Genomic DNA, 911,227 nt, shown 5'->3' with positions numbered 1-911,227 from the left:
ATCGCGAATCGCAATAATCGCAACTTACCCGTGTCCATACGGCGTCCCTCGTGTTCCTCGCGCGCCGGCTCGCGTGGCCCCCGCGTGTTACGCGCGCGGTGACGAAAAACCCGCTTGTATCAGTCCGACTAGGAAGAGATCGGGATAACCGATCGGCTGCTATCGACCTACACACTTTTTCGCATTTCGGTGCTTGTAGAACAATGATCTTATCGGGGCCGGTGGTCGCGTGGCGCGCGGGGTGGAAACCTGTACACGGAAACTTTTCCAAAACGGGAAGCACCAGTTGCGCGGCTCTCGGTCCAGCCGGAGGTGGTTTTTCGTCGCGTGGGCGTGCGCAGATACGATCTCGACGGTGGGTTACATTATACGGACACATAGGGCCGTCTCTATTAGCTGATTAATTTCACGTGGCAAACGTGACGCGCGGGCAGGCTCGTATCATCGAAAGCAATTTCACTGCAGCAACGTATCACCCCAAGATGCGTTATCTAGTGGCTTATGGTGTATCGAACGAGAGCGGAGTTGAAAATTTATGTAGAACATGAGGAAACGGTTAATTCATTTGCTGGGGAACACGCGCGTGTGCTACCGCCCGAGCCGCACGGCAGGTGAATGATAATCGTGCGAAAGTATGATATAATTTTAGCGTATCAATCGCTATCGAACGTTTTTGGTTAGAAAGTGGCCGCGTAAATGAGCCACGGATGATCGTATTACTGTATACATTGAATCACGAAAGTATTCGATCGCTCGCTATGAAAACTGTGAACAGTAAAAATATATATGTTAGACTTAAGTTCTGTAAGTAATGTTGTAATTAATATATTATTAAATATAGTTTATTAGGCATAACGACCTCCATCCGAACCAAATATATTAAAAATGTATTAAAGACCAGCTGACCCGTTACCCGGTTTCACCCGGGAATTATTTATGAGGTTTGAAAAATAAAAAAGCCGAAACAAAAAAAATAATAAATGGCCTATAATGTAATCTAGGACGTATGTAATGTATATTCAAAATTTCAATGAAATTCGTTCAGCCGTTTCGGCGTGAAAGAAGGATAAACAAACAGACAACGTTTGACTTTTATATATTACCGTCAAGGACCCAGTTCCTGATCAGAACCCAATTCCTCATCAGTTTAGGAAAATAAAGCAAATAATAAGCTTATTATGATACAAATTTATTTTAACAAATTACTAAATGATTATGAAGTATTTTGAAATTTATACGCAAAATTTGATACCTCACAGTAAAACGTGCGAAGGTGATCAAAAACTGTTCCCTTTGCATTTTTCACTTTCAAAGTTAAATTATACAATAATGATTATTATGTGTGCACTTTTTTTAATACCAAATTACTTAAAGATAGAACATAGATTTACTGAAATAACAAAAAAAAATTTAAATTTGGTTAAGCTTTCCCTTTACACGATTAAAAATCCGCAGTAGCTACTCTTAAGTGATCAGGAACTGGGTCCTTGACGATAGTAAGGATAAGGATAAGGGAGTAAGAACATATCTGGTTCGGATGGAGGTTGTTATGTCTGAAGAAAACCCAACTCAGCAATTAATACTAAAAATATACGTTATTATACAATTATAAAAATACACCGCATGAGTTACTTCTCTCCCGTAAAATATGGACATTAACCTCGTCGAATATTTGTGGGCGGAAATCGACAGGAGATTAATAAATTACGACACAACTTTGAAAGACATGCTAAAACAAAAGATTTTAGAAGTATGGACTTTTATCGAATCTAAAATAACTGAAAAACTAGAGCACAGCATGCGACAACGTCTCAAAAGCATAATCGGAGCCACAGGTGGCCCAAATAAATATTAATATAAAATACGGTGCGTATAATTAATTCCGTTCGAACACTTTTGTGACCCAGTTTCAGCATATCTTTGTAATGAATGTTTCACAACTTCTACAAATATTATCCGATTCATTTCAAATTTGGTACATATAATCTTGATACCTGTGTCTTAAATTATTAGATAGTTACAGCATTACTTTCAGAACTTAAGTCTAACCTGTATATTTTCATTGTTTACAGTTTTAATAGCGATCGTCCGAATACTTTTGTGTTTGCCTGTAATTGTTTCCAGACTTCGAAGTTTGAAGCTCGATTTTCCCTTCTCACGTGTTTTCTAAAACGCGCAAACGATAACAAGGGCGAGCGGCCACGGGGCGTCCGGAATTACGGCTAGAACACGTTCGTGCTCTCGGTGCGCGGTGTTAATTATAAAAAAATGTAAACGCTGGATAATTTTAAATATCGCCGGGGACAGGTGCGAGAACGCGTGTTGTCGACCGCACGCCGGTGCGTTCTGCCTCGCGTGAAATCGAGCGGCTTAAGAGCTGGCGATCGGGGCTTTTATCGGGCGGTTGCGCGTGGACCGACGGTGTGTATAGGTACTATCGTGCCCGTACTTTCCTATGCGAGTAATTGGCTCGATTTCAGTCGGCGCACGACGCCGCGAAAGATCGGACCGATAATCTGTTTCCGTTCGCTCCGGGGGAACCTGTTCCTTTCGGTGCTATCATTCTGCGCGAGGACCGTGAAAATCCGCCGTGAATTGCGGTTGACGTCGCGTTTGCAGTAGTTACTTTATTTACCCACAATACCGTATCAGTGCATCTCGAGATCTGAAGCGCGACGTGTCGGTCGCGAGCGGCTAAAAGTAAACCTCCCTCCAGATTAGCCATCGCGCCACTTTTTACCATTCCACGACGGATGCGATTCGATTACTAAGTGCACATCATCGATCATTATTTTACTCCACCTTCAATGTTCCAGCGAAGGAGATATACCGTATGATACGATACGATCCGTATCTCGTTCTCATAATTCACCCTGAAACGTCCCGACGTCCCCTTACTGCGGAGCCCATTTAACAGTCGCAGTCTGCCCGAACGTAGCCAAAGGAAGCGCAGTAACGAAGTGTGAAGCAGCGAACGACCTCTGGAGCATCGATATTAACCCGCGGCTCCCCAGCCAATAGCCCCGATCACTAACATTCGTGTCGTTTATCTAACGCGATTCCTCGCAGCATGCTGGATCGAAGGGCCGCCTGAATTATGGCAGCCCATTCAACTCGCCGCAGCCGAACGTATCCGGCAGCACGTCGATTCTGTCCGGCTGAAATTCGCTGCCGCGAGAGTCATAATTATTCCTTATAGTCATTAGTCGGGGATATATCAACCGGTTGACACGCGAAAACCGCTGGCCGCGCGAACGTTCACCGAGCCGGCGCCCTCGCTCGCTCCCGCAGATATTTATCGGCGATATCTCGCGCGCACCTTTCTTCGTCGCTGCGGAGCCGCAGGTGAGTACGCGTTCCTTCGCGGCTCGGCCAATCGGCGCTTTTCAACGCGGTGATACTTATTTATCGGCCGCGAGTCTCTTTGCAGTCGGCTACCACTGGAATGGAGGAAGAGACTTTGGCGGCGGCACGGCGACTGCGAGCGGGACAGGGACGGGGGAAGTGGGATAACACGGGAGGGATACCTAAGTGATGGTTCGAGGGTACAGTCACGGGGAAGCTTTGGCCAGCAGATTTGTACTTTTACAAGTAGGGGGACAGGTAGATAAGTACTAGGGTGGCTATTATCTTTGGAATTTTCTTCGGAGCACCCGCCAGAATAGTTTCAAATAATTAAAAAAAATCCGTGTGAAGTTTGAGCTTGATCGGATAACGGGGAAGCGTGCCCCTGGGCCCTTAAATACTTAAATCATTATTTAACAGCTCGCGAAGTCGATTTTATATAATATCCTCCATGTTATTGATTAAATGAAAAAATATGCCAAACAAAAGTTGTGGATACGTACAAGGAGCATCTTTTATGATGTATTACTTTTTCTCGTGTGACAAACGATTTTCGAAAAGAGTCCGAAAAACTAAAAAAAAAACTTATTTCCCTGAAATTTTGAAAGTTTAAATGCTTCTAGAATACTTTTTATTTATGAAAACGAACAAAAGAAGGAATTTTTATTTTCGAGGACTATTTTTTAAACATTTAAGGGCATATACGAAATATGCGAAAAGGATAAAAAAATCTTATTTTCAGTGTTTGATATGTCATGAATGTTTCCTGAAAATTTGGGACCGAAATTCGCAAAAATATCGAAGATATACTTGTAGACGTCAGAAGTGAGATATTCAAATGCATTTTACTGGATATCGTGATGTCTCTATCTTCGATATTTTTGCGAATTTCGGTCCCAATTTTTCAGAAAACATTCATGACATATCAAACACTGAAAATAAGATTTTTTTTCTTTTTCGCATACTTCAGTATATGCCCTTAAATGTTTAAAAAATAATCCTCGAAAATAAAAATTCCCTTTTTTCTCCGTTTTCATAAATAAAAACTATTCTAGAAGCATTTAAACTTTCAAACTTTAAGGGAAGAAAGTTATTTTCTTTAGTTTTTCGGCTTTTTTCGAAAACCGTTTGTCACGCGAGAAAGAGTAATACAACATAAAAGATGCTCCTTGTACGGATCTACAACTTTTATTTGACATATTTTTTTATTTAATCAATAACTTGGAGAGTATGATATAAAATCGACTTCGAGAGCTGTTAAATAATGATTTAAATTTTTAAGGGCTCAGGGGCACCCTTTCCCATTATCCAATCCAGCTCAAACTTTCCACGGAGTTTTCTTAATTATTTGGAACTATTCTGGAGGGTGCCCCGAAGATAATCTTAAAAAAAAATTAACAAGAGTAAATAAGAGCCACCCTAGTAGATACTTGGCATTAGAAGGGTGGCTGAACTAAAAAGGAGACGCTTTAGTAACAGCGAGCAGACCCAGGACCCGATGTAGCTCTTCCGCCGCTCTTGGCAAAAATGATTTTTGCATCTTCATATTTAATTATAGATAATTATCATTGAATATAATTTTTGACAGTGAGTGACACCTTTGTAGATTTTTATTGATTGACAAAAGCCTTTTGTTTTAATAAAAAGTGTTTTTCATTGATTTTATTGATTTCGGTTTTCTCTTTCTACCAATTTTGCGGCTCTGGGCTGCTTGCGCCCCTTAGATCAGGCGCTGGGGGACCTTCTGATAAGCGATATGCGTTCCAGCTTATATACATTGCAGGATACGAGGTACCCAGAATCGTTGCAACAGTATACGAAAAAGTCCACCGCGTTCCTGTGGCTACCTCTCCACTCTAATTAGTATCGACGTCCCTTTAACGGAGCCGTGGTCCCCGAATCAATAAGGAATCATCGAAAGCGGGGAGAGAGCGTAGGCGGCCGGCTCGTTACTGTCGCGCATATAACCGGTACTTTAAAGACTGCGCTCTGGGGCCGTTTGAATCGGTTTCACGGGCGAGACCACACAGACTGTCCGAATCTGGCCGGCCTTAATTAATCGGCGTTAATTCTTTCCGGCTCTGTGGCGAGAGGATCCCGTGCGATCGTCGGAATCGAAGGCGGATCGGGACGGCTGGGAACGCGTCGGGGACTGGGGACACTCGAAGCTCGTGATGCGACCAGGGGCGACGGAGGTGGGAGGAGGCCGAAAGGGAAGGAAGAGGGTGCAAGGGAGGACCGTAAATATCCGTTATGGGACTCCTCGTAAAGCCGGCTCCGTGCCGGCGCGATAAAAAGGCCAGTCCACAGGTTGCTGCTCCCGAGAATGATTCTTCCTGCCCTTTCCTTCTTTTTTTCTCATTCCCCCCCTCACAGCCCTCGATCCGGCGAGGGAATCACCGGGAAAACTGTGCGCGTGGAGTGGCGGCTGTCGTCCGCCTCAAAGGTTGTTCCTTAAAATTCGTGGAACACCTCGATCGGTAATGGAGACGAAGCGGGAAAGAGGGGACAAGGGGAACCGCTCGTTAAGTCGGCCACGCTGATCGGCTCGTCGCCGGGCCCCGTAATTGCTGCTGCCGCTCGCCCACGCGAAATCGCGTCAAGCGTAAATACGGCTTAATGCCCTTACTCCACCCATTCCTCTTTTTCCGCCGTGTGCCCCTTTCGTTGCTGGACCCGGTCGCTGGAATCTTTCCACCAGGTGGAGTAATTTGGCCACGGTGTCATTTCTGCCGTACGGCTCGTCACTAGGCCATCGATTTTGAAAGCTGTGCCTATCGAGGTCTCTAAGGGTTCTTGTAGATCGCGAAGGTGGGAAGATGTGGGAGGACGTTGAGGAAACTCGACGAGTATCTGCAGTGCGATACATGAAACCGGGGTTGTGTATAGGAAAGATTCATTTGCAAATGAAATCACACCACTCAGACAGCTCTGCAATGGGTTGTTACGTTCATGCTCTCTAATAATTAAACACTCTGCCTAGTTGAAAATTTGGTACGTTTATTTTAGAAACAAATTGTGTAGTATTCCTCGCACGGATTGAATTGCTAATTCAGAGGTAAAAAGCAGTCACGAAAGTGCTGCATTAATAACTCCACTTCCCCAGGAAATTGAATTCACGTGCTATTTCAATTAGGATCCTACGTTGGCTCGAGCTCGCCTGCCTCTGCGAGCTGCTGTAATCAGATTCCCTCGTCTGATACCTGATTCCCAGGATGCCTACCAAAATGGAATTCGGCCTCTTACGTCATCCGTCTTTGTATCCACAGCAATTCCCCGATCAATCGTCGATGCCGCGCGAGGGAACGGAATTCGGGAATCAGATCCCTCGCTCTGGATGTAATGCGATTTCGGCGATCCCGGATATATGTATCCTGTTCCCGATTCGGTTATTCGGATCTCGCCGCAGCTGATCGGGCTCAATAATAAATCAGCGCATTTAATTCGATCAACACGCGAGTGTCAGTTATCGAGAACACGGCTATATCCTGACAGCGTGTCGGATGGGCACAAATAACTTTGACACGTTTGATAAGTCGGGTCGCGATTAGAGCTCCCAGAATGGAAACCCGTAGAAAACGTTTATTCTTTCCCACCCCACTGTCTACCGACTTTTGCCACCGCAGACGATATTTTTATCCGGCGCTTACTCTGACGCTCGCGACGAATGTCTCGGTGATAAGAACCGAGTTACCGTCGACGTTCGATATGAAACAATCGGCTAAACGTCACTATTCGGTGCTCCGCCAACTACCCTCGACTCCGCGGGCGTCGCGACGTACATTGGCTAATAAGACAGGATCGTTTCCTCCCTTCGCTCTCCCGATTCGTAGCAATGGCTGGATCCGATCGACGAGCCCCGTATAAATAATGTAGAGGCATCGGTCGTTAGTTCTAAAAGAGCTGCCTGGTCGCCCGCGTTTCTTCAGATCCTGGATGGTTTTCATTCAGGGACAGATTGCCGAGGGCCGCGACGACGACGTCAGTCAACGAACCAGTGACGGTGGTCTAGGATCGCTTGTCGCTGAAGGAACGTCGATTACGATTAACCAAGTGGATGGAGTGGTCCCTGGATAGATTTGTTGTTTCCACGTCTTCCAGGTGCAATCGGATACCCTCCTAAACGCCAGCGTGCCGCGTTCGTTTGGAGTGTCGTCTATGGTTCTCTAGCAAATTCGACAAGATCTGTTCGCGAGAAACCAGTCGCCGGAAGCGAGACGTCGCTGCACGTAAATCAAACGCGAAAAGTCATAAGGTGAATGTCCCAATGTCTGCTCATTTAAGAGGTTACTCGTCATAAAGAAGGTGTACAAAATTTGTTTGTGATGAAAATTTGCAGAGTAATTGATTAATTCTTTAATAATAAATCAACCAATTCAAAAACTATTTAAGAAATATATTTCAAGATGCTTGACTGTTAGTAATTTGTAATTAAATACAATGCTCTAAATGTCCGTATTTCTGCTCACGAAAAATAGCGACGTACGTGTTTCTGCTCACCATTTGAACTAATTTCTGCTCACATAATGTGTTGCCTTTTCAGGTAAAAATAAGTTACATCTTTTATGGAGATGTTTTATAACATAACAGTAAAGCATAAAATAATGATTAACAAAAAATAAAATGCCTTCGAATAGAGATAGAGGTTACAGCATGTATTGAATTGTGAGATTACGTAAATGAAATTTTGGTGAGTAGAAATGCGGACATGACGGTGATTCACTTGACTCTAAACCTAATCACCTGTTTTCTACTGAAAAAATTAAATATAGTAAATAAAATCTACATCCAGAGCACAATGCGGTATCTGTTTTTGTTATTAAATAAGAACTTTTACTGCAAAACCGATTTTCTGCCCAATTATCGGATACCAGTATAGTGACGCTGTTCCTTAGTACAACCAGCTAGAACGCGGTCGAAAAATCACGAGTCTCTCATTTTAAGAGTTTCTCGTTGCTTATGCTGCACTTTGATTTTCCCCAAGCTCGTGCAACACTCGCGTAAATGTTCGAATAATTTAGAATTATTTTGTTGCAACTATAGTACAAACGTAACGCTTATAATAATCAGAAAAATATGAAATGAGCAGAAATTGGGAAATGAGCAGAAATTGGGAAATGAGCAGAAATTGGGAAATGAGCAGAAATTGGGAAATGAGCAGAAATTGGGAAATGAGCAGAAATTGGGAAATGAGCAGAAATTGGGAAATGAGCAGAAATTGGGAAATGAGCAGAAATTGGGAAATGAGCAGAAATTGGGAAATGAGCAGAAATTGGGAAATTAACAGAAATTGGGAAATGAGCAGAAATTGGGAAATGAACAGAAATTGGGAAATGAGCAGAAATTGGGAAATGAGCAGAAATTGGGAAATGAGCAGAAATTGGGAAATGAGCAGAAATTGGGAAATGAGTAGAAATTGGGAAATGAACAGAAATTGGGAAATGAGCAGAAATTGGGAAATTAACAGAAATTGGGAAATGAGCAGAAATTGGGAAATGAGCAGAAATTGGGAAATGAGCAGAAATTGGGAAATGAGCAGAAATTGGGAAATGAGCAGAAATTGGGAAATGAGTAGAAATTGGGAAATGAACAGAAATTGGGAAATGAGCAGAAATTGGGAAATGAGCAGAAATTGGGAAATGAGCAGAAATTGGGAAATGAGCAGAAATTGGGAAATGAGCAGAAATTGGGAAATGAGCAGAAATTGGGAAATGAGCAGAAATTGGGAAATGAGCAGAAATTGGGAAATTAACAGAAATTGGGAAATGAGCAGAAATTGGGAAATGAGCAGAAATTGGGAAATGAGCAGAAATTGGGAAATGAGCAGAAATTGGGAAATGAACAGAAATTGGGAAATGAGCAGAAATTGGGAAATGAACAGAAATTGGGAAATGAGCAGAAATTGGGAAATGAACAGAAATTGGGAAATGAGCAGAAATTGGGAAATGAACAGAAATTGGGAAATGAGCAGAAATTGGGAAATGAGCAGAAATTGGGAAATGAGCAGAAATTGGGAAATGAGCAGAAATTGGGAAATGAGTAGAAATTGGGAAATGAACAGAAATTGGGAAATGAGCAGAAATTGGGAAATGAGCAAAAATTGGGAAATGAGCAGAAATTGGGAAATGAGCAGAAATTGGGAAATGAGCAGAAATTGGGAAATGAGCAGAAATTGGGAAATGAGCAGAAATTGGGACATTCACCTTAGAAAGAACGCAGCGATCTGCAAACGACACCATCGATCAGGGAGATAACGCAAGGCAGGCGTCCACCGTCGCAGCGGTCGTTGGTTTTAAGTATCCGCTGCTCGCCGGCATTAATCGACGGTATCTGTGATTTTTCACGCGCCGAGCGGACGTAACAAGTTATCCAGGGCTGGTTGGCTTCGACGAGAAGAGAACGATACCAGCGACAGAACGAATCCTCTGCGCTGGAGCATTTCGATGTTTCATCGGCGGCTCTCCACAGATCCGTCGCACGAACCGGCGATCGATCATCCGCGGCTCGCATGTAAATCGATCGTTCGTGATCGGTGCTCGAGCGGGCGGGACAAGGGGGATGACGCAAGGTACATCGATGATAATTCCTCCCGCGCAGACCGTCGACGGCGGTGCCCAGGGAGACCGCCTACGTCGAGACCGGGTTCTCTATTTGGCAAGCTGCCTGCTCCCTCCCTCGTGCGCGGCTGTACACTTCGATTAGGTTTACTTACGACCGATCTGCTAAGGGCACGCCAGGTTCCACGTCCGCGGGGTACCTGTCAGCGCTTCCGTTCGATACGACCGCTCTTTAGCTCGCCCCGTGGGGACATCGATAGACTCTGGTGCGCTATCCTCGGTCCGTTTCACCGTCGCGGGCTCCTGGCTTCAGTGGCGTCGCGAGGGGGTGGTTTTCGCGTCGACATCGAAGAGCACCTTGGTGAAAGTTCGTTCAGTACGGTGTGCACTCCTTTTCGCGGCTACAGCTCACACGGAAATTAATTCTATCGGCCATACGAGAGTCTGATACTGACAGCCACGTATGCCTGACGTGGCATGAAGAGGAGTAAGTACACTTTCTTTCGTCAATGTCGATTCACGCTACTCGTTTCACCCCTTGCTCTCTGAGATACACTCCGGTGCTCGACGTTTTGTCCCGCATTGTAGATAGAACTCGGATGAATAAAAACAGGAGAATTCATTATGCTCTGAAATATGAGTGATGAATTAGTACCTGATTTTATTCGTCAACAAGGAAGTTATTCCTCAACGTCCCGTGTTCTATATCTTTAATACCGAACAGCGAAACCCTGGAATCGGAAGATCGATCGAGGCACGGATATGTCCCAGCGCGACTGCTCTTCTCCACCTGCCAAGCCCCTGGAACTGGAACCATCCCTTTGGAACGGTCGGCTAGCTACGCTCCTGCTAGCCGCGATCATTGCGCGGAATACGTGTGGTGCACGCACACGCAGCGGGCTCGCCTGCTGACGCTATTGCCCGGCTGGTCGGCTATCCCATTAGGTGTGTGTCAAACCCCGCGACATTTATTGAGCACCGTCGGAATGTCCCGCAGCCACTCGGGCTCCCGTCCTCGCCGCGGTCGCCCCGCTGATTTTCTCCAGATGTGGAACTGAACGCTCGCGGTCGCCTAAAATGGCCAGGCCTTGGCCAATCTATAAAACATCGCTCGCTCTATCAAACGGCCCTAAACGCTTTTGCGTTCGTACGGCGGCCGCTTCTTGCCCGGCCTGCCCGTAAACCGCCGCCACCGATGACACCGGCCACGCAAGAAAACCGACGAAGAAAGCCCCGGTGTCTACCGGGAATACCTGCTGCAATATTCGTAATAACCCTTTAGGGAAACCGTATTGCCGTCGGTAGGGACGCGAGTCGACGACAGGGGCGGCGCGTTCCACGTGCGTCGCGGCGGTTTAGCTCAGCTTTACAACCGCGGGCATCGGGCAAGAAACGGCCACCGCGGCAAAGAAGTCGCCGCGTTTTTACGCGCCCGCGTTTCGAGGAGGCGGTTGGCGGACGTTTACGGTGGCCGAGCGTAAGTACGACCGATCGATCTGTACCACTGGTCCCGGATCGTGCTACGTGAATCTCGTTATCGGTCGCCGTCGTTTCCGGGAGCCTGCAGCTCCGACCAGGCGATAAATTCGAGGGGATCGTGCTGCGATGAGCAGGGAGCCTCATCCTAGATGTACACGCGCGCCTATAAACAGGATTTTCACCAGGTTTTCTTTCGCTTTCTTTATGGTCATTGGGACAGTCTGCTTGCTCCTTTTCGCGGTGGACCAAGAAAGGTCGCACGGCGGGCGCGTAGAAAGCGTTGGACTTGATAGCGAGCGGAGGGTGTAGTCACTTTCGTATGTGGACTGGGAAAGAGGATCATCAGACGCGATCGCGTCTGGAAGCTAATTCTCCATTCCCCTCTACCTATAGGCACACTGAGCGATCATGTCTCTATACAGGAAAGATAGCGAAATTGACAGGTCGTCGGAGCTATTTTAGGCTTATTATTTTATTTTATGACATAGCGCCGGTGTTTTTACATGATTAAGCGAATCATTTTTTTTTTTCGAACCCATATGTCGTTTTACTTAATGTATCGAGTTACTTGTCTAAAAGATATAAGATTTATTCTGAATTAATAGTTATAAAAATTATACTTTTAGGATTACGAGTTATGACGTCACGTTTTGCTCCTCCACTTGACGCTAGTAGGTGTCGCCTCGAAAGCATAATTTATTAATGTCACTTGGCTGTCATTCAACCATAACCTGCTAGTTGTTAACATTTTTTAAATGCCACGATGGTAAAGAAGATCTCGCGCGATAGCGGCGGGAGGTTCATAGGAGGCAAATTTTTGCAAAAGATTCAACAAGACGCATCTGAATTTTTTTTTATATATATCTATTACCGACTTTGATTCGTTTAAATTAGTCTCTACCAAGTTTTTATTATTTTCCATCGTAAAACGATTTCCATACGACATTTTTAACAGAAGATGTCCCCCTTATAAAAGTTTTTCTGTCAACTACAGGCCTCGCCCGCTAATTCCTTAAAACCGAAGCTGAAAATCTGAGCACTGAATTGATTTCTGGCCAATAAAGGAATGTCAAGTACAAAAAGTGACAGCGGAATCAGTGTTCGAACGGAGAACGAGAATACAATTGGAATTAGCAAAGTTGATTTCACAATCCTTGCGTGAGAATGTTTTTAATGTTTTTCGTGCATTAAAGGTACAATTGGAATTAGCAAACATGATTTCACAATCTTTGCGTGAGAACTTTTTTCGCGAATTAAAGGAAATTAGCTTTTTTCATACATGAGTCATGTGTATGGAGGGTCGATAGTTCGCGAACGGCTTGGTAGCTCAATTGTTTCGAGCAGTGGAATGGTAAAAGAAAGGCACTGAGGTCTCGGTCCAGTAAACCGTATCCTTTCCACGAGGAACTTCCTCGCATCCAACCGGGAGTATTGTTTCACCTCGACCAAAGTCGGAGCGAAGAACCTGCCACGTTTCCTTGGCCCTTCCAATCCTAGGCTGCACGGTCATCTTCCGAGGGAGCAACGAAATAGTAGGAAGCGTCCCACGAGATTCTTACGTCCGAGCGTCGCAGTTCGCGAGTGTCCAACCAAGCAGTTCCGCGAAACGGGCAATTCGAGCTGGCGAGCTTGCAGCCGCGAGAAAAAGCGCTATTTCTGCGCTCGTAACTCCAACCACGGGACAGAAGGGAAGGCCTCTCGGCTCTATCGCCTGGGATTTTCCCATTAATTACTGTCCGCGCTGGTGAGAAGCAGACTGAGAGGAGCGTACACAAGCCGGATCGCGCAAAAAGCACGGCCGAGCGAACGGGACGGCGGATCGCCGGGATTTATCGCTAAATCGTGCAAAACTAATAACGCTCCCCTCGTTCGTCCGCTCCGATCGACCTGTTACACGCTCCCGGACTGCCTCCTTTTTTCCCCCGCCGCTCCGAACGGGGACGATACGTCCGAGGCCTGCTCGTTGTTCCCGATTGATCACGATAATTACCGTCGCGAATGGGCCTCTTATTTACAAATAAAGACGGAGGCCTGTTACGCGGTTTTGTCGCCGCTCCGCAACGCGTGCTTCGCGTCCTGTCGCGTTTCTGCGACTCCACGGAAGCGGGAAGCCGTGAGCCGTGCCTTCTTCGAGCGGACACGGAGCGAGTGCAGTTACTTTGTAGACTGGTGCGTAATGGGGCTCAGGTATTCAATGATTTTCGAATTCCCGGCTATCCGAAGCGCATTTAAGTAGATATTCGCGTTGCCTTTCGAATTCGCAGCTAACTACCTTCCCTTTCTCCGTAGCCCCTCTACCGAAACACCCGACCGCCCGGTTAATTCGCGGTTCCGCGGAAGATTCACTGATTCCCCACAGACGTTTAGGACACCTACCTGTTAGTCGAAAATCCGGGACACATTCTAAGAACGTACGACCGTGTCCGTGGGTCACTCCTCCCGCCTGTTCACCGCCTCCTCGAACGAGGATAGTCCCTGTTTTATTCATCACACCGCGAAACCTTTTTCCCGGGAACGCAGGATCCCAGGACGAGGATCGAATGTCCAACCTCTCCGCCGGCGCTGACTCCGCGATCCTTGGACGTTCCTCTCGCTCCGTGGTCTGGAATACGCGCAAACGAACGCACAATGCCGCGACCGTAAATACGCGCGGCGAGCGGCGGGAGGAGGGAGGAGCAGGGAGGAAAGGACTCGCGGTCGCGTTCGCGTACCACGGACGTATTTCTCGTGGATCGTCGGCGTTCGTCCCGCTGAAGGGAGGATTTATTCTTCGTCGATTTACAATGCTTTATGGTGTCGGTCTCGCTGCTTCAACAAATAATTGCCAATTAAACGTCCCGCGCATCGATCCTCCCGGCTGCCCCTTGCGAGACCACGGATATCCTTCCTACCGAGGGGCCTCCTTCTTCCCCGTCTTCCCTCCCGTCGATCCGTAATTTCGCGTGGGTTGTAGTCGCCATTAGCACAGTTACCCTCGCCACTGATGAACGCCGTTTCTGCAGGAGCAACATTCTCGAGGATTGTCAAGAAGGCGCTATCATTCCAGGCTATCTTCGATCACCCATTTCGATATTCTATTGGGTATCTCCGCGATTCTATTTCGCCTTACCGGTTCACTGTTCGGGAGGAAGGAGCGGTCGTTTCACCTCGTAAAATTAAATTCGAAATTGACAGGGGAAGAGGCAAGACCCGCGGCACTGGCGTTATGTCGAAGCTTCGACGACGGGATAAATTTTCGAGTAGTTGGATCACGAGCGTGTCGGTGCCGCTAGTGGCGCGTCCCGATGCGGCGGCGCGAGAACGACCAAAACGCCCCCGTTTCATTGTCTAGCGGCGAACGGAATACAATACTCGCGGCTGCCTAACATGAATAAATGTATTTACGATTTGACGTAGGTGTGCCCGCATACCCGCTGCGCCCGGGCAAAAAATCGAAACGAGCCCGTGGTCGGATTCCGTGGTCTTCTTCGTCCGGCTCGTTCGAGGAAACGCAGGGCCACAGGTGGAGGACGAGTTTCGTCGAGGCGAACAAAAGAGAGGAGAGAGTCCAGTATCGAGAGCTCGCTGCCCCCTTCATCCTGTACAATTGCACTTAATCATTTCTGGCCTCCTTTGTTGACTCTAGGAGTACCAGGGGAAACAAATTTCCGCTATTCCTTTCGAAGCAGCTAAAAATCGAAGTAGGTATTTCAATTTTGCATCGGTTGGAAGTCGTGGCTCGACCACTTCTTCACGACGCGTTGAGATTTCAGATATTAAACCGTAAGAGAGTAGTTAAATGTAACAGACAGTTGACAGCAGTGGAGCACCCAGACGGAGAGGGGGTGGGCAAGGCAGAGGTGTGCAAAATTTTAATTAGATAAAATTTCGAATACCGAGTAAAAATTACAAAAATTATTCATATGTCGAATAAAGTCAACTCGGGTTAACGCACGGAAGACGAATAATTTATTTAACTTCTATTTCAGCTTCATAAAAAGGAAAGTAAACTGGATTTTATTCTTTAAGTAAATTTTTATAATCACCTAATGAATTTTATTGAATTTGCATTACAAATATTCTTATCCCCCCCTGCTTGGCAGTACCTACTTTTATTATTCATTTTCCTTTATTGTATTCTGAAAAAAAATAAACTTCCCCTGTTTCATGACTATTGTTCTATTCTGCCAATTTTATTAGCGACTCCCGTGATTTTTGTCAATTTTTCGCTGGATTCGAGCCAGTAAAGTTCGCCGGTGCAATTTGCTCGCGCGCGGGCAAATGCGGTTTCGTTTGCTCGCTCGACATCGAGGGTCGGTGACGGTTCGAGAGTGCTTTGGCGCGCACGTCCATTCTGCTTCGTTTCTGGCGCGTCTTGGCAAGAAAGGTGCTCCGAAAGTTTATGGCCGCGGAGAGGAAGTGAAGGAGATATATGCACGCCAGGCCGTACACGGGGATGCGCCGCGCGGTGTGTATGCAGACGCGTGCAACGCGGCGGTGGTACTTCTCTACGCTGCACGTCCGAGCGGGTCGGCGAGTAAATATAATGCCTGGCGTGGGCGGCCATTGTTCGCACGCGTAAAGTTGAAACGCGAGAGAAACCGACCGTAAATCGAAGATTTCGAAGTTAATGGTTTACCGAGGGATGCCTCCTCTGCCCCGTGGGAAGATCTCCTTCCTCTTGCACGACTTTTTCTTGCCGCCCAGGCGGAGGCCAGAATTTCTGAACGACACTTCGAGGGCGCGTTTCAATGTAAATTGCAAAGGGTTCTCTGAACGTCAATGTTTCGCAGAAACGATCTTGCTGGTAGAAGCAGGAGTGCCGACACTTACCTTACACGCGTGTGCAGTCGAAAGAAATGGAGACTGCTTTAACTTATTCGACTTCTAACGCGCGAACAAGATGTAGTGGAAAAAGATTTTAATTCTTGATTTAAAAATGATTTAAGCTGTAAATACGTATGTGTGTGTCAGTGTTTCGACTGTGTTTGTATGTGTGTTCGATTATAGATTCATTCTGTTCAAAAGAACACAAAAAATACGACCAATATACCTGACAAATAATTCCTCAAACAACACAAAAATACTAAAAATAAATAAAAATACGTAAAAAAGAGGAAAGATGATACAAACACTATCTACGTCTACGTTGTTAGTTCTGGGTAACGCTAAAAGAAAGTTCTCTGATTTTTGGTATGTTCGTTCGTTTAGGTCTGTAAAACTGCCATGTAGGTGAAATATTTTTACAATCCGACTACAGATTCGTAATCAGCAGTATCAAAAACCCCAGCACACTATATTTTTGAAATTAAAGAGTAACGAATAATAATAATAATAATAATAATAATAATAATAATAATAATAATAATAGGAATAATAGTAGTACTAATAATAATAGTAGAAATAATAATAATAATAATAATAATAATAATAATGATAATAATAATTAACATATTGTATTTATATGTTCTATTGTGCCTCCATCTTGTGAGTAATAATAATAATACCACCCTCGGAATCCTCCTTCGGCGAAATGATGTTCTACCCTTTATCCCGATCCTAAAGATATTATGTCTGTGATCAAGTCCACGGCTCCAATGATCACTGTTTCCTCGCAACTTCAACTGATCCCGAGACCATCTCCAAAGTATCTTACGGACGAACAGGATACAAAATCATTGAAGATTGCGAGACTCAGCCTCATCTTTCAACGCGACGCCTCTCCAGGCCTCGAGCAGCACAAGGAGCAAGTTGAATCTGAGCCGCGAACCCGTCGACGCGAGTTCGATGGTTATGAATGGGCACACGGTGGATGGGAGTCGGGAAACGAGCACGAGGTGCAGCATCGATTGGCTCGTTAGACGTATAACCTGGGCACACGTGTCCACACACGCGTGGCCACATGTGTGGAGCAGCGCGGCGTGAACTTGCAGTACGACCTCGGGGCGCGTACGTGTAACGCACGGTACCCGGTGCTGCAGGGAGCCGCTTATTACCGATGCGGAATCAATTTCAATTTCGCGCAGCTTCACCACCTGCGATGCCGTTCGCGGGCCCAGCCACCGTCTCGCCCGGCAACTGGCTTGCGTGCGTGCATCTGTCTGGCTGCGCTGCAAAGGCATTAACCCTGTGGTATCAGAAAACAGTATTTCGGGTTCAAACTCCAAAGACGGGTCCGCGAGACACGCAACCCTGGAATTTAGGCAGTGGGATATCAGTGCACACTGTCGTTGTGCATTTGTAAACTGCTTGGGGGAGGTGTGATATGAATTCGAGGATGAAAATGATGTAGAATTGTCAACGAACGCGAGAGACTGGCGAGAACAAAAGAGGTAGAGGGATGAAGCTTATCTTAGTTCGAGATGGAAACCACGTATTTAGTTGGAGACAATACTGCGGTAGGCGATCATAGTGGTTTCATGAGGAAAAATTGGTGTTACCGGAAATGATTCGCGTTAAATATCAGTAGATCGTGGTTTGATGTTTATGGATCGTTAGGGGTGCTTAGTTATTGCTGTTTCTTCGAAGAGGGCAAGGTAGGTTGATCCTTGATGCGTATAGGAAGACCACAGAAAGTAGAAGTACCCGTTTACACGATCCAAAACGTGCTCACATGTTCTCGTTAATACCACTACACGTCCTCGAGACATTAATGTTTGAAATAACACTTTTTCCAGCTGAGCTCATTTCGCACAGAGGTAGTATGAAGATAGCAGCCGCTATAAATACCTCGCCCCGCACCGAAAAACGAGCAAATACGCTTCCCTTATTATATGTGCGCCGATGCACAGTTTTATTTCTGTTTTCATCGATGGTAATCTGGAGGATCATTACCATTATCGTCATTACTCCGATATCGATGTTCGCGATTAAAAACAGCACGTCCGGATCCTGACTCGATCCATTACAGCGGAAGCGTGTCGCCGTGGTGGCCCACCCTGTCGCCAGTTTACATACCAAGTCTCGAGCTGCCTGTTTAAAGTATCGCGGCTTCGAGGTCCGCCTGAAAATTCGGACAAGTTCCAGAGCGTGTCATTCGCCAGTCATTACAGCTCTTTAATACCCCAGTATTCGAGAACTCCGCGGAAAGCTTCGCCGAGATCTCGACTCTCAGTGCTCGACCGTGTTATCGCCTTTAATTATAATTTTAATCGTGCTGCTGGTATCGCTGAAAATCGCATTTAACCGTAATGGTGAATGGCTGGCCGTGATTAGGGGGCATTACCGGGTAGCGTCGACGCCACGGCCACCCACGAACCTCAATCAACCTGGAGCAGATGCACCGGCCACCGCCTCGTTCTCTTTCGCATCCTTCGTGGCGATTGCTGCGCTTCTATAACTGCTTCGGCAAACCTCATCCTCTGCATCGCAAGCTCTGCGCACCTGATCACGGGGGTACCGTTTGCCTCGTATAAGATAATTGCGTTCGTGTATTCTTGTGCGCGAACGCAGCCGTTTAGTTCGCTTCGGGGATAAACAACGGGACCGGGGACTCGGCTGATCACTCGTCAGAGATTGATCGGCTTCGATGGCTTTTGGATACGTTGCGTCGACGAGCCTTCTTGTATGGGATCGTAGTCGCGAGCCTTTACCTTAATTCGCTTCTCGTTGAACGCGAAGCAGTTTCGAAATGGAAGCAATCGTCGAGCATAGTCGCGCAAGACACGCCGCCGCTCATTTGCGTGCGCTCGGTGAACGTCATCAATGATGAAAGGTTCGCGAAACTTTTGATACTTTCACCGTTCGGTCGAGAAGAGTATTGACATGCATAGAATTCCTTTGTGTGCATGTAAGCACGCCTGCGCCTTTAGGAAACTCGGCGCAGGAATGCCCGACTTTGTTCGAACGCTGCAGGTGAACGTACGATACGGGGAATAAAATAAATGAATGGTTTCCAGGCTCAATTTCGTGTTTGCGTAACAAAGACATTACGAGCGAATGTGCTCTCGAGGGAAATGAGTTTTGAAGGGAAAAAAATCGCAAGTGGCGTGCAAATAAAATTCCTCTTCAACTACGGTTTAGTTGAATTGATTTCGGTTTAGGGAAAGGAAATGCTCCATCGAATTTGCACGACATTCAAAAGTTGCGTTGCTTGGGACTACGTGGATTTGTTCCCAATTGAAAGGTAAGGTGAAAAGCAGGGAATGTCACAAAACAGCGTTATCGAGAAAATTAAGTTTAAATACTTTAGTCCATCAGTAAAGAAACAGGGTTCAATGAATTTAATTTTCTTATATATTTATATAATTTTCTTAAATAATTTCTTCTTTTACCTTGACCACAGAAGCTTCTGCTTGGGGCTTAGGCAAAGAGTGGGGACATTCCATATTTTATTCCAGTGCCGAGTGGACATTTCCTGTTTTTAATCAGTGTACCAAATCTTTAAATTTATAACCCTTTGTGATTCGACAGTTCTGTAGTCTGAACTGCCACCAACAACATATGCAAAATCGAGAAAAATAGACATCCCCAGTTTTTTCCCCTTACCCTTCAATTACTCTAACTGCTACCCATATCGTTTGGAAATTCTGTCCCTACACGCAAATGTCAAATAGTCCTACAAATCATCGTGCAAACTAGACACTCTGCGAATTTTTGTTCTCAAGTGTCCACGCCCACGAATCCTTCGCGCGTACTACGGTGTCCGGTGTCAGAATCTGGACGCAGCCACCGTCTCGACCAGGAACGGTAGCCCAGAATTGCACGTTGCGCTCGCCGCTGGACGATCCAGGAGAAACGGCGGAGCATTAATAATTAGCCGGCACTTTCCCCTGGAAAACCAGGAAAGCCTGAGGGACGGAAAGAGAGATCAGACGAGAGCGTATGGTCCTGATCGCAGCCGATAACGGGGAACGTTCCAATTGCCATTCGTCCTTTCACGTGCTGCCAGTTCCAATACCGCGAAACGTTTAATTTATCACATTGCATTGTGCCACCGCGGGGTAGTAATTTCGAGATATAAATCGTTTCTGCTCTCGTGCACTCGGACCACCGGAGTCCACGTGAACGGCACGCTTCCGATTCGCCGATCTCTGTTGCCCAAAATGGAATTTCGGAACATCGACAGGGGAGGGCTATTGCGTGGGAGTTATAAACTGCAGCTTAAAGAGAAAAGTTTGCATTACTCGCGCCTCTGGGACGAGCCGCGTGGCGAGTCACGCTGATTCGCGGGAGATCGGTTAATTTATCAATCGCTCGCGGCCTTGCTGCTCCAATTGTATTTGCGAAAATACGAGAGTAATCCAACACTGGTTCCTTCTATCATTCAAATGATTGCGACGCGCGCGCGGGCTGCTTCCACTTTGTTCCAACGATTCACCATGCTCTATTTGCGCGCCACCACCTGGCGTATGTAATCAGCGCGGGATTGGAAGGAAATAATTTGTTTTCATCGTGAAACGGCGAGGACGCGATATGCGTTTCGTCATCGGTGGCTTCGAAGCACGTGCTGTTACGCGGCGGTGCTATTCGGATTCCTGGAACTATTGGACTGTGGTCGCTGATGGTGTAAACACCTTCGCAGAGTTTACCATGTGTTCCGTTTAAAGAAGAAAACGGTCTAAGGCTCTTTTAAAGTTTATAACACGACAGTTTTAAGGCTTTCGATACACGACGTACCTATGTCTGAGTACCTCAACACTCTGCAGACTTTGAAAATCCGAGTAAACCTGACTCTCGCAAGAAAACTGGCCCCTACAAGATGTCCAAAGAAATCGTTTCGCATCTGCCAGCGAGCTAATCAGCCTTTAATCATATCTAGACAAACGGGAGATGTTTCTGTTCGGGCAACGATGCAGTTAACGGGTCAACAGGTTCGTGCGCTATTGCCAGAGCGCTGTCCGACAATCCCCGGTACTAGCGGCGAGGCAACGCGCATGCGCGCGTGCCGGTAGCGAGCGCGCATGCGCGTGACCATTGGTATAAATCTTGCATGCGCAGTGGCGTTAGCGGCAGCGCATTCGTACTCTGCTGCGGACTGTACGTGTCGCGGCACGTCCTTGTAAGGCCACTTGCCTCCCGTCTAGCGGTGCGCACGCGTGCAAGCTAGCGTGCACGGAGCGTGTCTAAGCGCGGACGCATGGTGCGCTCGCGCGCGTATGCGTGCGCACACGTGCCGCCCAAGTGGCGCTGCGCCCGAGAGGTTTTCGCGGAGGTTGTTGCTGGTGGTGGTGCGCTGCCGTTGCTGTCCCTGTCGCTGTTCCACCGGAGGACTGACGCAACGCGCGTTGTACACGCGTTTGCTCGTAAATCGATTCCGAAGGAACGGACGAGAAGGGGTCGAGCAAGAAACTAGCGAGTGCTCGCCTTAAGCAAAAGACCTCTCCTGGACTGGCTTTGGCTCGTAACGACTGGTATTGTCGTAATGCGCGCTGTTATCGTACCGATCGTTACTCCTTCAGCTATGCGCTCGGCTCCTATCGGAAATCGAGTTTTTCTGCCCGAGCTTCGTGCCAGTCTGCGGAGGTGTGCGGGCCGAGTAATGATTTTTGACCGCGAGCCGCGGGAGTGGTTGGATAATAGCTCATGCTACGCTGATTCCAATAAATCCCCCGTTTCGACCGAGAGGCGGTGCTGTTTGGATATCGACGTAGCGATTGTCAAATTGGCCGATTTGTATTTCGACCCTTAATCAACAGGCCTACCGGTCAGGAGAGAGCTGTTGCCTAAGCAGCTCTGACAGACCTGCAATTTCAGCTATCTATGATTCGTTGAAAGAATTATTTTAACTCCTAGCAACTCGGCCTGTGATGGTCCCGCTTCGTTCGTTTTACCGACCGTCACAATTAAGGCGAGACGACTGTTGATTAAATCGCGAGTGTAGATGGTTAGGGTAGACTGGGGCGATAGTAACAGGAGCGCGATTGCAACACGTTAAATATTTCAAAACATATGATAGATATTTACACAAATTTTGGATATATGATGAAGAATGAGATTTCGAATACACACATCCATATCCTAGCAGTGTAGATACACAGTAGATATGCATAGTGAAGAAAATAACTTTTCGATACCCTAAAGTAACTTTTCCTTACTGATTTAAGATTGTCATATAAATACTCCCTTTGCAAGTACATATTTTCTCTATTTCGAATCGTTTTTGTACAAAAAATTCACAAATAGTTACCTATTTTTCGGCTCAACGAGGCGCAATCCCCCCTTAAAACGCCAGAGTCGATAGCCGTGCACTTCCGCGAGGCTGTTACGTATGCAAATTTCACGTGGTTCAGCGAAGGCCCGGTGCATTCCCTAGCATTCCCTTTCGGGGATCAAACGTTTCAGCTGCAATAAAATAATTTAACGATCACGACGAATCGGGCCTCTCTGGTGCGCGGCGGTCACGCAGGAAACGGAAGCGGCAAATTGAATTCAAGCCGAGACGAATTCGCGAGCCGTCACGTGTCCTGGCTGGCATCGAAATCGAGCGTGTTCCCGTTTACCTGATCCATCAGTTTCAAGTAAAACCACCAGAATATTATCTCGCGTTTTCACCTTCGTCGATCCGGTCTTCCTTTCGCTATTTGTGCACGAGATGAATTGTACGTCGAACCACCGAGCACGTGGTCACGCAACGTGGCAGGTTTCGTTGTACCTATACCGAGTCCCCACAATTATTCCCCTTTTGCGGTATCCTCGCTGCGAAACGGAAGCAAGGATGCTCGTACAAATTTTAGTGGATACATCTCGGCGGTTTGTCCCTCGTATCTCCAGCCCACGTCCATCTTACTCGGTTCCTGCCTCTCTGTCCCCCTCCGCCATTCTTCTTCGCGATATCTTCGGCGGCGGGCAGAGCCGACGAGACTGTCGAAAGTGAAAGGAGCCGAAGAAATCAAGATGGATCGTGCGTTCGTTATAACGCAGGTTTTCTCGCTGCGTGCAGCACGCACCTCCGCCTTCCACCTTCTCTTCCTCCACTGGTTCAAGGACTCGCGGCGAGCGTGGCAGTCGATACCGGCGTCGATAGCATCTCTCGCCTCGTCGTGGATGACGAGGAGGATGGTGAAAAAAGACGAGGCCGGTTGTCCCGATCAAGTGAACCGTGTTAACGTCAGGCCTGTTAACGGGGAGTCGAATTAGTATCGACGAGGGTGAACCGATCGGTCCCGCTCCTCTTCGTCGTTTTCAGGGCCCGCGGTAGAGTCACCAGCTCCATCGCCGTGACGCGTCTGCTTACACTTGTTGCGGAACCAGCGCCGCCAGAAAATACTGCGCCGTTCGTTGTGGCAGTGGTGCGTTGCTTTTGGTAACTCGGGGCCACGTTCCAGCCGATTCCGTTATGTTTCTCTCCATAAACCCTAAACGACGGCCTTTATAATCCCCCGAGCGAGGTTTAACGTTCCCCCTTTGGTCTTTCCTTGCGTTCATCTCGGCTTGTTATTAGGTTCTCCCGCGATGCAGCGGCGGGGCCCGTTCGGTTAGGCTGCCTCCACCGCGGAGTATGCGAAACGGTCGTTACGAGAAAGTACGTAGGTGTACTTGTCCAGAATCGTCGAATCTTTATGACGCGAGGGAAGAGGAAGAGATTCCTCGCGGAGGAGAAGCTCCGCTGTCCTCGTGAGAAATCGGCATAGAGGACCTGAGCATGGGAAGTGAATTGGGACCAAAAGTATTTCAATTCTACTATCCTGTCCCTTATATTTGCTATCCCTACAGTGTCACACAAATCATGCGTTCCAGTTACATAGGGGAAAGATAAATTCGCATCAAGATTAAAGCTGCGTCCAGTATAAATACAATTAGAACGTAATCAGCGTTAGCAATTGTAATTAACCGACAGCTTACATTCTTAGCAGCATTCCAGGCAGGGGCCTACGTAAGAAGACCGATCGCTGTCCTACCTCTCCGGCAGTCGACCTGAATCATATCGACCCAGAATGCTCGATGTCATTACAGTTTCTATCAGAACCGATCGCAGCGTACGCGTCTTCGTACTTAAAGCTCGCGAACGTTACGTCGGGCATCGCGACAATGAGCAAACTGCTCGCAGCAACAGCTACTCCCTCGTGGCGTCACGAATCTCACATCTTTCAGGCCCTAATTTATTCGGTCAGGGTCCATTATATTTTCGGCCATAACAGCCGCTCATTGCGTATACCCGAATCCGCAATGCGTTAGCCCGCGAACAGGCAAGACGTACCGCAGCCGAGTCGCGCGAAACGAAACTTTAATGACTTCTCGTTACGTCAATTTCGGCTGATTGTTCCGCGAAGATAAAAGGATCATCCGCGATGAAGTCGTTTGTCAAAAGGGACCCGGCTGTGAGAACCGTGGCTAACATACGAAACGAGGGTAAATCATAAACGAATAGAGAGGCGGACGATGAGTTAATTCTTTTTCTACAGAGCTCCAAATTGCAAACCGAACTGATAATTCGAGGTAATTGCGAGATACATTCAGACGCGACGATTTCACGGTGGCTGGGGGGAATTTTAAGGTTCCCACAAGTATTTGGAAAGAACTTAATGCAGTAGGCGGCGCATGACGCGGCACGAGTAAGCCTCTCAAAGGGCAGCTCCGAAATCGGAGAGGAGATAATTCGATGTTTATGGTAATTCAAGCTTACCACAAACAGAGGATTTAATTTTCTACAATGTCGTCCCGGTACGCAATCTATGAATATCATTATTTTCGGATTTCACCGTTTCCCACAGTTCCACCGCGTTGGATTATCGGCCCGTGTCATCTCGAAAAACTTTCATCCCTTCCTCCCGCCTCTGCCCGCGTCTGGAAACTCGCAGGGATCCCGTCGACGACTCGAGCACGGCAGGCACGTGGGTTCGTTACGGGATGAGAAAAACGAACAGCCCATTTCCCGATTGGATTTCTGCCTTCCTATCTCCTTCTCCCTTCTCGCCTCTTCCTTTTGTACTTTTCTCTTTTAATTATTTCTACCAGCACGAACGACGGGCAGGGGAAAGTATTGTCGAGCGGCGTTTGTCCTTGAGGCCGTGATTTCGGAGCAGCATCCCGGTCCAGACTTTCGCGGTGCGCCTTCTCCGTGTGCTATTGACCCTTTTTCACTACAGGTGAGCTGGGAGGGGCCTTGAACAGGTAGATACACCTAACCCGCGTACCGTAAGAATTGAGAGTCCCGTCTAACGGGTGTTCTCGTACGAACCTCGTCGTACTCTTTTTCTGCCGGTGCGTGCCTTCTGCCACGATGCGTTTAATTTCGCCTCAGTTCCCTTCGACGTCATCCACCATTTCGCACTTGCCGTCCGAAGTGACAGTCGAATTCTACCACCGCCGAATTTCGCGTTAATACAGTTTTAACCGTGGCTCGACGAATTTTAGCTTCGGGAGATAGAACTCGTGGCATTCCAGAATTCCCGTTCGCGCGCCATTTCAGTCCCCCGTGTCAGAATACGTTCGGCCCGGTATTTTTCTGTCTTCATGGAATAAATGCCTAGAATCCCCCGGTAAACGGTCCGCAATTAATCTAAATGAAACTAGATGGGAGCGTGCGTCGGAGCAGAAGCAATTAGAGGCTGCTATCGCGGGCCGGCATCTTGGGGGGGAAAAAAGTCACCCGGTATGTGGCACGGAACGATGCTGTGTAGATATGCGGCGAGAGTGAGCATAAGGTGCACAAACTACCATACATGCCCTTGCACGGTGCCCGCGTTACGACACGCGCGCGTACACACACCGACACGCCTGTGGGCGCTGGCCATCGTTGCATCCTTACAGCCATTAAGTACACTGTGCTCGAAGGTGTTTCCTATAATGGATTCCCGTTGTTTATTAACGGTAGGCCCTTCACGAACTGCTGCCGTTCCCTCTTTAACGTCCTCGATCCGGCTTGAGTTATACCCGTGCTTCGATTTCGTTCGACGACGGGCTCCCTCGGCCGACCTCAGGACCGACCGGAAGGGGGTAAGAAGACCGCGGCGTCGATTTATAGATACCAGGAGGAGCTGGCGATCGCTACTGTGGCAGAAGCAAGATGGAAGCAAATCAGTGTCTGGGGTTTGCGAGACAAAGGAATAGGTACCTGCCAGCAGAGTGTTTTATTTCTTGGTGCACTGGACGATTGGAGAAGAGCCGTAAGATGTGAGGTGTCGGAATAGAATTCAAGTGTATGAAAGCTTACTAAAGGGCCCGCTCGTGGGCCCGAAGTGCATAAAAGCTTACTAAAGGGCACGTGGCCATCGAAGCGTCAGTAACAGTGTCACCACAGTTCGGCCTCCAATAAAAACCCGTGGTGCCTTCGTGGAAGGTCGAAGCAGGAATGGGTGAAGTACCCTTGGATCGGAGCGGAGGTTTAATTCTCGATCTTCGAGTGGCCGCGGCAGCGGGAGAAGGCACGTCGGAGTAAGCCAGCGAGGAGGAAAAATGGAAGGTTGCCTGAAATATTAATCCCGATAAAACGTCTGTTCGCTGGGGCTATAGAAAATTGCCTCAATTTAGTCGCGAGATAGCTATCGGGGAGGGGGTTTTTTCCTCGCTTCAAGGTATTCGTATCCTGCCGGTTGATTACCTATCCGCGACGTTGCGTAGACAGGCGGGCCCTCGCGTTCGTTGGTCAGTCGCGTTGCGGCATCGACGCACGTGCGTTCACGCGCGGCGCGGCGCGGTACGGCGCGGCGCCGCGGGAAAGGCGCGTGCGGATTGCGAAATAACGAATTTAACGAAGCCGGATAGAGAGAGAACAGGTGTACGCGGTAGGTACGCGATATTGGAAACTCGGGCCGCGCGAGCGTGTTTTTAATAGTGTTTCCAGTCTTCTGGCCAACCGCGGCATAATAATCAGAAACGGGGCGAACCTGGACACGGAACCGGGCCAGCCGGAGCCGCGTACGCGATTACACGCGAAATAATCGGCCGTTTTATGTGTCCCTTGCAACCGGTAGTCGGGAATAGGTACGTCGCAACCCGCGAAGACACCGGTGGAGGAAATCATCGATGTCCCGTCGATTGTAATTATCGCGCTGCGGCTGATAGACGTCGACGACAGTAACTTGTCTTACTCGTTCGGTAATCCAACGATATCTGGGCTCTTTCGTAAAATGCGCGTTTCTCTGATCGACGCAAGCTTCCCCGCAGTTGTTGTACTATTATTTGTTAGAATTAATTAATGGAACAGAGTATAGAATCTTTGTAGAGGAAATGGTGGTATTCTGGCCTCCTGCTGGCAATTCGGCCCCTTCGTGATTTTTATATTATAAACAAAAATATCTAGCGGCTAATCGCGTTATCCATTACAGCTACTAGCTATATACACAGAGAAAAATATATGATACTAGATGGGACATAGTCGTCGCTATGATAAGTATAAATAATATAAGCTGCAAAACAAAAGTTCTTCGTCGTCCCCAGGAAGAAGTATTTCTTGTAGGTTCAGAAAATTAAAGTGTGGTGTGTCGGAATATATTTGATAAAAGGTACTTATAATCGATATTTATAAAATCGTGAGGCACCATGTGCGACCAGAAGTTGAAGTATTAAAGTGATTCATACCCTGTTATGAAATATCGTGCCCCACGATTTTATTTAAAGTGATAATAACACCATCAAAATTGAAGTACAAGAAAAGAATTATTTTTTAGTGCATTGTAACGTAGTTTTTAGGGTAAACCAACCAGCAATTGACCGCGTACCAGTGAATGACCATTAGGCAAAGGAATGTCAATTATAAATTTAAAGATTATTATATGTTTATAAATGGACTGTAGGTGCACTTTTAATATCCTATATTTTTAGTTACGCGTATTAAGCAAACATTAATAAGTACAATTCTTATTAAAAGTATGCGGTAATTTACTGGGCTTCTACACGTTTTGCATTTTATAATTTTTTTTCCAATTAAGATAAGAATAAGTAATTATTTTTATTGAAATTTCAAGAAAAATAAATTTAAATGAAATTTCAACAGTTGTTTTGTGGTTATACATAAATATATTCAAGTATTAATCTCAAGGGTCCATAGATTCAACAATTCAGTCATTCACTGGTTGGTTTGCCCTACTACATTTTTAATAAAATAGTTTAACATAAAATTTTTTTTATATATTTTTTATTTCATAATATATGATAAATTCAATTAAATTGTTTTCCTTTTGTTTCCACCTTTTATTACACATAACCATATTAGTTTACCTACATTTTAAGCAAAAAATTAAAGCAATTTATATTATGAATCAGATTTTAGGAAGATATATAAAACTGTGGGGCTATATTACCACCCCTTCCTCTACATATACTATTGTAGCGTGCGTAGCGCTGGACTTCGAGCGAAGCAGAAGACCAGGTAGGGTAATAAAGTTCAACCGAAGGTTTCGTGGCTTTTGAACTTCGCCAGGCGACGAAACCTCCCCTGTCTCAGGACTCGGGGTTTTCCCTTATTTTTCCACGCGGTACGCGTATCCCTCGGATTGGGAAGGAACGCGACCGTTGACGGCATTCGGTTTGAAGCAAGCGTCTTGAGCGATTGTGCTTTTCGTCCGCTCAACATTTTTTACTCTAGAGAAGTTTCTGGTCTTACACCCTTAAATAAACCGTATTCTTTGTTGAGTTTTATTAAGACGCGTAAGTTATTACTACCCTCGCGTCTTCCACCTCACTACATAAGAGTTACAACAGTGTAAATTAATATAATCGCGTATACCTACTTAATCACGCTGAGTTTCAACGCTGGAATAATATTAAAGGAAAAATACAAAAACAAAAGGTCCCATTTACACAAATCAGAAGACAGAAGAGATAGTGGCCGTCGCGGAATAACATAGTCATTAAATAAGTCAAGAAATTTTCGTTTTATCTGTAGGAGACACACCCAGAGAATCATCCATTCTCAGCTGTGCTACGAGTTACACAGGTTATAACAAGAGCAGTGCTAGGCTGTTATATTAAAATAATTTCAGCTGCACCCAGTATATAAGACGCGTTTAGACACGAGCCACCGAGCCGATAGGGAAAAGGAGATCCCGTGGCGGATCTACGAGGCTGATTGATAATCGCGTCGTGCAAATATCCCGATTATCTCGCGTAACCTGAGCAGGAACCTCTGTTAGCCTCCCTGGTACACGGCGCTCGCTCGCTTCGCGCTGATGTCAGGATTCATGTAGCCACGGCCGTTTCCCCCGTCGCGGCGCGCCGCGGTCGTGTGCACGCTCGTGGCCTGTTCCGTTTCGTGCAACCTGGTAAATATCGCGGCGATGAGTCGTCGTAAATTTCCATTTCGTAATTACGCTCGCCCCGCGTCCCGGGCAGCGCGCGGCGAAAGATCGAGCATCGATCGATACGCTAATTTGATCGTTCTATTCAGCGCGATGCTTCGTTAAAAGGAACCGCTGCTACCCTTTTTTCGTGCGTGCCGGCCTTTTTACGGTAAGATCACTTTGTCGGCCGCGCACCACCAGTCCTCTCCTTCCGTTCCCCTCTTTTACGTTTATTATGCAGACGCGGGCCCCCGATGCGATCCAATTTTTTTCTTCCCCCCGGGACGGACGCGTCGATCCGATCGACCGGACGTTCCGGCTATGCGTGCCCCTTGCTCGACTCCCAGCTTTTCATCATTTTACGGTCGCGATGCTCAAGACTCCGCCGAGGCAATCGCGTTCCCCGTGCTTTTTGCTCGCGTTTCTGGGCACGCTGTGGTTTCCTCCACGGTCGTTGTTCCGCCGATTCTAATTCCTGCGCGTCGCTCTATTCTTTCCGCCATCTCCTACGGCGAGCAACCGCGAACGCCTTCGTTTTGGTTCCACGATGGGATTGTCTATTGCTCCAGAGGATATTTGCGCAACGGGGCGTGATGCGGATCTCGAAGATCCTCTCGAAGACGAAGTCCTCGGGCTCCGAGAAATGTTACTTTGCCTTCTGTATTACACGACTCATCTTCGTCATCCGTATTTTAACACAGATGTATTGCTCGTATCGGTATCGTACAGATGCTCTTCTATTCCTCTCAGCTCAGTCGCGAGTCGCTCGCGTCGTTGTCAGCGTTCAGCTTGTCCCTATTTCCCAGCATTGCTCCACTCTCACGAATTAAATTTACCGTTCTGGCGACGCGCGCCGTAAATCAATAATCTAATGGCCTCATTAACGATCTGATGGGTAATCGAACGTTTCTGGGAACCGTAGGATCTTTGCACAACTTTATCCCCGATCGTTGCGTTGCGGCAACGAAACTATGCTCGTTACCCCTGCGAATTTCTGCTGGCGCTATAAAATTGCGCTAAAATCCACGGCGCTCGCTGCCGTCCCACCCTCCCCCCGGCGGACTCCTTCGCGGATTAATGTCCCTCGTAAATGTACGCGTTTCACCGGGCCACGGGCACCGCGGCTACCGCGGATGCGCATGCAAAGCATCGCCGGCCGAGTCAGGTTCACGCTCGATGCACCTGTGTAAACGTTAACCGGCCCGCGGAGTTATTATCGCAGCGTTAACTCGTCCATTCGCGGCAAGTTACCTGCGTTACGCGAAATTAATTCTACCGCGGAATGGCGGACGTGGAGGCCGGCCGGCGGAAAAACGGTGGTGCAAAATAATCGGGAGTTACGATGACGAGTCCGGCGTTGATGATTTAGCGGAGTGGGCCCCGTTCCACTCGCAGGCGTCTTGTTCCTCGCGTTACGCATGGTAATTGGACTGCACGCGAGGAACCGCGTAATTTCGACGCACGCGTCGAAATTAGATCGGGACGGAGTGCTCACCTCTCCTTCGCTCTGCCACGCCGCTGGGAGATCCCGATCGTTTAATCGTTTTACGTTTATCGCGGGGAATCTCGAGCGAGCAAGACCCCCGTTTAATTAAATTTCGCGTTTATCCTGTTAAAAGCTCGTCCGGTTAATTCGAACTTAATCATCATACGGTTGTCGCGCCTCTGGAAATGCGCTCCGAAGACGTTCCCCGTTTAGCGTGCCGCGGCGGCGTTTCGACCGAGCGTCGCCCGAATTTCGGGATGCGGATAGAACGGCAGGCTGACAGGTGCGGTTAATCGATACGGTGAAAGGGATTGGTCGTTGTGCGTACGGGGTGGCAACGCAAAAAGTTCGCGCGCGTTAGTCCAAGCCGGCCCAGAGATAATAGGCGCTGGCGGCAAGATAGGCGCGGACGCTTTGCTCGTTGGCTATTAATTAGCTGCTGGAGGAAATCCGTCGATCGTTACGCACGTATGCGCTTTAAGACTCGCAATTCATCGGCCGCGTGAAATGGTGAAACCAGTCGACGGACAGTTCGCGTGCTGAACGTTTCTGCAGATTTAAGTAGGCAGGGCAAGGGGGGATGATGGGGTAGCGAGGTAAGAAGGGATAGGGTAAAACTATACAATACGCCCCACTTTTAAAGAAAGATCTATAAAACCAATGTTTTTTTAATCATTCTTTAAATTTTTTTGGGCTAACACGTTAAGTGTTCATTACTCTAAACAACTACGCCGGAATTATGAAAGAACGTAACAGGAAATAACCGCAAATAATAATTTTCCTGAACCTTACGTGGGGCGTTTTGTAACACTACAAAACGCCCCACGTAAGGTTCAGGAAAATATTGTTCTATTTTTGTTAATAATATATTATAATATATATTATAATATATATTCCATAACATTTTGTTAAAAATAATAAAAAGTAATTACTTATCTGTGTCGGGACGTTTTGTCACATCGGTGGGGCGTTTTGCGACAGTGTTGTCGTCAAGTAAAACAAACCACCTATGTGACAAAACGTACCGACACAAATAAGTAATTACTTTTTATTATTTTTAACAGAGTGTTATAGAATATATATTATAAAAGATATTATTAACAAAGATAGAACAATGTTTAATAAAATTTTCAAAAATGAATCAATATTGAATAAAATTTTCAAAAATTTTCCTCTTTTTCAAGCATCAATTTTCATTTCTTCTTAGACTTTCCTGTTTGTAAGTGCCTTCGTAGCGTCCTTGAAGGTGTACATAATATAAATTCTGCTTCTTTCATTAACTCCCGTTGCTTTACTTTTTACCGGAATAATACTTGACATACAGCGAAACTGTTGTAGCTCAAATAATGCCAGATAAGTAAGTAACATTTTCATAAAAAAAACTGTTCTTATAACTGTAATAGTTTTTGCGTAAGCGTATTCCAAAGTCAGAGTGTTACTACCGCCCCCGGTCTACCCTACAAGAAAGCTGCTCGCGAATGTTGCTTTCTACATACAACATTGGAACGTTATGTCCAAAAATTGAAACAGAGGAATGAAGTGACCACGGGTTCACCATCAGGGCCAAGTAAGAGTGTATTTTCGCAAACAGAATAGAAAGAATTTGTCTAATATTTACAAGATATGGTTCCACAACTCCTGCGCGGGGGTTGAAGAAAATAATTTAGAAGAATTTCATATTCGCATTGATTCTGGAAATATTTAGGATAACCATTTTGCCACATTTTCGATGCCGCTTCATATCCCGCGGTAGGGGCAAGATGGTTTTTCACTACTTATTTTTTAAAGCTTACTAACTTCAAATTTTTATTTAGATATTGCTCAAACTATGTACCAAAGGTTAAACTATTAACTTATAATTATATATAAAAATTACGTTAAAGGTATAATTATCAGTTTTTTTGCATCGTAGCTTAGCTTTCCCATCACGTCTCCATCCCCTACTTTGTTTATTAGAGGTTGGATGGGTCCTGGTGGACTGTTCGAGGTGGACGGACACACGTGGCGGTGGGTGGTTACCGACGAAAGGAGTATCGTACCGGAGACACCTTTCGACCTCAGCCTGGTCGTTCGAATACATTAATAAAAACGAGCGTATTATGCGCGGTTACGTCACGGCACGGTTTCGAAAGTTTCCTAAAAAAACATCGAATCTCGCGGAGGCGCGTTTGAAGCACCTGCCGAGTTTATCCGAGGTGCTTGGGTTTGTCATCAAGGTCTCGCGACGTCGAGCTTGACCTGTCACGGTACCCACCAGAGGACCAGAAGGCCGGGAAAAGAGAGACAAGGAGAGGGAAAGATGGTGAGATGGGGAAGGGGAAGATAGAAAGACACAGAGGGGAAAAGAAATGGGATGTGAGAGAAAAGGTGACATTTGGAGGAGGATTAGTTTCTACGGGCCAGTCGCCGAGTCTCACGGTACTTAATATCTCATAGCGAACGATAAATAATCGACGGATGGCCGGTTGCGTGGCGTCAGCTACTCGAACTCCTTCGAGATCGTGGTCCGAGGGAACAGGTATAGAACGCAGCGCCTGGTGAGATCGCACCACCACCGTTTGCAATTAAAAAACGATTTATATGCTAATGGTAGCGCGTAATTAACGCTAGTCACACGCGAGCGGAGCCCTTCTGCCTCGCCCCCTCCCTGCGTCGATTATTATTTCACGAGTCCCGGACGGGGTTGAAGGCTGCTTGAAGGGAATATCCATTTTACGAGGTGCACGTCGAAACCGTCGATGGATTCGTAATGAATCACTCCGCGGGTACGAAATCCGCCGCCCGGTTCCTCGGGATCGTTAATAAAAGTCGTCGGGCTGATATGCGCGCGATTTTTAGTCGTTTATTATCGTCGCCCTCCCGAGCTGTAATGTGTTCATTAAATTATTATTCATATTCCACGCTCCTCCCTCTGCATCGCGTTGCACTGCCATTATAATCCTAGCGACGAGTCTCCGATATGAATATCTCGGGGCATCGGATTAATCGAATTAAATGGAGTTCATTATGAGAATTCCGAGATGCGAAGCGTCAGAATTTCGGGGCTTAATAAGATGTCGGGAACGAACTGCACTGAAATGTCTCCACAGCGAGGGGGCTAATTGAAACGTCTCCCATGAAGATAACGAGCGAAGCCGCACTTAAAAAGTAGCGCCATTAAGCGGCCCCGTCCCGGGGACCACCTTTTACAAAGTGACACTTCTCACCGATTAGTGTAGCCTTCTAAAACGCAAGAGCGAACGCAGTCTCGCGATGGAAAGCATCGGAAAATTGTGTCCGAGGGGGTATCATTAGGTGGAGCGATCGGAACGTTCCCCCCCCCCCTCCCCTCCCCCCCCCCCCGAGACTTCGCGGGCTAAGTGGTGTCCCGACGATTCCATTTGTAAGGCGCATGAGTTATCGCGGGATATCGCCGCGACACGTATTCCCCGGCACCCGTGCGTGTAAAAATCGTAATAACAGTTATCGCGGCGTGTCAATCGGTGCCGATTGAGTATTCATTAATTAAATAATACGAGCCGGTGCGGCGCGATAAGTGGACCAGAGTGGGCCTACGCTTATCCAGCGTCGAAAATATATGGCCGTGGTCCCCGCGACTTCCTCCGGGACCAACAAGAACCAAAAAGCTGGACCGTCACTTCTACCTGGCGAGCGAGAGATCTGGGACAAAAAGCCTTATCGGGCACGCAATCGCCTTGGATAATCCTCGATGTATGCGTACCGAAACGAGACGGTTGCTCTCGCGCTGCTCCTTCCGTGGCGGTCCTATTAATTCAACCTGTACACTTCGATACCGTGTGCCGAATGGAAGCCTGGGTCGGTTAATTGACACCGTAGAGAGAATACGATTCGTCGCGGTAATCTCGCATCTGCCGTTCGCTGTGGCACCTCCATCCATTCTAATTCTCAACTCTGCACCCCTCTGCTACTTCTAAAAGCCCGACGTCCAAAAGTCATGCGTAGGTACCACATACCTCGCGACTAAAATTAGAAGTCATTCAGATTGCAATGAAACGCCAACAACTTCCGCTTGTAAGTTACAACAAACGGAGTACAGGGAATCTCCATAAAAAACTTCAGAAAAGTAAACAAATTACGCCGAGTACGTGAAATCAAATAAATCACAAAAATAGAAGATAATAATAATTATAAAATAAAAAAAGATGTGAAATCAAAATGAGCTGCACGTACATAAAGGTAATGATAAATTCAAATGAATATTTTAATACGAATAAACATTTTATTCAAAATACTTGGCGCTGCGAAACAGAAAAAATGTTAATTGTCCTCGTATTAATAATTTACAATAACTCCCTTACAATCTAAAATACATATACATATTAGAAACGCAGTCATATTTATTCTACATATATTTAATTCTAATGTCATACGTAGCATATGCGCACGCACACATACACACATTCATGAACGCACACAGAAGAAAGAAAGAAAAAGATTAATGCAATTTATACATATTTATTCAGTTTAGCGGCACCAATTCGGGACGCAGCGCCAAGTATTTTGAATAAAATGTTTATTCGTATTAAAATATTTATTTGTATTTATCATTACCTTTATGTACGTGCAGCTCATTTTGATTTCACATCTTTTTTATTTTATAATTATTATTATCTTCTATTTTTGGTGATTTATTTGATTTCATGTACATGGCGTATTTTTGTTACTTTTCTGAAATTTTTTATGGAGATCTCACTTCTTTTTACAAGAATAATTTGCATAGAGAATGACTTCAGATAATTTTCAATATTATAAATTATTATTATATTATTAATTGATGACTGGATAATTTTTTCATCCTCTCGGGTTTTTTTTAAATATATTGTATTGCCATCCAAACTACGCACGCCTGCAAAGCTTCAAGACAATTGGTTTATTGAAATTGGTCTTATTCGAAAGCTTATATGCGGTTTACATAAGAAAAATGCCTTTAAATTTAGGAAATATCGCAGGCTTGATGAGATATTAATGAAATAAGTTTCAGATTAGTTTAGAATAGCCCGGGGACGAGTAAATGATAGCGGTAGCGACAGTCGACATTATTCAGGGTGTCTTTCCTGTACTTTCTTTCCTGTACTTGGCGTCGAGACGCTACCGCGTCTCTAGATTGATTCGTTGCAGCTCGAACCGTTCTGTGGCAACTGGCAACGAGTCGATAGCCACGTCTCTGTTTCCAATTACTCTCTTCCTCGAGGCTCAATAAGCTCGCTGGTCGATTAGGGGACTCGTCTAATCGAGCGCACACAGGTGGTCGTCGCGTACGCTCGCCGCTGATGGCCGATCCGTGTAGAACAGCGGGTCCTTGGCCTTTGGCCCGGGCCCGCGTTTCCGACCGTTTCTTAAATACCTTCCTCTCTCGTTTCGTCCATTCCACGAGTGCCACGAGCGGCCCGGTGGGCACCGTCTCGGTTCGACGAACGATTCGGTTACGTCGATGCCCGACCCCCAACCGCGGCTGTCGGAGAGCCGCGCGTCGATTAAGACGTGACCGATGAACGGGAGGGCTTATCGAGAGAGCTCGTCCAGGCAATTCCGTCTGCTCGCGGGGGTTGTGGGCGAGCCGCGTGGGCGTAGGCAGATCGTTCGCCTCCCCCTTCGTTCTACTTCTCCTCGCTTCTTTTTTTGCCTCGACGGGCCGCCGGGGGATACGATCTACGAACGAGAGTAGCACGGCCGGCGCTGTCTTCGAAAATGAATTTATTCCAACCCGGTCTCGGTTCGTTCCCCCGATACTCTGCTCACCGATGCATGACTCCCAGCGCCCAGCATCGTATCGACGGCACTTCCTCGAGCCAGCCTCTATCGCGCACTATATCGGTAACGTCCCAGGTAGGTACCGAGGACGATTCTCGAATAATTAACGAATCTACTCGTTCATCCACTATCGAGACCCCGTCACGCCATCCCCTGTATCGATCGTACAGGGTTCGCGGCGCCTGCCGTTTCGCTGTGAGCTTGAAACCTGGTCCCGTCTCGGAGGCGACTCGTCCCACCGATTTATTCCCTCCGGTGTAACTAGCGCGGAAACGTCGCGGGCCCCGCCGAGCGTGAGAAAAGGTCGAATTTCTAAGAGATTTACATGGCTGAAGGTGATCGTAAGGGACGCAGGGAACGAGCCTTCCCAGAATCTGATACGGGACGATCCGGAATGGGATCATGAATCCGGTTGGTCGTTGAACTTACTCACGGCCCCTCGCGCCTCCCATAACGAGGATTTTAACACCCTCGCCGGACACGGTCGGCCCCTTTGCTCCGTGCCGAAGGGTATCACTTCCACGGAGCGTACTCCACCGCGGCCGTCGTCATCGGCCTGTTCTTAATTCTCCAGATAAGAAAAATCGGGTGTTATGGCCCGGCCCGAGCGGCCGAGCACTACACTTCTTGAAACTCGCCGTACAAAAGATCATTGCGGATAAGACGGCGTTGTTCCCCGTGGTACCCGGGGAGATCTTGAAGTTTCTCGGCCGCGATGTGATTCATGGTTCTAGGTCATGGTGCTGGTCGTGGTGCTCGATCCACGGGGAGGGCGGGGGCACGGGTCGCTTCGAGCGTGGGCCTCAAACGCTTCACGCTAGGACGTTGTACCTTCGCTTCTAAGAATCTTTCTTACTCTCTTCTCTCTTCTCTTTTCTCTTAGATCACGATACGTAACACCGCGCGGTCCACGCTGTACGAAATTCCACGGATTTATTTGTGTAAAGGACCTGTTGCTAAACGATGAAATGATCGGATAGGTGATCCTACAATTTTTTAGAGTAGGAAGGGAGCTTGAAGGTGGGATTCCTATTCTGTGGGCTAAAAACAGCAAAATTTAGGATTTTTTTTTAAAGAAACTAGTATTTCGATTCACCTGAAATTTGGACCATGTTTGTAAGCATCCTTGAAGAAGTTGCAGTTTTTTTTAAATTCATTTTTATTAATAAATATAGGAGTTATGCATCACGCCGCGCAAAACTCGTCGTCCGCTGGTGTGCATGATATTTACCTTCCAGGTACCTACTCTGAAACAGAAAAATGAAACGGCGTTTTACTTTCTACATATGTAGCTTCAATTTGATGAACCAGAATACCGCTAAGTTCTATACTTTTTTTGTTACATAAGAAAATGGGCGCAAAATTGAATCGCAAAAATTAAAGGTTCAGACCTTTCACTTTGAAAACTTTCTACACCGCTCAATAATTTTTTTTTGTTTTTTGATGGTTCATGAATTTCAAGCTACATATGTATAAAATAAAACGCCGTTTCATTTTTCTGTTTCAGATTATCTGGTAGATAAATATCATGCACATCAACGGACGACGAATTTTGCGCAGCGTGATGGTCGATCATGCATAACTACTATATTTGTGGTTAAAAATTAATAAAAAAAAAACTGCAGCTTCTTTAAAGATGCATGAACACATGGTCCAAATTTCAGATGAATCGAATCGCAGGATTCTTAAATAAAAATCCTAAATTTTACTATGTTTTTAGCCCAAAGAATAGGATTCCCCCTTACAGAGATGGGCAAAGAATTATTTGCAATAAAAACTTGTGTATGAAATTTTTATTTAAAATAATTTGTTGCCCATCTCTGATCCCTTAACACGTTGACTGCCACGTCACCCGTATTCGGGTGACGCTTATTTGACTACTTGCGCAGAACATTCGTATGTGTTTGAAAATATATTTCGCAGAGGAAGTAACAAAACTATTGAATATTAATGAATATAAACTATATTTATTAATATAACTTAAATTTATAATAGAATATTTTTTAGTATAAACTATTGTTATAAAAGTAATACGAAAATGGATTATTAAGAAAATTATGTAGAATGCAAAACTTTAAAACAAATGCGAAGTAACGAAAATAAATGACCGAGAATAATACCATGGAAACAAACGGGGCGGGAGGTTATTCTTGCGACAATCAGCGATTCGCATTTTTAAATATCGGTGGGAATACTCAGCAGAATACGCTTCGTACAGCGTTACTCGTGGCCAGAAGGAGATTTCACTGTAAACGCGCGCGGCAGTCAACGTGTTAAGGTGCTACATACACCTATGAGGCGAAAAAGAAGAGAGGATATGAAGATTCTTTTTTCGGCGGAGAAACGTTTTTATCCAAGAATCATGAAAAACAATGAAAATTTAAAATTTTATAGACAAAGGTATGACCTTTCTAATGTATATAATGTTTCTTTGATAAAAACATTTCTCCGCTGAAAAAGAAATCTTCATATCCATCCTACTTTTTCGCCTCCTAGGTGTATGTAGCCTCTTAAACAATCTCGAGGCACTTGCTGTTACAGATAGCTTCAGAAATTGCTGTTAATGGATGGAACGAATTCTGCGCGAAGAACCAGCGAACTCACGATTTCGTTATTACGAGTTCGTTATCGAAATGCGGGATCGCATCCGAGCTCCTTAAACGATCCCAATAATTCGTTTGCCCCGAGACATTTATAAGATCGTTTCGTAGAACGCTTCCGCGAGAAGCATCTTCCTCGCGTCGCGGAGCGTCTTCGGAGATTCTTCGACCACATGCCGACCATAGATAAGAGTTGCCATAATATCCGTGTAACACGTTGCCACGTGTAAATGCTCACTCGTAACCAGTCGCTGTTACCTGGCCACGCTTCGTTAATGAGACGTCTGCCTACGTGCATTTCTGAGACCCTCCTTTTTGTCCCCTTGCCCGTAAAACGACCAGGACGCGAACGAAGCCCCTATCTGTCGCCTTTCATCTGACCCGCGCTGCAGCCCCACAGAGAATTAAACAATTACGGCATAACCGGACGTAAGAATCTCAGGAAAGTTGGCCCCAGAGGTCTCTCGCTTTATTTCTCGAAATCGTATTCGTCGCTCCAGAGTGGCCGACAGGATTCCTGTAAAATTTGTATCGTTCTATCGCCGGGGCTCGATTTCTCCTGCTTCCACGCGCGTTCAGACTGATCTGCCTTTGATCGCGTTTTGCGTAATCGACGCTGAGTCGAAGATGAATACGTGTCCGCCGAGTGGTCTAAGATTACAGGTGACTTGTGGCAGTTGTCATTTCTTTTTCGTCCCCTCATCCTTGATACGGTTGTATGGGGATAATTCGTTTGCACGCGGAGGCCGTAAAAAGGTGGAGCGCGAGGGGAGGAATAAGAAGACTCATCTCCGCGTGGCCGGATATTTCTATCCCTTTGCGGTAATTACAACATGATTACAAGGTTCGATCGCGCGATTGCTAGAGTGGACGAGCAGGCCTTAATTACCGCGTCACGCGGAACTGTCAACCTGTTGCTTTGCTTTGCCCGTTCTCTGCCACGAATCCCACCGTACAAAGGACCCGTTCACGGTAACGTTTCGTCGCGCATAGATATCCCCGTTCTTGATGGGGCAATAATTCGTCCCTCGTTAATAGCCCCGCTTCCCATTGATAGACGTTTGCTATTCAAATTATATTCAATTTTTCAGGCGCTCCGAAAATACATAAATCTTGTCGCATTCACTTACATTAGAAGGTCTTTCAACGGTCTAAACACGTGCAGTGTTATTCATCTCTGGCCATTCTTCTCCGGTCATTAAACATGATGCAATATAATTACCGTGTGCACAAAAGATGAATTAGCCTAATGCATTTGTCTATCGTCCGAGCATCGACGTTTGGGACTTTTACGTTCTGCCAACGATAAAGTGGAAATCCTTTCGTTATTGTATGAGTATAATTGGTAGAAAAGGAGAGTCTTAACTCCCAGCAAGAAAAAATACCTAAGTATATTCTTTTGTCTTACGAAATCGGGTGAAACGCAAACACTATTCAACCGATTCCACCGCGCTAGCGCTCGATGAAGTGACAGAACTCTGCGTTAATCATCTGTACAATCTATCTCCATAAAAAACTTCAGAAAAGTAACAAAATTACGCCAAGTACATGAAATCAAATAAATCACAAAAAATAGAAGATAATAATAATTATAAAATAAAAAATGATGTGAAATCAAAATGAGCTGCACGTACATAAAGGTAATGATAAATAAAAATAAATATTTTAATACGAATAAACATTTTATTCAAACTACTTGGCGCTGCGTCCCGAATTGGTGATATATTTGTAAAAACACGTTTATAACTTGGTTATAACTTGACGGTAAGCTGTCAAACTTTGGAGTAGATTGCATAGTGGAGATAGTGATTGACGAACGAAACGTGTGTTAGTTCCGTTTTGGCTGAAGGTGTGCGTGTAACGCGTATACGTATTATATTTGATGAAAAATTTCTTGAAGAAGACGAAGGAAAGAACAATTTTTACATAAGAAAAATGCCTTTAAATTTAGGAAATATGCAGGCGTGATGAGATATTAATGAACCAAGTTTCAGGTTAGGTTGGAATAGCCCAGCGACGAGTAAATAATAGCGGTAGCGACAGTCGACATATACAGGGTGTCTTTCCTGTACTGTCTTCCCTATACTTGGCGTCGAGACGCCACCGCGTCTCTAGATTCAGCTGTATAGGAGCCATTACACAGACTAATCGTTCCATCTACTTTCTGTTTCGCCAGGCCACGTATTCCCCGGTCTCCGGCGCGATCGGCGCAGAGGTCCCCGACACGAGGAGCAAGGAAAGAAGAAGGCGAAGGAGGCCCGTAGGGCGGTGTCCTCCCGGGGCTGTTCGAGTACGGGAGGCAGGGTGCGCGAGACGCTCGCGCTGTGGACGCAACCGGAGATACGCGGCCCTGTAAAAGGTGGTACGCGGTGAGCAAGTACCAGCGGTGCTGCGCTGTCGTCGGCGAGGATATACGAGCGATCGCGCGCTGATGAATCGCTCGAAACTTCGGGACGCCCTGGGACGGTCTGGTATCGGCGCTGGTGTAAACGGAACCGTAAATCGTCGGGACGATAAATGACAATTGCGGCTGACACGATCGGCTGCCGTCGAGGAGGTGCGAGCCGAGCGAGCGCGCGAGCAGGGTGGCGGCCAAGGCGGCCAACGGGGGACGGGGTGCTAGCGCGGAGGTAGCCGAACGCGTGGGTGGACGCGAGATAACGCGTCGCATTACGTGGGACGTTAATAAATTATTATTGCGCCCCGCGAGATCCCCTGCCGCGGAATGATATCTCCATTGTCCTTCGACGAATTAATAGCCTGCGCGGCGTACGCGCACCACGCGCCGTCCCCTCGGAATCACGCGGCCGCTCCTCCGTGCTTCCCGGAGATCGCGAGCCGCGATGATCGGCCGCGGTCCCCCCTGTCCGCGGCGCGAGATTTGCAGCCGAAGGCGGCCGTCGCTGTGATGCGATGTCGCTCGATAACGCGACGCGTTCTCATTCGATCTCGCGACACCGTGGTACCGTTCCTATAAATTTTCGCCGTTCAACGGACTGACGGTTTACAAGGCGTTTATGGGTGTATCTGCGTCGGTGCCGTTACATTACCTTGACAAGCGTGTCACGATCGCTGCGGAGAGCAAGGGGCCAGATTACTTCGACGTGGTATTGTGAGATCGGCCCCCTGCCCCGTTTCGCGTCCCACTCGGGGATACGTAGGGGAGACCGGGGCTAGTTGATGCAGAGGCAGGTTGATATAGACGAATTTTCTCGGCTCAGTATATATGTAGCTCCATTTGTGCGAGATATATGAAGTTTGTTGTTCAATTCTTTCCTACGATCCAGCGTACGTATGTGTACCTTGACGTTAGCAATCATTTTTAAACTGTTTTCGTTTATCAGAGAAACAGTAAACAGTTACGTTCACTTTCCAATCAGTCTTGAGACGGTACACAGTGGGGAAATTTCGCGATTTTGTGGCCAAAACCACAGAAATAAATTTTTCAATTCGACAAAATAAATGGAAATGTCAATTGAAGAACTAATATGAGTATCAAATGCCGCCAACTTTACTCATGTTAAAGTGGGATATTTTCCAGATTTCAAAAAAAAAAAAATGAAAATAAAAATGTTTTTCTATGTTTGTTCAAAAATCTGTTTGGTTTTCAGAATACGTGTTTGCTCATATTTAGTCTATATTGTTGGCTAGGTATCTAGATTAAAATTATATTTTCCAAACTTATTAGTAATTCATTAAACGGATATGTTACAGATGTATCAACATGCCCCTCAGTGGGGTACACTGATACACTTTGCCTTTGCCCAAATCACATTTTTTCTTTCATTTTGTATGTATTTTCTCAAGTTTTCGCTTATTATATATTAAAGAGGATGGACCAAAGCATATTATAGCATATTTGTTGTCAAGCAATTAATTCAAACAAGAATGACAAAAAATTGAAAACTGGATAACGTATGAACTAGCCCCGGTCTCCTCTATCGGCGAAGCTGGCGATGAACGTTCAGATAGCGGTGCGTGCGAGGTGGACGTCTTCATTGGCGCCCGGTTCATCGTGACATCCAGCCTCTAACAAAGCGGGGAAGCCAGCGACGATCATCCGTTATCTAATGAGAAACGAGTCCACTGGTTTCTTGCTCGCGAGCAAGAATCTCGTGTCAGCGCGATTGGCCGGCATTCCTGTCGCGAACAACCGCGTAACGTATTTCATCGCGCAGCCAGAGGGTAACGGAGGATCCCCTGGCCTCCTCGGCCGATCCATCATCGTAACAATTAGCCAGAGCCGGGCTTCTCTATGGACTCTGACGTGGGAGGTGTAGGTGGAGGACGAGCCTTCGTTTCCGAGGATGATTCAACCGTCCGATTGTATTAATGGGGCTGGTGGATGTCTTTATCCCGATTTGGTAGCGGAAGCGATGCTTCGTGAGTCATTGTCCGTTCCGTTTTCGATCATTCGCCTGCTCGCGAAAGGAATAGTCCGGCGAGGTTGCCGAAGGCATTCGCATAGGTACTCTCCGCTCGTTTACAAGTTTACACTCGTACCCCGGTTCTGTTTTGTCACTGCATACGTTATGTCACAGACTCCACTGTGATGCAAGGAGGAGACCGTGACGCGGAGTGGAACCAAAGCACAGCCAGCGGACTAAATATATCGACGACACCGCAAAGCTGGTGTTGTATATCAATAAATCTGTTTCTGTCGTTTTTACCCTGTTCCACGTTTCTTCGCGCGATCCTCCCAGCCGCCGAGAGGCATCTCTCTCGCGACGATGGACCGACGAATGACGTTGACGTCCGGCTGGCAGTGTGTCAACAATCAACGACTATATCGCTAATACAGTCTGCAACGTATCACATTTGATTTATAACGGGTACGCGAGTCCCCTGCTCGCCACTTATGCCTACTTAAATACCGCGCGATCGCTTGCGCAACGCGGCTCCCCGGAAAAAGGGAGAAATCGTGCAAAGTCTTCTTCTACGCTCGCCCGGTCACCGCGTCCGTCTGTCCTCGTCGAGATTAACACCGCTGCGTGATTATATGGGTTTCTACGGGCACGGTAATATAATTGTATAAATACACAGGGGAAGCGGAGCGAAGGGACCCTGTCGCTGGAAATGGGCGTATCACATTGTGGTGGTTGTCCATCAGGCTAATCATTGGTTGCACCGTCCACGGTGAACTCGTACTCGCATTTAGCGGCCTTCTTTTTTTTACCTCGTTGGTCGCATGAAATTATCGAAATTACCTTGATTTATGTACGCGCTGATAACGGCTAGAGCGTCGTTGAAATTGCCCACCGATTACGACAAAGTTGTCAAAAGTTGCAGTTTCTCCGCGGAGAGAAAGGTGTGCAGCGACTCCGTCGCGTTATCATTTCCGCGATGCTTTCAGCTGTAACGTGTAACGATTAGATATCGTGTCTTCGAAACGGTACTTATTGAAAGCGCTTAAAGCCTGCACTCACCGCGATTGACACGCCTCAACAGTACTTTTATCGCTCTTAGCTGAAACGCTCCGGAAAAATGATGCTCGAGCAGCTCTAGAAATTTGACGCTCCTCCCGTCGAACTGTTCACGCCTCAGTTGTAGCGTCGATGCAAATGCTTAAGCATTTCGGCATCCTCTATTAACCTAGTAGCTAGTAAAGGATGCCGAATGCTTAAGCATTTGCTTAAGAATAAGCAGCGACTGAGAATACCGCCCCTAATTAATATTCCACTAAACGGCGTACTCGCTGTGAGTTTCAAGGGTGTCCGCGTTCGCGGACCTTTGCGAAGACGGCGCACGACCGATCGATCCTCGAAACGGCGCGTATTTCATACCAGTAGACTGATTTACGGTTCCTTAACAAGTACCCATGCATCACTCGGCACATATTTTCAAATTAGCGGCATCATCGACGCCGCTGATAACCTGTCCGCCGATTCTCTTATCTCCAGCCAGCGGCGCTATTCATTTCCCCCAAGGACGCCCGTAATTACGAGCACTACATCAAAATCGGGCTCGCGTTTCACCCGACTTCCGGGAATTTCTCTTTGTCCCGCAATAAATTCCTGGGCGTCCAGGCGGAGATCACTTTTGCGGTCTCATCTCTCGGACTCACCTGCGCGAGGCACAGCTTGGTAGCACCTGCCGAACGAATCGGTCGTTTCGTTGCCTTTGATAGCTGGTAATGTGGTGAAAATGGCCGACCCAAGGTAAGGAAGTGTACGGGGGTGCTACGTTAGAAGGGTTCGCTTTGAACGTCACTGAGGGTTTCTCGATTCTAAGTGCTATTAAACTCCAGATTTTCATTTAAATCGATGTTCCATAGAATGACAGTCAGATCTGCAGAAATTCAAATGGTCAATTGTTTCCATCTTTGGTCACTTTAAGCGCAACTAGGCAGCGCACAGACACTACCTAAAAATCCGCGAGTTTTTAATTTTTTGATGAAAATCCCGAAACTTTGCGGACCATATCAGAGGTTTGGCGCGAAATGGCATATTTTTTACACATCCTGTAATTTTTTCAAGTCGATCTGAACCTCTGTTCATTCACAACTAGCCGAAAGGCAAGAGATAAAATTCGAGAAAAACGCGTTTATAGTTTCTGGGCAAAGGCGACGCTATAGATTGCCGCTTGATCTTTTTAGCTGCCAAATCTACAATTTTGCGAATTTTAATATAAACCGAGCGGCATTTTATTCAGAAAAGATAGTACTTTCGAAAAATGCAATAAAAAACGATGTTTCGAATGCCTAGTCCCTTTAAAAGGGAACACTACTGTGACGGACGGAAAAGTATGCCATTTTTAAGAATTTTTTTCAGGAATAATTTACAGTTTTCATAGACAAATTTTATTACCCACCTTTAGTACATTGTCTTAAGAGACTGTACAAAAAAGTAAATAGAAAAGCATCCATAAATTTTAACATATTAATTAATCTTCTAGACCCCACACGCGAGCTGGTTGAACGTGTAACTATGGAACAGCAGGTCCGAAATCAAATTTCATTTTTTTTACAAATTATATGAGTGCAGTTTCTATTGTACGTACGGATTCTTTGATTGAAATACATTTTTTTAATTACGCTCGAGAAACTGTCCATTTTAATCGCGGATTTTCGAAACTTTTCTTCTAAAGCAATCTATTTTTACAAAAATAATTTATTTCAGAAATCGGTACGTGCAACGCAATCTACACTCATATAGTTTATAAAAAGAAAATGAAATTTGATTTCGGGTCTGATGTTCTAAAGTTACAAAGGGGGGTCTAGAAGATTAATTAATATATTAAAATTTATGCATGTTTTTCTATTTATTTTTTTATATGGTCTCTTAAGACATTATACTAAAGGTAGGTAATAAAAATTTTATATAAAAACTGTAAATTATTTCTGAAAAAAATTTTTAAAAGCGACTTACTTTTTCGGCCGTCACAGTGGTGTTCCCACTTAAGCAGGGGATCCTTCTGGAAGCTAAGCTAAGCTATGCTGAGCTGTGCTGTGCTGCGCTGTGCTGTGCTGTGCTGTGCTGTGCTGTGCTGTGCTGTGCTGCGCTGTGCTATGTCTAGCTGTGCTATAAAGCATTAAAACATAGCACAGCTTAGCTCAGCTTTTGGTGGAAACGGTTCCATAAAGCCGGGAATCCAGCGAGAAGCTAAGCTATGCTATGCGCTGCTATGCTATGCTATGCCATGCTACTCTTTAAAAATAATAGCTTCAATACAATCTTATGGAACCGTTTCCACCAAAAGCTACGTTTAAACATAGCATCGCGTACCATAGCTTAACTTAGGTTAGCTTTCAGATGGATTCCCGGCTTTCTCATGCATAATGGTCAGAGCTTAGTCATCTTACACGTCCGATTGCATTGACCACCCAGGAGCATCGGTTTCCATATCAGTTTCGAATGCCAGCTATTGTCCGTATGTCGAACACACTTTGCAAGGTGTCAGAGCCCCTTAAAAGACCAATAACATCACTGAGCCCGTAAAAAGTCGCTCGCAGAAGCATCATTCGTTACGCGTACACGCGCGAGCTCTCTGCTTACAGGCAGCATAATAGCGTTCGCATATGAGCGTGACGCGAGTTGCGCGCGTCTTATAAATAGAAAGCAGCGTGGCGGTTCATGCGTTCGCCAGCTAGACAGTGGCGCGGTGGTGGTTTCATCGTCACTGCCGCTATTATAAGGACAACCGCAAACCTGTCAGCGATCGTTGCCGCACGTCGAACGCAAGGGAGGAGGGAGGCAGCGCGTAGCAGAAAGTGTAGGCACGCGAAAATCCCGCTTCTATCGTCGGCTGCCGAGAGAAAGCTTCCGGTCTGACCATCGGTGAAAACGCCACCTGTCGCTCGTCTGTCTCTCGTCGATTTTGCCCCATCGCCTCCTCGGCGTTCGTGCTCCAGCACGGGGGATAACTGGTCGCGCCGAGAACGGTACTTGATGCCGCGTGGGAGTACGAAGGGAAAGTTGAGAGATGGAACGAGAGGAAAACGTGTCCCCGCGAGACAGCATACAGTTCCCTACGGATGTAACTCTGTCGGAAGAGGGATGGGGCAAGTTTATCCGCGACGTTTTCCAATCAACTTCCACCGCTCGACGTCCACGGTTAATCTCGCGGACCGCGCAATGCCGTTTCGCGCAGTTTCCACGGGACGATTCTGCCGAGCGCACTCGAAATAACACGCAAGACCGCAAGGACTCCGATGCGAATACCTACGCGGAGGAACGCGGATTCCAGCCCCTTTAACGGCTGCATTAAAACTCATAATTGAAACAGCTGTCGCCCAGCCGAGATGCATAATGCTAATTAAACAACAGATAATTTGTCCATTACTATTTTCGCAGACGGCAACGCAGACGGGCCGCCTAAACGACTGTCTCCCCCCGCCGATCTATTTATACCGTTTTCGTTAGCGGTTTCCATGAATCAGCGGCGCGAAGCGCGGCCGTCTCATTGAAAGGGGCGCGAAAACGGGTGAATGAATTTCGTGGAAGCGTATAATGGAAGCGTAGCCACCTCCACCGTGTCGCGGACCCGTTCGCCAATCGCGTCTGCTGCCGGGACTCGCGGACGCCGGTCCCCATCGGCGCGCTAGCAGTCGCGATATCAGTGGGGAGGGCGGCCGCCACCGTCGTGGAACAGTGGCCGTCGTTGTTCGGCTAATGGGCTGCGCATTTCTCCGTCTGCTTTCACAGCCAGCTGATTATGACATGCTGGTGGTGTCTGCGATGGAGAGACGGAGAGCCCGGAGATACCCCATACCACGTGCTTCAGCCACCGTAACGCCGTTTGCCCGGCTAATGACTCGCGGACACTTAGCGGCCGGCCCCGGCCCTTCGTCGCGTTCCCTGGCACCGAGACGGCTCTATTCGAGGGGAAAGTGTCACCAGCGTTAAGCGTGCCTGGCGCTGCTTTGTGCCGCGGCGTGCCGCTCGCTTAATTCTCCGGCGATTGATCGCGCCGCTCGATACATGACTTACAAGAGGCGGCTTATCACCGTGCCCGTACCCGATCGCCGCCACAGGATCGCCACCGATGCCGCCGAACGTGCAGCAGGAAAAGCCGATCGGCAAACGGACCGATTCTGGTTTCGCGAACTTTTTCAACGACCCCGAGTAGTAGATGGTACATAGACGCGGCGATTAAGGAAGTTTTCCGCTGGCAGAGATCGGGTAGAACGGCAGCAGGTGACAACTTCATTGGAAAAGGAAAACAGTGCTGGAGCGGAGCGAGCCGGCACCGTCTGATAGAGGCTGCGCCGGATAATCGGCGATAAATAAGGCGGGTTTAAACCGCGGCTGCTTATCTGACGCGCAGTCAGGTTTAATGAGATTAGTAATCACTTAGGGGCCGATGGAGGATCGTACGGTAGCTGTAAATGATGGGATTAAGAGCGCGCCGCAACGTGCGAGCGACGAAACGATATCTCATTGGGACGGTGGGGAAGGGCGGCTCGATAAGATTCGAGGTGGCCAGACTAATCGCGTAGGTACGTCGACGAGCGAAACGAGGCAGAAGCGTCTCCGCGGCAGAGGTACGCCCCCGTGCTCGGGCAGGAAACGAGTCCGTTCCGTCGCGAACGTGGAAACTCCGTCTTACACCTAGGCGGCGTAACGTCGCCAATTATTCATCGCGTATGGTTGCGGGTAACAAATCGCCAGTCAAGTGGCAACACCGTCGGCAGCTTGCGCAAGCGGGCGAGAAGGCAAGATCCAGAGAGGAGCAGGGCGATAACGGGGAAAGAGAGGAGCAGAGGAGCTTGGGATAGGGGCGCGGAGGTACGAAGGGAGCTCTCGAGCGAGAGAGAAGAGATAGAGAGAGGGTGATGCGGACTCCTCCCACGTACGTCTAGATGCGCGTCGCCAGAACGTAAATTTAGCACTAACGCATTATGCACGCTCGGGCTGCGTCGCATTGGGCGTGCGATACCAGTAACAGTGGCTTCTACGTACCTATGCACTGTCTCGAAACGTTGTAATGTTACGCGGGATGAAAAAAGGAAATCGGCGCTGATCCGTCGGGAGAACGCGCGGGTGGAACGCGAGCTGGAGGAATTGTGGTGGCGCGAATGCGTCGATCGAAGCCTATGAAACCCTGACGTGCAACTGTGGTCGGCGATGCCATCAACTCAGTCTCAATTATCCCTCTCCACTTGCGGGACCACGAAACGCAGCACATAATTCGATACGGGTGGTAGGGTGGAACAGAAGTGCGCACTTAAAGTTTAGACCTCTCTAAAATCCTTGGTATTACACTGATAGCACATATTGTTGCGTAAGAAATAACTACTATCCCTTGTTATTCGATAGGCAGTGACTTCGTGTGAATTTACCTCTCGCAAGTTATATAAAATAAATTTTTCCAAAATGTGTAAAGTGCGAACTTTTGCCGGATATGTGGGGCAAAAGTTCGCATGTTACGTGGTAAAAGAACACAACGAGATATTTCCAGAAAAGTGTTTTGTTTTCCCACGTACAATAGTTGTGGAAATATAGCAAATGGTCTAATGGTTTACAATTAATTTTTTTCTTAATTAGGGTAACAGTAATCGCGCATACCATTACCTCCACCTTCGTAGTTTGCCCAGGCATCAGTCTTCTGGAGGATCAGTGTACATATTCTTCTTCACACGCAGGACAAATTATTTTTCGGTAGACGTTGATGGTTGGGCTGTTCTCTTTTTGGAACCAATTTTTCTTTCCCTTTCAAATTTTTCAGAAGTGGACGTTACTTTTTGCATTTTTCTGCTTTTCTAATTAGGTATTTGTTTGCACGTGCGCATCCAGATTTTCCTTTCATTGCTTCATTTAGTTCAAGCTGATTTTTAAATGGGGAGTTGAACTCTTGCCCCACAGTACTTTCCCGTCGTTCGACCAATCCTGCGGTTACTCATGAAAAGAAGAATTTCAGCTCTTTCAAGCGGTATGTTAAATAAGATATTTGCAGGTCAATTTAGAGAGATAATATTGATTCCCAAAAACAAGAATATTAGATCGAAACTACTTAGTGAATGCAGTACTTACCTTACCGCCATTGTACGATAATAAAACGAAGTACAGCTACGCAATTCCACACTGGTGACACTACCTCGATTGACAATTGACTGACAGCCAAGTACCACAACTCAAAGAGTGGAATGAAAGACCCTAAAAGTTGGCATCAATTCCTAGGCGTCATGAAAACTTGTGTTAATTAAATAACTTAATCAAAAACGATTATTTTAAAGTAAATAAAACAAAAGATTCCTCTTTTAAATTTATTTAATACATTTTGTACATATTTAATAACACAACCTGTGAAACATTTTTATTTTTTTCTTATACGGCAATGCAGTGGTCATGCCAATGATCATGTGAACTAGTATCACTGTCATCATATTCATTATCAGACTGCAACTAGTGTTCCTGATTTCTCCATATTTTTTGTTTCTCGAGAAATCAGAAATGAGATCATATTTCTTGAGAATTCTCGAGAATTCTCGAGAAATTGAAAAAAATATTGCAAATATTATATTTTTGGAATAATGTTGATAATAATTATCAAAAACACAAGAAAACTTTAACTAAACGATTATTCCTGTCTAATTTATACAAAAGTTGTGTAAATGAAAAAATATATATTAAATATAATTGGTAAATTTATTTATTTAATACAAAATTTGTAAAGCGAAACATTACTTTTTGGTTTTAAAATTTATTTCTAAATAGCAAAGTGCCTCTAATGTAGCGTCAGCTAATCTATTTCTTTTTTGTGGCAAAATCTGTTACTGTTACATTTTATTTATTTACAAAAAATAGCTACACAAAATCGTTTGATAAATCGCTTGGAATAAACATGTAATGGAGTTCCAGTACAGCTAACTGTTTTTGACCGACTCGGGTAAGGAAGAAAGAGTTGTAGCAGGCTGTGGATATACGTTTTATTGCGCGGACATATTTCACCGATACCACGGATAAAAAATCAAATATGAAACATTCTTTCGTGTTTCGATTTTTCGCCAAACTTTTACCCCACTCTCGGTACTCTACTACGAGTAGGTACAGTGAAAACGGCTCGCGCCACTTGGCCGGGGAAACAAAACGACTCGGGGCGGCTTCCTCAGGGGAGAGCGAAAATAATACAACGGCCCATCGAAAATAATCGTAAATCAACACTAAATAACGAGCGCAAGGTCGCCGTTCTGAGTTTTTAGCCGCGCCGGTCAGAAATCTTAATTAGTCCTTTGTGTACCACCGGCTCGCGATGGGTTTGATTAATGCGCGTCTTAGCGTGGCTCCCTTTGTGACCGACGTTAGCACGCTTAAGAAAACACAATTTACAACGGCCACCGGTCGCGGTGGCCGTTTTGCGCTCGCGCGCCATGGCCCGCGAGCCAGACTTTGAGGCTGGCATTGAAATCATTATGATTTAGAGATCGGCACGGGGGAGCGGAAATTGAGTCGGCGCGCGTCGTCGCCCGCGTAATTATTGCATTTACGCGCCGTAGCGTTCTGTCAGCTTGATAAATCCCACGCGACCAATGGGCGGGAAGAACAACGGGCCTGCGGGTGCCGGACGGCGAACAGTGGCCGAAATTGGAAACTCAGCTTAATAGGAAGCTGGATAACGCTCAGTTTCGTTATTCCCGAGCGGTCCATTCCGCCCTGTCAGCCACGAAATATCGGAGGGGCATCGATCTCGCGCGAATCTAATTTACCCACTTCCCGGCCAAGTCCAGCGTATTTTCATCTGTTATTTTCCAACCTCCTGCTCCGCGCGAGCAGTAGTTTGGTCCCACAATAGTAACACGAAGACAAATGTTAGCGATAAAGTCACGCGAATTGATGTGCGATGTACAGTTACTACCTTCCCGGTTTAGCGATAATTCGTACTATACTTACGCCGTAACGGTCCCGCAGTTCCATGAAATCCAATTCTCGAATGAAAGTCTTTTTGCAGGCTTTTCGTTTCTATTTATTAACGGGGGCAGCTCTCGCTGCGCCTCTCTGTCCCTCTGCATCGGCCAAGGACCGGCAAGGAAATGTCGAGAATCGAAGACTGAAATATCAATTTATTGAGCAACCCGTACATCGCACGGGATGCTCGATAGATTAGCGAATAAACGGAATTGTGTGGAAAATTGCTTTCTCTGGGTCGGCGGCGATTGCCATTTCTCCAGCCCGGTGACTCTTTCATTTTTTCGATCGGCAAACCGTGGCCGGATAATCCCGCTACAAGGATCCCGATCGCGCGATAAAACGCAGTCGCCACTGTCCACTAAAGCTGCCATTAGCCGGAGCTAATTTATGCGCCGGCGTTTACCGCGTGGCGTGCAACTCTCTCCGCGTTCGTGTCGGCCGAGCGGACGCGGATTTCTCGCGGATGGAAAGGAAACGGGCGACGGCTGAAAAGCGTCTTGGCGTTACCCGATATCGTACGCGCGGCGATAAACTAGATTCGGGAGAGAATAATTACCGCTGGCACTTGGACGCGCAATCAGTGCCAAGGTAATAAACCAGGCGCCACAAGCACTCGTCACGTACTTAAAGATAATCGGTGCTTTCGCTGATAATCCGACACGCCGCGATCACAGCGCGCATTTGTTATTTAAACGCCGAGCTCGCGAGCGGCTCGCCCCGCGGTATCGGGGCGGACGAGCGTAACGCCGGAAAAAATCCGTCGAACCCGGCAGGTTGCTGCGTCGTGGATGCACCCGCGGCGGATTGGATCGACGTGTCTCCGACGGCGAATTCGATGAGCAGCGAGCACGAGGTTGATCGCGCAGAGGAGCTGCAGTTATAGAATCGGAGGGAACAGAAGCACGATGCTCGCTGCCCTGTGGATCGCGCTCACCGATCTCGCGCCTACTTGGGATAATTGCGTCGAAGACGGGGTGATTAACTGACCAGTGTGACTGCATGGATTGTGGGTCGGCGATCTATTTCGATCTGGCCACCATCTTCCCTCGCGAGAGGTCCACCGGGCCTGGTTACATTGTTCCATCCGACTTCCGGTAAAACGTCCGCCTCGCGTTGGTGTCTTCTCGAGGAAACACCCGAGTCCCACCTACGATACATATATGAACAAGTGTAATTATGTAACGTGCGATTAAAAGGCAATTTAAATACGATCGTGCATTTTCTATACACCTGTGCGCGACAAAGGTATAGATCGTAAATTTCCCGGGAAATGGATTACTGAACGCGAAGGGAGTGAATAATAGTTCAAATGTCTGGGTATGGACGGAAATTGTATAGAATCATTGTGTTACGTAATAGTGACGTAATCGATTATATTTCGGCACTATATTATTAGCCAGGATGAGTCATTCGAGGCAGGCCATTCTAATGACTGCCGCGTATTTGGAGTTGCGACGGTGATCTCTGCTTGCTGGACGAAGGTGACGACATTTCAGTTTCACTTTTTTAATAAAACTATAATTGCATGTCTACTCAATTACGGAGATAATTTTGATAATTCTAGTAACCTGTGATAAAGAGTTTCTAGATTTCTACACCAATCGGCCGAAATAAAGTGCAACGTTATGCATAAACTGTGTGTTATTTAAAACATTTCCGTTCCTCCAGGAATATCACGCGCACGTGTTATTTCAAGCAGAAAATAACGCAATCCCGAAGCGTTCCAGTTTAAAGAGAGATACATATGTTAACCCTTAACTGGTATACTGTTTTTGGCAAACGTGACTGGTATACTGGGGTCGTGGCAGACCCCAAATAAAAAAGGACATAGAAATTTGTAAAGTCGACACTAGAGCAACCACTATGAATATTTTCTTCTTGGGTAATGTAGAAAATAATAGAAGCGTAGAGAGTTAAACTATTATTTTAAAATTAATTAGAAATTCAGTTTACCAACTTAGACAACCGAAAATTGTACATCGAACTTTGGGTGCTTGGGGTCACGAACGACCCCAGGGTACCAGTTAATGATTAAAATCGATGAACTTAATCGGCGCGGGCATTGAGAAAGAATCGTGACACGAACACCCGTTTCCAATAAGCCAATCGGTCAATGCCAGCCTCGGTGGGAAGCGTTTGTTCCGCGTCAATGATAAGAATAAGTAAACAGAACGGTCCAGCGGCGTTTGTTTATGGGGCAATAACGCGCGCTTGGCGCGGTATGGACACCTGTTGTGACGAAGGTCAGTGATTGGGTGGCGCGATTGCACTCGGTTAACATCGCGCTCGGCCGTCACGTGACCCATTCTTTAGGTTACAATGACGAAAGCGCTCGGGAGTCAGTTACCGCTTACGGTTTTAGACGCGAACGCTTGTTTTGGGATGCGCGTGGTTATCGTCGATTTTCACACGGTTCTTGTTTGAGTCTCGCTACGAGTTGCGGTGTGCAGTGTTCAAAAAGCAGTGGGATATTATTCCGAAAGGGACCGGTGGCCGATCGAGATGAGATTTGGGAGGAGGGATGGGTAGGGGGTGTGCACCCTAAATCTAAAATCGTAGCTTCAGGTGTTTATTAGTTTCCGAAATATTAGGTAAAGTAGCCGAATCTGACGATCACTCCTGATACGAGACCCCAGCTTATCTCCGCTACAGAACTCTTAAAACGTCATAGAGATGTCTATTTCTTTACTAACTAACCGTGCATTTGTTGTTTTGTCCGCACAGTGGCATTGTAATCAATTGAGCGTCTTGAGCAAGCATATATTTCTGAAATACGTTGCATAAAGTTTTTGGAGTGGTTCGCTTAAGTTACGAGTACCTCTACAGTGAGAAGTGTATAATGATTTTCACAAGTACTGTTGTATAGTGCTTGAAATGGAGTTTAGGGCTTAGTAGTTGTATAGCATTAAATGATGAAGACTGAACTTCGAAGCTACTTCAGAGTAATCGTATTATTGTTTCCGAATATGAGACCCGTGAAAGTTCAACCGATGAGAGTGAAGAAGAAATTGTTCCGAATGATGAAAGTGATTGTTGTTCGCCAAAATGTCGCCTTTATACTTGGAGGGTGTAAGTCTCCGACGACACAATCTCACACTCCGTGCGGTTTTTTACGCCACACTAGTTCACTGGATGATGGTGATTGCAGTGTGATAGGTTTAATGAAATCAAACACAGACACTACAGCGTGTAACAATTAACAATAACGATATATTTTAACCACTACTGATTGAAATAAGTAAAGGACAAGGTTGAGTTATAATTGTAATACTACGCGATTGTAATGTCTCAGAAAGCTGTATGCTGTTCTGTCGATGCTAACAGTAAGAAGGTTTTGTTTACTTATATTGTTACCAATATCTATTAGATACTTATCGATTTCTGTGTTGGATAGATTCCTGGTTTGAGGGATGGTGATATCATTATTAGAGACTATTTCTGTTTGGAATGCTTCCCAGTCTGTTTTATTATAATTGTGAGGATTATGTGGGACCGAGAGAGCTATTTGATCCTTAATCTTTGGTAACATGAAGTGAATACATATGGCTCTATGGTCACTGTCTATATCTATAGTCTTAATTGCCCCATCTAGATTGAGATTGGAAGTCTGTAACCTGCTGTCGGTGAGCCCAATATCAATGTAAGAGTTAGTTCTAAAAAAAAATCCGAAACTGTGAATATGTAGGGGATTTCCTCTTGATTACAACGATATTACAGTTCACGAATTATAACACAAAATTGAAAAATTACCGGATTTTCGGGTGGCAATTACACCCCCTTAGAGTCAATTTGGGCAGCAAACAACAATTGCGTTATAATCAGGCGGAAATTCATTACATATCCACAAAATTTCAGAATTTTTCGAATTTCCGGGTTCGGGATGTTCCCTTGTTAGTCAAGAGTTATTGTATTCTTATGAAATGTGTAAAGTGATTTAAAAAAATCGGTAAGATGTACCCTTATATGCACCTCATCTTCATACTCCTGTATCTTCTGAACGCATTAATTGCTGAAGCTAAAATTTTATATGTGGGGTCTTTCCACACCTCTCGTAATACCCACCAAGTTTCATCTCGATCGGCCACCGGTCCCTTTCGGAAGTACAGCTGAGCAGTGCTGACCTCGTGCACCCCCTACTGCAAGGTTTCCCAATTTTTTTCTGCAGTGGAACACTTGGCAAACCCGGAAATTTTAACGGAATACTTAGCTTATTTTTTAGGTTGGGTAATTCCTAATAATAAATATTTAAAAAAATGTTATTAAAACACATTATTAATTTAGTAATTATTTTTAAATATAAAACTATAATATAATATGAACTTAAAAATATGAATAAATAAAGCACTTAATGACTTTGATGAAAACCTTTCCAAATTGTCGCGGAACAACTATTCAGGTTCCGCGGAACATAGTTTGGGAAATCCTACCCTAGTGAGCCCCATGGAACGCTTGTTCGTCGTATTTTCTAGGACATTGCAGAGAAGTCGGAGAAGGAGCACTCTTGCGCATCCCATAGAAGGAGAAGCCGGTAAGTGTCCACCGATTACGATTATACAATTCGAAAGTTGGGTAACGGTATGGCATAGAGAATGTGTATATTGTTGAACTGTAACACGCATGCGTCCTCTGTCGAAGATAAATAGCGTTCTTGGGCGATTAGCATTTACGATATTCCGCGGCTATCGCCAAGCCAGATATGCAGGGGAACTTTTTATCCTGCATTTTTTTTTCTCGATGATTATGCCGTTTCAAATCGGCCATCATGACGATGTGTATGGCTACTCGGAATTCGAATGCACACATTTTGCGTTTCACCTCGAGGACTTGGCACGTGTCACATGTAAAATAGTATCATTAATAGAGTATGCAAATATTATTTATTGTTGCTGGAGAGTATGCAGCATAGTCGTTCATCTGCAGATTGACCTTCATTGCCAAAGCAGGTGCTTTGTCGTAGGAACATGCTAGGTTCACTCGTTTCCAAGGAAAATCTTGTAATCAGAAAGGCACCTGGAAAAATACAAGCAGCCATGTACTTACAAATGCGATCGAACTGTGATATAACAGTTAGAATTTCAACACATTCTCTCTTTCACTGAGAAATTCGATAGTTACTAAATCTGAAACGCCTATAAATATACTTCGACCCTCGTATACACTGATTCTAATTGTAAGCTTCGAACACAGTTGAATAGTACAACGTACTAGGAAGTAGAAATGAATTTCAAAACATTGAATCGATTGATATTCATGAGTGCATATTGAACCCGATCTCACCGCTAGTTAATCGATTATCGATCGAACTGCACTGTTACCCAATCCCCAAGACCACCCTCCACCGTCGCGATACGGTAGCCCGCAATCTGGCCGAATTATCGAGTCTGATCGGTGTGCGGGATACCCTTTCTCCCCTTCGTGGTGGCAAAGGTCGCGGTTCACTCGCCTGCGGGCAACGTAAACGCAAAGGCGAACGAAAAGGGAAGCGTGGCACGCGACTGTTTCGCGCACTATTATTTGCCCGTAATTTATACAGGGGCCCGGGATAAAGTGAGTTATCTCTCGCGGGCTCGCTCGCGAGGAGAGCCTCGCAGCGCACTCGGCTCTCCCAGCAAAAAGAGAATCATCCACCGGGTTTTCGCGCGTCCGTGCGTGCATTACCGCCTCCTGATCCCCTTCCATTCGCTTTCATCTCATTACACCTCTGCTTTTTATTGCTCCCTTTCCCCGTTGTCCGTCTCCCTTCCATTCGCGGCGCATCCTCAGCTCCAGCGTCGCTTTCGTTCACCGCAAGCACGCGAACCCAGCCTGCTGACCTCCCGAACAAAAGCGAGCCGACTCTTCTTCTCGAGAGCTCCATTTTTTTTTTCATTCCCGGATGCGGGGACTCGCCGTAAATCCTTTCCTTCGCGCGAAACCGTCCACCTTCGGCTCGCTGGGCGATCGTGGCAACGACAATCCTCTTCAGGGCGCTGGCGCAGGTCGGCAGCCAATTCAGTTGCTGGCTTTCGGATTCTAGATGAAAGCATAGCACATTTTTCTGTCCACGTTCGCTTGAAAAGCACAATGCTCGGTCGGCGTGCTCCTAAAGTGTCGGGCGAAAGTTTCTTCAACAGCCTGCGCTGGCCACGGATCGTCAGGAAGCGTGTTATTTTCGATTTGTTGCACGGTGCCACGGTCATCCGAGGCGGCAGGTTCCTCTGCTGGCCTGTTGGACGTCGCGGCCGAGAGGGAGACCTCTAATGCATTCTCCGCTGAATGGAGAGCGTGGAAACGATTTTCCTCGGCCGCTCAATAGCGGGCCGCTCGTTTTGCTCGCGACACCGTGGCGCATCGCGCTCGGTACGACGGCCGCCGACGGAGGGAGGACGAGGGCGACGACGTAACGTACGCGCTGCTCCCTACGCCGCCGACTCGAATAATTCACATTGTCCGTCGGGAATGGTGGGCAGTCCAGGGCTTTCTTTTGCCAATTATTTCGGGACAGGCTGGTGCGAGGAAAGAAAGAGCCGCGGGGCAGAATAGATCGCGCGATTTTCTGCGGACTAATTTAGCTGTGCGCGCGCGCGACCGTTCAGCCGCCACGGAACTCTGCTCTCTTTTTCACCGACACCACCGTGTCCGTCGGCCTCCGTTCTTGTCTCCCTTGCAGCATCTCTCTCTCTCTCTCTCTCTCTCTCTCTCTCTCTCTCTCTCTCTCCCTCTCTCCTCCTCTCCTTCCCTTGGTTCCCGTTCGGCATCCTCGTCTTCCTTTTCTTCCTTCTTTTTTCTTTTTTTCGCGTACGCGTTGACGGATCGTCCTGTTCCTTTTCCCCCGTCGGTGGAAGCCAGCTCGATTATTCCCCTCATTAACGCCGTCCATATCGGTATTCCTCCTTTCTCATTCGACCACACCCTTTGGCAAGCGTGGCGATATGTTACCAGGGATCGTCGTTCGACGTTCGAAAACGACGGAGAAAGCGGCGCGGCGCTCGCGGTTTCGACCAACGCCATCGCGATGCTTATCGGTAATAAACGATAGAAGGGTCGATATGATGTATTGGCTGTTTGCACTTGCATACTTTTAATTGCGCCGGTCGCTCGTACGGCCCCGAGCCGGTCTAACTTTAGAGAGTCGATTTATTCACGCTGGCGCGCGCCTCGCCCGTGCCACGAACCGCGGAAATTTCTATCGAAGTCGATGAATCTACCGGATAACGGCAGATTAATGATGCCCCGGGATCAGACCGCACCGAACGGGTCGCCGCTCGGCTGCTTCCTTTTTGACATTTCTATATTTCCAATCTGCCCCGGCGCTCGCTCGATCCCTCAGCCGTCGCTGCCCATTCCCTCGGATCTACGCTTTCATCGCGAGACGTCCATCCACGTCTCGATCCTCGCCCGTGCGCCGGCTAATCTTCGAATTCCCCCGATGACATGACTCCGCGCGAACTTCCGTCGTAAAGGTTCTGGATCGGCCCTCGAACCAGACTCCGCGCAGTCGCGATACGTGTATTAGGGTCTGTCAATTTTTTTAATCGTTTTAATTTTAAAAATAACCAGCCAGAACACGGTACAATTTCAGCTTTAAAATTAATCGCTACCTTTAAATTTTGTGTAATACATTATTTACCTAGATGGAAGTGCGTTTGAAATTATATAGAAATACGAAAATTATTAAAATTATCCAAGAAAAATTTAATAGTTGAGCTTACGAACCGCAACAGAAGCAGACAAGATGTTCGCTTCTTTGGTGGACTTTGTTAAATAGCGTTAAATTTACTATATAAATGACATATGGTTAGATCTGTTGCTAAAGTTACATGTATTTTCATTTTGTAATAAATACACATTTCCATACATTTTCCTGTGAATGTAATAAACAGTAATTTCCACATATTTTTATTTTCATTTTCTTTTATGTAAGCAAGACTCACTTTAAGCAGTATATGAATATGCAGTTTGTAGTTAAATCTTACTTAATTTTCACTATTTTTCAACTGTGCTTTGAAGTAGCTAAACCTCGCTGAAATCAATTTCCGAAGATAGTTTCAGATTCAGGATTAAAAACAGCATTACTTTGTCGCTAGTCATTCTAAATTTTTCAAAAATTGTAAATTTACCCATAAAATTGGCATACCCTAACGCGTATAATTTTCTTATGCACTTCAATCGTCGTTTTCGCCTCTGTTCAGCTGGCTGCCCGCCTATTTACCTGCCACGCGCCATTACGCTTCTCGCAGTGCCCCTCTTCGACTGTTCTTGGTATCGAGAGTAGCGGAACTGCGCGGTAAAGGCCATTGGAAGCTCGAGCTTCTCTCGGGACTTGTTCCTACGAGACGCCGAAGACGCTTGACCAGAGGTCTTGGTGAGACGTAGCATGGAACGAAGAGGCGAAGCTTATCTTGACGAAGGGAACGTGTTAACCCACAACCCTCTCCCCGATGGTCAGTTACATATCTGGACTGGTGATCCGCGAATTCGCAGAATAATCCCGCTAATAACGTAAGCCCCATTCGATTCATCACGGCTTCTAGAAAAACAGTATTGTTGATGGCAGTGGCCGGGTGGGTAATCCGCAGACTTGCTCCGGCGTTCATTCCACGGTGGTTTGCTCCGTGTTCGGTGCCTCGCAATTTTCGATACAGTTTCGCCAGGGCGAATTAATGCTCGCGGTGTTTCAGGGATCGCGCACGCCATTCATAACGCGAATGTTATTAGTGCAGATCGCAGTCAGATATACCGCCTGGTCGGTCGTGTGGTTAAAATAAAGATGATGAATGCCCGGCCGTCCCTCGCCGCGGTGCTGGATGTAGATTAATATCGACCCTCGCTGGCTCGTTGCACCGCGAGTCCTCCCTTCCACTAATATCCCCTGTCTGTGTACCTACCTTGTCCGTATAATACCGAGTATCCTGCAACCTATCGGGGACGTTCGCTCCCGCTAGATTAGCTCTCGTGTCCTGGCAGTGCTTCTTGTCGGGAAACTGGTCGCGGACGGAGCAAGGTGCGCGCCCGCGTTCGGCCTCGCCTCGTCCTTTTTCCGACATCACAGTCGTTCGCGCCGAACGAAGAATCGTTTGTAGGCCCCGCGCGTCCCGCATTGTCGCTTCGTATCGCCATCAGGAACGATCGTCAGGAGAAACTGGTCGAAGATTCGCCCGGCGGACGTTTCCTCGCTGCCGATACACCGGTACTCTCTGACTCCAGCCCCGACGAATAAGCTACGCGAGCCGAGCGAATTAGAATAACTTTCCAATCTCCCGTGGAATATGAACCACTGGATAGGCCTCCACTCCATATTTTCTCAGCGAGTCTCTCCGTTCAGGAAGTAGGAATGGACCGGCGCATCAGTTAACGCCGGCGTAAACGCGATGTTTATGGTAGCCCCCTTCGTCCGCTAGTTACGAAGCACTTTCACGTTACCGGGCGTTTTTTTCGCGATTGATAACGAAGATACGGTCGCGTGGACGCGACCGGGGGACACTCGGGGCTTTTTCCACGGGCCGGCGTTAGTTGGCCGAGCTAGCCGAACAGTGGAAGGATGTCGCATACCACGGGGAATTTGCATAGTAGTGGCTAGTAGGCACCGAGTCGTCCGGCAATTTTAGTTTAAGCCGAGGATCAGGGCGATTGATCGACGGCCCGCAAACTGTCCCGGTTCTTGAATCGCGCCACGATCTCTCCCGGTTCTCTCATTGGAGAACGCGCGGTTCGATGCATCTGACGAAGGTGCGTCGCGGCTGCCTGCATTACTGTAGCACTAGCACCGCTGGTACCAGCAGCATGTGCAGCCACGTATGTATACGACCGGGCCTAGCGCGCGACATCATTTTAACATACGCGGTTCGTTAGAACATTAAGGACGACAGCTCGCGGTACTCTCCGTTTCACTTCCCTGCGCACTTCTTTGGGCGCCAGTGATTCTCATCTGTTCGCCGATTAAACGCTTGCTCTTTGGCGATCGCGGGAGCCACATAGTTCTTTCTAATGATCGAGGTCTTGGTTTTTGTTGACGAGACCCTCGATCACTTTGGAGGGAGACAGTGATGAAATCCTTTGGTTCCGGACGTAGAGATTTAGATACGAAGCTGGCAGTCGAACGCGCAAGGGTAGCATCTGAATAGTTTAAACCCTCGGAGTGCAAATAAATATCCGGGGGAAGTTTCGCCACTTTTTGTGCGGACTGTGTTCTGTAGCTGGTCATTAGTCACGGTTAAAGTGAACGTGCGTACGGGAAAGATTGTGCACAGTGTATTTCTGATGAGTACGTCATCGAATCATTAACATCCTCCCTCTCCGAGATTTAAGCCTCGAAAGTTGATCGACTCGTCAAGTACGTTTAAACCCCGACGGCCAGTGGATGGTTTTCCTGTTTGGCGCGGGCATTTTTCTTGCCGCGTGTATGATGTTTAAACGAGAAGGGGGCGTACTGCTCATTTGTCAGGGGGGGGAAAAAGAAAGAGGGATAATATTGAACCTGGTTCTTCCACGATTAAACTGGCCGTTCGTCCAATCGCAAACGAGTACTCGGGCTCGCGTAGGCAGCAGTCACGAGCGCTCGAAGGACGAACGATAATGCCTTGGCGACACTCGAGATGCGTTCCAGATCCTGTTCGCGTTATCCAGCCTGGGAATGGATGTCCATTTTGGCATGACAAAAAACGTGCTCGTTCCACGAACACTCGACTAGCTGGAGCGACCGCGCGGAGCTTCAGATTATCATTCATAGCGGAGATCCCTCGATTAGATTCCTGCGCGGTAATAGATGCAACTTTGTGGACGAGTAAATCGATTGCTCCTCCACTGAAGCTGATGTCAGCAGCTGATAAATTTGACATGTCCAGGCAGCCAGTGCTCGTTACTTAATTTGTAGCTGGTTAATTGCAACCCTGCGTTAATTGGAAGTAATTTGTATGGAACTAGGTGGAATGTACCAAACGGTAGTCCGAGCCCGAGGAGATTCTATTCTTATTTGCCGCAACGTAAAGATTTTTATGGCCAACCATTTCATGCGATATCGTAGTTCGTTATCGTCGGTAAAACCATCGTGCCACGATGCTATCAGTATGACCTGCCTCACTAACGACTCGTGCATGCACGTGTTCGGTTTTCATCATCGAAGATCGTCCTTCGATGCTCGTACTCGCCGTGATCCAATGGCAGTCTGTAAAAACTGGTTCTATGTGCTTCTAAATCATATAAATACCCGACGCGTCGATTACTATCGATCGATTTCTAAAAGTCGGCAGTTTCGCCTCCTTCCCCCTCTCCCTCGTCGCGATTAACCCGTCGATAGTCGCGGGATCGTTACGGAGCTCGTTACAACGCATCGGAGAAATTAGTTTTAGCGAACGAGTGACGGATGCTAACGACCGAACAAGCTTCACCGGGGACATGGCAAAAAGACACGCCGAAATAGAAAGGTAAAAGTGTGGAGGGGCGAGATAAAGAGAAAGAGAGAGAGAGAGAGAGAGGGAGGGAGAGAGTTTGCTTAAATCATTCCCCGCGCGCGCGTGCCGCAGAATCGGCCAGACTGGAACATTACAGAAGAATGCAGGTTTTCATTGGCGAAAATTTGTGACCCCGCGAGTCCAGTGGCCCCGGTTAATACGCAGGACACATTCTCAGACGGCGTCGCCGCGAATTAATATAGCCTCGACGCCTCGGTGCATCGGGGATTATAATTGCCTGAGAATAATGAGAATATCCCCCTGAGGGAATTATACTCGCGGGCACCAAGTGCTCTAATGCAGTTGCTAATAAATCCTAACCGTGTTTGCGGTACGAATAGCCGGTCTGTCGCTCTCTACCAAAAATTTCATTCATGGTTGTTCTAAATATTCCAGCCTACTCCCCTTTTTTTCCACCCATTGCTAAGTAGATTTAGTCGGGCTGGCTGTTCACAGTGACGAGATTTATTCCATCTAGAATACTTTCCGTCACCGTTGCTAGGAACGAGCCCGAACGCATCTCTGGCCTCATAAGAATATAAACAACACAAGATTTCCCGCCGTAGTGGTAAGAAAACTGTGCTAGCGGCGAGGTTAAGTTAAGTTCGTGCAATTAGCGTGTCGCACCTGGAGAATTGGAAATATTTGGGGATCATCTCGGACACCTTGGGCTTCTTCCTTTCCTAAGCCGGTTCCAAGAAGATTCCCCCGGTCCCTGTGCTATGTACTTAGGGTTCAGCCTTATGCAACCGTCCCCGTTTAACGCGCTAACCTCTTTCATCGGTGACAAGGGACGAAGGCGTTCTAGCCATCGGGCCTTGTAGCGTTGGACGTTGAGCGATGCCACCGAGACGAGCGATTGTGTTCGCAGATATTTTACTAAGTCGGGAATCGGGCTAAAATTAAGCCACGAAACGCCACCCGAAAGATCAGGATGGTGCCGAGCCTTTTGGCTCGTTAATCGCCCCGCTCGACGTGTTCGTTGTTCGTTAGCTCCGCGGAAAATCGACGAGATCGGTTCAGGCCTCGTCGAATGTCTGCGTCAATCCCTCGTTGTGGGTGGAAGGACCATACCAAGATCGCAGGAACCACTGACGAACGCGTTAGACATAAAGAGCCTGGGTATTTCCGTAAAAGCTTGAATAATATCGCCTTACACGCCACTCGAATGTGCATCGAGTATCTCACTGCATTTCTAGCACCTACAGACCGTTCTGGGGGGTTGAATGAATGTAATTTCGTGCTGGATACCATTCACCGTTCAGCCCTCTCTTTCCCGTCCGTGGTTCTTTCTCTTTGCACGATCAAACGACGTTGCTGATATTCCTGGAGCTACCGCGCGGAGTTAACGGCAGATTAAGCGTTGATTGATCCGCTGGTCGGCGGGATTAACCCTTTGAATCGGTATGCCGGTGGTTGTTTTCGCGACTAAAGATAGAGCTCGCGTGCGTTCTAATCACTCCGTGAATCATGAAGCCCGAGGATCGCGTAGACGCTCGAAAATCCCGCGGCCGTCGGACGCGCCTCGAGCTTCGAATCTCTCGCTCGTACCACGGAGCCCAGCCTGCCTCCCCAGAGGTTACACCGCGGCCGAAATGAACATGGTCGCGGAGGAACACGATACCACCGGCTGATAATCGATTGCCCTCGTTATTGGAGCCGGTGTTGGCGCGCACGACCCGCTAATTCCGCTGATTCCGTTTCTACGCGTGGAAAGGTGCGGGCTGCCGTCGCCGAATTCGATTGGCCGTTAGCGGTGCTACACGGACGCTGGCCGGGCAATAATTACAGGTTCCAGGCGATCGTTTTGAGCGGTTGGTGGCGTTTTATCGGCGCGACTGGCGCGGACGAAAGGCGTAATGAAGCTAATGGCGGAGGCACGGTGGTCCGGTGATAGCGAACGCCCGGCTATATCGATCTCGATCGGCGGCAGTCGATGCTGCCGGACGGTGGACGCTGGACGTGGCACCGGACGACGGTGCCGAGGTGGTGGAGGTCGCTCGGGAAGAGGGGGCGAACCCGCCGCGCAAACAGTGGGGAGATGTTTGCCGCAGCGTTACAGCGAGGCGGACCATTAACTATTAAGCACGCAGATATGCATATGAGACGATTGCAGTGCGTGGGCTCGCTCCAATCGGCGGCCACGATGCTGTATATTGCCGAGATAATATCCCGATCTGATTGGACGGTTATAAACGGGATATCGCCGCGCTGCTTTAACGCCGTAACGCCGCGTGCAGCCGATAATTTTTCGAGGGTGCCGGGGCACCGATATACGATATGCGATTTCGCGGGAGAGCGACGCTCGTGTTCATTTGCGGCAAAAGGAGCAACGCCGTACGAGGAAGCGTACATTGTGCGTAGCCGCGACTTCTTTTCGCCCCGCCGGAGCCTCGTATCTTTTTGCCCTGCTGCTCGTTAGGCCGTTACAATTAATAGCGGGCACCTGGCGCGCGGATTAGGGGATAATGTATTTATTTATTGTTTGCAAATAGGCGGGGACCGTTGCAACAAACTGATACGGAAAATTCAGCGCGATAGCATCGGTGACGACGAAGCGGCCAGAGATAGAGGAGATTAGACGGTACGAATCTCTTGGCAGAATCAACCGATCTGCTGAAGGAATTCGTTTAACGTACAATCGGTAAACTGGACTTACAGTTAGCCGAGACTCCGATGGAGCATTTGCTCTGAAAAATCGATGCTGCGTGCAAGGATCTGCAGCATCTTTGATAATCGTTGCCTTTCGTAACGCAACGTAGGGGAGACCGGGGCTACTTGTTACATTTTTCAGTTTTTTATTTTTTTTGCATTCCATATTTAATACTATCAATGACTCTCACTTAAAGTACGTTCTTTCCTCTACCGATGACCGCTATCGCATGTAATCGAACGAAAACCGTGACTTTGAAACAAGCCGTTTTGAAGCTCGAGACATGTTGTATCAACGTGCCCCGAGTAGGGGCAAGTTGTTACAGGATTAAATTTTACGAAACGAGGTTTATTATGAGTAATATAATTATATTTCCTTGGACAAAAGTAAATGTATTAATGGTAAGAATCTATTACATTAAATATACAAGAAACAATCTATTTTAAAAATAATAAAAATAAACTACTGAAATCAGTTGCACTAATTATCGTCGTCCATTTCATACGGGGACTCGTGTCTATTATTTGTGGTGGTTTTATTTCTCATCTGCCTTTTCTTTACTGTATGTTTTTTTATTTTTATGTCTTCAGTTTCCTTCTTAAAACTTTTTAATAAAATCTTTTTAGGTTTTGATTTTTTACTTTTTTTTTTTAACAGTTGTTCCTGTCGTATGGATTCTCTTACGGGCGTGTTTATTAAAATTTCTGATTTCATCTCCTCTTTCGTACAATTGTGGTCTTTTTTCCGCTACAGGATACGGTCATACTTGTTCAGAAGTTACATGTGGTTGACATGAGTTGGCAAAACTTGTGGACGGTTCAGACGTATCAATAATTATAGACTGGGACACTATTATATTGTGAGGAGATTCCGCCTCGATTATAGTTTCATCTCACAGTGACTCGTGGTAACTAAAGGGTTAAATTAATAAATTAATTACTAAACACAATGTAACAACCATGCCCCGGTTGACACCATTGTGTATAAAAAGCTATAAGTTCATACCAGTTTGGTGTATTCTTACGTTCTTGGTACGAATCTGTAGCTAAAGGAACACTGATTCAAACGCGGTAATATTACTTTACATACATTTATCTGTCTGTTCGGTAGAAAGGATTGAAGTAAAATGAGAAAAGTTACTATTAGTACCGAAAACACAAAAAACTGTAATAAAGCGACAACGCGTGAACCAACTACAAACAAACAACATACACAACGGTGTATGTTTGAAACACATCAGCCACTTCATCGTCGAAGTGATAGCCCAAGCGAAAAAAATTCAAACTGCTTTGTAACAGCCTGCCCCTGTAACATCTAGCCCCGGTCTCCCCTACTGCGATCGAGCAGATCTTCGATACATCACCTTGCTTCCGGAGCAGCGATTATTCCATCGAAACTAGGACGATCGTTCCACTTAAACTATCAAAGGAGCGCGCTAGGAGTGTACACGTTGGAATTTATATGCGCCGGAAATCGGTGCTAGGATGTAACCATCACCTGCACCCGATGCTCCAAGAGGCTTGCTCGATCCGCCGGCAAGTACCTATCCGCAAGTGGCGTCGGTGTCCGCTGAAATATATGCCGAAGGACCTGTTGGCCTCTGGATGAGAAGGAGAATCAAGACGTATCCTCTCGAGCTTTCATCGTACCGAAGGGTTAGCAGCATCTGCTTTGTACCTGGCCGCGATCGATTTTCGAAAGGAGCGCGGTGCACGACGCGTGGTTGAGAGAAGGGTGGCGGGACAAAAGGGGGAAAAGCAGCGGGAGACGATGAAAAAGGTCGTTCATACGTTTGGTAGATGAGCGCAGGTTCCTCCGGGGCACGCACTTCATTTCGTATGGTAATGATATTCAAACTGAAAATACACACGGGCCGGCGATCGACGAGGATCTCTCGGGGATCAACGCCGGGTCCAGAGGCACCGCGGCGACGATCGACAGCGTCCGAGCGTGACTGTCCATCAATCTCTCTCCGCCGCTGCGTTGTTTTTCGTTGGTCGCCAGGATACCCGGTTTTACCGGCAATTAGGATCCGGTGTCTGGCCTGTCCGAAGGTGTCCGACGTGCGCGGAACGTTCACCGGTGGAACGGGACACCCGGCTAGGCGAACCTTTCGAGCCAACGAAACATCATTCCGCCACGTCGAGCACCATTTCGTTTACGATTTGCGTAACGTTTCGCAAAGTAACACGGTCTGTCACCGTGTGCTCGATCATATATCGGCCGTGCACGTTCAGTAACGAGGGTTAAAAATAAACGGCGCATACCCCATTCGACTATCGATAGACCCCTCCGCTCGGCCGCAGCCGTTTCCATATGGGCAAACGGCAACGGGCGAGAGAACTCGTTCTACTGGATCCTTTTTACCATTGATCGTTATCTCATCTAGGAATCACCGCGCTATTAAACCGATTTCCATATTCGAGAGACAATGTTGTAAGCGCGAGTGCGCTCGCCGCGCTGAAAATTAAATCAGAACCCTGGGCCCGTTCCCCAATGGCCACGCGTATCTTATCCGGTCGCGCGAGCCCGCGTTTCGAACACGCCTAGCCTTTATCGCGTAGCCCCTCGTACCTCTTCTTCATGCTCCTCTTTCCTTCTCGTTAGCGACCCTGTGCTTGCAATAAATTTGATTGGCCCGTACCTTTATGCCGGCTGCGCAGACTCCTAGCCCGCCCGTTTCATTGTTTCATTGCAGTGTAAATGTTTAGGATGTTAGAATGTCAATTAATCACTGCAAAGTGTCTCTGAATACGAGGGCTAGGGGGAGTCTGGGAGAAGTAGAACCACCTTTTACTTGAAGGTCCGTGAAAGCTAGGGTATGAGATGCATCGATTTTATATTTATGTCACAGTAAAGCTTTGCTACCAGACTATAATTTTGGGGTTATATCATTTCAATAAGATTATAAATGTAAGCACTAAATTAAATTTGATAAAAAATGAAATTTGGCTCATCTCTCCCCGAGCGCTGGGAGATATGATCCACCATGTGGGGAGATTTGACTATACCTACTCTAGTAACTCGGGAACAAATGAAGAAAACAACAATTTGCTTTAGTTTATAATAAGTAGCCACAAACTTTAGACATTACAATAATTATCTTACATACTTTAATTGAGCTTTTACTTTGTATTTCACTCTGAACACGAAGAAACACGTTTTCCTGACTCACAGCTAAAGCGAACTACCGATCATCATTTTGTTACATGACATGGTAACGGTAAAGAATTGGCATTTTAAACAAATATTTGAAGCGTCTCAATTCTCCCATATGGCCAAGTCTCCCGGACTCCCCCTATACTACGAATATCAATAATTTCTCAATACTACTCAATACGATTTCTTTGCAAGTATCTATGTTCCCTGACGGACCCAAGTTTCGTAATTCCATCGTAATCATCTGCTGTGAACGATTACCGGCGAGGACAGTTTATTTTGGGCCCAAGAGCGCTAATGACATCGTGATTATGTCGAGGGTTGTTGGAAGGTACCGCGTTAGTCCTCTCTCAAGACTCTTTCTGTTTCGAATGCTAATTATATTAAGCACGGACGGTTACGCGTGTAAGCTATTAGTATCGTTTACGGAGATTATTAGCTTTGGAATAGCGGCGGTTCGCGCTTCATCTTCCTGCCACTTTTCAGAGCGGACCGTGCCCTCCGATGGCAAGCTTTCGTCAAAATCTATGAACGCCGATTAACCCTAGGAGGACTTCTAGATTATCTATAACTAACTACCTTCAGAATTCAATATCACTTCCTAATAACTCAAATTAATGTTACTAACGTCCGGACGTCTCTCAGCATCAGCTGGATATAACACAATCGATTTCTTTCATCCTCATTCTCGATTACCAGCTAGGAATCGATAGAGTACCAATATTCTACTTCCTAACATCATTACTGTTCTCCCATAGTGGCGACAAATACCCCCAATTGAAACCCAATCAATTTCAAGCTCAAGGTTCGCCGGGTGATCTCCAAATTGAGGTTCACTAGAAGTGGAACTAAGGTTAACTGTACCCTCTCCGCGACGCGGCCACCGCGCGCTCGCCGATGTGCGACGCGACGCGGGTAATCCGATTCGTCGCAGCATCGATCACAAGCACGTGTAACGTTTCGTTTTAACGTTTGGACGCGTCCCCGTCCCCCGTCTCTTCGCGGCAGCGTGACACGCGCGTCCCCCCTCGACGTGTCCTTGCAAGAGTACACACGTATCTTACGTTGGCGTGGCCGAGAGGGTAGCCCAACTGAAATTCCGGCTCCCCCAGGCAGGCTTAGGGAATATAATATAAGGATCGTCTGAAAGGAGGGAAGGCACGGGACAAGATCCTTTTATACGTCCGAATTCGAGCCCGAACCGTTGGCGAATGCTTTGGGTACACACGCGCGGCGCGATTCAAAGCGTCTCAGCTGTTTCTCTCCTCCGCCGTTCCATCTTCTCTCCTCTTTTTTTTTTCTTTCTGCTTCGTGGCTCTGTGCTGTCTCGGGCCGGGGGACTTCCGATTTTGGCACGCGTCCCTCGATGGCTGGGATCCGTTGACGGGACAGGGTGTCGAGGACGCGTGGAACGAGGCGATTTTTTCGGCGGGTCGTGGAGAATCGTTGGCGGGATTCGGGAGCGTCGATGTGTTAAAACGAGGGGCGAGCGTTTCTTCGATGACTTTGTGCGATGAACACTGTCGTTATCCAATAGGATAGATTGTAACTTAGTTCACTTAGACGCTACTTAAGTTTGCATTTGAGATTTTTTCAATTTTCATTCAGAGCAATCGTTTTCTCCATTGAAATCAATTTCTCCCCTTCAAATCAATCAGCTGTCTCCCAAAGAGTTCTTAATCTACCTCCATTTCACTGCAAGAAATCTGAAACGTGGAACGCAGCTCCCCCTAATAATTCGTTTAAAGGGCTGAATTCGCCCAGCAGACGTCTGCTGGCGTGTTCTTGTCCGCAGGTACGTAGAACGTACGTTACGCAACAGCCCCAAGTAACGTATATACGGGCGTCTCCTACCTGGAGCCCCTTCGTAGGGAAAGAAAGTAAAAAAAAAAGGAGATAGGAGGCAGGGGGATGGCACGCGCCAACCTAAGAGGGAAGGAGGTGGCCCCGATCAGCTGCAGCTGCGCTTTCGGTTTTGCTCTTGGCTGGCAAGCGGCCTTTTGCTTGGCACCCAGCCGATCTTGACCCGATCGTATCGAACGGGGCGCAGTCGGCCCGCTGTCATCCGAAAACGAATGACAACGTTCGACTCTCCCCCGGAGGCCTGCGCTCGCCTCAGAAAGGCGACAAGCTTGACTTTTCCTTCGTGATTTATATATTTCTGGAGCGGGCCGCCTTCGACGCCTGAAATTGCTACCGTAAGTGACTGGGGGGGGGAGAGAATTTCGTTGGATCATACCGTATCACGATTCACAGTTTTATTAGCGTACATTCCAAGAGACCTGAACAGTACCTCGGTAGGTAATTAAATCCATAACTCGTACACACTGACAAGAGTAGAGGAACATTTGGGAGAGACTTGAATGTAATTTCTGAATAGGGTAAACGGTACAGTTATTCACCAGGGTACAGTAGCTGACCACTTCAAATTTCTGCCGCCATAGTCTAATGAACATGCGCGCTTCCGCATCAATGATGCACTTTGGTCAGAGAAGACAGTTCTACCTTTCGTTTCAACCAAGAATCCATGACTTCAGTAGAAGCATTCCGCCGTGAGATCGTCGGAAAGGAAAACGTGTAATTTCAACTCTCAAAGAAGCTAAGGGCTTAGCGGGCATCTTTAGAGCGGCGACTTGTTTAATGACTGTATAATCATTGTTCAATTTTGTTTGCCGTGAATGTTATTGATCACAATAGGTGACAAGGGCCCAATGTTATCATTCGTCATACGTTCAGTCGCGTCTAGCGCGATTATGCTGTGTTTTGGGGGGTGTTCAATAAGTGGTTCGACGAATGCACAGTAATACAGTTATTGACCACTCGTAATTTTCGTGCTGAAAGGCCGCGATGAAAATTGATTTAGATCTTTGGAGGCACGGGCAATGTGCGCTGCTTTTATATGGTTTCGGGTATGCACCTCCGATGACTCCTGATTAACAAAAAATAACAATTTTTTATGTATTATTTAAACAAATGGACTTTTTGAAAATCTGGCGAGTCAGTCATATTTCGCATTCAAAGACACAAAATTCGTCCATTGACACTATTCCCCTATCTCTAATAGTTCTCGAGATATTCCACAAAAATGATTTTTCAACCCTAACTTTGAACGCAGTTTTCACGCCCCAAATATGAAAACGGGGAAAAATAAAAAAAACACGTATTTATTATTTTTCGGCCCTCTATAACATATCCAAAAATCAAAATGATCGGAGGCGGACACCTAAAATACTCTCCTTGCAAGACCGGTCAACAACTATGTCACGACTTTTGTATATATTTTGTATACTTTTGAGTTATGTTTCTCTACAATAGCATAACATCGAACCTACTGATTTCTCCAAAGTTTCTTTGGTGTTATAATCATCTTCGATACTGGTATAACAAAATTTCATCTATAAAATTCAAGTTACTTATTCCATAGCGTTTACCTAAACTGAAGCTCTTGGATGGTCAACTACTGCATCGTTTACCCTACTTTCTCTTAGCATTAACTCGCTTATCCATCAACGTAATAAATATCAAGCTACCTAGGTATCACCGTTCAAGATTTCCCGTTTCGAGCGGAGAAGCATCTCGAGGCTTCGGTTCACTCAACGTTGCCATCGACTGCCGGGTTCGATCTGTGAAATTAATCTTGCCCGTGCACCTGGTTAAAATACTTCTTAGCGAGCACAATGGCTTTTGTTAGAAATGCTGCGACGCGCCCGACCACCCTCGCAGGGTTTCCGTGTTTGGACACGGTCGCTTTTCACGTGATAAACGGCCGTGGGTGGTTGGTCAAGCGGTCAGCGTGTACCGTGTCGTCGTTTGTCGTCTCATTGTGCTAACTACAGGAAAACACGAGACGCAACGAACGCGCACACCCTCGTAAACCCTTGGAGGAAGGCCGATTCAGTCGCCCCGTCGTCTGTACCCCTCGCGTTTATATCACCGTGTGCCCCGTAGCTGGCTACCAGCTGGCACCGTAACACCGCCATCATAGAACTCGGATTTTTCCCCGCTATTGTCCTTACCAGACACCTTGCGTGGACGCGCTCGCTCGACACATGCCACTGTACGACGGACGTGACCACTTAGCCCCCCGAGATTCTATTCCTCTAACGATCCGGGAGGTTCGTTCCGAGGTGATTACGAAACCGTCTTCCCACACTTGCCGGTGATTTATTAGGAGCGAACAAGGAAACGCGTAACTGTAAAGCATAATTGACCGCCGAGGACGTTGAATTCGACGTTTTTTTTCTTCTCACCGCTCTTTAATCCCGTAGGAGGATTTGCGTCTTCATCGTTCGTTCGCTGATAGCTCGAGGGAACGAAACGGAAATAATTCCGCTCGCGAGGCGTCGCTCACTCGAGTCGCGGCAGGCGAATAAATAACTACTGTTCCAGATCGTTTAAAGGGAACATCGAAATTGTCGTTGCACTGTCGGAATGAAATAAGGCCTGTCGTCGGCGAAGAAGAAATATTCGCGCTGTTAATATTCGAGGAATGAGGCCCGATCGCCGCATCGCGCCGAGTGACTTATGGAAATTCTAGCCTTATCCCGGGCAAATACAATGATAGGAATGCATCCGTGATTCCACGATTTACGGCCAGCCTCGTGCATCGCGTTCCGCCGAGCGACTCTTTTCAAGTTGACCGACAAATGCGCCTGCTCGTCCCCCTGTATAAACATTAATCGATATCGCGCTTCCATCGTTTATTGCTTCGCTCCTCCGGGGCAGAATATAATCGACCGTGATCACGATGCACAGATACGGGAATATAAATATCGTTCTGCGTACACTTTTCGCGATTCGCCGGGATAACTCCTTCGCTGCTATTAGTATTTATTTACGGCCGAAGACCGTGCAATAAACGAAACAAAGACGGAGAGCGCATACAGTTACTCTTAGATATGACGCAGAAAATGAGAAATATTTCGAAGAAATTTAAATTAACACGAGTGGGTATTCAGCATTTAATTGGTGCAAAAAGATTCCATTAATTCGGGGGTTGGTAAATACTTCCAGGGCAATCGATACTCGTTTCATTAAAATACCCAGTGGAACAGAGCTGGGTCTCCGCCGTTCGTACGCCGCCGGCCGGCATAGTTACCCTTACCGTTCCTGCCAATATTAACGTCCACCCGACTCGTAGAAATAGAAATAGACTCGCGGCCAGTCTCCTCGCATTTGAAAGAACCACGCGCGCATTCAGCAGAATCGCCGTTCCGTTACATCGCCATTAGGGCGGGTTTCGCTTCGTAGCTATTGCAGCGGAATCGGGGACACCGCGCGTGCACTTACGAAGCGTATTATTTGCCCCTAATCGCGACTTAGGCCGGCAGTCCCGGAGGTGAAAAATGCAACAGGGCGTGGATCGTCATCCGCTAGTCCAGGGCAGGTGAGAATTACACCATAAAATTGATTGCAATTACAGTCCCGCTGGTACATGCTTAACGGCCGTACGTTAATAGATTCGTAAGGCTGCTCGCGAGCGATCGGGCCGAGGATCGATTTACCCCGGGGAAGAAAGCGCCGCGGTGAAAGTACAGCGAATTTCTCATTAATTCCCGAGTAACGCGGCGGGGGCAATTTAAAGCGGAATAAGGTCGTTTCTTCCTGAAATTTATATTCTGCCGGGGATCCACCCTTACGGCCCCCTTAATTCGAAATGGAGCAGTTCGACGGGCAGCTGGCTTCATAACGCGACGCGCCGGCCCGCCGTTAATTAAATATCCAGCTCGCATGGTCCTGATCCGTCACGGTGTAAACGCGGAATGAAAGTACTTACCTACCTCGTCGGAGGCATATGCCGCTCCGCCGTAGCCTTGCATTTTCAGCGTGCAGACACGCTAATCCACGCAGGAGCTGGGCTTGGAGGCCGTGCCCGCGTACGACGCGGTACTTAATATGCCTGTATCGCTAGTAAATCACCGTCCCTTCGAAACACCGCACGCGCCACGATAAATGTTTTAGCCGCGGCTAAGGTTTCTATAAATCAGTTTACGATCTCCCGCTTCTGGCCCGTTTCCCGTTTTTCGCCCGCAGATTCGTATCTACCGATGGCTAATCGAGTCCCTTTACGCGCTCGTAATAAAAGCTACGGTTTCTTATATCGAGCATTTAAGCGAGCGCGGTTTTACGCGTCGTACGCCGGGATAATTAATATCTCGGTGTCGGCTCGATAAAATAAAATTGACGCGATAAGATGGGATTTTTAGTGCGGCTCGAGGAAAGCGCGTAAGGTGCAAGCGTTTTATGCGTGTCTCGTCGATATTCCGTTCTCTTTCCACCCCTCTGGGTCGGCCCCAATCATGTTCGGGAACAATTTGACGGCAGGTGCTCCAAATTGAAAACCTCTGGTTGCACCTTCGCCTACTCCGCCCCTGAAACGCATCGCCTCGGCGTCCATTAGGCGGGGCCACCTACGTACGAGAACGACGGCGTTCCTCGTGTTAGCATCTCGTATGTGGTGAATTCTTCGCCGGCCGGCCGATAGATCTTATCGGGACGAACAAAATAGCGGACGGTTCGGCGACCCAGCGAACGAATCTGACCAATTAATCTATCGGTGAATTATATTTTTGACCTCGCGCGGGGTATTTTAACGAGTTGGTCGAAGCTTCGCTGCCGAGGATTATGAAACTCGAGATTTATGAAACTAACGGAGATTAGAAAGCGTTAAGTTCATTTCTTTATGCTCGTCTCTTCGTTTCTGTTCCATCGTGCAAACTTTGCGCGCGCGCAGTAGGATAAGCTCGGCTAAGTCCGTGATAGTTTTAGAATTTGTCTATTAATTGCTAATGTTTACATATTCTGAAAGTGAGTCTAGGATATAATGATAGGTCAGGCATCAGAGAAACAAATAATAGAGTAACAGAAATTTACTAAGTATTTAAAAATTAAAACCGTCTTCAATGATATAAAATGAATGATATAAAATGCCACCATCCCTTCATAAAGTTCTTATTCATGGAAGCGACATTATTAAATCATTTGATTTGCCGTTTGACTGGCTATCAGAAGAGCCACAAGAAGGAAATAATGAAATTTTTCGTAAAGCACGTACATAGCAGAATGTGCAACAGGCAAATGAGTAACAAAGATATTTTACATTATCTCTTGATCTCATCAGATCCCTTAATTAGCTCTCTTAGACTGAAAGAAGATAAAAAAGTTAAGCCCTTAACGGTTGATGCTGAAGAAATGTTATTATAAAACAAGCCACAATGCATGTATCATTTCAATGCATCTAACATGGCACATATAATTCATATTAACAAATTATTATAAAATTAGTTGCCACATCAAATTCTATTTTAATTACAATTCCTAAAAAAAATATTATTTAGCATAACATGACATGAAAACATAAACTTTGGAAATTGAGGATATTAAAAATGAATAATGAATTTTGTAAATTTAATATTAGCTATAAAATAAATATACATTAGCTGTAAATATAAATATATATATATTAGAAATAAAATAAAATCTAATAAAAATAAAATATAATTTAAAAGTATTAGATTTAAATCAGGTACACTTACAGTTTATTTAACACATAAATTTTGTAAATTTTAATTAAATTATTTATTTTATAGCTAATATTAAATTTACAAAATTCATTATTCATTTTTAACATCCTCAATTTCCAATGTTTACGTTTTTATGTCATGTCATGCTAAATAATATTTGTTATAGATTAGACTAAAAATACAGGGTTTACCGCACCCCTCCGTTATTGCCGTGCCCTTCACGAGTATTTAAAAAAAAATATTGAAATCGGTCAAGATTTGCGCTGTCTATCGATTTTTGTCCAAAATCGCACACTGTGCGGCGCCCGGGTGGCAGAACGGAAATTTCATCTTGCCCGGTTATTATGATCATGAAGTCCCGCGCGCGTATAACTCCACGACTTATTGCTACTAAATATCGTCGCCCCGCGAGAGACGGGCGTCGTTCGACGATTGTATTTCACGCCGGCGAGCGTGGCACAGCTAATTGACTTCGGGGGCCGGGTAGACTGGCGCAGCGCGAAAAAGACGCGATCGCGACATATTTAAAAAAGCTACTTGGCATTAGCGGCTTTTAATGCGGCCCCGCGGTACCGCGTGAGATACGAGTCTCGCACCAGGTGGCGGTGGACGGTGGTGGTTAAAAGCGGAGTGGTGCTGGGGCCGCTTATGTCTTCCTCTGGTAATCTGCTGGTACCTCCTGCCGGTCGAGACCTCGTCAAGTTATGACGTGGTGCACCTGCCACGGTGAAACGACCATGGGCGTCCGCCTGATCCTAGCTCGAGCGGCAATGACGACGACGCGCGGCCGTCCCGCGATGGATTGCCGATAATTTATGTATTAATGAGCCCCGGCCGCGGGTCAAGTAATCCTTGATACCGCCCTACTCCGGCGTGCCTGCCCGGGCGCTTTTCGTTTTTATTTGCACACGCTCGTCCTGTTTTGCTGGTCGCAAGGGATTAATTACTCCGACGATCGAGGGGCGGGAGGCGAGCGCGTCATTCCGTTGACTCGCGCGGGGCCACGAGGCCGAGCACTCCGGCAGTCGTTGGAAGGTGTTTCTGTATTATAGCTTATAGCGTAGGGAGAAGGGAGGCTACTCCACCGATAGCATCGCTAAAAGCTTGGAGATTGAAATTTAGATCTCGCCGTGTGATGGATAACTGCGAGTTCCACGGGACATGCTGCATTTTTCTATGTTTCGGATATTGGAAGTTTCAAGCGCAAGACACTTGGGAGAGGCCGAGGTAGATGAACCATCTACGGCTGGTCGTAAACTACAATTCCAATTTCACCTGGATTAGCAGAGACCGGCAGTCCTGCTAACGAATATTAATCCCGTTAACAAATCACTCGCGAGCTTTCCCCTCTGTCTGATTTTCTGTCTAACGGTAGAAATCGATTATCCAATTACCCAGGAGTCTCCGTTTAGGTATGTGGCGGCGCGAGCGTCTATGCAAGATGGTTTTTCGCCGAGGGCTGCACACGCACGCCACTACCGACGTACGTACGCGAACAAGCCTCCTGTAAGTCACTGTGTAATTTATCACCACGCCCAGCGAGATCTTAATACGAATCACTTATCGGTTGCCGCGGATACGAACGCGCACCGACGAATATACACGTCCGTAGACTAATAACCCGAGCCAAGTAATTAAGCCGAAGCAATGAATGCCGGGAGGAAACGGACGATTGCTCTCATTTCCACCTGCGAACCACGAGATCTCCACCTTTCCCGTCCCCTTCGCGATTGCTCGTCCCTCTTGTGTCCCCTTGTCCCTCCTCCTCCCGATCATTCATCGTTCGATCCCCTTTGTACCCGCTCCCCTCTCGCCCGGACTCTTCTGCTTCGCACTTGCATCGCGTGCCCAACGCAGACCACTTTCTATCCTCTTCTTCGGCACGGAAACTCGGCCAACAAATAAGCCTAGCGATTTAGAAAATCACCGATCGGACACGGTACTTATCGTAACCTGCTACTATGTTGCAACCAGGTAGCAAGCTAATTCGAGCTCGTACATACCCGTCACGATCAGCGAGCAGCCATGTGTCTAAATCACAGATCCTCGCGCGAAAAATCCCGGGACGAGAGATTGCTACAGCGATTTTAATTGAACGCTCGCAGACCGCCGCGGTGTCTAATAAATCTGGAACGATTTGATTCGTTCAATCGCGACCGCGATCGCGTCTGCCCTCCGTGGTTCCTCCGACCGGCGCGTTCCGCTCGACCCACGGGGGGCGCGGCTCGATCTCTGCTTTCCGCGGTGCACGGCTGCTTCTTTGGCTCGTGATCGAAGGAAATCTTCGCGTGTCGGGAAATAATGGCCGTCCCCGGGCCCGCGAAGAATGGGAGACTCGTAAATTCGTTCCGGGCGTCGGCCGCGCGAATTTCTCGCAGCGTGTAAAATCACTCGAGAATCACTTCCACGTTGTAAACACGTCGTGTAAAACGGGTTCCGTGTACGCGCGCCTATACACCTATCGCCATGGACAAAGAGGCTGGGAAACGGTTATTGGCAGGCAGGATATTGGCTCCGGCCGCTCGCGCTCTCAAACGAACGCCCGCTAAAACGTGCCCGCCGCCTAGGTACCTTATGACCCTACCGTGAAAAAAACCCTCGTCCGAGCCACGCATTCTACCAGTTTTCCCTCGTCCGTGACAAAAGAGATAATACGCCATTCAATCGACGCCTTATCGCGTCCTTTCTCCTCCACCTTCGGCCCGAGGAATGGCTCCGTCGCGAGACTTTACAAATACGCCCGTTACCCGCCGCGCGCCGATAGCCGTTCGTTTCCCGCCGGAGACTAATTTTACGGCGGCGCAATTTATCGGGAATATCGATAGCACCCAGCGACGGTCTACCACGCGCTTTAAATCGCTTGTAAATTGCACCGCGTGGTTGCGCAACGGCCCGCCCGTAACGCAAACAAAAGGTGTATCGCGTAATTATCTTTCGTTTGGTCGATAGGTGCGTAGAACGGGTTCGGCGCTCTGTTCCTAGGCGACTAACGCGCCTATTGTGCTCCGTTTCTTATCGTCGCTTTTATTATCCGTGCCGTTGCGCCGGCGACGGCACCGATAATCGCGCGGAGACAATGAGACCGCGGGGAGCCAAGATGCAGCTTCGAACGTCTTAATGCGTATCCATTGTTGCCCGTGGCGCGTTCACCAACTGCAACACGGTCCACGGAAACGTCGTGGGTCCCTACGCTTCGCTACCTATCGCGCGGTAGTCGTGGATCATTGATTTAAGGGGAGAAGATCGTATAAATCGAATGATGAATAGAAGCAATTTTTTTTCCATAAATCGCTTCTAAAACATTTCAAATATATGTGTAAAGTAAACAACCACACTCGTATAGTTGTGTGTCGTTTACTTGGTGACATATTTTGAATTTACCGTGTTATCGACGGAATTCAATGGGTGTCATGACTGTCTTTATGAGACGGGAGAGAAGAAGAGGTTAGAGGTAGTTAAAACGATCAAGGCAGAGAACTAAAATAACTGCCTGTAAAGAATTTATAGCCCCTGAATTAAAGGCTTCAAATGTTGTTTTTTTGTCTTTGTAGGTGAGAAACTCGGGTCTTCACAGATACTTAATCTTGTAAACTAGTGTACAAAATTGTGTTAGGAATTATGAATGTTGTACATACACGTGGTTTGTAAATAAAATTTTTGTCTTTGCAGAAAAACGTGATTTCGTCTTTACTTCAAACACAGGAGTGTGTTGTCATTATATATATTCTCGAAGTTATAGGCCGAAATTCAACTCTGTACCGATACTATAGCCTGGTGAGTCAGCGCGACTCCGAGCGCAGAGCATAGGTATCTAAAATGCATTTTAAACGCGTTGTTCTCGAAAAGACGTTTTCAAAATTGGCGCCGGGGATAACACAAAAACTACTTGACCCATCAGTTTCAAATTTTGCACACTTTTAATTTATAATATTCCTCGGAATATGAACCGCGTGGTTCAACCTAATTATTAATTTAACCACTGTTTTTAAACAAATAAAACGCGAATTTGTAGCGCACATTACGTAGAACACTATGCGACGGGGAGGAATGAGGAAAAGTTTGCCATTATTCATTAGGAGAGTTGAACTCGATGTTACAGTTATCGGTGCTGTATCATATAAGTGGAAGTCATCGAGAAACCAGCATAGATAGTACGTGGATGTCGGTGAGCCACGGCAGACAGGGTGGCGAACGCGGGAGCTCGCGCGTAAAGCAGCGCGTTCTGGGCAGCGCGGCGGCGGGCCGTCTCGAAACTATCGACGATTTATGCGGGCTGGGCTCATTTTATATGGATCACGCGACGTGACGGCCGATGCAGGAGGCCCCGCGACGTGCACGCAGTACGAAAACGCTTTCACGATATTTCATAGCGTGTAACCCGCGCGGTATTAATATTCCCTCTTCCCTGGTGCAAAGTCGAGCGAAGAGCAGCGCGGCGTACGCAGGGGCAACGATAACAACGCGGCCGCGGCGCACACGATCGCATGGTTTTAATAGGTGGCTGGGAGCGCGCGTATAGAGGCACCCATACGGGACCACACACCGGTAGCGTTCAATTTATATTTTGGGCGGAGTTACGTTATTTATCGCTGCCGGCCTTCGTGCCTTCGACTGCCATTCCGCGGGCCGCCTTCGATGTAAATGGGACGAACCGCCCTCTCCTCGTGAGCGCGAGCCCCGTTGCCTTAAAACGCATCGACGCCGCACGATCTCTCCTCACGAGGTTCTCCTCTCCATCGCGTTCCTTCGCCCCCTTCTCCAACGTGCACCCACCTTCCCCTCCCTTTCCCTCCCTTGCCCTGGCACCCGCGCTCGATGACCCCGCGATGCACCGGGCAACGAGAGGCACGCTCGCCACCGACGCGCAAATTCTCAGTTCCGCGAGAAATCGCTGATCACCTCGAGGATCGCCACTTAGAGATCAACGTTTTTGCCGAAGCTGTGGGGAAACACGCTTTCGAAGCTAACTCGTCCGATGGCTTAATTAGAGGGGAACCTCTTACGGCTCCGCTTGCCCTCGCCTGATGAGCCTGCGGTGCAACGAGGGTGCATCGGTTTTTGCCTTCCGGGGGAACTACCTCGGATTTAATTTCGTTTACAGTAGGATCTTCGAGGGTGCGTCTTACAGTAGTCGGGATATCAATTTTTTATTCGGGCTAGTAAAGCCTGTATTAGCAAAGAGTATCACTGTTAAGTTTCAGAGATCAAATGCCTACGAATAAAACAAACGTTCATATATAAATGCGCACGAATTATCGGGCGTTCGCCGTGACGCACTCGTTGTCAGCGTGATTTGCGATGATGATCGCATATTTTATTTGACGGCCATTTGTCCCCTGCCAGATCCGGTCGATCGTGTCGATGATGATGTACAAAGTGGGCATTGAGCTGCTCGCGGCACGTTAATCACGCGACGGCCACGAATCTCGCGGTTTCGTTGAACGTCACCGGCGCGGAGGGTCGGCTTTCTTTCGTCGACCGCCACGCGAACGAGAGAAGAAAAGCTCCTTTCGCAGCGGACCGGCGTGGGTGACTTGCAGGAACCGTGCGCCACGGTGAAAGTGGGTCCTTTATGATCGTTACAACGTTCGATTTATCCCCGGTGCCGAGCGGTTGCCGCGAAGTGAAGGGCCTTCGCCGCGAAGAGATGTTTGGTAAAAGCCGATCCCGACGAAACCTGTGGCTTCCGTGTTAGCGCCCCTCGCATTATCGAGGAGCTCGCTTTCTTCGTGAACGGTTCTATTACTTAAAGCCGTTAAGATTGCTCAAATAAATGCACTCGAGTTTCTTCCATGCCATCGCGCTCGGTTTCCGCGGAAATTCTTCGCGTAACAGCAGTTTGATAGCCGATAATGCTGAGCAGCGGATCGCTGATCGTTGCAGCAGATCCTGAACAGCGGAAGGGAGTCGCCTCCTTTCTATTTCGCTCGTGTATTTGCGGATCTTCTGTTCGTGTGCACGGCGCACGAAGGAAACCTCGATCGTTTTATCAGAAGAGAGTAGCCTCGATTTGATAGTGAAAGTGATCGCAGAGCTTGAATTTGCCTAACCGTTGTTAGTTATTAATTCAAGCCTTCCCTGCCGTTCTGGTCTACGATCGTATGAAAGGAACTATCGAAAGCCATTCGCAAATTGCAGAAAGGCGGATCCTCGTTCTCCACACTGGGAATCGTTCGATGTTACAAGATGTAGTCACGCGTATATTAAATGCATGTAACCTGCGAATGGCGCGCAGCAAACAGGCTACATATTAGCTAAACTGGAAGATGGTTAAATTCACGAGCGCACCGGCGAATCGTAATCCTCGCTGGAATCGCGTAACGGCTCGTAACGAACTGGTCTTTCATTATCCACCCCCTTCCTCGGAACTCCTATCGTGGCGGTTTCTACGACTCGCAGCCGTGTAATTAGGTACACATAATAAGCGAGACCAATGAAGATTGCTGTGCAAATCGTGCGACAAAATAATTTCATCATCCACGAGCTTGCTTTCCCTTCTGACCCATCTGCGAGGCCTCACGGTTGCTGCGGATCATGGAAGAGATAAGTACAAGAAGAAGCGCAAAGATACTGTTGTACCCTGACGGATCTGCTGAGCAGAAACGCTTGGACCATGCTTCGATCGAGTCTGAATGGATAGTTAGATTGTAATTTCAATAACTCTGAGCACACGGTGCACAAGTGCACTGCCAAAGTCTCGTGTGTCGGATTCGTGTGCCGCACACACCTGTAAATGACGCACGGCAAGGAAAGGACTATATAGCGCAGGAGAAAAAGGAGGACCAGTTGACATGGAGAGGAAGGAGAAGGAGGAAAAAATGAGGAACAAAAAGACGAAGACGAGGAACAGCGGGCGCTGCCACTCAGCGGTCCATAAACCGTATGAAATATTAATAATGGCGCCGCTCGCCGGTGGACTGCAGCTCTCGGAGACTTTGCGAAAGAGGGACACGTCCCGTGGGACGATCGGTTCGTTAACCCAAGTCGATGCCTAGCAATCGACCTCTCGATCTTCAGGACGAATTTCCTGCGATTTTCCTACCTTTCCCTTTGTATATTGCACTCGAACAAATGTCCTCTTATTAATCAATTTTATTGACTGAAAGGCAGTTGACAATTGCTACAGAAAAGCTTTGCTTTAAGCGAACTGTGCAGGGGAGACCGGGGCTAGTTGATACAGGGGGTAAGTTGATACAGACGAATTATCTCGGCACCGGATATATGTAGCTCCGTTTGAGCAAGATATGTGAGGATTGTTGTTCAATTCTTTCCTACGATCTAGCGTACGTGTGTGTAGATTGACGTTAACAATCGTTTTTTTAAACTGTTTTCGTTTATATATAGAAAAAGTAAATAGTTTTGATACATCCAAATCGATCGTCCAATTAACATTTTTTCACTCATTTTGTATGCATTTTCTCAAGTTTTCGCTTACTATATATTAAAGAGGAAGGGCCAAAGTATATTTTGTTATTAAGTAATTAATTAAAATAAAAAATGAAAAGAATTGAAAACAGAATAACGCATCAACTAGCCCCGCAGTGGGGTAAATTGCTACATTTTACCTTCGTCCAAATAACATTTTTTCATTCATTTTGTACATATTTTTTCAACTTTTCATTTACAATATATTAAAGAGGAAGGACCAAGGTATATTTTAGCCTATTTGTTATCAATTAATTCAAAGAAACATGAAATACATTGAAAACTGAAAAACGTGTCAACTAGCCTCGGTCTCCCGTACTTTGGGAAGCAAATCTTTGATTATATCTACAATGATTCGTCGTTGACACGGAAGACAGCCGCTCGAGAGTTTTATTCTCTCCTACCCAAGATCGACAGATGCTCGCCGCGCTGAGCGGGCGGCGCAATTGGCCGATCCTGGAACAATAGAATGCAATGCGTTCCGCGGGTGGAACGATTTCGGAATTTCATAGTTTCATCACAGTCAGTCTGACGTATAAATTCACCGCGCGCACCTGCCGCGCGCGCCCTTTTGTTCATTGGCTATTGTCTCTTATCCGTAACGGTTCGGTACCATCCAGGAAACTGTTTTTTCTTTCATGAAAGTATAAAATCGTCGAATGCTAATGCGCGCCAGCCTTTGCTGCGCCGCGGGGCCGTCTCTCGAGGACAATTAAAGCGGATCAGCTTCGAGAAGCGACGATTTAAAATAATCCGGTGTGTGTTAAACGCGAGCGGCTCGGATGCAAGGGTGTTCCGTGAGTACAAATAAATTCAAGATTAATAGATGGAAGTCCATCGTTAAGGGAGCGTTCCGAGTAGCCGAGTGGACTGGATGGACGACAGCGAAAGGGGAGGGCGATTACTCTGATAATTAACATCGCGAAGCAAGTAGCTATCTCAGCTGGCTGGTCTACTGCACCGCTCCTTTCCCCTCGCCCACGTGCGTAGGTACCTTAAACGGGTATTTACGCTCGCATTGTCGTAATTATTTCGTAAGGGTGACCGTAAAGACTGCAGCGTTATTGCACGGCTGCTGTAGCTTCCACTCCTTCTCTCCTTCTTCCTCTCTCCCTCTTGTTCGTACCATTTTGCTTCCTCATCATCATCATCATACTCTTCTCCTTTTTCTCCACCTTCTCCTGCACTTTCTCTTTTTCTCTCCGGGAACTCGTCGCCCCTACTGATTCTCCGTTCTCTCTCCTTCACCCCTTCTTCCATACTGCCCCTCTCTCTCTCTCTCTCTCTCTCTCTCTCTCTCTCTCTCTCTCTCTCTCTCTCTCTCTCTCTCTCTCTCTCTCCCGAGCAGGTGAATATTATGCATAATGAATCGTCCACCGTTGCGCGCTCTTACCTGGAAACTCGAGGCGTGGTTGGTCCCGAAGAAAAAGGAAGCGCGCTCGCGCGGCGGACTGATCGCGATCGACACCCGTGCTTCCTCGATCTCGATCGGAGATACTCGGTTATTGATGCTCGGCTGCCGTTTGCGTCAAATAATTCGTCCACTTAGCGGCGAAACGCCGAATCTAGCGCCCGTAAATTCGCAATTTCATTGCAACAATGTAATTTCCGTTGCGCCTCCCGAGATAAACTGTCCCCTGTACTTTATCGGCCAATGCAAATCAGGGTGGCCCAGTCACGGAGGTAGGCATTTGCGCCCCGCAGATCGACGAATTCGAATCGCATGCAAATCGTCCCGAGCACGCTCGGCGTGAAAAGTGGATCAAGAGTCGAATCAATTACATATTTCTTCTTAACTCGCAACTGGTAGGGTCAGATAATTGTCGATGCCTGATCGGTAAGGTTAATTCGACCTCGATAAAAAACAAAAAGTGAGAGGAGCAGTCCGTTTAATTTGCGCAGATTAACTTGTTTCGAAACGGCGAGCTGCGAATTTACTCGCGTAATTCGCTTCTTTTTCCATTTCAGCTGAAGTTCGATAAGCAGGACGGGGAAATGTGCGTGCGAGTCTGTCGCAAGCGATCGGTAACAGGCTGCGTACCACCGGTTAAGGGTTACGCGAAGGAACCGAGCGAGACTTCGGGATTAAAGGAACATTAACCCAACGCAGTGAAAGGATAATGATTCTTCACCACGCTTGGTGAGATGCTATTTAATTACACACTCGGTTCAACTCCAAGCATCCTATACAACACATCTTTGACTTGCTCTCCCATAATTCTAACCACATCTCCTTCGGATGTAACACAAGCAAAGCCAGCGAACCGTTCGAAAAATTTGTTGCACGGACTCTCTTGCCTACAATTAATGGGAAACAGGCAAGTTTTGGTAAACACAGGACGTGCCTTGCATCCTTGGACGCGCGGTCGGGACCATTCGTTCCCTTCAGCAACCGGCCGCGTAAGGATGAACGTTACTACCGCGGTTCGGCGCCATTTTACACAGTAATTTCGCGGAATAAACGGCGTCGTTTAGCGCGGCGTAACACCGTCGTCGGCGCTGGAAGGAGCCACGCATTTCACTGAATCTTCCTGGAAGAGGCATCGACTATTCCGCGGCAAAGTAGTCCATATTTAGCTGGTCCCTTGATGCCCAGGATATCGGCGGTGGGAACGTCATCAGGCCGCGGTAAAGGACATTCCCTTATCTCTCCCCGGGATCTGTTATCACCTGGACGAAACTGTGACGCGCGACAGATCCGTCCGATAAGAGATAAATTTAATGCGATCGAGCTCACCGATAGCGCGGCCGCGTCGGTTACGCGGAAATACGACGATCGGGTTGCTTTACGAGACGATCGATCGGTACCAGTGCTTAAGACTGCTTAACGAGGGAATTAACAAGACCCGATCGTCCCCTCGAAGTTACAAACTATCAGAAATGCGTTGAAAAGATGGCAGCTTGACGGTCCCGCTGGCTGTCTCCCCGGCCCCGGCGACGCGGATGCTTAGGCACGTTCCCTTAATTAACGGCGTTCGGTTCTGTTGTTACCGAGAGTCGTTTATCGAGCACCGGCTACTTATCGCGAAGAAAACGCGGCCGCGCGCTCACGGTAGATTGCATGCTCGAAAGGAATAAGGTTCCGCTTTGCATAGGAAGTTTTCCCCGGCGTCTAGTAAATTGTTAAATTAAGTACCTCTCCAGTCGGTTTTTAAGCATCGACGAGTTAACGATCTCCGATCCCCTAATAAAATACGTTACGCCTCTTTAATGGTCTTTCTACTCGAACCGCATCGAGGAGAAAACGATCCGACGAAAAAGAGGCACCCGACGATCGCGGAATAAAGTAGCCCGGCGTGATTATTTGTTAATCGAATATGCCACAAATGGTCATGAATATTCAAAGAAAGGCTACCAGGGTTTTTGCGCAGAGTTTTTCCACGGGACGAGGGAACGGCTCGGCAGAGGACGGGATGGAAACTCGGGAACGATTATCGCGCATGCCTTGTCCTTATTACCAAGTCTAAACCGCAAGTATGATCGTGCTGAATGAAGGCGTTACCGTTTTCTTTCCCTTTCTCCTCTTCACAGTCGATTTTTCGTCCTCCTCTTTCACCTAGCGTTTCCATAAACAACCGTTTACGAGCGCGCTCGTCGGAAGCTCCACGATTCTGTTTAAGGTCCGAGCACTCCGATTTTATCCAGGACGAAGTTCCTCGCGGTCATATTTTATGTAGTTCTTCGTCCTATCTTAGCGACGTGGATTCCGGATGAGCCAGTCACTAGTTATGAAAGCCAGTCTGTCAGCGAGCTCCTTTTTTCCACCAGCCCAACGCATTCAAATAGACGAGGCAGGAAACAAAGTAGATTTAAACAAGTACAGCTAGATTCAGAGGCGCAGCTTCACTTCTTTACTTTCTTTCTTTCTATCAGCGTTGATTATTATGATAATGCACGCGAAGACTCCGAGCAAAGAAGCTGTTAGACGTAAAGAGACCGAAGTTAGATTTGAATGCTTCGAGTACACAGATCTGCTACATAGTTTTCGCTTGAAGCACTGATAAAGAGTCGTTGCGAAATAAACGACTACGCTTGCCGAACCGCGCTTCGGCGAGTTGCTAGCACCTTGCCTCGTATCCTCCATGTTTTGCCAGCTTCTTTAACCACGATTTACGTTCCCCTGTCAGGTGTAAATAATAATCAACTCTCACCTCCTTACACTGTCCAGGAGGATACTAAATTCCATCACTGATATTTTCTTCAGGCTTCCCACCAATCACAAGTGGTCTTCGTTTGGGTAACGAGCGCTCCTTGCTACCGAACTTTGCTCCTTTTCTAACTACTGCTTTTTCCTCCCCAACTATCGTCTTTGCGTAACTTCTGCTCGTGTATGCAGGGTAGGGTGGCTCTTATTTTCAACTTTTGAATTTTCTTCGGGGCACCCTTCAGAATAGTTCCAAATAATTAAAAAAAAAATCCGTGTAAATTTTGAGCTAGTTCGGATAATCGGAAAGGGTGTCCCTGGGCCCTTAAACATTTAAATCATTATTTAACAATTCGCAAAGTCGATTTTATATAATATCCTCCAAGTTATTGATTAAGTAAAAAAATATGTTAAACACAAGTTGTAGATCCGAACAAGGAATATCTTTTATGTTATATTACTTTTTCTCGTGCGACAAACGGTTTTCGAAAAAAGTCCGAAAAGCTAAAATAAAAAAAACACTTTTCCTCAAATTTAGAGAATGTAAATGCTTCTAGAACACTTTTTAGTTATGAAGGCGAACAAAAAATGGAATTTTTATTTTCGAGGACTATTTTTTAAACATTTAAGGGGGGCATATACCGAAATATGCGAAGATAAAAAAATTCTTATTTTCAGTGTTCGATATGCCATGAATGTTTCCTGAAAAGGGACCGAAATTCGCAAAAATATCGAAGATATAGAGTCTATATATTCGATATTTTTGCGAAGATATTATATAAAATGGATTTCGCGAGCTGTTAAATAATGATTTAAGTGTTTAATGGCCCAGGGGCACTCTTCCCCGTTATCCGATCGAGCTCAAACTTTACACGGATTTTTTTTAATTATTTGGAACTATTCTAGATGGTGCGCCGAAGAAAATCTTGTAATACAAATTTACCCAAAGTAAATAAGAGCCACCCTAATGCAGGGTGATCTCGCAAACTGTCGACGCGTATTAAAACAATTTGGAAATGTACGGTTTCTCATCGATCGCTTCATAAGCATCATCCTGCTTTACCGAATTTTCTCATGATTCACCAGCAAACGGCGATGACGTTGCACACGCCGACTCACAAAGTGGATAGCAGCCATTCTCCCAGCGTTTGCGCAACATCTCATATAATTCCAGTAGCGCGAACCTTACCCCGCGTCCTTTTTTCGCGTGGCGGACCGTTTCGCGGAGATTTAATTATTCAATTAAATCCGTTCCCACTGGGTCTCGAAGGATCTCGCCGCGTAAGGTTACCGTGCAACCCCGCGCGGAGGAAGGAGGTTCGCGAAAATCACCAGCAGGATCGGCGCCGAAGCGGTGTCGGGCCTCCCGTTCGACAATTACGAAGCTGCGCGCTGCAGCCGTGGCTCCCGCACCGATTAACGTGGTTCATTCCGCGAGCCGATCCGCGGTTAAAATTTCATTCTGCCCGAACTAATTGCCGATGTTAATGCAGCGCTCTTGCCGCGGCGGTGGCTACGTAACCGTGGGATTAGTAAACGTAATGAGCTCCCGGTCTTGCCATTAGAGATTTGGTATCTGCTTGAGGGATTGATACGGTCATTTACGACGCTGGCTTCCATTGCATCTCGCTTGATGCCCGTTTCCTCGTAATTGCCATTCTGTACGGGGTCGATTCGATCTGCGGCGCGTTCCTGCAAGCTATAAAGGACTCTAGACGAGTTCCGAGAACATAAATAGAAATTTTGCTGCAAGTATCTCGGCCGGCAAGTTGCTCTTAGGCAGGTAGGTAGGTGCCCGTGGCTTTGGTGAGAGCACTTTCGTACATCGGGGAAATTTAGAGAATTAATGGCTCGCGTTTAAGAAAGATACACGAACACTGGGTAATCTTGTCCTGGTCGTAGTTCCTACCATCGACCACGCTGCGCCCCGCTGGCTGCTAGCTTATCTCGCCGAGGTCAGCTCATGGGTGACCTTCGTCGTCTGTCACCGTACCCGATGGCGTGTAGGAGGCAGTAATCTTGGGTAGACGGGTTTACCACCAGCAGCGATTCGTAACTGCGCCTCGGCTACCAGGTGGCTACTCTTCTATCTGAATTTCTCCCGGACCTCGCAGCGTCATCGTAATCAACGTCTCCGAAGCATTCGTAGTTGCTGCTTCGCAGGTCCCCGTTCCAGCTATGTACCCACGTTGCACGCTGATCACTAATTACGCGAAAACTGCTCCAGGCGAGGTACACCTCGGAGAACGAATGAACCAATTACAACGTTTCCGTGTTACGGATGTCTTCGAGTTATTCGATTATAGCCTCCTATAAATTATTGATTCGCTCTCGCGGCTAAGGGAGCATTATAAAACAGCGATTCAATTATAAAGACGTAATGACCGCGCGGGGGTTTCTCGCCGAGGGTTCGACAGGAAGATAGGCTGCTCTAAACGATCGGAAAGGACCGTGACGACGTTATCATTAGTCTTCGTGTCAGGCTAATGAAGCAGATTCACAATATACCGAGTGGTCCCGAGGACAGCGTGTAGTACATATTTCGTAGAGCCTCGGAAAAGCGGATTCGAGACAAAATGTGAAACTTTACCGGCCAGCGGGAGCCGCGTGATAAAGTTCGGTATAAGTAGGCGCATTAAAGCTAACGGGCGCGCTCCTCCGCTAGTCAGCCATCAAAATGACGGCAATTAAACGGCATCTATCAACATCCGACTCGGGAATTACCGGGGCCCTTATGAAACGTAAACATTCCAGGAACGACGGCTCTCCGTCTTGTTTCCGCGCATTATCCCCGCGTCGTTCCGACGTTGTAATTATCCTTATCCTTTCTCGCTTCTGCTTGACTGGTAACGAGTAAAGAGGCAAAATTTAACGCTCGTCCGGCGATTCCCTGGCCCCCTCTGGCCGCCTCCTCGCCGCGGCTCTGATTAAAAGTCGGAGACACGCGGGGAGGACATCGGACTGGACAGGCCAGTTTCGTCCCGCGCGCACTTGGGCTTCTAAAATAAACTCCACCGACGAATAACTCTCTTGGGCCGGCGTGTGTCGCCGTCCTGCACGGCTGTATAGGCACAATCCGGTATCAGGTGCGTACGCAGTGCGTCATTTCGATAGGATCTCTCGGCCTCGTGTACGTACGCATCTCGATTCGATACGGCCGCTGAACATTCCGCCCACTTGCTGCCACGATCCCGTACAGACGAGAAACTCGTGGGATCTTGGTCGAATTTCGCCTGGCCCCGGCCGTCCTGTCCACCGCCAGATCCATCCTGGCGATTGCGCAGGCCTTTAAAGACGCCCCGGTTCGCTGCGAGCAGTCGATACCCGCTGTAATGAGGGCTATTACAAGGACACATATCGACACGACGATACTTGATTTTGTAATTAAGTCGCAACGAGCCGCGCGCACGCGTTCGATTAGTAGGAAATATTCGATCGCCACGCTCTTAAACTGGAATGGGACTGGTATCCTCGCCGTTATTGCGCTGCGAGTCCGACGCGCGTTCGCCTCGCGGAATAATTATATTAACTGCGACAAAGAGGCCACTGGGGTCTATAGAAGGAAAGGGGAGTGACGTCTAAAGGGCTGTGGGGATCTCTGGCTTTCGCATTTGCAGCAGTTAAGCAGTTAAGTTCCAAGGATTCACTGTCTTTGAAGTATAGATCGATCTACGTAATGCACACCCACGTAATAAACACAATGTAGGTATAGTGTATATATACTTTTAAAGAGAGACTCTATTCTAGATCATTTTGGGATTATCCAAAATTAGATTCAGCCTTATAGGGGAAACTCGGACAAAATCGGGACGTGCTATTATTTTTTAAACTGCCTTAAATTTGACGCGTCGTTGCAGCGACATATTGTACTTGTGTCCATTATTTCATCAACAAAAGATAATCGTGTTACAAGCGTGCTTACTAAGGTTATATCGTCTTGTGTGTTTTTGAGGGCTCTGATCTAATTTTCGATCATTAAGAAACATCGAACACTTTTGATAGTGTTCAGGTAGATACTTTTTGGTGTGAATTATGTTGATTGTTGCATCTTAAAGTGTAAATAATTAAAAGGTTTGTTTTTACTTCGACATGGAATTGTAGATAATTTGTAATATTTACAAAAGTATATGCTGGGGCAAAACCGTAGGGGGTAAAACCGGGTACCTAACAAAGAAACGAAAAGGAGGACGTTATAATAACTAAAACTAAATCTTAATAAAGGACTACATGTAAAGAGAAAGAAAACCACAAAATTGAACAAAATCTAGAAGGATAATGATAACAGTGGTGATGAAAGTGATGAAGAAATTTGCATTTATGTCCAAGAATCATATGGATCATTGAAATTGAACGAAGGTTAGGTGCAGTTTATAGCTTCTTCTAATTGGTTGGGAGATTGAAGTATTGGATGAGTTTCGTTGTTATAGGTGCTAGAGCCAGTATCTAGTATGGTACCCGATTGTAAAAACGGATCATATTTTAAATCGTTATATTTTAGTATTTGTTCTTCTATTAAAAAAATTGCATATATAAGGTAAAGGTACCAGTAGTCGACCGTAAATCAGTAGTTTACAACTTTTCAGAAAAACGTAAAAAATAAGGTTTTTAGAAGTGGCGAACTGTGGGTACCTATTAGGAGCCACGGCGCGCTGTAAAAAAGAGACAGTTGCACTTCTAAAAACCTTATTCTTCACGTTCTTCTGAAAAGTTGTCAACTACTGATACATGGTCAACTACTGTCACCTTCACCCTACTATTATTTAATAAAGAGTTTATGCTAACGAATCCTAATTGCTTTTTACATTAATAATGTCAAAGTTATGAGTTTTCTATCCTTAACGTTCCGAATGTGCCTCAGCCTCCCCCACCTATCTGTTCTAAATTGGTCGAATCTATAGTTCGTTTTACGCGACTACCATGTGCCTTCTAACTAGCCAGTCAGCCCAGCTTCGTTGAAACATCAGAAATTCGCGACCACCATCGAGCACGACGTCGCAAAGCCCCTTCGAGTCTTCCATCAGCTGAGCTGTCGTTAGATTTGTTCATTGAGAGGCAATCGGCGCTTGACGATCATTTATCCGCGCGTGGTCGGCTCGGGACGAGTAATCAAGTCGCTTCTGACAGTGTGCTTGCTGTTTTCCGTCTTATCTCGTATTCCATTACGCGGACAAGCTCGAGGACGACGGGTGGAAAGCGGCTTTAATGGTAGCTATCAGATCCAAAACCAATAACCTACGCAGGATAAGCTCTGGATGGATGGTGTGGGCAGATAATCACGCGAACCAGAGGCATCCCAACGCCACACGTCTTCCGTTCGCCACGTACAGGTCCTTTCTCTTGCCGCGTGCCTCCCCTTGCTCTACCTTGAACGCGTGTACCAACACTCCAGCGGGCACGATGCACGTACGGTTGCGCGGTGCGTGTAGTCGCGGCATCGATCTCGCATCCTGGCTCGGCTCGATGCCGATCTTCCCAGTTTGCCGTGCCCCGATCAAAACTTTCGATATCGATTGGATATAATGACGCGCTCCTTCGTAACTATTGGATACTGCGGCGAACCGCAGCCCTTGGGTTATACGGCCACGGGCAGACCTAAAAGGTAAGAAGAGACTCGCCGCTCCACGCAGCGCACGCACTTGCGCATGGAAATCGCCACAGCGACCAGCGGCGGCAATCGACGCTGCTCCGGCAATCCTCGAGCATCCATCGGACGCGGCTTGATCGAATTCCGAGCGATTCGCAGAGTCGCGGGAAAGGGTAATTACAGACCGAGGGGTGGGTAACGCGGAGGGTATTTTTAGACACCCTGCAACTAGTAGGTCCTCCACCGAGGTAGTTGAAATGCTTTCATGGTTTTAATGGGACGTGTGTATATTAAATTATGTCACGCCGATAGCGAAGCAGATGCAATAACAGCAAAATCCTCGTTCCGTAAGTTAGAAACTCCGCGAGGGGTGACGTTGTCGATGTACCTAGTAGGTACAGGGTGTCCCGCAGCAGAATGCCGCATAAGTGAACCGCGTGTCCCTGGGATAGGCGTGGAGCCTAGGAAATTGATACGGACACGGGTCTAATCCTACGGATGGTTTATCAAGGGAGCGAGAATTAGCGTTTTACTGCACTCGCGATTCGCGCGGCGTCGCCCCACGTAGCCCCGCTATATTTCTTCCACCCAGCGTACAAGAGGTAAGAATCCAACGCGCCGACGGCCGACAGAACTCGTCGGGGAACTATCGAAATCCTGGATCACCTGCCGGCCAGAGACAGTGCAGGCGAAGGCGCGAGCTGCATCGTCGCGACGTGCCGCGAACGAACGTCGGCTGCCCACGCCGTGAACGTCTAACCGGCCACGCGTGTAAGCCGCTAATTAATACGTGAAAGTCACATAACCCGTGGGCAGAGGAGAGATCCAGGCGGATAGACGGTCGTGATTAAGACGCGACCAGCCGGCGAACGTTTCCTGGAAAAATTCGTGGCCGCAGAGGCGGACGGAGGAGGCCACGGCGATGGACCGTCGGAGAAATATACGTTCGTGGTGTCACGGGGAACGAACAGTCTCGGGATTAGACGCTCATAGATTAGATCTACCGTCGAATTATAGAGGAACCTGGAACGCCAGCTTCCGCCTTGCTGGACACGGCCAGCATTCTTTCCCTCGCCGTCTCTCCAATTACTGGCCTTTGACATTAATTTGTCGACCGGCTGACCAACGGTGGCTGCGCTCGTCCGCGCGCGCATCGCCGCGCGCGAACAAACACATGCGAGTCGTTCGTTTAACCAGGAAATGGAGATGTCTGCGGTCTCTCCCTCCCCTGGCTAAATGTGCTTACGCGTACGCGCTCTCGACGTACTTTGTCACGGTCAGGCGAAGACCGGCTGACATTTTTCTCGGCGACGGACGTCGGCGTAAAAGCGACAGCGAGGTTTCCTCGCGCGCCGTTTGAATTATCCTCGAGAGACGCGCCGGTGACGAGAGTTCACCGGTAATCCACGGTGATGGACGAGCGAGGCACGCTTTCCTCGAAACCAGGTCAACTTTTACCGAGAAACGCGGATTTCGTCCTGACTCGCACTCGCGCGGACTGATTTCGAGGAAGATCGGTATATGAAGTTGGCGAAGCGTACGATTACCATTGAACGATTAAATAGGTCCGTTAGGGGCCGTCCTTAAGGGGTTAGCTACCCTCAGCGGGGAGAAAAAGAATCGATTCTTTGGGAATTTATTTCAGAAAGTACGTGCATATTTTTATGTAATCGTTTTTTTTTAATTAGGTGAAGGACACTTTAGCAGGTTATTTTATTATGTTTTGGTATAAAAATATTTAGTTAATGCGCAATTACAACAGATTTCCCGGAAGCTGGTTTTAGAAACACGTTTTGCGGTGACCAACATTATTCGGAACTGGGTTATCGGAAATAAAAAACCGAAGGATATTTAGTTAGTACAATAGTTTATCTAGTCTTCAATCGTTCCATTTTATAAAATAATAATCTGGGATAAAATGGCAGATGTTTAAAGTGAATTGATCGAATTTCGTAGAAAAAAACACTCATTTTTCATCCATAAAATAAAAACTATGCGTTGGAAAAACAAACGCTTCGATTAAGGACTAGATTTGAATGTCTAGAATAAACCTACAAAGTTTCAGAAAGATTGGTGAAGCGGTTTTAGAGAAATCGTGGTCACCGGTCTAAAAACAGCTTCCGGAAAATCAGTTGTAATTTTGCAATAACTAAATATTTTTATACCAAAACATAATATAATAACCTGTTAAAGTGTCCCTCATTTGAATACAAAATCCATTGCATAAAAATATGCACGTACTTTCTGAAATAAATTCCCAAAGAATCGATTCTTTTTCTACCTCCTGACGGTAGGTAACTCCTTAAGGGGGTATACTCGTTTGAACCCTCGGAAAATGTGTACAATTTGTGGATTTTTTTACAAGTCAACGGCTTAATGAAAATTTCCCATTTTTTTACTATCTTTAGATAATATTATGAACTACTTAATAAAAAAAATTCAGTTAAAAAACTATTGTTTTTCGTAAGTTATGCATACATATCCGAAAGCCTCTCGATTTTAGATGGCCAAACGGTGGGCCTAAAAACTCGCGATACGTTCAACTAATTCACTTCCAATTTTGCATGCAGGATCGTAATAAGATTCCACATCGTCCAATGAGGCCTTTTTTATTCCGATTCCCCGTTTATTATTTATAAACAAAAAAGGTGGCCTATTCTTTTAAAAAAATGTAACTTTACCTTTGATCTCTCACCATTTCTTTATTTTTCAAAATTTTCCAAATCCGCCCTGTTGGACGATAGTTATTGACATACTTTATATGAAGATTTTTTGTTTTTGATTTCACACACGACTTACAGCTGTTTTCAGGCCAACCGTTTGGTATTTCAGATGAAAAGCACAGAATAAAAGCAGTGATAAGTATTCAATCTGTACCAAATATCAATTAATTATAATACTTACGAACGGCAGTGTACATCGTCGTCTACAGTGTATCCATCGATAACAGATAGTCGGGGTGAAAAAGTTAATCTGCGAACGTAACATGGAATATTTGCGGTAGCGAGCTTGTATTCTGTTAAACAAACCGTGAAGAAGGGAACAAAAACGTGGCCGAGCTGAATTGCGGGGAGCAAAGAGAGAAAGGGAACGCGTTACGGGAAAGAAGCACAGTGGGCGAGTCTCTTTGACGGTGAAGAAACGAAGGTGGCCGCGGAAAAGTCTGGTAATTAAAGCAGTCCAATAACGCCGGATTAAAGTACTCTCGCAAAAACTACTTGCGAAACAATTGCTGTTCAGCGGTTTTTGTTTCTCATTGACGGGAACACGAATGAGTTCTACGAGTACCGAGCTGAATGATTGATTAACACGCTAAATAGGAATGCTACTAACAGATTGCGCGGATCCTGACCTTGATTATAAGCTCACTTCCAAATGAATTATTTCGATACTATAATCATTCTGCAAATACTTCTCTCTTTCGCAACAGCACTGATTTTCCACTGTGGGAAGAAAAGCATGAAATTGGCTTCGGTGTATTTCCAGAATGATACGATTTCGCTACCCTGTCGTCCTTATGTTACATTTTCTACGCGCAATCCGTATATTTACCAGATTCTTGGACATAACAAATTCGATCAGATTGGTTTTCGTGATGCTAGTGGATGGCAAAGTCGCATCACCACGGGCCTCTTTGAGGCTCTCGGAGATCATTGGGTTTCGGCAGGGTGCATCGAACGAAGCCAGGTGTCTGCGCCATTTCCGGTGTCTCCGCTTGCAAAGGGACGAGCAGCGCACGGATATTAAGTGGTCCGTTTAGAAGAACATTTAGATTAAAATCAATTCGCGATCAATTATTAATCCTGGATAAATGAGCGTTTCGACAAGCAGCATTTATTGCGGCATCATCAATAATTGTTGCCGCATTAAACGCTGTTATTGCTGCGAGCGGCAATTCATTTTCTTTCGGGACGATGTAATTAATTACGGGCGAGCCGGAGTCGTCGGTGTAATGCCTTATCGCATGCGCTGGCAAATATTGTTCCCCGTGTACGATCCATCGATCCAAGGATCGATCGATCAAGCTGTGTGCGCCCCGACGTCCGGTGCGTGCACGAGTGCTCTCGTTTTCGAGCAGGTAGCAGCTGCTTCATCATCCGCACGGGTAACAACGAGAGGGTGAACGAGCGACGGAGAAGGAGGAGCAGGCGGACGGGGAAAGAGAAAAAAATGAATCGGCCTTATCAGCGTTGCATAATTAGCCGTCCTTCTTGCAAATTACGCGTATCGATAATGCGGCCCCGATCGATTTCTTTTTTTTCTCTCGCGCGGACACGCGTCGCGTCGGGGGAGAGCATTCCGATCGCTTGTTACGGGAATCAAGGGAAACGGTCCCACCGAGGCTGGTGCGTTTCAGAAAACGTTCGAAAAGGAGCTTTCAGTTTCCGAAGAAAACGATGGAAAGCTCGAGCATGCCAAGATGCAAGTGTAACGCAGAAGCGGCGGGAAAAACTTCACACGAATTTCTTTCATTTAATCTCGCTTCCAAATTACAGGTGTTTCGTATTTGAATTATTTTCTGTAGGAAGTAACTTCGCAAACTGTTAATATCGCGTCTCTTCGTTATTTCTACCTGAACCTTGTTCCCGTTCCTCCTCGAAGTAAGTAGCAGAATTTCTCGTGCTTTGTAGCCTAATTAAGAAGAAATGTGCATTGGGATACGAAATTGAAGGGGACACGTTTTTTAAGCAGGACACGTGTGCGCGCCGTCCATTAAACTACAGGCTGTAGAAATTCTTATTTATTTACTCGTGAAATAAACAGAAGTAAATTGCACGCATAACTCCACGATCACACCTTTGGCGAGTCCGAGGTGCGGGTAAGCACGAAACAGAGTGGACATCATATCGCAGCTGGTCCCCCCTCCGTTGCAAGGACGAGAGCCTGGGACGATCGTCGGCGAGATCAGAGCGATAATCGAGCCGGATGGTGTTTGGGTGCGTGAATTCGATATAAATATATATTTATCGACGGTATCACAGGTGTAAAAGTTCGGGGCTGACGGCGGCAACGCGTGCGTGTTACGCGCGAACGCGAGCCAGCTAGTAGCCGCGTTTTGTCCCTCGACCCGATAAAATCTCGCCCGAAGGGAATCGTCGAAAGTGAGACGTCTCGCGCGGGCAAACGAGACGCGACAAAAGCCCTCGCTCTGTACTCGCTGCCGCGATAAGCGCCGCGGACGACTCGGAGCTTCGATTTGTAATGATATGCGCGAGGGCCATATGCTGGCTGGCCCATTCGTGTGCAACCAAGTTCTGGCATGTGTTGGATCCTCTGCATCGCTCCTCGTCATCTAAACGCAACCGTCACGCACGGGTCTTGGCCCTCCACTTTGCCGATTTAGTAATTCCATTGGCCCTGCCAGATATATGCATTTGCACGTGAAGGTTTCAGGCTTGGGGGATAGTGGCGACTTCGAATCGGAGACTGGAGGTATCGCTTTAACTCGCCACTTTTACACTTGAGCTCGTCAGTTCTGTTGGAATGGAAAATATAGGTGTTTTATGGCTTTGTTTTGACGGCACCACTTTCGGGGACGTGTCCTTAGGTATTGCCAGGGTAGCGCGGTAAATAATTTTGTGGGCGAGAAGTTTTCTGAATTACTGCAATTGTCGAAGCAGAGGGAGGCTATAAATATGACTCCTCGAGGGGGGGAGGGCACACGTTTATAGCAGCGAGCAATTCGAACGCAGTAGTTTGGCTGGGTCTTCGCCAAATGTTTACAAGCAAAGCCCGAGGAGCGAGTAGACGGCCAAGTTCTGTTCCGTGGCTCGCGTGCGCATGATTGCACCCTGGAGCTGCCGAGTCAGGTGGCTGTCTACCCAGACCTTGAGGAGTCAGCATTCAAAAGCCGAAGATGAAACGTTGCTGCGAGTCTCTGACATAGTAGACTGCCTCGGAGCCATGTTCTTCTGGCCCTCTGAGACTCGCGTTTCGTTCCGTAAAACCGCCCGTAGGATTCACCGGTGCGGTTGTTGTTTTTTTTTTTTTTTTCGTGGACGGCCGCGATTGTTCGTCGATTATTCCCTGGTAAAACGCTCGCAATTTCGTTATTAAAGAACGTTTGGTTGTCTTTCTCCCCAGAGCCTCGCCCATAGGTATCCCGGGCATTGATCTTCTGTGGGCCAAAATTTACTCGCGCCGAGGCAGAAGACAGTATAGGAGACAGTAAAAGAAGAATCTCCTCCGAGAAGGATCCTCCTACACCGCAATCAGAGGTGGATGGAGAAGCAACAGCTGGGATTCAAGTTTTCAACGTGAAATTAATCCTATTCAGAGATGTCCCTCTGAGTTTCGTCAATGTGCCTCCATAGATAAGGTATTTAAGGCTTGCTCAGCTTAGGATGCTGATACTCGAGATTTTAAGGGGTCATGCTCAGTCAGGAGGCCGAAAAAAGGGTGATCTTTGGAAATTTTTTACTCAAAAACTGTACCACATTTCTCAAAAAATCTTTTTTCCTTTTAAGGATTGCATCTAGTGCCGTGCATCGTAATTTTTGTATTTAAAAATATTTAGCAATAACTAACTTATTGTCCATCACTCGAAGGTTCTCTAAAAAAACAAGGCTTCTGCGGTGATCACTGCCGCTCGAGAGTCGATCATCTAAAATAAAAAATTCAAAAGAATTTACTTATTTTATTATATTATCTAGTATTTGAACGAAGGATTTTTCGAAATATTGATTTGGGAAAAAATGGCTGATGTTTAAAGTAAAAGTGTCAATTTTTATCATAAATCGTGCCTGATTTTCGTCAATTAAAAGAAAACTAAGCATCGGATGAAAAAATCCTTCGTTCAAATACTGGATAATATAATATAATTAGTAAATTCCTTTGAATTTTTTATTTTAGATGATCGACTTTCGCGGAGCAGTGGTCACCGTAGAAGCCTTGTTTTTTTAGAGAACCTTCGAGTGATGGACAATAACTCAGTTATTGATAAATATTTTTAAATAAAAAAATTACGATGCACGGTACAAGATGCAATGCTTAAAAGGAAAAAAGATTTTTTGAGAAATGTGTTATAGCTTTTGAGTAAAAAATTTCCAAAGACTACCCTTTTTTCGGCCTCCTGACTGAACACGTCCCCTTAAGGTGTAATCCCTGTCCTTTAGAAAAATTACTCCGATAGTTCCCCAGCACTGCAGCTTCGAACTCGATCGGACGTCTCAGGACGCACTGATACTAGCTTGCATCTTCGTAATCTGTTCAAGGCACCCCTCAGGGATCATTGGTCAAGGACATGCACTGCTTACACTCAGCCGATTAATTATTTTTTTTATTTACCCTGAATTAAGCCCGAAGCAGCAAGACCAGCCAGCGTCCACGAGGCCCGTCCTAGAAAAGCCCGAAGGACAAAGTCCTCTCGTCGGAGGGTCCCACGATGATGGATGCGCGTTAGCGCGGGAGTGCGCGAAGACAAAGATCCTACGGATTCCCTCCCGGCGTGCGCAACGTGCATTAGTTCGTGTCGCTCCCGCTGCGCGCAAATTAGACCTGCGAGTGTAGCGGTGTACTGGCTGCGCCTCGTGAAAACGAACGAGCCAGACGCGGAGGAAGGAGATGAAGAAGGAAGAAGCAGCAGCACCAGCAGTAGTGGTATTAGTAGTGGTAGTAGTGGAGGAAGGAGACGAAGGAAGAATAAGAAGGCCAAGGAAAGGCGAAAGGGGAAGAAGGAGCACCGGCGACGAAGGAGTGGAAGAAGAAGTGAAGAGGGAGGGAACGCAGAGGCGAGGCCGCGATGAACGACCGCAATCAACGCAACACCGCCCCGCGAAAATTGCCTGGAATACACCCGGAATATATTATCCACACGGGTGTTCCTGCAGGCGGCGTCCTCCTCTGGGTCAAGAGGTCGCGGGCTCCGGAACGGACACGGCCCGAAGGAAGAGAAGCGTGCCCGTGAACGGCCGCACGATCGCGATGGATCACGAAGAGGAGCCGCGGTTTTACGGTCGCATCTGCCGCCACGACCACCCCGAATTATATATCGTTTGCCCGCGATTCTCGCAGTACCTACTCGCTGCCTTCGCCACCGATAAACCGCTTCAAAGGACAGGCAATAATTATTAATCGTAGGTAGGTGGCCACCTGAGCGGGGGGGGGGGGGGCAGAAGGAGAGTTCATAAACGAGGCTTTTCTGATATTGGATTTGGAATTAAGTGCCCGTAAACTAGCCAGTTGGGAAATGTTATGGGACACGTGAAATTTCGGATAGTAATAAAAATACAAGGCGTGGCGTAATTTCGTTCACGTCGTGCGGGCACAAAGGGCGAACCTTTCAGTGGGATATTTCAAGATCGTTCGTATATCAGAATTTGGTTGTTACATCTCTTTATAAGAACGAGGAGGAACGGGGTGGCTCTGTTCGATCGTAACGATATCTCAAAGCCGCACGATGAACGATCAACCCCGCGTCGAATCACTTTAAAAGCGATCGATCTCCTCGAAAGTATTTTCGATATTGATTTGGACGGTGCCTCTGGGTGCAGAGAGGCGTAAATAATCGGGTTGTACGCGTACCAGCGCGGCGAACACGGAACGAAGAAGACTCGGGTGTCGAGATATGTTGGCTCATTATCGTGACGTATGGCTGCCGCTGGTAACCCGGAATAATCCGTGGAGAGGCTCCGCTCTCGAAGTAGCCGCCGCGCCGCCTCGGCGATTCCCTAGGGGCGATTTCTGTTCGGTTCCAGCAGAATCGTTTATGGGCTCCGTAATTTCAGCCGGTTCAATACGCTCGGGCCACGTCGACTAATGTTCCCGGGCGTGTAACCAGCGTGGAAATCGGACTCCGATTTGCCTTCTTTAAAGGGACCCTACCCCCGGCTGGATAACTTTATTTAGCGTAAGCGAGACTCGTCGGTGAACACGGGGCCCGCCAACGTCGCTGCCTGATTGCGATTAAGTGGCTATTATGCGTAATGCATACATCTGCTTTTTCAGGGGTAGATCATCGCGGCCTATGAAGGAGTAAATATAGCACGCGCTGAACGCGATAGCGTCGTAGAAATCGCGCTGCTCAACTCCACCATCTGGGACACGCGATACGCCGCAGTTGAGGACGTCCTCGCCTTACCTCGAACGGTGAACCTCAATTTTTTCTCCTTTTTCTTATGAAAATAAAGGGGTCGAAAGTTTCAGAAAACATATTAAGTAAGTTGCATGAAATTGAATACTGTGTTGTTTTAATCAGCATCCTTCTTCGATTACTACTTTCCATAGCTTCCCCCCTTTGAGACACTCTGAATGTTTGTTAAGAAATTGTCCGCGAAACACAGACAACTCGCGTAGGGGAGACCGGGGCTAAAAATTCCGATTTCGATAAACCGTAAAAAATTACTGGAAAATAATGTAGGTATTCTCTTCACTATTGACTAATTTCTTGTTAAATTTATTATATTTTCTGATTTTAAGCTTGTATTTGTATTAATCTAATAATTGAAGTAGACCAAAAAATAATGATAGAAATTTTTTTACTTATCTGGTACGCGACTAATAGGTCCTTGCTTACGACCGCACGATTCGCAGTCGCGGACGCTATTAAAGTGGGCGACAGAGTGGCGTGATCAGCTCACACGGAAAAAATAATTTAAAGTACAACGCTCCTTTTATTTTAAAGATAGAGTTAAACTTACCCCCGGGACTATTAGCCCCGGTCTCCCCGACTGAAACTTTCGATCTCTAATGTACTGCTTCTCTTAAAAGAAACTTACGTTCAACCGCGTAACAGACGTGACACGAATCGTTTTCGAATGGTCGCCCGAGGTATTTAGAAACACCCCGTAACCGTGATCGCGTCGATTAAGTGAAAAGGCGGTTGCGTAAGGAGCAGTCGATGCTGTCATTAACTTCGTATTGACTCTCTTGCAATTAAATGCCCCGAGAGTGGCACCCATGCCGCGATGAATATTAAATGTAGCGTATAAGATCAGAGGAAAAAGATCCATAATGATTTCCCGGAATTCCGGCTAAGGAGTAAGGACATTCTCGGTATTTTCGAGAGACGAGGTCGTCGCCGAAGTTGACGCCGGCGGAGGGGGTGGGAGCAAAAGGAGGAGAGAACGCGGAGCGGAACTAATGATGATTTTTGCGATGAAACTTACGAATTCACGGTCCGCGGGGGGGCGTCGGCGGTCTGCCTTTCGCACCGGCGGCTCTGCCGTACCGATTTATTAGGGCCGGTTCACGGCGAGGGAACTCGTTCCCGCGGTTTCGCGTTCAATCCACCCGCGTGCTTTATGCGACCAAAGCTCGGCTTCGTGGAAAACGGCCGGCACCGTTTAATGCCGGCATGGCGGCTCTATAAAGCAGCGGGCGTGCCGCAATTTCGCCCCGATCGTAATGAAGCAATTGAACGCGGACGTAAAGTAGTTAGGTACGTTCCGCGTCGAGTAACGGAGGAGCTCGCGGGCTCCCTTAAAATTCCTTCGCGATGCGGCAGAATGAATTCCTATATAGGGTGGGTCGGGCTATTCGGTCGGGTCGTGCCCCTGTTATCGTTGATATTAGAAACACGTGATAGGGAAAAGGATTGAAATGCCTATGACATTGCAGAGTGCAATACCACTTTCTTTGCTAATGTTCGTTGCAGTATAAATCCGATGCTAAACAAGTCAACAGTATTTCTCTGTTAGGTATTTTTTATCTCAAATGAAAATCATGCTTATTTGAATGCGTGTAGGGGAGACCGGGGCAAAGTGACGCGAAAAAAGTTTGAAGTAGAATAAAATTTTTCCCTTTCGATAGAAATGTGTGGAAATAGATTTATAATATATTCTGAATATTACTATTGATAAATTGCGGATAGCAGTGCTTAAAATAAACTTAAAGTATATTAAAATTCAACTTGAAAAGAAAATGGTAAAATGACTACTATCTGGGGTAAAGTGAGCTGAAATAAAATACGAGTTTTAATTAAGGATATAGGTAATATTAACCCCTTGCGCTGGAATTACGTGTGTAGCACGTCAGTTTCTGGTTTTTGAACCGTGGTTGTCAAAAACTGTGGCAGATTTTTCATTTTTTTGAGATTAGATTCTGTTGCACCATGCCGCGTGGTTTTCTAGCCAGCCGACAGGTTTGGCTATTGCGCGCATCACTCGCGCGTCTTTTCATTGCAGCTCAGTTTACCCCGGTCACTTTGCCCCGAACGTGTACTCAGTGGAAGATTAATTATTTAATAATGTTAGGATTAATGTTTTCTCAAACGCGTGTACATGCATATTTATAAGCTTGTTGTAAACGCGCAGAAAAAAATTGGAATTAAAATAACACATTTAACACTCATTTATCCGAAAAGCTAAATTGAAAAGAAAATCAATTGGAAGTCTCTAAAACTTCATTTTTAATTATTTTAATTAATGAATTTCCATTTTTCGATATCTGAATGTGCGTAATTATCATTGTGGTATTACACACATTTATTACGTCCCCAAAAAATTGTAAATATATTATACCGTTAAAGAATAAATTAAGAAAGCTCTTTTTACCCCGTGGTTCACTTTGCCCCGGTCTCCCCTAAGTGTTCGAGGGAGATTTTTTCATCGAATGCTCGAGATGGAGCCAAGGTCTGCTCTTTTCCATTTCGGGGAGCGTAATTACCAACAGCTCTAACATCAGTTAATCACAGCGACCAGGGTTCCCCCTGAACTGGGTCCCGTGGCCGGACCCAATTTCACCGTGAGAAACTTTTAACAAAGTATAGTGTGTTAGGCAATTGGATCGCCCTACTATTCCAGCTATGCAAGCCTGCTTCGGCCCCGGATGCGTGGGCGTCCGTCGAAGCCGTTTTTCGGGCTGGCATCTTTGAAAACGGGCGCCTCTTTAATGGGACGTACCTGATGGCCCTCCACAGGTGCGGACCCATTTCGAGAACCCCATGGAGTTCGTAGAATGCTCGGCGTCTAGCCGAGAAAAGAGAACGGAAGCTCAGCCTTGCGTGTCTCTTAAGGTGCTCTTCCTCTCCTCGTTGTAACAAGCAGGAAGTGTCGTTTGACGGGTAACATCGTTGCATACTCGCAAAGTGATCGCGCGACGCGTCGCCTCGGTGACAAATTGGCATTGTTTGCGCGCTCGTGGCGTCCATTACAAGGTGTAATAAGCACTCGCGCTGAAGAAAATAACGGAGTTAGCGGTTAGCCAGTCGGCTCGTTCCGCCGAGCGTTTTTTAATTGACTTGGCCGGCCTGTCGGATAGCTCGCGGCACGAGCATCGACGCGCATTCGAGAGGAATTCATAAAGCGCAGGGCCCGAGGGAATGTGATTAATCGATGTCGGGTCACAGGTTCGATACGCTGTTGAGAATCCCGCGGTCGGTTTTCGTTTCACGCCGCGGTATGCATATGAGCCCGTTCCATCGGCGCTGGGGAAGAGGGAAAAAAATCAATCTCCTCTGTCGACCGCGACTGTGCACGGCTGTCGATCGTTGTATATAAATGGTCGGATTAATTGTGAAGGAAACGACCGAGACACGCGTAGCCTATGCGTTTCGATTATGGTGGACGCGCGCGATCCAGCCGCGTTGCGCAATGGACGTGTTCCTTTTTATTCAGGGTCGGAGGTAATCGATTGGTTTTTTCGTTTTTCTTCCACCTCGATAGCTGGTAGCGCCGTTATTCACCTGCTTAACGACTTCGAACGCTCGTGGCGACCGGGTCTATCCACGTCGAGCGCAAAATCTCCGCGCTCCTCGTAATTCGCATCGCCCCCGGGCATTTCTGCTATCGAGCCACGGCCGCGCGCACGATCCCTCGATACGGCGATCATTTTTTCTAATCACGTCTTATTCGCGCTCGATGCTGTCCCAGTCCCGTTTAAATCACTTTCCTTGCGCTGAACAGACGCCGGGGAATTTATTCCGTCATATTTCCCGATTCCGCCAGCCGCGGCGCGTTAATTTCTGGCGAACTTAATTCGCTGCTGAGACATGGACCGTTTTAATCGACTTTTTGCTGGGGGGAAACGCATTCACCGATCGTTTGGTAGGTATTATCTGTCCCGCCTTGTCTACTCGGATTGCGCGACGAATTTACGAGTGTCGGCTAGAGACCGCGTTCGCGATCTCTTATTCCGCGCACACGACGCCCGTCCAGCGCAGAACTGTCCTCCCGATTGAAATTAAAGAGTTCCCCATACACCGAACGAATATATATTCCCGGGTGGAATTTACATGTGGGACGAAAGCGGGATACCGACTCGAAACGTCCGCGGAATTTCGCTGGATTCGCTGGAACGCTGCAGGAACTTCGAAATTGTAGCTCGTTTTTCGAAACGAGAGACACTTTAGAAATCGATTATTTATTCTTAACCCTCTAGTGCATCAATTTTTAATTCAGTTGGAAAAATTAGACTAGTCTAATTCGGGGATGAAAAGACCGAATCCGATGTCTGTTTTCAATTTGGAGGAAGTCTGGACTCCCCAGGGCAGCCTTCTGTGTCACCGCCTTAAGGCGGGATCATGTAGCAAGTACAAAAAATGTAGTGTTTTTTTTATAAGATAAATATTTTATTTTTAATGAAAAGCTTTGAATAATGTTAAAAGAAATATAAATTTATGATATAATAGAGAATTATTTTATTGTGTATTGTGAAATTTAATAAAGCACAGAAGAAGCGCGAGAAGCCATCGCGAGCCGGCCTAAGGTCGGTATTAGATATATTGAGCGGTGAGTTCATTTTCGCGAGCAGCCATCGGGGAGAAATCAGCCACCACCATCTGACGATCGTGGATTTGTCAATTGGAATTGCATGGTCCCCGAAGGGTATGGTGAAGTAACGGGAACGCTGCTCGGCTCCGCCTGAACGTAGCCGTATGGCTGTAATTTATTCTGAGCGTAATAGTTGTGTGCCTTACGAAGCTATGCGTAAACCAATACGAGATGAAAATATCGAGAAAGAATCAATCTGCGGGCCAATAAAACTCCTGAATTTTTTCGGAGCTTACGCACACCTATTCTGATGTATGTACTTCTACGCTAAGAACTCGGTGTGTCCTACACGTCAGGAGCTTGGCGCTATCCCCACCACTTCTGATTCACTCTTGTTCTGCGAAGACGACAGCGAGATGGAACGAGAGTGAGTCAGAAAACGTTGAGAAAAGGAGGCCAATATATCTGATACCGACCTATAGTCATGACTTCTTTATGTACATACCATTCTTTATACAGATTAATTATATTTTTCATCATAATGCATAGCATATATCCCTTCTTCTGTTCAAGGATACTGTAGTTAAAATTTCGTAATAATTTGTTCAGTACTTTCTGAGATTTTTGTGAGCATACAAACAAATGCTGTGGTTTATTATAATGGTATGATATGATATATGTGTGTGTATAGGTACCAAATTTCATGAACAAAGAGCTAAAAGGTGCACAAGTAAAATTTTCACGCATCAATTATTAGGGTGATAAACTAACACCTTGACTAACATAGGATGATCCACTAACATGATACCTTAAGGCGGCTACCGGCCAAGCCTCACTTCACAGGTGTAAATTATTTTTTGCTTTCAAATCTTTATTCCATTCGATAGATCACTACACAAACTACTTACCAATAATTTTCATTTAGCTGCACGGTGTCGGGAAGTATTTTATTTGATTTTTTACTTTCACAAATAATTTTCGCAGCATGCTTAGCTCAAAAATGCACTTCAAACTAGATTTCTGTCAAATCCAAACGTCAGATTGACATGTTTTTAGGCTAATATATGTGGTGTGGCAATACTTCTGAGACTGGCAACTGAGAAATTTGAAGAAAAAAAATTATAAGCGCCCAACTCCTAGATTAAACAGGTGCCCGCCTTAAGGCAGGCGTATGCACTAGAGGGTTAATTCAATACTGTGTCCCCTAAGTTGACCCTTTAACTTTCAATTTTGGCTGCGTTTGGATTTCAAATGGGAGTACCCGAGCACAGTCAGAGTAGCCGGGCCTACGTTAATCGGCAAGGTGAATCGCTCGACAAACGCAGGATCCCCGGAATCCCCATTCGCCCGATCGATTCCTTTCCTCCTCGCGTTACAATCGAACTAGACGCTCGCTCGCAGCCATCGGTTAATATTTATAGAGTTGCGGTCGAAGTGACACGTTAATGACGTTCGCGTGCATGCAAATGAGTCGCGCGTAATTGCAATGGCGAGGCGCGTTCAACAGAGTGACGGACACGGGTAACTCGCGACAGAGGTGTGTAGCAACGTTTCAAGGTAGAAGAGGGAAGCGCGCGTTTAACAGTCGCTGAGCTTCGTGTACCGGCGTCGAGTGGCGGTGGGTCGTTTATCACCTTCGCCACACGCGAAATATAAACGTGTTTTCTATTAATTCCTTCCGCTCGCCGCGCACGACGCGCGCCGATGCAACCGGGTCACGCGAGTGCGCGTGATGACGAACGGAACGGGCGGGTTACGGGCGAGTTTATCGGCGCAACCGCCCGTTCCGCGGGCGAATCTTATTGGTACGAAGCCACCTGTAAGATACCGGGCTAATGGAGGGCCGAGAAACGGGGAAGAAGCTGATTGCATCGGCGCATCCGTGCCAACATTCGTTCCGTACTTATCGTAAACAGGCAGTAAGGAAATAAAAATTTGCTTCCCCAAAATGTATGGCTGCGCGTAAATGTACACCGTCGGTCGCTTCACGTTCCGCGAGCCTACGCATCACGTCGGCCGGAATGGTCGAGGAATGAGAAATTCGTACGGCGGCAGGAGGTGCATTCTTTCCGCGAAACCGACGTAAACGAGCGCGAAAATAAAGCACAAGGAGCACGCTCCGCGTTAATTATACATATAGGTGTACCGCTGCGTTGTATGCGCGACTGCGCGAAACGTAAGCGTATAATCATTCATCGTTACGGGCCGATTAATTGAAGCGGCACCGAATGTCGTTGAGGACGTTCGGGGCCGCCATTAAACGGAGTTTTTTTTTTTTTTCGCCGATGCAATTTCGCGTAATACGCCGTTGCGGTCTGTTTTATAACTATGTATGATGCCGCGTTACAAGTGAAACAGGTCGATTAATTCGCGGACATAGACGTCCAACGTTGCAGGAGGATCCTTGTGCGTCATTAGCGTGAAGGGGTCGATCGCTAATTAGCACCGTGTACACCGAGCGTGCACTGGTGTCGGAAGCACGCGTACGGATCGGTAGCAGCTGTTTTCGCTCGGGAGCAGGTGGACCCTGCTACCGTTCCTTCCCGAACAGGAGAGTGGACAGTCGGCGACGCTGACCTAATCACCATTCGCGCCCCTAATGACGTCCAACCCCTTGGCCACGCGACGGCGCGGGGCCTTCCGAGCTCGCTTAATTGGCGATTCGAAGGTTATTTATCGGGCTCCGCGCGCTACCGCCGCTGCCCTCCGTGACAACACTCCCAATAATGGCCCATTGATATTCGTTTCTCGACTCAGTCTCGGGACGAGGGATATCTGCGTCGGGGGAAAGGGTGTTGCTCGCTTGGGACGGGGCTGACAGCGTACGATTTGTGTGTTCAATCTCCTGCGTGTGCCCTGCGAATATGTGGAATGCAGGTTGTTCTATCCATTGAAAATTCGGCATTTGGAGGAGGTAGGGTGGGGAATGTGGAGTTGAAGGTAGGACGGAAAAGGAGAAATGGAAAGAAGTTTGTGTTTCCGCCTGCTAGTCGGCCTCATCAGGAAGACTTTACCTACACTGCGTTCCATATTAGAGCGTACTCATTTCGCGCGGTGATACGCTGTTGATTGGTAGTAAACCGGCAGGGAAAGTGCTACGACCAATCGCGTGTGTCAGATCCGTGGGAGCTGCGCAGATCGACCGCAAATCGGTAGGGGCGTTGGTATGCTCTTATGTGGAACGCAATGTAGGAATGTGCGGATCGTCCCGAGGCTCGGGTTTGCGGCCCTCGGGACGGGTCGAAAAATTTCGGGCGGGATCGGGCGGGGTCCCGATACTTTCATATTGCTCGAGATTCCGAAGTTTTAGAGAGGCTCAGCGATGGAGGATCTTATAAACAAACGCGAAGAGCGATTCTCTGAGTCGGAAGGTTTAAGACCAATTGGCCAGAGTCACTTCTATTCTTGAGCTAGTGGCGAGCACTTTGAATTTAATACAAAAATATTATATTTCGCAGCAAGACACATTTTCGTCCTCAAAACACTGTCTTGGTTAAAAAAAAATAGTTAATAATCTACATAATTATTATAAAATTAGTAGTAAGTTTGTACATATTAGGAAAGTTATTTCTGTTAGTGTTAGCAATACTTTAAATTAAGTGTCAAATTAATATTAGTCGTAGTGTATAATAGTTATTAGTGATATTTAAAAACATATCGACATAATGGGCCGAAAGAAATGCGACATTGTTTGTAAGTGTTTTAAAACGTGCGATGACAGAATGAAAATGCGATGTATAGTTGGAAGTTGCTCTGCAACAATTTCGGTATGTATACACAATTTACTTTGTTTAAATCTTTAGACACTTTAGGGGGCACGTCACATTAATAAGGGTTTAACTTAAACGTAACTTAACAAAAAAAAATTATTTCAAACTACTTTTGAGAATCAATTTGTTACTCACAGATTTATTATTTAATCATAATTTAAAAGGTGCTTACGCATGATTAAGGCGAGCATAACTGTTTTCAACCCCTGCTTGCAACCCGAATCGAGTCTTGGGATCCCAAAATCTTCGGGATCTGGAGCAATACGAATGTGTCGGGATCCCGCCCGAAAGTTTCCGGCCCGTCCCGAGCCCGAAATGTCGGGTACCCGCACACCTCTGGCTTTATCTAGCAAACCCTGCCTTAGAGGCTGGGATGTTATATACCTTTGTATAGAAATCGATAGTGGAGAGAGAACTTCAGAGAGAGAGAGCGGGATCGCTAGAACTTCATATCTAACAACCTACTATTTACATCCCCTAGTGTTTCAACATTCCACTTCTAATTGTAAGAACCAGCTCTCTCTCTTCTTTTGGATCCACGATCGAGCCACCAAGATCCCAGATCTGAATTTGGCAGACAACCGCCAGAAGGCGATCTGGCGCAGACGTTGGTCCGCGATTAAATCCAAATCCGATGGAATTCCCTTAACGAACGCGGCAATACCGTTCGGTTTCGCGGTAACGAGAAAAAATTACGGGCCAATTACGGGCGGAGATATCGGGGGACTTCCGCGGCAGCGAGCCAGCGGACGTATGGAAAGAACGCGATCCATTGGATTCGCGTTGTTCCGCGACAGGCGGGAGAGCTGGGCGACAGGGAAGGCAGAAGGTAGCCGTGGGTATCGCGCGTCGGGGTATAAAAGAGGAACAGCGTGTTTATAGATTACGACACGATACCGGGTGGCGAATAAATAACTGTATTACCCTCGGTGGAGCGTGGAGGGCAGATAAGCATCCAGTGACGGAGGGAATACGGCAGCCAGAAAGGAGGAGGGCTGGCAACCCCCTTTCGGGGATTACCCGACAAAGCGGCACGCATCAACGCGCATATTTCTATAATTATTGCCGGCGCTCTTTGATCTACCTTAAAACGACTAACCAGTCCTTCGTGCCCTCTCCGTCCTCCCCGGGCCGCGTCTCCGTCGCGGCGAGCGCGCGTCCCTGAATCTTCGTTTCACGCAGAAAAGGCGGACCCGTATCAGCGCCAGCGACCGCTCGCGATCGGCAACGCGCTGATAACGAGATTCCGACGCGCGTTTCTGTGGCGCTATATGCTCCCTGGCTTTATGGGGGCCGCTCGACAATGACATATAAGCCCCGACCGGTCGAACCGGCGATTCTTGCCACCCCATCAACCCCCCCGCCTTCCTTCGCTCCATTCCACCCTCCCGGAAGAATTTATACTTTCTCCAATCGCGCCCGTATTTATCACCGGCTCGCGGACGATCTGTAAACACCGTATCTCTAGCGCGATCTCCTTAAAGTGCGAGAATCTCGCGGAGGGTAATGAAAGAGGACGCGTTAATCGCTCGCAGATAAGAGTTTTAATTGTCGGTGATATCGTGGCGAAGCTTCGAGCGGGAGCTGTGCGTTCATAGGAAGGCTCATCCTCTTTGTATACAACGCTATTATTCGAGAATAATAGGTGCTCGTCATTTACGATGGCTGGTGTGTTCTTAAAGTAGGGATTAATTCCTCGGTGACGACCTTCACACATCGCCTGGATTCCTGGTTTCTTGCGCTGGCATTTATCTGTAGGTTTATCTGTTTTGAACTGACAATGAGGTAGGAAAGGCTGAAGAATCACGATGCACCTGTTAGTACACATTTCCGCCATGTTTCTGTCGCCAAAAAACTGTCACGAAGAGAGTCCTTAATGAAATGGAAACACGATTGAGTCGATAAAGACACGAGGTGTAGAGGAGGCTTAAGTTTATGCAAATTGGCTGTGTGATTCAAAAGCTACCGATTTCCCCACTCGGTTGTTAAGCAGTGCGAGTTTATTTACTGGAATACACGTAGGTACACGGTACCTGCTTAGTCTTAAGGGGTCATGCTCAGTCAGGCGGCCGAAAAAAGGGTGGTCTTTGGAAATTTTTTACTCAAAAGCTGTACCACATTTCTCAAAAAATCTTTTTTCCTTGTAACGATTACATCTAGTACCGTGCATCGTAATTTTTGTATTTAAAAATATTTATTAATAACTAAGTTATTGTCAATCACTCGAAGGTTCTCTAAACAAAAGGCTTTTGCGGTGACCACTGCTGCTCGAAAGTCGATCATCGAAAATAAAAAATTCAAAGGAATTTACTAATTATATTATATTATCTAGTATTTGAACGAAGGATTTTTTCATCCGATGCTTAGTTTTCTTTTAATTGACGAAAATCAGGCACGATTTACGATAAAAATTGAAACATTTACTTTAAACATCAGCCATTTTTTCCCAAATCAATATTTCGTAAACTCCTTCGTTCAAATACTAGATAATATAATATAATAAGTAAATTCTTTTGAATTTTTTATTTTCGATGATCGACTTTCGAGCAGCAGTGGTCACCGCAGAAGCCTTTTTTTAGAGAACCTTCGAGTGATGGACAATAACTTAGTTATTGATAAATATTTTTAAATACAAAAAATACGATGCACGGCACTAGATGCAATCCTTAAAAGGAAAAAAGATTTTTTGAGAAATGTGGTACAGCTTTAGAGTAAAAAATTTCCAAAGACCACCCTTTTTTCGGCCGCCTGACTGAGCATGACCCCTCAATGATATTCAATCAGACTGAAACCTCCAGATGTTCACAAGAAAGCATCGATCTCGCATCGAATATTCCTCGAAAGGACGACTCGCCGCGGCGGAGTCCTCCGACGCTTGGCGAGCGGGGTAAAAGTGTTTCATTGTCTCGAGCCACGCTTCCCTCGCCCACCTTGCTCCTCTCAGCCGCGTGTCCACCTTGTCGGCAAAGACAATGAGCCGTGCCGCGTTGCATTCGGTGCATTCGGCGCGCACAGGTGCGTATTCGGGCCGTAGGGGCGTTAACGCCCGTTTTCTCCTAATTGGCAACATTTTTCTTGTTCCCCGGCCGGGCGTGTCTGTCCTCCACCCCGTCAGACAATTGCACCAGGCATCGCGCGACACGCATCGAAAGAATTCGTAGCCAATTGCCATTCCAGGGTAACCGAACGCGGAGGCAGGGAAAGAGAGAGAGAGAGAAAGAAAAAAAAGGAACGCATAGATCGTTCTACGATAATTTCGCGCGGCGATTGAGCAAGCACCAGAATTGGCCCAGCTGTCGCATATTTCTCTGGCTGTCGAGTATTAAACGAATCGCCTTAAATCTTGCCCCCATTGAGAATCGAGCCGACTCCGTGGCTGTCCAGAAGCGGCTTGTATATCGCCCCGCCCGGATTATTAACTTATTCCGGGCACCGCGCAATGCCGATCTAATGACAGTAATAGCACCCACGACTCGTATCTGGGCCCGTTAGCGCAGGTTGAACGCGAACGTTATTGCACGGGCCCGGAGATAGCCGGACCAGTTTCGCGGCCCGGACTGCTAGGTCGTAATAACAACGTCTTAACGGAAGCGGCACCGCCCGTGTCTGATTGTGCCGTGCACCGTGGCCACGCGAATATTTCTATCCGCGATCGAACGCACGCTCGACCGATCCCCTCGAAGCGCAGGTTAAGATCCTCCTGGATGATCGTTATTACGCGCGTCGAATGCCGGGAAGAGCGGCGCGTACCGCGGCGGATTCTTGCTCGCTGACCCCGAAATGTAGGTAAATTAACATTATCCGCGGGCCAGACACTCGCGGTCGCGACACCGGCGTTGTCGGGGCGGAACGATCGAGATTGGCGGGACTATTCGATCGGATCGCCGACCGGCGAGTTCATTAAACGCCCGTGCTGCCTTGTGAATTTGTGGTAAGTAATACCGTGCTCGGTGTAATTTTTGTGTTATTACCTGTATCATGTTTGGATAATTGTGGAAAATTGATGTTTTCGAGAAAAGAAACACCGTGGGTTCGATGGGACGGTGTTTTCACTTGCTGTTTTATTTGCATAGGTTGGAAATGCTTTTGAAGATTGGATAGGTTGATGAGGGATGTTGTTACCAGGGTCGGCGATCGTGTAATTGTTTTGCATCGCGGTAATGAGAAGTGTTTATTGCGGCAAAAAGGGAAATACAATTACACGAAAAAAAGGATATACAAGTAATTTGTACGTGTACAAGAGATCGTGATACTCATTTTCTTACATGTTTAGTAATTGTCCATCCTCCATTTTTTATAATTACCTTCTATTAAATCTGTACCAGTTTAATCAAATTGTTACGATATAATAAAAGGTATAAGTAAATAGGTTGAATTAATTGAAGGATAAAATTATACCTAATTAAAAGTGTGACGCAAAGGCGATGGAGACCGTATACTGTAAACAAGTCTGGCGTTATATGCGCAGGTAGCAACCATATTTGGATGTTAGGAGCAGAAAGACACTCCAATTTATAAAGCCACAATCTTGTACGAATTCAATCATCGCGACCTTCGATGAACACAAGGACGACAGGGAATGCTTAATAAAACAAAAGAAGTTACAGTGTATAATATGCAGAGCTGTAAGAAAACGAATAATATTTTGAAGTGCGACAAACAGCGCTAGGTTAACCAATAAACAAAATAAGCACGTGCTTAGGGCAGCAGGAGAAAGGGAGACACCATAGAAATTTTCTGAATTTTAAAATCTTTTACTTCTATCTAATCTTAATTCTCTTTTAGACAGAGAAAACGAGAGAAAATTGTTAAATAAATAAATAAATAAATAAATAAATAAATGACGATGGAGGAACGATTGAGATTGAACTAAAGAAACGCACATTGCGTTGAAGTGATCACCCTGTATAAGGGGACTTCAAAATCTTTTAAGCGATTAGGGCCTCTAAAGGTCTTAACTAGAGCTGTTCGCGTACTCGGAAAAAGCGAGCCGAGCCTGACTCGGCTCGAAGAACCAAACCGTGCCGAGTATTCGAAAAAAGCGAGCGGCTCGAAAGAACCGAGTAGCTCGAAGAAAAGCGCGAACTCGAATTTTTTTCGAGCCGCTCGAAGAAAACCGAGAACTCAAATTTTTTCGAGAGGCTCGAAGAAAACCGAGCGGGCCAAAAGAACCGAGCGGGCCGAAAGTACCGATGTGTCGAGTAGTTTGTTGCTTGAATGTTTCGAATATTTTAGAATATGTTTAGGTATATACTGGATAATGGTTCGTAATTATTATTATTATTATTATTTCGACTTTACTACTCGTTAAACAGAAAATATAGTACATAAGGAAAAAGTAAGATACTAATTAAATAAAATGTAAACTGCAAATGAAAGTATTCTCTAACTATTGAACATAAATAATAATAATAATAATAATAATAATAAATGATTTTATTGCACGAGGTTCAGTATTAACTGCTGCTCTACAACCTATCCTAAAAAGTTGTTGGAAGATAAAAGAAAAGGAAAGAAAACAAATAGACTAACATTAAATACAATTAAATAAAATAACTAGGAACAAGATAAGAATAAGAAAAAAGCCATTTACATAGGGAACCGTGAGAGGATGAAAGGACGAGCACTCAGCTTAAATGAACCAACGATGACAGAGAACGTATATTAGACGGAATGGAGGTTATAATAATAGGAAGATATGTAGGAGAAGGACGCAGTGAATTTACAAGAGCGATGGTGAGGCACAGACAAATCAAAATAGCGTCTCGTTCTCATAGAGCCGCTAGAGCGCATGGACAAATTGGAGCGAAGCAGATCATACAGATACCTCGGCGTACCTGTTGCAAGTATCTAATAGACAAGACAGCAGACATGGAAAATCCATCTCTGCTTCAGTGAGACGAAAAGTTGACCGCGAGTCCCGAACCCTCGGAACGAAAGCCTCCACTGTTTTCCCGGGCGGTATAGGAAAACTACGGCTTTGGGGTCCATACGAGATACGGAGGCGGGCGACCAGTGGAAAACTGAGGGTCCGTACGAGATACTGATGTGGTCGTTGAGGGGTTAATCCGCCACTGATGACGAAAAGGAACGAATAAGTGAATAAGTCACCCACTCTGTTGGCAGAGGAACGTTCTACACAAGTAGATTGTGTCCATATTAAGTCAGACTTTAATGCTCAACGTAGAATCCATCTGTGTTCGACAGACAAAGTCGCGGCATCAGTCTCGCCGGAACAACGAGGCACTGAAGAAGCACTGAAATGTTGGCGGAACAAGGGATCGCCGTGCCGTAAAATTAATTTGCATCCGTGACGGGTGCGGTTTACGGCGCCGATTATCATAAAATTCTCCTTCTTCGTGAATTCGCGCGCAACCGATGACCCAGTTTTGCGCGGCGGCAGACGCCGCGCCGAACAACAATTATATTTGGCGCCTACGGGATGCAGCGAGAGCAGCAAGGAGAGGAAGAGGGGGCAGAAAACGTACCAATATTAATCTCGGCCACGCAAGCCTGGACGATCCTCGTGACAAATGCGGGACACGGCGCGATCGCTTGAATTTCGACGAGCCGCCCAGGAACGTCGAAACCGGCCACCTCGTTACGTTTTCCCATTTATTTATCGAGCCTACTCGCCCCTCGCCTCTTCTTCGTCCCACTGGCGAGCTTCGGTCTAAGGTCGCGTTTGATCGCGTGCTGCTGGGACTCTCCGTTCACGATTTCACACGTTCGATATCGCATGCATCGACAATTGTATCTACATTTTCGTAAATCGTATGCACGAAACCGAAGAAGCCCGAAGTTGGAGAAAAACGAATTTAATTGTCACTGGTACATCAGCTATCGAACACTATTAAAAGCAACTGTTACATTGCTCTATTTCACGCGTTCAAAACGGGTAGTTACTGTTGCAATAGTTTATTCTGCTATCTTGATGAATTAGCACGTTGATTGCCACGTCAGGCACACGTGGCTGGCACCAATAGCCTATTATTACTAAATAGCCTGTCATTACTAGAAACATCGTGGAACGTTACAATCACGGTTATTCTTTTACTAAGATTTTTCAACAGTTTGTCAGTACTTCCGCGTAAGATTGGAAAGCCTGAATTAAGATGGAATAAGTGAAACCTCGCGCGTTTCGTTCGGATGCAAGTCTACATGGGTTCTGGAGCATTTCATTAAGTCACGAATATAAGTAAAACATAGAGTATTTGAGTATAGCGGTGCTCGAGCTCCAGGCGATGTTCGGACCGCTGCCTATCATCCGATTCCGCCAGTTAGTCCCGTCTCGGGCCTCCTAATTACCAGTTAGATCATTCGTTAAAGCTGTCGAGCCTTCTGGACCCTCCTTAATGCTCGCCAGGATCCTCTGTTACCACTCTCCGTTGAATACACTGTTTTAATCGCCGGGATCGCTAAGCAGCGGAGCCGCGAATCGCAGAAACGAACGCGGGCTGGTATCGTTGTTTTATTGCAGGATACATTCGCTCCTGCCTGACCCGATACCGTGTAATTGCGCCGCATAATTCGAAAGCGCGAGGGGGAAATTGCCGATTAGGCGGGCGCGCGTTTCTTAATCGTCGCTGACATTACGCTTCGGGCACGGCGAACTGGTTGCTGGTTGGCTCCGCGCGATCGCTAGGATGCGGATGCGCGCGTTTTTCCAATCTGCCCTTGGCTCGATGGTGTGTGAAAAGGAACGATGAGGTGGTGATGGACTCGCGAGCAAGGCTGTCCAACGAGTACACGTCTTAGGTGAAAATCTATTTAAATTGGTCAATAATTGCAAGCTAGGAAACCGCTTTTAGTAGATAATGCGGGACGTATAGCATTTCTGCGACGACATTATAAGTTTCTAGCACCCTCGTTATATCAACTCGCAAATGGATAGTTGATTTTAACGTTGCACTTAGGAATTTAATGAGCCTCCGAGTCCCTGCAGGCCTAGATCCCTCGAAATCCAGGTTAGCCAGCGCGCTCCGCGAGCCCACTGGCCAGATTTCGCCAGGCAAAGTGCTCGCGAGTTTGCTCTGCGCACGCCTGCGAGGGACACGTAACGGATGTCGTCCTAAATAATGCGCCCTGCCGGAATCGCGAGCGAAAATCGTGCATCTCCATCGTGGCGAGGCCCCGTTCGCTTTGGGTCGCGGGAGCTTGCGCGCAGCGGAGTCACGCGTACAGCGTTGATACGTGTGGGGATTACGTACCGTAAACCGCACTAAATCACGCCTGCTGCGTCGCGTAGACGCGTGTGTACGCGCTCGTCGCTCACGAAGTGTCGCTGGATCCTTCAGCCGACGACGCGAGAATTGTTTCACGAAAATCCGCCCAGCGGTTTTGCGAAACCGACGGTCGTTGAGATTTACTGGCAGGCCCATAGAGCCTCGTTCAGAAAGAAAATGCACAATGACGTACGTCATTGAATGCCACCGATTATAGCCAGCAGCAAGCGATAATTTCAAATCGGCTGCTCGAATTTCCGGGTACGGCGCGGACAACGCGCGCGGCGCGAAATTTGCATTCGTCGGCGCACCAGGGAGCGCAACCTATTATTACTTCCTGTTGCAATATCGCGCAAGTGTCGGGGAGTGTTTCGGCCCGAGTGGAAAAGCGCAGGGCGTGCACGGTGCGTTGACGCGTGCAAGCAACATATCGATTTACATGCCCGACCCGTGAAACGTCATAAATCTGCTGGCCGAATGAAAAACGGCTGTGTATCTTCGCTGTGCACTTGGATGGTTTAGGTTTTCCTTTTAAGCGGTCGCAAGAAATCGCATTTGGTGCGGTGGAACACGATGACAACGCGTGACAGGATGTCGTTACGGGGTAATAACCACGCATCGGGTCTGCATCGGATCGTCACTGATCGACAGAAATCCGATTTAACGACAGGAAAACCTTCGAATCCACTGACGCGTGAAAGGCAAGCAGAACAACCTACCCCTTTATGACTAGAGGTGTTTCAGCTACTCGTTCAGACTTCTAATTCCGTAACTTGTGCATCTGTTTTCTTACAATAATTGAGGGCATTACAGTGTGTAAAAAAGAATCTACATCCTTTGGTGCACGTTTGATGCGAATCCGATAACTTGTGAGCGATTTATTGCACATATGGAAGCTGCACCCATTACTTTGTTGCAAGTCAGGGGTAGCTTCAGATTTGAAAAAATCGCCAAAAATAGAAACAAGAACCTATCGATTCAATGACTACCACTTATTGCTGTGGAAATATATATCTTCCAATTAGTGTTCTCGTTTCAATGTTAAGTCAAAGCAATAATTTTATAAACAATATTTTCTAATTTACTCAAAGTTGGTAAATATGGAGCTGCACCTCTTTTGTTGCAAATTCCTTAATTAGAGGGATGTAGGGTGACCAAAACTGGTGGAATAAAGAAGTGAAATGCTAAAGCACCTTCGATTCGAATAAATGTGCTGCCCGTTCTTTTATTCTCGTCCAGTATCCGTAACTCTCCTTGTCTTGTGGTTCTTTCTGTCGTTCTTCTGCTGATTCGCTACATTTATTTCTGACAAATAATGTTTTGAGGTTAAATTGCAAAACAGCAAGTATGCTGAACCTCGCCCATTTATCACATAATTTATGTAATTTGTGGTGAATAAAGTCGATTTATTATTATTACTATTATTATTATTATTATTATTATTATTATTATTATTATTATTATTATTCTCGTGTCTTTGAAGAAGTGTAGATATTCCATTTACCATTCCCTTTCCGCTTTTACAATCGACCACCTGATCATCCGAAGATTACGATCGAGGACCAGCAGCCCGCGATAGAAGCAAATGGCAACTGAAGTGGACGTAAACGTCGTAAACCAGTGTCCTTCTTCAACGTTAGCCCTCAGACCTTCGATTCGAGGCTGACTGCAACGATGACGAAACGTCGGGCACTGGCAACTGGGAGAAGAATGCTGTACTCCGAAAGAAGAAAGTGTATCTATGAGAACGGACGTGCCCACACATCGCGGTTACAGGGACCTGCGGTCCGAGGGAGTCCGCAGCGGTCCGCGACGCGTTATTGCGCCAAGGCAACGTTACTTCCGCGATAAATTATTTCGCCCTGTCGACGGCCCTATCGGAGTTTATCGCGCGAACAGGAGAAACAGGCCGTACGCGCCAACAAAGTCTCCCTGACGAGTGTACAAATCGATTGCAACAGGAGAGACGACGGAGCGTGTTCCCCTTCGCGGTGGAGGTCGTCAAACCTGCAGAGGTTACGTAAAACCTTGCACGCTCGCATCCTGGTACCTACGCAGAGGAGATATACGGTCGGGCACGTCGATAGTACACGTCGCCGTGGCAATCGATCACCGGCCCTCTAAAATGTGGAACGTTTGCCTGTCTAACGTTTCCCGCTGACTCTGATAAGCTGCTGGGGCCTGGGCTTGCGGTGGCAATCCTTCACCTTGGGCTCCATCCAACGTACCATGAAATGGCCGCCAATTCGGTTACCCTGTGAATTCGTTAGATGCTCCTTTAAACAGGTCTCCCATCGGACATTCAATTCCATCAAAGATTGCCTCGGAGCGCAAGATTTGACACGGAGCCATCCGAAGCTACTTCCCCATTCGCCTGTTTCCACGTTACACGGTGGGTTTTCCTCTGTAGGATGATTCCGCTTATTACACGACAAAAGTTCAACAGGGTGATTCGCGAGCATTACTCATGCCTGCGTCGTGCGCTATATCGTCCATGGTAAATGTATCATGAACGTTATTACCAGCGTTGAGCCACGAGGAGAAAGCGATGAAAAGGCGGGAGAAAAAAAAAGGCGAGCCCGGAGGAGGATAAGAGTTTAATTATCCGCGGGGTTTCCCCTTGGTACTGTTGGCCAGGAGACGGTCGATTAGGTACGATATAGTCGGGTCCACCTGCGTCCGCGCGCTCGTACGTATCCTCCACGTACGTATCGTGAGCGCGATAAATCTCGCGGAGTCAGGTGGACGATGGTCATCAGCTAGTCTCCACGTGTAAGAGGCACGGCCGCGTGCACGGTACCGGGCTTAAGCCTGTTCTCATGATGCTGGACGGCCTAGCGACGACCCACGACCCTGCTGGCCACAACTTACCACATCGTACACCCGCAATGCTTCCTACGATCCCCCACGGCATTCCTGACCCGGCGGACCGGGTCGGAATACGCAATTCCGACGAGAAACTACGCGGACGTGGTGAACACCACCGTGCTACAGAATGCGCCGCGGTGGTGTGGTCTCGATTTCCACTCCGACGCGATCCCCCCGCCGACACCTTTGGTAATTCCGCTCGCTGAGGGAATACTCGAGCCTCGGTGGATTTTCAAAGCTGTACTTTGAGCTCAGGCGAGATTCTAGAGCAGGGCTTCGCGTGGAGAAGAATTCCTTGTGGGAGAAATCAAGGTTCTCGTTGCACTGGTTTTATTTCAGAAGTGTTGGAGATTGTTAGGTATATGCGAAATTTTGCGAAGGATCTTTGCTGTTCGCTCAAGTCAGAGGCCACGATTTCGAGCAGATCGTTCCCCGTTGAGTTCCGACCGAAGGGGATAGGACAAAGGGCTCCCTTCGTCGCGATATCTCGCTGCGATCTTGTCACATCCTACGATCGTAATGATCGCGAGGATCTTGAGGCGGTGAATCGCGAGACATCGAGAGGCGAGCTGGAACCCGTGGCGCGAGATAGCATCTCGACGAGCGGCCACACAATGCCAAACATATTAATTAATATGCATCGCCACAAGGGCCACATAAAAGGGGAGGGACCCGAGGGTTGTACCCCATTTTTGTGGGGCACAGTGTTGATGTTACGCTGTACCCGCAACGGGACTGCGAAAACGAGTTCCGAACACTTTCGGACTTCGCATCGTTCGGGGTGAAATAATTCTGCTAAATAAAATCCGCAATTTAGCATCCAGCACTTGCTCTATAATCTTCAATCAGCTTTAAATTCTCCCACAAAACTCTGCACCACGTACTTCTATTTAAACAACCCTTAGTGATCTTCGGATCTTGAAAATTCTAAGCTTAAAAAAACAATAGTATCCTTCGTCATATTCTTCAAATTTGCTAATACCACCAAAAGCGACACTTTAATCAGATCTCTGTCCTTAACACGCGCGCTTGGCGAATACAGTTTGTTCTCTGAATACCGTCTGTCCGTTTCGCCGAGTAGGTAGCTCGCAGCAACGAACCGCCCTAAGTTCAGGGCGCGAACGCTTACGCGCCTCCTCGTTACAGCTTTTTACTGTAGCAATTTCTTCGAACCTTTAAGTCGTAACGCGGACGGCTTTGCGGCGCGCTCTATCCCTTGTAAAACGCTTAGCTCAGTCGGTAGCACTAAACGCGGCGCAAAAATGCTGATAAGCGAATGGCCAATCTTCGCCTGTTACACTTTGTACCCCTATCGAGACGGGACGTTTACGAGGGGCCCGATAATTCATAACTGAATACGTCTGGTCTCTGTCGCTGATGCCCGGCCACTCCTCGGTAATTCCTCGTTCAGCCAGGCTAACGAGTCGCGATTAGCGCTCGCGCCGTACCTACTGGCGCTTAATATTACATTTAATGCGCAGCAGGGTGCCTTCGACGAATAGGAAGAAGGAAACGACTTGGAATGATCTGAAAAGGGAGATTTTACGATCGCCACGCAGAAGGACATTCCCGGTGGGGTCGTGAGCGTTTCCTTCGCGTTTATCACGCGTCCGCCGTGATTTTCCTTGTTTATCGCCCGCCTCCTGGGCCCGTCCCGCGTCCTTAACGAACGGAAGGAGAAATTCGCTGGCGGACGTTAAATTAAAGAGCCTCCTCTCGCGGCTTCTTCTTCGCTCGCCGCGAGCGACGTAATGGAGCAGGGATCGTTTTCTTGCGTGTAATATCGCGTCATTAGTCGTCAAGCGAGAAGAAACGAAGCATCGCGCTTATCACGCTCCCCGCTACCCTCCTGCCCTCCTCCCTTATACCTTGCCCGGTCGCGTGATACCGCGGCTTAGCGTCTTTTACGACGCTTTAACGCTGATGCCGCCCGACGACGAGGCAACAGGCCTCGTGCTCGCACGAACGGTGGATTGCGAAAAATCCACCGTGACCGTGGGCTTCTTGCGGAGGCCTCACCGTGATTGTTTCCGCGAGAATCTATGGCGCAGCTGATAGGGCAGCTGGACACTCGGGCCGCCTGATCATTTAGAAGTCATTAGAGCCGCCCGCGGCTGCCGCGTTAACATTTGGAAAGGCGGCTTGCGTTTTGTTTAGAAAGCACTGAGGGATCTCGCACTGAAACGGCACGAATGTCCATCGAAACGATATCCTTTCCGCCGATAATTGACGCGGTTAAATATTAAACGCTGCTTAAAGCCTTATCGTCCACTCGGCAGTCTAATAATCATAGGGAATTGCCCAATCGTTATTTCATACGCCCATTAACAAGCATCTGGTGGATGTTAAATCGACTCGTTATGCAATCAGTTAATTTCCCCTGCCTCTCGAATATTACAACCAGTAATCTTGGATTTATTTCCTCCGTGGGAAGTGATAGTCAAACTGGTCGCTTTATGGGCTCGGAAACAGCTTCCAGGCAATCTTCATACTCCGCTGAGTACCACTTTCCTTCGGGTGCCAGAGGAACGTTTCGGCCTACCGTTTTCCGCGAGTTTCGTCGATGCGAATCGTTTCTCGGTTTATCGTCACACCGTTCAGTTTTCATTCGCCGATGTTTGCGCAACGCCAGCGCGCCTGTCGTCCCCGTATGTTACAATAAGTAAGTACGAACGGTCGCCGTGATTTCCGATGTGATCGAGTTCCTCGCGAACTGGATCGCCATGGAATACGTTGACAGCAATCGTCCGAGTAATTCCCCAGATCCTATCGCTGATAATTCGCCGACCTTCGTGGCCGGCTGTTTTTATGTGGATTATTTTTTTTGCTCTTTAATCGACAGATCCCTATCGGCGCGCCATGAGCCACGCTTCGATTTCTCGTATTTTACGTAGCATAGAATTAAACGGGTCTGCACGACAACGCGACATAATGACAGGCTGCCCCGCGGAACTTTATTGCAGATTATTGTTCGGCCGGTGGGGAATTTTTTCTGCCATCGATCGTAATCGGAAAAATCGGCGGAACGCTTGCTCGCGATAAGCCACACGCGACAGCTCGCCCCCCGATTGGTCGCCCCCTTCTTTCGTACGGTGTTCCTTTTCCTCGAGACGCCTTCTTCCGCTGGTGGGCCGCTCGTATTTATAGTTGGGGCTAACGTACAAACAGTATGTTAATATTTGTTCAATATTTGTTCGGGCTACGTGGGCGTTTAGTGTCGCCTACGCGCGCACACGCCTTAATGTGTGCTCCGTCGAAAAGAGCGACGCGGCCCATTATGCGGATCGGCTGAGCCCTCGATGCTTAAGATGTCCACCTCCGTGGCATTCTTTCAGCCGCGGGAAAAGGAAAATATTATTTCGATGTCGTGACATGTGTAACATTGTCACTTGGGGTTCGTCCGCGCGCGTACTTGCTCTCAGCGCGAGGTACTCGTAAGAGACGTCTGACAGCCATTCCCAGTTGCTGAAAGACAATGTGTTCCGTCGGTGAAAAACGCTAGGTACAGTCTTAATATTATTAAGGATCACGCCTGCAGAGCTGTATGGGAACAGTGTACTTTAAAGTACAGAGCATGTAACGTTTAAAGGAATAGCAGCTTTTAGGCTTTGGTTACTGAAAAAATGATGTTCGTAACACACTTACACGCACCTGACGTATTTGTGAGGAAAATAATGAATGAGCTTCGTGGAACAGGGCCTTTCGGCCGACAGCACTCGATAAAAACGATACTAAGACTGTGGGGTTGTAACGAACGTGATGGCAGGTAACTACGATTAGATGTAGTCGACTCCGGCACGAAAAACCTCGATGCAGGTAACGTTGGCTCTATGGAACACGATAAGGATAAACTCCATACTCGTCGAACTCGATGCGGACGATCTCAGACTCATAAAACCTCGACACAGGTGAAACTGAACTCGTAAGACACGATACAGGTGTTTTGCGATATGACGGCTCCGATATGGTCAGGCCTGGTCCGATATGGTTATCCCTGATTCCTGAACAGGTAAAACTGTAACACCGGGTATCCAGACCTGCAGAACTCTGATAAAGGGCACCCCGATACCGCAGAATTTCGATACAAGGCATAGGGGGGAGTAGGGTAACGCGGAACGGGTGGGTAAAACGGAACGTCAATGTTTACCTCATAGATGAGAGCTGCGAATGAGTTGGTGTCACGTGACCATAGAACCGTGCACGCGTTACTTTTCGATTAACAGTGTTGTAAACATTTCCGGTATCGAAGTTTCGATGTTGTGTTCTAGTTTCGACCACTCTTCTTCACTTGGATTTAGAAAATTTATAACGGCAAGAACACCGATGGATTCTACAGTCCTTACGCTACATTTTGACGATTTACCCAGCTGTTTATCTCACGTTGACGTGTAAATATTAAATGTTTATTAAATTAACGCTTGTGGAGCAAAGCGGAACACTTTTGCGTGGGGTAAAACGGAACACTTGTTTAACCCATGTCCACTAATCCAATTGTTTTGAAACTTTGCAGGCGTGCATAGTTATGATTACAATACAAAATTATGAAAAAAATATCATAATATAATGTGATTATACATAATCACAAATCCAAACGACTTGAAATCAGCCTGTAACCCCAAATCAAATTAATTCAATCGATATGAAATCAGCATATAACCACAAGTCAAAACTTACACACTAAAAAGTAAATAATAAAAAAATGTACCAAAAAAAAGTTGAGTTAAACAATTTTATTTAAAATGCACAAAAAACTAACAAAATTCTCAATGCACGGGTTGATATTCATTATTCATGTTAAAATCCATGTGGATTTGATTATTTTCAGTAATTTTTATGTTATCTGGTAAAATAATATTTCTTCTGTGTATAATATATATTTTTGTTATACTTAATTTGTAATAGTTACACCTGAAACATATATTTATAGTTTTTTTACATAAATGAATACTTTTTAAATCATAAAAATAAAGATTTTGTACGTTTACATGGTCTTCAAGTGGGGATTCCGCTTTACCGTACCACTTGAGCGAGGCGAAGATTTCAATGCCTCTGGTAAATCTCATTTTCCTTTGTTGCCAAATATTATTCTTACCAAAGGCTTTGATTTTCTTATAGTCTAAGGTCCACTTAAGACTTCTGTTAAAGTCCTGTGTCTTTTTTTCCCTCCGATTTTATGTTATCACCCTCCAAAGTTAAGCGTTCCATTTTACCCTACTCTCCCCTACTTAAATTACAGGACATGGGGTACCTTCAGGACCTGGGGTAAAGGGACCCTCAGAACCCCAGGACCTTCAGGGACCCTCAGGATCTCAGGACTCTCAGGATCTCAGCACCCTCAGGATCTCTGGATCAGTGATGGACAAAAAATTATTCGAAATAAAAATTTGTGTACGAAATTTTTATTTCAAATAATTTTTTGCACATCTCTGCTCAGGGCCCTCAGGATTCCAGGAACCTTCAGGACTGCTGAGACTTTTGGGACCTCCGGAATCTTGACTACCCTAGGGATCTCTAGAATCTCTGGCAAACCACTTAGACCACGGATTACAGTTCTAAAGTGCCAGGTACTTTATCGTGATTTGGCAGGGAAGCTGGTACTTGTACCCAACTGCAACCGTTATTAGATTCATCGGTGGTTGTGTTATCCGATCGGAATCTAACATATCCCACTATAACTGTTATTACGAATATGGCCGCTGTCGTGATCGTTATTACGCTCCACTTTTAATATCATTCACCCTAGGAAAAATGACACGCGATCGAAAACAATACTTCGCCTGAAAGGTACAATTACTATTTCATCGATGGAAACTCAGTAGAGAAAGCAACGATTATGCCGACGGCGCTGATATCCCGATAATACTATTGTCGTCGGTTTCATTGTTCACCAGGATCGCGCATAGTGGCAGAGCGACGTCAGCCTCGCCCCTTGCTCATTGAAATCGGCCAACGAGCGTGCTTCGTCGCGTTTTCACTCGCACGTGCGAACGTGTGGGTGGTGCGTGATTTAAATGTCTCGGCCGGGTCGCGTCATAGGCGATTTTCTTGATCCGGTACGAATCGCCCCCGTTGTTGCGAAACCGTGTCGCTACGCACTATGCGAAGCTGACGTATCGATGTCTCGATTATCCGCCTAATAGACCATAATGTCGCCTCCGCGAGGGTTTACAAACGTTAACGTACCGCTTCCTTGGATTTACCTTGCTGGTTTCTTCGTCTCGCAGTTCCTATCACCGAGTGTCACCTCAGGTCAGTAGTCCAGCTATAACATTCGAATTGTTGTCACGTTGCCTCGCCTAGATCGACATGAATTACGAAGATCGCGTCAATAGTTGCTTCACTTGGAGATTATCGACGAACTTATTCTTGTCATTCGAGGCATGAATAATCCCACTAACCCTGAATTAATTAGAAGCGCGTCGATACAGGTTAATCATTTCGCAGAGGGTCGCCCTGGCGAATTCTCAATCCAGCATGACATAACGATTTTATACCGAACCTCTCGTTTCAGAAGCTCGACTCTAATTAACGTCAATTAACGGTTGTAAGTGATATCGGGTAGCCGTATTTAGCACGACATCGGCCGCGACAGGTGTAACATTCGTTTCCTTCCGTCCCTCGGCGCGATCATTCAACGTGGAAAGTCCCCATTACAATATTCGCAGCCATCGGTGCAACTATTACCACCATCTATTCAGTCGATTCACAGGATCAATTTATCGAAATATCTACGAATATGCAATCAAATATTTCCCAAACCACGCCCTACCTATTCCCTTGTCCCTCAAATATCATTTCGCGATTGTTGCGCGTCCTCTTCACTAATCTCACGGTTAATCCATTCCAGAAGCTACGAAATCGACGAACACTAAGAACCATGAAACAATACCAAGAGAAAACGAAACAGTCTGAAATCTTCTCTGCCCTCCTCCCTTCTCAGAGAACCTCTCTGACGGGGACTCCAATGCGTGGCTCGCATTCCCGACACCACCCGCTGCTCGAGGCCCCCATGAATACTATCTTCGCAGACTATTGTTACGCTCCCTGACCCGTGGTTTGTGGCAATTGACGTATGATTTGCTTGGTCGGCGACAGGGACGACTCGCCCGGGTGGAAGCGCGCGACCACGCTCGCCTGTTCGCTTTCAACCGTGCCGACTGATCGCTAATTTATGCCTCGGTTCAGCGGCCTGATCGGCTAATTGTTTTTTTCAGGCCTCCCTTTTGCCGCGCAAGCAGTCCGCGGAAGATCGTACGTCTTGTTGCGTGCTAGCCACGGCTGACCAGCCGCGATCGCTCATAGATCTTCGTGGCTCGCTGCCGATCGGGCCGATCTCCTTGTCGATTTACTCCTCGCGGGTACTATCTGTCTCTACTTCCTCCGTTCTGTGCCGACTCCTCTGTCCCTGTCGCGGCGAACATCGAGCTACCGTGCAAAAATCGCGCGTCAAGGGGTCTCGCGCGGCTCCACGCGGGGATAGATGTCGATTACCTCGAACGTTCCGGTTTTTCGTGTAAATCAGACGAGCGAATGGACGTTCCGGATTTCGCGCCGATCATTGGCTAACGAGAACAGAGATCAAAGTGCCCCACGTCGCTGGTCTTGTTAGCCTGCGATTATGCGAATGGAAGATTGCAATGCCCGTGTAAGGGGCTTCGATCACACGAGTTTTTCCCTTCGTCGCCGCTAACGTCTCACTTCGTTCGCAGCCTTCGGTTTGACGGTATCGCGTGTGTCAACCTATTTGTTATAAATATGGCTGGATGTACTACCTACTGTTCCAATTAGAACTGTGTCAATTCTAGAAACCTCTCATCTCAACCGCAGTATCTTCATACAGGAATATTCTGAGGGCTTTCAAAACTGAAGAATAGTTTTAAGGATCATCACCTCTCCATGTACAGGGTGGGGCAGGGAATTATCCTTAACTTCTAGGAGGCAGTGAGAAGGGAAGGAAGGTGTTGAGAGGGTGGGGATCTGCTCAAGTGGCGCAGTAATTCGGGAAGTTTCCGTTAACGCCACTGTCAGTCGCAAAAATGATGTGGTCGAGCGAACAGCGCGCGTTTGCCGTCGAAAACCTTCTTTTCCCAAAACGGGTCTATTGTCGCGGTGGAGCGTGCGATGCGTACTCGCTATCACATTCCACTTAGAAACGCTGTTCCTGACCGGAAATTGATTATGTTGTGGGTAGAGAACTGTCGTAGATGTGGGAGTGTTTTAAAGAAGAGGGTTGGAGCTCAGAGGACCAGTCGAACACCGGAAAACATCGAGCGTGTAAGAAGGTCGATTTTGCGGCCTCCTAAGCGTTCAGCTCGTAAGCATGCGTCGGCTATCGGCCTTTCTAGCCGCACTGTGTGTTGTTCACAAATTCATGAAATAAACTTCCAATGTTAATGTAGGTACTGATAGCAAAAGATAAATTTCTTCTACCTTTTTTATTTTTTTTTTTAAATTCATTTACAAAGTTAGGGATAATTCCCTGCCACACCCTGTATATTGCGCAGGAATGTCTATGAATCCACCTTCTTCGTGGTCCTCCAGTGAAGTGACGTATCACGTACGAAAACTTCTATTGTAAGGAAGAGTAGAGATAAACTCTCGAAAATTTACCATTCTCGATTGCATGACGATCAATGATTACTCAAATCCTCCCCACCCGTCAGCATCGGTCCTCCAAGTTATCGGCTCCTTTCCGTTTCGGCTGCGAGCACCAGGCCGTCGAAAGCCCGCGGCGAATTTCGTACACGGTAAAATATGCCCGGCCAGCATCCAATCCAATTAATCACCGTTAATTACGGGCGCGGGGGCAGCGCCGGCGAACGAGGACGATTAATGAGTAATTGATTTCGATCACGCCACTCGCCGACCGAGAAAGAACGCGAGCCGCTTTCGGACGGCGACGAACAACCTGCGCGATCGTAAATTTTCTTTTCCGGCTTCGAGTGACGCTGCACTTGCGCCCGATGATCGCTGTATCGCGGAAAAGAAAGGCATTCGAAACTGTATTCCGAGATGACACGCTTAAGCGCCCAAACACGTAAGTAGTATAAGTTTGACAGAAGGATGTTCAGAAAGAATGGTCTCGAAACGAGTCAATATTGCTCTAACGTTGATCACATTTTTAAATATCAACGAGATTTTGCTCAAAGTAGCAGAAATATTACGGGGACAATCTCATTAAAAATGAAGAAAAAAAAAATGTTTTCATATCCTTGAAGAACGAATAAATAGAGACCATAAATTTTTTTCCCCGCAAGTTGTATACTTTTTTCAAAAAAAAATCCTGAAGATCCCTTATTTTTTGAGTGACTTGAGGGGAATGTCCCCTTAATACATATTATTCTGCAGCCCATAAAGGCGAGCCTGTAAATTATCGCCAGCATAAGGGCCCCGTTGTCGACGCGTCGAGTAGCAAAACAAAGAGACCGCTCGTTTTTCTTCCTCCCCTTTGATAGAATCCCGTTTCCCGATAATCACCGGCGATATTGTTGTTGATTAAGGATGGCTGTCGCGAGACGACCGCTACCAGCTGGACTAATCCCAGGTCAAGCAACTCCGCGGGGCTTATGCTTCTTCTACCTGGCTCGATTAACGACCTCCTTGCTCACCTGACTCGCAGTAATTCAAATTCGAAGGAGGTCGAAGGCCCGCGCGCACGTACGTGGCTCGATCGTTGCGTGCCGACTCGCGGGCCCCGAAAGTATTAATTCCCCGGTTTTCTTTTTTCGTTTCGTCCCTGCGCGCCGAACGTTGGGCCTCATCTGGCCGCTCGTCTCGCCACGAAGTCGGAACTAAGCGTGAAAACGAGGGGGCATCCTTGCGAAATCGCTCCTAATCCCATTTCGAGGTGCTGGCCCAACGTTGGCTTCAAGAGCGTTTAAAAGGTTTTACGATATTAAGCATACTCCGGAAGGCCTGCAGCTGCGAGTAATAGCTACTGAGTCCACTCAGAGTAATCGTTTTGCTTTTGAAATAGCTGTCATTCGTAGAATCGAAACGCTTACAAATAGCAAAGTAACTGATCCTCTGAAAATGACCACGTTAGCCTCGGCACAGTGGGCTCCAAGTCTTCCATCTCCTATTTAAACTCTCAGAATCTTCAACCCGCTGACCTTAACGTCTCTATCGCACCTCCACTTGTACCTGAGATCCACGATGAGCCACTTAGACGCGACGAAGGTGAAACGTTAGTACCCTCGCAGAGCAAGTCAGGAAGAATTGGCTGTAGCGGGCAGACAGAAAGTACCTCACTTCCTCTTGGTTCTCTCCCGTGAGTTCCCAAGATCGAACCAGACCGATTTCATAAAAGGACGAGGGCGGCGTAGCGGTCGGCACGATTCGGGTCGTCGATCGGACGGTGGACAAGCGGTTAATTAATTAACGCAGAGATTCACGGACCATGAGACGTTGAATCCCAAACCGGGATCCGTCGATCAACGATCGATTCATCGATCGATAAGCGAACGTCGCAGACGGCGCGGAAAGCGCTGAGTTGTGATTACATTGTTTGGAGCTGAATAGAGCCGTCTGTATGGTGCACGGACCCCATTGTGGGTACCCTGGAGAACCTGCAGCTCTCTTCCACCTTCCCTCCACCCTTTCCACCCCTCTCCCTCTATCTGCCCCTCTTCCCGTTAGTTTCTCGCTGTTGGTTTATACTTTATATAAATACAAGACCGGTAACCCGGTGGTTCCGTGCGGATGGTTACCGGTTCCACGTACCGGAAGGCAGCCCCATCGACGTCGACGACTCTTTTCTACCGTGTTCCAGGCTAAAAATTATGTCATTGAATTACAACGTGTGCGCGGCTTTACTGCCTATATAACGCTCGCGGCCTTTTATTTCGCCCGTTCATGTATGATTACACACACACCCAGGCTCGCACGACAGCCAGAACGGAGAGGGGAGGAAGAGAGAGACCAACCACGCCAGGGGCTCCCGATGCACATTAAACGGAATACGCTTTAATACATCATAAACAAACCGCGCAGGTTGCTCTCATTTCTATAATCAACCTACTACGTGTCTAATTAAGCGTCTAATTAACCGGATCGGCTGGATGCGCGACCAAGCGACTGGTTATCCCCAAGGAGATAGGGCGTCGAGCGATCGATCAGCGCTATCCCATCTCGAGCATCGCGACTGGACGGGAACACTTACCCCGCGTCGTAAATCCTCCGCTCGATTATCGACTCCGCGGAGTTGTTCGTCTTTCACGGCCGTTCCCCCGTTTTGTCATTGGACCCGCTCGCGATCTGCGCCGGCACGTTACGCTCCCCAAGGACCGTCGAGATCCCGGGTGCGATGAGCCGGCGCGCAATTAAAATTCGCGGTGCCAGACCGGTGGAAAACAGGGCGGTCAGCGCTATCGGGATCGACATCGAGCGGAGGGCGACTCGTTTAATTAACCATGCAAATGTGATGCTCGCGGTTACCAGGGGATAGAGCGAAGGACAAAGAGGAGGGCCGGTGCGTCGCGCGAGGACGCCTACACCTAGAAGCGCAAAAAACGCCACCCGTATCCGTTGAATCGCGCCTCGCAGGTGTAGCCACCCTTCCGAGCGATCGTCGCGGGCACCGTCGCCGCGTCCTCCGCCGCGGCAGCCCACGTAATTTTGTCTCGAGCACCGCTAAAGCGCAGTTAATTAGGGACCCAGATAAATAATTATCGATAGGGCTTCCGGCCGACGCGCCTACCACATCCGGGGGTGGTGCCAGCTGCCGTTACGCGCGGAGACAAATACCTTACCCTCTGCTCTTCCTTCGTGGATCTTGCCATTGTCTTTTATATCCTCAAGCTGTATGCTTGTTTTTTTTTTAGTTTCTCAGGATATTAGAGGCGCGTTGTCGAAGTTGGTTACGTTTGAATGCGGGTAATGTGAAAATAGGTGGAGCAGGGAAATATTTAATCAGATAGGTGTAGCAGAATGTTCTCGCGCGAGTTGCTTCCAATTATTTTAATATATGGTGTAGAGAGATCGTAATTCTGTTGGCGAATAAGTACATAGGTATATGTTTCACATTAATGTTACTGGATCTCATTACTCAAGTTCGATGAGAAAAGCGTGGTATAGATGAGCGTATCGATGGCTTTCTGAAAAGTCCGGCGGCGGCGATGACTGCGTTCCGGTTTATTAGGTTGCAGGCCGTTAACGCGCGAGCAACGTGTCATTATCGTCCGCAACGCGACGATTATCGATAGCGCCGAGCGTTTTACGGTCACTTTTCCGCGGCTGATTTGTCGAATCGTGGTTTTCTATTAAAAGGATTCACGCGCAACGAGCACGCAGGCAGATGATATCGGCGCAGGATTTATGCCGTATTAGTAAATCGTTAAGATACGATCGGACGTTTATGAAAGTTTCCGACCGGTGAAGGGAAACCTCGAGTTCCGTTTTCTATCAAAATGCAAACGAGCCGCCGCTCGAGCATTTCTCTCCCCGTTGCAAACGGTTCAAACGGTCTCTGGGTTCTTTATGATCGGTCCGCTACTAAAGCGTCTGTCCACTGCTTTGATTGAAAAAAAAAAAAAAAAAAAAAAACGGGAAACCAGAATGTCTGATCAGTGGTTGAACAACTTCGGGGTCTCATTAACCGTTTATGGAGACGAAATCTTAACAGCGAATAAGAGAAACTGCTGGGTGCCATATTCTGTTCTTATTGAACACTGAATTGGAAATAGCGGTCCGCTAAGATGTTTCTTGGAAATATGTAATTACAAAAGGCTATTCCACTTTCGTAACGATTGAAATACCAACGCACTTCCAATTTCACGTGTCACGAATTTCAAGGCCTCTTTACTGAAGCGTTCCCAGGCTACAAAGTGGACGCAAATAATTAAAACGTTGGACTAATATGGCCGACACTCAGGACCAACCCCCGCGGACCATTATCAGTAAACACACTGTTAACGCCACCGCTGGTAACTCTCGCAGGTCCGCCCGAGCCGCGTCCCTATCTAGACTCATAAAACTGGCCGAGTGTCCAGTAATAACGTGCGAACTCGTTATCCATCAGCCAGGGACAAAACAGTTAAGCGGTAGTACGCGGCTGTTCGCGAAGCAGCGCTGTAATGAACGTCGTCCCGCGAAATGACGGCGAAAAAGGCCCTGGAACACGCGCTGAGTCTTCTTCCCCGCGTTGCCGCGGCGACATGGAACTCGTTGTTGAACCCGCGCGGGAATTCTTTCGCGAAAAGGGTGGGAATGCGTCTGGGGCCTCTTTCGGGCTTGGCAAGGTTTCTGAGAGGAAGAAGAAGGCTCGCCGAAGCTCGTGACCCGGGCGAAGTCGTTTGGTTCTTTTGATGCAACGCGACACTTGAATTTTTTGTTAAACCTCAAGTGCACTCCTTTTACATTTCACAAAATGTCTAAATGGATAGAGAAATCCTAAGTTCTAAACACACTCGGTGTGCCTCAATATCGTGTCGAAATCTATCCACGCGGTGTTCCGTTCCACCCTCGCATCTACCGCTACCGAGCTCAGTGATTGTTCAGCAATTCGTGGAAAGGATGTTTGGATAAGGATCTGAATATCATCGATACGATGAGAGGTTGAGTAATTCTGGTACGCGGAAGTGTCGCGGTCGTTAGTCGACGTCCGCTTACGAAACAAAGTGAGAAGGGCCGAGCGTAATCGTGGCCGCATCTGGTACGTAATTAAGCGCGGTCACCTTTAAAGGTGGCGGCGCTACTGAGATTCTGCGCTAGTTACCGACGCTACGAGAAAGCGGGCTACCGCGAGAAGCCCGCGAGGAGTAATCGGATGCTGAGATCGCCACCTGCTGATTTCGTATCATCGGCGTAGCCTAATTCGAGCACCCGGTAGTTTACTGTCGGGTTATCAAACGCCAGGATCGCTCGAATTAAAGTCTCCCCCATGTGGTCCCGGTGTATTAGCCGCGAAGCTGGTGATTAATTAAATTCCTCGTCCTGAACTGGATTAGGTACGTTCAAACGAACCGAGGACATTCCTTGCCTCGCTTTTCATCTGCAAACGCACACGGGCCACGTGTACGCTAGTCACGCGACAGAAATTGGCGCGTTTTAACACTTTGGATGTCATCGACGTGTTTCAACGCCGATATTTTCTGGGAAACATGAATAGTGTGCACAGTCACTGAATTTTTACTTTGATAACAAACCGAGGTCAGAGACAGATTTGTACAACATTCCCGGTATAATTCAGATTACTTGGAAAAGCCTGATAAAGGGCCATTGTTCAAAACCTTAAGCTACACGAAGTGTTCATTGCGAAGTGGCAAATTTCAGTTAGTTTAGTCTCGATTATATTAGAGATAGGTTAACTCGGGGTAACATGCCACAGTTAAGTTTGAAACGCGATATCTCACAAGTATAAGTAGATACAGGGCAATAGATAAAACCATATGAAAGTGTAACTAATTCTGTATATTGACTAATAAGTAAAGATGTGTAACTTTTATAGTTCAATGAGAAATGTACAAATACAAAAGTCTTCGAAAGTGGCTTTTTACCCAAGTGGTGGGTAAATATGCCACAAAGTCTGAGGTAATATGCCACAAGTTATGAAGTGCGAAGTAATCGCTCAAATTTTTGAGAATCAACAATATTTTAAACTATTAAAGCTATTAGTAACTAATGACAAATATTTGAACTCGATGAATCGTAAAATATATTTGAAAAAAGCTATTTCTAACAAACTAAACAGTCCCCAATCTCTACGCAATCTTCATGGACCCACTTCTTGCAACAAGTAGTTTTCACCCAGTCACATTTAGGTCCTTTTTCATCGTAATAATATAGTTCACATATTGCACAGTAGTTGCACATTTTCTGCATCAGTCGAATTATCATAAAAAATATCTACATTCTCAAAATTTGTTCTGTATTGTAGTACGAGCCTCCTCCACCATTCGAATGGCTTCCTTTAAACTTTCGTCTGACCAAACAGCACGGTTTGAAGTTCGTACATACTTCTTAGGCATGGTTCTAATACGAAAAATACAACTCGATGGCATTAAATAGAAAAAGTTATAAAAATATTAGTTTGTGGCATATTATACCGACAAACATGTGGCATATTACTCCACACGATCATAAAAGGAAGGATTGAAAATCTCTCCACAAAGTACATAGTGTTAACGTGTGTGCGAGAGGTGGTAAAATTCGTTTGTTAGTCTACTTTGTCATAATCTATTGATTGTTTTTATAACTGTTCACACAAATGTATAATCAGCATTCTAGTCACAGTGTGAAATTAGATCAAGACGATACTTTTATAACTATATTGTCGTCTTAGCAGTTACACTAAATTGAACGGAATTAGTGCAAATGGTACCGGCATCTGTGCATTATTTAAAAAATTATTGAGAAGTGGCATAATACCAGCGGTGGCATATTACACCGAGTTACCCCAAGCTTTTCATTCACTTATGAAATCTAGAAACGTGGTGGCGAATCCTGTGCAGTATTCCGCGAATGGCGCCCGCGAGATGAGCAACGTGTCCCTCGCAAAGTGTTTCTGACTGGCCAGCAGCAATTCATTCGAATACTTGCATACTGGCGAGCTTGCATGCATCGTATGCCCTAACGCCTAACCCAACCTAACCCCGGAGCCGGCTCGGTTGCGTACAACATAAATCTACCTTAATGATATCGCACGTAATGCCAGGGTGACGCTATCTCTCAGGTCGGTACACGTGAGAACACGGCTGACACCTCGATCCACCGTTTCGTACCGCGGCCGTAAGAGCAATCGTGCACGAAAGATCGTATCGTCGAGATTTTCTGCCGGCCTCTTCCTGCCACGGCTTCTCTCCTCTCGTCGTTTAGGAGGATTCACGTCGCGACTCGTCGTCGTCGTCCCCGTGAGATCCCGTCCCGCTCAGCCACCAAACATCCAGCCGCTTCGCTTCTTACCGCATCGTGTTTCTCCTCGTTTTTAAGCAGCCAGAAACGATTTCGGCCGCGATTCGTCTTCAGATAGGTCGAGCCCCCTCGTCGTTCGCGTCACTCGCGCTTAACTGAACTCTTTACTTTGCTTACTTCACACTCCGAGCTTCAAGATGCCCTGATACCCTCCCTCGTACTTTCTCCGCTTTTGTACCGGGTTCCCTTGGAATTCCGAGAATATCTGACGTACCCATCGAAATCTTTCACCGCGGACGTCTTCATTTCTTCCGCGCGGGCTTCTTCCCCTAGACAAGTCCGTTTATGGATTCAGATTGCACACTGCGCACGGTACAGTGCACGTCTGGTACCTATGAAATCGACCGGTGACTTCGCCGGGCACCAGGGAGTATCGTTTTATTCAATCTTTCCAGTCTAACGACCGTAAAGTTCAATTAAGCGACGAGCGCGGGTACGAAGAAGCTTTCAGCGAGGCGTCCGAGAAAATTGCAACGTTGTGGCAGGTGAAACCAGTCGGGTAGCCAAAAAACTTCGTGGACTGGAGTTGCTCTTCCCAGAGTACCGTCTTCCCGCGAACTAATTGTGAGATCAGAGCGAGGAAGGACACCGAACACAGAGGGGCACGAAACGATAACGGGGCTTTCAGCGTGGAACTCGTAAATTTGTCAGTGGCGTGTTGTAACGTGGATTTTTAGGCCGCCTCCCTCCAGCAAATTATCCCTCTTTCAATTTGTCCGTTTCCCCTTATCGGCGGCCGCGAGCTCTCGCTGGCTCGAGGGCGCTCGTTAAATAGTAAATAAGGCGTAACGCTCGAAAGGGAAGAAGGGCTCCTCCCTCTCCACTGTTATCTTATCGCGCGCCACTGCTCGACCCTTGACTTATGTGCTGAGGTATCGCGACGCGAGTTTCGCAGCACCAAACGAGGGGGGAGCGAGTTTCGCTTGGGATGGAGGATCATCTTCGATGGAATCGTAATGAGTGACTGGGAGAAGAGCAATTTGTCCAGGTCGTATCTTGCGATCTACATTTCCTTACTATAATAGATTCACCAGTCTAATAATGTATGATAACGAAACGTTAAATGTAGAAAGAAGTCTAGTGCTTATTTCGAGTCTCCGAGGTTCCGAGCGCGCTGGTCGTAAAGTTGCGTTTATCTTCATTGAAGAAGACTACACGTTTCCTCAGCCATCTACAGATTCCATCTCCGTAAAATCTCGCGGCTCGCGGAGGATCGAGACGCGTGACCCCAGATTCGATCGATTCGAGGGAACCGGTCGCGGGCACCGTGGAAGCACCTGTTGGTAGAAAGTCGTGCGTGGGCGGAAGCGCAGGTGATCGTAATTTTCAAGGTCGTAATCGCGGGATACCATGTTATCGAGCTTCCATAAGTCCTGCGCGGCTCATTAACGGCCAGAATGCGTCTCCCGGCGCCCCGTTGCCGCGCCGCGTCGCCTCGGCTCCCTACGAAATAATAAGCCGTGTTACGAGGAGCACACGGCGCGGGAACGGTCATAATGCGCGGGTCGCTTACTCGTTATCGCGCACAATGGCTCACACGCTGAGCCCCGAAACTACCGGCCAGTGGAGCTGAATTAAAGCCTCGACGTGTCTCCTTCGTTACGCGTTGCCCGCGGCCACGAAGCACGTGGAAAGAGAACGGTAGGCGAGGAGACCAGGTGATACGAAGTAAGGCCTCTGCCGCAACCACGTTCTCCAATTGGTCACCAATAAGTGACGTTAGGGTTAGCCGCTTCTGTAAAGTCTCTTTTTCAAACGTGGTCAGTTGAAGCAGAGGAATACCTGTACGCGGTTCAAGTCTCTCTAACATTGTTGCTCGTTGCATGGCGCTACTTGGATGAAAAAGAGCCTTGACCTCAAAGAAACAAATCGACGTAGATCGAGATAGCCCCCGGAAGTCCTACCGCACGACTCCTTTTCATCGCGCGGTCGAAGATGGACCTCCGAAGAAGTTCGGGAAAGATTGCCGCGTAGAGAAAACTCTTTTAATGCCCATGCTGACCGTTAGAATCGCATTTATATCGCCTGATATCCCCGGTAATGTCGCGGCGACCTCCGAGATAGTCCTGCCGGAGAATAGGGAGCAGTTAGATCGCGGCATTGTGACGCGGACGCAGGACCCTGCGGGACGTCCGAGCAGTACCGGGAATCGGCAGGCTCTCTCTCAGTGGGGACCGGTAAATACCACTAATCACTTCTCGATCCTTCCTAACCCACCTTGACCCCGCCGCTGCAAGAGTTATGGCCGTTGGTTTTATTCGGGCTACCTCAGACCCTGACCCCCGTTCGCGCCTGAAACTCGCGCCGATGCGCGGCGTGCTTCGTCGACGGCCGTGAAAAGTTGCAGCTGAAAAATCGAGGAAAGAGAGAGACCATCGATGAGGAAATATGCCTGGTCGACGATTGGCTCGTTTCCTCAGCGGCCGCTAGGGATCACGATTCCTCAGAGTTTACCTAGGGAATCCGGGAACTTTTTACAACCCCTTACCCTGTTCAGTATCCATTTCATACTCGGCGCTGAAAAACTCTGATAAAATTCAGGTGCTCGAGTTTAATCCTACATATATAGGTACTTACAATATCGATCCATTGATAAGTATGTGCTAAAAAAGGGTACATCGCTCTATCAAAATGTTACACATTAATTTGTCGGGTGACACGGCGGGATAGGTACATGATTTAGACAGAGGTGGCGAACAACACGGCTCGCGACAGCGTACCGTCGGTTCCGTTCGGCTTGTATCGCGGGGAATGTCGATCGACGCTGACGACGTGCTGAGAGATTGTCGCCGCTAACGATGCGCGCGGATGAACCGTATACCGAGTTCCACCGGCGCATTAATCTTGATCACGGATCGCCTGTCGATCGTCCGCCGCATCTCGATCGCTGTTCGCCGATGATCGACTGCGGCTCAGGCTGCGATCCCGGCTTTTGCTGTGCCTGCTACGGCGCTCCACGTCGCTCTCCTTCCTGTACACGCACATGTCGTCCTCCGGGGCGGCTGGCTCTATCGCGCAGCTCCTCAGGTCCTGTGTGTCCCTGCTTTTCTTCGCGGTGCACCTGCATCTGGTGCAGCCCATCGTGCCCAGCTTCGTGGCTGCCCTCTTGCCCCTCCTGAGCCTCCTACTCCTTCGCCTCCTGCTCCTTCGCCGTGATCGACTTCTCCTACGCCTCCTTCCACTGCTTCGCCTTCGTTTCCTTGCGTAGCTTCGTCTTCGTCGGCTGCTGCCCCTCCGTCGCCTGCTTGGCATCCGTCTTCTGCGTCGGCTCCTCTCCACTGGCACCAAGGTCGACGCTAGCTGCTGTACGTCCGCGTCCGCGTTCAGGAAGTAGTGGCCGTGGTGCCTCTTCAGAATCCCGTAGTCCAGGCCGCGCTTTAGGGCTGCATGCATCTGGGGAGCAGGTGATATCACTGGGAAGTAAATACTTGAGAAAACTTCAGGAAGCTTCATCGTAGCGATCGGAGTAACCTAGCTAGTGTCAATCGTAGTATTAATACTAAGACAATCAATATTTTCCGGGGCTTCGCAGCGTCAAGTATTTTGAATAAAACACTTATCGGTATTGAAATATTTGCTTGTGTAAAATAAAAATATATTTGCATTTTTTGTTTGCATGGAGATATAGATAAGACGGCTAGGAGCTTTAAGATCGAAATTTCTACACCAGGAGCAATGGAACTAGAAATACCTGTCTCTGTATGATCGGCTCCGGGGCGCTGTACTGCGACGCGATATAGTTCATGATTTCTTTGGACGTAGAGCCATGGGTTTCTCGCAGATTCCTGATCGCGCTGACCACGCGAGCCGACATCTTCGGCATCTGCTTCCCCATTTCAGCGCCGCTGATTCCTTCGTTTCTCCGGAAGAATGCTCGCTAAACTAACTCTCTCACTGAGCCAGTCAGCTGGTCGGGCGGTGTCCGTGAAATTTTCAGGTCGGACGAGGACGTCGAGCTCCGCAATCCCTCGCCGGGGCACAGGGTTGAATTGCCTTCGCGATATCGCATTTAATCTACACGCGAAATTTCTAATAACGCCGCGTGCCCGCTCTTGCAACGGGGAAGGACTATCACGAGAAAATTTTAAGAAAGTTTGCCAAAATCATCCTGACGTTAGATGCGCCCGAAATGATCTGGCCCTCGAGGCCACTCACCGTGATAATTGACTCTCGTGTTTATCGTGGTTTCCGCGCCTCACTTTTGTCGATCAGCAGCGATTAAACCTCGCTCGAATAGGCGCTGTTGTGTGCGTGCGTGCACACTGAAATTGCCTCGACCCCTCACTAAACGGTTGGGGCACAAAGTAGCACTGATATTGGTATCACTTTTGCATCGGGGCATTTTACGCCCCGTTGAGATCGAGGATTATCTCGTCGCGTACGGTGACTTATCTCCAGTGGGAAAAAATCATGGAAAGCCGCTCGACGTGGATTTTTGAAAGAAGCACGGCTGTTAGACCGAATTATACGGCTGAAATAATGAAGAAGGTGAAACGGAATCGTAAAGATAGCGGGCAAACGGTGGACGAGAGTGTATTGCGTGATCGGCGACATTAAGTATCCTCGTTTCTCGATGTCGCTTGGTAATTCCTCGCCTGATATTCCGTGTCACTCAGCACCGGTTTTTCTATTATTTTCTAAGCCAGTCGCATCTTCGCCTGAGCACTCGATCGCAACTTTCCGATGGAAGTATCGTTTCGATTAATTAAAACGTTCGCTTAGATTTATATTATGTCGCAAACGTACCTATCTATCGGAAACAGTAACGGTAATTTGACCTGCTGCATCCTCTTTTCGCACAGCTGTGTCGAGAGGAAGTAAAAGTTTCACTAATAATAACGATAACTTAATACATTTCTACATCATATGTATAGGTATCGGCAGTTGTCCAATCTGTCATCGTACTCAAATATTGGCAAGAAGGTGGAAAACCCAATAGCCCTAAATTTTGCTAAAAGAATCTTGATCAAAATTCCCGCTAAAAGGACTTTCGTTTCCAACTTCGATTAAGGATATGCTCCCTAAGGCGATGTAGAATCTAGAAGCGCACGCGGAACGGCCGTGAAAACCAGCCTCGGAACGATACTTGTTAAATTCGGCGGTAGCGAAGGTAACGAAGGCAGTTTGCAGCCAGCCGGCTCGGTGCCGCGCGAAATTTACCGATTAATTTTTTTCCCCCCGGGTGCTCATTAGCCGCCCTTAATGGTGTCGGCGGTGTTAAAAAAGCCGCGATTCCGAGTCGCTGGTGGAACGCGTGTATCCACGGGACGAGACATCTTGCCACCTCGTCCCGTAATTGGATAGTCGGGGATGCCGCGGTTTACAAGAATAACGCGGCAATTTAGCCGGCCACTTAGCCTTCTACCTGACCAGAACCGATTCCCCCGATTCGTTAATCAGCACCAGGTGTCGCGGCCCGCTCCGCCTGAATGTACACCTGCATGTAGATGCTCGCGTCTATACGCCAATGATTATTTATCAACGTCGCGCTTAGACAGGGAAACAGCTCGCCTTGCGACTCGACGTCGCATTTAAGGCCTTTTATCGTCGTCACACGGCGCACGCTTCGGTAATCGCACACCATTTTCTCCCCCTATCGTTCTCTTCCTTCCGATTTACTGTCGCTGCCCGCCAGTAATTCCCTTCGCAATTTTATTATTTAACCGGTCGTTGTAACGCGCGGGCCGCGAGGCACTCCTGGGCCAGAGGGATTCGGATGGACAGCGTGCCAACGCGCCTCGTTCATGACTTCCTTGGTTGGTTGCAGCATCTAAATTTTAGTAAACTTAGGTGTAATTATATTCGATTTTTTCTATCGAGTTAAAATTTGCCGTCGATGGAGCCGAATTTTCATAAATTCAGTTGAAATTATATTCGACTTTAAGTGCTACGTTAAAATTTTTAGTTCGAGCAATCGAATTTTAGTACATTTGGGTCCAATTAAATTCGATTTTTCTATTATGATAAAATTTTCAGTTGGAGGAGCTAAATTTTCATAAATTCAGATGAAACTAATTTCGTTTTTAATTGATTACGCTAAATTTGTTAGTAGGAGCAAATCAATTTTAGTAAATTTAGTTGGAATTAACTTCGATTTTTTTTTATTACGATAAAATTTTCAGTTGGACGAGCTAAATTTTCTCAAATATAGTTAAAATTAATTTCGATTTTAATTGATTATGTTACATTTTTTAGTTGGAGCAACTCAATTTTAGTAAACTTGGTAGAAATTAACTTTGATTTTTTTTATTAAATATAAGTTGGAGGTGCAACATTTCATTAAATTTAGTTAAAACTAACATCGATTTTAATTGATTACGTAAAAAATTTCAGTCGGAGCAACTAAATTTTAGTAAACTTAGGTGTAATTAAATTCGATTTTTTTTATTAAGTTAAAATTTACCGTCGATGGAGCCAAATTTTCATAAATTCGACATGCAGTTCGACACTGTTACCTTAAACCTTGCAACGTGGGTCGCAAGAATTTATTTAATCGTACTTAAACGCGTTTGGAACTGGACCTTGCAGGGTCTTCTTCGGTGTACCTACCTACCTATTGTACAACGTACAATTAACCGATCCGTCGGGCCCCGAGAGAGGGATTGCGCGAGCGCAACGATACGCAACGCATTCCATCCCTCCCGTTGCCCAGCTCCTTCTCATCGAACGCTCGGGACGGTAATTCACGCGGACGGATTATTTACGGTCGACGAGGAAGGGAAATTTATATCGCCTACCATCCCGGCGATACATCATTCGAACGGCGCTCGTTCCGACGCTCCTATTCCGACGAATAGAAACGCACCAGCGTTTATTGATATCTCCGGGCAGGCCTGTGCGCAGCTCGATGCGATACAGCGCGGCGTAGGTACAGCCGCATTCCGCCAGCGATAAAACCGCCACCGGGGGTATTATTCGAAGCAATGTCGCGAGATATTGCTTCATCGAGGCTTCTTGTACCCGGGGGCCACGGCAAAAACTCGGCCCTCTGCCGCGAGTGACTTTGTAACGTCACGGTGCAACGGTGCGGCGCGGCGCGACGTTCGGCCCAGGTACGGGGCCTTTTGTTCTCTTCAGGGACGCGGACGCCTGTTTCCAGGAGACGAACGGGGCAACGCGGTGACAGGGGCCCAACAAATGTTGCGCGTCAGGATAATTACCGAGCGGAATCCGCCTCTCCCACGGGAGCCGCGACATAGAAACGGAGGCGAGGCGGAACAGCAGCAGCTCGCGGCGCGGCGGCGTCCCTGATGCACCGACAACCGCAGAGAATTCCTCTGTTCGACGCGAGCCTCCGCGTGCAGGGAGAGCCATCACCCTTCGCCGCAGGATGTCCGACTGGATGGACACTGGTCAACCGACCGTGACGATTGCCCACTAACGCATTTTTACACCTACGCGTGTTCTCCTCGGGACTCCCCGTCCACCAGCTCGGATCTCTGCCCACTTTCAGCCGTTTCAAGCTGTCCCGCGGATTTTTCGCGTTTTCCGGACGATCGAGAACCGATGGACGACGATATGACGGTGCACGGCCACCGCAATCATCATGGGAAATTTCTTGGAGAGACGAAGCGAGATCATTGCTCGAGTGCAGAGTGGTGTAGAAGCCCCGCGTAATTATTATTGTTATTATTATTCGTCTGTATTATTTGGTAATTACATGAAGCATACCGTAAACTGGGGGAACATTGACAGGTTTTTGAAACATTTTGTTATATAATTTGAAAATTAACATGTTTACATTTGCTTTAAGTACCCTAGCATAACATTGCATCTTTTGTGATTGTACCTACAAGTGTCAAAATGCATAAAATTTTTGCAAAAACCGTTTTACTAAATATTTTGGAAATGTCGATAAATCCGCAAAATTTTCGGATACCGTCGTAACCGACACCAAGAAGTCTCATTGCGATAAAAATACGTCGATTAATTTCGTACGCATTTTTGATAAGAGGACAAGAATTAATGTACCGCGGTTCACAATTGTTACACATGATTTCTAATTTAAATCCAAGCCCTCTAATGCTCGATTCGGCGAAAGTAATATCTCCATTACATGCCTTGCATTTGGTAAAGTCGCTTATGCGTATCTTGTCTGTATCATTGCTCTTTAATTTCTTCGCGGAAGCACTTGTAGAAGTTGTAGATGCCGCTTTGATTTCAAGCGGATTTAGCGGTCGTATTCTTCTTCGTGGTTTGGCCACACGTCCACTTAAAATTCGTGAGCCTTTTCTATTTATTCCGTTAGACTTAGCCATGACGTTTAATTGAGTATAAAAACTCTCAAGTGAAAACCGTAATAGCACTTGATTTTCGTACACCTTAGAGAATTGACGCGTTCTGCTTGACAGGCAAGAGAAAACTACCTACTAGCATTTACAGTTATTGCTGCGTGAAAATATTTTCAAAGGTGCAGAGTTTTATAGTGGGTAACCCCACGAATCATCATCCGCGTGGGTCGCGGTTGGCGAGTCTCCGCGCGGCTCGGCGGATGTCCGCGCGCAAGTACACGCTCACGGCTTTATACTTCGAGAAATAATCCGAATTTAAAGGTGAAACCTTTTTCATTCTATTTTCACGGCTTCAAACTACTGTTTAAGCAAGAAATGCGATTTTTCTAAAATTTTTCTGTGTCAACCCCTTAATAGCATTAATAGCATTACATATAAATAACATTAACAGGTTAAGTTTTACTAATCTGACGTAAAACAATATAATTCCGGGGTATGCCAATGTAAAAGGCGAGGCTGCAGCACAATACTGTTAGAAGCCTAACCGTAACTAAAAACTAAAGCTAAAACTAAAACTAGGAAAGAGAAGAAAAAAAGGAGAAAAATTCAAGCGAGCAAATTTTATGGCGCATTAACCCTTAACTGGTATCCTGGGGCCGCTCGTGACCCCAAGCACCCAAAGTTCGATGTACAATTTTCGGTTGTCTAAGTTGGTAAACTGAATTTCTAATTAATTTTATAATAATAGTTTAACTTTCTACGCTTCTATTATTTTCTACATTACCTAAGAAGAAAATATTCATAGCGGTTGCTCTAGTGTCGACTTTAAAAATTTCTGTGTCCTTTTTTATTTGGGGTCTGCCACGACCCCGGTATACCAGTCACGTTTGCCAAAAACAGTATACCAGTTAAGGGTTAAGATAGAAAAATATAAACATAAATGGACAGACATGGAAAAGGAAGAATATACAGGTGTAGTCAGGAATAGTGTAGAAATATATATCGGCGAGCTTTACATTTAAAATCACAAAAGGAATTTAGCCCTCGATTGTCAGGAATTATAATAGCGAGCAGAAATATAGGCGAAGGAGGATTCGAATTCAGACATCGAGGTGTGCAGGTACGAAAAGGAGATTTCGATGCCGAGTAGAAAGAGAATTAGACACACGGTAAGAAAGATCGTTGCGAAGAATATTGCAGAGCTAAGGCGGACCGTGAGATGAGACTATCTTGTAAACGAGACATGACTGGAAAATCCAGCGTATCTCTACAATCTCGCCGCGTACCGATGTCTACGGACGGTCCAGTTGATTTCCCCCGAAGGATGGTTACCCGAACGGCTGGATGTACCTATATACCGTCGCGGTGTCGAGAGAGCTCAGCCGTGGGGCTTGGGCCGCATCGGCTCGCGATAGTGGGACTCACGCTCGCGTCTAGGGGCGACACGCGAGAGACGGCTGCCAGCCGATCGACCAATCAACTGAATTGTACCCGTGCCGCGCGATGATTGCAATTGGCTGATTAACGACCTTGCAGGCGTCGCGGGTACCTCCGCCACCGGGGCACGATCGCAATAACTCGGGCGAACTCTCCGTTTTGCATACTCGATTGCACAGGAGGCGAGACGTGTCGGCCGGTGCCGCTCCGCTGTCCATTATCGCCGCGTTTTTGCCCGAACCGTCGGTCGCCATTTTGGATACATTATCGCGGATCGTTAGGCGCCCGGTGCCCCCGATGGAAATTATCGATCGTCACGCCGCGCGACGCTTATAAATATTCGTGGCGCAATTAATAATTAATATTCCGCGAATGAGCCGAGATAAATCGCCGCGTTTTGTATTCATTAGCCGCGGGGAAACGATCCGAGAAGGCAGCGCCAGATGGAAATTATTCCCGCGGCCGGCAATCAGAAGAATTGATTGCCGTTGATTTGCAAGGCTGCCGCGGCTCTGGTTTTTCCATCGGCCACTCGTGCCGATCGTTTTCACCTTGTACAAGTCTCCCAGCGAATCGCGGCCGGCTGTTTTTCCTGCTGCGCGCACACCCTGCCCCCGCACGCGCACCTGCTCACCGCGCGGAGGAAACGCGTCGTCCTTCTAGCTGCACGGTAAACACAATTTCTCTCTCAATTTTGAACTACAGGTGTAATCGTCGGAGAGATGTAAGCAGGTACTGTTGCGTCGCGGATAATCGACTTAGCCCGCAATGTTGCGTCAAAAACCGCCCCCTTGGCGATGCTGCCCGCCGTGCTCGATCAACTCCGGGCCCTTTTCTCTTCAGGGGAAACAGTTTCGCCGCGTTAAACCTGTTCCACGGTTCCTCGAATCTGGCCGTGTCCTTTGATCACGGGGGCCTTTGAGGCTCGAACGGTGCACACGGTGGCCGGCGCATCCTGCACGCGAGCAAAGGGGACAGCCCGCGATACCACCGACGTCCCTCTTTTTCTTCCTCGCCTTCTCTTTCCCGCTGACGGATTTTTGGTGCACGGGGTTCGCGGCAAAGGGTGAATTAATGCCGATGAGAGCGGGCGCAGTTAATAAACCGGACTTATTAAACGATTACATTAACGCAACCGTCGCCGGAGATTAATGCACTCGGCTCCGGAACGTCTCACTCGTTCGCGAGCGGCGAGTGTATATACGAAGAAAGGCAGAAGCCGACAAGAAATATGATCTACACGGTGTGGGCACCGTATCGCGGTAGCCTCGAGATAATTACGGCCACGACCGGCCGATAATTTTTCCGTATCGAAGGGCCGGGGCCGGACTCGCGAAAGTGGACCGATAAACGATCGCTTTTAATGCGCGTCCCTTTAATTGCAGGGAAATCCATTCGAAACGCGCCGAACTGCGCGTAATTACTGGAAGGGCACTCTTTTCCAACTTGGTGGAGAGCGTTCAACCTATCCGCCCAAGTTGCGCGGCTTTCGTTCTTTTAGACGCTAGATTCTACAGTCTGAACTCTGGAGATTGTATAACAATTACGTTTGAACCTCGATTCATGCGAGTGCTGGACTTCTCATTAAACAATTCAAGCGTGTCACTCTTTTTAGAGAAATCGCTATCAGTAGAGTAGTTTAGGAAGAAGATCTGTCTCAATTTTGTAGTACAATTTTAGTTAACTTCTAAACGATGTTCTACCATAGAGTAAGGCAGTTATTCTTTATTTAAGGGGCTATACCTAGTCAAGCGGCCGAAAAGAGGCGAATGTTTGTGAATTTTTGTTGAAAAAACGGAAGCATATATTCTTACAAAACTTTCTGCACTTAAAAGAGCAACATTTAAAGAACACTTTTGCGGTGAGCACTGTCATTCGGAACCAGATTATCTAAAATCAAAATACAGAAAAGGTTTCGTCAATATATTAATGTATCCTCAGATTGGCGGAGGGAATTTTCCGAACTATTAATTTAAAACAAAATAGCGGCTAATTAAAGTTGAAATCCTGATTTTTTCGCGTGATTTGTGCACAGTTGAAATCCTGATTTTTTCATGCAAAAGTCACGCGAAAAAAATCAGGATTTCAACTGAAAATAGCCGCCATTTTTTAAAATTAATACTTCGGAAAAATCCCTCCGCCAATCTGAGGATACATTAATATATTAACGAAATATTTTTTATTTATAATAATTTACAAATTTAAAAAAAAATGCTTCTTGGATGTCGGTTGTTACTTTATTATAAACGTAAATATTTTTCCACGAAAGAATTACCGAATGTTCTCTAAATATTGCTCTTTTAAGCGCAAAAGTTTTGTAAAAATACATGCTTACGCTTCCTAAAAAAAATTCACATACATTCGCCTCTTTTCGGCCGCCTGACTAGGTATAACCCTTTAAATCCTCACGGAGTTGACAATTCGTGAAATTGGAGGTTCATAGTTACCCTTGAAAGACAAAAGCAATTCAGAATTCTCTCCAAAAATACGGCGAAGTAATCCAAAGAATAATTCCTCTGCTCCCTAAAACCCTAAATAATACGAAGAGTTGCATCCTTGAGTCTTCCTCGAGGGGCAAAACGATGAAGAGGCGCGAGGGCGTCCAAATTCGTTTCTGCGGAAGCGAGGGTAGTGTTCTCTGGCCGCTAGCGGCGGAAAGGAAGCGCGCGATGTCGAGAATTTAATAAGACGGGGGAAAAGGAAAATGTGGAGTGAGCAGACGAGGCGGAAGGGAATAAGAAGGCGCGCTCTCCATGCTCGGGTACATGCGAGCAGGTGGACGAGAAGAGGCGAGAACACGAAACTACTCGGGCGGCGGGCACCAGTTTTCTTGGCCCACCCGCACCAACCACTCGTCTCGATGTCACGTGTTTATAAATAGTGCATCAACGTAATGCCCGGCGGCTGTAACCACGCCGAAAGATTTACGTACATCGTGACCACCGTGGCCCGGCTCGAGGCGCACTGAACGCGGAAAGGAATTCCGCGATATAATAACGAGGGTGTCTCATCTCGTACCTAGTTAGGCGTTACCGATTACCGTCCGAGATTTCCCGGCTGCCTTCGTTTTCTTTGATCTAAGCGGCACTGAGCGCAGCGTGTTCCCCTTTCGCGCCTTCAAACCATGCTCTCTAGCAATCGCAGCTGTGATCCTCTTAATACCATTGGCGACGAATTCTTCATGATCCTCCAAGATTGAGAAAGAGGGGAATTGTTACCCTAATTTGAATATTTATTAATATTCAGACAATTCATTTCAGAATGAAAACTTGAAGAGTCATGTTGCTCCACTTCATTAGAAGCTTTACATACGCTCATTGCCACTCTTCGTTTCAATTCCCAGTTTCGTTTTTGTTGGATTCTCACCGTAAGGGTTTTTAGTCTTAAGGGGCTGTGTTTCCCCAAACTAGGAAAAAGGGGGAGGGCGAAGGGTCTTGGCCGAACCGTGAAGTGACGACCGTAGTCAGTCTAAGAAATGTGACCACGCCGCACAGTGGGACTGGAGAGGAAAAAAGTCTTAAAATGAAAGTTGTATTTTTATGTATCCATCACTATATCCTGAAAGCCAATAGACCAACGTATCTAACGTATATGACAGATATGTCATATTCATGTTAATTGCAAAGAAAAATTGATCTGAAGTTAACCTTTCGTATTTTAACGGGAAACGTGTCAATATTCGTACGAGATTGTCGAATTTTTTCTGAATTCCTCTAGATATTTTTATTTTTTTACCGCATGTATTTCGAATGTGTATAGTCTCAGCTTATTTGTGACATAAATATTTTTCGAAAATTCTTCACCGTAATCCCACTATACGACTTCAAACGAAGCTACCCAGTATTTCAAGTTTTCATTAACTCTTTTAGGTTTATAAACAAAGCTCCGCCTTCCTCCGGGCTCTAGATAGTACTAATTGAAAGCAGATACCATCTACTATCAACCATAAAAAAATTGGCTGCAACTATTTGCAACTTCGGCTGTTATTAATACATAATCACCCGAGTGCACTGTGCACTCTTCGTTTCTTCGGTTTATTACTATTTCATTTGTTAAAGATGCTTCAATTTTATTTATGTTGCTGTCCATATAACCGTTGGCTATTAACAAATAATATAAAAAAAAGTACCCAAAAATATTGAGAAACACCGAAGTTATGATATTTTTTCTGCGAATCCTATGTTACGTGCCCTACTGTGCGCCGTGCATATCGTGTTCTGACTCGTAAATTTAAGTTCTTATTTCTTGTGTACCTTTATACTTTATAAAATAACACTAGTACGTGGATACACTGTGCATTGTTCATATAATAAACCACATTTGTGTTTATAGTGTGACATTAATTTTCTACCTCTGCGAAGCAATTCCCAACAGTTTTAATTCCCATTTGACAGGGCGAAAGATGAAGCGTCCATCCGCGGTGAATGTTAATTTTTGAGCCAAGACGACGACGCTCCTCTCGCGACATCCGAGGCGGGATAATTCAGGCCACGCGTCTCGCGGGCGGACAAGCGAAATGCGTTTCGGAAATCGCGGCTTACGGCTGACGAGCGTCGCACTTACACGCGTGACAATGAATAATTCTGTCACGTGTCACAATTACGCGTCGACCGGCTCACGAAAACAATCCATTTTTCATGCTAATCCGCAGTCATAATTCCGGGAACCGTCGCCGTGGCTATCGCTTTATATCTAACGGCCCGATGCGAATCGCGCGGGTATCAACGTATGGTAGTACCGCGTTAGGCGGCTGCACCAGCAAAGCGGGGCCGCTAACAAATGGCGCACGAAATTTTCCAAGTTTCTAGCGGCATACGGCGCTTTGTCAACGTAGCGACATATATTTCACGGGCCCTGACTTTCCTGGATGCGCGCTAGCTATTTCTGCGATCCGCGACAGCGGTGTCTGATGCGCTGGCCGCGCTCGCCGACGTCATGCCATTCTGTAACGCGAGCAAAGCGTTCGGGGATTCCCAGCGAAATTCTTATCACGCCCGGGGGACGGGGCGCGATCGCCTAGCTTCCCTCGATCTCCCGCGGAATTTATCGCCGAGCCTCGATCTTGGCTCGAGCAATCGAATCAACGAAACCGCCTGCCCCGGCCGAATTAGTCAACGTAATGAAACATCGAGACGCGCGGCTTGGCGGGAATGCGGGCGTTGAATCTCCGCTGATGTCGCGCGCGGAATCTGAATTGCAGGGACCAACAGATTGGAAAATAGACACCGAAATATAATTCCACCGCTGCTGCGTAAAATTCTGCCGATCAAATCGATCGATACTTGTCGCGGGGATTTTATCACAGTGATCCTCTGCTCTTGAATCATCGCGCGACTATTAGTCTCTCGGATATTGTCCACCCTCAGACCTTAATTGTTTCGATATTCTTGTTTCAGATTGGACTTCGTCGCGCGGACGGCCCACGGGGAAACACTTAGATTTGATGCACCGCAGACGCAACAATCGGCCGACGGCGGATGGACGCGTAGACGAAACAATCGAGGACAACGGGAGACGAAGAAGCCCATCCGTCTGAGAAATGCCCGCGCGAAATGGATACCGACGCTCGAGAGATTCCGCCGACGGCGCAGATTATGTATGCTCGCATTTGTTAGCTTAATGGAATCCGCCGGGCGTATTACAATGCGCGGGGACATAATGGAACTCGCTTGTTGAAACGCGACCGGTACAAAGCGGTCCACGGTTCTGCAGGGCCATCAAAATGCGCGCGCCTCCGACGACCCTCCGGCTCGGGATGCTGCGCGGCGGCGAATCCATTCTCGAACCTGTTGGGACACTCCCGTGGCTTCGGTGAATTTGTCGACACGCCACTACTTCCGGATACTCTCCTACGAAAGAACCTGTCGACCACTTTAGAAGCAACTGCTGGCTCGTGTAAGTGCCATTTTTCACAATCTTCAGATGAAACTGATGCAGTTAGAATTTGGCACAGTGAACGATAGCGGGGAGGTGAGATAGTTGATCAGCGGGGATACACGATCACAGCAGCTTTTTAATTAATATATTGGTAATTTCTGCCTGCTGTCACGTTATCGTGGTAACCTTTGCATTATCGCAACACTTCACGTTGCAGCTTTCTTTTGGGAGCATAGAATAATGTTGTTAGAAGCTTCGATCTGATTTGCAGCCAAACAGTAAATACTTCGGTCTGCTTGTTGTTACTCCTTTTCGAGTAAATGTGTTATTTTAAACGATTTTAAATATATTAAGTAAAAACAGCAATTTCTGGGCTATTAATGCTATTTGTTGATTGATCTAAATAATTAAGGTAAGTTTAATTTCTCATCTTTTTCAAATCGAGTGCATTGAGGGATACTTGATCAGTGCGTGAGGTGGGATAATTGAACAGCTGAAAATGCCCCAGAAAGAAAGTGAGAAGGAAAATCTTTTCTTCATCATCATCGTCTTAATCAGGTGATATTTAATTGAAATGTCTTAAGAATGCATTTATGTTGTTTTATGTTATAGAGTTTAATTTTTCGATTGTATTTGTTCAGTAATTCTTTCAAGTTTGTTATAGTTTACTTTCTTTTTATGATATTTCCTTTATTTCATCTTATTGACGAAGATAATAAATATTTTTTAGAAATTTAACGTGTTATTACTCTTAAAGATCACTGATCAAGTCTCCCCTTCAGTGGGGGATACTTGTGCATAACATCACTGCCAGAAAATGTTGAAATTCAGTCATTAAAATTAGTTTTCATCTCTCGAATTTGTACAAGTAGGTATATTGAGAATAGGGGAGATCGGGGATAAACGTAACGGCGTCATGAAACTAACACGCCTTCTCCCGCCTTGCACAAAAGTTTCCAAAACGTTTGCTTTACATTCTTTAATAATTGACGAAACCATTTCTATAGGATATCCATTACGCTTCAAGGTGTTTTTTAACAGAAGCAAATTAGCTGGTCGAAATTCCGGATTCGAAAGTAAAATAGCTCGATCAATCAGTCCTTTAATTAATCCTACCTTGTGTTGCATGGGATGTGCAGAAAAGAAATTAATATATCTGCCCGACCAACTCGGTTTATAATACCAATTTGTGATCAATTTATTATTTGATCTAATTACTATTGTATCGAGAAAGCTAAGACATGAATCCTTCTCAATTTCATGCGTGAATTGAAGTCTAGCATGGAAACTATGAAATATATCCAGTAATGTTTGCAATTCCTCAAGTCTAAGACAAGCAATAATATCATCCACGTATCTTTTGTAAAAAATAAGTTGAAAAGGTACCTTCGAGAGGGAAATCGTCTCTAATCTTTCCATTACTATATTGTCAATTACAGGGGAGATTGGAGACCCCTTAGCTGTTCCAAACACTTGTTTGTAATGCACTCCATTAAATAAGAAAATGTTTGATTCCAATACAAACTTAACTGCTCGAAGAAACTGTTTTCAACTGTTTTTAACTTTCCATGAAGATGATCTAAACCAAGATCGAAACGTCGGAAACTAATATATATAATTAATTAATTGCAAAATACCTTTGATGTATTATTTTAATTTATTAAAATAATTGTTTTAATCTGACCGATCCAGTGCGCCGATACCATTGTAGTAAAATAATTAGTGTTACTTTCGTCCTACCCATGCAGGACAAAAGTAACAATGACAGTCACTGCGGAAAATTGCCATAACTCTTTGACTACTTATCATGGAAGGCTGAATTTGTGGTCAAAGGATAGACCAAGAAACACACTATCTTAAGGCATAATTTTCGTTTTTATATCTGTAAGAGAGAGATTGGTAGCTAAGCCAAATGTAAAAAGTGTTACGTCGTTTGTCCCCACTCTCCCCTACTCTAAGAATCACAACTTAAATAATTAAATACAAGCGAAGCAAACCATTATCATTATTTTAATAAAAAAACAGAACTGTGATCAACTATCCCACCTTTCCCCTACTATTGCACACTTGCACGTTTCGATACCTTTCATAATTTTAAGAGTACTCCCTACGCAGCGCCTGCCTTTTCTCTATCCCGTTTGAAAGATAATGTCACGAGCGGTACAACGCTCGACAAGACCAATGAATCGCGCCGATTAAAGAGCAAATCGTACTCCAGATCGTCAAGACCCACTCGTCGGTCAATTTCACGGGCGATCGATTAAGTGGGGCGCGCGATTCCACCTGAAAGATCGAATTGGAGGCCCGCCTGTCGGCCCTGGTCGTAGACGGTCTAAAGCGAACGCGACGATCTCCTTTTCCGTGGCCAGTAAATCAGCCGATTCCGAGGCTCGCAGAGGCGAGTTTATAAATGTATCTCCCACGCCCTCCACTGTCTGGCTGGATTTCTCTCTTTGCAGCGGCTCTCCTCGCTTTTGCCTCACGAACTGCGGCCCCCCTCGGGCCGCGCGGCCTTTCTTCGTCGACACGCCGTTGTATTACGTGCGAACGTTTCGGAAGGGTAAATTAATTTGCTTCTTTCCCTCGACACGCGGCTGCCGCCGAGAGGTTCTTGCCTCCTCTCCGCGCAGATAGACGGGGCAGACCCGTCGTCGTCGTCTCAGGGCCGCCTGAACTCCGCGAAAAAATGCCTTTCGGCCCGCGGCAAGAATAACAGCGCGATAATGCGCCCCGAGGTATTCTGCCCCCGAGGGGGGACGGAACGATGGAGATTTATAGTTTTAATGCGACTCGCCCACTCGGCTCGCGAAAATAGTTGACGAGGACGCAGAGGACCACGGACGAATTTATTGTACTCTTCTTCTCCAATGTAGGACACCTGACGAGGGTTGGATAAAAATGGAGGTCGTCACCCGGACGAGTGTTCTTCTGGATGGGATCGAGGTTGATATCGAGCAACTCGGAAATCTAATTATAATTAATGGCTGCAAGAGGAACGGAACGAATCCCAGTGGCAGATCGAGGAGGATGTCGCAGTTGACACTTTGACCGACCTGTCAACCGTGCAGGGTGACGTGCGCATTGCACTGGAGGCTATATGGGGTGACAGTCTTTTTCAATCGTTTGTGAATGACGTTAATGAGTAGGTACTTCCAGCGGGATCTAGCAGAGCCAATGGAATATTATGAAAGTAATAAACAGGATTTATTAACATTAAAATAATTGAGAATAAGTGTCACCTCGCGCGAGACGAAACGTTCTAAACGTAGTCGCGGTTTATAGGGCAGATTTGACAAGAAGTTGTCAGTCCCCCTTTCGTTTCATATTTCTTCTTACTTATGACGGATTTAGAAACGATCCTTATTCTGTCTTATTAGCTGTCGAGAAAGTCGCTTCTAAATCGTGAGACTCGATGGAAAAGGACACACCGAAGATTGCCCAACACACCGCAGACCAATAGGGAAGCATATCCCCTGCGCGCGGCATATTCACAGGAAAATGCGCGTCAAGATATCTGCTCCTTTTTCACTTGTCACCCGTCCGTACCTTCCCATAGTTATAATCTTCGAAAGGCAATAATGATACCCGCTCCGTGGCGAAGACACAGGGGAGTAGCTACCGAGGCGCTCGCAATGTGTTCATTTGAACTAAGTACGCATCCGCGATGTGTCTCGCGGGGAAACGCAAGTCCGGTGGCGACAATCGTAAAACAGGAGGCAGACGTGTTATCGTTCTAATACGCCGCGACGTCGGCGCTTAACGCCGCGAATTGAAACGCACGGGAGGAACGGTGGCGCGCGCCGCCGCCGCTGCTAATAAAATGATAATTGAAGTATAAGGGGGGTATAATTAGCGGCGGTGTAGTTACGCTCGCTCGCATCGCGGAGATGTTAGCGTCGAGGGATGACAACCGGCTCACAAGCCTGCGAACGTTCGCGGCCACTTAATGACACTTATGACAGCCGACTCGCTCGAGCCGCGGCGCAACGGGCCCCGCTGTTCCAAGGATCGAGCCGCGTACCCGCCGCGGATTAACCAAACGTGCAACGATCGCGGACGATCGCGCGATTAACTGCCCCTTCTATTAAATGATTACGGAACACGTATTTGCCAGCTGTCGGGGAGGAGCGATCCTTAACGAGTTACCGTGACGATGGACGCGATGCGCCTAAGCGGATTCCTCGCGGAGTTGCCTGCGCGCAAGGTATTTTTAATTATCCGCGGCTAGGCGGTCTTGGGCCTGGGTGGTAAGAGGCGATCTCCGCGTGGAATGTATATGGAATAATAGAATGATAATGGCGGGGCCATAGACTTCTTGCGCGGCCCACTACGGCGCGTGGTTTATCGCCTTCAGAGACGAGGGAGAATTGAGGCGTAATTTCAGGCAGGATTTTCAATAAGTGGCGAGTGGAATGCAAGATACCTACGTTCAGGGGGCAAAACATCGATGGGGTAAAAACAGAGGAAAGAATCGAAAATGTATGAACGTGTACCGAACACCAGCCGCGAGTATCTCCTCTGCAGAGACTCTAACATTCAGCGCTGAAGAACTCGATTGCACGCTCTCTCTTAGCCCAACGATTACCTAAATTAGTACCGCGAACTGCGGCTGATCTGTATTCGCAGATCCGGATTCGGGCGCTGCAACTACTTAGCGCTTGCTTACCGGAAGGAATATTGAGACAACTGTGTCTCTAAAAATTCAGAAAAATTCCAGGAGTCTTATCTACGTAAAGACACGTTCCTAACCAGAGATATATAAATCAGCGACGATTGTTCGTCGCAGGGTCGTATTTCGCGGACACCTAACCATCTTCTCGCTTAGTCGCGTCCAGAAACTTCTCCCGCTACTTGGCTTTAATTGCCATACAGCCGCGATGGGTGCTGGCTCCCGCGGCTGGATACTTATACAGATCACGCAACAAGGAGCGACGCTGTTGGCGACGCTCGCGTGAAAATAGACGCTCAATGCCTCATAGTCGCAAGTCGGTGTCGCGACACGCCTTGCCAGGCCCCCGACCGTCGCGTCGGCCACCACGCTTCACTGTTATGAGCAGCTATAATAACAGTCGCGGCTAGCCGCAACCAGGGATCCCTCATTAATGGAACACCCGCGAGACTATGAATCGCGATGGTGAACCTGGTGAACGAGCCCAGCGCCTCTTGAACGCGGATGAATGTAAGCGTCCCAGCTCGCTCACTCGCGGAGGACTCGTCGCGCTCCTATTGCAACTCCGATGACAATAATAGACAGGACCGGTGGTCTACGACCGCGACCGACTCCCGACCACCGAATCGGGCTATGCAACTACTAGTTCCGACCCTGCACGTGCGTTAAGTGTAAATTAAAGTCAGTTCTCTTCTTTCTCTCTTGTGCTCTGTATACGAAGAATACCGAAGGCTGGTTCTTTTGGAAGTTTCGTTTGATTGCTTGGGGAATTCCGTACGTTGCTCGGAAATTGCAGAATGATTGTGTATGTTCAAGTATTTAAGTAGCAGTTTGCTAAGTAATAAACGACGCTTGAGTAGTTGTCTTTAACGGTGCCTTGATTTCTGTTGTATATTTCGTGATCGAAACGTTACGTCGATGGCTCAATGGAGACGTTATGTTGATACAATTAACGTCCTCGAAAGAAGTTTATTTAAATTTATACAGCACGTCGCAAAAAGCGTTTGCGAAATTTATGGCGCTCTTAATGGTCGTAAACGTCAGAGGCGGTCCACCCGGCCACGGTTCTGGAAACCAGACTCTCAAAAATAGCGCCAATTTAGACACAATCGTTGGGCTTTCAAGGAGAGTCAAACTTGTAATGTTCTACAAATACTTGCCTGTGTCAGTTTTTAAATTTTTTTTTCTACCTTTCAAGCTTACCTTAAACTTAGTTTTGTCAGTTCTTTCGAGCATTCTTACACTGTTACATTGCTCTACACGGAAAATGTCGAAAGAAAATTTCAGGATTCTCGAAATCTCGTTGTTCTTCCAAAGTCATACAATAACCAAACATAGGAGGAAGACTTAAGGGTACTGTCCTATCAATCAACTCCAAAAATAGGTCATTTTCAGAATTTTATTCACAGCCACCAACAGACGGCAGGAATAGATAAAATATTTAAAAAAAGTTACGTTCAATGCTGTACAAATTCAGCCTAAAAAGTTTTTTTTAACACTGTGACGTTTACTTTTTTTTAAATAAAATCCTGACGATGACATAATTTTGGAGTCATTTGATAGGAGGGTACCTACTAGGGTGTCCCTTATATGGGCGAAAATTATTTATTTTTAATTATCAAAACGCACACCCTCTGTTTAATTCTGTTTAATATACTAATCTTTACTCAAATACAAAATTTCAACTTCCTACGTTTATTTTAAACCGTGCCGACAGGGTACACAGTTTTAGAAAATAGCTGTTTTTGGCCATTTCTTAATATGTGAGTAGATCATCGCAAATATTTGTAAGTTAGGTACATATTGATGAAAACACAAATTTAGGTATTGCCTTTCTTTAATTATTCAAAAAAAGAAAAATACATTACTCTCAGCCTTGCCCTTTCTTCCATTTCAGCTAACTTTTTGTCTATACCCGCTAAGCACCTCGGGCGGCCTGGCTCTCTCTGTTCTTATAAGAAAACTTTATCTTCGTCTATTTTAATTTTTTCCAGAGCATTTGCGTGAGCGACATCGAATAAATTATCCAAATCCTGTTGAAACTCCTCCTCGCGGCGTCTATGAAAATCCTGTGTCTTCTTGCAATTTTTTGCAGGTCTCGCCAGACACGATAAAGATCCACAATCTTCTTAACGCAATTAGGAACAGCTCTCGTAGGTATTCTAGCTTTTTCCCAGAATATAATGCACTCCCTAATGACAAGATTTGCGCTTTCAGTTACAGTCAATTTAACTTCGCGTATGTTAAAAAATCGAACTGCGAGAACTTGACGATTAGACGGTAATTTTGCACCCGTTATTTGGTGATTTAGCTCACCAACCAAGAAAATACTTTTTTTAATTGCTTCTTACTTCCACTGACATCTTCGAAACACAAAACAATCCGCGTTAATTACCCGACAAGCCGAAATAAATGACAATAACAGCGGGCACGCGCCGCACCTGTAACGCAAATTGTTTGAACATGTTTCCGCGCATGTCGCCACGGGTTGCACTGCACCAAATAACGTGAAAAGAATATTTTCTAGTATTTTGGGGATCAATAAAAAAATTTAGAGCCTATGCGTTGTAAAATAAAAACTTTGAATAATAAGGGACGACACCCTAGTACCTACCCTTCATTTAAAAGTAAAATCCAATAAAAGACACGAGACAATATCGCTTCGTCTCCGAAAATTCACTCCCGCCCCCCCAGAATAGCGATGTTTTCCTGCCCCCGTGCAGGGCTCGATGTCGATTCGTTAGAGGCCGAAATGTTGATAGAAAAGGGACAAATTGAAATCGACGCCTCGTTAGGCGAGCATCGGCGCGGTGGCGGCCTCGCAGTTCCGCGGCTCCCGCGAGATGATTTATGCGTGTTCTTCTTTTTCCGCGGCCGGCGGATGAGAAACGGTCGCGCGCCATCGTCGTTAGTTACTTTTCCTCCGTAAACATCGGTGTGTATAAAATTTGGACGTATCGCGGCCGGCGCGGAGGCAGCGACACGTAGGAACGAATGGTATCGTCTCGTTCGTTTTCAGCGGTTTGATTTATGAACGCCTTACGTGCACTCGTAAACGTTATATTGGTTTTCACAGTAGCGAGGCTCGTCCGCGCGCAACACGGAGAACCAATTAACTTCGCATCAGCCGCGATAAAAAGCGACGTGGCCCGCCACGGGGAAAAAGCCGCTGCTCCCGCCGCTGCTTACCGAAAGATATATCGCCGCTCCGCGGCCTGAGAAAAATTATTGAGACGTCGAATCGAGCAAACATAATGAGACCGTAACGCGAATCGCGCTGTAGCTTTCGATCGAGCTTCAAACGCTGGGATACCGATAAAGGGAACTGGACGCTCGTTCCTTTTTCTCTCTGCGCTTCGAGGGGAATCGGTCGGCAATCCAGCAACGAAAGTTATCCCATCGACTCTTTCTGCCGACACTTAAAGACTTATGCTGAGTTTACACCTGACGAGTGTTCGGCCGGGTGAGTCTGAACGCATATTCTAGTACTGGGCCGAGTAGTCCGGCGGGCAAGGTTTTCACTCGTCCGAGTAGCAGACCGATTACTCGGCCGAGTCACCCGTCAGGTGTAAGCCTACCTTTAAAGACCCAGACGCTGCCGATTCGAGGCGAGGGCGTGCTGACGCGGCACGCCATGACGCTGAGTGCGTTCCAAAAATAAGACCGCACTTTGGCACGGCACACCGCGCTCGGTGAGTTTAGCGGTTGTTTACATCGATAAAGAAGCTGTTCCGAGTGCCATTCTGGACCATTAGCAGGCTCCTATGTTCCCTCGAGCTCGCCGGGGGTGTTATCAAGCTGAACGACGGTGTGTTTATCGTGGAAGGGGAGGTTAGGTAATCCTCACGATTCTTTATCGTCCCTTTCGTCATTAGTAATCCTTCGATCCCTTTATTCTTTGGTACAACGATCTAGCAGCATTCCCCGAGCAGTGACGCACTCAGGATTTAATCTTGGGGGAAGCTGAGTTGAACGGATAAAAATATTTTTAATACAAATTCAATAAAATTCGTTAGGTGGTTATCAAAATGAAATCCAGCTTTCTTTTTTGTGCAAACCTCTTGAATTACTTCAGTCGTGGTTACATTAATCTCCCTTGTCCTTTTTCTTTTGGGGAGGGGGCAAGGCCCCCGTGTCTTCGAGCTCTTAAGGGGTTACGCCACCCTGAGGCGCTCGAGCAGCACTAAACTAGATGATTTTTTTTTACTGATACTATGAGTTTGAAAATTATTTATTTTCTTCTCATGTGCAGATCATGTATTTATGCATATATTGTATGAATGCTGTACAAAAATATTAAAAAATGGCCGAGTTATTTGTTGTCCTGCGAAGCTCGTCCGCCGTTACATACGTGAGTGATGTACCAAATTATAACGCCCAGATTCGTCTGAAATAAAAAACCTGATGATTTTAGTGTTCTTTAATAAAATACCTACAATGTAGCATATGGATCTGAAGAAAAATTTATTGCACAAATGACAGGAAGGTAAAGAAAATTATTATTTTTTCACAAGACAAAACAAAGTTAAAACATTTCTTATATACGAATGGGTTATCTAATACTATTAAGAATATGTGTACCAAGTTTGAAATCAATCGGACAAATAGTTTTGGAGATATTTGGTACACCACTCACGCGGAGGAGCTTCACGGGATAACAAAAATAACTCGGCCATTTTTTAATATTTTTGTATAGAATTTACACAATATATGCACTAATCCATGCTCTACACATAAGAAGTAAAGAAATAATTTTCAACCCCATAGTAGCTGCAAAAAAAATTCGTCTAGTTTTCAGCGTCTCAGGGTGGCGTAACCCCTTAAATACAACCGTATCATCGGAATCTTATCTTTGGAAGTATTCCCCTGATCGCCATTCAGTTCCCCATTTACTCTTTTTCTGGCAGTTAAGCGAAAGGTTAAAATGTGGCATTTTTAACAAAAACGAATTAACCCACATTGAAAGAAAACTAATTTTTCCTATTTTATACGAATAGTACAACCTATTGGAATACTTTATATCTAGATACTAACTCAATTCCGCAAAAAATGTGGGTTAAGATGAATGTCCCAATTTCTGCTCATGTCCCCATTTCTGCTCATTTCGTATTTTTCTTATTATTACATGCGTTACGTTTGTACTATAGTTGCAAGAAAATAATTCTAAATTATTTAAACATTTACGCGAGTGTTGCACGAGCTTGGGACAATACATACATCGCTATTTTTCATAAGCAGAAATACGGACATTTATATATTTAATTACAAATTACTAATAGTTAAACATCTTGAAATATCTTTCTTAAATAGCTTTTGAATTGGTTCACTTATTACTAAAGAATTAATCAATAATTGCAAATTTTCATCACAAACAAATTTTGTACACCTTCTTGATGACGAGTAACCTCTGAAATGAGCAGAAATTGGGACACTACCCCTTTCTCCATGTTTGTTTCTAGATGTCTGAAATGTGAACGATGAATCTACAAACACATATTTGCATCTTCGCGGTTTCTGTGTACACGCCGTGACTCAACACGATGGCTGGCGAGGGCGAAACGCTTGCTAATCGACGATTCTGTCGCGCTCGCGTTTCACGGACCCGCGAAAACGTACGGGTGGCCGTTTCCATTCATTAGCGGCGCTCATACGGGAAAATTAGATGACGCGGGAAACGTAATAACAATAACATATTTCAGGCGAGAGCCGCCGCGGCGTAGCTCGGAAAGATATTTTCACGCGCGTTTATGCGCGGCGAGGAGTGACGTTTAGTGGGTGTTTCTGGTCTCCGTTTGTCTCGAAACGAGGTGTTAATTCGCTCGTGCGAACACTGCGCTGCCGTCGACGGTCCTGAATTATTATCGCCGCGGTCTGTCGTCGACGCTAATAATTCTGGAGAACAAGCTGCGATTATGACGGAACAGTTACCCAGCAAACAAGCGAGTCTCGATATCAAATCTCGATCTAGAAATTCATTAAGCTTCTACACTTATACTCTACAAAAGAGCTGCCGTAACAGCTGTCCGGTAATAACGTTGGGAACTCATTCGATTCATCAGCATAATGAAACGTCTCCATCGCCGTGAGCATCTTTCGTTATGGACACTTCTAAAGGGATCAGAAGGAAAACGTGAGATCTGTTGAACGTGACAAACGTTCGCACCAATTGACCGATTTAACGTTCGCCGCGCTAATGCGTATCACTCGGGCGATTAGAACACCGTATTTAAGTCATCACTGTCGGGTGGAAAGTCTGCGCGGCGCCATTATAATCCCATTACAAGCATTGACTCTCTTGCGCGGCTTAATTGCGCTTCGCGAATGTATGTACGTAAGTACACACACGTCCGATTCGCGTTCATCGAAGTCGTGGCACGGCAAGACGGGCTTTGTTAATATCGCCGGGCGAAGAATCGTTCTCGAAGCTGTTCTTTACGGGCCGTTTAAGAGGACAAACTGTGCCATTTCGTACGAGACGCTTTTATAGGGCCGCAGACTGGCCGGCCAATTTGTGGCTGGACACAGTAATCGAGTTAAAAGGCCGTTTGCCGTAAAACGTGTGTTTCTAGTTTTTGCGGCTGGAGTTGGCAAATCTTCTTTTAAGTGTTACCCATAATTCGGCCATAGTCAGATGACCGGGTAGAAAAACGGCGGGGATGGAAACACGTCCCATTTCGGGCTGCTCCTTATTTATAGTCCCACTGGCTTAAGACGGGGGACATTGAGACGAAGCTTTCGGCAGAACGCTGAGTGTTTGCTAAATAATCGACGCCAGAAACACCAATCGGACGAGTCTCTTAGTTTTCTTAGATATTCTTTAATTTTCTTTATTCAGTAGCGATTTTTCAATTTCATTTCTTTTTATATTGTTATCCTCAAAGAAAGGAATGTTCCTCAAGTAGCGCGCCGAGACTTGTAATTCGAGGATCATACTTACTTGGAAAGTACGTTTTCACGTCTAGTTCCATTGCTGTTAATAGTTCCTGCGATCGGAGGCTTTCCCATCGAAGACATTCGCTGCTTTAACGTGCACGATAGATAACACTAGCGAATGGTCTTCGCAGCCGCGTTAATTACACTTTCGTTCGCGCGATTCGATCCTTTTTCCAGGCTCCTCGTGTGCACAGTACTGCACAGGCGTTTGGCGCTCGACGAGGCCGCGCAACGTGAGCGAGACGCGCGTTTCGCACAGTTGAACGCATCTGCCATGTGGGTGTTACCACTAAATCTTGTGTGCACGATATGTTGCATGCCTGTGTCACACGTTCCCCGGTTGACAATGGGAGTGACAGTACGCCGCTAGGCGTGGGTACGTTCGCGTGTAACAAGAGCATGCAAAAGGAGTTTAATGCGGCCAGGGACAGGCACACCCTAAAATCGAGAAATGCGACGAGGTATCGCACGTTGACGAAGTACAAACTGCAGGCAGCCTTCTCCACCACGCGGAAAAGAATCTTGGACAAATGTACCCCGAGGATCTTTTTGTTATATAGGTACTCCCTTGGCGGCGAATAGAAAGCCTTTTATATCCTGACGAGCCACAGAGGGGCACGATAGATTTCTAAAATAAGACGCGTCAAACTGACTCCAGAAGCATTTGCGGTCAGATTAATCATAGAATCTATGCGTCTGCGGGTTTAATCCGTTTTTGATGCGAATATTAATGTCCGCAGGGTGAGGCAACGTCTCGCCTGAGAAACGGAGCGGAGGCTTAACGAGCATTAAAAATACGGAAACTTCTTTTTCTGCCCCACCTTCTGTCTCTATCCCTCCGTAAGACCGCGAGAAATCCCCCCCGTGAAAGTCAGACTAAACACTTTAACCCGGGGCGCAAAAAGACAGAGGGAAAGGGACACCCGCATTTTCGCGATGCGTGCGAACAATATCAGATGGAAGGGGCGAAACGGAAGAGAAGAAGGAAACGGGCCAACGAAACCGAGACGCGTCTGGGTCCTTAAAGGCTCCGGAGACAACAGATGTTCCCCGTTTTTTTCGGCGGTCTGCGCATGCCACGCGAAAAAATTCTTCCTCTCACGACGCTGTCAAAATCGGAACGAGGAGGTCTTATTTATTGGGGCCTCGTCGCTCGCTGGACCCTTCTTTTGCTCTCTTTCGCCGTTCCCTCCACCCGGCAACGGGATATCGATATTATCCACTGGTTTGCGTGTTATAAAATTCTCCTTTAATGAACTCGTCTTGCGAAACTTATTTTTAGTCCGCCGCGCTAGGCCCTCCGCTGCCCCTCGCGCGACCCTCAATTCCGAAAGTAACGTCTGATCTTTGTTTCTTCGTTTACGTCGCTTTTCTCCATTTTTTCGGATGCTTATTTTTAAGGTGCCCATCCTCTTGGCTTTCTTTAATCTCGTTTACTCCAAGTACACGCTACGAGGAAACTGAACATCGGTAAAGGACATCCGTTCGTATCGATACCTTATTCTGCGAATTAAAACGTCTAACAGCACGAAGGGAATACGAACGACTGGTGACCGTGCAGATTCGCAATTCGGTGGGAAATATATCCAGCCACGAGTTCATACGACAGCTCGAGACGAACGAGAATCTGTTACTTTCGCATTCTTTCCGGGAGCAGCTCTCGACGAGCTTGGCTCGGGACGCGCGGTCTAAGTTTGCCACAAAGCCGGACAACTCTGATATATTAGTTTCATGCGTGGTTACATAACCGCGAAGAGTTGTTCGCCATCGCATACCCCACGTCAGGCCACGTCGCCGTGGATGAAAAGTCGTTGTTGTCGTCTTCGTCGTCCGAGGCCCGCGTCGCCCCGCGTCCGCGCTCCGGCGTCGCCGCGTCTCACGCGAGCCCTATCACGCTATCAACACGCATCACTTCCAAGTATCGCGTCCCAGAAGTTTGAAAAACTTCAACCTCCATACTTCCGCGGAGCAATTACTCGCGAAATTCCAACTAAACTGACGTAGCGACGATACTGGAGATACACGCGTCGTGTCTTATAAATATTTTAATATATATCCCTGCCTGCGTTATGTAAAGTATTGATTAGAAATGGTAAACAAGATTCAAGGATCCTTCCACTTCATTTAATTGCTGAAACGTCGTTATTCATATTACTTTTTGCTACACGCGTGATACCAATTTCCTAACGAGCTAAACACTGGTAATAGAGACCTAGGTTTCTTTTTTATTTACCGTAAATAGTAGACGAACGTGTTCCAAGAGGAGCTGGAATAAAGTCAATTCCGGGCCGATGTGAAATATAAACCGATACGCGAGAAATCTACGATCTCCAGCGCGCTAATGCAATTTTATGGAATTTTGATCGCCCTATTTGTCGAGCATAAACTTCGTCCCTCTGTCAGCTCCTCGTTGGAACTTCCGAGAAATCGGCAGAGGAATCGGCCGCTGGAATCGTCAGAGATTTTTATCGAAAGACGATGAAAGAAGAGTGGCCGGGCAGAATCACGTGCAGCGGGCATAGTAGGACGGTCTCCGGGTTATAGTTTCCATGTAAATTAGTGGCCGAGGAAGAAGAAGAAGAAGACCCGCGCCTGGCCTGCAGCGGTCTTTTACGCCGTGAAACGATCATCGGCGTATGGTCGCTCGTAAAATTGTCAATGATGATGATTACGGTCCAATTACCAGTTCACGTATCGGCGTTGTGGGGAGAAGGAGGGAGGGAGAGAGGAAAAAAAAGGATAACGGGAGAGAAAAATAACTTTTCTCCCTCAACCCCCGGAGGGCAGCGCTAAACGATAATCGTCGCAATTTAGTAATCGAAAATTCCAAATAAATTTACTTCCCGTTAGGAATTAACTTCGCGCGCCACATGCTACTCGCAGATCGTTACATTGTCCTGGATACATAATGCCGAAGGTGTCCCGAGTATCGTCCACAAAGTGGACCGCGTTTGGATCAACCCACAGATCACAATCAGCTCGCGCGCTAAAAACATCAAACCGTTCGGCGCACTAAATACCGTTCCCCGCTGGCCGGCAAGAAACTTGCGACCGTCTATGTTCCGGCAAAGACCACACGGCGCGTTTTCTATCGCCACGAGGTACGTATAGTATCTCTGGCTCGGGATCGCACCGTTGACGCGATTTTTGCCCGCGAACCGTTCGAAAATCGCCTCCGTAACTGATCCTGAACGGCGCGCACCGCGGCCGGCCGCGGCTCGGAACGAGTTCATTATCCTCGTGAAAAAGCGCGATCCATCATCGTCCTCGTCAGATTAGATCAAACGGAGAAACAACGAGCTCTCGCGCCGCGTGTTACCGTGTAACTAGTAGGAGGCAGCGAGGGGAACACAAGCACTCCGGGCACCGTTGTCCGGCTAGAAGCAACATGACAGTTTGGCATGATTAGTACACGTGTACTATTGTTCATTCATCCCGGGGGCCACCCACCGCAGAGGGCACAAAGGAGCGCGCGGGGACGTCGTAGAGACAGATGTAGATCACTCAGCCAGATACCGAGGCAAGCAAGACGGCTGGCCTCTCTACTCATCGCCGGCGTATTCCTCCGTCCAGCCACCTATTGGATCCGCTTTATTTACGAACGGCGAGCTTATCGGACGGCACTCTGCCGTCCACTGTCTCGGGAGCAATTCGTTTTCTGCTCAAGATCAGATTCGTATCGCGACTGGCCACCAATATCCGTATGGGCGAGCGGCGTGCAACGAGATCGCGACAACGGAGAATGGAGCAGCAATCAACCGACGTTCTGATTACATGTTTCTGGTTGCTCCGAGCGCACAGGAAGCAGCGCTGGGGCAGCTTAGATAGGGATGGGCTTCTGGATTCAAATGGGAGAAGGTGTTTTGGGGCGTTGAAGTGCGAAACGTAGGTACTCACTTCGTAAGGCATCGAAGGAACCTCCGAGGCACCAAATTGCTGCGAGTCACTGAATCCTCCGTAGCAATTCTGAATTGGACGTTACAATCGTCTCGTGTCAGATAACGGATGGCAGAGGTAGGAATGCAGATGAGCACGGGGTGTCGCGAGTAGATTGGATCAAAAGTTGAGGAGGGGGTGGCGGGCGTCGCGGAGAGAAACGTCGAGTCGCGTTCCGTTGTTTCGTCTGAAATAGCACGACAGTTTGGCATGACGGTTACACGTGTAACTATTGTTCGTTGGATCCGTGGCCACCCACCTCAGACGCGGTACACGCACCAGAGGAAGTGGAGAGATGGAGTAGATCAGAGAGAAAGGCAGACAGATATGAAATAAAGGGAGACAAGCGGAGCCTCTTTACTCGCGGGCGGCGATCCCTCCGTGTGAGATTCACGGGCGCCTTGCGCGTGTATTATCGTCGCTATTATTACGCCTTCGCCACCCCCGACAACGTCTTGACGGACAGTACGACAGACAGGTTTCTGCCCCCTCCTTTCTACCTCCCTTTTCTCCTTTTCCCTTCGTTTTGCCCTCGCTCGAGCGCTCGTCTTTTTCTGGTAACGCGGAGATGGAAACTCTGCTTGCATTCTCGGGACATTCTACGATTATTAATAAGCCAGCGACTTTCAGGCTTAAAGCCGTGAGTGATGAACTGCCGCGAGCCTCGCGGATATCGATGTTAGCTGATGCCTCGTTTGTATCGATAACGAGCGATGATTGAGGATTTGAGATCGGGGGATTTTTTGTGGGAAAGGCTTGTAGAGGACATAGTATCGATTACATGGTTCCGAGACCTGAATCCTTTTATCGAACGATTCGTTTCGACCAATTGAATTCTGTAGGTTACGCAGAAGCTTTCTTCTTGTTTCTCATCACTAACACTGACCCTATGGAGAATTTAATACTGACTCGATCTTTGTATCTTCTGTTAGCGCTTTACAGCTTCTACGTATCATTATACTCCGAAACATTTAATAAAATTCCATTGCAAAACATTATATCGAACATCTGCAGCCTCCATCCCGCCAGCCGCTGCAACAACCATAGAACGAACGCAATATATCTTTCCAAGCCGAGCGACAAACACCGTGTCCCCTACCAGGAAGAGCGCCGCCCGGAATAGAATTGTTCGTCAAACAGCGGCGATTAATATCATTTTGTAGCTCACAAAAGAGCTCATCTTCCAACAACGGCAGCTTCCTGTAACTGTCCGCCGGCATCGCGACGCCCTCGTCGCTGAATAGCCTGGAACACGGGCCACGCTCGGAGTCGCGAGCTAGCGTCACGCAACGTGATCACCGTAAATTATATTCCACGCATGGATAGAACAATGTGGGTGACGGGGACGAGGGAGCAGCGAAACGAGTGCATCCACCAGTCGCCATTCTCCTCGGCTCTTCTCCCTGTCCCTCGATCCATCTTCCTCTCGGACGATCCTCTCCTTCCCGCCCGTCCCAGGCTATCCTCTTACACCCTCGAGTGGCCTACCTCAACCGTTCGCCTCGAATTTTCATTTTTCTCCGCCGCGCCGTCGTCGGTACCTACCGTTTTTTTTTTACTTTGCTCCTGTTGCTCGCGCAACGTTTCTCGGGGAATCGCCCGGCGCTCGGTTTAGTTGCATTCCTCTGGCAAGAGTCCTTAAGCGTAATTCCGCGAGGCTGCCTCTAACGCCTGCTACGAGCTGAGCCGGCGTCGATGACGGCGTTATTGCCACCCTGCACGCCGCCGCTTAACGCGATCGCTGACTGAGACCGGCCGTTATCTGAGAATAGGCCTGAGGCGGAGAGGCCGCGGTAAAATTGGTTGGAAATTATGTGTACCCGGGTCAGCCTGCTCGTTTTTCGAGTTCCAGTCACGGGTGGCGCCGTGCGTGACAGGGTGCCGAGTGTTGGTACACTCGGGGTCAGTGGTGACCGATAGTGCGTCAGGTTTTTGAGTACCTACATCTGGATCTGCCAGGATCATGAGATACACTCAAGCATGAAGATATGCTGTGGAAGATAGCAGGTCTAAAGATACGTACAGACCGGGTAATAATCGCTAAAATTGCCAACACTGTTGGCCACTTGTATCCGACCGATCGTTGCCTGGTCTCTGCGAGGTTTAACAGAGCTAAATGCATCCTAATCATTGTCACAGCATTTTGTCGTACACCAACTAGCACATTTATGTATCAATAGCACATTTTCGAAAATCGCGACTGATTTGGCAAGAATCCAACGACCTCACCAGCTCTGCACCTTACAACTCTACGATTCCGTCTCCCCCACTCTTTCCTTCGCATTAGAATTAGTTTCCTCATTTCGCAATGACAATTTCAATCGCCACAGCTTTACAGCATCTCCACTGCTTTACCCTCAGTATGTACCTGTTCCATTGGTCGAAAATTTACAAGGTGTAAATTGAACGTCCACCACTAACAGGAAGCAATCGTGGTTGCAGGAACTAGTAGCGCTCCAGACGAGGGAGGGGGAGAGCAAGGTGCTCTGGCACCCCCCGAAAGAAGGGGCTTAGTAAGAAGAAAAGGCAACTGAATTTTATTCTTTAAATAAATTTGTATATTCACCTAAAGAGTTTCATTAAATTTGCATTACAAATATTTTTATCCCTTCAACTCCGCTCCGCCCAAGATTAAATCTTGAGTGCGCCACTGGCAGGAGTCATGTCTACCAAACGCGTAATGTCACGGTACCATCTGCTACGCATCTATGTATCTACGATCGCTTACATAAGCCGCAACAATATTTCGACTCGCGTTTTAGCCAGCGAACGGACAGCCACCCACGCGAGCCGCCTGGCTGGCGTTCCCCATTTGTCTCCTGGCGCTCTTCCTCTGTCCGATCGCGCGGAACGTCGCCGTGGCCGACGTGCATCGCGCTTCTCCACACCGTGGCAGCCGGCCGCGACAGCAAGGCAAACGTTGCGCGACCCGCGCGAAACGTTACAATCCTTCTGGCTGTCTTCTATACGCCTCGCGCATCGCCGACCAACGGCCGCGCACACAGCTGATAATTCCTCGCCACTATTTCAAGCGGGGACGTCCTGTCCCGCGGCCGCGCGAGCTCCTTGCCTCGCTCTGGCCTTTGTCCAGGTCGCTCCTCCAATCCCCGTCGAAGGATTACGAGGAGAGGAATAATTCTTCTGGAATATCGTTACGGGCCGGAGCGTTTGATTGATGTCGAGGAGCCCATTCTGTTTCTACTTTTTGCGACGCACGGTGGAACGGAGGCTAGAGGAGCGGACAATCGAGGGATTGGATACGGGTAGCCATTGTGAACGTGGCGCTGAGAGGCAGTAGGGGTTGAAGCGTGAAGGTGTGACTTCTTTGGCGGAAATCTGCGCATTGTGCACCGCCGGCAGCTTTCTGGAGGGTGCATTAGTGTTTTTCAAATTGAGAGCAAGTAGGTGCTCTGCGAATTGTTCTTCCCTGGAAAATACTGCCTATACTCCGAGTCCCGTTTTCCTTGAAATTTATACAGTGAGTGTAAAAAGTATTCGTACGGCTACCAATTGAAAGTAAAATTTTGTACATCCATATCAGTAATAAATTTTAGCGGAAAAAATTATTAATACATATTCTTTGATGTTTGTAGGATAGATTTTGGGTAAATAAAATTGTATTCCTCTTAACATTTACAAAGATATTAACAAAAACAGGTAAACCTGCAGAAATGGACGCGCAAAAAGTATTCGTACAGTTAAATAAAGAATTAATAAATTATGGAAATAAACTAAATGTTTAATGTTTTAATAGTTTGTGAGATTGCCTTTTGATTTTATAATAGCCTTGATGTTATAGCAGGCTGTGTTTTATTCTACTCCTCTAGCAGAGCGGTTTTCAAGCTTTCTTTAAATGTAATATTATGATTACGTATTTTTAACCGACTTCAAAAAGAAAGAGGTTCTCAGTTCGAGGTGTTTGTATGTATGTATGTTATAGGTATTATGTTTGTCCACGAATTTCTCCGTAACTACTGAACCGATTTTGGTGAAACTTGACGCATTTAGTTTGGCTTCAATCAACTTAGATCATGAAGAAAGAATTATCAAAATCGGTACAGTAGTTTTGAAGTTACACAAAAAAATAAGACATCTGTTTCATTATTATTAGAATCTTCCGTTTCTAGCAAACAATTCTTTTTTTCACGCGCAGCTCATTCACCTAAATGTAGTTATACAACTTAAATAACTAAAAAAAGTAAAAAATAAAAAATTAAAAAAAATTAAAACCGACTTCAAACAAATAAAAATGCTCTGAAAAGTGAAAAATAAGTTTTTCCTTTATTTAATCTATGACTCTCATTTTTTTTAAGTCGGCGCCAGATTTACACAGTGCAAATGATGAGGCGCCGACATAAAAAATTGAGAATCATAGATTAAATAAAGAAGAAACTTATTTTTCACTTTTCAGTGCGTTTATTTGTTTGAAGTCGGTTTTAATTTCTTTCTAATTTTTTTTTGCCGAGATAATTCCATAGATGCTCTTTGGGATTGATCTGTGGTGATTATGGCGCCGTTTTAAAATATTTTGGTGTGTTATATGAAACCCTCTGCCCAGTATTATATGCAGAATGCTTTGGATCATTGTCGTGAGTAAATATAAAATTGTCATTAAGTCCCATTTTATTTGCACTAGCATGGATCAGGATGTCAATATAAACTCTATGATTCATACTGTCATCGATGAAATGTAGAGATTACACTCCAATTGCACTCCTACAGCCCCAGCCAAATGCAGAACCCCCGCAGTATTTCATCGTAGGTCGCGAATTTTCTTTTCTGAATTCGGTATCCTTTTTTCCCCACACTGTGAAGTGTGTTTTAGACCCAAATATTTCGAATTCACTAACGCAAACAAAATTCGAAATATTTGGGTATACATGGATATACAAAGTTTTACTTTAAACTGGTCACTGTACGAATACTTTTCCCACTCACTGTACATACTTTGTCAGGATCCAGACGATCACGCTGTACAGTTCACTGCTTTATTATTTTCTTTATCTGTTCATTTTCTACATTCTGTCTTTCCATGCCATTAAAGTGTACCAAAGAGTTGTTATCCCGTTAATAAATAAATAAATAAATAAATTACCACGTCGTACAGATCACCGCTCGTTCTCCAAAAAGAATTTCGCAGAGTAGACGAAAGTAATCATTATGCTTAACGGTAACTGCAGCGAAATTACCTCGTCAATCGATAAAGCACTCGTTGAACCGCGGATTGCAAGTGTTTCTCTTCTCCGGGATCCCCAGGACCCCTCGGGGTCGCTGGTTTTTCTCCCGCCTCGCCGTGGAAGCCCTCGCAGATAGTGTCGCAGCGGCGAAACGCGGTGAATCGGAGAATTTCGCGGCGCGAAGGGGAAGTCGTAGGAGAACGAAGAAGGGAACGAGCGTTGGAAAGCCAGACGTCGCTGGCAATAACTTGTTGCACCCAACCACTTGTTGCACGCCTTTCAAAATTCTTCACGCCTCGCCGGGCAATTTTACCGTAAATTGCCTCTTCGGGAAAAAGTCTCTCGCGGCGTATCTCATTGGTGCAGGGGCCGGGGCCAGGACTCGAGCAGGAACTGGTCGCGCGGGCATATACGCGCTCGCAGGATCTCGACCAGGAAGGACCAGAGAGGAAGCCGATAGACGGAGACGTTAAAGCAACAAATTGAGAGGTTTTACTACGACGTTGGTTTCGCGCGTGACTATCGAGTCGTTATTTGTTTATCGCCGGCGTCGCTGGCCTTTTATGCGCGTCCAGGGGGAATTCCGTGGATTTTTCAGCACCGCTCTGCGGAAGTGGTCGCGGGTTTAACGAGGGTTTTATCGTACACATAATTGCAAGCGAAGCTAATCTGCGCGGTAAAGTAAGTCAATCGGCAAGTTTCATTAAAGCAAAAGTTTTATTAAACTTCATCCATCTCCCTTCCTGGTAGTATTTCTTCCTTTTTTTTCAAAAGAGATCATCTTTCTTCGAATTCTCATTGCGACAATTTAGTTTCCAAACGTTTCAGTGAACAGCACACCGAGGCGAGAGATGAATTCTGGCACCTCGTTCCATCATCTCCAAGCGGAGGGTGAAAAAATCGACACTCCCATTAAAATCTACTAGCGAGGTGATCTACGAGCGGAGAATATTAATTTCAGTTCCTCGCGAGGCAGTCTTGATAAATTAGCTCGCAAATGACCACCAATGTATATACCAGGCGCTCGCGTTTACGCCGCGGAGTGGAAAAAAGGCGACCGATTAGATTGTCATAAGGAGGCACAGATTCCTTAATGTTGCTTGCACGAACGACGCCTAGTCTTCTTTTTAACCGAGGCTGCGTGGCGTTTTACCAACCAAATTACCCGTCACGGTAGAAGATTGCGAAATCGAATTAAGATGGCCAGAGTTTTTAAATATAGCGGCCTTCTCATGCGACTTTTCCCCGCGTTTTCAACCTGTGTCGAACTCGCGCTCGTTTGAAGTCAGTCACCAGCAACTCCGTGAAACATAAATCACGCGGTTAATTCGTTGTGAAATTGTTGCAAATGCGCGAGCTTTATTTACTAGTACACATTTATCTTTATTTAATAATACACATTATAGTACGGCGCGGTGTTTACATGGAAAAATATGACGTGTAATAAATCGATAGCGGAACCCGGCAATAAATAAATAGTGAACGATAAGAAACGATATCGGTGCCGATTTATAACCAGTTTTTCAAATGGGATTTTCTCAGCAGCAGCGGGAACTTTAATCGCCAAACTTGCTTCATCTACATGATATTATATTAATATTTTATAAAATTGCTAATGCGTTAAATTAACGCTACTATGCAGCACGCCGGGCTTAAATCATTCCGTTTATTCGATATCGCCGGCGTGATGAATACTGATGAAGCCATTGAACGCGTTAACAGCACGTGAGTAGAATAAGCGCGTTCGCGCTCAGACGAGCCAAATGTTCCGTGGAGCGTTTTGTCGTGATCCCTCGCTGGATCGGGGCCACGGGTTTTTAAGCCAATTAGGGCCAGCTTTAAACCAATTAGCGGTGTCGAAATATGAAGGAACTTCTCCAAATGGAATGGTCTTTGAAAGATGATCGGGGACACGTGTATTTATCGAACGCTGAAAGACGACGAGTACATCAAAGCAAGTATTATTAGGCTGCGACACGAGCTCGCGAAAATAACGACACCCCCGCGTGTTTGTTGTAGGGGAGACAGGGGTAGATCGTAACGCGGGGTAAATTGTAACATAAGTAAAATCTTTTGAACGACAAATCTGGTAACCCACAGCATGCGAGAGCTGCTTGACGATATCAGCACCGTCGATTTTAGTGACACAAGCGAGCGTTATGTATTCATTTTGTGGTTATAGCCCAGAATTTTAGTATTTAGAGCACGTAAATAAATATTGTCTTGACACTTTTATTTCAATTAACTGTCGTTAGAAACTGGTTGAATTTTTGCTTCTTTGTCGGAAACGAATCAGTACACATTGGTTTATTATAATGTGTACGCATTTTAGTAATTTGATGTTTAGTTTCTCGTTTGCTCAGGTAAAACGCAACAATTCAAGCTCGGGGTAAGCTAGTTGCTGACACACTGGAAAAAAAATGCTCTAGACGAACAACAGAACGAGAATTAAAAAAGTAGAAAAAAAGTATAAAAGCAAAAGTAAAGAAAGCGAAGAAGAAGATTTTGATAGAATCAGATGAATAAGCAATGATTGTTTAACTCATGTATGTCAAATGTTTAATAATGATCTGTGTTTTCATTTATGTTCTTTAGAAAAGTTTATTTTGTTCATATTTGTATTTAAAGAAGAAAAACAGATGTGTTACAATTTACCCCGGATTGGAGGACATTGTAACAATGATTCAGATTTGTTTAAGATAAAGCTAGATATCTAAGTGTCCAAGATTTTGTCACGTACTTTCACGCAATCACTTCACCACACATTTGAGTAGTAAATCACACAAATTATTTCCTGATTGAGGAAAACACTTTTGAGAAAAAACTGAAAACTTTTTTGTTACAATCAGCCCCGGTCTCCCCCACATTTTATTGGAAATTAGTTATTAAATAAATGAGTCTTTTAGTTTTATATTTTAGTTTTATTTAACGGCTAGGAAAGAATGTCTTTCCATGACGGTATACCGAACAGAAGTGAGCTCTTTTCTAACAACGGACTGTTTAATCACCGTTGCCAGATATTGAAACAAAAAAACGCTCTACACAGGTATCATTATCTTTTACAATATTAAGGTTTCCCTGAATGTTGAATCATTTTTGCCTTTTAATAATTATAGTAATCCAACACATTTCGCCAGATCTATAAACATTTTTTGCTGCGTGGATCATGAAAAACAACACCTTTTTTATCTCCACTGTAAAATTTACATCTATCTATACTTATAATCGTTGTGTCACTAATTCATCACCGTCCAGGCTAAACCGCTGACCCTAGAAACATGAAATTCGAAGGGTATATTCCTCTTGCGACGTAGGTACTTCATAAGAAGGGACTTTTTGAAAATTCCAACCCGAAGGGGGTGAAAAGAGTTGAAATATGTTTTCTCGGACTCATTATTTCCTAGCCTCGATTAGATATCAACCTGGTTTTTACTTGCAAAGGTTACCCACATAAATGCCTAAAAGCAGATTCAGAATTCTGCCCTAATCAAACCCCTAAGGGGGTGGTGAAAATAGGTGAAATGTATTCTCATGGAGTTCTTAATATCTCTTAGGCCCGAAGCGAAGCGCGGGGGTATTTTCCTAGTTAAGTATAATTATTCAGCTTGAGCAAAAGCTTGGTCGCGATGCTCGGTTATACGAAATTAACAGTTCTGTTAATCAGTGATGCTATTTAACGCACAGCATGTCGATACCCACGCACAGAGCCGAATACAAGGTTTCCACCCGTTGCAAGTCCGTTGCACGCGGCAATCGTGTTGCAGAATTCGTGCTAAGTATTCGCATTGATCCGCAACGCGCAGATGATGTATAAGTACCCGAACGTTTGATCGATAGTGCACATTAATCAGTATGAAACCACGGACGAAATTCGATGCGACGTTTCACAGTGTCCATCCCGCATTGGATCGCAAGGTGCACCGTTCACCGACTAGATCCTCGCGCGGCGATATTGCTGGTAGGTTTACGGTCGAGCGATGTCCGCCGGGCGACGCAGGATCGATCAATCGTTCGGATCGATGCGATCTGCGTTAGCCCCGCGACATCTCACTCGAGCGCCCCTCCACCCCCCCCCCCTTTCTCCACGCTGCTCCCCTGCCCACCCACAGGACTAATGAACTCGTACGACACAGGCGAGGCTCTATGTCCGCGGCAAAAATCGTTTTCACGCATGCAAACGAGCAACTCCGCATTAATTAGCGTCAACGTCACCGTGCCGGCGCTGGCTGTCCGTTATGTAAGCGCGTAATAGCTGCGCGTGTGCGTGCGGCTAATGATAAACGCGCGCGACCGACGATGACTTTTCGATGGGATTTCCTGGCGGGTCCGTCACGCTTCTCCTATCGCGGGATCGCCTTTATCGAGCGGGCCGACGGTTAAAACTATAACTTTATTAATACCGCCGCGCGATCATTGTGATTATCGTATCACCAAACGAAAGGCAATTAAAGCGGCCGGCGTGCCGCGCGAATTACTTTAATTGGCCCCGGTAATTTGCCGGCGTTTTCGCTCCCGAGGCCTCTGTCCGCGGCAGGCGCCGCGCCATCCGCTGGCCTGATAGACTCGATTAGATTTTGATTGATCGCGTCGGGTCAAGGGTCGACACGACACGGGATAATGATCTGCCCCGCGGCCGGCCGATGAAGAAACCAGAGGATTTACGGTAAACAGTTAGATACCGCCGTGGAAGTAATGTTTACGAGCCGGCGAGGTGTATATCCTTTGTGCCAGGAAATTGTAAATGATACGGTATTGGGTTTAATCCTTAATTGCCAGTCGTGCATAAACTATTACGGGGTCCGCGGGCAAAGTGATTGCGGAAAAGTTCGAGTAAGCATCTTTAAAATCCCATCGACGATACTAGCGCCGCGCATACGTCCAGCAGCTCCGATCGACGCGCGTGCTTATTCTCATATACATCAGGCATTCGCGAGGCGAATTGCTGTCCAACTATCTTTGGCTAATACCCTTGACGCATGCAGTGACTCACGGATCTCTTTATGACGGATTATCGGGATTAATTGTGTAGCTTATAAGGGTCGATGAATTAAAGAACTGGAGAAAGTAGATTGCCACGGTAGCCTCCGCGAGTAATTATTCCTTTCAGCGTAGCACGGAGTAACGAGTCACTGTATGCACACTCAGCGATATTGAGCAGTGTTTGCGATGAAATACCAATCCCCATCCATCCCGCGCGCTCAGCCTCCAGCAATCCGGCACCGAAGGGGTTAAAGATCCTCCTCTTCGTAAAAACGTGACTCTGAAACCTCATCATCGCCACTTCCGTTCCTCCGTCCTCCCGTTACCGCTCCTCGACGCGTCCGATCGCGCGAGGTGACGAGACGCCGGGCTCGACGAGCGGACAAAGCCAGAAAATCGCGCGCTGGCTAGTCGGAAACGCAGGAAGAGGATCCGCGAACGGCGCAGATCTATCAATCCGAGTCGGTATGAATCTCGTCGACAGGTTTAAAGCTGGCGGCACGAACGAGTCCTGGACAGGTGCGATTCCTATGAAAGACCCGCGACGCACACGCTCGGCCGGAGTCCGCGTGCGTGCGAGCAGCGCATTATCCGCGCGATAGGCTGGTCGGGTTGCCCGTTGAATTAGGTGGAAAAGGCAAACAGGATGGCCGGCTTCGAGAGGCCGGTGACATTTCGCGGGGCCATTAATAAAGTGAACTGCTAATCGGGTCTTTCCTGTTCCTTTTTGTCTGGGAACTCTATCGGCGCTCGTGAGAGTGTCACAACGTCGTGGGGAAATGGGACCACGAAGTAAGTGTAGTGGATATAGTGTTGGAAAGAAAGTCTCCACTGTGAATGGTAACAGAAATAGGATAGGCCCATTAGAAAGAATTATTTCTTCAAATTTACAGCCTATAGATTGGAATTGCCAGAGTAGGCCAGGGATACTAACATAATTTTTACTTATAACCGAGAATTCAAATAGTTATGATGACATTTAGAAGTAGGAGCTTTAAACTTTCTTCTGATCACCATTGTACCTGAGATACAATTGGGAATGAATAGTTACGCAGGAAGCTACCAAATCTCAAAAGGACCAAAAATTAGTTAAGGGTACTTAAACACAGTATGGATCCCATAGTTTTGTGATCATTATTTTGCAAAAAATTACCAACCCATAGAACAACTCTTACATTATACAATTATTAATACTACCAAGCTATATTTCGATGTTAGGGTTAAATAACAAACGCTAAATAAAATATAAAATAATTAATAATATTAAATATAATATTAATTAATAATATTAAATATAATATTAATTAATAATATTAAATGTAATATTAATTAATAATATTAAATGTAATATTAATTATTAATATTAAATATAATATTAATTAATAATATTAAATATATTATTAATTATATAATAATATTACTCACCATAAAATGGGCCATTAAAAACCATTGCAAAACAATAACAAAAAATAAAATATAGCCAATAAAAATAATCCTACCATTCTCTAACAATTAAAATCATCAAACTAAAATCACTCAGTATCAGTTCATTGAAGGTTGGTAGCTTTCTGCATAACTAAGCCCAATTGTAGGTATGATTTCTTTCGCGTGCATACGCGTAGCATAAAATTTGTCGCTGACGCTCTAGTGCGTTACTCAAAATTGATATTTAATTTGATATTCATCTGAATATTTTGTTCGCGTTTAGTCCTTCGCGCGCCTCTACATCTCTATCGGAACTTTAATTACGCGAATCAGTTCGGCATGACCGACGTCGATTGACATCAATGTGAAAGCATTTCCGTCACCGAGAACGCCAATTAGCACGTGTTAACCAGTTTCAGAACACAGAGACTTTGTGTCGCTTAATGTTCCATCTCTTCACCGTCGATTGACGTGCACCGTTGCCCGATTCGAAACAAAACGGTCGGAAATTGCTATCGACGTGCTAGTTATTGCGAATTACAGTACGCCGCGCTATAAAATTACGCGGAGCGTTCTGTTACGGTCGCGTCGTAAACCCGCAAAAGGTGCATCTCATTAGACCCATTTGCAACTTTTTTTTCTCAGCTTACTCTAAGCGCCGCTCTCATTCGTCTGGTTTCCTCGATCAGGGCACAGCGGTGGTTCGCCGCTTGCAGAAATTGCCCCTCTGCCCGCAGGATGCGCGATGCTCCGAGTAGAAATTGTAACGAAATGCTCGCGCGGGGTGCTCGAGTTGGAAAAGGGGAAGGACAGGGGATCCCGCTCGCGCCGCGATGACGTACGATAAAAAATCTCATTTTCGTTGCACCTTGCGTGCAGCGGGCCACGCCTGCTAAATTACGTTTTTCCCAAATTGCCCCCAGTCACGCCCACTCGTACGTTCTCGACATCGAGAAGGGTTGACGGTCATTAAAGCGTACACGGTCCCTCGCGCAACGATCCTCCGGCCGACTTTTAATCCCCTGAAAAAAACCAAGCTGTTTGTGGAATTACCTGGCAAATTGTTTCGTTTGACTTCTGCCGCTTTCGACTTTGTACGATCGCGGCTAACCGTCCCATGCACGCTCACGCACATTTACGCTCCTTCGTTCATACGAATTCGAGGTGGACGAAATTGTGGCGTATCTCTTTGTGATCTAACCGTCGATCGGTTTCGCTAAATTGATTTTCAACGCGAGCCTGAAATGCTGCACAGAAGGCTAATTAGACTGTCGATTCGATCTCAATCAGGAGAATACATGGGCCGCATGAAGATGAAACAGACGAAGTTTTAGAACAGAGAATCGTAGGAAAGTAGTTGTGTGTCATTCAGGAATTGAAGCAGAAGAAGATGGCCAGAAACGTTTGGTATCTTATATGAAAGCGCCAAAAGCGGAGAGTCAGAGCCGCGGACGAACGTTGTTGGGAATAATAGCCGAATTAGTAAGGCCATGCCAATGTCTATTCTTAACGTCCATTACACTCGCGGCTCGAAATCCAACAGTAAATCCGTTATCGCTGCTGAAAGCCTGCTCGTCGAGCGTCGCTAAGTGAATTATAACGAGAATATGGATTCTGTCGCGCGTCATTGGCGAAATCGCGTCGATTCGCTCGGTCCGCCGCTGTCGCGGTTGATTTACGGGCGAAGAGCCGAGGACCGTGAATAAAATTTAGAGCGGAGTAGGAAAAATCGGCGGCACACAGTTTTCTGGGAACCAGAAACGGGAGAGTGGCGACACGGAGCTGGACGACTTGTTCTGGACTGTTTAAGGCGTGATTAGACGGGACAGGCAACCTCGTTTCGGTATGAAAGCGAAAAAGTCGAACGGGTGACGGAGAGTCGAGGCGCACGGGCGGAGCTGAAACGCGCCAGCGCCGTTTGACGCTCATTGTTCACTTCGTTAAAAGCATTAGCACGGCTATTAGTCACAATTACCCAGCGGCCTGTCGCGCAATCACTGGGTCGTGACACCGCGACCGCGGCCGTTTTTCGGTTTCCCCTTTCTATTATAATTACGCCTCGCATCCAATGACCTGCTGGGCGTTTATATACCTGGTGGTCCAGAAAATGGGTAAAAGAATTTTGGAAAATATGGCAAGTGAGCCAATGGCCAAACGGCGGTGACTTAAGAGGGAATCCTATTTTTGGGACTAAAAACATAGCAAAATTTGGGATTTTTTTTAAGAAACTATTGATTCGATTCTTCTGATTTTTGGCACATGTTTTAATTGCTGTTTGAAAGAACTTTAGTCACGTAACATTTACCTAAAAACCTAGTTCGCTCCTCAATAAACTGAAACTTGGATTCTGCAGTAATTATGTTAGTGGGAGTACTAATGCGGTAGCCCATTGCGGATCTTATTGCAGAAAACTGGATTTTTTCCAGAGTTTCTATAAGCTTTGTTTGTTTAGGAAAATATATGAAACTACCGTACTCCAATATGGAGCGAACGAAGCCTTTATACAAAATCAGCAAGGTTTCAGGATGAGATTCCCACCAAGTTCCACAAGAATTTTATAATGTTGGTGGCCCTTGTGCACTTCTTTTTAACATTATTGATATGAGGTACGAATGAGAGTTTGTAGTCGAAAGTAATGCCAAGAAAGCGAGCTGTTTCGCTTGATTTAATAATATGTTCCTCAATTTTTATTTCCGTGTATCCGGGTTTGATGTTCTTATTATTAAAGTGTATAAAAACCGTCTTAGTCGTGGCTAAATTGAGTCCAAGTTCTGCTAGATTATCTTTAACTACTTTGATTGTTTTTCGATGGCATTTTTACATCTTTTTAACGGAGAGATTTTAGAATATACAGCGATGTCATCTGCAAACTGCGAAACCGTGACGCTTTTGGTGTGTCAGCCGCCACGCGTCCTACATATATTAGGAATAGGAGAGGGCTTAAAACTCCACCCTGTGGAACTCCTTTGCACGCTATACGATGTTCATCTCCTAAGAGATCCGTGACAATTACTCTGTAGTGAGTAAGAAATTTGACGAACTTAACGATGCTTTGAGGGCATCCCACAAGCGCAAGCTGCTGCAAGAGAATGTCACAGATGACATTGTCAAAAGCACCACTGAAATCAAGAAAGGCCGCAAGTAGATCGTTTCGTGTAGATAGAGCTTGGTCTGCCTGCAGCGTGAGATTACAAAGATTGTCAATACATGATTTGCCTTTTCTGAATCCAGATTGACTTTTAGGGAGAAGGATATAATGTTCACACCACCACTGTAATCTGTTTTTAATGAGAGCTTCAAAGAGTTTGCAGACACTTTTTCTCCTGAGCTCCACGTTTTCTAAAGCTCAGTATGTGTCCCAGTTCAGGAAGGTAAATACCAGCCCTAACGGAGGTTATTTGAGAAACCGGTGTAATATTTAATTTTTTTAGTTCATTTTCGACAATTGAGCTCGGGATGCATGGTTGAACGTTAGATATAATAATTCGTTTGGCTTTTGAGATAAGAGGCCGAATTTCAAGTGCGCTACTTCCAACCGTAACCTTTGCGTGGTTGTCAACAAGTTGGCCCGCGAGCTCCTTGCTGTTTAGGTACAAACATACTCTTCCGTGCGATATGCGGGACACATTATGAATGTCTTTTGGATTTATTATTTTGGCTAAAGCTACTGTGTACTCTTCTACTGTAAGGCCTTCAATTGAGTCAAGAATAATGGCTTGATCACGTGTCGGAACTCTTTCTTGTTGGACCATACTTGAGAATAAGACTTTAGTGGATGGCTTCGTTATAGTTGGCGATGCGTCCATTATGTTAATGGAAAGCACGTGTCCCTGTAGTTAGAGACACGGTGCAGGGCCTCTAAGAGGTTGTAAGTAATGCAATAAGACACTTGTCACTGTAATGGAGTGATAATTTAGATTTCACTATGCGCGGAAAACTAATTAGCAAGATACGGCACGTGTCGAACCATACGATCAAACGCAGAGCGGTGCTTGTAAACACGTCCTCACTGCATGACGGTCACACTCCGAATCCCCCAAAAGATTTGTTTCACAGTTTATGGTATTAATGAACATTACCCAAAAGTGCTAGTCACAAGTTGTATTCATTTTCTCGTAATTAATTCGCAAAAATTCTTTGAGCGATTTGACTGCCTACGTAGATCCCTTAATCTAGATCGGTAAATTAACATTGATAGAACTACAGCTTATTTTGTTTATTACCTATGTATAGGTAGTTTATGACGTAAACTGTCACTTGCAAAATTCGATATTATCAGTCTGGAATAAAAATGAGAGGTGGGACCAGATGATTACCTCGGATTCTAGACCTGAATTATTTATTTAAGTTCCCTTTGGATTTTTTTTGGATTCCACGAAACTTTAAATTCTCCGTCACATTTCACCTCCATCAGAGTTGCTTCTCGAAACCTACGTTACCTGGGCACTTGTTACCAATTCCTCTAACTTCTGTACACCTTCAAATCCTCTAACCCATTTTTTACATCAGCCTGTACATACACAGAGCTCTAGCGGACGCTTAGGTACGGATTTATGACCGTCCACCACCGCGGGACGTTGAAGATGTTCACGTGTAAGTGTCTGTCCGGATAGAAAAGTTCATCGCGGTTTAATCCTGAAATACGGCGACCAGCCACAAGGCCATACAGAGAAAATGTTAAGCCGCGTTAAACGATCGATCGTGGCTAAGTGCTTCTACCTTACGATCGACCATCTCCGAGGAATTGTGCCATGAAAATGCAGCTGATTTACCGCGGCGTCCACAAAAAATCCATACACGCCTCCGAGACTCCGGCCCGTAGGTAAAAGTTCAATCACGAATCGACAGCCTGCACCTTTCTCTTTCTCCATCTCCCCCACACTCGGCAATCAGCGGAGGTTTTTAAAGAACCATATCGACCAGACCCAGACCATCCGGTTCGCTCTGGATGAATGGAAATCGCGTGAATGGCCGAGGAGTTAGCCTGGCCCGATCGGAGACGCAGAATGAGCTCCACGTGCGTGATCGAGGTTGATCGACTAAACCACCCCCGGGGATCTCCCGATCTCCTCGACGCGTCCGCTCCGAGAAATCGGCGCTGGAACAATCCACCTGGAGGCACGCAGCGCACGGGCAGACGCGCGTGTACGCGGCATCGGGGAGGGACGAAGAGGCTCGACGTAGGCGGCGGAGAGGAGTCGAGCGCCGAAGGGAGACGCAGGGGAAGAGGACTCAGAAGCTGGGAAACGGGCGCAGGGCCGAAAGGAGGTAAGACGAGGAGAGAAAGAAATAGCCAAGTGGAAAGTGGCAGGCCACCGTTATTGGCCGGCCAAAAACGCGCCGCCTCGAGGGGCAATATGCAAACGACGCTTTAAAACGGGATATTTGCGCTTCGCGCGCTCCGCCAGATGCCCACGCACACTTTCGTCCCGAGACGCCTTCGCGCGCGTACGTGTTCTCTGTTACCGGGCTCCTCTCCCCCAACGCCGCGGTTTTACTGTTTCCTCGATGCCCGCTGCCGTTGCATTAGGCCCACGCATCTGGACTTCTGCCCGGGACGATAAAAAATGCTCGAGAACCAGCCCCCTGCTGGACATGCGACCTGTAATCAGCCCGGGACCAAAGCGAGGAAACAAAGCTCCCCGCAACGCTCTTCTGCACTGGTTGATTAGGATTTACATTTAATCGGGGCCGATGACACCCGTCCTCCAGGGTGCTCTCCAGCCAAAAAAAATGGATAAAGGATGGGTGGAAACGAAGGCTGGCTACGCCGTGAAACGTGGGTTGAGGTAATCCATTCGGTTGGCGTGCGCTTCTTGCTGTCGATAGGATTTGGAATGGCATTTTGTACAATATTCAGATGTGGAGAAGGGAAAGGTTACACCTAAAACCGGGGATCCACCTGAAAGCTAAGCTAGCTATGCTTCGCTGTGCTAAGTTTAAAAGAGAAGAGCTTCGATATCTACATCCTTATGGCACCGTTTCCATCAAAAGCTAAGCTAAGCTGTGATATGTTTTTATGTTTTATATCACACCCAGGCGTAGTGTAGCATAGCTTAGCTTAGCTTCCAGGTGGATTCCCGGCTTTAAAGAAGTAAATACACTGCTCTTATTTCTAACACGAGCGTCCACTCATCAATCTTCATTCATTCTGAAATGCTTGACAATGCAAAGCACGTTTCGCTGCCGATTCGGGTGGGATCCGTTAAGACACCGCGCGAGGATGGAGAGAAGTTGCAGCGAAGTACGCGAGCCTCGGGGGAGGACCGTGGCGGAGAAAGAAACGAGACTACCGAGGTCGACGCGGAGAAAGGAAGGAGAGGGTTGCTCCACATATAAAAGAGCCGTAGCCCGAGGCGCGACTCAGCTACCGACGTTCCTCTGGCATATAAGACTCGAAGAGAAGCAACGGCAGCAGCAGAAGACGAAGAAGAAGAGGAAGAATAAGGGCGAAGGCGAGGAGCAAGGGGGAACGTCCATCTTATCCATCCTCCTACCGTCCCCTCATTTTTGCTTCTCCTAATGATAGCGTGCACGTTGCCCCCTTCGATGCACCGTCCACTGCACCAGCAGTAACAACAACAACAACGCCAGCACCACTGGTCCACGAATATACAGGGTGAGTCACTGTAGCCTAGCACCTCAAGTAACTCCTTTATTTTTCATGTTACGCGACAGTCTCGAGGGAAGAGGATGTTATGTTCACCGGGGCGCATTGGGCACTTGAAAGTGATTTTTTTAAATAGGAGAGTTCAGTGACCTATAATAATATGACCTTGCGGTGACCGTGAACCTCAGCATTCACACCCACAATTAGTGCTCCTGATTTCTCGATATTTTTTGTGCCTCGAGAAATCAGAAATGAGAACATATTTCTTGAGAATTCTCGAGAATTCTCGAGAAATTGAAAAAAATATTGCAAAAATTATATTTTTGGAATAATGTTGATAATATTTATCAAAAACACGAGAAAACTTTAACTATATGATTATTCCTGTTTAATTTATACAAAACGCGTGTAAATGAAAAATAGATATTAAATATAATTGGTAAATTTATTTAATACAAAATTTGTACAAAGCGAAACATTACTTTTTGGTATTAAAATTTAAATAGCACTGTAAATAGGATTTTAAATAGCACAAAGCATCTAATGTAGCGTCAGCGAATCTATTTTTTCGGTGGCAAAATCTGTTACTGATATATTTTGACGTTTTAGAAACATCTATCTTGGCTGCTAAATGAAAAAATGCGTCTTTTGACCCTTTTGGAAGAAATTCTGGATCATGCAACAATTTTATACGGGATACAATAGTCTTATCTTCTCTTTTCTATATTTCTTCTTTAATAGCCGCACGAAACTCATTAGGTACTTCATTCAGTATACAAATTTCCTAAATTTTTAAATAAGAATTTAAGAGCACCTTCAGCAGTTAATAATATCGAATCTTCTGCACTGTGATTTTCTATTGGAATTCATATAGGTTCTAATGTTGTTAATAAGATGTATTATAAATTGTAGATGTGTTTATACATTTGCGATTAATTGGTAATACATTCATTTACGAAAATAAATGAGATGTATAATATTTTTTCTAGACTTAAGTTTCTCGAGAAATTATAGTATTTCTCAAGAAATAAGAAATAAGCAATTATAAAATTTCTCGAGAAATTCTCGAGAAGGAACACTACCCACAATCGTCAGACCTGCTTGCATTAGATAAAATACCGCGGATAGCAATTGCAAAGATACTTTGGCTATGAATATCGGCTTTCATCATCTCAAGATTACATTTTCTGCATAAAATGAAAGATATTTCCCGCGTGAAAGATATGATCTTAGAATCTTACAAACCCGAAGATTGGTAAAAAGTTGCATTCGGGTACTTGATACACCCCTCCACGCAGAGCCCGTCTTCCAATCCACATTTTTTCCTAATACCAGCACTGAAGGGCCTACTCGAGGCGCTAAGGTACAGTGACTCACCCTGTATACATGGCGAAACGACGGTGAAGGCGAACCTAACTACCAGAGCACGCCTCCGCCTCCGTGCACTAAAACATTACCACGCCGGCAGCGTCGGCTGCCGTTCCTGCTACCTTGTAGGGTATCATCCGAGGCACGTATAGTCCCTAAGTGCTATTCCAAGGGCCCCGAACCAGAGCCACCCCTTCCTCGTTCCTCTCCTTCCAGCCGACGAATACTCTGGTCCTTTCTATCGTGCCCGAGAGGGAGAGACGGGTAATCGAGCGAGGCCCGTGATTACCCATTGAGGGTGGAATTCATTATACCGAACCATCCACCTTGATACGCTGCCCCCCACTTCTCCGTCCTTCCTACCCTGCCCACCGTTCCAGCCCTGTCTATCGCCCTTTCTTCTTACCGTGATTTCTCCACGCACTTCTGCATGTCTCCCACCTTTGTTTCTCGCATCACTCCTTCTTGCGCTCGACCCAGCGTGCCTCTTTCTCGCCCCTTCCGCGCCTCCGTGGTCGGATAATTAATTTCGGGGCGACCCCGCGAGGATGATTTAAGAGCGCTGAGTGTCGCGGCTTTGATTGAGTTCGTGGCTCTGCTGGAATTTCTATAGCGAGGACTTTCGTCGAGAATTAATATTCGGGGGGTTTTCGTGGGTTCTGGTTTATTTGATGCGGAGGACGAGGATTTTATTTTGTACTATTTATCTCGTGATTGCGCAACTTGAACGCCTCATTTATCGATTCCTGTGGGATCGAATTGCTGTTAGTGATTTGTATGTGTTAAGGACTTTAGAAAATTGGTTAAATTGGGGAAAGTGGCTGTGGGACAGAGGTACATACTAGGAAGAGCACCGACGATACGTGACATTCTCCTGCGATCCATGCGACCTAACCAGCGAGATCACGGAATTCCTTCTTAACAATGTATCCGCAGCTTGTTGCTGAGCTGACCTGTGCACGCTCGTGACACGGCTATCTCGAAACACTTGCTTCCATCGAAATTCAGTTTCGTGGCAGTGAAAATACCATTGGTGCTCCTCCTCGAGATCCCCAGCTTCTCTTTCCTCGCATACTTTTTTCCACGTCGTACACTCCGCTTCGCCAACCGTACCAATTCATCAAACGCGATCAAAATCAGCCTTCCAAAATCAAACCCCAATATAAATAGAATAGAGGAGAAGCTAACATGTAACATCAAAATAAAGGTAAACTCCCTAATTAAAATTTCTTTCCTTTGATTTTGAGTCCTTAGATATAAAAGAAGAATAAATAAGAACTGGATTATAATGCTGTATTCGAGTTAATTACTTCACCAGTTTTTGAAGAATAGCTAAATCTCCAATTGAAGTTGAAGAAACTCACGAAACTTGACGAAACTTTTCGTCTGAAAGCGATGCTACCTCAGCATCGCCGAGTCGGTTTGAAGAGGAAGGAAATTAGCGGCTGGTCGTTTTAACCATGGCGTGGATCAAAATTCAATTTGACGGAAGGGAAACGGTCGTTCCCTCGCGGGCCACTCCTCGTCGCCGTCGTTCTCCTCCTTCGTCCAGGTTTTTGCCGGTCGGGTCGGCCGGGCGGGGTTTTTGCCACGGCAGAACGCTGCCTCGTTCCACGAGCAACTCGCGGCGAACGACGCTCGTACGTGACAACGATAATCAGCGAGCTTAAGTGGGGTTTAATTTCCTTTGGTGCGGGCGGTGGAGAAAGGTGATGGCGCTCGGGGAGAAGGAAGAGGAGTGCAGGAAGGAGAGCACTTGGAAGGGGGGTGGCCAGAGGGGGGAAATGCGTGTATACACCTGCCAAGAGACATGCAGGCTCGTACACGGCATAGGCGGACCTTACGGGCACCGTCGAACCGCAGGGGAAGAGGGACAGAGTGAGAGAAAAGGGGCAGCAGAGCGAGGAGAGGAGAGAGGATGGTTTGAACGCGAGTTGCGCCTCGGACAGGGACACAAGAACGTCCTGAGCACGCCCGCGCCACCTGTAATTGGGTCCAATCATCGTGGTTCTCATGTGGACCGATCCCCAACATCTTCGGGGCGATCTGACAGCAGTATGCCTGTTCGACCGTGGATCGTAGAAACGAAATCATTGAAATCCTCAAGTTTCTGTTCAGCTTATTCTAGTGGACGATAAAAATCCCCAAAAGGTTACTGCGAGTATAGAGTAACGTGGAGTAATTGCATTTTGAATACTGAAACTATCGTGGTTAGTGTAGGAGTTGGACGTTTATCCTGGCCAAGTGTTTAGGTGGGATAAACCATGTTCAATCAGCGAAAGTTTGTGATTCCTCGACCTCCTAGCTCTTCGATAGTCCAGCCTGTCAAGCTCGAATGAGAGTTGCTGGTTGACTGCGTGTACAGGAGCCGCGTCCCATCTCCCGAAGGCAGCTGCCTTGACTCCTTCGCCTTGCCTACACGGACTGCATCTATTCTACGACTGCAAAGAGCGATGGATTAGAACGCTGGTCGAATATATCCAAGACGCTGATTCTTGTTCGTTGCCTTCGCATCATTAGACACCTTGAAGTCGAAGGCACAACTTATCCACTTCTCCACTGCGTCGGTGTCTTCGAAATGTTCAGTTATGTGCACCAGTCAATTAGCCATATTTAGCTGAACGAACAGCAATTATAATTATGCATCAATCGAGTCCCCCGCTTTTGGAGTAATAAGGTACTTAAAAAGATATTGATGCGCATCGATTACTTTAAGAATCCAGATTCAATGCAAGCTGTATTTCTAGCGTTCAGAGTAGCAACGCAATGTAGAAACTCCTCGCCTCGGTGGACTGGCCTTCAGGTCAGAAGTGTTAATGACACAGTCATCATCGATAGCGCTAACTTTATGTGTCCGACTTAGCCAGAGGGGTTCTTGCCAACGAGTTCACGGATGTCACATGGGAGTTATGAAAATGAATTCTGAATACGTCAGCCTGCAGTACCATGGAGATTCAGTACATTGAAATATTCATGACTGAAACCGACGAGCCTTGCATTCCCCGCTTAAACGATGTTTTCTCGTTTCAAATTGCGCATTAATCGCTCGTGGTACAGGGGGCTCCATGTAATTACAGTGACTCGGACAACTCAATGAATACATATATTGATTACTTGTTATTACCCGCGGCGATCAAAACGGAATGGTGGCTTTCAGCTTCCCTAATGAGAGAGCGTTGAAAATCACGACTTTTTCCAAACTTTCGAAAGTATTCCCCTCTCAAACAAGTAAAATATCTCCGAGACTATTTCGCTAAATATACCCTTGGTACTTTGTACTCGAATAGTTTTCCAATTCCGCGCGAATTGTTTCCTAACCGTCCACGATCCCCGTAAACGCGCGTCCAATCTCGCGGAGCTACCACGCTCCTCCACCTTCACGAGCCAGAAGACTGCGCCAGCGCCGGTCTCCGGGGCTTCCACACTTCCATAAATTCGCGATTTAAGCCGCGAACGATCGTCATCGGCACGTAACGGCCCAACGAACGAGAGGAAGTGGTCGATCGGAAAAATCCACATACCTCCGGTCCTCCTCTCGCTCGCTCAAGATTATCTCAATTATGAACGCGTAAAAGAAGCAAACTCATGCCGGCGTGCACGGTCATCATCGTCGTGAGAGCGCAATCGCAGTGCCTCCCTATATCCGCGCGCGTATATAAACCTCTCCTCCACCTATTCCTTTTCCTCATCCCCTGTCCCTCCACCGGTTTTTTTCTCCCTCCTCCCGCTGTGTGCGCGCGAACGCGCACGTATATACGCCTCCACCTGCCACTCGGCGATGAACCGCCTATAAAACCCGGCGAGGGAACAACTTTTAACCCGTTCCCCCGTAGACGACGTCCACGCTTCTTCCCCCATCGGAAAGAAAGCTCTTCCCGTCCCTCTTCATTCATCCTTCGCCTCGTTTCGAATTAACCACACGGCTCTCCTCAGAAATGAATTCTCCCGTTCGCGAGAGCTGTGCTACAGAAACTTTAGCCTGCCAATGGCGCCCGCACCGGTGAAAGGACTTTCGCGTCCGCTGCCCTCTCCTGCTGCGTCGGGGTCGTAGCGTCGAAGTGATTTCAACGAGGGATAGACATAGCAGCTTATCTTAAATTACCCGAGGAGCTTTATCATCCTATCCGCGAGAGTGGATATTTATGCAAAAGATCTCGGCTCGAACGAAACACTTTCCCATGGTGAAACAGTGTTATGCTTTTCACACCCCCAAGCGTGTAAGGAGAGGGACAAAGGTATGACAGCGATAAAAGCCAGGAATTGCCGGTTCGTCGCGGAATGGAATCGCGTCGTAACGGTTTATTTGCCCCGCGTTCCGCGCGGGAATCCTCCCGGTTAGTTCGGGGCATCGCTTTCGTTGCCGCGCTACCGGCTCTTCCTATCAGCGGGCGTAATCGGTTGGCATTCTCCGCGGACGCCCGTGAAAAGACACCGGGAACGGGGCCCGGCAAGTTATGGCGGCGCCGTGCAATGACATCAGTATGCTGGAACGGGTTCGTACGTCATCGTTGCGTACGCGAGATTCCATAGATGAGCCGTTGATACGCGCTTATTAATGCAGCGTCGATCCGCTCCCGGCCGGTCCCGCCTCGGTGGGCGAGAGAAAGAGGAAACGAACGCGCGATGGACCTCTCGCCCGACAACTTCTTCCAGCGGTGAGGTGCCAATAAAGTTTCACTTGGCCGCGCAATCGCCGCGGAGGATCGCCGCTTGCCGCGAGGTTACTTCTTATTCCGGCGCGGGGGCGAGCTTATCTGCACGGAGACGACACCCTTCTTACCTTGTCTCTACCTGCCGTTGCCTCTTCGCGCTTTTTATTCTCTTCCGCTCGCGAGAATATCTGGCTGCTGCGATCTCGTGACGTCCAGTGCCCAGCGGAAGCTTTGGGACGCCCCAAGCGAATATCACCTCGGCTGTGCTTTCAATTTTCACCATCGGACGCTATCGAAATCCACTCTGCTTTCCGCGGTGATTCGGGACAACCTTCCTCGCTCCCAGATTTTTCATCTGCAATTAAATTGAAGGCCGCAGATAGTGTTCCTTCTCGAGAATTCATTCTCGAGAAGTTCTCGGGAAATTTTATAAATGCTTATTTCTTATTTCTTAAAACTATTTCTGTCGAGAAACTTAAGTCTACGAAAATTATTATAAATCTCGTTTATTTTCGGAATTGAATTTTCAGTTAGTTCAAATTGTATATTACTAAGTTAATCACGAACGTATAATCACATCTACAATTTATAATAAATCTTATTAGTAGCATTAGAACCTATATGAATTACAATAGAAAATCTCAGTAACAGAAGATTCGACATTATTGACTGGTGAAGCTGCTCTTGAATTCTTATTTAACAATTTAGAAAAATGGTATAAGAGGCAAAACTATTGTATCCCTTATAAAATTGTTGCATAGGTAATGGAGAATTTTTTCAAAAAGATTCAAAGGCACGTTTGTTATTTAATATCCACGACAGATATGTATATAACGGCAAAACAATTTTTAAGTAGCTAGACTTCGGAAAATGTAACAGTAACCATGATTTTCCTGAAAATACTGGAAAATTTACGGGTCCTCAAAATGAAGAATTACCATTAAGAAAACAATTAGAGATAGCAATCGCAGAGAGCCTCCAAGAAATTAGTATCAACCAATAAGACGATAAATTCCGGACTTTAACAAAGGAATTTCATATTTTTGAGTCCCCTGGAAGGAAACCCAATTTACCATAACTTTTGGATCTGCTACATAGGATCAAGTCAACATCCACTCAAAACGAAAGAAAGTTTTCTACAGTTACAGATTTTATCACAAAAAAATGAAACAGATTAAAAAATTATTTTAAAATAAAAAAGCAATAATTGATATATTTATTTATTTAATACAAAATTTGTGCAAAGCGAAGCATTACTTTTTTTATTACTATTTTTATATAAATATATAAAGTTTGTGCAAATTAGAAAGGAATGAACAATTAGGTAAATATTGCTTTAAATATTATCAACATTATTCCAAAAATATAAATTTTGTAATATTTTTATCAATTTCTCGAGAATTCTCAAGAAGTATGATCTGATTTCTGATTTCTGGAGAAACAAAAAATATCGAGAAATCAGGAAGACTAGCCGCAGAGTAGGGGGGAGTACGTGCTTTAAGTGAGAGTCATTAATAGTATTGAATATGGGATGCAAAAAATAAAAAAAATAAAAAACTGAAAATGTCACAACTAGTCCCGCCCTAGGCATAGACGGTAAAACCACTACCTAATCACCGAAACTCCGTCGCTTCCCTGGCCGATCGGCATCCGGGATCGAGGTAGCTAGAAGCCACGGGGAAGACTATCCAGGCGATCCTCTCGCATTCCCCGATAGAGGTCCCTTAGCCGCGTTAAAAATACCCCTCGTCGTCCAGCAAGGTCAAAGGCACGCGGGGTCATAAAGCGGACGCGGTGCCGCCACCCGCGTGCAACGAATAATAATAATTAAAGCCGCTTAATTACCGGCGCGTTGCCGCGGAGGTTTCGGACGGGCGATAATTCAGCGGCGGCCGAAGAATCCCGGAGGGTTCGCGCGTCGCCGTAGCGCGTGCACCGCGAGCACAGGGAGGGTGGATGGTGGACGGTGTCGCGAGGGGGCAGAGATAGGCTGCAGAAGCACGAAGCAGTTAATATTGTCCTCGGAGGGCATATTTTACGGCAGATACAATCTTCGGGATGCCTCGCTAAAAGCTACACGTGTTTATCAGCGTAAGTCCCTTCTTTCTATCCTCTTTCTGCTGGCCCCCGGCTCGCCCCCCTCCAACCCAACCCACCCGAACCGCAGTTTCTTTCGGGGTAAACGTTTCGCAAGGTACGCTCGATCGTTCCCCTCCTCCCGCGGGGGTTATCGAATCTGTATCTCGGAAAGTGGCCTCTCGCCCGGTCGAATTAGTATTCGGCCGTTCGGATCGCGCCGCGCTGCCGTCGATGCACGGCCCGCGTGCACGGCAGCGTTGGGTGAAAGTAAATAGAGCCCTGACGCGGCAGGGACGTTGATGAAGGAGCTAAACGTTGATCGATGCGACGCCTCTGCTCTTACGTCGCGAATAGCCCGCGATGATAAAGATCCACGGGGGGGAGCTTAGATGCCGCGCGAACGGGTGATAACGAGGTGGTTCGATTACCGTTGGACTCCCAGGTCCTCGGCTGTTGCGAGATAAATGCGCCAGATAGGGGAGTACAAATGATCGAGGACCGTGGTCAAACGTTTCAATATCCGAGCAAACGCGCTGCGAGGTGTCCCGTGTCGCTTAACCGGCTAACGGATTTCGAGGTGAGCTGAGCACTGCTGCTTATGAACACCGCGCACGCGAAAACTCTGCGAACGTAGATGATCAATTTTCACGCGATTCCTCAAATTGTCATCCCCGCGCTTGGGAAGGGATCGTGTACGGGCGATGAGTTAATCGTGCACTCTCGATCGTGGAACACCGTTTGTCATGGAGAATCCAGGATTTTATTAATATTAAAGGGTAGAATATTTTTTTTTACGTAGAACGTAGAACGAATTCTCCTGGCGACGACGAATACGTGTCGCAAATTGCTTTCCTTTCGAATATTGCAAGTTGTCTGGAACCCTTTGCGCGACAGAAGTACAGGTTTTGCTACCGTGTGATTAGACAGATTATGATGTTTAAGCGTGTCGGCTATTTTTTTCTTAACGCGTCGCGTGCTCGACGCACTGTGCGTTTACTCTAATACAATATGAAGCAAGAAATTGTCCAATTAGGAGCGAAGTAACGATGTAATTTCAACAGAGATAAATCAGTCGCCTGTAGAAGGGAAGGAATGATATAAAGGTGGCCCGAGAAACGATTGCAGCGAGATAAAACAATTTTTTAATACATTACATTATTGTAATAACCACCTGGGAACGATGTTATTCAAATTGTAATACTCCGGCCTGGAAATTACGTGACGACGTAGATTGCTGCCTCCAGTGCGGCGATACGCATCTGCAACGGATCTCCGGATCTTTCTGGCAGGATCCAGCTACCGGTATCGAAATTTTACATACTTCATTCGCGGCCAGGTGAATCTGCGCCTTTATGACAGTGTTCGCCGTGTCCGTTGGAATTAATTATTTGTAATCTGCTCGCCTAACTTCGCAGGCGAGATTGCACGTTACATGCCGCGCACGGTTGCCGGCGTTATCGTGTACTTTTTGATGCGCTCGAAAATTGTCGGAGGAACCTGAAATTTTGGGGCAACCGGCACGGTTGCGCGCGGTCGATCTGCCAACGGTTTTGCTCCCTTTGGCCTCTCCGTTTTCGCGTGTTCCTCCGCGAGCAGCAGCTTGCATCCTGTGATGATACGGTGCACCTATGATTTTATGCGTTGTAAATATTCAGATGCAACGAACTTAGGGTAACGCCTTATTCCGCGAAAAAAGGACGGGCTTCTGGGATGGTCCCCTTCGAGGATCTAGACCCGAGAATCTAGATCGTAACGATAGTCTGAGCAGCTTAATACCGTGGGCTAATTGATGAACCACTCGATTAACTGATCATAGTACGCGACAGTGGCAGAAGTGTCTATGAATTACTCGTACCGAGAGCTGGATCTCTCTTTTAGTACATCGAAGGATTTCACGTTTTCTACTGCGTTCGTATACAGACCCAAAATCCCCTGTATCGCGCTTGGATCTCGATTATAATGCCTATAAACGTGGATGAGCACGAGATTTGTTTATCGAGGGCCCGGAGCGCTGCGATCTCCGCGGCGAGCTGCATAAGAGCACACCTTTAAGCGGATTGCCGCGACGAGATGGCTCGATTCAGACAGCAAAGAGACAAAAGGGAGCTGGATGGGATCAAGAAATCGCAGTTGAATGGCCACTTTCCGCTAAACGTCGCGCCGAGCCCGATCTCGATAATCAATTTAAGTGGTAACGCGGCGTACGAAAGTGACACGGAATGAGAGTAGCTGAGTAATCAATTATTAGCGACGGGAAGGAACGTTACGAGGTGAGATTAACGGCACCGCCACCGCGGTCTCGCCGATGGGGACAAACTGCAGCGCTCGGGTTCCCCCGATTTCACGGTGAAATGATTTAATAACACGCGGTCGGGCCCGCTCTTCGGCTCGCCCCTGCCGATCGTTAAGGTTTTTACGAATGAATTATCGCCATAAATGACGGCCGTGAAACCCGCGGGACGGCGGATTGAAAAAGGGGGCCAGCAACAATTGGCCGCGCGCGTGCACGAGAACCGCAGGTCGCGTTTAACGGCCCTCATTAAGCGTTTCTAGCAGTCTCCCGGTCGCGGCAGTAAAATGGGAATTGCTGAAAGGGAGGGAATGATAACCGCGCGGTTAACGAAACAGCCGTGTAAGTGATAGGCAGAGCGATTGCAGGAGAGCATAATTGGCCGCGCGCGGCGCCCCGGCTGCGTGGAATAAGGAAACGCCAGGAGGCACCGAAATAAAATCGAACACCGTGCTCGGTGGACAGATAAACGGAACAGGACCAGCCCTCCATTTGCATATTTGCCGCTCGCCGTGTTACAACAATAAAATGCCGGTAAACACGTGTTCCGCGGTACGTTACGGCCTTTCTCTCGAGAGTGAGCCTCGTTCGGGATGTTCCAGCAATTCGAGCGTTTTTCGCGAGCGGGATACACGCTAGGGTAAGCGGGCCAGTAGATGGACGAATCGTTGGTTAATCTTTAAAGAACTAGGGTTTTAATCTATATTTTTGTTTTTTTATTTTGTGGAAAAAACGTTTGTTGTTTTATAAAACATTAATATATTTATTGAAATTTTTTTTATATGCGAAAAAGTATTTATGTGTACGGCCTTACGCCAGTATGGGCTAGTCGCTTGATTCTTAGTGGCCATTGCTCAGCGTATTCGTGCCTTCCTGTTAATAAAAAACGTGTTTGGAGGTATTGTAAAGAGGTATGTAATAGATGATTGTATTGAAATATTAACAATTTATAAATAAACGCGTAAACAAAGAAAAATAAAACGATAGAACTTATAAAAATGACTATCCATGTACTCGGATGGATTTTCAGTAGTTCTGAAAAGAAGTAATTTACTTATAGGATCACACAATTGAGAAAATTAATCAATTTAGACGACGTCAACCCAGACCTTCTGATTTATCCGTATTTTCGATTCGGCTGTGAAGTATAAGAAAATAAATTCGCATGAAAATAGATGAAGATTTACAAGAATTATTAACAAAAAATAACCATTTTTTATGTATTATTTAAACAAATGGACTTTTTGAAAATCTGGCGAGTCAGTCATATTACGCATTCAAAGACACAAAATTCGTCCATTGACACTATTCCCCTATCTCCAATAGTTCTCGAGATATTCCACAAAAATGATTTTTCAACCCTAACTTTGAACGCAGTTCTCAGCCTCCCAAATATGAAAACAGGGAAAAATAAAAAAACACATGTTTCTTATTTTTCGGTCCTGTATAACATATCCAAAAATCAAAATGATCGAAGGCGGACACCTAAAATACTCTCCTTGTAAGAAACACCTTGATGTAAAAATCGGAATCCGCTAAACCGTCCATCTACTGGCCTGCTTACCCTACCACGACCGTAATCGCAAATTATTCGACTCTGGTTCAGCTTATCAGTCCTTTGCCCTTCGTCTCTCTTCTCTGATTCCTCTCTTGAACATGGTTTCATAGGACCCAGGACCTACTTTATGCAGAGCTTCCAATGAAACAATAATGAGTGCCACAAACATCCGTGACCCACTTGTTGCGAACAAAAAAAGTCTCCCCCGAAAAGCACCCTAAAAACTCGTAGGCGATGAAAAGCTCTCGAAGTAACTTTCTCCAAAGCCTCAACAATCTTCCAGCTCGCGCGGTTCGCGAGTCCTCGTCGTTCCCCAGCGGCGTTAAGCAAGCCGTGCGCAAACGACAAGCGGTTTACACCTTGTACACGCGACAAAAGGGTCGACGCATTAACCCGCGGCGAGTCTCTCTCGCGCGCGCGCGCGCTATTTGGCCGGTGCGGCAAGTACGTAAATCAGTAAGTAAATCAGCGCCGGATTAAAGCGACGTGTTCAACCGAGGCACTCACCGTGCACGCGTGTTACACGCGCCTCCACCGTGCGCGCACGCCACTGCCTACCCTTTCCGTGTAGGCTTACGGGGACAGAGTATCCGCCGCGAGCAAGCCGGCCGAGCTATTCTGATTTTTGCCGCGAGCTATCTAGGCGCAAAAAAGGAGCGCAAGCCAGACAATCGCTTGCTCGCCCACGCAGCCGAACACCTATCCACGTACGCTGCCACGCCGGATCTCTCCTGCTTTCGCGATCCTTCGCCGTGTCACCTGAATATTCATCCTCTGCTTTAGGACCAGCGGTTCCTTCGATAATTAATGGCGAAGACGCTCCCAGTCGTTTCACCACTTTCACTCCATAAATTAGTCTGCATCCCTTATACGCCGCCCGTCATTCACGACTTTCTACTCCAAGGCTGTCCAAAACTACGGACTCCCTATTAGCGACGCGAATCTGAAAACGTGTGCCAGGGAATGGCACATGTCGCGCAGACGTGCCGCGTGTACCCGCCGCGAGGCGCTTTCGCCGCGAATTCCTTCGCCAGTGCTTACCTACGCTCGTAGCCCTCGCGTATCGTTTCGTGCGAGCGACAATTTGGCGCGGGCTCCGCCGCTGTCGATAGTCGTCCGGTCCTCTTGGGCCTCCTGGCGAACGTTCCCAGCGGACACGCGGGTGTCGTGGAAACGGTGGCCCGATCGTCGACATATTGAAACCGGTCTCCGAGGTCCGGAACCACTCCTACGCTCCCGTGGGCGCGCGTTCGCGCTCGCGGGCTGCGAAATCGATCGACGTGCGGCGAATTTCGCTGACGCGGCGACTTCCATACGGCGGCACGTGCTTCAGATAATATCGATGTATTCCTCGCGAATGCGTTTCCTTTCCCAGGCGAGATACCGCGACGATAACAGCCAGGCGAAACGGTGCATCATCGCCCCGGCCGAACGATTCCCTCTGCTCCCTGCTCTTTAGGCGAGCCGAAAACGGTCTCGGGGGGCTGCTTTTAAAGTACACACGCCTGCCCGCATCGTGTTATTACCGCGGTACGTGATAATAATAATTACGGGGCATAACGTACGGAAGTTCGGTGCCGCGATCACTCGCGATATCATGGAAGTTACGCTCTCGGAATGGAAGTTACGTACGGACGTGTCTCGGGTAGAGCGCCGCAAAATTTCCGCAGCTCGGGCTCGATGGGTTCCGCGAACCGAATCGATAGACGCGGGCTCATAACCGCGGGACAGAGTTCTCACAGGGCGACGATCCAAGAGCAAAAGGAGCGCTTCTCCTTCGTTCCGTCTCTCTCCCCCGTTGGATCGCGAGACCGAATCAGTTCGATGCATTACCACCCTGACATGGGCGCCGTCGTCTTAATTCCCATCAAGCTTTTCGGTTCTGATACTAATCTGGCAGTCGGCCGGTCGCCATACGATCACCATGACTCGCGCCTCTCGATCTCCTTCTCCACCCTCCCCTCGATACACCGACGCTTCCTTCTTCTTTCATTCGGTCGTACCGAACGAAATCCAAACGTCTTAATCCGACGTACAAATGGACGCCACGGCGGCTCCTTTCGTCCCGGCTGCCCACTCCACGCGGATTTCTCCATCGCCCGATGTCCGCGAATCCTCGAATCGATTTGCCCTCGCGCGAACTGGACCACCCCCCTCGCCCTTCGTCCTTGTAATCGATCCTTCCGCGGCGTGCATCGCTTATCCGGCGACGAAATCTTGTTGGTGATGTCGACCGCGTTTGAGGACGAGGAACGTAGCTTTAGGATGCTTGCGCGAGGTCTCTTGTGTGGAACTTCTTCTTAGAAAAGTAGATACTGGCTACCTATGTAGCGCTAATCAATTGACTTAATAATCTGCTGGCGATACACTAGGTTCTCCTTCATTCTCGTCGAGCTTGAGGGGGAACACCACTGTGACGGCCGGAAAAGTAAGCCATTTTTACTAATTTTTTTCAGGAATAATTTACAGTTTTCATAGAAAATTTGATTACCTACTTTTGGTACGCTGTCTTAAGAGACTGTACAAAAAGATAGATAGAAAAACATCCGTAAATTTTAATGTATTAATTAATCTTCTAGACCCATCCACGCAAGCTGGTCGAATGTGTAACTATGGAACAGCAGGTCCGAAATCAACTTTCAGTTTTTTTTATAAACTATATTAGTGTAGTTTCCCTCTTAAGGGGTTACGCCACCCTGCAAGTTTTGAAAAAACGATTTTTTTTGTTTGCACTTTCTTATTGCGTAAAGTTTTAAGAATAATTTAAGCCATGGTAGACGCAAAAATTCCCCAAAATAGCCGAGTTGTAGACTTTAAACGGGGCGCGGATGTCGATATTCCGCAGCAGGTAGCTACCATTCTACTTTTCTTCTTTTGCGTTTTTCTCGAAACTACATTTTCAAAGATGACCTATCAAATATCTCCAAAACTATTTGTTCGATTGCGTTCAAACTTGGCACGCATATTCTTAATGGTATTATCTACGATGTAGCATATCAGTTTTTCCATCCTATACCCCACTCATATATAATTAATGGTTTAAATTCGTTTTTTCATGTGAAAAACGTACAATTTTTTTCACTTCGCTCTCATTTGTGCAATAAAATTTTTTTTCTCAAATCCCTATGCTACATCGTAGGTATTTTATTAAGGAATACGAACATCATCGGGTTTTTGATTTCAGACGAACATGTTCGTTATACTTTGTTAGGTTAGTCACGCGTGTAACGGTGGACAAGCTTCGCGGGAGAACAAATAACTCGGTCATTTTTTAATATTTTTGTATAGTATTTATACAATATATGCACTAATACATGCTCTACCCATAAGAAGAAAATAAATAATTTTCAACCTCATAGTATCGGTAAAAAAGCTCAGGGTGGCGTAACCCCTTAAGAAACAATAACGTATTCCACGCATGTGCCAAGGAAAATTCGCATCCGGACGCACCGTATCGCCCAAAGCGCCTTCTTCACCGGATCTCCAGGGTCGCGCGTACCTCCGTCCGCTATCTGGCATCGGATGATACGCGTGGGAAGGTAAAGAGTCGACGATAAACCGGACTTCGAGCGACTGGATCGAGGTACAGTAGGTGCTGCCATACAGGGGGCTATTGTGCGACCCTTCGATAGTCCGCGGCTGAATGAAAGAGTCGATAGACGCGTAATCCCCGTGCAAGCAAAGGGGTGCAAACAAGAGGAATTTTTCTTGGACGACGGGGAACCACGGTGGGTACCAGCACCCTGTCAGTCTCTCTTTTCTCCCCGCTTTCTTCCGAGGCTCCTTCCTCCGGCCGCAACCGGCGCGCCGTTCCCGCAGGGCAGAAAGCCTCGTCGATTCTCGAAAGCCTCACTCGCGGCGTTCTCGCTATTGCGTTCCGCAGATTGATCGGCAGATAGAGACGCGGACGGCCCCCCCCCCCCCGCCTTTAAGGATTCCACTCGTTCGTCTTCGTCGTGCGCGGGATCTCCTCTCGATTCGCGTTCACGAGCGTCGTCCATCGACGTGTCCGGGACCGCGCGTGATAACGAGCGGATAATGGACGCGGTGGCTGTTTAAGGACGAGGACAGGCAGCCCGCGAAAGCGGGAAATTCCCAAATCGAGAAATGCCACCGTCGCCAGCCACTCACGTGCGTATCTCGATGACCTTTCCGGTGAAAAGTTCACCGGCAGAGAAGAATACGCCGATTGTACTTCGGTCCCGATAAACTGCCGTGCGGAGTGCGCGTCCTTTTTACGCCGATCCCGACAGGAGAGTTTCGCCGATGGAATGGCTGGATGTAGAACGAAAAAGACGCGTCGGGAATCCGAGAGACTTCGCGATACTGCTCTCGAGACTTTCGACCTGGTATTCCGGGGAAGCGAGTTCTTGTGGGAGGATTCTTCTGCGAGTTCTTGCGAGCGAGGAAGCAGGGTGAGTACGTAAGACAATCTTTTAGCTTCTGGAAACTCCTGATAGCCCTTTTCATATCAGCTTCGTCTCGTAAGCACCGCTCACGTTACTCCACTCCAATTGTGTTTTCTTTGCACTGTAAATAAGAGGACCGTTAATTATGTGTACATTCTTCACACGGGCATAAAGAAAGGGAAGAGCATCTCGTGCCTGAGGGCTGTCAATCACACGAGCCTCTGAGGATCACACGCTTCCCCGGGGAGGTGTGAAACGAAATGTCTCGAATACGCTTTACGAGCGCAATTTCGCGGGCATTACGGGCCCCGTCGCACTTCCGTTATATTCTTCTCGGTACGCCGGCGAGCCGCGCCGCGCGAGGCGAGGCTGGCCGTGCAAGAGGTGACTAAAACTTTTCACCTCCGCCTTAAACGGGATAATTAACCGTCTTCTCTGCGGTTAACGGTAAAAACGTAATATTTCAGCGCAGGCCCTCGGTGTCGGTACAGCACGGGCACACGGTACCGTACGGGTATTGTGCCTCTGGGGCCGCTCGTATCCGCCCCTGCGATGCTCGCGCATTACGCACCTTGTAATTTCGCCCAATTAAATGCGGCCGACAGCGGCGCGGTGCCGCGCCACGCTGTTCCGTCCTAGACCACGGACGCGCGCGTTCCTATTAGCGCCGATAATTGCCGCCGCTCCTACGGGCCGAGCAGGAAAAATTTATTGCGTCCGCCTCCGCCGGGCCAAGAGTAAACGGGGAACAGACCGTGGGCTTCGAACTGCATGGATGCTCGCGTTTGGGTCATTCCACGCGAAGACGAACACTTTTCGGAGTAACATTTCGGATTTTGGTGCAACTTGGATATGTTGTAGTCTTTAGGGGTATATAAACATATCTCGAAGGATTTTCCGAAATGTCAAAAATTGTGGATGTTACAGCTTTTTGAAATATAGTGTTTACTATTTTTCCAAAAATTATAACTGTTGAACTAATAAACTGATAAAAATTACCTTTTGGGTGCTTACAGTGCAGATATAAGAGTACCTAATAAAAATTATTTCACTTAATAGAAACGAATATTTGACCATTTATTTAGTAATTGTTCTAAACAAATGCAATTTTATAGTTGAAGGCACCTTTTTAAAAATTTGGAAAAATAGGAGGATAAAGCCCTGTTTTTCCTCTTTATGGACATGTTTTGGAAAACGTGAACGTTTTAAAATTGGCCAAATGAAAATTAATTGAATGTAACGCTGCGTCAAATCACACCGGCTCGACTGGTCGCTCGGGCCGTGCGGTACTCGCACCGGCCAAGCGGCTATACCTGCCACTTTTATATAGGGTATTAATGAGGACCGCTGCAAGGTTTGAAGTAAATATATTGAACTATCTATCTAGTAGATAGGGTTTCTTTATTTCATTCCTAACCTTGTGTGATACTATATGCCTGTGTAATATCTTGTGTAATACTTTTCCAAAAAAAAATCCTGAACACGTATGCTTTTTCCGGACCTCTAGGTGGATGTAACCTCTTAATGAATATAGATCGATTCAAACACTAAGGTCCCTTTGATCAGAATTGAGTGGTAGCTACTTACATATGTACATGGTTGGCTGTAAGTATTACAATAAGTGGGATTCGAAATTATCCCTACTGCTCCAAGAATTAATGGTCCTGTCGTTGGCACCAGTTGTCAGGATATTATTTATTATGTACCCCGGTGCAGCATTGCGCCGTGTCGGTCCACGAGGAATTACCGATTTCTTAAAGGATGTACCTACGTGCCCTGTATCGATGTATCGATGTTTTTATACCGTAAATAAAATTCAGTAGTCAAAGCAGCTGCCCAATTATGTCAGCCCCGGGACATAATTCTGACAGTACGATCAATTCCCGTGAGCGATTGGTGCCCACGATGACTACAGAGTTGCAGCGAAAATTATCGTGTTCGCCTATACTGGCGGCGGTGCACCTGCGTTCATTATGCGCCGCGGCTACCTCGAAACGCGAAGCGCGATAAGAGTATCCAATTTAAACGATCGTTTCATAATTCCCTATCGGCGCATCGGTAACCGGAGTATTTAATTTCCAGCTTAACGTGCCCCTGTAACCGATCCAAGCAAAGAAACTGTCGATCCGAGAACGTTTCTACTACTCGGATTGAGCTAACGTTTGCACCGTCGGGCACCTCCTCGTACTCGTACCGGGGAAATCGCGATGCAATTTCTACCTAGATGGTGAGCATCGATTTGCTTCGATTACAGCGAACTGCACGTCAGATATAGGCATAGATATTGGGGATAACAACTTTCTTGAAAGTAGCAATTCGACGCAATGGACTGTGGCAGAAACCTGTTGAACTATGGCCGGCTTAATCGAAATCGATCGAACAAAAATGGAGAAAATCCGAGTGGATGAGTCCAGATCCTGCAGAATCGGGAAAATTCGTTACTGATGCATGCAAAATCTAATAAAACTTAATAAAGTCTCAGAGAATATAAGGCAGGTCGGATAGACTTCACAAGAGGGGATGGGACTTGGACTTTCTAAAGCTCAGGGTATTCTCAAAGTGGTTTAATCATGTCCATGCTAAGTATTACAGAAATTAGGGATTCTTCTAGCCATTGCAAAAGCTGACCCGAAAAATGGTCCCCAATTTTTAGTTTTCAAAGTCTACATATCCCACTTCTGCCATTCTAAGACATCGCTAATAGGTATCTGTACTGTTTCAGGATATATCATCGAGCCGATCGACGTGCGTCGCGAGTTTCAACTGAAATGTAGGAAGTACAAGGGGCGTCTGAATGTTCCACTGCAACGGTATACGGTAAGTGCACGTAGCGCTCATTAATAACGCGATTATTAGGCGCGGCGCCAGCCCCGTTACGCTATTCGGATCCTAACCTAATTGGCATGGACAATCGGCCACGCCATGAGCCGTTTCGTGCACCGATGAATTTATCTTCTTTCTTGCGGGCCGCGATGCGAGCCATAATTCTCCGACGCTCTCGACGTCGCTCCTTCGGCGAATAAATTTTTCGCCGTCCTGGTAGGCGCCGCTATGTTACCGCCCACGCACCAGAACGATTAGCAGCGGCTATTTCCCAAATGATGTCGATTAGCTGGATCCTGGGAAAAGTGCAGCTTGGCGAATGATTGCATTAGCAGAAGACACATGTATTTCTGGAAATTTAATGAGGGAGTTTCGTAAAAGATTCAACTTCAAGTGAAATTAGATTACTATTTAAGGTAGATAGTGTCTAATAGAAATTCTTTTAGGTATCTTGGATAATTATTGGGATACTTGAATTTTGATCCATTGTGTACCAAAATGACCCACAATTTGACTTTGAGATGAAACATCTTTAAGGTATCATTGAAAATGGTGAAACCCGATGATACTCTAAATGCTAATTTTGAAGGATGAAGATAATATATTCTACAATGTTCAAATTTTATCTCAGAATTATTGCGACTTAATTTAACAAATAGTTTTGAAAAAGTAGCTGGTTGAGCATTGCCTTGGGTCGAATCGACCCAGTGTGACAACTACGTTCGAAGTAAAAAATTAAAAAAAAAATTAAAACCGACTTCAAACAAATAAAAATGCTCTGAAAAGTGAAAAATAATTTTTTCCTCATTTAATCTATGACTCTCAATTTTTCTATGTCGGCGCCTCATCATTTGCACTGTGTAAATCTGGCGCCGACTTAAAAAATTGAGAGTCATAGATTAAATAAGGAAAACAATTATTTTTCACTTTTCAGAGCATTTTTATTTGTTTGAAGTCGGTTTTAATTTTTTTTAATTTTTTATTTTTTACTTTTTTTAGTTATTTAAGTTGTATAACTACATTTAGGTGAATGAGCTGCGCGTGAAAAAAAGAATTGTTTGCTAGAAACGGAAGATTCTAATAATAATGAAACAGATGTCTTATTTTTTTGTGTAACTTCAAAACTACTGTACCGATTTTGATAATTCTTTCTTCATGATCTAAGTTGATTGAAGCCAAACTAAATGCGATAAGTTTCACCAAAATCGGTTCAGTAGTTACGGAGAAATTCGTGGACAAACATAATACCTATGACATACATACATACAAACACCTCGAACTGAGAACCTCTTTCTTTTTGAAGTCGGTTAAAAATAGGTGTGACAACCGAGGGCTAAAAAGTTAGTGAAAAATTACCTTCCGCCCTGAGATCCATTGGTTTTCCTTCCCATTCAGAAGGACTGTCTAACAACAAAGGTTATCAAAGCTCAGGACTCAAATTTGACTAACTGCCCTTGCATCGATCTGATATATAGCCGACATCGCCTCGCCGTTCACTCGCGAAATCTATCCGTCCATTGACAAAGTAGAACAACAAACTTTAGAATTGTAGAACGTCACGTATGCATCAGCCTGACGTATTTACGAGGGTGCTTCGCCTCGTGCTGATCTTCTTTACCGAAAATCTCGAAGCACGCCCCGGAACACCTGGACGTAGCGTCGCGTCCAGCTACGCGATCTCGGGAATTTATATTCTCCCAAATGCCGGCAGACTCGTTGATCATCGCGGCCTTCCTTTTGCGGCCCCGTTTCTCATTGTATCGGGCCAAAGGTTCCCGCGCAAAAAATTGTCACCTGGTCAGAATGAAAAAAGGGACAGGGAGACGAAGAGAGCGAAAGAAAAAGAGAGAGAGAGAGGGAGAGGGAAGGAGAGGCTGGACTGGACGCTCGGTCGTTGTATCGGCGTGCACGGGATGCCGGAAAAGGGATCCATGGATCATTGTTTTTGCAGCGGGACGCGAGAGACGGGACAGAAACGGAGGGCATAAATCCCTCGAGCGACTTTCATTGAACGTAATTGGATCGCGGCCAATCGGCGTGGTCCGTCGCCCCGTTCCTCGCCGTCGAAAGTTTGCCCCCTCGTGTCAAAATTGAATGGAAGCCAGGAGTCCTCGCGGGCGTCCACGATTTTTCCGAAGGAAATTGGACCTCCTCTACGCGCGCACACCGCTCCGCGGCTGCTTAGGGCGAGGTCTCTCGGCGAGCGAGCCAATTGTATTAGCGCGATTCGATCAGCCCGCGGAGTAACGAGCTTCCGGTCGATCGCAGCTCGTTCGACAAAGTTATAATTACAAACTGGTACGGTTTCTCGAGAAACGAGCTGCTGAGAGGAACGCGAGCCGGTTATCAGGACCTGTCTTGTTAGGACCGTATACATTTCCGATGATAACGATTGCGATTAAGCCCGTGGAATTAATGCCTTCTCCGCGAGCCGCGGACAGATAATCGTGCGGATATATAGCGGCGGAAAAACCCCGTAACGTTTCTCCCCTTGCCCATAAAATTTGTAGTCGTTACGGTTCCTTTTTCTGTCCGGCGGCGAGCAGAGAGTGACTTAATTCGACACGACGTCACGGATGAACGTTATGGCACCTGTAATGAGACGGCTGCATAGCGGGCCGCCGCCGTCTATCTTCGTTACGCAGCGTGTGTAGTTCGCATCTCGCGGCCACGTAAACGACAAGTTCCCCTTTTTAATCCACAATATCGCCACGCTTCGAAAGCTGATGCTTTAGCCACCGCTTGCACGCGCAAAGGGAGGAGTTCCTTTGTATCTCGTGGATCTGCCGTTAAACCTGTGATTAAGTCCTCTTTCCGACAGTGTCGCAATTTATGAAGTCATTCCTGACGTGTGCGGTGCCTTTAATAGGAAGTCACTCGTGAAGAGAAACTGTGTCAGAGGAGACCTATTTCCTTATCTTCTCAATTGATGGGAATTATATCTGTTCCTTCCTTTTTTTCTCTTCTTGTATCGACCTCGTGCTTCGAAACTATGTTTCCTCCGAAGACGAAGCTGACATTTCGTGGCTGCTTTCACCTAAAAGGAGGAGCGCGCGAGACAGTGTCGAAAATGATTACAGGACTCGGGTCTCTGGAAGCGTGTGACGGGCGAGGCTGGTATCAGGAGTTTCCTCTTAGCCGACATTATAAACATATTAGTAGGATTCCCGGTCGTACGTGGCGGTACGGTGCCGGGTGTTTCCAGTCACGTATCCCTGGTCTAATAATCGCCCGATCGCGCTAGCGTCCCCGCGTGCAACACGCCCTGCGCTCCGCTGCCGCGAATGCAGCCGCAATTTGCATACAATCGCGCGTCGCATGGCTTCGACGTATCGTTTCGCGCGTTTTCAAGACTTCTTTTCTCCGCGCGGTATCACCGACGCGTTACGGGGCACCTCGGTACGTCCCACGAATGAGATATAATGCCTGTAAGCCGCCCGATCTGCCAGTCATTTATTTTTACCGCCCCGCTGAAAAGTATCGACGATTGTGTCCGGTGGGACCGTTCCTAGCTCGCGCCGCGATATCCCTATTATTATTTAATGCGTGACAACGCGCGGCCCGCTCGATGGTGATTCGATCGCGTTACACATCAACGGCCCGCGTTTACGTGCCTACCTGCCCCCGTTTCGCCGAGTTTTCGGCACCGGCGCGATGTCACATTTACCTAGTTTAAAGTGGGACGAGAACGTGGCAAGCTAGGGGTGTTAGTAGGGAGCTTCGAGATGAGTGATTAATGTTATTGAAAGCCTGGTTCACCTGCTGGAGTAATCGCATCCCCAATTCGCGGGACTTGAAGCCAGAAAGGGAAAGCATAACGCAGCGCGATTGTTCTGGTAGAAACGCGCCGTGACGTGGTTCCTTTGCGAAAAAGGCAGAAAATATTCGCGGTGCGTGTGGACCGAGGACCGTTACGCGAAGAAACGGTTATGCGGCAATAAATCTACCCGCCGACACTGATTGCTTCCATAAATCGATCGACTTATTAAATCAATTAAATCGATTTATTAATTTTGACGCAGAAACAGCGCTGTCTTTCTCCCTGCCATCCCCTCCTCCCTGTCCACTCCCCCCGCGCCCTCCCCTCCGCGAGCTGATTGATTTATCGGCTGTAATCAATTTCGCGCCGAAAGTTTCGCATGTATAAGTAATTTTTCGCCTTGCGTGGTCCCCTCATCTTTGGCACACCGCCCGGAATTCGTCGAACGCGTTATCGACTACCCCCGCGATGGTGACAGCCGCTTGATAGACGGCAACGTGTACTGTTTTCGCGGATGAAATAGCTTCTTGGAAGCTACGTTGCATCGTGAAATTCCTGTCCCCCGGGAACAGAGGAATTTCGAATTGGAAGCGATAAAAACGCTGGCGTTCGGCGCGCATACGTGCATAGTATCTTAACATTGCCATTGCGCGGCGTATGAAACGCAAGATGCATAGGTTGGCCCGGGGTAACGTAATGGGATCAGATTTCATAGAGCAGCCCAGCTTCAGGAAACAGTGATTCGTAAATCAATCTCACCTCCTTCGAGACACAAGGTTCTGGGTTCTCGGTGCAGCGCCACTGTGCGAAAGCCTCGAAGTAAGAAACGGTGGAACATTTAACGACATTCCGAGCTTCGAAGTCACGTCCCCGCGAAAGTTCACGTCCATCACCCAGGGCAACCTGTTGGGCGTCCATTTTCACGGTGTGCTGCGCCTCGGATCGCGAACGACCGAGCTGCTGGATCGTCGAAGTGCATCGATCATTCCAGACTATCGCGCGTCGATCGCGGGTTTCTCGAAAGCATCAAAACCTTATGACTTCTAGAACGGCGGGGTCTAAAAACGCTCCACGGCCGCTGTCGCTCGGCGTTTCGGTGGCGATCTTATCGGCGCCTCGCCCCCTCAGGCTGTTTGTATATATTACATCTGCGTCGATCTTGATCACGTATCGATCGTTTATCGCCGCGAGATAACGAGAGCGTTTAGCGAGTGGTGTTGCCGGCGATTTTCGCCGTCATCCTCGCCGCTGGAAGCACGGATTCGTGTCGATGTCTATCTGAATGGCACCCGACTGTCTTCGAGTGCTCCAATTTGTTTTCTGGCACACACGAGTGCCGTCTCGTTCGACCGCCCGTCGTCATTGACTACCTACGTCGCATTCAGAACTCTTAAATCGCGGCCTTGCGTCGATGCCAAAGTATCTGCCCCGTGATATACCTAGAGATACACTTCGATTGTTGAACGGTACCCTGATGAAGGCATGGTACCATCAAGAAGGTCCATAGAAGCAGGCATTGGAGAGAAGAAGATCCATGCAGCATGGAATTCAATATTTATTAACACGTAGGTGCTGAAGGAGTCCATTGCTTCGATATCTGACGGAGATTCAGAGGAGGTTAGACAAATTCAGATCCTAGGAGTGATCTAATGATCGACAGCAGGGATCACGATCCTCCCATTCGCTGACTCGTAGCTCGCAACCCATCCCATTGAAATAAGCGGGCAGATTCGAAAATAGCGGTCACTGTGGACGCACCTTTAATCGTCGGTCCTTGCCAACTCCGCGGGATGCCATGCCTCGAGTCAAGCATTCCTGACACCCTGAAGTGGCTGTCGGAACCAGAAATGGAAGGGGAGAGAAAGAGCAACAGAAAGGAGACCGAGAGTTGAACCGAGAAACCGAGAACATATCTAGAGTTCCGAGATAATAAGAAGAAGAACACTTTCCACTTCTCTCGCAGGGATCCGCTAGTGAGCGAAGATCACGTCCAAATCCAACAACAAACCGCGTATAAATATATATATATACGGACCACACGCCCTATCTGACCTATCTCGAAACTTAGGTAGTTGTTTTCGCCCACTTTCACGACGATGATCAAAGCGAGGGTAATAACGAGAAATAATGCAAATGAACGTGCGGGAGCGTCGTCTGCGGCGACATACGCGTCTGCGGTTAACATTGTACGCATGTGCCATTTCGTGAATCGTTGCTTCACCCTGACGCGAGTTGAGCGAAGTCGACGGAGAAGGCGCGTGTGACGGGGACGAATCTCATGGGAATGCAATGCGGAAACTTCAGCCTGGACCTCCTCCCCCGCTTCTTTTCGCCCTTCTTCTCTTCTATCCCATCCTCCTCCTCCTCGACGTCTCTCTTCATCTTCTCCCTGCTTCAGCCTCTTATGTAGTGTACCTATAACACGCTGGTGTGCCGAAATGGCATTGGATAACGGGACGCTGAGTGTTACGACGAGTGTATTTTTCAGACTTTAAGTCGGATGATTTTTGGGTAAATCTTCAGTGTTTTACCTCCGTTTATGGCGATTCTAGGCGAAGCTGGGGATAGAATCTTTGACTGTTTTCAGAGTTCAGAGGAGTGTTCGTTTCCTTACGTTCTTCTACCAGATTAATGAATAGCAGGCGGTTACCTATTAATAGTAAACGCGTTTCGCCGTGCCTACTCGGCAGTGTTGGACGGCCCGATCAATATTCTCACAGAGACTTTTCTTTCAATAGCGTGTCCTCCAGAAACTGTCCATTGTCCAAGTGTTCTACTGAAATAGAATCTCCTCCAGCACATACATACGTTGACCACGAGGCAATGCAACGACGCTTCGCGACGATACCTAAAGTCCCTAGCTATTGCAAGCTGCAAACCAAAGTAGTATTCGATATGACAAAAAAAAAAGGATTCCTGCATGCATCGTAACTGAGAATCATACCGAATCTTAGATTGAAATGAACGACGCAACCGAGAGCATTCCAGCTGCCTTCCAAGTCGCTGTTGCGCAAAGTAGGAGGTGCATAGATCTCTGCTTGGAAAATGTTGTTATTCTCCCGTTTCGGCGGAATCCGACGGCAAAAATAATAGCCAGACGACAGACGTAGTCTTGTCGCGCGATATTTTAAGTGATATCAAGTTATTAATATACCGCGTTAGGTGTCCCGTACCTAAATATACATTATTGGCGCGGACCCAAGTGATCCCTGGCTGGTTTTATCGCGGGGGGATAATGTTTTACCCGATAATTAGGAACTGTAGATCTCGGTGGGCGGGGCCCCGGACCAGCCGATAAACTTTTAATTGGGGACCGAGCCGGTGTACGTAATACGTCTCTTGCCGTGGCCGCGTACTTTTAGCATTCCTCACGGACGGCCAGATATCTTAACAAATCGGTTCGAGTTCCCTTCGTTCCCGGCTCTTTTTTTCCGCCGTCCCCGGCTGTCCCTCCGCCTTCTTTTCGTCCTCGTTGCCCTCGTCGTCTCCGCTCTCGATCTCCGCTGGATCCGAGTGATCTCTCGGCTCTACGGCAACTCATTAGTGCTGCCAGGCTGCGCGGTCCGAGACGGAAACCGTGGATCCGAGATCCTCGATCATTAAGACAATGTTTATTAGCGAGCTTTGCATAAAGATATTTATTGCCTGGCGTCACGGAGGCCCTCCGCGTTCCGTTTCGTGCGCGTGGTACCACGTGGCTCCTTGGGAACCGTGTGAATCCGTTGATTCGGTCACGCTGATGATGGGTGAGAGTATTTTGAATGGAAGTTGGTATTTGTTGACATCGGTTGGAGTAGTATGTATACGATGACATTCTTGGAATAGGCTAGCTTCTTGAAGTGGAATGGAAAGTGAAGGATCGCAAGGACCTGCCGCTTTTTGAACTGGTTGGACGGCACTGAATCCCGTTGCTTAATTTCACAAGTGTCAGCCTTTGAAAGTAGCAGAAAACATATTTTTGATACGGCGTTTTGAAAATAACCTTAACGAGCGCGTCCAATGATCGTTCGCCCTTCAATCACCCCGCGACTAAGGGGTGAACGTCGAAAAAAGGCTCCCGCTCGATCGTTCGCGAATCCCACAGTTCCCGTTCTTTTGCACCGTCTGCTCCCCTTTCTTCTTTATCTCGGCCCTTTCAAACTCGGCTCACCGGGCCCAGGATCTCGACGACTCATTAGTGCTGTCAAGCTGTTGAGCCCACGGTAGCAGAAATCAAAGCTAACTAGGGTGCTCGATCACTCAGACTTGTATTAAGGATATTTGCATAAAGGATGCTTTTATCGGTATTAGAAATTCTCCGCGAGACAAGAGGAAACTCGATCGTCCTTCCTCCTCCTCCCCTCCGCCTCCCTGCTCCCGCTTCGTCGGGGCACAGTGTCCTTTGTGCTGCGCTGACAAACGTTTAATTTCGAAGGACATCCTACCGATTAATGGGGCTCAATTAACTTGGTTTGTTCATCAACGTCCAAACCGCGACCGCGACGCAGCGATGGGGGTAGAGAGAGGGAAAAGAAGAGAAGCGAAACAGCGGACCCTTCCAAGTAGACGAAGGTTAATGGTCTACTAGCGAAAGGCGCTCGGAGAGGAGAGCTTCTGTGACAGGTCCGATAGTAGGCAGCGGAGATGGTAGTTAGCAACCGAGGAGCGTCTGTTAACGCCCGGTATTCACATGTAAATCAAGCAGCAGCGAGCGAGAGGAGCGAAAAAAAGAAAGGGACAATCGGCCAGCGTAACACGAACACCGAGGGCGCGCGAGGAGGCGAAGGGGATGGCCGGACTCGCTGAGTGTCCATTTATGATGGACGCATAGGTGCACCGTGGATGGAAACGCATGCCCTGCGCGGGACTTGTCTTTCGATCGGCTGACTGGCCCTTCGTAATAGTGCTGCCCATCCGGTAGCGTCGATCGCCGATACGCGGATCGATTTTTCTCAGCCCGTTGATTCGGACAGTGACAGCCATCGAGTGCACGTTTCATTCGAGCCCCGATGTATCTGATGCTTGGGAGTGCTCGAGATCGGGATGCCATTGCGAACAGCACCGGCGCAGCTTCTGGCCTTGGGCCGCCTCATCTCGATCGTCCGGGCTCTAAAGCTTCTTTTTACGGGCAGAGGGTGAGTGAAGGGTTGCAGTCCGAGAAGCGATACTCTTTTGCAACTGTGTTGAGGTGAAAAGCAGCGAAGGTGGGTGTTTGGACGATTCGAAAGGTTCTGAGTGAAATGTTCTGAACATTTATTTAAATGCATTTGTGTTAAACTTTGTACGTGTCATCTGTAGCCAGCAGCCCCTACTTCTGTTTTCGATTTTCAATTACTCATTCTGTTCGGAGCTTCGGAACAAGCGCGACCCAGCGCAACTGGTACCCGGAACAGTGCCAATTTCATATTTTCTCTCATTAACTCGGCGCCATTATTGGTAAGCCATGCAGATGCGAACCTTGAAAGACGAGAGGCTATAATTACAGGTGTAATACGTCGCTCGTTACGAAGGATTTATTCGTCTTTCCCGAACCCGCAGACGCGCGATCTTGATTCCCGCTAATAATTCAACCGTCGCTTTCCACTCGGAACCCGTGTAATTAATGAGCTTCTAATATTTGCTTAAAGATCGCCCAACGGGAACGACTGGCCGCGCTGAGTTATTCAGAATTTCTCGCGATCCCTTGGGAAACATTCGGACGTCTCGCGAAGAGTGTCGTGAATCAATTTAAAAGGTGAGACAGGAAAGTAACAGGGGTGCAGTTTGAAAATTCCCGAGTCACGTACACTCTGCGTCGTTCGTTGTTCGCCAATTACGAGAAGTTGCTTTTCACCGTTCCACCTATACTCCCGTCGTACCTTTTGCCTCGGACTTCGAGAGTCACGGTACGAGTCTAAGAGAAATTGCGGGTCTAGAAAACGAACAGCGCGATCGAGCCAAAGGTGGAGGAGACTCTGCCATCATCTTTCTCGGCTCCACCTTCCTCCTTCGCCTTCGTTTTCGTTTCTAGCTTTCCTCTCTCCGCTAGACGCGCTATCTGCAAGCCGCAGCGAGACGTTTCTAATATCGTTGTTACCCCTAAAATAATTAATTACCTCGGAAACACAATCCGTTCGCTACCTGACGCTTGCAGCTTTTTCCTAGTCTTTTAAAGTCACGTCTACGCGCTTAAGTCAGCCCCCAATAGGTACATCCGTTTCTAAGATCCACCATAGAATTCCCACACTCACATTACGCTCCCCAGGCTCAAGTCCCCAGGCTATCATCTAAATTTCACCACCTACTACTGGTCAGGCCCCTTTCCTTACCAGAACACGGTACTTATCAACAATTAAAGCCAGCTAAACCACAGCAACTTGCAGTTGGGAGAAAACAGACCTCCTGACCCCGCGTCGCCGTATTAATGCCGTTCCCCCCGAAAACATCGCCTGCCCGATTCAATTACCGATCACACCCAGCAAAACAATCGCCTCGGAGCCAGAGTAAACGCGATCCCCATAAAAAAACTTCAAAAAAGTAAAAAAAATTACGCCAAGTACATGAAATCAAATAAATCACAAACTAATAGAAGATAATAATAATTAGAATATAAAAAAAGATTATCTTCTATTCTTTTGTGATTTATTTGATTTCATGTACTTGGCGTAATTTTTTTTACTTTTTTGAAGTTTTTTTATGGGGATCTCACTTCTTTTTACAAAGATAATTTGCATAGGAAATGACTTCAGATAATTTTTAATATTATATTTATTATTATCTTCTATTTTTTGTGATTTATTTGATAATACTCTTTTTCGTCCTCGACTTTTTTATGTATGTACTTGGCTTATTTTTGTACTTTTCTTAAGTTTTTTGGGGGGAGCTCACTTCTTTTTACAAACATAACTTGCGTAGGGAATGATTTCAGATAATTTTTAATATTATAAATTGCAAATTATCACGGGACAGAATTAAGGATAAATCCAGTTACAGCATCATTTTACGCTTCGATTATATATATGAGACTATATTATGACATCTCTGTTATGCGCGGACCGATTTTATTGAAATTGGTCTTATTCGAAAGCTTATATGCGGTTTACATAAGAAAAATGCCTTTAAACTTAGAAAATATTGCAGGCGCGATGAGATATTAATTAAATAAGTTTCAGGTTAGGTTGGAATAGCCCGGGGACGAGTAAATGATAGCGGTAGCGACAGTCGACGTATAGGGTGTCTTTTCTGTACTTTCTTTCCTGCACTTGGCGTCGAGACGCTACCGCGTCTCTAGATCCCCGGCTGTGAAACGGTGCTAGGCCCGAGCCGTGCGTTTGCAGCGAGGTTCGCCTTAATGTAACGCGATACAGCGCGGCAACACGCAATCACGATAGCCGCACGACGAGACAAGGAAAAAAGAGCGCCGACGATAATTGCCGGGGCGAGGATATCGTGGGCGTCGTGGAAAACGCGGACGAAAAAAGGCCGGCGGGGATACGGGAGGCGAAGGTGGAGGTGGAGTTGGAGGCAGCCGAGCGTGCGCACCCTTACCTGTTACCTCTTACGTGCATTACGGGAACGTGCGCCGCTTTCGTGCCGCGCCGAGATAAGTGGTGTATGATTTGGCGATGATTGATGGGGTCATGGGTCAAAGTGATCAGCGGCGCTCCGGGCGCCTCGGCTCACCTGACCGCGCGCGGGACTGAAACTCTCCAACACCGGGGGCCCCCTCGCTGTGTAATACGCCTTCAACCCTTCCTCTCCTCTCGCTTCCACCCCATTCGCTGCGCGTCGATATTCACCGCGAGGTTCTGCGCGAGGACCCCCTTATTTATTCGTCGGTTCCACGGTGTATTTGGGGGACTAACACTCCGGATGGAGAAGTTAAGGGGGTATTCTAGTCTAGACACTCGTTTTTGAAGGTGATATTTGGAAATTAATTCTGGAAAACCTATCGCACCTACAGGGCAGGGGTTTTGCACACATATTTAGTAGTGTTTGAAGTATCAACAGAAATTTTTGGAATACATTATATTGAAATTTGTACAAGTTACACGCCGAAGCGCTGGTCATGTCATCAAAAACCGGCCCCACCCGGCGCACGATTTGCGGCCGTCCTAGTCATCTGAAACGAAAATACCAAAGATTTCTTTAATCTATATGAGTGTAGTTATCGCCCGAACTAGATGTAACCAAGTCCGGACATTGTTACCGAAATCGCAGCTGTTTAAAAATTTATATTTGATTTTTTCGACTTTTCTTGAGCTGAAACAAGGTGTGGGGGAGGTTGTATTAAAACTATTGATATAATTCTAGTTCCGGCTATAGGTACACATTCACCTTGAATGTGTGTGAAATTTTAGCTCAATCGATCCAGTAGTTTTTGAGAAAAATGTGCGCCCGATCTAAAAAAATTGTTTCGAGAAAAGCGCGTTTAAAGTTTTTCACGCAGTACGACCTATACAACTGAAGTTGCCGTAGATAACAACTAATTATCTCACTAATTATCACTCTTCTCTGCTGGCAGTCATAGCCTCTTTAGATACAAGGGTCGAGGGAACGACTGCCGACCACGCTGCGGCCTTAAGCCCCTATAACTCAGGGAGTTTTTCGAATTTCACCTTAATATTTTAGAGACATATTTTCGAAACCCTAAATTATTTGAAAATCAAGCAATAAAAAAACATAGAATTTTTGGGTAGAATACCCCCTTAAAGAAACGTAAAGCTCAAGAAAGTTGCTACGACGGTAGGTACACGTTTGCGTTCGATCCGCAGCCTAAATCACCGTCACGATTTCCGCGGGTTTCGGCGGCCGTAAACAACCGGCGGCGAAATTACGGCGCTAACTTGCCGTACGGTGGGTGTGTACTCACTAACTCAACGTGAATCATCGCCGTGATCTCCTGGACCGCGGCCGTGCCCGTGTAGCCCGTACGTTTCCAAGAACCTTCTCCTCTGTCTACGACAAATTGGCCTGACCACCCTCCCCTCACCCCCGCCCCCGCGACGTCCCAAGATCTCTCGCCACCCCCTCTGCCCACGTTCTGACGTAGCACGGTGAATATAAACCGCGCCATTAGTCAAGCTTCTGACTAATTCGGGCAATTAAGATTGCCCGAGCGGGGACCAACCCGTGCTCGAGGATCGCTGGGATCTAGGAGAGCGTCTAGCTCTCTGCTCACGGAGTGGCGAACGGAGACCGGTGAAAGGGGACGCCGTGAGTTTTCAGCAGTCGCCGAGTTCGGGATAATTAGGCGTAATTTAAGGGAGACAATCGAGGACACGCTGGTATTAATCTTCTCCGCGTGATTATTTGATATATCGCCGGCGGCGAGGCGCACTGGGGTGCTCGAAGTTTCACCGCACTGCGCGTGTTTTAAGTTCAACGGGCTCGACGTAGATCGGATGCATCGATACCGGGTGATATTTGGTCCTGGAAGGAGAACAATCGAGGCAATGATAACAGTCACCTACATCTAGGGCACAGGTATCCGCTTTAGTTGATCACGCGGAGTTTCTCTACGTGGGCGACCGGGGCCCGATCCCATTGCGATAGATCGACAGAGAGTGATCTAAGAACGGCCCGGCGCGAGGCACTGTTTCGTATACGAGGCGCACTCAGCCCTGACTAATTAAGGGGTTATACCTAGTCAGGCGGCCGAAAAGAGGCGAATGTTTGTGAATTTTTTTTTCAAAAAGCGGAAGCATATTTTCTTACAGAACTTTTTGCACTTAAAAGAGCAACATTTAAAGAACATTTGGTAATTTTTTTGTAGAAAATATTTACGTTTATAATAAAGTAACAACCGACATGGCGGCTATTTAAAGTTGAAAAATCAGGATTTCAACTTTGAATAGTCACCATTTTGTTTTAAATTAATATTTCGGAAAATTCTCTCCGTCAACCTGAGGATACATTAATATACTAACGACATCTTTTTGCTTTTTGATTTTAGATAATCTGGTTCCGAATGGCAGTGCTCACCGCAAAACCAAATTTTTAAACATGCTTCTTGGATTACTTTATTATAAACATAAATATTTTTCTACGAAAAAAATTACTAAATGTTCTTTAAATGTTGCTGTTTTAAGCGCAAAAAAAATTGTAAAAATGTATGCTTCCGCTTCTTCAAAAAAATTCACAAATATTCGCCTCTTTTCGGCCGCCTGACTAGGGATAACCACTTAAGGCGTTCGCGTGCGGTCATTACGTCTTGTCTTCCAGGATGGAATCACGATAACACGCGGATCCACGTCGATCCTAATTGCCAGCGACCATTTTAACTAACAAGGGAAGATCCTGAACCCGAAAATTCAAAAAATTCTGAAACTTTGTGGATATGTAGAGAATTTTCTCCTGATTATAACGCAATTTTTTTGCTGCCCAAAATCAAACTAAGGGGGTGAAATTAACCCCTGAAAATTCGGCTATTTTTCGATTTTATTTTCTAACTCGCGAGAACAGATTGCGAGTTAGAAAATAAAATCGAAAAATATCCGAATCTTCAGGGGTTAATTTCACCCCGTTAGTGTGATTTTGGGCAGCAAAAAAAATTGTGTCGTAATCAGGAGGAAATTCCCTACATATCCACAGAGTTTCAGAATTTTTTGAATTTTCGGGTTCGGGATCTTCCCTTGTGAATCGTTCCAGTTGCATCGTTTATTTAGACACCGACAATAGGAGCGGGATTAAACATCCAAGCCGTTGGCTCAGCTGCCGCAATGTGGCTTAGCGTTGATTAGCTTCGAGGCTGGAATGTAGAGAGCCGCCTGCCTGCGTCTAACCGTTTTCTAAATTGTAACAGTTTAAACAGGTAAATGAGTTTACGACGTCGTGTTTGAAACATAGTTTGTACGCGGTCCCTCCCCGTTCCGACCGAGGCGTTTGTTGAACTAATCGTTTAGTCGGCGGCATCGGTCCGTGACGTTTGAAATGGTAACTAGACGAGATACATCAGATTTCGCGGCGTTGCCCCGATAACTTTTTTATTTCCCGCGAAGACAGGTGATCGATCACTGTGCTGGCTGATGATGAATGATACGAACGGTAGACAGTGAAAGACTGTGTTAAATGTCAGTGTGCATTTAGGCCAGTCGATGAAAGATTTCCCGTCGCAGAGTGTACTTTCCTCCGCTTCCCGCATTTTCGCGTCTGGTTACTACAAACGAAGACTCCACCGCGATAAGTGAAAGCCTATCAGAGAAGTAATTAAATGTAGTCTCATCAAGCTGTAAGCAGCTTTAGGTGGGCTTCCTTTTGCATCGCCAGCAACGTTTCAAAAGGCTTAATCACTTGAAAGGTGCATGATCGGTATACTCTTCTCTAATTTATCTCCACCTAAACCACCACCTCTCAACTTCCTTCTGTCACAGGCACATTTATAACTAATCCTTCCAACAGCCCACCTTTTCCCTTCAATTCTACATTGATACCTGTTGCCAGCTCTGAAGAGCACCTCTCCAAGGAAGGCCATCGAGGAAGGACACACCTATTCGCTGGAAATGTTTTGCATTTGGCGAGGATCGTCATGGGCTGACCGCGGTAACGAGGATGGCAGTAATCCGGGATAATCAATTTGGGCCTAATTGGAGATTACTGCGATCCCCTGCACGGCCCTCGGCTCCTTCTCCCCTCCACACTCGGCTTTCTTTTCCCTCCTTTATCCTTTATTCGCCGTCCAGCGGCGAGACGCGGCGCTAATAGATTAATTTATTACGCGAAAGCCCTCAAAGACACCGCCCGACATCGTGGCCCGACGACATATTAGTATCGTGTCACAGCGATCATTAAACAAACCCGGGAGGAGGGAACCGCGAACCGTCCGCCAACGGAATGTTAATTCCATCGAGATCTGGCTCCGCGATGCATACGGGAATGCACTCTGGCGTGGGTGAAACTTGAAACCCTTTTTTCCGCCAGCTTCTTTCGCTCCTTCAAACGCGAAACATTCCTTTATGGATGGCTGCATTGAGCGCCCTTATCTTCGGGCCAGATGGCACTTTTTTTAGTTGTTTCGTTTGTCTCTGGATGTCCGCTTCTGTTTGAACGCCGCAGTTGCGGTTTTGAGATTTTTTAATCTGCTTGGGGGACTGTGAGAATTCTGAATTTTCATTTTGTTACCAGTTTACCACTAGTAGCGTGCTCGGGAATGAATCGAGAGCGCGAAGTAGAGTATCATACATATAGTGGCACAGTCAAGTTGATAAGCATATCTCGAATTTCTCTAATTACCAGAAGTCCCGGGCAGATTTCAATTCCCAATCAGGCGGCACGAATTCAATTCCACCCTCGTTAGAAGCCCGTTCTGTAACTATCTCGTGTCCCGATCTCATTAGCCGAGTGGAAATCTCAATTAATCAATAGAAGTTCTTTCTGCTCGCCAGGTCAGCGAGCTCAATTATTCTCGTGCGATTAAATCGCCAAGGAACACGCCCTGCGAACGATAATTCCAAGATCGATTCAATTACCTCTTTCTCGATCTCCATCGCTGGCTGTGTTTCAACTGTGCGCACAATAATCGACACCAAGAGTGGCGCGCTCGATATCCGAGTCCCTCCCGACGTTTATTAATCACCTGTTACTCGGACGCTGATGGGGTCGTCGTTGCGCCTTTTCCCTTTTTCCCCTGTTACAGTCAGTATTTTTCATCTTCATCGAAATTTTACTAGAATTACAATGCTGCTCAAATTCGAACTTGGAAATTGACTTTGTGCGTTATTTGAGTTAAATTAATTAGCTTTTGTCGATTCGAAGAGACACCGAGCGCTTCTGAAATTAAAGTAAAACGTTCCTTGTCAGAAAATTGAAAATACCTACCTATCTGGAATATTGTTTTAGCGAGCAGATTATAAGCCTGCAAGGAAATCATTTAGATACCGATTCTTCTCACCTTGAATTTTGAACCACGATTTACAACGCGCTGTAAAAAGTCCTCAGAAGTGGCGATGCTAATTACGGGATGATTACCGTAAGGCGCATTGGGTCGAGGAGAAACTCGTAACAAAGTCTACGGTGGCTCCTGATGCAATCGTGGCAGAAACACTGGTAGCGACGACGATGAACGACGATTAGGTTTAGAGATCTTATTTCTTATTGAAAGTTCCATTAGTATACCTCGAATTTCCGCAAGACTTGGTAGATGAACTTTGACAAGTAGGAGATTAATCAAGCTACTGACCAGCTGGAATACGTATGCTTTATCTACTAAAAGACTTTTGTGATTTCAAATAAAAAGAGATACTCAAAATGTAGACCAAAAAGTTAACAGACACTCGTGGAATATTAACCCTTCGTCGACACACCCCATTTTTCGATCAATTTTGACATACCTGGGTGGCTCACACCCAGAGAAATTTTTGAACGACTGCCATTCTCATCTAAAGAATCCAATTATTATGGGAAATATCACGGATCAATTTCAAGGTCTCTAGAATGTATTCCAATAGTTTTTTTGATTGAAATTTTATCGCAGTTTTTGTAAAAAAAATCTAGATTACCACGTGTCGAAAAAACGAAGAGAATCTTTAAAAAATGGTAACTTTTACAAATTTCAATATTAGAAGCTAAAAATCTACAGAGTTGTTGTTGGGATATAATAATTTGAGAGAGAAAATAGTTTGTACGTCGGATTTGGAAAAGAAACTATTTATTTTGCATATAGAAGGTACAGAGCGTCAAAATCGGCTTATGGGTGGCTCACACCAGAGTGTCAACGAAGGATTAAGAAAAGTCTCAGCCACTTTATCGATAGAAATCAATGATCCACAGTATTCCAAGCACGATACACAGCCATCGCTGCGATCACGGCGACGAAACGGTACCCTTCTTTTCCCCAGTAGCTGTTTGCCAGGCAAGAAGACGAAGAAGAAGTAGAAGGAGGTTGAAGAGGCAACAAAGAACGAAAGCCTCGAGTCACTCGTTCGTCTGGAAGTCTAGGAATCAATCAATGACCGTCTTTCCATGGAATCCAGCCGACTCGTAGGCGGATACCTCTCTCTTCTTTCTATCTGCCTATTTCCATCTCCTTCTTTCCCCTTCGCGCTCGCGTATTCTTCTTCCCCCGTCACCCTTGCTCCTCGTTGCAATTCCAACGACACACGGGCATTGAAAGTTTCTCTCGTTTCCTTGGAATTTAACCCCTCGGCCCGCTTTTTGCACCCTTAAATGCCGGGCTTCAGCGAGAATCTGGCAACCGACGACTAATCACTTCATTTTGTACGCCGTCGACGATAATGGGGGCTCATGACGGTAATGAGAATGGATCGTGCATCGGCCCCGGCCGTTTCCCAGTATTTCCGAGTTTTTGGAAGCCAGGCATCCCGTAACTTCGCGAGAAATCGGTCGTCGCTGGCCATCTGGCTCGGTCCAGTAAAAACTTACGTTATGTCAACGATTTCACCAATCTTCTTTATCTACACCAGTTCAGGCGATCGACAACATTCTACAGCTATGAAATTTCGATCAATTCGAAATCTACGCCCTTAACTACCGAGATTAAATTCAAATAGATTGGAACGCTAGTCACGTCGAATAAGGGATCGCGGAAATTTTACTGTGATAAGTGACTCAGAATTAAAACAAAATATTTTTTCGTTCTTTTAATATAACTGTATTTTCCTTTTGGCACTGCAACAGAGTATAACAAACTGAACAATTTATATATATATAGAGTTTTCTATGTCACACCGTTACAATGTTAAATATAATAATAATAAAAAAAGGGTTCAACATTCACACTAAGTTTCATTAAAATCAGAATTTTCAGGTTGGGAACGTTTCCTTGTTAGATTTTTCTCTCAAGGAACCATCAACCATTCCAGAATCACTGACCAACTTTCTAGAATAAACATAGAATACTTAGATGACCTAGAGAATTCCGAACGAAGCCTCCCAAAAAAGGAGAATGAGGGGATGTAAAGCGGCCCATCCTTTCGTTTATTTTCTGCGCAGCGTATTTCAATGTTTCAGTAGCTCAGTTGCACCCGACCTTTCGCACCTTTCATCGTCGTACCAACGGAGTTCCAGTTCCTGCAAAGATAAGAGAGGAGATGTTTACAACGAGTAACAAGCGCACCAGCCAGCGCCGCTGATAGCGTGCTTAATCTAGTGCTTGGTCTTTGCACGGATAAAGATTCGCGGATTCCTAGAGCGCAAGTTGTTTTCCCGGGATAGAGGAACATCTTCATAACATGTTCTGTAATTACAAATTGCGCACGATAATTGCGTCGCGTAATAGTTAAGCAGCGCTGTTTATTCAAGTTACAGATTACTCCTTCCCTTTGAGAAACCTGAATCAAGGAGTCGATGAATGGACCACATTTAACGCCACTATAGCCATATTCATTTACAGTGAAGTGTTTCCCGTGTTAAGGGGTTGTACCTAGTCAGGCGGTCGAAAAGAAGCGAATGTTTGTGAATTTATTTTGAAAAAGCCGAAGCATATATTCTTACAGAACATTTTGCACTTAAAAGAGCAACATTTAGAGAACATTTGGTAATTTTTTTGTAGAAAAATAGTTAAGTTTATAATAAAGAAACAACCCACATCCAAGAAGCCTTTTTAAAAATTTGGTTTTACGGTGAGCACTGGCATGTGGAACCAGATTATCTAAAATCAAAAAACAAAATAGGTTTCGATAGTATATTAATGTATCTTCCAATTGACGGAGAGAATTTTCCGAAATATTAATTTATAACAAAATGGCGACTATTTAAAGTTGAAATCCTGCTTTTTTCGTGCAAAAATCACGCGAAAAAGTCAGGATTTCAACTTTAAATTGCCGCCATTTTGTTTAGAATTAATATTTCGGAAAATTCTCTCCGTCAATCGGAAGATACATTAATACACTAAAGAAATCTTTTTTGTTTTTTGATTTTAGCTAATCTGGTCCCGAATGGCAGTGCTCACCGCAAAACCAAATTTTTAAAAAGGTTTCATGGATGTCGGTTGTTACTTTACTATAAACGTAAATATTTTTCTACGAAAAAATTATCAAATTTTCTTTAAACGTTGCTCTTTTAAGCGCGAAAACTTTTGTAAAATTATATGCTTCCGCTTCTTAAAAAAAAATTCACATACATTGGCCTCTTTTCGGCCGCCTGACTAGGTGTAACCCCTTAAGCCACATTCCCCGTATTTGAGTCACAGGAGAGTAGTAGCAGTAGTAGTACTTATTTCGCCATCCGTACATTCTTGTATGCTTATCGGATGTGGTATACATAGCACAGTCTACAGTTCCGCTCCCGTAAGTGACACAAACTACATAGAGTCAGAGGAGAGTATAAAACACTCAGAAGATTCTCAAATCGAGAATCCCTTTGATGATTACGAAGCAGTGCATCAATGCTTCGCACTATCCTGCTATCGATTTTATCCTATCACAAATACATTTGAGAGATCACGAAAGGCTTAGAGTGACTTTATAATAAGCACCCGAATTTGGAGAAGTTCTACAAAAGTATTTCGGGGGTGATCGAGCACTAATTCATGAAACAAGTGAAATCTCGCGGGAACGGGGCGCGACACATTTTTCCCGAATCGCGTCGTAAAGTCACTTAGCCGAACGAGCTTCCCCGAAAGCTCGATTTACGAGAAGATCTCGCCCACACGTTTCGCGTGCGTGGTCCGCGCGAAATCTGCGAGACCCTTAACTCTCAACACCATAAATCCAGCTCGCGCGGCGTCATTAGCACCGAATAACGAGGGCGATGTTATGGTTGCTCCAGCTGGAGTCCCCGGCTCTGTGGGACCCATCGTCCGAAATAACGACACCCGTCACCCGCGGAACCACGGGGTGCGTCACATTCCCGGAGATCCGAAAATAAGTAGTTTCGCCCTTCTTACGCTCGGCCCATTTGCATGGAGATTCCGGGACCGGGCTGGCGAGGATTCCTTCATTCCCCGAGGCATCCCTCTAGCCAGCCCGAGTGTTTGTTGATCTCTCCTTCGCGAGAGGGAAGCGTCCGGGGGAGCAGCAGAGTGTACATGTATACTTTCAAGTACTTACACTTCGTGCCGGCGAATTCCCAGCAATAAGTGGAAGTCTCCGTTTACGACTCCATCGTTCCATGGAAATTCATTCTGTTCAACCGGTGGTGTTTATTTTTATAACAGCCCGGCGCTTTATGGTTCGCAAATTTACGCGGAGCGGAGTCCCGCCTGTGAGATATTGAGACGTAGAAGAATGTAAAGAGGTGCCTCGGCACTCGTTAACCTATTGTTGGTATTCAGTGCTCGTGCACGTCCGCTCGTATTTCGAGCTGTTAGCAGACGACGGAAATAATACGCGGGGAACATTGTGCAACAATGTGACGTGCGTCAAGAGAAAGTTGGCTCCGTGACATCCATTTCCAGGGTGTTCGTCTCGCAGCTGCACCCCTTCCTTCTCGTTTATGATTTAAGCCCGCAGCACGTGCACCCGCGCCTTCCTCCTTCCTCTCCCGTTCGCCGCTGCCGCGGCGGCGATCACCACCGAGGATAACACGGCGAGAATTTATAGATGCGTGATCTTCGCTAAAGCCTAACAAACAGAAGACTTCGGTGCGCTTTCCGCGTCTCGTTGGCGATTACCTACGATAATTGGTCAAACGCGAAAGCACTCCGTGTCGAAAATAATGTTACCCCGGTTGCGTAACAGGACCCGCGAGTTCCCGAAGTGAAATTAACAAAACCACTTCGCGCTCTAGACGTGCCACCTTTCGCATTGATTAGGGATTATTAATTGTCGCTGGTATGGTAATAAGTAATAACTTACGGGGGACGTGACATTCATACGTGGCGTTAATCACACGGTACTTATTTCCAATAAATCCCCCTGCGCTCTTCGTTTCAAGCCAAAGTAATCAATGCACGCGCCGCGATGCGAGATCCACTCATCTTAATCGCCTTTTAATTACGCCTAACACGGCAGCAGCCGTGTAATCGCCGAAGGCGCCGATACCGCCGGGTATTTATAATAGTTACGCGCGTTTCCACGCCGAGACGCGCGGGAAACGATGAAGAAATTACGAAACGCGACGGAGAATGTTTACGCACGCGTTGTTCGGACGAGGAGCGAATTACGCTACTAATTTATCTCCCTGTCACGTGGCAAATAAATCACTTTTAATGCATCGCAGTCTGTCGCGGATCACCATCGATATCCCGCGTGAAAATGTCTCCTCTCTGATTCAATCCCTTACCACTTGTCGCCACGTCTCCGATAACATTTATTACTATCACTCGTTCCTACGTTCATTGCAATCAATTCCTCGCGCGATCTCCTAACCCACAGAGCCCTTTCGACAACCTGCCGCGTTCCCAGCAATTTCCAAACAGTCCTACAGTTACCGGAACATCCTGATAGGATCGATCGTGAATTCCTCCCCGAAGCGACGCGATTTCCAAAGAAGAAGCCACCCCGCGAGTCGTCCCGCTCCGGGGACATCTTTTTCAGCCTGTCGAACGAATTCCGCGTGGCCGTCCACCGGCAATCATCGTGGAATTTTAGGCGGTCATGAAAATTACGCGATCTCGTAGGACTGCACGCGCAGGGGAACGGGCGCGCCTAATCTTTTTGCGGCCTCGTTACCGTAATCGCGGCGGTCCGCGGCCATTATCGATGCTCCATATTTTCGCCCTCCCCCGCCGCGCCGTCTGAGCGCGGAGGCTGACGGTGCGCACCGAAATCGTCGTGCAATTACTCGCTCATAAACGAGCGACGCTAAAGGAAGTTATGCGCCCGGCCAATAAAAGCAGCGTCAATGACACACGCACGGCCGCCAGCAAAAAGCATTAATGGCCGGCGTACCATGCTGTGGCCACGGGCACAATGCGCCTGGGTGTACAGGCCACTCCATTTCTAGGGGACCGGCAGAGGAGTGCTACCATAGACCGCGCCTCGGAGGACCTCAGCCACTTACGCACTTAAGAAGGAACGCGGGGATTGTGTGGCCTCCCATCTTCGCTCCAAGTCCGCGTGTATGCACGCGCGTCGTTAGGAGCATCGAAGGAGCTGCTCCAAGTAGACGACGTGTACGACCTCGCCTGGAACCGAGGATAACATTGTCGAGGAAGCAAAGTCCCAGAGGTTGAACATGACACCGACCAGGGCATAACTGGACGCATTCATTACGGTTAATTCGATACAAGCGACTCGGGTCGGTAACTGTGCACCGTCCTTCCAAGGTTACCGTGTCGCGTTTACTCCAAACAGGGACATAATTTCAGCCTTGACGAGATTCCCCCAGAAGCCACAGGCACGAGGTAGCCTTCTGCTCGAAATGGAAAGACCGCTGCCGTCGCGTGGGATCATCGAATCATCGGGTACCCTTATACTCTTCCACGAATCACCCTATACAGCCACGTACAGGCGCATGCAGGCAGTTAAACCTTATCCAAAGTCGATGAAGAGGAGTACAATAACCACCGAGTCGACAGCCGCGTCCTGCGCGAGCTGCCCATAAAAGCTCCCCAGCCGGACTACGCGCGGATAATACCCGCATTAATAATTTATAACTCGGCCGTTAACAGTTTCGTTTTTTTTCTCTCCTTCCTTCTGTTTTTATTTCCCTCCGGTCGGCAGGGAACGTCTGCGTCTCTGAATCTTTGCGCTTTCGCGCGACGAAAGGATCCCGTCCGAGTGTCTCCGCACCGCCTCGACCTTTGCTTTCTGTAACCACTGTACAGTGTCTGCACTTGTTTCAGCAAAAGCTACGATACTATTTAAGGGGTCATGCTCAGTCAGAAGGCCGAAAAAGGGTGGTCTTTGGAAATTTTTTACTCAAAAGCTGTTCCACATTTCTCAAAACATCTTTTTTCCTTTTAAGGATTACATCTAGTACCGTGCATCGTATTTTTTTTATTTAAAAATATTTATCAATAAATGAGTTATTGTCTATCACTCGAAGGTTCTCTAAAAAAAAGAGGCCTCTGCGGTGACCACTGCTGCTCGAAAGTCGATCATCTAAAATAAAAAATCCAAAAGAATTTACTTATTATATTATATAATCTAGTATTTGAACGAAGGCTTTCTTCATCCGATGCTTAGTTTTCTTTTAATTGACGAAAATCAGGCAAGATTTATGATAATAATTGAAACTTTTACTTTAAACATCAGCCATTTTTTCCCAAATCAATATTTCGAAAAAACCTTCGTTCAAATACTAGACAATACAATATAATAAGTAAATTCTTTTGAATTTTTTATTTTAGATGATCGACTTTCGAGCAGCAGTGGTCACCGCAGAAGCCTTTTTTTGAGAGAACCTTCGAGTGATAGACAATAACTCAGTTATTGATAAATATTTTTAAATAAAAAAAATACGATGCACGGTATTAGATGCAATCCTCAAAAGGAAAAAAGATTTGTCGAGAAATGTGTTATAGCTTTTGAGTAAAAAAAATCCAAAGACCACCCATTTTCGGCCTCCTGACTGAGCATGACCCCTTAATTCGCGTGATTTCTGTTGCGGTTAATGCACCGCGCCTGTATCGATTTCATCGCGCATTTTCGACAGCCAGCTTCGCCCAGCCCTGGTGCACACGATCGTTAAGCGTGCAACGGTGCTCCCAGTAATTCGTGCGCCCGTAACGAGTCGAAAAACAGCTGGCAATGGGTTTTCTGGAGCAGCGAAACGTGGCTGCGGGGCGCGGGTCCCCGCGATTACGTATCGCAAATCAGTCACTCGGAGGGCTTCCGCTTCGTTTCGAGCCGCGAAATCGCGCCGATATCGCAGAGGAGGGCCACTGGAGGCGATTACCGTCGGCTTCGACAGTCGAAAGTCCCCGGCAGCGTGCTCTTATTTTGCCAGATAAATCAGGGCGGCGTGCAAGTGGCGCGGTAATAAATTTATTTCGCGTTCGTCCCTGATGATCCATCGTTCCTTTTTTCAGCGACCCTTAAGTGTTTTCGGCGAAAAGATTGATATAACGATGAAGATTTCTGCGGCCGATCGGGCGGCGACGTCATGCTCTTATCGTGGCCGATACGGGCTCGTTTGCATTTGTAATTAGGGTAATTGATATTGGGGGAAAAGAGGGCCGATGGTCTCTCTGATTGAAGAACGAGGAAGTGGGTGCGAATCAATATTCAAATTAACCCTTAATAAACCGCGCAGTGGAGTGAAAAAAATTGTCTTAAATTTCACTTCAATTGAAACCTCTAACCCCCATTTGTGTTTCAATATTTTTGAAACTTCTAACCCCCATTTGTGTTTCAATATTTCCCTCCTTCGAAAGTTACTTCCCACTTTGTGGCCTGTCTTGGCTTCGTCGTCGCGCACATGAACGTAAAAAGGGAGGAACCAAGTGACAATTCAGTGTGAACGACGCCTCAAGATGGCAGGCAGCGCGCTGGCACGTCAACAAAGGCATATTTCGCATAAGGAGCATTAACTCCAAGAATAGTGTGCGTGGGCCGGTCTCCTACGTACGCGTCATACTCGCGTCATACGCGGCGAAGTTGCTGGAAGTCGGACAGGTAAGAGGCCTGTCCGTCTTCGGCTTCAAATCCGCGGTAGCGAGCGTGATTCCAGCTTGGCCGTTTCGCGGATTTCCAAATGCAACCGCGCGTGGTAGCTGCCGATGTAGATACAGCATATACGCCAGTGACGCTTTGGTCCGGGTTGCGACTGATTGGATTGCATGAGAGTTCATACCTCACTCTTCGGTTTATTGGAAGACCGATTTAGTAATTGGCTAATCTGTTATTCTCGCAGGCGGTTGATCTAAGAATCAGGGCTTGAAACTGTTATTATAAAGATTTCGGTTCTTGAAAGAGTTATGAAGAACCTTTATTCGGAATAACTGTTATAAAGAACCTAAATATCAGACTATATAAGTATAAGTTACGGTTCCTATATAGCTCTATAACTTTTATTTTTTAGGTTCTATAACTTTTATTTTTAGGTTCTATATAAGTTACAAAGTGGTTATAGATCCGATTCTTGTAACGATTGTACAGAATTTTACAGTAAATGAAATCACAACATATTACAACTCTAGATTACTGTGTGTAACCAAATTGTTTAAAAATGATTATAAATAAGTAAGGAAATATATATTATGTACACATTTGTACATATGTATACAAGTGATCCTTGCATACCGCCGATATAATATATATTTGCTTACTTATTTATAATAATTTTTAAACAATTTGGTTACACAGAGTAATCTATAGTTGTAATATGCTGTGATTTCATTTACTGTAGAATTCTGTACAGTCGTTACAAGAATCGGTTCTGTAACCGCTTTGTAACTTATATAGAACCTAAAAAATAAAAGTTATAAAACCTAAAAAATAAAAGTTATAGAACCTAAAAAATAAAAGTTATAGAACCTAAAAAATAAAAGTTATAGAACCTAAAAAATAAAAGTTATAGAACCTAAAAAATAAAAGTTATAGAGCTATATAGGAACCATAACTTATACTTATATAGTCTGATATTTAGGTTCTTTATAACAGTTATTCCGAATAAAGGTTCTTCATAACTCTTTCAGTCAGAACCTTTATATAACAGATTAAAACAGTTATTTTCGAAACCTATTCAAGCCCTGCTAAGAATCATTAGATCTGATAATCAATAGACCTATCTACAGATTTGTCCTGGTTCGGTTCCGAACGCCACCTTCTTTTGAGGGTATCTCGGCAGAATCATCTCTCTCTCTCTCTCTCTCTCTCTCTTTCTCTTTTTATATCAGCCGGAATAAACCTGCAATATTCTGGAACAGCTTATTGGCTTGTTATTTACTTTTCGCGACACATACATACTCTTCCACATAGGGCTGCCATCCGTCCGGGTCTCCCCGGATTTGTCCTCTTATTTAGGGCGTCCATGGGGATTCTCTGTAGTGATCCGGGTTTTTCGATGCTGCTCGCTCAAAAAGTCATAAATACTTTACCTTTATTTCTTGATTGCGGTTACAGTCTATAATTTACAGAAATTTTTGTCTTGGTATATCGTACCTAATATATAAAATAATTAAAAGTATCCGGGTTTTAAGTGGAAAAGTCCGGGGTTTTAATTCTCTCTGTCCTGGATTAATGATTTTACAGATGGCAGCCCTTCTTCCACGGCAACATCTCACTTACACTCGCATACACACTCTCGCCCTCGTGACCGACCCGAGTGCTCGATTATACAGAGCAGCAGTCTCTCGTGCCTCAACAACGTTCGCCGAAATCGTTACGCATCCATTGTATTGCCTCAATTATCAATCTCAAATAACATTTTTGAGTTCTCTCTATACTGAGGGAGTCTTTTCGTCTTGCTTTTATTGCCTTATCGCGTAGAATAAGAGGGACTGCGAATGAGCGAGAGAATCTGGCAAGTGTGACCCTCCTCTCATTCACCGCAGAACAGAAAGAAGATGGGATAGCGTTCATCTTATTTCGAAACAGAAACCCCGTCCTTAGTTCGAGACCGTACTGTATCTACTAACTACATAAACTGGGAGGTAATCAATCTACCGATCTATTAATCTTCTGATCACCCAGTCTGCTGATTCAACAACCTGTTGATCTACGAACCTGCTGTCTTCCAAACCACTGAATCCACTGATCTATCCAGACCGAAGACCGTCGCTTGACACTTTCAAAAACTCCAATTGAATGTCTGATATCCGTATTCTTGCCCGCGTTACGATGACGCAAGATCCTCGGTCGCGATCGATTGCGCAATCCATGGTGCTCCGGTGGCTGGTGGCGTGCAGCGTTGGCGGATCGATGCTTGATTTACAGCCTGTCGGATGTCTCACGCGCTCTGCGAGGGAGAATCGACTACGCAACGCGTAATAGGTCGTTGCTATTCTATGTCGTGGAAGGAAACAACATCTCGATGTGGGTGTTGAAGTGTTTTTTTTTTCTTCTTCCGCGAGGCCGCTTGATTGGTACACGCAGAGAAACCACAAAGAGAAACTCGATGTAACGGATGGGTAATAAACCAACAATGAAATTCGAGCTGATTGCAGCCCATAACGCATAGATCGGTTGTACACTCGGCTTTTCTATTCCTCTCATAACTTGATAAGTTTGATCGCCGCGATAGATTGTAAATACGTTCGTAGGACAATTGTTTGTTCGATAAGAATGTGGTAGTACGATGTTTAGCGCAATTTTTCCCCATTGAATGTGACAGTAGCGCACGTGAGTAGAGCTCAGCCGATTGCGCTTGTCCTTTATTGACGAATACACGCGTAATGACAGTTAAGGACACGCTGATAACCTTATGTATCTCGATCGTGCGTATCCATGCTCAAGTTATGGATCATTGATCTCATATTATAGTTTCTAATTGATCAGTGGTTGGTTAGTGATCGAGTCCCTGATACATCTAACTGCGGTATTAACAAAACCAGTAGACGTATCGCAATAAATCTTTTTTCAATCGCGTAGGCAACAGAACCTAAGGGCTTCGATCAAACATTAATCAAATACAGATATACATGTTTCTTTTCTTAGGGCGAGCAGAAAATATTAATCAAACTGAAGCAAACGTGCCATATGACTCCTGTTCTTCTACTCTAATTCGCCAACCTTCGAGATACGGAGGCCTTCGTCGCTTGCATGGCTAATTCTCGTAGCAGCAGGACGAAATCACGAGAAAAGATGGGAAAGGGTGGGGGGCAGAAGAAGCTTCCTGCGAATCTCTGGCAGCTCGTCCCAGCGAGGAGCGGTCGGCCTCGATTAGAGCCACGGAATAAATTTCTGTGGAGTGTGGGAGCGAGGCGGCAGAGGTCCTCGTCTCCAATTGACCCCACTTTGCCACGAAACTCAAGCGGCTACGCGGGCAGATTTCAGCTGGTACACGCGGGCATGCCTAGATTTTCGCAGATTACGGCTCGGCTCCGAGCTCACGGCCCCTAGCGAGGTAAACCACCGTGTTTTGCGGTCTCTCGCATAAACTGATGCCTCTTCCGCGTAACTGCCTGTTACTGTTACACACGCTCGCGTATCAAATTTTCTCGCCAGCTCGTTTCCCATTTCCGCGAACATCGAGTTTCGAATGCATCGCGTCGCATAATAAGGCAGCCGGTAACGGTAACGGGGGCGACGTCTTTGCATATGCCACCGTCTGTAGGTAGATCGTGATACACACTGTCCTCTATAAATATTAGAACACCCGTTGTATTGCACAGAAAACGTGATATTCGGTACAGACGCTTTTCACCGCTATTAATTTAAAATACCACGTAACCTACCATCTGTCAGAGTTCTTCGATAAATCTGAAACACTTTTCACAGTTATTCCGCACGGAGTGTGTGTCCTAGTAGAGGAAACCAATGAACAATATGGAATCATTTTCAGCAGCCGTTGCACGGAGATGACGAGACATCTGAAACATGGTAGCATTAATTCGTGACGATCTGATACGAATACGATTGTACTCTCTGACTATTCATTTCCCCTGGATTGCATTGCAGGATTCCCTATTCTTGTGCTTCATAAGTTAATACACGGTGAGTTTTTATTTTAAGCAGTAATAAGTAAATTTTAATTTTAATTTTAATTGTAATGGTGCAATGAAGTCATTTAATAATAATAAAAATAATAATAATACATATTGCGCATGAAAGCTTTGAGAATTCCGGCGTGAGATTTGAATCGACTTCTGCGCGTGCTTTCTTTTATCCGCGAGTGGTGAGCAGCACGTCGACGGTGATTTACGACCGCCGTTTTCGGTCCGCTCGTCGTCGCACGACCGCGCATTATTCCGCACCGCCGTATGAATCAAGATCGGTATCGTCACCGGCTCTTATAAGATAACAACCGCGACTCTTGTTACGAACAAAACACAGCGCGTCGAGCCGCGTAGTGGGTGGTGGTTTCGTGTGGACGAGTCTTTAAGCGTTAATTGAGACAAGAGCCGCGCGTTGGTGGTCTAAATTCTTCGCTATTCCGGGAAGGCTATTTTCATACGTATCTACGACAATTCGCCAAGTCCAAGGAAATGAGGGGTGGAAGATGACGTCCTCGGGCATATAAATTTTCTTCTTTTACGATCCCGGCATACTTCCCGGTGCGGTTGCCGCGGGCTCGCCAGCTTTGTCGGTCCCGTCCGCGAATTCGATGAAGCTGGCTAACATTTTCCTTACGCATAGTTAGTGGATTTAATACCAGGCTGTTCAGGAACCCTAAGAACTCGTTACGAACGTCCTCCGTTCCGTAGATTCTCTTAAAACTCCCATCACATCTGTTCTCCCTGAACTCTGTGTCCAGAGACTGTGATCATTTCTATATGTATAACCACTCACCCCCTCGCGTGCATTAACCTTCTTTCTAAACGCCTCGATCACACTTGGCTCGCGAGACAATCTCTCACTCCCACGCTGCGAATTGCGAACTGAAACCAGAGACCCCGAGTATCCGTCGATTTACAGCGACCGCCGATTTTTCTGGTTTAACGTATTACGAGAAGAAAATGGCTTGAAGTGTCCTCTGGTATCGCTAGAAACACCCAGACCGCATTCCGCGGGCACGGCGCGGAATCGAACGCGAACGGGAAACGGAGACAGGCGAGAAGCGTGGCCGAAGCGAGTCAACCCATTCTTCACTGGAATCGGTGTAATTACGATTCTTTTCGCCGCGCGGATCGGCCGCGGTGCCGTCGCGGTTATAATTCCCCGATAAGCGCGCGTGTGGGATAAGTAATGCTTATCGATCTCTCCCCGATGTCTCCCCGCGCCTGTCTGCCCGCGCTGCTCGCCACGGCGTGGGAGGTTCGGAGCGTAATGGCCGTCAGATAATAACAAACGGATATGCAACCGATCGACCACTGAATCAGCCGTGGTTGCTTAGTATTTCACGGTTTACGGGTTATGAACACAAGGATTATTGTTACTATTATCGCCGGACCACCTGCGTGGCGAGCGGGCCGCTCTCACGTAAGCGCGCCGCTCCGCTCGCAATAAGGAAGAGATTTTATTTTCCTCGGCTCCGAAGCCGCGATACGTTTCAGCGTTTGCACGGGGGAATTCAACTACTCACCTGCGCCGCTCTAATACACCTTCGCAGCGCTGTATTCGAAATAAGACGAAGATTTTTGGACTCGGCAAAAGAGAAAACAAACGTGACCGAAAGAATGAAGACGTAGGGAACGTAGACATTGAGCCTAATGAATAAAGTGTAAGCAGTTGCTTTTTCTTAATATTTTACTAAGAATTGCTTAAATTCATGCGAATAAAAACACAAGCATTCGCTTTATCTTGTAGGTATACCTAAACTGTCTAGGAATTGCTTAAAGGAACCGCTTTTCCTTAATTTTTTAAGGAATTGCTGACAATCTAACGAATAATAGAAGCAATTGCTTTTGCTAAATAAGAAATTCCTTAAGAATTTTTAAGACTGCTGTACCCCATGCTAACATTTGCTTAAAGGACCAATTTGCTTCATCAGTATGTATTAGAGGGAAACCGTATGAATAAATGGTACATGAAGCTCTTTAAACGATAATTAATTGCAGCCGTTTTAAATTCGTATATGTATTATACAGGGTGTAACAAAAATGTTTCCGTTCCTTAAAAGGGGTGATTTGTGCAGTGATTGCAAACTTTGTGGAGTGGTTCAAAGGGGTGATTTGTGGAGTGAGTTCAAATTTTGTGGAGTGGTTCCACGCCCGCGCGTTTCGACTTACGGGCGGCCTACAAGCGTATTTGGGTAACTTCTCGATGGTCGGCGTTTCTCCACGAAAAGTTTCCTTTTGTGCATGCTACAGTCGTAACTTTGTTTACGCTGCAATAACGTATCGAACTGGCGCACTTCTTAAACGTCCGGAAAAAAAATTTTATAATGTGCGAAAGAAATGGAAAAATTGAAGATTTTCGAAAATTATATCTGCAGAGGCGGGCGCGAGTCAGGAGCACCGAACGCGAGCGAGCAGGGGTAGCCCGAGAGAGAGAGAGAGTGAGAACGTTACCGGCAGTCGCAGCTAACTTTTACTTATACGGTCTAGCAAAACCAGCAATTCCTTACGATTTTTATTCATATGAAAATAAGAAATTCCTTTTTTGTTTAAGTAATTGCTTTTTAAGCAATTGATTTGGCTAATAAGGAATTGCTTGTAGGAGTTACTTAGTTTTTATTCATCAGGCCCATTTGCCATGGCATTCAATTTAATCTCGCCCTTTTCTATCATCAACCGTATAAGATTCCGCACCGACAGAAGAGTCGTTAGCAAGTTCCAAATTTTGGAGCGAAGCGTGTGAATGGAATTCGCGGAGATTGAGACCCCGAAAGGGGACACGTTCCTCGTTTCCTACGGTCGCGGTGAAGAGGATCGGGGGACTCGAAATTTAGTTCGATTAATCTTCGCCCGCGGGCATCTCGCTTAAAGCAGCTTAAGCGGCCGCCACGATAACGTATGTACGGTCGAATTTTCGTGGTTGACCGCGGTTAATGTCTCCTCGGCTCCAATATCGTTTAGATTAGCTCGGAATTGTCGGGGCGAGGCGGTCGGTCGATTCGGCCGAGGCCCCCGCACGCCCACACGCGGAACGTCGTCGCATCTTAAGTGGTTCCAATGAAAAAAAGCGCAGGCTCGAAGCAGCCAGCCGGGGCCCCGGTGACCGGGCCGGTTGCATTATAATTACTACAAATTGAATCGTTTAGCCGCTTTTAAGGTCGTGAGATAGCGTCCGGGAATGCGACGCTCGAATAAATCAATTCACGGGTTCCACTCGTGCCAGAGAAGCCTTTCGTTTGCCGAGAGCCTCGCGATGGAATCGTTTGTGTCGCACAGAGATCGGCTCGATCTCGTTTCGAAACCCGCGCGAACCACTTCGAGCCGGAAATCGATGGCGTCTGGTGGCGTTACGCAAACGGAACGCTTCGCTTTCGTTCGCGCCGTAACACCATTCCGACCACTGCGAATCCCGGACCAACGTGCCCGGAGCTGTACCTTCAACCTGACGCCAGCTGAGAGAGTATTACGTTCATCCGAACCCGTACGTACTACACTCTACGAGAGATCCTCCGTCTGCGAGGCGTAAATTACCTTTCCACGCATTCGTTATCGTAGTAACAGTTTAGAAAGGCCCCCGACGCTAACTACGACCACTCGCGCGGGGATAGGAAACTACAACCCTCGTTCAACACATAATTCCGTGGTAGTGAAAGAAAGAAGGAGGAGAGGAGAGTTACGTTAACAGCGTTCCACGGGGACGCGCTTATCGCGTCGCACGCGTCACGATCGAAATTTTATTGCGGGGATAGGAATAGGACGGGGCTACCCTCGGGACGGGCGTCTCTCTCATTCGTTACGCAGTTTATTTCGACGATTGGTTTTTTCATCGTCCATAATGTCCGGCCGCTTTCTAGTTTACGGCCGACGAAAGGCAGCGTCGTTAGACGTACCTTTAATCGAGCTGCCCGCGTCTATGTCGCGGCCTCGGCGGCCGCCCTCCCCGTGGGGATATTTTCGCGGGACGGCCAGGGTCATTGCCTATAAACGTCGCGGCCCCGGAGATGCTTAATTTACGACCGTTCGCCCTGGAAAACGAGCGGCCGGCGATTATCGCTCTAATTGTAATTAACGTCGCCGGGCGGCGAGGCCAGCGGCCCGGCCGTTTATCGTACCGCGCATATTAATGAGTTTTCGCGAATCACTTGTCGCGCTGGCCGCGATACGCTCCGCCCGGATACATCTGTTTACGTTTCGGCGGATCGGGATCCAGCCGGAGACGAAGGCACCAGTTTATCGTCGACAGGTGGATGCGGCGGGCCTTAGCGCGTGGGCGGATCGCTTTGACCGATTGCTTCGCAAAGAATCCGTTGGAAGCGAGACGAAAGGATTGTCCCGGGAGAAGCTTTTTATTTGAACGGCAATCTGAAGATACGCAGTGACTGTTAGGTCTGTTTATTAATGGAAATTGATCAGAGTTTATTGGGATTTATTTGTGTATTTAAAAGAGCGATAGCTTTGGTTACGAGTGAGATCCAACATGTTCCGTAATCTGAACGGTTTAACAAGCAGTTGGAGCAATGGTTTTAAGCAGCTCGTCCTGTATAACGTTTATCACTTCATTACCAGCATCAATCTGACATGATCTTAAATCAGGACCATTACCGTCTACCGCTGAAGAAGTCATTACGGGCGTTTAATATGTGGCCGCGGTGTGCAATTTCTAAAATTCGGTATTCATTAAGCCCGCAGCACTTACGAGCACGTTACGTGTGTAAGTAAATTGATTCGGATTCGTAAGTATATATTGAACTTGATCCCATCAGTGGTAATCACTTCTCCTCGCGGGCTTCTCCGCCGCGTCCCACATGAATATTCATGCCGGTAATGACGCGAATAATTGCGCGGCCCTTTAAGAAATCCTAAGGGACCCGCGGGAATCGGGCCCGTCGGCGGTTACACGTAACACGGTTGTTCATTCAGTTTCGAGATTAAAAAACATGCCTGCAAATGACGTCGACGCTCCGAAACGGTTAAATCACAGCTGAAGGGATAATGGCTACTAAAACGAACAGGCAGAAAAATGAAGCGTATCGCTGCATTTTAAGTAACAAGCTACAATTAATCGTCGATATTCTTAGAGAACTTGGTAGAAACTGCCAAATGTTTCTAAGTAGTTTCCTTCAAAAGAATGCATAATTTTAATGCACAATATATCTTTCCCCAAAAAGTTGGGTTTTTTAATTTAAACGATCGCCTCTATCAAAGCAGTGTGGATACACAAAACACGACGTGTATCAAACTGAGCAATGGAATAATAGTCGTATAAAATGCGTATAAAAGTCTAGGCTTTATTAAACGATGCACAAAAAAATTTGAAATTATTTAAATAATTTTAAATTATTGTACTGCGTCCTAGTCAGACCTCATCTGGAATATGCATCCGTTATTTGGTCGCCTTACCAATTAAAATACAAACAACTTACTGAGAGGGTGCAGCATAGTTTCCTTAGGTATGCTGCATTTAGGCTAGGCCAAAGGATGGCAATTACTGACCACGATTATAATATCCCAATCCTGAATCGGTTGACTCTGCGGTCCCTCGAGTTTAGGAGAGCTGAGGCGGACTTGCTTTTTCTTTTTAAGATTATTAACTGCCATATTAATTGCCCTCAACTCCTTGAATTGATAAACTTCTATGCTGCCAATAGATCGTTTAGATTTACACGTACCTACTTTTCACCCCCAGCAGTATATCTCCTCAATGGTCAACTCTGACCCTGTGAACCGCATATCGTCGATGATAGTGCAAAACCGCGTATGAGCAGTTTGTAAATACATACCGCTGTTCTGCATTTTACCGATTTTACAGGAGGAAGAAAAAACTTAGTATTTCAGCAATTTTAAGGAGGTTTTCTTTGACTGAACTTTTCTGGGACAGTTTTAGCACTCCTTGTAATAAATACTAACATCAATTCATCATAGAAATGCTTAATTTCTGTGTAAAGTCACTTTCACGCACCAAACGTGCCGTCACTTCACCTGATTTCTCTGTAAACGCGCGGTTTTGTCGCCAACTTGCTAAGAGAGACAGATTCACGGTATCCTTGAACCTGCTAGTTCCGTTGGTAAAAAGGCGGCTTCCTACTCTGCCCTCCTTAGTTAAACTGTCCTATCTAGCATTTTTCCATTTTTTCAGATATGTTGAAATATTTCAAGTTCCACATGTCTTTTACCTTTTAAGTAAAGTTAGAAAACTCTACGTACTTCGTAAAGGTTTACAAACAGTATAATGTATTTAACCTAACTTCTTTCCAAATGGTTATAATATCCTATCTAAAACAATTAATCAATTGGTACGGTAATAATACATCACCTACCGGTTCACCTATTACAAAAAATTATATCAGGCTGTTACGAAATAATGACAGCATGTTTTAATTTGAACGAGGGAAAATAAGGACGGTACAAAGTAAATGCTAAAACTTCAGTTTTCTCGGTTCTTTCAAAATGTTAGATAGGACATTTAAACTAAAGAAGGCAGTACTGGCTATTTCACATGGCGTGACTTTTAAAAAAAGCGAAACAACGTTTGGCAACCGTGGGCACGAAATCTCAATTTTGCTACTTTTGCAGATACGCGGTATTTTCAAACTGCTCATACGCGGTTTTGCACTATCATCGACGATATGTAGTGTGGCGAACTCCTATTTTGCTAGCGTGGACTTATTTGGTGTTAATATAAGCAGCCTTAGAAACTCGGTTCACAGTAGCATGCAAAACTTGTGATTTGTCCGTCAGAACTGTAATACCAGCTGTGTACACTAATGGGGACCTATCCCCGTTTATCAATAAAAAATAAAATAAGATAAAACACAAAGGAAGCAGCAGCAACCCACCAGTGCTGGAGAAAATGATCTCGTCACCCACGACGTTCTCCAACGAATCAATTTCCAGGATCGTCGCTGGACCATCGCATATCCCACGACGTCTCTATAAAACGCCTCCCCCTCGTAACAGGACCCGGCTGAGACGTCCGTGGCGGATCCCAGTAACTCGAGGCGCGTCGAGGGAGGAAAACGCGCGGAGACATGCAAAGAGAGAAAGGGGGGAGATCGGCAAAGTGAAACGTTCACGGCACCCACGCGACCACCGGTCTAGATGAACTGTTTGTTGTTGCGTTTCAGTGAATTATAGCCAGGCCGTGGCCCCGTGCTACGGAACCGTCGTATATTAGCGGCTGAAAGCCAGCAAATGAGATCCGGGAAACATTACAATTACCATCGCAAACAATATTCCCGCCGTAGCACGGGGCCCGGGGAAACGGTTATTTACAGCCCATTATATTCGCCGCGACGAACCGAGGGTGGAAGCTGCAGAAACGCCGTGCACTATGCATCGCGCAACGATGACACGGTGTCCCTTTTGTGCACACTATGATCTGATCATCTAGAGTCTTGACGATGTAACTCTGTTTCAAGTTCAGGTTCGGTGCTGTAGAGGGGTGTTGACGTTTGGACCACTGATTTAATCAAATTTGAGACATACTACTTAGTTGAAATGTGTAATAAATTTTGGAAGGAAATAGATTTCGAAGATTTTGGATAGGAGAGAGCGTTGAGACTTAAGGGGCCTAGGCAGCCAGATCGCTCGAAAGTTAAGTACTCTTTGAGAATTAATTACAAGGAGATGAATACAAATTGTGACTACTACTTTTGGGCAATGTTTGTTAATGCTATAAACAGTAAAAAAAAATTATTTTAATAATATATACCTATGTATGACAGCGCTACAGTTGCCTGATATATAGGTGTTTTTCTCCTGGAGCTGCTGTAATTTTGCAGTGATTCTGGCCGTAAGAAATTGAATTGTGAAATATCCTCTGAAAATGATACTTTGGCCTGATTCTGTCCTGAACCTATTGAAAAGGAAAAAAAATCAAAATTATAAAAATTGCGGCTGTAAAACGGTAAAGTTTACAGAAACTTGATTTTTCGCCAGGGAAAAGAGCCATTTTATTTATTTTTTTTTTGTTAAAACAGAAGTTTTCACAGACTTACGCTTAGGTTCAGGTCGTAACTAGACATGTTTCACATATGCTGAATTTTTTTCAAATCGACTTGTACCTCCGTTTTTTCGCAATCACTGCAAAACGAAGAGGAAATATGATTCCGAGAAAACCGCGTTTAAGCTTTCGAAAGAGGAATTAGTCTACCCGCGTGCACGCAGAAACGGTTTAAGGCGCGCTCGACCTTTTCGGCTGTAAAATCCTTAATTTTGCGAATTTTATCATAAACCAAACGGAATTTTACTGGGGATGGGTGGAACTTTCGAAAAATACAACAAGAACAACAACAAAAGTCGAGTTTCTGCCTGCCTAGTCCCCTTAAGGCTTATATGTAGAGTCTGTTCCTTCGAGAGAGTAGCTTTACGGAGGTGTGAGTGTTTCCTCGACGACACGATAACTCTCCCGTTCACCTACTCACCGAACTAAAAGTAATGATTTACGGGACGCTTTCGTTCGTTTGGTGGTCGCGAAGCGGTACGCCGGGGTATTATCGTTATAAATTTCCCAGGAGGTGTCTCAGTTCTAAATCACCCGGAATGTGGCGAATAAATGATTCCTCGGGCGCGGATTCGTAAATAAATCATTCCCGCGGACGTCGTCGGGCGACTACATTGTTCGCCACCGGCCGTATCTCTTTTTCCACGAATTTTAGTGCTGGCACCTTTGTAAAAAGGGGAGGATTTCGCGCGTGGGACGCGTTCAACGGGATCGCGGCCGAGGACCACGAGCATCAGCTTTATACTGCATCTCGCTCAGTTTTCGTGTTAAAGGAGCCGAGCTTAACCGTCCCCCGTGCATGAACGCGCAGGCCGATCGAGGTGGAGGTTCCGGAATTGACAGGTGAAACGCTGAGAGCTGGAATTCCGCCAATTGGAGGGCGCCGTATTAAAAGGCAGCGCTGTCCACGGAATCGGCGTGAAACTTTCAGAGAGATTTACACCTCCGCCACTTAATCCGACGCTATCCCGAGGAAACGAGTTAGTTACCTCATGCCTTTCGGCGAACTTTTGTCCGAGCCTTCCACACACCCACTGACCTCTCTATACAGATCCAGATCCATTTACAATCCTGTCGCGATAAATAACAGCCAACGTTTCAATACGTGATCAATACCCCTCACAATGAGGGCCAGATTGCATTCAGAGATTCGCTCCTTGGCTTTTGCCGTTAATCTCCCATTTATATTGAAAGTTCTCCCGGCTTATTGCCACCGTGCGCGGCATTCTCATCGACGGATCGGCTCACTCCGGCCGTGGATCAGCGTGTCGCCGGAAATTCCAGCGTTATCGATCTCGATCTCCGGGCTACGCGGCGGAGAGGGGTAGGTGCTCGTCGCTGGGCCCGGCCAACGTTCACCGAGGGAAAAGTCAACGTCCGCCATTAGGCGCATTCAAAGCATTCCCTAATGTTTCACCGGAGGATTTATAACATATTTAGCGAGCGGTGCCGCGATACATCGCGAGATAACGCCCGCGTCCGTGAGCGCGCGCGGCACGCATACGCCCGTTGTTCGGAGATTTATGTCGAGGCGCGTGGAACGCGCCGTTGTCGCCATTGTGCTGGCATTAGGTAACCCGGCCGGTACTTCGTCATCGACGATATAATAACGAAAGGGAGAGAGAACGGCGGGGGACGCGTCGGAGGATCCACCCCGGGAAACCTTCCTGCGCGAATTCCGCGGGCAGTGAATTAAGGTGCTGGGTCTCTCATTGGGATGTCGCGTTGTGGGTGATAATCACGAGCACTGGCGTAACCAGAGGTTATTGAATGTAACCACGACTCAAGTAATTCAAGAGCTTTGTAAAAAGAAGAGAGAACTGGATTCTACTCTTTAAATCAATTTTTATAATCACCTAATGAATTTTACGGAATTTGCGTTGAAAATATTTTTATCCGTTCAACTGGCCTCCCACCCTAGATTAAATCCTGAATTCGCCACTGATCGCAGGGATCGAACCTCCTTAATCTACCGCATTCAAAGTGGAGACGGAATTGGGGATTGGAAAGCACAAGTGGAGTTTTCTTTAAAGCATCAATCCAATCATCTCTCATCTACCGCAAACCTGCCAGTAGAGACTTGCATTTAAACCACCCGAGAGCCAAGATCCGAGAAAATAAGGCAGTCCAGCCTCGACCCACGCAATCCCCGCGACAACAGATAGCTATGCGCCGCAGTTAGCGAACTAGATCAAAAGTACGAGTCCTTGCGCGAGCGTGACAAGCGCGGAGCGCACGTGGTATCTGGTGCACGCGAAACCATTCGCCCAGTCGGAGAATGAGGTGTCCCGTATCGTTGTAGTAGCCACCGGCTAGTCGACAGCGGCACAATAGCCGGATCGCGGTACGAGCAGTGGTGTGGACACCGTTACGAGCCGTAGCTAGCGTCACGAAAATGCTTGTCGCCGCGCTGAAAACGGGCGAGCACGGCGGCCAGCGGTTCACCGTAGACAACGGGCGGCTAGAGGGAGCACGGGAATGCGGCAGGAATCTAAATAAGACACAATCGTGCCGAACAATCGCATACCGCCGGTGCATTGGGACTTTCTAATAAGCGCTTCTCGGCGCCGCGCTTGCCACGCCGCGCCAGTCGGCCTTGCTAGGACTACTGGCTGGTCGAATCGAAAAGCTGGACTGTTGTCACGTACAGCAACCTGTTGCTCCTCGAGCTACCTGTTCGCGCGCGCGCACGCTGCGCGGTGCGACTGTCATTCGGGGGCGTTGCCTGATAGCTAGTGGAGCATCGATTTTCAGAATGGCTGCATGCGGGGTGCTTTCGAAATTCCCTGTGGTAGTTTCAGCTGGGGATGGTAGTCGGGAATCTAATAGCGAATTCGGTAACTCGCACTGACTCTGCACTTAGTGTTCCTGATTTCTCGATGTTTTTTGCTTCTCGAGAAACCAGATATCACATCGTACTTCTCGAGAATTCTTGAGGATTCTCGAGAAATTGAAATAAAATATTGCAAGATTTACATTTTTGGAATAATGTTGATAATATTTATCAAAAACAGAAGAAACCTTTGACTAATTGTTCATTCCTGTCTAATTTGCACAAAGTTTGTATAAATTAAAAAACAGATATTAAATATAATTGATATATTTATTTATTTAATACAAAATTTGTGCAAAGTGGAACGTTACTTTTTTATTTTAAAATGGTTTTTGCATCTGTTTCTATTTTGTGATAAAATCTGTGGCTGCAGGAAAACTTTCTTTCGTTTTGAGTGGATGTTGATTTAATCCTATGTGGCATATCCAAAAGTTATGGTAAATTCGGTGTGCTTCCAGTGGACTGAAAAATATGAAATTCCTTTGTTAAAGTCCAGAATTTATCGTCTTCTTAGTTGATACTAATTTCTTGGACGCTCTTTGCGATTGCTATCTCTAATTATTTTCTTAATGGTAATTCTTTATTTTGAGGATCCGTAAATTCTCCAGTATTTTCAGGAGAATTATGGTTACTGTAATATTTTCCGAAAAGTCTAGCTACTTAAAAATTGTTTTGGCGTTATAAACATATCTGTCGTAGATATTAAATGACAAACGCGTCTTTTGAATCTTTTTGAAGAGATCCTCTATTACCTATGCAACAATTACAATAGTTTTGTCTCTTCTTTTCGATATTTATTATTTAATAGCCACAATAAACTCATTACTTAATTCAGTAGGTATACCATTTTTCTAAATTGTTAAATAAGAATTTAAAAGCACCTTTACCAGTCAATACTGTCGAATCTTCTCTACTGAGATTTTCTATTGTAATTCATATAGATTCTAATGCTACTAATAAGATTTATTATAAATTGTAGATGTGTTTATACGTTCGCGATTAACTAGTAATATACAAATTGAACTAACTAAAAATTCAATTCCGAAAATAAACGAGATTTATAATAATTTTCGTAGACTTAAGTTTCTCGAGAAAAATAGTATTTCCTGAGAAATAAGAAATAAGCTTTTATAAAATTTCTCGACAAATTCTCGAGAAGGAACACTATCTGCACTGGTGCCAAAAAATAACTTTGATTGCTTGATTCTTATAGAACTATTTTCGTTTCTATCAAACACAACCAATCCAACTTATTTTCTGGCACCAGTGCAGAGTCAGTGCGAGGTGCTTACCGAGTTCGCTATAAGAAAACTACGAAGGAAACGAGCTTCTTCCTTCTATTTTAACTTTCTCCGTTTCTACACTGATTTCGTTAATGAGGCTCGCCGTCACTCTTCCATTAAAGTTTTAACCTGTAAATTTTCGAGCAATTAAATGTGACCACTCCGTGCACGAGATCGTGCGAGAGTGTTAGCCACGGGATTACTTCATTTACACTTTATAATCGTGTCGTGAGCGCGGTGGGAAAGGGCGGAAGATGACTGGTGATACAGGATCGGGTTCCACTGGTTTCGAGGGTCGCTTAATTGAATTTAAGAGGTCCGCCCGTGACTTTGCACAAACAGAGGAGCTACGGGAGGCTTTCAATCGTGGAAACAGTTTCGAGTTGCTAGATTGGGGATCATGCGCGGTGCTGCGAACCTACACGAGAATATTTTTACAAGTGCGATTCAAATCCCGTTTTAGACTGTTTCAAAATCCATCTGCTACAATAGACCAAACTATCTCCGCCCTGAAATCTCTTAAGATATTGCAGGGCTAGCTGCAAGATCCGTAACAGAAGCTCTCGGGGCGACGAGGATACACGAGGACGATCATTCCGCGTCGCAGGAAGGCAACGTGCTCCTCGTCATCATCGCCGAACGAAACGAACTGCCCGAGGAACCTGCTGCGTTCACCGTAGACACCTCGTGTATCGGGCAGCTGGCACGAGTGCTCGCCTATAAATACAGGGCAGTTTGCATAGCGATCGTCCACCGAGATTACGATCCTCTGGTTCGGAAAAACCGCGACGGCCGCCCTCCCCTCTCGCGCCGTGACGTTACGCCACCCCTTCGGGATCCAGCGGATCGTTGCCACGGTCCGGGCTGCCCCCTTCCATTTCCAGGTGACCGGTAGACTCGAATGGTGAGACATCCAATCCACGTCGCCGCGTAAATGTCCCCCAGGTAGCCTCACGTGCGCATAATACATGATCGTAAACGATCCCGCGGTGAACCTGTCGACAGGCTGGTTCTCGAAACGCTGATGGGAGCGAGGATATTCGTAATAGCGGCCCGATACCGGGGACAGGATGCTTTATATGGACTGCGGCTGCTGGCTAAGATTCTTTATTTCGCCTTTCCGGCCAGCGTCTCTCAAACTTCCTTGTCGGCCAGTTGCGAAAGCGTCCGGCGGTATCCTCCTTCGATTTCCAATATTAGGTGTGCACAGTGATTAAACAGGGTAAAGTAGCCGAACATGACGAACTCTCCTAATATGAGACCCCAGCTTATCTTCGCCACAGAACTCTTGAATGTCATAGCGATGCTATTTCTTTACTAACGGTGGTAGGCCCACGAAGACTGCGGTAGTGAAGAAGTAGATTTCACAAGCCGACTTTATAAAAAAAGAGAGAAAAAATAAGTTTCAGGAAAAAACAAACTGGGTCTCATATTAGGAACCCATTTTTTTTATCTGCGTATTTGAATGACTCGTTTTTATTTTATTATGATGAAACCTAATTTTTGTTACAGTACTATCCAGTAGGTTGCTAAAGAATACATATTCTACTTTTAAAACGTGTATCGAATTTTAATAAAAGTGCTCTCAGTCAAGAGTTATGATGTTTTTAAGAAGTGGGTCTCATATTCGGTATTATATGGGTAGTGAAGAAGTGGATTTCACAAGCCGACTTTATAAAAAAAGAGAGAAAAAATAAGTTTCAGGAAAAAACAAACTGGGTCTCATATTAGGAACCCATTTTTTTTAACTGCGAATTTGAATGACTCGTTTTTATTTTATTACGAAGAAACCTAATTTTTGTTACAGTACTATCCAGTAGGTTGATAAAGAACACATATTGTACTTTTAAAACGTGTATCGAATTTTAATAAAAGTGCTCTCAGTCAAGAGTTATGATGTTTTTAAGAAATGGATCTCATATTCGGTTACTTTACCCTACTATTGCGCGCTGCATACGAATGCCTCTTGGTACTACGTATAGAAGAAAATTGTAAAATCGGGGAACACGATCTTTATTGCGAGGCAGCAGGAATAAAGTGTTTGCATTTGGTGCTACTGTTTGGCCTCGTCTTTCGCCATACTATGGAAACTTGGTGTAATAACGACGGAAAATAAATAAATTAAATAGAAAGATATTAGCTCGAGATGCAACTCTTTTCGTTGGTTTTCAGGTGAAATAGGTTTTAGTGTACCTACTTCGTCCTGTTCGTGTTGCTCTTTCGCCAGTTTAAAAGACGCAACGCAACGCAACCAGTTGATAATCGGATCGCGATTTTTACGCACATTGTGTGCTCCGGAGCTTGTTAATTGCTTCGATGACCACACAAGTCGTCCACCGAAAAAATAGCTCCAGCGATTATGCTAAACCGTCAGCTGCCAGTGACCAGCCCACCCATCTTCGCATTTTGCCGTTCGTACTTCGTGATCGTGAACTTTCTGCGATCTCACGTTGCGAACTTAGCTCTGTCATGCCAGTGATATCGCGCCCCACTTCCCCTTTCTTCCATTTCTGCATCAGCAGGTTTTCGCGCGTTTTGCGGTGTCGCGAATGTCTTGAAAATTTGGTAGTAGAGTCGGAGAACCATTTCAGCAAAGGGGAATCAAATAGCAATTGCTTTTGCAGTGAAAAGAAAGGAAATCGCGATAGAAGAAAATGAGGAAAGGAAGGTGGTGAAAAGTAGTAGAGAGTAGAGAGTAGAGAGTAGAGAGAATCCTTGTTTGATCTCTTTTCAGCTCCCCGTTCTCTTGCTTTCTTCGACCACGAGACACCTGTTGCTTCAAGTTTCGAGACCCTGCCGCTGCGCGGTGCCACTAATCGACATCGCTAATTACACGACCATTAAACGTGAAGTTTAAGGGACTGCAGTGAATGGTTTACTAAAAAAAAATCTACTGAATCTAGGAATAATTTAAGCTCATACTAATGAGTTCAGTAGCTCAGTATACGACCTTAAGGGTATTAAGCAGTCGTTCCTGTCTATAATGAAGCATTTCTTTTTCAATTAATTACAAAGAAACCAATTGAAACTGAGACTTGCTCTTTGGCGTGAAGTTTACTAACATTATAAGCTTTAAAAAAACTTGTATGTTTAGTCAAATATATGCATTATATATGACTCTACAGTTGGATCATTAAAGAGGCTTTTTAACAAAAGTTTCTTTTGTTTTGCAGTGATAACTCAAAAAACGGAGGTTCCAATCAATTCGAAACAAATTCGAGCATCTTCGCCAAATGTGTAGTTTCGGACCAGACATAAATTAAAGTTAATTTATTCTCTTATTCTTTATGAAAATAAAAACTGAGGCCTCATTTTTGGGAACTGGGGGATGGTAAAGTTTCATCAATGGGATTTTAGTTTATTTTCATAAATAATAAGAGTTTTTATTAACTTTAATTTAGGTCTGGTTCGAAACTACCTACACATTTTGTGAAGATGCTCGAAATGGTTTTGAATCGATTGGAACCTCCGTTTTTGAGTTATCACTGCAAAACAAAAGAATTCTTTTTAAAAAGCCTCCTTAATGATCCATCTGTAGCGTCATATATAATGCATATTTTTGACTAAACAAACAAGTTTTTTAATTCTTATGATGTTGATAAACTTCATGCCAAAGAACAAGTCTCAGATTCAATTGGTTTCTTTGTAATTAAATAAAACAGAAATGCTTCATTTTAGACAGGAACGATTGCCCAGTATCCTTAATAACCTTTCTGTTCTCATACAACTTCTCACTCATACACATGTCCTCGTAGTCATAGACTCTCAATTACAAATCACTTTCACGAGTGCACGACGAAAGGCTGATCAATCATAGAGCCATACTCCTTAATTAAAGACAGTGGAGATTTTAAGATTCTACCTTGCACACTCAGTAGAAGCAATCCTAAACAACAATGCAAGCACCCACAACGACGTCCTTCTAACGATCGCCAGTATTCGACGACACAGTACCACGAAATAGATCCTAGAAGAATGATCAGCTTCACCCTCCCGGGGTCGCCGTTACGAACGAGAACGAGGGACTGGAATAGAGGGCTCCGCCATTTAATTACCGCGCTGCAGCGTCTCGATTTTACGTTCATACCCGTGCCTTATATCTCCGGTGCCGGGTGGAAGGCGCGTCATAAAGTGGCGCGCCGTTTCCTCGGACGCGCATATACGTCGGCGTTCAACGGGGAATTTATAGGTTTATTAGGCGAGGCGATAATACACAGGCGACGCGAGACGGCGCCTCGTTCGGCCGTGCCTAGAATTTATTGGGAACAAAACGGGCCGCCTCTCCCGTACAGCTGCGACATCCTGGAAACCCTGCCGTCCGATGGAAAAGGGAGGAAAGAGAAGGGAAACAGCCACCACCATTTTCGGGCTCGGCTCGTTAAAGCGCGCCTGGACACCTGTCATTAATTACAACCGGCCTACGTGCCCAGACGCTCCCTCACGTTTTCCCCGTCCGTGGAATTTATCGCGACCGGAGCACCCACCGATCGAGCTGCCCGAGGAATCGTTAATTGATACTCCAGCGACGGGGCGAATAAATCGCGCGTGACGGGGTTCGCGCGGGTCTTCAGCTTTCCCTGGGGTCGGAGATGCGTACCAAGAACACTGGAAGAATTCTGCTCCGGTGAGTCGTGGAAGTTGTAGCTCGTAGAGTTAGGGGAAGAATGGGCATTGGCGATTCTGTACCTGCGATTTGAATTCGAGTTTTAAGCTTAAGAAGTTGCTCGTAGCATTTGGATTACGTGTTCCAGAGGGTGAGAAGGATTTGGAAGGGACCGAGTGAGGAGACACTTGGCTGGGAGGAGAAATATTTAGCTACTACTGTAAAATGGGGTTGGTATTTCGCAGCGTAGCAGTTAGGATCCTTCGGAATAAGCCCGCGACTCGGGGGCCCTGAGATACGTCGTATCCGCTTGACCGCGGCTTAATTGACAGTAGCCGGGTTCGAGGGGGGTAACGTAGTCGGCTACCTCGCGTCCTTATTATCGTTAATTTTAATTAGAGGTTACTGCCGAGTCCCCGGCGTGTCCCGTGAAGATACGCGCGCCCTCGGGAGCAGCGGGACGCCTCCGGCCGGGAAGAAAGGGAAAAGGGGGTCCCGCGGCCCCTGACTTTCGCGGGAGGAGACGCGAAAAAGGACACGGCGGCTGATCCTGATTATAAACGACTGCTCCTGCGCGGATACGAGCGGGACCGCGGTGCCCCGCCGCGAGAGACCGTCCTCGGGCCACGGCAACGAGACGAGATTCTGTGAGATGATTCCAGCCGCAGCCCTCACCCTGCGTGAATCTTCGGCCGGGCGATATCTGATCCTGCGCGGGACAGCTCCTGGATTCGACTGGCATCCTCCTTGCGGAAGGATCCCGCGGCGAATCTAATTTCTCTAATTTCGTTGCGGGTGCAGTCATCGGGGCCTTGTCTTAGCTTGTCGTAGATAGCCTCCTCTCCTTGTTCGGAGGCGTCCGCGCAAGCTGAAGCGAAATACGAGCTCCTGGAACGCGAGCCACGATACGAAAGCGCCCCGGATGATCCAGCAAAAGCGACGAGCTATCCGTCCTCCCGCGCAGACGAATCCAGCGTCGCTGGAGGGGCTCCGGCGCGTCGGACAATTAAATCTTTTTAATCGTCCCGCGTAATTGGACCGAATTAGTGATGCCGTCCATCCAACGGCGGAACCCACTCCCTGATTATGGCTGGTCGTTGGGCCAAATAACAGAGAGATAAAGCTGAAACGGGGACGGGCAAATGGAAAAGAAGAAGAGGAATGGGACCGAGGCGGCCAGCGAAAGAGGGACTCCACAGCAGAGGGGAGCACTTAGCTGAATACGTCCCGGTGATTATTGGCCGTGATAATGATCGAGTCGCTGCGAGTTGTCTATGGCGTGATTGTAGGTCGCGGCGGTGATCCTTAGGCCATATGTGCGAGGGTGGTTATTAAGAGCGACCGGTTCCAACGGAGAGCGTCAGGGACTCGGATTAGAGAAGAGCGGGGCTTGCTGGGTGCTGCGGTCGATATGTAAGCTCGGGACCTTCTACTCCAGAAGAAAGGGTCGTTCGTAATTTCAAATATAATTTAATGTGACGGTGAAGTGACAGAAATGTTGGAACTGTATATCCAAGTATAAAGAATCCAAGAATATGAAATTTGCAGGTATTTGACGAAACCTGGAGTGACACCCGGGTCACTCCACCGCGAAGTCGGACACTTTTCGGAGTAACACTTCGGATTTTGGTACATTCGATTAATTTTCATTTGGCCAATTTTAAAACGTCCACGTCTTTCAAAACATATCCATAAAGAGGAAACAGGGCTTTATCCTCCTATTTTTCCAAATTTTTAAAAAGGTGCCTTCAACTATAAAATTGCATTTGTTTAGAACAATTACTAAATAAGTGGTCAAATAATCGTTTGTATTAAGTGAAATAATTTTTATTAGGTACTCTTATATCTGCACTGTAAGCACCCAAAAGGTGATTTTTATCAGTTTATTAGTTCAACAGTTATAATTTTTGGAAAAATAGTAGACACTATATTTCAAAGAGCTGTAACATCCACAATGTTTGACATTTCGAAAAATCCTTCGAGATATGTTTATACACCCCCAAAGACTACAACATATCCAAGTTGCACCAAAATCCGAAATGTTACTCCGAAAAGTGTCCGACTTCGCGTGGAAAGACCCACCCTAAATCGAGATGATCAGGGGGGAAGGTATTGGCGCCCCTATCAACGACAGGATACAAAGCAGAAGAAATACAAGTATCTTTCCTCCATACCTTCGTACAGAGCGCATAAATTTTATTAACCTCGCCTCCCTGCGCTAATCTCTCGCTGGACTCGCAGCCTGGTGTTTACACGTTGATGATTTCCGAGAGCATGAATTCTTTCCGCTGACGGGGGTATTTAGTCGGACGTATTTACCCTGGAGAGACAATGTAATGGGCCAGCAATTAGACGCGGAACGATTAAAACTGGCCCCTAATTGGCCGCGGTAGAGCCTCTCGAGCGATTCACACTCGCGTCCCCTTCATCCCTCTTTCTCGATCGCCATCCCGCCCTCGCGTCCTCTATTTTTCATCTGTCTCCCTCCAAACCCTGTCCATTCCTGCAACCGTCTTCCCGCCGCCTCCGCCTGCCGCCCGGCGGCGATAAATCACGCGCGCTCATGTAAGTAGTAACTAGTAACCAATTCGCGATTGTACGACTCCCGTGAGATATTAGCTATTACAGAGACTTATGGCGCGGCACCACCCTCGCCCCCTGGCTACACAGGCCAGGAATCAACGTGATCGACCTTGATTAATTGCGACGCGATGATTGCCACTCGCGCTTTCAATGATCTGCGAGGCTGGCGTTCGAGTGACAAGCCTTTTCTACTTCAAATCTGATGGACGCAATGGTGCATTGTCCTGTACTCGTTACTGGAGCATGTCACCGTGCAAAGTAGGGGAAAGCGGGGTAATTTCAGCCAGCGGGTAATTGCGGCCACCTCTATTTCTTTAAATAAAAACCGGGTGACTTCACTCTGTATGGTACCTGTTAATGATACGGCGAGCTAATATTCATGGTTTCCATAACGATAGCAGTCTTTTCTTTCAAACAAATCCGGGAATGTTCATTTCGCAGCGTAATCTTATAACAGTGGTCGATTGTTAAGCAAGGTAAATTAGTACATGGAATAGACATGAATTATTAATATTAATCTCATTAAATAGAAGAATATTTCTACTTTCAAACTCACGTTTGTTCCTTGGTGATATGTAAATTCAATTCAGTGTATTTTATCAAATATCTGAACATGAGGTGTGGGGTAATTCCGGCCAAAAGTGAGGGGTAATTCCAGCCAGCTTTTAGCATTGCTTTCTTTCTGGCACAGATGCCATGTACATGTAAAAGAATTTCGAAGAAGGCAGAATGGAACCAGGAAAATTTATTAAAGGCCCTTTTGAAAGGAATTCCGAAAAGGTGATGAAACGTGGTTCCAATGCACAGTATGTGGTCAATGGGCACATGAAGAATGCTCAGGATAGAATATCCCTGAATGGTACACTTGTGATATATGTACTAATTAATTTTAAAATAAGAAATAATACAATTTTTTAATAATTTAACAGTTTTCCTATCTCTTTTATAAAGAAAAATCGTGGTCGGAATTACCCCATTAGTGACGAAATTGCTATTTTTTGGTTATTGCTACCAATTTTGTTGCAACGCAAATTTATGCTTTCTCGGTCATACTAATACAAACTAGACACTTCATACTATCAATTAATATAAAAAAAACTAACAAATGTGTAACTCGTTCAAATTTTATAGCATTTACTGCTTATGTGGCCGAAATTACCCCGCTTTCCGCTACATAGAAGGCATTCAGTCGTGCTATTCTATTTACTTAGTTTCTTTTTTCTTTTTTTTTTTGGAATGAAAGGAATAATTGAATTGATCTAGAGAAACAGAAATTGTTTAAAGTTCATTATAGCAGAATTTACAATGGGAACGCAGGTAATTCACCCTGGCTTCGTTTTGTTTGAAACAATTTTTGGATGTTGTTCCTTCTGTGACTCCTTCAACTTTGCTTGACTTTTTGGCGACGTTTTTTCCCTTCCGTGACCACGTTCCGCGTCTAAGAGCGAGTTAACGACTGTTATTCGTTCATGAATTCATGCAAATATTTTTGCAAAAATACCTATAATAATCCGGACCTATAATCGGCACCGTTTTCCTCCACCCCCGGGACTCAGTTTATCGCAGCTTTCGGTGTCTCGTCCAACTGTTTATCATTTCCTGTCACGCGAAGCTTTGCTCGCGCTCTCTTAATCACTATATTTCAAGTCAAACAAATTCGCTTTTCGCGGAAAGCCTGGGGTCAGGTGAATTTGAATAGGCGCGAGGACGGGGCCACGGAAATTATACGTGTTTCGACATATTATATTCCTCTGCCAGAATTTCTATCCTCCAAACCGTGGCACGGGAAATTAGATAATTTCGGGGGGAAGCGTATAATCTATGAATCTCATCTATCTCATAAAAGTTAAAATACTCCCAAACAATCGCAATCATTATATTCAGTGAAATTCGAAGTACCCTGAAATTACCATATTAGAGCAATCCTTTCACCTCCCTCTTTCTCAAATGAAGATCACATTTCTATCGAAAACGACGCATCAATCAGTGAACCAAAAACTTAAAGAAGAATACATGGTGATGCTTCGAAGACGAGTTAATTGTCAAATACCTACACTGCATTCCATATAAGAGCGTACCAACGCAGCTACCGATTTGCGACCGATCTGCGCAGCTGCCACGGATCTGACACACGCGATTGGTCGTAGCACTTTCCCTGCGGTTTACTACCAATCAGCAGTGTATCCCCGCGCGAAGCCAGTACGCTCTAATGTGGAACGCAGTGTGCACAAAACATTGCACATATTTCGAAAGTAGAAACTTCGATAGACAGAAGAACATCGAGCGAAGGAAGTGCCTGCGCTTGCGGCCGTTGAAATCTCCTCCGCTCGGCCAGCGTTTCTTCGACCGAGGGCCAATTCTTCGACTGTCTCGAGCAGCGGCCCAGAAATTGCTCGTGTTTTCCTTCGCATTTCATTCCGTCGGATAATCGTGTCTCTGGGCCAGACGCCGCAGGCTCCAACCCCCTCCCCCAGTTGGTGATTACGAATTTCTGACTCGGTCGTCGGAGCTTCTGCCGTGGCCGTGGACGACGGAATCATCCTAAGCGGTAAATTACACGTATGCTAAGTGGGCACGATTCAGATTATTATTATCATCATCATCATCCCTCGGCGGGAATCGCCGTTCCGAGAATGATTACACGCGCTCCGGGGACGCGCTGAGGGCCGTCTCTCTGTTTTCGAGGTCCTTTCCTCATTTGAATGCGATTTGGACTGGCAGCGGTGCGCACGCGTTTCACCAAGCCTTCTGCGTTCGAACACTCTTCACGTTAGGAATTAGAAATTTAATTTCTTCGAACGCAGCGACTCGTTCCAGAGTGGGATCTCTATATCCATGAAGTAGATTTTAGATCTGATGTATTATAGAAATGGGTGCAGCGAGTAGAGTACATTAAAGTGGTATAATTATTGCAGACCAGAGTGCACCAAAGCAACGCATGTTTAAGGGAAAGGAATCGTTTAAATTTAGAAGCAAGGCAGAAATTAAAGAGGAAGAGGGAGATTAAACTTAATACACTTTTCACGTAGAACAGAACCGTGCGGTGGTTTAGCCCAAAGAAAGAACAAATACGAGGACAGAGATTAATATTATTATCCGATAAATTTCGTTCAATTTGCCGGGGAATAATGACAGACATCAGCGTAATTCTTGGAGATGATTAAAAGCTAACATAGCGGGAGAACGTCGGAACGGGGGCGGGAGAACCACTGCAGAAATGATAGAGTATACAAAGCAATCCCCGCGTTTCGGGCCCGATTGGAGGCGATTCCCGTAATACGTTATTAATTTGAATGCCTTGCGCGCGATGAATTATTTAACGTGCCGATTAGCCTAATGCAGCGAGCGTCCTCTTCTATTAAAACACTCGGGGGGCCCCTAAACTGTGCGCCCCGTCCGTGGCTGATAGGCGGGATTGTTTTTTCGTAAATTTGCTTACGGTCCCCGATCCCGCTCGAACCTCGTCTCCCCTCGATTCTGTTTAATTGCGAGTCTCCATTAACGGGTCGAAAATACAAGATTCTTCTCGGAACCGTGGCCGCTCGATTATTGTTATTACGTTTCCAACGTCGAGCGACGCGCGATCCACCTCGGGAATTTCGCGTGGACGGAATCGGTCGCGGCACGTGCCAATTATTTCACTCTGCTGTTCCCTTGCGAACTATTCCGCTGCGCTCAACCCTCGCCGCTCATTTCCTTCGTTTTAGGCGCTGACTTTTAGATTCGCGCTCGCTAAGTAGCTATAAACGCTTGCACCTAAACATTATGGTATTCATTAGCCGCGAATGACGGTCTTTCGCGGGATTCTTTCGTCTCTATTAACCGCGATTTAACGATGAACTGTACCTACTCCTGAGGCTGTTTAACCGAGAAGCTGGCTTGACCGTGTAACTGTTACCTACGCTTGATACGATCTTAACGATCTGATCATTTGTTGTCGTTATTCCACTGTTGTGTGTTTGTAGAAACGTTTGCTCCACTTAGAAGGTTCCGTGTAAAATATGTCACTTACCATTGGGCCCGGCTCGAGCCCTTTCTGCGTCCTAGACAAGCTTGCCGAATTACGCTATTTATCTTTACTTATACCTGTAATCGTTGCGTCACTGATTCATCACCGTCCAGCCCAAACCACTGACCGTAGAAACATGAAATTCGGAGGGTATATTTCTTTTGCAACGTACGTGCTCGATAAGAAAGGATTTTTTGAAATTCCAACCCGAACGGAAAGAGAGGGGTGAAATATGTTTTCTTGGACTCCTTATTATTTCTTAGGTCCGCTTAGTTTTTACTTACAAAGGTTAACCAAACAAATGCCTTAAAACCAGATTCAGAATTTTGCCCTAATCAAGCCTTAAGGGAGTGAATAGGGGTGAAATGTGTTTTCACGGATTCCTCAAAATCTCTTAGGCACGATTAGATATCAACTTGGTTTTTACTTCGAAAAGTTACCCACATAAATGGTTAAAAACCAATTTCCGGATTTTGTACTAATCAACCCCTAAGGGGGTGGTGAGAAGGGATGAAATGTGTTTTCACGGAGTACTTAATATCTCTTAGGCCCGAAGCAAAGCGCGGGGGTATTTTGTTAGTTTATAATACATTTATTCAGTTTTTTGGCGTTATTGACCTTAGGAGTCATCCTTAATGGGTTATACCTAGTCAGGCGGCCGAAAAGAGGCGAATATTTGTGATTTTTTGAAGAAGCGGACGCGTATATTTTTACAAAACTTTTTGCGCTTAAAAGAGCAACATTTAAAGAACATTTGGAAAAAATGGCGGCTATTTAAAGTTGAAATTCAGATTTTTTCGTGCAAAAATCACGCGAAAAAATCAGGATTTCAACTTTAAATAGCCGCTGTTTTGTTTTAAATTAATATTTCGGAAAATTCTCTCCGTCAACCTGAGGATACATTAATATACTAACGAAACCTTTTTTGTTTTTTGATTTTAGATAATCTGGTTCCGAATGGCAGTGCTCACCGCAAAAGCAAATTTTTAAAAATGCTTCTTGGATATCGGTTGTTACTTTATTATAAACGTAAATATTTTTCTACGAAAAAATTACCAAATGTTCTTTAAATGTTGCTCTTTCAAGTGCAAAAAGTTCTGTAAGAATATATGCTTCCGCTTTTTAAAAAAAAATTCACAAACATTCGCCTCTTTTTGGCCGCCTTAGGTATAACCCCTTAAATGACGTAAGGCTTCTTTGGGGGTTGGGGGTCGCGAATTTCTTACGTTTTCTTACAACTAATTTTCAATAACTACAAATTCTATCATTAATGTTCCGGAAAAATAGTTTTAGTTTAAATTTCCCGAAACCGAGTTCAATGAATTATGTAAACCTTTAAAAGAATTTTAATAACTGAAAAAATTATGTAAGGAGTGGGTTGGAATATCGAATCTTACGAATTCTTATACAGTGGGAGGGAGGGGGTAAAAATTCGCCAAAATTACCCTTACATAATTTAAGGACATCCCATTACTCTGAATTTTTATTCGTAACTTTAAACATTTCCAATACACCTTGTAATATTTCATTTAAAACTTTCTTTTAAAGAATCCCAACAGTGAAACTACCATTTTGCGCCCGTTGGCAATGTTACGCTCTAAGCAGCCGCTTAATTTTTCCTATAGGGACCGATCCAGCCTGCTTACCATCACGAGATTACTTTCCAAGTGAAACGTGAAAGCCCGGATGAAGCTCCAAGTTGCCTCCAGAGCCCCTCTAGCGGTGGACGTTCGTTGCCGACTTGGAATCGCAGAGCCCGAGGATCAATGTCCCTCCCTCGTGCCGAAAACGTAACATTACTGGACCGTCGCAGCTCGGGGGGCATTCCTGAAGTCTGTGCAACGGTGAGCGCGCGCGTTACGAGTCCGCGGGGGGATAGAATTCCGATCGTAGGTGGTGCTGAACGGGGAGGAAACCGCCTTTGTCCACCGGCGCCCCGGCAATTAGGGACTCAGGCCCGCGGTGAGGATTTCGAGAATATTTGCGCACCGCGGACCGACGAAGGGGAGGTAGTTCGTCGAATCGACGGATGCCACCGCCGACTAGGAATTTCGTGGGTGGAGGAGGAGTCCCCCAAGGCAGCTTCGGGGATCTTTTACTGCTAGCCTCTGAGAGATTCGATGTAGCGATGCATTCCCGTTGCTGGTCAACATTCTTCTTTCATTTCACGTTTTAAATACATATCTCTTTAATCTAATGTAATCGTAATTCTGCATCGTTCAAACACTGCAGAATTGTACTCGCGTACCTCGTGTAACCTGATTTATAAATTTAATAGTAAATTTGTAAATAGACGAACTCAATTTAGCAGCGAGAGTTGGTAGAAAGGGATTTTATATAATTTTACACTGTTTCAAGTGTTGGTTAACTGGAAAGCCTGTGTAATAGCCACTTTCGAGAGTTCGTAGGCAACGTCCGCGTTTCGTCAGCAGCGTTAATTCCTCGACCGTACATAAATTTCTCCCTTACGAAATTGCAGGTTGCCTGGGCGGGTGGATGAGCCCGTAATGAGGGTAAATCGAAATCCCCCGCCGCGGTCTCATTTATAGTTTCGTAAACTGGAACGTCCGTTCACAGAATCGGCTGGCCGGGCGCGTAAAGCGCGCGGGTGGAAGATTACATGATTGCCCGGTGATTATGGGAAATTTTCGAAAAGTCGACGGTCCGGCGGGCCTCCGATACCCTTTCGACACTCGGGGGTAATCTCTTTTACCGACTTAATCGCGTCTATTACCGGAAATTCTGGAAAGCTGGCGGGGGTGCGATTAGCGAGGGATCACCCCCACCCCTCTCTCTCTCTCTCTCTCTGGATGCTTCTTTGATCGCACCGACCAACGGCTTTATTACACGGAACGATATTGTTTTGTTGAGGATTTTCCAAGTGTTGAAAGTAAATAATTATCAATCAATTTCTAATCGGTCGCTACCAGTGACGCACTCAGGATTTAATCTTGGGAGCCGAATTCAACGAAAAAAAATATATTTATTGAAAATTTCATAAAATTTATTAGGTAATTATAAAAAATTATTTAAAGAATAAAATTCAGACTTCTTTTCTTTTTACAAAGCTCCTTCTTTGAGGGGTGCTGGGGCCCTTCGACCTCCCTCTGGATGCGTCACTGGTCCATACTATTTTGTGAAGCTACCAATGGTAAAATGCAGATTTGCTGATACTTCAAATGTAGTTCCTTATATCTATAAGATATGAAAAAATGATTTTCTATTAAACGTCGAAAACCTAAATCCAGCAAATTGAAAAGCAAATATCTTCCGGGGAGCCTCAATTGCACCAACGAGCCACATCGTTTAATAACGTAAATTTTATTGTTTAAATTAGACGTTGACAGTATTATGTCGTATCTACAGGAAAAGTACAAAGTTATAAGTTATGCTATATGTATATCATATATATTATAATACGATAGTAATCGTACGAGATAGCGAAGAAGTGTTTTAACTTTAGCGTTTTACGAGTTCGATGGGATGATGTGTATCCGGGGGTTGTCGGGTCTGGGGATAATTTGTAGGGTGTCGAAACGGGGTGCAGGGGGGGATGCGAGGGTGGATCGGAGACGTGGTTAAAGGGGGAGGGCACGAAAAATATATAAAAATAAATTTGAATCGCCGAAAGCAGCCACGACAGAAGGCACGACAAATTGCTACACGGAAGCGGATGCTTGCACGCGGCGTCGTTCTTGCGGACGCATGCTTCCTCTTTATTTTAAAACTGTTCACTTCATTGCTTTCGACTTCTTGCTTGATCGTCGGATCCCGGGGCGCGTCCTAAGTGTCGGATGAAACGAAAGATCGATTGTAAGGCAGCCTGGTCGCGCAGAGCTCGCCGATCCTGATGCATCGTGTAAACGAACGAAATTACTTTCAAGGATCGCGTGAAGCAGAATAATTTCGTTCTCTCGTCGAGAAAGTACGGCGCCCTGGTATTTAATCATCGAAACGATCGCCGCGGACGCAGCGAGTAGCGACTTCCGTCATCCGAAGCTTTCGATTCGCCGCATCTTTCTCCCTGTTTCCTTTGCGCGTCCCTCTTTTCATCCTCTCTCGTTGCGTTCGGCGCGTGTACGTACGTGGTTCCCAAGTTCTCAGGTGCGATTCGATTGCTGGACGCGCGGAGAACGAGCGCAGAGGGACGAAGGGAGGCATGTCCCCGTCCGGCGGACGTGGAAATAGAAAGAAAACGAGGGGAGGCACGGTCGTCGCCGCTTAAAATCGACGGCCACCACGAAAACGTGCGTATGTACAAGAAATGATGCGTCTCGTTCGCGGAAGTCCCGGGCACTCCGAGGCTTCCCCGTCTGTTCCGGGTTCACGGCTACTCCGAACTTTGGCGATTGCGATAAGCAATAACTTAAACCTAGATTCATCCTCCTTCGCTCACGCTTACCGCGCTAACAGCTTCGCTTGATTTCCCGATCGGTACGCGGTCCACCGTTTAGTCCTCCAACGCTCAGAGAAACGTCTCGTTTCCTCTCATATCATTTTAGTCGGTAAAAAATAGCGATTAATATGAGCGTACGTATATGTTGCGTCTTGAGTCTCTTAATACGAGTATCTATATATTAATAATATGCGTAACATGCGAATATTTGGCGTGACTTCAGGGGATCGATGAGACAGGGGGAGAGTATTGGTGGGAGAAAGCCCCGTTTGTTCGATCAGCGAGTTACAATAAGAGCTGGAAGACTAATATTAGGTTGGTGCATATGAAATACATCTACGCGTCTTGGTTCTCCAAGAAGATTCCAGGTATCTCGTTCAACATTTATTTTGCAACAGATTGGGCGAATCTCGCGATAACAGGTACCGAATTGATTAGAATATTCAATTGTACTATAGTCCCCACCTTCTCTAGTCTTAAACTTACAGATTTTCATTCCTTTCCTCGCCTCGGTATAATTACCAGCCGATCTTCTTTGAAACATTAAAAGCAGCAACACAAATGTCCGCCTTTGGGATAATCAGAATGAACGAAACACAATCGTGTATCAAGTTCTAAAGAAATATAAATGATCTCGGAGCATCCTTGATTGCAATAGTGTCTGACAACATTTCGTACGCACCAATCTAACACAATCAACTCCAGGAGCAGACACAACAGAAAAGAACCAAGCAGGCGGCGCAATCGATCGAAACATCCGCAGGGAGATTTCAGCAAGTTTACTGAACGCGAGTCTAGAATTGCCCGCAACGAATAGCGTGGAGAAATTATAAGGGGCCATTAGCGGGATTTCCGTTCTCCCACGATCATCGGTCTTAACGCTACGCTAACGTATGTACATCAGGGCGAACACGATCGCGAAGAAACACTATAAAAAGGGGAGACAAACGTTACCAGCGCGAATCTACGAGAAAAGTGCTAGACTCCAACTAATATGAAAGTGTCCCCGTTGATTTTCTCAAGTCACGGCGCGCCCTGCTCTCAGCGTCCTAGCCATTTCAGCCTCGCGTTTAAGTATCCCGACAGAGAGACCAATTTCTCCGTTCATTCTTCCACAGTCTTATGATTCCTAAGACGACTCGTCGGCAGACGATCGATGCTTTTATACTCGGTATCGTCTCTACGCGAGAATACACTTTCACTCTTCCCTTCCGAGGACCTCGAAGCGCTTAACATATCCCTTTTCCCTTTCCGTTTTTCTCTCTTACTTCGTAGCAGTAACGCGGGTCGCGTTTCCACGCGTGCGCCGTTAAATCGCGTCACGCGCCGCGCTAGATTACACACCTCCGCGTCGGCGCGCGGGGCTTTCAGAAAGTTTTAATTGGTCATGGTTGAATTGCGCGCGAATACACGGAACTTTCTTCCCGCGTTGTACGTTACGTCGATGATATCGCTAGCGATCGCTCGTTCCTCTCGTTTTCGGATCTCGTCGTTTCCGGCAACGGTTTCTAATTTCTCCGCGGTAAGAATCATCGTACTCGTCCTGCTTCGATTACAGCAGAATTTAGTGCCGCGTTTCCTTTTCTTTTTGATAAATATGAAGGAAAGAAAGGGTAAACTCAAGGCTCGTCGTATTGAGGAGAGCGGAACGAACGATCACGATCGAAGTGCAATGCAATGGTCGCAGAAAAAAAAGGATGAGCGAATGCTAGACGCTGGTCTTCAGCGTGTATTAGTCTACACCGGTGGCAGGGCCCACAACGTCGCCGTCTTGTCTGCAGAGGTACTGAGGAACGAGAATTCTGTTGGATGCCATCGCCCGGAGATTACCTTGTCTTGGTGCTGAGCCACCACCACGCTGGGTAAAGGCATTGTTAGATCTCCTGCAAAAGAATGGACGGTTGTAGTTACAGTTACCAGAACGTTCTGCAAATTATTTCAAAGAGAGGGATGAAAAGCTTTTAAAAGGCTTACAGTTTGTCTATCCAAAGCTACTCAAATAACGGAAGTTCTTTGACAGGTGAAGGGGCTATACTTAGTCAGGAGACCGAAAAGAGACGAATGTTTGTGGAATTTTTTTTGAAAAAGCTGAAACATATATTTTCACAGAACTTTTTGCACTTAAAAGAGCAACATTTAAAGAACATTTGGTAATTGTTTCGTAGAAAAATATTTACGTTTATAATTAAAATTCAACGACACCCAAGAAGCCTTTTTAAAAACGGTGAGCAAGGTATCTCAAATACTACTGCACCAATCTTTCTGAAATTTTGTGGGCGTATTTTTTATATAAAAATCTATTGAATGACGGAGGGGTGTTTTTTTACATTGTATAGTTTCGACTTTATCAATGAAAAAAGGCCATTAGAATTAACCATGAAGGCATTTTTGTCGATATAATCGAAAATATACATTGAAAAAAATCCTTCCGTCATTCAGTAGATTTTAATATAAAAAATAGGCCCACAAAATTTCAGAAAGATTGGTGTGCAGTGGTTTTTTAGATATCTTCCTCACAGGCTTCTGAAAAAGGCTGCTTGGATGTCGTTGCATTTTCATTATAAACGTAGAAAAATTGTCGAATGTTCTTTAAATGTTGTTCTTTTAAGTGCAAAAATTTCTGTAAAAATATATGCTTCCGCTTTTTTTTTTAAAAAAATCGCCTCTTTTCGGCCTCCTGACTAGGTATAACCCCTTAAGTCAAGTAAATCGCTTGTTAAAGCAAGGCAGATTATAAGTGCCAAAAATTATTTTGTTACTAGAAAAGTATACTACAAATTCTATGGTGAAAGAGTGGTAAACGCTGTAAGTGCTAGAATAAATTATTTTAGTTTCTAGGGCTGTCGCAAAAGATAGAGGCGAGATCGTAAATAAAATACAGAAAATTTTCAATTCTGGCACTTGCACCATTCAGCATTTCAACTCCTCGAGTATGCATGAATGATCGAAGCGATTCAACTAAATTCAACTAAAACCGAGCTTGTCGTTTCATCTTGAGCACCTCGAAGTCCCTCAATTATGCATCAACTACTATTGCGAGATGAGAAGAAGCAAGACTACCACCAAGCTGAAATGTCACAGTGGCAAGGGGAATCGCCCGCTCGCGTCAACGTATCCCCTCTAACACAGTTCGTCCCGTGACGAAGAACACGAACGAAACTGTTGGAGTGTGTACAACGATGGACTGTTCCTGGAGTTGGAGTGTTAGGGACTTTGGGGACCCGGTGACTTGCGAGTTTTCCTTTCTTTCGCTACAGGAGACCCAAAAGAGGGGAAAACGGTCTTCTCGACCCCTGCGCTTCTCAGTCCGAGAAAACCCTCCAAACGGTTAACTTGTATCGCGCTAAAGACTACTCTTTCTTTCTATTACTTTTAGTTTAAGTTTTACACAGTTCTTATTATTATTATACTGACGATCGACTGTGTAACTTTTATTTTCTTAAATAAATAAACATTATATTCTAACAGAAACCAATCGCAACAATCCGCGGATATGGACAGCCGCTAAGAACCGAAAAGTAGGACTTCTTGAAGGGGATAAGGTGGAGCGAGCGGGCGATTCCTCTTGCCCCTGTGACATTTCAGCTTGCGGGTAGTCTTGCTTCTTCTCATCTCGCAGTAGTACAATAATCCCAGAAACTCACCTTGCAGGTCCGTGAGGACAAGCTTGTTATCGTAACCGCCGGTGAGCAGATAGTACGCGGAGGGTGAGAAGCGTATGCTCCTGATATCAGCAGCGTGCGGTTTGAAGCACTGGACGGTTCTGCCGCCCCTTATGTCGAAGAGGACGCAGCTACTGTCCTCGTGGCCGGAAACGAGCAGACGTCCAGAGGGATCCACGCAGAGCGCCGCTACCGGGCTGCCGACCTGCAGGGGGATCAGATGCTGATCAGAGACGCGATACTGATTCTGTTCCACGTAGATTCGAAAGTACGTCCGATAAAACTTCGATCCTGAGAGAAAGCGAGAACTAGAGCTAAAGATCTAGAAAGAAGTGGAGTGACTCGTGGCGAGGAGGGATGACCTGTGCGACCGAATAACGTGGGTCGAAGCTTTATCGGACGTCGAACTGAAAACGGAACTTAAACAACCAAAATCGATGCCGTCGATGCATGCTGGACGCGTCATGAGTCGACAGTAATCCCTTCTAAGCTGCAAAACGAGCATTCTACAGTTTCGTGCTCGTCGCGTTTTAATTTAGAGACCGTACTTGACTCCCCCGTGTACGATTTCTCTGATTCGCGATCGAACTCGTACCTGGGGGAGGAAGGATTTCTGCGATCAGGACCGATGACAGGATGAAAGCGCTAACCGAGAAGATTAAGGGAACCGAGATCGTTCAGAATCGTCTATTACCTTCTCGGTGAACGATGATAACTATATCCGTAACAGGTCTGTTCAGTTGGCGGGAATCATATGTCTATCGCTGTGTATCGGAGGTGAAAGACTGTTGAGTCAGATTCTCAAGAAACCGCTACGTTAGCTGGCTAATCAAAATAAGACTGACTACGAAGTAGTCTTACATTATGATCTCATCGTTATGTTATCATTATACCAACATAATTCTTCTATTCAACACGAACAGGCCTGCTTTAAAAGATTGAGGAGCCAAGTGGTACAAGTTTACACAGCTGAAGTTAAAGAATCGCTGAGTTCTGACGTCTACTGTAGTTAGAATGATCGAAATAGCTTCTAGATTGCTTCTGCAGAGTGTTCGAACGATTTCAAAGTTCCACAGCCTCGAAATCGCTCAGAGATGAATTTCGTACCACTCGACGGATAGAGTAATTGGTCTACGATCTAAGAAATCGTGATATCCTTCGGAGAGGAGCTTAACTAACCCTGCTGCCGGGTACCGTTGCCGGTGTGACCATGTTGACGCACCCCCTCGTCCGAAGATCCCAGAATCTCACGGTCTTGTCCTGCGATCCGCTCACGAACATCGCTCCACCCCAGTTGTAGAGGGTGAGCACGTGGCCGCTGTGGCCGCTCAGCGCCTGGAAGGGTGTGCCTGTCGCGCAATCGGTCACATAAATCTTACAGTCACCTGCCCCGCCGCTTATCAGCAAGCTCGACTTGTTCGATGTGTCCTCCAGGAAGCACAGGTCGCGCACTGTGCCGTCGTGCATCGTCAGCTCGACTTCTTGACCTGCAAGGAGCACGGGGTCGTGAGGGATGTGTCATTCGCGGCGGAGAAAGTTTTTCCTGGAGTCCATTATGCAAGGATCACATATGGTGTTCACTGTCCTCGTAATACAGTCGCAAATAGGATATTGTTGGACGTGACTAACAAGGAGAGTATAGTTATATTATAGAGGACCGAAAAATAAGAAATACGTGTTTTTTTATTTCCCCCCGTTTTCATATTTGGGGCGTGAAAACTGCGTTCAAAGTTAGGGTTGAAAAATCATTTTTGTGGAATATCTCGAGAACTATTAGAGATAGGGGAATAGTGTCACTGGACGAATTTTGTGTCTTCGAATGCGAAATATGACTGACTCACCAGATTTTCAAAAATCCACAAAAATGATTTTTCAACCCTAACTTTGAACGCGGTTTTCACTCCCCAAATATGAAAACGGGGATGAATAAAAAAACACGTATTTCTTATTTTTCGGTCCTCTGTAACATATCCAAAAATCAAAATGATCGGAGGCGGACACCTAAAATACTCTCCTTGTAAGCAGTTACTGTCACACGAGTACGTAAGAATTTGATCCGGTGTTATTAATCGACTTGCGGGGTTGTTACAATGTGAGAACTTTTACTGGGACATTTTTGAAGGTTGCATGAAGGTATTTCTTTGAGCCTGGTGTTAAATATTGTTAAGTACGGTTACCTTCGAGATTCGATGTGTCGGCATTGAAACGCATCAATTTGACAGTCTTGTCGTTGCTTCCAGTCGCCATCAGCTGTCCGTCCGGTGTCCACGCGAGACAATATATCGAGCCCTTGTGGTGCTTCGTTCTCTTGAAGAGAACCGTGGGCTGATACGTCTGATGGTCCTCCCTGTGGAAACGAGAATCCGTCAATACGTGGTTAAACACCCCATTTCATGGTGCTGTGCCTGTGTTTTTTCTTCAACGATCGGAATACGCTTGTTCCGTTTCACCGCGCAAGTATCTTATAAAACTACCAAACGAAAACACGCAACTGCCTGCGGTGGTTCAAGCTACCAAAGCGTCGAAGTCACGTTTGTTTAATTCTGAGTGCGACTTTCCATTTCGATACCACCGAATTTCCAGACGAAACAACGCCAGATTGAATAATATCAAATATAACTGATAAATTACTATTGATGGAATAATTATCGAATTACAATGTCGGAGTGCTTTTCCAATTCGAAAATTCTCAATATTAATGTTCTAGTATCCATTTTTATCGCAGTTTATTCAATATGTCTCACGTTCCATGTACGATGAACAATTAGATCTGAATCATATGTCCTTTCCAAGAAAACTTTCCTGTTCAGAACTCTGCAAGCACCACTGCCGCCAAGAGGCTCGAATTATCACGATGTAAGGTAATGTCCTAACACCTGAACACGTCCCAGTACCTGGACACTAGTGTAAATAATACTGATTATTACATTTAATATTCGCTTTATCCATAAAAGAACTATTTTATTCAATTATTCAGATATTTAATAAAATATATTCAGGTACATATTTTTTTTAGTAAACTCGTAACACTCGTAATAAAAATAAATTTTCTTCAACTCTCTAACTCACACCATTTTAGTATTGCTCTTATCTGATTTGCTAAACAGTCTCTACTTTTTCTTAAGCGATTATTATTAATAATGTTTAGTATATTGGTACAACTAATAAATATTTAGAAAAATGGTACCTCGTACTATTCTTTTTTGATTGAAAGATTAAAATTAAAGGTCTTATTAGTTTTTTATTCTCGTGTCTATCTACTGGTACAGTGGAATCTCGGAACGGCCCTAAACCTGACCATGTGTGCAAACTGTGAAATAAGCACGAGTTATTCTTGACGCAATATTAAAATCGTTATTTAACACCTTAGCAATTATTACTTTGTATTCTTGTTATCTCGCTTTAATGATAATATTCAATTCAATATTCATGTGGAAAATTCGCGTGTCACACACGAATATACATAATAACCTTAAAATTAGTCATTCAATATTAGATTGTTTTTACTCAAGTTTGTTTCCTGATTTGAATAAATTATTTATACAGAAAAAAATATGCCCATAGGAAAAACTATTGTGTTGTTTTTTTTTATTTAATTTCCCTAGAAAATATCCAAATTGCTGTTTCACCATGCATCCAGGTAATGGGATAGTAAAATCGGGACACCGGGACATACTAGTTAAGCTGTCCAGGAATTGGGCCATTGTAAGGACTACGAATTTTCAATATTTTACAAAATTATTCAATTCAATAACATGTTGTTGTTTTTTTAAATCATAAAGTACACACAGTGCCACATGTAATTGCAAAATCGTTTTTATATAAATCGACTTGTATAACTGCAAAATTCTCAATCGCGTTTCCGCCGTACCTTAACTGTCCAGGTATTGGGACATTAACTTTACCGCTTTTCCAGCAAACAAGTTTCCCGGGCTAAGCGCAATTTAATCTCCCTCGCATCGATCTTTCCCGCGAGAAGAGGCGCCCGCTGTTCTCAGGCGTCACTTTCCTTTATCCTCGTTTCTTACCTCGTTCCCACCCATCGTGCTTACACCTCTACCTTAATTAAACGCGGAGGATGCAAGAAAGTACAAGCAAGCAACAGGGGGATATCGTGTTTTGGCCGTGGAAACGAGGGAGAGGATCGCCGATACGATTTTAAGGAGAAGCAACAACGACGCTTTCACACCGCTCGCTTCTTTTTACGTCGATTTTAATTAGCCGCGAGTTTTCCCAGCCGAACCTGCATCGCGAGCATCGGCGTTATCTCTCTGCTCGTCTTTTCTCCCTGAAACATGCTGTTAAACACCGTACGATCCAAGAGATACATATTTTTTAATACCCCTTGTCAATTTCAATTGTAGGGAGTGACATCTAGGGTATTTGTGGGACAGTTGCCGCACCTTACGCAAAATTTTCACCGTGTCCAAATTTTGCAATGAAACTTTGTTCTAAAGATACATATTATTAGTTGAACATCTTGTCCTACTACTGGAATTAAAGAAAATCAATTTTTTAATATTTGTCACCCTTAAAAAATTGAAACTAAAAACATCCATTCTTTAGGAGAGACGCCGCACTTTCGTATTTCCAAGTGCTACGTCGAATATGACCTATTCTGACTGAGAAATATTCCACAGAGTTCTTTTAATGTATTACGAAAGTTATATCACGAAAAACTATGAATTCTTTAACTACTACGATCGCAAAAATAAACTCGACGTATAACTATTGAGGCAAAGTGCGGTAGGCTTACCTCGAAAAATAGCAAACTCTTTAAAAGTAATAATGGAAACACGTTCTCGCTTATTAATCTAAACTAAACGAACAGCATAAAGCAAATAAAATCGACAGTGTTGTATTTTATTACCGATAACCCTGAAATATCGAAGGTGCGGCGCCTCTCCCAGTGCGGCATCTCTCCCTCAATTACCCTATTTGAAAAGCCAGAAGAAGTTAGTGTTTGTTGCCCCTCCGCTGGGTTCAGAAAAAATCGCTTCTTTTTAAAAATTAATCTATAAATTATTAAGTTTATACTTAAGAAGGAAATATTTTTAAATTTCAATTTGAAATTTTGAATTAAATTGGCGCTACAAAATGGGTTCTAAAGTGCAAAAAGTCAGTTCACTTAAAATTTGAAACATCTTCCACGACTATCACTTTTATAGCGAATGTAATGAATAATACAATCCCACATCTTCTTCATTTATCTCTAAAATAGTTGGCAGACGCTTGGACGATGTCCCCCGCTTGAGTTGTGCAAGAAAAACGAGCGAAACCGTACATACGCGGGAAAAGACTTCGAAAACAGTTCGGCGAGTTCGCGGTCCCCACATTGATCAGTGACCGACAAAGCGAGGGGAAAAGAGGTGTGAACAACTAGCCCTAGTAAAAAGTCAGCAAATTCTTAGCACGTGTAAAAAAGAGGAAACACGTTTTAAACACGGCGAAAAAAAGACGCGCACCTCGGAGATCAGGTTTCACCCCGGTGCTCGATGATCCGAGGAAAAAAGTGTGAACAACTAGCTCTAGAAAAAAGGGGGGCACCCGATACGTGCAAGAAAGATGAACGTAGCAGTGCGTCCGTGCAGAAAAAAGGCGGTGAGAAGTCAAGGCTCGAGCCGCGGCGGTCGTCTTTATCGCGCTGCTCGAAGAGCCGAGGGGCAAAAAAGTGTAAACAAGTAGTCCCAGAAAAAGAACGGACGAAGGCTTAGACGCGCGCAAAAAGGACGAAGTCATAGGCGCTGGCAAGGAAGGTGAGGGGAGCTGCACGTGCGTGCGAGGTCGAACGAAGCTGTCCGCGCGGACAAGAAAAAAGGCTGAGGATCGGATTTCTTATTGGGCCTCGATGGTCACGGGCGGAAATGTGTGGACAACTATTTAGCTCGTAGAAGAGGAACAATGCCATAGCGCTGCGAGGAAGGCAAATAAAGCTGTGCGTGCGTGGAAAAAGGACAAATGAAACTGTCCGCGCGGACAAGAAACAGGGGCGAGGTGTAAACTTCTTATTGGTCCTCGATGGTCGAAGGTAAAATTGAGTGGGCAACTAGCTATAGACAAAGGAGGAACGATACTTTAAACGCGTGCGAAAAGGACACAGGGGGTCGTACTGGCTTGCAGAAAAAAACGATCGCAGTTGTACGCAAGCGGAAGAAAAGAGAGTGAGGTCAAAACTCCCGGCGGTGGTCTTTTTTTTTCAAAGATACTCAAGAGACAGAGTGAAAAAAGGTGTGAACAACTATGCATTTCCGGAAAAGGGGGAACGGTGCCTTTGACGCGAGAAAAAATGGCAAACGATATCGTAGACGAATGCAAAAAGCAGGATGGAGGTTGTACGCGCGCGAGGAAAGAGGAGCGCGCTGAGGCTCGAGAGACGAAGCTTTAAGAGAGTCATTAAGTGTCCATCATAGATCCTTTTTTCCTTGGAATATGTTATTAAGCACTAAAATCTAATCGTACTTCTCTACTTCAGCTCTGAACTATCCTGTTTCTTTCTCTTTATCCGTTTTCTGATGTTCCTCCACTTTCTTCCAGCGTGGAAGCACTGGTATCGCGTGCTCGAAATTATTGGGGAGCCGCAATCAGGACTGGGAAGAATTCTCGATTGCTCCATCAGTAGCAGTAGGATCGTCCGTTTAACTTTCTCCGCGGAGAACGATTAAACCGGGGGCGATTAAAACGGGGAATCGTTAAAACGTGATACGGTTCATACCGCTACGAAAGAAGTCTGGTTAGGATTGATCCGTGTGTGTTTTTCATTGAATTCGGGCCAAGAGAAACACGAAATTGTAGAGCAGTTCAGTGTAACCTGGCGGTAATTACAACGATCTGGATTTATTAGATTGCTGCAATGGCTTTTAAGCCTTATTGGATGTAATGAGCGAATTATATCGTTCCTAATGAACCCTGGTACGAGTATTGTTTCTGGGGCAAAAAGGGTGAATTATCCCGAAGAAAAATCTTTAATTACCTTTTTATATGCTTAATGGCAACCATAATGGATATAATTCCTTCTCATTGGCCACCCGGTACGCTCTACTTTGAAAGATGTTAAAAATCAAACTCCTAATTTATAGTTGCCACTGGGAACTTTCAATGGAACTTTCCCAGCTGCTCGACAGATCAACAAATGTAATAAGAGCAAAATACAATATTCACCAAGATGTGACCGATGAACGACCGTTCATTCGGATTGTCATTATCATTCATCGTGGACAGCTATTTCGGCGGTTCTCTTTTTTCGAAAGCGGACAGGTAAGAGTGGAAACCGAGTCGCTGAGAGGCGGCAGCAAGGGAAGTTGGCGGTGATACAGTTCCACGGGACAGTTAACGACAAATGAAGAGCCACGCTCTCGCTTATCAATCAACCGCTGTCAGGGATCCGCGCGTTTATCACGTTCCACGCGGCCAATTTACACGGGGACAGAGTGAAACGTTTGTCGTGGCAGACTTTGCGAACACGGACTCCTTGATGGATGAATCCGACACGACAGGCTTCTTCAAACACCAAATTGTACTGCACAGTGAAGATACTTGCTTTCTCACCCACGAACACAGATAGCACAATCCAATTATTATGGTTTTGATATAAAAGTATCGAAATTTTGCGCATTCTTTTGCAAGATGTGAAGGTAGAAATCATCTGAAGGATCCATTCTACTTTGCCAGTTGAAAAAGAGGCCTATTTTCATGATTTTTTTTTTAACTAATGTACCTAAGGATTTTAATTTTTGTTTTTGGTTAAATGTTTATTACTCCTTGTTGTATAAAATTGTATTTTTCATGTTTCCAAAATATAATTACAAATGTGTCGATTTAAGTTGCAATGTTTGTGCCTCAGTACACCCCTATAGCTGATAATCATTCCATTTTTATTATTTCAGGACCACTTTAACGTCGAGGAGGACAGTCGAAGAAGGCCTGTGTTCTCACTTAGGCACAAATATTGCGATTTAAATCTACGCGTTTGTAATTATATTTGGGAAACATGAAAAATACGATTCTATAGAGCAAGGAATAATAAAAATTTAAGGAAATAAAAATATTAAACTCCGTGCATTAGTTATTGAAAAAAAATTAATGAATACAGCCGGGGTTTGTTGACTTTATTCGTCTCACTACTCTAAATATAATAAAATTCTACGACGTAGACTCAATTAAAACAATTTTAAAAATTAAGCCTGTATACCTAATGAAATTTGTAAACTTTTGGTGTGCAACAGGTCACGAAAATACCAATGGTCTATTTATAAAAATTAGAAATGTTAAATTTAGTCAGCTAGCCCCGGTCTCCCCCACGTCGAAGAAAGAAAACTGATGGTTCCGCCGATCGATTCCTCAAAGGCTGCCATTAACCAGCTTCAAGTTCATTCGATGCCAGCTCACCGGCAATGTAAAACGTAAACGGTTACGAACGGATCATAATTGAGCGATCACTGGGCATTTTAATAGTCGAGTTTGCAGAAACCTTGCCTCCGACGATCACGTAACCGCCCATTACATCGCAGAAAATAATTTCCTGCAATTCTAGATCTCTGCGCGGCTGAAATTCGCGCGCGGCGTGGTGGCTATTATTCTTGATCACTCTTCGAAACGCGAAGCTGCTCGTAAAAAATCCGTTTACGAGCGACATGCGTGCAAAAGTGAGTTTGTGGCTCCTTTGTCTTCGAAGGGTTTCGAAACGTAGGTGAACGAGCCTTGGTGAAATGTTCCAAGTTTTATCAAGTCCTATCTTCATTAAGGTACCCGACTGAGTGGAACTTGAGATGCTGCGTCGAGATGAGAGACTAGGTGGAGCCCGGTTATCTCATTGTAACGTTAAGATATCTTTAAGATGCGCAGCCAGAAGTTGAGAGATCCAGTAACCCCATTCTCAACGAGTTACATAGCCAGCCACTGGTGTCATAGACGAAAATTGTCGTAATCCTCTGTTCATAAATCTGCCTCGTTGCGTCGTAATCCTATGTTCGGGACTTTCACCTCGTTGTAAATATTAATTTTGCGCGTAACGTAACACCTCGCGTTGGAAAGCGTCTCGTTTCGCCTTGCCGGCCGTAAACAAGAATTATATCAACTGCCCCCATCTCAATGGGCACTAAAAGCTCTTGATCCTCTAGGATCCAACATCGAACTACTCTCTACGCAGACTTCTACTGTCATCGAGCACCGTCGCTACATCGATCACTATGCCCGCAAAAGGACAAAGGGAATAAAAACCACGAATATTTGTCGCAATAACTTTCATAACACCGACCTTTAATTCGCGAAAAAAAAGAAGAAGGGCTATCTATCATTCCCGCTGACACGCGTCGCTGGCTTATGATGTATCACGCGTGAAAAGAAATCGCGTTACGCCGGGCGAGAAATAATGACCAGTAAAGTGCATCCGAGGGGATGATCACTTCACGGCTCGGTGTAAACGTCAGGTGGAACCTGTTTAAGGTAACAAAGAGAAAGATGGTATCGTGGAGGCACGGTGGCGGGCAATAGAAGAATCGACCGCGCACCATCCACACGCTGGTCGAGCATTCACGAATGCTCCGTTTGGTATGAAGGCCTCCGTCGTTCGTTAAGTCAGCACGCTTCCGTAAAATTAGTACAGTTGGCGCAAACTTACAGGCGTCTCTACCGGCGTACAGAATTCGAGAGTAATCGCGAAACGATTTCAAAATTCCTGTGTCTCTGGTAAGAGAGTACGATCTCCATAGGATCTTTTCCTGCCAGCCACGAAACACTTAGGGGGTCCAATTAAGTCGGTTTAAGGCGATCTGCGGAGCAGGATGCCATTCATCACCGTTCGCAGAAAAATGAGAAAGGATAGAAACGTGATTTCGTTGATTCGAGGCATTCCAGCTTGTTAAAAACCCTGCTTTCTCAGCTTTAGGCGCATCGTTCGAACGATGTTTCCATTTGTTTTTGCGCCCCGCTAAATCAAAGATATGATGGGTGAAAAGAGAAAAGGTTGCGATGTGTGTTGCGGTAGAGGTTTCAAGGATGATACCATCTTTCGGTTTTTCTGTCATAATTTCAGTCATAATATTGTTTCTTCGTGGTTCGCTCGAGTCACACCTGGAATTTCAGATTTCTCCATGGCACGACGAGAAAATAGTCTCCGCGGCAGTTTTCCGCTTTTTGATCTGGGTCGGTCTTGTCGGAAATACATGAGAGCGTGTATTAACGAGTGGCAAAATTTTTTCGCGACTCTCGCCGCTGAGCTGCGCGGAATGGACTGCCAGGAACGTAAGTCGTTCGTGGTTTAATGGAACCGATGGTGATAGATAGAGTGATGGATGAATGCAAAACTGGTAACCCCTGCATGCAGCTCGTCAAATTTTTCGATGAAAGTGCTTTCGATTTCCGAGATGACCCAGTTAGAAATACAAATTAAGGACCTTGCAGTAAGAGGGGCGCAGCTCCATCTTTACCAACTTCAAGTAAATTAGAAAAAGCTGATTATAAAATTATTGCTGTGACTTAAAATTAAAAAGAGAGCACTAATTGAAAAATATCATTTTCACACAGTAAGTAGTAGTTATTGAGGAAATGTTTTTATTTCTATAGTTGGCGAATTTTTCAAATCTCGAGTTGCCCAAAACAAAAATATTACACAAAGCAATGAGCGCAGGCTCAAAATTTGCAATAAATCGCTTATTTGGTATCGTATTTGCATGAAACGTGCGCCAAACGATGTACATTTTTTGTACGTGCCTATATTACACGTCAGAACTGAAAAACTATACAAAAATGGAGTTGCACCCTCTATCTGCAAGGTCCTCAATTGTAACAAGCAGAAGTGAACAAATGACAGTAAGAAGGAATCGTACAACCTTAACATTCACTTTCCGAATCAATCGATACCAGTGTCACAATACTGCATAACTGTATTGAGTAACTCGAGTATCAAAGCATGAAACCGTATTCCACAAAAGAACAGTAAAAAAATCTAACCGAGGCACCTTGGGCAGCTCAATGTCACGACAGAGAAAATTCCACGGGTAAAAATCAATGTAAAAACCAAAGACGAAAGAAAAAGTAATTGCAGTCTACATAGTACCTACCACGTAAGCAATGAGTCCTAGAGAACAGGAGCTACCGAAGCATAAACATTCAGTCTCTAAAAGTGTCTTAAAAACTTCAACGGAAGAACAAAAGAACAAAGCAGTAGGCACCGCCATAGATCTCTTCGATAAACAAAATTTCGAAGAAAAGAAGGTACCACATTCGAATATTAGTATAATAACACAAATAACAATGTTCTGTAACATTCAATAGCCGTTTCTTATAGATTTTGTGCGCTGAAAACGAATCCGTAAACCGTTCATCGCCATCACCCTTAGTTTTCGAGAAATTCGATTTTTTAAAAAAATGCAAAATTTCAAGTTTGAATATGTTTTGTGTTGAAACAATAATAGTTATTCGGTTGTATGGTCTAACAAATTATTCTATGTACCCTCGCGAACACAACGATATTAAGTTATTATTGAATTATAAGCATTTAAATATGTTTAAACAACGATCGAAAGGGAAAGGACACCCGAAATGCACCAATTTTGACAGATATCTTGCTATATATTTTAAATTTTAAAGATATCTGCAAAAGTGGGTGTATTTCGGGCGTTCTTTCCCTTTAATCGTTGTTTATTAAACATATTTAAATGTTCATAATGCACCAATAACTTACATCGTTGTATTCGGGAGGGTTTATATAATAATTTCACGCGACAATCAACCGAATAACTATTACTATTTCGACACGAAAGATGTTCAAAGTTGAAAATTCGCAGTGTTTTTTTTCAAAATCGAATTTCTCAAAAACTACAGACCAAAATGGCTCTTGGACAGTGTAATCGACCAATCGAACGCGCAAGATTATGTAAACAAAAAAATCATTAAAAAAAAACTTGCTCTCACCTGACATCGTGCAGCTTTGGGTAGGAGCATATTCTAAGTGTCTTAGAGTTGGATCCCACGGCGTACAGTTTTCCATGGGGGTGGAATTCAGCGCAGCGGACCGCCTGCACGTCCTCGAGCGCCGTGACAGGAACGAATCTCGGTCGCCCGCCGTTGCTGCTGCCGTTGCTGGCGTCCAGCTCCTGCCTCGGCTCTTGCTGAAACCGAATTCGCGATCTGGTTACTCGCTTCCCCACCGAACCGATCTAACTGTAAACACGCGCGGGGCTCGCGTGCCCGACGTTTTGCCAGGCGATTAATCACACCCCTCGGCGCGGTGCAAAAATCTGCAAATCTACGGAGATCTGATACGATCGACGTGGTCGAGCCGTCAAACATGTCAGTGGGAGGGGATCTGCGTCACGGAGCGCTGCTCCTTTAACCACTCTGAAGACTGTAATCCGTTGGTTCTGCTATCGTTTGCATATCGTGCGTGAGTTTGCACATCGATAACATTCCGGGAGTATTTCAGAAAAAGTGGATCCTGCTATTTACGCGCGCGAGGCGAGGAAACTTATTGCAGGGGACTTCGTTGATGCTTGACATTATGTAAACGAGGCTTTTTAAGTAGTTTTCACGTTGACCTTAGGAATGTCGGCAGGTTTTAATTCGAACCGTGTCTCCGTTGGAAGTGTCGCTGGCAGCTGGAAGTTTACTCGCGGTAATATCTGCGGCAGCTGGGTGGAAAGTAGTTACAACTATCTCTTTTAATAATTCACTCGGGAAACCGGCTGGCGCCCCATTAGATCTCGAGCGACGCCCGCTCTGACCTCCCCCGTGTAGTCTGTGAAATAAAAGTCGCGCGATTTCGGCACATCTTTCTACGCGAACCAGTCGACTCTCGGTAAACCAGCGCGTTACGACCAGCGAACGTAACGAGCGACGAAAACTCGGCAGAGGAATTAGAAAGTCAGACCTTGAAAGGATTTCTAACGCCTCTCTTTTCTACGCAATCATGATGTTTATTTGTATGCTAATCCCGGTGGAGCTTCCTGCTCCGGGCGCTTTATCGTTTACAGCTTCGCTCACGTTGCACCTGCCTCGGTCCTTATCATACTGAACGTTATGGTTGATTTCTATCGCGCTGATTGTTACCGTCACCAACCGCGCGCCTGACGATCGATTTGCGCTGCGTTTATAGTTATTCAGATGCAGCTGATCGTTGCTATAATAAGCGACGTATTCTTAACGAAAGGGTTGATTTCTATTCCAAACAAGGTCACCGTTATAATGCGATTCGCCGCGGTGAAAATCAATTTTCTCTGCATTAATGTCGTTACACTATGGAAATGCTATAGACCGATTTCTATTCTACAAGTGGTCAGCATGGTATGTATACCTAGGGTACAGATGATTAATGTAATGGTCAATTAGCTTTACAATACCGTTGATGTAACATCGCGAAGTACAGAAGATTTATTTCCACTGTAGGGGAGACCGGGGCAAAGTGACGCGAAAAAAGTTTGAAGTCGAATAAAATTTTTCCCTTTCAATAAAAATGTATGGAAATAGATTTATAATATAATTTGAACATTACTACTGATAAATGACGAATAGCAATATTTAAAATAAACTTAAAGTATATTAAAATTCAACTTGAAAAGAAAATGGTAAAATGACTACTATCTGGGGTAAAGTGAGCTGAAATAAAATACGAATTTTAATTAATTAAGGATATAGGTAATTGTGATATATGTTAGGATTAATGTTGTCTCAAACGCGTGTACGTGTATGTTTATAAGCTTGTTATAAACACGCAGAAAAAAATTTGCAGTTCAAATAACACACTTAAGAAGACTCATTTATCCAAAAAGCTAGATTGAAAAAGAAAACTAATTGGACTAAACTAAAGCTTCATTTTTAATTTTTTTAAATGAATCTCCATTTTTCGATATCTGAATGTGCATAATTATCATTGTGGTATTACACACATTTATTACGTCACCAAAATTTGTAAATATATTTTATTATTAAAGTATAACTTAAGGAAGCTCATTTTACCCCGGTCTCCCCTATATAGGAGCCGTTAATCTGATTTTTCCATGGCAAGTCACCTTCGTATTACGATGACGGTCATTAGAAGGCTCGTCTTACACCGAGTATTCATTTACATTCATAGTATTCATTACGACCGATTCACATCATCCGTTTTCTTCCACCTCGTAGCCAGTCTCTATAGGAATCCACTTTGAAGGAATAGATCTCTCAGGGATAGCGACCAATGTTATTATAAGTTCAACGGAATGATCAACGTAATCGTTAGTATCCCAATTTGGATAATGAAAAATCTTTCATGCGCGAGCGCTTTCCGTCACAATGCGATTTCGCCTCGGGGAAATCACGACAAACTGATTATTCAATTTCCGACTAACGATCTCCAGGCACCCCAGAACGTAGACGCGTAACCCCGTTATGCATATTCCTCGCGCAGCTCGTTAAATCGTTCTGTTCTACTCGGGCTCGCGCGAATTTTTCCCCGATCAGCTTCGATTTACTTTTGCATCGTCACGGAACGATACGCCCCGCTGTCGCAACGGAGACCGCAGCTCTAAAACGCTCGGGCGCGAGGACGTTTGCCGGGGAAACGGTATCGCGCGATAAACGAATTTTCCTCGGGCTTTTTCTTAACGAAACACCGAGGGTGCTCGAAATTATTTCGCGATTCGTCTTGCACAACGTTCCGCGCGCCTCGCCACGCTTTTACTTTCGGGTTCCACCAGGGCCGTTTATCTCGATCGAGGAATTAGCAAGGGAAATGAGGATTGCCGTTGCTTCTTTCTCATTCATCTCCTCCGTAAACCGCGCAACGAAGGGAAAACCACTCCCTCGTTTAGATTCCAAAGCGGCGTGACTTCGCTTTACTGTCTAAAATTCGTGTTACGCGTCTATAATTCGTGATCAGCAACAGCTGAAGTCAAAACAGTTTCATCGATGCGTTCTATCTTCGAGATGTTACTTCGTGATTTTATTCAACAGCTTCTATTGTGTTCCCTGTATGCGAGAATGTGGACTAAGGCAATTTGGCATACGACAGTTGTTGTTCAAGATTCGGTAATGCAGAAGTCAGTTTGCACACGACGCGATGGCGATTACTTTGTCGAGTGTTGCGTCTATCAGCTTTGCATGCAACTGATAATTTTATTACGCAACGTAGTGGACGGGCGATTCCCTGTGACAGCGACCATTTAGATTTCCTGTTTCAACGGTGAAAACTGACTCGTCATTGCGAAAGCTTCGGGTGATTCTATCTGTGGATAGTTGTACGTGCATTGAGCATCCAGCGAACTGAGAACTAAGTAAAAAGCATAACACAAGGAATCGCAGGAAAGCAGCCAGGTCTGCCCGTTGCAACAGTTGATGGATCCGAGGAGGCGCGATTAAACGTATCAGTGCTGGAATGACGCGGTCAAGATAAAGAATCGACGTGGAAAAAATTCGAGAGATCTAGGACGAGACAGGTGTACAGCGATTCCAACGAACGTAACGAATCAGCGGTGCTGGTTGCTTAGTCACGAGCGCCGTTTCTCCATCGGTGTTCACCGTAGTGTATCGTTCACGGGGGAGCAGCGCCGGCAGGAATCGGCTCGATCGGATGCAACAATAGACACGTAATCGCCGAATAAGTCAATAGCTAACACGTGGTCCGTGAAGCTTCCATGTCGCAATTATACGCTGAGCTAAATTGTACACGTTGCGCTGAGAAGGTGTTCCCCTTCAACTAAGCAATAAGTGTCCAATTGCAATAAATATCTGCAACACTTGACAGAAAAATCTTCGAGTTAAAAACTTGCCTTGAATCTTGAACAGAGAACAGCACATTGCAGTGTTCAAATTGTGTCACACTCGGGACGAGAGCTTACCCTGAATAAAGTATCAGGAAACTTTTTATAATTTGTGATAAGAGTCATTGAACGATTAAAATAATTAACAAGCATCCACGCAGACAATAGTTACTAAATCAACCTGCTCAGACAGTTCGGAACGTTTGCTCGGAAAGCCACTCGGCGAAAGGAGCATCAACAGCTCGACGAAGTGTCCCGAAGATTCGGAATGGAACGTCGGGACGATTTACGAGCGAGAACGGGGCCGCGCCGAGAAAATCGATCGTCGATCCGTTTCGAAGCCCGAACTTCGGTGGAAATCCACGAATTGGCTTTCTTCCGGACGGCTTAACGAGCCGGAAACAGCTCGGTGGCAAGCCATCCGGGAACGAGCGATAAATTTCAAGAGATCCTAGCTGAAGAGCCTAGTTTCTCTGACGGGTCACTAAACTCGCGAAATTGCGAGGAGTTTCTTTCTTTTAATCGAATCATCGGATGGAATGACTTTTCATTTGGGATACGAGGGGAACGACGTGGCAAGGAATCGCAGTGTGTACAATTATAGATTGATCTGGCTAATTGAACTCCTTGGACTCGAAAAGCGTAAAGTGACACAAATAAACTGACTCAAATTGGAGAAATTATACAGAAGATTGTTGGAGGATTCTTTTCAGTTTAGTACGAGATTTTTGTGGACGAAGCGATAATTGTAAGGGCTTTACTTAATCTCATTCTGTGTAAAAATGAAGCAGATATTGCTTCAAGACAATTTCAATTTGTCTCCGGTAAAAATAGGAGGGGAAAGTCTGTTAATCTCTGAGGAAGTCTGAGAGATTAACTACACAGTTTTACTGTTCAAGGATACCCATTGATGCACTGTAATTATCCGACGCATCCTTCGCGTGACAGGTCACGTTGAATATACGAGGAATAATCTTTCTCCTGTACTTACAGCCTTTAAAGGCTGAGTAGAGATTAATAATATTACAGCCTACGAAGTATGATTCATCGCTTAATCCCTTAAGGGGCCATTCTGGTAATCACGCCGCAAAATTCGGCAACATTCAGGCTTTTTTTCTTAGTGAATACAATGAATAACAATGTAAAACTTTTTTTCACTTATTAAGCTACTCGTAATGTATACAGAACAATTTTTTAAATACACTTTTAATTGTGTTTTCTCAATGTTATCTCGAGTTCAAAATCGCGGCTTCGAAAAGAAATACCGCCCTGGTGGGAGTGATTTAAGCTCACAGACTCATCCGAAACAAAAAAAAAACAAGCTGATTCTTAATCATTATGAGTACCGCTATCGCAGGTGCCAGAATTAGCCACGTAAGTAAAATTTAACAAAATTGCGCGCATTCAAACTTCAAGTTTCGAAATTTTCCATTTTTACTTTGATTGCCCGCAATTTTGTTAAATTTTTACTTACGTGGCTAATTCTGGCATCTGCGATAGCGGTACTCATAATGATTAAGAATCAGCTTGGTTTTTTTGTTTCAGATGAGTCTGTGAGCTGAAATCACTCCCGCCGTCCTTTCAAAGACTTGATTTTTACCTTCAAATAACATTGAAAAAACACAATAAAAAGTGTATTTAAAAAATTGTACCGTATACATTATAAGTAGCTTAATAAATGAAAAAAAGTTTGACATTGTTATTTGTTGTATTCACTTAGAAAAAAAAAACCTGAATGGTGCCGAATTTTGCGGCGTGGTTACCAGAATGACAAGGAAAAACTCTCACATTTTTTCTTTTCTTTTCTCAAAGCAATCAAGAACGCTCTTTAGATCCCTGAACGACGATTGGGATCAAAAACAGGGCACAGCAACTGGTTCACTAAACTCGCGTTTTAAGATAATTACTGAGCAATTACGCTAATCAGCGATGATCGTCCTTTTGCCAATTTTCGGGCGGCTATTGAATTTCGATGAGACAGAAATACGAATTTAGGTCAGCGATCGAGGCTCGTTGCTTTTTTCCCTATGAATAATTCATATCTGTGGAATTATCAAACGTCGAGCAACACGATTAGACGCCGCTCTCGCTTTCCATTGAAACTGCTCCAGTGCATCTATTTATGTTTCCCCTACTTTGGATGATAAAGTGGACTTGGTCTGCAATCACTTTCTACGGGCGTTTTCTTATCGAATTCATTTCTACGGTTGTTACTTCGGTTGATAGAGCCAGAGCCAATTAACTCGTAAAGCTGTAACAATCTCAGAACATCCTTCATGAATCTAATCGCCTTGAGTCAACTACACTGTGTGCTTCAAGATGAAACTAACGATAACGATATTCGAACTGAATACCAATCCATTTCGTAGCTCTCATCGCGAACAGCAAGCTAACGACTAAATCCCGACTCCTTTGCAGTCTACATAAAATTAAGAGCTTCGTTTAAAAGAAAGGGTGCATCGGGAGAAGGAAATTACACCGGCAGAGACTGAAGGCCTTCGATCAAGCGTCTTTGAGAACCCAACGATGCGTGGCTCAATGAAAAACAATTACCGATTAAAACAGCCTTGACTCCTTCCTCGGCCTCTTTTTCCCCTTCCAATCAGCCTGCCGAAGGAAACGATTGAAAAGCCATCCTAGATACATATTCGTAATAAATCCCGGAGGATATTAGCGAATTTACGACCGCGTAAATTCGCGGCTATGGCACGTCGAAGTGAAATCGGAATTTCCCAGCCAGACGCGGCCCGAACGATATCGATCGGTCGGCGCTTTCCATCGACATCCGTCGCCCCATGGAAAACCGCCGCCGCGAAACTGGAACGCCCGGGACCAATCTGCCCACGCAATTGGGCGTTGAAATTTTCACTCTTCACGGTGAACCGGTAAAACCGGACTCGTCTACCCGCATTTGGTCCTTTCCCTCGGCCCCGCGAGATGAGACGCGACGCGTCCATAGGTCATCGAAGACAATCCCCTCGATCGAGGAATCGCGTCAAAAGCAGATCCCCAGAAATACTGCGGGAAGATCCGAGTGGATCGAAATAGAATATTCACGGAGTATATTCCGGTGAAACCAGTCGCATCGCGGGATCTGGGTTGCGGCACACTTTTTCAGCCGTCTGGGTGTTTCGGGCAACCGAAGATGCGAGTGCGGTCGGGCCTTAAGACGTGGACCGAGGTTTGGGAAGAGGGAACTTTCGAAACGCCTGCACCGAATTTCACCCATCGAATTTATACGACTGTGGCACGCGCACTGCGTTTCGTTAGCGTTCCTTTGCGAGAGCAGCAGCTTAGAATCGGAGTTTTTAGGTGCATTGAGATTATTCGTGGTTTAAGGGGTTACGCAACCCTGAGACGCTCGGAACTAGACGAAATTTGTTTGCAGCTACTAAGGAAGAAGTCTAATAGTCATTTTTCCTTTTTCCCTCTCCTCTCTCCTTCGGGTCCCAGCAGCAGCGACGCACCGGGAGACAGGTGGTGATGGTCACCCATCTTTCCCCAGTACGCCGCCCGTGATGATTAACTTCGGTGATCTTACGGGAACCGGTGTTTCCATCACGGCCATGGCCGCTGGTTCATTTCGTATTTTTCTTATTATTATGTGCGTTGCGTTTGTACTATAGTTGCAACAAAATAATTCTAAACTATTTAAACATTTACGCGAGTGTTGCACGAACTTGGGGCAATACATACATCGCTATTTTTCATGAGCAGAAATACGAACATTTAGAGCACTATATATTTAATTAGAAATTACTAATAGTTAACAATCTTGAAATATCTTTCTTAAACAGTTTTTGAATTGCTTGATTTATTATTAAAGAATTAATCAATTACTCTGCAAATTTTCATCACAAACAAATTTTTTACACCTTCTTTATGACGAGTTATTTATTAAATGAGCAGAAATTAGGACATTCACCTTATGAGGTTGAAAATTATTTCTTTACTTCTTATATGTAGAGCATGTATTAGTGCATATATTGTATAAATACTATACAAAAATATTAAAAAATGGCCGAGTTATTTTTGCTATCCCGTGAAGCTCCTCCGTGTGAGCGTGTACCAAATATTTCCAAAACTATTTGTCCGATTGAGTTCAAACTTGGCACGCATATTCTTAATAGTATTATCTACAATGTGGCATATCATTTTTTTGATGCGATAACCCATTCGTATATAATAAATGTTTTAAGTTTGTTTTGTTTTGTGAAAAAAGAATAATTTTCTTCACTTTGCTGTCATTTGTGCAATAAAGTTTTTTTTCTCTAATCCATATGCTACATTGTAGGTATTTTATTAAGGAACACTAAAATCATAATGTTTTTTTTATTTCAGATGAATCTGAACGTTATAATATGGTACATCACTCACGTATGTAACGGCGGACGAGCTTCGCGGGACAACAAATAACTCGGCCATTTTTTAATATTTTTGTACAGTATCTATGCAATATATGTAATAATACATGCTCCATACATAAGAAGAAAAGAAATAATTTTCAATCTCATAGTATCAGTAAAAAAAATGCGTCTAGTTTAGTGCTGTTTCGAGCGCCTCAGAGTGGCGTAACCCCTTAACGTACACTTATATTTTTGAATTTTCTAATTTTTTTATTTATTTATTTATATACAGGATGCCCCTAAAATTAGCCAGAATAGTACAAAAATATAGGGTTGTAATATAACGAAAATTTAAATTATTGTAGGTGATTTTAGGTTAGATGAACTTGATTTTTGATGATTAAAAAAAATTGACTCGCTGATACAAATCATTACATCTCTTACAGCTTCCAGTTAGGTACTCGACCTGTGAAAACTGCAATGAAAGGGAAGAATATTTCCTAGTGGCCACGGGAACAAAATTAATCTTCCTAAATTTTGAGTGTGGTGTCGCCAGGTACAGTCGTGGTTGAAGGAGCAACTAATAGACGAGTTGTTTTCCGCAGAACTACAGAGAATGGATGATGGATTGTCGGCTGGAGGCCAGACACGATAATTAAAATATAACAAGGGATAAGAACTAGTCCCCAAGCGAGTATCGAACGCAAATAAGTTGAGAACTGGAATGCAAACGAAACGACATTATGGCAGCCGAGGAATTTTACAAGAGGTCACTTGCACCCAACGAGTTCTTATCGACTGGTATCCAACCGGTGCTGGAGTAGATACGCTCCAAAGGGGGATTTTTGAAAACCAGAGGCCTTTAAACCGACCGACCACGTAATAGTTCAAACGATGGTCCCCTCGGGCGCAAGAAGTTATGTTCGATGTAACGTGTATACAATTTAACTAGCTGCGACTCAACGTCTTCATCCTACCATTCGTCGCGCAGAGCATTTGATAATTTATATCGCAGTAAAATGCTGAAGAGCGAATGTACCTTGTTAATATGCTGTGAATGTCTGACAAGGAAATATTTATTATTTATGCTAAGTGCATATGTATTTAAGTTGCACCCCCGTTTCAACGCCTCCCGAGAAGCTCCAAAAAGTTTCTGCCCCGTACGAAACGAAAGCTACGGTCGTATGACGAAATTTAAAGAAGAAATACACTGATACCGATCGTGTGCAATAACTAAAACGTATATTAAACTGTGCGTTACTTTCCACTACTCGCGTTCATTAGTGATGTGTTATTAATTGAAGCATAAACAGTGTACTTCGACGAAAATGATCCAACAATTTCGCAACGAGAAACTGAAGGGGACTATCCTTTTCACGTTCCCTTCTAACGAAGTTACCTTTCATCATACGTTCACAAAGTACAATAAACTCAAACATTCTTATGTAACCCTTTTTTTCTGGCTCAATGGCCTATTACTTAGAATACATTAGACGCTATCAAACCGCTCGATAATGGAATTTTTTCCTACCCGTTTCTTCATGTAACAAATCCAAAGCACTTCCTCCTTTTCAAGTTAGTCGCAAAGAAGGGTGGACGAAGAAAAAGAGCGATTACAGAGGTGATTGCCAACTGTTGCAACTGCGGTGAGTCTAACACGGTAATTAAGCACCTCATCGGTCGAAACGAGCACTTTCCGAAGTAAATCGCCTCCGGTTTCGACATCCTATCGATTGCTGTGCAAACAAAAACCCCCCCGGATTTCGTAGCAGTTTACAGAGATCGCGACGCGATCGCTCGTCCTCGCCGGATTGCGCAATCCGTGGATTCACTTTCCCCAGAAAAATGTTTTTTTTTCGAAAGTGTCCGGTAATTTTAATTATCGTTAGCAACGGCTGTTCCAGTTTCAAGAGGCCTCGTCGACGTAGTGAATGTATAATGAACGTGCCTCGTGAATCCGCCTTTGTCAAGATCAACAATTTCTGTATTACCAGACGACTGAGATGAAAAGAGTCCATCGATCGATTGGAATCGAAAATTAATAAAAATTTTCTGCCAAGAATCCTCGCTACATAATTCGCTGACTCAATTACGGAGGTAATTGAAATGAAGGTTTTCTGGTTTTCTCTATTCTCTATGTACCAAAGGCTTTCCCGTGTATATATAAATAATAAATAAATAAAGTACACGAAATGTTTAAATTCAAGGTCTTCGATGCTAAGTTTCTCTTTATATTTGTGGCTGTCAGAATATACGACGAAGCTTTCTCGCATAATGGATAAATAAATAAACAATTAAGGTCGATGACAACATCGGTAAATAATTAAGGTCGTTGCTTAACGATATGACGATTTAATAGTACGCGATCGAGCGCTATGTCCTAAGTATGGAACACCATTGTTCCATAAGCGAAGAGATAATTATAACAAACAAATTTGAACTGTTTAATTGAAACGATCGAGCAGGAAGTTCTCCGGAGTTCGTGAAGCGGAGGATTAAGTTCGTCGGAAGCGATCGATGATTATTGTTAGATTTCTTTTTTCTTCTTTTCTTTTTAATGAACAGGTAACGGTGGATTAACACGAGGCCAGCAATTGGGAACACTTTCTAGCCGTAGCCTGCAAAATTACGCCTCATTAACGACGGCTCGATGCTTTTGAAAAAGTGCGAATCGATTTGGTGGCAAAACACATAGTGGACCCTATTAGAAAAATCCCGCGCGAAGGATTATTATAGAAATTAAGACCACTCTGGACAACTGTGTCACAGCCCTGCGTAAAACATTCTAACGATCAATTGCCTAAAAATTTCTTACCGAATCCTTTTAGCTGTTTTGCACCGATTAACCGAACTCCACTTAAACTGCTCTCGAGCAAAGAATATACTTTAAATTTTATTGCGACACGCGACTGGCAATCTCGATGCCCAATTAAAAGATATAAGACCAGACTTTCTTTAACAGAAATTCAATCGGACACAGCTGATGCTTATCGAGCCGAGAGGAAAATCGATTATCCCTATTTCTTTTTCAGTGATACGTTGGTGATACGATCGCTTCCGGATTGCAACAGGTGCTGAGATCCAGCGACGGGGTCTCGCGAGTGGGGCCATTTTGCAAGACACCCCGGTTCGCGCCGTTTATTCACGGCGCGTAATGGATCAGAAGGTGCGTAAATTTTCGGAACCAGACATTACCGGGAAACTACGAAACTGGATTAACAAACACATGGAACACTTCCCATTAATAGGTGATCGCGTTAATTTGCATGCAAGACACGATGGTGTTACAAATCCATAAAATAAATCGAATTGAAATTCCCAGTAAAAGTGGTTTAAGCTCATTTGCATACGCAAAGTGCACCGGTTAATTGGTTATAAAATAGCTAAAATGCGAATGTTAAAGTGACAGAATTTCGCTTAAATCGCCAGGCTGAAACGGGATCGTGTGTCCAGGTGATTCATTAGAAATGAAATTGCGAACCTCCAGCTCGCAGGTTCATTTAAATTCAAAAACAACGCGGAACGGGATTCTAGCGACGGAGAAACTGGCAGAGATCGACGCTCCATCGATATCCTAGGGCCGACGCTCATAAATATTTATATTAGAAAGAGCTCGTAAGAAGCAAGGTTAATTTCAAGGAAAATCATCGACCATCTAACGGAATCTAGCCTCTCGCACCTCGGATTACAAACCACGTGCAAATGGAATTCAACTGTAAAGATCTAACACAATGGTCACCATCAAAATTCAACGAAAACTGGTGGACCTGGCGTGCGCTCTAATTACCCGAATTCCACTCCCTAATGAACGAGAACCACCTAATACCGGACTCCCCCAAACAAGAAGCCAACGAACCATATAGCTGCCGCGCCTTCTTCCCGCTTTCTCGTTCCTCCTCTCGTCCTGTTTCTTGCACCCTCTGCCGACCCTCTCGAAGGTGTTCAGCTCGTGCTGCTCGGTCGCCTCGACGTCCAGAAGGTTCTCCATGGACCTGCGCGTCTGTCTGCAAGCGCTGCCGTTCTTCGGGCTTTTCCTCTGCAGGTGGTTGCCGTTTTCGTCGTGGCAATCCTCCCATTCGCTCACCTCGCTCCTGACGTCCTCGAGGGACCTGGTCCTGCCCACGGAGCAGGTGCAAGGCGGCACGCTGCTCCTGCACAGGCCGCCGGAGCTCTTGGCCCGACCCCTTGGCGCCTCCATCATCATCATTCTCGGGGAAACGGCCACGGGGGACAGCTGAAGGGGCGACATCGCCTGCGGTGGCGGCATAGCGTTTCTGTATAACGGCGCCAGGTAATAGTAATCGCGGCCCTTGTTCCCGCTTGACGAGCTTATCCTGGCCGGCACGTAATTGTAGTCCGCCAAGTGGGGCGCTATCCACTGACCCATGGCGTCTAGGGGGACAGGCCGATAGCAGAAGGACGGCGCCCTGGACGCTGGGTGGTTTCGGTACATGGGGGGCCACGGACGGGACTGCTTCATGTCGAAGCGAGGATCCATACGAGGATCCAGCACTCGGATGTCACCCATTTCCTATGGCGCGATCGGTGACCGGGTTCTGAGTGACAGCGGACCGGCGGATAGGTTGAAAGTGGTGTCAATGAACGACGATGCTTTGGACGTTCATCGCGGGTCGTACTAGTTGCGATGCTTCCTGGTAGTCATACTTCACGATCGACCTCAACGGCGAACCTGCGGGATTGTACCGCGGAAGTAGTTGAGAGAGAAAACCCGGGGGAAATTCTCGAGGCTGGAAAATGGACAACCGAAGGTTGCCTTCAGAGGGGCATCCAAGGAACAAAGGACCGTGGAGTTCGCACGGGTCTGATTTTCACCACTTTCCAACGAGCACAGTGTTGGCTGGAAATCCCGCCAGCAGGCCCTGTCACTTTCGATCTTCTTCTCTGCGGCCAGCACTATTTTTTTCACTTCACTTTGGATCCGGTGCTGTGTCTTTCCTTCCGCGAAGAGGCTTATCACACCTGCGACGCGGACTTCGACGGTACCGCTGGATCTCACCTTTCACCTGTTCCGACTATACGCGGAATGAATTTAAGCAGCGATTGCTTCCGAGCGAATATCAGCGGGTTATCGGTACGGGAATTGGTGGGAGGACCGTGGATCGCGGATCGGAGACGACTGTGCTCAGCTGAGTGCAGCGAAGGAGTGCGTAGCCGACACGTTCTCGTCGAGTGACTTCGACTCGTTGAGAAACGACCCACTTCTCCGTCGCGGGATCGAAACTTCATCTCCCTACCACCGAACCTTCTAGACTCATCCCTGGGTTCCTCTCACGATTCTCGCGGGCGTCCACTATGAAACGAGAGTGCCGTCGCATTCGCGAATTGATGTATCGTCGACGATATCACAACAGGTGGTTCTCCAAAATGGTAATAATTTGTACACTTTTGAAAGCACGCGTGGGCGACTCTGACTTTGTCAATGATAGTAAATTGTACTTTAGAATGAGTACAACGTGGGACTTGCCAAGAATCGCACGATCTTAGAGTTCCTTGAAAAATTTCTGTCGGTACGTATTCGAATGAGAAATACTCGAGAAATAAAGAAATAAATCGATTGGAAACTTAAGATATCGTAACGGTGTACCAACGAAACTGTGACAAATTTTTCAGTGAAATTCCACGGACGCAAAGTCCCAACGACTGGCATTCCGTCGAGAGTTCGATGATACCCCCGCAGAATTAAACCGACCCCGACTGCGTTCCTTTTCTATCGTCTGCCGCTTTCACTGCGCTGTTGGGATCCAGCGACGACCAGGCTCGTCCTTTTGGGTTCGTTTTGTATCAGATAGAAATCGCGCAGGAAGTAAGAAGAGGCGGGTGGGTTGGAATGAACTGATTCACCCGAGAACTCGTGTCCGTGCAAGAGTTCGTTGTGAAGTTTTATCGGGGACGTGAAGTGCTCTCTCTTCAGCTTCGCTTAAAGATTCCAGACAAATTAATCTTTCCTGGAAGCATTTCTGCCCCGTGCATCCTCTTCTTCAGCACTAAACGCGCGTTTTATGCCTCCATAAATAATCCGCTTTTTGCGCCTCATTCTTTAGGCGCGGCATAATTAGAGCCCGATACTTAGAAGAGGCGTTACTTTTTCACATCCCTTGCGAAACGCTTCTTAAACGTTGAACTTCTCAAAGGACACCATCGCGCCGAGTGCGATCCCGCCGATTCAATTTTCCATCTCAGCTTTCTCCGATACGCTCCGTTAATAATTCGCGACGATGCGGCAATCCTCTCTTTTTTTTTCCTTCCTCTATTTCTCTTCTCGCTCCCCTTTCTTTTATTCCCGGGAAACTATCGCGTGCCGGTGCCCACGCAAGATTTCCTTTCGCTCGAAACGGAGCTTGCACGATAACGCCTCCTAGTCAGGTGAACGTTAATTCGTTAGCGCGTGCCTGACAACTACCGGACATTTAGAAACCGAACGATACATCGCCCTGGGATGCAAAATACCAGGCTACTCCTGGAGCCCTCCTCTACGAACTGTGTATTTCGAAAAGGTGAAGGTACGCTGGAAATATCCGAAAAGCAATGAATCTCGTTGCGCCACGCGAAGTCTCGAGATCAACTTGACGTTTTGTTAAGCGTGCATTCGATCATTGCAACACGTTAATCTAAAATTTATCTTGTTCCTTGAACTATTCTCTACAGCCTCTCCTTTGCATAAAGATGTAGCAACTTCGGAAATGTTCAGAAATAATTAATCTCAGTTTACTAAACTTCAAGCTTGTCCTAAAACCTACGACAGGTACCTACGTTCTTTTCCCTAAACATCGTTACGAACACTGCAGAGCTAAAATAAATAACCAAGGTTTATGGAATGCCGCGGAACTTTGTTTCTTACAGTGACAAACAAAATCTCGTGGAAAATTATCCAAAGGAAATCGACGTTGAACACGATTAACCAGCCATAGCAGACACGCCTCTGTTACAGATATTCGTTAGTCGTTTCCATTGTCCTCGACGTAGGTACGTACGCAAGAAACCGAGTAACTTTCACGTCAAGGTGTACCGATATTTTCTGGTCTGACGCGTAACCGATCGATCGTCTCGGGGGGGAATCCGATCGATTCTATTCGAACATAGAGTAAAAGTGATTCTCGCAAACGAAGCCCGGGAACGATCGTCGACTCGTTGCGGCGTGGAGACGATCGATGCCGATTTTCTCCGATAATTCGACGCGCCGCCGGTCAGAACCCCCAGAAAATGGGTCGCGGAGCGTATAATCGCGACGGGACGCTAAAGCAGATGTCAGATCGGTATCGAACGTGTGCGTTTTAGAGAAAGTACCGCGCGCGACACGAAAAGTAAATTGCCGTGATCCGGTGGGCAGCGTCCGCGGCGATTATCTGATCGACGTCGCGCCAAAACGACACAACTTTTGCTCCTCGTGTTACTCGCTGGACTCCTTATCGATCCACCCGTACCAAAAATCGCCTCTCGACCGGACAGAGCCGATAAAGTCTTCCTGCCGAGCCGTTAGAACCTGTTGGCGCTACCTTCTATCGCGCGGCTCGTTTATCCGCGGAACCTCGCGTTTATTTCTTGTTCACGCTCCCGTTCCAAATGGATATTGTGCTGCCGAGCATTCAAGAATTTCTGAACATCCGGAACTGTGTCAAGGTCCGAGGCATTTTGGACGTTCGCAGTGAAAGTACAGGTAACATCTGCACTGCTCGTCAGATATGAATGATAGCGGAATATTTTGTTGAAATCGAACAACTTTTACGTCTAAAGTCTACAGCTGACACACGGCTTAATGATAATTATATTCAACTGAAATAGAAACGGTGTAAAGTGGAGGTCTAATGAGATGTAAACGGGTCGCTTGTCAATCCTCCGCAACCCTTTTTATTCACTTTTTATACCTTGCAATTAACCCTGCTTTTATAGTAGATGGCACGAAAATGACGGATGTTGCTCGACACACCGCAGAGTTTTGTTTATCTGTTTGAACGCGAAGTAATATCGAGAGTTGAACGAGTCCAACTATAGCAGAAACGCGATAGAGATACAGCTCTGTGGGAGCTCGTAAAATGTTGAGCTGAAACGCTGAGAATTTATAGCTACTTGTAGCATTATACAATTATTACATTTCCCAGTCACTTAGTTGTAACCAATTCGCACCGAGCATACTCATGTTAGACAGAGTAAGGATTTACAGACACTACGAATTATTGTCCATTATCAATTTCCCGTCAGTCTTTCACAGCTTTCCAACGCAACGAAACTAAAACAACCACTTCCTAAACAACAGCGCCAGCGTAATCCGCCGTGCCTAATCCATTCACGGTTAACTTTCTAGCATCGAACAATTACCGTATTATCCCTCGTTCCGCCACTAAACCGTGGAGTAAAAACCAAAAGAGCCAATCTCCGAATTTAACATCCCAGTTTTTTTTTTCACTTTCGAACGGTACTCGCGGTGCGTTTATTCCTCTTCCTTATACGCCTCCGAGTACGATCATTACCCACTTTTTCCCAGCCGATCTTGCCTTCGTTTTTATGCCGATGATGTCGCACGGAGACGTGCACGAAAGCAGGGGGCTCCGACAAACAGCATGCCGCAGGTCAAAGTTGCTGAAACTGGCTTCGAATTAACCGCGATCTGCGTACCCTACTTGCGATCAAGTGACAAAAAATCGTGCGACACTGCTTTATCGCGAGCTGCGACGAATGCGAAACCGATATCGCCACGGAGTTTCTAAGATCAGATCCGTGTATGATTACCTCAAGAAGATGAAGATTATCGGCAACGGTACTTTAAACGCTCTTGATGACCGCTCTACCTCTTTACGTGCAGGATCCTCGTCGCACGACAACTTTGCTGCGAAGCATGCCTTCCGAACAGAATTAAGCCTCGCTTCACAGCTTCTTAAAGCATCGAGGGAATACCATACATTTAACAACGCAATGGTCTCGTTCGATGCATAATTTGTATTCATCGCGAGCACTGCATCGGCCCGCTGCAGCAAACGGACAGGCACTTGCCGTTGCCTGTGCAATTTGGGTCAGCGGAGAAATTCAAGCAAGGATATTATCTGATCACGCCTATTACCTTGCAGAACGAACGAAGGTCGATCAAGGATCTCTCGAATCATTCCGGGATCACGGTAAGTCGATTTTTCAGCACCGTGCGCGCGCGTCCACTGTCTCAAACAGCGATACGTATCTTTTCGCTCCGAAAACCAAGCCAAGACAAGTGACTGTTTCAATTAAGCGGTCGTTCGTCAGCTATCTGATTTGACATTAGTCCTACAGGCGGTACGATCGTGTCGCAATTTACTAGCGGCTCGGAGCACGGATCGACCAAGTGCAACCTGTTCGGGGCAAATCGCCGGCGATCGGAGTTGCGCAATCGAAGGTGCGCTGTTCTTTTATTTTTTCCCACCTTTCGTCCGGCACCGCGGAAAAATTCCGCGTCAGGTATTACCGGATCACCGTCGACCCGCTGAGAAATGATAATAACAAGCCAGCCGTGCGCGTGCGTACGCGATAAGGGAGCGAAACCGCCGGGCAACGTGTGTTTTACGTAGCGACTACGCGCGAGCTTTGCTACCGTAATTACCACTCGTCCGGTCTGCTGGGACGTGGACCATGACTGGCTCTCCGCCGCCGTCGAAAAACTTCGGTCGAAAGTGACGTCGAAACGCGTGTGGAAACGCGCCGAATCGAGCCTTCGCACGCTCGGCCACCGTAATCAAGTGGATATAATACAGTTCGGTGGTTTCCGACCGGCGAATGAATGGAGACGCCGTGTGTATACGCCGAGTTTCCTTGATTCTTGGGCAGAACCGCGCTCAGATAGTGAAAGAGGCCGCCCTACCTTCGCGAGAGGGCGAGATTTCGGTCTCGAACTAAGGTGAACGCTGTCCCCTTTACTTCTTCTGTTCTTGTGGCGGCAAATGAGGGGAGCACTCTGATATCGAATAAAGTTAAAGTTAAAGCTAAAGTTAAAAATGCTATTCGACGCTGAAGTTGAAACGCTCGACGAATAAAATTAAAATTAAAGTTAAAGTTAGAGTTAAAGTTAAAGTTGAAAATTTTATTCGACGCTGAAGTTGAAACGCTCGACGAATAAAATTAAAATTAAAGTTAAAGTTAGAGTTAAAGTTAAAGTTGATTTTTTTATTCGACGCTGAAGTTGAAACGCACGACGAATAAAATTAAAATTAAAGTTAAAGTTGAAATTTTTATTCGACGCTGAAGTTGAAACGCTGGACGAATAAAATTAAAATTAAAGTTAAAGTTAAAGTTAGAGTTAAAGTTAAAGTTGAAATTTTTATTCGACGCTGAAGTTGAAACGCTCGACGAATAAAATTAAAATTAAAGTTAAAGTTAGAGTTAAAGTTAAAGTTGAAAATTTTATTCGACGCTGAAGTTGAAACGCTCGACGAATAAAATTAAAATTAAAGTTAAAGTTAGAGTTAGAGTTAAAGTTGAAATTTTTATTCGACGCTGAAGTTGATACGCTCGACGAATAAAATTAAAATTAAAGTTAAAGTTAGAGTTAAAGTTAAAGTTGAAATTTTTATTCGACGCTGAAGTTGAAACGCTCGACGAATAAAATTAAAAGTAAAGTTAAAGTTGAAAACTTTATTCGACGCATAAACTTAACCCGGGTTATCTATATCCGACACAAGATGAATAATTTTATTAACTTCTATTTCTTATTCGAAACTTTTATTAAATAACAATTTCGTCCATATATGGCTATAACATAGGAGAGGGCAGCCATTTCACTATGCGAATCGGTTGGCGTCCGAGAATCAAGGGAACTCGGTGTACCTCTGACCAGCTAAACCGTCATTCAATGAGTCTCGATTTTACTCGCGCCGCCACCGAGATCTCATTTCTGGGCGTTGCCTGGACGAACTTGAATCCTTTCAATTTTCAAGTGCTTTCACTGACATTGTCCCCCCGAATCGAAATTCGTTCCCGTTTCGGACTTCTTTCTCCTACTCGGTTCTAATTGGAAGAAAGTACGTTCGTTACCGTTTCGAACACGACTACCTGAAAAAATGTGTTCTCCGTATTCATTGTATCGAGTAGAAAGTCGAGTAATCTGCCGAAATCTAAGGGAGAATTTATTTGTTTCTCGAATTTGGATCGGACAACCTGGTCCGATCGAGTGCACTATTTAGAAGTGCAATGGGAGTAGACAGTAGAATTTTTAATGGAAATCGTGATGCTGCGAGGCTCAGGGGCCGTTAAAGTTATATGGGGTGGAATGCATGATATTCGGTACGAGCGTAATTCGATTATACGCGCAGCATGGATGCGCTCTGATCTGTAACGTATTTACAACCTTGCCGTCGTTTAGAAGTGGCAGACGTTAGGCGGATGATTGAGAGAAAACGGCTCGTGAAAATCACAAAGAATTTATAAGAAAGTTTATGGCGATTAGATCCGCCTGGTCGGACACTGTATACGTCGAAGCGACGTCCGCGACCCAGATTTCTTCCAGAATAAATACTTTAAATAATATTCTTATTATTGCTGACACACGCCCAAGCGTTTACTTTCGTTGCGCGGCGCGAATGGTAATTGAAGGCGTGCTCCGATGGAAACTCGTAAATTAGAGACGGAGCGAAGTGGATGCTCTTACTTTGCGGTGAAATTGAAAGTCGCGGCACTGCTGCTTGCCGGATAAGACAGAGAATGCTTAAAGTAGTTTGCCAGTCGTCGGTAAAACAGTAATCTCGCAACGATAATATTCGCGGGACTTTTTCGAAACGTATTACCGATGTCGCGTGTTCTACTTGAAAAAAAAAATTAAAGTAGCGAAGTACATATTCTGGAATGTTTAAAGACACAGATTTGTTTCCTGTTAAATCGAGTAATTGCGTAATCTGTCGCGTGAAAAATTTTCATTGCATAACATTTTTTATGGGCTCTAAAAAGGAACCAGAAATTTGAGTACAGAAATCAGAAACACAAGACTGAATTGAATTAAATAATTTCTACGTTCTGTGTATGAAAGCAATCTTCCACTATTCGGTTCGACTTTCTCCTTTATGTTTCTTAATCTATTGTATCTTATCAGCAATTGGAGTATATTAAATTAGAAATTACAGATCTGAACAGATGTACCTAATTTACTTTCATTTGCTGGAATATACTTAACGATCGATAAGGATAATGACGAGACGTTCGTTAGCAGGAACATAACTACGTGCTAGTCGATCCGTGGGTCGCCTTAAGAGACTAAAAAGAATGGAAAAGCAGCGGAAAAATCGATGGGTGTTGCTAACCACCGTGGCAAACATGTTATCGAGCATGCCCACGCGAGTCGCTGCAAATGGAAATCCACTGACCAGCGAGTTGTTATAGATGACGAAACCAGATAATCTGCAAAGTAATCTTGGCGAAGACGAAAGATAATGATGAAATTAGTTTTTCAACCGAGCACAGGATCGCGCATATCTTAAAGCAGCAGAGAATTTGTAAAATCCTACAACTATGTATTTATCAAATTAAACTTTACAGCTATGTATTTTTTAAATTAAGACAATTCGTCATGATGATTACGGCGGTGCCTATAAATTGCCTTGTTAACACGCTTTTAGCTTTTCCACATGGGGAACATTTTTAATTACACATTTCATGCAATTTAAAAGCGAATACCAGAGGGCTTCGTTAATTTTCATACTCGAGAAAATTCATCACGGTTATTAGTGCGGATCCTATGAGCGCATCCTTGCATTATTTTGTCGACTCGCTAATGTACTGATAAAACACCTAGGACCTTCACATTTCTAATTATAAAGCTCATACTTTCAACATCACGTGCTTGCGATATTTTTTCACAGTTATAATGGGGAACTAAACATGTGCTAAACTGATTAAACATTCAGTTGATTGGTCATTGTAATAAAACAGTGGCTATTAATCTTCTCGAACGATTGCATCCCGATATTTCCTGTATTTGCAAAACAGAACAAACACCAAACTATTGCAACGGTAAACATAATTGCACGGGTGAAATTTGTTTTTACGTTGCTCGATTAAATCTTGTATAAATCCTAAGATGGTCGATCGTTCCGGATGACTAAAGTTTGCGACATATCTATTCCACACTTGGTCCTTTCTAGAGATATCGGTAGAAATGGGATCAGCACAGGTCGTTGTGGTCGAAAAGGTAGAAGAGAGGAAAGAAAATAAACGTTGGAATGATACCAAATCGCAAAATGAAGAAGAATTCTGTTCGAATGCATAGCAGAGTGCTGTTTACAACCTCGACTTTCACCTAAATGGCAAGACAGCGCCACATAAATTTGTCTTGTTTCTCTTAATTTCTGCATTAAATTTATCTGCATCGTATATAAGTTGATATGCATACCAGATAAACGCAAGGAACGTTTCACTCGAGATAGCACTTAATCGCGCCTACTGCACTCCATTTATGAATTATCCGGGGTACTTCGCGGCAATTAGTAACGCCTTATCGATGTACACTTTTATAACGTATTCGTCTATGTCTTACTTTATTCATCCGCAACGAGCAGGTCATATAAATGGTACAGAAATATTCGTCGTTTCAAATGAATACATTTCGCTGAATTCCCTCCTCCAACTGAATCACTGTAATCCAGTCAATCAGTTGGAGTAATTAACATGGTGTATCACTAATTTATATTACAGAGAAAGATATCAAGATGCGCTTTAAAAGCGAATTTAGCATACTTATACATTGGCGCTTATGCGAGATTATAACCGACAAGAATCAACCCGTGAATCCTTCTCCAAAGTTGAACGAACGTTTCATAAATCCTGGCCGCCTGGCTGCATTAATTAGCTCGTTTAACGCTGAAAGCAGCGGAGAATTCTCAACACAGAAATGTCAAGGTTCACTAGCCACCGTTTGTACGTTTACCGCATGAATCACCTTCTCCTTTGCGCGATGCTACTGCGGCATTGACCCTGTTTCGTGTATTTACGTGCACCGTATTTTAATCGAATTTGTCGCAGAAAAGCCATACAGTCTGCAATCCTGCAGCATGTCGGAATGGGATCGCAAGCTTTAACTTCCTCAAGCTTAATCGAATTTTCGAATGGACGTTCACATTCGTTTCGACAAATTCATAAGTGACTCAGTAAAACGTCGTACTCCAAATTGAAATAAAGAAAATTGTGCTGAGACGGATCCTTGAAACTTGTGAATTCGACCTACGAGTGGAGATATTATTTTTTAGTTGAAACATATTTACTCGAATTGCAATTCACGAGATCTTTCGTTACCTTTTAAAAGGTAGTGAAAGTTCGTTCCCTTCTAAACCCCCTAAGTTGAACTTCGCCCCTTTCCCATCCCCCTAAGTTGAACTTGGTCCCACTCTGAACATCCTAAGCTGAACTTTGTCCCTTTCCAAACATCCTAAGTTGAACATCGCCTTTGTACCAACCTCCTAAGTTGAACTTAATTCTCTTCCAAACCTGTTAAGGTTGAACTTTGTCCCTTTCCGAACGTCCTAAGTTGAACTTCATCTCATTCTGAACCTCCTAGGTTGAACTTCGTCCCTTTCCCATCCTTCTAAGTTGACCTTTTTCCATTCTAAATCTCCTAAGTTGAACTTTGTTCCATTCTGAATATCCTAAGCTGAACTTTGTCCCTTTCCAAACGTCCTAAGTTGAACTTCATCTCATTCTGAACCTCCTAGGTTGAACTTCGTCCCTTTCCCATCCTTCTAAGTTGACCTTTTTCCATTCTAAATCTCCTAAGTTGAACTTTGTTCCATTCTGAATCTCCTAGGTTGAACTTTGTCCCTTTCCAAACGTCCTAAGTTGAACTTCATCTCATTCTGAACCTCCTAGGTTGAACTTCGTCCCTTTCCCATCCTTCTAAGTTGACCTTTTTCCATTCTAAATCTCCTAAGTTGAACTTTGTTCCATTCTGAATATCCTAAGCTGAACTTTGTCCCTTTCCAAACGTCCTAAGTTGAACTTCATCTCATTCTGAACCTCCTAGGTTGAACTTCGTCCCTTTCCCATCCTTCTAAGTTGACCTTTTTCCATTCTAAATCTCTTAAGTTGAACTTTGTTCCATTCTGAATATCCTAAGCTGAACTTTGTCCCTTTCCAAACGTCCTAAGTTGAACTTCATCTTATTCTGAACCTCCTAGGTTGAACTTCGTCCCTTTCCCATCCTTCTAAGTTGACCTTTTTCCATTCTAAATCTCTTAAGTTGAACTTTGTTCCATTCTGAATATCCTAAGCTGAACTTTGTCCCTTTCCAAACGTCCTAAGTTGAACTTCATCTTATTCTGAACCTCCTAGGTTGAACTTCGTCCCTTTCCCATCCTTCTAAGTTGACCTTTTTCCATTCTAAATCTCTTAAGTTGAACTTTGTTCCATTCTGAATATCCTAAGCTGAACTTTGTCCCTTTCCAAACGTCCTAAGTTGAACTTCATCTTATTCTGAACCTCCTAGGTTGAACTTCGTCCCTTTCCCATCCTTCTAAGTTGACCTTTTTCCATTCTAAATCTCCTAAGTTGAACTTTGTTCCATTCTGAATATCCTAAGCTGAACTTTGTCCCTTTCCAAATCTCTTGAGTCGAACCTCATCTCATTCTGAACCTCCTAAGTTGAACTGCGTGCCTTTCTAAACCTCCTAACTTGACCTTCGTCCCTTCCAAACCTCCTGAGTTAAACTCCGCTCCCTTCTAGCAGTAACCCTCCTAAGCTAAAAAATCGTTCGATTGTGAATCTCTTAAGCTGAGAGACTTCGTTCTGTTGCAACGATCAACTCGATTGCAAGAAGCGTCGCTGGGGCAGCCTAGTGTCCAGCGACTCGCGTGTTTATACGTCAATAAGCGTCAATTTTTCCTAACGGTACCGGCCTCGATCGGTCAATCATCTCGGACGTCGTACCGTGAGACAAAACGGTTCCGTGCAAGCACCACGCGAACGGAATTGGTGCTCGCGGTGCAAGAACGCGACGCGTGTGCAGCTGAAAGCGCATCGCGGCCCGATGCACGTGCACCGTACCGCGGAAGTAAGCCGCGCAACCGTGCACAGGCGTCACGTGCCGTTTTAGACGGAAATTGCCGGGCCGCGATTTCAGGAATCAGACCCAATTACGCGCCGTCGGCCCGACATAATACGGGAAAATGATGCGTGCGCCTTGTCGACTCATCCATTAGAAACGTTTTCAGGAGATTACAAAAAATGCAGCTGCGCGGTGTTGGATGGGTCGACGACCGAGTCTGAAAGCTACTATCATCCACTTTTCCCCTATTTCGCTCATCGATTCCAAATTTTCAATACACCCATAACCTTTTCGCTTCCATTTACTTGAAACGAAATTGCATGGAACGTTCAGTTGCTTTTTCATTCTGGTGTAGGTATATGATAAAAAAAGAAGAAGGTCCTTGGGGGTTATCCTTAAATTAAGTAAGGCATTTTAGGAGGGGAGGGGGTCGCGAATTTCTTACGTTTTCTTACAGGAGGGGGGCAGATAGCGTCTTACGTAATATTTTTTAACCAAATTTTCAATAAATACAAATTCTATCAATAATATTCCGGAAAAGTAGTTTTAGTTTAAATTTCACAAAACCGAGTTCAATGAATTATGTAAACCTTTAAAAGAATTTTAATAGCGGAAAAAATTAAGTGTATAAAATATTACGTAAGGAGGGGGTTGGATCGAATCTTACGAATTCTTATACTGGAGGAGGGAGGGGGTAAGAATTCGCCAAATTACCTTTACGTAATTTAAAGACGACCCCTTGGACGAATTGGTATGTGAATTTCATGCAGTTGACACACCAGCGTGCGAAATTCTTGAGGGCCATTCAGGTGCACCTGAAAAGGTGCATTTTACATGGTGGTTTATTGAAGTAACCCAGAAGCGTAGCGTCACGTAATTTGTCACAGAATTTTGGACCAGAGATCCACAGACGAGCAAAACGTCACCTAGCATATGCATTTAACGTCGTTAAGGTATTAGGAAGCGTCTTCGAGTTAGGTAATCGTCTCTCTCGTCGAAACAGGACAGCGGTTTTAATTGGACGCGAACAAGCGAATTCGACGATGATTAAAACTGAAGCGAACTTCGATTGTTGGAGATTTCCGTGACATAATTGCCATCTGTTTCTCCGAGGATGAGCCTTTCATTTTTCGACGCCCGTTGCGCCTGTTACGTAAAACAAAAACTTTCCTTTCGACAGCGAATCCTGTTCGCGTTACGTAAAGCAAATTTCCTTCGACTTCGAAAACAACCGTTGGATTCGAGTCCCTTGTTGATTTTTTAAGCAATTAAACTCTGTATATTCGCGGCAATTTAACACGCAGCTTAATGAGTGGCATTTGGTGTAGGTAAGAGTAAATGTACATCGATGCAGGCAACGTGTTCGCGTTTCTGACACTTGGACGCGAACAAACGTTTGCTCGTGAAACAAGCTACCGCGTCAAACAATTCACAGTTTCTCGTTCAACGAGCCGTAACCCGATAGTTCCACGATACGCGTTTATTCGTTTAGCAAACTAGTTCCCGGCTAACATTCTATTCCAAATTATGGAAATATCGGCTAAAAATACAGCCGCGGCAAGTTGCAACTTTCCAATTTAGCGAAAATCACTAACAGCTGCGGAACCAGAAAAATGCCATAGCTACGCAACAAGTCAAGCTTAAAGCCGGGAATCCACCGGGAAGCTAAGCTAAGCTATGCTATGCGATGCTATGTTTTAACGTAGCTTTTAGTGGAAACGGTTCCATAAAAATGTATTGAAGCTAATTTTTTTAAAAAGTAGCATAGCATAGCATGGCATAGCATAGCATAGCATAGCATAGCATAGCATATCATAGCACAGCACAGCGCAGCACAGCACAGCACAGCACAGCACAGCACAGCACAGCACAGCACAGCACAGCTTAGCTTAGCTTAGCTTAGCACAGCACAGCACAGCACAGCACAGCACAGCACAGCTTAGCATAGCACAGCACAGCACAGCACAGCACAGCACAGCACAGCACAGCTTAGCTTAGCATAGCTTAGCATAGCATAGCATAGCACAGCATAGCATAGCATAGCATAGCATAGCATAGCATAGCATAGCTTAGCATAGCATAGCATAGCCTAGCTTAGCTTAGCTTAGCTTAGCTTAGCCGAGCTTCCCGGTGGATTCCCGGCTTTATGCTCATATGTTTTCTAGCGTAAACCAAGCGAAATATGACAAATGACAGCGACGCGACGAAATGACTCCCAGGACGAGCTCCCAACGACGCAGCCATGCCTATCGAATTGATTAAACGTAATGACGCGGATGCTACTTTTAAATCGACGCGTTTGGAAGTGGCCATATCGAGGGTCGCGGCGTGGGTCGTTCGCGGATCGTAGCGCGCGATCGCTGCTTATAAAGGGCACGAAGACGAGGAGGAAGCGGGACACACAACTAGAATGTAAAAAATGTGAGTTACAAGCGCCGCGCGCGCAGGTGAACGTGGGCAGCTCATGGCCAAGCAGCGCGTAGGTCTCACCAGCGGCAATCTCGTTTCAGGAAATGCGCGCGCTACCGTTGCGCTCGCATCTAACGATTATCGCGTTGCGTTGCACCACCAAGTGCAATGCCAGTCGCGAGAGATTTGCTGAAAATCATCGGTGACTGGTGACTTGGGCGCGAGTACACTCGACGACGGCACGATGGTTCTGCAGCGACGCTAAAAAAGGATTACGCAACACGGGACCATTTTCTACGAGTCACCATAACGGCGAGCAAATATGACTGACATGAACATGGGTCCTGAGATGCTTTCTATTTGTTTACAGATCAAGGAAATTCTTTCAAAGTAGATCTACCCCACTTTCAGAGGGTCGCGTCGTTCGAATTTCAATTCCGTTAAAGAGAATAATATTACACCTGGAAGCCTGCAATATTCAACAGGTGAAACACGTCGGCAGGCATTCCGACGAAATCGGAATACAAATATTTGCTAATGGACGTCGGAGGCGATGTTGCGGTTAGACTTCTCCTAGAAATGCCACGGGCGAGATTTATTTGCCGAGCGGCGATGGGTGACACGCGGGAATACCGATGCTCTGCCAACGACAAGCGCCAAGGATTACCATTTTCACGGGTGTTTAATGAAGAACGTGGCCAGGATTAACGAGATCGAAAGCACCTATCCCCCTGCACGGTGGACGCTTTCATAATCAGTCGATGACTAACTGCGTACAGCGTATCCATACCGTGCAAGGCACGTCGATGACGTAAGTATGCGGCAAACACTTTGCATGTGCCGGCGCCACATGCAAACCGCCTTAATGCCGCGATGCACCCATGCCGCTGCTATCCTCGTTGCGAATCAACGGCTTTCGCGGAATATCACCGACGTCTGCAACGTGGAAAGAAAGCCCCGCGAAGCGTTGCCCCTATTAATCAAACACTCGACTCCTCGCAGCCAAACTAACGTTTAAAAACGCGTTAGAAATTCCGCGGCAATAGTTTCCAAATCCAATCGCGGATAACTCGTGGTCGGCTAAAATGCATTCCCACGGCTGGCTAACTGCACCTTCCAACGGGGGGCGATAAATTCCGCCTGTCCATGTAACGACAATCAAGCCCGGTGTACGTTTCACCGGTACACTTCGAGATGGTTTCTCCTGTCCCCCGCGGGAAAGTGCAGAGACAATAAGCCAGCGCGATGGCTTTCTGATTTGTTCCAAAGTCCGCCAGGGTTCAGGCGGGCCGATCCGGGAAGTTACTTGCGGCGTTTACTTTGAAAGTAAAAGGATTTCAGATTTCAGTCGGCGGTTAGCGTTGGCGAGTTCTGAATAATGTTACCTGATCAACGCCGCCGTCGAACGTTCCCTCCTCCCAAATGGGATCGTCCCATCCTCCGGATGATCCGGAAGAGCCCCTGCGACCCGGATCCCACGAGTTTCTCTTGGTATTATCCAAGGAGTCCGTGGAGAGCCTCCTCCTGTCGTAGGAGCCTCTTCTGCTAGAAAGCGGCACCGCGAGCTTCCCGTCTTTCCTCAGGTTCCCGTTCGAGCCCGTGGAAAGATCGGTGCTCAACGTCACGTTCAAGTTGCCCCTGAGATTCCCGCTGGAGCCAGCTAAACAGCTCTTCAGGCTGGACGTGCTCTTTGCCTTCAGGTCGCTGTTGGAAGTGCTGAGGCTAGTCTTCAACGGTGTATGGGACGTCGGAGATGTCGCGAACAGGCTGGACAAATTAGTAGCTTGCTGCCTCGAGCTGGGTCTCTGCAGACTCGTCATCGATTTCGCCACGTAGTCGCGTCTCAGAGGCGAGTTGTAGTTGGACAAGGTGTCTTTCTTCAGACAGCCCATCGATCGGCCTATGGGGCCCCGTCTCAACGCCGAACTGCCTATGGTGGCAACGTAAGCGTCCTTCCTCGTGTGGTTTATAGCACCCATCGATGCGCCCAGTGGATTCTTTCTTAACGTGTTGGGGAAGCTCGAAGGATGAAGCTCCCTTTTCGGTGGCGACATTGGCAGACCCAGGGATCCCCTTCTGCCCGGGGATGTCCCTGGGTAACCATCCCGACGGCTAAGGGAGTCCCTCCTTGTCTGAGGAGCGTTCCCAATCGAACCTCTACGGTTCCAACAGTTCTCCTTCGCGTGTTTCCCATGAATGTCGCAGCAGCTCGAATCGATCTCCACCTTGACCAGCTCCGGGGTGTTCTGTTGTTGCTCCAGTTTCACGTCCCTGAACAGGGCTTCCAAGCGACGTATCGCTGCTTGCTGATGCGTCGATGCTGACATCTTATTATTATTATAATTATTATTATTATTATTATTCGCTGAAGAGTATCTTCTTTAACGAGACTTTCGATATCTTTCCTAACAATGTAATTTAGTTTTCGAGCTTGCAACTACTTTACTAGTCCCTGTCGACGAGAAACGTGCACTCAAAGGCAATGGTACATCGCGACTGAATAAAGACTCCCCTCCTTCCTAGTTTCTCTCACCAGAAATTCCGAGAAACAGTGTAAACATACCCATCGCGTAACGCTCTACATCAACGCGATATCCTCCTCCTCGTTTTTCGATCAGATCCTACCGACGACAAGACAGGCAGAAAAACTCCTGTCGGTCAGGCGACAACTTGACAAAACGATCGGCCGCAAAACAACCTGTCTACCAATCGCGCGATTGGTCGGAAACCGTGATCCGAGGGAATGCAAGAGTTTTGTTTGAAGAATGGCACAGAACGCGCGGAAATCACTAAGCACTTTCAGAGGTGTTTGTTGTGTCCCGTTAAAACGCAGACGGGCGGCTCGCGGAACGGAAACGTAATCGTGGGTTACATGGAAACGCGTGTGCGGCGTAACACACGTCCAGTGAGGTACTGGGGGACTCCGTGAGGAGAGAGACCTGAAGGCCTCAAAGGAGCTCTCCATACGGATCCCCACCAGGCCAGTGGCATTCGCAAAGTCCAAGTCTCCATATTAGGTCAAACCTTATGGGTTTTGTCGCGCAAAACTGCGGGAGAATACCGGCACGACCCTGGGCGGGCTGTAATCGGGTCGAGTGCCGACTTACACCGCCGTTGTCAGTGTACTTTCTTCTGTTTATGGCCTATCTCCACGTGTTCGACGCGTCCCGTTGCGGTGAACATAGGTTTCCACATTGTCCGCTCGAACCGAGGGGAAACGCGGCGTTACATCCAGCGGTTTACGAGCTCGCGCGTGCCCCGTGGCGTGTTTCCTTCGATAGCATTGGATTTTATTGGAATCGGTACGGAATTCATTCTTTCAGGCGCGGGAACCGGTTCGAGGCTGCAGATATTGTTATGTGCACGCTCTAGGTGACAACAATGTCGTTTTCGAAAGCAGGGGTTATCCTGTTATTGCTACTGCAGGTTTTCTGAGTAAGTGTGCTTGGGGGAGTGGGGAATGAGTTGTGTCGTTCTGGAAATGAAGTTTTATGACAGATTATATGGCATTCATTTCCATACGTTTTATGAGTAAGAAAGAATGAAACATTGATTGGCTATTTGGTGGTATAGAGTTTTGCTGCGGCACCTTTTTAATTCGTTCGACAATAGGCGCTGGTATTTTCGATTATCTGTGACGTAACGTTCTTTGTTCTATTAATAAATACAGCGCCTTTGTTTCAGGTTTATTATCGTCCTCAGATACTGATATCGCGTCATTAATCTTACTGTTTTCCACGTATCAATGAACTTTTTCCAAAATACATTTCCTTGTACAACTAACAAGGGAACATCCCGAACCCGGAAATTCAAAAAATTCTGAAACTTTGTGAATATGTAGGGAATTTCCACCTGATTATAACGCAATTTTTGTTTGCTGCCCAAATTTACTCTAGGAGGTTGTCATTGACCCCTGAAAATCCGGGTATTTTCCGATTTTGTGCTCTAACCCGTGAACTGTAAAATAATTTTATTACCAAATCATAGATCTAATTAGAACAATTAACATTTGTCTCGTAACTTTTTTTCTATCTCTTACGGTTCGCGACTTATAACACAGAATCGGCAAATAGCCGAATTTTCTGGAGTTAATTTCACCCCCCTTCGAGTGAATTTGGGCAGCAAACAAAATGCATTGTAATCAGGAAGAAATCCCCTATATATTCACAAAGTTTCAGAAGTTTTTGAATTTTTGGGTTCGAGATCTTCCCCTGTAAGTATCGTAGATTTGTGCCCAATTGTATTAACTCGAGAAAATAATTAGTTGCGTCTAATACTGGAAGTGTGAAGTTTGAGCCAGAATTTTACGAACCTCGACAGGTGACCTGTATTCTCGGTACAGCGATGAAATCATTCGTGTACGTCTTTGTGCTTCGCCTTGTAAACAGGCACCGCCTTTAGCGGACGAACGAAAGGGAAAAAAGATGTTTATTGCCCATTACTAGGAGCGAAAACGTTTCGGTGAGTCACAGCCAACTGTGATGAACTATCGTGCCACGTTGCTCCATGAAAACGCCTGATATTTATAGGAATGGCTAGTGAAATTACTAATGAAATGTGTGCGACATTAAAATTAATATTCAATACTAATTTAATATATTGAATAATGATCCCTTCGGGACAAATTTCAATTAGACAATTGAGGAATCGTGACATGTACATTAGTGGTACATAATTCGATGCCCACGTAGGACACTAATGAAGAGAAAATGTAAGAACAATATCTTAACGCCAGAGGGTAGAAACTCCTTTTACACTTTCATTCATGGAGACGCGAGCACGCTTGGTCGATAACTCCCATTCATGATTGCGTGTACCGATACTCTTAATTAATTTCTGCAACACCAACAAAAAGCGGCAACAGAACGCACTGGCATTTGCAGGTGCAGACTTTCGCAAGTGCAACGAGATGGAGCTGCAATTCTCTTCTACCTTGTGCGCACATTCTATATATACTTTCAATGTTCCGAGGATATAACGAATATATTAATTAATAATAGTTTTCGCCACTATCTTACTGAATCGATCGACTACTTTCACTAGCATATTTTTACCGGCGCATAAAAAACACAATTATTCAATTTTGCTCTAGAATAACAAGAAAATGGGAAGTCACGCTAGAGAAACAGAATACTCTTACGATTTCGTGGGCAGGAGTCTCTAAAATATGAAAATCACTATTAAATTTCGACGAACCCATTCTGTACTTAATAATTGCCAACATAATTGCACGCGGAGCACGTATAATAATGCGCACGTGTCAGTATCGAGTTACTAGGCGTCTCTTCGACACCCACATGAAGCGGTGGTCGATTCCAGTTCACCTTGACGGTCGAAGGTGTATCGCGCTTTTAGTTCCAGTAGGAAAAGGTGTACCCTTTCGGAAAAGCGACACGCAGGCAGGTGTCGAGTTTTCAGTAGAATATACCATGACAATTGTGACCTGTCACCACAACGAAAGCAGGATATTTCTATGAAGATTGACGTCTCTCCATTCAACGCCACATTATTTCGTCCACCTTGAATTCTCGAGCGAAACCAGCACCCGATGATCCATCTACACAAGGGGGAATAAATTTGATCCATTACGCAGGATGTTTAATTGACATGCTAATCCCCTCGACATTTTTTTCTCGCTATTACGTCGCTCGATGATCATCAATATTAAAATCAAAATTTATCATACAATATCGTCGTCAAGTATGCAGCGCAGCGAAAAATCTCGGAAAAACTCGCCCACGCGGAAACGCCATTTTCGTTTGCGCCGCGATGCGTCTTCTAATTGTGCGAGGCAAAAGACGCATCATCGGTGCACCAGCGTGCACCGATTTGCATCTTCCAACTGCGTCATCGCGCAACCCGATTCAACGATGTGCTCAGGAATGATTTGAATTTCGAGTGTGGGCGCACGAGCCTTGTTAGGCGTTTACCAACACGGTTGGGTAACAGTATTCCAGTCTCTGAAGTAAAAAAACAATAAGTCAACCCGTCTTCTATGAACTATTTGTCCACCAGGAAGGTTCATTTTTCTAGCAGCGCGATTGGACATACGATTCGATCGCAAGTGTCGATACAAAAGACTCCACGCCTCGTAAAATTCACTTGCTGCACGCTAAATGCGTTTATTTTTTCATTTCCACTGACGATGCGGTTTCTGCAAACTTGATGGCCTGATATGTCACACAGGATTTAGATACAGTGTTATCTGCAACTCTGCGAGACTGACCGCAAACAGAGACGATGATGGAACGACGGAGAATTTAATTTACACCGATGAAATGTAGGAGCTACGCAATATTTATTCGTCGAGTATCAAAATGGAATGAGAAATAGGATTTTTATAAAAAGATCTTTGTTAATGCATGCGCGTTGAATTCCTACGATAGTGCACGTCTCATTCTATCTGGAGAATGCAAATGTGCACTAGTGGTGTCGTAAGAGCATCTTGTATGGATCGATGAACTGGTTTGTCCGCGAAACTGGGAACGGCCAAAGCAGACCGTGACCCATTGACTCATTAGCACGCCCAAAGGCAGGTAACACTGCCAGCAGCTGTTGGCGATCGCGAGGATCACGTACTGGGCCATGGAATCGAATCGAAGTCGCATCTACGCGCTTCTGAATGGACGTCTGACCGTGCACCTGCTCGACGGTGCCAGCAGTTCCATGAAACGCACGTGATTGCATAATCGAATCTTACTGGCATCGCGTCTGACGATTCTAGAACCGGAATGAGTAATCGTACGTGTACTGGATCAGCGCTCCGATTAACGTGCAAGAATCGAGCTACGAGAGCGCGATTCTTTTTCGGTCGTACAAGTTGGACACAGAGCTTTCAGAGGTGACGATTTTTTGGGACCAAGGCTGTTTTTAGACTTAACGTCTGGTAAATAGAAAATCAGGTCCTTTTAAATTACCAATCCAGAGTCACAAGGATAACTTGAAGCACAAATGGCACCATGAATTCGCTGATTTATTCGTCACGGAAGGACGCACTCGTTGTTCGCTAAACGATGACGTAACCGGACGTGTGATTCGTCAGGAACAGATTTAACTGTCGAATAATCGTTACTACGATTAGGTACACGAAATTCCATTGCTCAGCAAACATCACGCCACTGGTCATGGTAATTACCCGTACAAATTTCACTAATCTTCGCCTTTCAAACGGTTTTCGTCGACGGCGACACGAAGGGTCATTCAAATGTTAAATCACCTGACGTAAGTGAAACCCGATGCATTATCCAGCCAGATCTTTGACAACGGAAACGTTGTGCCGCGCAATAAACATTCGTGGAAGTTTAATGTGTCTCGCGCAATGGTTACATCATCGGCGGATTTTCCAGGAAAGGAATTCGACATAGTTGACCGGAGGCAAGTGGAGGGATGAAGTTATGCGAGCAACTGCTAATTGCCCCGATTGGGCCGTTTAATTGGCAATTTCTCGATTAGCAGATCGATGATTACGAGAATTGGAGCCGATGCGGTCCTGGCTGACCGACAGCGGCTTTTCTGGATCGCGAGAGTAACGTTAAAAACTGTGCCCGGTTGAAATACTTTCACCAACCGATTAGGTGTCAATTTACCTGGCGGAATGGCACGCAAAATTGACGTGACATTTATCTATGTAAATCGCTGGAGAAAATGTTGAATATCTGGTATCGGAAAACGGCACTTGTATGAAGTGTCGTTAAACATTTCGCTACGTATGTCCGAATCACTGGCTCGCGTTAAAAAAAGGAGCAGAGAAAACTCGGGTTTTATGTGTAACATTTGCAGCGATTTCTGGAAATTGTCGGTAGTTTCACCGGTCCATAACGAGTTTTAACCATAAACGTGTCATGAGTTTATACGAGCGCCTATGGAAATAGGGAAAGGTAGAAAGTTGACGATCGACTATTAAAATGCAATTTAGAAGGATTTTTGTGGTCAAATATGCGATAATAGAAGAGTGCCTGACGATTTCTTACGATATTGTCAGCAATCAGGAATAATTTAATGACACTTGTAAATCTGCCTTATGAATTCAGGAGTGATAATTGAAACATAACCGTGCGTTTATCTTTCGTTTGAAGAACGAATAGTAAATTCTAAAATTCATATATGCCAGTTTATTATCGATATGACTGCAATGAAGTAGTACCGCCGGGCTACAAACTTCGCGCAAAGGAAGATTGAAGCGTCGTGTATTCTTGTTATTTGCGCATCAAGTTTCATTCGCGTTCAAATGAATCTACCTCCGTGTCCTCCTTCGCAGATTGTTATTAAGTTACATCCAAAGATGTATCATCCGTTTTATATCAGCGATTGCACGGTAATCATAAATTAACCGCGTCGCCGTAGAGCGAAGCCTGAGGCAGCGTTCAGCGAAATCTTATTTATAGAGTTTATACACCGAGTGCAATAATCGCAATCGCATTATATTGACTTACCTTCAGCGGCTTGACGACATCGTAATGACTCTCCTGCACCCGGCCGTCGTAGGTGGTGGTGCCTAACGCCGAGTTCTGTCTCCTGCAACGATTACATGCAATTCGATATACAGACTGCCTATATCTGTCAAACGACAGTACAGTGTCAAAATTTTAGTAACTGTTTTTCCGTTAATATAGAATGTAGATTCTGGGGATGGTATGGATAGCTAAAAATTCTGGGTACTTTTAACACTATTCCTACTACGACCGGTCAAATGACCGTTTTTAAAATTTCGATTAGAATTTTCTATATACAACGGAATTGAATCGCCTTGAAACTCCACGACTTCTTCTCAAATATACGTACATACATGATATACTTCTAAATAAAAGAAACTATATTTTTATACTATATTTGATATTTGATTTTTATACTATATTTGAAACTATATTTTATATATTCATTCTATATTAAAAAAATATAAGTTGTGCTAAAGTCGCGGTAGAAATAGGCATACGTGAAGTGTCGGTAGGGATACTGTTAACGTAGCCTTTATTCGTTTTGAGATTTCTAATCTTTCTTGCCATACAATATTTCTGGAGTCCTGATTTTTCTTCTGAAAAAAATATCAACAAATCGGAACACCCCGATCCCGTCCCTATCCTTAGTAAAATAATAAGATACTTACACTACTGAATCAGATCCATTGACAGTTGGTTTCGGTGACTGGATACCAGACCGAACAGGTGTACTCATATGAACAGGCGAGGGCACTTTGCTTCCCAAGGGTTGTTTTATACTGCAATTACGAAAGAAAGCGAACGATCAGTTTCCAAGCAGCAGGTAAACACCTCGATTCGATTATGATCATTTAAGAAAATCCCCTCAAATGATTAGCTGTTATACGTAATTGTATATGGTAAGAGACGATCCTAGTATCAAGTTCGTGCGGGTATTATTTACTTGAAATTTCTACATCGTTCAAAGTGGCTACTTGGCACCAAAGCCTATCGTCATTCCCACGTTGGCAAACGTTTCGAGGATCACCGGTAATCAAGATTTCCTACACAGTATCACCGGGAAGGGACGGCGGGGTTAGAAGGGTCATCCGGGATACCAGTCATTATTCAAGCAAGACATGATTTATGGAAACAAGCTGTCCCGCATCCTTTTATAGACAGAGAATGGGCGCGATCTTTGTTTATACTCCTAGCAAATACTCTCAACTTAGAATCAATTGATTTCCAATTTCTTCCAAACGCGACGTTAAAAGAATTCATGAAACTGACTGTAGCAAATTTCAAAGACATATCAGAAATATTCCAACGCGGGTACAAAATGTCCCAAGCCTTCTCAAGGAACTTTTCTGCACGCAGAAACATTACAGAAGAAATTAGTACGTCACTTTTTCTTTACTTCGAGGACACTGATTGTTATGATCAATTAACAGAGAAACTTCTTCCCAATCGCCCGGAAATATTCGCGAGAGCGATTTCGCGTGTTGACGAAACAAACTCGTAAAACCGAGCAGGCGCCCTGCTTTTTTCAAGCCACGTGAACAAACCTCGCGTGATTTACCAACGTTCCCCAAGCCAATGTAAAACGGTTTCTATCGAACCAACACTCGATTTCCTATATTCCGTTAGGCAAAATCTCGCCGTGTCACGCGCACCGTTCGAAATTCCTCGTCGCGGTGTTCGGAAAACTGACGACATTTCAACAATTCGTCAACATCATTTTCGTAACTAGTCGCCTGAAAATCAGCAGCCACGGTGTATCAATAGTCTGGCGGCAGCTGGAGGCTTAAAGGATTCGTAATAATTGAGCGTTGCATTTTAAACCGGACTGACACTATGACGTCGCGAGTTGTTCCATTCAAATGCAGAAATGCGTCCCAAGAAAAAGGTGCGCAAAAACGCTAGCGGCACGAAAGAAACTTTATCCTCTACACTTTTACGCCAACATTATTCAAGAATACCATCCAGGAACGTGCATCTGTTACGCGCACAAACATACAGAAGGATTTCTCGCGTACCGATTGATGCATGGCGGCGTGGAACTCACGCTCCTCGCGCTGCACGTGCTGCTCTGGCTGTTCTGTTTGGTATAAATCGGCCGATTGTTTGGCGGCACGCTGCTGACACGCTCGGCGATGCGAAATCGCGGCACAGTCGGCTTGTGATAGATCATTGTCCCGCCAAATGGTCCGTCGGAGGTGCACAAAATAACTGTTCACAGCTGGGGGATGAGACTCATCTCCCAGGTGGCGTGGACCGTAACACACCAAGGAACACGCGAGGACTCTGGTATCGGTGCTCGAGGGAGTCGCGAAAAAAAAGAGGACCGCGGTTGCACATCGACTGGTCGCCGACCAGCGAACCCTGAGCGCGACGGGAGGCAAGGTGATCGGTTCACGGTTACGCGCAACGATTTGACCGCCTCGGTAGCCACGGAATTCCAAGTACCCGCGTCTTATTTAGGGAGCGTGATCGAGGGACCTGGGCGGAATGCTGAGATCGCGGGCGAGCACTGTGGTCGCGGCTGCGGGGAACGATGCTGCCAGCGAGGAAGCCCGACGTGGAGTATCGTAGGGAGCCAAGCGGTGGCTACGAGCTACGATTTCGCCCGCCACCGGCATTAGACTCGAGTGGCCGTCGAATGACCGACTCCGCTCGTGACAACAAAGCGTATCGCGGCCTATCAGCGACCGCTTTGGCCGCTCTGCTCCGTTCGCGGGCACGCGGTCTGCGATCAGCTGTGCCCTTGTCGCCGATCCGACGATGCGGTCTCGCGAGCATTCGTGGAAACGTCTGTTTGTTTGCGCTTCCAGATTGGAAGCTCGATGGGAACGGAGTTCTCGTGGCTGCTGGCTCGCGCGAATCCTTTGTGAGCTGACCAGTTGTTTGCATTCTGACTTGGCAGATTTCGCGGACGCTCTGTCGCGGAGCTTTGATTCGTGGCACTTCTCTTTTGAATAGGGCTTTAATTGCATCACGGTTCTTGAGAAGTAGCATTGGTGCTGGGAATGCCACGGTTGCGAGAGAATCGCGACTGTAAATTCTGCTGGAAGTCTCCTCGAGGTGTATGACGTATCTTGGGATTCTTTTCGTACACGCTGTTCTTCGATAAATCGGGGCTTGTTTATGAGCGCAGTTTGGAGCGGATTTCCTCTGGAACGAGAAAGTGTAGGGGGGTGACGCGATAAATGGACGCTTTTGGAAGAATCACAGTAAAGAACATCTGGCAGATGCGTCCCGAGACTCGACGCAGCAGCCGTCGCAGCACAGTTATTTCTCGCGTTCGAAACGACAACGCGGCTATGCTATCCGCTCGCGATGAAGTATCTTATCCATGAGTCGCGGGGAATTTCACAACAGCTTGAACGCACTGCCACACTTTCCGCCGTACACCAACGTGCGGATTCCTGTAAATTTTCAAACGTCATAGCATTCGCGATCGAATTCCTCGTTCTGCTACCCTGCATCCTCGATATCGCGAAGATTTTGCATCGCTGCGAACAGCGGACCGTTCTTTGCATGCGATGCACCGAAAATCCTTCGTTTACTGTTCCAATGCTTTTAACAAAACGAACATTGAAGACGAAGACAGAACATAAAGTAGCTTGGCGTGCCGCAACATGTTCAATTCGTAATCGAACACAAGCTTGCCAAATGTAATTTACAACGATCCATTGCGAAATAATGCAACGATCCCGTCGTGCCTTAAACGGCACCTGCGATCGATTCACCTTGAACTGAACTGAAGTAACCTACTCTGAATGCGCTTCTCCACATAAAGCGACCACAACACCTGCCATTCTTCGATGCTAACGAGGCGCCTTAATTCCAGATGGATGGTCATTCCGCGATTTCCCTTTAATCGCGGGGGCTTCGAACAAAGCCACACTTGTGACCAATCTCGGCCAGCCGCGCTCACTAATTACGCGTTGCGTCTCGCGCGGCAGGCGCAAGTAGGTGGATAGATTGCCGCTGCTGAACGTTGGAGAGTCGAGAAAATCCCACGAGGGGCCAATAAATTCATCCAATGACTGGCACTGTCGATGCCCGAGGTGAAAGCCACGTTTACGTTGATCTCCTATCGATCACTCGGCAACCCGAACGAATCGATAACGTTCGCGCGAAACTTTCGCAAATTTCATCTTTCCATGCTGAATCCAGCTTCTGATGACCTCTTCGGCGGTGACATATTCGTGCCTCGACGACATCCCATCTTTCTTTCAACGCGCAGTAGCTACTTGCCGTCTCAAGGGACGCGCCGAAGGAATCGAGCGCAGTGAATCATTTAGAACGAGCTCGTTTGTTGAACCTGTTGAAGGACCAAGGACCCACGGCCGCCCGTACATCAACGACCACGAAACGTTAATTCCGCCGGCTAAATACGTTATATTTCGTGGTTAACGAAGTGCCAGGCACTCGGAACCCCTCTGGCCTGCGTTAATTCGTGGACTAGCGACGCAACCGTGTCAACGTGGTGGCTAACCGGGCTCGTTAGTGCGCTTATAGGTGTGCGGTATTGAAAGAAAGTCTTGTTAAGAGTTATCGAATCGCAGCGATTCGGAGCGAACAGATCTCACATTCCCTTTCGTTCGAGAACCACTTCGTGACTTTTATATCTGGAGGACGCGAGATCTGATAGCGACAAGAAATTACCTACGCGTCTCTTAATTGCAAGACGATGTTCAGTTGTTCTCTGCGAGCATTCAGTCCAAGTTAATCTACTTGTAGATACGTCAATCGATCCTTTTAATGGGTGATTCATTGGGACGTGCTCTCCCGAAGAGACAACGCACGACGTCCCGGGAATCAGATGTTGCGATTAAGTGTGCCTTAGAATCTATTGATTGCGCGATATCCTACTATCCTACTAATATAATAAATGCGAAAGTGTGTTTGAATGTTTGGATGTTTGTTACTCAATCACGTCGCAACTACACAACGAATCTTCCTGAAATTTGGTATACATGTAGTCTAGGACCGGGAATAATATATAGGATACTTTTTATCCCGATTTTTTTAACCGATCTGGACCAAATTTTGCGTAATTACTCTCTAAACCCTGTGGAACAGATAGGCTACCATACCATCTGGACATCCCTCCCCTTCCCCCTTCTTTCACCCCCTTCATACTCTGTGGCAATCAAAGTTTCAGCCGGGCAACACCGGATAGTTTAAGCTAGTCACAGATAAAAGGGCTTTCAACTAGCAACGTGAGAGTGAATTTCACGGTCACCGTTCGCGATTAATATGTAGAGGGACAAAGAATATATACTTCCCCTTGAAGCTGAATTATTTTCTTACGTTCTAATGTGTAAATGTTGTTTCGCAGATAATTTCGGACAAAATGTCACTAATAGACAACCCCTACGTCGTTTTAACGAGTCAGTCATCAGTATCCAGCAGTTACATCGTATATAGAATTTTATCGTTAGCAGCTGAAGTAGCCGCGCTGTTCTCTGTGTCCCAAAGCCGTTTGCACACGTGCAAACACACGGGTTTGACTACAGCAGGTTTGTCACGTTGCGACCGTCATATTGTTCCCTGAATCGCCTTTGTGCTTTGCTTATTTGCAGTTTAAATTAGCCAACGAAAAACACGGCGCCTGTAACAGCCCTTGGCACTACGAGTCCCCGTGTTATTTACATTTGAGAACGTTTGCAGCTCGCAGAATATTTGTTCAAAGAATTTTAACTTCGACTTTATTCAAACGGCATATTTCTAGGGTTCAATGTAAAAATTCATTCGTCTAGACGGCGTATCAGATATATGCGCGTTCATCCGTGTTTTATAAGTGTCTGGTGCGCACGAATGGGACAATGAGACCATAAATATGTATAACGAAACCATGGAGCGAGAATCGTCGATGGTACATACACGACCAATGACGGGGCTGTACTGTCACGATTTCCCCGTGACCACCGTGCACGTACCTATTCCCATACATCCGGTATCCGGACCTCGGAACAATGTCAACGATCGATGCCAATGAACTACGCTCGAAAATCCACTTTCATTTCGTTGACGCACCGATACCGCGTGCTGCCTCTTTCCCGTCGACGTCATTGAAAGTTATTTAGGTTTCGAAACCGCGCGAACGTTTGCGAAACGATAGATAAACGATAACGAATCTGCGATCTCCGACACGTAATAGTACCTACGGCGCGCGTTAGCGAAACAGATTGCTGAACTTTATTAGGTATATTGTGATAGGTGTATTCGTTTCAACGTACGAATATTATACTGTTGGATGCAAGAACGGGCTCAGGACACTCAGGCCCTTTTTGTATAAATCGCATTCCTCGTTGTTTTCTACATACGCCCTTTAAATTTCATTGCTGTATCTTTAAAATTGACAGAGCTATGGTAAATTTTGTGGATCGATGTTGACCAATTGACTCTGACTCGTATCTACATCAAACATACATCAACCTGAACGTGACACGATCTAGACTATTTTTAAGACTATTTTTTCAATATTCCTTCAAATTTATGCAAATTTTAAATAAAAAGCAACATTTATTCTATATTTTTCCATTTTATGCAGGGGCCTGAGTGGGCTATAATTAAAATTAATTTCACTGATTAATTTATTACATAATTCCGATTGTAATAATGCAACTACAAAGGAACCGTATCAATTTTTTAAATTACTATAGACAGTTTTACAACTTCACTATGAATAAAAAATATCTAATTTTGTAATGTCTACAGAAACTTTTCTCGAAACTGACATTTGGACTGAGGTGCTTCTGGCATCCAACAGAACAATTTGAATTAATTTAGCACCCTGACATTTTTGTAACACGAAGTCTACTTTTGTCATTTCCCCGCGTGCCTTGCTGCTTCAATGTGTCCTACCCTAATGAATATCGAATATGTCAGACGACCTAAATGGAGTTGGACCGACAGGGATTACGCGAGCTGGACGAGTCGAATGCTGTTTTAATTGCCATCACCGGATGCGGCCGATATGCCCTTGCAGAGAAGACACATTGCTCTTGACATCCTCGGGGAGCTGATAATTTTAGACCGTTACAAGACATTTACGAGGGTACGGGCGGGGACGTTTATTCGTTCGCGAAAAGGAATTCGCGCGACCCTCGCGAGGGACGACTTCCCGCCGTTGCTGATTTGTCTACGGTGCACGTGGTCCGTGGGAAAACAGACCGCCGTCACGGTCGCTAACTTTCAAAAGAATCGGCCGCACAAAGTTCGTGGAACAACATTTAACGCGGCCAAAAGAGAACAGCGATGTCACCTAGGGTCTTTTTCAAACGGAAAATTGTTTCGCGTGTTGACGTTTGAATTGATGCTTATCACGATGCTTCTGAGACTTCAATACCAGGATATATGTGTGTGTATATATATATATATAAAGATAGATTCTAATAAAAGGACAGACAAGAGGGGAAGAGGTCACTGTCAAGTCGTCAAAATAATTCCCCCTTCTTTTTTACCGTACCCCGCCGAGAATTGCTATTTCGATCGGCGCCACGTTGCTGTCTAGACCGAACGAGTTATTCTCGGCCCGCGCTTTAGTACCATAATAAGCGCGACAAAGGCATTCCGTTGCTGCCATCTGTTAGAGAATGTAGCCAACCACTCGGTATGATTGACTACAATCCACTCTGCACAACCGCGGAGCGGCCCGCGATAAAACAATAGCATTCGCCTGGATTATGTGGCGCGAATGACTCGCTTGGGAAACGAGCCAGCGTTAATTCGAAGTATTGTACCAAGCTTCTGCGATTCCACGATACTGTTAATCGTTGACATTTCGGTTGCTGAACAGAGCAACACCGAAACAGGCCGAACAATACGCTCTTGTCCCGCTATCTCCCCCGCCATATACCAATGCGATTCTTGATAAGGGACTGCGGTGACGGTCGCAAGAAAGTTGAAAAATACATGTACGCCTTTTGGATCACCTCCTGACTCTGTGCCCTATAAATCGGGGTACAATTGTTTCAAATTAAATTACGCTGCTATCCGTTCACCTTTTTAAACTTTCTCTTAACCACCGCTGTGCGTCGGAAGATTGAAGGTTGCGGATGACGCAGGTTCTACTTACCCATCACCCTGAAGCCTATTATCGACCACCTGCGCAGGTAATGGGGCCGACAATTGTCTGACCAGATCGTCCCATTCCCTTTCCCTCTGCTGGAACTTCTCCTGCAGCCTCTGCTTCTGCTTCTGGTACTCCTTGAACAGATCGCCGTTGTAGCTCTGCTCGAGATTCTCGCTGCCCGTAGAAGTCCTGGCTGTGACCGCAGTGGGTTCCGTGATCTTCGCCGCGACTCCTGTCGGCTTCTCGGCCAGGGAATCTCTCCTGGAGCTCCTGGCCGTCGATGGCGCGGGGGATTCTCTGCCAGCGACTCTACGCTCCGGCGTGGAGGTTGCAGACGGATCGGCCTTCATACCTTGAACAGAAGCCACGCGTAAACATCGTTAGAGCTACCACTGGAGCGCATACAACGGTGGTGAAAAGAAAGCTTCAAACTGGTCCTTACTTATCGCGTTGGTCTCACTGATCTATTCGGGGAAATTCCCTAACTCTACGCAACATAGATAGGGATGTTGTTCGTTCTCGTCAAATTGCGGTATTTTTTATTGTCGTTCGTCTCTTAAACTTTTTTTTTACCATCATTATGTAACTTCACTTTCGTCAAACGAGAGGAGACTTACCATCGGGGCTTTTCGACTGTCCCCTGGTCCTCGGCGGGGCCTTAGGCTGGTTGTTGGTGGTCGTTTCTTGTATGGAAGGCAGCTGCTGGAATTCGGCGTAACTGGAGCTGAGGAAGACGTCACCCTCGTTCTCGAAGAGCCTGTCCACGCTGGTGTTCATCAGCTTGTTGTTCTTGAAACCGGTTAGATGGAAGCTGGCGAAAGACGATCTCGACATGGGATTTATGTCGCCGGTGGACAACGCCATTAGCGCCGCGGATGGTATCGGTGTATTTTTAGGGCCAGGACTCCTCGGTCCGAGCCCAGCTTCTAGCGCTGGCACTAAACTCCGTGACATCATGTCGGCGGCGGATCGCGGCCTGGTGAACGGCATGGCGCTATGCGGGAAAGTCTTAGGCTTTATGGGAGTGATCAACATGTGCTCCGTCCAGGAGGTCTCCAAGGATGGTCGCTCCAGCCGCTCCACGTCCACGTTTAACGTCCGCTGCGCGAACGGCACGGCGAACGTTTCCGGTGGTATACTTTGCAGCCAGGAAAGTAGACTCAGGTCGGAGTCGCTGAAGCCTACAGACCCATCCAGCAGCCTCGAGAAACTCATCTCCACCTGCAACAACACGAAAGACATGAATATAATGAACGAATAGACGCTCAACGTATTAGAGCTGCCACGGTTAACGTTCTCTCTATTAGTAACTAAAGGCCTAATTAACTGCGAGCCAACGGAGATTGAGACTTAGAATAATCATCCGCGTATACATGACTTACACCAGGTCAAGTTGCCCGGCGACCTGCTTGACGTTGAGATATCAAGTATAGTTAAACAGTTACCTGCTCGCTTTCCTTCGAGCCCGTGGCTTTGGCCTGGCAGTAATTGACGCAGGACTCGTACAAAATGCCCTTGATGATCAGCTGTATGAGCCGATCGTTCTTCGCCGAGGTGACCGGGTGAGACGGGTCGCTGCTCTTTCTGTCACCGGGCAGAAATTTCTCCACTAACGGGTGCACCTCTCGGAAGCACTGGACTCTAGCATTGCTGGGATTCCAGTCCTTATACTGCAGGTGGTCCGTGAGTCGCGGCAACGTGAGCAGCAGGCACAGGCTGCTGTACTCTTCTTTGGAGGGCGCAACCTTCTCGAGGTCGCTGAGGACCTTCACCACCTCCTCCACGGCGTTGTCAACGCTCCCGTTTGTCCCGGCCACGATCACGTTCGCCTCCGACTTTATGCAGAGCAGCTCCACGTATTTGTGCCGCAGGATCGAGTAGGTGAACTTTCTCATGTCAAAGTCGGGCAACGCCTCCAGGGGCTGAATGAACTCGAGCACGTCGTCCCATTGCCCGTCGAGGATCAGCTGACGAAGGAACAGGACATCGTCGCTGTACTGACCGTTTATTACACCCGTCTCTCGTTCCAACGAGAGCTGCGAGATGTGAAGGTCGCGGCTGTGGAGGAACTCCAAGGTTAGTCGTACCACATCCTCCTCGCGCAGCGTCAGGTGCGCCGCGGGCATCACGTACCGAATACGCAACCTGGACAGTTCCCAGAGCAGACAATTACAGCCTCGACCTTCTGTATCGAACGCTGATGGGTTGGGTGAGGTTCCATTGATAACAGGATAGGCAAAGGTCGAGCTGTACAGGGCGAACCATGTAACTTGATCATCTGGATGGATTTCAAATGTTGTGGGATCAATTCAGCTGTTCCTTATTTCGAATTATTTGGTACAGAGGGGCTTGCAGGCTGATGGTACCATACATTTTTTATATACAATAGAATTAAAAAATATAATTTTTTTAAATTAAATAAATATGTGACTTAAATTCATTCGAGAAAAAACTAGATATCATTAAAGTCGATTAACATTTTACTCCCAAACATAAATTTATAATCATTTTACTACGTAAAAAATAAATTACACTTAACTCTTTTAATTTCGAGATCAATACAATCTACATTATTTATTTAATAAACCCTGATACAAAAGGTAAAAAAAATTTACTTCGTTATATCTCAAATTAATCTTTCACAATACCATCAATAGAAAAATATAAATTTATTCTAAATAAATACTGAAACAAATTTAATTTAAATTACTTTTATTATAATAAGTAAAAACCAAACATTTACCACATACGTATTAAACTAAGGGAAATATAAATATAAAATAAATAAATGATTCTTTGTCCCCAGGCAAAGGAAAATATATAGATGTCCATTGAAAGAAGTCAAGGTAATTTGGGAAAGGAAGATTGTTTATAATCAGCCTGCAACTAAACAAAACTGTCGATCGTTCCCTTGACGCAGGAAATGATCGAGGTGTTCTAGTTACGTGGTTCAACCTGCACTTACAAAGATTAATGATTTAGATAAATGCCCAGTGTTCGAGTGTTTTTAATGGGACTGGATTCTAAATTAATTCCGTGTTAATCGATAGGAATGTAGGTTCATACATGTGAGCTGAGAATGCAAGTTAATCACTGTCGCAATTGTTTCCTTCGAGCAGAATCGAGTGGACAATAAATTCTCGCGTTGAACCTAGCAGGATCTGATTCACTGGAATCACCGCTCGAACGATACATGGTATTGCAAAACCGAATAATGGTATGCGGAATGTGCGAAATCCATGGTTTTACAAGATCGTTGCACTTCGAGGCCACCGGCCCTGCTGACATGCCCTGATTGTCGCGCGAACTGGGTGGATAGATTCGGCCGTTGATCTAGCGTTCTCCTACTGAACTACTCCTCGATCGTGAATATTTAAACCGGGACCAATAAACTACGTGTCTTCTATCCATATTTCTCACGCACCGAGTCATTCCTGAATGTTATTAGCAAAATCGAAGCGTGCCGTGTGTTTTCGCGATTTCCCTACATCTCGAATCGGGTACAAGTGGCAGACGAAGAAAGTTTCGCGGTCTGTAACAATCACATCGATTTGCATAAACGTCGTTATTATGCGGTCCCCACGTGACGCCGATGTTCCATACCGCCAAACACACATTCGAGAATTCGAAAGTTGAAACAAAAGGGCGAGCCTGGTGTTCCCAGCAACCCTCTGCAATCTGCCATTTTATGTACCCCTGGAAATATTCTGATGGCACGCAACTTCCCAACTGTAGGGGTGAAAACGATGTTGAAAGGGGAGAAGGGGGGTTAGAGATCCGTGGAAAATCGTTATCGGCGCCCGCATATGACGCTAACTTTGCTCAGAAGCGGTTCTTGATCGCAGGGGCGTGAATTATGAATCTCCGTCCCGCAGATAAGATAAAATATTCCAGAGCGGAACGTTTACTTTTGCTCGCAAACGGAATTGCGAAGAAATCGTACTCCTTACCGCGCACGTATGACAATATTGCAGAGGGGAATACAATAACGATTGAGAAACGTGAGAAGAACCTGAAAATGGTCTACTGTAATTTTGCGCGTCGTGTCAAAAAACAGACTGACCTGGAAAGCGGTTCCGCGAACCTGCTAATGTCCACACACATGTGACACGCTGGATTGACAAAAGTGCGTGGTACGAAAAATTTCTGAGCGTCAGCAAACCGCGGGGATTAATTTACGCGTCCTCGGGAGGCCGAATCGCAGTTTCGATCGAGCTTCCAAACGATTCGCGACGAATAACGATCATGGCACAGTGGATAGTGGTAAGTTTTGAATAATCCCAGAATATTGGGAACGTCCACTCTGAACGTTGACTGCAATTGAATTTCCAAACAGACCTTTTTATACAATAATGAAATCGACACACGTGCTTGAAAATACTTTACTTCAGTTTTCAGTGGCCGCTCTTTTAACGAGCAATGCGGTTGCCGATATACTGGTGCAACCTGGATACGGGCAGCCGCGCTCAATGGTACAAACGCATTCATTGATACACCGAACGGCGCATCCTCTCCCGACTCTGCAAAACGCTCCGGGAAAAGAGGACACGCAACTGCAACAAGCATCGCTGGATCCTGGCTACCACTACGAACTTCATCCAGTTTACCCGGGTTTGCACCAGGCCCCTGGCGATACAGTGATCCCGTATTCGCTGGTGCAAGCGCATCAATTAACGCCATACTTGTCAAGGGCCGCTCAGAGGCGCCTGAATTCAGGAAAGTTGGGCGATCTCGGACTCGGCGTGCCTGTAGGGCTGCCCGCGGCAGTTGCGCCCCAGTACCACTACCCTTTGGTGAGTGTCAGGTGTTTAAATTTCGCGAGATCTCGATAATCCCATTAAGTACTGTCTGCGACCATTGCGAGCATTCTGCCGCTGACGTTCTGCATATTCGAGCGGAATCCAGATCTCTGTTAATAGTTCGGTAATGAAGATATTTTCGGAGCTGCGACGGCAGTATCGATTAACCGAACACTTCCCTTAGGCAGTACATAGCCGGCGCAGAAGATCCATTGGCGATAAATCCACTGCTGCGGCAGAAGGGGACAAACTTGATGAAATTGGTATGGCCGCGAAGCCGTCCCTAACCGAAAAAGTTTCGCCGGTCGTTGATTTGCAAAGTCAGAACGGAGAGGCTACGGAGGACCTTGATGGTGAGATAGATAGCGAACACGATAGTTTATAGATCTGGGGAAATTTTGCGAGTGAAGCTACTTAATTGAAGGCAGTTTCTTTGTATCGGAGCGTGCCTATCCTCTGTAACAGCTCTTAACTTGACTCCAGTTTCGAGTAGAAGGTACTTAGCGAAGATTCTGACTCAAGCAACGTTATTCGTTTTCACAGAGAAGTACGTGGGAGTTCGTCAAAGTGGAAATGGAGAAACAAGCACCGACGGTATGCTATTAGGCCTGAAACAATCAAACATGCATCAATATCGCCACGTGGAGACGGCTCCGTCAAACCCAGCCTTTAATTCCCATCAGCAAATTATCAGCGAGCAGACACGTACACCGAAGTTGTCCGAAATAAATCCCCGAGCAGCGACGCAGCAACAAATCGCAGCACCATCGCAGAATCAGGTTGCAACTTTTGCGCAGACAGCGAGCCGTCAGGCGAACCCCGTAAATATGCAACACGCTGTACCAGTCCAACCTCTCCTGCTGCAACGTCAGCAAAGTGGAATATTGCAGATCTCCGCTGACCACGAACTACGGAATTTTCCTGATCCCAGACCGGTGTCTTCCGCTCCTCAGTCGTTGAAGACAGGAGCACCCAACGATCGCACCGAATCTCAAACGCTTACAGTAAGTGTTTCCGTTTTTTTTTAATTTAAGAGGTTACATACCCTTTACAGGTCGGAAAATTAAAATAGAGCCATTTTATGATTTTTTTTATATAAAGAATCGCTATATTTAAAAATCAAGATATACACCTTGTTGCGTATAAAATATAAATTAAGCTGCATTGTCTTCAAAAAGAAATTTAATACTTTTAAAAATGGAGCCATAGCAGCTCCTTCTCCCAAGGCCTCTTCGTAGTTGCAGCATTTGCCATACCAAAAATATCTCAGAGATTACTGGACCGATTTGAATGAAACTTTGCACGAATATTAAGACTATAATCTAGTAGGTACTTAACCCTTTAAGAGACGGCCTTCAAATATTAGTGACAAATAATAAAGCATCAGTATCAATAGTTGTATTTAAACTGTTGATACCACCGATAATTACAAATTGATAGAAAATAACAGAACTCAATTATCTCTGTTTGCAGGATGCTAAGTACCCAGAAATGGGCAACGACAGACAGCTTGTCGGCGCGAAGTTGAGCTCCCAAAAAGTGTTCATGAATCAACAAGGAGGAACATTCGCAGCCCCCAGATACGCGTCAAGTGGAAGTTACGGCTGTTCCTGCACGAATCCTGGATACGTGGTCTACAACGACGTGCCATCGAACGATCTAACCATCGCGGATGCCAGCCCACAGCCAGCGATACAAGTTTATCAAGTTCCGAGCGCGCAAGACGCGATTTATTCGCCAAACGCCAATTACGTCGTCTCCCCTCAAACATACAGCAATTATGCTACCAGTTACAGCTTCGGTTACCCGTCTTCTGCTTCACCAGTAAGATACTGTTTGCAAAATCTCGACGACAGCCCGCCGCCCGTAATGTACCAATTAATTTAAGGCTAACGAGACTCGACTAAGCAAATCAATGACCATCCTAGTTTAGTATATTATTTATTGTTTGTATACGACGATGGTGTTTCGTAGTTCGCCTACGGCTATCATCGACCCCCTTCCCAAGCAGTAGCCAGCGATTACACGGTCCCAGTTGCAAGGCACTAAAAGCGGCCGTTGATCGCCGTGAAAGCAATATCCCTCAATAAATGTACCACCATGAACATCGTCACGTTTATTAAAAGCCTCAGCCATAAAATTTTACACCTCGAGTAGCCAAGACGCCGGGCTAACCAGACGCCAGCGTTTAATTGGCCTTTAGTGCGCGAACCGGATTTGAGCATCGTTTGAGCAATCCTATCGCTTAATCGCGGAAGCAACGTGAACGAACAGCTGTCCCTCGATAACGTCGCGTTAAAATCTCTGCTGCATCGCGATTTCTCGTCACCGCGAGACGGGGAGCGATCTTCGCGATCGCCCATCGAGAGCTACGACCCTTCGTCGCAGTTCATTCACGCGGCCCTAAATTTGTTCCATTTTGCGAAGTCGCGAAAGATTTCGCGGTATTATTAATTATTATTAGTATCATCATTATTATTATTGCACGGGTATAGCACCCTTTAGTTCACAATGATAAGAACTAGAGAAAAATGATTAGGGTAAACTCGGGTAAGTTCGTGGTACAGGTTACTCCGTGATACTTTTTCATTTATCTGTAACTCTAAACTGTCTGACTCAATTTATATGGAACAAACGCTAGCAGAGAGCGTTGATCTTCTAGTTTATGTTGTGGTAAAATAATTAGTCAATTGAAGTTAGTGTGGTAGAGTGAGAGAGGATTTTGTTCCAGCAGCGCATTATTCGAGAAAATTTTTCGTGCTAGTTGTGGACGATCGCTTGTTTATGTATTATATGTGCTTTAGAAGATAAATGGACAGTTCAAGCTGCAGGTAAGTGATGGTAAAATGACACTTTAACGAGTCTGACTCTTGAAATTATCATGCGATAAGGCAAAGTGACTAAATTCTTATTTTTCGTGTGCCTGAAACTGCGTTTCTGATTGCGCTGTTTGAGAAATTTTGATGATCAGTACTAGAAACAATGTTTCCTTACGTCTCAAACATCTAACCATCATGAAACAATTGATTATGCACAAAATGACAATAATATAAAATAATATAAAATAATATAAAATAATATAAAATAATATAAAATAATATAAAATAATATAAAATAATATAAAATAATATAAAATAATATAAAATAATATAAAATAATATAAAATAATATAAAATAATATAAAATAATATAAAATAATATAAAATAATGTAAAATCATTTAAAATAATGTAAAATCATTTAAAATCATTTAAAATAATGTAAAATAATATAAAAAAAGTAGCTGATGGCCATATCACGGGTTAGCGAGAACTATCACGGAGTTACCAGAGTATGTCATGACAACTTAATTTTGTATATTTTTGAATTAAATATACTTAGTAAATTTCTGTTAACCTATTATTTGTTTCTCTGATGTCTGACCTATCATTATATCCTACACTCACTTTTAGAATATGTAAACATTAGCAATTAATAGACAAATTCTAAAACTATCACGGACTTACCCGAGTTTATCCTACATGTAAACTAAAACTGAAACTAAAATTAAAACTAAACTTCTGAATTAATAAAATTATTATCAACGCCCGAAGCAAAGCGACCCCCGACGACTTCGAGCAGCAATGGGCGTCATAGGTGAGTTAGGCGAGCCACCGATAATACGATTTCGAACAATTTGCCGGGAGCGTTAATTGACTCGAACATAGTAGCCGGAGAAGATTCAACATCGCGTGGGAAGCGTCGAAAGCGTCGAAAGCCTGGAACCGGAAAAGGAGGGCAAACACTGATCGAGCAATTTCTGATTCCTCGCCCGCCGACCGCGCCCCCGTACCTCTTACCCCGTGAAATGTAATTTCTTCCGAGCTGCGAAATTTGAACGGGACAGGCTTGTCGGTGTTTGCCATTCGTTACGCTCGCCGAAAGTGCAAGCGACGAGATAAGGAAATTACTCTGTGTAACGAAGTTCGGGGAGTACACGACCCCGTGGCGGGTGCATGCGCGCGATTATGGACGGTGCACGGGGATGCAGCGTGGTGAAAGCGTAAATGCGGATAAATCCTCCATTTACGGCCACGGGTACGTGCTCCTCTATATTCTGCGAGCACGCCGTAGAAAGGGGAAACGAAGGAATTTCAGGAGAGAATATTTCACAGCATCCGGGGAATTAATTTTCTCGAGAGAAAAGCACGCGTGTATTCGTTATTTCCAAGTGAATTAATTTTCTCCTCTATTTTAATGAATATCGAGGTTCGTTCTGTTTCTCTTTTTAATCGTACAAGGGAAACGGTGGAATTCTTTGGATAGGTTTCCTTTTATGAAGCAGAGCTGAAAGCGATCCGTGTTATTGCCGCGTTATTCAGAAGTCAAACATTGGGTCCGCCAATCGCATCCGATAAAATCAGGCTTTTACTCGCTAAGCGCATCTGTGCAACTTAATAGCCCGTTTATTCCAGCGAGCAGTCGGCGCCCGTGCAAATGGAAGAACAAGCTACCTGCTGGCCTTTCGCGGATAACAAACACTCGCGTATCGATGTTCGCTGAATCAATAGGCCCATCGCTGCTGAAAACCAGCGACCCGAGGTATTTTCATCGTTTTCGCGAAGGCGTATCAGTGACCTCCCTTCTCCGGTTTCCTAGCAACGCAGCCAGAATTCCTCGAGTTCCTCTGGTTAACGAAATTAATAAACCCTCTGCTTAATCCTGCTCACTTGAGGAACGTGAAATATTCACTGGTGGATAGTTACATAATATATCCTACAGTACATTCAATTAAAACTCCCCTCTTCTCATTTCCTTATTTTCTGTATCCTGCTGAATTTCCCACAAAAATTCGGGCACTGATGATTGAATAGCCGAACAGCTTGATTGGGAATTGGAATGGTTAAACGATACACTAACTAAAAGGGTTTCCAGTAGGATGGTTTGACGTAACACTGGATAATGAGCAAACGAAACGAAAGTTGCAGTACCGAAAGTTTTCCAGAGAATTCGGTATGCAAATGAACAAGCGTTCGTTATTCATGAACGCAGCTTAGCGTGCAGTACGTTGAACGTCTGCTTATTAAAGCGGTTAATTGATACGAAATCGATGGGGGAAGTGCGTTTATTGAGCGGAAGCTACGAATCGTCCGCAAATCGTTCCGCAACGTTTACCATCCCATAACGGTCGAAACAAGCTTGCCGTTATTCTTATAACAAGTTGATTTAACTGGCTGTAATTAGCTACTAATTAAGGGGAGGCGGTTTTTATCATACTATCGATCGATAGTTACTAGATAGGTAGGGTAAACTGCACTAATGCTGGCACTGCAATGATCATCCGCACTCCTGATTAAAAAGCCAAATATTAAGAGGTACAAGCTTAGAAAGTACGTTCTTACAATTTCTTATTTTTCTTTCACTACAACACTGCAAAGCCCAGTAGTTGAACTACATATTTTACATCTGACAGCACCACAAAGTGAGAAAAAGGCCTGAGTTTTAGGCGTTTTCTTAAAATTTTGATAAGGGGTAGGTAAGTATATTTTGTCACTTTATAACTAAGTAATGGGTTGAAATACAGATTTACTAGGTGTTGTAAATATTTAATAGTGAATAAAATAGTCTGCTTAAACACTTTAAACTTCGTTTTTACCTGCATATGTTTTTCTATATAACCTCAAATTTTAGGGTGCCAATGACTGTACTTTTATGCCTATTTTTGTTTTTCATTGAATATTTTTAAAATAAAAAATTCGATAGGTGCAATGAGAAATTCATAATCATTGATAATAACTGAAAATTAGGACCATATAAAAACTTCACCAAAAAATATAGACACTCCATTTGGAATTTCCGCTTAGGGTGCTAATCATTATACAGTTTACCCTACTTGTATTTGGCTGCTGTTGCAGAGAACAATGAAGTCCAATAACACGCTGCTTTCCTATACGCTCAACTACTGAGTTATGAAAATCAGATAAAGGTACTCGTGCTCCTAAGTAGCTGAGAGCACACGGGTCGCTTGTGTTCCTTTGTAGGAAATTAGTTTCACCGTAAACAACGACGTATCAAGGAGAGCTTTACGGTTCCACGAGATTGGGGTTGTCTTCTTTGGCGTTTCATGGGTACCAAAATGTCTACTTCAGAATTTCGAGGTTCCCAAGTCATATGTACCGCGTTGACAAATACAAGAAGTAATCTACTGTCCTCTGTGCATGGCGTAAGGAGCCCACGGTCGTCAACTGAGTAAAATAAATATTGTTCGGTTCGACTTCGACTAAAACAAGCATTCAAGCTGGAAAAGGTTTAAGTAGGGACGGTTCAACGACTCTTTTAAAGTGCCTACGTTCACAGAATGCTCTCGAGGTAGAAACGACGCAAAGAACGAAGTTCAAAAATTTCCTGGCAGCTTTGAAAGCGACCATTTCCATCTTCCCTGCACTGTCACGTTTAATGCCACGGCTACATCCTTTACTATCGGTGTTTCCCGGCTTCTCGCAGCGTTCGTGATTCTAGCTTTCAGACACTCGCGTCGCGACCACCGGCATTATGTATGCGCGGCCGAAATGGCCCGCTAATTTATTCGATGACTCTCGCGGGGAATCAATATCCCCGCGCCCTTCCGAAGGAATCGATTAGTGGAAACGAGCTGATGAAACCTGGAACGTTCGCTTTTTACCAGATGAAAAGCTTCCACGTACAACAGGGTGAAAGAGCTATCTCGCAACAAAAAGAAGACTTGCCTATCTGGCTTCGCCATCCTCATTCAAAATTTAATTTATCAACTTAAAATGAGATCCCACGAACCCCCACGGTCCAAGTCCTTCGAGCCGATACTACTCGAACCTTCCACGTTCTTTTAAACCATATCCTTTCAGAAAAACCTTCCAACGTTCCTCCACCAGCTACCTTCAACAAGAAGGACGCGCAGGACTTCGTTTCTGTATCCACGGATTCTATCGCTAGACCCTTACGCTGACGAAACTAGGGAACACTCGAAAAATCTCGGGCAGAACCGAAAGCTTAGAAATGGAGGTCGCAGCGAGACCAGGTCCTCGTAAAGCTCTGGTAAGATAACACTGTCCAACAAAATTCAACTTTTTTCTGTTCTGTATAATTCAGTAGCCGCTTCTTATAGATTTTGTGCGCTGAAAACGAATCCGTAAACCGTTCATCGCCATCACCCTTAGTTTTCGAGAAATTCGATTTTGAACAAAATGCAAATTTTCAACTTTGTTGATATTAAGTTATTATTGAATTATAAGCATTTAAATATGTCTAAACAACGATCGAAGGGAAAAGGACACCCGAAATGCACCCACTTTTGCAGATACCTTTAAATTTATTTCCAAAACTAAGGGTCTAGGAGAAAATCTGACTACTCCACGCGATGCAGCAGACATTTTTCCATCGGAATGCATCAACAGAAGTGGTAAGTCATGTTTCATTTTTTTACGTGTCTTACCACTTCTGTTGATGCTTTCCGAAGGAAAAATATCTGCCGCGTCGCGTGGAGTAGTCAGATATTCTCCTAGACCCTTAGTTTTGGTAATAAATTTAAAGATATCTGCAAAAGTGGGTGAATTTCGGGTGCTCTGTTCCCTTTGATCGTTGTTTAAATATATATAAAAGAAATATAATTCCTTTAATTTAATTTGAATATTGCCGCGCTCTCTCGAGCGCTAATAAAGTAGAGCGTGTGAAGGACGAGAGGGTAAACAGAAAACAGTTGTGCACGTGGCAATTCACGCAGAGTAATTATAAATTAAAGGTATTAACAGAACTTGGAAATAGAGTATAAAAGGGTGATCAATGACATTAAATGTCGTTTCTTGATTACAGGTAGGAACTTTGTAAGTGGTATTGTAAATAAACTTAAACAACGAAATATAATTACTTGATTACAGAGAAACTCAGCTTTGTTATTGTTAATCACCATCAATTCCTCTGAAGAAATAACAACACATTATATATATTTAAATGTTCATAATGCACCAATAACTTATATCGTTGTATTCGGGGGGGTTTGTAGAATAATTTGCCACGACAAGCAACCGAATAACTATTACTGTCTCCACACAAAAGATGTTCAAAGTTGAAAATTTGCAGGTTTTTTTTTTCAAAATCGCATTTCTCGAAAACTGAGGGCGCTAGCGACAAACGGTTTGCGGATTCATTTTCCACGCACAAAAATCTATAAGAAACGGCTATTGAATCTTACAGACCAAAATGGCTGTTGGACAGTGTAATTAGCCCCGTCTTCGTTAGGAGCCTACGAGACGCTGCTCCGTTTTAAGTCACGGAATGTTTACGACGATGTGGGTCATCGCCCCTGGCTGGCTGACGGGCTGATTCGGTAAATTTACCTGCGTGCCGTCCGCCATCGTGCGATAGCCCTTCACAAAAGGGTAGCCATTCCGTTCTTCCTTGAATGAGACGCCACGCTGTGGCCTCTGTTCACGGCGAGGCACGAGTAAAGGAGCTATTACCCACCCAGTAATGGACGTATTCAGCTAGCTCACCTTTGACCCGTGGCCACGGTGTACCGGTGCGCGTTTACTCAAGCAGATAGCCACCTAGTGACAACCTTTTCCTCCTTTTTCGGTCGACACGAATTCCTCGGCAGGCACGCGAGCTCTCTCGCCTCCGGGAGATCGCGGGAGCACCGTTTGTCTCGTGAAAACTCCGCTGCCAAGGTGCAGTCGTCCACCTCCCAGTCGCGCGACCTCCGCACTAACGGTTACTAAATAAATGCGAGGTGATTATGAGGCGACAGTCCCAACGTGCACACCGTCGGACGCGAATCCGCGTGATTGACGCGCTTGCTTCACGATTTCACGGCGTTTTCCATGCGACAGGAGTTTCTCGCGTCGGCAACGGCACTCGGAGGTAGAAGCGACTGCTGTGCAGCCGGGCTGCTGTCAGAGTTGTTTCAGAAAAGCGGCTGGACGCATCAAACGTGGGTAAACGTTGCATTCGAATGCGAATTGCCGAGTTGTTGAGTATCGCGATCTGTGGTGCTTTTGGGTTAACTGTCTCTCGAGGAGGCTGAGAACCTCGCCAAATCTATTCAATGTAAAACTTGACGCATTACATTGCGCGAGAACTATTTTCACGAGGTTTGCCTCGGAACTCCGCTTTGGCGATTTTCCAGGGTATGAGGCGGGCACGAGTGAACGTTTAACGAGTTAAATTCGGCGGATTTGTTTCGTCGGGTTCAGGGAAAATGTATCGGAGGATCTTGCTGTTGGGTTTATCGGAACTGCTGAAGTCGCTTGTTCGATCTAAGAGGAACGGCGACTGCAGAGGTAGGGCGCGTAGGATGTCTGCGACCGTGGGAAGCAGAAAAATGGCAAGCATATTGTCGAGTTGTTTCCCAATCGTCGAGACGGTGGGACAGGAAAGGGGGCAGGAACGAAACGCTGCCAGAATAAAGTCCAAGATTCTCGTCGAAGTCCCGGGCAATCTTGCAAAGTGGCTGTGCATGGAATCTGGTCGCATACTGTTTCCATTACTCGATGAACTACAGCACGACAAAGTAACCGAAGCTCCATGCTGCTGTTATTTAACCGATTACCTTCTAATTACGATGATCCGAGATGAGTGACTTAATTTTCATGAAAAGTTCCAACGAACAGCTCAGAGGATACAATAACTATAATAAATATGTCCCTCGAGTCTATTATTCCAGTTTGCATTCGTTCACATGGAATTTTATAATCTGTCTACGAAGCTTGATCTAACACTATCGATTTTCCTCGCAAATTCAGAGAAAGTATCCTCCCCAATCTCCAGACAGACATTGCTCGGCATTCGTGGGAGTATTTCGCCGAGGGGGAAGACCAACGACCTGCCAATCCACGCCAAGATTAACCATCCTTCCTCCGCGCGCGTGCAGGGAAGAATAGCAACGTAATTCGTCAGCATCGTGGAATGCCATTCACTCCAGCGCAATCGACGGTACCCTTTTGTTTACCGAGCCTCCCGCGCATGGAGAGCACGGATCAAGGATTGTTTCATTGCCGGTACATAAAGTCTGAACCTGGATGCGCACAGAAGGGTTTGCCTCGATGGCCCCACGTCACTCAACCTTGACGAACACTCAGCACGAACCAAGTGGAATCAAGGGAAAATTCTCTGCTGCGTGTTCCTCGTTGCAGTTTCAGCGTCTTAGTAAATTTTATTCTCCGCAAGCACGAAATGGGAGGGTGGAAAGAAAATTCCCCTTTTTACTTGGTCTTTTTCACTATATATGTGTTTAGTACGATAATTAGACATCGAACACCTTTGACAGAGAAATTAAATTGTAATCTGTTTATAGCGTACTCAGGAGCAATCACCCTTAGTACCTATACAGCATCCTGTGCCTCAGGAATGTTCAATTTCACTGAAATTATCGACGAAGCGAAATGAATATTCATCAAAGCACCGAACCCCCCGAAGACGCGTTTCAAGCGTGGCCTTGGTCTTGGGGTAGATCGAGGCCTACTCGAACGCGCACCCTTTCTTCCCGACGAGCCCTCGACCACCCTCGTCCATTGTTCCGCGAGCGAATCGGCCCCGACGTGGTCGATAAAGCGCGAAAGTAGCCCGCCACGATTTGTCAAACTCTTTACTGCCGCACGAAATCGAACGGGGCTGATGAAGTTGAACGGGGAGGTCGTTAGACCGACGAGCTCCGGACATCGTAAATTATTGCAGCTTCGAAAGGATACAGCAAAGCCCACTTGCGGGAACTTGTATTTCCAGAGAGCGTTCCTGGACGGTCATTATAGAAGAGATAGTGTTTTCTACACTGTGTTCCACGAAAAGCGGTCGAAACCAGCAACCACTGATTCTCCACGGCAAAGAGACTAACGAATAAAATATTTCCCATTTCTGCTACAATTTCACTACATTTTTCGGAGAATTTACACATTAAATGTTTCACAACGTGCCATTTCAACGTGGCAGGGTCGGTTATTGTTTCCGCGACAAGCGAATTTAATGTTACAAATCGCGAGCCAGACGACGAATTTCGAGCGGCGTAAAATTTCACGAAATTCAATTGATCCTGCATGCATGGGAAATCGTTGGGTAGTACCAAGCAGGGTGTGACAACCGCGACGAATGCATCATCGACGGTATAGGTATACATAAACCATAACGCTTGTATCTCTGGCAATGCAATCTGTCGGTTTGCGACCCCCACGCAAACTTCCCACCGTTTCACGGCCGAACCGTTCCCTAATATCATCGATAATACGCGTCGGATGCAGTTTGTTGCCGCGTTTCTGCATAAACCACGCGATTATGTAATCGGATCGGTCGGGGTGCAGAACAGATTTTGCAGTTCGCCGTGCAAATCGCGGGGCGAACTCCGACGCGAATTGGAAGGCTGAAGGAAACGGCACAGGAAATCCTCTGATCGAAAAAAAAAACAAACGTTGGATTGTACAATCCACGAAAGGGGACAAGCGAAATATCGGGGCAGGGAAACGGTGCGACGCTGTCATAAAATTTGCGCGAATATCCAGGAAGCGGGTTAGCACACCACACTTGCTATGTAGAGTAGAACAATGGTCGCGGTTGTCTCGTACACTGTGCCTTCATTAAGACGAATTAACCACGAATTATTTCGTGCGGGAGGTGCCGTGATACTTGGTAGCTTTTCACCGTTTTCTCTGACTCGGCGCGGATTATAGAACTCGCATTACAGCTAAGAAGTGCAGATGAGGAATGCTCCTCTGTTCCCATTTTTCGCAGAAGAAAGTGACGAAGTGAATGGCAATGTCGCGCGATCCCGGAAGAGATCTCTTTTTAAAGATTCGTGAATTCTGTATGAAGCGATAAGTGGTCCACGGGCTATGTATTTACTTGCTATTGGCCGTCTGCTTGCACGCCGTGGACATTCACGTAACAGGAAAGGAAGGCGGATAACTCACTGAAAGACGCATCACACGCGAGAAACTCGGAGAACGGAAGCGACGGAACCGGAAGCACGTGGCTCGGCCGTACGACGTCGCACGACACACTGAATCGACGCTGGGCGTCGAGTCGTCTCTGCGACGGCGCCCATACTCCGAAACGTGCGTCTACGTGCAGGCTATGGTGCACGCGTAGAAAATCCTCGTCTACGCTGACGGTGAACGTTATCTGGAAATACGAACTGCTGAATCGTAGTAAAGTTACGCGAACGAGGACCGTGGTTCGTTTAGACGTTTCGGTATACGAGTCTCAACGAACCAACATTCTGACGACATTGCTTTGGCATTTATCTCATGAATTTTTACTGGGAAAAGCTTGCTTCCTGCGATGCCTGTGGAACGTACTTTCCTGCTATCAGTAATATGATACCCGATCGATAATCGTTATGGTTAAATTGGGCGCAGAAAGTAAATGTATTTCCATATCGCGTAGCATTGATCAGCATGGAGGTGAAAAAAGCATTTTACTTGAATCTTGATTAATGTCGATCGCTTTTTTTCAGCACGAACTGGTGTTAGGGGTTATCCTTAAATTACGTAAGGTTTCTTTGGGGGGAGGGGTCGTGAATTTCTTACGTTTCCTTACAAGGGAGAGGGGGGCGAGTCAGGTAGCGTTTTACGTAATATTTTTTTATCTAATTTTTAATAAATACAAAATCCGGTCATTAATGTTCCAGAAAAGTAGTTTTAATTTAATTTTCCCGAAACCGAGTTAAATGAATTATTACAGTGGCAGACGAAAGAAAGTTTACACCCTTTGAAATCGCATGACTTTTGTAGAATTGGTCTAAACGACTTGAGTTTTTTTTAGAAGCTGGAAGGATTAGTTTGCTAAGTGGCGCGTTTCGTCGTTTTGAAAAAAAAATTAATTGGTCGGAACAGTAACAAAAAATTGTAAAGGTCGTTTTCTTCAACTTTTTCTCCTGTAATGCAAATTAAATCCCGTTTGTAGGTTTAAGTAAGTTGTGTATACATGCTGAAAATTTCATCAAAATCGGTTAACGTTGCTCTGAGCTACAAACGCTTAAAGATCGCGGAATAAGGTCGAAAATCGCTGATTTCGGAATTTCGGGATTTTTGAATTTTCATTACAGATTCAGAACAAAAAGTTGGAACAACGACCTCTGCTATTTCTTTTCGCTATTCCGACCAATTACTTACAATTTTTCTTCAAACCGACGAAATGCGTCACTTAGCAAACTAATCCTAGCATTTCAAAGAAACTAAAGTCGTTTGGGCCAATTCTAAAAAAGTTATGCGATTTTAAATGGTGTAAACTTTCTTTCGTCCGCCACCATATATAAACCTCTAAAAGAATTTTAATAAGTGATCAAATTAAATGTAAAAAATATTTCGTAAGGAGGGGGTGTAAATATAAAATCTTACGTATTCTTATACTGGGGGAGGGAAGGGGTAAGAATTCGCCAAAATTACCCTTACGTAATTTAAGGACGGCCCCTTAACCTTGATGTGGTTTAAAAATACCGTGGCACTGACGCTAATTAACGTCACTTTTGTTTTAGATCTAACTACTCTGTAAATTTGACAGTTTTTTTCGCACGTTTATTCTCTTTATTTTGCCGTCGCGATTCTTCGTTCTGGGCAACAACGCAGAAAACAGTAGATGAAAGCGATATTTTTGGACCGATATGCGCCGGCGAAATTTTATACGAACCACCCACGCAACGTGGTGCGAGTGTACCTACTGCGTGGAAGATGGTGCTAGGGTGAATCGATCTCTAGAGAGTCTGGCCGAGCGTAGGTGAACGTAGACAGAGGAAAAAAATATCTCGAATACGTCCCTGGAGAATTCTTGGAGTACGAACCTACATTGGACGAGGTGAAATTATAATTAACGGTACCGTGGTGCGACGATGAGTGATAAATATGTATATATTGAGAGAAACGTATGAAAGTGTTCTTCTACTAACGATCGCAGAGAAAAGATGAAAAGATAAAAAGTGAAAGTACCCTTTGTTTTATTCTTTTTAACTCGAACTACCTGTAATCCAAAATTTGATAGATCGTTTTCGAGTTGAAGCAGAAATAGCGTTTCACTGAAGCTGCTTTGCTCTTACTCGGCAGGTTTGAACGTTGCAGCGGTTTATAATAAATCGTTAGAAACGCGCTCGCTAAACTTAGTGATCCATAAATAAGTAAAATTAGTTTCGCATTAGTTCCTCCAATGTACCGTTCGATTCATTAAGGTATACAAAACTGTTATCCTCAATTATCGCAGTTTCTGTGCTGCAGAACTCCAATTTTACAATCCCGAAGCGAAAAAGGGAAATAAAAAGCGACGGATGGTAGTCTAATTAAGGATGAAATTTTCAAGCCGAGCCCATTAATTCGACACTCAACAGCTGATATTCTCCGACTATTCTGGAGCTGAAATTATCACGAGCGCTGAAATTATATGAGTACGAAAAACATAATTGTTCTGCCACGATTGTTTGTGCTCTAATTATGCTCCGCAACGTATTGCATGTATTATCGCGATATAAACTAAATCGAGTTTTCAGAGTCTTCGAATGGAGTGCTTTGTTGCAGACACTGTTTCATATCAGTGAGCTTCAAACACAATTCAGCCTTATTGTCTAGGCAACGAAAGGGTTAAGGGAGGTAGCGTGTACCCTTGAAGAATGGAGACTCGATTAAGTGTCTACCCTTACTCGCTGCTCTATCTACTCGAGAGCGCCAGCTACTTATCTCCCGGAAGTGCTCGCCACGCACTGTTCGTTAGCACTTCGATTACCATATAGCGGAGTAAGCAGTACCCTTCCGTTTCGCAATTATCGCAATAATTGAAATCATTTGGACGGATCCGTTGCGGAGCGGCGTATTTCATGGTTCAGCCTCGACAAATAGGAAGCCAGAACGTGAAACAAATTGTGCGAACATTAATTCGGCGACCAATTAGAAGTGTAGATATTGCAAGTTCGCACGAACAAAACGTTCCTGCGAGTTCCAAACATTTAATTAAAAAAAAAAAACCTGTACAGCTTCTGCATCGCTATTTAATACAAAATGGTCTGCGGTTGCAAAATGCAAGAAACATAGCGTTGGATAAATGAATAGATGAAATTTAGTAACTGCTGCGAGTCACATTAATCTCTGCTGTTTTTTGTTTTTATTTTAGCATTTACGAAGAACATTAGAATTACGTAGTTCGCGGCGAATGAAATGATACTCCGTGCACCCGGCTAATTAGCGGTGGTATGTCTGCACGGCGACGCAGCCCTGCAACGTTTCCGTTCTAAGAAGGAATTAAATAGTCCCTAGCAATCATCTCGTGCCGTGAGTCGTAATCACCTCGCATTCCTGTGGTACGCGAAGGCGACCTGCTGTCAAGAAATTGCAACCTCATTCGATATGAATGCTGCCTTGCGAAAAATAAAGAAAAGGGACGAATCCCTGAGAGTGCGAGATTATACCGTCAAGGGAAAATTACGGTTGCACACGAGGGGAAATAAAGAAATACGAGAAGCACACTACGGTCCCTCGTACAAGTCCAATAACGTCGGACGCGATTTACGATCGACAGCAATTGTTATTCCATTAACTGCAACGGGCATCGCGAATCATTTTTTTCTTCCAGCCGCGATTAAAGTGCCATCGGTTAGTCTGATTGCTTCCTCTCGCGGCGACCCACACGTCGAGAGGCATCTCGGTAGAAAGTAATAAGAGCGAAATGAAAGTGCCATAATGTAATCGCAATCCCCGAGCCTGAAAGGTGAGAAACGAGCAGGATAATCTGAGATAAATGAAGACACGCAGGAACGAAGAAGGCCGCTCCAGTATGCCAGGAAGTTTCATGCCGCCTAGAAAATCAGATCACTCCGAGTATGAAATACGTGCCCCGAAAACCTATCGACTTCCTCTCCAACTGCTCCCCGCCCGTTTGTTTCCGAGCGATGAGCATGTTTTATTCATGCTCGCCATTCATGGCGGCGGAACCCCGAAAGATTTGCTATCGACCGCCATACCCACGTCGCGGATTTTCAGTTTCCGCGGGTCCCGCGCATGCGAGGGGGGGAATTAAACAGAGGCACGGTTATATCGCTGGAAACGTACCTAACATATCGACATTTTCTCAAAATTCCAATTATTTTGGAAATTGTAGCAGTTTGAAGAATTGACTTTAATTTTTTACGTAAAAATTTGCACTGGAATGCTTGTGAAAAGTCGAATAATTGAAATATCAATAAAATCCTACGCTACATTGGAGAGAATATATTCCAGTTTATGTATCTCTTTTGTATTTCATTCTCAGATGATCCAGTCATTCCCGGGAGTGTGGGTCAGATTCTTTCGCAGTGTTCCGGGAAGACATTTTGTTCACTGTCATTTTGTACAACTTTCTATAAAAAAAAATTCTAGGAAAATAAAGATTGCTTTAAAACTATGCAGAAAATCCAAGCCCCTTATTTTTATTTATAGGAACAAAAAAAAACCCAAACTTTTTAGTGGTTTCTGGGTGGGGTCCTCTCTTAAGGGGTTACGCCACCCTGAGGCGCTCGAAATAGCACTAAACTAGACGATTTTTTTTTACTAATACTATGGGGTTGAAAATTATTTATTTTCTTCTTATGGGTAGAGCATGTATTAGTGCATATATTGTATAAATACTGTACAAAAATATTAAAAAATGACCGAGTTATTCGTTCTCCCGCGAAGCTCGTCCACCGTTACACGCGTGACTAACCTAACAAATTATAACGAACATGTTCGCCTGAAATCAAACACCTGATGATTTTCGTGTTCCTTAATAAAATACCTACGATGTAGCATAGGGATTTGAGAAAAAAAATTTATTGCACAAATGAGAGCAAAGTGAAAAAAATTATACGTTTTTCACATGAAAAAACGAATTTAAACCATTAATTATATACGAATGGGGTATAGGATGGAAAAACTGATAAGCTACATCGTAGATAATACCATTAAGAATATGCGTGCCAAGTTTGAACTCAATCGGACAAATAGTTTTGGAGATATTTGATAGGTCATCTTTGAAAATGTAGTTTCGAGAAAAACTTAAAAGAAGAAAAGTAGAATGGTCGCTACCTGCTGCGGAATATCGCCATCCGCGGCTCGTTGAAAGCCTATAACTCGGCTATTTTGGGGAATTTTTGCGTCTACAATGACTTAAATTATTCTTAAAACTTCACGTAATAAGAAAATGCAAAGAAAAAAAATCGTGTTTTCAAAACTTTCAGGGTGGCGTAACCCCTTAATCGAGCTACATTCAGGAAGACGAATGCACTTTGATCATCACCTAAAAGTGGCCGTGATATCGAATATTTATTTTTATACTTTGGAACTGCAACAAGCAACAACAAGTTTAAAATTTCAGCCTCCACCGAGGAGTTATTAGCGCGACAGTAACAATCTGAACGAAACTATTCGCGATCGATGTAACTTCCACCGCGCGACTTTCATCGTGCAATAAACGTCCCGCTAAACATTACACATTTCATATTTCCTAGCGAGCGATGGCTTCGCTCCACGAAATGAAACATCGAAGCCTTCCCGAGAACCCTACCGCAAAGCAGGGTATATAAGTTTCTCGCATGGAGCACCGGTCCTTCTGACCTTTTCTTGGCCTTCACCTACACGTTGAACTTCGCGGTCGTGGCGAGCTTCCGCGTAAGAAACATATCGATGTGTAGGTCCGCGAGTGGTTCTAGGATCTTCCCGTACCACTGGTGGTATTCCCTTCAAGGCAATCTCTATGGATTCCTATGGATCGAGGAAAGATCAAACGGTGAAATAACTGCTTGCCTCGAGCACGATTTGCTCGTTCGTGCCGCTGACCCGTTTGTAATCGGCGTCTTTGAGCCTTCGAGGCACGATCGATTAAAAACATGAGCATCCGCAAGGCGATATGCGTGCAGCTGTAAAGGACACGTGACTCTTGCGGTGAAAGTTCACGAGGGATCTAATTATCAATTAATGAAAAGTGGAAACTTCCTCGACGCAGCGGATGCGTTTTACAGAAACGCGCTTAAGTCACTTTACCGATAACCATCTTAATGATCGAAAATTATGGAGGTTCGCTTAAGCGGGCGTAATCGCGAGTAATCAAGCGAATGAATCGAGGCTCTGAGAAACTTCAGAGCGAAAAGCCTTTTCGTGGGTTTTCGAGTGACTGCGAATTTGCATACAAGCCAGCGAAGCTTGGATGAGAGTATTTTAATTAACAGCACCAGTGCGCAGTGGAAGCTTCGGTATTTATACTTCTCGCATTTTACATACGCTCTTCCAAATGAAAAAAAAAAGAAGGTAAATCGATACGAGTGTCCTGCCGGCAGCTTTGCCAGTAATGAAAGTTAATCAACGAGGCGGGAGAAGCCACAGTTGACTTAAAATCGATAGGAATAGTAGAATATGAAACAGGATTTGCGTGACGTAATGCGCATTCTTTAAAATAATATTTTCAGAAGTCCTACAGCGGCAAACCAGATTATTTCACAAACGAGATTAAAGGTTACTGCTTGGAAATGAGCTTTCCTAGGATCAAATCATATTTAAAAGCCTGTTTTGTAATAGAGTATATCCTATCTGATCCTTGACCCAAGAGCAGTGACGGATTTAAGAAAAAAGGCCCAGGTGGCAAACGTTCTGTTGGGCCTATTTCTTCGGGAAAAATGAGGAGGTAATTTACTAAAAGGGGGTAAGTGTACCTACAGAAAACTATAAAAACAAATATAGTGCTTGGATAAAATCATATTTTTTTAAAGACAGGGCCCCTAGGTGGCCCTTCTGAGCAGGGAAAAAATTTCCCATTTCTCGGGAAAATAAAATGATAGTTTACTGAAAATGGGCTCAGTGTAATAATGCAGAAAAAATATAGTTTGGATAAAATCATAATTGTGTTTTAAGGATGGGGCCCTGACGGGGCCTTCTGGGTAGGAGCCCAGGCGGCAACTGCTCATCGACCGCCCTGTTAAATCCGCCACTGCCCCAGAGATTCAATAAATTACTATTAATCATACCGCGACACAATTTCTTAACACAATTTGTCGCAGTCTGTCTACCTACTTAGAAAACAAAACGCTCGAAGCATTCCCCGACTACTGCTGTCTAACTCCGTTCGTTTCGTGGTCACGTTTACGCAGGAAGGCTAACCAAAGAAGGCCATGCATATTCGGTTTTACGCGGTTGCATCCGCGAGCTGGCGACGCTTCGTGGAGCAACGTTCGTTCCGGACTGTGTACTTGCTTTAATTGACCGTGTTCTCTGCCACAGGGAAGCATCACGAACCCCTCCTATCTTCGGCGTTTTCTTCGCTGAACGTTAAACCGTGCACGCAATACGTCGCGTCTCCTTCGGTTGGAAAATCGTGGAAACGGGTGGGTAGCCGAGTCAAGGGAACGAGAAATTGCTTCTGTCGCGGACGTCGAGAATCCTAATGGAACGTATTCTGCCCGAGACAACCATTTTCTCTTTGCCACAGGATCCTTATTTTAATTCCAATTCAGTAATTTTCCAATGGCAATACTTGGTGCATTCGATTAAGAGTACCAATTACGTTTGCACTTACATTATTCTTTGTCTGTCAATTCGCATTCTCCAAACGGAGCCATCGAGTGCGTGATGTGCTCAATATTCTCACGTTTAAACGGAATTTAATGGCTGTATAGGATTCTTTGATATTCAAGAAAGTCGTCTGCATAGGAAATCCTCGCAAGTAGAACTCGCAAGTTAGTCTTCCAGTTCACGACGTTCAAAGCTTATTACAAGTACGCTTAATATCGAATTCTCTGTATAATTCCTAAGAAGAAGCATTCATAATCAAGAAGCGCATACAAACTTGTCCTCGATCCAAGAGATCCTGCTCCATATCAAGGATTAACATTTACCTATCATTTTGAACGAAGCTCATAAATAAAAGCAGCTGGAAGCTAACAAGCTATCCTCTCGAATAGAGACACGCGATTCCAGCAGTTTTCCAATTATAATTTGTCATTCCTCTGTGTCCCACGTTATCTGAACTATGCGAGTCAAAGGTCTCCCAAACAATCGATATCAATTCCAACGAAATTATGATGTATAGATCCAGCAACCGAGAAGTCATCGAGCACGACCGGTACTAACTAAGCGGGATCTTGGCGTGCATAATCATCAAGTAGATCTTCGTTTTATCAATAATTCATCGCCACGAAGGCTCGTCAGCTGAGCCTGGCGCGAAGATGCAGACCGACAAGATTCAATCCAAACGAACACTTCGATCGTGCCCCCGTGCAACCGGTATTGCAACAAAAATAATCGAGATGATAAATGAATGCTCAAATATTCCCGGGTTCTGGAGGATCGTAACTGACAAATGGGACATGCGATACAACGACCAGGCAAATAATCAAATTCTATTTAAAGAGCCGACCGGGAGGGTGATTCAAACGATTAATTTCATCCACCGTTACTCGCGTGTATTCGAAAGAAGCCTGCTTATTAACCTTTCCAATTCAATCAACGCCTACAAACGCAAATTTCATGGTCTTACGTTGCACGGACTCCGCGTATACTCGATTTTCTCCTCATAGACGAAATCAATGGATTTACACAGAAGGAACGCGCGCAGCAATCAATTACTGCCCCAAGTCCCCTGTCGATAACACCTCGCGTCATATTTCTTCGCAGCGGGAGAAAGAAAGGCAAACAGTGGTCGTTGAGAGATCGAATCACAGGCAATCGGTGTTTGTATTTCGGTTGCCATCGGCTCGAACTTTCTTGCATGAGCGACAGACCGATAAACAAGGAAGGCGGGCGGCCGCGCGTGAAGGATTTCGACAACGAACGAGGCCAAGTCCGCGGCGACCTTCGTCTACGTGATTCCAGGTGAGATCGTGACTAAAAGCGGGACCAAGTGTACTTTCGATCGCGCGGCGAGGGTCTGCGGCTTTATCCGCGACAGAGAAACGGTCGAATTTCACCGACCTAAAAAACATGCGTCCGTTTCTATCCCGTCGTCCCCGTGAACGTCGACGATAAAACGGACGCTTGCGAACAGAGAAACGTGCGGTTCTCTTTCGTCTCTCTATCATTCGGGAAGGCAAGCTCACCGTTCACGGAGAACGGTTTATTGTTGACGCGCCACGGCAACAATACCGTGAGGTAATGTCGTTTCTTGCCGCGCGCCTCTTTAACCGCGGCTAGCCATCACGGGAACTCGCGTAGAGTTGAGTGCAGCTTTTTACGCGTCCATTCTGAACGACGTGCCCGTTAGACTTGGTGCGCGTCGACGGGACGTTAGCGTAATTTCACGTAACTCGAGCAGTACTTTAACCCCTCAACTGAGAACGTCCGTGCGTTACGGTTCTGCGATGGAAACGATTATGCCGGGCAGCGGTGATGTTTCTAGCAGTATCAAACGTTCTTATGCACCCTGGGGCATTAAGATGCAGCTGGATAAAATTGAGCAGACGTAGATCAGTTGCAGGGGAGATTGATGGAAGGGAAGGCGGAAAAGGGACCTTGATAATTCCAGATTGCTAGTTAAAATGAGTCGTACGAGGGATGTAATGATTTGATGACAGGACGGTATCGTACCTTCCTAGAGTATCTTTTGAAAAGTCCTCAATCACAGTGATCGCCGATGAAGCTACGACGACCATGGTAGAGCTCCTCTCCCATATCTTGTTCCTCGCCAATATTGATTCTTTCCTATTTCAAAACTTTGACTGTTTCGATCGTTGCACTGAGCCCGAACGCTTTCACAGTTACGCTACTTCTGAGCCGAGGGTTTCAAACTCTTATTTCATCAACTTCGCCGAAGCATCATTAGCTGTTCAGTACACTCTAAGTGCTCTGAATCACTCTCCGCACAGAATTCACATAGCCGACGACATCCGAAGGCAGATACAACACCGTCTAATTAACGGCGAAACGAAGGGTATGTTAATGCGAGAGGACGAACATCATCCGCGGGAGCGTGTCTACGAATCAGCCCGCCGCTCAATATTCATCGAGCCTGCGACCCTAGGTCAGTAACGAGCTGCTACTCCGAACAGCAAGATCCGGCAGCTTCAACTACTCGTTTCACAAGGATACTCGCGTCTAACCACCTCGACGAATCGAAGATATCACCTTCGAAGCATTATCACCCACGCTGTTCCAACTTAATTCCCCTGAAGTCACACCGACTGAAATCTTCGCCCCAAGAATCTCCGTCTAATCTGTCCCACCATCACATTTCTCATTATAATATCTCGAGTCGCACAAATGTTCCTTCGGGTGCTGGGAAACGGTCACAAGTCACGGGGGACATTCTAAACCGAGCCGGTAGCCAAGCGAGAACTAATCGAGGACTCCTGCTCCTCTCTGCTTCCACCTTCAACGAGATCGTTCTGGCACTGTGTGCTCAGGTAAACGCGCGCGAGAACTCGCGAGGCTTCCAGATCAGAGGAGTCCCGTGGAATGGGCAGCGTTTCGATTTGCGGCACGCGAGAGCCCGGAACAGAGCGGTGCACCGTCTGCAATGTCGAAGGGGAGAAGAAGATACGACTGAAGGTGCTCCGCCGCGTTCGAGGCGCATTCACCTTGGCTCCACGCACCTGTGTGCACGCGTGAGCGAATCCCCGCGCTTTCTTTCTCTGTCCGACTAACAGCGCCGCGCACATGCTCGCGCCTCGACGTTCGCGCGAATTCTACGCTAGCCCCGCGAATAGCTAACGAGTTTCGCCGCGGAGGGCTTCCGCAGCCTTGATCTTGACTTTCGAGACTCGAGAGCATTGTGGTTACATCTGGAAGGTCCCCGATTATTGCGCGCAACCGGTAAAGGATGACAGGTTTTTAATGAGATGATTAGAATAATTTTTAGTTGCAGTGCTCCAGGAGGTCGAGATCGATTGAAGAAGCCTACATAATTGAAAGGAACAAGACCCTATCATGATGCCCGGATCCTATCGGATTAATTCGTGACGCAGGTAGGACAGCTGTGACATCAAAAGCTACTGTACGGTATCGACGGAATTCTTTTGCAGTGCCAATAATTAAGCTTCTTTGCAACTATCAGAAGTTCCTGTAAGTTACGGTGATGAGATGTTGGCACACCTTTAAAGTCTCTCCACTCGACGTCTAAATTTCGCGCGCACGGGAGCTGAAAGAAGATGAGCGCGGCGGAAAAAGGGCAATTAAGCTCATCGGAAGGAGTCGAGACGGCTCGGACGCGAACTTAAATACTTCCGAGAGCAATTAAAATGCCGTTAATCTCGGTAATGAGAGCGCGTGCGTTGACGGAGCTTTAACGCGATTACAATATACGGTTAACAGTCACACTCTGAATGCGATGAAACTCGAGATTTAAATAACGTTTGGGATCCCGTCGAGTGATACACATCGGCCTGTCTGCGTGGAAAAATCCACGATCCCAAAGAATTTGCTTCCTGTACTAAAAAATTTGTTAACCAAATTCGCGAGTTTCTCTCCTGGATCGAGCGGCGCGCCAGATTAATTTGCGATCGAAAGTCATTCCAGCGACGCGATTTCATCGAACTCGTTCGCCATTAAAATTCATTCCCTCAAAACGCTCTTTTTTTTTACATAAAATGTAAAGGAGGCTTTTACGCCGTAGAAAGAAAAAAGAGATATCGATCGTATATACAATTTCACAGGTTGCAGACTCCGAGGAGGATAATTTGTTAGGCCATTCGTCGTGACCGACACGCGTCCAATTAATGCACTCGAGGTGCCCGACGACGCGTTAATTGCGCGTTTTCCACTTTCCACGCGCGGAGCAAGGAGGAAATAGGGAGGTCGAGCTGAAAATTCAGGACGTAAGGATCGATCAGGCTTTCGAATCTGCAAATAGATTTCGAGCGCGCTCTTCGACGAATAATTTGCTCGAGCTGTGCCACTAATTAGCGACGACGGTCCAGGTCCGTGATTCATCGGCTGATAAGAGCGACACGATTCTTCAATCACAAACGGCTGAATGACAAAAATCTTGCGTGTGGTTCGATTTAGAGGAATTGTGTCACCGGAAACTGTAATCGGAATGTATTTTGTGACGAAGGAAACGAGGCAATTTTCTGACTGCCCCAGGGAAAGAATTAAAGTGTAGGGAAAAGCTGGGATAGTTGATCAAAGGGGATACATGATCACATCAGTCTTTTAATTAATACATTGGCAATTTGTGCTGGCTGTCACGCTATCGTTGTAATGTTTGTTTTCTTTTGGGAGCATAAAATAATGTTGTTAGAAGCTTCGACCTCATTCGCTGCCAAAAAGTAAATATTTCTGTCCGCTTGTTCTTCCTTCTTTTCGAGTAAATGTTGCATTTTCAACGATTTGTAATGTATTAGGTAAAAACAGCAATTTCTGGTCTACTAATGCTATTCATTGATTGATCTAAATATTTAAGGTAGGGTAAAGGCTCCCCCAAACCAACGTGAATATCCGCTCCGCGTCGCGGTTCAGATAAAGGCTCCCCCAAACTAACGCGAATCTCGCGGCGCGGAGCGGATCCGCGGCGGATTAGATAACACTGCCCATAAGCCGCCACGTATAAAAAACTGCTACCTTAGCTGATCCGCGGCGCGTAGCGGATATTCGCGCTGGTTTGGGGGAGCCTTAACTCGAGGTAATATGCCACAGTTATCTCTGAAACGCGATGTCCCACAATTATAAGTAGATACAGGGAAATAGACAAAACCATATGAAAGTGTAACGAATTCTGTATATGACTAATAAGTAAAGATATGTAACTTTTATAGTTCAATGAGAAACGTACAAATACAAAACTCCTCGAAAGTGGCATGTTACCCAAGTGGTGGGTGAATATGCCACAAGGTCTGAGGTAATATGCCACTAATCACACAAATTTTTGAGGATAAACAATATTTTAAACTATTCAAGCTATTAGTAACTAATAACAAATATTTGAACTCAATGAAACGTAAAATATATATGAAAAAAGCTATTTCTAACAAACTAAACAGTCCCGAATCTCTACGCAGCCTTCATGGACCCACTTTTTGCAACAAGTAGTTTTCACCCAGTCACATTTAGGTCGTTTTTCATCGTAATAATATAGTTCACATATTGCACAGTAGTTGCACATTTTCTGCATCAGTCGAATTGTCATAAAAAATATCTATATTCTCAAAATTTGTTCTATATTGTAGTACGAGCCTCCTTCGCCATTCGAATGGCTTCCTTTAAACTTTCGTCTAACCAAACAGCACGGTTTGAAGTTCGTACATACTTCTTAGGCATACTTCTTAGTCTACTTTATCACAATCTATTGATTTTTTGTATAACTGTTCACAGAAATGTATAATCTGCATGCTAGTTACAGCGTGAAATTAGATCAAGACGATACTTTTATAACTTACCAGAATTTACTGAAAATAAATGAAGGTAAAAGCCAAAATCTATCGTCGTCTTAGCAGTTACACTAAATTGAACGGAATTAGTGCAAATGGTAACGGCATCTGTGCATTATTTAAAAAATTATTGAGAAGTGGCATATTACCTGTGGTGGCATATTACCTCGAGTTACCCTAAGCTTAATTTTTCATATTTTTCAAATCTAGCGCATTGAGGGATATTTGATCAGTGTGTGAGGTGGGATACTTGATCAGCTGAAAATGCCCCAAAAAGAAATATAGAACCATGAAACAGAAAAATACGATGAATCATATGATATGTAAGTGAAATATTTTTTAAGAATGCATTTACGTTGTTCTATGTCATAGAGTTTAATTCTTCGGTTTTATTTTGATTGTAATTCTTTCAAGTTAGTTATAGTCTACTTTCCTTTTCTGATATTCTCTTTATTTTATGTTATGGACGAAGATAATAAACATTTATTAAAAAATTAATGCGTTATTTACTCTTATACTTCGCTGATCAAGTCTCCCTAACCTTTTGATCAAGTCTCCCTTTCAGTGGGGGATACTTGTGCATAACATCACTGCCAGAAAATGTTGAAATTCAGTCATTAAAATTAGTTTTCAGCCCCCAAATTTGTACAAGTATATTGAGAATAGTCTAAGAATCACACCTTACATAATCAAATACAAACAAAGCAAACCATTATTACTATTTTAATAAAAAAGCAAAACTGTGATCAACTATCCCACCTTACCCCTATACAGTGTACTTGTAAGAGAGCGCCGACTAGTGGACTGTTGATCGGGAGACGGAATGTAACGGAAGCGTATAATCAAGATTGGTCATTATCTCGGTGGCACGCACGAAATGTAGGTATGTAAAAACTGTATTCGCTTTTACAATCGTGACGGATTAATTTCAGAGTGTCGCAAATTCTGCCGCGAAATGCCAACGAGTTCGGCATTCCTTCCAGCGTGTTCGGTACCAGTTCGGTAACTATGTTTGCATGAGATAATTAGGTGCGTTTACTTCATTCTCGGTGCGTGATTACGCAGGCAGTTATGTCTGCTAAAGTTTTTTTAATTGCGTGCGTAATAAAAAGACGCAGTAAGTGAGGAATGCAAGGCAAACTTCCCATTATAGTGCAAGAATCCAAGCATCGAAATCCCCATTAACAGTGAGGCTGCATATTCGACGAAACTTAAATTAGAGAATAAGAGAAATATTCTACAATCTACAGCTACGTAATACAGCTGACAATTAGTACCATTCGACGCAATTCCGTTACTGGGTTCAAGATGATACAAAAATAATATACTTAAACATATTCCGTTTAATTAATCGAAGAAATATTCGAATAAGCAAAAGTTATTTAAATAGTAAAACATTCTGCTGCTTCGGGTAAAACTGTTAATGCCCAGAACTGAAGATTTGTCGAATAAAGATTGCACGTGGCGCCTGAACTCAATCGTAAACCTCAGGGAAGTGGCATAAAAAGAATTAAACGAAGAGGAATTAAATGCCTGCCGTGTAAATACTTTGCTGCCAAGTGGGAAAGAAAAAGTCTCCGAGGAAAAGGGAGAAGATAACGCGCGTGCAACGGCCGCGTTTACAGTCCGAATTTAAGACCGTCCGCACTCGGTTTCACTCATGAAACGATGAAAGTTCCACGTAAATAACCGGCACCGTACCTACGAGTATCGGCCACGACATATGGCACTGTGTGGTGCAACGCATGCGTATCAATAAAAGTAACGGGACGAAATGATCTCCCGCCGAAACTGGTTTCCGGGTTGACTCAAATCGCGACGCGGTCCCATCATCGACCATTCGGAGGGATTACTGTTCCGCTATCGCGCGGGTATTCCGGTTTCACCCCGAGCATCGTCAAATTGACCGAGCCCGAACGACGGTGACTTTCGTTTCTTCACAAGCTGCGAGCATAATTACATACCCATGGATCTTGACGCAAATTAAGTTTGAAAAAATGGAGAAAGTGGAAACACGTGGTAAATCCAATAAAACGGATTAGAAGTAACGTCAAAGCCGGCCCACTGCGCTTAGGGCCGTGAGTAACGCGTTTCTGAGAAAACGGAAACAGACGAGACCGACTCATCTGTGTTACTGGCAGAGTGTAAGGTCGGTAGTGATGGGACCAAGTGTACCACAACTATTATAACATCGAAACCTTACGGGGTCTGTTGTCACTCTAGCTGAGTATTCAGAGAAATAAGAGCAGTATTTTTTATATAATCAAACCCTAAGCGAATAGGTTGAAGTTGTATATCGATTCCGACGAAATGGATCTTATCTATATAGGGAATGATTGATATTCACGGGAGTGTATCAAACTCGGTCCCATCGCTAATCGCGAGCGTGAACGATCGTGTGCGTGCCACGACTCGCGAGCGACAGGCGCGTGCCCGACGCACGGGTGCGTGAGTTGCGTGAAATGCATTAGGCCGCGTGGTACGCACGTGTCTAAAACCAGTTTCACGTGAATCGAAACGGCTCCCGCGAAGCCCATTTCCCTACTGGAACGACGCGATTGCCAAGCATATCCCTCTCTGTCGCCGTAACGCGCCACCGATTTGCTACAAATTTACTCGACACGTATCCCCAGCGGCAACAACAAACCAGCGAGGAATCGGAAATGCAGAAAGTTACGAGTACCCTCGACTCATTGTTCTCGTATTAACAGTCTGGTCGCACGCGCAGTAAACTTGGACGCGTTCCGCGATTCTCCCAGAGCTTAGCGCAGTAATTTATTGCACCGGAATCGCGGCATTGACTTTCATCGTGACTCACGCGAACAGGGTGGTTAATATCGAAGCTTTATATCACTCGACTGGCGATCAGTGTATCGGGCCGGTGGAGGAATTATATTCAATACACATCGGCGTACTGTAATGTTCAGGAATGCTCGTTAACGACCGATTTAGGCAGGTTCTATTGTTTCGTGTAGCGGTACAACGAAACGGAGAGGCGTTGTGTGTTCCGCATCGAGGTATCGACTACCGAATTCGAGGACCGTGCAACCTTCAACTGGGCTGTAACGTGACAGCACTCCAAGTCAAGTGAACGAAGTGAGGTTAAGTATCGACAAGAGCAGACGACAGCTTAGCCTGAATTCCGTGCCGCGACAGTGCAATTTCCACGAAATATTCCCGGGGACCATGAGTCAGAGGGGCGCAGGCTATGCGTGCGCGAATCGAATACAGGTGATCGGTTTATTGTTTTTTTGTATAGACTGTTTGGTGATGGATTGAACGGGTACGCGTCGGTTAACGGAAACACTTGACTGAAACGATACTCCTTCGAAAGAAGGAGACGTTTAATTTCGCTCAATTAAGCTATCGGCCGGTTTGCAATTGCCAGCAATTCGTGGTAAAAATAAACAGACCGAGTTGACAGTAGTACTGGCAGGGTGGCACGGAACATGCGTAGGGGATCATCTCCGACCGAGCGGACACACGTTCGTTTCCCCCCAGAATACACGTATTTCCCGCCAACGGCTAACCAACGGCGTGTACACACGGCTCGCGCGACTTGGGAATTATGTAACTATTGTTGCACGACTCGTAAATAAAGGCTACTTACCGCTGATCGAGGCGAAAAACGTCAGGATCGCGCGCACACACACACGTTACACCTCGCACTGCTTAAGGCAAACTGCCGTGTCGCGGCGCTCTGGTGCGCCGCCATCTTGGATCGATCACTTACAGCAGTCGAAAAGTGCGCCGCTTTTGATTCTCGAATCCCTTCCAGACGCCATTCCCGAATGGAGACCGTTGTGGAACGACGGGTGATCAGAAAGAAGGACAAGACCGTGTCTGTTGCAATCGTTACTTTCATTTAATCTGCGCAAGATTGAAACACAAATAATAACAATCGGGCGCTCGACGCGCGATCATCGTTCACACGTCTCATTCGCATACGAATGTACAGAGTGATTCCATGGTTTCTGCGGACAGCGCGTGTGGCACAAGGCATTACGCTGACAAATAAATAACGCCAGAGACATGACGGTACGCATACTATTCCATTGGAAAAGTACAAAAAACAAATGAATGTTTAAAAGACGAGAAATGCACGATTTATATGGCTATTTTAAATGACGATAATTCGTACGTTTACTCGTGCCGTATAGAACAGGCTATAATCTCCTATCCGATTTTCTTTCTTTTTTTCGGCTTTAATTGATGTATTCTTCACAATTTAATCCACAAAATTTAAATAACACACTCCTTTCACATACATAATTTACCTACATACACAACTTATTAGGATCATTGTCTATAATAATTAAATATTTCTTAAGTAGCGTAGAGAATTATATATATTAATCTTAAACGCTTATGTCTAGCATAATTTACCAAAGAATTCACTACACTTTGTATGACTTTATGCACGTGTAAGCTCTCTCAATGTTTGCTTCTGCATGGAAGTTTGATACACGCACAAAATTCTTTCCCGGCAATCCCTATGACGTTTCAGTAATTTCTAAAATCACCAATAAAAACGACTTACGTAATACTTAACAAGTATTATAAGTTCCACGCATCATCAGATTCTCACTTATGATTGTAGCTACTCAGTTCAGACAATTCGGACTCCGCTCTTCTTGCATCATTACATCGCGTCAATTCCACGTTTGCAATAATTAGAAGAATTCTCGATAATCGATCATCGATATACACATAGCCCTTACTGCAAGTAGAGACGCTTACGTAACTGTTAGACGTGGATACTCGTATCGAACTATATATATGTCCACCTGGTTGCATTAATTAAATAGTTGCATTGATTAGATCCAAGAAGATTCCATTCTCTCGAGTATAAATTGTGATATAATTCGTGTCCTCTATTTGGTTAGTGGAAATGTTTAGAAAGTGTGCGCGTTGCGGCAAATACCGCAACCCAACGCGAACTCTTCTCCGGTTGGTGGATGTTTCACGTGCAACGGGCACTCCTCATCTTCGAGTTGCTTTGCCTTAGGTCCTAATGAAACGCGTATCATGGTCACATAAAGTTTCAAAAATCAAACACAAGGATGCAGATTAACCCCTTGCATATTAAATTCACGTGTCCATATCTGTACTGTCTTTACTGTTTGGAGAAGAGTTAACATTTAAATATTCATACCAGTTAGTATTATAAGCTTCTAACGCTGCTCGCGTCGCTATTATAGAGTAGCTATCTATCTTCTTCAACTCAGTCACGAGACTGAATCGTTGTTAGTATGCGAGGGGTTAAGATTAGGGTGTTAGAGAGTAGATTTACCTGCGGGACAAAAGGGTAATTCGCTCTTGGGTATGGTGGTGACTCGTTGGAAATCGTCGTGGCAGGGTTTACAGAAGTGGGTGGTTCCAAAGCAAAAGAAGACTGCCACCGAGCAACAATACCGACACTTGTACTCTAGGAAGTCTGCCCCGTGCTTCGGACACATCTGAGCCCTTGCCACGTCGCTGCAACCTCCACATACTAATTCCGTAGGATCGAATGTTTCCCCACCTACTTGTGCGTCGCATCGTGCCTCACCACCGTAATAGGCCTTCTGACATTTATAGCAAACGTAATATGCGTATCGTTCCATCGCGTATGCCGCAGGATCTTGATGATGTCTTCCGCCTGCACCATACGCCGCATCAACCCTGTAACGCACAATAACAGTGTAAATATCGATACGTATTTGTCTGGCACTCGGTCCGGTCCGACACTTACTTGTGCAATCCTTCGTACTCCAGTCGCATTAAAGCTTTTCTTCTGACGTCCTCGTAAAGTTCCTTAATACTTGCCAACTGGTCGGTCAAAGTAGGATGCTCCATTGGTACTTTACAAATTGGACAAAGGGAGAAGCCGAAAGTTATTCTGGGCCCTACCCAACGTTTCATTAAGATGTGTTTGCAGCAATGCAAGTGGAAAACATGGCCACATTGTAATTGAATAGCAGGTGCGGCTGATAAAGCTTCTGTGAAGCAGATCATACACATGTCGTCAGCGTCTTGCTTTAGATCGCTGCCTGCTACGCATCTATGTAAGCAGGGTAGGCAAATCCTCTCGTTTCGAACACCTCCGCAAATGTGACCACATGGGTGCGCTTTGCTGCAAGCGTTCTTAGCATGCTCTTGACACTCGTGGTCCGCGCATACGTTTCCTATTGCCAATAACCCTGTGTTCCCAGTGGTACCGCAAAATCTGCAGATTCCTGACGTAGCGCCCACCGGTTTTCTCGATGAACCATCGCGAAATTCTACCAACGCTTTCAACGTTCTGCTATCAGCAAGCGCCAGGATCCAGAACAGCTTTGTTCGCCCACAACCTTCGTGAAGATCCACGCGTATAGCTTCCTCTTCCTCTTTACAAACTTGCCTCACGTGCTTCCGTGTTCTTCTGTGTAAATGCAAAATTCTGTCGCATTCCGCGCATAAGTTGCCACATGCGTTGCACTGGATGATAGCTGTCGTTTCGCCGTCATCGTGGTTACTGCATGTCGGCTAAATAGACAAAGTACATAATGTTAAATTCGTAAAAACATAAACGACCGATCGATTAAATTATTCGAATAATGTTACTCTAGGTGGTGGTGGCTGCCCCTCTGAACCACTCCATTGACCAGAGGACAGCCTTTCGACGTGATCAGAGTCCAATACGCACAAGGAAGAGAGAGCTAGCCACAATGTTGGACTTCGAAGGCATTCCGTGGGATCTCGGTTGTTCTCGTCCAATCTGGTAAGATTCAAAATGTTCTCAGCAATAGCTGCTTTGGTTACCGATGCCCATGCTTCTGATAATTTACCCTGAAAAAAAAGATATTGGTAATAATCGACAGGTTACACGTTGCAAATTGAATGTGACCAACACTTACCGATGCCATGTCTTTTAGAAATTGAATTATCACTTCAGCCAATTTTCGAGTCATACGCCCCCTTAACCACCACCTCGCCCCAACGTCATTCTTCGAATTAATACTAGATGCTAGTGAAACAGTCTGTAGAGCTTTCCCATTGTTTTCCTTTCCTTTCACTTTAACTTGAACCGTTAATGCTTTGGCAATGCAACTTAAGAAAACATCCAGAATTCCTGGAGCATGCTCATCAAAATCTGTAGCATTAGTGAACCCATTGTTTGCAGCAGACACAATGCTGAAGTCTGTGGGTGGCAATCGTTTGACACTGATAACATTAGCTAATGTTTCTGGCTTAATTTTGGGTAAAATTCTTTTCAAGAGGGACGTTACCTAAAAAGATTAAATAAAAAGCATTCTCAAATATTGAGAGTAAAGTTGAATTAAGAATCTATAATGAACAAAATACATACTTGACGCTGGACTCTAGCTGATCCTGTGTGCAACAAGCTTAATAAATCCTTCAATAATCCATACTGATGGGACAAATAATACTGTCCTACAGAACTACCGCTTAAAGCAAGGACCATAGATAGCATTTCAAAGCAATACGTATCAGCTGCTTTTGTCAAGTCGCTGTTGTCACTCAACAAACTAATAACAGGTGATGGTAAACACTGGAATACTTCCCACTCATCTCTCAGGCGAACAGTTTCTTTTCGAATAGCTTGAACGATATGCGTACAAACTTGCTTTTGTAAATGTGTCAGATTATTTCGACTGAACAAGATTCCAACCATATGTTCTCGAAGATCATTACTATCCTCTAAGTCTTCGTTAATTCCCTCTGTCGATTCCATTTGCTGCTGCTGTTGCTCCCCTTGTATGAGTTTGCCAAAAACCTGATGAATGGCGATCAATTGTTAGACATGGATTATATCACACTGATAAATGGATAACATTCAACTTACTTGAGAAGTAATTAAGCGGAACACTTTCAATGTCTCGGCTTCACAATTCCTTTGTTGAATGGTTTGCGTACTCAATTGCTTTCCAAATTTCAAGGATTCTCCTTCAACTTCGCCTAAAATTCTTATTTGTCGTACCCGCAGAGAATTGTCTGGGCCCTTTAATTCAAGGCCCATCACAACGTGGCGAGGATCTACCGAAAAGATAGCTTTAGTATTATTGACGAATTCGAGTTATAATTAAGAACGTATAATAAAATTACCCATAATCGGACAGTTGATCCAACCAGCTGATCGACTTTCAATTTCCACGGTCTTTAACTTAACCATTTCGTCTACATTGTTACCCGATTGAAACGTTACACTGGATACTTTGTGCTATAATGCAAGCGTAATAAGTACCCAATCATTATCACTAAACACGTAAATTTCATTACCGATCTTACCGTTAAATCGCGACAGTTATCAATGTGAATATACACCATTCGAGGAAGAGAATGAGCGCCACAGATAATAGTGATCGTCTTAGTCTTATTTCGGTCTTCATCACCAGATTCCCAGAATGTTTCTGTCGAATTATCGGTCAGGCTTCCGATCATCGCCTGCCTACTCGAAGCTTTAATTTCAATACCCCATGTCAAGTCCTTCAAAACTTCTACGCAGCCAGTCACTTGCTGGGAGTGGGTCGATTGATGACTTTCGTGCATGCTCATTGTGACGTCATCTTCTTCTTCAGACCTCGAGAGTATTTTACTAATATTGCTGAACACGTGGCTTCTGTGGAGAAACATGTGATCCGCGGGGGTGAACTTGATGCCCCAGCATCGAATAGCAGCTTGCTGTAGCGGTGACCCTGAAAATCGATGTACAGAATTAGTCCCCGATCGAGTAAGCATTGAACAGAGGCTATAATACATTTACCAAGTGGTGGTAGCAGCATGAGATCAGCAATAGTTTGTAGCAACGTATGAAAAACTGTTGGTAATGGATTTACAGATTCGCCTGCTATCACTAAATCACTCAAAGGATGTTCGCACACACCAACCATGTCCTTAAAAACGAATGGTGGTTCGTATTAATGTTGAACATGAATGCCTCGAAATTTATTCCACGTGTCATCAAGACTATTAATCGATCATTAGACTTACGTGTTCGTCTTTCCTCTCTGTCCGATTATCCTCGTCATTCATGTCCGCAACATCTGGCGGTACAACCGGCGTCAGAGATGCAACGAACCACCAAAGTAAATCATGAAGACATATCGGTTGGGTGACACTTCTCAGCAACCAATTCAACGCTTGCATCGCGTAAACTCGGCACGAAGCCCGGCGTAGCGCTTGCTTCATAGAGAGCTGCAAATGCTGCAAGTTGTGTTGCTGAAGAACGAATAGCATCACTGGTCTCATGAGAATTTCTATTCTGACGGTTTTCGGTGCTTCTGCTTGACTCGTGGACACAATGGCTGACTGATCCATCGATGGTACCAGTTTCTGAAGCGCTGCAGAGGGATAGCACAGAAGGGACGAACCTGCATCTGTATAAGAAAAAAAATCTGAATTTACAGTTTTCAAGCTACGATATCAAGCACAAGCTTTTAGTTCCTTAGGTACCATTGTTCATTTCGCTGCTACTATTATTCCGTTTTCTCATCATGACAACCCTGCCATCGTTAGAGTTTCTGGTCCAGGGAGCTCCAGTAGACATTGACACTGACCGGTGAAAGATTCCACGACCTTTACTACTTTCACTATCGCTGTCACTCATAGGGTATTCTGACAAGGGCTGCAAAGAAGAATCATTCACTGACGGAAACACCATAGCAAATCTTAATACCTTACCCTGCCGTTCGTAGTGTTAAACATGCCATTGTTCCCTTCGTAACTCTGATGTCCATTTTGGCGCTTCAATGTCTCTTCGTAGTACCTCTCATCGTGACTTTGCGAATGGTGGACTCCTAAAGCTTGTAAACACTGAAATGGCCCAGTTGGTGGGAACGGCCCAGTTGCTTCTGGAGGACTATAATTCTCAGCTACGGATGACAACGTCTGGGACGGTCGTCTTTGTTGTTTTGGAATGTTTAACCCAGAAGCACTGGCCAGGTCCAAGAGGAACATGGCGTTGTTCTTCATGACAATGTGTGTTTCGTTTCCATTCGGACTGTTAATCGGCGACATGATCTTGCCAGACCCGTTCTTCTTCTTCGACATCCCAGTTAAGAATTTTTTGGCAAGCTTCAGCTTCCGAGCTCTCAGGTATTTATTGCGACACGTGTCACAGATGAGGTACCACGAACTTCCACCCACTCCGCCGTCGCCACAGTTTCCTGCCCAGCCGATGCAATAATTTCCTCCGCTGTTGTACCCCTTGCCCCCTGCGTGCCATCCGCAACCAGGATGCATCATTTTCATGTGATAAGTAACTGGATGCGGAAACATTAGACCGCACAATTCGCAAATTGTTTCCCGTTCTATTCCGCCTAGCACTTCGGCCCCATTCTCCCTGCCAACCGGTTTCCACTCCTTCTTCTTCCTGTTCTCCTTTTTATCGCGCTCTTTGAGTTTGTCCTCGCGGGGCCGTTTCTCTGGCATCGGCCGTTTACTCAGCTTCATCGTCTGCATCTGCGTTGGGCTCGGTAAGACCGACTCGTGCTCTATGGTTTGGAGGCAACTGGTGCTCAGTTCTTCCCACAAGAACACCAAGCTCTTCAAAGCAGGTGGTAGAATCGCAACAGTCTGAAACTCTGGAAGAGAACCGAGTTTTCCATCCGCTTGGACCTCCTCCTTGATAGTGATCTCTTGCTTCTTTCTGTTTCTATTCGCGTTCGCGTTCGCAGCTGATCGCGTTAGAGTCTCCAAGGTGCTAGGCTGAATGTGCAGATAATTGCCGGCGTTGGTCACTTCGACGGAGTGCCTTTGCCTGGCCTTCTGTTCTTGCTTCTGCTTATCGTTTGACTGCACCATCGTTTGTCTGGTTACGACGAGAGCGCCTTGCTTTGGTAGACTGGGATGGAATTTCAGAAAGCTGGCGCACGCCATAGCGTCGTGTACGATCCCTTCGTGCCAGAGGAACGCCGCAAACACGGCCCTCAGGCATTCTGCTACCGATGGGCTGATGGCATCCTTCACTTTCTCCTTGCTCAAGTTCAGTGGCCGACCTGGATTGGAATTTTGCTGCGAACTGACTGGAGACATCGCGCGTTTCGCTCGAGTCTTCACTACTTTGCTGTGATCTCTTCTGCTCAGCTTCGGCGAATGGCGTTCCTCTTTCAGGCCAACAGTGCCGATACTGAAGTGGCCTTTCATGGCTGTGGTCGCACTCTCCGGACTCGTTTGAGTCTGTGCTTGAGAGACTTTTCGCGGGCTTTCTTGAGAATCCTTTGAGAAGCAAATGTACATTATCATCTTCTATCTTGTGAGGCACTTTTCCTTGGAAAAGAAATGGTCGATGACTTACCCCGTCATCCTTCTTCGGGGTGTCAGGTGGACTAGCTATGCTACCCTCGGACCTCATGTGTAAAGAACTACAACTTGGACTTGGAGAAAGATCTCGCGTATTGGCTGTTGTGCTGACGGCGCTCGGAGACTGCGAAGGATCCCTGGTTAGACTACTGACCAAGGCACTGGTGTCGCTCTGCGTTGACCCTCGCCGTTGAGACGTGATGCTGTCTACCATGCCGCCCGACACTTGAAAGGGAAAAAGAATGGTTCTTCATAGGGAACGATTGCAGATCTAGTAAAGGATAGAACTAATCTCTCTGCCTTCTATTGCAAGGGTATTGCTACCTCGCCTTGCTTCTTAAAACCGATGAATATACAGATCGGAGAATATATAATAGTATGCATTAAGTTCGTGCAATATTAATTTCGTGCGACTTCGATGTGAATGGATGAAGTGGTGGATATCAAATAATTTCATCGTTGAAAAAATGTATAATGCAATCGTGATAAAAGAAACGGCTTGATGTCGGTGTAGAGTTAGAGTATTAGTGTGCTGTTGTTCTTACCTAATGGGGAGAGGCCGACACTTCGGGGGGAGCCACAGAGCACAGGGCTGCTATTGATACTGTCTCCCCCTCCTATGAAGCTTCTCCCACCTGACAATTTCCCATCATTTGTAGAATTTACATGTGATACGCTCTAGTTTACTAAAGAATACGCATCTAGTTTACTAAAAAGTCTCCGCGTGTACTAGTACGTACTATTTGGCTCGCTAATTCGAGAAAAGTATAACTTGATTGCGCGCGCGCGTGTGTGTGTGTGGTGTGTTGTACGTGCATCAAGAGAATTATGCTCTGTACATGTCCAAGAACTAATTATATGCATGCAGTTGGGTCTTCGAATAAATAGAAATCTACTGTGCCATTACATTGCTTGAGAACAGTAACCGGTGAGAAGTGTGAAGTGAATACGTATTTTCAATGACACAAAACACTATAAACACTATTCTCGACTGTAAAGACCGAGGATTATGTTCAGTAGGAAAGGAGAGAGTACCTGGTGCATGAGCAGCAGGAGGGAAGAGGCAATTACCAGAACCAACTGGCTGCCGACTGGACCCAGCTAAGATCAACATCACTAGTTTGTTATAACTAATCCAATAAACGTCTGTTTTATATATTTATAGCCTAAGACCATTCGATCGACTAGAATAGATAATAATCAGAAACAAAAAGGCGTGGCTTAATAGTAAGACTTAATAACGGTTTACTCTAAATGTACATGTATATAAATAACGTATATCCATTCCACAGATTAGAAAAACGTCTGTGGGACGCTATACAGTCTTACAAGTGTCAGTATCGGGTCTCTCAGCTTCTGAAATGATTCCCTCCTCAGACCAGTTACGGTGCCGAAAGTGTGAAGTAAGATACACACATGAATGTATGAGATTAACAATGAGACCACCAAGAGAGAGATAGAGAGATAGACAGATAGAGAGATAGAGAGAGAGAGAGAGAAAAAAAAAGAAAAAATAATGTAAAGATCTGTTGAGTAGAGCAGCGGTTCGTTTGACTATGGCTAGTATGGTATACGTACCGGGTATCGGAACCGGGCTAGAGGACGGGCTGTGAAATCTTGGTGACCCACCTTGGGGATTCTTTGGTGACGAACTTCTCGACAATCTCCTCGGTGTCTCTGGCGGCGTGGCACCGTTCCCGTTCGCTCGGCTTTCCCCCATCGCTTTCACCAGCTCCTTGACCGACACCCCGACGAACTCGGAAAAATCCCTGCAAATGCCAAAACTATATGACGAAACCAATCTAGCTGCGCCTGTCCTGTCGTTCATTCTTTCTAGTCACCTGCCAGGCGAACTCTTCTTCTCTCCGTGGCACTTGTCGTCGCCTCTCAGCCACTTCTGCAGAACGCTGAATTTCCCGCCGCCACCTTCCCTCTCCCTCTCTTTTACGACCCGCTCCTTGGAATGGGGCTTCGAAAACTTTGGCGACACGTCGGTCTTGTCTGACATCAATCTGTCGCTTCCTGCGACGCGAATTAAGCCATTGTCGAACGAAAATTCGTGTTGCGCATGGAGATGGGATTTATACCCGATCGTATACGTACCCGGTGAATCGTGCTGAATGTACGAGCCGAAGATAAATGGATTGGTGTTGCTGCCCTCCCCGGACTCCCCTGTGCCCGGCGTGTAAGTCTGCGTGGTGAAATTGAAGCCCTCGTGACTCACGGAAGGCACGGAGAAATCGAAACCTTTATGATTAGGTGAAACGGACGGATCTGGTACGGCAGGTTTCTTTTCCATCGGATCGTTCTCGAGATCTTGCTCGATCTTCATGTAAGTCACGCCGTGTTTATTAATGGCGAGGGACCAAGCCTCGCCCTCGGCCACTCTGCCACGATCGAAGCAGTACTTGGACATCGATTCGTCATCGATCCGTACCCAAGTACCTTCGCCGCTGGCAAACTGTGAACAAAAGATTTTTTACTCAATCGTTCCCTCGCCCGTAAACAACGCGAAGGGTATCGAGACTTACGTATTCTTGAACTGTAACCGCGTTTCCGTGAGCCAACATCCCCACTGGCGCCGCCTTTAAACTTGGCCTGCTTCTAATATTGTGACCGGATGCGCCGCACTTTACGACCACCATGCTCCTGCTAGCGTCAAAAGTAACTGTTTTTCTTTTACTGTAAGGAGAAGCTGAGTTAAGAGATCAGGCTGAGAATGCAGTGGACAGGGCAACGCGTTAATGTACGTACTCGTCGACCACCTCAGGCCTCTTACGGAAAATGGTTTCCTTGATCACTTGATCCAGAACCAACGTCGGTTCTTCCACTGGAAGGAGCAATGTCTTTCCTAAGTGTTGGTTGTACTGGAGACACCAGGCTTCCAGGTGACTGCTACTGCAGTAGTCTTTTATCGTTTCCGCGTTCAGTCGTAACCAAACACCGTCGTCGTTATGAATCTACAGGAACGGAACACGATAGTGCGATTTTTAAGGAAGGACGCGCCATGATAAACCGGTAAAATGCTACCGAAGGGAATTGAAGCTTTCTAAGAAAAAGTACTTACCTCGTCTATGAAGGCTATGGTGTCGTTAACTGCGACGAAGCCAATCTGCTCGCTCTGAAGGGAAGGATGCGCTCTGATTCTCAAGCCAGCGCTATTTTTCGTCACAAATTTCCGGAGTCTACTCGGCTGATGCTGAGGCTTCTTCACGATATTCTGCGTCGGCGGCTGCATGCCGTGCGGTGGTTCCTTCACCTCCACTTTGTAACTCTGGCAGAAAGCGGGGAACGTTATAAAGAATTATGGGCGATTCCTTAGGACACGGTAATGGCCGAGTGTAGTGCTCACATTCTCCATGCTGTAGCTGTCCACTGTGATCATAAGGGAGTACCATCCAACGGACGACGGTGTCCAGGTAGCGCTGTAGCTTCCATCACCATTAGGTCTTACCAGCATGCTCTCGCTTGATCTCTTTATAGCCGGCGACATAAACCTTAACTCTTCGAACGAATAGTTCTGATAAGCCTTCATGATGGTGATCGCGTAGAAGCACGTCTTATTGTTGATCGTGACCTCGTACGGTACGTCCAAGGATGGCTGAGGGTGGCCACCGAAGGTCATCGGATCAGGCTGAGAAACTCGTCGAACTTTTCTTCCTTGATCGGAATCCGTTAAGTCCATCTTGTCTATAGGAACTGCTTTTACCTCGACCTGTTGAACGTTTGCCAATAGAATCTTACTTCCTTTCATCGATGAATAACGACACGACGAACAATTGCTTCAGGATAGTTTAATGTATGTCGAAGTTTGTGTCTAATTAAGGGGTTATTCCTAGTCAGCAGGCCGAAAACAGGCGAACGTTTGTGAATTTTTTTTGAAAAAGCGGAAGCTTATATTTTTACAGAACTTCTTACAGTCAAAAGAGCATCGTTTGAAGAACATTTGGTAATTTTTTTCTTGAAAAATATTTACGTTTATAATAAAAATGCAACGACATCCAGGAAGCCTTTTTAAAACCGCTGAGCAAAATATCTCCAAAACTACTGCACCAATCTTTCTGAAATTTTGTGGGCTTATTTTTTCTATAAAAATCTATTGAATGACGAAAGGAGTTTCTTTGTAATGTATAGTTTCGATTTTATCAACGAAAAACGGCCAGTAGTGATAACCATGAAGCCATTTTTCGTTGATAGAATTGAAACTATACATTACAAAGAAAATCCTTCCGTCATTCAATAGATTTTTATAGAAAAAAATAAGCCCACAAAATTTCAGAAAGATTGGTGCAGTAGTTTTTGAGATATCTTACTCAGCGTTTTTAAAAAGGCTTCTTGGATGTCGTTGCATTTTTATTATAAACGTAAATATTTTCAACAAAAAAATTACCCAATGTTCTTTAAATGTTGCTCTTTTAAGTGCAAAAAGTTCTGCAAAAATATATGCTTCAGCTTTTTCGAAAAAAAATCACGAACAGTCGCCACTTATCGGCCTCCTGACTAGGTATAATCCCTTAAATTGGGGCGATTAAATTGGTAATTGATGGGAGAGATCGAAAAAACCTTGTTTCTACTCCACCCTAGTTTTCCTAAATTCACAAAGCTTAGTTTTAGTAGTTATACCTTTAAGTTGGGCACATGAACGACGTCTCCGTACTGATCCCTCGTGAGTATGGTAACGATGGCCGGCCATCCGCATTTCATTTCGTCCTTCGAATAGAGTGCCTCGCATTTCGACGGATCCACGAAACTATCTGGTTGCAACCATCTTGCCAGGCGACCCCCGCTGGTACCAGTCGTGCAAGAGACGAAGTCTCGTAGGAAGAGTCGCTCGTTCGAGTGACAGCTGAAAGCAGCAAAGAAAGTCCTGCGATTACACTGTGTTACGTGACTTTTGAGTGAAAACCGAAAAGTACCCTAATTCTCCTTCCAACGTGTACGCGTAGAAGTGAGGGAGAAACTTTGCTTTTCACCTACAAGTACTTTATTAACCGTTACGTTTTCTACACTAACTTACACCAACACTTACACCGAAATCAACTGCTATTACTGGTAACCAGGAGTGCTAAATGACAGTAATCTCGCGATGTACGAGGGGGACATTCGGTCTCCCTTGCTCATTCGCAGTCTCTTTCGTTCTACGCGAGAAGGCAATAAAAGTAAGCGGAACACACTGCCTGGCGAAAAGACAAATCTTCGAGAAATGGAAGTTACAAACTTTTCTCCTTCGCGTTAGGGTCCGAGTTTATGACCAACGTACAGCAGAGCTGCAACGTGATATCTATAAAGCGTGCGAGTATCGCTGCAGATGAAAAAGTGGGTCCGAACGAGGCCACGATCATCGCAGGTAGCCGACTGGTTGGAACGAGCCTCCGAGTTGCAATGCCCCTAATTGGTGCTACGTTCCGCGGATCTCGTCTGGGTAGATCACGAGTAGAGGACGATGCTCCTCTGCCAGCCAGACAATCGCCGTTTCCCCTAGCGTGTCATCGTCGAACTCATCCCTAATAAGGCGCAATCACATCGCAATTCTGTTCCCCGCAGCACGCCCAGAGCGACGTGCTCCCAGCCTACGCGCGATCATCGCGCTATAACTGACGTTGCTCCTGACGGATCGCAGGAACGATTTCTTTCAGATCCTTTAACCCGGCTGCTTTCGAGGTGACGTCCAATCGAACCGGTATCGAGCGAGCCTCCGCGCGTATTTAATCGGGACGTTGGCGCGAAGTAAACTGGAATTCCTGAACCGTTATTTGCAGCATTTCAATTAATTGTGAGCGCGCGTAATTCTATAAATGGAATCCTCAGGTGGCACTCTAGAAGATTAGACTGACGATTTGTACGATGGATCTGTCATCGCAAGAGAAGTGGGCGCGTAAGTGTTCACGGTATGGGGTACTTCCTCGGGGTACTAATGATAGCTAATTACATTCTGTGAGAAACTACTCTTATCTCCAAGCGGAATAAACTTAGTTTTATACCGTAACAACGATCCGTCGTATTCCGAACGCGATAGAAGCGATCGGAGGGAAGATACCGTAAGATTTCTCCATCGCAAACATCTATACGTATTCCCTGACACCGGGACCAAGAAATATCCTTGGCGTAGGTCTCGTTTTACCGATTGGCCCAGGTAACGCGAGACGGAAGAAGATCGATGGGGGCATGCGAAACGAGATCGAATGCCAGGACGAGCCGTATCGAGAAAGATCGTCTGGCTGGGAGCTGGGAGGGCGGCTTTAAGGTCAGCCTTGATGTGACGTATGGTCAGCACGTGGTCATTTCGGAAATGGCCACTTCAGCTGGCGTCAGGTGCTTCCTGGTTTGAGAAGAGCGTTATGAATGAGTGGACGTTTCGCATGTGTGACGCAGCCGGACAGGGCGGAACAGAGTCGCACGGACACGCGCAATTTCTCATGGGAAATTAAATGGCCAGGCTTCTGCTCATAAAGGGAAGAGCCAGGAGGGGCATAGTGCTTTAGGGAAACGCCGTCTACCATGAAAAGCGACCTGGCTATGAAGGGACGCTTTCGGGGACGGGCCGTCTCGTTTTTACGGCGGCGTGCGTACCGCCGCTGGCTTTCGAATTTTCTACGAACAGGCTATAAAAGAAGGGTATATGTCGCTCCGCGCCACTCTCGCTGCACTTCTTTTTCTGTTAATTTTCAAGCAGAGATTATTACAGCGCTACTTTGTGCGGAATTTCGGAAAGGAAGATGAAGGCTGCGCGGAGGGTGAAGAATTTATGTCGGCAGAGCACGTTAACTAACTACTTAAATTGGAGTTAGGTGCTTGTATCCCAATTTATGAGATTTCTGTACCGTGTAAAAAAGGTGCGAGTCCACGATGAGATTTTATACGACAAGCATTTCAGCAACAACTAAATGTAAATAATGGAAATAGCCGCGAGAGATGAGATTTTTCAAAACATATCACGTAACTTGTCTCTCGAGAAGTTTCATGAAGCTAATGACAAAATAAATAAAAAATAATACAATAATGAAATAATTGTCTCGTGAGATTAAAGTCTCATGCGACACACGATACTTTTGTCCAGAGCTTGAAACCGTTCCGAAAATAACTGTTTAGAACTGTTATATAAAGGTTCTGTTTAAAACTGTTATATAAAGGTTCTGATTAAAACGGTTTCGGGAGAACTTTTATTCCAAATAAATGTTACGAACAACCGAAATTTCCAACTATTATCTGTTTCGGTTACGGTTCCTATTTCCCTCTTCATATCACTTCCATAAGCCTTATTTTTTCGGTTCTAAATCGGTTCCGGAACGGTTCCAGAATCAATTCTTATATCGACTTTTCCCTAATTGATATCATTCATTATCGTAGCTGTAGATTGCTGTAGATGTTCATCTTTTTTACAAAATCATTATAGAAACAGGAGAAACTTTTAACTTCCTATTCAGAATGATATAGTGTGTGTGAATGTAAAAAATATGTAGCTGATTAATTTATTTCAACGCTTTATTATATATATGTATAAATGTTTCTTCTTTTTCTATAAGGATTTTGTAAAGAATATGCACACATACAGTAATCTGCAGCTAAAATAATTAATGCTATCAATTAGGGAAAAGTCGGTACAAGAATTGATTCTAGAACCGTTTCGAAGCCGATATAGAACCGATATAAGGAAGGAAATAGGAACCGTAACTAAAACAGATGATAGTTGAAAATTTCGGTTCTTCATAACAGTAATTCAGAATAAAGGTTCTTCATAGCCGTTTGGAGAACGGAAATCGATATCACAACAGTTTTCAAGCCCTGCTTTTGTCTCATCGTGGATTTACACCTTTAGATACGTACAATGTGGTACAAAGAAACTACTTAGGACATTCCAATCAATGCATACACCAAGATTCGCTTCTAATCGATCTCGTTACACTTGTTGCGCCTTCAAATCGTCTATATTTTCCTCCTTATGCAACGCAAAGTTGTTTATTCCTTCGCATCACCGTATCCCGACCAATACAACGCAACCGACCAAACCGCAGATAAAATCCTCCAGTAAAATACAAAACGCATATCGGTTGCACTTGACGACCAGGTACAGGTGCTTTCCCGCGACCGTCGCCTGCTCGAAACCGCGCAGAAACCCGCGTTACATAAATCCCGGCTACGATGATCCGCGACTCGCGATGGACAGAGCTGTTTGCCTGGTAAGTTGGTCAAGGTCAATCCTCGGAGGGTACAAAGTGCGGCGACCCTGCGACCTGCACGAAAACCGGTGTCTCGCCCTCCGTAGGAAGCCCTTCCTTGGCACAGGGGCGAACACTTGGACACCGGTTCGACAGGCTTCGCCCCTCCGGCGCCCGTCGAGGCTGGTGGCTTTTATCTTTTAAAAGCCCGAAGAGGGAGAGCACGCGAGAGCGTAGCGAGCCAAGGAACACGGTTGTTGGTGGGGAGGAGACACCGATCGTGCATGCCACCGACCACAGTTTCAAAGCAACCTCCGTCATGATCGCGTCAGCTGGCCTCTAGTTGCCCCACCTCTTCGGGAACAAGCCGTCCGCGCGCGTGTTTGGTCTCGCTCGCGGCGAGTGCGGGCTCGCCTGAGCCAGTTTCCTGCCCGCCTTCGATCGCCGTTCTCTCCTCGCGATTCACCTCAGCGACGCTCGCCGCTGACGAGGAATCGTCAAGGATAAAGCAGAACGGTCGATACAAAAAGCTCCCCGGAGACGTGCAAGATTATCGCGGAGCACGTTCTCCACTCCCCTTTGTCTCGCGCCCGCGACCATCGCGTGGAGTGCAGGCAGAGGCCTCTGGTACGGTCAGCTCGGAGTGATCGATCGAATCCAGATGCGGCCCGCTTGAAAGTATCGAAGAAGAGGGATCGAGCAAGATCCGGAACGAAGTGGATGGGGCAGTGCGGGTACGCGTAAACGGTGTGCCGTAAATGATGTGAGGGGAGATCTTGCCGGGCGTAAATCGAAGACCGATCGATCGCGGTCGTGTGGAACAGCGGGGCCCTTTGTTCCTGGGGATCACGGAGGATCGCAAGATGAGCGGCAGGCGGAGAGTGTTCAGTGCCCTGAATGGGCTGAAGTGTGATCGTGCGATCGTATGGTCGGTGTTGTTGTGGTGTCTAGTATTCCTGCTTGGTAACGTGGAGAGTGCACCGCCCGGGATATGCGCGATGGACGGGTGCAACTGCACCGTCAAGGCACACCGTTGGGTTAACGTCAAGTGCGTCTTCTCTGACAATCAGGTGAATGAAACAGTACCGTACGTGACTAACCTAGGATAGGCCCCCGCGGGTATCGGCCATCGACGTAGCCGTTATCTTCCCCCGCACTCGTCCTTTCCCGCTAAGATACTCGCCAGACCGCCATGATGACCAACGGCATAGAAAACGTGCAACGCAAATGTGCGACCGATGACTAACTCTCTCTCTTTCTTTCTCTCCGTTTCCAGCTTCGTCCGTACGAGATTATGAGTTTCGGTAGGGTCCACCGCGTGGTCTAAAAATGGAAGCCCTAATTGTCGTACGACTAACCGGGATGAACACTTCACCCCGAAACAAAGGTTCCTCGCGGACTCTGGAGATAGAAATCGAGATATAAATATTCTACTTAGTATCTTGCAAGCTAAACCGTCCGATTTAAGTATCCTAACAAGAATCCGCGACCAGAGCTCCTGTCTCCCTCCGAATTGCCACCGAATTACACGAAATTGCTTATCCCCGGCGTTCAAGGTGAACGCGTGCGAGTCCCCGCGTTTCGAACGGTGAAAGTGTCCGGAGCAAGGGACTCCGGGATACCGTGTTCCATTTGGAATTAGCATATAAATCATCGGTCCGTGAATATGGTGGGAATGACACAGTGGTGTGCACATGGGAAGACTCGGAGGCCCCTGCGCTGCATAAGCGTCTTCTATGAGCACGTTTCGGTGCATTATACATATCCGGGGCTCCACTTGCCATTCCCGTTGTCAGCTGCGCTGTCTCGGCTGGATGCAGTCCAACCCGATGCGCTACGCCGGAGAAGAGACTGTATTACGATAGATCGCGGTGGCAACCGGCTCTCCTTCGGGCTGCAACTTCCGCGAGGAACTTGGGAATCGAGTTAGAATGGACGGGCTAGCCGCTAACGGGATAACAAATTGGTATTGTTGTCGGCCGCCGCGATGGAAACGCGATGCTTCCTATCGCGCCGATCAGAACCGTCAGCGGGAGAATCGTATTATGGCTCGGGTAGCGCAACGGGCCGGCGTTACGGGCTGGGCTCGCCAAACGAATGCTCCCGGAATCCAGTTATCAAGAAACGGGCGCAGAACGCGATCTAGCCGGGGCGAAACGTTACCCGGCCCCGAGGATTCTATTTCCAGACACTGGTAACGGATGATAATAATAATTGGTGTATAAGAGGAGGTCGCGCATGTGAATTGTCCTAACGCGTCGCGGAATTGACGATGGTCTCGATTTCTGGGGTCGGCCAGGGGTTAAATATCGATGCACGTTACGCTTGTCGACTGCAGGCCGGGGCCCCCTGCTTGCTGCCTATCTTTATTCCGATCCGAGAGCAGCGTGGAAACGCAAGGATAGCCAGTTCTGCGCAACGTTCACAGGTTTACAAAATCACGTGCGCGGCCTGTCGTAAATGCTACGCGTGTCATTGGCTTCTGTTGTTAGAAGTACCCGGCGACTGGGGAAATGTGACCGCCTCGGTGAAACTTTCTCTCCGTATCAGCGGGTCGCAACAGTCATCTGAAATCTGAAACGAACTTCAAAAATGTTGGACCCAGTTTCGCGCTCGCAAGGGACACATCTCTTCTCCGCGTAACTTTTCGTTCCGTTGTATCGTAAATGTATGTACTACATTGTCCCCGCCAGTTTTGCGAAAATGGTCTTGTCCAGGGGCGCGCGAAGCACTCCCGCCCAATCCAGCGCGTATAAACTACTCTGAAACTTTAGCGACAAGTTCCTCAGCTCCAATAAGCATCTATTTATACAAGATTTGGAGACCGCGGCTCTCGCAACTCTTAGCATACAGATTCCTCCAGGGAATGATAACTGAAAGAGAATAATAACTTCCCACAGCACAGTCGACGATAAATACTTTACTGCTTCTCTGCCAAGTACAGTTGCTCCGTGAGCTCATGGCTAGGCCAACTATGTTTCGCATTATTGAAAGTAATTTCTGTCGGTCCGACAAACGCCCGTCGCGACAGGCGTGGGCGTGACACGCATTGCAATGTATACCGGGTGTCTCTAATCATCGGTGAATAGGCAAACGATCAGCGGAGGATATTTTTTCACCGCGGATGCCTGTTTCGTAGTTCGTTGACACGAACGTGGGTACCCGCCGCGGGAGAACTCGTGGTGAAATATACTTCCTAATCGAATCAGATCCAGCCACGACGTCACTTATCATTCCACGGTCGTTAATTCCATTTACAGGCCGCGCCAGTGTGACTGTTTGCGCTAAATGCCCGAGGAGGCTTTCTTTAATGGTGGGCTTCGGGGCTCGTTCGATTCTCATCATCGTTCAATGAAATACCGTTGCGATTACGAAGGATGGTTACGCCAGAGCAGCATTGCAATAGGTATTTTCAGTTGCAATTTAGACAATACGAGTTGCATCGAAGATGATTACTTCATCGATAACGTGCTTATCTGTTCAGAGAAGCTGTGCAGACGATACTGCAGAGATGTAGTACGCTCAGATCAGTTTCTTATCTCCAACTGTTCGTGCTGATGTAACCGATCGATGCAGATACACACATGTATCAAGTTTAACGTTCACGTGTCCCTTGTTTTACCTGGGAAATTGAGCTGTCAGCGACAGAAAAATCGCGGCCCCATTATCCAATCAGTTACGTCTCTCTGCTAGATCGAATAATGGAGGTTCCACTGTGCTTCCTCAGCAATGCATGTCACTTCCATCAAAACAGTTAAAACAGTTAAACACCGTTTCGAAGAACCTCGTGGCACGAACTCGTGTTTATACATTCAGAGAAGCTCCGGGGGAGGCTCGAAGCCGTGTAGATCGTGGCGATATAGGCCCCACGAAATCGTGGGTCGTCGCGCGCGTTCACCTAAACCTAGCTCGGCTTCCGCCGCGCGCAACTTCCGCTCGAAGGGTTCAGCTCTCGAAAGCATCGAGCAGAGAGGAGAGCGGACTCATTGTCATAGCGTCCACGATATTTCTCCTCGTGTCTGAGACCGGCATTGTTCTTCCATCAGCCCCCCAGTAAACAATTTGATCTTCCTCTCTGTTCGCGGTCAGATTCGAAAAATCATAGATTAACCTTATCGCGGCGGTCGAACGTTGACCCTTCGGCGTCGGTGCGCGCGCGATGATTCAGCTTACGTGGACGGGCTTAACGTCGTTTACCGATTCCTTGATAAACGGCCGCTTCGCGTCGCTAATTCAATTGGGAAGCGATGCGTGGAAGCGATCGGGACAGGCTGAACTCGTCAATTAGCAGCGATGGCAGCGCGTGCCGCGATTAATTCCATCGAGCCTTCTGCTGTATCTGCCCGTGATACAATAACGAGCCAGGCTATAATCGCGTGAGCAAATAAAGCTGGTCCGATCGGAAACAATGACAATATGGTCAGCCACAGCGGGAACCAGCGTTCCACGAGATGTAAGCGACCCGTGGCACAGTGGCGACACGTTCGAGGAGCTTGCCCCCCTAATTACCCGACTGAATTATCTCGTTGGAGTGGCCCCCGAAAATGGCCCGGTCGTGCCCCCGCAGTGACGACCCCGGATTTCGCGGGAAACTTGTATATACCAGGGACAATGCCGAGCTAACGTTCCCGAGAACTCGTCACACCTCTGCGGGCCTTTTATTCGTATCATTCGTCGGTCGTTCGACGTGACCGTTGGATTAATAAATTGACGGTCCGCTGACGGGGTGTCGGAGGGGCAGAGGCAGGCCGCGGTGGGAATTTCATACGCACAAAACCGACCACGCGGGAGCGAGAGGAGACACCGCGGCGAACTCTTCTCTTCGGCCGCTGCCCAATCCTTGTCCCGGCTCAATTTATTCACAATAGGCTCTTTCAACGAATTACACTTCGGTCCGCGACGAATCTCTGGGTGTTACCGAGCGGCCGTAATCATGCGGGCGGTGTGTGGCGCGAGACGGGGCGCGAGGGGAAAAAATTATGGCGCGCCGGCCGTCGTGCACGACGTTCCACGGGCCATTTCCCTTTCACGCCACTGCGACGGCTTCTTTTCTCGCCTTTTCCTTTCGCTGCGCTGGCTTTTATCAGTTGGCTGGCGCAATAACGCGCAGAGTAGCTTCCCTGAAACTTTCGGGGACCGTTATCGGGGGACGTCTCAGATAATTCAGCGTCAATATTTCCAGCCTCGAAGAGCGGAGTTGGGAAATCTCCGACCCCTTTATCGTGGACAGAACTTATTGTGAAACTCGTTGAGAATTCATTACGTTCAGGGCCTTCCGGCCCTCGATCAGATAAGAGATCCCAGTAATCGGCAACCTACGTTCCGAGCGTTCAGAAGTATTCACCCCTTTCGTTTCCCTTCGAATTTCACGATCGAGTGTTATCGTTTAAATCAACGCCACCGGACATAGTGGCGTGCGGAAATTTCCAGCCAGTTATATATTTAATTCTGTTTCGTAGGGCGATAGGCGACTTTTAAATAATAGAGTACACGTGCCTTTGATATCGACACTCTCGGCTTCCGCCGCTCCAGTGCGCTACCCTTCTCAACCCCTACTGCTTTCACTACCACCACTGTATTCCTTGCACCTACGGTAATATCTCGGCGCGACCCTCTTCCCTCCACGCATCCCTGCAATTAAACCACTGAAATCCTTCGCCGTGGTGGATGTAAGCTGGCGTCTGTGAACGGAGCGGATAACTTCGATAACCCAATAATCGGGGGCGCGGATCGAGATTGCGGGCACGCAGCGCGTTATCGCGTCGAGGCCTGCGCTCCTCCTCCCGGCGGCCAGATAAATTATTTTAGAACAGACCCCGGTGCACAATACGCGCATCTCGCCCGATTGCGGTTTGCCGGCTTTGTCTGGAGAATTCGCTCGGGGGCGTAGATATAGCCGACATCCTGCTTCGTTCATTCCCGACGATAATTCTCCGTAACACCCCGCGAGCACACTCGAGTTATCGCGATTGGTCACACGTGCGAAGTGGCCCGTTCTCTCTCTCTGGCTCTCTCTGCGCGTGTAACTCGCCGTGAGCGCTTGTAAAATCGCGCGTGCAGCCGCGCGCTCGCCTAACGTCGCGTCGATTGGCCCAGGCGAGATTCTCCGCTTTCGACCGCGGCCTTGTAGATTTCCTCTTCGCGATCGGCTTCGAACGTTCGCTTCTTTTTCCTGTTGGGAAGCTCCTTGCTTGTGCTTCTTTTAGCGCATTCCATTCGAGTGCCTCTTTATTTCCAGCTTGCTGGAGGATTCTCGGGCGTCTAGTTCTGCCTTTTTGGGTTCAAGGTCAGTCTAACAAGGGCGCTCGTTTTTCGAGTACAATTTTATTCGTGCTGATGCATCACTTGTAATTTTGCTTCCTCTTGTACAGAACTTACTTTCAAGTTGCGGGATTCTTTGTCGAAACAGCAGCGACTCTACAGTACTTTCTGTCAATGAAATGTTAGCTCGCCCAACCCTATCTATTAATTGCAAGAATGTTTTGTCAACTGGTAGAAGTGACATGCGCGTCGAGATTCTAAGCGCTGTGAAAGGAAATGTCGCGATTCAAACTGCGTGTGTGTGCACAAACACTTTTACGCATGCGTGTGATCGAGAGTCCTCGTGATAGTTGAAATACTCACTTTTCTTTCTATACTGCTATCTACGTTTATGCTGGAAAATTAAGTAGTCTCTACTGTATCATCTTTCTAATTCAAATACGAAGCTTCAACTTCCTTGCAAACTTCTTAGCAACAGGAAAGGTGCTACGTATCAGAGAACTATTTTATTACATCCCTTTACCACTATTATTACTATCTACTGTGACTTCAAAGAATAGTAGTCTAGTCTGCACTTCTAGTCTGCATTCTAAGTGACCCTCGTATTTTAAATAACTCTGAGTCCTGACATCACCGTGCATAAATAATAACACCGACGTAACTATATCTTCTCCATTCCCACGTTATTACCGGATTTATGACGTTTCCCGAGATCACGCATCTGGTTTATATTTCAAACTTTCCTCATATCTTAAATATGAGACGTTGGCACGTTCTCAGGTGCCACGGTTGGCACGTAAGTAGTTCGGCAAGAAAGTCGTTCAAGAAAAGTTCAGCTACACTGACTTTTTTCTGGGCATTATCCGCTCTTCACGTTTCTGAAGGAAGCTGAACCAATAACAATGGGCATATTGTTCCGAGTCAGTGCGCTTCGAGTTCTCTGATGGAACGATGATGACCTTGTCAGACCCTCCTGACCCGAGGTCTCCCATGAGTAGTTCCCTAAGCTTTTTCCTGTGTTCCCTGCCTCCGCATTTCCGGCTCGAATACAGGTCCTTCAAGTTTTCCGCGGAAGCTGCAATTCGTTTTGGATCGCTTTACAAAGAACGCGATGCCGCGCGTGGGAAATCACGCTCAAGTGTGTCTTTCCACTGCGATTTATCAAGTATACGGTCTTTGTAAGAGGAATCTTTTTCCACGCAACGGCGATTATCGTGGAATGTTCTCGTAAATCACGTTGCATTCAGGATGTAGTGTAGGCAGGTTCCAACCTTGGAACGTTGGATTTAAATACTGAATATTTGTTAAGACGCTGAATTGAGGGACGCCAAGTTGGAGTGATCACTTTGGATCAACGTTTGGTCGATTTACGAGCAGGATTGCTGACGGAAATATCATCCGAGCGGCTTAAATTATGAGCGGTGCTCGACGTCTTCAAGTACCTCAAGTAGTTCACAGTCTCTAGCGCTCTTCAAGATTTTAAACGTCGGGAATATATCGTATGCGAAACAGCTACGGCCGTGACATATTTGTCCTAATTGTCAAACGCCTATGTGACTTCACATCAGGCGTTGTAGGCACACTAAAACCGATAGCGAGGATTAGATTAACCCTTTCGTCGAGGAAAATCACTATAGTAGCTCATCGTTAGACATTTATTGAGCACGAAGGGCTGCTACACTGGTACAGGTTGATTCTCTCGGTGCGCCTGTCAAAGAGATGCCGCCTGGTACCCCGTGGCGAAGTTAATCCCTCGCGGGGCCTCACCAAATTTTATGGCTTTCGACCCTCCAGGGCGTTGGAGTGCCTATTAAGAATTTAGAAATATTCGAGTTCCGCATTTCTCATCAGATCGTTGCGAAAACGACGCCGCTCGATTCCTTATGCTTCGCCGATGAAACTGACACCAAGAACAACGTAATTCGGACGATAATGAAGGAAATCACATGAAACATTGATTTGCATAATTTCAAGCTAAATTCGTTGAAAATAGTCCGATTTGCATGACATATGGTATGATTTTAATCGGAAGAACGCCAGAAAGCCATTGGTGTCACTTCCATATCGTTACGATAAAGAATAAAGAATTTCTTAATACGCTGAAATGAATATTTCACATTTTTACCCTGGACTGCGGTTCGCCGACCGCAATTTGCTGCGGTCGGCCGAGGATTCATACCTGCTTCAGAAATAAAGTAATTCTTTATTCTTTATCGTTTCGATATGGAAGCGACACCGATTAATTCCTTGTGTTTTTCCGATGAAAACCATACCGAATGTCATGTAAATCGGATTATTTTCAACGAAGTTAGCTTGAAATTATGCAAATCAATGTTTCATGTGATTTCCTTCATTATGCTCCGAATTGCGTCGTTCTTGGTGTTAGTTTCATCGGCGAAACATAAGGAATCGATTAGCACCGTTTTCGCAGAGATTTGATGAGAAATACGGAAACGGGACATTTCGCACTTATTAATAGGTACTCCAACCCTTCGACGGTCGAAAACCATAGAATTAGGAGAGGCACCACGGGGGGTTGACCTCGCCAAGGGTACCAGGCGGCATCTCTTTGATAACCGCACCGAGAGAACCACCCTGTATCATAACTAAAGAAAGCTAAAACTTCAATGTTACCTCAAACTTAGAATCGGTTAATTCCACTTTGGAGTCAATATTAATTACTCTTTACACTACAATTTCACTTCGAAACAATCAGAATAATCTCGTGCCTCTATTGCTTCATAATGTTACTATACATCAACAAAATACATCCAACTCTGCTCGGAGCATGGCCACGGGTTAAAAGCACAGTGAATTCAGGGAATGAAATCACCGCGAAAAGCTGCCACTGATTTTTCCACCAAAGAGGAGCACTTTAGATCCCAGGCCGTCCAGCCGACAATTAACCGAATTATCCGTCGACGAGGGTCCCGTATAATGCCGATGGATCCTGTGTATCCCACGGTTTCGTGTGTCGCCGGCTCCTACGTCCAGCAGAAGTAATTTCGTCCACGAGGGAAGGAGCATCAGCGGGCGCGTCGTCATTCCACGAATTAACTTCCGGCATTCCAGCGGCAGCCATGGCGCTCCGAGGCTCGCGAAATTCGTGGGACGCGATTCCGCGATAGTACACTTTGCGGAGGATCGCACACGCGTAATACGTAATGCTGTGGTTTTGCGGCGACCACGATGAGGTTCGCCTGGAGGCAATATTTGTGAGATTATTTCTGCGCGTGGAGTCGAAATTTTGTCGATTTTGTGGAGTCAACGGATGACTTTTTTTTATATTTACGGTCGTGACTAACAAGGAGATTATTTTAGGTGTCCACCTCCGATCCTTTTGATTTTTGGATATGTTATAGAGGACCGAAAAATAAGAAACACGTGTTTTGTTATTTTTCCCTGTTTTCATATTTGGGGGGTGAAAAGTGCGTTCAAAGTTAGGGGTGAAAAATCATTTTTGTGGAATATCTCGAGAACTATTAGAGATAGGGGAATAGTGTCAATGGACGAATTTTGTGTCTTTGAATGCGAGATATGATTGACTCACCAGATTTCCAAAAATCCACAAAAATGATTTTTCAACCCTAACTTTGAACGCGGTTTTCATCCCCCAAATATGAAAACGGCGAAAAATAAAAAACACGCATTTCTTATTTTTCGGTCCTCTATAACATATCCAAAAATCAAAATGATCGGAGGCGCACACCTAAAATACTCTTCTTGTAAGTAAGAATTCGGAGCATCGATGCTCATTCAGTTGTATAAGGGAAACAAGAAAATTGGTACCTAGTCGAGAAGCTAGAAAAATTCACTGCTCGAGTTCAAATCGAATACTCCAAGTTCTAATAACTTACAAGGCAGAGAAACTTTGATTCACAGATCGGTAGAAAAGTTGGCTCGATTTCCGTAAAGTTATCAGCGATCGATAGACCCCAATTTCTCAAGAATTCGAGGTTAAAGTATACATCCGTATACTTATACGCGTTGCGGTCGCGTAATTACGACGACGGTGGCACACAACCATCGAGGGTACACCGGTCGCCAGCAAGGTGATCCATCGATCGGGCGTTGAACTCGACTCGCACTAGCTGGAGTCTCGTGTTCACGGGTCTCTCGTTTCGTACGAGCATCGACTCGCAACGCGATTCGACGTAAACAATAGCCAGGAGGGCTAGTTCATCCGACCCGGTTATCGATTATCATCTTGAGACCATCTTCGAAAACATATCTCCAATTCCATGCAACCCCGAGCTTACGCAACATTATCCTCCTCTCATTTGCGGACTTGACTTCCGGGCGCGCATCAAACTCAAACGGCAGTTCTCTGTTTTTTACCAGTCGACACAGTTTACAATCGGGCTTCAACCGAAACCGCTTGGAGCTCCTTCTATTACTCACACTGCCTTCTCTCTCCTGGATTTCACATTGGGATTCGTGCTTTAATACCGCTTCAAACGAATTCAGAAATATCATATCAACACATAAATGGTACCTCGAAAAACAAAATACACGCTCTGATAATTATGCGCTCTGTCTGAATTACTCTACAATTCAGAACAATTGAGGATGTTGTGAGAAATATTCATCCGGGTCCTAGCTGATGAACCGAAAAGAGAGTTTCAATGAAATTTTATGAGACGCATTTGGAGCGTGCGAAGTATTCCGCTCCAACAAGTACTATGTGCGAGCGAATGAAGCTGGATGTATCGAAGGAAGCATCGAGTGTAAGAACTTCGTTGAGATTGATACCTATTCGATGTACGGAGAGCGGAAACCCTGCGACTACCGCGCGAGAACTTTCGCCTGTCCTTTTCTATCGGGGGTAAGAAAAATGTGGGGCAAAGCGTGCAGTTCGAGTCACAGATGGCACCGGCGAGGAGAACGAATTCCAGGGGCAACGCGGAAAGTAACAGACAAATAGCGCGAGATATGCATCAGGTCGGCTGAGCGGCAAACAACGTGTTAAATAATGCAATCTTTAAAAGAGCGTATCCTTCACGCGGTGCTTTGCGAATTCTGGAGGATTAATAACTTCACTGAATATGCGCGAGGAATATTCCGGACACTCGGAGGATGGAGTGACGAATGAGACGAGTTTAGGGACGTTTCATTGCCAAGGAAAATCGTAAAGCAGGGAATCACGAGTGGGGGAAAGGTGAAGGAAACTTTTGTTTAGGCTGTAAATATGCTGGAACAATTGCCAGGGTTTCGCTCGTGCGTCAGCTGGAATTTTAAATTCGACTTAGTTTCCGGGAACGGTAACCAGACCCCTGTTGCGGTTACGTCGAACATTCGCTCGACAACTGTGTCGAGTAACGAACCTCACTGCCACTTTCATTGCTCGACAACAGGCAAACTTTCTGTATCTCGAAGAAACATTTATCAGTGGCCGAACTCTCGAACTCTGACTTTTTCGTGGTGCCTTTCTGGTCATAGGATCACGTGAAATCTCTCTCTTATTTCTCTTCTTCATTTTCTCTCTTTTCCTGTGCCTTTGTTTTTACACTATGCTTCACTGTTTCTCTTCCTGCTTTCCTTTTCCCTCGTTTTTGTCCATTTCCTCGTATACTTTTTTTTTTTCTTTCGTTTCGCACTCTCTTGGTACTTCTTTCCTTTTGCTTTTTCTCTCCCCGTGTTTTCTTATTCTTGACTTCTCGCTCCTGTCTTTGCTTCTTTCCGCGCGCGGTGAGCTACTCATCTCGTGTTTCAGCATTTGAAATTCAAAGTTCGCCGGCGGAAGCGTCGACAGTTTTGTCAGCGTCGAGTCTAGTGTGGAGGCTGCTTCTTGGAAGGCTGTTAACTTTTGATTAATCCACTCTTGATGTGAAATAGATTAGTTATAAAACGAGGGCAAGTATTTCGCAGGTAAGGAGTCGTCCTTAAATTACGTAAGGCTTTTTTTTGGGGGGGTGGGGATTTCGAATTACGTTTGCTTACAGGGGGGGCGGTCAGGTAGCGTTTACGTAATATTTTTTAACATAATTGTCAATGAATACAAATTCTATCATTAATGTTCCAGAAGAGTAGTTTTAGTTTAAATCTCCCGAAACCAAGTTGAATGAATTATATAAACCTTTAAAAGAATTTTAATAACTGACAAAATTCAGTGTAAAATATATTACGTAAGGAAGGGGTTGCAATATGAAATCTTACGAATTCTTATACTGGGGGGGGGAGGGGGTAAGAAATCGCCAAAATTACCCTTAAGGTACATATACGCGACGACACTTTTGTGTCTGGATCAAGTGCCTTTTCTGTCTCGCTAGAGCTCTAGGCAGTTTCCAATCTTCCGGAAATTTTTCTGAGTGTCGTATACGCTTGATCTAAACACAAACGTGTCGTCGTGTAGACGTACCTTTACGTAATTTAAGGACGGTCCCTAAACGTGATGATAAGTTTATTAAGCGAACACATAGTTTTTCCATCGCGCATGTGCTGTTCTGTCTTCTTTGTGAATAACTTCTGGCGGATAGCAGCAGCTAATAACGCAGTCCTTGAAACGCGAGGTTTCATGGCTCGTTCGTTTCTTCACCTCTGAATCATGTAGATAACATTGTTATCTTCGACATTAGGCATCTATGTACACACATTGATTACGCACACAGAGCAGGAAAAAGTTCTATCGGACAAAATGTCGTTTTCATGAAACCTGATAAGACGATGAAAATGAGTTTCATTGGAGGTAGACTCTAAAGAGAAAGGCTACACGCTTTTGAATTCCGTTGCGTAACCATATTGCTTGTAATTCAGAAATTCGTTGAATTCAGAGGAAGTGCAGCATATTTGGAATACTGTTGGTAATTTGGAATACCGAAGTATCTAATAAACTACTACCGCTATTTAATTTGTTACACCGCAGATAATAGGGGCTAATGACCTTTTAACTAATGACATTTCTCGATGAACCGCTGTTTTGATATTTTCGACTTAATCTGCAGAATAAGAAAGCGGCAATCTGCAAAACTTTTTCAGCAAGTATTCAATCGTTCGAATCATGGTTAGAAGATGTCAAAACTTTAGAGTTAAACACTTAATCTACTCGTTTTAATTAAATAATTTAGAGAATACAAAGTGTCACATGAAACTTTAGATTCCATTGTCATGTTGCTAATTCGGAATACCGAAGGTGAAGGTAATTTGTTTCACGCGCAAAGGTACCGCCGCGTTGGTTTCGGCCAGCGCTGTCCATTTATAGGTATTTACTTAAAATTGTTCCTATATGGTAATTTGTTAGCCTAATTAAATCATAAAAGCAAACAATTTTATTATCTACGTGGTTTTTTAAGTTTTTTAAATGAAGGTAAATTGTAGTACCGGTATTCCAAATTACCCGAACCTTAATGAAAACGATACTTACTGTCATTTCTTATTTAGGCGAAAGTTTCAGTTACTTTTTCTTTTTTATTATTACTGAGAGTTGAGAATATAAATGTTTATTAGTTTCCCTATGATATTATGCAGTTTTATTTGTTTCCACCCGCTGCCGCCATTTTGTATTCGTCTTAAACAAACTGGTATTCCAAATATACTGCACTTCTTCTACTATTGAATAAGACGGGATCTGCTTCGGTTTATTAGATTCTCCATTTTGGAAGGCTATAATCGCTTATTCCAGTAGAATTATTTATTACGGAAACTAGCTTTTCAATCAGATGTACTTATAACCTCATTCGATTCACCTGTACTTCCGTTCCCTCGGTGCAAACCAAAACGGAATGATTATCAACAATCGATGATCGAGTTTCTTCGAATACAGGATGCACGTTCATACGCACGAAACGGAAACCCCGATTGAGACGCACCGGGAAAAGATTTGACGGTATTAACTCTTATCATCGAGCAAGGCAGAATTTCCAACGCGTCGAGTGCAGTTAATCGAATCCCGAATAACTCGATTACCGTCCTCTCAGCTTGAATTACAACTATAAACAGTGTCTTCGCGCAGAAGTCTGTTTCTGGGTTTCTTCAATTAACTACCCTACTCGCGGGCAACTTCGTCGCTCATGGAAACAGACGCGTAACTTTCCAAATACTTTTTGACTGCATCTATTGTTCTCCATTTCTTCAAGTTTCACCCACCGCCGCATCGAAGCAAACTGAAGTACTAAACAATTTACAAGGGGAGGCCGCGACATCTGGGACACGGATTTTGATGAATTAATAAAAAAAGGTGTTTATGCGTTGACGAACAAAGGCGATAGCGAAGTTTATTATAATGATGAATAGCGGCGCGTGTAAAGGGCAGGTCTCGAATCGGAACTTTCACCGGTTCGATTCTCACTGGGATCATTTTTTTTTTTTTATAAATGTATTTGGTATTGTTTTTTCTTCGCTGCCTGTGCTAAGATTTACGTCCGAAATATTTAACAAGTCGGAATTGTCTGAACTTGTTGAAGCAAACGTGCTTACAGTCATCGCACTAATCGTAAACTTCAACGTTTTGCACTTGCAATAAATAATAAAATAATAATCCGGAACGTATACAAGAAAAATTGAATATTCACAAATATACTCTCGAACATCAACCGACAACGCATGAAATAGAACTGCCACGGTACAAAGTAACGTGCACGAAATGCTGCAACAATTTCTTATGTTTATATGAAACGACGAGTTTGGCTCGTGTCTGTCAACGGACCTTACTTTTAAATTAAATCAAATGTAATGCCCACTAGAACATTTTATTGTTTCACTTGTTTTTACGATAAATGTCATATTCTAGAATGTAAAAAATAGTACTTTATCTGTTGAGGAATAAAACAATACAAAATACATTTATAAAAAAAAAATGATCCCAGTGAGAATCGAACCGGTGAAAGTTCCGAAGCGAGACCTGCCCTTCACACGCGCCGCTATTCATCATTACAATAAACTTCGCTATCGCTTCTGTTCGTCAACGCATAAACACCTTTTTTTTATTAATATTTCGGAAACTCTGGGGTAGTGGACCCAACATGTGAGACATACATTAGTCTACTACACCTACACTATAACATATATGAGATTCATCAAAATCCGTGTCCCAGATGACGCGGCCTCCCTTGTTAGACCATCTTATTATATCGTTCATAAATCAGTGGTGTTAAATAAAATTCAGCTAAGCAGTTAATTACGTCTACTGCTCCAAATTACCTGACACTAGGAGATTACGGTGTGATCGCTGACCAACGAAGGACGAACACCGTGTCATATAAATTCTACACCCACCGAACACAAATTTTACACCCTTCCCATGCACGTTCGTGAAGAAAGGGAGAACTATTGTTCATGTAACTCAGTCGGGATTTAACATTCCACCCAAAACGCGGGGCCTTTTGTTTCTGCGAACAAGGGGGGTAAAAAAGAAAATTGATTCCTGCCCTCGTTGCTCTTCGTGGCTCGTACATAAAATCAGCTCGGCCTCTGCGCTCAGCTTTTCGCCGGATCCAAGCCGCGTTATAATCCACGGGGCGGCATTGTCGGCCGTTCGTCAATTCCAATTCAGCCGGCGGATCGTCGATAGTTCGTGACTCGATGCCTTAAAATCGAAGCACCGACGGCGCTTTGCTCGGCATTCGCGGCACGTGTCTGGGAACTGCTTAATTATTTATCTGCCCAACCGAGTGGTTCTTCTGCCGTATAATTTGGGGGTCGATGGTGCTTCGAAATACGATTCGAAGAGCCTTGAACGCCTCCAGTTCGAACCAAGAGACGCTCTAATTGTAAGAGATATCTCGTGTCCCCGTCGTAACTTCCCTTCGTAATTCGTAGCTTCGCTTTACCCGAGCTGGGGCAAACTTCCATGAAATCCACAAATTATCTTGCTCATCATTTTAACCGTCACGAAGTAATCCCAGCGTTCTACCTACACAATGCCGCTCCTTGTTTACTCCTGGACGCCACGGTACTAGGAAGAACAATACAAATCGCGAAATCTTCGGCTGTCTTCGAACAAAGCAAGTTTAATTTGCCGCTGATGGACTTTATCCCCCCAATTTCCACGGCTGTTCCCCATTGTACGGTGGCCCATTTTTCGCGGGCAAACGCGGCGTTACGAATTTCGCCGGCCCGTGGACGGACAATGGCCGGTTAATTGCGGGCTTAATTAACATTCGTTCATTCCCCCGGGGACATGGTTTATCGTTGCTGTTTACCAAGATCTCGTCGCGCTCAAACGCAACGCGCCCCGTGCAATCTGAAATCGTCTGTTTATCCTCGGGGAACGAGAGCCACCCCCTTGTATAATTTCGACTCGCAGGAATTTCTTTCTCTGTCCCCGTCCCCCGGGACACGAAACCGTTCTTGGGTGGGGTGGACCGTGTGTTTCCTTCCGTTTGTTTTCGTTCTCTCAAGACATCGCCTCGGGGCGCGTTTCTTCGTACGCAACCCCTCCAAGAGCGACGACACGGCTCGCTGTCCATTACAAAGTTTCACGGGGGAAACCTTCGAAAAGCGAAAACCCAGCGCGGGGGGGTAACTTCATCCCTCTTGTCGCATATGACCCGACGACGCCGCTAAATTCGATTATTCCAGTTAGGATTTCCTTGCCGTTGTAGCTCCTCGTCCCTCGTTGTAACTTTACACCATACGGCAGTCATCCTTTTACCGATACTCTTTTTCTGCCATTTCTTCAAAGGTATCGCGCCGACGATGCGTGGTTACGTGGGTGGCTGATAACCAGGCAACGACATTCGGACTTTTTTCGTCGCGCGGACCATGGACATAAATAACTTTGGTTCAGTGGCCGCGGAGGGCCTCTCCTGAAACCGAGAAACTGCAAAAGTAAAATTGACTCATCGAGGCGCACGATAGCTTGCATGTGGGTGACTTCGGGGGAAATTAGGGAGTTTTCATTGGGTTAAAGGTCAGAGTTCGATGATAGCTCGATTCTTTATTTAGATAACTCTGCAAGCTGCTTTCGATTCGTATCCCACCAGTTCGTGTTATTACACAGATGAGCATAGCAATCTGCTTGACATGTACTCGATATTCTTGCTCAGAAGTGAATCGTAGGCTACGTACATCTCCAGAAATATCCAACATCCATAATTATTGTTTCCTCCCAAAACAGTGTTGAATTTTTCGGAAACAGAATCTCCTCCAATAATCCTACAATTAGCTCGCGAATGAAACGGTTGTTGCTGGCACGAATTTAAGCGCCGTTCATAACTCGAGGTCCTCTTTGTGCCGGCGGCTAGATGCAGAAATAGCCAGGCGTTATCCCCCGTCCCATCCTTTGAGTCAGCACGCGAAATGGCACGAATTTTAAGAGCGGTCTTAGTCATTCATCGTGCGTAGAAACGCGTGTCCCGGTGTATCTGGAAGACTCACGTAGGCAACTGGTAGGAAGCATTTCCCTCGTGTCGCCGTTCTCCTCTTTATTTCGAAGAACGTCTCAGCTGTTCCGTGCGATGCACCGTGCCTGACGTCACCGATGCGCCCGAGAAGATGCATCCTCTTCTTTGCGTGGAGCCCAGTTTACAAATCTCCAGTTTCTTTTTTCTCAGCAACGATGAAACTTTCCAGTAATTTCCTTTCTCACCCGATGCACTTTCCGCTCAAATTGCTCATACGCATTTGGTGTGTCGTGGGTGACGAAACGTCAATACGTGTGCCTGAGAACGCTCGAGGGGAGAACGAATGGACGAGCCACGAGAAAGCATGCCGTACGGCCAGTGATCGTTGCCCCAATGCAAAGATTGCGGTAATAAGCGAAACAGAACGTAATTCGACGGTTCCGTTCCGAGTTCATTTCTTAATGGAGTGACGGTACAGGAGTGGTCAGCCGGAAGTAATTGCAGTCGCATCGGCGCGCCCTGTCCTCGATCGTTCTTGGTCACGCGATCGGTTTCATCTTTCGCGTAAAAGCGACGTTCCTCCACTCTTTCACTTCATCACCCTTGTAGAATAAGATTCTTATCGCTGGGTCGCGATAACAATGCTCCAAAGTTTCGGAGCTGAACCTTTGACAGAGGAAGACTTTGTTAGACGTTGTTACTTTGGCTCGGGGACTCTTTTACACGGCACTCTGGTGAACGCTTCGAGTGTCGTAATCACGTTTCATTCCGTTAAGCTCTTGATACGATTCCTGGTAATGCTACTGGGATGCAAGAAGAAATGTTCAAGTCACGATATTCAATCATCTTCGTTCACTTCGAGGACCATGCGCTTAACTGCGACTTGATTCTCGTTATCCAAAAAAAACTATATCGTGTTCTTCGCACTCTACTGCGCATGCATGTACTAGACAGAGGGTAATTCTCGAAGAAAGCACCGCAACTCTCAATTCTCAAATATGTACAGTCGCATCCGAAGGTAAGTTGACACTCTTTAAAATCGCATAACTTTTTTAAAATTGGTTCAAACGACTTGAGTTTTTTTTAGAAGCTAGCGGAATTAGTTTTCTAGGTGACGTGTTTCGTCGTTTTGGAAACAAATTGCAACTGGTCGGAATAGCGATGAGAATAGCGAAGGTCGGTTTTTTCCAAATATTTTTCTGAGCCTGTAATGAAAATTCTAAAAATCCGTTTGTGGAGTGAAGTTGTAGACATGCTGAAAGTTTCATCTAAATAGATTAACTTGTGTTGTTCTAAGCTACACACGTTTAAAGATCGCAGAATAAGTTAAAAAATAACTGATTTCGGGAATTTCGCGATTTCCGTCCTTGTTATTCCAGACCAATTTTAGAAGAGTTATGCGATTTTAAAGAGTGTCAACTTACTTTCCGATGCGACTGTACATAACCATCCCAAGTCATCAAAGGCTCGATTATAAACCACTAATTAATGTATCCACAAAATCCATTCTCCCTTCGTTTCTCGGGAAGGTCAGCCAAATAACACCGTTTTCGACGAAAATCTGGTTGAAAGGAGCTGCAGTTGACACGAGTTCTCAGACCTCTAATCACGCTGCTGAATCGAGGAACAGCCTCTACGCCTCCGTAACGCGAAAGGACTTCCAGAAGGCACACTGGCCCCATTGTTCTTGCGCACCAGATTCCCTGACACCGTTTCCATCCTCCAGCTCGTCGGTTCGCCCGGCTCAATTAACAATGTTCGCGTGGGTGTTAATCCGCTCGGCGGGGCGCCGTTGTCGCGCGAGAAACGCGTACACGCCTGTTGATGACGCGCGATCGCGACGGCTCTTTTTCCAATGGCTGGGTGCAAGGGTTCAAGGCGAACCTGTCGCTTGAAATCGAGCCAGCAAATCGCGCTGTAAGCGGTTGGTGACGAGGAAAAAAGGCGAGGTTACAGGAGCTGGCTGGGTTCGCGTTACGGCGACGTAACCGTGCCGCGAAAGTCGAGACTATAAGCGCGACGGAAAGCCGCGGTTCCAGACGCGACAATGTGAATCATCTCCTCGCTAATGAACGCACTGAACGATTCCCTTTGGATTTCCGAGCAACTGCGCGTCTTCATCGTGCACGCGTGGAATTGAGACGGATATTTGAATTCGAAAGGATGAATTGTCAAGTGCTAGGTCCCTTGAGTGGTACTTGGAGGGTTTATGGAGAGCGCCGAGGGAAAAGTGGGTGATGATGATACTGGTGAACGGGTAGAGAAAGGAGGAAGAAATGATTCTAACAGTTCTCCACTAGTAATCCCACTGGATGGTATTTAATTTCGTTTGCAGCAATATTCTGGGTATTCCAAACTTGTACGATAAATTAGAGTAGTAATTTTAGCGGCCCTTTTCAGGCCACCGAATTTTGATTAAATTCTGATTAACCACTCCAACTGTGGACTACTGAGTTGCAACTACTTTTCGTATCGAACGAACGCACCACGCTGCGCACCCGCAGTTCCAGAACGCAGCCAGATGGTGTCATGATTTACACGAGAAGCCGTGGTCCAACAATTATTTAATTATTCCTCGCGCACAGTTTTCCCAGGAAAAAGATCGTATTTCCCTGCCAAGGGACTGCCGAGTGCATTACAATGAATCAGGCCGCCGTAGCGAGGATCGCTTAGCAGCGTCCCAAATGGATGTTGTGATATCCCGCGGAACCAAAAATACCCCGCTAGATAACGGATTTAGCTCTCCAAAAAGGGGGAAGAGTCCAAGGTAAAGGGGCAGGCTTCCCTCGGGGAGCACGGCCAGAACCGAAACGCGCGTACACGCACCGAGAATAGCGCGACGGGAAAGATAAACAAATTGTTAGGAATTCCTTCGAAAAAGAGGAAGTTCCTCCGCGATGTCGGCGGAAAGAATTCAACGAAACATACACAGTCCATCCTACGCTTTCGAAAGGCTTAGGCGAAGGGAACGACCGATCTAGCACCCACGGATTTCATTTATCCGCCGCAGAATGCGTCCTCAAACGTCTTCAAGCCGCAGCGTCTTCCGTGTCCTTTCTATCTCGCGTTCCGTACGAGCGCAGGTTGACGAGCGCGAGAAACTTTCCCCGCCGTTGATGCGCCTGCTGTGGAAAGGGCTCGAGATACGAGGGTATTAAGGGATTAGAAGCATCTTCGCCCAGGGACTTACCCCCGAGGATCGACGCGACGCCTCGACTTTATTCAACCCTCGGAAGACTCGAGGAGAGGACTGCTCGAAACCGGCTCCGCGTCTCGTCACGCACAATGCAGCCACGTACGAGTCTTTTGTCCGACAACGTCGACCCACCTTCTCCTCTAGGATACCCGGTAGCCTCCCTGTCTCTCGAAAAATAGGGCTCCAGACGGTTTTCTCCCCCGATCCACCTGGGCGGTATATCCAGGGGCGACGCTCGCGTTATCGTCCCATCGCCAGGGAACGGCGTTTCTCCCGATGCTACGCGGGCGCAGCGGCCGGCCACGTTTTCTCATGTAAATTTCAAATTCTCCCGCTACTTCTGTCGTGTATAGATTTCGGTCCGGCGGAGATTTTCCAAGCTTTCTGTTTACGCGGGCCGAGCGCCGTGGGAAAGCGGCCCCGAAGCATTTCCAAACTGTTACCGAGAGACCCCGCCCTGTTTCTCTGCCCCGCTTCTCCTTTTGCCAAGATAAACTTTGCACCGGCGTGAATATAAATCACCGGCGCGCGCGCGCCCGTGTTCCCGGGAAATCCGTGGAAAAATGGGACACGCCCGATTCCAGCGACAACCGTTCTCCATTTTTCTACCCCCTCGCAAATTGGAGGGCGAACTTTCATCCTATTGCGCGATTGCCGAATTGCGTCGGAGCGTAACAATCTGCGTTTCTAGTACAGCTGGTTTATTCAAAAGCGATTATCGTCGGAGTCTAATTGAAAATGAACGGACAGCTGTTGGGAGTGCAACGCAATTTGTTTGGGCGAGTTTGGATGGTTGGCTGGTTTTTCGGAACGCAATCGATCAAAATATTTTTCTTTAGAATCGCGGCTCGTATATTCCAAGAATCGATCGTTACTATTGTCGCTTCACTGTTCATCTATGACGTTGATAACTTTTACCGTGCCAGTCGTAACAAAATAGGGCATTCAATGGCTAACAATTGCATCGAATTCCGTGTCTCCACGAACGAACCTTTAATGGAATCGTGCTATCAACAATTTCCACCCAAAATCAGTCCGTGATTTCATAATTCCGTAATACGCGGCTGCCGTTCGTCCCGGGTTCCAGCGTTTTAAAAGAGCAGAGGGGGAACAGCAGAATTATTGCTTGGCATGGCGTTCGAACATTTCATTAAACTGGCGCGCTGACAAACGTACAGATAGCGGGGAACAGCCAGGAAGTCGACGTCAGCGGAAGTACTTTTAAAGGTAACTCGCCGTGGGCCAACAATTTCTCCCCTGCCCTCTTTCCCACTCCCTCTCTCTCGCTCTCTCTCTCGCTCCTTCACTGGGAACGTGATTAGTATGGTACCGAAAACACAAACTCCACATGTCGATGTCTGCGTGCTAATGACGAGCTCAGTTAATTTCGCCGATATCCGCCTCTTTCGTTGCTACCATTTCTCACGTTCCATTTCATCCGCTCGCTCAAAAACATTCAGCCAGTCGCAGAACGTTAAATCCACGAATTTACATCGAAGCACCGTGACTCCTATCGACGATCACTTGTAAACCTACCTGCGCCAGCCACGAAGACAAATAAGGGGAAATCAATTGGCTCGTTTCGTTGTTTAACGAGTAACCAAAGGGGGAAATTCGATTTCTTGCCGTTACTTGCTCATTCGAGTTCCAAGGCAGTTCTTTTGTGCCCTGGTTTATTGCCGACGGTTCAAAGGGAACGCGAACTGCCGGGAGAAGCTGCTGACGTCGTTAACAACCCTTTTCGAGACGCAAATGGAATGCTGGAGCGGCGCTCGATCGCCAGCGTTCTGCCACGACGCACGTATTATGTAATAAAAGTGTAAACGTAGGTGGAAGTGCGTGCGAGGAGGCGCGTTACCTTGGACGAACATCGCGCACGATATGGATAGATTTTTCCGGAAATCGCGTGATTCATTTTTCACGAACACTGCGCGCGGAATGATTCGCGCCTCGTTACGGATTCATCTTCCGGTGCGGAGGCAGTGGGAGTTGTTTCCGAGTGGATTTTATTCCGACACCGTTGTTGGAGATTAGAAGTCTCATGCTTTGGGACATTACAAATATAGAATGAACATTCAGAATTAATCTGAGAATCTATGTTCAGCGTTGGTCTCTTCTATTACGGATTTGGTATTGATTGAGAATTTGCAAACATCGATTACTATTCTTGGAGTCCTTCGACGTGATGTTGCTGACGCCCTAATACATTCTAATTGGGTCTAAATTTGAGGATGACGCATTACCGACATCCGTATTTATATAAATGTCATCCGTATATATATATAAATGTCACAGTGCGTCGTAATTGCACGAGTGATTAATTAACAGCCGCAATATTCATTATTGCGCGACATTAATTCCAGAGAGCATCCCAGTGCGTCGCGTATTCTTCCTGCACCTTTTTCTCGGCTCTGCTACAATTGCCCCAGTAATTCAATAGGTATTCACTTGTTGATTTTCAAAGGCAGGGGACTTCCACTTTATTCCGGAGATATTTAAATATCTAATTATTACTCGCCGCCGCTGGAGTCGTAACACGCAAATTATTCCGAGAAATTATTCTCGGGAGCTTATTAAAGTCGCTCCCTTGGCTCTTTTCAGCCTCGCAGAAGTAGGAAAAGGGAAATAAAATCTCGCCGAGAGAGATGACGCCTGCAATTGCACGAATTTTATGACAATTCAACCTGAACTCCACTCTCGTTGGGCCAAAACCGTCGTTATTATTAACGGCATAGAAAATCGTATTTTAAATTGTAACAATTCTAAAAGTTCGCGCACATCTTGCTTCGCGCAACAAATATTACAATCATCCCTTGGTAAAAAGAAATGAATGGAGAAACATCTGTCACACAGATATGCGCAGATGACTCCAGAGCTCACTACGAACTAACAAATAGTCCAATCCTTGTTGAAAGCGGGGCTCAAGGAGAACATCTCACACATGCACACCAATAGTTGAGAAGCTAACCCGCAACCGCAAGTGCAACCCATTATACGAACGTACGGTCGTAAACTCTGCCCAAGTCGTAACATTTTTCACTCCCATTATGCCTCAAGTTTTCGCCCTCCTCAGGCGCGGGCATAAATTTCCCAAACACCCTGTAGAAAGCGAGGAGTCGAGCTACCTGTCGTGGCCTCCACAATAGATCACCATTGGGGGGATCGAAAGGTTCTCCATAGCTTTTAGGAATAAGCCTACGGTGGATTAAAATACCTTCTCCAGCGATCGAGCGTCAGCTTCTAAAAGGCTAACACTACGCTAACCCATTTTATTTCTCTTTGTCTGTCGCCAGGACGTGGAGTTACTGAAGGGGGCAATCCCACTAGACGTGATGGAGGTGGAAGTGTCCCACTGCAGGGAGTTGAGGATCCAGTCAGGTGCGTTCGCGGATGGTGCACCCTTGAAGCGGGTCCACGTGTCCGGGATCTACACTTTGGTCGCCAAGAGGCAGGCCTTCCAAAATTTGAGCGCTCCGAACACGCACCTCGAGGTGTCCGAATGCAACAGCGTGATCCTAGAGAGCCACGCCTTCAGGAACTCCCGGGGGACGCTGAGTGTCTCGATATCGAGATGCAGACACGTGGCGATCAAACCGAACGCCTTTTCTCGGCTGCTCTGGATCAGGATCGAGGAGGTGCCCAATCTGGAGCTCTCTAGCAACGCGTTCAAGCTCGAAGTTTCTCAGCATGGCAGGCATGGACCAGCGACCAAGGTCAGGTGATCTATGAAATCGGCCTGACCTGAATTGTAGAGGTCTCTTCGAGTGACCCTTCATGTTATCTTCTGGTTTCTTTTTATACGCGTTTCATCGGTAGATTGATTCTTTACCGCGAAGGATTTCATTGATTATTCATTCGAACCTGAGTCAGAACTGTTCCTTCGAGAATTTATTCTGCAGCGATTTTTCATAAGTTGCAGTGGAATATTAAGTGACATTACGCTCGTCGAAACGAGCTCAATTCGCGATCGAGCTATCATACGTTGCAATGAAAGTCGCAAGTTCGTCACGCTTATAAAAAGACGTGTTTTCGTATCGTCTCGTGTTTATTATCCTCGTTTTGCCCACGTGGTGGCGAGCCCAGGCGACCGAGTAGTTGTCTCGGTAGCTCGCCTAGGAATTGGCGATTCTCCAACAGCTGCTGCTGCGACCGGCCCGGGAGATCTCGCTATAATCTCGATTTCTAATTCCCCCGCGCGCAGATTACGTTCCAGAGCGTGAGAATCACAGAGCTGCCGACAGCGGTGTTTCCATCGGCGGTTGCGGAGGTCCGGATGGACGACGTCGGGACGAAAGTGATCCGCAAGGATGCCTTCTGCGCCATGTCGATCTTCAGCGTGATCATCAGCAACGCGACCATCCTGGAGATCGAAAGTGGCGCGTTCAGCGACAGGGCACTAATCCACAGCCTCGAGTTCGTCGACGTCCGGCTAAAGAGCATAGAGAGAGGAGCCTTCAGGGCTGGCCACGATAACCTCACCATACAATATTCCAGGTAGATTTAGGTTCTCTTTTTATCCCTTCACTGCTGCCTTCTCTGTTTCTTGATCAAACTACTGGGAAGTGAATATTGAATAAAATCACTTAAACTATGGCGTGATCTGTGAAGCGGAGTGCTTAGGATGCACAATACCATCGGGTGCCTTGAACATTTTTACACAATCAACTTTTTCTTCCTGGAGCTACGGATATGTTCTTTCCACGTAACAACTTTTGGTAATGACCCTACAACTTAAAACGAACCTTTCTGTTTCATTATGTTTCCAGGCTGTCCGAGGTAGAAACCGGTGCCATCAACATATCCGCGGCCACGGTCACCTTCAAAAACAACGAATTCCAGAACCTGCAGCAGGGAGCGATCATCCTGCATCAGTGGAACCACATCGCCATCGACGACAACGTGTTCGACGACCTGGAGACCGACGCGATCACTGCGGAGGTGGACGCCACTTCGGCGCCGAACTTCGAGTTCTCGTTTACGGGGAATCGCATACAAAAAGCGCGGCCTGGTTCCCTCAAGTTCGCCGCGATCTCGCAGCAAGTGAACACCGCCCGTGTGGGCAACAACTATTTCGCGCAGAAATGCAGCTGCAACCTGGACAAGTGGATACGCGAGGTGACAGGCAAGAACAGCTCCGTCTCGTGGATGATGGACTCGAGCTATTGCGAGGTCGACCAGCTGCTGGACAGGTGCTTCAACCTGCCGCAGGGCTACATGTCCATGAGGAACTTCACAAAGATCATCTGCACGGCTGGCGATCACATCAACTGCGAGAAACCGTCCGCCAAGCTAGAACCAAGTGTCAGCCCGCCCAGCGTCGGCCCACACATCTACCCGAGGCACAAGGGCTACATCGACCTCGAGATGAGCGACTCGGAGCAACTGCAGCGCGAGAAGAGGATCATCGTGGTGATTTGCGTGGTGGCGGTGTTTATCGTGCTCGTGGTGATCCTGTCCTCGGGTATCCTGTACATGCGTAGGAGTGGAGTGTGTCCGAAGCTAACATCCGGCCATCTGATGAACCTCGCCAGCTGGTTATCGCCCAGCAGCGGGATGACTGCCGCCACATCAGCCAGGTCGATCTCGAGGCTGAGCGTGCACGAGTACGCCGGCCTTCAGCCGGAGACGAGGATCCTGGAGGTGGAGACTCAGCCAGAAGCGGCAGGGCAGGACGAGGAGGATGTTGAAGGTCTTTATCCTTATACCGAGAACAAAGCCACCCAAACCCTGCCCGAGGAGCTCACCGAGGAGTACCTGAGGGATCTCAAAGAGAGGCTCAACGATCCCGACAACTACAATCAGGCGAGAGACATGATAGAGCACCTGTACGATCTGATAAAGGTGGAGGAGAGCTGCAACAATAATAACGACAGGCAGCCATCGGGCAGGGACGAGAACGCTTACGACATGATTCGACCGAAGCAGAGGAAGTTCAGGGGCCCTCCCAAGTCCTGCGCCAGCGTCGGTACCAAAGCTCCGTCGTTGGAAAAGCTGCTACCGAGCGCGATACAAGTAAGACCACCGTTGACCGAGTACACAGAGCCTCGTGACCAAAGAACCAACGAACAGAACCACCTGTACGCGGAACTGTCGGGCGACGAGACGGTCCCCAGCACCAGTCGGTTGTCCCAACCGATCCTGGCCACTCTGGCTGGCAGAGCGCCGCAGCCACTGCCGCCGGACGTCGTCAACGATCACTTGATCAACGCTCACTCGAGCCAGCTATTCAGCAACCCGAACACTGAAAACCACAGGCCCCCGGACAGCCCCAAGTTCGAGACGAATCGAAACCAAGGCAGGCCCATGAGCTTCCTCAAAGCGCTGGGCGAGAGCATCCTCGGAACGACGAAGACGAGCAACAAGAGGCCTAACTCGTTGCTCTGCGAATACGCGGAACCTTCCGACGTGACCGCCCACCTGTACTCGGAGCTACCTGAACCCCAGACCTCCACCCCAGCCAGCAAGATGGCGAACAGACCGCTGCCCATCAAACCCGACCAAGATTCCGTCAACGTGGCGAGAGCGTAACCACGCCCCTCGCCGATTGTCTGTGATATAAGTGTGTATGTACGTGTCGCGAGAACGAGAACTAAGGCGATCGTTCTCCCGTGTTTTCCTAATCGCTCGTTCGAGGAGCGACGAGTTCGTGCTTGGTGACCGAGTGTGTAGTTAAGAAGCTCTGGCGTTCAGAATGGAGCCCCTGAGAGATACCGCGCGGACAGAGATAAGTTCGATATTTCACGAGACTGCCTTTCAAGGAGCTTTGTAAAAAGTTAGGGAAATTGGAGGATTAACGTTGCTCTGTATCTGTTGTATCTGTTTTAAGTCGCGCGGAGCAGGCGTCGATGTAACTCTCCGAGGATCGAAAGACGAGGTTTATTTAAACGACTGGCCCCAAAAAGGCGGATGTATCATAGATTTCCATATATTTGCTTCGTCAGGTATTATTAAAGGAGTATTTCACATCCTTCGCTCGCCTGTCAATTCACCGCGGAGCGGCCAATCACGAGACTCTTCCCTATTCCCTTCTCTTTTCGTAGCCTCGTGGAATCATCTAGACGCGATATCAAACTTCGATAATTCCTGGGTACGAGTTCTCTCGAGACCGCCGCAATACACTTGGTAACGGCTACCGGATTAGAAGCTAATCTTGGGCAAAACGTAGCGAGGGGAGATGATATATGAAAACGATAATTGTAGTCGAAGGCCCCGCTGCTTCGACTTCGCGTTCCGTCTCCAAATATCCCACGGCTGTTACATTAAGTTCACGAAACCAACGAATTCGGACGAAGTTTTATGGATTCGCCTACGAACCGCAGTATTGCCTTAGGTCTCGAGAATTCGTTACCCTTATGACGAAACCGCGACCGTAAACCCTCGTCGTTGTTTTACGTCCACGGGGTCCCTAATTTGTCTTTCCCACGAGGAGAGCCTGCAACCATGAACCGTACGGCTGCCCTTACACCCTTCAAGTTTACGAGACTCCTTTCCCCATAGGAAGAGTCCCTGCAACTACGATCCTCAATGTTGTTTCGTGCCAGCGGAGTTCGTGGTTCCATTTTCCCTGTGGGCTAACCTCCTAACTAGGCGTCCCTGTTCTACATTTGCAGAATCCACGGACCCTGGTCCCTACATAGTTCCCTGCAAGTCCCCTGGTCCATTTTTGTCGCGAAGATTCTGTAGCTATCACAGTCTACCATGTTACATCACGTTGCCCCTTCCCAGTAACTCGGTTGGAAATTGTAGATCCACGGTTCCGCGTAGGTATATCTCCTCATCGCCCACAAATCTGTATCTTTTATGGAGACCCTTGGACGTGGAGCCACGCCACTGCCTTATCTGAAGGAACTTTATAATTCCAGCGTTGCTCCGTGTCCAAGGCCCTCCTCCCGGCGTTCCTCTCTCGGTCGGGAACGCGTTTCGAGTTCAAGGGTCGACACGGATATTTTTTCCCCAATTCTGTGGCCGGGAACAGTGGTGCTCGAGTCGAAGGGAGCGCCGTCTCTCCTTCGTCGGCCTACGCGCGCAGGGCAAACGAAGGAAACGCGTTAGGGTCGGCGGGCACAGGAGCCTCCTAAAGATATTCTTAATCTCTTTCGTTCTCTTGGGCGTAGTCGGTGTATATCCGCGGCGAGACCGAACTATTCCACGAAGAATGTAACAGGAGCAAATAGAGGCGGCTAGCTGGGGCGGGCTGCGATGCAGCTGTTGATGTTCAAACGGCTGTTGCCTCTCTCGCTCTCTCTCTCTCTCTCTCTCTCTCTCTCTCTCTCTCTCTCTTTCGTTCTTTCTGCCTCTCCCTCTCCCTTCTCTGATCCCCAGCGAAAACCAGAAAAGTTCCATGGAAAAAGAAGAACCAAGCGACACGGGGGAAAGGTCTGCGCGAGGGCAGTCCAAAAAATATTGCCAATCGCAGAAACGCTCACGTAAGTACCTGGCAAATTAATGTAAAGCATTGGTACAACTTTAACTACTGCAGCTATTAAATACGTGGCTAATTTATTTAAATTACAGTTCGTACTATTAACGCATAGATAAGGAAACATGAAGCTGATTAAAATCACTGGAGCACTAGGTTCGTCTAGCCCTTACTCATAAAGGAAGAATTCCATACTTTCGGTATCTATACACTTTGGAGTAACTCTAGAACTGTTTCTGGTACCTGATCATAACCACCAATCCACCCACCGCTGGGAAACATATGCGAGAAACCATCACCGAGGCAATACGCGGGCATATACAATGGTCCAGGTGGAAATCACGGAAATCTGGCCAGCCTCGAAACTGAACGGGCCGCTATTAGAGAAAATGTACCGTGAAAACACTTTATCGAACCACGGCCGCCGAAAATTCACCGTAACCGGGAAAACAAACGCGATATTTCTCTTCCCACGGCCGATTCCTCTTCTCCTTCGCTTCGAGGGTGCGATCTTTCGCGCGCTTTATCACACCGTAGTTTGTCGACAGGGCCACGGCCGCGATACCGAGTCAACTTATACGAAACGATCACCCCTATCTCCAGCCGATTCCTCGGATTATTTACGGCCCCCTATTTTTCAGATAAGGGCGTGATTTTTCTCGACGACCGGTTGGCTCCGCGGTGGAAAAGTCGCCGAGGATGGGAGCCACCGGTTCGTTCGACGCGTCGTTTGTTCAGTTTCGTACACCTTTCGATCTCCCTGCCAGCAGGGACACGCGAAGCGATTTAATTTTCTCACGCTCATGTGGAGTTTCTGCGGTGAAATTCTTGATCGGAAGGCTTAAGTTGTCGTAAACGATTGTTGATGGGTAGCTTTTCTTTACTATGTTCAGTTTGCTTAATAGTTTCTGTGGTTGTTCTTTGTATGTACAAACTTCTTGCGATTAGAAAAGCACCTGATAGGAGCAATAGATTCGTGGAATGTATATAACGAAGGGGAAGTCGGAATTGGAAATGCATACGTCCCAATTTACTATTTTTCACTTTGCAAAGTAACTTTAGATATCGCAGAACGAACTTGCACTGAAAATGAGTTGATTCTATCATAGAACTAGAAGATAAACAGCGACGTCGCAATTGCAGAATTCTCCACCAATGGTGGTCATGAAAAGGAAATCCCTCCCTATACCTGTAACTTAAGACGGATTAACCTCTCTTAAACTGCCACAACAGATCCACCCACTCACAAAACCCACTGTATTATTCGTCTATCTACCGAAAAACATACACCTTACATTCTCACGCGCAATTGCAGCTTACGAATACCCAGACTGCGCCAAACTCTCGACATTTTAGATATTCAGAAACGACCCCTCGCTGAATACGCTTTGCACGAACCAGGACGCAAACAGTCGTCGCGGTAACTGTAGAAATCTGCCTGAAGGATCATCGAGGAAAGCAAACTTCCTTAAACTCCCACCACCAGATCCACCATTCAATCGCCTCTCCCCAAAACCTATCATTACCGATCCACCCACCGAAAAACATGCTCCATGTACCTTCGGATGCAATCGCAACCCACGGATCTCCCGATCGCGAAGGCCACCACCGAGAGGAAAGAAAAGCCGAAGAAAGAGGACGAACAGAAAGCAGATCCTGCACAAAGGAGAGGTTTCGACCCCGGCGGAAGTGTAGGGGATGGATGATCGTCAGCATGATCCATCGTCAGTGTTGCGCGACAGAATAATCCGCGACAGGGCATCCGAGAGGCGAGCTTCTCTATCAGCTTTCATTAGCGGACCAATCATCTCATCACTCGGATACGGTCTAGCTGCCGTCGCCCGTACGTAGCCTAACCCGTTTCTCTGGTCCCTGACCTAATCCGCGGCAAGTTAGGAGGAAAATCGATCGTGGATCGCCGGTGGACGTCTCCCGGTGGTACCGACCAGCTTATCGGACCACCGAAATGACTGGCGGAGCCGGTCAACGGCTTATATTAAGTCCCAGCTTAGACCGTAAACGCGTTTTCCATCTCTCGTGGCCATGGGACCCCGTAGTCTGCGAAAACGGCTTACGTGGGATATAATGTATCGGGGCACTGTAATTGGACGGGATCCGATACGTAGCCCGCGACGCGTCAGCTAGTAATATCGGCGGCTATTGTTTCGAGGATGCCTGGATCTTCGTGCTCCAGAGGCGGCCACCTCCCTTTGCTCTATTTTGTTGGGACAGCGCTGTCGATCGGGGTGTAGGGTGGTGTAGGGTACTCGAGGGTGGTTTTGTTTCACGGTGGAGTGTTTGTTTCTTGAGACAACTTGGCGGTGGTTTCAGTATTTGTGACCTAATATTATTCTACCCCTTGGGCGAATCTTGTTCGGAGGTTAGATGATACGGGGGAGGGTGGTTTAAGCATAAGGAGAAGGCGAAGTGTGCTTTGTTCTGGTTTTATTAGGAGCGTTATAAATGGTGTTGTCCAGGAAATATATGCTTTAAGCAGTTAGACTATTGTAAAACGGTAAAAAATAATTTTTTTTCGCTTAAATATTATCTGAAATCTCTAGAATGACATGCAAAAGGTTTGAAATATGAATATAGCTTAGTTTTGGAGATACACAGCCGAACGCACACTCGAATGTCTGCGCATCGAACGATACTTTTCAAAACGGTGTACAACATGATTTCTCAGTCTGTATTGATGCAATTATGGCTAAATTTTGCAGATATCTTTGTTGCTACACTCTCCAAGCATTAACGGACGATTTTTTGAAAATCCCTTTTTTTACGGCAGTTACAGGCGAATGGTCGCGGAAATCGGCATCCTTTTAAAAAAAACGAATCCGTTAATGCTTAAGCATAACATTACACTTAATAGACAACTTTTGCCTCTTTTGTTTTAGACAATCCAAATTTGAGTTAGGAGGTACACCGTTTAAGAAAGACCATCAGTCCGGAGCCACGCCGTGACGTATATTTGTATATATTTTCTTAATTTTTATAACGTGCATATGTAATTACAATATGCTAAAATCAAGTGCCAAGCCGCAAATTATTCGGCTGATTAGCTTCTTTACAATTTGCATCAGAAGATTACCTATTTTTTCGAGCCGTCACAGTAGTCTAGCCCGTTAAACGCGAGGATATTAAATAGGTACGCGTGATGATAAAGGATTTAGGAGATACGGAGCAAGTATTATATAATCAACAACATCAATGAATGAGATTATCATCTCGCTTTCTAATTGCTCCACCGAACGTCGCACGATCAGTGAAGGGTTAATTGAAAGCGTCGACAGCTTCCCTAGCTTCAACGTAGACGAAAAATTGTCGCAGCGAGAACCGTTCCATAAACGGTTAATGAGAATTTCACGAGACCTCTGACGTCATTGGTATCATCGCGCTCGTCTTTATGGAAAAGCGTCACGATGCCAGAGCGTTACAAGGTATACGACCAGGTGACACCGTCCTGATCGACGAACGGCCAAACTTTCCGTTCATGCTTCTATGCAGCCTTGGCCATATACCGGGTGGCGCGTCCTTAATATCCACCGAGTGTTCCTTACGAGCCGGTGTGTCACGTGTCGCCAGGATATTAGACCGCCGCTCTAATGGACCTTTAAGCCAAAGATCTCTCTCTATAGGTTCACGTGTATCGCCTGCGTTCCCTCGCCTCCAATGGAACGAGTGCTCTTTAAACCGGGCTAGGTTCCGCGGAAACTTCATTCGGGAGGAGCGAAATTATTAGCAACAAAAGACCTCTTTCGGTATTATCCCTATCGTCAGTACCAGCCATTATTTCCCTTCTTCTAACGTCACTTCTTATTCGTCCAACTTACGAATCAGAATTCGTAGATTCACTGTCTGTCCGTGTCGTCTTCTTTTATCTCGAGCATCAGTTTAGAATCGATCACGGGCACCACCGCGCGCCCTGAAGCACCTCCAAAGGATCGTTCGGACTCCGTTCGGGCACCACCGGCGCGCGGTGGTCCATTAGAGTCTCCGAACTTCGGAGACTTTGAAAATCTGCAGAGAGAACTTGCTAAAGAGATCTTTGCCGCTGTATCTTATTAACGAAACAAGTCCCCGAGATCACGCCGTAAATACGCCGTTCGAAACTTTCCCCCGGGGAAGTTTCGATTCCCAGCCTCGAATCAGCCAGCGGGAGAGGAGAGACGTCGCTTGCTCGGATATTTTTAGTGGGCTCGTTGGAAAAGTTTATTGCAAAGCAGCTCGTTTGCCATTCGCGGACGGTTCCTTCGCCGTTTCGTTGACTCCAGTCGTCGCCGGCCGGTCTAGATGCGTCCCCGAAATGATGAAACGTTTGCCGGTCACGTGTTGATGGTCCAGAGGCAGCCAGGCCGCGAAGAAAACGAAGAGCAGCGCGGCCGAGAGAAACAGGATGTCGCCGCGGCGGGCGGGGGCTCCTAGCGCGAAAACCTCGACCCGCGATAATTATAAATTTGAACCAGAAAGCGCTGTTGCTTCGGAACGGTCCACAAGTCCGAGAATAATACGTCCCGATCCGATGCTGCTTTCCGTGTATCGAGAAGCGACGATTACCGTCGCGCGGTTACGCCGTTGCCTGCGCCAATTGGGTGCCATTTATGCGAGCGCAGATTATTCGGGGCTAGATTGTGCAACGATCATTCGAGCTGAGGCCGACCCATTACACTGATGCGTTTGCGTTATTACTCTGCACAGTCTACACTGACGTGTACTTCCTGCCCTGCCGGTTGCAGCGCAATAAAATCGATGCTATTATTATTACCATACGGAGGGTGATTCTAGAAACTGGGTTGGACTGTAACTATTCCCGAGGGCGACGAAAATTGCTGCAGAGAAATGGCGAGACGTTGATTGACGGACACGGTTTTCCGTTGCCCGGATCTGCGATTAGAAATTCTGCCGTAGGTGTGCAGAAACTATTTCGTTCGAATAATCAAGGTAGGGGACATTAAATTGTCACCGCATTGCTAGAAAAAGGGTGTTCTGTCGCAGTGGCACACTCAGGATTTAATCTCGAGGGAGCTGAGTTAAATGGATAAAAATATTTTTAATGTAAATTCTATAAAATTCATTTGGTGATTATAAAAATTTATTTAGCGAATGAAGTCCAGTTTTCTTTTATTTTTACGAAGCCTCTTCTTTGGGGTTGGCAGGGCCGTTTGCCCCCCTCTTTGGGTGCGCCACTGTTCTGTCGCGTGCTCTACGCTGTGTCCAGCCAAAGGTGCACTCGTGCGTTTGATTATATTATTCAATGTTTTCAAAGTTTACAGGTAATACTGTCTCAGAGGAAATATCATTTGCATTGTAGCTAGATCGTGTACGTACTTGTACTTATGTATCGGTATTCTTTCGAATGAAAATAGGACTCTGAATCGTTTGGACGCACCCCATCGACAAAGAAGCCGAATTCCTTTATTGCGACTCATTGCCGAGGTCTCGGGTGTTCTTTGCAGACGGCGTATCGGCCGAGCAACTCGTTGTCCCGCTCTCTCTTCCCCATTGAAATCTAAATATACCCCATGATATTAATAGCGTATGGTGTGGCGATGGCAGAAGGGCCGTTTCATACGCCCGCGATGCACGCCGACTTTCAGCCGAATGCAGAAAACTGCATTCCCCTGGCGGCTACGCGGTATCCCGCTTTCCAGGGCGCGTTTCGCCCACTGGAGAATTCATCGCCACTCGTCGTTTACATCGCGGATCGTGCGGAAAACGTGATACGCGCCGGTCAAACGTCTCTGCATTTGGTGAAAGATGACTTTGAAAGAGCACGGGAGGAGGCATGCTGTGACAATCACGAGTATAGAATTATTCATTACATTATCTCGAGGATTGCAGTATTTATGAAAAATCAAGAACTTCATGAATGTTCTAAAAAAAATATGTAAAACAAATTTTCGAGTTAAACGATTTTATTTAAAATGCACTAGAAACTAAAGCATAATTATTTTCTTGTACTTAAACTACGTAGGCCTGCAAAGTTTCAAGTCTATTGGATAGTTGTAAGTGGGTTAAAATTGGGTTTCTAGATTTGATCCAAACAAACATAGGCACGTAAAAGAAAGAAACAAACAAACGCAGGATCGAAGCTGAATAAAATCATTTCAAAAGAAAACAATTTCAATCTCCTTGCATATTGAAAGATGGCAAAGTTTTTCTTACCCCGTAGAATCATCAAACAGAAATTAAATATTACTGATAATTCTTTCAAAATTGCCCATACACATTATTTATATTAGGGCTGGGATTATTTGCCGAATTTTTCGGTATTCGAATATTCGAATACTTCAGATGCTCAGTTATTTGGCGAATATAATTCGAATATCCAAGTATTCGAATGCTATTCGAATATCCAAGTATTCGAATGCTATTCGAATATCCAAGTATTCGAATGCTATTCGAATACTATTCGCATATCCAAGTATTCGAATGCTATTCGAATACTATTCGAATATCCAAGTATTCGAATATCCAAGTATTCGAATGCTATTCGAATACTATTCGAATATCCAAGTATTCGAATACTATTCGAATATAATTCGAATATCCAAGTATTCGAATGCTATTCGAATATCCAAGTATTCGAATGCTATTCGAATACTATTCGCATATCCAAGTATTCGAATGCTATTCGAATACTATTCGAATATCCAAGTATTCGAATATCCAAGTATTCGAATGCTATTCGAATACTATTCGAATACTATTCGAATACTATTCGAATATCCAAGTATTCGAATGCTATTTGAATACTATTCGAATAGTATTCGAATATCCAAGTATTCGAATACTATTCGAATATCCAAGTATTCGAATACTATTCGAATAATTAAGTATTCGAATAGTATGGTGTGAATTATAAATCAAGTTCTTTAAGTTCATTTGTCAGGATGAAATCTTGTAAGCTAGTGACCCACTTCACACAGTATTCGTGATAGTAATTCTGACTACATCAGTATTCGAATAATATTCGATTAATAACATTCGAATACTCAAATATTCGAAGTTTATTCGTAGCATTCGAATACTTGTAAAATATTCGAATATTAAATTATTCGAATAGTCGCAGCCCTAATTTATATTCCTTTTCAAGAAAGTTCAAAGACACTCTACGAATCTACTTCATAAAATTATGTTACCCTCGCATTTAATCGGCCCCAGAGTGCAATGCATTCAAAACCGGAAGAAGACTCTGCGTCAGGGGACCTTGTCGCCGGGAAAACCTATCCATAATCTAAACCATTCAGCACGCGGACACGAAGATCAAAGAAACGCGTCCAAACCGTGTTAACCGTCATCACAGCGAGCCGGTCGAAAGTTTCTCATCGCTGCAGCCGTGTGAACGAAATGCACTACGAGAGCTATTCGACCGATCCGACGGATCTCATGCGGGTTCCGGTTCGCACTTCGCAGCCCCTTTCAGGCCCTTTTTTCATCATTGCCAGGCGACACCGGTGTCTCGACCCTGCGCTTCCTGTTCCGTCTTGAGTTTCCAAAAATTCCTTGCACATAATAGCCTCGCTACGTTCAACGAGATAATCGTGACGCTCGCCTCAAGAAACTCGCTGAAAGCGGATATCTTTTGAAGAAATCGTTCCCGTTCGATGCCACCTCTGGCCGGTGGAATCGCCGCAATTAAACCTCCAATTACGAGGCTTGTTTTCGGCCGGGAAATTATTCGTTGTCGCCAGTGTAGCGTTACTAGACACGGAATAAAGGGAACCGCATACTCGCGTGAAAACGCAATTTTCAGGCTCGCGTGGCATCGTTTTCTCCGCGCGATTGTGTTACTTCGTTAAAACGAGACCGGTTGGATATCGCGGCGAGGAAAGAGAAGCTATACACGGTGTAACACACGCGGGGAAAGCATCAACGCAACGGAAAATGGGATTTGCTTGGAACTCGGTGTTGCGAAGAAAAATGTTCGGGTCTCGAAGGAACGAGGTACCTACCGCTGCTTCGAATGATACTCTCGCAATTATTCACTATTCTATCAGCAAAAGTCACTACGGTGCTGCAACGTGCAGCGAATTACCCGGATACAGTGATTTAATTTTACTCATCCGTAAACTATGATTTGAGACACGAGAAATTGGGTTAAGTTCCTGGTCATCCTTTTGTCTTACATACCTACGTGCTTTTATCTACATGCAGATTTCAGGAAGACCACCACTTTCCCGATAGATCGAGGCGAAATGATGGCAAGCGTGGCCGAAATCAGATCGGAATGCCGGTAAACGGGTCCGATGTCATCGTGAGATATGGAAGCGATTTTTGAGAAGTCGAAACACGATCCAGGGGGCCCTGGTCCTTTCTCTGTTCCCCGTGATTTCGATAACGGCTGGGAGCCACGTTATATCTCGTTCTGATTGATCGTCCGCTCGTCGCGAAGACTTATCGGGCCCGCCCTGTCAGCCTGGGGGAAAGAGTTATCGGGGCTACTCGATTTTCACCAGAGGCGTTCTTAATAGCTTTCCAGCCGCGCCACCCATTTCTTACGTAATGCCACCGATTACGCCCGATAAGATCGACTTTAATGAAACGCTGGGAACTTGCTCCCGAGGATCATTGCGGGGGGAAAAAGAACCGTGACAGTCGCTGGTCGCGCAGGCTCGAATGACCGCGTTCAAGTTGTCCCATTTTTCTCGACACGATCTGATTATCGTCGAGCTGGAGTTTTGAGGATTTCTCAGCTGCTCGCGGCACGGCCGGCCCTTCTCGAAACTACGTTCTTCTACGTGATTGATCAAATTTCGAGTTGGGGCAAGTTCCTCGGGCAGAACCAGCCGGTGGTTGTGTTATATTGTCCGCTCGAACGAGAGTTTCCACGGGTCGATGAATTTTTAACAGGCTGGCGGAAGTTGGAACCGTCGCCGAGAGGCCGAAGTCGATTAAACCGACCGTAATTTTTCACGGGGAAATATTTGCGCAGCTGTCGGTGCGTTAAGTATTAAACTGGCGTGAAATAATAAACGCGCCATTGAACGCGTAAACGCTTCCGTAAATACATTTATGGGACACATTTCGCTTACTGGAATTACTGCATCGCTTGGTAATATGTGGGGTAATATAAAACCATGAATGTATTACGCACGTCGCATACTGGATAAGATGACAGTACCGTCGTATGCTTCACTGGTTTTACTCTTTCTGTACAAACGTTACTGTCAAACTGTCTCCACGAGTCCAGTGGCGGATTCGATGATTTTGCGCTCGTAGGCTAACAACCGTCTGCCATCATTTCCGTGAAATATCATGAAATATTTTAATTCAACCCGGCGGAAGGCGCGCCCCGTATTGTAACACAGGTTGTCGCTAACGGGTCAAAAATACCCAAAACTAAAACGTAAAAAACATGGTTTCGGAATATATTTTTTTTTAACTTAGCAATTTTTATGTTAAAGTACAGCGTTTTATGAATCAAACGAAATTGATGAAATATCTTAGAATCTGTATTAAAGTTCTTTAAAAAATTGTAAGAAAAACTCAGTCTCCATATTTTACCCAGTAGCGCCGAGTTAAAAGAGTCGAGACAATTTCAAAATTAATTCAATATGGCAACTCGCATATGAGTCATTGCTAATTCGCTGCATCAGAAGAAGTGAATTGTTTTTAAAGCTGTACGAAGCCTGTGGGTTTAAACTTCTTCGAATTTCTTTCGCTCGAAATTTGTCGCTCCCCAAAATTTACCGCTCCCCAAAATTTGTCGCCCTCCAAAGTTTTTCGTTCCCCCTAAAATTTTCCATTTTCTAAAATTCGCAGCCTACTTGGCCTATGCCCAAATCCGCCCCCACGCTACTTAGTCCACTGGTCTTGTCCAATCAGGAGATTTGTATGTGCAAATAAGGAACTAGCTCTCCTCAGTTAACGAAGGCTTCCATTCTGGAAGTACCTAACTTATAAGCCAGCAAAGGGCAATGTCGATAAGGTCGCCAGGAAGGAGTCTCGGAAATCACCCAGCATCGCGCGGCGACAACTATTGTGTCTTTAATAGACTTTCCAGCGCGGAAAGAGGAGTAATTCCCCATGATGGCAGTGTGCGCTCCGATCAAATTGTAGGAGGAGGAATGAGATCACCGTAGCGGAAGTGATCTTAGAATCGGGGCGAGCTGAGAACTTAATTCAGACCATCCCGGCATCTGCTTGCGTTCTGTCGTCTTGCGACGTGAAATTTCAAGGCATTTGGATAATATCCACGTCACTGGGCTTCTAAGCTATTACTAATGAATTACTAAGTATCGTCGGCGGTAGATATCACTGAAAGACGAGATCTCTTAAAACAATTCTAGCATCAAGCGAAGCAGGAAGTCGATAAGAATCACAGAGATCCCACTCGAATTTGATCCATCAACGCGTTAAGGGGACTAGGCAGTAAGATTACTGGAAAATCAAGTATTTTTGCGAATTAATTGCAAGGAGATGAATACATTTTTTTATCAAAGCAGAAGTTTTCACAGGCTTACGCGTAGGTTCAGGTCGTAACTAAGGTGAATGTCACAATTTCTGTTCATTTAAGAGGTTACTCGACAGAAAGAAGGTGTAAAAAATTTGTTTCTGATCAAAATTTGCAGAGTAATTGATTAATTCATTAATAATATATCAACCAGTCGAAAACTATTTCAGAAAGATATTTCAAGATGTTTAACTACTAGTAAATTGTAATTAAATATAATATCTCACCATTTGTAGCAATTTCTGCTCACATAATATGTTGCCATCTCAGGTTAAAATAAGTTACACCTTTAATGGAGATGTTTTATAACACAACAGGAAAGCATAAAATAATGATAGACAAAAAATAAAATGCCTTCGAATAGAAATAGAAGTTGCAGCATATATTGAATTGTCAGTTTATGTTGCTGAAATTTTGGTGAGTAGAAGTGCGAGGCCGACGGTGATTCACTTGACCCTAAACCTAATCACCTGTTTTCTACTTAAAAAAATTAAATATAGTAACAAAATCTACATCCACAGCAAATTAATCTCTTGGGATAATAAACGATTAAGGACAAGATAATCCAATATACACACTAAATTCCCGCGAATTTTTTATTTCAGATGAACCAGGTCAGAATTAGAACGTTCACCGCAAACTACTGACAACAAAATCGCTGCCGAGAGATCGCTAATATTTTTTTTTATTTATGTATAATTTTCCACCGCAAAAATTACCACAAGTAGTTTAACATGTACACTTTCGAATACATAAAGGTTCATTTAAAAAAAAGTCCTCGAGTGTTTAAAAAAAAATCCCGAAAATACTTGTGTTTTCAGACCTTGCAGGTAGGCATAACCCCTTAAGGTACGAGAGGAACAGCCAGTGGCGCGCCCAGAGGGGGAGCCAAAGGGCCCTGGCACCCCTCAAAGAAGGGGCAATGTAAAAAGAAAAGAAAACTGGATCTCATTCTTTAAATAAATCCGTATAATCACCTAATGAGTTAAAATGAATTTGCATTAAAAAAATATTTGCATCCCTTGAACTCGGCTGCCCCAATATTAAATCCTGAGCGCGCCACTGCGAACAGGGAACATGTTAATCACCGAAATTGTCAGCCTAGAAGCGGAGCAAGCTGGTCGAGGCTCCTCTCGATTGTATTGATAAAGCGGTGGATCGAGGCGGACCTGCACTGTCGTCACGAGCCGTAGCAATCACGAGATCGTATTTTGGCGAACAAAGGAGCGCGCGTCCCGTCCATATTGCAGCGTCGCGACGGAATGTAATTTCGCACGTGCATGAAAATAAATTGCAATTGTCGCGAACATCAAAGTTATTACAGCCGTTGACTGCTCGACATTGATGCAGCCTTCGCGAGGCAACGGAAAATTGCGAGCGCGCCGTCGGATGGAACGGGCGGATGCACTCGAAACGTTCCAGTAAGTTCCGGCGCTAGCGAATGCTTCGAATGCAGCGCTTGTTGCCGCAGTCGGAATTGTTGCATATCGGTGAAAACCCCCCGGAGCAGTTTTCATCGGCCGCCGTGTGGATCTCGTTGATTGTCGAGGCACGATCAAGAATTCCGAATGTCTTGCGAACTGCACGACAGCGCGTTCAGAACGTTATCGGGGACATTTTCTGTGTCGACAATTACCTTTCACGGCACTATCAAACGAAGGAGCACAGAAATCCAATTCGGGTAAACGTCGTCGCCGGAAGAATACACAATTTCAGAGGACTACAACTCGAGAAGCAAGCCGTCCGCGAGTTCACGTCTCCGCGATTACTCTCTGAATCTCGCGGCTCCGAATATTTCACGTAGACCGCACATTCCTGAATGATCGCCTGTCCTCCGTAAACGAAAGATTCGGGGCACGATGCCCCGTTCGTTTTTATAAAAAAATCCTCCCTCCGTTATTCATCCGCGGATCTCTTGGGTACTTTCCTTTTTATGCCGAGTTAATCGCTATCAGTATTATCAATCAAACCGTGCTCCAGGGAATTACTTGAACGAGGTATTTCACGTAGAGCGCGGAACACTCAGTTGATGAAAGCCGATAGAATCTCGAGATCCCTTATCTTTTTGTCCAGCAAGTAGCTGGGATGTTCGGCCGAGTGTCTCGGGAGCTCATTCACGCGGACGGCGAGTATCCGTGGAGCAGCTGAATAAAGAAAGCTTCGGAGAGTTTAATGCCGCCTGGATAGATGGCAACACGATGCAGCCGTTCGAGCGAAGCGATTCGCGGGCCACGGAATCGAGGGTCAAAGGGCCAGTGGGTCGTCAGTGATAAACGCAGGGGACGGTTGCCATTAAAAAGTGCAAGCAATAAACCGCGAATTGGAGCAGACTCTTCTATCGCCTTCGAGGGAAAAGTCGCTTGTAATTATATCGCCCTAATAATTAGCAATTATTAAGGGAAACCATTTCACCGCTCTCAACTTTCGTCCCCATGTAGCAGTAATTTTGCGCTTCGGTTAAAATTCAATTACAATACCACAGGAATTCTTGCGTTGGGTATGTAGAGTGGGAGCTTGTGTTTGAGTCGACAGAATGCGGCGACCGTAGTTATAAATCAGTGGCAGGGGTTGGTGGAGGAAACGTATCGATGTCGAAACATATCATTTCGTGCTTGCCGTTTTCGCACAATGGAAACGATGATGAGTTGAGCGAATAAAGGTACCAGGGAAAATGTTTAAAACGCTCAGAAGCCTCGCGCGTCCGAAAGCGCGTCGGCTGTGTTCAGCAAATTCATACAACGCGCATTAATATCCGAGCCTGGGCATCGATAGCAGCGTGTTCACGGAATCGACATGTCAACGCCATCTCGTAATGATGAGCGTTAATTAGGCAGTTGGCGACGGCGCGCTTGCTCATGTGGAGCAGCGATCATGGCACCTTCCATCGATTCGCGATCGATGGAAAGGGAAGGCTCTTTCTTACAGGAAAACCGATCGCGATTCCTGGAAGGCTCTCTCTCTGTTCGCGCCTCGGCAACGACACACAAGTTTTTCGGAAATGCCCTACGCGCTTCTCTTGCTGGTGCGTCGAATTCACTAACGCTTTGCTTGCTTATTAGCTGCTTAACGCTTGCTGCTTAGATTCATCTCCTGTTTGAATTTTAAGTTCTTATTAGTTAAGTGGTGCACATTAAACATTTTGTAAATAGTTTATGGCTTGTGATCTTGTATATATAATATAGTTATAACTGCCGTGTCACGTTAAATTTTAAATTATATTTGTCCTCGTGTCCGTTAAGGGGGTAGGTCACCCTCGCTAGCCTTAAGACAGGCCTTTTTTCAAACGCAAATTGTATGGTGATAAATAACAATAGAGACAACGTGTTTTTCTAGTTTTATTCGTTATTCTATGAGCTTTAGCACAAAAAAAGAAAAGTCTAAATATCTCTATAAACATAAAAGTTGTGAGTAAAAACGTAAAGGCATGTACGCGGTGCACCGTTTGATGGTGTACATAAAATCTCGAAAACTGTTCCAATGATTTGGATGAAAATTTATTGAGACATGCAGAAAACCATCCCCTAAGATGTGTTGCAAGTAGATTTTCGAAAAAAAAATAATACAATTTTTATGTTGACAAATACGATTTTAGTGATTTCTTGTATGGAAAATATTTTTTATCTTTTTTTAAAGAATTTAGCTCGAAAATCTGCTTCCAACACATCTTAGGGGATGGTTTTCTGCGTGTCTCATTAAATTTTCATCCAAATCATTGGAGCGGTTTTCGAGATTTTATGTACACCATCAAACGGTGCACCGCGTACATGCCTTTACGTTTTTACTCACAACTTTTATGTACATAGAGATATTTAGACTTTTCTTTTTTTGTGTTAAAGCTCATAGAACAACGAATAAAACTAGAAAAACACGTTGTCTCTATTGTTATTTATCACCTTACAATTTGCGTTTGAAAAAGGCCTGTTTTAAGGCTAGCGAGGGTGACCTACCCCCTTAAGTCGGTTGAATTTCTTTCGGGAGAATGTTGTAGGTTTATAACTGTACACAGCGAAATCCTTAACAGTGTCTCACGTTTCTAAATTTATGACTGCTCCCTCGAACCTTCCGCTAAATAAACATTATAAACACAGCGCATGATTAATAATATAACGCTGTAGAAAAACAAACACGGCTCGTCGAACGAACTAGAGCGAACTTAATCAGTTCTCCTGTTTCCAGATACGCTGTACGTGTCTTATTAACACTAATTATGTCAACGAAACGTGCATTCCCAGAGGGACGTACAAACACGAGAGGCGGTGCCGGTATTCACGAAGAAATCGATAATAAAGCTGAACCGAATAACTCATAGACCGAAAACCTGCGACTTTTTAAAATGTAACGGGAACTCGTCGCTGTTCTCGGAGCTCAGATTGATATGCCCTATATAATTCGCGTGTCTCGCCGCGTGGCAATCATTATTACCATTTTTGCCGCGCCTCGTTGGAAAAGCATCTGTGCCCCGTGAAAAACGGGAATATGTATGTATCTCAGTGGGGGCATAAATAATGCAAGTGATCGATACGGTTCCGAATGAAATTCCGCGAATTCTCGCGCCGTTAAAATTCTGATAAATTTCCCGCGAGATTGTCCGCGATGAACAGCTTTCCCGCGCTAATGATAAACGCCGAACGCGCGAAAAACGATACTTCCCGTCGGCGAGCCATAATCGAATCTGCGCGCGAAATTGGCGGTCGGCCCCAGGAACAATTTTCCTCGGCGTCAAATTTCGCCGCAGCTCGCGTTTCGTGGAATATCTGCTGCCCGCGAATATCGACACGCCTGTGTATCTTTGCACGCTTTTACAGCTGGCGAAATAGGTCAGAGGAGGCTAACAATTACGTTCGTTCATTCCAGTCGATGTTTGCCTCTCGTCTCTTTTTTCATGTTTTTTTTTTTTTAAACGCAAACAGGCGCAGAACAAACGTCGAAACATTCGTCGCGACCGTGCGCCACCGCTTTGATGATTTTTAAGCAAAATATGAGCGCGCAGAACGGCTGACGCGCGGTAAGTCATGATGATACAGTGGAGCAGAGGTGAGCGAAAGCGTGGAGGCTGAATCTCACGAGCGTAGGTATACATTGGTGTTATAACGGACCATTTTGAAAGTCAAAGGGATTTTGAATCGAGTTATTGCAAATAATTTGAGCAAATAATTGACTTGCTTTCGTGATACGTTTTAACGAACTCTGCTACAGTTTGTGTAACGATAAAGAGCCAATTTCGCGTGGGGCTTTCTGTATTGCTTTCGGTTGAAGTTCATTTCGTGAAAAATGGATTTTAAAAAACAAAATGCTTGCAGGAAATTAATACCAAGCAAACACCCTTTGGCGGGATACAGCCCAAGCTAAAAACGACTGCGCGTACTTCAATATCAAACGTGAATCTAATTGTACCCGACATTACGTTCGTTCATTCCGAACCTCAATTAAATCGTATCGAAGCCGAAATAAAAAGTTCCCATTGACTCAGGCTTCGAACGCTTTTCCATCGAGTCAGGATAATTCGAATTTTAATTAAAACCCACACGTCGCGAGATCCATTCAGAAGCTCGGAAATAAAAAAGGAGTATAATTATAACAGCCGGAGAATTAGAAATGAGTTTATTCATTGACACAAGAATGCTAAGGTGCACGAACAATGAATGTCACTTACTTGCAATTTTTTTTAAAGTCTCTATGCTGTTATATCTAATTTCATTTTCCATCATCGAGTATTTTTTTCTCATTCGTAATTGATGCTATTCTCACTACTTAGTCGCTCTCATTCACGTATCTACATACACACGTAGGCCCACTGAATAATAGCAAACCATATTTCCGTTTCAATTTATGGGAGAACAGATTCACCGACTCCCCGGAACACCGCGTATAATCGAGCATCCGCGATCTACGATTAGCAGACGCAATTTCGAGAACTGATTCGCTCGCATTACACATTCATTTCCCATTGTACGGAAAACAGCTTCCCCGCCTGTCTGCATTATTCAGCGCCCTTCGTAGCTCGTCATAATCGCCCCGTTAAATAATGAATCGGACGACGTTCGGATGCATTATTCCCTCTTTATAAACCGCGCCGGAATTGATTATATTTGCCTTCCATTAGAAATCCCGTGTAAACGGAAGCCGCTGTGGGTAAATAATAAATCCGCAGCTCTCGTTTCGACAGGCGCCCTTCCAGCCGTCCTGTCGACGATACTCCACTGGAATCTATCAACCGATCGACTTCTTTCACATCGAAACACAAATGGCGTAACTTCTTAAGGGGTCATACTCAGTTAGGAGGCCGAAAAGAGGGTAGTCTTTGGAAATTTTTTACTCAAAAGCTATAACACATTTCTCAAAAAAACTTTTTTCCTTTTAAGGGTTGCATCTAGTACCGTGCATCGTAATTTTTTTATTTAAAAATATTTACCAATAACTAAGTTATTGTACATCACTCGAAGGTTCTCTAAAAAAAGGCTTCTGCGGTGACCACTGCTGCTCGAAAGTCGAGCACCTAAAATAAAAAGTTCAAAAGAATTTACTTATTATATTATATTATCTAGTATTTGAACGAAGGATTTTTTTATCCGATGCTTAGTTTTCTTTCAATTGACGAAAATCAGGCAAGATTTGTGATAAAAATTGAAACTTTTAGTTTAAACATCAGTCATTTTTTCACAAATCAATATTTCGAAAAAACCTTCGTTCAAATACTAGATAATATAATATAATAATTAAATTCTTTTGAATTTTTCATTTTAGATGATCGACTTTCGAGCAGCAGTGGTCACCGCAGAAGCCTTTTTTAACAATAACTCAGTTATTGGTAAATATTTTTAAATAAAAATATTACGATGCACGGTATTAGATGCAATCCTTAAAAGGAGAAAAGATTTTTTGAGAAATGTGTTATAGCTTTTGAGTAAAAAATTTCCAAAGACCACCCTTTTTTCGGCCTCCTGCCTGAGCACGACCCGTTAAGGAACAACTGTGTCAATATTAAAGTATCCCTGGTTAGGGTATGGACTTCATTTGACAGCTCCTTTTCGACACGCCGCAATGCTATGAATTCTATTGGCGAACGGGATGGTTTAACAAGAGCTGTCTTCCCCGTAACTTATATATTTCTTTGAGGCAACGGTGTAAGTGCAACACGCAGTTGCACTTTTCCCTTTGAATGGAATTATGCATGGGCCACTTAGTGCGATGTCTCGCGGTGTGCCTGTATACACAGAATAATAGGGACCATCGATTTATTTCATAAAGGGTGAGCTTTATTTAATAAGAACGCGACTGCATATTGCACGTGGGAATAAAGAAGTGCAGGTTGCACCGAGCCATTCAACTCCGCTCCGCTTCTCTTCGTCTGCATTCACTGAGAAAAGAGCTGCAGCCCCCTGAACTTTGTAGAACCTCCATGCAGAATTCATATTTCTCACCGAGAATGTATTTTCGCGGAACAAAAGCAATCAAATCCAGGCCCTTTAATCTAAAAAAAAACAGACAACGCAACAAGAGACCAGCGACGAAAAAGAATTCGTCGACTTCTCATTCACTTACCGAATTCTCGAAATTCCCCAAGAGGAATAGAACACTTTTCATTCCATGCATTCGGATATGCCATTCAAGATAAGATCATCCCTTAACCGTAGCTGCAAGGTAACAGAAAAGAATTCCAAGAGGAAGCAGCTAAAAAAAGAACGACCCTTTATACGATCCACTTTGCCTACAGAAGAGAATATCTTCCTACTATCCGAGTACATACCTGTGTCCCCGGAACCGCAGCCTTTACAGGTGCGGCAGGGTTGAAATCAAATTTCGCGGAGGCACCCGTGCTTGGAACAATTCGAATCCAACACCCTCCCAGCCCGGCTCAATTAACGTAATCGCGCGGCGGTCCGCTACAAAAAAGATCAATTCAATTCCAGGAAGCATCTTAACCCCCGCGCGATTGCCTCGTTTCCCTCAAGAGGTCTCATCCACGGAGCAAGTGCTCAGCACTCGAAGCAATCTCGCGAAAAAGTCAGCGGAAGGAAGTCGGGCCAGGGTGACTCGTCGCCCGCCTACGGGCTGGCGAGCGCCGTTACCCGAACGCGCCCCCGCGCCGAAGAGAATCGCGGGATTCATTATTCACGGCTTTAGCCCCGTTTCACCCGGTGTTCCTAATGAAAGATAAACATAATCAATCCCACCGTGGCCGAAAGAGGGAATATTATATCGGGTGGCCGTGTAATTTCGTGGCCCGCGGGGACAAGTCGCCCGCCGAAACCAGGCACACCGCTGTGTTTTCGTTTCATTATACCACCCCCTATGCCACCGACCGTCATCGCCCTAATTATCCGTTCAAAGGGCCGAACCGCCGAATCTCTGCCCCCCCCCCCGGGTATCTATCATCGGTTAACTCCCTCGAAACAATCCTCCCGTTTAGCCCCTGAAGGGACGAAGAATGTTTTCGAAACTAGTCAACGCGGGACAAGGAGCAGATTTTTTTCAAGTCTCGTCGTTAATTATTCAGTGAATATTCTGCTTTCTGTCTGTAGGTGATAATCGAGATCGATTGGTATACGGTTAAGGTAAATGTCCCAGTACCTGGGCAATAGTGAAAATAATACTGACTATTATATTTAATATTCGCTTTACCCATAAAAGATTTTTTTTATTCAATTATTCAGATATTTAATAAAATATAGTCACGTACATATTTTTTTTAGTAAACTTGTAACTCGCGTAATAAAAATAAATTTCCTTGAACTCTCCAGTTTACACCATTTTAGTATTGCTCTTATCTGATTTGCTAAGTAATCTCTACTTTTTCTTAAGCGAATATTATTAATAATGTTTAGTATATTAGTACAACTAATACATATTTAGAAAAATGGTACCCCGTAGTATTCTTTTTTTATTGGAAGATTAAAATTAAAGTTCTTATTAGTTTTTTATTCTCGTGTCTATCTACTGGTACAGTGAAATCTCGGTACGGCCCTAAACCTGACCATGTGTGTAATCTGTGAAATAAGCACGAGTTATTGTTGACACAATATTAAAATCGTTATTTAACACCTTAGCAATTATTACTTTGTATTCTTGTTAACTTGTTTTAATAATAATATTCAATTCAATATTCATGTGTAAAATTCGCGTGTCACACACGAATACACGTGACCTTAAAATTAGTCGTCCAATTATAGATTGTTTTTACTCAGGTTTGTTTACTGATTGTAATAAATTATTTATACAGAAACAAATATGCGAGTAGGAAAAACTATTGTGTTGTTTTTTTTTATATTTAATTTCCCGAGAAAATATCCAAATTGCTGTTGTTTCATCATGTGTAAGTAAAATCGGGACACCGGGACATACTAGTTAAGCTGTCCAGGAATTGGGCCATTGTAAGGACTACGAATTTTCAATATTTTACAAAATTATTCAATTCAATAACATGTTGTTGTTTTTTAAAATCATAAAGTACACACAGTGCCCCATGTAATTGCAAAATCGTTTTTATAGAAATCGACTCGTATAACTGCAAAATTCTCAATCGCGTTTCCGCCGTACCTTAAATGTCGAGGTATTGGGATATTTACCTTATCGCGATGGGGAGAAATGTGGGAGTGCTCATCCATCATGAATGAAAAACAGAAATTCCGTCCACGGAATATTCAACGCCCGTTGAATTTTGCAGATCCGTCCCGGCGGCGGATGTTTGGGAATGTTAATAATTTTCGAACGTGGAAATTTAGTAGAGGGCGGTTCAACGCGCGGCAATATTCGCTTCGGAGCGGAATGAATGACGTTAATGTTGTATTACTGGCCTTTGTCGACGGGCCCTGTCCGCGCTCGTCGGACTTCCGCAAGCCATATCACGTCACCAGGATCCAACGATTTATAATAAATCAACATTCTAGGCCTGCTACATTTGTTAACGCTTAATAATTAACGACACTTTCGCACATCGAATTACACGACCGAAGAGGTGTGTGCGAATGATCGCTTGGTAAATATATTGAAATTCGCTGAAAAATGTCATCCCAACCGCGCATATAAATGTGGGAAACGTGCGCGCAAACCGTATGAAACTTCGCGGAACAGGAACATTTACTGTTTGCACTCCAAATATGGCTTCTGGAAAAAAAAACCACTGCCAGGCGTCCCAGTGCAAATACAGCTACCAGGCTTATCGAAGCTTCAATTCACGTTACACTTTGTTTTTACTATATTTCGTTACGATATGGAAGAATTCTGTGAAATGAAACTGGTTCTGTAATATTCTTTGTTTTCTTACGTTTGGTCAAGCAAATTTTGTGATTTTTCTAACAATGAGTATGGTATTCTACTACAGTAAATATTCGTTATATGTTCGTTAGGAATATTCGTTATATAAAGGTCGGCTCGCCTCACCAACTGGAGGATTTCCTTCGAAACCAGTCAAGCGTGAAAGGCGACACGAGGCCACAATCTTAATGGCAAATTAAAAGTTTAAATTTTTTATTTTATTCTTATGAAAATATTTTTAACACATTAATCAGGTCTTTCTGATGAAAATAAGACCAAACGCGATGTGATTTGGATCATATTGAATTATTTTAATTATTAAACTATTTTATTTATATGTTTGTATTTATGGTTCAAATCTGGCAACTTAAATTTAACCCATTTCCAACTATCCAATTATCTTGGAACTTTGCAGGCGTCCGTAGCTTAGATGACAATACAGTATTTAAAAAAAAAAATTAACCTCGAGCGGATGAAAAAATTACCCAGTCATCAATAAATATAATCGATAACCACAAATCCAAACGACTTGAAATCAGCCACTCGCGTTCTTTACGAATACGACAAAAAGCCGCTGCGTTATGGTCGCTAGTCGCGTCGCGATTACCGAAAATACACAATTTATCGAGAAATGATCCGTCACGTATGTACGAACAGTAAAACTAAAACTTTGCAGGCGTTCGTAGTATATCATCATCGAATTTGTAGTACAAGAAAAGAATTATTTTTTAGTAACTGTAGCACTACAACGTTTAAGCAAACTGTTAAACTGTATACAGCAGTAAAATATATTTGTAAAGAAGTCTGAGCTGTGAAATGTAAACCCACAAACACTAAAAACTAGAAAATAAATAATATATATAAAAAAAAAATTATATTATACGATTTCATCAAAAAGTGTAGTAAAAACTAAACCAAAATGCACTAAAAAACAAAAATAATTTTTTCCCTGTACTTCAATTTTGATGGTGTTAATATCAATTTAAATAAAATCGCGGGGCAGCATGTGCAATCAGAAGTATTAAAGTGATTCATTTCCTGTTATGAAATATCGTGCCCCACGATTTTATTTAAATTTATATTAGCACCATCAAAATTGAAGCACATGAAAAGAATTATTTTTTAGTTTTCAGTACATTTCTGTTTTTACTACATTTTTAATAAAATCGTTTAATATAAATTTCTTTTATATATTTTTTTTTAAATTCGACAGTCGTACATTCTTTCTCATTCGCTCTCACTCTTTCTCACTCGCTATCCTCTTCTTCGCCTGCCAATTGCCGCGGTCGGCAAAACATACAAGCTAGCCCGAGGCTCGACGGTATCGCTTGAATAAACAAACCAGCTCGTGCTGAATTCCGTGGCCCCCTACACGTTATACGTTCGTGCCCGTGAATGATGAACATATAACGAATATTTACTGTACCACTTCTTGTTCCAAAGTCCTGCACCGAACTTACCGCACAGCGAATTACAATATAATAACCAGAACACAAAGTTTATCCTCAAAATAAATGCTGAAAGAATATAGATCCTCGATTCTTCAACTTTTACTACAAATTTCTGAATACACAGGAGTGAAAGATTAAACGGGACACGAAAGGTGTACAATTTACGACTTGAAAAAGAGGACAGAGAAGAAACACGCGCAGAGGCGACAGGGAACGCGGCTGCGCCCGAATCCCGCGAAACAATGGCTTTCAACTAATTAACGCGCCATCCAAGGCAAACACTTAAAACGCAAATTTCTTAATTTACCCTACCCGCGCGGAGTTCCGCGCCATAATTCCGCTGCAATTTATTTATCGAAGCAAGAACAGTGGTCGGCGGGGCCAGCTAACATAAATCACCACGCTGAGCGTAAAGCGCACCAGTGCTGGTCGAAGAAGTGGGGGAGAAAAAAATAGAAGGACGAAACGGGGTCGTGGAAACTTGTTTCCTGTCCCACTGTTCCTTTTCGCCGCATCGGAGTAGGGTTTCCCGCCATAGTACGGGTTATTTCGACAGGGTATCGTGTCAACCCCCTCGATAGGGTCTGCTCCTCGACGACACGGACGGGAAAACAAGAGTGTCAAGGGGGCTATTGAGGGAGAACAGAAAAGCAGAGGGGACAGATCGGTGACAGGCTTATAAGCCATTAACAAGAACGACAGGAGCAGAGTGACGATGGTAAGCTGGTTCTTTTGGCGAATGCAAAAATTTATTTCAATCATCTGGAATGAGAATCATGCTACGTGGGTGGTACATCGAGAATTCATTGCCACTGGAGATAGAAACAGGGAAAAAAGACTGTGGTAGAATGATGTCGCCGATGGGAAAGCTAAACGCCAGGTGAAGCGTTCTTTTCACCGACGAATTTTTGCCCTCGGATCGTTAATGGTGATAACGCGGCGATATCGCGATACGTGCGACCGACCAGCTCATTCGTCGATGCCTTTTCTGCGGATATCTGGGTTCCCCATCGATGGGCACGCCACGAAAGCTCGATAGGTCGAAAACAACAGGTGATAGCGGCTGGAATTGCCTGTTGTGCGAAGATTTCCCAGAGTGCTCTCAATGGTGCGACAGATTTCTTTGTCGCCAAAGGGCAAATGGATTGGACGGTCTGTTTTATGTTTAATACGATTGAGTAATTGTACGAAGTGTCTCGTAATGTTATAATAACGTGTGAATATATGATCAGAAGTGGAGTCTGCAAGCAGAAGCGATAAAAAGGGTTTACGTTCCAAGTTGAACACATTTCTGCATTCTATCCCATATTTGTCTGGTTGTATGAAAAGTGGACATTCACTGAGACTTGCCAGCTCTAATTAAGAGCGAGGTAAAAATGCGGTAGTTTGAAGGAACAAAGAGGTCTTTTCAATTCCGCAGCACAAGGTTTTGTAATTTTAAGTAACCTTCCCCTGACGAGCGGTTGCAAAATAAGCTTCAAAATTACATTTTGCTTTGCTGGCGCAGTATTCTATCGTTCTACTATCTCTCGCACAGCAAACATTAACAAGTATAATTATGCACCATGGAGGATGCATCCACCAGTTACCCTTCACTTTTCCTCCTGCCCATTTTCCTAGCATCCCCTTAGGGCACGTTTACAATGCTGTAACAAACCGACCAGCGCGCGCGGTGCTCGGCTTTGGCATTCTCTGTGACCCACTTCAATGATGTATGGACTAGTGTTAGTTAACTCTAACTTTGATTCCCTCGAAGGAAGCAACTGTCTTTCGCGATGTACTGAAAACTGACCAGGAATCAAAGAAAGAATCATCCGTATGGGATATTTCGAGAACGAGTTAAATTACGTAAGGATAACATTGGCGATTTCTTACCTCACCCCAGTATAAGAATTCGTAAGATTTTATATTCCAACCCCCTCACCCTTCCCTGCGTAATAGTTTTTACGTTACATTTTTTGAGTTATTAAGCTTCTTTTAAAGGATTATATAATTCATTTACCTCGGTTTCACGTGCGCGAGGAAATGTTTTTTAGGCTACTCATATTGAAAATTAGGTTTAAAAAATATTACGTAACACTCCCTCTTCCTCTTTTGTAAGAAAACGTAAGAAATTCGCGACCTCCCCCACAGAGCCTTACATAATTTAAGGGGGTAGGTTACCCTAAAAATTTTCGAAAATTGGTTTTTAGGATGTTTGCATATTCCGCTAGCTGCATCTTTTCTACGTAATTTAAGCCCAACCGGGCCCCGAAATTCTAAAGAATGAAGGAATTACAGTAAAAAATGTACGAGCCTGCACATGAGATCGCATAACGATGTCCAACTTTAAACGCGATTTCCCAGAAACTACGTTTTCCAAAACGGTGCACATAAAATATCGAAAACCGCTCCAACGATATGAGTGAAAATTTACTGGGAGTTGCAGGAAACTATTCTCCTCCATGTATTGGGAGCACATTTTCAATATAAATTCTTTAAGAAAAAGATAAAAAATATTTTTCCTACAAAGAAAGGAAAAAATCGGGAACATCAACATAAAAATTGTATTAATTTGTTTAACAAAATTTTGCTTCTTGCACAAGATGGATACTGTCTTACAGATTATAAAAAAGCCTTTACTTTGTGTTTTAGGTAATTCACCTGTCCGGAATCGCGTTCACCATCAAACGGTGCATCGCGTACACGCTCTCACAATTATATTTATAACTTTTCTTCCTATAATTTTTCCTGCAAAAATTACGCGAAAAAATCAGGATTTCAACTGTAAATAGCTGCCATGTTGTTTTATCTTAATATTTCGGAAAATTCTCTCCGTCAACCTGAGGATACATTAATATACTAACAAAATCTTTTTTGTTTTTTGATTTTAGATAATCCGGTTCCGAATGGCAGTGCTCACTGCAAAACCAAATTTTTAAAAATGCTTCTCGGATGTCGCTTGTTATTTTATTATAAACGTAAATATTTTTCTACGAAAAAATTACGAAATATTCTTTAACTGTTGCTCTTTTAAACGCAAAAAGTTTTGTAAAATTATACGCTTCCGCTTCTTCAAAAAAAAAATCACAAATATTCGCCTCTTTTCGGCCGCCTGACTAGGTATAACCCCTTAAGCCTTAACTGGTATCCTGGGGTCGCTCGTGACCCCAAACACCCAAAGTTCGATGTACAATTTTCGGTTGTCTAAGTTGGTAAACTGAATTTCTAATTAATTTTATAATAATAGTTTAACTTTCTACGCTTCTACTTTTACACATTACCTAAGATGAAAATATTCATAGCGGTTGCTCTAGTGTTGACTTTACAAATTTCTCTGCCCTTTTTTATTTGGGGTCTGCCACGACCCTAGTATACCAGTCACGTTTGCCAAAAACAGTATACCAGTTAAGGGTTAAGGACGACCCCCAACGTTGGATGTTCTATCCCATCACTACTTCAACAAAACAGTGTTCAACCTACAGCATTCAAGCCATCAAACAAGAAGACGATGTTGCAAAGACATCTAAACACCAGGACGGCTAAAGGCGTGTTCACACATGTCAGTTTCGTGTCGTCAGTGCGAATGAGTCTCTTTGAACTTCCAAAGCACGAAACGATATTTTTTACCACTCACACTAACGCCACTGAACCGCCACGTATCTGACATTTGCGAATTCGCCTTAACGGTCCCTCAAACCGATTTTTTCTTCGACCCCGCGACAAAACAATTCCAACGAAACAGCGCACCTTGATCCATTCCACTGGAGCCAACATTTTGCAACCGTTTGTTGTGGCAGTGTAATCGCGGCTTGACGTTTTTGCTTCGTCTCGGGACCCGCTTCGCCCAGTTTCGTAGTTTCTCCGAGCTCGGCACGGTCCGCGCTTCAGACGGCAAGGCTCTCCTTTACGAAGAAAACCCCCCCGCCCCTCGGTAAAAACCGTATTAACTACCCCTTTAATTACTGGCGGCGAGTCGCGGTGTTTTACAACGCTCCGAGGCGGCCGTTTAATTCGAAAACGGTCCCGACCGCCGATAATTTTCGATATTACCGGCGGAATCGAGCGCTCGCCTCTGTTTTTCCTTGGCTCGAGACGCCGCCGCGCTGATAAATCGCCAGCTACAGAAGTTGTCAATTAATTTTCTAATTAGCCCGTGGCACGTTGCCCGAGATCGGCGACTGCAACGCCCGGGACGCGGCATCTTAGCCCGGAATTTGCATCGTTTATTCAGATTTCACCTTCCTTTTTTCCCCCACCCCTCTTTCCTTTCGTCCTTTTTCAGCTGTCAGGCGGCTGCCTCGTTTGGACAACGAGCAAGCCATAATTAGAAAACATTGCTTCTCGCTGGAACTTTAATCGCGACGTTTAATGGCACGACGTAGAATGCACGGGAAGCTTTAGTTGAAACCGATCCTTCTTTCTCACCTGTCCATGATCTCTGACGATTACGAATGCGCGGTTAAAGGCACAACGTCAGGGAAATTAAGCTTTAAAATAAATAAGGCAAGATGTAGGTGAGTCACTGGATAGCAAAGCCCCGGCACTACATTTTCGCTCGCGGAGGCATGAATAAAATATGAAAGATGCATTGTACGCTCCCAGCGACGCGGAGCAAGTGCCCCGTGACACCGTCCTTTGTGATGTTAATATTACAGCTACTTAGTCGCGAGAAATTGGAAATGACTCCGGGAACTGCTTCCACGAGTTTGTAAGTATAAGACACCGTCCCCCGCCAGATTGGTTACATCGGCGAAGCTTTGCCCCAGTTACCCACTTTCGGAGCTTGCTCGTGGGAATGCATAAATGGAGAAGTCAATCAGCGATCTAAAACCCAGCCCGTCATGAATGTTCATGCCAGGAACTGTGCCTCGCTCCGAAAGGCTGTTTGCAGGTACACAGCGAGAGTAGAGCAGAGTTTATCGCTTCGACCTTTTTACCGCCGCGTTTGCAGTACCTGCTGGTGATCAAAAGCTTTAATTTCGAACGCAGAACCATGGATTCTTCGCGGACATCCACCGGCGCTGTCCTCGCGGCGCTTAATTGCGAAAATATCCTGAGCGTTTCCTTGGTCGACTCGGTCGCGCCGACCCGATTTACGGTACACCGTTAAATTGGCTGTAACTGTCGTTTAACGATTCATTGTCTCAGTCTCTCTGAAATTAACGAACGCTTCTTCCGCGAAGCGACGCGTCGCGAATAATCGTGCGGCATCGCCGTTCATCGCTGCTTCTTCGCCTCTTGTTCCACCCTCGCTCCCTTCTTCGCGATCGGCAACGGAACAAAAGGAACGAGGAACGCCGCGGCGCTCGAGCTTTAATCGCCGATGGAATTCCGTTGCTGTAACGAGCTAATTCGGTTTGGCTTAACAAAGTCGACTCCATGGATGGTCCTGTCCCGTTCGATGGGATTCCAGCATTGTTCAGACGTCGTCCGTTTGACTTCCGCCCTCGATTGATTGCGACGGAAAAATACGTTCGAGGCAGTCGACAAAAGGGGATCTGTTGCTCCGCGCATTAGCTGCGGAGGGCCCGGCGCTCTTGGAATTGCCTCTGCCGTACGAAAGTCCACAGAACCGACGCAGAAGGACACTCTTCTCTGCTCTGTACTAAAAAACCAAGCTGCACTTTCAGCAAGAAATAGATACAAAATTATGGAATTTTTTCAGGATTCGCAGCGCCAGCGAACACCAATGAAACGTCTTGAATGTGGTCTGTAAGATTTACAGACTCGGAGTGCATCGCTTCTCTTCCCCCCAATTCCTTCTATTTTTACGAAGGAAGCAGCTAAAACCTGCCACAGTTTCCAGAATTACAAGATATATAGGGGAGGTTCCTAATTATTATTATTATTATTATTCGTCTTTATTACTTGACACATCCAGAGAAGAAAATAATACATAAAGACAAGCGAAGTAAATGGCGAGGCTGCAGTAGAATACTGTTAGAAGCCTAACCATAACTAAATAACTAACTAAATTGTTAGAATATAATGTTTATTTATTCAAGAAAATAAAAGTTACACAGTCGAACGTCAGTATAATAATAATAATAAGAACTGTGTAAAACTTAAACTAAAAGTAATAGAAAGAATACTGTCTTTAGCGCGATACAAGTTATCCGTTCAGAGGGTTTTCTCGGACCGAGAAGCGCAGGGGTCGAGAAGACCGTTTTCCCCTCTTTTGGGTCTCCTGTAGCGAAAGAAAGGAAACTCATAAATTACCGGGTCCTTAAAGTCCCAGACACTCTAACTCTAGGAACAGTCTATCGTTGTACACATTCCAACATAAATGACTAAAAACAAAAAAAACTAACTAACATTAAGAAACTAGAAAGTTATTGCGACGCATAATGGAACCTTGTATATCGCCGAGCTTTACATTTAAAATCAGGAAACGAATTTAAACCTCGAATATCAGGTGGCAGGGAATTATAGTGATGAGTCGAAATATAAGCAAAGGATGATTCAAATTTAGATGTCAAGTGTGTAATTAAAAAGGGAACTCAGTTAACAGGTTAAAGCGAACTCGTTTGGTAAATACGTGGACCAAGATCATCGACCTGTGAATGCGCCACGACGAATCAAGTCATCGGTATAGGCCGCGGGAAATCGAGATAATTCTATGTCGCCGGTAGCACCCCTGGGGCTGCATCCCCTGGTATATAAATTCATTATAAAGCCGCTTCTAATTGTCGACTGGTTCGCGAGGCTGCAACGATATTCGCCAGAGTCCGCCTACGACTTAACCGCGCCCAGTTGGCAAATTGCAATCTTCCTGCGGAGCAAACACGCCGGGAGGTATGCTTCTTAGCCAGCCCTCTAATCGCGTGACTTATTTATGCCAACTAATTAACAGAACTTACGCCAGCCTGTTTCCGCGACGCGTCTCACATCCACCCACAGCTTCCCCCTTTTCCGCCGGGCTCTGTTGATTTTTAATTACTGAATTTGTATCGATTCATTCGACGGGATGGTGCACACATTTCCTCCAACAGAATGTTTTTCTCGAGAACGTTTTTCTAAAACTCATGTATTTCTTATTGAGGAAAAGTGCAGCTCCATGTTTACCAACTTCGAGCAAATTAGAAAAAACTGTTTATAAAATTATTGCTTTGACTTAACATTAAACAGAGAACGCTAATTGAAAAATATATATTTTCACAGGATAAATAGTAGTTATTGAGTTGACAAATTTTTATTTCTATTTTTAGCGCAAAATATTCTATAATAAAAATATAAATATTAATATTAAAAATAGAGATAAAAGCTTATATTATTAATATATATATTTTTATTTGCAATAAATCGCTCATTTGTTATCAAATTTATATGAAACGTGCACCAACCGATATAGAAATTTTTGTTACGTATGTTACAAGTCATAACACAAAAACTGTAAAAAATCGAATTTCACCTCCGAAAGATCCTAAATTGGTATCGAATACTAACTCACGATCTTTCGACAAGTGTATACGAGTCACAAGTGAAACGGCGGGAACTCGAGGCGCAGATTGCGACGGGTCAGATTAATAGTAATCATTTCCGCAAGTTCGGTATAGTATTACGGGCACCAGCGTGTTGGTTTGAATAATTCACGTTTGATTGCGTTTCGTTTCCCGACAGCGGGTCCCCGCGCCCCTGTTCACGCTCGAAAAGTTCATTTTCCCGTTCATCGATTTCCCTCTGGTCACCGTTTTCGCGATATCAATTTATCGTTACCTACGCGGAAATAGAATCCCCCGTTCTGGAACGCAGGGCTCGTCTCCGCCCCCTCCGTTACCTGTCACCGTCGACGATCAAATTTTTCTTCCCCGTAAACATTAGAGCAGCGCTCCTTTTGCGCGCCACCGCTAACGGAGAATGGGAAAATGAACCCTCCGGCTGGGACCATAAACAAAACGATGGATAAGGGTCGGAAGGAAGGGACGATAATGTCTTCTTTACACGTTGGCCCCGAGGCGAAATCAGCGACAGCTCGTTTCGCGGCGCTTTTCATTAAGATACAGTCGATACAGCAAGGAATTTCTGTTAATTTAACTGCCGTCCCAGACATTGTTTATCGATCGTGAACTGTCGCTTGGAAAACGTCACCCATCAGCTTAATTGACCTCCCTCTTCGGGGTTTAACAGCTCCGGTGGAGGAATGCTAGAGCAACGTTGAATATATGCGAGGAAAAGCTGAACGAAATATGGTAAAATACGTAAAGACTTTAAGCACCATTCGTGAACCAGATTTATAAGTCCAGTGGATCAGACTCGCAACGATATACTGCTACATTTGATAACAAAAAAAAATTGTAAATTACGTTCCTCGAAGATTAATTGGACACACCGTTCCCCGAAGCGAGCACGCGGGGTGTGCGCCAACTCACAGTGTACGTACAAACTCTGCAACTGAACTGGAAAATGGGGGAATTTCCTTTATAATTTCCCTGATAATTATGCATCATTAATTTCAGCTGGCCGGCGGAAGGAAAATATGGAAATGAACGGGGCGCGCGGCGTACATACCCCGGCCCTGGAATTACACCGTTAGCAGGCTATTGACGGTTTGCGTTCTCAAACACCCTCGATTCCACGAGGACACACAAAGTTCATACAAAGAGGCGTGTAACGCACTTGACGCGATTACTAGTCAAAGAGCTTCCGCGTTGCGAAACAACCCCTTAATGGATCCTGAGATGCCGCCGCCGTGATAAGCCGTATTCTCGCGAGCGCGTTGCTCAAAGGAACTTTGCCAGCGCTATCGATTCTTTTTAGATATTCCCTTTCCCCTGTCCCTCGCCCTTTACGCCTTCGCCCGCGCCAACCTTTTAAAGCCCCCACCCCCAGCCCTCCCCCGCACTCGAGTGGGAACCGAGATTGTTCCGAAAGAAAAAACCAAATCGACGGCTGGGGAATTTCAACTGTTCGACGCCGGGGCTACGTTTTAATCGACGCTCCAACTGTCGTCGCGCGTAAGTGCTTTTAAAGGAAATTTGTATTTCGATAATACCGCCGGAGATTGATTATTAACGACACAAAGCTGCAAAACCACCGAAACGTTCGTTGCTCGATGATTTGTCGAAGTTTATACGGATAATTATTTGGCCACCGTGAAATCAATGAGCAAGGGGTCGCTGGCAAATTTCCCGTCGACTTAAATTCTCGAAACGGACGGAGCTGCGAGCGGAACGATACATGGCCATTGATTTCGCATCAGTGGATTATTAACACGCAGTTGCGAGCGAGATATTGCATTCGAAGTCTTGAATATGATCTTTCGTCGCTGGTGGCAGTCTCGATTTCGCGGATTAATTATTGGGCCGTGAATGATATTTGTATCCCGTTTCGAAAACGTATCCGTTGAAATTTAAACGTATGTATATTAATTAAAATGCCACGCACACGTGGGAGGGATCCAACGCTCCTTCCTCCGAATCTGCATTAAAGAGACCACCGATAATTCCAGCTAACACAATGCAGGGAGGAATAACAAAGCCCTGGGAATGTGCGTTGGAATATTCTTATCGCTGTTGCCTCAGAACCGAGTCAAGCTTCATCAAAATTCGTAGGTGAATTTCTATTCCGTACCGAAAACTTCCAGCTTGATTGGTTATACCGTGAGCTGTTAATTAAGAGACGTATCCAACGCGGGCCTAATTCAAACCAGCCCCTGTTTCGGTAAATATAGGTAAATCCCCCGCAAATCCCGTCGCCTCGCGGGCATTGATTCGCGGGGGCTGAAAAATTTATGCGGCTCGTTAACTGAATAATTGCGTCACTCGAATGCTTTGGAACTCTCGATGAGCCAGGTAATCATTGTGTTTATGCGTCGCTATTTAGAGAATAATTATAGGTTCAACCACTGCGGTCAAACGATAGTGAATTATTAATGGAACACGCGTACACGGTAAACAGTTATCCGGGCCGGTCTGTATTAATTATTATTCCGCTGCAATAGCGAAACGAATCATGCGCTCGTATTGATAGTGGCGCCGCTCCAATTCTTCCAGCAAACAGGGAGCCCGCCGATCCACTCCAACAATTAACGTTTTCTGAACGTTACACCGTTAACGATCGTTTTCGACGCTCGAAAGCTCCGGAATTGCTCGATCGACGAGCAGCCAGCAAATTGTTTAGCGTGCAATAACTCGGCGACCCCTCGTGATCCTCGTTGCCGCGCGTGCACACGAATGCCTGGATATTTGAATTAATATAATACTATCGGTAAGGATCTGTTGACTGTCCAAACAGCTGAAACATCACTGCTCCATTGATCCCCCAAACGAAAAGTTCTACTCCCGGCGAGAGTTTGCTCCTCTTCCACCTTTCGCAGAGAATGATACGTGGCAGAACAGCGAATTCGTCCGCTTCCACCGAGTTTTCAATCGGTGGTCCACAAAACTCCGTTCCGCGGAGTCCATTCGGCTCCAATTTCGTTTACGAACAATCCTAAGTAGACTCGGCTGTGCGAGTCAGACACGCCTATCGCGGTGTAACTTCGAGCCGAAGTGTTATTGGACCGTACTCGCGAGGTCTTATCTGCTCCGCTAACTCGAAAAGTTAACAGCTGACGATGTCCCACCGCAGGATACGTACAAACGCTGCTTCGCATCCCGAGCACCCTAATGCAGAACCCGCCGGAACGATAATGACAACGCGGGGGAGGAGGGCATCGAAAGTGCCATAGATAGAGAGTCGTTCTCCAAAATGCCTGCCCTCCGCTGTTGATTTCACACTGTTTTATCTACGCTTCCCGGGAGGAGCGAATCTCTCTCAGGGCAGGTGAGATTTGAATGGAAAATTCTGAAAGTACAGAACTTTTCGTACAGAAACTGGCTGTTACCTTGCTGAAGAGCGTGAATGATTACCGAGATAAAAATTCAATTTCGCCGGAGAAACGAGTAGCTGATGATCCGAGAAACGTTCGAAACTGCGAGCACGGGGCTGCGGAAATGAGAGCCAGGAGAAAATTAGGACGAAAAGAATCGTCTGAATTATGAGGACGGTGGGGGGGCAGCTCGAATTAATTTACAGGCTAATTTCCAGAGCCCGACCTCGTACCTGGATACTGGAAATTCCATTAATACGTCCCTGAGTGTCCGGGATTCGAGAGGCGCGCCCCTTTAAAGTAGACAGCCTCGTCCATTAAGCTCGATGATGAAATATTTACGGTCCCCGTCATCGACGCGGGCTAAAGTACATGGAAAGAAATTGCCATTTCTTCGACTCGTTCATTATCGCAGAAGCGAGGTCCGCGAATCTACGCGGGGAAAGCTGGGGGGGGGGGTGGGTGAAATATCGTTGATTGTCTGCGTTTAATATTTTGTAAGTGAACTTGGAATATTCAGGTTAAAAGGATAGCGCGAATGAGCGTAGAACGCAGAGGGTTATTGGCGATGATGGGAGGATAATTTTTATTGGAAATCGATCGGCGGCCCGTCGAAAGCTTTCGTCGCCATCGACGGGGAAGACGGTAGGTACCTGGCGAAACTCGCGAGGCGGAGTTTCCGCGAGCTCGGTTCCTCGTTGTCTCGCAAGTTTCGATGGAACTTGCACATCGAACTTGTCGCCGTATAGGCAGGCTGCAAAAACCTCCGGGAAATTGACGGTAATACGGAACCCCGTACGTAGTTAACTGCCAATCAGGATTAGCGGGAAGCGCGCGGTTCGCTTCTCAACTACGTTGCATAATTCGCTGCAAAGTTTGCGTGCGATTAATTCCTCCGCGTGAATAAACGACTTTCTCGTTATCGGAGGCTTCGGCGGGGGAGGGAGTGTAGGAGCGATTGGCAGTGAAAAGGATGGGCAGAAGTTGTAGTCTGAGTTTTCATATTAATTTGACAGAGGAGTTCTAAATACGTGCAGGGATGGTCGAGAAAAGTTTCGAAACGTGACCTGGAAGTAACTGCATCTCCAAATCTATATCGCAAATGGGGAAAGGGTTCCTCGAAGCAGACCCATGATAGCTGTACGCTACATAAGAATTGCACCTCTCAACTTTCTTTCAACCGCCACCTGTTTCGCTGCACAGGCTGCCGCAGATGACCAAAGAGTGGTGTAACAAGATGAGAAAAGAGTAAATACAAAGGAACACGACTGGCTGTGCGTTTTATCCCGAGTCTGCTACACTCATGGCAGGAAATGCTAGTTACTCAGTGACCACCTATTCTGCCTCTGAAAGACAGTAGGTACTATCCAACGTTAAGTCGACGGATCCACAATAAAATCGACGAAAACAAAATTTTAAAGTCAGGTAGCAAAGCAGTTCCACTGAAAGCTCTGGGTTATTTTTTTTTCTATTTCCTTTTTGCATGTATATCCATTTTCTCTGCAATAAAAACGCTAGAAAAAAGGGAAATTCTATACCGAAAACTGTATCCTAAAATCAGGAGTGGAAGCCACGAGTTATCGCCCAAGTAGCATACACCACGTTCGAAGCGAGCGTGGAGCGTCGATCCGCGAAAATTGGGGCGCACTGAAACAGCGGGAATCATTTCCGAAGTAATGGGCCGATGATTCGACGCACAGCGGTGGCCGCACCGCGAGCGTGGAAACCGCCCCCGGTTGATACGCGATCTAACGATTTCACGAGCGGGCGAATAGCGAAGTGACTCGCCGAACCGCAAATCAGATTGCAGGATACAACGAGACGAAATGTGTCCGGGGAGTTGGAGCAACGGGTGTCAGGTGACGGCGAGAGGAGCGCGCGGCTTCCGCAAATTCCACGGGCCACAAAAGCCGAAAGTTACGGGGCGAGCCGCGACGGCGAAGTTTCTGCTGGCGGCGGTGGGAAGCGTTTTGCCGGTCGGTTTCTACCCGCTCAATGCCCGGCCAAGCCGTTCCGCTTCGCGATTATGCGATCGCAAGTCCCAGCAACCCGTAAAGGAGAGCTTTCCGCGCCTTTCGGGCGGGCCCGCCGCGTCCGCGCAAGGGAGAAGAAGGATGCGCGCTGCGCTTACTGCTAGCCATGAATGGAAACCTCGGTGGGAGATACTTTTATTGGAACAGCTACGCTCTTATGCCACGGTCCGCTGGTCGTGTAATATTTCTGATCTACTCTGAAAACTGTGATGTGTGTATTTTTTATTATCGCCCGTTGTATATTTCTGTTGGACGCTGCTGTTAGATTAACGCGAAAATTCCCGTGGAAATATTTTTACATCTCTGCCTGTACGCGGCGCAATTTCTGTCATATACGGTTCTCCTGAAGGTTATATAATATTTATAAGGATTCTCTTTACACGTTATATAAAGTGAAATATTTCATCGCGAATAAAAGCTTCGCGCCGTGCATTACCCAAGGATTAAAACTCGCGTGGATTATCCGTGCTCGCAGTAATTCTTGGTATCGAGGGCATGTACAGGCCTCTTTCTCATACGCTTCTGCATCATTTTGTGACTCTCTTCCTGCTGATGTTCGTTCTATTCAATCCGCTTCCTCCTTTAAATGTGCTGCCACAACTTTCATTCTTAAGCAATGGGCCTGATGAATAAAACCTAAGAAATTACTACAAGCAATTCCTTGTTAGCAAAATCAATTGATTAAAAACAAGACTACAAGATATTCAAATTTCACGGAATGCAATGTCCCGTTCACGGGAGTGGTATTAATGACACCGAGGAATCTGATAAGCAGTTAATTTTTATAAAAAAGTTGAAAAAAATATAAAGTACTGTTTAATAAATCCCAAATACCTCAAGTAAAAAAAAGAGATGGCTTTATAAACCGTTACAGAACATTATGGAAATTTTTTTAGTATTTCGGTAACCAAAAAACAAGTGGCCAAAAAAATTAGTAGCATGAAAACAGAAATGAAAAAAAAAATTTTATATGACTAACTGGCAACAAGAAAATTACATAATAACACTGGGAAAAAATATTCATGTACCATTTATTCATACGCTTTCTCTCTAATATATAGGTACTGATGAAAAGTAATTGGTCATTTAGGCAAATGTTAGCATGGGGTACAGCAGTCTTAAAAAATCTTAAGGAATTGCTTATTTAGCAATAGCAATTGCTTCTTTTACTCATTCGATTGTAAGCAATTCCGTAAAAAAATTAAGGAAAAGCGATTCCTTTAAGCAATTCCAAGGCAGTTTAGGAATTCCTACAAGATAAAGCAAATGCTTGTGTTTTTATTCGCATGAATTTAAGCAATTCCTACTAAAATATTAAGGAAAAGCAATTGCTTACGCTTTATTCATTAGGCTCAATATCCATAGCTTTAGTTTCAGTCTATACTCTAGTCTCATGTTAATGGTTAGGTATACAGCAGCGTTCCGCTGAACCTCGCCTTTTGCACTATTGTAGCTATATCGGTACTGTGGAAACGAAAAAAGTTTGAAGTCGAATAAAATTTTTCCCTTTCAATAAAAATGTGTGGAAATAAATTTATAATATAATTTGAACATTACTATTGATAAATGACGAATAGCAATACATATATATATATAACACTTAAGACTCATTTATCCAAAAAGCTAAATTGAAAAGAAAACCAATTGGAAGTCTCTAAAACTTCATTCTTAATCTTTTAAATGAATTTCCATTTTTCAATATCTAAATGTGCATAATTATCATTGTGGTATTACACACATTTATTATGTCACCAAAATTTGTAAATATATTCTATTGTTAAAGAATAAATTAAGAAAGCTCGTTTTACTCCGAGGTTCACTTTGGCCCGGTCTCCCATACCTACCTGAATATATAGGCTATATGCATGTACATATGTAGACGCAATAAAGACGTAATAATAATAATAATAATAATAATAACATGTGACTGTTCCTCGAGCACACTGAACGTATTATCATATTAATTTTGATACCAGTAACTGGCTATATATCCAGTGAGTAGGTACGCTCCGATTCGCAAGTTCGAGTTTAACTTCATCCGACCGCAAAGTGGATGTCGCAGCGTGCTACAAACACGGCTGCTCCCAGCTCTGTAGAGCTCCTTCTAATCGCGCGCTTTGTAATCGAAGAATAATCATTCCCAGTTACGATCCTCCCTTAGCCCCAATTACTTCTTTCCCAATCCCTTCGGGACTCCCTCGAGGGGAGAGAGAGAGTTACGTAGCGGATTTCGGTGTCGCTAGTCTAACTGCCATCTTTATCGGAGTTCCGCACGCCGATGGTAGCAGAGATTCGCCGGTAGCAAGGAGGCCCCTTCCTTTTCAATTTTAAGCCGTTTCAAAAGATCGGCCCGGATCCCCCTGTGAATCCCGACGATCCTTCCGCTTCTGGGCGCCACCCTTCCGCTCAGGCGCCCGTGGCTGGTGGTGGCGGCGTTTCCGGAAAGTGGCCTCTTCGTTGCGTCGAGTTCGATTACGACAGTCGTAAACGACGGGAACGACCGTGAGTCAGGAACAAAGAGGCGCGCCCAGCTGGATCTTCCTCAGGATTCCTGCAACTCTTGCCTCCCAACCCTTCCAGCGGGCGACTATCGCTTTAAATCTTCGCGCGCGGCCCCCGAAGCCGCCTCCATCGGTTCCAGTAACGGCGGAGAGTTTCGTTGCACGAGAGATTGTTTTCGGGCACGTCGATACGGATCCTTTTGAATTCCACGCTGTCGGGTTACGGCTTTTCATTGCGGTGCTTTGCTGCAATGGGGTCGAAGGAAGATACGTAGGTACTTCTTTAGAGGTATTTATCAGGGCGCGGTTAACTGGGGTCCACAGTAACATCTTCGAGGTTAGGAGCTGGTGAATGTTTATTCGGTAGGTGTAGGACGGTTTTTCTTTAAACCTTCGTGGTCACACGAGCTGTATCGCACCTCAGGCATTTTTTTTGCTTTGCCAACATTTCTGTACATTTTTAGATTCTAGTATTAAAACTTAAAATTTGGGGAATTTTAACAAAAACAATTATCTACTTTTTTCCACAGCTACTTTTTCAAGTACAATACTTTTATCATATCAAAGTTTACATTCCTAGGAAAGCACTAAAATGCGAAAATGGTAACTCAAAAATGACGCTGGGGTGCAACGAATCCCATCTGACCACGAAGGGTTGAAGTGTAGGTGCTTAGAAAATTAAGAATGCATTTCTGGGTTCATGGTATATACTCCACTACGCTATTGTTTCCAACCCCAACCGCTTTTATGACCTCGTTATATTCCAAGCTCCCACTGCAGGTCCTGCTACCATCCGAAGTTTCATAATTAGTGACTGTGAATAAAGTCCGCGAAGTATAAAAAGTATAGTCGATAACGTTATCACTTGGAGCAGAGCTGCCGCTCCCCGAAATCAATTTCCCAGCCACATGAAGCGCGAGAGGCTCTGAGTAGGTATAACACCGAGGAATAATGTACCCGCGGAATCGTAAATGTGACAGGGACGAGACGTAAAAGAAGGAATAATGGTATCCCGGCCGCTTCTTGGCGACGTTAACCGCGACAATGTGGGTCGAACGCGAAGGGTAGACGGGGGCGACGGGGGATGGGAAGAAATAATTCTCCCGTCGTTCCGCGGGACAGTAGACGCACGACTTTCCTCGTTTTCCGGGGACCCAGTTTCCCAGGACGAGGAAGAAGAAGAAGAAGTCGTTTCCTTCATTTCCCCCGTAGCCTCTGGAGCGTGTCGCGCGTTCGCCCCCGATCGGGGCCGGCCGAATATTCACGGGTGAATTCCAGCCGAAACATCGATCCCGCCGCCGTGAACTTACCCGATACGTTGCGCTACAGTCGCCGACGAACGAAGAGATCGCAGCACGAGGGCGAAGAAAGATCGTGACGATCGGACCAGGAAGACGGGGTTGGGCTACGTAAACGGATCCTCTGCATTCTGGCCCCGTTGCGGTCGCGTTTACGTTCGGATCCACGATGGAATCGGGGGGACGAGCAGGAATTCCGAGCTTCACGCAGCACCCACGATGACTGCGGAATTTCTCGTCGAATTTCGGGAAAATAAGACGGCTTTATCGACAGAGAAATACTAAACTCCAGGCTCAGGAATTGAGATTAGATTGGGAGATACTTTTCGAAGGGAAAGATGGCCGCACGTGTTGGGAATCGACTAGACAGTGGGATGCGGGGAATTTGTATTCCACTTTCGACTGGCTTTATACGTGTAGTAGGGATTAAAGGGAAATCATGACTAAACACATTTTTCATCTGAAAATCCGTTGGTTATTTGAAACAAACACGAAGATCGATATGCGGGGCACGTACCACGAGAGACCCACCCCCCTCCCTCTCGCGATTTTTTCCAATTCGCTGAAAATCCAGGGGAGCAATTAATTTTATTGGAAGTCACTTTCGAGACCGTTTATATTTGATTTAACGCGCAACGATTTAATCGCCTTTGTGACCGTAGCCAGATTGCGAATCTGCGTGTACGATCGGCGCGTTATAAAAATGCTCGTCGAACGCGCAAGTAATTGCTGCAATATAAAACGAGTGATAATCGCGCGTGGACTCGTCCAAACGATCAATTTTACTGTCATCATCCGCGCATAGGTATTCGAGGAAGGTCCTGAGGCTTTACCGAAATTTGATCGTACCCTCTCATCGTATTACCGAATTTCGAGCTTCCTTCCCCTAAGCATCCTCTTGCTATTGCAACCCTATTTTTACGGATATAAGTTCTTTGAAATCCCTCACATTTATTCGTTCTCAATTTTCCCAATCTGTTCTTAGGTTTAAATATAACACTTACCTCTCTATATTAAGCTACTCTGGATTAAGTCTCACAAACTGTACTTTCACACACTGCACTTTTAATTATCTTCAATTTTTACTTCACTTTTACTTTACTTTTTAGTTTACTTTTTAGTTTACTTTTTACTTTACTTTTCTTACTTTATTTTTCTTACTTTACTTTTCTCACTTTACTTTTCTTACTTTATTTTTCTTACTTTACTTTTCTTACTTTACTTTTCTTACTTTACTTTTCTTACTTTACTTTTCTTACTTTACTTTTCTTACTTCATTTTTCTTACTTTACTTTTCCTACTCTACTTTTTTTACTTTACTTTTCTTACTTCACTTTTCTTACTTTACTTTTCCTACTTTACTCTTCTTACTTTACTCTTCTTACTTTACTTTTCTTAGTTTATTTTTCTTACTTTACTTTTTTTACTTTACTTCTCTTACTTTGCTTTTCTTACTTTACTTTTCCTACTCTACTTTTCCTACTTTACTTTTCTTACTTTACTTTTCTTACTTTACTTTTCCTACTTTACTTTTCCTACTTTACTTTTTTTATTTTATTTTTCCTACTTTACTTTTCATACTTTACTTTTCATACTTTACTTTTCCTACTTTACTTTTTTTACTCTACTTTTCCTACTTCACTTTTCTTACTTTACTTTTCCTACTTTACTTTTCCTACTTTACTTTTTTTATTTTATTTTTCCTACTTTACTTTTCATACTTTACTTTTCATACTTTACTTTTCCTACTTTACTTTTTTTACTCTACTTTTCCTACTTTACTTTTCATACTTTACTTTTCCTATTTTACTTTTCTTACTTTCCTTTCTTACTTCATTTTTCTTACTATACTTTTTTTACTTTACTTTTCTTACTTTACTTTTTGCAATATTCTCACGTTTAGCGGTAAGTCTTACGATTACTGTTACTTTAGTCTGTTTTCAATATTTGATATGTTTGTTTTATTGTCTCTATTTTAGTGTCACGGTTAGGCTTCCCAACAGCCTCACCTTTACTATTATTGACTATGCTAACTGTAAATCCTCAGGAGGCTTCATTTTTGAGCAATATAAACTATTAATAATAATAACATTACAATAACATCTACCGCTGAATTTCACTAATCGATCAGTCTACCCACATGATGTGTACAGTGTAACGAACTCGTAATTACAATTGCGCGATCAAATAGTAGCATGGAAATTAGTTTAGAAAGCAGCTTGAAAAACCATGGCCGACAGGGCGAAAATTTGGTATCACGAGTAGGAAAGGGGGCCCCGACTTCATAAAAATCCACTGTCGTCGCGGAAGCGTCGTGCGTTTTTACGCGCGACGGTAAATCGTCGAAACGTCGGCCAGGTTTTTCGTTGGGCCGTCGGGAAAAAGTGCATCGCGTGCAGCCGTCGTTGAACGAAACGTACGGCGTGTACGTTTCGAGCAACTGGCCGTTAAAAAACAGGAGTTTCCTCGTGCGAAATGACCGGTTGATTGCGGGGAGTCAACCTCCCTTGTCGGATCCGTGCCTCGTTGCGAACGAGGGCTATTCTGCTCGCGGATCGATCTGGCTCGACTAAGGAAAGAAGTATGTATTCCATAGATGAAGTCCTCTTTCTGCGATCTGATCTCCGACTGTGCCGACCAACGACGCTGAATATCTTGGCGGAAGTAACGATCGGGGGTTGAAGGGCCTTTCTTGGAACAAGCAGACGTGGAACATGTGGAAGGCAATGAGTGTCTTTCAGTGGCTAAAATTCTAAGCCATAAAATCCTATGCTTCTCTATTGTTCCCTTCTTTATAGTGATTACGAAACTAAAATAAGAGTGCTCTGTAAGTGAAGCTGTTGAATTCAAGAGAACAGGGGGATATTTTATATTATTTGGATCAATACTCTCACATCACCAAATAGAAGAGAAAACGGATATAAAGAGCAGCGGAGGAGCCGGCGCGCCATCGGGCCGATCGAATTGCACGCGACCTATCGATTAATTTCCGCAGCCGGTCCCGCGAAGGACCGACGCTAAAACGATTATTTCGGTTCGGCCGCTCGAACGGTCCTCATCGTCGATTTCCCATGAAAACCGAAACGCAAATTCGCGTCGCTGTAAGCCAGAAACGAACTGATAATCCAATCTCTGTTCAATAACCCGTGGACCCGAAAACTGTCGATTAAACCTGGCGGTCGCGCGGAAAACAATATTTTTCCAAGCTAGACTTTTAATTTAACCATCGAGAAACGATCGCAGCCCGGTCATGGTCGGGTACTCCGCTTAACCGGTAAAACTTCGATCTACTGCAATATTACCAACCCCCTGAACCCTGCGAAATCCAAGAAACTAAAAACCTTAACAATATTCAACGCGATGCTGATTCAAGAATCGACTTGGTTACCATTAATTCTTCTGTTAAATAAGCCACGTTATTGTCCCACCGCAAAATCGCTTTATCACAAACGTGGAAGGTCGCGGGTCCCCTTAACGGGCAGAAGTTCGGCGTATCGATACGTCGCCGGGAAGCAGGGCGTCTCACCCCCACGGCGGTGGTCGCCTCGTTATAAAATTCATTGATGCGATCCCCTCCTGCGCGATCGGCGCGGCTCGCCTTATCGGTTCGGTCGTCTGACCGTGCCTCGTTATCCTTTGATTCCATTACGGCAGCGGAAAACCGGTCCCGCGCATAGGTACCGCATTCTTGTCTGTATCCCGGCGGTGGTACCGTGCCAACGCATCCTTCGAGATCGATCGGCCACTTCTCTCGACAATGAATCTTGCGCGCCCGTGGAATTACCATCCCGTTTCTCCTTTTCGGTCGAGCCTCTCTCCTTTCCCATCTTCGCCGCGGCCTCCAGCGGCCGCTCCACGCCGGGCAGTTAACCGCACGAACGGCCGGGGATCGATACCCACCGAGTATCGAGTGGCTTCGATATGAACAGAAGCAATCGCCTGGCGATTAGCGAGGCCGTGGAACCACCAGATCTCCCCGAGGCCTGTCAACGTTTGTCTTCTTCGTAACGATGGCCATTAAAAACACCTTTTTCCCCGTCCCACCTGTCCCTCTATGCCGTCTGTTTCTTTCTTCCACTAATCCGCGTCGGTAAGCTCCCGTTATACCGAGAAAAGGTAGCGGGAGATTGAATCTACGTTCGGGGAGGATTTATCGCCGGGGATGTCTCCATTTCCCCACTCTTTGACTGGATTAACATCTATCGTCGAAATCCCGCGCCGTGATGATGGGTATATCGGGCCCCGTTTCTGCGTGGCACGCGATTTAATTCGGCTATTCGGATTTCAGGTTTTCGCGAATGAATTGTGCTGTCGACTTGTGGTTAATAATCATGTGTGGTGATTGAATTAAACGCGGGTGTCTAACAAGGGAAGATCCCGAGCCTGGAAGTTCAAAAAATTCTGAAACTTTGTGAATATGTAGAGGATTTCCTCTTGATTACAATGTAATTTTTGCTTGCTGCCAAAATTCACTCTAAGAGGTCGTCTTTAAATTACGTAAGGCTTTTTTGGGGGGAGGGGTCAAGAATTTCTTACGTTTTCTTACAGAGAGGGGAGAGGAATCAGGTAGCGTCTTACGTAATATTTATCAACCTAATTTTCAATAAATATAAATTCTATTATTAATATTCCAGAAAAGTAGTTTCAGTTTAAACTTCACGAAACCGAGTTAATCTACTGATTTGCATGTTCCTTCTATGGTTCCGCGTCAGTTTTGCGATAATTTCGAGAATACAAAGTGTGACATGAAATTTTAGGTTTCAATGCCATGTTTCTAATTCGGAATACCGAAGGTGAAGGTAATTTGGAATAGTCTAATGCTTGGCGATGCTTTTGTTTCACGCGCAAAAGTTAACGCTGCGTCGGTTTCGGCCAGCGCTGTCCATTTATAGGTATTTACGTAAGATTGTTCCTATATTGTAATTTTTTAGCCTAATTAAATCATAAAGGCAAATTGTTTTATTATCTACGTGGTTTTTTTTAAGCTTATAAAGTGAAGGTAAATTGTAGTACCGGTATTCCAAATTACCTGCACCTTAACGAAATCGATACTTGCTGTCATTTTTCATTTAGGCGAAAGTTTCAGTTACTTTTCCTTTTTTATTATTAATGAGAGTTAGAAATATAAAAGTTTATTAGTTTCCCTATGATATTATGCAGTTTTATTTGTTCCCACCAGAGTTGGGCAAAATGTAATCTAATTACAAATTACAAAGTACGATTAAACTGTAATTGTGTAATTGATTAAACATTATTTTCAGTAATAGTTCATTTAGATAGTTGACAAAACCAAATGGTCAACTACCTAAATTAACAATTACAGAAAATAATGTGTAATTAATCACACAATTACAGTTTAATCGTAACTTGTAAATTATAATTAGATTACATTTTGCCCAACCCTGGTTCCCACCCGCTTCCGTAATTTCTTATTCGTCTTAAACAAACTGGTATTCCAAATACACCTACTACACTTCCTCTATTATTATTGGAAGGCTGGGCAGCGAAAGATATTTCTATGAACTCTATCGGTACCGTACCCCTTGTTCGACCGCTAGAAGACGTTTCTATTCAGATCTAGATTTATCTATACTCACATATGATCGCAGAGGGATGGTGGGAAAGGTGGGTCGAGGAAGCCTCGTTTCCGCGCACGCCCGACTTTTATGCAATTAAAGGCAACTGGAATCAAATCGCCACCGATTACACGGCAGCGACCCCCCGAGGAAAGTAACTTCCAGGAGATTACTTCGTCGACTCGACCGTACTCCGAGAAGCGCGGGAGAGATTTTCCACTATGTCGGGGACGTGACCCGATCCGTTGCTTCTCCCTCGCTCTCTCCCTACCACCCCGACCTACTCGACCTGTTTCTTTTCCTTTCTTCGTGAATTTTTCCCCCCCCTGCCGGACGACGGAAGAAGTCTTCGCGTAGGAAGGAAAGTCCCCTAGTTACGCGAGAATACTCCCGAGACTTTAATGAATTCCGATGGGAGGAATAAAGGGGAGGGTAAGAGGAAGGATAAAAATGGTAATTACGATATAAAGGAGCCTCCCGGATAAGAATACCGCCGTAAGGACGGCGTAAAAGGCGGGACAGTGGGGGGAGGGCAGGGGAGGGGAGGGCAACTGGGTAAAAGAAAAAAGAAAAGAGACTGGTCGAGAACCACGAAGTTATGAACCGTTCGCGGACATTTGCGGGAAGTGGGAAAGGAGGAGCAGAGGGAGGAAGAGGAAATTGGAGGGAAGGGAGGACCGAGAAGTATCCAAAGAATTGTGAGTTTAAAACGGCCCCGATGCGGGCGATAGAGCGGCGGTTTGTTGAGGGTTGCTCGTTATTACGATCGCCTTATTTCGGGGTACTGGCGGCTCTCACAATGGGGAATATAACGCAACGCGCGGCGCAGAACGCGCTACTAGCGATTGTACTGCGGTCTTGCACGAGTGTGAATGGTTTGCGCGCGAATTTTTCATTTGTCGAATGTATGAAGTTGGTAGTTACATATTTATGTTTTATACCACACCGATGACAAGTGGCGCGTGCGCTGGTGGCGTCACGAGTGGGAAAAAGTTGCAGTCATCCTCCCCATTGCTGGGGCAGGATTACTCTAACTACCTGTGATAAAATACTCGCGCCCTTCGGCACTATTTGGTAGGTTAAATTATTCTAAACCTGCTGGTTAGTTGCTGACGCAATTACTGTATTTTATACGAATTAAGCCAAGTGTTGTTTGCTTCCATTTAACAATAATCACTGGGATGGTTATTACACTGTTCCGCAGTGCTCACGCTCGTACCGCGGATAGTTGAAAATTTCGATTATCCGATAAGCAGGCGGGGGATTCTCGACCACGGATTTATTTCGGGAGTAATGAAATTCATGAGATGAAAGTTATTCTATGAAAGGGTTTCGGTGACCTAATTTTTAGGGAATCTTCTTAGAAGCCGGGGATAAATGTCACGGCGGAGTAGGCGCCATTAAATGGTTAACTTTCAAAAATCCAATTTGCAGCATCGAAGCGCGAGCGTTTCAAATTTTAATCGCGGCTCCCGTTGTCCTGCAAAGTGGCAGTCGCTTTTCAAACCAGTTTAACGATCTAAGGTGAATGTCCCAGTTTCTGCTCATGTCCCCATTTCTGATCACTTCGTATTTTTCTTATTATTATATGCGTTACGTTTGTACTATAGTTGAAACAAAATAATTCTAAACTATTTAAACATTTACGCGAGTGATGCACGAGCTTGGGGCAATACATACATCGCTATTATTCATGAGCAGAAATACGAACATTTAGAGCATTATATATTTGATTAGAAATTATTAATAGTTAACAATCTTGAAATATCTTTCTTAAATAGCTTTTGAATTGGTCGATTTATTATTAAAGAATTAATCAGTTACTCTGCAAATTTTCATCGCAAACAAATTTTTTACACCTTCTTTATGACGAGTTACCTCTTAAGGGAGTATCCTGCTTTATAAGGTCCAAAAAATTGTGGTGTTTGAGAGTTTTAGCGCAATTATTTGCGTCGCCGAGGCGAGGCGATCAGTTCATGGAGAGAGAGTGTGTGATGGAGAGAATGCGTAGAGCGATGCGTTGCCACGGTTGCCAGAAAAACGGTGATCGCGATTCGCAAGGAGCGTGACGAACAAACAGTCGCATGTACGGCGTGATAGACGACACATCAGTTTCCATTGTTATTCACTTTTAAGAATCAGCTGATGAATGTGCCATATTTTATAATTTTCGGAGAAAAATTTTGTTTTGTACTCATCGAATATATGTTTAAATATACCTAAAAGTTTACGAAGATCAATTGTTCCTTTCCCTTTAAAAAAAATTCGCGAAAGAATAATTTTTTTTGGATTTTGTAAAGCAGGATACTCCCTTAAATCGGCAGAAATTATAACATTCGCCTTACGTACTTTGCTGTTTACAATAAACGCTCAATGCTTCGACCCACCGTTCGTTTCGCCAACAACTATACCGGAAACTCGGAATCGTTGAACTTTTAATTTAACAGGACAGAACCACCATATTCGGTCAAAGAATTATATATTTCTCCTGCACTGTTCGCGTTCAAAGGGAAGATAAGTGCTTAAAACGGAGTGCCCTATTAAATTATCGATTTTTTCGGTTTATCGTTCCCTCGTGTTTCCGCAAAAAAAAAATAAAGCTCGCCCTGTAATTCCCCCGAGTTGCGTGATTCGCCCAGTTCGCTGGCGTTTCGAGGCAATTACCCGGAATCATTTCTCGTTACTCGAAAGTACGCACGGAGCAGCTACAGCTGAGCGCCAGAATAAATACCTTGGAGCCGCGCTCAAAGGTGAAGCTAATCTCGCGCGGGAGGCTGATGAAGAGAGAGAGAGAGAGAGAGAGATAACAGAAATTATTTACGGTAATCGGGTCGAAGGCAAGGAACCATCGGCGAATATAAACCCTAACTACGAGCTCCACTTCCTGAAACCCGAAAAGCTGTTTCCACGGCATCTCCGTGTACGCGAGCTCCTAATGGCTCAACGAATTTAGTCTTTTCGCGTGGAGTGGTATCAGGTGGGATGCTGAGGCGATTCTGCTGCAGAAAAATCGATTCCTGGCTGCTTCGCGAGATAATAGTGGTTCTTAATAAATCTTAAACGCAATCTTGAATCATGCTAGATTCAAAATTCAAATCTGGAGGTCACTAACCGATCATTAACGCGACTTGGAAAATTAATTGCCCAGTCGAATTTTCTATTCCCGTGCGCTACAGAAGGTACTCACGTGCTCGGTGTACCCTTCGCCACCCACGCACCACCCGTCTAGTAACTAACTTCCACGGTGCACTTGGTGAAAACTGCGGTACTCGATAATGCAGCGCAGCAAAACTCCGGCTGTTCACACAAAGCTTCAGTTCGCTGGGTCGAAATTCAAACCGAAACCTGGTGTAACGGCAGCGCGGAAGCGAAAGTACGGTAGCCAGGCCATCGACGGGCACCCTCTCTTCCGCGTCTAATGCCCGAATGTCAGCCGTCAGTGCAATTAGCTCTCTTTCGAGGGAAGGGTTAAAAGCTTCGTCAAAAATCCCTCCAGCCCCCGGAAGACTGGAACTTCAAAGTGCAAGTGGGGGGGCTGGCGCGGCGAAATCGAATCTGACTGCCGCGCCACGGGCTCCTGCGCTCAGACAGCGAGAGGATGCACACGTGCACCCTTTAAGGCAATTACGCGGAGTCCACCCCACTGGGCCCCGCGAGATAAACAAGAACAGAGGCCCGCTCGAAAGTTAATCTAATCCCGTGTAATAAGGCAGCAAACGAAGCGGGCGAGGAGCCACGGGCGAAGTGGACTCGAAACGGGCGAAGGAAGAAGAAAAGTGGACGACGAGGGGGGAGCGATTAAGATGCATCGGTTTATAACGATACGGCAGCCGCGAGAAGCAGCCTCTTCGTGGCAGTTTTCAGACCACGGGGGGGCTTAATTAGCGTTTAATGAGTCTCCAGCGCGAAATGAAATCCTTATCGGGCCCTCCCCCCCCCGCCCCTGCGGGGAACTCGCGGCGAAAGAAGATTCAAGGGGTTGTCGAGTGCCTGGGGGATGCGCAGACCTTCTCAGATTTCTGTGTGTTCTACGCTCGAGCGTCGCGGAAATTATCGTTCTAGAGGGCTAAGTTTCGCGGTGGTTTCTTGCCGGAATGTTTTTCGGTATTTGCCCAGGATCGCGGCTCGAGGAGCTTCGCGATTACGCGCTGGCGTATGTGTATCGGTGAACTTTCCGCTTAATCCGAGCAACATTTAAGTATCGATTTACAAACGATTATAAACAGATGTCCGATATAAATAACTTCCTATTTCCCCCCCGGTTCCTTTGTCGAGGCAGGAGGAAATTATATCGCGATAAATTCGTTCATTTATCGTATTCCATTTTGAGATACAGGCTCCCCCATGAATTGCCCAGGAACCCCTTATCCGTTTCCGCGGAATTTACATAGAACGTCCGCGGCGCGATCCGGGAACCTCGCAGGACCCTATATTTCCTAGGAAATAATACGATCGATTTATCAAGGGGAATACGCGAGGAATCAGGGTGGAAAAAGCGGCGCATAAAAAGCGGCAGGCGCATCGGCGGACGTAGGCTTAGCTATCGGACGTGTTTATCGCTGGATTAGCAATTTTATTGCGGCCAATTTTGTGCACACGGCATTCGCCGCGCGCGCTCCTATTTCGATTCGCCTCCGCCGATCGAGAGTGGATCTTCTTTTCCCTTCGTTTCTCGTCCCACCTATACCTCTCTTCGCCGACTCCTCCTCGGCCACTCTCTCCAGCGCACGATGGAGCAGCCACTCCAGCCTCTCGACTGCCTGCTTTTATTCTTATTTCCACTGGAAACGCTGGATGCCGAGAAAGGGGGTGGTGCTGCAGCTTACTCGGAGGAAGAATTTCGTGCGAGCTTTATTCGCGATCTCGAATGGCGATCGGTGTTCGCGAGATTTGTGTGCAACAAATATTCAAGCAACCGTTATTCGGTGGTGAGCTTCGATAGGGAGGTGCATTGAAGTAAGGCAATTGTGGGACGGTTGCCGCACTTTACGCACAATTGCCACCGTGTCTAAATTTGGCAATGAAAATTTGTTCCGAGGGTACGTATTATTAGCTGAACATCTTGTCCTACTACTAGCATTAAAGAAAATCAAAATTTTATTATTTGTCACCCTTATAAAATTGAAATTAAAACATCAATTTTTTAGGAGAGACGCCGCACGTGCGGGAGTGGTGCCGCATTTTGATAAACGTTTAATTTTTTATTTAAACTTGTTAATTTGAACTTTTTATTTAAAAAAAAATAGTAGAAACAAAGTAAAATGGAACATTTTTTTAATTTATACAGTTATAAAATACAGTAAAATTGGAAAAATAAATAGGTACAGATATTATTTCTGCTTTTCTAAATTTAATTGTCTTTTCTTCTCCCTTCCACATTCATTACACATAAAATAGAAATAAAATGTGAAAAAGAGTCGAATTTGTCGTTAAAAAATAAATACTTTGCTTTGAGATATCGCGGTATGTGTTTTGAGACACTCTTTTTGTATTTTCAACATTAAAAGAATCGTTTAGTCGACTTAGGCACCTTTCGATACAGTGCGCATAAAAGTGCGGCATCTATCCCAAATGTCCGGAAGAGACGCCGCACTTTCGTATTTCCAAGTGCTATGTCGAACATGACCTGTTCTCGTCGAGAAATATTCCACAGAGTTCCTTTAACGTATTACAGAAGTTATATCACGAAAAACTATGAATTTTTAACTATTACGATAGCAAAACTAAACTCGACGTATCGCTATTGAGGCAAAGTGCGGCAGGCTTACCTCGAAAAATAGCAAAATCTTTCAAAGTAATAATGGAAACACGCTCTCGCTTATTAATCTAACCTAAACGAACAGCCTGAAGCAAATAAAATCGACAGTGTTGTATTTTATTACCGATGACCCTGAAATATCGAAGGTGCGGCGCTTCTCCCAGTGCGGCATCTCTCCCACAATTACCCTATTTGGGAAGGTAAACGCGGGAAAAGTTGTCCCTTGCGCCGTAACTATGACTATGACGCCTACTTAGATTCCTGTTTTCGGTGATACTCGGCTGAATTGTTAAATTTGTAAACGTGCAAGATGCGCGATCTGCAAATTAGAGGCAAACCATGATAATTGTTTTAATACCAAATGCTTCGAGTTATGCTAAGTTTCCGTTCGAGCTGCGACAGAAACTATAAGAGCGTCGATTGGCTCTGTCCGCTGCTGCAACATAAATACTTCCATTATAAAACTGTAGAATATATTTCTACGTTTCGCTCTCATCATCGCTTTGATCGTTTATCGCAGCTAACGCAGCCTAAAGGTTTGAAAAACATTCGCTTCCCGGTTTTAATTGAAGCTCTTTTGCCGGTGCTTTCGGTTAAATCTGATGAGATTTTCCGTGTACATTTTTCGCCTGCGACGAATCCAAAACACCTCGCTTAGACCGGGGACCAGAATCCTCTAGAAACATCAAACCCACCAGTATCAAGGGACAAAATGGCTGCAGGCAGATTAAGAGCATAATTGGCTTAGCGTCTCTATTAACATCGAGACGTACTGCCTCGGCACCCCCTCCCCCCAGTGAAAAGGAAATCGTCTTAGGATCCCGCGGAGCATCGGGTGAAGCATCGTTTGTCATTAGTGCGGCGGCCACAGCGCAGACTGATATTCAAGCAGGCGTAAGCTTAACGTTCGCGTGACTCGATAGTAGAGGCAACAGCGTCGGGGATGGAAAGGGGCCAGGGAAAACAGGACGAGGCAGGAAAACGAGGATGAGATCCAGAAACTCTGGACCACTTCGGGGAGCCCCTGAGCGTACTAATTGCATAACAACGCGGAGCAGAGGAGCGAACGCGAGAAGGCAGGAGCTAGCTGGTGACCAAGTGCGAGAAGAATACGCGAAGAATCAATTTGTACTCGAAATTAAATTCAACAATTTCGAAATTCCCTCGCCACGCCACGGGGCGGGGCGCAATTAATTAAAAGGACATTTTTAATTTCCCAACCAGCCGCGACGCGTAATTGGAAACTGCTGGGAATTCAGGGAATAGAAGCGTACGAGTGCATCGCGATACCAGCATTCGCAGAAAGATGCGTTGGCAGATTAAACGTGTCATCGAAAGCAATTATCTCTGGCGAATGGAGCGGCTTGCTCGCGATACAATCTTTTATGTTTCGAAATGGAATTGAAACCTTCGCTCGCGCGCGCGCGAGAGCACGCGTCATCGTAGTTAATTTGGATTGACTTTAAAGCCGTTGACAGGGCTGATGGAAATACATTCTCGTTTATTAAATAGACACTTGTTGATTGGCGTGGCACGAGATCGAATCGTACGTCGCGGCTGGGAGGACTCCCTTCTGTTTCGTTGTTGCCAAGGGAAATCTGGGCTGACCTAAAATCAGAATGCTTCTTCGCAATTGTTCACCAATTTTCTTTGGGTAGGTAGGTAATCCTTTCGCTGAATTTCGAGCGGAAATAAATTTTACATAAGCTCCGAGGTTAGTATTCTGCATGTTCCACCAAAGGGGAAACATTAATTAGCCGAAATCTGTCAGCATTTTATAGTGAATTTAAAATTAGTTGGGGCATCAAAGCTGTACGAGGTAATCTAAGTTGATACTCTGAGCTGATTAATGGATCGACGCACGTTTTATCCTCTCTGGACACTGAGCAACTGATTTCGCAGAATCATCTGAATTTTATTGAACTAAACTAAGATGCCTACTGTGTAAAATCACAGGGCTACACGAATAGGGAACGTACACGGCGCAGCTTCGCGAACAGCCAAAAGGACTGCGACCAGAGGAAGATTGTTAAGCGCCATCGATCAGAGCCCCGAGAATGCAACGCATCAGAAGGTGAAGCCCCATCGCCAACGATGGATGAATAACGCCACTGATGGCTCTACTTGTGGAACTTTAGGCATTCCAATCGGGAAATTCCCGATGCACTTTGGCAGTGCACGAGAGGAATGCACAGATATATCGATCGTGGTGGCCCGCTGTCGGAGCCAATATGCATGAATATGCACGTGATTCGCGTTTTAGCCAGGTGGCGTAAAGAAGCGTCATTTCTGCGCCCCAAAGCATGCCTCCAATATGCGAGGAAGTCTCCTATAGACAACACACATTTTCTACTCCAGGAACCGCCAACATTCAGCTAACATGGAATCATCCTGCACTTGTACCTAATTGTCCAACACCAAAAATTGTGGAACATGCCACAGTAAACTCAGCCATGCCATAACCGTCAAAAGAAGGAATTATATTCCGATCTGTACTGCATAGAGGGAAGGTGTTTGTAGCGTGAGTAGCGTCGAATTTTCCAGCGGAGTAGAAGGCGACCAGGTAAGGTCATAAAGTTCAACTGAAGGTTTCGTGACTGTTGGATTTGCCTGGCGACGAAACCTCCCTTGTTCTCAGGGCCCGGGGTTTTTCCAAACTTGTGCACGCGGTACGCGTTTCCTGCGATTTCGGTTAGAAGGACTCGTGTAGAGCGGTTGTTTGTTCGTCTGCTCGATATTTTCTCCAAAGTATTTTTTGGTGTTAACATAAACCATATTTCTTTGTTGAGTTTATTAAGAAGTGTAATTTATTGCCACCCTCGCGTCTCCCACCTCATGTTTAAAGTGTGCTTTTCGTGTTTTGTTCAATTAGATGTAAGACATTTTTGCAATGCATCCATTTCTTGTGTGTTCTATAGCTATCTTTGTTAGCTATCTATGTACTGTCTGAATTTAACGCGTGTTATTGTTAGTTGCACTTAGGGTCTAAGATATCTATGTAAGGACATGTATACTGCTATCGACCATTGAACGCTTGCAGGCTCAAGGTGGGCGGGATGTTTAGGATTACATTATACATATGACCCACTCGCGACACTTGGTCGGAGAAAGTTATCACATGCATATTTTAGCGAGAAGCGGAAAACATAAATCTTTCGCAAGGGACTTGTTAAATTGCGTTCTCGACCTCGTGCCAGTCGACAGGGAGATTGACTAGGCCACCAAGACCCGAGCCTCGTAAACACCATGGGTTCAAACATAGCATCAATTGATCGGCATTTGAAGGGGCTGCTGGTGACGTCAGGGGCCTGAGGGTTTTCCCACCTCGGCACCGGACTGTGCCCCGAGGCGTGGGAAGCTGATGCCCGCGCACGCCACTTTCCACAGGCTCACTGAGGTCGCAATAGAGGGGTGATTGCGGGCCGCACGACGCTGATTGGGCAAGGCCGATTTTCCGATCACCACGAAGGAGGGTGGAGCGGCTGCAAGGAGGCCCGAGGTCGAGAAAACGGCAGAAGAACATTGACACCCTGTAGAGTCCATACTTTGTCATATAGTACATTACAGTTCACGCATCTTTACTATATTGTTAATTTCGTTCAGTTAAGTTTATTGAATAAAGTTTTGAAAAATCAATTGAATATTTCCCCACCGAGGGTGGTTCTCCATTAGTCGGCACTCGGTTGCAAAGTAAATCAACTCCGAACCAGTTCCATTCAACCTCGGGGATTAAACAGAAGGAATGCCTCAATTATATGAGTACAACAGCTGCGCTCCATTATCAGAACTATTTACAAACATACCTGCATACCAATAACACATGAAAAAGTTAAATCCAAGCTTCGCGAAACCACCCGCGCTCCTATTCATTCAACGGAGCGAAACAATCCACAGGAACGCAAGGAATTTCGCGGCCCGGCGCATCCTGCTAACAACATTCCGCGCAAACATCAAAATCCAAGGCGTTTCGCAAACAGTTGTGACAAATCCACGTCGGCCGGATGCTGTGGCCAAGTAAACAAGACTCGAAGAAAATCCGATTCAATTCGCTGGTGCCTCGGGTTCGTTAGCGCGGGGGGGATCGCGTTTGACGCGCGAGCCTGCCATTTTCCAGGCAAATTAGCCCTCGGCTCTCTGTGTAACAACGACTAACGAGGACCTGGAGACACCGTGAACCGGTCAACAGGAGGCAGGACCCCCGGTCCCCGTCGGCAAAGCGTCCCTGGCTCCTCGCCATTAATTATGGAGAGCGCGGCGCGTGGCTCCGGCACGCGTACGTCGCCGAATATTAATTAGGGCGATTAACCGACGAATTAAATGGCGCGTCCAGGCTCGCTCGTAATCGCGCGCGTACGCAGCCGCGCGATATTTAAACTGGCGATTTATCGCGCGGATTTATCATTAGGCGGCTACGAGCGGGATCCGAGCAACGCCAGATGCGAAAATCGTGCCCAGTGGGGCTGCTTTCCGGCGGAGGGGGGAAGTGCGCGAAAACCGCGGTTACAAATGGCCCCGGCTCGGTGGCTAAGCCGGGGAAATATTTTTCCGCGAGCAGTGAATTTTTAATGCCTTTACCTTTGCTTTCTCTTTGGATTCGTAAGAGACGAAGTAGGAACATGGACGCCTGAAAGTTTTCGATACCCCGCTTCATTTTTTGAGAGAGGATACCCGAAACTGCAACGTTTCAAATTCGGCTGAATAAAAGCAGTACGAAAACGTTCGAATCGGCGCCGAAACGAGCATTTTCGCCCCGGGAAACGGCATGATGAGTATAACGTTTCGTAATTAACGCTCCAGCGCCGGTACACCGTTACACACTGGGGTGGAACGAAATGTAGGGGAGAAATATGTTTCTATTATTCGTGACTTCTAATAGTGGGCAAAAGTTGCCTTTTATAATGTTATTTAAGCTGCGAAAGTTTGATCTCGATAAAAAAATTTTTGACGTGCCGCAAGCCATTCGAAAGTCACGCAATCAGTAAATATGAATTTTTCAATGGCTTGCGGCAACTCAAAAAATTTGTTGATCAAGATGAAACTTTCGCAGCTTAAATTATTTTATAAAAAACAACTTTTGCCACTATTAGAAGTCACGAATATTAAAGAAACATTTCGCCCCTATATTTCCTTCCACCCTTGCACATTACACACCGGCGGCATACGACGAATTCGATTCGGTTTTTCCCCGAAGGAATGTTGCGGAGTAATAATTAAATTCCGGCCAGACGGGCTTGCGTTTAAGTTCGAGGAGGATAAATTGGAGCCTCAATCCGGAAACTGTTCGCGACAGCCGTAGAAAAGCGTCACCGGGAGAGGAGTGAAAGGGCAGCGCGATGAAACTCCGAAGATAGAAAAACTGAACGGGACGCGGAAAGCTCGTACGTGAAGCTTGCACGAAACGGCTGTTTAGAAGCAGCAGGCAAATTACGTGAGATACAGTTGTGTTTCTTGTGCTATTATAATTAGAGGAACTACGCGATAATTAAGCACAAAAATGTGGCGACAGATCAAGCTGGAACAGCAAGTTTTTAGAAATGGTGGCCAGGAAGTTGAGAAAGTCGACTAGGTAGCCACTATATCAGAAAAACTACTTGAGCGATCAACTAATTCAGTTAGATACAGTACCAAAGTGTCAGAGTTTCACATCTTTACATCTCCTCGTCCCGATTTAGTGGACGTTTTAACGCTTTTAATAGTTAAAACTTTTAAAGGTATTTTAGTTATATTGCAGCTTAACGCTCAAGTTTATAACAAAATTGACAGTGTTAAATTTCTAATTTACAAGTAGATTCTAAAATGATCACCGAAGGAGGTACAAAGTTTAATTGCAAAAAAATAGTGCTGCTTCGGGGAGGCGGGTGAGAGGGTGGCGCGAAAGGGGTTGCAAGATGGAAATCGGGTCGAAGGTGGGCCTCCTCCGATGTCCGGAAGCGCCTCGGGCTTGGTGTTTCCTGGTCCTATCGTCTGCCCGGGAGCGATTTCGAACCCGTCATTTCCGGTGGGTAAACCAGGATAACGATGTGTAATCAGGGCTGTCGAGTGGGCACGCTCGATTATAAGCCGATGCTCGTGGGACGTATAAATATCGCGAATAACAGCCCGCGACACGCCCTCACGGCCTTCCCTACCGCTGCCCCTTGGCCAACATGCTCCCTCTCGCCCCGTGATACTGCTCCGTGGCGAGAGATATCTGGGCCCGATAACGCGAACACTTGGTACACACCGTGAACCAGCCGAAGGATAAGCGAGTAAGAGGTCGGCGAGGAGGATCCAGCAACGACGGTGGTCCGACATTTGCGGCTGGAGGTGCAACGGCTGCGCCGACGAGACCGCGATAGGGTGAAAAGCCCGTGAAATTTATCCGCCGTGCCCGGGGCTGAGCTAGCGCGGGGGACACGCGGGCCACGAGGATAACGAGTCCATCGAATTTCGTGTAAAGTTAACGCACAGCCCGGGCTTGCTCGAGCCGAGCGGACACGTGTTCGAGCATTAAGCGAGCCGCGAGCTGTGTTCACGGGGAAATTAATCGGGGATAGGCGTCGGTGGAATCCTTCCCGAAGGGAGGATTCGTATTAAACGATTTTTGAAAGCTGCAGATTTTTGTGTACGCTCACGGAGAACGGAGTTCCCTATTTTTCATTAGGGTCTACCAGTGTTTCTATTGCTCTGGTCTTGATCGTCGGCGATTACTTATTCAGGGGCGTAGTCGCAGGGAACTCTTTGACGGAATTAGGTCGGTGCATCAGTTCGTTGGCTTCACTGAACTAAAGTTCTTTTTAAAAGTAAAAATATGTCGCATTGTCAGACTCTCGCACGCGCTTCGGTGATTACAGAATAAGTGGTGAGGATCAGGGGTTGAAAATAGTTGTGATATCGGTTTCGGTTCGAGAAACAGTTGTGAGGACCGAAATAATCTTGAAACAGTTACTAGTGAAAACGATTCTGGCCTATATCGGCTTCGGTTCAGGTTCTACTGAAAACGATATTATGTCGGTTCCGTAACGGTTTATACATCGGTTATACAGTAAACTCTCGCTATGGGCTGGGCTCGCCACAACCATGCATAAGCGCCTTTTAAATTATGATTAAATAATAAATCTGTGAAGAATAAATTGATTCTCAAAAGTGTTCATTTCGTCCATGCAATGGCTCTCGAATTCGCCAGATGCAAATCCGATGGACTATTCCATCTGGGCCATTTTGGAGAGCAAGGTGAGGACTAAAAAATATGCCAGTATGGATGCGCTGAAGAGAGCCATTGTACGGGAATGGGCCAAAATACCGCAAGATCATATTCGTGCAGCATGCAACTCATTTTTTAACCGTTCGAAGGCCATAGTCAAGGCAAAAGGTGGCCACGTCGAGCTAAAGTGAATGGATTCTAAAATTTTTATTATTTCCACGCATTTTTGGAATTTGAATCAATAAAAAATAATTTCACCCCAAAAAAATATGGCCGTTTGAATAGGTAACTGTATATTTACATGATATTTATTTTTGTAAGGATAAATGTAAGGCATATGATTGAATTGTGTATTCTGGGGTTAAGTTAATATGCGAATTCACTTTGCTCCAAATGCAAAGGGGCAAGTATAGTGTCACTAACGGATCTCACTGTACGAATTTCTTCGGTCGTTGCATATTCGTGCTTCCAAAGTCACTTTTCCGTCCATACAGAAATCGGCCCTCCTCGCAGCAAAGAATGCAGGGCGATATTGAAATATGCACTCAACCGCGTATAAATAATATCAGCTACCCGTCTCCGCTCTTCAAAGAGGCGAGGCAATTCAATGTAAACACGTTCGTTTGAACGTGACTACGATTCGCTGGCCGCGAAATTTGTTGAAATTAAATTCAAAGCAGTCCTCGGGAGCTTTCAGAATTTCGTCCGCAAGACCACCGCATTACAGTGCCACTTAATTAAGAATGTCCGTCCCCGTAATCGAATACACCGTGCCCGCCCGAACGGAACGAATATTTCGCGTGAGGGACAGACAGGAGGTAGGTAAATGGGGCACGATTTGCTGAAACGGCGAGTGCCACGTTGGCGGAGCTTTATGGATCACTGAATAGATTATGGGTTAAACGTTAAACAATTTGTGTGACAGGAGTTATTAGACAGGAGCACGAGCCAGCTATAGAAACCTTGATGATGGAGATACTAATCCGTGAAAGTTTAAAGTGCATCTCTTCGGCACGTGAATTTAACGAGCCATCATCGCTTTATTGCCCTCGCTGAAATAGAAAAATATTGTCAACTGCTCCATGAAAGCTGTATAAAGAGGAGATGAAACTGAATGTAAGGATAAATTCTGGATTGACGGATATTCAGCTGAGAGCACCTTCTCCATCAAAGTGGACTCAAAACTTGTAATCAAAACCAAGACATAGAAACGGTGAACAAAATAGGGGAGAACGGGGACAAAAGTAACACTTTTTACATTTGGCCTAACCTACAATTATCTTTTATAGATATAAAAATGAAAATTGTGCTTTAAGATACTATGTTTCGTGTTCTATCATTTGAGCCCAGATTCAGCTTTAAGTGATAAGTAGTTAAAAAGTTATGGCAGTTTTCCGCAGAGACTATCATTGTTACTTTTGTCCTGCAGGGGTAGGACGAAAGTAACACTGATTATTCTGAGGAGAATTCAGTAAAAACACTTCGTCCAACGCAAAAAAATGATTTTTTATTATAAAAAAAACGATAGAAAGAAACATTTAAATAAATATATTTAAAGTAACGATAAAAGCAAATAAATTTTAAATAACGAAAGGTGGAAAGCATAACTAGCTTCGAACATTTCTTTGATATTGTGTGTTTAGTTAAATGATAGGTATTAAATTTCACCTAATCCGAATTAAAATTATGACATATGTAGTGAAGATCGCCCATGCAGCAGTCATCGTGGATCTAACACTTAGAATCTAGACAATTGGGATGATTCTCTCTCGAACAGCTTTCACTGAAAGGTTCCAATCAGACCAGACATAGGCAATCATTATCATCTGAAGAATTCCTATCCTGTATGCTATTTTGCTCGCCCAAGTAACGTGTTACTTTCGTCCCCGTAGCGACCTGTTACTTTTTTCCCCAGCCATGCTTTTCAGAATAGAGCTGTTATAACATAGAAACTATACAAGACTTGTTAAAATCAAATACAGAAACTTAAAAAGACGTTATCTAAGAACGCTCTAGCAAATAATTGCTTTAATATCTATTGTATTTAGCGCCTCCTCCTCAAGATCAAATCGTAGTAGGTACTACGATTTGATCTTTTCGGAGGTGGGCGCTTATATAATTCTAATCGAATTTCACTAGGTAAGTTCGTTGAATTATATAATAGTTTAACTATGAATATTAACAAAAACCAAAATAGGAGAAACTTACCTGAATGATCTAAATAACAAGTTTAGCTTGTCGGTACAATAAAAGAGACACTATACACATGTAACTGTGTAAAGCAAACGTTTTGGAAATGTTTGTGGAAGGGGGCAGAAGGCGTGTTACTTTCGTGACGCTGTTACGTTTCTCCCCGCTCTCCCCTACATGATTACATTCCAACATCGTGGACACAAATGTACCTCCTTATACTGCAAATTTACTTTTTTGCGGATACTTTTTTGAGTAACTGTACGTAGCTGGAAATTTCAAAAAAGAAGTGGCCTAAACTCTATTGCCAGGGAACAAGGAAGAAACGAGGACAAAGCTCTGCGAAACCCGATTCTCCGGCGTCACCGTGAAACAAGCAAATTCACCCGGCAGATAACAGTTGGCGATTAAGCAAAACATCCGATGGATTTCCGGATGTCGTCGCGTTCGCCGCCCCCGCGGAGCGAGTTTCTTATCAGCGGCGCGCTCGAATTGTTCGCCGAAGTCGTTCATTCGTCGCGAGACTCCGGAAAATCGAAACACGCCCCGAGGCGATCGTTATCTTGTCCCCGTAGGCGAAACGCGGCCGAGGGCCAAAGGAATTCGACTAGCTCGAGAATTCCAGTTTAGAAAGTTCGCGCGCGGAAATATTGTTCGCTCGGGCTATTTGCATTTTCCCCGCGACGATCATTCCAGATGTAACGCCAAAATCAACTCTCTATCACTGGAAATTGATTAACTTCGACGCGACGATCGAGAAGCATATTTCCCCCTGTTCGAACAATTGAATCTTTCCTGCTCTAAATTCGAAGCGATTTATTCAATTATACTTCAAACACGCGAAAGTGACCTAGTAACAATTCACAGCCCTCCTCGATTTCCCGTTCCCCCGAAGCCTTCCTCTGCGATAAACGATCTCGAATCGAAGCATTAAACAGTTTCCCTTATTCGCCCCCCTGATACCAACCCAGTGGCATTTATCTCTCGACGATCCCTTCATCCCCCAATAAAATCAGCAATCGCGAGCACGGATAAAGAGAGAGGGCATCTCAAGGATCGAGGGGAAATGTTTCCTGGAAATCCAGTGCCCAAATTTCTCACTCGAATTCCCCTTACCCCAAAAACCACCCAGAGGAGGGGAAGAAACGTTTCTATCTCGGTATCAAGCCCTTCAGAACGACGCAGCGCGCATGGCTTCTTACAGCAGCCGAGCACAATGGAATCAGGAACACCAATCAAGGGGTTTATTCGCGGACGATTCGCGACAGGCAGCCAACGAGACCCACCATCGCAGTTATTAGCGTGTTTTTACCGACATCGGCGCATAATATTCCGCGGGGGTGTCTCCGATCTCGACGGCATCGAATGGAGGAATAATAGAGGGAGAAAAAAAAGAGGAATGAAAGTGGAAGGAGACGAGGCAGCTCCAAAAGCGACGAACGTCAACGTCTACCCAAGAAAGGGGGCGTTTGCGCGGAAACGGAAGTAATTGCGGAAATTGCTCGACTACTTTTCCTTTTGTGCGGGCGTACATAGCCTCCGCGCGGCGACGGGAAATATATAAATATATAAATATATATATATGTATTGTATATATGTAAAGGCTTCTTTACAGAAGTAATACACTCCGAAGGCAGAGATTTTAGGAGGCATCTTGCGGTAATGACGATGCGACGCAGGCGGAGAGACCGTCAGGGATAAAGGAGTATGATGGAAAGAAGAATGGAGCCCGAGCACGAGACCGGAAGCGATCCCAGAAAATATTCTCGTAGGAACGGCACACCAGGCCAGACGGAGGGGGATGGACAAAGTATTGAGAACGCTCGGGGCTGCGCCGAGAAAAATATGCGCGCGGCCGATTCTTCCTGCCTTTACGGTCGAAAAATTTCTGATTAACGGCGCACGGACACTTGTTCCGCCGGCGGAGTGCGAAAATGTTTCGCGATATCATGCTGAACGTGTTTCATGGCCGCGATAGAGGCTGAGGGCAACTCCCAGCAAGACAGGGGAGCTTAATTAACGGGGTCGCGACCCTTACAATTTATCTTCCCACTCGTTACCGAGTTCCGCGAGGTGGAATTTTTTTGAAGAACGAAATCCCGTCTCGTAGAGGGATCTTTTCTTACACGTGCTTGGAAAAGCGGCATTGTACGTGTGGTAATTAATAGTTTAAGAGGCACCGTTTTGACTACTGCCCGTTCCCGCGTTCCCTCCCGTTTAGACGCATCCAGGAGGGTATTTGGGGAGCTATATTTCAAGTCCAAGATTCCGCGGAGAAACATTAATTTCCTGGCGACAAGAAAGTAGCAGATTTCCAAGATAATTTGAAAATTTCTTGCAAGATTCATAGACGCTCGCGCCACTTCTTCCGCCGTGACAGTCTTTTCTTCCTCCGATATTTTCGAGATCGAAGGAGAGCCACTCGAGGCTACAATTAATTTCCGCGCGGATAATTAATGATGGTTTACGTGTCTGGGCCACGTAACTTCTTCCGCGTTCATTTTTCTCCGGCCGGTTGCCTTCGATATTTTTTAACCTCGTTCCCCCTCGGTTAATATCGCACAGGACCCCGATATCACGAGCAATATCGCGTCGCCATTAGCGTTGCCAGTTCCCCCCGACGATAACAGAGGAAACGTCGAGCCCACGGGCGCCCAATTTCAATCGCGAATCCGCGAGTTAACGGAGTTCCCGCGCGAAATCAAGCCTTGCAACAATCGACGAGGACCTTGTTGCCCCGAAGTTCAGAGCGCGGATGGAGAGGCCGAGTGCCGTCAGCGAAGAAACGAGGAAGCTCCGCGTTCCTCGCGATATAAATTTCCACTCACCGTGGCTCCGCCGAATACACCGTGTAAGTTGGCGGGTAGGTCTCTTACCTGAAACAGAAAAAATAGAAGGGGATCGTTTAAAGGTTTAAACGGAAGTCTCGGGCTGCGTGGATGGAGGTATCAGTTTCTTCCACGGAAGAGTTTCGAGGCTGGTCGCGCCCGAAAAGTTGCCAGCCCGGGGAGTTTAATCGTTTCGTTAAATTATTCTCTTTTTTTTCGCCCTCTCCCAATAGCCTCGCGGAATTGCCCCCGCCGCCAGGAAACTTCGCTCTTAATCGTCGCGAAAACTCGTCGCTACGGCTGCGAAAGGGTTTAAACCGTTCCAAATAGCATCGTTGCAATTTCTTCTTTCCCGTTTACGGCGATAACCGTTAGGACGTCTTTAAGGGTGGGCGATCTGGGCTACTAAACCTCACCACGGGGTGCGGAGCAACGGTCCAGAAAATGAACTCGTTTACTGCCACGAAATTATTTTGATCCTGAAACGATCGGGTCTGTGTCCTTTATTGACCCGTGGAATGAGAACGGTGTCTTTATGCGAATGTTGTATGCGAAATTAATATTTCAGACAGCCCGGAGGATAAAGGTCTACGCGCGCGTATCAGTTCCGTGTCAGCTCTGTGCCGGCAGTGCCAATGGTGAAACTAACTGACACGGACAAGTGTGAACCGCTCCGTTCCAAAACAGGGAGACGATATTTCTTACCACCGACACTGGCGCAACTGACGTGTCCACGTAGACCTTAAACGGTAGAGATGTTGATAGACACCAGGAAAAGGGATGAGTAGAGCGAGGAGTCCAGATAACTGGTGCGGACAGGTGTCGAGTATTTAGAAATTGAGGAGAAGCTTAAAAATGCAGAAATAAAGTAACAACACAATGCGCTGAAGAATCTCTGGAAATGTAAAGGCAGGGCTTTAATAAGAGCGTGCCCCTAAAGAGCAGAGTTGAAGTTGCAATATCGAGGCCCATGCCTATCCTTCATAGAGCGATAAAATGCAAGAATAAATTACTGCTCAGAAATGAATCGTACCCACGCGTCTCATTTCTGCCGTTCTCCCAACACCTAAATTCCACTCGCGAAATCAATAGAACTTCGACTCCAGCGTACCATAATTCCTGGGGAGGAAAGGCAAATCGTGATGGCGCGTTAGTTTTTTTTTTCCAATTCCGCGCGGAATTGCTGGACTGGCCGGCGTTTCGCAAATCGATCGAGTGCTGCGAGATTAATGCGAGAAAATGATTTTTCCATTCCCCGCGCGTGGCTAACATTGAACAATGCAACGCGCGCTGTTGCGACGCACAATGCGCACATTGTTTATGTGATGTACGACCAGGCGATTCATGAAATGTCAATCGACGGACAACCAGCACAATCCACGTCACTCGGGACAATGCGTAGCGTCTGGAGGTATTGGATTCGGCCGACAGCTAGTTGGGAAAATTAAAAGGCTATTGTGACGGTGTTAATGAGACGCGAAGAAGCATTCCAGAGCTTTTCATCGCGCGCTATCAAATCGAAATTCGCTACGCTTTCCAGCGTGAAAGTTACCGCTAATTTCTTGTCGAACATCAGGTGATCGCGACATAAGTTTTCCTCCTTAGTCTCATGAATCCCAACAACGTTTTAATTCCGATCCACCTCAAGCCCTGTAATTCCTTCTCTAATTTCTGCTTGAACTTGAACTCCAAGATCTGCGCGCCTCGACTGATGTCAGAGGAGACGTGAAGGTATAACTACTGCCTTTTATCTTGTTACTGAAAGCATCCATCCTACAAAGGTATAATTCAGTGGCCGCGATTTTCTCCCTCGCCGGTCGCGTAAATTTTTCCATAAATTTTTACGCGCCCGGGGTCGTAACCCAATTCACGCGAAGATAATGAAGCACAGTGCCGCATTTTGATGGAGAAACTGAAGAAAGTTTGAGGGAAGTGGAAAGGGCAAAGAAAGCGCTATCAGACGAAAGGGTGTTCTTCTTTGCGTTTGTTTTCGCCCTTATTCGCCCCCCCCCTACCCTCGCTAATGAAACCATTAAACACGTCGTCTTAGCGAGCCTCGTTTCTCAGGCGATCTCATTTTCATCCCGAGCCCTGGAAACTTGTCCCCCAGACTCGCTTCACCTTTTCGCTCCACTTCTTCGCGCGAAACTAAAACTCTCCGCCCCTGAAAACGGTTTTTACGTGAAACGACGACGGCGATTTAAACCCAGGTCCCGAGGAAATTGTACTATCCGATTCAGCTGTGTGAAGATTGTAGTGTAAATAGCGAGGAATCAAGGGGAGCAATTAGAAACGCCGGTGGGTACGGGAACCTATTATTTTTTGCCTTGAACTCAGCTAAATAGTATTTGCCATCTCGGAACGAAGATAAAATACACTCCGCGACAAAAAAATAGCACACTGTAATTTTATTCATTTTCGCATAAGAAATTTAATAATAACGGTTCTCGTATTACGTGTCAGATTCAGTCAGCAATAGATTGCATATGTTCAGGGTAAACACTTCTGTTTTGCCTACTGGCTTAAGGTACAGCTGAAAACGTAATCATTAGTGGCGACCGCTGCGTCAAATTGATAGCACACCTTCAAAGTTTTCCTTCTCCAGTTATTGCTAAGTCGTCAAACTGTTCATACAGGCAAATATTTAATACTCTGCGTGTTTCAGTATCGAAATCTAGTGAAATTAACAACAATGGGTCGTGGTGAAAGATTGAGCGAGTGTGAAATCGTAACAATTAAAAATCTGCGTAAAGAAAATTGTTCCATTGCTGAGACTGCGAAATTGTTAAGTCGTAGTCGTAAAATTATATACAATCTTTTGAGAAATGTAGAGGAATATGGAAAAAAGAAAAGCACAGGACGTCCAAAAGTGACAACCGACCGTCAACGACGTGCTGTTTTAAGGGTTGCGTCAAATTCTGTTGCTACTGCGAGAGAAATTGCTGCAGAAGCTCGAGTAAACACTAATGTACGTAATGTACAGCGTATTATAAAACAATGTAAATACATGAAACGCAAAAAACTGATGAGTAAACCACCGCTAAAGAAGCTCGGCTACAATTTGCTGAAAAATATATTCATTGGATGAAAAAATAGCGGAGAGTTGTTTTTAGTGACGAAAAGAGATTTACGTTAGATGGGCCGGATGGATATCGTTGTTATTTCCATGATTTGCGTAAAGAAACGCACACTTTAAGTCGTCGACATTCAGGTGGTGGAGGAGCAATGGCGTGGGTCGGAATTGGGTACTATGGGAACACTGAAATTAAGTTTATAAGTGGAACAATGAAGAGTCCAAATTATATTACTTTAATAGACGAACAGTTGAAGAAACATGCAGTAACGAGTGGGGGCCTTAACTATATTTTCCAACAGGACAATGCAAGTGTTCATACAGCAAAGAATACTTTCGACAGCAAAATATAAAAATTTTAGAATGGCCAGCCAGGTCGCCAGACTTGAACATTATTGAAAATTGTTGGGTGCAATTATCGAGATCAGTATGTGCCAAGGGAAAACAATTTCAGACCGTTGAGGAATTAAAAAATTGCATCGAACGAAACTGGATATCATTAAGCCGAAAATTTATTACAAAATTATTTAAATCTGTACCAAAGCGTTTAATATCGGTTATACAAGCAAAAGGTGGAATTACAAAATATTTAAATAATATCTTTCTGTACATATTAAGTATTTTAAGATAAATGTGCTATCTTTTTGACGCGCCGATTTTTCGTTATTTTTCAATAAGTTGTGAAGTAAAATTATTATTTTGTAATAAATGTATTCAACTACATTGACATAATTTGTTGTTCTTATTAAACACTATAAACGTCAAAAGCAATGCCATGTATTGTTCCAAATCTAAAGAAGCTTATATTTACTTACATAGTGTGCTATCTTTTTGCCGCGGAGTGTATAAAGCATTTAGTCCCGTCTTTTTAAGTAGCATTAATTGACACACAGCGTAGTAATCAGCGTATAATCGTCCACCACATTTCAACGAGTGTGCGAACTCTTCTTGCTTCACGTGGGATCATACGAACACGTTTTTGTCGTTAACCTGCTCGCCATGCACTCACTTCCAAGCGACTCGCGGGCAAAAAGGAGTGTCGCGCGCGGGCCCCTATTATTCCTGAGGTTTGCCCGCGTCCACCTGTTCCGTCTGTCCCAGCTAGAATCCAAGTCGAAAAGACAACCGTGTCCAAGATTCAACGAGCCGCGACAAGGTGGTTTCCTGTCAAAGCGTGCTTCGTCGCGGTTGATAAACTTCGCGACCAATCTGCCCTTTGTGCCATCAACCAAAGGATACACTTGCAGCACTGAGTAATTGACGCTCATCTTCCCTGCTTAATTCTGCCTCGAACCCCGAAACATCGCAAGTGGAGCTACGCTTATCACGGAACTACCAATTTCCACGGGAAGATTTGTCGAAAGGAAAAGGTCCTTTGATCGATCCCAAGACGTGGGCGAAGACAGAATTAAGGGGACATTATTCTACTTTCTCGGCCGAAAAATCGGCCACTTTTCGGTGATGGTTTTTGTAGTGAAATAAACACTTAACGCTTTCGAATTTCTGGGGGTATATTCTACCACTCTTCAAATACAAGAAAAAATCTTTGTTGCTTTTTTTTTATTTCACTTGTTTACTTAAATATTTCGCAGTGAAGTTGGCGGCTTCAGAATTCATTTTTGCTGGCGTTTGAAATTTCGGACTGCTGGATCATCGGAAATAAAAAATACCAAACATATTTCTAATTCGCACGAGTATGGTTATCTCGCTTTCCACGAAAAAACAATTTTGAACCAAAATTATTAAAATGGGAGTCGATCGAAGTTGAAAGTACCGAAAAGGGCATTTCTTTTCTGTTTAATAGATATAAAATGTGGAAAAATATTAAAAAATCTTAAGATATTTGTGGATAGCGAGACCGCCGTACTCCTGCAGATTAAAAATATGTTTGGTTTTTGTTTCCGATGATCCAGTCGTCCGAAATTTTAACCGCCAGCAATTCTGAAAACGCCAAGTTCACTGCGAAATATTGAAGTAAACAAGTAAAATAAACAAACAACGAAATTTTTTTCTTGTATTTCAAGGGTGGTACAATATACCCCCCGAAATTCGAAAACGTTAAGTGTATATTTCATTATAAAAATCATCACCGAAAACTGGCGGATTTTTCGAGCGAGAGAGTAGAATGTCCCCTTAAAGAGAACGATAGTGGGCGCGTGAACAGAAGGGGACACAGAAATTCGAGTGATTTCATCACTCTGAGTGGCGTCGGCGTGCTTACATCCTGCCAGAGTTAGGCAATATTCCAATAAATATTAATTCGAGTGCAAAGTTTCGAATAAAACGAAGTTATTCGGAAGTAACAAATAATTCATTCGGACAATGCTCAACTCTGCATCCTGTGAACGGTGGTAGCGTGTTTCGCGTCGATATTTTCTAGAAAACGATTGTTTATTTCAAAACTGAACCAAGCAAAGGATTTGCTCTCCACGCTATTTACAAAAGTCTCCCGGCAGAGTCGATAGGTTCGCTCGGATAGGTTGCACGGACTTGAATGGGCACTTTTCAAAACCCCGCGCCCCTGAAAGTGTTAAAAGTCACGCGTGAACGATGCATAAGACCTTTCCCGTGTCGCCGCGTGCAAAGTGAAAGAGGAACGTGAGCACTTTTGCGAGTGCACGTGCACCGGTGCAGCGCGCGGGACGGGCGAGGGGCGCCCGAGAGGGAAATATTTTCCGCCTCGATTTCAGACCGTGGATGGAGAGGCGGTGCAATATCGGGCGACTCCGGGGTCAGCCGCAGCGTGCATTCGAAGATGCGAGCTGCACTCGGCCGAGTTGCATCGCGGCCGATGCGGCCGCGTGAGATGTTTAAATGACTCCGGCCGAGTGTCCCGCTGCCGCGAGGAGCGGGCGTAATACACGCTCCGCGCAGTCCTGTGTGAAGGGGACCAGCTCGAATGAATGGGGTCTCTATGCCAGAAATAGGACGTAGGTCGGAATTTAATTCGCCACATTCTTGGCATGCGCGAGTGAATGGAAAGAGTCTCGCGATTTCTTGAGGCTTAAACACAGCAGTGCAACGAATGGCAACTTATTATTAACCCCTAGTTTCCTTTAAGCCCGTGACATTATGAGACATTTAATTCCCACGTGTCCATGTGTAGTTAGCACGAACGTGTACCGCCCCGTGGCAGAGCTGCCTGTAGCCAGAAGTTAAATCGATGACGTGCAAGAGCTGCAGTCACCGCACGAACTTCTGGCGCGAGCGTTTCAGCGGCTGTCACCTCGATCGACGGTTCTTTGGTTCTTGGCAGCGATTCGACGGGACTCGCGTGTCGCTGAGTCTCTGTGCCAGCCGCGAATTCATTCATCGTCGCGCTCCATTGTTAACCGCGTAGCGGCGCGTACCATTTACACCTGGCAACCGGCCGAGTTCATTGCGCCAGCTGGCCTGGGCCATTCCGACGACCGTCCGGTTCATCCTCGATGTCAGTCACGTTTGCATGCGGCCCCATCGATACGGGAGCGTGATACCGCGGACGCGCGTCGCCGTTTCTTTCCAGGTGCCGGCAATCGCACCGCGAGACTCGTAATTCATCCGCTAATTAGATCCGTCGCCATCGATCAAGCCTTCCGCTCGTAGCCGGGCGGCGAATGGATTGGGACCCTCCACCCGTAATGGATTTCGTAATTAAATTCTTCGCGGTTAATGGGACTCTTAGCGAATCCTCCAGCACGTAATACCGGCTGCGTCGGCCGGGGGCAGCAGGCAGACACGCGAGAAAACGCTCACAATTTGCCTGTTTGCGGTTTGGTATCGAGGATCATGGCGACCGGGGGTGAGGATTCGTGTGACTGATTGTACGAGTTTCGTGCTCCTTTACAAATGGTATCGATCAAAGAGGTTCAACTGCATTTTTAAGCGACTGCAAAAAGAAAGAGGCTCTCTCAGTTCGAGGTGTTTGTATGTATGTATGTACAGTGAGTCGCATTAGTATTCGGACACTTTTTAAAATCGCATAACTTTTTTAGAATTGGTCCAAACGACTTGAGTTTTTTTGAGAAGCTAGAAGGATTAGTTTGCTAAATGACGTATTTGGTCGTTTTGAAAAAAAATGTATTTGGTCGGAATAGCGAAAAAAACAGTAAATGTCGATTTTTGAACTTTTTTTTGTGAGCTTGTAATGAAAATTAAAAAAAAAAGTTTTTAGATTGCAGTAAGTTGTATACGTGCCTAAAATTTCATCAATATCAGTTAACGTTGCTCCGAGGTACAAACGTTTAAAGATCGCAGAATAAGGTCGAGAATCGCGAAAATTCCCGTAATCAGCGATTTTTGACCTTATTCTGCGATCTTTAAACGTTTGTATATATAATATATCTTTAAACCTTTGTTATTAATATATATATTAATAACTTAAATAAGTAAAAAGTATAGAATACAAAATTTAAAAATAATTAAAACCGACTTCAAAAAAATAAAAATGCGCTATAAAGTAAAAAATAATTTTGTTCCTTATTTAATCTACGACTCTGATTTTTTTGTAAGTCAGCGCCATATTTACACAGTGCAAATGAGTCGTAGATTAAATAAGGAACAAAATTATTTTTTACCTTTTACCGCATTTTTATTTTTCTGAAGACTGTTTTAATTTTTTTTTAAATTTTTTATCAGTGTATACGTCTTCTCTGACAAGGGAGGATCCCCAACCCTGAAATTGAAAAAATTATGAAACTTTGGGAATATGTTGAAGATATATAGATATGTATTGGGCAAATTTTTATGCTACTCAAATTCACACTTAGGAAGTGAAATTGACCCCTGAAGATCCGTCTATTTTCCGATTTTGTGTTATAACTCGCCAAGTATAAATTACCAAATGATAGTCTTAATTAAAAGAGGCAACTTTTGCCTGAAAACTTTTTTTATCTCTTATACTTCTCGAGTTATAACACAAAATCGGAAAATGGCCGGATCTTCAAGGGTCAATTTCACGCTTTCAGGTGAATTTAGGCAGCAAAAAAAATTGCGTAATACATACCTATATATCCTCCACATATCCTCAGTTTCATCATTTTTTGAATTTCCAGCTTGGGGATCTTCCCTTCTGAGGTAAATACCTACACACAATTCGGAATAGACAACTTTGAACTCCAAAGACCTGACAGAGTAAACTCTGGAGCCCTTGTGTTTCGATAGATTCATCGACTGATAGTGGAGAACGCGATAGAGAGAACGTCGTAACCATAACAGCATGGTGGATACTCAATATAGACAATCATAAACACTAGAAACCTGAAACAGGCAATCCGAGACCTTCGAGGCCCGATATACAATGATATTCTGGGTTCTAGATTCGCAGGAGTGTTCCAATGAGATTGTCGATACCAAGTCCCATCGCGATGGGGTGAATTAATTGCGATTCAAAGATTTTTAAATAGTACTTTCACTGCAATTTTCTCACCGTAAGCATCCTCGATCGATCACTGGCCGTAACCCGTGATCGAAAGTTCCGAAAGGGTGGAATCTGTTCGCGCCACATGGTATCGATTGCCGCGAAGAGCCGCGCGTATCTAGGGCACTCGATCGCAGACGCGCGGAGTGGCGCGAAATCGTACAAAAGGTCTTGATGTTTGAAATTAAACATGTGTGTAGTGGACATGAACGGGTCCCGGCAGAACAATCGATAAACTTGGCGCCATTTTGACGAAGCGTTAAGCCAGCACTCAAATGCAAGCACGGCCACGACATAGATAGCAGATCTCCGGGTATCTGGCCGGCTGCTAATCAACGCTTTATTGGCTATAGCCAATTAACGGCTGCAATTGGCACGCGAACAAAGCGAGCACGTTCCAATAGATCGACCGAGGCTTTCTGCTACGCGTGGTCCCCGCGAGCCCTGCTCGCTGCGATTGTCCGTCTCGAGTATTATCGAATACGGGGCTAAACAATTCGATTATCGAAGCAGTGTCCCTGGATCAACGTATGGTGCATCGGTATCGGTGCTAATCGCGTCTGAAAGGCGTCATTAGGTCTTTTATAGTTGAATGCGACGCTTGGAAGACTACTGTGTAGGATTTAATCATTGAAAATGGAGCTTAAACCCGCCGATACCTACCTCTTTGTAAATTCGAAGCTTTTCTTTTAATTCGCACAGTGGAAGTCACCTTTTCTTACTTTCCTCACCGTAAACTGGGGTGATCTTGCCCGCCGGGGTGACTTCGCCCACTTTTCGGAAAAACTGTATTTTATTTTATTGTGAAGTGATTGGAATATATGGTGTTTTGTAATCGATAGCAATAATTTCTCCAAGGTCAAACGAAGAAAACAATGGCGAATTCAATCGTATGGTAATTTTTCAGTCAGAGTAAAGATTACACAAACAGAATTTTGTTTCCAAGTGGATTTTGTGATCTCCGAACTTTGTGCTGCTGAGAGAAAATAAACCTTAAAATCTCGTACAGAATTGTTACACAATGCTGGGACAGGGCCAGGAAAAGTATTGTTAAATTCGTTAACAGTACACCCGGCCAGGACTGATGAAAGCGTGTTTTCGGCGTGGGGTGAAATACCCAGAGCGCATTTTGAGGCTTTTTTTAAATAATTTTTTTTTTAAAACATATGTTATGGTAATACTAGTCTTATGTATCCATTAGAATAAGAACGATTGCTCAATCATAACTTAATAATGAGTTTTAGGTATGTTTTCACTGACAAATTTGACGCGGGCAAAAACACCCGAACTGAGCGGGTAACTTTGTCCACCATCTTCTTGGCATTTGAAAAGCTTACGTTTAAGTAAAGAATTTTTTTAAAAAAGCCTATTTAAATCTACACGCCATCTACCGTACAACAGTATTTTACAAAAAAAATTTAATGCACTAGGAGTACTAAAAAAGTTATTTGAAGTTCAAAAGTGGGCAAAGTCACCCCAGTTTACGGTACTTTACTTTTTGCATTACTCTCAGATTTAGCGTTCAGTCTTAAGAGTACTTTTACTTTAGTTTATTTCTAATATTTGTTACGTTCGTCTGTTGTTGTCTCTATTTAATTTCACGATTAGGCTTCCGAACAGCCTCGCTTTACTCTTATTGACTACGGCACCTGTAAATACTCAGGTTTCTTCTTTCTTCGAGTAATAAAGGCGATTAATAATACTCATAATATTAATCTTTCTATGCTCATTAAAAGCACTGCAATCTTTTCCCGCGGTCTTTACGTTTGACATAAATAACTACCTCGGGAGTAGAAGCTATCAGACCTGCGCCTACGTATCACTAATGTACGCTGGGAAATGTATATCGCTCCCTTCTATTCTCCCCGCGTACATCTATCACGCGCGCGGCAGTGTAGGAGAGATCGTGAAGGTATTGAAAAGTACTATCAGACATCGAAATTCCTACGGATGGCCTGAATATCGCCGGTTTTTAGCGGGAGGCAACGGTACGCTTCGAGCACCATTAAAGCAGGAATTCTCCCCGGAACCCGGACGGATATAAGCATCAACAAATACTGCGTTTCGTATGAATACCGTCATGGAAATACAATATTTATTTTCATCGAGTACTTCGACAAGCAACCTGTTTACATGCACGCGAATATCAACGATTTCCCGTATCTGGTGGCGCGATGCGGCAGCGAGACGAGAAAATGCATCTACCTACGCGCAAATAATTACGAGCCACGTTCGTTGGACGCCAGCGACAAATGGGGCGAGGAGAAATTTAATAAAACATTCGACGAGGGCCGAGAAGCTGAAGAGCGGGCATCGATTTTTCACAGTTCTCGCCGACAGGCAGCCTCTGGACCGACGTGTGTAAGAACCGAGGCGAGCAAAGGGGCCGCGGAATATTTTTCTTGTGTCCCGGAAGGAAGCGGGGACCGGGGGCGAGAGAACGAGATACTTTCGCTATATAAAGTGGACGTATGAAATTCTGGAGCAGCGACGCCCGCGGCCATCGTCGTCGCGACGTAGAACACGGAGGCCGATATTTTCTTTTTAAGCCTGACAGAATTACGGGATCCTTTAGAGGCGGGACGTGCATAGAAAAGCATTAAATAAAGCCGCCCTCCATGAGGCCGCTGAATATTTGAAGAATAAGTAGATTGATCCCGGTCGCGCGGCCCCAGTGAAATATTCACGAACGACAAGCCGCTAAAGAACAAGAATTTTCCTTCGTCGCGGCCTGCCGGTGGTGGCCCCAATATCTGACACCAGGCGACGCGCCCTAAGTGTTTTTCCGCGACCATCGATAAAACTGCATCCTCTGGAGGACCGATACGAAAGGAAGCTGCGCGAAGCTGAGGACAAATACCTACGTCTCCTGCAAGATACCTGAAGAGGCCCGTTCGATATGTGCATGCACATTTCGATACGTTCAGAAGCTAAGATCCTAAGCCCCCGATGAACGCGAAGACAAGAATTTCAGCGAGAGGGGATGCCAGAGTGTTCCGATGATTAAGTGTCGCGAAGGTCGAGTCATTTATTTCACTTGTTTCCTGGGGATCTCCCCCAGCAATCGTCGACCCCTGCTCGTGGACAAACCGAGCAAGGAGGATCACGAGAGAGCCAAGCAGCTCGACTAGTTGAGGGACGAGGTGAAAAGCACGGGAAAAGGGGTCGAGCTTCGAGCGTCCAGAGGAATGGAAGCGGTCAGAGACTAACCTCTTCTTGGGAAAACTGCAACCCCCGCCCGTCCTGCTGCCGTAAACAATGAAAGCTCAAGTGTCCGGCTAGCCTAGAGGGGCTTCTCCCTCGTCCCCCGTCCCTGGAAGTAGCACGGGACTTCCGGTGGCCTGGTGGAAAATAAATTTACAGCTAAGCTCTGCGCAGTCCGCGGCCAGCCCGGTCTCCGGCCAGCGTCGTGGCCAAAGCCGCACCCCCTCCCGAAACAACCGACGGAATAAGAGGAGAAAGTACAGTCGTCGTTTGTCACCCGGAGTACGGTCGCGGGGAGATTAAGAAAGAAATTCCGCCCGAGTGAATTATCCACCGGGACCGAAGACGAATCATTTGCACGCCGGAGGGGAATCTGTGGCACTTTAAAAATCGAAGGAGCGCCCCTCCGTGCCCCTGGCGATTTTCAACGACGAAACGTGACGCGTAATGAAGATCCTTTGACGCGTAATTACCTGACCGCGGCTACAAGGGGCAGAAGGATAATGTAGCTTCCGTCAGGGAGCGCGGAAAGCATCCCTCCCTTTGTGATCCCCCTAATGACGACCCTTATCACCCTCATAAACAGAGATTTACCATCGCGCGTTTCTAATGCACCGTGCCCCTTCCCATTCTCACCCTTTCGGTATACACTTGCTCGCGAAGGTTGACGAGGGTGAAGAGGGCACCTTCTTTCCCTCGAGCTCCTCTTTGCTCTTTGCTGTTCTTCACGGCGCGGCCTTTCGAATACCGCCATTAGGAGGGAGAAGCCGTGAATCAACGACGTATACACACCGAGCTCAACCCCTGCTCGGCAGCCCTTCGAAAACGTCCGCATGTTTCCGCGCTACCTTCAGCATTCATCCGTTCGTCCATCGGCGAGAGGGATGTTCGACGAGCATCGCGGATGCGTTTTCCAACGCACAGCCATCGACAAAAGGAAAATACAGTGACCGCTTTAGCCGCTAATGGACTGCCGATTAATTAAACACGGTCTGGCGACCCTCCAAGCGTTTAGAGTTGTTTACCGTACGAACGGATCGGTAAATCCCCGTTTTGCGTGCGCTATTATCAGATGTATAGATACATCGCGGACGCGACGCAGACGCGCACGCGGCTAACAGTAAACACGGAGTATTTTCGGGGAGGGTTCTGCATTCGGGATAATGAAAAAAGTTGCCCCCCAAAACGAATGCCTGGACTCCTCGAAATACACGACATCCAGATATGAAGCTTTTTTTTTCAAGCGTCTATGCTTAGCATAACCTACAAACTCTTTCTCGTTTAATCCATGTTCGTGTCACGTGCGCGTTTAATTCCTATTTCTATTTTTGTTCTTTTATGATTAGGCTTCTTTCCGTCTGATCGGTACGTCAACTTTTCTTTTCTTTACCGGACCTCAGCTCCTCTACCACCTTGTTTTGCAGCTTCTCTTGTTATGTACACTAGCTAGTCTTGTATTAAATTTAAGCCTAGGTTAAGTTTTCGTTCATAGTATGACACTAGATTAGGTTTGGTTGAAAAACAGTATCTGACTGAAATTCGCCTTTGCTTTTGGCTTTTTCTTTCTTTCTTGCTTATCTACTTGTGCTGTGCAATAAAGACGCTTAATAATAAAAATAATAATAATAATAATATAATAATAATAAAGAAGAAGAATAATAATAAAGAATAATAATAATAAAGAAGAATAATAATAAAGAATAATAATAATAATAATAATAATAAAGAATAATAAATAATAATAGGGTAAAGTAGCCGAACATGACGACCTCTCCTAATATGAGACCCCAGCTTATCTCCGCCACAGAACTCTTGAATGTCATAGCGACGCTATTTCTTTACTAACTAACCGTGTATTAGTTATTTTGTCCACACAGTGGCATTGTAATCAATTGAGCGCCTTGAGCAAGCACATATTTCTGAAATACGTTTCAGAAAGTTTTTGAAGTGGTTCGATTAACTTATAAATACCTCTAAAGGGGTAAGTGTACAATGATTTTCACAAATACTGTTGTATAGTGCTTGCAATGGAGTTTAAGGTTTACTATCATTGCATATGATTAAATGATGAAGACTTAACATCGAAGCTACTTAGTAGTTATCATGTTATTGTTTCCAAATACGAGACCCGTGAAAGTTCTACTGATGAGAGTGAAGAAGAAATTGTTTCGAATGATGAAAGTGATTAAGAAAGAAAATTATGATATAGAACGCTTGTTTTGCACAGGTCTTTACTCTTCAGATGTGCTAGGTGAACATACATGTACCTACACTGAATTAATCAATATTTTTCAGTAAGCGATATTATGTAGCATTTTCCAACACCCGATTTTTGCATGTCTTACGTTTTGTGAGTCCCAAGAAAAAATTTATAGGTTTCGAGGATTCTAACTTATGCCACATAAAACATGAATAATTTCTCTTTACTTTCAAACAAATCGCATACAAAAATATCAATTATTATTCAACCAAGATCTACTTAACTTTTGCTAGGCGATATTAGGTACCTGCCGTTACCCTAGCAATAAAGAAACTAATAGCACATTGACAACCGCAAGTTTCCCCGCGCGCCCATTGCTGGATCACCCATGAAGAACCCTCCTCCATATTTACCAACGTCCAACATGCATTCATCGCTAATCCAGTGGCGACAGAGAGCCTGTACGTATTTGCGGACAGTGGGCAGGAGCTGCTACCCCAACGTCGACATCCATATTTCACCGGGTTAAATGTCTCCCCGGAGTGCATCTTCGTGGCGCGCGGTGGGATTCGAAGTCCACCGGTTCAGAGTCACCGGCGGGGGCGTCGGAACGCTCGTACACACGTGCGTGCCTGCGCCCTGAGCTAAGACCGTGCGCGTTGCCCCCGCGAACACTACTGCAAGGTCCGCCGTTAACCCTAAATCAGGCAGATCTGCGGGGCCCTCGGGCGAGATGGTCACACGGAATAATTATTCCGCGAATTTGCATGCTGATTTTGAGGTCACGTTTGCTACGCCGATGGCCCGGGCCCTCTGCCCCCGCGGCCTGGACACCAGGGCTACCGGCGCTCCACGAACAAACGAACCGTTTACGAGCGTCCGCACTGTTGACAATGATATTGTGTACGCGTGTAAACCCCGATTGTGGCCTGTCACTCGCAAGAATTCCTTCCAGCTGGAATCTGGCCACCAAGGACCGCCATGTAAATCGCTTTGCCTGTACATGCGTTTCATTCGAGCGCAAAAACGCCACACGCAGTACCAATAGCTCGGTACAGTAGGTACAACCTCTAGCAAGAATATTCAGCTGTTAAAGGGACCTCTGGAAGAAGCGAGCAAGGGTTGGAAACACCCCGCAGAGACGTAAAAGGATGAAACGACTTGATACGAAAACCGATCAATGCCCACGGTCCAAGCCACTTTGATTAGCAGGAAATGTACGGTCGAAGCGGCTGTTCGTTTCACACGGGGCATTCGTAATTACTTAAAACGGCCATCATCCCTAAACGCGGAAAATCCGGTGGACGGTGTAAAGCAATCACGGGGAATGCGTGCAGAATGTACGGGCGTAATTTCTGGCCGCGGCGTCATTTCGCTCTGGCAATTAGATCGGGCAATAACAAATGGGAACGATCGCGGCCGGTGTCCCGGCGCGGCCGCGAGCTCTCCCCCCGCGGGGGTTCCGGAGGACGATAGGGGATCGTCGATGGTACGCGTCCGCCGCTTTGAAAATCCAATTCAAGAGAGGGGTGTCGCGGCGTGGCGCACCGTCGTGTCGCGGCCGTTTAGGGCGCGTCAATAATTGGCCGGAAATCGAGGAAGAAAATGAATCGAACGGCGCTCTATGCGCTCCTCCCACCGTCTACCTCCGTGATTCGCACTAATCGGCACGGTGCCATATTTTCCATTTCCACAGGCCGAGAATTCCAGCCGGCGGTTTTGAAATCGGTGGGCGGTGAACGCGCATCCGACGGCGGTGGCGGTGGCAGCAACGATCGCAGCTGCAACCCCCGATCGCTGCGGTGATTTCGTCGCGTTTCACGGTATACACGATTACACAGGAGAATCGATGGCCGCGGTTACAAGTTTGGATTCGGCCCGGCTGCAAGTGCCCGGCTTATCTGGCCGATTACCGGATCGCGCGTAAAATATATTCGGATCCGAGGGCCGACAGTTTTCGCCCAGGGATCGATTACCCTCGCCGAGGGGGATCCGTTTCTGTCTTTCAGGCCCTTCTCGCTTTTACTACAGGGTGCCCCACCTAAGACTGGACAGCGCGATATCTCCTAAAGTATTGGAGATAAGAAACTAAAAAAAATATGTAATTGCATGGTTCGAGGGGGCTAATTTATTAGCCGAGACGATTTTTTATTATTATTATTATTTTAAAAGATACGATGGTCAAGTTCGGTTTTTCAAATGGAACTATTTTTTTTGAACACCTGAGTTGATAGAGCGTTCCAAGAGAAATTCAATAAGCTTTAATGTTTACACTTTATTTCCACTAGTTTTTAAGATATTCCGCTTGCAAGATTACTGATTTTCACTGGAAGAAAACCCTCTGGAATAGCAAGGACCGGGGTCGGTGTTATTGGCGCCACGGATGGCATTGCCTGTTGAAACTGATACCTACCTGCCAAAGGTCTACGACAGGGTTCGCAGGCCCAAAAGCTGGACAATTCTTTTCCGTCAGAAATGCTACTTAGGTAGGTACATCTGCGGTATCGAGAAGCGCACCGTTACTTTTATTGCGCACTCGCATCTACGCTCGGATGGCCGGTTCTTTTGGGAGGGATGTAAGTTGGATTGGTTAGGTTAGGAGGAGTGAAAGTTGCTAGGCTAAATTTCAACCATAGGGAGCAGATTGTATCAGAACCAATCCAACTTGCATCCCTCACAAACGGCTGCTCTCTTGAAGAGGCCCGATGAGGAATACGATTTACTTTAATTGCAGTACACGTGTGTTTTGTAATAAAGTGTTTCTATCGTCTCCTGAATTCAACAACTGGCATCCAGACATCTACGCTCCTACAATCCACCGGCAATACTCCTCGTGGAGAGACACAGGAAGAAAGGGGGTATAAACACGAGCTTCCATATCAAAACAAAAGCATGCGTTGACGTATTCCGTGCGAGAGAAGATGGGCATTGGGGAGGAGGTATCGCTGTGAAGAGGGCCTCTTCAAGAGAGCAGCCGTTTGTGAGGGATGCAAATCCGATTGGTTCTGATACAATCTGCTCCCTATGGTTGAAATTTAGTCCAGCAACTCTCACTCCTCCTAACCTAACCAATCCAACTTACATCCCTCCCAAAAGAACCGGCCATCCGAGCGTAGATGCAAGTGCGAAATAAAAGTAACGGTGCGCTTCTCGATACCGCATTTGAAAAACCGAACTTGACCATCGTATCTTTTAAAATAATAATAATAAAAAAAATCGTCTCGGCTAATAAATCAGCCCCCTCGAACCATTCAATTACATATTTTTCTAAATTTTTTATCTCCAATACTTTAGGAGATATCGCGCTGTCCAGTCTTAGGTGGGACACCCTGTACGATCCTCGGTACACAGCTACTGCGTACAGACAGGAACTTTGCGTTTCGAGACTAATTGGTATACAGATATTCGTCAAAGTAAAACTGCATTTACCACTGGTTTCCTAAGCTCGCTCGCGCCGCTTCCCACCGCTGCAACACATTCCCCGTTGATTACGACTTGCGTGTTATTAAAAAACTTCCAACACGCCACGGCTAGAAGTTCGCGGAGTTTGAGTATTACGCGGTCGTATATCACAGCCGTAAACATAACCCAAGATTATTATATACTGGCCGCGCAACGACCGAAGTGGGCCTCGTTCGTGGCCTCGAGCGTCAGGACTCCGCAATCAGTGGACCAATTAGGAGGGATCTCGAAAAACAAGCACCGCGGCACGGCAACCGCTGAGCGGCCTTTCGAAGCCTGGAACGCGGGTCGCAGCGATCGCGTCCGGGGGGAGGGAAATCGTGGCGTCCCCGCGGAATCTTTTAGAAAGTAAACGGAGCGAGGCGGAGACAGAAAGCAGCGGTTCCGTGGCTTCGCGACGGTTATGAAGTCCCGGTGCCCAGACTCGTTGGCTGGCTCTTTTTATTGACCTCGTCCCGGGAGGATTGTCCTGGCATAAAGTTCGTCTTGCCGGCTAGTCTTGCAGGCCCGTGAAAGGAGCTCGTGAGACATTAAAGATACTTCCGTCCGCGCGAGCGCGCGCACCGGGAAGGACGACGATTTATCATTCCTCGCAGATGCAGCAGACCAGCCGGAAGAACGTATTCTCTCCGCTGTCGTTCCACCGGGCGTTTCTTTTGCCCCTATCGCTCTCGAGGAAGTTCGAGAATCGATCCATCCGTCGTGCGGGACGAATTACCTGCCAACGCGCCATCGAAACAGATATCCGCGCGGCGAAAAAGAGAAGTTCCAGGCGTCTCCTGTCGACGTCCTTAAACGTTTTACTCGCTCCTTCCCACCTGCTGCTCGATACTCGCAATTGTCGATCGCCACGCAACGTGTGAAGTCCGTCGCGCCGGTGAGCGGGTCCAAATCGAATTACGCGACTCCATTGAATCGGAGTTGGACGGTAACTAAATAAAAAAAAGAATTATTTAAATAACGGATCGAATAAAAGTTACTGTAACCAAGGGCGTCCGGAGACCTTTTTCGAAGGGGCGAGGGGGCAACTTTGGGCGATGGTACAGAAAAATATAACCCTCTTGCTTTTTTTAACCCATTTTATAGTGCCAATTTAATTACAAATTTAAAAAACAAATTTAAAAATATTCCACTTTTTAATATAAACTTAATAAAGATCAGTTTTGAAAAAATAGCGATTTTTTCAAAAGCCAGGGGGGCAACTGCCCCTTTTGCACCCCCCTCCGGGCGCCCATAACTGTAACTTTAGGTTATTTAACGAATGAATTTAACTAGGGTCAACTTTTTCGACACATAGCGAATAATCTTTTTAACCTTTAGAGGGGCAGGCCACTGTAGTGGCCATTGAAAAATTTAGAATTTTAACTTCAGTGTTTCTACGGGTATTTGATATCGCTAATCACGATTCTAAGGTCAGAGTATCGAAATTTTACACAGAAACTATTATTATATTTTATTTGTAACGCCAAAGGAAAGATTTATACATGAATGTAACTGCTGCTATTCATTTAGGCTTGTTTAGGTAGGCAACACTGTTTCCGTGTAAAATTTCGATACTCTGACATTAGAATCGGGATTAGCGATATCAAAAACCCTTGGAACCAGTAAAGTTAAAATTTTAAAAATTTCTGTATGTGCCATACCGTTCGCGGTCACTATAGCAGCCACGTAAAAATTTGGATACTCTGCCGAACATGTTGGTAGTATATATGTATAAAGTAGTACAGATACTACCTTATGAACCTAGTTTAAATTTGCCGCGTAACATGACAGCAACGTAGACCACATAAAGGAGGAAGAGGGGGTGTAAAAATCGATATAGAGAGGTGGAATGATTGTAATTGTAGATCCTTGAATTAAGTGTTAATATACAAGGGAAAGATAGGGAAGAATAAGTATTAAATGTCGTTTCTCTATTTATAGGTAAGAAAACTGTACATAATGTAGCTACATAAGAAACTTTGATTATTGTTTAATAAATATATACCTCTATTTATAGTGAAACTCAGGTTTGTTTATTCGCCCGGGAAGAAAAGTAACGCATTATACATGCTTAAACTTAAGTAAATAAAATTTACGATTTCAATGAAAAAATCCCGGCCCTTTAAAGGTTAAGTTTTACTCGTTATTCGAAATTTTATTCAATAAAAATTATGCCCCTCTCTGTACTGAGTGATCGTGTGTCAGGGTCAAGTAACTTGTTTCGCGGAGGCGAAGATCAGATTCGTGGAGACAGGGTGCGCTCGCTTGTAAACAAGGGCAGTTAAGATACAACAGCGAGGAATAGCACATTGCGTGACAAGGGAGAGAAGAAAGCGATATCTACGAGCGACAGTTTGCTGCCCGAGCGCAGCGAGGGCAACACTTCACGCGACGCAAAATCGCGACTCTCCCTTGTCACGCACAGTATTTTTTTCAACACCTGCATGAAAGCTGTGTTTCTGATAGGTCGCTGAGCGATTCGCGATAAAATATGAATGTTCGATTGCTTTTTTATTGAAATAAAAAGGCAGAAACTAAAAGCACTGCTTGCGATAAAGACCCCACTTTTTGTTTATCTCGCCACTCCATAAATTTGTGGTGCATTGTCTACTTTTCTTTCGATTTCGGCGGCAGCGAATTTTTCTGAATCGCTTTTGCAGCTTCTGCTATATCGGGGAACGTGTGGTAGTATCCCGTATCGCTATCACTCTTATCATCACTCATTTTATCTTTTAATGAAAACAGGTGCTGCGACAGTTGTAATGTCAACATAAGCACACATGATCGATATCAATTAGTCGACCAATTGCTTTTTCGTACCACAGGGTAACGCCATATTCACTCACAAGGGGACCTTCAGGTTTGGCGATTTCAGAAAATTCTGAGACTTAGTGTACTTGAAGGTCTTCACTCGAACATTAATTTCTCAAAGCAGTAAGGCGCGCTTTTTAGCCAAATTCGAGATAATCAACTTTGAAAAATTCTGAGGTCCCTTATATACAGGGTGCTCCTCTACCAACGGTCAATACTCTAGGGGGTGAGTATACAGGCAAAAATAAGTCGAAAATCAGCAGTGATGAAATTGCGGTAATGGCTTCGTTTTCGAGAAAATTGACTTTGAATTTCACCTAAATACGCGTGCATTGTAGGCGCACGAGAGGCACTTATTTTTGTCTGTATACTCACCCCCTAGAGTATTGACCGTAGGTAGAGGAACACCCTGTACATAAGGGACCTCAGAATTTTTCAAAGTCGATTATCTCGAATTTGGCTAAAAAGCGCGCCTTACTGCTTTGAGAAATTAATGTTCGAGTGAAGACCTTCAAGTACACTAAGTCTCAGAATTTTCTGAAATTGCCAAACCTGAAGGTCCCCTTGTCAGCTCGCAAACTCAAGGTTCCTTGGGAGCAAAGTAACAAATTGCGAATACGCATGCGCGTGAAGTCTTTCTCCCTTGGGAAAAGTACGGAACGCGAATACGTCTGAAGCTGGTCATTTTGCTCCCGCTCAGTAGGCGTAAAAGAAAAAACACCCACTTTCGTGCAGGTGTTGAAGAAAGATATCTTGGAGCCAGCACACCAACTTGATTTTGGGAACAAGTGCAAGCTCGTGGAATCCCCGATGAGTGTGCCCTTTGTCTCCAAATTTATGCGAGTACGTCGGGCATTATTTCGTCTGGCCGACTCTACGGCTTCTCAAGGGGGATGCTTAATATATCACCGCGAACCATCTATCATCGAAAACGCCAAAGCCCCGTCACTCCATCTCTCTTGCCTCACCTCCATCGCGCCTCTGCTTGTTTCTCTCGCGATTCCCACGTCTCGCGAAAACCTTCGGTTACTCTTGCATGGACACAATCCGGGAACGGCGGCTCGTGACGAGAAACAATGAGGCGAACAATGGTCCGGGTCGACAATGGTGTCCCCAAAATTCCCTGCCTCTTGCCAAAATCCTTCGGGGCTTCTTGCAGCCGATCACGGTCGCGTCTGCTCATCGTCGCAATTCCGCCGCGCATCTGACGACTCCCTTCCGAGTAATCTGACGTGTGCTGATGCATTTCTGGGACTGCGAGAGAATTCCCAGCCATAGCTGGCACGTCAAACATCGTAGATACGCTTCTGTCGTTCTGGTAATGAAAATTTCATTGCCCCCTCGCGTCATATAGCAATTTGTCCACCCCCCTTTTTCGAGGATACCTAAAAAGGAACCTCTTACGAACCCTTGCCTCGTACAGCGATTTATTTCAACTCAAAAAGCTTCAACTCGCAGATCACGCGTACTCGCATAGATCGACCGAAATATCCAGCTTCCAAAATATACTTTTCCGATTTCAAAGCATAGGCCAAAGGCGTGTGTGAACTACCTCAGGAGCCAAGCCTCAATTACCACAACAAGAAAACCTGCGTCTCACGTTCGAACCATCCGTGTACCCCCATGTCCCTATTTCCATTTCCCCAACAGTGTCTCTCCTGACGTTCCGCGAAAACACGAGACGGTACTTTAGCGACACGTCGCGTAAACACAGGCGCGCGGCGTCGTGACACACGCGTGTCGTTAATGAGCAACCGTGCGAGACGCGTGGCGCGAAATTAGACGACATCGTGCCGCGACACGACCCTAATGTCGGCCACGTTCCTTGCCCCTGAGCAACCGCGACCCGTTGTTCCTCGATCGATGCACGACGGAGCGTGCGGGCCAGACGAGTCTGTCTGGAGTCGACGCATTCCCCTTAGCGCCACGCAACCACGCCGAATGCGAAGCGACGACGGGACAGGATTCCCCAAAAGGGAGCCCGCGCCCGCCCGACGGTGGTGCTGGTGAAAACTCTGTCTGCGAAGGAAGTGAATGTTATTACGGGAAATCCTTCGGTCCGAAGTATAAAATCGGACGCGGGAAGATTGAACGGCGCGCTGGGGATGCAAGCGACCCGTCCGCGCATTTACAATTCATGATCCGTACCAGCATCTGCGCGCGGGCCTGCGGCCTCCATCGGCTCGATTGTAATTGAAGGCCGGCCGTGGGGGAGGGTGAGACGGCGCCGCAAAATGAATTTCCCAACTTTCGGACGTTACCGGGAAAGCAGGGTTATATTGGTTGCATTAATTCGCCTGCCTTCTGCCTCCGACGGGGGCTTTGATTATTCATTACGCCCCCTCCGATCGGGACAAACAGCGGACGGCACTGTGCTCGCGCCAGAGGCAGTAATTCCGATGCTGTTTAATATTAAAACTCGCACGGGGACTGTTTTAATATACCGTGTAAACGGGATTAGGAGAGGAGCTAACACTATAGATCGGTATTCCACTAAATCGAGATGGTCACTGTAAACGACATTCGCGCAAGATTTATTGATTTGATTGATAGTGGGGTTTATTGCCAGCCCATTAGTGCCGGTTCGCGATCACCGTTAACAAACAACCGCGAACGACATTACAGCGGCCACTGTGCTAATTATGTACTCGTGAATTGCTCGCCTGTGCTCTTCAATGTATTCATGGCTAGCGCGAGGCTCATCGCTCCTGACAAAGTGGGACTGCTTCGTGGAATATGAAAGGGAGGATATACGACCTTCGCATGCGACGAGCAAAGGATCGTGAGTGTACACAGGCAAATTAGCGCTGTAGGAAACCTCAAGGAACAAAGGAAACTGTGTTCAAACGTGCATAAGGAGTCGAGGGAAACGTAACTATTTCTGTTAATGGATATACACCAGACTTCGCAATGAGGAATCTTCGTAAACAAGAATGCTAATTCAGGACCTTGCAGTAAGAGGGCTGCAACTAGTGTAGCTGCGTTTCTGACAGTTTTTGAGTTATGATATGTAATATATATAAAATAAATTCTACATCGTTTGGTGCACGTTTCGTGCAAATCCGATAACAACTGAGCGACTTATTGCAAATAAATAAAAATAGAATAATATAATATTAATAATTTTATTACAGAATATTTTTCCCCCAGATATAGAAATAAAAACTTATCAACTGAATAACTACTACTTATTTTGTGAAAATATATTTTTCAAGTCAGAGCGATAATTTTATAAATAGTTTGTTTAATTTACTCAAAGTTTGTAAATACAGAGCACTCCTCTCGCTGCAAGGTCCTCACTTGTTTTCTGTATTTTCCCCACTGTATAAGAACCGCCTCGGTACTCAATCGACCTGCTACCCCAAAGAACGCTTGAAAGTCGAAAGCATCAAGGAAACACCTACTGTTACAAATACTTTCCACCCCGATACTGCCCGAATCCAGCAGAGAGCCGGTAGTTACAAGCGAAAACAAACGACACCGCGATCAAAATTCGATCATCCCTGGAACGAGGCGCCCGAAGCCGGAACACAGTTTCGAGGGGGCGTTCTCTGGATCCACTGGCCGGCTAGATTGATCCACCGCAGGATTATAGGGAGCCCAGCCTGGTCGTTAACACGAACCCTTCACCAACATCCTCCTCCCACGGCGCCTTGGATCCTGACACAATGCAGGCTACCTTGGCAGCGTTGCACCGGCGCGATCGTTTTATTAGAAACGCCACGTCAGCTTCCGCGGTAACGGAGACACCTCGGCAATAACGCCGACAGCTCGTTACAACGTTGATAAAGCGCCGCGTGCGGCTAAGCCTCGTCGGCGACGACGACGACGACGACGACGACGACACAGTTGAAAATTTCGGCCCCTCCGTGTGCAACACGATACACACCTGCGCGCGGAAGCTACAACTTTCCAGGGCCCTCGGTTGCCCCTGTGCACCGCCGTTAATCGATGCTATGGACACCGATTAGCCTTAATGCGATTAAATTTAACGCGAAAACGGAGGAAGGGATCGCGTGCAACCCGGCCGGCAATCGGAGCAAGTGAAATGAGATAGGGGATTAGGGACTTTAAACGGACGGCTTTAGCCACTTTTCCCCGGGAATTTTTCAAAGCCCCGCTCGCTCTCAAGTGTCTATCGTGCGGGAAACGAGAAAGTGAATTTTGATCAAACGTATTCGAGGATTGAGGCTGGTGCGTTTACCAGACGTCTGGGAAAGTTTGCAAAGTGGGTGCACGTGATGTTCACCGGTTTGGCTGTTATAGCGCCAATTTTTAATATTTATTTAGTTACAACCAACTAAATTACCCTTCGTCAAATTAACGTTAATTATTAAATAAAGAACTGATACGCAGCCGTGTACAAACTGATAAAATACATTTCCATTTTAATTAATTGAAGGGTCGGATGCAATAAGAGGACTAGCGCTCGAGAATGGGAAAAATTATTGTCCGAACGCTAAGGTTGGAAAATTAAATGTTGTTGAACTGAATTTTAAAAAATATAGTGCTGTAAAGCTCGGCACGACACACATGTTGTCTATTTACGGAGCGATTATCCAATACATTACCATTCGAGCTAAAAATTGTAAACAACAAATTTGTCATCGTCCAAAAGCATTATTTCTTTAAACATAAATTGCGAGAACTTGAGTGAATATTAACGGATCGTTATGAAACTTAAAACATAACTTCAGAAAACTCTAGCGAAGCCGTAAAATGTATGCACAAAACCCTTATGTTAACAAATGTAATAATATTTAATTAAAAAGTAATACTGGACATAACCCATGTTTTTCAACGTTCGCCGTTAAAAATATCGAGGCAAATTTGAGGTGCATATTACTTGCAGCGACAAAGTTTCTCCTTAATATCCAAGGAAGATTTTCACCAATTTTCATACTGATTGAAAATTCGTGAAAATCTTCCTTGGCTATTAAGGGAAAAAACTTTCAATTTTTCCTCGCCAACCAAGTGTTATTTTATAAAAAGAATAACGCTTCTCAAAAACTCTAGGAAACTCTAGTAACTATTAACACTAGTTACTAATAGACGCTACACAAGTTCTATCATATAGAACCCGTTCTAACATGCGTACAAATATTTTAAAAATATTTCTGCGTTCCCCTCTTTCAACGGGACAGTAACGTGCCACTATCTTTGGTACGTCATAACGAAAGCACCGTAACCATGGACGTCCGCAATTTAGGGAGGATCCCGAAAAAAGGGAGTTATTGGCCAGCGGAAAGTCCTCTGTGGCTCGTAGCCCCGGCCAAAGTATTACGTTAAAGTCGCTTCTTATGTCTAAAGCCTTTTTCATGGCCAACGCATGACCCCTGTAGGAGAAGTCTCTATAAGGGGGCGGTGGCACGCGATCCATCTTTCATGAAACGCATACCGCGGCGTGCAAACCGTCGCGCCGCAGCAATAACGACGGCTTAGAAGCATAAAGTCAGCCCCTCTCCGCGCTGAGAAACGGCCGTGCCAAGGGGTGAGAGGGATCCTTACTGCTGCAGAGCTTCCCGAATTCCCGCGAGATTGAACCCCAAGGTCGGGCACTCGGGGCTACGCCACGGGTACACACGAACGTGCCGCTAATATTGCGCATCTCGGGCAAGCACACCGTGCACGTATCAAGCTAACTCCCCTCCCGGCATTTATATTTTGTCCCCGTAATTACACCATCGTGTGGCACACGGAAATGAAGCTGTGTGCTTAGAAGCTTTCTGTTATTTCCGAACTCTGGCACGAGTAAGTGAATCCAATGGAAGCTGTTTGGTACTGAAAACTGTGCTGTTTTTGCTTTTGTTACAAAAAGAATGTCTTTACTAACTTAAAGCTTTTTCTATGGAAACGTGTTTCGAGAATATAAATAAGAACATCATATTCTTTAATACCTGCTTTCGCCAAAATGGATGGCTGTAGAATGCGCTGTAAAAAAATACGGGAATGGGGTGGATCCATATATCTAGGGCGAGCGAAGCAGGGAGAGTTTTAATCAGTATGACTGTCGCTATGGCTCGAACCAGAATCACATATTTTTGTTTTGTTTTCTCATCTTTTATTAAAAGATTTAGCTACTTTCGACAGGTCAACTTTAGCCGCCCGCCACTTTGTTAATTCTTTAGCAATACAATCAAATCTAGCTGTTTTTTACAGCGCATATTGCACCCACCTATTTTGGCGAAAGCAAGCATTAACCGGTTAACTGGCACGGCGTTTTATACTATTTGTGCCCAAACTGGCACATCGAGAAATTAAGTGAATCACGCAGAATTTAGTTTACAGGGGTTTTTAGAGTCGCTGAATCGATTCCGGGGGTAATTTTTCTCTCCTTTTGGCACGCAATTTAGAGGCGGCCATTTTGAGTCTGCCATATTGAATTTTACCATTCCAATGCCAAATTCAGATTCAGCGACCCCAGAAACCATTACATACCAAGTTTCATTCAAATCGTTTGAAAATCAAACTAGTTATTCCATTTGATCATATATGATACATAAGCAGAATTTCCCAGATTTTGTTTCGATCATATATGATACATTGCCAGTCAACCGGTTAAAAACAGATGAAAAAAAAATATCATATTCTCAAAACACGTATTAATAAATAGAAAAACGAATTAATTTAGTAAACACATTCTTTTCGTGACAAAAAAAAAAGTTCCAAACAATGGTACTTTTTTTTAGAGCGTTACAGTGGAAAGACCCCTTAAAGCGTTTCTTGATTAGAGAATAAGAAAATAGATGCGGATGAAATTCTCTAAGATTAAAGGCGCGGTTATTTGACGGATGCAGAATTTATCCCCGGACTCTGATTATGGAAATCCTAATAAAATGTGCTACCAGACGGAGAATTCAATCCTGTTAACGCAAATGTGATGCGCGCACGCCATTGAAATTACACGGACCATGTGATTAAAAATAAATCAGACTACTTTGACGCGACTATTGCCGCGCTTACAGAACTCATTACAATTCAATCTAAACCGTTTACGCGCAGGAATTTCGGAATTTCGCCGAAAAGTCATCCTGCACTGCGGACCTTGCGAGCGAGGAGGATCCATTCAATAAATACAACACGCGAAGGTTTATCGAAATAATCGCCGCGCCGATAACAGAAATCATTATCGAGCAAAGCCAAAGCCCCGTGGCAAATACTGCCAATAAAGTCATAAATACCTCGGCCCGGGCGTAATATCGCGCATTCCCGAATTCTTCTGTGCAGTTACACGTCCTCCGACACGATAATTCTTTAACGCAAATAAACCAGCACGCCCGACTGTCGGACAAACGATATATTCGCGGATTTCACGAACAGCATTCGCGTTTCGCGGCACGCAACGATGCCTGTATCTTCTCGCGATACGATCGCCGATCCATGCGCAACGATTTGTTTCGCGTCAAACGTCCGGCGATCGACGCTGATCCCTAGACACCCTGGAAACGATGCAATTTAACAAAAAAAAAAAAAAAAATCGAGCAGATCGTGCCGATCAAAGAACAAACGAGCGGTCCCGCGAATGCTTGGGCAGAAATTGAAATTAGGTTCCCCGAGCGAGCGGGGGGAGGCGCAAACCTTATCAGCGAACCGCGTCGCGCGATGATCGACAATCAACGGTTCACTGTTTTTCGCGTGAATTCTCTGCGATGACGCGAGATCGCCGGACTGACAGTGCGGTCCCTCGATTGCTGTTTTTCAATTCCCCCGGAAAGAGAGGTGCCCCTGGTCCAACAAATCATCCATTTTACCCACGATTCCAAAAAAAAAAAAAAATATCGCAAACTGATTATGCAGATCCCACTCGAATGAAAATTCCCAGTGGCGACATCGATGAACCAGTTTCGCGGTCCGGCCGCACGCTAACCAGAACAATCGCCGGCCAGAGAATTAAGATTTACGGCTCCCCGGGGGGAGCCAAGCCGGCAGGGTTGGCAGCGTTTGTTCTCACGATCGAAGCCCAGCGACGTTTCCGCGTGTAAGCAAGATAAGCGGAGCTGTTGGGACGATCGCGCGGAGCGGTTTCGCCCGGGCCGTGCCGCGTTTCGACGGCCGTCACCGGCATGAATGGACGCGGAAACGATTCTCCGGGCAGGCGACGCGAAACGGAATGGCAGAATGATCGGGGCTCCGAGGGGTTGGCGCGTGGAGGGACGGCCGCGGGCGGCCACCAGAGAATTTCCTACGGACAAAAACAAAAATCGAGTTTGGCCTGGTAGCCGGGGCCGATCGCCGGGGCTGGCTGACTGCACAGAAGGCAGCAAACTCGATTTAAAGCGCGACACGCGACACGCACCGGCGATAACCACCACGGTTAACGACATTTTCCCGTTGGCGCGTCCAGCAGCGAGTAATTTGATTGCATTGGGACGGGATGTGGGCACGGGGAGAGGCGAACGCGGAAGAGAGGCTGGCCCGGGGACGACGCCGACGGGAGAGAGCGACCAGCCGCGACAAACGCCGTCCGCAAGGGCTGATAATACGAGGAGCACGCGACAGAATTTTCTGTTTCCCCGGAGCGAATCGCCTTCCTCGCTTTTCGCGGATCTTCTACGACCCTGTAAAAAATTGTAGCCCGTGCCGGCCAAATCAGGAAACCGAACCCTAACCCGTACCCGGTTCGGTACGCCGTACCGTCGACTAACCCGCCTAACAGAAATCATCTGTAACCCGAGTAACCCGGTTGACCGGGTTAATGCGGTTACAGTATTACGGTAAAAACATAGTTGGAACCATGTTTGCAAATACAGATGAATTTTATTTTAATGTCGGAGACTCCTTGGTCGGGTGATGCATGCACGTGAAAGTAATAAATATGCGAGGTCAAAAGTTAACTTGGCTGCGCCGAAATCGCGAGCGTTTGCCGACGCACAGTGTAAGATTTTGGAAAAAAATCGCTCGACAGCGCAAATCTTGACCGATTTCAATAATATTTTTTTTTAATACTCGTAAAGGATTCAGCAATAACGGAGCACAGCAATAAAAACAGTATCTGTTGATCTAATCTGTAGAAAATACTATTTAGCATAACATAACATAAAAGCATAAATAAATAAATTTTGCAGATTAAAGATATTAAAAATTAATTTTTGTAAATTTAATATTAACTATAAAATAAAAGTTTACTTTAAATTTACTAAGATTATGCTCTAAATAAACTGTATAGCTGATTTAAATCTTATATTTATAAATTACATTGTAAAATTAGTTACCATAAAATATTCGATTCTAATTATACCGAATTACAATTATTATAAAGTTATTTTTAAATTTATATATTAAAAATAAAATTAAAACTAATAAAATTGAAATATAATTTAAAAATATAATATTCAAAGCAGCTATGCAGTTTATTTAAAACATAAATTTTGTAAATGTAATGTAAATTTTTTATTTTACAGCTAATATTAAATTTGTAAAAAAATTTTTTTTAATATCTTTAATCTGTATAATTTATGTTTTTATGTTATGTTGCGCTAAATAGTGTTTTCTATAAATCAGACCAACAGATATGGGTTTCATTGCAGTGCTCCGTTATTGCTGAATCCTTTACGAGTATTTAAAAAAAAATATATTGAAATCGGTCAAGATTTGCGCTGTCAAGCGATTTTTTTTCAAAATCTCACACCGTCTAGACTGTGCGGGTTTAGGACCCGGTTGTTCGGTGCTTCGGTAGTACCTGCCGCACGGACGAGACCGACTGTCGACCAGATGACGGGACCTTTGCCTATTGTCTACGGTTTAAGTGTCGAAAATATTCGAATGCTACAAAATAGAAGCTATAAGGCGAAACGCGTACACGGCTGTAGAAGATATTGATGCTAAAAGATATTGGTGTTGAGTAATTCCTGAAGTTCAAGAAATAAAGTATAAATTCCATTTCTAACAACCCTCTAAAATTAATCAAACCTGCATGGATTATATACTCGTACATTTTAAACATTGTGTATTCATTTGATCTGAATATGTATTGCCTGTAGATTCACATATCACTGACTTGCCGTAAATGACTGTCTAGTCTAGGCTAGACTGTCTTACTTTACTAGTAACCCGCTCGTAGCGGGTTAACCCGGTTACTTCGGTTCTTTCTAGAATTTAAGAACCGTTCTCTCGCGGTTAGTATGGGTTACAGAAACCTTCCTCGGTTAACCGGGTAAGGGTTAGGGTTACGCGGCGGTTCGGATCCCTGGGCCAGATGTATACATGGCTGGGAACCTGTGTGAGTGGCACGTATGCACGTCGGGTGGCCAGGATCGGGCGCCTGTTTACCGCGGCCAAAAGAATTGTTCCTCGATCAGCGGGGTTGGATCGAAATATTCGAAACGGCTGTTCGCACGGGATACACGCGTGCAATGAGGAGACACGTTGCGTTCAAACGAGACGTAAAATGTTTACGGTATAGGTGTCTTTCGGCTTTTATACCGGTACTGACGTGGGAGTACCCTTTTGTCGACCCTGGATAATTTCGGTGGCGGGAGACGGTGCGGTGGAGGACCGAGGGCCGTCGAGTGTATAGATGTTTGGGAAGATGGAGTGCGGCGGGGCGAGTCTATTTATTATACACTTGGCCTGAATTCTCCTGTATTTCAGTGTTTATCGATCATCTTCTATTTTATTCCGTCTCCCACGACACTTCTCTATGCTCGTATTCAATTTGAGGTCCGCTGCACAATGGAGCGGACGCGTTTATGGACGAGCTGCTATTCTACTGTATCAGTGTCCTCCCTCTTTGACACGATCTTTCCATTTAATCCCTGACCCCTGCAGCAACGTCAACAGTCTATGCACGCTTCGTCTAAAGTCTGAAGGTGCAAATCCAGGATGGGACAAAAATATCGTGTCTCAAATGAAACTTTAATCTCCATTATTATTATTCTTCTATTTTCGTGATTTCCATTTTGTTGTCGCTGAGATTTTTCTCTCGCGATAGAAAAGCCTCGTGTAAAATCTCATCGATTCGCACCTTAAATAAAACAGTCGCAAGAGGTTTTTTAAATATATCTTGAAACTTGTGTCATGTGCCTAAATACATTCATGAAACTAATGACTCACTCTGTGTAAACATGTGTAATAAATAACTAAATCATACGACACATTCAGCGCGCTAACAAGCACGTGATATTTATCGTTGTTTCGCGAAACGTTTATCCCGCGTAAACTTATTTTATGGTAAAGAATATTTATATATTACCGTATCGCATTGAATATTGGAAGCTATTATTCTTATTTGTTTGAAATCGTTTTGAGTAAAACAATTAATTGCACTGAATTTTCAAATCAATTACGGTAAACCAACCAGTGAATGACAGAATTGTTATGGACCTTTGAAATTAATACTTGAATATATTTAAGTATAACAACAATGCAACTGTTGAAATTGCATTTGAATGTATTTTTCGTGAAATTTCTATAAAATAATTAGTTATTCGTAACGTAATTTAAAAAAAAATATATATAATGCAAAACGCGTAGAAGCCCAGTAAATGACCGCATACTTTTAATAAGAATTGCACTTATTAATATTTGCTTAATACGCGTAACTAAAAATACAGGATATTAAAACTGCAACTACACTCCATTTATAAACACATAATAATGTTTAAATTTATAATTCTCATTTCTTTGCCCAGTGGTCATTCATAACTGGTTGGTTTACCCTAGGTACATTGTTTTTTTTTCGAAACATGGAAGTAAACAAAAAGAGAAACGGTATGAATTGGACGAGAAAATTTAACAATTGAATTAACAGATTTGTATCAACACTTTGTGGGATATTTCATCCAAAAATTATAAAAACAGAACAAACAAACTCAGCGAGATAAAACTCTCGCATGAGATGGGAGTTCATGAGAGATAACGTTAAAATTTGCCCATTAGTGGAAACTCCTCCTGAAATAATTATCCCGCGAGATTAAAGTCTCATACCAGGCACGATATTTTTGTCTCATAGTGGATTCGCACCTTAACGGATCTGTGATCTAGCGCGCAACTTCAAACGAAGCACCCCGCGGTCCCACTGGAGCGGCAGAGTCAGGACAGAAGAAGTTTGATGACGCCAACCGAACCGATAATCACGCACTTTGGCCGTAAAAAACGGGGGACCAGAATGGAGGGGTCGCGTGGAGGAGCACTGAACGAGCCTCGTCTAATTAATCGACACTTGTGCGTTGCGCGGCAACACTCGACATTGCACGCCCGGCTCGCTGTGTCGTATCACTTTGTCCTTCCGTTGCGTCTTCCTCCACGGAGGCGTCACGCCGACGCGTCCCTTCAATTAAGAGAATTAAAGTAATTGCACTCGCCGGGGTCCCGCCACTCGAACCCGGCGCCATTATCGTCTCTTCTTTCTCCGCGAAGTCAAGGCGCAAAACCGTACCCCATCTCCACGGTCATTCAGATACACCCGATTGCCCGGCGGGTGTCCCCTACGCGGTTCCTTTCCAATCATTCTTTTATCGTCCGTCCCCCTTCGTCCGCCCTATCTCGTAATTAATTCAGCGATTAAAGCTCCCCGTGTGGCGCGCGCCAGACGCGAAAAATGTGTATCTCCCCAGTGTAATTGATAACCGTGTGGCCCGTATTCCCTGTCGAGATGTCCCTTGAATACGAAACGCAGCATTGTTTAAAATGTAGCCAACGTTGCGCCTCTCCCAGGACACGCTTAGGGTTTCATTTTATACCTACGTCTCTCGAAACGAATTCCTCGGCCCGACGAGTAAAAACCGTGGGGGCTCGTATCAAGTTCCGTTGCTTTTGTTTCGCGCACTCGCGGACGGGACTTCCTTAACCCCTTGACCCCTCGCAGGGGGACTTGACACGCTCGAAACCTGGCCGTTGGCGACACGCATGCCCCTATGCGAAATTAATAAAACACAGAGGGATAGGAGGAATTTTATCGAAGTCGGATATACTTCGACTCCTGTCAGTCTCTCTGCAAGCCACTTAATTAATACCGCGGCGGATCCAGACGCGCAATCCGCGATGTATCTCGGTAAATCAAGTGAGATGTTCACGCTCCGGCTGCACAGTCAATATTTGATCGTTTGAGGAAGGCGTGCATGGTTTGGAGTGGACGCAAAGCCGCGCGCTCTCACAGGCCCTCTCTGGCTTTGCAATTTCTCTTTGCCACGGTCTTCTCCCCGTTCGACCTTCCAGCCCCGCGATATCCCTCGGTTTTTCTCTTTCACGGGCGTCCACTTCTCCCCAACAGGTCGACAGCCGCTCGACTGGAACAACCGGCGACGAGATTAAGGCGAGTTCTCAATAGCGGCGGACCGTCGAGGCACTCGGTTATCTGAATTCATCGAAATTCAGGCTGGATCGCCGGCTCCTCTAGGCTAATCCCCGATAAGAGGGCAAGGACTCGTCTGGGTATTGGCGGGGGCGAGTCGTTCCACGACTTGTCTCCCTCCTCCACTGTCGATTTGCATTCGCGATTGTCGGCCATCCTCCCATTCTTTCCGTCGCTTTCTGTCGATCCGGATCGAGACAAGGAGCTGACTCCGCGCCGGCCAGCAGTATCACGTACCAGCCTCTCTCGGGGTAATTTGCCAGGCGTCTTGAAACTGCGCCGACATGCATCGAGTTGGTCGTACGATTGTTCCGAGCAGGATATTAGAGTGCTTCTGAAAGACACTTGCGATTGAAACTATTCCGTAACTCGAGCTTCGGAGAGCTTCGAGAGGCTGGCGAGTCCCGTCTGGTAACTGGAATTGATATTACTAGAAGAATATGTAATAGGGTGGTGCTTATTTCACCCCCAAAAATTCACCCTTATAAGTAACGTAGTATTATTTTATTTCTCAGCTACATGTCAGAGGTTGCTACCAGGCATTGAATTTTCTGCTTTTTAAGAAGAAATATACAAGTTCCCTTTCGACGTATTGTATTTCTTAAACACAGTTACTTAACACTGGAATATTATTACCGAATAAATTTATGAAACATGAACTTTTAAAAATAGCGCATTTATATTTATAAAAGTCTAGTAGCTTACTAGCCAGCGCGGGGGTAGGCAATCCGCCTCTCAGGTTTGTAGAGGGTGTATGCAGAAGATACAATTTTATTTCAAATATTAATAAGCGGGTAGCAACCTTTAAAACATTATGAAATGTAATATAATCCCGCTTTTCATCATAGAGAACAAAATGTTAGGGTGCCCCAGGAATATTGTAAAAGCTGAATTTTAAGCACCGCCCTAATACCTATGTAACCTGATAAGCTACTAGACCAGAGTTGCTCAACGCCGTGCCACTGGAACGCCGCTGCTACTTCAGAAACACTACAGATACGTCTGTACTACTTAGGTCTACACTCTGCCAGATCTGGCAGATATGATATGTCCGTGCCCCTCTAGACCTGCAACCCGCGGCGTTTACATTCTCCCAGATGTACCGTACACGTTGCGAGGCGCGAGCCGTGTGATTCGTCTTGCCCCAGCGTAAAACTCTCCGTGAATCCTACTCAAGATTACCCCGTTTCCTCGCGTTTCCGGGTGCGACTGCCAGGATGAATTTCATCCTCGCGGGGCCTGAAATCCGGTAACGCGTGCAGCTCCGTTTCAAGAGCTTAAGAAAGCATACGAGGAGCTCGGAGAGTCAGCTTTCTCTGTAATACACGGTGTCAATTTCATACGGCCCAGCTACGAGCACGTCCTCCTCGCCAGGCCTGTCTCTGAAACTCTTTGCGCCGTCTCACGTGTCCCTGCCTATCTCGCGGGTCGACGCCCGTAGGGCCCGAGGTCGTCCACCGGAGAAGACCTAAATGCTGGCCTCTCGTCGCGAGACGTCACCTTGCGACAATTTTGCCGGAGATTCTCGAAATCGACAGTCTTCCGGCGAAGTCGAGGAACATTTGGCGACTGCGGGAAGCTGAACAAGCGTTGGGAGGAGACATCAAGGGGATGGTGATGGGAACTGCTTCGTACTGAGCTTCTCCGTGAACTTGTTAAGTTAACGCGCCCAGTGTCCATCTAGCAAGTCTACCCTTTAAACAGAGGGACTTTGGCATTTTGTTATTTCTGTGTTAAGTGCTTTTAATGAGACCCCCTGAATTTGAGCGTTAGGATACAGTGGCTCGCATTAATATTCGGACACTTTTTAAAATCGCATAACTTTTTTAGAATTGGTCCAAACAACTTGAGTTTTTTTTTAGAAGCTAGAAGGATTAGTTTGCTAACTGACGCGTTTCGTCGTTTTGAAAAAAAAAATGTATTTGGTTGGTCTAGCGGAAGGAATAGTAAAGGTCGATTTTTAAACTTTTTTTTGTGAGCTTGTAATGAAAATTAAAAAAAAAGTTTGTAGATTGCAGTAAGATGTATACGTGCCTAAAATTTCATCAAAATCGGTTAACGTTGCTCCGAGCTACAAACGTTTAAAGATCGCAGAATAAGGTCGAGAATCGCGAAAATTCCCCAAATCAGCGAAAAAGTGTCCGAATATTAATGCGAGTTACTGTAGGTCTCCATCAAAGTGGAAGAATTTGATCAGGTAATTTCTTGCAAATATCAAATAGAGTGCATAGGCTCGATATAGATTTACATCGCGAAAGAAGAACAGGGGAGATTGGGGTAGGTTGTAACACGGGGTGAATTGTAACATAAGTAAAATCTTTTGAACGACAAATCTGCTAACCCACAGCATGCGAGAGCTGCTTGACGGTATTAGCACCGTCGGTTTTAGTGACACAAACGAGCGTTATGTATTCATTTTCTGGTTATGACCCAGAATTTTATTATTTAGAGCACGTAAGTAAATGTTGTCTTAGCACTTTCATTTCAATTAACTGTCATTAGAAACCATTTAAATTTTTGTTTCTTTGTCTCGAACGAATCGGTACACATTGGTTTATTATAATGTGTACGCATTTTAGTAATTTGTGTGCATGTTAGTGTATGTGTACGCGTTTTAGTAATTTGATGTTTAGTTTCTCGTTTGCTGAGATAAAACGCAAAAATTCAAGCTCGGGGTAAATTGTAACACGTTACTACTTACTCCGCTCTAAATGGTGATAAAGCAAGCTATTTGCTGACACATCGGAAAAAGATGCTCTAGACGAACAACAGTACAATCGAGAACCCAAAAAGTAGGGAAAAAAGTATAAAGGCAAAAGTAAAGAAAGCGAAGAAGATTTTGATAGAATCCGATGAATAAGCAATGATTGTTTAACTCATGTAACCCAAACCAAATTGAACTTTGTTTACAGCAATCGATAGGTTCCTCTAAGAAAACTATTTCTGCCAAGGTTCAACCTGATACCCCTACTACTAGGGTAGTTACAGGGTGAAACGTAATTTACAGTTTAAGCTCCATTACTTTTGTTCTATTGAATAGAAACTTATACAAAAAATCAGAGGCCTTCTGCCCACTGATACACGTGTCTGTGAATTTTTTCAGAATTTTCGGTGGCAAAACCGAATTTTAAAAAATTCATAAATATTAAAAATCACGATTTCAAAGTAAAAATTTCAAATTACATTTATATTTTTACAGTTTTGGCGTCTTTGTATGGTCATTAATGTCTAATTTTTAACAAAAGAGTTAATAAGTCATTAGCGTCATTTCAAACCGCTGTGCACACAATTACCGAGAGCTGTTGCATCGACGAAATTTTGTATCTAGATATTACCTCACATATTCACTTATTACTGTACAGTTTGTATCGCAATCCCGATTCTGATTCCGAGTACTTTATACTCGGTTCTCCTCGAGTCTCCTCGAAACTGCAGATTACCATGTGTCCATGCAATACCTCGCTGGAGTTTATCTCCCAGTACACTCTCGCTTTCTTCGAGAGTGCCTGAACGAAATTCATTCCCAGCTCCTCGTAATTTATCCGCCTGTCCACGTTCCATGGACGTTCGGTGTCAGGAAGAGTTTGCATGCAGGAATCGATGGCCAAGGCAAGAACTTGCTGGGGTTGATGGAAAGCTCTTTGCTGGCGGGCGCTAGAGGTGCCACCACAAAGGAATTCGAACGAACGGTCAGAGATTCCAAGTGGCTTCCGAGCTTTACAGATGATCGACGGTTTCGAGCGTTCCGTCGAACTTCGCCGAGAGCCTGCAAGAAAAAAACGGCTCGAAGCCGTTGAATTCCAACCAGCAGGTCGCGACCGACTGTCGTCACCAGATGCATCGTTGCCTGGCCAATGTCAGGTCCTCCGTTTCGCGAGTGACGCAAGGAAAGTCGCCGGAGGAAATTGATATGTATCACGGGGCCCAGCGCGCCCTGCAGTTTCCCCGCCGTGCTGCAATATTAGGTAATCCGTAGCGTTGCTCGTAACTCACGGGGCGACCTACTGCGACGCAGCGGCGTTCTCATCTTCGTAAAACTCGTCTGGCTGCCCGTGAAGATCGTATCGAGCGTAATTTAATTTGCTACAGAAAATGGGCCAGCCCTCTCCTTCTAACTTTTCACCCCTGACGAGGGGTTTGTGCAGGTACACGAGCGGAGTCGTTCTAGCGACGAACAAACGGTATTCGTTGCTGAGGACAAACTTCAGAAACTGACAGACGACGGTAAGGTTGCCCCGAATCTACTGGGAAAGACACTCGAGACTCGCGAGGAACAAGTAGCCTGGGAAACTGCTCCTCCCACGAGTGGCCGACAAAAAATCCTGTCGAGATGAAAAACCGCAGAGCCGTTTAAGACGATCGGACCAGCATGATGAAACGCGTGCTTGATTTCCGATCCATCGCGTCGGCGTTCCGTCTCAAGTGGCCTGCGCCTCTTGCTCGTTCACAGATCGAGGAACAGGCTGGCTCGCCTCGGCCGCGACTGTGGGCAAGGCTTAAGGCCCGTTTCTCGCTGCAAAATCGTGGCGGGGATGCCAGCGGTGGCCCTCGTCCGGTTCTCGAACCTAAGGAAGCCGCTTCGTGGCAGTGCCGGCGATGCGATTGCGGCGTCTGCTCCTGCGTCGCGCGTCAGCCGTTTCGAGTATCGATACGCCGCGAAATTCGAAATGAGCTAGGGAACGACCAGTGCGAGCCAATTTCATCGGGCGCCGGCCAACAGGCTCCAGAGCAGTGCTCTGATCCGCGGGGACGAACGATTAACCGCGAAACGTGGCGACCATCCGAAACACGAGCTCCGCCTCTCGTTGCACGCGTCACGGTCGAGTTCTGAACGCTCGATTCGCGGATAAGAAGAAGTGTGAAAAGTCGTGGCACCGTTTCGAGGAGGTCGTGCCGCATTTTTCTCGGGGCCAGGGATAAGTTGCAGAAGTTGATTTAACGACCGAGCAGATTCGCTGGCCCGCGAACAAATTGTGTCCGAGTTTTAGAGGCGGCAGAGGGTGGCTCGAAGCACCCGAGTTCCGGAGCACCTGAGGAAATATTTGAGCAACGCTATATGATTTGAACGTGACGCCTTATCGGGGAGGATTTCACGGCCGAGTCGGAGCATCCGCTGCGGTGAGTCGTTCGCCCGTCTCCTCTTTTCATCGCAGGGGGGTAAGAACGCGACGCATCCACGGAACGACGCCCGGCGCAATCAACGATCGAAACCCAATTTCCTCGATGGCGAGCGGCGTCGTGTGCGCGCGGGATCTCGGCGCGATCACCTCGTCGACGATAGTCGTGGCGCGTAACGATAAGGCCCGAGAAGCAACCTATCGTTCTAACGAATTTAGGAAAATCGAGTCACCAACCACGTCGGCGTCGTTATAGGAAGCGGAGCCTCTCGGCGTGTTTACCGACATGGCGGAGAAAGCCGCCTCCCCTTGGCGCTATTTCGGTGGCGGAGCTGTTCGAACGAAGAAGTAACTACTTCTGGTCGTGTCGTTGCCGCGCGTTTTCGGCTTTCCGAGAGGACCGTTTCTCTTAACGGTGTTATGGGATTTACGAGTTTCGGGAAGCGGCGACTTTATACTCCGGGCCCCGCGTATTTCGGTACTCCGCGGGCTTAGTGTATATCTTTACCTTTCCCATGCTAGACGATTCTTCTGTAGACGTTGCGGGCTGTGTGCTTCTTTAATGGGTGTTGGGAAAGCGTGACTTTCTATGAATTACAAATTACTTAAGGTGGAACACCACTGTGACCGCCGGAAAAGTAAGCCAACTTTAAGATTTTTTTTCAGGCATAATTTACAGTTTTCATAGAAATATTTATTACCTACCTTTAGTACGCTGTCTTAAGAGACTACAGGAAAAAATTAATAGAAAAACATCCATAAGTTTTAATGTATTAATTAATCTTCTAGACCCCCCACACGCGAGCTGGTGGAAGGTGTAACTATGGAACAGCAGGTACGAAATCAAATTTCATTTTTTTGTTATAAACTATGTGAGTGTAGTTTCCGTTGTACGTACGGATTCTTTGATTGAAAACAGATGTTTTGAAATACGCTCGAAAAACTGTCCATCTTATTCGAGGACTTTTGAAACTTTTCTTGTAAAGCGCACCATTTTTACAAAAATAATTTGGTTAAGAAATCGGTACGTACAACGGAAACTACACTAATATAGTTTATAAAAAAAAATTAAATTTGATTTCGAACCTGCTGTTCCATAGTTACACTTTCAACGTGGGGGGATCTAGAAGATTAATTAATATATTAAACTGTATGGATGTTTTCCTATTTATTTTCCTATTTATTTTTTTGTAGTCTCTTAAAACAGCGTACTAAAGGTAGGTAATAAAATTTTTCTATGAAAATTGTATATTATTCCTGAAAAAAATTTATAAAAATGGCTTACTTTTCCGGCCGTCACAGTGGTGTTCCTCCTTAATGGGACTCCATTCTCGTTATGTATACTGGGATTCTTTGAATTCTTTCAAAGTTCAGTTAGAAGCTCATAAATATCTTATTATGGCATAGAGTAGACCGGGGACGATAGTAACAGGGGGGCGATTGTAACACGTTAAATATCTCAAAACATATGATAGATATTAACACAAATTTTGGATATATGATGAAGAATTACATTTCGAATACACACATCCATATCCTAGCGGTATAGATACACAATAGACATGCATAGTGAAGAAAATTACTTTTCGATACCATAAAGTAACTATACAGTGTTACAATCGACCCAGGGTCAGGGACGGTTGTAACACTTTCTCCGCTTCTCATTTTTTATTAATAACCGGAATATTACTTGACATACAGCGAAACTGTTGTGGCTCAAATAATGTCATATAAGTAAGTAACATTTTCGTAAAAAAAACTGTTGCTGTAACTGTAATAGTTTTTGCGCAAGCGTATTCCAAAGTCAAAGTGTTACTACCGCCCCCGGTCTACCCTAGTAACAAGTGAAGAAAGAAATTTGAAAGATAACAGACGATTTGCTTCAAGAAGCTACTTAGTGGTGAACATAAGCAGAGATAATACCAAAATGCATCCTCAGACACCTCGCGAAGACAGCTGCGAAGCTTGCCAAACCTTAAAGGTGCAAATCCCCGACGAGACAAACATATCGTGTCTCGCATGAAACTTTAATCTCACGAGACAATTATTTCCATAGTTTATTAATCGTTAATCATTTTGCCATTACCTTCAAAAAATTAGATTCTCGCGTCTCAAGTTCCGTGATATATTTTCAAAAATCTCAGGTCCCGCGACTATTTCCATTGTCTACCTACATTTAGTTGTCGCTGAGATTTTTGTCTCGTGACTGGAAAAGTCTCGCGTAAAATCTCCTCGAGGATTCGCACCTTTAGAGTCTTTAGACTCTCTTTCATAGGTATCCCCGTGTTGTATACGGAAGTCTCGAGCAGCATTAACCGCGATAAGTGTATCGATAACGTTATCGTTCGCAGCACCTCCAGTCGCAACCACCGTGCATGGAAAGCCGCGCGGCGGTTGGTTCGACGCGCGGGATTTATGGATCCGCGCGCTTGTTCCAGCGTCGTGCAGTTTCCCCGCTTAGTATCGATGTGCGTGGGCCTCAGAAGTCCTCTACGATGCAACGATCGCTGCCAGGGCGGTCTTTTATCGCCGCTGATTTATCGGGGTGCGCCCCGTCATGCGTGCACACGTGTTTCTATTAATAGAAACCGCTAGACCACCGTGATCTCTACTCCGGATCGCGGACACAAAACGCAGTATCCTCTAACAAACGCGGCCACCGGAAAATTAAACTGGAACAATATCAGCCCAACGATTCCACGCGTACGTCCGCACACAGACAGGCAGGCGAGCTTGTGCGCGCGTGCCGCGCGCTGCTTGATTGGATTTTCATATGTTTCGCTGGCCTGTTAAGCGTAACGATTCGACGCGGACCTCGCTGCACATATCAGGTACCGTATCACGGTAATATCGATGGCCCACGGTACGATCAATTAACATACCCGGCTGCTCGAAATGATTGCAAGCCCACATAGGCTTACGCTCGATTGCCGCGCTCCTGTCTCTTTTTCTTTCGTTCCGAATTGGTATCGGAGCGATTTTAATTCGCGACAATGTGGGGCCGCGTCGCGGCAGGTGGACGAATGGGGTCAGAGGTAAATTGAACTTTGATTTTTTGTAACCGCGCTCGCGTTATACAGCGATGAATCTATGAACCAGTGGAAGTTTTTTGCAATCCCAGAGGAAAACCCTGTGGGGGTTGAAATCGATGCGTGGGGGCAGCCTGGAGAACCTTTAAGGGGTTATGCCTAGCCAGGCGGCCGAAAAGAGGCGAATATTTGTGATTTTTTTTTGAAGAAGTGGAAACGTGTATTTTTACAAAACTTTTTGCGCTTAAAGGAGCAATATTTAAAGAACATTTGGTAATTTTTTCGTGGAAAAATATTTACGTTTGTAATAAAGTAACAGCCGACATCTAAGAAGCGTTTTTAAAAATTTGGTTTTGCGGTAAGCACTGCGCCATTCGGAACCAGATTATCTAGAATCAAAAGACAAAAAAGATTTCGTTAGTATATTAATGTATCCTCAGGTTGGCGGAGAGAATTTTCCGAAATGTTAATTTAAAACAAAATAGCGGCTATTTAAAGTTGAAATCCTGATTTTTTCGCGTGACTTTTGCACGAAAATCAGGATTTCAACTTTAAATAGGCGCTATTTTGTTTTAAATTAACATTTCGGAATATCCTCTCCGTCAACCTGAGGATACATTAATATACTAACGACATCTTCTTTGTTTTTTGATTTTAGATAATCCGGTTCCGAATGGCAGTGCTCAGCGCAAAACCAAATTTTTAAAAATGCTTCTTGCATGTCGGCTGTTACTTTATTACAAACGTAAATATTTTTCCACGAAAAAATTACCAAATGTTCTTTAAATGTTCCTCCTTCAAGCGCAAAAAGTTTTGTAAAAATATACGCTTCCGCTTCTTCAGAAAAAATTCACAAATATTCGCCTCTTTTCGGCCGCCTGACTAGGTATAACCCCTTAAACGAAAGCAGTCAAAAGCACCTATCTATATACGATTTTCTACGGAAAATTTGAACACTTTCGATTAATATTCCACGTAAATCCCCGAACCCCTACATTCTACCATCAGTCACGAAACATACGCTCGCGTTTCAAGCCTCGCCGATCACCCATCGCTCATCGAAGCAGCGCTGGAATTGGTCAAGACACCATCCAGAGGGTGGCCTGGGACGCGACGCACGTTTAAAGCGGAATCGACGGGCTGCCAGCCGCGATGTCGGTCCCAGGCCGAGCGGAATAAACGTCGCTTGCGACGTAACCACCGATATTTCCCGTCGGAGGCCATTGGCTCGCCAAGAGACGGCTTAATAGAACGATGCCAGGGCACCCTCTTAATGGAATATCGCATAAAACCACCGGTGGCATTAACCTGCCTTCCGAGGCAAAAAGCCGCTCCCAGGAGGTCCGTGGCCGATGAATATACATAGTTATCGACAGACCACGGGAGAGGCTTGAAATAATTGGAGCGTTGCCCTGAAAACTCGGGCGAACGTCGTTGAGATTGGCGAATTCGCGGTGCTGCGCGGCCCTCCTCCCGGCCCCTGGTGCCTTCGGACGGAGACGGAGCTATGAAAAGGACGGCCAGAATGTTACTGGGATCGCTCGAGGAGCCGAAGGATGCCGAAGTATACTCGAGGAGGAAATCTCCGAGAAAATTAATTATTCGCCAAGAGAGCATACCTGGGCGGCGGCATTGTGCCGCTGCCTCGATGGAGCGTTGTTTACATCGGTATTACCAGGGGAAAGCCTTTCTACCCTAACGAATCGCGGGCACGACGCGGTCGGTAGACGGTGCGCGAAATAATTAGGCGTATTCTGTCGGAGCGTCGCTCGCAACGCTCGATTTATCCCGCTTAATGATCCGCGAAGACATCCCGCGGCCCCGTCGGGAAACCGCTCCCCCCGTCCACCCCCCACCCCCTCTGCCACCCTCCCGTGTCCCCAAGCCTGGTGAAATATCGTCGATCCAATTTAACGATAATTAATTGCACTCCAGTCGAAGGGGGTCCGCGATCAGGAGCGAGCGACCCGGTCGATGCACTCGATTTAATTCGATCGCTCTTCAGGAGGGACTTTATCTTCCATCGAGGTGGACGGAGAAGGCGCTCGATCGTCACGAGTCGCACTTTATAGGGGCGACGAGGAGGTAATTCGCCTTGGCGCTTTCTCGTTGCCCCTCGGAATTCCATCGAAGTTCATCGTGTCGCGATGGATCACCGCGATCGAGTGTTTCTCCCGATCGCAGACGCCCGGGCGGGGAAAAGTCCCTCGAGGAACGCGCCGGTCTAATTAGTAAGCAGGTGGGCGCGGGTTGCCGGCTTAAGAGGGCTGAAAGGTGGCTGAAAGGCGGCCGAAGGGGCGCGGAGATCGTCGCGCGGAGCCGTCTGCGGTCTCGCATTGTCCCGGTCCGTTCCAATTACACGTGGAAATTGCGGATCGATCTGAATACGATGCTGGATTCCGCCAATCAACGACACCTTTTGTTTCACGGTCGAGCGAAGTTCGCGATCGATCGGTCGATCGGTCGGCCGGCTCCTCTTATCGCGGTAGGCGCTCTCTTGGAGCCGCGACTCGATCGCGTTAATTAATCTGCCTGGTAACAGTGTGAAACGTCCGTGCCTCGAGTTACCAGCCTCGACTTATTAATGGCCGGCGGCTAATTGAAATGGATTCCAAAAACGCGGCACTCCGGCAGCCGGGCTAATCGAGATCTGTGCGAGCAAGAAGCGAATTAGACGCGACGTTTCATTTGCATTTTCATCGACGATGGAAATAAGCGCGGGCAGCACCGACGGGGGAAGCGACGAAGCGAAGGGTGAAGTCGGACACGGACGGAATTACGTCGATCCTTTGACGGAGGAGAGCGTTCAGGAGAATTGTTAAGAAGTTGAGACGAGACGACTGTATTCTTGTGTTAGATATAAACCGAGAATAATTGGCTTGATTCGTGGAAGGTGAATGATAGATTAAAACTGTTGCTGAAGTAATACTCGGTAATTCGATTTGATAATTATTATTATTATTAAACGTCTGTATTGCACGGCACAAGCAGAAAACAACGAAAAGACAGTAAACAAAGGCAAAAGCAAAGGCGAAGTTCAGTCAGGGACTGTTTTTCAACTTAACCTAAGACGGTAATTTAATCTAGGCTTAATTTAATACGGAAAATTAATGATGTAATCGAAAATTGATAAGGTAATCATAAGTGGGAGATCTATTAAATATGTAGATCAAATCCATCGTACATACTCGTTAATTTGGGAGATATTATTATTATTACTATTATTATTATTATTATTATTATTATTATTATTATTATTATTATTATTATTATTATTATTATTATTATTATTGAAAATTAAACGCGTATTGCCCAATACAAAGCACAGTTACAACGACGTGATAGGATTTTCCTGACACAATAGTCTGAAGAGCTTCCAACTGAAAGAGGAACTACTACCGGAAAAAACCGACAGAGTCTACATAGGAGCTAGCACTGAACATTAAGCGATTCATTGGATCAAGTGACCCATATTTAGATTTGAATTTGCGGTATACGAATTAATTTCACTCTTTATGATCTTAAAAAGAAAGATCATGTCCGTTACAGTTCTGCGCGCAGAAAGCGTTGTCATATTAAGTTTAACAAGTATCGATGCAAAATCATGATCCCCGACAGGCCTGTGAATGTGTAATTTATATTCTGCAAACCGCAGAAACCTATGTTGCACTCTTTCCAGGTGAAATTTGTATTTAATTGTATTTGGAGACCATATAATGGATGCATACTCTAAATGACGCCTAACTAAAAATGCTTACAATAACTTCAAAGTACTTACATTTGCAAAGACAGCAGAGAAACGTTTCGTGAAACCCAAAGTCTTCGAGGCTTTGTTAGTAATCACTGAATAGTGTTTGGAAAAATCTAGCGTGGATGTAATAAGAATCCCAAGGTCCTTAACATGTTTTTTTCTATCTTTTTTCCGACAAAGTTGGATGAAAACTTTAGTAGAACAAGCTTTGGGGCTAATTAGATAAGATTTTGCTTATCTAAGTAGTTTTTTTTTACGTAAAATCTTTAATTGGGGTATATATGACTGACTGAGTGCCGATCCAATATTTTGGTTACACCATTGCAGTAGTCCTCGTACAAAGAAGCTGGAGATGAAGGTGGAGGATAAACAGCTCCAAATAGCAAAGATCCGAATCCATAGAGATATTGAAATTTCAGAGCGAGTAATCTAATCTGATAAATCTGCCGAGGAAAAATATTACGTCGGGCGTAAGTTTAGACTTTAAAGAACTTCGTGATTGGTTCATAACGCTTCCTACCGATCCTGGTAAAATTAACAGATGATGAGCACTGCGTCTACATCCCGCCATGAATACCAAGTTCGAAATGTCACCTGCAATCATACGTGACTGGAATTATCAGATCACCTACCACATGGGTGCGCAGATAGCATAAACAAACAGCTATGAAATTCCCTATTTACCGACGTTTACGACGTAGGGAAACCGGCGAGAGAGGCATCTCAGTCACCTCGTGAAAACATGCCACCATTGCTTCCGCTGTAAAATCAACGAAAGGGGGAGTGCGCATCGCGCTTTTTAAAAAGAAGAAAAATAAATAATAATGGAACGTTTGTTCCAGAGGAGACGCGCCTGGTATCGACTGTGATTCGAGTGCACGACTCTTCTTCCGGCTCGATGCAGAATAATCGCGAAGACAGAGGCGACGAGGGCTCCCGGGTTAAATGATCGATCGGGCTCGCGGAAACTCTCGTTAATCGTCCGTTTCCGTTCCCGAGGCTGCACCCCCATTCGTCCCGCCGGAAACTCGTGAGGTAGTTTTCGGCTCGACAATTTCGATAGCTTCCCTCTCTTCATCCCCTGCACGCGTCTGCCCGGAGCCGTGGATCTTGCGGGCGACGTCGGCGAGGACGGATTAAAGGATCTCGCGCCGGCGAATTCGTTTATTTCCGATAACCGCGCAGGAGGGAAGAATTTATGACCGCTAAGGTCGAGTCACTTCGAAGTTTATCCGCGCCGATGGAGAAACTCTTCCTGCACGTTCGGACGTGCCTGAAATTCTTGTCGCTCGCGGACCGACAAATACTGGCCTCTGGTGCAGGCGGAGGACTGACCTAAATGGAATACGAGACCGTGACTCCAATCGAGAATATTTAAAGCATGAAACATTGAACTCCGAAATATTGTCGCTCCGGCTGTCGCTCGACCAACGCAGGGTTTCTGCTGCGACAAGTTTTAAGAGTCAGAAGTTAGCGCCCCGTTGAGAGCCGCGCTAGAATTCGCGGTAATCAGCAGACAATGAATAAGTGATGCCACGCCGTGACTTCATACGTGATCGGCGTCAGTTGGCGAATCGTAGTTTGATTTTATCTCACGGTAAAGGAATCCTCTGCCACCGGGGTGATCGCGATCACGTGGACTTAATTCGAGTGGCTCCCGAAGAGCCACAAGCTGCCACCGTAAAATGCGAGCCCGCGAGCGCAAAGAAATCTGATGGCGGAGCGGTGTAAGCGTCGGGAACGAACGGAAGCGCGAAAGGGAACAAACTTCTTACTTTTCATGGCCGATTTTTATCGCAGCTCTATGGCCACGGTGTCGCCGTCGTAAAAGCACGATGGCCGACCCATCTTCCCGACCTCCGACTCTTCGATCTCGGGGAAGCCAAGATGGACGGGAATATCTCGACGGAAGGGAGCCCAGGGACAAGGAGGACGACGGCGAAGAGGGCCATTTCGAGGAACCGCTCTCGGCCTCTTTTCCTCCGCTTCCTTCCGATATTGACGAGCGATAGTTTCGCGTGGTCTTGAGCAATTAATTCGATTCCCCCGAGTCGAAATGGACCGGGGTATAGAGTGATCGTTTAGAGCGCTTCGTCCTCGTGAAAGCGGGACGATCGTTGTATTTTATTTCGGCTACTCCTAGCTCCAACGTGAAATTCACGGTTGATACGAATCATTCGATCTCTGGGTGGTTTATTAACGTAACAAGACAAGCTTCAAGGGCTATCTTTGAATTTACAGTCGTCGGAAATGTCTTATTTGGTTTAAGTAGTTTAAAGATGAAGTAATGTCTGCTAGGTATCGTTCATTATCAATTCTGTTAAGAAATGGGTCTTACTCGTATATGTTAAATAAATAAATAAATATGTAATATTTATGCGTAATATTTAACCTATTGCTCGGCCATTTCAATTACATTGTTAACTAACTGTAAGTTACAAAATTGTCTTGTCTTAGTCCATGTGCATGTACTTTCATATTTTACTTAAACCTTTTACTTAGTTTTCTTACTTTACTTTAAATTTTTACTTACTTTTCTTACTTTACTTTAACTTTTTACTTACTTTTCTTACTTTCCTTTAACTTTTTACTTACTTTTTTTTTACTTTACTTTACTTTAATTTTGTACTTACTTTACTTTACTTTAATTTTTTGCTTACTTTACTTTACTTTAATTTTTTACTTACTTTACTTTACTTTAATTTTTTACTTACTTTTCTTACTTTACTTTACTTTATCTTTTTACTTACTTTTCTTACTTTACTTGAACTTTTTACTTACTTTTTTTTACTTTACTTTACTTTAATTTTTTACTTACTTTTCTTACTTTACTTTAACTTTTTACTTACTTTTTTTTACTTTACATTACTTTAATTTTTTACTTACTTTTCTTACTTTACTTTCCTTTAATTTTTTACTTACTTTTCTTACTTTACTTTACTTTTTGTATTATTCTCACGTTTGGCTTTAAGTCTGAAGATTACTTTTACTTTATTTTATTCTTCACATTTGTTATGTTTATTACTTGTTGCGTCTATCTTACTTCAGTTTACGGTACACGGTTAGGCTTCCCAACAGTGTAAACTGCAACCTCGCCTTTACACTTATTGTTTATGCCATCTGTAAATATTCAGGTTTCTTCTTCTTTTTTATAAGTAATAAGAACGATTAATAATAATAATAATACATAAATAAAAATTCACGTTAAAAATGAGAAGGGACTCTGTGAGATTAAGTTCACTAAATTGCCACTGGCCTCGTGTTCGATGTAAACCAGCAACGATACAATCGAAATAAACGAACAAAGGGGCGCGCTGATATCGTTGAAAATTTATCGTCAAACAGGGTTACATTATCCAACGGTGTACGTAACTAGCCCTCGAGGAGGCTCGGTTAATATTCCCCCCCGTTTGTTTGGCGATATAATATTGAAAATCGTGGAGGATGGGTATTACAAACTCGCCGAGCGTTCTCCTATCATTTTCTCAAACATAACGATCTGTTTATCCAAATCCACGCGACTTCTGCTCGAAATTGGGAGCGATTCTTCGATTTCCGATGCTCGATGCTTGCCGAGAAGCATTGTTCCTACAATCCGGGGATTCCATCGCGATTATTCCTCGAAATATCAACTAAAATAACTAAATATTCGATTTTAGCTACCCTCGTGATTCCGTCGTTGTGTAAACGATACCATTATCGTTAACGAAGCAGTGCAATTTAAATCAAGTGCCACATCCTTCAGAAGCAACCAAAATTCATCAACAACCCAACTATTTTAACAATTTACAATTCCCGTTTACGGTAGGAAACTCTCAAACGAAATTGCCAGCGTAAATGTCCAAAAAGGGGTGTCTTTATCAAAGAGATAACGCGAAGCTCAAAATTTCCGACAACCACCCGCTGGCACGTAACACAAACAACCGTCCTCTCCTGGGAATATGTAACACAGTTGCAGTCACGGATCTCCTTCCCAGTCCCCTGGCGAATTGTCCCCCGACCAAAATTCGGTAACTTCGAGTCTCACAACGCCAATAGGTACACAAACTTCACGCAGCTATTTAGTATCGTGTATTAATGCCACGACAAACTACCTTGAGAATAAGTTTGCCTACGAGGGAAGGGTAGCAATCACCGTCGATGTCCACCACGAACGGCAATTCGGTTTGATAAAGTCGTTGTAGGTGCCTTTGTCGACGTAATCGGCCGTTCCCCTCCCCTGCCGACCACCGGCCCTGTCCGCTATGGGAACGGAGGGTCGGAACCGTAGAAGCTGAAGATGCTGCGACGAGTCGGGCGTACTTACGTCACGTAGAAGAGGCGAACGTGAGCTTCGACGGCGCGGCCCGCGTAGGAACGGGCAAAGCAGAAAAGGGGGATAATTAAAGGGGGCAAGGCAAGCACGAAACTGGACACTGGCCATGTCGTCTCCCGGGGCAGACCGGTGTCCGAGAATTCCTGCCGGACGTTGAGGTGAATTCGTGGACAAGCGGGCCGGAATACCAAAGCTGGCCGGGCGCGGGGGCGCCGCGCGCCGTGATGCGATTGCACGTGGCTCGCAGCGCTTGCCAGGGAAATTTACATTTCTTCGAACGGCCGGGGAGAATCGAAGCGACGGAGGATATAGCCCGTCGGGAGACGAGGGAGGAAAATCGAAAGGCGATGAAACGGGAGAGTCGGGTCGGATGTAAGTCGCGAACGGTTGGCGAACCGTTCCACCGTTATTTCGTCGTGGCGCGGGACAAGGGAAATATAGAATGAGCCGTCGGTGCCTGGGTCCGTCGACGTAATGGTCGTCCGAGGTGGAAGGACGAAGCGATTTCTGTTCGCTCGTCGCTGGTTGCCGCGCGCGCAAAAATTTCGTCTGCTGCGACATCGTGCCGTCGTTAACGCGATAATGGCCGAGTGGTCGGAAGTGTTAAGTTGAGCCCGAGCAGCGAACAATACGCCGCGACGTAATGCGGGGGACTATCAACGGGTGGCGTTCACCATTATTTGCATTCGACTGGATGAAAAATGATAATAGGCGGCGCGGCTGGCGCAAAACGTAAACCGCGCTGCTTTCTTTGTCATTCCTATCGCGGTTCCCCCAACCCGCGTGATAAGCTTATGTATCCTGGAAGTTCCTCTAGCAACGGGCAGGCTGCAAAGCAAGAAGCAGAAGAAGGCGGTATAAAACATTCGGGTACCTGGAGGAACCGGTGAATAATGCATAACCGAGGAAATGGACCGCTTAGGCGATTTAAATCTCATAAATGCATCGCCCGTTTGTTCCCAAGGACACGTACCGTTTTGTCAGGACACTCGCCCCCGCCTCGCTTGACTCCTACAGGCACCCCCGACTACATGTCCCGAAATGGAGGAAGAATAAGTAAGTCGGAAGAAATCTTGGCGAACTTATCCTCGCGAATATCAGCAGAGCTATCACCGGAACATCACCGTGCACCTAGGCACCACGATTCAATCCTGATTCCTCTGCTTATCGCGTATCACTCGCGTACCGTTCAAGTCCATCAAAGAACGAAAACCACCCCCTTCCCCAAACAACTGGAACGCGTGCCGGCGCCCGATTCTAGGTAACTTCGCAGGAGCCACGCGTTAAACTTCACGCAGAACACGCGCAGGCACCGCTGCAGAGGCGCACGCGAACTGGCGTGCGCGGACGTCTTCCAAATTTTTAATCGCGCCGCTGCATCGCGAGTCCCGCTTGATCACAGAGCGGTGTGAATTTTAATTCGTCCCGCTGATACGGGGAAACAGCCGGGGCCCGCTCGAGCCACGGTGGAATAATAGAAAGCGTTGCGCAAGAGCCCGAAGGTTCGCGCAGAGAAAAAGAATGTTCGCCGGGAGACCGAGTGGCTGATCTCGTGAGAGATAAACAGCGCAATTTAATACAATTCCGTTTCATTACGCGGCCCAACGGCGAGATACTGTTAAGTCCGGTTACATCTAACTTTCATGTTCCAAGGCAACGATGGAAACCGCGGATTTCACAATACAGAGCCCCGCTCCAGAGTTTTCATTATCGCTGTCAATTCTTATCTACCGCGGACCTGTAAGGCCGAGGAATTACTGCCCGTGCGATTTCCCCGCGATATCGCGAACATCGGGACGCTATTCCTGTTGTTTGGCGTGGATCATTCGTAGATTATTTTACACTGATCTCTCCCTGGTAGCGTTCTATGTAATTTAGTTCCCGCTTTGCAGATTTCGTAGCTACCCTTTCTTGAGAGGCAATGGTATTCCGTGTGTGTTGCATGCTGACGGATGTGGGATGCCAGCGAATTTAGAGGAAAGAAGGGAGAGCAAGACAGAGGGATCAGAACCACGAGAATGATTGTTGGAAGGATGAAAGTGGCGCTTCTTTTTCGAAAGCAAGCCGTAATTCAGCGCAGACTTTCGCGATAGAAGGACGCTCGCGATCTCGCTGCAAAGCGCACAGATCTCGCGCCAGTCGCTCGAGTTTATCACGGAAAGGGGGGATCGTTCTTTTTTGCTTTATCCCTAACGAGAATGGAATGTCTGTTTGAAGTGGCTGCTTCCGAATGGGGGAAACCACCATCGCGTCGCGGATGATTTCAAAGACGCCTTCGCAGTTAACAAAATGCGTTAATGACCGTCACGCCTTCGCAATTGCGGCACGCCGCGGGACAAACGCGTCTTCTCCTTTCACGCCGAGTAGGTACCTCCTTTCTTTTCTTTCTCTCTGATTGTGCTTCTTCTTTCGTTGGGGCGCTTGAAGATTCCAGGGAGATTTCTATAGATGAACATGGGATCTAAGAGATCTCACATTTGTTGATCGAGCCTTTTGACTTTTCCAAAGTTTGGTAACTCTAAACAAGCATTGTTGTTTGAGAAGTAACAGAGCCACTATTACTAAAACAGATGTGTGAGTGAAAGAAAGTACAGAAGCACGAGAAAAATCTACAGAAATATTTCAGTGGTACGAGCAAGTACACTGAAGGTTGAAGAAATTGAAACTCAACCTGCATGGATACGGAGACAAGGAAAGTTTTTGACGAAGCCTGTTCAGGAGGGTGGAAAGTCGAGCGCGCTTTAAAAGAAGGCGCGACGAGTAAAGTTCCGCGGAGAAAAGGGGTACAAAGTAAGGAGAGGACCGTCTGATTAAATGCTAAGGAACTTTGAGTAATTAAGGTTTATAAAGAAGAGCTGAGAAGGACCTGGTGCGACATGGATGTGCGTTTACATTAACTACTACCTGCGACACCCGTGCTAACATTGAATGCGATGCAATTAACTCCATTAACCATTTGAAACGCAAAAGCTGTCCCTGGAAATGACCTAAAACGCGACAGAAAAAAAAAGAAACGGGACTCGAAAGTTCGTAATCCATCAAACGGCACGACGTCGTTTCACGTCTCATTTTTGTTGACGAGCCGACCGTTGGCACCGTCTGAAACGCGAGAGCTTCGACGGAAACGGGGCAACACATCCGCACGTCAGTACAGAGCAATTAAATCGCAGAGGGGACGGTGTGCGAGCGAAAAGTTCCTGTCGGAGCAGAAGACAGGATGGCGAGCAGCCCACGCTCGGTCCCTCGCTTTTGGTAACTCACTTTTGGCGCGATTCGGCTCGCGAAAGCTCGGCCAGCAGCCTGCACAGATGTAACGCGACCCGCGCACGGCCCCGGTGTGCAACGAGGTCGACGTCGCTCGCGTGGAAACGAGTTTGCGCGCGGCGGAGTGGTCCCTAGCATAGAGGATCGTTTGACCCGAAAGGGAAGCGGGTCGACGGGCTGCGCGAGCCTCCGCCAGAGAATGGAAATGAACCATTCATTTGTTAGTCGTTCAGGCTGAGGGGGGGAAAAAAAGTGGACCCGGAGGCACGAGCTGAAACGGAGTACGAAGTTACCAAGTTTGTCAATTTCGCGCGAACGAGAGGGATCTATCAGGCTCGGAGCACTCTTTTCCCTGGCTTCTCCCTTCCTCTTGTTCCGATAGGCTGGACGCGACCAGGTGAACAATATAAAGGCGAGCGGGAACGAGCATTCGCGAGCTCCTCCTCCGTCTCGGCTTTATCGCCCTTGCTCCTCGGGCGGAGCCGCTCGTGCGACTCCTACGAGTTCACGCTCGGTTAAACCCAACATCGGGGAGGCAAACAGCATCGTTTTCTTAGCATCGATTAAAACCGAGGGCCGGCCGGCGACTTAACGAACCGTGGCGCGCGTAAACACGTTGGATTTCCCTAATAAAACCAGGGGAACAAGCCCAGGCAGAGGGGGGCCGCGACGTAACTCGACGGAAAAACGTGCCGCGCAGCTCGAGGAGGGTGGAAACGTTACGGAACACCTTACGGCGACGGCCGTGCGCGTGGGGACCGTGGACGGGGGCGACGATAAAATGCCAGCGGCTTGAACGCGAAAGAATAAGACACCGGGAGGAGACAAATCGCGCACGGGAGTATTCCGGCGAAGCCCGGCCGTATTTCGTGCCACGTGACAGCCGAGCAGCCTCGTATAAATGGTTTAATTTCCTTATTCGGACGGCAAACCACTCGGTGCGCCGCGGCGAGCATACTGATGAAACGGCGACGAGCTACGCCGTGGACAATCAAGAAGGGTCGAGACGTTTGCTACAAACAGCCCTCGACGGGAGGAGCGCTCGAAACTTCCGTGGGTCACCCTTTCCTGTCCGTCGTTAGCCGGCGATGGACAAGGAGGCAGGAAAAACGAAGGGACGGCCGCCGCGCCGCACAGTGGGCCGGATTTAAAATTTTCCACCTTTCGGGTCTTCCTTTTAAGATATCGGAATGAAATTTACGCCTAAAAATAGGAAAAAATTATTCCTTTCTAATGACGTATAATTTATTTACATTTATTTATTTTTTAATATTTTTAACTTATTTGTGTTAAGAAAATATTTAATTCCGTTTATTTGGTACCTTATTTAAAACCCTTTTTAAAGCCGTTTGCAAGATATTCCTAATCAAAATTGAAAAAATATCGCTATTTTCGTTAATGCATATAAAAATATTTTTTAATGCGTTGTTGTTATTAGTTACTATTAAAATAAAATATTTATCGCGAAAGTCTGGTGTTTAATTTAAACAAACCGATTTGTTGCTACTTTTCTTTATTATTCGAATTTTCCTTATAACTTGGAAACGAAAAGTTTCCCAAACATTTTGCTTAAACCACTGTAAAGGGCTTTAAATAAGGTACGAAATAAACAGAATTAAATATTTTTTTAACACAAATAAGTTAAGAATATTAAAAAATAAATAAATAAATAAATGTAAAAAATATTAAATTATACATCGTTAGAAAGGAATAATTTTCTCCTACTTTTAGGCGCGAATTTCATTCCGATATCTCAAAAGGAAGACCCGAAAGGTGTGAAATTTTAAATCCGGCCCACTGCGCGCTGTCCGATGATCGCCGCCCGGGCGACGTCGCTTCGGGTTTGCGTTACTACGTGGCGAAATTAGGGTCGGGGCCATTCCAGACGCGTCACCGTAAATCGCCCTAGAACGACGCCCTATCGATCACCATAAATTCTATCATTCATATACGACAGTACTCCGGCCGGGGAATCGATACCCGATGCATTTTCGCCGGCTGGATCGACTGGGACTGTTGGCCCGGCCTGGAAACCCGTCCGCGAAGGAAGGCATCGAGATAACGCCGGCGAAACGCGCCCGCTGGCCTGATACGATATGCAATTAGCCGGGGGAACGGAGGAATCGGTGTGATTCAACATGAAGCGCATGGACGTTAACAAGGTGGACAAACGGGAGGGGGGCCGCTAGCGAAATTCAGCGGCATCTACGAATACAAACTAAGCGGAGGGAGGATGCACTTCGCAGAGGGGGTGTCCGCTATCTCGGTTCGTTAACGTTAATTAAGGGTAGACGTCGATAAAGGGAAGTCGTTATATACCGCTCTATCGATCGCGAGCGAGCCACGTCTGCGTCGATGGCTTATCATTGATTAACGGATAAACAAAACGTGGTATGCGTGCGCGACGTTAAACACATTTGCGCCGCTATTCGCGCGCGTCTAATGACGTATTAACCCCTTGGACACCGGGGACAGAGTGGGCCGGAGGGAAGGGAAATGCGGAGGGGGAAATGACCTGCAAATTAGAGCCGTAATCTGCGCTGGCCTTTAAGCTGGAAAATTATGAGGATCCTGGTTAACTCTTGTCGATGCTTTGCTACGCACCGGCATGCTGTTAGAGATTAAATTGCTAGGTACTGTTACCGCGCTTGTTATTTGTTCATTGCGTCGATGATGCCGTGGGAAAAAGTAACGTGATAGGAAATCAGTCTGCCTAGTTTAAAGCCACTGCAATATATGCATCCACAGGGTTGGCTGGTTAAATATGCCTTGTTATCCGAAAACTTTTCGTAGGTACTTTACTGAAACTCACCATCGTCTAAACTTCGCCCCTGCGCCGACCGAACGTTGTATCCTCCCAGCCCTGCGTCACGACCCTGATTCACCTACTGAAAAGTAACTTCCTAAATCTCTGCCCCTATATTACCCCCGCTAATGCCCCAAAACCCCCGCGAAGCACTATGCGTTTTCCCCATTCCATTTCAATCTCTCATCCCAACTCAAGTACAACCGTTAAGGTGCCAATCCGCGGTGATATTTCGCAGGAGGCTTTTCTATCGTCGGGCAAAAATGTCTATAGTCGCGAGAGATGAGATTCTTCAAAGTACATCACGAAATTTGTCTCGTGAGAGTTTCACTTCACGAAATTTATGGCAAAATAATTTTTAAAAAAATAATAAAATAATGTAACAATTGTCTCGCGAGATTAAAGTCTCGCGCGAGACATTAATCAACCGAGACTTCCCGCGGCAATCAAACCCTGTCGGCTGAGGACACAAGTACTTTGTGAATACTGTACCAACGAAACAGTGCGATCTTCGCTGATTCGTCTTCAGTTGTAGCTTCCGCGCGATACACATTCATCACGCTGCGAGAACCGTTTCGGAGCGAGTCTGGGCGGACGCGTACGGGCAAGGGAGCCCAGAGCCCTACGAGTTTCCAGGGGCCAATTACGGAGCGCGAAACAACCAATGGCCGGAACCGTGATTAAGAGTCTGGCGGTCAATGAAAGTAAACATTCGCCGTTGCCCAGCCGCATTAAGTATCATTAGTTCCCATTAGAACTATCGCGCGGCTCGCGGCCGATCAAAGATCCCATTCAGCGGAGCGTGGCCCAGCGAGGAACGGCAAATCAACTATTCTCTTTTAATCGATGCTCAGCGAGGCCGCTGTTTACTCGGAACACTAATCGTACGGGCGATCAAATATTTACTGGCCAGTTGCCGACTGTCCGCGGCACCGGCTCCGTCGACTATATGGCGAGCTACTCCAAGGAAATTAAAAGTAAATTGGAATCGCTGCTGCCTGGTATCGATTAAGCGGCTGATAAAAGGAGATGGAGGCAGATAGAATTTCGTCATTCCACCACGAAGCCTAAGCAATAATTGGATTTCCATCGACCATTCCGGCTGCAACCGTAACCTCGTTTCTAAATTTTGATAAGATCGTACCTCTTACGGTGACACACATATCAAGATTGTATTTAAAGGAACTTTCAAATGCCTCAGGGAATTCCACCTTTAACTTAAAAAGAATCAGGTGGAATTTTGTTGCAGGTTCGTCTGCTTTCCAAGCTAATTCAATTTGTAGATTGAAACGATTGCGTAACAGCCGTGTCAAAGGGCCCGTCCAGTTAACAATAACGGGAATAAAAATCCGTGTCGCAGGATGACTCGGCGACTGGCTGCAGTAGGCGGAGCTGCATTTCCCTCTGACAGTTTGCGGGCAAGTTTGCAAACGCGAATTTCCCGTCGACCGCGTTCTCAGCTCGTTTCGATCGGTTCGCAGCCCTGCGCCAGTCGATCGATTCGCTAGCCAACCCGGATGAAATTAGTTTAATTACATTCCCGCGGAGATGCGCCGTTTTTCGCGCTCGCCGCACTCCCTCTCCGCCGGCAGCTAAAAACGTGATTACATTTCCTATAATGCATGCAGCGCGCACCGCGCGTTGCGCTTAACGTCGAACATTTATGGCGGAAATTGCGTGCGGCCCTCGCTTTTCTGTTTCCATCTCGCGGAAATGTAATTGCATCCCAATAGTCCATTCGAGAGACTATGGCTGCGCTGGGCGAAAATAAGTACGCGGGAATTCATTTCGCGGCAGCTGCACACATTCAGAAAACCGTTTTTGCTCCAGCGCTCGGATCCCGTCTAAAACTGTTCACGGGCTACGGCTGGTCTCCCAGTTCGCCGGGTTTTGGAAATAATTTTCGAATTGGCGGCAGAAATTAGACTGGTGCGTTTGTTAGTATTCTGCTGGAAAGAGTGTTTACAGTGTTGGCACAGTTTAGTGGCAAAAATCCCTTGCAAAGCTGGTCCCTTAATTGTAGTAAACACTTGTAAATACCGCATACTTGCAATTGAGGCATTTGATGTGAAAAGGACACATACGTCCAAATGCCATTTCAAGAAAATCGATTTCAAAGTTTTCATTACAGTACAACTTAATAAAAAGTAATGCAATTAAATCCATTTTTTTAAAGCAACTAGTTACCGTGTCCTTCAAACGTTCTGAAAATAGAAATCATAATTTGAAAATGATATGTGTCTTTATTTATAAGTTTGAAGCAAGTGGTTTAGTGCCCTTTTTCCGTAAATGTGGTAAATTCGTAACAAAATTGATTTTTTGTTTAGTTATTTAAATATAATTTTGTTTACATACTTAGTTACACATTTTTTTTTATACGTTGTTAAAATAAAAAATACAAAATGAAGCATAAAAATAAACAAAAAATGTAATGTTTTGAGTGAATATTAGTTTCTTCGATTCTTTACAGCAAACTAGCTTAAAAATCAATTTTTTCTTTCCTAAATTAGCTTCTTTCCTTGCGGATTCGATACTCGCCTCACTTTCCATATTTCCTGGCTTACACAAAATCCTCTATGAAACAAATGTAGGTACTTATTGCGTGACAGCACGGCAGCGCGACCGCGCAGCGACTATTTAGCTACGTGTCGATCACGCTACGTAACAAAACAGCAGCCAGCTAATGTAAACGCGAGAGGAGTAATGTTCTTAGTATAATATATATATATATATAGACGTAAACAAAGCAATACCCGGATAATATATATATATATTTTAGTATATTATACTAAAAATTCCACCAATCCAATTGTCTTGAAGCTTTGCAGGCGTGCGTAGTTTGAATGACAATACAATATATTTAAAAAAAAAAACCCGAGAGGATGAAAAAAGTATCCAGTCATCAATTAATAATATAATAATAATTTATAATATTGAAAATTATCTGAAGTCATTCCCTATGCAAATTATCTTTGTAAAAAGAAGTGAGATCTCCATAAAAAAAACTTCAGAAAAGTAAAAAAATTACGCCAAGTACATGAAATCACATAAATCACAAAAAATAGAAGATAATAATAATTATAAAATAAAAAAAAATCTGAAATCAAAATGAGCTGCACGTACTTATGTATGGTTACCTTTATAGGTAATGATAAATACAAATAAATATTTTAATACGAATAAACATTTTATTCAAAATACTAAATGAACATTAAACTTTAAATTATTGATGAAACCTAGCTCATAACCCCTGCCCAATCAAACATGGACTACACCCGAAACCCATGGGGTGTTTTACCTTTTTCACAGTGCATATCGAGCGTGTGCGATGCGATGTGTTCCCAAAAAGCTGCGCATGTATATTTATAAGATACGATATCTAAAAAAAAAAATATGAAATTTTTTGGACGAAAGTATAAACCCTTAATGCCTCTCGGGTGACAAACTCCCATAAAAGAGCCGTAGATCTGCTTTGAAAAAAAAAAAATGGAAAAAAAACAGAGAGGAATGTTCGCCAAACCCCGGGTCGCTTCCCATTTTCGCGTTCCTATCGAAAAAAGGCAGGAAAATGGATCTCCATATTTTTCTGCGGTACAACGCGTATAGATAGATCGACAGATTGATAGACATTCCCTCCAACTTTTACCCGCCGATTGTCATCTGGTTGCGTTTCCCAGTTTCTCTCTGTCCCTGATCCGCGAACAGATGCCATCGGGTATTCGCTGCTTTTTTTTTTTTCCTCGCCCCCGAATGTGATCACGTTACACCGATATAGTCTGAAAAAAAGTGTTCGTCTTTCGCGTGGATTCCTGCATCCGGCAACGTTCCACCTCTCTCCTTTTTCCCTGCAGAAATCGAAATGGTTTTAATTACAGCGTCCCGCGGGAGTTTTTACAGTAACAACAAAAATGATCTCTGCGAAAGTCTCGCCATCGCAGGCATTTGTTTGCTTGACGCCCGTAAACCACATTCAAACAGTGGATCTCTACGCGATCGCCCGCAGCGCGAAATTTGATTCGCGAGATACCCTTACACTCGGGTAACTCTCATGAATCGACGTTCCTCGCCGATGCTCCTGCGAGACGTAAAATTCGTACGAACCGTTCCTCGCACCGAACAGCCGCGACAACCCGTGGCAAAACGTGCGACGCAATTCTAGATATAATCATACCAAGTCCCTGCGCAAATTTTATTCCGCGAAAGGCAATTTTTATAGACGCTATCCAACTCGAACGGTACGATACTCGTGTGGCTGTTGGGTTACTGAATCGATTCAGGCCCATAAACTCGCGGTGAACTTGATCCCGCCTTCGCTCACGAGGAGCAAACAACCCATGAATATCGCGCGCGCGTTGCTCTGTTTGTCGCTTATTCATAGCCCATCTTTCCTTCCCCTTGGAAACACAATCCCCCGGCGGCTGGTCCAGTGCCTAGTCTTCTCTCGGCTTCGAACGCGCTCGCGTTTTTCCCGCTGCATTCCCCGCGGCCACGTTTCCACCGCGCGTAAACTCGCGCGCACGCTGGTGCACCGACGCGGCAAGCATTAGCAAGACCGGTACCGCACACGCGGACAGACACGGCCCTGGCGCCGGGACCGTGTTTCCAGCATGGCGATAGCACCTTCGCGAGAGAACCGGCGCGCAGCCTTGCCCGGGGAAAAAGAGTACCTACCTCGCCCGAGGAGAGAAACGACCAGGGAAAGAAAGGTGAAACTTCGCGCGCGGCCTCTTCCGAAGGCACCCAACGCGAATACCCTTTTCGCGGCCGCCAATATCTGCAGGTCGTCCGCGGCCTCGTTCCTGCAGAGTCTTGCGAAAATGGTCGCCGAAGGCGTAGGGAGAAGGGACGTTCCGTGAGAATCCTCTGTTTGCGCCGAGCAAATATTTCATACGTTACTCTCCGGCGTTCTGGCAGCCCCCTTTATCCCTCGTTCGCTCTTCGACTCTTTGCCAGTGTTCCCTAGCAGCTTGACTTCTCGGGGCCTCTTTCGGAATCAACGAGGTTCGATCAAATATTAGACGCCCGCTTCTCACGGCGATTTCTCGCTCGGCTGACGATCGGCGCGTTTCCCCAGTGACCAGCCAACTCCTTGGAGACGGATGATAGGATTCAGTGGATTATCGGCTGGAGAAAGAATTTCGAGTCGAAACGGAAGTTTTGAAACTGGAAGATGGTGTACTGGTAACGCTTCGCTTGCCGCTCTTTGAGTTTTAAGTAAGGGGCAAATGTTTGCAAGCTAGTTTACTTCGATTCTTTTGGTTCTCGGTGCTCTAGATTATAATTGAGAACGAAGTTGCTGGGATTGTTTATCTTTTTGTCACGTTTTCATTGGAAATAGGTCAATAACTTGGGTTATCGGGTCTCTAGACTTTTGCCAGCGTTTCGCTGCGTCAGCCCGCGATAAGTGTTTTATGAGACACTAATAAAGTTGACCTGTTACGTAAGACGAACGCAAATTCAACAGACGCAGATATTCTCGCAGAAAATGAGTCGAAGGATGAATTTAAATCAGAGGTACTTATTGTTGAAATATTATAGTATATTTAGTGTGTATATAGTTTTCGTGCGATTTGTATTGAAGTTTCTTGTATTGTTTTCAGTTTTCCCGCGATTGTTATGTTGAGGAGCTTGCGCGCTCTCACACGGCGGCTGGGAGCATTATTTTTGGTACCACTGTGCGTCGAGCGAGTTTGTGTCTTCGTTCTGTTAGACCTTCGGTAGTGTTAGACTTCGCGGTCTTCTGCGTTCCGTTTGGTTGCTCGACCATGTTTTCTGGAGACGCACCTGCGAGTGTGTTCGCCACGTGAAATCAGTTGTCGCACTTTTTTGTTATTTTTGATTTTCTAATTCTTTTAGTCACGCTAAATATATATATACATTTGAAAAGCAGTGTTTTTCATTAAATCTCTCGATATATATATTGAGATTTAATGAAAAACACTGCTTTTCAAATATTTCAATATACATTCTTTAAATATTATTAAAGACTTTTATTGAAACACTGGTTATTCAAATGTTTCAATAAAAGTCTTTAATAATACTTAAAGAATGTATATTGAAACATTTGAAAAGCAGTGTCTTTCATTAAATCTCGATACTTATGGAGAAGGTAGGATGCAAAAGAATGTGTCTTTTAAAATCTGAAAAGGTACCGAAAGAAATTTTAACTTTCTGGCACTGATGAATCTGACCACCGTTTACAACCATGCTTTGGACTCTGCGTAAACACAGTTATTACTGGCATTAATTATTCCCGACGAAAGAGCTCATTTCTTTTCGATTTCCGCTACCGTGGACAGGATTTGCACGCTGATAAACCAACACAAACCGATTCCACAGCCACCGAAGCCTCCCCGCGGCAACTATCTTGGTCGCAATTAAAGCTGGCGCGATAAATTAAACGGCACGGCGTCGAGAAATCGCGACGGATGAACGGACGCGGTTAAAGCCAGAGGAGAATCAGCAACGACGAATTGAACCATCGATTTCCACCCCTCCCGGTTGTCTGTCGGGCGTTTTTCATCCAACTGGACGTTATAATACAGGCGCAAGGTATCGGGGCCATTTGTCGCGCGCGTTACAAATTATAATTGCACGGGAACTGGGTCGAGTATCATTACCAGGGGTTGCAGGCAAGTTCATGAAATTGAATAATTTCTCGATCGAGGTGTATCGCTCCGTGGACCGTGTTCACTTTGTTCTTGCAGGAACGACGATTTACGAGCCTGTTATTTATCCCTCCGGGGGTGCAAGATTACATTCTCAAACGTTCCCTGTTCGCTAACGATTACGGGTTATTTCTAGCGCAAGACCTTCTGATTTATCGATCCTAAAAATCGTATTAGAACTCTCTCTCTCTCTCTCTCTCTCTCTCTCTCTCTCTCTCTCTCTCTCTCTCTCTCTCTCTCTCTCTCTCTCTCTCTCTCTCTCTCTCTCTCTCTCTCTCTCCTCTCTCTCTCTCTCTCTCCCTCTCTCTCTCTCCCCCTCTCTCTCTTTCTATTTCTCTCTCTCCCCCCCTCTCTCTTTCTCTATCTCTCCCCCCCCTCTCTCTCCCCCTCTCTCTCTTTCTCTTTCTCTCTCTCCCCCTCTCTCTTTCTCTCTCTCTCTATCTCTCTCTCCCCCTCTCTCTTTCTCTCTCTCTCTCTCTATCTCTCTCTCCCTCTCTCTCTCTCCCTCTCTCTCTCTCCCTCTCTCTCTCCCTCTCTCTTTCTCTTTCTCTCTCTCTCTCCCTCTCTCTTTCTCTTTCTCTCTCTCTCTCCCCCTCTCTCTTTCTCTCCCTCTCTCTTTCTCTTTCTCTCTCTCTCTCCCCCTCTCTCTTTCTCTCTCTCTCTCTCTCTTTCTCTCTCTCTCTCCCCCTCTCTCTCTTTCTCTCTCCCTCTCTCTCTCTCTCTCTCTCTCTCTCTCTCTCTCTCTCTCTCTCGTTTTCGTGCCGCCTCGTGTTTTATTTTCTCCACGCAGAAAGATGAAACTGGATGAAATGCATCGGGAGAGGTATCAAGCACAGTGGTATAACACGAGACACGATATTATTCGACTATTTTCCACAGATTCGCACGCTAGTCGTTATTTAGTCGAAAGTTCGGTAACGGGTGCTCAGAGGAGCTTCCGTGCACTGTCGAAAATCTATCCGCAAAATGTTCCCGGAGTCCTGAAGATGACGTTTTGAACGCCGCCAGGGAAATTCAGCTTTTTGCCGCGCGCTTTTGCCGATCCATAAGCGCGGCACAGTGCGCGCAGATGCATAAACGTCAGGTCCGAACAACGGAATAGCTTGGCTGCTCGCGGAAATTGCGTGGATAGGACGTCGACGTGGTAAACGTTGCATTCAGGAGTACACTGTTGTTCCAACAATTTGCCTCCCCGCAGCGTTGGAAGAAGCCGTTACGGATGAACCAATTGCCGGGCGAACGAAAAAGGACAGGCGAGCAACCGGGCCACTAATTGGCCGGACGCACGTCCTTGCTTACTCAACTCCGTCCCGTAAAATTGTGCTTGAAATTGTATTTATCGGAGACTCGGCTGGTATTCCCGAATACACCGTGGTCTGAAAATCGAGAATAGATGGAAGAAACGAGGGGAGGAAGATTGGAGGGAGAAAGGGGTTGCGCAGTTATCGGGATCCGACGAGGCGACCCGATTTTCGTGGCCAAGCTCCGGTGGCAAGGGTGGAGAAGGCGGCATCAACCGAAACAACGTAAAAATACATGGACCCGGGGCGAAATTGAAGGAAGCTGTTTCGTGTTTGTTCTTTGTTTATGGGAAGATGTCGCGCGGGGGAAACGTTTCCCGTTTCCTACGGCTCACGCCCTTTCCCCCGGCTGGGGTTCCTTTTAGTCGGGGCGACAAAACAGCTCCCGCGGGCTCGTGGAACCCGGTCTTTGACTTGGCAATAAAAACAAGACGGAGAGGGTGTGCGCGCAGCGGAGAAGGAGCGAAATCAAGGACAGAGGAGCCGAGTAAATACGTCTTCGCCAGCTGCGCGCCTCGGTTATAAGGGGCGGGAGGGATGAGAGGGGCCAGAAACAACAACCGTACTGCAATTAAATTATCATCATCCCCTTTCGCTGTGCTTCATTCTTCGTCGGCAGCGAGCTCCGCGCGCTTCCTTTTATTCCCAGGATCGCGGCAATTAGACGTATTTATTAGGTAATTAAAGGATCGCGCGCCGCGGCGTCGCGAAAGAAGGTGGAATGGATTCGTTCGGACAGACCGATAACGACTTTCCGCTCGACTTGTGATGAAAATGAATCCCGGCCGATGTAGATCTTCCCTGATCCCCGGAGCACAGGTAAAACGGTCCACTCGGTTGGACAGTAGTCGGCGGCGGAACGAACCGAACCAACCCCGGACCAAGTTCCAGAGAAATGTGCAATTAGAAAGAGGGAAAGTTCCTGGAAGTAGTCGCGATTAAGTCACGATCGGTCCTGGGCTTCTTTTAAAACTCGATCCGATCCCTCGGGGTTGGGGGATAGGTACCACGGAAAACATTATCGACCGACGGGTGCATAAATCTTGCCCGAGTTCAGCCAACGATCAGCGTCGTCGACTTGGAAATTACCGACAACGCTTGCTCCAGCGTAACATTAACCCTCGGCCAATAACGCCCCCGCGAACACGTATGAGGACACGTTGTACGACCAATCGAGCCCCTGATCCAACTCGATTCCAACTTCGGCGCCGTTTCCTTGTCGGCGGAACGATAAACGCTGGAGCACAATTTCTGCCGCGTTCTTTTCTCCACCGCGCGCAGGGTCGCAGGACGCGCGAGGGCCGTTATATTGGCTGGTCCACGGTCAACGCTCGCCCTCCATTCGCGCCCCACGGTTTATCGATACCAATAAGAGCCAGGGCAGGTCGTAGTTCTAACCTGGCTACCGAGAGGTATCTAACCCCGACCGAACTTTATGGCCAGAAGCTCCTGCGGAAGGGCAGAGGCAGGTGGGGAGAAACCGTGGCAGATAGAGTGCTGGGGGCAGGGGGACAAAGAGAAGTTCAAACTTCTACACTCTCGCCCCGCGGTAACTCGTGGAAACGTCGCCCGGGGACTTGCGAGGAGAGAACGGGAAGACCTGCCAGTCGGAAGTTGCCAAGGCAAGTAGAGGGTATCATCTACGTGACAAGTTGATACATGCGCGTACATACGCCCATGTACGATACAGGGGAGGATAAGCGAGATTGTCCAATGTAAAACATTCACCGAGGGAGATAATCAGAAAGAGGGAACTTGGGGGGGCTCCGTGATTCCATTGTTCTCCCTAACCCGAGGCTGTCTAGCCGGGACTCGCGGGCTGGTTTAGGAACTGGGGGGATAAACTTAAGTGGTTTAATGATCTTCTTGAAAAGACACGCGAAGGTTGTAATAAACGTCATGTGATACGATTTATATTTCGGGGAACTTGGGGCTTCAGTGATTCGGTGATTGATCAGCGAATTTGCTGGGTAATTACGAGAGAGTTGCCGCACCTTATTTAAAATTCAACCGTACCTGAATTTTGCAATGGAATCTTTTCCAAGGATACATAAATATTATTAGTTGAACATCTCGCGCTACTACTTGCATTGGAGAAAATCAAAGTCTTAATATTTGTCAGCATAAAAAAATTAAAACCAAAAACATTCTTGTGCTGGGAAAGACGACGCACTTCCGTGCGCCGTTCCGTAATAGGAATCAACGAACGGAAATAAAATCGTTCGATATCGAAGAAACGTTACGTGGCGGTTATATTTTCTTTCTGTCGGTTTGTGCAAGAACTAAACCTTGTAACATTGAGAGCAAATCTCCAAGCATGTTCGTTTGCAACGTCTAAAGTCTCCGACGAAAGTATCCCCAGCGTATTCGGGGCTCCTGCGCGCACAGGGTTTCTCCCGTACAAAGACGAGTCGCGGTTAGCCGTTGAAGAGCAACTGCGCGAGATGAGCACGAGGATCGCACAAGAGATCTCGGCACGAGTAGACGAGAAAACTCGAAACCGCGGCCGTCGAGGGGGTAAACAGGTTGAAAGAGTAACGAGGCTCGCGGAGACAAAAGCGTTCTTCTTGATATTCCGCGAATGGAAGCCGGGCGCAGGATGAAAGAATGTAGATCACGATCTCCTCGAAACGCCGCGAGTCGCGCACGTGCCGGGGAAATTACCGGGAAGGACGGAGATTTCCCGCTAGGGTAGCCAGAAACTATCCGGCTCCGTGACACCCAGCGTACAACGGACGTCAGGGAGATCGGAGGGAGGGCAAAGGTCGGGCAAAGGTCAGGCAAATGGAGGTCAAGTGACTCCGCCAGGAGAACCGCAGCCCTCGAAAGCAGAGCGATCAAGATTATTCCGCGAGACGGAGATCAGATGTTCGGGGCGGCGAGGGGTAATATCTGCGCTGGCGAGAGGATACCTTGAGGGGAAGGAAGACGAAGAGAGGGGGAGAGGGGAATAGCGAAGGGGGAAGGTGGTCGTTCAAAGGGAGGTCAGGTATTATAGCTTGACAAGTTGATGCATCCCTCCTGCCTTCCGTATCGGATTTCTTGAAAGCACTATAGCGACGGAGGATCTTATCGAGTTCTTGGACGCGAGCTTGGTGGGGAGGGGAGGGGCAACGATGGCAAATCGACGTGATGCCTTTTGAAATTCTGCTCCCGAGTCGATTTTACAGTAAACACGCGTACCACGGGGGAACAAGGGATCTCGATTGGTCAAGTATACGGCGAGCGGATGGGAGATCCTCAGACCCTTCCACGGAATCTCGTCGAGAATAAACGGCTATGCTGGAGTGGCGTGGCGGCAAAAGCGACTGCCTCTACGATCTTCTTGTATATACGATGGAAATTGCATGCCAGTCATTCTGGAAGACGATTAAAAGCCCCGAGCACCTCCAAGGGAAAGTGGTCGTCTTCCCTTGCCGCTTTAGCTCCGCTCCATTTCTCCTAGTAACAATCAACCTGCATATACATGAATTCCTCACCGTTACCTGCCCCACCGTCTTGTTATACAATCCCGTTGCCAGCGTGGAAGAGGTAGCATGATGGAATAAAGAATTCTTTGCACTCGGATTAAAATAAAGATTCTTTGAGCGACGGCTCTCTATGACTCGATTTGTAGTCGGTTCGCGTTGTTCGTCGTCAACGTCAAGGGGCAGCGAGAGAAAAACGACAGACTCGTGTCTTATTGGCAATTCGAGTCGGCCACGGGACCAAAGTCGGTCAATCCGTAAAATCACGAGCATTTACGCTCAAGAAGCGACTGGAGATTTATTGGAGTGTGCTAAGGAAGGAAAACTGGCGACGACGACGGGCAGACCGGCGAGAGGAATTCTGGCGGACACCAGTGAAACAAAAGTCCAGGGGAAAAGGGGGCACGAAATATGCAGAATATCCGTGGAATTCACAACCTCGGCTCGCCAATACACTTCTTATCGTAAATTGAGAAAGTTACCCCGGGAACTGTACAATTTCTGTTTGATAATTTCTTTCAAATTACGCGAAACGAGTACAACTCTGTAATAGAGGCAAGGTTTTATAGTCGAAGAATCTTTGAAATTGGAGGGAAAAATGCACGGGAACGTTTCAGGCACGAACAGTGGATTCAACCAGGACTCTTCTTCGTTAGAAATACATTGACCATTTGCCCATATGTGCCGGTGATTATCAAAGTGGTGCAAGTCAACAAACCAAAAAAAATTTGAGATTTCTCTTATTTTATGTTATATTGATTTATATTTCAATATTATGAAAGAATTGTTGCAAAATAGCTGTCAAGTAGGCAATAATAGTGGTGTATCAATTATTCTCTGTAAGTAATTTGTAAAAAGAAAATAATTACATATTTTTGTATTATGTATTAACCTTAGATGTGGGACAAGAATAGAAAAAAATTAAGAGAAAAATTGGGAGAAACAGTGGTAAAGAATACATTACCAAAAATGGTGAAGTTGAAAAGTAGTGGCAAAGTATTTGTAAATAAAAATTGCTATTGTTCGAAAAAATGTTTGAATTCATTAAGTTGGGGAGATCGTAAAACTGCGTTTGAGCACTTTCGGAATTTAGGAGACATTCAACGGTTTAAAAGATACATTTTCGTACAAGTTACTTATATAATTTTACAATGATAGATAAGTTTGATGTTAGAAGAGCATATATGATGCATTGAGAGCAGAAACGGATTATTCCATAGTGAAAAAAAATTCTACTTTATATGATTAGGAGCGGACGGCCTTATTCCAATAGGCTTTACTCGAAATTAAATTCGATTTTTTTTATTAAGTTAAAATTAGTTGTTGGAGGAACTAAATTTTACTAAATTTAGTTAAAATTAACTTCGATCTTCTTATTTTGTTAAATTTTCCTTTGGATGAGCAAGATCTTATTAAATTTACTTGAAATTAAATTAGATTTTTTTTATTAAGTTAAAATTTGTTGTTGGAGGAGCTGCAGCTTACTAAATTTAGTTAAAATTATCTTCGATCATTTTATTATGTTAAATTTATTAGGCTTATAGTTAAGCCTATCGGAATCCATCCGTTTTTGCTCTGAAAGCCTCATATGTTGAGAAACATTTTCTTCAATGATCGACAAATATTTTCTGCTACACCGAAACTCAAGAGTCTAAATATCTTGAAACAAAAAGTACCTGACTTACACCACTTTCATAATCACCGGCGCATATCACTGAGCTTTGAAACAACCATTAGACTTTTCTTCGGAGAAATGGAGACTCGGTCCAACGAAAGCTGTCGGACGAAGCTGATTCCAATAAACCTCTATCCACAGATTTAACAACTATCTCGCGCGTACTTATCTCCCCCATCGAGAGCTGTTATTATTAAGAGCACTCTATCGGCTGGTCGACAGTTTGACTCACGAAGTAACGAGGATTATTTCGCGCGGCTGGGAAAGATTGATACGAGCGATGAAGGAAAATGAGCTGAAGAACGGGCCGCAGTGGCGTGCAGAATGAAATAGGGGGTAACAGAGGGAGGAAGGAAGGAAGGAATCGCGAAAGAAACGGCGAAGGTTCTCTGGAGGACGGCGGGGGTGGAAAGCCACGGAGAACTCGTGCAGTTTTATCGGGTGAATTGTATCGGTGTCAGACGTGCCGAGTCCCGTCGGACTGGATTCCTCGGCCCTGCGGAAATTACATTCTCCGATAGAACGTGGCGGCGCAAAGGAAACGCAGCGAGGCTACGAAAACGGCTGGAGGAAAGAAGGGGTGAAGGACAAGAGGCCGGTGTATTCCTGTCCGCGCTCCCTGCCGATGGCTATGCTCTTGGAATTAAATTCTTCGAGACAATGTCCCTGATCCCGTAGGTTGCGCTGCCCTGCTGCTCCAAGGGAAAAAACCAGCTCGATCCCCTAGCCGGTGTGCGGGGCGATTGCGTCGATTGTACCGGACCGGAAGACAATGCGCCCTAAACGATTTCGGAATTGAATTCGGGAGGGAAACCAGGCGGGCAGCACACGCGTGCAAGCTGATTTCCGGCGTTTAGCCGGCAGCCAGCGATAGGAAGAAAGTTTGAAGCCGATGCCCAGCAAGCGGAGCCGAAGTGGACTGGTTTTATCGATGGCGTGCGCGTTCCCGTTCGAGGAACGCTCCGCTCAAGGAATTTTTCAATTTACAAACATTCAAGAGCCATCGAACAACGTACTCGAGTGGCCCCGATTCAAATCGGACCGCCCAGAGGCTTTGTTCCATTAGCAAGGATCGTATGCACGGATCCCCGTTGCGTGTGCACCTCGATGCAGTGTAAATTGTTTACTCGAACGTCTGCATTCCGCCGCGAAGCAGGGATGAAAGTCGCGGTCGAAAGGCAACGCGCTGGCACGTTACAAACCACCCCCCGACACTCGGCGTTAAAGAATGAATGACGCGGCGAGGGGGAACAAAACGAACGTCGCGTCTGCCTTGCTCCGTTCCTTTCGCGTGTGCGTCCGAATGCATGAATGTTTCAGCGTTAAAATCATAAACCGTGGGATTCCCGGGATATTCGAGTGAGCGCGGGCGCTTCTTCGAGGCGGATGCTCGCGAGCTCTGCTGAACACTACGTTCGGGTATTTTTTCCAAAGGGGCGGTTTATCCACCCTAGATGGCCCAGATCTGATTGACTCGTGACTGCGAGCACCGCGGTAAGCCGTCTGTGATTCGGGCTAAAAGCAGACCGCGCTGGAATCCCGGATTCGCGAGCAAGCGAAAAGCGGAATAGAAATAACGGCGCGAAGGGGTGAAGGAGGGTGGCCTTTGCTGGCGTGCATCCTCGCGGCGCGATTCATCGGGAGACCCGTGCACGTTTTATAGATTTAGTTGCGGTCATACTTTGTCGGCGTTATGTAATACCGAGAATCCGCGAAACGACGCGGGCTACACGGATAATGAGGATTCTCCCCTGGCAGCGCGGCGAGCCCGAATTTTGCACCAGCCACCGTTTACAGCGTAGAAGCGAGTAACCCAGGGGGAAGCGCGGCGGGGCATTATTATGGAATTATTTCGTTGAATTATTTCCGAAATACCAGCCACGCATCGCTGGAGTCGTGTAAAGGTTTGAGCAGCATTCGCTTCTCCGGTTTAATTGAATCTTTTTTGCCGCCGCTTTAAATGTGATGAGATTTTCTGAGTAGGTACCTACGCAGAACATTCAAAGGTTTGATAACTTATATTTCAGGTTCTGAAATCGCAATGTAGTGGAATGGGCTATATTAAAAATATTATTTCTAAATAGCCTGAGGGTTAAAAAAAATTCAAACCATCACTGACGAAGAGTTCGAATTTAGGATCAATTTAATTGTTATAAGTTACCCAACACTTATAAAGTCTCAGCCTGCAGCTCATGGTTTCAGCTACTATAAAATCTATAAAAGCGACAAAGAGAAGTTAATTCGGGCTTGCATCAGGACGACAAATCGATATTTTGGCATACATCACTAGTTGAACGCCACGAAATATACTCCAAAAGCCGCAGAATTAAATTCGAAATATTAAAGCGGCTACAGCTGATTTTGCTGCGGAGCAGCAGGCGATGCAGGTTTACCAGAAAACTTCAATCGCATTTTTCTCTAAACGACAGTTTCACAACTGGCGGACAATGTAATTAAAAAAATGTTCAACCGATCGACTCGGCCATGTGCATAGATATTTGCGAACATTTTCTACGTAGAAATTAGCTATTGATACACTAAAGCTTAAATCAATACCCTTTTTTAGCTTAATCTGACAATAAAATATCCTAAAAGTTTCTGGAAGATTGATTAAATCCTTCAATTAAATCCCTCCCTCCGCTACTTTGCAGCCCGACAGGAAAACTGATGATTAAAAAAGAGATTCAGAGAGAAGTGAATAGATTTATGAGGCTTGTTTCAGAACGCATGGAACATGATTCTCAACAACTCGGGGGTTTGTATGGCTGAATTCGTGTGTGAAACGGAAAAACAGCCATGACAGGCGGGCCCGCCGAAGTGAAACCGGAAGTGCACAAAGGAAAGCACGGAGTGGAAAAATCTATTTGAAGACCGCGGGGAAAAACCAAACCAATTATACCGCGTGCGCTATGCGTCCCTAACGAACCGAGAATCGTTGCCGGCGCTTGTGCAAACGCCGCTACGATAGTACAGAGGCGCTTGACATATTCAAAGGGAAATGAATTAAGTACTTACTTCTTGACTGCAGAAAGTATGGCGGCGGAATACTTAGGCCGGAGAAATGAATGGCTGGAAAATTTGAAATTAGAATCAACGAGACTCGTCCCTTTTATCACAGACGGGGAACTTAATGAATTTCTCGCGATAATTAAAAGCTTAAAAAATAGCAGCGCCAACGAGCCGGAGTTAGAGCGTATCTTTCGCGGATCAAAGGCGCAATTCAAACGGAAATATTTAGAAAATTAATAGCTCCGAGTGCGTTGAAATTGCTGCGAATTTCGCTGTGATATGTATTCGAATCTTTCCCATTCTTCGCGAGGCAGACGCGGTCAATTATTCTCGCCCCGAACGGTTGGCTTTCACGAACATATAAATTTCGTTTCGCGGCCAGCTCCGCGTCCGAAATTCCCAATGAATTTCCAACGGGCCGTGTCGTAAAGGGCGCGCGACAAAACGAATAATTTATCGCGCGCTGCCAACGGCACACGCCTCTTCTTCCCGAACAACTCCTCCAGGAATAATTCAATCTTCGCGAAGCACAACGATCGAAAGTTTCGAAAAGCGCGTTCTTAGAGATTTCCGGCGTTGGCTATTGGCGGACGAGCCACCCCGACCAAGAAACCCTTCCGTGAACCGCCGTCGATCCTCTCCCACCCTTCTATATCATAGCAATTTTACGCCCGAGCAGACGCGCCGTTCCGAAGCTCACCGAACTCGCTCAAGAACTTGGAATGATTTGTACCGCGAGTCTGACCTTACCTCCCCATTGCCCGCTGTCTGATCGAAGGAGCTTGGTCTTAATTCAGATTCAAGCCTAACTAGATTACTCCACCAATGGGAATCCGCGGCTTTATTGTGCGCTCATACTTCTCCTGCGTTCGGTACAGGGAAATTATGGGAGAGCTGCCGCAGAACTGTAATGGTGTCTAAATTCTACAATGGAAACTTTTTCCAAGGATAGGGGAAAGTGGGGTAAAACGGAACACCAATGTTTCTGTTAGATAAGAGCTGCGAATGAGTTGGTATCGCGTGACATGGAACCAAAGGGTTCTCATAGCATTTTGTGATAGACCATAGACCCCTGCACACGTAATTTTTGTATTAAGAGAGTTGGAAAAATTTCCGGTATCGACGTTTCAATATTGCGTTGGACTTTCGACCACTTTTCGGTACTTGGATTTGGAAAATTAATAACGGCAAGTACATCGTTGGATTCTATAGTCCTTACGCTACATTTTCACGTATATAAACAGTTCTTTACCTCGCGCTGAAGTGTAAATATTAAATGTTTACTAAATGACTGCATGTAAAGGGTGGGCCCATGAGGCCTGCATCAGTGCTGAAAAGGAAGATGATACATTTGTACGTGATTTTTGTTGATAAAATAATAAACAAACTGTATTACTCTAGCTACTCTAATAGCAAAGATAAACACTATTGAGGCAAAGTGCGTTAGGCTTACCTCGGAAAACAGCAAAATCTTTAAGGGGACATTCTACTCTCTCGGCTGATAAATCGGCCACTTTTCGGTTTTCGAATTTCTGGGGGTATATTCTACCACTCTTGAAATACAAGGAAAAATCTTTGTTGTTTGTTTATTTCATTTGTGTACATAAATATTTCGCAGTAAAGTTGGCGGTTTCAGAATTGCTGGCGGCTGAAATTTCGGACGATTGGAAACATTATTAAAATGGGAGTCGCTCAAAACTGAAAGTACCGAAAAGGGCATTCCTTTTCTGTTTAATAGATATAAAATGTAAGAAAATATTTAAAATATCTTAAGATATTTGTGGTCAGCGAGACAGTAATACTCCTGCGGATTAAAACTATGTTTGGTTTTTTGTTTCCGATGATCCAGTCGTCGGAAATTTTAACCGCCAGCAATTCCGAAAACGCCAACTTCACTGCGAAATATTTAAGTAAACAAGTAAAATAAACAAGCAACGAAATTTTTTTTCTTGTATTTCAAGAGTGGTACAATATACCCCCCGAAATTCGAAAACGTTAAGCGTGCATTTCATTATAAAAACCATCACCGAAAACTGGCGGATTTTTCTACCGAGAGAGTGGAACGTCCCCTTAAAATTAATAAGGGAAACACGTTCTCGCTTACCAACCCAATCCAAACCAACAGCCAGAAATATATAAAATCGACAGTGCTGTATTTTATTACCGACCACCCTGAAATACCAAAGTGCAGCATCACTCCCATAATTACCCTACACGGATTTTAAGCGTTACCCGATCTCCAGGATCTTCTGAGACTCCATGCGCCTCCACATTTGTTCCAGACACAGAGATAATAGAGAATCTAGGGGAATTACTCGAAACTTTCGTCATGTATCCTGGAGTGCTTAAGAAGTTGCGTATTCACAGTTACATCGCCTCGACTGTAGGAACTTTTGGTCGTCGACCTCGAACAACCCCTGTTTCTCCGTTTCCTCCACCATCTTACGCGGCTATTTCCCCGATACGTCCCGTATAAAGAAGAATAGTAACGGAAACATAATCACAGATTCCCTCGCTTCTTTACTGCCCCTATCAATGCAGTCGATGGCTATCGTTCCCTTAACGACCAGCCCGAATAACAAGCTCCCGTTGAAAGTTTCATACCTAGGATATTGGCTGCGAATCCCCATCACGGGGTAGGTACGTCGTGTTCCATGAAGCTCACGGGGGCATCCGCCAGCCGCGCGGGTTAGCGTCTCGCGTCAACGTTGCTGGCTGGGGATATAAAGAGCCGGAAGGACTGGCGGTAATCTCGACGAACGAGGCAGCTCGTTATTTCCGTCGCGTGCGGAAAAAGGCTTGAGCAACGCCGTTATCGTATATTAGTCCCGCTCCGGCTGCTAGCTTCCGAGTTAACTAAACGTAATCGCGGCGTGTAACATTTTCTCCCTGCCACTTTGCTGGCCGAAAGAATCACGATATCGTCCCGCCAGCGGAGCCCACCCGCTGATGAAACGGCCGAGCGTGTTCCGCGAGTTTATTTCCACCGAGGCGAGTGCTCCTCGCCGGGAACTACCCCCGGGTTCGCGCGGCGCCGTTCCATTACGCGGCGCGTTAAAAAAATTAAGCTTTCTTCATCGCCTCGAGGCACCGGGACGCTTCAAGACGCAGCTCTCAGGGTGCAACGCTCCTCCTCCTTAAGCCGCGACAACGCTTAATGCGGCGCAACGTCACGCGGCGTAAATATTAAAGCGCGAGACGCGTGGACCGCTGTAGCCAAAGCAAAAGATCGCCTTATGAAAAGCGGCTGAATGTAACGGCGCGAACTTTCACGAGGGTTCGTGAACGCGGATTCAAGAGAGCCGGAAAGCGCGTCGAATATCCTGGAACAAACGTAGGAACGCGTCAAAGGGCTGCACGCTGAAAGCAAGTCTCTACCGCGGCACGACACCTGCTGGAAAATTGTTGGTGGCACGATTTTGGAAAACCGCGCGAAGTGACAGACAGTGAACACTGACCGTGCTCTTGTGACGTCCGCGCGAAGCGTAGAGGCTTTCGAGCTTTCAGCTGCCGTTGGTAGTTTTCAGGCTTTTGGATGGAAAAGATGGAAAAATCTCAGAACAGCTAGATTTTATTTTCTTACTTCGTATCGCGAAGGTGTACTTCAGCAGGGGATGGCGTATTTTGATGGCACCCAGCCGTTGAAAACTCGATTTCAGTTGAGGCCAGAGAAACTCCTGCTAGGTTTTCCTTCATCTCTATTCCTTTTTTTTTTTTTGTTCACTCCCTTCTTTTTTGCTTTTGTAGTTAAACCAGAGGTATTAGGGGTATTACGCAGAACCAGCCTGCACCAGGTCTCTGCCCTTCCTGTCCGAATGCTCGGAGGATTAAAACAGGTGTAAGCGTAATACCGAGAGCACCGCTTGGCAGTCGCGCCGATGGTGCTGTTTCACACACGCGTGTCCGCGAATAAACTCGTCTGCCGCGCGATGGTGAGACGGAAATATCCGATGTCGAGCTACACTCAGGTATACCAAGGCTTGTCGATGAACTTGTCGATTTTATCCCCCCGTGTATGAACTCGAGAATGAAATGCTTCACAGTGGTACTAAAATCTGAAGTGGTGGCGGATTTGAGAGTCCTTGTAGAAAACACTGTGAGTGCCAATTAGCTGGGGACAAACAGAACTGGCACTTACAGTGCTGACAAATTTAAATAAATGGCACATGGGTTTTGGGGATCACGAATTTGGACTATATTAATGCAAAAATAGAAATTTTTTAGATGCATTTGGGTTGTTCTATACTTAAGCACATTTAGCAATCAAAAGAAATCAAATTTCGTGAGTAATTTAGAAGCGGGGACGTTTCTTCTCTCTCCTGAAAAATCTGCTTAAAACGAAAGTATTTTAGGTGTCCGCCTCCGATCATTTTGATTTTTGGATATGTTATAGAGGACCGAAAAATAAGAAACACGTGTTTTTTTATTTCCCCCCGTTTTCATATTTGGGGGGTGAAAACTGTGTTCAAAGTTAGGGTTGAAAAATCATTTTTGTGGATTTTTGAAAATCTGGTGAGTCAGTCATATTTCGCATTCAAAGACACAAAATTCGTCCAGTGACACTGTTCCCCTATCTCTAATAGTTCTCGAGATATTCCACAAAAATGATTTTCCAACCCCTAACTTTGAACGCAGTTTTCACCCCCCAAATATGAAAACGGGGAAAAATAAAAAAACACGTATTTCTTATTTTTCGGTCCTCTATAACATATCCAAAAATCAAAATGATCGGAGGCGGACACCTAAAACACCCCCCTTTGTTAGTGTTTTCTACGAGGACTTCAAAGTTTGATGAAAGAATACAGTGGATATTAATCCCTGTGATGGAGATTAAAGGGAGATTTAAACGAACACTTAAGCTAGAGTTATTTTCAAGTTTGAAATGTTATTGTTGCTCCTGCAAACTGCGAAAGGCAGTGCATCAGGCTCCACAGTGCCTTTAAATCCAACGCCAGCAGCATCGTGTGTGCACAAATTTCCCACGACTTCAGGCTTCCCAGACACCTAAGCAGCTCGTACAATTTGTGTCCTTTAAGCGCTCCACCTCTAATTAGATACGACTCGCTTATTTACAGACGGAGCGAGCGTGCGCCAGAGAGGGAAGCGAATTTCCCGGTGTTTAATTTTCAACCAAGCGGACGCCAATGAGATCACGAATATTCTGCAAAGGATTCGGCTGTCCTATCCAAGCACCGCGGCGATCCCCGTTGCCGGCCGCTTCTTCGCTGGATTAAATCCGCAAGCTTACGGCGCGTTTACACACGTGACGGAATGCGTGCGAACACCCGTTACGAACGCCCGCCGTAAAGTAGGTAGACGCGCCCGAAACTTCGGCTTCTCGCGTTCGTAAACTTCGTAAACTGAGTTACTTTAATGGGCGAGAGGCTCGCCAGCCGGAAGTACCGTCTCCCTACCGTACTCGTAACTCTGTTGGATTCTGCGCCACCAAAAATCACGGCCCCGGAATTCCGTCACTTTTCGGAACGCCATTACCGATAAATGGCCCACCTTTCCTGCCGGAAAAGCAAATCAGTGACACAGAGTCTCAATTCGCCTAGGCATTCAGCAGGTGATGCCCAGAAACTTGAGAGCGTGAACCACCTTCGTCGGATCTTCGTGCGATCTCCGAATCACGTTCAAGAGAAAACGCAATCTCGCGAAATATGGCTTTCGTTCACTGTTCCGTCGAACCGTCGCAAGCAACGTGTTCGGGATGCGTCGAGCGGTGCCGCTACGTGCATATATTGCGGCGTAGCTGCGATTAAGCTGCCCCCGTTGTTGCTACCGTCATTCGTTACACGTGTCTCACGGGTCGACTTTTCACCGGCAGACAGTGACAAACCTCGTGACGGCGGGGAAGTGCCGAACACGTATCCCGGATAGCCGCGAGAAGCCGGCGGACCAAGGAGTAGTTTCGGACTGGGAAGTTTGCGTAGCGGAATAATGTCTATTCGAGTAACCCCCGATGCCCGGATAGTTTGGAAATTAGTCCGACTACGTTACCGCGTCAAGTAACTAGGGGTAACTGGGATGCATTCAACCCCCGGCCAGGCAGCTTTCTCGATTACATCGGTCGCGCTCGATTTCCATCGAAACTTGCACGACGAAGAATCACCGTTCGATTATGACGAACGTGGACGCAATTGCTCGTGCACGTACAATTGTACTGTTGGATGCAAGAACGGCCACAGGACACAAAGGCCCTTTTTGGATAAGACGCATAATTAGATTCCTGATTAATTAACTTCTGCAGTTTGCCTGGGCCGTTGCACTGTACTCCGCTGTTTCATGTCAGATTCTATAGGACTAATCTCCATCTGAGCGATCCTATCTCTGCATTATGTTTGCGCGGGAATGAGGAGCCGACCGTATTAACTTCTTTGGCTCCTCTATCGAGGGCTTTTAAACGGTCAGTTATCTGAATTTTTCGTAAGTCTTTGTTATGAAATTTTTGGGGGTTGTTGCCATCATGCAATCCTGTTTTTGCTTTTGTTTTTGTTACTCTCGTTCTGTACTCTATTGTATTATATTCCCTTTTTCATATACGGGGCTTAGTCCCATTTAAATAAATAAATAAATAAATAAATAAATAAATAAATAATAATAATAATAATAATAGTAATAATAATAATTTTCTACAAATTCCCTCTAAATTTCATTACCGTATCATTAAAATTGTGGACTGACTGATCCTGACAGGGCTATAATTAAAATTAATTTCGCTGACTAATTTATTACATAATTCTGATTGTAATACTGCAACTACAAAGGAGATATATCAAATTTTTAAACATTGCAGACAGTTTTACAACTACACTATGCTTAAAAAACGTCTAACTTCGTAAAGTTTACAGATACTTTTCTCGGAACTGATTTTCGGCAGTGAGACCCTTCTTGCACCCAACAGTAAAATTCAAGAGAAGCCTTGATTCTAAAACAGCGGGGGGTATTAAAATTGGAGAGCAACTGCAACGAATTCTTTCACCATGATTCGTGGCGATCTTCCCATCCCCCCCACGCTCCTCACCGCGAATCATAAAAATCCAGCGAAATTACCAAACCTCCTAGGGTGAAGAATTTTTCTCCGTCCCCTCCCCGCGAGCCCGAAAACTATCCCGAAAGTAAAGCGGCTAGATACCCTTCCCTCTTCGCTCCCACCGAGAGAAAGGACGCCAGAATCCATTTAACTTTTATGACGCCGTGGCGGAGGTCTTTACTGTTTTTCGATGGACCGTATCTTTCCAGCGGGGAAACTGTGCCGAAAACTCCACCCTCTGTCTGCTCGAGCAGCGACGTGCCGCGATTTCCAGCGATACCGTGGAATCTCAGACGATTCTAAAAAAAGAAAAAGGAGGAAGAAAGAAGAATGAAGAGGGCAGGTAGGAAGAAGAGAAGGTGCGGGATAATTCCAGAGGTCTAGTCGTACAAAAGATATCGCATACATCGACGAATACTGATCGGAAATTCAATCTCGCTCCGTTGAGGAGGGGCGTTTCAACTTTCGGCTCTTAGATTTTCCGCTCTCCGCTGTGCGCCACGTTATAAAACTGCGCCGGAGCTGCGGATGGAGGAACGTTAGCTGGACTTTGCCTGCGAAAAACCCTCCGCCGGTCCCGGGAACAAGAACCGGGCAGGGAAAGCTGCTAAGAAACGACGCGGGCGGCGAAGATTGATAGATGAATTGGTAGCAGAATTGATGGGCGCTTCTTTCGTCTGCAAGAAACGTCTTCGGAGATTAGATCCAAAATACAATTACACGAAAAATGATAGCGCGAGGCATTGCAGGGAACGCGCGCGATAGAAGAACAACCGAAACGCTGGCGTTGCGGCAAAAAGAAAGCGAAACGATGGAAGTGGATGAAGGGGTAATGGAACGGGAAAAGCTTTTTGGAAATTGCCTCCGGAGGCAGCAAGAAAAGTTTGGAAAAGCCTGAAACGCGGGAATACTCGAAACCCGGACAGGGAGTTCAATTTTGATAATTGATTTTATAGAAGTTAGAGCGATATTAATTGAAAACGGAGAAACTACAGAGTGCAGAGGACAAATTCTGAAAATCACTACCAGATCCTGTTAAAGGCATCGTAAACGGCCATCCTTTTCCATTTGAATAATCCCCCTTTCTTCGATAACTTTCAAAGGTAACAGCCTGTTCTTCCGATCGCAAAACAAAAGCGCCTTGCGCCGTTATCTCGATCAGGTACGAACAATGTGCTTTCGATGACTGATTACTTCGGATGCTCTCGCGAGCGAATAAATTGAATGCTTCGGGGTGTAGGTAGATTCGTCGTTGTCGAGAGGGGACGCTGCTCGACGGAGGCACGTCGATGTAAAGGATCAAAGAACTTCTCGCGTGCAATGTCGCGAGGGAGATGTTTTATTTACTGGTCGTAGCCGGCGCGTCGGGCACGGAAGGGATGGAAAATTTCGATCTCTCGATAAAGGCGACCCGGGCAACTACGAAGCTGCGAGACACGTAAACCATATGCGAGAGCTCGCTCCGAAAGGCGAGGAGGAGGGAGCGGTAGCAGGTGCATCTAAATGGGGTCTACTCGGTTCCGGAATCAGTTCTAACAGTCACGTTTCAGTATTTATGCGCCTGCAACCCCTCTTTCACACGGACAAACCACGGTCAGCCATCGATCCTACGGCAGGTAGAATCGTTTCGAAACCAAGGCTGGTTCACCGCCGCACGTTCCGGAGCGTACACCTCCATTCTGTTCAACTTACGACCGTGGACATTGGAACCGCTCGACGGAGAGAAGTAAAGTTTAATATTACGAAGAGGTCGCGTTGAAATACGATACGGACTCTGGCTGGTATTTTTATGCGCAGTTACGTAGCAACGATCCGAGCAACACGACTGTACGCCTAAATTGAACTTCCACTCGGGTGAGATATCATCGGAAGGCTCCTGCCGTGCAGATCGAACAGATTTCGTATGCTCGTGAGACGAGGAATGGAAGAAGGTGTTTCGCAGGGCTTGTACGAGGCGATTTTATAATGATAGCGTTAGGAAGACGTGCATTTTCTTCGAATGGAGAATTGACATTGGTGCAACAAGTTGGATCGACTGGGAATACTTGTGTGCTTAGGAAAATATGGCTAGAAAGAAGTCCTTGCTGAATGGTGAACTCGTAGGGTTCCACGAGGACTCGCAGAGGATGGCAAGGAGGACCGTGAGCTCATTACAGGGATAACAGTGAACTTGTGGGAGCTGAAGGGGAAGACCCCGAACTCGCGAATCTTGTAAGAACGACCTCAGACTCCTGGAAGTCGAAATTGTAGAACCCCATTGAATCGACTTTGACCTCGTAGTTTTAACATTCACTTGGCGGTGCCGTCACTAACGCTTGCCTCTGAATATTTTTTGTCATTATCAGCTTCGACTGAATTATTATTTTACGCGCTTAGAAGCGCGGGATCTATTCAAACCGTTTGAGTGTTTGAGTTTCTAACAAGCCGCCCCCGTTTCGACCGAAAGGCGGCAGAAAGAGGATCCAGAGAGTGGAGGGGACATTCAGTGTCATCGAGAGGCAAATTCGAACACCAACAGAAGCCAGGGAAACGAGATCTTTGGAGCGAGAAAACTGGCACGGCAGATATCCCGAGCGCCGCTCGTAACGCCAAAGTAAAACACGGAATATTAATTGGAGGATTTAAACTAATTATCGCGGTGCTCTGATCCAATTAACGGGGCCGCGCCGAAGCCGATGTTCTCGAGAGACTTGCCTCGCAGCTAACCGAATTACGAATTCTTTGCGCCGCGGGCTGATTTCTCTATCGAAAATCTCTGGCACGCTGCCCCTTCGGAATCACGATCATTCTCACTGGAATTTCTCACCTAAACCTCGTGGACCTAAAAAATCATGTATCGCAATGGGCAATTTGCGCGCGCTGCAGCCCCCTTGTCCTCGATCGCCGAGGGAGCAACGAAAAGGCGGCGGGTCGTGCTTGGAAGCTGAAAAATCGGCTTCGTCATTTTCAATCAAAATCCCAAACGTTCCAGCGGCACATTCTTGTAGATCGGATGCCGCCAGCTCAAAGCGTTCTAATTACTCCGGCTTGCCTAGTCATTAGTATGAATAAGTAAGCGCCCCCTTGCGACCGTGAGGAATTAAAGTCTTTTAATTAAAGAGTCTTTTTACGGTGAATTTAAATTGCCTGATTTCCCGGGGTTACCTCCCACTGTTCCCTCTTTTCCATACGTACAGAACAGAACCCCTCCAGTTTCTCCACGGCAGTCTTCCTGCCGCCACGATTATGTATACAGAGAAAACATGCCTAGTCTAAAAAGTCTAACAATCAGTTTAAATAATCCTGGTAATCAGAGTGGTCGGCGGTTGGTAACCGTTGTTCCTTCCGCGGGCCGGCTAGCTGGGAACCGGAGGCGATTAAAACGTTCGGATTACAGTCACGCGCGCTATCCTCCACCTTTGAAAGGGACCACACTTTACGGTATCCCCCATGTGGAATCGATTAGTAACTTGCCGCCGCGCCGTTTCCCTCGATAAGTAGCGGAGACAGGGCTAGTTGACTAACGAGATTAGTTGAGTAGTTCTCTTTAATTGTTGTATTGTGTTATATAAATTATGCTGCGATTCGCGATATTGAAGCATATGAATGACCAGCTTGCCATTTAATCCGTCACCGTGACAAAAACTTGCGTGTTCTATCAGTGAGAATGAAAAATCTGAAAAGCTCCGCGGGAAGTAAATATTTCTGTTTCGATTATTTATGAATTTTTGTTCACTAAGTATTGCTTGATGTTTTTTCATGAATATTTTGTGGGAACGTGATACATTGACTATTATTTAGGGTATTTTATTTTATCCGCTGCGTGGAGGTTTTGTACGTACGACCCTTAACATGTCGACAGGGTAGGACAGGGTTTGCATTTTCGAAACATTAAATATTTCGAAAACTATTTGACACAGGCGGTTGAAATTCTGTACACTTTGTTTTTGCAAGGTTATCGATAAATGCTGTAATTTTGAGGAGAATCGGTGAAACTAAATTTTTCACCTATTGGTTTTGACGTGGAATAGCTCGGAGGGAAAATAAATCTCCCAAATTTTCCGAAATAATATGAAGAAATTAAGCTTTCTTCTCAAAATACTTAATTTCTTTAAAAGATATTAATTCTAATAAACATGAAAAAGTTGTTCGAAGTAATACCCCTGACAGCATATTTCAAGGTCATCAAAATCGGCGAGGTATGCCTCCTCTACTTACCGACTGTTTTTTATCCTCAAAATGAAGAGAGACATTTTGATGACTCGGAGGAACGTGCAGTAGAAAGTGGATTTGAAACGGGAGCAATGGAGCCAACCCGATTCCCCTCCGAATTCGGTTGAATTCACTCGGGCCGATCGATACCGGCGACACTTGTTATCGCGAATTGTGTATCGACAGTCGCGAAATTAAACCGGCATTCACAGGCGACACCGTAACTTAATACAATATCAACTATGCCGAGGACTATCTCCGTAGTTGGGTCAACTGCGATAATAACGTTGCAAGTTGTTGCCGGCCAGATACGTGATCCCCATTGTGGGCGTATCTTGGACAAAGCGCGATAGTGGAAACTGGCTGAAAACTTAAATAAAATAGGAGCACACAAGGGGCCGCTTGATCGTCGAAATTTCGAAGCGCACGTCATCGAGAGACCACAGCAGAACCGTTCCGAGTTAGTCGCTCGCGTGCACGCACTCGCTATTTGATCCTCCGCTACAAAGGATCAAATGTTCCACTTCAAAGAGCCCCGGCAACGTGCACGCGAACCGATACACCGTGTTTATGCTGCTCGATCATGCTCATTAGTTACTTCCCACCAGTATTTAGACACCGCAATGTTCTGGAATAATTGGACTTCTGTGAAAAAAAAAAGAGCGAGGCAGCAGCAGCGGCAAATTGGCGAAATCGAATGCCACGGGCTCGAATAAAAATCTGCGCTGTTTGCGCTGGCGTGTAGCAAGCAGACCGGGGACGGTTCATCAATTTATTCGTTTACAAATTTCAAAAGCGGTTCACGTCCAATATTTTCCTTGCCATTGAGTGTACCAGTTCCGTGTCCGCTGGCAAACCCCTCGAAACAGTATTTACGCTGGTTATTCAGCGGCCCCCGCGCCTAACCCATCGATTGTGGCGTTTCCGTCGGCGCGCAAGTTCGACGCGGCTTCCAGAAGGAATTTCGCTTCGCGTAAAAACGTTCGGCCGCGACGGATACATCCAGCGGTCCCGTACGTCTCCGCCGTGGCTCGAGTGCACCAGCCGTTGCATAATCACCCCCCGGGCCCGCAGAGGGGGACGTTAAATATTCCACCGCGGAGGTATCCTTCTATCGAATCGAAGGAGACGTTCGAACACCCGTAAACGTGTCAACGATCCCGGCTTCCCGGGGTGAAATTTTCAATTTCACCCCGCCACGGGCCCGGCGGAAGCCTCGCCCCCGAAAACTGATAACGTTCATCGGGCTTAGCGCGTCGCTACGTGATACGCCTGAGGAAGCAGGGCCTGGTCGAAGAGGATTGTCCCAGCAATCGCGGTTCCGCTATTTAAGTATGCTCTAGACGCCACAGGCCGCGCTCGTTAATTTTGCGCGAGCCGGAGATGCGTCGAACCGGCTTGGAAGATGCTTCGAGAGGGAATACCCAGACTTCGACGGACTTCGGATGCCTTAATATTGCATTCCTGGTTTCTCGCGTCCCGCAAGCGGCACCCGACACCGGAACCTGCGCTGAACCACGCGAGACGCAGCCGAGGGACGGGTTCCCCCTTGCGCCACGGGGAATTTCGAGTGCGCTGGGCGCGTTGCAGCGCCAAGGGGGCCGACGGCGTGGGCCATTTTTGCGTAACCAGGACACGCCCGGGAGGAAACGCGAAACGTCTTATCAGGAGCGATGAGGGACGGATACCGTGTGGGAAAAATGATCCTCGAAGACGTTCCAGCCGAGGATCTGTTCGAGAATGCAAAGGAAGGAGTACGTGCGAAGAATGTGGCGCCAGGTGTGAGACACATCTGACGGTTGTCGCGCTCGCTTCTCGCGTGGCTGCGATATTGGAACGTTAAGTGGTCGGGCGGGTTCAGTGGAACGTGTCTGTCGATTAATAATGTCCGTGTGATTAGTATGTAAACTGCGCTATGATGCAGTAAAGATAACTCGGTCTAGTATTTGGCTCTTTTCTAACTCGTGCCATGCCATGCCTACCTGTGAGGTCTGAGAACGTATGTATTTTCGGGATTTTTTTTTGGAAAAACTTGAAGATTTTTTTAAATAAATGCTGGTGTATTTGAGAGTATATATTTATAAGTTCTTGTAGTATTTTTTGCAATGAGATATTTATAAATAAATAAAGGTATTATGGGCGGTTTGGTGTCGGGATGTGTCATTTGAAATAAAATAATAAGAATTATCTAGTGCCGGATCGTCCATTGTCCCAAAAAATTAATTTGCTACAAAATGACGGCTGTTCATAGCAAAAGTATTTTCGTCACAGAATCGCTCTCATTTTTCATCATTTTCCAACTGTAAAATCTTATGCAATGGAATTAAAGATTGGACACTAAGTAATCTAACATGCTAACTAAATATGGTTTTATTTTGTATATCCGCTGAACCAGGTCAACGCTACAGTGGTCACCGCAAATTGCTTAAATAAAATAACACTGCTGGGAGATGGCCCCTAATTCCTTTATTTATTTATATATTTCATTGCTAAAAATACTAGAAGAACTTTAACCCTCATTCGGTCCTCATTTCACGAACTGAATCTGTCCCTCGGGCCCAACAACAGTTACGACTTGCAAAATGCTCGACGAGGAGCGAATAAAAACCTCCGAAAAGCGAACGTTTGATTCGTCGAAAGAAGGCCGAGTTGCTCGTAGATCTTGCAGATCGGCCTTAGAAGAAGCTGCACTTGAAGCTGAAGGTCTCATGTACGAAGCAGGAATGGCTAATTAACGGTAAGTCAATGGAAATGCATGATATAATAAAATATTTACGTTTCAAAACATTAGACGCGTTTATCTCAAAACCGCATTTCTTAAAACGGCGGGCGAGATTTCTCAAGTTCTACTTTACCAATCGCTTTGAAACTTTATAGCTATCTTTGTTACAACGCTTATTAGGCATTGGCGATCCAACATTTAAAATTTTTTGATTATTATACAAAATATAAACAAAAAGGTCACACACTTTTGTCGAAATTTGACCACAATTTTTAAAACATCTGCCATTTTGTCAATTTTCGCTAAAATTGAAATGTTGGATCGTCAATGCCTAGGAAATATATTATAGTTTATAACATTTTTAAGGTTTTTGATACAGTTCATCCGATTTCCCAGAATCCGGCCCGCCAGTTGACCATCCCGAAAAAAAGGACATTTTAAACGGAGACATTGCACGGCGTACAAATGCTATTTTGTAAATATTATACGCTTTACTTATATTTCATAATATAGTGAACTAAAATACAAAACGTTATATTAATCGATTGTTTACTATTCTTATTATCGTCGTCTAAAAATCGTCTGCATTCTTGGCCCGTCACTGTGTCCTAACCCCTTAATGTAACTCCACCCCTATAGGAAATACTCCGGAACAGACGCAACCAAGAAAAGACCAGTCAGTCGAAAACCAAGACCCATACGGGTAACATAGAAAGACTCATTCCACACCTTGTACACGCATTATCAATCAGCAAAATACATTTCACGTTATTGTTGTTATAAGTTGTGTGACTATTAGTTCATTAAAACCTAGGTATCCATCCTACAAATTCAAGCGAATTCTTGTGGTGGCAAAACACCACAGAGAACGTGACGTCGCGCCGTCGGAGATTTACGCCCTCGAAAAACAGGCGACGCATCAGCTCACAACACAATGAATAGAGTATGTACCTACATATATCGTGGGACTGTTTTTCATGAATCTACCGACGGGGTTAAATTAAAGTTACACAAGCTTTGAGCTGCAGCAAAGGCCGCGGCTTCCGTTGGCCAATCGTTATCGGCGTAATTAATGCCATCGCGTTCGCGGCTGGGTATCCAGGAAACGTTTTCGATAGGTTCAGCGGGAGGCCGATGAAATATCTCGTAATTCAGGGAAAGTTCCTCGCCCACGTAAAGTGTAAAGAGAACGGGAGGGAACGGTGGGAACAGGAGAACTGGGAATGATTTATGGAGGAATAAAACAAGAGAAAACCGAAGGAGAGCGCGGCTGAAATGAATCAACTTATGAATTTTAAACACGCATTCCTCGATAATAAAAAGAACACCGGCCGCCTATAAACTGTCCGTTTCGAACTTACAGCGGCATTGAAGTAACGTTAACACTTTCCGCGCCGCGGCAGAGATTCAGATTTTTGGGATTTTCTTCTAAAAAGTCGTGAGCAAAGTACACTGCGATATTCAATTACAGAAAAATAGTGATTATGTTACATTATTACATTTTAGTTGATATGCAATCCCTATTTTTTCCATATTTCTTATCATTGTAAAGTAAAGGGTGGGTAATATATCCGTTTAGTAATAATAATAATAAAAAAAATATTAATAATTCGTAATTTCTATTTCCATCTCGACACTGAATTAACGAATACCTTTTCAATTTGAAGAAACACTTCAATTCCGATAAATATCACACAGCACCGCTGTTAACGAGAATTCTATACTCGGCCAATATCAGGTAGCAAGCATTTTTGGTAATTGAAAATGCTGTTGGACCTCCAGGAATTTTAATCAAAATCCATGCCGCCAGTGCGAAGTTGAAATCTACGAGGGACCGACAGAGTCGGGACAAGTCATGACGGCAGTCAGAAACCGTCTGCAGAGTGCGGATATCGTCCATGGAGCTCATCTATCACGATGCACGACAGTCGTATCGCGAAACGCGAGCGGGCCTGTCCCCGTGCACGCGTCATTAACATCGTTCACAATTAAGTGACGATCGCCGCATCGCGTTCCCGTTACCGAGTCCCAGTTCCATCCGCTGCCGTCACATATGATTGACGGCCGTTATTTCGCAACATTCTAACCTGGCGATGTACGATCAGGGATGGCCATATCGCCAAGGAATTACCGCGAGTAAAAGCAACCACGGTGGTTATCGAGGTAATGGTCGTTAACGCCAACGAACGTTTCCAGCAATCTCGAGGAACCACGCCACGATGCCCGCGAGCCACGAACAAAAAAAAATGGAAAGAAGGGCAAGATTTAACACCGTTGGAGAACGCTAGCCGCAAATTGGATTTGCAAATCCCTTTACGGAGAAACCGAGCTCGGGCGTCGTTTATTGTCGCGCCGGCAACCCTTCGCGACGCTCGGTTCAGAAATTTTTTGCCCCAAGCTCCTTTCCGAACGCGGTCTACTGGCCGAAGTGCGTTCGACCGCGACCAGCACGCGCAAACGTAACCACGGGGAACAGAAAGGGGTGCGAAGGGTAAGGGAAAGGGAGAGAGAGAGAGAGTCCTGGCGTGGATTACCACAGGCCGACACGAAAATGCCGGGGGGTAGGTTAACGTCGCTCACGACGAGCAGCCGAGGACCCACCCTCCAGCTGGGAATTTTTATACCCGATCCCACAGGAGACAGCCATCACGATCCCAGAAAATTACAAGGGGCCGGAACGTCCTGGGTCGAGCGACTTCTTGCGTCTGATATACATCCCGATAAGCCTGGTCTCCGAAATTTTCCAAAGCCCGAGAAGTATATCGACAATGATCTCGAGAAATTTCCCTGAGGAGAATAGATTAAGAGAGCGCCGGGGGTGGGCAGATCTCGGCTGCGCGCGGAGGCTGTGAAATCTTGGATCGATGTAGCGGAAAATAAGAGGCCGCGGAGCATCCCCTTTTTTTATCGGAGTTCCCTCTCGTAAAACGCGCCCGATCGTGACGTACATCGTGGCGTAAATTAAGAAGGCGTCCGCCGGCCGGATCCTCCAACGGTGTTCCTTCGCGACCACCCCCGGGTGGGAGTTGGTCTAACGAAGGGCTTCGGTGATACGTATCGTTTTACTCTAGCCCTTAGAAGCCGGTATCGACCGCGGGGAAGCATCCAGGCAATGGGGTGAATTTGCGTACGAGAGAGAACATGGGACAAACAGCGGGGACGTGTGCCCCCGCGTTTGAGGAGATTAGAAGCTGCCTGGGATTCGCTCGGGAAGCACGCTCTTAACGTGGAAACAGCAACGGAAAATAATTGTCTCGTAAATATTTGTCCCTGCGTGCCTGCGGCCCCCGTAAATTCTGCTTAAGCGTCTCCTCACTTTCCAAGGCGGACCGAAATTCTTCTTTATACCCCGTGACTGGGATAGGGGGTGCGTTGGAGCAGCGGGAGATGGAAAAACGAAACGGAGGAAACGTAGAAGGAGAGGGGTGTGGACACCATTATCCCAGGAGGGGAGGGTTCGTCGCGGGGTTAGGTATAATGCGTATTCAAACATTCTTGTGCAAATTTCGCCGTCTTTTGTCCTGGGCGTTTTTTTAACAATTAATAACCCTCATGAATTTCGCCCCGCGTCAGGCCGGCGCGTAACGCCGAGGGGAGGAAGAAACGAAATAAAGTGGAATGCAAGAGTGTATATACGGGCGTAATAGGGTAACAGGTAGCAACGGGGAGGGCAGAGCAGGGCTCAGCGAGAGCTCAGGGCCGTAGTATATATCATGCGGTAATGGTCCCGTTGCGGCGGGGGCGACAGCGGCGCGCTGAAATATCTGCCGAGGCCCCGTTGCTCGTGTTCACCGCGGCTTGACGTGCAAATAATAGCCTTTCTGAATTAGACTGCCGCCGAACGCGACAGCCCTCCCGAATCTTCCTCTAGCCATCGACGGGTTGTCAAGGTGCACCAGCGATATGACTACACGCGTGATTACATACTGCGAAACGAACGTGCGCTGCTCTGTCACCAGATGAAATCAAGGTATGCTGGCTCCCAACTACATACCTATATGGGTCAGATAGGAGGGTAGAAATTTAAGGGGACTTTCCGGCCAAAACGGTTGAAAAATAGGTGATTTTTATGTATTTTTTATAAGAAGAGGTTATAACGTATATTAAAAAAATGGTTTTGGATTTTATTAATACACTCGTTAGGGTGTGTAAAAAAGTTAATTTTTGTTTTCGGTCTTGATGCATTTCATCTGCTAAAAGAAATGCCTAAATAGAATTTACTCACAGAATCGTCTGAATTCAAAAATCGAAAAAGTTTCTTAAAATTTATATCAAGAAATGCCAAAACTACGATGATTGGTGCACCCTTGAACGAAATAGTACACAGAAAGAGGTAATTTTTACGTATAAATGAGCAGATAAAAAAAACAGTGTTTCAAAAAATTATGTTACTGATAGCGAGTCTAATTACAAATCAAACGCGTCAAGGGTTTTCGAATCAGTTCGTTAGGGCTTCTGAAACCGTGGTTGTCGTTTAGGCATCTCTGTTGTGCAGCGCTGCACTAACAAGGAAAGATCTCGAAGCCAGAAATTCACAAAATTCTGAGGCTTTATGAATATGTAGGGGATTTTCTGCTGATTACAATGTGTTACAAACGGAGCGGTGCTAAAGAAGCGGCAAGCGGTCAGGCGAATTAATAAGCTTGAGACGATTAACACGTTGACTGCCGCGAGCGTTTACAGTGAAATCTCCTTCAGGCCACGAGTACCGCTGTACGAAGCGTACTCTGCTGAGTATTCCCACCGATATTTAAAAATGCGAATCGCTGATTGTCGCAAGAATAACCTCCCGCCCCGTTTGTTTCCATGGTATCATTCTCGGTGATTTATTTTCGTTATTTCGCATTTGTTTTAAAGTTTTGCATTCTACATAATTTTCTTAATAAACCATTTTCGTATTACTTTTATAACAATAGTTTATACTAAAAAAATATTCTATTATAAATTTAAGTTATATTAATAAATATAGTTTATATTAATTAATATTCAATAGTTTTGTTACTTCCTCTGCGAAATATCTTTTCAAACACATACGAATATTCTGCGCAAGTAGTCAGAAACTTTACTGTCACCCGAATAAGGAACACTAAGGTCTTGTTCGGGTTCGGGATCTTCCCTTGTAAGCGCCACGTAAACAACGCATCAAGACCGAAAACACGAAACAAAAACTTTTGTACCCTATCGAGTGTATTAATCAAAACAAAGAACACCCTCTAGGACATAAATATTATAACACCTTTCTGTAAACAACTAATAAAAATCATCTATCTATCGTGCGTTTTGACCGGAGCGTCTCCTTAATGGAAACTTAAGCACTGTTCCTTCAAAAGCACGTGGTGCATTCTGCCAGAGAAACGTGTCCAAACCACATTTCGACCGATCTCTTCCAACCGACAAGCGTAAACCCATGCCTGTAAACTCCCGAACGGTAACAATATGCATAAATCAAAGGTAAACGATGTCACCAGCGGCCTCCCCAGCAAGCATTCACCCCCTAGATACGATCTACCAAAGAACCGAGGCGGAAAATCGAAGGAAATTCCGTGCGACGCGTAGATGCGAGGAATTCAGCGCAACTGGATCATAAAGTATTAGCCGAGCGTACCATTTTTACAATGCAGCTGTACTGTATTCACCCTTTACTTATCGTTTTCCTCTAATTTTCTCCGCAAACATGAATCAGAATATCTACCCAAAAGCTGCGTAAATGTAAATAATGCCATCCAAAATCCTGCATTTCTGCCCTATCCCGTCATCTCCTCTCTTACATTCCGAAACCTTTAAAACCCCATCGCATCCCCGTATCCAGGAGCATTTCTATTCCAGGAGCCACCAGTCTCAGTCACGGAGTCGAGATCAAAACAGTTGAATCCCCAATATTCTTAAGGGGAGGTTCTGGTCTAAATGTCGATTTTTTTTTTATTTCATTTTTCGAATGTTCAACCTTTTAGGAAAACGTGTTTAAAAGGATTTGTTGAAATTCGTAAAATTCACGAAGTTATAGGCATTTGAGTAGCGGCAAATGCATGGGTCACGACCGGCCACTCGACGCTCACGTAAAACTTCAAACGCATTTTTCTCGAAACAGTGTTTTCAAAACGGTGGGACCTGTATCTTCAAAAGTTATTATCCGATTTGACTGAAACTTTTTTTATTTTGAAGAATATACTTCTGGCTAGGGGGGGACTAAAAAAAATTACAAAAAGTTGAAAATTTATAATTTTTAAAGGCGTTGAAAGGACGAAAAATACAGGGAAAAGTGATTTCAAACGTGAAGTGTCGTTATTTTCTAAAAAAAAATGTAATTTTTGTAATTTTTTTTAGTCCCCCCCCCCCTAGAAAAAAGAATAATCTTCAAAATAAAAAAGGTTTCAGTCGAATCGGATAATAACTTTTAGAGATACAGGTCCCACCGATTTGGATCAATTTCTTGACGCCTTAACTTTAACGACTCCCCAGGGCTGTTTGCACTGATTAATTATAAAACAAAAAATATATTTCTATAACATAAGACATCCTTAATACAATGCAACAAGTCCCATTAAATTATATATAGTAGTTTTCCTTTAATTAATTCCTAAATATCACCTATTTTTTGGGGCTCTAGACCAGAACCTCCCCTTATCTTAGTTGAATAAATATGTTTATAAATATTATTCATAAAACCGGTAGTTAAATTACCCTTGTGTCCATTACACAGCAACGCGAGCGTCCCGGCGATAAGCATAAAATCGAAGGGTGACGTCGAGCATCGCTCGGAAGCCGATTCGGCTGGCAGCTTGAAAGGCCCAACCGCTACGAAGACGAAAGCGAGGAAACGCGTTGGCTCGAGCTTGTTTTGAACGAGAGAGGCGCATATGCGATTTACCTCCACCCTCGCCTTTCTCTCTCTCTCTCTCTCTCTTATTTTATCGACAATTCGCGGTAACCGCGATGCACGCCAGCCGATGCAACCGCACCGACGCCGCCACGTGTGCACGCCACGGGCAAAACGCGTAAGAAACAACGCCGTGAGTTATACGAGCGGAAAGCAGCGCTTCGTTACGGGCCGAGAGCCACCTGCGGGGACGCGCCGAAATAAAGCCGAAGAATTCGCGCGTACGTTCCGCGGCGAGCCGCGTTTAGGACCACGGCAGCGCGAGCTCGTTGTTCCGGTCGCGATGCGAGGTGTGGCAGCCGAACAATGGCACACCGCCACCCCGAACAGGGAGGCAGCACTTTATTAACGAAGGAATATAAACCCGCTCCGCGAATGCGGTCGTGAGTGCGTGAAACGAGCGACTGAAATCTGCGTGGCGATTCGTCGGGGGGAGGTCATTGTGCATGCCGTATGCAAACGCGGAAATGTAGGCTACGGCCGCGAGATTCTTTCAACAGCCTGCGTTTAAATCGCGACGCATTCCTCGGCGGTGCCCGTCGCACGCGCGCGTTCCAACTGGAAAGTCACGCGGCGGCTCGCAACTCCCGGCGTATCGCGCCGAGCAAACAAGCCGGCAATCACTCTTTGCGACGAGAAGTTTTCGGCGCCGTTGGCAAGGGCCAAGGTAAATAGAAGGTTCCGAGGGAGGCTCGGGGGGCGCCGCTCTGCCCCGATACCTCGCGAAACGCGATCGATGCGTCGTTACCACCCCCTCGCTGGTACCCCCCGGTAGGGTTAGCAACTTTCGTCGGGGCAAAAAGTAGCCGGAACGGTTTTTAGAATACTTCGCACCCCCTGATGCACGCGCTAGATACGGGGTATGCAAGTTTCTAGACCGGCGGGGCCATTACAAGCGTCCACGGTTAATTCGAGATCGAGTTTCGTGGCTGGCGATGTTTTTTTTTTATATATGTTTATTATAAAATTTTGTGTACTTTCAGTTTATATATAAAGCTCTGAACAAGCATAACGAAAAACTAGCTACGCAATAATACTTATTAGGACAGGCTAATTGTTCCTGTTGGAATGTGTACAACGATAGACTGTTCCTAGTAGAGATCCCTATTTCACGTGTATTAAACGTATCTGTCCCTGAATCCGTGTATCTTTTAGTACACGGGTACCCGTGCACTATTTCACGTGTATTTAAGTACACGTGAATTTAGATACTCGTGTATTTATAAATACACGTATATTAACGTATCCGTATTTTGATTCGTCTGATCTTTAATATCTATAGATATCCCAGAACTCTGGGGGATTGCGAAATTCATAAAAGAATTAATGTATTTAAATATATTTACTAGAATAATATGCGGAAAGTATGGTTTTACAAATTTTCAGATTGTAACTAATAACACAATTATAAAATTAACAAGATTTATTTAATCGATTACCTATTTTGATACAAAAAATTAAGGCACTACTGGTAATAAGCGAGCTTCTTTTTAGACGCAACGATAATCCTTAAAATTGAAAGACATCACTCGGTTTTATTACACTTATTGCTTAAGTGACCGCCATTGCCCATTCTCCCGTAGTTAATGCCCAATTCTGATGAAAATACACAAATACGTTGATACACGTGTATTTAAATACACGTGAAACAGTGCACGGGTACCCGTGTACTAAAAGCTACACGGATCGAGGTACGGATATATGTAATACACGTGTCTTTTTACTACACGTACCATACCATGGTCTCTAGTTCCTAGAGTCAGAGTGTCAGGGACTTTAAGGACCCGGTAACTTATGAGTTTCCCTTCTTTCGCTACAGGAGACCCAAAACAGAGGAAAACGGTCTTCTCGACCCCTGCGCTTCTCAGTCCGAGAAAACCCTCTGAACGGATAACTTGTATCGCGCTAAAGACAGTATTCTTTCTATTACTTTTAGTTCAAGTTTTACACAGTTCTTATTATTATTATTATACTGACGTTCGACTGTGTAACTTTTATTTTCTTGAATAAATAAACATTATATTCTAACAGTTCCAACTATTGGAAGCTCTTAGCACACACTAGCCGCAGAAACATCTTTGTTGATAAAAATTCAGGTACTCCAAAAGGAATTGCATTTATGTAATCTCAAACGGATCGAGGGTACAAGTGAACTGCCTAAGGGAAAAAAAAACCTATCGACCCAGAAGGAAGGTGAAACCCTGCACTCGATCTTAGACCGTGGCTGGCAATGTCTACGATAAGATCGGGGCCGTATTTCTCGGCGGAACGTCAGAATTGCGCGCGCGGAGGTTCGACGCGGCGTACAGGGGCCCGTCCTCTCGTTCTCCCATCCGAGGCATATTTGCGTTGAACAGGATGCACCAGGGTAACGCAGGCAATAATTATATGCGCGGACTGAATTCCCCAGACTCAGAACCATCATCGAGGAATCTCGTTGACCTGTGACGTCGCTGCTCCCCAGCCGCCGCGCCGCTGGGAATTGTAGAAGGGAAAACGAGCGCCGAGCAACGTTCTGGCGCTGTTCGCGATTTCGTATGCAAACACGGAGGATACAAGGCCGAGCCTCTCCGCACAATGGCTTATGTCATATTCTTTTCCCCTCTGTCCCCGCTTCTTCTCCTCCTCTGCACACGCTCCTCTCGCTTTCCTCCCCGTCCCAGCCGCGTTCCCTCCTTCAGCCGCTTTCCACTCTCCTTTCTCCGGTCTCCGCCATGCTCGCGGCTCCCTTTCCAGGCTCTCTCTGAATGAACGCGACGATGTAGCCCCGGCTGCGTCGACGTTGTTCCCTATTCTATTTTTAGAGTGCACTGTCATTTGTGTCTCTTTGAGTAGCTCGTAAAGTAGTACGGCTGGGCGGTGTGACTGGTGATTGAATCGAGTGCGCCGCTCGAGAGAGGCGAACCTGCCCGGGATTGTCCCGCCGGGTAATGGGCGTGATCAAAGCATAATCGAGATTCTCGAAAATCGCGTTCCGCGAGACTTTGTCCGCCGTCGTCGTGCCAATCCTACCGTCGAAAATGTCATTACGCCCGTCGGAATCTATTATTCAATATCGCGCGTCGCTTTTTATCGCGCTCACTTTCATCGCGCCCTGTCTGAGCAATCACCGCCGTCCGAATCTGTTCAACGCTTTATCGTTCCACGCTCCGCCCGTGCGTCCGTCCCTGAGTGTAGGCACCTTTGAAGAGTTTCAGGGGAAGATTAGGTTTCCTCTGTTAACGCGCAGAATCACGCGCGCCGATGATTCTAAAGTGGGTGGTACTCTTTCAAGGAGACAGATCTGATCGGAACTGAGAATATATAATACAGTAGAGCGACAATTTCTGATAATTATACGACCTACTTGGGACTGAGGTGCGTGTTCTTAGGGTAGACCGGGGGCGATTGTAACACGTTAAATATATCAAAACATATGGTAGATATGTGGGAGTGCGAAGACTGTTCGATTGACAAAGTATGTTTGGGCCAGAGCGATTGGGATCGAGAGCGGATGTTTATAGTAGAGTATCGTATGCGTCAGGGGTGTGAGGTTTGAATGGTTTCGTCGAATGCATGCGGAGAGTTTGGGTGACCCGAGTGCGTGTCAAGAGTGTGTGTTGTAAGTGTGAATCTCGGGGAGCGCAAGATAAGAATGGATGAAGTCAGTCCTGCAGAGTCCGTCGAACGAGAGGCATCATCGCCTGAACCTATTCTTTACAATAAATAAGCCTTTTTTTACTTTTCCACGAGTGTGCAGTTTACTCCTGCCCTGATCACCTAACATCCCTACAGATATTAACATAAATTTTGGATGTATGATGAAGAATAACATTTTAAATACACACATCCATATCCTAGCAGTATAGATACACAATAGACATGCATTGTGAAGAAAATAACTTTTCGATACCCTGAAGTAAGTTTCACTTACTGATTTAAAATTGTAATGTAAATACTCCCTTTGCAAGTACGTGTCTTCTCTATTTCTTAATATTTAATCTGGCCATTTTTAAAGTAATACTGATCGTTACTTATCACTTTTAAGTGTCTCGTTAATAACAATTTATAATTTAAGTTCAAAAACCTGGTACCGCGACATAACCGAATAATGACAAAGAAGATGATTAATATTGTCTCGTTTGCTTGGAATCCTATAGCACAGCACAAGCAAACCAAATAAAATATTAATGCGATGTACTGAATGTAAGGATTCATCACATGAAGAATGCACCGGTGAAAACGTTTTCTATTTCTGCCACAATGGCGACACCGCAAAATTGGTTATAAATTTTAATTCTTTCATTTATTATTATAATTAAAATAGAAAAATATTTTAATCTTGTAAAGTTAAATTTGTGCTATTATCGACTCCATGCAGTGTTACAAGCGACCCGGGGTCAGGGACGGTTGTAACCACTTTCTCCGCTTCTCATTTTTTATTAATAACCGGAATGTTACTTGACATACAGCGAAACTGTTGTGGCTCAAATAATGTCATATAAGTAAGTAACATTTTCGTAACAAAAAACTGTTGTTGTAACTGTAATAGTTTTGCGTAAGCGTATTTCAAAGTCAAAGTGTTATTACCGCCCCCGGTCTACTCTAGTTACCCAGTTTATAATTATTGCAATTACCCTTAAAATTACTTATAGTTATAACTAGCGTCCCCTGTCTTGGCTTCGCCCGAGATATTAGCATGAGGCCTTCATGTTTATTAGAATTAATATCTTTCAAAGAAATTAAGTATTTTGAAAAGAAAGCTTAATTTCTTCATATTATTTCGGAAAATTTGGGAGATTTATTTTCCCTCCGAGCTATTCCACGTCAAAACGAATAGGTGAAAAATTTAGTTTCACCGATTCTCTTAAAAATTACAGAATTTGTCGATAACTTTGCAAAAACAAAGTATACCGAATTTCAACGACCTATGTCAAATAGTTTTCGAAATATTTAATGTTAAAGTTTTGAACATTCAAACAAAATCGGCTGACGCGTCATCATTTAAACTTTAATATCTCGGTCGCTTTTAAAGATAATGCCACCGCCTTGGGCTCCTTTTAAAGCTGAAGGAATGCTTTCTCAAACCGTATATAGAATATTTTGTTTCTTGTTAATAAACTAAATAGTAATCGATGTCAAAGTTTCAAATCGCGATTTGCCGCCGTTCCCGCCGGCCGGGCTTCAAAAAAATACGCGCAGTTCCAAGCGGTGTGAACTATCGTAAGTTTTATTTTTTCCTTAACTGTTCCCAAACTCTCTCCACTTTTTTGAAAAAGGCATTTATTAGTTGAAGACTATAGTAGCCACCTAAAAATTTCGATACTTTGCTGGCCATTTTGGTGGCATATATGCATAAATTTTGAGTAAATAAAATTTACAATTTCAATGAAAAAATCCTGGCCCTCTAAAGGTTAATAACGCGATTTTTTAGACATGCTACATAGCCTATGTCCGTCCTAGAGTATCCAGAAACGACGTGTTAAAATTTTAGGAAGATCGGTTCAATAGGTCTTGACTTTTGCGCGAACATAAAAATCAGCTCTCTCTATATATAATAGTATAGATATTACCTATATTAATACAAGAGTACTACTGCTGTAATATGAAATGTAATGTTACATTACGCAAAATATGTGTGTACAACGCATAGTTATTATATACTTCCAAGAAACGGTGGGGATAGCGATGATGCAACACTTGTTGGATAACCGACGTTTCGGATAACTGACGCTCCACTGTACATGTGATCTAGACGGATCGAAAGCTGCGCAAGAACGCCCAAAAATACCAAGGGACGTGGAAAGTTGGCAGCAAACTACGCTTACATCGTGTACCTACCCTGCTTTTTACGAGCAAGACACGCGCTTAACACGTGTCGATCAGGCGAGCCGTGGTAAAAACAATAAACTGCCTGCTTAACCGTAGACACCACCTGCAGAGGCGCGTCGTTTTATAGGAGCTTCTTAAACGCTCGCGGAGCTACGGCTTTCCAGTCGCGTAGCTCTCCGAGGGGGCTCCGCGGCTGCGTCAACGCGACGATCGCGCGCAACGCGACTTATCGGATGGAATAAATCTCGACGGTCGGGTTGGCCGCGGCCGTTGGGGCCCCCCATTATTTGATAGACACGGGGAAAGGAAAGGAACGGTGCCGTAAAACTAATAAACGACGCGGCCGCCGATCGTCGACGTTTATTGAGTCGGCGCGCCGCGGAGAATTTCAATCTTTCGGACGATTTCCAGCAGCCACGCGGAATATACGGAGGGAAATTCGCGGGATCCTGTCGCCGCCTCGTAAAACCTACACCCTGTGGCTAACAAGCGAGGCAGGTCGAGGGGAGAAAACTTCATCGAACTCACGACACGTACTCGCGGGTCGCTGATTTAACGCCGTCGCTAGTACGGATCGGGAATTTTCTTTCTTCTTCCTCGGAGCCTCCCCCCGACCAGCAGCCGGGCCGCGCGGAACACGGCTTTCGCATCGGCCGTGAATTATAATCGTGGAAATATGGCTTTTCGGGACATTAAACGGCTGGGTTCTCGCTTTGAATAACGCGACGAGTGTTGGTCGCCGCGTCGGAGCGAGATGATTGAACGGGAAAAGGGGAGCAGCACGTGGGGGGGTTAATGCGGCGCGAAGAGGTTACCGAGCGGACCAACCGCGGGCCCAGCCTATAATTTCTGATCAGCATAAATCGTCTCCACCCCCCGCGTGGCATCCCTCGCGCGGCCCGTTTCCTTCCGCCGCGGCTCACGGTCAAAGTTAAACCATCCCCCTCGCACAGCCCTTTCGGCGCGATGAATATCCTCCCTGGGGAAAGGGCTACCTCGCCGCGGGTTCGCCGATGCCACTTTGAGGGCGGACACAGGGCCAGCGGGACGCGACAGGATCAAAAGTGCCTCTCAGATAGCACGAATTGCAAATTAGCCGGCTGATATTAACGAAGGGCTGGTTGGAGCGCGGTGCATAATCGCCCAGGGAGGGAACCCCTCGTTCCAAGATGTCGATCGCGTAACGAGATCAGGGGTGAGGTGCCAGCCGTGCACCGCCGACTGCCTCTCCCGCGATCGAGTCTGCGATGTCGATGCGAAAAATCTGGCGGAAGGCCAGCGCAGTGAAACACACGACGTACGCGGAGCCGCGCGCGGAATTCGGATTTCTCCTCCTTCCGCGAGCCTGGGGACGTGGCTCGATGTAGGTTACTGTTTTTGTTAATACGTTAGTAGGGGCTAGGTGAGATTTGACTGGTAAAATTATAGGGAACTCGGACTGGAATTTGGGGAATATTATAATTAGGATTATTATTGCGACGCAATTTGCGACTTATCCCTTAAGCACGAGAGCTCGTGTGAGACTGAGGCTTTTCATAAGATGTTATTGTGACGAGGTGCCATATCGGCTGTGTTTATACCTAGTTCTCATTTATATAATCTGTTATGTATTTTATATGGCAAAATAAACACATGTTTAAAAAAAAAGCTACCGCCGACTATCCCCGGTCTTCGTTACTCCGTGTCCCCTCTTATGCTATGGGGGTTCCTGGTCCCACATGTATATAATAGTAGGTATATAAAAACACCCGCGTATTCGAATGCAACGTTGTGTAAAATTTTTAAAGCAATCGGTGAAGAACTTTCGGAGATTTAAAATTTTGAACAAACGAACATTTACATTTTTATTTATATAGATGTGCAAAGCAGAAAGTGTTCGTGTGTTTGTCTGTAACCTAAAAACTTTAGAATGGTAAACTCTGGTGTGACGAAATGTATCCCAGCTTATTATGCCTGGCTAGGGCTGCCATCTGTAATATCATTAATCTAGGACAGAAAGCATTATAAAAACGGACATTTGCATTTGAAACCCGGACACTTTTAACTATTTTTTCTTTTATTAAGTACGATAACCCAAGACAAAAAGTTCTGTAAATTGTCGACTGTAACCGCAATCGAGAAATAAAGATAAAATATTTATGACTTTCTGAGCGAGCAGCATCGAAAAACCCGGATCACTACAGAAAATTTCCCCGGACGCCCTTAAAAAAGAGGACATATCCGAGGAAACCTGGACGGATGGCAGCTCTATGCCTAGCTAACCCAGATGAGTGTGACTATTTTCACAAAAAAATAATTAAGTAACAAATTTCTTTTATAAAATCAGCATCTAAATTTCGGGCGAAGCCGAGTAGTAAAGGTTATAAAGTTTTTGATTTTTGTGACTGCGTTCCACCCTTCCGAAAAATCTGAAAAAATTAGACATCAATGACCATACAAAGACGCCAAAACTGTAAAAATATAAATGTTGTAATTTGAAATTTTTACTTTGAAATCATCATTTCTAATATTTTTGAATTTTTTAAAATTCGGTTTTGCCACTGAAAATTCTGAAAAAAAATCACAGACACGTGTATCAATGGACAGAAGGCCTCTGATTTTTTGTATAAGTTTCTATTCAATAGAACAAAAGTAATGGAGCTTAAACTGTAAATTACGTTTCACCCTGTAACTACCCTAGTAGTAGGTGTATCGGGTTGAAGCTTGGCAGAAACAGTTTCCTTAGAGGAACCTATCGATTGCCGCAAACAAAGTTCAATTTGGTTTGGGGGCACTTTTCACTATGCTTATCCGGCTACACCCTTTTGAGCGAATGTGTGCAGTATGCATGCTAGCGCGTGTCATGGGTGTGTGTGTGGTCCTGAGAGGTCCGGGGTGACCGAGACTCGAAAGCGGAGTTGAGTTTCGAACGTCGTAAAGTCAAAGAGTCAAGAGTTGCGTGGTCGTTCCACATTGTTCAAAGAGGAAATGTTAGACAGAGTGCAATTACAAATCCATCTGGGCAATATTGGGGCCTACACGACACTCTTCAGCAAGATCACTTCCTCCAGGCTCAAACTATATTCTAAGAATACTAACAGGAGACGACTGAAAATCCTACGGTCTACGAATATCAGGAGGAACAGCAGGTCGTTGATCCAGTTTAAGCTACGGAGCCGTGTCCGATGAAATTTTCCAGAAACTCCAAGTCGAACCGCGTCTCTCGAGCGGAGGAAAAGGGAGCGTTATAAAAAGGACTGCATATATACAAAACATATGGCCGAATTGTGTTGGGCCCAAGGGGTGTGTCGCGCTGACGCGACCGATGTTGGTGCCATTATTTAGTCAGCGCTGGTGTTAGACGCCGCGGCCTGCGGGCGTGTCGCGATTCAGGGCAAAGTCCCCGCGTATCAAGCGGAACACATCGAACGAAACGCGACGACACGGTCAAAGAGATTCCCAGACGGGGGTTCGAGGCGGGAACAAGCATAGACGACCGACCAGCGCTGTCCTCCCCGGCCGATTCCATCCGCGCGTTCCCATCGGCGTCCATCGCGGTAAATCCCTTGTTTGCCCGAGCTCCTTTGCCTCGAGAGATTGGAAAGCTTTTTCGCTTTGAAAACCGCGACTTCTCATCCTTTCCCGTGGCCCCTCACAAAGGAGGAAATAAATTAGATTCCTCTCGGTGTGGTGTGCGGCTCGGTCTGTGTCGTTAAATCACCCAAGGATTCTCATCAAAGACTCGCGCGTCTGTTCCCCTGCGCGTGTTTTGTGTGCACGCGCGTGCCCACCCCGTGAGCCCGTGCACCGTTTGTTTGCGTGGCACAAACAGGTGCTCGAGCCACCTACGCGACCTTCGTTCACCCAGCAAATCCAGCCATCGATCGGGAGGAAGGCGCGTCGCATCCATCGATCCATCGATCACGCCGGGGACCGACGGACGCGGCGAGGCGCCTGACGGAACAGTGTCGCGGCGAAGAAATCTGGCGAATGCTCTCGACTCCCTTCGGGGAGGAATTGATGGAATTAAACGGCGATCCGATTTCCACGGCACTCTCCTCGCAACGAACGCTAATTATTCGTCGAATTACACCATTAACCGAAGTTTGACTAACCCGTGGCGGAATAAGGGGGCTAAAGGGAGGGGCTGCGTTCCCGGATAGTTCGCAGACTCGTTATGTACGTTTCAACGTCGAGTGTCAAATCGAATTTCTGCGGTGGCACACGAATTCAAATTGCTTCGGCGAAACTTGCTGAACCGGGCCGATTCAGTGATTTTTCTCGGCGCCCCTCTTCGGTAATTACGCGAAAGTACAGCCAGTATGTGGGAAGTTTGCGAGCCCCACTCCCTCCCGACATCTATCCGCTTCCCGTCGACGTCGAATTCGATAATGCCGATCAACGGTGCCGCCGTGGGCTTCCACTCGCCCTCGAGAAGTTATTCGATAACCGTTCCGCGTAGATCGGGTAGATAGATAATTATGAGGAGGTACAGGGTGAATAAAAATTATATGTCACGACGATCGGTGGAGATCTGTTAAAACTAGGGCTCTTACTATTTCTCGGATTTACGGATATCTGAGTCTTGGGTATCCGAGTCTTGAGTCTCCGAGTCTTGAGTATACGAGGAGTCTTGAGTATCCGAGGACTCTTGAGTATCCCAGTCTTGAGTATCCGAGGACTCTTGAGTATCCCAGTCCTGAGTATCCCAGTCTTGAGTATTCGAGTCTTGAGTATCCGAGTCTTGAGTATCCGAGTCTTGAGTATTCGAGTCTTGAGTATCCGAGTCTTGAGTATCCGAGGACTCTTGAGTATCCCAGTCTTGAGTATCCGAGGACTCTTGAGTATCCCAGTCCTGAGTATCCCAGTCTTGAGTATTCGAGTCTTAAGTATCCGAGTCTTGAGTATCCGAGTCTTAAGTATTCGAGTCTTGAGTATCCGAGTCTTGAGTATCCGAGGACTCTTGAGTATCCCAGTCCTGAGTATCCCAGTCCTGAGTATCCCAGTCTTGAGTATTCGAGTCTAGAGTATCCGAGTCTTGAGCATCCGAATCTTGAGTATTCGAGTCTAGAGTATTCGAGTCTTGAGTATTCGAGTCTTGAGTATCCGAGTCTTGAGTATCCGAGGAGTCTTGAGTATCCGAGGACTCTTGAGTATCCCAGTCTTGAGTATCCGAGGACTCTTGAGTATCCCAGTCCTGAGTATTCGAGTCTTGAGTATCCGAGTCTTGAGCATCCGAATCTTGAGTATCCGAGTCTTGAGTATCCGAATCTTGAGTATCCAAGTACTCGGATACCCACAAAATGTATATTCGGATATACGGATACTTATTTAATTTAGATTCAAGTACCCGAGTATTTAAGGGAAATTAAGAGAAACTAAATTTCCAAAAATGGCTTCCTTAACAAAAAAAGACCCATATATGCATACCTGCAACACACAGTAACTTCGGACACGGTCTTCTTTACAGCGGATAATATTGTAACCACCAAAAGATCATGTTTGTCACCGCAAAATGTAAATAAACTTGTTTTTCATACCAAAATAGGAAGTTATTATGTTAGTGTGTATGTATAACTGTAAATAAAATATTAATATAATTCCCTTGGCATTTCTTGTTTCAATCACTTCAGTTAAACTGGCTCGCTTTAATTAAAATAGATATAAAGAAAGCTTTATTCAGCCACGGTGATAAAATATCCGAAACCGGGTAGTCGGATACTCAGATCCAAGTACAGATATCCGGATACTCAGATCCGGATTTCGAGTTATAACCAGCAATCCGGATACTCGGATATCCCGGGTAGTAAGAGCCCTAGTTAAAACAGTGGTCGGCAAAGTGGACCTTGACTCAGTTTTCCAAGGTCAATATTTTTACAGCAGCGTGTTCTGCTCGTAGAGGGAATAAAAAGTGTCAAAGAGACCGTAGGTTGCAAAATAACCGGTCTCTTAAAAAACGATGTTAAAGTTTCGATAATTCTTACACTCACGATATTTACAATATTCTTATATTTTACAATCCTGTACAATGATCGTGCCATATAAAATTAAAGTTCATTTAGGGAAATATATCATTCAGATCGCTTCAGTTGCGACCTATGGCTCCTTTCACACTTTTTATCCTCTCGACAAGTAGAACACGCCATAAAAAGGGGTAACTCTTACGAAGTCATCCATACTGTTATAACCAAAGTTTAAGGGCGCAACGACAAAGAAATCCTGTTCGTGACTACTTCCTAGGTGAAGGCGTTAAGGCAAAGGAGATTTCGGTCCGGAAAAATCTCCAAACAAGGCCACGATTCCAGGGATCGGACTACTGTCCACAGGGGATTACAGATTATACACATTGCTCGATCGCTGGGGATCGCGTGGAAAATCGGTGTTTCCCCTGCAGCAAACGTGCAGCTAACCGACCCCGGGTTATTAGAGAGGCGTTATCACTGACGAGTGGGCTGCATTAATGAAAGCCGATGAAAAGGCAAGATTAATGCGCATAAATATCTCAGTCTGACAGTATAAACGCAAGCTGTTGGTAGAGCCGGGGGTTTCGAGTAGTGTACTTTACGCGGGTAATTATGTAAGAAATATGCACATAGATAGGGCAGTCATTAGATTTCCACGTGGGGCGCGGGAGCCAGCCGTTTTCCCCGTTTTCCCCGTGGCTGCAGCGCGAGAAGTGAAGAAGCGAGCGAGCGGAACGCAGAGGGAGAAGGAATTCCCGCGCAATTAAGCAAAGGCGAGACAGCGAGGCGCGGCTTCAAACGAGGGAAGAGTAAAAGTAAACCGCGCTGACGGCCGGGCGCGCCGTCGCGCAGGAACCAGTCGCGATAATGCACGCTCGGGATAACGAAATTCGCCGGCGATATTAATCGACTAATGGCCCGTTCGCGTGATACTTAAATTCCGCGAGTCTTCCGCAGAGTATTACCGGCAGTCAAAACGCAATTAAGTAGTCGGGATGGATTATGATGTTAGCGTAGATTGGCGTTGTATAGGGCGTTCCAGTTGCCGTCGTCCCGCGAACTTTTCGATAGAAAAACGTTTTGTAATTGACAGGAATTAACGAGCATGGAATGCTGCTATGAGTTTAGAAGGGGTGCCTCTAGCTGAGATACGGTGACTAACGTGACAACCTCTTATGACGCAGAGACTGGGTCTAAAAATATTGCTTGCCCGGAGACAAAGGGCTATCATTTAGGTAACTTTTATAAGAAATAAATAAATTTTTCGAATTATTCAAATACATTCAAATTATTACTTCTATTATATTTTTAAGGTAGTAAAAGGTCATTGACATTATTAATGTAGTGTCTGATGTTTAAAGGGGCCCACTTGCCACGGGGCAAGCTGACGCACTGGCCACTCTGCTACTGCTCTTACGTTTAAAGCAATATATTGTATACTTAAGGGCACAAACCACCACTGCACTTATTAGGCACAATGTTACATATCTAACAAGGGAACATCCCGAACCTGGAAATTCAAAAAATTCCGAAACTTTGTGAATATGTAAGGAATTTTCTCCGTATTACAACGAAAATTTTGTTTGCTGCCCAGATTTCCAAAAATGCTATGTTTTCATGGTTTGAAAGCTACAGTGACTCGCATTAATATTCGGACACTTTTTAAAATCGCATAACTTTTTTAGAATTGGTCCAAACAACTTGAGTTTTTTTTAGAAGCTAGAAGGATTAGTTTGCTAACTGACGCGTTTCGTCGTTTTGAAAAAAAATGTATTTGGTTGGAATAGCGAAAAGAATAGTAAAGGTCAATTTTTAAACTTTTTTTTGTGAGCTTATAATGAAAATTAAAAAAAAACGTTTGTAGATTGCAATAGGTTGTATACGTGCCTAAAATTTCATCAAAATCGGTTAACGTTGCTCCGAGCTACAAAGTTTAAAGATCGCGGAATAAGGTCGAGAATCGCGAAAATTCCCGAAATCAGCGATTTTCAAGTTGATTAATGGAATGACAAAATGTCCTCAACTCCTTCGGTTAATTAATTTTTATGCCCCTACAAAATCTTTGCGGTTGAAACAATCCTTTTATCCATCGGTTTATAAGTTGAATCACGGTTTCTCAGACCCGATAAATCGTATTTGCAATGCTGCAAACGCTTTTGGCGATTCTCTGGATTTTTTCACGGAATCAACCTATTCCTTTAACAAGGCTCTTGATAAACTTATGTAAACTTATGTAACCTCGTTATGTGTGAGTTTATACTGTGTGAACCATTTACCTACTTTTAGTATTTATGCTTTTTTGTATGCGCTGTGTATTGCTATTTCTTTCTTCTTTTTGTCTTTTTCTCTGTTTTTGCTCTTGTACACTAATGGGACTTTATCCCGTATATATTATAATAATAATAATAAAAAAAATAAAAAATAGTCCCTAGACCCTGGACTTGTCACGGAAATACTCCGAGGTCCCGCGGACTTCACCCTCCTATGCCTGCTGCTTTTACGCCACTGGTGGTTCGAAGCGCAGAGAAGTTGCCCAGCGACGCACTTATTTGCACAGTGGACTCTGAGAACGCGGTACCCTAACGAAATTACTGGCTGGCTATAATTAACTTACGATTCCGGGCGGCTTTAGTCGCGCAAGTCAAACATCGGGGGGAAATCGGCAGTCCGTATTCGCATCGGCAAACAATTAGGCAAACGTACCTGACGAGTGGTCGACTTCGTGCCAATAGCAACTCCGCGGGCACGTATTGGCAGTTTGCGGGCACGATAATGTCGAGATGCTCGATCGATCCGACGGCGTTGCCTTTCTCCTCGGACAAGAGGGTGAGAGGCATTACTTCACGGCGAAACCCAAGTTTTTAGCCACGCCTCGATAACAAATTGATTCGAGATCTAGGCCACAATGCCGTGGCGAACTTGGCGCCTTCGCCCCCTCCAAAGGACTTGGACATTTATAATTAATAGCCTGGCTGCCGAGCGCCTCCGTTTCCCGTCACTAATTAAGCGGAGGGGAGGGGGGGCGATTATATCGATAGCCTGGTTTAGTGGCGCTTTTACCGAGTAACAGGGCGCTGACAGCTTATCGATGAAATTATTAAATCGTAATGAATTCTTCGCTGGATTTTTAATCCCTCGCACCCTGTAATCCTGTTCGTCCGGGCAAAACAAGGAGCGACGGTGCAGAGGGAGTGTAAGAATCCCTCCACCACACTTAATCTATCGGTATAATAATTCGAACTTTGTTCAACAGCTACTCACGTGCTAACTGTTCTCGAGGAATACTTCGGCATACAACTTACCTGAAACAGAGAAAGAGAAGGTACAAATTAATACAAGATTCTGATACACTACATATATCACTAATCACACACGTGTTCACCTTGCCTAGACAGAGCTGAGGGGTAAGAGGAGAAACAGGGAACGTCCATTTATCGTGATTTTGCAATTTATAGCGTATTTTGTTGCTCACAACTGGGACTACAGAACTATCGAGTACACAAAGGGTTATAAAGTTCAAATCCCCGTAAGATAACGTTAAAGATTTAGTGCACTGGTCAAAAACAGAATATGTCCACGCACTGGAAAAAAATACCGCATGTCCCCAACTCTTCGCCTAAGCATAAGCTTCTATCGTCGATGTAAAAGAAGAGATTATTTAACAAGAAAATTATATAAGGAAATTAAATTCATTATTCCTTGTTTCTTTACTAAAACTTAATTGTCCCGATAAAGCGGTTTTGTGGCATTCCCTGCTTCTTCCCCATACTCTTCAACTGCTAGCGTTCAACAAACTCACAGAGCCACGTGCCACAATACGATATCGCGCGAACGGCAAAGGTACTCCGCCTCCTAGGACGTGACTCTCGATTTCAGTCGTCGCCTAGCTCAGCGAGCGCTTAAACTTGCGGAAACACCGGAGCCGGATGTATCCGTTAATACACTGATAGTGTATGCACAGCGTCTTACAGTCGGTGCAGCCTGTAATTGCGAGCGTTGACGTGGCCTCTCGTTACAAGATAATTCGGAAAGTTGCCTCGTCGGCGAGCAGGGGGGGGGAAGGAGCGCGATGCGCGGCGTCACGACAGGGTTAACCGCGACAGAGACGCATCGTTCGGGTCCGATGAGGGGGGTCGGCGGGGGTGAGGCGGGTGGCGAATTTGCATCTACACGACGCGGCCCGTATAATGGAATTAAAACGAGGTGGTGCTGCAATTAGCTTCCTAACTAATTCTACAGGCGCGTCACACATCGCGCGTGTCTGCCGCGGAAAAAAGAAGCAGACCGCGAAACACGGGGCGTACAGATACGGTGTTTTTTTCTCCGAAGAGTCGAGGGCCACGGATTAACATCCGTAGCGCTCGTCTGGCGTTGTTTGTAAGGAGGGAGCGATGAACTTACCTTCAGAATTTATAACATCTTGATATTGTAGTATTTCCCTGGACGTTAATGAGGCGGATTCATCCTGCTACGGGCGAAATAGGAATTGAATGCGCCTTTAATAGCATCCCCTGAACATTACTTTCAATTCGAGCGACCCCGAGTAACTAAATCCCGTCGCTCTTCCACTCGTTAATATCGCCGTCCCGAGCGGAAGAAAGCGAGCGCCAAGAATGCCTTAAAGCGCCGCGGATTCAATGGGATTCTATTGGTCCGTTTTAACGAATAAAGCTCGAGGAAGGAACGTCACGGAAAAATGGCCCGCGCTGATACTCGAGGGATATTTGCCGGCGTGCCCGGGTAAATAAACGGATACGTACGCGAACACGGGTAGGTAATGGCCGCCCCCTCGTCTACATCGCCGAGTTAACCTCCGGTAGGATAATGAACTAGTTAGGTTCACAAGCGACAAGGGGGGGTGGATGAATCGGCGTGGGCGGTGCAGGTTCAAGAAGGCTGCGAAACGGAAGCGAAGTTAAAGGGGAAGGACCGACCGAGGAGCACTGACTGCTGGACAAGCCTGAAAACAGTTCCCCTTTCACGAGGGAAACATTGGTCGAGCTGTAAGTCATCGATAAATTATTTCATCGAAATGTTTCTCTAATCCAAATGACAAGGTTATCACGACGGAAGATTTAGTGTAGAAATCTAGAGTGTGCGTTGCCAGGATAATAAACGATGGGACGACTAATGCAGTCTTTCCCAAATTTTTTTTAGTCGCGAACCCCTTTTATGATATTCAAATAGCCTGCAACCCTCCACCGTATAAGGTAAGGTAAATTTAACAAGGTAAAGGAAACATTTTAAAAATAGGTATTTCAGAATATAATTCTAACTTAGTAATAGTAAATTATTTAACCCTTAACTGGTATCCTGGAGTCAGTTATGACCCCAAGCACGCAAGGTTCGCTGCAAAATATTTGGTTGTCTAAGTTTGTAAACTGAATTTCTAATTAATTTCATCATAATAGTTTAACTTTCTACGTATCTATTATTTTGTACATTACCTACGAACGAAATAGGTATTCATAGAGGTTGATCTAATGTCGACTTTACAAATTTCTGTGTCCTTTTTTATTTGGGGTCTGCCACGACCCCAAGATAACAGTTACGTTTGAAAAAACAGTATACCAGTTAAGGGTTAAAAGAACATGCTCCTTCTTAGACTACTTATGTTTCTCAAAGCTGCGTACGGATCGCAAGAGCGTGTCAAAAGAATGTTACCGAAGCTACACTCGTAATATAGAATCGACTATGCAACGTAACATTAAATCCTTCTGGGGTTTTGTAAATACCAAGCGTAAGTCACCTGGGATACCGCTTGTGACCTTCAATAACTTGCAGAGATCCACTGTTCTTCTTTATTGTACAAATTGGGCTTGTCCCGTAATAAATAAATAAATAAATAAATAAATTAAAAAGAAAACCGTAGCGGCCCCCCAGAAAACACTTCGCGACCCACAGGTTGGGAGTCACTGGACTATTGCTTCGGGACCAAGCCCCACCATCGAGCCTAATTTATTTCGTCAATATTTTGCCCCTTCGGTTCTCCGGAGCCGATTACAAAGGATCATCAATAAATTCCTTCAGACCCCCGTCACTTTCGAGCGGTCGACAAAATGTTCGATCGCGTAACAAACGATCTCGTTAGCGGCTGTGTGCCGTCGTGTACGCTTTGCAGCGCGCCTAGATCGCCGGCCGTCCGGAGATTTTGCACAGTTTGCGTTTCCCAGGTTGTGCAAACAGGCAGCCGGTACATCGATGACTACAGACACCTGAAAGGATTCACCGGAGGATGGAGAGAGAGAGAGAGGAAGAGTGGGAAGCAGACGTGGCAGACGGGAGAAAGAGAAAGAGGCGAGGGGAGAGAGGGACAGGGACAAAGGATGAGGCACAAGAGGCTGTTTCCGTATAATTACAATGCACATCGTCTAGGCCGCTGTGTATCCTCGGCTACAGCGACAAGCCCACTAGCTGGTGGTCACTGTAACTACCGATCCTCTATCCGCGTGTTCTGCCCCCCCAAGTCCTCCGTTAGAAGCCCGTGAACCGGTAATGATACGTTCATATCCCTTGGGCGATCTATCAACACGACAAACGCGCACGCCGATTGCGAGTGGATCGGTATAGGCCGCAAGCTTCTCTGCGACGACCGGAAAGTAAACTAATTTCATTCACCTTGCACACCGCAACGAGTAGACGTGAAAGGAGAGGCTTTGAGGTATTCAAAACGCTCCGTGACGTTGTACTACGTTAGAGTACTCCGCAGCAGAGTGAGGCCTCGATAGATTCGTTGCCTTGAATCGACGCGACGAAGAGCGTATCTGCTTAATAGATTTCACCACGAATCCACCGGAAGAAATTATACCACGCGGGGGAGGATTAACTCGACCCGATAGGTGAAAGGGAACACGGCGTTCCAGCAGAGAAATGAGAAAATCGGGAGCGGACGCCACGGAATGGGATCGAGGAAGATGCCTAGCAGCCCGCAGCAACCTCTGTCAGTGCAGCAGCATCGAGGGATATTACCCGGTATTAGCGTGAACGGTGCAGCAGGTGATCTATTATCAGGCTCGCGTGTAATCAAGCGAGCTTCAGACGCGGACGTAAACACAGACACGCGCCAGCGTGGATGGGAGATGATCAGCGATTAATCTCGTACGTAAGGAACTCGAAGGGAGCCTCCCCACCGCAATTCCCCGCCGAGGGAACGTTCGAATCCATTTTCACGGCGAAACGAGCGTGTCGTGTTGCAATTTTGAAATTCTTTCCAAGCGATTTATCACATCCACGCGAGACGTTGCCGTCTACCTAAGACGCATTATACGTACAGGCACACACCGAACACATTCGTTCGAGACGCGTTGCGAGTAATCAACGGCCGTGCCCTTACTCGAGCCATGCGCCAGCGAAAATATCCCCAGCCAGACGAAAACCTTGAGCTCCCTTGACCGTAGGTGTTTACGTTCGCAAGCCCGCGGGTAATCTCATAATTCACCCCCGGTGTATCGCGGCCATTAAGCAGTCTAATTCTCGCTTTGGAACGGCTCCGAGCTGGGGGTGGGCCTTGGCTGCTTCGCTGGCGCGTTAAGATTCAAAGACAAGCCGCGGTGTGTGTTTGATCTCTGCGCTACTTTCCCGATCCGCCTAAGTACCCAGTTTCTTTTATGCAAAGGGCTCAAAGAGAGCGGCGGGCGCGTTCTTTCGCCGTGGCCCGCCGCTGCGACGAGTTACTTGAATAATACAGATAAAACGGGAACCACCTACAACCCCCGCCCTCCTCTAGCCGTTCCCCCTATGGGCGAACGGGTGAAGCGAACGAAGGAAAATGGAGCTGCAAGACGCGCAGGAAGGGCGAAAGGTAAGGTTTCTCGTGGGATGTTAACTCGTGAGCCGGCACTTCGTGTCCAGGCGTATTTCGCCGCGGTGCGCTCGTGCGACGAGCTACAGAACGGCCGGATCGCAGCAGAGGAATGCAATCCTGTGTGTTCGGGGGCATCGAGGCGCGAGCCTCGTTCCCCATGCACTTTGCATCCGCGGTGCATAATTTCTACTGTCCGAGGAACGAGGTGGGGACACCCTCTAACCCTCATCCGATCGATGGAACATCATCGACCGCACGGTCCACGTTCCCTTTTCAAATACACAAAAGCCGCGGTACGTGCACGCGTTCCACGTGCCAATTATAACGTCCCCGCATCCCTGCGTCGGCCCCGCTCGCGTGTTTGTCCGCAGGGGGAAGATTCGCCCGCGATATGAAACTGTTTGATTGAACCTGCGCCTGCGACGGGGCAGAAACATCGACAGGGGATTGAATATTTATACGGGGGAATTTTAGTTCGATAGTAATTTTCGATGGAATTCTTTCGTATAAATTATCGGGCTCTACTGCCGTGACTGGCTGAGCGAAAATTATTAGACCGCTACAAAAGTTCGTTCGCTGTGTTGAACCGAAGTCTTTAGGTAGATATCAAACGCAAGAATATTTTATATTTTCTTTAATCAAAGCCGTTCCCTCGGGTATGTATCGCCTTTCTAGTGAAAGTATTAGCAATCTATGTGCATACGCGATTGAAAACATTTCTTGCTTTTAAGTGGTCGGTCCACTGTGACGGTTTGAAAAATTAAGCTATTTTTAAAGATTTTTTTCTTCGTCGATACAACATATAATGCAGTAAATCTTTTTGGTATTTATTAAGGTACTCTTATATTATACAAACAAAATTTAAAAGAAATTTTTAATTTGGTTTATAACTTAAAGCGCAATTATCTCAAGACAACATTTTTTTCAACTGCTGCAGGTGATTGCAAAAAAACTATTTGGCCAATCAGTTTGAAATTTTTACACGTTATTCAGAACATCAGTGGCTATGGCCGGGGCCTCGGAAACCTTTTTGGATTAACCAATTCATACTTTTTGCAAGGCGAAATGATTGAAAAATTCATACAAAATTCAAACATTCTGTTAAATTTTTTATCAGTAAAAATAAACCAGATTCCGGCGATAACCACACTCACAATGATTACAACACGCTTTGAATTTTTTGTTTCAAATGCGTCGTGCTCCCGGAATCACCAGCACTACATCGCTTTCTCAAGGCGCTCACACCAGTGCGATATATATTTAAAAAAAAAACTGTTACAAATTTTAAGCATATTTTTTTTACTGCCAATAAGTGTATTAATAAGTAGGCAAAACAATTAACGAACAATTTTTAACGACTTCACAGTGGACTGACCCCTTAAACTACTTTATTTACTTAACATTTTTCGTGTTTCTGTGACATTTCTCTAGTCGCCAGCCAGCCTTAGCAATTGTTATTGTATCTCCACCAGATATAAAGAAACTTTTTCGCTATCCCCCATCGGCAATTTCATATGCACCAACGCCAATACAAGTACTAGGTAGGTAGTAGTAAAAGATATTTCTGTACACCTAACATCACTCGACAGTAAATGAATGAACTTTTCCACCCACCCAATAGAAGAGCGTGGTACATGTGTTATTTGCAGAACTCGATCCAACGTTGATTAAAGTCGTCGGGAAACTGGCCGAAGTCGTAGCGCCACGGATGAAGGAAAGCAACGAGAACGTTCCTGCTAACGATCAAGACGGATTTGATTGGCAGAATAACGATTATTGACATCGTACGGCGCGGAACGACCGAGCGAATTCGCGGCCTGGGATTACGGCCGGCAACGGGGTGCTTCAAGTCGGAAGGAACCGATCAAAATATGATCGAGTCGATTCGCAGCTGCTCTTTTTAATTCGTCCCCATTCACCGCGGAATATGGTACGTTAGCGCGACGACTTTCTGCCCGGATACGACGTGATTCAGTGCCCGGCGGCCGCGCGTTCCGCGATCGCTAAAATTGGTCGCGGGACCGTTCCAACTTTTTACATCCAGTTACGAATGCGTACTGCGTCCGATAAAAATGGTGCAAAAAAAAGGGGATGTCGCTTCTATCGTGCGTCCAGAGTATTACGATTAATTTCTTCGAGTATTCGAATAATCAAGATTACGGTAGATGCACCATTTGTAGCCACTTTACGGGGACATTCCGGTCTAAAAGTCGATTTTTTATTTCACTTTTCGAATGTTCAACCTTTTAGGAATAAGTGTTTAAAAGGATTTGTTGAAATTCGTGAAATTCCGGAAGTTATAGGCATTTGAGTAGCGGCAAATGCATGGGCAACAACCGGCCACTCGGCGCGCACGTAAAACTTTAAACGCGTTTTTCTCGAAAGAGAGTCCTCAAAACGGTGTATCTCCAAAAGTTATTATCCGATTCGACTGAAACTTTTTTTATTTTGAAGAATATATTTCTGACTAGGGGGATACCAGAAAAAATACGAAAAATTGAGAATTTATAATTTTCTAAGGCGTTGAAAGGATAAAAACTATAAGGAAAAAGTGATTTCAAACTTCAAGTGTCGTTCTTTTCTAAAAAAAATGTCATTTTTGTAATTTTTTCTGGTTTCCCCCATAGCCAGAAGGATATTAAAAGTATATTATAAAAGTTTCATTCGACTCGGATAATAACTTTTGGAGATACAGGTCCCACCGATTTGGATCAATTTTTTGACACCTTGACTTTAACGACTCCCCAGTGCCGTCTGCAATGATTAATTATAAAACAAAAAATATATTTCTATAACTTAAGACATCCTTAATACAATGCAAAAAGTCCCATTAAATTATATATAGTAGTTTGCCTTTAATTAATTCCTAAAGATTAACTATTTTTTGGGGCCTCTAGACCGGAAGGTCTCTTAAGGGGTTATACCAAGCACTTCTTGGCTATCTTTATTAATAATTCGATTCTGGAGGGTGGGCATACGAAATTAATGCATGGGCAAATCTCTTCTGCATCTAAACTAACGGACTGCATCGTTGAAAGAACGATTTTGATAATATTTTCTAGAAAAATCGAACTTTAACGCGATCGCTTCACCTGCACCCTTCTTTTCGAGGTTTTTATTTTTTATTTAAATCCTGGAGGGTGGGCAAATGAAATCTGAGAGTGGGCAAACGTGGCCAGGTCGGGTATATTCGTATGCTTCTTTTAAAAAATTGAAATGCATTCATCGTGGGTGATGAAGACAAATTTTTTATTTTGTTCATAATTTTTTTTGGAGGGCGGGCAAAAAAAAAATTTTTATGGGCAAACGTGGGCAAACGAAGGACAATCATTTCCCACCGACAAATCATTAAAATGTTTTCATGGGGGTGCTGATGAAAATTTTTTTTTGCCATAATTTTTTTTTGAAGGGTGGGCAAACGAAATTGTTTTATGGGCAAACATGGTTATACGATGAACAAACGAATGCCGTTGAGTTTTTTTAAAAAATCGAATTTGGGGGTGCTATCTTCACAGACCTATTTGCGGCGGGGCAAGTTTTTACGGTAAAAACTAGCCCCTACCGACACATGTAGCAATTTCAAAGGCTATTCTGCTTATACATGTACTCAAACGATAAACACTATTACACCATGTTCTTAAATGTCATTTGATCCACAAGAACGATTCAATCTATAATATCGACGTTAAATAATTGAAATAGACCAAAACGTAATGATAGAAAAATTTTTACTTATCTGGTACGCGACTAATAGGTCCTTGCTTACAATCACACGATTCGCTGTCGCGGACGCTATTAAAGTGGGCGACAGAGTGGCGTGATCAACTCACGCGGAAAAAAAAATTCAAAGTACAACGCTCTTTTTATTTCGAAGATAGAGCCGTCGGAACAACTTACCCCCGGAACTTTTAGCCCCGGTCTCCCCTACTTATTCGAAATTATTCGCATTATTCTACTACTCCATTAATTCTACTGAAATCGTTGCAAATCCTTTCCGTAAAAGCTTACTAAAGATTAAAGGACTACGCGCACCTATCAATTAATAATCCCTTTGCTTCGGTGTCAGTAACTAACGAGGGCAAGCGTGAACTGCTCCATTCCAAAACAGTGAAACGATATTTTTTAGTACTGACACTGCCCGAACTGATATGTGTGCATGGACCTTAAAGCGCGCATGCAACATTTTAATATTCCTGCATCGAATAAGAGAGGAAGTATCGCGATCGTCCCGAAAAGTGGTGTATTTGCGCAAGGATATGTCCATTCCATATACAGATAAATCCTCGGTACTTCTGCGCCCGTGCACGGTGCAGGACGAAAGCAAATGGAGCACGGTGCGAGTAAATATCGATGTCGAAGGACGATCGCTTTGGGCACCGATGGCGACACGTCCCGCGACAAAAGATGCTGGATTTCTCAGCCCCCCGTTGCGATACCATCGATAAATCCTTTCTTTCTTGCATGCGAGTAATAGACGTCCGCGGCACGCATTGTTGTCGGACGGTAATATTTATCACCGCGAACACGGGGGATCGTACGTCTCGATGGGAACGGTTACAAGGATTTCCCGTGCACGGCTATATTTTCAGTAATAAAGAAACCGATTCGAAACGGTCGCGCCGGCAGCGGGAATAAACATGGAAAAACAAGGACAACGTCGCGAGTATAAATGAAAGCTGGCTTGGCAAGGCCGTCGTATTTTAATATTGCCACGTGAAAATGTCAAAGGACGAGGTAAAAGTTACCTCCCTTTATGAAGGGACCATAATTAATATCTTTGAAACGCCCCCTCTTTTTAACTCTCCTCCAGAGCTGGCGAAACACAGAAAGGTTCAAAGTTGAATATTTAGCACCGACTTCCACGCAATGTCGAATTTTAAATTCCTGCGAATGACTCCGCCGTTACCTAAATTTTAATGAAAGGAGCATAATTCGTCTGCTTAGAATTTTTTTTTTTAAAAAGAAGCCAGCGCTACGGGTCGCCCAATTACTCCACCCGCCAATCTCTACCGACGCAGTAGCGTCACAGTATCGCGAGCAGCCATAAACCGCGCTAACACGATGTTACACAAACTTCGCGTAAGGCCTGCTCGAATTATTACCTTTAGCCTCCCCCATCGTCGCTACGGGGGAAGGAACGGAAACCACTTTAACTCTCTTCACGATCGCGAAATGATAGCCCGCGTGGAAAATTATTGCTATCCATCCTGCGGTATATATCCAGCGGGTCAGGTACCGTGTGCAGTTGCACTTCGATAAAGTATAGGGCGAGAATGTGGCCGACCTTAATTGTAAAACGGAAGTCTCGCTATCGATCGACGCAAACCCCTGCAACAGAGGATTTGCGAGGCACCGCGACGTTCCGCGTATTTCATCGGCCAGGAGTGCATTTACCGGGCTCTTTTGATTCTCAAGAAACCGATGGGGGTGGAGGGCGAAGTCGCGCTCAACTAGGACTCACCGAGTTCGTAATGAGATCAGCGAATTACGTAAAGTAGAAGCTGCATTGGGAGGGAAACAATAACGGGATGCGAGGAGGACCACCGAGCAGGGTATTATTGACAGGATGATCGAACGCGCAAGTCTGCTTTACCTCCGAACGGAAGAGGGTATTGCGTGCCGGCGCGCGCTTTTCTCCCGCGGCCTTAGTTTTATCTGGAAACTCGCGGAACTTACGAACTTAGCGAGTTTGTTCGCGGGACCGAACGCAGTAACGACGGCGCTCGTAACTTCTACGATACCAGAGGAAATCGCCCCGATTTTTCGAAGCTCGAAGGGTTGCGTTACTGTCAGGCCGTGCGGAGCTCCCTTCCGGCTGGGTAATGTGGGCATACGAGTCGCGAGCGTTACTAGACACTAAGAAGATCTCAAGTCGAAAATCACTCAAAGTTCATTGAATGGGAAATATAGATATTGAATTTGTTTATAGAGGGCGTAGAGACTCGCGAAACGATTTAGTAGTAATTTAAGAGTGTACATTAGAGCAGAATTCCTTCGCGCGGTGGGAAGGGGTTAGTCGCCGAATGTAACGAAAATAGTTGCGAGTGCAAACTAACCGCTCGGAGGAGTAAAATTAAGGGCCTCCTACTTGCAAATACTTGGCCCTTCTTCCATCTTTTAACGCAAACTTTAACGCCCTCCACGAAGTTCATCGAAATTAATGGGAGGCCCTAGGAACGCGTCTGATTGCTCGGGAGGAAGTTTCGCGTTCTAAATTGCGACGAATAAATATTTCTCGGGGCGCCAGAACGGTTTGCAGCGTCTAATAATTTAAAGGTTTAAATTCAATTTTATGTGTAGTCTACCATTGATCAGAAGTTTCAAACCACCTCGTGGCGAGCTCAGAGCGAACTGTTTTATTAAAATCCTAACTCCTTAACGAGTTCGAAAATATAATTACGAAGTCGGTGGCGTCAAATTTATAGTCAATAATACATAGCTGCACCTTCATCTCTGCTGCTTAGTATACAAAGTCCTCTCCACTCAAACAGCTCTTTACCTCCGCGATCTAATCCCTTGCAACGCCGAATTCCATTCCACCAACTCTAGCCATACGAGAGGTGAACACCGCCTTTCCACTCCTATTTTCCATTCCGCTAAATTCGGCGGTTCATTTTCCTATGCTTGCATCTCATTTCTGTAATCTTCTTCCCGATGCTATCTGTTCACTTCCCACTCTACACTCTTTCAAAAAATGCTACCTAATTATTTCTTCTCAATCATCCGCACATAACCTGGGACTAACCGGACTGACGTGGTCTACCGCGAAGTCACTTTAACGTCTTATTATTATTATTATTATTATTTCTATAATTTACTCCCCGCTCATTCTTGTTCTTTCCCCTTTTTCCTATTTCGGGTCAGGCATAATAGCAGCTACGCTGAGCCTCGCCCATTCCGTTAATTATTTTTGCTACCGTAAACTGGGCTACCGTGACTTTGCCCACTTTTGAACTTCAAATAACTTTTTTAGTACTCCTAGTGCATTAAATTTTTTTTTAAAATACTATTATACGGCAGATGGCGTGTAGATTTAAATGGGCGTTTAAAAAAAATCATTACTTAAACGTACGCTTTTAAAATGCTAAAAACATGGGCAAAGTTATCCGCTCAGTTGGGGTGTCTTTGTCCACGTAAAACTTTTCAGTGAAAGCATGCCTAAAACTCATTATTGAGTTATGATTGAGCAATCGTTCTTATTCTAATGGCTACATAAGACTAGTATTATCAAAACATGTTTTAAAAAAAAATTATTTAAAAAAAGCCTTAAAATGCGCTCCGGGTATTTCACCCCACGCCGAAAACACGCTTTTATCGTTCCCGGGTCGTCGCTAAGATTCGTCTCGTCGTAATTAAGTATGTTCGCTTTCGGGACGCCTTCCAACGTTTTCTCTAAGTGGTCAAAATATTTTACAACCGCCTCGACACCAACAGCCGCTCTCGCGCCAGAAATACTTTGACACCTTCTTTCGGTCAGTTCCGCTTTGTGTCTTCTCACGAAGCCCATGTACCAGTCCTGACCGGGTGTATTGTTAACGAATTTAACAATACTTTTCCCGGCCCTGTCCCAGCATTGCGTAACAATTTTGTACTGGATTTTAAGGTTTATTTTCTCTCAACAGCAAAAAGTTTGGAGATCACAAAATTCACTTGGAAAACAAATTTTGTTTGTGTAATTTTTTACTCTGACTGAAAAATTACCATATGATTGAATTCGAGAAATTATTGCTATCGATTACAAAACACCATATGATCTAATTACCTACTTCACAATAAAATAAAATACAGTTTTTCCGAAAAGTGGGCAATGTCAGTCCGGCGGACAAAGTCAGTTTACGGTATACTAATTGTTTATTGCTTCTTTATCTTGTGTGGAATAAAGACGATTTATTATTATTATTATTATATAATTAACAAAGTAACAATACCACAGCAGCATATCACTGCCTGCATACACACTTGTCCACAGTTATCTCGACAAGCTTCGTTTAGGAGGCAGAGTGATCCACTGAACTGACAGTAACCATAAAATAATTACGCATTCGCTGCTCGACAAGAAGAGGGTCCAAACAGGGGGTTCGATTGAAGGCGTAAAAAACGCGTCATAAAGCCTTGCCATCGTTGATATACGATCGCAGGTTGCGCGGAACAAGCATGCCCCGTCCCTCGATTTATTATCCCCTCCCGATCGATACTCGTTGCCCGTGTATGATTAAGTTTTTATCGAAATCCGAAGTCCCGTGTCACTCGTAAATTCACAGTACACGCGCCAAGGACTCGCGTACAATCTTGTTGGCAGGGATGCAGTAAAGTCGTAAAATCAGCCGGGCGTTAAAGAAGAACGTCTGGAGGAGCCAAGCTCCGCTTGATATCACGCGGAGCGTGTATCTCACCTCTCATTCGGTTCCCATTGATCCCATTCACGGACGCGCTGAATCCTAAAACGGTATACCGTATACACAGCCCTATCTGAGGATCTCTAACTGATGTCACCGCTTAAGCGTCCGATTTATGACGTCACTATATCTTTATTACACGTGTATATCCGTGTTTGCGCCATCAGCAGCGGGAAAAATGGATCGCGTCTGCTTCCGCGCGCAGCTAAAAGAAACAGGGCCGAGCGACGGGGAGGGGGCCGCGCGGGTTCCGCGAAATTCCCTTCATCGACGGCTTCAAAGCCGATTAAAACGCGGCCCCGTAACACGCCAGCGCCGATATTTAATTATAGGGAGACGCGAATACGCCTCTGTTTTCCGAGGCCGCTGGCATTATTCAATGCATTCACGGGGCAAATCCGTGAATATGCTCCCCCGATGAAAGAACCGGGCCGATAATCCGTCGCGGAAAAAGCGCCGATTAATGTCCCCCTGTCGCGGGGAAAACACAGCGGGGCTGTGTCGAGATGCGGACGCGATACCCTCCCTCTGACAAAAGGAAAAAATCAATCGACGAACGCAACACGGCGCCCGATGTCCGCTCGCGGGAGCGTGCCTTTCCCGCGCAACAGAAAATAAATTCGACGAGCGAGTTTTCGCGATTCCTTGCCGCGGGGCCGGCGAAATACGAGCCGCGACAAAGAGCAGCTTCCGCTGCGACTGGGGTTGTAGTCATTAGGGGAGTCTCGCATTCTTTCCGCGCGGGATACCAGCGTCGTTATTATATATCGGCGCCGACACTGGTACAATTTATCCACGGCGAGGTTACGACTCCAATTGATGGGAAACGAACCTCGCGATTCAACGATGAAAAAAAAGGAGAGTAGGTGTGTATATATATATATATATATAAAAAAATCTGGAGATCCAATGGCGGTGAAGGGCGGCTGGAGGGTGATGGGAATGGAAGAGACCATTAACGCCGATCCAAAAGATGCCTGAGCGACGTGATATTGGAAATCCTCCTTTTTACACGAGTTCTCATCCCCCGGGAGTGCCGAGCCACTCGATTTTTACGTCCCTCCATCCTCCCCTCCCTCCTTTCGTCCTGTCGATCCTGAACGCCTATTCTCCGCGATTTCGCAGTAACTACTGTCGAGCGCGAGCTTCCGCCAGATATATTTCGCGACGCGGGGATCCGTTTCGCGCGCGATCGCATTTTACCCCCGTAAACGGCGGAGGGAAAAGCCGGCAAAGCGAAAGTGATCGACCGTGCGATACCTACTTTGCACCGTGTCGAAAATCGGGCAAGTCATCGGACGGGCCATTTAACGCGTCGTAAGCCACGCGGAATTGGCCCCGATACCAATTTAAATCGACAGCGTACGGAAATATATTCGTCCTCCGCTGCGCCCGCGACAAAAAGAAGCGTGATCTCCCGCGCGATCTCAATCCAGGTTTCACGGTCCCCTGTTGTACTGGGCAGTCGATTGTCAGAATTTGCACGAGATTGGACAATTAATTGCGGAACGAGAAGACGTCGTCGAGCCCTTCCCAATACAGTTTCAATGCTCGTCAGTTGATCTTCCTCGAATGTTGGGGTCTCTTACGCGTTGTCAACCCTTCGTGCACTCCCCTTTTCCACTTTCATCTTGTCTCTTACGTGTTCGTTCGCCGCGAGCAACGTCGGTTTAATTAGACTCGCTGGCTGTTTGGCCCCTTTTAGCTACCCGTGGAACTTTTTTCCCTGCGACTGCCCTCCCCTTTGATTTCTCTCCGCCCTGTCCGTTCCCTTCGATGTCGAACACGAACTTTGACATGCCAGGTGCGTTCGAAGCACCGCGACTTGGCGCGGCCCGCTGCAACTTCAGCGTCGGCTCGACGATTCCGTCGCCAGTTGGTCGTACAGTTTCCGTGTCGACGGAGCGCGCGGCGAGGGGGCGAGATAAAAATGTACCCGCGCGCGGATATCGAGCTTCAAAGAGCTGTATACATCCTTTCGACGCCCGACACTCTCGGTGTATACGGTTTTTTAAAAGCTCCATTTCGCTTCCTGACACCCACCGCCCCACAGTGGGCCAGATCGAAGAATTAGCTGTTCACAACTATTTTAACGTTATTTCAAGACTTAAAGGCTTAAAGGCAAGACTTAATACGTATATATTGTGTGTTATTATATTGTAATATAAATTCTATTTACTTACCCGTGTTATATAGTTAAGGTAAATTCACTGTGTATTATCTTCATCTCATATATATATATATATATATATGAGATGAAGATAATACACAGTTAAATCATTTGTATTCGAGAGAGCATACCATCAGCGTCGTGAAAGAATCGTAGCACATTTTCCAGATTGAAAACTTGTATTTTATTTTTGTTTCGTATATATTTAGTATTTTTATATATATATATATATATATATATATATATATATTTAGTATTTTTATATATATATATATATATATATATATAAAATACTAAAATACTAAATATATACGAAACAAAAATAAAATACAAGTTTTCAATCTGGAAAATGTGCTACGATTCTTTCACGACGCTGATGCTATGCTCTCTGGAATACAAATGATTTAACTGAGAGCTAGCAGAAAGTTCAAATGTTTATCAATAGTCGTGCAATGTAAACAACGCGTACATGAGCCTATGCACTCTTAAGATCCGCTGGGTGGTCGGCAACGCGTCTCGTGCGACGCAACTCGTCGCTGAAGTGCGTGTCACGCGACGCTTTAAACAATAATAATTTATCGGGTAAACTTTAAAGATAACCCTTGTCAAAGGTAAAAAACTTTGACGATTCTCTTTACTTCGCCGAGTATTATTTTTTTAAATAAATTATGAACAATAATTTTTAATTTCAGGCGCGTACACAATATAGATATATGTTATTCATAAAAACAAAAAATGAGTACATAATATTTCATAGGTTTTCCGGGGCATCAATATGAAAAAAAAGGTAATTTTTCCGGTGAAAAACGGTATTGATAAAAGTCTGATTTTTCAATGCTTGTTTTAACCACAATCTATATCAATAAAAATGTAAATGTTCGTTTCTTCAAAATCTTAAATCTCCGAAAGTTCTTCACCGATTGCTTTGAAATTTTGACACAACGTTGCATTCGAATACGCGTGTGTTTTTATATAATATAGATGTCACACCTGTGACAAGTAAAAACATGCTTTTTTGAAAAACAGAGCCACAACGACGCGTGGCCGGGTAGAGCTAGTTTTTAATAAATTTCATTAATGTTATCGTTTTCGAATGTGATAGACATTTAGAAAACAATATGCATCTGTTAAACATCGGTATGAGGAATTCGATTTTTTGGCAAATGAACAGCTAGCTCTTCTATCTGGCCCACTGTGCGCCGGCCGCGCGGAACCACCGGCGTAAATCGACGGGAACGCGAGCGGGCGCCCCACGGTCTGTCGTTCGCTTTCAGAGCCCCGGCGCGTTAAAGCATCAAAGCCGGGCCGGACCGCGAGACAAGGATCCCGCTGAAACGGGAAACGAGGGAAAAGCAGCGAGAAAAGGGGGCTTAGCGGCCAGACTAAAAGGCGCGTAAACAACGGCAACGGGTTGGGGAAATGGGGAAACTCACGCAGAAGCTGCGTGCACGGGGCGGCAAGGTGAAAACCTAGGAGTGCGACGGTTGTGGAGCAGGGTGGAAGAAAAAGGGTGTAGGCGCAGTGTTGGCGTTAAGTCTCAGCCCTCCTTTACCCTCTCCGCTTCTCAGGCCGAGCCGCCTCTACGCGGTGCCCGTCCGTTTTCTAACTTCACAGCGTGTACGCGAGGGCGAAGGAGCGCGTTTGCAAATTATGCGCAGTCTGAGGCGACTTAGGGACTCTCAGAGTTTTAATTACTCCGTGCGAGAGACGCCTTCCCTTTCTCCCTTTGCGCGCTTTGCCGCCCAACCCCCCGGTATCCAGCTTTCGTAGCTCTTCCTACGCCACGTACCACCTATTCCGGACGTACCCACCTACTATTTCAATTCCGCGAAAGAGTTCCGCGCTTTAATGTAAAAGGGAAGCTCAATTCCCCGGCTTCCTTCCATCCGATTCACCACCTCCACCCACCAGCGACCCTGTACAATGCTGCTACTCTTAACCATCGCAGTTAGCCTGGCCCCGATTCTCGTTACGACGATTGCGGCCGAGGATCGCGAAAAGATTCGACGAATTCCGAAAGGAAGTCTCCCTGGGGAGAGCTGAAAGTCGGAGCTTCCTACCCGTTCGAGAGCTCGGTAAACAAGGTCGATTTAGATGGGCGAATGGTTCGATGAAACGAGCATCGAGTAACGATGCAATTCACGTTCCTTGCCCCGGCAACAGTGAAGCACCACGTGAGGCATATTTTCGGGGAATCGGAGACCACGGTTTTCGCGAGATGCCGTTAGGATACCTTACAATTCGTGCGAGAGAAAACGCAGCAATTGCTAGACTAAAGGTTATAGGATTCTTGATGGTCAGGTGAATCACTTGGGCTTAAGGGGGTAGGTGCTGTAGTGTAACTGTCCGCTTTCGAACCATAGTGACAACCATAATAAAGAAAATAAACCTACACTTTGGATGAAGAATTTTTTTGAAGAAGCTATCGACTATATCTACGTATACATGCGATAAAAAAGCCCGCCAAAATTTTGAGCACTACTTCAAGCATACCTTAATATGTAGGTAAAACGCCAGATAGTATAAACTTGTAGTTTTTGTTAAATAAATTCCCGAAGATGGTGTTGCAAAACGGACAGTAACACTGGAGGACCCCCCTTAAAGAACAGTTTCAACGAGGATCAAAAGAATCTTGGTCGTAGCAAGTTTTCTGTAATAAAACACACAAAGGTGGCTCATAAACGCGCCGTTAATAGGTATCCAGCGTCAGCAGTTGACGCGATATTAAACAGCCATTAGGAGGAGAAAACTGCTGAGAGCTTTTTACACTTTTTCTCCAATGTGAAAACCGTTTTTCCCTTTTGTTTACTGCGAGAACCTTATCCGCGCTTGGTTTTATCCGTTTTATTCGCCATTCACCGGGCGCGCGTGACTTAACATGCGCGCGGCTCGTTAAACAACTAATACGCGACACACATTTTTTACAGGTCACGTTCTCCCTTCCCTATCGCCGTTACTACCCTCGTAACGCTACCCATTAGAAAAAAAATCGCCGGGCCACTTACGAGCACGCCACACAGTGGGACGGATCGACGTTTAGGTAGCCATTCAGTTCATTTCTTACATATTTCATCGTTTAATGATTATAATTTAAGATTACAGGTAGTATATTGTATAATAAATACAATAATCTTTTATTTTCTCGTCGCTCTTTTTAATAATGGGACTTCATTCAAGAGTCCCTTCGTGTTGATTTCCATATATATGGATCGGGGCTTATTAATAAATTATTTAGAACATCTTGAATTGTCATTTTTCGGCTGCTCTTTTTGCGTATAATTCACAGTAGTTTTTAAAATCATTATTTCGGGCGTTCAATTAACAGAGGAAGCCCGGGAAGCCCGAAATACAGATTTTAGGCACTACCGCGAATTACACGCAAGGAAAAGCAGCCGAAAAATGACAAACCAGGATGTTTTAAACAATTTACTGATAAGCTCCGATCCATATATATCAACATCAAGACTTCCATTGATAAAAACAGAGCGGAGAAAACAAATGTGGGCAAAAACATTATCTTTGCTTGATGATTCAGATACTTAAGTTCTGTATTTTATTTAAGTTTCTTATTAGAGATACAAATGATTTTTGTATATATTGTACAATATATTATCTGTAATCTTAGATTATCTTATACTTTAAAGCAGAAAGTTTATATATTTGTGTGTTTGCAAATAAAAAATTGGAGCAAAATAGTATATTTCTCCTGACTTGCACCTGCGTTTGTCAATTCTTTTAATTAAGAATCTTAATCAGTTCTTTTAATTAAGAAAAAAACGAAAATGGTAATAAAAAATCTTAATTTGGCAATAGAATATAAGTGTTTATATTTTTCATTACAAGAAAAAGACTAACTAAAACTACTCCAATGTGTAAAAGCTGATCATTTTCTAAAAGTGGAAATCTAAAATTTTTTTAGAATATTTAACTGAGGAAACCCGGAACGCCCGAAATAATGATTTTAAAAACTACTGCGAATTATGCGCAAAAAGAGCAGCCGAAAAATGACAAATCAAGATGTTCTAAATAATTTATTAATAAGCCCCGATCCATATATATATGGATGCATATATATGGAAATCAACACGAAGGGACTCTTGAATGAAGTCCCATTATTAAAAAGAGCGACGAGAAGAAAAAAATGATTATTGTATTTATTATACAATATATTACCTGTAATCTTAGATTATAATCATTAAACGATGAAATATGTAAGAACTGAACTGAATGCCTACCTAAACGTCGATCCGTCCCACTGTGCGCCAGTGTCCTCTTGCAACGCGCGCCGCTAGTAACGCGCCCGGCCTCGTGGGTCGCGGCGATAAACCCCGAAAAGGGTGGAGGAGAGAGGGAGGCACAGAGCCGCGTGGGCGCATGAAAAAAAAAAAGGAGAGCACGGACTGCGATATCGTAACATGCAATGAACACGGTTATGAATGTCCCTGTTCCCCCTATCGATGAAAACATTTGCCGGTGTGTGCGTCGCGAGAAACACGTGTCTGCGTTTCCCAATTTTTTCCTTTCCGTTCCATGAGCAAAACCATTAGCGACTTTAACTCTCGCCTAGTAAATTGACCCGCGCGGTTCTCGCAATTCGTCGTATCTGATTCGGTCGCAGCGGTGAATTCGCTGGTCGCTGGAACGCTTTTTACACGTCGATGCTGTGCATGACACGAGGTGTATTGTTTTCTTTTAACGAGCGTGAATTACTATTACCCTATCTGCCATCGAATACGCTCCACTCTATCGATCGAGGTTGACTCGGGAAGAAAGGGGGTGGAAGATTCAGAAATGCGGTTCGTTTCTCAACACACTTGTTAGCATAAGCCCCGCGGCCACTCACGCCGCGTCGATCAGAATCCTTAATGAACAGCCACGATTGCGAAGCAGGATAATTACACGGGGTACGGGAAAAAAAAGCGTTGCCTACGTGTACACAACGCGGGAGTGAATAGCCGAGCACGTACCGGCTATAGCTCGTGGCAATTTCCACGATCCTGCGTTTCTTGTCGGGCACGTGAACCACGATCGGAACGATCGACCGACAGTGATGGATACCGCGCTACTGGTGGTCCGTTGTTACAGGAAATTCATATTATTTCGCGGACAGCGTTCTGAGATCTAAATTTCAGGTGAAAGAAATTTCGGTTTCATGAAACTGGGTCATCAGAAATCAGCGATAATTTCTCATGAAAGTATAAGTAGAGTAAAGTAGGGCCACGTAGACATGACACTGGAGTTGACAAAACTATTGAAAATATTTGGAATGGGTACGTAGGATATGCCGAAGATGACGTAGAACGCGATGGGGATGATCTCGTAATGTCTTAAGGGGGTAGGTAATCCTCAAAATTTTCGAAAATTCGATTTTGGGATTTTTGCATATTCCGTTAGCTACGTCCCTTTATGTATTTGGAGCCCGACCGGGCCCCGAAATTAAAAAAATTAAAGGAATTACAGCCAGCAATGTACGAGCCTCCACATGTTCGGCACGAACTGCATGTCCAACTTTTAAATGTGATTTCCCAGAAACTACGTTTTCCCAAACGGTGAACATAAAATCACGAAAACCGCTCCAACGATTTGAATGAAAATTTACAGGGAGATGCAGAAAACTATTCCCCACAATGTGACGGGAGAACATTTTCAATATAGACTTTTTAAAAAGAGATCAAAAATATTTTTTCCACAAAAAAGGATAAAATCGTATACATCAACATAAAAATTGTATTAATTTGTTTATCAAAATTTTGCTTCCGTCACAAGTCGGGGACTGTCTTACTGGTTATAAAAATGCCTTTACTTTATGTTTTAGATAATTCACCTGTTCAACTTTTTTCCTGTAAATATATTTAAAATTTTCTTTTTTTGCATTAAAGTCCACGAAATGGCGATTAAAAATTAAAACAAAAATTAACTCTATATTCATTTATTACTTCAGAATATCCGTCTGAAAAAGGGCCTGATTTTGAGCTGTTGAGGGTTACCTACCCCCTTAAGGGGTTAATACTCAGTCAAAAGGCCGAAAAAGTTGTGAATTTTGGGAATTTTTCTTCTCAGAAACTATACAACTTTATTAAAAAACCTTTTTTTGTTTGAAAGGTAGTACATTTAGCTACGTCTCTGAATTTTAGCGTTAAAAAATATTTATTAATAACAAAGTTATTAATAATCTCCCAAATGTCCTGTTTGAAAGAGAAGTTTGAGGTTACAACGATTACTCGGAAGTGGATTATCTAAAATCGAAAATTCAAAAAAAATTTTAGTTAATATACTAAATTATCTAGTCTTTGGACTAAGGATTTTTGTTTCTGTTGCTTCTTTTTTAATTAACGAAAATTAAGTGGGGCTGCGACCTAAAATCGACATTTTGCGTTTGAACATTTGCCATTTTGTCCTAAATCAATATTTCGAAAAACCCTTTGATCAAGGACTAAATAATTTAATATATTAACTGATTTTTTTTGAATTTTCGATTTTAGATAATCCACTTGCGAGTAATCGTGGTAACCGCAAACTCCTCTTTCGAACAGGACATCTGGGAGATTGTAAATAACTTTCTTATTAATAAATATTTTTTAACGCCAAAATTCAGAGATATAGCTAAATGTATTCCCTTCCAAACAAAAAAAAGTTTTCTGACTAAAATTTTATAGTTTCTGAGAAAAAAATTCCCAAAAATCACACCCTTCTCGGCCTCCTGACTGAGCGTAACCCTTTAAGGGGAGAACCTGATTTAGGACGCTGAAACAACGGTGCAGTTTTAACAAATTATTTTTTCAACAAATATAAAGCGAATCTTTCCAAAACTTTAAGCGTGTTTCACTCTATACTCAGCAAGACAATTTTTTTTATTCAAGAATAAATTATCGAATGCCGTGTCCCGTAAGTTGGGAGTCATTTATGTCATATCCTACAAGTCAGTATCATCCCCGTCCTGCGCTACGACATGGAGATCTCCCCTGTGGGACCTCCATTTTGATTGCACCCCCATCACAGGTTAAACTCGAGAGTCAGGCCACACGCATCGACCCCGTGGATAAATATTTATGCACGCACTCACGGTTGCGCGTCACGCGCGCTGCCTCCCGCTTCAGGAGCGTCGCGATGGAAAAACAACGGGATGAGGCAGAAATATCTGTCCCTCTTTACGACACCATCCCCCCACGCGCATATACGTAAGCGTAATGGCTGTCTGAAATGAATCGCTAACCTCCGCGCCCATAAAGGAACGAAATTGCGTCTCTTATTGTACAAGGAACAAGCAGGGAACGGCTGACCCAGGGAAAACGAAACGGTCCTTTCGAGTTTCATTTACAAGTATCACGAGCACGCCGAATCTATTACCGTTTAACGGGCGGCGGTGGCAGCGCGACAGAAAGAAGGTCACGATAATTCGCAGATATTTCAGGAATTATCGGCGGCCGTTGGTTTACGACCGACTTTTATACGCGCAATTTACAACGCGTTCTCCATCGACGGCGCGATCAAGAAAGCCGGTGCATCTGAAATATGACGAGAAATATTAGGTTTTACGAGCGGCCAACCTATGGCGGCCGACGACGAGGGCCTGGGGGTTGCAAGAGAAGAGGCAAAGTAGGAGAACGGAAAATTTATCGTTAGTATTTTTCTTCTGCGCAAGTGTGCGGAATCTCGAACTTCCACGCGGGCGTCCCAATTTTTTTTCCGCCCTCGAAGCGCACCGGGGCGCACCGCCACCCCCGAGAACTACGGAAGAACGAGCCGCGATCCGCGTGCCACGCACGAATAAATCTTCCTTCCCTTTCCACCGTGCAATCGCGAACTTTCGCGATCGACGAGAAGCAAAAAGCACAAATCTCCTAATTTCAATTCCGCGCCCCTCGAAAGGGTTACCGCGGCGTCGCCGAACAACGCACATTTCGGAATTCGTCCCCGACAGCGCGAAATGTCCCCGAAACCATATTCGCTCGGTGTTCCGAGGCTGCGCTCGGCTGGGAGCAATTAGTATGCAGATACCTGAGTCTGACGAATTAAATCGCACCTTTTATAGCCGCGGCGCACCTATTCCCTGCATCACGGGGGGAGCTTCAAAGCGAAGTCGTATGACAAAGCGTAATCGAGGCTGTCGACGAGCGAGGCGAGCAAAAACGTCACTGCATCAGCAACAAAGTCCCCGAACAAGGTGTTCTCGAAAACGCGAGGGGGATACATCGTTGCTCTTCCCGGGGGGGGATCGCGCGTCAGAGAAACTCGGCAAACAATTATAACTTCCGGTGAGAAACACCGTATATAATATAGCCGAGCCGCTGGCGCACGTCGCTGCGAAACGTTACACTTATGGCCCCGTTGCCGTTGGCGGGCGCTGAACGTCTGGCTTCGGAATTTCGGGTTTCGCCGTTGCGGTCGTCCACCAACGATCCCTTTCGTCCCGTTTCTCACCCCCTGCCACACTAGCCCGCTGTCCCTCCCAGTCTCTATCTTGCTAACTTCGCCTAATTTATCTTTGTCCACCTGGATCTACTCAATCCAACTCTCCAGCCCGTTTATTTATTCACTCCAACAGCCGACACGAGAGGCACGATTCTACCGCTAAACGGCCCCCGTCTTCCTCGGTTAAAGAGGGATACTTAACGATTTGATGGTCGCACTGGTGGATGTGCTCGGCTCGTGATGCATCCACTGAGTGGAGCTACCATTTTACTGCGAGTAGCTTCCGTAGTAACTTTAAACAACTTGAGACCAGTGGAAACACTGATAGTCACGATAGGGGGTGATTCTTGGAAAGTAGAAAGTATTCTCCGCTGAAGATTAATTCGTGAAAAGCTTTGGCACCCACCCTTCCTTTCGGCTTCTGTGGACGTTACGCAATTTTTCGAGTGGCCCGATTTGGTACTCGAGGTCAACCGATTTGGGAGTGGTCGGGTGCCGTGAGGAATTAAAGAGTTCCCAGCGCCACGCAGCTCTCCGTCATCCCCTGTCAGTTGTTTCGGCGTGTGTAAACAATACATCGATTACAACGCGCGGTCAAGCCGCAAACTTTCCCCAGCTCGCGGCACATCTTCCCCCCAGTGGCTGCGAAACAAGCCGCGAAATACATCCTCGGGCACTGGGTCAACGCGTCCCTGAACAGAGCAAAGCTGCACGGTGTTTTTAATGCAGAAGACCCGCCCACTATGCCGCCTCTTTTGCGCGCCGGGCGAATCTTTTGAAATCCACGGCGAACGGCTCCGTTTACTAGAGGCATCACATTTTCTTCTATCTCTATTTTCCACCCGCCAAAAACAAAAAAAAAAAGAGAGAGAACCGCGAGCATTTTCTCTCGCGGTGTGTACGCTTTGAAATGTTGGAGCCGTGAATCATTAAAAGTCACAGGGAAATGAGGCGCGATTCCGCGCTCCTGCGGCACAAAGAAATGTCGTTCACAAGCAAACCGCCGCCTTTCGTCCGTCAACGAGATCACAAAAACGTACACGGTGCCTGCGGAAGATTGGGGGAACTATTTCTTCTTCAGCGGCGCACGGGCACCGTGCAATCGTGTTTCCCCGCCCGAGCTAAAAGCAAAATCTAATCGAACAGAAAATAACAAAGCAATCATCCGCGCCGAAAAACAACGGGAGCACAGCTGCGATACAAACGGATAGAATGGGCACAGAAACGGAAATAGCAATCCGTGATCTTGCCGACGGTCCATCTGGATCGCGGGCTGCCCCATAGAGAAGGGACAACGGTACCGTCGCCAAAAGTCTGCCCCCGGGGTTATTGGACCCATCGAGAGCTCGCGTCGCACAGTGGTCTGTCCAATAACAATCCAGCGAGACAAAAGACGCAGGTCGTACATAAATCATCAGTTAGGTGGCAATGTTTATTTATTTGTTTGAAAAACAACATCCACGTTGTTTTACCACCCTTAAAACTTCCACCTGAACCTGCAAGGGTTTTTTTTAAAAACAAAATTCGTATTCTGGTGGTCTCTTAAAATGTAGAGAGCGAATATGAACTGTGTTTTGTAAAGAAAAATTGTTTACAACCACGTTATTTAGAATGAATTGCAAATTTTAGCTCCTAACATCACCAGTTTTGAAGATAGAATTATTTTAATTATCTATACAAATTATGTAGAGTTGCAAATATTTGCAGCTATAACTTGTGAATATGTATTCTATAAAGCAAATAGAACGAAACAGCACAAACAATTTCAGGTTCCATAAGGTTCCTGGGTATCTAGAGCTTTTCCAACGAAAGCTATTGAAAAATTCCATCATTTTTATGATTATATTTTAATTTTGTTCGTTGGAAATTAAAATACTCATGGCTGAAGCTTGATTTACTAATTACTTGTACCCCTGCAGTACATTATTCAAAATATTAAGAATTTAAGTCGCGATACAATTAACTGAGCACTTCTGATATATAGCTGATACTGACGCATTCTAACAGTCGGCCCTGAGGGGCCGAGTTGCGTACGTTTCGCCGATCGCTACTTTTATGAAATACGCATAAAGTTGCATAAGGTGAATGCCCCAATTTCTGCTCATATCCCCATTTCTGCTCATTTCGTATTTTTCTTATTACTAGGGTAGATGTCCCATTTACTGTCAGTGTCCCTATTACTGCCACTTTATTTATTTCACTTTGAAAAAACGTAACGTATAAAGAATAGACGTATAAAGAATGTACTATAATAATAAGAAGAACAGTCCCAATTTTATGATAAATTCTTTTTACGCTATTTTTTATACGTTGCGTGTTTATTAAGTAAAATAAATGAAGTGGCAGTATTTGGGACATTTACCCTATAAGCGTTACGTTTGTACTATAATTGCAACAAAATAATTCTAAATTATTTCAACATTTAGAGCATTATATATTTAATTACAAATTACTAATAGTTAAACGTCTTGAAATATCTCCCTAAAATCGTTTTTAAATTGATTGATATATTATTAAAGAATTAATCGATTGCTCTGCAAATTTTGATTTACAAACAAACTTTTTACACCTCCTTTATGACGAGTTACCTCTTAAATGAGCAGAAATTGCGACATTCATCTTACCATGTCATTCCGACATCTCTGACTCAGTAGCTTGTGGTATGACCAAGATTCGTTCATTTTGGATGGTCATGATTTTGGACTTTTGTCCCGCTAGACCATCAATACAAACCACTCTCCGTGGATGGAATTCGGCGGGAACGACTGCTGGTGGGAAGCAGTCGAGACGCAGCTGAGACGCTGCCGAACGCCTGGCGCCCTTTCGGATCAACGCGGACCACCGCGACGACGATCGGCCGATGCTGGGACAACCGGGGATTACCGTCTCGATAAACACCGTGGCTTGATAAGCTCCATTCATCCCCTCCGACCAGCAGAGATTCGAAATAAAATGCACGCGGGGGTTGTACCGTGATTAAACATCGAACGCTTGTCAGTAAACGTCCTCGGGTACGAGACACTCGAGTTCTGCCGAGTTATTTCCAGGTACGCAAAATGAAAAAGCTGTTGGAAAGATCAATCGCGAAGCACCCGCAGGCTATGCAGGTGGCAGGGCAAAAAGGAAACGGGATTGAAGCCCACGTAGATTAATAATGCGATTTTAAGGGGAGTAGGCAGTGAAATCGCTCGGAGATCAAGTATTTTTTGTGAATTAATTGCGATGAGATGAATACAAATTGTGCCTAGTACTTTTGGGTAATGTTTATCAATACTATAAAGAGCAGAATTTTTTTTTTGTTGATAATATATACATGTATATGACGGGGCTACAGTCGTCTCACGGTTCTGCCCTGATTGGGAAAAAACCCGAGGTTCAAATCCACTTGAAATTTTTACAGCATGTTCAAAATATATTCCTTTCTGGAGTGAACTTCAACATTAAAGTATAAAAGCTCTGGTCTCCCAGATAAAAAAAGAACAGCCATCTGTGCACCCCGAAAATCAACATTTATCATACAAATCGCCTTCTTCTAGTCCCTATTTTAATAATTTTGGTTCAATTCTTTTTTCGGAAGTCTACTCCGAAATTACAGGTTCTAGGGGAAACATATTCTAAGGAAACCGTTTTATCTTTATTTTTAAGCTCAATATCATGGCAAAACCAAAGACAATTCTTCTAAACCACTGTATAATCAACCTCGTGTGGCGCCATTTGTGAAATAGATATATAGATTATAATAATAAACACTCTGTAAAAGGAAAAGTCTTTGCTTGCTTTCATTTCCTTGTAGTTAATTCGCAAAAAATACTTGATTTTCGAGCGGTTTGACTGCATAATAAGTAGGGTAGAGAAGCCAATTACTGTGGGGTACCCAATTACTGTGCCTCTAGTATATTTTTAAGCATCATTAATTTTATATTTATAGAATAAGAGATATTAAATTTTTTTATTGAAATTTAATTAATTATTTATTTATCAAAATTAAACACGTGACGCACAGAAGTTCTTAAAATACTAAAAAAAATATTTCAATTTTTTGATAATGAACTCACGAAGTTTTCTGTAAAACACATGAAAAAGCTTAAGAAAGTACTGAACGAACGAAGGTCAATATTCAGTGAAACCGTTCTACATAGGTAAGATATCACACCGTTAATTATATTAGTAAAACCTATTTAGATTACGGAAAAGCAAAATAGCTATTATCTATTTGAAATTTTATTTTTATTTTCAATAAATTTAGTAACCAAGAGCAATTTGGAAGTTGTGCCATTTATTGTGCACAGTAACTGGACTGGTTTTTGCTCGTTACGTTAGTTACCTTGCTGCTTACACTGACGCTTACAACCTGTTAAACATAGATAACCTCAAGCACATCTCCGTCATGTGTTTAAAGAAAAGAACTGTAAATATGAAATATTTATTCACATTTATTTTATTTAAATTATTATCAATATTATCGCTATTAAAATTAATTACAGTATGTTAAATATTAAATTTTTATTTTGCACAATTATTGAGACACAGTATTCAGAGAAAGAAGGAGGGAGCACAGTACTGAGGCACATTAACTGATCTTTGGAGATTATAAGCACACAGTAACTGACTCCAGAACATTTTTTTTACGTTTAATTATAATCAAAGAAGATTTGATATATGTTTCTTGGGAAAATTTATATCGATAAAAGAAACTTAGAAATTTATCTTTATGTTCTTAAGAAAGGTCAATTCCATGACGGAAGTTATTTTTATTAGCGAAAACTCCGAAAGTTCTGAAACAGGGCATAGTAATTGGTTTCTATACCCTAGTAAGTAGTCTCTTAGTCCTGCGGCACGCTACTCAGTGTTCTCGTACACACCGCATTCTACGAAAGTGTTCGCGATGCTAAAACATTCAAGCGAAACATTAGAGCCACAAAAACTATGCCGAACGGCTGTTATAATCTGTTTAACCGGGATATTGCATTACTGAAACCATTCAGTCTCGTTTGATTTTTGCCAGACCTCGTTGAGGCCAGCAACCCCTAACTCAGGCAACCCAGTTGCCGGACAGGTGGGGAGGCAGCGCGATCCCCAGCCACTCGCCGTCTTATCCCATTCACTTTTCGTCGCGGGGGACTCGCGATGCCCGTTGAATCCCTGCCAACCGCGGCCGCACGGACTTTCCTTTTTTTCCCCCGCCGTGTGTTTCCGCGCGCCGCGTCCGAGAAGTAACACTTGTTGATCGGAGCCCACCGACTATGATTTAACGAGCGAACGTGACGCGGAATTAATCAGCCGACTCTCGGCCGCCGCACAGTGGTCTGCCCAATAACAATCTAGCGAGACAAAAGTCGCAGGTCGTACATAAATCATCAGTTAGCTGAAGATGTTTATTATTTGTTTGAAAAACACCATCCACATTGTTTTACCACCCTTAAAACTTCCACCTGAACCTGCAATGTTTTTTTTTTTTAAAACTAAAATTCATATTCTGGTGGTCTCTTAAAATGTAGAGAGCGAATATGAGCTGTGTTTTGTAGAGAGAAATTGTTTACAACCAGGTTATTTAGAATGAATTACACATTTTAGCTGCTAACATCGCCATTTTTGAAGATAGAATTATTTTAATTATGTATAAAAATTATGGAGGGTTGCAAATATTTGCAGCTATAACTTGCGAATATGTACTCTATAAAGCAAATAGAACACAACAGCACAAAATTTTTCAGGTTCCATGAGGTTCCTGGATATCTAGAGCTTTTCCAACGAAAGCTCTTGAAAAATTCCATCATTTTTATGATTATATTTTAATTCTGTTCGTTGGAAATTATAATACTCATGGCTGGAGCTTGATTTACTAATTACTTGTACCTCTGAAATCCATTACTCAAAATACTAAGAGTGTATAACCGCGATACAATTGAGCACTTTTGGTATATAGCTGATACTGACGCATTCTAACAATCGGACACTAACAAGGGAAGATCTCGAACCCGAAAATTCTAAAAGATCTTAAACTTTGTGGATATGTAGGGGATTTCATCCTGATTACAACACAATTTTTGTTTGCTGCTAAATTTACTCGCGGGGGGTGAAATTAACCCCTGAAAATTCGGCTATTTTCCGATTTTGCGTTATAACTCCCGAACTGTAAGAGATGGAAAAAAAAGTTTCAAGACAAAAGTTACTTCTTTCAATTAGATCTATCATTTGGTAAAAAAAAATATTTTACAGTTCACGAGTTATAACACAAAATCGGAAAATAACCGGATTTCCAGGGGTCAATTACACCCCCTTAGAGTGAATTTGGGCAGCAAAAAAAAAATCGTATTGTAATCGGGAGGAAATTCCCTACATATTCACAAAGTTTCAGAATTTTTTGAATTCCCGGGTTCGGGATGTTCCCTTGTACCTAAGCGGCCAACTCGCGTACGTTTCGCCGATCGTTACTTTCATGAAATACATATAAACTTGCATACTATGTCATTCCGATATATCTGATTCAGTAGCTCGTGGTATGACCAAGATTCATTCATTTGAATGGTCATGATTTTGAACTTTTGTCCCGCTAGCCCGTCACTGTGCGCTGCGTGGGAAAACACGAGTGGCCGTGTCGCGCTCGCTTCAAAGACACGGCGGATCCTCTCCCACCGTGTCACGGGCAGAACGGGGCTGGCTTCGATCGTTCTCGGAGGATGGTTACATAATATATATCACATAATATATATATATGCCTAAGTATATACGTATATATACGTACAGGGGAAAATGAGGTGAATTACGGACACGCTTCCGGCGACCGTGATCACTGAAATTGCGAGCGACGTCCGATGGAAGTTCAAACAGCTGCCGATTCCCAATCGGCCGCGAGGTTTTTATCCATTCACCGTCTCTGGTTAATCCCATCGATTAACTAATTCGCGTCGACGATACGTTCGAGCGGGGATACTAATAGAAATAATTACCAGCGGGATCAACCTAATTTCTCATGGCCGTGTACAGGCCGATCGGAGGGACTGGAAATCGGAAATACCCGTGGAGACGATTAATTTCAGCCGGCCCCTGAACGCAGCCCACCCGATATTTTACCTGGCGGGGACGAGGGCGTCCGGCTCCGCAGGAAACCGACGTCGTAGACAAACGACCGGGATGACATCTTGACGGATCGATCATCGAAAGCGTTTCTTATCGGCGGAAGGGTGGCCGGCGGTCACCTCCAAGCCAAGTTGAAGGTGAAAAGTCGACCGGGCGATCATTCGCGTGAGATTCCCCGGTAGAGATTCGATACCGCCCCATAACGTTATGCGCGACACGCTGCAAATGCGTTGGGGACAGGGCCCGATCTAGGGTGGGCGATTACAGGACAACTACCCACCCGGAGCGGGAATTTTGGTGGAAAAGGAAAATTGAAATCAATAAAAACCAATAAAACAGTAAAACTTTTTGAAAAAGCGGTGAAACAGGTGGGAACACACTTTTGAATTTAGTATCAGACTTATCAATTGTTTTTTACTGATTTTTTTTTAAATATTGTATGAGTTTTTTTAGATTTATAAAAAATAGAAACCTCCTACCTATATATTTCATTTTGTTCTGTTGCTTTTTTATGAATAGTAAATCTTAATATATAAAGCAGAAAGTATTTGTGTGTTCGTCTGTCGCTTAAGAACTTTTGAACGGTAAACTCTGTGGTCACGAAACGTGTCCCAGTTAATTCTGCCTAGCTAATCCAGACGAATGCGACTATTTTCACAAAAAAATTTTTAATAAAATCATAATCTAAATTTCGGGCGACGCCGAGTAGTGAAGCTAGTTTTTCATGAAACAAAAGGCTGCTGCTATTCAACACATACCTACAAAAAAGTTCACTCACTGTGAAAAAATTAAATTTTAACATAATTATTTATAATTAAATACAAAGGCAAAAATCATTTTTCCCCAGGGCAAAGGGGCAGATGAGGAGGAAGGGGCGCGTAGGCGATAGGAAACGAAGATGGTAAAGAAAGCCTGGCGTGAAAATTGCAATTAAAAGCGAGATCAAGGTTGACCAAACGTCAGAGGGAACCACGAGAGAAGGGAAATCATAAATATAACCAAGAGTCTCCAGTTACCGTAATCAGAGGCGATAAAGCTGCGCGTTTATCGCGTATCGCAATACGCTTGATCGCTTCCAAGAAGAAGAATGACCCACGACTTAATCGGAATCGCAACGGTCTTCGCCTGTCGATAAACCGTCACCGAAATCACTTATAACGCGAGCGCTTATCGCGGAGCTGATACCCAGGCGGGAGCGTTAAAAACCAGAGCACCTCGGCCCACCGTGGGGGATTGAAAATTGAAATACTGCGCCGCGCGCCAGATTCCGTCAGCCGCTCAGAACATCCGCGTATCATGCCTGACAGTGCCGACAGAATGATAGAAGGCGTAAGTTTCTGGTTGTTAGAGCTCGAAAGTGGAGGAGCCGGGATACGGCGTCTTGTTTTCCTCGAGGCGAGGCAGCTTACTCTACCGACGGATCAAATCGACAGGAACGAACCTCCCGCGGATTTCTGGATGCCAGGAAGGCGTATGAATTATCGTTGGCGCGAGATTTTTCAGGGGACGCGTGCCCGGAGTTAGCATTCGCCGCGACACTCCCCGAGCGGAAGGCAGGCCGGGACTTAAGCTAGCTGGCGGGCCGGGAGACGCGCGGAATTGCAAAAGTTGCTCCGTGACGAGCTTCGAAACACGGTATAATTAGAATGAGATTTTCGCACCGGGTCTCAGTCAACGCCGGGAGTAATAGCGCCGCTGGTAAACGGGCTGCAAGAGGAATTAATCGCGACTGTCCGCCCGCGAAAGCGGCGATCCCTGTGAAAATAAAAGTGTAACCGACGTAATGAACGGATGAATCACGCGGACGAGCAATCGCGGCAAGAAAAAAGATTCGTTATTTGGACGGGGCGGATCGGGGAAACAGGCGGGAACTGTACGGCAAACGATCGTGCGGTTCTTGACTGAGCATCGTGCCACGATTTCGCATGGAGGGAAAGGCTTTTTATCGGAGACCCGTCCCCTATAATTAATCACCGGTTAATTAACGTGGAAAATCCACACGAGGAGGACGCAGGTGGGCGAGGGTGGGAAAAGGTGTGTACGGTTAATCCAAACGTATGCTCCTCAATCGTGGTCCTAGCAAATGGTGCTGGGGATTTCGAAAAATCGCAGGGAACCAGCTCCTTTGCTTTTTGTTTGGTCTCCTTTTCGGTCCACCCTCGGCTCGCGCGCCACTTTTTGCCGCTCGTTAACGACTGCCGTTCAGGGCTTGGCTGGGAATCGAGGATTAGCCGAGTTCGGGAGGAGAAGAACAGCGATCGTCATTATGGAAAAGGAGGATCGCCTCGACGGTCGTTCACACGTTGAAAGGGAGCTTGAAGAAGCGCATGGTTTACATCGATTAGACAGTACAACGAATTTTGACTTTTTCTTCGGACTTGTAACATTCCATAGCCGTTTCTTACAGGCTTTCGTGCCCTGAAAACGAAACCGCGACCCGTCTGTCGCCATCACCCTCAGTTTTTGAGAAAATCGATTTTGAAAAAAAACTGCAAATTTTCAACTTTGAGCATCTTTTGTGTCGAAACGGTAATAGTTATTTGATTGTTCGTGGCGTCAAATTATTCTATGAACCCTCCCGAATAAAACGAGATAATTATTATTGCATTATGAACATTTATATATGTTTAAACAACGATCAAAGGGAAATGGACACCCGAAATGCACCAATTTTTGCAGATATCTTTCAATTTATTTCCAAAATTAAGAGTCTGGGACAAAATCTGATCATCCCACGCGATGCAGCAGACATTTTTCTTTCGGAAAGCGTCAACAGAAGTGGCAAGTCTCCTTTTGTTTTCAATACAGAAGCGAAATAGTTTGGCAAAACGCGCGGAGCCGACAGTGGTTGTCAACGGCGGCGCGCGATCCACTGCCGCTCACAAGGAGAGTATTTGAGGTGTCCGCCTCCGATCATTTTGATTTTTGGATATGTTATAGAGGACCGAAAAATAAGAAATACGTGTTTTTTTATTTTTCCCTGTTTTAATATTTGGGGGGTGAAAACTGCGTTCAAAGTTAGGGTTGAAAAATCATTTTTGTGGAATATCTCGAGAACTATTAGAGATAGGGGAATAGTGTCAATGGACGAATTTTGTGTCTTTGGATGCGAAATATGACTGACTCATCAGATTTTCAAAAATCCACAAAAATGATTTTTCAACCCTAACTTTGAACGCAGTTTTCACCCCACAAATATGAAAACGGGGGGAAAAAACAGGTATTTCTTATTTTTCGGTCCTCTATAACATATCCAAAAATCAAAATGATCGGAGGCGGACACCTAAAATACTCTCCTTGTGAGCGGCAGTGGATCGCGCGCCGCCGTTGACAACCACTGTCGACGCCGCGCGTTTTGCCAAACTATTTCGCTTCTGTATTTTGAACAAAACGGTAGTTGCCAGTGCTGTCGATGCTTTTCGAAGGAAAAATGTCTGCTGCATCGCGTGGGATGGTCAGATTTTGTCCCAGATCCTTAGTTTTGGAAATAAATTGAAAGATATCTGCAAAAATTGGTGCATTTCGGATGTCCTTTTCCATTTGATCGTTGTTTAAACATATTTAAATGTCCATAATGCAATAATAACTTATATCGTTGTATTCGGGAGGATTCATAGAATAATTTGACGCAACCAACAATGGATTAACCATTACCGTTTCAACACAAAAGCTGCTCAAATTTTGAAAATTTGCAGTTTTTTTTCAAAATCGATTTTCTCAAAAACTGAGGGTGATGGCGACAAATGGGTTGCGGATTCGTTGTCAGGGCCCGAAAACCTATAAGAAACGGCTATTGAATGTTACAAGTCCAGATGGCTGTGTACTGTGTTACCTCTCCTGCGAAATTTCCGCTGCCACCGTGAAAAGAGTTGGCGAACCGCGTGATTGTTGGGTGGAAAAAGTATTTCTTTCTTTAATACAGATGCTAGAAAGTCGCTCGCTTCTTGCGCTAAAAGGGATCAAAGAAAGAAGACACTCGAGCGAGGAATTTAATGGCACCGTTGTCGCGAGTAATTTAAATTAAGGTGTTAACCCGATTAGACTCGAGTGACTGCTAAATGGGCCGGAACTACGCTCGCATTTTTGCAGAATTCTTGACAACAGAAATTCCCATTCGCCCGCGGGAAAACCAAAAATCCCGTGCTACGGGAACTGTGATCTTTTTCAATTTCCGCTTTGTTAATTGAATCAAACCACTTTTCCCCGCTCGAGGCTCGCGCTCTTTGTTCTATAAAAGCTGCTTCAGCTGCTGAATTTTGAATAATTCGTCAAGCTCGACGTCGGCAGAATGTTACAGGTAACAACGAAACAGTCCAATCTTCTACGCCGATCGCGTCGCAATGAGACAGTAACCGGAGGTTAACCTAATAATCGTTTAAAATAGCGACCATGGCTGCGAACGGTTCGAGATTTAGTAACGTTATCTGTCGCGCCTTATCTGTCGCGACCGATAAGAAGGTTGTTTCTGCGACACGCCGAGAGCCTAGGAAGCAGAGAAGAAGAGACTTTCTCGACGATATGACGATCCAATGGCGCGAGATCTCTTGGAACCGAAGATGGGATTTTTCTCCTCGTTAAACTCCACGATTGCGAATTTAAACGGACCTTTCTAATTCGATCAACTGAGATCGAGCAGTTTTTGCGGCAAACGAGACGCGCATACGTAGCGCGCTCTTCGTCTGTATCGTTTCACCGGCGATGCTGCATTGACGGGGGTGGTAGCCGCAGAAGTTTGCGCGCCGCGCGAAACGTTGTTGGCATAGCTCGATACGTGACCTACGGTTTACGTGCGAGCATTTCATGCGAGAGACGGCCGACCCCACGCCGAGAGGAGAACACGGAGCGATCTGGCGTGCGGCGAACTTAAAGGTGCAAGGGCAAATCGATTTGATGCACGCGAAGAATGGAGCAAAAAGGAGCGGGGCTCGGGGGCGGCCCGATAACAGCGTGCCGTGCAAATATAAATTTGTTGCTCGGCGAAACTTTGTCCTGTGCCCCCTCTGTCGCGGTAGGAAGAGAGCGAGGCGCGAGAGGAAGATAACGTGCACCGCGAGACGGCGAAAGAGCGACTGAAAGGCGCGCGAGGGAGGGCAGCCGACTAGTTCGGTGGGGGTTGCAGTTTACCTCTTCCTAGTGCAGGAAGAGAGCAAGTGTAGGAGAGGATGAAGGAGAGGGGAAGAGTGAGAGGCAACGGTGGGGGGGGGCTGGAGCGAGGAGGGGGTACTCGTGTCGCGCGATAACCAACGTCGAGGTGCAAACCAGCCGCGAATTCGAAAGGCGGCCAGTTGCTGTTCGCGCGTCGCCAGCGTCGCGTCGCGAGTATATCGAGCCGAGATATCGAGGTAAATCTCATCTCGCGTTCATACTTTTTCTTTCCCTCTCGCCGCACCGTGATCCTGCCCTTGCAACATTTTATCCTCTCCACCCTCGCGCCGTTCCACGCGATCGCCAGTACAGAGTGTTTAATTGCCATCCGAGCAATTAAATAAATACAAAGGAAAAGGGAGACAGTACGAATCCTTCTGGAACTCGAGAAAGTGCAATGGTCTCTCGGCGGTAGCTGGGTAACAGTGGAAAGTTCAGCCGTGGATCACGCGGCGCAAAGGTTACAGAGGCGTCCGATCTCTTATTCACCGCGAAGGCTCGCGGGAGAAACGCTCGGCCTCCAGTCGACGGCCAGCGGGAGCATCCTCGGGAGACGGGTTGCGTAACTGTCCCGCGCGACGATGCTACGCGAAATGCCGGCGGACTTCTCCGTGGCTGATGGAAACAGTGGGTGTGCCTGTCCGCGCTAGAGCCGCGTACCAGCTATCTCGGCCAATAAGTCGCGTTATCTCGACCCGCGACCACCAAAGTAGCCCGTGCTCGTCGATCGGATACACCGGAGCCCAGATATCTGGCGGAGATCGGCATCGGATAGTCGTCGCAGTAACGCATGATTTCCCACGTGGCACGTAGCCGTGCGTGCGGCCGCGTGCGTGCCTCTCCGTCAAGCGTGACAAGTCTCTTCGCGTGAAACCTGCCCCTCCTCCCGAAAGAGGAGCGTCAATTAAATTAGCCGCTCATTGTCACCCTACGTCGTCCGACCTGCCCTTCTCTTCTTACGTCTCGTTTTTCCAGCCGCGACTCCTCCCGCGGGGCTAGCACGGCCAGCAATAACTCCGTGACGCGGGCTGCCTGGCAAATGGAACGACAGACGTATCGTAATTGTTTGCACCAGACGCGTCGTGGCGGCGACGCAGCTGTCGATCTCCGCGAGCCAGTTTCGGTAACATTCTTCTCGCGCCGGTCGCAGCTGCAGACGGTGCCGAGGGCCACACCATCGGCTTCCCATCAGGCGTCGTTAAACCGCGATTCTCCTTGACATTCGAGGCAGACCCTCTGCTTGCCCAGCGTCGAACCGTCCCCGTTTGGGACGTCGAAATCGCATGCTTCATCACGCGCAACGATTCCTGTAACGGCATAACTTCTCGCCGAGCTACGGCGCGAATAAAAATAACGATCGCCCGGCCTTGCCCTCTCCCTCTTGCCCCCGAGAATTACAGGCGGGGTGGAAAGTTTTGAGCGATTAAAATAGGTCGACTCGGGAACAATAATCGTTACACTGCTCGGCGCGGATTAATGGATTCCGGGGATACTTGAATCGCTCGCCAAGGACCGCGCTACTCCGAATCCGATAACGCGAATAATAGATCGCTCGGATCAATGCCTGCAGTACCTACTCCTAATTGATCCGACTGTCGAGACAAATCGAGCCGCCGGCAAAAACAACCAAGCAGACTTGGATTTCGGTGCAGCTCGGTCCAATCGCTGAGACCTTCTTCCAGCAGACGGTGCAGGAATTCCGTTCGATTCGAATCCCCCCTCGCAGAGCCTTACCGAGAAGAACACCATCGCCGCCTCTTTTTCCCCGAAACGATTAATCGACCAGCCTTCGATGTATCGGGACAAAAGCTCGGCGGTGATTGCGGGATTACGCGTTGTCCCACGGGCTAACGGGGGAGGAGCTCGACCTCCGTAGATATCCGATCTTAATCCCCCGCGTAAGGAAGTTTCATCCCCTCGATCGGTCCGCGGCGGAGGAAAGGGCGGGCCGGTCCCGTTTACCGTTATCGCTGTCTGAAAATTGCGACCGTTTCGCCGTTCGCAGAAGTCGCCGGGACGATAACCGTGGAGGGAAGATAAGAGTTCGCGGGGGGGCGAAATAAAGACGAGGGTGGATGCCAGGTGGAGCGCAGCCCTGGGATCGTCCCCGTATAAAATACCATCCACCTTGCGACGCGTCAACGACAAAGTGTTGGACTGTCGCGAGAGGACGCGGAGGAAATGTCACATAATAGAAAGCGACTCGTCCGTGCACCTCTGCGCCGTGTCGCGTGTCAAAGGACGAGAGCGGAGGAGCGTGGCGAGTCATGCGCGTGCTGGTGATTGTGAAACAGCTCGGAATCCGAATATATGAATATCCATTAACGGGGAGTAAATCAACCGGAGCGAAATGTTTAATTAGTCGACCGTGCAAGTCGCCGCTCGACGAGCGTCGAATGGTTTGTGTACCTACTAGCTGTCTCTCCGTTCACCCTTCTCTCTGTCGTCTCTCTTCGCCACGGTGACCATCGATTCGACCGTCGACTCTCTGTACCCTGTACTCGCGCAGTTTTTCTCGTTACGTATGTAGCGGCTGTTCTCCCTGACTCTCTCCTCTTTTTCTCTCTGTCTCCCGTCGCGGTTCGTTTGTTCGTTAGCCGTGTTGCAGCAGTATCGTCCAGAAGCCAGCGTCACTGTGGCCAATTAATCGCTCACGGTCGGTCGCGTCCGCGTTCAATGCGTTGATCGGCGGCGGGCGGGCGGGGAAAAAGCGAATACCAAACGGAAGCGTGCTGGGTCGAGGATAGCGTCGATTGTCATTGTCGCGTTTTTAGTACCGTTTAACATATTTCCCGCCTCATTGTCCCGTACAGGAAGCAGTCCGGTGGAACTGTGAACCATTCGGTTCAGTTTGTACATTCGAATTCGCCGAATACAGATCGCCTCTGATCCACGATGTAAAACCTTCCCCTGCCGTCGCGCGGGTAAAATAACACAGTACAACAGCCACCTGGACTTGTACCATTCAATAGCCGTTTCTTATAGGTTTTCGGACCCTGAAAACGAAGCCGCAACGTATTTGTCGCCGTCACCCTCAGTTTTTGGGAAAATCGATTTTGGAAAGAAACTGCAGATTTTCAACTTTCAGCGTCTTTTGTGTCGAAACGATAATAGTTTTTCGATTGTTCGTTGCGCGCGTTAAGCCGCGTATTCACCTGCGCATTCGCCCCGAATGTGCATTCGGCGCGCACCGATTTTTTGCCCGTTCGGAGCTCAGCGCGCATTCGGCGCGCGTTCGGGGTTGAGTGAAATTTGCGGCGTCCTTTTCATGGTATTGTTCGGACCCGAATGCGCGCTTTGATGGACCGCCAACAAGCGGATCGGCCCGAATGCGCGCCGCGCCCCGAACACGCGCCGAACAGCGGACGAGCAAAAAATCGGTGCGCGCCGAATGCACATTCGGGGCGAATGCGCAGGTGAATACGCGGCTTTAAGCGCTTGTGTTACACAGAGCGGCAGTGGATCGCGCGATTCCGTTGACTACTACTGTCGACTCCGCGCGTTTTGCCAAACTATTTCGCTTCTGTATTGAAAACAAAACGAGACTCGCCACTTCTGTTGACGCTTCCCGAAGGAACGCTGTCCGCTGCATCGCGTGGAATGCTCGGATTTTGTCGCAGACCCTTAGTTTTGGAAATAAATTGAAAGATATCTGCAAAATTGATGCATTTCGGGTGTCCTTTTCCATTTAATCGTTGTTTAAACATATTTAAATGTTCATAATGCAATAATAATAAGTTCGTAGAATAATTCGACGCCACGAACAATCGAATAACTATTACCGTTTCGACACAAAAGGTGCTCAAAGTTGAAAATTGCAGTTTTTCCCTTCAAAATTAATTTTTTCAAAAACTGAGAGCGATGGCGACAAACGGGTCGCGGATTCGTTTTCAGGGCACGAAAGCCTGTAAGAAACGGCTATTGAATGTTACAAGTCCGAAGAGGAGTCAAAATTTGCTGTACTGTGTAATTAGAGGGAGGAAAAAATCAGAGCACTTGTCCTCTTTCAAGCCGACCCCGGAAGGCTCGTCGACTGAATGAAACGGAAAATTGAGCGCTCGCGGCTCCTCTCGACGCGCGGCTCACCGAGCTAGCTTCCACCGCGCGGGTCAACATAATTACGTTTATTATAGCCGGACGACACAGGGGCTAACGAAGATCTTGTCAGCCGGCGTAATGACGCGTTAAAATCTTTTAATTCGTCGAAGCGACAGAATCGGCAGCGCGCGAGCGCCTCTGCTCGTTAGATTAATCAACGAGATTGCGCGACACCGGTCTCGCGCTGTTTCTCATATCGCCGGGTGGACCCCTGGCTAGCGGGGAGAGGACAGGGGCGGCGCGCGGGTAGAAAGGACAGGAAGGAATTAAGAGCACCGCGAGTCGAGTGCAGTTGAGTGCAAAAGAAAAATCCTTTCTCGGGTCTCTCGAATTCGGCTGGCTTTCATTCGCGCCGCCACTCCTTTCACGACCATTGATGCGCTTTTTCTCTCCCCCACCCACCCCTCCCCACCTGCTCGTCCAATGGAAATTTAATTCATTAAAATCGCGATGTACATCCCGCCGGAAGAGTCCCTTTGTCGGCCCGCGCTTCGAATTACCGGAATATTTCACCACAGTCGCGCATCCTTGTCGAGCAACGTTTGACAGTGAGACCAGAAGATTTTAAGGGGAATTACGCGTCGGGTAATGTAAACGTGAACCGCTCGCGAATCGATGGTAGCCTTCCGTGGCGGAGCAAAGAACTCGGCTCCGCGCTCCTTTCTCCCAACGCGCGTCGCTGGTTAAACACTGCAATATTTAAAGCTGACCGCATTGTCGGACACGCGATGCATGTAAAAACGTCGCCGACACGTGCGTCCGCGCGACACCGGCGACCCAGCGCCGCGAAATTGAGGTTTAATGAACAGTGGTTTCATAAAGAAGCCGGGTGAGAGGGAGCTCCGGTGATCCGACGATGCAATGGCGCGCGTTACGCGCCCTTTCAACCGCACGGAACCGTAGCCTTCCCAGTCGAAAAGTGACGCAGCCCCGCTGGAAGCTCGCCGCGAGGCGAGCTCTTCCCGCGAGTGTTCCCTTTAACATCGCTAACTTCCAATGGCACAGACGTTTCTCGCGGTGATGTAGCTACTCTCAGAGAATACGTTTCATTCAATGTCATGATCCAGCATTCCGTCGCGGCGGTTGCAATGGTCGACTCGTATCACTGACGCGATCAAACATCAATGTCCCGAGTCTAGGAATCTATCGCGCTCTATCTCTCTCTCTTCGGCATCAATTTCCTGGACCGTGATCAACGATCTTCCTTACATTCCGAAGCGCAAAGAAAGTCGGGTTTCAGTCACGCACCCGAGCTACCAATCTCCAGTGTAGCCGTTCCAAAGCGAGCGTCAAAACTCGGAACGAAACGCGGCGGATTGAAATCCAACTGCGCAGTAAGGAATTTCTAAACGAGGCCAGTGGAAGGGTACGGCGGTGTCACGAATCCCTGACAGTTTGATCTTTCTAATTACGCAACCGACCGGGACGATAGCAATTAGACGCGCGGCTCAAAGACCGTTCGCTGGTGTGCTGGCGATATCCGCGAGCAGGCTCGAGACGCTCGTGGAACTTGATCCAGCCGGCGAAATATTCGCTCGATGATATCAAGAGGCACGCGTGCTTCTGCCGGAGAGAGTGTGCAATGCGATTCCGGCGTGCTTCGGGCGGTGCTCGAGCAATCGTGTAGCTGCATAACCGCGGCACGTTCCCCGCAGGGCAGAGTGTTTAACTTGCCGCGGTGTATCGAGTGCAGCTCGAAGGGCGTGCACGCGCGTCGTTGCTCCTCGAGGACGGAATCGCGGCGGGCGGGAAACTTGCGGCGGCACTTGCACGCTCTGCTCGCGTGTAGAGGCGAAAGAATGCCCCGGGAACAACCTCTGCCTCCTCTCTGTCCCCGAATGCGAGCGCGCGTTTTGAGATGCAAATCACTCGACGCGAATTTAATAAAAACTTCCGACGGATAGTACGTACAGGCAACATGCCCGCGGCTCGGGAACGTCCGCCGTTTCTCTCTGCCCGTTTACGCAGCTCCGCTGGCGGGTCGATCCGACCCCGGCGCAGGCGAGATATCGCGAGATATTTCGAGTGGCTCGCGGAGAGGAACGCGGCGGAGCTGAGCGCCGACGATCTTGCTCTACGATGGAACGTACGACGCGACAAAGTCCCCCGATAGAACGCTGGTAATTAGCCGCAGGGAGGGTACGCGGCGAAGAAGGAGGGCCATTGTCGCGGGAGATTACGCCTCGCTCTCTGTCGCTGCGACGAGATCACGAGGATTTTCCATAGCGTCTGGATGTCTCTGTGATTCAACGGCGTAACAATAGAATGTCATTCCCGTTTTATTCATGGGAATAAAAATCGGTTACGGACGAGGCTTGCCGGGGGGGGGGGGCGGGAGTGGAGGAAAAAGGACGATAGATTCGCGATTACGTATGGAGGAGATACGCTGGTGAACGATAACGACGCCACCGCGGTCTGGAGTGGGGCGATTTATCAAACCAGAGCACGTCGACGAAAAATCTCCAGGCGAAAAAAGAAATCGTTAGAGTCCTGGTTTGTCGGGAAGAGGGGGTGGGGGGGGGAGGGGCTGGAGGGTGCGTCAGAGGATGTCGGGGAGTTTGACCATTTTTCTGTCGTTCCAGTTGAGGCTACGGGCGCCGTTGAACGTGGCGGAGAAATTTGGAATACTGGAGAGCGTCAAGAGCGTCAAGAGCGTCGCGCGGCGTCATGGATGTAATTGGATGTTTCCGGTGGAACGGAGGAGAATGACGACGATGATGTCGTAGTCGGCTCGACGGTCCCGCCGAGGCTCGAATGACGGGCGTATCGTCGAAGATCGGTCTGTGAAGAGTCGTGATCCTGAGCGCGGGCAACATGACCGACAGGATCACGTAGTGTTGCGCGGCGTGCCGGGCGACACGGGGCTTGTTCTACGCCAGTGCGGAGAAAAGGGTGTGTAAATTGTGTTTCGACGCCGGAAGGATTTGCTCGAGGGCTCGGAGTGGCGGTGTGATTGGATTCGTCGGAAATCCAAGTCGCAGACATGTCGGGGCGACATCCCGGTCGGCTCGGCGTTGAATCAGCTGACATCGATTCGGCGTAAAGTTGTCGAAAAGGGGGTGGAAAGTAACAGGCGGAAGAAGAGGACGACGAAGAATAAGAAGAGGAAGAAGAAGAGGAAGGAGAGAACAGGCAGGCGAGGGTGGATCGAGATCGAGAGCGTGGCGCAAAATGGGAGCAGCGAAATTCGTGCTGGGAAGCGCTATCCTTGGACTCTTTTGGACCGGTTTGCTCAAGGGTGCCCAGCTTAACTCGACGAACAGGTGCGACTACCCCCCTTGCTCCTGCGACCACCATAGCAGGCTGACCTGCGACTGTAAGAACGAAGGAGAGGTATGTCCACAATAACTGTACCTAACACGAATGCTCTTCGCGCGCGAGCCGATCGTTCGCGATTACGCCCTCGACACAGCGAAGGTCGATAGATGAAGGAAATAAAGGGGTCAGGAGAAGATTTTGTAGGGGAGTTCTCGTAGCGCGTCTTGAATCCCGGCGTGTACACACTTCACCCTCCGAAAGAAAGAGACTCCTCCCCTGTTTCGTCTGGCGCGAAATAGTCTATCGCGCGTAAGTCGGTCCCTTTCGTTCCGCTGATTTCATTTCGTACCCCTCGGCCCACGAGAGCCGTCCGCTCCGGGCCAATCGCTGTCTCGGATCTCTCTCGCTATTTCCCTCCCCCGCTACTGGATCCTTTACCGTTTCTCGCTCTTCCCGCTCCCCCTGTTCGTCGTTTCCCACGAATTCATTCAGAAACCGCGGCCCGACCTTCCTATCTGACGAAAAATCGCGGACAATGCGACACCAGGGTCCGGCTGGGTCTCCTTTGTTCACGCGGCACATTATTCCATCCCCGAATTATCGGGCTAAGATAAAGGCTAGATCGAGTTCCGCGCGGCAAGAGCAGACCCGCGGAACGCAGGTACTTCCACCGTGATTTTTAACCGGTGAATTATAGGCCAGGGAAACTCGCGCGCTCCACGGGAATTATCGCGTTACGTTACCTCGCTCGGACAGATTCTCGCGAGGAAATAAACGGAGCGCAAATAGGGGTTGTCAAAATAAAAACGGAAGACAAGGGGGAGCCTAATCCTGGAGGCGCATAGCGTGGAGTTGCCGCGTAAATTGCGAGGGCGGTACGGCCAGCGCACGCAGAGCAAAACCTCCATAAATAAGAGCGTGTTTACGCAAATCGCAGGCCAGGCATAGCTGGCAGGTAGGTAAGGTGCGCAGCCAGGGCCGCCTGTCCTCCTCCCAGCTGCCTCGCCGCCCTTCATCCTCGCCCTTTCCCTCGAATATTTATTGCGCCCTCGACCGGCATACAGGTAACAGTCCCGGTCGTGGAAAAATGCCGCGCGCCGAGGGAAATGCCAGAAGCACCCGACAGATCGCGGTCACAGGAACGAGGAACACCCCTCGCAGATCTCCCTGTCCCTCCAATTTTCCGTCCTTTCGTTCGTTGTCACGTTCCGCCGTGCCGACCTGCGACGCTATCGAATCTCGCGAAATTAACTGTCGCGCGATTCCAGCTCTCGGGCCGGACAGTGATTCTGCGAGCCAGATGGAGACTTTTCAATTGCACAGTCGCCGGAGTGGCAGATAAAGTGTTAGGAGCCGAACAAGTCATTACACGTGTACCCATGTACAGGAAGGAAGAATCAAAGAGGCCTGGCACTGATGAAAAATGAACGCAGCGCACTATGACGTTACCTTTATCGCCTGCCCGCTGGAGCCGTCCTAACGTCGTTACGACTCAAGATAAAGCGTTCTTTGTTCCGCGGGGCAGGCTCGTGCGTTTCCGAGCGACGCGTGCATTACGCCACGACGTGTGTGCCCGTCCTCAGTGCCGTAAACTCGATCCGTAAAACTCCCGTCCGTGACGAAATGACCGCGGCCAGTAAGCCCGAGCAGCGGTTACGCCGTGGAAACCAATCGGCTCCGGCGAACACGCGTACGCCGCGGCCGTTTCCTTGTCGCCATCGCGAGATGGAAAGCAAAGGAAATAAGGAGGGCCGTAAATCGCGGCGCTCGGAGCTCTAAACTCCAAACTCTGAACGAGGGAACGGTGGTGCGCCGCGGCGCGGAGTGAAATCGGCAATGAAACCGGGAACGAAGCTACCACGCTATCGATTAGGCGTTGCGCAATCACTCAGGCCCACATAAATCGTTGGTCCCGTGGTATTTACGGACAGGCTTTCGAGCCCGACGTCCAGCTGGGGATTTTAATTTTCCCGTCGCGGACAGAAGGTCGATCAACGAGCGAAATTTACGTTTCCTGGCTAGCAGCGTGAGGGTCCATTCAGCGGATCCGCGATACCGTCGCGACGGCGGCTCGCGTAGGCGCCTCGTGTCGCGTGCGCGGATAACGGAAGTGGTCGATCGTGGGTTGGATCGGTTACGGATCGAGTGTCACCGGCGCCCGCGATGTCGCGTCCGAGAAAACTGCGGCCAGGTTAACGACGACACTGGACGGTGCCAGGAGCGGGCTACATTTTCGGCGAACTACCTATTCGACTCACAGTTCGCAGTCATCCCCTCGCGTATGCGTAATAAAGAGAGCCCAATTACCACAGCCAGCTCTAAGGGAGAATTCAAATCGACGGCCCCACTGCATAATGAGTTAAGGAAGCCCGGCACCTCTTCGCGCTCTCTGCCAAGCTGCCGGGCAAAAGGGGTGAAGATGGGCGCGATATATTCCGCGTTCCGCGAACTCGTTTCAGAGAAAACCTTAGCTAAGAACGAAGGAGGTGGGTGGAGCGGAAAAAAGCATAAAGCAAGAGAAAGACCCGGAAAGTCCTGTAATGCATGGCGGGCCCGTGAGGTTCTGCCACCGTGGATTTCGCATAATACAGCCGGCATTTCACGAACACGCTCAGACAATTTGTCGCGCCGTCAACTCGTGACTACGAATATATCGAGGGAGTGGACGTCTCTATCTTGTCTCCCTTTGCACCCTTCCCTTGCGCCCATTTTCCATTTTCGCCGAGCTCATTGGAGCTTCTCATTCAGGGCCATTATCCGCCTCGTGTCTCGCCCCTGGCGCCGGGTCGCTCGGAAAGAGACACGCGACGCAATTACGACCGATTTGACGAAGGAATGCTGGCGAGAACGTTCATCGCGGGCAAAACAGTCGCCGGAGACACTCGAGGATTCTTGGAAATTGGATGACGTTTTTCGGAACGCGGGAACAATATTTTCCTCGGGAAAAACGATCCCGCCGGTCGTTTCAACGCGGACGAAGCCGCCGGGGCGTGCCAGTGGCCGCTGAATAATTGACGGCGCCGTAAATAATTGAGAAAACCTTTTAGCGAATACAGCCTTAAACTCGCTCGCTTTCCCATAACGAGAGACGACGAAATAAGGCACGGGGAAGACGAAATAAAGAGCGCGAGCTGCAGCAACGGCGGAGCCTGTGAGGCGTGTAAAAGTAACAGCTGTAAGCACCGCCGGGGAGGGTAAGGGTGCCATTTACGGGGCGGGCTGTGGTGCACGGTTATGAAAATACTCGGAAAATGGAAACTGAATGGCGGAAACTGGGTGCACAGCCGCGAAGCTGTACATGGAAACGACCAGCTGCGAGTGCCGCGGTGTTCGGGAGGCGATGATTGCTCGGTCACGCCTTGTTAACGGTCCATAAAACAGGAACGGAAGGAGATTGTTCTGGCGTTATTCCCTCGGATGTAATTGGCGATTAGGTGGATCTCATTGTCGAGTTAAAGAAAAGTCATCGTAAAAGTCCTGCCGTGAAATCCAGGCAGTGGTAAACTCCGCGGTGTTTCCCCCGTCGATTATCGTTTCCAGGGTGGCGTTTCGAGTGAAACGTTTGGATAAAAAATAGGGGAGTTTCGACGGAAGAGCTGAGAGAGTAACTGGTACACGATAATGTCGAGCAGCGGAGCTCCCGCGAATGAATCTACCCCTCGCGAGGTAAATTGTTTCGCATAAATCCTTTATAGATCGTAAAAGAGAGTTCCCGCTTCGCGTTCTACACTTTTGCCCCTACCGTCCCTCGTTTGTTTTTGTTTTTTTTTTAAATGCGTTTATTTTGCCATAAAGAATACGTAACAGTTTTTTATAAATGCTTACTAGGTATAAACACAGCCGAATTGGCACCGCGTTTCAACAACAATATATTCTAGGTATCAGTCTCTAACGAGCGCTCGTACTTAAACAAAATATAGGTGCTTAATTTTTAATATATGTTAAATTGCACTTAGTTTGCTTTCCCTATTTTTTCAGCTATTAGAGCAGTTGTGCTGTGTTTTCCCTGGAGAAATCGGCTCTAAACCAGGGACTTCCGTCCCTCGTTCACCCTCGGTTCGAGGCTCGATTCGCAAGGGGTGACCGTGGTTCCATAAACCCAGGCCCTCTCGGCGCGAGCTTAATCCGCCATTATGCCGAATTCATTTTCCTTTTCATTTAGAAAAGCGACTACAGCGTAATCGTGCCCCAGCAGCCGCGGCCGGGGCTCGTTCGGATCGTCGAAATCGTCGAAATAATCCCCGCGCTTCGAATGGTATAATTCCATTAGAGCTCCTAACGCGTCTCTAGCCGATGATTGCGGCATAAAGTCCCACGTGTACGAATCGAGTAGTCGTCGCGTAACGAAGCAATCATTTTTCCCGCGGAACAATGTCGCCGAGCACGAGAGGCGAGAGCTCGAAACGGGAAACATTTGCGTGCAGTCCCTGCGGGGATCACTGTCGATCCGTGTAATCAAGGGATGATCCCCAGACGCGGAGAAGACGCGTATGGATCCTTCTTCTGTTTCGAAAAACGCCTGTAGAATACGCGCAGCGTCGTGCTACTCGGCAGAATTACACGCCACGGAAACTACTCGGGGGGGTTGAAGCCGGGAGAATAAGAGCGAGCCGTTAAAACGGGATATCGCGTTGTCATTGTTTCCTCTTTCGCCCCCTTTCACCCTCCTCGCGAGTTTTCTCTTCAGTTGGCACGACACTCCGTCTCTCGCGGGGCAGCGAGACTGCAGGAAAATAAAATTCAGATTCCCGTGGCGACCCTTGAAATTTACGTTCCGCGACCCCGTCGCCGCCTGCTGTTTTCCACCTTGCGAATTCGTGTTTAGGGAGGCTCCGTATTATTCAGATATTAAAATCCCAGTCCTCCTTTTTCCCTGCCTAAACACTGTAAACCCTCGATGCAAGCGATATGCTCGAGGAACCCCCGGGCGATTCTGAGAAGCGGAAACGAAAGCGTCTGTCCCTAGGCCGGGCGTAATTGTTCGGACGTGAAAAACGAGCTGTTGCGCGAAGACAAGTATTTCGGCTGGTAATCTCTCCTCTATGGCCGGAGATTGTGTGTCGGGAATTGACCAAGAACAATGAGGCACGGACAAAGGTCGGACAGGCTAAAATGGTAAAACGCGTGGGTACCTTGAGAAAAAGGGAGCACAAAGCTTTCATCGACGACGCACTACGGCCAGCCCCGGCGTTCTTTATTTTCATCCGCCAGCTCACATCTTTCCATCCCCCATTCAAAAACACGCGGCTCCGTTTCTCCCCCGCCCGTCTTCCATCCGTCAACCTACGCTAATGTTGTGGCAAACCAGGGAATAATCAACACTAATAGCGAGCGTTTTAAATAGCTTTGTCCAATATTTAGAGCGTCGTGCTTCTACCAAAGCCCGGAGAGATTATTCTACCATGTGTACACAAAGGTTAGCCTGCCCAGCGATTGAAGCAGCTTGCAACGTTCCTCTTCGCAGAGAATACTATGTTCGTTCTCGTTTCTCTGATCAAAGCTGACGAATTCTCAACCTCTCTCTCTCTCTGATATCTGCGCGCAACTTTACGTAGCCTGTTTAACAAGACGTTGTTAGCCGAATGAATCACAGAATGAACGCGACACCGTTTACCGAGCGGCGATTCGTTATCAGGGCTTCGTTAGCGAGAAAGATGCGATAATCTCGTGGAGCGACGAGCGTGGCCTCGGGACTCTTAAGCACATACGTGTGCACGCGGAACGATATCTCGATCAGGCTGCTTGCCGGCGCTGGAACGAGCGCGCAGGTATGCGCGAGGCGTTTCGCCATCGATTGTTTAACAAACAAGGGCCACCGTGTGCCAGGTGCCATCCAGCCGTCCGACCGATGCTCCTCGCCGCGTGCAAATGAATTAATAAAGACGGGGAATGGACGAGCGAGAGCAGCTGGTTACAAATAACGATGCTGCACCTGAGTTAACGAGGCCGTTTGTCCATCGAGCAACCTCGTCGTTCCTTCTTTCCTGCCCCACCTACCGCGTGCTTCTGACAACCTATACGCGGCCAACACAAACACCGAGCTCTACCTTCGAGCCCTTCGCCTGTGAAACGCGACCCGACGGAACAAAGTTGTAAAACGCTTTCCTGATACGTCCGCTCAAGAATTCTGTCTGTGGCTCCGATAACTTCGTCATACGTAGCTAAAAGCTGGCTCGCAGCCGCGATTGTCGAAGTGAACACGTGCCGGCGAATGTTTGAGACGGGACAGAAAATTGCACGGTCGCTTATCGAGAGTGAAAAAAGAGGTGCAAAGTAGGGAGCTCCGTGACTGGTTCTCGTTAGCGTCGGGATTCTCGTCGCAACGTTTCCCCAGTGGAAATGGGAAGTGGCTACGGGAAAGTCTAGCCCCGCGATTACGATAACAATATTGACCCGGTTAATTGGTGGGAGCGCGCGACACCGGCGGCCCGCGCGCCTTGTTCGCGATCATGGTAGTTAGACGTCTAATTAGGGCTATTCAACCCTTCATTGACGTCCCAGTTGCGATACAGAGTTCCTATACGGTTCTATGCTCCCGAGCGCCTTTCCGAACCAGTGACCGCGTGCGGAGTGGCCACCGTTTTCGCCGGCCCAGAAGCACAGCCGGTTAATGTACGTCTGATTTCAGGAGCTGGTGTTAACGACAGATGGTGACAGAAGATTGAGCCCGCACACGAGCAGGATAGTGGTGAGCAACTGTTCCTCCGTGATCCTGATGAACTCGAGCCTAGCCTCGATGGTCGGGTTGCGCTCGGTGGACCTGATCAACGTGGCGAATCTGACCTTAATCAGGCAAAGCTTCGAGCTGTCGCCGCGCAGCAGCCGCACGCGGATATCGGTGAGGAACAGCAGCATCGACACGATGCCCAGCTTCGTGTTCCGCGGCGACGTGGAGGCGATCAGCTTCGAGAACGTGAGGATCGGCCAGCTGAGCGCGTTCTCGTTCGCCAACCTGGTGCACACGGACACTCTCAGGCTGGACAACTGCCGCATTGAGAGCATGGAGGCGCAGGCGTTCAAGAAGTTCGACGTTGGCTACCTGCACGTGATCGGCGGCAGCTTCGGCGACCAGGTGCCCAGCCGGACGATGAACGACATCGAGGTCTATCACAAATTCATGCTGGACGGCGTGAAGATGGGGACAGTGAGGAGCGAGGCTTTTATCGTGAGAAGCCCGCGGACAGTGGCGATACAGAATTGCGTGGTGGACAGTCTCGAGAGCGAGGCGTTCGCCGTGACCGCGCGCGGTGCGGTGATCGTGAAGAACAACACTATGGGCAGCCTGGCGGTAGGTGCTTTCCTGGGCATAAGAGCGGATCCCGAGGCGAAAGCACCTGGCTCCCTGCCCGCCAACCTGCACGACCTGATCTTCAAGAATAACAGCGTGGCGAACTTCGAGGAGGGCTCGATGATGTTCGACCGCAGCAGCTTTCGTATAGAGCTGGACAACCTCTTGATCGAGCAGCCCTGCGACTGTCAGATGCTACCCATATGGAAGAGCAATATCCTCAATTACACGAACGTCTACTCGAGGTTCTACACCAGGCAGAACACTGCGCTGGCACCGCCCACGTTGTCACCCCAGGACTCGATCAACGAGACTCCCGAGACATTCCTGTGCACCGACGGCGAGGTGAACGGCGTGCCAACGAGCTTCGTCGAGTACGAGACTCGCCACTGCTCCCTCGGCGGATCTATACTAGTCTTTGTCCTGGTGATCGCCGGCCTGCTCCTGCTGCTCATCCTGCTCACCTGCCTGATCGTCTGGTGCTGCCGGAGGCGTCGCCGGAACAGCAGGAAGAAATGGATCAGCGTGGCTACCGACGCACCTGACGTGGTGTCGAAAAAGAACGGCGTGATCGGCAGGGAGGCCGCCACGTCGGCCACGCCGGTCGACAGCAGGATAACGATGGTCGTGCCCGACGGCAGACTCTACAGGGAGACAGAGTTCCACGTGATCGTCGAGAAGGCCGAACCGCTGACCACCGAGTTGTAACGAGAACCCTCGTGCGGCTCGGCCAGGGCCGCCGTTGCTCGAGTCGAAGAGGAATTCGAGTGGTCCGACACGTCGAGCCGTTTTCGCGTGTACAAGCTCTGAAGCGTCGTGGACACGTTGTGTTTCAGTGACCGACGACGTGCGACGAGCACGTGCGCCCGTTTTCACAGCGCCAAGGACAGTTTGAACAGGCTGTGTTAACGCGCGTGCGAGTGATGAACGTAAACCGGGGATCAGAGGCGGAACACTAGCGAATAACGCGACACCTACGCCACCCGCGTTCGTTGGAGATCAAAGTTTTCCATGTACTATTTACCGATAAGCCGTGTTGCGTAATTGGAAATGAATAGATCGCGGGAGACACGATCTCGAGCCTCTTGTTTTCAATTTAACCGACTATCCTCTAGTACAAGGCAGTTCGTAAGCTTCCATTCACATATCACGAACGCCCGCCGATTATCCCGACACGTTTCAACCCAGTTCTCCCGTACACAAGCATCTGGCTGCTCGTTCTTTCTTCTTTCTTTTTTATCCTTCGAAGGCAGTCACGTTCCTCCGGACAATTGAGAATTTCCCGGTTTCTTTTCGATCGAGGTCACGCGCGTGGGATAATCGACGGTCGTTGTTAGTTAAGTTTTACTGTTAAGCAGCTGCTTTCGAAAGGAAGGCCAGTGTCGTCCGCGAAGACCGAACTTTGCCGTCAATGAAAATGAAAGCGAATCGAAGGGACGAAGAGGAGGGACCCTAGACAAAGGCAATGCGACGGGGAATCCTAAACACGCTGTCTCGCGGGAGTTACGCGATCGGACCGACCTTTCGCGCTTCGTCGCTTTAAGTTTACCGAGCACGCTTGTCGACCTACCGTCGCGCGTTGACCAACGATTCGAGCGAGACTCCTCGCAACGGAAAAGAGGACCAGCGTCTAGCAGTCCGCTCGGGAAGCAGTGCCATTCCTATACAGACGTCAGTTCAAGCGCACGCCATTTAGAGACGCTCGAGCAGGAAACGAAATAGAAGGTAGCCGAATAATACGCGGACTTCGAAACCGAGAGCCGATCGTTCGAGAATCCCTGTACTCGACGTTCGGCCTTCCACCGAGTTTCTCGTTGTGCTTGTAACACAATAAAGATATTACCTGACACTTCCTTGACAATACGGGCATGAAATTACCGCGATATTCGAACGCGCAGATCAAGAACTTAGACTCTCATCGTATCACTTGCAGAATGGATTCAGTTGGAATAACAAGCGTGACCCCGACCCTCGTCGAACTATTCGAGCACCGTTCGCCGCCGGACCCGTTGATTTACTGTATCATTTTGTTACTACGATATGTTTATTTATGAGCTTTGGACTTCGCCAATAAATTGTTGTTATTGTTATCATTCTGATCGCCATCCAATTCCGATAAACGCGCCAGCGGTCCGCTGCGAAACGTTATCGATCCACGAGCTCGCCTAGGGAGGCGCGAACGATAATCTCGGGCGCGGATCCCCGAATAACGCATACACATTGGTTACAGCATCCCGCAACGGCTCCCAAGACCGCGCCTCCGGTGGCTAATTACGGGATCAGCTGACGATCCCCGAGGGAGCTGCACCGCGACGAGTGAAAGGGAAAGCGACGTTTTCGGAATTCCAGAAACGGGGAAATAGCTGAAGCGCCAAACGAAGCTGCCTCGCGAGAACGACGATCCGTATTGCCAGACTGCTTTGCGTTTTAAAAGTACAATGCGAATACCGCGGGCGCTTTGTCCTCGACATGTGCGGCTATCTCGCGCAAATGTGAGCCATGCATTATTGATGCGGCCGCGCTCGCTGCCCCGTAACGACTTTCGCGACGTTCCTTCCTCCCCTTTTCTCTATCTTTTGATCCGCGGGCAAGCCGGGCGGAGAGAAATCGGTCCTCGGAACATCCGAGATTCTTATTCAGCGGCCTTCGCGCGCCTTTACCTTGAGCTTCGTTAAAGGGGCACGGGCCAATTAGCGTGGACGCGCGAGAAAAGAAGCGACACAGAGGTGCCTAACGTCCGCGAGACGCAGACGAGAACGGCAGCACGTGAGTATGCGCGTACAATTATCGTATTTTGGCGACAGATTAAGTATTGTAACGACGGTTTAGTTGTAATTATCGTGAGACTGTGATATAACGACAGCCGACTGTGTATAATTTGTTTTACATTGAAACGCCGTACCATCGACCAGGAGAAAATAAAAAGACAAAGCTGATGCATAGAACAACCCCCGACTCTGATGCCCAATCGATATTCCCGAAATATATCTTGCATGCCCTCCCAAACACCCCTTTCCGACTCGCCGCTTATTTTTTTTTTCTCCCTTCATATGACATGAATATAAACGCGTCGTATTTGCGTGGAAGTCCGTGATGCTTCGCTGTATCGATTATTGGCTATTTTCGGTCACTCGTGTGAAAACAAGACGCGGGGACAAACGTGACTGTGTAACGCGTTGATAGCGTGGGATTATACGGGGCCGTTTTGTAACCGGTGGTACCCAGAGAGAAGGGTGACCGTAAATGTGAAAGTCGAAAATTAGTGAAGTTTTTTTGTGACTCCCTTGATTTTCGAGAGAATTCAGTTTGAATTCTGCCTGAGTATGCGTGCACCGAAGTATAATAGTTCTTCATGCCCGAGGGGTACCCTGGGGAGGTACTTCGGCGCTTTAAATTCGAACTTAACTTTTCTCGAAAATGGAGCTAGTTAGAAATTTTATACAGTCTCGATTTTTCTTCTCATCTAGAATCACCACCTTCTCGCTTCTACTATTAATTGCGCGACACCGTGTATACAGATTCGTGAATTAGTCACCGTTGTATGTTCAACTGATAAGCAGAAACGCTTCATTTTTAGTGGTTTTACCGCACCGCCGGTTTCACCTATCTACCAATCTACTTTTAGCAGAGTGATACCGGAATGGAACCGATATGAGCAAAAAAAATTGTGATGTTTGTAACAAACGCGTTTTGTTCGTCGAGTAAAACAACATTCGACGAGTAAGGTAATGCTGGCGTTACCAACGACGGCACCCTTCCTTTTCAGTCCCATTCCTTTACCGACTACAGATCGTGCAGAGTCAAGCGTTACAATTTAGCACTCACCTGAATGGAAGAACGCCGTCGAGAGCCTGGGAGACGGTAGGTGGTGATGCCAGGGCAAATCCTCGTCCGAGCAACGTCGAGTGCATGGAGAAAATTCTCTTCGCGGTCTCTTGCATCGCCTCCAAATCCTCTTCCACTTCTTCGTCTGCAAGCGTGCCCACAGACTCATTAGACGCCGAAACAAATAGCACGTGCGAATGAGCATTTTCAAGAGAATGCATATTAATTCCGAAGCATTGGAACGCTATGAGAATGATTCGTATAAATTAAATAATGATACGTACTACACACAGCCGGCAGGGCGAGGTTCTTCTTCATTAGGCTAGCGGCACAGGCTCCGCCAAGGAACGACAATTCAGTTTCTACATTCCTCAAACCGTTCCCCGAAGTTATCCATTCGTATCCAATAACCAGACACTTAAAACCATATGTAACTGCTCTGTCGTTTTTCATGTAATCCGACGCAGTCTCCAGTGAGAATATTACTTCGTTCCCTGAGACAATAAGCATGTCGGTTAATTACAATGTTAATCGTAATGCTTAAACTGTGCCGCAAAGGATATCTACCTGGTAACACGACCGCGCTTTGAGGCCATTGGCTTTGCACGTTGCTCAGTTTATGTAGCACAGGCCAGTGCAAAGGTGTATCCTCCACCGTCGTGTTTACGGGCCTTCTGAAACAGCGTCAAATAAACGGCTTAATTACATTCTCCCTCCTGTGGAAGTTCGATGTAACGTAAACTAATTCTAGTTACCCCGTGTGAGCCTTTGAAATTATATTTGGAATGTAGAGTTGCAAATAATCTTCTGGCTGCGCGGTACCACACTCTGCCGTGAATTCAATGGTTAACCATTTCACCGTATCCGGAAACGTGACTCTGTAGTGGGATACCGTAGCAGGTTTATAAGGGTGATCGCTTTCCAGCCAGGTATAGTGATGGCTAGTCGTGGCGGGTGGAGGAGCATGGGACTGAAGTTCAATGTGTTGAGGCATTTGAAACGATCCCATTGTAGATAGTAAGTTAAGTGCCGCAACGTGGGGAAGCATCTCTTGTATTAACGTGAGAACCTGTACTCCGCTCTGAGGAGGAATATAATTGTTCAGAACCGGATTTCAAAATTACGTATTCGTAGTTATTATTATACGAAGATAATGGTAGTTACCCTCGGATCTGATGTGGCCAAAGGGCTGATATGCGCCATAACCAATGGCAAAAGAGTAGTTACAAATGCCGCATTCCCGAGGACTTCAGTGGCTACAACTTCCTCTGCCCTTTCTCTTGCCAGTGCCAGAATTTCATTGGACCGTTGGATTATCGTTGCTGTCATTGCAAGAGTACACTTCCGTGCTTGCACTTCGGCCATAGCTTTGCTCGTAGGTTGGCCTTCAGAATCTTGGGGGTTTGAGTAATAGAGGATGTGTGGTATTTGACCTCTGGTTTGCGTCGTGCCTGTACGGATAAAACGTATTGTGATATTTTCTTAAACGGAAGAGACGTTATTTCACTGTTAAGAACATACCGTTGAAGCTGAGGGAGCAAGCCGTGAAAGTAAAAGTTGATCCATCCGGTCCTTTGACAACGCTCAGGCCACCGTCGCCATTACTTGTACGCCCGCCGCGGTTTCTTAGTCTGATAGCATACTTTACATTCTCCTTAATGGGCACGGGTTTATCAAATTTTAATTCTACCATGTCGTTAACGCAATCATCTGGCCCGAAGGAGCCGCGCGTGAAGTCCAAGCTACTCCACCGTTGGGTGTGAGATGGATCATTGCCAGTGTTATTTTGCTGTAAAACGTATAACGTAATAATATTCGCGTCGTTATTTAAGTTACGTCGACGATTAAAAGACAGTGGCACTCACATCGTCGAGTAGCTCCAATTCATAGTCGTACACTCCAACACCTCCGTAGATGCCCACTCCAGCGATAACGATACCAGGTCGATCAACCGAGAAGCAAATCGCGTCTGGAGAACCATTACCAGTGTTCCACGATCTCGTCTGATTCACTCGAGTGAATCTCGAAGGTGTAGTGTACATAAGTCGGCCGCAAGCAGCTTGAATCTCATCCTCGTTACCGCTAGATTGCACCGCTAATTCGGCTATAACCCGTGCCAACAAATAACAGCAATGAAGGACCAAATCTGGCAGCGATTGAGTCTTCTCTCTGCAAAGACTTTTCTTCACGGGGACTAGAATCAGGTCCAACAGCCTATCGAGAACATCGCGGAATGTCCAAGTTAAAGTCTCTTTGCCGGAACTCTCCACTTGAGACTTGTAACTGATCTGCTCGACTAAAATCGGATACTGGTGGTTCTCCGTGGAATTCGTCATTAATAAGCCTGTATTGTCGGACAGGCTAAGCTGCAGCTTTATGCTGTCGCTACTATCCATAATATTATTTAAAATCGGAAATGTACATCGAAGACGGATGGTAGGATTGCACAACGAGGCCAGAACCGCTGACAACAGTTCATCTTTCGTAGTCCTTCCTTGATCCTGCGAATTATCACAGGCGTCAGATTATGTAACGATATATTTCTGCTTATAAGGCGGTTAAGAGGTACTTACTCTATCCACTTCAGATAATAGTTCACAGAGACTAGTCCACTTTAAATACGCCGTGGGATAAAATGCATGGTAACAGGCTACGAATGTTGTATGACATTCGTGTAGTATACTACTCGTCAGCTTATTGTTTATGGCACAAGCACCTGTTGAACGATGTTATTTATGTTTCGATATCACGATGTAAGACACAAATTCAAGTAGAAAAACATAGAAGTATATCGAACTTACTTTTACTTGACCGCGTTTTTCCTTTACTTTTTGTATTTAATGGCACGGTATCGGATAAAATTTGATGTAACAGCGCACGCACTTCGCCAATGCATTCCGCCAGGCGCACCGACTCGGGTGGAGTTTTCTTGCCGACTGCAAATCATTAGTAAGATTGTGTTAAAATAAGATACAATATTTGGGATAAGATTCGCTACGTACCTTGATTTGGATAAATTTCATTGGTGTAAGTTCTAAGTAACCGTAGAGTAGCTTTACTAATATAAACCAAACGTTCCATTTCAAGTAAGGCGTGTGAAGGGGAAGTGGTATGAACCACGTTATCGTTTAATGCAGCTTTTAATGTATTCCAGCTCCATTGGAGAAGAGATATCAATGACTGAAAACATTCCTGGAAAACATACATTACAGGAAATAACATCTCCGGTGTTTAATCAAGTACAATGTTAAACAAGTAAATGCATACTTTGGTGACTGTTCTACTGAAATCTCTTTTCAATACATAAACGGGTTCGATGTGATCCCTTTGCCTGTTAGGAGTTTGATTCTCCGGTGTAACAACGCGGTACAATAACTGTGGAATCTGCCCAGCGTTCACATCCGTCCCATTATTAGATCTTTTTGACGATTTGAAATAAAACATTACTCTAAAAGTGTAAATCATAAAGATTATACTATATTCTAAATTTCGTCTAGTTGCAGTAGAAATGATTAGCTTTACTAACTGATCCTCTGCCGTGACCATTCCTTGACCACCAGATCCACAGTCGCTGGAAGGGCCACTGATTTTGGCCCATGCAACGTACCACCTGTTTGCTTGCAAAGCGATCGGTTCGTCAAATAAGAGTGAGTATTTTTGCCTCGGTCCACATTCGTATGGTATTTCCTCCGATTCTGCCAAAAGCTCACCATCATTCTCTTGGTCTCCTCCATCCATTCCAATATCAAAAAGCTAAAAAAAAATTTGTAAAAATAACATATTAAAATATTAGGTTTTACGAATTGATATTTACTTTTATTTTTGCCGTATATTCTCCTCGACCTCCGAATAAGCCGTATCCACCAAGTAAAATGTCAGTATCAGGCATAAATCTGATAGCCTCGATTGAATGAGCGGAATAGCCCCAACCACCGCCGTGACCTAGAAATATATATTTAATATAAACTAGTTAAAGGAGCAGATTACCTATTTGATTCGTTTATCTCTTTTGCACGCACTTTCGAATCTATTAACCGTGACAAAGTCCTCGCGACTGTAAACCTTGCCGTGTGTTGCCTGGTTGCATTCATTCTCCTCAATTATACACAAACTTTCATCTTGTGCTTGTGTCAGAGTGTCCAAACAACCCAGCAAATGCATTGCAGCTTGAGAACGCGTTACAAAACAATTCGATACTATCGGCAGTGCCAAGCCTGGACTCAGAATGGAAACCTCCAAACCAGGGATCGTTCTAGCTTCCGTTGAGATAATATTATATAAACTTATTTCATTATTTGACGGATTGAATGTCCAGATTACGTTATACAAGGGATCTAAGCACGTCGCACAATTATTGAAGTCGACCTGATCTGTCCCGCTGTAACTATTACACGTGCCATCCCTTTTGCTTATGACTAAACATTTGCAGGAATTCGCGTGATCATTTTGATGTGGAATTAAAACTGAAACAATTTTTTCATAGTTAAGCATAGCTGCAGCATGGTAATGGTGGTACGATGATTCACAAGGAACATACTTATGCAGTTTTTATTTGCCATAACAGTACTCCTCGTTAAACTAATAGAATTTATTTCATCAATTTTGACATAGGTCTGATCTCCAGTCGCACCGATCCATGTTGCTCGCCTGCCCCATCGTGGACCGATATTTGGAACTATATTTGGAAAACTATGCCACGGCTGGGTCCTATCGGAACGACGGCTAGCTTGCGAAACAGTATTTGACGATTCGTTTTGCCCGTTCCACCAATTCATACCCAACTGTCCTTTCTATATATAAGAGACGCAAATGTAAGAATATTATAATTGAAGTCCTATGGTGATCGTAACTTTAAGAAAGATACAAACTTGGTAAGCTCCGAACGTAAACACTTCGCCCTTTGATGTAAGCACAACAGTATGATTACTTCCAGCAGCAACCTGTGTAGCTACTCCGGATAATTTCACAAGAACTGGTCCACCATGTGCCACTACGTCCCCCACACCTAATTGGCCATATACATTGCTCCCAAATGTATAAACTTCTCCACTTTGTAAAAGCACCACTGCATAAGATATTATAATGTAACTTTTAAAATCGCATTTCGCGAACTTGTTACAAAAGACGTGAACGCTACCTGTGTGATGCAATCCACACGTTACTTGAACCACAGGGCTCTCGCTGGGGATAGGAACTCTAGCTGGTGGTATATTAGCAATTCTTGCTGCGTCGCCTCGTTCTATATCACTTCCTCCAACACTTTCCTCAGTCATTAAGTTACTACTCAATCCCAATGCCATCTTCCCAGCAGAACTTTTCTGCGCCACGCTTGGCCCAGCTATTTCGCACACAATTGAGTGTTATATTAAATTCTGCGTAACTACTATCGCTGCACTACGATATAACTATTTCACAAACCTTTAATTTTTAGTCGATACTTCGCTGTACTCGGGCCTGCCTTGGTTCTCTGCCTCTGCCTTATTGCTCCCAATCGTCTTTGTAAATATTCTCGGAAATTCGAACCCGTTCTACCTAAAATGCGATACGACATGCGTGAGAATACAGTTAATGTCAACAGACCAATTTAGGATTAAATTTTATATTGCCATTACAACTTTTTCTGGCGCAAGTGCGACAACATCCGCATTCCGCGCATCCACTGTCACCTTCGCCACATCCACATTCCCTGAAAACAGGTGGACTTAATTTCTCGTTCTACGTAAGACATACTCGAGACACTTACTGGCCTGGGTTCCGATCTGGACGTATAGTGCTCAAGCACGATATACTGTAACCGGTGCATTCCCGGCATACTGTGCAAATCATACAAACTCGGTGCCTCCACTGATGTTGTCCCGGAAGGCACATCCTTTTCGTGTCTTCCCAGTCTTCCGAAGGTTCTGCACCATCTAAGTAGATATAGAAGTATTAATTGCTTGCATTAGAAGCAATAAATGAAGCTGTTCTGCGCGTAACTACCTTCTTCGGTCACTAAAAGCTCGTCTTCCGCTGTGCCCATTTCCATAGCAACCACCGTGGTATCCTTATTAACGGCGTGGACCGTTGTGAAATCTCTACCGCACTGTCCTTTATTGTTAATTCCGAATGTGTACAGGTGACCTTTGTTAGTTAATGCCGCGGCATGAGCCTTTCCTAACGAGACGTGAACAACGCAGACATCTTTGAGATCAGTGACCACTCCTGAAACCGGATCGCTGTGCAATGTATCTTTGCCGAACATCAATAAAGAACCCTCTTTTGTGACCAAAGCCGTCGATCCGTTATTGCAGGCAGCGTCTACGACAAACTGCCCTTCTACCTTTGCTATCTTTTTCGGTTTAACTGGCTTAAGTTGTCGACGAGCTTTATCTGAAAATAAAGAGTACACGTCGGTTTCATGTAAAATTGCAAATCACATGGATTTTATATTCGAATCTCACGGTGTACTCACTATTATCGCCATCTTCTCCGCGCCGGGCAGTGCCAGCGAACAGAACCGAACCATCTTCCATAATCATAACGACATGCTGTCCGTCATGACCAGCTGCGAAATTGACGAGTCTTGGTCCTTTCCCAAGGCTCAGTTCTACCCATCTGTTAGGCCTTGTATTACTTTTCATACCAAGACAACTGCCTTTCCCGCTATACAGCACCTTTAACACACGATGCGAGATAAATTTCACATTCGAATACAATTTTCTGCTTCGCCATACTGAGAAACAGATTGCTATTTACTTTTGAAGACACAGTTTTCAGCAAAGCGAATTCCTTTCCTGCTGCAACCGTGACAATTTCATCGTCGCAGCCCGGATTTAACGTATGAACGGCTTGCTCTTCATCAAACGCGGCATATCCAAAAACGTCCACGTACTTTCTTGCTAATTTTAATGGCAACTCTGATGCGACTGTTACTGGATTACTTAAAGTGTTTATTGTTCTGACCACAAAACCATCCTGTTCAAATTAAGAAGATAGAATTGGTCTCGCCGAGTATTGGAAATTGTAAGAAAACTAATTAACAACGTCGATAACTAACATCTTTTCCAGCTGTTATCATTCCCAGACATTCACCGTCCGAGAACATAACAGAAGACGACCAATCACGACCCTCTAAAACCGCAATTCCTGTGACTACAAGAGTTTCTGCATCGATAATCAATAATTCACTTTGTTTCCTGGGTGTACATTTAAAATATAATGTACTCTGAAAAGAAAAAACAGAATTCAGTATCGATGAGGATGCCTCTCGCATGTTAATAAATTAAAGGTTCGTAATTAACTGACATTTGCGTAACCAAGCCAACCCGTCTCTGTCGGATAAAAATCCGCCTTCTGAATGTATACGTGACCCCAAATGGTTCCGCCATGGCCACTGCCAATCTTTAATAATCCTCTACTTGTATGTAGATACAGGTACTTTCCATCACTCACAAAACTCCTTCCATTCAATATTATATTATTTATTTCATTTGGTAACTTAAGCGTAGAGGTATAAATCTTAGAACATTTAGGAACTCCATATGTAATCCAGTCTGGTCGTGCAAGTTTTCCAAGTAAAACAGCTTGTACGCTTCTTTGTAAGGATGTCAATACACATGGCATCTAAAACGTAGAAGCTGTAATACAAATCCGTCGAGAAGCTGCAACAGATCACTATGAACTCGAAAGACTATTTACTTGGATATTTTGAACTGCTAACGCTCTGGGACACATGAGTAACGCAGCTATCGCTGCCAGTAAACGGCCGGTATCACCTCTAACGACCACAAGACTCAATAAACATGCACAAGCGACAGCAGTCAAATGACTGCCGTCATTCGCTGCTGCTGATTCAGGGCCGTGCGAAGTTGCAAGGTCCAACAGCAGGTCGAAGAGTGGATCTATAAGGAAATACAAGTTTTCAGAACGAGAATCGCAATGTACTGAAAGAGAATGTTATATGCTTTACCAATAACATCGTCTGGTTCAGATTTGAGGCCTTCGGGAAGTTGTCCTTGTAATATATCCAGTAAAGCTGATAGTGCTTTTGTGCATAAAAGAGGTTCAATTGTTCTACTTTCCCGCATCAATGTAAAAACGCTTCTTAAACCGATACCTACAATCTGAAAATACTTGGATTTATATATCACATCGGTTATGCACGAGACGCGCACGATATTACCTTTGGTAAACTCTGTATAGTCGATATCCTATCTTCCTCGTCACTTTCTGTATCAATAGTTTCATTAAGCTCTGGTGGCGGAGAATTGCAGTTTGATGCTCTATATACTTCATTTGTTGTCCTAGCATATCTCTCCAAAATAGCGCTCCTAACGCTAGCGAATACAGCGAACGCGGAGGCATTGCAAGATAATTCTATTTCTGGTGGATTATTATAATTTAAATCCCCGTTTAAATCAATCTGTAAATATTGAGAACACCAGTTAAATCTCATTACAAAAAGCGTCCAATGGTAGAACGAATGAATACCTTTTTTTTGTCTCTCTTTCGTACAGATTTACTTTTTTTACATTTTCTCCATTCCTCTCTACTTCTGGAAATAAAAATTTCTGCTACATAAAGCTTCCATACAACAGGAGAAATCTTACTCGCAGATACTTCCAAATGTATTTAAAATGTATTAGATTATCCTTATTAGTGTCTAATTATTTCAATTATATGTTTAGTCTCTAATTACATGTTTTTATGAATCTACCGAGAATAAACAATCGAAAATGTTAAATATAATGTGCCCAGGAGGTCGGTGTGCTATTTAGACGGGAGCTGTCAAACTGACAATCCCTTGAGCATACATGAATTTTAATAAACAAACTATTTTAGGTTACTTTGGAAACATAAGTGGATTATCATAGATTTTCCTAGATTTTTTTACGCCAATCGACGTGTTGAATAAGAATAGGCTTAAGTCATCGGGATTTCTATGATAATTGTTGAGCTTGATAAATGACAGATGAAGTCACCGCCAAAAGCGTCAAGTAAACAAAGCTTAAAGGAGGTTATACGGGTTTCGAACCTCTGTGCCTCGGCGATGCTTTTGAAGAGGTCGTAAAAACATTTCACGTAATTCTGCGGCTCGGGCGGCAACCTGTCGTGGTCCCCAGACACCATGTTGTGCACAAAATTCTCAACGTACGAATCACCAATCCATTTTCGTAATACTACTATTGATCGTTGACATTCTCCTGCCTTCCCCATGTGATTGCATCGCACGGTTTATAAAAGGGGCCATTCGATAATTTGTATCGAAGTGTTTATTTGTTTAACCCGCCGCTGCAAATTCACGGGCAACGGCCGACTTAATAGCGTATTATTCTTGTAATATTCGAAAACGGCCGAGGATCCGTCTTTGATGTATGTAAGAAATTCGTCTTGAAAGTACCAGACGGGCCGCGAGTGGCTTGCGATTTCGACTCTTTCGATATACACTATCATTTTAAAGCAGATTACCCTTCGATATGGCGGTCATGCTTCAAATAAACACTTTCGTTGGTATTTACATTTCTATTAACCACGTAAATTTACTGAATGTCATGTATATCATAAATACAAATTCAAACTCCTTATATTATTGTTGTGCAAGAACATAAAGATAACATGTTTCGTCTGCATATTCTACGAGAAGTTTGTCTTATATTAATTCGTCTGGCAACAAAAGTAATATAGAGTATAAAAAGCATACTAGGTATAATTGATTATATATTTCTCTTATACTTAAATAAACATAATTGTCATTTTTTAAATACAATGCTAACAATGCACAAATTATTTTATTTGCGAAATGTAAAACATGTGCATGTATACCCAGATAGCACAGGACGTGTTGAAAACGTACATTTTACGTACATTTTATGTCTGAACGTCCATAACTTGATTTGTGAAAATGGACGGTTTTAAAACGTTTCCTGTACGTTTTGGAAACGTCCAGAAAACGTACAGGAAACGTTCAGAAGGCGTTTTAAAAACGTATTTTGCATACGTTTTAAAAACGTATTTTGCAAACGTTTCCAAAACATCCAAGTACGCTTTGGTTACGTCCGAAACAGGCGATTGTAACACGTTTTTAAAACGTTTTGGTTAGGTCTAGAAGAAGCGTTTAAAATGTTTTTAAGACATCTGTGTGTTATTTTAGAGATTAGTTAAAGGAAACCAGGGATTGTAACCGCTGTCTAAATAACCTAAACCATCCACGAAGTATGGATAGATTGAACACGTAAAGCCTAATTAGATCTCCATGCATACAAATGTTTATGAATGCTTCCAGAACAACGGAAAACAAAAAACAGATGCATTTGTTTCGATGTTTTTGACCGAATGTTTGCAAACAGGTTTTATACAGTTTTTATATTGTTTTCATTTAGTTTTTATACAGCTCGCATAATGTTTTTGTACAGTTTTTGTATATTTGTTTCAGTATTTGCGGTCAAGTGTGTAGTTCTAGGTTAGGGTTTATGGAGGTTTGTGTCTTCAGCGAAACTGTGTTACCGACCTGTAATTTGAGAACTGAATTTAGCGTCCCCTACTCATCAACAGCGTCTAACTCATGAACTACTCTAAAGTGTGTGAAATGTTGCATGCGTGCTGCACCTGTTATACTATTAGTGTTTTTAGTCTTCATCAATTAAGCGAGCTACGTGTTCCGCTATTACGGTCGAGTAAGAGTGGATAAATAATAGAGCTGCTAAATACTTAAAAAGTTCAAGTACTTGAAATTTAAACCGAGTAAAATTCTTTTTTTTTCGAAGCGAGCCAAGTACTTGGTTAATCGAATAGTTTGGAATGATACGAGTAGTTTGTTGCTTTTCAATTACCTTGAAGAGATTTGAGTAATTATTTCAATTCAAGTAGCTTCCCAGATAGCACAAAGGCATTTTAAAGACGTCTTCAAACGGTACTGGTTACGTGTAATATAAATTTAACCAACTAAATAGCTTTCAAAATAACTTGATAAGAATTTATTTTATTTATTTAATTACAATTACAATTTTAAGTATAATCACATACAAAGACAGAGACAAAGTCTTGATCGTCTTCATCGGTCAAACATATCAGGATTTTGAAGACTTCCAAGATGATCAAGACTTTCAAGACGTATCAAGACTTTAAACATTCAAGACTTTCAAGAGTTTTAAGCTTTGAATCATGTTCGAAGTGATTAGATTTTTTGTCATATATACAGACTTGAAGCGATTGGACAGTATTAAGGATAAATCCCAGTCACAGCATCATTTTACGCTTCGATTATCTATATATACATAAAATCCTCAGTTTAGTTACAAATAAAAAAACAGTTTGATGAAATTCAAACATGTCGCAATTTTAATTTCGGCAACTTACCTTGTATTTGAGACTGCATTTTGGTTGCAATTCAATGGTACAACGATATATATTTGTAATAACATGTTTATAACTTGGTTATAACTTGACGGTAAGCTGTCAAAATTTGGAGTAGATTGCATAGTGGAGATAGCAATTGACGAACGAAACATGTGTTAGTTTCTGTTGGCTGAAGGTGTGCGTGTAACGCGTACCGAGAGTCGACGAACGAAACATGTGTTGGTTTTTTTTTGGCTGAAGGTGTGCGTGTAACGCGTATACGTATTATGTTGACGAAATTTTGACTGGAGAAGAAGAATCAGAAGAAAAATCTTACCGATTTCGACGGATTCATGAGACGATATTACGATATCTCTGTCATGCATGGACCGATTTTATTGAGTTTGGTCTTATTCGAAAGCTTATATGCGGTTTACATAAGAAAAATGCCTTTAAATTTAGAAAATATTGCAGGCGTGATGAGATATTAATGAAATAAGTTTCAGGTTAGGCTGGAATAGCTCTGCGACGAGTAAATGATAGCGGTAGCGACACAGTCGATATACAGGGTGTCTTTCATGTACTTGGCGTCGAGACGCTACCGCGTCTCTAGATATGGAACTTGAAATGTTATTCGATTGTTCCTACCGGATCCCAGAACACGAGTACAGTGAAAGGATAAGTGCAAGTTGGAATATTTCAGCGAGCTACTCGAACTGATGGGTTTTTGACAATTTTTAAAGTCCTCTCTGCCAGCATCTTATTGAAAATATACCAAGTTACAATTCCTTTGCGAGGTATTCCACGTTACATCATGAAAGCATGTCTTCCACAAATGATGTTGTTGTTTATATAAATTTGTATGTTAAATAAATTTGTTTTGCGTTAAATAAACCGGAATAGGACAGCAAGGTTAAAAGACGAATGTGATATCGTTTTATTTTCTTCCTCCGTTCTCTTCCGTTGAACGAAATATGTTCATAAGACGATTTTTAAATTGTTACTCTAACAGAAACATTTGTAAATCGCGGGCTTTGGCTCTCAAAACACAACCTAGTTTTACTCGTGCTTAATTCTAGTTCCTACCACGCGTAGCGTTACGATCTGTTTTAAGACTTCACCGGTAACGATGCATGCGACACTAAAATGGTAAGGTGGTCCTAGGACCCCCCAAACCGGCAACACAAAAATACATTGCTTGATAGGTCTATTCTATACCTCGTCTGTGATCCTATATTTTGTCGATATCGTAATTAAAGCCTATACCTGTATTCGCGTCGGATTTGCGATCCGGGACGTGACACATACATTAATAATTTTTAAACAATAAACATTAATTAACGTAATTACTTAGTGTATATTATAAAATTATTAAGATACAATGTGTCAATAAATCACCTTTATTCTCTGTCTAGATAAAACTCTTTATCCATTCAATATCCTTTCAAACTTACAAATTATATAGAATCATTTTCAGATAAATATATTCTGATCTCAAGGGCGGATCCAGAGGGGGGCGATAGGGGCGATCGCCCCTCCCCCTCCCAAGAGTAATAAAATAGAAAAATATTATGACACTGTGTACTATTCAGTATAAATAATTAATGTGAATCTAATTATTTAAGTTATAGTATCAGATAGAGATATTAAAATATAAATTACAAGCAAATTTTAAATCTTGTAAAAGAAGGTTCAAAAATGGACTTACAAGGGAAGATCCCGAACCCGAAAATTCAAAAAATTCTGAAACTTTGTGAATATGTAGGGAATTTCCTCCTGATTACAACACAATTCTTGTTTTCTGCCTAAATTCACTCTAAGGGGGTGTAATTGACCCCTGAAAATCCGGTTATTTTCCGATTTTGTGTTATAACTCGTAAACTGTAAAATAATTTATTTACCAAATGATAGATCTAATTGAAAGAAGCAACTTTTGTCTTAAAACTTTTTTTTCTGTCTCTTACAGTTTGCGAGTTATAACAAAATCGGAAAATAGCCGAATTTTCAGGAGTTAATTTCACCCCCTTGGAGTGAATTTGGGCAGCAAACAAAAATTGCATAGTAATCAGGAGGAAATTCCCTACATATTCACAAAGTTTCAGAATTTTTAGAATTCTCGGGTTCAGGATGTTCCCTTGTTAGGTACTTTTACATATTTCGCCCCCTCCAAGAAAGGCTCCTGAATCCGCCACTGTCTGATCTATATACACCATGTAGTTAATGACTACAGATATAGTTACAATAAATAAGCAAACATTGTCATGTATCACACACACACACACACACACATGCATATACATACAAAATAATTGTAACAAACAACTTACAGTATTTTCAAATTAACACGTTGAATGCCACGGTGGTCACCCGTGACCGGCGCCGGCGCTATTATTCTCTATCGAGCCCTGGTGGTCATCTGTGACCGGCGTTATTACATTTTTTAAAATGATTAAAATGCAATAAATATCATCGACTAAAAAATTTTGAAGAACGTAAATAATTAGAAAACATTGTGAAATTTGTTATTGTCGCCCCCAAGGCATAACATATAAAACTTGCGTGGCAGTCAACGTGTTAACAATAATATCCGGAGTTACAAATTCTTAGAGGAATTTATACTACTCAAAAAAGCACCTGAGTGCAACTGCCCCTGAAAACATTTGAACTTTTATTTCGTTCATAAAATTCATGGACATTACAAGAGACAGAATTAAGTATTATGAGTTCATTAATTAAATTTTAATGTACAGAATTATTACTATTATAAGATAATGCTTTGCAATTCCCTGTTAGCTACATCTCCCAATCTTGTTTAGTATACATGATACAACTGATTCATTTTTAAGACTACAAGTAAATACAAAACACAATCTAGATACAAAGAACATTGGTTTTGAATAACTACCGCCTTTGCTTTTTATACAGGTTGATTAATATTTATAGTGTTCATAGTAATAAAATTATTTTATAACCTCCCAGATAGCACACTATCACAGTGTTTACATTTTAGAAGGAAGTATCTTGGGTAGTTGCAAGTAGCGGTTTCTTCGTATGCGGGAAGTCTGGACTCGATTCTCATCACCGGCAGATTTTTTTGTCTTAACCAGATCTGTCTTTTGGACGTCTCTAAGACGTATTCCGGACGTCTTACGACGTCTTTGTGGTATCTGGGCTATTGCAAGATGGAAAAACATATAAAAAGTGTGGATTCAAATAAAAGTACATTCGAATCATATCAATTTCATTCTTATTTCCTTAACAATGATTTTGGTAGTTTCTATAATATAACAGTCATAATGGAAAGAGAAATTTTGTGAAAACAATATAGATAACAACTATACATTTTCGAATAGCTAATTATTACAGCAGGCTCCTTACTATGTACTATGTATATGTAATAAAAATATATATTACGCCAACATTAAAAATGTTTACAACTAATAAATAAAGATGTAATGTTGAATACAATAATAGCAATAATATCTTCATTATTTATTGATAAATCGACTTAAATCTTCATTAAAAGTGTTTCTTCTTTGTGATGTGTGTATACAATATATTACCTTATGTATTTACCTATTCCTCGATTGTCACACTGGGTCAAAATGTCCCAAAATTTGACTTTTAGGTAAAATATCTTTGAGGCATCATTGAAAATAGCACTACGGGCGCCACGTACATATATTCATGGATCCTGTATCTACAGGTACAGACGCTTCCCGACCGAGGCGAAGCGTTTGTGCGTGTTTAGCAGCCGTCGAAAGTTGATGTAGGGTCAAATTGTCGCAAGTGGAACGACGGCGTTGTTTTTGTTCCAAATCGAATACAGTAATTTTTCTGGTTTCAGTAATATTCATACGATTTTTCTCTCTTCTACTGAAGTGATACTAAGGACACATTTATTAGTGCACGACGCCTTCAAAACGCCCTCCTCAATGGTGACAAACTCAATGATGATTATTACAGAACTATCTTATTATCTATCTTACTAAGAATATTAAAAATAAGAAGAAATTATGATTTTTTTTAGCAACATTTTTTTCTCGAAACTCTTTTTCCTTCAAAAATTGTTTTTAAACACGATACATTGAAGTTTAATTGCTAATTTTCAATGATAGGCGTATATTTTACAATATTCAAACTTTATCCCAGAATTTTTGCAACTTAATTTAACAAATAGTTTCTCAACAGCAGCTGATTGAAAATTGGCTTCATCGAATTGACCCAGTGCGACAACTATGTACATACGTTCGCAAAAAGAGGTGCGACAACCGAGAGTTATACTACATATACATACATAGCGTATTATCACTACATGCATCCATCTCTAAATTATGCACATTTTACATTCCATACAAATGATTTTCAAAGATAAACTTAAATGTGGTTTCAAATATAAAATATTCGTCGTTAGGTGTCAAATTAGTGCTGTCGGCTTTATGTCTTATCATGATACATAAACGATACATGTTCACGTAGCTAAACATGTTCCACGTAAAAGGGGCTCGCATCATTGACAACACTGTCTAAACCATTCCGGTCTCAATTTTTGTTGTGACGTCTATATTTTTAGTTCACATTATGGTTTATGATACATCCATTTTTGGAGACTAGAATTTACATATTCACTAAAATTGTTGTACATATGCATACGCATTTTTCGCCCGGGGGGGGGACACAAGTTTGAAAACAGTCAAGTTGACAGACGATGTGGTTGCTTGTTTGAAACCATTTTGCAGCTCCAATTTAATTATAAACTTAAACATGAGGTTTAAAAAAAATCACTCTTTTAGTATAAACAATTTTTTTTCTCTCACACTGTTTCTATCCTCAGAAGCAATGAAGATATTTGAGATAATCAATACAGGGTCAACCTACACAGTTACATACATATATTTTATTTTTGTGAATTGCTTCAAACAATTTGGTATTTTGGATTGATTTTATTATTTTATATTAACATCACTCAGTATTTATAAGTATTGAATAATATATATTTTTAGATACGCCACATAGCATATCGCTGATACTTTGGTTCAAGGTGCATCTGTAATTCTATGAATTCATCTATTTCGTCATCATTCGAATCACATAAAGTGTTACTGTCCTCATGATGTCTTCTTTCCGTTTCCATATCTTCATTTTTATCTACCGTTTTCTCAATTTCGCTTTCTTCATCATCCATATTTCTTTCCTTACTTTGTGCTGTAAACCACATTAATAATTTTCATTACATGATTATATTTCGTTACTATTTTTATATAGAATACATATATTATATGTGGATTCAAATTTATAAGAAATATTGTAGCACAAAAAATACAATTTTCATTTCTATTATTATGCTCTTCATTATGCATTGAAAAAAAGGAATACTGAAGTATAACAAGTTCTTATTAAGTTTTTTAAACTATAGACAAACTCAGAACAACAATAATAATTAGGTCGGAGTAAATGATATTTGAAACAGCATTGCGAATTTAAACAAAATGAAACATTAAACAATATAACGAAACAAAACGGAAATATACTTATTCTTTATATTATACAGGGTGTTCGACCACTGCTGGGAGAAATTTTAAGGGCTGATTCTAGACACCAGAATAAGATGAAAATCAAGAATAACGATATTACAGTTGAGGCTTCGTTTGTTACTCATAAGTGTTAGAAAATATGCCTAAAAGCCGGCAATCGGCGTGCAGCGGTGCACGCGGGACAACACTGGCAAGGAGTCGAGCAGTGGTAGCCAAAGCCACTGTCGCATGCATACACAAATAAATTCATTCAACTGTTTTCGTTTTGCTGATCCTCATTCAACCTAGGTCCGCCGATATTAATTTATGTCAACGAGCATCGAGACATAGCGAAATAGACAATCATTAAGAGTTATCAGTTTCAATTGCCTGAGTGCGTGTAAATCTGTTTTTTTTTTTGCGTGTTTAGTGCGGGTAAATTTGTGTTGTTTTTAAAATTTTTTCACACATTTTAGTGCGAGATCTAATATGGGGTTGTTGTGTGATTTCTGCACGTGTGTGTCTCTACAGTACAATAGATTACATATAAGCACTGCAATGGATATTATGGAAACAATGGATGTATCAGCGAGTAGACAGGCCTGTGGTAATTCAACAATACCCTTTAATTTTGGATTAAGTGTCGCAGAATCGTGTGGCCATGCCGATTGTCGTAAATTTCGTTGTAGCTCCTCTGAGGTGAGTGACCCCATGCGACCCTGGCTTTGACAACCACTGCTCGATCCCTCGCCTGATTTGTCCCGCGTGCACCGCTGCACACAGATTGCCTGTTTTTAGGCGTATTTTTCAACGCTTATATCTAACAAACGAAGCCTCAACCGTAATATCGTTATTCTTAATTTTCTTCTTATTCTGCCGTCTAGAATCATCCCTTAAATTTTCTCCCAGTAGTAGTCAGACACACTGTACAATGTCATGCAATTACATTAAGTCATATCTTTCACTTAATTGCCGCTAGAAAAAATTGTAAAGGAAAAAACTACATTGGTTTCAGAAGAATTAAATTTCTATGACTGAACTTTCCCATGCATGTAACGCTACATCCGCAATGTGTAATTGTACCTTTTGTCTTTAATAGAATCGCATCTTTTTAATTGATTATTCTGTACATTCTACGTATAAAAGTACTAATGTACAGTGCTCGATGGATGAATAGTTATGACAAGTTACTTCAAATTTTTCTGTTAGTACATCCATTGTTCAAGAGGGTGTTTAAACGTACATAATGGACATTCTGCAAATCCTTTTGTCATCGGTTTCGCAGTTGACAATGAGCGCAAATTAGTCACCAGTCATTCTTGCACAATTTATTTAATACGGTCTTGTAAGTGCTGTACAGAAATAAGTGGGTGTATTTATGGCCTATCTTTCAAGCGATGGCGCAGGAACAAATTTAAAACATCTCTCATACTAAGTTCTCCAGCACCTTAACCTAGTACTTTTATATGCAAAGTATTCGGAAGAATCGATTCATGTGTAAAAAAAAAGAAGTATAGTTTCTACTGAAACTCTAATTTACTAATTAGAAAGGTATAATTGCACATTACTTTTTACACATGTGGAGGAAGTATGGTCACAGGAAGATGGGCCACCTTAAATCATGCAACTATTTCGTTTACTATCTTTTTCTACGAGCAGTCAAACAAGAAATATGGCTTATTGCAATTCCATGCTTCATCCTATACCCAGTCAGCAAACTGTCAGCAAGATATAGTTTTGCGGGCAGAGCCTGCTGCCATGGTCTGACACCAGATTGGCGACAGAAACCGAGCAGACTTGGTATACACGACCAAACTTTAATAAATATATTTATAGGATTAAAAATATAACATTTCTTTAATTAACTATAGTAAACCGCCCTACAACGCGGTACTCTCATAACGCGGAGCAAAAATTGCGACAGTCCTCCTATAACGTGGTACAGTCTTCCCCGGATTGTCGAGAAGGATTCGGGACCGGGGAATTCCCCGTAAACTGAGGCAGGGGAAGTAGTTAGCAGCTAATAAACTGAACCTTGTCAGGGTCCTCGCCCGTACAGTCTGACAAGGAGACTGAACGACATAAACCGAGAGTGAGTGAAATAGCGCACCAGCGGGAAACCCCTCGGTCGACGGCGAATTGAGTCATTCAGTATTGAATATGAAAATTGTCATATTACTGGTTACACCTTGATGATTGTATTGCCGATGGATTGGTGAGTTTATGACGACGAAAATGAATCCAAACCCGAAGCAATTCGGTCTATTTTTTATTATGAAAACACTATTAGAATTCCAGTTCCTCGGTTTAAGGGGGTTTAATTAACTCACAACATTTCTCCTGCAATCGCCGAAGTAATTTGCCAATCCTCGTAATACCAAATAGGTACTAATCATCCAGGCAATTTCTCTTGAAAGTTGCACTCAAGCAATCTTCAGTAGACACTTTACAATTTGGTGAAGTCGTTGATATTCTCTATTTAAATTCTCTTCTGCAGTATTACATAGTGTGTAACGGCAAGAAGTCACTTTCCAGTGTGTGAATTACAACATTTAGTGAACGCAGTGACGTTCACTAAAAATGGACCGAGTTGCTTCGCGTTTGAACACATTTTCATTGAGAAACCTTAAAAAATCCATTGGTAATACTTTCATGAACATTTATCAAAAACATGAACATATTAATTCTCTGTACTGGGTATTTTACCTGGCCCAATGGTTTTATTGCCCTCGACAGTTAACGGGCGACCTACCCGGGACCGCAGGCCCTCGCTTGCAGCGAGGAAGCAAAACTGTGGGTGGGTAGGGCTTTCCCGATAATCCGGGGAAAAAAGCATTTCAATTATCCGAGGAAGACTGTACTGCCCACGCGGTTTCCATATAACGCGGTACGAATTAGTAGGATTTGTACTATGTAATTCTGAGTTTCTTATAACGCGGTACGAATTAATCACGTTATAGGAGGGTTGACTGTATTACAAATTTTTATTAAAAATGCGTTCAGTTTACATGTTATATATATATATTAAACAAATTAAATGTTATCTGAACAAATAGTATTATACTTTCATATTAGCAAAGGGGATAATATATAAGGTCAAGATGAAAGTTTGAGGAACCTTTTAGGAAAAAATGAATATGAGTTCTTTATTTTTTATGCAAGAGTTATATGAATTGCAAGCAAGGCTTAAGATAATGTTGAGATCAGCATAAATGAAAGAAAAGCTGTTTTTCCAATAATTTATAAAGTTTCATACAAATTTATTTTGACTAAATTTGATTTTTTACAGTACGCGATCATATTTTTGTTTGGCAAATGTAAACTACTTTCCTAAAACAATATTGTACAGTTTGTAAATCGTACTATTTTTGTAATATTATACAATTACACAATGAATGGACTTGTTTATTGTGTTTATAAACCTGCCAGCCAAGTCTGCCAAGCAGAGATGGCGGCAGACCCGGTGCCATCTGTGTCCATTAGGGGTGGCTCTTGTTTACCCTTGATCACAGAAATTTTTTACAACCCCCCTCCCACCCAGTTTTCAAGCACGGGGGACCCTCGAAGATTTCCTAGCCCCAGACCCCAAAAATCTTAATCCGGGCCTGGCCGGGTTCCATTTACATTGTACTTCCAAATTTTATAATAATAAGTATCTATGCCAGGCCTTCCCAAGTAGGGGAAAACCACTCCTGAAACACATGTTTTGGTTCTCCCTCCAACGCTACGCCTTCAGCTAAGGTGGGGCGATTCCTACTACCCTTTCTCCGAGGAGACAGTAACGCCGCTAGGAAGCATGTTGGGACGCTTTGGGGTGAAAGTACCAAATGTGTCAAGTTTTTATAGAAAATTTCTCATTCTGAAATGCTAGTTTAAATTTTAATTTTTCGTACTATTTTACAGTCGTTATGAAATTTTCTATAAAAACTTGACACATTTGGTACTTTCACCCTAAAGCGTCCCAACATGCTTCCTAGCGGCGTTACTGTCTCCTTGGAGAAAGGGTAGTAGGAATCGTCCCACCTTAGCTGAAGGCGTAGCGTTGGAGGGAGAACCGAAACATGTGTTTCAAGAGTGGTTTTCCCCTACTTGGGAAGGCCTGATCATTGTATAGAGTCCCAAAAAATTTACGATGAGCTTTTCGCGGATCGCGCAGGGTGAGGAGCCATTTAGCGCAGGGAATGGAGGGGAAAACACCTACAGGAGTGGTGGTAATGTGTGCATGAACTGCGCCTGCGTCAGTCAGGCACAGGAGTGGTGGTAATGTGTGCCTGACTTACGCAGGCGCAGTTGCACACATTACCACCACTCCTGTGCCTGACTGACGCAGGCGCAGTTGCACACATTACCACCACTCCTGTAGATGTTTCCCCCTCCATTCACTGCGCTGAATCGCTCCTCACCCTGGGATCGCGTGGACCTTTTAAAGCGCGAGGCCAGGTTTCGGGGAACGCGGTGAACCCGCCTGGCGTCGGCCCTGGCTCGATCTGGCAGAGTATGGGCAGCAGACTCTGCCCGCAAAACCATAGCATCGGCTTAAAGGAGGTCGCCCACTAGGCCAAAGCGCGGTGACCAAAGCGAATTGTTCGTCGCCGCTGTTCTGTCATATGGGCGGTGCGTGGTCACCGCGCTTCGGCTTAGTGGACAACCTCTTTAATGCGGACAGAGATGGCTCCGGTTCTGCTGACAGTTTGCTGACTGGGGATATACTCATTTTTCTATAGAAACTGGTTCTAAAAACTGGGCTACACTGTAGCTTTTTCTGTGTAGAGATAGAGAAAACTTGGTAGGTGGAAATTACACTGTTCAGTAAGAACTGACTTCCAATGACCATACTTTTTCCAAAGGATACACTAATGCAGCTGAATTGTTTTTTAAATCAAGCTGTACATTTTTTTATTTATACATCAACCCTTATCATTATTCTACATACAAGAGTGTTAAAAGTGTTAAATAATTAATATTATTTTTATTATGTTAATTATATAGGCATACAATTGCGAGTTTACGAAATAATTCATATTCTATATCAGAGAATTACTTTATTCTGGTGAGATATTGAATGCCCTATGCAAAATCTAGTAACGTTCCAATCATGTTTATTACATTATCTTTACAATTTACAAACGTGTTCTTACATATTGGTTACATTTATGCATACATGATCAGTTTACTGTGCTTATCAATTGTACAATGACTTGTAGAAACAGTGAAAATATTATGTTTACTACGTTTGTGCAATGTCATAAAAATATAGTGGCTGTTACAATAATGTGTTGTGAGAAACATCCTTACTGACAATGAGACAGGTATAGAGAACATACTTAAAAGAAAGAGAATAAGAAAGTTCTAAAACTGGAAAAGGCTTTAGGGAGTATGTCTTATTTTTGAAATCGGAGAGGTATTTCACAAAACGATATAGTGGTACGAAATGAAGGTATCCAGATGCATATAGTGTATTGAAATACATGAAATTGAATTCCACTGTGTCAGTATGAGAGCAAGCACATGAGTGTAGTGTTATTCAGGGTTTTGTTTGTCATATTTTAAAGTCTACGAAATTCCATCCACATTGCATACTTCTTAAGTAGAATATATTTTACCCACATGAGACAAGTTATACAAAATGCTGTGTTGCCAATTTTTATATAACATTTTTTTATCGCAGACAGAACATTCCCAATTAGCACACGACGTCTTACAGACGTCCATTTTACATCTGCTTTTGGTCTGAACGTCTTGCGACCTTATTAGAAGGCCGGTAATACGTTTGAGTTAAGACGTCTGCGTGCTATTTGGGTTTAACTTTCTACGAGAAAGCACTTCTCTAAATTTAATTATGAAGAATTTTGTGAAGTATTTATTTTCCTATATCTATACCTGAATACTTTATGCTTACCATATGCAGAATAACAAGAATTAATACATGTAAAAAATATATGCTTCCATTTGAAAAACAATTAAGTTACATACTGTGTATTTGTACATCTTTTGGAAAAAGAGATTATTAAATGATAGAAGTAGCTAATTAATTTATATTATTGTGTCGCAATTTCGTTATTATAATATTAAGTTAATGAACCTATAAAATTGTAACTCATAAAATAGAATTTTAATGAATATATAATTCAAATTAATCAAATTTGTTCTCAATTTACAATTGTACTATAGTACAACAAAATAACATTATGTAGTCGGTTATATTTTTACAGTATAAAAGTATGAACTTACATTTAAAACTAATTTGAATTTATAATATGTCAAATATGAAAGGAGCCTTTGAACTATAGAATATGTGAAATGCGAACACGGTACGTAAAACCCTAGACCGGGCCGAGGGAGATAGTTGCTTTGGGTGGGGTCTCTATCCTTTATTATACTCTTAGAATATATACTACTGGAAGGCTCATTCCCTATGTGTTTTCTGCGGAGTCAGTTGGTGACCAAAATCGTACAGGGGAGAAAGATATGGTGCGAGCTAGTGGGGTGATTTCCCAGTCGTCCGCAAAGCGCAAACGTCGACTTCACCGTTGCTAAGGTTATGTACCACGGCGCATGCGTATTGCGGGCGATTGGGGTCTTTTCACTCTACCTCTCTTGCTCGCGTCCGATGTTGGCCACAGGTTTGAGTTCTCAATGTTCCTTCAAATACCTAGTATACAGGGTCAGACATAATGGGGAGTTGGTCCGGATATTAGGAAATGGTTTGTGTGTACCAAACCCTATGATGGAAGGTGTACAGAAAATCCCTACTTGAACAATTGCAAGGGCGAACATACCAGTACAGCAAGGGATTGCCCAGTGTTCCAACGGGAATCAACAATCAAAAAGATTATAGCATATAAAAACTTGACATACAAAACGGCAGAAGACACAATAAGAAGAGAAGAGAGGTGAGCCAAGTATGGCAATGACAGAGAAAGAGAGGAGGAGAACGACGATGAAGGCCTTATGAAACGCGAATTCCCTTTATTGAAGAATAAAAGGAAGATAGAGTACTGGGAGAAGTTGGACTTCCTGGTCCAAAAGGAGATCGGCAAATGGAAGAAAGCATGGGAACGCAATAAAGAGCACAGAAAATATAAGGAGGAAGAACAAATGAATAGGGAAGAAATACATATGGACAATAGGCGGCCGGAACAAAATAAGTGGGGGCATGGGAGCAAGGTCTTAATAAACACACAAGAATACAATGACAATTATAATAGACAAGAGAAAAGACGAAAGCAAATTTCTGAAGATAGAAAAGACAATATGAGAAATAAATATGAAGGCAGACACGAGGAAGACTTAAATACTAGCCCATATTCCAAGATTACATAACTTGGTGAATGAAGAGGAGATAAGCCCGGTAATAGAAGAGTATCCAATCAAGTACAAAACGACATATAATCGAGGGAGGATCACTGTGTATATGTCTATGCCTAATACCCACAGTTCGCATTCCAGATATTCTATAATTCAATGGTAAGGAGAGATTGAATTTGTATAATTTGATGCAAGAAGCTCGTGATATTTGTATCTATTGGTTTAAAAAAAAATTGTTAGGTTTTATAAAATCTATACTAAAAGAGTAACAATAATAATTTTGTTACACTGCCTCCATATTTAACATTTAAATGAAATGTTTCAAATAATAGAATTGTATATACAGTACATGTATGTATATTCGCTAACGAGGGGAGGTCGCGATCAGGACAAGCGACTTTTTAACGAAACCGGGCAGAAAATTTTGGGGCCGATGTGTATAAACAAATCCCAGAATATTAGCTATGAATAGCCATTTGTACAAATAATTGCTTTGAAAATAAAAATTATAAAGTCGTTGGATCGACAGCGTTCTTTTTCTTAAGTAGAAGATCTTGATGCAAGGAATACAAAATTCTTTTGCATTATTGCCACGGGATCAATAATTTAACCAGAAAATGCATTCTTTTGTCGTAGTCCCTTAACTACGCTTATCTAGAAGTGATTTTCAACTGCCGTACTTAGCCTAGATGCAATCATCCCTTATAGCAGGTTTGCCCGGTAAGGAGCAAAATACCTTCTTAGATTCTGGGACCCGGATAACATCCGAGCGCTGAGTTGTTACCTTGCTAACCGTTACGATGGTGTGAGAGAACTGCGAGAGCGTGCGTGCGTCCATACGCGTGGGGCTCAGCTATACATATAGACTCAGGCTACGAGCCTGCATTGACGCATGCACACTCTTGCAGTTTTCCTACAACCCATACTGTGGTTAGCAACGTAACAGTTCCGCGTTCGGTTGTTACCCGTAGTCATCCTCCATGGAGTGATCGGCATAACCGCAGCCATTTCGGGCAGAACCGAAAATAAACATAACCTAAACCTTTTATCTATCTCTTTCTATCAATATTTCTCTCTCTTTCTGTCAGTATTTCTGTCTCTTTCTTTTTCACAGTTTCTTTCTCTGTCTATTTTCGCTTTTGCCCTAAATCGCGGCAACCAATCAGCGACGATACACGTTGTTCCGATCACTGCCTAGAGGATCACTAGTTACCCGGGTCCCAGAACCTAAGGAGGTCAAAAGGCTTCTGACTGAGCACGCCTGCCTTATATGAAAAAGAATCCGGACATTTTGTTAAGAGATCGTTGCGGAACCTCGCGTCACAGATCGCTCGCGCAGCCAGGCAACGATCAATAGCTAAATGAAGGAACGCATAAATGTCTTACAAGATTAGTAATACGTTAATTCATATGTCCATTCTATATAACTCCTATAAAATAATGAAGTATTATTACTTTAGCAGAAAGAGGAGGACGAAGTATAAGCAACCAGAATTCATGCGCATTCGGAGTAATTGTACGAATTTTCATCCGGAAAATTTCATACAATATTTCGTAAAAATTTAATTTTTCAATAGTATAGATGATTTTGGCTAACACGCATTCCTTCCTTTGGCTACTGATCGCTGTCTGCTCTGACTCGCTCTCGCCTTCACAGGATAAAAGCAGAGTTGTCAGGCAATTCCCTACGCGTAGTAGAAGGAGAACACCTATAACAATAACAATATATTTGTGTTGACGACTCGGTGACGCGCCACCATTCATTGCGTGGCGTGATTGGCGGAAACAAGTCGTATTAGTGTATATAGATGTGACGTCACGCGTAGGAAATTGCCTGGCAACACTTGACAGGAGTGAGCCAGAAGTGATGAGGCGAGCGCTCAGCTTGAAAGATCTAAGCCAGAGGTACACAAAAAGCCGCGGGAATGCGGAGACATTCCCGCGACTCTGAACGCCGGGTCAGAGCCGAGCGTGGAGCTATTACGTTGCTCAGCTCCACGCTCAGCTCCGACCCAACGCCCAGAATCGCGAACAGGTCTCCGGATCCGAGCGGCTCTCTATGCACCTCTGGTCTATGTCTAGGCACACATATCAGTTCCATGTCAGTGTCGTGCCCATACTGTGTCCACTGATGTGTTACTAACGACTGTTCAAAAGTATCCGCACTCTACAGCAGGCCTACTGTGGCTCATTACAATCATTAAAAATATATAATCCGAATTAAATAATGTTTGGTGTCATTTTCATCAGAAAGACACCAGCAACCCATTGGTGATACTTCTATGAAGATATAATACGAGAGATAGAAATTGTTTTTTTTATTACTGAATGGTCTATTTCTGTCTTTGTCTTTATGACTCTAGGGCAGGGATGCTCAGGAGGGTCACGTAGTGGGGTACCCTGTTAACCCTTCAGCGTGGAGGCTTTCTGCCCAGACCTAGCTGTGGGATGAATTGGTCGAAACCTTAACCCCTGCTATTAAGGCGTTATTGCATAGCAGACCTGAAGAAGTATTGTCACACCTAATCTAACCAATCGGACGGACTTGCATCCCTCCCAAACGGCCGCTCTCTTAAAGAGGCCTTATTTACGGCAATATCTTCTTCCCAAGGCCTACAGAATGTATATGAGAAGAGCACAGCACGCCTCTAATTCGGGTGTCCAATAGACCTTGGTCGCAAGCCCTACTCGCTACACCTCCGCTTTACGTCACTTGACAAGCGGTGGTCGTTATACCGTCGTTGCGGACAGTTTTCCTATGACGAGTCCTGCTCGTCATACCACGCTGAGGGGTTAATGTAGAGACCGTGAGTCCGTTACAACTGTGTAGTACACACACAAATGCTCCGTTCCCACTACGTTGTCGAACTCGCTTGACCTTGAACGGCTCGAGTTCGCAAACGGGGCGCAAATGGGTGCCCGCTCCCGCCAAAGGGATAGTTGGGTACACCTTCTCTAAGATCTAGGAGCCCCGAAGCGCGTGAATCGAGAGCTTCGACCCGAGAACCCTTAAAGGTGAAGTTAAACGACGCGTGGCTGGGCGAGCCATGAGCGTTCCCGCAGCGCAGGACTCGGCGAGTCTCACGCTAAGCTAGCCGAGCTACGCGCCGGGTAACTTCACCTTTACGATTATAAAAAAAGATCCTCTTCCAGCGATTTCAACGCACAGTTTGTGCAAAAGCTAAAATGTCGTTGCCAACCAATTTCAGTTTTTCCGTACGGATTCCCGAAATGTGAATTGCTCCATTGTAAACCAATTGACGGCACGGAACTGTTGTGTAAGGAGGCACAGTCGTAATTTCACTGTAGGGATACGGAACTGACAAGTGTAAACTGGTCGATTCCTAAACAAGCGAACGATATCTTTCACGACACTGAATGACTGCACGCAACTGGCAGGGAATTGATACGCATGTTATGCCCAGACTTTTAACGTGTAGGCCAAATCGAGCTCTTGGCTAATATATACTGCATTGAAATACAACAACATAGATACAGAAACTCTTTCTTTTTGTGAAATACCTTTAATGAAACGTACATTTTTAACTTTTAATAATTTTCACAATGTACTTTACTCACCTTGCCTTGTGAATTACTGACGAAGGCTCAGCAACATTAGTACTCTCATCAGAAATAATTTCAACTGTCATATTATCTCTTCTGTTCACTGCAGTTTTTGAACATATAGTTGGAGCAACTGCGTATTTAAGTGTATTAAAGTATTGATAAGTTACATCACTTACAGCGTCTGGAGTTGTATACTTTACATGCTGAGCATTATTTGATCCAAACTTAGTGGGTATACATATATTCTCTGAAGTGTTCTCACTTGTAACATTATTTTTTTCCAAAAAGCACAAATGTTTTTTTGAATGAACAATAGAATAAGCTTTTGCACATGTTGAGAAACATTCAGAATTAATTTTAGAATGACAACCATCTTGGAATTTTCGTTTAGCATGTAAATGCATACTTTTCTGAATACTATAATTTAGAGGAAAGTTTTTATCCCCAGATTTAGAACTTCACTATTTCTATGAATATTTTCTGTTTTTTAATTATCAGATATATGGATGAATGTGGCATTTGAGATAAATCATAAAATAAGGCCTTTATTATAATAGCATTATCTGGCCAATTATTGGGAAAAATTCCTGGCAGAAGTTTTCCTTTGTCTAAAATCCCATTAATAGAGGTACCAACTTTAGAAAATATAAGATCTCTAAGAACAGACTTATTGAAGACTGTTATATAAGAATATGATCTCGGTATAGATGTAATGTGTGTATTTTCAACTGTTCTGTCCATAGTATTTTCCATAAAACGATTATTAATTTTTTTTTTTTAATATTGCTTTCTTTAAAATATTTGTTGTCTTCTGTAACAAATATTTTTACTATTTCTTGTATTCGCGATATATTTGTAACGCCTTTCTTATAAACGACTGAAGTACATAACATAAATTTGTACTATCATCACTACGCTCTAACTTAATATTTTTATGCATAAAGTTCATCTTTGATGTTCCTACTTCTGGCATATTATTTAAAATTGTATTTCGCCAACCCATAGAATTCACTGACAACAGATCATGTAGATCAGAATGGATATATATCCTGTCTATTTCAGTTCTCCACATATTGCAAATATTTGTTAAAGTATTTATCGCATTATTATCAGTATTATACATTCTGGTAATTTTATTATTTATACGATTCGTTATTATATTACAATCACATTCTTCATTATATGCAACATGTACCAAGTCATTTTGCTTATTGTCTGCATTAAGAACAAAATTATTTTGAACATCATCATTCATATTTAAATTTAATAATAATACATTGTGCAATCTGTCAAATGTATTTACATTGTGCATGTGGTTTACACAAATTATATCGTACATTGCACCACAAAATAAGGGGCTACTATCACTAGTAAAATTAATACTGTTCGTCAAAGTTTTATCACATGTCTTTTTTACTACTATGAAATCTATATTGTTTATAATTTCCTCTATATTTTTATGCTTCATATAATTTTTAGTGACTTTTAAAGTAAAATATTCATGTATGTTAAGAAATTTAAATAAAGGCATTTCTCTCTCTAAGACATGTATCAATAAAATGTTATTTACAAGTTTACAGCTGCTACTAACTATCATATTTGGAACAGTGCCATTTGCCATTAATACTAAATGTTTATTAATAAGTCTAATGTAGCTCTTTGATCGTATATCTTGGACCAATAATTGATGGCCCAACGACTCAATTCTTCGTTTCATGTCGACTTGGAATCGTTTATTTTCATTGCTATCATCAGTGCATTTGTTTTTTATATTAATTAAATTCTTATTACGATTTGGTTTAAGTAAAAAACTTACTTCTGCAACTGTTTTCGGATAAAGCTTGCTACTCTGCCCAGCTACGTTTAAAGCAGCTGTATATTTAAATGATAGCGACATATTTGCTAAACTTTTTGCACTTAACAATTGAAATATAGCAAATGATTTAGTTGGTTTATTTTTTAATGATGTTGAATATGCTAGTACCCCATGATTACGAATTCTATCTCTGTTCTCCTCCAAGTAATAATGAAACTTATTTTCACCCGTCACTCCGATGCTTACATTATCTTGGAGCGTACACCTAGATCTAAGATCAGGATGTTGAAACAGTGCAAACATTTTCTCTAAATTGAAACAATGTTCCTGTATATAATTGTTGCCTATTTGGTATTGCAAGCCTATCCTTTCATTTAAAAGAATATTTATTAGATTCCTTTTCACATCCTGTTTTTTGTTACCATCGATAAAATTAGTTATCGATTTATCGCTTCTTATAGTACAATTAGATCTGTTGTCGCTTCTATTTACATTTAGAAATGTGTTTATATTTTTTGTGTCTTGGATACAATTATTTTCTACATTTTCAATGTGTTTTAACGATGTAATGCTTTCCAGACGAGTTGGAATATTAACTTGATTGTACTGTACATCACAATATTCTTTGTTTTCCAGAGTAGTAGAATTTATGCTGTCACTGAACTGAGTTTTAATAGTCTTGGGAGAACGTCTGTCAGAACTTAACTCTTCTATGTCATTAGATCCACCTGTTTGTGGTCTTTCTTCTATCACATTTGAAATTAAATAAGGTACATTGTTTGACATATGAAAAATTTCGACGTCTTGGTAATTATTCATTCCAAATTTTAATCTGCATATATTACCAGAGGCATCCGAGTCAGTCGACTCTGTGATATTGACTTTAAAATCTAAACCAGTCGTAACATCTATCTTAGATGACGCAGGTACATCAGGTTTAGGCAAAGGCGTGATATTTGCTGATTCAACAGGTGAAACACGAAATCTAGATGACCCACTTGCAGAAGAAGTGAGGTGGGTAGATGATGATTGAAGGGAGGGAGCAACTGAAGGTGACGAGGAGACTAAGGAGTCTTTAGAACATGTTGATGTTTCTGGAACTCGAGACACCACAAACCGATTTCGAGAAGGACTTGATACTGGACTAGTTATAGGTGAAGATTTTGGACTAAGGGCTGGAGAACGAAGACGACCTCCATTAATACGTTTCGGTTCAAGCAACGATTGCCCCGATTTGTCATTTTGTATTGAAATTATGGTTGGTAAACAGCGTGGCAGTGTGAGACAAGTAAGCGAAATTTTACGAGAGTTTGTACTACACAGACTGCTATGATGGGAACTTTCAGAACCTTTGCTATTTTCTTCTATAATACGATTCTGCTCGTTTTCCGAACAACAAACTTGAATCTCAGCTACTAGCTGCGTGTACTGATGCAAAGCCTCGGTTAGGTCGTCCTGTTATTGACATGAAAGAAGCAAAGAATATTAATAACGGGCAATGACACTAAATGTCCCATTAGAGTACAATGAAAATGTTTACTTACTACATTCAATGTGGGCTTATCATCCAAATCTATTTTAGAGATACTTCTATTTTTCTTCATGGCGGAACTGAGAGCTCTCATTCCTGTCAATTGTATATTATTATTTCGTAAGTCTATCCTCTAAAATAATAAAAAAGATCTAATTAATATTTATTTATTTCAAATAGCCGTTTTGATTTATTATTCAACTACGCAATATTAAAAGGTCTTTACTATTTACTTGTAAAACCTGATTTATTTCAATAATCTTAGATAATGTAACAATCCCATCACACGTAAGATCGATTGCTTGCATTCCTAATTGTAATAGGACAGAATTCTTTTCCAATGCGTCTTTTATAATAAATAACAATTCATTTGTTAGCATATTTTTTCCAATATTTAATGTCTCTATTGTTTTAGATAGTGCCTAAAGACATAAAAAACATGAACGTGTGAGTGTGGCAAATCGATATATAAAAAATAGTAATAACACCATACCCTATGTATGGACAATTATAATGATGCAAAATATTACATACTATAATGCGTGCGAAATAGGGAGATGATTTACTTGTAAGTTGATTATTCCATAATACTAATATACTTAAGCCTTTACCATCCTTGTCTTCATTTATCTGATTGATGAGACCTTCTAAGATATCACGCACACCATCATCTTGAATATTATTATTACTAAAAAAACGTAGCAAGAAAAATATAATAGAAAACAATTAAGTGTTTTTTTTATTTTAACTAGTATATTATGTTCTCTGTAACAATACCTACCTAATATCAAGCAACTGTATATGGTTATTAAATCTAAGGAGAGAACCAAGCTGTATTGCATCATACAAATTAAGTCCATTGTCAGCTAGGTATAGTTCTCTTATTCCAGTATTCATTTTTAATGCTGCAACTGATAGACGATGAATTGATTACATAAAGTTGACTACATAATTTGAATTAACTACTTCACAGAAACACTGCTTCATTAATTTCATTGAATTGTATACCTAGGTAAAGAGCTTCACAATATACAGGATATTTTATAACTGGTGGTACAAGCCGAGGAAGGGCGATAATTCTACATGAAAAAATAAGTAAAAATCATGCAATCAAATTTTGTAGTATCTTGCTTACATGGGAACATCCCGAATCCGGGAATTAAAAAAATTCTGAAACTTTGTGAATATATAGGGGATTTTCCTCTTGATTACAACGCAATTCTTGTTTTCTACCCAAATTCACTCGAAGGGGGTGAAATTAACCCCTGAAAATCCTGTAATTTTCCGATTTTGTGTTATGGTTACTCGTGAACTGTAAAATAATTTTTTTTTACGAAATGATAGATCTAATTGAAAGAAGTAACTTTTGTCTTGAAATTTTTTTCTATCTCTTACAGTTCACAGAGGAAATAGCCGAATATTCAGGGGTTAATTTCACCCCCTTCGAGTGAATTTGGGCAGCAAACAAAAATTGCGTTGTAATTAGGAGGAAATCCCCTACATATTCACAAAGTTTAAGAATTTTTCGAATTTTCGGGGTCGGGATCTTGCCTTGCTAGTTTTCGAAAGGATTGAAATTCAAAGTCATTGTTTTGAAAAACGAAGTTATGACAAAATTTTATTCTATAGTTTTTACTTATCTTTTTATATAGAATTACACACCTTTCTGCTTGTACGAAACATTTTATATATTCGTGAAAAGATCAATGCAATTCAAACTTAAATACATACTTCAAAACATTGCGAGTTCATAAATTAAACCTAAAATTAAATATAAAAACTGGGACAAGTGTGAGGCAAAATAATATAATAATGTAAACGGATCAAACCTTACAGCGATAAACTTTTAATAATCTGTTGAATAAATGAAAATGACAACGTCTCACTTGTAAGTTGTCCATTATTCTGTGATAGTCTGTATGATTACTTCAACAGGCCACAGAGACTCACAAATATTCGCAATGTGGTAAGACGTAAATACTAAAACTAATTACACTAATTATTCGTTAACTGTGCGCAGCTCGAGATCGGCAACATGCAGTTATCAAATGAATGATGTGTTTCTCCCACAGAAATTGCCCGAGCTTGGCTTGTGCTACTGCCAGCTTAACTGACTACGGACGGGGAAGACGAAGAACGAAAGCGAGAGAAACGACAAGCCGTGGGGCGATGCGATTTCATTCCTATGTAGGAAAAATAAAATTTCTATATTTTTTATTTCTTCTGTATGAAATGATTGGCGAGTAACGCTAATTTTTTATGAGACCTTTGCACAATGATGTAGCTTGAAATACTGAAGCTAATGATACTCGGTTTTGGGGACAGACGGTTAATCATTTATAAGATATTTAACGTTAAAATTACAGCCTCCGTTCATGGGGAGACAGGGCTATACTTATATGGTTACATGTGCTTTCTTGTACTAATTTCACACAATTGATACCCAAAAAGTACATGGAATACGTCTCGGGGCAGTTGACTTGGAACCGAAATACTCGGACGCGTTAAGGGCCCCGAGACCCTGCGGGCCCGACCTATATGGTCGGTAAGGCGCCAGCCTGCTGTTATGCGGTTCTTTTTGTCACAAGTTCGTGTTCTGTTGAAGAAGTTCTTTCAAGTTACTGTTTTCCTTCATTTCTTGTACAGCTTTTTTAATATACAGTGTTGTCGCGTTAAGAGCGCGGGTCCTCTGTCCGTTAAGAGTGCATTTCTATTCCCGCTACTTCTTTTGTAGTCACCGCGGCGAGTGCAAACGACTGATCATGAGAATGAGTGAGAGAGCACACGACAGGGGCTACAACAGACAACGTTTGACTCAAAACAGACGGCATAGGATACTTTTTCTCACCCAAACAAAGGAGAAATCTACTTAGTAAGCTGGTAGACCTATAACTAAATCTAATTCTGAAAAACACACAAGAAAATGGTTAGAAAATGTATTTAGTCGCAAATAGATAGCTGATCCGATCGATGTGTTACCGGTCGAAAAATGCGACACCCAGATTTTCCGTCTTTTGTTCCTTCCGTTTTCCTGTTTTTCTACTTCGAGCTGTAGTATGAGAAACATCGTCTCGTGTGCGCTTAGATTATTCATTTTATATTCCATATCTTTTCGTTTGTATATATTCAATATATTACATTAAATATCAAATACACTGTATACACTCAATAAACCCAACGACCAAGTACCGGATGAAGATATTTTCGAAGTTAGCGCGTCACTTGGTAACGCCACGGGTTGCGCTGACCCAGCAGAAAGCAGCAGCACTGAGGTTATTAGGAGGATTCTTCTTAGTTAGTCTCTGTTTTGTTTTTTTCGGTGTTGTCGAGTAATACAGGGTGTCCCAAAATGATGGGACAATCCGAAACATGCAAATTCTTCATGCAAAAAGGCATCGAAACGTCCTTTACCGTTTTGGGACCGAGATGTCGTTCTCGAGATATTAACGGTGGAACTTCCGTGCCGCGCAGTTTAAAGCCGAAACAGCTGATTAATTTGGCCCTATCAAAATGATCACTTCCGAATTTAAAGTCTCAGGTCTTATCCCTCTCGCCGCCTCGCGCTCGATTCTTTCCACTATGTTTCTTCTCTTTGTTCAGCGACGTTCCAGCGTTCCATCAGGAGAATGAAGAGCCCCGAACATATCCCTCTCGGATTTCTCCGTGTCATTTGTCATTTCAGGAGCACGATTGCTGGCTCCAGGGTGGCTCGAGGTGGTGACGCTGTGATACCAGCTGGAAGCCGCCATACACGCCTCAAACACCGGAGGTTATAGCTGCCGTATGAACGGACGATACCGCGCGCTTTTGTCGGCTGATGCGGATAACCCTCTGCTGTGTGAAATAAGGGATCATATATGGTGATCTATAATAGAGTAACGAAACAGGCTAGCGAAAGGGGCGCGCACTGTCGTCCGGAGAGTACTGTGAAGTAGTTTTATTGCCACGGATTATATTAATCTACTGCACTCTGTTTTTCACTGTTTCGAGCAACTCTCCATTGCGTCCTATGTCGTAAACTAAAATACGTTGGAAGGACGAACTTCCCAACCACTCGCTTCGCACTAGTTTTTTTTTATAATTTCGCCTGTTCGACTTTCGTCGGCACGCTGTTCGCGGATCGACGCTTCGCGATCCAATTCGAATCTAGGCCGCCTTCGCGCCTTGCCGTCGCGGCGGCTCTTGCCGATTTAAAGCCGAAACAGCTGACGCGGAGTAGTGACCCCTAGGCACGCACACGCAGGAAAAGAGCGTCTGGGGAAAGAGCGTCTTAAAGCGCTAAGCCACGCCTTCATATGCAACCGTGTCTTGGTGGCGAGTGATCGCGAGTCAGGAGTCTCACCAGTCGTATCTTCCCCCGTCTTATACCAGTTACAAAACGCGCACACTACGTCACCTAGTGGTCACAAGGTGTGGGAACTGCTCACAGTGTCGCTCTTGGCTTTGCTCGCGAGCAATCGAGAGCGCTCTTGCCCGTCCCAGCCTAGCTGTACAGGGCAGATATAGACCCACTCACGGTAGAAATGGGTTAACGCCGCTACCCACTTGACTACCCCTACACAAAGTATTCCTCATTTGTTCATACGTGTACTAACCGAAGGTGCCTATTCGCAAACATCCGGCGAACAGGATGCAGTTAGCACCTCCTTATTTCACGCTTCGCTATGGCCGCTCAACAAAAAGAGTGAATGAAATATACCGAGTGGCAGCGAAATAACGCACCACCGATAGACCCTCAACCAACGCCCGATAGCTAAGAGCGATAATCCGTGCATGAAGCATAAGTCATCCACTACTGAAAATGAAAATTTTCATAATTTTTAATAGATCCCCATGAGAACATTGCCGATGAATTAATGAGATTTTCTTAATAAGAATAAGTCTAAACGCGATGGTAGTTCGGACTTTTCAGTCTCACTTTCCAATGTATGAATTACACATCACGTATAACTAAAACCATATCGAAGTACATCGCATTTAGATTCATTTTCATTGGGAAGATCTTACGAATCCATGGACAACACTCTCGTGAAGATCTATGAAAAATATATACATTTTTTATAGTGGATACTCTCATCTGGAACGCCGGATTTATCGCTTACAGCGGTCTGCATTTCTGTGGGAGAACGTCCCCTGTGCCGCGTAAGCAAAACAGTGGTGAGGGTGGTCCGTCACACATAGAGCAGGGGAACCTGACATGTATGTGAGTCATTCTCGTCAAATTGCACAAATTGTGCCACACTGGCACAGATCTTTTTTTCAAATTCAGACCGCCGATTGCTACTCTTGACAAAACAGTTTGTGTGAAATTTTAGCTTCCTAGCTCAACCGATTTTCACGATATTAACCGTTAAATTTTTGCGTGATCGAGTGAAATAACACGACACACCATCATTTCGTCTTCAATATGTATGTACTACATCGACACAGAGCTTTGTATATTTTATATTTATTTTAAAGCTGAAAGAATGCCCTTTACATTTATGTACAATAAATGTTATTTCTTGTTACCGTAAGTAATAATATCTAAAATTAAATTTTTGATACCTAATTTAACGCTGTTCCCACCCTCATATTGATAAAAAGAAAAGCTAAATTCTATAGAGTTGCCTCTGTCGAACAAGCGTTTCAAAAGAATGAAGCAATTTCGGCAAAGCTGAAAAAAAATGTTTACAAAATGCATGCCGCGTGTTCTGCCGAGTGGTTACGATCCACTCAACATTGGCTGTATACTCTTACACCTCAACTGTCATCGAAAACTGAGGCTTACGTTGTATTCCACATCCCTCCAAAATTCTAACATTTAAATGGCCCACAGACGATGCGATTTATCGTACAAGCTAGTTGTACGACAAGTTGGAAAGGCAGTTGCACAAACAGATCGTATTCACTTTCGTCGACAAACGAGCGTCCAGTCGTTGTGTGTACAATACATTAAAAATTCTTAATTTCCATTATTGCAAATAATACAACGCTAAAGATGCCCTTATTTTAGTTTGTGACGAAGCGTCCCGCTAGTAGGCGCGATAATTAGGAGTTTTGAAACGCTTTTCACAGGAGAAACTCCAGAGAATGGAGTAGTATTCCTTTTTTAATCAATCTGAGAGTGGGTACAGTGTCGAATTCGAAATCAATATTTAATTTTAAATATTATTACTTACAGTAATAAGAAATAACATTTAGTGTACATATTTGTACTGGGATTTTTCAGCTTTAAGATGGGTATAAACACAAAGCACTGTCGCCACATGGTGCACAGCTATTGAGGGTGAAATGATGGTGAGTTGGTCGCTTCGCTCGATTTTACAAAAATGTAACGGTCAAATAGCTTGAAACTCGTTTAAGCTAGTAGACTAAAGTGTCACACAAACCATTTTCTCAAGAGTAGCAATGAGTGGTCCAAATTTGAAAAAATATCGGCGACTATGTGGCAAATATTTTGAGATTTGACGACTACAGTATTTTCTCCAATGTACTATTATACAAGATGATGTAAGGATGAAAACATAACACTCTAATTAAATGGACCGTTTATTATTAAATATATTTTTATGCAAGTGGCCTTAATCCTTCGTCTTAAAAATATGAAAATGATTTAAATGGCCTGTTCCAGTACTTTTATATATGTTTCATGCGTAATGTATTTAATAATTTGTAAACGTTAACCACGCTTATTAGAAACAGAAATGCAATTAAATCATAATTGCAAACATTTTGTGAACATTTTACAATAATATTATAAAATTAATAAACCGTATTAGATAATAAATACCTAGCATGGCGATAGATCTTCCTGAAAGTCCACAATTTTCTAATTTTAGCACATGTAGATGGCAGACTAATCGTAATGTACGACTCAGGATATTCATGTATTGTTCCTGTAGTGTTATACCCTTAGCTTCAAGATGTTCTAAACATTCGGCCTAGACAAATAACGGATGCATTAATCATTGTGCATTGATTATCACATGGTTCAAACATGAAACCAGAAACCAACGAAACAACCTCGCATTATTTTCAATTATAATTATTACAACAACTTTCTTATTTAAAGAGTATATATTATGTATACCTTTCTTATCATATTTGCACATGCTTGCCAACCTTGAACTTCAATGTCCGGATTATATGAAATATTCAGCTGTTTTGCAGATTCATAATATTCTAGCATATCAAATAATATCACAGAACTCTGCAATTAAAAACACAAACAGCATTGAGAAAAGTGGTTTAATAATACAAATTTAACATTGTAGATTTAAAAAAAATACCTCATCATTTAAGGATGTTGCTTCTAAATTAATTTTATTAAATTGGATTCTTTTGAAAATTTCTTCGAATGATTCACAATGATTAAGATCCAATGTCTGCCCCTTTAAATTAAATTCTCCACTGTACTGTTTAGATGTATCTAAAACCTATATTAAAAAATGAATATTTGATTCATTATTTAAGAAAATCAATTACATTCGTCAATAAACATCTACGTTATATCCACTGATATTATTAACTCTCTGAGTGGCGTCGATATGTTTTAATGCCTAGGGATTTCTACCCCGTGCACGATATTGTTGCGTTTTTACTTGTGTAATGTCCGAATACCGCGCGGCGATTGGAGATCGTAGGCTTCGAAGGGAAGAGCGGTTTCTCTTCGAATTTAGGATGGTGGGGATTCGTGTGGCTTTATTTAATAAGACGTACAAGGAGATGTTTTTAGATGTCCGCCTCCGATTGCTTTAGTTTTTGGATATGTTTTAAAGGGCCGAAAAATAAGAAATACGTGTTTTTTTTTATTTTGGCCCGATTGCATATTTATGAGATGAAGCCACCCCTCAATGTTCTTAAGAAGATGTACAAAATTTCCTATTGTTAGTTTAAAGAATATTATAACATTGTATTATATCAAACTTGATTTGAAAGTTTTCGTCATAACTTGCTGTATGAATGATGTTCCTGTCGTGAGTCAGTTTTGTATCACTTATTATGAACTTTGAGGGATGGTTTCACCTTAAGGGGTCATATATACGTTTCTCAACGCTAAAACGTAGTCAGTGTTTGCGAGTAATTCAGGGATAAACTATTAATCCGATTTGTTTAATTCTTTTCGTGTTTTTTTAAATTTGTTAAAAAATATGGGTTTTCTCGAAACATCATTTTCCAAGACGGTGGGCATGATAACTGCCTCACCGTTCATCCGATTAACTTCATTATTTACACACATATTCTACATAACATTCGCTACCCGGTGACGGTGAGCTTTTTCAATTAAATTGAACCATTTTTTAATAACAAGCAACAGCATACGACTTTTATAGCGAAAATCACAACCTTTTTCTTCAAAGTTTTGCCATTGCCGCAATTCTTTTTTTTTAAAAATCGGAGATTTTTTATTCAGACCGCTCGTACGAGCTGAATCGTGCACACCGTTTGGGGCGATGCCAGTAAACATGTTCTACGCCACTGCACGCAGACGCCACATTTTTAAACATTTTCCTATTCTCAGACCTGTTTTATAATCTATAAACATATACCTATACAACACAAAAACAATTAAACCAATCGGACTAATAGTTTATACCTAAATCTCTCCCAAACATTGACCACGTTTTAGTGCCGAGAAACGTAATATGATCCCTTAAACATGCAAACGGGCCAAAATAAAAAGATACGTATTTCTTATTTTAAGATTTTCTGAAGTCTATCCAAAAACAAAAGCAATCGGAAGCGGGCACCTAAACACCTTTCCTTGTTAGTTTAATTACAAGTAGTTAACGCTATGAAATATTTATAACTACGATATAACTCTATGTGTATGTATATGACTATACATACAGAGTGATTCTCCTGCGACGCTCGTCAAAGAGATATCCCCGGCATCCTGTGGAAAAAACAACACCCCGCGATGCGTTACCGAGGCTTATGGCTTTCGACCCTCGAAGGGGCTGGAATACCATTAACACGTTGACTGTCGACCGGTGTGGTCGACAGTCAACGTGTTAAACAGTACACTCCCATCGGAGCGTTTTCGGCGTCGAGGAAAGCACTGTCCGATTTCATCAGTAGTCAACGTGTTAAGGAGAGAGAAATGTTGAAGTTCCGCATTTCTCATCATATCTTTGCGAAAACGGTGCCAATCGATGCCTTATGTTTCTCCGATGAAAATAACACCAAGGACGACGGAATTCCAACCATAATGAAGGAAATTACATGAAAAATTGATTTCCATAATCTCAAGCTAACTTCGTTAAAAATAGGCCGATTTACACGACATTTGGTATGATTTTCATCGGAAAAACATAAGGGATCCATCGGTGTCGCATCCATGTCGCTGCGATAAAGAATAAAAAATTTAGTTTTCTGAAACAGGTGTGCCGACTGACCGAAATATTACTGCGTATTAAGAAATTCTATATTCTGCACCGTACCGATATGAAAGTGACACTAATGGATTCCTTACGTTTTTCCGATGAAAATTATATCAAATGTCATGTAAATAAATCGGGGACTATTTTTAATGAAGTTAGCTTGAGATTATGGAAATCAATTTTTCACGTAATTTCCTTCATTATTATTCGAATTCCGTCGTCCTTGGTGTTATTTTCATCGGTGAGACATAAGATATCGATTGGCGTCGTTTTCGCAGAAATCTAATGAGAAATGGGGAACTTGAAGATTTCTCACTTCCTAATGAATATCCCAACTCCTTCGAGGGTCAAACGCCATAACCCTCAGTGAGGTGTGTGCACCCCCTCGCGAGGTGTTGTTTTCTCTACGGGGTGCCAGGCGGCATTTCTTTGACAGGCGTCGCAAGAGCATCAACCTGTATGTGCTTCTGCTGTAGACATAGCCGCTGCCATTTCCGAAGCGGTCCAGCCGTTTGGCAGAGTGATGTGCTCTATGGTTCTTCAAGACCTCGCTTTCGCTGAGTATTTAAGCCGCTGCCTAGTAAGAGCGTGCTCGAAATCTCCGCGAAAACAGAGTCATGTGACTGAACGAGGCTCGAACTTAGGAGGAGCACCGGGTACCTTATATTCAGTGAGAACTAGCTGGCTCCTATTTAGCGGCTACCTGACATTCTACTGGATGGTACCTTATGCTGCCTCCAGGCTCGAGCATCCGTTCGGTCAGAAGAATCGAATCCGGCGCTCCGCTGCATACGCCTCCTTTCATACACGAAATTTGGCAGAACGTGCCTGTGCAGTAGGTTGCAACTTTGTTATTTCTAATATTTAACGGTTATTGTGTTATATTTTGTATTTATTTTGGTATAAGTACTTATTCTATAGAATATATAAATGATGTTTAATGCTTTAATACGTGTTTTAATAATAAAATATGTATAAAGGCATGATGAACTGGTAATACCGTGGTAAGTACGGAGGACTCAACGCGTCGGGAGATGGCGTTAGCGGTTAGTTCCGCGGGACGTAGGTGGCGCTAGTGGGAGATTCCGTGAGACGTTACACGTGTCTACGTTCTGGAAAGTATTCAAAGAACTGTTTTGTGCGAGTCCCCGAATGTTTGCTTTGAAAACAAACAGAGTTCGGAGTCCGCTTTGTACTTCACTGTCACATCAACACTTTGCCCGCTTCACAGCCACGCCTAATATCAAGTCATCTTAGTCATCTACTAACGAAAATTTTAAATTCTATATTCAGTATTAGATTTTAATAAGTATTACTAACAGATTGGTGATGTTTTTCTCGTGAAAATAATAAACTCGACATCACTCGGACTATACTTAACCACACGTAATGTACAGACACTCCACATGATTTCTTCCGAGCGACCGCATAGGTGAAGGTGTCCCTTCTTATTGTTAGGCGCCATCCAACCAGACAGAGAGCGAGAACGGCGCGCGTCATCCGTATCATGTGGTTGGTAAGCGCCAAGGAAGGGGCGGTTCTCCGCGACGACACCTATGTTGTCGCCCGGAAGAAATTGTGGAGTGACTTACGTTTCCCGTGCTGATTTTGATGAACTTATCTAGGAAGTAGTTCTTGAACAAAAATTTGCTGTGGAGAAAAATGTTTTAGGCAAAAGTTATGTACTTTTAACATCACATTCGGCCTCGTAAGTAGTTTCATATGTCAATACGTTTAAACAATACATTAATTAATGTTTTTGTTATAAAAGTTTTAAAATATCCACATTTCTCAGTTTGGACTATAGTTTACATTAATGAATTTACGCAAAAGTTGACTAACAATTTGTAACAAAAACGAATGAAAAATTACTAATTTTTATTGTATCGTATAAACACATTGACATATTACGAATCTATTTACGTAACTCAATTTGATGTTAAAAGTACTTCATTTTTGGCTAAAAAGATACGAGTTGCATTTTTTTAAAAAACCAGTTCTTACATAAGTTTTATCAAAATCGATATGTGACACTTAAGTGATGCACATACAGAGTGAGTGCACGTACGATTTGTCTACGGCAGCCAGAAGTGACTTGAATCAGGTACGCATAATTAAAAATACTCTAAGTGATGCTGTACTTGGACTGATTTTCATTAGAAAAAGCTCACCGATCCATTGGTAGAACTGTCACGTAGATCTACTAGAAAATATAGAAATTTAGATTTTCATTAGTGTTGACATACTGTGAGTACCAAAAACATTCGCGCACTAGAGTTTATCGCTTTATATCAGCGCTGTACTGTGGGAGGACCCGCGGATCCTGTACAGCCAGAGTTCGGAAGGATTCGGCTGCACTGATGGAGGGGGAAACACCTACAGGAACGGTGGTAAGGTCTGCGCACAATTATCCCTTCCATGTCAGTTCCGTATCCGTCATGCCAGTGGTAAGAATAAAAGTCTGCGCACACATATCCGCACACATTACCACCGCTCCTGTAGGTGTTTCCCCCTCCATCAGTGCAGCCGAATCCCTCCGAACTCTGGCTGTACAGGATCCGCGGGTCCTCCCACTCCCGGCCGCGTTGTCAGGGACGGCGTTGCCAGCAGTACGGGAGAAATTGCCGCGTATTGTACTGCTGACGTAATAGGGAGTAGTAGAGTGTGCACAAGTCCGGAACATGCAATACCCTGATGCAAGAAGACATCGAAAAGTTCATTACCGTTTTGAGATCCGACGCTTCGATCTCGAGATATCAACAGTTGAATATTAGCGGTGGAACTTCCGGGTCGCGCAGTTTAAAGCGGAGTCAGCTGAGCGGGCGGTAGCGTACGCTCGCACGCACACGCAGGAGTCGCGTGTAGATATAGGTGCGCACATACAATTGAACCGACCCGCGCAGGTTCAAACCGTGTGCGTGGGTCTGTATCTACGCATGCCTCGTGCGTGTGCGTGCTAAGAGTCACTGCCGGTACTCAGTTGTTTTTATATATTTGCTCCAAAAAAAGACCATCAAAACGAAAAATTACAGACATTTCCGACGCGGTGGCGTACAAAGTATGCTGTCTGTGCCCCTGCGGGTTAAATGTACTTCTATAATAAATTATATTACGAATCATGTGCTCATATAGCAAGTTTCATTCAAAGTAATCAGTTTCCTGTCTCATGTTTCTGTATTAGCAAATCACTGAAATGGTAGTAAAAGTTATTTTGTCGAAGACTAAAACCTTTGATAGTAAATGCATGTATATAAAATGTCAATATTGAATGGATAGTAATCCAGACACGTTTGCAATTTGTATATTCACTCGTAGTGAAAAGGTATAGAAAATGTTCATGTTAGTGGGGAATGTTATCCACTTAACTATGAACCCGCGCGCGCGGGAGCAGGTGGGTGGTCAAATAGTCAGTTCCTATCCGAACCAACGCCTTGCTCAGGGTTTTGCGTCGTTTTTCCCTGAGCTTGAGAAGAAATGTCGAGACGATGCTCTACGCAAGGCGTCTGTTCTCGCGCGCGCGAGTCCTGAGTTAAATGGATAACCCTGCATAAAAAACACTCAAATTATTGTCTAAGGTAGATACTATATAATGTAATTGGTAATATAAATGTTTTTTTTGGTTGGGAGTCTTGCCCTCGTGGACACGGCTTGCAACCGAAAGCATCAAAACTCTAAACTTTTCATAAGACATAATATATAATATTCTATAATACATACCTATAACGTATAATATTTTATAATATAAGTACCAAAGGCAATAAAATTGTTAAAATAAGTTTATACGAGTTTTTTTATAAATGAAATAACCGGTTCGGAACAAAATTTGTTTTCCATTCTGTTGGAAACGAAATATTTTTCAGTAGGAACGATATTGACCGAAACGAAATTAAAATTATTATTATCAGAGCTGAACCGAAACGAAAAAACATTTCGTTCCAGGTCCCTGCCTGAAGGTCCTCTTGTTAATATGCCCAATAATGCAGAGATTTTATTTGTATAGAGCACACTATTACAGTAGGGTGTGTCAATTTTTTTAATGTTTTAATTTTAAAACGACTAGTGAGAAAATGGTACAATTTCAGGTTTAACATTAACCACTACCTTTAAATTTTGTGTAATACATTATTTACCTAGTTGGAATTTCATTTGAAATTATAGAAAAATGCGAAAATTATTAAAATTATTAAAAAAAAATTTAATAGTTGAGCTTATGAACCGCAACAGAAGCAAACAAGATGTCGCTTCTTTGGTGGACTTTGTTAAATAGCATTAAATTTACTACATAAATGACATATGGCTAGATCTGTTGCTAAAGTTACATATATTTTCATTTCGTAATAAATATACATTTTCATGTGAATGTAATAAACACTAATTTCCACATATTTTTATTTTCATTTTCATGCTTTTATGTAAGCAAGTCTGACTTTAAGTAGTATATGAATATGCAGTTTGTAGTTAAATCTCACTTAATTTTCACTTTTTTTCAACTGTGATTTGAAGTAGCTGAACCTCACTCAAATAAATTTCTGAAGATAATTTCAGATTCAGGATTAAAAACAGCATTACTTTGTCACTAGTCATTCTAAAATTTTCAAAAATTTTAAATTTACCCATAAAATTGACACACCCTACTATTACAGGATTCCCCACAAAAAAAGAAGAACTAGGGTAAACCAACCAGTGAATGACCGAATTGTTGAATCTATGGACCTTTGAGATTAATACTTGAGTATATTTATGTATAACAACAACAAAAAAACTGTTGAAATTGCATTGAAATTTTTCTTGAAATTTCTATAAAAATAATTACTTATTGTTATCGTAATTTAAAAAAAAAAACAATTATAAAATGTAAAACGTGTAGAAGCCCAGTCAATGACCGCATACTTTTAATAAGAATTGTACTTATTACTGTTTGCTTAATACGTGTAATTAAAAGTATAGGATATTAAAAGTGCAACTACACTCTATTTATAAACGTATAATAATGTTTAAATTTATAATTTACATTTCTTTGCCTAGTGGTCGTTCACTGGTATGGGGTCAATTACTGGTTGGTTTACCCTACCACATTTTATAAATAGTTATGAATATCCGTATACCTGACGAAAAGCATGTTAAAAAGTTACACAATATTAAACCATGTCAATACATATATTCTTTGTCACTTTTTTTCTCTCACCAACAGTAAAAGAGATATGACATATTTGAATGATATGACACAACCTGTATGCTTCATACTTTCTCACCTAATTTAAATCACTATTTAATATAACAATTAATAGAAAAAGTACTTTTACCTCAAGTTGACTTATTACAATTTCTAGAGGGTCTGTGTTGTACTTCTTACAGGATTCCTTATACGCTGAGATTAAATCTTCATGATTGACATCTTCAGCTGTGAACAATTCATCCATACATTGTTAGAATGTAAGAGATCATAAAAATTTTAGGAGATAAATGATTACAAAATGACTTAAGAATGATGCTACGTAATGTAACAATGCTGACATAAGAATGAACTAAAATATAAATCAAGAAACCATGTTAATAAAAACATTACTAAGGGTACACATGAAAGACAAATTTTAAAACTTTACTCTGTATTCGCATTTTATAAATTCTTAGTATTTCTTAACACGTTCGCTGCGGTATTCATTGGTGACTCACCAAGTTTCTCATTTGTAGTAATGACTTGACCATTAATTAGTGTTTACATTTCCATTGAATGTTCATCTCACTATCACAACAAAGCAAGTTGATAATTTTGACCCTGGAAGCAAAGGATCAAGACGAAATCAACTCCTTAACTTTCTCGTATGAATACGGTCAAACATTTACTTGCATTCTGTTTCAATAAGAATCAGATACAATGTAACACGAATCTAAAATTATACGATCGTCAAGTAATTTTCTCAGTACTTGAACCTCTTTTAATTGAAAAACTAGCTTCCATTTGTCCATATACACTTGTACAACTCCACAGAGAACGTATTAATGCAATAATATAAATGAACTTATAAGTCTTATATAAAAGTTACTAAAACATCCAAATGTTTCCATATACCGCAAACTTACTTCAGAAAAGCATTTATTCCACAGGTATTTTTAAACAGTTGATTATATTCGAATGAAAATTAATGATGAGATGTTAATTAAGGGAATATATATGAAATTATTTATCGTTTGTAACATAAGTTTAAGTGTATATTTTCATTAAAAAATCTACTTTGTCAATTAAAATTAAATAACGCTGTTCTTCGACATTAACGTACAGGTTAATTATATATTGTACATACTTTAATATTGCATCAAACTTATAATTAGTACATGGTTCGCATTGTGAAATCTTAAATGTTCTTCATTTGACATGACCTATAAAAAAATCTAATATCTTAGTAACACACTATTACGATGCAAGTACATAAACACAAAAACGATATAAATGATGAGAAATTGCATACGCCAATTTTTACTCGCGAGATATTATATCTTCTTCTAAATCATATTTAACAAAGAATTAGTATCATTCTATTCGAATTGTGCTAAAAATTTAACTGTCTTTTATTCCTTAATTCATTAATAGTTTCAATTTTTAACGCGTTATTATGCAGAAATGTTACTGGTAACTATAGAGTGAGAAGAGTATAGATTTGAAATATATTAATAAACAACATAATAGATGCAATAGAATATATATGCGATAGAGAAAACTGAACCAAACGTCGAACAAGATGGACTCAAAAATTTGTACAATATAAAATATATTCTGTAGCCATATTTATAATCAGGTTAGATTTCATATACACATCCAATATTTCCCGTCAAAATACAATATAATAGAGCCAGCCTATTTGCAATAAAATTGAGAAATGTGAATTTTTTATAGATACATCAGTTCAATTGTCTAAGAAAAAGTAAATTTATACATATGTACATATGCATCATTTTATGCATTATCTTCTTTCAAATTAATAACATATCGCACAATGCATAGAATTATATCACGTTAAAATACTTGAGAGATTTAATAAATCTTTTTCTTATACTGATACAACTAGAACTACTGATAGCAATATTTGTAACCAATATCAGTTTACATGAATCATTTAATATTCTCAAACTAAATGTGCATAATTGTAAGTTTAGTTTTTCAAGTTAAGTAGATATTTCTTTTATTACAATCAATAGCTTAACATTAGAAAAGCTGTAGAAAACAATAAGTTTCACCATTTTTAAATATAGAAAAACGTATGTAATACTGCTATAGAAATTCCCAGTTTCTTTCAGTGTATCAATAAGTGCTTGTGACTTTCGTTTAGAAAAATTCATAAAGGTACTTAGGTATTTAATTATAATGGCCTATGTATATTACGATTGTTGGGAAGGAAACAGGTGGACGTAATCTATCCGTATTGAAAAATAAAATATGAATGTAAAGCTTTTACAAGCTGCATTGTTCTCACCGAATTTCCAAGGATTCGTCGGCTCCAAATATCCCGTAACCAAAAGATTCTCACTTGCTGGGAAATTCACATGCCGCGGAGTCTTCTTCTTGGTTAAAGCCAAAGAACTCCGTAATTTTTTTCCATCAATTAATATATAGGGTGAGAGTGGGACATTGCCTGTACCAAATCGTGGTCTCCTAGTAGTATATGATATTATTCTTGGAGGAAGTTCTTCAGGATTGTCCTCAATTTTCAGCGTCGTAAGCGAATTCTCGCAGACCTGCGTTTTTGAATCCGCTCCTTTGTTCATATTAAAAAATTTCTAACACATTTTGTCAGCTGAAATTTACACCGCACACGCACAACACGCAACGCACGCAGTTACACGCCACACTAATGTCAATAGGACTATCCGATGAAACATTAACGCGCGGACCGAAGTAAACGTCAGCTTATCAGCTACTCTACATTACAACCACCATTTTTATTACTGTGTACAAGTTGACAACTATAAAATTTAATTCCAACTAGAAACGAATTCGGTATCTCGCACTGACTCTGGGCTAGTGCCAGAAAATCACTTGGATTGGTTGATTCATAGAGCTATCTGCGTCTCTGTCACAAACAACCAATCCAAGTAATTTCCTGGCACGAGCGCAAAGTCAGTGCAAGATACCGAATTCGCTAATAGAGTTGTTGCGCGATTCGGGGGGAAATTCTAACCGTAAGGTAGTTCGTGCCCGTGGAGCGCTGCAACACTGCGGGATTCTATTTATTCCATGACAATTTTAGAAGACATATGAGACAATTTTAGGAATCTTTATTAGTCAACAGCGAAAAACGTTCTGCTCTCCCAGAGCCATCAATCGTTGAGCCTTTCCTCGCAGAACGTGGTGCCACTTTCATTCTTGCGCATCCTCTCAATCCGTTTGGCCAATCGGGGTGACCACTGTATACAATCCAGGGATGGATTGTCGTATTATTTGTATGTACATAATGGCATTTTTTTAATAAAAATGTTTTCAAATTCTTCAAAGGGCGAATTCCACTTACGCCCAAATCGCCCGTAATTTTCATTAAGCTAGGTTTTCCTGTACGCGACTAGACGCAACGTCAAGAATTTCATAGTCGATTTTCTCGAAAATGAAGCGCGATATGAAAAAAAGTTACTCATTCTTTTCGACTTATAACAAGTAAATAAGTCGAGAAAAAGAAATAAAATTTGTTGATATTGCGCTTCATTTTCGAGAAAATCGACTTTGAAATTCTTGACGATGCGTCCAGTCGCGTATAAGGAAACATACCCTAATGAAATTCACGGGCGATTTGGGCGTAAGTGGAATTCGCCCAAAGATTACCCTTGAAATTCAAAGTTAGCCCAGAAATTCAAAAAAATTCTGAAACATTGTGAATATGTAGGGAATTTCCTCCTGATTACAACGCAATTTTTGTTTGCTGTCCAAATTCACTCTAAGGGGGTGTAATTGACCCCTGAAAATCCGGTTACTTTCCGATTTTGTGTTATAACCCACGAAATATATAATATTTTTTTACCAAATGGTAGATCTAATTAAAAGAAGTAACTTTTGTCTTAAAACTTTTTTTCGATCTCTTACAGTTCGCGAGTTATATCACAAAATCGGAAAATAGCCGAATTTTCAGAGGTTAATTTCACCCCCTTCGAGTGAATTTGGGCAGCAAAAAAAATTGCCTTGAAATCAGGAAGAAATTCCCTACATATTCACAAAGTTTCAGAATTTTTAGAATTTTCGGGTTCGGGATCTTCCCTTGTTAGTCTGGTTCAAACTTCGCGTCTGCAGAGTTTACACTACACGCCGTTAGGTTTGAGAGGGGAAGTCATAACCATGATGTAAGGACATCACAGTATAGTCTATTACACTATATTACACCGTGGTCCACATTCTTTTCATGGTTTTCACGAAACAGATGCCAATCGTGTGAAGTTGAGCGCCACTGTCCACCATGCATGTGTGTCAGTTGGATCAGTAGTGTTTACTTACTCGAAACTTGAATGTATAGTTGTACATATAAAAGATTGGTAGTTTCTCTTCGTTGCCGCATTGGAAAAGCTCCTTACATGGGCAAACGGAAAGCAGTGCAGCTAACAAAAAATTGATCCATTACAACTTACAATACCAAATGCAACGTAGCAATAGTATTTAAATATGAATTGAAAATTATTCTCGAAACACCTACTGTGACATTTCCTTTGTGCCGAGACGTAAAGTTTTATATTAATTTCTATTAATTAATAAACATTCAATTATTTGTGTATATTTAACTGTAACCTATACAAATTTCAGTTTTAGTTAAAGATGGAGGCCGTTTTACGACAGAACGTAATAACAGCAACCCAGTGTGTTGAAAAACAGTTAGATGCTGAATTGGAAAAATTAAATAATTTAGACATCAGTGATTTTGAAAAATTGCGTGAAAATCGATTAAAAAAATTAAAAATACTTCAACAACAAAGACAAAACTGGATGTCATTGGTAATGTATATTCATTACAATAATTATAATATTTCGATTACAGCCTTTATGGCATAATTTTACAAAATTATTCACTGTTACCATATGCAGTCATATGTATTTGTATATATATTTTTAGGGTCATGGAGAATATTCAGAGCTGCAATATGAAAAAGAATTTTTCGAAATATCAAAAAAGTCTGAAAACATTGTTTGTCTATTCTATAAAGACGATTCACCAAGGTGCAAAATAGTAGATCATCACCTCAAAATTCTTGCTAAAAAGCATCTCGAAGCAAAATTTTGTAAGCTAAACGTAGAACAGTGTCCATTTTTAACTGGTAATTGATAAATTATACTTAATTTTCTAAACCCCCAAATGTTGAATATTAATATATATCGATCACTTTCAGAGCGTTTAAGAATCAAAATCATACCTACAATTGCTCTTATTGTAAATGGAAAGACTAAGGATTATATCGTTGGATTTACTGATTTGGGAAATTGTGATGATTTTTCAACAGAAACGTTGGAGTATCGAATTTCACTTTCAGGTATAATCAAGTCGGATGGTATCATGTCTTCAGACAATAATAAAAAGTCATGGTTATCACATATTACGAAAAACAAAACTATTAAAGGATCTACTTCCTTAAATTCTGACGATTCAGACGATGACTAAAAGTATTTATTGGTATCTAAGAAAAGTTTGCACTAATATATTGTTTACATTTATCTAAAATTACTGTTTTTTTATATTTCAATTTTTTAATTGCGTGAAAGTTTTGATTAATGAAATATCAATTATTATATGAATTATACAGTTAAATATAAAATACCTGAGTTCACATGTAAAAATATATTCTACAATTGAGATTCTTATAAAGGGATAATTTTATTCACACCACTTAATAGATAAGCTTTCATATTTGATGATATAAATATCCACTATAATATTACTATATATATATAATTTTACTACATACAAATGATAAAAAATTAATGAACGTGTTGTAAACAAAATAAAGAACTCATGTTTTGTAACTTATTAGGAAAAAGATTAACGTTTATTTCAGAATAATTTGAAATAAGACTTATATATCTATTCGTTAGTACACTGTATTTTTTTTATTAGAAGTTTTCTTGATTTATCATATACTTCATTTGTACAAAGTAATATATTGCAATTTTCTCAGTTAGGTTTAATGTTTCGTTGAAGTTTCTTCATGCATACGGTTTAGGTTATGCAGAATTAAAAGTGTTTCCTATAGAACTCATGTGCATTTACAAAAAGCGTTTTCTATGTATTTCTTCTTGTAGCTTCTTTGAAAAGTATTTTTTCCAAACTGTTCGTTGTTGCAGTTTTCAGAATATACAGGGTGAGTCACCTAAGACAAACCACTTGAATAACATCTACAGTTTTTGAGATAGGAAGAAATGTGTTGAGAATATGGTGTTTTAATACGAAACGTTAATGTTTCATGTTCGTAGTTTTGTTATGTTGGTAGTGTAAGTGGATAACGAAGCTCTCAACCGTCTTCCTTCCACCACTCACTCCGTAATCAGAACCATCAGAACAAAGCCTTGTGCAATAAAGCATAGTGGGAAAGCAAAGCCAAAGTTATATTTTGTTATTTATTTTTATTAAAGACTTATCGAAAATAATTATAGCATTATCTTTAAAACAAAAATAAACTGGTTGTTCATTTAAGAAAGAAGACCGATCAAAATGTTTGAAACAAAAGTTGTTTGGTAGAAGCAATCACCAATGCGGTACCACGTGATCGTAGTTCCCCACTCCCCATAAGCTGCTTCACTATATGGGAACGACTGACTACTGAGTTGTCCCGGACAACTAGTCCGTCCTTTCGATCAAGACAGACCCACTCCTGTCGGGATATCTCGCAAGTCGCAATACCTCGAGTCAAGGGTTGGGGATGAATAATTGCGGGTGAATAAGCACCGGACTAGTGACGGAGATTCAAATCTTTGTTTCAAAACGATTCGAAGTTATTCAATCCTGTAAAGATTCGAACTGCTTCGAATCCTGAACAGAAGTTTGGAATCGCTTCGAATCCCGGGCGAAAGTTTGGAATCGCTTCGACTATTATTCGAAACAAGAATTTTTTTGAAAATTCTCGATTGTCTCGAGGCTCGGGAACCCGAGTTTCGGAACGGGTCGGAAAAATTCGGGCGAGATCTAGATACTCTCAAGATTCTCTCGAAATTCCCGATGAAAGTGTCGCTTTGACTGTTATTTGAAATAGGAAGTTGTGAGAAGTCTTATTGTTAGACGTTTAGTCCCGTTTAGTCTTTCTTTGAATGTTGTAAACACAGTGGCTCCTCTCCGTTACTAGTGATCCCTAGAGAATCACTATTCACTATATCACGTTCGAAGGCAGGCGCTGGTAGCGCCTCTCGTGGCGGTTCACAATTTCGTTAGCTCATCCTTTTTTATTTTTTCATTCAGACTGTTAATATAAATCGTATTATTCGGTATAATATCCATTGTCACTTAAAAAGGAGAGGTAGTTTGATGAGAGAGATATTTCTTATTATTAAAGACTTAAATGTATAATAAAATTGACAAAGCGGTTAAACGGTTACAACTACACAATGTCGACATAATGTGCTACAGTTATACAGTAGAGCGTTAATTATCCGAACCGAACCGCCGATTATCCGAACCATAATGTAAGAACATTACATCATGATCCGAACCAGTGTAGCGCTACCGATTGATTGTTGGACTTTGGCGTAATATAAATTAACGCAGTAGTACTTTTGTATTTAATAAGTAATTGTAGGTGTAATTCCTATAGTCATAACCTGTGTAAAGTACATGTATGCTTCATTCTTCGTGCGATAATATTCAGGAAGGTTTTATATGATCCTGATACAGGAGCAGGAGTGCATAACCAGAGTTAGTGGCGCGATATCTATCTCCCTTCTTATCGCACACTATTCCCCTCTCTTGCACGGCTTGGCGTGCCACCTCCACCAGTATCATATATTCTTTTTAACTTTGCAGAATTTCTACTCCTATTTGGAACATTTCTGAGACTCTATTATGCGACCTTTGAAAGTGAATTTACAATTTTTAGATCTTTCATACATGCTTACTTTTATGTAAAATACGTATAATAGACATAGTTACAAATTGTTAAAAATGTATATTCTCGAATGCAAGAAAAAAAGTGCATAAATTTATAACAGAGGCCTAAAAGATCATGAATAATAAGGACGTATGAAATTGGAATAACAAAAACTTATTAATAACCAATTAATTATAAGTAACATGTATATGAAAGTTATGAAGGTTTCCTTTTTTAAAATGCATTAATTACTGGCAGAGATTTACTGAATCAGAATATAAATTAATATAAATAATAACAGCGCAGAGAATTAGCAAAAATTTTAATGAAATATATTACAGCATTACAAGTTTAAAATCTTAGTAGATTAGTTTAATATGATGTTAATTTGTGTTTACACGTTTAGCTTAGTCCCAGCATGTTTTTATCACATAAAAGCCCATTAGGCTTATCACTTATCCGTAAACGTAGCTCTTAATGTAGTTAAAACTTAAAAGTCTTTGTCACTTGACGATAAAAGAATATAAATTAGCTATGTCTACACTACTCGTATAAAAATAAATAAATCATTGTACTGGACAGTAACGGATAATATTACAACATTGAGAAATCCCATCACAGTTTTAGTCAGATTCATCTTCAGATTGCTCCTTGATGTTCTGCTCCTCGTTATCCTATTATCAAAAGTTTATTAGCACAAAAAATGCAGAAAATGTTTTACAGGATGTGCATTATTATGCATTATTAAGCACCTGAGCTTCTAAAGAATTCCCAGCATCCTTGGAAGAACTTTGTTTAATGAAGCACGTGATAGGCTTCTGCCACTCAGGAGTATCTCTCGGATGGTATGGATTCCCACCGGAGTAACTTTTCCCTGCAATCCCCCGAGTCAATTTCCCTCCATTTGTATTTTAAGCTTAATAAAATAATAAACGCATGGAAATATAAAATATACCTTTGCCATTTTTTACGACTTTCTTAGGTGTAGCAGGAGCAGCAGTTTTCAAAGTTTTTGCTGGTGCCTTGCTACCAACAGCTGTGTATGAACCCAGAAAATAATTCTTAATTAAATTAATCACGCTTTACCGGATAATCAATGTTTAATGTGAAGCTTTCACGAAATCGAGGAATGAATCAAACAAAGGAACAATAAGACTTCTTTGAAATTCAATGTATACGATTGTTAGAAAACTTTCTCACCTTTCGTTGGCACGCGGTCTGCCTTCGTTCTGACCATGTTTCTACGAAGAGCGAGAGATAAAAGAAGCGAAGCAATGCAAATGTTATAAGATTTCGGTATTCAAATCAACTGCAAATCAACTGCGAACGTTTACTGCCAGCTGCTGCCAACTTACAATTAGCGTTTCACGGGTAAGGATGGAGTGCAAAATCACTAACAGTAATTTATCACAGTGATCGTGATTTTTTTAACTTGAATGAATTTTTTACTGTCATCGTAATTCTTGATCTTGATTGAATTATTTTTTATAAAATACTTAAATATAGTTTGTGTTGCAGTCAAACGTGCAAATTCAGCGAATATATACCTAGTATGTACATTCATAAATAGTCAGTGTCCACGCACTGATTTGATTGGTTAAAGTATTCATATATACATTACGCTTTTTAACTAAAGTAAATATTCGTTAATTTAAATATATCAAGAACGATTACATTGGTTCAAAATATATAACTGAAAATCTATAAGCACAGTGAGGACTTGAGAATGTTTCAAAAGAAATTCGAAATTGGGGTTGTGTGGTGCGTGCAAAGAGCAGTTATGCTTTCCACCAATCAGATCACGAAAATCGTGAATCACTGTTCTGCCTGCCGAATATTTTAGAATACCTATTCTTATCTACTGGATAATGGTTCGTAATAATGTAATCGACATACCCGGACTGCTCGGTTCTCTTCTAGCCGCTCGCAAAAATTCGAGTTCTCCGTTCTATTCGAGCCGCTCGCTTTTTTCGAGTACTCGAACAGCTGTACAGTGTGGGGTACGTCCAATATGTCCAATTAGGAAAGATTTAAGGGTATAAAAGAAGAACACGAGAACACGTTTTTACCGTTAGAGGACAGAATATATAATAACACAATTACTGTTTTTACAAAATTTTTAACTAAACCTTAGCAATTAATAAATATTCACAACAAAAGAATATTTAAGTATGAAACATTAAAGGTGCGTTTTGACGTGACACTAAAGTCATGACTTGACTCTTGAGTGATCTCACTAGATTTTAATCACGTTGACCAATGAACGTGCAACTTCAGTGTAAAATCTAGTGAGATCACTTAACACTTGAGTCTGCTGAGCGCACCCACTCATTCCATAAATTACAAAACCGCGCGTAAAACAATCATACAGGCATACAACATTCAAACACAAAACCCACAAGGCTTTCTCACAACGACGCCACTTGCAACGTCTAGAGGAATCTCCTAGAAATCGTCACGAAACGCCGCTGGAGTAGAGGTGCTAAGTCGTCTATTACACCGTGGTGGAGGGTGGTGGAGTCATCTAACACAAAGCCATGTTCACGTGATAGCGTAACATAATATTATAAATGATTTCTTAAAATCTCTAGCTTGCAACCAATGATAACACACGTGCATTGAAATATACCTCAATTTTAGTAGAAAATATATATTTTTATTATTAAACCAATGAAAACAGCATGTATACACTTGTACGTATGTATGTACAGAAGATAAAAGTTGAAGTCACGGCACCTTTGTGGTATAAGTATACATTATAGAGTATGTACGAATATGCAATATCAAAACAGGAATCAAAGGGCGGCGTTCGAAGAAACGTATAAAAATATTAAAATAATTGTGTTAAATGTACAGTAAAAATAAGAATGGCGTACAACAGGATGAAATTTATTGAAGCTCGTGCATACGAGCAGAAATGAAATTTAATTGATTGATAGTTTTAAATTACATTCAATCGAAATAGACTGCTGATAAAGGCGTTGTCAACATAATAGACATTTCTCATTATTACTAGTTACAAGAGATTTATAAAAGTGATTCTTTGAAGTACCGAATACAATATTTGTGTGTAAATTTATGCAATTGATTTATACTGACCATGTATGGTGCATTTAAGCATCAATGTGGATAGAATCCAAAAAGACGTCCATATTAATAACATTATTAATTCTGTCAGCTGATCATCTGGCAACGACACATAAAGAATGTGTAGTGATAGACTCAGAATTAAATCATCCGCATAGTCAATGCAGTATTGAGTATTATAGCCTTACTTATATCTCGTAAGCTTTTAGTGGGAGCCAGTCTGATGAAAGAATGGGAAATAAAAGTAGTTGCTGTGTTTATTCTAGTCCGCAAGTCGGGCGTAAAGAATTAGGATCTGAAGGTATTACCCGTGCCCTTGAGGAGCACTTACCTGAAGGTGGAATTAGCGTTAATAACTTACAACATATTAGCGAACGTGAGCCAGAAGACTGGGATTCAGATCCATCTTTACATCCATGCGCTGGTACTATTTTCATGGAACGATCCAAACAAGCTATTGAAAGTATGTATTTACTTTAAAATCTTTACAAGTTAGAACCATCGGCGTTGTAATCGACTTTTATAATAAAATGTCTAAGAAATTGAATTTCTTCTTTTAGATGGTATGGTAAGAAAAAAGAGTCAACATCAAATTGCTGACATAAGACCATTAAAAAAAAGTAGTAGCTGCAGTACGATATATTTAGACGACAGTACTGTTTCCCAACCTAATCTTAAAAACACAATGAAATGTGTTGCCTTAGCTGTTTATTACCACATTAAAAACAGAACCTCACAACGACAAATAGATATATTTGATGAGAAACTTCATCCCTTAACGGTAATTTTATCATATACGTTTAACGACAACCAGATACAATGAACACTCGATGAACATGTTTTGCGTAATTGACAGATCAATATAAATAGCTTCTAGAATATTACCTGCTAATAGGTAACCATTTTCATGAAAAATGGGTCGATGAAAAAAATGTGAGTATTAGAGGCTAATGTTTTAGGAATCATTTATATTCATCTACTTTACACTTGAAATCAGATACGCAAAAAGTTATCATCCAGATAGCAACCTCTCTTTGCGAGTTGCGAAGTTAAAGAATGCGTAGGGTGAGTCAATCAGTATATTAAGACAATAATTTTTAAACTAACAATATATAAGAAAATTTTAAAGTATAAATTTATTATTATGTATGATTTCGCTGGGAAAAGATATCCTTAGTTTTTTTGTTCAAACGGATCAAATGAATTCAAAGAAACGAGAAAAATATTATTATTAATGGTTGTTAAAAAACCAACGTGTAACAATTATATGACTCACCCTGCAGTTTTAAGGAGAAATTTAACCTGAGATTGGATGTAAATATCTTATTAAATGTAGAATTATAATTACGATTCATTGCTTATTTGCAGAGAGAAGGAGTTGCAGAAGATTATGACAAATACAATCCAGAACTCAAACAAATTTACAAATTCGTTAGGACGTTATTCAATGCTGCTCAACTTACAGCTGAATGTGCCATCATAACATTAGTCTATCTGGAACGCCTACTTACTTATGCAGATATAGATATAACACCAGCTAATTGGAAACGAATTGTACTTGGAGCTATTCTATTAGCATCAAAAGTATGGGATGACCAGGCTGTATGGAATATAGATTATTGCCAAATTCTCAAAGATATTACAGTGGAAGATATGTGAGTTTACGTTTATACCATGACAGAAATAAATGTATATAAAATAATTTTTAATTATAAAGTAATATTTATTTAGGAATGAGTTAGAAAGACAATTTTTGGAAATGCTACAGTTCAATATAAACGTTCCTTCTAGCGTGTATGCTAAATATTATTTTGACCTCCGCACACTTGCAGAAGCAAATGAATTAACATTCCCTAGTGAACCACTCAGTAAAGAAAAAGCTCAGAAATTGGAGGCAATGTCGAGAGTTTACGAAGACAAAGTTACTGCTGAGGCTTTACGTACTGGTGTTAAGAAATGGTCAAGTTTAGATAACATATGCATAGGTGGACCTAGACGTAGTATTGCTATTCTATCCTAAATTTTGGATATAAGTGAGTATGTTACTTATATCCATAACTTCTCAATCAAGGCATGTAAGTAAAAGAAGTTTTACAAACTGACTATAGCATAGTATTAATCAATTTCAAAAGTTTCACGAGCATATCATTTTTATTACTCAATAATTTTGTATTTTCTATTTAAATTGTATATTCTATTTTAATGTAATACATATTTTACAAAACTGAATGTAATTGCTTCTATTTGACTGACTTGAATAATCCAATTCTTTTTCCTACAATTCCAATTAAGAATTAATTATCCATATTTCTTAAAAAAAAAAACAGGAGACAAATTCGTATAATACGATAACCACTTTCATTTTAGGTCAACAATTTATTAAAAATCGATCTATAGTTGTATAATTTTCAAGTAGGAACCTTTTAACATGTACAGTACTAAGATATTACATAATTGAGGTAAATGATTGCAATTTTTTACTCTTAATGTCGTCAGTGTTCCTTTTATTACGTAACAGTATCGAACTCAAATATTATATACTGGATTATTTAACAGTCAATGTTACAGTTAATTTATTAGTGATGAGAGTGAAACATATATACTTTTATTCGCTAGGAGCTCGTGGCTCGGAACCCGCGGTGAGCATCTAACTTAAAAGGGACACGATTCCAAGCGGTCGTTTCTCTCTTCTTTCTTGTCGAAAGCGAGAACGAGTCAGAGAGACAGAAAGCGAGCGAAGAACTATAAGAGATAGACGACGCGTCGATACATTGTCTCGCTCCGTGTTTCGAACACCTGATATTCCGTACTTTGCCATGCGAGCAGCTGTGATTGGCTGTGACGCGAGCCCGCGTCGAGCTTTTACGAAATGTGCGGAGGTGTTTTCGAGTAAACGCTCACGCCCATCGCGCACGCAAGGTCGGAGTATTAGGCGCCTGAAAGTATCAACACGTCGTCTGTCTCTTACCGTTCCTGGCTCGCTTTCAGTCCCACTGACTCGGTCTCGCATTCGTCGAACAGGAATGAGCCAGAACGGGTGGAGTTAGAGCAGTGGCGGATTTAACAGGGCGGCTGATGAGCAGTTGCCGCCTAGGCCCCTGCACAGAAGACCCCACAGGGCCCCATGACCAACAAAAATTATGATTTACGTATAAGTATCCAAACACAACATTTTTTTCATACTACACTTGACCCGTCTTTATTAAACTACCTCTTCATTTCCCCGAAAAATGGGCCTCTGCACAGAAGGACCCTGGGGCCCTATCTACAAAAAAAATTATGATTCTAACCAAACACTACACTTTTTTCTGTACTATTACACTTAGCTCGCTTTTAGTAAGCTACCTCTTCATTTCCTTCCAAAATTGGGTCCCTCAGAACGTCTGCCACCTGGGCCTTTTTTCGTAAATCCGCCACTGAGTTAGAGCTAAATTCCTAACGTGTAATCTAAACCGAGCTCTTAGCGAATAAATACTGTATACCAAATTTTCATGCCGTGTTTTTAAGTAACAGTACTTTTAAATTTTATGCATTTTTGTATTTAAAGAACTTACATAAGTCAAAGTTTAATTAATCCAACTTAAATAATCTTCCAATTTAAATGAAATATAATGAATACAGAAGAAGTATATGTTATATAAAAAAAGCTATTATAAAGAAATTCTGCATACTTTGAAATTGTATCACTTATTGAATGATTAACTATACACGTATGTGGTCATCATTTTGTATGACCAAATCGCTGATACATACTTCTAAAATTATCATCCGTAATTAGAAAAAACCATTGTGAATCTTACATAAGAAAATTATATTATAATTCTATATTATTTATATGAATGGTTTATTTGAAAGTTTTCTAACTTTCTCTCATTTTGCTGATCTTCGTGTGTACACATGAATGTTACAAAAGTCCACTTTGCACACACACACACACAAGTGCATCGAGAGAAAGAAACATAAAGTGTCTACAGCCATATACATACTGCATTGAAGTATATAATGTATTATAATTCTGAAGATTTCGTTAATGTTTTCAATCTGAAGTGTACACTTTAATGTAATGTTAACATTCTTTTTTATTGCGACATATGATTACAATCTATTTGAAACTGATATAACAGTTGCCTTGTAGAATGCTAAAATCTTTTTTTCATTAATTCAATCTCGTTTATACGTATATATGTTTTTTAAAATATTAATTTAACGTCGTATGAAGTGCTTGGTTATTGGCAACAGCTACTTACAGTACGGTTTTTTTCTGTTATTTTATTTCACGGACACAAGTATAAATACAAGCTTCAAAGCATTTGTTTCATTTTCATTTGAATATTTTCTTATATATAAACATTTTGACAAATACAAAAATATACTTTGGAAGATCAAAACGTATAACTCAACTTATTCATTGACAAAGATCTCATGCATTGACAATATTAGATGAATCCTTATTTCTATCATTTTTTGTAGTCGTGGTTCATATAAGTTAACATAAAGTTTACAAGTATGTAGGATTTTCATGATTCAGCATATAAATTTTAATAATTACTTATTAATTTATTAATACTGGTGGAATTATACTACATTGCTGGAACGAATTAATGGTACAAGGAAATGGAAATTTATGCATATGTGGTATGTGCCTTTTTTCAACTGTCCAGGGAAGATCCAGAACCTGAAAATTCTGAAACTTTGTGAATATGTAGGGAATTTCCTCCTGATTAGAACGTAATTTTTGTTTGCTGCCCAAAATCACTCTAAGGAGGTGTAATTGACCCCTGAAAATTTGGCTAGTTTCCGATTTTGTGTTATAAGTCGCGAACTGTAAGAGATAGAAAAAAAGTTTCAAGACGAAAGTTACTTCTTTTAATTAGATCTATCATTTGGTAAAAAAATATTTTACAGTTCACGAGTCATAACACAAAATCGGAAAGTAACCGGATTTTCAGAGGTCAATTACACCCCCTTAGAGTGATTTTGGGCAGCAAACAAAAATTGCGTTGTAATCAGGAGGAAATTCCCTACATATTCACAATGTTTCAGAATTTTTTGAATTTCTGGGTTCGGGATGTTCCCTTGTGAATTGATGTTAATTATTGTATACCACTGAAATTGTAGTAAGTCATCTAAATTGTTATCAATGGAAAACTCGCATTTAATTGTAGTTTAGCAAAGAAATTTATATTTATATTTTCAATAAATTTTACTGAGTTGGAATATTCAATTCAATAAATAGTAGTGCAGTTTTTAACCATTTAATTACAAGTCAGTTTGTCCAATGTTTGAATACCTGTTTGAATTTGATATTATATTATTTAGAATAATAATGCGAAATAACATTTTAACAACATAGAAAAAATAATAAATATTTATTCCAGATATAAAACACTTCCTGTATCATAAAACATTCACATGTTGTATCATTAACATTGCAAGAAGGATGGTAAAATCAGAAAAATTATTTTAACCATTGCAACGAAATAGAAAATCTTAAGAAAACTATTCTGCTTACTACTGTTCAATAAATTTGTGCAAAGAATACTTATAAGCTACACCCATTTTGCATGAATGATTATGGTTAAACTAATGTATGTATGTAAATGTACTATATAGGTTAATGAATTTATTTACAATAATTAATGTTTTATACTTAACGCTTAAGATCGTATATATAAACGTTAAGGCATATAAATAAGATAACATTAAGATGAAAATTAGTTACATAGAAAAAATTATAATCTAAGCTTCCAGTGCACTTGGGAATGTCATCATAAAGTAGTTTCAACTTATATTTATACTTTATTAAAAAAAAATTGCGCAAAAATAATTATTCTACTAAGGAAGCTTCAAAAGTAATGATTAGATTTTAATACAAACCTGAATAATGTCAGAATGTATAGCATGTATAAATTTTTAAACCGCATTCACAGTGTATAAAAATATAGGCATACTAGTTTATGTACTATTTTCACCCAAGCCAGACTTATTAGTTTCCCAATCCAGGGCACGAATATATATTTTGTTTTATATGAAAAAATCAGTTTTAAATGAGATAACGAAAACAGAAAATATAAACAATTATTCAATGAATGCATTAAGAAAAGTTAAATATCTTTTAAAAATGGACAAAAACATTTGTAATATATGTAAGTTTTTTTATTTAAATATTCTGGTTTCCCAAATACTTAGAAATTACAAGACACAGTGCTTGGTAAAAATCCAGTCTGTACCTGCCAGAGGTCAGCAACCGGCGAGCATATCGCGGCTCAACCCGCTCGTTATCCATCCGTCTTTCAACTCACCCGACTCGCCCGTATCCATTGCCGGGTTAAGGTGCGATTTCATGCTGACGCTCGACGCTCGTTTTGAGTGTCAAAACCAGTCACGTGATCGGCCCACGTGACTTTCAGCGTCAAGCGGAAAAGCTAAACTGAGTTTAGCTTTTCCGTGCTTTTCCGCTTGACGCTCATTCACTCAGACTCGCTCGTTCGTTGGTGGAGCTTCGGTCACGTGATTGGGTTTGACGCTCAAAACGAGCGTCGACGCTGAAAGTCCCGTGGACCGATTACGTGACTGGTTTTGACGCTCAAAACGGCATGAGAAGTGATATACAACTGAAGGCCCAGATAGGCGCGGTGGGCACACTGACGCGTCAGGGGAATGCGGCCGTGCCTGTGGACGCGCCGCCTGCTCAGAATAATATCATATTTGTATTAGTATCATTTTGGGAATAGCATTATTATCAGTGTAAAACCACTGACGAAACCTGGAGGACTTCATCGTTCTGATGTGACTAAAGGATTCGAAGAAGAACTCGGAAGGACACGCCTGAATTGGAGGAGTAGGGCACTCGGAGATTACAAGCGAGGAGACAGTTTGTAAGAATGTCAGATCGATCTTGCAACCAAGCTTGCTAACAACTATATACTGTCTTATATTAAACTCGTTGAATTTGAAATCAGTCTTATTTAAACTTTTCGAATTCCCCGCGCAAACTCGCGAGCTGAGTGCCTCAGTCACGGTGTTGGCCTCAGCGTTCCACGGGCACGAACCTTGCAGTTTATCATAAACACTCTCTTACTTGCGAACATTTCTTCTCGATAGAGGGTGCTGTTACGCGCTGACAAAATAATACATTGAGTGTCACCCCCTGGTTAAACTGAAACGCAAGCAATACAGGGAAATCAATGTAAACCAAGCTCGTAGTAACAAAATGATGTACATATTTATTTTATTTCCTCGCCTCCATTCTGTTTAAAATAGGAAATATTTATATAGTAGAATAATTGTATTCGTAATTTACAATTGATTGCTGTCTCAAACATCTAATGTCATTTTTATCAAGAATCACTGCAAATCGTAACAAGTTATAACAGAGTAAAAAATTGTGTAAGTTAATCGTTATAAAAATACGAAATTAAGTGTAAGTTTAAACAATGTCTGTGAAACTATGAACTATACTAGAAATATGAATAATGTTCATTTATCATAGAAAATGAGAATGTTTAATTACTTTTGCTAATCAAATAATTAAAAGCATTTACAATAATGAATTCGTAAAATGTTTTTTTCTATTTACATAGCTACATACGTTACGAAGGATCATTTTTGAGAATTAGGATATACTTTATTAATTTTATTGTAATTGTTGTGTTTAAAATTATAGGTCCTACTCAAGATTAAACAATGATGTCACATAAAATAAACTTAAAATTATGTCGTCTCTGTGGTAAAGAGAAACAACAAGGCACAGATGTATTTGCAGATAAGATTAAAGGGACCGTGTTAATGTCAGTTATAAAGAAATATTTCTCCAAGGAGGTATAAATTCAAATTTTTCATGTAAGGAGCAAGACTCTCATATTGATAACTTTACCCCCTTTTGTTACAGGTGATAAATATATCAAATTCTGATACACATTCTAAATATATTTGTATTGATTGTGAACAAAAGATTTATATATTTGATGAGTTTTGCTTAATGGTAGCAAATGTACAAAAGCAGCTTAGTGCTCCATCATTGGAAATCAACTTTACAGAAGTATGGATGACTTGTAACAGCTTACATTTATTTTTCAGCAGCTATATTAAAGTGTAGGAATTATTTAGGTTTTCCATCCTTACCGATTTCAATGATTTTTGGATATGACGTCGGGGGCACGATTCTGAACAACTTTTTCCTGCACATGTTAGTACCGCTCGACCTTCGTTTCCGAGATATTCGTGAAAAACTGCTGCTACTATACAATGTATTCTGCCATATACCTACCTACAGTACACGTCCGTGGCAGCGTATGCGCCAGCATGGGACAAAACAAATGATGAAGCTGACCTTCGTTTCCGAGATACTTGCGAAAAACTTCTTTTGACTTATTCCGACGGAACACACTCCACTTTTCAACTTGTCCCGGGTATTAGTATTGGTTGGGGCTAGATTAGCGCGGGGGGCGCGCGCCCGCCCGCGGGCGCGTAAAGCGTGGTAACGAACCGATATGAGTCGAGGTGTTGACGGGCATCCGCAAGTTTCTAGTTCAAATCTCTAAACTCACATCAGTTCGCTATATCATGCTTTACGCGTCCCCCGCACTTATCTAACCCCAACCAATATTAATACCCGGGACAAGTTGGAAAGTGGAATGCATTGCGTCGGAATAAGTCAACAGAAGTTTTTCGCAAATATCTCGGAAACGAAGATCGTGCGGCGGTAACATGTACATGAAAAAGCTGTTCAGAATCTTGATCTTGATGACATATCCAAAAATCATTGAAATCGGTGAGGATGGAAAACTTCTAAATAATTACCTAAAGTGTTTGCTATTTGGTATGGTTATGATTAAGTACGAAAATTTTCTGTTCAGAATATGTTATGCCAGTTGAAAGAAAACGATACAATATCAAAAACTATATTAGGCAAGCAAGGAACAAGAAAAAGTATATGCCCAATATGTGCTAAGAGCTTTAGATGTCAGGCACACTTAAATAGGCATAAACGTATTCATACTGGACAACGACCTTTTGTTTGTAATGTTCGTAAGATAATATTATTTTATATACATTCATACGAGTTATAATTGTGGAATTAGAAGTAAGATTTTGAAAACTTAGGCGGAGGTTCCGGTCTAAAAATCGATTTTTTTTATTTCATTTTTCGAATGTTCAACCTTTTAGGAATATGTGTTTAAAAGGATATTTTGAAATTCGTAAAATTTCCAAAGTTATAGGCATTTGAGTAGCAGCAAATGTATGGGTAACAACCGGCCACTTGGCGCTGACGTAAAACTTTAAACGCGTTTTTCTCGAAACAGTGTTCTCAAAATCGGTGGGACCTGTATCTCCAAAAGTTATAATCCGATTCGACTGAAACTTTTTTTATTTTGAAGAATATACTTCTGGCTAGGGGAATACCAGAAAAATATACAAAAATTTGAAAATTTATGATTTTCAAAGGCGTTGAAATTATATATAAAGTAGTACAGATACTACCTTATGAACCCAGTTTAAATTTGCCGCGTAACATGACAGTAATGTAGACCACATAAAAGAGGAAGAGGGGGTGTAAAAATCGATATAGAGAAGTGGATTGATTGTAATTGTAGATCCTTGAATTAAGTGTCAATATACAAGGGATAGATAGGGAAGAATAGGCATTAAATGTCGTTCCTCTATTTATAGGTAAGAAAACTGTACATAATGTAGCTTCATAAGAAACTTTGATTATTGTTTAATAAATATATATCTCTATTTATAGTGAAACTCAGGTTTGTTTATTTGTCCGTGAAGAAAAGTAACGCATTATATATATATATAGTAGTTTTCCTTTAATTAATTCCTAAAGATCACCTATTTTGGTGGGTTCTAGATCGGAACCTCCCCTTAATTTTTGCTCAAAGGGGCACAAAAATTATGTATGTCAGGCATTATTTCATGAGATTTTAAGAATGCGCTGTAACACTTCAGCATCACTATATTTTCAGATTTGTAAAATGTCGTTTAATCAACAAGAAATATTGATGAAGCATATGTCCAGACACGAAGGGAAGAAACAATTTCAATGTGCAAATTGTCATCAATCATTTGGTTATAAAGTATCATTAATGTCTCACATGATAAATTATCACATGGATATGGAGAAGTCTGTTAATAATCACAATTTACAAATAGAAAATAACTCATTTATGTGTTCAGAATGCGGTAAGCATTTTGTAACAAAATACAAATTACAAAGGCATTCAAGGTGTCATACTGGGGAACGACCTTACTGTTGTACTTTTTGTATGAAAACATTTTCACAAACTGGTAATTTAAAAGTACATCAAGTGAAGTATCATCAAATACCTGAATCTTTGGCTGAAATACGAGAGCAGATACAATATAATAATCAGATAGTTGATTGCGATGTACCTACAACATTAAACAACTTTAATACAGTCAATATGTCAGAGACTGATCTACAAAATACTCTGAACCAAACTATAAATCCTGCAGGACAGAGTGACTCGTGTGTCACAAAGATGTATGAAAATCCTTTATACATTGATGATGAAATTGAGACGATTCTGGACCGTGATCTTAGCGAATTGGAGCGGAATAAATACTCCACAAATTTACAAGACAAAGTATCTCTGTGTTTGAAACAACCAGAAACACCTGAATTATTGCATAGTTTATTGTACGATGATGAATAATTTTAATTATTTAATTAAATTCCATTATTTGTAATGTAAGTCTTAAAAATTAATGAAGGAAAAATTAAAAGTAACATCGGAAAATCACAATAAGTCCATTTTTATACAAAAATACGCGTGCACAAGCGTATGTTCGACGTCTTTTTTTATAGCAGGTGATAATAACTTCTAAGATACAAAATATGTTAATGTTATGTTATAATTATTGAATAAAGCATTGATATAGTGCTATCATTACTGAACAATTACGATAATCATATTTAATTTCATTGATCGAATTAATAACTCTCTAAAAGTGCCTGCGTCAGTCACGCACACATTACCACCACTCCTGTAGGTGTTTCCCCCTCCATTCACTGCGCTGAAACGCTCCTCACCCTGCATGCAACGGAACCTGGGCGAGCCGAGCCAACTCGACGAGCTACGCGCCGTGGAATTGCATCTTTAGGGCCTAAGGGCACACTACTAGAGTTTTCCCTATCCGTTGCATGAAGATGCTATGGATGCTAGCGTCCTCGGACCGCCCACCGGGGCTTCGCTGGACTAAGATCATGATCTCATATCGAGGCTAATAATAAAGTATTGCATATCGCGGAAATATGTAGTTTTCAAGTAATGTAGCTGTTAATACTGATATTATCTACAATAAAACTATAAATTTGAAACATAATACTTTTATTTCATCTTACAAATATCGCACAAGGTTTATTGTATTTGAACTTTCCTCTCATCATGCAATTTGTTGCTGAAAACAGTGTAAAAAACTATATTATAAAAAACTTATTTTTATGTATAATTTTTGTTAATGAAGTAATTTCAATAATACAGAATTCAAAGCTTAGCTTCGTGTTGAAAAATTCTGAATACATTAACGAAGAATATTCAACTGTCCAATGCTAGTGGCATAAACTAATCCCTGTCCTGGCTGTGGTGCCCACCTGATGCAATTTAAACTTATGTATTCAGTAGATTCTGGACTATTTTGTAATAATTCTCTAATAAGCACCATACTCTTCTTCTTATCTTTAATACTTAAATCATTTTCTATTTCACGAACATTTAAATCTTGCACAGAGGTACTATTATTGTGAGTGCCATGCCGTGTTAGATTACATAAATTATTGTTGCTTCTGTTATTCACAAGTTCCTCAGTTCCGGGATGAATATTTGCTGTTTTGTACAAATGATATGTTGCATCATTCTCATTCGATGACTTCTCGTTCTCATTTGGCATTTCCTTATCTATTAGTTTGTAAATCACAGCCATGGGGGAAGGTTTTCTTGGCACACGAATATTCCTTGCAAGACCTACTAAAAGGTGCTGCTGTGTTGGTGAAATTGATACAGAGACCACTGACTGATCTATTGTGGTTGAATAAATTTTTTCTCCCAAAGTGTTCCATTGCAAGCTGTAAACACCTAAAAAAATTCTTACACTTTTAGTATATAATTCAGAAATATATTAGAATTGATAATTCTTGCAAATAGTTATATTCTCTAATAACTAATACATCCTACAGTGCGTCCGCGGGAACCATGAACAAGTGGATATCTCCTAACATATTGGAGATAAAAAAAATTTTTATATCGAATTGCATGGTTCGAGGAGGCAGATTTATTAGCAACGACGATTTTTTTCCGATTATTATTTTAAAAGCTACGCTGGTCAAGTTCGGTTTTTTAAATGGAACTATTTTTTTTTAAAGATCACTTGATAGTGCGTTCCAAGACAAATTTAATAACCTATAATGTATACATATATATGTGTCAGCTTCATATCGATACGATAGAAAATACAGAACTTGACTTTTTGTAAAATTGATGATCCCCTTTAAAGTTCGTTGGTTGCCAGTTTTGACGCGTACGTATACGCTACTTTAGAACAATTATTTACCTAATGTAGTTGTCACATTAATTCGGCTTGATGGGAGTAGAGTTGCCAGTAATTTTCCATCTGATGATATGTCTATACTGGCATCATTGTGGATCTTACACTCACGTACAATAATGTTCTTTTCAGCTGCAATATGTGAGTATTTTAAGAATGCAGTATATGAGCAGCACTTATTTAAAATAATTTAAAATACAATGTAAGTTACTTACAATTGGTAATATCAGGTATTTCGCCATTAGAAAAATCCCATGCTTGTACTCGGTAACTTTGAATTTCTAACGAGTTACTAGATATGCTCCCTGGTATTTGATCTGAATAATTTTATGGTAGATAAATTATATCGATAATGTACAGTACTGCCGGGTTAAAGGCTGGCATGGTTGGAACCGAACACCTGACTGGATTTTATGAGCGAATCGATCGACGAGGAAACGGAGAGTCAGCAGCGAATAGCTCGGAGCTCGTAGTGAATCATGCACTACTGAAAGAGTTGTGTTTAAAAGTTGTATTATATTTACCTCCGAAATTTACATCATCACTATTATCTCCAGGATCCTGGCCACCATTTCCATCCACTACCCCTGGTCCTATGTTACCGGTATATACAGAATGGCGGTGGGGTGTATACTGGTTATATATACGTCTCCTTTGAGAGTTTTCAGATGACTGTTGTCTCTGAGACAACACTTCTCTGTATGGAACTCGTCGATTATTATGTGTTTCGTTTGGTTCAATATTTAAACGATTTTGTCGAGTGAAAAAGTGTCTTCTAAAAGTGTCACGTGTAGTTGAATGAGATGAAATAAATCTCTGAAAATTTGTTGAAGACCTCGAATTCATTTCGCTGTGAAGAAAGTATTCTACATTTGCATTGAATGTCTGTCTTCTAAGATCAGTACTCTGATTGTTTGATCCATTATTGATGTTTCTATTAAGAAGTAATCCATATCTCCAGTTTCTTTGGAAGTTTCTCCTTCCTCTATTAATATTATGCTGAAAATACGTTTCTTGGGAAATGTTGCTAGTAGCATTAGTGTATTCAATGCTATCAGATGTGTTATCATCATTTTCTTCGTGATTTAAGAGCCTGCTATTTTGAATTCTGGAATCTTGATTCAGGAGATGTAGAGCAACCGGCTTTAAATGCCTAAAATTAGACATAAAAATTAAAACCGCGTTTATAAACTGTATTATATTTGAAACCAGATATACAGTGTGTATCTCCATCTGGAGACACTGGAATATTTCGTAGGCCAGGGCGGAGGAACCGGCGGCCTGTATGCGGCTCGTTCCCCTCCTTGCCTGCACCGCTGAGCCATAGAAGAACGACTCCCTCCATACCTATTTGATTCCTACACTCTATACTGGCGGGGTTCAACGAGAACCTTTGGGTCTCACTAATTTATGACCTCCTACTGCATTCAATGACCTTATGTGACACACCGTTGAACTCCTCTTAATAAACGCTATAGTGTTATGAATAAAGATGTATAGTATTCAATTGAAAAAAAAATTAAATGCATCTTGAAGTCTCTTCTACAAAAACATGATTTGCAAGAATTTACACCACATAATGTTCCCCTCCATACCAAACAACTTTCATAACAAAAATTTTTCATATCTTCAACGACCTACGAGATATTTCAGCGATTCTAGTTAAAAGAAACACACTGTATATTTTTGTATATTAAAAATACATGTGAAAACTTTAATATACCCAAAGTAGGTTTTTCTACTATGCTTCCTACATAGTCTTTGATGTCTATCCTGAATGGAATATAGGTTTGTTATCGGTGTGGATGCAGTTTCCAAACTTGGATTTGAAACAATATAGGTTGAACTTGTGATTAAATTGTAGCAGCCACCGTTATTAATATTATTATCCGCTGTCCCATTAAATAAATATGCGATATTTGGAACTGCCGTTTGGCATGGACTTGATGCAGAATTACTAGACGTGCTTGTAACAAAGTTTGATTCAGCAGTGGTTGCCTTAATGCTGGAAGTTAAACTTATACCCGAAACCACATTAGATAGGCTTAGTAGCTGGGAATTGTCATTTGAGTAAATGAGATCAGTACAATTATTTATAGAATTTACAGCATATTGGTGTATATTCATCCAGTTATAGGATGGCGAGTATAAACTATCAAGTATGTGTGATAACTCATACGCTCGCAATCGTTGTAATTGTGATTGATTAGTTGTAATATTTGAACAGAATATATCCATCGCCCTTTCATTAGATTTATTATCTTTTGAATTCATAAAATTTTTATTATAATTATCCCCGAAATTGGTAATTCCTTTTGATGTTGATGGCTGATTGTGTATATAAGATGTTGCATTATCATCTTCATTATTTTCTCCTTCATACATTTTCAAAAACACGTTGTTAAAACTGCTAATCGTTTCATTTCGTGAATTTAGCGGAATATTTCTTACAGGTATCAGTGGCATATAACGAAAATTAACGTCCATTTCTTTATTTCCTTCACCATTGTTTCCTTTTTGTATGCAAGCGGATACGGGAGATGATTCAGTTTGACACTGAAAGTCTTCCCACATTCTATATACTTGTTGCAGTTGCAATATTTCCAACCTCGGTCTGGAACCATTAAATAGCTTTCCTTATTTACCGCGCAAAGAATACGTATGCACTTATAAATCTATCAATATAGAAGCGTCACTCTAGATGAAATAGCCTATCAGTAGTTACTCGATCATGTGAAAGAAGTTTAATTTTTTGTGTATATTTACTCTCATGGTACGTACAGAAGTAATATTTTGTAAAGCTGACAAGGAGACGTTATTAAACTGCTGTCTAAGTTTTGGATAAAGATGCTAGACAGCGCTACTCTGCACAATCAAATCGTTCCGAAATCATTAACAATATGTCCTGACCAAACGGTTCGTTCGCGACGTATGGTTTTGGTTGCAATATACTCAAACTATGTCCTGTATAGAACACGTGGGGCAAAGACACGTGGCACCGATACAGGGTACCCCAAAATTGCGGGTCAATCCGTAACATGCAATATCCTGATGCAAAAAGACATCGAAAAGTCCTTTACCGTTTTGTAATTGGAGGCGGCGTAATCGAGATATTAACAGTTGAATATTAGCGGTAGATCTTCCGGGCCGCGCAGTTTAAAGCCGAGTCAGCTGGGTGGGCAGGAGTGTACGTAAGCACGCACACGTAGGAGGCACGCGTAGGTACAGACTCACGCACACAGAAGAGCCGACCGCGCTAACCCATTTTCACGATTCGAACCAGCGCGGTTGGCCCCACCGTGTGCGAGGGTGTGTATCTACGCGTGCCTCCTGCGTGTGCGTGCCAGGGTTCACTGCTCCGCGTCAACTGTTTCGGCTTTAAACTGCGCGGCCTGGAAATGTTCGCTAATATTCAACTGTTAATATCTCGAGAACGAACCCTCGGATCGCAAAACGGTAAAGAACACCGCCTATATCTGTTTTGCTCAAATAAAACGCAGCAAATAAATATAGACAAATGGGCGTCACCATTAAACATAACTGCTTTAAAGTAAATAGTACATACCGGTTTCCATGTTCTTGCTTAAATTTCTGTGAATTATTAATATTCGTTGCCAATCTGTGAGTTGTAATGATACTATGTGGTATATTATTCAAATTATCAGGTAAATAATCCTTTACTCTTAATATTTCTGAAGTCTCAATTGGTCTTCCTTCAGTTTGTGCAGTTACATGAAATACTTTATCAGATGTGGCAGTAAAATGAATCGAAGTATTATGCAGTAGTAAGTCCATGTGTGCTTCATTACTTGAAGAGGACTCGTTTCCTGGAAAATAATAAGACGCGTCTAAATCTTCAGTTATTTTTCTAATTCACTGGTAGTCACAATTACAAGAATGGTTAACAAATTTAAATACATATACAGTATTGTCTCGATCTAAGGACGGGATTTCTGACTGGGTCTAATCTAAGGTAAGTGCTACCCCTCCTACTTTTTCTGTCCCTACCGCAGCGAATGAGACCAACTGCGTATGAGCGAGTGTCCCTCTCAATCCCTGAGGGCACTGACAATAAGTCCCTCTCGCTCATATGCAGTCTGCCTTACTCTATGCGATAAGCCAGTAAAGGGAAGCCGAGAAGACTCCCTGTTTAGTCATCCATTAACGAATCAGTGGTGTGTTACTCTTCCAGGAATCGCTGGAGTTCGGCTCTCTCTGACGTTACCCGTAATGTTTACAGATGATGGATACACGACTTTAAAAAAAACTGTCTAGTTTCGTATAAAATGTAGGTATAAGTTTCCAGAGCATTACAAATGTATCGGTAGCAATGAGTGTATGTAGTGGAAAGCGTTTAATGCTTTCTCATTAATCGCTCATTTTACAAGAAGTAAGTGTATTCGTAAATTCAGTTGTACTGATAACAATACAATAACTAAGGGCTACGATTATCCCCTTTCCATCAAATAATGAACATATAGAAAGTGTTTGGCAGCAGATAATAGAAAATCAAATGGGTGATTCTATGTGAGAAAATGAGATGCAAATCAAGAGTAACGAATTTGCGGTGGAAGTTTTATTTATTGTTTATTAATGTTTAAAGATTCGTATCAGAAGTGCCTGTAGCGGGACTTGCGTAGGTCATTAGGGCCCGGTACAGTCAACATAAAAAAACAAAAAGACATGTGTAACAGCTTACCAGGCTTACCTTGTAGAAATCTTGTCGCGAGCCGCTGATCGCTAAATTGCCGTTCTTCAGGTACTTCTGACCCGAAATTTTAAACATTAATAAACATTAATAAACATTTTGTCATGTAGAATCACTCATTTGATTTTCTGTTATCTGTAGCCAGTTATCTGTATGTACACTGTACAGTTTTTCCCGGTTTAAGATCAATTTATACCACCACCGGCACGGGAACGATCCGTGTTGGCACATTTGATGCTCGCACGTTGGAGAATCCGTGAAGGCCGGGCGTTGAGACGCCGAGCCGCGTCCGAGCCCTGCTCATGTTATATTTGAGCGCATAGTTGAGGAGTCAAACCTGACAAATACACCGCACTCATAACACGTTTGTTTTCTGCCGAAAGCGAACGAAGTACAAGTTACAGGATTAAGTAAAAGAACGAAGTTTTCGACACCGAAAAAACAGATTAGCTATTTTCGTTCACCTAAATAACCAATCAGAAGTATCCCAGAATTATGAAAGTTTATGAAATCGGGTGATTTGGAGCACCAAAGTTAAATCTACTTGCGAGTCTCGAAGTGAAAAGTAAATCTTAACTCTTTCGCAACTATGGTCACTCGCTACCAAGCGATCTTCATATAAAAAGGACCCGCACTTTGGGACCAGGCGCGAGCTCTTTCCCAGACGGGTAGTCTATTCAGCTTGCCTTTGCTCTCTACTGCGGCGAGTGAGTGGGACTAAGAACAGTGCCGCGGTGTCCCCTATCTCATTTGCCACGGCAACTACAAAAGAAGTAGCGGGGATAGTGAAGGCTTCTTTTCGAGACAGCACTGTATTGCGGACGACTGTAGTTGCCCGATATGTAGCACTCAGATATTGAGATATGAAATATTAATTTGAAAATGTATCAATGATTTTAAATACATAAGCGCGTGTGCTCAGTAGCATGTAACATGTTTCTTTTTCGTATTATTACCATAGCGATATAACAATAATCGTTATATCCAGAGTCAGTTCCCATTTAGCTATCTCAGTATAACACAAGCGTTTCAACAGCGATCATAACGTTTTTGTTCACAATAGAAGAATTAGTTGCAATTTCAATTGCAGTGGAAGAAGATGGTAATAAGAGAAGACGATGGTGATGAAGCACCCCCGCTCTATTGGAAACTAGAAAGAAAGAAGAGGAATTTGAAATTTATAAGACTTTAGCAGATTATGAGGACAAATTTTATGACTATTTTAAAATGCCCAAGACTACATTTAATGTCCTACTCGAAAAAATCAAACCCACCATTGAGAAAAATAATACAAACTGAAAACAATCGATACCACCGAGGGAACGCTTGGCAATATGTCTGAGGTAGATAAATATAACTTTCTTAACTGACCGTTACATTTTGAAAAAAATTAATCAACAATGATATTAATAAACCTACACGAAAACGCAAAATACAAATATATAAGTTACACATAAACACAAAATGCAAACATACAATACATGTAAACATAGAAATATGCTTAAACATAAGATACAAACACAGAATACATGTAAACACAGAAGTACGCTTAAACATAAGATACAAACATACAGGGTGTAACAAACATGCAGTGAAATATTTACAGGTAGAGGAGTTTAAATGAAACACAAAATTTCAGACCTGCCTCCGTCTTGCAGTGATAAGGACTTAAAGTTAATTGTACGATTTTGAGAATAGTTTGCGCATATCGGTGACAAATACATACATCGAAATACGTTGTTGACCTTCACCTGTTATAAAATCCTCCGACTATTATTAGTCATATACGTCTGTTAACTGAAAGCCATTATTACTGCAAAACGAAGGCGGATCGGACATTTTAGCATAAAACATTTTGTCTTCCATTTGAACTACCCTACCTATCCTATCAATATTTCACCGTACACTACAAACTATTGGGGATGATGTAGACTATGAATATTTGTCTGTAGGTTATGAATATTTGCTTCGGAATATGGCGGGAAGTTTTCGTCGAAAGGTTGGGTCGAGGTAGAAGGAGCGTTCTACATACATACTGTTGTTGCATGGGTGGTACTACCCATCTAGATAATTAGGGTTGAGTTGAGTATGCTTGGAGTTGCTCCAATTCCAACTGTCAGACAATATTAATAATACGTCCCTTGGCCAGATATTACTAGTGTGGTGAACAGGTTTTCAAAGTAACTGTGATGCTATTGAAAAACGCATCTATTGGGTATTTACTGTTTACTGTTTGAATTCCTTCTCTCGAGGATGTATTCCATTAACTTATGTTAGCTGTCTGTGAGGCCTCAGTGTCATTCATTGATCGTTCGCGTTTTAACGCCGTACGAGGTTGATGTTGAGCGGAAATGCACAACGAGGTCATTGAGCTCACGATCCATCTCAGATTCAACATTGGCGACACTTTCATCGTCTAATCTATCCTTTAAATTTCTCCTTTATTTATTCACCCTTCGTAGCAGATTGTATACGGTTGCCCTCTCGTCCACGTGGGACAATAAAAATTGCAAAGGGTCCTCGTAATTGTATTTTTTATTTACCCCCGAAGCTTGGCCACTCTTCGTCTGCCTAATTGGCCAAGTATCGTCGAAACTGATTTCTAATGTTGGTCCATCTATTCCTGCATTGTATGTCTAAAAAGAAAGTAATAGTAATTTCAATAATGCAAAGAATTAGAAAACAGAAAGGACGGTGATTTTGTATAACAAAATTAATGAAGGAATTTTTTCGATAAAATTGAATTTGACCATCGCACAGTGGAGTATTTGCCCCGAAACCCGGACATAGCTATTTTAAAATCTTGAAACTCCCATAACTTTGGTAAAATTCATCCAGTTGATGAAACAAAAAACTTTTTACTTTCCGACTCATTAAATCAATTTTATCGAATCGGTATTCAGGGGGTAAAATCCACTCTTAAAGTGTGCTAAACTGTAAAAGTTTCTTGATGTTTGTCAAGTGCTATGCAGTACAAACAATGTTTTTGTAATTTTTATGTATACTATCGGAAAGTATGATCATTTGCCGTTACGATAAGTTGAACCTTATCAAAAAAAGGATATTTTTTAACAAAAATACAGCCATTTGAAAAAACTGCATTTTTAAATATTTTTACAGAAACGCTTCGTATATACAAATTATTAGGTCAGGAAGAAGAAGTAAATCTATTGTTTCATTTAAAAATTGCATTTTGGCATCTTCTTTTGGTATTGAATTATACAATATGAAACTTTATGTTGTATCGCGTCATCAGTTTAATTTCAGATGAATCCACAGTTTGCACTGAAGAATTTGCTGACATTTTGATACCTATTCGTATATATATTCTTAAATAATTAACATCTGAATAACAATAGAGGAAAATATCTAGCTCATGTGAGAAATGTTTAAGCGTACTTACCAAGTATAAGTAAAATGAGATTTAATATAAAATTAAAATCAAATCGACACTTAAATAATGAACTCAATCAACACAGTATAAACATATATAACACCCACTAAATATAAACTATACTTGAACTGAATAGAATGAAAGAAAAATTAAAATGTAACATATAAGTGCGTAAAAAATACTTTGAATATTTCGCCGTGTAATCTGTTATGACATTGTTTCAACTGAATGCAGACAGAAAGTAGAGGACTTACAATTAGTCCAAGATTTATCTACAACATAGCATAAACATTTTATGAAATTCTATCTATATTCAGATGAAGCAGTGCCATCAGAAACTACACGGCGAAATATTCTAAGTATTTTTTACATACTTATATGTTATATTTTAGTTTTTCTTTCATTTTACAGTATTTCCTCGTTAGCGGCTCGCTGGGCGGGGCCGGCGTTGAGCCCATATCGTGAACAGAGCCCTAATTCCGAGTGTTCGTTTCTCGCTTCTTTCTGGCCGAAGGGGGGAGCGAGATGGAATACTGCGTGCGCGGCGAGCGTGCGCGATGGTCGCAAGCGTTTACCGTGAGGACAGAAACCGCTTCGCAAAATCTTGACGCAGGCCCGGCTCACGGTGAAGGACAGAGTGTCAGGCGTCCGAAAGACAGAGCGAGACAAAACATGTGACAGAAGTGGTGGGGATAGCGAAAAGTCCGTATCGTGTACACCAAACTGAGCCCGTAACGAGAAAATACTGTATTCAGTTAATACATATATGTCCATAATTTAAATAGTTCCTTTGAAGAGTTCCATAGCACCTCACGAAAGCCTGGCGAACGTGAAACGCTGCAACTCTCGATTGTTATTTCTAGCTAAATTAGCTATAAAACTTCAGTCCGAACGAATCCGGAACTAATTTTAGAAAAGTTGTCGAAAAGCTACCTCCTCACCGATTTCAATGACCTTTACACATGTTGTCAAGGTCACTGAAATCGGCGAGGAGGTAGCTGTGCGATAACTTTACCGGTACCTTTTTTGGCAGCGCTGCACTAAGCGCCACCTAGAAAATGCACCAAGACCGAAAACATGAAACAAAAAATTTGTTTGCACCGTAACGAATGTATTAACAAATGCCAAAAATATTTTTTAGGATATGTTATAACCTCTTCTTGTAAAAAATTCATAAAGATCAGCTATTTTTCGAGCGTTTTGACCGGAAGGTTCCCTTGATAAGGCCATTTCCTGGTACTGTAATTCCCCGTTATGAGTCCGTTTTTTCCTCCCGTTGACAGTCCGGCGACTATCCCCACCATTTCTTGGAAGCCTGCGGACGCGAGTGAGAGAACCGGACAACGAGCGAGAGGAAACGAAAGAGTCGGCACAGCCACTGGCCGCGCGGAATCATGTCTGCAACTCATTAAGAATGAGCCTGCCGCCAGCCCCGTTCGTCGGACTCATAACGGGGGATTACTGTAATCAATTAACTAGCAAGGCGAACAAATATTTCAATTATCACCTAACACTAGCCAGGCGATTTGTCGAAAACACATAAAACTGTGGGACATTTTCCAATGTCGGTTCTACTCACCAAAATAATAAAAAAAAGTTGGTATACGCATACGTCCAATAATGCTTAGTTTTGCAGGTATTAGCATTTTTATATTTCATAAAACTCGGGCCCAAAACGCCTATTAACGTAGCATTTAAAAACGCCCAACTGTATTTCCGCGAATTGACATATTGATTATTATTTCGCCATTTTTTTTTTTTAAGCGAAAAGGGAAGGATATGAACAGCGTTGCCAGGAGATCACCCTACGACTGACGTCACATAGACGATTTATACACGCCATACGACATTACCGCGTCACCACACCAAATTCCTCTTCTGCTACACGTAAGGAGTTCCCCAGCAACCCTGGATAGGGATGAGACTATTTTACACTGGACCAACTTGACAAACGCGTCTATCAACCGATTCCCCTTTAATAGGCATTCCAGGCTGATGTTTTACGGAATATAAAAATGCTTATAACTGCAAAACTAAACATTATCGGACATATGTGTATACCAATTTGATTTTATTATTTTGATGAGCAGGATCGATCCCGAAAAAACGTTCCACATTTTAATAAACACCCTGTATAATCGAAGAATACGCCTCAACATGTGAATTATATCGTTATGGCTACGTACATGCTACAAAACTTTATTAAAGACCATTAGGTTTACACGTTCCATGGAGAAGTAGTGGAAACATTACACAAATCCCTTCAATTGTGACTACGAATGCTTCATCGAAAACAGGAGACGTTTAAAACTTTTTTCCTGGCATCGCAAGACACTGCAAGTCACTGAAGGCACAAAATAATGATATGAGTATATGTATGTACAGGGTGTCCCAAAATTCAAGGCCTTTCCGGAACATGCAATATCCTGATGTAAGAAGGCATCGAAAAGTCCTTTACCGTTTTGGGATCCGAGGCTTCGTTCTCGAGATATTAACAGTTAAATATTAGCGGTGGAACTTCCGCGTCGCGCAGTTTAAAGCAGAGCCAGCTGAGCGCGCGGTAACGTACGCTCTCACGCACACACAGGAGGCACGCGTAGATGCAAACCCACACACACAGTAGAACCGTCCGCGCTGGTTCAAACCGTGAAAATGGGTCAGCGCTTCTATCGGAAACTTCCGCGAAACTGTGCATCGCTGATGATTCATCCGCAGTGAATGTGAATTCATCAAAAGTAGAGAATGGCTTCACTTTGTTCACGGGTCACTTTGGATGTTCACTTTGGATGAAGTACAGGTGAAAATAATCTTTACGTCTTCCACTGTGAACGAATCATCCGCAATGCACATTCGAAGTGTAAAGTGTAAATTCGCCTTTAAGATAGAGCGGATGAATGGGAAAGCGTGGAAGCAGATGAATGTGAGCGAGCGATTGTGCGGTAGTAAGTAGATCTAGTGTTATTTACATTATATTGTATCATTAACAATCATTTATTTAAAATTTACGTCAAAATTATCTCATACATACCTGTCGCGTTTAAACATTCCCGAATCTGTTCCCACATCTCCATTTTGCATTTGGATATCGTATATATCGTGGATGTGTGAAATCGGAAAGTACACTATGCTCTCTTACTAATTTCATTCCCTTCGATTCCCTTACTATTTCGTCCTGCATTTTCTTCACTTTTTTCACACAGCTAAATGAGAACTGACTCTGGATATAACGATTATTGCTAGATCGCTATGGTAATAAAACAAAAAAGAAATAGAAAAACAAGTTTCATGCAATCTAGCAAACACACTTATATATTTAAAATCGTTGATGATACATTTTCAAATTAATATTTCCAATCTCAATATATGTATGAGTGCTACATATCAGGCAACACTACAGTCGCCTATAGTGTATGAAGATCGCTTGATGACGAGCGACCACAGTCGCTCATAGTTGCGAAAGGGTTAAGATTTCCTTCTCACTTCGAGACTCGCAAGTTGATATGACTTGGAGCTCCAAATTACCCGACTTTGTAAATTTTCATTTTTTTTGGTTGCGTTTGACGAAAATAGCCAATCAGTTTTTCCGATTTCAAAACCCTATTCTTTTACTCATTCCTGTAACTTGCACTTCGTTCGGTTTCGACAGAAAACAGATGTGTCATGAGTTCGGAGTATTGTCAGGTTTGACTCCTTTGTGTTGGGAGCATAAAATTCAGTGGTTCTCGAGGTCAGCCCGAACAAACAGACAGACGCCTACCCGAAACTTTATTTTATACAAAAAGAAGAGATTTATTAATTCTTGAAATGTATTGATTTATACTTTTTTATGCAGTTTTATATTTATATTTGGGTATCTTCAATAATTTTCAGGTTACCTTATAACATTTCTGTTATGTATATAATATATATTTTTGTTATATATTATCTACATATAACAGTTATGTCCAGAACATATATTTGCAGTTTTTTTTACATAAATTAATAGATTTTAATTAATAGAAATAAAAATGTACTTTTACATAGTTTTGAATGGGTGTTCTGTTTTACTACATCACTTGAGCGAGGTGGATATTTTAATACTTCCGGAAAATCTTATTTTCCTTTGTGGCTAAATATTTTTCTTAACGAAATGTTTCATTTTATTATAGTCTAGGGCAGTCATGGCCAATCGGAGCATTTGGGAGCACCAGCATCCATGGTGTTTTCCAGAGCCACGCGGAAGGGAGCCTGCAGCCAATGATACCGTGGGCATACAACTGGTGGGGAAAACGACAGTAGTGTGTGTGTAGGCTCATACCCGTAGGATAGGCTTGGATGACTGGGATTCTTGGGGGCCCTTCTGTTAGCTGCCATTGGGGCTCCCAAGAGGGGGAAGTTATTTCAGCCTATGACTACAAACCTACACCGCACACTACTGTACAGTTTTCCCTATTCGTTGTGCGCCCGCTGCTTCATTGGCTTCGAGCACCCCCTTCCACCGAGCACGTAGAAGACGCTATGGATGCTAGCGTCCTCGGACCGCCCACCTGGACTTCGCTGCCTTAACCCCTTAAGACTCCAGTGAAGTCCCATGCTTTTTTTTCCTTCTGATTTTTTGTTATCACAATCCAAAGTTAAGTGTTCGGTCATACTCCACTCTCCCCTATAATCTCGAAATTTTGTTTAAAAAAATTGATTTATGTTAATTTTAATTAATTACATCTACGTGGTCTAATGATACAAATACCCTTCTCATATCTTCTAATAACAATAGCAAATATTAACACAAAACATCAATCATATTTACCAATACAAGATGCATGTCTCCGTCTTAGGATGCTATCCTCTCCGTCCTTTATTTTAAATTGTTTTCCCATCTCTTGTGTAATATTTTGGTTCATATGGTTTTCTAAAATATCCCATCTGTCTTTAATGGATTTTGCATTGTAGTTGCTTATAGATTCATTATTAGTATTAGAATGCTCACTTTCAATAGACTGGATCCTTTGAAACATTCTATCTGTTAAGCCTGAACTAGTACTAGGCTCTTCTTTGCTTGTTGTATATGTAGCCCATTCAGAATATTGTACGTTCATTTCAGAATCATAATCCGTGTAATTCCGATTTTTTTTCAAAGTGTTACACACAATAAATTTATCTCTAGATCTTTTAATTCTGGATCTTATTCTTTTACTTTGCAACTCCACGTTCCTGCGTATTTCCATATCGTCACTCACAGTATTGTACAGTATCGATAATTTAACACTTTGCTTCGTCGTATGCGAAGGTGCTGATGACGTTTTCATATGCATTTGTAATTTTTCACGCAATTTATTTAAACTTTTCAAACAAAATGTATTATACTTTGCTGACGTGTGTAAAATATCTGTGAAGTCCAGATGTGGGAATCTAATTTTCTGTTGCTTTAAACTCGTAATAAATCCCACTAATAACAACCGTCGATACTGGTGTAACCTTTTGAATCTTATATCATTTGTCTCAACACTAAAATTCAATGCGTTTATCAATTTCCGCATCGCTACATCGGTTGACGTACTTCTATAATGTATTCCTTTCAAATTTAACGTTGATGTTCCAGGTATGTTTACTAACTTAGGTTCCCAGTGAACCTTAAATTACATAGAAAAAATATTACATAGATAAATATTGATTTAAAGAAATACTTTACACTTTTATTATTAAGATACTCACCATGTTTCGACTTATAAATATGTCAAAATACCATCTGATAAGTTTGTCATACTGATTAATGAAGTATTTGTGACATAAATTTAATCTTTGCTTTATTAGGCGCGTGGAATTATAATTCTTTTTCCCAATATGGTTTAAACTCGAATTTTTAAAATTATACAGTACATTTACTAATACTTTATCGTCATTATTACGGCGTCTCAAATTCTTACTAAAATTGCCTATATTTTCTGAATTACTTTGTAAAGTATTAAAAATGTGAGCGTGTATTGTATTGTCTGCTGGAGTAATGATTTCCTCATTCCTATTTGATTGGGTGCTATGTAATATAAAATTATTATCGCGATTTTCGATAGTTGTAGGGTCGTATAAGTTCGTTGTTGATTGAGCATTATGTGAAAGTTCTGTTCCAGTAGTTCTGAATGGCATAATCATTTCATCCTTATACTGTGATTGTACTATTGACAATGTATTTCCAGAAGAATTTCTGTGCTGTTGAAAACGGACTTTCCTTAATGGTAACTTAAATCTCCAATCTATATTACTGCTAACGCCTGTATGGAATAGCTCGAGATCTCGGTGCATAAAATAGCAAGCACTGTAAATAGCATGATTTAATCTTAACCAATTTTCTAACGCTGAAATGCGTCTGTCATGCAACAATTGATCCGAATTTTCAGAAGCTCTTTCGACACAATTATTTGGTATTTGATTTCTATATGTTATTTCATGATCCCATAAGCGAAGCCTCGGTAATGTATTTAAGACTTGTGGCCTAGCACCGGGATATCTGAAATTTTGTCATTAGTACTATAATATATCAAAGAATATGTAGTACATGAGATTATGTTACTATATATTACTCACCTTAATATAGTGCTGCACGGTTGTTCAACAGGAGGACAATCCCTTTGCGATTGTATTTCTGCAGTATTTGCAATACCTGTAATTAATTTTCTTCCCACATTATCAAAAGCCACATACCTGAAATATACAATCTAACATAAAGTAAATATTTAACTCTGACAAACATAAAATAGAAATAAATTTGTTTAAATTTCTTTCCACGAAATCATGTAAAAGATATTGTACGATAAGTATTAGGTTGTTACGCATTAAACACAGGGTTACCTATTTAAATCTTTCTACGTAATTATCTCTTAAATAATTCGTTATTCGAAAAAATGTTCCAAACAGAACTTTCTCTGTTTCAAATCTTGTCTAGGTGTCATCGATTATACAGAAACGGAATTTCTTTATTTTTCATCGTGTCAATATGAAAGTGACACTAATGTATTCCTTGCATTCTCCCGATTAAATTGACAGAAAATAATTTAAACCGGACTACATTTAACGAAACGGGCTTTCAGATCTGCAAACAAATTCTTCACATAATTTCCTTAATCATGGTCCGAATTATATCATTTTTGGGACCTATTTGATCGAGAAAACATAAAGAATCGATTCGCGTCACTTTCATATTGATACAATGACCCATAAAGGAATTCGGTTTCTGTATAATCCGTTTAGACGGGTGAACCGTACAATGTCGCTCGGCTCGAGAAGCCGGCGGCTTCGATCAATGGCTCTCGAGGCTCACCCAGAGTTATTTAAGCTTGAAATAACTTTCGAAAACAAATACAAATGAAAGTGAGGAAATTATTCGAAGCTTCGGATGAATTCCCGTCGAATGAAAAAATCTGTGGCCGGCGGATGAATTCCAGTCGAATAAAAAAATTGTTTGTGGCGCTTGAAATAAAAAATAACTCTGGGTTATTTTATTTAATGACTTTCCTTAATGGCTTCTCCGGTGTCGAACAAATTAACGTGCCCTGGGGGCACGTTATCAGAAATAACGAGGGCTATTTACAATTATTGCGCAATAGCATCAAATTACCTGAGGTACATCAAGAATTCTCACAAAAAATCCTACATTATTTTAGAAATTTCCTAAGTTTAACAGGTTCGCTAGGGGAGTTAATTTTAGTGCTTCGCAGTGGCTGTGATTTAGAACTCGTGTATCATATGCAATTCTCTATAAAATCATCAAACAGGTACCATCATTATTATAATCGTAGCAAAAATCCTTAATAAAGATGTAAGAAACTTTCATCTATCATACAATCTGATATGGGATTTGTTTGTCCCAGTATCACAGAAAACGTGTTAATAGAATCCTTAGTAATGTATACTGTACCTTATACTGTATAATAAATTAAAACTCACCTTACTCTTTCTTTCTCTGTTCTGGTAGTTGCTACTGCAAATGGTTCTGATTGACTCCAATCCCAAAAATGTATCTCATTATATGTTGCTATAACAACTAACCTTTCAGATGGATGAAAGGCAAGAGATGCTATGACTGTTTGACTTTTTGCATTCCACACTTCACTGCCATCCTGTATTGATAAAATATATTATAATTTTATTAATTATCGTTATTAAACAGGCATATATAGAGACATCTTTTCACTTGAAATAAATATTTTAAATTGTATAGAATCGAAAATTTTGATAGTGGTGCATCTTTTACTACAGTTTCACTTAAAATTCATTTAGACAAGACAAGCGCAGTGAAAATAAACTACGGGCGAAATTCGTTTAAGTTCAACATGATTTGTTCAACAAATGAGAAACAAATACAGAATGTTTACGAAGTTGCGTATCCGCAATTCACCAGTCGATTCTTCGAGTAATACTGAATAAGAAATTTAATGACTCTAGGGCAGTGCTGTTCAGCAGTTGCCCGTACGAGCAGCAATCGGCATATCAGGCTGCTCTGGGCCAGGGTTGCCAGACTTTTCCCTACAGTAGTAAAGGGGGAACATACGCGTGGTGGACGGGGTACACCTACAGCGGCGGCGGTATGTCATGGCGTCATCACAAACACATCTACCGCCACAGCTGTAGGTGTTCCCCTCCACTACTCGTATATTTCCCCTCCGTTACAGTAGGGAAAAATTCTTTTCCGTCGTGCGATGGTGTGGTGGGGACTGTTATAGCCAACGTTACCGGGAAATACCCTCGCAGTGGCAAGATCATAATGGAGGGGGACCACCTACAGTAGTGGCGGTATATGCGTGCTTGAGACGCCACGATGGGAAACGAGCCGAGCCAAGCTAAGCCAAGCTAGTGAAGCCAGGTGAGGCCACGGACAACCAGTGTTGCCGAGAAATAGGTTCTCGACGCTGGTTGGCCGTGGCCTCACTTGGCTTGACTATAGTCTGATTTTCGAGAGTTGAGATCTGAGGCGGGTTCCTCGGACGGAGCGTGGTTAAGAAGGAACCAACGGTACGCTATGGGTTGCGTGCGGCGTAGCGTACCATTGGTTTCTCCGTAATTACGCTCCGTCCGAGGGACCCGCCTCAGGTCTCAACTCTCGAATATCAGATTATAGCTTAGCTGTCTTGGCTTGGCTGGGCTTGGCGCTGGCGTCGACTCGTTTCCCATCTTGGCGTTGATTGCTTTGACGTCACCGGCGCATGCGTGGCGTGTTCCCCCGCCACTACGAATTATGATCTTGCCACTGCGAGAGTGTTTCCCGGTAACGCTGGTTATAATCACCCAAAATGGAAAAACTAAGGTTTCTTTTCTTCATTATGGTTGCCGCTATGGTTGGAACCACGAACGAGTTTCTACCTTGTAAATAATTAATTTTACAGAACGAAAACAGCTAAATTTTTAAAAATCGAACATTATTTTCAAAATGCTGTCATGCTGCAAATTTTGTTTGTTAGGGAACCTCTGTGGTTCCAACCATAGCGACAACCATAATAAACAAGAGTTTTTGTTAAATACATTCTCGAAGATGGCGTTGATAAACGGACAGTTACACTAGAGTACCCCCTTAAATGGTATATATAAAACAAAGGTTGTAGTAAATTACTCATTATTCCAAAGCATAAATTGGAAGTAATTTAAAACAAAGAGATCCTGGAAGAGACCAAGAATTAATTACCACTATGAAGTACTTCTATCCTGTAGAATTTGAAAGAATTCATTTAGGTGGATGGAAAATGGGCTTATATTCGTACATTTATCCCCACACCTTACTAAGGAAGTTAATTACAATCAAGAAAAATAATGTTCCCTTTCGTAACTATGCATATTAATTCTGTAATGCTGAATCAGTATTTATAGCACAATGAAATTACTTACATTCAAATCCCAAACACGAACTTGACCACCCAAACAGCCAGAAGCTAATATCTGACTAGAAGAGGGATGAAATGCGATGCACCACGGAGTGCGCGGATGACCAGATAGGGTTCGAATATTTTTCCCACTTGTGACTTCAGTAATGTAGACATTGTGATTTCCATGAGTCGATGCCATTTTAGTCCTAGAATTAAATTTTACACATTGGTTTACAAAATAAGTAAAATCTTTTATCTCTGAAATATTTACATTTAAGCTGTAATATATTAATTATATTATATTTCTTACCCATCAGGACTGAAAACCATTAAAAATGTCGCTCTAGGAATTCCAGGTAGATCACATTTCTATAAAAAAAAATAGCAAAATTATTTACTTTGTCTTAACACTTTGAGTGGCGCCGGCGTGTTTTCACGCCCTGTGATTTGTATCCTGTGCACGGTTTTAACGTGTTTTCATATCTTTATTTTCTGAAACAGATTGAAAGTATTGTTCCAGAGTCGACGAATGTATAGTTTGAAAATAAACTAAGCTCGGAATTTGTTTTGAATTTCGCCACCTTAGCAATCCATATTTTTCAAAATTGTCAAAAATCCTTCGAGATAAGTTTATATATCCCTAAAGACTACAACATATTCAAATTTCAGCCACATCCGAAATGTTACTGCAAAAAGTGTCCGATTACGCGTGGAATGTCCCTATTACCAATACACTCGTGAAGATGTAATTATGTAATAAAAAAACAGAAATTTTCATTATTGCCGGCATAAGGATAATAAAGGAGCATTTGTCAAATCCTTGCGCCACTCAAAGTATTAATATACTGTTATATGATAGCATACTATGCTTACCAACTCCTTGTGATTTTTCAAAACTAGATTTGTTTCAGCTATGGATTTTAATTGCGCGCTGGTTTTACGTACAGTACGAAGTCCAAAATCCCGGAGCATTAAATATCTCAGTATGTTGTGAGATTGGCTGCAATTAAATAATTCTGGTCTCTTCTTGATCTTCCCCATTTATTAAGATTATCCTACACATGTGAATAAAACTGCTAAAATTGAAAGAATTAACAACATGCCGAACATTAAATACTATACGGTTATAATAAATAACTAAAACATACAGATCGTAAGTATATCATAACACTGTATATACATATTTCAAATATTCGTAATACATAAATATACATTTACACAATTTAAACATTAAAATTGTTGTTAATAAATTATGGGATTTAGAATAAAGTGTGGCCTGCCATTAATGGTTGACTAAATAAGAGGGTGATAGGTTCTGAACAAATAAATCAAAAGCATAGAAAACAGTTTTTGTAAATCGGTATGCTTTTACCATTCGATAGATCTAATTAAAAGAAGTAACTTTTCTCTTGAAACATATTAAATAGGAAACAGGTGGAAAAATTTGGGGCGTTAAAAATTTTCTTGCATTAGGGCGCCAACTATCCTCGCGCCAGCCCTATATAGCACATTGTTTTGTAAAAAGGGACAATAATGATTCTAATACGAAGCTGATAGCTTGGTAAATATTTTTATAAAACTTCAATGTACACAAAACATTTTTGTACTTATGGTTATGGGGGACTTCATTTTTACGAAAAAGTAAAATCGTTTTACCCAGTATTCAACAAATTACTTGGTATGGTTCTTAACAATTTCATCATACTACATAAAAAAATTGGAGGGAAGTCAAAGGCCCACAATTTTTGAAACTGAAAATTGCGAAATCAAATAAACTGGGTGAAAAAAATAATGGGATAGAGTTGTGATACTTTTACCATCATTTATTTATAACATGTATGCCAGAATAGCGAGACACGCTGAATCAAATCATACGCTTTTTAACAAATGTATGACATTACCTGAGGAAAATTATATTTTCAAATCGATTATTAATTATTAGAAAATTCAATTCTGTACGCACCGCAACTTGAATCCTGTAAATCCTGTCTGTGTAATTTTGTTTCAAAATAATCCTCTCTATCGAACGATGCACATTTTCCTTGCTGCAGCACTGATCAACACAACACAACATAACCACAGACGAGGTATAGGATAGACCTATCACGCAATGTAATTTTGTGTCACATGCTCGGGGGGCTCGCGAGCCCCCTTACCATTTTCGTGTCACACCCAACGTTATCGATTCAGTGTAAAATAAGATTACAATGCTACGAGTGGTAGGAATTAAAAATAAATTTTATCGGAAACATTTAAAATCTAAAACGGCCTGAATGTTACGACTAATTTCAAGAAACATGTTGCATAATTCCGTTTACTAATATATTTTGATAGAAGCATAATTAACACGTATTTCCATAAATTTCGATCAGAAATATTATATAAATACAACCGCGTAATAAACATTTGTACAGTCTCTTAGTTAGGTTATATTTTCTATCACTTCGATGAGCGGATTTTCTGCCCTCGAAATGACAGAAAATGTAACCTATATGCTATACCCGTTTTCCTAAAGATACTGTTGCTGCGCGAAAATAATGTTTCGGAAAGATGATAGAAGGTTCACAAATGTAGCGTAAAAGAACGAAAAATAGCCCATAAACATTTATTGTCATGTAGCATATGGGTTATATTTTCTGTCACTTTGAGGAGCTAACCCATGAAGTAAGAGTAAGGAGACTCATCTGCCTAGATTGAAAGTGGTAAAAAAAATGTTCCGTATAGGTAGCGGGGATGTTCGCCAAATGGAATAACTTGGACTTTGTCGTCGCCATCTTGAAATTGTAAATGACAGATGATGAGACAAAAAGGTTAGAAATAAATGGTTCCATAACAAGAGTGTAAGAAAAAGAATTGCTTTTTTGCAAAATGGACAGGTTAATATTTATATAGATAATAAAATTCATTCTCTTTCAAAAGTTCTTGTAATCGTTAATATCTAGGAATTAAATGAATTTTTAAAAATTGTTGATGAATTCTAAAAATCATGAGATATGTATTAAGCAAAGGCAGTTTAAATTTGATTGTAATATGTAATAGATATCTCAATACTTTAATTCATATAGGGGATGACAGGGACGGGCACGTCACGTATTGTTTGCTGCGTTGCGACGCAGTTCGTATTTATGCAAATAATTTTGGAACTTCAGTATCCATAGCGTATGTAAAATCAAAACATTTTCAACATAAATAAATAAATACACATACGATTTTTATGAATAAAATTTTTTTGTACGTTTTGTAGTCAAATCTAAACCACTTTGTAGAAACTAGTTTTTACCAAAACTAAAACATCATTTTCTTAGCATCCGCATTTTTCAATTGAACTCTTAAAGGCAGTTGTTACATTTATGAAACTTAGCATGTTATTTCGATAATGTATTCTTTACGCATTATGTAACTTCTTGATCAAATAGTTGCTTAAGAAAGGCCTGTGTTCAGGACCCATTATACTTATTACTTATTGCATCATGCAGAGTGCAATAAAATTAAAAAAACATGTTTGTACTCGCAGCGGGAGAATAAGTACCTATACAAGAGGGTAAAAAATGAAATTAAAAGTTTTTAAAATAATATGTTATTTAATTGTAATATAATTGTACACTACCGCCAAAATAGCATTTATTTATTTTTAATTTATAGTTTTCACGTATTTCACCTAATATTCCATGTAATATTAATATACATCAACTTCCTGGTAATTTTTTTTTCACTCACCTTTATATAGATTCATTACACACATGCTTCATTGGCTCATTTGATAACATTTTTTTTATTATTATGAACAATTTTTTTAACATTAAATAATTTAACGTATACTATATGCTCTTTCTTGCGGTGCTCGCAAAGACTGCGAAAGAAACAACGATGGAACCTTTTCCACAACTGATCACTTAATGATCCAAAATACGTAGATTGCCAGAAACTATTTTATTTTCCAAAATTGTGCCCGATGGTAGGTCGATACGTTCACCGTGATTAGCAATAATAATAACCGTTCCTTTAAGAGTTACACCTTTTCCAAATGTAACATCACCCGATACAGTGAGATGATCTAATTCTAGAAGGTCCGGTATAGTTGGAAATCTGGTAAGAAATTCTTTGACCTGTAAAAGAATTGTGGACCAGTTAAACAAGTCTCCTTATTTGGAAAATATCTAAAGTTCAAGTAAATTATAACGAAGAGGAGAACCTTGGAAAAGTGGTTATCGCCTAATTTTATAAGAGGCGTCGTAGGGAACATTCGTTGAGGGCTCATTATTAAGGAGCCGTTGCGAAGAGTATATAAATTACTCATAACGAGCATCAAGTCTGATGTCTTTTTTACTGGCAAAAATCTGCTACGTGGCACGTTTATACCTGTAATTTAATTACATAAGAATTAAATCTACAAAGAATTAAATCTACAGAGAAAAGTAAAGCACACTTCTTACCAATGCTTCCATCGAAAGATTTCATTGCAGCTCCTACAGCTGTTTCCAGTTGGATAATATTCAGACCATTCGCGAAAGTTTTGTTGTTGACAATAATTTCCATGTTCAAAGAATTTGTTTCAAGTACTCTTTGAATAGCTGCAAGAGTGGTTCATAAATGTTACAATTATGGATCATGTAATTATAAGAGACAGATAGATAATAATTTAAGTACGTACCACTAAGTTTTATCCACAGATTATTGGTATTGAAAAATTTGAAAGTCTTTACAGATTTGAAGTCGTCTGTATGGTCTTTTGGAACTTGGGCAATTTCAAGTAGACGCAGTTTATCCTCGTATTTCATTAATGTTCCACCCTATTACGGAAATACATAAGAAGTTGTTTATTTCGGAAAGTTGGAAATATTTCATCCTATAAGAGGAGGTTCTGTTACCTTGACATCAGCGCGAGTTTTGTCGGTAACTTCCATCACAAATTCAAGTGGCGAGGCCTCACGTTTGTCTAGTAGTAGTTTCAAAATTTTGAAATCTACAGTTGCACCCAAATTGTCGATATTTGAAATGAAACAATATTCACGGCCCTACATAAACAGGGTAGTTATTAGAAATAAAATAATCACTTTTATTAATACAAATTGATATGATAAAATGTACTTCTTTTAAAAACTTTGGCAGTAACCCTGAATTTCGGAAGCTTTCATAGAAATCTCCGTGTCCAGGAGGGTACCAACTGCAAATAAACTTTACAAGTATTTGTACATATAACTTTTAAATATTTAATAAACATGTAATGACTGTTTATTAATCTTACGCTTCGATATCTTCCGGAATATCGCAGTGCTTTGCAATTGGAAGTAACGAATCTCTGTTGATACGAGGGTAACAACTTTGATTGAATGTTTGAATATCAATATCTATCCCTTTATATTTCCTGATAATTCGTTGTGTATCGTCATCCGTGTTGAAAGAATTCATCAAAATAAGAGGAACGTTTGCGTGATACGTTTTGTTTAAATACTGTTAAAAAGCAGAAATGATCGTTAATCATTTGCCCCCTAATTGTAAGTATATTAAGGTAAAGGTACCAGTATTTGACAACTTTTCAGAAAAACGTGAAAAATAAGGTTTTTAGAAGTGCAACTATCTCTTTTACCTGCGGCTCCTAATACCCACAGTTCGCCACTTCTAAAAACCTTATTTTTCACGCTTTTCTGAAAAGTTGTCAACTACTGATACATGGTCAACTACTGGTACGTTTACCCTGCTTACTTTTGTAACTTTATTAGCGAATTGCACATTTTTTGACGCGTGTTACCTCAATTTGTTGTACAGTAAGATCAAGGAATGTGAGACCGTTACGAACGGCTATTACAGATTTTGGTCCATGACATCCCATGCTAGTTCCAAGTCCACCATTCAATTTAACAACCACTAATTTATTTAAAAGGGTCCTGACTTCTTCCCCTTCCGGAGTTGGCAGGGAATTGTAATCTCTTATCTAAAAGTGTAAATATATTACTTAGAATTATTTTTTTTTAAACCATTACACCTATCAAATTGTAAGCAAATAGAAATGCCATGTAATTAATATGATTCTCAACAAAAAAAATCATAATTTACATGTCCATGCAAAAAAAAATGATATTAATATAAATTTTATTTCTTGTTAGAAGAACTTACAAAAACTATAACACTTATTTAATTCGCGTAAGAAGCAGTTTAAACTTATAGAAATACGAGTAAGGATTGTTTACCGCGTCGTCGGGAAGCTTTTGTATGCGGTCCCATTCTAACGAGGGGCCTTCCTCCTGAAGAAATCGCTTGAAAAGGTGAGTAAACCCGTCGCATTGCCGGTGAATTTCTTCTTTGAGCTGCCCTGTCGCGGTTGCCTCGAGTTTCTCCAAATCTCGTTGCAGCTCGGCCAAGGCATCCCGCTTGGTCCGTTCACGAAATGCCTGTGTATCTGAGGGACTGCGTTGATGACCGCGTGCCTACGGATTTATTAACCAAGAGACAATAAAAGAAAATGATAAATACCTCTTCCTTTCATAAGCAGCTTGGTCCCGCTATCGCCGCCGTCCGATTTTGGGAAATCGTGCATCACGTGGACTAATTACTTTTTTTTTTTTGATTTTAAAAATTCACTTAAAGTCGCTATCGGAGGAATTCGTCAGAATAGAGCAGGGTGCAAATTGTTGGACAGTTGCATAGAGAAAACGATTCGACACCTTTTTCGATTTCAGTAAAACGTTCTTCTTCTTCAGTGATTAACATAAAAACGCGTCAACCAAGATCACCTGCGTTTCTACACAAACCGCGATTGAAAAATATTACACAATTGATGGTTTTCTATCGACCGCAGTTTTTATACGAACAGATGAAGAAATTTGTTTTCCCTCTTCATTTTGTCGTACCAACATGGCAGTCCATTGAAGCTAATACATTATTAATATTTTCTTATTCGTTAGACGTGTGTAAAATGTCAATTGAAATCCTTTCTCACTTCTTTCATTAACTACTCATCGTCAGTGTTCTGGTATGTTTAGTAATGCACTGAAGTGCGAGATTAAATTAATGAATTATTAGGTATTAATTAGATGAAAGTGAGCTAATTATTTAAAGCCAACAACTGTTATATGAAACAATATTTACTTTCAGATCTTTGCTGACTTGCTGAAATTTCGAGATTACAAAATTTTATATAAACTTCACAATAAATGTTGAGTCATGTCACCTCTTGCAGAACAATATCTTAGTAATCGGGGAAATCCCTTATATATACATATATATTTGATTTTCCGATTAGATTAGATTTTTTTTTAAAACGAAGTCTTATCCGAAAAGAAGTTATTCCACAAGATCGACTTATTTCTTATGTACATACATATATGTACAGTATGTCCGGTTAGTTCGTATCCGCGCTATTATTTTTCTAACTATTGAAAAAGCGAAAAAATGTTTCATATGAAAGTTGTTTGAATCGATGGAGGAAAGTTAATAGAATATTAGGACTCGCATGCTATTGTGTACAGATATTTCAATATCAATGTAATTTTTTTAAATGAGACTATATTTTTATTATTGCCACTTTATTATGCATTTCAAAACGCGTTCATCGATGTGTATGAAGCATACATATGTTTCAAAAATAATTTACTGGATATCTTTATGAATATTCGTAGCTTTCAAGTTCGGTTAGTATCTTTTACTCATAACGCGTGATCGCATATATAATAATAATTATTATTATATATATAACCCAGATCTAACCCAGATTTGTCAAACCCTTAAATGCCTGAGCGACCCTAGGCACACGTGCGACTCGGCGTCGTGGTGTCTGCGCTCGACGAAGACAAAAGGCGCCGCGTTGGGACTGGGGTCGCTCGGGCAATTAAATCAAGAAATCAAATTCTCTATTTTTCATAGTTTCGGTGTGAAGGTGACAGCAATGGATGCCTGACATTGTCGCGATTAAAACGCACCCATTTCATGTAAATCAGACTATTTTTAACGAAGTTGGGTTTACATTCTACAAATTATCATTATATGTAATTTCGTTAATTATAATTCGATTCACATGGTTTTGCTGGTATCTTTTAATGGGGAAACACAAGGAATCCATTAGTGTCAGTTTTTGTGAAGATCCGATGAAAAATGCCAAGTTGACATTCTTCCCTCCTTAAATGGCTAGTGCCATCCTTGTTTTCTCGATCTACTACAGGATGATTCTCTCGGTGTGCCTGATCAAAGAGATGCCGCCTGCTCAACCGTGACGGGGTCAACCCCCCGCGATGCCTCTCCTAATTTATGGATTTAGACCCTCGAAGGGGTTGGAGTACCTATTAAGAAGTGCGAAATGTCCCGTTTCCGCATTTCTCATCAGATCTCTGCGAAAACGGTGCCAATCGATTCCTTATGTTTCGCCGATGAAACTAACACCAAGAACGACGCAATTCGGAGCATAACGAAGGAAATCACATGAAAAATTGATTTGCATAATTTCAAGCTAACTTCGCTGAAAATAGTCCGATTTACATGACATTTGGTATGGTTTTCATTGGAAAAACACAAGGAATCCATCGGTGTCACTTCCATATCGATACGATAAAGAATAAAGAATTATTTTATTTCTGAAACAGGATTTGGAATGCCGCAGACGCAACCCTAAACTTCTGGAACACGGAGGCCTACAGGACTTCCGCCGTTCAGTGTAATATCTGACGATACCTTATCACCTAAAACAACCATAAATTCCAACGCTTGGAGGCCTAAGTGACTTCATTCGCTACCCGCCAACGCACTACCATACCATTAAATTAGTTTTACGCAAAAAAACCCTTGCAACTAACCACAAGGCAGTGTACAAAACCTCAACGCAATATCCCGCCGAACCTCTGGCGGGCAGCACCCTGGCGAGTGTCCTACTTGTGAAAAGTGTATTTCAAAATAAACTTGTTGCGGAATCCGACTGGAGAGTCTTTCGATTGAATAAACCTCTTTGAAGCCACCATCCTTCATCCAAAGCGTAACATCATCAATGCAGAACCATTATGAGACCTTATTTACAAGGAAAGACCACGATCGAGATGAACGACTTTTGAAGGAAATCAGACTAAAAATGTTGAGGACGCTGTGTACAGTGGGGCACTCAGGATTTATTACCCTTGGATGGAGCCGAGTTGAATGGATAAAAATATTTTTTAATGCAAATTCGATAAAATTCAATAGGTGATTGTATAAATTTATTTAAAGAATAAAATTGAGTTTTCTTCCCTTTTTACAAAGCAGCTTCTTTGGGGGTGCCAGGACCCCTTGCCCCCCCCACACACACCCTTTGAGTGCGGCACTGGCTGCGTATATACAAATCCTAGAAAACAGTAGGCGCTAACGCTCAGCAATTTTTATGAAAACGCTTTAAATATTCAAATTTTGAACTCGTCCACCGTAACTTTATTAATACTTTAGGTTTCAAATACTATCGCAATAATGCAGATACTGGTATCCCGACTTGGGAGTGAGGGTGTGGGGTTCGTATCCTGTGGAGGCGGGCTGGTTTTTGTTTTTTTCTTTTCTTACATTTGCGTTGCTACGCGGGGTGAGACTGATAAAATTTTATAACTTCCAAGTTATTTTATAATTTCCAAGTTAACATTTTAAAAGACACACAGATCTTAATATATAAAGCAGAAAGTGTTTGTGTGTTTGTCTGTCGCCAAAAAACTTTTGAACGGTGAACTCTGAAATCCCGAAATCTGCCCCAGCTCATTATGCCCAGCTAATCCAGATGAATGTGACTATTTTGACAACAAAAAATAATTTTTTTTTATAACATCAAAATCTAAATTTCAGGCGAAGCCGAGTAGTAAAGCTAGTTGGATTATAAATCTTTTTAATAAAATAATTCAATGCGCGTGGTATGTATCAAAATTTACATCTCCCACCTGTGAAAAGTTTTGTATACGATGGAGGAGTAGCATAGCCACGAAAAAGGAACTTTTGCACACACAAGCAAATAGAAGTGTAAAATAATATTATTTTATATAAGCCTTCGTTTTAGGAAAATTGAGTTAAAAAAAATCTGTAGGTACGCGTAAACATAACTAAAAATTATCTGAATGCAATAATAACTACAGTACAATAATAAATTAAAAATTCTTTCCACAAGAATAAATCATAATTGTAGAATAAACTTTGTTCGAACAATGCTTTGTTGTCAACAAAATTGATTTTGAAAATTTATCAAGTATTTATACATTAGACTACGAGTCCGTTCCATTTTCAAAACTGATATTCTTGAAAATAAAGATATGTCTAAAAAACGGTTAGGCTACAATTTTGTACCTATTTCTGGACAAGAATTCGTTTTATTTACAGTTGTACCATATTCGCTATTACATTATTCAATTACCAATTTTTACAATTAGTGAACTGCACGTATATTATACGAGCTTTCAAACTCCACTTCCACGGCAATAGAAGTCCGTATAAAAAAATTATACTCTACATTTTCGACTTGTTTTTGTATGCAGAATCACCTGCTGATTCTCGATGTATACGGCTTTAAAGATAGTAAAACTATTTCCAGTTTACGTTATAAAGCTATGGGAGAGTATTTAAGATAAATGTGAATTATTTTTAATAGAACTATTCAACAATGTACATCGTAATAAATCGTTCCATTAAAAAAGACAAGACGTTTGTAACCACCTAAAATATCGTCGAGATTATAATGCGCAAAGAATAAATAAATGCAATCGTACAAGAAAACTACATAAAAAGGCTGACACAGACAAGTCGAGTAATTTAGTCGAGTGGCCAGTAATTAATTTAGTAATTTACCATTGTTTTACTACACTGCTCGACTAAATGTTAGTGTCCACACACGGCAAGTTATTAAATTACTCGCTACTCGACTAATTCACTCGACGTGCTTGAATCAGCCTTAATAATTAGTAGACAATCGCCTGTCTATAATAACTGTGACTAGGCATATTCTGTACGTTTGATAACGTTGTTGTGACAAAACTATATTTGTCTTCTCATCTTCATGATGCAATCCCACTGACATACGCTTAGATAGATGTATTATAAATTTTTAAAGATTCTCAACGTGGTAAAACCACAAGCTACATTACTCTAGAATTATATAAAAAGCTTATTAATGGAAGCAGTTAATGTTGTTCAACTTTCACAATTAAATAAATACCCAAGCAATAGTAGCAATTGATATTATTTAAAACAATCCCACTGTCGATCCTTCGACAAAAATTTCTCGTCAATGTCACGTAACGAAAGCGAATCAGATTTGTTTAGCATGCATTAATTTAATACTGCGCGCGCGGTAATGTGACTCTAATAGTTTTCAAACGGAGGCATCGCCGATACCACGAAATTTTTTCCTAGTTATTTGCGCGAAGAAGAGATGAAAGATATCGGTTCCAGCCTAACGCCCCTTAACCTTGGTAATCAGCTACAGATTCGTCTGATACTATTTATCCTGCCAAGAGGACTCGGAACAGATTTCAAAACCGATCAACAGATTCCCCTTTTTGTTCCTGAAATTGCCTCGGAGAAGCGAGACTTGCGTATCACTTGCACAACCGATTCTCCTATCTTGTTGCCCCACAACAACGTAATCGAATCACTTACGTTCAAATAAATACCTAGTGCCTTCGCGAGACTTCTCTCAATGTTTCGCGACAAGGGCAAATATATGCAAAAGCGTTATTTCACTCGATACAGAACGGGCAATCGTTAACATCCCTGTCCGCCCGAGAAATTACAATTCGAATGGGAGCACGACGCGAACACGTAAGTGAACACTTGACTAAGAAGTGTATGCCGTCGCGTAAATCAGCGTGACTCTCAGCTGAAGTATATACATACACTGGCTATCAGCCCGATTCTAGCGAATGAACTGCCTTAGATGGGATGCGTAAAATGATGTTTTCCAATTTTCTATTATCAGTGTGGCCTTCGGGGCACGAGTTTTATCAATGCGCCCGACAGAGCGACTCCGCGACTTCACAACCACTGTTTCGTTTATCAGACGATTCCTAAAAGACTTAGTGTTATACATATATATATGTATGTATGTATATACATGTACGTACTGGACATGAATCGCGGAAACATACAGTACCGACATTGTTTCTTAAGGCCGGGTACAGACTTTAGGCACGAACGCGCGCGAACGCGGCACGCAAGTGTTGAACGTTCGTGAAGTCCACAGACGCGCAACACTCGCATGCTCGTTCTGCCTCGGCTTGCCTCGCTCGCGTTCGTGCCCCAAGTCTGTACCCGGCCTAAGAATTTTTATCGGTTCGGGGGGGGTCTTCCCTTAATCTTCCATTCCACTTCTCGCCTGGACGTTCGATAAATATAATCGACGCTACCGAAGACTAATGTCCGCTGTCGTCTCTTAAAATTGCATGCTCGAAATTACAGAGGGCAAGTACGAAAAATACACGTCATGCAGGCGTGTACGTAATAATTACAGAAGCATAAGTGGAAATATTTTCTACACGAGCAGTAGACTATTTCAGTTCCTTTAAGATCCACATCTACTACGCCAAACGATGTGGTAACCAACGATTTAATAATTTCATTGAAATTACAACTTTAATTTTAACGCACATTTAAGTGCTATAGTATCTTCTTCCTATGAGCTCGGCTTGGTCTCTATGACATAAGCTCATCGCTGCCCCCACCATTCCTGATCCACTCTTGTCTGGCGATGGGAGGAGCGACAGGAAATGAAAGCGAATCAGAGGGACTGAAAGCGAGCGACAAACTGTGCGAGACAGGCAAAGTATAATACTCTGTTTCGTTCCGTGTTTCGACCACTTGACACTTTGCGCTTAGCGTATGTATGTTCATACGTATGTGTATGTAGCAGCTGGAAAAAGTACAGCGGAATCGTAAATTAAACCATCGTTCGGCAGTATACATATATACCGACTGATATAGCTGCTCTAATCGAGGCTACGACTGGTTATCTTCTCATATTTCTGTGAACCGTCCGAGACCGGTGAATAATTATGCCTGACAACAAGGCACGGCCGGCGTTCTGCGTACGTCATTCCATGCTTTTCGTAATTTTAAAAGGGCGTAGTAGGCTTTTTGTTTATCTTTTGACTGAATAATTTTATTGTCTATTCCTAATGATACATAACTGGGCTGATAAAAGCAGTTTTCGAGTAAAGAAAATAATAATAATACGAAAATAAAATTAACAAAAAAAGAGGCTATTCTCTCAGTATTAATTGACAGAAATGCAGACGTAGGGTAAATGAGGATATTCTTCCCAGAGGCGGATTTAACGGCGGGCGTACCGGGGGCGCGCCCGAGGCCCCGACTTCTGAGGGGCTCCACAAAAACCAACTTACCACTTTTTTTTTTATTGACACCAAATTTGATTTCATATTGTAAGCGGATGGTAAAATTGTAAGCGAGAAAAGTATAAGACTGTGCAACGCTGCGCAATTTTTAAGTAACCATTGCTAACCATACTATTTTGTATGTTCAACTATTAGTTAAAAACTTTGTGATTATAATCGTATTATTAATTATATTATACATATACTTTATTCAAATTTTATTGAAATTAAAACATTCTGAGTACGTAATCTGTTTATGTGCTTAAAAATATGCTTAACGTGATTTTATTTTTCCTGTCTTTCCCCTTTTTGTAAGGGGCCCAATATTTTCTTTTGCGCCCGCGGCCTCAACCGACCTTAATCCGCCTCTGATTTTTCCGAATGGCCCCAGTGGCCAATCGACACGAGGGTTGAATCTAAAATTGTAGCTTCGGGTATTTATTAGTTTCCGAAATATTAATAAAAATTTATTATTAATTTTTTAGCGCAAAGTTTCTTTGCACGTAGCTGCGGCCTCCCGTGACGCCCCCATCCCCAAATCTATTGGACGCGTTAAAAAATTGTATTCTATATTATTCGTCTTATTTTGGCCTGTAGAATCACCCCCTAGAATATTGACTATCAGTAGAATAATAGTATAATCCTGTATGATAGGATGGGTCGCATCCGAGAGTTGCTGGTTCAAATCTTCAAACCCACATCGGTTCGCTACCATGCTTTACGTGCCCTCCTCCCACTCTGCGCTGTCCTCAACGAATACTAATACCGGGAACATGTTGGGAAGTGTGTTGTGTCGGAATGAGTCAACAGAAATACTGAAAGTTGTTTACTAATACCCAAAGCTACAATTTTAGGTTTAGGGTCCACACACCCTGCCCCTCAAACCTCGTGTCGATCAACCACTACGGCCACACGGGTGCTCTGGCTTAAGGCTGCCGTGATTGGTCGCAGCGATTTGACCCAGCGATTTGACCCAGCGACTGGCCCTAGGCTGAATCTTCTTGCCTGCAACCACTGGTGTGCGGGTCATATATAGACAGAGCGTAAACTGAGGGAGGGTGTAAGATTCGCGGTAAGGGGAGCGATACAGGCAAATCGGGTAACGCAGTGGTTATGCATGCCGAATGTTTCCGAAGCTAACCCGAGGTGCCTGTATCTGACCTCTGCCTTTTCCCCTCCAAGCCTACCGTTCCCCTCGCCGACAGTCCCAGCTTCGGCTCCGTCTATATATGTCTATGGTGCGGGTAGCCGACTTTTCGGGCTCGGGACGGGCCGGAAACTTACGAAAGTATCGCGACGCCACCCGAAATTTTCCAACCTGTCCCGAGGGCCAGGGACCCGAGCCTCGGGACGATCCGCACAGCTGTGATGCCAGATCGGGGACGGGTTCCCTCGAGAATTTCCCCCACCTCGCGCATACTACGCCGGAGCAGCGTGTCCGTGAGCTCGGCGCTTCGGAGCCTGACGGTCACGAATTATATACGTTCGCAACCGGGGAAACCTACCCGTAGATGCAAGAAGACATCTAGTATAGCCGGCTGGGCCCAAAAGGGGCGCGCTCAGGCTTTCGCCTATACGAGCATTTGGCTTGCAAGGTGGTATTAGCTGTACATAACTAGCGACCCCGCCGGGCCGGAAAAAGCAGAGAAGGACCACGCTTGACTCCACGGCATCCACTGTAGGAATTTTTCTCTCTGAGCAGGATACCAGGTCACGAAGAATATAATACATTCGCAACCAGACTAACCCCCCTGGCTATCTTCTGCTCTGTTTGGGGTGCATGCACTCACCCGGGACCACCAGGGACGCTCTGGTGGCCGGGGACGGCCTTGCATAAAATCGCATGCCAGTCCCCATGCGAGTCAGGTACACCGGGAACGCAACCGCCTGTACAGGGGTTAGAAGAACCACCTGCCCCTGGTGGAGATGCAAGAAGACATCGAAAACTCGCAATATTAACAATCAGATATTAGGCGGCGAAACTTCCAGGCGCGGAGTTTAAAGGCCGAAGCGAATTGTTCCTCGCTGCTGTTCTGCAACGAGGGTCGTCGCCGCTGGTTCTCTTTGCTGCACTTCGACCTAGTGAGCGACGGCCTTAAGCCGAAAGACCTGAGCGCGGAGCAGTGACCCCTAGCACGAACACGCAGGAGGCACGCGTAGATACAGAGCGATGCAGATCCACAAACACAGTAGAATCCAACCGCTCTAGTTCAAACCGTAAAAATGGGATAGCGCCACTAACGTATTACGCGTACCTTCTGTGTGTGCGTGCTAGGGGTCACTGTTCCGCGTCAACTGTTTAGGCTTTGAACCTGGCGCCCCCGACGTTCCGCCACTAATATTTAACTGTTAATATCTCGAAAACAAAGCCTCGGATCCCAAAACGGTAATGGACTTTTCGATATCTCCTTGCGTTAGGATAATGCATGTTGCGGATTGTCCCTCAAATCTGGGACACCCTGTGTGTACTCGGTTTGCAAATTTTCGACTTCTCCCAAATAGTATATTGTACATTTTGCCCTGAGATTTCACCATCTTAGACATCATCATACAGTATTGTATACACTTTGAAACTGTGCAAGTAGGTATATTTTTGGGACCCCAAACATTATAAAAATGCGCAAAAAAGAAAATCGAGAAAATTGCTTTTTCAAAGTGGCGCCCCCCCTTAATAACCGCCAGCTGGAGTTGAAATTCGCGTCCTGTTCATCGTGTAAAGGTGCGATCCCACGGCGGGGGGTTTCGGCGAATAGGGCGCGAAAGTTTCGCTGGGAATACACCTCAACATCGTGCCAGGTTACTTTGAATGCAAACCAAGCTCCGGGTTCGCTTTGTATATGTACAACTTCGCCGATTCAACGACGCTTCGCTAGCGCAACAATTCAGCCTCTAATGAATGCTCTAGTAACGAAAGTTTCAATTCCTACATTTTCTATTAGGTCTTTGTGAAATCTTTTACTCCCAATGAAGTATTGAGATACTCGTTATGAAAATAAATCTACACTTGACTTTACAACTGGTCTATGGAATTCAGAAATTATTTGAATTAAGTAATTAAATAAAGTTAAATGATGTCGTGTTTAGACAGACGTTAGTATGAAAAATCTCGACAATCCATTGCTGATACATTCAAGAAAATATAATGGAAAGTATAACAAATTTGAATTTTCAGTAGTTGACGACTAATTAGACATGTCAGATAATTGTTTCTATTTTTCATCCGCCTATCACGTGAAAACCGTCCTCGCATTGAGTTAGGTACGCTTGGGCACCCCAGTACGGTTAGTAAAATTGCCTCCTCGGAGAGAACGGCACGGGATGATACCAATCGGACCTCATTCCGCCTGGCGACAGCATCTCGGCAATCCCTGTACAGGGCAGCCAGAAGTAAAGCCTCATATGACGTAGTAAGGAGTAGTAGACGGGGAACAGCTATTGGAAGTAGGCACTCAGTGACGTAGTAGGGAGTAGCAACTCGATGAGGAATCCCCGCATGGTGTGCACAAGACGTATTAGTAATATATGGGGTGTCCCAAAATTGCGGGATTTCCCGGAACATATGATATCCTGTTGCAAAAAGACATCGAAAAGTCCTTTACCGTTTTGGGATTCATTAAGATGTTAACGAGATATTAACAGTTGAATATTAGCGATCGAAGTTCCGGGACGCTCGATTTAAACCCGAGTCAGCTGAGCGCGCGGCAGCGTACACCCGCACGCACACGCAGGTGGCACGCGTAGACCCGGACCCACACACACAGAAGAGCCTACCGCGCTGGTTCAAACCGTGAAGATTTTTCAAGCTGGGCGAGTTAACGACGCAGTCAATTTTTATTTCAGGGAATATTCGTAATAAAATTATCTCGAGGTAAACGTACGGGTGTTTTGATTGAATAATTCATCTAATCGTAACCTAAGTAGTCGATTAGTTGCGACAGCGGCAGGGGAAGTCGAGGCCGGTACAAAGAGGCGTAACCTAACCCAGAGCTATCTGACCTTATTTCTATGTTACAGGCGTTCCTGTCTTTAGTTTACATCGCAGCAGTAAATAACGATGAAATACTCCGGCAGCGTATCAAAGAGGGTTGCCAGCGAATTCGAATAACACCTGGGAATTTTGAACGAGTTAGAAGTTCAATGATAAGACATTTACTACTTAGAGGATTGTATTCGAGCCGAAGGTGGTCACTTCGAGCAATTTCGATAATGGCGGGGGAACAACTGATACAATACAAAAACAACTATAACTCGGAAACAACATCAGATAGGGCGAACGTTTATATGATCTCTTTTTATTATTTTTTTGCGCTGAATTCACCACTGAAGTTATGCCCACAAATTATTGTACACCCTGTATACATCGTGATCAATAGCCTAAGTCAGACGCCTCTTTTATTGTGCATTTATGATTGTCCGGAACAATTCACCGGTGGCCCTGTGTTTGCAAAAAATAATTTAGTGGGTGAAAACTCAATATAAAACCGATTAACGTTTTCTTTCAGAAATGCCAAACTAATTACTGTTATCGTTTTCCACAGTGAAAACGAAATATATGTACATATGTTACTACAATCTTCCCAACGAGACCTAACCTCTATAATAGAATCAGAAGGTTATCGGTATTTCGAATTTTAATGGTACGTTCCCCGACGGGGTTCATGTATGTGACAAACAGCATGATTTGTTCAATGTATTTCTAGCTTCAAGGAAAACATTTAAATGTTGATTCTAATACATATTTTCCTAATCAAGGTTACCTGAACTATACGATATTAACAGTGCATAATATATGCAACATATACAGGGTATTCCGACAGGTTGGTGCCAAATTAATACAGCGTATTCACAAGGTCAAATAGTTGAAAAATCATTGTGTGAACTCATGTCCGAAAATTGTATTATTAAGGAGTTATAAGAAAGCAAAGGATTCGTTACCCATTGAGCAAAGGTGTACAATGCTTCTCCGTTTTGTGGGTCTATGTAAATCATTTTTGACACGGTTTGATATGATTTTATTTCAACGATTTAACCTCCTGAATATGCTGTATCAATTTGGCACCAACCTGTCGGAATACCCTGTATAAATTCTTCAAGGCAAAGACGGAGGGGGGGGGGCTGGGCTCGTGCGCGCGAGACAGACAGTGAGAGCTTTGTTAATAAATTTGATGTACACACCTCGCCAATTATAATGTTTCTTACATAGAAAAGTATTAATTTTTTCCGAAAGAATTTCTTTGGTGAAAGAATTTCTTATAGTGGCCGGAATATGTATATCGGCACATTTGTTTTCGTAAAAGTTAGCCTCGAATCTTCAAGAGTCAAATAAGAGTGTAACCGCAATCTGTTTATCTAGGTATCCCACGCAATCTTGCGTAATAAGCGATCTATGATGTGGAGAAATATTACTATTCTGTCGCGTTCTCGGAGTTAGATTTTCTGTATCAGAGGACCTATAAAGATAATACGTAATCAACTCTTTACCCCAACAAATTCACTTGTTATATAAATCAAACTCAAATATAGAGCAAATTTTAATTTCAGGCCCCTGTGGAACACGTGAAGATAAGCGAGGACCCAAAATGAAGAGAGGTAACCCTTGTATCTCATTTTACTATAATTTCTTATCCCGCATGTGAGAAATTATCATTTTGCCTTACTTTTCCTTCCTCCTTCAAACGGTATCATGCTTATTTCAATGAAAACACGATAAATATCACTTCGTACTCGCGACCGCTCATAAAATGTTAAAAGTTATAATTGCCTTTTTATTTCGTTGTTATTGATCGATATTATAATTTCTTCGTAAATCTTACGAAGTAGCGAAATATGTTTTCGGGAGTTTTATCGTCATTCGAATATTGGAATCTATATACACAATAATTAACACTTAAAACAAATGCTACTTTTCTATCGTACCATTTATTCCTAAGAAAAGCGATATGCGCCGGGCGAAGAATACCGTCATGCTATGCGAAAATAAACACTTAAAGTATTGTTATAAAGTAATATATTTTCTACGTAACACCAGCGATAGCAACATTGAACACAGTTAGTAAGAAGAAATAAAGCGTGAAATAAATCCTTTGAAATAATATTTAATATGTAACAACGTTATAAATAAGCGCATATTATCTAACATATAAAATGTAAATATTAAAATCCCAAAAATAAATAAATTAGTAACGCGCAAAAAAAATCGAAAGTTTATAGACCAATTTTGCTTACGACATTTAAGTTTAGGTTTAGAATTTGTGACAGTACACCGTGTTGATTGCAGATAACCTTCTATTCTTAGGATATTGTATGTAGATATACATATTATGTACATACATAAGATACGCAATGTCGATAATTCGTAGATCTATTTACGATTGTTACGTGGTATGTTCAGTATTTACATAACTATTTATATTCTACGGTACGCAACCTCGTAGGAAGGAAAAGCTCGAAAAAGCTCATTTGAAGAACAAAGTGATGGAAGTGACAGTCGTATCGAATAAGAAAAAATATTCACTGTACTGTACTTATGCATTGTTCATAAACGAACGCATAACCTCAAAATATAGGAAAAACAAGCGTACAAAAATCGTCGGGAGAAGGTGAAACGAAGAATGCATTATACACTGCGTTATATTTAACAATATTTCATACACGTTAGAAAATACGATATCACAAACTAACATAAAATAACGGCAAGAGTTTAATGAGAAAAGTGGGAAACTACAAACATTCAAATTCTGCTAATCTTTTATTGGTAAAATGGGGACAAGTGAATGGTACAAAGTGAATTGATGGTGTTACCTTTCTGTCATCTACTTGGAGCATTGTTATTAGCCTCTTATCCCACGTAGTAGTAGCTTTCTAATGTAGTACGTCTTTTGGATTCTCGCAAAGGTTAGCAAATGATAGCCTTCACTTTGCATCCAACCCACCGTGTTTGAATTTTATATACATATATCTATATGTAGCAGTGGCAGTTGACCACAGTTGACTCAATCTGTGGATCCTGTAGATATTGGACATTTGTATACGGGTGCGTATCTATGTATGTACTTATTCGGCAAATACATCCTTATCTGAATTTTATACAATTAAATAAAGTATGATTGCACGTAAATATTGGTAAACATATATTTATTCAAATACTCATTCTAACATAAAGAAAACTATATACTACATTCGCCGGTTTTTTTTGTATATAACCTAAGTTATATGTAAATAATAGTAGATACGTAAATATTATCACTTGTGAAGTAATAATAATAGATTTAATAAACAGTTATGTCATTTACGTTGTATTAGAACAAAGGAAAAGAAAGAAAACCTTTTGCATTATTCGTAATTTGATTCCACGCTAACTAGATATTTATGAATTCATCGTGAAAATTGTCGTTTCAAAGGTACATCATTAAAGATGGCGGGAATACCTTTAAACAACGACGAGATTGAATGTTCTCCAACGAAGAAGATTAAAATAGAAACAAAAAGTTCATCTGAAAATGCTAGCGATATACACGAAAATGAAATCTCTTTGTCATCTTTTGAAATTAAAAGGGTGTTACAGAACAATTGCTTAAGAAAGCAAGTATGCGTTGAAGGTGCATTTAAAGAGTACAAAGGTCCGACCGTTATTTTGTTAGAAAAGCAGACTTTTGCGACTGATGAAGAGTCTCTAAAAAGAGACATTTTTAATAAAGATACTATCTTACGAAAACTATATAGTAATAATATTTACGGAAATTACGAATGTTTTCCGACCAAAGACTACAATGGTATGTTGCAATAAATTGAAACAATACCCACTTCTTCGTTAGTTACTAAGAATTCTTATATCGTTTAAGGTATAAATGCCATGATAATACATCCAGCAACATCGAAACATGTGGAAAAGTTTATAAGAAAAGAACTTTATATGGTAGATGAAACATACGAACTTTATCAAAAAATTACTCTTCCACATATAGAATCGAGTAGCTTTTCTTTAGAGGTATGTATAATATATATAAATAAATTATTTAAAAAAATTCTATTTTCTTTTAGGTTAAATAAACAACGAATCGTAACGAGTGATATGAGAAATAATAGATGCCGGCAAGTGTTTGTTTCTAAATTGTTTGGATAAATTTTCACAGCATACTTTATTAAACTGATAGATTCAAGTCATTAGCGAGGTAGATTTTGCGAGAGGTACCTATACATTTGTATTCCAAAGTTAAGCTGGGAGTCCACCGGGAAGCTAAGCTATGCTTTGCGATGCTATGCTATGCCATGCTACGTTTTAAAAAAATTAGCTTCAATACATTCGTATGGAACCATTTCCACCAAAAGCTACGTTAAAACATAGCATCGCATAGGATAGCTTAGCTTAGCTACCCGATGGATTCCCGGCTTTAGCTAGTAGGTCATGATGCGTAGCTACTTATAGTTTAACAAAAAAGTGTTCTAGCCTTCCTTCTGTAGGAATAAAATTCTTATTCTTTAGCAGCACTATTTCAAATTGCTAGTCATTGTCTGATATCGACCCATGACGCTGTATGTTTCGTATCACAGCGCCATTCTATTTTTGGGACAGCTGCAAAGCCTCTGAAAACAAAATGTTCTCTATTCTCTTTGACTGTTTGTTGAATTGTCTTCAAAATAGCTTTGAAACACGTGGTGGCTCGCAAAGCATATCGATAATAAAATGTTGTGCAATACATAGGTCCACGAATGGCTTCTTTTAGAGTCGTAGCCTTTTAAAGCTGCATGTTAGAGGAAGTGCTCAAAGTAGGCTTGTCAAAGAAAGATATATGTGGCAACATCGTTTCATTGACTGTTGAACACATTACAGAAAGCAACAGGTGCCAATGGAAACTTTACAGCAACTATTATGTTACCCTAGCAAAACTACGGATTAAGGGGTCATTCTGGTAATCACGCCGCAAAATGCGGCAACATTCAGGCTTTTTTCTCAGTAAATACAATGAATAACAATGTCAAACTTTTTTTTCATTTATTAAGCTACTTATAATGTATACGGAACAATTGTTTAAATACTCTTTTAATTGTGTTTTTTCAATGTTATCAGGAGTTAAAAATCGCGCCTTTGAAAAGACGGCGGGAGTGATTTCAGCTCACAGACTCATCTGAAACAAAACAACCAAGCTGATTCTTAATCATTATGAGTACCGCTATCGCAGGTGCCAGAATTAACCATGAGAGAAAAATTTAATAAAATTGCGCGCATTCAAACTTCAAATAAAAATGGAAAATTTCGAAACTTGAAATTTGAATGCGCGCAATTTTGTTAAATTTTTACTTACGTGGCTAATTCTGGCACCTGCGATAGCGGTACTCATAATGATTAAGAATCAGCTTGGTTTTTTTTGTTTCAGATGAATCTGTGAGCTGCAATCACTCCTGCCGTCTTTGCAAAGGCGCGATTTTTAACTCCTGATAACATTGAAAAAACACAATTAAAAGTGTATTTAAAAAATTGTTCCGTGTACATTACAAGTAGCTTAATAAATGAAAAAAAAGTTTGACATTGTTATTCATTGTATTTACTGAGAAAAAAGCCTGAATGTTGCCGAATTTTGCGGCGTGATTACTATAATGACCTCTTAATAGTGTCCTCGTTATTTGTTATCTAATGATGACTGTTTACATTTCATATTATTCACACTAGTCTGTACTGTTTGTGTATTATACACGGTTTTGATAAATTTCAAAAGTGGTAGAGGGGATCGAAACAAGCATTTGGAGATAGAGAAATATTGGTCAGAAGTGCAGAATTACAGTAATGTTTTGCTTCCTGTCACTAAATCAGGTTCGCTCTGTGACATTAAAAACAAGTCGAAATACAAAAACATTAAGATTACTTTAACGATGTGAAAAGTAAAAATGAATTTGTAGAATACAGAAGTTCAACCGATTCGTAGCCAATTTTAACACTTTGTTCGCCGCACATTTTGCTCGTTGACTGTCACTTGTCGCCGGTATATCTCGCATAAATCACGTGAACGTGACACCTGCTGTTACCCGATGGGTTCGCGAAATCACGCATACGTGACAGCGTCCATCAAAGTGGTAATATCATGCTACGAATCCGATTCAGTGGCACGAAGCGAGGCACTACTATAATTAAAATGCTTACTGTGATCCCCTTTACCACTCTCTCAAATTTATTAACATTTTTCCAGTACTCTGTATCAACCATTTTTTTTACAGTGGGTATATAATATTTTGGAGCACAAGGCAGAACAGGATAAGATTGTTTATGAGGATACAAATAACGACACTGGATTTGTGCTGGTGAATGATTTAAAATGGGATGGCCAACCAGACACGTTAAAGTTAATAGCCCTTTCTGTTAAAAAAATTCGGTCAATGAGAGAATTAAATGCATCCCATCTTCCACTGTTAAAAAATATAAGGGATGCCGGAACGAGGGAGATCCTTAAAAAATTTAATATACCTCCTTCTCAACTTAGAATATATTTACATTATCAACCTTCGTATTATCATCTTCATGTACATTTTGCATATCTCATGTTTGAAACTCCAGGTAAACTTGAAATCTAATTAATTGCATGTATCACATTGAATATTGTTAGAACTATATAGTACAATGAAAAGTTTGTTTTTAAATAGTAAGAAAAGTTTGTTTTTAAATAGTAAGAAAAGTTTTTAGAGTCTTATTTATTTTATAAGTAGGATCTTTTCTCACTTTTAATATTATTCACATATTCAAGAAGGCAAATTTTTTAATTTTTCGTTAACTATAAATTGGAACAATGAAGTGGAAAATAAGACATTACAAACTGTAGCGTAATATAGTTTTTTATATTGTCATACATGTACTCATACTTCGAATGACCATTTTTTACAGGTATATTTGTAGAAAAGGCACACCTTTTGTCTACGGTTATAAGGAATGTCGAGTTAATGTCCGATTATTATACAAAAGCTGTACTTTCATATGTGGTTGCAGCAGGTGATCCTCTGTGCATCCAATTTCAGAAAGAAGGAATTTTGACTGATGTCAAATCTGAATCTACAGAACCTAGCGAATAGTACAATTAGAAAAGAGTATGCATAGAAAAATATATGTTTCATATATTAGTTATAGCTTTAAATTATTATAGTTTCCTAACTTATCATTGTAACACAGAACATTACAATAGTAATATGTTTTTTAATATATGTGTTAGTCCTGTCCAACCTACGTTCCGGAGTTGTGGCATCTGCACCCACTTCATGTAACAACCTGACACCAACAACATGCAATGTGTGGAAGGGAACAGAGAAGTATAAGGAGTCCCATTCGCGAATAGCAGTGATGTACGTCAGTAGCTTTGTATGATGCATAATAATGAATGAAAGAAATCACACTTTATATACCATTTACTTTTATTATTTATACATAAGTTAATGGAAAATAATATGCATTTATCAAATTTGTAACTGTAGCAGTATTATTAATTCAGAAAAAGACAAAGATTTTAACAAATTAAATGTATTATTGCAGAAAGTAAGGAACTACTATGGCGGAGGTCAGATATATTGGCCGGTCAGTGCGAGTAATAAGGGATAAATCCCACCATGCCGCATGGCTGCCTCGGCGCTCCTTTTCTTAATGCCTTCGCTCTTTCTCGCGCTAAAGGCTGGTTCCGACACGACGAGTAATTTAATAACTTACCGTGTGTGACTAAGTTTAGTCGAGTAGTTTAGTAAAACAATTTAGTCAAGTAGATTTCATTGCATTTTTTGGTCGAGTAGGGTTCCCCCACCACTATTCAACTAACCTGTGCGGATGCATTTTTGCTCGAGTTCATTAGTAGCTAAAATATCTTCGCGTTGAAGCAAGGATATTACGATTCGCTTTATTTCTGAATATTTGAAACACAAAGCATTGTGGAACGCGGAAAGTGAACAATAAATCAAAAGACTTTTCCGACATTCTGAGTGTGTTGAAATATTCTGTACTTCTGTGGATTTTCTAATTCTAGTTCTTTGAGAAGACAGCTTGAAGCTCCCAAGACAGCTTGAATCTCTTCCACAAATTCATTGTCTAACTCAGGCACGCTTTCTTTCGACTATTTCTTTTTCAATTTCTAATTCAATTTCTCCGACTAAAATTTGAAAAACATTTCTGATAGTACTATTTAGTACCTCATAATTACGTCATCTGTTCCGGTTCAGTTCTCGTGAATTCAAAAGCTCATTTATAGGTACACTCCGTTCATCCTAAGAGTAACCCTACGCGCCTACCGATTTTCGACCGATCTGTTTCCACTACTGTCTGCCGACTTCTTACCAATCAACGGTGTAGTCCAGGCTTGCCCTTTAGGGTGCAAATACCTCATTAAGTTCTGGGACCCGGGCAACGGCCGAGTGCGGAATTGATACCTTGTTAATCCTTGTGTGGGTTTGGGGCAACTGCAAGAGTGTGTGTGTACGCATATACGCGCGAGGCCCAGCTATATAGACTCGTGGTACGAACCAGTATGGACGCACGCACAGTCTTGCAGTTCTCTCGCAGCTCATGCTGTGGTTAGCAACGTAACAGTTCTGCGCTTGGCTGTTGCCCGGGTCCCAGAACTTGAGGAGGTATTTGCTCCCCAAAGGGCAGGCCTCGGTGATCGGCGGGCTTAACCTACGCTGGATGGAGGGGGAAACATCTACAGGAGCGGTGGTAATGTGTGCATGAACTGCGCCTGCGTCAGTACAAAGTTAAGAATTGGTTATAGAATTTTGATTTGAAGAGTTGTATCGTGAGTCAGATCTATATAGGTAACGAGTTTCCATCACGCTCTAGAATAGAACGATTTGAATCCGGGAACATGTATTCGGAAACTTGTATCCGAAAATGTCGTGAAATGCTTCATAATAATTTAAGAATTAATAAAAGGAAACAAATATAATAACGAATGAAAAGTATATTCTGATAGGATTAGCCATTGCCCTTACGTCATGACTGTCCAGAGATTTAATCGCACGAGCAGCCGCGAGTTGCTCTTCGAAAGCAAGAGCAAAAGCTGGACGGGCCTGCCTTACGTGATCGGTTTACACGCCGATGAATTAAGCGATTTTCGGGCATTTATTTTGAAGAAAAGAAATACAGTAATGTTATAAAATTTCCGGATTTTTTTATGTTTTTTTTTGTACTCATTTTGACCAAAAAAATCTCAGGAATCCATCCCAGATAACACATCGACATCTTAAAGACCTCCAAAGTTACAAAACATTACGTCATTCAGATGTCTTCATCAGGTCTCGAATCCAGACTCTGGATTAGGTTAAATGCAGCTCTTTAAAAGACAAAGAGTTTCAATTTCTAGGTATATATGGTAGTGACAAAGTGGGCATTGGCGCGAAATATTCTATAGAATGACATCATTCAACCTGTAAACTCATCTGTCAAAATTGCATAAAAATCTCCGAGGGTCCAACCGTAGGATCCCCTTGTTAGTTACAATCACTTCATCCTAAGCTCTTGAAGTACATACATATTCACTTCTTTTGTAAGAAGATAGATGGTTTTGGAAATAAGATCGAACTTAATAAAAATTTCTTGATTTACCATTTTAAGTCCATTTTTGGTCTGAACGTCTTACGACCTGATATTGACGTTTTAAAGAAGTATATGTGTCTTAGCAATTCGCTGCGTTTTTGATGCGTAAGACGTAGATATTCAAGTATTTCAAATTTCATATACTTTTGTCTAATATTGTACGTCCGATACATCCTTAACCCTTTCGCTGCAGTGTTCGACTATAGTCGAACGCCGCTACATTCCCGTTCGATGCGGATTTCGACTATAGTCCACGCATTAAAAAAAATGTATTCTCTTGTACTGTGATAAACATGTAAAATGCAAGAAAAGTTGAAAATTAAAAACGTTTTTTATTGATGTAAAATTGACAATCTTCAAGAATCGACCGAAAATTTGAATACGCAGCGAAAGGGTTAAGATAGACTAAAATGTAAAGATTTGTAGGTTTTTAAGACTTCCAGATTAGGTCGTAAGACGTGCAGACCAAAAATGCACATCTTTAAGACTTCGTGTTCCATCGATGTGGGATTGGTACCACTTCTATAAAGATGTAATGTAAAATAGGAAAGTGAAGATTTTGTGCCCAGAGCTTAAAGTTAAAGGCTTGCTTTCAGGTCCGACCGCGCAAGCTTTTAACCGGGCAGTACTGAATAATAAAACTTCTGAATAATAAAATATGAGTATTATTATGACTACTATCTATCCCCTAAAGCATTAAAAATATTGTATTAATATTGGACATAAGATGTACATATAATTATTTTTTGCATTATCTGCGAATAGTGGACTTCTTATCATTTGCTAATAAAATAAATTTGTAAATAATATATAATATAATATTACAATATATGTATTCTGAAGTTATAAATCGTTTCTTTTTGTTTTGTACATGTAAATAATGTTGAACATGAAATAAATTTCTCGTGTCATTGATTATACAAGTATAAATTATCTCTTCTAATACTGAATTTTAAGCTAAATTAGCAATCACCATTCTACAAGCAATTACAATATAACATCATTATTAACAAAAAAAATGAATAAATGTAACGAAATGTGATGGAAATAATTAGTTTTATATTCTATATGTATACTGTCATGTGCTAAAAATTAAACTCAAATTTTAGTAGAATAAAATATTATTGTAAAGCAACAAACATTTTTCTATTATAAAAATAATATTTGCAAATATTATACTGAGCATAAGAATTATGATAAAGTTAAAGATGTTTCCAATTTTTTATCAATATGTGTATTATAAATCGTTTTATAAATAAAACACGACGTGTGTTTACTTTAGCTTCTCATATAAATTGATAAATTTATTAAAAATATGTTTAAACGCCCGAGAATTAAAAGTAAAAAGTGATGGAAATTTTTTTATGAAGAAAGTTAATATATTTTCTGTACATATCTTCCGTTATAAACTCCATTTAAAGATTTATATAAAATATTGCACTGATGAAAATACAATTAGAAAAGATAGTGTCTGACACACTTTTTCGTTATCTCGTATTAAAATAAAAGATTGTCATGGAGAAAAGGTAAAAAAAGGAATATTACTTTAAATTATATCGATATAAACTAATATTCTAATTAAAAACAAGTAAATATAATATGTATTTCGTTATTTACACGCATGAGAATATGCACCATACACACATGCACACACCCGCGCGCATATATACACTCACACGTCATTTTTTTTTTTAACTTCTCATGATAGTACCAACGCTTGCATAGCAAGTATCTCCACTACCTAAGATATCACGTCTCACAAAGTTTTCTTATTAATTAACAACAATTAACACTATTAAAAAGATTAGACTCCACGCAAAGTGATTTTATGTTAATTACTGAATGATGTTTTTATACTTATATAATAAATACACATTCTTCTTTATCCCATCTCATACGTTTTAACATTTCATATGGAAACAGGTAATGGAATTGCACTCTATGATATACATCACAAAAGAATTATTCATGTTGAATACTAGATTCTTGTTAGTTTTAATAGAATGAACTTCTATTTGAAATAATCAAAATATGCTAAAATTTCGATGAACTGTGTCCTTCCTGTATGTATACAGGGTGGCCGTGACCGGTGTGGATTCTGTATGAAAAAATAAGTAAAAAATATAGAATAAAATTTCGTCATAATTCGCTTAGTTTTCTAGAAAAATGACACTGAACTTCGATCAGATACTACGCATGGACCGATGTACAGTGTTAGACGTCGAAGAGGCAGGCTGAGGGGTACGCTTCTCGCTTACAGTGGCAAAGAAGCGTGCCCCTCGGCTGCGAGAAACTGACTTCGGTGAAGTCGCGTACTTGGTTAAAATTCGAAGTGAATTTCCTCGAAAACGATCATTCTATCGAACTATCAAAACATTTCATTCTATATTTTTTTACTTATTTTTCACGTAGAATCATCAGCCCCGCTTGTACCACCGGTTACGAGACACCCTGTATGCATATGTGCATACTTATTCATATACATATACCTTTTTTAAATGAAATGAATTAATATTATAACTAGTACCATTAATAACATTAGTTTTAGTGTATATGTAATCAAACTATCTAGAACTGATATTTAAAATCATTGTACTATCTACATATTTCAGTCATGTGTCAAATAATTGATAAATCCATACGTTATATATCAAATGTTTTCTGTAAAAAGATCAAATTTCTTTGAGAAAAGAGTTAAAATTAGAGCGTAAGATTTATTTTACTCTTTTCCTAAGCTGCACAATGTTATATAATAATTATATAGGGTGCGTGGACAATGTTTGTAGCGGTACTGTTGGAGTTGTCGGCGTTGTTAGAACAGGAATAGGCGTAGAAGGTATTGGCTGATGCGTTTGTCGCGGCGGTGATAGGAGTTCTTGCCTATCCCGTTCTCTTTCTCTTCCTGGACGCCATGCTTCCAGTAACGCTTCAACCCTCTCTTCCGTAGGTCCCCAGCGAGCAGCGCCAGCTGCATTTTGTAACCACACAACTAATGTCCCGTGCGCTGCTCTAATATTAACTTCGCCTCTGAAATTGATATTTGTAATTATTCCACTGCCTTGGTACCAACATATGTAGATTATAGCATGTTGAAACGTACTTTGGTAATATATACTGAAATCCGTGTCTATATTCATGTTCCATCGCAGGGACTACTACTTGTTTACGCTTAAAGTGGCTGCTTTCTAATTTTATAAGAGCATTGGGTGCTGGATCTCGCCATTCCGGTAGAAATACTACGAAAGATAAAGGTTCAGCCGAATCAGCCAAGAGGCGTTCGAAATGATTAACCATGGCTTCCATAAGCTCCTCGCAATATGGTGGATTAGCTTGAAAGGAGCCACTAACGGGTCTGAAATCTAAGAAAGGTCCTCTTGATCCAAAATAAGAATCTGCATCAGCAAACGCCGAACAATACTGTCTGAAGTAGCAATTTAATGGAGACGCAAAACATTCGAATGTTACGCCGAACGATCTTTGGAGACATTCAAAAACTGTAACAGGGAGAGCCATTTGTGTTGCTTGTCCTTCATTGATCCCAAGATATGTTTGATAACGTTTCAACATACACCAAACACGAGGCAGAAACATTTCAAACTTTTTATCATCAAAACAATTGTATCTGTATAGGTGCTCCAATTTGGCAAGATGCATGTTGTTAATACACACAGTGTCGCCGTGAAAACGAAGCAATGTTTGTTCACGTTCCGGAAGATAATCCACTTGTGGAAGGCGAGGAGTTGGAAGTGAGAATTGCACTGGGTAACACCAAACTTTTCTTTGCGTACTAGCTGGTCCTCCCGATGGTATAACATTTCCTAAACCATTATCCTTTAATAATTGGTTATTCTTATCCTTAACTTTTTTCGCATACTCTGTCGATAAGTGATAAATTTTCAAACAGATACCCTCAACGCTAGCTTTTACAGTTTCCGTAAGGTGCGGCTGACATTGCCGTTTCAAATGCGCGAGGCGGTCTTGAAAATCATCGAACGTAGCGCCGACCGTTCGTCTCAACCACTGAAACGTATCCTCCGCATTCCACTTTACAACTTTCCTACTCTCTGACGAAGCTGCTCTTGATTCTATCATTTTTTTCGCAGCTTCTGCGTATCGTGACAATTGTTTCCTCGCGTCGCCAGTGAATTTTGGTCGAACTAATTTGATAGGGATGTCATTCATAATTTCACGATACATGGACATAGAAATTTCAGGAAAACACTGACTTGGTAAAAGAGGGTCTGAACCACAGTCTATTACTTTTCTTTCCATCAACCATCTGTTAAAGGAATCTTTAGGAGCATCTATCGATTCACGAGTGTGACACAGTTCTTGGTAACACTGTCTCAGTTTTGCAAGTAAACTGCAACGTAGTGCTTCCGCTTCAGGATGAATATGAGGTAAATTCGATGGCACTCTTTCGTATATTATAACATTCGTCGGAATTTCCAAATCCCATGGACCTCTGTCGTTGAATTAAACTTTCATGAAATAAATAGATTTCTTTGCGATACCTAATTGCGTAAACAAGTTACTGAAACATACGCTAAGACAAACTTCTTTGCAGCTGGCACAACGCTGTCCTCCGAAGCTCTGCGTTTAACGGTTCCTCCGGAAGGAATGGCTCCGTTCCCAGAAACAGGCGGTACGCCACAAATGCCGAGAGGGTCCGTAATTGGGTCAAACTTGAATATAGATATAATTGACGTTTGTAATTTAATATTAATTTATACTTAGATTTTATACCTTAATACCTGAGGTTTCAGAGGCGGTATTATCCATAAAGACTCGCCGGTCAATTTATTCCAAAAGTACGGTCGATTTTCTCGTTTACTCCAGAACTTTTTCCATCCCTGTTGCTGAAGCTCGGGGGAAAGTTCAGACTCTGAAAAAGTTCCCGCCGGTGTGCCCTACAAGCATCCAAGACCAGACTTGTTACGAAAAAAGAAATTTTAATTTCGCACTGGTCCGAGCAAGTCCCTCGGGTTTCGCTCATATATCCTTACCTGCGTTATTAAATTCGACTGCTGAATGTGACCGAGTTGCGAACAATGGTCGGCTATAGTTTGCGTCGAGCTTAATACAGGCGCTTGAAGTTTTACGGGAGTAGGAACTATGACTTGTGCGACTGTTGGGCTTGCGTCTTGCTGCAATGTCTGATGATGATGGTGCATAGTAGGAAACGAGGATGCCGGTTGTCCTGATAGCGTTTCCCAAGTAGAAGCGTTAGGTATATCCTGTTTTCCTCCACTCACTTCATTCATTGTGTAACGCGTGTTTTGCTGGAGTACTTATACTGTATGTAACATTTACCAATGTGTACATAACTTTTCTTAAATATTGTATACAAACCTACTGTTTCGTTGTCGCGCGCAAACATTGCGTATAAAACATACAAAACTGTGAAATCATTACGAATTGTGAGAAAAAATTATACGGCGAACAATTTGCTATTTAGTTTCACAGCGATTGCAGACAATAAATGCGGGAAAGAGAATAAAAATTGGATGATTGTATGTTTCTGGCGAGTATTTGCACTTTCTAAAAATGTGTTAATTTCTTCTAGGCCGAATCGGAAATAAAGCAGGTACGGGTGAAAATATAATTATCTTGATAAGTTTTTAGTAACCTTATAGGTATAAGACGTATAAATTATGTGACAACATATCGTAATTCACTGTTTGTTTACATACACTAAAAACGTTCCGTAAAATCTGCAATTTTTCGCGATGCAGAATCACATAAACTTGTAAAAACTGCTTAATTGTCAATGTAGAACTTACTGGGACTAATAATGTTCCGAGTTCGTAGAAAATATACGACAAAACTTAAAATTCATTCATGATTTGTGAAATTTGACGCAACGACCTCCACCCGTAAGATACCATTTGCTTGAACTGAGGTTCTGGCGATAGCAAAGTTAAAGCTTAAAGCTTTCCTCACAATGAATGAGACTCGTACGTAAAACGATAGCTTGACGTTGCACAAGCATTGAGATGTTATTTACGTACATAGAATATCTGCAGAATTTCCGACACATACTTTCGTCAAATAATTATGCTACAAATATTTAATTGTACAAATCAGATGTATATAACACGTTTTCATACATACGCGGCATAATTTTTTCGACAATGCGTACTTTCTAGACGATCATTAAAATATTCCAAAGAAGGCATAGAAATCATATTATAGCCAGCAAAGAAATAAAAGATTAAAAAGCCGTTTTCGTAGAAATAAATTTTTCTCCGAAGGCGAATTACCAGTTAGCGTGAATACTTGTTAGAAATATTACAACAGGATACATACAGGTTATATGTATACTATGTACATACATATACTATTAAGGGTACCAATATTCATTTGACAAATCCGTTCTACTACTTTTTTATCTACGGATTTGCGCGGCCAAATCAAAGCAATATGGCGGCTTCACATAACAACTTTTCATACAGAATATATTATTTTGATTGTAACGAATTAACCATCACAAGATACTACTGAATTATCGTGCGCACGAAAATTAACACGAACATATCTTGCGGTATACGGAATCGGGCGCGGCGTATTCACGATCTGGGTGTAAGGAAATTGTCTCCAGTTTAAAATTAGATCGTGTCTCCAAAGTCTACTTTATTGGTTGACGCAAAGATGTTCTTGATTATTAAATGAAACTATTGCTGTTATGGAGTAAGTTTTAGTATCAACTATTTCTTTTCTATGAAGAAATATGTCATCCACACAAAGCAAAATGCGAGGTATGCGAATATTACGTTTCAAAGTAACCTTCTCCACTTTGTACGATTTAAGCACATTTCTCTGCTATTTCTCGTAATGGGCATCGACTTAAATTACGCTTCGTGTCTATATTATATTACGTCAATTTGAAAACACTTGAATTTTTTAAACGTAGGTCCAGGAAGGCCACCAAAATCAAAAAACTCTTGCACATGGTGCGGTGAAACTAAACAACCGTTGAAGTACGTTCTGCCGACTCAGCATGGGAAAAAAGAATTCTGCTCGGAGACCTGTTTGTCTGAATTTCGTAAAGCGTACGTGCGAGGTGCTTGCGTTCAATGTGACAACGTTATTAGGGGTGCACCTGTAAGATTGGAGCAAAAGGATGGGCCCACGAAAGACTTTTGTTCTTCATTTTGTTTAAATAAACATCAGAAGAAGGAAGGACAAACCGATATAAAGAAAAGTTAGTGATTCATGAGAATTGAAGGAGAATTAAGAAATCGACTGTATCGTGTTACCACCGTGTCGATGTACAAAGTATTAAGGGGTTGCGCCACCCTGAGGCAGCCTAAATGACATCAAAGTTTACGAATTTTTTTCTACGAAACTATGAATGTGACAATTACTTCATTATTATCTATGGTTAGGGCATACATTAAAGGACATTGTGTAAATTTGACTGAAAAATATTTAAAAATGACAGAGCTATCCGTTATCCCGTAAAACTCCTCCGTCAGGACGCGCGCAGATGGTGTAACGGATTGTGATGCCTAGGATTATCTGAAACTGAAAAACCCATAGCTATATATTGTTCATTGATAAAGTATCTATCGCACAGCATAGGGATTTAGAGAAAAAACCAGGTTTGTACAAATGCGAGCAAAGTGAAAATGAACATTAAATTTTTACCAAAGGGAAAATTCAAACAATTACTATAAACAATTGGGATATGGCATGAAAACAATCCTATGCTACGTGATAGATAATACTATTAAGAATATGTGTACCAAGTTTGAAATCAATCGGACAAATAGTTTTGGAGATATTTGGTATACCGCTCACACGGAGGAGCTTCACGGGATAGCAAATAACTCGGCCATTTTTTAATATTTTTGTACAGTATTTATACAATATATGCACTAATACATGCTCTACACATAAGAAGAAAAGAAATAATTTTCAACCTCATAGTAGCTGCAAAGAAAATTCGTTAGTTTCGATCGTCTCAGGGTGGGGCAACCCCTTAAATTTAACAAACCTTATTATAATGTTATGTCAGGAATTAATCGCTTTTTCTTTTTAGTAGGTAACAGGGACCAGACATCACCCGCGCCATCTCTTACGCCAGCTGGATTATTGAGCGGGAATAATATTCCATCGACAACTCAATCTTTCACGAATTCTAGTAACCACGCAAATGTGTCTCATTCTCCGTCGACCTCGACTGGTCCATTTCAGTATGAAACATATCAAACCTTCGATTGGGATCTTTATTTGAAAGAAACGAATAGTCAAGCTGCGCCGATCGAATGCTTCAAACAGGTACTTTAAGCCAATGATATTAAAGAGGATTGAATTTTAATTAAAAAGTACACATTTATGATAGTTGAATTTTATTTTAGCATGAAATCCCACCAATTAATGAATTTAAAATGGGTATGAAACTAGAAGCCCTTGACCCTCGTAATTTAACATCTACTTGCATTGCGACTGTTGTCGGTGTTCTTGGTCCGCGTTTGAGATTAAGGCTGGATGGTTCAGATAATAAAAATGATTTCTGGCGTTTGGTCGATAGTAACGAAATTCATCCAATTGGCCACTGCGAGAAATCTGGTGGTATGTTGCAACCTCCGTTAGGCTTCCGAATGAATGCTTCCAGTTGGCCGATGTTTCTTTTGAAAACGCTGAACGGTGCAGAGATGGCACCTGCGAAAGTATTTAAACGCGAACCAAAAACACCGCGCTCTAACATGTTCGAAGTTGGGCATAAATTAGAAGCAATAGATAAAAAGAATCCACAACTCATTTGCACAGCAACCGTTGGTGCTGTTAAAGATGATATGATTCATATTACATTTGATGGTTGGAGAGGAGCTTTCGATTATTGGTGTCGTTATGACTCTAGAGACATTTTTCCTGCTGGTTGGTGTTTTAAGAGTGGTCATCCGTTGCAACCGCCAAGACAGAAATGTAAGGAATATATTATTATATGCCACTAATATTATAAAAATATGTTCTTTCTATTGCCTTTACAAAATGTCTGAGCTGTTCGGGTACTCGAATAAAGCGAGCCGAGCCGGATACCTGTAAAATCCGGGTAGCTCGAATTTTTTCGGGAGGCTTGAAAAATTCGGGTAGTCCGAATCGTTTCGGGCCGCCCGGAAGAACCGGATATATAAGCACTATATATTGCACAAAAATTGATATACGCACACTAGATACGAGGAAAACATGAGTAGTGCGAAGTTCGCACAAGCCCGAGGGATTTGGAAGTAGTTAGAAATTCTTTTAATAAGAAAACTTCAAGATTATAAATTAATCAATACCCACTTGGAAACGGGTGTTTGGCCCGAAACAATTCGGGCTATCCGGTTCTTCCGAGCGGCCCGAAACGATTCGGACTACCCCGATTTTTCAAGCCACCCGGATTTTACGGGTACCCGGCTCGGCTCGGAAACCGGGTCCCGGCTCGGTCCGAATTTCAAGCCGCCCGAATATTCGAGCACTCCGAACAGCCCCGCAAAATGTACTAATATCGATGATATTATATAATACTTGCGACTAATGATTTATTTTATATGGGAATTCGCAGTGATAGGGCCTAATAGATTTAAGTCAAGAACTAGTAACGTTTTACCAGTAATGGCAATATCAGGTGGAGGTACTAATGGAGAGCCAGCTGTTGCTTTAGTGAGTCCAGCAGGTTCCAGCGCTCCTCCGCAACCAGCTACAGAACCTGATACTAGTACAGCTAATACCAAACCACATTCTTTAGAGAATGGTACGCATTAAAATAATTAGACAAACACCTCTTCAATTATTGCCCATTATTTTTCCACTCATTACTTCTGTTGTGTTACAGTTACAATTTATGTAAATCATAATTGCACGTGTGGCCCTTATTTTGACCCTCGTAAAGTAAAGGCAATGCCAGCACAATTTGGTACTGGCACCATATTACACGTTACGAGAGATATATTTCAAGCTTTCCTGATGGCAGCAATGAGTCCAAGACAAATGTTAAGTTTATTAAAACGCGGTGAAGGGGAAAGCATAAGCTTAATTTTAGAGAGTAAACCTACTTCTGTTAGGTTACCAATATTTATGGAGGAAGAAGATTTTTACATATACATTAGGCGGCAACTCGAAGACCTCTGTGCATGTGAAAATATGTTGTTTAGAAGGAAAGAAGGCTGCAATAAATGCCCGAGTACTCAACAGCCCCAATCTACAAATGGCGAAGAAACAGTTAATACTGCTAGTGTCACAACAAATAGCACTATTACCACAGAAAAGAGAAGGTGGTCATCTCAAAATCAACAAGGTCTGTCGTCAAGTGTCCAACAACAGCCGATGCAACAGAACTCTATATCGAATACGAATAATTCCGCGTTATCATCGTCGACAGCTGTGAAACAGCCTCGGAAATCTATTCCAGGTAAATACAACAGTTAAAAGCTGCGAGAAGTTTTATTTCCTTCTGGATATGTTCCTGTCTTTATTAAATAAATATTAATATTTTAACACCCTATTGAAAGTTAAGAAGAGTATTAATTATCATTGTTTTACTTAGAACTTGAAGCTGCAACATCTACCACTCAAGCTGAAAGTTCCATTAATCGTATACCTTCTGCTGAACCAGCAGAGTGGACTATCGAGGATGTAATACATTATATTAGTGTCACAGACCCTGCATTGGGGCAACATGCAGATTTATTTCGAAAACACGTAAGCTAACATACTTTGTACTATCTCATACATTTCTGTAGTGTTTGTATACGAAATAGTATTAAGGTGAATAATTAATATAATTAAATGTCAACAGAAACACATTGTTAACATAATTTGTAATAGACATATATTTATGAGCACTGAAATAATTGCATTACGAATATTATATTATTAGTAATGAACAATTATTTTCAGGAAATTGACGGGAAAGCTTTATTACTTTTAAATTCCGACATGATGATGAAATATATGGGGCTAAAGCTTGGGCCAGCGCTTAAAATATGCAATTTGGTAAATCGTATTAAAGGCAGGAGACATATACTTCTGTGACTTTATCAGACATCAGAATATTTATAGTGAGTTAAATCAACGCATTACTTAAACCGACTGGTCCAATTTGTTTTCACCATTGAGAACAAAATAATGTATAAGTTTGTTAACATAATGTGAATATGTTAGTTATAGACTATCGAAAGATTTTCATTTTAACAATTAACATAGATTTAACACTGAAAGAAATTAAATCTCTATTAAAGCTCTATTTTATTTTAAATACTTGAATGTTTTTGTTCTCAGAGATATGTAAAGTTCCATTAATATTGGTGGGTACGAAATTTCATGGTGTAATTATATCAGGTGATCCAACTTCAATCATTAAAGTATCAGGAAATAAGTATAAGAAAATATTCGTGCGATGATTATTGCCACGTTCACACTTCAATGTAAACGTTTATACGATTTGCTGAAAACATTGTTATGGCTTAAGAAATCACAATTATTTTATTCTATATTTCTGGCATAAAGAACGATGGAAAGTATATGTAGTACAATGAATGCTCTGTCTACTAACTATATTTTTCAGTTCGCCTTGTTATTTCAAATAGCAGTATAATTTTTTTTGTATAATTACACTCGAAATGTATTATCCAACAACGTAATAATATTAATTCAAAGAATCATATTTTATGCATACTAATTTAAAAGAATAATGTTTAAGAAATATATGTACAAAGTGTAATTAATTACGTTTTGTTTAATACCATACACATATAAAAGTGACGAAGTTATATGCAATTATTTGAATCGTTTACTGATGTATTGACGCAAAATAATATAGTATGAATTTATATGAATGAGAACACAATTAATGTTTTATTTTATATTTGTTGTATACTAATTATTTTTTTTTTATAAATTGTAAATACAATTTACAAACGGCTCAAACGGTTACATGTAATAAAATCTTTAATTCAGTACTTTTACACTTTTAGGGGAAATTACACGCAGTTATGAAATCAAAAGGTTAGAATACACATAACCAGCGATCATGTTAAAAGAAATTAAATTGTGTAATCACTTGCTTACATTTATTTCATACCTAACTATCTTGTTCAGTAATTCATCAATCTATAATATAACAAGTTCTACACTAAACTTAACTTCAAACATATAGTTGAAATATGACTAAATTGCAATATTAGATGCTTCATTTTATTCCATTTTCAATAGTCAAAATATTTAAAATACGAATTCTTACATTTTATGTGCAAAAGTGTTTATACGTTTCAGATTAATAAACATGTTTTACAATGCTACTTCCGTGTAAAAAGCTTCTCTAAATATTACACATATAATATATTCATTGATATAATTTCATAAAAACTTTTGTAAAAGTTAAGTAGGTATGTAGTTTATAAGCTGGGGCATTAAAATGTGATTTATATCGTTTCTTAACGATGTTTGCTTATCTTGATTTACTGTCTTCTCTAATTACTACAGGTAATACACACATGCAGATTATACTAAGTGTACTAGCAATTTCTATTTCAACTTGTACACGTAAAAACGTATAATATCTGCACAATTATCTCTGTGATACCTTGCATAATAATAGTGTTAAACATTAGTTATTAGGTCCATAGAAATGTAAGAAACAGATTTTTATTTCTCTGCTAAATTCCATGTATTTTTAAAATATTCCGAAACCGAAATAACAGATTCCTTGTATGTATATGTAAGAAGCTATAAATGTATATAAGTAGCATGATTAGAATAATAACGTTAAAATATATTTTTCTTATATTTTATTTCAGATTCAACTTGAAATTTAAAGATAATGTTGATAACGTGAAATATGTATGACATATACATAAAAATCTACTATGAAATAAAAGACTGTAACGAGTTATTCATTGCGTGATAGATGTTTTTATAAGCTAACGGTATTAACAGTTAAAAAACAGATAATTAAGCGTAGTTCAATTAAACGGGTATAAATAAAAGTTTTCTTTAATGTAACATATCCAAACCCTAATAACCATCTGTCTCCAGTCTGACATCAGATTGGTAGCAGGGTCTGTCTCTGGCATGAGAGCGCAAAGTCTGACGTCAGAACCGTAGCAGACGGCAGAATCTGCTGCGGATCTGCTGCCGATCTGACATCGGGCTCTGCACCTCAGAACGCAGCCATCTGCGGACACAGACGACTACGGTTCTGATGTCAGATTCTGCTGCCCAGATCTGGCTATCAGGGTATTTTGCTTTTACATAATATCATGAAATTGAAAATAATACAATTTTAACTTTATGATTTTCATTTTTTTTTTAATATTACTATTTCTGAAAATTTCTAAAATATTCTTTTTTCATATAATTGAAATTACGTGAAGTAAATACATAGTAGTCATACTATGGGAATCAGAATTCCAGTGCAGCGAGGGGGGTGTGCGGGGAGAGGGGTCAGAAGTGCGCGCGACGGGATACTCGCGTTGGCGAGAGAGGGGTACACGGAAAAAGTCTGCACCATTGGGAACGATGTTTGAAAAGTGGGCACCAGCACCGTAAATATCAATGCTGGGCCCAATCGCAACGCTGTCCAGCACCTAATGATCCTCCAGGGAGTGATCGGTATAACGTGATCCCCTAGGGAGTGATCGGTATAACCGCAGCCATTTTGGAGCAAAACCGGAAATAACATAACCTAAACGTTTATCTATCTCTTTCTATCAGTATTTCTGTTTCTCTTTTTTACAGTTTCTTTCTCTGTCTACTTCTGCTTTTGCTCCAAACTCGCGGCAACCAATCAGCGACGATACACGTTGTTCCGATCACTGCGAAAACCGTTCTGTTTCCAACAGCGCATGAATCGCATTAACTAAACGAAACGGTATGAATAGTCGAGAATTATAGCGAATTCGGTACCTCGCACTGACTGCACTGATGCCAGAAAATGACTTGGATTGGTTGTTTTTGATAGAAACGAATATAGCTCTATAAGAATCAACCAATCCAAGTCATTTTTTGGCACCAGTGCAAAGTCAGTGCGAGTTACCGAATTCGCTATTAATTTCACCGAAACCGGAGCGCTTGAATCGCAAACAGAAAATCCAGGATTCAAATCCCCGTGCGGAGGTTTTACTTTTTTTTTAAATTATTCTCCAATTTTTACTCCATCATCACTGGTCGAGTCGCTGGCGAAGCACCAGCTATGTTAGGGACAAAATCTGGTTTTCAAGCTTGTGTAAAAAAGCGTTCTCCACAGGTAAAAGGAATCCACTACATGATACATTGACACGCACTAGCTTCAAAATCGCTTCCAGCTTCATTAGGAAACGTTTTAGATCACATAATTCAAATAGTGAATTTTATCAAAGTAGGAGCAGCTCTCAGCTCACCACTTTTCAAACAGTTATGTACCGGCATGGATGCAAGTCATCATTTACTTCTTATCCATGCACATGTTCGGTGGCTTTCAAAAGGAAATATAATTGAGCAAGTGTTGGAACTTACAAGGGAACATGTCGAAATGATAATCGCCGATTTTCTTGCAACTTTGGTAAAAAGAATGTAGTTCTTACAAAAATATTTGACACGTATTTTTTTGGCTGTCATTCATATTGAAGGGATGAACAGCCCTCAAAGTTGAGGGTGAGATACAAGTTTGGTTGAATAGCTTGGAAAGCACCAGAGCTAGGATAACAGTGCAAATTGCAAAATAGTGTATTTCCTAATAAGGAATGCAGCTATGCAAACAGATTCCAAAAAAATCCGTTTTTAATGTATTATTTAAATAAACGAAATTTTTAAACTGCGGGACCAGGAAGTTCCACCACTAATATTCAATTGTTAATATCTCGAGAACGAAGCCTCGGGTCCCAAAACGGCGAAGGACATTTCGATGTCTTTTTGCATCAGGATATTCCATGGTCCGGAAAGTCTCTGAATTTTGGGACACCCTGTACAAAAAAAAATAAATTATATGTACAACAAATCCTCGATAACTTGACATTTGTAAAACAAAGATTACCTTGCAGATGTTTTACCGATCATAATATGTGACCTTTCGAGCCAAATAATACCTAAGATATTTTGCTCAATTCTTTAAAGTAATGGAGATACTTTATGTACCAATGACAAACAGTATATTCTATATGTATAAAGTTAATAAGCGATGTACTGTTAGATACGCATAAATTTGCATATTTTCGATAGTAGCAGGGAAAAATGCCTTCGTATTCAGGACTCTGCGAACAGTCTGCACAAACGACACTATAGAAAAAGTTGCCCAAAAATCATGCACATAATCATTTTGAATATTTCTTTGCAATAATATATAGCTATTATGAATGCATTTGCTTCACCGGATAGTTGTAAAAGATTAGTACATATTTTCAACAACTTTCATCATTTTTATGGCATATGAAATTATCTTAAAACGGAATTCATAACTGTTTTCTAAATTAAATTGTCATGTGAATGTATTTCCCTGCAATAGAGCATCTTATCTCCAATGGAATACATTTTCTCCCTCGCCATTTATTGAAAATAATAGTGTTAATAAATTAACAAATATAAACTTTTTATAAACTTTGACTAAATTCTCTTTGTATACTTGTGTAACATTCACATAATTAAACGTTGCCTCTTCTACAAAATGAAAAAATATTTTATTGTCCTTTGAAATACGGAGTACAAGTCTTAGTAGAATTCCCTTGAAAGTAAGAGGAGCCTAAATATTATTCCTTTTTATCCTTAAATATGCGATAATAGTAGATTGGAACGGAAGAATTAAGAGCTTATGATCATTTAAACGATTACTGTTCTATCTTGCAATAACAACGTTTGACGTAGCGTGAAACGTATGTTTACTGCGTCCTTCGAAGAGCTTATCTATTTATTACAATAAAAATCGTATAACACTATAAAAACAGAAATACATTAAGAAGACATACGTGGATATACAAGTATACTGCACGACTATATACATTTTTAGAAAAGCATGATAAACTGTGTGTCTGTTACTGTTTTTTATTTGAAATTGTTTGTCTAAATCACAATTTACTTATTAAATCTTTATAAATATGATGAATCAGGTCGTCTTGTTACACTTTCGTTACAAAATTTTTCCTATTATGAATCACGTACGTGAACTGAGTTATATGTATTACCAATCTGTATGACTGAATGTGTTTTAAAATGTGGTTAAAATAAAGGCATATCGACGACTTTCTCCATTGAGATCTGGCTTGAATCACGCTTTTCTATTATTTTATGTAAAAAGAACATAAGAACATTATCCGTGTCCTTATAATATTGATATTCTGAGATGTGGTTGTCTGAGAATAATAAATATCCTGTTATTTCTCTGCACTTGTCTATTGTTTGTTAGTTCATTGTATTATCATACATAATTGTTAATTATGAATGTAAGTTAGTATTAACAAAAATTATTGTGTGAATTGATGTGTAATAAAAAACGGTATTGTTCGCTTATGTTTTGAATGACAATTTTTAACTATAATTATCTTTTTTCAGTTCATAAATTTCCCTAACTAACGTAATGATTATATATAAATTAAACTAAAATTTTCATTAAGAATTTTCGCATAGTTTTATTAGATATTTTCCTTTCCTGTCCCTTCCACTGTTTACTTGCAGACTGTCTTTACTAAAAAAAATACTTTTTTAAATCGATCGTTTTAATATTCACAACAAATACTTTCACAAGAAATATTTTATCTTTCACCTGAAATATTTAATTCTGAAACAAAAAAGCAATAATCATTATTGTCTTCAAAGTATGTTTTTCAATACAATTCGGATTGCTAATAATTTAAATACAAAGTAACGTAAAGCTTAAAATTGTAAAATATAATTATGCAATCACACTCTAAATATAAAAAGCGCTATTTCACACAATTTACATCGAATGCGTTATGAAACGTAAGTACTTATTTCAAGTTATTCTTGCGAAGAATTAAGTGTTTGCGTACATGCTGAGAAAATTAGGCGCGCGAGCATGTGTACTTGGATATATATCACATTAAGTAAATATAAACAATATGAATTAATTAAATAGTAAAAGTTATCATCTACGAAACCAGCCTTACAGTGGAATTAAATCCATGATAAGTGTATTAGCCGTGAGCACTGCGGCTTTCCTTGATCAGGTACTTAACGTGCACTTGATAATGCGATGCTTTAGGGAAGAAAGCATCCATTTCAAAACAATATTTTCGTATAAATGTTCTATATATTTTTCCTTCAATTAACTCATTTATGTTCCACATTTGAAATATCGTTTAATTTCTTTCTTATGATACTTTATACTCAATGTGTAATTTGTATATTACATGAAGTATGTGGTAACTAATAGAATTAAACAGAATAATGTTTTGTCGTACAAGACTTTCATTTCAATTGTATCATTGTTTACAAGCTACGGTAATTTATTTACTATATGCATAATGCAATGACGCTTCCAGTCCCTTTATATTTTCCCGTTATAATACTGTTTTCATTTCGCTGTTACTTCAAAGTAGTAGATACACATGTACTTTTCTTTTATGACGGTTGGTTTCAACTTAGTTTTCCTCTTTTATTTTATTTTTACTTAACAATTCGTGACCAATAAGAATCTGTGTAAGCAAGACAATTTTATTTTGCTGCTTCGAATTTCGTTTGAACAATTAATTCTGCAATCATTAAATTATAAATGAGTCACAAAACGCATACATACTGTTTTCGTTGAAATAAATTAAACAACTTTTATATAACACCGACTATGCTATGCAAGTGCCCAAACAATTTTAGTTATTTTTGTTTGCGTTTTGTCTATTGCAAGTAATTATTTACACTGTTTCATTACATTATGTGGGCTTATGCATAAAAAGATATAAATTGATACAGACAAAAGTTCGATCGTCCTGAAGTAAGAAGAAATGAAACTTAATGATAAAACTAGTTCCCATATTAGTTGGAGATACAATAATGGACACGAAAAGAGTAACGTCTCGTGCGTATAATCAAGTAAACAATTTCCATATTTGAGTGAAACTAATATCAAGGTGCATTAACATACTGAAGCAAGCACAATAACCATCGGTTGTTGACTCGCCAATAGTACTGGATGATGAAATAGCGCTGACACACACATCAGCATTTAAAAATAAAACCGGAAATGATGTAGAGATTTTCTCAGTATTACACGATCTTTGTATTGATATGCTTTTAATGTCTCAAGCAAAAACTATTATACTTATCACACACTTTGTGCTATTTAAGATGCCATAAAATAAAAATAATTTTGTAAATAAATATTAATTTCGCCATAAAAATATTAAAATGAAACAAGTGCCCTACGAATACAATTATCGTGTGTATTAAAAAATACCTGTAAAATATGTCTGTGCATCAATATTTTGCAATTACACGTAGTGCGTGGATCATCCAAATAACTTAAAATTAATTCATGAATCTCACAATTTGACGAATATTGAGTAACTTTAAAACTTAATATATTAGAATACAAGGAATAATTCGTATTGCTTTTCCATGGAAGGGTAGAAATATCAAATGAATATTAGATATCTAATAAATATTTGTGCTTATAGAAATTCATCTGACTAGTTGGTCATGATCCACTATGCTATTAATAAATTGTCATGACAGTGCCTTATATACAATCATGGAAGAATGACTTTTATGATATCAACCAGTCGTTAATTGTTCATTGAAATATGCAGATACTGGCTTTCTTGCGGGTCAAAAGCATCTGTAAAAATCACTTTAATCAAGATCTTCTACATGTGAAGTCATTTCTACTTTATAAATTTTCTTTTTAACTTATAGATTATATATGACAAAAAATCATCATTTCTCAAAGAACTTGGTAATACAGAGTGTTACCGAGCTGATAGTACAATCCAAAAAAGGAATGATTCCAGATATAAAAATGAATCGAAAATATATTATGAAACTTTTTTCGTACGAGGCTTCGTTTTTGAGAAGATCGATTTCATGTGTATGCATGAGATTTGTATCGCGCTACTGATACTTGCAACATGTATCTATACAGATCTCAAAGTGTATGGGGCCCTTAAGAATCTGTTCCATCATCAACACTGATTTTATTCAAAACAAATCTTCGCTCGATATTAATTACTAGCTTTACTACTCGGCTGCGCCCGAAATTTAGATCCTGATTTTATAAAAAAAAATTTTTTAGTTTTTTTTTGTGAAAATAGACACATTCGTCTGGATTAGTCAGGCATAGTGAGATGAGGCACATTTCGTGATTCCAGAGTTTATCGTTCGAAAGTTTTTAGACGACAGATAAACACACAAACATATAGAAGCTTTCTGCTTTATATATTAAGATTCTACAATTCCGATTTATTTCTACAGAAGAGTTCAGTTCATCCGCGGTTTTATCATACCTGTTGCTATATTTTACCAATTTTTATTCACATAAATGTATACGCAACAATTTTCAAAATCGACTTTCTAAAAAACGAAGACTTGTCTAAAGAAATGTTATTTCATACTTCCAATTATTTTTGCATAAAGAATCACTCCTTTTCTGGTTATAATACCAATTCGGGGATACCCTTATATCTTGCGCATAACTATTAGCCTTTCAAAATTAAAAAATAATGGATTGAAAACTAAATTCTAATATTTTCCCCAAAAAAACCTTCAAGGAGAAAACATTAATCATCTACACATGCACGTGCATCAGTATTAAATACGTCAATCTTCAAAATTTGTACAAGAAACAAAATCGTTTTAATGCTTCTGAACCTTAAAGCTAAAATCTAAAATATCCCACAAAAGGTATAAAATTAATATTCAAAACGGTACATCGAAAAATTGGCATGGACTACGAATCTTTAATAAGTGTTTGACGGTCAATGTTAAGTCCCTAAGGGGATTACTGACCTACGAGCGTGCAGCGACTACTATACGTACGTCATTGAAAAGCTCTCATCAAGACGAATCGATTGATACCACTTTTTCACATCAAGATCAGACGGGATCACCATGAAAAATGGGCTCAAACTTCGAGATTTGGCGATTTTGAACAAGAGAAACTGTTAGTATAATCCCATCTGGTGGATGTCCGAGGGATGTAAAGCTTACATTGTAAGCGATCAGGGCCTGCGGAACCCATTATGCAAGTTATGCGCCGCATAACGGCGCCAGCCGAAGGGGGCGCTAAAAAACTATATCGCACGCTTATTATTATAAAGGAATCCAAGTCCCTCATAAACAAAATGTAAACGTAATTATTTCTTGGTGTACTCCGTAAAGGCGAAACATATTAAATAGGAAACAGGTGCAAAAATTTGGGGCGCCACAAATTTTCTTGCATAAGGGCGCCAACTATCCTCGCGCCGGCCCTGTAAGCGATACTCTAGTGCAGTGCTGTTCCGCCCATGGTTTGGCGAGCACCGGCGCTCACGGCTCACCGTTGCCCACGGGCAATGCTGCGGGCATTTATCGGGCAGAAGCTCAGGGCAGAGACGTCAGCTGTCGTTACAGCGAGGTGGAGAGCAACAGTTGTGGCGAGAGTTAAGAGTAATTTCGTTCTGCGCAGAGATGACTCGGAGGAGACGTTGCAACGTCCGACTCTCCACTTAGCTGTCTACGTCTATACTGTTGACTGGTAGGAAACCGACAACGACAGCGGCAGGGTAAGCGCTACGATCGATCGCGTGCGTCCCATCCGTAGAGAGTAGGTAACCCGTCCGTATTGATCCCTCGTAGGTTAGAAGCTGTGCAGATCGATCGAAAATCGGTAGAGACGTAGGGTTACTCTTAGGAGACACGGAATCTTGCAACGCGTTGATACATTCTTGACACTACACAACGCTGTTGCCCGGGTAGGCGTGGCTTATTGCCCGCCTACTTGTGTATGCCCCAGGCAACTGCTGAACAGCACTGCTCTAGCAGGTTGGGACAGCATGACCTTCCTTTCAGGGCCGTGTTGGGCCTGTGTTTGCCGCATGTGCCCCTTTCCTAATGCCCAAAGCTGCACAAAATCGTCTCTAAATGAATAATTTGGAATGAAAAATAGTTACAACAGTGCTTGCTTTATGAGAATACAAGATAGGTAATACGTACAGCTCAATCCATGTTTCAAGCTATTATCATGTATGTCACGACCAAGTTCAGTTGTAAAATCGCCAATGAATCGGTTGTTTTTCATTAAACGACCCTGGAATGCAGGTCATTTGCCGTCCGAACCTACTATATAGCAGGGATGCTCAAGAGACTCTGGGTAATAGTAGTTTGCGCCCACGGACGCGCCCGCCCGTTTCCGGTCCCCAGTGGGACTCTCCACTTCTCAGTACAAGATCTCGTGGTGGGGTACCCTGCTAATGCAGAGATTGTGGATCTGTACAACTGTGTATTACAGTATGCCACAAAAACGCTCCGCCCCCACTACTCCAGCTGCTCCCTACTATGTTGTCGAACTCGCTTGATCAACTGGATCTTGAACGGACTGGAGCTCGGGACGCAAATGTGCGCCCGCGCCCTGAAAAGGGATAGTTGGGCATGTTTGTGTTAGCGTATCGCTTACATCCCTCGGTTTTTGCTCAAGTGTCTACCCGAAGTCCCTCGGACCAGATGGGATTTTGTTATCGGTTTCTATGGTTCAAAATCGCAAAATCTCAAACTTTGTGTCCATTTTTCGAAGTGATTCCATCTGACTTCGAAGTTAAAAACGGTATCGATCAATTCGTCTTGGCGAGATCTTTTCAATGGTGTATAGGAATCGCTGCACGCTCGTAGGTCAGTAATCTCCTCAGGTACTTAACATTGCCCATTATCAAATTATACCAACGTCAGTTGATAGAATAAAAATTTCCATATTAAGAGAAAAACATAGATGAAATTTAACTTATCGTTCAAATATGTAGCAAAAGGAAGACATTTCGGGTAAATAGTTTCTGAGATAAAACTGTCAACAACTCTCATTTTCATCCAGACCATTAAACAAAATACCATACAATTTGATTACGAATAACGTTACTAGCAAATAGAGAATATTATGCTTCAAAATTTGTAATCTAGAAAAATGATTATATGTCTTTCATATTCAAATTCACATAATATATTTGACAGTACAAATACTTCTATCCTCATTTCCTTATCAGAAATCAAAATCTTTAAATTAAAGTAGACTCGTCCCACTACTGTGGACGAATTACCATGTATTCAACTTAGAATTTCTACAAGTCTTCTATGTATCACATTAAGCGCTGTATAAGTGTCGAAAACTGTTACAAAATATTTAACACTTATTTTACACCCTCCGAAAGCCAATACTCAAACGTATCACTAAATTAAAAAATTACAGACATTTAAAAAATATAAAAAACGTGTAGAAATAAGAGTATCAATACAATGATGACTATTTAAAAGGAATTTAATGTTTTGACATATATATATAGTTAAAAATGTCGATGTATATATATATATATATATACATATATACATCGACATTTTTCAGTGATAAACGACAGGTGTTTCAATGTATATTAATGGCTGGTTTTTTTTAAGATGATCACATGACTTAAAGTGGCTTCACTTGCCAAAGACATTAAATACAGTTTGTATGCTGGACTAGCTTCGTATTACGACTTGAGTAATATTTGTGCCTATAACAAGTCGTCATAGATTTAGGCATATGCTGTAGGAGGATCAAATACAGATTAAATTTTTAATCCGTTTATCTTTCTAATAAATAAAAGATACACTACTGTTTATTTACTGATCCAATTTATACTAATTTATGGTTCTTTGTATTTACGGAATGGTATGCTTAACGTTTGTATTATGAAAATTGATATAAGTCAAGTAAGGAAAAAAAATTAGTAAAATGTATACTAACGTTAAATAACTATTTAACGACACATTTTTATGTATCGCATTATGTCTATTTAGAAACGCGGAATTTAATATAAAGTTTAACAATTATCTACGTTAATTAGATAATGCATATGGTGTTGTTCGCACTCCAGTTGTTAATGTTCTAATATTTTTCACGAGCGTAGAATAAAACTGAAGAAATTATCTGCAAGATCAACCTACAGCATGTTCAACAGAACGTAACTAGCTTTTAAATATTCTTGAATCCAATAGTAGTCACGTTCTATAGTCATATGTAGATAATAACAGTGTATCCTTTCAGATGACAAATATGTTATAAAACATGTTTCTTGAAGTTTCTCATGGAAGACATTTATAAAAGTTATATCTCATTGATAAATTTAACAAATTTATAACACGAGTCGCATTTTTTAGACAAAATATTAGACAAATACTTTAGAGTAGATTTTATGGAAATTAGTTTTTTTAAATTCCGTATGATTCAATCCGAAAATTTTCTTTGCACTAATATAAGCGCATTTGTGTGTAAAATTCAAGTTCACATTTTAATTCCCATTAAGAAACATACTTGAAACATGTTTATGTAATTTATACCCAACTTCTGTGAAGCCTTAATTGTGGTAAAAATTGAAATTTTTAAGCTTCTGTAGACGCTATCAGAGAATTCTTAGGCGTATATGCTGTTGCATTTGGGTCCAAGTTCGACACTGTACACCCTGTGCAGGGACTTTCATTAGAACGTATTTTTGTACCTGTGACTCGCACTTCATTATTTAACCAAAGCTTAGATGTCGTGCAGGTTGATGCAGGACCAAACGTGTCTTGTGGCATCACAGCTAAATCTTGGGCGATTTTTGCTTTCAAAGTTTCAATTTCCTTTTCTTGAGACCTGATTACACCTGATTCAACATAATTTCATTTATTTAACTCTAGTTAAGAATATTTATTGAAATGTTTAAATACTCCTTAACATGTTCCATGCCGGACTAAATTTCAGTAACTTTTCATCCACGCCACATGAGCCGCATGGGCCACGTGTCGTCTAATAATCCAAGACTAATGGCTACAAAAATAATTATTATCAAAAGAAACGTATAACGCTTAAAGTGCGCTATAGAACAAAGCAAAAGTTTTTGTTTTCAACAAATTATCGTTGTATTTACGCGGTTTACGTCCAAGATGTACAAAGCATCTTTTTTCATTTTTTATCTCTGATACTGTTAATTTCACTATTTTCATTATGTATACATTTATTTTCTATTTCTGAATGAATAAATATCGTATAATTCTCTGATTATGTATTACTATGATAATGACTGTAGCGAAGTATTAAGCTAAGGCGGTAATAATACTCAGAACTGAATAACAAAGTCTTAGAATATGAAGTTCAAAATAGAAAAATATCTAAACAACAAATCGCTACGCCGCCGTTGGCCCCCAACGATCTATAATATGATAACTGCACTATACATGATATGCATGAATTAATAATATTACCAAATATTTCATGTTTCATTTAACGGAAAGTCAAGTAAAGAATCATGAAGCGCATTTTGGCCCACGCGGCATTGAACGTGTTAAGGTATTTAATGGTATACTAAAACTTGCTCGACATTTCCTTACTTGTACAAGGTGTTCGGCTGCACGTGGGAATACATTTAAGGGGTGATTCTAGACACCAGAATAAGACAAAAATCAAGAATAACGACATTGCGGATTAGGTTTCGTTTGTTAGCTATATACGTTTAAAGATATGCTTAAAAGGAGACAACTCCACGTGCATCGCTGCACGCGGGACAAGTCATGCGAGGGGTCGAGCAGTGGTCATCAAAGGCTCTGTCGCACGAGGTCACTCACCTCGGGAAGCTACGGCGAAATTTACGACAATCGGCATGGCCACACGATTCTGCGACACTTAATCCAAAATTAAAGGAACTTACCTATTCGTTAAAATCCATTATTATCGAGACACACGGGCGCAGAAATCACACAAAACAGAATCACACCACCCCCAAAAAGTAAAAATAAAAAATATCAAATCTCGCACTAAAATGTGTACAAAAAATTAAGAACAAATTTATCCGCTCTGAAACACAATAGAATTAAAAACAAGCATCAAATTTACCCGTACTGAATCTCGCCACGAAAAAATATAAGTTCTCACGTGCTCATACAATTGAAAGTAATAACTTGATGAAGAAACTTAAAATAAATTTTGCAACGTAAACTCGCGGGTCGACTGAATGTTTGTCTACTTCACGATGTGCTCACAGAGTTGTTTTGAATATGAGAAGCACCAAAACGAAAACCCTGAACGAGCCGTACCGTGAGCAGTACCCCTTAATTTTGGATTAAGTATCGCAAATTTTGATTGTCGTAAATTTCGCCGTAGCTTCTCTGAGGTGAGTGACCCCATGCGACAGTGGTTTTGACGACCACTGCTCGACCTCCCGCCTGATTTATCCCGCGTGCACCGCCGTACGCGAATTGCCATATTTTTAAATGCTTATAACTAACAAATGAAGCCCCAGCCGTAATATTCTTATTCTTGATTTCCGTCTTATTCTGGTGTCTGTAATTACCCCTTAAATTTATTCTCGCGTGTAGCCGAACACCCTGTATAGAAATACATATCTTATTTATCAATTTAAATTCTTATATGTTCGATTATCAAAACAGGATTTAGTATAACTTTTACTTACTTTCTCTGATTTCTAGTTCTCGTGTGGCTTCACCAAGCGCGGAGAATAAATCAAGTTTTATACGCGTTTCTGCACTCAAACTGTCCTCTAAATGAGTAGTTTTATCTTGTAACGCATTAAGCGCTACGAGCAGAATTTCAGATTCTTTGTGATTTTCCTTACAGCGTGTTATATCTTTTTCTAATGCACTGCACCTAATTTTAAAACCATTAAGTTGTGTAACTACATAATCTGCTTAATGTTGTATAGTGTACTACATTAATATTTGGTCTACATACGCAATTATCGTAGTATTTATAAAAATGTGGGACATTTTTTCAGGATTGGTTCTACTCATCGATATAATAAGAAAAGTTTGTATACGCATATGTTCAAAAATGGTTAGTTTTTCAGTTATAAGCATTTTTATGTTCCGTAAAACACTGACCTGAAATTTCTATTAAAGGACAATCGACAGACTGGCGCGTTCGTCAGTTGGCGAAATATACAATATTTTCATTCGTATCTTTTTCTTCTTACCTTTAAAAACCAAAGACGAAATGATAATCAATATATCGATCCGCGGAAAAACCGCTGGGCTTCGTTAAATGACACTGTAATGAGCGTTTCGGACCCGTATTTTACCAAATATAAAAATGCTTATAACTGCAAAACTAAGGATTATTGGACACACGCGTATACACTATTCGGAATATTTTCATGAAAACAAGACGAGAGCCATAATTTATATCTTTTTGAAAGAGGTGCTGAAATGTATTCAATTATTAGTTTAAAGTTCTAACCTTTCTTCTTTCGTTTTATGTTCTCGCCGCAAACTCTTGAGATCTTGCTCCATTTGCGTTCGGCGAGTTTTGCACGTATCCGTGCATTCTTGTCTAATAAGTGGTGGTGGAGGAGGAGGAATTGCAGAACGCGCTTCTTCCGCGGCTCGCCGCGCTCGTCTCTCGGAAGCTAGGGATGCTTCAAAAGCAGTCCGCTGCTTGCGTTCTTCTGCGATTCTTCTCTCCAGTGAAGACATCGTTTGTTTATCTAACTGGCGAGCTGTTACTAGTCCATGTAATCTATCAAAAGCAAGCAAATAGACTTGCGTGAGTTTTTAAAAAATGTTTAAAAATACATGTTCAGATTAATTCCAATTTAAAACACAATTTCGCATAATTAGAAATATATTGAAAACGGTATAAGTTACTTACTTGGTTTGCAACTGATCATTATCATGCTGAAGTTGCTGTATATCACCTTTTGCTTGACGCTCTCCGTTTTGTAAAGTATTTATCTGAGAGCGAAGTTCCTGCTCCAATTGCCGACTTGATTGCAAGTCTGATTTCAAGCGCTTTATGTCAGCCTCAAGCCTGCGACACATCAGTAACCTATTTAAATGATACCGAATTACACTAAAGAAAAACTTGACAACACGATAACTTTGTATCTCCTCATTTTACTAAAATGTAAAAAATTCCGTGATAAATTACAAGGACTTCTACCGAAACTGAAAATACCGGTATTTTTCGGTTCCATCTTCAAAACCTTTATAGAAACCGAAATACGCAAATACCGGTATGACAATCATACCGGTTTGAAGTCCCTGATAAATTAGGAATATAAAAACTAAAAAAGTGTACATACATCTAGTATCCATGGAAAGTATGAATATTTTAATTTCGTATCTTTACTCTTATTTTTACAACAATACATATCGCACAGAAAATAAAAGTAAAAAGAGGAGAACAATACTGAAGAAAAAACTTTATGTACGCTAACATCTTTCTTGTATATTGTAATGAAATAACATAAATGATATACCTTTGGCAATAATCATCTTGTTGTTTCTGTTGTTCTGATATATTATCAACTGGGACTTTAACTTGACGCGTTTTACGCTCGCGTTGAGTATTAACAGTGGACGATGATTCGCGACTGTCTTTTATATTATTCCATTTCCCTGTTACAGACCCATTCGCCTGTGATTTCACTGCAGTGTGCCCACAGTTTCCACTTTTGACAAATTTGTCTTTTTCTATTTCATTTGCATCAAAATCATTCACAGATCTGCACTTTACATTCAAGATTTTAGTACATTTCTTGAACATCACGTTACGTGCACGTACAACTACACTACTTACCCGATCCTCTCCACGAACTGCATATCAGTGGGAGCAATCACACTTCCATTTGTATGTATAAACTTCTTATCGTTTTTCTCGGACTGTGATATATTTGTTATGTTATGCTTGTTATGCTGTTCCTCTTGCTTCTCACCTTTGTCCAAAGACTTTCTGTGATTATTTTTCGTCGCAACATTTTGTGACTGCAATGTTATTTGTGTACCTATGTGTAAATTACCATTTTGTATACCAACTTCTGCAGAATTATTACTGCTTCCTGAAAAGTGTGTTTAATTATCATATCACACGATGGTCATCAAATATACTGGTATAAAGTTCAAAATAAATACAAACTACCTCTGCTTTTTTCAGGACTTGGATTATACTGTGAGCTTAGTTTATTAGAGTGTGTTTTAACATGTTGATCTAACGAAGCGGTAACATGTACTTGTGACTGAACTTGCTGTATCTGTTGTACAGTACTAGTTTGTTGCCCTAGAGGCAGAGCTTGCTGCAATAACTGCAGGTAGAATTCATTTTCTTTCGCCACATCTTTTTGCTTTCTCTGGTAGAAAAAAGTTTGAGCGTTAAAACCTGTACAGATTTTCATCGAAACGTTATGTCTACTAATGACTTACCTGTCTCATTCTGTAGCCAATGTAGCTTTTAAAACCAAAACCTAATGTAACCACAGGATAACCGATGCTAGAAGAACAGAATAATTTTAATTCCTCGTCGTTCATACTTATTCGTTTCAGTACAAAATGCTTGGTTCTACTATTAGTCAAGTATTTTTTTTATACCAGATTGCTATGCAAGTTCTGTCCATCGATTTGCTGCTACGTACAAAGAAAGACTTTAATCAGGAAGAGAAAGCAGAATTATTACCAACAGCCTCGGAATACAAAAGAGATCAGTTGGCTGAGGTACTGCTTAATTTCGTACAGTGTTTCTTAAACTTGAATTCTTCTTCTCTATTTACTAATGAACAGAACTTGTACATCTAATAATATATGTTGTCAATTAATAAATAATTCAGTCTATGCGTACAGTTCAGTATAAACGTTTCTTTCTGCGTCTCACATAAAAAAAGAAGAGCGAATAATGGAAGGTAAAGAATATGTACCAATGTGCTGCAAATGGTCTACAGAGATCCAAGTGGAAGGGCATATGTCGTAAATCTCTTAATCGCACTTCTACCTCTATGTATAGAAATAATAACCATAGCATCGCAGTTGGTAGGCACACACCTTTGTCTGTTTAATATTAATATCGTGTTAATATTATGTTTATTCCTTTAACATAACTAATTTCGTCCGAGCATTTGAACGTTTCATATTTACCTGTATGCCAAATATATTGTACCCAAACATAAGTGCTGGCAGCCAAAAACAACCAATGTATGGGTATGAAAAAGAAACAGATCATATCTGACGTAAGTGCAATACAAATGAAAAATACAGAGAAGGCCTGAAAGTAGAACAGTTTGTATAATATAGAAAATACAGTTAATCCATCGCGCCAATAAAGGTTTACAGAATCGGCACATGTTACTTACCAAACCTTGATATTTGAAAGAATCGTAAACACTTCTGAGAAGCAGCCAAAATGGCCACAAAAATTCAAAACGGAATTCTAAAATGAAGTCTGCCAAAATTACCATAGCCCATAGTAGAATAAACTTTAGGTAAAGCAAAGTACTGAAATGAAAGATAATGCTGCGTTATCTGTGTAGCAAAGATCTTCGTACTGAACTTGGTAAATATTAGCACATTATATGTATCTACCGTGCCATCATATTGCTTAACACAGCATCTCTAAAATATTATTGTTTAAAACCTTAAACAGTTAACTTCAAATTAAAATGGCATTACATATATACATATATATACACACAAGTATGTATATGTAGATATGTTTCTTAACTGCAATCAATAAAAAAAAAACTACTTCTATAACAGAAGTTAATTGCACTTAGAGATTAAACCAGTCAAAACATTGTATTAGTTTTTGTTATATTACCTTCATTTTATATACCTCATCATACTGTACGCTACGCATACATTTGTAATCTTGATTCGAAATTGAGAAGAATTCATGTTCGGTACATAAAAAATAAGACGAACATTTTCAAATAAAATTCAAATTAACAAAATCTTAATTACATACATAATTGCGCAATGTAAATCGGTAATATTTAAAAGAAATTGATAAATCAACAATTTTTGATTTTGTAATTTCTTGGGTGATACATTAGATACATTGTTTAAGGTTTCGTCGGGTTTCGTATAACCGAAATAACCAACATAATAGAAGAATAGTTTTTATAAAAAACAGACACATGGTTAAGGTTTTGGTAAATGTCAAGTTATATCATGCAGCTTCTGGAAACCGACCGACAAGCTCGCGCACTAATAGTACAGTCCATTCCGGAAACTTATACATCTCATGGAAGATCGGAGACGGTAAACATATTTGATCGATAGACTGATGAATATTTAAGAAACATTCGCCGTGTTTTTGGTTACTTTTGAAATTAACCGTTCCAATAAAGGGACATATGGCGGCGAAAATTTACCTTCCGTAGATCCCCTCGGTGAGCTTGTTGCGTTTCAAGGGCCTCCGAAGCTTACCGCACTCGACATTTCTTCTCTTCATATTCCTCGGCACTTTCACCACGACCAAAGCGACGTTATTCGCAGCGAGTAATACAAGGGGGGAAAATCACAAATCTTCTGCGGAATAGTAAAAAAATCCACTGTCTCGCGCGCGACTTCTATCAGTCTCTTTTGTTGTCATTCGTCTGCGGACAGATTCGAGGTTTTACAGCGGTTTACCAAGCAGCTGATTGGTCCATTGTGGGACATGGCGCTAATCAGGAGCAAAAATCACCTGCTGGAGTAATTATTCCGCGATGCACTTTAAAATAAGGTACGCACGTTCATTTACACTTTACAAAATGTACATCTGTATGTCAACGTGCCAGATAATTTTTTCTAGCAAACGATTTTACATTACAAATTGTATCGATCGTACATGCTTTCGATTGCACCTCGGGTCAATCGACTTGTTTTACTTACGTTACCAGCGCTCTGACCTAGCAGTATGTTGTTCTCTGTTCCCCTTATTCACGTGCGCGTGAGCGCGCGCACCTCTCTCTCTCTCTCTCTCTGTCTCTCTGTCTCTTCCTCCCTCCCCACTACACTCTCTATACATATATAAATTTTATTCCCATTTTCTTTTTATTGTATTGTACATCGAGCCGGCTCATTCGATTGTGACTCTATAACACAAGTTATGATGGCGTGTGGCCCAACTTCACATGGTGGCGTCCGTTTCGTGAACATTTCTACACCCGACTAAAAAATCTCGCTGCACTACCGCAGATGCGTATGCATGTTAGTAGGTAGGTGCATATGTTGGCATATGTATCCCTTCCTGCGTTCAGCTTCAAACGATGCGCAGCTAGATGCGTATGAAATTATTACATCGTCGGCTGCTGGATGTATGACTGTATTGTATGCATGTACTTGCATACATAGTTACATACCAGACGAAAACAAGGGACAACGTGAATGCGATGTGACAACAAATCTTCAATTATTGCTATGTTATTTTGCACTGTATTTGTAAATTTGTTTACAAAAGTAAGCTTCCTGATGCAAGTACGTTCTATCGTACCGGTAAATTTATGAAAACGAGGGAAGTAGTCGAGGTTAGAAACGTACAGTGTCTATTTATACTCGTATGTTATGACAACACTTCAACAAAACAGTAATTTTTAGCTCTATTTTATGTATACCTATAACTGATCCATACGTTTTGTAAGGTTCTCACTGAGTTTAACTGAAGTTTTCATGTTTATAAATCTATGCACTTGATAACATAATTTGCCAAACTATGAGGTGCACACGGAATTGCAATTGCATAGAGCAGTGCATTTCGTGAAATGATTAATGCAATTAATCGCTATAAAATTATAATTAAAGAAACACCCTTTTTCACCTGAACTGGTCACTTGCGACATTGCACAAACGAGGGGCAAGGCGATTGAAAAAGAAGGCATGTTTAAAAATGTAAGACTAATTTCATTCGTATTATTATTAGACATATGTGAATATTAGGTGTTAAATAAATGTAATGGAAATGTACGTGTTCTTCATAATTATTTTCATTTTTCCAGTTGGGAAGCAGAAATCGCTGCAGCGGGAACTGTGGTTGACAAATATGAAGCCATTCATGATATGACTTTCAAAAGATTCGAACAAATCTGGGAAAATTTCGAGCAAGTCACAACATCCACGCTGCAACAATGGGCCCTGACATATGCCCGTGAATTGAATTGCAATCGTTTTGTGGCCTCTGGAACCTGGATATTGAAAATCAAGCTTAAATACGGCCTATGACAAAAAAAAAATTTCAAGCTATGTCAGTAGTGGTGAAGTTGCCTCTATGGAAGAAATACTTGAAGCAGCAACAAGTTTTCGAAATAGGATTAAAAACCTATTCGAAATAGGATTAAAAACCTTTTTCTTGTCTACAAAGAATAAAAAATTATCTAAGAAACTCAATGTCGGAGGAAAGATGAAATAATATGGCTATTTTATATATAGAGAGCGAGTTACTTAAAATCATTGATTGTGACGAGATAGTTAATAAGTTTGCAAAACAAAAAGCAAGAAAAAAATTTATTTAAATTTTTCACTTTTGTAATTTTAAGTAAAGTTCTATAATTTTTGTTGTTTAAATGTCTAATTATTAGTTTATTATACGTATAGTATCATTAATTATAACCATACTTTTTCGTATGTTCAACTATTAGTTCAAAACTTTGTGATTATAATTGTATTATTAATTATATTATACATATACTTTATTCAAATTTTATCGAAATTAAAACATTATGAGTACATAATCTGTTTATGTGTTTAAAAATATGGTTAACGTGATTTTATTTTTCCTGTCTTTCCCTTTTTTGTAAGGGGCCCAATATTTCCTTTTGCGCCCGGGGCCTCAACTGACCATAATCCATCTCTGTCGAGGAGTTCAGAGGATGCTTTGATTGCTTTACAACGCTAGAGGCATTCCGTCAGTAAACGCCTTCCTGAACAGTTCAGACTTACGTTTAGAATAAAACTAAAGTTTAACTTGAAAACAGTTTCCTTTTACACTGCCGTGCAAAATACTTGGCGACCCCACTCCTGCTTCGCGAGGCACACTACGGAAAACCATGGACCTGATTCCTGAAGGATAGCAGGATAGAGCCTCGTTGCGTGGGGTTGAAGAAGGAGGATCGACTTCTTTCAGGACGGTATTCACAGTCGCTACTTATTCTTAAGACTGCATTGTAGGACTCACAGAATCACAGTTGGTCATACTGATAATGGCAATGTTAATTAATCACCTCTTTCCCTCTCTAATACTACTTACTCAAGTTTTCTCCGTTTGCAATTCTCTTGTCAAATCTAACGTTTATAATTCGGAATAGAAAAAGATTACAGCGCTACTAACGGCAGGAATTACAATTAATTATGGAGTGATGGCGGCCTTTTGCCGTGCGTTGCAAAGAAATGCAATCGTGTCTGTACCGTCTTTATTTTACCACGTACGCAATCAAGGGTGTGCGTGTGTACATATGCAATTTTACAGCTTCTTTCGTTAATTTGATATATAGTGGAAAACAAATGTTAATTACCGATTTTGCCGCAGCGCCTAGAGCGCGCGCTGAGCAGTCACGCGGCGCGCTGTGATTCCTCGTTTTTGTACTACTTTTACCTTTCGAAATAATAAGTTAACCTATTAACTACAAAGCAGACGGTTCTTAGGGTTCCTCGAGAGGTCACCAGTGTACGCTAATACTACACAAACGTGTATGTGTGAGCTTTACGCAAAATAGCAACGAGAGCTTTAACGCCACAGCCTGGTCAATGGCTCCGAAATCGACTTCCAGCGGCAAACATGTTCTCGACACAGCAGTTTATATTAATGCAGGCATATATAATGACGGCCTATCAACTGTCATGAGGCTCATGCAGAATTTGGGTATGACAATTAGGTCGAACTGTTATAACTTCTGCGTGGAAACTGACGAGCGCCGCATCGACTTTTCCGAGAGATCGCTTAGCGATGCCGCAAAAAAGGCTCGAATATCCTTAAAAGAATCTAGGAAGGAAGAGGAGGAGACGAACCTCGACCTGGATGGCCAAATGTATGGTGCAGGCATCGCAGATTAGAGGCAAACAAAAATTTCAAGGATTAAAGTGTTCATAAAACATTAAACGCGGTTTTCACGAAACCACTTTTTTTCAAACTGGGAGGACGGATATCTCGGAGACTATTGCATGGATCGATTTGAAATTTTTACAGTAGCTTCACAACAATATTCTCTTTGGAAGTACGTAGCCGTTTTTTGATTGAATGTAAACTTTTTTTTATAAACAATTTAATGCTCACTTTTAGGGCGAAAAATCGATTCGTTTCTTAAAAAGTGCACCACTTCCACAAAAATTGATTAAAGAAAAAATCCCTACGTACTTCCAAAGCCAATTGTATATAGATTATAAATTGTTTTTGTTTTTTTGTTCCAGGACTCATACATGCCGAGAAATCCGTCCTCCCGTGGCGGTGTTTTTTTTTTTAAAAAAAAAAACTGTTTTCGACGATGGGCTCTATCGCCACCATTTTGCATAAAAATGACAATAAAAAAATTGTTTTTCGTACGTCAATATGTATTAAATAAACCCTCTGAAAAGGAATTCTATTCCGTTTGTCATACTCCCAAAATAAATTGTCAAATTCAGGTCTTTTTTTCTGCCTCTAGAGTGGTTTTACCCCTTAACATCGATCGTACATATATACATTGGCGGCCGGTTATCTTATTATAGCAGAAGTAATGTATTAATCATCTGGCTTGCTATTTTCACCAAGCAGACGGTTCGCGTCCCGTTTTTCACCCGCATTCTTGCAAACGCCTTCTTTTGTATCGCAGGCTAATCCGTCGACGCAGGGACAGAGGATGTAATGAACATCGGTTAATAATACCTCAGCTCCGTCAGGATACGTCGCAGTCATGTTGAGCGTGGAAACGCTGCCTGGTCTGCATATATTTCCTTCCTCTTGCATAGGCTTACATTGCGGAATACTGTACCTCATCGGCCCTAGAATCACGTATTATATTAATTCCTTTATAAGGTATAAGGGAACAAGTATAAATATATACCTATAGTACAACAGTAGCCCGGTTCACATTCTAAATTGGTCTGACAATGTATGTAGTCTGGTCTAATACTCTCCATGCGGGAGACACCACTTAATGCAAACAGAAGAAAAGACGTAAGACAAATCGACAACGATGTCATTGTTATTTATGATCGCCGACTCCTGCAAACAAAACGTTAAATGTTACACATATGTATATAGTATCTACGTAGTATGTACTTACATACAATTTTCTTGCGCGTTATTCGCTTCAGACAGACCGCATGGAAATCGCCCCGAACCATATATTTATTCCAATTAAGGGGTTGTACCTAGTCAGGCGGCCGAAAAGAGGCGAATGTTTGTGATTTTTTTTTGAAAAAGCGGAAGTATATATTTTCACAGAACTTTTTGCACTTAAAAGAGCAACATTTACAGAACATTTGGTAATTTTTTCGTAGAAAAATATTTGTTTATAATAAAGTTACGACCGACATCCAAGAAGCCTTTCTAAAAATCTGGTTTTGCGGTGAGCCCTGCCGTTCGGAACCAGATTATCTAAAATCAAAAAACAAACAAGATTTCGTTAGTATATTAAAGTATCCTCTGAGTAACGGAGGGAATTTCCGAAATACTAATTTAAAACTAAATGGCGGCTATTTAAAGTTGAAGTCCGTTTTTTTGCGTGATTTATCGCAATTAAAAATCAGGACTTCAACTTCAAATAACAGCCATTTGGTTTTAAATTAATATTTCGGAAATTCCCTCCGTTAATCAGAGGATACTAACGAAATCATCTTTGTTTTCTGATTTTAGATAATCTGGTTCCGAATGGCGGTGCTCACCGCAAAACCAGATTTTTAAAAAGGCTTCTTGGCTGTCGGTCGTAACTTTATTATAAACAAATATTTCTCTACGAAAAAATTACCAAATGTTCTTTAAATGTTGCTCTTTTAAGTGCAAGAAGTACTGTAAAAATATATACTTCCGCTTTTTCAAAAAAAAATTCACAAACATTCGCCTCTTTTCTGACTGGGTACAATACAACCCCTTAATCGTTAATCGTGTATTGTGCTTACAATCAGGGCCAGCGGAACCCATTATGCAAGTTACGCGCCGCATAAGGGCGCCAGTCGAAGGGGGCGCTGAAAGACTGTATCGCACACTTAATAATACAGGAATCCAACTCCCACGTAAAGAAAATGTAAATGTATTTCTTTTATTGTACCTCGTAGAGACAAAAAAAAATTAAATAGAAAACAGGTGCAAAAATTTGGGGGCGCCAAAAATTTTCTTGCATAAGGGCGCCAACCATCCTCGCGCCGGCCCTGCTTACAATTACAGCTATACAATCTCAAGTTTAGCATCGTTTCAGATATGAGCTTTAAAAAATATCTATAAACCGCCATACCTATATGTACCTATACACGTGTCTGTACATAGCTGGAGTGTGGAGTTTGCATCAACAGTGCAATCTTTTGCCCATTCGAATCACGCAAAAAGTTCCAGCCTACATTATACCTACACCTACATATATGTATCGACTTGTCGATGTATTCGAGTCACACATAAGAAAATCGTCTTCTCTGAACCCGAATCCCGCCATTTCTCGATAAACTGTAGCAAGTACACCACGGGAGGTGACGTTTTTGTCCCACGCGTGGCCTAATTTCAATGTTCCGTAGATATCGCGTGCTTCTTCCGATTATTCTGACCTCCACCTTTCTTCTGTTCATAATCAAATATCATTGACATGAAAATTACATAATTCCTTATGTACCCGACGCGCGGAGACAATAACGTTTTACGGACGACTAATTACATATAATGACTAAAGCAACTATCAAAAAAACATTGCTATTGCTGAAACCTTAAAAACTGTAACCCATACATGATTATTTATTTTCGTTCTAATTCAGTCGATTATACCTAGTAAATTGAAGGAGACGAATCGCCAGAATGATCCCTATGCCAGATTAATCCCTATGCCAGATTAATCCCTACGCCAGATTTTGACAATATTGAACGTGGTGCACGATTGTGCGCAAGGAAAAGTTCGATTGTCCTGATTTGTGCGATGATTTTGCGTCGCAGGTAGCTATGCGCTATATCTAAGTGGGTACCTACCTACACAGGCATATATATGTACAAAGAATACTCGCGTGGATATCCTTAATCGGATGTAGCTGTAACTTTAATGCCACGATTAACTAGCTGGTCGAATTTTGATTAATTTCAACACCCCCAATCCATAATGCTTCCAGCACTGTTTTCAATTGTTCAATCGTAGTGCGCGACGATGTTTACGTCTGCTTATCTTATTTTGCAAAAGACGAACAGCACAAAATGATGAGATTATACATACGTATTCGTATTCGTATTCGAACCTGCGCTCACGGATTTTCGCCTTGACCACACTCGGCAAACACTTGTCGGAATTTGATCGCGCGTACGGATGAGTCGTTTGTTTTTATATCGACTCTTCCTTCGCTCGACATGTCGTTCCTCCAAACACACGGGTCGCTTGAGTCACATCTATGATAATCGTCTGCCGAAATTACATACGAAATCTGTATACTTATACTATATAATCCTTTATTGCATACGATATGATAGTGCGCACATACACGTAAATGTTCTCGGAGCAAAAAAAAATGATTAACATCGACTTCAAAAACATAAGAATGCACTAAAAAGTGGAAAATATTTTTCTCCCTTGTTTACTCTACGACTATCAATTTTTTAGTTCGGTTATCGATTTTTTTGAAAAGATCGAAAAAATTTAAAAATAAATTAAAACCGGTTTCAGAAACGTAGAAATGCACAAAAAGTAAGAAATTGTTTTTTCCCTATTTTTGGAGAAAAAAATCAAAGAAATTGATAGTCGTGGATTAAATAACGGACAAAATTATTTTTTACTTTTTAGTGCTGTTTTATGTTTTTGAAGTTGGTTTCATTTTATTTTAATTTTTTAATTTTTTACTATTTAGTTACTTAAGTTACATAACTACATTTATCTATAAAATATGAGAAGGCCTACAGAAAGAGCTGCTTGTAAAAAGAGAACCGTTTGCTATAAATGGAAGATTCCAAAAATAAGCGACTGAAAAGGTGAGAATAAGGATCTCTTAAATTAGTTATACTTAACTTAAAAGTGAGAATAAGGATCTCTTAAATTAGTTACACTTAACTTAAAAGTGAGAATAAGGATCTCTTAAATTAGTTACTCTTAACTTAAAAGTGAGAATAAGGATCTCTTAAATTAGTTACACTTAACTAATTTAAGAGATCTTTATTCTCACTTTTTCAAATCGCTGATTTTTCGAATCTTCCATTTATAGCAAATGGTTCTTTTTTTACAATCAGCTCTTTTTGTAGGCCTACTCATATTTTACAAATAAATGTAGTTATGTAACTTAAATAACTAAATAGTAAAAAAATAAAAAATAAAAATAAAATACAGCCACGAGGTCAACAACTCAACGCGCGGAAATACTCTAAAATGCGAGAATACATGAAATACAAAAATTACATTATAAGGCGAAGTTTCAATTAACCAGTACTTTGCAAAATACTGAGCCAATATTGATGCAGTGTATAATGGGAGTACCGGGACATCGTCGTCTTTTAAATAAAAAAAAGATCATCAAAATCGATCCATATACTGAGGAGTAATGCGGGGACAAACATAGAAAAAATACATACGGGTGGAATCTATAACCTCCTCCTTTTTGAAGTCGGTTAATAAAATAATTTTGCGCTCAGTTCTTATTCAATGAAGTTGAAATATTCTAATCCTAATCAACTACGCACACACATATATAACAGACTTGGTAGATTTTGCCGCCACGTAAATTCAGTGAGAGATCGTTCGTTTATTATTACGGTACTACGTAATCAATCGAATGGGAATCCCGCGATGTAAGATCGCATCAGATCCTGAAGTTGCGCGGCTATACTGATTAATAATTAATGATTCTAAGTAGTCAGTTTCTATTAACACAACAATGTCAATACGATGCAATATTATTGCATTGGGTTTAATTTGCGATCGACAGGGAACCCTAGGAATAATTAAGGTGGACGATATTTTCTCATCAAGGATCCAAAGTCGAGCTAGGGTTCATCGCACGCTCGCGCTCACATGTTAATATATAAAACAGAAAGCTTATATAGTTTGTGTGTTTGTCTGTTGCCTAAAAACTTTCGAACGATAAACTCTGGGATCGCGAAATTTGCCTCAGTTCAATATGCCTGACTAATCTGGGTGAATGTGACATTGTCATAAAAAGAAACTAAAAAAAATTCTTTTTCCATAAAATCAGAATCTAAATCTCGGGCGAAGCCAAGTAGGTACTACATTATACCTGCATGCTAAAGCGCTATTAACAGTTGCTTCATATTTTTGCGTGGTTACTCTTATGTTAGTTTCTAGTTTACGTTATCTTCAAACCAGCAGATTTCCTCTTCGGTAATTAATTCGTTTTCCTTGGTGTGCATGATATGTAGGTATGCGGATACATATATGTCTGTAAGTTGTACATGCCGCTGCGGGTACCATTTATTATAATTGCACAAGTTAACAGGGTCTCCTTATCCAGTGGACTAAACGGGCTATAGCTCAGGGGCGCCAGTGATATCCAAGACATGTTGAAATGCCTTTTTCATTTCAATTTTGTATGAGAGCAGAGACATGCCATCGTTAATTCTACACGATGTACCGCCTTGCACCAGTTTGGAAGAAACCGCAGCCTATACGGTGTATAGAGTTGGTACTTACGTGAGGTGTTGGGCGCTAAATTTTTTTAGCCCAGAGCCCTCAAATTTTTAAGCCAGCCCTGCAAGTTAAGCTCCCAAGCGTTCAACGCCTAACAATAGAAAGCAGCGTGTCTGCAACGATTGAAATTTATGTCTCGGCGCAGGTACATAAATTGGTACATCGATCGACAAGTAGTTTATACTATTTCAAATACAATTAAAAAAAAAATTGGTGTATGCACATACATACTTTGCAAGACAATACGTAAACGTCCGCTTTCAAATCTCGCTCCTATATACTTTTTATATCGATTATATACAATTCTCTATCTACTAATATTTGACCTTTCTATTCTGCAATCCACTTTAGAGCGGACTCGTTCCGCGCAGGGATATACTGTTGATTGGTAGGAAACCAGCGGGGAAAGTGCTACGACCAATCGCAAAAGTGCTATGACCAATCGCGTGTGTCAGATCCGTGGGAGCTGCGCAGATCAGTCGTAAATCGGTAGGGACGTGGGTCCGCTCTTATATGGAATGGAGTGTAAATATTCCAGAATTTTCGATAATCGTAGCAACCACCGATAGTCGCTGGCGATATTGGTGCATGCGCAGTACGGGCGATTGAGAATCTATAGTTCTCTCACTCGCACGGTATCGGTGCATGCGCATTACAGTCGATTAGGAAGCTATACTCTTCTCTCTCGCACCAATTCACACGATGCTTTCTCTCTCGCACGATGTTGGTCGGCAACTGGATCCAGGCATCGGCTGGCTTAAGCTACGCTGATGGAGGGGGAAACACCTACAGGAGCGGTGGTAACGAGTGCGTGAACTGACGCCAACGCCAAGCCAGCCAAGTGGCGCCAACGCGAACCGACACCACGGCCAATCAGCGTCACCGGTAAATATATTGTCGACGCTGGTTGACCGCCGCTTCACTCGCTTGGCGCTGGTGTTGGTTCGTCTCTAGTGATCCTCTAGGGAGTGATCGGTATAACCGCAGCCATCTTGGAGCAAAACCGAAAGTAAACTTCTCTATCTCTTTCTATCAGTATTTCTCTCTCTCTTTCCGTCAGTATTTTTGTCTCTTTCTATCAGTATTTCTGTCTCTTTCTTTTTTTTACAGTTTCTTTCTCTGTCTACTTCCGCTTTTGCTCCAAAATCGCGGCACCCAATCAGCGACGACACACGTTGTTCCGCTCATTTCCTAGAGGATCACTATTCGTCTCCATCGTGGCGCCTCACGCACCCATTACCACCGGTCATGTAGGTGCTACCCCCTCCATCAGCGTAGCTTAAGCCCGCCGATCCTTGACTGGATCCACAGGAAACAAGGGGCCATGAGACCTCCATGTATATATGCTCTAAGGGTTTTCCATAACGACCATAGCATGCCTCGGAAGGCCAGATTCGGGATTGACAAGTATTTTGTATACGGCAGTTGACGGCAGTGTAGGTAGTAAAAATGGTAAAAAAAATTAGTTGTTGTCAGTTGTCATTGGTTGTCATGTTATCATAGCCTAATTCACTAGATGGCACATGTAATAAACGTGATGATAAATAAAGATAAAAAATAATATATACTATTACGTCAAATGAGCGCAGGCGTTAATTGCTAAATTTTCAAGGCAATATTAAAATAGGATGTGTGACATTGTGTCTGTTTAGAAAATAACATTATGAGGTTCTAAAATCAGCTATACGTCATTGTTGATTTCTACCTGTACTGTTTACATATAAAGAAATAATGAAGTTCAGTTATTAAGTTTAGTGAAAAGTGAAAGTGCACGATGCTAGAAGTGCTCGAGATAAAAAACGGAAGGTTATCCGATGATAAAAATAACGTTATAATCGATTGGATAGATTATGTCAGTCCCTCAATGACATATGACGAATTTTTCTCAAAGTATTTAATTTCGAACAAACCATGTATATTTAAATCGAACGTGACAGATAATTGGTCGTGTAGAAGACAATGGAATTTGGATAATACACCTGACTTTAATGTCCTCGATATATTATTTGGTAAATATTTTCAAATTCTGCAGGAATGTTAGTGTACACTTTTTCACGTTGCTTTAAATATAAGTTATTTAAAGTGGAATATATTATATTAATAAAATTGTGTTTTTTTAGGAAATTATGTGGTACCAGTTGCAGATTGTAATAAAAAATATTATAATTCTCAATCTACAGATGATATGGAGATGAGAGATTATATAAACTATTGGATAGAGTATATAAAAAGTAACTATTCAAATACTATGCCTCTTTTGTATTTAAAAGATTGGCATTGTCGGAAATTATTTCCTAACGATCCTATTTATGACGTTCCTGAATACTTTGCATCCGACTGGTTAAATGAATATTATTTAGCAAATCCTGAATTGAACGATGATTATAGGTTTGTGTATATGGGACCAAAAGGAACATGGTAAAAATATACTACTTAAATAATAAGTTGGTTTTGGGTGCATGCATTATTAATGAACAATCCTTTTATCATGTTTAGGACGCCATTGCATGCAGATGTGTTTTCATCATATAGTTGGTCGGCGAATATAGTAGGAAAAAAGCGTTGGTTACTTTTTCCGCCACATCAAGAAGATTTTTTAAGAGATATTCATGGCCAGTTGATATATGACGCGACATCGGAAGAACTTAATGATTATAAAAAATACAAAGCTTACGATAAACGCACATTAAAATACATCGACATAATTCAAAAGCAAGGAGAAATTATATTTATACCATCTGGATGGCATCATCAAGTTTGGAATTTGGTAACTTAGATCAACTATTACCGTTGAACAAAAAAATCATCTTATATATGTATAATGCATTTAATATGTTACTCCCTAATAGGAAGATACAATTTCTATTAATCATAATTGGATAAATGGATGCAATGTCTTGGATGTATGGCGAGGATTAAAAAAGGAATTATCTTCTGTTATGGAAGAAGTTAGTGACTGCAAGGATATGAACAATTGGGGAGAGCATTGTCAGTTAATACTAAAATCAACATATGGAATGGATTACGATCAATTTCTTGATTTTATAATATTTATAGCTAAACAACGTTTAAACAAGATTTCAAAGAACGATGAAATAAGAAGCTTCAATAAATATACATTTGGAATAAATCACTGTATATTTGATCTTAATTCAATCCGATTAGTATTAATAGATTTTATTAACGATACAGAAGAGAAATCGATTTATGAATTAATTTGTGAAAAAAAGCAAGCCCACAAACTATTAAACAAAATTTTAGTCGTACTACAATCACATAATTATGAGAATCTTTTCAGTGCATAAAATCTTATCTAAATCTTAAACTAAAAATGAAAGCGAGAAGTGAAAATATTTTTTATTTTACTTATAATGTGTAAATAGTATAATTTCTGTAAATAATAAATATATTGTTTGTAACATCACAGTTTTATATATAATTATAAGAATATTAATTACATTTGTATTTGTAATTGCTCAATGGTATCGAGACAATTTACAGTAAAGCAATATATCACCAAGCCCCGGCTTCAGTGAGTGTGCTTTCCCAGGATGTGGCAGGTCCACTGAAACCGAGGCTTCAGTGAGTGTGGTTTTCCGAGATTTGGCAAGTTCACTGAAGGGGGATAGGTTGAATTATCACAGGCATAGAAGAAGAGGAAACAAAGGAGGGAAAGGAACATAGTCGAGAGAGAAAAATAAAGATACGAAATGTAAAATCGGGAATAATAACAGTGTACAGGAGACGAAATAAGAGTTGAATTTTAAATCAGATAATAATAGAGGCGAAGGAGGTGGATAAATTGACAATTGGAGGAGATTTTAATGCAAGAATTGGTCAGGAAGGGGATGATTTTGGAACAGAAGAAAAGCATGACGTAAGGATGTCAAAAGACAAAGTTAAAAACACGGAGGGAAAGTTATTATAGATGGTAGAGGAAAGAGAATGGAATATTCTGAACGGGAATGTGGAGAGAGATAAAAAAGGAGAATATATATACATACTTATACAAAACCGAAATTGAGCACCATAATTGAAAAGTCCTTGTAGAAAACACTGTAAGTACCAAAAATCAAATTTTTCAGGAGAGAAAAAGGCTTCTCTGATTTTAAATTATTTACGAAATTTAATTTGTTTTCAATGCTAAATACGCTTAAGTATACAATAACCCAAATACATCGCAAAATTTTCTAATCTTTGCATTAATATCGTCCAAATTCATGAAAAAAAGAATTGTATTTGTAGAAAACCCTGTGTGTGCCACCTCTTAGTTGTAAAGAAAACAAAATGTGCCATTCAGTTAAAGTTACAAGCACTGTAAGTGCCAATCCTATTTACCTATCGCTTAATTGGCTCTTACATTGTTTTCTACGGACGTGCCATTGGATGTACTAGCGGTACCATCATTTAGCTGTGTTGGTAACTTATTTACAAGGGAAAATTACTTTAAAATTCTATACCATAGTATTAACATTGGCACGTAGAACGTTTTCTCTTCATTTAATTATATAATAACAAATGTCAAGGCGAAACAAGATATCAAGAAATTCACAATGAAAGAAAGAGTTGAAACAGACCATACGCCTCTGGTCAGGGCCGTCTTATCGAATAGGCACAATTGGCACTATGCCTAGGGCCTACGAAAGTCTAAAAATGAAATTTTAAATAGGAATGTACCCTCCTGATGTAACAAAAACAAAATTGAAAATATAATTTAATTTAAAAAATAATGTAAATATATTAACAATTGAATGATGTGAACAATAAATTGAAAGGGCTTAAAAAATACAGTTTTTTTGCAAAAGTGCCTAGGGCCTACGACGATCCTAAAACGGCCCAGCCTCTGGTAGCAGAACTACATAGAGGATATAAAAGGAGAAAACGGGAGGAAAATCAGAAAGAGAGGAGGCGAGAGAAGAGTTTGGATCTTAAGGACATGACAAGAAGATTCGGAAAATATCCAGAAGGGGAATGGTTGCAATTGAGCGCAAAGAAATCAAAGGTCCTGTTTTTCCATAAAGGAAGAGAAGAGAATAAGAATGAAGAATCTCCTGGTACTGACAGGGAAATATTCTGGAAGAAGTGAAGGAGTTTAAATACTTAGGGTATAATTTCTAGAGAAATGGGAGAAGAGAGGTGCAAATAAACGAAGTCATAAAGAAAGTAAGAATAGCAATGGCGCAGATACGGGAAATAAGACGAAGTAAGTTCAGGAACAATTTTGAGAGAAGAATCAGAATATTCAGAAGCATAGTTAGAAGTATCGTGATGTACGCGTCAGAAATTTGGGGATGTATGGAAGCAGAAAAAGTAGAGAAAATACAGGAGAAACACAGAAGGTGGACTTAGGTTTGGACTTCAATACACCAGCGTACCTAATTTTGAAGAGAACAAAAATGGGCAAAGTAAGGATAGAAGCCCGGAGAAGGGCAATAAAATATGAAGAGAAAACGAAACAGGTAAACAAGAATAAAATAATACGAGATTGCTGGAGGGAAATAGACGCGAAGCAAGGAGAGAAAAAGTTGAAACGGGAAGAAAAGTGATACTATAGATAAAAAATTATGGATATCCAAGGAATGGAAATAAAAAGGAAGGAAGGAAAAGATTTTGCTGAGGAACTAGAGCAAAGAAGTACTAGGAGATACAGAAATTATGGATAACCAGAAAGCAATTTACCTAAACGAAAACTATAGAGGCAGAAGCCAAAGAATTCGTAAGATTTGATATTGCAACTCCCTCCTTACGTAATATTTTTTACATTTAATTTTTTCAGTTATTAAAATCCTGTTAAAGGTTTATATAATTCATTTAACTCGGCTTCGTGAAATTTAAGCTAAATCTACTTTTCTGGAACATTAATGACAGAATTTGTATTTATATACTGGAAAGAAGAGACAGATACAGTCTGCGGATTATGTAAAGGGGCAAGAGAGACGCCGGGACACATGTTACAAGACTGCAAGAAGCTGAAAAGGGAAAACGTAACGATAAGAGAGATACTAAAGGGAAAAGAAGAAGGAGCGGAGTGGATGCGTATCGATCTGGAAAAAAGGAGAAGAGAGAAAGCCTCAGACGAAGGAAGGAGGCTAAGCAGAAACACAATTTTGAGTTAACCCACCCAGAAACACTTATACACAGAACCCATGTAACCCCATTTTGAGGCCGAATGGCAAAAATTGACCTAATTACAACTAATTGTTGAAATATTTTACCCACATTTCTATCGATCTTATTTCTTGTAATTGTACAAGCTGTTACAGACTGTATTAGAATAAGAAGAGTGATAAATTCTAAGAGCAAATATCAGCTTTTGTAATTATCAAAATATTTATCTGTGAATGTATATAAATTCATAAAGTGACATACACATGTATATATGCATACGCTATATGTAATTAAGAAATTTATACATATACAGATAAATTCATTGTACAAATGTATTTATCTCCGAACATACATTAAACTAGAAAAACATGAAGAAGAAGTTGGACCTTAGACTTTCGCGGAGAAATATTAATATGCGATGTAAAGGATATCTGACGGTCACTTGAGGTGTTTGGAACAGGGTACTTAAATTCATACACTGATATGTATAAAATATACGAACAAGTGGAAGACAAATAAATATACATACCTATTTATATTAATTCATGATTTTATTCATGCATTTATATATACATTGTTCGTAAACTATTAAATGAATAATTTGATTTCGATTGTTTTATATATAGGTAAGACAAAATTTTAATGAACTGAATAGTGGAAATATTTTGTAGCATCATGAAGAATGTAGAACTGATTGTATAACGAGGTTCATTAAATTGAGGTTCTCTGAGGTGGAAAAATTAGTAAGAAATAAAATTATCACGATTTCAAATTCAAGAGTTGCTGCCGTAAATAAAATTACATCGATGATACTTATTATGGAAGTTGAACAGAATTCTTAAAAATTAACAAAAAATACTAAATATATATTTTAATACGTGACAGATTTGCGTAGTAATAATGGGAAAGTGAATAAAAGAAGTGCTAAAAATAAATGATACAAAGAGAAGTACAGATTTCTTTGGGAAAGTTAAAATTGAAAAAAGGTCTGGGTAAGTGCTCAAGAATATATTCGCATTTGCCACACACACCCCACTAGAGATCACAAAGGATTATGGGTAATTGACGCACTTCCCTTATGCGCAATAATCATTTATGAAGGAACATATCATGGAACTGAATGAACTGGAGAAACGTTATTACACGCTTCTGTAAGCCGATATCGAAAACTCATCGAATTGTGTTGAATAATTGCAGCGAGTTGAATTTCCTTGAAAAGATTACTGAAATTTGAAGAGCGTTCGCAGCGCCATTGTGCGGCATTTGTAAGAATATTTCTTGTGACGCAATAGGAACTCGTCCTTTCCGTCGACCTACCGTGAGTGGAACATGTCGCATACGTCCGAGCGAAAGTAAGTTCGATTTTTCATGCATAATCGCCAAAGAAGCTTGCTTTCTTATATTTTGCAAATTCTTTGTTTATTTTGTGCTTTTGTGAGTCCTACACTACGCGCGGTTGGACGTCGACACCTAATAGTATATCCTTAAAAAATAGTGCCGCAATCGACGAATGCATGAACACGAGACTGACAACATGGCGTGCATTCGTTTTTGTCACATTGTTCGCCAAATTAATATCAGCTTTCCATTGCTATTATTTTCTATAACCAATGCTGTTACAATTTAAAGTTTCTCTGTAATCGTTCATATATTTAGCATAAAACTTTCCAAATGTACAATAATTTTCGTCATAAAGATGCTGCATGCTATTTGGTGTGCAAACACGTTTTACTTCTCATTAGAAGATTCCACAGTAAACTAATGTTTTTCGCAACGAATACGGGAAGAAAATGAGAAAAGTACAGTAGTGTTAAAAGTATCGTAAGAATTTATCAGCACTATGCCCCCCTTTTCGACTAAAACTCGCCGTACCTGTTTGGGCATGCTTTCGCGTGAGTCACTGTCAATGCATCTACCGTCGTCAATAAGTTGCTTCTCATAACTATTTAATAGTCTCGTTTAATTGTCTCAAGTAACATACATCGCCATATTTATGTAAAATTATCTTTTTTTTAATGAAAATTCATTAACTTAGAATCGTATAATATTGAATTTCGTGGTTCAAGGCTATTGGAAGTGGAAATGAAAAATTTTCTCTGCAGTTCTATTTTTATTATCATATAGTAGACGTGCCTAGTATTATGCATTGTTACTATGGAAGTAAAGTGTAAGCAATAAATTAATGAAAGTCATGTCTAGGTTGCTTATAATTCATTATACTAATTTAAGGAATATGTATCAGGCCGTAGTAATAAAAAGATTCCTAAATTCTATCATCTTATCTATATTTTAGAAACGATGACCAATGGACAGCAGATCCCAAAAATGGTCCTAGCGAAAGTGAACAGCCAACATACGATGGCCCATCAGGCATGGACCCCGATGGGATCATCGAATCCAATTGGCATGTTGTAAGTTAAATAAGTGTAACATGCCTTTCACATTGTACAACGAAAAATTCATTATTATCATCTAAATAGAACTTGTCCCAACATCGCTCGCAAGTTCTCTTGAAGTTGGCGTAGGTGGAATATCGTAATAAATCGAGTCATATCACGCCAAGTTTTATCATCGACGGTTCATGGCCGAGTAGCGAACGCTTCCCCAAAATTTCTATTCTGCTCCATTTAAACATTGTTTACTCTCAGTTGTAAATAATAATGAAATTATATCGAACGCTAATTTATTTTTCTCTTTTCCTTGCATATAAATTAGGTCGTCGACAATTTCGATGAAATGAATTTAAAGGAAGAGTTATTACGTGGTATTTATGCTTATGGATTTGAGAAGCCATCTGCAATTCAGCAACGTGCCATTCTGCCATGTATAAGAGGACACGATGTGATTGCGCAGGCACAATCAGGTAAATGAATCGAATTACATTCGTGATTCTGTTACGAGGAATTCTAATACGCAATCTGTACGTTTGATAGGAACTGGCAAGACTGCTACATTTTCAATCTCTATTCTGCAACAAATCGATACCAGTCTCAAAGAGTGTCAAGCTTTGATTCTAGCCCCAACTCGTGAGCTCGCTCAACAAGTACGTGCTGGCTAATCCGTTTGTAATAGCGACCAGTGTATTCATAAGGCAAATGAGACATCATTCAAACTCTTCGATTTTCAGATCCAGAAAGTTGTTATTGCTTTGGGAGATTTTATGCATGCTGAATGTCATGCATGCATTGGTGGCACTAATGTCCGTGAAGATATGCGGAAGTTGGATCAAGGTGTCCACATAGTAGTCGGTACACCCGGTAGAGTTTATGATATGATTAGTCGGCGGGCATTACGAGCCAATAGCATTAAACTGTTTGTATTGGATGAAGCTGATGAAATGCTCTCTCGTGGGTTCAAGGAACAAATTCATGATGTATTCAAATTATTACCCAATGAAGTGCAGGTGTGTGAAGTTCATATTTCTTGTATTACTCTTTCACTGGAATTATTGTGTTTCACGACTGAATGATTTTCGTCCGTTGCTTGGCATTTGCGCGTTTCGGCGCGGACGCGACGAATGTATTTGCCCACGTAACGCTGAATCTTTCTTTTACAACCGGATACTTTTGTTTAATGAGGTGGGCGATTTCTGGGGCCGTTTAAAACCAACCACTACATCTATCGTGTAGATTTCATCAGGTTTGATTTAGATGTAGTTATAGTATCTATAGGATTGAACTAATCCTATTTGCACATAATAAATAGAAATGATCGAGTTTAATTTATTACAAACACGTTTATTAAAATTTTCTTTCAAAATTTCTCTGTTTGAAGAATAATATTATATCGTAAATAAAAAGTTTTTTGTACACACGTGTAAAATGTTATACTTGTACTATTTAATTTTAATATATCAATTAAAGTAAAGGACATTAATAGGAAGATACATAGCATAGGCATAATAAAATCAATTTAAATTACATGCAACATGCGCTTACCAGCATCGTATAAGACGAAAATGTAGAATCACGTTTTACGCTCATTTTTTTATTTTTTATTTTTTTAGAACAAATACTTGTTTCATATTTAATGTAGTGAATTGTTATAGCAATAGTAATTGAAAGATAAAATACTTTACAACAAAACCATGAGAAATGAAACATAAATATTTTTTATGTACTTGTGCCACTTTTAATTATATCAAAACTTCATAACAACGAAAACATACAAATATTCATTGTAGTGTTTCCACTGTTTTAATAACGTGACCAAAAATTAATGCGAATCTTTTGCTCCGCAGGTTATATTGCTATCAGCCACTATGCCAACCGATGTTTTGGATGTGTCTCAATGCTTTATGCGAGCTCCAATTCGTATCCTGGTAAAGAAAGAGGAACTCACGCTGGAGGGTATTAAACAGTTCTTCATCTATGTTGAACGCGAAGATTGGAAATTCGAAACTCTTTGTGACTTGTACGATACACTGAGTATCACTCAAGCAGTCATTTTCTGTAATACACGACGCAAAGTCGATTGGCTGACAGAAAATATGCGCGGTCGTGACTTCACAGTCTCCGCTATGCACGGAGATATGGACCAAAAAGAGCGAGACCTCATCATGAGACAATTTAGAACTGGATCATCTCGTGTCCTCATAACTACTGACCTTCTAGCCCGTGGTATTGACGTTCAGCAGGTTTCACTTGTTATCAACTATGATTTACCTTCCAATCGAGAAAATTATATCCATAGGTGAGTAATAGTATGATTAACAGCACAAGTATGCAACGACACCTTGAAAACGTTCAATTGTGAACGTCGAGTTTCATGTCCATTATATAGAAATGATCTGATAGGAAAAATGAAAACTCCGATTATATTGATTTCTCTGGAAGTAAAAATATTTTATATCTCATTGTATTACAGAATCGGTCGTGGTGGTCGTTTCGGTCGTAAAGGAGTGGCTATTAACTTCGTGACAGACGACGACAAACGGGCCTTAAAAGATATTGAACAATTCTATAACACTCACATTGATGAAATGCCAATGAATGTCGCAGATTTAATTTAAATCTGATTATTGGCTATAATTCATTATAATTAAAAAAAGAAATAAAAGTAAGTGAAATACGGAGCTCTCAGCTGATCTCTCATGGTGTGTGAGTATATATAGAGTGAGTTGGTGAACTACAATCGCTTATGTAAACGCGATTTACCAAAATATTCCAACGTTCTCATCTCAGTTTCATTTTGTAACAGTAGATTTCAGGAATAGTTATCCGCTACATTAGAGAAACTAGTACTACTACTACGTTATAATTATTACAATTATCACTGCAGATATTACTATACTGCTATTTCTATTACTATTGCTCTTACTCTTACTGTTATTACCGTCACTGGTGTATACTCTTTCGCTTTCCTCTTGTTCAATATTTATTACTACTATTTTTCCTGCCACTATTCCTACTATATAACTACTGTTAATATCGCTAGTGTCCCTGTTACTACCATTACGCAGTTATTGAAATTGGTGCAATTTTCGGTACGAATTAGTAGCAGTATTATCAAATCAATAATACACGATCTCCGTGATTGTTAGTGTTTGCTGCGCAAGGCGATAGAAAAGTGTGAAGTGAGGCACTTCGGCCAATTTGGTTGTTCTTTACTTGGTATAAAAAAAAATCGAAGATTTTCCATATTGTCTGGATGCATTCACAATTTGACCCCATGAGATCAAATTTCGTTGTAAGCTTCAAGACTTTTATCTTGAATCATTTTATTTCATCTTTCCTACGCAACTTCTCCGACTGGATGGTTTATTCCATGTTCTGTGGCCCTTCTTCGACGCTTCTACCACCGCAATTGCAACGTGTTTTTCTAGGCAGAGGTTTAGTTGGGTATTGGAGGGGGTATTTTAATCACAAGCGTTGCCGAAGGAGATGTACATTCAGACTTAGATGATATGAATTTTTGTATATCCCAAATCCTACGTAACATACCTTCAGTAAGAAATAAAGTATTTGACCTTTTAATTGTGGTTTTTGTTATTGCATTCATTATACGTTCAATATCAAATACATATTAATTTCATTTCACAATGGAAACCCTGTATGAGTGGCATACATGCTAAGACAGTATGTAAACTAATACAATAAATTATTATCACCAGATTACGTCGGGAACAAGTTCAATGAAATGTATATATTATTCAAGAAATGCTCACAGCTTTTTATTTGTATTTACAGGCAATTTTGACCGGTCCAGAAATGAAGGAGATATTTTTGGAAATAAATACCAAATTTCGTGATTCAATGTAGAAGTTTTGTAAATCGATTACCTTTTTTAGTTTCTTACCTTTTGTGAGTTATTAATAATATAATATAATTGTCGATTTATTATTCATAAGCTTGCATAATTCTTAATAATTATAGGAGCTAAACTTTCACACGACCATTTTATATCTTGTCAATAAAAAACTATGAAAATAATTTCACTGCATTAGTTCTGTATTTGTCTGCTTCGCTAATAATAAATTTTCGATATTTCATACATTGTTAGAACTTTTATATCGTTTCGTTGTACAAATGTAATAGAAAGGATACATTAGCACAAGTCAATCAACAATAGATTTCGAATGTGAAGTAATTTATTGTAATATTAAACAATTTTTATGTCGAATTTAATAATATAGTTCTAATGTTCACGAGTATACACTGCTGAACATAATACTTGATCACTCCACTCGTGCCTCCCGAAACACGCTACGGAAAACTGCATTCCCATCTATGACACGAGATTTTGTGCCCGTTCTGCCAGTAATCGACTCGTTTGAATTTCTGACTTCTAATCTTCAAAATTTCTTCGACTTTTACACTGACTTAAGAAGACACCTCGTAGCGCTATTTATTTGTAGTTTATAAATATATTACGTAATATTATATTCGCATTTGCGTCATTTTCGTATTAGCATTATTATCGGTGTAAAAGTCGATGTTACGTGTTTCCAGCGGGATGATCAGGGATGATGGTTCTTAGTCCTGAGTAGCAGCGTTGCCAAAAGTAGGGGAGAAATGGCGCGTAGGGTGCTAGAGTGCAGTTAATACTCAGTGACATAGTAGCGGAAGAATCCTCGTATGGTGAGCACAAGTTGTGTTAGCCTATATGTATTGTGCATATATACTGAATTCCATCTACGAGTATATAGATTCGTTCCGCGCAGGGATATACTATTGATTGGTAGGAAACCGGCAGGCAAAGCGCGTGTGCCAGATCCGCAGGAGCTGCGCAGATCGGTCGCAAATCGGTAGGAGCTTAGGTCTACTCTTAGGTGGAATTGTATATAGCTCTCCGCGACGTCGCTATATCTATAGATACCCGTGACGAGGCGAGCCCTCTACGGTAGAGGGTTTGCCCGGTTAACGCTGCTGAGCAGAGTTGCTAGACAATTCCCCACGCGTAGTAGATGGGGCACACCTACAGCAATTACGGTATATTTGTGTGATGACGCGTAACGTACCACAATCCATCGCATGACTTGATTGACACAAAGCGTAATAGTGTTTTGCCCGTCGCGTGGAGCTTTTTTGCCCTTGAACAGCGTTGCCAGGTCCCTCTGAGGGAAATACTATGACGACACGACACATTACCCCCACTACCACTGGTAACGCTGGCGCGGAGACAGTTCATGCACATGGAGCTGCGTCAAGCACGCTGAAGTACTCTGCTTACGAGGATGCGCAGGAATGTTCAAAGAAATAAAACAACTATCTTTGGGTTATTCTGAGTTTTAATGCAATACTGTGTATTAAAACTCATTGTAGATCAGTTCGCTACCAAGATCGATTTCCCGCTTTTATAAAATGCTCCTGACTTATGCCCTCTGAACGCCCTACTACATACCCCGATTCTGGCACGTCTTTCCAAGGTTCTCCTCGGATCCTTTTGTCCAATCAAAACGATGTTCTCCAGGTTACGTCGATGGGTTTTCCTTCAGTCATCTCTTCATTCTTGGGCATGTTCATGTTTCCCTCCACTTTCGGTTAAGTTAGTCGAAGCACGCTTTCCAGTTAAATGGATCACATACACATCTGAAAGGTAGGTAAGCTTTGTCCTTAGGATCGAGAAGACCTCGCCTGATCGAGATATATGACTTTATGACCTACTAGATTTTCTCGATCCAAGTGTTTCTACCCTTCTTAAACAGCGGCAATTATCGAAAGCGAGCACAGCATTTTAGCAGTTTTACGAGACGAAATTTGGCAAACAGATGAGTAAGGGAAAGTAATTTATTATCCGCGCCCGGACTAACTGTAATTTTGAAAACTATTGAATGCAATCCCAAGCTGTTGTACGCCTTCTGGATAAGAGTACAGCTAATAAAAAAAAAAGATCTTTCGGGCGGAGATTTGAACCCCGGATTTTCTGTTTGTGATTGTAACCCCAACGCTTGGGTTTCGGTGAAATGAATTTTCGGTGGATAGTGCCGGCCAGGCAGCGCGTAATGCACACGGACAGATATAGGGGTGTGCTTGTGGTAGTGCGGTACAAGCCAGGAGGGGAATACGGTTGGAGTGTAGAGAGAGGGCTGCTCGTGGGCAAAAACCCGCGAAACTACCAGGGCGCGTCTGTTGAGCACCTTTGGCTGTAGAGTGTAGATGTTATTCGAGGTGTGCAAGTTGCATGGACCACCCTATATACATATAATCTATGTTTTGGGAGTATTTCAATAATTCCTTAAACTTTGTGTTATTTTAATTATATAGAGAATTTTTATTATATAGTGTTTTCACACCAAAATTGAAGTCCATTTTTAATTCCTTTTCTATATCAAATGCTTTGTATCTAACAAATTTCATATAACGGTACACACGAATATAGACAAATGAAACATTTTGAGAAACATTTACATATCTTCAGATAAACTTATTTTCCCATTTGCTTGGTAATATCCATTACTACTAATTGTATGGCGCTGCGATAAATGTATCTGTTTTAGTGGTACTTCTCCAAAGAAAGTACTTTCATGAGCCTAAAAATGAAGAACGTTTATAGTCCATTGTTTTTATACTTTATGGTTGAAATGAATGTTATATGCATTTACTTTCAGTATTTTTGTTGCGTCGAAAGGGCCTCGAATTTTATTATTTAATTCTTCATTGCGCAATTTGAATGATGTGTTCATAAGAGTTACATGCAATTTAAGTTGGTCAGTTTCTTTCCGTATTAAGCCTAAAAAATATATCTATTATTAATATATTTGCGTTCCATTCTTGAAATAGTATAGTGCTATCTCGAAAAGAAACCGCCACCATTCCCGCTACTGTTGTAGTTGCCGCGGCGAGTAGGTAATACCAGCGAGTCCTACATATTTCGTCTTTTTTCCATAGACGTTGCCGCGGCAGTGCTGATTGTAATTTACCATAATTTTTCTCAGTTCGTCTTACTCGCCACGACAGAGACGAAAAGTAGAGCACTTCAAAAGAGCTCATGCCCGGTCCCGAGGTGCGGCTTCTTTTCAAGATAAAACTGTATATTTTTTTTACCTATGTCAGCATAATAGTTTGCAATTGCATCTACTATTTCTTGCAAACCTTCACTTGAATTACTTATCCTTGCATATAAAACTTTTGCTTCAGTAGGATCATCATTCATTATTTCAGTTCCTTGTATATGTATATGAATTTGACCATATTTTTGAATTATAGGTCTATAATTTGTTGCAAAAAATGATGAAATAACTTTAATAAAGTTTGTGATTATAATTATTTTAAATACAGTGACTCCCATATTGTGCGTAACTCGAGAGTCTCGACACGTATATACAGAGTGTCTGAGATTGCCGGATAATCCGATACATGCGATATCCTGATGCAAAAAGGTATCGAAAAATTTTAAGAATTTTTTCAGGGACAATTTACAGTTTTCATATAAAATTTGTATTAACAACTTTTAGTACATCATCTTATAAAAAAAATTAATAGAAAACCATGCATTAATTTTAATATATTAATTAATTTTCTCGACGCCTCACAAAAAAAAACAGGTCGCAGGCAGATGGTGTAACTTTGGAACGGCAGCTCCGAAATCAAATTTAAATATTTTTTTATAAACAATTTGAGTGTAGTTTCCGTCGCAGGCACCGATTTTTTAAACAAATTGTCTTTGAAAAATGACGCGCTTTAGAAGAAAAAGTTACGAAAATCCGCAAATAAAATGGACAGTTTTTCGAGCGTATTTCATTAAATTTGTTTTCGCTCAAAAAATCTGTACGTGCAACGGAAACTACACTCAAATAGTTTCTGAAAAAAAAAAATTAAATTTGATTTCAGAGCTGCTGTTCCATAGTTACAAATATTTCGCTAGCCACCTATGTTCTTTGCGAGAGCTAGAAGATTAAGCATATATTAAAATTTATGCATGTTTCTCAATTCATTTTTTTTATAGTCTCTTAACACGTTGACTGCCGACTACACCGATCGGCGTAATCTTGCTTTGCTCTTTCACCGATTGGATGGTCTGGAAAGGTTAAATCAATTGGGTAGGAATAATTGAAGGGTCGGATGCAATAAGGGGATTAGCCACGATCCCCTTTTTAAACAGTACACTCCCATCGGGGCGTTTTCGGCTTCGAGGAAAGCACCGTCCGATTTCATCGGCAGTCAACGTGTTAAGACATTGTACGAAAGGTAGGTAATAAAGATTTTATACGAAAACTGTAAATTATTCCCGAAAAAAAATTCTTAAAAAAGACTTATTTTTTTCAGCCGCCACAGTGGTGTTCCCCCTTAACAGTTGAATATTATCGGTGGAACTTCCGGGTCGCGGAATTCAAGCATTTCATATCTCTTTACAACTCAATATGCTCATCATACTGTCGCCTCTTGTTATTCTCTACTTTTTGGTATTAGCCCGGTGCTTCCAATGAATATGAGAAACCACGCACTACCCAATTCGAATTACTAATAATTACTCTGCGTAACATCGTGTTGAAGGCGACCACGTTTTGCCCAAAATAGGAATACGATTCCGAACAGTTGTAAAAACTGATGGGGATAAAAATACACAGTATATACAATATTCCTTCTCTATGTAGCCAATAAACAGGTCCACTGTCAGGTCTATAGGGAGGAGCAGAGTCACGTATTTAACACCTCATTACACATTTCATGCTTAGTTTTGTCTTTGATACGTCCATCCAACAAGGAGAATGAACAAACATGGTTCACGAACAGTGTTCACAATACAGTTTGCAAAATACTTACGAAAACTGAATTTGGTATCGAAATCAGTTTTTTACCGTTATTATTTGAGAAGCAAACTCGCAACAAACTGTTTGCAGACAACTAGTAGCTTGCGAATTTTTTGTGAGCAAGTATCCATATCAAATAAAAAGTATCTCACAATCTGATTTTCAAGCGTTTGCGTATTCCCATGAAGACAGACTTTAAAACGTTTGTCAGCATAAGTATTGAGAAGGAATACTGTCTGGAAATCACGAGAGCCCCACAATATGGGAGGCATTACTATATCGTGATAGTTGCATACTTCACAACATGTTCTTTACAGTAATTTAATGCTTCAATAGCTTGATTTATTTCTGCATCATCAAGTAACGTCATTACCCCAAGAGTAAGATGCAATTTGCTTGGTATTTGAAATATTGTTTCATCCACACCTTTTGATGTTTTTCCTGAGTTTGTAAGCACATCATTTTTGAACATATTAAATTTCATTATTACGTGCCCTTCATTTAAGGGTATAGATAAGAAATGCGTATAGGTCAGCCTTTTCCTAGATGCTGCTATTAATAAGTTTATTCTACGCCGTGCTGTTATTACTCCTTTACGGTCATGTCCAGTTATGACTGTAATTATATTAAATTAAATTTATATCGTCGCATTAATTGTACATCGTGCGAACGAAGAATTTATATTTTAATTATAAAAGACAAAAGTATATTTACCAATGTCTCCATCCTGACCTATGCCTGGAATTTGAATAACAGTTCTAGTTTCAGCTTCTAATCTTTTACGAGAGGAATTTTTAGTTCCAATAATAAATGGAAAGAATGATCTAAAACATTGTCAACTGTCATTACTATTGTGACCTTTTCATCTTACCGTATAACATGTTCAGTTTAAAAGATAATTTTTACTTTGCAACATGGAATGTATGTTTAAATTTTGTCCCTTCATGTGGCACAACTTCTATGTCGCTGTTAACATATTCGTCCTCACAATCCATTGGATCATCCTGGTAATCGTCTTCGGTATATGGAGACATATTGTGAGTGTTTGTCCGTTCACTATTTCCCGGTAATCTATAGCACCGGTTTTCTACCCAGAGTAACTCTGGTTTGAGAATATTCATTTATCTGGAAATATTGCACTTCGTCAATGCACTGCTGAAGATTTCTCTCAATTTCTCTCACTATGACTTCAGCCGTCAGCTGATTCAGCTCTAAATGAAAGATAGGAATGATAATAACAGGGATACCTATTCTCCCTGTCATTTAAGAAGGAACCCGTTTCGCGCATGTAGAATGAGCTCATTGACTCCGAAAAAGCGTTGGTGAGGATACAGCCAATAGTGCCTTCTCCCGGCACCAACGACCTGCGCAGAACCGGTCTAAACTCGTCGGTCAGCAGGTTCCTTCTTAAATGACAGGGAGAATAGTCCAAGGTTGCAACTTGCCAGGAATCAGGGATCGGCGGGCTTGAGCTACCGCTGATGGAGGGGGAAACACCTACAGGAGCGGTGGTAATGTGTGCATGAACTGCGCCTGCGTCAGTCACGCACACATTGGGTGTGTTCAGCGGACTCAATCCAAAGAGGAGATATAATAAGAGGCGTCACTCGACAAGGTCATACATAAACTAGGGAAATCACTAGACAACCAATTTAAATGCCCATTCGGCAATGATCGGTAAACCACGGTAAACTTCGGCAATAATCAACAAATCGCGGGGAGGTACATTTAGTCGATTTCTATATCCCGCTCGAATAGACAACCAATTTAAATGCCAAGGTCAAGTAAGGATTTCAAAGGTTCCGCCCGGAGTGACGCCTCTTATTATATCTCCTCTTTGCTCAATCGCTACGTAGCCGCTAAGTAACCGCTCACTGATTTTCCGCTGAACGCTACCGCTAGGTTGCTCACCGCTCAACATGTTTATAGTGATCCTCTAGGGAACGATCGGTTCAACCGCAGCCATCTTGGAGCAAAACCGGAAATAAACATACCTATCTCTTTATGGCCGGTATACATAGTTGCTACTTATTCTTAAGCAAATGCTTAAGCATTCGGCATCCTTTACTAACTACTAGAAAAAGGGATTCTATAGCGTTAATTATTTGTTTTATTTATGTTTTTGTTACGCAAGTGGAACGCACCCTTTAAATTGCCGCGGTTGTATCGAAATTTCGATATTTATGGGTTAAATATCGATACTGAAATATATCGTTATATTAAATATCGATACGGAAATATATCGTTACATTAAATATCGATACAAAATATCGATATTTGGATTGAAAAGTATCGATACTCGAAGCATCGATATTGTCAAGTCCACTGATCTGAACTGATCGCCCATTGCGCGCCCATCATTAATCTGTAACTGCTGTAACGGCGTCGCACGTGTTATATTTACCAATATTTACGAGACCACAGCCAATGATAATTCGTTGATGGAATAAAAATGAGAATAGGCGTCCTTAAAATTTAAAATTTGAGTTAGGAAGACGACATATTATATCTTAAATTTATTTGACTGACATGTAATCTTGCTCCAAGGAAATATGTCTATTAATGTTACTGTCAATGGAAATCCCATAAGCATTAAACGAGGAAGAATGGTATTGTCCGATTTAGATCAAATTAAGAAAAATGAAAGGGATCGGCGTCGAAGGTTACGCTTGGAACAGGTATACATAATACATATTAGAAATTATTTGAAAGTTGCTCAAAATGAGTTTTAAAATCATAAAGAAAATAATGTTTATGTCTCGTTGTTAGTGCATGTAATTTATTTCATAATACTGCATGTTTGTCAGGAAAAATAATACGAGAAATTTAAATAAAACGGTGAACATAATTTATATAGGTGCGACAACAATCAAAAGAAATATCAGATAGGCTTTTGGAGCGAGCTAAGAATATAGCGAAGGAGGAACTTAAGAAATTTAAGAACAGTGATAAGCAAAATTTGAGAGACATATATAATGAAAAAATCATGGACGTTCAACAAAAATATCAAGAAGATATGGCGGATATTGGCGAAGCTCATATATGTGCAACGTTGGAACCCGATTATAACGCAGTAGTTCAGGAAAAAGAAAAAAGAAATAAATTGGCGGCCTTGAGAAGAGCAAAGCAACCAATGAAAGACGTTATTAATTCGCAAGTGAGACACTTTACTTACATAACTTCGTAGAATTGAATTTAACGTATTGTATTAGAGAGTTTACAAAAGATTGAGTAAAATTCGTACAGAAGGACATGGCGCAGCAACTGCATCGAGAACGATTGCATCAAGTAAGAGGCTTAGAGAAGCACAGGTCTACAATGGTCGCAGAACTTCATCAGAATACAATGCGAGGAAAGAATGTCATAAGAGAAGATATCGATGAAGGGAATGAACAACATAAACCTGCCAAGAAAAGGATAAAAAAAATCATGGTTAGAAAGTCACCGGGAAAAGTTACAAAATCGTATATAAAGGTACGATATTTACCTTTAAATGTAACAAGAAATGTATAATAGAGCTGTTCGGGTACTCGAATAAAGCGAGCCGAGCCTGACTCGGCTCGACCGACCGGGCCGGGCCAGGTACCCGTAAAATCCGGGCGGCCCGAAAAATCCTGGTAGCTCGAATTTTTTCGGGCGGCTTGAAAAATTCGGGTAGTCCGAATCGTTTCGGGCCGCCCGGAAGAACCGGGTACATAAGCACTATATATTGCACAAAAATACACCCTCCAAAAATTTATATACGCCCACTAGATACGAGGAAAACATGAGTAGTGCGAAGTTCGCACAAGCCCGGGGGGTTTGAAAGTAGTTAGAAATTCTTTTAATAAGTAAACTTCAAGATTATAAATTAATCAATACCTACTTGGAAACGGGTGTTTGGCCCGAAACAATACGGGCTATCCGGTTCTTCCGGGCGGCCCGGATTTTACGAGTACCCGGCTCGGCTCGAAAACCGAGTCCCGGCTCGGTCCGAATTTCAAGCCATCCGAATATTCGAGCACTCGAATAGCCCTAATGTATAAGTATATAACTATGCTCGCTAACTTTCTTTATAGGTTGTTGCCAGCGATTTGAAAACATGCTCCCCAGTTTTAAGACCAAAATCAAGAGCCTCACATGTTCAGTCTTCAGTTCCAAAAACACAATGTGTTGTTGATTCAGTCGCAGCGCCGTCAACATCAGGAACCACAGCTACTACGAAAAATACTGAACGAATTGTAGATATACACGAACCTGAACACGATGACAAAAATTCTAGGAAAGCAGCAACGATTTCAAATGACACTCCAATAGAAACTGACAGAATATCAAGGTATGGACTGTAACATTAATTTGAATGTAAAGTCGTTTCATGTATAATCTTTTATTGCTTAAGGTATAATCCTGAGGATTATGTGCAACCATCTTCAGATTCAACTGCCACCAATAATGGGAATAGTTCTAACTCGTTTAGTGATGATTCGTCATATTTTTCTGATAATAGTGAACAATCAAGAACATCAAAGTGCACGAGAATATCGAAACATGTTACTTGCCCAGCAAGTAGTAAAGTGCAACTGTACGATCATAGTAAACATCAAAGAAACATGTATGAGAAACCAGTTGGTGTAGTTGAGAAAATACATCTATGGAATGAGGTATGTAGTTGTCGACAAAATATAACAGATAAGAATAACAAATACTAATAATAAGCATTGCTAAATTGTCAACATACAAAATGAGCAATCTAAGACAGAAGTGGTGGGGATAGCGAAAAGTCCGTATCGTGTACACCAAACCGACCCCGTAACGAGGAAATACTGTAAAATATAGTTAAAAAAATATGTAGGTTTTATATAAGAAAACTTAAGGGGGAGGTTACCCTCAACAACCCAAAGTCAGGCCCTTCTTCAAACGCACATTCTGAAGTAATAAATGAATATAGAGATAATTTTTGTTTTACTTTTTAAGCGTCACTTCGTTGACTTTAATGCGCATAAAGAAAATTTTAAATATATTTGTAGGAAAAAAAGTTATAAATATAAATGTGAGAACGTATACGCGATGCACCGTTTGATGGTGAACGCGATTCCGGACAGGTGAATTACCTAAAACACAAAGTAAAGGCATTTTTATGATCTGTAAGACAGTATCCATCTTATGCAGGAAGCAAAATTTTGTTAAACAAATTAATAGAATTTTTATGTTGATGTTTCTGATTTTTTCCTTTTTTTGTAGGAAAAATATTATTTATCGTTTTTTAAGAATTTATATTGAAAATGTGCTCCCAATACATGGAGAGGAATAGTTTTCTGTAGCTCCCTGTAGATTTTCATTCAAATCGTTCCAGCAGTTTTCGAGATTTTATGTTCACCGTTTTGGGAAACGTAGAGTCTGGGAAATCGCGTTTAAAGTTGGACATCGTTATCCGATCTCATGTTCAGGCTCGCACATTTTTTAGAATTTCGTTGCCCGGTTGTGCTTAAAATACGTAGAAAAGATGTAGCTAGCAGAATATGCAAACTTTTGAAAATTTGGACGGTAACCTACCCCCTTAACACTGTCTAGAGCGTTCGAGAATGAACTTGAAAGGAATGCGAGTCCTGCTGATCGGTATTTTTCTCTGCCTTTCGTTTCGCAAGCAACTAAATGTGACGTATAAAGACTGTCACCTGTTGGCCGGAACGCTATCTCGACTCGCACACAAGATTGATTAAAACCTGTATATTACGTAGAAAAGCATCCAAAAGGCGAAGTCGAGAAGCGTACACTCCGTCATGGTACATACGTAATTTTCAATCCCATCTAATCTTATCAGCTCGCAACAGTACCTTCTATGCTTCCGCCGTATTATTCCAGCGTGGAAACACCCCAATGCTAGAGACTTGTGGAATCGCTTCGGCGTGAAAACGAAAAACAAAAAGCAGTTTAAGAATTAATATCATATTTATGTTTCCAGCCAAGTGCAATAGACTTAGCACAAGAAATTGGCCAACCACAAGCAACTGAAACACATTTAGCAGAAAATCGTAAATTCAATGCCCAAAAACGCGGCGAAAACGCATTGCTACGGGAAAAAGTACGTCGTGATTATCAAGCATTCGTGCAGAATTTAAGTCACCTTGCATCCGAGGAGCGAAAATTGAAAGCTAGCCAAATTGAACACTACCCGGTATATTCTATTCCTTTCTAAATATTTGTTTACAATTTCTGCTGTAAATTATAAATTACATTATACTTGTCTTCTATTAGAAAGATGTACATATGCAAGAAGAACAAAGAAGGATATTAAGAGACGAACATAAAAAGAAACTGAATCGTGCAATGAAGACTTTATTAAATGATGAATGTTTACAACAATGCAAATCGTATCCTATGGAAAAACAAATTACTCTTACGCCTAGAGATAATAATAAAAGTGACGAGATGCGTGTCTCTTGGGATGTACCATGTTCTTCCCACGAATATACAGAAACTAGTAAAAATTCACAAAATAAATGTAAAGAGACTGAAGTTTCACGCGACGAGCAAATACTGAGTATGTTACAAAAGGTTGAAAAGCAAAGGCAGTTATTATTAAAAGAATTTGGAGCAAACCTGCCAAATGATATTTTCAACGCAACTGTAAAGCCTTTATTTGAAAAAGAGAAATCAAGTCAAGCGCAATCAATTACGCCGCAGAAGACGGATACTCAAAAGTCTTCGTCGCCTGAAATTAGAGTGATAAATTCATCTTGTCATTGCGAAAATACTCGAAACAACGAAATGGCAGAGAAAGATAACTCAGCCATTGGCAAAGTAGAAACTGCTGTGCAAACTACAACAGAATGTCAATATAATGTAGCTGAAGATAAAAGCATACAAGTAGAGTTAATACAGGAAAAAGAAAGTGATTTTCATCCTACTAACAATGCAACTAAAGCGACTACTACGCATTACCCAATTGAACCAATAGTCACAGTTATTACAGCTAAAGCAGATAGTAGCGAATCAACAAGTTCTGTAGCGACAAATAGAGTTACTGATAATGACAAGCAAGATTCAAAGGTAACATCGAAAAAGGAGCACGATGGAAAAACATTACGTCAGATTCCATCGAAAAAGTTTCAAAAGTCATGTGCAATGCGAGTAAGCAAAACTGCATCATTTACAAAGAAATTTTCGAAAAGTTTACGAAAAGCACGTTACAGTAGTGTGAAGAAAGGGCCCAGCGGTACAGCAGATGTGCCTAGTAAAAGAATTAAAATATATGTCAATAACAACGGGTGCAATATTAAAGTTAATCCGCCTGAAACTGCAGACATAGCTGTAGATGTAAGTACGCAAAGTTCACGAGTATATTTAACAGGCACCCAAGAGCAGTCTACAAGTAAAGTACATTGCGCGCAGTCAGAATTAAAACGAATTAAAACAAAAGACATTTCAGATTCTTCCACATCTTTTGCCAGTCCACCGCCAATGAAACCTAAAGATATATTTGAAGTTTTAAACAATAACATTTCTGTTCTCGAAATGTTAGATTCTTCAGCAAATGAAACTATGAAATTCTTGAAAAGGGACGTAAGTCCTGTATCAACACCGAACACTCCTTCACCACGTACTATGAAGATGCCTTCAAACGTGCCTCATCTCAATAAAATTAATAAAATGCTTAAATTCGCATCTACAGAGAAGCAAATAAATGATAATAATACGCCCTCGTCTGCGAAAAGTGGGTATACAACATCGACCGATACGTCTGATTATCAACAGAAGCGACCATTAGTTTCGCTAGGGTTCTGCTTATGTAAGAATCCAGAATGTAAACTAATGCATGCACAATTTAACAATATCCAAAATTACGCATTAAAGAATTGCCCTCAAATATTGCAAAAATATGAAGATCTGCAAAACATGTGTGCCGAAAGAATAGTTTCTTTAACAAATCTTATTGAAAAAGTTCGAAATGATCAAAAAGGTACATTATTTTTTAAAGCTAATAACTATATCATATAGCACAAAAAAAAACGAAGGAATTATAGACGAATAATTGTTTTTAGGTATGGAACTCTCTGGAATTAGTGCAGATGATGAATCTAGTTTAATACAATTACCTCCGCCGAAACTAATGGCTAATGATCTGCAAAGTATCCGCGACCTTGTAGAAAATATAGAGGCAATTCATAATCAGCTTGCAGCAACACTTATTGAATCGCAAAAAATTATTAAGAATAACGCAATTGTCCAAGAGGAAACTCATCAGACTAAAGAAATGAAGGTAATAACTCTAACGAGTGGAAATGCTTCTAAAAATGCAGTGCACTCTATCGATTCAAAAGCAAAAGTACCACCGAAAACCAGAACTAAACCAAGAATCATAAGTGAAGAAAGCGTCAACATACAGCTCGATGCATTTAAAATACAGCATAGACCTCAAACGTTACTGTCTGTACCGGCAGAACGTGATTTTAGGCACTCTTCGAAAATTCACGATGAAAAGGTGATAGAAATGATATCAAAAGAAATTTTAGAACAAAGCAAAAGTTTTAGTAATAATGCAACTGAGACGAAAGAAAGTGATAAACCTATGGTAAATCGTGTAATTCAGACGTCCACAGACACTAATGATTCTAAACCTGAATCTTCTTTAAAAACACAAAGAAGTGGTATTACTACAGAAAAACGTTCCAATAAAGAGGTAATTCGGGGTTTTAAGCGACTAGTAGTAATCTGAATACTTTGAGTGGCACAAGGTTTGGCGAAATATCGTTTGAAGTCGGTAAAATTAGTTTCGAGCGATTGTTTCATCTGATAGTTTTGTTGCGCTCGCTTGAACATACGTTCACACTAATAAAAATGTAAACTTCTATATTTTTAATTAGACCTTCACGAGAGTACCAATAGATGGACAAGCATCTTTCGATGAAAATGAATCTAAATACCGGTCAATCCACGACAAATCAATTACTTTCGGCAGTTGATGTTTGGGATTTTTGATGAAATTGAAATATGATGTAGTCCCCTTGAAATCAGAGGAGGCTTATAGTCATCATTGTGCAGGTTTCGAATTTATTTAAAAAAATACTGATCGTCAAAGTTTACAATTTCTACACAATTTCGCGGAAATGAGGTCTATGAATGAACTTTTATCTCCGGAACTATACGTTACACCTTTATGAAAAAATTACTTTTTGGTCTAAAAATTCATTCGTATAACAAGAGAATTAGACAAAAAATCTTTGTTCTTTAAATGTCACTCCAAAATCACGGTTTTAAGAGATTCTCTATCAAATAAGACTTCATTGAGATTGGTAACTTTTAAATTCATTTTACAGCGAACTGTTCACCTCTTGACTGCGGCGCGCTTAAAAAAAAATCATCTGTTGTATGTAGGATGGCATTCGTCTGCCGATTGCTGACCCCGTGATATAAGAACCAGGGTCGTTCGAAAAAATAAAATACCTCGCGTAAGAAGTCTATTTATGGGTAGGGTGTTGCGGGCAATTAAATATGATGTTTGAGAAAAAATACATTGAACACATTAGTGACGTATTTTCACATTTGGGTAGGGTTGTAAAATAATTTAGTGACCCTGTTCGCGGTAGTTCGTACCCTAACATCTTTTTGCAAGAAGAATTTGCATATTTCGTATTATCTCATTATTTTGGGGTACGTTGTATATACTATATATACTTTAGAACTGCTTTACTGGCCCACATTTAGGCCACAGTCCAAAAGTTCATTCATCGGCTAATGAAACTTTTTCCATAATAATGAGGCCTGTAAATATCAGCTTGCTGTTTCTTTCAGTATTTGTGAAATAAAAGTGTCTGCTCGATGGAAGTCACAAAAATGTGATGAACATATTCCATGGGGTAATGGTTGTGCTTAATTGTTGCAGATAAGAATGCGGCCAGAACGCGTTTCATCTTCATGAAACGAGCAAGTTGTGCATATAATTTTTTTTGCAATATTGGCTTGAAGCTATAAAAGCTTTCATTTACAGTAATTGGTAACTCTACTGTAAAGCGAGGTTATAAGCTAGCAGGGCGTTTTTTCTGATCACTCTGTCTAACGTAATTAAACGTACCTAATATTGGTAGAAGGTACCTTCGTCAATTCTAATAAATTTCGGGGTATAAGAATTTGATTTTCTAACGGTCTTTGTAAGCTTGTGCGTGATACAAGTCTTATAACGGTTTCTCAAATCCCATGACATGCGCATGTGAAGTTGCAAAAAAGTGCCATCCAGCATTTTATGTCCTATTTGTAAAGTTTATTCTACCTTTGTATTTTGTGCAATAGCACGTCAATTCTGTTTCTGAGATATACCGAAATTATATGATTGAGAAACCTTTCCGATGACATTTAGAGATATCATTTCAAAGATATAGGCTGTGATCGGCATGATCAACCGCGTGCAGCATTCCAGCGCATAGGCTGCTTGTGTACCCGTCACGGAGCGTACCGCGATGCTTAGCATCTCATTGTGAAGGCAATTTGTAAGTCATCGGTCTAAAGGAACTCTTATTTTATAGCAAAAGCTTCAAACAATCTGGCTACATTTTTATTGATTCTAAAAAACGTGACCTCGAAGTAATATTTAAAAAGCCAGAACTGTTTTAAAAAATTTTGTTGCAGAAGTGATTTTTCAGACCAAAAATATTTTTTGTCTTCGCGAAGATCAAGCCTTCCTGATTGAAATGAAAGAAGAATCGCAACTTTGTGTGATTTATAATTCCGGAGGTGAAAATTCATTCACTGACCTCATTTTCGCGAGAATGAGTAAAGATTGTAAACTTTGACGGTCTGTATTTTTTAAACAAATGCGAAGCCTGAAAAATGATGAGGTACACCTCCCCTAATTTCCCCTGGCCTGCATCACATTTCAGTTTCAACAAAATCGCACCATATCGACTGCAAAAAGTATTCGATTTAACGTGAAACGACCCCATAGTTAAAATTTGGAGTATTTGTAATTAGCGCATTTTATATCACCTCTGAATTTAGTTCGAGTGAGATCGAGTTTAGACTTATTTTTGTCAGGAAAACATCGCCAATCCATTGGTAATACTGTTATGAAGATGTAATAGAAAATATAGAAATTAAAATTTTTAGTTTGGCTACTCGAGTACTTGGGTATAGGTCAGAAATCAATAGCTCCAGGGAATAGTGCGTAGTTTAGGCGACCTAGCACAGAGCTTTGGGCTCGCTTTGTTTTCAAAGCAAAAATTCCCGGGCATTTGGACAATGCATGCTTTCTCGATGCTTTTCAGAATTAATATCAACATGAAAAACACACCAGCGTCACTCAAAGTGTTAACATAGTTATTTGTTATTTTTTATTTTACTATTGATTACTTGTTTCAGTTTAAAAAAACTGAAGATTTTGTTCCGTTACTCGCTGATATCCCAAAAACATCAAGACCGACAGAGAATGCTATGTTTTACAATGGGAGAAGTAAACCACCGGTGAGCTTACTTAGCGGACCGTATAGGTAAAAAGGAATATTTGTTTTCTCCCCTTTCAATTTATTACTTATAATTCTGTTGTTTTTTTTGTCCGATTCTAATGAAAGTAAATTTCAGAGCTGAGATTGAATCATCAGGTCATGAATTATCAACAATAATTGAATTTGATACACCAGACACTCTAAACAAAAGTCAGAACAATGTCAAAAGTCCATCGTCAATAAAAAAAATTGCAGAGACACAAATAACTAAACCTGCTGGTCGAAAGGATCAATCAGAACATGATGCTCCGCTTAATACACAAGGCGAACATTTTGAAAAATTGTGTACTCCTTCGATTTCAAAACCATGTTCAGTGGGTTCAACACAAAAAGTGGAAGTGATTGTACCATGTTCTGACTTGTCAAAGCCGTCTGGAAGCACAGATAGCCGAAATTTAATGAAACACAAAGGCGACAAGAAAACGAATGTTACTCCAGAAACAAGTAATAAAAAATTACAGTGCGATACAGTAAATCAACCGTGTCTCTGTCAGACAGAAGAATTGCAATCGATTGCTCCTGTAATTATCAGTCCAAACAAAGAAGACAAAAACAGCAAAGACAACGTAACGTCGACAAGTTCAAATAGTTTTTCTGGATTATCTGGAGTCTCTCAAATAGCAAGTACGCCATCATCTGACATATTTAAATATGCATCGTCTCCAGAAGAAATGGAAATAGCGCTTAAGAAACTTGGTTTAGGCTGGGCAATAACAACGTTAAAAAAAACGCGCGAAGCAAGTGCTTTAAGTTCATCGTCGAATTCCGATGACCGAACACCAATAAATACTGGTAAAAGAATAATATCGCCAGGCAAAAAGCAATTTGATAGCAATTACGGTTTGCCAGACTTCAGTGATGTATCTTCAATTTCCATCAAGGAAGCTAGTAAAAGTACTGAGCAAGCAGTACTGCTAAAAGGGAGAACTTCTACGCCAAAACTGGAAAATTCTAAATCCATCAGTGCGAGGATAAATTCTCGTAACACGAACGTTTCTGAAAATGATCAAGAACCCAGTGATAGTTTGGTAATTCCTAATATGTCCCTATACAAAAGGGGGCAAAATATATCAAGAAACTAGACAATCATTGACATATTTTTTACTACGAGTATTTATATAGCCAATTAAAAACTAATTTCTTTTAAACAAACATATTAGCATAGAGTTTACCTTAGTACATATATTTTATACGTATTAAATATGAATAATCAAATGCGTATAATATCTTACTTTTAATATGTGACTGCAGTACAAATTTTTCAATTTTTTGGCATCTTATGGACCGCTCTCGGGTTAGGTCGCCTATGAATAAATTAGTAATAAACGAAATATGTACAGTTAGTGAAAGAGATACAACGGAGTCTCAAAATCCGCCAATTGTAAATGAAAACTTATTTCAAATCTCAGGACGAACAACTTGAATGGAATATAGGGAGATGAAGACTGAGGCCTCATATAGACTTAACCCTTTGCAGCGTGCTTTAAGTGAAAATCATCCCCCATGGGTGGGGCGACATTCACCTGTCCATCGCCGATAGGTGATATTTAAACCAGGGTTATTCGTAACAATGAAGTGTCTCTCATAAAAAGTCTACATACTAGTGGGTATTACAGCTAATTAAGCGGGCATTCTCATCAAATCGCTCAAAAAATACGTGACCATTAGGTTGTTTTTTTTTTTGGAAAAGTATATAACGCAGTAAAAAACATGGCCTTACTTTATTTGTTATACAAGAATATGAAAAAAAAACTTTTTCATTTTCCTGTAGTGCAGTGTTCTTCAATCGGTGGTCCGCGGACCGGCACCGTTCGCGGAGATCTGCCGGTACGCGAAAAATTACAATTAATATTATATTCTTATTATCATTTAATTTTTTATTTTATTAATTTTATAACATTAGATTTAATAAATAAAATACTATCTACATTGGTTTTTATTTCCGTCTTAGCCGTCAGCCGGTCCGCAAAATATTTCTCCTATTTTCATCGGTCCGCAGGTGTAAAAAGGTTGAAGAACGCTGCTGTAGTGGCTCGATTTCTACGTGGCGCTCACAATCAGTGCACTGCTACAACAAAAGAAGCGCCGACGGTAGCCAGTATAACACGACGTAGGATTGTCTCAAATAAAAAAAACCAAAGATCTTCTAATATGTTTGAACACAAACGTGCTAAAAGAGGAGTAATTTTATGCCTAAATATAACGAGAAACTATGACCTCTATAATTTATGATCGCAGTCTGACACGGTAGCGAATTCAATTACAAAGAAAATGCCACCAAGATTTTTGGAGTCTGTTCATAATATCATTTGTTATACAGACTACTGTTCGGAAAAAATCATGTTTCGGGATAAACGCATTTATATAGAGTTTTGCTTGTATGTTGCGGCCGCTCGGAGATCAGCTCCAGAGTTGGACATTAGGTATTCGACTAATCTTCCAATAAAATGAAATTATTCGAGGATAACGAATAAATTTTTAGCCGATATTCATTATTCGAAGGACCTCCGTGGCGACTAAGCGTCACGAATAAGCCGCATCGGCTTGGGTCCCGAGTTATGATACCTCCCTCGGTCCGACCACGCTTATTCGTGTCGTTTAGTCGCCACGGAGGTCATTCGAATAAAGAATAACGAGTAACGAATAACTCTACGCGTAGAGATGACATGAAGTTACATAGACTTATACAATACACTCGAAAGCGTGGCGTCACTTGGCTTGGCTTATCGTCACAGCATCACCAACACAAATATACCGTTATTACTGTACATGTTCTGCTTCTCCTATTCCGTACTATACGCCATGTATTGTGGTCTCTACGCCGCCATTAATTCTCTACATATGGCAACGCCGGTCTCAAGCCTCTCTTGTTTAGACTCCGACTCATTGTCAGTCCCGAAAAGGCCTGGTTTATGACACCCCCAAGTGCCGGTCGTGCTTTTTCTTTTCCAAGACCCTCCTCGACGACAGCTATATGACCGCTTGAGAACACATCGAGAAACAGTAGAAGTCCCATATTCCTTACACCCTGTGTAGTACACACAGTGTATAACCGGTGTATAACTGTATAAAGAACATGGACATAGGAATAGAATTGGAACTATAGTGTTGACTTTATTGTGAACTTCTATCTGTATCTCGCTGGCACTCTAGGGGATTTCCAAACGCACGCTTCAAAATGTCTATGGCAGCGCTGTCCAGCGTAGGGGCCCCTCACGCGCCTGCTTCCCCTTCCAATCTTTCTTTCCCGCAGCGTGCCTTCCGTTGTCAAAGAGACGGGCTAGCCAGGCTAGCGGCTGGTCGGTCATGGTCGCCTCTTCAGCGTCGCGCGGTATCCCTGACAACGCAGACAAGAGTGGGAGAACCCCGAGCTTACGCGTAAACGACCTTGGACAGCGCTGGTCTATGCCGGATACTTGAAGTTTACGACCAACTTGTCTTGCTTCTTCTAACTACTTGACACCTCCAATGACAAGGACGACAGCAACTCATGGTAGTATAAGGGATAGGGATTCACCGGTATAGTTGTTCGCGCTATGTGGGTGAGCCATTCCTTTGCTGCGACGAGCCTTTACTGACATCGGCTGGAAACAGCCCGAGCATCGCGACGAGCCTGCCTTTCCCTTTTGTCAAGGGTCCCGAGGTCCGTTCCTCTGTGTTACATGGCAAGCAAACCTTCGGTACATCCTACTGTAAACACTCTCTGTCCTTCTATTTTTAGCTGTCGCGACCCACAGGACTCTGCCTAAGTAGGCGGAAATCGGTAGAAATATACAATCCACACATAGGAACGTGGCATTAGAGGTCTCAAGTGGCGTTCGGTTCAGATCTGGACGCGGCTTAAGGCGACTTATTCGTCGCTGAGCTCTTCTGAATTAGGTGGAATAAAGAATAAATTCTTATACTCGCTCTCAGTTCGTCTCCCTTTCGCCTTCACAAGGCAGGTAGGCAGCTGAAACTGAAATAGTGGAGATAACGAGGAGCTCATAGCGCAGAAGCCAAACCAAGCTCATAGCGAGAGAATGCGTACCTATAGTTTGCGAAATATTTAATAGTAAAGATCATGTTTTACTCACTGGTTGCGTGAAATGTTTGTGCTGTTATATTTCTTTCCAGAAAGATTATAGGCCCGTGGCTAGAGTGTAGGAGCTACATAATTCGGCTGTTAATGTTCAAACACTGTTGTATAGGTATAATAGATTCTTTTTCGTTACATTTCATTAGAATGTTTGTAGCGAATAAACAATCCTATTTTTTTTTGTACGTGACCATATATGTAATTGGAGTGACGCTCAACATTAGCTCAAATAATAGGAGCTCAGCAGGTGTTCAGTATCAGGTATTGAATAAAATTTCGTTTCAATAAATGGAGTTTGGATAAAAGTGAAATTGTACTGTGCATAAATAACATTAAATAAGGGATCACCTCTAGGAATCCAAAAAAATGGGAACAAGTTCAAGTGGTCATAACTCCGACAAAAATGGTCGTATCGATATCTTGAAAATATCGTTCGAAAGCGTGGAATCTCTAATTTCAGCTACTTTGTCAGATTTTAACATTAGTATTGCGTTTCGGCAAAGTTATAGTGATATATAGAGCACTTTGTAAATTTTAGAAATTTTTCTTCAACTTTACGATGTTACACAAGTTACATTTATACCAATCGAAAACAATTCGGTACTTTCCTGTGTAAAATCAGATGTATATTAATTGTTGTGCGTTTTTTTTAGCCGAGTTATTCAACTTTGAAGCAAAAGTCGTCCTTGTGGCTCTAATTGCTTCTAGCAAGCGAGTGTATCATCGTAGAACGTTCATAAAAAGAAACAATAGAAAGATCAGTCTCTCCTCTTTAAAACGCACTTTTGCATTTTCGATTCGGTTAACATTTCGGTGTACCGTGTGCTTTGGAAGAAATGCTTACAAATTGCACAAATCCCATTTCTTCTTCAACTCGCTGTATCTTGGCAAGGGATGGATGTAACATCGTGATCTTAAGCTCATTTTATAGCGGAGGATCTGCCAATTCTATTGAGTTCTACGGGAACCAGCTGCGATAATTGTATACCTGTGGCCTTTATGTTTATAGTTACCGATTCGGAAAAATAAGGCTACAACGTTAATGTGCCGCACTGTCGTTCCCGCAAAAGCGAGGGGCTATTGTTCCTATCCCCACCCGCCTACATAAGTGACGATAGCACCCGAAAGCGAGCCGAGTTACGCCGACGTTACCGAATGTTACTGTATGTTCACACGTATATGACTCATGCCTTCACGCGATATGCTTGTGCGATGCCATGCCGGGACGCTACGGCATTCACGGCTGTCACACGGTCGCTGAAGCCATTGTGTATCTTTTTCCGAATCGGTAACTTTAAACACAGAGGCCATGGATAAATAATTATCGCAGTGTATTCCGCTGGAACTTAATTAAATCGACAGACCCTCCGCTTTAAAACGAGCTTAATATCATGGTGTTGCGGTCATCCCTTGCCGAGATACAGCGATTTAAAGCAAAAATGGGATTTGTGTGATTTTTAAGCATATTTTCGACAGGACATGGTACAACGAAATGTTAACAGAATCGAAAATGCAAAAAATGCGTCTTAAAGAGGAGACTGATCTTTCTATTGTCTTTTTTATGAACATTCTACGATGATTCCTTTGCTTGATTGAAGCAATTAAAGTTAAAAAGATAGTTTTTGCTTCAAAGTTAAATAACTCGGCCAAAAAAATCGCACAGCAAATGATGTACTCAGATTTTACACAGGGCAGTACCTAGTTGTTTTCGATTGGTATAAATGTAACTTGTGTAAATAATTTCATACGCCCCATGTAACATCCCAAAGTTGAAGAAAAATTTCTAAAATATGCAAAGTGCTCTGTATATCACTATAACTTTGCCGAAAAGCAATACTACCGCTAAAATCTGAAAAGTAGCTGAAAGTAGAGATTCCACATTTTCAAATGAATTTTTTGGGTTCCTAGAGGTGTTCCCTTAATCTTAATTAATGTGAGAAGTGTAATATTAAATTGCTATTTATCGTAGTAATCTGTGGCAACTGATACATATTTTGGAAACATGTAATAGATTCTATGTGTATGCAAAAATACTATTTAGAGTAGAGTTGGTTATCTGAACACTAACGGCCTCTCGTTTCGCAGCAAAAGCTGTTCCTTTGTAGGAAACTTGAATGGAACATTTCATGAATATTGAAACATTACCACTATCAGTGGCGGATTTAACAGGGCGGCCGATCAGCAGTTGCCGTCTAGGCCCCTGCACAGAAGGCCCACCGCGCAGGGCCCCATCACCAAAAAAAATTATGATTAGGTATAGGTATCCAAACACTACATTTTTTCGTACTAATACACTTGACCCGTTTTTAGTAAACTACCTCTTCATTTTCCCCCAGAAATGGGGTCCTCAGAACGTTTGCCACCTAGGCCTTTTTTCTTAAATCCGCCACAAACCACTATGTACTTTTAGTACTGACATTTATTTAATTCGTTCATTTTCATCAGTATTTTGATATGATATTTCGAAATATTGATGTTTATGAAGCGGGACACCACAAAACGAACAAAGAAATCATTCTCTTACGTTCTAAAATCTTTGATTCCTCTGAGTTGTAATATGTATTGGAGTTGTGTAAATTTGTATGAATGAGCTGAAATCTGTTTCTGAAAATGTAGTACTAATTATTGTAAGTGACTGGCTTCTACAGACTAAAGAACTTTTTTACACGACTCAGGTTTGAGGCTCGCGACAGGTATTTCCGCAGAGACGGGCAAAAAATTATTTGAAATAAAAATTTGGGTACGAAATTTTTATTTCAAATAATTTTTTGCCCGTCTCTGTATTTCCGACATATTTACATATATTCTATCTTCTGAAGATAAAAAAGCTCTAAAGATACGAAAATGCGAGGAATATAATTATAAGGAAACATAAACATAAGATGAAAGCTTACACAAACGTATGGAAATTTTAGTAAATCAAGACATAGGTATCAGCCGAAGTGGTAAATCACGGATCCGTGAAAGTTGCCGTCAAACTGTGAAGGAGAGTGTAAAGAATGTTGTGATTGCGAATTTATAACATTTGTTAGTTTTGTTGGTGGTCTAGAAAATTGTTATAAAAAATGCAATTTACAAATACCTATGTCTATAATAAAATTACATAGTGAAGAATGCTTGAATGTGTTTAGTTTCCTTTAAAATGATGAAAAACGCAAAACGATATTTGTAAGAGATAGTTACATAACTATGCATAGTATACTCTTTACTGTAAATATTCAAGGAAAGAATAACAGAAAATATTATGCGCCAGAATGAAATTTATACTCAGAATTGTCAGATGACGAGCCTTCGATTTTAATCAGTGGCCTATTATCAGCTTGAAAAGAGTCTGACCTCTAAAGTGGTAAGCAGCCAAGCTACCAGTAAGCGAAATATGAACTTTAGTGATAGATATCTCGTGAATTATAAAGTTTCTACAAAAACATCCGAACAGGAATGAAATAGTTTTTGGTTCTTTGCGCAACTACAAATTTTTTCTGAAAATCAGTGCGTGACCCCATGTGGTCCTTTATAATTGACGGTTGGAACGCTTGTAAGTTCGAGCGAGGGCGACTGTTGGCGCTCTTCTAATTCAGTTCGAAAAGCATACAGCTCACACAGACGGCACTCGCGCTAACCAGTCAGTTGCCGTTCTCTCTTGCTACGCTAATAGTGTAAGAGCCGTCTATGTAAGGCCATACTTAGGCCATAATAAGAGGGGTAAGAACAAGTTAGCCCATACTAGGGCTGGCAGGCACTGCAGATTTGTGGCCTTTTAATGAGTGGTGAGAAACACATTTGGTTCGAATTTGTTCGAATGAATTTCGAAAAATTGCGGCAGTAATCGGCATAGAATATTACATATACCGAATATTATTTAACTAGGTCAACTTGATTTAGATGATTATTTCAAACATGTATTCGATATTATTGAAGTAATGCCCAAGTTCTATTGGTAGTGTTATAAGATACGTAGAAATTAGTAGCTTGTACATTAGACACGTTAAATTTTTAATATATATATATACTTACTGTTATTGTGGAAAATAAAAAAATATTTTTTATAAGAATCAAAAGCACATCTTTATCCATCGAATAAAGTCCCTTCCACTAAATATATTTATCTGTTATATAATATAACAGTATAATGATAATCAGTGTATTCAAACTTTTCGAATAAAGCAGGATTTTGTATGTAAATACTGCCACCTCTGGCTTAACGTGCTAGTGTCTAAAAATTATACAGAACGCGGCCCTGAGCTCTTGATTCCTGACACTAGCACGTTACCGTCTTCACGTCTCGCTGCTTTTACGAGTTTACTATATCTCTTCTAACCATGCTGCGTAGTGTGGAGGGTTCAAGAGCACCCCCACCGAGGGGTACGTTCTTGAAGATCTCTGGGGCAGAGTCAGTCTGTATCGCGACACGGTGGAGGTAACAAGTACATTCTTTTTCCAAGCATTTTCGAGTCGATCTTATTCCTATTCTGGATTCTCTTCCATCCTGGTGATTAATTAAGGTTTGGGGGAAAAAGTACGTAAATAATAAATCGACATGTCTCGCCCGTGCAACAGTCCATGCTCTTCTACAAATAGCCAACAAAGCCCTGAACCAGAACAAAGTCAAGAGTGCCTGAGTGATAGTGAGCAAGAAGTCATTGCAAGAAAGAAAAGGTTACATTTGTCCGAAGACGCTCAAAAAATATGTTTGAATATTTACCACAATTTAAGAACTGTTGGCAACTTGGGGAAAACCGAAGCACTGAAAAAAGCTTCTGCATTGACCGGGGTTTCATCCTCGAAGATCTACAATTTGACTAATAACGGAGTCACGAAAAGAAAACAACGCTTGGACGCTGGCAAACCGAGAAAACTGACGCCGTCCCTTGCGAATCTTATTAAAAAAGAGATATACGACGGCTATTGCAAAAACGAAATCCCAACAGTCCGAGCATTGTACCAAAAATTAATGCATCTGGAACCGGGGATTACATTGTCAGAAAAAACGCTAAGGATTTGGTTGAAAAAAGCGGGCTTCAAGTTTCAACTGATTAATAAAACGACTGCTGTAATAAAAAGTGAGTATTAAGCGATGATTATGGTATTTAGGGGATATTAAAGGATTTCGAGAAAAGGAAGGCTTACGTATTGTTTAGGCGACACCGGATACGACGTTGACGATGTAGAAAAAATTTGAAAGAATGCAGTGTAGGCTCCGTGACAATGTGGAATGTTCGATATTTGAGGATTGATTTTGACTTCTGTCGAAATACAAAGCCACGCTAATATAATAAACATTAACAGCACTCCTCATCATTTAAGACGTGCGAAGAAAATTCCGAACAAATTTAACATCCGAAATTGCGCGAAAATTTACGAAAATACAATGTCTGGAGATTTTGAAAAATCGTGAATGTCTATGAAGGAGCATAAAATGAGAACACTTTTCATACACTTTGCGAAAAGATGCTGGGTCTAATTAAAGAAAAATTGCGAATGGATTTTATCGCCGAAGAGTTATGAATAAAATCACAAAAATTGAGAATAAACACGTAGAATTATGTGGTTCTTGGAATTCTCGTAACAGGTTTGTAATAAAAATATTGCTAAAAACAATGAAAGCGATACAGAGGATAATCTGTAAGGTTTACATAAACCATAGCGAGAAGAATTTATAATTTATCAGGTTCCATTTAAACTTATTATTCACTAATATCGTAACATTTAATTAGCTACTACCTACATGTACTTATTTATGTGTATATATTATTTAAAGAAACAACAAATTATATGTATTATCTACATAAATTTTTCCCGAAATTTTACAGAATAAAATGATTGCCTTAAAATGCTACTTCTCGTATAACCTGAGGCCTGGGCAGATGTCTGTGAACGAGAGCGAGCGAAGGTATTCGGGTGGAAGGAATATAGCGAGGTCATAGAAGCCGTGGGGGGAAGGGAGGAGGGGGGGGAGGTGAAGAGGGTAGCGCACTTGAATGTCGGGAATCCAGAGCCCAGGGACGCATTCTGTACAGTTTTTGGATGCTAGCAGAGTAGGGTCTGGACACGCCAAGGTGGATTGGCGTCATTGGTTTGTGCGACTGTGTAAACAATGGCAAAAAATGTGCGCCTCGTGTACCTCACTGTATTTCTTCCCTCTCGATACCGGCACTATATCGGGTGTGCTCTGTACTATCATGATGATTTAAAACATTATTTGGAATGCTTATTTCATCGAAACGCAAGTTTTATGGATTTATTTAGCTTGGAGGAGTCGACAAGATCGTATAAAAAAATGTGATTAATTGATTTTTAAGAAGTATTTCAAGATCACTTTCACTTTTTCAATTTTATCGAAGCCACGGCCCTTGTCACTGTGTTCTTGTAACTAATAAAAAGAGAACTTCGTTTATGTTTGGATATGTTGACCATCGGATGAGCTCGAAGAAAAGATCCCGTATCCAATCTGTCACGAATATGAGCGGAAATAGAGATTCGGATGAAGACGCGTATATTATTAATGCCCTGTCTCGTATTCCAAGGCATTTATAGAAATGAATGTGACTTCGAAGTCCTTTTTAAAGGCCAATTGAAGAACACTTGTACACCATTTTTATACCAATGAATCCATAATATTTAGTGTTTAATCGAATAAGTATTTAAGGTAACATTTTAAGTGATCAGGATATATATACCACCCTGTATAGCCATGTGTGAGAGAGGTAGAGGTAGACAGACAGACAGACAGACAGAGAAAGAGAGAGACTCGCTTTGAAAGGCGATCCTTTTCAAGTGCTCACAGGCGTAGGAACATAACTTTACAAGTTGCTTCGAAATTTCGAATAATCATAGAATATAGATACGTAAACATAAAAATTTTACTTGAAAGTAAAAACAACAAATTTTTCGAATAAGAAAAATATCCCCAGCGGTCGCGCAAATTTAGCTCAATTAAATGTACATTTATCCATAAAACGCTTATTCGTTATACGTAATTCGAGATGTTTATCGAGATAAATATATTGCTGATTTCTGGATTGAACTTATTAAATAATACATTTCTCTCTTAACAATTTTCTGTATTCTTATGTAGGAAAGAGTTATAAAATAACCGGGTTTTTAAAATCACCTTGCATGTCGCACACGAAAATTATAGTCTACTCGTATTTTTTTTATATCAAATGATGCAAAAGATGTGATTTTACTATTATTAAAAACGAGGACTGTATTACGATAGATGTGTTGACAATTATAAAAATAAGTTTTTATAAATAAAGGATAAGTGAAAGCATGCGTTAAGAAGCTCTAAAACGTATTAGAACATTTACAGTTAACGGCACAATGTAGGCTATTGATTTGACCCTGGCAGCTGCGATGCTCGAATTGGACTACACTGTATGTGAACGTGCATCTATCCGTATAATATATTATGTGTATACTGTGTGTGTTGCTGCGTATTCGACCACCTGACATTCAAACTGCGCGCGCCTGATATCGAGCTATGCGGACAATGTTTTGTCATGTTAAAAAACATACCTTCCGTCTGTTGAACTGTGAATTTTGTGCATATTCATAAACTGCCTTTGAAATGATAAAATTGCAATACGTAAGGTGGCACTTTTGTAAAATACACTATACATCAAACATTAATTAAGTGCTACGAAGGAGGGGCTTTGTTCCCCTTACTTTGTATATCGTGTTGGCATGGGGCGCGAACTAAAATACTATGTACATGAAGTAACGTTCGTAATGATACTTACCACGCCAAATTGGAATAAGATCTCTAAGATCCAGGCGTGGATTGGACAGCACAGCTCCAATTAAATCAAATACATAGAAACTAAATTATAATTCCTACCGCGTGCGCGTATATCTGAAAAGCAAATGGGAATGTAAAAGTAGGGCTTATCGATCGGTAATAAAACTTTGTGCAGATTTTATAGTCAGAAATATCTTTATTGTGCGAAAACGCCTTATTGTAATGTGTAAATCACACGAGCTGTAAACGCATTAAATATAAATGAGGATAGTAAATTTGTTACAAGAAATGTTACTTGCTACTATTTGCATGCCCCTTGATAAGTTGGAAACAATAGAATTGCGCTCCATTTATGTAAGAAGAATTTATTATAAGTTTTAGTACATAGGAAATAGTCAACCATTTATAAAATACAATTTTAATTAAGAAGTTAAAATTACTAATGAACACTGTAATTTGAAAAATATATTTATTCAGTATTTTATCGATCTTTATGATTCTATCTTGTATACATAAATTACTACAACATTACAACTACTCCAGCACTGAATATAAAAATATCTTATGTGTAGTTTTACATATACTTCCAGATAATCAGTTTTAAAATATATATCCGTATGTTTCCGATTTCAATAACCTCGTCCATCAATTCTACTTCCATTTTTAACAAAAGTATAATTTATCCATGCGTTTTGTAAAACTTATTTAACAACACATACACATAACGCATGTTTAAAATATTATCATGTACCCACTAGTACGTCGCAAAAGATATTTACGAAGTTATTATGCTTTACTATTTAACCAGCTTTATTATGTACTATTACCTGTACGAAAGATGTTCGCTTTGTGGTATCATAGAGGCATTAAACATATTTTTTGGATGTAAACATTAACTTTAAATTCGTTATTACAGTATGTATATTAATTCCCATACACATAGCCATATTACAGGGCGTCAGAACTTGGAATAAAAGTTAAAATTGATTTTTATACAAAATTCATTAACTACCTATGAGTAATAAATACAATTGTGGTTCAATCGATATTGTTAACCTGTGTAATTATTCCTTAACTCTTTAAATGTTTACATGCATATCGTACATTTGTACGAAGGTTATAAGCAGCCTTTTCACAAAGGCATATTTAAAAATTTTACATAGACAATTCAACTTATAAATATCCATGAAATTAAATTAGGTAATAAAATTCAACTCCATACATCACTTGAATAACGCTTTTGTGTATCCATTTTCTTAATATAGCTTACAGCCTCGAGCTCTGGCAACTTTCCTTTTTCCATTACAACTTTCAATAAGATGTTATGTACATCACGTGCCATGTTTTTAGCGTCACTAATAGAAAGGCAGAATTTTACATATCTACATTGTAATTAATCGCATTTAATAATATATAACATTTTATACTAACCCACAGACATAGATATGCCCATTTTGTTCACCAATAACTCTCCATAATTCATCCTTATTGTTTTCCAATAAATGTGTAACATACACTTTTTGAGGTTGATCTCTGCTAAACGCAGTATGTACGATTAAAGTACCATTTTTTACATACTCTTCAAGTTCTTCTTTATATAGATAATCATCCTTGCTCTTTCTACATCCGAAGTATAAAATTGTATCTCCCACTTCTTTTCCTACAAAAAAAACGTATTCATTTTATAACTGGTGTACTTAACTAATTTTGTTTAAATCCATTTTTCAGCTTTAACAACTTATATTAAATTATTTTTTAATAAAAATCAATTTATTACCTTCCTTCCGGGCAAGATCACGTTCTTGTATAAATGCTCTAAATGGAGCTATACCAGTACCTGGTCCAACCATCACAATAGGAACTGACGTCCGAGTAGGCAATCGAAATTGAGACTTCCGCACAAAAATGGGAATATAACACGGCGGATCTGAAGGATGTTTGTCCTTCAACCAACTAGTAGTTACACCTTTATTAATTCTGCCTGTAGGAGTTTCATACTCTACCACAACTGCAGTAATGTGAATCGACGTTGGATGCAACTAAATAACAAAGTAATCCTTATTAAGAACAATCATATAATAAAGGCACAAAAATAAAAGAGGTAATTTTAAAATGATTACATAACAACCTGATAATAGTTAAATCTATGATTTAACAAGCTTTACTGTTCTAATCGATAGAATTCGTAATTTACTAGATCAATATGATAACATAAAATCACGGTATGAAAAAATGTTATCTACATATACACGATTTATATTTTATTGTATAGGCAGAATGCGGTGACATACAAGCAGTTTCTTTGTGGTGGGTGGTATACAAAGGATCTCAAGGTTGCTTCAAATTGTTTAAATAAAATTACTTATAGCAACAGTCTAACAACAAGAGTACTAGGGACATGTGTCACGAAATTAATCATTTCTAAGATATTTAACTACTACATCAGAATATTCTCACGTCTATGACTTTCACCAATAAATTTTTAAAAAGCTACCAACGTTTCAAGTATATGAAAATCATCATTTTTAAGGGCATCAAGTTCTGTAATTATTCATGTGTTCGTTTTAGCATATTCATTTTGAGCAAATATTGCAAACATTCATTGCTTCATTTTTTCTTTCTGCACTATTATTGGTGTTCCTTGAATATGTACATGGGTATTTCGTGTATGGATAAGAAGAAACATGAAAGTTTTGCTTCGCGATGTATTGTTAAACATTTCAGAAGCAATGTGATTCCAATACGGCGGGTAGTCAGCACATTCTACTCAAAGAGTAAAAGCTGATCTCAATGAACTTTTTTTACATTAACTGTATTGTGCCTTCTTAATATAAATCACTTGTAAGCAACATTTTTTCAAATTATTTAAAATACATGGATATATTTCAGAAGTGTAAAGCTTATTGCTTCACCCCTGTATACCATCCTATCTTTTAGAAAAGTCACTCTTCTGATAACACCATTGAACTGCCTTAAATTATTCAGTTACTATTACGCGAGACTCTATTTTGAGTTATAAGGCAACAGAATGTAATTTTATTTATTTACCTTAGGAGACGAGGAAATTGAATAATAACGGCATTGCAGTCTCGGCAAAATTTCACATAAATGATCCAAAGCTGGTTTTAAACTAGAAATATCTTCTAGTATATGTACAATATTTCTATTTTCTTGAACTATCCATTGGTGATAAGCAGCTTTGCCTTCTGCACTAGTCGATGCCATTAACTTCAACTTTTCTTTATCCTTTGGATCGCTACAATATTCTGCTAACTCTTTAAGAATATGGGTGCGCGGGTTGCTAGTAATGTCTAAATAATGAGTTAAAGCAGTTCTATAAGAACATGGACAAGGAAATGGATGTTTCTTCGTAGATTCCTCTGCAACAGAAATGGCCATGTATTAGAAATGCTGATACTTCTGGACAACTTAATAACACTAGATCAATTCTTCAATTAACTTAGTTTGTAATTTACCATCCGTGTTAGTAAGAGTAAATATCGTATCTAAATTCGTATCACATTGTTTTCCAATCTTGTTCACTAATTCTGTATCGTTTACAGGATACACAGCCAAGTGATCACCAGTTTCATAACGCATTTTAGATCCTTCTATATCGAATTCTATATGCATACACGATCTGTCTGAAGTCGGACCATGAAGTTCACGATTCATTTTCACTGGTGCTAAATAAGGGTTCTTTGCATCAAACGGTCTGCAAAACAAGAGAATTTATGTGAATATTATAAAAACTATAGGTTTTCTACATATATATTTGCAAACCATTAAAGTACGTACGCTCTTTGATTTCTAAAGGAATGAAGACGAGCTATTTCACCAGTGTAAATACGCTCAATCGGTAAATCATTGTGTTCGGTAAGTTTGTACTGTCGGATACTAACATCTTCGCCTGCGCCTTCGATTCCAAAAAAGTCACAAACTGTTGGCCAGAACTTGTCTTTCCATGTGATAAAATCGTCTTCTATACTATAATAACAAATATATTTCATGTGTATTATTTATATTTATATAACTACATATATACATTATCAGTTTTCATAATTTTCTTTTAGTCCCTTTCACTTGCTATTATTTATTTTCACTTTTGCCTTAGCAAAGACAAGAGCGAAGCAGAAATGGTGGGGAAAGCAACGAGCTTTTAACATAAAGGCCAAACAGAGCCCATAGCGCGAAAACACTGTATAAACCTTATTTACATAATTCATAACATTTGTCATGCAATAAATTTTAAGCCAAACGACGTTTGATTTTGAAGGTACAAAAATAAAACAAAATCATATTTGCTAAGGAATTAAAAGCAATTTGTGTAAATATCTTCATTTCATCTAAATACATAAATTCGCACGAATTTCAAATTACAGTTTGTTATAACTTTCATTTGCAAACATATCGCGCAGAACATTTCTTGTACATATTTAATACATTGGACATTGTTTAAACTTATATGTTTGTAAAACTATGTGAACTTACTTGGCATCATCATCACCTAAGCCAAGTTCGAAAACACGAGTGGCACCAAGTTGTTCCAATCTATGATCAACATATATTGCTACTTCATTGTAATGCTCATATGTTTTATTGCCAAGTCCAAATACCTATATAAAATACACAGAAAAAGATTATAAATGATAAATTAATATTACAATATAATTTCATTAGATTTTGAGGAATTGAAACGTATTTACACATTCACGATTAAATACAGATTTTTTATATGATTTAGTTTATGTAAAATTATATTACAATGATTGTAATACTTTTATATAATTTCTCTAATTAAAACTTGTAATTTCATTGCATTTGTTTTAAACAATTACAAGATTTAAAGAACAGTCAAATAAGGGATTATTAAAATTATTACATTAGTCATTTAAAGATCTTGGGTAACGAAAGGAATTCAAAAAACGAAGCCGCAAATACCTCGTATGTTGGTGGTAGAAATAATGTTGCAAAGTACCGCTTAGTGGCGCTACTGTACCTGTGATGTTTCATTATCAAGCGTACGATATTATTGAATTTTCTCAAGTTCATAATTAAAATATTTATAAAGCGTATTCTACAGTCCAATGTACAAATTATAATAGTTTACATTCGCTTCGACTAATGCAACAACTTCATATTTATGCCAGGAGAAAATGAAGCTAACGTGAATCGTTAGTGATTGCGAAACAACTATACACGTGTGCCTGACTGTCTGGCCGTTAGAAATCGCTTACGTAATCTCTGTTACTTCTATGACTGAAGTTATGTGTATATGATTTAAATTCTCGTAGAATCTTTAACCATTATAAAAAATTTACATATGATTTATAATAATATGGGTCGTATTAACTTTCGAAGTATTGCCCTTTAAAGTTAACAACATCAATTGTTAATTCTCAATGATGGTCCAAGTACGGCATGAATTATTCATTTTTCTTTGATTTTGTTTAACCCTCGGCTGTCACACTGGGTCAAATTGACCCTGCAATTTTTTAAGCAAAAAACTTTTTGTTGGAACTCTTATTGCTTCATTTTTTTTTTAACCACCAAGACACTTTAAATGTCAACTTTCAATGATGAGCATATATTCTACAATGTTCAAACTTTATCTCAGAATTTTTGAGACTTAATTCAACAAGTAGTTTTTATATAACAACTGATTGGAAATTGGCAGGGTCAAATTGACCCAGTGTGACAACAGCATTCGAAAAAGGAGATGTGACAACCAGGGGTTATTTTATTGTATATTTTAAGTAACATACAGAGCAAAAAAGAATACTAAAGAAAATAATACTAATTTAAAGTAAATGCAAGTAAAGTAACAGATTCCGAGTGAGAAAATAAGTGTGAGAAGCTGATTCTGATATAGATTAAATAAGAAAAAATGTCCAAAGTATTAACAGTCTGGAAATAATGCTGAAAATGTTTAAAATGGTAATCAGAAAAAAAGGAAGGAAACAATTGTGATATAAATTTACTTGTTTTATATATACTACTTTCTTTTATATGAAATATGTTATAGAAAAATTGACATTATTTCTGTTACAATAAAAAAATTTGAAACACAATCATGTCTGTTAATTCTGTTATTTAAATCAGTCAAATTGAAATTATATTATTTTGTCAGATGGAATATACCTTGGACTTTTATCTTATTGTATTCTTCTTTCGATAAGAAAACATTCGTTTTATGCATTCCCTTCTTTCCATAAATATAAAATTATTTTAATTATAAACAGATTTTTTTTGCTGAAAATATGACTTACTTATTTTGACTTTCAAACACAGGTATTATGCTGTTTAATGAAAAGAACTGTGTATCTACCTTCGACAGCAGGTTATATATTGTATAATTATCTTTGCTTTGCATTTCTTTCACTAAAAAGTTTTTATATATCCAAATATACTAAAAAATGATGTATCTGTTTTGCTTGCCTACATTGTAGCATTAATTGCAATCTCATTTTTATATTTTTAGAACTACAAATTGTTTATAGTCAAGCAAGAAATATTCAGCTGACAATGAAAAGGTACGGGGGTGGAAATCGCAAACAAAAAATCCGGTGTTCAAATCCCGGTGCGGAGGTTTTACTTTTTTTTTTTATTATTTTCCAATTTCACCCTCTGACTATTTAGTAGAATAAAAACTTGAAAACTATTAATTCACAAAACATCCTCAAAGCTTGATTTTGTTACTAAAGTTGCAATTTTGCAGGATATTGTGCTTAGTTGCTAAAGTTTGGACATCGTTAATGTACTGTCCACAAATGCCTCTAAAATTCTTTTTATTCAAATTTGAATTTCCTACCAGTTTCTATTCGGAACATGCTTGAGATTATAAACTTTAAGGCGTCTATCTGATTTTCAAGGTGACAATAGTATCATTCGATTCCTCTTAGACAGCAATTTCTTTCCTTGCATAAAGATTCTTTGGTTACTGTATTCCTTATAACTTAGCGAAAATAGCCAAAATAATGGGCGTGTTAAAGTATGGTTCGTGAAACAAATTTAGCAACAGATAATGCCTTCAACATTTATACAGATGAACCTGATTAAGTGATCCACTGAAATAGTGTGAACAGCGATATCCTGGAGGGTACATACCACTACATAATACATATATGTAGAAGGGAGCACACCTCACCGATTTTGATGACCTTGAAATTTGTTATGAAGGTCATCATTCTGAACGACTTTTTCCTATACATGTCACCGCCGCTCGGTTTTAGTTTTCGAGATATTCATAAAAATATTTTAGTATTTATTCGGAATTAGTTACACCTGTATTAATCGTTTCCGAGGTATCGGTATAGGTTTGGAGCTAGATTTTTTGGGCGGATGAGGGGGCTCGCAGCTACGTGTACGTACTAGATCAAGCTTAACGTGTAAAAATATAATTAACAATAATTTTTTATTAATATCTCGGAAACTAGTATATTCCCGAAGTGAAAATTTTATATGTATTTGGGGTTCGCACTAGTAGTGTGGCACTACTGTCGTTTGCAGAAAAGAAGACGTCCAGGTGCTAAGCGGGGTAAGGGGGCTACTTTGCTCGCATTGGCCGACGCGACAACGTCGACGAATACAAAGTAAGCGAACGGGTCACAGGCGGTGGGAGTCAATGCGAGCAAAGTAGGCCCCTTGCACGCTTAGCGTCCGGGCGCCTTCTTTTCTGCAAACGACAGTACCAAAGTGATTCTGAAATCATAAAAAATCTGAACGCAAGGGTACTGAATTCAGAAAATTTTGAGCAGAATGTGTTATGAGGTTTTACATATTTCATGATTTTTAATTTTAACACTTTTAAATTGAAACATAAAGATCATACGTACAGAGTAATTTAATCCAGTGAGATCAGCATCGCCATTTTTTAACCAGTCAACAAATTCCATAGCATTGTCTGTTGGGTCACCTTCTCCATATGTAGCTAGACAGAATACTGCCAAACTATTTGGAATTGTTTTCAAATGTATTAATTCCTCCTGTTAATATAAATAATAATTATTTTAACTGACAACGTATAAGCTAACAAAACAATAAGAAATTGGAACAAATTTTTTGTTTTGTAATAGGTATATAGATAATATATTTTGTGTAAATATTTGAGTTTTTTGAACCTATTACAAGTAATGTTCCCCGAAACGCAACTATATACCATTCCATATAAGAGTAGACCTAAAGGACAGCGATTAAGAAAAACTGGGAGCGAATGAGAAAGAATGAACGACAGTCGAATATGAAACTGACTCAATATGATCCAAATCACATCGTATTTGGTCTTATTGACATCAGAAAAATCTCATTAATATGTTAAAAATATTTTCATAAAAATAAAACCAAACATTTAATTTGTCATTAAGGCTGTGGTCTTTAAATGCCAGGCCGTTAACTTCTTATAAATGCGACGCCGGCACGTTGGCTTATGTTTTATCTCGTACCACCTTTCACGCTTGACTGTTTCCGAGGGAGATCCGCCTAGTTGGTGGAGCGAGGTGACGATCATATAACGAATATTTCTGGTGAACATATAACGAATATTTACTGTATATGAAGGAACCAACTAAAGAGACCCGTGTAATTCGCCTGTGGGCACTCTCCTAAGGGCCAGCGTGCCAGTGGTAAGAAGAAGCGATACTCTATCCCTTATTTTTCTTACCACTGGCACTGAACTGACACAGAACTGATATGTGTGCACACTATTTGGTTGGCTTTATCACTGTGTGAGTGCGGCTGGTCTCCGAGAATTGCTTGCACTTCGTGTAAGTACTAGTTATCAAATATCGACATAAGACCACTCTTCACAGGTACTTTGATCGTCATTTTTAAGCGGCTCTGAGAAAAATACTTTCGCATGTTTGCCTTGCACATTGCGCCTAGGAAGGGCAGGTTCCTACAACGTGGGTATATGGTCGAGCCGAGGAAATCATATTCCCTGAAGGTACACCGGGCGAAGATGAATCTCGAACAGCTCGCACTCACACGGCGAAAGAGGAACGATGCGTGGCATTCCCATATCTATGATCATGGGCGCCCGGTGTTTGTTTGTGGGGGGGGGGGGGGGGGCAAAAGGGGCGGTTATTTTTTTTTAATCACGTTACCACGGTCCCCCCTCTTAACAATATTTCTGTTGGCTTATACCGACACAACGCATTTCACTTTCCAAATTGTACTGGGTATTAGTATTGGTTGAAGCTAGATTAGTGCGGGGGCGCGGGCACGCTCGCGGGCGCGTAAAGCATGGTAGCGAACCGATGTGAGTTTGGCGATGCTAAAAATGAGACGGGAGAGTTCCCGGGTAGTGGGCCCGCACCAACGTCCAAAAAATTTTTTAAAAAAATTAATATTTTTTTATTAATATTTCGGAAACTAATAAATACCCGAAGCTACAATTTTAGATTTAGGGTGCACACCCCCTTCTCCAAACTTCATTTCAATCGGCCACCGGTTCCTGTCGGAATAATATCCCTACACTGGAAGGCGCATTGCCTATGTTTTCTGTGGAGCGAGTTTGCGACCAATATTGTGCGAGAGAGAAAGATATCGTGCGAGCGAGAGGGATAATTCCCCGGTCACCCGCAATGCGCATGTACCGATATCGCCGTTGCCTCGGTTTTATGCCACGGCGCATGCATATTGCCGGCGATTGGGGCTTTAGTAACGTTTCCGGCAAATATTATACCGTGTGGCGGTATATGTGTGCCTGAGTACGCCAAGTGGGAAACGAACCGACGCCAACGCCACGTGGGAAACGAAACGACGCTAGCGCCAAGTGACGTCACGGGCGGCCCCACGGCCAACCAGCGTCGCCGGGAAATAAGTTGTCGACGCTGGTTCGACGCTGGCGTCGGTTCGTTTCCCGTCATGGCGTCAACACCTATCTTGGCGTTGATTGGTTTGACGTCACGGCGTCACCACGCGCATGCGTGGCGTGATCTCCCCCTCCACTATGAATAAGCTCCGTAGCATATTTCCCGGTAACGCTGGGCTTTACTTCTCTCGCTCACGTACGATGTTGGCCACAATTTCAAGCTCTCAATGCGCCTTTCAGTAGTACATGTTATTATGTTCTAAGCCCCAATCCGAATAACTATAGATATGAAAACGTGCCAGAGCTTCACAAAATTGCTACACTTCAGCCTCAATCACGTTGCATTTTGAGAGACATTACCTAATATTTTACATACTCTTAGTATTATGTAAGTACTAAAAAAAAATTAAATATTTTTTTAACAGAAATTTCAAATTGAAGGAAATAATTTTATCCGAGAATAAATATTACGAAGGACAATTAATTAATATCTATAAAAAATAATTTTTACCATGTCGCATTCTTCAGGATCAGCCACCATTCCTTTCATCTTGTACCGGATACCCTCCTTAGCTAGCCGACCTGTGAATTCCTCAGCAGTTCCAGTTTGACTGCCATAGAATACTACTAGACTCCTTCCGGAAGTTTTCAACTTTTTTATAAATGAATTTTCCGAGGGTGTTACCGCAGGAAACAACGTCGGCCTTTAACCAAAAGTGTTCGATTAAATCGTTGTACAGTTTCTTTACGTAAGGAAAGTTTGCATCCTGATCATATCACCCTAATTATCTACAATATGATGCGTATACATGAACAATTCGATAAAAGATTTTTTCAAATATAGATAATATTTACTGAATGGAGTAGGACTTTGTAACTGGCGTATATTCTTCTTGTTTATTTCGACGCATTAACCACCATAATGCAGCTAATAAGAGTGCACTAAGAAGTATAATATCGAGGGTACTGAAAAGTGGTTCTTCCAGAACTTCTGTCCTTTCTTCGTTGTCTAGTACAGGAGAACCCGCCATTCTTATTGCTTTAGGTTGTGATGCGCCTACAGCCTATAACAAAACAAATAAGTTTTTCAAAATGTGCTGGTTAATTTTCTACCCCATCCTTCTATTAGTATTAAAGAAACGCTATTAACGCTTTGAATGACGTTAGCGAGTTTTCAGGTAGAGAGATTGATAACGGTTGCTTGGTTTTAGCGTGTGCTCATGTCGATAGTTTCTGGAAAGCATCGAAAATACGCTGTTGGCCGTTTAAGGCCCAGTGCAGACGAGCGGTTTGTGCGGCAGTTTACCACCGCGGCAATCTGCCGCGCGCGTTTCAGCAGAACATAAATTTATATGAAGCAGTTCACACGGGACGCAACGTTTGACGGCTACTAGGCGGTATGTTTGCGTTCGTTTTGCCGTACGCATGTCGTGCCTCACTGCGAATGAACGCAAACCGCTCGTCTGCAGTGGGCCTAAGGGCTTGCGGATCATCCTCCCTCCCCATGTTTTTTATTTACGTCGCCAGTCATAACCATGTTTAACCCCCCGGTGGGCGCGTATGTGTGCTGAATACACGCATGCCAATTTATGGCGATAAAAACATTTTCTGGTGTTTGCATTTTTTAGGACCCCTATCTATTTCTTTAATTACGTTTTTCCCTTTATACGGTGCAATATTCAAATCAAGTGGTTGGGCGGCAAAGGCTGTTTAATTCGGTCGTGACCTTTTCACTACCAAACTGAATTTGAACCTGACAAGTACATAGCATTATGCAAAAATGTCCGCTGGAAGAATACACAGGGGTGCTGGGTACGATATATCACGGTAAAACGTTTTTTTTCAACCAAAAACTGACCACCGTGCACACGCGCGAGTAGCGGAGGGTTAAATGTGTGCTTATAACGATATATACAGGATATTCGACTACAGCTGGGAAACAATTTAAGGGTTGATTCTAGATACCGGAATAAGACGAAAATTAAGAATAACGATATTGCCGTTGTGGCTTCGTTTGTTATTTATAAGCGTTTAAAGATTGAGTGTGTTCTGCCCAAAAACAGGCAATCAGAGTGGGCCAGTGTCACGCGGGTGAAGATAGGAGAAGGGTCCCGCAGTGGTGATCATAGCCACTGTCGCATATGGTCATTTACCTTTCAGGGAAGCTGTGACAAAATTTACGACAATCGGCATGACCACACTTGGTCGATTCTGCGACACTTAATTAAAAATTATAGGGTATCGTTAAATTACAGAAGACCTGCCTACTGCTTGAAATCCATTGCTTCTATTCTGTCCACTGTAAGTAGTCCATTGAGCTATCGAGATTGTTACGAAGTGAGGCTGAGGGCAATAAGATTGGCGGCTGCGAAACCGTGGATTCAAGATTGTTGGTTGGAGTGTGTTAGTTAGTAGCGGACGAACCGGGGTCTGGTATCTCCGGGAGCCACTAGGAATGTTAGTTTAGCCTCGTAACTTTATAATGCGATACACCTCGAGCGGTAAATATGTATCTATGTGGATTTATCTCGTAGTGGAAACTCTGACGATGATTAGATTCAAATAAAAGAACTCTCAGTAAGAAATAACTAAGTATGGGGAGACCGGGGCAAAGTGGGGCGGAGAAAGTTTGAAGTCGAATAAAATTTTTCCCTTTCAATAAAAATGTTTGGAAATAGATTTATAATGTAATTAAAACATTACTGTTGATAAATGACGAATAGCAATACTTAAAATAAACTTAGAGTATATTAAAATTCAACTTGAAAGAAATGATGCAAGTGGTACTCCTATCCGGGGGTACATCAATTAATCATCAGGAGGGAAATCAACTCCTATGATGCAACTCCTATCCGGGGTAAAGTGAGGTGCAACAAAATAAGAACTTTAATTAAGGATACAGGTAAATATTAACCCCTTGCGCTGGAATGACGTGTGTAGCACGGCAGCTTCTGGCTTTTTTGCACTGTGGTTGTCAAAAACTCTGGCAGATTTTTCATTTTTTTGAGGTTAGTTCCTGTTTCACCACGCCGCGTGGTTTTCTAGCCAGCTGATAGGTTAGGACGTTGCGCACATCACTTGCGCATTGGTTCTTAGCAGCCATTTGCAGCTGTTTACCCCGGTCACTTTACCCCGAATATGTACTCAGTGGAAAATTAATTATTTAATAATGTTAGGATTAATGTTTCCTCAAACGCGTGTACACGTATGTTTGTAAGGTTGTTATAAACACGCAGAAAAAAATTGGAGTTAAAATAACACATTTAAGACTTATTTATCCAAAAACCTAAATTGAAAAGAAAACCAAACGGAAGTCTACAAAAATTAATTTCTAATTTTTTAAATGAATTTCCATTTTTCGATATATGAATGTGCATAATTATCATTGTGGTATCACACACATTTATTATGTCACCAAAATTTGTAAATATATTCTATTGCTAAAGAATAAATGAAGAAAGCTCATTTTACCCCGAGGTTCACATTGCCCCGGTCTCCCCTACATTCTATAAACTCGGTCTTTACAATCATTGAAGTGTTTGATTGTCGCGGTGCCTAAGTCCACCTCTCAGATTTGACCCACTGAAAAATACGGGGGGTCTCTTGAACCATACAGTGCGTAGAGTTGCTGACAGGCGTTGTAATTATTAAACTCTTTAGGTACGTCTACACGACGACACTTTTGTGTCTGGATCAAGTGTATGCGACACTCAAGAAAATTTCCAGAAGATTGGAAACTGCCTAGAGCAGTCCGCGACACTGAATTAGACCTATCGTCGCGGGAGTTGCGGCTAGAGCTAGACTGAAGACGCTGCAACTAGCTCTGGCTAAGTAGACACAAAAGGCACTTGATCTAGACACAAAAGTGTCGCCGCGTATACGTACCTAAAGAGTTTCATAATTGCAACGCCTATCAGCAACTCTGCGCACTGTATGGTTTAAGTTGAAATAATACTTGAAGGAGAATGTTCCTCGGTCCCGTAAGCCTCTTTCGTCTATGCGCACTAGACTTGAAATGAACCCCCGAGTATGCATTCGTGGGCCTTTTTATACTATGAAAATCGGCTAGAAAATAGTGGGGACATGAATGCCTTCAATTGAATATTAGGTTCTCGTGGAAAACTCGGTTGCACCAGACTATTGCAGAAAACGGTGATCCCACCGGGTCACGTGCACTCCGGATACCCGAAAGGGTTAAAAAGTCACAGATAGGTCTGCGTATATAGCAAGATAGACACGCACAGAAATCACACCACCAAAAAAAAGATAAAAAAATTATCAGATCTCTTGCACTAAACCGTGTGAAAAAAATTGAAAAAGAACACAAATTCACCCGCACTGAACACGCCAAAAAATGGTCAGATTTACACGCAATCAGACAATTGATAGCTCTTAATGATTGTCTATTTCGCGATGTGGCGATGCTGGGTGAAATAAATTACTATCGACGGAACTAGGTTGACAATGAGGATCAGCAAAACGAAAACAGCTGATTTTTTTTGCTGAGCAGAATATTTGTATGCTCGCTTGGTTGATGTACTGCGCTCGAAGAATTTGTTGCGACTGTTTTCGTCGGTCAACCCGAAAGAGTTCCCCTAAACTGATACAGAGAAAGTTCAAGTATTTTCAAACTGCAATAAATGGGAAAGAAAGAAACTCTGACCCGACCGCCACATTTGGGGTTGTAAAGTAATTTGGGCCTACCTGCTCGCGTGCATTATTTGAACGACCATCGCGAAGTAGAAAAACATTCAGTCGACCCGAGCGCTTACGTCGATAAACTTACTTTCAGTTATTTATGAAGGGTTATTAGCTTTAATTGTCTGAGTACGTGTGAATGTATTTTTTTTTATCGTGGCAAATTTTAGTGCGGGTACATTTAATGGTTTTTTTTTCAATTGTTTTGCGCGTTCAGTGCGGGATTTTTTTTAAAATTTTTTACACATTTTAGTGCAGGAGAAACGATATTTTCTTTTTTTTTTGACGTTGGGCGAATACGGCTTTGACGACCACTGCTCGACTCCTCGCCTGACTTGTCCCGCGCGCAGCGGTGCACGCAAATTGCCTGCTTTCAGGCATAACTTTAAGCGCTTATAATTAACAAACGAAGCCGCAACCGCAATTTCGTTATTCTTGATTTTCGTCTGAGTATGGTATCTAAAATCAACCCTTAAATTTATTTCCACTTGTAGCCGAGCGCCCTGTATACAGGGTGTCCGCGGGATGACTGAACAGCCTGGATATCTCCTAATGTATTGGAAATAAAAAAATAAAAAAATATGGCGTTGCATGGTTCAAGGGGGCCAATTTATTAGCGCAGACGATTTTTTTTTCGATTATTATTTTGAAAAATACGATGGTCAAGTTCGGTTTTTTAAATGGAACTATTTTTTTTGAAGAGGTAAGTTGATAGTACGTTCCAAGACAAATTCAATAAGCTTTAATGTATATACTTGATTTCCACTGGTTTTTGAGATATTGCGCTTGCGAATTGTGGTGGAAGAAAACTGGAAGAAAACCTGCTGAATCCGATTGGTCCTAATGCAATCTGCTCCCTATAGTTTAGAAATTTGGTCTAGCAAATTTCACACCTCCTCACCTAACCAATCGAACTTGCATCCCTTCTAAAAGAACCGGCCATCCGAGCGTAGAAGCAAGTGCGAAATAAAAGACTATTGAAGTTGAAAATTGAGTCTGAATGAGGGAATTGAGAAAATGTTACGACGTTTTGAAACATTAACATTAGTAAGTAGCATTTCTGACGGAAAAGGAATTGTCCAGCCTTTGGGCCTGCCATTCCTAACCCAGACCTTTGGCAGGTAGATATCTGTTTCAACAGGCAAGGCCACCCGCGACGCCAGCAAGACCGTCCCCGGTTCTTGCTAATTCAGCGGGTTTTCTTCCAGTGAAAATCGGTAAATTTGCAAGCGCAATATCTGAAAAACCAGTGGAAATCAACTGTATACATTAAAGCTTATTGAATTTGTCTTGGAACGCACTATCAACTCACCTCTTCAAAAAAAATAGTTCAATTTAAAAAACTGAACTTGACCATCGTATCTTTTAAAATAATAATCGAAAAAAAAATTCCTCTGCGCTAATAAATTGGCCCCCTCGAACCATGCAACGCCATATTTTTTTTATTTTTTTATCTCCAATACATTAGGAGATATCCAGCTGTTCAGTCTTCCCGCGGACACACTGTACATCATTTACAAAATGTAGACAATTATATACTAATAAATACATACATATATACATGCATCGTTAAATACAATTTTGCTATTTTTCTTTCTGATTGTGAGTTATTTATTTATATAGTAATAACTTTCTAAATATGTTATGTATCGGTGAAATTTAATAATACCTTTCTACATTTCCAATTTTGTTGCTTCGTATACATTAGCATACAAATATTTCTACAGAAAATAATAATTTATGTTTTTTGTTCTAGGTCAAACGGTGTAGCCGTGTGGTTGAACACCACGAAAAACGTCGCTCGAAAAGATGGTGCGTATCACGGCTCTAGCGTCGCCACTTTGTAAGAAGTAGAAAATTTTCGACTTTTTCCTTCGAGATTCGTACAATAAAAGCTTTCATATTGAATTTCCCATTTTAATATATTATTATCTTCCCCCCAAAATTGCCAAAAACAATAATGACTTTGATTCGTCCAAGGTGATCGAACCCCTTGTGTCCTCATGTTCTAGCAGGTTTGGGCTCAGGCTACAGTTTCTATTTCCACTGCCCAAAACGGTGTTTATTCGCTTTTTTCTTGGGTGTAATACAAGGAAAGGTTATTTTACCACGCGATGTTTTTTTTCAGCATATATGACTACATATTTCTAAAGTTGCGCTGTTGTATGCGAGCTTGAAGAAATGGTTACGATAAGTGCAAATGGTTTCGCTAATGCTACTGATTACACTTCGACGGCCCTGATAATGATTAGTTCGGCCGGCCTTCCAAGCATAGAAAAGTTGGCACAAACATAAAAATTGTGGTAACTGGAAGTTCCAGACACGCATGGTTTTGATCGATTGTGGCTTACGGAAATCTGTAATGGATGAGGATCAGGATGTGGATAGGGATTCGCGTTCCCTAGCCAAAATTTGCTCAGCTGTAAAGCCGGCATGCGTGAGTCACATTCGTGGTGCTGTGTCTGCCTAGAAAGCCTGGGCCAATTTAGAAAAAGCTTTTCAAAGTTCTGGTCCGAGGCAGTTCTAACTTCGAAGAGAAAACTCTATCGCACTAAACATGAAAGCTATTCATCCATGAGTGAACATGTGAGTGCTGTATTAGCGCTCGTCCATCAGCTTGCTGATATAAAAAAAGGCCATTGCTGATGATGAGTTGTTGCTCAGCTGACTTGCAGTAACTCACACTGGAGTTAAGAGCGAAGAAGTGCAAAAATTACTGCTCGAAGAGGAATGCCGTAGCGCATATAGGACACATTCCACAAAAATGCCCTAAATTATGAGGAAACAATAAGTTCAATAAAGCCGAACGAGTTGAATCTTTGAGGCAATAAACATGTGAACAAATTTAAGGCCGCGTCCAGATCTGAACCGACGTTTGTCAAATGTTAGAGAGTGCAAACAATATTTTTTGCAATTTTTGTGCTTACAGTCGGAAAGTATGATCATTTGCCTTTAAAGAAGCTGAGTTTCATAAAAATCGGATGTTTTTTAACAAAGATACGGCCACGTCCAGAGATGTCTACGTTTGAAGGGAGGCATTCCCTTCATTTTTGACATGTTTCATCATTTATTGATTATAATCTAAGATTACAGGATATATATTGTATAATAAATACAACAATTTTTTTTTCTCGTCGCTCTTTTTAACGATGGGACTCTTGATGTTAATTTCCATATAATTATATGGATCGGAGTTTATTAATAAGTTATTTAGAACATCTTGATTTGTCATTTTTCGGCTGCTCTTTTTGCGTATAATTCGCAGTAGTTTTTGAAATCTTTATTTCGGGCTTTCTGGGCTTCCTCTGTTAAATATTCTAAAAAAATTGTTATATTTCCATTTCTAGAAAATTACCAGCTTTTTATATAGTTTTAATTAGTCTTTTTCTAGAAATAAAAAATATAAATACTTATATTCTATTGCCAAATTCAATTTTTTGTTACCATTTTCGTATTTTTCTAAATTAAAAGAATTGTTCGTAATTGTTCGTAAATCCAAGCATACCTCATAATTCTGGATAGATTCAATTTCACAAAATTCAATTATATATATCCGTCCGCATCCGACCCTTTGAAAATTAATATTTTTTGTACAAAAGCAGGTGCAAGTCAGGAAAAATATATTATTTTGCTTCAATTTTTTATTTTCAATAATACTGGTGCAAAATGAATGTTTTTAACTTCAAAATACTGTAATTGAGTAATGGTAAAATATAATAATAATAAGTAATATATGTTGGAGCGGAAGCACGCAGAGGTGTGAAACGCGCAAAAGTATGAATGAAACGCTAGATAGATAAGAATGAATCATGCATGTAATCAGAGAGTGATTGGAATCGAGTTTCGGGGAATTACACGCGAGAAACAGAAGCCGAAAAATGACAACTCAAGATGTTCTAAATAATTTATTAATAAGCTCTGATCCATACATTTCAACACCAAGAATCCCATTGATAAGAACAGAGCGGAGAAAACAAATATGGCCAGAAACATTATCTTCGCTAGATGATTCGGATACGTAATCAAGTTCTGTATTTTATTTAAATTTCTTATCAGAGATTCTAAAGATTTTTGTATGTATTATGCAACATATTACCTGTAATCTTCGATTATCTTAAGTATAAGATAATCTGTAATAAGGCAGAAAGTTTAAATATTTGTGTGTTTGTGTATCGCTTAAAAACTTTCCAGAAGTAAACTCTGGAGTTACGAAAAACGTACCCCCAGCTAATTATGCCTGGCTAATCCAGATGGATGTGTCTATTTTCACAAAAAATTTTTTTTTATAAAATTTGTATCTAAATTCTGCAATCTAAAGCTGGTAATCACTAAATGGTTAAATATGTAAAAAATGAAGCGAATGCCTACTTAAGTGTCGATCCGTCCCACTGTGCGCCGTTGACTGCCACTGTTGACGTTGGTCGATTTGTGAAAGCAGTTTTAGTAGAAATCGGCAAAAGATGTCAATTTTGAAAGCCTGTATTTTTTAAACAATTCTGAAACTCGAAAATGATGAACTAAGCCCCTCTAATTTTACATAGACTAAAATATAATCTAGTATCATAAACGTTCCTGACACCCAAATACGAAAGTGAACGAGTTGGCCTGAATCTAGCCCGTATCACCGATAAAGTATAGAAGGGACCTATCACCATCGACAAAGTATCTTCGCCGACGACCATATCTTTATGAGTGGTCAACGGCTCGCCTCAACGAGTTACTATATAGAGTGGGACAATAACTTTGATCACCTAAAATGTCTCTATTAATATGTTTAGAGGTATAAAAAAAATTTATTTATAAAAGTTGGACGATACCGAGGGGGTCATAACGCGCGATGTAGTAATAAATCTTTTGTGGGTGGAAGATCTTCAGAGACTTCAAGGTCACCTCTATTTTTTTAAATGATATGTTATACTCTGTTATTCCCATTAGAATAACGAATATTTAGACGATTTCAACGGCTCTTAGTACGAGATTATTCGACATAAAATAATGGAGTACAACAGAACGACCCTTACGTCATAATAGCTAGTTACATACTTAGAGGATGTCCGTTGGCATCGACCCAAGATTGCCATCGTTGAATATGCTGAAGCGCGTACACATCTTATCCGGATTGATTACAGCACCTGCTGCGATGATCGATGCAAACGGACATCACTCGAAAAACTCTTTCGTCCGAAGAAAAGGTGAAAATTTTACTGCGTAAATAAAAATAAAAATAGGGGTATGTCAGTTAAAAATTGTATCAATCGATTCATCTTGACGAGACCTTTACAATGGCTTATAGAAGTGGCAGTAATGAAGAAGTAGCTTTACGTGGTTACTAAGAAAGCTAACATGGCCTAAACGAAAATTTGGTCATGTTTTAGGCGAAGTCACTATAGCCTATCGGATTTCCTTTTAGCAGTATTTCGAATGAATCATATTTTTATTAGATAAAAAAATAACTATTGTAAGTAGTGTGCTACGTCGATGAACGGACCTACTTCGTTTTCCAATTTTCCGAGCTGCTTAGAAACAAAGAAAAATGTAAATTACACTTGAGCGCTGGGATCTACTTTTATACCGTCGTGACAATGACGGTCATTCATGGAATTTTACGAATTAATTTACAAACATTAGAATTTTCTAACTAAATATTTAAACTGCCGGCTGTCCTATGGTTTCTGGGGTGGGAATACATTCTCGCCACATGTACAAGGCTATATAAGAGCCTTTATGATTATTTTGTTGAATAATAATTTATCCGATTACTTTCTGCAAGCAAATCTATGAAACATACCCCAGGCTTCAGTAAAAATTATATTCTTTTGTTCCTAAACCAATCGTAAATTAAAAACAAAATGGATAAGCACGTTTACAAACGTAAAGTAAAACGACTTACTGTTTATAATACCTATTTTTCAGCTAACAAAGATACGATTTATATTTTATAAGAAATATAGTCAAAAGGCAATACGACAGGCTATAATGATGCTGCGTGTAACTTGGACAATTTTCTTTCAGGCCAGATTATTACTCACGAAATACCACGAATTTTTCGAGGAACTAGTGGTTTCAGAGGAATTAAACTAATCAAGTTTCCCATTCATAACTTTCAAGGCAATTTTCAGTTGACAACAAACACATTTATATATTAATACTTTCATCGGCGTCAACGAGTAGGATTTTCTCGGGGATTTTCATTCTGTATACGATTTTTATGTATTTTCCAGTTAACCACTGCCTCAACAATCAAGCCCGCGATGAGCCATTTAATAATGAAAATTTCAATTTCTATATTCTCCATTAGATATTCGTGAAAGTATTGCCAATGGGGTGGTGAGATTTTCCTGATGAAAATCAATCCAAACCATGGACCTAGGAATTAACACTATTCCTACCACGACAACAGTCAAATGACTGTTTTTAAATTTTCGATTAGATTTTCCTATGTACAACCTAATTGAATCGCCTTTAAACTTCACTACATTTCCTCAAATACGCGTATGTACATGATATACTTTTGAATAAAAGAAACTATATTTTTATACTGTCGAATTGGCTATTATCTTCATTCTATATTAAAAAATGTAAGCTATGTTAAAGACCGGTCATTTGACCGGTCGCGGTAGAACTAGGTACAGGTGAAGTGTCGGTAAGAATAGTGTTAAATGGACGAAGCACAAAGCTGCGGGGCCTAAGGTCGTGTCAGTAAGGGAGGGAGGGGGGCGGGGCATGATACTGCGCATGTGGTGGTGGACGATCGGTGATTGTTTAATGAAAGTGACATATCATCGATAAGAGGCATTGCCTCCTTTATATTTTTTTTATGATTAAGTTTGTCGTTGATTTTGAAACGTTAACACGTAATTGCAACATTATATTTTGGTCTCTTAAGACTTGGTAAAACTTATGCCACTCGTCAATTGAGGGACTCATATGTAAGTATATATATATATATATATATATATATATATATATATATATATATATAAGTATACATGTATATGTATAGTGTTGTATATATAAGCATATTTTAATACACCCTGTATAAGCATTCCGTTTCAAATAAAGCGCGACGCATGCGTACTACTCCGCCGATCACAAGCCATCCACCACGACGTCTCTCCTCCCGATCGACTGGCTCGACCCCCTCGCCCATGTTGAGACTTTGTTGAGACTCCATTTGATTCTTAGGTTCATGCGTCGCAAGCAGGGATAGTGATAATAATAATGATTGTAGATGCATATTTCTCTTCAATTTTCATTATTTTTACAATTTATATTCGTGAATAATCACTTCGTTAGTATATACTTACAATTAGACATCTGGACAGGGTGTGATAGGCATCGATTTTTATACGGTGGATCTATGTCAGAAATAAGTAAATAGGTGTCCGAGCGTTTCAGCCAATAGGCCTTAATAATAGAGATATTTACATGTAAATTATTAAATATTTCATAGGGTTTTAGTGGGTAAAAATCCCGCTGTACTCTGGTGCCCCCGGGGAATTCCCCTCTGGAGGCGCCGGGTGCCTTTTGGAGATTTCCCCACGATAAAGATAAAAATTTATAAAAAAAAATTTTAATTTTTAATTTTAATGTGGAGAAATCTTCAAAAGGCACCCCGACGCCTCCAGAGGGGAATCCACCCTGGGCGCCAGGGAACAGTGGGATTTTTACCCACTAAAACTCCATGGCTACTATGAAATTTTTAATAATTTACATGTAAATATCTGTATTATTAAGGCCTATTCGGTTAAACGCTCGGACACCTATTTACTTATTTTCGACATAGATCCACCGTATCAAAATCGATGTCTATCACACCCTGTCCTCCCCTTGTAAGTATTTTTTGTATGACGTTCTTTCCTGTGTGTAATATTTTCCAAGAAATTATTTAACAAGGAGAGTATTTTAGGTGTCCGCCTCCGATCATTTTGATTTTCGGATATGTTATAGAGGACCGAAAAATAAGAAATACGTGTTTTTTTATTTTTCCCCGTTTTCATATTTGGGGGGTGAAAACTGCGCTCAAAGTTAGGGTTGAAAAATCATTTTTGTGGAATATCTCGAGAACTATTAGAGATAGGGGAATAGTGTCAATGGACGAATTTTGTGTCTTTGAATGCGAAATATGACTGACTCACCAAATTTTCAAAAATCCACAAAAATGATTTTTCAACCCTAACTTTGAACGCAGTTTCCACCCCCCAAATATGAAAACAGGGAAAAATAAAAAACACGTATTTCTTATTTTTCGGTTCTCTATAACATATCCAAAAATCAAAATGATCGGAGGTGGACACCTAAAATACTCTCTTTGTAAGAAGGTTTTCCATCCCGAACTTTGTTAATTTTCCACCCTTTTAATGTGAATTCCATTCAATATAAAATTAAAGTTTCTACTACTTTCTAATACTCTACCTATATGCTAAGTTTCGTTGAAATCGGAAATTGTCAATTGAACAATATTCCCAGTAAGTTAAACTCTCATTTAATTTTCTAGAAAATCAGTCATATGCGTCTACCGATCGTTTCAATAGAAATTCGCTACCTAGACAGCCTACAATTATTATTTCAGAAGCATTTTGTATTCATTACTACACCTCCATTAAATAATTAAATCATCTTCAATTACTTGCAGTTTTCCTACGGGTAATTTTCCTTGAACTCTATGGATATCATGAATTCATATCTGAGTTTTTTTTAAGAACTTTGCGTTACAAAAACATTTACGTAGAGGTACGCTCTTGGTTAAAATTGTTTACATTTGTTATCGCGTATGAGCTATATTTTCAAATTTTCCACCAGAAAATGTACAGTTTAACAGAAAATGAAAAATAGCGTGCATTTAAACCTGACGTAATCAGCATTTCGTCTCCAGAACTTGATTATAATACGTAATTTAGCCACACTATCTGGTATCAACGCACAGATACTTGAGCGTTTTTAAATATCGGGCACAAGCACACTGCAATGTATGCGATATGAAAAGTCAATGAAAGTCATCATACGCAGACATAAACTGCAAACATTTTGCGACATCCTTTCGTTGCATTTACATTTAAAATGCGATTAAAACGCGTGCGATTCCGCGACTGAGGTCGGGGAACAATTAACCGCTTATGATCGTTAAAGAAAAATTCATTACATTACTGTTGTTGATTCTGCCACTGTTGCCAATAAACATACAAATATAATGTTACGAATAATCCAGCAGAGGAGCCCATCGAAATTTACTGGTTCATGATTTTTTTTTTTTTCAAATAAACAAACTTACTGAACGTTCTGTGATAATGAAATGAACATTTTATCTCTCCGATTTAAACAATTTATATCGCACAACTGTGTCACATTCGTCATCCTTACCGGCAAATCCATTCCGCGCAGGTGAAATAACTGAGATCAGCAAGTACAGTGGCTAAAGCGATCAAAATCGTGAGATCTTCGTAGCGTACACATTCATCGACAGTCTACAACGGAACTAGGAATATATACAACGCGGTGGTGCGACAACAGGCGCGTTACTCTGGCGGCGAGTTCACGACGTTATGTCAAGTCTTGGTGGAAGCGACGTATCGTCGCGACGAGAGGAACGAAGAACTAGCAAGTCATCACTGAACAAGCCTGTGTGCACGTGCGCACGATATGCCTACATGTATACGTTCATACACAATGTACACACGCGCATATTGAAATGACATGTTAAAACGTACGTGCTCTAGTGACGTTCGATCACTAACCACGCAACAGATAGTAACTATGACTGTTATGTTATATGGCTACAATTGTCTATAACTTTTTAAGCACGGAAGACCAGTTGATTCGTCATTTGAAAACGCTTACATAATACGCATTCAGCGTTATATCATTCCTTCGTTTTTGTGACAGAATTCCACTCTTGACACTTTTCTCGACAAAATATCGTGCGATAAAATTAAGATATAAAGATTTCGCACGGTGGGTATACATGGAACCACGCACGCACGAAGTTTCTGATCGCGTATATCTGTTGAATTGCAGATTTTCTTTCTCGCTCAGAACCAGTTAATTATTTTTTTCTTAATGCGGCACATTCTAATGAATTCATTAGTAATTAGAAATTATAATAAACCCGTTTGTCTCAGCAATCCCGAGTAGATACATCCCAAATTCAGTGGTAGGAATAATTTGTGAAATGCTTCGAGTCTTCAGTTTAGGTAAGCGTAAGGGCTAAACGTTTTATGAAATTTTGCGATTAGCTGAAGAATAGATATTGGAGTCGTTTAGTTTTCGTGAAACTATTAGGGAATGTTTGCAGTGCAGATAGAAGTTACGTGCACAGATTTATTTATTACTGATAATAGTAAAAAAATGTTTGGCAAACTTATACGATTTTTATATATATATATAAGAATAAATTTGCTGTAAAAATATGCTCTCTTATATATATATATATATATATGAAAGTATTTAAGTGACTTCGAGGTTACTATGTTTTATTTAATGCAACCATATATTTTTATTATAATATTTTTGTAACTGACAAGAGAAACTGAAGACTGCTGTAAAAATGGGGAAGCTCCATAATTTTCTGAAATTCAGTTATATGTAGGTAATATTGACAGTAAAAAAATGACTGTGAGTTAACTGAAGGTTTTGTAGTTTCTGGTACAGATGAGAATGATCGAGAAGGGATCAATATCTCGGAAACTAATAAATACCCGAAGCTATAATTTTAGACTTAGGGCCCACCTACCCTCCCCACCCCTCCCCTCAAACCTCCCGTCGATCGGCCACTGGTGCCATTCGGAACTACTACTTTTAAAGTTAATATTGTGTCAGATGACTGACGATAAATATTATTATTGTCTGATTGTCTACAGAAGGCGCGTGGGCGACCCCTTCGGCCGGCGCGCGTGGCTCGTGAGAGATCCAATGCCCGCTACGTCCTTCGTGCGATGTTGTCACGTTGTGCAGCAGATCGAAAGTCTCTTTCTATCTTCAAGAGCAACTGTGTCTCTCTCACTGGCTCGATAAAACAGATTCCTACGCCAAATAGAACTTTGAAATTTGAATTGTGCGATTTCTGCCTACATATTATGTTCGTGGAAAGATGCTGTACTTATATGAACTTTTATCTCGAAAGCTATCGATGTATCAACAGCATTGGGTTAATTTTCTTTTATTTCGATTTTTAATCGAGAAGAATTAATCTTTCGGAATAAAGTTTTGATATTGTAAAACTATTTTTGTATGATTTATTTCATAAATTTCGACTCCAACTCGTTCTTTTAAACATAGCTTAAAAGTATTACTCTTAGGATGACACCATTAAAATTAACGCCGCAGTAAGTTGTCTCTTGCTCAATAATTACGGACAGCTGAGCATGTAATTTGCACCCCACACTATTTCAATGAAGTCTACAAACAATGACGACAGAGCAAGAGATTTTAACCCGAAACGTTGTGCACCACAGTCTTCAACAGCTTACTGCGGCGTTAATTTTAATGTCGTTATCCTAAGAGTAATACTTTTAAGCCATGTTTAAAAGAATGAGTTGGAGTCGAAATTTATGAAAGCAAATGATACGAAAACCCTTCACTGCTTCAGAATAAAGATGCCCTTTTCATAAAACACCGAAATTACCGCTGCGGGTATTGAATGCGAGGTGAACATCAGTGGCTAAACTGATGAGCCAATATATATATATAACCATAAACCGACGTATCCGCGAGATTACCCCGTTAATCCCCGAGACAGTTTTTCAGTTGACTCATGTTTCTCACTTTCGGAGATTATACAATTCGAAACATGCAATATCCTGATGCAAAAAGACATCGAAAAGTCCTTTGCCGTTTTGGAATCCGAGGCTTCGTTCTCGAGATATTAACAGTTGAATATTAGCGCTCGAATTTCCGGGCCGCGCAGTTTAAAGCCGATACAGCTGAGCACGGAGGTGTAACCTCTAGTACGCACACGCAGGAGGCACGCGTAGATCGGAGAGTCGGCCGCGCTGGGTCAAACCGTGAAAATGAGATAGCGCGGTCGACTCTTCTGTGTGCGTGCCTCCCGCGTGCGCGTGCTTGCGTGCGCTGCTCCGTGCTCAGCTGTATCGGCTTTAAACTGCGCGGCCCGGAAATTCGAGCGCTAATATTCAAATGTTAATATCTCGAGAACGGAGACACTAATCCCAAAATGGTAAAGGACTTTTTGATGTGTTTTTGCATCAGGATCCCTGGGACCTTACATACAGGGTGATTCTCTCGAAGCTTCTATAAAAGAGATGCCGCCTGGTACCCTGTGACGAGGTCAACCCCCCGCGGGGCCTCGCCAAATTTTATGGCTTTCAACCATCGAAGAGGTTGGAGTGCCTATTAAGAATTGAGAAATGTTCGAGTTCCGAATTTCTCATCAGATCTTTGCGAAAACGATGCCAATCGATTCCTTATGTTTCGCCGATCAAACTGACACCAAGAACGACATAATTCGAATCATAATGAAGGAAATTCTATAAAAAATTCATTAATATCATTTCAAGTTAACTTCGTTAATAATAGTCCGATTTACATGAAATTTAGTATGATTTTCATCGGAAAAACATAAGGAATTAATCGGTGTCACTTCCATATCGATACGATTAAAAATAAAGAATTATTTTATTTCTGAAACAGGTATGAATCCTATCACATTTTCACCCTGGACTGCGGAGCACGGACCTCAATTTGCTGCGGTCGACCGAGGATTCATAACTGTTTCAGAAATAAAATAATTCTTTATTCTTTATTGTATAAATATGGAAGTAGCACCGGTGGATTCCTTGTGTTTTCCGATGAAAATCACACCAAATTTCATGTAAATCGAACTATTCTCAACGAAGTTAGCTTGAAATTATGCAAATCAATTTTTCATGTAATTTCCTTCATTATGATCCGAATTACGTCGTTCTTGGTGTCATTTTCATCGGCGAAATATAAGGAATCGATGGGCATCGTTTTTGCAAAGATCTGATGAGAAATGCTGAACTCGAAAATTTCTCATTTCTTAATAGGCACTCCAACCTCTTCGAGGGTGGAAAGCCATCAAGTTTGGCGTGGCTCTTTGACAGGCGCTGCGAGAGAATCACCCTGTAGAATGGATTGATTTACTGTTACACATTCTCGAACTCGTCTCAACAAACATTATGATAAAAAAATTATGTTGGCTTTAATATCTCCCCTATTTGTCCACCTGCAGAGAAATTATCTATACCACATAACGTTTCTCTCCATATCAAACAACTTTTGTAAGACCTTTTGTAAGAACAAATTTTTAATACCTTCAGTCTTTTACGAGATATTCCTCAGTGTTCAGTTAAACCGGACGCACTATAAACAGAAAATACTGTATATACAGGGTGTTTCACGCAACTGGGCGGAGATATATTATTCAAATAGTTAGAGGTAGGATATCATTTTGGAAGTCAAAATTAAATGGTGTTACATGTTCTACATTTCTGCATTACTTTTATGCATTAACGCGGTTGCATAGTGCATCCCCACTCTTTGCTTAAATGGAACTATATAATTTTTCTTGTATAAATCGGGTCCTTGTGTTATTCTGCGTATAACAGTATTAGTGTTAAATGAACCAGAACTAAATAATTCATTAGATATTTCAACTTTCTTAGGAAAACTATGTGTCGAAAATAGCCAATATAACTGAAAATCAAATGGATGATGTAATAAATAACATCAAGACTCAAATGAAGAAATGTTTAGAAAGTGATGGAAAGACTTTTGAGTTTCGAACACCTTTTATAACTTAAAACTGTTTGTAAGCGTGACCAGGACCGTACAGATAAGTGAGTGCTTCAAGGTATTGCAAGGTGTGCAAGGAATTTTTTAGTTTTCGATCATCGAACTCCAATGTTTTTATACGCAGAATAATATAAAGGATCGATTTATGCAAGAAAAACTATGTAGCTCCATTAAAAAAAAACTGCTGTTGCACTTTGCAATCGCATCAATGTATAAAAGCAATGCAGAAATGTAGAACATGTCTATACAGTGATTCCCAACCTTTGCTTTTGGGTTTATTTTTTACTATTATTATGTCAGAATTATATTCTGAAATACCTATTTTCAATGTGTATTCTTTACATATTAAATTTACCTTACTTTATCGGGGGTGGGGGGTTGCAGGTTACTTGAATATTACAAAATGTGGTCGCGACTCAAAAAAGGTTGGGAAACACTGATGTTATAACACCATTCAACTTTGTCTTTCCATTTTTGTTCTACCTCTAACCCTTTTAAAGATATAGAGTAATTCTACATGCCAAAATAAAACAAAAATTAAGAATGATGGAATTACGTTTGAGGCTTCGTTTCCGAGTTATTAATTGTTGAAAACACACGTAAAAAAACGTCTGACGCGGGGACTTGACTCATTTGATGCGTGGCGTCGTATGTCATCACTTCGACTACGAGGTAGCTGGGTCTTTCTGGATCAGAGGTGCATGCATACTACAGCGGGCGTACGTTGGCCAGGTCAGGCACGACGAGGGCAGTGCCGTAGCCAGCTAGAAAAACCCTTCGCTCGCTCGGCAACCGAGCCTGAGATGAGTAATCTACTAACGAAAATTTTAACTTCAATATTATCCAGTAAGCGTTCACGAGAGTACTATCGGTGGATTGCCGAATTCATAAATGATTCCAGATTCAACCGTTAAAATTTTATAAAAATTCGAAATGTCCCATCGGAGGGTCTTCTTTTTACCGTGGCAGGCTGATGACAAATAGAAACGATAATCTCACTCGGCCGATGAGTCATCTACTAACGAGAACATAATTTTTTATATTTTTCGCTGAAATTTATTCGCTGAAAGCTCAGTTGGGCTTACAGGCGATAAGCTCGGCGCTATCCCCACCAGTTCTGGCTTACTCCCGTTCTGCGAAGGCGAGAGTGAGTCAGAGGGATGGAAAGTGAGCGAGGAACGGTACCAGACAGACGACGCGTTGATACTTTGTCTCACTTCGTCTTTCGGACGCGATACTCCGTCCTTTGCATGCGCGACGGGCATGAGCACTTAAGCAAAAACCGCTCCGCACATTTCGTAGGAGCTCGACACGGGCCTCGCGTCACAGGCAATCATAGCTGCTCGCTCCGGTCCTCCTCCACTCTGAACCTTTGTTGGTAGTGTATAAATTATTTGCGAAACGGCTTTCCACATCGTTTTTTATGTTTCCCTCCTTCAGACATCGAAGGAAACGCCGCGTAAAATTTTCCGCTACTATATCCAACGATCGAAAGCCGAGAATGATGAGAGGCCGCCAAATTCTTCGTGTAGTTCTCTTGCCTTTACTCGAATAGCGCATCGGTGATGCGATCGCCCATTGCCTGCCGCTCTGGAAACCATGTGTATAAACATGTAAACAGTTATAAGAATGCGGATGCCGAATGTTCATATGGTGTGTAAAATTACGCTGATTTCAGAATCTAGTCAATACGGAATTGACCAGTAACAAGGTCCAGCGGCCTTAGTTATTTGATGTTACGGTCGTTCAATATGGCAAAAAAAAGGAGTTTCGCGGTTTCGATTCCACTCTTCTATCAAAATGTCAGCGGTTAACTTTGATCTTTCACCGCATATGAAAATTTTTTATGTGAGAAACTATCACAGATTAATAGATTAATGATTTTTTTATTTTTTTGGAACTGTTTTCGACATACAGAGAAAATTAATTTAATATACTGATGGTTTTCATCTTTACGATAAGAGTAACATAATTTTAATTGTTTAATATTTAAAAAAAAAAGATCTTTTGGCCGCATAAAATCTTAATGTAAAAAATTGTGAAAAGATTTGAAATGCATATAAATACGAATCGTGCGGATGAGATCAAGTTTCAGCTCATTTTTATCGGGAAAATCTCAGCAGTTTATTGATAATAATTTTGCTGTCCCAAACTTATGAGACCAGCTGATAGATGCAAATTCTTCATGCAAAAAAAGTTTTGCAATATGGAGTTTCGTTTTCTAAATATGAGCAGTTGAAATTCAAGGGTTCGACTTCCAGGACGCGCTGTTTAAATCCCAGTAAGCAGAGCGCGTGACCGCACGTACGGGCACTCGCGACTAGGGATGCCAGAAATTTCCCTGTCACAGTGGAGGGGGAACACGCCACGCATGCGCGTGATGATGCCGTGACGTCAAACCCAGGGTTGCCAATTTAGTAGAATTTCTACTAAATTTGGTAGAATAAGGTACTCATTTAGTGACTAAATTTTGATTCTGGTAGATGGTAGAAAGTCTGGTAGATCACAAAATAAATTTAGTAGATTTCTGGCTGTTTTCATTTTTACATGAACTGATCTTTTTATGACACATTCATAAAAAATAAATAAATAAATTATATGAACAACACAATTTTTTGTTATAGTGAACTTTTATTCTGCAATATGTCCCTCTAGTGGTTACTAGTATAATGATGAGATCAGGGTTGCCAATATAGTAGAATATCTACTAAAGCGATTCGCTCGTCCACTCACAGTATCTACTTCTTACATAGGGCCCCTATGATAGGGGAAGACCCGGGCTAACCTATAAAAGCATATGCCAAGAGAATTGCGTCGTTGGATGCTCACCTATTTGGCAAGATTTTTCCAGAAAGTTTTCAACTATTTCGTTGTGGTTTCAACTTTCAAAGTTTTCATATTTTGTGGTGACCTAACTTTTTCTTTACGGAATCACTAAGCTAACTAGCCCATGTCGCATCCAGTGTTATAGATCAGTATGGGTCCCGAATTCGCCATAAAATATTAATCGATAATTTTTTTTAATACCAACTACGTACCCTCAATTGACGAGTGGCATAAGTTTTACCAAGTCTTAGGAGACCAAAATATAATGTTGCAATTACGTATTAACGTTACAAACTCAACGACAAACATAACCATACAAAAACATAAAAGAGGCAATACCTCTTACTGATGATATGTCACTTTCATTAACCAATCACCGATCGTCCACCACCACATGCGCAGTATCATGCACCCCCCTTACTGACACGAGCTTAGGCCCCGCAGCTTTGTGCTCTGTCCATTTAATTCTTAGGTCCATGCATGGTACGAGCCTGTATGGACGCACATTGCACTCTTGCAGTTTTCCCACAACCTATGCTGTGGTTAGCAACGTAACAGTTCAGCTCGACTGTTACCGGGTCCCAGAACTTAAGGAGGCCCGTAATTGAAGTGATGACATAAGTACATACGACACCACGCGCGAAATGTAAGTCCCTTGCGTCAGACGCTTTTTATGCGCATTTTCAATTATTAATAACTCGAAAACGAAGACTCAAACGCAATTTCGTCATTCTTGATTTTTGTCTTATATTGGCATGTAAAATCATCCCTTAAAGTTTCTGACACTTATAGCGGAACACCTTATATACACAATGTCCCATTGAAATCGATCACCTCAAATATTTTTCAACTGTTAATGATACCGAAAAATATTTCAAACAAGAGTTAATGGTTTCGAGAGTGCATAATTTGATGGCAGTAGTCTTTTTGCAGCTGGATGCGTAGGAGACTTATGAAGATCAACTTCGTTTTTACAAATGGAACCATATATTTTTTAGAGACCTAATCAATGCAGCTCTCTATAAAAAAATATGATATTTATGCCGAAATGTTTAGGAGATATTTTAATTTTAATATTGCGAAGATGTATTCGATGTCAGTAAAGCTAGAACTCGTGAATATCAACTTTAAGGAGGTAAATAACATTAGTACTTACACTGCCGAAGAAAGTATGTGACGACCCCATTCGTGCCTCCCGAGTAGGGAATTCAATCCCGGGATCGTAATCCCAGGATCCCGGGATCCCGGCTGTTTTTTGGGGTTCTAAAACTCCCGGGATTTGATATATCAAGTTATAATTTATCCCGAGAATTTCGAGAATTTTTAAAAACATAAATTACTTTATGGGCAACTGAAAAATATAAAAATAGAATCCAAAAAACAGCCGGGATCGAATTCCGTACTCCCGAGACACGCTGCGAAGAACGGCATTCCCATCTATGACACGATGTTCTATGGCGCAGACCCGTGGTCTGACACCACAACGCCTGACACGTGTAGCTGCTCTGGCAGTATTTGACTCGTTTGAACTTCTGACTTCTCTTCTAATACAATTTGTACGATTTTTTACTCTAATAATAATGCTAATGCGAAAATGATACTAATGTGAATAGAATAGTACAAACAATATTCATATACTACAAATAGATAGAGCTATAGAATGCCTTTTGCGGCACGCATTCATTTCTTTATCGCAGTAAGAATAGATTTTCTAAATATCAAATAGTTACATTCATTATTTTCCCAGATACAATTTCCTTACACAACATCTTCAATAGTGGATATATAGCACAGTTATTCCTGTAGAATAAAATAACGAAAAAATGGTGAAAAAGGAAATCAGTTAGTCTTTAATGTATTTTCCACAGGTTTTTGTGAGCATTTATATTGTTTTTACATATTAAATACATATATTTTGCAATGTTTGTACATTTATTTATTCTTAGTATTTTGCGTGTAAATATAAACATATTTTACATTACACACACTATCTAAAATGGACTTTGCAACATATTCTGCGTGCCGAAAAAGGCATTCCGTTTATTTGTAGTTTATGAATATAGTAAATCGAAGAAATTTTCTTAGAACAGAAGTAAAAAATTGAAACGTGTCAATTACTGACAAGATGGCCAGGGGAAATCGTATTATAGATGGGAATGCCGTTTTTGGGTACGTATCTCGGCAGGCAGGAGTGGGGTCGTCACCTACTTGTTCGGCAATACACGGGTACTACGTCGTAACATGAAAACTAAAATATCTCCTATACTAATGGCTTTTCGGTATAAATAGCTGTATAGTTTTTATAGGGAATCGAGAGCTGCATCGATTAATGCATTAAAAAATATATGGTTCCATTTGAAAAAAAAACAATGCCCGTCGTATGTCCCGTACGCGTCTGTCTACAAAAAGCTACACACATCAAATTATGCCCCACTCGAAACTATTCAACTTTTGTTTAAAATATTTTTCGGTATAATCAAGAGTTTTGAAGATATTCACGACGATCGATTTAAATGGAGCACACTGTTTATGATATTTAGTACGAACATTCCCTACATTCTCAAAAAATCATTTTTAATGGAAAAGCAGATTCTATGCTATACAGGAAAATAAAAATAATTATTTTTCATTTTATAAGAATGTACTGTGATCATGCATTTTGCCTTAGAAATATTTGCATTCAACAAATTTAGTTTGCAATCACGTTTAGTAGTTAATGAAATGCAATAAGTGTTTATAATATACTAACATTACTAGTTGGCTTCACGCAGAATTTAGATTCTGATTTTATAAAAAGAATTTTTTTTAAGTTTTTTTTGTGAAAACAGTCACATTGATCTGGATTAGCCAGACATAATGAGCTGAGGCACATTCTGTGATCCAAGAGATTACCGTTTGAAAGTTTTTAAGCGATAGACAAACACGCAAACGTATAAACTTTCTGCTTTATATATTAAGATAGCACATAATAACAATTTGAGTAATACAATGTGCATATACCTGTATTACTGCATTCGTTTACAGTAATAAAAAAAAATATAATTCTTTGTGCCAAACTAGCAGAGATTTGGAACAAGGAGTTCGTTAGATTAAACGTTTCCATTCCTCTTCTTAGCGTTTCATAAGAATTATTAAGCTTTCATAGTTCAGGTTTTTATAGTCAATATTTGAGACTCCCTAATACAAACTATTCATTTTGAGGAATGTTTTCCCATATCGTACTAGATCTGAGGAGATACTAATACATATATACTATCCCATTACATATAAATCGATTTCTTTCTGCGAAATGTGCAGCATAAAAAAAATTCGTGGTTGAAATTGTTAGTAAAATTATTTATGAAAGTACAACAACAGGTAAGACATATTTATTCACATACAAGTCCCATCTATAAAAAGTAATAAAGGAAGCCGCTAGTATTATGTATTACTCCATTAAAAAGTAGGCCTTATCAGTGCGATAAGGTTTATCATAAGTTTTATATTGCGTTGAACGTAAGTGTTAATGTTCTTGAGACCTGTTAAATAAATCACGCAATAAAATTACAACAATAATGGTTTCAATAATCTTTGACATATGTACAGCGCAACAGGCATTCTATTTTCAACTACATCATAAATCCACAGAAGTGTGAATTAATGAATGTCTTTTTTTCCATGTTAAGTAAATACAAGTGAATACTAACTACCTCTAGCTTTGTGACTAAAATCATGATTATAAAGGTGATCACATATTCAGCAGACATTCAATACATGGATGTCCATACTATTTATAAGGCTTTATTCTACAATTTGCAAACTGCACTCTGTATGTAAATACTATTAATTATAACGTATAGCTTTGTAAGAGTACAAGGAGAACAATAATAAAACGAAAATGAATTATTATGTACCCAGAGAATTCGTTCCCAAACAAGGTAGTTTTGCAGAAAAATAGTAATACTATATTGGAAAGGAAGACACGGTATCACGTTATTTTAAATTGAATAATAAGTTAAAGGAATTTGGCAAATTTAAAATATTCACCAGTTTATCAAAAACATGTCTTTACCAGTTTTATGTTACGCGCAAAGAGAGAACTATAGTTCTATCTATCATAATTACAAGTTCTGAAAGACAAAGGAAGGTAATAATGGGTTAGCAAATTTAATGTTTCCTGAACAAATTAATAAATGTGTGCATGTATGTACTACAAAGGTTAGTATATTAGTTTATTGCACCTTTGCTTTTCGCAGTTTCACTAGCAGTCAGGTGTAAATCATCATTGTTTATGTAGCATTTAAAAGCAACAAAAAATTAAATCGCACATGTATTCACTCTGTGTCTGCATACAGGCATGTGTACATGTACACGAGATAATAAAATTAGTTGTACAATCGACGTGTATATGTACATTAAATATAACCAAATACTGAAACTGATTTGTATTCTATATGTAAAAAATGTTTAGCGAAAACATTTAGTTTCTATAATTAACCGTTCTATTTTCGAGAAAGATAAAACTGATGATCACTATTATGTACCGTAATACATCACGTTTCTCCGAGTTTCGTTCGAGCGATGATCTTACACATGCTTATTTCTGCTATATATTACCACCACCCATTATAACTACCACCTGTTGAAATGTACCTTTACATTTACCTGAAGAATTGTTTTCGATCGAATCGAAATTTAATTATACTGCTGTACTTCCTTCCAGGAAATTTTTTCGAGAGACGAATTGCAGACAACGTAATGGCCACGTGATTAACTTTCTGTCGCTTTGATTTCTTCTTTAGTAAAGTAGCACTCGCGTTAAAATAATGTAGGCACACTGGTTTTTCACTACTGAGGAGGACCGACCCCGCAACAGCATGCATATGCGTGTGAACCTTTCGATATTCATTCACTACTTCGAACAATTTACAATTTCGTCCGTCTGATCTTGCTATTGTCGACTTTGCTTCGCGGATCTGTCAGCAGGACGTATGAACTTTTTCCGGTTACGCGAGATACATAAGCTAATCGAAGCTCAAAGGGGACAGAAGAATACGAAGAACAAAGAAAGATTATCGGGTAATGCCGTTTTGTAATACGCAACCGGAAGATTATACTGTGCGCGGCTTATTTGAATGGTTTTACGATAATAAAATCCAGACAATTACTACTGGAAACAAAAGTAACGCTTATCTGATGTCTCATTTTATAAGTCTTTCATTATTATGAGTACTTACAACTTTCGGCGTGTTAATTTATAGGTTTGTTTGATTATTTATTATTTATGTCGAGTACAGTGTCTTTAATTAATCAACAATAAAACTTTGATTTAACATATTACGTGATTATTCTAATTACATTTAACAAATATTTAAGCATTCTTCTCATAAATGGTATAATAAAACTGAAAGAAAAGAAACACGAGAAGCAAATTAAACTGGTTATAAGTAGTTGTTAAAATTTTAAGGTTAATGTATGAGAAGAATGTAGAAAATATAGGAATAGACACTTATAATGATTATTTACATTTACATCAATATCATCACAGACGATATATCGAATAAAGGTAGATTTATTGCACAGCCGACGAGCCTGGGACCATGTACATAGAAATTGATAGATATATGTATAGACAGAGCGTAAGCTAGGATTACAGCGTGCAATCGAGGGAATTGTAGGATTGGAGGGGAAAAGGCAGAGGCCACTCGGGCAAGTCGGTGGTTAGCTTCGGATGCATTCGGCTCGTGTTGGCTCGTCATTAATGGCTGTATTCAAAACATAACCACTGTATTTAACTGTTTTGCGAATGCATAGTCAAACGTTATATCTACAAATACAATTTTATTTTTAAAAAAAGGCTTCATACTATTTACTAATTTTGTTAAATATATATAACCTACATGATATACTGAATTTCTCATATATAACCTTTTCGACTATCTCTCAGAGCCATGTAACGCGATTGTATATCCGAATAGCACCGAAGAGGAACGGAGTTACCCGATTTACCCGTATCGCCCCCTTACTGGGAATTATACCACTAGTTTACGCTCCGTTTATACAGGGTGTCCCAGGAACAATCCGGAACATGCAATATCTTGATGCAAGAAGACGCTAAAAAGTCCCTTACCGTTTTGGGATCCGAGGCTTCGTTCTTGAGATATTAACAGTTGAATATTAGCGGTGGAATTTCCGGGGCGCGAGGTTCAAAGCCGAAACAGCTGACGCGGAACAGTGACCCCTAGCACGCACACGCAGGAGGCTCATTACACAGTACAATCCGACCCGAGGATCAAACCGTGGAAATGGGTTAGTAGCGCTATCCCATTTTCATAGTTTGTACTAATATTAAAGTATTGTTAAATTTTTAATATATTTTTTACATTATTTAATTGATTATGTCAAATGAAATTTTGAAGAGAAATATGTGTTTGTACACGAGGAAGTGTGATTAATATGATTAATATTTTAAGCAGGGAAGGAACAGAAACGACAACGATAAACAAAAAGAACGAAATACTTTTCCGGAACAGAAACAGAAACGACACGAAATTCTTAATTCTATTGCAGGAGTGAAAATGATATAACCGAAATAAAAATTCCGGTTAATAACGTTATTATTTCGTCTTCAATGCACACCTTATGTTAAACAATTTAAATTGAGCGCGCCCCTTGTTTTCATCATGAATCTATTTGTGCCTAATTATGAACAGTAGATACATTCTGTGATTTCGGATTCTTATGTGTACATGTGTAGGTATATAATCTATTTCTTTTATACGGTTTACATTTTTCGAGACATTCAGGTGTAAGCCTCAAAACTCTATTTTTTTTTATAATACATAATATACATAGTACACAATAGATATATAATTATAATGTATAATATTTTATAATATATAAGTAACAAATGCAATAAAATTGTTAAAACTAAGTTTATATGATTTTTTTAAAAACGAAATAACCGGTTCGGAACATAATTTGGTTTTCGTTCCAATGGAAACGAAATATTTTCCAGCAGGCACGATATTAACCGAAATGAAATGATTATTATCGGGGCTGAACCGATACGAAAAACATTTCGTTGCAAATCTCTGATTTCAAGAGGCAAATCACATTGCAACATACAGCATCTGAATTTTAAACATATTGCTGCAAAATATTGAAAATAAATTACTATATTCTGTAACTGAGATAATTAAATAATTTAAAGAAATAAATGGAATTTAGTAAATTAGAGGTACAAATACATAGCAATTTTATCATTGTAGAATGTTAAAGTTACATATCAACGACTAACGTAGTTAGTCGATTCACTATACCTCTGTTTCCGACTGTAGCTGTCGTTCCTTTTAGCAAAATGGCTCCAAAACCGAAGCCCACGGAAAAAGCGGGTATGTTTGTAAATCGTTATATAGAGTTTAAATTTCCTCTGCAAAGTTAAAAAAATACCTCACGATTTCATTACAAGTGATTGGTGGAAAAATATTGTAAAAGCGAAGCGTATAAAGTATCTGTAGTAACTGTATTCAATTTTCGCTTAAGCCATGTGGTCGGTTGCTTATCTCGCATATATGATTAGAGAAAAATATCGATACATACGTTACTATTTCATTTTTTCATGTTTGTAAAAAAGCTCATTACATACATTTAAGTAATGGATGTAAAAGAAAGTTTCAACGAAATTATGGTCTGCGATTTTTTCTACTCGCTATAACCTAAGAGATGCACATAGTAGGTGTAAGACTGTAATCATTATCAAAAATATCTCGTTTTGCTGTCACCTTGAACATGAAAGTTCACTTTTATCTAACGAGTTATTGCATTTCTTTTATTAGCCAGCAAATCTGCTGAGAAGAAACCAGAGAAGAAAGCTGAGAAAAAGCCAGCGACAAGTTCGTCGACATCAAAGGTGACAAAGCCAGCTGCAAAGGCTGCTACTGCTAAAAAAGCAGCAACTGCTGCAAAGAATGTGGCCAAACCAGCTGCAAAGTCTGCGCCGAAAGTTGCTGCAAAACCACTGATTAGTAAACCTAAAAAGAATGTCCCAGCTACAAAGAAAGTACCTAAAGGTGGAAAACCAGCTGCACCACTTACGAAAGCACTTAAAGCTCAAAAGAAGGTTAGTATGTGTTGCTGAAAGAACATTAAAATTTTAATATATACAGTGGCGGACGAAAGAAACTTTAAAATCTTTTAAAATCGTACAACTTTTTTAGAATTGGTCCAAACGACTTGAACTTTTTTGAGAAGCCAGGGAATTTCACGATTTTCGACTTTATTCTGCGATCGGTAATTATTTAGAAGTTTTCCATCCTCGCCGATTTCAATGATTTTTGGATATGTTGTCGGGGACACGATTCTGAACAACTTTTTTCTGTACATGTTACCGCCGCTAGACCTTCATTTCCGAGATATTCGCGAAAAACTGCTGCTACTACACAATGTATTCTAAACAAATGACGAAGCTGACCTTCGTTTCCGAGATATTTGCATAAAACTTCTTTCGACTTATTCCGACGCAACGCATTCCACTTTCCAACTTGTCCCGGGTATTAGTATTGGTTGGGGCTAGATCAGCGCAAGGTGCGCGCGCCCGCCCGCGGGCGCGTAAAGCAAGATTGCGAACCGATATGAGTCGCGGTGTTGACGGGCATCCGCAAATTTCTGGTTCAAATCTCTAAACTCACATCAGTTCGCTATCATGCGTTACACGCCCCCCGCACTACTCTATCTAGCCCCAACCAATACTAATACCCGGGACAAGTTGGAAAGTGGAATGCGTTGCGTCGGAATAAATCAACAGAAGTTTTCCGCAAATATCTCGAAAACGAAGATTATGCGGCAGTAACATGTACAGGAAAAAGTTGTTCAAAACCTTGATCTTGATAACATATCCGAAAATCATTGAAATCGGTGGGGATGGAAAACTTCTAAATAATTAGCCTGCGATCTTTAAGCGTTTGTAGCTCAGCGCAATGTTGACCAATTTTTACGAAATTTTTCTGCATGCATACAACGTACTTAACTCCAAATACAAACGGGATTTTTTAATTTTCATTACAGGCCCAGAAAAAAGTTTAAAAAAATTACCTTAATATTTTTTTCGCTATGCCGACCAGTTGTAATTTTTTTCAAAACAACGAAACACGTCATTTAGCAAACTATTCCTTCTAGCTTCGCAAAAAAACTCAAGTCGTTTGGACCAATTTTAAAAAAGTTGTTCTGTTTTAAAGGGTGTAAAGTTTCTTTCATCCGCCACTATATATATATATATATATATAAATTACCATGATGAAATACATAAGGGAATCTCTTTGAAAATTTATGAAAACGATTTTAGTATAATTCTGATACGTAAAACGAAAATTTGTCATTTTCTATAATTAAGGATATACTTAAAACATTGTATTTATGGTATATAGATTCTGAAGGGCGTTCATGGATCAAGAGCCAGAAAAATAAGGACCTCTGTACATTTCCATCGGCCAAAAACATTTAGGCCGCCAAGGAATCCGAAATATCCAAGGAAATCTGTACCAAACAGAAATCGGTAAGTGTTTTAAATATTACATCCAATACTTATTTGTTTAAAGGTTTATTATTATTTTTATTTATCTGCGTATGTGCGAAATTTCAATATATATTGACTATTCAAAATTAATCTCATAAGAGGCCTCTAAAATATTTCTCTTTGTTTTCAGTATGGATGCATTTAATATTATCAAATTTCCTCTGACTACCGAGGCTGCTATGAAAAAGATCGAAGATAACAACACATTAGTTTTTATTGTACATACTCGTGCAAACAAATACCACATCAAAGCTTCTATTAAAAAGTTATACGATGTTGATGTGGCTACAGTTAACACTTTGATCAGGCCTGATGGTAAGAAGAAAGCATACGTGCGCTTGACGCGTGATTACGATGCACTTGATGTGGCTAATAAGATTGGTATAATATAAATGTATCTCCATATTATTTGTATGAAAGGAACGAAATATCTCTGCGGATAATAAATCTTGATACAAATAGTTTTTGTGTTTTATCATTCATTTTAGATCTCGCGTTCCTTTCTCTTTATAAATTATTATACTATGGATTCTATAATTGAGATATAAGTACTATTCGTTGCCGAGATGCTGCCTCTCGAAACGGCACAGGTGCAAGAGGGATTCTTCGCTCGCACAGCCTGTGTCCCGTTCCATCTCTTTGTATTAGTATTTCCCAATAGCGTCCACACGTGTGATCCACGTCTACGATTGTTAGAGGACCGGGGACTATGGGGATGTACGATCGGACCCTTATTCCTTTTGGCGGCAGTACCTCAAAAACGCACAGTAGTAAGGTGCGATTTCATGCTGACGCTCGAAGCTCGTTTTGAGTGAAATCTAATTGTCAGTAAAAGAATGACCTCAAACATTTTCGTAATATTTATCTCCTCAAAACTAATACCTTTTTGTTGAATACTTTTTTACATCTTCAAACAACAGAAATATTTTAGATGCGTAATTTTCACGAAACTCACTGTGCACGTTTATAATTTGCCACTTTAAAATTAACTGCAATATTAAAATCTGAAGTTCTAAATTATTTGCATTTTAATTATAATAGAGTATATTTCATTAATAGTATTACAAATATTTATTATACATTTTATTTTGTTTTTACACATTTTGACATTAGTTACAACCCCAGTCTGCCTGGAGTTTTACGGTAAGGAGCAGGTGTTCCCGGTTCTCTGATACCTGGAGTTAATATCTCTTGTCTATAATAAAAAAGTAATACAATTACACAACTTGTTGTTAGTAAATCAATTGTGAAAAACTTATAAAATAAAAGAATACTAACTTCCTAATAGAAGCTTGTTCTCGTTCAAGTTGTTCTTGCGCCCGTGCTTTCATTTCTTCTTCCGCTTCTTTCATTTGTCCTTCCATTTCGTGCAAATGTTGCATTGCCTGACGTCTCTTCGCACGTCCACTCCTGCCAGTTTCTTTCACGCTAAAGAACATAGGACCCAATTCGGCCAGCCAATGCCCATCAACGGCAGTAACGCATTGCATGTACTCTTTAGCAGTCATTACAAGCTCATGGTACACTACATAGTCCGGCGTGAAGCCCATTCCAAACAAAGCTGAAGTTGGGTGAAGATGACACGGCATTCCGGTACGACAATTCACATATTCGCCAATACCCTTCAGTCGAGCTGCTTGGTGAAAGTATGCGGAACAAATACATTTCCGTACAATATCCCAATCAGTGCCGCAGCTTACGACCTCCATTTTCTGTTGTTTCAGAATCTCTTCAAGCTGCTGCCGAACTTCTCGCACTTTACGCATAGCCTTTGCATGTATAAAATGATCATTGCACCACGAACTGGAATAGCCATTAGCTTTCCATTGATTGTACACGTTTAAATACGTTAAATGATCGGATTCTGGTACTTGGAACTTTTCTCTCGCTGAATCCGAGTCCTCTTCGCGCCCTTTTGGTCGGTAAAATATAGAAGGTACCGATAACATCGAAACTGAAAAAATAATTATATAATATATAATTTCCCCGGTATAAAGTAAAAGTTGTTCTTTTTCAAGAAAGCAAATATGTTAACGAAAACATTTATTCCTCGGTCAGTTCTTAGAGATGTTAAGGTCATCAATGCTTTGTTGAATAAGATTTCGGATAACATGTCATTCGAATGACTTTGAGTACGATAAACACTGTTACAGCAGTTATTGATACTTAAGTCATGCGAGATACTTCGTAAACATACCTATAATTAGTATGTCAGCAGTACAACCAAGCTGAGAAGCAACTATCAGCATTTGACATTGAGGAGGATCTAAAGGAAATTCTGCCATTTGCCGTCCTAAAGGCGTTAGACGTCCTGTATGATCCAAAGCTCCTAAAATCCACAACTGATATAAAGAATTTAATATGTTGTCTTGAGGTGGAGGATCCATAAAATGAAACGCTAATAAATCTTGGACGCCCAGAGACTTCAATAGCAGTACAGTATTTGCCAAATTGGTTCGCTGTATTTCTGGAACTCCAGTTAGTAGCAATTCATCTAAATATTGTCTTCGTGTGTACAATCGATAGCAGTGACCAGGACCGGTACGCCCCGCTCTTCCTGCTCTTTGATCAGCATTAGCTCTAGATACAGGATACACTTGTAACGCATCCATACCGATTCGAGGATTATAAACCTTTAATTTGCAATAACCCGAATCCACGACAAATACAATTCCGTCCACAGTCAATGAAGTTTCCGCAATGTTGGTTGCCACAACACATTTTCGCAAGCCACCTTCCGAACGTTGAAAGATTTTAGCTTGCAGATCAGAAGGCAATTGCGAATAAATAGGTAAAATCGAAAGTGAAGGAGCTGAATCTATTTCAGCTAAACGCTCTTTTAATGCCTCGCAGGTGACCTCAATATCTTCTTGACCAGGCATAAATACTAATACGTCACCGGAACGTGGTTGCAAGTGAATCTGTAACACTTGCTTCACTGCGGCATCCACATAGTCCTCTACTGGATTTTTCGCGTGTAATATTTCGACTGGAAACGTACGACCAGGAATTTGAAACGTTGCAGCATTACCAAAAAATGCTGAAAATTTACTAGAATCCATTGTAGCGGACGTTACAATCAATTTTAAATCGTGCCGCCTAGCTACAACCTGAAATATTAATTAAAAGTATACAAAGTTAAAAAAATATGTACACCAGTTTTGCTGGGAAATTATAGTGGATAAGGGGTCGTCCTTAAATTACGTAATTTTCAATAAATAAAAATTCCATCATATTAATGTTCCAGGACAGTAGTTTTAGTTTAAATTTCCCGAAACCGAGTTAAATGAATGATATAAACATTTAAAAGAATTTTGATAAACGAAAAAATTAAATGTAAAAAATATTATGTAAGCCGGGGGTTGCAATATCAAATCTTACGAATTCTTATACTGGGGGAGGGAGGGGGTAAGAAATCGCCAAAATTACCCTTACGTAATTTAAGGACGGCCCCTAAGGTACAATACGCAGTACAACTGAAAACAAGACGATTATTCATATGAAAATAAATTGAAAATCCAGAGTACAATTATTCTGAAATGGACCTAGTGGATAGCAGTTCCGAAAATATGTGCAAGATGCTTCCTACTTCTTATTTATTGCAACCGATATCACTTGCCCGCTAGTAATCACGGGCGTACAAGTTCATATTAGCGCCAGTTCTGCAGGCCTGTTAGGATCTATTACTCGTCTCAGGACTTGTTTATAAACAATAAAGACTGAAGATCTTCAAATAAAAAACAAAATCATAGAGGCTTTGGAACAATTAACCATTCAAAACCACGTGTACTTATAGTGCATTCGGACGGTTGCACTGGTTTGCCTGGTTTAGCCAATCGGAAGCGAAAAAGTTCATACTCAGTGCGCACCAGTGCAACCGTCCGAATACGCTATTACTGCTTCATGCCTCTCCGATTCACCGAGCACCAAAAAAAGAGGCAACAAGTGCAGTAATTCCAGCAATTTGTAAATTAAAGAAAAATTAAACTACAAACACTGTTAATAAATGAATTATTAGAATACATCATGCCATTGCCAATGCTTATGAATACGCACTAACAAAAGTAAGAGTAAAAATTACTCTAACAAAAACTAAACTGCATATAAAACAAATATATTATTCTATAGCTTCGAATTATGTTTACGTAAGAAATCGCAGTATTTCGTTGTACCATGTATCATTGTATCACACTACGCCGTGTATTAAGAATCGTGTATTTACTTCTCTGAGTAAACCGAATAGAACATCAGTAGATAAGGATCTTTCATGAGCTTCGTCCATGATAATAACACTGTATCGCTCTAAATCTCCCTCTCTTAAGCTTTCTCTTAATAGAATACCATCAGTCATGTACTTAATAACGGTCTGTAAAAAAATGACAATTATTTTAAAGCATCCCATTTTTCGCATTTACTTAAAATCATAATTTAACAAATTGTGGCTATGATTATTAATATGTGACTGTTAAAAACATAACACCAACATCTTTTGAAGTACAATCTTCAAAACGAATAGCATAGCCAACTTTATCTCCTAAAGTGGTAGCCATTTCATCAGAAACTCTCTTAGCCACAGACATAGCAGCTACTCTTCGAGGTTGTGTACACCCAATCATTCCATAACAACTATAACCATCTTCGTGAAGATATTGTGTCAATTGAGTAGTTTTTCCACTGCCTGTTTCTCCAACTATAACGACCACGCTATTTTCTCTAATAACGTTTAATAGTTCTTGACGCACAGCAAATACTGGAAGACTCCGCCTCTGATGTTGAATTGATCTGTATTTGGCTTCTCCAGTCACTTCATTAGCTCCTATGTGACGAGCATACTTCTGGCCTGCCTTAAAATCAGTTTCTTGCCCCGGCTCTTCCTTGTCCTCTTTATTTCTATCGCGGATACCCATGATATTCCCAATATGTGTCCCAGCTAATTCCCAATGCTTCTTCTGCGCTCTACGTCGCTCCTTTTGCTCGCGATATGCCCGTACTAAAGCTGACCCTTTTCTTGCTACCAGAGCCATGTCAGAAGTGGGATCCCGCACAGGTACAACAGGCTCTGGTTGCTTCGTGAATACAATTCGACCTAATCAATAATATATTTTTATATTGTATTCTACATATCAAAGCATTATGATTCATAATTTTACTATAATGTTTAACTCTTATCCGTCCCTCGTGTTAATTTGACACAGTTCTCCCGTAATAAGTTATACTGTTCTGTTATTTATGATTCTTGTATCAAGCAGTATGTCCTGCACATCCCTTTATTTTATGCGAAAGTTGTGAAAAATCTAAGATGTAAATGTTGACACATCAATTTGAAGAAAAAATATCGAAAAATAACCGTTTACTTTGCCATTTCATCGATATTTTACCACTGTGCTAATTTGACACCGAGAGACAGATTCAGTTCGTGAAATGCGGAACGGATGAGGGTTAATCTTTTTTTGTAACAAGTAAATATTCTCATGCAGAATTATGATAAATTAAGATTTATAATTACTCAAATCTTTTCTTAATTACTCATAATTTAGCCACCCTAGAATAATATCAAGCAAAACTAACATAAGTATTGTGCACCCAGTTTATTCTATTCTGGCCGCTCTAACTCAAATATAAGTAGGTATGGCGATCAGGGACCCTGTTTATACGATGGGCATTCTTTTTGGAAACTCGTCTGTCGTAATTTGTGAATATTAGTCCATTACTGTTATGAATTTAATTTTCATTTTTTTAAAAAACAATTATTAGGAGACTTGTTCCTTGTTGACTTATCCTTCCCGTTATCAATGAATCACCCTTACAGCGCTTCCCTTTCTTACATTGCTATTTCTAACAATCTAGTATAAAGAAGACCACAATTCACAAAAATAGCGAAAAGAAATCTATTGGAAAAGGTAGATGCATTATTTACGAAAGCTGATTTTTTTCTGCCAAAGATGGTTACCAAAGTGTGTACATACTAATAATAGATACAAATGTAAATAATGTCCTACAATGTACGCGAGGACTTTGCACGCGTTGACTTCGTACGATATTGAATTTTTGGAGCAGCTGGCTTCTTAATTTAAGCATGAAATGTGAGAATAATATAAAACGCAATGAAAATATTTTACCATCTAAAAATGGCGGAACAACGTTATGAACCAAAAGGTGCACTCTGGTCTCCCCTTCATCGTCGGGATCATCGTCATGGTCTAAAGAACTCACGACGCCGGACGTTAACATTCTGTTGCGCTCCCACAATTCATTGTCTTTATTTATCTGCCGTTGCTGTGCCGACAGACGTTTTTGCCGTTTTGCTTCGAGTTCCATTTCTTTTTTACGTGTGTATTCTTCAGATACATCAGCAAATGCATGATTCTCTCCATCATCCAAAGCGTACCACTCCCTATCCAATCTAAAAATTAATGCATACTTTTTTTAGTCAACGGAAAGAATTTATTCGAAGTACCTACTACAATATTTAATACCTCTGTTGCTCTTCTTCCCATAACTCCTTTTCTTCTCCATCTACCGCAGGTGTAGCACCACTAGCTTTTCGATCTTTATTCCACGAGTTATACTTATACGAAGGTGTGAATTCACTTCTAATACTGTCCCTGCCATCTCTATTACTATAAAGATTTGGGGTTGGATGATCCCAACTTGAACTTCTTGGTTCTTCATCTTCATCATCATCCCAATTACTTTTGGATGTTGGATCCTGCAACATTCGAAAAATCTTATTTTAGAATAATTTTAAACTGATTACAAATAAATTAAAAAAGAATAGGTCACTGATGAAAAATTGAGCAACGAGGCAGGCAAGCGGTATGGTGGGATAATACCCCTCGCAAAACTCACAGGACAATATATCTGAATTCGACTTTAGTATGCATGTACTGAGTGCATTGACCAATGAATTCAATTTCTTAAATCAGTAGTAAGCTTTACAAATTAACAATGAACTTATACTCGCCTGAAAGATCTGCCAGATTTTATGCAATTGTCACAAATAAATAACACCATTGCCATTATATAATAAAGAATGCGAATTCTTACTAATCATAAGAATTTCTATATTTACCTTTGTTTTAAATATTGGAGTTTGTGGTTCATCTTTGAACCTTAAAGGTGTTTGCCTAACGCTATCTCTGCTTCTGGTCCTTTCTCTTTCTCGGTCTTTTTCTCTATATTTATCTCTTCTCGGATTTTTGTCCCGATCTAGATCCTTGTAATTATGTCTGTGCTGCTTATCCTGCGCACTTAGTCTTTGATGTTTCAGCCGCGATTCTAACCTTTCTTGGGCTTCGAAATTCACACCCCCAGTATAGGTTGGGGTCTCTTCGGCGTAAGATCGGTATTTTCTTTCCTTAATCTCTGATTTGTATGAGCTTGATGATTGAGATGGCGATGAATTCAATTCTTGTAAATTCTCTTGCCTTTTTCGTTTTGCAAGTTTATCAAGACCCAAAACGGATATCTGAGGTTTCTTAAATGTATGATCAGAAGGTTTTTTGCGAATAAACAAACCGCCAGTTTGATTTTGATCGGTTCCTTCTAACCTATATAAACTCGAATCGTTTGACGTATCCATCTTTCACATAAAACACCACTAAAACACTGTTAATAATTAAAGCATCGAGCATTGCTAGAATTACAGCCAGTGACAGTTACATGAGTTACTACACAGTACACAGTGAAGTTAGGCAGGGATCGGCGGTCGCCAGCTACCATTGATGGAGGGGAACATACCTATTAATTCTTAGGTCCATGGGGGAACACCTACAGAAGCGGTGGTAATGTTGTGTTGCGAGTTTCGATCCTCGCCCTAGCAACGTTTAGCACAAGTTCTTAAAGCGCGAAGTTCGAAATTTAAAGAGTTAAGGATGAAGTTTATTACATTTGAAACTTGTCTTCGCCTCCTTCCTTATCGCTCGAAAACAATGTGTATCCGACATTGGATACAATCCCCTTATTGTATTCGAGCCCTCAATTGTTCTAATAGCTATGGAGGAGAATGAATTCCTTTTTAAAAAAATATGTATCGAATATTTTTGGCTATTCTACAGACTTTCAAAATTGCAGCAAAATCGGTGTGTACGGGTTCGATATGTTCCTTTTAAATAATATAGTACAGTAGAAGGATATTATTATTATTATTATTATTATTTTTATTATTATATGTCTGTATTATATCGTATGCGGAAACACTTGATACATGGGTGGGGTTCAGCAACAGGTGCTCTTAAAAAACATTAAAGTCCTGTTTTTACAAATTACGTTGTTGCAAGGGAATGAAATTTGTTTTGCGTTAAATAAACCGGAATAGGACAGCAAGGTTAAAAGACGAATGTGATATCGTTTTATTTTCTTCCTCCGTTCTCTTCCGTTGAACGGAATATGTTCATAAGACGATTTTTAAATTGTTACTCTAACAGAAACATTTGTAAATCGCGGGCTTTGACTCTCAAAACATAACCTAGTTTTACTCGTGCTTAATTCTAGTTCCTACCACGCGTAGCGTTACAATCTGTTTTGAGACTTCACCGGTAACGTTGCATGCGACACTAAAATGGTAAGGGGGTCCTAGGACCCCCCCCCAAACTGGCGACACAAAAGTGCATTGCTTGATAGGTCTATTCTATACCTCGTCTTTGATTCAGACCTCAAATTATGGGTCGGCAATACAGTTTGGGTAGCGACACGAACATCCATAAGGTGATAGGTCTATCCTATACCTCGTCTGTGCTGTGCTTATTTCACACTTAGCCGTTAACTTTGGACGTGACACGGAAATGGTAATAGGACTCATGAGCACCAAAACAATGTGACAGAAAATATGCTTCGTCTGTGGTTATATACCACTGATGGCACAATTATTGAATAAAGATACTCTTACTACGCACACAAACGTGTAACAATAAAACGAATATATACAACGCCATCTACTAAGTATTGTACAGATACATTACAAGCATATTTATTAGCTATTTCACTTTGTAAGAAACAAACTTAAGGACAACACTAACCATTCTTTTGATCCCATAAGTCTATTTTACCGATCCCTTGACCGCTTAAATTTAATCGATAATCTGGTTTTAATTTCCCGCCCATTTTGTAAATGCAACGAAGCAACTTGCGCCAGCTACAGAAGCATCATTCTTATTATTTCTTACTCGCATGAACAGTTCCCCTATCTTTTTCTACTGATAATTATATGCTAGTGTTTGGACATTTATAATCCATTTCTGATACGATTTTTTTAACGAAATTTTCAAAGTAATCGAATTATTGCGACGGCTTGCCACTTGGTGTCTCTGTTCGCGTTTTCCACGACGAACGATCCGCGCGCGATGTGCTAAGGGCATTCAGTATATCGTGATTTTGAATTCGGACGTTAACACGTGTTTATGAACAGAAAGATACCGTGCTTCGTTTCTAGTTTCGTGTATACCGTTCGATACCGTTGCCTGATGCGTGGTTCAAACGACAGCTAAAATGCCACGCTCTATGAGAGAATCGGACGACGAAGTGGACGTAAAAGTTGGTTCGTATTTTTCATTTTTTTGGTTTGTATATGCGCACGCGGTTCGGCTGGTTACCGACTGTAACGGTCGATTCGACGCCGAATATCATTCTTTTGTCGAGTTGATAACGCGAATACATTTGACGAATTCGTCTCGCAAGCCACTGTGAAGTAAAAAGCATGCACTTTATGAGATTCGAGCGAACATTCGTACGTTGTTCTTCATATTTACTCGGCTTTTTCAGGTCGGAAGACTCGTGGTCTCGCCGGTTCGGTAGCCGTTGAATCCCCATTGCGGCGTAGTTCGCGAATCAAGCCAACAACGAAACATTATGAATCCTCACCTGAATCGTCTTTAAGCGACGCCAGTAACGTTAGTAATACACAAATAACGAGGGCCACGAGGCGACGTGTGGGCACCATGGACAATTCTGCTGCAACTGAAAAGAATAGAACCTTACGCTCCAGGAGGAATTCTGTGGCCTCAGATGTCAGCGAGCCTACGGATACGGATGTTCTTGCTACGCCAACGAAGAAAACCAAAGGCATTGCCGTCAGAGATATACTTAACAAGCCTAATAATCGAGCAAGGTATGTCAACCGCTTTGATATTTAATACCGTAATAATGGCCGTGTCTGTTTGTTCAGAATAAAATGTTTATCAGCGGATAGCAAATTCAGCCGACTTTTTCATATGTATTCTTGGACTCATAAAAGGCCATGGATTCATAGCTGCATTGTCTCAAATTTATACGGATAATTCGCTTTAAATTTTGGAAGTTGATATTTTTTAAGCTCGTAGGAGGACTTAATTTGTGTTATGACTAATGAGGCGATGCCTTGGGAAGAAATATTGTAGGTTTAGCGCAAAAGAGTTTCGTGGGAAGGTTTCATAGAGAAACCTCATTTTACATTTTTAATTCACTGGTTGTACCTTAAATTAAGTCTTATTTTTGATAAGTAACTGACTTTTTATTCTTATCTCCTCTCGAGGTAAACTTTGTCCACACCTTTCGTGCAATCTTTTGAACTAAACTTCTACTTATTTATTTTTATTTATAACTAGCTTAAAAAGTACCCGGAGTTGCCTGGGTAAAACTTTGATTACCACATAGTATCAAGGGGGTGAAATAGGGGGAAGGGGAGGGATGTCCAGATTTCATGGTAGCCTATGTGTTCCACAGGGTTCAAAGAGTAATTACGTAATATTTGGTCCAGATCGGTTGAAAAAATCGGGACAAAAAGTATTCTATGTGTTATTCCCGGCCCTGGACTTACGTGTATACCAAATTTCAGAAAGATCCGTTGTGTAGTTGCGACGTGATTGAGTAACAAACATCCGAACACACTTTCGCATTTATTATATTAGTAGGATTGCTATATCCTCTTGTTTTATGTGTAGTAAGCGATCTACAAGAGCTGGTTCAGAAGCAAAGTCTTCACCGCCAATATCGAGAGTTACTCGCAGGATGAGAGCTAGTTCAATGGAACCTGAAGGTAACATGGAAGTAACCGAGACACCACCAATCAAGTCAAAAAGGCGAGCATCCGTGTTACCTTCGGAAGCTACTGTTGCAGAGGAAAAGGAAGTTATGAAGATTGCGGTAATAGCATTAGATCGTACATTACCTAATGTTAAAGAAATTAATGAATCAGGTACTATATTCTTTAAATATCATTCTCACGATATTTCTACGTTCAATTTAGGAAGGCTTAAAGTTTATGATAACTGCACCGTATTACATTTTAGGCTTGGAGAAATCCTTAAAGTCGGTACGATCGAAGAAGTCAACAAGTGACGAGGATTTAGATGAAAAACGTAAAGAGGATAATATACGTGGTAAGTTTAATTCATTTTCATATTTTTTTTTATCTACTTCTTGTTTCGTCCAGATTGTAATATTTCGTTGTGATCAAAGTAAGCTCTCTCTTGTTGTAAAAATGTTTTGTACCATTTTGTTCTACCGTGGTGAGATATAAATGATACCTAACTTGTATTTACATTCACAACAGTTAAGGAAGTACATAACAATGCTGCAGATGAGCCTCCTTCCAATACTTCCGAAGACGTTAAAGTGGATGTGCCTGTTGACAACGAAAAAACAATATCACATAACGATGGAAACGTTGCGGAGAAAAGTGAAAACTTTTCTGCGGACACTGTAACGAAAACAGAAGCGTCAGTAAATAACGCAGCTCAGGTACTCTCGCAAACTGCGAACGAGGACACATCCAAGGAACTGGGATTAAAGAACGAAAATATATTAAACGTTTCCATAAAAGAACACGATGAAGATGTTAGTAATAAAGAGAATCACACGGCAAACATTATTAGCGACACGCAGAATAAGGAAGACATAATTTCTAATACATTATTGCAAAGTCCGAAACCTTTGTCGGCGAGTAATATAAATGCAAATAAGTTAACGAAAGAGGTATGCAAATCTCCTAGTGTCGAGGCAAGCTTATTAGCAAAGCGTCGCTATTCGAAAGAGTTGCCAGACGCAACAAACGATACTGCTCTTCCTACCAAAGAAGTCAGCTCCAACGCTGACTTGGCCAATAATTCAGCTGCCAATAAGAACGTATCTGTAAATGAAGAAGACGCGGATAGTTCTGATAATATGCAAAAGTTAATAGTGAGTACAGACACAGACTCATTAAGCGAGGTTCCGCTTAACGAGAGCACAGATAAAAATGCTTTGCCCGTAGAAATGTGTTCAAATTCAAGCTTAGAGGACAGCATTCAAATCGTAGAGTGTGTAGACAGTATGGATAAAGCAGATAATCACGAGTCCATTGAGACGAATAAGAATCTGGAAAAGCCAGTAGAGAAGACTTATTCGGACGACGAATGTAACCAAGATGCAAATATCGCGATGGATATTTCAACTTCGCACGTAGAAGACACTGCAAATAAGACTGAAGATTCCAAGGAAGATGGCATAAACCAGATTACGTCTACAGACGATAAGAGCGAAGCGAAAGAGGAAGCCGGTAAATTAAACAAGTCAGTGGATCTGATTGAATTGGATGAAGTGGAATGTACGCAGGGAAATCTTTCAAAGCCATCGGACGTGTCTTTAGTGGCAAATACTGAATCCATTGCTTTGAAGAACGAAAGTGAAACTACTGTGCATGATTTACAAGAGACAGGAGAAGCGAATAATTCGCCTATTCGTGGCAATAAAATGCCAGAAACGTCTCATGATGCTCGTACGAGCCCAGAAAATTCTACGTACACTAATAAAAATGAAGATGTAACTGACATGGTTAATATCACTGAATCTTCCGCTGTTGCAGAGACCCCAGCTGAGACTACTGAAGAAGTACCTGAGAAAGGAGAATTATCAAAGAAAACTTCTCTATCGGATGATCCCTCAACTTCGAGAAAATCTGTAGATAAAGTACAATCGAATAACAAGGAGAAGAAGTCGGAGGGAAAGGGAGAAACACCTAAGAAAAATCTGGAGAGCATGGAAGTGGACGATAATGATTCTGACACGAATACAGCTAATTTATTTCAAGACATTCCAGCTGATGAATGGAAAGAGAAGGGCGCTGATGTGGATAAGGATTCGGTGCATTCGATGTCCACGGAAAGACTGGAAAATGAAAGTGAGAACGAGTGCGATCTTATTTTGGTTGATAGAGAAGCGTGGCTGGCTGCTGAAAATATAAAATTGAAGAAGGAAAATGAACCGTTTGATTACGATTCGGATGATACTGTGGTGTTGAAGTCGCGAAGGGACTCGTTGAAAGCAACAGGAGAAGGAAAAATGACGTTGGATGTTATATTGGAGGATGAATGTAAGATGAATGTTAGCAAACGCAAATCTTTAAATACGAGTAGCAAGCGAAGATCTACCAAGCAGGCAGAAACTGGAGACAGAGAAGATGTAGAAGAAGATCCAGGAGATATAGGACTAGGCGCAGAAGATACCGAAGGTATAGAAGAAGCCAAAGACACGGAATGTACACGTAAGAGAAAATCTATCTCAAAACAGACTGACGAACAGTCCACTCCTAAATGCAATGTTTCATTGCAAAAGTCAGTGGGAGAGAAAAGTTTATCTGAATCTCAACAAGCAACAGAGACGAAGGAAACATCCGATAAATCATTCACTAATTCGCCGTTAAGTAAAAGTAAATTGTCCGATAATACTCCGAAGAAACGCAAATCACTTAATAAATCTGTTCAAGAAATGGACGATAAAGCTGAAATATCTAGCGAATGTGAATTCGAAAAGAAGAGAAAATCTTTGAATAAATCTAAGTTGAAGGAAAGTGATATAGCGGAGACTGAATCGAGTAATGAGAATATAATTATACGAGGCAAGAAAAACAAGTCTTCGAATAATTCTCCGAAGAAAAGGGTAAAGACGAGACAGTTGGATCCAAATTTAATCGAAGAATCCGACAACGAATGTAAAGAGTCTGAGGTCAATGAAAAGAAGAGTAGTTCTACGAAGAAAACACTCCACAGAAATTATTCAACAGCGGTTAATCTAGAGTCAGATTCTGATGCCAGTAGAGATAACATCGATTCTCAAGATTCAGAAGACGAGAGTGTGAAATGGCCTAAATTTTTGTATGGTGGAGAGAGCAATAGCGACAGCGATAATGAGAACGAGTCTAACAAAAGTATAGACTCTGATATTCGGAGGGAATACAATCTTGACGGCGAAGAAGTCACTGAGTTTGCTGATGACGATGTACCGGGTGATGAATGTAGAGCATCAGAGACAGAGTCATCGGATCCGGATGACGATGGATCGGATCTTTTAGACTTTGTGGTTGACGACGATGAGGATGATGAGGCTGAAGAGGAGAAAGAAGAAGACGAAGACGGAGACCAAGAGGAGACTAAAACGGTTGAGAATGAAGAAGATTTGAATAACGAGGAAGATGCTAATGAAGATGACGAAGAAGAAGAAGTAGTAGTAGACGAAGAAGAGGAAGTAGTAATAGACGAAGAAGTAGCGGACGAAGACGAAGAGATGAAAGTGACAGAGGAAGTAGATTCAATTGAAGAGAAAGAGCAAAGCGAAGATGAACAGGAAAGTGTCGAAAAAGTAAACAAATCATTGGATACTTCCAAGAAAGGAATGAATAAATTAAGGAAATCTGCGGATTCAAGTTTAACTCCAATGACGGAGAATAATAAGGGCAAGAAGAGGCGACTTAAAACAGATACGTCTCTAACGGAGAAAGATGAAAAGGAGTGTAACTTGTCTACTATATCTCTTTCGACTTCTCTCAAAGGGAAAAAGAGTAAACAAAAACGGGTCTTCAATGAATTTACAGATGATGCAAAACAATTGTTGAATGACTCTCCAACAATATTGAATACAAAGACGGAGAAACTTTTCAAATCGATGGAATGTAGTACTCCTAAAACAAGTTCCTCTAAACTAGAGAAATTTAGCATCAACCAGCATACGCCAGATGTAACATTAGAAGCATCGTGTAAAAATTTAAGCAGAGAAATCCGCGAAGGTAAAGAAGATACTTCTCCCGATAAAGAAGAAGCTCAAGATAAAGCACAAAAAATTGAAAAGAATGCGAAAAAATTAAGAAAATTGAAAGATAAAGAGAATCCCATGCACCGAAGTCTTCCGTCTGAATTAATCGAGCTAGTAGAGAAGACAAATGTTTCAAGCGTAACGTCTTCTAAAGTAACAGAATTAAATAAAACGACACCGATTCCGAACAGTGAATCACCGACAGTGATGCATTTGAGGAAAGAGAGATTGAACGACAGTGCACCAGAATTGAAATTAAGCAGTAAGTCTCGAAGAAAATCAATAAAAAACAGTACGAACAAGTTGAGCAATTCGTTAAAAGAATTCAAAGAAGAAAATGCAGCTGTTGAAGAACAAGCTGAAGAACCCACTACGGAAGTAAATGATTCATTAAAAAAGAAATTGCTTAAAGTAGCTGACAACATATTAGAGAGTGATCGTCAGAAGAAGCGCAAGAAACGAAAACAAGTAGCAGTAGAACAAAATTCTGTCCAATTTTCCGAAGTAAATTTCGAAGAGAATATAAATTCGCGAATTACGAAGAAGAAACAGCAACGCGATGATTCTACTGGTATTGTTGTTAAGAATGAGCAGGAAAAAGAAACGTCTGTCGATAAGAAAAAGAAGAAGAAGAAGAAGAAAAAGGTAGTGAGCATGGAAGTTGATGCGCCTGTCGTGAATGAGTCGCCTGAAAACTTGATTGAAACAGATCTAGAAAACAATAATGAACCAATACATAACGATGAAAAGAAGAAAAAGAAGAAAGGAAAGAAGATTAAGGATGGCATAGAGAGTCAAGTACCTGCAAAGAAGAAGGCTAAAAATGGGAAGAAAATCGCTGTGCCATATGAAGAAGTTTCTGTTATAAAAGCGTCTAAGAAAAGGCAGAAGTGGTCGGAAGATGTTGCTAGTGAAAGTGAACAAGTCTCGATTGAAAAAGTACCCAAGAAGAAGCAGAAGTTATCCAAAGATGCTGCTTTGGAACAAGAAGAAGCTTCGGATAAGAAGTTACGCAAGAAGAAGCAGAAATTATTGTCGCATGATACTAATTCACAAGTTGAGAAATCTTCACCTAAGAAATTGTCTAAAAAGAAAGATAAACTGTCATCGGAAAATGTTATGGCCGCTATTAAATCGCAACAATCTGGCGATGTAGCATCAGATTCAGATGAAGGACCAGAGGTGGTTGCGTTCTCTAAAGCTCGAGATGAAGCGTTGGGAATAATAAAACGTACTGCTGACGGTATTAAGGCTAATAAGGAAATAAAAAAGAAGAAACAAAGGGAGCACCTAGAAAGAATGCAAGCAGAAAAAGAAATCAAGATTCAGAAGTTAGAATCTAAAAGTCAAATGAAGAAATCCAAGGTAGTGGAAATGCAGAAAAAGAGTGTTAAACGACTTCCCGATGATGTTCTTGAGAATCTGTCTGACATTCCCTCGAAGCCACTGAAGAAGAGGAAATTATGCCAGTTTGACGACGAAGTATTGCCGTCCCGTTCGACGTTCAATTTCATGGACAAAGAAACAAGAGACATACATATTGAAGACGACATCCTCTCATTGCCAAGTTCCGCCGGAAGTACAACTCAATTCGATGTTGTGAATCTTCAGAAACTGAAGAAAAAGAAGAAGGCTGCAGTAGTATCGTTTAGGCAAAAAATGCTTGCTAGGAATTCACGGCATCCCGTTTCGGCTTACTTAATGTATTTAGAAAAGCAGAAGGCGTCAGGTAAAGACAAATTTTGCAATAAGCCATAATAACCTTTTAATTTCATGTTATCTATATAATACGATCTGCAGCCGTTATTGAATTCGTTAATTCAGATATTGCTGAAGAACAACCAAGTTTCTTTCAACAGCGTGTGGCAGATATAACTGCTCAAATTAGCCTTAAAACTAATTATGGCGTCGATTACGTGTTTCATGCTGTTGCCTTCCTAAATTATTTCAATAGCGTTTTTATATTCTTTTACCAGCTTGATTCACTGTTGTTTATCTTTTTGCAGTTTAGTATTTGAGTATATCCAGTTAGATATTACTTTGTTTTTTAAATGTTTTATCATGATTAGAAGTATTAAATAGTGATTATTGTAATTTAGTGTAAAGTAATGTACATTTTTGAATAAATATTGTTGCTGCATTTAAGTAAATCGACATCGAAACTTTACTGAGATGTGAACCGTTTTTATTTGTATATCAAGATTGCAGCATTAGAGTAGAAAGTAAGGTATATAAGAACGAAGCGTTATTATGTAATGTGCGATTATTTCATATTGTAATGGAAATATATCATTTTTATAAAAGATAGTTGCTAGAATAACTTGCGGCGCTTCAGGGGAAAAAGATAATTAAAACAAATTCAATTCAATTCGATACTCTCTTTAATTTGATTTGCGTTCTGCGGATTTATAACGTTCTGCACAAAAGAGCTTACATGTATTTGCAGAGATTTCTATTAAATTTCAATTACGCAGTATAAAAAAGTTTATTAATGATACAATATTTGTACATTTCTAGCAAATAATTACCGAAATTAGTCATTACGTGATGACTTGGTTTTCTAGCTTTCTGTATTTTCTTCTAAAATTGGTGCGAATACCAGAATTATAGCTGTTAAAATGGTTTCTTCTTAAATGAAGTACAAGTACAAGTGTACAAATTCAAGATTCCGTTGCTTCAAGCACGTATTACGCTATTCTCAGGCACTTCTCTTTTTAAATTCAGGAAGCAGGCACCGTTCCCCGCATTGTTTTCTCCCGTGAATACGACACACGCTAAACCATTCACTGCCATATGTTGCCACAGTTTGTGAATCCATTTATTTACAATACGGAAAGTTTTCTCCGCTTGATCATCTGTTAATTTCTCTTTATCTACCCTAACATGACATAACGTGAAAGCGTGCTCCATTGCTATTTGCGAAGCTCTAGTTACCGCATGTTTGTCATTATCCGCCACTACGAGCCGCACCTGCAATAGAATAGTACATTGCGTGACAAGGGAGAGAAGAAAGCGATTCCGACGAGCGCGAAATCGCGTCTCTACCTTGTCACGCATATTTTTTTTTCAACACCTGCATGAAAGGTGTGTTTTTGAAAGCCTGCTGAGCGATTCGCAAACAAATATGCACGTTCGATTGCTTTTTTATTCCGTCGAAATTAATAAATACGTGGGTAACGCTAAACTCCGGTTTCCTTGGGAGCAAAGTAAAAAATGCAAATACGCATGCGCGTAAAGTCTTTTTCCCTTGGGAGAAAAGTAAGAAACGCGAATACATCTGAAATTGGCCACTTTGCTCCTGCTCAGCAGGCGTAAAAAACACCCATTTTCATGCAGGTGTTGAAAAAACATAATTTCGATAAAATGAAGAACAAACAGTTATCGACTAGGTAGTTTAGATTGAAAATACATACTTGGTCGTTTTTAGCAAAATTCTCGTCGTCCATAATATTAATAGACGAAGTTAGATACTTGGAATATTCGTTCATGATTTCTTCGTTTCCCACAATCGCAGCTGTTTTGTCATCCTTGGTTACATGTTTGAAAATCGAAGTGGCATACTTTCGTACTTCCGCTTTCATGGTCTGTTGACAATCATCGCGCTTTTCTGTTTCCATTCTTAATATGTCCATATCGCATCGACCAATTAACACAGCATCTCCGTAATCCACGCTATTTGCTAATTTTAATTGCGTTAATTTCAAAGAGGCCTTCGAATCCTCAGTGGAGCAATGCCCAGCTTTGCTTTCCTGTATTCTCTCGCCAAGGAATTCCCTCACTAAAGTTTGCAATTTTGTTTTTCTGTATCTGTATTAAACATAATTTAATCAGCACAGTTCGTTCCCAGAGAAAGTGCATATTTTCTCGACAGCAGAATTGTAATCTGTGAAAGCGACTTACCTGTCCCCAGTAATATTAAAGATCACGGACGTATCGATGATGTACGGATGCATCATTTTCAACGTGTGAAGATCAAAGTTTAAACTTTGCCCAACAAGAATAGCGTCTGCGGGAAGCAACTTCCGTAACATTTCTTGGACATCTAATAAAGTAGTTGTGACATTATTCAACAGTTCTTCCGTTATACCGCTGTATCGCGTCAGATAATCCGTGATAGGGTTTTCCGGCTTTACCAGACTGTCGTAAATAATCTGTGATAAGAATTTAATGGAATTTTCGTATACTTTTACTCGTACAAACGCCGTTGATTTCAAACTTACATTCATGCTTTCGTCAACCAGAGATATTCTCGTTAGCTCCAATTCCCCGCTGGTTGTTCTACACATTTCGCAATCTAAACCGAACATTGGAGATGTTGCTGTAGCTTCTATGTACATGTCTTTTGTCATCACATAATCTCCATATCTAAGCAGTAAAACATTTAAATACGAGCAATTAGAAGAATAATCAAGAATACCTTTACCATCGATACTAACTTCTTTGCTAATTCACCCTTTAGCGGCACAGGATAATTTTCTTCGACCATTTGACACAAAGACAGAAGTAATTGTATTCGAGGAAATTTATCAGTGTCCGGTAGCACAGTCGGTTTTCCAACGGATCCGTTATTAATCGATCCAGACTGATGCATTGGGAAAACAGCTCTTAGTAATTTTATCACGTCTCCTGAACTTTGTAAAGCCGCCTCTAACGATCCATACTCTGTAAAAGAACTGGTCTATATTCTGTACGATTCTTATAACAGCAGCAACGATGCGTTTCCTTGAAATAAAAATATATGTACGTTTAATCAGCCTATCACTCTGTATCCCAGTCATGGGAACAGCTGCCAGATCTTCTACAACTGATCCCCCGTATGCTGTAGGCGTTAGCACTTCCACGCGATGCTCCAATTTCGACGTTATATGTGAAAATACGCTTTCATAAGCCACAAAGTGGTACAAAGAGAGCCCTTCGACAACAAGAACGACAGTATGGGCGACCTTTTTAAATATTCATCAATCACGTCTCGTCCTAATTTTCAAATTTATTTACAGAGTGTATCTAACGCGTTCGTTACCTTATTGTACTTTTCGAGATGACACCACCTTGTCGGCATGTAAGGTGAATGGTGGCCGTGCAATGAATACAGTAATAAATGTTGTACATCGCTAAGGAAAATAGGTATCCTATCTTCACCATTACTATTAATACTTAAACTAGCACTTTCACCAACTGCCTTCAAACGAAACCGAGGCAATGTTCTGAGCCGTCTTTTACGATCCCTTAATTCCTGCTTCAATTTTAGATACTCGTCTCCGCTTAATCTGCAGTACGAGAAGAGCAGTTTAATTAATATCAGATGGACTTTAAAAATATATACAGGCTGCACATTAACACGTTGACCGCCGATGAAATCGGACGGTGCTTTCCTCGACGCCAAAAACGCCCCGATGGCAGTATACTGTTCAACACGTTGACTGCCGACCACACCGTTCGGCGTGATTTGTGTTCTGTGACCAACGCTGACTACACCGATCGGAGCGATTTTGGTCACAGCGGCCGATTTTGGACCGGAGCGGCGTTGGTCACAGAACGCAAATCACGCCGATCGGTGCGATCGGCAATCAACGTGTTAATAGATTTACAGTTTCGCAAACCTAGGTTTTTTATTAGCGAGTGGATCCGACTCCTCCACAGCTTCTTTTTCAACAGATTCTTCCAAGTAAGTCTCCTTTAAATCCTTGGTGCAGGGTCGCTTCCGTTTGGAGACTGCTTCTATGCAAGTTTCGCTACTATCCGTATCATTGGACTGCTCTGCTTCTTCGGACTGAAAGTATATTTATTAGCGAAAAATAATTAGAAATAACACACGCTCGTGAACTGTACTTACAGCTTTTTTAAGAGCAATGGTTCTAGCTTCTCTGTCCTTATCATTCAATTTAGTAATTTCCAGAAGCGCGGCCATTTTCTTCTTCTTTTTCTCTATTCTTTGTAATTGCTTTGTTGTTAAATCCTTCATGGTATCTTCTTTTGACGCTTTGCTCCACACAAGTTAAAGTTACATACCTTGAAACAAACATAGAAGACACTATTGCACGTATCTATGAGGAGTTTGAAGAAATAACAAAAATTTGATGAACTTTTAATAATCTCGAAACTCGCGGCACAGGAATGAATAATAGAGTGTGGATTTTAATTGAATGAAATTCACATTTAACGGTGGGAGAAACATAAAGGTAATCTACCAATATCTATTTCTTTAATAAAATATGCGTATAAGATAATTTATGGAGGCAATTTTTAAAACGGATCTTCCAAATGGGATTACCTGAGAATTGTAAAAGATGGACAAATACTCGTGTTGTGTATAATGTAAGACAAGTGTTATACATTTCTGCATGTGAAGATAGAGGCGAGAGTCAGATATAACCCTTCATAAATAAAAATATTTGGTTATGTGAAAATTCAACAATTAAGTTCTTAGATTTCATGTGACAAAACTTTGCAAAGTAATCTTTCAATTTGATATGCGCTATAAGTATGTATCTGTTGCCAGTTTCATCGTTTTCCTTCCCATTACTCGGGTTACCGTCCATTGTTAGAAACTAAAAATGCCACTTGATAAATGGCACGGCGTATGTTTCGCGCAAATATTTATATAGAATGCGTGTATTAAATATAGAATAACAAGCGCAGAAATGTTCAGTTCCCTTCATTATTTTAACCAGCAGACTCATGCAAACGGAATCATAACCATACTGAACTAACGGGTATACAACGGTTATAGTCATTTATATTTACTTTTCATTCATGAAATGAACGGTGACAAAAAAAGGATTGAAATACACTTTTAAACGTAAACAGAAACGGGATGTTTGTAATAGAAAACTTATGAACAGTAATTTGTATTTCTCTATTATTCGCTTAAAATTTATGAAGAAACTTATAAATCGTAATACCATTGTTGGACTCCTGAAAGGTTATATTTTCACTATGTGTCTTTGACGTAACAGGAGCGTTCTCCGCAAAAAATGAATAGAGTAGAAACAAATTTGGGAATCCTTGTTGCCAGTTGGATATTAAATATATAATTTTACTTTAAATGTTTGAGTAGTTACAAACGGCACTAAAGTATCAAAGAACACATGTTAATTCTACCACAAAGTACAGAATAGAGTAGACGTTACCAGGGGGGCCAAGCTTCCCTCTTACGAAAGTTGAAGCAGAGTTTGTAGCGCCTCCTACCAATGAGGTGCGTACTAAACTGTGAATGTGTGAATTGGTGTGAATCGGGACGTATGTGTATGTGTATACGTGTAATGTACCGTTTACTTTAAAACCTGTCCACGGATCGTCGCGCCAGCGACACGTATGCAGCAGATAGAAGGATAAACATTGAAATTGAATATTTCTTCTTTTCTTAGGAAAAGAAAATATATTCAATTGCTTTGTATATCCTTCTATCTGCTGCATACGCGTCACTGACGCGACAATCCATGGTCAGACGGGCTTAGAAAGGGTAAACCAGGGAAAGTGAGGACACTTCCTCGTGTCTGCGCCAAACATTTCTAAATGACGACGGTCGTCATGGTAACATTTCACCAACGTCGAAAGGTTGTGTGTCGTGCTCACTGATACACGTAGGCATGTGTGTGTGATGTACCTAGCGCCTCCTACCAATACGGTGCTAACTAAACGGGAAAACTTCAGCCAAACAAAGACGGCTTGGTCCCCCTGGGTGGCACAGAACCTTCCTTAAAATGTAGGCCTATCTTACCTACGCTTTGTCTAAATCTATATCTTCTTTTTGGTAAAAGAAGAATTTGGTCCCCTGCTACGGAAAGACTGTAAGAATGACGCATAACACCTCTAGGGCCGGTATGAACGTGACGCGGTAGTCAGACTGTCCATTTTCCCAATTTTTGATAACCACAAACCGAACCAACAAATTTGCTCATGAAGAATCACCACTAACATATCGAATTGACAAGCTGTGTATTTAAAAGCAGTCTAGCACACCACTTTTACCTGTCACATCGCTTATCGTTTCGACGTTGTGAAAACGAGTATTAAGATTCGAATCGTTTATTTTATTATTACGTTTAAAGAAATAGGAAAGAAGATACAATAAACAAAAGTTCCTTAAAATAATGCAAGGAAATGTGAAAAGAATAAAATAATGTTGAGAAGGAAGTTGATGTATTCAACATCTTGTACTGATGTCGATAATTCCAATTATACTTGTTATAAAGTAATTATGTATAAGGATTGTGCAGGTGTGAAATAAAAAAATTTAATAAATTTAACCGAGAATACCTCGTCCGTGGTCGCATTCAACTTTATCGATACAGAATCGTTTACGGGAGCACAGACGAGGTATAGGATAGACCTATCAACCAATGCATTTTTCTGTCACCGGTTTGGGGGAGTCCTAGAACCACCTTACCATTTTTGTGTCGCATGCAACGTTACCGATGAAGCCTCGAAACAGATTGTAACGCTACGTGTGGTAGGAATTAGAATTCAAGAAGTCAGTCGAAACCCGCGATTTACAAATGATTCTGTTAGAGTAACAATTTAAAGATCGTTTTATAAACGTATTCCGTGCAACGACCGAGAAAGAAGGATCGCAACAAAACAAGAACACATACGCCTTTTAACCTTGCTATTCTATTCAGGTTTATTTAACGCCAAACAAATTTATTTAACATAAAAATTTATATAAACAACAACATTATTTGTGGAAGACATGTGTTCATGAGTTCAAAATCATCGAAGAAATCGACGAAATGAAATAAATCACGCAAAACCATCGAAGAAATGCATGAAATAGAATAAATCATGTAAAACCATCGAAGAAATACCTACCTGAAAGAGAATAAAATTCTGATTAGATGTCTAGACCGAACCAAACTCACTGAATGTAAGTTTCGCTCGATCTGGACCCTTAAACTAGATCGTAGGCTTTAGCTTGATATCGTTTTGCAAGTCGCAATGCTTGAGAAACGTTACCAAGGAACCGGGCACACCAACGCGGAGGTACCTACGAAAGTGACCCATCCCGAAACAAACACCGATCCCATCCACCCTCCATTTCAATAAACTCATCGCGTCCGTCATTGCTTGCAATGAGGGAAACGATGATTTGACTCTACTATTAGTGACAACCGCGAACGCGAAAGCGAAATCGAAAGAGAGATAGACTGACGATTATCGTCGATCTCTCTGCACTTATACAAGGTACTCGTATTCTACATTCTACAGCATGCATGCAAGAACATCTTAGCTAGCTACCAAGCTAGCATAATTCTAGGCCCTCTCTAGGGCCCACGAGCTAGGCCCTCTCTAGGGCCCATGACTAGGACCCTCTCTAGGGCCTATGCCGAAGGCCCTCTCTAGGGCCCATGACTAGGACCCTCTCTAGGGCCCATGATTAGGACCCTCTCTAGGGCCCACGAGCTAGGCCCTCTCTAGGGCCCATGACTAGGACCCTCTCTAGGGCCTATGCCGAAGGCCCTCTCTAGGGCCCCTGTTCTGGGCCCTCTCTAGGGCCCACAAGCTAGGTCCTTTCTAGGACCTAGAATACCAAGCAGCTGAAAATTGAAGCTAATCGAAAATTTTACTTTACTTTCGCGATGAAAAAGCAATTAGAGCACCGGTGCTCTGGACAAATTTCCGATACGCAAAAGGTTGATTTTACTTTCGCGACGAAAAATCAACACGAGCTTCCGTGCTCTGTATAAATCATAGATCCGCAAAAATTTGACTGTAAATTCGCGGTAATAAAACTCTACACAAGAGCCGCGGCGGTCTTGAAAATATATGGACGCGAAAAAAGCGTGGACTCTACGATCGCATTACCGGCGACCATAAAAGATCTTGCTGGAATGCAAGATTGCTAGGAAGACTAGTTTCATTGAGACCCATTTCAAAAAATTTCGCGGTGACTCTACTTGACTTGATCGATCCGATTATTTTACGAATTATTATTAATCGATATAAAATTGTAAGAATCGCGAGCAACAATTGTATTGGTTTATCTATTATTTTTATTTTGAGACAGACACATGCATGTCACTATCTACGAGTACCTTGTATGGTCAGCTCTATCGATGCTGCTCTTTCGAACACACATGCATAACGTTTAGTGGCGCATCTTATATAATTGGCATTTTTTTCGGGAACATTTCTATGATATTTCGTGAATATGGTTTAGAAAAGGACCACGCCATAAGGCTACTGCCTAGACGCCCTAGACCATATTCGCGAAATATTGCATAAGAGTTCCCCAAACGAATACCGACCATGTGAAAAGGGCCTCTGCATGTCGTGCATTTGTGTTGGAACGGCCAGAATCGAAAGAGCTAAGTAGCTGTACTACATGCACCCCCATTCAAAGAATGATAAAATGACTCACCGTTCGCTGTCATCATCGGTACTGCATCTCTGCAAACTCGTAACCCTCTGACCAGCATCCCTGAGACCAGCTCCCCTCTGATCACCATCCGTCTGACCAGCATCCCTCTGACCAGCATCCCTCTGACCAGCAGCTCCCAGACGAGCACCCCTCAACTCAGCCCCAGCTTAGCTCTCAACGTTGCAGCTGCAGTTGGACTCGTGCATGACTCTACTTTCGCGGTGAAAAAGTTATTAGAGCACCGGTGCTCCCGACTAGCTTTACTTGCGCAAAAACACTGACTCTACGATCGCATTACGGGCGATCACAAACACTATAACTCAAACCGACAATTTATATTTAAACAGCAACTTTTAGCGCTCCTGTTTATTAAACGCGCACATTTCATCTATTTCACATTTCATCTATTTCACATTCCTTAGTTTCTGAATGTGTTTTTGTTGGGTAAGGTCTTTTTGCATGCATTATGTAGGAAGCTTATCCTACCAAATGCATTGCGTGCCTTAGGTATGATGCTTTTCCTTCCAAAATGCACGCACAAAGATTACGACCCACTTATACAAGGTACTCGTATTCTACATTCTACGGCATGCATGCAAGTACATCTTAGCTAGCTACCAAGCTAGCATAATTCTAGGCCCTCTCTAGGGCCCACGAGCTAGGCCCTCTCTAGGGCCCATGACTAGGACCCTCTCTAGGGCCTATGCCGAAGGCCCTCTCTAGGGCCCATGACTAGGACCCTCTCTAGGGCCCATGATTAGGACCCTCTCTAGGGCCCACGAGCTAGGCCCTCTCTAGGGCCCATGACTAGGACCCTCTCTAGGGCCTATGCCGAAGGCCCTCTCTAGGGCCCCTGTTCTGGGCCCTCTCTAGGGCCCACAAGCTAGGTCCTTTCTAGGACCTAGAATACCAAGCAGCTGAAAATTGAAGCTAATCGAAAATTTTACTTTACTTTCGCGATGAAAAAGCAATTAGAGCACCGGTGCTCTGGACAAATTTCCGATACGCAAAAGGTTGACTTTACTTTCGCGACGAAAAATCAACACGAGCTTCCGTGCTCTGTATAAATCATAGATCCGCAAAAATTTGACTGTAAATTCGCGGTAATAGAACTCTACACAAGAGCCGCGGCGCTCTTGAAAATATATGGACGCGAAAAAAGCGTGGACTCTACGATCGCATTACCGGCGACCATAAAAGATCTTGCTAGAATGCAAGATTGTTAGGAAGACTAGTTTCATTGAGACCCATTTCAAAAAATTTCGCGGTGACTCTACTTGACTCGATCGATCCGATTATTTTACGAATTATTATTAATCGATATAAAATTGTAAGAATCGCGAGCAACAATTGTATTGATTTATTTTATTTTTTATTTTGAGACAGACACATGCATGTCACTATCTACGAGTACCTTGTATGGTCAGCTCAATCGATGCTGCTCTTTCGAACACACATGCATAACGTTTAGTGGCGCATCTTATATAATTGGCATTAGTTTCGGGAACATTTCTACGATATTTCGTGAATATGGTTTAGAAAAGGACCACGCCATAAGGCTACTGCCTAGACGCCCTAGACCATATTCGCGAAATATTGCATAAGAGTTCCCCAAACGAATACCGACCATGTGAAAAGGGCCTCTGCATGTCGTGCATTTGTGTTGGAACGGCCAGAATCGAAAGAGCTAAGTAGCTGTACTACATGCACCCCCATTCAAAGAATTATAAAATGACTCACCGTTCGCTGTCATCATCGGTACTGCATCTCTGCAAACTCGTAACCCTCTGACCAGCATCCCTGAGACCAGCTCCCCTCTGATCATCACCCATCTGACCAGCATCCCTCTGACCAGCAGCTCTCAGACGAGCACCCTTCAACTCAGCCCCAGCTTAGCTCTCAACGTTGCAGCTGCAGTTGGACTCGTGCATGACTCTACTTTCGCGGTGAAAAAGTTATTAGAGCACCGGTGCTCTCGACTAGCTTTACTTGCGCAAAAACACTGACTCTACGATCGCATTACGGGCGATCACAAACACTATAACTGAAACAGACAATTTGTATTTAAACAAGTTCGAAAAAATTTCCTTTAAATTGCAAGGTGTCACGCAATTCAGACTTTGAGAAAAATTTCCAGCAGCCACATTGGGCGCTCAATGAATTCTGATTCTGTCTGATAGAAAAAAGGAGTGGCCTCTTCGGGCGTTTAAGGTTTTTCAATCTTAATGTATGGAAGGAGTAGCCTTTTTGGGCGCCTAATGCTTTTTAATTCTAATGTACCATCATCAGGTCTCATCCTTTTTAATGTTAATTAAAAAATACAGCAGCCTGTTTAGGCGCATGATAATTCCGAATTGTAAAAGGAAATAGAAGCAGCCTCATCAGGCGCTAATGGCATGGAATGCCAGAAAAATTCCAATTCTACTCTAAAGTGTTAGTAAACCCTAACCCAGATCTAATTCTTCCCTGAAACTAGCAACGAATCTCTTAGTGAATTCTTTATTAAAGAATTCACCAGAGAAAACCTCGGCGAATCCCTCGGCGAATGTTTCGATGATGCGCTTAAAACTGGACTTGCCTGGCTAAATTTTCTAAGTTTCGCAGCACACATATACACTATACTTCGTTATACTAACCCTTTGGACTGTGATTGCGGTATAAGGTAAAAAACTACTAAAATTATTTCCAAAGACTTTACTTTAAAGTCCAAAGGGTTAGCATGCGCGCGTAAGAAAGATAGACGAGAGGTTCTCGTCGATCTTTCTACACATATGCCATTACAATTTCTTTCGCATATTTTAGAGGCACACTTGCACTGGTTTCAAGTGACAAATAGACGCTAAGTATCTCATTGCAGAGATAGAAAAAGAATTGAAAAACGGACACGGATTCGCCGTCGTGAGAGATCTCGAGCTGCTCGATACACTCACGCATTGCAGTTGCACAGACAAAACGCTAATACGCGACCACCATTCATCCAGCCCCCCATTAACGGGAGTTCCCCACTCGGGGCCGCGCCTGAGGGGTCAGACTCACAGCAGCCCGCCTCACAATTAAATCACATGCAGCTGCAATACGCGCTCCCATCACAAAGCCGACAATTTGCACAGGCGAGTGTATCGTGCCCGAGCATCTTGTGCTAATTCAAGATCTCTCCCGAGAGCGAATTATATTACCGGAAAAAAAGAAAAGAGAATTGAAAGTAGGAAATAGAAAATACACTATGACAAGTCTGTAAAAGTATACTAAATGCGAAACGACACGGTGCACGGTGAAGCTAATTGTAAGCAAAAGCAAAGGTAAAAGGCGTCACTCTCAACAAGCAAGCGTACCTCTACCCTTAAATCTAGCCTATCGCACTCTTTACAATGAGCCCTAGTGGCATAATCTATTGCAAATATGCACTTGCGTAACTTTCGAGGGATATGCGAAAGCTAAGAATCTCCCGATTGAGATTGCAAAAGAGACTAAACGACTAAAGGACCGAAAGGCGCGGCGCGACGCGAACATTCACCCTCGATCCACCGAAATTTCGTTTCTACATGGCATGCTCCATATCACGACTTTACACAGCCATGGCGAGCGTGACCGAGAACGAGAACTGTCGCACATCTTCGTCTAACAATGGTCCTCTGTGTAAAGCCGTAATAAGTTGTACCCAGCACAGCCGGCCTATGAAGGGCGAGAACACCATGCGCGAAATAGAAATCAGTGATCGAAGGCGAATTGTATTTCTAGAAGGGTGTGTTTGGCACTCTTATATTTAAAAAGAACGAGGCGGAACAAAAGCTTATCGCTCGAAGTACGCAAGTGCATTTCTGAATAGATGTCCAGACCGAACCAAACTCACCGAATGTAAGTTTGGCTTGATCTGGACCCTTAAACTAGATCGTAGGCTTCAGCTTGACAACGTTTTGCAAGACGCAATGCATTGGAAAACGTTACCAAGTCCAGGCACACCAACGCGGAGGTACCTACGAAAGTGACCCATTTCTACGAAATATTTCTGGTCCATATTCGACCAATGCATTTTTGAAAATTTGGAAAAATTCTTACGACTAAAGTTCTTAAATTAAAACTTAATGGACTCTAGGACTATGGCTAGTTAAAACTAAGCACATGTGCAAGTTCTTCCGCGATGTATAAAATTTGTAGGTTTAGTGGCTTAAAGTTATTTTTATGCAAGGGAGAAAGAAATTTAAGTTCATATAGCACCACTTTGGCGGCAGTCATTTATTATTATACTGTTATTTTATAAAGGGACCATTTGAGGTCGAGATATCAGGTGGTAAGAGTGGCAATTTTTGATTTCTCGTAATATTACTACCAGTGTGTCTTAATATTTAGCACATGCAACGGGCAAGCAAAACTAGCGAGCATAATAACCAAGTAGTACCAAAAATTACTGTCATTGTTTATTAAGAGAATCTATTGACTCGAATGTAATTACTGTTAAGAGAGAAGATTTGAAAGAACTCACACGAAAGAGTTCAACTTCAGAAATGTAACTCGTATTCGATACATTAAGCATCCGGAATGATTGTGAAATTAAAGAAAAGAAGTTTAGAATGTTTGAAACGCGATATTAAAACTCCTATCGCGAATTTAAAATTTATTCATTGTATTTTTCTACGTGTATTAAACATTTGGAAGTACACGCATTAAATTTTACTATTCGCGAGTACTAAGTACGTATTCGTGGTCACTATGCTCGTTACAGTAATCATTATGTTCGATAGCATACAGAAAAATTCAAAGAATGAAAAAGTATCACTCACCGTTCGTTGAAAATAGTCTCACTGACAAGCATCCCCTTTTAGCAGTAGCTATTCGATCTGCAGGCGAATGTCCAGCAGTTGCAGGGTCAGTACCCCATAGAATGTGTCACACTTCCAAATATGTCACATTACTTTCGCGATGAAAAAGCAATAGGAGCACTGGTGCTCTGAATTAATTCTAGATGCGTTAAAACACTGACTTTACGTTCGCGTTCACATTACTAATACGCAGGGCCACTGTGCACTATCGAATACTTTATCGCGAAATAAGCACTGATTCTACAATCGCATTGTACACGATTACAAAAGCAGTTCATGTTTTTAAACATATCTCAACAGTGGAAAGATGTGTTCGGACTCGAGTAAAGCGTTTCCAAAATAGTCCTCTAGGTACTGAGTGTAATGTAGTGGAATCTCGTTGAACGATCTCCCACATAGTCCAGTTATCGATGAAATTTATGCAGGAATCGAGAAATCACGAAATAATATGTACACGCACTCACTGATGCGATCACCGTCGCGAGTAAAGTCGAACTGACAGAGGTGACACCGCTTGGCAATGTTGTGACGTAGGGGTTGTTGGCGGTGTTATGGCGCTCGACCGACTCCCAGCTAACTGGAAATTCGTCAAGGCCAGAAATAATTTTATGTAGACACAGTAATTCCACGATGAAAAATCACTTAGAGCACCGGTGCTTTCACTTAAATAGTTCTGTATGCGCAAAACATTGACTCTGCACTCGCGTCCACACAGTGCTCTATGAAATACTTTATCGCGAAATATGTACTGACTCTAAAATCGCATTGCACGCGGTCACAAAAGCACATCACATTTCTAAACATCTCTCAGCAGTGGGAAGTAGTGTTCGGGCTCGCGTAAAATGTTTCCATAAAGGCATCTTGGTATTGAGTGTAATGCAGCAGAATCTTGTTAAACGGCCTCATACATAGTCCAGTAATCGATGAAATTGATGCACGAATCGAGAAATCACGAAATAATATGCAGGTACATTCACTGATCCGATCGCTGCCGCGGTTGAAGTCGAACTGTCAGCTTACACCTTTCGTGAATGTTGTCACATTGGTAGAGGTTGCTGTCGACCTCAACTGTTTCCCATGGAAGTTGAAATTTCACAAAGGCCGGAAATAATTCTATATCGCAATGTCCATTGCGAAATATGTACTTTTCGCAGCTGCAGCCATGCACCCTGCTCTTTCTATGTATACATATATGTCTTTCAAAGTTGAGGAGATGTGATCGGACTCGAGTACAGTGTTTTCAAAAAAGTCTTCCAGATACTTATTTTTAGTGTATTGCAGTAGAATCTGGACGATCGACCTCCCACATATTCCAGTAATCGATGGAAATAATACATTAAGATAGGTATACCATGGCATTTTAAATGTTCATCCGTCCGATCCGTCCTCCGACTTTGGTGAACGTCGTTATTGAACTCCATTATTTCACATATCTTGAGAATTCCACATTACTTTATTTTATATATTTATACATGTGGAAGGAAGGGAAGGAATGATTTATTCAAACATTTCGAGTTACATTTATTTTTACATTATATCAAAGTATTACTATTTAAAGAAATTCTTGTATCTATCTACTTATTTAGGATATTTGACAATCGCAGCAATCGCATCGGCTCTGTTCTCACCAATTACCAGGTCTCACTACGAGGAGGTCGCAGCGTTTCGAGGCCCGTAGAGAGACTGCCTATTTATGTTTTATTCAGAAAATCTAATGACTCGAATGTAATAACTATTAATAAGAGAAGATTCATAAAACTCATATGAAATATTTAAACTTGAGAAGCGTAACTTGCATGCAAAACATTAAGCATCTCGAATGATTGTGAAATTAAAGAAAAATTGTTTAGAATGTTTAAAACGCGATACTAAAACTTTTATCTAGAATTTAATACATATATATATATAATCGTTTTATTCGGTAGCATGTAGAAAGATTGAACGAGTTGAAAAGTTGCACTGCTATCTCTGCAGATCGCCCCCCCCCCAAGAGTAATAAAATAGAAAATATTATGACATTGTGTATAATTCTGTATAAATAATTAATGTGAATTTAATTATTTATACAGAATTATAATTAATGTGAATTTAATTATTTATAAAGAATTATAATTAATGTGAATTTAGTTATTTAGGTTACAGTATCAGATTGAGATATTAAAACATAAGTTACAAGCAAATTTTAAATCTTGTGAAAGAGGGTTAAAAAATGTACTTATGTACTTTTACATATTTCGCCCCCTCCAAGAAAGGCTCCTGAATCCGCCTCTCCAGGTGGCTCGGCTGCATCGGGGGGAGGGGGATGGACCCGAGTTGAAACCCTGACCAGGTCCTCAGCAAGTCCAGGAAGTCCAGGAAGTCCAGGAAGTCCAGGAAGTCCAGGAAGTCCAGTAGGTCCAGGTAGCTCGGCAACTGCAGGGTCCCCGGAGGTCCTCCAGGCCCGGAAGACCGACGACGACTGAGTACATGAAGCTCTGTGAGCTCCTTATCTAGACTTCGAGGAACGATGTCTCCCGATCAAAACAAGGTCGACGGTTAATTACAATTGCGAAATCCAACGAATTCTTCGGCAAAAATGGATTTTCTGCTAAAATATACGTTCCATTGGCTATTGCTATGACAAATAATGTTAACAACATTTACCCTAACCGCCCAGTAGAAATTATTATTAACTTTGATCGATAGAACTTGAGATATCAAGCAATTAGTAACATTTGATCTTGAATTTGCAAATGATTTTCTACGCCGAATGAATTCTCTTTTATTCTCAATGTTTAATTGTTCGATACATTAATGTTAATGCTTATACATATCATCTAGTATTATTTATAATGAATAAATACATTTTAGTGGAACTTGGTGTAAATGAATAGTTGCAGGAATATTTGGAGAAATATGAGTGACATACTTGTTTCTCCCCCTTAGTTACTAAGATCGACGAAGTATACGATAGAACCACGGTACTCTATGAAACACTTTTTGGCAGGCACAGGCACTGACTCTACAATCGCATTGCACACGATTACAGAAGCACTTCCTGTTTTTAAACGTCCTTCAGTTTCTGAAAAAGTCTTCTAGGTAACGGGTATATCTAAATGGAATCCTGTTAAAAGGCCTCCCACATGGTCCAGTAATCGATGAAATTTATGCGCGAATTGAGAAATCACGAGACAATATGAACTATGACGTGCACACACTTCACTGAACCGATGAATTTCTCAGCGCTAGACAAAATTTTATTTCCCAATGCGGGTTTCAAAAGTAACTCGACTTGCAGTTGCATCCATGCACACCACGACACTCGTGCATCATGCAACCTTCTGCGAGTCTTTTAAGAATTAGATTTTACTGTAAATTTTAGTGTTGGCCATAAACTAATACTCGTAGCCAGTAATATCCAATTATTATTACTTCAAAAGTGCATTAGAATCTTGCGGGAATGTCAGTAACAGCGTGAATTTTTAATACTTTTCGGCGTACGATACGTGAAAAGGTTCTACTACACGCAAAGTACTAATAAACAATGTCATCTTGCAACTTATAGCTTGCATGGGCTTTGAAGAAATACCATTTTTGTGCTTCATAGTGTCTTGATCCCTGAAATGGATTTTCGGAGAAAAATCCGCGTGAGTCGTTGACAAACCGAGCCAAAGCATAGCGTAGCAAAAGCCTACCTGTGCCAAACTCTCTCTCTAAACGAGTCACACGTATACAAGTACGCAAACACCTTTCAGCCTTTCAACACATGTCAGAGTAGTTGCTGAGTTGAACGCTGTTCATGAGCAGATGCCACTACATTCAGACCTCAAATTATGGGTCGGTAATACAGTTTGGGTGGCGACACGAACATCTATAAGGTGATAGGTCTATGCTGTACCTCGTCTGTGTTGAAACCAATTATGGCGAGGTAAGAGATACTTTTTACCGTGGGTCGGTGATAAGGATAAAGAATGCGATCGTATTTGGATCGATTTCGTTTATTTAGTAATTGAAAAGTAACTTAGTATGCACTTCTTCATTTGCAGTGTTTTCATTTTTCTTAGCAGGGGCAGTTATTTTTCATGTCTATTAACTTTACCGACCTGTATGAATCGGTGGAATATGGTTCTCAGAGTTACCGTTTTTAAACATACAGTGCGCAACACAAGTCACAGTTCTTTCACGAAGTTGTTACTTCAGAGGTGGCACCAGGGGGGCCAAGCTTCCCTCTTACGAAAGTTGAAGCAGAGTTTGTAGCGCCTCCTACCAATGAGGTGCGTACTAAACTGTGAATGTGTGAATTGGTGTGAATCGGGACGTATGTGTATGTGTATACGTGTAATGTACCGTTTACTTTAAAACCTGTCCACGGATCGTCGCGCCAGCGACACGTATGCAGCAGATAGAAGGATAAACATTGAAATTGAATATTTCTTCTTTTCTTAGGAAAAGAAAATATATTCAATTGCTTTGTATATCCTTCTATCTGCTGCATACGCGTCACTGACGCGACAATCCATGGTCAGACGGGCTTAGAAAGGGTAAACCAGGGAAAGTGAGGACACTTCCTCGTGTCTGCGCCAAACATTTCTAAATGACGACGGTCGTCATGGTAACATTTCACCAACGTCGAAAGGTTGTGTGTCGTGCTCACTGATACACGTAGGTATGTGTGTGTGATGTACCTAGCGCCTCCTACCAATACGGTGCTAACTAAACGGGAAAACTTCAGCCAAACAAAAACGGCTTGGTCCCCCTGGACGTTACATCTCGCGTCGAAATTCCAATGTAAAAATTTTTGTCACCCATCGGGGGCTCTCCCTTATATCATCAAAGAGGAGATACAATAAGAGGCGTCACTCCGGGCGGAACTTTTGAAGTACTTACTTGACCTTGGCATTTAAATTGGTTGTCAATTCGAACGGGATATTCAAATCGACTAAATGTACCTTACCGCAATTTGCTGATTATTGCCGAATGGGCATTTAAATTAGTTGTCTAGTGATTTCCCTAGTTTATGTCTGTCCTTGTCGAGTGACGCCTCTTATTATATCTCCTCTTTGATATCATTTTCGTTAGTGATCCTCTAGGGAGTGATCGGAAGAACGTGTATCGTCGCTGATTGGTTGCCGCGAGTTTGGAGTGTTACGGTACCGCGTGGTAAAACGTGACCGTAGCTTATGTTAGACGCGCTAAATTCGAATTGTAAACGGAGGCAATCGAAACTATAAACAAAAACATTCCAATGAATACTATTAGAGACGCTCACTAAATAATATTGATCAAACATTGGTTTCGGTTGCTTTGCTATTAAATCAACGATACCTTGTAAAACGCTCGTTCTTAATGGATGAAGAACCAATAAAATAATTCGTTAGATAATTAATTAAGAAACTATTTATATAATTGGATAACTTTATTAACAAAAGTATGTTACATTTCCAATCCTGAACAACGCCATTGTATGTCGTCACTCGTTGATCAACGCCCAACGCAATCAGACGTATTCTTCAAATTGTCCTACTTTAAAATAGAAATCAAGTTACAACAGAAACAAGTCTCAGTTTATTTATATGATTCCTTGCTAATCGTCACGCGAAGGAGCTGGAAGCAGAGACCAAGGGCAAACGTGAGCAGAGCGGATCAGCGCTCCACGGGCAGCGAATCCATCCGCATCCTTCTGAGAAAATCCCTGCTGTATCACGTAACAGGAGCAAAAGCGGAGGTAGACAGAGAAAGAAACTGTAAAAAGAAAGAGACTGAAATACTGAGAGAAAGAGATTGAAATACTGACAGAAAGAGAGAGAGAGAGAGAAATACTGATAGAAAGAGATAAGTAGATATGTTTATTTCCGGTTTTGCTCCAAGATGGCTGCGGTTATACCATAGACATATATAGACAGAGCGTAAGCTGCAGGGGGGGGGGGGTGTAAGATTCGCGGTAAGGGGAGCGATACAGGCAAATCGAATAACGCAGTGGATATGCATGCCGAATGCTTCCGAAGCTAACCCGACGTGCCTGTATCTGACTTCTGCCTTTTCCCTTCCAAGCCTACCCTTCCCCTCGCCGATAGTACCAGCTTCTGCTCCGTCTATATTGGCATTTTCTTATTTCCGCTACACAATCTGGTGGCGAAAATTAAAGCAGTCTAATCGGGTTAGCTGTCACATGTAATTGGCAGTATTGGGAATTTCGACTGTTTGATGATCGGTTTTGTAAAATTTAACAGACTATTTAATGACAAAAACATTATTGCACTGTTTCAATACTTGTGTGACACCAGTCCTGTAACGCGATTAACCCGATTACAGAGCTTACTTTAGTAGATGGCGCTCTCAAAATATTTCCCAATATGCCTGGGTTATACCGATCACTCCCTAGAGGAACACTAATTTTCGTGTCGCATGCAACATTACCTACTGATTCAGAGTGGAAATCTATCGCAATCCTACTAGCGGTTAGAATTGAAACTAAACATGGTGAAAACTGCTACGAAAAAACGCAAACGCGAATCAATCTGGATCTAGTCTAGACAGCGTGGATCGGCATGGACCAGCTAGGTATTTGCAGGCAGTGAAAGCGGTGAAAGCATCGACGAAGTGCAGGATAGACTTGTCACCGCAGACGAGCCTATACTTCATCGATGGTGTAGCGTGATTTACTGGAGATTTTCGGTAAAGACCGGTTCGTGCCCATGGAGTGCTGAAGCTGGCTGAAGCACTCTGCTCGCGAGGCTGCGCGGGGAAGTTGAAGCAGTAGAACAGAAATAATTTAATTTTGGGTTCCTCTGATTGTGAGTTCAATAGAAGACTATGTGCTGATCAGTTCGTTGACTAGATAGTAACTCCTCGCTTCTACCCTCTAAAACATTATCTTTCATCTCGTCAGTGGTTCTACTGTAGAACTTTTTGTCGCTAGAGGTCAGCATATGATCATTACTGACAGCACGTAACAAACTGATCTCCGTTTATATCTGTGAAAATTTAATAGTAACTAATTTTGTGTCGGGACTCTTACTATTTATATAAAGTAAAGTTCTAACAAATCGTAAAATGAGTTAATCTAATTCTATTTTTACGGAACTTGTTCGTACAGATTCTCCTAAGCAACCAAGCTTCAATATTCAATACTTTTGTATTTCCCGCGCGTCATGTATTTCATTTCTATAACCTAGTTTTCCACACTTCCGGTGAAGAATTGGACGCTTTTATATAGAGTACCTAGGAAAAGCAAATTAAACTTGTACGGTATTACAGAGGAGGCAGGAAAAAAGAATCTACCAGTATCCACGATTTTGTGCCAAGTAAGATACACGTGAAGTCAATATTAGCGAAGTAAAATGAGAATTAACGTGACACATAATGAAACGTTCCTAGTAAATACTTTTTCAGGAAGCAAAAAAACATTGATATTGAAATGGAGCGTTTCACGAATGTGCTATAAATTGTTTCGTAGCGTGTAAAGCATAATACCTATACACATCTAGAATCTCGAAGACGTCGTTAAACACTTTAATGAATGTCCTACAAAAATTTTCCATAAACTATTCTATAGAATTAATTCTGCTGAAGAACGATATTCTTGACCTTATTTTCTGCTTGAAAGGTGTATTCTTGTCTGGCATGCCAAATTATACGTTTTGAATCATATACGTGAGAAACAGATAGCGCGCCTTTCCCCGTTCAGGGCCGTGGTGGTAACAAATATTTTGAGATTAATTCGACAATGACTAATATCTTCTTCGTTTCAATTTTTTTTCATAGATTGAACCACAGCTGACGAATACATTTTTAATAGTTAGTCGCGTATCGTCGAAACATTAAAATGCGTGGATAATGGAAAATTCTTAGTCATACAATTAAGCGGTATTGCGCGCTTTAAATAAATTTATTTACGCGGATCTGTTAAGGGGACAATATGCGGCAACTCCTTGCATATCGTATTTCTATTTTATCTCCAACATTGGTCGATGCACTAATGCATTTGAATCCCCCCTTCTCGAGAAAGATCATGGATACGTTACTGTCGGAGAAAGCGAGTGTTCGCGAGTGACACAAGCCTCCACTTACGATACATTATACATATACACGGGGAAGATCAAAAGATTCTAAGCGGGTACGATTATGCGCTTTATGCATCGGTGTGCATTCCCAACCCGTACGGTGAAAACATATTTTTCCCTTGAATCTCCTTCGTTCCTCGCGAAGTAGCTCGGGGAGTATTAAGTAGGTATCACAACGTGCTTTTCTGTAGAGGGTGTTCGATGCTCTTTTCAGTTAACGTTGACGGTGTCTTCTCGAAGATGTTCTCGAAATACTTGGATATTCGAAATTCTTAACATGTAAATAATTCCTATATCATAGGATTTTTTTATTAATTTTCCGTTCGTCATTTTTATTTCAATCAGTTTGGTATTATGAATTTTAATCGCTTGAATATTTGAGCATTTAAGCGTCACTTGATCGTTCGAGTATTTTTCGAAGTATTTAGATATTACATTTATTATTTTAAAATGTAACTGTACACGCGAGTTTCAGCAAGAAAATTAGAAACCCGAGATCGCATTTCGGGATACCAACACGAGTAAAGGTAATCGATTCTTAAATAGGACTCGATAAAAACTGCTATGTACGTCTCGTAATTGCACGACCAACTATATAGCTTCTGATTAAAACCGTCGGTTCGCTGTGTGCTTAATTACACTATCGTCTCCATTATAATGTAATTAGCACCGGTGGCAGGAATCGAGATGGTCTTCTGAGATTCAATTATTAATTGAGGGCTCGGATGCAATGGGGGGAATAGCGCTCGAAAATGGGAAAAATTATGGTCCAAACGCTAAGAAATAATGGAAAATTAAATTTTAAACTGTATTTTAAAAAATATAGTGTTGTAAAGCTCGTCGCGACACACATTTTTTTTTCTATTTACAGTTCGTTTAGTCTCGCAACGATCCCTTAATATTTACTCAAGTTATCGCAATTTATGTTTAAAGAAATAATGATTTTGGACGATGAAAAATGTTTTGTTTATTATTATTTTTATGATTTAAAATGTATTTATTTATGTTAAAAACTATAAATATATGTTTTAGGTACAACTATTGCAAATAAAATATAACAAAAATATATATTATACATATAAGAGAAAATATTTTATTAGATAACATGAAAATTACGGAAAATAATCAAATATAAATATAATATCGTAACAGAAGGATATATTAATACAGTTTGTTTATTATTTTATCAACAAAAATCACTTACAAATGTATCATCTTCCTTTTCAGCACTGGTGCAGGTCTCATGGTCCCACCCTTTACATGTGAGTCATTTAGTAAACATTTAATATTTACACTTCAGCGCGAGGCAAAGAACTTTTTATATACGTCAAAATGTAGCGTAAGGACTATAGAATCCAACGATGTACTTGCCGTTATTAATTTTCCAGATCCAAGTACCGAAAAGTGGTCGAAAGTCCAACGCAATATTGAAACGTCGATACCGGAAATTTTTCGAACTCTCTTAATAGAAAAAAACGTGTGCAGGGGTCTATGGTCTATCACAAAATGCTATGAGGACCCTTTGGTTCCATGTCACGCGATACCAACTCATTCGCAGCTCTTATCTAACAGAAACATTGGTGTTCCGTTTTACCCCACTTTCCCCTACATAAATTCAAAATTCAGTTCCCCAATTTATTGCTCTTCCCTGAATGAAATCCAAGCCACCCCCCGTACCAAATAAAATGATTCAGAATTTCGACCGTAAAGAATTTTTAAAACTTAAAAGTAAATGTTATCGGCGCACCGGTCTATTAAATACCCCCTGTACTACATCGAATCGCGTAGAGCTTTAGAATCGTCGTTGTTTTCTTTCCTCCATTAAATAACCACAATTTAGTAAAACAGTCGATTCAAATTCGTCACAACTTTTGTAGAGCGGCTGAATGGAGGATCAAAAACGTGTTAACATTTTCTACCTCCGAATTCATAGTAACGTGTAGCACATGAAGGCACGTGCTGAAAATGGTTGACACAGTAACGAATAATTGAGAAACGTATACATGTGTTAGGGAAAGGTGTCCATAATAAATCCGTCACTTACTTTGATGGTGAAAGTGCATTATTGTTCACCGAAGGAAAGGAGCGAAATCCTACCTGACTGCGAGTACCTAGTTGCAAGGAATTCAAATAGTTGCAGCGGCATTGATGGATCGACATCACTCTAATCTTTCATTGTAAACGCTTCTCGCGTGAAATTTTGTACACTTCCCTGGAATTCCTATATTACTCAATGATTTATACGTGTGTCCAATCGAAGGCGCGATTTTTAGAGCAGTTTTTAGATACCTTCTCTTGCAAGATTGATTCTATGAACTGGATTGTGATGCAAATTTTATAACAGTTATAGATGAGAATAGAAAGAATCGTTGGGCGAAAATATTCAATTATTTAATAAATTCTGTGCTCCTGTGTTTCTATTTTTTTTTTAAATGTATCGATGCATCAAGGTGCAACTGCACTATTTCTATACAGAGCCTTGTAATACGTTTCTCATATTAATCATTCCATTTCATTATTCTTTGTGGAAAATTATTATGGCGTGATTATCGAAAAACGAATGTTTTATTACAGAAAATTGAGCCATTTATTTTGAAAGTGGCCTAAGTCCATTTGTCAATTATTTATTGTTCGCTGCAGAAACGTGTACAACTTGAAGTTAGTATTAAAAATTTATACATACCAAATTTTTAAATATAAATCGACTTAGGTCACTTTCAAAATAAACGGCTCAATTGTTACACCAACTGCTCGTATTTACGACCACTACTTTCACCAAATTTTCATTTACTCCTCGCGAAAAGTCACACGCGAACGATTAATGTCAATTCGTTTTTCCAAACCATCCTCGTAATTCAGTAATTAGTAGAAGATCGGTAACTAACTGTTCGAGCATGAGCATGTGCATTAGAATAATCAAAGTATCAGATACCTACTCGGTCATAAAAGTGGGTTTTAGAGAGTTCTAAGTAGAGTTTCGAAGCTAAACAATACTAGAATTAAAATACTCCTAAAATTGTGCGACAAAGATTGACTTTCGAGAAGCAGGTTTCTGTGCAATATTTGACAAATGCTCTTGCGACAGTCAACAGGTGAAAGTCTCACACCCGCGTCGCGAATCGATTTTCATTCGGTTCGAGCAGAAGGTACGGTAGATACCTATCTAGCTCGATTACGTGCGCTGCTAATTATTACGGTAATTAAATGGTAATATTCGGGTCTGTAGGCGCGCGAGTCTTCTACGTTAATTTCGCGTTCTTCCTTGAATTATTGTACACGAGCTATCGTAACGTACCTACAAGACGACGGAGCCAGGATTTACGATGGTCGTGCGATTACTCGCGGGAGTATAAGTTTCCCACTTTCTCCACGATTCGTTCGTCGCAGTTCGTACGAGCATTTGCAATCCTCGCTAGTCTTCTCGTTCCTAAACAGTTCGAGTTGGTTCTGATTGGATGAACGCTGCCAGAACTGGCTGGGGAAGTGAAGGCACGATGGTTTTTAAATTAATATCCGTCCATCCTTTTCTTCGACGGTATCGCCTTCAATTTAGCCGAAGATCCGCGGCGCAGCGAAAATGCATTTAAATAAGTGGGAGTATCGAAATGGCTAGTTGGAGATCTGATAGTAGGTACAGTGGGATGCATCAGCGAGGCTATGTTGAATCTTTAACGGTCTTTATTCTCATAGGCTTATAGATAATCTGGCTTAAATGAAGATGCGTATCTTGATTTATAGTATTATTCATGAAGAACGTAGAATCGAGATTTCCATTAGAAGAATGTCCGGCTCTGCAGCTGTAGCGTAGAGGAATACTCATGAGGACAGTTAAGGAGTCTGTACACTTCGTGCCGTTGCTATAGTATATATATCTACTATTTAAGAATAATTCACAAGGGAAGATCCCGAACCCGGGAATTCGAAAAATTCTGAAACTTTGTGAATACGTAGGGAATTTCCTCCTGATTACAATGCGATTTTTGTTTGCTGCCCAAATTCACTCTAGGAGGGCGTAATCGACCCCTAAGAATCCGGTTATTTTCAAATTTTGTGTTATAACTCGTGAATAGTTAAATAATTTTTTTGCCAATTGCTAGAACTGATTAACAGAAGTAACTTTTGGCTTGAAACTTTCTTTCTATCTCTTACAGATTGCGAGTTACAAATTAAAATTGGAAAGTAGCTGATTTTTCAGGGGTTAATTTCACCCCCTTCGAGTGAATTTGGGCAGGAAAAAATGCGTTGTAATCAGGAGGAAATCCTCTACATATTCACAAAGTTTCAGAATTTTTTGAATTTTGAACATATTCGTTTTACCTCTTCGACTTTTCGCTTAAAATTACAGTAAGCAACTAGTTTTGTCATCGAAAATCTTAAACCTTCGTTGACACTGGGTGTGAGCCACATTCAACCTTTTAAGAATACGTGTTTAAAAGGATTGTTTGAAATTCGTAAAATTCCCGAAATTATAGGCATTTGAGTAGCGGCAAATGTATGGGTAGCACGCGGCCACTCGGCGTTCACGTAAAAGTTTAAACGCGTCTTTCTCGAAACACTGTTCTTAAAATCGGTGGAACCTATATCTCGAAAAGTAATTATCCGATTCGACTGAAGCTTTTTTTATTTTGAAGAATATACTTCTGGTTCGTGGATAGACCAGTAAAATAAAAAAAAATGAAAATTTCTAATTTTCAAAGGCGTTGAAAGTATGAAAACTATAGGGAAAAAGTGATTTCAAGCTTCAAGTGTCGTTATTTTCTAAAAAAATGTAATTTTGTAATTTTATCTGTTTTCCTCCCTAGCCAGAAGTATATTCTTCAAAATAAAAAAAGTTTCAGTCGAATCGGATAATAACTTTTGGAGATATAGGTTTCCCACCGATTTGGATGAACTTTTTGACGCCTCGACTTTAACGACTCCCCAGTGGCGTCTGCAATGATTAATTATAAAACAAAAAATATACTTCTACAACCTAAGACATCCTTAATACAATGCAGAAACTCCGATTACATTATATGTAGTAGTTTCCCTTCAATTAATTCCTAAAGATTACCTATTTTTATAGGCTCTGGACCGTAAAAGCCCCTTACATACAAAACAAAAAAAAAAAGAACGCAATAACTAAGGGCTGGTTTCATCCCTCCGCAGTGAATTGCGGCAGCAAAGAGTGCTGCTTGCGCACCGCAACCTGCTCTGCGTTCACCCGAACTTTGCCTAAGACCAGAATTCCTCGGGAGCGCCTCCCTGCGAGTCCAGCCGCGCCGATCGACACCGTAAATGCTGCGGGGATTAGCGCGAGCATAACAATCCGATTCGATGCAGAACGCACAAGCGTGAAACGCCAGGCGGGGCGTTCATCATCGGGCGCAGGTGAAAGAAAGAAGAAAGTGTAAAGATTGCCGCGGTTCGGTACGTTCGGCGCATTTGAAAAGCGACGTTGGGCGTCGCGGCGGTTAACGCGATCAATGAAAGTGAAAGACAAGAGGGCTGCAGTCAAAGGCAACGCCTCGCCGTAAGATTCCGTTGCGTAACCCCGCCGGTAGCCGGGAACGCAGCAATTGGACATGCGTTGCTCCCTTCGCGGAAAAACGTGGATCCGAATGGGCTGCTTTTCTTCGGCATCGAGGCCATTGACTGAATTAGGAGGAAACGTTGCTTCAGGGGTATCGAAGAACCGGCGGTAGACGTAACTTCGTTTCCGTAGTCAGATGTGGGAACAAATCCGGGCGGTTTCTTGGGCATTCTCAAGCCGTCGCACGGCTCGCGCAGTTGCCAGGTATTATATTCATCTCCCCCACCCCCGCGCCTCTCTCTCTCCCGTCTCTCTCGATAATTAGCGCGATCGGTGTTTTCGTGTCGGTCTCGCGCTTCTTGGAAATGGTAAATTAATTACCAATTACGTTGCACATGGTAGAGTTTCTCGGTGTAACGTGGCGTGCGCACGCGCGCCGTCCGCTTCCAACGAAGCACCCCGGGTAAGTTAATAATCCTTTTAAACGAAGTTAATTTTTAGTTCGGTCTTCTGCAACGCGAGATGAACGTAAGTTAAGTTAAGTGATTTTAAGCGGACGCGTGTGCAAGTTGCTGTTGTTTAGGGAGCTCCCGAGATTTATACACTTGTAGGGTAGATGATGGTTGCAATCCACTTGCCCCATTTTCTAATTTTCTAATCGCACCTGAAGCAGTACTGTACACGCACCTCTGCGCGCCTAATGGTAACCGCGAGTGCGTACGCTTTTAGCGGTTGCGACGTTACTTTCTACGATTCCATTAAAGGAACATCTCCGCAAAATCGAAAATTTTAATTGCGCACGGACTCTATCAGCGATCGTAAACGGAGCCTGTGCAGGCTCGGTGTACACCGGGGGAAAAGTTTGGTATGAAATCTCCGGTTGTTGCTAACGAGAGACTGAAAGTCTCCGTGGGCATCTTTTTATTGACAATTACGCAACGTGAAATGCAGCGACTCGATGAACGATTACTTTCGTAGCTCCTCGAACTCCTCCAGCACAGAAACGGAATGTTCAGAACCTTTTATTCCTGAAATAAAAAGCACTGAGGAATCGGTGGATTATATAGATATCTTTTTTTTTATCAATTATTGGGAGATGTTTTGTCAGGAGAACTGCGAGGGAAAGGAAGCGAAAAGGCAGTGGTGGATTTAAGGGGTGGTTCTACTTTGAAGCGCCGAAAATTAAAATATTTTTGAAAATATGCAGTAAATGCAACATATAATGAAACAAATCTTTTTGGTATTTATTAAGCTACTTTTATGTTATACAAAAAAATTTAAATAGCATTTTTGCAATTTGTTTTATTTATTTGTTTTTTTTTACAGTGTCAATATGGTATCTGAAAAAGAGTATGTTCATGGCGTAGGGGATTTCCCGGCTCAGGCTTATCCGAAACAAAAAATTTCAGAAGACTCTAGCTCGATTAGGAATTTTTGTTGAACAATAACAAAATGGAGCTAGTTTGAAAAAAAAGTTTGACAAAATACCCAAAAGAATGTATTCTTGGGATTTCCGAGAGAAAAATCTCGGTTATTTCTCGACAAAAATTGTTAATTGAGCTAGGGATTATAGCGACACTCATTGAGATTAAGAATCTTTCGGAATTTTTTGTTTCGGATAAGCCTGAGCCGCGAAATCCCCTATGCCACGAACATACCTCTTTTTTTTTAGGTGCCATATTGACGCTGTGAAAACACATCAAAACAAACTGCAAAAATTCTTTTTAACTTTTATTCTATAATATAAGAGTAGCTTAATAAATACCAAAAAGATTTATGTCATTATATGTTGTATTTACTCAGAAAAAATCTTTACAAAGAACTTAAGTTTTCGGCCGAGCAAAGTAGAATGACCCCTTAACAGGCGGCCGATGAGCAGTTGCCGCGTGGGCCCCTACCCAGAAGTCCCACACAGCCCCATCTTCCAAAGAAATGTGAGATTTTACCCAAACACTGTATTTATTTTTGTTTCCCATAATTTCCATTTCACAAGTGCGTAAATTTACTTGTAATTCTGTTATGTACACAGGGTGTCCGGGAGCGTTTGCCACCTGGGCCTTTTTTCTTAAATCCGCCGCTGCAAAGAGGTCTGCCAACGATGCGTTAAAATAGACAAATTTGAACGCGTGCGGTCTGCATAAATATCGTCCACGTGAAAACGATGTCAATGAGAGGCACGTAAATTTTCGTGTACAGGATGATTAACGACTCCCAAAGTCGAGAAAGAGCGAGAAAAGGCCACTCGGCGCTGCGGACGTCGTATGCAGTTACACAATAAATACATGAACGCTGTCTGAAACTCGTAATGCATACATATGTAGACACGTATCTACGTGGCATTTTTTGTCAAATATTACGCTGACAGGAATCGTTGACAAAATGGCCAGTAGTCTGTAACTGGATCTATTCTACATCGAGTGACTCCATAATATAACGAATCTCTCGTGGGCGGGCAAAGGTGTAGGTATAAGTCAGAATTATTAGCTTTGCAGGAAGACACTTGGAATATTTAAAGTGCCATGTAAAATCAGGTGTTAAATTTTGGACGTGAAAGTTGATAATATATACGTTAAAAGAAACTTTTATTTTTAACCTTGATTCATAAAATGAATGAAAAAAGAAACTGGTTAAGCTTGAGGTAAAATTTAATTTATAGTACCTACTCGCTTGCCCGGCCACCAGAGAAATATCACCAAATATTAGGAATGGATTCATATACGCAGAAGCTAGATCCATAAGTGTGTATTGTCTTTTTCATTTTACATGCACAGATTTTCCCACATTGTTTTTTTTAAGCGAAAAATGGAGAATTTTCTGCTTCAAATAAGTCGATGACGCGTATCTTCAAGTGTTACATTTTAATGTATGTAGGTACATGATTTTGAAGCCTGGCGATAATTAAATGTCGCATATGGCTAGCGTTTATCTTTAACTTGACACGAAGTCTAGAAAAACAGTCATGTTAATAGATACCACTTCGTTTGTGTTTGGAATTCGTGTAACGCGGGTAGCCTGCGTGTGTATACAGTGGCGCATGAGGTTTGTGCGCGTTGACAAGCCTATCATGGTCGACACCATTATTTACCGATTAGACACGCAAAAAGTTAAACGAAATTCGCATTGTTGTAAATTATTAGTTATTAATTAGAAGAAGATGGCGTATTGTTTCAAATTCAAGAATCCGTAAACAAGTCGCTATTCAAAGGAACAAACTTTATCGTTAAAAGAATGTGTCGCAATAGATTAGCCCTCGTTATAAGTTTTCGTATGTAAATTATTTTCTCTGTCTTATTTACATCTTATATGATTTTTAAGAAGACTATATATATGCCTTTCCTTGGGTATTTATTTTTTAATTAATGTATACATAGTTATATATTCGGCAAAAAATAGTGACGAGCGGCATAATTGCGCAAAATAATAGGATAAGTATTTCAGTGATATGAATTAACGTTAAATTCCCAGACGATGAATTATTGCAGTCAAATAACAGAGATACTCGATTAAAATCACAGATGATGATAATTCGAGGCTGTAAAATGAATATTAAATTGTAAAGTGTAGAAAGCACGAAAGATTAATACTGCGTTTTATAGCAACGGGCAACAGCTTTGCGATGAATTGTTTGGAAACGGAATTGCAGTTAGTGAATACACTGGCATACATATATCCGTGTTTTATAATTTGCAGCATCCTCACCTATAGATGCAACTTTACAAGAATACAATGTCACGAATTTAGTGTCATAATCGAATATAATAGTGCGCAGTTGCATTGTAAGTAAATGGAATAACGGCGATGCTTACTCGGTGCTCTCTAACCGTGAATGTATCCATTGACATACAGAGAATTCAGTGCATCTTAAAGTCACATTCCCACATGTGCAATGCTCTGTAAAAAATACACTTTAATTTAAAAGAGTCGAGACAATTTCAAGATTAATTCAGTAGGTATGGCAAGTCAGATATGAGTTATTGCTAATTCGCTACGTGAAAAAAGTGAATTGTTTTTAAAGCTGTCTCAAGTCTCTGTGTTTAAACCTTTTCCAATCTGTTTTGCTCGAAATTTGTCGCTTCGTAAAATTTCATGCTCCCAAAAATTTGCCGCTTCCAACATTTGACGCCCCCAAAATTTGCTGCCCCCAAAATTTGCCGCTCCCAAAATTTGCCGCTCGCTAAAGTTGGATGTTCCCCAAAATTTGCCGCTCCCTAAAATTGGACGTTCCCCAAAATTTTCCGCTCCCAAAATTTGCCGCTCTTCAAATCTTACCGCTCCCCAAGATTTGTCGCCACCTAAGAATTGCCGCTCCTCAAAATTTGATGCTCCCCAAAATTTGCCGCTCCACAAAATTTTCCGCGCCACAAAATTTGATGGCCCCCTCCCCCAAAATTTACTGCTCCCCCAAATTTTCCCGCTCTCCAAAATTGACCGCTCCCCAAAAATTTCCGCTCCCTAAAATTGGATGTTCCCCAAAATTTGCCGCTCCCTAAACTTGGATGTTCCCCAAAATTTTCCGCTCTCAAAATTTTTCGCTCCCTAAACTTAGATGTTCCCCAAAATTTGCCGCTCCCTAAACTTGGATGTTCTCCAAAATTTGCCGCTCCCTAAACTTGGATGTTCCCCAAAATTTTCCGCTCCCTAAACTTGGATGTTCCCCAAAATTTGCCGCTCCCTAAACTTGGATGTTCCCCAAAATTTTCCGCTCTCAAAATTTTTCGCTCCCTAAACTTGGATGTTCCCCAAAATTTGCCGCTCCCTAAACTTGGATGTTCCCCAAAATTTGCCGTTCCCTAAACTTGGATGTTCCCCAAAATTTTCCGCTCCCTAAACTTGGATGTTCCCCAAAATTTTCCGCTCTCAAAATTTGCCGCTCTCCAACATTTGCCACTCCCCAAAAATTTTCCGCTCCCAACATTTACCGCCATAGGCTGCAGCCTGCTTACCCTAAACCCAGATCCGCCCCTGCTTGGGGTACTCAAAAGTATACTTTTTTTTTTAAAAAAAAAGCCATGATGTCAATTTTATTACATTACATAGCTTAATATTTTGAACCACATTGTATTAATTAAAACCCATTCAGTACACTGACTTTTCGGCACAATGAGTCAGTACGTAACCGTACAGCGAGCACGTGAAGAAGTGGCTTAACCCACTACTCGCTACACGAAGCAACGGGCAATCTCATACAGAGAGATGAAAGCTCCATGGTCGGATGCACTACGAATTGAAAGGTTTTCGCCATTTCACCAAATAAAAATTAGTAAAATATTCGGCTGCGTTTGACCTCGCAGTCGACGGCTCTATCGCAGGGATGCGAGATTGCTCAATAATTATAAACGTCTCTCAATGAGTTAATGATCTGATGACGTGAAATTTCGAAAGCACTCGACCGTTGCTCGTGCCATTAAATGGATGTGGATAAACAAAAGGCTTTCAACGCTGCCTTCTATCATTTCTCTCGATGACCCTATCTCTCTCTCTCCCTGTCTCTTTCTCTCCAACGCTCACTGTCACGCACACAGCACCCTTCCATCATTAACGAACACTGTAATACGAACTTCCTCGGCTCTTCGGGCCGGTCACTTCCTGTAGAGAGGTAGCGTCGCTTCAGCGATCGAGTCTCATCCATTCCACCACGTTTAACGTGAAAAGAGTCGATACTTTTGGTGCCTCTTTTATTTGGATCATCGAGGCGGTGGTGGTTTAATTTTTCTCGAATAACGCGCAACAGAGCCGACCGCGATAGATGCGCAGATAATTCGGTATAATTAGGGAGGATGATTAATCGTCGTGTTGCTGGGGATTAGTTAATTAGCTGTATCATAAGCGGAAAGCAAGTGGGAATTGGTACATGAAAGTTAAATCGGCCATTTGTAGCGGTCGCGTATCAGGTAAACCTGCTGTCTCGTTTCTTTTTTCGTGCACTAGAAATGCAAAGACGCTGTCGGGGCTCGGTCGACCACGAAACAGAGGATTTATGCGTTTAATCTATCTCGAGCTAGTTGGTTACTTTAGCTTCTAACTCACGTATAATAGGAGCGAAGATATAACGATCGTGTGTTCGGTACAATTTTACTCGAACAATTGCCTTAAACAAGTGTTCTAAATTATTCGAGTAAAGCCCACGTCTGAGTCATCGTAAGAAATTACGGTGGATACACAGGGTGCAGCCGAAACTGTGGTAAGTGGAAGAGTAAGTGCGAAACTCGATTTTCTCGGAAACGAAGCCATGTACGAAAAAACTTTATTCTGCACTTTTGATTCTTTTTTTTTCTATAAGAAGGTATCTCGCATCCTGTATCAATTGAATATACAGTACAGGCAATGTTGATTGAATCACTCTGAATTTTTTTTTCTTTCAAAACCAGCTCTTCTTAAAATGTACCAAAAAGGGAGAACATTATTTTTATTCCGGCCTGAATCACTACCTTAGAAGAGTTCCCTCATTTGACTAAAAATAATATAAATATTAAATGTCGAAATGTCGTAAATATTGAAATGTCGTTTTCAGATAAATATTTATAACGCTTTAAAAAGTGATTTTTTCCCTACAAATTGTTTTATTCTTTTATGCTTAGTGAAAATATTGTATTGTCATCGAAACTACGTATGTGTGCAAAGTTTCAACTCGATGGGGTATGCGGAAGTGAGTCAAAACTAAAAACTATAATATAATTATTTTCTTGTACTACAATTTCGATGGGTTTTTTTCACGTTAAATATAATCTTATAAAATGATTCGTATCCAG

At 42.9% G+C, this 911,227-nt stretch overlaps 27 protein-coding genes and 4 long non-coding RNA genes across 81 annotated transcripts; 16 read left to right on the top strand and 15 right to left on the bottom strand.

The window, feature by feature from the left end:
• Positions 1–141,793: 141,793 nt before the first annotated feature.
• On the bottom strand, positions 141,794–142,898 carry LOC143377446 (uncharacterized). Its single transcript, XM_076828669.1, has 2 exons — positions 142,755–142,898; positions 141,794–142,456 (listed from the first exon to the last, which is right to left on the bottom strand). Exons 1-2 carry the CDS (start codon positions 142,896–142,898, stop codon positions 141,902–141,904), a joined length of 699 nt encoding a protein of 232 aa, XP_076684784.1. The 3' UTR covers positions 141,794–141,901.
• A 93,285-nt stretch (positions 142,899–236,183) lies between these two features.
• LOC143373899 (uncharacterized) lies at positions 236,184–237,600 on the bottom strand. The gene is made up of 3 exons (XR_013086558.1): positions 237,470–237,600; positions 236,416–236,550; positions 236,184–236,318 (listed from the first exon to the last, which is right to left on the bottom strand). It is a non-coding gene; the product is annotated as an uncharacterized LOC143373899 (long non-coding RNA).
• Positions 237,601–263,291: 25,691 nt separating this feature from the next.
• LOC143378961 (WD repeat-containing protein 47) lies at positions 263,292–356,839 on the bottom strand. 5 transcript variants are annotated; one of them, XM_076831194.1, is made up of 12 exons: positions 349,333–350,236; positions 325,168–325,179; positions 324,480–325,092; positions 323,652–324,255; positions 323,038–323,386; positions 315,638–315,748; positions 314,967–315,048; positions 279,958–280,154; positions 270,225–270,394; positions 269,227–269,534; positions 268,030–268,270; positions 263,292–266,268 (listed from the first exon to the last, which is right to left on the bottom strand). In XM_076831194.1, exons 1-12 carry the CDS (start codon positions 349,395–349,397, stop codon positions 266,123–266,125), a joined length of 2,898 nt encoding a protein of 965 aa, XP_076687309.1. In that variant the 5' UTR covers positions 349,398–350,236; the 3' UTR covers positions 263,292–266,122. The 5 variants fall into 5 exon arrangements, with proteins under 5 accessions (XP_076687309.1, XP_076687317.1, XP_076687283.1 ...); XM_076831202.1 differs by lacking the exon at positions 349,333–350,236 and adding an exon at positions 356,719–356,839 and having other exon boundaries at positions 324,480–325,179; XM_076831168.1 differs by having other exon boundaries at positions 324,480–325,179; positions 349,333–350,239.
• Positions 327,137–329,938, top strand: LOC143366085 (uncharacterized). Its single transcript, XM_076806863.1, has 5 exons — positions 327,137–327,297; positions 327,426–327,827; positions 328,018–328,186; positions 328,377–328,837; positions 329,307–329,938. Exons 1-5 carry the CDS (start codon positions 327,280–327,282, stop codon positions 329,718–329,720), a joined length of 1,464 nt encoding a protein of 487 aa, XP_076662978.1. The 5' UTR covers positions 327,137–327,279; the 3' UTR covers positions 329,721–329,938.
• Positions 356,840–356,950: 111 nt separating the features above from the next.
• Hiw (MYC binding protein highwire) lies at positions 356,951–635,365 on the bottom strand. Its single transcript, XM_076807119.1, has 54 exons — positions 634,914–635,365; positions 634,370–634,433; positions 634,062–634,301; positions 633,849–634,002; positions 633,578–633,780; positions 633,185–633,502; positions 632,937–633,104; positions 632,636–632,854; positions 632,352–632,553; positions 631,880–632,269; positions 631,644–631,809; positions 631,513–631,586; positions 631,319–631,432; positions 631,038–631,238; positions 630,769–630,965; positions 630,438–630,690; positions 629,920–630,363; positions 629,715–629,842; positions 629,427–629,653; positions 629,168–629,348; positions 628,903–629,092; positions 628,702–628,836; positions 628,474–628,616; positions 627,766–628,401; positions 627,422–627,689; positions 627,065–627,351; positions 626,656–626,981; positions 626,468–626,571; positions 626,185–626,394; positions 625,901–626,045; positions 369,015–369,237; positions 367,744–368,106; positions 367,459–367,665; positions 367,146–367,351; positions 366,923–367,073; positions 366,495–366,852; positions 366,233–366,413; positions 365,970–366,175; positions 365,427–365,492; positions 364,937–365,026; positions 364,387–364,616; positions 362,772–364,307; positions 362,544–362,715; positions 362,082–362,467; positions 361,855–361,984; positions 361,380–361,786; positions 361,197–361,311; positions 360,937–361,127; positions 360,439–360,867; positions 359,987–360,358; positions 359,694–359,918; positions 358,843–359,615; positions 358,402–358,772; positions 356,951–358,119 (listed from the first exon to the last, which is right to left on the bottom strand). Exons 1-54 carry the CDS (start codon positions 635,093–635,095, stop codon positions 358,004–358,006), a joined length of 14,073 nt encoding a protein of 4,690 aa, XP_076663234.1. The 5' UTR covers positions 635,096–635,365; the 3' UTR covers positions 356,951–358,003.
• LOC143379006 (uncharacterized) lies at positions 372,838–400,250 on the top strand. Its single transcript, XM_076831251.1, has 4 exons — positions 372,838–373,617; positions 396,577–396,996; positions 397,485–397,777; positions 398,050–400,250. The coding sequence occupies exons 1-4, from the start codon at positions 373,411–373,413 to the stop codon at positions 399,809–399,811; spliced, it is 2,682 nt and encodes an 893-aa protein (XP_076687366.1). The 5' UTR covers positions 372,838–373,410; the 3' UTR covers positions 399,812–400,250.
• LOC143366078 (uncharacterized) lies at positions 607,525–624,168 on the top strand. The gene is made up of 3 exons (XM_076806851.1): positions 607,525–607,628; positions 614,112–614,862; positions 621,416–624,168. Exons 2-3 carry the CDS (start codon positions 614,701–614,703, stop codon positions 622,781–622,783), a joined length of 1,530 nt encoding a protein of 509 aa, XP_076662966.1. The 5' UTR covers positions 607,525–607,628; positions 614,112–614,700; the 3' UTR covers positions 622,784–624,168.
• A 562-nt stretch (positions 635,366–635,927) lies between the features above and the next one.
• Positions 635,928–717,280, top strand: LOC143366250 (uncharacterized). Its single transcript, XR_013084707.1, has 2 exons — positions 635,928–638,434; positions 715,028–717,280. It is a non-coding gene; the product is annotated as an uncharacterized LOC143366250 (long non-coding RNA).
• LOC143378948 (protein phosphatase 1 regulatory subunit 37) lies at positions 638,598–674,318 on the bottom strand. Of its 6 annotated transcripts, none has more exons than XM_076831144.1 (11): positions 673,783–674,300; positions 671,617–671,714; positions 664,220–664,366; positions 664,021–664,140; positions 663,721–663,871; positions 657,730–657,859; positions 657,483–657,636; positions 657,182–657,370; positions 656,962–657,081; positions 656,767–656,872; positions 638,598–642,418 (listed from the first exon to the last, which is right to left on the bottom strand). In XM_076831144.1, the coding sequence occupies exons 1-11, from the start codon at positions 674,072–674,074 to the stop codon at positions 642,213–642,215; spliced, it is 1,713 nt and encodes a 570-aa protein (XP_076687259.1). In that variant the 5' UTR covers positions 674,075–674,300; the 3' UTR covers positions 638,598–642,212. The 6 variants fall into 6 exon arrangements, with proteins under 6 accessions (XP_076687259.1, XP_076687269.1, XP_076687238.1 ...); XM_076831123.1 differs by lacking the exon at positions 638,598–642,418 and adding an exon at positions 671,987–672,089 and having other exon boundaries at positions 654,243–656,872; positions 673,783–673,923; XM_076831154.1 differs by lacking the exon at positions 656,767–656,872 and having other exon boundaries at positions 642,137–642,418; positions 673,783–674,298.
• Positions 674,622–677,142, top strand: LOC143366165 (phosducin-like protein 3). 2 transcript variants are annotated; one of them, XM_076807007.1, is made up of 4 exons: positions 674,622–674,749; positions 676,089–676,277; positions 676,396–676,597; positions 676,670–677,142. In XM_076807007.1, exons 2-4 carry the CDS (start codon positions 676,101–676,103, stop codon positions 676,936–676,938), a joined length of 648 nt encoding a protein of 215 aa, XP_076663122.1. In that variant the 5' UTR covers positions 674,622–674,749; positions 676,089–676,100; the 3' UTR covers positions 676,939–677,142. The 2 variants fall into 2 exon arrangements, with proteins under 2 accessions (XP_076663122.1, XP_076663116.1); XM_076807001.1 differs by lacking the exon at positions 674,622–674,749 and adding an exon at positions 675,748–676,006.
• On the bottom strand, positions 679,659–680,668 carry LOC143366215 (PCNA-associated factor). The gene is made up of 4 exons (XM_076807081.1): positions 680,552–680,668; positions 680,307–680,387; positions 680,104–680,225; positions 679,659–680,025 (listed from the first exon to the last, which is right to left on the bottom strand). Exons 1-4 carry the CDS (start codon positions 680,586–680,588, stop codon positions 679,975–679,977), a joined length of 291 nt encoding a protein of 96 aa, XP_076663196.1. The 5' UTR covers positions 680,589–680,668; the 3' UTR covers positions 679,659–679,974.
• Cycy (cyclin Y) lies at positions 681,835–688,414 on the top strand. Of its 4 annotated transcripts, XR_013084671.1 has the most exons (5): positions 681,838–682,901; positions 682,999–683,219; positions 683,807–684,093; positions 684,170–684,513; positions 687,817–688,414. XR_013084671.1 is itself a non-coding variant. In XM_076806973.1 (4 exons), the coding sequence occupies exons 1-4, from the start codon at positions 682,670–682,672 to the stop codon at positions 684,456–684,458; spliced, it is 969 nt and encodes a 322-aa protein (XP_076663088.1). In that variant the 5' UTR covers positions 681,835–682,669; the 3' UTR covers positions 684,459–684,667. The 4 variants fall into 4 exon arrangements, 3 of the variants coding, with proteins under 3 accessions (XP_076663088.1, XP_076663097.1, XP_076663075.1); XM_076806973.1 differs by lacking the exon at positions 687,817–688,414 and having other exon boundaries at positions 681,835–682,901; positions 684,230–684,667; XM_076806982.1 differs by lacking the exon at positions 687,817–688,414 and having other exon boundaries at positions 681,836–682,901; positions 684,271–684,412.
• On the top strand, positions 689,492–693,371 carry LOC143366093 (uncharacterized). Of its 3 annotated transcripts, none has more exons than XM_076806890.1 (5): positions 689,492–689,861; positions 690,105–690,259; positions 690,330–690,479; positions 691,297–691,468; positions 692,413–692,544. In XM_076806890.1, the coding sequence occupies exons 2-5, from the start codon at positions 690,125–690,127 to the stop codon at positions 692,418–692,420; spliced, it is 465 nt and encodes a 154-aa protein (XP_076663005.1). In that variant the 5' UTR covers positions 689,492–689,861; positions 690,105–690,124; the 3' UTR covers positions 692,421–692,544. The 3 variants fall into 3 exon arrangements, with proteins under 3 accessions (XP_076663005.1, XP_076662997.1, XP_076662989.1); XM_076806882.1 differs by having other exon boundaries at positions 689,498–689,827; positions 691,297–691,464; positions 692,413–693,371; XM_076806874.1 differs by having other exon boundaries at positions 689,498–689,861; positions 691,297–691,464; positions 692,413–693,371.
• LOC143378926 (uncharacterized) lies at positions 693,782–715,029 on the bottom strand. Of its 5 annotated transcripts, none has more exons than XM_076831072.1 (15): positions 714,904–715,029; positions 713,814–713,995; positions 713,251–713,309; positions 712,963–713,146; positions 711,031–711,203; positions 709,672–709,788; positions 708,805–709,594; positions 707,900–708,722; positions 698,577–698,838; positions 696,735–697,625; positions 695,847–696,164; positions 695,536–695,786; positions 695,227–695,328; positions 695,018–695,143; positions 693,782–694,542 (listed from the first exon to the last, which is right to left on the bottom strand). In XM_076831072.1, exons 2-15 carry the CDS (start codon positions 713,979–713,981, stop codon positions 693,992–693,994), a joined length of 4,815 nt encoding a protein of 1,604 aa, XP_076687187.1. In that variant the 5' UTR covers positions 713,982–713,995; positions 714,904–715,029; the 3' UTR covers positions 693,782–693,991. The 5 variants fall into 5 exon arrangements, with proteins under 5 accessions (XP_076687187.1, XP_076687197.1, XP_076687170.1 ...); XM_076831082.1 differs by having other exon boundaries at positions 695,536–696,164; positions 707,900–708,001; positions 708,080–708,722; XM_076831055.1 differs by having other exon boundaries at positions 695,536–696,164.
• Positions 716,502–733,199, bottom strand: Ugp (UDP-glucose pyrophosphorylase). 5 transcript variants are annotated; one of them, XM_076806802.1, is made up of 11 exons: positions 733,055–733,198; positions 719,412–719,679; positions 719,129–719,337; positions 718,690–718,872; positions 718,186–718,391; positions 718,029–718,104; positions 717,809–717,955; positions 717,592–717,730; positions 717,374–717,511; positions 717,133–717,299; positions 716,502–717,046 (listed from the first exon to the last, which is right to left on the bottom strand). In XM_076806802.1, exons 2-11 carry the CDS (start codon positions 719,473–719,475, stop codon positions 716,834–716,836), a joined length of 1,542 nt encoding a protein of 513 aa, XP_076662917.1. In that variant the 5' UTR covers positions 719,476–719,679; positions 733,055–733,198; the 3' UTR covers positions 716,502–716,833. The 5 variants fall into 5 exon arrangements, with proteins under 5 accessions (XP_076662917.1, XP_076662946.1, XP_076662935.1 ...); XM_076806831.1 differs by lacking the exon at positions 733,055–733,198 and adding an exon at positions 724,761–724,882; XM_076806820.1 differs by lacking the exon at positions 733,055–733,198 and adding an exon at positions 724,524–724,754.
• Positions 731,818–738,747, top strand: Dcps (Decapping enzyme, scavenger). 5 transcript variants are annotated; one of them, XR_013084666.1, is made up of 7 exons: positions 731,818–731,842; positions 733,654–734,025; positions 734,095–734,240; positions 736,463–736,799; positions 737,124–737,323; positions 737,446–737,575; positions 737,763–738,747. XR_013084666.1 is itself a non-coding variant. In XM_076806922.1 (6 exons), exons 1-5 carry the CDS (start codon positions 731,833–731,835, stop codon positions 737,306–737,308), a joined length of 1,050 nt encoding a protein of 349 aa, XP_076663037.1. In that variant the 5' UTR covers positions 731,818–731,832; the 3' UTR covers positions 737,309–737,323; positions 737,446–737,698. The 5 variants fall into 5 exon arrangements, 4 of the variants coding, with proteins under 4 accessions (XP_076663037.1, XP_076663028.1, XP_076663050.1 ...); XM_076806922.1 differs by lacking the exon at positions 737,763–738,747 and having other exon boundaries at positions 737,446–737,698; XM_076806913.1 differs by lacking the exons at positions 737,446–737,575; positions 737,763–738,747 and having other exon boundaries at positions 737,124–737,437.
• A 2,639-nt stretch (positions 738,748–741,386) lies between these two features.
• Positions 741,387–746,040, bottom strand: Pcif1 (Phosphorylated CTD-interacting factor 1). Of its 6 annotated transcripts, none has more exons than XM_076831304.1 (7): positions 745,592–746,040; positions 744,815–745,104; positions 744,563–744,718; positions 744,354–744,493; positions 743,717–744,273; positions 742,909–743,626; positions 741,387–742,835 (listed from the first exon to the last, which is right to left on the bottom strand). In XM_076831304.1, the coding sequence occupies exons 2-7, from the start codon at positions 745,070–745,072 to the stop codon at positions 742,565–742,567; spliced, it is 2,100 nt and encodes a 699-aa protein (XP_076687419.1). In that variant the 5' UTR covers positions 745,073–745,104; positions 745,592–746,040; the 3' UTR covers positions 741,387–742,564. The 6 variants fall into 6 exon arrangements, with proteins under 6 accessions (XP_076687419.1, XP_076687409.1, XP_076687389.1 ...); XM_076831294.1 differs by having other exon boundaries at positions 742,909–743,965; positions 744,035–744,273; positions 745,592–746,037; XM_076831274.1 differs by having other exon boundaries at positions 742,909–744,273; positions 745,438–746,034.
• A 152-nt stretch (positions 746,041–746,192) lies between these two features.
• Positions 746,193–752,725, top strand: Scm (Polycomb protein Scm). Of its 4 annotated transcripts, none has more exons than XM_076806548.1 (9): positions 746,193–746,566; positions 746,722–747,012; positions 747,853–748,091; positions 748,172–748,739; positions 749,362–749,550; positions 749,632–750,207; positions 750,343–750,497; positions 750,696–750,856; positions 752,594–752,725. In XM_076806548.1, exons 1-8 carry the CDS (start codon positions 746,539–746,541, stop codon positions 750,828–750,830), a joined length of 2,181 nt encoding a protein of 726 aa, XP_076662663.1. In that variant the 5' UTR covers positions 746,193–746,538; the 3' UTR covers positions 750,831–750,856; positions 752,594–752,725. The 4 variants fall into 4 exon arrangements, with proteins under 4 accessions (XP_076662663.1, XP_076662654.1, XP_076662650.1 ...); XM_076806539.1 differs by lacking the exon at positions 752,594–752,725 and adding an exon at positions 751,772–752,571; XM_076806535.1 differs by lacking the exon at positions 752,594–752,725 and adding an exon at positions 751,077–752,571.
• Positions 752,726–753,240: 515 nt separating this feature from the next.
• Positions 753,241–770,197, bottom strand: LOC143365948 (macoilin-1). Of its 9 annotated transcripts, none has more exons than XM_076806580.1 (13): positions 770,063–770,197; positions 769,043–769,184; positions 768,828–768,954; positions 768,611–768,740; positions 768,123–768,189; positions 767,839–768,049; positions 767,503–767,761; positions 767,183–767,428; positions 766,573–766,749; positions 766,162–766,440; positions 765,380–765,573; positions 763,430–763,576; positions 753,241–754,735 (listed from the first exon to the last, which is right to left on the bottom strand). In XM_076806580.1, exons 1-13 carry the CDS (start codon positions 770,140–770,142, stop codon positions 754,626–754,628), a joined length of 2,169 nt encoding a protein of 722 aa, XP_076662695.1. In that variant the 5' UTR covers positions 770,143–770,197; the 3' UTR covers positions 753,241–754,625. The 9 variants fall into 9 exon arrangements, 8 of the variants coding, with proteins under 8 accessions (XP_076662695.1, XP_076662714.1, XP_076662723.1 ...); XR_013084631.1 differs by lacking the exon at positions 753,241–754,735 and adding an exon at positions 755,425–760,828 and having other exon boundaries at positions 760,905–763,576; XM_076806599.1 differs by lacking the exon at positions 753,241–754,735 and adding an exon at positions 755,425–758,553.
• A 1,221-nt stretch (positions 770,198–771,418) lies between these two features.
• LOC143366234 (uncharacterized) lies at positions 771,419–774,115 on the top strand. Its single transcript, XR_013084700.1, has 2 exons — positions 771,419–771,560; positions 771,668–774,115. It is a non-coding gene; the product is annotated as an uncharacterized LOC143366234 (long non-coding RNA).
• A 76-nt stretch (positions 774,116–774,191) lies between these two features.
• Positions 774,192–777,196, bottom strand: LOC143366186 (astakine). 2 transcript variants are annotated; one of them, XM_076807032.1, is made up of 3 exons: positions 777,047–777,196; positions 774,704–774,864; positions 774,192–774,641 (listed from the first exon to the last, which is right to left on the bottom strand). In XM_076807032.1, exons 2-3 carry the CDS (start codon positions 774,840–774,842, stop codon positions 774,382–774,384), a joined length of 399 nt encoding a protein of 132 aa, XP_076663147.1. In that variant the 5' UTR covers positions 774,843–774,864; positions 777,047–777,196; the 3' UTR covers positions 774,192–774,381. The 2 variants fall into 2 exon arrangements, with proteins under 2 accessions (XP_076663147.1, XP_076663156.1); XM_076807041.1 differs by having other exon boundaries at positions 777,069–777,178.
• Positions 777,197–780,879: 3,683 nt separating this feature from the next.
• Positions 780,880–782,879, top strand: Jmjd4 (jumonji domain containing 4). The gene is made up of 4 exons (XM_076828632.1): positions 780,880–781,467; positions 781,579–781,876; positions 781,955–782,225; positions 782,308–782,879. Exons 1-4 carry the CDS (start codon positions 781,233–781,235, stop codon positions 782,761–782,763), a joined length of 1,260 nt encoding a protein of 419 aa, XP_076684747.1. The 5' UTR covers positions 780,880–781,232; the 3' UTR covers positions 782,764–782,879.
• Positions 782,880–786,760: 3,881 nt separating this feature from the next.
• Eif4a (eukaryotic translation initiation factor 4A) lies at positions 786,761–791,541 on the top strand. The gene is made up of 7 exons (XM_076828510.1): positions 786,761–786,918; positions 787,860–787,977; positions 788,282–788,429; positions 788,500–788,609; positions 788,694–788,969; positions 789,807–790,258; positions 790,433–791,541. Exons 1-7 carry the CDS (start codon positions 786,896–786,898, stop codon positions 790,575–790,577), a joined length of 1,272 nt encoding a protein of 423 aa, XP_076684625.1. The 5' UTR covers positions 786,761–786,895; the 3' UTR covers positions 790,578–791,541.
• Positions 791,542–794,248: 2,707 nt separating this feature from the next.
• LOC143366111 (activating signal cointegrator 1 complex subunit 1) lies at positions 794,249–798,011 on the bottom strand. Its single transcript, XM_076806901.1, has 6 exons — positions 797,664–798,011; positions 797,472–797,581; positions 797,054–797,372; positions 795,052–795,215; positions 794,610–794,737; positions 794,249–794,537 (listed from the first exon to the last, which is right to left on the bottom strand). Exons 1-6 carry the CDS (start codon positions 797,876–797,878, stop codon positions 794,412–794,414), a joined length of 1,062 nt encoding a protein of 353 aa, XP_076663016.1. The 5' UTR covers positions 797,879–798,011; the 3' UTR covers positions 794,249–794,411.
• A 1,103-nt stretch (positions 798,012–799,114) lies between these two features.
• LOC143377212 (uncharacterized) lies at positions 799,115–809,623 on the top strand. Of its 2 annotated transcripts, none has more exons than XM_076828379.1 (10): positions 799,115–799,435; positions 799,615–799,914; positions 800,007–800,231; positions 800,816–801,072; positions 801,136–801,397; positions 802,699–802,911; positions 802,992–804,696; positions 804,779–805,416; positions 808,089–808,216; positions 808,308–809,623. In XM_076828379.1, the coding sequence occupies exons 1-10, from the start codon at positions 799,310–799,312 to the stop codon at positions 809,311–809,313; spliced, it is 4,860 nt and encodes a 1,619-aa protein (XP_076684494.1). In that variant the 5' UTR covers positions 799,115–799,309; the 3' UTR covers positions 809,314–809,623. The 2 variants fall into 2 exon arrangements, with proteins under 2 accessions (XP_076684494.1, XP_076684420.1); XM_076828305.1 differs by having other exon boundaries at positions 800,004–800,231.
• A 6,857-nt stretch (positions 809,624–816,480) lies between these two features.
• LOC143366230 (uncharacterized) lies at positions 816,481–820,766 on the top strand. The gene is made up of 2 exons (XR_013084698.1): positions 816,481–817,369; positions 817,448–820,766. It is a non-coding gene; the product is annotated as an uncharacterized LOC143366230 (long non-coding RNA).
• Positions 820,503–856,134, bottom strand: Cpr (Cytochrome P450 reductase). Of its 4 annotated transcripts, XM_076806659.1 has the most exons (12): positions 843,920–844,125; positions 839,603–839,722; positions 830,717–830,925; positions 830,373–830,565; positions 827,886–828,035; positions 824,542–824,666; positions 823,849–824,037; positions 823,527–823,765; positions 823,099–823,430; positions 821,828–822,089; positions 821,482–821,710; positions 820,503–821,405 (listed from the first exon to the last, which is right to left on the bottom strand). In XM_076806659.1, the coding sequence occupies exons 3-12, from the start codon at positions 830,890–830,892 to the stop codon at positions 821,261–821,263; spliced, it is 2,040 nt and encodes a 679-aa protein (XP_076662774.1). In that variant the 5' UTR covers positions 830,893–830,925; positions 839,603–839,722; positions 843,920–844,125; the 3' UTR covers positions 820,503–821,260. The 4 variants fall into 4 exon arrangements, with proteins under 4 accessions (XP_076662774.1, XP_076662781.1, XP_076662765.1 ...); XM_076806666.1 differs by lacking the exons at positions 839,603–839,722; positions 843,920–844,125 and adding an exon at positions 855,788–856,134; XM_076806650.1 differs by lacking the exons at positions 839,603–839,722; positions 843,920–844,125 and adding an exon at positions 855,800–856,134.
• A 2,254-nt stretch (positions 856,135–858,388) lies between these two features.
• Rpl23a (ribosomal protein L23A) lies at positions 858,389–861,169 on the top strand. The gene is made up of 4 exons (XM_076827368.1): positions 858,389–858,528; positions 858,973–859,256; positions 860,560–860,687; positions 860,839–861,169. The coding sequence occupies exons 1-4, from the start codon at positions 858,495–858,497 to the stop codon at positions 861,098–861,100; spliced, it is 708 nt and encodes a 235-aa protein (XP_076683483.1). The 5' UTR covers positions 858,389–858,494; the 3' UTR covers positions 861,101–861,169.
• Positions 861,170–861,725: 556 nt separating this feature from the next.
• On the bottom strand, positions 861,726–868,399 carry L(1)g0007 (ATP-dependent RNA helicase l(1)G0007). The gene is made up of 8 exons (XM_076825489.1): positions 867,781–868,399; positions 867,185–867,417; positions 866,828–867,111; positions 865,193–865,794; positions 864,931–865,074; positions 862,906–863,818; positions 861,987–862,662; positions 861,726–861,903 (listed from the first exon to the last, which is right to left on the bottom strand). The coding sequence occupies exons 1-8, from the start codon at positions 868,288–868,290 to the stop codon at positions 861,822–861,824; spliced, it is 3,444 nt and encodes a 1,147-aa protein (XP_076681604.1). The 5' UTR covers positions 868,291–868,399; the 3' UTR covers positions 861,726–861,821.
• Positions 868,400–870,078: 1,679 nt separating this feature from the next.
• On the top strand, positions 870,079–877,901 carry LOC143375714 (uncharacterized). 2 transcript variants are annotated; one of them, XM_076825142.1, is made up of 5 exons: positions 870,079–870,243; positions 870,468–870,813; positions 871,625–871,878; positions 871,973–872,062; positions 872,236–877,901. In XM_076825142.1, exons 1-5 carry the CDS (start codon positions 870,195–870,197, stop codon positions 877,503–877,505), a joined length of 6,009 nt encoding a protein of 2,002 aa, XP_076681257.1. In that variant the 5' UTR covers positions 870,079–870,194; the 3' UTR covers positions 877,506–877,901. The 2 variants fall into 2 exon arrangements, with proteins under 2 accessions (XP_076681257.1, XP_076681339.1); XM_076825224.1 differs by having other exon boundaries at positions 870,081–870,243; positions 873,526–877,901.
• Positions 877,902–878,110: 209 nt separating this feature from the next.
• Rexo5 (RNA exonuclease 5) lies at positions 878,111–882,864 on the bottom strand. 2 transcript variants are annotated; one of them, XM_076826244.1, is made up of 10 exons: positions 882,650–882,864; positions 881,581–881,756; positions 881,348–881,517; positions 880,768–881,014; positions 880,492–880,690; positions 880,184–880,409; positions 879,968–880,112; positions 879,648–879,898; positions 879,161–879,554; positions 878,111–878,717 (listed from the first exon to the last, which is right to left on the bottom strand). In XM_076826244.1, exons 2-10 carry the CDS (start codon positions 881,707–881,709, stop codon positions 878,424–878,426), a joined length of 2,055 nt encoding a protein of 684 aa, XP_076682359.1. In that variant the 5' UTR covers positions 881,710–881,756; positions 882,650–882,864; the 3' UTR covers positions 878,111–878,423. The 2 variants fall into 2 exon arrangements, with proteins under 2 accessions (XP_076682359.1, XP_076682456.1); XM_076826341.1 differs by lacking the exon at positions 881,581–881,756.
• Between the last annotated feature and the right edge of the window lie 28,363 nt (positions 882,865–911,227).

The sequence above is a fragment of the Andrena cerasifolii genome, chromosome 1, assembly GCF_050908995.1.
Source record: "Andrena cerasifolii isolate SP2316 chromosome 1, iyAndCera1_principal, whole genome shotgun sequence".
NCBI classification, from domain to species: Eukaryota; Metazoa; Arthropoda; class Insecta; order Hymenoptera; family Andrenidae; genus Andrena; species Andrena cerasifolii.
The sequence above is the reverse complement of the archived record's forward strand: the minus strand, read 5'-3'. Positions and strand labels throughout refer to the sequence as shown.

Bases quoted from the DNA above. Each gene is read 5' to 3' on its own strand.
- LOC143377446 (XM_076828669.1), bottom strand. From the start codon at position 142,898: ATGGGGAAGCAGATGCCGAAGATGTCGGCTCGCGTGGTCAGCGCGATC. The intron at 142,457-142,754 runs GTATTTCTAGTT...CCTGCTCCCCAG, and splicing joins AGCCGATCATACAGAGACAG to ATGCATGCAGCCCTAAAGCG.
- LOC143366085 (XM_076806863.1), top strand. The intron at 327,828-328,017 runs GTGAGTGTCAGG...CACTTCCCTTAG, and splicing joins CCCAGTACCACTACCCTTTG to GCAGTACATAGCCGGCGCAG. The intron at 328,187-328,376 runs GTGAGATAGATA...TCGTTTTCACAG, and splicing joins GGCTACGGAGGACCTTGATG to AGAAGTACGTGGGAGTTCGT.
- LOC143378961 (XM_076831168.1), bottom strand. From the start codon at position 349,397: ATGGTCGTCGTAGCTTCATCGGCGATCACTGTGATTGAGGACTTTTCA. The intron at 324,256-324,479 runs GTAACTGTTTAA...GTGTTGTTGCAG, and splicing joins GCTCGAAGGAAAGCGAGCAG to GTGGAGATGAGTTTCTCGAG. The intron at 315,749-323,037 runs GTAAGTAGAACC...TCGTAATTGCAG, and splicing joins AATAGGCTTCAGGGTGATGG to TATAAAACAACCCTTGGGAA.
- LOC143379006 (XM_076831251.1), top strand. From the start codon at position 373,411: ATGAGCGGCAGGCGGAGAGTGTTCAGTGCCCTGAATGGGCTGAAGTGT. The intron at 373,618-396,576 runs GTGAATGAAACA...GTCTGTCGCCAG, and splicing joins GCGTCTTCTCTGACAATCAG to GACGTGGAGTTACTGAAGGG. The intron at 396,997-397,484 runs GTCAGGTGATCT...CCCCGCGCGCAG, and splicing joins GGCATGGACCAGCGACCAAG to ATTACGTTCCAGAGCGTGAG.
- LOC143366078 (XM_076806851.1), top strand. From the start codon at position 614,701: ATGGGAGCAGCGAAATTCGTGCTGGGAAGCGCTATCCTTGGACTCTTT. The intron at 614,863-621,415 runs GTATGTCCACAA...GTCTGATTTCAG, and splicing joins ACTGTAAGAACGAAGGAGAG to GAGCTGGTGTTAACGACAGA.
- Hiw (XM_076807119.1), bottom strand. From the start codon at position 635,095: ATGGGGAAGGCAGGAGAATGTCAACGATCAATAGTAGTATTACGAAAA. The intron at 631,810-631,879 runs GTAGTTACGCGC...ATATCTACTTAG, and splicing joins GCTTTTAGTGACCGAAGAAG to ATGGTGCAGAACCTTCGGAA. The intron at 628,402-628,473 runs GTAAGTACCTCT...GATAATTCGCAG, and splicing joins TATTATCTGAAGTGGATAGA to GATCAAGGAAGGACTACGAA.
- LOC143378948 (XM_076831104.1), bottom strand. From the start codon at position 674,074: ATGAACAAAGGAGCGGATTCAAAAACGCAGGTCTGCGAGAATTCGCTT. The intron at 671,715-673,782 runs GTGAGAACAATG...AATTGTTCACAG, and splicing joins GACGAATCCTTGGAAATTCG to CTGAAGATGTCAATCATGAA. The intron at 664,141-664,219 runs GTATTTTTTTTA...TTTTAATTGCAG, and splicing joins CAACATCCTTAAATGATGAG to AGTTCTGTGATATTATTTGA.
- LOC143366165 (XM_076807007.1), top strand. From the start codon at position 676,101: ATGGAGGCCGTTTTACGACAGAACGTAATAACAGCAACCCAGTGTGTT. The intron at 676,278-676,395 runs GTAATGTATATT...ATATATTTTTAG, and splicing joins GACAAAACTGGATGTCATTG to GGTCATGGAGAATATTCAGA. The intron at 676,598-676,669 runs GTAATTGATAAA...GATCACTTTCAG, and splicing joins ACAGTGTCCATTTTTAACTG to AGCGTTTAAGAATCAAAATC.
- LOC143366215 (XM_076807081.1), bottom strand. From the start codon at position 680,588: ATGGTCAGAACGAAGGCAGACCGCGTGCCAACGAAAG. The intron at 680,388-680,551 runs GTGAGAAAGTTT...GTTCATACACAG, and splicing joins AGACCGCGTGCCAACGAAAG to CTGTTGGTAGCAAGGCACCA. The intron at 680,226-680,306 runs GTATATTTTATA...GGGGGATTGCAG, and splicing joins AGTCGTAAAAAATGGCAAAG to GGAAAAGTTACTCCGGTGGG.
- Cycy (XM_076806960.1), top strand. From the start codon at position 682,670: ATGGGAAATAAAAGTAGTTGCTGTGTTTATTCTAGTCCGCAAGTCGGG. The intron at 682,902-682,998 runs GTATGTATTTAC...TTCTTCTTTTAG, and splicing joins ATCCAAACAAGCTATTGAAA to ATGGTATGGTAAGAAAAAAG. The intron at 684,094-684,169 runs GTGAGTTTACGT...ATATTTATTTAG, and splicing joins GATATTACAGTGGAAGATAT to GAATGAGTTAGAAAGACAAT.
- LOC143366093 (XM_076806882.1), top strand. From the start codon at position 690,125: ATGATGTCACATAAAATAAACTTAAAATTATGTCGTCTCTGTGGTAAA. The intron at 690,480-691,296 runs GTATGGATGACT...TTTTCTGTTCAG, and splicing joins TGGAAATCAACTTTACAGAA to AATATGTTATGCCAGTTGAA. The intron at 691,465-692,412 runs GTTCGTAAGATA...CTATATTTTCAG, and splicing joins AACGACCTTTTGTTTGTAAT to ATTTGTAAAATGTCGTTTAA.
- LOC143378926 (XM_076831055.1), bottom strand. From the start codon at position 713,981: ATGGGGAAGATCAAGAAGAGACCAGAATTATTTAATTGCAGCCAATCT. The intron at 709,595-709,671 runs GTGAGTAATATA...ACAAAATTTCAG, and splicing joins CCGTGCAGCACTATATTAAG to ATATCCCGGTGCTAGGCCAC. The intron at 695,329-695,535 runs GTAAATATAATA...AAAATTATTCAG, and splicing joins TGATGATGTAAATTTCGGAG to ATCAAATACCAGGGAGCATA.
- Ugp (XM_076806802.1), bottom strand. From the start codon at position 719,475: ATGCACGATTTCCCAAAATCGGACGGCGGCGATAGCGGGACCAAGCTG. The intron at 718,105-718,185 runs GTAAGATTAATA...GTTTATTTGCAG, and splicing joins ATTCCGGAAGATATCGAAGC to TTGGTACCCTCCTGGACACG. The intron at 717,300-717,373 runs GTAAGAAGTGTG...ATTAAATTACAG, and splicing joins ATCTTTCGATGGAAGCATTG to GTATAAACGTGCCACGTAGC.
- Dcps (XM_076806922.1), top strand. The intron at 734,241-736,462 runs GTATGTATAATA...TTTTTTTTACAG, and splicing joins CGAGTAGCTTTTCTTTAGAG to TGGGTATATAATATTTTGGA. The intron at 736,800-737,123 runs GTAAACTTGAAA...CATTTTTTACAG, and splicing joins TCTCATGTTTGAAACTCCAG to GTATATTTGTAGAAAAGGCA.
- Pcif1 (XM_076831274.1), bottom strand. From the start codon at position 745,072: ATGAATGAAGTGAGTGGAGGAAAACAGGATATACCTAACGCTTCTACT. The intron at 744,494-744,562 runs GTATTAAGGTAT...TCTATATTCAAG, and splicing joins TACCGCCTCTGAAACCTCAG to TTTGACCCAATTACGGACCC. The intron at 744,274-744,353 runs GTATGTTTCAGT...ATTCAACGACAG, and splicing joins GCAAAGAAGTTTGTCTTAGC to AGGTCCATGGGATTTGGAAA.
- Scm (XM_076806548.1), top strand. From the start codon at position 746,539: ATGTCATCCACACAAAGCAAAATGCGAG. The intron at 747,013-747,852 runs GTTAGTGATTCA...TTTTCTTTTTAG, and splicing joins ACAAACCGATATAAAGAAAA to TAGGTAACAGGGACCAGACA. The intron at 749,551-749,631 runs GTACGCATTAAA...GTTGTGTTACAG, and splicing joins ACCACATTCTTTAGAGAATG to TTACAATTTATGTAAATCAT.
- LOC143365948 (XM_076806560.1), bottom strand. From the start codon at position 770,142: ATGAAGAGAAGAAATGTCGAGTGCGGTAAGCTTCGGAGGCCCTTGAAA. The intron at 769,185-770,062 runs GTAAATTTTCGC...CTTTCATTTCAG, and splicing joins ACCGAGGGGATCTACGGAAG to TACTTTGCTTTACCTAAAGT. The intron at 767,429-767,502 runs GTAAGTAGTGTA...TGTAAAGTGCAG, and splicing joins CAGTTCGTGGAGAGGATCGG to ATCTGTGAATGATTTTGATG.
- LOC143366186 (XM_076807032.1), bottom strand. From the start codon at position 774,842: ATGACATCGTTGTCGATTTGTCTTACGTCTTTTCTTCTGTTTGCATTA. The intron at 774,642-774,703 runs GTATATATTTAT...ACGTGATTCTAG, and splicing joins GGGCTACTGTTGTACTATAG to GGCCGATGAGGTACAGTATT.
- Jmjd4 (XM_076828632.1), top strand. From the start codon at position 781,233: ATGCTAGAAGTGCTCGAGATAAAAAACGGAAGGTTATCCGATGATAAA. The intron at 781,877-781,954 runs GTAAAAATATAC...TATCATGTTTAG, and splicing joins ATGGGACCAAAAGGAACATG to GACGCCATTGCATGCAGATG. The intron at 782,226-782,307 runs GTAACTTAGATC...ACTCCCTAATAG, and splicing joins ATCATCAAGTTTGGAATTTG to GAAGATACAATTTCTATTAA.
- Eif4a (XM_076828510.1), top strand. From the start codon at position 786,896: ATGTCGCATACGTCCGAGCGAAA. The intron at 787,978-788,281 runs GTAAGTTAAATA...CATATAAATTAG, and splicing joins TCGAATCCAATTGGCATGTT to GTCGTCGACAATTTCGATGA. The intron at 788,970-789,806 runs GTGTGTGAAGTT...TTTGCTCCGCAG, and splicing joins TATTACCCAATGAAGTGCAG to GTTATATTGCTATCAGCCAC.
- LOC143366111 (XM_076806901.1), bottom strand. From the start codon at position 797,878: ATGAATATTCTCAAACCAGAGTTACTCTGGGTAGAAAACCGGTGCTAT. The intron at 797,373-797,471 runs GTAAATATACTT...ATATAATTACAG, and splicing joins AGGTCAGGATGGAGACATTG to TCATAACTGGACATGACCGT. The intron at 795,216-797,053 runs GTATGCAACTAT...AACAAATTATAG, and splicing joins TGTAAAGAACATGTTGTGAA to ACCTATAATTCAAAAATATG.
- LOC143377212 (XM_076828305.1), top strand. From the start codon at position 799,310: ATGTCTATTAATGTTACTGTCAATGGAAATCCCATAAGCATTAAACGA. The intron at 799,436-799,614 runs GTATACATAATA...TAATTTATATAG, and splicing joins GAAGGTTACGCTTGGAACAG to GTGCGACAACAATCAAAAGA. The intron at 802,912-802,991 runs GTATATTCTATT...GTCTTCTATTAG, and splicing joins GCCAAATTGAACACTACCCG to AAAGATGTACATATGCAAGA.
- Cpr (XM_076806641.1), bottom strand. The intron at 823,431-823,526 runs GTAAATTACAAA...TTTCTGTTGCAG, and splicing joins TACTCTTACTAACACGGATG to AGGAATCTACGAAGAAACAT. The intron at 821,406-821,481 runs GTTAGTATAAAA...CCTTTCTATTAG, and splicing joins GGGCATATCTATGTCTGTGG to TGACGCTAAAAACATGGCAC.
- Rpl23a (XM_076827368.1), top strand. From the start codon at position 858,495: ATGGCTCCAAAACCGAAGCCCACGGAAAAAGCGG. The intron at 858,529-858,972 runs GTATGTTTGTAA...TTCTTTTATTAG, and splicing joins GAAGCCCACGGAAAAAGCGG to CCAGCAAATCTGCTGAGAAG. The intron at 859,257-860,559 runs GTTAGTATGTGT...TATGGTATATAG, and splicing joins CACTTAAAGCTCAAAAGAAG to ATTCTGAAGGGCGTTCATGG.
- LOC143375714 (XM_076825142.1), top strand. From the start codon at position 870,195: ATGCCACGCTCTATGAGAGAATCGGACGACGAAGTGGACGTAAAAGTT. The intron at 870,244-870,467 runs GTTCGTATTTTT...CGGCTTTTTCAG, and splicing joins CGAAGTGGACGTAAAAGTTG to GTCGGAAGACTCGTGGTCTC. The intron at 872,063-872,235 runs GTAAGTTTAATT...CATTCACAACAG, and splicing joins TAAAGAGGATAATATACGTG to TTAAGGAAGTACATAACAAT.
- Rexo5 (XM_076826244.1), bottom strand. From the start codon at position 881,709: ATGAAGGATTTAACAACAAAGCAATTACAAAGAATAGAGAAAAAGAAG. The intron at 881,015-881,347 runs GTTTGCGAAACT...CTCGTACTGCAG, and splicing joins CTCGCTAATAAAAAACCTAG to ATTAAGCGGAGACGAGTATC. The intron at 880,691-880,767 runs GTAACGAACGCG...ATATTTAAAAAG, and splicing joins ATCTCGAAAAGTACAATAAG to GTCGCCCATACTGTCGTTCT.